The sequence below is a fragment of the Diabrotica virgifera genome, chromosome 1, assembly GCF_917563875.1.
Source record: "Diabrotica virgifera virgifera chromosome 1, PGI_DIABVI_V3a".
NCBI classification, from domain to species: Eukaryota; Metazoa; Arthropoda; class Insecta; order Coleoptera; family Chrysomelidae; genus Diabrotica; species Diabrotica virgifera.
The window spans coordinates 5,047,290-6,183,522 of record NC_065443.1 but is presented as its reverse complement, the minus strand read 5'-3'; the positions used below and the strand labels follow the sequence as shown (position 1 = coordinate 6,183,522).

The 1,136,233-nt window shown below is 32.8% G+C and overlaps 12 protein-coding genes and 1 long non-coding RNA gene across 18 annotated transcripts; 9 read left to right on the top strand and 4 right to left on the bottom strand.

The window, feature by feature from the left end:
- Window positions 1–12,276: 12,276 nt before the first annotated feature.
- Window positions 12,277–62,069, bottom strand: LOC114335236 (protein inscuteable homolog). The gene is made up of 6 exons (XM_028285440.2): window positions 61,787–62,069; window positions 34,734–35,599; window positions 24,391–24,627; window positions 21,366–21,946; window positions 18,646–19,151; window positions 12,277–13,725 (listed from the first exon to the last, which is right to left on the bottom strand). Exons 1-6 carry the CDS (start codon window positions 61,787–61,789, stop codon window positions 13,594–13,596), a joined length of 2,325 nt encoding a protein of 774 aa, XP_028141241.1. The 5' UTR covers window positions 61,790–62,069; the 3' UTR covers window positions 12,277–13,593.
- An 89,001-nt stretch (window positions 62,070–151,070) lies between these two features.
- Window positions 151,071–155,618, top strand: LOC114335271 (40S ribosomal protein S16). Its single transcript, XM_028285489.2, has 5 exons — window positions 151,071–151,171; window positions 151,259–151,303; window positions 151,454–151,585; window positions 151,981–152,095; window positions 155,401–155,618. The coding sequence occupies exons 1-5, from the start codon at window positions 151,151–151,153 to the stop codon at window positions 155,544–155,546; spliced, it is 459 nt and encodes a 152-aa protein (XP_028141290.1). The 5' UTR covers window positions 151,071–151,150; the 3' UTR covers window positions 155,547–155,618.
- Window positions 155,619–168,859: 13,241 nt separating this feature from the next.
- Window positions 168,860–292,685, bottom strand: LOC114335253 (myosin light chain kinase, smooth muscle). 3 transcript variants are annotated; one of them, XM_050654332.1, is made up of 9 exons: window positions 292,509–292,675; window positions 291,008–291,149; window positions 266,261–266,304; window positions 235,688–235,778; window positions 199,795–199,998; window positions 195,675–195,816; window positions 189,895–190,094; window positions 178,058–178,210; window positions 168,860–173,346 (listed from the first exon to the last, which is right to left on the bottom strand). In XM_050654332.1, the coding sequence occupies exons 3-9, from the start codon at window positions 266,292–266,294 to the stop codon at window positions 172,377–172,379; spliced, it is 1,794 nt and encodes a 597-aa protein (XP_050510289.1). In that variant the 5' UTR covers window positions 266,295–266,304; window positions 291,008–291,149; window positions 292,509–292,675; the 3' UTR covers window positions 168,860–172,376. The 3 variants fall into 3 exon arrangements, with proteins under 3 accessions (XP_050510289.1, XP_028141273.1, XP_028141265.1); XM_028285472.2 differs by lacking the exon at window positions 291,008–291,149 and having other exon boundaries at window positions 292,509–292,685; XM_028285464.2 differs by lacking the exons at window positions 291,008–291,149; window positions 292,509–292,675 and adding an exon at window positions 287,592–287,755.
- A 9,893-nt stretch (window positions 292,686–302,578) lies between these two features.
- LOC114335226 (aurora kinase B) lies at window positions 302,579–318,330 on the bottom strand. The gene is made up of 6 exons (XM_028285428.1): window positions 318,079–318,330; window positions 315,315–315,506; window positions 314,513–314,647; window positions 312,756–313,006; window positions 311,315–311,454; window positions 302,579–302,785 (listed from the first exon to the last, which is right to left on the bottom strand). Exons 1-6 carry the CDS (start codon window positions 318,216–318,218, stop codon window positions 302,690–302,692), a joined length of 954 nt encoding a protein of 317 aa, XP_028141229.1. The 5' UTR covers window positions 318,219–318,330; the 3' UTR covers window positions 302,579–302,689.
- Window positions 318,331–318,748: 418 nt separating this feature from the next.
- Window positions 318,749–394,967, top strand: LOC114335212 (RING finger protein 44). Of its 2 annotated transcripts, XM_028285411.2 has the most exons (9): window positions 318,749–319,067; window positions 319,128–319,311; window positions 319,373–319,497; window positions 349,714–350,001; window positions 358,736–358,947; window positions 360,049–360,318; window positions 363,554–363,837; window positions 366,468–366,765; window positions 370,470–394,967. In XM_028285411.2, the coding sequence occupies exons 2-9, from the start codon at window positions 319,136–319,138 to the stop codon at window positions 370,530–370,532; spliced, it is 1,716 nt and encodes a 571-aa protein (XP_028141212.1). In that variant the 5' UTR covers window positions 318,749–319,067; window positions 319,128–319,135; the 3' UTR covers window positions 370,533–394,967. The 2 variants fall into 2 exon arrangements, with proteins under 2 accessions (XP_028141212.1, XP_028141219.1); XM_028285418.2 differs by lacking the exons at window positions 318,749–319,067; window positions 319,128–319,311; window positions 319,373–319,497 and adding an exon at window positions 329,519–329,690.
- A 26,032-nt stretch (window positions 394,968–420,999) lies between these two features.
- LOC114335192 (FERM and PDZ domain-containing protein 4) lies at window positions 421,000–991,091 on the top strand. Of its 2 annotated transcripts, none has more exons than XM_028285388.2 (14): window positions 421,000–421,274; window positions 598,382–598,599; window positions 765,333–765,452; window positions 802,637–802,820; window positions 838,944–839,192; window positions 924,117–924,365; window positions 949,633–949,892; window positions 951,450–951,744; window positions 951,881–952,420; window positions 953,253–953,602; window positions 956,135–956,415; window positions 966,975–967,727; window positions 973,615–973,955; window positions 978,443–991,091. In XM_028285388.2, exons 2-14 carry the CDS (start codon window positions 598,421–598,423, stop codon window positions 978,803–978,805), a joined length of 4,164 nt encoding a protein of 1,387 aa, XP_028141189.2. In that variant the 5' UTR covers window positions 421,000–421,274; window positions 598,382–598,420; the 3' UTR covers window positions 978,806–991,091. The 2 variants fall into 2 exon arrangements, with proteins under 2 accessions (XP_028141189.2, XP_050510201.1); XM_050654244.1 differs by lacking the exon at window positions 421,000–421,274 and adding an exon at window positions 428,484–428,525.
- A 10,200-nt stretch (window positions 991,092–1,001,291) lies between these two features.
- Window positions 1,001,292–1,016,946, top strand: LOC114335180 (fibroblast growth factor receptor-like 1). Of its 2 annotated transcripts, none has more exons than XM_028285376.2 (5): window positions 1,001,292–1,001,537; window positions 1,006,515–1,006,600; window positions 1,012,577–1,012,855; window positions 1,016,008–1,016,195; window positions 1,016,735–1,016,946. In XM_028285376.2, the coding sequence occupies exons 2-5, from the start codon at window positions 1,006,525–1,006,527 to the stop codon at window positions 1,016,873–1,016,875; spliced, it is 684 nt and encodes a 227-aa protein (XP_028141177.1). In that variant the 5' UTR covers window positions 1,001,292–1,001,537; window positions 1,006,515–1,006,524; the 3' UTR covers window positions 1,016,876–1,016,946. The 2 variants fall into 2 exon arrangements, with proteins under 2 accessions (XP_028141177.1, XP_028141168.1); XM_028285367.2 differs by having other exon boundaries at window positions 1,001,294–1,001,537; window positions 1,006,515–1,006,615.
- Window positions 1,016,947–1,043,494: 26,548 nt separating this feature from the next.
- Window positions 1,043,495–1,044,313, top strand: LOC126887014 (uncharacterized). Its single transcript, XR_007698896.1, has 2 exons — window positions 1,043,495–1,043,687; window positions 1,043,772–1,044,313. It is a non-coding gene; the product is annotated as an uncharacterized LOC126887014 (long non-coding RNA).
- Window positions 1,044,314–1,048,258: 3,945 nt separating this feature from the next.
- Window positions 1,048,259–1,115,548, top strand: LOC114335172 (juvenile hormone esterase). The gene is made up of 6 exons (XM_028285357.2): window positions 1,048,259–1,048,782; window positions 1,081,581–1,081,718; window positions 1,083,926–1,084,459; window positions 1,095,151–1,095,480; window positions 1,100,094–1,100,241; window positions 1,115,104–1,115,548. The coding sequence occupies exons 1-6, from the start codon at window positions 1,048,651–1,048,653 to the stop codon at window positions 1,115,406–1,115,408; spliced, it is 1,587 nt and encodes a 528-aa protein (XP_028141158.2). The 5' UTR covers window positions 1,048,259–1,048,650; the 3' UTR covers window positions 1,115,409–1,115,548.
- Window positions 1,052,589–1,058,957, top strand: LOC126886992 (uncharacterized). Its single transcript, XM_050654251.1, has 2 exons — window positions 1,052,589–1,052,638; window positions 1,053,510–1,058,957. The coding sequence occupies exon 2, from the start codon at window positions 1,053,843–1,053,845 to the stop codon at window positions 1,057,560–1,057,562; it is 3,720 nt and encodes a 1,239-aa protein (XP_050510208.1). The 5' UTR covers window positions 1,052,589–1,052,638; window positions 1,053,510–1,053,842; the 3' UTR covers window positions 1,057,563–1,058,957.
- Window positions 1,063,308–1,064,087, top strand: LOC126886999 (uncharacterized). Its single transcript, XM_050654278.1, has one exon. The coding sequence runs from the start codon at window positions 1,063,308–1,063,310 to the stop codon at window positions 1,064,085–1,064,087; it is 780 nt and encodes a 259-aa protein (XP_050510235.1).
- Window positions 1,115,549–1,117,700: 2,152 nt separating the features above from the next.
- Window positions 1,117,701–1,131,769, bottom strand: LOC114335156 (NAD-dependent protein deacetylase Sirt6). The gene is made up of 6 exons (XM_028285334.2): window positions 1,131,530–1,131,769; window positions 1,130,967–1,131,094; window positions 1,124,768–1,125,010; window positions 1,122,345–1,122,521; window positions 1,118,792–1,118,915; window positions 1,117,701–1,118,176 (listed from the first exon to the last, which is right to left on the bottom strand). Exons 1-6 carry the CDS (start codon window positions 1,131,593–1,131,595, stop codon window positions 1,117,763–1,117,765), a joined length of 1,152 nt encoding a protein of 383 aa, XP_028141135.1. The 5' UTR covers window positions 1,131,596–1,131,769; the 3' UTR covers window positions 1,117,701–1,117,762.
- A 222-nt stretch (window positions 1,131,770–1,131,991) lies between these two features.
- Window positions 1,131,992–1,132,925, top strand: LOC114335163 (40S ribosomal protein S15). Its single transcript, XM_028285346.2, has 3 exons — window positions 1,131,992–1,132,168; window positions 1,132,251–1,132,336; window positions 1,132,532–1,132,925. Exons 1-3 carry the CDS (start codon window positions 1,132,157–1,132,159, stop codon window positions 1,132,878–1,132,880), a joined length of 447 nt encoding a protein of 148 aa, XP_028141147.1. The 5' UTR covers window positions 1,131,992–1,132,156; the 3' UTR covers window positions 1,132,881–1,132,925.
- The last annotated feature ends 3,308 nt before the right edge of the window (window positions 1,132,926–1,136,233 follow it).

Genomic DNA, 1,136,233 nt, shown 5'->3' with positions numbered 1-1,136,233 from the left:
GCATCCATGGTACGTACCATCATGGTACCCTACCTATCATGGATCATCATGGATGAGCAGGTAAAAAGGAAGATACCAAGTGGGGCGGCGCGGAAGCAGTAAACAGCTTGATCGGAAATCAGGAATATGTACTCTACGAGAAAACTATAGAAAAGGTACTACAAACACGAATTCTCCGAAAGAGACAAAAGATGGACAATGGATAAACCTTCTTCTGTCAAAAACTCATGGAAAAAGGATAAGGTCAGATACAAGCACCTCTATGAGGGGTGACAATAAATGATACGATCCCGAATCGAGTACCTACCTAGATGAATTATAAAACTGCAAACGAACGGATCCAGGTAGGAATAAGCCACCCTGGGTATCCAGTATTCCTATAATGATAATAATCTTAGCAGGCTGAAGAAAGCCATCCTACACAAGCTGCTGAGTCTAATTCTATCGAATAGAAGCTTTTCTAATACTTACATAGTTTATAGTACCATGCTGAGTAGGGCTATGGGGCAGTATATAGTTTTTTGGTTTTCTCTGGTTTTGCAATTATCTATTGTTCGCTTCATCATCATATCATCATCAATCAGCCCTTTGCATCCACTGCTAGATATAGACCCTCCCTATTTACGCCCACTGTCTTCTGTCCTGGGCGCTTAAAATCCTATTAGTGGTCATTCTTTTTATATCATCCGTCCATCGCGTGGGTGGTTTTCCGCCCCTACTTCTTTTATCGGCTCTTGGTCTCCACTCGAGTAACCTTTTTGTCCACCTCCAATCTGTCAGACGGGCCACATGACCCAGGCAACCAAATAACGTTTAAAAAACGTTGAAAAGACGTCATAATTATCACCAAACCACGTCAGTTTATCACGTTTTTTCGACGTCTAAAGTCACGTGAATATGTCCCACCATAACTGACGTTATTTTTATCACGTTTTAGATAAGTGTTATCAAAAACATAGTTTTTATGTCGCTTTTTTTGGTTATTTTTCATTTTATGGTTTTAAAAATACACAATAATAATTATTCGTATGGGCATTGTTGGTATTGCAATTTTTCATTTAACTGTTTTAAATTTAGCTTATAGGCTAAAAGTAAAACCAAATGGAAGACTTTATAAAAAAAATCCATAGAATTACAAATACCCTCAATGCAACATTATAGAATTTTCACTTTTTATATAGGTATACTTACTGTGTCAAACTGAAACAACATATGAACTAATAAATAATTTATTAACAAATTATCCAGCATACTATCTTAATTTAACGTAACGCTGTCCATTAAATCAAAAAGAATCGTGAACAACACATAATAATTAGTTCATTAACAGAAAATAAACACCAAAAGTCTTATTTTACCACACAAAGCACGTAAACAATAAATGAAGTTTAGAGTCATGTCACTATATACAACATTAAACATTATAAGCATTAATCCATCTTTAAGCTCCTCCCATTTTTGTGACATCAGACTTGGGCTGTCTGAAATGAAAATGTGTTTTTAAACGTATTTTAACGTCATTAAACTTACGTATTTAAAATCACCTTCAAAAAACGTTTATACGACGTAATGTTCAAACACGTGTATATATTCAACCAAAAACTGACGTTTCCTCGACGTTATTGACGTCACTTGGTTGCCTGGGGACCGGCCCAGTTCCATTTAAGTTTAGCCACCTGGACAAACGTTTCCATTCTAAACCAACTCAATATTAAAAAAAGTCTGTCCACAATATTTTTGCAACGAATTCTGCAATTATTTGGTAACGTGGTTCGCAGAGGTGACGACCTTTTGGAGAGATTAACTGTTTCTGGAAACGTTCTGGGGAGACGATCAAGAGGAAGATCAAGAAGATCAAGGTTCGAACTAGATGGTCCGATTTATTGAGATGCCTTTTTCCCGTCCTTCAAGTGCTCTTCTCATAATATGATCTCCATATATATTGAATAATTGTGGAGATAGTATACATCCCTGTTTGACATCCCGTTCTGGATGAAATTCGATGAAATAAGATGTTGTGGTACGCCTACTTCTTTTAGTATTCGCCATAAAGTGTCTCCACTTGACCCTGTCGAACGCCTTTCGATAATCTATAAAGCATATGTACAGTGGAATATTGAATTCCCTAGATTTTTCGATTATCTGTCTTATATTCAACAGGTGTTCTCGAGTACCTCTACCTTTGGTAAATCCAGTTTGCTCTTGTGGAATTTCTCTTTGAAGGGATGTTTTTAGTCTCTCATTGATTATATGTAGCATTATTTTACTGGCATGTGATATAAGAGAAATAGTTCTATAATTGTCGCATTTAATGGAAGCTGCCTTTTTTATGAATTGTCGTTATTGTAGATTTTATCCAGTCTTCAAGCCATTGTTTAGAATGCCATATTTGGTTACAGAGTAGATGAAGTAAATTTACGCCAGTTTCTTCTGTGGCTTTGAGCATTTCTGTTGTTATCATATCTGGGCTTATCGGACCAGTAAATCGTAGCCAGATATCTTTCCCCTTAAATCAAGCTGGAACTTTGTATTGAGCATGGGGCTCTTTTATGGCTACCAGGTCAATGACGCTATGGTGTAGGATTTTCTGCAACACTTGGGTTTTTACTTTGCGCGTGTGTGTGTGTGTGTGTGAAAAAATGGCTTGGATGCGGGTCCGTTAGCCACAGATTTTTATTTTATTTTTACCTCAATTTATTAGTTTTGTTATATTCCCACCTATCTGACTTAAATGACTATATTTGTTTCTTTCAACTAGTTTATGAGTAATTTAAATATTTCCATTTTATGACAACTTAGTAGATATTTTATACTAATTGGAAAATGAACTTGTGTTTGTCGTAAATTGTAATACAATTGATTTATATATCTCTCGTTAATTTTGCATTCAAAGAAAATATGGTTCAAATCTCTAATCGAAACATTATCACAAAAACAGACTGATGAATTAACTATTCCTAATTTGTGCAGATGTGCCTCATATTTTCCGTGTCGAGTTTTTAATCTGACGATAGTAGAAATATCTTGCTTTGGCAGGTTATACTTAAATATGTATTCAGGTGGCGGAGGAAGTTCTTGATATAAAGAAAAATATAAATTTTTTGATATGCTTGAAATATTTTTCCATTGTTTTTTCCATATTTTATTTATTCTATCTTTTACGTCATTTATTGCAACTGTCGATAAGATCTGAGTTAGGATCTCACCATTTTTTATTGCATCTTTGGCCAACTCATCCACTTTCTCATTACCCAGTATACCGGCATGCCCTTTTGCCCATATAAATACTACTTCCACTTTAGACAAATTATATTTTATATTACATAAAATTTTTGATTTGTATGAACTAAAATCAGTGTTTTCAATTGCATATATTGCAGATCTGGAGTCTATTATTATCACAGCTTTTTCAATATTATTCTCTTTGATCCATTCTAGAGCTTTTTCGATGGCTATAATCTCAGCTGTAAAAATACTACTAATACTAGATAATTTATAATTATTATGTTGATGGGTATTTTGCACATACATAGCACATCCTACTCCTGTTTGATTTTTAGAACCATCTGTGTAAATTTTTAGAATAATATAGAAATATAATTTTAAATTTTTTGAATAATATAGAAAATTTTTACTTTGCTTATGCCCTCAATGTTATGGTGGCAGACTCGGATACACGGTCCGAGATCTCTAGTAGTCTTGGTGAGACCGCTCCCTTCTGAAAAAATTTCTGATTCGGTTTCTTTGTGGATTCCTATTCAAAAATGTCCCCTTTAAACAAATCTGAAGGGTGCTGGGCGGAATTTTTGGGTAGAAATTGTTTAAACAATTTTTTAAACAAATACAAAAGATCACCTGTTTTGATCCGAAAATATTTTTTTAGGTTTTTTGGGTCATCCTAAACATGAAAGGTATCTTGTGATTTTTCTCAAAAATTGATAGTTTTCGAGTTATAGACGATTTAAAATCTAAAAAATGTGAAAATACGCATTTTCAAGGCTTAAAAACTCACATTTAAATTAGTATTTTTGAGGTTGCCAAGTACTAAATTGTAGTTTGAACATTCATTTTCAAGATTCTGCAGACTAATCGGGTCTAACTTCAAGTTACACCGTTGTTGTTTAATTGTTAATTATGCGTGTCCATCCGATTTTTTTGCCGGTGCGGCGCGCTGTTTTCAAAAATCTCCTTCTTTTTCTGCGAAAAATATATTTTTATATTCCTTGGGATATTCTTAATAAAATAGGTGTCTTGTAATTTTTCTTAAAAGTTAATAGTTTAATGTGTATTTTCACATTTTTCGAATTTTAAATCGCTCATAACTTTAAAACTGTTAACTTTTTCAAAAAGTAATAACAACCATATTTGACCTAGAAACTAGAATGTTCCAAAGAATCTAAAAAATATATTTTTAGGAGGAAAATAGGAGATTTTTGAAATAGAGTGCGCCGCACCGGCAAAAAAGTCGGATGGACACGCATAATTAACAATTAAAAACGGCGGTCTAAATTAATGTTATACGCGATATCTCTTCATAATTTTGAAAATGAATCTTAAAACTACAATTTAAGTACTTGGCAACCTTAAAAATACTAATTTAAATATGAGTTTTTAAGCCTTAAAATGCGTATTTTCGCATTTTTTAGATTTTAAATCGATTATAACTCGAAAACTATCAATTTTTTAGAAAAATTACATGACACCTTTCTTGTTTAAAATGCCCCAAAAAAACCTAAAAACATATTTTTTGGAGCGAAAAAGGTGATCTTTTGTATTTGTTTAAAAAAATTGTTTAAACAATCTGTGCCCAAAAAATCCGCCCAGCATCCTTTAGATTTGTTTAAAGGGGACATTTTTGAATAGAAATCCACAAAGAAACCGAATCAGAAATTTTTTCAGACGGGAGCGGTTTCACCACATGGACTATAGCCAATTCCTAGTCAGCTAAGCTCAGTATTTTTTGGTACAGAAATAATCGAAAAATCAACTCTGATATATAAATTTTTATTTTTTCAGGTATAATTACATAAGATTTAAACACACTACATAATATTTGGTAACATCAGAACGTAAGTACACAAAAAGTACGCAAAAGTAAATTCATTATACTATCTAGCAATGTAGATACAAAGTTTGCTAATCTCAATAAAGAATTTGAAAATAAAATAATCAACAAAAAATATAAAATATTTTAAATAAAAACATTTTATAAAAATAAAAAAGAACACTTAAAACTTAATATGGCAAAAGAAGGAAAATATATTATGAGCGAAAAACATATTAAAACTTTATATTTAAATGTTGTGAATGGTCATTTGTGGTAGATTACAGTACTACTTGAGTATCTTATAATAAAATGCAGATTTTTTTAAAGAACATTATAATAGAGGTCAGATATACTAAATAGCTATAAAAGTCAGGTTAGCTATGATATCTATAAATACTGTAACTTTAGAGAATGTTTCAGTCTATTGAATTGTTTGTTCTCTCAGCTTACTGATACAAGCAACGGTTAGCGAAGTTTACCTATTGGGACCGTGCAAGTTCGGAATATCTACACCTGGTTTCATAGCTCAGCAACATTTTTAGCACTTTAAATTATATTGGCCAATTATAATAGTCCTGCTTACTGGATAATTGTCAAGGCCATAGCCCAAAAAAGAATAAGAAGAAAAGTAATATTGAGGTTATGTTATTAAAAGGTAAACACTGTACTTATATAGTAAGTAAAATTAATTATTAAAATGCAGTACTACAAGCAAAATACAATAAATTAAATTCACTTTAATAATTGCATATCATATCAATATTGTCAATTTGACAATTTCAATTGACAATATGCATTATTTAAGAAAGTTTCAAGATTTCTCCGATATTTGCGCACGATCGTTTCTCGTATCCCCTAAGTACTTGCACACAGCAAATAACCAAGGACCGGATGAAGTGAGGAAAAGAGGCAGGTCCAGAGCACGATGTAAGGACCAGCAGCAGGTGGAAGATGACTTAAAAAACTGTTTAGAGTACGAAATTGGGAAACCAAGGCGAAGGATAGGAAGGAATGGAAGCTGATTCTGGAACAGACCAAGACTCATCAGGGGTTGTGGAGCCAATGATGATGATGCATTGATAGCGAAGAATATATGTGGAAGAAAAGAGTAAAGAAAATGTAAAATTATTTTATAGAACAGTGAAAAACCTACTAAGCAACAAAGAAAGAAGGTAAAACAAATAATGACCAAAAAACGGAAAATATTATCAGATAACAAGACGATAATGGAAAGACGGAGAGAACATTTCGAACAACTGCTGAACATATAGAGAGCAAGAAAATTAAAGGAAAATGAAAACAATGTAATGGCGAATCAGCGAAAAGAGAAGCTAAATAGGAAGAAGAACTAGAGGAAGCAATAAGAAATATAAAGACTGGGAAAGGTTCTTGGACCAATGACGTTAGTCCAGAAATGTTTAAATATATGGAAGAAAAAATATTTCCTAGAGAATGGTCTATGTAATCATTGTGTGAAAAAGAAGGAAAATACAAGATACTGTCAGAACTATAGAGGCATATCCTTGTTATATGTAGTAGCAAAACTATACCAAATAACAAGAGAAAAATAATTACACTTCTATAAAATAAAAAAGAACTTTTTATAATAAAACGTTTTCATTATTTATAGGACCCAATATAAAATTACAAACTATTTTGTTGTTTCAATTTCTATGTCATAAAAGAAATCGACTTTTTTAGAGGCATAATTTCTCTAGCGGATTTAAACTCATATAAATCAAAGAAAATAATTAAAATGGTATATATAATATTTATATACAATAATTATTAACTTATAAAATATGAATTTTAATTATATTAACTTTTAATCATTTATTTAAAGAATTAAAAAAAGATACGTAAACAGGCGGGTTTCGAACTCAGGACTTTTCGATCCACAGTCTACCACTCTGCCACTGAGCTACGACGTATCGATTCGTTAACGTACTTTAAAATCGTATTTAAATGTCATTGTATTAGTCAAATTTTTAAAATAGTTTGAAATTAAAAGATAAATCGATTTATCCATATAATAGCAATTAAATATTGTATTGTTAGCTAGTTCTGAGCTATTCTGAAAATTTCAGGTGCCTAAGAAACATAGAACTATGTTTAAAATGGATTATAAAATTTGTGGAGATAATGACAAAGACCAAGCCAAGTATATAAAATCGTTTTAAAATCAGAATATACATAGAACAAATTATAGTATGGTTGCTAACTCTGACTGAAAAAAAAACCAGAAATATTTCATATGAAAAATGAAATTGTTAAATGTATTTTAAAAGAAGAATTTGATAATTTGTTTAATAATATATTTTTCACTCTAAAAAATAAATAAAAAGAACGATGTGTAAAATGTAGCTTAGTTTGCATAATATTTATACAAGGTGTGTCAGTATTATATGTAAATCATTTAAGAGACAATTCCTGTTTTATGATAGCAATCATTTTCTACCTAATGTGTAAATATATATGCTTCTTTTCATGAGCATTTTTCAGTGCGTCACAAACGATAGGAAAAAAGGTAAGTCCGTGATAATATACATTTTAGTGACATGACATTTTAGTTAAATCTGACAGTTGTCACATTTTATTTGCAATTTGGCATAAAAACAAATCAATTGTGTTTATTGCATTTATAAAATGGTATTTTCTTTGATTTGTATAGTCTTATAAATTGTACAGATTATATTCGTAGATATATTATATAATTCGTAAATATTTTTTTTTCGATTATAGCGCCATCTATTGACAACTAGAATCAATGTTATAAATGTCACCGACGAAATGTAATCACCGACGTGCGTTTTTTCTGTCACATACAATTTAATGCGTTAGAAAGAAATCGAAAAACTGTGACGCACTGAAAGATGCTCATGAGAAAAAGTATACTAATAGGATATATTAATACATTTATACAGGGTGTTTCATTAATAATTGTCTATATAGTAACTGGAGAAACCTTAGCAAAAAATATGAAGATTTAACCTAAAACACTTAAATAAAATGTGGTTCCTTACTGAGTTACAGGGTGTTTTATCTAAAAATTTAAAAATTATTTTTGCTCAGAATTTTAAAACTATTCGACGTATCCTTTTAATACTTGGCAGGAAGTATAGGTACTGCACAAACTACTAAATTATGTTAAACAAACGTTTCTAGCTATTACCAGAGGCGTACGACGGGGGAAAGTAAATGATTGACCCTTTTCAAATCCTACGCCACTGGCGGAATTGCTATTTTAGTTCCATTTTTGGATTCTCCAATACCTTCTATAAAAATAATATACCCTTCATTCGTAACGATAAAGTCATTAATTTTCGAGATATTTGAAGTTAAAACTGAAACGACACGGTTATTTTGATTAATGTATTGTGTCGCTTTATTTTTAATTTCAAATATCTCGAAAACTAATCATTTTATCGTTACGAGTTAAAAGTATATTATTTACATAAAAAGTACTGGAAAATAAAAAAATTACACTAAATTAGCAATTTCGTCAGTGGCGTAGAATTTGGGAAGAGTCAACCAGCCAATATCCCCTGTCGTACGCCTCTGGTAGTAGCTAGAAACGTTTATTTATCTTAATTTAGTAGGGTGTACAGTACCTACACTTTCTGCCAAGTATGATAAGGATACGCCAAATAGTTTTAAAGTACTGGGTACAAATAATTTTTAAATTTTAATCATATGAATCATATCGCAAATTAATCAAAATAACTGTGCCGTTTCATATTTAACTTCAAATATCTCGAAAACTAATGACTTTATCGTATCCCGAAATAACCAAAGTACGTGCCTCCTAGCGGCGGGATACGGGCAACAATACATTGGCTTATAGGGCAGTCCTTACAGTAGGGATCCTGGCCTATACAGAAAAATGCAGGCGGGTGTGGGGTAATACTGCACTTTGGTTGCATTGGTGGTGTATTGGCTAAACGTGCAGGGCAGGGTATGGTGCTGATAGAAAAGGCATTCAGGCATCAAATATCCAAAAATCTTTTCAGGCCATAATAATGAAAAGACCTTCTCCAAACGCAATAAAAACTTATACTGAAATGATGGCATCTCCTGAGGTAAAATGTTCCGGAAGTAAAATGAGCCTCCGTTCGGATCTCCGGGTGAGGACTATCTCAGGGGGAACACCATTACAGGTTAGAAAAATCAGGATAGGGTCTTGGAATCTTGGTAGTCTTACAGGTAAGAGTCTGGAGTTAGTGGATGCGCTCAAACGAAGAAGAGTCCAAATTGCTTGTATTCAAGAAACTAGGTGGAAAGGACAAAGGGCGAAAGAACTAGGTGAAGGATACAAATTGTGGTATGTAGGGAGTAGTAACACTAGAAATGGAGTTGGTATAATTGCTGATAGTGAAATGAAAGATAACGTAGTAGAAGTTGTAAGAACGAGTGATAGAATGATTTCAGTGAAATTTGTAATTGATAAAGAGGTATTGAATGTTGTGTGTGTGTATGCTCCCCAAACAGGTCTGGGTGAGAATGAAAGAAGAGCTTTCTATGATCAATTAGGAGACGTACTGAGTGATATTCCAGCAGAAGAGAAGGTTATAATAGGAGGTGATTTCAATGCACATGTGGGCCAAACCAAGACAGGATATGAAACAATACATGGGGGATTAGGCTTTGGAACTAGAAATGAAGCTGGAGATGACATGCTTGAATTAGCAACAGCATTGGATATGGTGATTGTTAACACATTCTTTAAAAAGAGAGAAACTCAACTTATTACCTACAAAAGTGGACAACATCAATCCCAAATAGACTACTTCATGATAAGGAAAGAAGACATACGTGAATGCAAGGACTGCAAGGTAATAGTGAGTGAGACAGTAAGCCAACAACATAAGCTGCTTGTTCTGGACATCGAAGTAAAAAGCGAAACTAAACAAAAATATCGGAGAGGACCACAAAAAATCAAGTGGTGGCTGCTGAAAGATGAGAAAGAAGGTCTATTCAGGAGAAGAATAGTAGAAAAAATATGTTGGAACATGAAAGGAAGCCCTAATACAATTTGGAGAAAAATGGCCAGTAGTATTAGAGAGACTGCTATTGAAATACTTGGGAAAACGTCAGGAAAAAAGTTCGAGGATAAAGAGACTTGGTGGTGGTCAAACGAAGTACAAGGAAAAATAAAAGAGAAGAGAAAATTATATAAAAAGTGGCAAGAAACCAGATCCGACACAGATCTTCAAAACTATATGGTGGCGAAAAAGGAAGCGAAAGTAGCAGTAGCAAAAGCCAAAGCAGAAGCGTATTCAAACCTATACGATCAACTTGATACCAGGGAAGGCGAAACGAAGATATATAAAATAGCCAAACAGAGAGCAAAGAAAGCAAAAGATTTTAATCAGATTAGATGTATCCGAGATGAAAATAATAAAATACTAGTTCACGAAAGGGAAGTCAAAAAGAGATGGAGAAAGTACTTTGACAGCTTATTAAATGAAGAATTTGACAGACAGCCTGTAGAGTCAACGGAGACAGTAGCAGCAATGGTCACCAAAATAACCAACGAGGAAGTGGCTCAAGCGCTTCAAAAAATAAAGAAAGGAAAAGCGGTAGGACCAGATGATATTCCTGGGGAAGTATGGAGAGCATTGGGAGAGACAGGAACAAGATGGCTAGCAGGTCTATTTAATAGAATTATGGAAGTCGGACAAATGCCAGACGAATGGAGAAGCAGTATACTGGTACCTGTTTACAAAAACAAGGGAGATATACAACAATGTACAAACTACAGGGCTATAAAACTGCTTAGCCACACCATGAAAATATGGGAAAGAGTAATTGACAGACGGATACGTGAAGAGACCGAAATATCCGAGAATCAATTTGGCTTTATGCAGGGTAGATCAACAACAGATGCAATTTTCATTATAAGGCAGTTGATGGAAAAATACAGGAGTAAAGAAACAAGCGCTCATATGGTATTCATTGATCTTGAGAAAGCATATGATAGAGTTCCTCGAGAGATTCTGTGGTGGGCACTCAATACGAAAGGAGTCCCTGGTGAATATGTAAAGATTGTGAGGGATATGTATGAGGGAGTTACGACTAGTGTTAGGACAGGTGTGGGAGAGACTGATAAATTTCATGTGAAAGTAGGATTGCACCAAGGCTCGGTGCTTAGTCCGTATTTATTCTCATTAGTTTTGGACCAGATAACAGCGAAACTACAGGGTAACATTCCATGGTGCTTAATGTATGCTGATGATGTCGTGTTAGTAGGAAATAGTGAAAGAGACTTAGAACAAAAACTGGAACAGTGGAGACATGCTCTGGAGGAAAAAGGTTTAAAACTTAGTAGGACAAAAACAGAGTATTTGGAATGTTCATTTAAAGATGGAGCTACTACAAATAAAATGGTATCTTTGGATGGTGAAATGATTGTGAAAAGCAATAGTTTTAAGTACCTAGGATCGGTATTACAGAGTAATGGAGAAATAGATGGAGATGCATGCAGTAGAATTAGGGCTGGATGGATGAAGTGGAAAGAAGCGAGTGGTGTGTTGTGTGACAGAAAAATTCCAATGAAGCTGAAGGGAAAATTCTATAAAACAGCCATAAGACCGGCTATGATGTACGGAACTGAATGTTGGGCAGTGAAAAAGAAAGAGGAACAACGAATGCATGTGGCGGAAATGAGAATGCTTAGATGGATGAGTGGAGTGACAAAGAAGGATAAAATTAGAAATGAGTATATTAGAGGAAGTCTAGGTGTGGCACCAATTGATGCCAAAATGAGAGAGCATAGGTTAAGATGGTTTGGTCATGTTCAACGTCGAGACGTTAATCACCCAATACGAAGAATAGCTGAAGTGCAGATTCCTGGAAGGAGTAGGAGAGGAAGACCAAAGAAGACCTGGGGGGAGGCGATAAGGCAGGACATGTTGGTAAAGGGGATTAACATTGATATGACCCAAGACAGAATTGGGTGGAGAAATGCAATTAGGGAAGCCGACCCCGCATAGGGATAAGGCAAAGAGAATGATGATGATGAATGAGGAGTATATTATGTTCGTAGAAAGTATTGGAGAATCTAAAAATGGCACTAAAGTAGTAATTCCTCCAGTGGCGCAGAATTTGAGAAGGGTCAACCATTCACTATCCCCTGTCGTGCGCCTCTGGTAGTAGTTATAAACGTTTGTTTATCATAATTTAGTAGGGTGTATAGTAGTCGCACTTTCTACCAAGTATGAAAACGATACGTCGAATAGTTTTAAAATGCTGAGCAAAAATAGTTTTTAAATTTTTAGACAAAACACCCTGTAACTCAGTAAGGAACCACATTTTATTTAAGCGTTTTAGGTTAAATCTTCGTATTTTATGCTAAGGTTTCTCCAGTTACTATATGGACAATTATTAATGAAACACCCTGTATACTTTCCTATTATTAGGTTTTTCAGATATTAAGAGAGTAGGCACAAATATTTTACGGCTATTCCTACTTTTTCTGTCTTTACACGGCAAATTACGTGTAGTAAAATTCACACTGGTATGGATATGTAAACATTAGTACACAATGACATTGTCATCATTAACATAGAGATGACTATTTCGTTCAGTTTTTGAAAGTTCTTGGATAACCGGTACTTGTATAATCGCTTAAATTAATTTAGTTAATTAATAGTTTTATTTTTTCACTAACTATGATTCAGTTTTTACAATAATGTATATACTATACAAAAAAGTGATACAGTAATTTTAATAATATATTTTTAATGTGGAACACTTAGATAAATTTTGAACATCTTTAACAACAAAATACTTGGATTACAGAATATACCCTGGTGTGTTCTGTGCTTGGATCTTCCATAAATAATAAACAATAAATAACTTTTTGTTAATTTCACGTCTTAAATCAATTATTTCTTGAATACACTCTCTATATTATTTAATAAAAATAACTCAAAATCTTCCTGAAGCCGAGTCAAATATTTAGTAGCCTTGTTTGTCACTGTCTTGTCACCACATTCTGTTCGATTGAGTGTGTTGTATGACAAAGATAGCGAATGTTCGATTTGGAAAATATCACCATGGACATGGTGTTCATTTTTTTTTAAATCCTGGAAAGCTAATAAATATTTTTGAAAAATTTGAACGCAGAATGAAATATTACATCATTACCGAGGGTAGAAAGTCTTTTAGAATAAACAAAAACTTTCTTTTGAATGAGATATTTGAAAATTACAAATCACACTCAATTGTATCTTCATTCCACCCCATAACTTATTAAAATAAAGATTATAGAAGTTTTCAGGGGACTTCGGCCCTTCGGCTAGAACCTTTCATTCTACGTTTAAATTTTTTAAAAATTCCTATTTTTCTCAGGATTCGAAAAAAATGAATGCATTTGATAAGCATTGAAACGAAATTTTGCGCCTACGCTGTTAATTCCAAGACCGACATGATTTTTGGTGTTTTGAATTTGATGTGTCCTTATATATGCTGTAATAAATACATGTATTTGAATAAAATACAAACTAAGCTCGATTTTTCAAAATCCATTAGGCCTTCTAAAAATATCATACGTAGCTCTCGTTCTGAGATGAGTAGGCTAAAAATGAGTCAAGAAGCTTCGGTTCGACCAACTCTTGAGCGTCTTGGGCACTCAAAACGTCACTTCCGCACGTATCGACGATCTTTCTAAGCGTCGCCTAAAATAAAAAAGTCAAGTAATGTATTTGGAGTGGTGTTGGTGTAAATAAGTGCTAGTTGAAAAAGTATTTATGAGTGTTACTTAAATGGATCTGAGAGGCAGTGAACTGATTCATTATTAATGCAATCAGTATATTTCAGTAATATTATTTACCAGAGGAAACGAAACGAAGCCAATAAGCGTTTGAAAATTGAAATATCCGCTACTTTTTAACTGGAATATCTGGGGGAACGTCAATAGAAACGGCGTGTCATCTCGAGGGTATCGAAATTCTTACTACATCATGATTTTCTATTAACATTTAAGCAAAAAAGTGACTTATTTATTTCATTTCAATCTGGTGAAGAAGCTACATAATTGTAGATGAGAACGTTCAACTGACTGTCTTGAAAATACTTGCTCTTTAAAATGAGATTTCGACGGTTAAACTGCAAAACCTCGTAAGTTAGTTTTATGTAACTTTAGAGGAGAGACGAAAAACATGTTGTCTTCTTTATGTAAGATTCAATTTATTCGTTTTGTGTGTGTTGGGTTCTTTTTAGATAATGATTCTATTACCATTAAGAAAAAATTCAATAATATTGTTTTTTTTTGCCAAAGAGCGACTTACGGAGTTTTGTTACTTAAAATCTTAAACTATCATTAAACTTACGAGGTTTTGTCTCATAAAAATTCAACTTACGAGGTTTTATAACTTATCCTACTTGTAAGTAATCTTACATGAGTTTTTTCTAGATGTCGCTAGTACCATTAAATTTAAATATTTACTTACAAGCTTTCGTAGTTATAAAGATATGTAAAAGTATAAATAAACCAACAAAGTATAAAAGTAATAATGGACCAAAAATCGACTTACGAGGTTTTGCAGTTTAACCGTCGATTTGCTAAATTAAAAAATGTTTAGAAACAAAAAAGTTATTTCAAATTAAACCCGAAGTAATCATTTTTTTCAATTGTTTAGAAATATATAAAATAAACAATAAAAATATTTAAAACACTATACACAACATGAGTTTTTATGAACATTTTAACCCAGTAAATGACCGTTTTGTAGTGTAATTTTCAGGGTCAACTCAGAATTGTTCGAAAATTTGAATTTATAGGTACTAAATTTACATTCAAGATGCAGTAGAAATAAACAAACCGAAACACGTTAAATGCTACTAGGAGCACTCCCGAATCATAATTTACAATGTATATACATTATAAATCCAAAATCATGATTTCCAAAGTTTATACATTGTAAATTATGATTCGGGAGTGCCCCTATACAGAGTTGCGAAAAAGTCTGGCAACACGGTAATTTCTCGGAAACCGCCACAACGATTTTTATGAATTTTGGTGGGTGAGGGTCTTTTAATGCAGCCGATATTATAGTGGTAATTACATTGTTGTCAAATCTTCCGTTTTTCTGGAAATCTAATGAACTTTCTTATTTCAAATGGGACACCCTGTATATTTTTTGCGTTTTGGAATTCTTAAGAGATACCTATTATTTTTCATATAATATTCCATATACCTAAATGTCATATTTTCGGAGTTATTGCTACATTTATTTTAAAAAAAATTTAAACAATTTATAAAAATAATTTTTTGGCTCGGGTAGACATTATTTTGGGTTCCTTGGATCATTGTGAACAAAAAAGGTATTTTGTAATTTTCCTCTAAAGTTAATTGTTTCCGAGTTATAAACAATTTAAAACTGAAAAACATCGAAAAATGACGATTTTATAGGTTCAAAAACACAAAACACATAAAAAATATTAATTTTAAAACTACGAAGTGCCTAAATTCAACTTCAAGTCTTATTTTATCAGCTACCGATAAGCAATTTGATCTTGTTTCATTTTAAAATATTATTTTTTTAGTTGTTAATGCAGCCTAATCGCCCGTTTTTTCATATGCGCTTCATTAATAATAATAAAAAAGGTATTTTAGAATAAAACGTGCCAAATATTCTTACAGGTATCTGATAGTAGAATGTTTGATCTTGAATTTAGGTACTTTGTAATTTAAAAAATTATTTTTTACTTGTGTTTTTGAACCTTGAAAAATTGTCATTTTTCGTTTTTTTCAGTTTTAATTTGTTTATAATTCGAAAAAGATTAACTTTAGAGAAAAATTATAAAATACCTTTTTTGTTCTCAATGATCCAAAGAACCTAAAATAATGTCTACTCAGGCAGTAAAAAGTTGATTTTTTTTAAATTATTTAAAAATTTTTTTTTAGTAAATGTGGCAATAACTCCGAAATTATGGCATTTAGGTATAGGGAATATCATATGAAAAATAATCAGTATCACTTAAGGATTCCAAAATTTAAAAAATATATAGGGTATTCCATTTGAAATAAGAAAGTTCGTTAGATTTTCAGAAAAACGGAAGATTTGACAACAATTTAATTACCACTATAATATCAACCGCATTAAAAGACCCTTACCCACCAAAATCTATAAACATCGTTCTAGCGGTTTCCGAGGAAATAACGTGTTACCAGACTTTCTCGCAACCCTGTATAGTAGCATTTAACGTGTCTTGGTTTGTTTATACTTACTGCATCTTGAGAGTATAGGTTCTACTTACCCTCCACTTCAAAGTTTAACTTGTGCTGTTGGTTGCTTTTACTTGAAGGGTGACAATCACCCCTTCTCGGGGCTGAAAAACGCGCGTTTAAAATAAGTCCGGAAATATATAAATTGACTAATTCTAAGCAAGTTTCGTACTATAGAGATTTTTAAGTAAGTCAATACTTTTCGAGTTTACCATTGAAAATGTTTAATTTTCGACAAAAGAACCGGCGGTTTTTCGCAAATAACTCAAAAAGTAAATGTTTTATCGAAAAAATATTGTTAGCAAAAATGTAGCTTATAAAAAATGAAAAAAAAATGGTGTATTAAAGAAGTCTGTACATCCAGTAAAAGCAAAGTTGTAGGCTCATGAACGGTAGATTTTTATTCGTCAAATTCCAAATCGAATATTTCATCGTGAAATAACAACGTAAATAAAAATTAAGTAATTTTCGGGAAAAACCTAAAAAATTTAAAGTGTATAAAAAAATCTTTATTTTCATTTTTTCTAGCACGAAAACTAAACGAGTTACGCCCAAGATAAAGTTGGCCCCTTTTTTTGGTAAAAAAATCATGAAAATCTCCCCCAATTTAGCATCCTGAAGAAAATTAATCGTTACCGTTTTACCATTATTTACTTTATACGTGTGTATATTGTTTATACGATCTGTGAGTTTGACCGGTTTGAAGTGCTTTTTTTTTTTAAAAAATTGGTGTTATAGTAAACAAAATTTCTATTTTTTAAAATACGAGTTTTTTAACGAAATTTGACGAATAAGAACTTTTTTCCATGAGCTACAATTTTGCTTTTGCTGGGTCTATAGACTTCACGAATACACATCTCTTTTCGTTTTTTTCTATGCTACATTTTTGCTATATTATTTTTTCCGATAAAATACTTAGTTTTTTTAAACCGCCTGAAAACGTGTTTTTTTTTTGTCGAAAAATAAACATTTTCAATAACAAATAAGTATTGATTTACTTAAAAATATCTATAGAACGAAAGTTGCTTAAAATTAGTCAGTTTATCCATTTCCGGACTTATTTTAAACGCGCGTTTTTTCACCGCCGAGAAGGGGTGACTGTCACCCTCCAAGCAAACCAAAAATTGACACAATTTCAACTTTGAAGTTGAGGGTAAGTAGAACCTAAATCCAAATTTTTATGCAATTCGGAGTTGACCCTGAAAATTGCACGGTATCGCCGAATTTCCTGTTCATTTACTGGGCTATTTAACGAGAATGAAAAGTTTTTATACAATTAATGAAAAATTTGCTTTTTTGCTTAAATGATGCATAAAAACCATGACGCAGAAAAAATTTTCGATACACACGAGATGGTAGGTACGCATTTTCTATTGACTTCCTCCTGATAATCCGGCTGAAAAATAGCGGGCAGTAATTTTTCAATTTTTAAATTCTTTGTTTTCTGGAGTAATAGGCAAAATTCATGAAAGGTATTTTAATTAGTGCCTCAGTGGTTCTTTTCCAGAGATTTTTCTTCTAGCGGTACGTCATCATATATTTCTGAACCTAAAAATTGGCTCGGCGATAAGCTGTTTTCGTCCAATTGTGGATCATCAACATATCATGAAGCCTTTCTCAAAAAACGTCGTTAGATTTATGATGAGAAAACTGGAACAGGAATATACAAAGAATGAATGGAAATAAACCTAAAGAAAACTGAAATCCTAACAACAGAGAATACAGAAATAAAACAGCTGAAATTAGACGAAGGTAAACAAATCAAAGGAACAGACAAGTACAAATATTTAGGTTTCATAATATCATAGAAATTAAGAAAAGTATGGGAATAAACTCAGATATAATAAACTATATATAGTCTGTTCGCTAAACTGAGACGCAACTTTCTAGATGTTTTAGTCGGTAATTTTGCCAATTTTAGTACAATTGGCAAAAAATAATTACTAAATAGTTAATAATCACTTAATAGTTAGTAATTTTGCCAATTTTTGCAAAACTAGCAAAAAACAAAAAAATTATCGACTAAAATATCTAGCCAGTTGCGTCTGAGTTTAGCGAACCGACTATAGAACAGAAGAGATTAACCTGGTACGGACATGTCAGAAGAGCAGACCAAAACCGTTGGATAAAATAAATAGAATAACAGAGTGGAGCTCGATAGGAAGAAGGAAAAGAGGCAGACCCCGAAGACATTTCATAGATGAAGTGGACGAAGCAATGGAAACAAGAAATCTGTAGGAAGTGGAATGGCAAAAGAGAAAGAACAGAAGAGAACGGTTGAGTGAAGGAATATAGTAAAAACTGTGGAAATCCTTAGTATATATTCAAATGTGAAATATTCATAACTATTGAAGAAGCGTCAACTTACCAATGCTGCCACCAATACTGCGTCGCTATCAAACCGTTCTTCCTTTTCTCTACACATCATGACTAGTTTATCAACTCCCCCCAATTCAACCACTTGCATTGCCGCACCCCGTTCCCCGCATAGCCTCGACAAAGCGATGATACTTTTCTGTTGCAGTCTTTTTTCTACATCTTCTCCATTCAGATTCATCTTTAAAAAACACAAAAGTGCCGTCGGTGCTTTCATTTCAGTCAGCTGTTTTCTAGCGACGTCGGAAGCTGAGAGATTTGCCAGAAGGGTTGCCATCTGCTCCAGCAGGTATATCGAAGCTGCCGGTCCACGAGATTGAATGTTTTCCATAAGGAATTTAGCTGTGTTGTTGTGGATCATGTGTTTTATTGCTTTCGAGTCCATGGTGCTGAGATTTGCTAGAGCTGCTGCACATAAGAGCAAATTTTGGCAGCACTTGGTATTAGCTGCGAATTTTGTTAAAGATTTGACTAATTTTCTGGAATAGTCCTGTAAACCTAAAACAGAATATGAAAAGTAATTAAATTGTTAAAAGAATTATAAGAAAAGGTACAGAATTGTTAAAAAAGTTCAAGCCACCCCAGTTGCAATACCATGTCAGATTATTAGACTTGATTGATGTTCAAAAGGCGTTTGATAGTGTCCCATTAACCAAGGTGTGACAGGTATTAGAAGACAAGAAAATTCGACCAATTTACATTTATGCTGTGAGGGAGTTGTACGACGATATGACAAGTTCAATACAGATTGGACTTGCATTTAATGATTTTGCGGAGAACCAAGTAATACTTGCAGAAGATCAAGATGATATTCACTACATGTTGCGAAAATAGATGAAGAATATACTAAGCGGAGTTTACAATTAACTCATCAAAAACAGAGTAGGTATGTAGTACTAATAGGTGAAGGAACGTCCTTAGAACTAAGAGATACACAAATTGAAAATAAGTACATATATATAGTGGAGATGCCAAATAGAGGTCACCGTGTCCTTTTCAATTCTGATGGAAAAACTCAACGGTTTCTTATGGATTTTTGGCTGCTGATTACGAATTTCTAGGGTGGATTTCGATCCGAGTGGTCAAAAAATTGTTATAAACAATTTAATTGTTTATAAGGCTCTGACTCATAAACTAAAAAAGATAAAAAAATGTTTTAAATAATACTTATTCCTTAATAAAAAACGAAGAAAAAAGCGTTTACTAAACTTAAATCCAACAACTAGAACTCAAGATATTGTAAAATTAGTGCACAATGCAAACTGCAAATTGCAAAATAAGTATTTTTCGAAACGTTATCGATCGTAACTCGGCTTCTGTGCATGAAAATGAGCCTCATTTTAAAGCTTAATAATTAGACTTCCAAAAAAAGTTTGTCAAATTACTTTATCTTCATTTGTTTTAAAGTTATATCCGTTTGAATTTATAATTTTCTTAAAAAAAATTGTACATTAATTTGTTTATAAGGGTTTCAAGCAAATTTGAGCTACATACATTTATACTTTCAGTAACAATAACAATAGAAGATTTCAAAAGAAACATTTTGAGCTTACGAAAAATGTTCGTAAGTTTATTTTTGGCCAAGATACCGATATTTTGGCTACGAATTTCGTCACTTACTTGACTGTGAGCCGATCTTGCGCCTCATAGCGCGCCATTAAAATATCGATATCTTGGCCAAAAATTAACTTTTTAATAAGCTCAAATTGTTCCTTTTGGGGTTTTCTATTATTATTGTTAATTAAAGTATAAATGTTTATAACTCAAATTTGCTTGAAGCCCTTATAAACAAATTAATGTACAATTGTTTTAAGAAAATTATAACTTCAAACGGGTATAACTTTAAAATAAATGAATATAAAGTAATTTAACAAACTTTGTTTGGAAGCCCATTAATTGAGCTTTAAAATGAGACCTTCTAAAGCTCATCTGCATGCGTAGAAGCCGAGTTACGATCGATAAAGCTTCGAAAAATACTTATTTTGCAATTTGCATTGTGCACTAATTTTACAATATCGTGAGTTCTAATTGTTGGATTTAAGTTTAGTAAACGTTTTTTTCTTCGTTTTTTATTAAGGAACAAATTTTATTTGAAACATTTTTTTATCTCTTTTAGTTTATGAGCCAGAGCCTTATAAACAATTAAATTGTTTATAACACTTTTTTGACCACTCGGATCAAAATCCACCCTCGAAATTAGTAATCAGCAACCAAAAAACCATTAGAAACCGTTGATTTTGTCCATCAGAATTGAAAAGGACACTGTGACCCCTCTGGCGCCTAGACTAATACTGATAGCAATAAATATCTCGGTCTAAGCATTAAAAACGATGGTCGGAATATAAAAGAAATAGCTACTAGATTTGGGTAAGGCCATTTAGCAATAAGTCAGAGCTTTCTGTAGTGAATAAAAAGACGCATTAATGATCAAAGATGATCAAAGAGATTACAGTGCATATCCAGCTATGCATGACAAAGGGCAGACCAAGAAGATCGTGATGACAAGCAGTAAATGGTGCAATGGAAGGTAGGAGTCTGCAAGCAGATGACTGCAATTATCGCAAGAGATGGTGCGAGAAACGGTGACAGCTGTAATAAGCTTAAATAGGAAATACCTAAATAGAACATGATCAAATAATACAGAATTTAAAAACAAGGCATTGACAATTACTGTGATAAAAGTGATAAAAGATCTTAAACTTGGTTTCTTACCTTTAACCGAATGGTTGTCTTCCACCCAAGGAGCAGTGACTTGAGCCAGTAACGCTACAGCTTCAGACCTTTCCGTCTCTGGTCTAGAATATTCCTCCAATGTATCTGCTATAATCTGTACGCCTGAGAATTTTTCAAACTGCCTTACCGCTGAAGAACTGCAGCAAACAGTGCTCAAGGCTCGTAGCAAAAGACTCCTCATGGAAGATCCTTCGCATTTTTCGCACAGAATTAGCAAAATTGGCACGATATCTGCGTTGGTACAAATCTCGACAACTTCTTCATTCCTTAGAGCTATCGAAGTGATTCCTGTTATGGTGGCCCGAAGATCTAGTTCAGAAGTAGGACTTTCGAGTTTATTGACTAAATTTTTTATTTCTTTGGTGAGTGCCTCTTTACGGGCTTCCTGCCAGTGAGTAAAGAGTACCGAGATCAGTTTTAGAGCTACATCTCCTTTGGAAGTTTTTGCTTCGTCGCACAGTTTTAGTATGCTGAGGTTGAGTTGGTGATTGTGGCTTTTTAAAAAGTCTGAAATATTTCCGACCAAGCTTTGGATTAAGGGGTTTATGTTTTTTGGATCGCTAAAACAAAACATAAATTTATAAAAATTGTTGTTTTATTATATTTATACTTGTACTAGCACTATATTTACATCTTTATATACAGGGATCGGAAGAAGAGAGCTCATTTGAAAGGAAATACAAGAGGAAATCTAACTGGAAAAGCATAAAGAAATGTGCGAGAAGTAAAGAAGAAACAAGGAAACAAAATAAAAAATGAGAAACAAATGATACAAAGATGGAAGGATTCGAAGAAATATATGCTAAACATAAAATAACACAAGTCATTGAAGACGAACTAGAATATCCAGAGCTAGAAGTGAACATTGGAGAAACTACAAGGGAAGAAATTGTAAACACACTAAAACTTCTAAGAAATGGTAAAGTTGAATGAATCAACGGTATATACCTAATAAAAGTAAATACTGAGCTACTGAGCAATCAATAGAAATGTTACACAAACTTTTGAACAAAATATGGACTGAAGAAGAATTACCAAAGGAGTGGAAGGGGGATTGATAATAAGAGTGGTGAGTAGATGCAATAGTCGGAGTGTAATAAAATTACTAAGTGCCACATTAAAAGTGTTGACTAAAGTCCAGTGGCGGATCTAATGGGAGAAAAAATGGGCAATTTCCCCTCCCTAACAAGGTCTAAAATTAAAGAAAAAATTGATGAAATATAAAAATATATTAGCTGATATGAAACTTAAACCACAGACAGACAAATTCAACCCAATAAGCAAGCTAGTTAGGAAAATTAAAGGAACTTAATGCATATAAGTTATTATTTATGTTTTTTATGCAGTTTGGGTTTATCTTTTTTATGTCTTTTGGTTAGTGTTTCATTGGAAGTTGCCCCCTAAGGCGAATTTCCCCTCTTAAGGTAAATGTCTAGATCAGCCACTGCTAAAGTCATATTGGAAAGATGGAAGCCGGAACTAGATCAAAAATTAAGACGCAACCAGGCAGGCTTCCGTGCCAAACACTCCACTATTAAACACATTTGCACCCTTAGAATTGTCTAAAAACGAACAAATGAATGAAAAAAAAGACATATAATGTGAGTTTTATCAACTTTGAAAAGGCCTTCAACAATGTAAAAAACTTCAAATTTTTGTAAACAAATATTTAAGAAAAATCCTGAAAATATACTGGTCCAATAGAATAACCAATAGAAAACTATGGGAAATGACAAAGCAAACTAACTTAGTTATTACAGTCAAGGAAAAAAATAGAAATTGATTGGCCATACTTTAAAGAAGATCAAAGCTAAAGCAATATATAGTTCCAACCTATGGAGATATGTACACAGGGTGGGTCAATGAAAACAGTCCACTTCGATATTTGGCAGTATTTATTACATTTTAAGGAAATGAGAAAACAGGTTGATTTTTGTTCTAAAGGGGAAATATTTTACACCTTTTTTCGATATTTGCACCGTCTTTGCAAAAAAATCTTAATTCATTTAAAGTACAGCACCTCTTAAAAATAAAAAGTACTGTCATTTTTTCTGTCATATCAAAAGTGAATTAAAACAAATACTGCAAAAGCAATAAATTAGAGCCGGTTGTTCGAACGCTAATCAAGAAGTTGATTATAATCAATCAGTTTATTGTAATCAATTTTCTTGATGGGAATCAAATCGAGACAAAGAAAATTAATGTAAAAGACTAATCATTCATTGATTGTAGGTAAATTAAAATTTAGCCGCAGCTCCCAAATTATTAAAAATTGCTTATTATTATTATTGATTTGTAAGTAAAAACAAAAATTAACATCAGAAAGAGTTTAATTATAGGTTATTTTAAATTAAAACTAAAATAATAAAATCAATCAGTCCACAAAACCTCAAAATGTGACATCTGTCAGAAGTACGCTTAATCAAGTATAATTGTAATTAAATATTTGATAATGATCAGTGGATTCCATTTCTGATTAGCGTTCGAACAACCGGCCCTGTCTAATGTAACGAAAATGAAATAAATTGGAAGTTATGATACATTAAACAATTTACTTAAATTAATATCGAAATACCTAATTAATTAGATGTTCAAAATGGTGCCCATGACAGAAAAAATGACATATTAGCAAAACATAGGCGTTACGTTACGTTTTTCTTTTTAAGAGGTGTTGTACTTTACATGAAATAATATTTTTTTGCAAAGACGGTGTAAATATCGAAAAAAAATCGTGTACAATCGTTATGTTTATAGTTTTAAGTTAATTACCTTCCTAATGATGTGCCGCACATGGTATATTCCATTATTTAAAAACAAGGAATTGGAGTAGTGGAAGGGAGGGGGTCGACAAATGACAGATGTATGTATAGTAAAAATGTATGCCTCTTAGAACAAAGATCTAACTGTTTCCTCATTTCCTTAAAATACTGCCAAATATCGAGGTGGACTGTTTTCATTGGCCCACCCTGTGTATCTATCAAGTTAATAAATATATCCTATTTACCTGCTATTTAAACTATTGTACTCCATCTCTATGCATCTGGAATGTGATATAATCCCTCGCACTATAGTCGTGGTACACGCTGCGAGATGAGAGACCTTTTGATTAAGCTCCCCCACTATCGATTTGCATTGAAGGGTAGTCATACACTCCTGCTCGTAGTTGTGTCTGGCCTCCTTTAGCCACATTTCTACGGATTTGTTGTCTACGTCATAGAAGTCGCTGGGAATCGGTGGAACCCTAGAAGTGCATAATATATTTTTGTGAGAAAGTAGGGTAAAACGGCGACGATAATAAGGGTGAAGGTAAGTTGCTGAAAATGGGACAGGGATGTTTGTGAAATAGGATAATTAGTGCTACGAGAAGGGTGGTATGAGGGTTTTTTTTTAATAGTCCAATCAACAGCTATTTTCTCGTGGAATTATGAGAACCAAAGTTGATTTCCTTGAAAATTTGGATTTAGGTAGTACAGTAGACTCTTGTTAACTCGAAACTCGAGGGACTCTTAAAATATTACGAATTACTGAGTGTTTGAAATATCAAATGGTTCGAAATTTGTGAGAGAAAACAAATAAAACTTCGAATTATTAAGTGTTGATCAATTATTATTTATTAACTGCTATTCTATAACGATGACAAAAGTTTAGAAGTAGATTCGTGTACATACTTTACATGTATGTATTCATAATGTGAATTAATCAATCTTTCGAATGAACTCTATTATACTGCTATGCTTCAAAGCATATTGCTGCTGCTCAGACTGCTCAATAATTTTTAAGAGAAAAAGTGCCTGAAATGCTTTTTCATCCCTTTCGTTCTGTAGACAAAAGGTTTGTAAGGTATCGAATGAGGATATTGCTTCCTTAACTGAAACAAAGGCTCGTTAAAACAAGTTTGAAAACTGTACTTACTACAATTTTTTCAGCCTCTTTCTCTCTGCAACTTTGAATTGTCGAGTGTTGGACGCCGATGAGTTCGAATTAACGCGTCGTTTTGTCATATATGTAGCAATAATTTTTTTCGTTCGAATTACCAAGTGCATAAAAATGTATTGATTTAGTTCGAAATATAATTTATTTCGAAATATAAAGAGATTTTGTAGGGAACTCGTGATAACTTTGAATTATAGAGAGTTTCGAATTATCGCAGGTTTGAACTAACGCGAGTCGACTGTATTTATAACCTCTGTCAAAATCTACCCTACGCCGAAGCGCGCTTTTGCCCTGGGGTGAAAACAACCCCATTTAGGGGATGACAATTTTTCAATCAAAATAACTATGGAAGTCGATTAGTCGATATATTGACCAATTCTGTGTAAATTTTGTTCTATAAAATTTTTTAGCAAAGTGAATACTTTCCAAGTTATCTATTAGCGATTGAAACTATGCATTTTTCATTGAAAAAACTCACGTTTTATAACCGTTTTTTTATGAATAACTTAAAAAAAATTTAAATTTATAGAAAAGATCATTAAGAACAAAATTGTAGCTAATAAAAAATCAAAGAGACTTCCGTCGGAAATACCTATGTAAACATAATAACGACTGAGTTATTGTTCTTTAAAGGATGGTTATTTGCGAATAACCTCGAAATGGAAAACCTTCAATCTCAAATAACTCAAATGTGGTGCAATTTTCTGGGAAAACTTAAGAGACATAAATTTCATTAAAAAACCTTTCAGGTGAGCTTCGATAAAAGTTTCTTGCGTACGAACTGACTGACTTATGACAAAAATAAAGTGGCTCCCTGCTTGTCTTTTTTTGAAATGTAACAATTAAACCCTCGTCATTACAATCCTAATAGAAATTAATAGCTTTCCACTTGAAATTAACTTTATTTGAGTATAATTGATACGATCTATGTGATTTGACCGGTTTGGAATGCTTAGTTTAGAAAAAATAGTTGATTAAATCGAAAATGACATTTTTATAATTTTTTAAGTGCATTTTTCATCAATAAACCTAAAATTATTTATAATATTATGAAAAATTGTTTCAAACATTAAATAATTGTAGGAATTTTTACTGATAATTTTGATTTTTTTGTTTTTGTATCATGAATATTAAAGGAGATATGACCGTTCAAAGTTTGCATTCATGCATGAATTGTGGCTTATGCTTCTTTTCATGAGCATTTTTCAGTGCGTCACAAATGATAGAAAAAAAGGTAAGTCCGTGATAATATACATTTTAGTGACATGACATTTTAGTTAAATCTGAGAGTTGTCAAATTTTATTTGCAATTTGGCATAAAAACAAATCAATTGTGTTTATTGCATTTATAAAATGGTATTTTCTTTGATTTGTGTCTTTTAAATTGTTCAGATTATATTCGTAGATATATTTATAATTCGCAAATTAATTTATTTTCGATTATAGCGGCATCTATTGACAACTAGAATAAATGTTATAAATGTCACCGACCAAATGTAATCACCGACGTGCGTTTTTTCTGTCACATACAATTTAATTCGTTAGAAAGAAATCGAAAAACTGTGACGCACTGAAAGATCCTCATGAGAAAAATCATACCCAACCATTTTGCACTCATCCCTTTTCAAAACTAGGGGTCGCAAACATTTTTAATTAATATGACGTTAAAGAACTCAAAATCCCCTACAAAATCCATGTTTTAAAAAGTTTTGTGCTCAAAAAATGAAGGAGTCGAATATCGTCGAAAAACCAACTGATTCTTTTTTTAATTGCGTAGCTCGAATATTGGAGCATTAAAGAAACCGTCGAATATTTCGCGAAATGAACATCAGATCGAAAAACTGAAAAATACGTTTTCAATAATTTTCAAAAATCTATCGAATGACACCAAACACGACACCCCACTCCACCCCCTGGAGGTCGAGTGGGGGGTAACTTTAAAATCTTAAATAGAAACCCCCAGTTTTTTATTGGAGATTTGTATTTCTCACGTAAAAGTAAGTAACTTTTATTCGAGACATTTTTCCGAATTGTGGATAGATGACGACATAATCGGAACCAAATATATGATAAAATCTACATTTTTTCATTATTTTTTCAATAAGGGGTAGTTTTCATCCTTAAAAATCAAAATTCCGGTCAGGTATAGAGTAGGTTTTGAAGAAGACCGTCAGCAGAGCTTAAATCCAAATTTTCATTAAAATCGTATGATAAAATCTAATTTTTTTCATTTATTTGCAATAAGGCGAATAAGGGGTAGTTTTTACTCCTAAAAAATAAAAGCCTGGTTCGGCATAGGGTAGGTTTTTAAAAAGAGGGTCAGCAGAGCTTAAATCCAAATTCCAATTAAAATGGTATGATAAAATCTACTTTATTTTCATTTTTTTGCAATAAGGGGTAGCTTTCACCTCTAAAAAATAAAAAGCTCTGTGTTGATTCTCAAAATTCCACGGTTTTCCAGTTTTTTACCGCTGATGAGTGGTATAAAAAGGAAATTAGATTGTGACAAATTTTTTTTGTTAAAGTAAACAATTATTCCATAAAATGCTTAATTTAGGTCTTTAAGAATTTATTAAAAACGTTAGAATGCTAAAAAACATCAATCAGTGGATGAAAATATTCTATAATACCTGGGTTTTTCGGTCTGTTATAAATTTATAAATAGAACACAGAACACTTTATTTTGCTTAAACGTTTCGGCTATTTGCCATTTTCAATAAGCACTTTAAAATGAAATTGTATAAACACTACACTTACACGTATTATAACGTAAAACATATATTTTATATTTACGTCTGCACTTGTTGTTTCTTTGAGATGGATATTCATTCTGTGAATATACTATGAGTTTACTCAGGTACTTGATATTCAAGAGTTTAAACTATTTCCGTATGTACATTGTCTGGTTCCATAGCTTTATGGTTTTTTAAAGCTGCTATCGTATATTCCACTTCTAATTCTAATATTGATGGGCCAGTTAAAGCACCATTCCGGCAGTCCAATGGTGCATCATTCGCACTCACATTTACGGCCGCCTCAATACGGTGTTAGCGCTCATTGTTAATAATTAAAAATAACAGCTTCGTAATAAGTTAATGACACAAATTTCTTCAGCGTCATGTAGGGGAGGCTTTAAACTTTGATTTAGTCATTTTCTGACTTTCATAATAATAATTTTTAACCGAGTTATTGGGTTTTGAAAATACCTATTTTCGCGTTTTACAAATTTTAAAACGCATATTACTCGACAACAAATAATTTTAGAGAAGAATTACAAGAGACCTTTTTTGCTCATAATGACTCAAAGAATCTAAAAAATATGTACGAAAAGAAAAAATTGATTTTTTGAATTTATTTTAAAAAAATTGTTTAAACAATTTTCCGACCGTGACACCTCTCGGCACCCTGTGGATTTGTTATAAGGACATCTTTTTGAATAAGTTTGTGCAAAAACGAATCGGAATAATTTACCTAACGGGGACGACGATACAACCTGGTCTACATGGGAATAACTTTCATATAAATAACATAATATGTAATATAATAACATTAATAAACTAATTGATGGATTATTCTCAAATTTTGAGGGTTTGTGAAGTGTCCCAATACCCAACTTTAGGTTCTAGGTTAATTTTAATAAAAGTTATTAAAAAATAACAACTTTGACTTATTTTGCAGTTTTCGAAGCAACAAAATTGCCATTTTGAAGCATTTTCAGTGTTCTAAAAAATTTTGTAATTTTTTGTCATAATATGACTATTTAGCTTTTTAATGGGGTGCAAAAAATCCCGTTTTCGCACTAGAATGTTAATAATTAAAAAACGGCTCCGAAATTTGGCAGGAAACAGTTGTCAGGTACTTGGATTATTTAAAGTCCTTAACAGGGCATTTTTTCCTTATTTCGCTGGAGTATATAGGTATGTATTTTTAATTGACTTAGTTCAGAGAATTAAGGAAAAAATATCCTGTTGGTGACACAACCTCCTCCAGGCCGAAACCAAATTTTTTGAGTAATATGGATATCTATAATAATAACCTATATGTTTCCTGCAGCCGATTTTGATGATATACATAGTTATAAATAAATGAAGATCAAAAAACGGAAAATTTTCGCTTTTTTCTATATTACCAAAAAGTTAACCATTTTAAATAAATTTGAGAGTAAGCAACTCATAAATCGTATAGAAAACTTCAATATGGCCTTCGCGGAACGTCTATCCTTATTGGTTGCTTAGAAAATTGTAAAATAAATCATAAATTTTGAGTTTTAATAAATATTCATAACTTATGTAAAAATTAACTTAGAATCTTCTTACTACACGGAATGCTGAGACTTCTGGTGCTTAAATCATACCCTAAATTTCAAAGCAATTGGTTTAATAGTTTAAAAGTTATTTAATTTGTTTATCCCAAATTAATTTTTTTTGCAACACTTCAAGTCAGAAAATGATAAAGTTACAGTAATACTTTAGATAGTTTATGAAAGAAGAAGATTTACACTATCAATTTAATTTAAAAAAATGTCAAAAATTAATTCTAAATATTGCAAAATTATTTTGCAAGTACATGTGAATTAAAAAAGGGGAGGGGGGCTAACTTCGTCCCTAATTGTCCTAGGACAATTGTTTTTCTTTCTAAATGTGTATAAAAATTCAGTTTTTAAGCATGAAAAATCATTTTTTTACGGGTAACGGTTAAAACGTTATTCGAATTGTTTATAAGTAAGCAAAAAATCGACATATTTTTGCAAAATAATTTTACACTGTTTAAAATTACTTTTTGTCATTTTTTTTTATTAAGTTAATAGTAAAAATGTTCTTCTTTCATAAACTGCCCGAAGTATTACTGTATCCTCATAATTTTCTGACTTATAGTGTTGCAAAAAAAAAAATAATTTGGGATAAACAAATTAAATAACTTTTAAACTATTTGACCAACTGCTGTGAAATTTAAAATATAATTTAAGCACAAGAAGTCTCATAATTCTGTGTAATAAGAAGGTTCTAACTTAATTTTTACATAAGTTATGAACATTTATAAAATCTCAAAATTTATGACTTATTTTGCAATTTTATAAGCAACAAATAAGGATAGACATATTCAGCGAACGCCATATTGAAGTTTTTTATATGATTTATGAGTTTCTTATTCTCAAATTTATTTAGAATGCTTCACTTTTTAGTAATAGAAGAAAAAAGCGAAAATTTACCGTTTTTTGATCTTTGTTTGTTTATAACTATGTATATCATCAAAATCGGTTTCAGGAAACATTACTTATTTATTAAGGTTATTAAGGTTATTAATATAGATATCCATACTACTCAAAAAATTTGGTATCGGCCTGGAGGGGGATGTGCCACGAAAAAAATCTTATTTCTCTGGACTAACTGTTTCTTAACGTCAATTTCATCATCATTAATACTCTGATTGGCTTCACGAACTCGTTAATTAGACTTTCTTGTGTGAATTTCCGCAAAACGGAAGAAAAAACGCAAGGTAAATCCACACCGTACAAATTTTTGTCGTCTCGCGCTGCGATCGGTTATGTAAATTTATTTCTGTATGGATTTCTTCCAATTACACACGAAGCTGGTTTTTCACCGTAAAAAATCGCTACGACGGATAATTTGTGGGATTTCTGCGTACTTCTTCATTTGCATCTTCGTGATAATGTGTCATAAATAGAAAATGAGCGGTTAAAGATGAATCAGCGTGGTAATTTATTTTAAATTCGGTTTATATTTCAATAAAACTATTAATGAATGATGTTTATCAATTTGAAAACTGTATTTCAAATATTTACTTACGACAAAATATATAAGACCAATCCTAAGATATGCAGCGGACACAAGGACCGATACAAGAAACAGCAAATCAACTATATCGAAATGAAAGTATTAAGTTCAATGGCGGACATATTATTAAGGGACAGACAAAGCAACAGAAGTATACCAGAACGATGCAAAATTCAAAATATTAACAGGTGGATAAAAACAAGAAAGAAAAACTGGAACGAACGTGTAAACCGAAAGGAACCAGATAGGTTAGCGAACATCTGTAAAAACAACAAGCCGTATAGCAGAAGACCCGTTGGAAGGCCGCAGAAAAGGTGGAAAGACAATGTACTTCTTTTTCTTCAGGTGCTATCTCCGCTACGGAGGTTGGAAATCATCATAGCTGTTTTAATTTTTGAGGCAGTAGCGCTAAATAGTTGTTTTGAGCTGCATCCAAACCATTCTCTCAGGTTCTTAGCCATTAAAATTCGTCTGCTTCCGATGCTTCTTCTGCCATCTATCTTTCCTTGCAGTATGAGTCGCAGGATGCCATACTTCTCACCCCGCATCACATGTCCGAGGTACTGTAGCTTTCTTTCTTTAATTGTAAGTTTAACTTCCTTCTCTTTTAAGACAATGTACAGTCAACAACTGAAATAGAATAAAAGAAACAAACAGGAGCAATCCTAGTCGCACGAAGAAGATGAAGAAGATAACATATAAAAAGTCGACTTAGATGACAGGGTGATATTTTATAAAAAAAAACTACATTGTGAGTCCACATTTTGAGACAATATGAATCTAATAATGGGGCAAAAGTGATCATTAAATCATCTGAAACTTGGTAAGAACCTTATATTATTAAAAATAAGCTCCCACATTTTTTAACTCCGCCGTTGGCTAGTTCCAAGTCCAGGATGAGACAGAAGGAGGGTTGAGCAAGGGACTAACTATTCTCGCTTGTAAAAAAAAACAATCAGTTTTGAAAACAAAACACGTACCTCGGGTAATGATAAGAATTTTATACGACAAAAATGACGAAAAGGACAATGCATATATGAACCTGGAACATACTGAGTATACATATATCGCCGGAGTACTAAACCACGTGATAAAAGAATTTGAATCCAGAAACATGGACATAACTGTCTTACAAGAAATTAGATGGACTGGAGAAGACGTACTTACTAAACACTAATAAATCTGGAGCACAATTCGGCACAGGCTTCATAGTCAAGTAAAGACTTGTGGGGGCTGTCATAACCTTAAAACCCGTTACCGAAAGACTGTGCTATATAAAACTAAAAGCACAACCGCATAACTATTCTCTAATTGTTGCTCATGCAGCGACACATAAAAAGAAAGAGCAAGTAGAGCTTAAGAGCAAGTAAAAGACTATCTCCGAGTATTGTTGTCCAACCCTCATCTTACATCGTAACCCTCCATAAACATCTTCTTCTAAAGGTGCCTACTAGAGATGTACCACATTGAGCCATCTTATTCTATTCACAGCAGCTCGAAATAGATCAGTCGACGTTACACTAGTCCACTTCCTAAGATTGACCAGCCAGGATATACCTCTACGTTCAGGGCCTCTCTTGCCCTCAATCTTGCCTTGTAGAGTCAACTGTAGAAGTCGGTATTTATTATGACGCATAATGTGGTCGAAGTAAGCCAATTTTCTGTTCTTTACGGTATTAATTATTAGCCTCTGGAGTCTGGAGAATAGTTATGTTAGTTGAGTGATGTATATGTTACGAACAATGATGTAAATTGGCCATTGACGTTAAAGACCGGGCATTGTCGTGAATGTCCATTTTCCCTGGTTATTAGCGATAATGCCCGGCCTTTAACGACAATAACATTAGCTATTGACCAATGTTGTAAAAAAATTAACTTAAAATTGGAGTTTTCATCAATAACCGGCTAATAACGACAGTGGCCAGAAGCAGGTGTATTTGCAGAATACTGCAGTATATAATGCAGAAATTATGCATGATGTATTATTTTTTATCTAAAATAGCTTTTGAAGGCCAATAATTTTTATTTTGACAAGATAGTGAACCATATCATTTTGTAACACTTTTTTACATAAATTTACTACGAGTAATTTCAGCACGAGGAGAGAAATAAAGCAAACAATAAACATAACCCAGCTTTTAGTCAAAATTTCAACATTAACCGATTAACAACGGGCATTATGACTAATTCAACGAACCATTGTCGATATTGACCTGATATTGACCGGTTAATAACGTTATTGACCGGATTTTCGTTATTGTCTGTACCTATATATATTATGAGACCCTCAACATGCGTCGGTAGCGCCACACTTTCTCGTCACAAACCATTCTCTGAGGTTTCTTAGCCAGGACATTTTTCTTCTACCTATGCTGCGCCTTCCTTGTATCTTTCCCTGCATAATTAATTTTATGAGTTCATACACGTTTTCACCACGTGTTATATGACCCACATATTGTAGTTTTCTTATTTTGATGGATAGATATATGGACGAATGGATAGATAGATATATATAGATAGAACAAGCGATGGAGTTTAAATATCTAGGTATCACACTATCTAGCTATGGAACGCTCGAAATAGAAGTGGAAGATCAAGTGAATAGAGCAAACAGAGCCGCAAGTTACTTGAACGAAAGGATATAAAGAAATAAAAATATGTAAAATGAATGTCGTCACGATTCAAGTTCGCTGTTAATCCAGATATGAAGATATCAAAAGACTCCGCTAGAAAAATATTCCAACATACGATCTCAGAGAACCCATATGAAACGAGTCCTTTGTACTCCAACACAGAGTATGGCATTAATAAAAATAGAAAATATACGGTTTCGTTTTGATTTAAATCTGTCTCCTGCCATCCCCCAATAGCTATTTCTAGGTCTACTTGTTGCCAAGGAGGCTATGCAAAAAGACAAATTTAGAAGTTTGGATGTAAATTTATCTTCTTGCATAGCCTCCTTGACAACGCGTAGACCTAGAAATAACTATCGGGGGATAGCAGGAGACAGATTTAAATCAAAACGAAACCGTCTATTTTCTATTTTTTTTTTTTTTAATAAAAATATCCTGAAAGCAATGAAGGTCAGAATTTACAAAACAGTCATCAGACTAATAGTGACATAAGCGATAGAAACACAACCTGAAATAGAGAGGGCAAAAGGAATGCTAGAAATATCAAACATGAAAATCCTTAATAAGATCGATAGTAAGAAACTATGAGACTGAGCTGTACGCACAGATTACGACCGAGATGCAAGATGGAAAACATTAAGGACTGGGTAAGAAATAGAACAGTAGAATGGATAGCCAAGATTATATAAGCCAAATGATAACAAATAGAGTGGTGAGAGATGGTTCCCAATAAGAAGATAATCAGTGGAAAGGTCACGAAAACGATGGAATGACAACTTACTGGAGGCACTGAAAAACAGAGTCATGTCTAGACAAAGAGAAAAAGAAGAAAAGAAATCAAATTTAACTTCCTCTATCCTGTCTATCTATTATTACTTAGAATATGATTTTATTATTAGTATATGATCATATAAAACGTATCATTAGAGATTCTAAGCAAAGTTTATTAATTTAGGGTATCTCGAAAATATTTTTGATGAACTTACCTTTCTTGCTGATACTTCAAGAACAAACTGAGCGGCAGCTTCTCTTTCCTTTGTCGCATATTCCCGCTAAAATCAGTCTTTGGCGTGGACGTATGTTTCGGCGATTCCACACCATTAAACAAACACTCCAATTCACTTTCACAATCACTGGACAGCGAATTAAAACTGGTCACACCTTCATCTTCCCTAATTCGTTCCAAAACCGCCGGGGCCGATTTGCTTTTTTCATCCAGGGAGTGATCCTCGCCCGGTGAACCTGGAGGTAATGATTTTGTTGTATATTCGAAGGTATCTTGTGTAGTTTCTGTTTTGTATGAATAACTATCGTCGACTGTCACTTCTTCGCTGGTATTAAGATATGTGTGTGTCTCGGCTTGCTCCTCTGCATACTGATTAGCTGTTCTCAGTTTGGAATTCGAAATAAACAAATTTCTGCTAACCTTAGGCGAGTTTTTCGTATAGCGTTGTTTCCTTACAGGTTCACTCCGCACTAAACTCGACGTCCTTTCAGCCCTAGGACTTCTAGGAGGAAGCTTCTTTTCCGAATGGACCAATCTCTTCACCAAATTATCTTTTTCCGGTGTGGTCTTTTCTTTAACGTTGCAACTGAGATTTTGTTTCGCGTTTTCCGATGATAGTTCTTTAAATATGTCTTTGGGAATTCTTTGTGAAGGTGAGTCTTTTTTCGGAGTGGACGTGGTGTTTTTTGTGTTTTGTTGTTGAAGGTTGGGAGAGGTTTCTGTGTCTGAGAATCCCGAGTCTTGGCTGCCGGGACTGGTGGATACTTCTCTCCATTCCATCGTTTCGCTTCCCCACCAAACTTTACTAGGACTTCGTTTGAATTCGCTCATTTTTAGGGCCGAACTCTGCAACAAAATAAAAAAAATTAATAAAAACGTAAATAATATACACTCATGACCAAGAAAATCGGGACACCTTAAAAATGGGTCATTTTTGATGTCTCGAATTTCCTAAACCTGTTGTCCGATTTAAGTGATTTTTTAAATATGTTTTAGCCTTATTCTTTAACAATATTGCTGTAATAATATTGTTGCTAAACAAGTAAATTTTAATTGTATTTCGAGTATACGAATCAAACTGTGTTTTTTTCTCAAAGTTTGCCACACCCTGTGGAATATTCTAGCATTTATAAAATACTGAAATTAAAACCTCTCAGATTTTCTTAACATTCTGTTTTTTTATTCATTCGCTTATACTGGATAATAAAAAAGTTAGGTACTTTAACAACTAGCCATGTTTTTCATCAATACAGGGTGTTTTTAAATAACTATGACAACCTTTAAGGGGTAATTCTGCATGAAAAATGACAGTTTACTTCATAAACGTATGTGCGGAAATGCTTCTGTTCCTAGATACTGGAAGTTGAAATTTTTCTTACAAACTGACGATTTAGGTATTGCTCTAATTCCGGTTGAGATATGCAAATGAAATTTGGTGGGTTTGAAGTGGTTGTTATTGCACAATTTTTTGTGTACAATTAAGAATTTTATATTCACCATTGGCGCACATACGGGTAATATGACACGTAAGGGTAATCGTCTGATTTTTTTTAAAGAAAAAATAGTAGGTACGCCACTGAGACATTTCAAATTAAAAATCATTTTTGAATTAATCATTCAATTTAAAACGAAAAATCTTTCTTGCCTTTTTTCATATGAGGTGACGTTTTTATACAAAATAAATAAAACGCCTACAAAGTATTCGAGGTATTCCATATGCATAGAAACTTGCATATTTCAAATAAACATTAAGATGTTTTATTTTTTTGTATGAAAACGGGGCCTCGTATGGAAAAAAGAAAAGAAAGATTTTTTGTTATAAATTGAACGAGAAATTCAAAAATTATTTTTAATTTGAAATATCTCAGTGGAGTACTAATTTTTTCTATAAAAAAATAGAACATTACCCGTACGGATCATATTACCCTTATGCGCACCAATGGTGAATATAAAATTTTTAGTTGTATGTCAAAAATTGCGCAATAACTATCTCTTACAACCCATCAAATTTCATTTGCATATCTCAACCGGTTTTATAGCAATACATAAATCGTCAGTTTGTAAGAAAAATTTCAACACCCCCTATCTCGGAAAGAAGCATTTGCGAACATACGTTTATAAATCAAACTTTCATTATTTTTTCATGCAGAATTATCCCTTTACGTTTGTGATACTTATTTAAAAACACCCTGTATTGATGAAAAAACATGGCTAGTTGTTAAAGTGCCTAACTTTTTTATTATCCAGGATAAGCGATTGAATCAAAAAACAGAATGTTAAGAAAACCTGGGGCTGTAGTTGGGTTTTAATTTGAGTATTTTATAAATGTTAGAATATTCCACAAGGTGTGGCGAACTTTGAGAAAAAAACAGTTTGATTGGTACACCCGTTATACAATGACAATTTACCTGTCTAGCAACAATATTCTTACAGCGATATTGTTAAAGAATAAGGCTACGGTTTAGGAAATTTGAGACATCAAAAATGACCCATTTTTAAGGAGTCTCGATTTTTTTTGCCAGGAGTATATAATAAAAAAAAGAAAATACAAATATTACTGATAAATAAAATATGCCATTTTTACTGCTTTCTTGCAAGCATGCACATAATTTTGACAACTTTGCAGGTCATATTTTTTATGTAGAATATATCACGCTAAAATTCAACTAAATGCCGGATAGTTTCATATATTTTGCTCTCAGTACCAAAAGAACACAATAAAAGTAAAAGCAGAAGAAGAAATAACCGATCCAATTGAAACTGGCAATGTAATGAGACAGGGGGATTCCCTGAGTCCTCTATTGTTCAACCTGGTCATAGATGAAATAATAAAAAAAGGTACCAAATGGGAGAAAAACAACTTAAAATAATCTGCTATGCAGACGACGCAATGCTAGCCTCTCAAAGTGAAGGTGACTTACAACGTATGCTGAACCAATTTAATATAACCCCTAGAAAATTTAACATGTTAATTTCCCCAAAAAAGATCAAATACATGGTTATTACATCAAATATAGTAAAATGTAAATTAGAGCTGGAGAGTCAGATAATAGAACAAGTGATGGAGTTTAAATATCTAGGCATCGCACTATGTAGCTACGGAAAGCTCGAAACACAAGTGGAAGATCAAGTGAATAAAGCAAACAGAGCCGCAGGTTGCCTGAATGAAACAATGTGGAGAAACAAAAATATCGGAAAAGAAACGAAAGGCAGAATTTGCAAAACCGTCATCAGACCAATAATGACATACGCGGTAGAAACATGACCTCACACAGAGAGGACAAAAATATTGCTCGAAACAGGGGAGATGAAAACCCTTCGAAAAATAGATGGTAAGACACTATGAGACAGAGCTAGAAGTACAGATATACGGAGGAGATACAAGGTGGAGAACATTAATAACTGGTTAAGAAACAGAAGAATAGAATGGAATGAACACATAAGCTGAATGGTAACAAATAGAGTAGTAAGCACTGCGAGAGACGGTTCCCCAATAGGAAGACGATCAGTGGGAAGACCACGAAAACGATGGAACGACAACTCACTGGAGGCACATCGAAAAAACAAAGTCATGTCTATACAAAAATAAGAAGAAGAGATAATTCTATAATGTAATTAATATAATTTAAATCCAAACCAAATAAATAGAAAACGTTAGGATATAGAAAGTCTAATGCTCACAATCTTATTGAAGGTTTTTATTTAAACAGTTTTCGGGTGACCGGTTTCGGCGTTTACAGTTTATACGCTATCATCAGGCCCTTTAGAAACTGAACAAGCTAAAAATGAATAAGTTGTTACAAAATACAGTTGTCCTAGGGACAATATAGTCTTTCTATATCATTATAGACTTTCTATATCCTAACATTTACACAATGTCAATTTACTCATATCAGCAATAGCAATTTGTTCATCATTTAAATAGAAAACTACTAAAGAGTAAAATATTGATCAAACAAACAAAAATTAATATTTATAAAACAATAATAAGACCAATAACAATGTTTGCAGTAGAGACAAAAAAGAAGAGAAATTAAGGATAAATGAACGAAAAATAATAAGAACAATACTGGGTCTAGTGAGAATCGAAAAACAAGAGTATAGAAGCAGAAAGAATAAAGAAATTTTAGAAGAATCAAATGGAGAAGATATAGTAAAGAAAATAAAAGTACAAAGAATCAAATGGATGGGTCATATATGGAGACAAGGACCAGAATCAGTACCAAAAGCTATGATATTATGACAACCAGGAGGGAAAATGTGGTTGACTGAAGTAGGAAGGACTTAAGCAGGGCAGGAATTAAAAAATGAAAAAAGAAGACAATACACCGAAAGAAATGGAGACATATTGGTGAACAAATACAATGATGATGGGGACTGATCCACCCCCTAAAATGGATCTAGAAAACGAAAGCGGCGAAAGCCCACAATGGGTGTTAAGCCCTATATTATACTATAATAAGTAAATTTAATGAAAAATTTTGTCTTATAAAAGATATATTTATTTAAAAAGCTCCTAAAAGGGCTACAAATATTGAAACAAAACGTTTTCGCTCTGTAACAAGAGCCTCATCAGTGTTACAAGAACATGGTGAGCCACCCAAAAATTCTAAGGTTAAAACCTTTTAAAAATAGACTAAATAGACTAAACTCAGTTGTCGTTCACATCTTTCTACATAATGACCTAATTAATTATTACCTAGCAACCCACGTACCACGTGTGGGAGTCATATGTTGCCCCCTTAGGCCATATCCATAGGAATTATATCCATCTTTTGGATTTAATTTTGTATATACTTTTATAGAACTATGGAATTCAATGAAAGACATCGGTATCGATGGAAAACTCATACAAGCAACTAGAATGTTGTATGAGACCACTAACACCAGAATCAAAAACGGCAAAAATTTCACTGAGGCATTTAATACTTCAAAAGGCCTCCGACAAGGATGTTGTCTATCTCCCACTCTCTTTAAAATATACCTTGACCAATCCTTACAGAGGTGGACAAAAGCAGTAAAACCGATGGGACTGGAAGTGGGAGATGACTCCCTATTTACATTATACTTTGCGGACGACCAAGTTGTAATAGCCCAAGATCAAGATGACTTAAGCTATATGATACGGAAGCTAAATGAGCATTACCAACAGGCAGGATTAGTAATAAATATGGATAAGTCAGAATACTTCATAGTGGGAAACGAAGACATTGAAAACCTACCATTGGAACAAGGACATATTGTTGGTGTGAAACAATGCAAATATTTGGGAGCTATATTTAACAAACGAGAAAATAGTGAAGATGAAATACAACACAGGATCAATAAAGGTAGAAGCATCACTAGATCAATTCAATTTTATGGGACAAAGATATCAGGAAGGAAACAAAGAAAAGAATATATGAAAGTATAATGAAGAGCGCTACAATCTACGGTGCAGAAGTTTGGGACATAAGTGCAAGAAATAAAAAGAAGCTACTTAGTACAGAAATGGACTTCTTGAGGAGAAGTTGTCAGGTTTCCAGATTAGAACATGTAAGAAATGAAACAATTAGAGAACGTATGAAGGTGGAAAAAAACTATAATGGACGATATTGAAAAGAGACAGCTGACATGGTTCGGGCACGTTAAAAGAATGAATGAGACTCGCTGGCTGAGAAAAATATTAGAGTGGGTCCCACCGGAGAGAAGAAGAAGGGGACGACCACGGAGAAGCTGGAGGGACAATATTCAGGACGCAATGGATTCGAGGCAATTAGATGAAGATACGTGTTACAATAGAAAAAATTGGAAGCTGGGTATGGAGAGGCGGCGACAGCTGTAGAAATCCATTATATATATATATATATATATATATATATATACTTTTATAAGACATTTAGTCTATTTTTAAAAGGTTTTAACCTTAGTATTTTTGGGTGGCTAACCATGTTCTTGTAACACTGATGATGCTCTTGTTACAGAGCGAAAACGTTTTGTTTTTATATTTGTAGCCCTTTTAGGGGCTTTTTAAATTAATATACCTTTTACCAAGACGAATTTTTCATTATATTTACTTGTAATTAATGGTATACAGCCAGCTGCAGGAAATTCTTCCTTGTGGATATACTATAATAACTTAAATTTAACCACTTTTTAGTTTTGGGGCTATTTAGCAAGTACCTACTTCTTCTTCAGGTGCCGTCCTCGTTTCGAAGTTTGGCTATCATCAAGGCTATGCGTATTTTTGATACCGTAGATCTAAATAATTGGCAGCTGCTGCACTTGTACCAATCTCTTAAATTCTTCAACCATGAATGTTTTCTTCTGCCAATGGATCTTTTACCTATTATTTTTCCCTGAATAATTAATTGTAGTAGCTGGTACTTTTGTCCCCTCATTATATGTCCCAAGTATTGCAGTTTGCGCTTTTTAATAGTAAGCGCAAGTTCTTTTTCTTTCTGCATCCTTCGTAACACTTCCATGTTTGTCACTCTCTCTGTCCACAATATTCTCAGTATCCTGCGGTACATCCACATCTCGAATGCTTCTATTTTCCTTGTATCGATCGTTTTCAGTGTCCAAGCTTCCATTCCATAGAAAAGAACTGACAGCACGTAACATCTCATTAGGCGAATTTTAAGATTTAAACTTAGCTCTCTTCCGCATAAAACTGTTTTCATTTTGGTAAAAGTAGCTCTAGCTTTTTCTATTCTGATCTTGATTTCTTCAGAGTTGTCGTTGTTTTCATTAATAACAGTTCCCAGGTACCTACAAAGTTTACTAAAGATGGACTGATAAGTCCGCAAACGTTAGTTCTGAACATTATGTAATCCATTTGGATTTTTAAATTTTAATTTTTATTTAAAATATACCAATTACAACAGAAATTTTTACTTCGATGTTTCGAAGTTTTTAAAAAAATTGTTTGCTTGGGCCACTTGGTAAAAATATTCGACATTAATTTAACGAATGATGTAAAATCTCGACATATTGCCTGTCATGTTTTTCTTAGCTCTCGATTTTTAACAAAACGAGATTAAAATTAACGGCCAAACTACAATTCGTGAAATAGTTTTGACACCAAACATCTTTTTATAACAAATATGCTTAACTCTGACCTACATTCTTTACAAAAAGATATAATATATTTCTTTTCAAGTTATCTGCGGCCTAGATCATGAACAAAAAGTTTATATTTAATAAAATAGTTTTGTATTCTACACGACACAATACAGATAATTGGATAATATGGTGTCATTTAGCATTTAATATAAGGAAGTTCCAAAAGAATAAAGTCAAAAGTGGACCAGCCAAAATGATTTGAAATAAATAGTATTGTACCTTAGTCCTCACTTGATGATTTAATAAATACGAGGTACATTCAAATAGTGTCATTATGAGGTTAAAAATCACAGTAGAATTAAAAAGCATACATATTTTTTTAAGCTCTTTCCTGCACCCATTACTAACGGTATAGCATTTATAACGGTATAGATACCTTCTTGAAGTGAAAAGTCGAATGGATTTTCTTTTGGATTTTAAGCTTTCTGATGCCTGGTTGAACCAAAAGATCTTAAGCTCCAACTTAAAGCAGCTCAGTTTATAGATAAGGCCGCCTTAAGTCTTACTTACGTTGCACCTTAATTTTCGATTCTAATCTAAGTACTGCGTTGGTTATTTTATCAGGCTACTATATTTTTAGGATTTTTCTCGGCGATTTATTTATAAAGTTTATAATTTTTTGGTAGTTGTTTCTTCCTGCCTGCAGAATTCTGCACAATACGATTTTCAGCACATCAATAACGTAATCACTTATCTGTTCTCGATTGCTTTTTTAATTGCTATATATTTCTTTTTTTGTATTATCTTTCTAGCGCTTTTCCTTTTTTGGTTGCTTCCTTTTCTATTTCATTCTTGATTTTCTTTCTTTCTTCTATTAGTTGTAATGTGTCTCGGGTTATCCATTTTCTGTTTTTTTTTTCTTTCATCCCAATCGTTTCATTTGCAGTTTTGACCGTTTTATCATTTTCCTCATTTTGGGGCGTTGCTGTTCGGTTTATTTTCAGTCATTTTGTGAATTCGATTCTTGTTTTTTCTTGTTTAAGAGTTTCGACATTGTATCTTATTCTGTATACCTTTCGGTTTTTGTCTTTAGCTAATTTCATCTTTATTTTGGTCATGACTTTGGCCTGACTTTGACCTGATCTTAGTATGTGGTCTGATCCTACATCTACTCCTCGTAGGTTCCTAACATCCTTGACCTCTATTCACCATTTAAGTATTTCCGTTTCTCCATTAAATACCCTGTATATATAAAACATTGAACAATCCTGGTATATAAACAGCTCTAAAAAATTCAACGCAGCACTTATTATGACTAAAAAAAGTATGCCGTTCAAATAATAAACAAATAATTGGCTTTAAATTAACTTTTTGTACTCCTACAAAAAATACTACGAAGCTTCTGAATAACGGCTTTTAACAATGCAACATTCCTTCAAGAAAAAAATGTATACAAACTGAATATTAATTGTTTCTAGTAATGTCCAATTCATGATAAGACATAAATATTATGACACAGAGTAAAAGAAGTTATGGAATTTGATGAGTCAATTTGTTGGCAATGTATGTGTCGTGATATTGTTACTGTATGTACTTTTGCCCTACTACCGTTTGGTTGGAATAGTTGCGAAACAATCAGCAATTGCAACAATTTAAGACAGAACAATTGGCGAAGTATGCTTTTACTGACTCGGTAACGTGGTTATTTTGCTATAGAGTGGTCTAACGATGTTGTGTTGGAATTTTTATTACTTTATGAACCAATTTACTAAAATATATATCGCCAACACTGGTGGTCTACCCACGATACTCGAGGGGACAGGCTCTATCCATGAATTTAACAAATAATAAATATTTATTAATTTTCCCCACTAATGTGGGGCGCAGACTTTGCTTTTCTTTTCACTATTATCTATTGTATATTTTTTGTTTTCGACGTGAAATGACAAAGAGTGCCACGCCACGGTCCATGGGATCCCGTCTTAACGTGAATAAAATCAAAATGAAAACCATGTGAATACGTTGCCAGCATCAACAAGTACAAAGAAGCGCAAAAAAATATTGAGAATTTCTGGGAGTGAAAAAAATTAGTTTTAACTCATAACAGATGTGCTTTTATAAATACAACAGGTATACATGGAAAAATAGAAATTTTATTGTAGAAAACTCAATAAAATTACCCTAAATATATAAAGATGAATACAATAAAGAGGGGGTTGGTGGGAATTTTCATATTCAACATGACCTCAAAAATCAATAAAGCAAAAAATGTTGTATAGAGGTTTTTCGAAATTTTTGAGACATATTTGTGATTGAAAATTACACTTTTTCTTATTATTTTGTTTTTAATCGAATTCTCACGAATAACTTAAAAAATTAAATATTGTACAGTTAAAAGCTGTTAACATGGTAAAATAACCGTTGATGTGAACATAACACAAAGGAAAGTATTGTATTCATTATTATCACTAGTTATTATTAAAATCAGGTTGAAAACTACGAAAACTTGAAAACTATCAATAATACATTATTTAGGAATTTATCGAAGCCGTTGAGAAGCAAATACAGCTGCCAGCCTATGTATTCATTCATTATTTTGATACTAACATTGTAAGGGACCCAAGGAGATATTAAATAAAATACATATGTATTGCATACATAAATATTGATTATTTATAAGTTTAGAAAAACGAAGAAATTTTGTAGAAAGTGAAATACATTCACAATTTAACTTTTGAAATAACTTTAAATCTCTTGAAAAGTACAAACTGTTAGAAACGGAGAATTAATTAAAGCTTGTACTATTCTCCTGTTGCGACGATATTTTTGTACATCCCCAGATAAGAATTCGGTAGCGTTTAGGTGATTTTTTAGTTTTAAATGACTTTAGAGGCCAAAATTGAGGATATTTTTTTTCTGAAACGTCTGGATACCATATCCAGCCGTTCAAATCAGTTAAATAATCTCCAACGATACTGACCATCCACGCATTCACTAAAATTTGTGTTTTACATTTTCGTTAACGAATATATCATGGATTTTTTTTATACTAAACGATATTCCTTCTATTTTCACCAGGGCCTATTTTACCACTAGGCCCATGAGGCACCTGCCTCGGGCTCGCATTTTAATGGGGCCCGGAAAGATCATTAAAAATTTTTTTATTGCAATAACAAAATAAATTTTCAAAATTCTTTCATTCCATTTATTGAAAATTGCGTTGGACCAATTAAGCGGAGCTTCAAACCAAAAAGGGTTGACGTCAGTAGAAGCAAATGATTTTTCAGGGAAAATAAATACGTTAGATTTAGAATCTATTCTTATGACGACGATTTGGAATAAAATTTGGGGCCGAGTAATTGCAACCATAATAAGTTACAGTAGTGTGTGAACTTTACAATAGCTTAATCAAATTATGTATACAGAAAAGAAGACAAAAATTTTCAGAAATTAAAGAAAATAAAGCTTAAAAATTATAGTCGATACCTAAGCCTTTTATATAAAAATGAGCTTTTCTTAGGACGGAAAATAATTTTTCCGCCCGAGAAAAAGTTCTCGAAACGATTTTTTTTAAAGGACTTGAAAATTTAAAAATAAATATTTGTTTACCTATTTGTGATACTTTAATTATGCAACTATCTGCAAGAAAAAATGCTTATAATTCTGAAAACGATATTTTAAGCATCTTGTTCACATACAATAGTGAAACAGTAAACTTAAAAACTATTACCGAATATTAGGTATGAGAATTATATCATGTTGATGATTTAGTGGAAGAAGTGGGCACATTTTGAAGAACTTTGCAGCACATCTAATATCTTACAAAATCCGCAAAGTATGATGACCTATTTTATTGAAAATAACATCATATCGACGTTTACAAATGAAGAAACGTTGCTTACAATTTATTTAAATATAGATACCCATTAGCAATAGCAACGCTTCAGATGAAAGATCTTTCTCGGTACTGAAAAGAGTAAATAGTGCAGTGACTGAAGGTTTTCACCTCCGATTTCGTTGAACCTTTATCGATTTTCATGAAAATTGGTGAGTAAGTAGAGGATACCTCAAGGAACAAAGGTGACATGATCCCAACTTGCGCTTTTACCCTGGGGGTGGATGCCACCCCTTCTCGTGGGTGAAAATTATTTAATTAAAAATAATACCATAAGTCGAAAGAGGGACAAATTATAAGCAAAATTTGTTATATAAAGTTATTAAAATAAATCAACACATTTTGAGTTAATAAAGACCAAAGATTTTATTTTTTCGTAAAAAAAAATGCATGTTTTAAATCGGTTTTTCACGTATAAATCAAAAACTATAAGCTTTTAGAAAAAAGTTATTATTACTGAAATTGAAGATAATAAAACATTGAATACATTCCTTACATAAAGAACTAAGCTAATGTTAGTTCAAAGTGAGTTATTGGCAATTGAATGTGTATTTTTTTCGACGAGTACTCAAATCTAAATATTCAAGCTTAAATAACGGGAAAACGATGCAATGTATAAAATATTTTTGCTAAACATTTGCCAAAGTACTTCGGAGTACCTATCAAATGAGCTTCAGAACAAGGTAATAGCGTCAAAATTAAGCAAGTTATAATGAAAATAAAAGAACCGTTTCGAGTTTTTTAGGAAAAAGTGAAAAATAAAACATACGCCATTTCCACAAAAATTAAAATTTATAGTAATCCTTACAAGAACTTCTTTATATTGGCAAGAGTAATGTGTTCGATAATTTTGACCGGTTTAGAATGCATATTTTTGAAAAAAAGATATAATTTAAAAAAATCTTAGTTTTTAAAATTATTGTAATTCTCTTATGTTTTTGATAATAACTCCAAAAATACTCAATATACGTAAAACATTATATATAACTAAATTTTAAATGATGAAAGGGTTGCCAATGCGAGTCCATTATACAATTGGATATGGTAATTGAGTCAATACTCGCAATCTATAGTTTGTATTTTTTATTAGTTGTTATGTAATCATGGGGCAACCGGTTTCGAGTCTTACAATATATGACTCATCATCAGGCCCAGTACAAAAAGTCTTCTCTATACAAACTACAAGCTAAAAAACACAAAAAAAACACAAAAAAACACACAATTTTTGTGTTTTTTAGCTTGTAGTTTGTATAGAGAAGACTTTTTGTACTGGGCCTGATGATGAGTCATATATTGTAAGACTCGAAACCGGTTGCCCCACGATTACATAACAACTAATAAAAAATACAAACTATAGATTGCGAGTATTGACTCAATTACCATATCCAATTGTAACTAAATTTTAGTTTTTTCTGTGCCAAATATTCTACCTGTTTTACTATTTCTATAGGGTAAAAAATAACCGAGATAGAAACGTTTAAATCTTAAATTTTGCTGTGAGAACCATGCAACAGGGGTCATCTAACCTTTTATTTTTTAAAAAATAAGGGGTTTAAAGATTAGGTTCAACGTGCTTAAAAAGCACTTGGAATTAACTTTCAAACAGTTTTTAGTTGAACCTGATATCGTAAACACGAACGGAGTTATTAAAAAAAAAACAATAATATTTTTTGGAAAAAATTTTAAAAGATAAATTTTGAAAAAATTTTGGAGCATAAATTTTAACGCTATCAACATGTTCGGGGGCTTATTTAATAGATATTTTTAAGTACTTTGACAAATGTTTAATAAGTTTATGTTATAAAATGCATCAATTTCCCGTTATTTCAGCTTTAATACTTAGAGTTTTTTACTCGCCGAAAAAAATATACATTCAATTACCTATAACTCACTTTTAGTTAACATTAAAAGGTTTTTATAGTAAGGGGTTTATTTCATTTTTTATTTGCTTCAATTTTGATAATAATAACTTTTTTGTAAAAACTTACACTTTTTGAGTTATTGATGAAAAATTGGTTAAAAACATGCATTTTTTTCAAGAAAAATTAAAATCTTTGATCTTTAATAACTCAAAAAGTTTTGATTTATTTTAAAAACTTTGTATAACAAATTTTGCTTGAAATTTGTCCCTATATCGAATTATGGGGTTAGTTTTGATAAAATAATTTTCACCCGCGAGAAGGGGTGGCATCCACCCCCAGGGTAAAAGCGCAAGTTGGCACCATGTCACCTTTGTTCCTTGAGATATCCTCTAACCACTCACCAATTTTCATGCAAATCGAAGGAGGTTCAACGAAATCGGAGGTAATAGCTCATTTCCACCTTCAGTGACTCCATTAAAAGTCGTATTTAAGAAACTCTCCAAATCAACAAAGTCTGTGGTTTTTGGCTATTTTAAATATAGAAAATGATATATTACAAAAAATTGATACAAATAGTGGGAAAACCTTGGGTGCTAAATTTGCAGTTACTAAAGCGTCATGGGGACCTGTTGGGTTGTGAAGATTAGGTTCTAAACCCAAAAAAGTTAAGTTAAGTTTTCCATTTTAGTGGGATTTTTCATTTTTTAATTTAATTTTCCATTTCCAAAAATCGTTCTTTCCGATGATAGCGCCATCTATCCATAATTCGAAAAAATGTCTCGATTAAAAGTTACTTATTTTTTTGTAAGGAATCCAAATCTGAAAAATATAAAATGGAGGTTCCTATTTCATATTTTAAAGTAACTCGTGTCGTGTTTGGTGTCATTTGATAGATTTTTAAAAAATATTGAACACGCATTTTTCAGTTTTTCGATCTTATGTTCATTTGGTCCATTTCGTTTCATTTGGTTTATAGGTATTTATGGGCCCGAAAATTGTGTAGTGCCTCGGGCCTGATTTGAAGTGAAGTAGGCTCTGATTTTCACCACATTTTTGTATACATACAGTTTAAAAATTCCATACATAACGAGAAAGGACCCCCCAGAAACCTTATGGGAAATGGCTCTCTGTCAAATGCTCTGAAACTTTGGGTTCTGGTAGTCCTTGATGTGTAGAACAAAAGACTCAATGGGCGCGTTGCTCAAAAAAATCATGGTTTTAAGATATATAAGCCTCTGAAGTTATAGGTACAGTGAGGACGTTTGAGTTGGAATAAATTCATTTTCTCGAGAACGGGTTACTCTGGAGATAAATTACGAATCAGGTCGATTTTTATTTTTAAATTATAATTTTTTGGCATACACATATATCATACTAGTTACGTCATCTATCTGGGCGTGATGACGCAATCGATGATTTTTTAAATAAAAATAGGAGTCGTGTGTTAGCTCATTTGAAAGGTCATTTAACCCTCTATTCATTAATATAAACTCTAACATATTTATTTATACAGGCAAAAAAATGTTTTAATTAAATTAATTGAGACAAAAAGAAGAAGGTATATAATTTATTTAATTTAAAATACATTTGACTGTTGTCCGAAAACAGGAAAAAATGTTTATTTGATAAATAAATATTGTTTTTCGCTTAAATTCAATATTAAAGCTGCCACCCACCTGCCTCTTAGCAGTTTTAACATTTAATTTAAGCGAAAACCAATGTTTATTTTTCAAATTAACATTTTTTTCTGTTTTCTGACAGCAGTAAAATGTATTTCGAATTAAATAAATTATATACATTCTTCTTTTTGTCTCAACTAATTTCATTCAAAACATTTTTTGGGCACCCTGTATAAATAATTTTGTTAATATTTATATCAGTGAATAGAGAATTGAATAACCTTTCAAATGAGCTGTCACACGATCCCTATCCTTATTTAAAAAAATCATCGATTGCGTCATCACGCCCAGATGGATGACGTCACTAGTATGATATAATATATGCCAAAAAATTTATTTCAACTCAAACGTCCTCACTGTACCTATAACTTCAGAGGTTTATATCTTGACACCATAATTTTTTGGAGCTACGCGCCCATTGAGACTTTTGTTCTACACATCAAGGACTATCAGAACCCAAAGTTTCAGAGCATTTGACAGAGGGCCATTTCCCATAAGGTTTCTGCGGGGTCCTTTCTTATTTTTAAATGCCATTCTATTATTCCATTGGACCTCTCTAAAGTCTCTTGTGCTCATTGCCTTAGTTATTCGTTTCCTTCAGGATTTTTGAGGTTTCTGATGTAAAATGGAACCCATTCAATATTTTTGGGGATTCTTGTATGTTCCATCCTCTGAATGTATGTACCATAGCAAACACAGGAAGATATTTGAAATTCAATTAAACCATATAATGCGAATGATCTCAGATAGAATTAGACCAACACCAAGTTAACTCTTGGCTTCCCATTCTGAGTCAGATCCCACCGCCGAAACTACGAAGAAGTCATTCTCTTCTCACAGAATATAGAAAAATCCAGGCTAACCAGCCACTACTCTGACTACTCATGAACCATGACGAAATGAATAGACGGCGTTTCAGATAACTCCGATTGTTAAAGGCCACCTCCTTACATTAGGAAGATTTCATCCTCACCAACGTATGGAGAAGACTGTGAGATAGCAATTTACCACAGGAAGTACACCAAATGTGCTGTATCGATCAGAAACCGCCAGGGTTTGAACTGCCCCGCAATATCTGGACAACGCTAAACAGAATAAGAAGAAGCAGCGATAGATGTGCTGACAGCTATTAACATAGATGGGGAAAGCCATTACTCCTAAAAGTGTGACTCTGGTGCGCAACGACAGATTGTCCGTTTGATTGTCCGACAGGTTGTTGAAGAATGAATTGAAGTTTTTGATAAGTTTCTGAATGCGACTGAAAATGTTTTATATTATATTGATACATAATGTTCGTTTGTAATACTTCATTTAACGATTTCTATTAGTTTTAATTGTGTTCTTGTTGTTTGTATGCCATCTGCTAAATAAACAAATTATGCACAACTATTTTTAGACTACAACAGATTATAATTTGTGTGACACATTTTCTTAATCATACCGTAATATCTCCATAACGCAAGTTTGACTCACCTCAAACTCAGTTATTTATTGTTCGTTTCAATTCAAGTCCGGGAATTCAAAACAAAACAATGAGGAACAAACAAAACAATCCTTAACAGTAATTAAGTAGTATAAAACACTTTAAAAGGTATACCTAAATACGAGATTATGTATCACTTTTGACCGTTTAATTGATGGTAATCCTTTTTTGATCATTGAAAAATGTGGAAAATAAAAAGATCTGTTAAATCTTTATTGTATAATAAGGTTCTGAAACTGTTGAAACTGTTGAAACTGTTCTTGTGGCATGTTAAATATTGTGCTTATGCTATTGGAATTAAGCAACAATCGACTTCAAAAAATATTTAAGAATTTTGTTAGAATGAGTGTATAACGGCCAAAGTTGTCGAAGAGGTTATGTATTTTCAAAACTGAAGGTTGACATACTTGGCCGTAGTGTTGTACATAGGCGTAACCAGGGGGGGTTTTGGGGTTGTAACCCCCTTAGCTTTTCGGGGCTGTATACTATATTTATATGGTTATCCAAATTATACAAAATATAATGTGGAACATCTCACGTCTGGCCCCCCCTGAAAATTTTTATATGGGCGCCCAATATTCCATATCCCCCCCTTAGGATCATCCTGGTTACACCAATGGTGTTGTAGGCTGCTTGGCTGCAAGATGTGAGACATCAAATTCTGATTATTCTGTATTTCCATTATTTGTATATGCCTTATGCATGTGTGTTTGTTATATTATTGTTGTTGACTTCTTCATTTAATATTGGCAACCAAAACCTGCTACATTCCGCTAATCTGTGGTTGAGTAAGATATGGTTGGTTTCTTCGTTGAGCAAGATGACTGCTTCTTTGACTTTTCTCTTTTTCATGGCTGTTTCTTTCATAATTAATTATTGATACATCTTTCCATTGTACTCTGTGTTCACTGTCCCAGGCATGTTTGCATGTCTATGTCTGTTATATGTCGAAGTCCTTGTTTTTGATCTATTTCATGCTCGTTCATGCTGGCAGTAAGTGGTCTTGCTGTTTCTCCCACATATAAATTTTCACAGGGTATTTTGTAAATATCTACAGTTCTTTGATCCCTCTTGTGTGTTGTTAGGTTTCGTTTTGGATAGAATAGATCTGCTTGTGTTGGTTGATTTAAATTTTGATGTGATGTATAATTTTTAAATTTTCTAATTCGTCCTTTACAGATAGATAGCATTATTATCATTTTTCAATCCCTTCTTGTGAGTATTGCAGGATTGCTTTTGGTGTTTTACTCTTTTCTTTCTTTCACCTTGTGGAATTTCTTGTTTATAAAATAAATGACAAGGTTAATTTTCTTCCTTAAATGCACCTAAATTAAAGCAGGTATTTTGGACTCGGTCATATTATATTGATTTGATAATTGTTTTTTTGATATTTATGTTGCCATTTCAGTGAAAATTTAGATATATGTTAGTGTTGGTTGGCTTTGCATATTTATATTTTATTTATTATATTCCTTCTCTAATGCATATTATTAATGGATACTTTTTATTGATAATTTCCCATAAACATGTATGTTATTTAATAAAGATTATATATCTTTAAACCTTAATCGATACAGTTATCCTTTAGAATGCATTTAAACCAGTATTTAAACTTTCTTAGGTAGGTACTTTATTTTACAATTGGCTCAAAGGGCGACATAATATGTCAGAAAATACAGATATCGACCTACTTAGGTCTGAATCTGGAATTAGATATCTACTATTTACTATTTATTTGTAAAATTAATGCAAGTGAAACAATTCGTAAAACTCTTTAACTTTAAAAAATTCGATATAGATATTATAGTTTTGGTAATAAAAGTGTGTAATGTAAGGTTACGCTGAATATTTACACAATTTATCTAAACTCAAAATTTCAGGTAATATCTTAATTTTAATTCTTTTTTTAGTAAGATAACAATGATTCATCCATTCAAGTTAGAACTCCACTTTTATTTATTTATAAGAGAAGACAAACAAAAGGGATAAGATTTGTACTATAAAAACAGCGTCAACTAAGATTAATCTTATCGTAGTGGGTCATGTTATGAAACAGATAAATAAAAACATTCATTACATGTTGCAAAGATAATAATAAATAAGTTTTACAGCAGAGTGAAGTCTCAATAAAAAGTTATTAAGATACTATAAATAATTATATTTATGTAATATTTACCGGACATAGTAGGGATAGTTTTTCTTACTTTTTAACTAGGAGAAATATGTATTTCCGGTTGCCTTCCATTATTATTGTTGTGAGGACACAGACAAAAGCAAGTTTATAATTGTAGTTTTAAAAAGTTTTTAAATAGTTTTTAAAAGCGACAGGTATGTAATAATTGTAAATGTTTCAGTATCCTAATAAAAATTACATAGGTACCTACCTATTTGGAAAATTTAAAATGAACCTATCAAAATAGCATGTAATGCTTTGATTTGCATAATTTGATTACCATCAAAATTTCTGTCAATATTCACCTAATATGTATATTGTTTTTTTACTCTATGTTTTGTTGTACCTATTTTAATATTTCAATATTCTACAAAAATCAAAATAATTTGGTTAAATTCACAACTGTCAAACAGTAAAACGTTCAGTTAGCCTACCTTCCCACATGACAAGTACGTATAAGTGGTAAAGTCGGGTGACGGGTGTGTGTGTAAGTGGAATTCAAGTCTAAGCACGCAGGTTCGAATCCCAATGCAAGATTTTATTTTTTTATTTTTTTTTTATACATTTTATGATTGTGAATATATTTGGTATATAATTTTTTTTCAGAAAATGCGTATTTAGTTAAAATTTTTGCCAACAATTATTGTTAAGAAATCATTTCTTTGGTGCATTGTTCAATATGTTTGTGTGTGTTTTATTCTTTTATTTTTTAAATTTTTGGTATTGTTTTAATAAAAATGTTTGGAAAGTAGTAAGTATTAAAATTAGTTTAATATTTAAATAAAATATAAATAAACTGTTTAAAGCACATATATTAATTTCGTTGGAATCATATAATAGAAGTATAACTTCTTACGTGCGTACAAAGTACACACACATTCTTTTTTTTTTAGTGTGTGAATGTTCAGAAAGAGGTTATAGCATTAGGGGATCTGTTTTGAATTGGACATTTTTCATGGGAGTCTATTTTTTTCTTGAATCGCTTCAAGATGTAGGTACCTTGTATCAATAATTACGATATGTGCCAGTCGCAAACTTCGTGCCTAATGTTTTAAGGTACCTGCAGGTAATAACGCCAGGTTGGTAATACCGCCAACTCGTGATTTCTCAGAAAGTATGTTTGCTAAATAATAAATGGCAACATGGATATGTTGCTCGTAGTATTCTAAATCACGTGATCATGTTTGCGATGACCTTAGATTCGCTAGCGGTGTTTATGACAGTCGAGTATCAGTGTTCGGTGTAGAAGGAGTACCGTTTATAATTTTACATCTTTTGTGTTTATTAGATTGGAGCGGCGTTATTGATGAGTAATATTATTTGCTTTCAGTGATTTGTACTTTTTTTCCTAAGGAATAAAATGATGCATTCAGATTTTTTAGATAGTTTTGCTTATCTTCGAAAACCAAATTACAAACAATGTATGTACATGTCGGTAATATCGCCAAGTACAATGGATGGTAATAACGCCTTGGCGTTACCATCCCTTTTTGGAGTTTTTTGCCTTGGCAACTTTCTCCAGATATGTCTAAGGTTGGAAAAATTAAGTCATCGACAAGCAACAGTGATTCTGATGATATAGAGTAAGTGAGATGGAAACATCAGATGAAGAAAAACATGACAATTCATTTTCATTTTGAAGTATAATGTTCAATTGTTAGACCGTATTGCATTCGAAATAATAGGTTGGCGATATTGCCAACAAGGGTTGGAAATATCGCCAAAGATGACTTTTTTTTTAATTGTCCAGTAAATGTGTAAAAATACCCAAATTATTTTTTTAGTGGATTCTACGTAATTTCGACGATAGTTGATTGAACAGCTGAAGTTGTGACTTTTTTTTAATATAACCCACTATCCAACAAAAAAATTCTAAACCTTAGCTTGGCGATATTACCTTCAGATACCCTATTTAACATTATTTAACGAATTCTGGATAAAATCGAAAATGTTTGCTGCTTGCGCCCATATTTTCGCGGGAGATATTGCCTGTAGAAGGTAAACGTTTTGTTTTTCAATTTTAGTCTCTTCCTCTTTAATATTGTGTTATGATCTGCTTTTTATTAATTTTATATTAATTATTATTTATTTGATTAATTATTTAATTGTCGCAAATCATACATAAAAATGAATAAAAAATCTCAGGGTGCCTTTTTATACTATTAAAAAAAATCTAAATTATCTCACGTTATACTTATCTTCTCTCGTGGGTTCAGTATCTCTTAGTGGATCCTAATCGGGATAAAATAGGGAAAAGAAATAAAGCAAACTATTAAAATAAACATACAGAATTGTCTTTTATTTATCAAAATCAATACTCTAAAATCTCTCAAAACTAGAACTGTGGACCCAGATGTCCGAATGAAATTTTTACCACTTAAATTTATTATAGTTAAAAAAAAACAATTTATCGGTTTTGTTCCCGATGACTTTGGTAAAACAAACTAAACAGAACAAAATTTATGTATTCGCAAGATTACCTATATTTACTATTTACTTTTTGAAATATTGGAACTTTAATTCATATGCTTTTTACTCAAAAATTTAATTTCTGAACATAAAAATCTCTTTCACATAAATTGACTGACCTTTTGCTTCACTCACTCTGATGTCTTCTCGTGACTCAAAACAGCTCTCCCTCGTTGACTATGTTAAAGGCTACTCATCAAAGCCCTCTCCGTTCTCCAGCTTCAAAACTATCAGCTTACCAGCACCAATTCTCCAACAAGCCGGGCCTCTTTTGACACGTACTCGATTCAAACAAAACTCCAAAAATTCTCTGCTCTCCTTCTCACAATAATACAGAATCAAAGAGGTATTTCGTCTCAATTTGATCTGTCTCTCGTTCCACTTTTCAACACTATTCTCCACTATCAAACAACCACTGGTACTTGCTAACTATCTATTCACGAAAACGTTGAACTGCTCCTCAGCGATACCAAAAACATCATGACTTCTTTTTCAAACTCTCTCAATCATCCAATCCACTTTTCCCCTTCCACATTGCCAAGAATCAGAAACATCGACTTTTCCATTCGACAAACAAACAGTCATTTTCAAAATTATTCCGACCATCCTAATTACTTTCGGAGAACCCTACAATATTTACTCGGATTGAAACAAAGATATTAAAATTCCAAACTTTCTTTTAAACCGCCTTTTCTAGAAAGTGATAATTACATCTACCTGTGGATTCTATAGTTCTCGTAATAAACAATCTATTTCCATTTTAAATCTAAATACATCGTCCTTTTCACTTTAATTATTCACAAAAGTCTTTAATGGTTCATCGGAAAGCTCATTAAAAGATAAATCCACTTACATCCAAACTAAATTCTAATAAATATTTACAGCTCAATATACAGGGTGTATCAAATTTATGTGCCCGCGTTATTTAAAAAAAATTTAATTTAATTTTCATTTTGCTTTTGATTGATAAATTGAAAACACAATAATTGATACATGTTACAACTGTTACATGTTACATTGATACAACTTAAAAAGATGTATTAAAAAAACTATATACTTCTTAAGTATTTTCAGATACTGTTATAACCTTAGAATGTTGAAAACGAGTGATACGAATTTTTTGAATCTAGGGTGGTCAGTGATACATATTCTACTCTCTCTAGCTAAACACCTACATTAAGGGTTTAAATAGTGACAAATTATGACAATATTTTTTTGGTTATATATACCTAGAAGCACGCCACTGTTTCGTTTAATAAACCACTTTGTAGTTACGTCTATGCAATAATAATAAAATAATACGTCATTACCACAAATTTCCAATAATGTTTCCAATCATAAAAACTATATAACTTCTCAAAGTAATAGCATAGTTCAAAGTAATGATATCTATTATAAAGCAAAGAGATGTACCGCAAATCCGCAAATATATCTAGAAATAAACGATTATCCTCATCTAATGATTTGAGTTATCTATTGATACAACTTTGTAGATTTAGGTATCTTTATTTATATTATCTATGAGAAAAAGTATTAATCCTTTTTATGAAATTTCTAATATCAATTTATGTTTTTCATGTTTCGAATGTTTCAAATGTTTCGGAAACTTTTTTTTAAACATTTCGAAAAATTTTAAGTTAATAAACAAATGAAATAAAATTTTCAATTAACAATTATTATTAACATTTTATTTTCTAAACTATGGACTTTCACCTTTTCACCTTTTTTCGTTTGTGCAACTTGGTTAAAAGCTTGATTTAAAAAAAATAGAAAAATCAATGGAAGGCAATGGTAGGGACAGCAATTTCGCAATTTCAGCCATTTCAAAAGTGAAATTAGGCGTTCAAAATAGCGACTGGTCATTAATTTAGAAATTCCCCATTTCAGTCGCTCTTAAATAAATATTTTAACGTTAATAAAAACATCTTGATTCTCTAATGAAATGATAATAATTATTATATCTTCTGAAATCACCTGTAGAAAATATTTTCTTTCCAGAATACTTACATACTAAACAAATACGACATAATAATATAAAGAAAAAAATCGCATAACCACTCTGTAGACGTATATAATATTTAAGTACCATACCTTCTTACAGAATCTCAGTACTTATAAGTTGTTTGTTTTGATAACAATCAACGATCAACGGAGTGAGTTACCTGAATGGAATGTTTAGGAGATAGGTTAGATACCTAGCAATAAATTAATAATAGTAAGTACTACCTCGGTTCCACCATCAACTGGCACACGACACACGATTAGATAGAAAACTTTTTAAGTCGAAGTGAGTAATAGCGGGGGCTTGCCTTGATCCACACGTAAAAGACGGAATTAATTAAAAAATGTCTATGAATGTTGTTATATGGTTTCTTGGATTTATGATTCCGTTTGATCACGAATGCCGACGTTTTTTTTAAGTTAGGAATTGCTGTTTTTTGAGATATTTTAATAATTTTCATACCGGTAGTGGGTAAATCTCATCTCTTCTCATATCTTACCTTTTTTTATTGTTCTTAGAGATAATCCAACGCAAATATAATTTTGTACGAATTTATTATTACCGTACTTTTTTTTCTATTTTAAAAGTTCATTATCTCCTTTTTATTTTTATATATTTCTATAATTGTTTTTCAAAGCTTATAATTTTTTTTATCTAAATGCTTTCTTTCAATCCCTCTGCGTGTTGCTAGGATGATAGCAATCTTTTCCTTGTACGAATTTTCCTTTCCTAGTGTACTACTATTTTAGAAAGTGGAATAATACCTAGAGAAATAGAGAAACTTTTTGAAGACCAAAGAGATAACACCTTTGAGCTAGAAGAAGAGGCAAATGATGGACCAAGAATATTACAATAACATAGCTAAATGATGGCAAAGCAGCAGGTCCCAACAATATACAGGGTGAGTGGGGAGGAACGCGCCAAACTTTAAGGCTGTATAATGTGTATAATATACGTAAAAATAATCAAAAATAACTCATATGTTGTTATTCAATTTTCATTTGTTTCCGAGATACGGTGTTAAAATGTTTCTTACAAATTGACGATTTATCTATTGCTCTAAAACCGGTTGAGGTGTGCAAATGAAATTTGGTGGGTTTTAAGACACAGTTTTCACTTTATGAGATGTCAGATTACCAGAGAGGATAGAAAAAGAACAGAAAATAAAAAAGAATGAAAGTAGAATGCTCAATTAAAAAAAAAAAAAGTTGGAAAACAGAGCCCTGTAGTGGTACGAGCATGTACAAAGAATGTCAGAGCACAGAAGACTGAAAATAATATTGGACTGGAACTCACCGGGAAGAAGATGGAGATGGAGACCTGCTACAAGATAATATGGAAAACGTGCACAGAAAATGCTATGATCTATAATAGATAAAGGCCTCGGAGAATGTGACTAGGAAAATACGATTGCTATATAGTGGACGAAGACGAAGTCGGCGAACGTATAATTAATGAGAAAAAGCCAAAGAAGAATAAGACATTAAGACAATAAAATGAAAGCGGTATATACGTGTTGAGAGTTATATTTAATAATTTAATGACAAATAAAAATATTGTATTTAAAAATATCTATTTAGGATGATATCAACAATAAAAATAATTGGTTAAACCAAGCAGTGAAAACAGTACCCAAACAAAAAACCACTGGAAGAGCTATACACTGAATAGCAAAAATCGGAAGTCCAAACTGACGATTCATACAGTACATTTTATATTAATCAGAGAAGAGACACATCCAAATCCAAACATACAATTTATAGTTCAGAGAAATAAGGAAAAAAATATCCTGTTGGTGACACAACCCCCTCCAGGCCAAAACCAAATTTTTTTGAGTAGTATGGACATCTATAATAATAACCTATATGTTTCCTGCAGCTGATTTTGATGATATACATAGTTATAAACAAATGATGATCAAAAAACGGTAAATTTTCGCTTTTTTCGTCTATCACCAAAAAGTTAAGCATTTTGATTACTCTTGTGAGTAAGAAACTCATAAATCGTATAAAAATTTTCAATATGCCGTTCGCGGAATATGTCTGTCCTTATTGGTGGCTTAGAAAATTTCAAAATAAATCATAAATTTTGAGTTTTTTTAAACATTCATAACGTATGTAAAAATTAACTTAGAATCTTTTTATTACACGGAATGCTGAGACTTCTGGTGCTTAAATCATGCCCTAAATTTCAAAGCAATTGGTCAAATAGTTTAAAAGTTATTTAATTTGTTTATCCCAAATTAATTTTTTTTGCAACACTATAAGTCAGAAAATGATGAAGTTACAGTAATACTTTGGATAGTTTATGAAAGAAGAAGATTTACACTATTAATTTAATTAAAAAAAATTACAAAAAATAATTCTAAATATTGCAAAATTATTTTTCAAGAACATGTTAATTAAAAAAAGGGGGCAAACTTCGTTCCTAATTGTCCTAGGACAATTGTTTTCTTTCTAAATGTGTATAAAAATTCAGTCTTTCTAAATATGAAAAAATTATTTTTCTACGGGTAACGGGTAAAAAGTTATTCTAATTGTTTATAAGTAAGCAAAAAATCGACGTTTTTGCAAACTAATTTTACACTGCTTAAAATTACTTTTTGTCATTTTTTTTTAATTAAGTTAATAGTAAAAATGTTCTTCTTTCATGAACTGTCCGAAGTATTACTGTATCCTCATAGTTTTCTGACTATAGTGTTGCAAAAAAAATTAATTTGGGATAAACAAATTAAATAACTTTTAAACTATTTGACCAATTGCTTTGAAATTTAAAATATAATTTAAGCACAAGCAGTCTCAGCATTCCGTGTAATAAGAAGGCTCTAACTTAATTTTTACATAAGTTACGAACATTTATAAAATCTCAAAATTTATGACTTATTTTGCAATTTTCTAAGCAATAAATAAGGATAGACATATTCAGCGAACGCCATATTGAAGTTATTTTATATGATTTATGAGCTTCTTACTCTCAAATTTGTTTAAAATGACTATTTTCTTAGTAATAGACGAAAAAAGCGAAAAGTTACCGTTTTTTGATCTTCATTTGTTTATAACTATGTATATCATCAAAATCGGCTGTAGGAAACATATAGGTTACAGTAGACTCCCGTAAGTTCGGCCTCGGTTAGTTCGGTCTCCGCTTAGTCCGGCCGGCTTTCTGAGCATTAGTCACGCACTTGGCAAGCGCCACCTAGACGCGAGCTCTGCCCATCAAAGCACTTCTACTGCTTGACAACGCGCCTACTCACCACGAAGGTCTTCAGTGTCTTCAAAAAGAAATTAAACTGCTGTTCCTGCCACCCAATGTAACCAATCTTCAACAGCCAATGGACCAAGGGGTCATTGAGTGCTTCAAGAGAAAGTATCGCCGAAAACTGCTTTCTGACGTTCTTTCCAAACTGGGCTGATGACAACTTAGACCTCTTAAAAGTGCTGAAGTCAGTTAATATGAAGGATGTTGTGTACATGTCGGCCAAGGCATACAACGAAATACCACCGTGGACGTTTGTAAAGTCTTGGAAAAAACTTTGGCCAAATATAGAAGATAACATTGACCAAGCAAACGCATCAGCAGATGAGCCAAACAACATTCTTGTTAACGAACCTGATGGCAATGCAGCTCTATTCCACGACCTACAGCAACTACCGAACTGTGGTCCCATTGTTGAAGAAGATGTTTTGGAGTGGATTAACTGTGAAACGGAGCTACACAACGAGGTTTTAAACGACGACGAAATCACAGAGTGTGTCATTCGCCAAGAAAATGAGAAGAATAACGACAAAGATGCTTCTGAGAATGAAGAGGAAGATGAAGAAAATAAAATGAGCCACGCTGAAGGCAAAGCAGATCTGCAACTGGCAGCTACCTACGTTGAAAAGCAAAAAGAAGCAACTGCCATCAATGTAATGATTACTAAAAAGTGGCGTGACTTTGCACATCAAAAATCATTAAAAAAGAAAATTCAGAAAAAAATCCACCAATGTGCAACAATATTTTTAAATTTTATTAGGCCTAAAGTTCTGTAAGTATTGTTTTATACTATTTTTGTAACGGTCTATCTTTTCATATGTGTTAAATATGTCAGAGTATTCCTCTGTGTTGTAGTCTACAGAATGTGAAAGTGTTTTTTGCTTGCTAGATTCGTACAAACAATAAATGAGCATTTTTTAGGTAAGCATCGGTTAGTTCGGCCACTTTTAAGTTCGGCCTAGGGTCCGGTCCCGAGGTGGCCGAACTTACGGGAGTCTACTGTATTAATATAGATGTCCTGATGTCCATACTACTCAAAAAATTTGGTTTCGGCCTGGAGGAGGATGTGTCACGAGAAAAATCTTATTTCTCTGGACTATTAAAAAACTCTTTGATGCAATCAATCCATTCTGTAGAAAACAAAATGATCCATCTAATAGCCATTACTCACCATAATCCCTCGAATGCAGCAAACCGAAATTAACTATAATCATCAACGAAACCACCTCACAACACGCGTTACTTATTCTTTCGAAATCCAAATTGGCCGATTATCCATTCATCCACCATCCACTGGCCGGCTGGTTAATTTATTTAATAATCCACGATTCTGTGGGTACCGAAAGCGGTACCTCTTCTAATGCACCCTAGCACCGGTAATGTCTCTTCACGATCGAGACGGCGACCACGACGAGCGCGCGATGAGCGATACGGATTCACGTGTGTGACTATACTCGCTGCATGCTGAGAATGAATTGAATTTATTTATAAAGCTCTTTTCTTGATACGATACCGGTGCAATCTTTATCAAGAGGGGTTTCTAGCGGTTATAGGAAGGAATCAAAGAAAACGTTGGTTGTAGAGGGATGTTTCCCTTTTGTGCTAAATGCTGAAAATAATAGTTTGTACGGATAGCAAATCCGTAATGTTCTAAGATTTATACAGTATATCAAAAAAGTATGGAATAAATTCAAAATTTCTGAAAGACTTTTTTAAAAAAATTTGATGAATAATTTTCTTTATAAAAGGTATATTTATTAAAAAAAATCCCTAAAAAGAACTACAAATACAACAGAACGTTTTCGTTCTCTAAAAAGAGATTCATGTTTGTTTTTAAAAACATTCATCAGTGTTCTTACAGGCTTGACATGCTAAGCCACCAAGAATACATCTCTTCTTCTTCATGTACCATCTCCTTTCAGAACGTTGGTTACCATCATAGCTATCTTAATTTTATTCACTGCCACCCTAAATAGCATGCTTGTATCAACACCATACCAATCTCGCAAGTTCTTCAACCATGAGGTTCTTCTTCGTCATGGACTGCGTTTGCCTGTTATTTTTCCTTGCATGATATTTTGTAGCAACCTATATTTGGGACCTCTCATTACATGTCCGAAATACTGTAGCTTTCTCTGCTTGATGCTTTTTATGATCTCAGTAGTCTTGCTGAAACGTTCTAGTATTGTGGAGTTTCGAATCTTCTCCACTCAGGAAACTTTTAAAATTCTTGTACAGCATCACATTTCGAAAGCCTCAAGGCGATTTAGATCCATTTTATTCACAGTCCAGAAACTCGACCCCATAAAGTAAGACCGAGAACACGTAGCAGCGAAGTAGGCGGATCCTCAATGCCAATTTTAGGTTTCTGTTACATAACACCTTGGACATCCTTCTAAACGCGGCTCTAGCCTGCTCTATCCTAGATCTAATTTCGCCGTGGCTTTCTGCGTTACAATTTAAGTGCTGTCCAAGGTAAACGATTTTATCAACTTGCTCAAGTTTGGTATTATTTACATATACAGGGTGTTTCATTAATAATTGTCCATATAGTAACTGGAGAAACCTTAGCACAAAATACGAAGATTTAACCTAAAACACTTAAATAAAATGTTGTTCCTTACTGAGTTACAGGGTGTTTTATCTAAAAATTTAAAAATATTTTTGCTCAGCATTTTAAAATTATTCGACGTATCCTTTTCATACTTGGCAGAAAGTGCGACTACTAGACACCCTACTAAATTATGATAAACAAACGTTTTTAGCTACTACCAGGGACGTACGACAGGGAATGATGAATGGTTGATCTTTCTCAAATTCTACGCCACTGGAGGAATTACTATTTTAGTGCCATTTTTAGATTCTATAATACTTTCTACGTAAATAATATACTCTTCATTGGTAACGATAAAGTCATTAGTTTTCGAGATATTTAAAGTTAAATATGAAACGGCACAGTTATTTTGATTAATTTATAATAATATGATTCATATGATTAAAATTTAAAAATTATTTGTACCCAGTACTTTAAAGCTATTTGGCGTATCCTTATCATACTTGGCAGACAATGTAGGTACTGTACACCCTACTAAATTAAGATAAATAAACGTTTCTAGCTACTGTCAGAGGCGTACGACAGGGGATAGTGACTGGTTGACCCTTCCCAAATTCTACGCCACTGACGAAATTGCTATGTTAGTGTAATTTTTTGATTTTGCAATACTTTTTATGTAAATAATATACTCTTTATTCGTAACGATAAAATGATTAGTTTTCGAGATATTTGAAATTAAAAATGAAGCGACACAATACACTGATCAAAATAACCGTGTCGTTTCATTTTTAACTTCAAATATTTTGAAAACTAATGACTTTATCGTTACGAATGAAGAGTATATTATTTTCATAGAAAGTATTGGAGAATCCAAAAATTGAACTAAAATAGCAATTTCGCCAGTGGCGTAGAATTTGGAAAGGATCAACCATTCACTTTCCCCCGTCCTACGCCTCTGGTAATAGCCATAAACGTTTGTTTAACATAATTAAGTAGTTTGTATAGTACCTATACTTCCTGCCAAGTATGAAAAGGATAAGTCGAATAGTTTTAAAATGCTGAGCAAAAATAGTTGTTTAATTTTTAGATAAAACACCCTGTAACTCGGTAAGGAACCACATTTGATTTAAGTGTTTTAGGTTAAATCTTCGTATTTTGTGCTAAGGTTTCTCCAGTTACTATATGGACAATTATTAATGAAACACCCTGTATAGACGGTTTTATATGCTGTTGTTTACTTATTACGAGTATTTTGGTTTTCCTTATGTTCAGATCCAGACCTGCCTCCCTACAACTCTCAACGACATTATCAAGTAGTGTTTGCAGATTTTCTTGACTAGAAGCTAGGAGTACTGTATCGTCCGCACATCGCAAATTATTGATGACTGCACGGTTCACAAGTATTCCTTCTTGTTTTTCAGAAAGTGCTTTTTTGAAAATTCTTTCGGAGTAAACGTTGAAAAGCAGGGGTGATAAGAGCCATCCCTGCCGTACTCCTCTTTTAATATTAAGAGCCTGTGATTCCACACCATCTACTAAAACTGATATTGTTTGATTCCAATATAAATTTGCAATTATTCGACCATCTCTGCCGTCCAAGCCAATGTCTTTTAGAGCTTCGATCAACATAGAGCGCTTAACACGATCAAATGCCTTTTGGAAGTCAATAAAACAACAGTATATGTCTACAGATATATCTCGACATCTTTGAGCAAGTACGTTCATTCCAAACAGTGCCTCTCTCGTTCCAAATCCGTTACGGAAACCAGACTGTGTGCATCCAGGTATTCCTCGCATTTTTTGTAGATACGGATATGAGCATATATTACCTTAAGAAAAATTTTCAATAAATGGTTTAACAAACTGATGGTTCTATAATGAGCACAGGTTTTTGCTGTTGTCTTCTTAGGTAGAGCTATAAACAGTGAATTAGACCAACCATTAGGTAGTTATCCGCTGGTATGGTATAAATGGTATTTAAAATCGAAGTTGTAGCCTCTAAAATCTAAAACATTGCTATCATTTATATTACATTATATTATTAAAAATACATCGGTTAAAACCTTTTAAAATATCGACTAAATCTCTCACATTGGAATATTAATTATGAAATCCAAAGGATGGATAAAATCCCTAAGCATCTGCCCTAAGGCATTATATTACTTCCACGAAGCACGTGGGTTGTTAAGTAAAAATTATGTCTTCACATTGAGAACGGTGAGAGTTGACTCTCACAGTTAAGTCATATAATGCCTTAGGGCAGATCTTAAGGATTTTACCCATCCTTTGAATTTAATATTTAATATTCCAATGTGAGACATTTAGTCGATGTTTAAAAGGTTTTAACCGATGTATTTTTGGTGACTTAGCATGTCAAGCCTGTAAGACCACTGATGATGCTCTTTTTAGAGAGCGAAAACGTTCTGTTGTATTGTAAAAAACCCTTTTCGGGTTTTTTTTTAAATAAATATACCTACTTTATATAAAGAAAATTTTGTCATCATTTTTTTTTGTAATGAATGTTATACAGCCAGTTACAACAAATTCTTCCTTGTGGATTTTTTTTTAAAACTTAAATCAAGCTAATTTTATTTTTTTTTAATTTCCATCAATGACATTACGAAAAAAGGAAAACATCAAGAAATAACAGCAGTAAGAGATACAACAAACCAAATCCAGATAAATACAGAACAGATAACTAAAATATGGAAAGAATACTTCTTCTTCTTCATGTTGCGGACGTTGGCTATCATCATAGCAATTTTAATTTTGTTTGCGGCGTTTCTGAATGACTTGATCGATGTTAGTCCAAACCATTGGCGTAAGTTTTGAAGCGATGAGTGTCTTCTTCTTCCGGGTCCGCGTTTTCTCTCTATTTTACCCTGTATTATCAGTTGCAGTATACGACATTTATCATATCTCATAATATGACCGAGGTATTCAAGTTTCCGTTTCTTAATTGTGAAAGAGATTTCCTTTTGTTTTCCCATTCGGCGCAATACCTCTACGTTGGTGGTATGGGTCGTCCAGGATATTTTGACAATACGTTGGGACACCCACATTTCGAATGTCGCTAGCTTCTTTATTAATGTTCCCGTTATTGTCCAGGCCTCTGCGCCATACAAGACTGAATGGGTGAATATATTTCTCATGTTGTTAAATGCTGCTCTGGTCTTTTAGTCTCTAGATTGTATTACGGTTGTTTGATCCCATTACGAGTTGCCGACTGTTCCAAGGTATACCTTGGAAAAAATACTAGGACAATAAATTTAGAAATAAAATATATCAAGAAAAGAAGAAACAGAAATAGAGCAAATACGTAGAGAAGAAGTAATACAGGAAGTATCAAACATTACAACAGGCAAAGCTGTAGGGGATGATGACATAGACCCGAAAATGGTAAAATACATGGGAGACGAAGGGGTAAACTCTGTCATAGGCGTAACCAGAGGGAGTTTTGGGGGTTCCCCTCCCATTTGGATGTACCTTGAACTCTATACGCTTAACACCATTACTATTCCATACCCCCCTTAGGATCATCCTGGTGACAACGTTGAACTCTGTGGGATGTATACATGCAGAATACAGGAGAAAGATCTGAAGAATTCAATTGGGGAAGAGGTGTCAAACAAGGAGAGTGTTCATAATAATCATGAACGAATTGATAAGAAAAATTGGAGAAGGAACCAACCAATACGGATAATAATAGGTTAAGTATCAAAGATTATGTCAGTAAAAATATAAGCCTTATTTTATGAGAATGGCATAGTCCTTATAGCAGATTCCGTAACCAAAATGCAAAACTTATAAAATATATGGACAGAAGACAGAGAAGATAGTGAAACTAAAAATGAAAATTAACATCGAGAAAAGTAAAATAATGGCCATTGGCGAAAAGGAAAAAAATGAAATAAATATAAAATACAAAAACACTCAACTGGAAATATACTCCTTCTCAGAAGCATCTTTCAGTGCGTCATAGATTTTCGATTTCTTTCTAACGCATTAAGTTGGAAGTGGCAGAAAAAAGGTACGTCGTTGATTATAAGTCACTTACCCGTGTAAGTTCGTGATTATAAGGTAAGTCATTTATAACATTTATTCTAGTTGTTGATAGATGGCGCTGTAATCGAATAAAAAATGATTTATGTATTATTTATACGTACGCTGGGCTTATTAGCAAAATTCATGGAAAAGTTATTTACCAGCAATTTTATTGCTGGAATCGAATTATAAGATCCTATATATTAATAATATAGGTATGCAAAGTCCTCAGATAGTGTGCTACTTTTTTTATAAACAAAATGGCGCCGACAAATCGTATTTTTTCAATTATTGCTCTATAACTCCGAAGATTTTAACTTTACAACAAAAACACCCAAATAAAAATTCACCGCAATTAAATTCTGCATAGAGATATGTTTTTCCCGATTTGCTCCGACGAAAATTTTCCTCGGAAAATGCAGGCTTTCCCAACAAAATCTTTAATTTTCAAATAAAGTTTTAGGTAAGTAATTATTAATCAATAATTAAATAACTTAGTGACATCAAAGCTTTCTTGGTATAGATTGTAATTCCAGAAGCCGGTGAAAATTAAATGAATATTTTAGCAACAATTCAATTGTTAATTAACAATTTACGATCGCAGTAATAACCAAAATAATCATGATACATTGATCAAACTTATAAAGATTATAAAGATGAGATGCTTATTTAATATTTTATCGACAAAATATACATTTTTCGTTTTTTTGCATAATCTTTAAATTTGAAAAAAATAGTAATTATCGAATATTATGATCCTATATATTAATAATATAGGTATGCAAAGTCCGCAGATAGTGTGCTACTTTTTTATTAACAAAATGGCGCCCCAAAATCGTGTTTTTTTTTAATTATTGGTCTATAACTCCGAAGATTTTAACTTTACAGCAAAAACACTCAAATAAAAATTCACCCCAATTTAATTCTACATAGAGGCAGGTTTTTCCATATTTGCTCCGACGAAAATTTTCCTCGGAAAATGTGGGTTTACCCAACAAAATCTCGAATTTTCAAATAAATTTTTTGGGCAAGTAATTATTTATCAATAATTAAATAACTTGGTGAAATAAAAGCTTTCTTGGTATAGATTATAACTGCAGAAGCCGGTGAAAATTAAACAAATATTTTAGCAACAATTCAATTGTTAATTAAATTATATAAAAAAGTATTATCTGTGCAAATAATCCATGTAACTAAATAGTTATGTCCACCTACCTCTACCGAAAGTATACTTTTCCGGACCTGATTGTAGGGAGCAAAGTTGTACTTTTCCTCCCTAAGGAGGAAAAGTAAAAGTGACGTCATGGTATTTCACTCATGAAATATAACTTATTGACGCCCTGTACTATATATATTTTCTATTACGTAAATATCTATACATTTTAACGTTTATTTAAAAACACTCTGTATTTTGCAGAATGGTAAAAAACAGTAAATTTTTATTCTGATTTAACAATGTTTACATTAATAATTTGACTTATATTTTGACAGTTGACAGTTATATTGTACCTACTTGTTAGTTTTAGTTCTAATAAATTTTGTTGGTTAGTTACACAAATAAATTAAGTAAAAATGAAAAAATGACTTGTTATTTGAGGAAGGTGGAAAAACCATATGTATAACATGGGAGTAAAGTGCCTTTTCCTCCCTTGTTATACAAATAGCTATTTTCTTAACTAATGCGGAAAGTCATACTTTTCCGCACGCGATTGCAAGTCGAGTTTGCAAGCAGTCGGCAAGTAGTCGAGTGCGGAAAAGAGACTTTCCGCAAGAGATAGGAACAATATTTTTTCTACGAGCGTTTAAAAAATGACCAAATCTTAATCAATGAATTGAATTAATATGAAAATACACAAATTATTTATTTGACAAGGTTGTCAAAACCAAACTTTCAATATAATTGGTTAGCATAGCATGACGACGATCTTGGTTTCCATGACGCCGATTCAAAACCACTGTTATTGTCTGCTGATTTGACTTTCGAATATTATGTTAAAATAATTTAATTTCATCAAATTGTCGCGTTAATTTCAGTAAAACATGAACACAATAGGATACATTTGAAATAAATTAATAAATAATATCTAAATATTAGTTTATTGCATGTATTATAACTATTTTAAGGCCATATTAAAATGTCTAAATTCAGTGCGGATAAGTAATGCGGAAAAGTAAAACTTTCCAAACTAAAACGCGTACGGAAAAGTAGACTTTTTTGCACGCTCCTAGAAAATAAATATTTATGAGTATATTAACATGCAATTATTATTGCAAAATGCAATATTTCTGTCTTCATGGTTTGCTCCGTATTTTTTGCTAACTATTTCTTATGGTTTTTAGAAAGTATTTTTGCATGAAAATATCTTCTCGCTGTATTTTTATTTTACAGTTTTTGTATAATAGGTACTAATAGAATATTAATGTTTTTAAACATCCATTTTTCCATTTACTTGCGCTCAGTTATTTCAGCCTTCATAACTTGTCACGTCCTATGTTTTATGTCTTCAGACATATAATTTACCGCCCATTAATGACTTATTGTATAATTTTTCCATAATTCTTCACATCCCATCATCGGCCTGACCATTCATCCTCGACCTTGAACTCTTACAAAGGTAACACTGATAGGTATCGAACCGACCAAAATAAAGTACATACAATTAAATATTGGAGATATGGGGATAAACAGGGTCCCTTGCGCTACCCGACCGACCGTTACTTTCTATGGGAACCATATGGGTCCGCAGACAGCTGCTATATCCTGACACATTTGCATTCTGAATAGTAGGGTGAGAATTCACATTCGTATCGGTGGTAACATATTTACCAATGGGGTAGAAAACTCAGAAGGTTATAGGGAAGGTCGAAGAATTTTTTCTCATTATTTAAGATTTGCGAAAACGATTTCAATATGAACAGTGTGGATTTGTGTGACTGTTAATATTATACATTTGTTGAAACTTCGGAATTGGAATTAATGCTTTTTATAAATATATTCACACGATATTGTTGTAAAGCTATTTTTATGGTATTGTACTTGTATACTACATTTTACAGCAAAAAAATAGAAATAAAAATCACAGAACACAAGAATAAGAAATATATATATATATATATATATATATATATATATATATATATATATATATATATATATATATATATATATATATATATATAAACAAATGAAATAGAGAATGCGGAAAAATCCCCTTACGAACAATTCACACATCCACTATTTCGGGCTGGGAAAAATTTTTTGAATAGAATCGAAGATCCAAACACCAGCTCTTAGAAATGTGTTTCGCCCTCTTCAACCTCTATGGGCTCATCGGTGAAGATGAGAGGTTGAATATCTTCAGACACATTCCAATCAAAAAACAACATTCGAGACCTAGACATAGCAGGAACGTAAATCTACGCCCAACCTGACAATGCCATTCTCAAGTTTTAATTCCCTAATTACTTTAGAGTAAGTAAGATAATGTTTATGAAAAAACAAAAGATGTAGATCTTTGAAACACACTCAGTGATCAAAAGATCCACAGGTACTGGTTTGGACGACCACTCGTACGAAAATGTGTCTGAAGATATTCAACCTCTCATCTTCACCGATGAGCCCATAGAGGTTAAAGAGGGCGAAACACATTTCTAAGAGCTGGTGTTTGGATCTTCGATTCTATTCAAAAAATTTTTCCCAGCCCGAAGTAGTGGATGTGTGAATTGTTCGTAAGGGGATTTTTCCGCATTCTCTATTTCATTTGTTTGTTTTCGTACGAGTGGTCATCCAAACCAGTACCTGTGGATCTTTTGATCACTGAGTGTGTTTCAAAGATCTACATCTTTTGTTATATATATATATATATATATATATATATATATATATATATATATATATATATATATATATATATATAAACAAAATTTTGGTATTTTTCGGGTTCTGTCGGTCAGGAATTAAAACAATTCTATTTTTTTGTCACTTAATATTTCGTCAACTGATTGTTGACTTCATCAGAAGTGCACTACAAATTTACAAGAAACAAAGGTATAAGCAACATAAGAAAAATTACATAAAACACTACTTACAATGTGGAATTGTTGACAAATGAACAAAACAAACATTGGTCACACACTCTTACAATTAGACTAACATTTTTGAAATGAAACAAATTAAATATAGATAAAATGATAAAAAATGTACACTAATGACTAGTTTATGTGTATAGATAAAATAAGTATAATTGGTAAATGTTGTATCAATAATCTAATTAAATAGATTGCAGAATATTGCAGTATATATTGCTGAGTTGGTTGGTGTCAGCCTTATAATTAATTACATTTTTTTGTTTTTGTGATGTAACACATTTCGAGAAATAGCCTGTTTTTATAGTGTTGTACTGTTTGTAGTATTTCAACATTGGTATAGTCAAACTGATGACCTGTGTTGATGCAGTGATCGACTACAGCGCATGTATTTTTATATTTCTGGCAGTCACGAACAAAATTACGGCTCTCTTTAAACCACATTCTAATATCAGAATTGGTAAGTACAGCTGTATAAATAACAAAAGTTTATTCTCTCGTGTAAAAGATCATACACCAACTATGTACACAACCAATACGATCTATAAACTACCGTGTTTAGGCTGCGACGGTTGCTATATTGGACAAACAAGCCAATGGCTGAAACAACGTATTACTCAACACAAAAGTGACTGCCAGAAATATAAAAATACATGCGCTGTAGTCGATCACTGCATCAACACAGGTCATCAGTTTGACTATACCAATGTTGAAATACTACAAACAGTACAACACTATAAAAACAGGCTATTTCTCGAAATGTGTTACATCACAAAAACAAAAAATGTAATTAATTATAAGGCTGACACCAACCAACTCAGCAATATATACTGCAATATTCTGCAATCTATTTAATTAGATTATTGATACAACATTTACCAATTATACTTATTTTATCTATACACATAAACTAGTCATTAGTGTACATTTTTTATCATTTTATCTATATTTAATTTGTTTCATTTCAAAAATGTTAGTCTAATTGTAAGAGTGTGTGACCAATGTTTGTTTTGTTCATTTGTCAACAATTCCACATTGTAAGTAGTGTTTTATGTAATTTTTCTTATGTTGCTTATACCTTTGTTTCTTGTAAATTTGTAGTACACTTCTGATGAAGTCAACAATCAGTTGACGAAATATTAAGTGACAAAAAAATAGAATTGTTTTAATTCCTGACCGACAGAACCCGAAAAATACCAAAAAATTTTGTTTAAATAATATACGGTCGATAATAAATCAAATACTTTATATATATATATATATATATATATATATATATATATATATATATACCGGGTGGTGAATTGGAAAGCGGGCCATAGGAAACTCAATGTAAAATTCTAAGCTGTTAAATTCCTGCTTCCCTAATTATTTTACATCAAAAGTCATCAGAAACTATTTGTAGAGAATTGAATTCTCTATTGAAAACAACTGTTAATATTGTTCTATGAACAATATTTATTCAAAATTTTGTAAAAATATAATACAATTTTCAGAGTAATACGCCAAAGCTAGGCCACACACAATACAATAATGTGTATAAGATTGCATTTGTTGACAATGAATTTATTATATTAACAATTAGAACTGTCAATTTTTTTAATTATTTTATCATTTTTTGTTTAAAACACAATAAAGTTGATAAGACACCCTTAGTTAAGGAGAAAATATTAATAATAAAGATATTTTCTTCAGTCAATAATGTGCTCACTGTCAGTTAAATAGTAACGTGTGGCCTAACATACCCACACATACCTACTGCGGTAAATACATTATATTTTTCAAAATTTTGGAATGTGTTTAAATCGTAGAACAATTGTAACTTCTGTTTTTAATACAGATTTCAATCCTCTACAAATAACTTCTCATGACTTTTGATGTAACATAATTAGGGAAGCAGGAATTCAACAGTTTAGAATTTTACATTGAGTTTCCTATGGCCCGTTTTCCGATTCACCACCCGGTATATATATTAAATAAAATGATGTTGGATAATCGAGTACAAATATAAAAATAAATAAGTAAAATCATTGGCTAATACTTTACGAGTATTAGCCAATGATTTTACTTATTTATTTATATATATATATATATATATATATATATATATATATATATATATATATATATATGTATATATATATTGATGTGATCTTGATTATTGATATCAGATAATATTCTTATTTGTCATTTAATTTAATCAATGCATTAATAATAATTTAATTAATTAACCAGATCACATATCAATTTGTTTTCAATCTCAGGGCGAATTATAAAATTAATTACTTACTTACGTGGCTTCTAAGTATTTCTCAATGGTTCCTAATCGGGATAGGAAAGAAAAAAGTAAAATAATACACACATATGGGTTACAATTATAATCAAAATATTGTTTATTTTATTTAAATGGCAATCACTGCTTAATATTTGCTATATCTTATTATTCTTAAACATAACATTTACACATGGGAATCTTATTTCCTATTGGTTTCCAATTGAAAGTTTTTATTAACATTTAACTATTATGATTTATTAGCAACAATTCTATTTAAGTTTGATGAAGCTTTTCTGATATTATTGATTATGTTCTTCAATTTTAAATGTGGTATTTAATACGAAAAACCCATACATTCATGTCCAAACAAATGAGACTGACCTTTTTCTGGTGAACTGAGAATGTCTTCACACAAGACCCGTTTCCTGCTATCCTTTGCTGCGATCAACACCTCGTCCTGGCTTCCAGTAATGTTCTCCTTTGAAAACTAGCTCGTATAGCTCCCGTTCCTGCTTCTGTCGTGATGCCGTGTTTCTACCTTTTTCGAAACTTCAATCAGCTACCGGGACACTCTTGGCTCAAGGAGGTTCTTTACTCTCGACCTGGCCTACCTCTCGTTCCACGATAGATACTCCACACTCACGGAACTACACCGGCTTTCTCACTCTCCGTACACTACCGTCTACTACTGGACTTCACTTCTCGACAGCTCAAAACATTCTGATCTATCTTTTCCATTCATTCCCCTACTTTCTAAATATCCCTTCCAGATTCACAAATCAACCTTCCACCACCAACTCTCATTCGCAGTATTCCTCAAAACCAATTTTTAATCTTTCTAAATATGCTTAATGGATTTCCAAAAAAAATAGTTAATTCCCATTCTAAAATTACTTTCTACTATTTACAAAATTTAATGACCTATTATCTACTTCAAATGAGTCTTATTTAGCATAGGCTAATGATCGAACCTTCCGCGAACAACGATAATGAACTATTATCTATTTGAGTCTTATTTAGCATAGGCTAATGATCGAACCTTCCGCGAACAACGATAATGACCTATTATCGATTTCACTTGAGTTTTATTTAGCATAGGCTAATGATCGAACCTTCCGCGAACAACGATAATGGTACGCGCCATTCACTTTGTTTATTCTAAGCGCATTGTCCCGAGTTTCGTTTAATCACTTCTTAAAATTAAATATAACAATTTGTTGTATACAGGTTGTTCTAAATTTATATGCCCGTGGTTGAGAAAATTGAAAATATTTTATATTAAATTGAATTCTGTTTATAATTATCAAAATTTAATTTTCATATCAAATAGAAATATAACAATATATATATACACCGGTATTTAGGCGTCAACGCCCTTCCGGTAGGGATAAATGTGGGAGGGTCACCGAGCCGCAAGCCCTTATCCCTTCCCGTACTGCTCCCTCATAGGCCGATCAGACGCCCGCGTATTCCAGTCTAAGCGTCAGATTCATATTAAAATTTTATACTGAGGTGTTAGCCTTTTTTGTTTTCCGTTGACCTGGCTGGGGCTTGAACTCACATTCATCACGGCGAAGTGAAGTGCGATCAGCCGCTAGTCCCACTGAGCTGTCCGATCGAAAAGAATAAGAAATACAAGGTAATAATTCTTCTTCTTCCTCTTTATAAGCAATTCTGCTTGTTCATTGGCGGATTGATACCTCTATGGAAGGTTGTCGCTCCATCTTTTGCGCGGTCGGCCGATACTTCTTCTGCCGATTGGTGATTTATCTCGTGCTATTTTGACCACACGTGTCTCTCCCATTCTGGTTATGCGGTTATTCCATCCTTTTTTAAACGCTTTTATTTAGTTCAATAGTTTGCGTCAAATCTTTAGACGTTAATTTAACTGCCTTTTCTCCAATGCAAATTAATGAAAATTTGCAGACATATGCATTCGAGGGAACAATTCACGAATAGTCAATAAAAAAATTGTTTTTATGTTTGTTAATTGTTTAAATAAAAAACGCTGGACGGAAGGGCCGCCCGAGAACTTTATCGTACCGATCTATTATCGTTATCGTACTAGATACTGGCATTCTATAAAAATAACAAAGTTACTCGTTATTTTGATATTTTAGAAACACCTTGTATACTTGAAAATATTTTATGGTTCTACGCATCATTAATTCCTGCATTTGAGAAAATGTTCGGGGACACACTATAGATTATTGCATAAATCAATAGAATATTAGTCATACTTTCATTTCAAATTAGTTCATTTTTCTGAGAAATTAATAGTTTACAATATTTGCATTTTACTGCATGGATTTTAATGAAATTTTGGGAGTAGCCCAAAGCCCAATCTCCTATATTCAAAGTCTATCCTATATTATACTATATACTATGGCGCTTTTATCATGGGGGCGGTTCCCACCACTTCTCGGGGATAGAACATTTTTATTTTCGAATTGCATGGAGCAAAAGAAAGAATTTTAAGAAAATTTAAAAATGCGCCCTATAATTTGATCTTATTTTTTTCACCCGTCCAACTTTTTGAAAGTAGAAATAACACTATATTAAGAGGTATTGCAAAAGAAAAACAATGAATTTAAATTCTGGTGAATGAGGGGTTAAATGTATGTACTTATCATTTTTCCTTAAAGTACATTAGTCATATCTTTTTTGCACCATATTTCGCTTAGTTTGAATGTAACCGACATTTAACGGTGCTCGTTTTAAAGGCCTTTTCAAACACTACAAAAGCATGAGCACTTTGAGCATGCACCAAAAAACAAACTCTTTTTACCTACCATATCTCTTTTTGTATTATAAATAGAAAATTTACGAAGGAACGAGTCTCTTTTTTATTTATAATCTAAAAAAAATTTTATATAGTGTTTTTAGTTTGATGCATAGTTTTTAAGGTATTCACAAAAAACCGTCCGAAAACGTGTCATTTTTGAATGAAAATGGCCAATTTTCAACTACGCATAACTCAAAAAGTATTGAGTTCTCAAAAAAAAGTATAGATCAGTTTTTGCTTAAAAATAGGTTCTCTAGCCACTTCCATGCTTATTTTGACCAACAAATTTTCCACCCACTTGAAGGGGTGGGAATTGCCCCAAGATAAAAGCGCCATAGTATATAGGGTAGATTTTGTTTCTTGAGCTATTCCCTACTTACTGTGAAAATATCAAGTACATCGATGTAGTAGGATGGAATTCGGAGCCAAATACCCTCATCGACTGCCCTATAATAATGCTCTGCTATAATCGCGTGAGAGAGGACACACACAAGATTCTAGCAAAATTTCAATTTTCTGTAACTTTTCGAGTTTTTGAGTAACAGCAACGACTTTTATGTCATTGGAAAGATAATTTTACATTATTTCAAAATATGTAAAAATATACAGGGCATATCTAAAATATTAAGATTTTTTTTTCATTTCCGGTTCAACCGGAAGCTATATTGTAGATAAAATTTATTGTGCTAATAGATAATAACGCACTATATGTGTCTACCAAATTTCAAATTTTAGTTTCTATTACAGAGGAAGTTACGGGCACTCGAATATTTTTTTATAAAAAATTCATAACTTCCCTCCTATGAGGAGTTAAGAAATCTGACTCATGTTATTTAATTTAATGATAGGACATTAAAAACATATCAAAAAATAAATAAATTCCTTGGAGCCATTTTTGAGAAAATCTAGTTCAAACTTATGTCAATTTTTGACCCCTTAAATATAGGCAACCCATAAATTTTCTGAAAAACGATAATATTCTTGTTATAGCCCCATCTTTAAGCTATAAAAATGTTTTTTCAAATTAAATTTATCTTAAACAAGTTTTTAGATTGGTAGGGAAATGTATCGGGTGGGCGGTCGGCCATGCTGGCCGCCATTTTGGATTTGGAAATGTGAAATTCCGTATTTCTATTTATCTGTTGATGAGCTAACTTTAACTTAAATTTCATTCGTTTCGGTCAAAATTTGCAAAAATGGGCCCCAAATAACCCCCCTATTTTGGCCCCCCTTTGAGAGGTTTTTTTCAAAAGCTTAGTTTCTCGACAAAATTCTCTTAAACTTACTCATACCGAATTTCATCGAAATCGGTCTAGTAGTTTTTGCTGGGGGGTGGCGATATACGTACGTACATACGTACGTACGTACATACTTCCGACATGTTTTTTTTATTTGCTTTTTAGACTCAGGTGGACTCAAATCGTCGAAAAAAAGTGAAATCTGAAAAAAAATTTTTTGCACGATCCTATAACTTTATCTATTATACTCATACTGCGTATGTAGTACGATAAAGTAAAAACCGTCCGAAAAGGTGTAATTTTTCAATGAAAATGGCCAATTTTCAACTACGCATAACTCAAAAAGTATCGAGTTCTCAAAAAAAAAGTATAGACCAGTTTTTGCTTAGAAATAGGTTTTCTAGCCACTTTCGTTATTTTGACCAACAAATTTTTCACCCCCTTGAAGGGGTGGGAACCGCCCCAAGATAAAAAGCGCCATAGTATATAGGGTAGATTTTGTTTCTTGAGCAATTCCCTACCTTCTGTGAAAATATCAAGTACATCGATGTAGTAGGATGGAATTCGGAGCCAAGTACCCTCATTCACTGCCCTATAATAATGCTCTGCTATCATCGCGTGAGAGAGAACACACACAAGATTATAGCAAAATTTCTATTTACTATAACTTTTCGAGTTTTTGAGCTACAGCAACGAGTTTTATGTCATTGGAAAGGTAATTTTGGATTCTTTCAAAATATGTAAAAATATACAGGGCGTATCTAAAAAAAATAAGATTTTTTTTTCATTTCCGTTTCAACCGGAAGCCATATTTTGGGTAAAATTTATTGTTATAATAGATAATAAAGTATCATGTATATCTGCAAAATTTCAGATTTTAGTTTCTATTACAAAGGAAGTTACGGGCAGCCAAATATTTTTTTATAAAAAATTCATAACTCCCCTCTTATGGGGAATTAAGAAATCTGGCTGATGTCATTCCATTTACCTAGAGGATATCAAAACTACATCAAAAAATAAACAAATTCCTTGGAGCCATTTTTGAGAAAATCTAGTTCAAAATTATGTCAAATTTTGACCCCTTAAATATAGGCAACCCATAACTTTTTCTGAAAAATAATAATCTTCCTCTTAGAGCCCCATCTTTAGGCTATATAACGACTTTTTCAAATTAAACTTATCTTAAACAAGTTTTTAGATAGGTAGAGAAATGTGTCGGGTGGGCAGTCGGCCATTTTGGCCGCCATTTTGAATTTGGAAATGTCAAATTTCGTATTTAGATTAACCTATCAATGAGCTAACTTTGAGTTAAATTTCATTCGTTTCGGTCAAAATTTGCAAAAATGGACCCTAAATAACCCCCCTATTTCGGCCCCCCTTTGAGAGATTTTTTTTAAAAGCTTAGTTTCTCGACAAAATTCTCTTAAACTTACTCATACCGAATTTCATTGAAATCGGTCCGGTAGTTTTTGCTGGGCGGTGGCGACATACGTACGTACATACGTACGTACATACTTCCGACATGTTTTTTTTATTTGCTTTTTAGACTCAGGGGGACTCAAAACGTAAAAAAAAAAGTGAAATCTGAAAAAAAATTTTTTGCACGATCCTATAACTTTATCTATTATACTCATACTGCGTATGTAGTACGATAAAGTAAAAAAACGATTTTAATGGAAAATGCTAAAATTCTTTCGTTTTTTACAATGTAAAAACTTGGAACTTTTACGGATTATAGCTAATGATATGAACTATACATAATTTCACTTTTTACGTTAATTGTTTACGCTATACTTCATAAATAAACAATAAAGTTTCAAATTTTTTGCCGATTCCGACCACTTTTCATGTTAGCACATCATATGTTTTATACATATTTTAATAAACATGACGATATATTTTAATGTTTGAAAAGTGTAAGACTAAAAAGTAAAAAATAAAAAAATATAAAAAAAATTTTTTAAGAAACGCTTTTCTTTAGTTACGAGTGACTAAAATTAAAAATTTAACCAAAAAGCAAAAAATAAAAAAAATTGAAAAAATCCAACACATTCGTTAAAGAAAAGCGTGGGGCGAAAACCGTTTATTCGATGAAGAAGGGCCACGCTTTTCTTTGACGAATGTGTTTTTTTCAAATTTTTTTATTTTTTGCTTTTTGGTTAATTTTTTTATACTATTTTTAATTTTAGTCACTCGTAACTAAAGAAAAGCGTTTCTTAAAATTTTTTTTTATATTTTTTTATTTCTATTTAGTGTCCATACGTTTATACAATGTACATTACATTGTCTTCTGATATCTTCACTCCTCTTTCGATCTCTCAGCGTATTTCCTCTAATAATTCTTCTCAGTACTCTCATCTCCAGCCGTTTCCAGCAGTCTTTGTGTTGTGGCTGTATCGGGTCATGTAAGGAAATAATTAAAATACATAAACTAAGGGAAGAAACAACGAAAAGCAGATATAAGAAGAATTAAGAGAAGGAAATGGAAAAGGAGAAATGACAGAGATAGTAGATAAAGGATGAGGAAAATTAGAAATTTACTCGGTAAAAACGCAACCGCAACATCAATGTACTGAACCGACTCAGAAATAAGAATGGCCCTAAATCAACTAAATACTAATAAATATCGGGGAGAATAAAATTACTCTCAAATTTTTACAGTATGGGACCGTTCAAGTATTACGTAACGCAGGTTGGGGGGGGGTCAAAAATCTTTAAAAATTGCATTACGCAATAGTTAAACTCACATAAGAGTGCGTTACCTAGGGGGGGAGGGGTTAAAAATCTTCAAAAATCGCGTTACGTAATACTTGAACGCTCCCTATGATACATCTCAATGAAACTTGTTACATCCTATTCGTAACAGACCTAGGGAACTTTGTGAACTAAAGTGATGATGACGAAATGAAAATTGCATTATTAAACAAGGAAAATACATTTTTCAAAATTCATGCGGAAGTGATGAACAATGATAATGCAATAATGCAATTTGTAATTCAATGAGTTTAATTTTACTACTGGGGGTTTTTGGGTTCGCTGAACACGAATATCATAACGACGGTAGTCTCTAATGCATCTGGTGCCCAGGATGGACCTCGTCTCCTGGAGTTTTATAGAAATTCGATAGAAAATCAATGCAAGCTCGTTACAAGGGAGGTTTTTGACTATCGAGAAATGTCAGGAAAATCATCCTCTTGTAGCAATAAAGACAAGGTAATGGCGATGATCTTTGAAATAATTATTAGTTTGTTTGATTCATTGTACTAAATGTCAATCAGTTTGGTTGTGTTTTTAAACAATTACCATCGACATATTCTTTTTCTCCTACTATTTTATAATTTGGGGTCAGTCACTCCTACGCCCCTGTGGCGGTTAAAATATCCATATCAGGGCATCAGGGTGGTGGTGGTGATTAGTGAACGATGCGAAAGCTCGTGGCAGGCACGTGCACACCTGGTCCAAACGGTCGTCGGTGGTTTCAAAACAGAAGCACTCCAAATATTATCGTTGTTTACATTTTTGCCTGCGATTTTTGATTGCGATTGAATGGTTTCCTCAAATCCGATTTACTTTCCCACATATTTTACACAAATAATTAAAAGTCGATAAATAATTAATCGTTTCTCTTTTATCAATAATTCAGTTCATTAAAAAGCAATATTTCACCAATATACTCATCACATTGACATAATTGGTATAGAGAGGTTCAAAATTATGGAATAAATTTTCCGGAATAAGCGACTTAGCGGAGAAAAATACTAAGACAGGTCGATTTTTATTTTTAAATTATGATTTTTTTATATAACTTACTAATGACGTCATCATCTAGGCGTGATGACGTAATCGGTGATTTTTTAAATGAGAATAGAGGTCGTGTGCTGGCTCATTTGAAAGGTTATACAATTCTCTATTCAGTAATACAAACCTAACCATAATTATTGATACAAGGTGTCCAAAAAAAAATTAATTAAATTACTAAACACTTTAAAAGAATGCATGTAATTTATTTAATTCAAAATTCATTTTAAAATTATCATTTAAAATGTATTTTGAATTAAATAAATTAAATACATTCTTTTTTTGTCAATTATTTTAATTTAAAAATTTTTTTTGGACACCCTGTATAAATAATTATGTTAATGTTTATATTACTAAATAGATAATCAAAACTTCTAGAATAAAGATAAAAAGATGAAGTTTATTGGTACACTTTCCTGGTGACACCTCCAAGGCTTCTACAATTTGCAAGCCAAATGGATACTGCAGTGAAGACAAAGGCAAGGAATTCTACACTATGCAATTCACATCCCCGTCCACAGCTTGGTAAAGTTCCAACGGAAAATGCACCTAGTTACTCTACGGAGTAATACGACTATAAAATAAAAATGTATACCAATTTTATTCAGTTGCAATGCGAAGGCAAAACAATCTTACATTTCAATTAGAATACGGAGTGCAATCCAGCTCTCTGAATCGCGATTTTCGATTCTTATTGGAATCTCATCGGAGAGAGCGCAGGCTTGTTCTCCATATCCTAACTGACCAGCACCGAGAGCTTTTCCCACACATTGCAACTGAATCAAATAGGGTAGGTGACTAGCGTCATCTGGCAATTGAAAGATGAAGTTTTTCAATCCTAAAAGCAACATTAATAATATTGAAAATATTAAATGTTGCATATCCTATTTGTTTCAGTTGCAATGTGTGGGAAAAGCTCTCGGTGCTGGTCAGTTAGGATATGGAGAACAAGCCTGCGCTCTCTCCGATGAGATTCCAATAAGAATCGAAAATCGCGATTCAGAGAGCTGGATTGCACTCCGTATTCTAATTGAAAATTAAGATTGTTTTGCCAACTGAATAAAAATGATATACATTTTTATTTTTACTTCTAGAATATGTCCGAGTGTGAAATCGGGTATTGTTTTAAAAGTTCGATAGAGTATAAAGAATTTTTGGCGAAGGATAATAGGATGAAGCACTTTCGACGCGAGGCTATAGAGTTATAGAGTTTTGATCAAGTAGTATGCCAATGGGAAGTTGTATGCGCTGACATTAAGACTAGGAGAATATCGTTTTTGTGAAATTTGGGCAGGCATTATATTCGAGGTGTTCTGTAAGTCTTTTGACAAGGAATTAAAGTGAAAGTTTCTTGTGGTTTACTCTAGAAAGGTTGTTAAAAAAATAATTACCAAAAATCTCAAAGGAAGTAATATCCTCAAAATCGAAGAAAGCCGCAAAAGAGAGCTGAGAGAAGAGCTATTCCCACAGAGAGGGATAAATAAATTCACACCTTTGCGTTTAGACAGCCGGCAGCAGACTTCTCTATAGAGGAGCTGATGAAGGTGAGGAAAGCAGTACAGTCCGGGAAAGCACCTGAACCCAACAGAGTTCTACTAGAAATTGTAAAGATAGCCATAGAGAAAATGAGAAAAGAGCACCATGGGTGAAAAAAATCATGAATGACTTTCTGAGATAACAAAAATTCCCATAATTCCTTTTATTTGTTCTCAAACCCGGGAAAGAACTTAGAGAAACGACCGCATTTAGATCGATCTGTCTATTACTCACAATAGTCAAGATCTTCGAAATACCTATAAAGACAAGACTAGAAAAGAAATTCATAGAGAAAGGTGGCTTGTTTAAACGCAGATATGGGTTTAAGAAAGGAAAATGTGCAATAGACACCGTCAGTCGGAAAACGGAATTAACTGGACATAAAAATGCCTTCAACTGCGGGTGATGGTAAGAAATAACTGCAATACTGGAGAAATTGGAAGTATCCTACTACAAAACATGGTGAAGGAATACTTCTCAATTAGACAGATTAACATAGCGAGGGGAGATGTTACGCAGACATCGAGAGGGGTACCACACCACTCGGTTCTAGGAACGTTGCTCCGGAACATCTTCTACAATGATATGCTAGAGGCAGATTTAGGAGAAGCGACATAGGCTATAGCTTATGTGGATGACCTGGTCGTTCTAGTAGAGCGCAATGAAAACACTTATAATGAACACTGCCAATGTTGAACTAGATAGGATGAAAACGTGGCTAAAAGAATGGGAGTTGACACTTGTTACGCAAAAAACGGAAGCTTGCGTACTAAAAGAACCTAGACACAGAGATCACATCTCCTTCGCCCTCGAGAGAGAAAGAATAATGCATGGACAAGAACCATGGGAAGACCTCAAAAGGGATGGGTAGATGACACACGACCAGTGGCAGGCAAACGGTGGATTAGACTAGCGCAAGATAGAGAAAGATGGAAGCAATTGGGAGAGACCTAAATTCAGGAGTGGGGGAAAATGGTTGACAAAAAAAAGAAGATAAATATAGAAATACATCACCAGCAAGAAACAAAATCGCCACGAGGGCCTATCCATCCCTAACTTCTGCATTTATTCGTCTTCTTAATTCAATGATGTCTCATGTTAACGCCTCGGCAGGAATTTCTGTTCGATATAATATTAGTTTTTCCGCCCCAGAGATGTTTTTCTTTTGACAATTGATGCAAAAATCATTTTCATCATGTTTACATAGTGAATGTCCAATTATGTCGGTGATTCACCAGATGAAGAGCAAACGTTTTTTTGTTTAATTTTGACGCATTTAAAAAATCCATTAGGGTTTCTTTATTGAACAAATTTCTTCACTTTCTAAATACTCCAAATACTTCTAAGTTAACATGACAACAGCTTCGACCCTCCATCGTCAAATTGAGTCAAAACATCGAAAACAGTAGAAGAAGTAACTTTCTACAATAGTAGAAGATGTAAAGTGCATTTAATGATTTAAATATAATTAATGTAAGACACGCGTATGCAATCGTCGGGTCAGTAGGCTGAACAAGGGGTACCGTACCGTAAGTCGCTCGCGTATGGTACATCCTTCCGGTGTGGCCAGAAGACCGTGGATAAAATTAGGGTACGGCGATGTTTAGACAAAGACGTACCAAAGTTGTTTCAACATATTTATAAACAGTTATAAATATTTGTTTTAATTATCCAATAAGCCTGACACTCACACAAATTTTATACAATAGGTATCAGATCTAAACGTACTTAAAAAATCTTCTTCTTCTTCAGGTTCCTTCCCCTATCGGAGGTTGGAAATCATCATCGCTATTTTAATTTTATTGGCCGCACTTCTGAATAATTCTAATGAGCTGCAACCGAACCACTCTCTCAAATTTCTTATCCAGGATATTTTGCGTCGTCCTGGGTTTCTCTTTCCTTGTATCTTCCCTTACATAATTAACCTAAGTAATACGTACAGTAGGAAGAATGAAAGAATACCCATGAACGAACATATAAAACACGCTGTATTTTCCTGTCACCGTGTCACACAAAAAATTGGCCAGCGCAAGTAGATGTAATAATTATTATTACATGTAATTGCGCTGGGCAATTTTGTTTGTGACACGGTGACAGGAAAATACAGCGTGTTTTATATATTCGTTCATGGGTATTCTTTCATTTTTCCGACTGTACTTCTCGCCCCTCATTATATGACCCAGATATTGAATCTTTTTAATTTAACAGTTTTTATGACTTCACATTCTTTCTTCATTCTTTGTAACACCTCTATATTAGTTGCTTTTTCAGTCCACGATATTCTGTGGATTCTCCTGTAGCACCACATCTCAAAGGAGTTTAATTTTTTGATTTCAGACTGTTTTATTGTTCACGCTTCCATGCCGTATAGTAAAGGAGAAAAAACGTAACAACGTAGCATTCTTGTGCGGATCTCTAGATTAAGGGATTAAGGTTACGGTTGCAAAGTAAGTTCTTCAATTTTATGAATGTGTTTCTTGTCATTTCTAACGTATTCTTGTCACGTTCCTAAATATTTATATGTTGTTACTCTTTCGCTTTCGATCGTTGTATTATTGATGATCAGGTTATCTACATTTTGTGGTTTTTTTGAGAATATCATTGATTTCGTTTTCTTGAGATTCATTTGCAGTCCGTACCTTTCACATTCATTGTATACATGTTGTATTATGTACTGTAGATCTTCCATGTCACTTGCAAATATGACCGTATCGTCCGCATATCTAATATTATTAATGCTATTTCCGTTGACCAAAATACCTTCCACAATATCCAATAAAGCTTCTTGAAATATCACTTCACTGTAGACGTTGAATAAGAGTGGTGAAAGTATGCACCCTTGTCAAACTCCTCTAAGTATACTTACTTCATCTGTCAGTTCTCATTCGACTCATTCTGATTTTGATATACAGATTTGATATAATTTGTAGATCTCTACCTTCTATGTTTTTGGTCTTAAGAATACTTAAAAGCTTTTCATGTTGAACTCTGTCAAAAGCTTTTTTAAAATCTATGAAGCAAGCATATATGTCCTGATTCATATCCAGACATCGTTGTGTCAGAACATTGACTCCGAATAATGCTTATCTAGTTCCTAGACCCTTTTTAAAACCCATCTGTGAATCACTAAATAGAAATCGCTGTAAAAAAAAATCAATAGAATCTAAAATATTAGTTGGAACCAACCATATCACGGGTTGGAACATACCGTTTGCATATTATTATATTTTTTAAAGTTCCTATTGCCTTTAACCCACCCATTTGTAAATTTATGTGCCGTAGGGCAAAACGCGTGGCTGCTATTAAAAGTGATGTTACCGGATTTCTTCACTTGGATGACCAATTTTGTCAACTGCCCTTTTTTAGGAAATAGCACACCGTTAAATATAGTAATTAAATTGAATTATAATTAGGGGGGTGCAATTAGAACGAAAACATGCATTGTTTCGGAAAAATTCAAACAAGCTTATATCTTTCTAAAACTTTTTTTGTGAGTTTATATACATCTTAAAGTAAAAAGTTCTACTCGCAGATTTGGCCGCGAATTGTTTATTAATTGTTTAAACAATAACAATTGTTTTGTATAAATAATTTTAAAAATATCGTTGAATTCATCATTTACTTTGATCAAATATGTTTCTATTTTGTTTTTGGTTATGCTGAATCCGAATATGGCATTACAGTTTGAAAATTCTTATACAGAAGCTCTTATATAGTATGTTGGAACCACATGGAAAACTTTTTATTATCAATTTTACGTAAAAAGATATTTTTCTTAAAATACTCTGGATTGTCAAAAATCTAAAACTCAACCATCAGATATTAAATTTTATCAATTTTATACGAGTTATGTCAAAAATATGAATTTCTTTAAAGAGTAAATTATCTTTATATTCCAGAATCTCAAAAAATGCTATTATGAAAAGTTGTTTGAAATTAAAAACTATATTTTAATATCCAATTACATCATTCTAATCGAAAAAAAAATTCAATTTTTTCATCATCATTTTTTCATTCAATTACGAATACTCATCATCATTTTATTTCAATTATTGTAACTATTCTATTATCAATTTTACGAAAAAAAGTTATTCTTCATAAAATGCTCTTCTTCTTCTTCTTCTTCTTCTTCTTCTTGAAACTGGTCTAAAATCTAAGATACAACCATCAGATATCAAACTTTCTCAGTTTTATACGAGATATGTAAAAAATATGAATTTTTCTTAAGGCCATCGGTACATAATTCGCAAATATTTTACGGCTATCCCTACCTTTTCTGTCTTTACACGGCAATTTACGTGTAGTAAAATTCACACTGGTAAGGATATGTAAACATTGCTAGAATGTCATTCTACTTGACAATGTTATCATTAACTTAAAGAGATGGCTTTTGAATGTTCTTGGATAACTGTTATTTGTATAATTGCAAATGATTAATTTAGTTAATAAATGTGATTATTTCATTCATAAGAGATTCTGACCAATAGAAAGCTACAGAAATCTGAATTAAATCGATAATTTTTGATAATCCCTTCGTTGCTACGAAAAAATACATTCAGTGACATTAATGACAATTAATGTTTTAAAAATTATAAAAGTGATGACTTTCAATCGTCAAATATTAATAAAAACTGTGTGTTTAATGGTACTTACATAAATAAATTACAATAAAATTTTGGTTTTGAACAGTTTTATTCACGAAATAATCGCAACAAATTGCACTGGACCTCTAAAATTAATATAGAATTTTTGCCCTCGTGACACTTTGGTATAATTTCACTCGCCTTCGGCTCGTGAAATTAAAACTGTCAAAGTGTCACTCGGGAAAAATTCTTTAATTTTAGAGCTCTTGTGCAATTACTACTGATAATTTTTTCACTAACTATGTATTCAGTGATTGTAATAATAATTTATATGTACAAAAAAACTAATACTCAATTGAGAAAAGAGGAAAAGTGTAAGTGATTTTTTAATAATATATTGTTACTATGGAACGCTTACAATAATTTTAAACATCTTTAACAACAAAATACCTGGATTTGGATCACAGAATATATTATCCTGATGTATTCTCTGCTTGGATCTTCCACAAATAATACACAATAAATAACTTTTTATTAAGTTCATGTCTTAAATCAATTATTTATCAAATACATTATATATTAATATATTATTTAATCAACAATAAAATATTCCCGATGCCATGTCAATAATATTTAAAATTGTCACTGCATGATTGTCACTGTCTGACTGACATTATATTCCACTGAGTGCGTTGTAAGACAAAGATAGATTTGAAAAATATTACCACAGGCATTGTGTTCATTTTTTTCGATTCCTGAAAAAACCAATAAATATTTTTGAAAAATTTAAACGCAGAATGAAAGACTAAATTATTACCGAGGGCCGAAAGTCCCTTAGAATAAATAAAAAGTTTATTTTGAATGAGATATTTGAAATTAAAAATCACATTAAATTTTCTCTTAGTTTTTCATCCCTGTAACTTATTAAAATAAACATTATAGAAGTTGTCAGGGACTTTCGGCCCTCGCTAATAACGTAATATTTCATTATGCGTTTAAATTGTTCAAAAATAAGATAAAAAAGATCAAGGCAGGTTTTGTTTATATTTGATTCAGAGTTGTTGTTCAAAAGTTGTTGTTCAGAGATGTTCAAAAATACTTATTAATTTTCTCAAGTTTTTCAAAATTCCATGAATTTTCAAAATTCAATTTTTTCAAAAATGAATCCCCATTTGAACAGCATTGCAGCCGAAAATACGTACCCATCCTCTTAAGAGTTAAGTGCCTTTATTATTCACACTATTTTAATTAGAAGGATGCAATTGAACACTGAAACATATTTTTTAATTCCAAACAACTTTTCTTAATAACAATTTTCGATATTGTGAATTATAAAGGTACTTTACTCTTGAGTGAAATTCATATTTTTTGACATACCACGTATAAAATTAATAAAATTTTATATTTGGTGGTTGCATCTTAGATTATATGATGCAGAGTATTTTATAAAGAATAACTATTTTTCGTAAGACTGATAATACAAAAGTTAGCAATAGGTTCCAAGTTACGCAGACATACTGTATAAGAGCTAAAAAAATTTTTTTTGTTGAACATTTATTATTGTTGAGGCTTATTATTAAATGTATTTTAGGTAAGTTTTACAGAAAAAAGTTTTGATCACTTTGTATAAACATTTTTTTAGATGGTAATTTTTGGTTTTTGTATTACATTTTTGTTATCTTTCTTAATTTTCTCAAAAAGAAATAGTGTATTTCATTTCTAAAGTAAAATAATTTAGTGCATTTTAAAGACTATATCCCAAGCTTTAAAAAGCACCTATAAAGCTGTAATAGACCTGTTCAAACTGGAGTAATACCGTCTTAAAATGGTGTTAATTCTGTAAAACTTCATTTGAATTAAATTTTTGAGGTTTTTTTTGGATAAAACATTTAGTAAGATGTTTGAAAGGTAAATTGTGCAAAATTGAGAGTTTTATAAGAAAAAATTGTATTAGTTACACATTTTTAAATCATTTTTAAACATAATTCATGTAAGTCTCAATTTCAGCCCACACCGTATTTATACCCATATATTTTATTTCTTTTTATTTTAACCATAAGATAGCTTCATTATTCTTCTTTTATATCCAATTTCTAAAATTTCATTTGATCGATCAGTTAAAGAATTACATTAAAATAACTCAACCGTGCACTTCGCCGTACGATAGTTTACAGTGCGCCCATGTTTGTGAGAAGGGTGACTTTAGCGTTATAAATAAAAAATTATAGAAGCTACAGATTTAATTTGAGAAAAATCTTTATAAAAGGTTTTTTTTTGTAAAATTTTCTGAATTTTTCAATGGTAGTCAGTTTTTTCTAAAATTTATATTATCGGTGTTATTTAAAAAAACATCTAATTTCGCAGTTCATTTGGTTAATAAAAAATGAAGCACCCACTTCTCGAGTAGAACTTTTTGATATGTTGTTTATTAAACATTTCTTAATGAAATTACAAAAAGTTCTATCTTGTTTGATTTTTTGCGAAGTGAAAATATATGCACTCCCCTAAATATTTCGACTTTAAATATGATTTTGACTTGAATTTAAAAAAAATTCGACATGCAAGTACTAGCTGTATGTACTTAAATCGTAGAACTTCTGCAAATACAAGTAGGTACTAGCCATACACAAATCGAAGAACTACTTAATTCTTCTTCTTCTGTGGCTATACAACATTAAGTGAATTTTGGATTCGTTTACTATATTCTTTTTCTCTTGTGACAGTAGGAAACAATATGTTTCCTGCTTTCTTCAACCATAACCATGAAGTTTAAAGCAAAGATTAAGACACCATTTTAATTTAAAATAATTTATTATTTCAACATCGACTTCTTGTCGCTTTCAATGTAGCCTAGATGGCTCAAACTCTGTAGCTAGTTTCAACTGCTTTGGATCTGGAGTCTAACCTGATGATGGACTGATTAGTCCGAAAACATTTGTGATGTACTTTGTGATGTACCTACTTTGATTCCAACTTGGATTTTTTTGGGAACAATTTTTTAATAAATTATAATATAATCCATTTACCGAGGAAGATTTTACTTCTTAAGTATTTTTAAATACATGTATATAATACAATCACAGTACCAACTCTTCTATATGCAAGTGAGACATGGGTCACAAATAAAAGACATGAAAGTGCCATAAATGCAGCAGAAATTAAGCAGCTGAGAAAAATAGCTGGAAAGAGGAAGATGGACAGGGAAAGGAACGAAAACATCAGAAACGTGCTAAGTCAAAAACCAATAGAGAAAAAAATTGAAAAAAGAAAACTGAATTGGTTTGGACATAATATAACTAGGATGAACGAGAACAGACTAGTAAAGAAGGTGACAGATGCCAAAATACAGGGGAAAAGAAGAAGGGGCAGACCTAGAAAGGGGTGAATGGAACAAATCGAGGAAATCGGGACAAAGAGAGGAAAAACAGTGCAACAGATGAAGCAAATGGCAGGAGACCGGAAGGCGTGGAAGAAATGGGTAAAAGATGGATAGGTGATACCAAAGTCCGACGCTCTTATAGGGCATAATAAGGACAACGAGAAGAAGAAGAAGAAGTATTTTTTTCTGTATACTCTTGCCAGTCTTGTGCAGTTATCTCTCGTTGTTGTTCTACCACCTTATGTAGATAATTTGTTACTACAGATGTCCATATCAACCGAAGGTAGCATTGTGGAGTTTCTGGTTCTTATTCTGCTTCTTCTTCTTTCTAGCATGATCGATCATGCTAGTAGGCTACTGCCTGTTCATTGCCATCAAGTCTTCCCCAGACGATGAGGTCCAGCATTCTTGCCATCGTTTTGATGGTCTACCCTGGGGTCTTTTACCTACTGGGTTATTCATTTTTGCGCTTTTAACAAGTCCGCTGTCCTCCATTCTCTTTATATGTTTATTCCAATATATTCGTCTCTGTCTGACCCACCTTCCTATGTCCTGTATTCCACAGTTTTGTGTGATGTCTTCACTTCTTATTCTGTCACGTAGAGTTTTGCCTTGCATACTTCTTAGTGTTCTCATTTCAACTGTTCTGATCATTTGTAACGTTCTACTTATGTCTGGTCTTGTTTCTGCTGCATATATTATAATAGATCTTATTGTTGTTTTATAAATTTTGACTTTGCTTTCGGTATTTAGATATTTGTTTTTCCATGCGATTTCTTTCAGGTATCGCGAGATTCTAGCTGCTTTAATTGTTTGTTCTCTAACCATTTTTGAGAGATTTCTATAGCTTGTTATTTCCGCTCCAAGATATTTGAAGTGATTCACCTGTTCCATAGTTTTGGAGTCAATTTTCAATTTACATCTTATCGGTTCTTTGGAAATTACCAGGCGCTTAGTCTTCTCGGTGTTGATGAGCATATTTAGTTCTTTAGCTTTAGCATTAAATGCATGCAGTGCAATAACATTTGGAGATGTCTTCAGAATCGGCGATAAAGACAGCATCGTCAGCGAACCAAACGACTCTAAACGAGTTTCTAGTTATGACTTCGTATTATCTCATCTTTACAAGTCCCACAGATAGTCTGTAGGATCTTCCGTTCTTAGAGTAACAATTTTGTTGTTTCACGCTGGCTTAGAGTCCATACCTCATTTCTACAAGTTATTGGTTGGTGGATTATGATTGTAATACGAGTATATAGCCTTATCTTCGCTTCTTTTAATAGGCAATCGTCACGGGGAAATAATACGTCCTGTTCGCTGAAATGATTCTAGCTTAGCTTCTACATCCTTTTCATAACCGAATTCTTCAATGACCTCGAAATAGGGATGTTCACAAAAAATTAAAAAGTCATTTCAAACATGTAAAACGATTAAGAAACACCCTAGGAATAATTGTCCAAAATTTCAACAAAATTGAAAAAGCCTTTCTATAAAAAATCTTTATTAGAAATCTAGCATTATTTTAAATTTCAAGAACGCTTCTCTATTGGCCTGACGTCACTAGTTGCATACCCCAAGCGCGCGCCATTCTCATAGTGTTACTGTTTACCTGTTTGACGTTTCAGGTCATTTTATTTTGTTCTCTTCTTGTTTTATCAGGGTTAAAGTGGAGTTTTATAGTGAATTGGTTTAGTTTAAAGTGGATAGACTGTTTGTAAGGACATATTTTGGGTTTTACAAAAATAAACAAATAAAATGGAAGAAGGTTTTCAGAAAGCCGATTCGTATAAACTACCGACTGTAGTGTAGATGTAACAATGGTGTAAATCTACCACAGCTTTACTGAGTGTATATTCCATATAATTGTCCATGTCTTCTTTAAGCTAAAAAAATAAATGGTTAATACTCCACAAAAAAAAATAGAGAAAGTTGTATGCATGCATTGTACGCATGCATATTGTATACATACATTGGCTGGTTATTACTTTACCTTGGTTAGGTGTATTAAAAATATTTTTATTCTTCTTCATGTGCCTTGTCCGTTGTGGACGTTGGCTATCATCATGGCAATTTTAATTTCATTTGAGGCGTTTCTAAATAACTCGATCGATTTTTGTCCAAATCATTGGCGTAAGTTTTTAAGTCATGAGTGTCTTTTCTTCCGGGTCCGCGTTTGCTCTCTATTTTACCTTGCGTTATCAGTTAGAGTATACGATATTTATCATGCCTCATGATATGAGCGAAATATTTAAGATTTCGTTTCTTAATTGTAAAATCTTTTTGTTTTCCCATTCGACGCAATACCTGTACGTTGGTGTGGGTCGCCCAGGATATTTTGAGGATACGTGGGTACACCCACATCTCGAATGCCTCTAGCTTTTTCATTAATGTTTCCATTATTGTCCTGGCCTCTGCGCCATATAGCAAGACCGGAAATAATAACATTTTAGCAGCCGCATTTTTAGTGGGGGAGATATTATGTCGCAATGGGTGAAAATATTTCTCATGCATGTTGTTAAATGTTGCTATGTCCTTTTCAACTCTAGATCTTATTTCGGTTGTTTCGTATTTCGAGTTGACAACTGTTCCAAGGTAAAAAATATTTTTGAACTTGGGTATTATACATTTTCATTTCAACCAATCTTTTTACTAAATTATTAATGATTTTAATATAATATAAAGTCATACCTACATCCACATGTAGTTATTTCAAGGTTTACTTTTACTGTATGTATTATTAGAATCCCGTTTTTAGGAATATCCCAGTTTAAGGAATACACATTTGTGGTCCCGAAACTTTTTCATTTACTCTTTAAGGGGGTAGGTGCAAAATCTTGGTTCAATGCTATTTAAATTCATTAATTTTTTTCGAATCCTGAGAAAACTAATAAGTATTTTTGAAAAATGTAAATGCAGAAAGAACAATTACATTATTACCAAAGGCCGAAAGTCTCTGGAAAACTTCTATAATGTTTATTTTATTAAGGTAGTTCTTTAAGTTAGTTATTTGAAGTTCTAGCTGCAACAAACCATTTCTTTTTCTGTTTTAAATTGGCTGGAACGGTAATAAAAATCTTGTCAGAACTGTTTTTTGATGTATTTACACACCCAGGAACAAAACACCACTTATTTGGCTTTATTTTTAATAATGAAATACGTAAAAAACTGCGCACATTCAAATACACTGAGTAAATAAGTATACAAAACTAGTCGTCGATCAAAGACGTTACGACTGCTGACGTCACAGACCGTAGCCTCGCTGCAGGGTACCGTTTTTCTAGCCTCCAAGAAAATCAACATTATGAACTCATTTATTTTAAAAAATATACATTTTTAAACAGTTTTATGATTGTTACGTTTTTATATACCTTGTAATCTATTGAATTTAACTATATTTAAAAATTAGTGAACATCCCTATTGTAGTCATTCATGGCTAAATTTTATCTAATTTGTAGTCTCGAGTTCTTTGTAGCTACCGCATACTTGGTCTTATTTTCGTTGACCTTAGACAAGTTTCCTTGGACCTTAGAGCCATTTTCAAACAGCTTAAAAACTACCTTTCTGTTTCTGAACTGAACAAAAAATATACAATCCAAAATAGTTTTCACTTCATAGTTAAAGTTTGAACCATTTTGTATATACCTAGCTTCTGTTATTATTATGTAAATAATAAGTGCCCACAAATTTGTTTTTGCAGTAACCACGCTGTTAAATTTTGCATATAAATTAATCAAGTACTTTTAAACAAGTTAAAAGCGCAGGGTTAATCACCTTCTTTTTTAAAAAAAGTTAAAATATACATCTTAAATACACCAAACAAAGCCACCCGAGATTTTTATATGAATGAACGTCGTTCTGTAGTGTTGATTTTACAACATTAAAAAAAATGTAAACAAGATAACGTGTTTAGCGTTGTGGTAGGTATCCTTGAGCAATAAAAGCGCGGTGCTGTGGACCAGTAGCAGAAGCAGAGAATAGTAGGTGGGTAAGTCATCGGTTCCGAAGAACAAACGTTGAATCAGAATGAGACGACGGTGATGACGGAGTCGATGACTTCAGTAAAAATCTCTTCGTAGAATTGTAATTGTAATTGTTTTAAAGAAAAATAAAGTTACATCCGGAAAAGATACATTTAAAAATCGAAAAATTACTGGCCGCTTTTTTTCAACTGGAATATCTGGTGGTGGAAGTCATTAAAAGAGGTAACGAAATTTTTACCGCGGCATGGTTTGTTATTAACATATAAACAAAAAAATAAATTTCTATATATCTATATTTCTATATCTATATCTATATTTCTATTTATATATCTATTTTTTCTATATATTATAACGATATAACTAAAAAAGAATGTGTGTGTGCTTTGTACGCACGTAAGAAGATATTCTTCTATTATATAGGTAATTTCAACGAAGTAAATATACTTAACAGGTTTTTTGTATTTTATTTAAAAATTAAAGTAACTTGCTTATCTACCACTTTCAAAAAAATTTTATTAAAACAACCAAAAATAAAAAAAAATATGAATCGCCCAGGATTCGAACCCGCGTCATTCCAATCTCGGAGCTAACGCCCTACCAACTACACCAGCGAGGTACTTCTAATTGACATGTAAGTTTCGGATATAATTACACAACACGGCGACAGATAGTTTAAAAATGTTATGCCTACATAATATTTTATTATTTTACTACAGAGAAACACAAATCCAAAAACACAAGAATTATAATAAATAATACATTTACTAAAAACACTGATATATTCTTTTAATGACTTATTTGCACGGATACAGATACATAAATACCTATCTTGAAAGATTAGTAAGGAACTACATACTGTCTGTGTGCGCAGGCGCGGAGATTTATGTACAATTTTACCCTCAATCGAATCGCGCCTAAAGAAGAATATCTTCAAAAACTAAAATCGATTCTCTTACCACAAATTCCCCAAGAAAAATGCGGATTCGTCCCAGGTAAGAAATCAAGAGAAGGCATCCTTAATATTTGTCAAATTATCGAAAAATTTCGAGAGTTTACCGTAGAAACATATTTGTGCTTTGTTGAATAATAGACCAAGACCTTCGATAACGAAAATGGGATAAGATGTGGCACATAGTTAGAGAACTGGGTATGCCAGAACATTTAATCTATTCATTACAAGAACTTTATGTGAATAACACCGCTAATATAACAGTTAATAATGTGGTTTCGAAAAGCTTCAAAATAAAATCTGGAGCTCGACAGAGATGTATAATATCCCCCATTCTATTCAATATATATGTATAGTGAACACATTATATGCCTCAAGTTTTTGAGTAACGGCAAGGTGGAGTAAATATAGGAGGAAGAAAAATCAAAAACCTACGTTATCCTGATGACACTATTATATTAGCGTCTTTACCAGAAGAACTGGAAGGAATTATGAATATACTAAGCACGGTGAGTACCGAATATGGTTTGAAAATAAATATACAGAAAACCAGAGTAATGATCATCACTAGACTCAGAAACAGCCAAACAGAGATAAAAAACTTGGCAGGTTACGAAGTGGTCAGATATTTTAATTACTTAGGCTCCGTTATTACTAACAGTGGAGGATACGAAGACAAGATACGGAGATGCATCACAATGGCCAGATCGGCAACAGCTAAACTAACAAAAATATGGAAGAACACTGACATTAAACAAAATTACGCCTTGTTCGAGCATTAATATTTCGTAACGCCACCTACGCTTCAGAGACTTGGACCATCAAAAAAGCAGATTCGAAGCGTATAATGGTATTGGAAATGTGGGTTTACCGTAGAATGTTACGCATACCATAAACCGCACATCGCAAAACTAATTCAATACTAGCATAACCAGTGCTGTTTTTGTAACAATATAGGTTCCGGTACGCAATGTTCCAGGAGTCTAGGGGTATTCAGAAGGGGGGTCAGGCCCCGGGAAAACTTTGTAAATTTAGACCCAAAAAGGGTGTTTTAAAGCTATTTGGGAGCAAGGAAAAAATTTAAGAATTTGTGTATAATTTGACCTGAATACTATAAAAAATCTAAGATTATCTCTACTTGGCTACATCATTGATAAAATAACAGTACAAAGATTATTTTTCTCAGAAAACTTTAAATTTTTTACTCCTATTAAACTTGTGGTTTCTTAACAGGTATGTCTGGAAAAAACTGTATTTGCTAATTAACTGGCCTACTGTAGAAATTTAGTCTTATACACATTTCAAGGGCATATTATAAAAAACGCACAAAATCTTAGTTTACATGTTTTATTGCATAATTTTCCAAATAACAGTTCAAAAGTAACAAATTAGTTAGTATTCAGTAACAAATTAATCAGTGTAAGTTTTTAGATCATAGCTACATTTTACAAGAAAGAAAGCAATAAATTTGATAACTTACAGTTTATAGAACTGTCCAAAGTTTGGAGAAGTTTTTGTCGTAAGTCTCTTCTCTGCCTCTTTCCTTGCTGTTTGTGTACAATGCTGAGTGCCGTCCCCGAAGCAGCCACGAATTCACGTACTTCGAGGGTTCAAATCGAGTAAGAGGTGGGCCGTTTAACTTCACAAACATTAATGAAGAAACAGTTTTTGTAAGTAAGGAAGCTCTGCGATCAGTAATTATCAGGTTCATTTGGGAAAATCCCCTTTCACACTCACTGGAAGATATTGGTATTGTCTTTAAAGCTCTTGTCAAACGTAGCAAATTTTCTGGGTAGCTATTGTTCTCACAATTTCCCCCCAAATTTCTACAATAATTGTCAAAAACATATTCTCTAAAGTCTAAAGGATTTAATTGCCTCTCGTTTGTTCACTTGTAGACGAACTGCGAGCACTTCTATGTCTCTTTCCCCAAAAGTATTGTCTTTAACGTTTTTGGGCCAAACGCTTTTGTCAACTATGCGGGCACAATTGGCCAACACTGCATCGTCTCCACTGAGCATCCTCTTTTCGATTGATTGAGCAAGGTGGTCATAAAACACAACAGCATTGATGGGGTCTTCTTTAGATTTCACATACAGTTCGATTCCCATAAAACTTCTGTTGTTGACAGCTGTCTTAGCTTGCGCATAAAACATTCCAGGACTGCCTTTTCGAGAAACAATCGTGTTCATCAAAATCTGAAGTTTCTTGTTAGCTCGAAATAGGTCAAGGTCTCGATGTTGTAACTCCTCACTAACATCAGATAGTTCTTGCAGTGCATCGCACATCAGTCCCTAATCCAAAATGAAACACGTTAATGTCAGCTTTCTGTGTAGGCCTTCGTATTTTGATCTTTCCAAGGATCACGCGTCTGGTCTACTTTGGCTGCTGCAAAATGGTTGGCTAAGACCTCATAATTCTTCCAAACGGCCGAAACTGTGCGAAAACTTGATGTGACCCACCGCGTGTTCAACACTCTACCGATTTTTAACAGTTGTACACCAAGCTCATCGGCACATACGTGCAGCTCCCGACTATTCTTGGGCGAGGCGTGATACAGTACGTATAGTTTGTCTATAAATCTCTTGATCCGGTTTACACTTGCCATTTTCTTTACCACGTCACTCACACACAACTCAAGTCTATGACTACAGCAATGCCAAATAACAATAGATGGAAACTTCTCTTTCAACAGTACACCAATCCCAGACTTCCCTTCAAGCATCACTGCTGCTCCATCACATGCCAAAGCAACAAGTCTACTTTTTAAAACGTTTTCATCTATTTTGTGCCCGTCAGGGCATTTCATAACAGCATTAAAAAGTCCACGAGACGTCACATTTTCCAGTTCCACAAGGTCTAAAAACAAGTTCACAGGTGACTCCATATTTAACTTTTTTAGGCACACTCTAAGGTACAAAATAAATGTTGTTTTTTTACTTAATGTTGTTGACTCATCAATAATAAGCGCAAATTTATCAGTCCCTTCTACAATTTCCCGTACAACTTGTTTCTTTATTTCTGAACTTATGTGAGTAATTATATTAGCACAAGCGTTCCGTGAATGTAAAATTCTGCCCATATCTAACCCGTTTAGCTCTTGATGATCTATTTCTGCAACTACTAACATCACATTCAGTCCACTGCTTGACCATTTTCATACCATTTTTTTTTTCTACACCCAGAGATCCAACTTTTCTGCAAACGTCACAGCCTAACCACTAACTTTTTGTTTTGTACAATAAGCCAATCGTTTTTCCTACAATGTTCACTCTTTTGTTCAAAAGTCTGGCCAATGTTTATCACCTTCTTTGGACTAGACACTAGTGAAGGCGTTTGGTCCAATATCACTAGCGATGTTAAGCATTTTTAAAATTGTTCATCTAGTTTTCGTTTTTTGGGCTGGTTAAAATAATTAGTAATCTTATGCATTTTTTAAGCAACACAACACTTTCATACTAAATGAGCGGAAGAGGGTAGCAGATTAGGGCGCACAAATAGGACAGTGGCAAGTACCTGTCACTTTGACCGCGGTCACTAAACTGAGTGAAATGTGGAAAACAAAACAACACACGACCTTGGATAGTGCAATATTGCCGGCCGCGGGGCGGAGACTGCGGGGAGGGTAGAAGAAAGTACAGTGGTGGGATCACGATGAGTAGAATTATATTTTTCTGACGTCACGTTGCCTAGCAACCGTCGATTCTCGCATTGTAAAATTCGTTTTTTGACGTCAGCAAAATAGAATTCTACCGATCGTGATCCCACCTGTCTAGCGTTAAATACAAAGTTGTAAGTTCTACATCGCGTCAATCGCATAAAGTTATAAAATATTTGTTGTTTTTTTTTGTTTTCTTGTCCCAAAAGGTGCCGGTACGGCGTACCGGCGCGTACCGTCACAAAAACAGCATTGAGCATAACCATCTTCTTCTTGATGTTCATATCCGTGACGAATGTTGGCGATCATCATGGCAATCTTCACTTTATCTGCAGCAACACGGAAAAGCTGCACAGATGTTGTGTTGAACCAGGTTCTGCGGTTCTTTAACCAGGATGTTCTTCTTCTTCCTGGACCTCGCTTTCAAAATATTTTTCCTTGCTTGTAGGAGGGCATATCTGGATTCATTCGCATAATGTGTCCAAAGTATTCCAACTTTCGAGATTTGATGGTGGTTAGTACTTCTCGGTTCTTCCCCATTCTTCTAAGGACCTCCTCATTTGTGACCCGATAAGTCCATGGAATTTTAAGAATTCTGCGATATAGCCACATCTCAAATGCTTTAACTTTCGGCACATATCCTCGTTCAAGGTCCATGATTCAACACCATAAAAAAGGACAGAGAAGACGTAATATCTCAACATTCCTACTTTTATACCAAGAGAAAGGTAGCAGAACCTATGTAACATAAAAACTAGACTAGCCACAATGATCAACCAAAATATACTAATAGTTTAGAGAAATAAGGAAAAAAATCCCCTTTTGGTGACACAACCCCCTCCAGGCCGAAACCAAAGTTTTTGAGTAGTATGGACATCTATAATAATAACCTATATGTTTCCTGCAGCCGATTGTGATGATATACATAGTTATAAACAAATGAAGATCAAAAAACGGTAAATTTTCGCTTTTTTCGTCTATTACCAAAAAGTTAAGCATTTTAAACAAATTTGAGAGTAAGACACTTATAAATCGTATAAAAAACTTCAATATGGCGTTCGCTGAATATGTCTATCCTTATTGGTTGCTTAGAAAATTGCAAAATAAATCGTACATTTTGAGTTTTTATAAATATTCGTAACTTATGTAAAAATTAACTTAGGACCTTCTTATTAGACGAAATGCTGAGACTTCTGGTGTTTAAATCATACCCTAAATTTCAAAGAAATCGGTCAAATAGTTTAAAAGTTATTTAATTTGTTTATCCCAAATCAATTTTTTTTGCAACACTATAAGTCAAAAAATGATGAAGTTACAGTAATAATTTGGATAGTTTATGAAAGAAGAAGATTTATACTATTAATTTAAGTAAAACAAAATGACAAAAAATAATTCTAAATATTGCAAAATTATTTTGCAAGAACATGTGAATTAAAAAGAGGGGGGCTAACTTCGCCCCTAATTGTCCTAGGACAATTGTTTTTCTTTCTAAATGTGTATAAAAATTCAGTCTTTCTAAATATGAAAAAATAATTGTTCTACAGGTAACGGTTAAAAAGTTATTCTAATTGTTTATAAGTAACCAAAAAATCGACATGTTTTTGCAAAATAATTTTACACTGTTTAGAATTACTTTTGTCATTGTTTTTAATTAAGTTAATAGTATAAATGTTCTTCTTTCATAAACTGTCCGAAGTATTACTGTAACCTCATAATTTTCTGACTTATAGTATTGCAAAAAAATGAATTTGGGATAAACAAATTAAATATCTTTTAAACTATTTGACTAATTATTTTGAAATTTAAAATATAATTTAAGCACAAGAAGTCTCAGCATTCCGTGTAACAAGAAGGTTCTAACTTAATTTTTACATAAGTTATGAACATTTATAAAATCTCAAAATTTATGACTTATTTTGCAATTTTCTAAGCAACAAATAAGGACAGACATATTCAGCGAACGCCATATTGAAGTTTTTTATATGATTTATGAGTTTTTTATTCTCAAATTTGTTTAGAATGCTTCACTTTTTAGTAATAGACGAAAAAAGCGAAAATTTACCGTTTTTTGATCTTCATTTGTTTATAACTATGTATATCATCAAAATCGGTTGCAGGAAACATATAGGTTATTAATATAGATATCCATACTACTCAAAAAATTTGGTTTCGGCCTGGAGGGGGATGTGTCACGAGAAAAATCTTATTTCTCTGGACTATAAGATATTTTGGACATATAACTACAAGATGAGAAGGAATGGAACAAATGATAGTTGAAGGCAATGTAAAGGGTAAAATATTCAGAGGAAGATCTCCAGTGTGATGGATAGGACCTCCTAATACCGAATCACAACAAGATAACTCGATATGGATGCCCTAGCGACATCTGCTTAAAACAATTCGAAGTCTTATTTCCGAAGAAATGAGACGAAGTTTCTGGTTACGCCTTTGTGGTTTCTATTACTTGCAAAATAAGCGAATGCTGAATAAAAGAAGACACGGGGAGATCTAAAATTTGCACCTCACTACCGTCTTATTCAGCGCGACAAAATCCCAACGAAAAGTTGGTCCCGATACTCAGTTATGAGTAAAACTGATACAAAAGAATTCGCTGTAAAATGAAATAATCAGGAGATGGCCTATATTCGGATATTTCTGGGTTTTATTTCTCCAGAAATAAAACTTCGAATTGTTTTAAGCAGATCATTTAGCATCAGCAGATTAAGTAGTCGCTACGGCATTCATACTGAGTTATTTTGTTATATCGGTATCAGGAGGATTGATTTGTTTCAGTTCGTTCAGATATAGTCATATATACACCCTCTGAAGATCCTTAGAGTGAAACGAGTAAGGGCGTTTATGACGCTCTTTGAACGAACTGAAATATAGGACTTCTCTTGATTTCGTTTTACAGCGAATTCTGTAATAACTATACAACTTTAAATTTTAACAATTTTCCAATAAATAAAAAATAATTTTTTGGAAAATTGTTAGAAATAAGCAGGTTTCCGTGGTAAACTTTGGGTAATCGTTTTACTGTAATGCAGCATAATTATTCTTTCGATTATATTATTTATATTATGTATGTATAGTCACATCCACAAAGAAGTAGATCCTGTTAGAAGCGATCACCATCGTACATCATCAAGATCTTTCCTCACAAATCCCGTCTTTTGTACGTGAACAAGATGCTCAAACGCAACTACACACCTTCTTCAATTCGATGCGAAACCTGTCGAATAACTAACTGTGGTTGATTGATAATAATTTACAGCATTCAGATTTGATTTAATCGTCACAATTAAATGGTAATGACATGGGAATTCGCTGCAAACCGGGAAGTCTTCTTTGGATGGGAAACGAAAGCGAAAAGGTATTGGCAAATTGCGGAAATGTACCTACTAATGGATTTTTTATAGGATTTTAATAAATAGAAGTGATTATCAATGTTGCGTGACGAACCTAAGTGTTTGGTTTAATACCTATCTGCAATGGTTCTCACTTATATTGGCATAACATTGTATGATGTAAAAAATGAAATGAAAGGAAAACGTTTATATTCGGTAAATTACCACTTTCTTCGCATACGTTTAGTTAGATATATACGAAGAGCTCTTTAGTTTTGCTTAAATCGTTTTAATTAAAGATTACTGTTAAAAAGTCTTCAATTTTTTATTAAATTATTTTTGTAGTACAGGGTGGTCCATTACGAATGTGACTCAGAAGATTCTTCTTCTTCTTCTTCAGCCTGTTTGCATCCTCTCCTGGGGAGCGTTCAAGTATTACGTAACGCAGTTTGGGGGGAGGGGAGGTCTTGTAAAACGTTACGGCGAGTTACATGGGGGGAGGAGGGTTCGAACAGCGCGTTACGTAACATTCTTTTTTACCTTAAATGAAAAAAAAACTACGGAATTTCTTTTATGTTTTATATAGACCTCTGAATTGTATTATGTTGCACCCTCACGCTCCGCTCATGTTCCGACAACAGGACAATAGTACCTATTCAAGTGAAAAAATCTTAAAATTTTGTATACCACAGATGAAGCACAGTAACATGTGTTTGCAATAATTAGATGGACCTCTCTCCACAACAAAAGATTAAAAGATACAGTTGTTATTTTAAGAGGTTGCAGAGGGAACTACATGTTCATAAATCATGTATGTTTTCTGAAATCGTTTTCTGCAGTAGGTATTCATTAATGTTTTAAATACGCAAATTTTCAAAATATTTAAAAATGTCTTTAAATAAAAAGCATTAAATACAAAACCCACTATATTGATACTTAGTTTAGAAAATTGATAGATATTTAAAAAAATAATAATACCCTTATTTAAAGTGTGATTCCTGAATTATTAATTTCAAAGTTTTATGTGATAAATATCTTGACGAAAATTATACATAATTTCAAAATTTCACCTTGCTTTATTCATAATATACCCTACATAATACACATTTTTGAGATGAGGTTGTTAAGCAGCTTCTAAAAACAAAAATATACAGGGTGTTTAATTAAAATTAAAGATAATGTACTATGCTAGACTTGAGTGAATCATCCTGTGTATTCAAATTTATGTTTAAGAGGATCGGTACGTTTTTTCGGCTGCAATGCTATTCAAATGGGGATTCATTTTTTTCGAATCCTGAGAAAACTAATAAGTATTTTTAAAAAATTTAAACGCAGAATGAAAGATTACGTTATTAGCGAGGGCCGAAAGTCCCTGAGAACTTCTATATTTTTTATTTTAATAAGTTACAGGGGTGAAAAACTAAGAGAAAATTTAGTGTTATTTTTAATTTCAAATATCTCATTCAAAATAAACTTTTTATTTATTCTAAGGGACTTTCGGCCCTCGGTAATAATTTAGACTTTCATTCTGCGTTTAGATTTTTCAAAAATATTTATTGGTTTTTTCAGGATTCGAAAAAAATGAACACATGTCCGTGGTAATATTTTCCCAATCTATCTTTGTCATACAACGCACTTAGTCGAATAGAATATTGTCAGTCAAAGACTGACAATCAGTGACATTTTTAAATAATTATTTGACATAAATCGGGAATATTTTTAGTTGTTCATTAAATAATATTGATATATAGTATATTTGATAAATAATTGATTTAAGAGGTGAACTTTATAAAAAGTTATTTATTGTGTATTATTTATGGAAGATAGAAGCAGAGAATACATTAAGATATATTCTGTGATCCAAGTATTTTGTTTTTAAAGATGTTCAAAATTGAAAGCGTTCCATAGTAACAATATATTATTAAAAAATCACTAACACTTTTGCTCTTTTCTCGATTGAGTATAAGTTTTTGTTGTAGGTACATATTATTACAATCACTGAATACATAGCTAGTGAAAAAATTATCACATTTATTAACTGAATTAATATTTTCCAATTATACAAAAAATAACAGTTATCCAAGAACATTCAAAAGCCATCTCTTTAAGCTAGTTATGACATTGTCAAGTAGAATGACATTCTAGTAATATGTACATATCCATACCAGTGTGAATTTTACTACACGTAATTTGCCATGTAAAGACAGAAAACGTAGGGATAGCCGTAAAATATTTGCGAATTATGTACCCATAGCCTTAAATAGTTCATAGTTGAATTTCAAAGTTGACGTATCCTAGCGTTTTTATAATTTTATAAAATAATGACACATGACAACAATTTTATTCCATAAGTGGTTTCCATACATTATAATTTTAAATGATCACCCCCCCCCCCCCCCCCGTATTATTCATAAAGGCCATGAAATCAGATTGTTAAGGAGCTTTTAAAAATATACAGGGTGTTAAAAAATAAAGCTTATGGACTACGGTAGGCTTGCATGAATCACCCTGTACATTTAAATTTATGTTTAAAAAGCACACATTTTTATATATGAAAATCTACGGGTCTCAGCGTTTTTTTAAATTGATTAAAACAAGGACAGAAATAATTTTATTCCATAAGTGCCTTCTTAAATATACAGGGTGTTTCAGAAAAAGGTAACACGATCTCTAAGATAGGTGAAAAACTGAAAAATAATTGGGGTTTGCTTAGTATAAAATTTTTGTAGCGGCATGCGTTTTCACGATACAGGGCATTGAAGAACAAAAAGTTTTACACATTTTTTTCACTATTTTTCCGAAACTACTGAAAACATCGTATATTATTTGTTATACAAAAATTTTTACTAAGCAAAATAAAATATTGAAATAATAAATATGTTATTTTATTTTAAGTTTTTATTCAAAAAGATAAAATAGAAGAATGCATGAGAAGAACAATAAAGGATGAAGCCAAAAATGTATGTAAGGATGGCGCCAAGCAGGGAAAATGTAAATGTAAAATTAGTAATAAAAGATTATTATTCTAAGTTTTGGATATATTTCATGTCATGGGACATGAAATTACGATTGGCAGGGATAACCAGACACATGAACTAAAAAGAAGAATCGTTCTTGAGTGGGCAGCATTTGGAAAACTGAGAGAAACTTTTAAAAGTGAGTTGCCCACATGCCTAAAGAGAAAAGTATTTGATCAGTGCGTCCTCCCAGTCTTGACGTACGGATCAGAAACACTTACCTTATCAAACTAAGAGTAACGTAGAGAAGAATGAAGCGGTCAATGTTAGGAATAATGCGAGACAAAATCAGAAACGAAGAAATCAGGAGAAGAACAAAGGTGACTGACGTCATCAAAAGGATAGCCAGGTTGAAGTGGAGATGGGCAGGACACATAGCCAGAATGACAGATGGGCGATGGACAAAAAGTTTATTGGAATGGAGGCCAAGAGAAGACAAGAGAAGCGTCGGTTGACCGCCTACAAGATGGACAGACGACGTAAGAAAGCTAAATAAAAACTGGATGAGAGCGGCGCAGAATAGACGTGGTTGGAAACGAGGGGGGAGGCCTATGTTCAGCAGTGGACTTTTGAGGCTGGATGATGATTGTAAGTTTTTATTATTACCTCAAATGCGATTAAAATAATAACAAAGTTCTTTTACCGGGCTTCCGGTACTTTTCGCAACCTAGTTTTCCATTTAGGTTCAAATGGTCACTTGGGTGTTACATAACGTTTAGGTAGGGGGAGGGGGTACATAAAAACGTTACGGTGCGTTACATGGGGACGGGGGGTCAAAAATCTTCAAAAATTGCGTTACGTAATACTTGAACGCTCCCCTGGACAAAGACCTCTCCATGAGCTCTCCACTCTTCTCTGTTTTGTGCTATTTAATGCCAGTTTCTCCCCCTTTTTGCTTTGATGTCGTTTAGCCATCGTTTTGTGGTCTACCTCTACTACGACTGTCTTCGCGAGGTCTCCAATGTACAATGTTTCTCGTCCACCTGTCGTTGTTTTGCCGTGCCACGTGTCCTAGCCAGTTCCATTTCATTTGCGCAATTCTTCCGATTACATCTTCCACCTTCGTTCTTCTGTCCACATATACGAAATGAAGAAGTACGAAGACGGACAAAAAATTATCTACTTCAAAATATGTAACACATTTTGACAAAATGTTGTTCTATGGGATGATTTTGTAATGATGCACGATTTTTACTTTGTATCCACACACATGTGATATCTTCTGTATTACCTATACTTTTCCAAGATTTATTTTTTTTTCTGACCACTTCTCTGACCACTTCCTGGTCAGAACAAAAATAAGAACAAGGCTAAACACGAGCCATCCAAAGCAACGCCAACAAGGAAACAGATGGGACATTTCAAGGCTCGATCTACCTGATAATGAACGCCAATATCAGTCACTGATCCAAAATAAAGTGCAGGCACTGGAAGAAGAAGAAACATCAACACCAGAATTGACCATAGACCAGAAATGGCAAAATATAACGAACGCCATAGAAAGCGCCGCAGCGGAAACCATAGGGAAAGAAAGGAATAACAAGAAGAAAAACCAGTGGTGTGACCAGGAGTGCGAACAAAGCTTGCAGCAGAAAGCAATCAAGAGGCTGCAGTTACTAACACGACCTACAGAATAGAACAGGGAAGACTACAACAGAGTAAGGACTCAAGCGAGAAGACTTCTGAGAAGAAAAAATAAACAGTACCTAGAACTGCGAATACAGCAACTCGAGGAGAAACATAGAACCGGTCAGTCTAGACAGTTTTATAGGGACCTAAAAACAATGAAGGGCAACACGACCAAAGACGATGCAGGACAATTGCTCACAGACGACTAGGAGATAAGCCGTCAATGGAAAAATTATTTTGAGCAACTCTTAAATACAGAAAAACCTACAACGACAGTGCAACAAAGACAGTACCAGTAAGCTGAACCTAAAATACCAGGGCTCACACTAGCAGAAGTAAAAATCCGCAATTTCTTCCCTAAAAAATCATAAAGCTCCAGGCCCAGACGGCATACAGGCGGAACTACTAAAAAAAATGGGGAGCTCCACTTTAAAATATATCATCTTATAAGAGAAGTCTGAGAAAGAGAAGAAATGCCGAAACACTGGCATCAAAGCCATATAATACCTATGCGCAAGAAGGGAGACAAACAAATATGTCAGAACTATACAGAAATAGCGTTAGTCAATACAACATACAAAATTATATCCCTAATACTGTTTAGAAGACTAACTGCATAAGCAGAGAAAATAATATGCGACTACCAAAGCGAATTCAGACCGGGAAGGTCTACCATAGACCAGATCTTCGTCCTTCGCCAGGTGTTGGAGAAAACTGGGAAATCAACCGCGATGTACACCATATTTTCGTGAACTTTAAACAAGCTTACGATGCTTCTGTTAGCAGAGAAGCTTTGTGGGAGGCCATGGTAAAAATGGGAGTACCTGGAAAGCTGGATCAAAAAAACTATTGGCCTTTGCGGATGACGTGGACACAATTTCACAATCCACCAGAGATGCAAAAGAAGTTATCACCCTATTCGAGAACGGAGCCAAGGAAGTTGGTCTTAAGGTCAACGAGGACAAGACCAAGTACATGGTGGTTACGAAGAACCCAAGACCAAGGGTTAGACAATACGTAACAATTAATGAATACAACTTTGAAGCCGTCAAAGAATTCAAGTACCTGGGAGCGATCATAACATCTGAAAATAAATATGAAAAGGACGTGGCAGCCAGGATCATTGCAGGAAACAGGGCATATTACTCATTAATGATCGTACTTAAATCAAAAATACTCTCAAAACCAGCAAAAATATGAGCATATATGACAATAATCCGTCCCACGGTAACGTATGGAAGCGAGACATGGACTCTGAACCAGCGGGAAGCGACAAAATTACTGGTACTTGAAAGAAAGATACTGCGGACTATCTATGGGCCTTGCAGAGAAGAGACAACAGGAGAATGGAGAATAAGACACAATGATGAACTCCAGATAGTATATGGAGGTGAAAACATAGTAAGCTACATTAAAGCAAACCGAATAAGATGGGCGGGCCACGTGCTAAGGTCAAGTGACGAAAGACTTCTGAACGCCACATTCTGGGAAAGGCCCGATGGCAAAAGGTCAGTTGGTCGCCCAAGAAAGAGATGGAAGGACGCATTAGCTAGTGATCTACGCAAAATGGGAGTACAGCAATGAGAACTAGATGCTCAGGACCGACAACAATGGAGGGAAATAGTAAACGTGGCCAAGACTCACATAGTGTTGTAGAGCCAAATTATGATGATAATAAACAAGTTTTACCTCTGTAGTTTCCTGGCTGTTTTTTATCTCCTTAAACTTTATCAATAGTCCGTTCTTTAACGGTAAAATATTGCAAAACCTCTAAATTTTAAAGAACCGCTTGGATTGACATGAAATTTGGCATACACATAGCTAACAAGTCAAAGAAAAAAAGTGATATTGTGCCGATATCTTCTTTTGCCCTGGGGGTGGTTTTCACCCCCTCTTGGGGGTGAAAAAATATTCGTCCAAAGAAAGTCAGGAAATGGATAAACTGGCTAATTTTAAGTAACTTTTGTTCTATAGAGTTTTTTCACTAAGTCAATACTTTTTGAGTTATTTGGCAGTGAATATGTTCATTTTTTCAACAAGATAACCACGCTTTTAGACGGTTTTTCGCAAATAACTCAAATAGTAAGTATTTTTTCGAAAAAAACACTCTTAGCAAAAATATAGCCTGTAAAAAATTTTAAAAAAATGGTGTACATATCACGTCTCTACACCTAGAAGAAGCAGAGTTATAGCTAATGAAAAATAGGTTCATATTCGTCAAATTCCAAATGGAATATTTTAACGTGAAATAACCAAAAATGAAGCACATTTCGGGGAAAACTCATTACAACTTATTTAAAGTGTTTAAAAAGAGCTTCATTTTGTTTTATAAAAAAAATTCTAGCATCAAAATTAAACAAGTTACGCTCAAAATAAAGTTAGTCCCTTTTGGTTTTGGTAAAAAAATCTAGAAAATCACTCACTAATTAGTATCTTAAATGAACTTAATCGTTACGACTTCACAAGTTTCTTGACTCGAGTATATATTGTTTATATGATCTGCAAGTTTCATTCGTTCAAAGTCATTATTATTGAAAAGGCAGTAGTTAAAAGAGGTTGAACGAGTCACTGATCACGAATGTATGCAAATTTAGAAACACCAAATCTCAATTAATTTTTGTCTAGATTTTTGGTATTTCTAAAAATTTTTAAGTTATTTTGAAAAAAAGCATATTTTTCAAAATTTAAGTTTTTAAAAATTTTACTTTGAAACCAAATTTTTTCAAAAATAAGCACTTTAAATCGATGAAACTTACAGATCATATAAACACAACATAAGTAAAATAATTTGTGGAGCGGTAACGATTAATTTCATTTAAGCTGCTAATTAGGGGGTAGTCTTCCCGATTTTTTTTGCAAAAACAAAAGGGACCAACTTTATTTTGAGCGTAGCTTGCTTAAATTTAATGCTAGAAACTTTTTGTAAGAACAGAAATAAAGCTTTTTTTAAACACTTTAAAAAAGTTATAATGAGTTTTTCCCAAAAAATGCTTAATTTCTTGGATATTTCACGTCGAAATATTCTATTTGAAATTTGGTGAATATGAATCTATTTTTCATTGGCTATAACTCTAGTTCTACAAGATCCAGAGACCTAACGTGTACACTATTTCTTTTACTTTTTTATAGGCTACACTTTTGCTAAGAACGTTTTTTCGACAAAATACTTACTTTTTGAGTTATTTGCGAAAAACTGTCTAAAAATGTGGTTATTTTGTTGAAAAATGAACATATTCACTCGCAAATAACTCGAAAAGTGTTGACTTGGCGAAAAAGCTCTATAGAACAAAAGTTACTTAAAATTAGTCAGTTTACCCATTTGCGGGCTTATTTTGGACATATATTTTTTCACCCCCAAGAGGGGGTGAAAGTCACCCCCAGGGCAAGAGCACACATCAGCACAATAGCACTTTTTTTCTTTGACATGTACGCTGTACATATGCCAAATTTCATGTCAATCAAAGCGGTTCTTTAAAATTTAGAGCAAAAACCGTGAAAGAATGGACTACAATTATTATTATTCTGTGATATCTTAAAATAGTGAGTAGATGATACTATCTTTCAGATTTGTGTATTAAATTACTGAAATGTCAAAGTCTCATCTCAGGTCACTGATCGACGTATAACAATAATTACCATCCATTCTACTTAAATGTATAATTTAAAATCATGTAGTATTTGTAGTCGTATAACATTGAACACACATTATGCACTGCAACACATTTCAAGATGTTTTATTGATAATTCGTTAACGACCGTAACGAATAGGCCTGCATCACGCGTACCAAAAAAGGTTCATTAATAGCAAGCTAAAAATGTGTTAATGGCTTAACGGTGTCTAGTCGGACAAACTTAGATGTACGGGAACACTGGAACAGGGGAAGTTTTAATTGTGGAACAGGTTACAGGTTTCGGACGTCAGACTACGAAAACGTCCCATGTATTTTGTCGGACAGAACTTGCAATTGATTTGTTACCATTTCATTAAACTCTCTTGCAAAAATCAGATTGCTATTTACCACCAACATAATTCCTGTCATTTGACATGTTCTACGTGTCGGACTTATTAAAATGCTTAACATATTTGTCGGTCAAACATTTTTTCATATATTATATAAAGTTTGCTATTGAATAAACTTAAAAACAATCTGCTAGTTTTCACAATCATAAACTTGTCAGAATGACAAATTTCACAATTAAAATCACGTTCCACAATTAAAACTTCCCCTATTCCAGTGTTCTCATACATCATAGTTTGTCCGACTAGATACCGTTAAGCTATTAACAAATTTTCAGCTTGCTGTTAATAAAGTTTTTGAAGTTCTACTTCTTTACGATCGAGAGAGAAATTTTATAATGCCGGGCACATGCGCACACAGACAGTATGTATTTCGTTGCTAATCTTTCAAGATATGTATGTATTGTCCAAGTAAAAAATATTGTGGAATAGCTTTAAGCCGGTGAAATATGATATTTTTCAAATATAGATATTAGGTCAAACGTTTAAGAAGCGGCCCTTTTGAAAGCATCTGTGTTTTTACGGTCAAACCTCCCGCATATCTATTCACAAGTTTCGTGCAAAATCTTAGTTATAGTTCGGTAGCTAGCAGTGTGTTAGTACTGGAGTGTACGTGTGTTAAGTGATACGAGTGTTTTGTTGCTGTAATTATTTTGAATATTGGTTTAGTATTTCGTTTGGAGAGTGTCAAGTGTTGATTATTGTAATTTAATTAATGTGAATAGTGATGTGGCGCCCGTGGGATAATGTAAATATCGCGTACGATAACGCTGATATTGTAGACATTGCCAGTGCTAGTGTGAATGTAATTACAAAAAAAAAAAAGAGATCGTAAATAAGATTCGAATGCATTTAAATGCAGAAACACAGCAAGTATGTTTGAATGTATAAAAAAATCTACGTACGAAATTCGGCTTCGATAAAACACTATTGGCACAAGCCACCTCTGATTTAACAGAAATTCCACTTTCTAGTCTATATAAAATAGTTAAAAATGAACCCTATCATCGCAAGAAACGATGTGACTACAAATTTTCAAGACCTTTAAATCCTTCACTCGTAAAACTATTCAAAACCACAATATACGACTGCTACAAACGCAATGAAATACCTACAATAGAAATAATAAGAAAGAAATTGGAAACAACCGGTCGAAATATGAACTGCTGTGAGAAAACTCTTCAAAATTGGATAAAAAAATGGGCTTTAAGTTAAAAAAAAAATAAATAAACGTCAAGCAATTATGGAAAGCCAAAGAATAGTCAACAGACGTAATATGCACCTAGAAGAAATTACTAAATATAGGCAAGAAAATAGGAGAATTTATTATTTAGATGAAACTTGGTATGATACCCACGATACAGTAAAGAAAGGATGGACAGATGGTTCAAGCATGTGCATACCAGAAATGCCTGCAAATAAAGGCTCGCGGCTAATTATTGTACATTGCGGAGGAAGTGAGGGATGGGTTCCGAATGCTTTAAAATTATGTGGGAAGAAAATGGAAGATTGTAACGTTGACTACCACAAGAATATGGAAGCTGACATTTTTGAAGATTGGTTTGAAAACTCGCTGATCCCAAACTTGGAGAAAAACAGCGTAATAGTGCTTGACAACGGTTCCTATCATTCCCGACAGCTCACTAAAATACCAAATACATCTTCAAAGCTGACCTGCAAAATTTTTTAATGGAAAATTATTTGTGTTTCGAAGGTTTTTACACAAAAAAACAACTTATTGAAGTTCTACACGAAGCAATTTAGAAAATTATACGCTCTAGAACAGAGGTTCTCAATCTGTGGTACATGTACCACTGGTGGTACATATCATTATTGGCGGTGGTACACAAAACACAGAAAAAATTAAAATAGTAGTACTTAGTAAGTATTGATAATACAATTTAAAAATATAGGTGGTACCAAAAATAATAAAATTAACTGTAGGTGGTACATCACTCAAAAAGGTTGAAAACTGCTGCTCTAGAGAGTATTTCCGAAAAGCATGGACACACTATATTGAGACTTCGCCCCTACTTTTGTGTTTTCAATCCTATTGAGTTAATTTGGGAACAATTAAAACCAAGTATAAGGCGTTCAAATACATTTCCTAAATTTGACAAAAAGGTAATTGAGATAATTAAAAAAGAAGTAGCCAATATTACCAAAGTAGACTGGCAGAAAAGAATCGCCAAAGTGATCAAAATGGAAGAATATTATAAGAAGATTGGGCACTTCCACATTAATGGTGGAAATAAATTTATTATTGAATTGGGCGATAATAGTGACGAAGAAAATACGGAAGAAGGAGAAAATGAGTTAAGTGTATCAGTATTTTAATTGCTGTGTTGTGCAATTCATTTTCCAAGCATAAGTGTACTAATGAAAAGACTCGGTTAAAAAAATATTTTTAGATTTTGTATTTTTAATAAATAAAAAAAGAGCGGGGACATGCTTGCATTTTGTGCTGAATTTTAAATGTTTTGAACTGTATACCTAAAGTAATTTTAGATCTAACTGTGTTTTTATAAAGTTCTTTTAATATCAGTAATTCTAACAATAACAAGATTAATTATAAAAGCTATTCTACATCAGTTATTAATGCAAGCATGCGGTAAGAGGGAGGTCCCTGTGAGGTTAAATGTTATTAAAAAATTGATAAAATTAATTTTAACACAATATTATGTCCTGTTTTAACGGTATTTACCTAAGTATAATAAAATATTTTTAACTACATATTTAATTACCAGAAAACACCAGCTGCCGGCCTAATATTAAAGAAGAACAACCCAGAGCTACAATAATCTTACCCATTACACTATATAGATTGCTTGAACTATATCAGCGCTGTCAGCGCAAATAAGTCATATTATATCATATAAAAGGATATGTTAGTGTTCTTAGTAAATGTATTATTTATTATAATTTTTGTGTCTTCGGATTTGTCTTCCTCGGGAATAAGATATTTTATAATAATAGTAAGTAGTAAGTATACTTAAAGTATTTTTGTATACTTCACTTGGTCTATTAAATTTATCAGTATGTATGAGAAATCTTGTAACCTGTCAAAGCAAAAGGAATATAGCTCAGTGGTAGAGCGTGTGACCGGTGATCAAGAGGTCCCGGGTTCAAATCCCGGACGATTCATATTCTTTTTTTTTATATTTTTGGTATCGTTTTAATAAAAAAGAATGTGTGTTTACTTTGTACGCACGTAAGAAGTTATACTTCTATTATATGATTATATGATTATAAACGAAATTAATATAGTTTTTGTTTATATTTTATTTAAATATTAAACTAATTTATACTTACTACTTCTCAAACATTTTTATTAAAACAGTGCCAAAAATTAAAATAATAAAAGAATAAAACACACACAAACACATTAAAAATGCCACAAATGATTTCTGAACATTAATTGTCGGAAAATTTTTTAACTAAATACGTATTTTCTGAAAATAAAATGATATAATAAATATACTTACAATCATAAAATGTATAAAAAAAATAAAAAAAATAAAAGTTTTCATTGGGGTTCAAACCCGCTTATCAGCGCAGTTAGTATTGAAATTCATTCACCTTAAACGCTTCGCCACGGAGGCAATGTGTCATTATGTGCGAAGATCGACTAACTGAACGGATTAAACTTTTGACATTTTTGAATTATGTAAATCAAATTATTTTGATTTTGAATTGAAATTATTTAGAATTGAAAAAATACAACAAAACATAGAGTAAGAAAACAATATATTAGGTGAATATTGATAGAAATTTTGATGGTTAATCAAATTATGTAAATAAAAGTATTACATACTATGTATTTTGGTAGGTTCAAATAGGTAGGTACCTATGATACATTTACAATTATTACGTACCTGTTGCTTTAAATACTTTTTAAAAGTCACTACAATTATAAACTTTTTTGTTTCTGTCCTCACAACAATAAAACTAATATATTACACATTTGTTTACCTTCATATTGAACAATTATTTATTATTGACAGATCATTTCAACACCCAATCAGAGCCCGTATAACGACTAATACCATACTGTCGGTGTGCGCATTCGCGCAGATTAATATAAATTCACCCTTAATCTCAATCGCGCCTAAAGTAGTATAACTTCAAAAAAATTTAAAAGTGGTAGGTAAAGAAAGTTAGTTTAATATTTAAATAAAATACAAATAACCTGTTAAGTATATTAATTTCGTTGAAACCATAATAATAAAAGTATAACTCCTTACGTGCGTACAAAGTACACACACATTCTTTTTTTTTGATACGCGGGATCCAGCCCTAGAATCAGTTAGTTGAAGTTATGTAAATCCAAGACCCAATCATATAAAATCAAGCATGCAATTGTGAGTTTAAAGGTTAATTCTTGTGCATTATACACTTATATAAGTTTAATTAACAAAATTAATTCTCATTCACATCATTATCATTATCTTCCGACAATTTGCCACACCTGCTGGTGCTGACATTGAAAGCGAGATAATTCAAGTGCTTCAGATTAAACTATGCAATTACTCATCTAAAAAGATACAAAATTTACACCATGTGGGATAGTATATACGTTTTGACAATCGTCCTATTAATAGATCAATGAAAAAAAAATTCAACCAAAAAGTTTATTTAGTAAAATCCTTTATAAAACGTATACATTTATTAAAAGTCCCGTAAAGGGCTACATCACAATCATAGAACGTTTTCGATCTGAAAAAATCATTATCAGTGCTGCAACATGCTAAGCCACCAAAATATGTGGGTAAAAACCCTTTAAATGTTTTAAAATTATGATAGATTTACATTATTATGTATAATTTAGTAAAAACGGGTGTAGGATTTAGTAAAAACGTCCAAATAGCTATGATGATTGCCGACCTCTGTCGCGGATATAGCATTTGAAGAAGAAGAATTCTTTGTTATATGACTTTCAGCACACCATACACCGTTGTGATCTGAAGCAAATGTGTACACTGTGGCTGAAATCTTGACAGTTGTAACACTGCATAGCTCTTTGTGGTCTACCGTAGGAGTACCACTTCTCGCTAATATTTTGGAATCCATTGATTTTCTTCACCTCCTTAAGGACTTGTCCTTATTCACTTGTATGTACAAGGTAAGAATGCGTATTGTTTTGGACTCATTTCTGAGACTTTTGTTTCTATGTATTATTATGCTCTATATTTTCTCTCTGTCATGAGATTTATCAGCATCTTATTAATTCTAGAATCCTGAAATCTATTCGAACACGAGGAGATTGTACTTCTCGACTCGATCACGATTTCGTCTCAACAGGAATCTGCTTACACGGCCACCAAATTCACCACTTTACACAAAATTACTATTTTTCAAACTGGACTGCTGCCTTCCGATCTTAATTACACAGTAAATATTTTTTCTTCATCAATCTGAGACTCAACCACTCTGTTTTCCCTCCATCAATCTCTTCGCCAATCACAAGCATTCTCTCTACACATTATATCCCTACTTACAAATACAAATTTTCACTCTTGTTAATTTCGAGGAGATATTAAAATTAATTTTTTCTTAATTTTAACTATTTAGAATGGGAAATAAGCCACAATATTATTAAAAAATGATTTTTTTATTAACGTTTCGACGCCCAAATCGGGTGCCGTTGTCAAAATACAAAATACTATTAATATAAACAAAAATGTTGTTGCTTAGTAAAAAAATTCTTCTAATAATTTATTTAATTTGACTCATTTATATCGGCAATTCAGATACATATGATACATTTTAAAGTAGAAGACTTTAAAATGATATTGCCAATATTTATGAGTTGCGTTCCTGGGACGACTTTACTGAAAGATAGTTCATTCGATTACATGAAATCAACCCCAACTCAAGAATATCCGTCACAAAAAAATCATAGCATGTGATCTGTCTTTAAAAAGACAACCACATGCAACGGTGATATTAAAATTCTCGCGTTAGAGATCTCATAGTAAATCACGAGGGAAAACCAGGAAAAACCTCGTGATACTATCCCGACATCGTAAGTATTTGGTCTTACATTTAATTTACTCTCAAAATTAATACCAAATTCTGACTTTACTATAATTTTGTTTAAATTATAAATAATATCAATAATACATGGGTATATAAGTAATACTAAAATATAAAATATGTACTAACTCGACTATTGACTTACTAATTGTGGTATTTTCTTTCTATTGACTTCCTCTTTCAGTATGGGTATCCACATCCTACTGCATTCCACCGAGGAATTTGCGACACAATTGGTTTCGTTTAGCATAATTAGAGCCGCTTCTTTGATTTTTCTCTTTTTACTATCTGTTTCTTTCAGGACTATACTTGAATCTCTCCACTGAACTCTATGTTCATTATCCCATGCGTGTTGACATATTTGAGATCTATCAAATTCTCTATTTTTAATATAAGATTGATGTTCACTTATTCTAACGTTTAATGGTCTTGATGTTTCACCTATATAAAACTGTTCGCATTCACAAGGTATTTTATAAATACAATTCTTTGTCCTTTCTTGTTCATTGTTAGGTTTAGTTTTAGATAGAAGCGGCTCTAATTATGCTAAACGAAACCAATTGTGTCGCAAATTCCTCGGTGGAATGCAGTAGGATGTGGATACCCATACTGAAAGAGGAAGTCAATAGAAAGAAAATACCACAATTAGTAAGTCAATAGTCGAGTTAGTACATATTTTATATTTTAGTATTACTTATATACCCATGTATTATTGATTTATTTATAATTTAAACAAAATTATAGTAAAGTCAGAATTTGGTATTAATTTTGAGAGTAAATTAAATGTAAGACCAAATACTTACGATGTCGGGATAGTATCACGAGGTTTTTCCTGGTTTTCCCTCGTGATTTACTATGAGATCTCTAACGCGAGAATTTTAATATCACCGTTGCATGTGGTTGTCTTTTTAAAGACAGATCACATGCTATGATTTTTTTGTGACGGATATTCTTGAGTTGGGGTTGATTTCATGTAATCGAATGAACTATCTTTCAGTAAAGTCGTCCCAGGAACGCAACTCATAAATATTGGCAATATCATTTTAAAGTCTTCTACTTTAAAATGTATCATATGTATCTGAATTGCCGATATAAATGAGTCAAATTAAATAAATTATTAGAAGAATTTTTTTACTAAGCAACAACATTTTTGTTTATATTAATAGTATTTTGTATTTTGACAACGGCACCCGATTTGGGCGTCGAAACGTTAATAAAAAAAAAATCATTTTTTAATAATATTGTGGCTTATTTCCCATTCTAAATAGTTAAAATTGTAAAAATGCCACAAGAAAATAGCTTCAGAACAACATTAATTTTTTCTTAGTCTAGAAAAACTCTATATTCTAAAACTAAACAAATTGTTTATCGTCGTTTTCTTTCTAGGAAACCATTTAGAAACATTATATTGTCTACTCCAACCGCGAGTACATTCACTTTCTAATCCGACCGTATTTTAGTTCAATTGTCTAATTTGTATAAGTCCGTTCGTAGAATCTTTATCACTAAACATTTCCTCTTTCCGTGAAACACTGCTTACGGCTAAATCATATTATTTACAAATTTTGGCTATATACAGGGCGATGAAAATTTACGCTCTCGTGGTCTTTGACATAAAATTAATTCTGGAAATTTTCCCCATAAACATTATTTAACAGTATATTTAGGCAAGCTGCACACCAAAGAAACATGAAACGAAAAACAAGAAACATAAAACGAAAAACATGTTTCATGAAAAGAAAACATTGCTAAACAAATCTCAAATTCCGCCTATCAATGAAACGAGTGTGATTCATGCTCATGACACATTTTTATTTTCGGAGAGTCTCATAAATGGCCGGACGTATATTTGTTTGGCAGTGGTTTATTTCCATGAAACGTAATTTACGTTTCATGTTTCTTTGATGTTTCTATGTTTTAGGTTACTGTTATATTTAATTATAAGTGATGGTTAAAATTGTCCTAGATACAGCACCAGACATCAGAGGACTCACCACGTGGGTGGGTTGCTTACGTCCGGAGGATATGTCCTCACATTACGAACGGTAGTTTTTTCAACCCTTAAAATTTGTTTAAATTTAAAGGAAAAATCTGCATATATTTTAGGCTGTAATAAACTGAATCATAATTTTTGTTGTATTATATTTCCAATATCCTTTGAATAAAAAATCAGACATCGGACAAATTTCTTGACTTCATTTAAGCAGTATGGATTTACACATTTAATAATAAAAGTTCATATCGGCCTGCTTTTATCGTTAACTGGATTATTCCTGTTGATTAATGTTTAATTTTTAACCCAAAGAATTGGTTTTTAAGGGTTTTTAGGGATTTTTCTTATTTTACAGACTTCACAATATATCTAATCAAAGTTTTTCTCTGTACAGAGTTTTACGCTGTCAAAAGCTTTCTTCAAGTCAATCAGATAAAGAAATACTGGTCTATTATACTCTAGTGATTTCTAAGTATTTTTTTATGACGAATATTGCATCTGTACACGATCTACTCAGTCTACTGGTAGGGGAGTGCATATAGATTTTCACTTCGGAAAAAATCAAACAAGATAGAACTTTTTGTAATTTCATTAAGAAATGTTTATTAAACAACATATCAAAAAGTTCTACTCGAGAAGTGGGTGCTTAATTTTTTATTAAACAAATGACCTGCGAAATTAGATGTTTTTTTAGATAACTCCGAAAATATAAATTTTAGAAAAAAACTGACTTGACCATTGAAAAATTCAGAAAATTTTACAAAAAGAATCTTGTATAAAGATTTAATTTTCTAAAATTACATTTGTATCTTCTATAATTTTTTATTCATAACGCTAAAATCACCCTTCTCACAAACATTGGCGCACTGTAAACTAGAGTACGGCGAAGTGCATGGTTGAGTTATTTTAATGTAATTCTTTAACTAATGGATCAAATGAAATTTTACAAATTGAACGTCAAAGAAGAATAATTAAGCTATCTAATGGTTATAATAGAAAGAAATAAAATGTATGGGCATAAGTACGGTGTGAGCGGAAAATGAGCCTTACATGAATTTTGTTTAAAAATGATTTAAAAATGTGTAACTAATACAATTTTTCTTATAAAACTCTCAATTTTGCACAACTTACCTTTTAAGCGTCTTAATAAATGATGTTTCATTAAAAAAAATCTCAAAAATTTAATTCAAATGATATGACGTCTCAAAAAATGTAATTTTTGAAATCTTCGTAGTTTTATAGAATTACCGCCAATTTAAGATGGTATTACTCAAGTTTGAACAGATCTATTACAATTTTGTAAGCAATTTTTTAAAGCTTAGGATGTAATCTTTAAAATGCACTAACTTATTTTGCTTTAGAAATGAAATAAACTATTTCTTTTTGAGAAAATTAAGAAAGAAAACAAAAATGTAATACAAAAACCGAAAATTACCTGCTAAAAAAATGTTTAAACAAAGTGATCAAAACTTTTTTCTGTAAAACTTACCTTAAATACATTTAATAATAAGCTTCAACAATAATAAATGTTCAGAAAAAAAATGTTTTTTAGCTATTATACAGTATGTCTGCGTAACTTGGAACCTATTGATAACTTTTTTATTATCAGTTTTACGAAAAAAAGTTATTCCTTATAAAATACTCTGCATCGTATATAATCTAAAAGGCAATCATCAAATATCAAATTTAATTAATTTTATACGAGGTATGTCAAAAAATATGAATTTCACTCAAGAGTAAAGTACCTTTAAATTATACAATATCGAAAATTGTTATTAGGAAAAGTTGTTTGGAATTAAAAAATTTGTTTTAGTGTTCAATTACATCCTTCTAATTAAAATATTTTGAATAATAAAGGCACTTAACTGTTACGAAAAATTCATATTTTTTACATACCTCGTATAAAATTAAAAATGTTTGATATCTGATTGTTGTATCTTAGATTTTAGACCAGGAAGAGCATTTTATAAAGAATAACTTTTTTTCGTAAAAGTGATAATAAAATAGTTATAATAATTGTAATAAAATGATGATAAATATCCGTAATTTGAGAAAAAAATGATTTTTTTTTCGATTAGAATGATGTAATTGTATATTTAAACATAGTTTTTAATTTCAAACTTTTCATTATATCATTTTTTGATATTCTGGAATAACGATGACAACTAACTCTCTAACAAACTTCATATTTTTGACATAACTCGTATAAAATTGATAAAATTTGATCTCTGATGGTTGAATTTTAGATTTTTGACTATCCAGAGCATTTTATGAAGAATAACATTTTTTCGTAAAATTGATAATAAAAAAGTTTTCCATGTGGTTCCTAGATACGCAGACATACTGTATTATAAGAGCTTCTGTATAAGAATTTTCAAATTGCAATGCCATATTCGGATTCAGCATAATCAAAAACAAAATAGAAACATATTTGATCAAAGTAAAATGATGAATTCAACGATATTTTTAAAATTATTAATACAAAACAATTGTTATTGTTTAAACAATTAATAAACAATTTGCGGCCAAATCTGCGAGTAGAACTTTTTACTTTAACATGTATATAAACTAACAAAAAATGTTTTAAAAAAATATAAGCTTGTTTGAATTTTTCCGAAACAATGCATGTTTTCGTTCTAATTGCACTCCCCTGTGGTACGAAAACCATGTTGTTCATCTGCTAAACTCTGATTCTCTAATCTCTGGTTCATTAGTTCTTATATAATTTTCACTAGTAATATCACTAGAGGTCAAATTATTTCCGGAAATTTTTTTGAGATCATGAATATTTTGAAAATTTCCCGAGTCGCAGACGAGGGAAATTTTTTAAAAATATTCATGATCAAAAAAAAATTTCCGGATATTAATTTGACTTCGCGTGGTATTCGGTAAGAAAATTCCACACCAAATTTGCATTTGAAAATCCAAAGCTGCATGAACAGATTAATAGCGCGCCATAGCTTTGTCAGCAATTATTTAGGCTTTCAAATTCGTAATTTCTACTCATTGTAGTTGCATGGGAATACCATTTCAAGATAGAAAATAGTATATTCTTCAATTTTGCATAAGTTTTGAGTAACTACAAGTGATAGAAAATGAATCAAAACTAAATTATGTAAACAAATAAAAACCAGTCTGTCAAAAATGTTCTGTTATTGTAAACGTCAAAAAATTTCCACTATAATTCGCTGTTGGGTACCCCACGAGCAAAAAATTTCCGATAAAATACCTCCGTTGCCATGGTGATCTGTCAAAATAACGCATTTTGATTGGTTCAAAATTACAGGTGTGGAATTTTCACTAGTAATACCACTAGAGGTCAAATTATTTCCGGAAATTTTTTTGAGATCATGAATATTTTGAAAATTTCCCGAGTCGCAGACGAGGTAAATTTTCTAAAAATATTCATGATCAAAAAAAATTTCCGGATATTAATTTGACTTCGCGTGGTATTCGGTAAGAAAATTCCACACCAAATTTGCATTTGAAAGTCCAAAGCTGCATGAACAGATTAATAGCGCGCCATAGCTTTGTCAGCAATTATTTAGGCTTTCAAATTCGTAATTTCTACTCATTGTAGTTGCATGGGAATACCATTTCAAGATAGAAAATAGTATATTCTTCAATTTTACATAAGTTTTGAGTAACTACAAGTGATAGAAAATGAATCAAAACTAAATTATGTAAACAAATAAAAACCAGTCTGTCAAAAATGTTCTGTTACCTATTGTAAACGTCAAAAAATTTCCACTATAATTCGCTGTTGGGTACCCCACGAGCAAAAAATTTCCGATAAAATACCTCCGTTGCCATGGTGATCTGTCAAAATAACGTATTTTGATTGGTTCAAAAGTACAGGTTTGGAATTTTCATTTTAAGATTTATTTATTTATTAATCTCAAGGCCTAGGGCTGTCATTGTAAATTTTAGGGTAGATTTTAACAAGTTACTTATCTCTCTCGTTTTCTGGCTGTTTTTATCTCCGTTTTTAAATAGTCTAATTAGTTCGCTCGTTCTCCACTCTTCCAGTACAGTATTTTATGCTGTTTCTTAACACTTCTTCTTAACACTCGGTATACAAAACTCCAACTAAACTAATATTTTTCTGTAAATTCTTGATTAGGCGTTTCGCTAGATGTGTATCGTATTGTGTAACCGTTTCTTGTAAATCTTTTACGATGTTTAGCTGTTCTTTTAGAATGCATAATCGATTTTTATACATCAATGAGCCAAATTGAAACAGTTATTTCTCTATTTTGCAGAATTCTATGGCCGCCATTAAAAGTAGTGCTAAGGCTATTTTTTTTTTCAGTTCTACCAATAAACAAGTCAATTAACAGGCGAGTGTGGTGAAGACTGAAAAAGCTTGTTAAAATTTATTTTCAGTATTGTGTGTTAAAAATAACGGAGTGTTGAATCTGCTGGAAGTGTAGGTAACGGCTGATTTGACTGGTGCTAGATAGGAGTTTGCTGTTTGTAAAGAGATTTAATAAGGAATTGGGTAATAATTTATGGTCTAATTGGTTTTTTCACTTTGGATAATGTAGCATTGAGGGAAATGGGACTTTTTAAATAAAATGTTTAAAGCTGTGTGGAACAGTTACTTCAAATACAAATTAACTGTTCCTTTACGAGAGTACGAGAGATACTAATAAGAAGGTAGTTCTTGAACTTTAAAAGATCAAATAAAAAACATTTTTGAGCCAAGATTTCACTTTTCGTGCAATAATTTTTAAACTACTGGAAATAAATGATGAAATTTCTGGTAAATTTTTAATTTTGTTTATTTTTAAAATGATATTTTACCCCAATACAGTAATTGGTTTCCAAATTGAGAAAATACCGGGGTATCACAACTATCTAGTAATGTCGAGAGCGAGTCCAAGTAATGAAGCTTAAAATAGAACAAAACCTCGCAATTTTTACAGAATGGATCGATTTGCTTGAAAATTTGAGAATAAGTGGTGGATAGTCTAAGGATCAAAATCTATATCATGCCGAAATAGGCGCTTTTACCATGGGGGTGGTTGCCACCCCATTTCGGGGGTGGAAATTTTTTATTATATTTTAATCACAAAAGTTGGTAAAACGTTCATTTTAAGCAAAAAACGTTCTGGACATTTTTTTGATAAAATTGATAGTTTTCGATTTATTCGCTATCGAAAGTGTTAGTTATAGATCGAAAAAATCAATGTTTTTAATAAGTTTTCTGCTAATAACTCCAAAAGTTTTCGTTTTATCAAAACAACTTTACCTAACAAAAATGTACCTTTTGAAAAAATAAACAAAACCGTTTTTGTAAATTTTCTTTAAGACCAATACTTTATTGTTGGCTCTTCTTCGTCAAATGCTAAATATTGTAGTTTCAAAGTCAAAAGACGGGAAAACTATGCATTTTTCGAGGACAACTTGTTTTAACTAATTTAAAGTACTTAAAAATATCTATCTCCAGAAATTAAAAAAGTCTCTAGCTCAAAAATTAAGTGATTTATAATGAAAAGAATATCAGTCCCTGTTTTTTTCAGCGAAAAAGTGTTCGGAAGCAACCCCCTAATCACCACTCTAATTAAAATTATTCATTGACCTTACTTGGTCTTTTTTATTTGTGTATTGTTAATAGGTTATAGAAGTTTGATTGGCTTAGAATGATTAGTTTAAAAAAAATTGAGTTAAAAGCGAATAACAAATTTTTGTAGTTTGAAAAAAAATGGAGTTTTATTCAGAATAGCAAGATTAGCATCAGAGATACGAAAAAATTTTTAAATATGAAATTGTAGCTTATTTAGTTCCCAAGAACATGGTTTGCAAAAATTTTTTCTACGGCAAAAATTGAGTGAGCTATTGACAATTAAAACTTGTAATAACATGCAAAAACCACCTTTACCAATCCTTTCAAAATCACCTGTTTTTGCGACTGATGATTTTAAAAAGATTTAATATTAATGGGGTTATGGATCTAGTAAAAACATTACAAAACTGTTTTTTAAGTTACGGTTAAAAAATCAATATATTTTTTTGAAAAACAAAAAGGGGGAACCAATTGGAAGCATAATAATGTAAGTTAGCGGTGATTTTACTCATTGGCCTTACTCATTCTTATTTATTTATGTATTTTTAATAGCTTCTAGAAGCTTGACTCTGGCTTAGAATGATTAGTTTTTAAAAAAACTGGAGTTAAAAGCGAATAACGAATTTTTGTAGTTTGGTAAAAATGCCATTTTCTTCAGAATAGAAAGATTAGCATCAGAGACACGAAAAAGCTTTCGATATAATAGTCCATTCTTTCACGGTTTTTGCTCTAAATTTTAAAGAACCGCTTGGATTGACATGAAATTTGGCATACGTATAGCTTACATGTCAAAGAAAAAAAGTGATATTGTGCCGATGTGTGCTTCTGCCCTGGGGGTGACTTTCACCCCCTCTTGGGGGTGAAAAATATATGTCCAAAATAAGTCCGGAAATGGGTAAACTGACTAATTTTAAGTAACTTTTGTTCTATAGAGCTTTTTCGCCAAGTTAACACTTCGAGTTATTTGTGAGTGAATATGTTCATTTTTCAACAAAATAACCACATTTTTAGACGGTTTTCGCAAATAACTCAAAAAGTAAGTATTTTGTCGAAAAAAACGTTCTTAGCAAAAATATAGCTTATAAAAAAGTAAAAAAATGGTGTACGCTTTAGGTCTCTGGATCTCGAAGAACCAGAGTTATAGCCGATAAAATATAGATTCATATTCACCAAATTTCAATTAGAATATTTCGACGTGAAATATACAAAAAATTAAGCACTTTTTGGGGATAACCCTTAATAACTTTTTTAAAGTGTTTAAAAAAAGCTTTATTTCTGTTTTTACAAAAAGGTTCTAGTATTAAATTTGAGCAAGTTACGCTCAAAATAAAGTTGGTCCCTTTTGTTTTTGCAAAAAAAAATCGGGAAGACCACCCCCTAATTAGCAACTTAAATGAAATTAATCGTTACCGCTCCACAAATTATTTTACTTATGTTGTGTTTATATGATCTCTAAGTTTCAGCGATTCAAAGTGCTTATTTTTGAAAAAATTTGGTTTCAAAATAAAATTTTTAAAAATTTAAATTTTGAAAAATATGCTTTTTTTCAAAATAACTTAAAAATTGTTAGAGATACCAAAAATCTCGAAAAACAAAAAAAAGTCAGATCTGCTTTTCTGAATATCATGTATTTTTTTGTTTTTCTGTTAGACAAAAATTGATTAAGATTTGGTGTTTCTAAATTTGCATACATTCGTGATCAGTGACTCGTTCAACCATTTTAACTACAGCCCTTTCAATAATAAGGACTTTGAACCGAACAAACTTACAAATCATATAAACAATATATACACGAGTCAAGAAACTTGTGAAGTCTTAACGATTAAGTTCATTTAAGATACTAATTAGGGGGTGATTTTCTCGATTTTTTACCAAAACCAAAAGGGACTAACTTTATTTTGAGCGTAACTTGTTTAATTTTGATGCTAAAAATTTTTTTTATAAAACAAAAATGAAGCTTTTTTTAAACACTTTAAATAAGTTGTAATGAGTTTTCCCCGAAATGTGCTTCATTTTTGGTTATTTCACGTTAAATTATTCCATTTGGAATTTGACGAATATGAACCTATTTTTCATTAGCTATAACTCTGCTTCTGCTAGGTGTAGAGACGTGATATATACACCATTTTTTAAAATTTTTTACAGGCTATATTTTTGCTAAGAATGTTTTTTCAACAAAATACTTACTATTTGAGTTATTTGCGAAAAACCGTCTAAAAGCGTGGTTATTTTGTTGAAAAAATGAACATATTCACTGCCAAATAACTCGAAAAGTATTGACTTAGTGAAAAAATTCAATAGAACAAAAGTTACTTAAAATTAGCCAGTTTATCCATTTCCTGACTTTCTTTGGACGAATATTTTTTCACCCCCAAGAGGGGGTGAAAACCACCCCCAGGGCAAAAGCACATATCGGCACAATATCACTTTTTTTCTTTGACTTGTTAGCTATGTGTATGCCAAATTTCATGTCAATCCAAGCGGTTCTTTAAAATTTAGAGATTTTGCAATATTTTACCGTTAAATAACGGACTATAAAATTGTAGGTTATCTATTGCCCAAGAAATTGGTTTAAAAAAATTTTTTCTACGGCAAAAATTGAGTGAATCGTAAATTAGTATAACGAAAAACATTGATTTTTTCGATATAAAACTAACACTTTCGATAGCGAATAAATCGAAAACTATTAACTTTATCAAAAAATGTATAGAACGTTTTTTGCTTAGAATGAATTTTTTTTTTAACTTTTGCGGTCAAAATATATTAAAAATTCCCCCCCCCCCCCCTCCTAGACCCGTATATTGGAGTATTGGAGATGATTCATATTGGTTCGATGATAGGCTATTAACTGCTAATGACCTTTGGGGACGGTGATTTTACGCCATATTAAATCACAAAGTGACCGATCACAATGGAAGTGCACTGGTATCTTTTATGAGTATTTTTAAAAACTCTTTTTAGTAGGTATTATAATCGAATCAATTTTTGACACATAGTAGAAAAAAGGTATTATAGAAGATGACTATTACTTCTATTGTAGCTTTATTTTGAATTAAGGCTCGTTTTACTTGTTCTTTCAGCGATAGTACGTTGTATAATTGGAAGGAAGCAGCGAAAGAAGAATGCTAAAATTATTGTTTAAATAAAATTTAATATAAACAACGCAGTATATTAATAAAAAAGACGATCGAAAATGTTCTACATATGACACGACAGAAAAATAACAAAGACGAGAAGAAATTGTGCTATGCATTTAACAGTGAAAGAGACAAATGCGAAATGGTATACCTAATAATGAATGTAGAACAGCAAAACACTACAACTAAGTACAAAGAACGGTCAGTAATATCATGGAAATTTATGATGAGAAGAGAGTAAAAGTGACTAGAACATACATAAAAAAGAAAAAGGTTAATTTGAAAAAACAAGTACACGAAATTCTAGAGTATAAAAACAGACACAAAAGCAGACAATTCTACAAAAGGATAAAAAAAAGAATGTGTGTGTGTACTTTGTACGCACGTAAGAAGTTATACTTCTACTACATATTATGTGATTTTTAAGACAATACCAAAAATTTAAAAAAATAAAAGAATAAAACGCACACAATCACATTGAAAAATGCCACAAAGAAAAAATGATTTCTGAACGATAATAATTGTTGTCAAAAATTTTAAATACGCATTTTCTGAAAAAAAAATTATATAACAAATATACTTACAATCATAACATGCATAAAAAAATAAAACTTGCGTCGGGAATTGAACCCTTGAATTTCGTGCCGCTTTGACTCGTAATCGAAGCGTAGACTAACTCGTCCAATCCCACATTATTTATCATGTGGAAAAATACTGTAACTGAACGTTTTACTGTTTGACAATTGTTTTGAAAATTAAATTATGTAGTTTGAATTTTGTGGAAGAAAATATAAAAATATAACAAAACAGTAAGAAAACAATATATTAGATGAAGATTGGTAGAACTTTTGTTGGTAATCAAATTAAGTATGTAAATCAAAGCATTACATACCTACTAGATAAATAAATCTACGCCAAAAAATCATAATTTAAAAATAAAAATCGAACCTAATTTGGGATTTCTCTCTAAAATCCGCATTCTTGAGAAAATAAATGTATGTATTTCAACCTAATCCAAATGTATAATTACAATATGATTATAATAAAAGCTACTTACCAAATTAGAATGAGTTCTCTTTGTCCAAAATAGTCCAAAAGTCCAAAAATATAGGTATATGAAAACTATTTAAAAAGGCAGTATAACTATTAACTAACTTTTGTTTGTTGTTTCTTTTCACACAAATTTTAAAACGCAACAACCATAAATAATCTAACTACAGCTGTTCCACAGTCGCCATATTGAATAATTTTTGACATGTCATTTGAACATCCAATCAGAACAAAGTTATAATGCGCATGCGCCCGGTCGCTAGGTTTTCCCATATAAAAATTTACCCTCTATCGCCGGTAAAGAAGTATAACTTCAATAATTCACACAGTCATTTAGTCCAAGACTGCCGTTATACTAAGACAAAGACGGAGAACTACTAACAGAGAGACTACTAAATAAATCTAAATAGATGGAAAGCAGGGCCCCCGTAAGGGTTACTGGCGCCTGTGTGCAAAAAAAGATTTTGGCGCCCCTTAAGGCATTTTGGATCATGTTTTTTATGTATTTTTTTTGACGGTATGTAGCTGAAATAAAGCAAAAAACTGAACTTTAGGAGTCATATTCATAGTCCATTCATTCACGGTCAAATATTGCAAAACCTCCGAATTTTAAAGAACCGCCTGGATTGACATGAAATTTAGCATATCATAGCTAACATGTCAAAGAAAAAAGTGGTATTGTGCCGATGTCTGATTTGCCCTGGATGTGAGTTTCACCCCTTCTCGGGGATGAAAAAACATACGTTCAAAAAAAATCCGGAATTGGATAAAATATCTAATGTTAAGCAATATCGAGTTTTTTCACTTAAGTCACTTAAGTCAATACTTTTCGAGTTATTTGCGAGTAAATATGTCCATTTTTCAATAAAAAAACAGGTTTTTATACGGTTTTTCACAGATAACTTAAAAGTATGTATTTTATCGAAAAAATATTCGTAGCAAAAATATACCTTATAAAAAAGTGAAAAAAATTGTGTATATATGAACTTTGTAGATCCAGTAGAAGCAGAGTTGTAGCTAATGAAAAGTAGGTTCTTATTCGTGAAATTCCAAATCGAATATTTCAACGGGAAATAACCGATAAATTAAGCACTTTTGGGGAAAACGCATTGCAACTTTTAAAGTGTTTAAAATGATCTTTATTTTTGTTTTTACTTTAGTTTCTAACACCAAAAGAAGTAAGTTACGCCCAAAATAATGTTACACCCAATAATTAGCATCCCAAATGAAATTATACGTTATCTCTTCACCACAAGCTACTTTACTTATGAATTGTTTATATTGATCTGAAGTTTCATCGGTTCAAAGTGCTTATTTTTGAAAAGGCTGTAGTTAAAGGGCTTGAACGAGTCACTTATCACGAGTGTACATACCTATGCAAATTTTGAACAGCCATATCTTAACATATTTTTGTCTTAGAGAAAAACAAAAATCCAAATTATTCAGAAAAGCAAAACCTACAGTTTTTTACTGCTTGAGATTTTGGGTATCATTAATAATTTTTCAGTTATTTTGAAAACAAGCAATTTTTTTCAAGATTTAAAAAATTTTATTTAAAACCAAATCTTTTCAAAAATGAGCACTTTGAACCGATGAAACTTACAGATTATATAAACAATAGGTACATATAAAGTAAATGGTACAGCGGTAGCGATTAATTTCATTTTTGATGCTAATTAGGGGGTGATTTTTACGAATTTTTTTACCAAATAAATAAGGGAGCAACTTTAGTTTGACCGTAACTTACTTACTTTTGATGCTAAAAACTTTAAAAAAAATAAAGATTTTTAAACACTTTAAAAAAGTTGTTATAAGTTCTACCTAAAAAGTGCTTAATTTTTTTTATTATTTCACGTTGAAATATTCGATTTGGAATTTGACGAATAAGAACCTACTTTTCATTAGCTGCAAATCTGCTTCTACTGGGTTTACAGACTTCATAAATACACACCATTTTTTTCACTTTTTTGTAAGCTATATTTTTGCAAGATCATTTTTTCGATAAAATAAATACTTTTTGAGTTATTTGCGAAAAACGGGGTTTTTTGTTGAAAAATGAAAATATTCACACGCAAATAACTCAAAAAGTATTGACTTAGTGAAAAAAATATATTAAACCAAAGTTGCTTAGAATTAGTCAATTTATCTAATTCCGGACTTATTCTAAACGTATGTTTTTTCACCCTCGAGAAGGGGTAAAACTCACCCCCAAGGCAAAGCTCTGGGCACAATATCACTTTTTTCTTTGGCATATATTAGCTATGTGTATGCCAAATTTCACGTCAATACAGGCGTCAATACAATTGTTAGTATGTACCTGTATCAAACAGTATGTTAGAAAATCATTATTTGCCTGATCTATATAGTTAGATATTAAATTTTTCATGGTATAAATCCTAATTTATCCTCTATTTTTTACCCTTTTTATTCTAGTATATTAATTACATGCAACATTTTTTATAAGGTATATGTGGAAATGTTTCGCAAATAGCAAAATCCTTATAAGAACTAAATAATCGGATTTGTATCGGCTACCTTGACTCAAATTGTTCAATAAGAAATCACTTGATTCGCTTTGTGAGCCACTACAAAGGAACTTCATTTCTAATCACAATACTATGTAAATTTTTTCCCATACGTGAGTAATTATTTCCTTATTGGACGCTTCCATTTTTATTTTTCCTTATTGTATGTCAATTGTTCCCCTAGTTAGTCACCATTCAGCTGTAGACGGTTAACAAATTGGATTAGACATCACCAATGGCGGAGAATGTTTATAACTATGGGGAAATTTAAAAAATATTTATTAGCCCAGTGTGGCTAGTGGCCCAGTGAGGTGTGACATGAAAATATATCGAGAAGAAATCATTAATCTTAAAACTGAAAATGCTGAGATGAAAAAGGAGATAGAGAAACTACATGAGAAAATAGAAAATGCAGAAAAAAGAGAAAGAAAAAACAATATCACTGTTAAAGGATTAGAAATAATTGGAGATGACCATAACCAGATGAAAGAACAAATATCCAATAATATAGTATCGCACTCAGGCAGAAATTAAAAAGGTTACGAAACTCTCAAATAACGTTTGCAAAGTAGAAATGAATACCACCGAAGACAAAATAAAAATACTGCAACATAAGAAAAAATATAAGCAAGTAAAATAACTCAACATATTCATTGATGATGATTTAACTTACAACGAGAGGAAAATACAAAAAATTATAAGAGAAAAATGAAAAGAAGAACGAGCCAAAGGTAATAAAGTCATTATTAGATATAATAAACTCATGATAAATGATGAACTGTGGACCTGCAATAGATCCCAAGAAAAACTTGAGCTCAATAAAAATCTAATAAGCAATAAGGCCACAAAAAACTAACTAACTGCCGGACCGAAAATAAAGGAACTGAACTGGCTATGAACAAGGACAAGAAAATGGTAAATGCATGCAGTAATACAAAAATAACCAAAACATCAAAGCAAAGAAGAAATGAAGGTAAATATTGGAAAATTGGAACATGGAATATTAAAAGTATAACTGGGAAAGAAATAGAACTAATAGAAGAATTTGAAAAAACGGAATTAGACATACTAGCAATAACTGAGACTAAGAAAAAAGGTAAAGATGAAATAAAATTAGAGAATGAACACACAATGATATATAGTGGAGTCCGAGAAGATCAAAGAGCAGCTGCAGGAGTAGGATGTATAATACATAAAAGTATGGAGAAACAAATAGGTGATTGGAAAGCATGGTCCGAAAGAATATTGAGTATCGAAATTAATAATACAGAGAATAATCGCATAAAAACTGAAATAGTAGTTTATGGCCCAAACGAAGACGACACAGCATACAACAAAGATGAATTTTGGCATGAGTTGACACTGATAACAGAAAGCGCTAAAGGAGAGATATACATAATAGGCGACTTCAATAGTAGAGTTGGAACAAGAGACGAGTTATACACAAGATACATAGGACAGTATGGAGAGCAGACTAGAAATAATAATGGGAGAAGAATGCTTGAATTTTGCACTATCCACAACTTGATCATAACTAATACATTATTTAAGCACAAAGATATCCATATGTACACAAGAGAAGTAAAGAGCCGTAACGAAAAATCCATAATTGACTATGTACTAGTTGAAAGCAACGACAGAAAAAAAGTTAAGAATACTAAAGTACATAGATGCCCAGAAATAGGTAGTGATCACTACATGGTTGTTGCAAAGATAAGAGAGAAAACAATAGACATAAAAGATAATCGACCAGATAATCAAAAAATGGTAACGGTGGAGACAATTAATACATATAAACTCAGAAATATAGAAACAGCAAGAGAATATGAGAAGAAAGTAAACGAAAAACTCAATAATACAATAGAAACGAACGAAGAGAATATAAGCCAAGCGTGGAATTGGTTTAAACACCTATTACTAGACTCAGCTAAAGAAGTATGCGGAATAAGTAAAACAAGTCCCACGAAAAAACAGACAGCTTGGTGGACAGAACAAATAAAAACACAAGTAAAAGCTAAGAAAAAAGCATGGAAACAATATCTGCAAAACAAGACAAACGAATACTACAACATTTATAAAAATGAAAGAAGAAAAGTAAAGCTACTAGTAACTGCAGCTAAAAAGGAAACATGGACAAAATTTGGTGATAAAATGGAACAAGACAGTAAAACTAATCAAAAGCTCTTCTATAGAACTCTAAAAACATTAAGAAGAGAGAACAAACAAAAAGTACACAATATTAAGAGTAAAAATGGAAACTTATTAGCAGAACCAACTCAAATAATGAATAGATGGCAAGAATACTTTGAAGAACTATTGAACCATGACAACCATACAGAAACCAATACTGAACCAGAAGAAACACCTGAAGAAAATGTAGAAGAACCAATAACATTAGAAGAACTACAAGAAGCCATAAAACAGCTAAAATATGGAAAAGCTCCGGGAATTGACAAAGTAACGGTGGAAATAATAAAAAACATGGGACAACAAGGTACTGAAATACTACTAGAAATAATGAATAAAGTATGGAAAGATGAAATATTACCAGAGGACTGGAAAACCGCATTGATAGTTCCCATACATAAGAAAGGTGACAAAAGAGAATGTAATAACTACAGAGGATTGACATTGCTATGTGTATCCATGAAAATATTAGAGAAAATCATAGATAAACGAATAAGAATAATCGCGGAAGATACACTAGACGAGTCACAAAGTGGTTTCAGAAGCGGAAGGAGCATACAAGATCATATATTCACGCTAAAACAAATAATAAGCTTTTTTTCGATACTTTAAAAAAATTTTATACTTTAATATTTAATATTAATAAGGTTTTCCCGAAAAACGCTTCTTTCTTCGGTGATTTCGCGTTGAATTATTCGATTTGGAATTAGACGAATAGGAACGTATTTTTCATGAGCTACAACTTTGCTTCTACTTAATTTGTAGACTTTACTGGTACACCATTTTGTTCGTTTTTTTATAAGCTACACTTTTGCTAAAAATATTTTTTTCGATAAAATATATACTTTTTGAGTTATTTGGGAAAAGCGGTCTGAAAACGTAGTTTTTTTGTCGAAAAATCAACATTTTAAATCGCGAAAACTCGAAAAGTATTGACTTAAGTAAAAAACTTTATAAAACAAAAGGTGCTTAAAATAAGTCAATTTATCCATTTCCGGCCTTATTTTAAACACGCGTTTTTCACCCCCCGAGAAGGGGTAAATGTCACCCCCCAAGTAAAAGCAACCAACGGCACAAATTCAACTTTGAAGTGGAGGGTAAGTAGAACCTAAATCCAAATTTTCATGCAATTCGGAGTTGCCCCTGGAAATTACACTCCAAAACGGTCATTTATTGGGCTATATTACTAATTACCTGGCTCAGATGACAGGATCCCTAAGCAGATTTTGACGTGGTCACCACAGGGGAGAAGGAAAAGTGGAAGGCCGAGTAGAAGCTGGAGGGAGGGAATTGAAAAAGAACTAGAGGAATGAGAAATCCCTCCAAGTCTATGGTCAAACAGAAAAGAATGGCGCTTAGGAGTCGGAAGGCGTAGAAGAACACTGCAAACCGATAGTAGTAGTAGTGTCTAATACATCTCCAGGAGAAACTCAGATCAACACAATGGCCAATAGTGCTATAATGGTGCGATTTCTTTTATTATTACAGTAAAACCCATTTATCAGCAACCGCGAAGAAAAGATACGACAGACGTTCGTTTATACGGTGCAAGTGACCTTGAGTGTTTCAGTTATACTAGCTACAAAGTGCTTCAAAACCAGCATTTCATTCCTTATTCGTTATGTGAAAAGGATTTTGGAATTCTAAAAAACTCCGACCGAATATACCTATTTTCCATCAAATACCTACTAGGAATTGCAAATCGTCTCTTGCAAAAAAAAGTCCGTCAACTTTTAAAGAAATTAACCATAAAGATATTAATAAACATGGTTCTTTTCAGTGAGGAAACCTTCACAATTTCAAAAGTGTGGGCAGTTTTGTTTATGATAGTACCTGCATACTTGAATGAGATACAGTATAACTTGTGACTGATTTACTCAATGGCGTTACAACCCTTCGTGGATTTTAGCCGACTTGACAACATGCCTCCACTGTTCTCTGTCTTGAGCAACATCTATCCAATTCTCCACGTCCATAGCTTTCAGGTCTCCTGCTCCTGCTATATTATCTCGCCACCGGAGTCGAGGGCGTCCACGTCGTCTTCTTCCAGTGGGATTTCTTTCCATACCACGAAAAAATGTATAATACTTTAATCCTTTTTGAGAGCGTAGGCGCAAAATTTCGATGGAATTACATATTTTGAAGTGTATTCATTTTTTTCGGATCCTGAGAAAACTAATGGGTGGGTAAGTATTTTTGAAAAATTTAAACGCAGAATGAAATATTACAATATTACCGAGGGTTGAAAGGCCCGAGAACTTCTATAATGTTTATTTTAATAAGTTACAAGAGGAAATTGAGTGTGATTTTAAATAGATTATTCAAAAGAAACTTTTTATTTATTCTAAAGGACTTTCAGCCCTCGGTAATAATGTAGTCTTTTATTCTGCGTTTAAATTTTTTTAAAATACTTATTAGTTTTCTCAGGATTCGAAAAAAATGAATGCATAAAGAATTCGATCGAAATATTGCGCCTACGCTCTCATAAAGGATTAAAGTATTGTACATTTTTGTAGTCAGTATTTCAAAAGCTTTTAAATGAGGTGCCACAATATGTACTTTTCTATTTAAAAAAAATCAAAATTATGCCTGTCACCTGAAGAGGGATCGCGAAAAGTTCGAAACATTGATGCTATAATATACTATGGTTATTTTAAAAATCGACCTTTTGCTTATGTTCTAAAAATAAATAAGTTAATAGAGAGGGGTAACACTTATTCCGGCGCACCGTATATTTAGTTTTATTTTCATTGATTAGGGAGCCCCATCTTGTCTGCTTCCTTTTTCGAACCTGACAAAAGTCTCCTTAATCCTTAAATCCCCAATCTAGTGTTTCCTATTAGATCGATATCGTCTGTAAATACCAACAGTAAGTTTGGTCTTCCCGATAAAATACTGTAGTTGGTGGTGGATTCTTGCACTTCTAATTATGTGTTTCAGAGCTGAAGCTGAAGTTGAAGAGTTGTGGTGATAGTGCATCTCCTGTTTTAGTCCATTGTTTATTTAAATGTCTCCGAGTATTGTTGTCCAACGCTCACCTTACATCGTAACCCTTCCATATAAATCCATATCAAGTTGACTAGTTTTTTGGAAAGCCAAGTTTTTGCATTGCTATCCACATCCACAGGCTACTGCTTAGCTTACTCTATCAAATGCTTGTTTAAAATCTAGTATGAACGTCTGATGAAGCTCTCAATCAAACTCCCAGCATTTTCCCATTATCTGTTTTATTGTAAATATCTGGTCAATACTAGAGCGGCCCAGTCTAAATCCGCATTGATGATCCCCAACGCTTTCTTCTGTGTATGTTTTGGTTCTTTCTAGCAGTATGTTTGCAAGGGCTTTGTATGTGATATTTAGGAGTTTTATTCCCCGACAATTAATACATTACTTTTTGTTTTTGTTTCCTTTTTGTTGATTGGTACAATAATTTCTTCTTTCCATTCATCTGGCATTGTTTAATCTCGCCAAACGTCTTGTATTAGCTTGTATTTAGATCTGTACTACGCTTCTCCGCTCCGCTTTATACAGGGTGTAACGAAAACACAGGTAATAAATTAAATCACATATTCTGAGACCAAAAATAGTTCGAATGAACCTAATTTACCTCAGTACAAATATGCACATAAAAAAAGTTACAGCCCTTTGAAGTTACAAAATAAAAATCGATTTTTTCGAATAAATCGAAAACTATTAGAGATTTTTTATTGAAAATGGACATGTGGAATTTTTATGGCAGGAACATCTTAAAAAAGAAATATAGTGAAATTTGTGCACCCCATAAAAATTTTATGGGGGTTTTGTTCCCTTAAACCCCCCCAAACTTTTGTGTACGTTCCAATTAAATTATTATTGTGGTACCATTAGTTAAATTCATGATATCTAAAACTTTTTTGCCTCTTAATATTTTTTCGATAAGGCAGTTTTTATCGAGTTGCGGCTTCTTTTTAAATATGTTTACATAAAATTTTTATGGGGGTTTTGTTCTTTTAAACCCCCCAAATGCTTGTGTATGTTCCAATTAAACTTTTACTGCGGTACCATTAGTTAAACACAGTGTTTTTAAAACTTTTTTGCCTCTGTGTATTTTTTCGAGAAGGCACTTTCTATCGAGATATTACTTCTTTTTTAATATGGTTCAAAATATACCTAAAAATGTAAATCATAAATAAATTTTCATATTATTACCAAGTCTCCATAATCGTACTTAGCCATATACAAATATGTGGTGGATTTGACAAATATTCAAAATATCTCGATAAAAACTGACTTTTCGAAAAAGTAATAAAAGGCAAAAAAGTTTTTAAAATATTGTGTTTAACTAATGGTACTACAATAATAATTAAATTGGAACGTACACAAAAGTTTGGGGGGGTTTAAAGGAACAAACTCCCCATAAAATTTTTATGAGGTGTCCAATTTTCACTATAATTTTTTCTTAAGATACTACTACTATAAGAATGCCACATGTCTATTTTCAATAAAAGATCTCTAATAGTTTTCGATATATTCAAAAAAATCGATTTTCATTTTGTAACTTAAAAGGGCTGTAACTTTTTTTATGTGCACATTTGTACTAAGCTAAGTTAGGTTCAATCGAACTATTTTTGGTTCCAGAATATGTGATTAAATTTATGACCTGTATTTTTGTTACACCCTGTAGATTTGTCTGATTTTATAGGTGGTTTCCAATACTTATTACATTTTTGATATGTTAAAGCAAAATAAATTCCTGATTTGAACAAGAAAATCGCTAATATTAAAAAGTCATGTAAAAGAGTGAAGTAAAGTATTTGGGGCAATATTAGACTTGAGACTTACTTGCAATCAGCAAATATAACGAATAATCAAGAGAGCAGCGGTATCAACATTAATGGTAGCTAGATGTACTCTTGGAAAAATGTGGGGTTAAAAGCCACGTTATATCCGATTTATATGGTGGTAAAACCAACAATTACACATTATACACCAATGGTTTATTCGCCAGAGGTGCAACAAGAAAGTGCAATCCTGCTCAAACAAAATACAAAGACTTGCTTGCCACAGAATCACAGAATCACAATAACGGTAGCTACGTTAACAGTTTATATTCAGAGCAGGGCTGCTTTATCCATTAGGCAATATAGGCAGTTGCCTAGGGCGGCCAATTATGAGAGGGCGACAAAAATACTGTACAAAAAATATTTGTACATATTATAAAATTGAAATCGAATAACATTTAAGTACATACATCGTACATCCATCAATGGAATATAAGTGGGCATTCATTTCTAGAAAACAAATTGCATTTTCTTAACACTATTCATTCAAAAAGGACAGAAGTTGTAAATTTAGGGATTATTGGGCAGTCGGCAGCACCGCAAAGGCGGTGGGCGCACTGTTCTATAATTTTTTTAAACTCAATCCTTTTGGGTTATTTGTGGTTGAAAATTTGCCATTTTAATTAAAAAATGTCGCCTTTTCGGACGGTTTTTTGCGAATACCTTAAAAAGTATGCATCTAACCATCTATCCATAAATGGTCGATTTTGAGGGTATGATGCTATCAATATCTTTTGTAAGTACCGCCTGAAAAGACCTTTAAAACGACCGCAATGTTAAATTTCGATTACATTCAAACTAAGCGAGATATGGTGCAACAAAAAAGGATTACTAATTTATTTTGAGATAAAATGCGGAGTATGTATGTATATTTTAACCCCTCATCCACCAGATTTAAATGCATCGTTTTGCTTCTACAATACCTTTTACTATAGTGTTATTTCTATGTTCAACAAGTTGGACGGATTTAAAATGTATGGTTTTTGAAAAAAATAAGATCAAATTAAGGTGATAATTTTTGATAATATCCCGTCGTCAAGTATATTACGTCAGATGCACTTCGTTGCTACGAAAAAATACATTCAGTGGCATTAATGGCAATTAATGTTTTAAAAGTTATAAAAGTGATGACTTTCAACCGTAAAATATTTTATATCAACTGTGTATTTAACAGTATTAATTTGTACTTACATAAATAAATTACAATAAAATTTTGGTTATGAACAGTTTTATTCATGAAATAATCGCAACAAATTGCACTCGATCTCTAAAATTAATATAGAATTTTAGAGCTCTTGTGCAATTACTACTGAGCATTTTTAAATTTTTTTTAAATCTTCCTTTTTCTCCATGTAATTCGAAAATGATAATGAGATACAGTAATGAAAGAAAAATAAAATTGTTATCTAAAAGAAAACCTACATTTTTGTCAGGTATTTTTTTACGTATCTTTTATCACTTTCGAATCACATGGAGAAAAAGGAAGATTTTTAAGGAAATTTAAAAATGTGCTCTATAATTTGATCTTGTTTTTCTCAAAAACCATCCATTTTAAACCTGCCCAACTTTTTGAATATAGATATAATACTATAGTAGAAGGTATTGTAGAGGGATAACGATGCATTTAAATTCTGGTGGATGAGGGGTTAAATATACTTTTTTTCTAAATTTATATATACGTTTTCTTATTTTATACTGATTTTTCCTTAAAATACATTAGTCGTAAGTTTTTTGCACCCTATCTCGCTTAGTTTGAATCTAACTGACATTTAACAGTTCTCGTTTTAAACGTATTTTCAAGCGCTACACAAGGTATTCGTAGCATTATACCTATACCCAGTGCTGTTTTTGTAACAATAGAGGTTCCGGTACGGTATGTTCCGGGGGGTCTGGGGAGCGTTCATAAGTGGGGTCTGTCCCCGGGAAATCTTTTTAAATTTAGCCTCAATAAGGGCGTTTCAAAGCTATTTGGGAGCAAGGAAAAAATTCAGGAATTCGTCTATAATTTGGTTGTTTTTTTTTAATTTTTTGTCCCAAAAGGTGCCGGTACGGCGTACCGGCGCGTACCGTCACAAAAACAGCACTGCCTATACCCCTAAAATGGACCATTTCTCCGTTATTTTAAGTTGAATACACCGATTTGAGCATGCACCAAAAAAAATCTTTTTTCACCTACCATGTCTTTTTTTATTAAAACTAGAAGATTTATGAAAAACTGAATCTCTCTGATTTTTCATAAACTAAAAAAATGTTTTATATAGTTTTTTCGTTAGATGCATAATTTTTATGGTATTCCCAAAAAACAGTCTCCGAAAAGTGTCATTTTTCAATGAAAATGGCAAATTTTTAACCACGAATAACTCAAAAAGTATCGAGTTTTCAAAAAAATTTACAAAACAGTTTTTGCTTAGAATTACGTTCTCTGGTCTCTTCCGGTGTTAGTTTGATAAAAAAAATTTCCACCCCCGAGAACGGGTGGGAACCACCCCTAAGTTAAAAGCGGCATAGGATATAGGATAGACTTTGTTTCTTGAGCTATTCCCTACTTACAGTGAAAATATCAAGTAAATTGATGCAGCAGGATGGAATTCAGAGCCAAACACCCTCACTGACTGCACTAATAGATACCTACATCATTCATACATGAATGCATTCCCTTAAAGGGTCATTTGGATACCACAATAAAATCACCAATCACCAATAATTGACATATCTAAATATTTAAAGAAGAGGGGATTGAAAGATATTTTCCCTAATTTTGATATTGCTTTGCGCATTTATTTGTGCTTCCCAGTTGCCAACCAACGTGTCCGCTAAAAGGTCATTTTCGAAAATGTCAAGAATTGAAAATAGTCGTGAAAATAATTTCCGATCAAGTATGATGCAAGAACTTCTTAACAATTTGTCGATTTTGTCCATAGAAAGTGACGTAACAAAGGCGATAAATTATGATGACATTATACGCTGTGAGCTCGTACGTAGAGGGGATATTTACAAATTCGCGAACGCCAGTAGTGACAAGTTTGTAAACTTTTACCGGAAATTTGACATAAATGTCAAAGTGATTAATTTAAAATTAAAATTAAAAACATTAACTATAGACAATATTAGTTGGTCAAAGCCGTGGTATATATTTTTACCTTAAATATACTTACGTTTTAAATACTGAATTTAAGTTTTTTTAATGTTCCGTAATATCTAATTATAAATAATCTATTATACTCTTAGCGCCATCTACACGATTATTGTCAAAGTATCCGAAGTAAGAAATTGATATTTTATCAATAGAACGTCAAAATGATTAGAAAAATCTTAAAAAAATCGATTACAATTTAATTACTTTTTTGCGTTGTAAATGTTAAGCGATAACAATTAAACAATAAATTTAAAAATTACCGGTAAAAGTTGAATTAGTAACCGCTAGGAGCGACACCAGCGAAGCTCAGAGCGTATAGATGATTTTTCCAAAGAAAAATCAAGAAAGAAATCTGATACATAGAGTTATATATTAGCATAGAGAGAGTGTCTTTCAGAGCGAAGTGACGACACCATCTTTTTTATTTGGATTAGTTCTGTTTCACTCTTACGCATAGTAAAGCTGCTACAGTTGTCCTCCTCTTCCGTGCCTATATTCACACTGAATGTCATCATAGATTTGCGATACAATGTGTTAGAAAGAGATGCAGCAAACCAGTCCATGGGATCTTGTCGTCAGGAAGCGCGGAAGGTAGGCTCCCTCTATGTTAATATATACCTCTATGATCTGATATGATCGAACTGGAATGACAATTTTTATGTATTCTTATTTAAATAAAAAAATCTGCTTGCATTTTTTTTTTTCGCAAAAATGGTACATGCTTGAAGGGCGGCTACTAGAGAATTGCCTAGGGCGTTAATTGACCTAAACGCGGCCCTGATTCAGAGGTGTCCATGTACCCCCAATGAAGAAGTATAGAGACCGACAAAGATGTGTGGGAATGGTGGTTTTCCTAGACGAATACACGGAATGTGACTGTATATTGTAGAGTCTCTTTCATCTCCTTTATTCGTCGTCTCCTTGCCTTATAAATTGTAAAAGGCAGAGATTAAGGATGTTACCAGAAAATGGTTACACGAGAATTTCCAGATTTATTGTTTAGATCTGAGACTTCTCATTTCTCTATCTTTTTATAATTAAAAAAAAAATAAACAAAAAGTGCATTCCCTGATTATATTCATTATTTGACTTGGAATTTTTCTCACGATGTAGTAATGCTGATTTCACGTTTTCTTCACCAAGTGCAAGTGTTTTGTCGTATCGTGTTTATTAAAACAATTGCTGATGCGAATAATTTTAATTGTCTACTTGCAGTCCTATTAAAATGTTTTTAAATATTTTTATAATACATAGCTTCGTAATTATTGTATAGATAAACAATAATAATCGTTGGAAGGATGTATTCAAGGTATCTTTTATTTAAATTTAGTGGTTGGGAATAAAAAATCATAATTACCAAGTTTTTTATTGATTTATTAGTTGGCCAATACCATATCATGCATAGGTACCTGTTCAATTTGTCATCAAATATGTTTTTCGCATTTTGAATGATAATGTATTAGTTTTGCTAAATATTTTTCATGCACACTATCTTATTAAGGGGATAGGCGCAAACATTCGGCTCCAATGCTATTTAAATTCATTCATTTTTTTCGAATCCTGAGAAAACTAATATGCAGTTTTGAAAAATTTTAACGCAGAATGAAAGATTACATCATTAACAAGGGTAAAAAGTCCCTGAAACCTTCTATAATGTTTATTTTAATAAGTTACAGGTTACAGCGTTACAGGGTCAAAAAGAAGAAAAAATTGAGTGTGATTTTCATTTCAAATATCTCATTCAAAAGAAACTTTTTGTTTATTCTAAGGGACTTTCGGCCCTCGGTAATAATGTTGTCTTTCATTGTCCGTTTAAATTTTTGAAAAAATTCTCGTCGAACTCTCCTTCGAACATAATGTGCTGACAAGACAGTGACAATTTAAAATATTTGACATGGCATCGGGAATATTTTGAGTTGTTGATTAAATAATATTGATAGTGCATTTGATAAATAATTGATTTAAGCCGTGAACTTAATAAAAAGTTAATTGTTTGTTATTTATGGACGATTCAAGCAGAGAATACACGAGGATATATTCTGTCATCCAAGTATTTTGTTGTTAAATATGTTCAAAATTTATATAAGGGTTCCATAGTAACAATACCTATATTATTAAAAAATCACTTTATCACTGTTCCTCTTTCCTCGATTAGGTATTAGTTTTTATTGTACCTATACTATAAATTATTGTAATCACTGAATACATAGTTAGTGAAAAAATAATCTTTTAATTTAAGCGATTACACAAGTAACGGTTATCCAAGAACATTCAAAAACTGAACAAAAATCTCTGTTATAGTCTGTTCGCTAAACTCAGACGCAACTTTCTAGATATTTTAGTCGGTAATTTTGCCAATTTTAGTAAAATTGGCAAAAAATAACTACTAAATAGTTAATAATTACTAAATAGTTAGTAATTTTGCAAGTTTTTGCAAAATTGGCAAAAAACAAAAAAATTATCGACTAAAATATCTAGCCAGTTGCGTCTGAGTTTAGCGAACCGACTGTAATGCTAATGACAATGTCATTGTCAACTACTAATGTTTACATCTGCAGTTTCCATACCAGTGATAATTTTACTACACGTAATTTGCCGCGTAAAGATAGAAAAAGTAGGGATAGCTCCATAAATACTAATAAAATAAATGATAAAAGTTTAAAAAACATTAAACTTATATTTTTGTAAGTTAAGAAGGGAATGGGTAATGTAGTGTCGGTAAAAATGACATTAAAACAATTTTAATTATTCGTGTACAAAATCACCTGTAGGTAGTTTATATCTGCAAGAAAATCAAGACCGATGACCTCGATAATTTTTATGCAACTTTGTGCAACTATTAAATTGCAAGTATGTAAATCAATACGCGTAAAAATAAAGCATAAAACATTCACAAAAGAACCTTTACTTAATATCCAGTTTCTGAGAGATCTTGAGAGATTTTGTATGTATTTTTATTTCTGTGTCAATCATATTTAAAAGATATTCGAGATATCCTGATAATCAGTGGCGGCTCGTGGCCTTGGAGACAGGGTCGGCAAGGTTTTTTTGTCTCCTCATATAGGTATACCATCAAACTAAAAGGCTTAAATCATCATAGGAGATTTTGTTGTTTTTTGTTTTTTTATTTGATGTACCTACTTGACATTCTCTCTTGTTTCATGGTGTTTCGACAATACGTGTTGATTCTTTTTAGACAAGATAAATCCCGTTCATTTGAGGCAGAAATTGGTGGTAGTGGTGATAAGAAAATTGATGAACAGTTTGTTATAATGAATTGCAGTACTTACTACATAGAATTATACATACATATTTTGTAACTTATCCCACTTTCTGAAAATATTTCGTATTCTATTTTTTGAATAAATAATGTCAGTTGACTGATTTTGAACAATAATGAATATCTTGGGCAAACTCTGTCTTAAAAATATTTAACAGAATATTAAAAGAGTAATTATTTAATAAAGTTCTCAAACAGATTGCTTCACGGATCGAGGTATCGCCAATTTCAAAATCGTCGCCTTCGATAATAAAATCAAAAACTTCCAAAAGCTGTTCACGAAAATCTGCTACAGATACTAAAACTACCAGAGATAATCTGCTTAGATAAAACTAATCGAGATTTAAAATTTCATCGCGTCTGACAAACTGTTCGCTTTTTTTCGAAACAAATTTGTTCTAAAGCAGTAATCCGTTTAGGTGAGCTAAACTGGCAAGAAACGACGATATTCTTTATTTTTTTACACGTATCATTAATCGTATCAAGATTAAAAAAATTCAAACCAAGAGACTTAATTAATAGGTTTAAGTAATTAGTAATGTACATATCTTTTGTAAGTAATAACATATTGTAAATATTAGAGGTAATGCCACAAAGTTAGCAATAGCTACATTATAAAACAGGGTGCTTAATGGAGCATCCTGTACATGCCATAATCATTTATCAACAAAGACGCTTATTATCATTACTGATAGATTGCAGAATAAAGGAGTTAAAAAAAACACGTATCATGCAAAACTAAATTCATTATATGCGCATAATAGTGACTAAATAAAGCTTGTGATGCAATATGTAGTTTTAACTTTTGACTGGAGACCATTCAATTCACCACACATCACAGCAACGCCGTCATAAGATTGCCCCAGTTTGCCCTACCAATTTATTTTTGATATCAAAAAATTTTAATCTGTTCTTTAAAACACCAAAAATATATTCTGCCTTATTGCTTTTACTCACGTCTCTAAAACCTAAAAACCTCTCATAAATATTACCACGTAACGCGTATCGAACAACAGTAATTGATAATTGTGAATGACATGATAATCAGAAGTTTCATCTACTTCCAGCGAAAAGCAAATGGTTTTCTAAATCTCAGATTCAATAACGTTATTCAAAATGTAACTATTTGATTAGGTATATGTATTAGTTCATTCTGTATTACGAATACACTTCGAATCAGAAAGTAAATATTTCTAAAACAATTTCATTATTTTCTCTATAATTACTTTGATTTTTAACAAATGCTTCGATCCATCATGTCCACTAAATGATAATTCCTGACAACTTAAAAAATTACAATATCAATTAAACGACGTAAAACGGCGTGATTATTTTTGACAATTTCTGCCGATGCGATCTGGCGATGCCAAATGAAACACCGACCGGCAGATTTAAATATGCCGTACCTGCCTACGGAGAGAATATAATATGTTCGCTTGCTTATCGACTTGTTATTTCGTTGAGTTTTACGCGTAAATCGTCAAGCTATGGAGTGCTACGGATGAGTTAGGTACGGCTAGCCGAAAAGTCAGATGAATGGCTCGGATCATTCATTTTTTGAGAAGTCTGTTATGCGCAGGGATCACTTAACGCTCGGATTGATCAAATCCTTTTAAAAACCATGAATAAAATTTAGTCTGTATTATCTGACAGATTTTGTTTACTTCACAGATACAAATATTTAAAAAATTTATCTATATAAATGTGTGGGTCGGCACTGCCGACCCTGACCGGCCGCCACTGCTGATAATAATGATAAAAAATTGGGTCTTTGTTATAAAATTTTTAGTAGGCGCAAAAAAATTGTTTTAGTTAAAAAACGAAAATGTATGCTTAGTTGTACTTGTAGGCCTAGGATGACGGCGAATAGCTATTTTCAATTCATAATTCATCCCATAAATGCTCAATCAATAGGATTGAGATCTGGGCTGCATGCGGGCAATTCTAATCTTATCAACCCAATCTCTATTTAAGATATACAGGGTGTCAAGAAAAGATTGGTCATAAATTATACCACACATTCTGGACTCAAAAATAGTTCGATTGAACCTAACTTACTTTAGTACAAATGTGCTCGTAAAAAAAGTTACAGCCCTTTGAAGTTACAAAATGAAAATCGATTTTTTTCAATACTTATATCGAAAACTATTAAAGATTTTTTATTGAAAATGGACATGTATCATTCCTATAGCAGGATCATCTTAAAACAAAATTATAGTGAGATTTGTCCACCCCATAAAAATTTTATGGGGGTTTTGATCCCTTAACCCCCCCCCCAATTTTGTGTACGTTCCAATTAATTCATTATTGTGGTACCATATTAGATAAACACAACGTTTCTCTAAAATTTTTTTGCCTCTTAGAATTTATTCGGTAAACGAGTTTTTATCGAGATGCGGCTTCTTTTTAATATATTTTTACATAAAAATTTTATGGGAGTTTTGTTCCTTTAAACCCCCCAAATGTTTGTGTACGTTCCAATTAAACTTATTATTGTGGTACCATTAGTTAAACACAGTGTTTCTAAAACTTTTTTGCCTCTTAGTCTTTTTTCGATAAGTCACCTTTTATCGAGATGTGCCTTCTTTTTCAAAATATACCTAAAAATCTAAATTATAAATACATTTTCAGATTATTAACAGGTCTCTATAATCGTATGCTTACATATACAAATGTGTGGTGGATTCGACAAATATTCAAAATATCTCGATAAACAGTGGCTTGTCGAAAAAGTCCTAAGCGGCAAAAATGTTTTAAAAACAGTGTGTTTAACTAATGGTGCCACACTAATAATTAAATTGGAACGTACACAAAAGTTTGGGGGGGTTTAAGGGAACAAAACCCCCACAAAATTTTTATGGCGTAGGTACATAAATTTCACTTTAATTTTTATTTAAGATGCTGCTGCCATAATAATGCCACTTGTACATTTTCAATGAAAAATCTCTTAGAATTTTCGATATATGAAAAAAAATTGATTTTCATTTTGTAACTTCAAAGGGCTGTAACTTTTTTTGTGTGCACTATTGTATATAGGTAAGTGAGTTTCAATCAACCTATTTTTAATCCCAGAATCTGTGGTATAATTTATGACCAATCTTTTCGGGACACCCTGTATATTTATATTTATGACAACGTGGAATGAAGTAAACACTTCTGTTGTATGTAGGCATATGAATTTATTAAAATTCTTAAAATTTATCCACAAGGGAGTGGAAGTACAAAACTTTTTCGGTCAAACTAACCATCATCAGTGTAAACGTCCAGTGTAAAAGTAATTGTAACTGGCCACTTCAATAGGTGTAAAAACTCTAAATTACATTATTGTTACATTATAAATTAAAAAATAGTCGACATTAAGTCGATGTCTTAAGATTTTAAAGATCACATGATCACATGTGAATATGTATTTCATCCTTGCTCGAAAATAATTGCACAAGGTACCTACTTGTGTTCTGGTGAGAGGTTAACGACCAACTTTTAAAGTTTTATATTTATGAGTCAATCAATGTTTTTTTACAAAAAATTGTGTAGCGCTTACAAGAAAAGATGAGATATTCGGATAATTCCAAAAACAAAATCTTAGTAGATGCCTCCCGGGATAATACGAAAGGACTATGAAACAAAATCAAATATTCAATTTACCACAGAATTTTTTAAAGTTAGGAGAAAATACAACAAACAACGCTTCCATTCAGCCCCGTATAAGGCCATCTGATAATATACAGGGTGTCCCGAAAAGATTGGTCATAAATTATACTTACCACACATTCTGGGGTCAAAAATAGTACGATTGAACCTAACTTACCTTAGTATAAATGTGCTCATAAAAAAAGTTACAGCCCTTTGAAGTTACAAAATGAATATCGATTTTTTTTCAATGTATCGAAAACTATTAAAAATTTTTTATTGAAAATGGACATGTATCATTCTTATGGCAGGAACCTCTTAAAACAAAATTATAGTAAAATTTGTCCACCCCATAAAATTTTATGGGGGCTTTGTTCCCTTAAACCCACCCAAACTTTTGTGTTCCTTCCAATTAATTCATTATTTTGAGTACCATTAGTTAAACACAACGTTTTTAAAACTTTTTTGCCTCCTAGTATTTTTTTAGATAAGCCAATTTTTATCGAGATGCGGCATCTTTTTTAATATATTTACATAAAAATTTTATGGGGGTTTTGTTCCTTTAAACCCCCCAAATATTTGTGTACGTTCCAAATAAACTATTATTGTGGTACCATTATTTAAACACAGTGTTTCTAAAAATTTTTTGCCCCTAGTATTTTTTTGATAAGTCACCTTTTATTGGGATGTGGCTTCTTTTTCAAAATATACCTAAAAATATAAGTTATAAATAATTTTCAGATTATTAACAGGTGTCTACACTACAATCAGACCATTTACAAATGTGGTGGATTCGACAAATATTCAAAATATCTCGATAAACGCTGGCTTATCAAAAAAGTACTAAGAGGCAAAAAAGTTTTAAAAACACTGTGTTTAACTAATAGTGCCACAATAATAATTTAATTGGAACGTATACAAAAGTTTGGGGGGTTTAAGGGAACAAAACCCCCATAAAATTTTTATGTGGTGCACAAATTTCACCTTTAATTTTTTTTAAGATGTTGCTGCCATAAAAATTCCACATGTACATTGTCAATAAAAAATTTCTAAGAGTTTTCGATATATGAAAAAAAATCGATTTTCATTTTGTAACTTCAAAGTGCTGTAACTTTTTTTGTGTGCACTATTGTATATAGGTAAGTGAGGTTCAATCAACCTATTTTTGACCCCAGAATCTATGGTTTAATTTATGACCAATCTTTTCAGGACACCCTGTATAATAACAATTTTTTGTTGCCGGAATAATAACAAACGATATCAATACCATGTACCTACAAACTGATGCAAGAATCTTGAAAATCGAACTACAAATAAAATAAATAAAGTTATAAATTGTCAAAGTTAATCAAAAATTTTTAGTGGCGGAATTTTGTGCTGGTGAGTGTATTTTGTAAAGTAAATTTAACATTTTTATTAGATTAAAATAATCCGTCTCTATCTAATTTTGTTTGATCCAAAATCAATAAAACACTATAAATACATAAAAGAGGAGTATACCGATTAATTATGTAATTATTAAATTAAATTTATTGAACAACTTACCTGAAAATATAGAGTAGAGACTAGAGATGCACAAAAACTAATAGTTTCAATACAAACAATAATACTAGGGTTTCACAAATAACACAAAAATGTCTTGGTAATTCATGCAATAGTCATCATCATTAATTAAGTAATTAACTTAAGTTATATTTCTTGTAAAAAGTAAATTTGTAAACATAATCATTTAGAGATCATTCGAATTTGAATGAACAGGGCTGACGGACAGAATCACAACCACAACAAAATAAAAACTTGCGTATGCGCTGTTCGCTACTTGTTCAATAATTTTCAATGTGGGGTTCTTTTCAGTAAGCCAGACGTATAGAAATGATATAGCAAAGAATTTAAATTTTCAATTGTCTCATCCCAAATTCTATTGTTATATGGGGGCATGTTTTAACCCTTTTTAAATGTATGAAGCAATATTCATTTCATAATACAACGTTTGGTCCACTAAATTTAGGCCACCAATCATACAGATCCTAGTAAATATAATTGCTGAACTTGATGGAGCACTAATGTACAAATCTACAAATATATTATTATCCCCTAATATTCATATTCTAAACGAAAATACTAGACTAAAAACTACAAAATTAATTTTATGTTCTACAAAAAGGCAATGTGCAAATTCTTAAAATATTGTTATTAAATGAGAAGTAATTTTGACCGGAAATTCAAATCCATGTCAACACTAACAGCGCTAGATGTCAAAAGTCAAAACGAACTTCCTTTCTTAGTCTTTTCACAATGCAGGCACCAACGACAAAGGTAAATTTTTTTAAAAATATAATATAATATTGCAATTTTCCTTAGAATTTCTTGGATATTTACTAATTTTATCTTTATTTGTTGCAGCCAAAAAGAGATCCAATCCACTCTGTCCAAGTTTTTGGCAGAAAGGTACGTAAGCTCATTTTAACCTATATCACAGATTTGTAACACGTGTGTTTTGTAGTTTTTATTGTACTCACGGTAATTAATACGTTAATTATGCTTTTGTTAAGTGTGCTTTACAATTCTAAACGTAGTTATATCGTTTATTTATTTTAGAAATCAGCTACAGCCGTAGCTTATTGCAAAAGAGGTAGAGGAGTCTTGAGGGTAAATGGCAGACCTCTCAGCCAAGTGGAGCCTAAAATGCTCCAAGACAAACTTCAAGAACCCATTCTTCTTCTTGGAAAGGTAATGTAACCCACTCATATTTTGTTAAATTTAAATTTTCAACTGATACTTCTTGTTTTCATTAGTAGAGTTGAGTTAGGTGTCATATAATTTGGGCATGTACTAACTGTCCCTGCAGTGCTACCAATAAAAACATTGGTCAAGTATGTACTAGATTATAGTAGAATACGTAGAAACAGCTACTCTAGCAAGTAGACTAGTTCAGCTAAAAAACATGCTAATGTACTCTTCCACTAACTCTACTAATGAAAACAAGACTATAGGTGTAATTATGTGATGATACTTTTATCCCGAATATGATCAGGATGAAATAAAACATAAACTGATTTAACTAAAAGCTGACATTTTAAAAGTAAGTACATTCGAATTGCATTAACAGTTTTTTCTTGTTTTAGGACAAATTCTCTGCTGTTGACATCAGAGTTAGAGTAAATGGTGGTGGACATGTTTCCCAAATTTATGCTATTAGACAAGCTATCTCAAAGGCTTTGGTAGCTTATTACCAAAAATGTAAGTATACAAAAATCATTGCTTAATTTGTGTGACTTAACCCTTTCACTGTGGTAATAACATAGGAATGTAGACCTGTGCAGAATATATAGTTTATATTTGAAGTCACATCTACATAGGCCGCTAGAATTTTATGAAACACTGAGGACACCATATCATGCTTTCTGCAGTGAAAGGGTTAATAATTACCATTTCAATAGCTTAGTGTGAAAACCTCATATCTCATTTCACTGAAAATTTTACAGTAGAACTTTAAACTTAATTTCTGCATACTATAACTTAAAACAAAAAAACTATCTTTACATATTTTTGATTCTGAGTACGTTTAGATCATTACACATCCATTTTTCATATACAGTGTGTCCACGGATGGGGTGCCAAAGAGGAAAAACTTTTTTATTTTCTTTAGTGAAAAATGTTGTTCTTTTTAAAAAGTTTTGCTTGTTCTAAAACCCCATAAAACGAAATAAAATTCAAGTTTTTCAAAACCTGCTTAATTTTGTAGCCAATTTTGTGTAAATCTCTAAATTTTTGCACTAATAAATAATTTGCGAATTGTCATTATTTTTCGATAAGATAATGTTAACCATCCAACAAAGAATTTATATTGTAAAGTGTTATGGAATTGGAGCTGTTTCGTACCAACATGCGATTGAAATGTTCAATGAAAAATATCGAGATGTACTCGTTATGGGGAATGGATTAAAGAAACTGATAAAGAAATTCAATGAGACAGGAGCTGTTGGAAACAGAAAAATATCGAAAACAACATAGAATGGGGATAATGATATAGCTACTGACCTAGCTATGTAGTGAGTAAGGGAAAATCCAAAGTTAAGTTTACGAAAAAAAGTTACAAAGAGTAACAAAAGTCACAGAAAATATTCGAGCAAAACAACATTCATTCCCTTAAACCAAAATTTATTCACTCCTTACAATATTGTGATTATGACATGGGGCTTGACTTTTGTGCAATCATTAGTGAAAAACTTATAAATGACCTCTTCTTTCACTACAATATTCTATTTTCCACGTTATATTGAAGTCTTTGTTGAACGCTTAACATTGTCGAAAAAAATGACAATTCACAAATTATTTACCAGAGTTGACAGTTACTAAGCTACATTGTAGCTTAGCAACACTAGATTATTGTTACGATTTCGAACTTAGTGCCAAAATTTGTAGGGATTTAAATAAAATTGGCTACAAAATTAAGCAGGTTTTGAAAAACTTGAAATTTTATTTCATTTTATGGGGTTTTAGAACAAGCAAAACTTTTTATCAAGAATGACATTTTTTGCTAAAATTGAAAATAAAAGTTTTTTATCTTGGGCACCCCATCCGTGGACATACTGTATATTTTGGGTTAGAGTATGTAGAAATTCAGTTTAAAGTCACTCATGTAAAATTTTCTGTAAAATGAGATACAAGGTTTTCACACTAAGCCATCGATTTGTATTTGATATTAACTCATGCAAAGCAAATGTTCTTGGTATCTAGTTGATAGAAAAGTTTACATATTCCTCTGGAATGTACCGAGTCATGTCTATAAGATCCTTTTTTGCTGCTTTAATCAGCAATGTCTCGTCATCGTACAAAGATGATAAACTCTTGAGCTCATTCAAAAGCACATGTTCTGTTGATCATCCTTTCAGTTTTTTTGGCCAAGATGTGAGTGTTCCATGGGCGAAGGACATTGTGGGATGTCCTACCTCTTGTGCAGCAAGCATCATCCTTATTTATCTCTAACCATAGTTTGTGATACTGCATTTTACAATTTTGCATTTACGATTATCTCAATCTATTGTTGTGGGACATATCGCACCCTCAGTGCAAAACTGTTGTAAGTCAAAATAAGTAAGTTTCGAGATAACGGCGATTTTCATAACATGGAAGGAATCATTTAGTATCCTGCACAATGTGTTTTGACAAATATGAAGACATATTTTAGTAAAATAATATTCTGCTGTACAATGGGTGGAATGCATAAAACGTAGTACCTGCTAATGCTTCATGTATGTACTACATTTTTGAAGATTTTACTACACTTACACAGCATTAAATGCTTTGTAAGAGTAGTAAAACACTTGCAAAGCATTTGTAAGTGTAGTAAAATTTTCAAAAATGTAGTACATACTTGAAGCATTAGCAGGTATGTACTACGTTTTATGCATTCCACCCATTGTCTAGTACACAAATCTTCATTCACTGACAGCAATTTATATCTACAACCATCACGCTGAGAGCAAGAAACTATGATCATTATATATCGTGGAAATCCTTTAACATTTTGAGGTCTTCTTCATAGGCCACCAGTTGTCATTTATGGCTGTAGCTGTAAATTCTACCCTGCAAACCAAATATGTAAAATAGTATGTATATTTTTTTGAAGAACAAACAATAATACCTACAGATGCAAAAAATATTCACAAGAAATGAGATGTCTTTTACTACTGTGTTCTTCTTACCTTTTGTGGTGAAAGTTTTCCTGAAATAGGCTGCTTTCTTTTATAATTATATGGTTGTCCAGCATCTTTTGCTTTTTTAAAAAATTTATCTTTCCAATTGCACACATTAACTTTTCTGTTTCTGTCATTTTTTCTACCTTTTTCGTGTCTTGCTACTCTTCATCTGATGCCCTGAAGAGCACTAAGGATTGTGAGAAAGAAAAAGAGGAAGTCGCTTGGTGCAGCTCCCAGAGCGACCCATGGCCGGTGAGAGAAATCCTGTCTGTGTAGAGACTGTATAGTTTAGATGGGCGTACAACTGTCAACAATGTTTCTCATTGGCCATGGTTCGTTTCTGGGAGCTGTACATTGTTCTTGTTGTGTTCAGCTGGATTCTTTCGACTGTCTCAGTCTGTACTGCCAACCCAAAAATTTTCAAATAAGAAGTATAGGATGTTGTAGAGAATGTCGTTTCTAACTTTGTTCTATAAAAGCCTTAAAAAAATTGTCACTTCAATGTCGTTTGGCTGAGCTATTCAATTCTCTAGTGTCTGAATTATTCTTGAATATTTTTAGATTGTAATTTTAAAAGTGATTGTTTGACCTTTTGTATATACCCTACATCTATGTCTAGTCCAAAAGATCTGGGTTTTAGAGTTATAAAAAGTGAAAAGGACATTTCTCAGGTTTTTCTTAAATTTTTACTTCCATCCAGAACTACATGGGCATTAGTTATTTGTAGTGCCCAACCAACGCTTTCTCAAGGGGGATAAAATACATTTTTTTGAGATCTTTTTTTATTGTATACATCAGATATTAAAAACTGATTTATCATACTGTATTCTCCTTATTTTGTAGATGTTGATGAAGCATCAAAGAAGGAATTGAAGGATATCCTTATCCAATATGACCGTACCTTGTTGGTAGCTGATCCCAGACGCTGCGAACCCAAGAAATTCGGTGGTCCAGGTGCTCGTGCCCGCTACCAAAAATCTTACCGTTAAGTTCTTTTTTAGATTTAATGTTGTGTTTCTTGTATGTATTAAGATATCAACAATAAACACAATTTTTTCCTACAGATGCTTTTGTTTTCAATATTTTACTTAGTCATTAGGTCATTTAATAATATGTTCTAACCCATAATTTTTTTTTGGGAAACAATAGGATTCATAGAATTCTACATTGTTTATATCGGAATATGTGTATAAATCATGACGAACATATAAATTAAAATCTCCTTTATTGCAATACATGATTGTTAAATAAAAATAGCATTTAAATTAAATGATTAATCAAAGATAGCTAAATAGTACATTTATAACTAGAACTGTTTGTTAAAAAAATATCTCACATTATAATGTACAAATATTGTACAAACATTTTTCTACAAAAGAAAGTCAAATTAATTTAAATTAGGTTTAATTTTTTTCTGATGTTCCAAGGTAAAACATTTTATTGTCCAATACCCTGATCCATTTTGACAACTTTTCAAATGTTAATATGCTGGTATCATTCTGCTTGTACCTTGTGCTGTGCCCATTGATCTGCCTCTTCATGAATTAAAGGTTTTCATAAGCCTGATGGCAGGCCTGCCTAAATCCTAAAACAACAAGGACCCTCACTGCCTGTCTCTGCAGACCAAATGCCAAATACTCTGTGTCAGCTGCACGACCCCAGACATGGATAGAGTATGAAAGATGTGAGTGGAATATGAACTGGTAAAGGTTTCTCAAAATGAGACTTATTTAGTTTTTCGCACAAATTATTAATATGTGGGCCAGACTGTAATTTTGGGTCCAACAGAACTGAAAACTCATGATTTTATGACCTCAATACTCTCAGAACTGTTATATTTTTTTAATTGTTGCAGGAAGATTTCATGGCTAATCAAGTCAAAAGCCCTGCTCGAGTCACACAAAACACTGAGTAAATTGAAGCTTATGAAATGATTTTGTAATATTTGTGAATGTCAATTTGGACATTTAGAAAACAGACCTCAAAAAAAAAAATTCACTATTTTGTAGTGCCATGCACTTTTTCATAATTTTCGAAATAATTGCCAGCAGTGAGACTGGCAGGTTTGAGTCCCCTTTTTTAAGATTGGGCAAATTGTTGCTTTTTTAAGGACAGCTAGAAATACATGTTCTTTGATGCAGATGTTAGCTTAGTAATAGACCTGGATCCCGCGTAAGAAAAAAAAGTTGATTAATAGCAAGCTGAAAATTTGTTAATAGCTTAACGGTGTCTAGTCGGACAAACTTTGATATATGGGAACACTGGAACAGGGGAAGTTTTAACTGTGGAGCATGATAAACGTGTCGTCCTGACAAGTTTATGATTGTGAAAAATAGCAAGTTGTTTTTAAATTTATTCGATAGCCAACGTTATGTAATATATGAGAAAATGTTTGTCCGACAAAAATGTTGGGCATTTTAACGAGTCCGACACGTAGAACATGTCACATCACAGGAATTATGTTGGTGATGAATAGCAGTCTGATTTTTGCATGAGAGTTTAATGAAAGGTTAAAAAAGCAATTGGAAGTTCTGTCCAACAAAATTAATGGGAAGTTTTCGTAGTCGGACATTCTAAACAGGTAAGATATAGAGAAAAATGCTGGTGATAATTAGCTTTCCGACAAAGACGAAATTTAATTAAGTAAATTATTCCTTACCAAGAATGACTATTGTCGGAAAAAAATAAGGGGTAGATTTTGTAGTCGGACAATTTAAAAAAATAATTTTTGAAACTTCAATAAGGGGTGATTATTCTATGTCAAAAGTACCTGCAATCAATTACAATCGATATCTTTCGATTTATCTCAACATCATTTAGATACCTCACTGTAATATATTTATAGTAGATCAGGCAAATTATATTATGGATTGAGTGGTCTAGCTATCTTTGTCTGCCACATGCGCGGGATTGCTTGGTTAAAAGAGATAGATAGACCACCTATCGACTTTTTGCACTGTATTCCCTGTCTACCCTTATGTCTATGAATACATTTCCATTTAAGAAAAACTGTCACTTTTGACAATAATTCATAATAAATTGCAATCGTAACTTCAAATTTAAACTAATCGATTTATTTTGGCAGCAAATTATTTCTAGCCATGTGACATATTAATTACATTATTATTTCATTTGTAGAAAGTTGAGAAAAATTACGTCATACAATTTTGGTAATAATTTATTTAGGTACCCTTTTTCAATCAAGCAAAGCATTATAGCACGAAGAATGATATTCAATAGAATTTTCACAATTATCTGGCAACTGAATATCATTGAATTGATGACCAAGTATTTTACTAACTTTGTAAAATGTTCGAAAATTACTCAAAAATGTTCCGTTGAATGGTTTCACTTTTGATTTGGCGACTTAAAATTTAAACTGTTTACACTCAAAAATAGACACAAAGACACTCCATAGTTAATATAAAATTTAATTTCCAACACACGTCGCAAACAGAAACTCAGAGACCATGTACTTTCAAATACTACTGTGTATAGCACAAAGTGTCACACTGACAAATGCAGCCTTCTAATACATACTTCTATTAATAAGCATAATGTGTCATATTTACGTCTATTCTTATAAGCACCAAAGTTTAAGACTCTTCACATTTTTCAATGTCGTTTACAAGGTTAATATTTGAGTATGGAAAAAAATGTATACAACGTTTTTTGTATAAAATTTTCCGTACTTTCTGATGCGCCTAATTAGAAAACCCTAAGAGATTGCTTTCACATGTTTTTGACATTTTTTATTGTCATTTTGAGAATATCTAGAACAAACTCCACCCAAAAAATCATTGTTTTGCAATATATACATGCACTGATACTTACCTCACTGTTTTTGGAGTGTGCATGCAAATATGTGAATATAAATAATAATATACAACTAAAATAGCTTTATCAATATGTGACTAAGTCATTCTGAAAAAATGTTTTTTATTTATTTCCTTCGATTTGCCCAAACTTTTTGTCCGACATATAACTTTTTGCGTTACAAAATATAATTTGTATATAAACAAATCAGAATTAGCTTGCTATTTATCACCAACATTTTTGTCTATATCTTACATGTTTAGAATGTCCGACTAGGAAAATTTCCCATTAATTTTGTCGGACAGAACTTCCAATTGCTTTTTTAACCTTTCATTAAACTCTCATGCAAAAATCAGACTGCTACTCATCACCAACATAGTTCCTGTGATGTGACATGTTCTACGTGTCGGACTCGTTAAAATGCCCAACCTTTTTGTCGGACAAACATTTTTTCATATATTATATAACGTTGGCTATTGAATAAACTTAAAAACAACTTGCTATTTTTCACCATCATAAACTTGTCAGGACGACACGTTTACCATGTTCCACCGTTAAAACTTCCCCTGTTCCAGTGTTCCCGTGCATCAATGTTTGTCCGACTAGACACCGTTAAGCTATTAACAAATTTTCAGCTTGCTATTAATCAACTTTTTTCTCTTACGTGGGATCCAGGTCTATAAGTGGAATTTGGGATTATTATATTTTTTGTTTTGATCAACTTTCTTTTGTAGATCATAAACACATAAATATTACACCTTTACAAAACTACTCAAGATTATGAATCAAATCCGTGTCAATCTTCGCACCCATTCTTCTTAAAGCTATGATCGTATTTACTGCTTTAATCCACCGTTTCTTGATGACGTATCGCTTCAGCTTAGACTTGTCTATTTGAAATTCGGAATGAACTGTCTCCTTGCCCAACCATGCGTGGTTCATTGCTTCCTCGGCTGTTGGCCGATCTCTGAAAAACACAATTATTTGAAATATAGTTCGTCAGAGATTTGACCTCTAAAAATCGTACGAACAAGCCGAATTTTGCTAAGAATGTCAGTTTTGCGACCCAAAAAAAAGATGTAAAAAATTTTGCCACTCCTACCCTCAGATTTTCCCCTAACTAATCCCTTAAAATAATGCTAACTTTTCAGTATTTTTATTATGCTTGTCTACATCATATTTTTAAAATAAGAAAACAGCATATTTATTATCTTGTATTGACGACATTACTTCATAATGGTAAAAATACACAAAATATTTAAGTATAGCAGATATTTATGCAGCGTGCGTTATAAGCATAAATGCAAAAGCTGAAGCAACCAAACATTTACATACCTTCATGTACCAGGGCACATTCTATTAGTCTTCTGCCGTTGAGGTTACTATTTGAGAATACATATTTAAAAACTGCTTCTCATAATAGAGATCTTTGATACTTCCTTCTATTATCTCGATTGAGGCATCAATTTTAATTAAGGCAATTTTTCTGTAGTTTCTCCTAAATCTGAAGGTATAATGGGGTTGATATCGCCTCAAAAAGTTATCACTTGTTCTGATATTTCTTTCCGAACAATATTTTATGAATCCCACTGTTGAAAAGTCTGTAATTCCTTCTAGAATACTGAAAAATAGCATAGGTACGCAATAGACAGTTTGGATTTCTGTCTGATTTCAACTAGGGAGGTTCTGTTCTGATTAACATATTACCAAAACATTGTTTGGATGTAAATAAATGTCTATGCCTGCTTTATAGATTATGAAAAGGCATTTGACAGAGTTAGGCACGACCAGTTCAACACAATTTTAAAATCAAAGTAAGATATAGGAATAATAGAAAGCTTACATGATAACCGGACAACGCACATAAAAATAGATAACACAATTATAATAATTGGGTCTACCCCAAAATCCCGACAGGTTTGATAAGTTTCTTTTTAACATATAATTACATTTATTTTTTGTTTATGGCCTTTTTTATTTTTTGTTACTAAACAAAAGTTTACCATTTAATATGAACTAATTTTCTAAATAAAATTTCTAACGTGGGTATATGAATTAATTTTTTTTTTGCCAATATATAGTCCAATAATATATGTATAATCAAATCCTGAATTTAAGTTTACTTTCATATAATAGATATTATCATGTCACTTACAACCTTCCATTTCAGTAAGTATAGCTTTTATATTATAAAATGAAGTGTTTAATGATTTTCAACGAAAAAATTTCGTTTATAAATTCGCAAAAGTGTGTGCTATTGCGTTGCCGCTCCTGCAATACTCAGATCAGATTTATCGATGGATTCTTATGTAGTTTTACCTTCTGGATCCAAATCTGAAAACGGCATTTCAATATTTCTAACCGTCTTCGAGATAATCGACTTCAAAGTCTAAAATGTGACGTCACAATCGTTTTATTTTCTGCCGACACACTACACGTCCAGCTGAAATCGGTGCTATTAAGTAGGCTAGTTTTTTAATCTCAATTTGTTAAGCAAAGCATAGGATATTTACATTTGAGTTTGACACTTTGTGGATGTCAAACTAAATTTTAAATTAAGTATTAATAAAACGTAAATGACATTTGATAGTGAATTTAATTATTATATAAAATAAATAAGATGTTCAAAAATACAATTTAAGTATATTTTAAAAGCAATAATTATTTATTAACAGCTTTAAAAAGGTTTATACAGTTATACGGCCTCCCCTTTATGATAAATGGACTGTTCCATTTGCTATGAAATTAAAATATAGTCGGCTCGCTAAACTCAACACAACTGGCTAGTAATTTTAGTAGGTAATTTTTTTGTTTTTGCGAATTTTGCCAAAATTGACAAAATTATTAATTATTTAGTAATTATTAACTAATTAGTAATTATTTTTTTGCCAAACTGGCAAAATTATTGACTAAAATCACTAACCAGTTGTGTCTGAGTTTAGCGAACCGATAGTATATGAAATAATATTGTTTGGTATAAAAAATTATGGTCTGATATGTGCAATTACATCCTTCTAATGGAAAAAAATATTTGAAGATTTTTCTCAAATTATGGATACCAACATTTTCATTTATAACTCTTTTATTTTTAATTTAACGAAGAAAAGTTATTCTTCATAAACAGCTCTTCATATGATGCAACCATCATATATAAAATTTTATTAATTTTATACGAGGTATATAAAAAATATGAATTTCGATCAAGAGTAAACTACCTTTATACTTCATAACATTTAAATTAGAATGATATAATGGCACATTATAACATAAATATTAATTCTAAACTACTTTTCATAATAGCAATTTTCCATATTATGATTTAAAATACGTAAATAAACAAAGTTTTCTTTATGATAATGCTCACATTTTCAGCTTGTTTCTTTTAAAATACATAATAATTTACATGTCGGGATTTTGGCTTGTCGGGATTCTGGCATGTCGGTGTTTTGGCTGTCGGGATTTTGGGCGGCACCGATAATAATTATATCAAAATTAAAAGAGAGTTACGGCAAGGTTGCATTCTTTCTCCACTGCTATTTGACTTGTACTCGGAAGTTATTATGCAAGAGGAATTGGACAACGAAACAGCTGACGTTGCAGTAAATGGAATCCCTATTAATAACTTGAGGTATGTAGATCACACGGTGTTAATGGCAGAGAATAGTCCAAAAAGCTTATACGACAGGTTTACATTATGTCTTAAATATGAACTTCAAGTTTCTAGTTTTTACCAAAAAACCAAATAGCAATGCCCAACTTGTTGATTGCTCGTCTAACCAGCTTTTTAGAGCAGCTGAAAACAGAATACAAATAGTCATGATGATCGGCAACCTTCGAAAGAAGATGGCGCCTTAAGAAGAAGAAGATGCCTGATACCTGTTTGTTCTCTCAAGTTGTAATGAAACCCTGCCAAGTACGGTAGTGCACTATACACTCTACTATGACCAGCATGTGTGTAGTTATGTTCAATTAATAAAAAATCATGTTAATTACATAAGTGATCCATTTAAATATCTGGGGTCGGTAATCACAGATAACAACCACATAGAAAAGGAGGTCTCGGCAAGGTTAGCTGCGGGGAATATAGCATTATACTCTTTATCATCATTATTAAGATCTAAGCTGCTAAAAAGAAAAACTTAATTCAAGACTATCTATCTATCTAATCAGCCCTAAACATTCATCCTTGGATAGAGGCCTCCTCTTCCTTCTTCCATGCCTCTCTATCTTGGGCAATTTGCATCCAATTTGACCCAGTGTGTTTCTTCAGGTCATCCGACCATCGCATATGTGGCCTTCCCCTTTTTCGTTTGTGGTTCCACGGTCTCCAATGTATAATCATCTTAGTCCATCTTTCATCCTTCTGCCGCAGGGTGTGTCCGGCGAACTTCCATTTAAGCTTTGCTACTTGGGTAGAGACATCTTTCACTTTTGTTTTGTTACGGATCCATTCGTTTCTTTTCCTGTCTGATAGTTTAATGTTCAGCATTTGTCTTTCCATGGATCTTTCTGTCTTTGCTATTTTTTCCATATTTTCTTTTGTAAACGTCCATGTCTGAGAGTCATATATTAGAACAGGGAGTATACATTGATTGAATACTCTTGTTTTTAGATATTGCGGGTATTTTCTGTTCTTTAGAATATAAGACAGTTTTCCGAATGATGCCCAGGCCATCTTATTCTTCTCTTTATTTCTTCGGTTTGATTTTCTTTATTTAATGTGATTTGTCCTAGATATATGTACTCTTTTACTTGTTCTATTCTTGTTTGTGCCACTGTAATTATTAGTTCCTCTTGTTGATTGGTCATGGTTTTTGTTTTACTGTAATTCATCTTCAGTCCTATCTTTGTCGATTATCTATCTAGTTCTTCCATCATTCTTTGCAATTCTTCACTTCTTTCTGTTATTAATACAATATCATCAGCATATCGTAAGTGATTCAGATATTGCCCGTTTATGTTTATACCCAAGCCATCCCAGTGTAGTTGTTTGATCACATCTTCTAGCGCTTGGTTGAATAGCTTGGGCGAGATGGTATCTCCTTGTCTTACTCCTCGGTTTATTTTAATAGGTTCCATTTGTTTCATTAACTTAATAGTTGTTGTTGCCTTATCATATATATTTGTAATTAAGTCGGTATATCTGTAGTCTATTCTGCTGTTTTGTAGGGAATTCTTTACTGCCCAGTGTTCCACACTATCAAATGCTTTTTCGAAGTCAAGACTACGTGTCAATAATTGACATTGAATAATTATTATTCGCCCAGTTGTTACACATTGAAGTGAAACATGGACTCTACATCAGCGGAAAATAAATAAGCTGCTGGTATTTGAAAGGAAGGTTCTAAGAATGATATTTGGCCCTCAAAGAGATAAATTTCCATAAAAGTGGAGAAAGCGCCGTAATGCTGAATTGGTGACTCTGTATGGTACTCAAAACATCGTCAGATATATAAAAGCTAACCAATTAAGATGGGCAGGTCATGTGGTAAGATCAAAGGAAGACAGTATTTTTTGAGAGACTAGACGGTAGAAGATTAGTAGGCTGTCCCAGAAAAAGATGGAATGATGATGTTGAAGCCGACAATGGGAAATGGAAGCGCAATATCCTAGAAGATGCGGGGTATACTCTGCTTGGATCTTCCGTAAATATAATAAACAATAAATAACTTTTTATTAAGTTCACGTCTTAAATCAATTATTTATCAAAAATACACTATCAATATTATTTAATCAACAACTGAAAATATTTCCGATGCCATGTCAAATATTTAAAATCGTCACTGTCTGACTGACAATATTCTATTCGACTGAGTGCGTTGTATGACAAAGATAGATTTGGAAAATATTACCACGGACATTTTGTTCATTTTTTTTTCCAATCCTGAATAAATATTTTTGAAAAATTTAAACTTGGAATGAAAGACTAAATTAATGCCGAGGGCCAAAAGTCCCTTAGAATAAATAAAAAGTTTATTTTGAATGATATATTTAAAATTAAAAATCCCACTAAGTTTTCTCTTAGTTTTTTACCCCTGTAACTTATTAAAATAAACATAGAAGTTATCAGAGACTTTTAGTTTTCTCAGGATTCGAAAAAAATGGAGGATTTGAATAGCATTGGAGCAGAAACTACGTACCCATCCCCTTAAAGGAAAACGGAGAATCTATCAATAGAATTACCATATGAAGATCACTTATACCATAAAACCTCTTTAAAACTAATTTTATAATTATTCCATTAGTCGTTTCAAAATAATTCAAGTGTTCCACACACTTGCTACATTATATTCAATAAAATTACTATTTCCTTACTTGATTTTTATATAATCTGCATAACTAATGTATGTATTGTTATAATAAAATAAAACGTTGCCAAGGAACTCATTTTAAAAGGAAATTTTGTCTCAGTTCCAATAATGTACATTGTTACAGCTAGTGTACATAGAATTTAAATAAATCTAAAGTGGGCGGAAAAATTGTAATTAATTAAGTGATCCTCTAACTAAAGTATCTATTTGTCTATTTAAGTGGTAGTAATTTATAAATGTCCGTGTAATTTTCCGACTGTAACGAAATTAATCTGATTTAAAATCGTTACACCGACATAATTTTGTATTGTTTCCAAAAATAGATGTTTAAAAAACAAATATTACCAGCCAGTAGAGCACTGGCAATTCGTACTGTCCAAAATGCAAAAATGTAAGAGCTGAACAAAATATAATTTCTAATAAACGGTCGATAGAAAGAACATTTTACTAAAATTGAAGAAAAAGATCTTCTGTGTAAAAGGTATATTTATTTAAACCCCAATAAAGGGCTACATTAAAAACAGAACGTTTTCGCTCTAAAGAGAGCATCATCAGTGTTCTAAGCAGGCTCTACATGCTAAGCCACCAAAAATACATGGGTTCCCACATGCTCGCGGTATAGTCATATGATGCTTTGAGGTATATCTTGTTTAAATTTCACCCATCGCCAGGGTTTAATATATAACACGCCAATGTAAGACTTGGTCGGCATTTTAAGGGTTTTTTTAACCCATGTATTTTTGGTGGCTTAGCATGTAGAGCTTGCTTAGAACACTGATGATGCTCTCTTTAGGGCGAAAACGTTCTGTATTTTAATGTAGCCCTTTATTGGGGTTTTCAAATAAGTATACCTTTTACACAGTAGATTTTTTTCTTCAATTTTTGTAATTAATGGTACACAGCCAGGTACGGGAAATTTTTCCTTATGGATTTTAACAATTTACTATTAAATAGAGATTTTATTTGAAATATTTTTGCCGTAACTTAAACTTAGGAATCAAGGATTTCTTCTTCTTATTTAAGTGCCATCTCCGCGACGAAGGTTGGCAATAATAATGGCTATTTTAACCTTCTAGGCAGCCGCTCTGAACAGTTGCCTTGAGCTGCAACCAAACCATTATCTCAGGTTCTTCAACCTGGAAACGGGTCTCCTTCCTACGCCTCTACCTAATCAAGGATTAGATAGATTCCATGAGGAGGCTATTTGCCTATTCCACTGCAACATTTCAGATACCTATATTGTGGACCCTTCTTAAAAGAGTCTAATAACTTCGGGACTGAACCTTCCATGCAGTTCTTTGCCGGTGGTTTTTCTTTGTCTGATGCAAAGAACGGCACATTTGTCAGGCTGCCACGCTGACCTGACACAAAATGTGCTCTACTGTTTCTTCCTCTAGGTGACAGAATCTGAACAGGTTATTATCTGCCAATCCCATCAGCTTTAACTGTCTGCCCAACTTAGAGTTGTCTGTTATCAGATCTACTATGGCTTTGACTGTTTTTCTGTATTTTCTTAATAAGCCTGGCGAATGTTCTATAATGAACTGTTTCGCCTGTCTTTGTCCTGGTGAATTCCTCCACGCCATTCCAGAGATTTGTGAGCTATCAACTTTCTCTTATCCGTTCATAGCCATCTTAGTTTATTGGCCTTTATATATCTCCCTAGATTTTCCTTTCCCGAAGAAAGACTCTAACTCTTTGTTGTTACTACGCCTCCATTCGTTTGTCACGTATCTCTGCTGCAAGATTTTGCAGCAACATAGCAAAGTAAAAACAACTGGAGAATTAAATGCGAATCTATAATTATTGTAATATTTAATTTATTAAGGCACGTATCCATTATGTTGGTACTCCGTGTAACTGCTCCAATGAATACGGCATGCGCTCCTCTACATATAAACTATAAACCGCCACCGATTGGATCGCCGAGGGTGAGCGCCGGTCCGAAACCACCAACGTATCCACAATGTGGATCAGTTACACGGAACACGGACCACCAACGTAATGGATACGTGCCTTTAGGTGTTCATTTATAAGGTGTTCTCGAGTACACCTATACCTTTGATAAATCCAGTTTGCTCTGGGGTATTTCTCTGGGCATATACTAGTTCGCTCCGGCGGTCAGATTTCAATCACCTAAAGAAAAGGGTCAGAGGTAAATTCGCTCCGGCCATTAGAAATCAAAATTTCTAATAAAATTTCTGAATCAATCACTAACATTTTTCAAAATAGGTACCAAAATGAAGTGAATATTATACTAATTAATCTAATTCATCTGCGTCTCGTATAAAAATATGTAACAAATAATATTTTATATAATTTCTATGTAAACCATAAAAATCACAGTAGGTATATTTCCTATCCGATATTGTCGATATTAATTCTCCTAGAACCTTGTAGATAAATAATTAATCCGCTTAACCATGGGAGCGAACTGTTATATAATTAAAAGGGTTTTTTGACCACGGGAGCGAACTAGTGTGCTCTGATTTTTCTTGTAGGTAAGTTTTTGGTCTCTCATTGATTATGTGTATCATTATTTTACTGGCATGTGAGATAATGGAAATGGTTCTATAGTTGTCGCATTTGTGAAAGCTGCCTTTTTTATGTATTGTAGATTTTTTTTATGTAATATATTGTCGTTATTGTAGATTTTGTCCAGTCGTCAGGCCATTACTTGGAATGCCATATTTTGTTACAGAGCACTTGAAGCAATATTAATCTTCTGTGACTTTGAGCATTTCTAATTTCATTTCTGGACCTGGTGCATTGTTATATTTGAGTTTACTAATCGCCAGTCTTATTTCAATCTCGAGGACATTAGTTTCTTCTTCCATTTCTTCAGGTGTTTGGTAAACAAGTTTCTGGCGTTGATCATCTTTATATAGATCCCGGCAGTATAATCTCCATATGGATCTACTATATCTTATCTGTTGGTTCTCAGGGTTCTGTTTGGCCTTCAATGGCCTACGTTTTGGCTTTGAAGTCTCTTGTTATATGGAATATTTTTTTAAATGGTTTTTTTAATTGGCTCTCAAGTTCATGTATATTGTGATAGTATTGTCACAGATTATTAGAACATATTACACTAGCTTTTTCCCTTTCACTATGTACAGCTCTTTCTTCTATTCTCAATTACTTTATGGGTTTCATCTGTCATCCAGTATTTGTTTCATAGGACTATTTAAATTTAGGCTATTGATTTGGTGTTATTACATAATGTTTAATAGCCTCCCATATCTCTTGTGATGTACTCTTACGAATAGAGGGCATACTTTTTGCGCTTCTTGGAGAAAATCGTCCTTCTTTCTTAGTTCTACATGGTTCTATCCTCTTTGTCTCTCTCTCTCTGTTTGTTGGGCGCATCAAGTTTAAGCTTTACTTTAGCTACGACGGGAGTATGATCTGATCTGATTTAGCTCCGAAGTGTATTCATGATAAAATATCGAGTAGGAATTCATGATAGAATAATTATTTGTGACAGCAAACTCGATTAAGCGGTCTCCTCTTTCGTTTCACTGACCTATGTCCAGGGGCGTCATTTGATAGGGGGCAGGGGGGGCATTTGCCCCCCCTGACCCTGAAAATTACTGAAATTTACAAAAAATAGATCAATTTTGTATTATGTTTGCATATAAATGTATTGTATATATAATGCTTGCCCCCCACCCCCTATCAAAATTTCAAATGACGCTCCTGCCTATGTCGAACACTTCCAGTACATTTTAGGTCGTCATTTTGTGTAGTTTTGTTGACTTTTGTGTTAAACTCAATGCATGTTAAGGTTAGCTCTTTATTTTCAATTGTGATTTTATTTTCAAATATACGGTATATATTATATTTCAACCTGTACGGGTCCACTGCTGGACATAGGTCTCCCTTAACTCTTTCCATATGTCTCTGTCTTGTGCGACTTGTGTACAGTTACTCAACACGTCAGTCAATCCAGCTTTAACTGGACGTATCCTGCCCAATTCCAATTTTGCGACGCTATTCTTTCGATAGCGTCTGTTATTTTTGTTCTACGACGTATTTCTTCGTTTGGGATTCGATCTCTCAGAAAGACACTCAACATTTGGCACTCCATATTTTTTCTTATTTATAGTCTTGTATACTACGCATTAATGGTTTTCTTATAAAAGTTTTTGATTAAAGAAAACATGAACAAAACCCAATAAAACATCAAATATTGTTCCTTTATTTAAATATTACATCAACAACGATTCACAAACATCAAGATAAATTTTGCGAAGCTACTCTGGTCCCTTATGTACATTGTAAAAAATATTACAACAATAAAAAATGCTGATAATGATAACATAGGCTACTAAACTATACTTAATAAGGAATATTTCAAAACCCAAAAGGATTCTCTCATTCTCTGAACTTCGTCGGTTTCTTAAATTCTACGAGTAAAGTCTGTTGCAATACGGTCATATAAGTAATAAAAAATGAACAAAAATTTTATTGAAAAATCCTTTATAAAAGGCACACATTTACTAAAAACCCTCAAAGGACTACATCTAAATCACAGAACGTTCTCGATCTAAACAGATCATTATCAGTGCTGATACAGGCTAATCATATATGCTGAGCCACCAAAAATACATGGGTAAAAACCCTTTAAATGTTATGAAAATATGTCAAAGTTACATTATTATTAATAAATTCAAGCGATAGATGAAATTCTTACAGATATAGCCTTTGACATCATATGACTTCCCACATGGAATTGGGCCCTTCTCACGTGGATTGCTTGTCTGAAATATACAGGGTGAGTTTTTAGTGAGGGATCGGTCGATAACTCCATTATAGTATAAAATATCGAGAAAAGTTATTTAAAAAAAATGTAGGAAATGATATTCTCCACGCTTGGAAAATATGTCCATTTCTACAGGGTGATCAGTAACTGCATGGGACACCCTATATCTTTTTTCATATTTATATTCCCCTCATAATTCTTGTTCATATAATATAGAGTTTTGCATTACTATACAGAGTATTTAACAAGTTATGACCATTTTTATTTCGAAATCACTATGAGATTAACACCCTGTATATAAAGAAGTAATTCGTAGACAATAATTTGTTTTATGTAATAAGATAAACAATATACTGTAGTTTTTAAATTAAGTCCAATTCACATCATTGACGAATATTTGTATACAGGGTGAACTACAAAACCAAATTACGATTTTCTCTATTTTTTTAAATCGATCACCCTATATTTTATTTTTCAACATTATTGTATTTAATATACTCTTTCATTTTTATATAGCATTCCCTATATCTAAACTGATTACTTTCCGAGATATTTTTAGTTTACTTCAACTTTCGGGAATACATTCAATTTTTCTAGTAGAAATAAGTTGGTATTGAGTGATAATTAAACAAAATTATTTTTATTAGATAAATAACTAACACAAAATACTTATAAACCATAGCAATATGTAGTGAATATACCAATAAATATGATATTAAGAAATTATCATATTTCCCTAATATACAAGAATCGTAAAATTCCTACAAAAAAAAACTTTGTATTGTATATAATAATATAACAAGATTATTTTTATTCGATAAATAACACATGAAACATAAATCAAAACAATATACAACTGATGTAACAGTTTTTAGATTGGTATATCAACAGCATTCTAAGCCAAGAATTTTTTAGTAGAAGCATTCATTTTTACAAGCACTTTTAAACTACAAAACAAAATTATGATTTTCTCAATTTTTTTTTAATAGATCACCCAATATTTTATTTTTTTTTTTTGAAATATTGTATTTATGATACTCTTTCATTTTTATATAGCATCTCCTATACCTAAACTTATTAGTTTCTAAGATATGTTTAGTTTTCTTCATTTGCCGGGAATACATTCAATTCTTATAAATATAAATAACTTAACAAATAAGTATTATGTAATAATATAACAAATATTTTCATTCAATAAATAACTAACAAAAAAATAATAAACCATAACAAAATTTAATGAATGTACCAATTAATGTGATGTTAAGGATATAAGTCTAAAGTAAATGTTGAAAATGACCACTTTCCGATATTCAAATGACCGAGCCACATTTCTAACATTTTTGTAAGTCAATATTATTAAAAGCTTCTTTTATTTTATTTTTCATATCATCAAGCGTTGTTGCATGCTTCTGGTATACAAGGTTTTTTATATAGCCCCTCTTGAAAAAAATCAATTTTGGAAGAACTGGAGCATCGTCGTATAAAAACCTCAACCGTCAAAAAATGTGGACCAATCACATAATCTCTAACAATATCACCTTAAACATTTATAGATCACCTAGTTTGAGTGTTAACAAAATAGGGATTTCTTGATGCATATTAATGAAATTTAATATGAAAATTATATTATTAATAACTGCGGGTCACAATCTGCAATTAGGAATGTGTTACTAAAAACTTCTTAGTTTAGAATGCTGTTGATATAATAATCTAAAAACTATTAAATTAGTTGTATATTGTTTTGATTTATGTTTTGTGTGAGTTGTTTATTAAATAAAAATAATCTTGTAATTTTATTATACACAAGATACCTATATTTTTTTGTAAGAATTGTATGATTCTTGTATATCTATTAGAGAAATATGATAATTCCTTAATATCACATTTATTGATACATTCATTGCATATTGCTGTGGTTTATATTTTGTGTTAGTTATTTATTGAATAAAAATAATTTTGTTTAATTATCATTCAATACCAACTTATTTCTACTAGAAAAATTGAATGTATTCCCGAAAGTTGAAGAAAACTAAAAATATCTCCGAAAGTAATAAGTTTAGATATAGGGAATGCTATATAAAAATGAAAGAGTATAATAAATACAATATTTTCGAAAAATAAAATATACGGTGATCCATTTAAAAAAATAGAGAAAATCGTAATTTGGTTTTGTAGTTCATCCTGTATACAAACATTCGTCAATGATTTCAATTGGACTTAATTTAAAAACTACAGTATATTGTTTATCTTACTACATAAAACAAATTATTGTCTATGAATTACTTCTTTATATACAGGGTGTTAATCTCATAGTGATTTCGAAATAAAAATGGTCATAACTTGTTAAATACTCTGTATAGTAATGCAAAACCCTATATTATATGAACAAGAATTATGAGGGGAATATAAATATGAAAAAAGATATAGGGTGTCCCATTTAAAAAATTATATGTTTGATATACCACGCTGTTATTGATCACCCTGTAGAAATGGACATATTTTCCAAGCGTAGAGAATATCATTGCCTACATTTTTTCTAAATAACTTTTTTCGATATTCTATACCGTAATGGAAATATCGACCGATCCCGCACTAAAAACTCACCCTGTATGTTTAACATATATTTTTTAAACATTTAAGAGGTTTTTACGCATGTATTTTTGGTGATTCAACATGTGATTAGCCTGTATCAGCCTGATGATGATCTATTTAGATCGAAAACGTTATGTGATTTAGATGTAGCCCTTTGAGGGTTTTTAATAAATACATATAATTTATTTGACTTTACTTTGGATACGTTGCGATCATATTATCAGAATGTTAGTACATTCTACTTTACTGTTTTGTATTGCTATATACGATTATAAAATATGACCAAAACGTTTTTTTTGTGGTTCTTTATTACTATGATCCTTAATATATGATAGAATTTAAGTTTTATGAATAACCCTAAATGGCCCCAACTTATTGGCAGATCTGGACTGGAAGAAGGTGTTGAGAGAGCTGATAGTTCTTTGTCCTAACGATTCATTCTCAGTATTGTAGTCAGTAGATACAGAACCATGCCTTATATTTTGTCTCACTGGACCTTTGGGTCCGTCCCACTGTTCTAGCAGCTGAAGCAACAAGTCTTTGGTGCCATTAGGACTGCTCAAGTTGTTGGTTTTTGTGGTGAAGTGGGAATTTACTGGTTTATGTATAGTTTTTACACTAAGAGGTACGTCTCTGGACATATTGTTTACTTTAAATTTTGATTTTCTCCATGGAATTCCTATTGTTTCTTTGTTTTCATCATCGAGAGCTATGACGTCATCTTTGTGCTTTCTTCCTGTGATTGTTATCGGTACACTCCTAGTAATAGTTTCCTCTTTGGCTACAGAGACTTCGTTTTTAAATACTGCCTCTTTATTAGTGAGACTCGTATTGAAATTAGACAGTTGGAAAAGTTTATCTGATAATTTTCTAATTTCTTCAGCCAAATTCATTCTCTCTGTAATATCATTTGTTTTCACCACACAAGTGCTGTCAGAAGCTCTTCTGAAGTGCTCAACTGGTGGTGCTAATAGTTGCTGCTCTAAACTTTCTTGTCCATCGTTCACAAAAGCGTTGTCTGACCCTGGTGATGAGGCTAAAGACCCACACGGAGAAGGTGACTCACCGATTAGAGATTGACTGGAACCAGAAAGGTTTTCTTCGCCATTAGGCAGCATCGATGGTGATATCACATGGGAACTAATCTCAAAAACATACGGTGAGTTAGGATGCTCGTTCCACCTTTCAACGAACTGTTTCAAATTGTCCTTGGTGACGTCCATGCTGGGTGTTTTCGGGAGAGTAGGCGGCGACTTCTTCCGTTTGAGCCAGTCGTGATTGAGGCAGTCTGTTGCCGATAGGCGCTGGCTGAAAAAAATTTAGACAAAGACCCTGTTAGTAAGATTAATTTATGCCTTAGGCTAGAGCGTCATGCAAACAGAACCCAAATTAGTAGAAAGGACAGTACAACAGTCGAGTTAGTGTTATTTTGTGAATTGTGTCAACTAATTTGGGTCTTTGTCTGAACGGCTCGTTGATAATACTTGTAAAAGCTTGTAGTAGTGTAATGCAATTTGTATTCTTAATGACATTAATATTATCGAAAAGTTTATTTCCGGTTATTGAATCTAGCTTGTATACTTTGTAGTGTTTTATCTTTCTTGAATATGAAACTTTTAGTTAGACCTGTACTCAGCTGTATAATTCCTTGGGTTTTATATTGTTTACTTGCGAGTATGTATGTATAATACGCATGCCCGGTAACCACTTTTTTTTCTAGTATACAGGCAGTTAATGTAGCTAGTAGAGACAACCAGACCAATGAACTAATACGTAGAATAGGGTTGACTTCGGCGGCTTATCGAAAGCTTAGAGACGTTTTTAAATTAATTCTTCCCATCTGTCTAAACAGAAAGATCCTTGATCAGTGTGTGCTGCCAGTTCTAACCTAGGTGCGGAAACGCTAACGCTCACTAAGACGTCCGCAAACAAAATTCGAACTACATAGAGGGTAATGGAACGGTCCATGTTGGGATTAATCCTAAGAGACCGCATAACCAACACAGAATTGCACCGTAGATCGGGAGTAACCGACACAATCAAAAGAATATCGACCTTAAAATGAAACTGGGTAGGGCACGTCGCGAGAACGATGGAAGGCAGATGGGCAAAACGTATCCTCGATTAGAGACCCAGACAGGACGCCTTTCGGAGTAGAGGGTGACCACCAACAAGATGGACAGGTAACCTGCTGTGAATTTGCCAAAATTTGATGCAAGCGGCTCAGGAGGGGGATTTGTGGGGTGAACTACGGGAGGCCTACGTCCAGCAGTGGACAAGTATAGGCTGAATGATGATGATGATGATACAGACAGTTTTATTGCCTAGACTACGCACTATTTTCAAATCTCTCCCTATAATTAATAATGTCTGTATGAAATTATGTCGAAGTGCAAGAAATCATTACAGCTGTAATCTTTTTTTTAAGTACTCCTTCAGAATTTTCATATTACTCTTCGAATATTGGTCTGGCTAAAGCTATAAAGAATCAAACACTCCCGATTTGAGTTCATTTCATAGTTTACTATCGTGATGTTTTCTGACGTGAATTTATAGTTGTGATCCATTTAATTAATCAAAAACAATAGAAAAGTATTACATGGCGTATTACAAAAGAACAAATAATGTATCAATATATCTAAAACATTTTCAGCCGCATTCAGGAACTCAAAGCTCCAGGGAACCGCCTTCAGGGGTATTCTTCAACAATGTGACAATAATTTATCATTGCGCACCATAGTCACATTTTTTATGCCCGGTATACACGATAACGATTGATCGTAGCAATGTGATTGCAAGTTCGTTTGTGCAGTTTTATAGATGGTGTGTACAAAAATTGGTGCAGATTTTAGGTTGGTGTAACCGATTGGCAGGCAAGAAACTGACGATCGATGTAAATTTTGTAGACGTATAGACACTCAATGGATGTTCGATACTGTACAAAGTACTCGCAGTCATATCGCTACGATAAATCGTTGTGGTGTATACCGGGCATTACTAGTGAGGGCTGTTGCCCATGATTACCCATTGATGTATTCTGTTAGCACAACTACCGCTGCTTGTTCTTATTTTCTTCAGTGTTGTCCATGTAACGTGGAGCAGTTCAAAGCCTGGTGGTTTCTGATCAATATAGGCCATTTGGTGTACTTCCTGTAGTGAATCGCTCTCCTATAGTCTTCTCCAGGCATTGGCAAGCCTGAAATGTTCCTGAAGAAGGTGGCCTTTAAAAATGGAGGATATCTGGAGAGTAGTCTATACATTTCGATACCAAGCTTGTCTTGGTAGTTGGGAAGTCGATGGTTAGCCTGCATTTTTCTATATTCTCTGAGAAAATAATGACTTCTTCGTAGTTTCATCGATGAGATATGACTCAGAATGAGAAGCTATGAGTTCGGTTTTGGGCTAATTGTCAATTCACATTGTCTGGTTTAATTGGGTATCAACAATCTATGTGTGTTTACTATTGAGCCATACCGGGAAACATGCTCAGCGGTCAGCTGCCGAGTATGTTTATCCGGAAGCGGATGACCTGAGTAAGGAGGTTGAGGAAACTTATGTGGTACCACATAGCTTTTGGATTGTGTTATTTCGCATTTATAGTTTAGCTGCTGATTTTTGTAGGGTTCTTTAAACCACAGAGTTATGTCAAGAGTTACTCCAAGATATTTTGGTGTTGAGTGATGAGTGAGTAGTCTATTTGTATGCGACGTTGTCGATGCCTAAGCGCCAGTTCACTCAATTGTTCCAGTCCTCATCGGATAATCCTCTTTCACTCATAGATCTCCTTATACCACCAATCCAAATTTTTTTCAGTCTTCCTCTTTTTCTTTTTTCTCTTGGTATCTATCTCATTGTCTTTTTAGGGAGTCTTTCCTCGCTCATCCTTTGAACGTGTCCGTACCAGATTAATTGTTTCTCCTCTATGTAGTCAGTAATTGTTTTTGTTACACCCATTCTCTCTCTTATTATTTCATTTCGAATCCTCTCCAAGTTTGATGTCCTGTTTGATCGTCTTAGTGCGTCCATCTCCGTAGCCTCTAGTTTTAGCTTCTTTAAATTCTCATATTCTCCGGTAAAGCTTTTTTTATTTTGTCTTTCCATATTTTCCGTGTTTCGATAGACAGTTTTTGTATCTTTTTTTATTTATAAGTGATTTTTTAAACCTACCTAAAAGTAATTTGAACAAGACTTTGCATTTTTAGAAAACTAAACCTCCCAGTTATGTTTATCTACTGGTTTCCGTGTTTATATCAACACCACAAGCGATATACCACGTGTTAAATGAAATGAAGTGTGAAAAACTACTATTTTTTACGAATTAATTGCATTACACAACCTTAGATTGGAAGTCACAAATTCCATTACCTTTAAAATGCAGCATCCATGCCAAGTTATATTTATATTCACGGTCAAAGAGCAAACAATCATTTTCTAATCGGCTCTAGAGCTGGTACATATTCACAAGGAAAAAAGTTTTTCCTGTAGCTGGCTATATACCATATATCAGGAAAAATTAATTAAAATCCTTTATAAAAGGATTTTAATTGATTAAAATTCCCTTAAAGGGCTACATAAAAAATGCACAACGTTTTCGATCTGAATACAGATCATCATCAGTGCTGAACAGGTTGTTCACATACAAAACCTCCAAAAGCGGCTAAAGGGCTATGAGTAAAGACTCTTTAAAATGCTACAGTCGTGGATACATTGACAAAAATTGTTTTAAATAAAATGGATGTTATAAATAATACATGATTAAGCACCGGGCACCATTTGACCCTCACATGAGTTGGGACACGTCCTCGAGGTTCAGCTACCTCATATCTTGAGCGGTCGATGGCAACTGATGGTACCTAAGGGAAACTCCTGAACGATGTCAGAACTAAACTGTCAATGCAACCGGAAGTAACAATTTGTACCTTTTATTTCTATAGCCAACAATATAAAACCTGATGAAGTTAAAACAACAGTGATAAACACAATGAACTGTCAATACTGATGGAATGGGCATGAAGCGAATTTAATGCGGCCAGGATGAGATAGCGTGGTCAGGGAAGGATGGAAGATAATCGCCATCTTTCGTAAACAAAAAAATTGATAGTGGTAGTCAGGCTTGCCAGATTGGGGTATTTTCCCACAATTTTGGAGTAACTTGAAAGCGTCGAGGGGAGCAGCTTTTCTAAGCAGAAATGGTTGGGGGATTTTTTGCGGCGACAATTATGGACGATTTTAAGAAGTCATAGTAAATTCAATTTGCGAATATACATAGAACTGTATATTATACTCTCATATTTTTCAGTTTCTAAGTGGGGGATTTATAAAATCACATCTGGCAAATTTTCCCTGGCATTCTCTGTCTCTCTCTAGGACCTCTCTCTTGTATGTTGGCCGCAATCTCGCTTCACTGTTTGAATGGGACGGGGCCATTCCATCAGTATTGACAGTTCGTTGAATAAACATCCCTATGTTTTGGTTAAAGTTTCACTTTAATTTTTTAAGTTTGGCAACATTACAAATACCAAATTTCAAATCTTCATTTTGCAAGATTTTTGGTCCACTATATTAAAGGAAATGGTGTAAAGATATAAATACTTTTTTGTCGTCAGCTCCATCATCAGAATACAGGTTTTCTTATATAATAAAACTTTTTTCTCTGTGAATCCACTCAATTTTTATTCTAGCCCGATTTTCAAAGTCAAGGGTAGTAAGGACTGCCAAAACTGATCGATCAGTCAAGTTCAGTGATGTGACATTTTAGCAGGTAATTAAAATGAAGGTGTATTTTTAAAGTAGTGTTTATTTTGTTCTTAATGAGAATCCGGGAAGCGACTAACGTTGACTAAAACAATGTTACATTAGTTGTTTGTCTTTATATAATCTGTTACACCGCACCGGTAGATTTTTCAAGTTGTACTAAACTTTACAAAAATAAATTAAAAACTATAATGATTGTTTGCTATTTGAACCGTTTTATCTACATTAAATTAATTACAATCGTACTGGGTGTAACTTTACTTACTTCATGTCTTTGATGAGGAGTTTTCTTATAAAGTCTTTTGCGTTTTCCGATATTTCATCAAATGCCTCATCCTCGAAGTCATATTTGGCTATGGTGACGTTCGCCATGGTTTCCACGTCTGTGTGACCCATAAATGGAGAGAGACCAGATAACCTGTAATACATTAATAAAAATATAATAATTAAATTACTAGAAATTAGCTAAAACTTAAATTGTAAATAAACTCCTGGCAAAATTAATGCACCACGTTTAATTTTTAAACGCTTGTTTTTTAGTTCAATCGTTTGGGTCAAATATTTAGATGTTAATTTGACTGCCTTTTCTTCAATGCAAATGAATGAAAATTTGCAGACATATGCATTCGCGGGAACAAGACACGAATAGCCAATAACAATTTTTTAATGTTTATTAATTGTTTAAATACAAAAAAAAAACGATTTTAATCGAAAATGCTTAAATTTTCTTGTTTTTTACAATGTAGAAACATAAAACTTTTAGAGATTGTAGCTAATTATATGAACTATACATAATTTCACTTTTTATGTTAATTTTTTAAGCCCGACACAATTAACTTGGACCCGAAAGTGTTTGCAAAAGGACAGGCTTACGTTGCATTGAGCCGAGTACAATCATTAGACGGCTTGCGCATCGAAGAGACCGTGGGTCTACACCGTGCAATAGTAAAGCATTACAAGAGATGTAAAGACTGCGAAAACTGTACGTAGTAGGTGTAAATAATGATCTTCATTTAAGAAATGTATGAAGAAATTACGGATAGTTCCAAATAAAAAACGTGGGAGAACCAGTCCGGAACAACATTCCAAACTTAAACAAACCAAAATAGATAACTACTGGCTCAACACACCAACAGCAAATAAATTTAATGTATTAATTAATGAAGAGACACAAGAAGCAGATACTGAAGAGGAAAAAAAACAGGAAGAGAAGCCCCCACCAATATTTATTGCCGGTGTTAAAAACATCCAACCATTAAACGAACTACTAAACACTATAGCCAAAGATAAACATTTAATCAGAGTGTTGAATGAAGAACAAGTCAAGGTACAGGCCCAAACAATTGAAATATACGACAGTATAATAAAAGCACTTGATGAGAAAAAAACCGAATATCATACATATCGTAAGAAGCAAGATAAACCCTTTAGAGTAGTGATTCGCCATCTTCATCCTACAGTGAATATACAAGAAATCAAAAAAGAAATAGAGAGCCAAGGACATATAGTTCTACAAATAACGAATATACTACAAAGAATTACAAAAAAACCCCTACCACTATTTTTTGTGGACTTAAAAATGCAAGATAATAATAAAGAAATTTATAAGATGGAATATTTACTCAACGGAAAAATTGATGTCGAAGCCCCAAGGCTAAAAAGAGAATTAGTACAATGTACCAGATGTCAAAGATATGGTCACACAAAAAATTTCTGCTATCATCAATACAGGTGTGTAAAATGTGCTCTAAATCACAAAACAGCTGATTGCCCTAACAAAATTAGATCTGATCTAGTAAAGTGTGTACTTTGCGGTAATAACCACCCAGCGAATTACAGAGGATGCAGTGTACATAAACAACTGCAAGAAGCAAGATTTCCAACCTTAAGAAAGAAAGAGTCACCGAATCAACTACAAAACCAACAGCTACCAGTGGCTACAACAAATATAAGTACAACACAAAGACCTACATATGCTCAAATGGTAAATACCAACCAACAAGATATTACAATGGTCACTCAGGCAAATGACATGCAGGAGTTAAAGAATATGATGAAAGGGCTTATGGAACAAATGAGCACCATGCTAAACTTATTAACAACACTTGTCTCAAAAATGAACTAATGGCTAATACACTAAAATTTGCCATATGGAATGCTAATGGCTTGACACAACACAAACATGAGTTGTATGCATTTATAGCTAATCACCAATTAGACATAATACTGATTTCAGAAACACACTTCACGAAAAAAAGTTTCATAAAATTTCACAACTATAAAATATATCACACAACACATCCAGATGGAACTGCACATGGTGGGACAGCAATCATTATAAGAAACAACATCAAACATTACCAGACAACTCACTATCAAAAAGCACATATTCAGGCCACAAATGTAGTTGTAGAAGACTGGACAGGACCTATAACTTTTTCAGCTATATATTGTCCACCAAAACATTCAATTAAACAACCAGAATTTAAAACCTTTTTTGATACACTTGGACTTAGGTTTATTTGTGGCGGAGACTACAATTCAAAACATCTAATGTGGGGATCTAGACTTATTAATACCAAAGGCCGTGAACTACAAAAAGAAATACTAATAGATAATCTGAACATAGTAACCACAAGGGGGCCAACATACTGGCCTACAGACCCTGCGAAAATTCCAGATCTCCTCGATTTTGTTATAGTGAGAGGAATAAATGAAAAATACTTTAAACCAAAGTCTTGTTACGATTTATCCTCTGACCATTCACCTGTTATCATAACTGTAAGCAAAAACATAACAAAAATAGAAAGGAGCTGTATATTACACAACAACAAAACAAATTGGAGTTATTTTAGATATCAAGTAAATAATCAAATCAATTTAGACATCCCACTAAAGACCGATAAACAAATCGAACAAGCAGTAGAACATTTTAACACAGTTTTACAGGAAGCAGCATGGAACTCAACACCATTACCTACAAATCGACATATGAACAAACACTGTTCCAATACAATACATGAAAAAATAATTGAGAAAAGAAGACTCAGAAAACAATGGCAATTATCAAGATCACCTCAAAGTAAAACAAACCTCAATAAAGCACAAAAAGACCTAAAAAAATTGATAATAGCAGAAAAAAATGCAAGCTTTCAGGAATACCTACAAAAACTAGATGCAACTCAAGCTACTGACTACTCGTTATGGAAGGCTACAAGGACTCTACGAAGGCAGAACTATACAGTCCCACCACTAAGAACACAAACAGGACAATGGGCGAGAAGTCCTCTAGAAAAGGCCGAAACATTTGCGACACACCTTAAAAAAGTCTTTACATCAAATGAGGGAAGTTACTCACTACAAACTGAAGAAGAAATTATTTCGATACTCACAAAACCTTATCAACTAGAACTTCCTGAAAAAAGATTCACAAAAAATGAGGTAAAAAATATTATACAACACAACATCGATCCAAAAAAGGCTCCAGGATACGACCTGATTACAGGAAAAACTCTTCAGCAACTCCCAGAGAAAGGCTTCCAATTTCTGACACAGTTATTTAACTCTATAATGAGACTAGGTCATTTCCCATCACAGTGGAAACTAGCACAAATAACAATGATACCAAAGCCAGGAAAAGAACCAGAAAATGTACAGTCCTACCGTCCTATTAGTCTTCTTCCCGTGGTATCCAAAGTTTTTGAAAAGCTGACACTTACTAAGCTAATGCCTATACTAGAAAACAAAAAACTAATACCACCACACCAATTTGGGTTTATAAAACAACATTCAACAATACAACAGGTACATAGAATTGTAGAGAGAATCAACGAGGACTTTGAAAATAATAGGTACTGCTCGGCGGTATTTCTGGACGTAAGTCAGGCATTTGATAAAGTCTGGCATAAAGGCCTATTATGTAAACTAAAACAGAATTTACCTACAAATTACTATATACTCTTAAAGTCATATATCACCAACAGAAACTTCCAGGTAAAGTATGAGAATGAATACACAAACATACAACAAATTCTCGCTGGGGTGCCCCAAGGAAGTGTACTAGGACCTATATTATACCTTATATTCACTGCTGACTTACCGACAGATACACATATCACTACAGCCACATTTGCGGATGATACGGCAATACTATCATCGAACAAAAATCCCAAAATAGCCTCAGAAATCTTACAAAATAATCTAAATAAAATTCAACAATGGATGACAAAATGGAGAGTCAAAATTAATGAAAACAAATCGCTACACCTAACATCTACCACGCGTAGGGAAACATGTCCGGCTGTATACTTAAACGATAAAGGAATCCCACAAGAAGGACAGAAGATTAAACTGGAGGAAGCATATATTTACTAAGCGAAAACAACTGGGTCATAAGTTAAGAACCATATATTGGCTGTTGGGCAAAAAATCAAAACTATCAACTGAAAATAAAATATTAATCTACAAATCCATCCTAAAACCAGTGTGGACTTATGGGATAGAATTATGGGGAACCGCCGCACATTCCAACATTGAAATCATACAAAGATTTCAGTCCAAAATATTGAGATCAATACTAGGAGTTCCATGGTTCATAACCAATGAAGCCATCCATCGGGACGCCGGACTACCATACGTCAAAGATGACATAAAAGAGTGCGCGAAAAAACATACAGAAAAACTTAAAGTGCATCCAAACGTGTTAGCAAAAAATTTAGTGAATAAACCGCGTACTGTTCGTAGGTTAAAACGAAAAGTTCCGTTAGAGTTAAGTGAACAATAGGTACTAAATTAATGTGTATAAGTTTATGTCAGAAATAGTCAGTGTTGTAGGCTAAGTTTTAAAAAAGGGGTGCATCACTGGATGCCTCCCTACATGTCATTCCTAATTATTGTCAGTCCTATTACTTATTGTCTGTTATCTACCTAAACATTTAGGTTTAGATTGTATAGATAGATTGTAATAAATGTGGGGTTAAAATAAAAAAAAAAAAAAAATTAAGAAATGTATGAAGAAATTACGGAAATTGTACAATGTATGTATCAAATGTTAAATGTGTCTATCATATACATCCTTTTTTTTAAACACAACGATATATTATATTTTCATGCTTGAAAAGTCTAAGACTAAAAATTAAAAAATATGAAAACAAATTTTTTATGAAACGCTTTTATTTAGTTACGAGTGACTCCAATTAAAAATATTAAAAAAAATCAACCAAAAAGCAAAAAATAAAAAAATTCAAACTCAAAGGTTGATGGTTTTATATTTTAAACTTTACTTCTCTATGTATGTCTTTGGATCCAAACACCTGCGACAGAGAGAAGTATGCTTTGTTAGCAAGCATTATTTGTTTCCGTATTTCTAATAAAATAATTTCTTTCACGTAAGGGCTTTTCAGTAGATGAAAAATAAAAGACAAAAAATATACATGGTGGTCCATTTGAAAGAAGAAAGTTCATTAGATTTTCTGAAAACTGAAGATTTGAAAAATAAATCTATAAACATAGTGCAAGCCGATTCCGAGATACTTAATTGAGGCGCTCCATACTTAAAACTCACTTTGTATATGAAACTGAAAAAATTATAAGAAAAAACACCTGATATATTTCGTCAGTGGGTGTCACCACAATGACAATGACGTCGCATGCCTTTAAATATATTTTCATCTGTTTTAAAAATGCTCAACGCCAAGCCGAAGATGTGTTTATTTTTTTACGGAATGTTTTTGTTTGACTGGCCAAAATATTCAATTGAGAAAAAATATTAGTCGAGTTATTATTGGAAAAGTATAACAATTCCACGAAATACGAAGCTGTTGTTAGTTCAGCTAAAATTCAGCCAGTAGATCAGAATAATAATAATATGTAGGTACAGTGACAGTTTCCTCTAGCTAGTCTTAAATAAACTATTGGGCAAAAATCAAAGCATCATTTACAGTGTCTTTGTACCGGGTGTCCCAATAAGAATGGCTCTCGGCCATATCTCAGGAACCGTTTAGAGTAGAGTTTTGAAATAAAAAATTTTATAACAAAAGTTGCCTCAGGAAAAGCCTGGAAATTATTTTCATAATTGTGGGTCCACCGCTAGAGGGCGTAATTGAATATCAAAAATAAAAAAATCTAAATTTTACAAAATTTTCCTAATGAAGGGGCACTGGAAATCCGATTATTGTATTCTTCATCAAATTCTGCGCATATTTGATTTAACAAGTTTAACTCTACCTTTGCAAATAAGAGGTGGGGGTGAGTGGGAACCTTGTTATGAAAAAATGGCTGTAAGTCCGGTTCTGCTAAATCAAATTTTGAAAACTGGGTCTTGTTGAAGACAGATCTTTTTCTTCAATGTAAGCGTGATAATTTTGAACCATCCTAATAAGTAATAAGCCATCTGGGAGGCGTTATTTAATTTTTTTCAGAAATCTAGTTTTCTTTGGAAAATATTAAATACAAACATGCATTTTTAATACCATATTACAAAATTTGACAAAATTAGCAACCGAATAGCGAAAACCTCATGTTAATACCTTTTTTCTATCTCGAGATATCTTACAAAACGTGTAAATTTAAAAACATAACTGTTACTGTCACCGGTAAACGAAATTCATTAAAAGTAGTGTGCTATGGAAACGACAAAGAAACATTTTCCAGCTGTCAACGTATATTAGGTCTTTTCAACGCTTCTCATTTGTTTCGAGCCTCGTTCATATCTCGTATATTAATATTATACACGGATTATACGGCATATGACAGAGGCTCGAAACAAATGAGAAGCGTTGAAAAGCCCTATTACAAAGAAATAAAAACAACTATTTAGTGATGACATAAACGTTCAAATTTTTGCCCATCATTTTCGTTGTAAACATTTACTCTTTCAAGAGTAGATTGAACAGCAGTCTCAATTTCTGCTCTCGATATGCTTTGAATGGCGTTTAGTATTCTCTGGATAATGTATTCTAGAGTAGTGTATGATGGGCAACAATTTGAATATTTAGGTCGTCACTAAGTAGTTCTTTTTGTTCTGTGTTATATTTAATTTTAATAGTATTGTTTCTCTTTATATTGTTGTTTTAATTAATTATATTTTTATACGTTGATATCCGGAAAATGTTATTTTGTTTTTTTCCACAGCACACTACTTTTCATTAACTTAGTTTACCGGTGATAGTAACAGTTGTGTATAAAATTTACACGTTTCTCGAGATATCTTGAGATAGAAAAAAGATAGGTATCGACATGCGGTTTTCGCTATTCTATTGCTAATTTAATCTAATTTTATAAAGTATGATTAAAAATGCATACTTGTATTTAATATTTTCCAAAGAAAACTAGATTTCTGAAAAAAATTAAATAACGCCTCCCAGCTGGCTTATTACTTATTAGGATGGTTCAAAATTATCACGCTTACATTGAAGAAAAAGATCTGTCTTCAACAAGACCCAGTTTTCAAAATTTGATTTAGCAGAACCGGACTTACAGCCATTTTTTCATAACAAGGTTCCCACTCACCCCCACCTCTTATTTGTAAAGGTAGAGTTAAACCTGTTAAATCAAATATGCGCAGAATTTGATGAAGAATACAATAATCGGATTTCCAGTGCCCCTTCATTAGGAAAATTTTGTAAAATTTAGATTTTTTTATTTTTGATATTCAATTACGCCCTCTAGCGGTGGACCCACAATTATGAAAATAATTTCCAGGCTTTTCCTGAGGCAACTTTTGTTATAAAATTTTTTATTTCAAAGCTCTACTATAAACGGTTCCTGAGATATAGCCGAGAGCAATTCTTATTGGGACACCCGGTACATTGATAATATACAGGGTGTCCAGAAACTCTACCGACAAACGAAGACAGGAGATTCCTCAGATAATTTTAAGACATTTTAACCCAATTCATCTAGTCCGAAAGTGCTTCCTAAGGGAGCTAGAGCTCTCTGAAGATGGCGTCTTGTAATTAGTTTTTCTTAAATACCTCATCCAGAACGCTTCCATTTAGAAAAACGAAAATTGGTACACATATTTATCTTCCAGAGATAAATCGATTCCATTTATTGCGAATTTCTAATACAGGTCATAGGCGTCCGTTTTGGGTAGGGCAACGGTTATTTTATCGCATAACTTTTTTGTCTTTAACTTTTAAGCACTTTTGATACTGGATTATGAAATTGTGATTTATTCTAGTATTAATAGGTACTCCTGATTTAGGTCGGTAAGACACACCGTTTTCTAGAAAAATTAATTTGAAAATTTTTCGATTTTTGAATTTGAAAAATAATTGAAACAATTACAAAAAACGGTGTATTTTACCAACTTAAAACAATAGTAACTTTTACTACTAGAATACCTCATAATGTAATAATCAGAGTCAAAAATGCTTAAAAATTAAAGACAAAAAGTTATGCGATAAAATAACCGTTGACCTACCCAAAACGGACGAATATGACCGGTACTATAAAATCACAATTAATGAAATCGATTCATCTCTGGAATATAAATAAACGTACCAGTTTTCGTTTTTCTAAATGTTTTTTTAAATATTTTTTTTTGGAAATTCAAAAAACGAAAACTTTTCAAGTCGATTTTTTCTAGAAAACGGTGTGTGCTACCGACTTAAACCAAGAGTACCTTTTAGTACTAGAATATCTCACAATTTAATAATCCAGTGTCAAAAATGCTTAAAAGTTAAAGACATAAAAGTTATGCAATAAAATAACCGTTGCCCTACCCAAAACGGACGCCTATGACCGGTACTAGAAATTCGCAATAGATGGAATCGATTTATCTCTGGAAGATAAATATGTGTACCAATTTTCATTTTTCTAAATAGAAGCGTTCTGGAGATATTTAAGAAAAACTAATTACAAGACGCCATCTTAAAAGAGCTCTAGCTCCACGAGCGACAAGTTTACGCCAGTAGTAGCCGTAAAACGAACTTAAGGTTCTGCGGAACGGAATAGGAATAGCCGAACTGAACCGACTACAGGACTTGTGCGTAGTCGGTTCAGTTCGGCTATTCCTATTCTGTTTCGCGGAACCTTAAGTTGGTTTTACGGCTACTGCTGGCGTAAACTTGTCGCTCGTGGAGCCGTTCGCTTAGGAAGCATTTTCGGACTAGATGAATTAAGTTAAAATGTCTTAAAATTACCTGAGCAGTCTCCTGTTTTCGTTTGTCGGTTGAGTTTCTGGACACCCTGTATACAATTCACTAATTTTTTTTCTGTTACGTTTATAATAAAAAATAAAGGACAAAAATCAATTTTATAAATAAAATTGGTTTTTTAAGGGGTCTCAAAATATAGTACATATCAAGAATATGTACACCCAAAATCCAGTGATTCATATCTACAACTCCATCGCATAGATATTACAGGAAAAAATGCAGATTAAGCGGTTAAAGAGACATTTAGTTCTGATATTCCAATAGAAAGTATTCAACTTGGGGCAGATTTACCTCAAGAGAACAAGCTCAAAACTTCATGATATTCAATCCCGAATTCCTACCTTAAAAATAACAGAACTTTGTAGAAGGGACAAAGTTGTCATAAGAAGACTAAGAATTGGATACTGGCGTCTTACGCATGGTTAAATAGTAAAGCATTAAAAGTTAAAGCATTGCATTAAGATGCCACAAGAAAATAGCTTCAGAACAATATTAAGAATAATTGAAAAAAATATGAGGAGAACACACGGCTCAGTAAAGACAGAACAAGGAAAATATAGAAGACTGTTTAACCATGAAATAATAAACATAACCGAAGGGGAAGGTGTAGTAAATTTTATTAAAATACAAAAACTGAGATGTTTGGACACATACAAATAAGAGGAGAAGACGCACTAATAATCCAAGTAATGAAGCTTAAAATAGGACAAAACCTCGCAACTTTTACAGAATGGATCGATTTGCTTGAAAATTTGAGAATAAGTAGTGGATAGTCCAAGGATCAAAATCTATATGATACCGAAAGGCGCTTTTACCTAGGGGGTGGTTGCAAAACATTCATTCTAAGCAAAAAATGTTCTATACATTTTTTTGATAAAATGAATAGTTTTCGATTTATTCGCTATCGAAAGTGTTAGTTTTATATCGAAAAAATCAATGTTTTTAATAAGTTTTCTGCTAATAACTCCAAAAGTTTTCGTTTTATCAAAACAACTTTAATTAGCAAAAATGTAATTTTCTTTAAGACCAATAGTAATCCAGCTATACTTTATTATATGTTAGCTATTCTTCGTCAAATGCTAAATATTGTAGTGGGAAAACTATGCATTTTTCGAGGATCACTTGTTTAAACTAATTTAAAGTATTTAAAAATATCTATTTCCAGAAATAAAAAAAGTCTCTACTAAAAAATTAAGTGACTTATAATGAAAAGAATGTCAGTCCCTATTTTTTTTTCAGCGAAAAAGTGATCGGAAGCAATCTCCTAATCACCACCCTAATTAAAATTAGTCAGTGACCTTATTTGGTCTTCTTTACTTATGTATTATTAATAGGTTCTAGAATTCGACCGGTTTAGAATGATTAGTTTTTTTTTAAAAAATGGAGTCAAAAGCGAATAACGAATTTTTGTAGTTTGGAAAAAAATGGCTTTTTCTTCAGAATAGAAAGATTAGCATCATAGATACGAAAAAATGTTTAAATATAAAATTGTAGCCTATTTAATTCCCAAGAACCCGGTTTGCAAAGATTTTTTCTAGGGTAAAAATTGAGTAAGCTATTAACAATTAAAACTTGTAATAGCATGCAAGAACTACCTTTACCAACACTTTCAAAGTAACCTCTTTTTGCGACTGAGGACTTTAAAAAGATTTAATATTAACAGGCTTATAGATCTTATAAAAATCTACAAAATTATTTTTTAACAAGCTTTCTAAGATAAAAATAAAAAAGTTACTGTTAAAAAATCAATACTTATTTTTTTTAAAGGGAAATCGAATTGGAAGCATAACAATGAAAGTTAGCGGTGCTTTTAGTTATTGGCCTTATTCATTTTTCTTTATTTATGTATTATTAATAGATTCTAAAAGTTTAACTGGCTTAGAATGATTAGTTTTTAAAAAAACTGGAGTTAGAAGCGAATAACGAATTTTTGTAGTTTGGTAAAAAATGCCACTTTCTTCAGAATAGAAAGATTAGCATTAGAGATACGAAAAAATGTTTCAATATGAAATTGTAGGTTATTTAATTCTCAAGAAGTTGGTTTGAAAAATTTTTTTCTACCGCAAAAATTGAGGGAGTCGTAAATTAGTGTTATCGAAAAACATTGATTTTTTCGATATAAAACTAACATTTACGATAGCGAATAAATCGAAAACTATTAATTTTATCAAAAAAATGTATAGAACATTTTTTGCTTAGAATAAACGTTTTTATTAACTTTTGTGGTCAAAATATAATAAAAAATTTCCACCCCCGAAATGGGGTGGCAACCACCCCCATGGTAAAAGCGCCTTTTGGCATGATATATATTTTGATCCTTGGACTATCCTCTACTTATTCTCAAATTTTCAATCAAATCGATCCATTCTGTAAAAATTGCGAGGTGAAAAGCTTCGGTTCCTGGACTATAACTAGGAAAATATCAAACTGAAAACCAGTAATAAATATATCAGACGAAGACCAAAAATAAGAGGGAGAGACCAACTACTAGTGACTATATCGAAGAGGGAAATTGTAAACTGGAGAGAAAATATTCAGGACCGGAGCGAGTGGAAAAAGAGAGTAGACCAAGCAAAAAAACATAATAATCGTTGAGAAATAGTCTAACTAAAGAATATATGTTGACTAATCAACCGCGTTAACTGGATTAAAAGAGCTTCCGGAGTATTGAACGACCTATGTATGTATATACTACCTAGAGTCATCGGTCTATATAGACTTCTGGTCAAAATCGTTTATTTAAAACACCAAAAGTAACGCAAGAAAAAAATTAAGCAAAGGAAAAAATGAATTTTTAATTGAGTTTTTTGATAAAGCATTAAATTCTGGACTCCCGGGCACCATTGTAATGTATAAAGCCAGTATCGGAAATATCTAAGATGTTCTTAACTTAACACAAAAACAAAACTTTATAACTTATTTAATATAAAATCGTACTTACAGCACATAGCAGATAACTCCCACCGACCACATGTCCGTTCCGTATCCGATTTCGTCGAAGTTGACGACTTCGGGAGCTACGAACTCTGGAGTGCCGAATAAAACTTGGAGTTTCTTGTTGGGGTCGAACTTCCTGGCTAACCCAAAGTCGATTATCTTAATCCTGTTTCCGGTTTTCGTCAGACAAAGTATGTTTTCCGGCTGAAACAGATTAAATGAGTGGTTGAGTGGCGATTAAAAGATTAAAGACGATGTGTAGTAGCAAGTGTTGCAGATTTTATAAAGTGCTAAGGATAAACCATGAAAATTTTTAATGTATACAAAGACTATATTAAAGTTTTCGACATCTACTTAGACTACCAAAGAGAACGCAAGTTTTTTTCGTCAAAACACAATGTTATTTTTCAGTAGACTCTTCGGTTCGCTTAAAACATACATATCTCTCTCTTTCTCTCTCTCTCAATGAAAGAGAGAGAGAGAGAATTGAGTGCTCTTGAATTTCTTAGCCAAAAGTGAAAGCTGGCTGATTGGCTGGATCAGCGCATCCTCTTCTGTTTTATTCCTTCGAAAATTTTTCTGTCTTTCCATTTCTCTATATTTCTCACTCTCTATTTGACTTCTCTCTACATCAGGCCAATTTTTCGATATCTCCACCTATTATCCGGTCTCTCCCTTCTTCTTTTTTCCATCTAGTATGTATTCGAGTGCCTGTCTTGTTATATTATTTTGGGTTTTCCTTAGCGTGTGTCCGATCTATTTCCATTTTCTTCTTTTAATGTTAACAATACGTTATGATGAGGAATGCTGCCGAGGAAGTACGAATACTTGTTTAATTCAGCTTTTTCAGAATATTCCACATTTGCTCTCTGTTTATACTCTCTATTCAATACGATCTTGGACATTATTTTGAATGTGGCACTAGGCAGTTTTATTGCTCGCCAATTATTTCATCTCCTTAGATAGATCGTCCTTTTTGGTATTTTAATGATTACACCCTCTTTCCATTCCTTTGGTAGCTCCTTGTCGGCCCATATCTTGTTAAAAAGTTTGTGTAACATTTCTACTGATTAACTTGCTCGGCCTTTACTCTAAATCTATCGGTAGGTTGTCATTTTCAGCAGCTTTGGCGTTTTATACTTGTTTCAGTTTGTTTTGTATTCCTTCTGTCGTAATTTCATATGTGTTAACTTTATCTACTGTATTTTATTTTTTTCATTTATATTATCTTTGATTTGGGTACTACTTTTTCGTTTAACACATATATTCCAAAAGATAGCTATTACAAATTAGCAATTGGTTCTTTGTATTTAAGTTCACGAGACCAAGTACTTGAAATAGCTATATTTGCAATAGTGATAATCTCGAAATTAGAGAAAAATCTATTACCTAAGATGCAGATTTTTTAGGTTTGGTAAAGACCATTAACATTAGTAAAAACTCAAAAACAACAATACAAGAGAAGCATATATGTAAGTACAGAAGAAATAAACACTTTTTTCTCTGATATGGCAACTGTGGATGATGTTGGAACAACAAGTCTTGGAAAACCAGAAAAGAATATTTTGATGACATGAACTACACTTTTCTTCTTCAAAATGAAACAACTCCCAAGAATAAGTGGATGACAGAAGAAATATTAGAGATGAAAGAACAACTTGGTTTGAGTTTTAAAACTCCACGTAAATGTATAACCATTATAAATCGACTATACGCTTTGGACATGCGTATCCAAATCATTTATTTAAAATAAATGTGATTGAAGACGATAATAATTGCAAGAATTTCGGAAAACTGGGAAATCTAAATTCACTCTACAAAAATTTAGTCAAATTTAATATGTACGCACCATTCAATATCCAGTCTCTGCTGGCTACAGGCTCATAGCAAATATTCAATATCATTACCTATAGGTTTCTTGTCAGACACATGCACGATTCTTAGGCCAGGGTAATAAGACAAAAATATACCCTGTTCGTGACACTTCAGCAGCCAGGGTACTGAAGCGTTTTTTCGACAGGTATTACCTATAGGAACAAATTATAACTATTTCCTGCGTAGGATCTGGCGGCCATTTTTATTTATAAACAATTAACTGCCAAAAAATGGTATTTTCTCCTTTTTTTCAAATTAACGGAAAACAGTGAAACTTATGATTTTTTTAGTACAAATATCTTCGAGATTGTGGAAAAAGCTTAAAAATGACGTATTACAAAGTTTGATATTCTCATTTGTTGTTAATATAATTGCGAAAAACAGGTCAGAACTGCAAAAAAAAAATATTTTCTCAATAACTGTTGTAAAAATTAGTGTACAGCTTTGAAATTTTTGTCAAATGAGGGATCTTTGGTGCTTAATATGTGATAAAAATTTCAAAGCGATTCATTCAATTGTTTAAATTTTATACAAATTGTTTATCCCAGAGAGCATTTTTTTTGCAATAACATAAGTCAGAAAAAATGACCTTAGAACCATTCCACAGGTGTCAAATGAAAGAGCACGAGTTATATTTTCAACATGGTTTAAAAAAGTGAATAAAAAATGCATTTTTACAATAATAAAATAAAAAGTTTATAAGGAAAGATTTACGATACTTTTGCATAATTATTTCTTACTAATACATGCATTTTTTATTCACTTTTTTTAAACCAAGTTGAAAATATAGCTCATGCTCTTTCATTTGACACCTGTGGAATGGTTCTAAGGTCATTTTTTTCTGACTTATGTTATTGCAAAAAAAAATGCTCACTGTGATAAACAATTTGAATAAAATTTAAACAATTAAATGAATCGCTTTGAAATTTTTATCACATATTAAGCACCAAAGAACCCTCATTTGACAAAAATTTCAAAGCTGTACACTAATGTTTACAACAGTTATTGAGAAAATATTTTTTTTTGCAAATCCGACCTTTTTTCGCAATTATATTAACAACAAATGATTATATCAAACTTTGTAATAAGTCATTTTAAAGCTTTTTTCATAATCTCGAAGATATTTGTACTAAAAAAAATCATAAGTTTCACTGTTTTCCGTTGATTTGAAAAAAAAAGGGGAAAATGCTATTTTTTGACACTTAATTGTTTATAAATAAAAATGGCCGCCTGATCCTACGCAAGAAATAGTTACAATTTGCTCTTATAGGTATTACCTGTCGAAAAAACGCTTCAGTTCCCTGGCTGTTCAAGTGTCATGGAAAAAACCTTATTACCCTGGACTATCTATACGATTTGTACAAATTGATTTTGAACGTATGAAATTTTATATTTGCATTCTTCGTTTATCCTAAATGTTATAATACCTTATCTGTGGTCCAGAATTATTTCATTGTTTGTCTACTAAAAATGTCTTGATGGACCCCTAGACGAGAAGCAAATGACCTCGTATGTTTCTTATAGTAGGTATGCTCTTCTATTAATTATCCGTTAATTTTGTATTGGTTATACACTGATCCAGATATTGTGAAATTCGTTAAAGTGCAGAGATTTAGATAAGCTGGACACATTGCTAGGATTTTAGACTACGAATATACTAAGAGTTTAACATTTTCAAAACCAGAGGGTACAAGAAGTAGAGGACGACCACGAAGAAGATGGATTGATGATGTGGAAGAAGACCTAAAGATTCTAGGGGTCAGAAGATGGAGGGAAGTTGCCAGGAAGCGACAGGAGTGGCGATTTCTTTGCGAACAGGCCAAGATCGACAATGGATTGTCAAATCACTGCTGACGATGATGATAATTTTGTATTAGGGATAGGATTGTGCATGTATCTGATTGGAGAATCTATTTCAACTGGCCGACTGAATAATGTCTATGGCAGTCGAACCCGCTTATTGGAATAGCCTTCCTGCCAAACAAAAGGAAGTATTCCTAAAACCGGGATATTCTCATAACCGATCATTGGTGGCTAGTAGAAACGTTTCGGGACCTCAAATTTTTATTCCTTAAACCGAGATGTTCCTATAACCGGTATTGTAATAAGCGGGTTCGACTGTATATATTCTTCTTTTAGTTTTCTCGTATCTTAAATATTACTACAAACCTTTTAGGAATAAACAGACTGAATGCCTGCATTACTTTTTTTATTTATTTTTATTTGAACTAATGGACTAAACTTGCCGAGAAAATATGTTCCAAATGTACCTTCCCAACTTTTCTAACCGAAACTTTTTAATATAAACATTCCCTTAGCAGTAGCGTGCTAGAACTTTTCAAGCGGCCCGGTGATTTTATAGAAAAGCGGCCTCCCATCCTCATTTTACCAGGATGGTTTTACCATCCTCATACATCAGGCTGTTTTATTCGTTATTTAAAAAAAAACAAAAAAAAAAACAAAAATATAAATTATTTTTAAATCAAATATAAAACTTCGAATTCAGTGATTTTTTAAATTTGCTATATTTTTTCATTTAAGAATAATAATCTTACAAAATTGTATGCAGTAACGCAGAAACCATAATTTCCTGAATAAATATAATATGAATTTGATGTAATTAAGATAAAAGTAAAATAGAATTTTAAGAATTGTTCAATTATGTATTAAGCTCAATTTTAGTAAATTAATTATACAAGAGAGTACAAATGCAAGAAGAGTGCAAATACTTTAATTTAAAAATATTTAAAATGTTAATACAACGCAATAATCTAAATATTCTTTTGCGATTATTTTATAAAATAATTACTTAACTCTTGATCAATAATTTCCGCATTAAAGTAGATTGTTGAGCAAATACGTCGATTATTCCATCATTTTTAAACTCATACAAAGCTTCTTTTTCTATAGCCATTAGCATAAAAGTGATCTTTCGTTAAAGTACTTCTTAACCGATTTTTTATGCATTTCAATGTTGAAAAGCTTTTTTTGCAAGATACTGGTGTCACTGAAAGAGTTAATAAATGATTTATATTATACTATTTAAATTTGGATAAGCACACAGCACACTGATATAAGTTGTACTTATGCAAAACAGCGTAACAGCAAGATATACAATCTTTACACTTTTTAGTGCCACACAGAGGTGAAGTTTTCACGATATCAATATTGTCATTTGTTACTTCATGTTCATTATCACTTATGATTAATAATATCATATTATCATCCTTCATATTTTCTGTAGACTGAACATATTCATCATTAACTCGATCTTCTATAATGTCAGTATGTATTTTGCAAAATCCTCTTTTTAATACAATCCATTTATCAGAAAAATCCACGAGTTCTTCTCTAACAGCAGTCGCAGAAACAGTAGGATAAAAATTTCTAAATTTTTCAGTATACCATTTTTTATTGTATCAAAATTTCTAGGATGTAGAGTGCTTAATATCATCATAAAACGATTTGATGTGTCTTGATCAAATCGTTTTTCGATACTTCCAATAATTCGGTCAAAAATGTGCAAGACGTTTTTCCATTTTTATTCTGCAGAGTACATACATGTTTGAAGGAAATTGGAAAACCATAAATATACTTGTATGTATGAAAATAAATAATATTATCTGTAGCAATCTACTTATGTATATAGACTATAGAGTCTTATTCATTTACTCAAGCTGTATTTCACAATTAAAAAAAATAATTTTTTTAAATGTTTTGTTATTATTAGCAAAATTAACATCCGATTAGAAATTAAAAAAATATTTTAATTACATCTAAAATTTTCTGTGAAAACCTATTTGACTGGCCTCAAGAGGCCGCGGCCTCTCGGTGATTGCACCGATTCATTTATATGGCCAGCACGCCACTGTCCCTTAGCCAAGTTGAAGCGTTGTTGAAGGCACTTACCTTCATGTCTAAATGTAATATCCTCTGTTTGTGTATGAAATCGACGCCTTCGCATATTTGCCTCATGAAAACCGTGCAGCTTTTCTCAGTCAATATGAAGTCGTCGTCGATGACCCTCTCGAACAACTCGCCGCCTTCGATTCTGAAAAAATTACAAAAATTCGGTGGTAGTGACTAATCGCCATTGTAACCCGGTCTATATAGACATTTCAAATAACAAAAATTGCCGGAGAGCCAAATTTTGGTGGAGAGCTAGGGTATACCATAACAAATAAAGTTTAAAAAGTCCCCATCGATCCCATGTGTGCGTCAAAAGTTATTCGGGGTCAAAGGTCAAAATTTGAGATTTTTTTTGATTTTTTTCGAAAACGGTAAGTTTTATCAAAAAAAAAACCTTAAACCAAAGTTGTAGATCTTAAAATTCTCTACAAAAATAGTCCTTACTATTTTTTTTGTTACGTAACTTGCCTCTACGGTCGTGAAATCTTAAACCATAGACAGATAAACAATAAATGCGCTAATGAAAAGTAAGGGAACTTAAGGTGAAACAGTAGCGATCAACAGGTAGCGAAAACGCGTTCCAAGATTGCGGCTGTAATTTTGAATATTTTTTCGAGATATTTGGCACACGTATTTGTAATATAATAAAGAATGGCGGTACAGAGCCCAATTTGAAAGATATATTAATATGTGGAAATTACTCTGTAATTAAATACAATATTAAAAAACGAGCCTGTACCGCCATTAAGAAGAACAAAAAAATACACTTTCTTCAAATAAACTTTTTTATCCGATGCCTAGATTTTGTGTCATTTTGGAACTACTAATGAAATAACAAATTTTAGTAGTTCCAAAATGACACAAAATCCAGGCATGGGATAAAAAAGTTTATTTGAAGAAAGTGTATTTTTTTGTTCTTCTTAATGGCGGTACAGGCTCGTTTTTTTAATATTGTATTTAATTACAGAGTAATTTCCACATATTAATATATCTTTCAAATTGGGCTCTGTACCGCCATTCTTTATTATATTACGAATACGTGTGCCAAATATCTCGAAAAAATATTCAAAATTACAGCCGCAATCTTGGAACGCGTTATTGCTACCTGTTGATCGCTACTGTTTCCTCTTAATGCATATACGTTAATAGTTATGTCTTTTATGTAGATTGGGTTTATTTTTTGTAGTTTGGGTTTATTTTTTGTATTGTCGTGTGGTTGGCATTTCATTGAAAGTTCTCCCAAAGACAAATGTCTAGATCCTGCACGTTTAGCGATAATCCCAAACAAACCAAATTCGTGAAATATTTTCTGTCCAGTCTCATCTTAAGAATTTCCGTGTTATTCCGTGTCAAAAGTTTTTTCATAATCGATTAAACAAGAATAAACATAAAAATACGACGATTCTGAACTGCGGATCACTCTGTAAAATTTATTTCTTGGCTGAGTAGACACTCTCGGGTTCACAGGCGTTATTTTTACTCATCTGAAAATACGATAAACATGCATGGGTTTCATAAAACTCAGAGAAAAAGAGCTCTCTCCTCGCTACTCGCTAGTGATGAGCGTATGCAGGTTAAATTTTGAAGTAAACTGCACTGGCCTAAATATTTGTTGTGATAATATACCGAGACTCAGGAATTTTTCGGAATCTACGACGATGTTGACAACAGACTTTAGACGTGAACCAAACACTTTTGAACAGATAATTTATTAAATTCACGAGGAAAAATTTTTCTGGCTCTATACCACATAAAAAAAGAATGTGTGTGTACTTTGTACGCACGTAAGAAGTTATACTTCTATTATATGATTTCAACCAAATTAATATACATATGTACTTTAAACAGTTTATTTATATTTTATTTAAATATTAAACTAATTTTAATACTTACTACTTTCCAAACATTTTTATTAAAACAATACCAAAAATTATAAAAATAAAAGAATAAAACACACACAAGCACATTGAAAAATGCACCAAAGAAATGATTTCTGAACAATAATTGTTGGCAAAAATTTTAACTAAATACGCATTTTTTGAAAAAAATTATATAACAAATATATTCACAATCATAAGATATACATATAAAAAAATAAAAACTTGCATTGGGATTCGAACCCGCGTGCTTAGACTTGAAATCCACTTACACATACCCGTCACCCGACTTGACCATTTACACGTACTTGTCATATGGGAAGGTAGGCTAACTGAACGTTTTAATGTTTGACAAATTTGAATTTAATCAAATTAGTTTGATTTTTGTGTGTGTGTGTGTGTGTTCACAAAGGGAATTAAAATATTAAAATACAACAAAACATAGAGTAATAAAACAATTATTTATATTAGATGAAGAGTGGTAGAAATTTTGTTGGTAATCAATTTATGTAAATCAAAGCATTACCTACTAGATAGGTACATACATTTTCCAAATAGGTAAGTACCTATGTAATTTTTTATTACAATACCGAAGCATTTACAATTAATTACGTATCTGTTGCTTTTAAAAACTATTTAAAAAGTTACTACAATTATAAACTTGCTTTTGTCTGTGTCCTGACAACAATAAAAACTAATATACAATATTTGTTCATCCATAACCTCCATATTGAACAATTATTGTCATGTCATTTGAACACCCAATCAGAGCAAAGGTATAATGTGTCTGCGCCGAGAACAAGGTTTTTGATGAATTCGCGCATATTAAATTTCACTCCCATCGCGCCTAAAGAAGTATAACTTCAAAAAGATTATTAAAAACCCTTTATAAAAGGTATACAGTGAGCACGTAAAGGTTGGAATAAATTCATTTTCTCGAGAATGTATGATTTTAAAAAAGAATCCCGAAACAGGTCAATTTTTATTTTTAATTTACGAATTTTTGGCCTATATATCATACTAGTGACGTCACCCATCTGGGCGTGATGACGTCATCGATGATTTTTTAAATGAGAATAGGGTTCGTGTAATAGCTCATTTGAAAGGTAATTCAATTCTCTATTCAGTAATATAAACATTAACATAATTATTTATACAGGGTGTCCAAAAAAAATTTTTTGGATTAAATTTATTGACATAAAAAGAAGAATGTATGTAATTTATTTATTTCAAAATACATTTTACTGCTCTCAGAAAACAGAAAAAAATGTATATTTGAAAAAAATAATTGGTTTTCGCTTAAATTAAATGTTCAAATTGTCACGAGGCTGGTGGGTAGCTGCTTTAATATTGAATTTAAGCAAAAAACAATATTTATTTGCCAAAACACATTGTTTCCTGTTTTCTGATAGCAGTAAAATGTATTTTGAATTAAATAAATTACACACATTCTTCTTTTTATGTCAATAAATTTAATTTAAATTTTTTTTTGGACACCCTGTATAAATAATGATGTTAATGTTTATATTACTGAATAAAGAATTGAATTACCTTTCAAATGAGCTATCATACGATCCCTATTCTCATTTAAAAAAAGCATCGATGACGTCATCACGCCCAGATGGGTGACGTCGCTAGTATGATATATATGCCAAAATGTCGTAATTTAAAAATAAAAATTGACCTGTTTCGGGATTTTTTTCCAAAATCGTCTGTTTTTGAGAAAATGAATTTATTCCAACCTTTACGTGCTCACTGTATATTTATATAGGTAAAAATCCTTCAAGGGCTACATTAAAATCAGAACGTTTTCGATTTGAAAAGATCATCATCAGTGCTGATACAGATTTCTCGTCACAGCAGTCGCCGATCCTCGCCACTGTGGCGTCATTACAAAATCATTGGGGCTACAAAATCGCCTGTTTAAGCCACATTGTGGATCCACAGAGCAGCGCTGCAGAGTAATTCGTCTTTTTTTGCGCATAATAGGTTTGTTCCAACTTGATACAAAACCGTTCTTGAACGGTTCGTGTACCGCGCAGTAACGAAAAATGTTTTACTGCGCATAATTATTCGTTATTGCGCATGCGCGTAACGATTCAAGAACGGTTTTGTATCGAGTTGGAACAAACCTATTGTTACACATTGGTGCCCAACGTGGGCTCACAATTGGTGCCAAAAAAATAAGAGAATGGTACAAAAAAGATAAGAGAATTGTACAAAAATAACTCAAAACTACTTACAATTCTAAAATAACTGTCATGATCTTTCCATTTTCAAAAGCATCATATATCTGAATTAACCGGGGATGTTGAAGAGACCGCATTATATCTATTTCTCTCTCCACATTTCGTCTGTCTTCTTTTTTAGGACAACCGATGAATTTTGCTGCTAGACACAATCCGGTCGATTTTTCTTTGCATCTGTATACTGTACCAAATTTTCCTCTGGAAAAATAAAAAACAACAATTATGCATGACATTACAATTTCATATGTGAGTCAAAATGTCATTAAAATAAAAATTTATTAAAAAATCCTGATATATTCGTATATTTATTTTAAAAAACCACCCTTTCGGGCTACATCACAGAACGTTTTTGTTATGACAATTCCATCTTCAGTGATGCTACAAGGTATACACGGTTAAAACCACTTAATATTGTTATAATATAATTTTATGGGAAAAATTTAGAAAATTAATTTATGTCAAAGACCACGAGATCATAGATTTTCATCGCCCTGTATATGGCCAAAAATTGTAAATAGTATTAGTTAGTCATAAGCAGTGTTTCGTGGAAAGTGAAAATCGTTCAGTATCAATGATTCGTTGAACGGACTTAGACAATTAATACGGTCGGGTTAGAAAGTACATGTATTCGCTTTGAAGTGAACAATAGGACGTTTATAAATGCTTCTTAGAAGGAAAGACGGTAAACACAATTGTTGAGTTTTATAATATCGGGTTTTTATAGCATGTAGAAACACAAAAGTAATTTTGGTATCCTGGAATTTGACAAAACGGAAAAGTTGTATACAAAAATAATTTGTTCTTAAGAAATGAAAGTAAGGATCTAATGTGTAGAGAGGATGTGTTGTGATTGGCGAGAGAGACGGAAGGAGGGAGAATAGAGTGTTTGAGTCTGAGTTTGAGGAGGAAAAAAGTATCACTGTGTAATGAAGATCTGAGGAGAGCAGTCCAGTTTTTGAAAAGTGAGAAGTCTGTGTAAAGTAGTGAAGTTGGCGGCCGTGTAAGCAGAATTGTGTTGAAACGAAATCGTTGATCGAGTTGAGAAGTTAAATCTCCTTGTGTCCGAAGAGATTCCTGTTTCTGTCTGGAACGAGTAGCCGGTGGGTATCAATTTTCATAAGATATCGAGCAGAGAGAAAACTGAGGAGAGATTTCGAGCGAGTGCTGTTGTTTGTTTGTGAAGCAGTTTGGACGAGAAGGATCGTTCGCAGCATCCGAGGAGCACGTGTGGGAGAATCGAGGACTACACAATCCATGAGAAGAAGTAAAGAAGAGAAAAAAGGTTAGTCAGATTATTTGTGAAACGGAGAGGGTTGTTTTATATCACATACCATATTTGTTTACTTTTTATTGAACAGTTCTACAGCATAATTTAGTCATTCATAAATTCAAAGAAGAAATAAGTAATTTATTCAAAAGGTGAAAAGTAAATTTTGTTTTTTTTTATATAATGGTAAGAACAGTATAACGAATTATTAAAATGAAAATTTTGTTAAAAAAGGAGATAGCAGAATTAAAGATTAATTTATTAGATAAGAAATAGTTGCAACAAAATTGAGTTTTAGCATACATTTAAATCTTATATTTATGGTATATTGGATAAATAAATAATATTACAGAACTTCTATGACATTGAGTATATTTATTTTCCCTGTTTTGTCCTGGATGAAGTAAGCAACTAGAGATACTAGAAGCCACAAACCAAGGTAATACATTTAGTCTGGGCTGATTATCGGAGAATAGGGCATTTTTGGGAAAAGTTATTTACCAGCAATTTTATTGCTGGAATCGAATTTTATGATTGTATATATTAATAATATAGATATGCAAAGTCCGCAGATAGTGTGCTACTTTTTTTTATAAACAAAATGGCGCCAGAAAATCGTGTTTTTTCAATTTTTGCTCTATAACTCCAAAGATTTTAACTTTACACCAAAAACACCCAAATAAAAATTCACCGCAATTAAATTCTGCATAAAGACGTGTTTTTCCGATTTTTCCAACAAAATCTTTAATTTTCAACTAAACTTTTAGATAAGTAGTTGTTAATCAATAATTAAATAACTTGGTAACGAAAAAGCCCTTTCCGTGTATATTATTATTCCAGAAGCCGATGGAAATTGAATGAACAGTTTAGCAACAATTGAAATGTTAATTAAAAATTTACGGTCGCTATAATAACGACAATAATTATGACGTATAAGAACAACTATGATTTTTTCATAAAAAGACACTATACCTATCTAATGTACTTTATAGAATTGACATTGGACTATTTAAGCGGCCTCAGGAATATTTTAAAATTATAAACAATTTTTTGGCTTATAAACAAATAGAATATCTCGGGAAATATTGAACTAAATTAAATTGTGAAAACGGTATTCGAAAGAAAGCGGCAGGACGCTTCTTCTAAAAGAAAAAACGTTTAATTATGACGAGTGGTTCCTGAGATACAACCGTCAAAGTTGACCGAAATTTACGGCAAAGATATAAATAATAGGATCATAATTTTCAAACCATCACCTTTTTATTTTTGTCCTCTTTCTCCACACCAATTTTCATATCTTTAAAATCCTCATAACATATATTATTATAATAAAAACTATCGATAATACGTGTGAAAATTGCCAAAAATAGCAAAATTCCAATCAAAAATTAGATTGGAGAAAATGTAACCCTCAAAGTTCAAAATCGGTATACGTTAAAAAAAATGCATTTTCTCGGCTTCCCATGAAGCAATTTCCCTCATTCTTTTTTTGTTCCCAGGTAACTCGAGTAGAGCCATCGAACTAACGCATTATTAAATGTCAAACTTGCTTTTGTTTTGTTATAATAAATTAATTTATTTATTATAACACAATATTTTAATTTGTTTAAATAAAAATTATTTAAATAATTATACAGCTTTCAAATGAGAATATTTATGTTTTTAACTTTAAAAGGTACACTTGTAGTAAGTTTATCTAAAAAAAAGCCTACTGGAAAAACTATGTAATTTTCTGTTCTTATAAATAAATTAATCTATTATAACAAAACAAAAGCAAGTTTGACATTTAATAATGCGTTAGTTCGATGGCTCTACTCGAGTTATTAGGGAACAAAAAAAGAATGAAGGAAATTGCTCCATGGGAAGCCGAGAAAATGCATTTTGTTAACGTATACCGATTTTGAACTTTGAGGGTTACATTTTCTCCAACCTAATTTTTGATTGAAATTTTGCTATTTTTGGCAATTTTCACACGTATTATCGATAGTTTTTATTATACCTAATAATATATGTTATGAGGATTTTAAAGATATGAAAATTGGTGTGGAGAAAGAGGACAAAAATAAAAATGTGATGGTTTGAAAATTATGATCCTATTGCTTATATCTTTGCCGTAAATTCCGGGCAACTTTGACCGATTGTATCTCAGGAACCACTCGTCATAATTAAACGTTTTTTCTTTTAAAAGAAGCGTCCTGCCGCTTTCTTTCGAATACCGTTTTCACAATTTAATTTAGTTTAATATTTCCCGAGATATTCTATTTGTTTATAAACCAAAAAATTGTTTATAATTTTAAAATATTCCTGAGGCCGCTTAAATAGTCCACTTTCAATTCTGTAAAGTACATTAGATAGGTATAGCGTCTTTTTATGAAAAAATCATAGTTATTCTTATGCATCATAATTATTGTCGTTATTATAGCGACCGTAAATTTTTAATTAACATTTTAATTGTTGCTAAACTGTTCATTAAATTTCCATAGACTTCTGGAATTATAATATATACGGAAAGGGCTTTGACGTTACCAAGTTATTTAATTATTGATTAACAACTACTTATCTAAAAGTTTAGTTGGAAATTAAAGATTTTGTTGGAAAAACCCGCTTTTTCCGGGGAAAGTTTTCGTCGAAGTAAATCGAAAAAAACACGTCTATATGCAGAATTTAATTGCGGTGAATTTTTATTTGGGTGTTTTTGGTCTAAAGTTAAAATCTTCGGAGTTATAGAGCAAAAATTGAAAAAAAAACACGGTTTTCGGGCGCCATTTTGTTTATAAAAAAAGTAGCACACTATCTGCGGACTTTGCATATCTATATTATTAATACATACAATAATAAGATTCGATTCCAGCAATAAAATTGCTGGTAAATAACTTTTCCTTGTATTTTGCTAATTAGCCCAGAGTAATTAAAAAAATTGGCTTTGAGAATAAATTTTATTGGAAAGTTTATTCAATTTTGGTTTTGTTTCCGTAAGTAGTAATTAAAATAATTAATTGATTAATCAAAATAAGAATATGCTGATCAATCTCATAACAGAGAGAAAATACAGAGCATAACAATATATACGGACGAAAGCCCTTTACATGGTACACAATTGTAATTATGTTAAATCATTGCAGATAATATTACATAATATACAGGGCGAGACATGTTGCAAGGGTTGAGATGGGTGGGACATGTTGCAATAATGAAAGACGACAGATGGACAAAAAAATTGCTTGAGTGGAGACCACGGGCAGACAAGCGGAGCCGAGAAAGATTCCCAACGTGGTGGGATCTTCCTCAAAAGAATCGCGACCAATTGGATAGCAAAGGCGCAGAACAGAATAAGATGGAAATATCTGAAGAAGGCCTATGTTCGACAATGGACAAATCAGGGCTGATTTATGATGATGAATAAAATCCGGACTATAAGCATTTTGCTTTTTTTGCATATTATTAGGATTTTTAGTAAAAATGCTTATTTTAAAGATATGTTGCTTATCTTTGTTTATTTTGATTCTTATGATAAACTATAGTTAAATTTCATGCATTACTTCCTGTCTTAGCAAAATTCTATAAGTATACAGAGCTATAAAACTCTAATAATTCAATAAACCATAAGAATTTTAATCCCTTAGGCTTAGGAGATAAACGGGAAAACCCATCGTTATACCTGTCCATGTAATAAACTACTATTTGTCTGCAGAAAGCAAATTTATTATATTGTTGTAATAGCTATTTGTATAACAAGGGAGGAAAGTGCTACTTTTCCTCCCGAGAATGAAGTTTACTGCCCGACGCGTAGCGGAGGGCAGTAATCATTCAAGGGAGGAAAAGGCACTTTACTCCCATGTTATACATATGGTTTTTCCACCTTCCTCAAATTAATAACAAGTCATTTTTCATTTTTACTTTATTTATGTAACTAACCAACAAAATTTATTAAAACTAAAACTAACAAGTAGGTACAATATAACTGTCAAATATAGTCTGTTCGCTAAACTCAGACGCAACTTTCTAGATATTTTAGACGGTAATTTTGCCAATTTTAGTAAAATTGGCAAAAAATAATTACTAAATAGTTAATAATTACTAAATAGTTAGTAATTTTGCAAATTTTTGCAAAATTGGCAAAAAACAAAAAAATTATCGACTAAAATATCTAGCCAGTTGCGTCTGAGTTTAACGAACCGACTATATAAGTCAAATTATTAATGTAAACATTGTTAAATCAAAATAACAATTTACTGTTTTTTACCATTCTGCAAAATACAGGGTGTTTTATAAATAAACGTTAAAATGTATAGATACTTACGTAATAGAAAATATATATTGTACAGGGCGTCAATAAGTTATATTTCATGAATGAAATACCATGACGTCACTTTTACTTTTCCTCCCTAGGGAGGAAAAGTACAACTTTCCTCCCTACAATCAGGTCCGGAAAAGTATACTTTCGGTAGAGGTAGGTGGAAAAATACTTTTCGGTAGTATCGGTACATTTGTCTAAATTTAAATACCTACTCAACAATTACATCTGCAGATGTTGAAATAACTTTTTCTACGTATAAATAATATGTCTACAGATAGAAGATACAGTTTTTTACAAGAAAATTTTGAAAAACATATTGTTAATTGTTTTTATGCTAATGGCCATGAATAAAAAATATATTAATCTGTTAATCATTTTTCGATTTTTTTATTAGGGATATTATAGTTTAACACTTTTGTAATTTTTGATTTATTGTTAATAATAGGATAATTAAAAATAAATGTAATTTAATGTTAATGTCCTTTATTCATATTTATATCATATCCATGTTTACTTACAGGTTTTTTCTTGAACCTTGCTTATTTCATAAAAACTTTGCTTATTTTTGCCTAATTTTTTACTTATATAAGTGCTTATTTTGACCTTTCTGTCATGCTTATAATCCGGGCTTTAATGGTGAATATACAGCGTGTAGTATTAATTTGAAATAAGAAAATTGGTATTAGCTTCTGTTAAATGATACACCCTGTATTATGAAAAGTTTTTATAGATGCAAAATGCGCAACTAAAAAATGCTAATAGATGTGTCCGAGCGTTTTTTTTGTATACACCCTCATTTATTTATTATCCAATTTCCACTCTGTATGACTCTTTCTGCAAGATAAGATTATACTCTGGGCTAATTAGCCAAGTACAGGGAAAAGTTATTTACCAGCAATTTTATTGCTGGAATCGAATCTTATGATTGTATGTATTAATAATATAGGTATGCAAAGTCCGCAGATAGTGTGCTAGTTTTTTATAAACAAAATGGCGCCCGAAAATCTTGTTTTTTCAATTTTTGCTCTATAACTCCAAAGATTTTAACTTTACACCAAAAACACTCAAATAAAAATTCACCGTAATTAAATTCTGCATAGAGACGTGTTTTTCCCAATTTACTTCGACGAAACTTTTACCCGGAAAATGCGGGTTTTTGCAACAAAATCTTTAATTTTCAACTAAAATTTTGTAAAAAGTACTGGTTTATCAATAATTAATTAACTGGGTAATATGGAAATCAGGAAAAATACATGTCTATGAAGAATTTAATTGCGATGAATTTTTATTAGAGTGTTTTTGGTGTAAAGTTAAAATCTTTGGAGTTATAGAGCAAAAATTGAAAAAAAAAACGATTTTCGGGCGCCATTTTGTTTATAAAAAAGTAGCACACTATCTGCGGACTTTGCATACCTATATTATTAATATATACAATCATAAGATTCGATTCCAGCAATAAAATTGCTGTTGTTCTGAAGCTATTTTCTTGTGGCATTTTTACAATTTTAACTATTTATAATGGGAAATAAGCCACTATATTATTAAAAAATGATTTTTATTAACGTTTCGATGCCCAAATCGGGTGCCGTTGTCAAAATACAAAATACTACTAACATAAACAAAAATGTTGTTGCTTAGTAAAAAAATTCTTCTAATAATTTATTTAATTTGACTCATTTATATCGGCAATTCAGATACATATGATACATTTTAAAGTAGAAGACTTTAAAATGATATTACCAATATTTATGAGTTGCGTTCCTGGGACGACTTTACTGAAAGATAGTTCATTCGATTACATGAAATCAACTCCAACTCAAGAATATCTGTCACAAAAAAATCATAACATGTGATCTGTCTTTAAAAAGACAACCACATGCAACGGTGACATTAAAATTCTCGCGTTAGAGATCTCATAGTAAATCACGAGGGAAAACCAGGAAAAACATCGTGATACTATCCCGACATCGTAAGTATTTGGTCTTACATTTAATTTACTCTCAAAATTAATACCAAATTCTGACTTTACTATAATTTTGTTTACATTATAAATAATATCAATAATACATGGATATATAAGTACAGTGGAACCTCGATAAGTCGGATTAATCGGGACCGCGGCCGATCCGGGTTATCGAAAATCCGGGTTAGCCGGAGAATATGGTAAAAATTAGTAAAATAAATATTTTTAATAGGAAAATACACATTATAATTGCAAAAACATGAAATACATATGCACAGTACATCTAAATTACGTACAGTGGTATACACTATTGTTTATTTCTTGGTAAAAACTCAGTCAAAGTAAAAAATGTTTGTTTTGTCTGATGAAAATCGGTCCGGGTTAGCCGGATTTCCGGGTTATCGCAGGGCCGACTTATCGGGGTTCCACTGTAATACTAAATTATAAAATATGTACTAACTCGACTATTGACTTACTAATTGTGGTATTTTATTTCTATTGACTTCCTCTTTCAGTATGGGTATCCACATCCTACTGCATTCCACCGAGGAATTTGCGACACAATTGGTTTCGTTTAGCATAATTAGAGCCGCTTCCTTGATTTTTCTCTTTTTACTATCTGTTTCTTTCAGGACTATACTTGAATCTCTCCACTGAACTCTATGTTCATTATCCCATGCGCGTTGACATATTTGAGATCTATCAAATTCTCTATTTTTAATATAAGATTGATGTTCACTTATTCTAACGTTTAATGGTCTTGATGTTTCACCTATATAAAACTGTTCGCATTCACAAGGTATTTTATAAATACAATTCTTTGTCCTTTCTTGTTCATTGTTAGGTTTAGTTTTAGATAGAATAGATCTCAATGTGTTGGTTGTTTTGAATGTTGTTGAAATGTTGAATTTATTTCCTATTGTTTTAAGTTTCTCAGATAGTCCTTTTATGTATGGTATTGATATTTTCCTCGTATTATTTCTTGTGAATGTTGTAGGATCCCGCTCTATGTTGTTTTGTTCCATTCGATCCAATCTTGACAATTCCTTATTTATAAACGATAAAGGATAAATCATTTTTTAATAAAACAGATGTTAAGAATTGTTTTTCTTCTAAAAATGAATTTTCGTTAGAACAAGTAATTTTGGCTCTATCATATAAGGATTTTATGATTCCCTTTTTAACGTTGATGTTGTGATTTGATTTGTAATTGAGATATCTGTTGGTATGTGTTGGTTTTCTATACACTTGAGTCTCATATCCAGTATCCTTCTTTGAAACTAAAACATCGAGGAAAGGCAGGGTGTTATTATATTCCTTTTCCATTGTAAATTTTATTGTCTCTTCTTGATCGTTTATAATATTCAGGAATGTATCCAACAATTCTGATCTATGAGGCCATATTGAAAACACATCATCTACATATCTCCACCATACAGTGGGTTTTAAATTTTGTTTAGAAATGATATTAGTTTCGAAATCCTCCATAAATATATTAGCCAATAATGGAGATAAAGAGGAGCCCATTGCTAGACCAAAATTTTGTTTATAAAATTTATTATTTAGTTGAAAATAGGTATTATTAGTACATAATGACAATAACTCCATTACAGCTGATACATTTAGTGTTGTCCTAGTTGTCAATGTATCATCATTCTCTAATTTCGTTTTGATTATGTTTAAAGTTTTATCTAATGGTACATTTGTAAATAAACTGTTTATGTCAAAACTTACTAAAATATTATTTCCCATTATAAATAGTTAAAAATAATAAAATTGCTGGTAAATAACTTTTCCCAAAAATGGCCTATTCTCCGATAATCTGCCCAGACTATTACACCACAAACACCAAACGTACACTTATGAAATACATATTCATCAGCGTCCTCTTACAATAGAATTCTGGAAATTCTATTCCAAATGGCAAACAAACTATGAAACAGTTTACACAAAACGTACCTTTTCATGTAACTATTTTCCATTATTCGATTTAATTGAATATTGTGAAGCTTTTGTTGACTTTGTACGTGTATACGCAGCTATGATATCTCATTTTCAATGGATGGTTTCGTCTACGATGATCAAAGGATGAAGTGTGATGGAAAATGTTTGGATAAAAACAGAGCGATATGTCAACTGAACTTTAATTCTACAAGGAGATTCATTTATAACAAATAATATGGTGGGTTAAAACAACAAAAAATTTTGTCTTCATTTATCCCTCCTCTTCAAGAAATTGCCACTGTTTTTTTGTATCTTCTTTAGGTGCAATGTCCGCATTCAGACGTTGTAAAATACACGTTGTTTCCCGTTTCTCACAATAAGGCACCTCGGTACATAGGCGCCCATAGCCATGGACAGGGGGGGCGTGCCCCCTAGCTTTTCGGGTGCTTTAAACTGTATATTGTTATCCATAGTGTACAAAATGTAATGTGCAAAATCTTCACGCCTGCCCCCCCTGAAAATTTTTAAATGGGCGCCCATGCCTCGGTATTCAGCTTTTAGAATAAAGTTAGCCGAAATATATTACATTAAATATATCTGTATCTTTCTACGTGTTTTACAAATTCCAGATTATATTTTTTAAAACGCATATGTACATGTTAAAAACAGTGATTCCTACATAAGCATTTGGTATTTTTTCTTCATTGTAAATTTTGTTATGTTATGGGTCGGAGTAGCTCAAGGGGTAGGATGTGTGACTTCCATGAAGGTAGGCCGGGGTTCGAATTCCAGCGCCTTCGAGGACAGTTAGACATTTTTAAAAATGTTGTTGCTTAGTAAAAAAATTCTTCTAATAATTTATTTAATTTGACTCATTTATATCGGCAATTCAGATACATATGATACATTTTAAAGTAGAAGACTTTAAAATGATATTGCCAATATTTATGAGTTGCGTTCCTGGGACGACTTTACTGAAAGATAGTTCATTCGATTACATGAAATCAACTCCAACTCAAGAATATCCGTCACAAAAAAATCATAACATGTGATCTGTCTTTAAAAAGACAACCACATGCAACGGTGACATTAAAATTCTCGCGTTAGAGATCTCATAGTAAATCACGAGGGAAAACCAGGAAAAATATCGTGATACTATCCCGACATCGTAAGTATTTGGCCTTACATTTAATTTACTCTCAAAATTAATACCAAATTCTGACTTTACTATAATTTTGTTTAAATTATAAATAATATCAATAATACATGGATATATAAGTACAGTGGAACCTCGATAAGTCGGATTAATCGGGACCGCGGCCGATCCGGGTTATCGAAAATCCGGGTTAGCCGGAGAATATGGTAAAAATTAGTAAAATAAATATTTTTAATAGGAAAATACACATTATAATTGCAAAAACATGAAATACATATGCACAGTACATCTAAATTACGTACAGTGGTATACACTATTGTTTATTTCTTGGTAAAAACTCAGTCAAAGTAAAAAATGTTTGTTTTGTCTGATGAAAATCGGTCCGGGTTAGCCGGATTTCCGGGTTATCGCAGGGCCGACTTATCGGGGTTCCACTGTAATACTAAATTATAAAATATGTACTAACTCGACTATTGACTTACTAATTGTGGTATTTTATTTCTATTGACTTCCTCTTTCAGTATGGGTATCCACATCCTACTGCATTCCACCGAGGAATTTGCGACACAATTGGTTTCGTTTAGCATAATTAGAGCCGCTTCTTTGATTTTTCTCTTTTTACTATCTGTTTCTTTCAGGACTATACTTGAATCTCTCCACTGAACTCTATGTTCATTATCCCATGCGTGTTGACATATTTGAGATCTATCAAATTCTCTATTTTTAATATAAGATTGATGTTCACTTATTCTAACGTTTAATGGTCTTGATGTTTCACCTATATAAAACTGTTCGCATTCACAAGGTATTTTATAAATACAATTCTTTGTCCTTTCTTGTTCATTGTTAGGTTTAGTTTTAGATAGAATAGATCTCAATGTGTTGGTTGTTTTGAATGTTGTTGAAATGTTGAATTTATTTCCTATTGTTTTAAGTTTCTCAGATAGTCCTTTTATGTATGGTATTGATATTTTCCTCGTATTATTTCTTGTGAATGTTGTAGGATCCCGCTCTATGTTGTTCTGTTCCATTAGATCCAATCTTGACAATTCCTTATTTATAAACGATAAAGGATAAATCATTTTTTAATAAAACAGATGTTAAGAATTGTTTTTCTTCTAAAAATGAATTTTCGTTAGAACAGGTAATTTTGGCTCTATCATATAAGGATTTTATGATTCCCTTTTTAACGTTGATGTTGTGATTTGATTTGTAATTGAGATATCTGTTGGTATGTGTTGGTTTTCTATACACTTGAGTCTCATATCCAGTATCCTTCTTTGAGACTAAAACATCGAGGAAAGGCAGGGTGTTATTATATTCCTTTTCCATTGTAAATTTTATTGTCTCTTCTTGATCGTTTATAATATTCAGGAATGTATCCAACAATTCTGGTCTATGAGGCCATATTGAAAACACATCATCTACATATCTCCACCATACAGTGGGTTTTAAATTTTGTTTAGAAATGATATTAGTTTCGAAATCCTCCATAAATATATTAGCCAATAATGGAGATAAAGAGGAGCCCATTGCTAGACCAAAATTTTGTTTATAAAATTTATTATTTCCCATATAAATAATTAATCATAAAAATGCCACAAGGAAATAGCTTCAGAACAACATTTATTATTTAGTTGAAAATAGGTATTATTAGTACATAATGACAATAACTCCATTATAGCTGATACATTTAGTGTTGTCCTAGTTGTCAATGTATCATCATTCTCTAATTTCGTTTTGATTATGTTTAAAGTTTTATCTAATGGTACATTTGTAAATAAACTGTTTATGTCAAAACTTACTAAAATATTATTTCCCATTATAAATAGTTAAAAATAATAAAATTGCTGGTAAATAACTTTTCCCAAAAATGGCCTATTCTCCGATAATCTGCCCAGACTATTACACCACAAACACCAAACGTACACTTATGAAATACATATTCATCAGCGTCCTCTTACAATAGAATTCTGGAAATTCTATTCCAAATGGCAAACAAACTATGAAACAGTTTACACAAAACGTACCTTTTCATGTAACTATTTTCCATTATTCGATTTAATTGAATATTGTGAAGCTTTTGTTGACTTTGTACGTGTATACGCAGCTATGATATCTCATTTTCAATGGATGGTTTCGTCTACGATGATCAAAGGATGAAGTGTGATGGAAAATGTTTGGATAAAAACAGAGCGATATGTCAACTGAACTTTAATTCTACAAGGAGATTCATTTATAACAAATAATATGGTGGGTTAAAACAACAAAAAATTTTGTCTTCATTTATCCCTCCTCTTCAAGAAATTGCCACTGTTTTTTTGTATCTTCTTTAGGTGCAATGTCCGCATTCAGACGTTGTAAAATACACGTTGTTTCCCGTTTCTCACAATAAGGCACCTCGGTACATAGGCGCCCATAGTCATGGACAGGGGGGGCGTGCCCCCTAGCTTTTCGGGTGCTTTAAACTGTATATTGTTATCCATAGTGTACAAAATGTAATGTGCAAAATCTTCACGCCTGCCCCCCCTGAAAATTTTTAAATGGGCGCCCATGCCTCGGTATTCAGCTTTTAGAATAAAGTTAGCCGAAATATATTACATTAAATATATCTGTATCTTTCTACGTGTTTTACAAATTCCAGATTATATTTTTTAAAACGCATATGTACATGTTAAAAACAGTGATTCCTACATAAGCATTTGGTATTTTTTCTTCATTGTAAATTTTGTTATGTTATGGGTCGGAGTAGCTCAAGGGGTAGGATGTGTGACTTCCATGAAGGTAGGCCGGGGTTCGAATTCCAGCGCCTTCGAGGACAGTTAGACATTTTTAAAAATGTCTATAGGCTCCAGGTCGACACAGACTGAATAAAAATGAGTACCATGGGCAAAACCAGGGGCAATAATAGGCGGTTGAAGCGTAGCACTGGCCCTGTTACCTTCCTTGTATATCGTAGGCCCGTATACCGTAGGTATATATAGCAGACTACCCTGCTATAATTCCAAAGCCGAGTTAGCAGTATAAAACGGGAGACTATTATTGCAAATTTAAATTTTGTTATAGAAAGTGGTTGTAGGTAATGTTTTCCTCATCCAAAAGTTTAAGTCTAGAAGAAAGCCCCAATGGGGAAAATGTCTTTAGGAAATCCACGAATGAGATGGAGAACAGTCAGGTTTAAGAAGAATGGGGTTATCCAGTGACTCAACTATCACGAACGACCGTTCGAAATGAAAGCAAGTTGTGCAGTCAGCCAAGACACAGCCTGGGTTTAGTCCAGAAAGCCACTGCGCATCCGCTAGGAAAAATATTCCGATTCGGATTTTTTGCACAATCTTACTCAAAAAGGACCCCTTTTAACAAATTTGCGTGTTGCCAGGACCAAAAGTGGGTAAAAAATTTTTTAAACGTTTTTTTTTTGTTTTCGTCCTTAAATTATTTTTTTTGCATGGAACAAAGTTTTTTTAGGTTTTTTTGGATCATTCCAAATAGAAAAAGTCTTTAGTGACATTTCTCTAAAGTTGATAGTTTTTGACATATAAGCGATTAAAAATTGAAAAATTGCGATATCGGCCATTTTTAACCATCAAAAACTATGTGAAAAACTGAAAACTTGAATGTTGCCAAGGTAGGTAGATATTCTTTAAGCATCAATTCATGAAATCCCGAAAAGTTTTTTGCAATACAATATTCAAAACTCCTTTGTTTTTAAATTGCTAATCAAGCGTGCGCGACACTATTTTCCACTGACAGTATGGTGCAAATGAAAGGAATAAATTCGTTATTTCGTCAACCGAAGGGGAAAATCCCAAAACAGGTCGATTTTTATTTTTAAGTTATGATATTGTGGCATATATGGTATACTAGTGACGTCATCCATCTGGGCGTGATGACGCAATTGATGATATTTTAAATGAGAATAGGGGTCGTGTGCTAGCTCATTTGAAAGGTTCTTCAATTATCTATTCAGTAATATAAACATTGATATAATTGTTTATACAAGGTGTCCGTCTAATTCTTTTTTTGTCAAATAATTTAATTTAATAAAAATTTTTTGGACAACCTGTATAAATAATTATGTAAATATTTATATTACTGAATAGAGAATTGAAGAACCTTTCAAATAAGCTACCACACGACTCCTATTCTCATTTAAAAGAATCATCGATTACGTCATCACGCCCAGACGGATGATGTCATTAGTATCCCATATATGCCACAATATCGTAACTTAAAAATAAAAATCGACCTGTTTCGGGTTTTTTCCTTAAAGTCGCCGGTTTACGAAATAACGAATTTATTCCTTTTATTTGCACCATACTGTATACACATGCAACGGTGGAAAATAGTGCCGCGCACGCGTGATTAGAAATTAAAAAACAAAGGAGGTTTGAATACTGTATTGCAAAAAACTCTTCGGGATTTCATCAATCGATGTTTAAAGAATATCTACCTACCTTCAAATTTTAAGTTTTTCACATAGTTTTTGAAGGTTAAAAATGTCGATTTCGCAATTTTTCAATTTTTAATCGCTTATATGTCAAAAACTATCAACTTTAGAGAAAAGTCACTAAAAACATTTTCTGTTTGGAATGATCCAAAAAACCTAAAAAACTTTGTTCCATGCAAAAAAAATAAATTTATGAAAAAGACAAAAAAAAATGTTTAAAAAATTTTTGACCCACTTTTGGTCCTGGCAACATGCAAATTTGTTAAAAGGGGTTTTTTTTGAGTAAGATTGTGCAAAAAATCCGAATCGGAATATTTTTCCTAGCGGATGCGCAGTGGCTTTCTGGACTAGTTGTAGTAGTAGTGCTACGAAAAGACAAGACAAAAACAAGTTAAGATAGCTCAGCAAGGATTTGCTGGTCCAGGTGCTTTATTATTTTTGGTTTGCTCTATTGCTTTGCTGATTTCAGTATGAGACTCTGTCTAACTGGTTGTTACAGGTAGTATGTGTATCTATGTGTAGCATTTTTTCACGAAGCATCGTCAAAAGAGCTACTGATGTGTCTCACTGCTCTACTGTATTTTTTACACTGTTATCCATGATTATAAATTTTTCCGTCTTCTTTTTTAAGTACGTGCGCATTTTTCAGTTTTCTAAAAATAGGGGGACTTTGAAAATAATCCTGGTGGTGCCCATGAACATTCAAAAATATCAAAACATTTGCAATGCAGTATGTACAATAACAATAATTGCAATAAAAGACATTAAAAATGTGATATTGAGGCATAAACTAGAGGCATAAACATTTCATAGAAACCCTTTGTTTTAAAAAGCTTAATTTTACCCAATGGCGCTACTAATTAGGTTTTCGACAGTGCATACTTCACTAGATACTAATTAGTTCATTTAGAATTTGTATCTCTTTTATGTTGTTTAGTTCTATAGCAATTTTATGAAAGGTAAATTAGATTTCATGTTCCATTATTTAGAAATTTTGTCATCAGCTTCCATTTGGTTGGATAACGTTTAATTGAATCGTCGTTATGGCAATTTCAAATTTGTAAGCAATGATTTTCATTTAAAATGGAGTGCTGTATAATAATAGAATGTTTTGTAATCAGTTTATAAATAATATTATACTATAAATCACCCGAGAATGGCAGTTCTCGTCAGTGGCGCACAATACCCCTACATGCGACACTATATGTATATACACGAAATTTTCGATTTTCTAAATCTGACTGAATTGAAAATAGGACCAAATCCCATCTTAAAGTTTAGGAAAAGACTCGTCCATTCATATGTCAACTCTCCATTTTGGTCCAAGGGTGTGGATTTTACGGCTCTTCCCATTTAAGGTCTGTTTTTCGTTCTCGTCCCCAAAACTACCAAAAATTTCAATAGTATAAGTACAGCCTTTGCGGCTTCTGATAGTACTGATCATTACCTTTCCAACGCATGTATAATTTCGAAAATCGGTTATACCGTTCAAAAGTTACCGAGCTCAGAAGTATGACTCAATTTTTATTTAAAAAGGGGAAAGTGTTTGTGGATATGTATGTGTATATGTATGTATGTGGAAAAGTTACACCGATCTGAATTTTTTTCTGAGTTTCAAGAGGGGGTTCGGGCCGATTTAGAACCGGTGTAGTTTCTGAGTTTTGACCACCCATAAGCCAGCTATAGGGCTTGGTAGATACAAAAAGGCAAATGTTTTGGGCGTATATTTTGCAGGAAAACCGCAAATACACCAAATCAATAGCGTTGAGTTATGCTTTCAATTGGTGCCTAAGCGGTTAGGATAAGACATACACACGGCTCATTATAGCCGAAAAACTGAAAAACCAAACTGAAAATTTTGCTTTTTTGACAATAATTACTCAAAATTTCAACCTACGAATTACGCCAATAACTGAGCGTTTGTAGGAGGACTCTAGACGCATCTAATCGTATATACCTCATATCTGGAATATTTTTAATTTTTAAGTTATAGGCTTCATAAGTATGATCAAATCTATTTCTTATGGGGAAAACGGTTTTTTAAGTTCAGTAATTCCTGTAATACCTTCAGTTATCATACTCGACCTTGGATGCATCAGATACTACTTGTCAATACGTTTCAAACTCATGTTTAATTATCAAAATCGGTTAAGCCGTTCAGAAGTAATCGAGCTTCAAAAGTATAATCCATTTACCCATTATCACTGAAATGGTTTATGTAGTTGTAGTGGTTACGACGCTAAGATTGATCGTGCAATCCGAGTTTATTTACTGGCCATAATTATTACGATGGCTAGGATATGAACTTGGATTGTCTTATCACAAGTCTGGTGTCGTAACTACTAGATCATTTGGGAGAGAATGCGACAAAGGCGACCATTTTTAACGCTTAACGTATAATCGAGAAACATTACATTCAGCTTCATACATTTAATTTATAAAAAATTGATGGATTCGACCGTTACTTGATGGAAGTTCATTTTATCTAACAATAAAACACTGAAAACGTTTGTTTTCTATACTTCCACCAAATTTATTACAACTATGTGACTACAGCTGTTTCGGCAGAGTGCCTTTCTCAAGTGATTTAGATTACCATGGGGTTGCCTTTTTAAAGTCTTTAACTGAAGAGGTTGAGGAATGGGGAGCTGTTTGTCTCGAGTTGGTCATTCAGAATTATATCTGTATTTTGCAATTTATTAATTTCCATAGATTCTAATAAAGATAACTTAAGGCCTTTATTTTGAATATGCGGAATCTGAAACTGTTCATTAAAAGAATGATTATGATCTAGAAGGTGAAATGAGTATGTAGAAGTACAATAGAAAAACAGACACTTCTACATACGCAGTTCACCTTCTAGATCATAATCATTCTTTTAATGAACAGTTTCAAATTCTGCATATTCAAAATAAAGTTGTCTTTATTAGAATCTATGGAAATTAATAAATTGAAAAATACAGATATAATTCTGAATGACCAACTCGAGACAAACCGCTCCCCACTTCTCAACCTCTTCAGTTAAAGACTTTAAAACGGCAAACCCATAGTAATCTAAATCACTTGAGAAAGGCACTCTGACGAAACAGTTGTAGTCACATAGTTGTAATAAATTTTGTGGAAGTATAGAAAACAAACGTTTTCAGTGTTTTATTGTTAGAATTTATAAAAAACTTTGAAAAACTCCTGATACAAGAATAAAAAACCGCTAAACGCCGTAAAAATGAGTGGTGCACAGAGCCGGCCCGTGGGTAATATTTCACCCGTGCGAAATTATATTGTGGCGCCCCCCCCCCCAAGGGGCAACTGGTTTTCAAAAGTTCAACTTTATAAGAAAGTTGACAAGTTATATAATTAGATTTTATTTAAAAGTCCTGAATACAGTTTGGAAAATGGTTATACAAATTTAATGACTATTAGTCCAGAAAGCTACTGCGCATTCACTAGGAAAAATATTCCGATTCGGATTTTTTGCACAATCTTACTCAAAAAGGAGCCCTTTTAACAAGTTTGCACGTTGCCAGGACCAAAAGTGGGTCAAAAATTTTTTAAACGTTTTTTTTTTGTTTTTTTCCTAAAATTATTTTTTTGCATGGAACAAAGTTTTTTTAGGTTTTTTGGATCATTCCAAATATAAAAGGTCTTTAGTAACATTTCTCTAAAGTTGATAGTTTTTGACATATAAGCGATTAAAAATTGAAAAATTGCGAAATCGGCCATTTTTAACCCTCAAAAACTCTATGAAAAACTGAAAATTTGAATGTTGCCAAGGTAGGTAGATATTCTTTAAACATCGATTGATGAAATCCCGAAAAGTTTTTTGCAATACAATATTCAAAACTCCTTTGTTTTTTAATTGCTAATCAAGGCAATATTTTCCACCGGCGACAGTATGGTGCAAATGAAAGGAATAAATTCGTTATTTCGTAAACCGGCGACTTTAAGGAAAAATCCCGAAACAGGTCGATTTTTATTTTTAAGTTATTATATTGTGGCATATATAGTATACTAGTGACGTTATCCATCTGGGCGTGATGACGTAATCTATGATGTTTTTAAATGAGAATAGGGGTCGTGTGCTAGCTCATTTGAAAGGTTCTTCAATTCTTTATTCAGTAATATAAACATTTATATAATTATTTATACAGGGTGTCCTTCTACTTCTTTTTTTGTCAAATAATTTAATAAATCTTTTTTGGACACCCTGTATAAATAATTATGTAAATGTTTACATTACTGAATAGGAAATTGAAGAACCTTTCAAATGAGCTACCACACGACCCCTATTCTCATTTAAACAAATCATCGATTACGTCATCACGCCCAGGCGGATGGAGAAACTCCTTTCTCCACTCGCGACAGACACTGGGAGAGTAAGAAGGATTCGCAGTGCTACACACAGGTTAGGAAAGTTCTCCATAAATCCTTTGTCTGCTAAGTAGCTCAACATGTAAACGGGTCCTTTGATTTTGCCTTTGTCTTCTTTTTCTACATTCTGAATCATGCTGTTGACAAGCTTCAATTCAGAATATACTTGAAGACCATCAATGTCACTGTGTTGGGCATCACTGAGAGCAATGTGTAGGTCCTTGCAGCATTTTAATGTTTTGTTATTACTTGTTCTTTGAATGTAGAAACCCAAACAGTTTATAAAAGAATTGGGTTGTCTTGGGGTAGTTACTCGGAGAAGAGGGTTGTCTTGGTAAAACACTATTTGTCCATACTTTATTTATTGAACACTACTAATTATTATCAGTAACAAGTTGGTGGACGAAAGTCTATATTCTAACTACCTTGATGGTTGAATAACGAATGCTGAATAATGAATGATCTCTTTCTTTACTTGTTACGTATCTATAATCAATCCCAATTGTTTATTATGATTGTTGACACGATTCGGCCTAATGAAATAATTATATCAAAATAGCTGACTAAGGTGTTCTTGAAACAAGTGCATTATATTGGGAAATCTGTGTCACTTAGTTATTTACAACAACAGGCAATGTTTGTTTTAAGATATTTAAAAATTTTATGAATATAAGTTGCTTTTATTTTGGAATGATAATATAAATCCTGTACAAGTTGGTGATAGTTTTGAAGCTGCTCAAATCTGTCTCCTAGAGAAGAGGAAGAGATACACTGATCCAAGACCGCGTAGAAGAATTTAGTTTTGAACACGATCTCAGCATCAAGAACTGTTTCATCACTTGATTCATAAAAAACCATTTTCTTCTTTTTTCTCGGTCGCAGTTCACTTTCTTCAGGGAATGCTGGGTCAACTTCAATCATTTCGGCCACTTCCCTGCAATCGACTAATATTCTGTTAAATCCTGCATAAATCCTTGTTTCTTAAAAAAATTGCTACGTTGAAGAAATCAAAGCAAGTGAGTTTGCTATGTCCATGTCAACCTCTTGAAGTTTCTTGCTTATGAGGTTTATCTTAAACAAAATCATATGCCACGTTACTAAGCAGCAGATGAATCGGAAATATTTCAACTTTTTGGCTGACTTGTAGGTGTATTTCTTGCATATGCGTCTAGCCTTTTTTGGTCTTGACTACATTCAAAAAGCGCGTCATAGACTTCCCCAAGCTGATATTTCAGTGGCACAACCGCATTAATTCGAGTCTCCCACCTAGTCTCACTCAAAGGTTTCAGGATCAAGTTTGTTACGTGTTGTTTCAGAACATCCCAACGATGTGGTGATCCTGAGAATAAATTGTAGACCTCCTGGATGATTCTGAACATGGAAATTATTTGTCTACAATAAAATTAAAACTTACTAAGGCTTTCTGAAATATTACTAATTAATCATAAATGAATGAATAATTGGATTAAAAAATTGACATAAGTTAAATAATTTATCGCATTTTAATTTTTTTTGGGGAGGGGGCACATTCGCCCCAAACCCTTGGCGCCCTGTGCGGGCGCACGGCTCGCACGGCCCTCGGGCCGGCTCTGGTGGTGCATACAATATTCCAGCTACAAAAGAGCTGATATGAGTATTATTTGGCGCAATGTATTTTCATTTTGATGGAAAATAAAATTCTAGTTTTATTTTGAAAGATTTTTTCCATAATATTTGCTAAATTTGAAGTAAAACGCGCCACAAAAGAGGCTCAAAATGCAAACTGTATCAAAGTTACTCCCTTGTGGCGCGTTTTACTTCAAATTAAGCAAATATTATGGAAAAAATTTTTTGAAAATAAAATTAGAATTTTATTTTCCATCAAAATGAAAATACATTTTTGCTCCCCGTATTACTCATATCAGCCCTTTTGTAACTGGAATATTCTATGCGCCTCTCATTTTTACGGCGATTAGCGGTTTTTTATCGGTATTTTTAGCGGTAAAATAGACAAAGAATATAAATCGATGTTCACGGCATGATGATGTATACCAATATAGATATTTATTACAAAGAATCCAGTATAGCAAATTATTAGTCCATTCTTTCACGGTTTTTGCTCTAAATTTTAAAGAACCGCTTGGATTGACATGGAATTTGGCATACGTATAGGTCAAAGAAAAAAAGTGATATTGTGCCGATGTGTGCTTTTGCCCTGGGGGTGACTTTCACCCCCTCTTGGGGGTGAAAAAATATATGTCCAAAATAAGTCCGGAAATGGGTAAACTGACTAATTTTAAGTAACTTTTGTCCTATAGAGCTTTTTCGCAAAGTCAACACTTTTCAAGTTATTTGCGAGCGAATGTGTTCATTTTTCAACAAAATAACCACATTTTTAGACGGTTTTTTGCAAATAACTCAAAAAGTAAGTATTTTGTCGAAAAAACGTTCTTAGCAAAAATATAGCCTATAAAAAAGTAAAAACAATGGTGTACGCGATAGGTCTCTGGATCTCGTAGAACCAGAGTTATAGCTAATGAAAAATAGATTCATATTCACCAAATTTCAAATAGAATATTTCGACGTGAAATATCCAAAAAATTAAGCACTTTTTGGGGAAAATCCATTATAATTTTTTTAAAGTGTTTAAAAAAGCTTTATTTCTGTTTTTACAAAACGTTTCTAGCATTAAATTTAAGCAATTTACGCTCAAAATAAAGTTGGTCCCTTTTGTTTTTGCAAAAAAAAATCGGGAAGACCACCCCCTAATTAGCAACTTAAATGAAATTAATCGTTACCGCTCCACAAATTATTTTACTTATGTTGTGTTTATATGATCTGTAAGTTTCATCGATTCAAATTGCTTATTTTTGAAAAAATTTGGTTTCAAAGTAAAATTTTTAAAAATTTAAATTTTGAAAAATATGCTTTTTTTTCAAAATAACTTAAAAATTGTTAGAGATACCAAAAATCTCGAAAAACAAAAAAGTCAGATTTGCTTTTCTGAATATCATGTATTTTTTTGTTTTTCTGTTAGACAAAAATTAATTAAGATTTGGTGTTTCTAAATTTGCATACATTCGTGATCAGTGACTCGTTCAACCCCTTTTAACTACCGCCCTTTCAATAATAAGGACTTTGAACCGATGAAACTTACAGATCATATAAACAATATATACAAGAGTCAAGAAACTTGTGAAGTCGTAACGATTAAGTTCATTTAAGATACTAATTAGGGGGTGATTTTCTCGATTTTTTTACCAAAACCGAAAGGGACTAACTTTATTTTGAGCGTAACTTGTTTAATTTTGATGCTAAATTTTTTTTTTATAAAACAAAAATGAAGCTTTTTTTAAACACTTTAAATAAGTTGTAATAAGTTTTCCCCGAAATGTGTTTCATTTTTGGTTATTTCACGTTAAAGTATTCCATTTGGAATTCGACGAATATGAAACTATTTTTCATTAGCTATAACTCTGCTTCTACTAGGTGTAGAGACGTGATATATACACCATTTTTTTAAATTTTTTATAGGCTATATTTTTGCTAAGAATGTTTTTTCGACAAAATTCCTACTATTTGAGTTATTTGCGAAAAACCGTCTAAAAGCGTGGTTATTTTGTTGAAAAATGAACATATTCACTGCCAAATAACTCGAAAAGTATCGACTTAGTGAAAAAACTCTATAGAACAAAAGTTACTTAAAATTAGCCAGTTTATCCATTTCCTGACTTTCTTTGGACGAATATTTTTTCACCCCCAAAAGGGGGTGAAAACCACCCCCAGGGCAAAAACACATATCGGCACAATATCACTTTTTTTCTTTGGCTTGTTAACTATGTGTATGCCAAATTTCATGTCAATCCAAGCGGTTCTTTAAAATTTAGAGCTTTTGCAATATTTTACCGTTAAAAAACGGACTATATGCAAAAATACAAAGATTGCGCTGGGCAGGACACCTTATAAGAATGGATAATACAGGACACCTAGTAAAACGCTTAGCGGAACTATGGTGGGATGTCGGCCAGTAGAAAGACCAAGGAAGAGGTGGATAGACGAAGTGAGAACCGATGCCAAAGAGATATTGAGGGTTGATGATTGGTGGAGAGCACCAGGGACAGAGATACTTGGAGTCGGATGCTGGTGGGAGGCAGGCCCCACTTGGGTGTAGCGCCATAGGAGAAAAAGTCCACGTCATGACAGAATAATTGCTGAGGCCCTTAATGCAAAAATTGATACGAGCAATTTTTACAGACAACTATACTCTGGGCTAATTAGCAAAATTCATGGAAAAGTTATTTACCAGCAATTTTATTGCTGGAATCGAATCTTATGATTCTATATATTAATAATATAGGTATGCAAAGTCCGCAGATAGTGTGCTACTTTTTTTATAAACAAAATGGCGTCGACAAATCGTATTTTTTTCAATTATTGCTCTATAACTCCGAAGATTTTAACTTTACAACAAAAACACCCAAATAAAAATTCACCGTAATTAAATTCTGCATAGAGACGTGCTTTTCCCGATTCACTTCGACGAAAACTTTCCCCGGAAAAAGCGGGTTTTTCCAACAAAATCTTTAATTTTCAAATAAAGTTTTAGGTAAGTAATTATTAATCAATAATTAAATAACTTAGTGACATCAAAAATTTCTTGGTATAGATTGTAATTCCAGAAGCCGGTGAAAATTAAACGAATATTTTAGCAACAATTCAATTGTTAATTAACAATTTACGATCGCAATAGTAACCAAAATAATCATGATACATTGATCAAACTTATAAAGATTATAAAGATGAGATGCTTGTTTAATATTTAATCGACAAAATATAAATTTTTCTCTTTTTTGCATAATCATTAAATTTGAAAAAAAAATAGTTATAATACGTTGGTCTAATTAGTAAAGTACAAAGAAAGGTTATTTACCAGCAATGTTATTGTTTTAATCGAATTATAAGATCTTATATATTATTAATATAGGTATGCAAAGTCCACAGATAGTGTGCTACTTTTTTTATAAACAAAATGGCGCCGACAAATCGTATTTTTTTCAATTATTGCTCTATAACTCCGAAGATTTTAACTTTACACCAAAAATACTCAAACAAAAATTCACCCCAATTTAATTCTCCATAGAGGCATGTTTTTCCCGATTTGCTCCGACGAAAATTTTCCTCGGAAAATGTGGGTTTTTCCAACAAAATCTCGAATTTTCAAATACATTTTTTGGGCCAGTAATTATTTATCAATAATTATATAGCTTGGTGAAATAAAAGCTTTCTTGGTATAGATTATAAATTCAAAAGCCGGTTAAAATGAAACGAATATTTTAGCAACAATTCAATTGTTAATTAACAATTTACAGTCGCAATAACAACCAAAATAATCATGAGACATTGATCAAACTTAGAAAGATTATAAAGGCGTGATGCCTATTTAATATTTTGTCGACAAAATATAAATTTTTCATTTTTTTGCATAATCTTTAAATGTTTAAAAAAATTGTTATAAACAAATTAACATTTCTTAGAAATTGTTTATTATATTCTAATTTTAAAAAATACTTAAAATGCACATTCCATAGGTCTTGAAAATTAATGCTTTAAAAAAATTTTCCAACCATTTGCAAAAAAGTTAGGAAACAGCAAAATAAATATACGATATCTCCATTGTTTATAATTTGTTTTAATTGTTTCAAAACTTAAAAGTGAGTCTATGGTACATTCTAATTACTCACAAAAAAATGTCAAAAATTAGTGCAATGGTTATATTTTAATCAAAGATTAAAAATACTTTTTTTGTCATTTTTAGCGCGAAAGTGGGCTTGATACAGAGCCGGAGATAAAATGTTCACTCGAAGCGACTGACACGCTTAAACTCTCGCGAGTTTTGTATGTGGGCGGGTAGCTACGATACTGTATTATTCTACTTTCGCGCGTGTAAATTACAAAAAAAATATATTTATAATCTTTAATTAAAATATAACCATTAAGCTGATAATCGATATTGTTTTATAAATAATTAGCTTGTACTTTATACTCACTTCTACGCTTTGAAAGAATTAAAAAAAATTATTAACACCGTAGTAATAGTATGTTTATTTTGCTGTTTCATAACTTTTTTGAAAATGGTTGCAAAAAAGTTTTAAAGCATTCATTTTCAAGATATTTGAAATGCGCATTTTAGCTATTTTTTAAAATTATAATATAATAAAAACTTTCTGAGAAACGTTAATTTGTTTATAACTATTTTTTTTTAATATTTAAAGATTATGCAAAAAAATAAAATATTTATATTTTGTCGACAAAATGTTAAATAGGCATCTCATCTTTATAAGATTTCAAAGTTTGATCAGTGCATCATAATTATTTTGGTTATTATTGCGACCGTAAATTATTAATTAACAATTGAATTGTTGCTAAAATATTCGTTTAATTTTCACCAGCTTCTGGAACTATAATCTAAACCAAGAAGGCTTTTAAGTCACCAAATTATTTAATTATTGGTAAATAATTACTTATCTAAAACTTTATTTGAAAATTAAAGATTTTGTTAGGAAAACCTGCATTTTCCGAGGAAAATTTTCGTTGGAGCAGATCGGAAAAAACACGTCTCTATGCAGAATTTAATCACGGTGAATTTTTATTTGAGTGTTTTTGTTGTAAACTTAAAATCTCCGGAGTTCTAGAGCAATAATTGAAAAAAACACGATTTTCGGGCGCCATTTTGTTTATAAAAAAAGTAGCACACTATCTGCGGACTTTGCATACCTATATTATTAATATATACAATCATAAGTTTCGATTCCAACAATAAAATTGCTGGTAAATAACTTTTCCCAAAAATGGCCTATTCTCCGATAATCAGCCCAGACTACTATAGGAGCACAAATAGATTGCTACAAAATATCACGCAAGGGAAAATAGCAAACGTCCAGGACGAAGAAAAACTTCATGGTTGCAGAACTTGCGAAATTGATATGGTATTGATACAAGCATGCTATTTAGGGTGGCAGTGGATAACATTAAGATAGTTAGACGGTTACCAACGTTCTGAAAGGATATGGTACATGAAGAAGAAGAACTATACGACGTAAGAGCTTATATGAAGAGTCAAACGATAACGGATTGGGACTAATAAACTTTGCAAGCACCACAAACATGATAATAGGAAGAACACGATAAAAGGACATGTAAACCGTTGACACTGAAAAAGACACCGTTAACCAGATAGATCACATCCTGATAGATGCAAGGCAATCTTACGACCTTAGTATGGACACAGCATAATAAACGAAACCAGCAAGGACACTCCCTGATGCCGCCTTTGAAGTTGAAAAGTACAGGGTCGCCATTTTTCGCGTAGTACATCTCAGTGGTGATGTGATGTGTTGGTTCATCAGTGTTGCCGATGTCACCAACTTTATTACCCGTAAGAGATTCTTTTTGAATAATTTCTGGAATTTATGCAAAAGATTAACAATACAATCGCCATTCATCGTCAATATTTTGTGTTATGTCCCAATTATTGACATAATTCCCACAGGCATACGTATAAAATTATGTTAAAAAATATGAATGTCATAAAAGTTGAGTAAATTTGATAATTATGTATAAATCGGCAACATTGTCTGGTACTACGCACAAAATGGCCGACGATCTGCGCAGTAATAGTGCGCGAACTTTTCCCGCCTACTAGTGTGTCACTGCTGTTGCGTTTTCTATGCTGTGGTATGGACGTCAGAAGCAAGCGAAGTCCAAATATATATTATATAATTTCCACTTTCTTATAAATAGCAAAAATCAGAGGAATAATTTCAAACCTAAAGAAGGATAAACATGAAACACGACTGAATTAATGTGAATAATCTTCGCATTGAAACTGTAGCGAGAGAATATAGGGGTCAAGAGTTATAAGGGATGTACATGTCTCACAAGTTGGATTTAAAGGATAAAAAGAGTTTAGAATTCTGGTTTTCCAGACTGATTTTATTTCTTTTGGACCATTCTTACATCGTAGCTTTGAAAATTTTCTTAAATTTTCTGTATATTTATTTATTTATTTATTATTTATTTACGGGCAAGCCCAATTCAAAAAAGATTATTACAAAGACAAAAAACAAAAACAATAACAGTGTCAATACAAAGATCAAATATTACAATATGTATTAGATAACAAAGCTATTAAATTAAAGGAAAAAAAGAACATTACAATATAAACAAGCTGAAAATGCGAGCATTATCATAACGAAAACTTTGTTTATTTACGTATTTAAATTCATAATATGGAAAATTTCTATTATGAAAAGTTGTTTAGTATTAAATGCTATGTTTTAATATGCAATTATATCCTAATTTAAATATTGTGAACTATAAAGGTACTCTACTCTCGAACGAAATTCATATTTTTTGACATACCTCGAATAAAATTGATAAAATTTGATATATGATGATTGCAAATTTTAGACCATGCAGATCTTTTTATGAAGAATAACTTTTCTTCGTAAAATTAATAATAAAAGAGTTATGAATGAAAATGATATTGGTATCCGTAATTTGAGAAAAAATTTCAAATATTTTTTTTATCTTTAGAAGGATGTACAAGTAATAATTGCATATTAGAACATAGTTTTTAACTCCAAACAACTTTTTATAATAACACTTTTCAATATTGTGAAAAATAAAGATACTTTAATCTTGATCGAACTTCATATTTTTTGACATACCTCGTATAAAATAGATTTTATATCTAATAATAGTATATTATTCAACGAGCATGTAATGATGGCTATTACTCACGATGATGAAGTTTGCGACACGAGCCGTAGGCGAGTGTCGTAATTCATCAAAGTGAGTAATAGCCATTACATGCGAGTAGAATACTATACTTTTTCTACGACGTTTTTTTATTTTAATTAGTAAAAAAGATGATTATCAACTACTCGAGATTTAAATTATAATAATTTACAAAAATGCCTAAATGCTGTTTACCCCTAGTACGTGGCTGAATAATTGGTTGCCTACATATACCAAATTTTTATGTATAGGGCTTTTCATCGATTGTCATTTGTTTCGAGCTTCTGTCATGTGTCACATAATATTAATATATCTACGTCATACGTCTTTGGTTTGTATCCTTGGTACATACCAATAACGTACGACGTAGATAAATTAATATTATGTGACACATGACAGAAGCTCGAAACAAATGACTGTGAATGAAAAGCCCTATTGTAAAAATACAACAAGAAATAGTCAATCCAAGTTCTATTCGTTTCCGAAAAATTATAAGCATAAATTTGTACCTACTGTCAATCAATTTAATAAATAGGAAATTGTTATTATCGGTTATTAAAAAGTTATAATTTATAATGTATATATTTACCTTTAGCTATATGTAATATAACAATATAACTATATATAATATGTTATAACATATTTAACACAATATGACTTAAAAATAAACACAATCTTAGTTAAAATTCCAATTAACACAAACAAAATGCCCTAATGTCACTGTCACTAAAATAAATGATAAACGTCAAAATTTATAGTAAAACACGACTGTTTTGTATTATCTCGACAACGAATATTTTACTGTGCAAAATATGAAGAACGAAAGTAAATTGCAAATTACATTTTTTTTTATTGGAATAATTATTAGAGCCATTTACTTTCGTACTTCTTATGCTGCACACTAAAATATTCATTGTCGCGATAATCCAAAACAGTCGTACATTCGTGGAATGACCCATACTGAAATTGTTACAGTTAAAATTCCTTTAAAAAATTTACGGAGTTAATTATTGATATAAATTACAATAATTGTATTAAATAAACAAGTTTAAATAATTTTATTTGCAGTTTATATACGATTAATATTAAAAGTGACATGCGCCACTTGAATCTGACTTCAGCCCGTGAGTAATGACCCGTGACTAATGAACTATTACTCACGGGTAAAGTAATGGGTGTTACTATCTATTAAAAAATAGCGAATAATAAGCATATTATTAAACGGTCGTAGAAAAAAATTAATGTGTGTGTACTTTGTACGCACGTAAGAAGTTATATTTCTATTATATGATTTCAGCGAAATAAAATACTTTTAACAGTTTATTTTTATTTTATTAAACACTAAACTGATTTTAATAGTTACTTACCACTTTCCAAATATACAGAAATTAAAAAAGAGACAGCAATTGTCCGCATTTGAAACCGGGACCTCTCGATCCGCAGTCGAATGCTGTACCAACGAGGCATTGTTTTGACGGTTTCTCGGACATTATGACAAACCACGGTAACAAATAGACGAAGTGAATGAAGTATTAAATAAAAATGTTTTAATAATACTTATTACCTTACTCCCGAGGAAGGCAAATCCAAAGACACAAAAATTATAATAAATATATTTACTAAAAACACTAATATATTTTTTCCACGCCTTTTTTGGACTGATACATGTAACTTAAGAGATTTAGCAACGAAAAACATACTGTCTCTGTGCGCATGCGCGCAGAATAATAAAAATTCACTTCCTATCGCGCCTAACGAACTATAACTTCAAAAAATAAATAAATACAAAAAAAGAGAATGTGTGTGTACTTTGTACGCACGTAAGAAGTTATACTTCTATTATAATATAATTTCAACGAAATAAATATACCTACTTAACAATTACAATACAAAAAATTAAAAATAATTACCAAAAATTAACCAAAACTTAACAATGCCAAATATTAAAAAAAAGAAAAAGAAAAAAGTATGAATCGTCCGGGAATTGAACCCGCAACCTCGCGAATTCTCAATCTCTGGTCCAATGCTCTACCAACAAGGCCATCAAGGCGCATGCTATTGACGTTTCTGATATACATATTTACACATCACGGTGACAAGTGAAATATAAAAATAGGTGTTTTATTATTTTACGCCCAAGGAAGACAAATCCAAAGACACAAAATTATAATAAAAAACCTTTTAAACCACATTTTTCAAATTGCGCAAGTTGTATTTTAATATTAATGTTAATAAATGAAATATAAATATTTTGACGTTTCACAATTTGACAATTCACTTTTAACTGCAGTGTCTTAAAATTTTTAAAGCACTAGTGCCTTAAAGTAGCATTTTTAACGCTCCTATGGAGTGCTAAAAATTACATTTTTAACACGTTTGTAGAAAAATATATTTAAAAACACTAATATATTCTTTCCACACCTTTTCTGGACTGATGCATACATAAATTAAAACATTTAGTAACTAACTCCATACTGCCTGTGTGCGCATGCGCGCAGATTAACAAAATTTCACCCTCAATGAAATCGCGCCGACAAAAGTATAACTTCAATAAACATTTTTCCTTGAAAATAGTGAACTGTAATTTAACATTACATTAACATAAATAAATACAATTTGTTTATCTGACATTTCAATTTTATGTTGACGTTTAGTTGCGTCAAACGAAAACAAAGTAGAGTTGACGTTTCTATGTCGGAAGAAAATGACAATTTAAAGGAGGCTTGTGACGTCACAATGACGACTTTGAGGTCGGATATTTTGAAGATGGTTAGAGATAGCGAAATGCCGTTTTCAGATTTGGATTCAGAAGACAAAACTACATAGGAATCCATCGATAGGTGGCCTATAGATATTTCAGGAGCGGCAACGCAATAACAATACACACACTTTTGCGAATTTATAAACGAAAAGTTTTCGTTAAAAACAAAAAAAGTTTAAGCTTAAAAATTGGTGATAGAAATTATATTAGTATCGTATATTGCCATTTTCGTATTTTCTTTTCTGTTCGGCACAATATAATTACATTTCTTAGAGTTATGTAAGTATAACGAAACAGAAGTAAATACTAATATAATATAGGCGTGAGTATGTAATTTTAACAAGCGAGGATTCTAAAATATACTCGTAATCTGGAATTTGTAAAACGCGCAGAAAGATACAGAGAGATATTTACTGTAATATCTTTCAGCTAACTTTATTGTAAAAGCTGAATACTGAAAGTGCCTTATTGTGAGAACCGGGGAACAATGCGTATTTTCCATGCAAATAAGGCTGAAGAGTTTATAACATAACGTGTAGGCTGGAAGAGAATCTATTACTGGCAGCCCTTATACGAATAAAAACGAAAAATACTTTAAAAAGGCAGGATTTTACTGAAACTTTCGAATCGAAAAAACCAGACTTGGAAAAAGACCATTCAGCTCTAGAGCAATTTTATTTAAAACCGATAAAACGTTTTTATATGGTTGGCCAAGGGCGTCCTTCGATTATAAAAAATATAAATATATTTATTTATAAAAAAAGACTAAGTTTTCAATTTAATGAATTGACTGAAAAACCAGACTGAAAACAATGGGAACCTTCTCAGGTTACACCTCCGAGGCTTCTACAATTTGCAAGCCATAACGGATGCTGAGCCTAAAGAAGATGAGGGAATTTTACAATTTATAATTCACGTCCCATCTGCTCAGCGCGGTAAAGTTCCAACGAGAATGTCTCGTTGGAACACGAGAATGTTCCATCTTCCTTAGTCTCAGCATCCGTTATGGCTTGCAAATTGTAGAAGCCTCGGAGGTGTAACCAGAGAAGGTTCCCATTGTTTTCAGTCTGGTGGGATGTAGAGTAACATTATGTTGTTTTATATGCCCATTAGAGTAAAAACTTAGTCTTTTGCTAGCAGTTGCCGCTAGGGCATCTATGCCATTTCGTTCGTTGCAATCCGTGACTGCACTCCGGAGTTTGTTTTGGTTGGATCAGAGAGAGCAGCATATGTGCCTCCTGATGAGAGACTAATAAGTTTCGAAACCGGTAGAGGTGCTTGCTGCACTCTCTGATTGGACTAGAATATGGTTCGGCTGTATTTTCGTTTTGCAACGAAATTGAAAATGGTTATTCATTTTTGATATTTATTTATATTATAAATATATAGATCTTGGGCCCAGCATTTAAAAATATATTACCTCCCTAATGATACTTTTTTACTCAGTTATTCATATTGAGTTGGACAACTTTTCTGTTACGAAAAATTTTCGTGAGGGGGGCGCTTCGTAAATATAGAGATGTCTAAACTTTGGTGCATCCGAAAATTGGTGTACACTTGAAATTTGTCGGACAGTATTACCAGTTAATTGTAAATATTTTGAGCTGTGAGGGTATAAATTTCATTACTCTTTATGATGCGTGTGAACGTACCCCATATGGGGGTGCACTGTGCACTATGGAGTCATAAATGAAGATTATTTTTGCAGGATTTTTTGATAAAAATACATACAGTATACTGGTAATATTGTCCGACAAATTTTAAGGGTACTTCAGCTGTCGTACACACCAAACTTTAGAAACCTATATATTTACAAAACGCCCCCCCCCCCAAATTTTACCGAAATCCGAGTCGACATAAATAATAACTGAATGAAAAAATCTCATGAGCGACATAGATAATAATTTTTTTAAGCGTGGGTCCAATGTGTAATACATATGCATTTGTGTGATTTTATAGTGATTCACAGATATTCAGATTTTTTAGGTCTGTCAAATTATCTAAATATTTTTTATGTGACGAGTGGAGCCGTTTTTATACGTTAATCATGTGGAAAGGATAATTTCAGAAGCATGTCGGGATGTCGGGAAATTGCTCTAAACGTGATAAGGAATATATTACGTGCATTTCCCAAGGGAGCGATTAAATGTATTGAAAATGGATGGATATATCGATGCATTTGTAAAATAGGAGAAAACTAAATTTATTTTTAATTTATTTGTAAGTGCTTTCTTATTTTCTAAAATTGTTAGAAAACTCTATTAAGAAATCGAAAATTTTAAACACTCATACGATTCACGTATTTATTATTGAAATTTCTCATGGTAGATAGTTGTAATTGCTAAATATATTTGAATAAAACTCCTCTCTACACATACATTACGCCTGTTAATTCTAAGCAATTTTTTAATCATACTCTTTTCTCATTTCCTAGGAATCAAATGTAGGATAGAGAAAGCAACATCTGCACTTCAAGAAATGGCTAATCTATTTTCAAATGTCATGATTTATCAATGTCCATAAAAATCAACCTCCTACGATGTTATATCTTTCCTACACTGTTGTACAGAGTTGAGCCGTGGACTCTCATAGATGCTACCTGCAAGACAATTGAGGCGCTATCGACATGTGGCTTTATTGTCGAGTTCTAAAGATATCGTATACCGACAACGTTACTAATGAGGACGTCTTTTTAAGAATGCAAAAAGAAAAATAGCTGCGAACCAAAATAGAAACAGCAAAAATCAGTTAAAAACCAGCGAAAGATATGGATTGCTGCTACTAATTTTACAAGAAAAAGTAGAAGAAAATCGCAAACCAGGTGAAGGATTTCCTGGGTGAAAAGTAGATATTATGTACTTGGTTCAACACAATAACTAAAAATCTTCTCAGGCGACAGTGTACAAAGTACAGATTGCCATGGTGATCGCCAACATCCGAAAGGGATGCACTACAAGGAGAATTGGATAACTGCATTGCACAATTTGGAAGTTTTAAATACAATAAAATCCAGAAAATTGGAATACAACTTGTTCCAACTCATTATACAGGGAAAGATTAAAGGAAAAAGAAGCATAGGGAGACGCAGATATCGTGGTTTCACAACCTGAGAGAGTGGTACGGATGTATATCAAATTATTGAACTTTTCAGAGCAGCCGTCTATAAAGTCCAAATAGCTATGACGATTGCCGACATTCGACGCAGAGATGGCACTTGAAGAAGAAGATTGCACAATTTTTAAGAAATATATGAACCCAAGTAATCTACAATTTGATTCCTTAAATATACATATTACACAAACAGGGCCGGCGATAACGGGCCTGCAAGGGATGCATTGCAGGCGGGCGCCCCTGTTTGGGGGGGTATTATGTAAAATACTAAAATAAAAAAATTCTTTTTTCTTAAATGTGGTTGAATTTCGTCATAATACCCTAATCTGTGTTTGTTAGTTTTGCATATCAAATAATATACAAAAATATGCAACGCCGCATAGAATTCTTACCATGTAGTAATATAATTTATTGGTCAAAGATATCATATTTCAACCAAACAACTTTGCTATGAGAATGCTTTGTTCATGTTCTTCAAATTTCTTGCAAGTTGTTAGTGTTGTATCATCAGTATGAGAGGAAATGAATAATTTCTAGTAAAGTAAACAAGATTGTGATACTCTTTTCTTGCCGCCCGCGCCTGTCTAATTTAATGTAGGTACCTATTAATAGGTATCAAGTTAAGTATTAATCCCATAAAAACATAATATTTAAAATAAAGATTTTACTTTAAATTTAGTTTAGAGCTCTTTAGATTTAGTATTACATATTTCATGTGATTATAATACAGAATAGTTTGTAAGTTGTACTCTGCAGTTAAAGAATCTATTAGCATTCAATTAATATAAAATTATATTTGTTAAGTACTCAGTAGGTAGGTACATACTAATATTAATCTACGCTTAAGTTATTATTTTTATTTAGTTAAATAAAAATGGATTCAAAAAAAATTATCTAGGAATCTAGGGCACAAATCGAAAAAGAAAAAGCCGAAAAAGAAAAAATGACACAAAAAAACAATATCAGTTCTCTTACGCCCGGTTTCATAATCAACTTTTTTTATGGCATAGACTTGGAAAGTGAACATTAACTAAAGTTCACTTTACAGTTGACATTTACCCATATGAATTGCAATGATAAAGGTACCAACTAAAAATTTAAAGTCCACTTTAACTGATTATGAAACCGACCGTTAGCCAATTTCTTAAAAAAGTTAAAGTGAAGTTGTTGTGTCAGATGATGGGTCCAATAAAACTGTAACCGAAATGTATTTACCGGGTACATTTGCGAATAGCGGGACACCGACTTAAGTCGCTGCCCGGAACACACATTTTTAGGACACAAGTCCAAAATCAAGTCATTAATAGGGAGAAAAGCTCTTCTAGCTACCCCTAAAATCAGGGGGTTTAACACATAAAGTAATACAGAGGATGTTCCATTACCCAGGGCATCAAAGGTAACGTTCAGTACAAAGCCTCCTTATTCGTTATGTACTGCGATGGGGAGGGGTGGTGGTACAGCTTGGGGGTCAGATAGATACGGGGTCAGGTTACACAGTGTAACCGGTTTGATATTCGGACATGTGGGTCTCACTGTTCCATTTGAACACACATAATGTTCCCGAGGCTGGGGTTGTACGAGTATCTGTGTGTGGGGGGGGGGGCGCCTGTGCTAGTTTTGCAGGCGGGCGCCTTATACCCTAGCGCCGGCACTGTACACAAAGACAATGAAAGACATCAAAAACAGTTTGTTTTATGACAAAACTACAATCAAAATAACATTTGAATTATTAATTATAACGAAGGTCTCAGAATGTTTGATTTAGATTTTAAATTAAAGAATGTAAACTCACCTTCCAATTTCTTCCTCTAACGTGTAAAAATCCTTTGGATCTTTCCCTCTTTGAATTTGAACTTCTCTATGTGGGAAACTTAATTGAACCTCTGGAAAGAAAAAAAATCATGATGTGTGTATAGTGTGTAATGAGTATAACATTGTTATAGTCCGTTCGCTAAACGCCGACACAACTGGCTAGTGAGTCTAGTACGTAGTTTTGCCAATTTTGGTAAAATTGGCAAAAAATAATTACTAAATGGTTAACAAGTACTAAATAATTAGTAATTTTGCCAATTTTTGCAAAATTGGCAAAAAACAAAAAAAGTTACCGACTAAAATCTCTAGCCAGTTATGTCTGAGTTTAGCGAACCGACTATAATACGATTATTGTAGATTAATCATTTTGACAATCTCCGCTTTGGTGCAATGCGATCGAGTAATATCCCTTGGTGTACCAAAGTATATTGCAATTGATTTTCTATCCAACTTCTAGTTATTGTTACACAATCAGTCATCATACTCCGGAAATAAGATTTCTCTCGGGACTGTGACCAATACAGCTATCTGAATTTTTTTTAGTTATTATAGGCGTATACAGTGAGAACGTTTGAGTTGGAATAAATTTATTACCTCGAGAAGGGGTGAATTTAGAGAGAAATCTTGAAATAGGTCGATTTTATTTTTAAATTCTGAGTTTTTGGCATATACATCATACTAGTGACCTCATCCATCTGAGCGTGGTGACGTAATCGATGATTTTTTTAAATGAGAGCAGGGGTCGTGTAATAGCTCATTTTAAAAGTTATATTTAATTCTCTAATCAGTAATATAAACGTTAACATCAATATTTATACAGGGTTTCCAAAAAAAGTTTTTTAATCAAATTAATTGAGACAAAAAGAAGAATGTATGTAATTCATTTAGTTCAAAATACATTTGAGTGCTGTCAAAAAACAGAAAGAAATGTTTATTTGACAAATGAACATTGTTTTCCGCTTAAATTCAATGTTAAAACTGCCACTCACCTGTCTCTTAGCAGATTGAACATTGAATTTAAGCAAAAAGCAATGTTTATTAATGAAATAAACATTATTACTACCTGTTCTTCTGACAGCACTAAAATGTATTTTGAATTAAATAAATTTCTGACATTTTTCATTTTGTCTAAATCAATTTAGTATCAAAAAAATTTTTTGTATACCCTGTATAAATAATTATGTTAATGTTTATATTACTGAATAGAGAATTAAATAACCTTTCTAATGAGCTATCACACAACCCCTATTCTCATTTAAAAAATCATCGATTACGTCATCCCGCCCAGATGGATGACGTCACTAGTATTATATATATGCCAAAAAGGCCTAATTTAAAAATAAAAATCGACCTGTCTCAGGATTTCCCTCCGAATTCGCCCATTTTCGAGATAATGAATTTATTCCAACTCAAAAGTCCTCACTGTATAAAGAAAACCTTTACGTTTACTGCAAATATTTCGGCGTCTTTTTTAATTCTTAACAAGCTTCATATTTGAGCTACATATAAATAATATAAAATTACAAAACTCTAAAACATAAAAAAAAGCTCTAAAATGGTGGTTGCTTCATTTATTGCTTTGAAAATAGCAATATACATAAGTAAAAATCGTTAACTGTTTATAAGTACAGTAAAACCTTGATATATCGTACCTCTATTTAACGGATTTCGGATATAACGGACAAAAAATCCGGTCAAATGTAAAAAAAATTAAAAACATCTTATTAATATTACACATACGTGCTTAACCTGTCTCATACCAAAATACATTGAATACCAATGGGGTCCCTGTGGACCCCAAACGCCGCACCTACCTACAACCTTTAGTTGTATGTTTTTGCCAAAAAATATAATATCCTTTATTAAACGTATGGATCACAGAATAATTTTGGAAGCCAAACGAATATCTCGCAGAAAGTTTTTGGATGAATAGATGAAGTAATGGTTGTATTGCATGATGAAGATAATGCAGAATATACAAGAGAGTAGCGTACCTTGCAGAAGAAAAAATTGTTTGATCGCCAAGATGCAGACACAGGTTTAGAAGGGTTGAAAATTCCTGATTTCTGTAGAACAACACATAATACAATTGAAAAAGTAGGTAGCTGAATGAAAGTAAATTATTATCGCCCTCAGCTCTATTTTGGCATTGTTACAAAATCACACGAGACGATAACGTGAATTTACAGTAAAAACCAGATTATTACCGTTTTTCCAAATCGTCTAGGATCTAGCAATTTAAGTTTTCCAATGTTTAGACGTGAATGCAATTTATTCGTTCACACGCCGATTTTGTGTTAAGGTCAAGTTTTGAAACAAATGACCTTGAGATAAATAAAATACTCTAAAATGTGAGATTATATTTTGCATGATCATTAAATTTTATTATCAATAAAGCATAAAGCTCGCAGTAAACTACTTGGGAGAGAGATCTACTTACAAAGGATGATATAACAGCTGTCAAATGAAATTGGTAATAACTACAGTATATCAAATAAACTTAAACGCATATGAATCCTAAAATTGTAGATTGTCTTTCTAAAACAATTTTAATTTAATCTCTCTAATGTTCGATTACAAATTCTTTTTGATAAAATCCGCATCACCGCGCTAAAAACTCTCATAAGGACTGCATTGCCTATGTAAAGTCATTGACTGTAAAGTCAATGTGGAACGGACTATAGTAATATCAGGGTGACAATTAGTTCTAATAACCAAAACACGACATCTACAAACAGATGTTCGTATTTTTGACGCTGTCGTTTTAATAGACCCATTAAATGTCATTATTTTACAGCTATTTATTTAAACACGAAAAACTATAAAAATTATAAAAATAAACAAATAATTAGATTATTTTGGCAATATTGAGTTCTTTACGATTTTGTTCTCAACATTAACTCCAACAGAAAATAGCTTTACACAGGAACCATTCATCAGAGTTTTTATTGTTGTATTTACATTATCAGGAGTATGTTCTTCTGTTGAGAATTCATTTGAAAATAGAAGTTCTATTATTATTTATTTTGGCAGGCAAAATATATTGGAGATTTTTATATTGGTGCCATTGAATTCTTCCACGTGTTTTCGAAATGATAACAATATATTTTGTATAAAACCCTCACTATATATTTTTTTGAAAACTATTGTAATACATTTGACCTTTATCTACTTGGAGAAAGCATACGATAGTGTGTCCAGGAAAGCGCTAAGGGAAGCAATAAGAACAATGCATATTAGAGAAAAATGGATGAATTTCACATAAAGACTGTATTAGGAAACAGAGGCTCAAAGAAAGTTAGGCAATGAAATAACAAAAACAATCACCGCAACAAAATGCCTTAATAGTCTAAAAGAGCTAGTGAACCCTCCGACTAACGGTCTTCCTGTAAGGCTAGAAATTTGTATAGTGATATTTCATAGCACACCAAGGCTAAAAACCATGACCTGGCAGGCATTAGCCCTGCACGTGTATCTACCAGGTGAATCGAAAAGTGCATAGTTTAGGGGAAAAATAAACTTTCTCCTATAAAGTTTAAATTTAAGTATGAGTTTAAGTCATTTAGAAGAAATGTGTACAATGACAGGCGATTCTGAATAGCATAAGACCTTGCCAGGCGAAGGGAAAGATTAGGGGTTTTTCCTAAAATTATTTTTTTGCATCGAACAAAGTTTTTTTTAGGTTTTTTGAATCATTCCAAACAGAAAAGGTCTTTAGTGATTTTTCTCTTAGGTTAATAGTTTTTGTTATACAGGGTGTTTTATTGGGAAAGTAACATACGTTAACTGTAGAAAGAGGACACTTAGGCGGCCTCAAAAATACCATACTTAATGGGTCTTACTCCATTAATAACGAAGATACTGGGTGTTTTATCTATTTTGCCATTTTCTTAATTGGTTCATAACTCTTTAACCACACTGTATATTTATTTTATATTTGGCACGCAAATATCATTTAAGGTGTACAATAAATTAATGTATTTACAATTGTAAAAAATCCAGGTCCAGGTCATCAGGTCCGGATTAAAAAATATTGGAAAAATTTTCCGACCCAAAAACAACACCCTGTACATTAAATTTTTTTAAATGGATTTTTCAGTTGAAAAGAGTATGGAAAACTAAATTTAGTGGTATACTTTGAATTTTCGACAAAATGATTTTTCTGGTCAAATTTTGAATTTGAATTCTGAAATTATGTGAATTGCGAGAGCTCTAAGTAGAAAAAAATTGAAATACAGCTTACAACTTGCCAACCGCACTGTATATTGATTTTATATTTAACACGCGAATATTCATTTAGGTGTCCAATCAATTAATGTTTTTACAATTATAAAAAATCCAGGTCCGGATTAAAAAATATTGTATAAATGTTCCGACCCAAAAAATACCCTGTATATTAATTTTCTCTTAATGAATTTTGCATTTGAAAAACTAAATTTAGTGGTATACTTCGAATTTTCGGCAAAATGATTTTTCTGGTAAAATTTTGAATTTGAATTCTGAAATTATGTGCATTGCGAAGCTCAAAGTAAAATAAATTAAAATATGACTTAATTTTAATTAATACCATTATTTAATCTAAATTGGTAAAATACATATTAACATTTGCACACATAACAATAATTTTTGATGGTGGTAATTTTGAATAAGTACTTTAGTTTTAAGTAGTTATTATGCTGCAAATTTTAGCTGTTTTGTTATAATTTTTAGATAATTCGTTGATTAAAGTGATGTATTCTTTATTGACCCTGTATTATTTATTCATTATTTAAAGATGAATATTCGTCATAAACTATTTGTCACACATAATTAAAAAACACTGAAATGTTAACATTTTACCAATTTAGATTAAATAATGGTATAAATTATAATTAAGTCGCATTTTAATTTTTTCTGCTTAGAGCTCTCGCAATTGACATAATTTCAGAATTCAAATTCAAAATTTTACCAGAAAAATCATTTTGCTGAAAATTCAAAGTATACCACTAAATTTAGTTTTTCATTCTCTTTTCAACTGAAAAATCTATTTTAAACAATTTTAATGTACAGGGTGTTGTTTTTGGGTCGGAATATTTTTCCAATATTTTTTAATCCGGACCTGGATTTTTTACAATTGTAAATAAATTAATTTATTGTACACCTTAAATGATATTTACAAATGACCAGAGAGGATATAATAAGAACAGAGGAAATACGAAACAGAATTAAATTAGAATACTTAATTACAAAAAAGTTAGAAAACAGTGCAGTGGTAGAGGCTTATGGGGCTTATGAGGAATGTCAGAGCATAGATGACCGAAAAGAATATTCGACTGGGACCCGCCAGAAAGAAGATGGAGTGGAAGACCTACTACAAGATGGAAAACGTACATAGGAAATGATATAATAGAAAGAAACCTCAGAAAAGGTGATTACACTGATTGGGAGAATAGAGTGACGTGGAGGACAAAAACGGCGAACTCATTATGGGATAAAGTCGAAGGAAAAGTCGAAGAAAATTGCAAAACTATTGATTTAAAAGCATAAGAAGAAGGTGTGGCTCCCTCCGTTTAGAGTTCATGTTAGTGCATTTTTTGAGTCAGTCTAGCCCTAGGACATAAGATAAATCGCGAATATGTACGCAGATCAGAGGCGTGCGGTCCATGGAAGCGGGGGAAGCACTGCTTCCCTAACTTCCATATAAGAAAATACATATATTATTAATTAGTATTTAATTATCAACAATGTTTCCCTAATCTAAGTAATCTATTATGTAACTAATAGGCATTGAAACATTATTAAAATTTGATCGCATACGAACGGTCTCAAATAAGCACACAATTCAACGATTCAGTCCGGTCCTGACGGAAGCGCATCTCAAAATCGCTGCTTGTCATGCATTTGTCCCGTTCAAAAATTGGTCAGGGTTTAATAACCTCACTCGCTAGTCATGTTCCTTTCACGCGAATTTTGATACGCCTGGAAGCGCTCGTCCGACCGCTTCCGATTCGAAAACGAGATGCGGAGTCTGTTACTGCTGCTATAAGGGGTAAGTATTTAGGTACAAATGGCTCGATTTCAATTTTTTGCTTAAGGTACTATTACACTTTAGAAGGCCAAAAATAATTATTGTTTTCAAGAATTTTTTTCTCAGAAACTTTATTAAAAATGAACATAAAACTTTTTACATATTAATATCTAACTCTTAAAGAGTACAAAAAATATATATTTTTTCATTTATGCACGTACGCTAATATTGTAGAGGGCGCAAAAGTCGAGGCCTCGAAAAATGATGGCGGACAGTTAATCTCAGGATTAGGATATCTGAAACAAAAAAATCGTACTGCATTTGAAAGAGAAAGGTGTCTTACGTGACAATTTACCACAATTTGACCAAAAAATAAATATTTTTTAACCATGAAAAACTGAAGAAAAACGAGCGATTTTTTCACAAAATTTTTTCAAATTTCCTTAAAATCTTTTTATTGCGGAATTTTTCACTAAAGGTGGTAAATTGTCACGTAAGAAACCTTCCTTTTTCAAATGTCGTACGATTTTTTTGCTTCAGAGATCCCAATCCTGAGATTAACTGTCCGCCATCGGAACTACTTTTTTTCGAGGCCTCGATTTTGGCGCCCTCTTCAATATTAGTGTACGTGCATAAATGAAAAAAGATATATTTTTTATATTCTCTAAGAGTTAGATATTAACATGTAAAAAGTTTTATGTTCATTTTTAAGAAAGGTTCTGAGAAAAAAAATCTTGAAATATTGCTTATTTTTGGTCTTCTAAAGTGTACTAGTACCTTAATATTTTTACTAATATTTTATTTGACATTTTGAGATTTTTCCTTTTACTGATATTTTATAGTACCTACGACATTTTACAGACGAAGTCAAGTGACATTGCATTTTGTATAAGACAATTTGATGACTTATGATGATTAAAAAAATGAGCTGTTTAAAAATATGTGGGATAAAGCTGAAAATAATATGGGCTTCGAACCTAAAAGAAAAATAATGATGATTGATATTGTCGGCGAAAGAGAGACCTATCGACGATTATACATCGAAATTTTTGATAATATTCTACAACAGCGGTTCTCAACCTTTTTGAGTCATGTACCACCTACAGTTCTTTTTATTATTTTTGGTACCACCTATATTTTTGTATTGTATTATGAAGACTTACTAAGTACTGCTGTTTTAATGTTTTTTGTGTTTTGTGTACCACCGCAAATAATGATATGTACCACCAGTGGTACATGTACCACAGATTGGGAACCGCTGTTCTACAACAAATGAATTATCACTTTGAAAATTTTAAAGAAATAAAATATGTAGAATTATGTAATTTTAATATGTCTAATTATAATTCATTAAAATCTCCCACAGAGGTATGTACCTATTTAATTCAGTACGATTAAATTATGATTTTTTTTGATAATCTAGCTTTGCATTCTCAGTTAAATGTCATTTATAAAACACCTGAAATTAGTGATAAAGAAATACTTAGGAATCGGTTGAATTTTTTGAATACTACTGGTTTAAATCAGTCTCTATGTGAAGTGGGCAAGTTGTGTGAATTAAGTAGTAGGTACTAACTATCCCAGCTACAAGTGCATCAGTTGAACGAAGTTTTTCAGTATTAAAATGCATCAAAAGTTTTACAATAAATTTTACAAGTGACGACAGACTTTCCAAGTTAGCCCTATTATCCATTGAAAAAGAGTGCATTTATTAAACAATTATCAGAAAATCCAAAATTTTACGACGATGTTATCGACAAAAAATTTGCATTAGTTGATAAGAGAATAGGACTCAAGTATAAGTAAATAAGTGTCATATTGTTGAAAGTTGTGTGTTATGGAAGGTGATTCGAAATCGGAATATAAAAACAATTTTGAATAGAACTTTTCTTTTTAAGTTTAAAGAAACCAAGCCTGGAGCAGGGACTCGACCCTGAGCAAGCAGTACAGATCGATGATAAGTCACTAGATATACGATATACTAAGTCACTAGAGTCACTAACCTGCATTGATCGGGGTAGGATTTCGTTTGTGAGTCCTTGTATCCAGGACTCCCACATAATAAGCACTTTGCTGATAGAGAGCCCATATAGCGCATCAGAGTGCTATCGGAGGGGAAGTGGATAGTATGAAGCATTGGGGCGGGATGGAGTAACGCCCGCTTATAAGAGTAAATCCTCCTTGCCTCAATGAATTTGTATCACCCGAATCTCATTCTCAAGGCGTGTGCATGTCTCTCAGACTGGGTTAAACACTATACCTAATTTTTTGTAGTTCTTGTTTTTAGTCGATATAAGTTAACAGGTAATACATTAGGTATACACCTATTAAGTAGGTATATGTTTTGATCTCGACCCTCGTAAGAAAATATTTGTTAAACCCTTATTGAATCGCTTCCTCTTCCGAAAATGTCACCGCACGCCACTGACGCAGATCTGTCCAAACATATAAAGTGGTGTAAAATCAGCGCATAAGGCCGGTTACTCACTATCAGGTACACCTGAACAGTTAAACCTGTGAGGTGTACCCGACAGTGAGTGGCCGACCGAACATTGTTCAATGCGACGGCAAAATACCGATAACTGATGGAGCGGCTCAATGTTACTATGTTATGGTGTTCCAGTGTTACACAATGTAGCCCAGACTTGCGCGACTGTGTTATGCGGTGACTCTGCAAATATTGCATGTCTATTTGCGCCTTCCGGGAGTTTAAAACATATTCAGCCTATTACATAATTAAAATAAAACATATTTTCATCGCTGAATTAATATTTTTGCACGAACAACATTCGTGACCGTCAAATTTATTATAGCTTTCTATACAAGAGGGAAATATGTGTACGACAAAATGATAAAATACTTTTCAGCAAGTTGAAAATTGTATTTTATTCATCTAAAATGTGGAATTGTCCTGTTGGCGACACGCACACACTGACACTAATAATTTATTTAATTGTACTTTCTGTGATGTGTACGGTGAACGTTTCAGTTTCAGTTGTTTAATTGAACCAGTTCCAGTTGGCAAAAGTTTGGTACAATACAGGAATAAACATTAACGTTTTGTTTTTAAAACACTTTTACATACTTTTGGGTTAGTTATGGCTGTTAATAATTTCGGGACATCGGGACTGTTTGTAATTGGAGTTAATCGGTATGAATAATGTTTTGGCACTTCTTAGGACAAGTGCCAAATATATAGCTTATATAGAGTAAGAAACTCTATACAGGGTGTCCAGAAACTCTACCGACAAATGAAGACAGGAGATTCTTCAGATAATTTTAAGACAATTTAGCTCAATTCACCTAGTCCGAAAACGCTTCCTAAGGGAGCAAGAGCTCTTTGAAAATGGCGTCTTATAATTAGTTTTTCTTAAATACCTCCAGAACGCTTTAATTTGGAAAAACAAAAATTGGTACGTAGATTTATCTTCCAGAGGTAAATCGATTCCATTCATTGCAAATTTCTAGTATTGATCATAGGCGTCGTTTTGGGTAGAGCAACAGTTATTTTATAACATAACTTTGTCTTTAACTTTTAAGCATTTTTGGCACTGGATTATTAAATTGTGAGGTATTCTAGTACTAAAAGGTACTCTTGATTTAAGTCGGTAGGACACACCGTTTTCTAGGAAAATCAATTTAAAAATTTTTCGTTTTTTGAATTTAAAAAAATTTTTTTTCAAAATAAACGGTGTATTTTACCAACTTAAAGCAAGAGTAACTTTTAGTACTAAAATACCTCATAACTTATTAATCTAGAGTCAAAAATGCTTAAAAATTAAAGATAAAAATGTTATGCGATAAAATAACTGTTGACCTACCCAAAACGGACGCATATGACCCGTACTAGAAATTCGCAATAAATGAAATCGATTCATCTCTGAAATATAAATAAACGAAGCAGTTTTCGGATTTCTAAATAGTTTTTTTTTGGAATTTTTTTTGGAAATTCAAGAAAAGAAACATTTTTAAATTGATTTTTCTAGAAAACGGTGTATGATATCGACTTAAAACAAGAGTAACTTTTAGTTGTAGAATACCTCACAATTTAATAATCCAGAGTCAAAAATGCTTAAAAATTAAAGATAAAAAAGTTATGCGCTAAAATATCTGTTGCCCTACCCAAAACGAACGCCTATGACCGGTACTAGAAATTGGGTTAAAATATATTAAAATTATCTGAGGAATCTCCTGTCTTCGTTTGTCGGTACAGTATTGGAGTTTCTGGAGACTCTGTATAAGTACAAAATAAATATCAATATTTTCATCTTTTGAGACAGGACCCAACTTCTATTGTATTAATTTTTAACATCACAACCAATTTCAAAACAACCAACATTCTCAGATCTATCCTGTCCAAAACCAAACTCAACAACACACAAGAAAGATCTAAAAACTTCATCAACTAAATACCATATGAATGCAACAATTTCGACGTGGGAGAAACTACATGACTTCGTGATGAAACTACATCAAGAACAGAGACTTTGAGAAATCGCAGATATACAAATATGCCTGGGACAAGGAGCACAGAGTTTAATGGAAAGATTCTTCAATATTCATGAAAGAGACAGACATGAAAAAGGGAAAAGGCAAAGAAGCAATCCTGATCCTACCTAACGAAGAAAAATGTGTAAAAAAGAATGTGTGTGTACTTTGTACGCACGTAAGAAGTTATACTTCTACTACATATTATGTGATTTTTAAGACAATACCAAAAAATTTAAAAAAATAAAAGAATAAAACGCACACAAACACATTGAAAAATGCCACAAAGAAAAAATGATTTCTGAACGATAATAATTGTTGGCAAAAATTTTAAATACGCATTTTCTAAAAAAAAAATTATATAACAAATATACTTACAATCATAAAATGCATAAAAAAATAAAAACTTGCATCGGGAATCGAACCCGTGAATTTCGGGACGCTTTGATTCGTAATCGAAGCCTAGACTCACTCGTCCAATTCCACATTATTTGTCATGTGGAAAAATAGGGTAACTGAACGTTTTACTGTTTGACAGTTGTTTTGAATATAATTAAATTATGTAGTTTAAATTTTGTGGAAGAAAATATTAAAATATAACAAAACAGTAAGAAAACAATATATTAGATGAAGATTGGTAGAACTTTTGTTGGTAATCAAATTAAGTATGTAAATCAAAGCATTACATACCTACTAGATAAATAAATCTACGCCAAAAAATCATAATTTAAAAATAAAAATCGGACCTAATTTGGGATTTCTCTCTAAAATCCTCATTCTTGAGAAAATAAATGTACAGTAGAGCGTCGATTATCCGAACGTCGATCAACCGAACGACCGCTTATTCGAACTATCGACTCCCGCGTCCCGCACTCGAATACCGAGCAAGCGTTAGTAATTGACGCTTAAAATATCTTCAATTTTCTTCAATATTGTATCCAAAAATAATTATGTTGTTGCAAAGACTGCACTTTTTTGTTTAGTTGCTAGTTGTCATTATCAAGATATAAATAAATATGTAGGTATATAAATATGGCTTTTATTCACTTGTGGATAAAAATGTATGACTATACATATGTATCAATATATTGTAGTTCGGATAATCGACGCTCTACTGTATTTCAACCTAATCCAAATGTATAATTACAATATGATTAGATATAATAAAAACTACTTACCAAATTAGAATGAGTTTTCCTTGTCCAAAATAGTCCAAAAGTCCAAAAATATAGGTATATGAAAACTATTTAAAAAGGCAGTATAACTATTAACTAACTTTTGTTTGTTGTTTCTTTTCACACAAATTTTAAAACGCAACAATCATAAATAATCTAACTACAGCTGTGCCACAGCCGCCATATTGAATAATTTTTGACATGTCATTTGAACATCCAATCAGAACAAAGTTATAATGCGCATGCGCCGGGATCATAGGTTTTAACATATAAAAATTCACCCTCATATCGCCGGTAAAGAAGTATAACTTCAAAAACCCATCAGCAGAATGCAGCAGGGTTTGTTTGCCAATACTAAAAGAAGAAGTCCACAACAAACAACCAAAATCGCATACATATATTTATAATACAACACACAACACAACAACGAACAAAATCACATCTACGTCACAGATTACACACTAAAATTAACCCAAAATAATATACAAAAACAGTTAGAATTTGACACCCCTAGGCAATAACATGGTCAAACAATTTTTTTAGGGGTTTTAAGGGTTTTCCGTCCATCTCGAGTCCTACAGCTGCTTCCACAATACAGTAGAACTAGATTGGTTTTGTGCGAGAATATGCTGACTGTACTGTGATGGAATGGAAGAACATGCCGCTGTTCTTAGATGAGAGCAGAATATCCCTATGAGTTCCAGATGAACGTCAGCGTGTCTACTGGCGTCAAAATGAAAGGCTTGCTCCGTGCACTATAACCAAAAAAGTGGCTTACCAAGGAGGGTCAATAATGATTTTGATTTTGTTGTATTCGATAGAGGTAGTGTCAACTCTCAAATGTACGTGGAAGAAGTTCTGTAAGACCATGTTATGCCTTTCGCACCGTTGATTGGTGAAAACTTTAGATTAATGCATGACAATGTACGTTGCCATACCGTAAAATTCATCCGGGAGAACCTTAATGAGGTCAGGATTCAAGATTTACCATGGCCGGCGCGCAGTAACATCTCACGCCGATCTTAACCCAATTAAACACATTTAGGACAACCTCAAAAACGGGTAAGAGCAATAATAGCAGCCCCTACATCCGTCAGAGAGCTCAAGATGACTGCGGTAGAGGAGTGGTACAATTTTCCCAAGTAGGACCAGGATATCATGAATGGATTGCCGAACCGGCTCCAAGAAGTCCTAAAAGCTAGAGGCGCTCCATTATTAATACTCACCTTTTTTTTAATTAGAATATGATTTTCAAAATTATGTTTGTGGTCTTTTTAAAATGTGGTCCAAGGTTCACAATTTTTGCAAATTGAAGGAAATACAAGGTGGGCGGTTAATTGTGCCGGTGAGTGTACACCGTTTTCACAGAATCACGTTTTCTGTTTCCCAAATATTCCAGCAACTCATAATCAAATCTAACTTCCTTAGCCAATTATTGATCGCTAACTGCTTAGTAATTATAACTTTTCAACAGTTAACTTCACAGTTTGTTACGGAAAGTTTGTAAACCCACACATTCGATGTCAAATACGAAATCGGACATTTCAAGTACAATATTCCAACTTCCAACAATCTATATAGCCTGAAGTTTGCAACTATAAGTGAAATAATTTCACCTAAAGGTGAAATAATTCTTCGCATTATGCGCACTATGCATAGACGTTTGTTATATTACGTTTAATATACACAAGTAGTCGAGGAAATGAAACTGAAAAAATGGCAAAACCTCGCAATTTTTTCGTCCAGCATCGATTTGTACAAAAATTTGGAATTAGGCTCATTTTACCCTATAGTTCATTTTCTATATTGAGCCGTTGTACGCTTTTGGTTTTTTAAGGGTGAAAACCACCCCTAATTGTAAAAAATTATAAAATAACATTTTAATATTTAATATTGTCAACATTTCATTCTTATTAGTTACATAATGATTGTTTTATGCTTCAAGATATAATATTATTACAACTATTATATAATATTTCAACCCTTACAATTACCCTTGTTGGAGCTATATATATAAAAAATTGACTTATCCTAAAAGAATAATTTCGGTTTGCATCGATTTACATAAAAATTTGAGATTAGGATCATCTCACCCTGTACTTCATATTCTATATCATGTTCAAGGGCGTTGATTATTTTTAGGGTTGAAAACTACCCCTTATTGTCAAAAATTATATACAAACATTATTAACTTTAATATGGGTAAAATTTGGTTTTGATTGGTTAAATAATGATTGTTTTATGCTAAAGGATATAATATCATATTTCAACCCTTAAAACCACCCTTAATAGCATTGCAATTTTTATAAGTAGATAATTTAATAGATATATACAGAAAAAAATGTAGAATTAAAGAATTACAAAAACATTTATTTACACAAAAATACTAATTTACAAATATGTACAAATACAAATAGTTTTTTAGTCATCTTCCAGTATACGAACTAGTTCTGTGGTATTATATACTAGGGGAGTGCAATTAGAACGAAAAGATACAATGTTTCGGAAAAAATCAAACAAGGTTATATTTTTCTAAAACTTTTTTTGTTAGTTTATAAATAGGTTAAAGTAAAAAGTTCTACTCACAAATTTCGCCGCTAATTGTTTATTAATTGTTTAAACAATAACAATTGTTTTGTATAAATAATGTTAAGAATATGGGTGAATTCAACATTTTATTTTGATAAAAAATGTTTTTATTTTAGTTTTGATTATGCTGAACCCGAATCTGACATTACAATTTGCAAATTCAAAATGGCGGATTCAAAATGGCGGATTTTTTCCTAAAAATCCTTAAAAAGTAGTTGAAAAATCCGAATTTTTTTTTATAAAACGTGTTTGTTTGCCTATATGTGGATATTTTTGAGAGGTTGCTGAACCTGAATCCAATTTTGATAATTTAAATTATAAAATGGCAGATCCAAAATGGCGGTTAACTTAAAAAATAGTTGTAAAATCATAATTACTTTACAAAATGTATTTATTTCTACATATATTTATTTTTGAGTGCTTTGATAAATCTAACTTAAATGTTAACATTATAAACTATAAAATGGCGGATCCAAAATGCGGATTTTCTAAAAAGAACATAAAAAAGAACATTTTTGTAAAACATTTATTGTTTTTATTTTTAACAGGTTGTTGAATCTGAATTAAAGATTAAAAATTTAAATTTCAAAATGGCGGATCCAAAATGGCGGATATTTAAATAAAAAACAAGTATGGAATTTCATTCTTAAAAAAAAGATAAACAAATAATTTTCACAATAATATTAAAAATTAAAATGTATTAGAAAGAATATTTAAAAAAAAACAAATTTTCGATTAGAAGGATATAATTACATATTGAAACATAGTTTTTAATTCCAAACAACTTTCCTTTATAAAAATTTTCGATATTGTGAAATATAAAGGTACTTTACTCTTGAGTGAAATTCATATTTTTGACATACCTCGTACAAAATTAACAAAATTTGATATTTGATGGTTGCATCTTATGTTATATACGATGCGGAGTATTTTATAAAAAATAACTTTTTTTCGTAAAACTGATATTAAAAAAGTTATCAATAGGTTCCAAGTTACGCAGACATACTGTATAAGAGCTAAAAAAAATTTTTTTTGTTGAACATTTATTATTGTTGAAGCTTATTATTAAATGTATTTTAGGTAAGTTTTACAGAAAAAAGTTTTGATCACTCTGTATATACATTTTTTCAGCTGGTAATTTTCGGTTTTTGTATTACATTTTTGTTATCTTTCTTAGTTTTCTCAAAAATAAATTGTTTATTTCAATTTTAAACTGAAATAATTCAGTGTTTTTTAAAGATTACATCCCAAGCTTTAAAAAAATAGCAAAAAAATTGTACTAGATTTATTCAAACTTGAGTAATACCGTCTTAAACTGGTGGGAATTCTGTAAAACTACGAAGTTTTCAAAAATTACATTTTTTGAGACATCGTATTATTTGAATTAAATTTTTGAGATTTTTTTTGAATAAAACATCGTTTAGTAAGATGATTGAGAGTTAAGTTGTGCAAATTTGAGAGTTTTATAAGTAAAATTGTATTAGTTACACATTTTTAAATCATTTTTAAACAAAATTCATGTAAGGCTCACTTTCCGCCCACACCGTACTTATGTCCATACATTTTATTTCTTTTTATTACAACCATAAGATAGCTTATTTCATCTTCTTTCATGTCCAATTTGTAAAATTTCTTTTGATCCATTAGTTAAAGAATTACATTAAAAAAACTCAACTGTGCACTTCTTCCAACGCTAGTTTACAGTGCGCCAATGTGTGTGAGAAGGGTGACTTTAGCGTTATAAATAAAAAATTACAGAAGCTAGCGATTTAATTTTAGAAAAATCTTTATAAAAGGTTTTTTTTTGTAAAATTTTATGAATTTTTCAATGGTCAAGTCAGTTTTTTTCTAAAAATTATATTTTCGGAGTTATTTAAAAAAACATCTAACTTCGCTGTTCATTTGTTTAATAAAAAATGAAGCACCCACTTCTCGAGTAGAACTTTTTGATATGTTGTTTATTAAACATTATTATTATTCTTAATGAAATTACAAAAAGTTTTATCTTGTTTGATTTTTTCCGAAGTGAAAATCTAAATGCACTCCCCTATACATTGAAAATGCTCTATAAGCGGACTATTCGAATTTTTCGAAAAAAAAGAGTTCGTTTTATAAACACAGCTCCTTTATTTTTGGCGATAAAAACTTTTTTCAAAAATGAATTTGTAGGATTTTTGAAGAGCTATAAGACTGTGTAAATAAAATTCCGGAGGATCCCTTAGTTTTTAATTGATGTAGGTTTAAACGGCTCGATAAGGGGGTGTTTGCTTAAATAGAGGTTTAAACAGCTATATCTCGCTAACTATTCACTATAATGAAAATCTATGCACAAGTAAATTTTAGTTATGCAAAAAAGCTACAATTTAGTTATCTATCATTTTTTTCGTATCTCTAGTATTTTCGGAGATATTTTGAAGAAAATGGTAAAAAATACAAAATTGCAAAAACCTTTTTTTCTTTAAACTCCAATTTTTCTAAAATTAGTCCTTTTAAATTGGTCAAACTTCTTGGGTGTATTAACAATACAAGTATAAAAGGAATTACAGAAAAATGAAGACCAATTTTTAATTAGGAGGGTAGTTAGGGGGTTGTTTTCACTGATTTTTTCATAAAGAAAAGCAGGTTCCGACCTTTTTTTGATAATGTCACTCAATCTTTATGCTAGAAACTTTTTATTATTATTTTTTGAAAGACCCAATAGTATCCCTAAAAAAAGATTATGAAAGTTTTTCTCGAAAAATGCAAAGTTTTTTCGTTATTTGGCTTTGAATATTTCAAATTATACATTTGACGAAAAAAGCTAACCTTTAACATGCCGTATCTCAATTTATATTGGTCAGAAAAATATTATAGAAAAAGAATTTGCTTTGTATTACTAAAAGACACAATTTCGATAGCTATAGTCTTTTTGATTAAATGCATACTTTTCGAATTATGGTCAAAAAACTCTCTAAATAAAAAAATATGAAAAAAAAAATTTTTAGGAAACGCTTTTCTTTAGTTCCGAGTGACTAAAATTAAAAATATTAAAAAATCAACTAAAAAGTAAAAAATAAAAAAAAATTGAAAAAATCTAACATATTCTCAAAGAAAAGCGTGGCGCGTCTTCATCGAATAAACGGTTTTCGCCGCACGCTTTTCTTTGACGAATGTGTTGGATTTTTTCAATTTTTTTTTATTTTTTACTTTTTAGTTGATTTTTTAATATTTTTAATTTTAGTCACTCGGAACTAAAGAAAAGCGTTTCCTAAAAATTTTTTTTTCATATTTTTTTATTTTTTACTTTTTAGTCTTACACTTTTCAAACATTAAAATATATCGTCATGTTTATTAAAATACGTATAAAACATATGATGAACAAACATGAAAAGTAGTCGGAATCGGCAAAAAATTTGGAACTCTATTGTTTATTTATGAAACATAACGTAAACAATTAACGTAAAAAGTGAAATTATGTATAGTTCATACAATTAGCTACAATCTGTATTGTTTATTTATGAAACAACGTAAACAATTAACGTAAAAAGTGAAATTATGTATAGTTCATATAATTAGCTACAATCTGTAAAAGTTTCAAGTTTCTTCATTGTAAAAACAAGAAAATTTAAGCATTTTCTGGTAAATTCGTTTTTATATTTAAACAATTAACAAACATAAAAAAATTATTGACTGTTCGTGTATTGTTCCCGCGAATGCATATGTCTGCAAATTTTTAGTCATTTGCATTGAACAAAAGGCAGTAAAATTAACGTCCAAAAATTTGACCCAAACGATTGAACTAAAGAAAAGCGTTTAATTAATACGCCAAAACGAATTCTAATGTTAATTGTAGCACAAAACGTCTCCACCGGTGGTTTTTCTAAGACTACGATAAAAACACGAATTTTTTGGATTCGAGTTTTGGGTGAGGTTCTGTTTCGTATTGCATTGAAATTTGACACGAATAAGTGTCGATTTTTATATAAACAAATATATTTTCGTTCAATATTTCGTTATAAGCGTTCAAAATTTGAAACTTTATTCTTTATTTATGAAGCACAACGTAAACAATTAACGTAAAAAGTGAAATTATGTATAGTTCATATCATTAGCTACAATCCGTAAAAGTTTTAAGTTTCTACATTGTAAAAAACAAGAGAATTTAAGCATTTTCCATTAAAATCGTTTATTTTTATTTAAACAATTAATAAACATAAAAAAAATAATTTTTATTGACTAATCGTGTATTGTTCCCGCGAATGCATATGTCTGCAAATTTTCATTCATTTGCATTGAAGAAAAGGCAGTCAAATTAACGTCTAAAGATTTGACGCAAACTATTGAACTAAAGAAAAGCGTTTAAAAAAAAAAGAAGAATGTGTGTAACTTATTAAATTTAAATTAAAATACATTTTACTACTGTCAGAAACCAGACAAAAATGTTTATATCACAAATAATCATTCATTTTCGCTTAAATTGAAGGTTAAAACTTCCAAGAGGCAGGTTTCTGGCGGGAGCTGGCTTGAATATTTTTTAATTTAATCGAAAAGCAATGTTTATTTCTGAAATACACATTTTTTTCTGTTTGCGGGCAACTGTAAAATGTATTCTGGGTTAAATAAATTACATACATTCTCCTTTTTTGTCAAATAATTTAATTAAAAAATTATTTTTGGACACCTGTACAAATAATTATATAAATTTTTATATTACTGAATAAAGAATTGAATGACCTTTCAAATGAGCTATCGCATGTCCCCTATTCTCATTTAAAAAAATCATCCATTACGTCATCGCGCCCAGATGGATGACGTCACTAGTATGAAATATATGCCAAAATATCGTAATTTAAAATAAAAATCGACCTCTTTCGGGATTTTTCCTTAATAACCTTGCCTTTTTACGAAATAACGAATTTATTCTTTTCATTTGCATCGTACTGTATAAACAAATATATGAGTGTTCAAAATTTAAAACTTTATTGTTTATTTATGACGCATAACGTAAACAATTAACGTAAAAAGTGAAATTATGTATAGGTTATATCATTACCTACAATCCGTAAAAGTTTCAAGTTTCTACATTGTAAAAAACAAGAGAATTTAAGCCTTTTTCCATTAAAATCGTTTTTTTATTTAAACAATTAATAAACATAAACAAAAATTTTTTGTTGTCTATTCGTGTATTGTTCCCGCGAATGCATATGTCTGCAAATTTTCATTCATTTGCATGGAAGAAAAGGTAGTCAAATTAACATCCAAAGATTTGACGCAATCTATTGAACTAAATAAAAACGTTTAAAAAGTGGATTTTTTCGTCGAAAAACTGTTACATTCAACCGCGAATAACTCGAAAAATATTAGCTTTACGAAAAAATGTAAACTACATTTTTTTCTTAGAATTACGTTTTACATCGATTTACATGGTTAAAATTTATTAAAAAAATTCCCACCCCCGAAATGGGGTGGCAACCACCCCCAAGATTTTAGCGTACAGCGACATGATATATAAAATGATCCTTGGACTATTCCCTACTTTCTGTGAAAATTTCAAGTAAATCCATGCTCGACGAAAAAATTGCGAGCCAAAATGCTTCATTTCCTCGACTAAAGGTGTTATAATAATACTTCCACTAATAGAAGTTATGGCCTAATGCTAATGCAAAGAAAACCGAATTGTGCTGTTTCCATCTAAGTTAATAATGCTTAAACCAACAAAAAACTCTCCGTTCACTTTGAGACTATTGGCTCATAACTCCACACAAAAATATCTTGGATTAACTTTAAGGTTTAAAGAACACCTATAAAAAACGGCAGCAATTTTAAAAAACGCGAATTAATATGATCCAAAAGCTACGTGATACCACATGTGGTTCCTCAACCTCTGTCTTCTTGAATAGGCTCTCCCCGGTATGGCTCAATAGCAAAAACACGAAGAATGTGATACCTCATTAAAGCAGAATGATTTAACGCGAATTATCTCAAATACAATAATTAGATCAACACCGAACTATTTATTGGCTTTCCATTCTAAGTCAGCGCCGAAACTACGAAGAAGTCGTTCTATTCTCAGAGAATATAGAAAAATGCAAGCTAACCATTAACTACCCATCCACCATGACAAGTTTGATATTGAAGGGACCGATCGTATTCCAGATATTCTCTATTATTAAAGGCCACCTCCTTACGCCAAGAAAACTTCAGCCTCACCAATGCCTCGAGAAGACAATGGGAAGGAGACTCACCACAGGAAGTACAGTAAATTGCCTATATCGATCAGAAACTGTCAGTCTTTGAAATATCCTGCAATACCTGGACAACGCTGAGCAGACTAAGAATAAGCAGCAGTAGATGTGGTGACAGCTTACATATGGAGAAAAGCCATTACTCCTGAAATTACAATAAAGATGCACTAGAAATAAACAAACCAAGACATGTTGAATGTTACGAGCAGCACTCCCGAATCATGATGATTTACATGTATTGTATTACACCGTTCTTAGGCGTCAACGCCCTTCGGTAGGGATCTATGGGGAAGTATCACCGAGCCGCAAGCCCTTATCCCTTGCCGTACTGCTCCCTCATAGGTCGATCAGATGCCCGCATATTCCAGTCTAAGCGCCAGATTCATATTTAGAATTTTATACTGGCGCGTTAGCCTTTTTGTTTTTCCGATGGCCTGGGCTGGGCTTGAACTCACATACCTCAAGGCGAAGTGAAGTGTGGGTCAGCCGCTAGTCGCACTGAGATATCCGATCGACATGATGATTTACATACTTTATAAATTATGATTTGAGAATTTACAATAATTATTTATACACAATGTACCGGGTGTCCCAATAAGAATGGCTCTCGGCCATATATCAGGAACCGTTTATAGTAGAGCTTTGAAATAAAAAAATTTATAACAAAAGTTACCTCAGGAAAAGCCTGGAAATTATTTTCATAATTGTGGGTCCACCGTTAGAGGGCGTAATTGAATATCAAAAATAAAAAAATCTAAATTTTACAAAATTTTCCTAATGAAGGGGCACTGGAAATTCGATTATTGTATTCTTCATCAAATTCTGCGCATATTTGATTTAACAAGTTTAACTCTACCTTTGCAAATAAGAGGTGCGGGTGAGTGGGAACCTTGTTATGAAAAAATGGCTGTAAGTCCGGTTCTGCTAAATCAAATTTTGAAAACTGGGTCTTGTTGAAGACAGATCTTTTTCTTCAATGTAAGCGTGATAATTTTGAACCATCCTAATAAGTAATAAGCGAGCTGGGAGGCGGTATTTAATTTTTTTCAGAAATCTAGTTTTCTTTGAAAAATATTAAATACAAGTATGCATTTTTAATCATACTTTATAAAATTAGATTAAATTAGCAATAGAATAGCGAAAACCGCATGTCGATATCTTTTTTCTATCTCAAGATATCTCGAGAAACGTGTAAATTTTATACATAACCGTTACTGTCACCGGTAAACTAAGTTAATGAAAAGTAGTGTGTTGTGGAAAAAAACAAAATAACATTTTCCAGATGTCAACGTATAAAAATATAATTAATTAAAACAACAATATAAAGAGAAACAATACTATTAAAATTAAATATAACACAGAACAAAAAGAACTACTTAGTGACGACCTAAATATTCAAATTGTTGCCCATCATACACTACTCTAGAATACATTATCCAGAGAATACTAAGCGCCATTCAAAGCATATCGAGAGCAGAAATTGAGACTGCTGTTCAATCTACTCTTGAAAGAGTAAATGTTTGCAACGAAAATTATGGGCAAAAATTTGAACGTTTATGTCATCACTAAATAGTTGTTTTTATTTCTTTGTAATAGGGCTTTTCAACGCTTCTCATTTGTTTCGAGCCTCTGTCATATGCCGTATAATCCGTATATAATATTAATATACGAGATATGAACGAGGCTCGAAACAAATGAGAAGCGTTGAAAAGACCTAATATACGTTGACAGCTGGAAAATGTTTCTTTGTTGTTTCCATAGCACACTACTTTTAATGAATTTCGTTTAAAAATGAATGTTTGTATTTAATATTTTCCAAGGAACACTAGATTTCTGAAAAAAATTAAATAACGCCTTCTAGCTGGCATATTACTCAGTAAGTTGGTTCGAAATCATAACTTTTACATTGCCGAAAAAGATCTGTCTTCAACAAGACCAAGTTTGCAAAATTTGATTAAGCAGAACCGGACTCACAGCCAGTTTTTCATAACAAGGTTCCCACTCACCCCCACCTCTTATTTCCAAAGGTAGACCTAAACTTGTCAAATCAAATATGCGTAGAATTTTATGAACAATACTACGATCGAATTTCCAGTGCCCTTCATTAGGAAACTTTTGTAAAATTTAGATTTTTTAATTTTTGATATTCAATTACGCCCTCTAGCGGTGGTCCCACAATTATGAAAATAATTTCCAGGCTTTTCCTGAGGCAACTTTTGTTATAAATTTTTTTATTTCAAAGCTCTACTATAAACGGTTCCTGAGATATGGCCGAGAGCCATTCTTATTGGGACACCCGGTACATATACGCTGTGAGCTCGTACGTAGAGGGGATATTTACAAATTCGCGAGCGCCAGTAGTGGCAAGTCTGTAAACGTTTACCGGAAATTTGACGTAAATGTCAAAGTGATTAATTTAAAATTAAAATTAAAAATATTAATTATAAAAAATATTACTTGGTCAAAGCTGTGGTATATATTTTTACCTTAAATATACTTACGTTTTAAATACTGAATTTAAGTTTTTTTAATGTTCCGCAATATGTAATTATAAATTAATCTATTAATCTTAGCGCCATCTACACGATAATTGTGAAAGTATCCGAAGTAAGAAATTCATATTTTATCAATAGGACGTCAAAGTGATTAGCAAAATCTTTAAAAAATCGATTACAATTTAATTACTTTTTTGCGTTGTAAATATTAAGCGATAACAATTAAATAATAAATTTAAAAATTACCGGTGAAAGTTGAATTAGTAGTCCGCTAGGAGCGACACCAGCGAAGCTTGGAGCGTATACGCTGTCTTTGATACGCTGTGAGCTCGTACGTAAAGGGGATATTTACAAATTCGCGAGCACCAGTAGTGACAAGTGTGTAAACGTTTACCGGAAATTTGACATAAATGTCAAAGTGATTAATTTAAAATTAAAATTAAAAACATTAATTATAAAAAATATTAGTTGGTCAAAGCTGTGGTATATATTTTTACCTTAAATATACTTACGTTTTAAATACTGAATTTAAGTTTTTCTAATGTTCCGTAATATGTAATTATAAATTAATCTATTAATCTTAGCGCCATCTACACGATAATTGTGAAAGTATCCGAAGTAAGAAATTCATATTTTATCAATAGAACGTCAAAGTGATTAGCAAAATCTTTAAAAAATCGATTACAATTTAATTACTTTTTTGCGTTGTAAATATTAAGCGATAACAATTAAATAATAAATTTAAAAATTACCGGTGAAAGTTGAATTAGTAGTCCGCTAGGAGCGACACCAGCGAAGCTTAGAGCGTATACGCTGTCTTTGATACGCTGTGAGCTCGTACGTAAAGGGGATATTTACAAATTAGGGAATCCAACGATCTGTCAAACTATTCCAATATGTCTGGCGGTTGGCATGAATACATTGAAGGCATATGATAGTATAGTGTTATTTGAGTATTTTAAAGTAATTTTCGTATTTTATGTCCGTGTAAATATTGCTAAATACTTCTGTGACATAGTAAAAAATATTGCTTACGTCAATAAACTTTAATAAGTAGTTAAAAAGTTTTAATTAAGTAATTTGGAAGATTGAATAAAGCTAGGTTAACAAATTTTATGTTTTATAAGTTTAATAAAAAATAATATTGAGCATCGCTAAAATTAGATTTTAGGTAAAATCATCGGGGTAATATATATTTTATTATTTTAGGTACCTAGTAATACCACATTGTATCTTAAATTTGAAATTTTAATTTAAATAAAGTATCCAATAAAATTGCTTGTGTGCAGTGTTGCTAGAGAAATTTTTGTAAATGCACCGGAATGACTGGAATAGTGACGCAAAGTACTAAACCAACACATTTTGTACAAAAACTTAAAAAAACGTCGTTTAATATTATTTGAAGCAAATTTCTTATGTCACAAAATTTTAGATTTTTACTTTAGGAGACTTTAGTATCGAAAGTTTGGTTGTTAATTGTATCAAATTGGTACAATTGTAACAACTCTGGCAACGCTGAATTGCCTGCCAGTCGTCCTGTCATTAAAAATCACGTGGTTTGGATTGCCTAATTCGCGAGCGCCAGTAGTGACAAGTATGTAAACGTTTACCGGAAATTCGACATAAATGTCAAAGTGATTAATTTAAAATTAAAATTAAAAACATTAATTATAAAAAATATTAGTTGGTCAAAGCTGTGGTATATATTTTTACCTTAAATATGCTTAAGTTTTAAATACTGAATTTAAGTTTTTTTAATGTTCCGTAATATGTAATTATAAACTAATCTATTAATCTTAGCGCCATCTACACTTCTACACGATAATTGTGAAAGTATCCCAAGAAATTCATATTTTACCAATAGGGCTTTTCATTCACAGTCATCTGTTTCGAGTTCTGTCATGAGTCACATAATATTAATATATCTAAGTCGTACGTTATTGGTATATACGCTCGAAACAAATGGCAATCGATGAAAAGCCCTATAGAACGTCAAAATGATTAACAAAATCTTAAAAAAATCGATTACAATTTAATTACTTTTTTGGGTTGTAAATATTAAGCGATAACAATTAAATAATAAATTTAAAAATTACCGGTGAAAGTTGAATTAGTAGTCCGCTAGGAGCGACACCAGCGAAGCTCAGAGCGTATACACTAAAAAATAGGGGAAGTCAGGAAAGATTCTAAGATGGCACGATAAAATTGGAGCGAATAAAAAAATTGAGGAAAGTCAGAAAAAATTGGAAAAAGATACGAAAAAATAGGAGGAAATCACAAAAAACTGAGTGGAGTGACTGAAGATGACAATTGATTGGATCCCCCGTCGTATGGCGAAATCACTAGTCTGCTAATAACAGATTAAATAAACTAGTTTTATTAAAAAAAAACAACTAAGTTTTCAATCTAATAGCACATAAAACAACATCCAAAAATGCTACTCTATATCCTACCAGATTGAAAACAAGGGAAACTTTCTCTGGTAATACCTCCGAGGCTTCTACAATTTGCAAGCCATAACGGATGCTAAGACTAAGGAAGATGAGGGAATTTTACAATTTATAATTCACGTCCCATCTTCTCAGCGCGGTAAAGTTCCAACGAGAATGGTTCCCTTTGTACTCCAATCAGAGTAAACATGTAAATCAAAAATGAATAACCATTTTCAATTTCGTTGCAACACGAAACTACAGCCGCATCATTATTCCAGTTCAATCAGAGAGTGCAGCAAGCACCTCTACCAGGAGGCAGGAGGCACATATGCTGCTCTCTCTGACCCAACTCTCGTTCTCGTTGGAACTTTACCGCGCTGAGCAGATGGGACGTGAATTATAAATTGTAAAATTCCCTCATCTTCCTTAGTCTCCGCATCCGTTATGGTTTGTAAATTATAGAAACCTCGGAGTTGTTACCAGAGAAGGTTTCCATTGTTTTCAATTTGGTAGGATGTAGAGTAGAATTTTTGGATGTTTTTTTATGTGCTATTAAATTGAAAACTTAGTTTTTTGATAGCAGTTGCCGCTAGGGCATCCCTGCCATTTCGTTCGTTGCAATCCGTGACTGCACGCCGGGGTTTGTTTTGGTTGGATCAGAGAGAGAGCAGTATATGTGCCTCCTGATAAAAGACTAATAAGTTTTGAAACCGGTAGAGGTGCTTGCTGCACTCTCTGATTGGACTGGAATAATGATGCGGCTGTAGTTTCGTGTTGCAACGAAATTGAAAATTGTTATTCATTTTTAGTTTTATTAACATGATCTCTTAAGTCACAATCCAATGTTTTATTTAACCATAGAAGTATCACTTGTTGATCAATAGATCATAAATGTAGGCAAAACATCCTGTCTATTACGTGGCTCTAATTAAACTGGCCATTAATCCAGAGCCAAATAAAAATATGAATCATTTCTGGAATCTCAACGAACGAGTCCACAGGTAGTTTTCGTGTAAGTATTAAAAAATACGCAATTCTCATTTCAGCCTGATTTTTGGCTAGTGAACGCATTCCGCAGGAATCTTAAGTTGTCTGCCAAATATTCCAAACCAAATAACCCATTTAGAATTGATGAGATAAGTCGACTCAAGGTTTTCGGTAATCGTATAACGTAAAGTTTAGTTCATAAACTCAAATTGCAATTAAAAACCTGCCTTAAATAAAGTACTGCTGTTTCATTGGGAATAAAAACTCTAGTTCGTTTTCATTCAATAGTCCACAGAAATAAGATTTTTCTCGTGACACATCCCCCTCCAGGCCGAAACCAAATTTTTTGAGTAGTATGGACATCTCTATATTAATAACCTATATGTTTCCTGCAGCCGATTTTTATGATATACGTAGTTATAAACAAATGAAGATCAAAAAACCTTAAATTTTCGCTTTTTTCGTCTATAACCAAAAGGTTAACCTTTTTAAACAAATTTGAGAGTAAGAAACTCATAAATCGTCTAAAAAATTTCAATATGGCGTTCGCTGAATATATATCTATCCTTATTGGTTGCTTAGAAAATTGCAAAATAAATCATAAATTTTGAGTTTTTATAAATATTCATAACTTATGTAAAAATTAACTAAGAACCTTCTTATTAAACGAATTGCTGAGACTTCTGGTGCTTAAATTATATTTTAAATTTCAAAGCAATTGGTCAAATAGTTTAAAGGTCATTTAATTTGTTTATCCCAAATTCATTTTTTTTGCAACACTATGGGCCGGTTGTTCGAACGCTAATCAACAATGATCATTATCAAATAATTAATAACTGTCAATGTCAATTGTTAAAACATAATTAATTACAATTCTGAGACTATAATCAATTAATATAACAATAATTATTAACATAATTAATAATAAATCTCATAATTGTAATTAATTATGTTTTCAGCAACCCAAACAAAGTTGACATTGACAGTTTTGGTGACAGTAATTAAATATTTAATAATGATCATTGTTGATTAGCGTTCGAACAACCGGCTCTTAAAGTCAGAAAGTTATGAGGTTACAGTAAGACTTCTGACAGTTTATGGAAGAAGAACATTACTATTGACTTAATTAAAAAAATGACAAAATAGTTATTTATGATATACCTAAGTGTTAAAAGTACACGTTTAAGGCACGCACGTGAAAGTTTGCAGAATGAGCGATAGCGAGTTCTGTGCCTTAAAAATGTACTTTTTAACACGCATATCATACAATATTTTTTCTACAAACATAATTACAGGACAATATCTACAAAAACTTTTACTTGAACTTATTACATCAAAATTGCCTATACGGTCAATACGAACTGCAGTGCCTTAAATAGTTATTTTTCTACAACCACTATTCAAAGTGCACTTTTCTGCACGGTTTTATGTTAGCAAACTTGATATTTTCTCACAGTATAAGATATTTGACATTAGTGTGCAGAAAAGTGACGTTTCTGTGCCGCAAAGTGACGTTTCTGTGCCGCAAAGTTCTTTTCTGCACAGTTGACTACCTCATTCTGAGTAACGTTATATTCTGTTTACATCCGTGGACTACCGCATTCTGAGTAACGTTATATTCTGTTTACATCCGTGGTTAAACTTTAGACAAATATATAACCTATAAGACAATTATTATATTTAACTATAGCATAGAAACTAAATTATGGATGTTACAACTGTTTTATTTTACAATTTTCATCTTATTAAACATTTTATAATTATCAAATAACCAATAAGGATTTAGCAACCTCTGCAAGAGACGTCGAATGAAGTAGGTTTTGTGTAAATCCGTGACTGCATAAATATAATGTCAATAATGTGTAATAATTGTTTAAATTTAAACAAATTAAGGCAGTGCATTAATTTTTTAACTGATTTCTGTGCAATTTATTTAGGTATAAGGAATTTAAATTGATTAGTAGTTATTAATTAAATACAGTTTAAAATTTATCACATAGGTACCTATTATAATTAATCGTCGTTTGGAAATTGTGATTTTTATTTTTAGGAAAAACTGTGCTTGTAGAAAAAGTATAGTGTGAAAGATAATTTCTCACTCGTTTGAATTGCGGCACTCGCTTGCGCTCGTACCGCAACTTTTCAAACTCGTGAGAAATTAGTATCTTTCTGCACTTGTTGCACAATATACTATTTTCTAACAAGTGCAGAAAGTCATTATTTTCCGCACGCGACTGCAGTTTGCCGAACGACGCGAAGCGGGAGTTCGGCAAGCAGTCGAGTGCGGAAAAGGGACTTTCTGCAAGAGTTAGGAACAATATTTTTTCTAAGAGTCTTTAAAAAATTACCAAATCCCAATCAATTAATTTAATTAATATGAAAATACATACACAAATTAATTCTTTGACAAGGTTGTCAAAACCAAACTTTCAATATAATTAGTTAGCATGACGACAATCTTGGTTTCCATGACGATGATTCAAAACGACTGTTATTGTCTACCGATTTGACTTTCGAATATTATGTCAAAATAATTTTATTCCATCGAATTGTCGCTTTAATTTCATTAAAACAGGAATAAGATATATTTGAAATAAATTAGTAAATAATATCTAAATATTAGTTTATTGCATGTATTATAATTACTTTAAGGCCATATTAACATATCTAAATTAACACGCGTGCGGAAAAATAAAAACCGCGTGCGGAAAAGTAACACGCGTGCGGAAAAGTGAAACTTTCTAAACTAAAATGCGTGCGCGAAAGTAGACATTTTTGCACGCTTGTAGAAAATTTTTTTTAAAGCACTAGTGCCTTAAAGTAGCATTTTTAACGCTCGTATGGAGTGCTAAAAATTGCATTTTTAACACGGTTGTGGAAAAAGTAATTTTAAACAGTGTAAACACGTCGATTTTTTGCTTACTTATAAACAATTAAAATAACTTTTTAACCGTAACCCTTAGAAAAATTATATTTTCATATTTGGAAAGACTGAATTTTTTTACACATTTAGAAAGAAAAACAATTGTCCTAGAACAATTAGGGACGAAGTCAGGCCCCCCTTTTTTTAATTCAGATGTTTTGGCAAAATAATTTTGCAGTATTTAGAATTATTTTTTGTCATTTTTTTTTAAATTAAATTAATAGTATAAATCTTCTTCTTTCATAAACTATCCAAAGTATTAGTGTAATTTCATTATTTTCTGACTTATAGCGTTGCAAAAAAATATTTTGGGATAAACAAATTAAATACTGAACTATAGGACGTCCTTTTTTAACGTCCTATTGTCATGTTGGGATAGTATTATCTCAACAAGTGGTCCTTCGAGCCCGATCCTCTTCTTCTTTCTCGGAGCCTCTCTGTTGCGCAGCAAGTGGTCTATTTGCCAGTCCGGATTTCTTCTCTCTCTCCTTTTTTAAGACGTCCTTTGCACGAAAAACTTGTACATATGTGAGATTGTAAAATACAATCTCTAGTTTTGATTGTGGACTGTAATTAGTGTAGGATTGTTAGGTTCAGGTTCAAGTGAGAGTATAAAGTATAAGGTTTTATACAGACAATATTAATATGTATATAAAGTCTTACCAAACTGTGAACGTTGTAGATCATTACAGACGTGGTCACACACGAATTGATCGTTCCCGTACCACGATTTGCGAAATCAGGTATGGCGTCACTCCCGAATTACTGTTCGTCACGTAACGTAACACGTATTGCTATTTCGTTTCAGCCCAAAAGAAAGGCTGGACCGTCCAGAGTGAAGAGAAGAGCGGTACCGACTTTTCCGTGGAACGGCTGATAAGAGAGAGAGCTCACCCTTTGGCGGGTGTAAGAGTAGAGAAAGATTTCACCCTCAATGCGAGTGGTACTTGTTGACGGTCGAACGGTTGATGATAGAGAGAGCCAGATTACTTCTGTTCCGAATCCATAATTGTCTGTCTGTAGGGGTAAGGGTAAAATTAGGAGGGGATGAAATGGTACTATTGAACAGGGCTGGCTTGAGATTTATTTAAATTAAGGGTTGTAATAAGAGATTTAATATTTTTTGCATGTGAAAATTGAACATCCTTTATGAACGTCCTATTGTCATGTTGTGATAGTATTATCTTAACAGTATTAAATACTAATACAAGAAAGATATTAAAAAGTACTTACCCCCTACGGGATCATTTTCGTCGACTTTTATCATTGTGATAATTCTAAAACAAAAACAAACAATATTATTTTAAAATTCAACATTTCTATTGATGGAAATTATTAAGAAGTTTTAGAATACAACGAAATGGAGACCCTCATGAAAAGAATGATCAAAATTATTATGTAGAGTAATTAAAAAAGAAGTGAAAAAATTATTATTAACTCTTAAATGGCACCAGAACATCGGAAATGGACGTGGCAGAGCTCGAGTGAAAAATGGAAAACTAGTAGTCCAGTCGGGTTAGACGAATAACAGGCCTAACCTTGCATTAGGAGCTGCCCCAAATTTTATTTTTGTAATCTTTAGGGAGGGTCAATAGTAGTGTAAATTTAAAATCTCGACTGAATTTCGCCATTGCGTTAGCCGCCATCTTGATTTTAAACGAGAACAGTTTTTGCTCAATATCTCCGCCATTTTCAACTTTTCGACAAAAAGTATAGCAACCAAAATTATTAAAAATGTAATTTTCTATCATTTCTATTTTCACAATTTTTTCGTGCCATCGATATTTTCCGAGTTATAGCGGAAAATAGTGACAGTTATATATAAATAGCGCATAATTATTGAATTATCTCGTTTATTGTTAGTTTTACGACAAAAATGTTCCTACATAAAAATAGAGAGAATTGAATTCTACACAATTTTAGTTTCTTTCATTTTTTTTTGCTACAGTTAATATTTAAGGTAGTATGTATGCGATAATGGCGCGAGCGTAAGGCCTGATTGATTTTGTAGCAATTGTTTCTGTTCAATATCTACGCCAATTTCAACTTAAATTGTTCCAAATATGATTTCCTACAATTTCTTTTTAACAATTTTTTTCATGCGGTTGATATTTTCCGAGTTAAGTGGGAAAATAGTAAAAAGTGGTGGGGGGAGCATAATTACTGAATTGAATCTTTTTTCCGAGCTGCCCCAAATTTTATAATTCTATCCTTTAGGGGAGATCAATAGTATTGTAAATTTAAAATCTCGACTGAATTCCGCGGTTGCATTAGCCGCCATATTGATTTTAAAGGAGAACCGTTGTTGCTTAATATCTCCGCCATTTTCAACTTTTCGACAAAAACGGTAAGAACTAAAATTGTTGAAAACGTAATTTCCTACAATTTCTTTTCCATAATTTTTTTATGCGATCAATATTCTCCGAGTTAAGGAGGAAAATAGTGGAAGCGGAGAGGAAACATAATTATTGAATTGTCTCATTTATTATTAACTTTACGACATAATTGTACATAAACAAAAATAAAGAGAATTATATTTTATACAATTTTTGAAGCTTCCAATGAAACACCAACCAAACTAAGTATATAAAAGACATAAGTAATAACTTATATGCATTAAGTTCACTTAATTTTATTAACTAGCGGGTTTTATTGGTTGAATTTGTCTGTCGATAATTAAGTTTCATGTCAGCTAACATATTTTAATATTTCAACAATTTTTTTTTTATTTTGGACCCCGTTGGGGGGAATTTGTCCATTCCCCCCTCTTAGACCCGCCATTGGTTCTCTCGAAACATTGTAGTAAATCGTAATTGCAACAATTTCAGTTCTTACACTTTTTGTCGAAAATTTAAAAATGGGGAAGATATTGAACAAAAACAATTGCTTTAAAATCAATCGGGTCTTACGCTCGCACCGCATACGTACTACCTTAAATATTGATTTTATCAAAAAAATGAAAAAGATCAAAATTGTCCAAAATTTAATTCTCTTCATTTTTGTATAGGTTAAAATTTGTTGTAAAAGTAATAATAAACGAGATAATTCAATAAATCAATAATTATGCTTTAACTGTCACTGTTTTTTCCCATAACTCGGAAAATATGGACCGCACGAAAAAAATTATAATGAACAAAATTATAGAAAATCGCATTTTCAACAATTTCAGTTTGTATATTTTTTGTCGAAAAGTTGAAAATGGCGGAGATATTGAGCAAAAACGGTTTTCGTTTAAAATCAAGATGGCGGCTAACGCAACGGTTAAATTCAGTCGAGATTTTAAATGTATACTACTATTGACCCCCCCTAAAGATTAGAAAAATAAAATTTGGGACAGCTCCTAATGCAAGGTCATATGGTATCCCGACTGGGCTATAGGCATGAGATCAATTTTATGATTACTCACAAGAGGCAAATCTTTATGAGATGTTACATTCTCAAGAAGTTTTTAACAGATAGTGACCACAAAAAGTAAGCCTCGATACCGCATGATCAAAAAGAAGTCTATACCTATCTGGAGAGATCCTAATAATAAAATGCATTTGAAGAATACGTTAACATAGACCAGGCGGGATCTATTTTGAATTGGACAATTTTCATAAGTCTATTTTTTACTGAAATCACACATTCTTTAACCCAGGTCACAGCAACCAACCTCAGAGTGTCCCAAAGGAGATTGGAAGGGTCGTTACTTGGGCTGATTCTCAAAGATAGGGTGAGAAATGATGAAATGAAGGGAGGTGGATCCCAAAATTACAGTGTGGAAACCAAGAGCACACACAAGAAGCAGAGATAGACCATCTACAGGATGGATACACGAAACAAAAAAGGAAGTTGAAGGCTGACGGAACTGGAATAAGTTAGAGGGGGCCTATCTACTTCTTCTTCAGGTGCCATCTCCGCTACGGAGGTTGGCAATCATCATAGCTATTTTAATTTTTGAGGCAGTAGCTCTAAATAGTTGTTTTGAGCTGCATCCAAATCATTCTCTCAGGTTCTTCAGCCATGAAATTCGTCTTCTTCCGATGCATCTTCTGCCATCTATCTTTCCTTGCATTATGAGTCGCAGGGTGCCATACTTCTCGCCCCGCATCACATGTCCGAGATACTGTAGTTTTCTTTCTTTAATTGTAAGTTCAACTTCCTTCTCTTTACCTATTCTTCTCAGTACTTCGTTGTTCGTAACTCTATCTACCCAGTAAACCCTCATAATTCTTCTATATGTCCACATTTCAAAGGCGTTAAGTCGTCTCATTGTCTCTACATTTAACGTCCATGATTCCACTCCATAGTATAGTACACTGTATACGTAACATTTTGTTAGGCGTACTTTAAGAGCTAATGTTAAATCTTTGCTACATAGGACCTTTTTCATTTTCATAAAATTAGAACGTGCTTTTTCGATTCTGACTTTGATTTCTGCAGTGTAGTCATTATTTTCTGTTATAAGGGTTCCTAGGTAAGTGTACTTTTTTACTCTTTCGATCTGTTGGCCCTCTACTATTAAGGTTTCGTTAGTAGTATGGTTGTTTTTACTAATTTTGATAAACTTCGTCTTTTTGATATTAAGAGAGAGCCCGTACTCCCTACTACACCTTACTATTTTACTCATGAGTCTTTGCAGGTCTTGTAAACTATCGGCTATTATTACTGTATCATCTGCATATCTGATGTTGTTAATTAAAACTCCATTTACTCTTATGCCGACTGTTTCCTCTTCCAGAGCTGCTCGCATTACCTCTTCAGAATAAGCGTTAAATAATAGAGGTGATAGTATGCAGCCTTGCCTGACTCCTCTCTTTATTTCCATTTCTTCAGATGTTTCTTTTTCAATTCTTACTATTGCTCGCTGATTGTAATAAAGGTGTGTTATTAGTCTTAAATCTCTTTCATCTAGATTTTTAGTTTTCAGAATTTCCATGAGTCGATCATGTTTTACTTTATCAAACGCTTTATTGTAGTGCCTATGTTAAACTTAAACTAAAGGACGCATAAGGCTGGATGATGATGAAGATGATGATGATGATGATGATGATGATGATGAATACAAAAATTAACTAAGAACTTCAAACAATATAAAAACCATGAAAGAAAAAACTAATTTGGACAATTTGGACAAATGTTTAAGAGAAATCATTTCATTGACTTGTAACGAAGTAAAATTTAATTAACTTGTAAAATTTCAATAAAATCATTAAGTGTTTGGTACCTTAGTATGTTGTTGATTTTAATTAACATTCAATTGAACAGTAGATTTCCTAGAAACAATGTCGTGTGGCATTCTTTAGGGCATACTGTGCAGAAGCCATGTAAACAAATATTTAACATTTCAAGTTTAAGGTTAGCAACTTGTGCCAAAAGAAACTTTTATTGGGTGGAGGTGTTTTATCATATCGTTCCAGAATTAGACATTATAAAACTGCGTTTGTTTCATCGATCTAATATTTTATGATTGCTGCGACAGATATTGTATCATTTTTAACACTGTATCTCGGGCTGTAAACATATTTTATAAATACACCTTTCATTTTATTTATTTATGGACAATCAATGTTCATATTTATGACCAGTTAGCATTGATATTAACAGCGTAGGCGCAATATTTTGGGCCAATGCTTTTTAAATGCATTAATTTTTTTCGAATCCTGAGATATAAGTATTTTTCAAAAATTTAAACGTAGAATGAAAGATTACATTATTGCCGAGGGCCGAAAACTTCTATAATATTTATTTTATTAGGTTACATTTATATGTATGGGCACAGAATAACTAACCATATTAGTTATTCTGTGGTATGGGTTTGGATACAGAATTGTCTATTTTTAACTGTGCCGTTTGATACCAGTAAAAGTTTTCAATGCATCTTATGTCTTATTGGTCTATATCAAGTTTTTTGAGGATCTGCATTAACTTGTGATAAACACGATCAAACGCTTTTTCGTAATCTAAATAGCATAGGAACACGTCCTTCCTCTGATCGTAACAATGATGGACCAGCGCCTGTGTTGCTACTACAGTCGAACTCGCTTATTAGAAAACCTCTTATAGGAATATCCCGCTTTAAGGAATTTAATTTTTAGGTCAGCCACCAGTACCACTAGCCACCAGTGATCGGTTATTGGAATATCCCGGTTATAGGAATACTTTTCCTCGACACGAAGGCTATTCCAATAAGCGGGTTCGACTGTATTGCTTCTCTTGTTCCTAAACCTTGCCTAAACCCGAACTGAGAATCTGAAATCCTGAAAAAATACTGCATAGGTATATTGTTTTATTTAAAAAAATAATACTGGACCCAAAGCTCTTGCAGCAATCTCAAGGGGTAGATAATTTTTTCAAATCTTCAATTCCACAATCGTTTTCACCTTTATAATTGCTACGACAAAAGTTTACTACCTTACGATTTGGTTTATGTTTCCATGTAATATTATTGTTTAGACCCTCGTATAAAAAATAAATAAAAGCGGTAATCAAAGTCAGCCTGGGAGTTTTTATAACTAAAAATAAAACTGCTATTGCTATCGGAGAGAGTGAAGTCACGGTATCTCTTTAACTTTTTCTCTCTTGTTGTATTGGCTTGGGATGGTATTTTTAAACGAAATGGTATAACAACCTTTATTTATACGGCGCTGCAGAATTTTAGACGCCTATTAAATGATCTCAGTTGATGAATGTTATATCAAGGAATATTTTTTTAAGCTTTTATTGCCGAAAATTGCGACTTCTCTCCTATTAAATATGAATAATTATGGGCCTTATGCGGAAAATAATAATAATATATAGGATCTGAAACACTACCAGAAATAACCAACGAGGAAGTTGTAAACACCTTGTAACTCAATAAGGAGCCATATTTTATTTAAGCGATTTTGGTTATTATATTATCTTAATATTTTGAAGTCTAGAATCTACAACTCAGAGATTGGACATTCTTAATGAAACCCCTTCTATAAGAAAAACTATATCTTTTACTATAAGGAAAAAAAGAAGAAGAAAAACGACAAAAAAAATTTGTTAATTAGTGAAAAATTCCCAGGAACCCAATTATCGAAACGGCATTTCAAAATGTTTAATCCCCGCGACGTTATTAAAAAATAATTTGGTATATTATGTATAATGATAATTTGGTATATTATGTACAGCCGGTTCCTAAAAAAACTGATACGACTCTTAGTAAGATTTGATCATGTTGAGCAGTGTATTTGATTGATCTGACATTATATTGATTATGACAGACAAATAATAAAATAAACAAACAACAAACAACTGATTCATGAAAAAACTAATAAGCATTTTAGAAAAATTTAAACGCAGGATGAAAGATAACATTATTACCGAGGGCGGAAAGCCCCTTAGAATAAACAAGCAGTTTCTATTGAATGAAATATTTGAAATTAAATATCACACTTTTTTTTATTTTCAGCCCTGTAACTTATTAAAATAAATATTATAGGAGTTTTCAGGGACTTTCAGCCCTCGGTAATAATGTAGTCTTTCATTCTGAGTTTAAATTTTTTAAAAATATTTATTAGTTTTTCCAGGATTCGAAAAAAATGAATACAATTAAAATACATTGAGAATTTTGACATGTGTCACAATTTTGCATTAACTCAATGTAAAATTCTAAACTGTTGAATTCCAGCTTCCCTAATTATTTGACATCAAAAGACATTAGAAACTATTTGAAGATGATTGAAATATGTATTGAAAACAACTTTTAAAATTTGTCTACGTAATTAAACATATTCCAAAATTTTGTAAAAATTTAATACATTTCAGTTTTCAGCCCAAACTTAGGCCACACACAATGCAATAATGTTCACATTTTTGAACTGTCAATATTTTTATTTTATCATCTATTGTTTAAAAACAATACAGTTGATAAGATACCCTCAGTTGCGGAGAAAGTATTAATAATAAAGATTAATAATAAAGTCTAATAACCGTGGAACAGAATAAGCTATCTGACAAATTTTAAGATTTGGCAGTGACATTGACAGTATGTAAATATTAAGTATTTATCCTTCAAAATACACTGCTCAATTTTCTACAAAATACGCGTCAAGAGTCGTATCAGTTTTTTTGGAACCAGGTGTACATATGAAAAAAGAAGAAGAAGAAGATGTATAATGGAAAATGTGGTGAGCAACTTGGACAGTCCATAGCGGCCAGCTTTTGAACTGAGTAGAGAGCTGTAGAAGAGTTTGCTATGGAACTCTAAGGACCTCATTGCCTTCTTTATGTATGAACAGAAAACAAAAAAGTTGTGACTGGCTAATTGACACCCAAGTCTATGCCATAAAAAAAAGTTATTAAAAAAACAAATTAGAACAATTTTCAAATGCCATTTTAGAGGGGACTTAAATTGAAATTAGAATTTATCAATACATTTATCGAAAACATACATAAAAATAAAAGTAATGAGGTTTTACGCAAAGTTATATTCTTTTGGCAACAACCGCGTTTTTGCAATTGAAAATATAGTAATATTTAATAAAAAAATTAAATATCTCATAAATTATTAAATATTTTTAACCAATGTTTTTTTGCCTAATACTGGTAATATAGCGCAACTTTTTCTATTAAAGAAAATATTTATTTAAAACACAAATAATCTTTTTTTTGCAAATTTAATTTTTAAATTTTATATATATTTATTTAAATAAATAGGGGGTCAAATTTAATTTAGTAAGTCTTAGGTAAAACATTTTTCCTTCAGCTTTGTAGAAAAAAATCCTAAGGACCTTCATTAAAATGTAAATTAGGTACCTCAGCAGTTAAAAAAGTAAATATTGTGCAAAAATGACCCCTTTTTAATTATTTAAACAATGATCCCCTCATATGATTTGGATACTTTTTTGAAAATACATTCCAACGCACGGAATTACATTTTTATTTTTTTTTATTTTATTAGGCTAATTTAAAATACATAATCTTATTGAATCTATTACATTAAAACGCAAATAACTTGAAAACTACTTACTCTATCGCATTGAGACAAAGGATGATATTTACGTAAAAAATAACGAAGAATCAAAAAAACATGCTGAAATGATTATTACGACAGTGGCGTAGATTGTAAGGGGGAAAAGAAGCAAAAAGTAAGTATATATCTCTACAGCACGCCTCTGGTAACAGCAAAAAACTATCTTTTAAGACTAGTTAAAGTACCCTAGCATGTGTAAACTGTGTGCCAAGTTTGAACAAAGAATATTTAAAGGTGCCTTAACCATGGACTAAAATCATTTTAGAACATTTGTAATAAAACACTCTGTATCTCGGTAAGGAGGAATATTTTATTTAAGTGTTTTGGGTTAAATCTTCGTATTTTATGATAAGGTTACTCCAGCTACTATATGGACAATTGTTAATGAAACACCCTGTATATATTAACTTTCTTCCATCTCCAAGATCTCCCGACTTATTACCTTTCCAACGAGTTTCTTGAACACAAAAAATATTGTACAAAAGATTTCAACATACTTCCACTTTCTGCCATTTCACCATTTATATACTAACTTGAGGTCAAGGTAAATTATACCATATACCTATATTTTTGAAATTTCCTTTTACTGACCCGAATATTGATCAAACCCAATTACTACAACCGTGTTTTTTGACAAATTTGGAACCCACAGAAAAAAATGTGCATATATTCTGGAAATTAAATTGAAAATGTTTATTTTTGAAATTGAAATATGTATTTCAGCGTATATCCAAGAATATTACTTGATGCGCCATTGCAAACATTCTTAAGATCGGAAGGATTAACAAGTAATTTAATATTCTTAAGAAAATTTGAGAACAAAACATTCCCCTTAAAATTACCAGAGTCTGAAGGGTCTTTATTTAATCAATAGAATAAATATGTGTATAGGAGGAACAAATATTAGATGTTTTTTCGGAGACGTAGTTTGTATGGTTTTGCTGAATTTCGTTCATTTAGTTATTTTTTCAATTAAACCACTTCTTAAAAAGGGAAAAGGCTACAAAAAAAATATATGACCTGATAAAAAGAATATGTGAAATAGAAAAAATGCCAGAAGGGACAGAAGGGTGGACCATGGCAAGGATATGACCTACCAAGTAATGAAGCTTAAAATAGGACAAAAACCTCGCAATTTTTACAGAATGGATAGATTTTAGTCCGTTCTTTAACGGTAAAATATTGCAAAACCTCTAAATTTTAAAGAACCGCTTGGATTGACATGAAATTTGGCATACACATAGCTAACAAGTCAAAGAAAAAAGTGATATTGTGCCGATATGTGCTTTTACCCTGGGGGTGCTTTTCACCCCCTCTTGGGGGTGAAAAAATATTCGTCCAAAGAAAGTCAGAAAATGGATAAACTGGCTAATTTTAAGTAACTTTTGCTCTATAGAGTTTTTTCACTAAGTCAATACTTTTCGAGTTATTTGGCGGTGAATATGTTCATTTTTTCAACAAAATAACCACGCTTTTAAACGGTTTTTTGCAAATAACTCAAATAGTAAGTATTTTGTCGAAAATTGGCGAAAAAGCTCTATAGAACAAAAGTTACTTAAAATTAGTCATTTTACCCATTTCCGGACTTATTTTGGACATATATTTTTTCACCCCCAAGAGGGGGTGAAAGTCACCCCCAGGGCAAAAGCACACATCGGCACAATATCACTTTTTTCTTTGACATGTAAGCTATACGCATGCCAAATTTCATGTCAATCCAAGCGGTTCTTTAAAATTTAGAGCAAAAACCGTGAAAGAATGGACTATTTGCTTGAAAATTTGAGAATAAGTATAGTGGATAGTCCAAGGATCAAAATCTATATTATGTCGAAAGGCGCTTTTACCATGGGGGTGGTTGCCACCTCATCTCGGGGGTGGAAATTTTTTATTATATTTTGACTGCAAAAGTTGGTAAAAACATTCATTCTAAGCAAAAAACGTTCTATACATTTGTTTGATAAAATTAATAGTTTTCGATTTATTCGCTATCGAAGGTGTTAGTTTTATATCGAAAAAATCAATGTTTTTAATCAGGTTTCTGCTTATTTAATCAATAGAATAAATATGTGTATAGGAGGAACAAATATTAGATGTTTTTTCGGAGACGTAGTTTGTATGGTTTTGCTGAATTTCGTTCATTTAGTTATTTTTTCAATTAAACCACTTCTTAAAAAGGGAAAAGGCTACAAAAAAATATATGACCTGATAAAAAGAATATGTGAAATAGAAAAAATGCCAGAAGGGACAGAAGGGTGGACCATGGCAAGGATATGACCTACCAAGTAATGAAGCTTAAAATAGGACAAAAACCTCGCAATTTTTACAGAATGGATAGATTTTAGTCCGTTCTTTAACGGTAAAATATTGCAAAACCTCTAAATTTTAAAGAACCGCTTGGATTGACATGAAATTTGGCATACACATAGCTAACAAGTCAAAGAAAAAAGTGATATTGTGCCGATATGTGCTTTTACCCTGGGGGTGCTTTTCACCCCCTCTTGGGGGTGAAAAAATATTCGTCCAAAGAAAGTCAGAAAATGGATAAACTGGCTAATTTTAAGTAACTTTTGCTCTATAGAGTTTTTTCACTAAGTCAATACTTTTCGAGTTATTTGGCGGTGAATATGTTCATTTTTTGAACAAAATAACCACGCTTTTAAACGGTTTTTTGCAAATAACTCAAATAGTATTTTGTCGAAAATTGGCGAAAAAGCTCTATAGAACAAAAGTTACTTAAAATTAGTCATTTTACCCATTTCCGGACTTATTTTGGACATATATTTTTTCACCCCCAACAGGGGGTGAAAGTCACCCCCAGGGCAAAAGCACACATCGGCACAATATCACTTTTTTCTTTGACATGTAAGCTATACGCATGCCAAATTTCATGTCAATCCAAGCGGTTCTTTAAAATTTAGAGCAAAAACCGTGAAAGAATGGACTATTTGCTTGAAAATTTGAGAATAAGTATAGTGGATAGTCCAAGGATCAAAATCTATATTATGTCGAAAGGCGCTTTTACCATGGGGGTGGTTGCCACCTCATCTCGGGGGTGGAAATTTTTTATTATATTTTGACTGCAAAAGTTGGTAAAAACATTCATTCTAAGCAAAAAACGTTCTATACATTTGTTTGATAAAATTAATAGTTTTCGATTTATTCGCTATCGAAGGTGTTAGTTTTATATCGAAAAAATCAATGTTTTTAATCAGGTTTCTGCTTATTTAATCAATAGAATAAATATGTGTATAGGAGGAACAAATATTAGATGTTTTTTCGGAGACGTAGTTTGTATGGTTTTGCTGAATTTCGTTCATTTAGTTATTTTTTCAATTAAACCACTTCTTAAAAAGGGAAAAGGCTACAAAAAAAATATATGACCTGATAAAAAGAATATGTGAAATAGAAAAAATGCCAGAAGGGACAGAAGGGTGGACCATGGCAAGGATATGACCTACCAAGTAATGAAGCTTAAAATAGGACAAAAACCTCGCAATTTTTACAGAATGGATAGATTTTAGTCCGTTCTTTAACGGTAAAATATTGCAAAACCTCTAAATTTTAAAGAACCGCTTGGATTGACATGAAATTTGGCATACACATAGCTAACAAGTCAAAGAAAAAAGTGATATTGTGCCGATATGTGCTTTTACCCTGGGGGTGCTTTTCACCCCCTCTTGGGGGTGAAAAAATATTCGTCCAAAGAAAGTCAGAAAATGGATAAACTGGCTAATTTTAAGTAACTTTTGCTCTATAGAGTTTTTTCACTAAGTCAATACTTTTCGAGTTATTTGGCGGTGAATATGTTTATTTTTTGAACAAAATAACCACGCTTTTAAACGGTTTTTTGCAAATAACTCAAATAGTATTTTGTCGAAAATTGGCGAAAAAGCTCTATAGAACAAAAGTTACTTAAAATTAGTCATTTTACCCATTTCCGGACTTATTTTGGACATATATTTTTTCACCCCCAACAGGGGGTGAAAGTCACCCCCAGGGCAAAAGCACACATCGGCACAATATCACTTTTTTCTTTGACATGTAAGCTATACGCATGCCAAATTTCATGTCAATCCAAGCGGTTCTTTAAAATTTAGAGCAAAAACCGTGAAAGAATGGACTATTTGCTTGAAAATTTGAGAATAAGTATAGTGGATAGTCCAAGGATCAAAATCTATATTATGTCGAAAGGCGCTTTTACCATGGGGGTGGTTGCCACCTCATCTCGGGGGTGGAAATTTTTTATTATATTTTGACTGCAAAAGTTGGTAAAAACATTCATTCTAAGCAAAAAACGTTCTATACATTTGTTTGATAAAATTAATAGTTTTCGATTTATTCGCTATCGAAGGTGTTAGTTTTATATCGAAAAAATCAATGTTTTTAATCAGGTTTCTGCTTATTTAATCAATAGAATAAATATGTGTATAGGAGGAACAAATATTAGATGTTTTTTCGGAGACGTAGTTTGTATGGTTTTGCTGAATTTCGTTCATTTAGTTATTTTTTCAATTAAACCACTTCTTAAAAAGGGAAAAGGCTACAAAAAAATATATGACCTGATAAAAAGAATATGTGAAATAGAAAAAATGCCAGAAGGGACAGAAGGGTGGACCATGGCAAGGATATGACCTACCAAGTAATGAAGCTTAAAATAGGACAAAAACCTCGCAATTTTTACAGAATGGATAGATTTTAGTCCGTTCTTTAACGGTAAAATATTGCAAAACCTCTAAATTTTAAAGAACCGCTTGGATTGACATGAAATTTGGCATACACATAGCTAACAAGTCAAAGAAAAAAGTGATATTGTGCCGATATGTGCTTTTACCCTGGGGGTGCTTTTCACCCCCTCTTGGGGGTGAAAAAATATTCGTCCAAAGAAAGTCAGAAAATGGATAAACTGGCTAATTTTAAGTAACTTTTGCTCTATAGAGTTTTTTCACTAAGTCAATACTTTTCGAGTTATTTGGCGGTGAATATGTTTATTTTTTGAACAAAATAACCACGCTTTTAAACGGTTTTTTGCAAATAACTCAAATAGTATTTTGTCGAAAATTGGCGAAAAAGCTCTATAGAACAAAAGTTACTTAAAATTAGTCATTTTACCCATTTCCGGACTTATTTTGGACATATATTTTTTCACCCCCAACAGGGGGTGAAAGTCACCCCCAGGGCAAAAGCACACATCGGCACAATATCACTTTTTTCTTTGACATGTAAGCTATACGCATGCCAAATTTCATGTCAATCCAAGCGGTTCTTTAAAATTTAGAGCAAAAACCGTGAAAGAATGGACTATTTGCTTGAAAATTTGAGAATAAGTATAGTGGATAGTCCAAGGATCAAAATCTATATTATGTCGAAAGGCGCTTTTACCATGGGGGTGGTTGCCACCTCATCTCGGGGGTGGAAATTTTTTATTATATTTTGACTGCAAAAGTTGGTAAAAACATTCATTCTAAGCAAAAAACGTTCTATACATTTGTTTGATAAAATTAATAGTTTTCGATTTATTCGCTATCGAAGGTGTTAGTTTTATATCGAAAAAATCAATGTTTTTAATCAGGTTTCTGCTAATAACTCAAACAGTTTTCGTTTTATCAAAACAACTTTGCTTAACAAATATGTACCTTTTGAAAAAATAAACAAAACCTTTTTTTTATTTTATTTAAGACCTATAGTAATCAAGCTATACTTTATTATATGTTAGCTCTTTTTTGTCAATTGCTAAATATTGTAGTCTCAAAGTCAAAAGACGGGAAAACTATGCATTGTTCGAGGATAACTTGTTCAAACTAACTTAAAGTATTTAAAAATGTCTATCGCCAGAAATAAAAAAAAGTCTCTAGATCAAAAATTAAGTGACTTATAATGAAAATAATGTCAGTACCTATTTTTTTTCAGCAAAAAAGCGATCGGAAATAACCTCCTAATTATCTCCCTAATTAAAATTAGTCATTGACCTTATTTGGTCTTCTTTATTTATGTATTATTAATAGGTTATAGAAGTGTGACCGGCTTAGAATGAATAGTTTTAAAAAAAAATGGAGTTAAAAGCGAATAACGATTTTTTTGTAGATTGGTAAAAAATGTCCTTTTCTTCAGAATAGAAAGATTAGCATCAGAGATACGAAAAAAGGTTTAAATATAAAATTGTAAAATTGAAAATCTTCGATTCCTGGACTATATTGAGAGAATTTGCTTAACTTTCTCAGCACAGCAGAACAGTTAAATCAAATATTTCATCCCTAATCCAAAATAGTAGCAAATTCGTGAAATAGACTATAGTTTATTTTTGCCATATACTTATAGAACACTCCTGGTATGATAATAGAGAAAATAATGATGTAGGCAGGAACATAGCACAGGTAAATTTAAAACAAAACCCTTTGCCGATTTTCCACAAATTGGAGATGGATTTCAAAGAGCAGACGTCGCGTGGGTCGTGGCCATCTTTGATGTCGACAAGGAAGAATAGTCGCTGAACGTTTCGTCTGAGTAAACACTAATGAATACACTGATTACGTCTGCGTGCAAATAATTGTTGAGTTGTAGATAATTGACTGATCTAGGAGTAAATGAGAAATATCTAAGATTTACCTTCGAACTATGCATCTAAAGATCTAAGGTATACGTCGGAATGTCTTGGAAATTGATAAACAAATATATTTATAAAAAAAGACTAAGTTTTCACTCTAATGGCATATAGAATAACATAATGTTACAAGGGCAAATCCAGGGAGGGGCCATTGGAAATCCGAGAAAAAATAGAAGTTTTTAGGTTCAAACACATAATATATTATGTACAAAACAGGGGATAAATATGTCTTCTGGACTAAAATTCAACAAAACAAGTAACAGAAGCTTCAATAATGGCATAGTATGATGTTTTTTAAATCAAAATGTTGATCATTTTACAAAGTACCAATTGGTAGGAGTACACACAAGTACACAGAAGTACATCTTCTGTACACACAAAGAATAAAAAAGAAGTAAAGCGTTACTTGGGTCATCAGCACTTAGAACAAAGGAGTTGGTTAGTACTTTTGCACATTCAAAAGGGATTGTTTTGCAAGTATTGCATTTTATTTTTCTAATAAAAAATATGGTCACAATAAAGGGATGACAATGACAGCCCAAAGCCTCGTCACGAAACCTTTAAACATTTTTCGCCAAACTCATGGGCAAAGACGGAGCCATACAAACCCATGAAAAAACATCATACCACAAGGAGTGCTTTCAGGTGGGCCTGGATTTTCTATAAAGTGATCATACTCGCAAAAGTCAGTCATTAAACAGATAGACTCTCAGAGGTCTAAACAGATACAAGAAAATAGAGAAAAACTACGACCAATCGTAGAGTCTATTTAGTTTTCTTATAATTAATTTTTCTAATTTTCTTATAATTTTTAAAAATTACCCCAGACCCCCTGTTACCCCTCCCCAAAAAAAGTTCATGGCCCCTCCCGAAAATCGGTCCTGGATCCGCCCTTGTAATGTTACTCTACATCCCAACAGACTGAAAACAATGGGAAACTTTCGCTGGTTACACCTCCGAGGCTTCTACAATTTGTAAGCCATACGGATGCTGAGACTAAGGAAGATGAGGGAATTTTAAAATTTATAATTCACGTCCCATCTTCTCAGCGCGGTAAAGTTCCAACGAGAATGGTTCCCTTCGTACTTCAATGAGAGTAAACATGTAAATCAAAAATGAATAACCATTTTCAATTTCATTGCAAAACGAAAATACAGCCGCACCATATTCTAGTCCAATCAGAGAGTGCAGCAAGCACCTATACCTCTTGGTTGAATAAGAGAGAGCAGCATATGTGCCTCCTGATGAGAGACTAATACGTTTCGAAACCGGTAGAGGTGCTTGCTGCACTCTCAGATTGGACTAGAATATGGTGCGGTTGTATTTTCGTTTTGCAACGAAATTGAAAATGATTATTCATTTTTGATTTACATGTTTACAATCATTGGGGTACGAAGGGAACCATTCTAGTTGGAACTTTACCGCGCTGAGCAGATGGGACGTGAATTGTAAATTGTAAAATTCCCTCATCTTCCTTAATCTCAGCATCCGTATGGCTTGCAAATTGTAGAAGCCTCGGAGGTGTAACCAGAGAAAGTTTACCATTGTTTTCAGTCTGGTAGGATGTAGAGTAACATTATGATATTCTATACTTTTCGAGTGAATATGTTCATGTTTAACAAAATAAAACATGTTTTTGAACGGTTTTTCGGAGATAACTCAAAAAGTAAGTATTTTAGCGAAAAAAAATATTCTTAGCAAAAATATAGCTCATAAAAATTGGAAAAAATGGTGTATACATGAGGTCTGTAGACCCAGTAGAGGCAGAATTGCAGCTAATGAAAAGTAGGTTCTTCTTCGCCAAATTCCAAATCGAATATTTCAATTTGAAATAACCCAAATACGAAGCACTTTTCGGGGAAAATTCATTTTACTTTTTTTAAAGTGTTTAAAAGAAGGTTTATTTTTGTTTTTTAAAAAAACTTGTAACATTAAAAGTAAGTGAGTTAGGCTTAAAATATTGTTGGTCCCTTTTATTTTTTGGTAAAAAAATCACGAAAATCACCCCCTAATTAGCATCACAAATAAAATTTATCATTACTACTTCACAAGTTACTTTGCCTATGTATTATTTATATAATCTGTAAGTTTTAACGGTTCAAAGTGCTTATTTTTGAAAAAGATGTTGTTAAAATGGCCTAAGCGAGTAACTAATCACGAGTTTAGGCAAATTTGGAACAGCCCTAGCATAACCAATTTTTGTCTAACAAGAAAACAAAAAATCAAAAATATTCAGAAAAGCAAAAGGTACATTTTATTACTTTTTGAGATTTTTGGTATTACTAATAATTTTTAAGTTAATTCCATAAACAATTCAGATTTTTTTAAAAGTAAAAGAAAATGTTTTATTTTAAACCTCATTTTTTTTTTTTCAAAACTGAGCACTTTAAACCAATGAAACTTATAGATAATATAAATAATACATAAATAAAGTAACTTGTGAAGCGGTAACGATTAATTTTATTTGAGAAGCTAATTAGGGGGTGATTTTCGCCTTTTTTTACCAAGAAATAAAAGGGACTAACAATATTTTGAGCGTAAATCACTTACTTTTAATATTAGAAGTTTTTTTAAAAATAAAAATAAACCTTTTTTTAAACACTTTAAAAAAGTTGTAATGAATTTTCCCAGAAAAGTGCTCCGTTTTTTGGTTATTTCACATTGAAATATCCGATTTGGAATTTGACGAAGAAGAACCTACTTTCATTAGCTGCAACTCTGCTTCTACTGTGTCTGCAGACCTCACGCATACACCATTTTTTTCAATTTTTTATAAGCTATACTTTTACTATATATTGATACAATATTTTTTTCGCTAAAATACTTACTTTTTGAGTTATCTCCGAAAAACCGTCCAAAAACATGTTTTTTTTTTGTTAAAAATGAACATATTCACTAGTAAATAACTCGAAAAGTATTGACTTCGTAAAAAACTCTATAGAACAAAAGTTGCTTAGAATTGGTCATTATATCCAATTCCGGACTTATTTTGAACGTATTTTTTTCACCCCCGAGAAAAATTTTTTCACCCCGTATTTTCCAATTTTTGTAAAATGGAGGGGATGTAGAATTGTAAACTTTTTCTTATACAATAATAGACAATTTCAACTACCTATTCCCAAATTTTCATCCTTCCTTTATTTTTTTGGAGGTTTTCGTAAAATTTTGTGTTCGTTGATCGGGCTAGTATTAGAGTACAAAATGACAACTATTCAGATGGGTAATCTGCGATGCATTATTGGAATATTTTCCTACCGTCGCCGTTTGGTACTGTGTACCTCGGTTAACAGATTACTTGATTCATGGTCGAAATTATTTTTCACTCATTTCATCGTTACCCGTTCGAGGTCAGTCTAACCATACTCCGGTGTAAATATTTTAATATTTGCACCATCGGCATCGTCTCGTTTTGATCCAAATCAAAATTCCACTTCTTGCGAAGCCTCATTGAAAAGGAATAGATTCCGAAACATCGGTGTCAGAGAATGACAAGAGACTCGAATTGAATCAACACGAAACGATTATTTTCATTACTGTGATATTTATTCGTTCTCCCAGTATTTTCGAAATTTCAATTTTCTTGGCACAAATTATAACAAAAAGAAAGTTTATATCTTCCAGAAGCTTATTTCTTTTCATATATTTCACGTATTTTTGGGATTATGTTTGAAAGTGAACATTCTAAAATTCTGGAAAGAATATTGTTTTGGCACATATTTCGTGCACCAAAACACATTGATGTTAAAGTTGCGAGCAAAGTTTAAAAAACTGAAGGTATTAATCACTTCAACGTAACAAGGACAGGTGGTTTTATTTTTAAGTTCTATAAATATTATTTTTCGATTTCTATGCGAACAAATATTAAATAACTTTAAGCTATTTTTTAAGGATGAGCATAGGAAGCAAGATTAAAACTCAAAACTAGTGAATTCTCTTCTTCTTTAAGTGCCATCCCCGCGACGAAGGTTGGCAATCATCATGGCTATTTTGACCTTTAAGGCAGCTGCTCTGAAGAATTGCCTTGATCTGCATCCAAACCATTCTCTCAGGTTCTTTAACCAGGAAACGCGTCTCCCTCCTACACTTCTCCTACCCTCTATTTTTCCCTGAATTGTGAACCTTAAAATGTTCTGTACTAAAAATGTCCTGGCTGAGAAATTTCAGGGGATGGTTTGGATGCAGCTCAACTGAACTCTTTCGGGCTGTAGTGTCAAAAGTTACAATAGCAATGATGGTTGCCAACCTTCGTCGCGGAGATGGCACGTAAAAAGAAGAAGATGTTTTAGTTGTTGTATGTTGTTGTTGTTGTTTTTTGTCTCTACTCATATGTCCGAGATACTGCAATCTGCAATATCCTTTCTTTTATTGTGTTTTCCATTTTCCTCTCTTAGCCCGATCAAAGAACAATCTGACCCAAAAAAAAATAAAGGAAGGATGAAAGTTTGGCAATAGGTAGTTGAAATTGTCTATTATTATATAAGAAAAAGTTTACAATTCTACATCCCCTCTCGAAGATAAAAAATATACATTCAAAATAAGTCCGGAATTGGATAAAATGACTAATTCTAAGCAACTTCTGTTCTGTAGAGTTTTTTCCTTAAGTCAATACTTTTCGAGTTATTTGCAAGTGAATATGTTCATTTTTAACAGAAAAAAAACATGTTTTTGAACGGTTTTTCGGAGATAACTCAAAAAGTAAGTTTTTCAGTGAAAAACATATTCTTAACAAAAATATAGCTTATAAAAAATTGAAAAAAATGGTGTACGCGTGAGGTCTGCAGACCCAGTAGAAGCAGAGTTGTAGCTAATGAAAAGTAGGTTCTTTTTCATCAAATTTCAAATCGAATATTTCACTGTGAAATAACCCAAAAACGAAGCACTTTTCGGGGAAAATTCATTTCAACTTTTTTAAAGTGTATAAAAAAAGGTTTATTTGTAAAAGTACGTGAGTTGCGCTCAAAATATTGTTGGTCTTTTGTTTTTTAGTAAAAAAATCGCGAAAATCACTTCCTAATTAGCATCACAAACAAATTTTATCATTACCACTTCACAGTTACTTTACTTATGTATTATTTATATGATCTGTAAGTTTCATCGGTTCAAAGTGCTTATTTTTGAAAAAACTGTCGTTAAAATGGCTTGAACGCGTAACTAATCACGAGTTTAGGCAAATTTGGAACAGCCCTAGCATAACCAATTTTTGCCTAACAAGAAAACAAAACAGCAAAAATTTTCAGAAAAGCAAAAAAAGTACATTTTATTACTCCTTAGGATTTTTGGTATTACTAATAATTTTTAAGTTAATTCCATGAACAATTCCATTTTTTTTTTCAAATTAAAAAAAATGTTTTCTTTAAACCCAATTTTTTTAAAGTGAGCACTTTGAACCAATGAAACTTGATAATATAAACAATAGATAAGTAAATTTTATTTGGGAAGCTAGTTGGGCTGATTTTCGCGATTTTTGTACCAAAAATTAAAAGAGACCAAAATATTTTGAGCGTAACTCACTTTTTGTTAGAAGTTTTTTTTTAAACAAAGATAAACCTTTTTTAAACACTTTAAAAAAGTTGTAATGAATTTTCCCCGAAAAATGCTCTGTTTTTTGATTATTTCACATTGAAATATTCGATTTTGAATTTGACGAAGAAGAACCTACTTTTTATTAGCTACAACTCTGCTTCTACTGCGTCTGCAGACCTCACGCACGCAACACCATTTTTTTCAATTTTTTATAAGCTATATTTTTACTAAGATAATTGTTTCGCTAGAATACTTATTTTTTGAGTTATCTGCGAAAAACCGTCCAAAAACATGCGAACCGAAAAATTTTGCTCGCATGGCATTATACAGGGGTGAATGGAAGCGTTGTGTTTTCTTCTAACTTTAAAAAATTCTGTGGAAAAATGGAATAGTTGATTTTGTTTCTTAGTCTTGTCATATTATCACGGAGGCATCACAAAAATTTTGTTTTTTGAATTATCCGAATATCTGTTTTTTTGTAAGAGCTGTAGGTACCATTTTTTGTAAATAAAAACACTGATTGACTCATAAAATAGAGGTTGGATTGATAAGATTAGAATGGCCCGCATGCAGCCTAGATCTTAATCCTATTGAGCATTTATGGGATGAATTAAAAAAAGCTATTCGCCGTCATCCTAGACCTCCAGAAAATTTGGTACAGTTACGGCCATCGTAGAGTAATATCGGGCTATTCGCTAGGCAAGGATAACCCCCATCTTTATTCGATGTTTGCGAACAGTCTTTGCTGCAAGAGGTGGACATACCCGCTATTGAATTGCTTTGTTGTTAATTTTGTTTTGTTTTTTTTTTAATTTAGCGCGTTTGATATTTTTAATTAAATAAACCTTCAAAGCAGTGTTTTTATTTACAGCTCTTACAATAAAAGAGATATTCTGATAATTCAAAAAACCTTAGTGATACCTCCAGGATAATATAAAAGGAATATGAAACAAAATCACCCCTCCAATTTTTCCACAGAATTTAACAGAAAAAACAACGCTTTCATTCACCCCCGTATAATGCCATCTAAGCAAAAAAATTTTGATACCGGAATAATAAAACAAACGATATCAATACATGTACCTACAAACTGATGCAAGAATCTTGAAAATCGGAGTACAAATAAAAAAGTTATAAATTGTCAAACTTAATCAAACATTTTGGGTGGCGGAATTTTGTGCCGCAATCCACATTTTTTTAAATCTTTTATAGTATACTTAATATAAAATAATCACATTTAAAAAATGTTATCAATTTTTAACACTCGAGCAATATTATTTGGGCGTAGCATTAAAAATTCCAGTTTAAAAAAGTTATTGGAATGCAAGCATTCGAACGGTAAAGATGTTTCAAAAATAAATATTTATAATAAGCTCCGAAGCTATTTAAAGTATTTTGTTTTGACTAACATTCAAAAAACAGCCTACAATTCTAATCCAACCATTCTTTCTTACCTTTTTCTGCTTTTATACTTGGCCCTAAAAAACTTTTCTTTGATTCGATTCGACTCGGAAAATTCGGCGCGACGCTTTTCACGACAAGAAAATTTCGCAACCACCTTTTCCCGTCATCATACCTTGCACCACTTTCGGAAACTGAAGTCCCGACGAACAGCCGCTTTCGAACAGGCGTCAGTGTACAAAGTGACGTCACGCGACGACGACGCTCTCAGAATCGCGCCAAAATTAGAACCATCGCCGAACCGAGCACTAGCCGTCATCCGAAAGGGATGTTTTGAATCAAATTTTGACAGAAGAATTGTGGCTTATTGATACATTGTCTTGCTAGAATTTAAACAGTTTTATTGGATTTTTTGGTACCTCTTTGAACCTACTGTTAATTATCTTCGCAATGATTTTCATTGTATATCTCAGGAAATGAAGCATTTAAAAATTACTGGCTGCTATTTTTCAACTGGAATAACTGGAAGAAGTCAATAGAAAAGGCGTAGGTGCGAGTAATATGACCCTTATGTGCCCCAATGGTGAACATAAAATTCTTAATTTAAAAAGTTTGTCGCACTTATTTAGAAACACCCTGTACTGATGACGAGCATGGCCAGTTGTTAAAGTACCTAACTTTTTTATTATCAAACATAAGCGAATGAATCAAAAAATAGAATGTTAAAAAAAAACATGAAGCTTTAGTTGGGTTTTAATTTCAGTATTTTATAAATGTCAGAATATTCCACAGGGTGACGAGAACTTTGAGAAAAAATCATAGTTTGATTGGTACCCCCGGTATATAATGACAATTTTCCTGTCTAGCAACAACATTATTACAGCGATATTGTTAAAGAATAAGGCTATAACATGTTAAAACAATCACTTAAATCGGGCAACAGGTTTAGTAAATTCGAGACATTAAAAATGACCAATTTTTAAGGTAGTTCATTAATTTCTTACCCTGGGGTAAATATATTACCCCGGGGTAGCTTCACACCATTCAGATTTATGACTATTGTTATTGTTTAACTTTTTGTTTTAGATTTATTTTATTTTTATAAATACATTGAGGTATTTGTCGTTTCTTGTTTTTCTTTTTATGAAATTTTTACAAATATTTATACTTACATACTCACTCTATAAGTTTGTTGTTTATTTTTAAATAAATATTACGAATTGTTTGTTTGAAAGAGATAACAAATTTTGTTTTATTTAAATTCATGTTTAGTCCATAATTGTAAATAATTTCATATACGTTAACACTTTGTTGTGTTTTATTTTTTTTTCCGGATATAGAACATTGGCTGAAAGTATCGAAGTAAATCTTACTTTAATCGAAGTAAGATATTTAATTACTAGAGAATAATCACTAGAGAATGCTCCAATAACGGAGTTGGCATAAATAAAACAAAGACAAATTTACTTATGGCTAGTAAACAAGACGGCGACCCTATGCAACTAATAATTGTCAAAAATAAAACGGGATAATACCCGAAGGTTGGCTGTATACCATCTAGTTAAATAAAATTAAATTGGAAAAGACTGTAAGTAAGTAAATAAAATTAACATGAAGTAAAACTCTTTAGTGTAGTTGGTATATTTAATAATTGTCAGTAATGAACCGATAACAAAACCATTTTAAATACCTAGGATGTTGGATAAACGAGACACTAAATCCCGAAGAAGAAATTAAAACTCGCATAGAAATTGCAAGAGGAGCTTTATGAAACTTAGATCTATTCTGAGCAATTCTCAGCTGAATTACAACTAAGAATCAAGTTCCTAAAATGTGATGTGTATTTTGTACTACTATATGGATCATGTATAAAACCTGGATCATGAATGTTAATAATGATGAACAAATTAGAAGCCTTCGAAATGTGGTAATTTCGTAGAATGCTCAGAATATTATGGCACACACACATACACACACACATGCTCGTATCAACCCCAGCCCCGGGGACATGTGTGTTCCAATGGAAAAGTGGGACCCACATGTCCGAAGATCAAACCCGTCACACCCCGTAATGGAGTGGTACCTATCTGACCCCCCAAGCTATACCACCACCCCTCCCCATTGAAGGACATACCGAATGGGGAGGCGTTGAACTTAACGTTACTTTGGATGCCCTGGATAATGGGACATCCTCTGTATTACTTCATGTGGTTAAGCCACCTGATTTTTGGGGTAGCTAGAAGAGCTTTTTTCCCTATTAACGACTTAGTTAATTTGTTACTTTACTTTGGACTTGTGTCCAAACAATATTATGAGTACAACGCATTTCAAGCAGAGTCTTAAACAGGGTAAGTCAAGACGAAGGTCACTTGATGAAGATGATAAAAAGAGAAAAGTTTAATATCTGGGGCATATGATGAAAGGTAACAGATACCGGATACCTGCTGCAGTTAACAAACAACGGAAATGAAGAATTGGTCGGAAGAAATATTCATGGCTCCGAAACCTTCGTCAATGGACTGGCTTATCATCAGATCAATTATTACATGCCGCACAAGATGGAGAACGATATCAGCAAATTGTCATGGAAACTATCCACGCCTAAAATTTGGGCACGGTATTCAAAGAAGAAGATAGAACATTATATCTATCCACGTATTTAATCCGAAAAAGACATCTGTCTTTGCACATAGGTACCTATATGCCTCTTATATTGGTCCAGCGCGTTGTTTTATGTCATCTAACCATCTAAGTTCTGGTCTTCTTTTTTGTCGTTTGTATGTCCTGAATTATGAATCTAGGGATGTTATGTCTTTCACCATTGATTTCGGAGTGTGTCCAGTAAATTATCAGTTGTCTTGCTACTTTTAAATGAAACATATTTTTTCTTCCAGTACCATCTTCTTTACCTTGAATTATAACCTAAAGAAACAACTGAAGATATAAACAAAATATACCAACCAGCTTTCTACTTTTAACCGTGCAGATTAAAAAACCGTTTTATTCATGAAATAATCTTACCGAATTACACTAGAGCTCTTAAAAATGACCGATTTGTATTGCCTTCGTGACCATTTGACATAATTTGATGCAAATGGGTAGTTTTAGAGGTCTTGTGTAATTACAAGTGATAATCTAACAATAAAATACTGAAAACGTTTGTTTTCTATACTTCCACAAAATTTATTACAAGTTGTGTTTGAATCCTTTCTCTAAAAGTTCTATCTCGCTATTATTGAATTTAGTATCCATTAAGTTTATAAATCTATTGAAAAAACTATGATTTGAAAATTTTTTTTTATAGTGAGTATTGAGTTTTTTACTATTGCAAATTAGATTATGGATTTTTTTACACTGTGTATTAAATTTTTTGTCTATTATATTATCTACTTCAGTTCTTACGTTAGAATCTAGGATGTCAAATTCTATATTATCTAATCTATAATGCAATTCTGAATGAGATACATACCTTAAGATAAACAGCTATAATATCTCGTTTTCTATACTGGGTGCTCCTATCTCGTTTCAGCCATCTGGTGTTCCTCCTACAGAAACTTTTGTTTTAATTAAAAATCTTTTAGACCATAATAGTACAAATCCGATCATTGCATCTGAAATTTTACACCTTCTTGAAATTTGCATATATCAAGACTATTTTGAATCCAATAATCAAATATACAAAACAACAGTGCAGGACTTATTATGGATAATCCTCTAAGCCCATTGCTATCAGATATATTTATGAACCAGCTTGAAACAACAAATTATAAACATCCCGTATTTAAACAGTTCTTATATTGGTGAAGATACGTGGATGATATACTAGTATGCTTTACAGGAACTAACACTGACTAACAGGCAACTTGACCAATTTCTATCATACATTAATTCACTTCATAGTAATATTGAGTTTACAATAGAAACAGAACAGAGTAAGTCCATAAACTTTCTAGATGTAACAATTACCAGACTACACAACAAACATGAGTTCTCCGTATATCATAAACCTACCCATACTGATACAACTATACACAATTCATCATCCCATCCTACACAACACAAATTAGCAGCCTACCATAGCATTATACATAGACTGACAGAAATTCCCATGTCAAAAAATAACTTCGAGATAGAACTGAACATTATTAAACAAATAGCAGTAAACAATGGCTATAACGACCAAACAATTAACAAAATTTTAAACCAAAAACTCCATAAGAAAGCCCTGAAATTAGTCCATCCACCACCATTGAAAGAACCCAGTTCCTTCTGCTCTATCACATATACTGGCAGGATAACAACAAAAATAGCCAGATACATAAAAAAGAAAGGAATAACACCAGTTTTCAGAACTAACAACAACTTAAAATATATTAAGAACAATAAGAGCCGAAAGAGAAAACAACTACAGTACTACAGAGTGGTGTTTACAAACTAACTTGTGGTGACTGTCCGAAAACTTACATCGGTCAAACTGGCAGAACCTTTGACAAACGGATAGCAGAACACAAAAGGGCTTTCAACAATAGAAAAACAGACACTTCTACATACGCACTTCACCTTCTAGATTCTAGATCATAATCATTCTTTTAATGAACAGTTTCAAATTCTGCATATTCAAAATAAAGGCCTCAAGCTATCTTTATTAGAATCTATGGAAATTAATAAATTTAAAAATAAAGATATAATTCTGAACGACCAACTCGAGATAAACAGCTCCCCACTCCTCAACCTCTTCAGTTAAAGACTTTAAAAAGGCAAACACATAAGTAAACTAAATTACTTGAGAAAGGCACTCTGCCGAAACAGCTTTAGTCACATCATAGTTGTAATGAATTTTGTGGAAGTATAGAAAACAAACGTTTTCAGTGTTTTATTGTTAGATAAAATGAACTTCCATCAAGTAACGGTCGAATCCATCAATTATACAAGTGATAATATTATAAGATAAGATATTTATTTATACATACCGTAAGCAGGAGAATCTTTACCGTAGGAAGAATTTACCGTATTTTGGATAAAACATTCTGTAGTACACTAAGGAGTACCCATCTACTTTCATTAAAAAAAATTCACTCTGTACTGCACATAGAAATACATAAATAATAATTCTTTAAGTGGCTTGTTATTTGAAGATATGAGATAATAATACATATTGAACGATTTTGCGCTTGCAAATAGAGATAGGGAGTGTAGATCGTTAATCCTCCTAAAAGTTTATCTAAGGAAAAATCCATATCATACATTTATCATCAATTGTCTGTTCTCAGAATTCAAAATTGTTTTTCATATTTGCTTATATGATTCACTATTGTTTTAATTTGTGTAGTCGAGAGTGAGATCTTTTAAATTTATTAAACCAGTTATAGATACATAATTTCACATTAGCATAAAGTAATAATTAGGCTTAGGCAAATAATGTACAAATAGAAACGTATGAAATATGCGCAAAATATGCAGTATTTTACGCAAAAATATGCATATTTTTCTAGAAAATATGCATTTAATAATAAAAAAATATATTTTAAGGGGATGGGTACGTAGTTTCGGCTCTAATGCTATTTAAATGGGATTCATTTTTTTCAAATCCTGAGAAAACTAATAAGTATTTTTGAAAAATTTAAACGCAGAATGAAAGATTACGTTCTTACCGAGGGTAAAAAGTCCCTGGAAACTTCTGTAATGTTTATTTCATTAAGTTTCAGGGGTGAAAAACTAGGAAAAAATGTAGTGTGATTTTTAATTTCAAATATCCCGTTCAAAAGAACCTTTTTATTTATTAAAAAAAAAACTAAGTTTTCAATCTAATAGCACATAAAACAACATCTAAAAATGTTATTCTACATAACGGATGCTGAGACTAAGGAAGATGAGGGAATGTTACAATTTATAATTCACGTCCCATCTGCTCAGCGCGGTAAAGTTCCAACGAGAATGGTTCCCTTCGTACTCCAATCGGAGTAAACATGTAAATCAAAAATGAATATCCATTTTCAATTTCGTTGCAACACGAAACTACAGCCGCATCATTATTCCAGTTCAATCAGAGAGTGCAGCAAGCACCTCTACCGGTTTCGAACCTTATTAGTCTCTCATCAGGAGGCACATATGCTGCTCTCTCTTACCCAACTAGGACAAACCCCGGCGTGCAGTCACGGATTGCAACGAACGAAATGGCAGGGATGCCCTAGCGGCAACTGCTATCAAAAAACTAAGTTTTCAATCTAATAGCACATAAAACAACATCTAAAAATGCTATTCTACATCCTACCAGACTGAAAACAATGAGAACCTTTTTGGTAACACCTCCGAGGCTTCTAAGGGACTTTCGGCCCTCCATAATAATTTAGTCTTTCATTCGGCGTCTAAATTTTTTAAAAATATTTATTACTTTTTCAGGATTTGAAAAAAATGAACACCATGTCCGTGGTGATATTTTCCAAATCGAACATTCGCTATCTTTGTCAAACAACGCACTGAGTCAAATAGAATGTCGCAACTTGAAAACAAAAGTGACATTATCCCAAAATCTAGATATTTCAGTATGACCGTTTAAACTTTTTCGAACAGTTCTGTAATGGATGTTGAACTAAAATAACCGAATTAAATACTATAACAGTTATTTAACAGTTTGATTAAAGTACAATTAGTTTCTCCCGAAGAAGGCAAGTTAATAATGTAACTATTAATTTAGAAAAAAATCTTTAAAAAAATTCCTTATAGTGCCACTTTTGTTTTACATAAAAGTTCTGATTATTAGAATAAAAAGTCAAGTTAATATTCACCTTAATGATAAAAAAAGAGAAAAATAAAACGAAATTGTGTCATATTAAAAAGAAAAATCGTTTATTTGGTAAAAGTAAACAAACTATTAATAATACTTAATGAAACTTAACATTTTAAATTTACGTGAAAACCGGCACTAAAGAAAAAATGTCACTTTTTTACTTACAACGACGTGCTTCTCCCTCAACAATCCGCCGGAAACCGACACGAAACCGATAGAGTGCCACTTTTTAAATTACCACATTGACAAAACACCTAAAAGTCAAAAGTGACACTAGCGACTTCTAGGAGAAACAATGCGAGCTATTAGAACAGGAGTCTCTGCAATAGGAGCGTTTTGTCAAAAGTAATGCAGATATCGCTATAACTAAAAATTGATGTTTTCAGTATAGTGCCACTTTTGTTTTCAAGGTGCGATGTGATGACAAGACAGTGACAATTTTAAATATTGTTGATTAAATAATATTGATAGTGTATTTGATAAATAATTGATTTAAGACGTGAACTTACTTACTTACTTGGGTAAGTGGAGAAATCAGAGGTCTCCATGCCTTTCGGCCAGTAGCTTGTCTTTCTGTTTCTCTCCACCCAATATTTCTTTTTACTCAAGCCTTTCCAATATTTGCGTTCCACGTTCTTGCTGGCCTGCCTCTTCGTCGTTTGTTGTCAGATGCCGCTTTCCATACCCTCTTTACAGTTCTACCTTCACTCATTCTCGCCATATGTCCGAACCACGATAACTGTTTCGTTTCAAGTCTGTCTAAGGTCCTTCCAACACCGCACCTTTCACGTATGTCTTCATTTCTTATACCATCACGTCTGGTCACCCTGGATACCGCACGTAAATATCGCATTTCGCATGCTTGAATTTTACTACGGATGTTGTCGTTCACTGTCCACGTTTCACTACCGTAGAGTAGCACCGGCTCGTATACAGTTTGAAATACTTTCATTATTGTTTTCAGGCTTACTTCTTTATTTCTAATAAAACTTTTATTTAGTGCATAGTATAATTTTGTTGCACTCATTACCCTGCTTTTTATTTCTGGTTCTATATTTCCTTGCCCATTGATTGTTGATCCTAGATACTTCTTGAAGTCCTCTACTTGTGTAATGGTCTCATTATTCAGCTTTGCATTTATATTTTCTTAAGTGAACTTAATAAAAAGTTAATTGTTTGTTATTTATGGACGATCCAAGCAGAGAATTGACCAGGATATATTATGTGATCATGGGCGCCCATATAAAAATTTTCAGGGGGGGGGGAAGACGTGAGGATTTTGCACATTACATTTTGTACACTATGGATAACAATATATAGTTTAAAGCACCCAAAAAGCTAGGGGGGCCCACGGCCCACAGTGGTCCTTTCTGACGATCTATGGTTGCAAAAGTATTACACCACAATTAGTCGGAGAGATAGAAGCGGATTTTGTGCGAGATAAGTAATATGGAAAAACTATACGGCAATATGTTGAATTAGTTGTGTACATGACTTCCCCAACGGCTGGAAACCAGAGTGGGGGACAAGGGTAGTTATAAGGGGTCAAAGTCGCGGTTTTTATTTTTTTTTGTGATGCTCATGATAGAGATAGTGCACCAAAATTTGGGAATAAGTAGGTCATGACGTAACTATGTAAGTAAAATCTCCAGGGGTGGAACGCTACGTGGCCGACAAAGGGATGGGGGTAGGGGTGAATATAAAAAATATAAAGGGTTTTTTTGCGACGTTCGTGACTGAGATAGTGCACCAAAATTTGGTAATAAGTAGACCATGACATATCTAAGTAAAATCCCCAGAGCCGGAAACTGGAGTGGGGGACGAGGGTAGTTATAAGGGGTCAAAGTCGCGGTTTTTATTATTTTTTTTGTGACGCTCATGATCGAGAAAGTGCACCAAAATATGGTAATAAGTAGGTCATGACGTAAGTAAGTACAATCTCCAGGGGCGGAACGTTGCGTGCCGACAAAGGGGTGGGGGCAGGGTTAAATATAAAAATTATAAGGGATTTTTGTGACGTTCGTGATTGAGATAGTAAACCAAAATTTGGGAGTAAGTAGATCATGACGTAACTAAGCAAAATCTCCAGGGGCTGAAACCAGAGTTGGGGATGAGGGTAGTTTTAAGGGGTCAAAGTCACAGTTTGTATTATTTTTTTTTTGTGACGCATCACAACATTTGCCCGCCACGCAGCGTTCCGCCCCTGGAGATTTTACTTAGTAATGTCATGATCTACTTATTCCCAAATTTTGGTGCACTCATCATGAGCATCACAAAAAAAATAATAAAACCGCGACGTTCACCCCTTATAACTACCCTCGTCCCCCACTCTGGTTTCCGGCCGTTGGGGAAAGTCATGTACACAACTAATTCAATATACCCCCGTATAGTTTTTCCATATTACTTATCACGCACAAAATCCGCTCCCAGCTCTTAGACTAAATATAAGGGACTGAAAATTCGTATACAGGTAAAACATTGTTGTATATGTAAAATACAAGAACCTACAAAAATTAAAAAAATATATACGAGTAGAAAGAGCACGTTCGAGCACACAAGAGTAACTTTTTCTGAGAGATAAATAAATAAAGTAACAATAAAAAACTAGTTTAGCAACAATCCCGAACAATCCCAAAAGTTCTACTCTATTAAATTCTTTACAAATTCTTATTTTAGTGCTAATCTATCATCATCTTTACAATCAAATATTTTTTTTATCAACAAAGGTACAACTATTGTTTTATAATATTGTAAATATACCTGTTCGCTCGACTTCCATTTCAAAAAAATATTAAAATAACAGTTTTAGGTACACTTAAATTCACTTTGAAAGGGCGCGAGCGCTGGTAAATTGCCTGAAACTACTGAGCGTAAGTTCGGTAAAGAAGTACAACTTTCGGTTTCAATTGTTCACTTCGAGGTGGGAGTTGAGTTCTAAGAATGATTTATTTTGTTTACCTGATTATCTAGGTATTCAATGAGTGTCATTACAACCGATTATTTGAAGACGAATTTTATACCTTTTGCAACCATAGATTATGAAAAAGGACCACCGTGCGGCCCCACCCTGCCCTTGGGTATGGGTGCCTATGTCTGTGATCCAAGTATTTTGTTAAAGATGTTCAAAATTGTAAGCGTTCCATAGTAACAATATATTATAAAAAAATAACTTTCACACTTTTCCCCTTTTCTCGATCGAGTATTAGTTTTAGTTATACAGTATATAATTTATTACAATCACTGAATACATAATTAGTGAAAAAAATATCTAAGTATTTATTAACTGAATTCATAATTTGCAGTTATACAAGTAACAATTATCCAAGAACATTCAAAAACCATTTCTTTAAAGTTAATGATGACATTGTCAAGTAGTAATGTTTACATATCCATACCAGTGACAATTTTACTACTCGTAATTTGCCGTGTAAAGACAGAAAAAGTAGGGATAGCCGTAAAATATTTACGAATTGTGTATCGATGGCCTTAAAGTAGTATCCGTTTTATTTACAAAAGTATTTAGAATATCTTCATTATTTCTCTTCTTACGGCGCACAGTGGGGCAAGAGACAACATAAGTTGGCATTAAATCATTGTCGATATATTGTTTAATTTTTTTTAATATTACATATAAGTTGTGTGTAAATATACAAAAACGATGTTTTTTCAAATGTTTTCTTCTTCTTCTTGATGTGCTTATTCGTGACGAATGTTGGCGATCATCATGGTAAACTTTATTTTATCTGCAGCAGCGCGGAAAAGCTGCACAGATGTTATGTTAAAGCAGGTTCTGACGTTCTTTAACCAGGATGTTCTTCTTCTTTCTGGATCTCGCTTTCCAAATATTTTTCCTTGAAGGATGGCTTGTTCAAAAAATGTAATTTTCAAAGCTGCATGTCCGTAGTTACTACCGATATTGATTAAAATGATATTTGAAATTTAATAATTTTAATTTAAAATAAATCTACGGTCTAATTTACTTGTTTTTATGTAGATTTATTAAGATTATTTATATCTCAAAACAATTGTGTTAACATTATTTTTGAAAAATTACCTAACCAAATTGTTCTTTCAAACCATTTACCGCATATTTATAAACATAAAATTTTGGGGGTAAAATATTGAAAAACTTAAACTACAATCATCATCAGAATCATCAGATTTGACATCAACATCTTGCACATTCGGAGATTTCAACATAATATTATGCATTTATATGCAGTGCTTCCACTGGCAGGTGTTCTAATTCTTTCTTTTTATGTTTCTTTTGCTTGTGATCAGTGGATCACTACTGATCAACAAAAAGTGGAATACATTTTAATTTGTTTTGGATCTACTACACTTTCTTGAATTATTATGCTTGAATTATGCAAATAACGAAAAATTAGAATAGAGTGTTTATGCATTTATATGCAGTGCTTCCACTGGCAGGTGTTCTAATTCTTTCTTTTTATGTTTCTTTTGCTTGTGATCAGTGGATCACTACTGATCAACAAAAAGTGGAATACATTTTAATTTGTTTTGGATCTACTACACTTTCTTGAATTATTATGCTTGAATTATGCAAATAACGAAAAATTAGAATAGAGTGTTATTCAATTTAATTAGGTTAACATAACCTCATAAAAAATAAAATTAAGAAAAAAGGAGCAAATATGAGCAAAAAGTTAAAATTACTTTTTAAAGAATAATACTCAAGCTTTCAAAATAAAACAAAATTAAAGTCGGATCAGTCTTGGAACACTAACAAACCACTTGCTCTTTTTGAAAAATGCATATTTTTTTGATATTTTGTACGGGTAATTTTAACAACATATTATAAGAAACTATAGTTACTTAATTATTATATCACATCTGTAATAATATTGTCACTTTCCTGAAGATCAAATATCCGTAGCCAATTTTACTAGTAAATTAACTTTTGACTTGAAATAAGTGGATCAAACGTAAGTCGAATCACGCTATCGCGGCATATTCATTGTTAACACGGGACTATGTGACATTTGCGACGCGTCGCAATGGGTGGAGGGGGATTGAATGAAAAAAAAAAAATGATGCCAAATCATACGCAGGATTGTGTACTACATGCCCCGCTAACTCTAATAAAAAACATGTAATCGTATTTATTTTCCTTCCGTTTAGTCAGAGGCGCTGATGTCGGCATTGTGATTGGTGGAACATGACTTTTGACAAATCCTGCGCTATCTGTGAATCTGTAATCTGTGTTCGTGTTCGTTCGTTCGTTGTCGTTCACTTATTTTATATGGTCGGTTATGTGATGTTGATGTGTTTGGTGTTTGTGTTTAGTTTGTGTCACCATAAAAAGCTGATATTCAGTCGTGTTTTTTGATATTTTTGTTATTTCATAATCGAGTACCTTTTTAAAGGTAAGTTTTTCTGATTGTAGGTACTGTTTATCCAACAGTTTTAAAATACACATTTTATTTCGCGTTTTGTTGTTGGGTCTAATGGCCGATCAGCTGTTGTGTGCAGCCGATAAATTCAACAAATAAACATATATTTAATCGAAATTAAATACTCATATTTCTATGTAAAATGTCACATTATTGTATAAATAAATAATTAAGAAACAAAAGTTGTTTGTGTTTTACCTTTATTGTCCACTTGAATAAAATAATATTAAATATTGGAAGTACCGTATGGAGGCTATGGTGTACCTAGCGTGGAGGCTAGATAACGCTACCCTTCCTATCCAATCAACAGCAAGAACGTTTAAAATTTCACACCTATCATGTCGAAGCTACAGACCACTTATGTGGAGGCCAGATTTGTAGTATCCTTCCAATTTTCCAGGTGCTGAAATACGTGACATATTTTTTGAAGGATAAGATCGCATTCTACCAAATCACACAACACTTTTTTCTATGGTGTACTATTTAATTAAAATGAATGCGACAGAAAATACTGCATTTAGTATTTTCATTTTATGCCAACTTTTTAGCTCTCCTGCCCCACTGTGCGGCGCCTATATCCATTCCGGATGTTGGCGATCATCATGACTATCCTAACTTTTCTTGCTGCTATTCGGAATAGTCCGGTTGTAGATGAAATGAACCACATTCTCAGGTTTTAAAGCTAAGATATTCTTCTCCCAGGTCATTCTCTCTCTGAGGTCCAAATACTTACCTTGCGCTGAAGAATGAGTTGCAACAACCCATATCTCTGTTCATTCTTCATAACATGACCAAGACATTCTAATTGCGTTCTTTGATTCTATAGCGATATTTATTATTTTTTAATTGCTAATTTTAAATATTAACTTGCTTTTCTAAACGAAAATAATATGGGTCATTTAAAATTCACATGTGTTTCGCTCCTAAAATTCAAAACCAGATTGTATAAAATTAATGTTTTTTTCTGGGAAACACATTCCCCATTAAATAGTTACCTTATCAGACCTTAATAAATCACTTTTGAAATGCATTCGAAGACGCTTCTAAAGGGACAGCGTCTTTATGTCAATAAATTAGTCTTTAACTTAAAACCACAGACATGTGTTTTCAGTTCAGTCGATTCACAACTTCCCGTCGAGAGTCACACCCCGGTGGGCGTAGGGATAGGTCAACAACACACCCTTACGAGATATAAACGAAGAACGCTTGTTTACCAAAAATAAATAAACATATTACTGTTCGTTGTTTTACACTTATTTTAATTAAAGTTAATTGATTCCGTCAAGACACCAACGAAACAATTCCTTGCCCTCTCTACGTAGGACCTCAAGATTAGTCACACGATTCACACACGAAATTCTCAAAATGCGTCTGTAATACATCTCGAAGGCCTCGAGTTTTCTTAAACAAGCTTCAGAAAGTGTCCAGGCCTCTATTACGTCGGAAATAAATAGCATCTGGTGATGATTTTGGTAACAGAGATGTTGATACCAAAAATGTGTTTTTTCTTTTTTAGTTACATATTACCCTAAGTCAGTGTATTATAATGAACAAACACTGCCTCAGAAATGTTTTCAAAGAGTCTAGGGTAGTGAGTATCATATAGAAACAACTCAAAATGTTTCTGAATGAATTTTAATCTGCAACTACAATTCTAACGTTCATAAAGAAACTAAGTGAAACTTAAGTGTTGCTGTATACATCTATATACAATATTATTGATTTGTTTTATATAGTCTCGATAAAACAAGACTTAACACGTTAAGCCCCGGCATGAATTCTTTTTGTGAGATCTGTGGACCGGCAATTAATTTTAATACGGCTGTGAGAGACACGGTAAGGTCACACGGTCCGGCAAGATCACAGCACCGTGAGACAGATGTTGTCTCACGCGGGGCTTAACGTGTTAATGAACATTTGCTTATAACTAACTCCAAATAAGAAATTTTGGAATTGTTTCCCTATGAAACTGGGTCTCGATATAGGGGAGACCGGGGCAAAACGTGGCTCGGGGCAGAACGGGAAATGAATCCGTGTGCATAACTTATAGTCGTCATAATATCGGCAATACCGCCATTCGAACGAACGTGGGTTGACTCACTTTAGTGACATAAAATACAGACATAAAATCCGTTTTCTTTTGTTTTGTTAAAAATTTTGGTGATATTTATAGAAGTGCTATAAGGTGACTAAGCAAGTTTTATCACGTTTTTCATTCAAATATGATAGATATGTTACTGAATTTGAACATTGCGTGCTGTGAACCGTTTTATATATTTTACGTTAGAAATTACCAATTTTATTTGAAATGATGATTTAAACTTTGTAAGAAGAATCTGGCTAAAACTGAAACTAATAAAAAAAATCAAAGAAAACTAAAGAAGAAAACGAGATGGACACTGACTTATCAGAAGATGATAAAGATTGTGGTTGCATCTACTGTGGATACTTATATTTGCAGTCAACTGAAGGATGGGTAGTGTGTACTGTCTGCCATGGATGGGCTCATAATACCTGGGCAAGTTTTAGGGATGAAGAAAATACAACCTGACTAAAATACATTCCCATCTTGCCCCATAGCATTTCCCGTTTTGCCCCGTAACCGGGGCAAAATAGGAATTTCGCACTGATAAGTTAAGTTCTTTATAACCAAATAACTAAGTAATTTTAATTATAAATAACGTAAGTTATATGAATTTTAATAGCAAGTGAACCTGTCTGACTTTGTTATTTTTGAATATATAGTTTAGTTTTCTTTCAATGATTTTTTCTTTCTTAAGTATCCCTTTCTGCCCCGGTCTCCTCTACGTTCGTTTTGTAGGGGATATTAAAAAACGAATAAAAAATTATTTGTATAATTGGTAGCATAAATATATGTAGTACAACTTATTAAAAACTAATCAGTAATAAAATACGTAAACTAAAAACTAAAACCAATATTATTACAAACTTATGTTGAAGAATTCTTTTCTTTTTGTTCTAAAATCCACGGATGTCCCATGACATCTGGAAGAGAAAGACGATGTTCACTTCTGTGTACCAAAAGCTAAAAAAGAAAACTTCGTCAATGCCATAAGACCAACCCAGTATAGGGATATATTAACAGTTTATCTCCTCTTATTCGACTATAGCTAAATGATTTTAGTAGTCACCCGTAGGATCTTCTAAAATCTTCTATTGGAGTAGTGCCGAATTACCAAAAGAATGGAAGTTATCTATCATGTCAACAATCCACAAAAAGGGCAGCAAAAGGACAGGGATCAGTGTGAAAATTACAGAGGAATTGCGGTAAAGAGCACAATAAGTAGTATGTATGGAAAACTTATTAAGAACAAAATAGAAAATGACTATAGAGATTAAGAAGTAGAGGAGCAGGCTGGTTCTATAGCTGGACGGTCCACAGTAGACCACTTGTACTCTATTACGCAAGTTATTGACAAGAAAACAGCTGGCAATAAAGAAGTTCACCTGGTGTAGGTACATAGACTTACAAAAAGCATATGGCAGTGTGCTCCTCAGCAAACTATGGTCAATCCTACAGCAAACCAACATTAAACATGGTTTTATCAAAGCAATCCAAAGTCTGCATAATGGAACGACAATTAAAACTGGATCAAGGATGTCTGAGGGATTTAAGGTCACGAAAGGATTGAAGCAGGGTTGCTGTATTTCGACTACCCTTTTCAAAATATATCTGGAACAAGCACTCAAGCTGTGGAGAAAAGAAAATGTAATGGGATGAGAATCCCTCTCAATGACGAGACAAAACTATACACGTTATGTTTCGCTGATGACCAAATTATTGATTGCTGAGGATCATGACGACTTGAATTACATGATGCGAAAGCTAATAGAAGAATATAACAAATGGGGTCTTAAAGTCAACATTAAGAAAACTGAAGCCACACCACTTGAAGGGACAAAGCAGTCCATTACATTAGACGATGGGGTAGAAATTCACTGTGATTAATACAATACAAGTACCTGAGCATTAAGATAATAGTGCAGTCACTGAAGGTTTTCACCTCCGATTTCGTTGAACCTCCATCGATTTTCATGAAAATTGGTGAGTAATTAGAGGATACCTCAAGGAACAAAGGTGACATGATGCCAACTTACGCTTTTACCCTGGAGGTGGACGCCACCCCTTCTCGGGGGTGAAAATTATTTTATTAAAAATATTACCATAAGTCGATAGAGGGACAAATTATAAGCAAAATTTGTTATATAAAGTTATTAAAATAAATCGACACTTTTTGAGTTATTAAAGACCAAAGATTTTATTTTTTCGTAAAAAAATGCATGTTTTAAATCGGTTTTTCACGTATAAATCAAAAACTATAAGTTTTTACAAAAAAGTTATTATTACTGAAATTGAAGATAATAAAAAATTGAATACATTCCTCACATAAAGAACTAAACTAATGTTAGTTCAAAGTGAGTTATTGGCAATTGAATGTGTATTTTTTTTTCGACGAGTACTCAAATCTAAGTATCCAAGCTTAAATAACGGGAAAACGATGCAATGTATAAAATATTCCTGCTAAACATTTGCCAAAATACTCCGGAATACCTATCAAATGAGCTTCAGAACAAGGTAATAGCGTCAAAATTAAGCAAGTTATAATAAAAATAAAAGAACCGTTTCGAATTTTTTAGGAAAAAGTGAAAAATAAAACATACGCCATTTCCACAAAAATGAAAATTTATAGTAATCCTTACAAAAACTTCTTTATAGTAGCATAAGTAATGTTTTCGATCATTTTGACTGGTTTTGAATGCATATTTTTGAAAAAAAGATATAATTTAAAACAATCATAATTTTTTAAATTATTGTAATTCTAATATTCTTTTGATACTAACTCCAAAAATACTCAATATACGTAAAAAATTATATATAACCCAATTTTAGTATTTTCTGTGCCAAATATTCTACCTGTTTTACTATTTCTATAGGGTAAAAAATAACCGAGATAGAAACGTTTAAATCTTAAATTTTGCTGTGGGAACCATGCAACCGGGATCATTTAACCTTTTATTTTTAAAAAAGTAAAGGGTTTAAAAGATTAGGTTCAACGTGCTTAAATAACACTTGGAGTTAACTTTCAAACAGTTTTTAGATGAACCTGATATCGTAAACACGAACGGAGTTATTAAAAAAAACAATAACATTTTTTAGAAAAATTTTTAAAAGATAAATTTTGAAAAAAAGCATAAATTTTAACGATATCAACATGTTCGGGGACTCATTTAATAGATATTTTTTAAGTACTTTGACCAATGTTTAATAAGTTTATGTTATAAAATGCATCAGTTTCCCGTTATTTCAGCTTGAATACCTACTTAAGGGGTTTATTTTGTTTTTTATTAGCTTCAATTTTGATAGTAATAACTTTTTTGTAAAAACTTACACTTTTTGAGTTATTGATGAAAAATTGGTTAAAAACATGCATTTTTCTCAAGAGAAATTAAAATCTTTGATCTTTATTAACTCAAAAAAGTTTTGATTTATTTTAGTAACCTTAGATAACAAATTTTGCTTGAAATTTGTCCCTCTATCGAATAATGGGGTTATTTTTAATAAAATAATTTTCACCCCCGAGAAGGGGTGGCATCCACCCCCAGGGTAAAAGCGCAAGTTGGCACCATACCCTCTAACCACTCACCAATTTTCATGCAAATCGATGGAAGTTCAACGAAATCGGAGATAATAGCTCATATCTACCTTAAGTGACTCCACTATAACTCAAGATGGAATACTCGATGCTGCTTTAAAAAACAGAAACATATAGGGAAGAAAAGCCATATCCATAAGCTTACACCATCCATATCACAAGGAAGAAGGAAAAGAAGAAGGCCGAGAAGTAGCTGGAGGCTTGGAGGGAGGGAATTGAAAAAAAAAAACTAAAGGAAAGAGAAATCCCTCCAGGTCTATGGTTAACAGTAGCGGCCCGTGAGGTAGTGCCATAGAGCCATGGCACTACCTTGCTAACTATCCATAAACATATTTTTTATCTTCAAAACTTTTTAATTCCTATTAATTTTTTTGTGTGTATTTCTTTTGATCTTCATAAATTATATAAAATATGGCAACTATGGGCGCAATACAATCCCTGCCGACAGCGGAGAGTATTCGACACGAGAATCTCCTTCGCGCCGAAGTCAGTACTGGCACGAGTAAAGAGAGAAAGATTTTACGAGCATTATATGTAAGTGACAGAGAAAGAGCTATATTGGACTATTAGTATACCTTAACATTTGAATCTCTGTGCCAGGCACGAGGGTATGAAGCCAGGTCTATTTATTTTGAGTTTCTTTACGTGCTGGTTTGTCGCTTTTATTATGTATATTTTCTGTTAAAAAGTTTTTGTATTTATAATTAAACTTTTGGTGCATCATGATCGTGGGTATTTTGATAATATTTTGATTAGTTCTTAAGTTTAATTTATTAATTGACAATAAAGATTAGTATTTTAAAATTTTTTTTGGTGGTTTTTCGCTAGAAAAAAAACTACAAATGTTATAAGGTGTTGTGGAGCTTTCGAGTTAGCTTTAAGAGGTCACGACGAAAAAGAAAATTCAGAAAATAGAGGCATATTTAAGGAGCTGGTCAATTTTAGCGCCGAATTAGACAACGACTTAAAGGTTCATATTATTCAAAGTACCAGATCTTTCAAAGGTCTACCTTCTCCGGACATTTAGTTGCTTCTAATTTATTTATGTCGGAGAAGTTTTCTGCTTATAAGCATCAGTTCTCCGAATCATTTCTTAATGAACCATGGAGACAATTTTAATTTTTAAGCAAAACTCGGTTTAAAACTGAATTAGAAGTAGGTACTGTATTAGCGAGACGAATTAAGTACTACCTCTGGGGCTGTTTCGCTATCGGTTTTATTGTAGAGGGAAGGTTCAAAAAGCACATTTGAAGAAACTATTAAACTTTTAAGTATTTTAGTTACCATTCCTATATCAACATCTGAAGCAGAACGCTGTTTTTCGATGTTTACATCGAAACCTAGTGCTTTAGGTATGCTATCTGCAGAAAAGCATTTTGTAAATTGTATTGATAATTTTAATTATAAAGTCATTGAAAACTTTGCAACCAAAAAATAGAAGAATGAACTTCATATATCGTAAACTTTAAAAGTGACATTACAAAAATTTGTGCATGTGTGTGAATAATGAAATAGTATTATTTTTATAAATTGGTAAATAGAGACTAAATCGTAATAACAATTTTCAAGCACTATCAGCAGTAAATGCTGGTGGTAGGTTAAGAGGTTTTTATTATTAATTAATTTACGGAACTGTTTTGATCAATGTTGGACAATTGCTTGGCACCTCAGATCAATAAACTTAAGATATGTACATAAGATAAAAGTATCCGCGCATATTTTTTTTAGTTTTTGTTGTCAGTATACCTTTTTTTGGCAATATCGTGAATCCGTCACTAAAAATTTTGGCGACTGCCCGAGTTGTGGCACTACCTTCTTAAAGTGGTACGAGCCGCCACTGATGGTTAAACAGAGAAGAATGGCGGTTATGACAATGAAGATAGTTCAAATGTTGACCAAGAATATTCAGAAGATAAAAAAAGATGTATAGGGTAAAAATAAACTTAGATGATGTCAAAGTGAGGGCCAACCTTCGTCTTGTACAAGAAAATACAACAATAACGAAAATGTTTGTACTAAACGAGGAAACATGAACATGAGGAAAGTCAGTGATTGCTGCAGACCATAATCTTTATTTTTTTTTCAATATTTTTTTTAAACATAGTTTATTTAACAGTTTTTTTTATACAATTTTTGACAAGATTTTCAAATTTTTTTTATCTATTATAGTTACTTGCAATTTACTGTGTTTTTTGATAAACTAAAAACTTTTTAACAATAAATATTATGTTTTTTACCACGTTTAGAATGTTGAATAAGGTAATTTTTTGTGCTGCTATAGTATGTGGTCTCCCTGTCTCTATCTATTATAGTGTGCAAAATAATAGACCAGTAAGGATCTGTTTTTAGGTGGGTGTGAGAGGTGGCATTCAGATTTTTGCGGATAAAGTTAGGTGATAACTTCGTTAATAATAATTGATTTATGCTCCTTCTCAAATATGCCCGGAACATTAATAAAAAAAAATAACATTAAAAAATTTCAAAAAATTTCGTTTTTTTTTCTACTTTTTTTGCTTATAACTTTAAAACGATTCATTTTGGAACAAAATCGTATAAGAATAAAACAAGGATAATTAAATTTTCTATCAGATGCGATTAGTTAAAAATGTTTTAATTTATCACCCTTGCTGCAAAATAGCAATAAATATAAAATAAGGGGGCAAAACAAGCCTGTCCTTATTCAATGATTTTCCATCACTTAGGTTACACTTGGAACCTTCCTAATTCGCTTAGAAAATTTTTGTAATGTGCTAAAACCGTACACCAAATTTTATTAAAATTGACTTACTAGATTTTGAATAAAAATTTTGCAATCTAAACATTTTTTAAAAAATTAAAATTTTTTAAAATCTTGCACAACAAAAACTAGAAATACAAAGATTTGTCAATTTTTTTACATATAAAGAAGCACTCCACCTATCTAATGCACTTTACAGAATTGAAATTGGATTGTTTAAGCAGCCTCAGCAATGTTTTAAAGTTATAAACAATTTTTTGGCTTATAAACAAATTAGTCCTGTGGCCAGGAGGGGGTGCTACGGGGCTCCTTTATTTAGATGGACTTACCCAAGATTTTTATGTATTTTTTGACCCGCAGAACACGATTTTTTTGGGGTAACAGTTGATCCGGATGTCAATAAGATTGTTATAAACAAAGAACTTGAGGAATTACATAACATCGATTTTTCGCAAAATAAAACATTTTTTTGTATTTTTTGGGCAATTCTAAGCAAAAAATGTTCTTACAAGTTGTTTCGTAGGATGCATAGTTTTCGAGATAAACGCAGTGGAACTTTCAAAAATTCGAAAAATTGCAATTTTTGAACGCGATTAACTTTTGATTAAAAAATAAAATAGCCATTCTGCTGACAGCATTTGAAAGTTTAAGTCAAATTATACCGGTTTTAATTATTTGCATTGCTAAAAATAATTTTTTTTATTATTAAACAAAGCTATTTGTTTATAAGCCAAAAAATTGTTTATAAGTTTAAAACATTGCTGAGGCCCCTTAAATAATCCGATTTTAATTCTGTAAAGTGTATTAGATATGTAGAGCACCTCTTTATATGTAAAAAAATTAAAAAACTTCAAAATGGTCTACTTTTTGTTCAGAAATATTTTAAAAAATTTGAACTTTTTTAAAAAAATTTAGATTACAAATTTATTATGCAAAATCTATTAGGTCGATTTTCCTTAGCGAATTACTAAGGTTATAAGTGCCACCAAAGTGGTTAAAAACATTGAATAACAACAGGCATATTTTGCCCCCTTATTTTGTATTTATTGCTATATTGAAGAGAAGGTACGACTTTGTTCCAAAACGAATCGTTTTAAAGTTATAAGCAAAGAAAGCAGAAAAAAATCGACGTTTTTCGAAATTTTTAAATATTTTAATTTTTTTATTAATGTTCCGGGCATATTTGAGAAGGAGCATAAGTCAATTATTATTACTGAAGGTGTCACCTAACTTTATCTGCAAAAATCCGAATGCCACCTTTCACATCCAAAAATAGACGTTTTTTCACAGATCCTTACTGGTCTATAAGGCAATTTTGTGGCAATAAAATGTGTTTTTAATCTTTTTTTTTTCATATTTCACATGAGTGCTATGAGCATCCAGCCAAAAATATATTATTCAGTGCACACTGTTACTCATATGTGATGGCTGTAACCTGATCTTTTTATTAGATAAAGTTTACATGTATTGTAAAATATATTTTTTTTATACAATAAAATATGAAAGGAATATATATTGTTATATTTCTATTTGATATGAAAATTAAAATTTGATAATTATAGACAAAATTCAATTTAATATAAAATATTTTCAATTTTCTCAACCACGGGCATATAAATTTAGAACAACCTGTATACAACAAATTGTTATATTTAATTTTAAGAAGTGATTAAATAAGACTCAAGTGAAATCGTTAATAGGTCATTATCGTTTGTTCGCGGAAGGATCGATCATTAGCCGATGCTAAATAAGACTAAGTGGAAATAGAGAATAGGTCATTAAAATTTGTATATAGTAGAAAGTAATTTTAGAATGGGAATTAACTATTTTCTTTGAAATCCATTAAGCATATTTAGAAAGTTTAAAAATTGGTTTTGAGGAATACTGCGAATGAGAGTTGGTGGTGGAATTTTGATTTGTGAATCTGGAAGGGATATTTAGAAAGTAGGGGAATGAATGACAAATAGAGAGCAGAATGTTTTGAGCTGTCGAGAAGTGAAGTCGAGTAGTAGACGGTAGTGTACGGAGAGTGAGAAAGCCGGTGTAGTTCCGTGAGTGTGGAGTATCTATCGTGGAACGAGAGGTAGGCCAGGTTGAGAGTAAAAGAACCTCTTTGAGCCAAGAGTTCCCGGTAGCTGATTGCAGTTTCGAAAAAGGTAGAACACAGCATCACGACAGAAGCAGGAAACGAGAGCTATACGAGCTAGTTTCAGAGGAGAACATTACTGGAAGCCAGGACGAGGTTTTGATTGCAGCCAAGGATAGCAGGAAACGGGTCTTGTGTGAAGACATTCTCAGTGCACCAGAAAAAGGTCAGTCTCATTTGTTTGGACATGAATGTATGGGTTTTTCGTAGTAAATACCACATTTAAAATTGAAGAAACATAATCAATAATATCAGAAAAGCTTCATCAAACTTAAATAGAATTGTTGCTAATAAATCATAATAGTTAAATGTTAATAAAAACTTTCAATTGGAAATCAAAAGGAAATAAGATTCCCATGTTGTAAATGTTATGTTTAAGAATAATAAGATATAGCAAATATTAAGCAGTGATTGCCATTTAAATAAAATAAACAATATTTTGATTACAATTGTAACCCATATGTGTTATTATTTTACTTTTTTCTTTCCTATCCCGATTAGGAACCATTAAGAAATACTTAGAAGCCACGTATGTAAGTAATTAATTTTATAAAAAGCCCTGAGATTGAAAACATATTGATATGTGATCTGGTAAATTAATTAGATTATTATTAATGCATTGATTAAATTAAATGACATATGAAAATATTATCTCATATCAATAATCAAGATCACAACAATATGTACATAAAAAGACTATCAGATCTCTGAATGAAATTTTAGATCTTTTTGGTTTTAACGGAACCGCCTTATTTTATTCCATCACAAGTAAAATATACACGAATCACAACTACTTCCTACCAGCGCTAACAAAAATCTGGTTAAATTAGTATGAACATACCTATGCCACCTATGAGTGACACACGCAAAGGTGACATGAGCACTGAATGGGTTAAATAACAAAAATAGATAGGGATTCAATACAATCATCTGTGAGACTAAACATTTCCATTCATGTTCAGAAATGTGATCGTTCCAGTTAAGGGTTAAAGAGGAATAAGTAGAAAATATAAATACCTTTGATATCAGATCTTTGGCTCCTACAGACATATATTCTGGGTAGTGCACATAACCCTTTTTAATTTTTTTATACGTTTCTTCTTGTTCCTTACTTTCAAAAGGCGGATTTCCAACCAAAAATTCGTAACACAGAATACCTAAAAAATGATACTTACTCTATAATTTTTTATTATATGTATGTACTTGGAAAAACACTTTCGTCACACAATACACTACTCACCTCCTTCCACTTCATCCGTTCAATCCTAATTCTACTACAGTCGAACCCACTTATTGGAATAGCTTTCATGTCAAGCAAAAATATTCCTATAATTGGGATATTATAATAACCGATTATTGGTGGTTAGTGAAAAGTTTTCGAAACTTCAGATTTCTATTCCTTAAACCGCAATATTCATATAACTGGTATTCTAATAAGGGTGTTCGACTGTACATGCATCATCAGCATACATTAAGTACAAAGGACTGTTACCCTGTGGCTTCCCTGTTATCTGATCCAAAACTAATGAGAGTAGATAAGGACTAAGCACTGAACCTTGGTGCAATCGAGAATTAGAATTCCCGGTCATATGTCATATGGAATTTAGCAGTCACTTCCACACCCAGTCTCTCACAATCTTTACAAATTCACAGGGAAACATTTCTTATTGAATGTCCACAATAGAATCTCTCGAGGAACTCTATCATATGTTTTCTAAAGATCCATGAATACTTATAATATTATTGTTGGTTTCTTTATTCCTGTATTTGTCCATCAACTGCCTTGTTAGATATTTCGGTTGCTTCACATATCCGTCTATCAGTTATCTTCTCCCATCTTTCCATTGTGGTACTAAGTAGTTTTATGGCCTTGTAATTTGGTTTGTTCTTCTTCTGCATGTACTGTGCTCAATTATCGAGCGTTGGCTCCAGGTCAACAATCCATTCTCTCGGGTTTCTAAGCCATGACATTCTTCTTCAATCTGGCCCTCTGGAAACAGGTACTAATATACCTACTGGCTTCTCCATGTATCCAACTTCCATCATTTTCATCATCAGTGGTGCTACAGCCATAGTTAAGGCTTGATCTTCCCTAGTCTATTTCGTCAGTCGTTTCTGTCTAACAGCAACTATTGCCAATTTGCTGCGCTGATACTCATGTCCTCGTCTACACCATCCCTCCTCAAGTATACCTCTACTTCTATTTCCTACTGGTAGCACTAATAATTTTCGTCTGGACAGGTAATTTTCATTTTCTCTTGATACGCATTCCATCTAAGCTTACCTATTTTTATGAAAGACATTATACATCTTCCATTTTCTATTTCGTTATACTTCTTGTATAGTTTGAAGGTATATCGCCTTCTTCAAATACCATTGTCACACATCTGCACTCTTCATTCATTCTTCATTTCATCTGCCATTTTAGAAAAATTAAGAAAATAAGACAAAAACTTACCTAAACACCAGTGGTCTACATAATGTTTGTATGATTGTCCCCCAACCATCTCTGGCGGCAGGTAGTCCAAAGTACCACACATTGTGTCCCTGTTTAAAGAAGGTGCGTGAACAGACCATCCAAAATCAGCTAGCTTAACATCTCCCGTAATTGTTAATAAGAGATTCTCTGGTTTGATATCTCTGTGAATGACGTTATTTTGGTGACAGTAGTGAATGGCATCTGCTACTTGATATATATACTTGGCAGAACTGAAAAAATCATAATAATTATCACTGACGTTTTATATTGTAGTACATCTGTGCACAACTTTAATATAATAATAATAATATTTATTTCGAAAATTGTACATACATATATACATAGACACATACATATACGCAGAGCGAAATATTCGTCAACATAAAAAAACTAAATTACAATTACAGAAATCCTGTTTTACTCTATGTTTTGATTTTTTTTTGTGTCACTTTTGGGTGATTATTTTTTACAGTACTGCAAAATTCCCCCCACTTAGAAAATTCTTGTGACGGTTAAAATCAAAACGACTTATTCCTACACCACTAGGCCAAAAAGATGGATCATATAAAATATCTTTTTTCTTGAGAGATGCTGTTACGACAAACGCTTTTAATCGATTTTCATCCGATGGTAATTCCTTCACTTGTACTATTTCGTTTTCAAACTCCACGTTATTTTTAATATACTTTTTAACCACCTCTTCAGTGGCGGCCCTTTTTACTCTATTTATGTAGAGCCATACTTTACGCTCCCCTCCTGAGAACTCCAATTCTTTATCATTGAAACTATTCCCCGTACCTTTGTTTTTTCTTTGTCGTTTTCTTCTAACCACTTTTTGAAATTCTTCTCTAGTGTCTTCATTTTCTTTTTGTTCGCTATTTACCTTTTTTTGAGGTTCCTTCTTACCTTGTTCATGTTCCATTGGTAAAACGTTTGGTTTTCTTATATTTGATTGTACACTTCTTGGAGGCACTTGTCTGATAAAAGTTGGTACACTGCTGATAGGTGTAGTAGCCACTTCCGCGAAAGTTTGTTTACATTTGAGATTAGCATTTTCATGTTCCAAACTCCTAATCCTATCTAACAATAATTCGTTATTTAGGGCTAAAATTTTATTTTTATCCTTTACTTCATCGACCAGTTTTTATCCTTTACTTCATCAACTGCTGTTTTTTCACCACTTGACAACATGTTATTTTAGTTTCATCCAAAAACTTGATTTCTGGACACCTTTTTGCGCAACTTTGGTGATAAATCGATAAACAATTTATACACACACATACTGAGCACTTTTTTGTATTACAACATTTCATATTGCCACTATTATTATTATTTTTATCACCGTCTTCCGACACACAATCATCGTCGGCCGCCATGTTGTCTTCAACATGTCAACACCTCCGTTCCATACAAAATAAGTCAAAATTTAGAATTTTGAGAAAATCATGGCATCGAAGATTTCATAAATGTGTTTAAAATCAGATTTAAATGATCGAAACGTTCTTTCTTTACCATACCATTGTGATATTAAACATTATTATTGACCCCAGGTATCCTTAATATTGCAAATTAACTCCAAATGCGAAATTTTCGAGTTTTTTTTCCTATGGAACTGAGGTATTGATATATATTTACACTACGCCATAATAGTTTGATATAAACCATATAAATATAATGATTTAGATTATCACTCAGTCATAACATTTACCACATTATAATTGAATTATCTCACTTACAAATATTCATTAAATCTGCCTCCTTCACTAGCTTTTAAATGTTTGTAGAGTTCTCCTTTACCAGCATACTCTAATACGAGATATATTCTATGAGAATCATGGAACCATGCCAGCATTTGTAGAATATTTGGGTGCCTGAAAATATTTTTGTTTTAAAATACAGTAATTGTACAGTGCAGTAATTGAATCGGTCATTTGAGAAACCCAATATGTCCACAGAAGCAAAGTTGTGGAAAAATAGAAAAAACATCATGGACTTATCTAGTTTCTCTTGATTCAAAAAAATTCCTCAAGTCTCATGTGAAGAGTACAGGGGAAAAACAAGGAATGTTGTAGCAAAAACTGAGTACTATCGACTAGGCTATCAATTCGGGATAATAAATATAAAAATCAGTCTATATAAATTTTCTAAGAATTTGTATCCAGGCGAAAGACCAGGATTGTCCGCACCCCACTGAACAAAAATAAGAAATGTTAATAAGTTAATTACTAGAATTAATAAGTCAGTTAAGAATTAATAAGTTAATACAGATTCGTATTGTATTAAGATTATAGAATAAGAATTGCTAGAATTCTGCTAAGAATCTCATAAGTAGCTTTTAGATATCATAAGAATTAAACCTTTATTGGTGTTTATCTCAATATGCATAAAATGTAACATTCCTTGTTTTTTACCTGTACTCTTCATGTGACTCTATATCTTAAGTTAGTAAATATGCAAAAAAAAACAAAAATAAATTTCTTTGGACATATCCAGTTTCTCTCAACCGATTCAATAATCAAATGACACTACAAAACTTACTTAAGATGACTCTGTATCTCAATTTCTCTTAATGTTTGTCGCTCAACTCGTCCTTTAACAATTTCTTTTTTGAACAGCGTTTTTAAGGCCACAACGAATCCAGTTTTTTTCTCACGGGCAATATACACTCTACCAAACTTTCCTCTACCGAGTCTTCCTCCAAGTTCGAAATCATTTATTGACCATTTGTAACTGTAAATGTTTAAATATATTGAACATTTGTTTCAAGTACCTACTTTAACTATAATTGAAAAGACTGATGTGTTTTGTACACTTAAAAGGTTATATAGGTCTTGTGGGTCAAAAAAGTGACTTTAAAAAAAATATATCTCAAAAACTAAAAATTATTCTTATTTATAATTGGAACATGTAAAAGTATACCTAATACTTAAGGTATTCTCAAAAAAATTTTCAGCCAAAAATATTCATTTTTGTAGAGTTGACTGCAATTTTTCGACAACTTTCCTTTTTTTGCGGTGGGCAGCATAACTAAGTCCAGTATCATCTGAAATCAAAAAGTTTCTTGTAGTTTATACCTCTGGATAGTGAATGAACGAAGGAATAAAAAAAATGAAATTTGAAGATTTTACATAAGTTTAGACACATTTTCGACCCCAAGAGAGAGAGAGACATACTTTATTGATACAATGTACCAAAAGGCTATCGACCGTAGTCTTTCAGCCAATTTACACAATTAATATACATTATTACAATATTTGTTTTTTGTTAATATTAATACAATACAATAATTAAAAAAAAAATATTTGTATGTGGCGGTAATCACAATATCACTGACAATTAGTTACAATACAGATGATGATTTGAATAGAGTTGTTTATTGTCTTGATGTGTAGCAGATTTCTTCAAAAAGAGTTCTTCCTGGATATCTACGGGCACTGTCCTCTGGTATCTTCACAATGTGGGGCTCAATCAAATTTTTGTTACTGTCATTAATAAAGAGATATTTAAACAGCTTATTGAGTCTCTCATTAATAGGTTCAATTCCAGTTTCCTCGTACAGCATTCTGTTGGATGGATTGTGAAGTGGATTATCAGGATGACGCATTCTAGTAATTTGTCGAAGGCTAGTTGTTTCAGCCACTTTTATATTATTTTTGGCAGGGCCTTTAGAATTATAGAAAATTGCAGAACCATACTCCAGCATGGGCCTGCAAATCATTTTATAAATATTGGCTGCTGTTTCAATCGTAATTCCCTCATTCTTATATGTTAAACTTCTGAAGTGTTTTGCTCTAGTTATAATTTTCCTTTTTATAACTGCTGTGTGGTGGTTGAACGTCAATTTGTTATCTATTTCTATTCCCAAATACTTAACAGTTTGGGAGGGTTTAATAATATTGTCGCATATGTTTATAGTTGGTGAGTGATCTTGGATTCTATGGTTAAATATTATTACTTTTGTTTTAGAAGGATTTATTGTTAATCTCCATTTATTCATCCAAGATATTGTGTCATCCACCTGCCTCTGCAATAAGTCCATTGTCTTTATTAAATTTTTTCCATATGATATCACTGCAGTGTCATCGACCCCAATTTTTCTCATTTTTCAAAAATGACTATTTTTAAAGTAGTTTTTTTTTATAAAAAAAAAACAACTTCACCTAATACAAATTCCTTCGTTCATTCACTAGCTAGAGGTATAAATTACAAGAAACTTTTTGATTTTTTGATTTCAGATGAGACTGAACTTAGTTATGCTGCCCACAGTAAAAAAGTGCTGTTGTCGAAAAATTGCAGTCAACTCTACAAAAATGAATATTTTTGGCTGGAAATCTTTTTGAGAGTACCTTAAGTACCATACTTTTACTGTTTACATGTTCCAATTATAAAAAAAAATTTTTAGTTTTCGAGATATAATTATTTTAAAGTAAGTTTTTTTATCTGCAAGACCTATGCAACCCCTTAAGACACTGAAAGAATGGGAAAAGAAAAGTATTTTTGAAGTGAGTAATTTTTTTTCACAAATGAGAGCGCCTTCGACATAGAAAGCCATCATCAGAGCCAGAGATATAACCAGGATGATCTAAGGGGGGGGGGGTTACATTTACTACTTGAAGGTCTCTGGGGGATATGGAATAATAATAGTGTCATGTGTATAGAGCTCAAAGTACATCCAAAAAGGAGGGGGGTTATAACCCCCAAACCACCCCCTGGTTACGCCTATGATAAGAGCTATGGTCAAAGGTTTATGTACCACTAAAAAGAGAGACACTCCTCCCGAATTCACAAGACGACTGAAGAAACTATAGCCAACAGATTTAATAAATTAAATATACATATTGTGATCAAATGTAAAAATTATAATAGGAGGGTTGCCACAGGGCAGCTTCTCCCTCATGTATTTAACATTCAAACTATTTGCTTATAGCTTCGATGAAGCAGATTGTAAATTAAAATATGTAATAAAAAAAAGAGGAGGATTCCATTTTTGAACTGTCAAAAAATCCTTGTTTTTATGATAAAAAACTTGGCCTTGGTTGACGATTTTAATTTAATTTTAAGAAGTGAAGGCAGAATAAAATTAAATTAAAGTCTTCAACTAACGACCAAAGTTTTTTGTTGTAAAAAAACAGGTTTATTTGGTAGTTAAAAAATGGAATCCTCTCTCTTTTTAGTGGTACTTTAAACTCTGATGATGGCTTCCTAAGCCGAAAATGCTCAGCTAGGGAATTAAAAAACTTTATACACTTCAAAAATACTTTTCTCTTCCCATTCTTTCACTTTAATAATAATTATAACTTACTTTGTATTTCCAAAAGCATCATGGGATATCATCGACTTAACTAAGTTTCGCATATCTTGATCTATTTGCTTGGGTATTTTTAATTTTGATACATATTGTTCTACTTGCTTGTTAATTCTATTTTCTTTATTAGAAGACATTTTTAAAGTTAAAAAGCTTTTTATCTTTTACTTGTGCAGAAAAATCTGTTTCCGTTAGAACCTTCAAATTTAAAATCTGACACTGTGACACTTGACGTTGACACTTCTAGGGTGGGGAGAAATTTATTTTCCAACTCAGAAAAAAAAGTTTTCAAATAAATTTAATTACGATTTAATAACGTTTGTACATATTAGCCGGTTTACTATATAGACATAATTGAACAGAAAAGATTTTATTAGAAGATACAAAACTTTCTAATTTACATTTTATACAAATGGCTACAATAAATCAATGACGTCATATTTGTATAAATAATATTATATTCTCACTGCATTATGTATTAGATATACATCTGTTCTAATATTACATATAAATAAGAATTTTCAGAATCCAAAATTCTAAAGCCGATGAGATAAACCGAAAATAAAAAGTTAAAAGTTATTTTGGGTGAGTCCCGAGTTTTAAAATTGGCGGGCCTGGCGTCACCAGTAAAAATCGACAAAAGACAACAGTTAGTTTGGCAACACTGCTGAGATAAGCACAAGATAAATAAAAGGAAAAAATAGTGGTTCTCTACGTCTCTAATTTTTGGATAATATAGTTAAAAATTAACATTTATTTAAGTGTTTATCTCATCCTAAATAGTTATAGCAATAATAGAAATAAGAATTGTGCGTTTTTTCTTGTAGAAATTGTGAAATGCCTTTGGATCAATAGCATGATATACAATAGTGAAATGACTGTTTCCCCTCTTGCTCAATAATTAGTGATTGTTTGAATGGTGATAGAGTTCGTCGAATACTTTTATTATTCGTCATTATTATAAGGAGTATTATCGTGGAAATAGCGTGAGTACAAATATTTGGGTAGTGGCTTGTAGTTATTATTAGACTATGTTTGCTTTTTAGGTAGGATAATGAATTCCAATAACCACAACCCACATCGCAGAAACTCTTCTAATTTCAACAGACACAACAACAATCATCCAAATCGCTCTAACCATCCAATCAACCATCCTCATAACCACCAGAAATGGCCAGGCAGATATCCCAAGGAATATAATAGAGAGTATGAAACCAATTTTAATAGACGGTAAGTCCTTGAAGTCTCAACTGCTTTTTAAAATCTAATTTCCTCGAAATATCTATTTTAGTGAATGTCTTGTTGCTCCTAACGGCAGTCCTAAAGAGCCAAATCACTTGCATAGTTACCCAAAGAACCCCCAGCTGAGTCCAGGGGCCAGGAACAACCTTCCACATTACAACAATGAAGCCTCAGGTAAGTGACATTGGCTGGAGGTCACCAAAAGTATCTTTACAACAATTTTGTTAAATACTAAACAATTAATTTTAATTTTTGTAATTCTTTGTTTTGAAAACAATGTAGTGACCTTGAAAATGTGATTCAACTCTACAACCTTCAGCTGGATGGATTTCAACCAAGTACCTTGGAACCTAGTACTTTAACAATAAAAAATCATCTTTGTTAGGGTTTGGTGCCATCATCATGACTTACAATTACTTGTTAAGTTGTAGAAGGGGAAGTAATTTCTTGCTGCAATTAATTCTTGTATTTATTTATTTGAGGCGAAACAGTATATTAAACGAATTAAAAGAGCTCATACAAGTAGATATAAACAAAAAATAATACCCAATTTGACAATTAAAACAAATATATATTTTCAAAAATCCTGATACATGGCCTCAATACATTATAATACAATACAAATATGAATATCAAATATGTTGAATAACTATACAAAAACAACTCAATATTAAAATCAAACTTAATCTTAAACTTAACTGACATTCTGCAATACACTATGTACAAGTTTAACCTATATCTTTTTATTTCTTGCCACCGTCCCTGCTTCTGTCCATGGTGTTCCCCTTTTTTCGAATAGGTTTCCAAGGGTTCTATCCCATGATTTTCTTGGTCTACCTTCCTTCTTTGTGTTTTTGCCTGCCAAATTTCTTTCACGGGTTTTGTATTTTCCATTCTCTGAAGATGATCCCACCAAGTGAGTTGCCTTCTTTCTATTAAAGTTGACTCTATTTCCAAGTTTTCTCTTATTTGTATTTGAGTGTTTCGTAGTCCATCCCTTTTGGTAACTCCTTGAACTTGTCTCAGATATTTCAGTTCTACTACCTGTATTTTACCATTTTGTCATTGTTAGAACCCACGACTCGCAACCAATGGTTAATACAGGCCTAGGTATATATTGACTTAACACCCTTAGCGCCAGTGTATCATTTTAGATACACACTGTCCTCAACTCTGTGTACCGAAAAAGATACACATGGCTCGTTGTGTTCGATCTGTTGTGTCTCCTAAAAGGACACTTTCTTAAGTTTTTATATGTAGAGAATCATGTTATGGTCTGAGCAGTTTTCCTGGTATAAGTTAGTTTGGCCTGTAAATAAATAAAAAAATTGCTTCAGTCACCCTAAAATAGCATACATAAAAAACTCTATTCATCCAAAAAAACGTTTTGGCCCAGAATGAAAATTTTGTGAACTTGCTTGGCGCTGAAGGTGTTAAACATAATAATTTTTGTTTTTCTTGGATTTCATTTTTATTTATGAATTTATTGTTCATTGCATAGTATAGGTGCATTATTTTTTGGGTTTTATTATTAATTTCTGTTTTCTGTCTTCTGTTGTCTTCTAATTCTACTCCTAAGTATTGAAAAATTCATGCTTTTTCTATATTTACTTCTTCTATTTTTATGTTTAATATCTTTTCTTCTTTGAACAAAACCATAACAAGGTCCGATTTTTGTTTTTCCCCCCAGCTGCATCTCATAGAAGAACAATATGTTTGGTATTAGGTTATTTTATTGTGAATACAGTCACTATTTGCTGAAACAACACTATTTGCTCCCTTTTTACATTGAGATTCTATGAAGGAATATACAATATACCTCGAGTCTCTTTTTATGGAGATTGTCATCAACACTCATTGTCATGGATAATGCCAGTTCTTTCTTATTTGATTTCACACTCACGATAATAATTATGTGTGTCAGTCTTAGGTTTTTTGTAATTTGTAATTTTTGTTTGTTTTGAAAACAATGTAGTGACCTTGAAAATGTGATTCAACTCTACAATCTTCAGCTGGATGGATTTCAACCAAGTACCTTGGAACCTAGTACTTTAAGAATAAAAAATCATCTTTGTTACAGGACAGAATTCTTCTATAACCTCTATATTCGTTGCAAGTACCTTGGAACCTATAGTACTTTAGGAATAAAAAATCATCTTTGTTAGGGTTTGGTGCCCTCATCATGATTTATTATTGATTAAGTTGTAGAAGTGGAAATAATTTCTTCCTGTAATTAATTTAGTATCAATGTTTATGGAATCGCTTAATTCCAATTAAATAACGCAAGTAATGGAAAATAACACTAGTTTACAACCAATTTGCGACTGGAATGCAATATGCTGTTTTTTGTTAATTTTTGCTCTCTGAATATGATTATGATGATAAAAAGTTCCTAACACGTAAGATGTTTGAGTTATGATTTTTTCAAAAAAAAAAAAGAATTACGATTTTTGAGTTATGAATATTTTACTAATTTTATTTTTAAACAGTCATTTGTAATATATCGCGGAGTGATGTTATCAAATTAACATTTTTGCTAAAAATTGTGCATAATTTGACAACACTGGGAAATTGAATGTCTACGAATAACACATTAACATTTAAATAAAGAATAAACCAAAGGTAATCCTTAATCAGTAAACCTATCTATTTAAACTTATATAGTTCTAAACCGTTTTAACGACTGTTACTTCTGCATGACAAAATGTCTGTGTTTTCAAGAAAAAGCAAGCATAAAATTGATTATACCGATATAATCTCAGCAATAAAGCCGGTTTTCCATGGAGAAGATTTACCAGTTCCAGGACCCACGGCAAATTGGGAGGAAGATTTGGAAATGTATGGCGATAAAAGTAAACCCGATGATGTATCAGAAAAGAATGATTCTTATTTTCACGAAAGCGACGAAAAGCACCTTATTGCATCCAAGAAGCCGAATTACATGATTTAGTTCGAGACCTTCACTTGTCCAAAGGCATGCTTAACTCTAGGTTCTAGATTACAATAATTAATTTTTGTTTAAATGGAATTTACTAGCCAGTAAAACTTATAATATTTAGGAACCGTAACCAGGAGCTATCTTAGTTTTTTACTATGCAGGATAAAATGTGTGTTCGTGTTAATCCACATAGTGTTATGGGATATGCACAAAATTGTGTACAAAAGACTTACTATATTTTTTGTTTCTAGTTCTGAACTTATGTGTATATAGTATAAAAGAATTTTTATAATAAACAGCAATATTTGATGCATTCTATAACTCAGAATCTAACATTTCACCTGACAAGACAATGTACGCGTGGACCCCTGCGCAGAAATGCACGGCACCTTAAGAAGAATATAACTCAAAATCTATACGTGGTGGAAAATTTTAGTGTTTGAATTCGCATTCAGGGCGCTTTAAACTCTACGGTACAGCCAATTTAACATCTGTCGCAAATTTTTTTTATTTATTTGTTGACTAGTGTAATTATCATACGACTTGTTACTTCTTAAAAAAAGTTCATTCAATGCAAATATGTTATGGCAATTAGTTGGACCAAATGTAATAACAATTTTTTTCAATAATACCAACATTCATTTACAATTACTTAATGACATTTTTGAGCAATTTCTTAATTTTGAATGATTATTACTCTCGGTATTTACTGAGGATCCTTCTCCAAGTGCTGTCTCTTAATCAGAGGTTGGATATTATCATCACTATCCGTAGTATCTGTACTCTATCTATCATTGCTCTAAAGCAGTGTTTCCCACAAGCAAAACACCAGGTCGCCTCCCCTTGCTGTTTCAGATCTTCAAGTGAACATGATCATATTTTACACTGCGAAGTGCGTTGGCTATCAGAAGAGAATGTTTTAAAAAGACTTATTGAATTAAAGGAAGAAATTTCAATATTCTTGAACAACATCCACCAACGGCTATGGATGCAATGTTTCAATTTAAAGACAGTTTTCCTGACATCAATTTGTTAATCAAGGTAGCCTATCTTTGTGATATTTTTGACTTCTTGAACAATTTAAATATAATATTACAAGATAGCAATTAACTGTATGTACAAGAGAAGGTGGAAGCTGCAACAAAAAAACTTATATTTGTGGACATGTCGTGCAGAAGCAGGAAATTACAAAGCTGACAGAACTACAAAAAGTGTGTAACGTGAATTCATTGTCGAATGAGATTTCAGCGGCTTTCAAGGAACACCTGCTAGGACTGGAGGTAAATCTGAAGGAATGTTTTTACTCCATCCACAGCAACCAATCATTGATAAGGAATTCATTTAGAATGGATAGGACTTCGGGATTTAGATATTGAGTCAGTAATTGAACTATCATGTGATAGGGCACTCAAAGACATATTTGACAAAACACAATCGATATATTTTTGGCTGTCTTGCCGCCAGGAGTACCCAGTTTTAGCAGAAAAAGCGATAAAGTTTCTAATTCCTTTTGTTACGACCTATAAGTGTGAGGCAGGGTTTTCAACACTAATTTTCCTCAAAAATAAATATAGGAAGAACCATTTGGAAGTCCAACCGTACCTGAGGATAAAATTAACATTTCCTCCAAACGTAAAGTTTTTAGTTCTCTCTCTCTCTCTCTCTCTCTCTCTCTCTCTCTCTCTCTCTCTCTCTCTCTCTCTCTCTCTCTCTCTCTCTCTCTCTCTCTCTTGGACCATCACTCCTAGTGGAGTATTGGGCGCATCTGCGTTTCTTGGCTGATAGTGTAAGACGGCAGCATGTCTTCTTGTGTTTATTCTCTGGTTAATCTGCGTACCAGTTCCTTCCATTCTCCTCTGTTTCTTGCTTTGTTTGCCCAACTTAAGCCGATTCTGTTGTGCTCTCTGGTTACTGTTTTCTTCCAAGTATTATCTGGTCGTCCCCTCTTCCTTGTCCCCTCAGGTTGATATTCGAGTGCTTGTCTTGTGATGTTACTAGGATCTTTTCTTAACGTATGGCAGATCCATTTCCATTTCTTCTGTCTGATTGTTGTTATTATAATGGTTTGTTTCGTTCGTTTCCATAATTCTTCATTCGTTATTTTATTAGGCCAGTAAATTTTTAGGATCTTTCTTAAGGACCTATTTACAAAAGTCCGTAGTCTCTTTGTTGTGCTTTCGTCGTGCTTCCAAGTTTCTGCTCCGTAGAGTAATATGCTTTTTACACAAGTATTGAATAGGTTGATTTTTGTTGACTCTGTTATTTCACTTGTTTGCCAGATTTTTTTTAACGCATTGAAGGCGAATTGTGCCTTCGTTATTCTTGCTTGTATGTCTTTCATGCATCCTCCTTTTCTTTCCACGATTGATCCCAAATAAGTGACTTTATTTACTTTTTCAATTTCTTTGTATTTTATTTTTATTTTATTAATTTGCAGGTTATCATTTTTTAAGATTTTTGTCTTCTCTGTATTTATCCGGAGACCAATCATGTCAGAGTACTGTGTTAGCTTATCGACTTTTGTTTGCATGTGAGTTCTGTGTTCTGTTAACAGGCAGACGTCGTCAGCAAATTCAAGATCTTCAAGCTGATTAAAGAGGTTCCATCTAATCATTCCTTACTTTCCTCATAATCCAGGCTACCAAGATAAGGAACAAAGTAGGAGATAAGATACAACCTTGTTTAACACCATTTTCAATAGCATTTCTTCTGTAATCGCTCCCTCGTGTTCTAGTCTAGCTTTATACCCATCATAAAACAGTTTGATCAGGTTAATAATAATTTTTGTTGGTAGACCAGGGTTTAAAGTTTTTAGTTAACCAGAAACAACTGCATACTTTTCATTAATAAAGTATTTGATTTTTATTTTGTTTTATTACATTTTTGTTTCAACTAATGATTGTTTATTAAAATATATAAAACTATGTATAATAAATATTTAAATAGGTTTTTTTTGTACAAACGCACTAGGGTATGCAAAAAACAGTGGGCCATGAAAGATAGGCACAAAAATAACCGGGCCACGGAGAAATAAGTTTGGGAAACGCTGCTCTAAAGAGTTCTATTGAACTGCATTCTAAATGACTTAGCTTATTTATGTGTGCTTGTTTCAGTGCCCAGCTTTTAAGTAGGTACATATTAGTAGTTTTGAAGATGTAACATCTCAGAGCTTTTACTCTCAGTTCTAATCTAAGGATTTTATTGCAGATAATTGTATTCATTTTACAAATGCATTTCTTGCTATTTCTATCTTGGCTCTTATTTCTGTTGCTTGATCATTATTTTCTGAAATTTAGGTTCCAAGGTATTTATCAAGCCTTTCTATTGATACATTTCCCAAATATCTGTTCTTTGTGTATTAGTTTTTTCAGTTATCATATATTGTCTTTTTTATATTCATTTTTAGTCCTTATTTTTCACAGAAACTGATTGTCTAGTTGTAGTTGGAGTTATTCGGCAGAGGCTTCCATAATCACTGTGGCGCAACCGTTAACTGCATGTTATCTTATGTTGTTAATAGTTAGTTGTTGTTCAGATAGTAATGCTTCTTCAAAAATTAATTCTCTATAGACATTAAATAAATAATAATGGAGACATAATACATCCCTGCCCAACTCCTATTCTGATTTACTGAGGTAGAACTCTACAAATCAAGAATGTTGATAATTTTCTATGTCTATGTTATATCAAAGACCTTCTTTTAATACTGTTGAACTCAGGTTTTCTCAGGCAGTAACTGTAATAATCAATATTTATATTAAAAATACTTATTGTTATTATTGCCCCTGTGACTAATATTTTGTGGCAATCTGATTCTTATGATGTCATCTCTTAACAATTTAAACAAGAATTTGAGCAGCACATATCTAGGTTTTGTATTGATTTTTTAATTACACTGATAACAAAATACAAGATAATTGGACAGAAATAGTCAAACAAATTACATGACACTACTACATTCTTATACAGGAGGATAATTCTATGATTCATAGATTTAATCTTTGGTATAATAGACTTTTCCACACTGTGGTGTGAAATATCTTCTGTGTGCTGTTTTTATCTCTGATACACATACATTGTATTTTCCTGCTTAGTTTCGCTATTTCTTGAGTGTTTCTTCTTGTTTTTGTTGTATGAATATCTCTTTTTTTACTAATTTTAAGGTTTCCCCTGATATACAAGTCTTCTAATATTTGTGGGTTTTCCTTGTGTATTGGTTTCATCTAGAATTCTTCCACATTATTTACCCTTGGCTGTTTTGTCTGCTATATTTTTCTAGTTGTGTGTAATTTGAGCCTGCAGTTTATTTTTAGCTTCTTCTTTAAGTACTGTGCCCAAATTTTAGGCATGGGTAGCTTCCATTCCAATTTGCTGATATCGTTCTCAATTTTGCTCGACATAATAATTCATCTTCTGATAGCCAGTCCTGACAAAGGTTTCGGAGCCATGAATATTTCTTCCTACCAATTCCTCTTTTTCCGTTGAGTATTAATGGCAGTATCCTGTATCTGCTACCTCTCATTATATGTCCCAGATATTCAAGTTTTCTCTTTTTTATCATCTTTAAGTCATCTTCGCCTTTGTTTAAGACCACTCTATTTGAAATATGTTGAACCCATGATATTCTGAGCATTGTACGATATGACCACATCTTGAAGGCTTCTAATTTGTTTATCATGTTAACCTTCATGATCCAGGTTTCACACCCATATAGTAGTAAAGGATACACATAACATTTTAGGAACTTAATTCTTAGTTGTAAGTTCAGCTGAGAATTGCTCACAATAACTTATTACAGTCGGAAAAATGAAAGAATGCCCATGAACGATCACATTAATCACTTATTTTGTATTTGCTGTCTTTTTCTATAAATAACAAATGTTTGTTATTTATAGAAACAGCAAATACAAAATAAGTGCAAATTGAAGAGTCTCAGATGCAGAATTCACCATTATAATAAAATTAAAATGGTAAATAGTTATTTAAATCTGAGACTTTTCGTGTTGAAAGTTCTTTCAGGTACATCCTAAATCTGCGACTTTTACAATTTATAAGACCGCAGACGACGAATATAGAAAACAAAAGGGATTCCTTGCAATCACATTCCGTTTTCATTCGTCTAGGAAAAGGACAGAAGAGTAACTTCCTAGTACTCAAATCTGAGTAAAGATAGAAAAGTAAAAGATGGTTTTGCTTGTTTTTGATTCAGAGGGATGCACAATCGCTGGACAGCTGTTTCCACCATTTCAGGCTTTATCAACAGCGCTAGCGTGCACTCTTCTGAATCGAAAAACAGCTCAACCATCATCAAAATAAGTGATTAACCCATTTAGCGCCAAAGGTGCAAAAACGCACCATTTTTTTGTATAATTTTTTTTTGACAATTCGTTAATTTTTTTTAAATCTTTTTATTTTTTAAGCAACCACAAGATATAAGTGTAACTAAATTTAATTTTGTTTAATTTTCAAACTCGTGCTTTCATCACAAAAATATTTTCTAAATGTCCGACATTTTCAATCCTTCGACACAACTTTATTTTTACTGTAGTAATTTTATTGGCATAACACTTTTGTGGTCAAATAAATTAAAACATTATTTTTTTAACCTATTTGTACACCAATTGTTATAAAAATACAAAAAAAATAATTTCTGAGTCATCAAATCTCGTGTTTGAAAATAATGGTTCGATAACGAACCATTGGCGGAAGTCGACATATAATCCTGTCTGATCAGGAATAAGTTCAAGGTGATGCACAGGCAGTAATTTGTTGGGATATTTCTTTATTATGTGTAAAAACACGTATCCACTATGCTTGCGCTCCGAGCCCCTGCAACTGCTCCACATAGTAGACACGTTTGGCGCTCCCGGACTGTGCAATTGTGCGCACTCTGCCTCGGCGCTCCAATCTGTGGCAGTTTATATGTAAGGGACCGCATACCGTATCGATTGGAGCAGTTGCAGGGAGCGCGGAGCGCAAGAAGTTCGTGAACATAGTGGATGGTTGGCGCTCTCGGACCATGCAACAGTGGGCGCTCCGCCTCAACGGTCCAATAGATGGCGGTTTATATGTAGAGGAGCGCATGCATGTAGATGGGAGCAGTTGCAGGGAGAGCGGAGCGCAAGAAGTTTGTGAACATAGTGGATGGTTGGCGCTCCCAGACCGTGCAACAGTGCGCGCTCCGCCTCGGCGTTCCATTTGGTGTCGGTTTATATGTAGAGGAGCGCATACCGTATCGATTGGAGTAGTTGCAGGGAGCGCGGAGTGCAAGAGGTTTGTGAACATATTGGATGGTTGGCGCTCCCGGACCGTGCAACAGTGCGCCAACGACCGTGCGGCAGTCCCTCGGTGGTCCAATATTACGAACGTAGTGGATACGTACCTTTAGAAAGACGGGTATTCTGGTATTCAGTTTTGTTAAAATCTAGGGTGGGGGAGGGGGCTACATAAGGGAGGTTGCGTAGTGTTGTAGACAATATGTCGATTTGTCGAATTTATGCAACTGGCACAGTGCAAGATACAGGAATGGAAAGTGTAAACTGAAAATATCTAAAATAATTTCTAAAAAAGATAGAGGGCCGTTCGACTTCGTTTTTGATAAAAAAGCTGAAGAAGGTGTAGGCAATGTTCTAACAATACTATTTTTGTTTATCAAAACTTCCAGGTCCATTTACACTCTAAATGTTTGGAGACTTTTCACAAAAATATAAAATTGTGTATTTCAATTTTTATATCTCATTTCCGCCAAAGGTTCGAAAACGAACCATTTTGTTGTTGTGACACCTGCCATTATCAAAGTGTAAAATAATTTTTTTACGAATGTTTAAGTTTATTTTACTCTAGTTAATCAAATATATTACATATTATTGCAGTATTTCTTTGCTTGGCGGTTAATGGGTTAATGGGATCGTTCATGGGTATTCTTTCATTTTTCCGACTGTATGTAATTTTTAGCTGCTTTTACATCTGTTACTGAGGTTTTTTTCTCATTTAATTTACTAATGCTATTTTTCTTGTAATTTAATTTTATGTGGTTATTAGCAATTTTTCAAAATGAATAGTTTTCTTTGAATTGAAATCTGCTTCATTCAAAAGTCAACATTTAAAATATTCCATTTTGTTATCATGTCCTTTAAAAATGGTATCTATTGATATATTATATTGTGTATGGTTCATGGTTCAACAATTTGTCTCCAGATTGTTCCAAATGGGTAATATCATTTTGATAATAGCATTTAAAAAAAAACAGTTAATATTAACAGTAATAATAACAGTACGGAGTATGACGAATTCTTTCATATATGTTTTTTTTTAATTATTGAGTGAATGTATAATTAGATATTTTTGGATAGTCACAATTATTCTAATTGACACATGAGGGAATCTACCTCAAACAATGATCAACATCATTAGAAGAGAAGATAAGAAGGTGAGTAGTTGCAATCATAAGGGCTCATGTCGAACACATATCTTTCTAAAAAAATCATTGTAATTAATCTTGGTTGATTTTTCAATGTTCAATAAATCTTTAAAACGTTTCGAAATATCCCATTGCTATTTTGTGCAATTATATTATTTTTGTCTTTTGTATTTTTTTTTTCTATTAAGCGGATTTAAAACGGGACAAAATATCAAAATACAATGGAATTAGTTAGATGCTACTTAACTTTATTTAAATATCTATTTTTAAATTTGCTGTGTGACAAAACAATTTATAAAGTATTCTTCTTATTGCGCTGTCCTTTTCGAATGTTAACAAACCAAATGGAAATTGTAGCTTTGGAAAATGCTGCATGAAAAATTTCTGCAGATGAGCGGTCAAATATTCTCCTCAGAACAATCTCTTCAGGTCTTTCAGCCATGAGTTCTGATGTCTTCCAACTTATCTTTTGCCCTGTTTTTTACCTTCCTATATGATTTGAAATAGTTCATATTGTTCACCTCTCAACATATGACCCAAGTATTGTATTTTACGTTCTTTGAGTATTTTTAGTAATTCTTTTTATTTACTCATGTGCTGAAGTAGATACCTCATTGTTAGTATGGAATCACCTGATATTTCTTACTATTTCGTGCGAATTTAAAAAAACGAACGCACGAAGTAAAACAATATTTATTTTAAAGCAATTTAATAACAAATACATAACAATTAAATAAAACAATAAAGTATTTAACAAACAAATTGAAATCAAGTATATTCAAATGGGAAATAAGCCACAATTTTACCTAAAAATGATTTTATTAACGTTTCGACGCCCAAGTCGGGTGTCGTTGTCAAAATACAAAATGTCAAAATACAACGACACCCGACTTGGGCGTCGAAACGTTAATAAAATCATTTTTAGGTAAAATTGTGGCTTATTTCCCATTTGAATATACTTGATTATAAAAATGCCACAAGAAAATAGCTTCAGAACAACATTAAACAAATTGAAATTAGTTGTTTTAAAGTCAATAGTATCAAAAATTTCAATGTAAAACGAATAATGTTTAAATTGTTTTTATTTATTTTTTTTTTGTTTTTTTTTTGATAGTCATTGTTATCACCTCTAGTCCTTACGCAAGCTTCAGTTTGCGTGGGCATGCTCCTAATCAAATTATCAACATTTTGTTGTGGTAGGTTGCTCCATCCTTCAAAAGCAGCTTGTACTAGCCGTGAGGTGTTTTGTGGATTATCCTGGCGAGCTCTAATTTTTCTTTTAAGCATATCCCACAAATTCTCTATACGGATAAGCTCGGGTGAGCAAGCAGGCCACTCCAAACAAGGGATACCTTCTGCTTCAGTGATGTCTCTAGTCACTCTAATGGTATGTGGAGGTCCATTAACATGCAAGAAAATTAAAATTTTCTCCTGTTGCACCTCTCCAGAGCCTAACTAGGCTCTACATACCTAACTAGGCTCAACGTAGGCCTAACAGGTTATCAACATACCTGCGAGCAGTTAAAGTTGATTGGATGAAGCTGTAGCTTCCAAAAGCTGCCTTTGGAGCTGCAGGTGAGAAATGGTTGGGTGTCTTCCAGCTGATTGGACAATTAAACGATCTTGGAGAGCCGTTATTACTTTTGGCGACTTTCCCTTGCTTTATTTTTGAGCTTTCCTAGTTCCTGTTACCTGGCATAGGTTTTGGACGGAGCGCCCTGTATTACGCCTAGCTCTACAGCTATGTCCCTCTGAGAACATTACTATCTCCACAAGACCAATAATCTTTCCTCGTTGTAAGTTCTAGGGTCAGTCAGGGTAATTGGAAACACTATTTGAAATATCATGACATCTAAGCATTTGAAATTTATTTAAAAATATACTGTCTCATATTATAATAAAATAAAAGGTTTTGGCTATTATACAATAAGTGTACAGTCTTCTTCTTCAAGTGCCGTCTCCTAATCGGATGTTGGATATCATCATCACTATCTTTACTCTATCCACCGCTGCTCTAAAGAGTTCTATAGAACTGCATCTAAACCAGTCCCTTAAATTCTTTAACCATGACACTCTCCTTCTTCCTATACTCCTTCCGCCTCTTATCTTTCCCTGTATTATCAGTCTTAGCATTTCATATCGCGGTCCCCTCATTACGTGTCCCAGATATTGTAACTTTCTTATTTTTATTGTGTTTATTATTTCGCATTCTTTACCCATTTCTCGCAGTACTTCCGTGTTCGTTTTCCTCTGTGTCCATGCTATTCTAAGCATTCTTCTGTAACACCACATTTCAAATGACTGTAGCTTATTTATGTGTTCTTGCTTTAATGTCCAGCTTTCAAGTCCATATTGTAGTATCGAAAACACGTAGCATCTCAAAGCTCTTGCTCTCAGTTCTAAGCTAAGGTCTTTGTTGCAGAGAACTGTTTTCATTTTTACAAACGCATTTCTTGCTATTTCTATCCTGGTCCTTATTTCTGTTGTTTGATCATTTTTTTCTGAAATCCAGGTTCCTAGGTATTTGTATTTATCAACCCTTTCCATCGGTATATTTCCCAAATGTATGCTTGTTTGTATGTTTGTTTTCTTAGTTATTATCATGTATTTGGTCTTTTTTATATTCATTTTTAGTCCATATTCTTTACAGAAATTGTTTGTTTTGTTCAGTAGTAGTTGGAGTTGTTCAGCAGAGCTTGCTATAATCACAGTGTCATCTGCATATCTTATGTTGTTAATAGATCTTCCGTTAATTATTATTCCTTCACTTTGAGATAGCAATGCTTCTTCAAAAATGGCTTCACTATATGCATTAAAGAGTAATGGAGACTTTTTTAACTATTTAGAATGGGAAATAAGCCACAATATTATTAAAAAATGATTTTTATTAACGTTTCGACGCCCAAATCGGGTGCCGTTGTCAAAATACAAAATACTATTGTATTTTGATTATATATATATATATATATATATATATATATATATATATATATATATATATATATATATATATATATATATATATACTATCAATAGTATTTTGTATTTTGACAACGGCACCCGATTTGGGCGTCGAAACGTTAATAAAAATCATTTTTTAATAATATTGTGGCTTATTTCCCATTCTAAATAGTTAAAATTGTAAAAATGCCACAAGAAAATAGCTTCAGAACAACAGTAATGGAGACATAATACATCCCTGCCGAACTCCTCTCCTGATTTCAATTTCTGGACTGGGTTCGTTATCTATTACAATTTGTGCTCTTTGATTCCAGTAAAGGTTTGTTATTATTCGTAAGTCCCTTTTGTCTATGTTTTTTGTCTTTAGAATTTGGACTAATTTTTCATGTCTTACTTTGTCAAAAGCCTTCTCAAAATCAACGTAACAAACATGCACATCCACATTCATGTCCATGCATCTTTGAGCTAATACATTAAAAGCAAATAACGCCTCTCTGGTTCCTAGTCCGTTTCTGAACCCAAACTGACTATCATCTATTCCTTCTTCTAATTTTTTGTTTATACGACCATGTATTATTTTCAATAATAATTTGAGAATGTGACTTATTAATGATATTGTTCTGTATTCACTGCAATCTTTAGCGTTTGTATTTTTAGGGATAGCACAAAAGGTTGAGAGTAACCATTGTTTTGGTATGTTTCCTGTTTTGTACACTGTGTTAAACAAGTCTACGATAATGTCTAAGGTTTCATCATTTATACATTTTAAGCTTTCTACTGGGATTTGGTCTGGACCTACGGCTTTACCATTTTTGCTGTTTTTTAATGCCGATTTAATTTCTTCTTTTAATATCTTCAAAACCGTATCATCTTCTACTTCGACTTCCATCTGCTCTGTTCTATTGTCTTTGAACAATTCATTTATGTATTCTGTCCATCTCTTTAATTTTTCGTTAGTACTCAACACAAGTTTCCCATCTGTATCTTTTAGTATTCCCGGTTTTCTTTTTCTGTTGATCTGCGTTAATTCCTTAATTTTTTTATGTGTGTTAAAATTATCATGTCTTTTCTGGTGTTCTTCTATTTCTGCGCATTGTTTTTTTAACCACTGTTCTTTAGCCTGTTTAATTTTGGATTTTATTTGTTTATCCACATTTTTGTACATCTGATTATCTTTGTTTTTATGCTGACGTCTTTCTTCCATTAAATCTAAGATTTCCTCCGTCATCCATTGTTTCTTTTTGTATCTGGTTGGTGTAAGAATTTCTTTTTGACATTTATCTATTTCTGTCTTTATTAATAACCATTTTGTCTCTGTTTCAGTATTTTGCTGGATTTGTTCTTTAACATTCATTAAACGGTTATTAATTTCATCTGTCAGGCGTTGTTTTATGAGTGGGTTTCTTAGTTTACTTGTATCGATTTTTACATCTGTTGTTCTGCGTTTTATTATTTTCATTTTGAGCCTAATTTTGGTCACTACTGGGTTGTGATCTGATCCTATGTCGGCACCTGGATAGGTTTTTGAAGATATAATTGCGTTCTTGTATCTTTGTCTAATCAATACATAATCTATTTGGTTTCTTACAATTCTCCCTTCTTGATCTGCTGGTGACTTCCAGGTATATAGTCTTCTCTTTGGCATTTTAAACAATGTATTAGTTATGACAAAATTATTGTTTTGGCAAAATTCGATAAGCCTGTCACCTCTTTCGTTTCTGTTGCCCAGACCATATCCTCCTGTACATTCTTCTACTTTTTCGTCTCCAACCTTTGCGTTAAAATCTCCCATTATAATTGTAACATCCTGTGTTTTAATGGATTTTAAAATATTGTCTAGGTCTTCGTAGAAAGTTTCAATATCGCTCTCTGGTTTGTCCGCAGTCGGAGCATAAACTTGTATTATGTTTAATTTGGGTTTGTTCTGATTTAATTGTAAGAGGATAATTCTGTTGGAGTATGGAATGAAATTTACTACAGCTTTATCCATGTGTTTGTTTAGTATTATCCCGACACCATATCTGTGTGAACCGTCTTGACTTCCTGAATAGTATATTGTTTTATTGTTGATTTTCATCTTTCCTGAGTCGGGCCATTGGACATCGCTGATTCCTAAAATGTCTACATTCAGCCTTTCCATTTCATTAACGGCATTATGTACTTTTCCAGCTTGATGTAGACTTCTAACATTCCACGTCGCTACTTTGCAAGGTTTTCGCATGTTGACGACCGGGGAGGCCTTGCAGTCTTGTGAGTTTCCTCCTCTGCCGGATCTTGTTTTCCGAGTTTCATGATCAGTAGAGTGTTTGGTTATGTTGTTAGTCATGATGATTAACTAGGGATGCTCTATGAGCCTTTAATGCATTGGTTTCCCGTGTACAGTCTACACAAGTGTACAGTAGAAAGTCTTAAAAACTAGAAAGAAAAAGTCACAAAAAAATAAGATATTCAAAGTTTCCATTTACCCCAGAAATTTTAAGAAAAAAACTAAAAACGGAGTAAAAGTAAACAACAATCTCAGGCTGTTAAACATGAAACAATATGGTTTTCAATTTTGGCTGATCATGCCGTAGATAAACTAGTTCCATCTTATCAGTTCATATGTTTCTACCCTTTATGCGGTTGTAAACAACGCGATGTGGAATACTTTAGTAAGCAGCATCTTCCCTATATGTTATTTTTTTTGTTTTAACGTCTGCCACCGCATTTTCTAAACCATTCGAAAGAGTATTTCATTGGTTCTTTCTTCCGTATGTACTTGCTCAGCATTTGGAAATGCTCTGAGCATTTAACGCACATAGTTTCCATTTACCCCTAATAGGTGTTCATTTACCCCATGCTCAATATTTAAGGGGATAATTGTGAACACTTACTGTACTTACTTCTTGTAGTAAATAACATTCAAATTAACATTTTAGGCCATATAAATATTCTTGTACTTATTAGCTATAAATTATACAGGGTGTCCCAAAAGTAGTGGAACAGTCGAATATTTCGCGAACTAAACATCGGATCGAAAAACTGAAAAATACGTGTTCAATCATTTTCAAAAATCTATCCAATGACACCAAACACCAACCCCCACTACACCCCCTGGAGGTGGGGTGGAGGGTAACTTCAAAATATCAAATGGAAACCCCTAGTTTTTCTTGCAGATTTGGATTCGTTACGTAAAAGTAAGCAACTTTTATTAAAGACATTTTTTCGAACTGTGGATAGATAGCGCTATAATTGAGAAAAACGATTTATCCTGATACCATAGGTAAATTATAGAAACGGTCTAATATCTCGAGAAATACACTTCCAAATGAGAAACCAAAAAAACGGTTTTTAATACTTTTTGAAAACCTATTGAATAACACTAAACATGACCCTCCAACCCGCCCCCTGGAGGTGGGGTAGGGGGTAACTTTAAAATCTTAAATAGCAACCCCCACTTTTTATTACAGATTCGGATTAGTCATGAAAAATTAAGCATCATTTATTCGAAACATTTTTTAGAATTGTTGATAGATGGCGCTTTAATTGGAAAAATACGATTTATTAGCGCCATTTATCAGCAATTTTAAAAAATGTTTCGAATAAATGTTGCTTAATTTTTCATGACGAATTCGAATCTGCAATAAAAAGTGGGGGTTGCTATTTAAGATTTTAAATTTACCCCCCACCCCGTCCCAGGGGGTGGGTTGGAGGGTCATTTTTGGTGTTTATCGATAGGTTGTCGAAAAATATTAAAAACCTGTTTTTTGGTTTCTTATTTGGAAGTGTATTTCTCGAGATATTAGACCGTTTCTATAATTTACCTATGGTATCAGGATAAATCGTTTTTCCCAATTTTAGCGCCATCTATCCACAGTTCGAAAAAATGTCTTGAATAAAAGTTGCTTACTTTTACGTAACGAATCCAAATCTGCAAGAAAAACTAGGGGTTTCCATTTGAGATTTTAAAGTTACCCTCCACCCCACCTCCAGGGGTGTAGTGGGGGTTGGTGTTTGGTGTCATTGGATAGATTTTTGAAAATGATTGAACACGTATTTTTCAGTTTTTCGATCCGATGTTTAGTTCGCGAAATATTCGACCGTTCCACTACTTTTGGGGCACCCTATATAATCGCTATACTTAACTAATACAGAGAGATGAAATTTGTAAAATATTGGCACTGTTTCTAAATCGGTTTATGTGTTTAAAAACAATCAAATTTAAGTTGCACAGAATGGACATTCCCTTGGCTTGTAAACAACTGAATAACATTCCACAGAATAAGCAAAGATGGAATTATAATTCTATGGATGTGATACTGTTGCCATATTTCGTTTCCAATTACCCTGACTGACCCCACTATAACTCCACATCAGGCATATTTTCGTTTTTGGACACAAAAGTAAAATGTTTATTTATTTTCGTTCAATTTGCAACTCAAGCAAATAACCTATACCGTACCGAGCTGTACTATCCAATTGTCTTATATATTTGTTTATTTTCAATAAAAACCTTTATTCTTCGCAACAATAACAAGTTTTTTCAAAAGAAATAGATATTAAAAAATAAAAATGTATACCAGTTTTATTCAGTTGCAATGCGAAGGCAAAACAATCTTACTTTTCAATTAGAATACGGAGCGCAGTCCAGTCCTCTGAATCGCGATTTTCGGCTCTTATTGGAGCCTCATCGGAAAGAACGTAGGCACTGTTCTCCATACCCCAATTAACTAGCGTCGAGAGGTTTTCCCACCCATTGCAACCGAAGTGAAGGTATTAGGTGACTAACGTCATCTGGCAATTGAAAGATGAAGTTAGTTTTCAATCCTAATAGCAAAATTAATAATATTGAAAATATTAAAAATATTACTAAAAGATTTTTAAATTGAAAACTTATTGGTACATTTCCCTGGTGACACCTCCAAGGCTTCTACAATTTGCAAGCCAAATGGATGCTACAGTGAAGACAAAGGGAAGGAATTCTACACTATGCAATTCACATCCCCCGTCTGCAGCTCGGTAAAGTTCCAACGGAAAATGCACCTGGTTACTCTACGGAGTAATACGACTATAAAATAAAAATGTATACCATTTTTATTCAGTTGCAATGCGAAGGCAAAACAATCTTACTTTTCAATTAGAATACGGAGCGCAGTCCAGTCCTCTGAATCGCGATTTTCGGCTCTTATTGGAGTCTCATCGGAAAGAACGTAGGCACTGTTCTCCATACCCCAATTGACTAGCGTCGAGAGGTTTTCCCACCCATTGCAACCGAAGTGAAGGTATTAGGTGACTAGCGTCATCTGGCAATTCAAAGATGAAGTTAGTTTTCAATCCTAATAGCAAAATTTTTAATATTGAAAATATTAAAAATATTACTAATCTAATTAATTACTAATCTAAATAATTACTAATCTAACTATCCTTCCCTTTGTCTTCACTGCAGCATCTATTTGGCTTGCAAATTGTAGAAGCCTTAGAGGTGTCACCAGGGAAATGTACCAATAAGTTTTCAATTTAAAAATCTTTTAGTAATATTTTTAATATTTTCAATATTATTAATTTTGCTATTAGGATTGAAAACTAACTTCATCTTTCAATTGCCAGATGACGCTAGTCACCTAATACCGTCACTTCGGTTGCAATGGGTGGGAAAACCTCTCGACGCTAGTCAATTGGGGAATGGAGAACAGTGCCTACGTTCTTTCCGATGAGGCTCCAATAAGAGCCGAAAATCGCGATTCAGAGGACTGGACTGCGCTCCGTATTCTAATTGAAAAGTAAGATTGTTTTGCCTTCGCATTGCAACTGAATAAAAATGGTATACATTTTTATTTTATAGTCGTATTACTCCGTAGAGTAACCAGGTGCATTTTCCGTTGGAACTTTACCAAGCTGCAGACGGGTGATGTGAATTGCATAGTGTAGAATTCCTTCCCTCTCGTCTTCACTGCAGCATCCATTTGACTTGCAAATTGTAGAAGTCTTGGAGGTGTCACCAGGAAAGTGTACCAATAAGTTTTCAATTTAAAAATCTTTTAGTAATGTTTTTAATATTTTCAATATTATTAATTTTGCTATTAGGATTGAAAACTAACTTCATCAAATAAATATTACTTTGAAATACATGGTGATTCCATAAAAGTTTGGGTGTGTGTATTTTTAAATTTGCTACCGGACAAAACAATTTATAAAATATTCTTCTTATTGCGCTGTCTCTTTCGAATGTTAACGAACCAAATGGCAATTGTAGCTTTGAAAAATGCTGGATGAAAAATTTCTGCAGATGAGCGGTCAAACATTCTCCTCAGAACAATCCCCTCAGGTCTTTCAGCCATGAGTTCTGATGTCTTCCTACTTATCTTTTGCCCTGTATTTTACCTTCCTGTAAGATTTGAAAGAATTCATATTGTTCACCTCTCAACATATGACTCAAGTGTTGTATTTTTCTTTCTTTGAGTACTTTTAGTAATTATTTTTGTTTATTCATGTGCTGAAGTACCTCATTGTTAGTAATTTTTTTACCTATGGAATTCTCACCATCTGTCTGATATAACATCTCAAAGGCATTTATTCTTTTCTTTATACCTACGGTATATTTTATTTGGTTCCTCTTAAGAGGATCGGTACGTATTTTCGGCTGCAATGCTATTCAAATGGGGATTCATTTTTTTCGAATCCTGAGAAAACTAATAAGTATTTTTGAAAAATTTAAACGCAGAATGAAAGATTACGTTATTAGCGAGGGCCGAAAGTCCCTGAGAACTTCTATAATGTTTATTTTAATAAGTTACAGGGGTGACAAACTAAGAGAAAATTTAGTGTGATTTTTAATTTCAAATATATCATTCAAAATAAACTTTTTATTTATTCTAAGGGACTTTCGGCCCTCGGTAATAATTTAGTCTTTCATTCTGCGTTTAAATTTTTCAAAAATATTTATTGGTTTTTTCAGGATTCGAAAAAAATGAACACAATGCCGTGGTAATATTTTCCAAATCTGTCTTTGTCTTACAACGCATTCAGCCGAATATAATATTGTCAGCCTATATTGTCAGTCAGACACTGACAATCAGTGACAATTTCAAATATTTGACATTGCATCGGGAATATGTTGAGTTATTGATTAAATATTATTGATATATAGTGTATTTGATAAATTATTGATTTAAGACGTGAACTTAATAAAATAAATAAATAAAATAAAAAATAAAAATAATTTTATTTCAAGAAAAAATCAGTTTACATGCAAAAACTTAGATGCTAAGTACACGATGAACATTTGTTTGTGTGTGTACTTATTCTATTTATTATAATCAATAAAATTAATCTAATGGAGGTAACTGATTATTAAGAAAACAACAGAAAATTCACTTAACCTAATAAAGATTTACAAAAGACTATTAGACCAATCAAGTTAGCAAAAAATAAGCCGTTTTTCAACATCATTGAAAAGACGAGGTTTGACAGTTGAAATGTGTAGTATGAGATATTACAAAAGGGCTACCATCTTGGGATTCATCAATTTTTTAGTGGAACAATTTTTAAATAAACAATCAAAACGTTAAACTTAGTTTTGTGCTCATAACTTAAAAACTTGTTTATTTAGAGATTTGACGTTCACAGGTAACTTTTTTAGAATAAAAAGATACATTGAACGAGATACACTAAATGAAAATCGGTTAATAAACAAAAAAGTTATTGCAAAACAGACGACAAAATCATTGTTTTTTAATATTGTTAATAACAATTTTATTGTTTATTAGAATATGTTTAAATATACCTAAACTTGAGGGCATTAAGCTGTTTGAATGGTGTGCAAAAAATGGTCCAGATCTGTTTAACAGTTTTCGCAAAATTGAATTTGTTTATAAATTTTTTTGAAAAACGAGCTAATTTCTGAGGCTGGTCCAGTTAATATAGCTGAATGTATCTCAATAATACGGAGCTCATTTCCTTCGTTAAGATGTATACTAACAGCCTATGAAAAAAAAAGTAAAAAAAATTACATATACGTACACAAAATTATTTGTTAATAAATAGCAGTTTTTAAGCTTATAAACAATTACAATAATTTCGTAGAAATTAGATCAAATTAAATGGCAATAAAAAATACGGAAAGCTGGTTAAAATACACAACTTGTAAAAAAAAATTTTAGGTCGTACGACCCTTGGGGTCTGAGATAGCCCCTTTTTTTTGAAAAAATCACTGTTACGTTAATTAACAACACTAAGATCTGAAATTAACCAATATTTTATAAGAAAAGTCAAAGTTTTTAACAAAGTTTTTAGCAAGAAAAAATGTTAAAAATTGTTTAAACAGTAGTGTTATAAACAAAAAGTATTTTGCGTTCCGACTAAAGTAAAAATAGCGGGCGTAGTCGACTGACTGAATAGTGCACGCGGTTGACGACCGGCAGCAACTCCTAAAATTACGTTATACCGACCACAAAAATCAACTTTAAAGTGAATAACAAATTTTCGTCATTCCTTATGTTTTCGAGGTTTCCGAATTCGAATATGGAGTTTATTTTTTTCTAGAATTAGTGGAACATGTTCAAAAATAAAATTTTATGCCAAAATGCGATAAATCAATTTTGATGATTTTTCAATTTTAACTCACTGTATGTAAATATATTTTCCTTTTGAAAATTTTACTGTGCTATCTTTGAAGCATTTAGATAACAATGAGATTTGTCCAAAATGATTAAACACATTAAAAGAGAAGTTGTTAATTTTTAAACATTTTGTCGTCAGATTTCGTTAGTTTCATGCTTACTTAAAAAAGTTGAGTGACAAACTTTTCAGTTTATAATTTTAACTAACACAGAAATAAAATATAATTCATGAAGAAGTTTTCCAAAAAAATTTAATTTAAAATATGCAATAGGAAAAATGTTATGTGACTTTATAGACGAGCGGCACACTGGCACACCCCAAAAAAGCTTATTTCTCGAGATACTGATACTAATTTTGGTAATACTTTATATTTTTGATGGTGCTGAAAACGAAAATTAGGGTTGTTTTGAAAAAATGCCCCTTTTGTTTGAAAAAATCACTGTTACGTTAATTAACAACACTAAGAGCTGAAATTAACCAATATTTTATAAGAAAAGTCAAAGTTTTTAACAAAGTTTTTAGCAAGAAAAAATGTTAAAAATTGTTAAAACGGTAGTGTTATAAACAAAAAGTATTTTGCGTTGCGACTAAAGTAAAAAAAAATAATGGGCGTAGCCGAATGAGAATAAATTCGCGGACTACCATTCGCTAGCGCTAGACCGGTGCAGCCCATTTTTAACATTGAGAGTATACCGGATTTGAAGCTTAATATTATATTTATATATTTTGGTAGAAACTTGCATTTTATGAATATTATTATCTTGCACATTTATTTAGTAAAATTATATTTTAAATAAATAAATTTTAAAAATGACAATAAAAAGCCACTTAAAAAAGGTTTATACATCCCATTAGCTGCTTTGTTTTGGATAATTTTGCAATGAAAATAAGATAAACATTATTATTTTAATGTGGTACCATAGATAAAAAAAATAGTAAACTTGGTACAGTAGAACCCGATTGGTAGGTATAGGCCATTTTTTATTCTCTATTTTGAATCCGTGTGTAGTCCAGGCTGTATCGTCGATCCCGTTAGGTAAATTATTCCGATTCTTATTTTTTGCACAAACTTACTCAAAAAAAAGTTCCTTATAACAAATCCAAATGGTACCAAGAGCTACCGCGGCCGGAAAACAGTTTAAACAATTTTTTCATTAGTTTTCTGTTAACTTATAAAAGTTGGGTGACAAACTGTTTAGTTTATAATTTTAATCAACGCAGCATTAAAACATAGGTCCTGAAGAAGTTTTCTTCAAAATTTCAAGTCAAAATATGCAACAGAAAAAAGTTACGCGACCTTATAGACGAGTGGTACCCCCCAAAAAAAAACGCTCATTTCTCGAGATATCAACCACACTGTGGTGAATGGCTAATTTTGGTCTTACTTTATGTTTTTGATGGTGCTGAAAACGAAAATGAGTTTTATTTTGAATTTTAGATGGGGAAACATTGTCAAAATCGAAATTTTACCCTAAAAATAAAAAAATGAAATCACGTTTTTCTTAAAATTAAAAGATACACCACCTTTTTAACATACAATTAATTGAACAGCTAAATTTCAAATTTTGTCACTCAACTTTTGCGATTAAACTTTGCAGTTCAAGAATCTGCACCTTTTACTTAAAACAATTTATAACTTTCTTTATAGCAAGACAGAAATATTGAAGTAGGTCCCATTGTCTTCAGAATGGTGAGAAATATATACTATAAAAATTTCAGAAAAAAATAGTACAATGGAACTGAGTTGTAGCAAGTTAAACGCATAAAACGTGATTTTTATTTTTTGGGTAAAGTTGCGATTTTGATAATGTTCCCCCACGTAAAATTCAAAACAACCCTAATTTTCGTTTTCAGCATCATCAAAAATATAAAGTACCTATTACCAAAATTAGTATCAGTATCTCGAGAAATAAGCTTTTTTTGGGGTGTGCCAGTGTGCCGCTCGTCTATAAAGGCACATAACATTTTTCTTATTGCATATTTTAAATTAAATTTTTTTGGAAAACTTCTTCATGAATTATATTTTATTTCTGTGTTAGTTAAAATTATAAACTAAAAAGTTTGTCACTCAACTTTTTTAAGTAAGCATGAAACTAACGAAATCTGACGACAAAATGTTTAAAAATTAACAACTTCTCTTTTAATGTGTTTAATCATTTTGGACAAATCTCATTGTTATCTAAATGCTTCAAACATAACACAGTAAAATTTTCAAAAGGAAATATTTACAGCGACCAAAAATACAGTGAGTTAAAATTGAAAAATCATCAAAATTGATTTATCGCATTTTGGCATAAAATTTGATTTTTGAACATGTTCCACTAATTCTAGAAAAAAATAAACTCCATATTCGGATTCGGAGACCTCGAAAACATAAGGAATGACGAAAATTTGTTATTCACTTTAAAGTTGATTTTTGTGGTCGGTATAACGTAATTTTAGGAGTTGCTGCCGGTCGGCAACCGCGCCCACTATTCAGTCAGTCGACTACGCCCGCTATTTTTTACTTTAGTCGGAACGCAAAATACTTTTTGTTTATAACACTACTGTTTAAACAATTTTTAACATTTTTTCTTGCTTAAAACTTTGTTAAAAACTTTGACTTTTCTTATAAAATATTTGTTAATTTCAGATCTTAGTGTTGTTAATTAACGTAACAGTGATTTTTTCAAAAAAAGGGGCTATCTCAGACCCCAAGGGTCGTACGACCTAAAATTTTTTTTTACAAGTTGTGTATTTTAACCAGCTTTCCGTATTTTTTATTGCCATTTAATTTGATCTAATTTCTATGAAATTATTGTAATTGTTTATAAGCTTAAAAACTGCTATTTATTAACAAATAATTTTGTGTACGTATATGTAATTTTTTTTTACTTTTTTTTTCATAAGCTGTTAGTATACATCTTAACGAAGGAAATGAGCCCCGGATTATTGAGATACATTCAGCCATATTAATTGGACCAGCCTCAGAAATTAGCTCGTTTTTCAAAAAATTTTATAAACAAATTCAATTTTGCGAAAACTATTTAACAGATCTGGACCATTTTTTGCACACCATTCAAACACCATAATGCCCTAAATTTTAGTTATATTAAAACATATTCTAATAAACAATAAAATTGTTATTAACAATATTCAAAAACAGTGATTTTGTCTTCCGTTTTGCAATAACTTTTTTGTTTATTAACCGATTTTCATTTAGCGTATTTTCTGAAAAAATTATCTGTGGACGTCAAATTTCTAAATAAACAAGTTTTTAAGTTATTAGCAAAAAACTAAGTTTGACGTTTTGATTGTTTATTTAAAAAATGTTCCACTAAAAAATTGATGAATCCCAAGATGGTAGTCTTTTTGTAATATCTCATACTACACATTTCAACTGTCAAACCTCGTCTTTTCCGTGATGTCTAGAAAAAACCTAACTTGATTGGCCTATATGTCTATGTTCTATAAAGTTTTACATTATTACTAGAATATGTTATTTATTTTTATATTTTTTATCCAGCTAGAAAGTGATTTCTTTATCTTAATAAATTTTTTATTTTTAAATTCTTGAGGTAAAGAGTTAAATATTTTTGGAGCTGTGAAGAGTAAGCTTTTTTGAACAGCCGTGTAATATATTGGTGTAGTAGTCGTTAACATATTATTAGTAGTAAATCTAGTTAGAAATTGATGGTTTGAGTAACTTATTATTTTGGTAACTTATTATTACAATAGAGTCTGACAATGGTTTTAATATAAAGTTGAAAAATCTGCATTACATTTGCTTCTATAAACAAATCTTCTGAAGAAAAACATTTCTTTTTAAATAAAATGATTTTTAAAATTGTTTTTTGTGTTATTATTAAGGGGGATAGAACGTTAGAATAACCTGCACCCCAGGTACATATTCCATATGTTAGGATAGATTCGACTAGGGCTTTATATATTTATGATAGTATCCTTTGTTAAACATTTTCTTAAAATGTAAAATTTGGACATAATTTTTCTTAATTTACCACAAATATATTCAATGTGAGGTTCCCACTTCATGTGTTTGTCAAAAAATACTCCTAAGTATTTAATTTTATCAACAACTTTAATAGTTTGACAATCACATTTTTTGTGATCCTTACATGTGTATTTATGTACTTGGCTTCATTCATTGTGAAGCACATAAAGTGGGACTTCTCGATATTCATTGAAAGCAGACTGACATCAAACCAACTTTTAATTTTTGCCATGATTTCCTCTGCTATGGTAAGAGTTTTTTCCCAAGTGCTCTCACAAACAACAATGGCTGTGTCATCTGCATAGCATATAATATTAGCCTCTTTGAGAACTGAAAATAAAAAGTCCATGTATAACACAAAAAGCACTGGACCCAAAACCGTCCCCTGTGGCACACCGTACGTTACTGGAGCTGATTCACTTAAAGTTTCATTTATTTTGACCTTCTGGGAGCGATTTTCCAAATAAGATTTGAACAAATTATAAGGAAGACCTCTTATTCCCTTTTTCTTAAGTCGCTCCAGCAATATACGGTGTGACACAGTGTCGAAGGCCTTGGCCAGATCAATAAAAATGACCATACATTTCAAGGCCACTAATTAGATTAAATTGATCTACATTATGACATCTATAATAACCAGTAATACCCACTGAATACCCATTTTTACTTAAAACTATTCTAAGAAATTTACAATTTTCAATTTCAATCACTTCCAATGATTTTAAGAGTTCACATTTGACATAAAAAATAAAGCCAGACATAAATAAAAAGTTATTTATTGTGTATTATTTGTGGAAGATCCAAGCAGAGAATACATCAGGATAATATATTCTGTAATCCAAGTATTTTGTTGTTAAAAATGTTCAAAATTGTAAGCGTTCCATAACAATATATTATTAAAAAATCACTTTAACACTTTTCCTCTTTTCTCGATTGAGTATTAGTCTTTGTTGTGCAAATAAATTATTACAATCACTGAATACATAGTTAGTGAAAAAATTATCACATTTATTAACTGAATTAATAATTTGCAATTATAAAAATAACAGTTATCCAAGAACATTCAAAACCCATCTCTTTAAATTAATGGTGACATTTTCAAGTAGAATGACATTCTAGTAATGTTTACATATCCATACCAGTGTGAATTTTACTACACGTAATTTGCCGTGTAAAGACAGAAAAAGTAGGGATACACGTAAAATATTTGCGAATTATGTACCCATAGCCTTAACCTTGAATAACTTTATCAGCGTGTTATATGCTTTAATATGTACGCCTATCTTGATTGATGAAAACTCCCGACATTATGTTATGTGGGACTCAAAGAGAATAGCATCTGGCAATGCTAACAAACAATTGGGTTATGTATTTTTACTTAAAGAGACACCAAAGTGTTTTTCTTCGAAGATTTTGAGATGCAATTCTCAAGTGTTTCTCTTCTGAATATTTGTAAGACGCAAATTAAAACCTTGTACAGGTAGGCCAGGAGCCGAAGCTTTCACCTCGCAATTTTTACAGAATGGATCGATTTGCTTGAAAATTTGAGAATAAGTAGTGGATAGTCCAAGGATCAAAATCTCTATGATTCTGAAAGGCGCTTTTACCATGGGGGTGGTTGTCACCCCATCCCGTGGGTGGAAATGTTTTATTATATTTTGACCGCAAAAGTTAATAAAAACAATCATTCTAAGCAAAAAATGTTCTATACATTTTTTTGATAAACAATTTATTCGCTATCGAAAGTGTTAGTTTTGTATAGAAAAAATCAATGTTTTTCGATTTACTCATTTACGATTCACTTAATTTTTGCAGTAGAAAAAATTTTTTCAAACCAGGTTGTTGAGAATTAAATAACCTACAATTTTATATTGAAACATTTTTTCGTATCTGTGATGTTAATCTTTGTATTCTGAAGAAAATGGCATTTTTTACCAAACTACAAAAATTCGTTATTCGCTTTTTACTCCAGTTGTTTAAAAACTAATCATTCTAAGTCTAGAATCTATTAATAATACATAAATAAATAAGAATGAATAAGGCCAATCACTAAAAGCACCGCTAGCTTACATTATTATGCTTCCAATTGGATTTCTCCTTTTTTTTTTTCAAAAAAATATATTTATTTTTTAACCGTCACCTTTTTATTTTTTATCTTAGAAAGTTTGGTAAAAAATAATTTCGTAGGTTTTTACACGATCTATAAGCCTATTAATATTAAATCTATTTAAAATCCTCAATCGCAAAAAGAGGTGACTTTGATAGGGTTGGTAAAGGTGGTTTTTGCATGTTATTACAAGTTTTAATTGTCTGTCAATAGCTCATTAAATTTTTTACGTAGAAAAATTTTTTACAAACCAGGTTCTTGGGAATTAAATAAGCTACAATTTCATATTTAAACATTTTTTCGTATTTCTGATGCTAATCTTGCTATTCTGAAAAAAAAGGCCTTTTTTCCAAACTACAAAAATTCGTTATTTGCTTTTAACTCCATTTTTTTTTAAAACTAATCATTCTAAGCAGGTCAAACTTCTAGAACCTATTAATAATACATAAATAAAAAATACCAAATAAGGTCAATGACTAATTTTAATTAGGGTGGTGATTAGGTGGTTGCCTGCGATCACTTTTTCGCTGAAAAAAATAGGGACTGACATTCTTTTTATTATAAGTCACTTAATTTTTGAGCTAGAGACTATTATTTTATTTCTGAAGATAGATATTTTTAAATACTTTAAATTAGTTTAAACAAGTTGTCCTCGAAAAATGCTTAGTTTTCATGTCTTTGGACTATGAAACTATAATATTTAGCATTTGACGAAGAAGAGGCAACATATAATAAAGTATAGCTTGATTACTATTGCTCTTAAAGAAAATAAAAAAAAAGTTTTTGTTTATTTTTTCAAAAGGTACATAACTTATTAAAAATATTGATATTTTTAGATATAAAACTAACTTTTTCGATAGCGAATAAATCGAAAACTGTCAATTTTATCAAAAAAATGTATAATACGTTTTTTGCTTAGAATGAACGTTTTTACCAACGTTTGCGATTAAAATATAATAAAAAATTTCCACCCCCTAGATGGGGTGGCAACCACCCCCATGGTAAATGCGTCTTTCGGCATGATATAGATTTTGATCTTGGACTAGGGCTTCCAATCCCGCAGCCTGAGTTCAATCTCGGTATTTGCGGGACTGCCAATTTTCAATCCCGCGGGATCTCGGTATTTGCGAGATCCCGCATATTGAAAATAGTCATATTTATATAAGGCAAATAAAACAATGAATTAATCAACTAACTCCACATTTATTTAAGTATTACTATTAGTATGAGATCAATTAAATTGCACCGTTTATTATTCACAAAAAACAGTAACAAAAAAGCTACTGCAAAAACAAAAAACCTATCTTCTTCAAAAAATACACCAAGTTTTAAAAAGCAACAAAAAACATATTTTCAACTGTAAATTGACACAGTTTACTTTACTTATTTAGTTGCTATATTACTTAGCTATTCTATTATTTGTGAATGTTATTTGAAAAATGTTTGTGAATGAAACGCAACATATCTAAACTGTCGTCTGCCAATTTACTGCGTATTTTAGAGGCAATATAGCCAGCAGCAGAAAATGCCCTTTCGGCTTCCACACTTGTCGGCGGTATTCCCTTTAAGGCTTTATATGTAAATGTAAGATATTTTCCCATTGACCCCCCAGATTCATAGAGTCATTTCTTTTTTATAATGGACTCAATATGTCGATATGGCGACGGGTACAGTACATTACATGCTGACGATAAAGCTAACTCTAACTCCTGTTGCAATGTAAGATCAACCTCGAAACCCCATGACGGAACCTCTACATTGACGTTTTTTACTTGATCAGCCTCTTCGTCATACGACGCGTGATAAATCGGTAGTGCAATCACATTTCTACGTTGTTGTAAAATACATCGCGCGTCGGCGCAAAGAAAAAGTTAATTCTGAAGCTAACGTTGAATGATTATTTTCCTGTTTCTTGATCATAAATTTGAGCATAACTTCAGCAATAGTAATCGCAATAACGGCAAAGGAGTTCGACAGCAAGTTTTACCGGCTTCAAGATATTTTTTAGATTTACTAAAGCATCAAAATTCACAAAAATCACCAGGCGCAAGCTCTGACGAGAGGTCGAATGTACGCTTTTTTTAGTCCCGCAAATCCCGCGGATCCCGCGCCTTTAATCCCGCACCATGCGGGATTGGAAAATGACGCGGGATCCCGCAATTCCGAGATCTCGGTATTCCGGGATTGGAAGCCCTATCTTGGACTATCCACTACTCACTACTTATTCTCAAATTTTCAAACAAATCGATCTATTCTGTAAAAATTGCGAGGTTTTGTCCTATTTTAAGCTTCATTACTTGGACTAAGAGTGGAATAAAAAATGCTACAATACCTTATAAATTTTCAAATGTAATACCTATTTTGCTCTTTTACAGGACATCAACACCAAACCCTGCGTGTCGTCTCAATGCCTATCGGTCACGGCGGCAATACCGCAGCCCAGAATTTCCACCCCAATCCTGTCGTTCCTGTAGTAAACACCGGAGATCGTCGTCACATTCCCAGCTTGGTCGATAGACGTCACATCTCTCCACCTCTGCATATCAACATCTGCGAAAACGGCAACGGAATGATGAATATGAACACACCTCCAGCTGAAGGTCTGCAGATGCACCCAAGAGCCATGATGGACTTCTCTCACGGAAGAAGGAGACACGGGATAGGTATATGTGATTTTGATTTTTACTTGTTTCTTAAAGATGGCGTTTTAATACTTGTCTTCTTCAGGTATACGAGAAAATAAGCCAAAACATGTTTATATGTAGCCCCCACAGGGGCAATGAAACACGTAGGTATTGAACTCAATTATAAAAAAAGTCAGACCTGTTCAAATGACTATTTGGTAGAGGGTTGAGATTGTTGTGCATGAATTTGGTAGAGTGTCTAGAAGTTTTAGTGACCTAAATTTACATAAGAGAATATAATTGAAATAACTGATGTATTTATTTAAACGGGAGAACCTCTTTTAATACTTCAATTTCAAACACAAATATAAAGAATCTTAAACTATGTTGAACAATAATCAAAACAATAAACAGCAACAACATATAAATACATATTAACACCTCTCAACACATGACCATGTAAATACATATAAAAATATATCGTCGGTATACTGCGAAAACCAGGTAAATGACAAATTTTAAAATATTGAGTTAGGTATACCAAAATTCTCAGCTTTTTACGTTCTACATACAGGTAAAACTCAATAAATGATACAATTTACCATTCAGCAGATAATTTATATAATAAACAAATAAGTTACACCTAACCAACTTTTCATTTTCAAATAAAACAATATATCGCTACTTACTTCCATAAAATCAAAGTTCTGTTGCATGTAAAACCAACTAAGCGCACATATATAATATTTGCCGGAAAACAATATATTTCTACTGCTGTATATCTACCATATTCAGTAAAAAGCTGATAAGCGTCTTTAATACAGTGTGATTTATTTTGATTTACAGGTAAAACTAGGTAAGTGATCGCACCTTGATCTTAAATTTAGGTTTAATCAGCTAGGTCTCTTCACTTTTTCAAACTAATGATAGAATGTTATTTCTGATATATGCATCTTTCATTAGCATATCGAATATCAAACACAACTGGTCCGCCTAATTCAAAATAAAGCAATAAACTTTAAAAACGTTTTTTCTCGATTTCGGTATTTCTACATTTACCTGGTTTTCGCAGTATACCGACGATATAATAGTGTGTCCCAAAAGTAGCGGAACGGTCGAATATTTTTCGAAATAAACAACGTATCGAAAAAGTGAAAAATACTTGTTTAATAATTTTCAAAAATCTATCGAATGACACTAAACACGACTTCCCACTTCATCCCCTAGAGGAGGGGTGGGGGTAAATTTGAAATCTTAAATAGAAACCCCCAGTTTTCATTTCAGATTTGGATTCCTTACGTAAAAGTAAGCAACTTTTATTCGAGACTTTTTTTTTAAGTGTGGATGGATGGCGCTATAAAAAACCATTTATCCTGATACCATAGGTAAATTATAGAAACTGACTAATATCTCGAGAAATACACTTCCAAATGAAAAACTAAAAAAATACACGTTTAAAATATTTTTTAAAAACCTATCAAATTACACCAAACACGACCCCCCACTCTATACCCTGAAGGTGGGGTGGGGGTAACCCTAAAATCGTAAATAGCAACCCCCATTTTTTATTGCAGATTTGGATTCATCATGGAAAATTAAGCAACATTTATTCGAAACATTTTTTAGAATTGTTGATAGATGGCGCTAATAAATAGTCTTTTTCCAATTATAGCGCCATCTATAAACAATTCTAAAAAATGTTTCGAATAAATGTTTATTTAGTGCTGATTTTTTCATGAGGAATCCAAATCTGCAATAAAAAATGGAGGTTGCTATTTAAGATTTTAGAGTTACCCCCCACCCCACCTCAATGGGGTGGGGTGGAGGGTCCTGTTTAGTGTTACTCGATAGGTCTTTAAAAAATATTAAACACGTGTTTTTTGGTTTTTCATTTGAAAGTGTATTTCTCGAGATATTAGACCGTTTCTATAATTTACCTATGACATCACAATAAATCATTTTTTCCGATTATAGCGCCATCTATCCACAATTCGAATAAAAGTTGCTTACTTTTACATAAGGAATCCAAATCTGCAATAAAAACTAGGGGTTTCTATTTAAGATTTTAAAGTTACCCCCCACCCCACCTCCAGGGGGTGGAGTGGGGGATCGTGTTTGGTGTCATTGGTCAAATTTTTAAACATTATTGAATACATGTTTTTCAGTTTTTCGATCCGATGTTTAGTTCGCGAAATATTCGACCGTTCCGCTACTTTTGGGACACCTTGTATATAAAACTATATCATAAATAGTTGAAAGACTGATAAATTTGTACACAATTTTTTTTTTTTTTTTTTTTTTTTTTATTATCACCCTTTATTGACAATCAGATATAAAACAAACATCTATAAGTCAATTTGTTGGTCTTACATTAAATTAAATTATTGTAAATGTGGTGACGTGGAGAGGTAAACATCCAGCGATGTTTCCTCAGTTACCTCTTAGGTCGGAGGGCCAGCTTCTTCTTAGTCTTCTATTGTGGACAGGTTGCAGTAGTGGATGAAGTAGTGGATTAGGATGGTCTTCTAGTTTGTTGTGGTGTTTTCTGTTGTTTTCTCGGATGACTTCGGTTACATATGGAATTTTTAGATCTGTGTGTAGAGTTTGGTTTGATACATACCATGGTGCATTAACTATTGCTCGAAGTATCTTGGATTGCGCTCTCTGGATAATCACAGTATTGGATTTGCTAGCACAGCCCCACAGTTCAATGCCATAAGTCCAGATTGGCTTTATCACTGCTTTATATATTAGCAATTTGTTTTCTATTGAAAGATGGGAATTTCTTCCAATGAGCCAGTAAAGTTCTTTGGTTTTTAGGTCAAGTTGCATTCTTTTCTTTGTTATATGGTGTTTCCAGTTGAGTTTATTGTCAAAGTGTAGCCCTAGATATTTGACTTGATTACTTTGTGGTATTTTTTATTTGATTGATGGTTACTGGTGGGCAGGTTCCAGTCCGGAGAGTGAATGTTATATGGGATGATTTTGTTTCGTTTACCTTAAACTTCCACTTCTTCAGCCATATTTCAAGTGAGTTTAGATGCTCTTGGAGATTTTGTGTTGCTGCAATAGGATCGTCATGCTTGGCAAAAATAGCAGTGTCGTCTGCAAATGTCCCGATGGTTGTTTTATCATTTGTAGGCAAGTCATATGTATATAGTATGTACAATAATGGTCCTAGTATGCTCCCTTGAGGTACGCCAGAGTGAATAGGCTTGTATTCCGAGACTTCTTCATTAACTTTGTACACAATTGAATGAATGAAAGAAGTGAAAAAATAGTATATCAAAGTGTGTAAATAATTTATTTCCTTAGCTGAGCGCTTTCGACATAAACGTCATCATCCGAGCTAATGCTACAATAAAAAAGGAATGTTGTAAGAAAAAGAAGTACACAACTCTGTTTTTACTTACGTCAATTAGTAAAAAGTACCACTATGTTGAGGCTTATGTGTGAGCATCTTGAAAATGTCAATCTGCATTACAATGTGCAGTCATAAATGCTTTTGTTTTGCTTGTCCACCGTGCAACCCCAAACAGGAAAAAACAGAAGAAAAATGGTCATATAAACGTTACACAAACATATAAAAAACTTTTATCATGGTGTGGGTGTATCACCCAACCACCAGGCCAAACTGTCTCAATAGCTTGAATATGGGTGTTAGAGTGAGGAGACCAAACACATGAACACTAATCTAGGTGGAGTCTCACAAGTGAACAATACAATATTTTTATGGAAGGGGTATTTAGAAAGTCTTTAGCACAATCTTTAATAAACCCTAAAAGTTAAAGTGATTTTGAAACAAAAGATGTGATATGGCGGATGTAGAATAACTTGGAATCGAGCACAACACCTGGGTCTTTTATCTGAGATACAGAGTCTAAAGGACAACCCTTAATAGTATAGATATGATTTGTAGGAGTTCTATTCCGACCAAAAACCATTAAATGACATTTTTTAACATTAAGTTCCATTCCGTTGCTATCACACGAATAGCTCAACCAGTCCACATCAGATTGTAATTTTGATAGTCACCATCATTCTCAACTTTCAAATATAATTTTAAATCGTCAGTAAACATTAGGAAAAAAGCACAGAGAACACAGGAGGTAATATCATTAACATAGATATTGAATAGAATATAGAAGGGATCCCAGGTGTGACCCTTGTGATACTCCTGAAAATGCCTTAATTTTAAACTATTGAAAACCCTGAACAAATACTATTTGTTTTCTTTCAATTAGGTAGGATAACAACCATTCTAAAAGTTCACCCTGGATACCCAGACTTCTCAACTTATTGATCAAAATCTTGTGATTTACCCGGTCAAACGCCTTTGTAAAGTCTGTGTATACAGCATGAACCTGGAAGCCATCTTAAAGTCAATAAATTAAGTTCAGTGGAGCGGCTAGAGAGAAATCTAAATAGCTTGTCGATAAAACAGCATTTTAAACTTGCTGATAAATAGTCACAGACAAGGCTCTCAAAAACTTTGGGAATACAACTCGAATGCTAATCGGCCTATAATTGCTTGTATTGGGGTAGTAAAGCTAGTTTTCCAGTAGACTGGGAACATCCCTGTCTTTAATAACAGGTTCAAGATGTGAAAAAGAGATCTAGAAAGTAAAAAAGCTAAAGTAAAGAAAAGAAGGTGAAATACCATCTGGACCTGGTCCCTTGTTGATATCCAAAATGGAAAGTGTTTCATATATAGATGAAATAGAAACGCTAAATTTTGATAGGCTGATGTCTCCTGTTGAAAAAGTTTCATCCTGCAAATCAAAATTTTTATCACTGTTTATCACAAGTTTTGGAAAAGTATTCAGCAAATAAATTGACAATCTCCATGCCAGAAGAGCCAGAAATATTATTGTAGTGCATAACAGAAGGAATATTATTTCTGTTTTTTTAGAAGTTTTTAAATTTTTTTTAGAAATTTCCAGAAGTTTTTCATATTATCTTTCAGAGAGGATGCACTTAGTGCAACATAATCAAGATAGCACTGTTCTTTAAGTTGTTTACAGTTAGCTTGTAATAAAGAAAACTCCTTATACAGTTGAGTCCGCGAGTCTTTACCCGTGCGTCATTAATACCTGGCGAGATAAAACACATACTTTTTATCTAGCATCATTCTCTTCCACGCATGAAACTCATGACAAACCAGCTGCCGTTAGTTATTAAGTAAAAACACATGTTATTTTTATTAACCATCTAGACTCAGTACATTGAAAAGAGATAGGTACAAAAAAAGACGATTCGGTATGTTTTCATATTTTAAGCACAATTTGTTTGACGTTTCTGCTTTGTTTACTTTTGTGGCTGTCAGTCAGTTGAATTTTTTGCGGTTTTTGTCGAATTTTTGCGTTTTGAAGTTTCTTTATATTACACAAACAGTTGTTTTCACAACTAATTTTATATTGGGCTTTGAAATTTTAATGTAAATAATTATATTTTGGCAATTAATATTTTTTTTTGTTCTGATTCTGGCCTTGGTTTATAACCTTTAGCCATAGCAATTAATATTTAAAACATACAAAGCTAACGTCATTCACACAGTAAAGAAATGATTGTGTTTAGATTTCCGTCAAAGTGAATAAAATAACAAAAATAAAATATGTTATTGAATTTTTTTATAAATTGTTTATTTATTTATTAATCAATAATAATAAAAGAATTTATTAAGCTACTTCAAATGTAGCTGTAATTCTGCACAAAAATTTTGAAGCAAAACATACATTTGACATTCTATATATTTGATAACGTCAAATTTTATAATGAAACCCGTAATCAGAACAGTAGCCACTTTCTGTCAGTTGTTGTTGCGTGAAATAGATTTCCGACTTATTTCGTATGCTTTAAATGATGACGCACTGGTAAAGACTCGCGGACTCAACTGTAGTCAGCAAGTAATTGATATTTTAGATATTTTTTATGCATTTTCTTTTTTTATTATTGTTTTCTTAAGCTTTGGAGAAAACCAGAGAAGAAACTTTTTTGCTGAATACTTTTTCAGGGGAACAAAAATATCAATTGCAAAGTAAATAACATCATAATGAGGAATATAGTGAATAGCCGATATATAAATTTGTAACATTGTCAAATGTAGTGACTAGACACTTTGCCGGTAGTAAATATCGAGGGGTTCGAGCGAAAACCCGATAAATACCAAAATTGTGAAATCCGGTACAGTGGAACCTCGATAAGTCGGATTAATCGGGACAGCGGCCGATCCGGGTTATCGAAAATCCGGGTTAGCCGGAGAATATGGTAAAAATGATTAAAATACGGTATACCTACTTGGAGATAAACTCCATTATAAATGCCAAAACATGAAATCCATATGCACAGTACATCTAAATTACATACAGTTGTATAGATTATATACATATATAAGTATAAAGAGTTAATATATTCATCTGTACTTACCTACCACTAGCAAAAATTTGTACATATAAGGGTGTCGCGAATCTGTAAGGAGTACGTTAGTGCGTCGCTGAGTAAAAAAGGTTGAGAACCGCTGGTATAGAGTATTGTTTATTTCTTGGTAAAAAACTCAGTTGAAATGAAAAAATTTTTGTTTTGTCTGATGAAAATCGGTCCGGGTTAGCCGGACTTCCGAGTTATCGGGGGTCGACTTATCGGGGTTCCACTGTATTTTAATTTCTGCTGTAGTAAAACACTTTGTTGTAAACATATTTATAATATGAGAATCTGGTAGAATCATTTATCTTCTTTTTCCTTTGTAAAGTTACTAATTTTATTAGAAATATTTCTTATTAAAACTATTATTAAACTAAGTTAAAAACTGATAATTAATTTTATCGTAGATGAAGATTACAAAATTATTCATTTTGACAAAATATATTCATGCGAAAAGCAAATAAAGAATTTTAGACTATGATAGTTTATTAAATTTCAGCACACTTTTTTCCTGCGAAAACCCAATAAAAGATGGTGTAAATTGATAATTGAATATTAAGAAAACAAAAAATGGGTTAGAATGGGGCCCATATTTATAATCAAAAACAAACTCGGAGCTTCCAAGGTACCACAGCAAATCAATTCTAGTAAATTTAAATTTAAGCGTACTGAAAAGTTGTCTGAAGACTAGTATTGAAACTCTGTAGAAATTACTGGAGTCTACTAATAGTAGTAGGTCTGGATCCCGCGTATGAAAAAAAAGTTGATTAATAGCAAGCTAAAAATTTGTTAATAGCTTAAGGGTGTCTAGTCGAATAAACTTTGATATATGGGAACACTGAAACAGGGGTAGTTTTAATTGTGGAACAGGTTAAAAATTTGGAACGGTCACAGCACGAAAACGGCACATTTATTTTGTCCGACAGAACAGACTTAAACTCTTCGAACAGAGATTAAACTCTCATGCAAAAATCAGACTGCTATTTATCACCAAATGGGCGTTTTAATGAGTGGAACATGTAGAATATGTCAAATGACAGGAATTATGACAGGTAATAAATAGCAGTCTGATTTTTTCATGAGAGTTTAATCTCTGTCCGGAGAGTTTAAGTCTGTTCTGTCGGACAAAATAAATGTGCCGTTTTCGTGCTGTGACCGTTCCAAATTTTTAACCTGTTCCACAATTAAAACTACCCCTGTTTCAGTGTTCCCATATATCAAAGTTTATTCGACTAGACACCCTTAAGCTATTAACAAATTTTTAGCTTGCTATTAATCAACTTTTTTTTCATACGCGGGATCCAGACCTATAGTCTAGTCTAGAAAAAGTTTTATTTTGTACAATATAACTGTTAAACTAATTAGGACTAAACTTGCCCCTAAAACTTCCCAAAGAAAGAAACGAACATTTAGTAAGAAATATTTCTTTCCACTAGCTTACCATGAATGAATTCCAGTGTGTCAAAAATTTTTTACAAAAACGCTGTGTATATTCTCAGATGATATAATGAATGCTGTAGCTAACAGTGATTCTACTGGATGATATTCTAAAGAAGACAATAGCGGAAAGCGGTAACCAGTTAATAAAAATATCAGAAGATATTTGAATTTAAAAAAAAAACTCCTACTCTACGCCCTAAAAGGCAAAAACAAATTTCATCCCAAAAAGCAACCATAGACTTACCAACTCCGGGCAATTTATCAAAGTTGTATAAAAGTACCCTTCCAAGAAGTGAAACAAAGAAAAGGGATTTGATAAAGATGTGCCAAGAAAATATTTTTCCAGAAGAGATGCATGCTTAAATTACAAATTTAAAAGCCGGTAATTATATCGTAGGTCGAATTCCAGACGTAATGATGAGAGAAGAATCGAACGAGGACACATTTTACCTTTTAATTTTCCAAAAAGAATGCAGATTAATTTTTTTTTTGTTGGAATAATATACAGTTATCTTTTATTTTATAATTAAAAAAATTAAAAATAAAAACCAATAAAATTAAATGTTATACTGATTCAACGAGGTACAACCCGATAAATATCACGTTTTATTTTTTTTTGTAAATACCTTTTTATAAATTAAACTTAAAATAAATTATTCTAACTAAATATTAAATTCTCTGCCATTCGGCTATAACAAATATTTGATAAAACTTCCTATGACGATTTTAAATCTTCTTCAAACTTCCTAAAATATTTAATCGCGATTATCTCTAAACAATGGTTTTGTTAGTTATCGGGTTTCGCTCGAATCCCTCGATATTATTTTTTCCCAAGATCCGGAATCATCTCTTAACCTAGAGGAATATTTCCTGTACCCTGTTATTAACGGCAAACCCAAATTGTGTTTTTCAGATATGCGGATGAGCCCGGTCCACTTCCAGCAGCATTCTCCGCCGTATTATCGGCAGTCCAGTGACGAGTACATCAAAAGTGAAAGTCCTTCTTGCAAACGCAGACGTTTGTCCCGCTCTGGCCATCATATCGACTTGAATGTTCAGCCCCCTTCACCACCACGCAGGTCTCCCAGGCAGCATCCTCCATCCACTTCGCATCCTCCAATGCAGGTAAGGAAAATACTGGGAACGCATCCAAAGATCTTATAAAGCATGAAGTATATTTACAGTTCAAGTTTATTCCCAGTTAGTGTTAACTATTCCTAGTTCGAGTCAACTCAAACTAAAACGAGCAGTAAGAGTTGATTTGAAAAATTGAATTCAATTTTTACTAGTTGAAGTAGACTCTTGCTAATCCTTGTCAGTGTACTTAGTTTTTATTTTTATTTTTTAATTTTAGGTGTTTCAAATTTTTCATAAGTTACATTTGCGTTGATTGTTTTTAAAATGCTACTAACCTATGCGGATCTGAGAAGCTAAGAGATGAGCATTTGAGGGCAAATCTGAAGGGTAAACCTAAAAAAAGAAAGTAATGAACACAAATTTTTAAAAAGATACGATGTGATTGAGGTGAGCAGTGTTTCTAAATTAATTCACCTTGTAACTGAAAAGGGATTGATTAGGTATTATATACATGGCAGTGATCTATTCTCAGCTCTGTTGAATGAAGCACACTTATCGACAGGACATGGAGGAGGAGATAGAATGAATAATCAACTAAAGACAAGATATAAAAAAGTCACAGTAAAAGATAATAAGGTCACAATAAAACCTAGGCAAACCCAAAGTAAAGGTAGTGTAGAGAGGGCCAACCAGGATATACAAAACATGATGATTACCTGGATGCAGGACCATAAAACATCACTGGAGTGATGGCTTGAAATATTTTCAACTTCTGACAAACAGTGCATTACACAGAGGAATAAAAAGATCTCGCTACAATCATCAGGAAGTGCATGACCAGCAAATGTTTCTTTAGGCGCATGTCTACTCATCCTAGTTCGAATGTACTTTAACTGGTAAATGTTGTTTGGCAAATAATCAACTCTTACTAAATGGCATTGGGAAGAGTATACTTTTCCTAGTTGGAGTCTACTTTTACTAGGAAATGTTGAATAAAAATCTTCATTTTATATTTAAAATTAACTTTTACTAAAACTAGCCGTTTGAGTGGACTCGAACTAGGAATAGTCAACCCCAACTGGATAATCAACTTGAACTGTAACATATATACTGTATTGAAAAATATGTAATAAATTTGTTTTTTGATAGGTCCCAGTGACAATTCCAATGAACCACGAAGCAGTTTGGAGCTACACCACAACCCCACACGTGTCTCTATGCACAGTTCCACCGAGCGCACCGCCCCACATGCACAACTGTCATTTACATAACGTATACGCCGCTGTACCGCCGCTAGTACCACAACAGTTCCCACCCGGCTGTCTCCCCCATCAGACTTTCGCCACCTTCGGACCTCCAGCACCCAGCGCAGTTCCTGTGCCACCCCAGCATTACTCTCATCAACGTATTCCTCCACAGGTAAGTCTACAGATTCATAGTAAAGTGTATCCGACAGCTGCAAAAATACCAAAACATATCCCGGGCAGATATAAACTCTGATCACAATCTATTATTAGCTGAACTCAGAGTGAAGTGGAAGACACTCAAAATAAAAAGAAGCACAACAATATACGATAGAAGAAAAATCAACGAGTCAAATGTAAGAACACAAGTTAAAACATGCTCAGCACCGCGCACCGCTCTAGTGGAAATGAAATCCAACTTAAAAGTTGAAGACAAAATAGTAGACGTTACGAGATATATAAAAAAACAGTTACCTACTTACTAACAGCAAACGTCGACAAAAAGAAACCCTGGACATATAGAAGAATGGGCAGACTGCAATTGCGCGCAGCGGTCAGGGTTCTCAACAGGGTGTCTAAGCCAATGGTGCAATTGCGCACACGTCTTTAAAAAGTTATGCTGTGATTGCGCGCAAAGTCGTAAATTATAGTAAACGGAAGTTTTATTTACTTCTTATTCGTTTTGAACGGAAATTTTGCTAATTTTAAAAGATAATAACAAGTGAATACTACATTGAAATAGTTGTGATAAAAAAAAAGAATGTGTGTGTACTTTGTACGCACGTAAGAAGTTATACTTCTATTATATGATTTAAACGAAATTAATATACTTTTTATTTATATTTTGTTTAAATATTAAACTAATTTATACTTACTACTTCTCAAACATTTTTATTAGAACAGTGCCAAAAATTAAAATAATAAAAAATAACACACACAAACACATTAAACAAGTCACAAATGATGTCTGAACATTAATTGTCGAAATTTTTTTTAACTAAATACGTATTTTCTGAAAATAAAATTATATAATAAATAAACTTACAATCATAAAATGTATTAAAAAAAAACAAAAAAGAAAGTTTCTATTGGGACTCGAACCAGCGCTGATAAGCGCGGTTGGTATTGGAATTCATTCGCCTTCAACGCATAGCCACGGACATTATGTGTCATTATTTACGAAGATCGACTAACTAAACGGATTAAACTTGTGATATTTTGATATTTTGAAAATTGATCAAATTGTTTTAATTTTGAATTGAAATGATTTAGAATTGAAAAAATACAACAAAACATAGAGTAAGAAAACAATATATTAGGTGAATATTGATAGAAATTTTGATGGTAATCAAATTATATAAATAAAAGTATTACATACTATGTATTTTGGCAGATCAAATAGGTAGGTTTATACCCATGATACATTAACAATTATTACGTACCTGTTGCTTTTAAAAACTATTTAAAAGTCACTACAATATTATAAACTTTTTTGTTTCTGTCCTCACAACAATAAAACTACCTAATATATTATACATTTGTTTACCTTTACCTTTACCTCCAAACCACAGCTGTCCTACAGCTGCCATATTGGATAATTTTTGACATGTCATTTGAACATCCAATCAGAACAAAGTTATAATGCGCATGCGCCGGGCTGATAGGTTTTAACATATAAAAATTCACCCTCTATCGCCGGTAAAGAAGTATAACTTCAAAAACTATATTTATTGTATTAAATAATGTACATATGTAGACATTTAATTTGAACATGCCTTATAACATATAGTTTTAACAAATTCTATTCTGGATATTTCTTTATTTTTAAATTTCTCTATCAAATTTGTTACATATTTTAATGTTCTTTCATAATTAATATTTTTAATTTTTTTTTGTAAATGTAAGCTATTTAATTGCACATAATTAATTAAAAAATTAATATATTATATATATTATATATTATACAGTACAATTTTCAAATGAGGAAGACCTAACCCTTCGGTCCAAACCTAACTTTCGGGTATTAGAGCTGCTTATATATACCGCTGCGCTCAATCACAATATACCGTTTTGTTTACCTGCCTTAATCCTTCCGTTGCGCGCAATCACAGCAACCCTCTTAAAGGTAAATTTCAGTACCCCAGGAGGTATTTGACCGCTGCGCGCAATCACAACCCACCCAGAAGAATTCTTAAGATATCATGAATGAACAAAATATCAAATGCCAAAATACTCCAAAAACTTATAGAGAAGGAAATAATGTGCACGATGAAAAGAAGAAAATTAGGATATTTCGGCCACATCATAAGAAATGATCCAAATATAACCTGTTAGAATGCATTTTGCAGGGAAAGGTGAATGGTAAAAGAGGCGTCGGAAGAAGAAGATCTTGGCTCAGGAAGTTGAGGACTTGGTTTGCGACATCCACTACAGGGCTTTTCAAGACAGCAGCTAATAAGATTATCATTGACAGAATGATTACCAACATTCAAAACGGATAGGCACCAGAAGAAGAAGAAGAATCTGTCAAATCTTCAATAATACACCAACGATACCAAAAGTAATAGCAAAAGAATGGAGAAGGAAAACCTGAACATCATCGCAGTATACGGCCCAAAAAATAACAAGGGAAACATTTTATGACGAATTACAAGTATTAGATCAAGTTATAGGGAAGGTTATAAATGGGGAAAAACTGAAAAATGGAGAACTGATGATAAACCTCGGCCTGAATAACGAACTTAGAATAAAACAGGACAAGTTTTGACCACAAAGACCACCACAAATATATTCAATAAAACCCATAGACAAAAATCTATGGTCAAAGATCTATGGACAAATAAATCTAGATAGAGTTTAAATATCTAGACATCACACTATCTAGCTACAGAAAGCTCGAAACAGAAGTGGAAGATCGAGTGAATAGAGCAAACAGAGCCACAGGTTGCCTGAATGAAACAATATGGATAAATAAAAATATCGGGAGAGAAAACAAAGGCAGAATTTAGAAAACAATCATCAGAACAATAATGACATGCGTAGCAGAATGACGACCTATCACAAAGGACAAAAGAATGCTAGAAAAGAATCCTAAGATAAAACGATGGTAACATACTATGGGACAGAGCTAGAAGTGTAGATATACTACAGAGATGCAAGGTAGACAACATTAATAACTGGGTAAAAACCAGAAAGAGTATAATGGAACGACCACGTCCGAATGACAACAATTAAAGTAGTAAGAACGGCGAGAGGCAGTTTCCCAATAGAAAGACAATCAATGCGTAGACCATTGAAAACTGGAGGCCATTGAAAATCAGACGAGTCACAAAAAGAAGAAGAAACAACTAATTCTACCTCCTTAAAATGAGCTTAAACTTGTTCCTATAAATATTTATCTTTTTTTACAGAGACCTGACACATTTGAACTAGATCTGCTCAATGAACATCACCATCATGCTCACACTCATTCCGCCATTCATGGGGCATCTTCCCTTCATGTACCGCCCATTCAGATGTCTTCGCCGGCCTCTCTGTTCCTCTCGACAGAGACTCGAGGTGCCTCTCCGTTGGATCTACTACACGCTGGTCGCTCACGTCAGCACAGAAATGCCCGTTTGCTACCTCCAAGGACCCGTTGGCACCACAGTCCTCCGCTCATTGCCGCTCCCGCTGGCTTTTTACTACATTTCTTGTAAGTATGAACAATATTATTTAACTATAAAAATGACAAATATTCAGGAATGTGACTTCTTTATGCACGATTGTGCCCTTATTCGCAATACCAAGACAATGACAAAGTTTTTGAATGATTACAATATCAACGTATTGGAATGGCCAGCTAACTCGCCGGACCTTAATCCCATCGAGAACGCTTGGAATATTATAAATAATAAAATTCAGTAGAGTCGACCGAGCAACATAAATCAGCTGAAAGAGGAGTTGAAGAGGTTATGGTTGACCATGGAAGGGGAATATTTCTTGAAACTTGCTCAATCCATTCCCAAAACAAAGCAGCTTGTCATCGGCTACAAGGGTGATATGACAAAGTATTAATTCGTAAAATTAAAATAATAATCATCCTGATTTATGCGTTTTCTTCACTTAGAAAAAGATTTTTTTGTGGGCACTCTGTGCCTTGTCGGTAAAATATACAAATGAAAACTTCTTCTTTCTTGTATGTAGGCTTTAAAGCCTGTTCCTTTTTCAATATTAGCCTCCTAAATTGTTTAAATTATCACACCATCTTTTTCTTGGTCTGTCAATACTTCTTCGTCCATTTGGTGACTTATCTCATGTTATTCGTACTATTCTACCTTCTGCCATTCTACTAATAGTCCAGAAAGCCACACCCATCCGCTAGGAAAAATATTCTGATTCGGATTTTTTGCACAATCTTACTCAAAAAGGACTCCTTTTAACAAATTTGCATGTTGCCAGGACCAAAAGTGGGTCAAAAATTTTTTAAACGTTTTTTTTTGTTTTTTTCCTAAAATTCTTTTTTTTGCATGGAAAAAAGTTTTTCTAGGTTTTTTGGATCATTCCAAACAGAAAAGGTATTTAGTGACATTTCTCTAAAGTTGATAGTTTTTGACATATTATAAGCGATTAAAAATTGAAAAATTGCGAAATTGGCCATTTTTAACCCTCAAAAGCTATGTGAAAAACTGAAAATTTGAATGTTGCCAAGGTAGGTAGATATTCTTTAAACATCGGTTAATGAAATCCCGAAGAGTTTTTTGCAATACAATATTCAAAACTCCTTTTTTTTTTAATTGCTAATCAAGCGTACGAGACACTATTTTCCACCGACAGTATGGTGCAAATGAAAGGAATAAATTCGTTATTTCGTAAACGGGCGACTTTAAGGAAAAATCCCGAAACAGGTCGATTTTTATTTTTAAATTATGATATTGTGGCATATATGGTATACTAGTGATGTCATCCATTTGGGCGTGATGACGTAATCAATGATTTTTTTAAATGAGAATAGGGGTTCCTTCAATTCTCTATTCAGTAATATAAACATTTATATAATTATTTATACAGGGTGTCCTTCTACTTCTTTTTTTGTCAAATAATTTAATTTACCGCCGTGTATGTCAATATAGGTCTAATTGCTGCTTTATACATTCTTGCTTTTGTGTCTTGTGTTAGGTGTTTGTTCTTCCAGATGGTGTCTTTAACGACGTTCTACACCTTCGTTGCGGGGTATGCCTCTCAGAGGAAAGGGGGGAAACTTATATGCAAGCGAAAGTTGCTAACAATGCATTTATAACAGGATACTCAAATCATATGTTTCAGTATTGAATACTTTATAAAAATAAATTATAATAAATTACGGATTTTACGGAATAAATTACGGAATTAATTATAATAAATAAATTAAAAATAAATGGTACGGTAAACAATCCTCATTTTTTAATATGTTATTCCTTACAAAAAAACCTTTAATTTAAGCACAAATAATTAAAAATCGTAAATTTGGGTCAAAACTTATTAACTTTATAAGAATTCCCATAAGAGCCCATGTTAAAACTTAACTTTGGCCCTTAATAGTAATTAAACGGAACGGTAAAACAATTTTTAAAAAATCAAGTCTTAGTTTTTTGAAGTAAACTATAACATACTAAAATTTCATGCAAATCCTTAATTCTTTGCCGAAGGTGTAGAACGTCGTTAAGAGATCCCGCCACTTTACTTGCTTTCGAGCTTTGTTGTCGCACTTCTTCTTCAACATCTCCGTAACTAGTTGTATATATTCCCAGATATATACACCTTTCTTCCTGCTTTATTATTTTTCCATCAATTTTAATTTTACATCGTAGTGGGTATTTAGATGTTGTCATACATTTGGTTTTTCTGCTCATATCATCATATTGTATTTCTTGGCTGTTGTATTGAAGATGTGTGTTAATCTGTGGAGATCGTCTTCTGTCTCGGCGATTAATGTGGCGTCGTCTGTATAATATAATATTTGGATTTTTTTGTTCCCCATTCTGTAACCATGACCTTTACGTACTGCTTGTATTATTTCGTCCATTATTATAAGAGCAGTGTCACCTTGTCTGACTCTGCTTTGTACTGGTATAAACTCCGTTGGTTTTCCATTTATCTTTGCTTGTATTCTATTATGGAAGTAGATGTTTTCGATGGTTTGTATAATATTAATTGGTATATTTCTTCTATACAGTAGGTGTAAGACGTCTTCGACTTTAATGCGGTCGAATGCATTAGTCAGGTCTATAAAATATAGATATGCTGGTTTATTGTACTCGATGGCCTTTTTACAAATGAAAACTAAAGCACTATTTTCCTTTTCAGTACAATGTTCTCAAACTCGCCAATGTCTCCATTCAGCCAAAGCAGCTCAGACACCACTGAAACTGAAAACTACGAAGCTCTTCTCAACCTCGCCGAGCAGCTGGGCGAAGTCATCCCTAGAGGTCTCAGCAAGCTTGAGATTGAGCAACTCATCAGCTACAAATACGACGCCGAGACTCACGAAGGCGACCAGACGTCCTGCGTCGTCTGCATGTGCGACTTCGAGGCTCGCCAAGTGCTCAGGGTGTTGCCATGCTCACACGAATTCCACGCCAAATGTATTGATAAGTGGTTGAGGGTAAGTGAAAACAATTATTTTAAGTCTATTTGTAGTATAAGTATAAGTCTACGAGGTTGTCTTTTTAGTTTTGCATACACGCTATGAGCTCGTAGGTAGAGGGGATAATTAAAAATTCGCGAGCGCCAGTAGTGACAAAGTAAATTTTTACTGGAAATTTGACGTTCTTCATTAAGAGTTGCATATAATTTTTACTAAATGTCTCACGAAAGTTTTTTTAGCCCGAAAGTTGAGTTGGCCCGAAATTTTACGTTTACGCTCTTAATTCATTATTTAAGTGCAATAAATGCTTAAGTTAATATTTAAGAAGTATTATACTATAATTATATTAAATTATTATACTTTTTTGCAGAATAAATTTTTTATAATATTAGCTGTCAACATAAACTTCAAAACGATGAGCAAAATCTTAAAAATAATCATAATGAATAATAAATTCTGTACTTACTGATATTAATTATCGATTATAGTCCATTCGCTAAACACATACACAACTGGCTAGTGATTTTAGTAGGTAATTTTTTTGTTTTTGGCCAATTTTACCAAAATTACTAACTATTTAGTAATTATTAACCATTTAGTAATTATTTTTTTTTGTCAATTTTACCAAAATTGGCAAAATTACTTACTAAAATCATTAGCCAGTTGTGTCTGAGTTTAGCGAACCGACTATACAATCCAATTACTTCTTTACGTTATAAATATTACGCGATAAGAATTAAATAATAAGTTTGAAACAATTATTATTTGCTTTTCTCCTTTCCTCTTTAAATTTCCGGCCGAAACAGGAACACTAGCCATCCGTTAGATGGCGATACCAGCCATACCAGCGAAACTCACAGAGGATAGGCAACACTTTTTTCTTTCCAGCGAAATTTCCGTCGAAATTTATACTAGTAATCCGCTAAGTAGATGGCGATACCAGCGAAGCTCATAGCGCATAGCCATAAAGACAAAAAATATATAGACTTAAAGTACTTTATTGCTTTTCAAAATATGTCGCACCGAGATCGATACACTTTCGCATACGTCAATACCAATTGGTAAAACACCTGCAAATTCTAGGTTCCAGTTCCAATTCCTGCCAAACACCTGGTTATTCCAGTCTTGAGTTGACACCTGCAAAATTGCTGTTTTAAAGGCATCGACTTCTTCTGGCGACTGGAATCGCTGCCCGTGTCCGCTTTGGGAACGTGAAGAAATCGTTGGAATGTAGGTCGGGGCTATACGGTGGGTGATTTAACAAATTTATGTTTAGAAATAAGCTCCAAAAACTCTATTGTCTTTTGGGCAGTGTCAGCCCTTGCATTGTCCGGATGTAGAATGATTCGCCGTTGTGTGTTGCATTGTCGGAGTTTCGCGATAACTTCTGGTAAACAAACGGTTGTATACCAATCAGCCGTTCTTCAATTTTCCAAAGTAATTGTTGCCACATGACCAGATTTTGACACAAAAGTTGTGACCATTTTCATTGACACACTTTGAGAAAAGATTACTTTTGTTGGTTTTTCCTCATCATGAAACACCCACGCAACGGATTGGCGTTTATTTTCTGATTCATAGGAGTAAATCCAAGATTCATCGTCACTAACAATATTATAAACGCTCTTTGAGTTTCCTTTGTAGAACCGATCCAATGTTTTTCGACACTAATTGACGCGGACCGCTTTTTGCTTTTCTGTGAGCAAATGAGGGATCCAATGGGAAACCAACTTTGTAACACTCAGTTCTTCATGTAGGATCTTTTGGATCGAGGTCTTTGAAATGCCCAACGATGCCTCTATATCTCGGTATGTTACACGGCGGTCATCCTTAATTAGCTGAGGCATCAATGTTTTGCTGTTTTGGGGGGGCCTGGCCTGGATTCTTTGCTGAGACTGGAGAGACCACGTTTAAATTGGCAATACCAGCGGGAAATAATTGTTTGATGTGATATTTCATTCCCAAACACAGAAACTATTTCAGCGAGACATTTTGAGATAATCCTCTCCAAAAATTGTAAAAAATAATAGGGAACTTGCATAAATTTTTAAATATTAAAATGATATTAAAAAACATAAGGTGACATGATCTTAAAACGCTTGCATGCGAAAAAAACAAATATTTTTAGCCCGTACGCTAATTACGACGCTTTGAAAATGCTATAAAATTCAAATATCTTAGGAGGCTCTTGAACGTCCTTCTATTGGTCCTACGTCACGGGCCACGGTCAACCGGGCTAGCATTCGGAAACAACGCGATTAGGGTAGGTATCACGGGTATATTACATTTTAATCGTCTTTAATGGAAAATTCCTAGGTATTATTTATGTTCATCTTATTATATTGTAATAAGTAGTTCCCCAATCAGCTTAGTTTTAAACTGAAATTGATAAAGTTGAGTGCTACTTTGTAAAGAGTTTAAAACGCATAATATGACGGACGAGGGTAAGTCTAACTTACCTACCGTTGATGTCTTCATGGTGGCAACTTTTATAAAAAGTAGTGAAAGCTATGGTATTGGAGATATTGGAGAAATGCGAGGTGTCAAGGCAAATAAGTAAGAGTTATTAATAAGCATGTTTAAACCGTTTATAACAATAGTTTGGTACCATTATATTATAGTATACGGTTTACCCCGTGGGTTTGATCTACCTACCTCTAATCGAAGGGTTTCGTATATCCTGGAAAAGATTACGGTGTAATTTGCATTATAATAAAGATTATATTTTATTGTAATATTTATTAGTACCTACTGGAGCCTTTCATTATTGTGTTCAAAGCCTTCTGAGAAAAGATTATGGTGATTAGCAGACGTACCGATAGAACGTGTACATAGCCAACAAAATCCTTCTTTACAAAGTTAGTATTACGCATAAATAAGAAGAATCATTATTGTAATTTTACAAGTTAATATCTTTATCATCTCAGCTTATACTTACACCGCATCCCTCGGTAGACCGCAAACTATAGTAGAAACCCGACTGTAGACCGCATACTATAGTAGCACCAATACTTTTTAGTTACTCTTACTTTTATTACTAAAAGTTTTGTTTATTTTTAAGCTACTTGTTTCTTCTTTGTTCTTCAACACAAGAAACGACAAAAGTAATTTCATAAAAAAGAACTTTTTGATACATGTCAACAGAAATAAAATGTTAATTTTCTGCCTGTCACAGAAAAAATCATTTTTGCCACAGAGTAAAACAAGATATTTCAACTATATTATTTATCTATGGGCAAACTGCATTAAATGCAATAGCCCACCGAACGGGCAAACGATACGAGTGGCCTATGACGTCAGACCCCAGCTCTCGCTTTTGAAGTTGTTTGAAACGGAAATTTTAGGCGCGGAACTTTGATCAGATGTTGTACGTACACTATTCATTGTTAAGACGTAATATTTTGAATATAACATTTTAAAACATAAATTAACAATTTTATGCAAAAAAATTTTTTAGTGCAAGTTCTCTATTGCTCGAAAATGTTCTCGGTTAATATTCATTTGTTTGACTGACTCGCTAATTTAAAAAATTCACTGTATATACACGACTGGTTGTATCGCAATGAAACTCTGGGTTTATGCCAACAAAAGAATGATGTTACATTGATGTCGGAAAGTTTTATCGGTGGCGCTCTCTAAGCGGCTATATGCAAAACTAAAAAGACAAACCTCGTATGACAATTTTGTGTTTTATTGACGTTTTCTTTTTCTTTTGTTTTTAGTCAAACAGAACCTGCCCCATCTGCAGAGGAGATGCTTCAGAATACTTCACGAATAGCGAATAGAATGTTTTGCCTTTTTCACACAAATTACCACTTCTATATATTTTCAAGACAAAATAAATATCACCAATTGCAACGCTTTAAGAGTAATTTTCGTGTCAGGTGCCATTAGTTGCCAGTAATCCTAGATTAAATGTCTTTTATTTTCTATTAATAATATTAATCTTACTTAGTGTTATTAATTTTTAAGGATGCAGCAATATTTAGGTGTCTCTCGTAATTATGATTTTTTTCTTTCGTTTATTAGTTAAAATTAGTTTAAAATAATGTTTAGTGTATTCCGTCCTATGTTGGTCGAAATGATTTCTTGCATGTCACTTCGTACTTTCAAACTTTTATGTTAAAACTTTTTTTTAATAAACCCCATTAAGATGCTTAAGAGCATTACAATCTAATCAAACAATATGATCAATGAACAACTTTTTTCTAGCCTAAGTTATTACTAAAAACTTAATACTAAGGACAGAGTTGCTATAGTTGGTTCGCTAAACTCAGACACTACTGGCTAGTGATTTTAGTAGGTAATTTATTTGTTTTTTGTCAATTTTGCTAAAATTGGCAAAGTTACTAACTGTTTAGTAATTATTAACTATTTAGTAATTATTTTTTTGAAAATTTTACCAAATTGGCAAAATTACTTACTAAAATCACTAGCCAGTTGTGTCTCGAGTTTAGTGAACCGACTATAGTATCCCTTAGATTCTGTTAATTTATTGCACAAATATTAAACTGTATTATCACTTATACTATACTCTGCTTTTTCACTTAACTAACTCCAAGGGTTTCTTCCTCTTGAGTCTTCTAGCCAGATCTGTGTTGTCGAGGATCTGGGCGGCCTCAACATTGACGTGTTGAAGAAGTCATTGTTCGTGACTCTTGGCAAATTTTTCCAGTGGTAAGTTAACACGTTCGGTGCTCATGACGCACGAGTAGCGTCACGAAGGTTTTATCAATGGTACCGATGACGCATGAGTGGCGTCAGTAGCACTGTGTTACTAAATGAACGATTTAAGTACGTGATACCAGTCAAGTGGCACTTGTTCAAGATGGGCACCGAGCGTGTTAAAAGAGGCGGAAAACTTTCAGTTTTCCAATAGTCTTGTTAACAGTATGTATCCATTTCTAGGTATCTATGGAGGTCACTGTTCCTAAGTACCAAGTGCGTTGACAATACTCCTTCGCACTTTTCTTTAAATCACTGGATTATGTCTAATTTACACTTACTAGCACAGTCTCACAGCTGGATGCCATATGTCCATATAGGTTTTAGAATCTGTTTATAAAAAAGCATTTTGTTGTAGATTATCAGTGTTGGTTGTCTTTCCAATAGCAAATATGTATATTTTTTATACTTGATGTTAAGATATTCTCTTCTCTTCTTAACATGGCCCCTTCAGTGTAGCCTAGCATCTATTCCGTTGGTGGGTGTGTTGACGGAAACAATGGACAGCCTAAGTCTGACGTCACAAATGTCACAAAATTGGGAGGAGCTGATATTGACTCCAAACAATTTTGTTTGTAATGTTAAATGGTCATAAGGAATTTTTCATTTATGTGCTTTGTGTAGCAAAATAAGACTTCATTTAGGTATTTCGTTAAAGAAACGTGTTAATTAAGAGATTTTTATTCGTTTTTGCTCAGGTGGTTTTTATTCCTTAGTGGTTGAAAATAAACATAACCTCAAAACTGTTTACGTTCTAATCATTGCATTAAATTAACTAACCTGGGCAAAAACGAATAAAAATCTCTTAATTGACACGTTTCTTTAACTAAATACCTAAATGAAAAGTCTTATTTTGTCACACAAACCACGTAAACAATAAATTAAAAATTCCTTATGAGTGTTTAACATTATAAACAAAATTGTTTGGAGTCAAATATAAGCTCCTCCCAATTTTGTGACGTCAAGACTTAGGATGTCCATTATATACAATAATATTAATTAAAACGCAAAAAATTGTCAATAATATACTTATTTATTTTGGGTAAACAAGCGTGCTTCGTTTATTATCTCGTAAGGGTTTGTTAGCGAGGGTGTGTCTGAATCGTTCGCCTGCTGTGTAGATGCTGCCAGACCACTACACTCTATTATGTCATGATGCTTGCGGTTCTACACTATGGCTAGAAAGGCAATAAATTACTACATATGCGTTTTAAAAAGATGAGAACTTTTCTGTATTTTAAGAAGGACATAAAGAGCGTGGCAATCTGGCTTCGAAATCTATTAGTGTTTCCTTGAAAAAAACATTAATTTTATACAATCTGCTGAGGGATACATTTCGTTTCTTAAACTTAACGGTCCTTGTTAGCATCTAGATTTGTTAAGTCTATTAACAAAGGCTGAAGTTTTCTTGCTGCTTCTTCATAGTATTCATTTACTGCCAAGACGGCAGTATCATCAGCAAAGGTAGCTATTGTATTATGTTCTAATTCAGGGATATCTTCTTCTACGGCACTATAGCCCAAATTGACCATTGGCCTCCTTTATTTTTTGCCTCCTACCTTGTCTGTTTGTGGCTGCTCTTCTCCATACACGGACTCCTAAAAGGGCTTGTGCGTCGCTGTTTACTGTGTCTTCCCAGCGCTTTCTTGGCTTTCCAACCGGTCTCTTTCCCTGCATTCTAACATTCAGTGCTCTTTTTGGTAGCCTATCCTCTCCCATTCTTATGACATGTTCGGCCCATTGCAATCTTTGTATTCTAATGAAGTCTGACGGGGGTGTTTCCTTATAAAGGGTTTCCTTATAAAGGTTATAAACGGTATAATTCAGGGATATCGCTAGTCTAAAATAGGTATAGGACTAGTCCTATCACACTACCTTGTGGTACACCTGAATTGATTTCTTTCAGTACCGAGTAGGCATCTTGCTTAACCCTAAAACCTCCATTTGAAATATATTATTCCATTAATTGTCTATCAAGGGGCGCAGGCTCATAAATAGTCTTAAAATTTATACCCTCACAGCTGATTTTTGCAGATTAGTTTGAGAAAAATATTTACAATTAACCGGTGATATTGTCCGACAAATTTTTATGGATACTCCAGTTGACAGAAGCATCAAACCTCTATATTTATGAAACACCCCCTCCTGAAAATTTTCCGTATTAGAAAAGTTCACCGAATCGACATGTATAACTGAATAAAAAAAGTGTCATAAGGGAGGTAATATTTTTTTTTAGGGTGGGCCCAAGACCTATTATGTTGAACATACGAATTTGCGCATGCTTTGAATCATTTTGACATTTCCAAAAATAATACAAAAACCACATTTTTGATTTTCATGCAATTGATGTAATCTGTGGAGAGTTTTTAATATTTTTTTTCAACTATTTTGTAAACAATACATATTAGATGTAAATTTACAGATTTAGATGTAAATAGTTGTTTATTTCTATAAATTTTAGTGGTTTGCAAAAAATGACCAATGTTAGATGCAGGTTATTTTTTTCTGCCTGTTTATAAACTGTAACCCTTTTAATGCCACTTTTTTTTCTTCACACCAAAAACCGTGCCCAATACTCTTCAATCAATTAATTTTTCAAAATAAATTCACATGTGATAACGCTAATCCCCCCTTCAATCTCTCTCAACCTCAAACAACTATAGCAAATATAGTCATATTAAGTCTTCTTTACCCATACACCAAGTCACCAAGTGTACTTCAAAATACGTTTACAGTCCAATCACTCTTCCAAAATCAGACAGTGATTTTTTTGTGTCGCTGTAGTAACAAGTGGTTAAGTCCATGGACTTGACGTTTTTTTGACACTTAGCGACTTCTTGCACTGAAATGAGGATTGATTAAAATATCAACTTGTGTTGTTTTCGCCAACTTATAGTACATATGATTTAATATAGATGTTGCCCTTAACTCTTCTTCTTCTTATTGTTCCGTCTTCTAACGAAGGTTGGAATCACTCAAACTCTTCCCTATTTTTTGCAACGTGAAATATCTGTTCATCACTGAAGTTAGTCCAATCTCTGATATTCCTCAGCCAAGATTTCTTATTTCTTCCCAAGATTTTTCTTCCCTCTACTCTTCCTTGCATGACGACTTGTAGCAGAGAGTATTTATCGTTTCGAAGTTAGCCCAAATAAGATGTTTTTAATTATAATTGTGTTTCTAAGCTTTTTGCCATGTCCAGTTCGTCTTAACACTTCTTCGTTTTTGAAACTTTTGCAGTCCAAGGAATTTTTAGAATACATCTATATAACCACAATTCGAAGGCTTCCAATTTTCCTTTTTTACGGATTGGGCTTTCAAAGTCCAAGTTTCTACTCCATGTAGGAGTTGCAACCAATCATACCATTTGACGAACCTCAATCTGATAGCCATACAACCAATCATACCATTTGGCGAACCTCAATCTGATAGCCATACTCAATTTTTTATAACCACTTAACTCTGTTAATAGAAAAATATGGACTTAGCTACTTTTTGCACGGATTTCTTCATTTTTGTACTATTGTACTGATATAAGGTTTGTTCCAACTCCATACAAAACCGATCTTGAATCGTTACGCGCATGCGCAATAACGAATAATTATGCGCAGTAACACATTTTTCGTTATTGCGCTTACTCGTAACCGTTCAAGAACGGTTTTGTATCGAGTTGGAACAAACCTCATATATTGCAAATTGTTCCAATTTTAAAATCGATAATCCTACAAGCATATATTTTTCACAAGGCAGCTTTCTGTACCAAAAATTCAACGGTTTTACAATTGTTTATAAAGTATTGATACAGATGATCTCAAAACTAAAGATTCTCACAGATTACATCAATACAGCCAACATTAGGGCGTTCGGACTACTTACTTTTAGTCGTATTATTTTTATTAGGTAAAAAATTACGAGACACCTGGTGTGAACTTAGTTGTACTCGTGAAACAAAAAAAAGAGAAGTAAAAACCCAATAATAATGTAACAAAAAAGCTCAGTGCACATTTTTTAAACCTTTTTCTTTCGATGTTACTTCGAGAATTGAATCGAGGTGGCATAACATTTAGTATTTGATAGAAGCTGTAAAAGGGGAATTTTTCGATCACCATTTAAACTTAGACGTGGATGTAGGGTATGACTATTTTTTTGTGTGCTTGGTTTTTGGAAGTTTTCGTGGAATGTCTCGGATGACGTACTTTTTGGACATATATAATTTTTAACTTTCGCATTTGTATAGTTCTGAAAAAAAAGTGATTGCAATTAATTATGCAAAAAATAATATGTCAAATGTAAGTAATTAAAGTAAAGAAATAACCGAGGCAAAAGAAAATGACTGGAAGCAAAATGCGTCAAAATAGAAGAACTGCAACAAAACACGATTTTTTAATTTACATGAAAAAGGTAAAAGAGTTTACATCGACTAACAAGAGAACAACTTTGTAAGAATCTAACAACTGCTAGAATCGACCTAAAACAAACTGAACGAATAGAAAAGCTATATCAACATTATTTTTAATAGCATACAAGTAGAACCAAGAAGATTAGACAACAACAACGAAGGACCAACAATTCTGAAAGGTGAAATTATAAATGCCATTAATCAACTTGAAACCAATAAGAGCCCAGGTCCAGATGGAATATACCCAGGACCATTAAAGTTAATTATTGAAGAAAACATCGAAAGTTTTAACCTTTTATTCAATCACATTTAAAATACAGGGGGAAATGCCCCAAGATGCCTGGCTAGAATCAATATTCATCCCACTACCGAAAAAACAACGGAACATCAAAAACATTGAGGCATTCGAGATGTGATGCTACAGAAGAATGTGGAAAATGCCATGGACAGAGAGAGTAACAAATCAAGATGTTTTGCTGAAGATGGGGAAGGAACGCGAAGTCATAAAAACCATACAAACGAAAAAACTGGAATATCTAGGCCACATAATGAGAGGGGAAAAGTACTCCTTGCTAAGGCTCATAATCCAAGGAAAAATCTCGGGTAAGAGAAATGTGGGACGTAGGAGGATTTCCTGGTTGCGAAATTTAAGAGAGTGGTTGTAACGGGTAGGTCTTTCAGGACGACAGACTCATTAGACACATGTTAAAAATAAAGTAAATATATTAAGATAATTATATACAGTTTAAAACAAATAAAATACGATTCCATCTTCTGCAAAGGAAAAACAATATCAAACTTTATTACAGTCATAATAGCAACATTAAAATGATACGATAAACAATACAATATAATACAATAACAACCTCGCTACGTTAAATCAACATAGCCCTATATTCCGATCCGCATTTCACTTTAATGCGGCGCGTAGTCACTCGTTCCTCGCTACTACCGCCTCCTGCGATAACGGTCATGGCAAAACTCCACTTCACCACTGTGGCGTTCGCCTAGGCATAGTTCCACCTCACAAACGGTGCATCTTTGCCCATCCAGCTAGTGCTAGTTCAACACGCTAGAAACGACTGATTTTCTCATTCTCCTGGCTCGCCTTAAATATGCTCTCGATGCCACTACTCCTTCTGTTTCCCCCAGCGGTGCTATGCGCCAACACGGCTGCTCCTATGGTTGTTTTTGGTCGACCGGCACATCGCTGGCATCACATCATTACATGGTACATCGCTGGCATCACATCATTACATGGTACGGGTGCATTTCAATACAATTCAGAGCTGCAGCCAACAAAGATTGCTGTGATGACAACCAACCTCCGATAAGAGACGGTACTGCAAGAAGAAGAGCAAACAGCATAATACGACCAGCAGTCGTGTATGGAAGCTAAACATGGACGCTAACAAAAAGAGAAGTAAATAAATTGCTGGTGTGGGAACGTAAATTCCTTCGAATGATATATCGCTCTTGCAGAGACACCGTGACAAATGAATGGAGGCGCAGATACAATAACGAGTTAGAAAGTTTAGAGAGTTTCCTTTCCTATTCGGAAAGGAAAATATAGTCCGATATATAAAGGTCAATTGACTCAGATCGGCAGGGCATGTGATACGTAGTAACGACAATCGCCTTATAAACAATGTATTTTGGTAAAGGCCAGATGGAAGAAGGTCTGTAGGACGACCTAGAAAAGGTGGAAAGATGCACTCAGAGAAGTTCTGGAGAGAATGGGAGTGAGACAATGGAAAATAGTGGCACAAGACGGATAAAAATGGAAGGTAATAGTAAACGCGGCAAAGACTCACGAAGAGTTATAACGCAATTGATGATGATGTCCCACAATGGACGATAGAAGGCTAAGAAGAAGAAGAAATTCCGACTTGTAACCATTTATTCGCGACTCAGTTTAAATTTAGCTGTACATGAGATAGAAAGGTGTTGATTGAAACATGATAGACTGAAGGAGAAAATATGATTATCAGATGATTATCAGAATTATGTCTCAAACCAGTGAACAAGAAAAAAAAGTGTGTCGACAAAGGAGATAGATGAATGTTATAAAATGTGATATTGAGGATCTACAAAGGATTAGAAAAAATCGGTGTTTCAAACAGCTCGTATTTATCGTACATATATAAAAGTAAATAAATGGAATCACTTTCGTCAACATTATTTAATATTTCTACTAAATTATTGTAGTACCAAGTACTCAAAAAGTACCTCATCGAACAACGTAGCTAGTTCTTTCTACGGCATTACCTAGCGGTCCAATGTTTAGCCGCACTATCTAACAATGCTGCGGTTTACTATTCCGTCTTTTTGGATTAGACATAATACTAATGATAAGCGAGAAGAAATTTCGTAAAAGAACCAAACGTCAAGTTTTTTTTTTTCAAAGGATATTAGAAAAGGGATGGTGCAAAAAATCCTTTTGGTTGTCAAAGTGTTAAAATGTTAGTAAAGATAATGGACCGTGTTAGTGTGACGCCAAAAAAGTTTCCAAACAAAGCAAAAGTTTGACGTCTGTGAATTGTGTTTATACACGTGATTTGTGCAATCATTTTTAATTTTATTTTTTAACAATCATCTGCACATTTTTTCTAAAGACACAATCCTTGTTAGTCATATCAATCATATTGCTTTTAATTTTATAAATGTATTTACACAAAATCAAGGATTTACACACTACATAGTACTTACTGCGTTTCTTCAGGTTCTTAACTTGTCCTATATGGAAATATGGTGGGAAGTATACTATGAGCATTGATTACAATCACGGGTACCCAACACATTACCATTTTGTAAAAATTAAACATCTTACAAGCAATATATTCCAATTATAAAAACCAAAACAAACACCACATGTGAATTTTTGCTTTGTTTGGAAACTTTTCCAGAGTAGCCAACATTGATTTGACATCACGACTATCACGGTCCATTCGGATTTTATTACAGAACAGGGCCTACTACTATGTGTTTACACATATTTCGGCTTTAACTTAGCCTCATCGGAGCACCTGTGTAGACGCTACCAACTTCAAAAATAAAACAACAACTAAAGATTTTGACATTTGTATTACGTTTTAAACCGTATTGTGATTGACGTTTGATATTTGTATTATTATGGACGTTTGACATCTATATTATCATTGACGTTTGGTGTCTATTCGAAATCACTCTCCGTATATTTTGCTGTTTGCTTCTCTGCGCTGTACTAGAATTTGTTCTGTAACTTTCATAAATGTCGCATGTCTGGTTTGGAGTGTCTGTTGTTTGAGGTCTTTCTAATTCTTACAGAAAAGGAAGATTTAGAATAATTAATGAAATCTTAGAAAAATGACGGGTTTCGTAAATATACAGTATGTGTGTAAAGTATGGAAACAAAAATATCAGTAACACACCGTATTATATACATAGTAACAAAATGTTGGTTATGTATATTAAAAGGGCCAGCGATTTAAAATTTTCTATTTTCAACGTTGCCAAATATACAATTTCTGAGATATACGGATAATGGAACCACCCGTATATTTTACAATCTTTAGTTTTTTATTTCCCGTGCAACATATAATCTGTTAATGGCCAATATTGACAATTAATATGCAGAAATTAGGAAAACATTTTTATTTTGTAATTAATATTTCTGAAAAAACAGAAAGCCATTCTGAATGAAAATTCATCTAAAGACTTTTCTAATCGTTTCAAATAAATGAGTGCTATCTCTTCGATATTTCTTTCAGTTCTTGGATAGTCTGTAGCGTATTTACATACACTTTGCTTTTTAAATAACCTCATAAAAAATAATCTAGAATCTAGAGGCGTCAAATCCGGTGATTTTGCTGGCCATTCGATAGCTCCTCTTCGTCCAATCCAACGATTTGGAAATTTATTATCGAGAAACTCACGAACACCTTGAAGACGATGAGGGGGTGCTCCGTCTTGTTGAATTCAGGAGATGAGGGATTTATATGATCAGGAAAGAGTCTGGCTAATTCTGGAATTAACTCCCATTCTAAAAATGCTCAGTATTCTTCACCTGCTACGGTTTTGTCCCAAAAATAAAATCAAATAATAGTATTACATATTAATAATTCTTGTCCAAGTACTGATCTTTTGTCGATACTGCGCATGTGCCTTGACCATCCAATGCGGATTTTATCTTGCCAGTACCTGCAGTTTTATTTATTGACCTTGCCATTTATATGGAAAGTAGCCTCATCAGAAAAAAGGATTTGGTCAAAAAATTTGGACTATTGTTATATCTATTTAACACAGTCTGTGTCACAGAACTCCATTCTGCGATCTGGATCGTCTTCATTCAGTTCCTGTACCAATTGTGCTTTACAGGGATGCCATTTTTCTTTTTTTTTTTTTTTTGTTAATATATCTTACATCTCAGACAATGTACGTTTGTCAACGTCGAAAATTTTAAATCGCTGGTTTATCTTATACACATAACCAACATTTTGTTACTGGATCATACATCACATATATCTTTGTTTCCATACTTTATGCGCACACTGTAGGTTATGTTTGATTTTAACTGAGTATTTTTGGAAATTCAATTAATGAAACGTTATTAAGAAACTTTTATTGTGAAGCTAAGGTCACACATAACCTTAAAAGACTGGATCTAGCACTCGGGCTATATTTAAAACAAAGATAAAAATTATATAAATTCTCGATGTGTTTATTTAGAATTGTAAAAATCCGCTTCTCCGGACTTCCACAGGGTCTTGTACTAGATCCGTTTTGATCGTACTTTTCTCCTGAACTTTTCTAAGAGACACGGTGTATTGTTTTTAATTTTCAATTCTAATGTTATGTTTAAGACACTTTTGTACTGTTTTTTGTAATAATGTTTGTAGCGAATTTTGTTTTAACTCTAATTTTAGGGGCAATATTTGTTGATTTCGCTGAGTTGTTGTCAAACGTTGCTTGTTTTTTTAAGTTGTAGAGAGAGGTTTTGAGAGGGGAATGTTGTCTGGGTTTGTGATTGTGGATAAACCGTAAATCACGTGAAATAACACTTTTTTTTAATCCACCAGTTGAAATTCAAAGTAATATTTGATGGATTCGACCGTTACTTGATGGACGTTCATTTTATTTAACAATAAAACACTGAAAACTTTTTTTTCAATACTTCCACGAAATTTTTTGTAAATTAAATTCAGTACAGCTGTTTCGGCAGGTTGCTTTTCTCAACTGATGTGTTTTATTATGCATGTACATACACTTTAAAGCCACTAAATGAATAGGCTGATGAGTGGGGAGCTGTTTGTCTCATAATTTCCATAGATTCCAATAAAGATAGTTTAGGGCCTTTATGTTGAATATGAAGAATTTTATACTGTTCATTAAAATAATGATTATGATCTAAAATAGGTGAAGTCCGTATGTAGAAGTGTCTGTTTTTCTATTATTGAAAGCCCTTTTGTGTTCTGCTATCCGTTTGTCTCAAAGGTTCTGCCAGTTTGACCGATGTAAGCTTTTGGACAGTCACCACATTGTAACGGGTAGCTCTTTCAGAACGACAGACTCAGTAAAACACAGGTTAAAAATAAAGTTTATATATTTAAGATAATTATATACACACAGTTAAAATAAATAAAGTAAAATATAATTTTATCTTCTGCAAAGGAAAAACAATATTATTATACTCATTACTGTCATCCGAACATAAGACCAAAGAAGACGTGGAGACGATTAGGCAGAACGTGTTGGTAAAGGGGATTAATATTGATATGACCCAAGATAGAATTGTATGGAGAAATACAATTAGGGAAGCCGACCTCGCATAGGGATAAGGCAAAGAGAATGATGATATGTGATAGAGCAGAAGCTTCTGGGTTTTTTCTATGGTAGTGAGATATTAAAATGATACGATAAATAATACAATAACAATCTCGCTAGGTTAAATCAACATAGCCATATATTCCGATCCGGAGATACCGCATTTCACTTCAATGCGGCACGGCTGAACGGCGACACGCAGTCACTCGTTCCTCGCTACTACCGCCCACTGCGATAACGGCCATGGCAACACTCCACGTCTCTACTGTGGCGTCCACCTAGGCATAGTTCCACCTCACATACGGTGCATCTCTGCCAATCGAGTTATTGCTAGTTCAACACGCTAGCAACAACTGATTTTCTCATTCTCCTGGCTCGTCTTAAATATGCTCTCGATGCCCTCTCCTTCGGTTTCCACCAGCGGTGCTATGAAGAAGCAATGCGCCAACGGACACTCCTCCGGTCGTCTCTGGTAGATCAGCTCATCATCGCTTGCCGTGGCATCATCGTTACATGTCAGTTTGTATATAGCACTTTGTAATTGCTTTTCTTTTTGCTTTTATTGTTCTTCAGGTATTTGCCTAAGTTATTGTTATTTCTGAAAGCTGGTGTTATTCCTTTCTTATTTATGTGTGTGGCTATTTTTGTTAATATCTTGCCTGTATATGTGATAAAGCAGAACATACTGGGTTTTTTTGTGGTAGTGAGAATTGATGGGTACAACGAACAAACAATTAACATAATTTTGAACCAAAAACTGCAAAAGAAAACCCTGAAATTAGTCTTCTCACTACCATAGAAAAAACCCAGAAGCTTCTGCTCTATCACATGTCATCATTCTCTTTGCCTTATCCCTATGCGGGGTCGGCTTCCCTAATTGCATTTCTCCATACAATTCTATCTTGGGTCATATCAATATTAATCCCCTTTACCAACACGTTCTGCCTAATCGTCTCCACGTCTTCTTTGGTCTTCCTCTCCTACTCCTTCCAGGAATCTGCACTTCAGCAATTCTTCGTATTGGGTGATTAGCGTCTCGACGTTGAACATGACCAAACCATTTCAACCTATGCTCTCTCATTTTGACATCAACTGGTGTCACACCTAGACTTCTTCTCTCATTTTGACACTTTTTTGTCACTCCACTCATCCATCTAAGCATTCTCATTTCCGCCACATGCATTCGTTGTTCCTCTTTCTTTTTCACTGCCCAACATTTAGTTCCGTACATCATAGCCGGTCTTATGGCTATTTTATAGAATTATCCCTTCAACTTCATTGGAATTTTCCTGTCACACAGCACACCACTCGCTTCCTTCCACTTCATCCATCCAGCCCTAATTCTACTGCATGCATCTCCATCTATTTCTCCATTACTCTGTAATACCGATCCCAGGTACTTAAAACTATTGCTTTTTACAATCAATTCACCATCCAAAGATACCATTTTATTTGTAGTAACTCCATCTTTAAATGAACATTGCAAATACTCTGTCTTTGTCCTACTAAGTTTTAAACCTTTTTCCTCCAGAGCTTTTCTCCACTGTTCCAGTTTTTGTTCTAAGTCTCTTTCACTATTTCCTACTAACACGACATCATCGGCATACATTAAGCACCATGGAATGTTACCCTGTAGTTTCGCTGTTATCTGGTCCAAAACTAATGAGAATAAATACGGACTAAGTACCGAGCCTTGGTGCAATCCTACTTTCACATGAAATTTATCAGTCTCTCCCACACCTGTCTTAACACTAGTCGTTACTACCTCATACATATCCCTCACAACCTTTACATATTCACCAGGGACTGCTTTCTTATTGAGTGCCCACCACAGAATCTCTCGAGGAACTCGTATCATATGCTTTCTCAAGATCAATGAATACCATATGAGCGTTTGTTTCTTTACTCCTGTATTTTTCCATCAACTGCCTTATAATGAAAATTGCATCTGTTGTTGATCTGCCCTGCATAAAGCCAAACTGATTCTCGGATATTTCGGTCTCTTCACGTATCCGTCTATCAATTACTCTTTCCCATATTTTCATGGTGTGGCTAAGCAGTTTTATAGCCCTGTAGTTTGTACATTGTTATATATCTCGCTTGTTTTTGTAGACAGGTACTAGTGTACTCTTTCTCCATTCGTCTGGCATTTGTCCGACTTCCATAATTCTATTAAATAGACCTGCTAGCCACCTTGTTCCTGTCTCTCCCAATGCTCTCCATACTTCCCCAGGAATATCATCTGGTCCTACCGCTTTTCCTTTCTTTATTTTTTGAGCACATATATCTATCACATATACAGGCAAGATATCAACAAAACTAGTCAAACACATAAAAGAGAAAGGAATCAGCTTTTAGAACTAACAACTTAGGCAAATACATTAAGAACAACAAGAGTCAAGAAAAAAAGCAATTACAGAGTGGTGTATACAAACTGACATGTGGTAACTGTCCAAAATCTTACATCGGTCAAACTGGCAGAACCTTTGACAAACGGATAGCAGAACACAAAAGGGCTTTCAACAATAGAAAAACAGACACTTCTACATACGCACTTCACCTTCTAGATCATAATCATTCTTTCAATGAAGAGTTTCAAATTCTTAATATTCAAAATAAAGACCTTGAGCTATCTTTGTTAGAATCTACGGAAACTACTAAATTAAAAAATACAGATATAATTCTGAATGACCAACTTGAAACAAACAGCTTCCCACTCCTTCACCTATTTAGTAAGAGACTTTAAAGTGTAGACCCATAATAAAAAAGCATCACTTGAGAAAGGCATTGTGCCGAAACTGCTGTAGTGACATTAATTTATAATAAATTTTATGGAGAGATCGAGAACAAAAGTTTTCAGTGTTTTATTGTTAGATAAAGTAATATTTGTTTGTTTTCTGGAGCCAAATAAAAACAAAAATTGTGTTCAAGACTAAAAACTTCTTTTTGAAGGAGGTAAACTCCCTATATTATTTTTTATTGTTTATCCACATCACATTCTGTTTGGACGGGCAGTTTCTCTTTAGATACATCTTTTAGCTTCATGTGAGGAAATAATTGTCTATTTTTCTAGCTTGTAATACATTGTCATCCTTTAACTTTAAATCCCAATTTGATCTTAGCAGAGTTGTCTGTAATATGTGTATTTTTGAAAACGTCTATCTCATTTTGGCCTACACACTCGAGATTTCCGGTATTTTAACATTGACAAAAGCCACCACAACTGGGAGACCATTTGAATGGTCCAAGTATTTTGAAAGCTGTGGTTGTACACGCTATCAAACTATTCAAATGTAACAAAGTCTCAGGACCAGATAATATGTATGCAGACACAATGAAGTTACTTAATGAAGAAAATCTAGACATTATTGTAAAGCTTTTTAACAATATCTACGATACGGCCAGATTCCAAAAGATTGGCTTTGCTCTACATCTATCACCACCGGCTAATAAGCCTAAAGACTTCTTGAGAATACTACACACAAGGTTATTTAAGAAATGTGAAGAGGTTAATGGCTGGAGTCAGTTAATGGACTTGGCACGATACAGGCGATCTTTGGTATGCAAACATTAATACAGGATTGTCTAGATTAAAGAAAGGATGTTTTCTCTGTTTTATCGATTATAGGAAAGCATTCGATAACGTAAAACACGCACTAATGATTATCTATCTACAAGAGTGGGATTGGATGCCAAGGATATGTATGACAAGGATATAGCCAGTCTGTACTGAAACCAGACAGCAACAGTATGTCTTCAAAATTTCAACTAAAGATTATTCCCGATTTCACCAACGATACCTAAATATTTAAGAATTACCTAAGTGGGTTTAGGTACTTCCTAAGTCTAAAACGGATTTCACCCTACGATAAGAATTGCCTAAACCGCTTAAGCATTACCTTACGTTAGGATACGGTTTTCGATCTCCCTAAACTTTAGGTATTACTTACCGTTGACAGTCAGGTTATATTTTTACAATTTTGACTAATGTACTTGTGACGTTTGTCAATAATTTGCTTCTTACCTTAATTTTTCTGTTATTCTGTAATAATAGGTACAGTCGGAAAATTGAAAGAATACCCATGAACGAACATATAAAACACGCTGTATTTTCCTGTTACCGTGTCACAAAGAAAATTGCCCAGCGCAAGTACATGTAATAATAATTATTACATGTACTTGCGCTGTCCAATTTTTTGTATGACACGGTGACAGGAAAGTACAGCGTGTTTTATATGTTCGTTCATGGGTATTCTTTCATTTTTCCTACTGTATATTAGTTGTAATTTTGTATTATCTTTTATATTAATAATATAATATGTGTTGGAAAATATAGAAAATCATTTGGAGTTTTTACAGGTCTATTGACAAAATTATGTAGTTTACCTACTACCTAACAAACTAGTGTTGTGTTTTAAAAACCCATTCATGATATCACTAAAAGTGTGTCATTAAAAATTAATAATAAAAAGCATATTCAACATATTATTTATTTTAAAATTATTTCATTTATGACAATTCAACTAACTTTAATTTTTCTTCATAAATATGTGAAATTTACAACTCTTTTCTTTTCCTCCATTTCACTGTACATAGACAAATAACATAAAAGACTATTATTATATTATACAAACTTAATTCACAAATAACTACATAACTACTAAATAAAATAACTATAACAGTACAAAACTGAATAAAACCAAATTGGCAAACAAACAATAATGACAAATAATCGAAAAAGTAAGGAAATGTCATCTTAGTCTTCTTTTTATTTATCAAAAATAGTTCAAACGTACCCGAATTATTAATACTTAGGAAATAATTTCCTAGATAAGCAGTTCTTTTAGTTATGAAACGCTGTTGTTTTTAAGTATTGACTTATGAAGTTCCTATCGATAAGAATTACTTAATAAGGCAACTGTTTAGGTATCGTTGGTGAAATCGGGCATTAGTGTCTCAGTAAAAAGTATAGGATCTCATATGATAGGTCTAGGACGTAAAAAGATGTCATGTCTGCATATTATTCTCCAATGGACAGGAATCTACAGTTAATAAATGCTTTGCAATGCTGCTAAAATTAGAATAATATAATTCTGACTATCTAACATCTTACCTGACAAGACAATGCACGGTGGACACATACGCAAAAATGCAATCACCTTAAGAAGAGGAAGAATATTTACTCGTACTTCCTTTCATTTCTTTCATTTTCATTCCATGTCCATAACGGACAACTCATACAGATTAAACCTCAGAAGAAATACAACTTGGACTGATCTGGTTGACAAAGAACAAAAGCAAGCTTAGCGTCGTTGTTCAACTGTCCTTACCTTTGTGCCGTTACTGTTTTATAATTTTTCAAAAAATAAACAATTTCAAGACTCAATGAAAATTGTCCCTTTTGAAATGGTTTTCCATATGCATAAATATACGTATGAGAGAGTGGTAAACAACAAACTTATACACGTGTTAAAGTAGTTCTAATAATAATTACTGTTTTTTGGAAAATTAGACAGTGGCTTAGTGTTTTCTTTCAATTAAACTACTCTCCCTGATACTCGAGTTTATAACTGTAGTACTACCATCTCTCTAAGAGTTTCATTAATGTTCAGCTCATGGAGGTACTATTAGTAGTGTTCGCGCAGTACAAATCGAGCATACCCAGAGTAAGTTCGGGATTAGTTTCCAATGCGCAGGCGTCAACGTAAACTTATCCTGGACATGCTCAGGATTTTTCGCTCCGCGAACAATTTTCGGATTCGCAATGTAATGACGGGTTGCATACATTAAGGTTAGAGAAGGAAGCTTTTTGTTGTCTCTTTCTTATTTCGAAATAAATATCAAAAAAAATGCAAATGCAACAAATTTGTATGTCAACAAAGAGAAAAAGAAAAGAGAATAAAGGCAACAGGCAAAGTATTAACTTTCTATTCAATAATTCAATGCCTTTCTTAGAAGGTAGAAATTTGATTAGAGTCTTTCTTTATTATTTCCACAATATAATGTGGTTATTTCCACTCTGAAATCCAGCTTACATTTTTGTAGAGAGTAAAAGATTGTTGATATGTAGATATAAAAATTACCTTTAACTTCATGAGGGTTGAACATTATCTGAAGGAAGGAATAATTTAGTAGAACAATCATTTCCAATTTTGATATCTATGTATTGAATTTAATGGGTTGTGGCATTGTGTTGTGGTTTATTACACCACAAAAATAATGAAATATAACAAGACACAAGAAATAGTTTCAGAATAAGTTTGATGTATTGTTTATGTTTCATTATATTCAATAAGAGACTATTTTAACTCATAAATTAAACTGAAAAATAAACCACAAGAATATGTAGGTACTTATAAGCTCATTTAGATAGAAGAAATTAAGTAAAAACAGAGTACAATTTATTGTAATACATACTACCGTAATAGATAATTATCGAATATCGAATGAAAATAATACTTGAAAAGGTACCTACTTATTTATAAACATACGAAATGGAAAACATTGACAAAAACAACTAAAAAAGCTTTAATATAAAAAATATTAAAATTTGTTTGAAGAATATTTAAATGACACAACACTTTACATAATTTCAAAACTTTAAAAACCAGAATCTACATCTACAAGTTGTTGAACAAAACAATATTTTAGGTTAAGAATTGGAAGGAGTAAGAACAGAATGTCAAGAAATTCTTCCCAAATATTTTGTGCGCCTGTGCGAACTTAAAATCCGAAACAAAATCCTCGAACGTCGAGAGCGTACCCCGGGCATGTTCAGGTTCTTTTTTCTGTACTGCGCGAACACCGAATTAAAAATCCGGAGGGTGTTCAGAAGGAAAGATTTGGACTCCGCGAACGCCCAATTTTGTAATGCGCAGGCGTTCTCCCTCTGGGTATACCCAGGACGTACTGCGCGATCAAAGCTATTGTTAGTAGAGGTATCAAATTTCACAAACAGAGGATCATTCCATAAAATAGATAGATCCCTTGTTTATGAAATTTTACACCTCCAACAATAGCGTTCCGCTGAGCTAAACATTAATGAGTCTCTCAGAGAGATGATAGTACTATGCAACAAACTTAATCATTTCGATTTTTGATAAACGTTGTGGCCAAGATGAGACTTTTTACCTCTTTGAGACATACAGGCTGATCTAGAATTAAAAACGAGTACTACTTTTTACAAAACGTTATTTAACAGTGTTCGATATCAGACATTTCGCTGGTACCTATGATTAATGTGATTCCTAATACATTTCCAGTAACCATAATAACTCTTTGATAAGTGTTGGCGATAAAATTCTTTTTTATATGCGTGTCCGGGAAGATTATAACTCCCAAAATATTTATAACGGAAGATTATAGATGCCGACGAAAACAATTATTTCTGAGAACTTTTAGTAATTATAATTTTCGTGGACCCAAAAACAAAATGATGTTTTTTGCTGATACTCCTCAAAAAATAAATTTTTTCGCTAACACTTTATTAGGGATTATAATTTTCACAATCATATAATCAAAAATAATATTCTTCGCCGGCGTTCATTGAAAGTTCTATTCTTAACGGCATTTTTCGGAGTTATACTTTTCGTATTCGGCGGCGATTTATGGTTGTAGGAGATATTAAAAAAAAAACAAAGACTGATGTTTTAGAGGAGATACTGGTGTATTTATAGATACAAAAATGAACATAAGTTAGCAACTTATTAAGATATGGAATTCTACCAATATTAAGATATGGAAACCTAAAATGGTTTACGTAGTATCTCTATTCAAAATGAGTTTCGGTGTTTTTAAAATTTGGTAATACGACAGTACTGGATCTTTATAACAGGCATTTATTGGTGTATGGGTCTGTATTTTTTTGAAAAAGTTCATTCTACCTCCAAGAAACTTAGAAAATTGTATTTTTTATTGGCTTTAATTTTTTTTAGTATAAAAATGTTTTTATTTTATTTTGAGCCCCTGGTACCTCAACTTATAAAAATATTTTAGTAATAAGAGTATGTGACTGTTGAAGTTGTGAGTTGAGAAATTGTATTGAGAAGACTGAGTGCTGTGATAAATGGAAGTATTGATTGAAACATGAGGTTCTAAAAATAGTATTTAAGGTATTGTTGGTTCTGTCAACATATTTTTTCTTTAAATGTATCGTTTAGGGTGGTATTGAAATCATTTATTTTACGGAAGTATGTCAAATCAATTTTTTTATTAACCGACATTAGTGCAAAAGCTTTCAAACATGTATAAAAGCTCTAGGTCGTAAAATATAGTTAATACTATCAGAAAGTATCTGGTGGTCTGACAAGTCACATTCCTCGCCGATTAGGGTGCATCGATTAAAAAAAAAACAAGAGTTTAGAAAACTTTTTTTTAGTGAAAGCCATTTTTCAAGCAAAAAAACTTTTTTTAGGCACACATGTCGACTTTTAGGGCGATGCGCGCATTAGTATATTTTTGACAGCTGCATAAAGTTGATTTGTTTGGAAAAATGACATATTTGGAGAAAAAATATTTCCGATCTTTCATTAAACATAATTGTTTGAGAAATAAAACGGCGAGTGAAACAAAAATAAAGCTGGATAAATATTATGGGACTAATACTCCTTCGGACCATACAAGTTTTGGCTCCGTGGAAGGTATTCCTACGGTATTTTGGGATTGCAAAGGCATCTTAATTTACTATCTTGAAAAAAAGGATAAAACAATCAATGGCCAATATTATTTTGCACTATTGGACAGACTGAAGCAGGTACTCAGTAAGAGTTGGCCCCATATGTATAAGAAAATAGTGTTGTTTCTCCAAGACAATGCACCGACTCATAAGAGCGTTATAACTGCAAAAATTCATAAGTTGTGCTTCGAATTGCTTTCTCATCCGACTTTTTCTCCTGATTTGGCTCCCTTTGATTATTATGTGCTTCGAAATCTGAAGAGGTGGCTCGTTCGTAAATAAAACATTCAGCTCGAACGAAGAAATAATTGACGAAACAAACACCTATTTTGTAGAGTTTCCAGATTCGTATTATTTGGACATCATAAAGAAGTTGGAAAAACGCTGGAATTAGTTGTATTGAGTAAAAGGAGACTATATTGAATAAAATAAAGGAATTATCTGAAAAAACATATTTTTCATTTCAAAGAAGGTTACTTATCGGACCATCTAGTACAGAGGTTCTCAATCTGTGGTACATGTATCACTGGTGGTACATATCATTATTGGCGGTGGTACACAAAACACAGAAAATATTAAAATAGTAGTACTTAGTAAGTATTGATAATACAATTTAAAAATATAGGTGGTACCAAAAATAATAAAAATAACTGTAGGTGGTACATCATTCAAAAAGGTTGAGAACCGCTGATCTAGTAGAAGATCTGGAAGTATATGAAGAAGTTAAGAAAAATTAAAGGAAAAACAAAAATTGGACCAAATAAGTAGCAGGTACATTAAAAAACACTTTAACAGATTGGACCAAGGAAAAATAATATAGCAGTTAATGGTATCCAGAAGGTATTAAAAAAAGAAGAATGTAACAGCTAAGTATAAGAAAAAAAAGATGATTTGGCGAATCAAAGTCAAAATTTGACATTAGCTGTTGTTTTGATTCGATTTATCTTTGTAAAAGGTTAATATTTTCGTCAAAACAAATAATATATAATTTAGACTATTGTTGAGTGTATTGTGTGAATTTGTTGAGTCATATAAAGATGAGTGCTTGGTGATACGATTTTCTCACTTTTTTCTAATGGCCTCTAGGGAAAGTATTGTACCAGAATATATTCCATAGTTTTCTAATGTAACAAAAAAATCTGGCTAATTGGCTCGGCCAAGGCAATCAGACTCACAAAAAAAAAGGGAAAAAAGTAATCGTGTTTAGATTCAATCGATTTGTATAGTTATTGGCTTTCTAGATATTGGTTGATTCATTAGAAAATTTTAGTTAGGTGGTCCCAATGTATTTTTTTTTTTCAATGATAATTGTGCATAATTTTAATTATTTATTTGTCAAACTTTGAAAACAAGTGACTCCAGCCTATAAATACCTGTTCAGTTGATAGAACATTAATAAATGACAGTGTCACCCAATTAAGATAAAGGTAGGATTGTAAGGTGCGCCAAATGGCAGGTACAAAGTAAGAAATAAATATTGTTAATAACCAGAACAACCAGCCGCCGCACTATATCTTAAACAGCAGAACTATCCAAGTCTACAAATCTGATCAATCTACTATATTTTTTACTTAAACTATACAATTTACGTGTTATATATGCATATAGCGTATTACGAACGAAATTTGACAAGTAACGGTATTTTAAAAGTCCCTAAATAACGGTTACATTACATCACAACGTTTTCGGATTAAAAAATCCATCATCAGTGTTAAAAAGCCAATAGTGTGCATGCCTGAGCCACCAAAATGTATTGGGTAAAACCCTTTAAATGTTGAAAAGTCTTACATATTATATACTACATATTTTTAATAATATTTAGTGATGTTGCAAATATTCCTGGATATTGCCCAGGGCAACACAGTACTGTTCCCACGTGGTTGGAATGTAAAAAGGATTGAAACCGCACATATTGGAGTTGAAAGGCAACTCAATAGTTGCCAATGAAGTTGCCTTTCAACTCCATTATGTGAGGTTTCAATCCTCCTTACATTCCAACCACGTGGGAAGAGTCCTGTGTTGCCCTGGGTAATATCCAGGAATATCTGCAACATCACAAAATATTATTAAAAATATCTAGTATATAATAATACTTTTCAACATTTAAAGGGTTTTTACCCAAAACATTTTGGTGGTTCAGTCATGCACAATTTTGGCTTTTTTAACACTGATGATGAATTTTTTAATCCGAACACGCTCTTTGATGTAATGTAACCCTTATTTAGGGACTTTTAAATATACCTTTTACAAAGGATCTAGTATTTTTGCTTTATTTTTAATTCTAGACATCCTGTATAAATTTTCTAGAATTTTGCCATAAGTGTAATAATCCTATTAATTAACACAAGCACATCAAATGCGATTAGCGTTCAGAATATGGTAATACGTACGCCTATTTGAACAAGCCTTTTTGAGCAATAGTATATGTGTAACAAAGGTGTTGATTCAATAATATGAGATGTGCTGGATAAAAAAAACAAACAATAATTCTGCACTAGGGCAAGTCATGTGCAATAACCATTTAGGTAAATTTTTAGTTTTTTTTTAATTTTCTCTTGTCTATTTAATTATTAAGTACTGTTACCCTGCATACGTACTGTTTCTCTTAGGTGGGGATAAGATTTCTTCGGAGGTGCCTCCCCCTAACTCACCTGTTACATGTTTGCGATTGCTACTATTGGACAATTTCAGTTTTACCATTACCGGTGTTATTACTGATGCTACTGTGTATGGTCCTGAATATTTTGATGTCTCGAACAGGACATAGTCCTATTAAAAGAAGAAGATGCTTGATTCCGGGGCCCGGGCTGCGTCTCCTGCCCACTGCAGATGGCTTAGCTTGATTATAGTGGCAATATCTTTTCCACCAAACTTACGCTTGTAATATTCTGCAGTTCAAAGTTATATCTACGTCTCTCTATTCCTTGCTCACAGATCCCTCCGACTATCTTGCGTAATACTTTTCTTTCAAAAATCGATAGGGAGATTCATCTATTTTGTTTAAGGTCCATGCCTCTGATCCATATGTGAGGACGGGAACTATCAGTGTTCTATACAGACTTATACGAGTTTTGGGAGACAGATGGTTGTTATCTAAGTACTTTGATAGACCATGATAACACCTGTTTGCACATGCAACATGTGTTATTATTGGGCTTAACCGATGTTCCTAGATATATGAACTCTTTGGCCGCTTCTAAGTTTCGGTCACTGATAATTAAATCTGCATCAACATTTCCAGCTCTTGTGTTTGTGTTAGTCGCCATGCATTGGGTTATATTTTGATTTATATGTAATTCCATTCATTCCACTGCTGCTATTAGCTCGGTTGGGCCTTCCATGCTTCTCGCCATGGTTCCTGTTATAATGTCCATGTGGTCTGCATAATATGCTAGATTTGGGTCTGATGTATTAAATATATGTAGTTCCTCTACCATCTAAATTAGCGTCTCGTATGGCTTTTTCTAAGGCTATGTTGGTTAATCCCTCCTTATAAATCTTCTATTGCTGAAAATTTGTAAGTTTTCAGGACTCTATTCAAAGCTTCGTGGACCTCCGCAGTGTTTATTGCTTGGTTTACCGCCCCTTTATGGTATAGGCACTATAATTGTGAATCTGGTGTAGATCTCATTATCAGACTCTTACGTTTTGTCGAAAATTTGTTGTAGTGTGATCTGGTTAATAGACAGAATAATTCCTACCTATAGAGAATTTTCTGTCTCTAGATAGATGCCACTAATGCGTCCGTACCCATTTAATATTTTATTAATATGTATAGTTCGACATCTTGGATTCAGTTCGCTTCGGGATACACCACAGGCGGCTCTGATGACGCTGAAAAGCAGAAACCTTGGTCAGCCGATGGTGGTGGCCCCGAATAATTTAATCTAAGCTGTCTTTTCTTATCTGGTTAATAGTTGAACGTCCACATCCGAAACCTGTCTGATATTCTCCTAGAAACGCTTTGGTATAAGGCTTCAACTTCTCATGAAAGATGTTTACAATATCTTGTATGCTATATTTAGGAGAGTTATTCCGCGGTACTTATGCACTCTATTTGGTTCCCCTTGTTGTGTAACAAACAGGCATATTAAGCCTAAGCTTCATTCCTGATGCATATGCTCCTCGGACCAAATTTTGCGAACTATTTTTCAAACAGTTGGTTTCTAAAATCACTCTGAAAATCCATTGTACAACTCGATTCAAAGTATACGTAATATATCGGCTTCATCTCATCTCTGGTGACTACTTGGAAGTGATTTTGCTAAAGATCATCAACTTTTTGTGTTTGTATGTATGTATGTGTGTGCGCGTGTGTGTGTAAAAAGAGTGTTTCAACAAACACACTTTTTTCTGCTTATTCTTCATTACCACAAATAATATTATTGAATCAATCTCAAGTAATTGTAATATATCTCATTTCTTTGTGTTAATGTCGTCAGTGGAAACTTTTGAATTTTGCTTGACGCCATGTGGTAGTATGTATGTATGCTTATATATGTTTTCGTATATGGGCATATGTATAGTCTTTCATTAATAATAATTTATTTAAAATTTTGACTTAACTTTTAATGTACATATCTGTATTGTTGAATGGTCAATAAAAAAATATAAACACAAGTGTTTTTTAATCCTGTTTCGAGGCATAATCTTCCTTTTGAAAAGCTGAATAGCAGAAAAGCTGCAGGTAAAGATGGAATACCAAACGAATTACTGAAATATTGTGAAGCAGCAATCATGATACTACGACAACCAGAGATAAAGCCACTTCGAGAACAACTTTTAACCGGTGTGCGTATGACGTCAGCGCCCGACAAACTTGTACGGAGACTTATGGGAAAGCATAGAGTTTTAGGCGGTTTTATATATTCTCGTGTTATTAAATAACTGAAATTGCCGTTCGTCTGTTCTGTTACACTGTTTAATTTATACTTTGATGAATTATTATATTCATACCAGTAAAATAATACAATATATTATGTAGGTACTGTACTAAAAAACGTAATAGTTTTTTCACTGCAAAAATTTAAGAGGTTTCTTGACATGCAGAAAATTTTAAATAAACCGCGTCAAATAAAAGATGGTTTATTAACAAATAATAAAAAACTAAAGTTTCAAAAAAATATTCAAAATTACAAAAACAAAATTAAGTAGATAGATTTAGATGGATTTAAAGAGGTGGCCGTTTAGCCTATTCCACTGCTACCTTTTTAGATCTATTGTGGTCCTCTAATTCTAGATTACATTCTTTAGTGTGGCTCTGTTTAAAAGGTCCAATAAGCCCCAATTCTCACCGTATATTTTTCTACATTTGCCCAAGGACATAGTAGCTTTCTGTGTGGTTTTCAGGATGTGAGTATTCCATTTCAGCCTATGATCAGTATAAACCCCAAGGTAGTCCTTTGGGTGCAGTTGGCGATTTGTTTTCTGAGCATTGACTAACAGTCTCTCATTTACACCGGTCGTCAACTATATTTGGGACTACTTACATTCTCCCAGACACCAGCTGGGCAAACCTGCCCCTGATGACGATTGATATATCGTCAGTGTATCCTAGACAAAAAAGGCTTCTGTGGAGAGATTTTTGAGATCATCTACCAAGGTTGCTCAAAGTAGAGGTGACAGAACTCCTCCTTGTGGACAGCCTCCACCTACTCTTGCTTTTATGGTTGCTTTAACTAGAGTTGATATTACTATCCTATTCTCCAGGTATAACCTCATCTATCTGCATATTACCGCAGGGATTGTTTATCGACTATCCATGTAGTCTAGATCCGCTAAGTTTAGTTTTAACAGGGCCACCACGAGAAGGGTGCAATCCAAGATTACACACCCCCAATCAATGTTGGGAGTACCCAGCGGTCTTGGGATTGTTTAAGGAGGTGCAAAGTCCTAAGACTCACCAAGCAAAACTCATCCCCTGAGATTAGTTCTTTTGCCGCTCAGCTTTACGCCGGTTAGAAAAAGAGCACATCCCTCGGCCCAAAAAAAAAACAAAAAAAAATATGTATTACATTTGATTCATTTTACTTAACGATTTTTGCATTTTTTTTTTGTATTTTAGACTTTTCTTTCAACTTTTGGTTCAAAACTCGCGTTCGAAAATACATCCGACATCTAAAAAAGAGTTTTCACATCACCAGATATTTTAACATGAACTGATCTTTCCAATAAAGATTTTTGTTAATTTTTAATGCCAACTTTACTAGTGTCCCCATTGAATTGGCAAAAAATATTTTCTAGTTCACGACAGTTCCTAAGTAATATTTCTGAAGGCTTCACCAAACCTCCTTCTGAGAGATGATTTACCCACGAGGAAGAAGTGTTACTATTTGTAGAACTGCCCAAACTCTCTTCATGTCGTAGCTTGAAAGCTATGAAACCAGCTAAATTTTCTAGTCCATCATGATACAACTCTTCCATTTCAAAATCTGTTTGATGGTTTTCATTTTCGGAAGTTACTGGAAGATTTAATTGACTAAAGAGTGGTTCTTGTATCATCACTGAATCTACTACGTCACTGTTGTAACAATTAAGATTCAAAGAGCTTCCTGCTTTCATGTTTTGAAGCGAGATGTTTGTTGTTTCTGGTAGGTTACTTACATTAGCTAAGAGTAAAATAACTTGATGTTGAAATCTTTTTTTAAATCTAGAAAGAGTAATGACTATTTATAATTATATTAAGGAATTTTATCCCGAAAATATAGCTTTATGCTTTACGAAAACTTTCACAAACTGCATAAAAATAACAAACCCAAGTTAAAAATTGAACATTTGGCCTGGCGTTTGTCGGTCAGTGACGTAGGCGTAGAAGAGAGAGAGAGAGAGACAGGCTTATTCATGCGCGTGGCTTTATCTCTGGTTGTCGTAGTATCATGGCAGCAATGACAGAATAATAATTAACAACATTAACAAAATCATAAAACAGAATAAAATACCGGAACAACTGGCAATGCTACCATTGAGACCAGAGGTATAAACTTGTTGAATACTACTCGAAAACTTACAACCACAATTTTGCAAGAACTAATGAATCGGAGGATAAGTTTGGCACATCAACAACATGGTTTTTATATTGGAAGATCGTGTACAGATGCAATATTCGTCATAAAGCAAACTCCTGAGAAATCACTATAGTGTAGTAGACCAGTATGCCTGTGCCTGATTGACCTGAAGAAAGCATTGGCCACCAAGAAGAAAGCCAGCACCATCGGCTGACCATGGTTTCTGCTTTTCAGCGTCTTCAGAGCAGCCTCCTGTAGTCTATCCCGAAGCGAACTGAGTCCAAGCTGTCGAAGTATGCATATAAATAAAATATTAAATGCGCACGGACGTGCTAGCGACATCTATCTGTACACAGAGAAAATTCTCTATAAGTTCGGAGTGCAGATCTTGGTAACTACAGTTGAGTCCGGGAATCTTTACCCGTGCGTCATCATTTAAAGCGTACGAAATAAGTCGGAAATTGAAATTTACTAAACGCAACAGCAAGTGACAGAGTGACTTGCTGTTGCGTTTAGTAAATTTCAATTTCCGACTTATCATCGACTTATTTCGTATGCTTTAAATGATGACGCACGGGTAAAGATTCCCGAACTCAACTGTATCTGTTTGCCTGAGCTTTTTACAAATTTATAAAAACACAGGCCGATAATTCATTATGTAATTCAGATTAGATGAACAACTTACAGAACCTATCGACATATAGGCAGCGGAATAAAACATAGCGACTCACTGAGCCCTATGCTTTTCAATTTAATCATTGATGAAATCATCAAAAGTGTCAACAAAGAAAGTGGATACAGAATGGGAAACAAATAAGTAAAAATACTCTGTTACGCAGACGCACAGTGGTTCCAAATGCTGAAAACGTGGTCATAAGGCGAAAAAAAAGTCTCTATCTAGGGATTTTCATAGTTACAGTTATTTTCTCATATTATCGTAGAGTCGTAATACGCAGGTATAAGGATCGAACTGGATGTATTCTGGTTCGTAACTTTGGAACAAGTGAGCCCTGTCCAAGGTTATTTTGGCAGGCAGAGAAAGTGAAAAAGAACTCGTATATTTAAAACGCTATAAAACGTTTTGTAGTTTATCAATTTTATTGCTGTAAAGCAGATTCTTCTTTTTTAAGTATGCAGTAATGTAAGGTGTAATTTAACTTAAGATTTAGTAATCATAAACGCCTTAAATTTGTTAATACATAAATAGTGAAAATATACTTGAAATAATCAAAATTCTGTAAAGATACATCCAAAAAGTAAAAAATTCTGCATAATTCTGCGACTAATATTTATTAATCTTAAAATGTATAGTATTAAGATACAGAATCACTTTGGTTTAGCTGCCTATAAGTGCCTATCCGTTTATAGCTGTTGTTTGAATGAAAAAGTGGGAAATGACGCATATTACCTGATTCTGGCCATTGTTGAGTGTGTATGTGCGGTTGTACATAAGTAATAGGTTCTGAATATTGTATTTCCTAAAGAAAATTATTTGTAATCAGCAAATTCAAAAGTCCCTTATAATATAAAATTTTACACAAATATGCGTTTAAAATAAAATGTTCGAATTCCTTTCTGTCATATTGGATCCGCCATTTTGTTTTAACAAAAAGTAATGTTAGATTTGTAATCAGCGACCTTCAACTACAAAATTTGACAAAAAATTTGCGTTTTGATTGATATTTTCAATTTCTTTCCGCCATGTTGGATCCGCCATTTTTTTTCAGAAAGAGTAATGTCAGATTCGTAATTAGCGATGCCAAAAACCCTTAAGAACGAAATTAATTCCAAAGTGTATTAACAATATACGTTTTTAAATGTTCATGACCAACGTTTTCGGCATTTGGAACCACTGTGAGACGTCGCAATATTGATAACACAGAATAAACATAAACATAGTTTGCTAAGTCTAGTCCACAGGCCTAACATAAGAGCAAAATAATTTAATATGATAATCTCAACTCAAAAAACTAATACAATAAATAGTAACAATCAGCAAAGAACCATCAGTCAAATATAAATTGATGGCATCAGTATTGAACAAGTAATAATGAAAATTAAAAAAAAAACCTGGAATTACACTGTCCAGCTTTGGAGACCAGGACAAAGAAGTTACGAGATCAAATACAAAAAGGAAATAGACTGGCAGATGCCTTAATATACAGTGATGAGCTCGCTAATAACCGGAAAAATAGCACAAAAGATGGAAAACGTATTAAGTTGTCAGATAAAAAGAAATGAAACTAGTCGAGCTGGGAAATTTAGCGATATTAACCTATAAACTTACATTCTATCTGTTGTTTCCCACCTTTAGACGTATCAGAGGAGTATGTCAACTAAAACTGTCACTGTGACAGTGGTAGTTGCCAAACTCGTGCGATACGTCTCAAGGTGGGAAACAATAGATAGAATGTAAGTTTATAGGTTAATATCGCTAAATTTCCCAGCTCGACTAGTTTCATTTCTTTTTATCTCACAACTTAATACGTCTTCCATCTTTTGTGCTATTTTGCCGGTTATTAGCGAGCTCATAGACCAAGAGGCAGCGCTGAAAAATCTCTTTGAATTTACTAAAGCTAGATTTTTCACAGTTAATTACTGTCATTGTGTAGAGAAACATACTGCGGTCGGTCAAGCGAAACGTAGAACAGGGGTTACTGAGAGGGTATCAAAGTTGCTTTCCTACGAAGGTAATTATTTCCATTTACTAAGGCTGAAAATCAGTACACACACTCTAAATTAAATATAAATAAAAGTTATTACAGTCGGTCAGCTGTATGACGGGACAGAGCCGGTCGGTCGACCCCAATATAGTCGATTGAGGAAATGAAGCATTTTGGCTCGCAATTTTTTCGTCCGGCATGGATTTACTTGAAATTTTCACAGAAGGTAGGGAATAGTCCAAGGATCATTTTCTATATCATGCCGCTATCATACACTAAAACCTTGGGTGTGGTTGCCACCCCATCTCAGGGGTGGGAATTTTTTATTATATTTTAACCGTGTAATTCGATGGAAAAAGTGATTCTAAGAAAAAAATGTTTTTTACATTTTCTTCAGTTTTTCGACGAAAACATCAATTTTTTTAGAGAGTTTTTTGAGAATACCTCAAAAAATATGCATTTAATCAAAAAAACTGTAGATATCGAAATTGTATCTTTTAGTAACACAAACCAAATTATTTTCTTATAGGTAATATCTTTAAGACCAATACAAACCGAGATACGGCATGTTAAAGGTTAGCTTTTTTCGTCAAATGCATAATTTGAAATGTTCAAAGCCAAATAATAAGAAAAATTTGCATTTTTCGAGGAAAACTTAAATATGTAATCTTTTTTTAAGTATACAGGGTGTTTCATTAATAATTGTCCATATAGTAACTGGAGAAACCTTAGCACAAAATACGAAGATTTAACCTAAAACACTTAAATAAAATGTGGTTCCTTACTGAGTTACAGGATGTTTTATCTAAAAATTTAAAAACTATTTTTGCTCAGCATTTTAAAAATATTCGACGTATCCTTTTCATACTTGGCAGGTAGTATAGATACTATACAAACTACTAAATTATGTTAAACAAACGTTTCTGGCTATTACCAGAGGCGTACGACGGGGGAAAGTGAATGGTTGATCCTTTCCAAATTCTACGCCACTGGCAAAATTGCTATTTTAGTTCAATTTTTGAATTCTTCAAAACTTTCTATGAAAATAATATACTCTTCATTCGTAACGACAAAGTCATTATTTTTCGAGATCTTTGAAGTTAAAAATGAAACGACACGGTTAATGTATTGTGTCGCTTCATTTTTAATTTCAAATATCTCGAGAACTAATCATTTTATCGTTACGAATGAAGAGTATATTATTTACATAAAAAGTATTGCAAAATCAAAAATTACACTAAAATAGCAATTTTGTCAGTGGCGTAGAATTTGGGAAGGGTCAACCAGCCACTATCTCCTGTCGTACGCCTCTGGTAGTTGCTAGAAACGTTTATTTACCTTAATTTAGTAGGGTGTACAGCACCTACACTTTCTGCCAAGTATGATAAGGATACGCCAAATAGTTTTAAAGTACTGGGTACAAATAATTTTTAAATTTTAATCATATGAATCATATTTATCATAAATTAATCAAAATAAATGTGCCGTTTCATATTTAACTTCAAATATCTCGAAAACTAATGACTTTATCGTTACCAATGAAGAGTATATTATTTACGTAGAAAATGTTAGAAAATCTAAAAATGGCACTAAAATAGTAATTCCTCCAGTGGCGTAAAATTTAAGAAGGGTCAATTATCCACCATCCCCTGTCGTACGCCTCTGGTAGTAGCTAGAAACGTTTGTTTATCATAATTTAGTAGGGTGTCTAGTAGTAGCACTTTCTGCCAAGTATAAAAAGGATAAGTCGAATAGTTTTAAAATGCTGAGCAAAAATAGTTTTTAAATTTTTAGATAAAACACCCTGTAACTCAGTAAGGAACCACATTTTATTTAAGTGTTTTAGGTTAAATCTTCGTATTTTGTGCTAAGGTTTCTCCAGTTACTATATGGACAATTATTAATGAAACACCCTGTTTAATTAGACCTTTCAAAAAAAATAATCAAAAGTTTCTAACATCAAAATTAAGCGACTTATAATGAAAAAAAATGTCGGTACCTGCTTTTCTCTACGAAAAAATCAGTGAAAACAACCCCCTAACTACCTTCCTAATTCAAAATTCTTCTTCACCCTTCTGTAGTTCCTTTTATATTTATATTATAAATACACTCAAGGAGTTTGGCCTATTTAAAATGCCTAAATTGGAGTTTAAAGAAAAATTGGTTTTTTTCCATTTGGTACTTTTTACCTTTTACTTCAAAATATCTCCGAAAATACTGAAGATCCCAAAAAAATTATAAACTACTAAATTGTAGCTTTTTTAATGACTAAAATTACCATGTGCATAGATTTTCATCACAGTTAATAGTTAGCCAGATATAGCTGTTTAAAACATCTATTTATCAGCAAACATCCCTTATTCGAGCCCTTTAAACCCGCCCCAATTAAAAACTAAGGGATCTTATGGAATTTAATTTACACAGTGGTATAGCTCTTTAAAAATCCTACAAAATCATTTTTGAAGAAACTTTTTATCGCCAAAAATACGAGTATATAGAAAATTTTTCGTGGTATTCTCAAAATATCCTCTAAAAAAATTGATCTTTTCGTCGAAAAACCGTTATTTTCAAGCGCGAAGAACTCGAAAAATATTAGTTTTACGAAGAAAATGTAAAAACATTTTTTTCTTAGAATTACTTTTTCCATCGAATTACAGGGTTAAAATGTAATAAAAAATTCCCACCCCCCAAGATGGGGTGGCAACCACCCCCGAGGTTTTAGCGTAGGATAGCGGCATGATATAGAAAATTATCCTTAGACTATTCCCTACCTTCTGTGAAAATTTCAAGTAAATCCATGCTGGATGAAAAAATTGCGAGCAAAAATGCTTCATTTCCTTAATCGATTATAGGGGCCGACCGACCGGCTCTGTCCCGTCATACAGCTGACCGACTATAATAACTTTTATTTATATTTAATTTGGAATGTGTGTACTGATTTTCAGCCTTAGTAAATGGAAATAATTACCTTCGCAGGAAAGCAACTTTGATACCTACCCTCTCAGTAACCCCTGTTCTACGTTTCGCTTGACCGACCGCAGTATGTTTCTCTACACACTCACAGTAATCAACTGTGAAAAATCTAGCTTTAGTAAATTCAAAGAGATTTTTCGGCGCTGCCTCTCCGTCTATCATCACTGTATTAACTTTAATCATAAGCCAAAATTAGAATCCAAATAGCCAGGAGTAGTAGGTACTTTCATCATCACAATGAAAGCATTATTCTGCAGTACAAACCTAAGTCTGACTACTCGATGGCGAGCTATTAAATGCTACCTACTGTCTACACTGTTGTATGGAGTTGACGAATAGACGTTAAAGTCAAGAACCATATGTCACTTTCTGAATTCTTTTCAGATGTCGAAGGAAGACGAGCTATGAAACAGATCCTTACGCAGTATATTACAGTGTCTAGGTCTACTCTGGGCACTAGGTACCTCGAGAACCATCGCCCTTATCATATTCGTGTTCAGCGACCTTTCATTTAGAATGAAATTAATATGAAACTCCAGGAGACGAGGTCCACCCTGGGCAACAGGTAGCTCGAGGATCGTCATCTTTATTATATTATTTGTATTCAGCGACCTCGAAAACCCCAGACTAACACAGTTGAACTCCTTTCCGTGGATATTTTTCGAGTTGCAACTTTTTCATTTTTTATGTAGTTTGGAAATTTGCAATTTTCATTTTACCACCACGAATTTTGTTCACAAACTTTCCTGACACTTTCCCGAATAGAATAATTGTGATAATCTCCTGTAACAAAGTTGAAAACAGGATTCGTTATTTAGACAGGGCTGTATCGTCGCCCCCGCTAGCGGAATTATTCCGATTCGATTTTTTTGCACAAACTTTCTCAAAAAGAGGTCTTTATAACATATCCACAGGATGCCGTGGTCGAAAAATTATTTAAATAATTTTTTTAAACAAATTCACAAAAATAATTTTTTCATTTCGAACAATTTTTAGATAATTTGGGTCATTCAGAGCAAAAAAGGTCAAAGTCATTTTTTTCTAAAATTTATTGTTGTCGAGTTATATGCGATTAACAATTTAAAAAATGCGAAAATAGCCATTTTCAAGGCTTAATAACTCGATTAAAAATTATTATTCTGAAATTCAAATGTGACTAAATCAAGTTTCAAACCCCTTCAAGGTCCTGAAGAGATTTTTGTCATTATTTAATTACAAAGCTGCTATTTTTAATTGTTAACAATTAGCGCTATAGTCCAACTGTATCGTCGCCCCCTTTAGCGAAACTATTTCGATTAGATTTTTTTGCACAAACTTACTCAAAAAGAGGTCTTTATAACATATCCACAGGGTGCGTGGTCGAAATATTGTTTAAACAAATTCACAAAAATAATTTTTGCACTTCGAACAAATTTTTTTAGATAATTTGGAACATTCTGAGCAAAAAAGGTCTCTTGTGATTTTTCTATAAAATTGATTGTTGTCGAGTTATACGCGATTTAAAATTTGAAAAATGCGAGAATGGCCATATAACACAACAATCAATTTTAGAGAAAAATCACAAGAGACCTTTTTTGCTCAGAATAACCCAAGTTATCTAAAAAAAATCGTTCGCAATAAAAAAATTATTATTGTGAATTTGTTTAAACAATTTTTCGACCACGGCACCGCCCGGCACCCTGTGGATGTGTTATAAGGACCTCTTTTTGAGTAAGTTTGTGCAAAAAAATCGCATCGAAATAGTTTCGCTAACAGGGGCGACGATACAGTTGGACTATACCGCTAATTGTTAATACATAATTAAAAATAGCAACTTTGTAATCAAATATTGACAAAAATCTCTTCAGGACTTTGAAGAAGGGGTTTGAAACTTGATTTGGTCACTTTTTGAATTTCATAATAATAATTGGCAATCAGGTATTAGCCTTGAAAATAGTCCTTTTCGCATTTTTTAAATTTTTAATCGCATATAACTCGACAACAATCAATTCTAGAGAAAAATGACAAGAGACCTTTTTTGCTCAAAATGACCCAAATTATGTAAAAAAATATTGTTCGAAATAAAAAAAAATATTTTTGCTAATTTGTTTAAAAAAAATAGTTTCAACAATTTTTCGACCACGGCACCGCCCGCGCCCGGCAACCTGTGGATATGTTATAAGGACCTCTTTTTGAGTAAGTTTGTGCAAAAAAATAGAATCGGAATAATTTCGCTAGCGGGGGCAACGATACAGCCCGGTCTAATTATGACATTTATTTTGAAACCAAGTATACAAAAGAAAAGATAATTAGCGTTAAACTTGTTAATATCGTTAACAAAATATTTATAATTACATCGATGGAAGGTATTAGGAATCCTATTTATTTCTTAACGCGAAATTGGGAGAGGCTAATCTGGCTCAACTCGCCATTGGTAAAAAAATCGCTCACAGCGCGTATTTTATGATGGAGGCGAGATTCGTCAGTTTGGCTCAACACACCAAATTGACGGGGTTCGGAAGGTTTCGGAATATGGTCGGGGTACGCTCAACTCACCTATTATACATTATACCTGGTTGGTTATTCTCCGTTCAGCGCACAGATAATGCCCTAGTGAATTTCTGTCCTGTCTTTTATACAGTCAGAGACGGTATAAAAACACGTTTTGTCTAATTCATAGGCGTATTCTAGACCAGCGGTTCTCAACCACCGTGGCGCGACACACTGGTGTGTCGGAAGAACCTATCAGGTGTGTCGCGAGATTTACGAATACGATATTTTTATTTATATTTTTTTACTTGTCTGTAAATATACCAATCTGCCTATATCTGTCTGCCTGTCTATAATATACCAATCATGCATTCAACCATTTTTTTAACTATTAGGTATATACCACCAATCAATAAAGTGCCAATCCGTAATTGTTTCCTCTCTAACTGTTTTTAAAATTTAACCGACATAACTTGCGTTATGAATGAATAATTACGCAAAGCGGGAGATCTTGTTTACTGTACTTACCTACCACTAGCAAAAATTTGTACATATAAAGGTGTCGCGAATCTGTAAGGAGTACGTTAGTGCGTCGCTGAGTAAAAAAGGTTGAGAACCGCTGTTCTAGACGATAAAATTATATTATCGTCACAGCCAAAAAGTCATGCAAAAAGTTGCATAGCCGTTCATCTTACTTTAGAAAATTGTTAGGTTTAGTATTTTTTAGTGCTTCATTGTCTAATTATGATTATAGACCAGGGTGCATCTGTAAAAATATTAGTACGTTTGGACGTTGAGAGGTAACTCAAATTTTTTTGCAGAAATTGCTTGAAAATATCTCAAATAATAATATTTGAGTTATCCTCCCTCTTAAAAAGGTCCGGAACATTGTTTAAATAATCAAAATGTCAAAAAATGAAGTAAAAATTCGATTTTTTTCTTCGTTTTTTGATTATAACTTTAAAAGTATTCATTTCCGAGAAAAGTTGTACTAACATAAAAGTTGCGTAATTAAATTTCCTACAATATAGAATTGGTTAAAAATTTAGAAAATAGTCACCCTTGTTGCAAAATAGCAATAATTGCGAAAAAAACCATACAAAAACAAGTATTCGCATTTTACGTTTTTCAACCATTTATGCTAAACTTAGGACCTTCATATTAGGGATGGGAAAAACCTACCGGTTTAAACCTAAAACCGGTTTTTTTACTTCGCAATAACCGGTTTTACCGGTTGTTTTTTTGTCACGGGTATAACCGGTTTCTTCTTTTTAAAGTAAAAACCGGTTATTAGGTTTTTACTGTGATTAGGATTAGGTTACGTATTATTTTGGATCCCAATCATAATTATTATTCTCAAGTAATTATTCCAAACAAAACCAAAATTCAAATTTTATTTTATTTTATAAAATACAGAAGCAAACTGAAAGTGCAATCTCACATCAGCCAGAAACAATTATTAAGTTTTATTATAATATTTCCTTGAAAAGGTATTTGTAATCATAATATTTACGTAAGAAGTGATCTGGTTGAATTAGACGTTAACATCATCTATTTTTCACACTTAACTCTTGACATTGAAAGTGAGTGAATGACTTTTTCTGATTACCAAAAATGATGCCCTGACTATGAATATCGAATTACTGATTACGAATACGAATCTCCAAGAATTTCGCTACGTTTTCAAAACGATACACTCATACAGGAAATATTAAATGAGTTAAAATGTACCTTTTCTACAAATATACAAACGTGTTAACAGTAATACATGTTCTTTCGATAGTATGTACTAATTTTGATCATATTGATATCGAGTCGAATGGAGTATCGCAAACTAAAGTATATTGTAAATGTAACTTTGTAACCTATTGGATTAAAAAAAAAACAAAAACCGGTTTTTCCAAAAACCGGTTTTTTTTTGGCCGGTTATAACCGCTAGGTTAAACCGTAAGCAAAAAACCGGTATAACCGAAAACCGGTGTTTTGGTAAAAACCGCCATCCCTACTTCATATTTCACCCAGAAAAACTTTATGATACAGCAAAACAATACTGTAAATTTAATTAAGATCGGTTCAATAGATTTTGCAATCCAGCTTTCGCAAAAAAAATTCATTTTTTCAAAATGTTACAGGACTAAAAATAAAGCAGATAGCAAGTTGAAATTTTTTGTGTATAGAAGTTTAATGTACCTTTTATTTGCAATTTGTAAAATTAAAATCGATTAACTACCACGGCGTCAGGGATTTTTTTAAATAAACATTAATTATTGGTGCTACGCGCAGGACAGCGGATAGTTTGCTCTGATTGGGCATTCCAATGACCTTTGATAATGATTGATACATTTTAATTTTTATTACATTTCGATATAAATAAATAAATTTGTTTATTGCAAAATAAAAACACATACTCTATCCTTTGAAATAACACTTTTTTTAGCAAAAACTTTCTTTGTTCATATATTTTAACTTAGAGAATAAAAGTTTATTATTTTTAAACAGATGCAATTGTTTAAACAATATTTCACAAACAATAATAAAATTAGTTTGATTTTTGTGGAATTAAAATATTAAAATACAACAAAATATAGAGTAAGAAAATATTTGTTAAAGATTGGAAGAAATTTTAGTGGAAATCAACTTGTGTGAATCGAACACCGCTGTCCTGCGCGTAGCACCAAAAATTAATGTTTATTTAAAAAATTTCCTGACGCCGTGGTAATTAATCGATTTTAATTTTGCAAATTGCAAATGAAAGGTAGGTACAGTTCACTTCTATAAGCAAAAAAAATTCAACTTGCTATGTGCCTTATTTTCAGTCCTGCAACATTTAAAAAAAAATGAATTTTTTTTTGCGAAAGCTGGATTGCAAAATTTATTTTGCAAAATCTATTAAACCGATCTTATTGAAATTTACAGTGTTGTTTTACTATATCATAAAGTTTTTCTGGGTAAAATATGAAGGTCCTAAGTATAGCATAAATGGTTGAAAAACGTAAAATGCGAATACTTGTTTTTGTATGTTTTTTTTTTCGAAATTATTGCTATTTTGCAACAACTATTTTTTAAATTTTTAACCCATTCTATATTATAGGAAATTTAATTACGCAACTTTTATGTCAGTACAACTTTTTTCAAAAATGAATAGTTTTAAAGTTATAATCAAAAAACCAATAAAAATCGAATTTTTCCTTCATATTTTGACATTTTGATTATTTAAACAATGTTCCGGACCTTTTTGAGAGGGAGGATAACTCAAATATTATTATTTGAGTTATTTTTAAGAAATTTCTGCAAAAAAATTTGAGTCACCTCTCAACGTCCATCTCAAAACAGATGCGCCCTGGACTATGATATTATTTCGTTCTAACTCATTTTCCCTTCATTTTTGATAAATTATTTTCTCTCAAATACAAATTGATTTAATTCTCAGACAAACCAGACCATCAAGTTGTTACAGTAATTAATTAAAACTGATAAATTAGATTAAATGTAATTGCGGCTATCCTAAAACTATTCCCGAACTAACTATTCTACGACGTCTGTCCTTCAGTAAACTATTTCCCGTTCAATAGAAACCGAAACACTCGTTTTAAATTCCCTCAGTGGCAGTGATAGAAGACGTGTATTGTTAAAATTGCTTTTTATTTGAAAATACACTGGAAGTGATTGGAAATACGTCGATAGAATGTATTTAAAGGTTAGTTCCTATTTATCTTTTCGCTATTCCAGACACAAATCACTTGGATTTGGAAACACTTGAATTTTTTGTGTCCAAGTATTGTTCTAGGCGTCTTCTTGAGCGACTTAGCAACTTGGAGGACAAGAATTTTCTGTCAGGCTTCATAAAATTTCCTAAAACCTAAAAGCTTCTGTTGTACACATCAGCCTTTAGATCAGGGCATTTAGCACAAAATAAAACGATTTTTAGATACAGCACCTAGAAACTTGAAGCTTTTTGCATTATGTTCAGGATGATGTTATGAGTAACATTAATAGCTGGTAGGAATATCTTCAATTTAAAATTTGCTGATAATACTACACTTATAGCAGCAAATGAGCAAGACATGTTTGATCTCCTGCGAAGAGTTGAGTACGAAAGCAATAAAGCTGGTCTGAAAATCAATAAAGCTAAGACAAAAATAATGGTGATCGACAGATTCGACACTATTTAACTGACTAACATGTTACAGGAATACCACATAGTAAACACCTTTGTCTGTCTCGGGTGTAGTATAACTAAAGCGTCGTTTAAACACAACGATAAGTCACAGCAACTAGTTGTGATGACAAGTTGAAACGCTGTTTAGACGCTGCGATTCAATGCGATACCACCTTCAACCCAACTCCAACTTTGATAAGTTGTGCGATGCACTGTTTACACACAATGATAAGTTGCAACAACTCGATTGACCTTGATAAGTTGTTTGATTTATCGCTGTGTTTAAACGACCCTTAACGATGATAACTGTGAAGCAGAAGTTCGGAGACGTATTGGTATGGCAAAAAATGCGATGAGTCGCCTAACTAAAGTTTGGTAAGACAGATCTATCTCTCAAAATATCAAGATGAGACTGGTGAATACCCTTGTATTTTCAATATTTCTGTACGGAGCAGAGACTTGGACTCTTGGCGCATGCGAGCGCCAAAAAATTGATGCCTTTGAGATGTGGTGCTGGAGAAGAATGCTGCGCATACCTTGGATAGCTCATAGGAAACGTTCCGGGGAGAAGATCAAGAGGACGATCACCAACTAGATGGTCCGACCAAATAAAGAATTCAGCTGGAAACTCATTCTGCGAAGCTCTTGGAGCAGCTGAAGATAGAGACCAATGGAGAAACATTGTTAGGAATATTGGAAGAAATCACGATCCTCAGTAACGGGGAAACGACAAGAGAGAGAGAGAGAGAGAGAGAGAGAGAGAGAGAGAGAGAGAGAGAGAGAGAGAGAGAGAGAGAGATGTTTTATAATAAGCAAAAAGTCTACTATAGAAAAATTGGTAGAAATACATAGTTGCATTTTAAAGTGCGTACATAAAATGCCTCCAAAAGTGCATAAACAAGTCAAAAGAGGTATATTAAGAGCCAGATTTTGTTAGTCGGCGGTTTTGGAGTCGCTGAAGTCGAATACGCTATCAAAACCGATCACCGGAGCAGCTGGTGCCCAGGTTCACTGCTAAGCACGTCATCTGGAGTTTCGTGGATTTTCGACACTTGTTTTTGGAATTGCTGAACAAGAATACACAATCAGAACTGACCTCCCGGTGCACCTGGTGCACAAACTCCAGAATATGACATGCCTTAGTAGTAACCTTGGGCACCAGGTGGTCTGGGGTCAGTTCTAATGGCGTATTCTAATTCAGCGAACCCAAAAACCGCCTAGTACCTATTTGCATGCCTTCAGTGCTCAAAACCTTCGATACTCTAGTCTAGAACTTAGTGTATATAATGTCTTTTTATGTCTTTTATATACTTAGTTTGGTTGATGTTTCATTGGAAGTTTCAACAATTGTATAAAATATAATTCTCTTTATTTTTGTTTATGTACAATTATGTCGTAAAGTTAATAATAAATGAGACAAATCAATAATTATGCTTCCTCTCCGCTTCCATTATTTCCCCCTTAACTCGGAGAATATTGATCGTATAAAAAATTGTGCCAAAGAAATTGTAGGAAATTGCATTTCCAACAACTTTCTTTCCCATTATTTATGTCGAAAAGTTGAAAATGGCGGAGATATTAAGCAACAACAGTTCTCATTTAAAATCAATATGGCGGCTAATGCAACTGCGGAATTTAGTCGAGATTTTAAATTTACACTACTATTGATCTCTCCTAAAGGATATAATAATTATAAAATTTGGGGCAGCTCGGATACAAAATTCAATTCAATAATTATGCTCCCCCCCCCCCCCCCACCACTTTTTAATATTTTCCCATGTAACTCGGAAAATATCAACCGCATGAAAAAAATTGTTAAAAAGAAATTGTAGGAAATTATATTTTGAACAATTTTAGTTGAAAATGGCGTAGATATTGAACAAAAACGATGGCTATAAAATCAATCCGGTCTTATGCTCGCGCCATTACCGCATACGTACTACCTTAAATATTAATTTTAGCAAAAAAATGAAAGATATCAAAATTGTGTAGAATTTAATTCTCTTCATTTTTGTACAGGTACATATTTGTTGTAAAAGTAATAATAAACGAGATAATTCAATAATTCAATAATTATGCTCCAACTGTCACTATTTTCCCCTCATAACTCGGAAAATATCGACCGCACGAGAAAAAAATTATAATAAATGAAATTATAGAAAATTGTATTTTCAACAATTTCAGTTTTACACTTTTTGTCAAAAAATTGAAAATGGCGGAGATATTGAGCAAAAACAGTTCTCGTTTAAAATCAAGATGGCGGCTAACGCAACGGTGGAATTCAGTCGAGATTTTAAATTTATACTAATATTGACCCTCCCTAAAGATTAGAAAAATAAAATTTGGGGCAGCTCCTAATGCAAGGTTAGGCCTGTTATTCGTCTAACCCGACTGGACTATAAGTGAGAACAGGGAGTAAGTACGCATTGATTACATACCTTGGTCTTAAGATGTTGTGGATATCTTTTGTTTTTAAGGATGTAGCTTAGTTTGCCAAATACCGCCTATGCCAGCGCCAGGAAAATCTATTTGCATCAATTTAATGTCGAATGTAGGGGTTGTGTTATAGGGGTAGCACCTTTTATCGGAACGACAACATCAAGCGTCATAGACGGGAGATGGTTCTTGATAACTGGTCCTCATAAGACAACTAACTCTCACTTATGGCTCCACGTGCCTCCAGAAAATTACGTGCTTTAGCAATGACACTGGGCACCAGCTGTCGTATTCGTAGCGTATTCGTGTTCAGCGACTCCAAAAACCCCCAGTAACAAAATGTAGTCTTTAATATGCTTATTTTAACAGGTTTTCCACCAATTTTTCTACGCTGTGGGCCGAAATAAAGGAGTACATTTTTTAGTTGAAAATAACTTTTTTGTTTTTTTGGCGATTTAATTTCTTTTTTCAGCGCTGATAGCCTAACATGTCTTCAACATAACTGCAAATTTGGAAGCAAAAACAACTTACAGGGTTGGACTTTTAAAAAAAATTATGTAACGGTGCATTTGAGCTCGTTGCAAATGAAAACTGTCTTAGCTAAAATTGAACTGATATGCTCTTTTGGTAGGTTAACTATCCAGAACACTTCAGTAAAAAAGAAAATTTTTCAAAATTAGCGGATTCGCAAAAGATCATTTTTTATTTAAATAATGTTCAGAACACACCTTCGCCATAAAATTTAAAAAAATCGAGAATTTGTAAAATATTATTTTTTACTTAGATTAGGAAATCTTATTCGAGTACTTTTCTAATATGTTCACCAGAACAAAACCCTCTTAACACTAAATTACATCTTTTCCATCGTTTTTGCCTCATATTAACAGTAAATTTTGTTAAATGTCTTAAGAATTTCTCAATCGCTCAAATATGTCAATTTTACTTAGTAAACCATGACTGCTTAGATTGCCATGAAATTTGTTGGACATTTATAGTTAAATAAGTAAATTGACCAGTTCATAATGCCACTTTTAAGCAAAGAGGACAGAATATTAATTAAATATTACCGTGAACAATATAATTATGGTGCAAGAAAAATTGTAAATGCATTTCCTGAGAAAAAATTGGCATATTGGAACGATAGAAAAGTTCTTAAAACATCTAAGGGAAACCCACTGGTCTAAAAAAGTGGAAGATTAAAGAAGCGAAGCTTAAGAACTGAAGAAAATGTTGCTAGAGTAAGGGTTGTTTTAGGACATTTGCAACCTGCCAATCTGTTGGAACAAGGAAAATCGCAAAAGAAGCTAGGATTTCCCGCACATCTGTTTGAAGAATCATTAAAGAATATTGCCATCTTAAAGTATTCAAAAAAGTTTACTGTCAAACTTACTGCCAATGTAAGAGAAAACGACGGGAAAGATGTAATTTGCTACTAAGAAGATTCCGCTCCCGTGAAGACATTAGAAAAATATGGTTTTCAAATGAAAAAATGTTTTATTTACGGCCTCCTAAAAATATCCAAAATAATAGGGTGTATTCTGACGTACAATTTAAGAGAGAAATTCCTCTAGAGCATATTTTAATTGAAAAAAGTCATTTCTCAAAAGATGTAATGGTCTCTGTTGCAGTATCCATGTTGGGAAAATCTCACCTGATTTTTGTTGATGCCGGGGTAAAACTTAATTATTAAGAAACATTAAGAACAAATCTTGTAGTGTAGCACCTATTACCTGAAATTGAAGAAGTATGTAATGATTACACTATCCAGCAAGATGCTCCTTCGCACACTTCCCACAATACAAGGATATTCTTGACCTTGAGTGAAAATTGCCCGGACTATATTGAGCCAGAGATGTGGCCCAGACAGAATTAAATCCGGTTGACTATTCAATTTGGGGAATTTTCGAACAAAATTTGTATGACGGACAACAATTTGAAGCCATCGAACATCTCAAAGAAAGAATGCAGTTTGTTTGGAACAATTTTGAACAGGATGTAATAAATGGGGCTATCAATTTATGGCGCAGACGACTTCAAGAAGTGTTAAACAATAATGGTGGCCACATTCATAATATTTTAGTCTAAGTTTTAAAATTGTTAAACTGTTTTCATAAATGAATTATTTGTTAAAATGTTATATTTTCCTAATTTAATAAAAAAATTATATTCTGCGAATACGGTAATTTTGAAAAATTTCCTTTTTACTAAAGTGTTCTGGATAGTTAACCTACCAAAAGAGCATATCAGTTCAATTTTAGCTAAGTCAGTTTTCATTTGCAACGAGCTCAAATGCACCGTTACATAAATTTTTTTATAAGTCCGACCCTGTATGTTATTTTTGCTTTCAAATTTGCAGTCATGTTGAGGACATGTTAAGTTATTAGCCCTGCAAAAAGAAATTAAATCGCCCAAAAAACAAAAAAATTATTTTCAACTAAAAAATGTACTCCTTTATTTCGGCCCACAGTGTATTGAGTGTATAGTATAAGGGAGTGCATTTAGATTTTCACTTCGGAAAAAATCAAACAAGATAAAACTTTCTGTAATTTCATTAAGAAATGTTTAATAAACAACATATCAAAAAGTTCTACTCGAGAAGTGGGTGCTTCATTTTTTATTAAACAAATTACCTACGCAGTTAGATGTGTTTTTAAATAACTCCGAAAATATAATTTTTAGAAAAAAGCTGACTTGACCATTGAAAAATTCAGAAAATTTAAAAAAAAAACCTTATATAAAGATTTTTTTCAAATTAAATCTCTAGCTTCTGTAATTTTTTATTTATAAGGCTAAAGTCACCCTTCTCACACACATTGGCGCACTGTAAACTAGCGTTGGAAGAAGTGCACGGTTGAGTTAAATTTGCACAACTTACCTCTCAATAATCTTACTAAACGATATTTTGTTCAAAAAAAAGCTCAAAAATTTAATTCAAATAATACGATGTCTCAAAAAATGTAATTTTTGAAAACTTCGTAGTTTTACAGAATTCCCACCATTTTAAGACGTATTACTCAAGTTTGAATACATCTAATACAATTTTTTTGATATTTTCTTAAAGTTTAGGATGTAATCTTAACAAAACATTAAATTATTATAGTTTAAAAATGAAATAAACAATTTCTTTTTGAGAAAACTAAGAAAGATAACAAAAATGTAATACAAAAACCGAAAATTACCAGCTGAAAAATGTATATACAGAGTGATCAAAACTTTTTGCTGTAAAACTTACCTAAAATACATTTAATAATAAGCTTCAACAATAATAAATATTCAACAAAAAAAAATTTTTTTAGCTCTTATACAGTATGTCTGCGTAACTTGGAACCTATTGATAACTTTTTTAATATCAGTTTTACTAAAAAAAGTTATTCTTTATAAAATACTCTGCATCGTATATAACATAAGATGCAACCATCAAATATCAAATTTTGTTAATTTTTTTACGAGGTATGTAAAAAAATATGAATTTCACTCAAAAGTACCTTTATATTTCACAATATCGAAAATTTTTATAAAGAAAAGTTGTTTGGAATTAAAAACTATGTTCCAATATGTAATTATATCCTTCTAATCGAAAATTTGTTTTTTTTTTAATATTGTTTCAAATTAATTATACACATCATTAAATTTTCACATATTATTTATGATAACTGTTTTATTATTAATTTTATGAAGAAAGTTATTCGTCATAAATAGCTGTGCATGGTCTAACACTTAATATGCAAATATAAAATATTATATTTTATCAATATTATACGAGGTATGTAAAAAAATTATATTTCGCGCAATAAATATGTACCTTTATAGTTCACAATATTTCGATTAGAAGAGTGTAATTGCATATTGACACATCGTTTTTAATTCTGAACAACTTTCCATAATAACAATTTTCAGTATTATGAAAAATATAGGTATTTTACTCATAACTTAAATTTGTTTGATTGGATTCTACTTCCTTTTCATTTAAATATCCGCCAATTTGGATCCGCCATTTTGAAATTTAAAATTTTTAATCTTTAATTCAGATTTAACAACCTGTTAAAAATAAAGACAATAAATGTTTTAGAAAAATGTTCTTTCTTATGTTATTTTTAGAAAATCCGCATTTTGGATCCGCCATTTTATAGTTTATAATGTTAACATTTAAGTTAGGTTTATCAAAGCTCTCAAAAATAATTATATGTAGAAATACATATATTTTGTAAAGAAATTATTATTTTACAACTATTTTTTAAGTTAGCCGCCATTTTGGATCTGCCATTTTATAATTTAAATTATCAAAATTTGATTCAGGTTTAGCAACCTCTCAAAAATATCCACATATATGTAAACAAAAACGTTTTATAAAAAAAATTCGGAATTAACAACTACTTTTTAAGGATTTTTAGGAAAAAATCCGCCATTTTGAATCCGCCATTTTGAATCCGCCATTTTGAATTTGCAAATTGTAATGTCAGATTCGGGTTCAGAATAAACAAAACTAAAATAAAAACATTTTTATCAAAATAAAATGTTGAATTCACCCATATTCGTAACATTATTTATACAAAACAATTGTTATTGTTTAAACAATTAATAAACAATTAGCGGCGAAATGTGTGAGTAGAACTTTTTACTTTAACATATTTATAAACTAACTAAAAAAGTTTTACAAAAATATAACCTTGTTTGATTTTTTCCGAAACATTGTATCTTTTCGTTCTAATTGCACTCCCCTAGTAGACTTTTTTTCCTGAACACAATGCAAAAAGTTGCAAGTCGATAGGTGGTGCATTTAAAATCGATTTTATTTTTTTCTAAATGCCCTGGTCTACTAGGGCTAGGGTATTAGCCATATATTTACAGTCTTTGCGTATAGAGCCATCTAGAGCCACTGTAATATATCCCTTTGTTGCATTTCCTTTATGCGTTGTTTTTTCTCTCGGTTATATTTTGGCATTCATTATCACGGCAGATGAATAAGTAGGTAATAGCTGCACATATTTACTATACACACAAAAATTATACCAATATGATACTTTCACTTTCGGATTCAGAGCAACACTCGCAACAACTAAGTATCCGTGTTGTTAGCAATTAACATCCAGATTCAGATCAGTGGAGAGAAATAAAAAAATAGTCCATAACAAACCAAAGATCAAAGAATGTTGTCCCTATCACATACACTTAAATCTGCGTTAATCAAACGACATACGCGCAGTACATAATTCGTTCCCAGTCATAAAAAAGCTTGTCCGCCACAGGCCAACGTGTTGTCACCGAGATGCTAGAGATGGCCGCGAACGGTATCTGGAACGAAACGTTTTTTCGACATGGGAGCTCGGTGGTTAAAGTCCTCTGGGGATCAATTAAATAGGCACCCTCGGTGTAACTAAGTTTCGGATTGTTTAAGTGGTAGTTGGGGATTTGCTACATTATTAAGAAGTTTTCTCTGATAATGTCGACGTTATGACGTAATAAGGGTTAAATTTTCGTACTCAATTTTATTGGAATAAGAAAATGACACATTTTCAGCAAAAAATAGATTTTTTATGTTGTTTATTTAATGCTACAATCTAGTCAAAGACCAATCAGTATCTTTTTTATAGATCCTAACTATATTAATCAAAAAATTACCCAGTGGCGTATTCCTAGCTTGTTCTAACTTTTAAAGCACTTTATTTTTCTTGTGCACCAATCACAATAATAGCTTTTTCACTTAACTTGCACTACGCACTACACTAACTCGTATGGCTTTGTCCTCTTGAGCCTTCTTTTTTGGCTAGAGTTGTCAAGAAGCTGAATGACCTCGACCTTTTGATGCTGTGAAAGCATTTCTTCGTGCCTGAATTCGATTTTTTTGTATTTTTTCATCAACATACCCCACCCCTAGGTCTCTGTGAATATCTTGGTTACAGATGTACCAAGGTGCGTTAACAAGGCACCTCAATATTTTATTTTGAACAGTCGGGATTATTTTAATATTAGTTTTTTTTGGTGCAACCCCATAGTTGATGGCATACTTCCACTTAGGTTTATATTAGGTTTTAGAATCTGGTTGTAGAGTAAAAGCTTGTTATGAATTGACAAGGTGTCAATTCCATTTTTTTTGTCAAGCTCAAGACAAGAGTGTCTTTTTAAAAGCCAATACATATTTTTGAATCTGATACCCAATTCTTCCCGTTTTTTCTTTACGTGTACTTTCCAGATTAGCTTTGAATCTAGGGTTAAACCTATATAGTCCAGAAAGCCACTGCGCATCCACTAAGAAAAATATTCCGATTCGGATTTTTTGCACAATCTTACTAAAAAAGGACCCCTTTTAACAAATTTGCATGTTGCCAGGACCAAAAATGGGTCAAACATTTTTTAAACGTTTTTTTTTGTTTTTTCCTAAAATTATTTTTTTTGCACTTAACGAAGTTTTTTTTAGGTTTTTTGGATCATTCCAAACAGAAAAGGTCTTTAGTGACATTTCTCTAAAGTTGACAGTTTTTGACATATAAGCGATTTAAAATTGAAAAATTGCGAAATCGACCATTTTTAACCCTCAAAAACTATGTGAAAAACTGAAAATTTGAATGTTGCCAAGATATTCTTTAAACATCGATTGATGAAATACCGAAAAATTTTTTGCAAGACAATGTTCAAAACTCCTTTGTTTTTTAAGTGCTAATCAAGCGTGAGCGACACTATTAATTTTATACCGACAGTATGATGAAAATGAAAGGAATAAATTCGTTATTTCGTAAACCGGCGATTTTAAGGATAAATCCCGAAACAGGTCGATTTTTATTTTTAAGTTATGATATTGTGGCATATATTATGGTATACTAGTGACGTCATCCATCTGGGCGTGATGACATAATCGATGATTTTTTTAAATGAGAATAAGGGTCGTGTGCTAGCTCATTTGAAAGGTTCTTCAATTCACTATTCAGTAATATAAACATTTACATAGTTATTTATACAGGGTGTCCTTCTACTTCTTTTTTTGTCAAATAATTTAATTTAATAAAAATATTTTGGACACCCTGTATAAATAATTATATAAATGTTTATATTACTGAATAGAGAATTTAAGAACCTTTTAAATGATCTAGCACACGACCCCTATTCTCATTTAAAAAAATCATCGATTACGTCATCACGCCCAAATGGATGACGTCACTAGTATACCATATATGCCACAATATCGTAACATAAAAATAAACATCGACCTGTTTCGGGATTTTCGCTTAAAGTCGCCAGTTTACGAAATATCGAATTTATTCCTTTCATTTGCACCATACTGTATACACATGCAACGCAACGGTGGAAAATAGTGTCGCGCACGCTTGATTAGCAATTAAGAAACAAAGGAATTTTGAATATTTTATTGCAAAAAACTCTTCGGGATTTCATCAGTCGATATTTAAAGAATATCTACCTGCCTTGGCAACATTCAAATTTTCAGTTTTTCACATAGTTTTTGAAGGTTAAAAATGGCCAATTTCGCAATTTTTCAATTTTTAATCGCTTATATGTCAAAAACTATTAACTTTAGAGAAAAGTCACTAAAGACCTTTTCTGTTTAGAATGATCCAAAAAACCTAAAAAAAAAATTTAAGAAAAAAACAAAAACAAAAGTTTAAATAATTTTTGACCCATTTTTGGTCCTGGCAACATGCAAATTTGTTAAAAGGGGTCCTTTTTGAGTAAGATTGTGCAAAAAATCCGAATCGGAATATTTTCCTAGCGGATGCGCAGTGGCTTTCTGGACTAATATATTTGGCTGTATTAGCATAATATAGAATTTCATCTCCATTTATATTTACATGTATAATTGTCATGTATGTATTCCTTGCATTTGTTAGTAAATTCTATATGAAAAATAAATAAATTATACATTGCTCGTCAGAGAAAACGGGCTAACCAGAAAATGGGTCATTTTTGATGTCTCGAATTTCCTAAAGCTGTTGTCCGATTTAAATGATTTTTAAATATGTTATAGTATTGTTGCTAGACAGGTAAAATGTCATTCTATACCGGGTGTACAAATCAAACTGTATTTTTCCTCAAAGTTTGGAACACCCTGTGGAATATTCTAGCATTTATAAAATACTGAAATTAAAGCCCAACTATAGCCTCAGATTTTCTTAACATTCTGTTTTTTGATTCATTCGCTTTTGTTGGATAATAAAAAAGTTAGGTACTTTAACAACTAGCCATGTTCTTCATCAATACAGGGTGTTTCTAAATTAGTGCGACAAACTTTAAGGGCTAATTCTGCATGAAAAAATAATGGCCGTTTGCTTTATAAACATATGTCCGTAAATGCTTCGTTTCCAAAATACTGGATGTTAAATTTTTTCTTAAAAATTGACGATTTATTTATTGCTCTAAAACCGGTTAAGATATGCAAATGAAATTTGTTATGTTTTATTGCGCATTTTTTGACATGCAATTAAGAATTTTATATTCGCCATTGGCGTGCATACGATGACCTTATTTTTATGTAAGGAATTCAAATTTTCAATAAAAAATGGGGGCTCCTATTTAAGATTTTAAAGTATCCCCACCCTCTCCACGGGGGTCGTGTTTTGTAACATTCGATAGATTTTTGAAAAATATTGAACACGTATTTTTTAACTTTTCGATCTGACGTTCATTTCGCGAAATATTCGTGATTTTGTGTCCAATTCAAGACAGATCCCGCCTAAACTAAATTTGAAATATCAATAGTAGAGTACAAAATAAAATGTTTTTTAATTGAAAGTAATAATACTTGGTTATGCCGCGTAGTTATCGAATAACTTGGAAATTTCAATAAAAATATAAACATTTACGACAATTATTAGTATTATGTTTGCATTATTCTGAAAATTGCACCTTTTCCAAGTACAATCCAGCAGGAATGAAATATAACAGTTCCTTTCGCCTTTCCGACCTTTACGCAACCAATTTCTCACTTATGCCACTCGCAGGAACAACTACTGCTGGGAACCTCGATTCGTTCTTCTCGTTTCTCGCTCGTCAGTCTCTCTTCAACGTCGTGGGCGTGAGTTTCTCTTCGTCGTTTATGTTTACACAAATAATCAAAATATAAATAAATCAACGTGCTCGCCAAAATCTCTTTCGGACTTCCTTTTGGCGGGTTTTCTCGTGTGACAATACTCTAAAAAACAAGTGACATTATGAAATTAGTGCTGGGAGTGAAGTTTTCGTGCCGAACGAAAGTTACCAAGAGATTTCTATGATGGTGAGCTATTTTCTCTAGTTTCTAGGATTATTAATAGATGTTATGACAGGGATTACCTGCAGGACAGATAAAAGTAGAATGGAAGATACCTAGGGGGACTCTGGATGTGTATTTCTATTTCTAAATGTTTCTTGTGGCCTTTTTAGACAGCACTTCCGTTCTTGCTTAAGTTGAATAACAATTAGCGAAGACATAACCTGCTTTTAACATTAGACGATTGTCTACAATAGTTTGTATATTTACTATGGTCAAAGGCGTCAAAGCAATGTGCGTTTATTTGCAAAAACTGGTTTCTTACTCAAATAAGACCAGCATATTTATATGAATTACAAGTTTGTTTTGTAATACTTTATTTGTAATGAACTAAATCTACTTAAATCTCGTTTTCTTTGATGTTATACAGAGTGATTCACGCAAAAATAATTATTAAGTAGGTACTAACATAAGAAGTATATTGCGAAAATAAAATTTTGTGTTGTGGAAATTTGCCTACCCCTAAAACTTGTCTTATTATGGATACCGCTTTTATTCCTTCATTTGCAGATATTTTTAATTGACGATCTGGAAGAAGAATATTAACAATACAGAATTGTTATTCATTTTCGATCATAGTTGAGATAGTTTTAACTCAATCGCCATTTTGCTTGGTCCGTCGATAGATTTTTCTCTATTTCTCTATCTCTCATTTTCCGATTTATGCCTTCTCTCCAACAATGGCGAGGTCTTACTCTTTTCCTTCTACCATGAGGTTGCCATGTTCGGATTGGTTTTGGAAGTCGATGGTATGGAAATGGCCATACCGAATTAGTTGTTGGGTATCAATATCTTTACTATCCTATGATTTACTTTCATGGAATAGACAGGAATATACAGTTACAAACAAAAATATAGTGTCGCACTTAATAATTGTGACGAAGGAAATTAAATAGACAAAGCTGTAAAAAACGTCGTCCTATTCTCAGATAGGACACTAATGTTGGGTATACAAACAACAATAAATGTGAATATATTACAAGCATATTATGCACCTACACAAGACTGACGAAGAAGAAATTTTAGAAGAAAAATAATCCAGAAAGAAAAAGTTTTCCTGTAGTATCTGTATTGCTGTATACCATATACCTAATACAAAAAAAAACGAATAAAATTCTTTATAAAAGGTATAAATATATGTATTTAAAATCCCCGAAAAGGCCTTCATCACAGAACTAGTTTTCGATTGGTTGACCAATCATCATCAGTGCTTACGTGATCTAATATGCTAACCACGGGCTCCCATAAAAAAAATTTCAGGGGGACCAGACCTGAAGATGTTGCACACTATATTTGTATACCTTGGATAACCATATATACAGTTTACAGTACCCGAAAAGCTAGGGGGGCCACTGCTCCCTCCTGCCCATGGGTATGGGCGCCCATGATGCTAACTGATACATGGAATATTTTAAACATCCGTGCTTAAGTTCGCATATTTCTTCGATGTTTCCTTGACGGATTACTTTTAAAGGATTTTTACCCACATATTTTTGTAATGTTGTATTTTGGTGCTTAGCATGTTAGATCACGTAAGCACTGATGATGTTTGGTCAACCAATCGAAAACTAGTTCTGTGGTGTAGCCCTTTTCAGGGATTTTAAATATATATTTTTATAAAAGATTTTTTTCTTTTTTTTTTTCTAGAAGAAAAAGTTCTAATATGACTTAGAAAAAATATTAGGTAACAGCTATGAAGAAGCATGAGCTCAATATTGTCATGGATGATTTTAATGCGAAGTTTTACGAAGGACTACAGGAAGATATATAAAAATATAGTCTAGAGATACGAAATGAAAAAGGAGATATGTTGGCATCTTTTTATGTAGAGAACCAACTATAGTACATAATAGCAAATACAATTATCAAACTTACAACATGTCGTCTTTACACTTGGAAATCACCTGGAGATACACCTGGATGAGTGGTTCTTAACCTAGTAGACTTCATATGAGTATGTATTGATGTGATCTTGATTATTGATATGAGATAATATTCTTATATGTCATTTAATTTAATCAATGCATTAATAATAATCTAATTAATTTACCAGATCACATATTAATATGTTTTCAATCTCAGGGCTTTTTATAAAATTAATTACTTACTTACGTGGCTTCTAAGTATTTCTCAATGGTTCCTAATCGGGATAGGAAAGAAAAGAGTAAAATAATACACACATATGGGTTACAATTGTAATCAAAATATTGTTTATTTTATTTAAATGGCAATCACTGCTTAATATTTGCTATATCTTATTATTCTTAAACATAACATTTACACATGGGAATCTTATTTCCTTTTGGTTTCCAATTGAAAGTTTTTATTAACATTTAACTATTATGATTTATTAGCAACAATTCTATTTAAGTTTGATGAAGCTTTTCTGATATTATTGATAATGTTTCTTCAATTTTAAATGTGGTATTTAATACGAAAAACCCATACATTCATGTCCAAACAAATGAGACTGACCTTTTTCTGGTGAACTGAGAATGTCTTCACACAAGACCCGTTTCCTGCTATCCTTGGCTGCGATCAAAACCTCGTCCTGGCTTCCAGTAATGTTCTCCTTTGAAACTAGCTCGTATAGCTCTCGTTTCCTGCTTCTGTCGTGATGCTGTGTTCTACCTTTTTCGAAACTGCAATCAGCTACCGGGAACTCTTGGCTCAAGGAGGTTCTTTTACTCTCAACCTGGCCTACCTCTCGTTCCACGATAGATACTCCACACTCACGGAACTACACCGGCTTTCTCACTCTCCGTACACTACCGTCTACTACTCGACTTCCCTTCTCGACAGCTCAAAACATTCTCATCTCTATTTGTCATTCATTCCCCTACTTTCTAAATATCCCTTCCAGATTCACAAATCAAACTTCCACCACCAACTCTCATTCGCAGTATTCCTCAAAACCTATTTTTTAATCTTTCTAAATATGCTTAATGGATTTCAAAAGAAAAATAGTTAATTCCCATTCTAAAATTACTTTCTACTATTTACAAAATTTAATGATCTATTATCTACTTCAACTGAGTCTTATTTAGCATAAGCTAATGATCGAACCTTCCGCGAACAACGATAATGACCTATTATCGATTTCACTTGGGTTTTATTTAGCATAGGCTAATGATCGAACCTTCCGCGAACAACGATAATGGTACACCATTCACTTTGTTTGTTCTAAGCACATTGTCCCGAGTTTCGTTTAATCACTTCTTAAAATTAAATATAACAATTTGTTGTATACAGGTTGTTCTAAATTTATATGCCCGTGGTTGAGAAAATTGAAAATATTTTATATTAAATTGAATCCTGTTTATAATTATCAAAATTTAATTTTCATATCAAATAGAAATATAACAGTATATATAAAAAAAAAGATACTGCTATTGAGTATCGCTTTCGGACTTCCTTTTGACAGGTTTTCTCATGTGACAGTACTCTAAAAAACAAGTGACATTATGAAATTAGTGCTGGGAGTGATGTTTTCGTGCCGAACGAATGTCACGAAGAGATTTCTATGATGGTGAGCTATTTTGTCTAGTTTCTAGGATTATTAATAGATCTTATGACAGGGATTACCTGCAGAACAGATAAAAGTAGAATGGAAGAGACCTAGGGGACTCTGGATGTGTATTTCTATTTCTAAATGGTTCTTGTGGCCTTTTTAGACAGCACTTCCGTTCTTGCTTAAGTTGAATAACAATTAGCGAAGATATAACCTGATTTTAACATTAGACGATTGTCTACAATAGTTTGTATATTTACTATGGTCAAAGGCGTCAAAGCAATGTGCGTTTATTTGCAAAAGCTGGTTTCTTACTCAAATAAGACTAGCATATTTATATGAATTACAAGTTTGTTTTGTAATACTTTATTTGTAATGAACTAAATCTCGTTTTCTTTGATGTTATACATGATTCACGCAAAAATAATTATTAAGTAGGTACTTACATAAGAAGTATATTGCGAAAATAAAATTTTGTGTTGTGAAATTTGCCTACCCCTAAATCTTGTCTTATTATGGATACCGCGTTTATTCCTTCACTTGCAGATATTTTTAATTGACGATCTGGAAGAAAAATATTAACAATACAGAATTGTTATTCATCTTCGATCATAGTTGAGATAGTTTTAACTCAATCGCCGTTTTGCTTGGTCCGTCGATAGATTTTTCTCTATTTCTCTATCTCTCATTTTCCGATTTATGCCTTCTCTCCAACAAAGGCGAGGTCTTTATCTTTTCCTTTTACCATGAGGTGGCCATATTTGAGGATTTGTTTTGGAAGTCGATGGTATGGACATGTCCATACACCGAATTAGTTGTTGGGTATCAATATCAGTATCAATATCTTTACTATTGTATGATTTACTTTCATGGAATAGACAGGAATTGACAGTTCCAAACTAAAATATAGTGTAGCATTCAATAATTGTGACGAAGGAAATTAAATAGACAAAGCTGTAAAAAACATCGTCTTATTCTCAGATAGGACACTAATGTTGGGTATACAAACAACAATAAATGTAAATATATTAGAAGCATATTATGCACCTACACAAGACTGACGAAGAAGAAATTCTAGAAGAAAAATAATCCAGAAAGAAAAAGTTTTCCTGTAGTATCTGTATTGCTGTATACCATATACCTAATACAAAAAAAACGAATAAAATTCTTTATAAAAGGTATAAATATATGTATTTAAAATCCCCGAAAAGGCCTTCATCACAGAACTAGTTTTCGATTGGTTGACCAATCATCATCAGTGCTTACGTGATCTAACATGCTAACCACGGGCTCCCATAAAAAAAATTTCAGGGGGACCAGACCTGAAGATGTTGCACACTATATTTGTATACCTTGGATAACCATATATACATTTTACAGTACCCGAAAAGCTAGGGGGGCCACTGCTCCCCCCTGCCCATGGGTATGGGCGCCCATGATGCTAACTGATACATGGAATATTTTAAACATCCGTAAGTTCGCATATTTCTTCGATGTTTCCTTGACGGATTACTTTTAAAGGATTTTTACCCACATATTTTTGTAATGTTGTATTTTGGTGCTTAGCATGTTAGATCACGTAAGCACTGATGATGTTTGGTCAACCAATCGAAAACTAGTTCTGTGATGTAGCCCTTTTCAGGGATTTTAAATATATATTTTTATAAAAGATTTTATTCGTTTTTTTTCTAGAAGAAAAAGTTCTAATATGACTTAGAAAAAATATTAGGTAACAGCTATGAAGAAGCATGAGCTCAATATTGTCATGGATGATTTTAATGCGAAGTTTGACGAAGGACTACAGGAAGATATATAAAAATATAGTCTAGAAATACGAAATGAAAAAGGAGATATGTTGGCATCTTTTTATGTAGAGAACCAACTATAGTACATAATAGCAAATACAATTATCAAACTTACAACATGTCGTCTTTACACTTGGAAATCACGTGGAGATACACCTGGATGAGTGGTTCTTAACCTAGTAGACTTCATATGAGTATGTATATAAAAAAAAAGATACTGCTATTGAGTATCGCTTTCGGACTTCCTTTTGACAGGTTTTCTCATGTGACAGTACTCTAAAAAACAAGTGACATTATGAAATTAGTGCTGGGAGTGATGTTTTCGTGCCGAACGAAAGTCACGAAGAGATTTCTATGATGGTGAGCTATTTTGTCTAGTTTCTAGGATTATTAATAGATGTTATGACAGGGATTACCTGCAGAACAGATAAAAGTAGAATGGAAGAGACCTATGGGACTCTGGATGTGTATTTCTATTTCTAAATGGTTCTTGTGGCCTTTTTAGACAGCACTTCCGTTCTTGCTTAAGTTGAATAACAATTAGCGAAGATATAACCTGATTTTAACATTAGACGATTGTCTACAATAGTTTGTATATTTACTATGGTCAAAGGCGTCAAAGCAATGTGCGTTTATTTGCAAAAGCTGGTTTCTTACTCAAATAAGACTAGCATATTTATATGAATTACAAGTTTGTTTTGTAATACTTTATTTGTAATGAACTAAATCTCGTTTTCTTTGATGTTATACATGATTCACGCAAAAATAATTATTAAGTAGGTACTTACATAAGAAGTATATTGCGAAAATAAAATTTTGTGTTGTGAAATTTGCCTACCCCTAAATCTTGTCTTATTATGGATACCGCGTTTATTCCTTCACTTGCAGATATTTTTAATTGACGATCTGGAAGAAAAATATTAACAATACAGAATTGTTATTCATTTTCGATCATAGTTGAGACAGTTTTAACTCAATCGCCGTTTTGCTTGGTCCGTCGATAGATTTTTCTCTATTTCTCTATCTCTCATTTTCCGATTTATGCCTTCTCTCCAACAAAGGCGAGGTCTTTATCTTTTCCTTTTACCATGAGGTGGCCATGTTTGAGGATTTGTTTTGGAAGTCGATGGTATGGACATGTCCATACACCGAATTAGTTGTTGGGTATCAATATCAGTATCAATATCTTTACTATTGTATGATTTACTTTCATGGAATAGACAGGAATTGACAGTTCCAAACTAAAATATAGTGTAGCATTCAATAATTGTGACGAAGGAAATTAAATAGACAAAGCTGTAAAAAACATCGTCTTATTCTCAGATAGGACACTAATGTTGGGTATACAAACAACAATAAATGTAAATATATTAGAAGCATATTATGCACCTACACAAGACTGACTAAGAAGAAATTCTAGAAGAAAAATTTCTATTATGATTTAGAAAAAATATTAACACCTATGAAGAAACATGTGCTCAATATTGTCATGGATGATTTTAATGCCAAGTTTTTGACGAAGGACAACAGGAAGATGTCATAGGAAAATATGGTCTAGAAATACGAAATGAAAGAGGAGATATGTTGACATCTTTTTATGCAAAGAACCAACTGGCAATAGCAAAAATACAATTATCAAACTTACAAAACGCCGTATTTACACCTGGAAATCACCAGGAGATACACCTGGATGAGTGGTTCGTAAATAATAGACTTCATACGAGTATATATATATATATAAATAAAAGATACAGCAATTGAGTAGCTCTTTCGGACTTCCTTTTGGCGGGTTTTCTCGTGTGACACTACTCTAAAAAACAAGTGATCAAGTGACATTATGAAATTAGTGCTGGGAGTGATGTTTTCGTGCCGAACGAAAGTTACCAAGAGATTTCTATGATGGTGAGCTATTTTCTCCAGTTTCTAGGATTATTAATAGATGTTATGACAGGGATTACCTGCAGGACAGATAAAAGTAAAATGGAAGAGACCTAGGGGGACTCTTGATGTGTATTTCTATTTCTAAATGGTTTTTGTGGCCTTTTTAGACAGCACTTCCGTTCTTGCTTAAGTTGAATAACAATTAGCGAAGATATAACCTGCGTTTAACATTAGACGATTGTCTACAATAGTTTGTATATTTACTATGGTCATGGCAATGTGCGTTTATTTGCAAAAACTTTTTTCTTACTCAAATAAGACTCTCATATTTATATGAATTACAAGTTTGTTTTGTAATACTTTGTTTGTAATGAACTAAATCTCGTTTTCTTTGATGTTATACAGAGTGATTCACGCAATAATAATAATTAAGTACTTACATAGGAGTATATTGCGAAAATAAAATTTTGTATTGTGAACATTTGCCTATCCGTAAAACTTGTCTTATTATGGATACCGTTTTTATTCCTTCATTTGCAAATATTTTTATTTGACGATCTGGAAGAAAAATATTAACAATACAGAATTGTTATTCATTTTGATAATAGCTGAGATATTTTTAACTCAATCGCCATTTTGCTTGGTCCGTCTATAACTTTTCCTCTATTTGTTTTGAAAGTCGATCTTCGGGCATTTTTTGGATATTTCCATAACACCTTAGTTGTTGGGTACCAAAATTGTTACTATTGTATGCATTACTTTCATTATTTTCGTTATTCTATTGCCATTAATATTAACTCTCCACTCTCGATATCCCTGTCGAACGTCTCCAGACATCCAATTTTGTTGCCTCAAATTTTCTCTTTCTTGTATCGGTTCTTTATCTGTTATACTTCACTGATATTATGAAATTAGCAAAATAGTCAAAAGCATAGGCAAATGAACATCTTTTAAGACAGACTTACTTTCGGAAAATTGGACATTCATTTCGGACGTCAGAATAAAAGTGATTATACCGGCACAAAATCCCGCCACCCAAAATTTTTGATTAAATTTGACAATTTATAACTTTATTATTTGCACTCCGATTTTCAAGATTCGTGCACCAGTTTGTAGGTACATGTATTGTCTCTCTCTCTCGTTCCATCCCTCCTTGTGGAGTATTGGGCGCTTATGCGTTTCTTGGCCAAAAGTGTAAGATTGCTGTCTGGCCGGGACAGCGCATCTTCTTTTGTTTTTATTCTCTGGATAAATTGTGAACTAATTCCCTCCACTCTCTTCTATCTTTTGCTCTCTTTTTGACTTCGCCCCATCTTAGTCCAATTTTTTCGTGTTCTCTCGTTGTTGTTCTTTTCCAGTTGTTGTCTGGTCTGCCCCTCTTTCTTTTCCCCTCTGGTTGGTATTCAAGTGCTTGTCTTGCTATGCTGCTTTGGTCTTTCCTTAAAGTGTGGCCGATCCATTTCCATTTTTTTTCCTTGACTGTAGTAGATACGTTAGTTTGCTTTGTCCTTTCCCATAGTTCTGTATTAGTTATTTTATTTGGCCAGTATATTTTCAGGATTTTTCTTAGGGATTTGTTTACAAATGTTTGTAGTTTTTTAGTTGTATTTTCGTCCTGTTTCCATGTTTCTGCTCCATAGAGCAGTATACTTTTAATGCAACTGTTAAAGATTTTAATTTTTGTTGTTTCCGATATTTCGTTTGTTTGCCAAATTTTATTTAAAGCGTTGAATGCGCGTTGCGCCTTTGTTATTCTCGTCTGTATATCCTTTTTACACCCCCCGCTCCTTTCCATGACAGATCCCAGATATGTGAACTTGTCTACCTCTTCTACTTCTTTACCGTTTATCATTATTTTATTATTTGGATGGTTATTATTTTTTAGAAGTTTAGTTTTTTCTGTGTTTATTCGAAGTCCGATCGTGTCGGAGTACTGTGCCAATTTGTCAATTTTTGCTTGCATATGATTTCGGTGTTCAGTTATAAAATTCGAGATCTTCTAGCTGTTTGAAAAGGTTCCACCTGATGCCTGTTCGATCGTCGATTACTTTCCTCATTACCCAATCTATCATAATAAGAAATAGGGTAGGGGATAGTACACAACCCTGTTTGACTCCATTTTCTATGGATATTTCTTCTGTTACTTCACCTGAATGTTCTAGTTTGGCTTTGTATCCTTCGTAGAAGAGTTTAATAAAGTTTATGATTTTTTGTGGTATCCCATATAATCTAAGGATTTTCCACATCTGTGCCCTATTTACACGGTCAAAGGCCTTTTCGAAGTCGATACATGTATTGTAAGTCGGGTACATGTATTGTAATCGCTTCTTATTATTCTGGTAACAAAAAAAATTGCTTGCATGACATTATACAGGGGTGAATGGAAGCGTTGCATTTTCTCCTAAATTTAAAAAATTCTGTGGAAAAATGGAATAGCTGATTTTGTTTCATAGTCCCGTCGTATTATCCCGGAGGCATCACTAAAATTTTGTTTTTTGGATTATCCGAATATCTCTTTTCTTGAGAAACACTGATTGACTCATAAAATAGAGGTTGGATTGATAAGATTAGAATGGCCCGCATACAGCCCAGATCTTAATCCTATTGAGCATTTATGGGATGAATTAAAAAAAGCTATTTGCCGTCATCCTAGGCCTTCAGAAAATTTGGTACAGTTATGGCCCTGGTAAAGAAATATCGGGCTATTCCCCAGACAAGGATAACACATCTTTACTCGATGCTAAACAAATTGCGAGCAGTCGTTGCTGCAAGAGGTGAACATACCTGCTATTGAATTGTTTTGTTGTTAATTTTGTGTTGTGTTGTTAATTTTAGTGCGTTTGATATTTTTAATTAAATAAACCTTCAAAGCAGTGTTTTTATTTAAAGCTGTTAAAAAAAGATTTCGGATAATTCAAAAAACAAAACCTTAGTGATACCTCCAGGATAATACAAAAGGAGTATGAAACAAAATCAGCCCTCTAATTTTTCCACAGAATTTTTTAAAGTTAGGAGAAAAAACAATGCTTCCATTTACCTCCTGTTAAGTTGGTAGATTGCCATGATACGTTGCAGGGTTGGTATGTCGAGTTGAAACACTGACTCTAACTTTATTTATGATTTACAACATCCATCAACATAAGGTTACTAAGATGTTGTTTCGCGAGGTAGTCCTTCAGGATACCCTTCTCGCAGGACGGCTCACTAGCATAGTAAGGATCTTAATCTTACTATGGATAATAACAATACTATAATGCTCAATCTAATCCCTCTGTGGGCTATTTATCTCTTCTTCCAACTCGGACTTTGAAAGTAAACTATACGTGAGTCTCTGCGAGGTTACACAAACAAACTCCGTCAATCAACCTTCGTTTTGTTTGTGTATGTAGTAACAATATCTTTTGTAACAACCTAAATTACTTAAAATTATATACATTTTTTCGATACATAATATTATATTATACAGTAAGGGTGTTTTCCCTTACTGTACAGTACACTCCGTATAATGCCATCTAATCAAAAAATTTTTGTTGCCGAAATAATAACAAACGACATCAATACATACCTACACACTGCTGCAAGAATCTTGAAAATCGGAGTACAAAAATAATAAAGATACAGATTGCCACATTTTGTGCCGGTGAGTGTATAAAAATAAAAATAAATTTCGTCGAGGTTATAAATGAAAAGCAGAAATTATAAGTAGGTACGTAAAACTCAATTAAGACATTATTATATTTTTCGTGATCCCTTCCCTTACAAATAAAATTATTAAGGGGGTAGGCGCAAAATTTCGAGCCAATGGTTTTTAAACGCAATCTTTTTTTTCGAATCCTGAGAAAACTAATACATTAGAGCGTCGATTATCCGAACGTCGATCAACCGAACGACCGGTTATCCGAACTCCCGACCCCCGCGCCCCGTACTAGAGTACTGAGCAACGCTTAAAATAACTTCAATTTTCTTCAATTGTGTATCCAAAAATATGTTGTTGCAAAGACTGCACTTTTTTGTTTAATTGCTATTTGTCATTATCAAGGTATAAACAAATATACAGTTATATAAATATGGTTTTTATTCACTTGTGGATAAATATGTATGACAATCTCAATATAGTTCGATTATCCGAACAAATCGGTTTTCCGAACACCCATGTCCCCAATTAGTTCGGATAATCGACGCTCTACTGTAAGTGTTTTTGAAAAATTTAAACGCAGATGAAAGATTACATTATTACCAATGGCCGAAAGTCCCTGAAAACTTCTATAATGCTTATTTTAACAAGATACAAGGTTGAAAAAGAAGAGAAAATTGAGTGTGATCTTTGATTTTAAATATCTTATTCAAAAGAACCTTTTTGTTTATTATAAGGGACTTTCGGCCCTCGATAATAATCTAATCTTTCATTCTGCATTTAAATTTTTAAAAAAATATTTCTTAGTTTTTTCATGATTTGAAAAAAAATGAGTGAATTTAAAAACCATTGACTCGAAATTTTGCGCATTTCCCCTTAGTAGATTCAGTGGATAAAGTTAGGTAAAACAGAGATCTCGAACACTAATTAAGCCGCCGTAATTTTAGACGAAACAAATTAATAATATCACACGAAATTTTTTCTTAAACATATTAAATTGTCCTTCGTTTTTTATCTGCGCCCGGAACACTAGCTAACCGTAAATACGGACCTTTTTGTTAAAGGGGTGTTAGACCTCGAACAACCCCCAGGATAAACTAAAGACAAGCAATTAATTTTAGTTAACGTTTTCCTGGTGCAGGGCGTGAAATATCATTATTTATCGAGTAAACTAGACGGCGAGTATTGAAAAACGTTTTGGACGTTTTTCTCATATTATACTTACTTACTTAGTTATTTTTTAAGAGGTGGTTTATTTTGGCACCAAGTTAGTTGTGATGAAATGAATTACAGTCCAGTCAATGAGTGTAAAATACAGCGTACTTATAGGCCTGGATCCCGCGTACCAAAAAAAGTTTATTAATAGCAAGCTGGAAATTCGTTAATAGCTTAACGGTATCTAGTCGGACAAACTTTGATGTACTGTAACACTGGAACAGGGGAAGTGTTAATTGTGGATAAGGTTAAAAATTTGGAACGGTCATACCATGAAAACGTCACATGTATTTTGTCCGACAGAACTTCCAATTGATTTGTTACCCTTTCATTAAACTATCATGCAAAAATCAGACTGGTATTTATCACCAATAGGTACATATAATTGCTGTCGTTTGACATGTTCTACGTGTCGGACTTATTAAAATGACCAACAAATCTGTAGGACAAACGTTTTTTCATATATTATGTTATAAAGTTTGCTATTGAATAAATTTTAAAACAACCTACTAGTTTTCACAATCATAAACTTGTCAGGATGATACATGCCACAATCAAAAGCACGTTCCACAATTAAAACTTCCCCTGTTCCAATGTTCCCCTATATTAAAGTTTGTCCGACTAGACACCGTTATTAACTACTAGATACTACTAATACTAGACACTAAACTAAATTATTAATAAATTTTCAGCTGGCTACCAATAAACTTTTTGAAGTTATACTTCTTTACCGGCGATAGAGGGTGAATTTTTATATGGTAAAACCTAGCGACCGGGCGCATGCGCATTATAACTTTGTTCTGATTGGATGTTCAAATGCCATGTCAAAAATTATTCAATATGGCGGCTGTGGCACAGCTGTAGTTAGATTATTTATGGTTGTTGCGTTTTAAAATTTGTGTGAAAAGAAACAACAAACAAAAATTAGTTAATAGTTATACTGCCTTTTTAAATAGTTTTCATATACCTATATTTTTGGAATTTTGGACTATTTTGCACAAGGAAAACTTATTCTAATTTGGTAAGTAGTTTTTATTATAATCATATTGTAATTATACATTTGGATTAGGTTGAAATACATACATTTATTTTCTCAAGTATGCGGATTTTAGAGAGAAATCCCAAATTAGGTTCGATTTTTATTTTTAAATTATGATTTTTTTGGCGTAGATTTATTTATCTAGTAGGTATGTAATGCTTTGATTTACATACTTAATTTGATTACCAACAAAAGTTCTACCAATCTTCATCTAATATATTGTTTTCTTACTGTTTTGTTATATTTTTATATTTTCTTCCACAAAATTTAAACTACATAATTTAATTTTCAAAACTACTACTACTACATTGTTTGATTTGCTTGTTTAGATAAAATGCTAAGAAGAAATGCGTTCAATGAGTGTCCCCGTTTAGGATTTTGTCCTCTTCAGGGTTTGTCGTGAATGTTTTGTGTGGCAGTAAAAGCAAACAGTTCGAAAATCACACTGGGGCAAGTGTCGTGTCCTGGTGTTTTTCCTTTGTTATGCCGGACGGTGGTGTCCAGAGGCTAGAAGACAACAGAGAAGAAAGTTTTGATGGATTGTTGTTGGTTCCATAGACATTTACGAGTACTGTCCGTGCTTTGCTCTAGACCAATCTCCCTAGAAACCTTTGTACAACGACAGGCGAGCCTGCGTCCCTCGTCGGCGGTCAGGAGGTGGCTTTTGAGCGCAGCGTGGACAGTGAGCGTTCGAGTGGAGAAAATAGTTGCGGCTATTTTCTTGGGACGAACAGGTATAATTGTGCAATGAAGTTGGGAAACCGCAAAAAACCAACTTCTCCCTGTTCGGGGTAGGGAAGAGGATATGTTATAGGTGGGTACGGAAGGCTAGCGGAGTAGCCTCAAGGATGTTTTCGTACTCTGCCGGGAGTTCGTCTATGCATGTTTGCATTAGAGCGGACGGTAAATGAATCTTTTTGTGTTTGGGCGTTCGGCAGAGTACGTGGCCGGAAGATGAACAGGAACATTTGAGAGATTCTTGTGTGTCGGAGAGAGGGCCGTTGATTACTTTGATTGTGAAGTTCCTGTTCAGAGAGTTTATTCTCTCGGTGATTTTGGGGATGTTTGAGATGTTATGGATTTCGTTTGAGGGGTATCCCCAGTGCTCATAGTTGCATCTACTCAAGATTCTTCGTTCTGCCCTCAACAACCTCTCCTGCTTTGATCTAGCACAGAGAGAGTAGATGCATGATTTGTACTCCATGACGGGTCGAATAAAGGTCTTGTAAGTGTGAATGAGAGTCTTCTTGTGTGTCTTGCCAATTTTTCCCGAGAGAGCGTTGAGAAGTCTGGCCCTGTTCCTTACCCTATCTAAAGTTGCCTTTAGATCTGCGTCCCAGTTGAGAGTCCTGGTGAACAGTACTCCCAAATAGTTCGCAGTCGGGCTAACAACAAGCCTTTCCTCCAACAGTCTCAGTGGATATTGGTCGTCTTCATTATTTATGATTCTATATGACACAGAAGGGGCGCGAAACACAATTGTTGTTGTTTTGTTCGCGTTCAGCGTGACTCTCCACTTACAACACCATTCGCCGACCCCGTCCAACAGAGCCTGGGCTCTTCTGAACAGGAGTCTTGGGTTGTATCGAGAGGTTGTTGTGAGCAGAGTCGTGTCGTCTGCATAGAGAAACAGCCGAGTACCTGGGATATTTTGGTTAGTGATGTCGCTGTTGTAGATGATGTACAACAGCGGTGCTAGGACTGAACCCTGGGGAACTCCAGCTTGTGGAGTGAAGGGGGTGGACTTTTGATCGCCTATTTTCACTCTGACAGTTCGGTTATGGAGGTATGAATGTACAATTTTGATAAATTGTAATGGTAGCCCGATGTCCAGAAGTTTCCAAACAATCCCGTCATGCCAGACCTGATCGAAAGCCTTCTGCACATCCAGGAATGTGGCTATGGCGAATGAACCATCGTTGATGGTTTGAGTAACTTTAGTAGTGAAATCTATTAATGCATGTTTGGTAGATTTACCTGACTGGAATCCGTATTGGAATTTTGGTATGATATTGTGGTTTTCGAGAAAGTCATTGAGCCTCTCTTTTAGGATTAGCTCAAGAACCTTACCCAGAGTATTGATTAAAGAGATTGGTCTATAGGATTCCACGTCGGTTGGGGGTTTGCCTTTTTTCAAAAGCATGATTGTGTTGGCCACTTTCCAAGGAGTAGGAAAGTGGCAGTTTTTGAGACATGCATTGAATATTTTAGTTAGAAGAGGGATGATACTCTCTGGACGTTTTTTGAGGCACCTTCGGTTGATGCCATCAGGTCCGGGAGCGCTGTTTTTGCCGAGTTGGCAAAAGCTCTCCGTTTCCCTGTTTGTGAGGGGGTCCATGATAGGATCATAGACTGGAATGTGGTGGTTGAGAGTAACATTTACTATGTATTCTGTGTTAAATTTAAATATGCGATCAAAGTTCGGGTTGTCTGGAGTTTGAAAATTATTTTGAAGCGAATTTCTGAATGCTTCGGCTTTCCCTTCTGGGGAATTTACTATGTGATTGTTGACCAACAGATGGGATGGTTGAGATTGTTTTTGTTTTGTTAGGACTTTGAATTTTTGCCAGAATTTACCTCCGTCTCTGTAGTCCAGTTTTGAGGTAGTATCTTCCCACCGGCGAGCCGTTAGGACAGATATCTCCCTCTTTATCCTGGCACTGATCCGGTTGTACTCTGTTTTGATTAGTGGATTTCTGTTGGCCTTGTATTGACGTAGAAGACGTCGTTTTTGTTGGATTTTGGCAATGATGTATTGTGGAAGTGCCGGTGATGTATAGGTTATTTGTTTAAGTGGGATTGCGTGCGTGATCGCCTCAGTGATGAGGTTCTCAATTTCGGTTGCACTGGTGTCGATACTATCGTTAGTGTCGAGTTCGCCTAACATAGGGAGATTTTGAGTGATGAAGTTTTGGAGTTCAGTCCAGTTAGCGTGACGATAGTCTCTTATAGATCTTGGAGGGTTTGGTTGTTTTGGAATTAGTATGTCGGTGTCGACAAGAAGTGGTACGTGGTCTGACGTTATTGAATCGCCTATGTGGCATCTATCCCCGAACCGATCCAGAATGTTACTAGTAACTAGGATGTGGTCGACAATAGAGGCCCCATTGGCGTTCAAAAACGTGTATTCAGTGTTGGTGATTCTTGAAATGGGAAGGTCTAGTAGATAATCCGTGAGGCGGATGCCTTCTGGGTTTGAGCGGTGATCACCAAACTGTGTGTGCCTACAGTTTAGGTCACCCATCAGCACGGCCTTGCTAAGCGCTGAAAAATACTCAAGCAAGTGCCTGCTGAGTGGCTGACCAGGGAGTTTGTAGTAAGCGACTATCGTGAGGGTTTCGTTATTGGGGATATGCACGTCAATTGCCAGGAAGTCCACATCAGGTGGACGAAAATTTTGTGGGAATGTGTGTGTGGTGTGCGGTATTCCGTGTTTCACGAGAATACCATTCCCACGTGAAACCTGACAGCGGTTTCGATGGATGATCGAATATCCTGCGAAGTGTGGATCGCTTTTCGACAGAGTATCTGTGAGTGCGAGGATCTGAATGTTGTGCTTCGACAGGATATTCTTGATAAGGGGTCTCTTTTTGGAGAGACCCTGACAGTTGACTGTGCCTAGGGTGAAATCCATAAAGGGAGGGTTTTAGTGGTTGGAGCGGAATGTCACCGTGACATTGCTCCCGTACCCGTGGACCACTGTCGAGTGGTCGTAGACTTGGCTAATTAGATTAGCCGTGATTGCAGCGATATGTTCGCGAAGTTCGGGCAACAAGTTAAGCAACAGAGCAGTCTGAATCGGCAGGATGTTCTTCGTTTCCGTTGGGAGTTCGAAAGGAGGGAATGATCTTTCGATCGTTAGTAGCTGTATTTCGTGTTGGGCGGAGGGGATAGTGTGTCTTTGTGGACACTTGTTGGAGTATGCGGGGTGGTCGCCGCCGCAATTCGGGCATTTGGGTTCCTGCTGTTTGGTGCAGGCGCTGGATTTGTGGTTGCCGCCGCAGTGGGGGCAGACGACTGCTTTTTGAGGGCATTCGTCGATAGAGTGTCCGTTAATGCAGCATTTGCTGCAGTATTTTGGGGTGGGGATTGTAGGATCGGAGCCATGTGGAAGTTCGGCATTGTAGATTTCACCGTCGAGTGTTATGCCTCGGCTCAATGCTGATGTGAATTTTTCCAAGGATTTGGTCACCACCTTGATCACCTTAGAGTCCTTGCCTGTTTTGTAGGCCTTTCAAAACAACTGTCAAACAGTAAAACGTTCAGTTACCGTATTTTTCCACATGATAAATAATGTGGGATTGGACGAGTGAGTCTACGCTTCGATTACGAATCATCGGCCACGAAATTCACGGGTTCAATTCCCGATGCAAGTTTTATTTTTTTATTTTTTTATGCATGTTATGATTGTAAGTATATTTGTTATATAATTTTTTTTTCAGAAAATGCGTATTTAAAGTTTTTGCCAACAATTATTATCGTTCAGAAATCATTTTTTCTTTGTGGCATTTTTTCAATGTGTTTGTGTGCGTTTTATTCTTTTATTTTTTTAAATTTTTGGTATTGTCTTAAAAATCACATAATATGTAGTAGAAGTATAACTTCTTACGTGCGTACAAAGTACACACACATTCTTGTTTTTGGTACGTGGGATCCAAGCCTGTACCGATTTACACCAAAATTTAGATATTTATCTAAATATTATGTTATATATTGCGTTATTAGAGCATTTGAATTACGAAATCGCAAAAACGGCTCCATGTTTTTTATTTACATAAAACGGACCCATTTGAAGAAAAAGAAAGTGCTATTTCATCAAGAAAACACACCGTGTTACAAATCAATGAAAACTAGGGCAAAATTTCATGAATTGGGCTTCGAATTTCTTCCGCAGCCATCGTATTCACCAGATATGGCTCCCAGCGACTACTACCTGTTCGCTGACCTTAACCTTAAAAAAATGCTTACTAGAAATAAATTTAGCTCCAATGAAGAGGTAATCGCCGACACTATAAAAACCTATATTGAATACATCATACATACATAATCTTTATTTCTTTTACCGGCTGACGCCAGTGTCGAAAATCAAATTTTACATTTCTGAAACAAAATCCTAGAGCATAATTAAAATCTAAAAATAAATTATAACTCTTTTATCCTAGGGCTGCAGCATAAGTTCTTCTCTATTATCTTCTGTTGTTTGTCAGAGTTTTTGCTTGCCTAAAGTCTATATTTCTTTGCATTAAAGCCTTCTCTATAATGTAGTTCCATGTTAGCTGATGTCTGCCTCTTTTTCTTTTGCCTTGCGCCTTACACTCCCAGACTATTTTGGGAAGTCTCTCATTTGACATTCGATTCAGGTGGCCAAACCATAGCAGCTGATTTTCTTCAACTCTATCCAGAACTGCTTTTGTTTGCAAGCGCTTTCTGATGTCCTCGTTTCTGATACGATCAATCCTGGAGACTCTAAGTACTCTCCTTAGGTATTTCATCTCCATAGCCTGTATTCTAGAAGCATTTCGTTGGTTTATTATCCATGATTCGCTGCTATAGGTTAGTGTCGGCACGTAGATGGAATTAAAGAACTTCAACTTCGTCTGTCTGGTGATTTCCTTTTTATTGAGCAGAGGCTTCCCTAAAGCATGAAAAAGTCTTTCGGTGTTTCTTATTCTGCTATCTACTTCTGTTTCAATATTTCCATTTTCGTTAATGAACCCTCCTAAGTATTTGAACCGTGATACTTATTCAATTGTTGCATCGTCTATTCTGATTTGGAAATCTTGTGGATGCGGTATACTCATCACTTGTGTTTTACTGGCATTTATTATTAGTCCTCTGTCTCGGAATGCTTTATTCCATATAGCCAAATTTTCTTGCAGTTGTTTTGCTGTAGGTGCCAGAATAACGAGGTCATCCGCGTACTCCATTGCGTATATTGATACCTGCTGCATCAGTCTGTATCCTATGTGATAGGCAGATAAGCTTTTGTTATTTGTTTGCATGCTTTCATGATTTCATCCATGACAGCTATAAACAACAATGGGCTTAGTATGCCTCCTTGACGTACTCCAACTCTTGTCCTGAAAGCTTCCGAGATCTTATTTCCTTGTCTTACGTGTACCTTTGCATTTTCGGTATAGAAACTTTTAATTGCATTAGTTAGATTATTCGAGACATTTTTCCTAATTAAGGAATTCCAAATGATTTGCCTTGGTACTCGATCAAAAGCACTTTCGAGGTCGATCAATCCCATAAATACCTGTCCATTTCTTTCAACGGTTTTTTCAACTATCTGCCTTAATGTGAAGATTAAATCTTGGGTGCTTTCCGAACTACAACTATATTGAATAATAAAATTAAATTTTATTAAATTTTTTTTTCTATATTAGCCCAACGATGATCATTAAAAAATTAATAATAAATCGACAGTACTTATAATCTTATTACCCTTCTAAACCTTCCAAATTTCATTATAATTATCGAACCCTTATTATGCGGGGGTGATTATTTCTGCTGTTAATTATAATGTCGACGATGGTTACCTGTTGAAATTATTAATGATCTTCTGAGTATTAAAGGCTCAAAATACTTGTCAACGCCAACGCAGCCCATCCAATTATAGTAGCACATGATGCTATCAACAGTAAATTTATATGTTTTAAATAAAATTATAAAAGAAGATAGTAACATCTGATAAAAAATAAAAACAAGACTGACGACTGAAACAAGTGTATAACAAGAAATATAATCGATACGACTAAATGTTTAATTTTGGTATACAGGGTTGGTCCAAACTGAATGAGTATTTTCTGAGTTTTCTACCCTGTATTTTAGCATTGTAATGAAATGCTATTTTATGCCACTTTATTTTATTTCCTAAGCATTCCACACACCTAACTGGTTTAATTTGTGAGTTATTGGTGATTCTTGCCCAACATTAATTGTAACAACAATTAAGTGAAATTTTATTAGGTTGGCCGCGAAAATATTTAATCAAAAATAATGTTTTTATGATTTTGGATTTAAGGGGTGAATTGCTAAAAGGGTTGAGAATCAATTAAAATAGTAAATTATGCATAGAGAAATGCATAATTTATTTCAATGAATAAATCCGCATTTTTATCATTTAAAAAAGGGTGGATTTCACCCTTAAAATGCTAAAAGCGCAAATTAGCACCATATTACTTCGGTGGTGAAGTCGGAGGTGAAAACCTTCGGTGACTGCACTTTCAGAATTATAAAAAAAGATTAAAGAAGGGGTGGATTTCACCCCTAAATTGCAAAAAGCGCAACTTGACACCATATCACTTTTGTTTCTTGAGGGATCCTCTAATTACTCACCAATTTTCATGATAATCAATGGAGGTTAAACGAAATTGAAGGTGAAAAACTCCGGTGACTGCACTTTCAGAAATATAAAAAATTATTTTAAAACAGAGGTGGATTTCACAACTAAAATTCAAAAAGCGCAAGTTAGCATCATATTACTTTTATTTCTTAAGGTGTCCTCTAAGTACTCACAAATTTTCATGATGGAGGTTTAACGAAACTAGAGGTGAATACTCTGAAAACCTTCGGTGACTGCACTTTCAGAAATATAAAAAATAATTTTAAAACAGGGGTGGATTTCACTTCTAAAATGCACAAAGCGCAAATTGGCACTATGTCACCTTTGTTCCTTGAGGCATTTTCTAACCACTCACCAATTTTTTATAAGAATTAGTAGAGGTTTAACGAAATCGGAGGTAATAGCTCAAATCTACCTTCAGTGACTACATTATAGATAATTATTGCGGAATGGAAATTTTGCTGAATCATATAAAAGACATCAAAAGGAAGTGAGTTTTTGCACCATATTATAATATGGATTTTCTCTACCTTGTTTTCCAACCAATTAGCTGTAAATAATATTTAAGTTTCGTGTAATTCGTGTTTGATATTCTCAACATAAGCCCTGTGTTTATTCATGAAGTGTAATACAGGCTAAAGCTTTACTACAAATTTGTGTAGTCATATTTGAATATCTAGATGTATTTGACTTTCCTCTAATATTGTGATTATTGCTTGATCTCTACAATATTAATCTTAACATCTTCAAACGTTTGTATAGTTAATACGAAATTGGAAATTAACAGTCACATAATCTTTGAAAATTATCGTACGTCTTGTACTAAATATGCTAACAAAATTTGGGTAAAATGAAATATTAGTAAGAAAATGAAATTATACGCATTGAAGTATTATTTTTATATGGCATTGGTGCATTACAATTATTATTGGTGTACCTAATGAAAATTACTTCTTTAATTAACTAATCATTTTATAATGAACTATCCAACACCTTAAAATGCCTCCCCAAAAAGGATTTAACTTTGATTATGGGTGATCTAAATGCCAAGATTGGTAGGGGACAATCGGGAGAATTCATAGGGCAATTTAGACTTGGAGGAAGACATGAGCGAGGAGACCGACTGGGTGAATTTGTGGCAGAAGAAGAGTTTGTGATTACTAACACTTACTTCAAACTCCCGTACAGAAGATTATATACATGGAAATCACCTCAAGACACTCCAGACCGCATAGTGAGAAATCAAATAGATTACATCATGATTAATAAAAGATTCCGTAACAGCATAACATCAGTCAAGACATACCCAGGAGCTGATATCAAGTCAGACCATAACCCACTGATTGGCAAAATTAAGCTCAGGCTAATACTCCGGTCAACTTACGCATCCGAGGCTACAAAAATTACCATCAAGCTGAAAATTGGCCATCATAAATGAAATCTAAAAAGTCCTCATAAATCCGATACGACCCGTGCTAAAAATTTTCCGCGGGGTCAAAGGTCAACAAATATGGTTTTTAGCGATTTTCAGCGAAACGGTAAGTTTTATCGTAAAATTAGTGCTAACAAAAAATGTAGATTAGACAATTATCTATAAAAAATGCTTTATTACTTTTTTCCTGAGAGCCACCGTTTTTGAGATATAACGTTTCAAAAAGTAGTAATCGTCATAATACGCGCACACGTTTCCACACCACCTTTGAGATAGTGTACTTAGCGCGTTTTTTAACGTGGTTTCCCCCGTAGGCCTTTTCCACGGATCTGTTATGATTCTGTTTAATTTAAAGCTATTTAATAATTGATATTGGCAAGGGTTAAAAATGATAAAAGTTATATAAAGCGGTATAAATTTAAAAAAAGGGAAATTTATCAAACTGGTTCATAATTTTCTAATACTTCTGCTTCCCTTGTTCTTCTTCTCATTGTTCTTCTTCCTCTTCTTCATCTTCTAGTTCTTCTTCTTCTTCTTCTTCTTGTTCTTCTGCTTCTTCTTCTTGTTCATCCTGGGTGCAAGTAAATTGTCCCAATAATGACACATCGCATGGCTCCTCGATAGAATCAAATGAATCCTCAATTGTTGGTGATTCAACATTGGAGCACGACCGGTTTTGACAATTAGTGCATGCTACCGAACAACACTTATTTTTTTATTCATGTTTTTTTCGTAATAAGCTTGATTCAAAATATCATGATGATTGTCTACTAGGCATATGAATGTTGACTTTCCCGATTATCAGTGATAATAATTTTATTACCATACTTCATTCTTAATCGTAACTTTAGTGTCCTGTAATCTACAGTTGTAGTTTGGCAAATATTGTTCAATTCATTCAAAGTGAACTGACAGTCATCGCTATTTTCAATGTACGTGAATATTTCCTCCATTGCCAGATTCGTACATCGCTATTTTCAATGTACGTGAATATTTCCTCCATTGCCAGATTCGTACTTTCATCTTGAGGACGACCGATTTTCACTCCAGTGTTCGGTTTCAAGAAGTAAACAAAGCAATCACTATGATACTTAGCTTCAGCAGCAACTAAATCGTATTCGAATTCAACTCGAGCAAGGACAGCTTTGGCCATAGGATCAGAACGAGTCCGAGCTGTTTCCAGAATCGAATCTTTAAATGTACATACAAGGGTACATACTTACTTGTTTAATTATACGGCGAGAATCCAATGACCTTTTTTTTTCATGCTCTTCATTACATTCTTCTTCTTCATGTGCGATCTCCTCTAAGAAGGTTGGCAACCATCACGGCAATTCGCACTTTCGATACCGCTGCTTCATTACATTCCTGGCCGCAAAATAAGCATTGTTTTTTAAAACAAAAAGCTGGTTCACTTACACGTGCTCTAGTAAGAGGAGGACTTTTGGTCGATGTACTGGCTTCTTGTTTTTCATATTGTCTTTTAATAGCTGCAGCAATAGAACACTTCCGATTATAACTTTTACGACACTCATAATGTATGGTCACAGATTTCTGCTCTTTAAGAAATTCTAAAAATTCATCAGCTCTTTCAGTACTTGCATTGATTAATGTTTTTATACCACGTTCAACGGTAACAATTTCACCTTCAGTTAAAATTTTAGCGCAAATAAAACAATATTCTGACATTTTTGTTATAACAATGAAAATAACACGAAATAGGTTAAAAATATAGGTTTAACACGTATTTTCACTCCGGAGTAGTACTCAAGACTAATTAATACCTCGAGGGTGTCATCTACCTGAAGGATTTCGCCACCCGGGAAGATTACGGTGTAATTTGCATAAGTATTTATTAGTACTTAGCAATAAACATTTTGCCTATAAAGTTGTCTTTCATTATTATGTTCAAACCCTTCTGAGAAAAGAATAGGAGGGTGATTAGATTAGCCGATGAACGTGTTTATTCCGACAAAACCCATCTTTACAAATTGAACTAAGGCACATAAATAAAAATAATTATTATAAGTTAATACTTTGTCATATCAATTTACTCTTTTTGTTGGGATTAAGCCGTAAAATTCAAATAATTCTTATTATTTTCGCGTTACATTCACTTTGTAAAGATTTTTTTGTTGTCACTGTAATATAATACAGCTTATACATTGCATCCTTAGATAGACCGCAAGCTGTATAGTAGAAACATTATCATATTTATAATCTTATATTATTATGTGTAATATAAGTTAAGTTGACCGATAGAATGTTATGTTTACTTGTATTACAGCTTCAGCGATGTATATACGTGGTGTACTAATACATATATTATGACGATTAGAAGTCTTTTAACTCTTTGAATCGTTGTATCTCAAAAACAGTGGCTCGTAGGAAAAAACTATTAAGATTTTTTTATAGATAATTATCTAACCTACATTTTTTGTTAGAGCTAATTTTACGATAAAACTTACCGTTTCGCTGAAAATCGCTAAAAACCATATTTGGTGACCTTTGACCCCGCGTAAGTTTTTTAGCACGGGTCGGATTTATGAGGACTTTTTAGATTTCATTTATGATGGTATTTTGAACAGTCCTGCCAATTTTCAGCTTAATGGTAATTATTGTAGCCTCACTCTTATTTTTGAGTCTAACTAGACCGGTCTATAAAGAAGGTTAGACGTAGTGTCAATCCAAAATTCGACATCAGGCTATTAAAAGACCAAAACACAGAACAAAGTGTAAAACGGTATATACAGAACAACTTGAATACCGATATTCAATCGGATGTAATGGACCAGTATAGATAGAAAAGTTGCATACAGTTTCACAAGACATACGTGAGAAATTCCTCAAACCACCAAAAATAAAAAAGAAATCGTGGATGAAAAACGAGATTTTAGATATGATGGAAGAGAGGCGAAAGTCCAAAGATCAGGGCATGTCGTTATACAAAAGAATAGATAAAGAGATCAAAAAAGCAATTAGAATAGCTAAGGATACACGACTAAGAGAACAGTGTGCGGAAATCCAGCAATTGCAACATAAACACGATTCATTCAATATGCACAAAAAAGTTAAAGAAGCTGCAGGCTTATACAAACCTACAAGAGTTGGGTGTTTGGCAGATAACCAAGGCAAACCACTATTAAGTGTGGAAGAAAAACTAGACACGTGGAAGAAATATGTGGAAGTAACTTTAAAAGATGAAAGGCAGAATACCATTGAAGACACTGAATGCCAAATAGGACCCCCGAGTACCATTGAAGAAGTCACGTCAGCTATTAAAACAACTAAAGATGGTAAAGCTGTAGGGTCTGACCAGTTTTATATAGAATTCCTAAAACTTACGGATGAACAAAGAATAAAATGGATAACAACTGTATTCAACAAAATATACGTAATGGTAGGGGAGCAAAGTATGCTAAATGTGCAGTCACTCGAGCGCTTTGGGAACCTATTGGGTTGTGAAGAGTAGGTCCTAAAACCAAAAAAGTTAAGTAAAGTTTTCCATTTTAGTGGGCGCTTGCCATTTTTTAATTTAATTTTCCATTTCCAACAATGGTTTTTTCCTATTATAACGCCATCTATCCATAATTCGAAAAAATGTTTCGAAAAAAAGTTACTTTTTTTGACGTAAGGAATCCAAATCTGCAATAAAAAATGAGGGCTCCTATTTCAGATTTTAAAGTAACCCCCCACCCCACATCCATGGGGGGTCGTGTTTGGTACCATTCGATAGATTTTATATTGAATAAGTGTATTTTACAGTTTTTCGATCTGATGTTCATTTCGCGAAATATCGCGGGATTCGTATTTAAAATATTAAATTTACCCCTACCCCTCTCCGTGGGAAGTCGTGTTTGGTATCATTCGATAGATATTTAAAAAATATTGGGCACATATTTTTTAGTTTTTCGATCTGTCATTCATTTCGCGAAATATTCGCTTTTTTCTTGTGAAACTTTGGGACTCGCCCATTTACTTACGCCAGGCTCAAATGGTCAGATTTTTGAAATATACACTCTTTTGCATGTACTTAACTTACCCTATCTTAATCTGACAATTTCGAGTTTTTTTAAGGATAGATTTTTTTTTTCGGGCCCCCCTTGACGAACTCCCCTGTGTTAAGAGCCAATATATGGTAGAGGTACATCTACAGGGTACCAGGTTTCTCCCATTTGCTAATCTGACGCGCTCGAGTAACTGCAAAAATCCCCTTGGGCTCCTCTACCATAACTGGAAAAATACCCCAAAGCTGGTTAAAGTCGACCTTCTTAACTTTACCCAAAAAAGTAAATGCCAAAACATGTGAAGACTACAGAACAATTAGCCTAATAAGCCACTTACTCAAAACGTTTCTGAAAGTGATACACGGCAGAATATATAAAAAATGCGAAGAACAGGAATCATGGAAGAAGTTTGGATTCCGCGATGCCTTAAGATGCAGGGATGTTGACTGTGACGTGTATATTTGTTTTATCGACTACAAAAAGGCGTTTGAAAAAGTAAAACATGATAAACTCGTAAACATCTTGAAAGAAGCGGGAGTAGATGATAGAGACTTGAGAATCATATATAATTTGTATTACAACCAAACTGCCAATATTAAAGTGGATGACCAATTGACAGAGGCAGTCTCCATAGATAGAGGAGTGAGGCAAGGATGCATCCTGTCCCGGTGCTGTTTAATATATACTCTGAATGTATCTTCGAGCAAGCGCTGGGAGAACTACAGGAAGGCGTATTAGTCAATGAAATGCGTTTGAACAACTTTAGATATGCCGACGACGCTGTAGTTTTTGCAGACAGTCTACATGGTTTGCAAGGAATAATGTCGCGCATATCAGATATAAGTAAAGAATACGGACTTGAGCTCAATACGAAAAAAAAACAAAGTATGTAAGTGGTAGTCAGTAAGCGCGAAATATTAAATACACAGCTTTTGGTTAACTAACAACTAAGGGAGCGTTCAAGTATTACGTAACGCGATTTTTGAAGGTTTTTAATCCCCCCCCCCCCACGTAACGCACTCTTATGGGAGTTTAACTATTGCGTAACGCAATTTTTGAAGATTTTTGTACTGCCGTACTGGCTATATAAAAGATGAAGAAGAAGAAGAGTTAGAATAAAATAAATATATTTAGGACATTTTTATATAATAGTAGTCTCCCATATAATAAGGTACTCATTTTATTCAGGCTGAGTTGACCTGGGGCCTATAGACATTTTTAAAAATGTCTAGCTGTTCTTGCTTGCGCTAGGTCTCGAACCGAGGTCTACCAGCAACGCGAGTCAAGACATCCTACCGCTGAGCTACGCCGGATATTTATATATAGTTCAAAATTAAAACTAACAAAATAGAGAAGGCTAGAAGTGAATTCAATAATATGAAACAAATATTATCTAGTAGAGACCTCAGCCTAAATCTTAGAAAACGAGTACTAAAGTGTTATGTATTTTCTGTTTTGTATGGTAGGGAGACATGGACTCTTAATAAACAATGTCTTAATATATTGAACGCATTTGAAATGTTGACATATCGAAGAATGCTGAGAATCTCCTGGACCGACAAAATAACCGATGAAGAAGTACTAAGAAAAATAGAGAACAGCAGGGAGATAGTGGATTCCATCAAAATAAGAAAACTACAATATTTGGGTCATATAATAAGTGGTGATAGATATGAATTCCAAAAATTAAGTATGAATATACTCTTAGAGGGTATGATTGTGGACTGTAATTAGGATTGCTAGTTTACTGGTACAAGTGGTAGTATAAAGGTTTTATACAGACAATATTGATATGCAGATAAGAGTCTTACCAAGTTGTGAAGCCTTGTTGAACACTAGAGCAGGTCACACACACGAGTTGACTGTTCTCGTTCCACGTGCCTCGCGTTTTTACTGCTGAAAAATCGTGTATGGCGTCACTCCCGAATTAACTGTTCGTGCCCGACCTTTGATTGTTCGTTTGAGACCAAAAGAAAGGCTGTACCCTCAAGAGATGAGCGGTACCGACTTGATCCGTCGAAAGATCGTAAAAGACAAGAGGTTGCACCCTCGTGGCGAGTGGTACTTGTTGACCGTTTGACCGGCGTAGGAGAAGAGAGAAATTCTCAATCGCAAATTGTCCAAATATTGTCTATCTGTAAGGGTGAGGAGAGAGGGTAAGAAATAGGAGGGATGAAATGGTACTATTGAACAGAGCTGGCTTGAGATCTATTTAAAGTTAAGGGTTTTAATAAGAGACTAAACATAGTAAAAAATACAATAATATTTTTGACATGTGAAAATTGAACACAGGGAAAGATTCGAGGAAGGCGCAGCATAGGTAGAAGAAAAATGTCCTGGCTGAAAAATCTCAGAGAATGGTTTGGATGCAGCTCAACTGAACTCTTTCGGGCTGTAGTGTCAAAAGTTAGAATAGCAATGATGGTTGACAACCTTCGTAGCGGAGATGGCACGTAAAGTAGAAGAAGAACAGAAAAACTACTTCTTTTGGGACACAGCGTATATTGTCTACTTTTATCAGCACAATTCTGCTACACATTATTTGTTAACTCCTTGTATCTTTCATAAAAATTCAATCGGAGTAAAATTTCCTGGTGTCCTTATTCGTTATCTCATCCAATTCTGTCCCAGTTCTTTTAAATAATAATTTTGATTTATTCTTATTAGTTTTGTGCATAGCTAGTCAAGAAATATAACTCAGTGTGATTTATTGCTGTGCTGGAGTGCCATACTTCTGAGGATTTTAATGATGTGCCTGGATAAAATTCTTCAGGTTCTAAATAACTAGTTACTGTGCTGGTATTAAATTATTATGTGTAACAAATTGGAGAGGCACTGGCTTGGTTTAAATATGAGATTCATATTAATTTAGATAACAAGTTTGCCGGAAGTTACCTGAGTGTTAAAAAATAGCCATAGCAGAATATTATGAGAATAGGTACGAGATATATTATATCAGGGGTGGCCAAACTCCTTGATAGTCCAAGACATTTGTCAAAATTTGAAATTTTTCGCGAGCCGCAATTAAACAATTACCTAAAAAGTGAAAAAAAAGGTTATTGTAAATTTATCTCTCACTGTTTGGATTTCGTGATTTTTAAAGTGAAATAAAATGGTTCACATCGTTGTTTGAAATATGCAAATAATACTACAAGCAGCCTTTACTCATTCAGGATACTTCAATTATTCTACATCATCCTTACATCTGTTTCTGGGACGGCCTACTGATCTTCTATCGTCTCTCAAAAAACACTGTCTTTAACACTCTGTCTTCCTCTTATCTACCACATGAATTGACTTATTATCTTAGCTTTTATATGTCTGACGATGTTTTCAGTACCATACACAGTCACCAATTCAACTTTGCGGCACCTTCTCCACTCTCCTGTCAATTCATCTCTTTAGGGGACAAATATCATTCATTCATCAAATATCATTTGAGAACTTTGCTTTCAAATACCAGCAGCTTATTTATTTACCGCTGATGTAGAGTCAATGTTTCACTTTCATATGTAACAATTGGGGGAATAATTGGATGTACAGTTTTAATTTATATTGTTTTTAGCAGCTAGATTCTTAATAATGATAATAGGGAGTATTTATAATGCTCTATCCCACGCAGCCATCCTTGCTGAGACCTCTCTTTATATGTCGTTGTCATCTGTGATTACCGCCCCCTAGATATTTAAACTCTTTTACTACTTCGAAGTTGTGGTCATTAATAGTTGTTATATTCTGCCTAACTCTTCGTCTTGGATTCTTGGTTACTAGCATGTATTTCGTCTTCTCCTCATTTATTCGAAGGCGCAGATTACCTGTTTCTTCCTCGAGTTGCCAAAACACCTCTCTCACGTCTCTTGTAAAATAAGCGACTGCACCTATATCATCAGCAAAGGCAACCAATAGTTTTGACCCTCGATTCTTAAATCCTCCTGTCAGCTTTTACTTATTACATATTCTAAAGCTAAATTAAACAGCCACAGTGATAAGAGTCTCCTTGTACAAGTACTGATGTTACACTTAGTTTTTTATATTTGCTGTCAGTAATTTAAGACATTTTGCAACACAAAAATTAAAAGTTATTCAGGTACATTTATTGAGAGCCACAAGTAATCCTTCAAAGAGCCACATTTGGCTCGCGAGCCACAGTTTGGCCACCCCTGTATTATATCTTAGTACTTAGGTATGTTTTATTATATTCGTGTTTTATATCTATCGACCACTCATGAGCGGTAAAAAACCGTAAAACCGTGGAATTTTGAGAATCAACACCGATATAAATGAAAATTTGGGCTTAAGCTCTGTTGACACTCTTCTTCAAAATCTACCTTATGCTGAACTGCGCTTTTGCCCTGGGGGTGAAAACAACCCCGTCTAGGGGATGAAAATTTTTTAATCCAAATAATTATGGAAATCGATAGAGTGACCAATTCTGAGTAAATTTTGTTCTATAATTTTTTTTGCAAAATCGACACTTTCCAAGTTATTTGCCATTGAAACTATGCATTTTTCATTGAAAAAATTCACTTTTTATAACCGTTTTTCATGAATACTAGTTTAAAAACAATATTCAATAAACTTAACATCTGTATAATGAGTTGCTTCACAATATACGATAGTTTTGGCGAGCAAATGTATTTCAAAATATCTTGAAATCTACAACCTACGTTTCCTGTGTCGTTTGCCGTGTAGGTTACCTTATTTCTTCAGTGCACAGTGCACAGATATTGTTAAATCGCTGAGAGCTGGTAATTGTTATTCCGTCTACCGAAGTAACAGGAAGAGACTTTCAATCCAATAATAAATTACAGCTATGTATGTCAACCACCTCAACTTGATATATATTTTCCTTTAGATTACGAGTATTATTTGAAAAAAAAATCCAGAATCGGAGTCAATACAAAAGTAACGCATAAATTCATTATTTCGTAAACCGGAGAATTTAAGAAAAAAATCCCGAAACAGGTCGATTTTTATTTTTAAATTACGATTTTTTGGCATACATATCATACTAGTGACGTCATCCATCTGGGCGTGATTACGTAATAGTAATCGATGATTTTTTTAATGAGAATAGGGGTCATGTAATAGCTCATTTGAAAGGGTATGTAATTCTCTATTCAATAATATAAACATTAATATAATTATTCATACAGGGTGTCCAAAAAATGTTATTTTAAATTAAATTAATTGGTACAAAAAGATGAATGTATGTAATTTGTTAAATTCTAAATATATTTTATTCGTGCTAGAATACATAAAAATGTTTTATTAAAAAAATAAACATTGATTTTCGCTTAAGCGTAATGTTAAACTTCCAAGAGGCAGGTGGGTGGCAGCTCTAACATTAAATTTAAGCGAAAAGCAATATTTATTATTTGTCAAATAAACATGTACATGTATTCTTGTTTTCTGACAAAAGTAAAACGAATTTTGAATTAAATAAGTTACATACATTCTTGTCTCAATTAATTTAATTAAAAAATTCGTTTTGGACACTCTGTTTAAATAATTATGTTATTGTCTGTATTAGTAAATAGATAATTACATACCCTTGCAAATGAGCTATCATGATATATATGCCAAAAAATTGTAATTTAAAAATAAAAATCGACCTGTTTCAGAATTATTCCTTAAAGTCGCCGGTTTACGAAATAATGAATTTATGCGTTACTTTATTGACGCACTGTATACTACTGTATAATTAATACGCTGAAAATATTTTGTTTTCAATACTTTCACAAAATTTATTACAAATTAATGTTACTATAGCTGTTTCGGCAGAGTGTCTTTCTCAAATGATATATTTTATTGCGTGTCTGCACTATAAAGTTTTTAACTGAATTGGTTGGGGAGTGGGAAGCTGTTTGTCTCAAGTTGGTCATTCAGAAGTATGTCTGTATTTTTAATTTGTTGATTTCCATAATTCTACTAAAGATAGATTAAGGCCATTATTTTGAATATGCAGAATTTGAAACTGTTAATTTTGTGTTCTCCTATGCGATTGTGAAAGGTTCTGCCAGTTTGACCGATGTAAGTTTTTGGACAGTCACCACATATCGGTTTGTATACATCATTCTACAATTGCTTTTTTATTGTGGCTCTTATTGTTCTTAATGTATTTGCTTAAGTTGTTGTTTGTTCTGAAAGCTAGTGTTATTCCTTTCCTTTTAGCCAAATAATTTAGACAATAAGTGCCAAAAGAAAGAGAAATTACAGAGTGGTGTATCAAACTGACATGTGGTGACTATCCAAAAATGTACATCGGTCAAACTGGCAGAACCTTTGACAATCGCATAGAAGAACACAAAATTACTTTCAGTAAGCGCCGGACTCCACTTGCCATTTTCTAGTCGCTCGATTGTTTTGTCGCGAAGATTGAATATATTGTTTCAAATACAAGTAAATCCACGATTATTTAGTCGCAAATGGATTGACTTGTATTTGAAACAATGTGTTCAATCTTCGCGACTACAAATCGCAAGTGGAGTCCGGCGCTAATAGAAAAACAGATTCTACTTACGCATTTTCCCTTCTAGATCATAATCATTCTTTTAATAAATAGTTTCTAATTCTTCATATTCAAAATAAAGGCCTTAAGGTATCTTTATTAGAATATGTGGAAATTAATAAATTAAAAAATACAGTTACAATTCAAATGACCAACTCGAGACAAACAGCTCCCCACTCCTCAACCTATTCAATTAGAGACTTTAAAGTGCAGATACATAGTAAAATATGCACTTGAGAAAGGCACTTTGCCGAAACATCTGTAGTAACATTAGTTTGTAATGAATTTTGTGGAACTGTAGAAAACAAAAGTTTCAGTGTTTTCTTCTCTACGTGCCGTCTCCGCTTTGAAGGTTTGCAAATCTACAGAGCGATTTTTACTTTTGAGACCGCGGCTCTAAATAATTCGTTGTTACTACATACATCCAAACCATTCCCTAAGGTTCTTCAGCCATGAGTTACGTCTCTTTCCTATAGAACTTTTTCCCTGGATTTTTCCTTGCATAATGACGTGAAGTATTAGATATTTATCTCCTCTCATCACATGTCCCATATATCTCATTCTTCAGTGTTTTATTGTGAGATAAAATGAATTTTCATCAAGTAGATAACGGTCGAATCCATCAATTAACTTATAAGCATTTTTTAAACGTGTATGATCTGAATGAATCAAGCAATAAGTTCCAATCATACTCCCAATGCTTTCTGGACTAATCAAAAGCCCTCATTACTTTTTACCATCATTTCCACTGCGAAAAGTTCCATTTTCTGGTTTTAATTAAAATGTCTAGGCGAGAGATTATTAATAGAAGTTGCGACAGCAGAAGTTACCTGTGTGGCGTGGCTGTAGCCGAGTGTGGGTTCAAAGTAGAAATAAAGAGAACGAGTGAAAATAAACCGCTTGGAAATGATATTCGCAGGTTGAGACTGAGACGATGCCATTTCCGCTCTTACCACTCTTACCGATGCCGATGCTGAATAACAACAACCAACAATAAGGACTTAGTCCAGGTTCTGAGGCCGCTTCCGTATGAAAATGTCACGTATGTTTCGAATTCGGATTCCTCTTCAAACATGTCCCCTTTTACTCTGAGCTTATAAGCAAAATACAAGGAAAAGTTATTTACCAGCAATTTTATTGCTGGAATCGAATCTTATGATTGTATATATTAATAATATAGGTATGCAGAGTCCGCAGATAGTGTGCTACTTTTTTTTATAAACAAAATGGCGCCAGAAAATCGTGTTTTTTTCAATTATTGCTTTATAACTCCAAAGATTTTAACTTTACACCAACAACATCCAAATAAAAATTCACCATAATTAAATTCTGCATAGAGACGTGTTTTCCCGACTTATTTTGACGGAAATTTTCCCCGGAAAATGCGGGTTTTCTCAACAAAATCTTTAATTTTCACCTAAAATTTTAGATAAGTAATTCTTTATCAATAATTAAATAACTTGGTAATATAAAAGCCCTTTTCATATAGATTATAATTCCAGAAGCCGATGAAAATTGAATGAACAGTTTAGCAACAATTGAATTGTTAATTAAAAATTTACGGTCGCTATAATAACCACAACAATTATGATACATAAGAATAACTATGATTTTTGTATAAAAAGACACTGTACCTGTCTAACGTACTTTACAGAATTAAACTAGGGCTTTTTAAGCGGCCTCAGGAATATTTTTAAATTATAAACAATTTTTTTTGGCTTAAACACAAATAAAATATCTCCGGAAATATTAAATTAAATTAAATCATGAAAACGGTATTCGAAAAAAGCTGCAGGGCGCTTCTTTTAAAAGAAAAAACGTTTAATTGTTATGAGTGGTTCCTGAGATACAACCGGTCAAAGTTGACCGGCATTTACGGCAAAGATATAAACAATAGGATCATAATTTTCAAACCATCACCTTTTTATTTTTGTCCTCTTTCTTCACACCAATTTTCATATGTTTAAAATATTCATAACACATATTATTATAATAAAAACTATCGATATTACGAGTGAAAATTGTCAAAAATAGCAAAATTTCAATCAAAAATTAGTTTGGAGAAAATGTAGTCTCAAAGCTCAAAATCGGTATACGTTAAAAAAATGCATTTTCTATGCTTCCCATGGAGCAATCTTCTTCATTCGTTGTTCCCAAGTAACCCGAGTAGAGCTATCTAACTAACGCATTATTAAATGTCAAACTTGCCTTTGTTTTGTTATAATAGATTAATTTATTTATAAGAAAAGAAAACTACATAGTTTTTCCAGTTTTAGACATTTTTTAGATAAACTTACTACAAGTGTACCTTTTAACGTTAAAACACAAATATTCTCATTTGAAAGCTGTATAATTATTTAAACAATATTTATTTAAACAAATTAAACATTTTTGTTATAATGAATAAATTAATTTATTATAACAAAACAAAAGCAACTGACATTTAATAATGCGTTAGTTAGATGGCTCTACTCAAGTTACTTAGGAACAAAAAAATATTGAAGAAAATTACTCCATGGGAAGCCGAGAAAATGCATTTTTTAACGTATACGCTGTGAGCTCGTACGTAGGGGGGATATTTATAAATTCGCGAGCGCCAGTAGTGGCAAGTCTGTAAACGTTTACCGGAAATTTGACATAAATGTCAAAGTGATTAATTTAAAATTAAAATTAAAAACATTAATTATAAAAAATATTAGTTGGTCCGAAGTAAGAAATTAATATTTCATCAATAGAACGTCAAAATGATTAGCAAAATCTTAAAAAAATCTGTTACAATTTAATTACTTTTTAGCGTTGTAAATATTAAGCGATAACAATTAAATAATAAATTTAAAATTACCGGTGAAAGTTGAATTAGTAATCCGCCAGGAGCGACACCAGCGAAGCTCAGAGCGTATACCGATTTTAAACTTTGAGATTACATTTTCTCCAACCTAATTTTTGATTGAAATTTTGCTATTTTTGGCAACTTTCACTCGTAATATCGATAGTTTTTATTATAATAATATATCTTATGAGTATTTTAAAGATATGAAAATTGGTGTGGAGAAAGAGGTCCGAAATAAAAAGGTGATAGTTCGAAAATATGATCCTATTGTTTATATATTTGCCGTTAATGCCGGTCAACTTTGACCGGTTGTATCTCAGGAACCGTTTTCATTATTTAATTTAATTTAATATTTCCCGAGATATTTTATTTGTTTATCAGCCAAAAAATTGTTTATAATTTTACAATATTCCTGAGGAGTCCTAAATAATCCAATTGCAATTCTGTAAAGTACATTAGGTAGGTGCAGTGTCTTTTTATACAAAAATCATAGTTATTCTATGTATCATAATTATTGTGGTTATTAATTGTTTAATTAAATTAAATTAAATCTATATGAAAAGGGCTTTTATATTACCAAGTTATTTAATTATTGATAAACAATTACTTATCTAAAATTTTAGGTGAAAATTAAAGATTTTGTTGAAAAAACCCGCATTTTTCGGGGAAAATTTTCGTCGAAGTAAATCGGGAAAAACACATCTCTAGTCAGAATTTAATTACGGTGAATTTTTATTCGAGTGTTTTTGGTGTCAAGTTAAAATCTTTGGAGTTATAGAGCAAAAATTTAAAAAACGCGATTTTCGGGCGCTATTTTGTTTATAAAAAAAAGCACACTATCTGCGGACTTTGCATACCTATATTATTAATACAGTGGAACCCCTATAAGTCGGCCTCCGATAACTCGGATGTTCGGCTAACCCGAACCGATTCAGTCAAAACAAACATTTTTTCACTTTTTTACCTAAGTTTTTACTAAGAAATAAACAATATTAGATGTACTGTGCATATGTATTTCATGTTTTTGGAATTATAAAGGAGTTTATCTGTAAGTTTACCGTATTTTATTAATTTTTATTACCTCTACTTCTCGAGGTTCCACTGTATATACAATCATAAGATTTGATTCCAGCAATAAAATTGCTGGTAAATAACTTTTCCCAAAAATGGTCAATTCTCCGATAATCTGTCCAGACTATTTAAAGAAATATGAAGGCTACCAGGCGAAATTTTTGGGCAGAAATTGTTAAAACAATTATTTTTTTAAACATATTCCAAAATTTACCTTTTTGTGATTCGGAAAACATTTCTTTAGATTCTTTCTTCTTCTGTTCTTCTACGGACTATGGCCCAAATTGAGCCTCGGCGTCCTTTATTTTTTGCCTCCTCCCTTGTCTGTTTGTGGCTGCTCTTCTCCATACACGGACTCCTAAAAGGGCTTGTGCTTCGCTGTTTACTGTGTCTTCCCAGCGCTTTCTTGGCGTTCCAATCGGTCTCTTTCCCTGCATTCTAGCGTTCAGTGCTCTTTTTGGTAGCCTATCCTTTTGGTTTAGATTCTTTGGCTCATTATAGAAAGGTCTCTTGTCATTTTTGTCTAAAGTTGATCATTTTCGAGTTATAACTGATTTAAAATCTAAAAAATACGAAAATGTGCATTTTTGAAGCTTGAAAACTCATATTATTTTTGAGATTACCAAGTGCCTAAATTGGAGTTTAAACATTCAATTTAAAATTAAAATAATTAGCAATTAACAATTAAAAAACAACAGTCCAAATTGAAATAAACCCGATTACTCTTTATAATCTTGAAATTTAATGTTTAAACTTTAATTTAGGCACTTATTAACTTCAAAAATAATAATTTATACAGGGTTTAACAAAAAGGCAGGTCATAAATTGAATCACATATTCTGGGACCAAAAATAGTTCATTAAATCTAATTTACCTTAGTACCAATGTGCACATAAAAATGTACAGCCCTTTGAAGATACAAAATGAAAATTTAATTTTTTCCAATATGTCGAAAAATATTAGAGATTTTTTATTAAAAATGGACATGTGGACATTCTTGTGGCAGAAACATTTTAAAAAATTATAGTGAAATTTGTACACCCCATAAAAATTTGATGGGGGTTTTGTTCCCTTAAACCCCCTCCAATTTTTGTATACGTTCTAATTAAATTATTATTGTGGTATCATTAGTAAAAAAACAATGTTTTTAAAACTTTTTTGCCTCTTAGTACATTTTTGAGATATTTTGAACATTTGTAAAATCTACCACATATTTGTAAATTAAAAAAAAAACCAAGTTTCTTGTAAAAGGTATATATTAAAATACCCTAAATAAGGGTCACAATATAAAACGTTTTTGGGTTTAAGGAATCCATCATCAGTGTATACTTACAAAATTTGCATGCCTGAGCCACCAAAATGTATAGGGTAAAAACCCTTTAAATGTAAATAATAAAGTTATTTTACATATTTATATAAAATTCATCGGATGTTATAGATAAACCTGGATGTTACCCAGGGCAACACAGGACTCTCCCCACGTGGTTGGAACTTTTTTGGAGAAAACCTCACATGAAATCCAATATGTGAGGTTTTCTCCAAAAAAAGTTCAAACCACGTGGGGAGAGTCCTGTGTTGCCCTGGGTAACATCCAGGTTTATATATAACATCCGATGAATTTTATATAAATATGTAAAATAACTTTATTATTTACATTTAAAGGGTTTTTACCCTATACATTTTGGTGGCTCAGGCATGCAAATTTTGTAAGTATGGCCTCTTGTTCTTGAAAACCTCTATCAATTTTAACTTTTATCTCATTTAATTAGGTTATACTTAATTTTAGGGCTTTTAAACACTGATGATGGATTCCTTAATCCGAAAACGTTTTGTATTGTGACCCTTATTTAGGGTATTTTATTATATACCTTTTACAAGAAACTTGGTATTTTTGTGATTTATGGTATACAGCCAGCTACAGGAAGTTTATTTTCCTCGTGGATTTTATATTTGTAAATGGTTAACTAAGAAAATAGCGACCTTGTAATAATATTATGAAAATAATATTCTATAATTGTTCTTAGCAATTTACAAATATGTGGTGGACTTGCAAATGTTCAAAATATCTCAAAAAAAAACTGGCCGTATCGAAAATGTACTAAGAGATAATTTTAAAAACAGTGTGTATTTTGGTACTAAACTAACCACCCCATAAATTTATTATGGGGTGCATAAATTTCAGTGTTATTTTTTTTTAAGGTTTTACTGCAATAACAATACCACAATACGTCAATTTTAAATAAAAAATCTGTAATAGTTTTCGATATATTGGAAAATATCGATTTTCATTTTGTATCTTTAAAGGGTTGTACCTTTTTTCTATGCACATTTGTATATAATAAGTAAGTTAGGCTCCATGGAACTATTTTTGGTCTTAGAATATGTGATTTAATTTATGACCTGCCTTTTTATTACACACCCTGTATTTGTTTTCAAGCCTCGAGAATGCGTATTTTCGCATTTTTCAGACTTTCAATCGCTTATAACTCGAAAGCTATCAACAGACAGTATTAGTTTAAAATTACCTAGAAACCCCCCCAAAAAAAAAAAATGTTTTTCAAAGTAGAAAAAGGTGAATTTTGTAATTTATTAAAAAAAAGTTTAAGCAATTTCTCCCCAGCACCCTTTAGATTTGTTTAAAGGGGACATTTTTGAGTAAGAATTCGCAAAGAAACCGAGTCAGAAACGATGATGAAAGGGTTGTTGCTGTGAGCACATACTCATGTATGTTAGGGAAATAAGTCCTCTACTCACAATCCGTTAATTGGTTTTATTAAATTAAAAAACATTGGGAGATCGGTTTCGATGTTTACAAATTATACAGCATCTTCAGGCCCACAAGAAACTAAGGATATCACTTTTATCTATATGCATAAAAAAGTGACTTGAAGGCAGGGGCTATGTACCAATAAGTAACATTTACCATCAATACTCTATGAAGCAATGTAAAAACTTATGCAGTGGAACCCCGATAAGTCGGCCCCGATAACCGGGAAGTCTGGCTAACCCGGACCGATTTTCATCAGACAAACATTTCAACAATAAAAATGTACTATCCGTTGCAACATAATTCGGATGGAATTCCCCAGATTATTTAATGCTTGATATCGGCCCAGTCTCTTAATCTGGGGAATTCCATCCGAATTATCTTGCAAGGGATAGTATGTAATATGTATAATATTTGAGAGATAATGGGTATTTGTGTAATTTGAACTATACGATAGTAAAAATGACTCATGGCACACGGCGGCGGCGGCAGAGCGACGGTCATTGTCTCTGATTTATCGGAAACAACAGGCACCTGTTATTCCTTTATTTCAAACTGTCTTAGCATTGTTTAGAAAAGACTAAAAGACTATTTAAAAAATTCTTTTTTAAACAATGGTCTTAGTTTTCACTGTTCATAACGTCGTTCCGATTGTGACTGTATTGTGTATAGTACAGTCTTGTATTGTTTGCTTCCGTTTGATTAGGCTTGTGTTTGCGTGTTTTTAATCATTTAGATGTGTAGGTATATTATATACAGGGTGAGGCAAATAAAGGGTCTATTAGAAATATCTCGAGAACTAAAGGCAACAGAATCATGAAAATTGGAATAAAGGGGTTTTGAAGGATGATCTATTAAGTGAAAATATTTTCATCTCTTTGCAACTTCCAGTTATACCGAAAGTTGCTTATAACTTCGTTTTTTTTTAAAGCACACCCTCTATATTTTTACATTTTTTGATTTTCTTCGATGTCTTCTTTCTTAAAATATGAGGTTTTGTAATATTATACAGGGTATTTTAAAAGATAATTACGTTTTTTTATTAATTTCGTAGCAAAATTAACACCCTGTAGAATTGTAGTAGTTTGACATTTAAAACTCTACTTACGTTCAAATGATTTTTAATATTCTCTACTATTGTTAAGAATCATTAGTATAGCTAAATTTTTAATTTTAGTGTACAGGGTTGGTCAAAACTCGGAATGAGTATTTTCTGAGTTTTCTTAAATGGAACACCCTGTATTTTAGTATTGTAATAAAATGATATTTTATGGTACTTTTTTATTTCGTAAGCATTCCCTATACCTAACTGCTTTAATTTTTGCTTAATTGTTAATCGCACCAACAATCTTAACTACGTAGGTATTTTGATAACTAAACCATTATTGGTAATTTTAAGGACCAGTCTGGATTAATATGTATTTATTTCTGAAAAATTATTTGGGATTGAGTATTTTCACGGCCAACCTAATAAAATTTTACGTATTTTTTGTTGCAATTAATGTTTAGCTTGAGTCACCAATAACTCACAAATTAAAGCAGTTAGGTATAGGGAATGCTTAAGAAATAAAAAAGTACTATAAATATCCTTTCACTACAATACAAAAATACAGGGTGTTCTATTTAAGAAAACTCAGAAAATACTCATTCCGAGTTTCGACCAACCCTGTATACTAAAATTAAAAATTTAGCTATACTAATGATTCTTAACAATAGAAGAGTATATTAAAAATCATTTGAACGTAAGTAGAGTTTAGATGTCAAACTACTACAATTCTACAGGGTGTGAATATTGCTACGAAATTAATAAAAAAACGTAATTATCTTTTAATATACCCTGTATAATATTACAAAACCTCATATTTTAAGAAAGAAGACATCGAATAGAATCCAAAAATGTAAAAATATACAGGGTGTCCCATTAAAAAAACAACGAAGTTAGAAGCAACTTCCGGTATACCGGAAGTTGCAAAGAGATGAAAATATTTTTATTTAATAGATCATCCTTCGAAACCCCTTTATTCCAATTTTCATGATTCTGTTGCCTTTACTTCTCGAGATATTTCTAATAGGCCAGTTATCTGCCTCACCCTATATTTCATGTTATTTCAATTATAACGGAGTTATCTGTAAGTATACCGTGTTTTATTAATTTTTACCATATTCTCCGGCTAACCCGGATTTTCGATAACCCGGATCGGCCGCGGTCCCGATTAATCCGAGTTATCGAGGTTCTACTGTACTGATATCCTTAGTTTCTTGTGAGCCTGATATGTATAAAATTTGTAAACAGCAAAGCCGGTCGCCCAATCTTTTTCAATTTAATAAAACCTATTAACGGATTGTGAGTGGAGGACTTATTTCCCAGGATCTTATACACGAATCAGAGACATTTTTCCTACGGGAGCGGCCTCATAAACTGGACTACAACAAGGACTGAATTTAACAGTGGCTGAATATTGCATTAGGTGATACAAAGCTCGGGGAAATGGGTAAATGGTAAGAAAGCCGTTTTCGAGCGTTTTTCTTTGTAATTGTGATGAAATGAAAGAACTGTAAATTATAATTAAGTATGAATTGAGTCAACAAAATCCCCAAACTGTATTAGCGGGTCTGTAATACTAAGCCACATGAACAGCATAAGGGTTGAATTGTTTGTATGAAATTTTACAGTTATAATAAAAGAACAAAACGAAAAGCTTTCGGTTTAGCAGATATAAAGTCCTCTACAAATAAAATTACTAAAACGTATTCATCAAAAACAGATGAAAATTAACTTTAATGTGGTTATAAAGGAAATAAAAGACTGTATAAGGCAGTTGATGGAAAAATACAGGAGTAAAGAAACAAACGCTCATATGGTATTCATTGATCTTGAGAAAGCATATGATAGAGTTCCTCTAGAGATTCTGTGGTGGGCACTCGATAAGAAAGGAGTCCCTGGTGAATATGTAAATATTGTGAGAGATATGTATGAGGGAGTAACGACTAGTGGAGAGGAGTGGGAGAGACTGATAAATTTCATGTGAAAGTAGGATTGCACCAAGGCTCGGTACTTAGTCCGTATTTATTCTCATTAGTTTTGGACCAGATAACAGCGAAACTACAGGGTAACATTCCATGGTGCTTAATGTATGCTGATGATGTCGTGTTAGTAGGAAATAGTGAAAGAGACTTAGAACAAAAACTGGAACAGTGGAGACAAGCTCTGGAGGAAAAAGGTTTAAAACTTAGTAGGACAAAGACAGAGTATTAGCAATGTTTATTTAAAGATGGAGTTACTACAAATAAAATGGTATGGTGAACTGATTGTAAAAAGCAATAGTTTTAAGTACCTGGGATCGATATTACAGAGTAATGGAGAAATAGATGGAGATGCATGCAGTAGAATTAGGGCTGGATATATGCAGTGGAAGGAAGCGAGTGGTGTGCTGTGTGACAGGAAAATTCCAATGAAGTTGAAGGGAAAATTCTATAAAACAGCCATAAGACCGGCTATGATGTATGGAACTGAATGTTGGGCAGTGATAAAGAAAGGGGGACAACGAATGCATGTGGCGGAATGAGAATGCTTAGATGGATGAGTGGAGTGACAAAAAAGGATAAAATTAAAAATGAGTATATTAGGGGAAGTCTAGGTGTGGCACCAATTGATGCCAAAATGAGAGAGCATAGGTTGAGATGGTTTGGTCATGTTCAACGTCGAGACGCTAATCACCCAATACGAAGAATTGCTGAACTGCAGATTCCTGGAAGGAGTAAGAGAGGAAGACCAAAGAAGACGTGGGGGGAGGAGAGGATTAGGCAGGACATGTTGGTAAAGGGGATTAATATTGATATGACCCAAGATAGAGTTGTATGGAGAAATGCAATTAGGGAAGCCGACCCCGCATAGGGATAAGGCAAAGAGAGTGATGATGATAAAGGAAATAAAAGACTAACTTTAATAAAGTATATGGATGTAAATAAATAATATCGGAATGAAACGAAATTCAAAGAGGCGGAGATCTAAAGGCACGTATCCATTACGTTGGTGCTCCATGCTCCGTGTAACTGCTCCAATGGATACGGCATGCGCTCCTCTACATATAAACCGGTTGAATCACCGACGGTAAGCGCCGAGCGGGAACACTAACGTATCCACAATGTGGATCAGTTACACGGAGCACGGACCACCAACGTAATGGATACGTGCCTTAAAGATATCTTACGTTTGAAATCAAATTCTGGCCACAGCCTAAATCCGAGTTTTCTATACTTTCCAAAGCAAACGGACGATAAATGAATAGATGTGGGAATTTAAAACTTGCATTCCACAACATGTCATCTATCTAGGCAAAATTCCAACGAATTTGATTTCTGTTTTGTGACACTCAATTTTGTACTCAATTTTGTGAGTAAACGACGGTAAACAAAGACAATTTAAGAGTTAGTTTCAATTCAGAGACACTCACCATTACTTATGCACATTTTATCCTTTTGGATTAATCAGAGCGACTCGTAATGATATCTCACTTAAGCCGTTTTTTTACGTTAATAACAAAATGTTACAAAACACATAAACAGGTTCAAACAAGAAACAACATTATCGTTAATAAGGCATAAAATACAATTCAAACAAATTAAACAAGTTCTGATCTAAACAAAAAAAAAAAAGAAAAAATCTAAGTGTTGGGTTATTTTTGAACCCCAGTGTATATTTTTGTCTACTGTTCTTTTTCGTAGATTTGGTTATTAATACTGAATCCTACTGACTGCGCCAATTTATTTTCTTTTTTACACATTGTAAGGTGTAAGAATAAAATAAATTGGTGTAAAAAAGAAAATAAATTGGCGCAGTCAGTAGGATTCACTATTAATAACCAAATCTACGAAAAAGAACAGTATATGTCATATAGTAGAATTTGCTTTACGTATAGTATTTCGCACAATACGTATGTCCACACTCTATTTCGTCTCAAACCTTATTTCATCCATCCATTAAATAAAGTGTAGAACAAAAAAGAAAGAAGAAATTAAATTCACTGCATTTCCGCTCCGTATATTTGACGAGACGTCGAAGTAAAACCGTCTTTCATCTTGTAAACAAAGCCAAACAATCCAATCAATTTTTATGGGTACATACGGTGATATGAGACTGGCTTGAATATAGGAGATTTTCAGCTCTTATCAGATGAGTTTTTTCTCCCTAATGAAGTCTAAAAAAATCATTTTACTTTTAGGAGTTTCAACAGGTCTGGACTTGAAAATATTAGACCTTAGGTTGAACAGTATTCAATTGAATTCTGCTCAGATTCTTGACATGCATATGGTTTGAATGTATGTATATAATAATTTCTTGAACTTAATTTTTTGGTAACTGAATGCCTATATTTAAAGCATGCTATGATAACAATATCAATGGTTTATCTTTTATATTTTTTGTGAAAATAAAGTTTTATCTTCAAATTTTTTGTGAAGAGACCGATTTATGAAGACCGGCTGGTACAGAAATTCTTAGTTATGATTCCCCAGCTAATTGTATTCAGTGTAAGAAAACGCCTCGAGTTCGAAGACACCAAAATTACCACCATTAGCGATTTTGACAGGGGTAGAATTGTTGCTTGTAGAGATATGGGTTTGTCGTAATTCTTTGGCAATGACGGTTCTGCGTGTGTGTCGTGTGTGGACAAACAAAGGTAGAAGGACACGAAGAAGACCAACTGGTCAATTGAGGCGTACCACAGAACGTCAAAATAGGCGCTTTAGGTAGACTACTGGCTCTGCGAGATCGTTTTGCTATGTTTTGCTCGTGAGATGAATCGCGATTTTGTTTAGGAATGCATGATGGTCGTAGGATGATAAGACGCCGCCGTGGAGAGCGACGGGATATCGGGTTTGCTGTTGAGAGGCATGAACACAGGACAGGTTGAAGCAATGATTTGGGGGGCTATTATTTATGGTAGCCAATCACCACTTGCGTTTATTCAAGGCAGAATGACAGCTGTGCGTTGATGACATCTTACATCGGCAATGTTTTGCCGTGGCCACCTCATTCACCGGATTTAAATCCTATCGAACATGTGTGGGATACGATGGGAAGGAGATCTGTAGGGTCCGTGTACAGGATTTATATTATCATTCAACAATAAGAGTAACCTATATCCATTAATATTTAAAGTCTCAAACAAATATTAGTTACATGTGTTGTTTTGATTTCGTAAAAGTAGACCACTCGTTTTGGAAAACAACGGAGTCAGCAATTTGGTATTGTTAGTATTTCATGGCCACAGGCAGGTATGAATCATAACAAACAATTGGGATTGATTATAGATACCTAGCAAATAAAGAAAAGAGATCATTCATTATTCAGCATTCATTATTCAACCATCAATGTAGTTAGAATATAGACTTTCGTCCACCACCTAGTTACTGTTCTAATTAGCAAGTGATTAAATAAATAAAGTATGAACAAATAGTGTTTTACCAAGTCAACCCTCACCTCCATTTAGTCAGCTACCCCATTACAACCGAATTCTTTTATTTAACCGTTCTATTTCTTTTCCAATATATTTTCATTACGATAATTTTTCTTTGCCATCTTTTGTTACCGCATAATTTAAAAAGGAACTAAAATTTGCACTCGCGCGTTTCTCCTTGAATATTTCTCATTATTAACTTTTTACTGTAGGTTTATTATCCTGGTGTTCTCCACCAAACCTTTTGTTCCCACATATTTAAACGCATAAAGGGCAACTTTTAGTAACTAAAAAGTACAAAACACACGTTATAGCATTTCCATCCCACCTTCGTCAGCACTCGTTAAAAAACGCAATAAATATAACCTTTATCCGAAACAACCCAAGGCAAATAAAACACTGGAATACGTTCGTAATCTGCCAGCCCATCTGTTAGCATACTTCCAAACTTCGCTGATGCCGTTTTTTATCTATCTGTCCGTTTATGGAACAATTAAAGGGCAGTATTTTGGGCAGTCTCTCCTGACTCTTTTGAAAAAATTGAATGATTTCGAAGGAGTGAAGAATTAAAGGATTAAAACACAAGTTTAAAGTAGGGGGTTTCCCGGGGGTTGGCTATTTACCATATTATGAAGTTAAAAAACTTTACAATGAAGTGAAAATTTTGTTTCTGTTGTAATTAGTATATTATATTAAAAACTGGTTTACTGGATTACAATAGTTGATTTTGTTCAGAACGAAGGTTTTGGATCTTACCAGACCATCTTTAGTGAACTTTGAAGTAGGTACTTGCTATATAACCTCATCACCAAGGGGTGGGTGCGTTTAAATTGAATATTAATACTTAAAAGTATTAAAATAAACGACATAATGTCGATGGTTTCGGATTTAACTATCCGGGAAGAATAATATGTCTCTACTCAAAACAACACTCACATGAGTCTTTTGAGACTTTTGTTAGTGCTGGCTCTATCCTTATTAGATTGCACGGGAAAATTAAAAAATCATTAGTGATAGAATACGAACCTCTAGAAATTAAATGGAACAAGAGACATGTTTCCAAGACAGACGCTCTTGTATAAACCTCATCTTTACATTAAAATATCTCAATGAAAAAAAAAAGGTGGTAGATATAGACAAAACCATCTATTTTTGTGGATTTAACAAAGGCATGCGGCACTGTATATACGATCGGACAAGTTTTAGAAAACACCACTATTAATGTAACATTGATTCCCTCTATACAACAATTATTTTATTGTTGCGGATTGATTCGTAGGTGTTCCCTTTTAGGTGTTCCCACAAAAAATCCAGGAGAGACAAATCTGGTGGCCAAGGAGGCAATGTTTATAAAATACAGGGTGTCACATTAAAAAAACATAAGTTTGGTCTGTACAGCCCCGGCTAAAACAACCCCGGCTAAAACAGCCTTGGTTAAAACAGTCAAGGAGAAAACACATCCAATAAAAAGTTTTACCTTTTACGGAGTACAATTTATTTTAAATTACTATTTTAATTGGGAAATAAGGCACAATTTAAATTTAAAAAATTATTTTATTAACGTTTCGACTGCCACTTTGGACGTCGTTGTCAAAATAGAAAATATTAATAAATTAAACAAAAATGTTGTTGCTTAGTAAAAAAATTCTTCTAATAATTTAATTTAATCTGACTCATTTATATCGGCAATTCAAACGTACAGTATGGTGCAAATGAAAGGAATAAATTCGTTAATTCGTAAACCCGCGACGTTAAGGAAAAATCCTGAAACAGGTCGATTTTTATTTTTAAATTACGATATTTTGTTATATATGTATATGTATTACTAGTGACGTCATCAATCTGGGCGTGATGACGTAATCGATGATTTTTAAATAAGAATAGGGGTCGTGTGCTAGCTCATTTGAAAGGCTATTTAATTCTATTCAGTAATATAAACATTTACATAGTTATTTATACAAGGTGTCCAAAAACTTTTTTTTAATTTAAATTATTTGACAAAAAAAAAAGAAGAATGTATGTAATTTATTTAATTCAAAATACACTTTACTGCTGTGAGAAATCAGACAAAAATGTTCACAAAAATCACAAATAAACATTGATTTGTGCTTAAATTAAATGCTCAAACTTCCAAGAGACAGATGGCTGTGAAGCAGAACACATAATCGAAACAGAAGATAGAACTCGAGTTCTCTGAAAAGACTATTTTTATTTAATGTGGTTAAAATAAACATCTGAAAAGAGGATAATTACCATTTCCGAAAAAATGTATTTTTAAGGGATTATTTCATGATGAATTCTGAAGGGAGCTTTTTTGTCGGGACTATTTTGTCGGGGCTATTTTGTGGGTGAGCTATTATTCCGCGGCTATTTTGTCTGCAGGCTATTTTGTGGGAGCTATTTTGTGTGCGGGATGTTATGTCGGGGCTATTTTGTCGGAGATTTTTCGACGGGGCTATTTTGACGGGGTACCGTCACTATATATGTTATCGAACACCCTGTAACATTCTAACTAAATTTGTAATGTGAAGGTGGCTACAATTTTTGTTATTAACTTTTATTGCTACCTATTACTATAGCGAATCTACGGGGCTTTATCACAGGGTGTATATGTTTAAATCAAAAATAATTTCAAATTATCATTTACATGAAAACGTTCTTTATACAACTGTTTTTTTCTCGAAAATGGATTGTAAAATGCCACTTAAAATTGGCGTAAAAAAACATCGAAAACACGGTCGACAACCCTCACCCGCAAACAGCACATTGTTTCCAGCGTATCGGTTTACAAGCACCCCTCGACTGAAGAACCCCATCCGCCATCCGCCAATGGATTTTGCAAGTTTTTTACATTGTAATTGGATTTGCGTGTACGCTGAGAGTTCAATCATAGGTCAATTTATTCTGCTTGTTACACTCTGAATTCTGTAGGGTATAAAATGTTACCAATTTATTTAACACCAAAAATACACTAGAGCTCTACGCTGGCTGAATTAGTAATGATGATGTGAAAACCACTCGCACCAGAGGAAGGTGTATAATCGTCGATACAATTTTATTAAAACATGGTATCGCACCTCCGCTCAAATAATGTCACTCAACTCAAAAAAAAGTAAAAACGGTTTTATTGCACCAACAGTTTAATAAAACTCCAAACTCTTACCTCAAAAAGTGTTACGTTTATAATAGTTCAAGTATTTTTCGTTAGATGACACTAGAGTTATTATATGATTAACCAAAATTAACGGTGTACCGAACATAAACAGTGTCACATATCGACTTGTGCAAGGCATTTGTTCATTTAAAATCTAAGATGTGCATAAAGCGTAGTTTGTCGAGCTAAGACAATATATGTGATTACTTTTGACTTACATTTATCACTCATTTATCTTTATTTTTGCAATATTTTTTGTTTAATGTTGTTTCCTAATAACGCCAAACATTCCATGTATGTTCCTAGAATGTACACACAGGACATTGAAAACATTCCTGGAATGTCCTCAAAAGCACAACAACGTCCCCTAAATGTCCCAGGAATGTCCTGTATCAGCATTTTAAACATTCATTGAATGTTTTATTGGAACATTCCATGAATGTCGACGAATGTTTTTTGGACATTCACAGTATATTTTTTAGACATTCCCTGGATATAATCACTGATGTGACATAATACCTTCGATTTGTTTTTTCATGTAACACATTTCACTCCAAGTTTTGTAACAGAGTACATGTTTTGTAGTAAATTCAACTATCTATTTACTACAAAACATGTCAAAATTTACATGCGAAAACAGGAGATGACCCTAAAAATGGTTTTTCGTCTCCTACAAAATTCATGAAAAAGCAGATAGGAGGTATTATCACATCACCGACGATTTACCAGAAGTATATGTGGCCATACCAAATAATACATCCTTGATAAATATAAACATTTTTATTGCACAAAATCTTGTCATATATTTTTTCCATAATCATCACTACGTTGATGATTCATTGTATTGAATTGTACATTACAATTACAATCTGGTCATAACTGACCAATGAGCAATTTTAATTTAACCTAAATGTTCCTGTACTGTACTGTTCCTTAAAATGAAGAGCTTACCCCATAGCGTCTCTTATCTAATCTAACAAGATCCTGCACTATTCTAACATACACAGGCACATAAGCACTATGCTCTGCTTTTCACTATCACCTATCACTCAAGCTAGTTCAAAAGGCTTTGTCCTCTTCAATCTGCTAGTGTGCCCAGTAGTATCGAGGAGCTAGATTTTCTCAATATTCTCATACTTATGAAGTTGTTGCTCGTGACTTCCTGCCGTCTTCTTGATGATTATATCCAGGTTCCATTTCTAGGTCCTTATAGAGATCACTGTTTGTCACATACCAAGAAGCATCTACAATACTTCTCAGTATTTTGTTCTGGAATCTTTGTATAATTTTTATATTACTTGGTCTAGTAAGTAGACCCCATAGTGGGCATCCAAAACTCCATAAAGGTCTTAATATTTGTTTATAAAGTAATAACTTATTATGCATCGACAATGCGGAGTTTCTTCCAACTAGCCAATAAACTTTTTACATAATATATCTTTCTTTTGTCTTTCATAGCCACAAGGCTATACCTACGTTTCCTTCCTGGTTTTTTGTAGACCACTTTCAGCTGATTCTAAAAAAAAATTAAAATGAATGGTAATTTTTCTATTTTTTACAATTAAAAATCAAAAGAAATAGGTACTATTTACAGGTAATAATATGCATAAATACCTAATTCGTTTCATAAAGAATAAAGAAAATTGAAAAAGGATTTTATAATACTTACATAATTATTTAAACAAAAGAGATCCAGGCAGAGCAAAACTAACATACAGAACAGCAAAAAAAGCCACTAATTCTAATTTTCATTTTCTATCCAATCACAAATTTTTAGGTTATCATGAAAATGAAATGTGATGGTGACATTGATGGTGATGAACACGCCTCACGCGACCTTACTTACATAGAACACGCGCGGCAAATTTAAAAATGAACGCAAAATGAATAGTAAAATGGCCTCACTTAAAATATAGGATATTGGTAGTATGTTCATAGAATATCTTGTGGTAACATTCCACCAATAATTTAATCAGATGTTCACCGAATGTTCCTTGAATGTCCAGGACATTCAAACATTAACAGAACTTTGATAGTACATTCCAGGAATGTTTTATGTTGTTATGTTAGGGTTATTTGTATTCAAAGTTACATCATTAAAAAGTATAAGTCTGTTAACCAGATAATAATAATGATATTGAGATGATACAGGGTGAGTCATGAGGAACTGTACATACTCCTACCTCGTATAGAGGCTCCTATGGGGAATAACAAATGACCATTAAAAAGTGTCTGCTTCCATTGTTTAATAATATACAGGGCGAGTTCCGCATTTTGACAGAAATTTGTATTCGTCATAATTTTTAAACGGTCAGATCGATGTATCTCTTATTTTGGTCAATCGTTACACTATTACCACCTAATCAACTGATTTATTCAAACTTGAAAAAAATCAGGTCCGGCTTCAAAAAAAAATGTTCGTTTGGGTCTTAGAAAAAATTTCACCCTGTATACGCTTTTTGAAAACTATGATAAGAATTTTACAAATTAGACAAATAAGCAATTAAAATGACATATCAATTTTTTTCCCCACACGATTACTTAATTTTTTATAAAAAAATCAAATTTGACTATGAATTAAAAGTTGAGTAAAGTGAACCATAGATTTAAAAAAGATAACTTTTATTAAAAAATTAATTTTTTTTGAACAAATATTTAATTTATGTTACCACCCAATCAACTGATTTATACAAACTAGAAAAAATCAGGCCCGGATTTAAAAATTAGTTCGTTTGGGTCTTAGAAAAAATTTCACACTGTATATGCTTTTTGAAAACTCTAATATGAATTTTACAAATTTGACAAATAGGCAATTAAAATGGCATATTTATTGTTTTTCCCAGACGATTACTTAATTTTTTATTAAAAAATCAAATTTGACTGAGTAATTAAAAGTTTGGTAAAGTAAACCATATTTACTAGACACCAGATTTAAAAATATTAACTTTTATTACAAAAATTAATTTTTTTTTGAACAAATATTTAATTTATGTTACCAACCAATCAACTGATTTATTCAAACTAGAGAAAAATCAGGCCAGGATTTAAAAAATTTGTTCGTTTTTTTCTTAGAAAAAATTTCACCCTGTATAAGCTTTTTGAAAACTCTAGTATGAATTTTACAAATTAGACAAATAGGCAATTAAAATGGCGTTTTAATTTTTTCCCCACACGATTTCTTAATTTTTTATTAAAAAATCAAATTTGTCAAAATCGGAATTTTACCATAAAAATAAAAAAAATTAAACAACGTTTTTTTTTTAAATTAAAAGCTTCACCATTTTTTTTCTATACCACGTCTAGATCTAAAACCCATAATACTTCTCTTTGGACTCTATAGTTTAACATAGACGTGATCAAATAGATAAATTTTAAATTTTTTCACTTAATTTTTGCGATTTATCTTTGCAATTCACTTATCTGCACCTTTTATTTTTAAAAATTCATAACTTTTATGAGAAGAAGACTTAAAGTCTACAACAATTTTCATAGTCTTCACAATGGTAAGACATATGTGCTGTAAAAATTTCAGAAAAAAAATATTAAAATTGAACAGAGTTGTAGCAAGTTAAATAGTGATTTAATTTTTTTTTTCATTTTTAGGTTAAAATTCCGATTTTGACAAAATTGATTTTTTAATAAAAGTGTGGGGAAAAATAAATATGCCATTTTAATTGCCTATTAGTCTAATTTGTAAAATTCATATTAGAGTTTTCAAAAAGCGTATACAGGGTGCAATTTTTTCTAAGACCAAAACGAACTAATTTTTTAAATCCGGGCCTGATTTTTTCTACTTTGAATAAATCAGTTGATTGGATGTTAACATAAATTAAGTATTTGTTAAAAAAAAATTAATTTTTGTAATAAAAGTTAATTTTTTTAAAACTGGTTTCTAGTAAATATGGTTCACTTTAACAAACTTTTAATTATTCATAGTCAAATTTGATTTTTTTATAAAAAATTAAGTAATCCTGTGGAGAAAAAAATAAATATGCAATTTTAATTGTCTGTTTGTCTAATTTGTAAAATTCATATTAGAGTTTTCAAAAAGCATATACAGGGTGAAATTTTTTCTAAGACCCAAACGAACTAATTTTTTTGAAGCCGGACCTGATTTTTTTCAAGTTTGAATAAACCAGTTGATTAGGTGGTAATAGTGTAACGATTGACCAAAATAAGAGACACATCGATCTGACCGTTCAAAAATTATGACGAATACAAATGTCTGTCAAAATACGAAACTCGCCCTGTATATTATTAAACAATGGGAGCAGACACTTTTTAATGGTCATTTGTTATTCCCCATAGGAGCCTCTATACGAGGTAGGAGTATGTACAGTTCCTCATGACTCATCCTGTATATAATAATGATGCAAGAGCCACTTTAGATAAATAATTTTTCGTAAATTTTCCGTTATTTTATCTGTATAGTGTCACAATTCACAAAAAAATATGTTTGAAATATTTTTAGCAGAATTAATAGATACACTATTTTATAGAGCTTCGAAAACCTTTGTAACTGACTAAAATAGTTACTAATTTTAACAGTTGTTGAATTAAACCCGACAAAGTTCTATCAAAAATTTTAAACGTCGTTTTCTCGATACTTTGCTTTTTTGACTTATGACACTGTTTGAGCGGAGGTGCGATATTATTTGTCAAAATATGGCAGCAACTAAAGTTCGAATTATTTATCCTCTGCGCTTTTTCAGATGGAAAAACAAAGCAGAACAGGGTGATGAAATACTGTACAAGGTAATCTATAATTATGCATTCAAGACCTGTCGTTCACCGTGAAAATAATCTTTAGCGAACTAGTTCCTTTTATACCCGCAAACGTGAATAAAAATATAAACTAAAATAAAGATGATTCAGATTTGATTACAGAACAGTGACTGCACTGTGTGCTTATACGTATTTCGTATTCTTCTACAACTTTTCGCTTCTACAATTTGCAAGTCATATGGATGCTGAGACTAAGGAAGATGAGGGAATTTTACAATTTATAATTCACGTCACATCTGCTTAGCGCGGTAAAGTTCCAACGAGAATGGTTCCCTTCGTACTCCAATCAGAGTTACTTTGGGCTAATTAGCAAAATTCATGGAAAAGTTATTTACCAGCAATTTTATTGCTGGAATCGAATTATAAGATCCTATATATTAATAATATAGGTATGCAAAGTCCACAGATAGTGTGCTACTTTTTTTATAAACAAAATGGCGCCGACCAATCGTATTTTTTTCAATTATTGCTCTATAACTCCGAAGATTTTAACTTTACACCAAAAATATTCAAATAAAAATTCACCCCAATTTAATTCTACATAGAGGGATGTTTTTCCCGATTTGCTCCGACGAAAATTTTCCTCGGAAAATGTGGGTTTTCCCAACAAAATCTCGAATTTTCAAATAAATTTTTTGGGCCAGTAATTATTTATCAATAATTATATAGCATGGTGAAATAATAGCTTTCTTGGTATAGATTATAAATTCAGAAGCCGGTTAAAATGAAATGAATATTTTAGCAACAATTCAATTGTTAATTAACAATTTACAGTCGCAATAACAACCAAAATAATCATGAGACATTGATCAAACTTAGAAAGATTATAAAGGTGTGATGCCTATTTAATATTTTGTCGACAAAATATAAATTTTTCATTTTTTTGCATAATCTTTAAATGTTTAAAAAAAATTGTTATAAACAAATTAACATTTCTTAGAAATTGTTTATTATATTCTAATTTTAAAACATACTTCAAATGCGTATTTCATAGGTCTTGAAAATGAATGCTTTAAAAAATTTTTCCAACCATTTGCAAAAAAGTTCGGAAACAGCAAAATAAATATACCATATCTCCATTGTTTATAATTTGTTTTAATTGTTTCAAAGCTTAAAAGTGAGTCTATGGAACAATCTAATTACTCACAAAGAATGTCAAAAATAAGTGCAATGGTTACATTTTAATCAAAGATTAAAAATACTTTTTTTTGTAATTTTTAGCGCGAAAGTAGGCTTGATACAGAGCCGGAGATAAAATGTTCACTCGAAGCGACTGACACGCTTAAACTCGCGCGAGTTGTGTATGTGGGCGGGTAGCTAGGGTACTGTATTATTCTACTTTCGCGCGTATAAATTACAAAAAAATATATTTATAATCTCTAATTAAAATATAACCATTAAGCTGATGATCGATATAGTTTTATAAATAATTAGCTTGTACTTTAAACTCACTTCTACGCTTTGAAAGAATTAAAAAAAAATTATTAACACCGTAGTAATCGTATGTTTACTTTGCTGTTTCATAACTTTTTTGCAAATGGTTGCAAAAAAGTTTTAAAGCATTCATTTTCAAGATATTTGAAATGCGCATTTTAGCTATTTTTTAAAATTATAATATAATAAAAACTTTCTGAGAAATGTTAATTTGTTTATAACTATTTTTTTTAAACATTTAAAGATTATGCAAAAAAAGTAAAAAATTTATATTTTGTCGACAAAATGTTAAATAGGCATCTCATCTTTATAAGATTTCAAAGTTGATCAATGTATCATAATTATTTTGGTTATTATTGCGACCGTAAATTATTAATTAACAATTGAATTGTTGCTAAAATATTCGTTTAATTTTCACCAGCTTCTGGAACTATAATCTAAACGAAGAAGGCTTTTAAGTCACCAAATTATTTAATTATTGGTAAATAATTACTTATCTAAAACTTTATTTGAAAATTAAAGATTTTGTTGGGAAAACCCGCATTTTCCGATGAAAATTTTCGTCGGAGCAGATCGAGAAAAGCACGTCTCTATGCAGAATTTAATCACGGTAAATTTTTATTTGAGTGTTTTTGTTGTAAAGTTAAAATCTTCGGAGTTCTAGAGCAATAATTAAAAAAAAGACGATTTTCGGGCGCCATTTTGTTTATAAAAAAAGTAGCACACTATCTGAGGACTTTGCATACCTATATTATTAATATATAGGATCTTATAATTCGATTCCAACAATAAAATTGCTGGTAAATAACTTTTCCCAAAAATGGCCTATTCTCCGATAATCAGCCCAGACTAAGTAAACATGTAAATCATAAATGAATAACCATTTTCAATTTCGTTGCAAAACGAAAATACAGCTGCATCATATTCTAGTCCAATCAGAGAGTGCAGCAAGCACCTCTACTGGTTTCGAAACTTATTAGTCTCTCATCAGGAGGCACATATGCTGCTCTCTCTGATCCAACCAAAACCAACCCCGGCGTGCAGTCACGGACTGTAACGAACGAAATTGCATAGATGCCCTAGCGGTAACTGCTAGTAAAAGACTAAGTTTTCATTCTAATGGTATATAAAACAACGTAATGTTACTCTACATTCCACCAGACTGAAAACAAGTGTTCATTCAGTGACACAACCAATTGTAAAACCAAAATGTTAATGCGCACTGATTTTTTGCGACAAATGAATTAGAAGAGCCTAAAGAGGGCGAAAATCACTCCGCTAGGAGTGTAAATGTCATAATGATATTCTATAGATTTTCATTTCTGATTTGGCTCCTTAGTTATTATTTACTTTCTTCTTCTTCTTATATTGGGCCTCTTGTCCTGTTCTTAACCCATTTTGAACTTGTATTCGTGATGTTGACTATCTCGCCATTTTTTAAAGGGCCTTCCTATTGGTCTCTTGCCTGTTGGCTTTGAATCTCTGGCTATACGGGCTATTTTCTCGCTGTCCATTCTCGCTACATGCTGATTCCACTCTCGTCTTCTCTGTCTTCCCCACCGTACTGCATCTTGTATGTTACAGAGATCTCTTAGTCTGTCGTTCGATATTCTTTCTCTCAGTGTTTTCCCGGTTATTGACCTCAACGTTCTCATTTCTGATGATCTCAGTATCCTCTTGCTTTCTTCTGTGTCACATCTTGCTTCTATCGCGTACGTCATAATCGTTCTTACACATGATTTTTATATGTATATGTATGCGCACTTTCCGTTCCAGCCTTATATCTTTATTTCTGTAGATGACATCACTCAGACATCCTGACACGTAATTGGCTTTATTTGTTTGCTTTTGGACGCTCTCTTTAACATCTCCATAACTACACATTTCGACTCCCAGATATTCGAATCTCGAAACTTGTGAATATGGAGATTTACATTCTAATTACATATTTTAAAACCTTGTAGAAAAGCTGCCCCGGCAAAGAGTATTGACCACAAATCACAAACTCCTGAAACCATGTAAGTACAAAGCTATTAATTGCTTCAACCAGAAATCATTTACTACAAGCCGGTAATTAAGTTGCAAGAAAGTCAGGTAAACTTGGCTAATCTAATAAAGCTAAACTTTCGTGAATGAAGTTCGCTTAACACAACTCCTAACAACTCCTAACTTGGCTTTTCACAAAAAAGCAGCTCCGACAAGCTACAGTAAATGGGGATTAGATATTCAAAGTTGTTTGTGATTTTTTTTCTAAGTATTTTTTATTTGTTATATAAAATAGGGTACATACCTTTTTTCTTATAACGATATACGAAGAGAAGTAAAAATATTGGGTGCAGAATTTTAACCTTCCAGTAGTCGTGTAGATTTTCAGGACATGCATAAAAGAGGAGACCAGCATGAGTGTACAACAACAGAGGTATTATACTATTAAACGTTGCCTATAAAGTATTATCGTCAATAATACAAAAAACGCTGGACGGAAGGGCCGCCCGAGAACTTTATCGTACCGATCTATTATCGTTATGGTACTAGATACTGGCATTCTATAAAAATAACAAAGTTACTCGTTATTTTGATATTTTAGAAACACCTACTGTATTTAAAAGTATTTTATGGTTCTACGCATCATTAATTCCTGCATTTGAGAAAATGTTCGATGCCATATTTCGGGGACACACTATAGATGTGTAGATTATTGCATAAATCAATAGAATATTATAGTCATATTTTCATTTCAAATTAGTTCATTTTTCTGAGAAATTAATAGTTTACAATATTTGCATTTCATTCTATTTCGATTACGCCAGTCAATGCGCGAGATTAAGAACAAGATATTATCTCCAAATTCTATCCTACTGCATGGATTTTAATGAAATTTTGGGAGTAGCCCAATCTCCTAATTCAAAGTCTATCCTATATACTATGGCGCTTTTATCATGGGGGAAGTTCCCACCACTTCTCAGGGGTGAAATATTTTTATTTTCGAATTACATGGAGAAAAAGCAAGATTTTTAAGAAAATTTAAAAATTCATTCTATAATTTGATCACATTTTTTACAAAAACCATTCACTTTAAACCCGTTCAACTTTTTGAAAGTAGAAATAACACTATATATATTAAAAGGTATTGTAGAAGAAAAACAATGCATTTAAATTATGGTGGATGGGGAGTTAAATGTATATACTTTTCATTTTTCCTTAAAGTACATTAGTCATATATTTTTTTGCACCATATCTCGCTTAGTTTGTAAGTAACCGACATTTAACGGTGCTCGTTTTAAAGGCCTTTTCAAACACTACAAAAGGTGTTGGTAGCATTATACACCTAAAACCTAATGTTCCTCTGTTATTTCAAGTTGAATACACCAATTTGAGCATGCACCAAAAAACAAACTATTTTCACCTACCATATCTCTTTTTGTATTATAAATAGAACATTTACGAAGGAACGAATCTCTTTATTATTTATAATCTAAAAAAATGTTTTATATAGTGTTTTTAGTTCGATGCATAGTTTTTAAGGTATTCACAAAAAATCCGTCCGAAAAGGTGTCATTTTTCAATGAAAATGGCCAATTTTCAACTACGCATAACTCAAAAAGTATTGAGTTCTCAAAACAAAGTATAGACTAGTTTTTGCTTAGCAATAGGTTCTTTAGCCACTTCCGTGCTTATTTTGACCAACAAATTTTCCACTCCCTTGAAGAAGTGGTAACCGCCCCAAGATAAAAGCGCCATAGTATATAGGGTAGATTTTGTTTCTTGAGCTATTCCCTACTTACTGTGAAAATATCAAGTACATCAATGTAGTAGGATGAAATTCGGAGCCAAATACCGTCATTGACTGCCCTACAATAATGCTCTGCTATGAACGCGTGAGAGGACACACATAAGATTATAGCAAAATTTCTATTTACCGTAACTTTTCGAGTTTTTGAGCTACAGCAATGAATTTCATGTCATTGGAAAGGTAATTTTGCATTCTTTCAAAATATGTTAAAATATACAGGGCATATCTAAAAAAATTAAGATTTTTTATTCATTTCCGGTTCAACCGGAAGCCATATTTTTGGTAAAATTTATTGTGATAATAGATAATAAAGTACCATATATGTCTGCAAAATTTCAAATTTTAGTTTCTATTAAGAAGGAAGTTACGGGCACTCGAATATTTTTTTATAAAAAATTCGTAACTCCCCTCCTATGGGGAGTTAAGATATATGACTAATGTCATTCAATTTACTGATAGGATATCAAAAATATATCAAAAAACAAAAAAAATTCCTTGGAGCCATTTTTGAGAAAATCTAGTTCAAATTTATGTCAAAGTTTGACCCCTTAAATATAGGCAACCCGTAACTTTTTCTGAAAAACGATAACATCCCTCTAGCCCCATTTTTAGGCTATATAACGACTTTTTCAAATTAAACTTATCTTAAACAAGTTTTTAGATAGATAGGGAAATGTGTCGGGTGGGCGGTCGGCCATGTTGGCCGCCATTTTGAATTTGGAAATGTCAAATTCCGTATTTTTATTTAGCTATCGATGAGCTTACTTTAAGTTGAATTTCATTCATTTCGGTCAAAATTTGCAAAAATGGGCCCTAAATAACCCCCCTATTTTGGCCCCCCTTTGAGAGGTTTTTTTTAAAAGCTTAGTTTCTCGACAAAATTCTCTTAAACTTACTCATACCGAATTTTATCAAAATCGGTCAAGTAGTTTTTGCTGGGCGGTGGCGACATACGTACGTACGTACATACTTCCGACATGTTTTTTTTATTTGCTTTTTAGACTCAGGGGGAATCAAAACGTCGAAAAAAAGTGAAATCTGAAAATTTTTTTTTGCACGATCCTATAGCTTTATCTATTATACTATACTACGTATATAGTACGATAAAGTAAAAGGTTAACGGATTAAACAAAAAATATCATAGGACAATACCAATGCGGTTTCATAAAAGGCAGATCAGCAACAGATGCAATACATACCATTAAACAAATCATGGAAAAAGCACACGAACATCAACATCAAATAGAAATATTATTTATAGACTTTGACAAGCCTTTGACTCTTTGAACGCCCTAAAATATCAAGGAGTAGGTAAAAAACTAGAAAACCTAATAAAAATGTCAATGAACAATCAAAAGTCAGTATTCTAACACAAAAAGGGGAAAAAGAAGAATTCGAAATAAATAAAGGGGTGAGACAAGGTGACTCACTGTCAGCAACACTATTTAACCTGGTTTTGATTTTGCGTTAAGAAAGATCCACAAGGGAAACCCAAGAGCATCAGATTACCAACTAATCGCATATTATGCAGATGATATAGTGATAGTAACAAAAACAAGAAAAATAATGAAAAAATTATTAATGGAGGTTAAAGTAGAGGGGAAGAAGCTGGGACTAAAAATTAATGAAAAGAAAACAAAAAATAATGAGACTTTAAAAATCAGAACAGAGAGATAAGTATAGGAAATAAAAAAATCGAAGAAGTACAAAAACTTAAATACCTGGAGATTATGATAAACTATAAAGGGGAAAGAAAAACGGAGATCGAAGAAAAAATAACTGCGACAAGCTGGGTATACTAAACAAACAGAAAACTACTAAAGGGTAAAAAACATTGACCAAACAAATAAAAATCTTCTTCTTTAAATGCCATCTCCGCGGCGGAGGTCGGCAATCATCATAGCTATTCGTATTTTAGAAACGGCTGCTCTAAAAATTTCATTTGATGTACATCCGTACCAATCTCTCAGGTTGCGCAGCCACGATATTCTGCGTCTCCCTATGCTTCTCTTTCCTTGAATATTTCCCTGCATAATCAATTGGAGCAAGCTATATCTCTCGCCACGTATAATATGTCCGAGATATTCCAATTTTCTTGTTTTGATGGTACTTAGGATTTCCATTTCTTTATTCATCTTTCTCAGAACCTCTTTGTTTGTGACGTGTTCTGTCCACGATATTTTCAGAATTCTTCTGTACACCCACAGCTCGAATGTTTCTAGTTTTTTCATTGATGCAGCATTCAAGGTCCAAGCTTCCATTCCATAAAACAAAGTCGAGAAAATGTAGCACCTAGCCAACCTAAAACTTAGCTCCAACTTCAAATCTCTTGTGCAGAGCACTTTTCTCATTTTGTTAAAATTTGCTCTAGCCTTTTCTATTCTGATTTTGATTTCCTGTAAGTAATCTTCTGTGGAGTTGATCATTGTTCCAAGGTATGCATATTGGTCGACTCGTTCGATATTGGATACGTTTATGAAGACATTTTCATTATTTCTTTGAGTTTTCGATATTCTCATAAACTCTGTCTTTTTGACATTCATTGTTAGCCCGTATTCTTGTCCAAACTCTGCTATTCTGGTCACCAGCCTCTGAAGATCCCCAATATTTTCAGCTAAGATGACAGTGTCATTCGCATATCTAATGTTGTTATTGGGAACTCCATTTACCTTTATTCCAGCTGTTTCACCCTCAAGAGCTTTTTTCAAGATCTCTTCCAAGTAGGCATTAAAAGAATTGGCGACAACACGCATCCCTGTCTCACTCCACGTCTGATTTCAATTTCCTCTGACAGCTGGTCGTTAACACGTACTTTTGCTCGTTATTTATAGTATAAATTCGATATAATCCTGAGGTCATTGTAGTCCAACTTCTTTGATTCCAGGACATGCATTAATTGTTCATGTCGTACTTTGTCGAAGGCTTTATTATAGTCACTAAAACACGCATATATATCTTGATTGACGTAAATAAAAATGGATATTTATAAAACAATAATAAGACCTATAACAATGTATGCGACAGAAACGATGACTATGACAAAAAAGAAGAAGAGAAATTAGGGATAAATGAACGAAAGATAATAAGAACAATACTGAGTCCTATAATCTAAGATCAAGAGTATAGAAGGAGAACGAATAAAGGAATTTTAGAAGAATTAAATGGAGAAGATATGGTAAAGAAAATAAAAGTACAAGGAATCAAATGGCTGGGTCATATGGACAAGGACCAGCATAGTATCAAAAGCTATGCTATTATGACAGCCAGAAGGAAAAAGGAGACGTGATTGACCCAGATCGAAATGGTTAACTGAAGTAGAGGAGGACCTTAGCAGGGCAGGAATTACAAAATGGAAAGAGAAGACAATAGACCGGAAGAAATGGTGACATATTAGTGAACTACTATCATTGTTTGATTTGCGTGTATAGATAAAATGCTATGTGGAAATGCGATCAATGATTGTCCCCGTTTAGGATTTTGTCCTCTTCAGGGTTTGTAGTGAATGTGTAGTGTTGGCAGCAAAAGCAAACAGTCCAAAAAGCGCACTGGGGCAAGCGCCGTGTCCTGGTGTTTTTGGACCTGGGTTATGCCGGACGGTGGTGTCCAGAAGGCTAAGAAGTCAACAGAGAAGAAAGTTTGATGGATTGTTGTTGGTTCCATAGACATTTACGTGTACTGTCCGTGCTTTGCTCTCGACCAGTCTCCCTAGAAACCATTGTACAACGACAGGCGAACCTGCGTCCCTCGTCGGCGGTCAGGAGGTGGCTTTGAGCGCAGCGTGGACAGTGTGCGTTCGAGTGAACGAATACAATGACTATGGGGACTGATCCACCCCGTAAAATGAATCTAAAAAGCGAAATCCCACATGGGGTGTTAAGCCATATACTACACATAGTCGCGCCTGTCCAAGAGACCGGTTGTTATTAAACATTATTTTTGGAAAAACTATGATATTTTTTCATTGGTATACATCAACTTGGTTTTTTGGGATTAATAATACAAACACATTGTACCGGGTGTCCCAATAAGAATGGCACTCGGCCATATCTCAGGAACCGTTTATAGTACAGCTTTGAGAAAAAAATATTTATAACAATAGCTGCCTCGGGAAAATCCTAGAAATTATTTTCCTAATCGTAGGTCCACCGCAAGAGGGCGTAATTGAATATAAAAAAAAATCAAAATTTTACAAAATTTACTTAATGAAAGGGCACGGGAAATCCAATCATTGTATTCTTCATAAAATTCTGCGGATATTTGATTTCACAAGTTTAAGTCTACCTCTGCAAATAAGAGGTAGGGGGTGAGTGGGAACATTCATATGAAAAAATGGGTATAAGTACGGTTCTGCTAAATCGACTTTTGCATACTTGGTCTTGTTGAAAACAGCTCTTTTTCGTTAATGTAAGTGTCTTATTTTCGAAATATACCAGCTAGTAGGCGTTATTTAATTATTTTCGGAAATCTAGTTTTTTTTTTGGAAAATATTAAATACAAGTATGCATTTTTAATCCGGTATTACAAAATTAGACCAAATTAGCAACATAGTACCGAAAACCGCATGTCGATACCTTTTTTCTATCTCCAGATATCTTAAAAAACGTGTAAATTTTAAACAATGTTAATGTCGCCGGTAAACGCAGTTAAGGAAAAGTATTGTTCTATGAAAAAAAAAAGAAACATTTTCCAGATGTAAACTTATATAATTAATTAAAACAGCAATAAGACAAATGGTAGGGGAGCCCAGCGGGGATTTTTGCAGATACTCGAGCGCGTCAGATTATCATATGGGGAGAAACCTGGTACCCTGCAGATGTACCTCTACCATATATTAGCTCTTAACACAGGGGCGTTCGTTAAGGAAGGCCCGAAAAACAAAAATCTATCCTTAAAAATACTCGAAATTGTCAGATTAAGATAAGGTAAGTTAAGTACATGTAAAAGAGTGTATATTACAAAAATCTGACGAATTGGGGAGTAAGGAAATGGGAGGGTCAAAAAGTTTCACAAAAAAAGCGAATATTTCGCGATGAACGTGAACGCGATGAACGTCATGTCGAAAAAGTAAAAAATACGTGTTCAATATTGTTCAAAAATCTATCGAACGATACCAAACATGACCCCCACGGAGAGGGGTGGGGGGTAAATTTAAAATTTTAAATACAAATTCCGCGATATTTCGCAAAATGAACATCAGATCGAAAAACTGCAAAATACACTTATTCAATATTTTTGAAAAATCTATCGAATTGTACCAAACACGAGTTCTCGCGGAAGTTGGGTGGGGGGTTACTTTAAAATCTTAAATAGGAGTCTCACATTTTTATTGCAGATTTGGATTTTTTACGTAAAAATAAGCAACTTTTGTTCGAAACATTTTTTTTTTGAATTATGGATAGATTGCGCTATAATCGAAAAAAATGATTGTTGGAAATGGAAAATTAAATTAAAAAATGGAAAGTCCCCACTAAAATGGAAAATTTTACTTAACTTTTTTTGGTTTTAGGACCTAATAATCACACCCCAATAGATCCCCAAAGCGCTCGACTGACTGCAAATTTAGCATACTTTCCTCCCCTACTAAAACAACACTATAAAATATAACAAAGAAATAAAAGCAACTACTTAGTGACGACCTAACTGTTCAAATTGTTGCCCATCATTTTCGATGCAAGCATTTATTCTTTCAAGAGTAGATTGAACAGCAGTCTCAATTTCTGCATTCGCAATGCTTTGAATGGAGTTTCGTATTCTCTAGATTCTAGATCATGTTTTCTCGAGTAGTGGGCCTAGCGTCTCCATAAATAAAAGTCTAAAACAGTTAAATCTGTTGCTATTCAATCTACTCTTGAAAGAGTAAATGCTTGCATCGAAAATGATTGGCAACAATTTGAACATTTAGGCAGTCACTAAGACTAAGTAAGTAGGTGCTTTTATTTCTTTGTTTTATTTTATAGTTTGTCTTATTGTTATTTTAATTAATTAGATATATACGTTTACATCTGGAAAATGTGTATTTGCTTTTTCCATAGCACACTACTTTTCCTTAACCTCGTTTACCAGTGATAGTAACAGTTATGTTTAAAATTTACACATTTCTTAAGATATCTCGAGATAGAAAAAAGGTAACGACATGTGGTTTTCGGTATTATGTTGCTAATTTGGTCTTATTTTGTAATACAGGATTAAAAATGCATACTTGTATTTAATATTTTCCAAAAAAAAACTAGATTTCTGAAAATAATTAAATAACGCCTCCTAGTTTGCATATTACTTATTAGGCTATTTCCAAAATAAGACACTTACATTGACGAAAAAGAGCTGTTTTCAACAAGACCAAGTGTGCAAAATTCGATTTAGCAGAACCGTACTTATAGTCATTTTTTCATAAGAAGGTTCCTACTTACCCCCACTTCTTATTTGCAAAGGTAGACGTAAACTTGTCAAATCAAATATGCGAAGAATTTTATGAAGAATACGATGATTGGATTTCTTTCATTAGGTAAATTTTGTAAAATTTTGATTTTTCAATTTTTGATATTCAATTACGCCCTCTAGCGGTGGACCTACAATCATGAAAATAATTTCCAGGCTTTTCCCGAGGCAACTTTTGTTATAAATATTTTTTTCTCAAAGCTGTACCATAAACGGTTCCTGAGATATGGCCGAGAGCCACTCTTATTGGGACACCCGGTACACTACCAAACAAATATTCATACTCTAAACCGCATACTCATTAACTTTGATTTATTCCTTTGATCCATCTGAACTATGGACATATTGTAATTACAATTTCTCTATGAATTTCTAAACATTACTGGTCACACAGCGGCCTTTCCAAGCGAACTAATCAACTGCTAGACATGGCTCACACTAGGATGAATTCTGATCTCAACTGACCATCGCACCGCACCGCACCGGGCAGTGAGATAGTGCAGTCACTGAAGGTTTTCACCTCCGATTTCGTTGAACCATTATCAATTTGCATCAAAATTGGTGAGTAGATGAAGAATACATCAAGGAACAAAGGTGGCATGGTGCTAACTTGAGCTTTGACCCTGGGGGTGGCTGCCACCCATTCTCGGGAGTGAAAATTATTTTATTAAAAATAACCACACAAATCGAAAGAGGGACAAATTTTAAGTAAAATTTGTTATATCAAGTTATTAAAATACTTTTTGAGTTATTAAAGATCAAAGATTTGAATTTTTCGTGAAAAAAATGTTTAGTGTAAAGCTGTTTTTCATAAATAATTCACAAATTATAAATTTTTACAAAAAAAGTATTGTGTATTACCAAAATTGAAAATAAAAAATCGAATCTATTCCTTACTTGAAAAACTGTTTATGTATTTAAAAGTGAGTTATAGGTGATTGAATGTATGTTTTTTCGGCTAGTACTGAAAACTAAGTTCAAGCTTAAATAACGCAAAATCATGCCTTTTATAAAATATCACCAAGCACTTACCAAACATTTCTCAAAGTACTCCAGATGAAGTTGATAGCATCAAAGCTAAGCAAGTTATGATGAAAATTAGAGAAACCTTTGGATTTTTTAGGAAAACTGAAAAATAAAACACGCTATTTCCTCAAAACTTAAAATATATAGTATGTAGTTCCTATAAGTTTTTTTTTATTATAGCATAAGTAATAATCTCAAAAATTTGGACCGGTTTAGAAAGCATATTTTTGAACAAAAAATATGATTAAAAAAAATCATATTTTTTTAAAATTTCATAAATTTAATTTTTTTTATAATAACTCCAAAAGTAATCGATATACGTAAGAGATAATACAAAACCAAATTTTAGTTTTTTCTTTAGCAAATATTTTACTTTTTTGGTACTTTTGTAAGATAAAAACAACCGAGACCGAAACGTTTAAAAATGGAAACGTTTAGACATAAATTTTACTGCGAGAACCATCTAACCGGGACCCGTTAATCTTTTTGGGGCATACATTTTAATGCTACCATCTTCTTTGGTTAAGTAACTTATAAGTGTGTATTAAGTATATGTCATAAAATGCATCGTTTTGCCGTTATTTAAGCTTGAATACTTATGAGTACTCATCGAAAGAAATATACATTCAATTACCTATAACTCACTTTGAATTAATAGTAAATGGTTTTTACTCAGTTATTAATGTTGTCCACCTTGCATCTCCTTCGTATATCTGCACGTCTAGCTTTATCCCACATCGTCTTACCATCGATTTTTCGCAATGTTTTCATCTCTGCTGTTTCTAGCATTCTTTTTGTCCTTTCTGTATCAGGTCGTGTTTCTGCCGCGTATGTCATTATTGGTCTGGTGACTGTTTTGTAAATTCTGCCTTTCACTTCTTTTCCGATGTTTTTATTTCTCCATATTGTTTCATTCAGGCAACCTGTGGCTCTGTTTGCTTTATTCACCTGATCTTCCACTTCTGTTTCGAGCTTTCCGTAGCTGCATAGTGTGATGCCTAGACATTTTAAACTCCTTGACTTGTTCTATTATTCGACCCTCCAGCTCTAATTTACACCTTATTAGATCTGCTGTTATAACCATGCATTTAGTCTTTTTTGGGGAAATTAACATGTTAAATTTTCTAGCGGTTATATTAAATTCGTGCAGCATACGTTGTAAATCATCTTCACTTTGAGAGATTAGTATGGACTCCTTCCATGGAATTCGCGATGCACGTGGGACGGTACCGTCAAAAATCACGAAAGGTTCGGAATTCGGAATTGTTTCATCGTTAAACCCCGGAAGCGTGTTCTGTCCTAAAGGTACTCAACGGAGCATGTCCATTTGTGTATAATGCGCAAAGCGAATTTTGTGCTTGTGGATGAGTAAAAATTGATATTGAGCATTTATGTAAATTAGAAGACACACAAGGTTATTTTGCATCATTTTTAAAGAGGGCAGAGAACAGCCACTAAATATAATTATTAAATTATCTAAAACTTATTCTACCCGAAATAAATAAATATTAGAATGACAGTCAATATAAAATAAAGAAATAAGGATTCCCGAACATAACTTTTTCGGAAATAGTTATGGTTTTTGAGTTATTTATGAAAAGCTGCTTTACACTACATTTTTTTTAACGAAAAATTAAATTATTTGATCTGTAATAAGGTCGCAAGTTAGCTCATAACCTCTTTAGTGACTGCACTAACATATACATAACTTTAGTAGAATGAATTCTGATCTCAGCTGACCACCGCACCGTGCACCGGGCGGGGACATAATTTTGGTCAGGCGTAAAACTCGCACGGACCGGCCCTTCCGGAACAATTTCTAATCCGGTCACGATCAAATCTCCAAGGCTTGAGAAATTAGCAAGTAATTATCCTGAGGGTTGGTCTACCGCCGGAATAAAGTAGAAATTCCTTCAAGCAGTAAACAGTGCTTTCGATGGGAAAAGGGTTTTGGAAAAGGTTCTTATTAGCCTTTATACTGTGACAATGCAAACCGATTGGAATCGAAAGGACTACTTTGTGAATATTTTTATACACTATCGATAAAAAAAACTTTTTTTTGGCCAACCGATTGCACAATTCGCTATACCATCAGTAAGTTTGAAACCCAGTTTTCATTATAGACCAGGCTAATAAGCTAGAAATAGACCATGTTCGAGACACTCAAAGATCCAGGTAGCTGACTACTTTTTTAGTTATTGTATACCTATAGGAAGAAAACCTACCCGTTTCGTGCCTAGAATTCGCGTCCGTTTTTTAATTATTAACAATTTAGTGCAAAAATCGCGATTTTTTGATGTTTTTGCACCCCCTTCAAAAGCTAAATAGTTGACATAAAATTACAAAGTTTAATTTTTTAGAACATTAAAAAACCTTCAAAATGCCGATTTTTGAAAGTTAAAAAGTTAATTTGTTGCTACGCAAACTGCAAATTAAGTGAAAATCGTTATTTGCTAATAACTTTTACAAAAACTAGCTTAGAACTTTAGTGTTTCACCCAAAGTTGGATATTGGGGTACTTAACAAACCCTTAAAATTTGAGACCGATCCATTAATTAGTTTAAGAGTTATTCTAATTGTTTTTCCCAGAGACCTTTATTTTGCAATAACATAAGACAGAAAATAATGAAGATAGGGCAATTCTGAGTATGCCAAATGAAAGTAGAAAACTGATACTATCAAAATGTACTAAAAAACGATAAAAAGATTATCTAATATAGTCAAAAATCCTAATGCCAAATTTGTGAAATTTTTTAGTTTAAAAACATTTAGAATAACTTTAAAAATATTGTCCGTAGAAAAAATCATTTTACATATTAGAAAAGTTGGACATCTTGGATATTAAAGCACCCTAATATATCTGTGTACATTTTGGCGTTCGATCCGACCATCACTTGTGACCTCGTTGCCGTATCCTCTATTTTTTCATATTATTATCACGTTACAAATTTTGTGATATTATACACGAGCGTGACACCCTCAAAAAAGCGCTTAGTTTTCGAGATACTGACCACAGAGGGATGAATGGCTAATTTTATTCATACTTAGTGTGACCAACTCCAATTTAGTCGAATTCGGGACATGACTGAAAAAACTACCTAGAATCCGGGACTTTTAAATGAAAATCGGGCCATTTTTTTTTTAATTTAAAATTATAATATCATTTTATTATTTAACATTTTTATGTTGACAAAATTTTTTTTGATGGAATGGGTTGTAATGATAATTACATTTTTGTTAGTTTTTGACGTTTCGACTTCCAATCCGGAAATCGTTCTCAAAAAACGAAAAATTAAAAAATCAACTAATGTGGATTTCCATGTAAATTGAACCTTGGGTTAAAATATAATTATCATTATTTGATATTCATGATTTTAAATCGTCTTTTCAGAAGACGATAATTAAAATACAGAAACCGGAAAAACTCACGAGTTTGAGTTTTCGTATAACTATAATACGGCGATATAAAATGTATGCGTTTTGGATGTGGTATTAGTATAACAGTCTAGAAATTGTCGACTTTTTTTCGTCCCTCCAATTCAATTTAATGTTAATTCTTAGAAGAATAATGTATTAAAAATTTCAAAATGAAATTTTACCGACATTTCAGATGGCCCGGAAGCCTTGTCCGGGACGCCGGGACACGACTTCGTAATTCGGGCCATGTCCCGGATTTTTCGGGCTAGTTGGTCACACTATTCATACTTTATATTTTCGAGGGTGCTGAAAACGAAAATGAAGTTTATTTTGAATTTTATGTGGGGGAACATTGTCAAAATCGCAATTTTAACCTAAAAATAAAAAAAAGAAATCACGTTTTTTTGCGTTTACCTCGCTACAACTTCGTTCGATTGTAATATTTCTTTCTGAAGTTTTTACACTATATAGCTGTAACATTTCTGAAGACAAAGGTATCTGCCTCAAGTTTTTATTCTTATCATGATAAAAATTATGAATTTTTCAAAGAAAAAGGTGCGGATTTGTGCATTGCAAAGTTTAATCGCAAAAGTTGTGTGACGAAGTTTTAATATTTCTTTCTGAAATTTTTACACTATATAGCTGTAACATTTCTGAAGACAAAGGTATATGCCTCAAGTTTTTATTCTTATCATGATAAAGGTTATGAATTTTTCAAAGAAAAAGGTGCGGATTTGTGCATTGCAAAGTTTAATCGCAAAAGTTGTGTGACGAAGTTTAAAATCTAGCTTCTCAATCACGTTTATTTTATAGTAAAGAGTACAAAGAAGTTTTCTGGTAAGTCTTAGATCAAAATGTTTTATAGAAAAAAAAAATAGTGCAACTTTTAATGTCAACATTAGAAATCCCCAATATACCGCTTATTTTTTGAGGGACAGACAATCTAGGTCTATAAGCTTTCATTTGACACCTTATTTGTCATTTTACCTAGTATAATGACGGAGAAGTAAACGTTATTATTCTACTATTCTTGTAGGTTCATTTAACATTGATTGAAATTATGAAAGAAATATATAGAAAACAGCATGGCAACACTGTGAAGCAAAAACATAAAAATTCAGCCACATTCAGCTGTGCGTTAAATAGGGTGCTTTAATAACCAAGATGTCCGAAAAGTTGGTATTTTACACGAATTTTTAAAAATGTAGTTCAATTGGTGACTAGTCATGGTAAGTGAAGGGGGAGCTGGGAGCCGACAAATGCACGAGTTCAAAAACTATAAAAAGCACTTAAGAGGATCGGTACGTATTTTCGGCTGCAATGCTATTCAAATGGGGATTCATTTTTTTCAAATCCTGAGAAAACTAATAAGTATTTTTGAAAAATTTAAACGCAGAATGAAAGATTACGTTACTATATTGTTACGTTACGTTCTATATTGTTTATTTTAATAAGTTACAGGGGTGAAAAAACTAAGAGAAAATTTAGTGTGATTTTTAATTTCAAATATCTCATTCAAAATAAACTTTTTATTTATTCTAAGGGACTTTCGGCCCTCGGTAATAATTTAGTCTTTCATTCTGCGTTTAAATTTTTCAAAAATATTTATTGGTTTTTTCAGGATTTGAAAAAAATGAACACAATGCCGTGGCAATATTTTCCAAATCTGTCTTTGTCTTACAACGCACTCAACCGAATATAATATTGTCAGCATATATTGTCAGTCAGACACTGACAATCAGTGACAATTTTAAATATTTGACATTGCATCGGGAATATTTTGAGAAATTGATTAAATATTATTGATATATAGTGTATTTGATAAATAATTGATTTAAGACGTGAACTTAATAAAAAGTTATTTATTGTGTATTATTTGTGGAAGATCCAAGCAGAGAATACATCAGATATATCCTGTGATCCAAGTATTTTGTTGTTAGAGATGTTCAAAATTGTAAGCGTTCCAAAATAACAACATAATATTAAAAAATCACTTTAACACTTTTCCTCTTTTCTCGATTGATTATTAGTTTTTGTTGTACAAATAAATTATTACAATCACTGAAAACATAGTTAGTGAAAAAATTATCACATTTATTAACTGAATTAATAATTTGCATTTATAAAAATAACAGTTATCCAAGAACATTCAAAAGCCATCTCTTTAAATTAATTATGACATTTTCAAGTAGAATGACATTCTAGTAATGTTTACATATCCACACCAGAGTGAATTTAACTACACGTAATTTGCCGTGTAAAGACAGAAAAAGTAGGGATACACGTAAAATATTTGCGAATTATGTACCCATAGCCTTAAAACTATTTACTATCATTTTATATATCTCGGGATCTACTGAATATATTTTGATCGTTCTTTTTTTAATTTGTATGTAATTTTTCTGTACATTACAAATATGCAATTTGACTAGATATTTATTAATAAATAAACAGTCTCTTTAAACAATTTTTGAAAAAATAATTTTTTCCCAAAAATCCATGATTTTAATCATACTATCCCTATTAATCATAGAAAAGTTAAGGTATACTTTAATAAATAAATTATCTTCAATAGATAATTATCTAATAAAAATCATTTATTTATTAAAGTGTACTTTAACTTTTTCTGTGATCATTAATGATACTATGATTAAAAAATAGATTTTTGTAAAAAAAATATTTTTTCAAGAATTGTTTAAACAAATTAGACTGTTTATTAATTAATAAATTTATAAACAAATTGCATATTTGTAATGTACGTAAAAATTACATACCAATTAAAAAGGAAAGATCAAAATCCATTGAGTTGATCCGGAGATACAGCAAATTATATTCGTTTGAAATTGCTTTTTCGGTATTTTAACTCGCTGGATTTGTAGATTCCCCCTAGTAATCGTTTGCACTACATTTTTGAAAAATCGTAGAGGGTGCTGTGAAGGTATAATGTTTGTGCAAATTTTTTAACAAAAAATAAAAATCCCATTTTTTAAAATGGCATTAATGAGATTCCTTAATTATTATATACAAATTAGCTGTGAATTAAAAAAAATATGGCTAACTTTGTCCCAAATGAGCCCAGGCTAAATTTTTTTATTTGAAAATTCGTGTTAAAATACTATCTTTTTGAATATATAAAAAGATTGTTTCTACGGACAACATTTATAAAGTTATTCTAAATGTTTATAAACTACAAAATTTTAAAAATTTGGCATTAGGATTATTGGCTATGTTAATTATTTTTTTATCTTTTTTTAATACATTTTGATAATATCACTCTTCTACTTTTATTTGGCATACTCAGAATTGCACTATCTTCATTATTTTCTGTCTTATCTTATTGCAAAATAAAGGTCTCTGGGATAAACAAATAGAATAACTCTTAAACTAATTAATGCATCGGTCTCAAATTTTGAGGGTTTGTTAAGTACCCCAATGTCCAACTTTGGGTGAAATACTAAAGTTCTAAGGTAGTTTTAGTAAAAGTTATTAACAAATAACGATTTTCACTTATTTTACAGTTTGCGTAGCAACAAATTAATTTTTTAACTTATCGGCATTTTGAAGGTTTTTCAATGCTCTAAAAAACTGAATTTTGTAATTTTATGTCAACTATTTAGTTTTTGAATGGAGTGCAAAATATCGAAAAAATTGCGATTTTTGCACTAAATTGTTAATAATTAAAAAACGGACGCGAACTCTAAGCAGAAACAGGTAGGTTTTCTTCCTATAGGTCTACAATAACTAAAAAAGTAGTCAGCTACCTGGATCTTTGAGTGTCCCGACAAAAACCTTATTAGCCTGGACTATTATTGGATAACACGTGACCTAATAATAGACCACTTTCAGCACGTACTGAAGAAAATATAGCGGCGGTAGCGGATAGTGTAGTCAAAAATAATGAAGAATCGATTCGTCGCCGTTCACAAAAGCTTCTTAGCTTGTAATGCAACAATTTGGCGTATTTTACGTAAGGATCTTGGTTTAAAAGCATACAAAGTTCAATTAATGCAAGATCTGAAGCCTAACGACCTTCCGAGTCGTCACCGTTTCAGTCAATGTGCTCTCGATAAGCTTGAAGAAGATCCACTGTTTTCGAAAAAAAAAATTGTTTTTTGATGAGGCTCATCTAGAGTTACTATTTCTTCATAAGACTAACATCGGGTGATCTTCTGACCGTTTTTTCAATAAAGTTTCCTTCTCGCTTTGCAAAATTAATTTTTTTATTGGTGTCCATTTTGTTTTATTTCATTTATAGTAGGAAAAATGAAAGATTACTTAAGAGCGATTATATTAAACACATCTTTTCTATGTTTCAGAAAATAATGAACTAGTACCTTTACTATAAGAACAGCTTATATAAGTATTACATGTACTTGCGTTGGACAATTTTTTTTGGCACAGTGACAGAAAAATACAGCGTGTTTTATATGTTCGTTCATGGGTAATCTTTTATTTGTCCTATTGTATTTTACTTATAAAAAGCATAGTGTATTTTACAAAAATTATTCCTATAAATTGTCTAATAGTCGAGGAAATGAAGCTGGAAAAATGGCAAAACCTCGCAATTTTTTCGTCCAGCATCGATTTGTACAAAAATTTGGGATTAGGCTCATTTCACCCTCTAGTTCATTTTCTATATTGAGTCGTTGTACGCTTTTGGTTTTTTAAGGGTGAAAACCACCCCTAATTTTAAAAAATTATAAAATAACATTTTAAACTTTAATATTGCCAACATTTGCTTCTTATTAGTTGCATAATGATTGTTTTGTGCTTTAAGATATAATATCACAATATTTCAACCCTTAAAACCACCCTTGTTGGAGCTTTATATGAAAAGTTTACTTATCCTAAAAGAATAATTTCGGCTTGCATCAATTTACATAAAAATTTGGGGTCAGAATTATCTTACCCTGTGCTTCATATTCTAAATCATGCTTAAGGGGCTGATTATTTTTAGAGTTGTAAACTACCTTTATTGTCAAAAATTATATAAAAAATTGTAAACTTTAATATAGGTAAAATTTGGTTTTGACTGGTTAAATAATGATTGTTTTATGCTTTAGCATATAATATCATAATATTTCAACCCTTAAAAACCACCCTTAATAACATTGCAATTTTTATAAGTAGACAATTTAATAGATCTATACAGAAAAAAAAGTCGAATTAAAGAATTACAAAAACATTTATTTACACAAAAATACGAATTTACAAATATATAAAAATACACATACAAATAGTTTTTTAGTCATCCAGTATACGAACCGGCTCTGTGGTATTATATAGGTACATATTCAATATCCATGTCAACGATTTATATAACCTTAATACTGAGGGAAAGATAATCAGTTTTGCCGATGACACTGCAATTTTATATAGCGCAGACAGTTGGGAACATTTAAGGGATAAAATTAATGTAGATATGCACAAACTAATAAAATGGTTTAATTATAAAGGTTTAACAATTAATTATGAAAAAACCTTTTTTGTTCCGTTTTGCAGTTACAAAGTATCACTACCTTCTTATAGTGCTATAACAATTAAAAACACGAAAGGAAATATAATTATAAAATCAAGTAACAATATAAAATATCTTGGAGTAAAAATCGATTCTCATTTAAGGTGGGATGCCCACATAGATCAAATAACAAAGTGTTTGAGAGCCTTGGTTCCAAAGTTCAAATTTCTCAAATCTAAAATAGATGTAAAATATTTAAAAATATTATATTATGCACTTTATATTATAACATTTAAGGGATAAAATTAATGTAGATATGCACAAACTAATAAAATGGTTTAATTATAAAGGTTTAACAATTAATTATGAAAAAACCTTTTTTGTTCCGTTTTGCAGTTACAAAGTATCACTTACCTTCTTATAGTGCTATAACAATTAAAAACACGAAAGGAAATATAATTATAAAATCAAGTAACAATATAAAATATCTTGGAGTAAAAATCGATTCTCATTTAAGGTGGGATGCCCACATAGATCAAATAACAAAGTGTTTGAGAGCCTTGGTTCCAAAGTTCAAATTTCTCAAATCTAAAATAGATGTAAAATATTTAAAAATATTATATTATGCACTATGTAGTTGAATCTAGAATTAGATATGGAATACTTAAGTGGGGCGGTGTACAAAAAACTTATTTAAAGAAAGTCGACATCTTACAAAAAAAAATATTGAAAATAATAATTAACAAAAAAATGACATACCCGTCTCATTTATTATTCTGTGATACTAACGTAATGGATACGAGGCAACTTTATATGTATTCCCTGGTATTATACACATACAACCATAAACATATCCTGCATACATTACCTCATCACTATGAGACTCGCACTAAAACCAACCAACACGTACAATTGGGAAATATTAAAAAATCAATAGGACAGAGATCTGCCATGTATCTTGCTCCAAAAGTATTTAATCACTTGCCGAACATATACAAGATATATTTTAATACTCTTAATTCATTAAGTATGGTAAAATCTATATTCAAAAAGTATGTATTGAACCTTGATCGTAATAGTGTACATAAGTTATTTGAATGACTTAACAAGTGAATGAAATTTAAAAAAAAATAAAAAAAATGATAAAAAAAAGAATCAAATAGATGAAATAGAGAATGTGGAAAAATCCCCTTACGAACAATTCACACATCCACCATTTCGGGCTGGGAAAAATTTTTCGAATAGAATCAAAGATCCAAACACCAGTTCTTAGAAATGTGTTTCGCCCTCTTCAACCTCTCTGGGCTCGTCGGTAAAGACAAGTACGAGTGGTCGGGTTGATCTGAACCCCCCCAAAAATAAACTACACATTCAAAAAATTTGAAAAAAATTGAGAAGGAATATGTGATCACTAGAAGTATTTTGACAAATTTTGAGCAAACTTCATGTTTTCGTTTTCGAAAAAACTCAAAAAAACTCATTTTTTTCAAGTATAAAGCGGGAAAACTAAACATACAATTTTGTTAATTTTCTTACAGCATAAAGATATAATCCTAGGAAATACTTATGAATTTTTTTAAAATTTTTGAATGTACAGTTTTGCCACAGTAGGAAAAAATAATATGTTTCGGCTTATAATAAAGCTACCGGTAAGAAATTGGATAAAATTTCAATAACAACATATATAAAACTGTAACAATGGAAAATATTTCCAATAAAATGTTGAATATTTTTTCCTAAACATATGAAAAATCTCGTTAAACAAGAATTATATCTTGAATTGCCGCTAAGAATTTGTGCCGCCATGACATTGCGCCATCTACACCATCGGTAATATTTATGTTCGATAGATAGCAGTGCCTTCTGCTTCAATCGCGTCACACAGAACTTTATCCTAACAGCGTTGCCATATCAATTACTTTGTACAACAAAATGTTTTAATGTTAGTAGGTAATATAAGCCTACTACTATAAGGTCTATTTATAACGCATCAACGTGACCTTCTGAAATTAATTTAACTACTTTTGTTGAAATATTTTCAGTCCCCTTGGCCGTATTAGATTTTGATATATTTAGGGCCGGTACTTTCTGTTTCGATTAAACCCTAGTTGGCAATTGGCATTTTAATGTTTTTAAGTACCATAAAGTTGTCTTTTTTTATTTGCATTGTTTCATGTATCTCTGAAGCTTTGTATTTGACTATATTTTGAATTGGAATTGGAGCATAGTCTTCATTTGTCAAATAGTGTTTCTAATAATACCATCCATGGTATTTCTCTTTTGTCGCACTTTTATGTTTATTAAAGATTTTAATTGAAATTATTACTTTATCTTTAAAATTTTCATTGTCCATTACTTTTTGCATTTGTGGTGAGCTAAATTTAAGGGAAAACAATTGGACGATATGTAAATAGATATGGAGTAAGAGCAGTAAATAACCACTTCTAAAATTAATTGAGGAGAGGTTAAATATATTTTCACCTTCATATTAAAAATAAAAAAGGATCAATATACAAGGAATAATAGGTAACAATCAATTTTAAAAATCTTACATCTATATTGATTTCTTCTCTGTACGAAAACAACAGAAATAAATAAGACAAAAGAAAAATGTGTTGTCACTTAATAATATGTATGTTAAATAAACGTATTGATTAGTCTGATGGAAGTAGAACTTAAAACTGTTATATGGAGCTAATCTGGATCGGTATAAATTAAATGAGAAAGAAAAAAAATCTAATAAACAGTTTCTTTAAGAGCAGGAATAGAAAGATTATGGAATATTAATAAATGAAAACGGTGCGGCAGAATAATCATCGATAAAGGAGTAAAAAGAGGAAACGCGATAACGATATCTGGAACAATTGTTTTATCTGATAAGAAACGAAGAACAGCCAGAAATTGCTATCAAAATAAAAAATATAGTAAAGCAGTGTGGATTGTTTCTGTGTTTGAAAAAGGTTATGGGTTTTTACGAGCTTGTCCGGACGGGTCAGTAAGTGACAATAATATTGTGGAAGTTAAGTGACTGTATTCATCCCGAGAATATACATCTCTAGAGGCAGCCGAATCCATAAAAACATGTAGCTTGTTAAGTGAATGTCCCTAAAGAAAACAATAACTTCTTCTTTAGCCTGGTTGCATCCACTCCTATACAAAGGCCTCCCATGAGTTCTCCACTCTTCTCTGTTTTGTGCTATTTGGTACCAGTTTCTCCCCACTTTTGCTTTGAAGTCATCTAGCCATCGTCTTTGTGGTCTTCCTCTGCTACGAGTATGCTCGCGTGATCTCCAATGTAAAATGTTTCTCGTCCACCTTTCGTTGTTTTGCCGTGGCACGTGTCCTGTCCTATCCAGATCCATTTCATTTGCGCAAGTCTTCCAATAACATATTCCACCTTCGTCCTGTTTCGTACGTCCCATTTCGAATATGTTCTCTCAGAGATACTCCTAAGATAGCTCGTTCGATGGCCCTCTGTGTTGTTCTTAATATATTGGCTGATAACCCTGTAAGTGTCACGGTCTCCACTCCATAAGTCATAACTGGTAGAATACAACTGTTGAGTACCCTTTTTTCTAGATTTATTGGTATCTTTTTGTTTTTCAACACATCACTGAGTCTTGCAACTGCTGCCCAAGTAATTCAGATTCTTATAGCTATCTCGTCCGTTTGATTCTGTTTGCCTAGTTTGATCATGTGACTCTTCGACACTTTCGATCTCACTTCCAACTAAGTCGATTCTGATATTTTGATTTGTCATCACTTTTGTTTTATTTAAATTCATTTTTAAACCGCCTTCCTCAGATTCATGTTTAAGCATCTTTAGTATGTAGATTGGTTCTTCTGTATTGTTACTTATGAGCACTATGTCATCGGCAAATCTTAGATGACTTCCTTGCGTTATTCATTCCGTTTAATACGGTCCAGAGTTCTATGGAATCGAATGCCCCATTGTACAGCAAAAACAACAATACAAATGAAATATTAACGGTAGGCGGCCAGCAGTCTGAGAGAGTAAAAAATATATTTACTGGGAACGATAATCACAGAAAATAACGATTATACTCCAGAAATAAGAGAGAGAATTGAAAAAGCACGTGCCAACTTCGTGAAAATGAAAAAGATTTTATGCAGCAAAGATCTGATATTGGCCCTCAGAATAAGGCTAATTATATGTTATGTATATGGTATGTTAAACAGTAAATGGTTAAGTTCAATTAGTTACCACTATAAACAGCCCGGATTAACCGATAATAGTATAAAAGGCCCGGTTTCAGGTAAAATTTATTTTAGGCTTTATTATGGGAGTACCGTCTAGTCAGTGTTAATTGCAAAAGACCAACTCTGTCTACCTCGGTGGCTTATCGCTCCGGGTGGGTCTTAACAATGGGCCAGGTCAGATAAATTTAATAATATTTACGACCGCACTAATTGAACTCAAACCATTTACTGTTGAACAAACCATACACAGTGTGCTTTACTAAGGAGCTGAATCATGGACATTAAATCGAAATGCAATAAATCGACGAGCAAGACAGAGAAGAACTAGTTTTGGTGTTAGTGAAATAGTTTTGAGTATTTTTTTCTGTTAACAATAATTTTTAATATCTTTATTATAACCTTTTTGGACCTTATTCTGCGGTATCTCATGAAACTGATTACGCAAAAAGATCTCATGGGAATATTTTTCCCAAGAAACACGATGTTTTCGCCTTGCTTAAACATATTTTGCCGAATTTAAAATCAAAATCCTATTCTTTTCTTCTATTCTTTTTCTATCATACATTGACTTTATTCTCTCAGATATTTTTAGTTCTTAACACGTTGATGAACAGAACGTCTATAGACGACATTTTTAAAATAACGAGTTATGACAAAAAATCGGTAGATTTTTGTAGATTTTTTGTCACATTACATCTACAGTCGTCTACAGATGCATACGAAATATAATACGACATCCATGGTCGTCGTCCACATGTTTACAAAAAACATATTGTTTCCATAAAACAAATTTAGCAATTTCGCTATTACACTGGTGGACAAAAAATTTAGGTCACTAGATGAATTATTTGATGCCTTGGATTTCCTAAACCTGTTGTCCAATTTGAATGATTTTTTTAGTATGTTATAGCTTTATTATTTAAGAATCTTAATGTGTTAGTATTGTTGCTAGACAGGTAAATGTCATTTTATACCGGGTGTAACAATCATACTGTGTTTTTCCTTAAAGTTCGGAACACTCTGTGGAATATTATAGTATAGATAAAATATTAAGATTAGAACTCAATTGTAGCCTTAGGCTTTCTTAACATTTTCTTTTTTAATTCATTTGCTTATGTTGGATAATAAAAAAGTTAGGTACTTTAACAACTAGCCATGTTCTTCATCAATACATGGTGTTTCTAAATAAGGGAGACAAACTTTAAGGGGTAATTCTACATGAAAAATAATGACAATTTGCTTTATAAACATATGTCCACAAATGCTTAATTTCCGTGATACGGGATGTTGAATTTTTTTCTTACCATCTGACGGTTTATTTCTTGCTCTAAAACCGATTGAGATATGCAACTGAAATTTGGTAGGTTTTAAGAGGTAGTTATTGCGCATTATTTGACATACCATTAAGAATTTTATATTCACCATTGGCGTGCATACGGGTATAAATATTTTAGATACATCCCGTATGCACGCCAATGGCGAATATAAAATTATTAATTGTATGCCAAACAATGCGCAATAACTACCTCTTAAAACCTACCAAATTTCAGTTGCATATCTCAATCGGTTTTAGAGCAACAAATAAACCGTCAGTTGGTAAGAAAAAATTCAACATCCCGTATCACGGAAATTAAGCATTTGTGGACAATGTTTATAAAGCAAACGGTCATTATTTTTTCATGTAGAATTACCCCTTAAAGTTTGTCGCCCTTATTTAGAAACACCCTGTATTGATGAAGAACATGGCTAGTTGTTAAAGTACCTAACTTTTTTTATTATCCAACATAAGCAAATTAATAAAAAAGAAACTGTTAAGAAAGCCTAAGGCTACAATTGAGTTCTAATTTCAATATTTGAGGCGTCCAGAGCAACAGTGGCCTAACCCACATCCCACAATTTTACCAAAATGCTTTTAATACATTAAAGTTATGCATTACTTCAGTGTTTTCAGATGCAGAGTGGCTGAAGCAACCATTGCTTGAACTAGTCTGCATCTGAGAACACTTAAATAAAGAATAACTTTAATGTAATAATCAGAGTCGGATTTAAGGCAGTGGGGGCCCCTGGGCAGAATTGGTGTGGGGGCCCCTGGGCAGAATTGGTGTGGGACCCTACCTCCTACCATTAAAAAATTGTTGTTATAACTATGGTATACAGCCAAGTATAGAGTTTTCCCTTTTAAAAATTAAAAAAAAAATGTTGATCTACATTTATAAATATATTTTTAAATAATAAAAAATAAAAGAGGTGTAACTTGTTACCATAAAATATTAAAAATAAATATTGTAAAATGTATGGTTAAAGGCTGGGTATTATTTAGATTTTTGAATTGAAAATTCCTTAATTATGTCTGACATATCTATTTAGTTCCTTTAAGACATCGTGTTTGATGCTCATTATAGAGAGATGAAACGCTCTTGGCCCATCATAGACCGAAGGCGATTTTTAATTAACTTTAGTTTTGAGAATTATCACTCTCCACTGTAGTTAGAGACAGCAAGGCTGGACTTGCTCTCGAGAATTCATACATACACCATTTTTTTCACTTATTCATAAGGTCAAACTCGTAACCAAATTATGACTCAACAAAAAAGACTGAATTTCACTTGATTGTGTTCTGACTATTTTGCAATCCATGCAAAAAGTACTCTGTAGCAGGGACATTACAATTTATTTAAAGATAAGACTTCTGAGATGCTACGTGTTCTCCGTATTATTCTATGGGTTGGAGGCTTGGACATTAAAGAAGGGTGTTTCGGACAGATTAGAAGCCTTCGAGTTATGGGCCTACAGAAGAATATTAAGAATAAGTTGGGTGGATAGAGTCACGAACATCGAGGTGTTGGGAAGAATGGGAAAAGATAAAGAGGTTTTAAATACAGTTAAAGTCAGAAAACTACAATATCTGGGACATGTTATGAGGGTTATAACTTGTTACAATTAATAATGCTAGGAAGAATACAGGGTAGAAGGAGTCGCGGAAGAAGACGCATCTCCTGGTTAAACAATTTGAGAGCTTGGTTTAATTGCACTTCTGCTGATCTCTTTAGAGCAGCGGTATCGAAAGTGCGAATTGCCGTGATGGTTGCCAACCTTCTTAGAGGAGATGGTACATGAAGAAGAAGAAGCAAAAAGGGTATTTAAAAAATATGCGTGATGTAGAATATGATTTAGAAGACAAATAAATTATATTGTAGGCGTAGGAGGCAAGTTTGGCTCAAATTTAAGTTCAAACTTTGTAAATGTGGAGTAAGCAATGTTTTGATCAATGTTATTATACTCAGTGGCGTAGTGCCAACTCAAGATAACGATAAATAAGAAATTATTTTTGATATACATAATTATGTTTGCATAAAACAAAAATTATCTTATGTGAATAATGTGCTGACTTTTTTATGTTTGGGATTTTGTGGGGGCCCCCGGAATGTGGGGGCTGCCCAGCCTGCCCTCCCTTAAATCCGGCCCTGGTAATAATATCGTTTTGGTAAAATTTTGGGATGTGGGTTAGGCCACTGTTGCTCTGAGCGCCTCATTTTATCTATGCTATAATATTCCACAAGTGTTCCGAACTTTAAGGAAAAACACAGTATGATTGTTACACCCGGTATAAAATGACATTTACCTGTCTAGCAACAATATTAACACATTAAGATTCTTAAATAAAAAAGCTATAACATACTAAAAAAATCATTCAAATCGGACAACAGGTTTAGGAAATCCGAGGCATCAAATAATTCATCTAGTGACCTAAATTTTTTGCGCGCCAGTGTATATTCTACTTTGCAAAATTCATATAGTGTCACAACACTTGCTTATACATTTGACGCACTGTCCGTCAACGTGTTAAAAAGTTTATGTATAAACAAAATTTGTGCGAATACATTTTTACAAGATTGCAAGCGGTCATAAAATTTTATTACCATTTTTTAGTGTGAGATAAGAGATGACTAACAACTGGAATATTTAGTTACCGAGAAACATAATATGCAATTAGTCTATAATGTGAGGCCGCTCTCGTCTGAAAAAAATTCTGATTTGGTTTCTTTGCGGATTCCTTTTCAAAAATGTCCCCTTTAAATAAATCAAAAGGGTGCCGGCGAAATTTTTGGGCAGAAATTGTCTAAACAATGTTTCTAAACAAATTCACAAGATTGGTAATTGGTATTTAGTGTAACTCAATCTGAATCTTTCGGAATCTATTTCGATTATGACTGGTCGATGTTGGCTGCGGGGGGAAACTATGGAGTACGGTTCGGAAGCTTGGGAGTAGTTGCAACTGTGAGTTACTCGAAGCCCAGCATAGATCGAGGTTGCGCCTTTGCGCCATCTCCTATAAAAGAAAGTAGTTTTATCTTTTAGACTATGAATAAGGTGAATATTGATTTCTTCGGCCAACTCCAGGAGTTTCCCCCATTTACATATGGTGACTGCTTAAGTCTTGTAAACTGTAGGTTGGTTGTTGGTTTTCCACAGTTTTGTCGTGCGATATGATTGGCGTATGTAATTGGTACATTGTAAATAATTAAATAAATAAATAAATTGTTTAAAAAACTATGGTAATAATAATATACAAAATTTAAAGAGAAGTAGTCCCGGTTGTGTGGTAGCTCCCGCATGAAAAATGCTTCCCATTCAGTTTCTCTGGAATTCCTGCTCAAAAATGTCTCCTTTAAACATTATGAGAAGGGTGCCGGACAGCATTTTTGGGCAGAAATTGTTTAAATAACTTTTTTCTACAACCGTGTTAAAAATGCAATTTTTAGCACTCCATACGAGCGTTAAAAATGCTACTTTAAGGCACTAGTGCTTTAAAATTTTTAAGGCACTGCAGTTAAAAGTGAATTGTCAAATTGTGTTACGTCAAAATATTTATATTTCATTTTTTATTTATTAACATTAATATTAATAGTACAACTTGCTCAATTTGAAAAAGGTAGTTTAAAAGGTTTTGTAAAATTTAATTTAAACTGTATTATTGCATTTTTAACACGTTTGTAGAAAAAACTATTAAAATTTGTTAGAATATACTTACAACAATAAAAGTAGATGTTATTCTATAGTTGTTATGTTATGATTTACGTATTGACAGTATAGACGGTTTTGATGTAATGTCAAGAAAAATATAAAAATGGAATGTCAGTCAAGTTCAAGTAAAAGTTTTTGTAGGTATTGTCATTGTCCTGTAAATGAGAATGAATAAATTACAGTTGAGTCCGCGAGTCTTTACCCGTGCGTCATTAATACCTGGCGAGATAAAACACATACTTTTTAGCTAGCATCATTCTCTTCCACGCATGAAACTCGTGATATGACGTGCTGACGTTTGTTATTAACTAAAACCACATGTTATTTTTGTGAACCATCTAGAGTCAGTGCATTGAAAAGAGATAGGTACAAAAAAAGACGATTCGGTATGTTTTCATAGGTTTGTTCCAACTCGATACAAAACCGTTCTTGAATCGTTACGCGCATGCGTAATAACGAATAATTATGCGCAGTAACACATTTTTCGTTACTGCGCGGTTCATGAACCGTTCAAGAACGGTTTTGTATCGAGTTGGAACAAACCTCTTATTTTAAGCACAATTTGTTTGACGTTTCTGCTTTGTTTAATTTTGTGGCTGTCAGTCAGTTGAATTTTTTGCGGTTTTTGTCGAATTTTTGCGTTTTGAAGTTTCATTATATTACACAAACAGTTGTTTTCACAACTAATTTTATATTGGGCTTTGAAATTTTAAGGTAAATAATTAATATTTTGGCAATTAATATTTAAAACATACAAAGCTAACGTCATTCACACGGTAAAGAAATGACTGTGTTTAGATTTCCGTCAAAGTGAATAAAATAACAAAAATAAAATATGTTATTGAATTTTTTTATTAATTGTTTATTTATTTATTAATCAATAATAATAAAATAATTTATTAAGCTACTTCAAATGTAGCTGTAATTCTGCACAAAAATTTTTAAGCAAAACTTACATTTGACATTCTATATATTTGATAAGATCAAATTTTATAATAAAACCCGTAATCGGAACAGTAGCCACTTTCTGTCAGTTGTTGTTGCGTGAAATAGATTTCCGACTTATTCCGTATGCTTTAAATGATGACGCACGGGTAAAGACTCGCGGACTCAACTGTATAATTGTTGATATATAAGACGTTTGTAGAAAAAATATTGTATGATATACGTGTTAAAAAGTACATTTTTAAGGCACTCATGTGAATTGCAGAATTCGCTTCGCTGATTCTGCAAACTTTCACATGCCTGCCTTAAACGTGTACTTTTAAACTTTTAACACTTATATCACAAATAACTATTAAATTTTATTTTTAACACGCATAATTAACAAGTAAAAAACAACGATATATTTTTGAAATAAGCCCCGGTTACCCAGCAAAATCTTAAAATTAAATGCTTCGATTTTAGGCACTTATCAACTACAAAAATAATAATAATTATCAGTTTTCAAGCCTCTAACTCGAATATGCGTATGTTCGCATTTTTCAAATTTTAAATCGCTTATAACTCAAAAACTGTAAACTTGTCAGAAAAATGAAAACAAACTTTTTTATTTAGTATTACCCGAAAAACCTGAAAAAATATTTTCCCGTGCAAAATAGAAGATTGTTGAAATAGAACCTGCCGCATCGGCATTAAAATTGGATGGACGCATAATAAATAACATCAACGAATTGAACGAATATAATATAGCTCATAGAAGAAGCTTTTATATGAAACAGATGGTCACGTTTATAAGGAGGCTTGTTGACGAGGGATGTTACGGCCGCAGAGCAGGCGGTGGTGAGATGACGGTGACTACGGACGTTGTCAGATGTATGCACCTCCATAGCACCTACTCAGTTGGAACGCAAAATCCTATGCTAAAACGTTACAGGGCCGTAAACTTCTACTCACTATATTATATTCTTTGATACATTTTAAAAAGAACGGTCTAAATTTAAGACAGAACGGACTACTCTTCATAATTTTGAAAAAAAAAAATGTTTAAACTTTAATTCAAGCACTTGGCTATTTCAGATATATTAATATACATAAATATAAGTTTTTAAACTTCGAAAATGCGTATTATCGCATTTTTCAGATTTTAAATCGCCCTTAACTCGAAATCTATCAACTTTTGAGAAAAATGACAACATACCTTTCTTGTTAGAATCGCCCAAAAAACCTAAAAAAATATTTTCCGGAGCAAAATGGGTGATCTTTTGAATTTCTTAAAAAAAATTTTTAAACAATTTCTGGCCAAAAATTTCGCCCTGCTCATATTTCCTTAAAGAGAACATTTCTGAATAGGAATCCGCAGAGAAACCGAACCATAATTTTTTTTAGACGGGAGCGGCATCACATCATGGACTAAATGTTTCCTGCTAACATTACATTGTTATTAGGCCTTCATAAAATTACTGTCTAAACAATTTGGCAACAGGGCCAATTGAGCCAATGGGTGTAAGGACAGAATAGTGTTCAGGTTTCTACATTATTACAGAGTCATCATGTAGAAATCTACAATTAATTTGAAAATGTTACCACAGTAACATGCTACAGTACAGCCATCTCTAGGATCAGAAACAAATTAATTAAGGGTTCATATCAACCTTAAACCAATAACCTTGGATCTTTGGTTCACTGAGTGTGTTTCAAAGATCTACATCTTATGTTTTAAAAAAAAAGAATGTTTGCAATACAGTGGTTTGTTAAATTTGCCCAGTTCCTTTATTTATAATATGAAAAAATAAAAGAAAATAAATAAATACATGTAAGATAATAGAATGTTTGTACCTTGGCATTTAGTATACACATACTATATTCAATAACTAAACATTGTCACACACTATCCCCGTGTTCGACCAATAGGTTTTAACGGGTAGTGAGTAAATGTTTCTTTATTTTCCAGGATTAACATGTAAAGTTAAAATGTAGAATGTAATAATGTAAAACGTAGAATATAAAGTTAAAATGTATGTATTTAATTCTTGTACTGTGAAATTAATAAACATTATTATTATCCAGATTTAGCCATACGGCTCACACTCCCTCTAAGGGGAAAATTGACTCATCCCAGATACCTACGGTATCAAAAGGATTGAGCTCTGGTGGGACTCTTTCCGTGTTATCGAGCCCTAGGTGACTTGGTATGCAGGTGTATCTCCCAAAAATTTTCGTACACATCTGGCCGTTGCGAGTAGTACAGCTTTCTGCATGGTCTTGTAAAGATGTTCATTTAGACCCAGACTTTTTATGCTTTCGAGGAGGTTCTTCGGAATGACTCCAGTAGTAGACATAACAATAGGTATCGTCTGGATACTTTGCATTCTCCATTGCCTTCGTATTTGAATTTCTAGATCTCTGTACTTGGCGATCTTTTCAGTGAATTTACTACGTAGATTATTGTTGTTAGGTATCGCCACATCAATCAGTGTTGTTTGTCTTGTTAATTTATTAACTAGTACGAGATCTGGTCTATTATGTGCCACTGTTTGGTCTGTGAGCACAGTGCGGTCCCAGTATAGCTTGTAGTTGCCATCCTCAAGCATACTCTCAGGGACGTATTGATAATACGGGAGATGGTCCGTTTGGAGAAGTCCCAGCTTGATAGCTATCTCTTGATGAAGGATTTTTCCCACTGCGTCATGCCGTTCCTTGTATTCAGTTGCAGCAAATGCCTGGCAGCCCCCTGTAAGATGTTGGATGGTTTCTTGGGCTTGACATCCATATCGGCATCTGTCGTTTTGAACCTGAGGGTCTTTGATGATATATTTCAGGTAGTTTCTGGTTGGTATAACCTGATCCTGAATGGCCAGTAATGAACCCTCCGTTTCAGGGAACATCTTTCCTGATGTCAACCAGTAGTTCGACGCTATATTGTCGACATAATCTTGGCTGACCTCATTGGGATGTCGCCCGTGCAAAGGTTTACCCATCCAGGCGCGCACTTTTTCGTCCTTAGTAAGGTGGTTTATGCGCAGTTCTGCTTCCCTCAGTTTGATCGGTGTTGTGTCATCTACTGCGCAGATAGCGCGATGTAGAGTAGATGTCTCAGCCTGCATCTGAAAATAAGTTCTTAAATTAGCAATTTGTTTATCTAATTGCTCACCTATATCCATAAGTCCTCTTCCTCCTAAATACCGGGGTAATGTCGTTCGTTCCACTGCACTTTTAGGGTGGTGTTTTTGTGCCTTTGTGAGGTGTGTTCGTACTTTTCTCTGAAGATTTTCAATATCCGTTTTTGTCCACTTAACAATACCAAATGAATAGCTAAGCGCGGAACAAGCGTAGGTGTTTAGTGCCTTAAACAAATTTTTACTGTTAAGCTGTGAACGAAGCAGCTGTTTTACCCTTCTTATAAACTCAGTAGTTATCTCAGTTTTCATTTGCTTATGGTCAATTTTCCGCGCCTGCTTTACTCCAAGATATTTGTACATATCATTGTCGTCCATGGCCTCGATGTTCTGGCCATTTTGCATATCGAATCCACCGGGCTGTACCTTTCCTCTGACTATATTCAAAACACGGCACTTGTCTAGACCGAACTGCATACTAATATCATTAGAAAACGTTTCTACAGTTTTTAGCATCTCTTCTAGGTGTTCTCGAGTGGAAGCCATTAATTTCAAATCATCCATATACAACAGATGATTGAGCTTCGCTACCACAGTATTATTGCTTTTAATGCTAAAACCTGAGTCAGTGGAGTTTAATAGCTGGGAAAGGGGGTTCAAAGCTAAACAGAACCACAATGGACTCAACGAGTCTCCTTGAAATAGGCCCCGGTTGATTGCGATATTTTCGGTTTCGATATTGTTTGCACCAGGTATTTGGAGGTGAATTTTAGTCTTCCAATCTCTCATTATATGCCTTAAAAAGGTCACTATGTTATCATCTACTTTGTATATTTTCAATATATCTATTAGCCATTCATGCGGTACTGAATCAAAGGCCTTTTTATAGTCAATAAAAGCAGTAAAAAGGTTCCTTTTTTTTGTGAATGCCTGGTTAGAAACGACCGAGTCGATGATAAGCTGTTCTTTGCAACCCATAGAACCCTTAGCGCATCCTTTCTGTTGAGGCTCTATGATATTGTTTAGAGCACAGTGTTGGTAGATACGCCGGGTTACACAGGATGTGACCAATTTATACAAAGTTGGAAGACAAGTAATTGGGCGGTACTTGGATGGATCTTGGGTGTTGTTTTGATCCTTGGGTATTAAATAAGTAGTTCCCTGAGTTAGAAATGATGGTAATTCCTGCGGATTAGAAATAACATGATTAATTAATGTTGATAAGCACTCATGAATACTCCAAAACTTTTTAAGCCAGAAGTTGTGAACTCCGTCTGGTCCAGGAGATTTCCAGTTATGAAGCTCTTTGATGACATTTGAGACTTCTTCAGTCGTGAATGGTTCGTAGTTAGCAGTGACGTAGTGGTGACAGTTGTGCGTCGTATCTTCTATCCAGCCAGCATTGTTGTTAAAAGCAGCTGGTGTGGAAAGTTGATTTCCCCAAAACTCATGAATTTCTTCTTGGCTTGGGTAAGACTTGTCGACACTTTCTACGGTGGAATTGAGTTTTCGGTAGAACGCCTTCTCAGAATTCTCAAAAAGTGCATTGTCACATTTTCGGTTGTTACTAACTTTATACCTTCTTAATCGTCCTGAATAGACGGAGAGTTTTTGTTTTAATGTATCCAGACACTGTTGGGCTGTGTTATTTTCTGGATCGTATCTCGAGTGTCTTGCAGTGCTCCGCATTATTTCTTCAGCTCTTTTAATGACTTTTCTACTTGTAACACCTCTTATATATTCTGTGACTTGACCAATATCCCTACGCAGTAATTCAATTTTTCCGAGAAGTCTTTTTTCCCAGGGTGCAATTCTGTTACCAGTCCTTCCGTTATTAGTACCCCGTCGTGTTCTGATCTTAACGCCCATTACATTGGCAATTGCTGTAGCCGCACAGTAGATTATTATTATAAAAAAATTAGCCATACGGCTCACACTCCCTCTAAGGGGGAAAATTGACTCATCCCAGATACCTACGGTATCAAAAGGATTGAGCTCTGGTGGGACTCTTTCCGTGTTATCGAGCCCTAGGTGACTTGGAATGCAGGTGTATCTCCCAGAAATTTTCGTACGCATCTGGCCGTCGCGAGTAGTACAGCTTTCTGCATGGTCTTATAAAGATGTTCATTCAGACCCAGCTTTTTTATGCTTTCGAGGAGGGTCTTCGGAATGACTCCAGTAGTAGAAATAATAATCGGTATCGTCTGGGTACTTTGCATTCTCCATTGCCTTCGTATTTGAATTTCTAGATCTCTGTATTTGGCGATCTTTTCAGTAAATTTACTACGTAGATTATTGTTGTTAGGTATCGCCACATCAATTAGTGTTGTTTGTCTTGTTAATTTATTAACTAGTACGAGATCTGGTCTATTATGTGCCACTGTTTGGTCTGTGAGCACAGTGCGGTCCCAGTATAGCTTGTAGTTGCCATCCTCAAGCATACTCTCAGGGACGTATTGATAATACGGGAGATGGTCTGTTTGGAGAAGTCCCAGCTTGATAGCTATCTCTTGATGAAGGATTTTTGCTACTGCATCATGCCGTTCCTTGTATTCAGTTGCAGCAAATGCCTGGCAGCCCCCTGTAAGATGTTGGATGGTTTCTTGGGCTTGACATCCATATCGGCATCTGTCGTTTTGAACCTGAGGGTCTTTGATGATATATTTCAGGTAATTTCTGGTTGGTATAACCTGATCCTGAATGGCCAGTAATGAACCCTCCGTTTCAGGGAACATCTTTCCTGATGTCAACCAGTAGTTCGACGCTATATTGTCGACATAGTCTTGGCTGACCTCATTGGGATGTCGCCCGTGCAGAGGTTTACCCATCCAGGCGCGCACTTTTTCGTCCTTAGTAAGGTGGTTTATGCGCATTTCTGGTTCCCTCAGATTGATCGGTGTTGTGTCATCTACTGCGCAGATAGCGCGATGTAGAGTAGATGTCTCAGCCTGCATCTGAAAATAAGTTCTTAAATTAGCAATTTGTTTATCTAATTGCTCACCTATATCCATAAGTCCTCTTCCTCCTAGATTCCGTGGTAATGTTGTTCTTTCTACTGCACTTTTAGGATGGTGTTTTTGTGCCTTTGTGAGGTGTGTTCGCACTTTTCGCTGAAGAGCTTCTATATCTGTTTTTGTCCACTTAACAATACCAAATGAGTAGCTAAGCGCGGAACATGCGTAGGTGTTTAGTGCCTTAAACAAATTTCTACTGTTAAGGTGTGAGCGAAGCAGCTGTTTTACCCTTCGTATAAACTCAGTAGTTATCTCTGTTTTCATTTGTTTATGGTCAATTTTCCGCGCTTGCTTTACTCCAAGATATTTGTACATATCGTTTTCACCCATGGCCTCGATGTTCTGCCCATTTTGCATATCGAATCCTCCGGGCTGTACTTTTCCTCTGACTATATTTAAAATACGGCACTTGTCTAGTCCGAAGTGCATACTAATATCATTAGAAAAAGTTTCTACAGTTTTTAGCATCTCGTCGAGTTGGTTTCGAGTGGAAGCCATTAATTTCAAATCATCCATGTACAATAAATGATTAAGCTTCGCCACCACATTGTTGTTATTTTTGATGCTAAAACCTGCATCTGTGGAGTTCAATAGCTGAGATAGTGGGTTCATAGCTAGACAGAACCACAGAGGACTCAACGAATCTCCTTGAAACAGGCCCCGGCTGATTGCGATATTTTCAGTTTCGATGTTACTTTCACCAGGTATTTGAAGGTGAATTCTAGTTTTCCACTCTGTCATTATATGTTGTAAAAAGGTCACTATATTATCATCGACTTTATATATTCTCAATATATCTATAAGCCATTCATGCGGCACTGAATCAAAGGCCTTCTTGTAATCAATAAAAGCAGTAAATAGGTTCCTCTTTTTGGAATATGCTTGATTAGAAATGACTGAGTCGATGATAAGTTGTTCTTTGCAGCCCATGGAACCCTTAGCGCATCCTTTCTGTTGAGGCTCTATGATATTGTTCAGCGCACAGTGTTGGTAGATACGCCGGGCTACACAGGATGTGACCAATTTATACAAAGTTGGAAGACAAGTAATTGGGCGGTATTTTGCTGGATCTTGGGTGTTATTTTGATCCTTCGGTATTAAATAAGTGGTTCCCTGAGTTAGGAATGATGGTATATCCTGCGGATTAGAAATAACATAATTAATTAGTGTTGATAAGCATTCATGAGCGCTCCAAAACTTCTTGAGCCAAAAGTTTTGAACTCCGTCTGGTCCAGGAGATTTCCAGTTATGAAGCTCTTTGATGATATTTGAGACTTCTTCGGTGGTGAAGGGTTCGTAGAGAGTAGTAGTGTAGTGTTGGCAGTTCTGTGCCGTATCTTCTATCCATCCAGCATTGTTGTTAAGAGCAGCTGGTGTGGAAAGTTGATTTCCCCAAAACTCATGAATTTCTTCTTGGCTTGGATAAGACTTATCGAGATTTTCTACGGTGGAATTGAGTTTTCGATAGAACGCCTTCTCAGCAGTCTCAAAAAGGGCATTGTCGGATTTTCGGTTGTTACTCACTTTGTACCTTCTTAGTCGTCCTGAATAAACTGAGAGTCTTTGTTTTAACGTATCCAGGCACTGTTGGGCTGTGTTGTTTTCTGGATCGTATCTTGAGTGTCTTGCAGTATTCCGTATTATTTCTTCAGCTCTCCTGATGACTCTTGTACTTCTTACACCTCGTATATATTCTGTGACTCGACCAATATCCCTACGTAGCAATTCAATCTTTCCGAGCAGTCTTTTTTCCCAGGGTGCAATTCTGCTACCAGTCCTTCCGTTATTAGAACCCCGTAGTGTTCTGATCTTAATGCCCATTACATTAGCAATTGCTGTTGCTGCACAGTAGATTAGCATGTGTAGATACTCTAATGTGTGGGCTTCTACGACATAATTGGGTAGGACTTCAGTGTTCACAATTTGTAACAGCACACCTAGTCTCTTACAAGAGTTTATTCGTGGTAGCGGTGGTCTGCTAAGTGGGTTTGTTCCATTAAACTCTTGTACAGCACGTGCCATTTCGCTTACTAGTTTATCATGTAGCTCGTTGTTTTCCTGCTCTGTATTGTCAGGTTGAGTTTCTTGTATGGCAAGCTCAGGAATCTGCTCATGCACTTCATTGGGGACTTGATCTTCAATTACAACATCGTTATGAATCTCCCGTTCGACTTCGCTTCTGATGATATTGCGTCTAGTCTCTGGGATAAGGTTGTTTCTTATAATTACCCGGTATTGGTCTGATACTCGTTGCTCCGATACTTGAATATCTGGGTACGTCCTGCAAAATTCGGCATACAGCTGTTGTCGGTAGCCGATTGTTTCTTGACCGAGGTTTGTCACCTTGTAGTAGAAGCGCAAAATGTTCTCATTGATGGACACAGTCCATTTCATGCGCTGCCTCGGTCGTCCCGCTTGAGTGAGCGCCGGCTGATGATCCAGCGCAGCACCTTCGGCGGGTGGAGCTCTTGTTGTTGTTTGGCTCGCTTGTGGTTGTGGTTGTGGTTGGGCTGTAGCTGATTGTATGACAGGGGCCCGCCTCCTCAACACCCTGCCACCGACGTCCCGCATGCTGTCACGTCCAGCGCCGGCTCCAGACGTGCCCTGGCGATCCCCAGGCAGCGATCCTAAACATAAATTATGATTCTCCATTCTCATGGGTGTGCATTTTATACCTACTGCCAGGTGTCAGTTTTTGTTCCACGGCAAGTATCCCTGCTACTCTCTGGGTATTGGCGCTACGAATACCCAGAAAGCATCCCCCATTCGCAGGGGGCCGCGCCTGATAGAAGAACTGACAAAAAACTCCCACAGGGAACTCCTTATTATTATTATTATTATTATTATTATTGAAAATTATGTATAAGGGGACTATTCGAATTTTTCGAAAAAAAAAATAGTTTTATAAACATAGCTCCTTCATTTTTGGCGATAAAAAGTTGTTTCAGTAATAGTTTTGTAGTATTTTCGAAGGGTAATAAGACTGTGTAAATTAAATTCCATAAGATCCCTTAATTTTTAATTGAGGTGGGTTTAAAGGGCTCGAATAAGGGGATGTTTGCTCGTAAATAGAGGTTTTAAACAGCTATATCTCGCTAACTATTCACTGTAATGAAAATCTATGCATTAGAAAATTTTAGCCATTAAAAAAGGTACAATTTAGTAATCTATCATTTTTTTCGTATCTCCAGTATTTTCGGAGATATTTTGAAGAAAATTATAAAAAATGCAAAATTGCAAAAAATCAATTTTTCTTTAAACTCCAATTTTTCTAAAATTAGGTCTTTTAAATAGGTCAAACTTCTTGAGTGTATTGATAATATAAATATAAAAGGAATTACAGAAAGGCGAAGACCAATTTATAGTTACAATGGTAGTTAAGGGGTTGTTTTCACTGTTTTTTTTTTCGTAGAGAAAAACAGGTACCGATTTTTTTTGATCCTAAGTTGCTCAATTTTTATGCTAAAAACTTTTTAATATTTTTTTTAAATCTTATTGTATGCTTGAAAAAACATCATGTAAGTTTTCCTGGAAAATTGCAAAGTTTTCACGTTATTTGGCTTTGATTATTTCAAATTATGCATTTGACGAAAAAAGCTAATATTTAACATGTCGTATCTCGGTTTGTATTGGTCCTAAAATTATAGAAGAACAGTTTCGTTTGTGGTTCTAAAAGATACAATTTTGATATGTACAGTTTTTTTGATTAAATGCATATTTTTCGAGTTATTCTCAAAAAACTCCTCTAAAAAAGTCGATTTTTCAGTCGAAAAACTGTTACTTTCAACCACGAATAACTCGAAAAATATTAGTTTTACGAAGAAAATGTAAAAAACATTTTTTTCTTAAAATTACTTTCTACATCTATTAACATGGTTAAAATGTAATAAAAAAATTCCCACCTCCGAGATGGGGGGCAACTACCCCCAAGGTTTTAGCGTACAGCAGCATGATATAGAAAATGATTCTTTGACTATTTCCTAGCTTCTGTGAAAATTTCAAGTAAATCCATGCTGGACGAAAAAATTGCGAGCCAAAATGCTTCATTTCCTCGACTATAATATTCTTAGAATCCTATATGATAATCCTCTTTTCCTTAACCGCTAATCTAGTGTTCCCGACAAATACTGTCGAATTCGGCACCGTGTATTTTAATACCATATAACACGTCCCTTAATACGTAATCGGCCTAGAAATCCTAGAACTCACCCACACTTAGAGCTAACAACCTGAATATAGCACAAAATTATTCAACGGAGTGAAGCTATCTCGACGAAATCCAGCCGAGTGTTCAGCCACCTCCTACCTCCTACCCCTAATCGGGATGATAAATGAACAACTAAGCTATGACAAATATCACAACTACCGACGGACAGCTTTCAACATAGAACAAATATACTCCAGAGAAATATGCAAAAAAGGAGCCTGTTCAGATCTTTAAATAATTCAGGTATCTGACAAGTTTTTGAAGTTATACTTCTTTACGATCGAGAGTGAAATTTTATAATGCCGGGCGCATGCGCACACAGACATTATGTAGTATGTTACTAATCTTTCAAGATATGTATGTATCAGCGCTGTCAGCGCAAATAAGTCATTAAAAGGATATTTATTTATTTATTTTATTTAATCAGTTAAGCCCATTCGTACCTTTCGGTGTTGGGCTGTTTACAACTAGTTCAATATCTACATTTCAATACATTTTAATAATTATACAAAACTTTTAGTTTAACAATACAATTTTAATAAATATAAATTACTTATTTGACCCATTTTTCTGTCCATATGTTTTAATCTTGTGGTGCTTCTTTAATACTTCTTTTCCATGCTGTTCTATTTTGAGCCAATTGTTTTACCATACTCCATTGCAGTCCTCTCTTCTCTGCTTCTTGTCTAACTTGTTCTTCCCATCTCATTCTTGGGCGACCTACTTTATTTTTCCCTTGTACTCTGACTTCATATACTTTTTTCGTTATTCTTGTGTCGTTTAGTCTGTGGATGTGGCCCAACCATCCTAACTGTCGTTCCCCTATAATTGTCTCTATGGGTTTTATCTTTAGAGCTCGAGTTATTGTGTCGTTTCTTATTTTGTCTCTTCGTGTGACCCCTTCTATTTTTCTCAAGAATCTCATCTCTGTAGCTTTGATTTTTCTTTTGTTTTTCTTTGTTAGCGTCCACGACTCACTCCCATAGACGATTGATGGTCGAACCACTTTTTGGTACACTTGTGTTTTGACTTCTTTGGGTACCTCTTTCTTTCCAAAGAACGTATTTCTTAATGTGTTATAAATTGTCCCTGCTTTTCCTATTTTATTGTTTATTTCTTTGTCTATTTTACCATCTTCTTCAATAATTGTACCTAAGTAGTTGTAGCTGTTAAAAGGATATATTAGTGTTTTTAGTAAATGTATTATTTATTATAATTTTTGTGTCTTTGGATTTGTCTTCCTCAGGAATAAGATATTTTATAATAATAGCAAGTATATTTAAAGTATTTTTGTATACTTCACTTGGTCTATTAAATTTGTCAGTATGTATGAGAAATCTTGTAACCCATCAAAGCGAAGGGAATAAAGTGGGAGAGCGTGTGACGGGAGATCGAGAGGTCCCGGGTTCAAATCCAGGACGATTCATATTCTTTTTTTTTTTTTTTAATTTTTGGTATCGTTTTAATAAAAATTTTTTAAAAGAGGTAGGTAAGAAAGTTTGTTTAATATTTAAATAAAATACAAATAACCTGTTAAGTATATTTATTTCTTTGAAATTATATAATAGAAGTATAACTTCTTACGTGTATACAAAGTACACACACATTCTTTTTTTAGTTATTGTAAACCTATAGGTAAGAATCTCAATAAATAGAAACGTTAGAGTTGTGGTGTTACCGTCGCATGCTCAGAATCCCGTGGACAGGATTTCTGTCTGGTTTTATTTATTTAACTTTCTGTTTTATTCTTCCAGCTCCCATTCTTTCACGCCCAAATTATTTCAGAAAGAAATCTGTTTTAATTTTATTCCTTTTTCTGGCTTTCGAATCCCACCTTCTTTTGTCTCTTGTTTCTCGAGCTTTGTTAACCGGTGCTCTAATATAATCTTCTTCCTTTCCCCCCTTTCTTATTCTATACTTTCTCTACTTTATTTCAAATTGCATATTAACTTCGACTATCTTTCCTTTCCAAAGACTAGGTTAGTGTAGCAAGATAGTGTAGCACATATCCTCAAGACTTGTCAAATCCACAGCTCAGATGTTACCTGGGGCAGATTAGCTAAATATTTTAAACATCCGTATTTAATGTAGCTTTTTAAATCAATGTTTCCTTGACGGATTTCTTTTACTGGGCTTTGACCCACATATTTTTGTTAAATACTATCTTGGTGGTTAGCATGTACATTGCACGTGAGTATAACTGATAATTTTTTAACCGTAGTCAAAATTTCAATATCGTTGTATTATTTTATCAGGTTATATTCATTTTAGGTAAGCACTGATGATGACTGGTAAACCAGTCGAAAACTATTTATGTGATTTTGATGTGGCCCTTTTGAGGGTTTTTGAATATACCTTTTATACAGGATTTTACTGTTTTTTGTATGACATGGTATACAGCCAACCACAGGAAAACTTTTTCCTGGTTTAATGTAGTATTATGTTTATATGCGATTAACCAACGATTGTCGGTGTAATGAAAATTCTTCTTCTTCTTTAGGTGCCGTGTCTGTATTCAGACGTTGGCCGTCATCATGTTTACAATTTCCTGAAATCTCTCTCTATCGGCTGCTGCGCGAAATAATTCTTCTACTGTGCAGCCACACCATTATCTAATATTACGCAGCCATGAAAGTTTCTTTCGACCAATCCATCTCTTTCCCTCCACTTTTCCTTGTATTATAAGGCGAAGCAGATGGTATTTAGGTCCTCTAATTATATGGCCGAAGTATTCTGTTTTTCTCCTCTTTATGATGCTTATGAGCAGACGTTCCGAATTCATCATTTGAAGAACATCTTCATTGGAAGTGTGCGAAACCCACGATATCTTTAGGATTCGTCGATAGCACCACAATTCGAATGCTTCTATTTTGTTTAGCATTGTGGTTTTTAACGTCCATGTCTCACAACCATACAATAGGATAGACCACACATAACATTTCAGCACCTTCTTTCGAATATTCATCGACAGGTTTCTATTACATAAAACTGGTTTCCAGGTCATAAAAGCTTTCCGTGATATTTCGATCCTAGTTATTATCTCTTCATCAGAGTCACAATTTACATTTAACCAGCTGCCAAGGTACTTGAAATGATTTACCCGTTCTAACTCCTCTTCATCAAGAGAAAGCTGACCTTGATCTATATTAATCTTTCCAACTGCCACCCACTTTGTTTTTGAAATGTTGGTTTTAAGGCCTCTCCGAGAGCTTGCTTCACTGACTAGATTTAGTAGTATCTGAAGATCTTGTAAATTTTCAGCAAGAATGGCTGTATCGTCAGCGTATCTAATATTGTTGATTACTTCTCCGCCTAGCCTTACTCCCTCTTGTCTGTCATCCAAAGCCTCCCTAAAGATTTCTTCAGAGTACAGATTAAAAAGGGTGGGTGATAAAACACAACCTTGTCGTACTCCACGTTTTATCGGCAGTTTTTCAGTACGACTGTCTCCAATTTGGATAGAGGCTACTTGATTGTAATATAAGTATTTCAGCAGTCGTATATCGTAGTGGTCAAGTCCTGCTGCCTGCAGGCAATCGAAAAGTGTATCATGTTTACTCGGTCGAATGCCTTCTCGAAGTCGATGAAACAAACATAAACGTTCTTTCGGAATTCACAACTTTTTTGTAATAGAACGCGCATACAAAATAGTGCTTCTCTAGTTCCTAGACCATTTCTAAATCCAAATTGCTTATTACCCATTCTAGTTTCGCACAGAAGGAATACTCGGTTTTGTATAATACGTAAAAGTATCTTAAGTGTGTGACTCATCAAACTGATTAGTCTAAAATCGCTGCATTTGGTGGGCCTGCTTTTCTTTGGTAATGTTATAAACAGTGACTCCAACCAATCATCTGGTATTTTTCCTTCGTTGTAAATTTTGTTAAAGAAAGTAGTCAAGTAGGTAATGTTTTCCTCATCCAAAAGTTTAAGTAGCTCAACAGGGATTTGATCTGGTCCAGGTGCTTTATTGTTTTTGGCTTGTTGTATTGCTTTTATGACTTCTGACTTCAGTATACTGGGACCTCTGTCTAATTGTTTGTCACAGGTAGTATTTGGAGCATTTTCTCGAGAAGCATCGTCAAAAAGGTCACTGATGTGTCTCTCCCATTCTTTGCACTGTTGTTCGTGATCACAAATTTTTCCGTCTGCGGTTTTAAGTACGTGAGCATTTTTCTGTTTTCTAATTCCGGAGGTATATTTAAGTTTCTTGTGGAGGTTGAAACTGTCATGCTTTTTTTGGAGGTCTTCTATTTCTTTACATGAATTCTCGAGCCAGGATTCTTTGGCCTGTTTAATTTTTCTTTTTATGAGTTTGTTAATTTCACGGTATTTGATAATATTTCTATTTTTGTATTTTCGTCGAACTTCCATCAAGTCTAGAATTTCTTGGTTCATCCATTCATTTTTTGCCAACATTGTAGGTGTTTTTAAAGATTCCCTTACGTCCTCTAAAATCGAGTTTTGAATATCGTACCAACATTCGTTAATAGTTCTGTTTTAGTTTGGTATATTTGATATTCTGTGCATTTTACTATTTATCTGCTGGGCTATGTGTTTGCGCGTTTGGGTGTTTTTAAGGGGGTCGAGATATATCCTACTAGGCTTAGTTGGCTTTGTAAGTTTCTTTAATTTAATTTGTATTTTGGAGCAGAGTAAATTATGATTTGAGTTTATGTCGGCGCCGGGGTAAGTTCTTACATCTTTAATATTGTTCCGAAATCGATGGTTTATTAGGATGTAGTTTATTTGATTCCGTACTATTTTACCTTGATGTCCATCTTGAGGGGATTTCCACGTGTAGAGACGCCTTTCTGGAAGTTGAAACCAGGTATTTGTAATGACGAAGTCATTTTCTTGGCAGAATTCTATTAGACGCTCACCTCTTTGATTTCTCTCTCCCAAGCCGAACTTTCCGGTGATGTTTTGTGTCATCTTTTGTCCAACTTTAGCGTTAAAGTCTCCCATAATTATTGTTGTTTCGTGTTTCTTTGTTGTTTTTAGCACTTCTTCTATTTGATGGTAGCATTCTTCCATTTTCTGCTCATCTGCATCTGTAGTGGGAGCATAAACTTGGATGATATTTATATTTACAGGTTTAGCATGAAATGAAAATTACATTTCTTAATTAAGTACTCGAATCGACAGGAGAAAGCACGAACAAACTTCAATAAAATGTGAAAGGTACTTTGTGCAAGAGAACTGAAATTAAACTTAAGAGTTAGGCTGGCAAGGTGTTAAATTTTTTTGACTCTGCTTTACGGGATAGAAGGATGGACACTTAACGCGTCGACTGCTAAAAAGTTGGAAGCCTATGAACTGTGGGCGAATAGAAGAATCCTGAAGATATCATGGACCGAGCATGTAACAAACAACGAAGTCATGAGAAGAGTCAACAAAAGAATGGAAATATTTTAAACCATCAAGACACGAAAGCTGCAATACCTGGGGCATGTTATGCGTAATGAGAGATACAACATATCAATTAATTATACAAGCGCAAATCCAGCCCAGAGAAGTGTAGGCTAGGAAAGAGAAGAATCATGGTTGCGTAACTGGAGGGAATGGTACGGATGCACGGAAGTCGAACTATTCAGAGCATCCGCATCTAAGATCAGGATAGCCACGATGATTGCCAACTTCCGTTACGGAGATGGCACGTAAAGAGAAGAAGAATTAACTATTGGACGTTTCGATTTCTACTCCGTCATCAACATAATAGAAAGTAGGTTTGAAAATTCTGGGAGATCCTGGGAATATTGTATGTTTAACTATTTAGCTTTTAGTCTAGGCTGATTATCGGAGAATAGGCCATTTTTGGGAAAAGTTATTTACCAGCAATTTTATTGCTGGAATCGAATTATAAGATCCTATATATTAATAATATAGGTATGCAAAGTCCTCAGATAGTGTGCTACTTTTTTTATAAACAAAATGGCGCACGAAAATCGTGTTTTTTTTCAATTATTGTTCTATAACTCCGAAGATTTTAACTTTACAACAAAAGCACACAAAAAAAATTCACCGTGATTAAATTCTGCATAGAGACGTGTTTTTCCCGATCTGCTCCGACGAAAATTTTCTTTGGAAAATCCGGGTTTTCCCAACAAAATTTTTAATTTTCTAATAAAGTTTTAGATAAATAATTATCTACCAATAATTAGATAATTTGGTGACTTAAAAGCCTTCTTGGTTTAGATTATATTTCCAGAAGCTGGTGAAAATTGAACGAATGTTTTAGCAACAATTCAATTGTTAATTAATAATTTACGGTCGCAATAATAACCAAAATAATTATGATACACTGATCAAACTTTGAAATCTTATAAAGATGAGATGCCTATTTAACATTTTCTCGACAAAATATAAATTTTTAATTTTTTTCCATAATTTTTAAATGTTTAAAAAAATAGTTATAAACAAATTAACGTTTCTCAGAAAGTTTTTATTATATTATAATTTAAAAAAATAGCTAAAATGCGCATTTCAAATATCTTGAAAATAAATGCTTTAAAACTTTTTTGCAACCATTTGCAAAAAAGTTATGAAACAGCAAAATAAACATACGATTACTACGGTGTTTATAATTTTTTTTAATTCTTTCAAAGCGTAGAAGTGAGTTTAAAGTACAAGCTAATTATTTACAAAAAAATATCGATTATCAGTTTAATGGTTATATTTTAATTAAGATTATAAATATTTTTTTTGTAATTTACACGCGCGAAAGTAGACTAATACAGTACTGTAACTAAAATTTTCACTCGGAGCGACTTTTAATAAATAATGTATGCTGCGTGTCAGTCGCTTCGAGTGAACATTTTAGCTCCGACTCTGTATCAGGCCTACTTTTGCGCTAATAATTACAAAAAAAGTATTTTTAATATTTGATTAAAATATAACCATTGCACTAATTTTTGACATTCTTTGTGAGTAATTAGATTGTACCATAGACTCACTTTTAAGCTTTGAAACAATTAAAACAAATTATAAACAACGGAAAAATCGTATATTTATTTTGCTGTTTCATAACTTTTTTGCAAATGGTTGGAAATTTTTTTTAAAGCATTCATTTTCAAGACCTATGAAATACGCATTTTAAGAATTTTTTAAAATTAGAAAATAATAAACAATTTCTGAGAAATGTTAATTTGTTTATAACAAGTTTTTTTAAACATTTAAAGATTATGCAAAAAAATGAAAAATTTGTATTTTTTCGACAAAATATTAAATAGGCATCACACCTTTATAATCTTTCTAAGTTTGATCAATGTCTCATGATTATTTTGGATATTATTGCGACTGTAAATTGTTAATTAACAATTGAATTGTTGCTAAAATATTCGTTTCATTTTCACCGGCTTCTGAATTTGTAATCTATACCAAGAAAGCTTTTATTTCACTAAGCTATATAATTTTTAATAAATAATTACTGGCCCAAAAAAATTATTTGAAAATTCGAGATTTTGTTGGGAAAACCCACATTTTTCGAGGAAAATTTTCGTCGGAGCAAATCGGGAAAAACATGCCTCTATGTAGAATTAAATTGCGGTGAATTTTTATTTGAGTGTTTTTTTTGTAAAGTTAAAATCTTCGGAGTTGTAGAGCAATAATTGAAAAAAATACGATTTGTCGGCGCCATTTTGTTTATAAAAAAAGTAGCACACTATCTGCGGACTTTTCATACCTATATTATTAATATGGAGGATTTTATAATTCGATTCCAGCAATAAAATTGCTGGTAAATAACTTTTCCATGAATTTTGCTAATTAGCCCAGAGTATTTTTAATGGGTTGCGAAAAATCGAAACAATTGCGTTTTTTAGACTAAGTTGTTAATAATTAAAACACGGCTCCAAACTCTTAATAACAGGAAATAGGTAGGATTTCTTTCTATAGTTCTACAATAACTAAAAAAGATGTCAGATACCTGGATTATTCAAAATCCTGAGAAAGATCTTACTTTCCTGGACTAAAATATACGGTGAGAGGATCGCGTCCATATGGACATGCTCAAGAAACGTTATAAAAATATTCAACGGCTCACGGCCGAACGGAAATCTATAAAATGCCGGACGGGCTTGAAGAGGAAAACAGCTGGACCGCAGGTTCTTTCCGTGTGTCGTGTCACATTAATGTTCTATTATTGGTGTTTGTAAACAACGTTTTAACGCCACTTATAATACGCTCGTGCGAGTTGCCATCGTAGTAGATAAAAAGTTCTCCATCAAAAATATATTTATAACTGATGAATTCCAAAATTTATGTATAAAACGTTCAGTCAAAATTTTGTGTAGACATTTTTGAAGTTATACTTCTTTAGACGCGATTGAGAGTAAAATTTCATAATCCTGCGCGCATGCGTACACAGACAGTATGACGTTTAGTTGCTAAATCTTTCTAGTTATGTATAAATATCAGTGCAAGAAAAGGTGTGAAAAGAATGTTTCTGTTTTGTGTATTATCTATTATGATAAATAAATAAATATCTATCTATGAATATATTAGTGTTTTTAGTAAATATATTTATTTATTATAATTTTTGTGTCTTTAGATTTGTCTTCCTCAGGAGTAATATGAGTATAATTAAAACATTTTATTGTATATTTATTATAATCGTATCCGTCTTATCCAGTAAGAAATTCGATTACATTTAGAAATACACAAGCTAGAACTAACCTTTCGCTGAATTCTCCTCTATTCGTCATGTGCAGCTATTATAATGCCTTAAGTATTTACTGCGATATATTTCACTGCAGTTTAAAGCAACTTATTTCTATGGCCAAGATCTACCTAGGTGATTATAATTTATCTCTTTACGTTCAATAGTATGTTGTTCGTTACTAATCTTTCAAATTATGTATCAGCGCAAATAAGCCATTAAAATAATATATTAGTGTTTTTTAGTAAATGTATTATTTATTATAAGTTTTGTGTCTTTGGATTTGTCTTCCTTGGGCGTAAAATAATAAAATATCTTTTTTTATATTTCACTTGTCACCGTGATGTGTAATTATGTATATGCGAAACGTCAATAACAGACGCCTTGATAGCCTGGTTGGTAGGGCATTGGACCAGAGATCGAGAGATCGCGGGTTCAAATCCCGGACGATTCATATTTTTTTTTTAATTTTTAGCATTGTTAAGTTTTGGTTAATTTTTGGTAATTATTGTTAATTTTTGGTATTGTAACTGTTAAGTATATTTATTTCTTTGAAATTATATAATAGAAGTATAACTTCTTACGTGCGTACAAAGTACACACACATTCTTCTTTTTACATTTATCTAATATAATAAAAAGCTAGGACGACACGTCGAACGGAAACGCAGTTTGTCCCAGACGATAACTCCTAGCGCCACCTAGGAAAGAAATCTAAACTAGCAACTGGCATTGTCCATGGATTTAACCATTTAACCACTCCAGGAATAAATATTATTAAAATTTGTTAATTATTATAAAAATTATTTAAGATCACAATATGTTAACGTTTTAAGGCGGTCGTTTTTGAATATGAGTAACGTCAAATTTTTTAGGATTGAAATTATTAAGTTCTGCATTAAGGGGAATGGTACCCCGTCAAAATAGCCCCGTCAAAAAAGCTCCGACAAAATAGCCCCGACATAATATCCCTCACACAAAATAGCTCCGACAAAATAGCCTGCAGACAAAATAGCCGCGGAATAATAGCCCGCCGACAAAATAGCGCCTACCAAATAGCCCCGACAAAAAGCTCCCTTCAGAATTCGTCATGAAATAATTCCTTAAAAATACATTTTTTCGGAAATGGTAATTATCCTCTATTCACATCTTAACTAAATCTTGAACCACATTAAATAAAAATGGTCTTTTCAGAGAACTCGAGTCCTGTCTTCTCTGCCTCTTGGAAGTTTGAACATTTAATTTAAGCGAAAATCAATGTTTATTTGTGATATAAACATTTTTTTCTGTTTTCGGGCAACAGTAAAATGCATTTTAGATTAAATAAATTACATACATTCTTCTTTTTTTGTCAAATAATTTAAACTAAAAAATGTTTTTTGACACCTTGTATAAATAATTATGTAATTGTTTATATTACTAAATAGAGAATTAAATAACCATTCAAATGAGCTAGCACACGACCCCTATTTTTATTAAAAAAAATCATCGATTACGTCATCACGCCCAGATGGATGACGTCACTAGTATGAAATATATAACAGAATATCGTAATTTAAAAATAAAAATCGATCTATTTCAGGATTTTTCATTAACGTCGCGGGTTTACGAAATAACGAATTTATTCCTTTCATTTGCACCATACTGAATGGCCGATATGAATGAGTCAGATGAAATTAAATTATTATAAGAATTTTTTTACTGAGCAACAACATTTTTGTTTAATTTATTAATATATTATATTTTGACAACGACGTCCAACGTGGAAGTCGAAACGTTAATAAAATAATTTTTTTTAAGTAAATTGTGGCTTATTTCCCAATTTGAATAGTAATTTAAAATAAATGGTACTTTAGACGGGGCTGTTTTGACCGGGGCTATTTTGTGTGCGATCTATTTTGTCGGGGCTATTTTGTTTGCGGGCTATTTTGTCGAGGCTATTTTGTGTCCGGGCTATTTTGACGGGGCTTTTTTGACGGGGCTGTTTTGACCGGGCTATTTTGACGGATCACGAAGGAGAATACCAGTTTTAGTTTATCTGATTAAGACTAAAATTACTATATGTTTATTGTAGGTACCTACATATTGTCAAAGCACAAATATGGGAGATATTAATTGAAAAACTTATAAAAAACAGATAGACAACATAATGTATTATTTGTAGCAATTGTAACATATTAGGATTTCCTAGTTCTGTGGTACGTAAAGCCAGAGGTTGGTATTTAAAGTGACTTTTGGTACTTAATTCAATAAATTCATAGCCAACGTCTTCGGTTTAACAACATTATGTTTTGTAACAAAGAACAGTGGCGCCACTATACAGTGATCAGCGCGCTAATAACCGGCAAAATATCGCAAAAAATGGAAAACATATTATATAAGTTGTGAGATACAAAGAAATGAAACTAGTTGAGGTGGGAAGTTTAGCGCTAATAAACCTATAAATTGACATTATATTTATTGTTTCCCACATTTAGTCCACGTTTAGACCTATCGGACGAGTTTGGCAACTGTCACCGTGACAGTGACAGTTTTAGTTGACATACTCCTCTGATACGTCTAAAGATGGGAAACAATAAATATAATGTAAATTTATAAACAAACTGGAACATGAAGTAAAAACCACTTCTATGTAAAAGGTATATTTACTAAAAATTTTTAGAATCCCAATGGATTCAATAAAATGAGTTCATCAGAACGTTTTCAAACCTATCGGTCCATCATCAGTGAATCTAAAATCAAATAAGTAATCCCACTATTAAAATTAAAAAGATGGTTGAAATTGTGAAAGTTAAAAAATGTGGTTATGATTACTTACTTGAATACTTGCAAAATAGCCCCAGAACCAAACAATGGTTGTGATTATAAATAAATCTACATTATGTTGAAATAAATTTAAAATGGCTAAACGCCGATGTTCAAGGATTAAACCTCTGGGAACATGGTGAAACTCTACCCGAGGACCCAATCAACCATCTTCGGTCAACGATGACTACTAAGTGTCAAAGCTATGTAAGGAAATGCTTGATGTGACATTGACAGTTAAGGAAAAAGGTAGTCAATTTTCTAGGAAATTTAAAAACAAAGTCATGATCCAAGACGAAGATATGGTAAAGCTTTTAATATCTGAAATTGTCTGTTAATTAAATCTATTGTTTTTTAAAATTAAAAGATAATGTGTTTTATAAAATAAAAATTATTTTAACTGTAGGTAACTACAAATTGACTGTATCAAATAAAATTAACCTGATCAAAAAATTAAAATATGATAAAGTGAGCTGATTAGTAGTAATAACAGAAATAAAATTAAATAAGTGGTGTTATAGAAGAAGTTTTAAATTTTGAAAAGGGATATTATTATATCAAGAAATTTATATGTCCACAGTATGTGCATTGATGGTTGTATAGGTAGAAGGGAAATTATTGTTTGGATGTAGGTGAAAATTAAAAAATTTATATAGATTGGAGTTAAGATAAAGTCAATCTGATAGTAGAAAATATGATTCAGGAATGCAATTATTATGGAACAATTTGTATGAAATTGAGAAAATTCTTGTGACAAACTGGTGAATATGTAAAATTGATAATAAATAATTGTAGGATAACAGGTTGCCCAGTTGATACAAACTAAAATTTAATTAGTATATAAAACAATAGGTGTAATGAATAAAATAGAATTAATAAAACAAAATTAAGAGAATGAATATTGTTATAATTTGATTAAAGAATGACTGAGTTTAACTGTGATAAATGAAATAAAGTGATGAAATGTTAGATGTGGAGATAAAAAATATATTTGGAAAAGGTCAAAGACAAAAAGCAAAGGAGTGTGATGTAGGGTCAAACTCCTTTGCTTTTTGTCTTTGACCTTTTCCAAATATATTTTTTATCTCCACATCTAACATTTCATCACTTTATTTCATTTATCACAGTTAAACTCAGTCATTCTTTAATCAAATTATAACAATATTCATTCTCTTAATTTTGTTTTATTAATTCTATTTTATTCATTACACCTATTGTTTTATATACTAATTAAATTTTAGTTTGTATCAACTGGGCAACCTGTTATCCTACAATTATTTATTATCAATTTTACATATTCACCAGTTTGTCACAAGAATTTTCTCAATTTCATACAAATTGTTCCATAATAATTGCATTCCTGAATCATATTTTCTACTATCAGATTGACTTTATCTTAACTCCAATCTATATAAATTTTTTAATTTTCACCTACATCCAAACAATAATTTCCCTTCTACCTATACAACCATCAATGCACATACTGTGGACATATAAATTTCTTGATATAATAATATCCCTTTTCAAAATTTAAAACTTCTTCTATAACACCACTTATTTAATTTTATTTCTGTTATTACTACTAATCAGCTCACTTTATCATATTTTAATTTTTTGATCAGGTTAATTTTATTTGATACAGTCAATTTGTAGTTACCTACAGTTAAAATAATTTTTATTTTGTAAAACACATTATCTTTTAATTTTAAAAAACAATAGATTTAATTAACAGACAATTTCAGATATTAAAAGCTTTACCATATCTTCGTCTTGGATCATGACTTTGTTTTTAAATTTCGTAGAAAATTGACTACCTTCTTCCTTAACTGTCAATGTCACATCAAGCATTTCCTTACATAGCTTTGACACTTAGTAGTCATCGTTGACCGAAGATGGTTGATTGGGTCCTCGGGTAGAGTTTCACCATGTTCCCAGAGGTTTAATCCTTGAACATCGGCGTTTAGCCATTTTAAATTTATTTCAACATAATGTAGATTTATTTATAATCACAACCATTGTTTGGTTCTGGGGCTATTTTGCAAGTATTCAAGTAAGTAATCATAACCACATTTTTTAACTTTCACAATTTCAACCATCTTTTTAATTTTAATAGTGGGATTACTTATTTGATTTTAGATTCACTGATGATGGACCGATAGGTTTGAAAACGTTCTGATGAACTCATTTTATTGAATCCATTGGGATTCTAAAAATTTTTAGTAAATATACCTTTTACATAGAAGTGGTTTTTACTTCATGTTCCAGTTTGTTTAACTATAAGGTATACAGCCAATCCAGGGAACTACCCCTTTTTAGTAAATTTATAAGTTTTTATCGCTAAATTTCCCAACTCTATTAGTTTCATTTCTTTTTATCTCACAATTTAATATGTTTTCTATCTTTTGCATTATTTTGCCGGTTATTAGCGCGCTCATCACTGTGAACAAATTACAGCCTGATCTATCTAGCAATATTTCGACATACTGACGTCTGCTAATAAATACGAATGTCTTACATCTTATTCTGGACAATGCTTTCTTCTTCTTCTTGAGGTGCATTCTCCTTTAGTAAGTAGTCCGAAATATAGTTCGTAAATATTACCTCAGAGTAGATGTGAAACAGTATCGGTGATGGCACACAGCCCTGTCTGAGACCTCGTTGTATTTAAATTGGCCTTGACGTGTTACCATTGGTCTTTATGATTGCTGTCTGATTCCAATAAATAGTTTCTATAATTTTAGAATCTCTTTTGTCGACTCCGATGTCGTTCAATCTTTCTATCAAGGCCCTGCGCTGCACCCGGTCGAACGCTTTTTGAAAAGGTCTTCCTGCTGGTCTTTGCACCTTTGTGCCAGAGTTTGAAGACAGAATATTGCTTCTCGTGTCCCCATACCTTTTCTGAAGCCTAGTTGTTCTTGACCGGTAACCTCGTCACATCTTCTATATATTCTGTTCTGTATGATCCGCAAGAAAAGTTTTAGATTGTTACTTAATAGATTTATAAGGCGGAAGTCCGGGTATAATTTGGCGTTCTTTTTTTAGGCAGTGGTATGAAAACGAATTAAAGCCATCCTTTAGGGATCGCTCCTGTACTGTAATATACTGTTTTATACACATGAAAACATTGCAACAGCACCAATATTTCACGGCCAGGTTAATAACATTTTTATTCTAGTTCAGAGAAATAAGGGAAAAAATATCCTGTTGGTGACACAACCCCCTCCAGGCCGAAACCAAATTTTTTGAGTAGTATGGACATCTATATTAATAACCTATATGTTTCCTGCAGCCGATTTTGATGATATACATAGTTATAAACAAATGAAGATAAAAAAACGGTAATTTTTTTATTTTTTCGTCTATAACCAAAAAGTTAAGTATTTTAAACAAATTTGAGAGGGAGAAACTCATAAATCGTATAAAAAAACTTCAATATCGCGTTCGCTGAATATGTCAATCCTTATTGGTTGCTTAGAAAATTGCAAAATAAATCATAAATTTTGAGTTTTTATAAATATTCATAACTTTTATAAAAATTAACTTAGAACGTTCTTATTACACGGAATGCTGAGACTTCTAGGGCTTAAATCATACCCTAAATTTCAAAGCAATTGGTCAAATAGTTTAAAAGGTATTTAATTTGTTTATCCCAAATTAGTTTTTTTGCAACGCTATAAGTCAGAAAATGATGAAGTTACACGAATACTTTGGATAGTTTATGAAATGACAAAAAATAATTCAAATACTGCAAAATTATTTTACAAAAACATGTGAATTAAAAAAAGGGGGGGCTAACTTCGTCCCTAATTGTCCTAGGACAATTGTTTTTCTTTCTAAATGTGTATAAAAATTCAGTCTTTCTAAATATAAAAAAATAATTTTTCTACGGGTAACGGTTAAAAAGTTATTCTAATTGTTTATAAGTAAGCAAAAAATCGACGTGTTTTTGCAAAATAATTTTACAGTGTTTAAAATTAATTTTTGGCATTTTTTTTAATTAAGTCAATAGTATAAATGTTCGTCTTCCATAAACTGTCAGAAGTCTTACTGTAACCTCATGATTTTCTGACTTATAAATAGTGTTGCAAAAAAAATGAATTTGGGATAAACAAATTAAATAACTTTTAAACTATTTGACCAATTGCTTTGAAATTTAGGGTATGATTTAAGCACCAGAAGTCTCAACAATTCGTGTAATAAGAAGGTTCTAAGTTAATTTTTACATAAGTTATGAATATTTATAATAACTCAAAATTTATGATTTATTTTGCAATTTTCTAAGCTACCAATAAAGATAGACATATTCAGCGAACGCCATATTGAAATTTTTTAGACGATTTATGAGTTTCTTGCTCTCAAATTTGTTTAAAATGCTTAACTTTTTGGTTATAGACGAAAAAAGCGAAAATTTACCGTTTTTTGATCTTCATTTGTTTATAATTATGTATATCATCAAAATCGACTGCAGGAAACATAAAGGTTATTAATATAGATGTCCATACTACTCAAAAAATTTGGTTTCGGCCTGGAGGGGGATGTGTCACGAAAAAACTCTTATTTCTCTGGACTATTCAGGATTAGGCGTAAAATATATTTTGTATTACAGTGAAACCCCGATAAGTCGGCCCCCGATAACCCGGAACTCCGGCTAACCCGGACCGATATTTATCAGACAAACATTTCAACAATAAAAATGTATTGCTGTTACAAAATCTCGTGAACCTAATTCATTCATTTGGTGACGTCAATATACGAACGAAACGATTGAATCCGACATTACTGAAAATATCAGGGTGCAGATGGGACCCTGTCGCGGAATTCGCAGCCAATAAAATAGTCGTATGTTTTTGGCTTCATTTTATTTCGGTTATACATACGCATTTTCAAGGTTCACAAGGTTTTGTACCAACTCTATGTAATATAATATTTGAGAGATAATGGAACCGGATTGAACTACATATACCATAGTAAAAATGACTCATGGCACACCACATTCATTGTCGTGTTATCGACAGGCACCTGTATTATCCTTTATTTATTTGAAACTGTCTTACCATTGTTTAGAAAAGACTATTAAAATTCTTTTTTTACCAATGGTCTAAGACATCACTGTTATTAAATAACATAACATCAGAGACGGTATTGTGTGTAGTAAAGTCGTATGTTCGCTTCCGTTTTGTAATCGTTCGTAAATTTGTTCAGATTTTGTGTTTGCGTGTCTTTTGTCTATAAGGGCAACAAAACGTAAAAATGTTGTAGTGACAATGGAAAAGAAACTAGAAGCATTAAGTAGAATAATTGATAAAGGTGAATCTTGCAGCATTATATTATGGTGTCGGTACATCTACAGTATCCGATTGGAAGAAAAATAGAACTAAAATCGAAGAATTTTTTTTTTTTTCAAAATGATAACAAAAGACATTTTGGACAATTGGTGCAAAGCTAATAAAGCTAAGAATGAGACTTTTGACGACTCTTTGTATGTGTTGTTTTTTTGTGGAATGCGAACGTGGTTTACCAGTGTCTGTGTGAAAATTATAACGGAGTTTATCTGTAAGCATACCATATTTTATTAATTTTTACCATTTTCTCCAGCTAACCCGGATTTTCGATAACCCGGATCGGCCGCGGTCCCAATTAATCCGAGTTAACGGGGTTCCACTGTAATTGTATTATGGGTGGTTAATAGTATACCAGAGTTTAATAAAGATTTCATTCGGTAATTCCTTTAAATTTTCCGGTGTGTATATAAAAGTTGACATTCTATGAGCTTGATCTCGTTAAAAACATAAACGCTCTACGGTAAGTGGCAACCAACGACAACCAAGTTGGTCGGTTGAAAATCTCCCTTAAGCGAAAATATAATCGTAGTCGTAGAACTTTCCAATAACGAGCTAAATAAATAACTAGCTATTTTCCCGACGAGAGTTTGGCAATTTCAATCGATATTAGATTTTCAAATCTCGTTACAAGTACGATTGAATTTTTAGTTACAATGGAGTTGTTTGGGAAAAGTCGCTCGGTTTTTGTTACACGTTTATTAAAACACTGATATCTTTTTTATACAGGAATATAGACTGTGTCTCTTCGAATAATTGCTAAATGTTATATATGTTACGGTCAATGTGATAAGTCCGGTCTGTATTAATAATAACCTTAGCAGTTGGTCGATGTGATTAATAATGCCTTTATAATTAGATTAACCGGTTAATATTAATACTATCCTAACAGCTCTGATAAATGTAATAAAAACGCATTTTGGGCTTCGCTACTGTTTATTTATGAAACTTGGTAATAAAGTTAAACACTTAATCAAAAAACCTAACTAGACATAAGTCAAAACAGACTCGAATTTGGTAATAAAAGTTAAACGCCTAAACATAATTTATCAATCAAAAATCCTAACTATACTTGTATTTGGTAACAAACAAGTAATAATAGACTTGTATTTGGTAACAAAGTTAAAACACTTAAACAACATTTATCCAGTGGCGGCCCGTGAGGTAGTGCCATAGAGCCATGGCACTACCTTGCTAACTATGCAGAAACATATTTTTTATCTTAAAAACATTTTAATGCCTGTTTATTTTTTTTGTGAATATTTCTCTTTATTTTTATAAATTATATCAAATCTGGCAACTGTGTAGCGCAATGCAAATCTACCGACTCTGGCCACCCACAGCTGACCGGATAAAGGATGAAAATCATAAAAATCCCAGTGCCGAACGGCATAGTGGCTCGTGAGAAAAGAGAAAGATTGTATGAGCATCCTGTGTAAGTGACAGAGAGAGAGCGGTATTGCACTTTTAACATACGTTTAAATTGGAGTCTCCGTGCCAGGCTCGAAATCTCGAAAAGGAAGTTAGTGGATCTTAAGACACAATGTTTTAGATCTACATATTTCTAGTTTCTTTACGCGTTCGCTTGACGCTATTGTGTTTATTGTCTACTACTGTATTGTATATTTGTGTTTATACTCTACTATATTTTTTAATTTGTAATTATTAGTTAGTGCGTTGTGATCGTGGGTGTCGTAGGTATAAAAATAATATTTTGATTATTTTCTACGTTTAATTTATTTATTGACAATGAATCAAATTAGTATATTAAAAAACTCTTTTGGTGGTTTTTCGTTAGAAAAAAAAAATACAAATTAAAGAACTCGGTCGGCCTTTACCCGATTTAAAAATTGAAAAACAAAGTGGAAATGGACAAAAACTTCGCTGTCGTAAGTTTAATAAAATTATTTATGATAAAAATAGCTGGTTGTGTGGTTGCGAACAAACTAATAAACTCTTCTGTTTTGTATGCGTTTTGTTTGGAGGTGACGAGACTTGGTCAAACAAAGGCACCGATGATCTTGTACATATATGGGAGAAATTGAAATCCCATGAAAAATCTAAAGTGCACATGAATAACGTTTTTAGCTTTTCAATGCTTGGTAAGTTAAATATAAAAACCCAATTAAATTCAGCTTATCGTGATACTCTATTTATATTTTATATCCTTTTTGACCATATCGTAAAACCGCCACAAAAAATTTAGGCAGCTGCCCGGATTCTGGCACTACCTTCCTAAAGTTATACGAGCCGCCACTGCATTTATCAATAAAAAAACCTAACTAGACATGTAATAAGTAAAAACAGTTAAAACACTTAAGGGGAAAGGCTCAAAATGTCGCCTGTCAAAATTTTCAATGTGTTTTAAATGTATTCATTTTTTTGGAATCGAGAAAACTAAAAGGTATTTTTAAAAAATTTAAACGCAGAATGAAAGATTACGTTATTACCGAGGGCCTCAAGTCCATCAGAATAAATAAAAAGTTTCTTTTGAATGAAATATTTGCAATTCAATTAAAAATAACTGTACCTTATTAAAATAAACATTATAGAAGTTTTCAGGGACTTTCGGCCCTCGGTAATCATAAAGTCTTTCATTCTGCCTTTAAATTTTTCAAAAATATTTATTAGTCTTCTTAGGATTCGAAAAAAATTAATACATTTAAAGCACATTGAACATTTTGTCAGGTGACATTTTGCGCCTATACCTTTAAACAAAATTATCAATCAAAAATCCTAACTTGACATGTAATAAGTTTTAACAAACTCATATTTTGGCAATACATTTAGACAGTTAAACAGAACTTATCAATCAAAAAACCTAACTATACTAAATTTGCAATCAAGATGCAGTAGAAATTTACAAACCAAGACACGTTAAATACTACTAGGAGTCTAGGAGCACTCCTGAACCATAATTATTTACAATGTATAAACTTTGGATATCATGATTTGGGATTTACAGTGTATATGGGTACATTGTAAATTATGATTCAGGAGTACTCCTAGTAGCATTTAACGTGTCGTGGTTTGTTTATTTCTACTGCATCTTGATTGTAAATTTAGTATAGACATGTAATAAGTAAACTCTCCACCCCGCAAGCTTCTAAGAACTTATTGGTATTCAACATTTATGACGTTTACCGTTTGAATACGGGATTTATTAATAATAACCGGTCAATGTGATTATTTCTGGTATATTTATTACTTTTACCTAGCTATTCGGGTTGTATTAATAGTAACCGGTAATTATTAATAATTCCCATTTAATCATATTTACCGTAACATATACACTTGGAAACAATTAGGAAAAGGCAATTTCTGTTTTTATTTGATTCAGAGTTGGACCACCATCTTCAGATAGCTATTTCTGCATCTCATGCGTCCTCGATGGAGCTATGCAGTCACAACTCTAAATCAAATATCAACAGCCTGCCTATTTAAGGCAAACCACCGCGAAGCAATGATTCCACCTTTGAGACGCAAAAGAGCGACATCTCTCGTAAAACGAGTGTGCAGGATTATCAGCATCCAAAATAAGAGCAAGACATATTCATTTAATTTTTAAATGTCTTACAAAACAAACATCACGTTTGTTGTTAATTAATTAGGTGACACCGATTACCCAACACAAGTGCACTAGTTTTCAATAACGCTTTGTCAGCTACTCAATATTATTCTTAATTCACGGCCAGGTCGTGTCAGCAAAAAAAACATCAACACTTCCCGAGTTTATGTATAGTTACAGCAAAGCATCGCGGATCATTCTATTTCATTCTTTTATCAATTTGTATTCGTGATTCAGATACATCATTAGATAGTTATACCTCAAGCCCACCAACTCGTTACAGATATATTTAGAAGTGATCAATAAACATAGTATGAACAAATAGTGTTTTACCAAATCTACCCTCTCCTCAGGGTAACTACCCCGTAACTTATGGGGTTCTATTATACGAGGAAAACGAAAAGCCCTAGATACAAAGTTTACTACAATTACAACAATTAAAATAACTGAAATAAAAATAATAAACAATATTTTAAATCCAAGACTTTTCGTTAAGAAACTGCTTTTGGCTGCAACCCGTATCTCTGGCTTTTACAATATATAAGCACAGAGACGACGAATATAGAAGAAAGCAAATAAAGGACACGGCCACGTATTTACCTTCTTTTCGTCTAGGAAAAGGGCCGAAAGACAGTTTCAGGTATTCAAATCTGAGTAAAGATGAAAAAGGAAAAGGCAGGTTCTGGTTTTATTTCATTCAGAGTTGGACTACCATCTCCAGATAGCTATTCCCGCATCTCATGCGTCCTCGGTGGAGCTATGCAGTCACAAATCTAAACCAAATATCAACAGCCTACTCCCGTCTCAAAAGTGGAATCATTGCTTCGCGGTGATTTCCCTTAAATCGGCAGGCTGTTGATATTTGGTTTAGAGTTGTGACTGCATAGCTCCACCGAGGACGCATAAGATGCAGGAATAGCTATCTGGAGATGGTGGTCCAACTCTGAATCAAATAAAAACAGAACCTGCCTTTTCCTTTTTCATCTTGTCTCAGATTTGAGTACCTGAAACTGTCTTTCGGCCCTTTTCCTAGACGAAAAGAAAGTAAATGCGTGGCGTTCCATATTCGTCGTCTCTGTGCTTATATATTGTAAAAGCCAGAGATACGGGTTGAAGTCAGAAAGCAGTTTCTTAAAAAGTCTTGGATTTAAAATATTGTTTATTATTTTTATTTCAGTTATTTTAATTGTTTTAATTATAGTAAATTTTGTATCTAGGGCTTTTCATCTTCATTGGAAATCATCATCCTCCTCCTCCGTCCACTGCTGGACATAGGCCTCCCTAATTTTTGTCCATTGTGTTTTATTTTGAGCACTTTGCATCCAATTTCTTGAGATCCTCAGTCCAACGAGTAGGTGGTCTTCCTCTACTTCTCCTTTCTAATCTCGGTCTCCACTCAAGTAATCTCTTCGTCCACCTCCCATCACTGATTCGAGCGACGTTTCCAAGAAACAGTTCCATTTCAGGGTAGCAACTCGGGAAATTACATCGGTAACTCCTGTTCTTCGTCTTAGGCTAAGGCTCCACGGGCGACAAATTTACGCTAGCAGTAGCCGTAAAACGAACTTAAGGTTCCGCGGAACGGAATAGGAATAGACGAACTGAACCGACTACGCACAAGTCCTGTGGTCGGTTTAGTTCGGCTATTCCTATTCCGTTTCGCGGAACCTTAAGTTCGTTTTACGGCTACTGCTAGCGTAAATTTGTCATCCGTGGAGCCTTAGCCTTAAGTCTTCATTTCTAACTAGACCTTCACGATACGATACAATATCGATACTTTTTAAGTATTGAGTATTGTATTGGTTATGCCAATGAAGTGTTGTATCGAGTATCGATATCGGCAATATTTTCTTATAAAAATATCGTATTGATATTGATTTCGATACGATATCGATACAATACTCGATAAAATATCGACATAAAAAGGATTATACATCTGAGCTGTGTAGGCCCTCTATGCCCACTTTTGCATTCTTGGCAAATAGACATTATTCTAAAAATATTACGAATATTGCTTACAACTTATATGTATATTCTTAAACCAAAGATTGAATATGGGTGAACGCTCCTTTGAAAGTCGACAAATACTTACTAATTCTGTATTGTTTAAAAACTACTTTTGAAAATATAGGGAAATCCTCGGAGATTCGGAATACATCGCAATTCAATATTTGCTAAAAATTATTTTTGATTCATCATCACTTTCTTCCACAATATTGCCACAAATGCCACATTATAAACAGTGTAATCATAACAGACATTTACTCACTCTCAAGAATTTCAAGTTCATGCACTCAAGTGTAAAATATTATAACAGCTGATGCTTGGGTTGCAGATCACTTATACTTTTATGTAATAAATAATTATGATCTAAATACCTATTCCACAAAATATAATCAAACAACTGTGGCGTTTTATTTTTTTTTTTCTCTCGATATCGATATTTTCAATAATATCGAGGCAAGCGTATCGACAATACAAGAGTATTGTATTGATTTCAGATAATGAGTATCGTATCGACATTAATATTGCTAAGGTATGTATTGTATGGGTATCGTATTTGTTTTCGATACGATATTAATACAATATCGAAATTTTTATCGAATATCGTGAAACTCTATTTCTAACTCGGTCACGAAGCGATATACTCAGCATTGACCTTTCCATTTTCCTCTGGGCTATTTGCAGCGTTTTAGAAGTTGTAGCTGTCAATGGCAAAGTTTCGGCACCATAAGTCATCACAGGTTTATTCTTCTTCGTAGTTCGCATGTTTGGTTGTCTCTTGTGATCTTTATTTCGTGTCCAAGGTATATATATTTTTCCACTAGCTCTACTTCGTTGTCTCCAATATTGATATTTCCGCTAGGTACTACGTTTATCATGAATTTTGTTTTGGAGATGTTTATTTTAAGACATACACTGGCACACACTAACTCAAGTTAATATAGCATTGTACATATCTCCTTAAGGTTGTCAGAGAATAAAACTATATCGTCTGCGAATTTCAAATTTGTTAATCTTCTACCGTCAATATTCAGGCCTCGCTCTTCCCAGTTAGTTTCTTACAAGCATACTCTAGTACTGCGGTAAACAGTTTAGGCGATAAGGTATCGCCCTGTCGGACTCCTCTGCCGATTGGGATATGGTGCGTGTTTTTATATAGTTTCACCGACGTAGTTGCGTTCTTGTATGCATTGTAAATTAATCTTGTGTATCGGTAGTCAATGCGGCATACTTGTAGTGCTTCCATAATTTTGTCAAATTCTACCGTGTCAAAGGCTTTATGGAAATCTACAAAAGCCAAAACGATTGGTCGATTGTATTCGATAGTCTTTTCTATTACCGTTTTAATGCTCTGTAGGTGATAATTTTTTCCAAATCCGGTACCAGTGCGTTATATACTATTGAAATTTTATGTCTGATTATCACTTAAGTATCGTCGTGCTATCATGCTATATTCAACAAAACCAGCTTCGAACACACTTTCATTAGATATCGTAAATCAGTTTGGTTGATTTTGTCTGCAGATATATGTTTGAGGAATACCTGTTGTGGGACTGGATGTATAACATTTCTTAAGCATTAAATCACATTCATGGTAAATCGTTCGTATATAGGCATACTAAACTGACCAATGTTATGATAGGAAGGTAGTCGTGATGTTGAAAAAGTAACTATTCGTTACAAATTACTCGTTACTTACAAATACCGAAAGTAACGATTACTATACAGAGAGGTACTTTGATTACTTTGATTACTCTGATTACTTCGTTACTTCGTACCAATCGTATCAGAGCGAGTACCTATTTTGATTTTGAGTATTGTATCTACTCGGTTGATATCGGAGTCGGACCGGTATTCCACGAGTGTTCGGTATCAGTACAGTTAACTAAAATTTTATCTATGAAAGGTGAAGGCTATGAAGAGTTTTATAGGATTACAGGGCGCTGAGAAGTAGCTGAAACAGAGGGAGGTATATCATTTAACAAAGCATGCACCCAGAAACAGATGTCTATACGATTTGTCGAGGTAGATAATACACAGAATTTCACATATGTTAGTTCTTTTGAAAATAAATATGCAACACATTAGATTTTAATAATAAATACACACTATTCTTATCAGGCATAGAAAAAAATAGCTTAGATTGACCGGAAAATATGTAGAAATGATAATATTTCTAGACTATGATCATCAACTTTAATTTTACATGTAGGTATGGCATTGTTTTTATTAGACCAGGGTATTTAACACTAAAAACACAGGAATACATCTATTTTTAAATATACAGTGGAACCTCGATTATCCGTCAGGGCACCGGACCAAGGGTATGACGGATAATCGAAAAGACGGTTAACAGAACATTAACAAAACTTGATTGATCAAACGACTAAGTGACACAATCAATGTTCGAATTTGAATCAAATTTAATTATGGTGACACACAGATATTGACTGTAATAATTATTGTCACAATAAAACACTGAAAAACGTTTGTTTTTCTATACTTCCACAAAATTTATTACAACTATGTTATTACTACAGCTGTTTCGGCAAAGTGCCTTTCTCAAGTGATATATTTAACAATGTGTTTGCCTTTTTAAGTCTTTAACTGAAGAGGTTGAGGAGTGGGGAGCTGTTTGTCTCGAGTTGGTCATTCAGAATTATATCTGTATTTTTCAATTTATTAATTTCCATTGATTCTAAAAGTGATAGCTTAAGGCCTTTATTTTGATTATGTAGAATTTGAAACTCTTCATTGAAAGAATGATTATGATCTAGAAGGTGAAGTGCGTATGTAGAAGTGTCTGTTTTTCTATTGTTGAAAGCCCTTTTGTGTTCTGCTATCCGTTTGTCAAAAGTTCTGCCAGTTTGACCGATGTAAGTTTTCGGACAGTCACCACAAGTTAGTTTGTACACACCACTCTGTAGTTGCTTTCTCTTTCGGCTTTTATTGTTTTTAATATGTTTGCTTAAGTTGTTGTTAGTTCTGAAAGCTGGTGTTATTCCTTTCTTTTTTATGTATCTGGCTATTTTTGTTGTTATTTTGCCAGTATATGTGAGAGAGCAGAAGGTACTGGGTTCTTTCTGTGGTGGTGGATACACTAATTTCAAGGCTTTCTTATGGAGTTTTTGGTTTAAAATGTTGTTAACTGTTTGTTCGTTATAGCCATTGTTTACTGCTATTTGTCTAATGATATTTAGTTCTGTCTCAAAGTTATTTTTTGTCATAGGAATTTCTGTCAGTCTATGTATCATGCTATGGTAGGCTGCTAATTTGTGTTGTGTAGGATGGGATGATGAGTTGTGTATAGTTGTGTCAGTATGGGTAGGTTTATGATATACGGAGAACTCATGTTTGTTGTGTAGTCTGGTAATCGTCTACATAGTCTACATATTCAAAATAAAGGCCTTAAGCTATCACTTTTAGAATTAATGGAAATTAATAAATTGAAAAATACAGATATAATTCTGAATGACCAACTCGAGACAAACAGCTCGCCACTCCTCAACCTCTTCAGTTAAAGACTTAAAAAGGCAAACACATTGTTAAATATATCACTTGAGAAAGGCACTTTGCCGAAACAGCTGTAGTAATAACATAGTTGTAATAAATTTTGTGGAAGTATAGAAAAACAAACGTTTTTCAGTGTTTTATTGTGAGATAAAATGAACTTCCATCAAGTAACGGTCGAATCCATCAATTATTAATAATTATTGTGCTGTGCATTTTTATTTTTGGCTTGCGATTCTAAAAATAGTACTCTAAAAGCACGGTATCATTTATCACCTATTTAAATTGAAATTTAATCCAGAGCCCTGAATAAGAACAAAAATTATTTACATAAAAAATGCGGTGGTGGTATAACTGCACGCGTGTACATTTCAACGAATTTCGTTTGGCTCATCGCAATGCTCAAACAAAATTAATTGATGACTAAATTTTTACGTATGTTGTCAATATAACTTTGCAGGTATGGACCCTAACGGTTAACAGAGGTGACGGTTAATAGAGAGACGGATAATCGAGGTTCCACTGTAGTAGGTACATAGAGACCTGCAACGTTATGCATTGTATTTAGGATTAGGATGACGTCTGGAAAAAAGTCTACAATAAAAAAATAGGTTGAAATACATTATTGCATTTTAAAGTGTATAAAACGCATCGAAAAATGCATAAACATGTTAAAATCAGTATATTAAGGGCCAGCTTTTCTTATTTCGGGGTATTTGGGGTCACTGAACACGAATTTGCAATCAGAACCGACCTCCGAAGCACCTGGGTGCCCAGGGTTACTGCTAAGGTACGTCATCTAGAGTTTCGAGGGTTTGTTTTTGGCATTTAATTGATGCAAACAGATTACTAATATTGTGGAGCAGCAATGACAGAACAATTACATATCATTTAATTTCTATCCATTAAATAGATCGGTGAACGTCGTTATATCGGATCTTATATTTATACGAAATACTGAGAAATGCCATTCTCGATATGATTACCGGTACTCAAATACAAAAGTAACAAAAGTAATCAAAGTAATCAAAGTAACGAATACTTTAAATGATTACTTTATTCAAAAGTAACGATTTGTAACGAATGCTCGAAAGTAACTATAATCAACATCACTAGTAGGTAAATACATGCAGAGCCGTGCGGTACATATTTAAAATATGATGCAAGTCTTCAAAATACCGCCCCTTAAATTAATATTATTGAAGCTTAACTTTTTTTATTATTAAGCGAAACTACACAAAATGAACGAAAACTCTTATTTTAAAAACAAAACATACTTACTTTAAGGGCGCAAAATTTCTGGCTAACACTTTTTTTTCGAATCTTGAGAAAGTAATAGGTATTTTTAAAAAAACGAATCGTAGAATGATTACATTATTACTGAGGGCCGAAAGTCCCTGAAAACTTCTATAATGTTTATTTCAATAATATTTTTCAAGGGCTGCAAAAGAAAAGAAAATTGAGTGTGATTTTTAATTTCAAATATCTCATTCAAAAGAAACTTTTTGTTTATTCTAAGGGACTTTCACTTTTGTTTATTTTAATGTAATCTTTCATTCTGCGTTTAAATTTTTCAAAAATATTTATCAGTTTTTTCAGGATTCGAAAAGAATGAATGCATTTAAAAAGCATTGGAACGAAATTTGGCGCCTACGCCCTTAAATGAAATATGTATTAACATTACATTAAATAACATTTACAAAAATTGCAATATATTACCCTTCCGACTTTAATTATTTTGGCAAACTCTTAATCAGATTGGTGTAGTCTAAAGTAGCAGCTATTTAGGACTCTATGAAATGAGTTCTAAATTTTTTAGTTGTGTCTTATCTTATAGTCTTCGTAAATAGTTTTTAATAATTTTTGATTTTAAAAAACTTCTTTCCCCACTAGCTACCGAAACAGGTGTTAATAAAATTCTTAGTAATACAACTACATTTGTGTATAAAGAAATTAGGTTATTTTGGCAAAAAAAAAGTTCAAAGCTTTCTCCCTCTAAAGCTTTCATGGAGTATGGTATCATAATTTGGCATAAATCAATTCTTCTAGAAAACCATTTGCCTCTATATCAGATTCTTTTTCTTTTTATATTGAAAATATTGAATGAAGATTCATACAATGTTTTTATAGTGTTTTATAATATATTTCCCTCAATTTAAAAATATATAAAAATTTTAAATTTTTATTATGAGTTTCTACAAACGAAAATCGATCAATCAAAGCATTAACGGCAATGTCTAAAATATAGATGAAAACATTTATTATAAATTTAGCTTCCTTAAGAGCTCGTCCAGGGATTTTTCGTAATCAAATAAACGTTTTTTTTTCTCCTGGCTCGAATTTTATTTTCGGCTGGAAATTCGGAACTTATATCAAGGCAATATTAATTAGCAGTAATTTTCATTTGCTCATAGCCAGATTGTCTGTAACTTTTCATTTTTTCTATAGTTTCTGACAACATTTTTACACAATCTGACAATTTTTTTTTGATTTTACTGATTATGCCGCCCCCCTTGTGATGCCGCCTGATGCGATTGCCTCTCCGCATCATAGCACGGCACGGCCCTGAATACATGGCAACTCTTTGTAATTAAGCGATTAATTTCTAATATTGAAAAATACTGTAAATTGTCACGCCAATGGTTTATAAACACAGCAAATCCACTCATAGAGGCGTTAAAAAATAGAGTATAAGAAATCGGAGAAGGGCTATGACTATACATACTAAGTCATTTGAAGGTTCGCGTGGTCTCATGTAACGGAAACCATGAAATTTATACACCATTCTCATTCTCTCCCTCGTCCCTTGAGTGGTTTCTTGGCATCTTTGCCCAGCATTGATTTATTAACAGTAACCGAAACTAAGTCGTCTGTAATTCCTGTGTGGAATTTTTTATCAAATAACGGAAAGGGACGTTTTTTCCATGAAAAATGATGCTGGAACGAGGATTTATTATTTCGTAAGTTGCCTCGTACTTTATCATTACTGGAAACGACGGCATCCAGTTTGGATGGAAAAAAGGTGTCCCTGTATTAGAGACAAAGAAAGCCACGGTTATTATTTCTTATCCTAAACGGGTCTTATTTGGTAAATGGGTTTTTGAATGTGCGAATCGGGATCATAAATTACAAAGGCCGCATTGCTGGATATGATATGATATGGGATGCTATAAAAGAATAAAGTCAACATTAAAACATCAAATTATTGTAAAGTTGGCGCTAAAAAAGAAAAATCGACCACTAAAATTGCTTTTTTTACGAGAAAATCTTCTCCTTCGGGTGTCTGTCCGTTCTGAACGTTGGCGATCATTCTGGCTATGATGACTTTGTTGGTTGCTATACGGAATAGTTGTGTTGAGGTCTTTCTATACCATGCTTTCAGGTCAGCAAGCCAAGATATTCTTCTTAGTCCTGGGGACTTTATCCTTTAATTTTACCTTGTAAAATGCATTGGAGTAGCTCGTATCTGCCTTGATTTCTCATTATATATCCCCAGTACTGCAGCTTACGGCCCTTCACGATGTTGACTAAATCTGCGGTTTTGTTCATCCTCCGTAGTACTTCTTCATTGGTGACTTTGTCTGTCCATGGTATCTTCAAGATCCTTCTATACAACCATATCTCAAAATCCTGAAGTTTCGATAGAGTTTCTGCCTTCAATGTCCACGTTTCTACTTTGTATAGAAGCACTGAGTACACTAACATTTAAGGAGCATTATTTTTGTTTTTAGAGTAAGGTCATAGCTCTTGAACACAGAGCTCATAGTCAAGAATGCACTTTTTGCCTTTCCGATGCGACATCTAATCTCTTAAGTATTGTCCCGCGACTCACTGATTATAGTTCGCAAGTAGTTGTATTGTGAGACACGTTCAATTCTCATTAGGTTCACATACAGATTTGCTCTAGTTATGTTTTGCTTACTGATGATCATTAGCTTGGTTTTGCTGGTGTTTATATCTAGTCCATATGTTCTACTTGTTTCCGTTATTTCATTCATTAAGTTTTGCAGCCCTTCTATGGTATTGGAAAACACTATTGTATCATCTGCACCCCGCAAGTTACTGAGCTTGATTCCATTTATTAAGATGCTTAAAGAGATGATCAATATCTTTTAAAGCCTCTTCAAAAATGTGCTCTGATAATATACAATAGAAAGCTATCTAGCCGCTGTGGCCACTATATGCAAAATTTTATGCAAAAATTTATATGCAAAATCAGGTGGGGTGTACCACACCCCACCTGTCGGATATCGGGTTAAGCAAGCATACCCTACCTTTTCGCACGCCTAAGCTACGATAAGGAGTAATACTATTAATTTACTTTTCTCTTTACACTCTCTCCAGAAAATCGGTCAATAAAAAAATACAACAATTGTCAAATTGTAGCATTACTTTGTCTATTTTTCGAAGGTCGGCAGACCTTCGCCCTTAAAGAAATTTTACCAAGCAGAAAACTTTTATTCGAGTTTTTAATGAAAACAATAGAACAAAAGCTTTAATAATATTCTGTTCCTTGAAACAATTTCTCTCAATTTTTTATTTATGATCCTCGGAACCCTTTTTATATTACATCAATTATGTAGGGAATATTTCATCAGTTTCCTCCATTATGCAATAGTCCGGTAACATTAGACATCGTAGACAAAAATCTGTAAAACAATTTTAGATGATCATATATTTTTTTCCCTATAATCATCAGCAGTATTAGGTGGTATACCATGCACACACGTATAAGCATAATGCTTAGCTTTTCACTATCACTCAAACTAGTTCTGAAGGCTTTGTCCTCTTCAATGTTCTAGGTTGCCCAAAGGAGCTGCATTGCCTCAATATTCTCGTGTCTATGAAGTCATTGCTCGTGACTTCCTGCCATCTTCTTTTGACTTCTGGTCAAAACGCCAACGTCGTAGTATAAAATTCAATAGAATCTATGACTTTGTCTGGAATAAACTGGTGTCTGATCGGCCTATGGAGGAGCGGTACTGCAAGGGATAAGGGCTTGCGGCTTGCTTATACTCCTCCATAGATCCCTACCGAAGGGCATTAACGCCTAATAATGGTGTATATATTGTTGTATAATTTTTATGGGAAAAATTTAGAAAATTAATTTATGTCAGAGACCACGAGATTATAGATTTTCATCGCCCTGTATATGACCAAAAATTGTAAATAGTATAATTTAGTTAGTAAACAGTGTTTTCGCGGAAAGTGAAAATCGTTAGGTGGTTTGTTAATGGTTCTCTGAACGGACGTATACAATTATGCGGGAGGATTAGAAAGTACATTTATTTCGCTTTGGAATGGACAATAGGACGTTTATAAATGATTCTTAGAAGGATAGACAGTAAACAAAATTATTGAGTTTTAGAATATAAGGTTTTTTTGTTTAGCATGTAGAAAAACAAGAGTAACTATGGTGTCTCCTGGAATTTTGACAAAACGGAAAAGTTATATACAAAAATAATTGTTCTGAAGAAATGAAAGTATGGATGTAATGGGTAGAGAGGATGTTTTGTGATTGGCGAGAAAGACGGATGGTGGGGATGAGAGTGCTGAGTCTGAGTTTGAGGAGAAAAAAAGGTTTCACTGTGTAAAGAAGATCTGAAGAGACCAGTCCAGTTTTTGAAAAGTAGTAAGTTTGTGTAAAGTGGTGAAGTTGGTGGCCGTGATAAGCAGAATCGTGTTAAAACAAATCGTTGATCGAGTTGAGAAGTTCAATTTCCTCGTGTCCGAAGAGATTCCAGTTTTCTGTCTGGAACGAGTAGCCGGGTTATAGCAGTTTGCACAAGATATCGAGCAGAGAGAAAATTGAGGAGAGATTACGAGCGAGTGCTGTTGTTTATTTGTGAAACAGTTTGTACGAGAAGGACCGTCATAGCATCCAAGGAGCACGTGTGGGAGAATTCAGGACTACACAATCCATAAGAGGAAGGAAAGAAGAGAAAAAAAGGTTAGTCAGATTATTTGTAAAAAGGAGAGATTGTTGTATATATACTACATACCATATTTTTTTGTTATTGAACAGTTCTACAGCATAACATAGTCTTTAATTAATTCAAAGAGCAAATAAGTAATCTTTTCAAAAGGAGAAAATTAAATTTTGTTTTTTTTTTGTATAATACTAAGTACAATCTACCGAATCGTTTAAATAAAATTTTTGTAAAAAAAGGAGATAGCAGAATTAAAGATAAATTTATTAGATAAGAAATAGTAACAACAAAATCGATTTTAGCATTCATTTAAATCTTATATTTATGGTATTTTGGATAAATAAATAATATTTCTAGTTTTTATATGATATTGAGTGTATTTATTTTCCCCGTTTTGTCCTGGAAGAAGTAAACAACCCGAGATGCTAGAAGCCACAAACCAAAGGTAATACATTAAAATAAATTAGCCCTGAGAATAAATCTTATCTGCACTCAAAAAAATTTAGTTCGTAATATTGATTAACAGTGATTATTGAATAGTATTTCGTTGTAACAATAATTTAATTTGTTGGTTCAACGAACTTTTAGACATTGACGAATGTATTTGGTTATTGTCACAATGATTGAATAATAATTGTGAAAATAACTAGAGTACATTAATCAATAACACTCAATTTATTTAGCCAATAACTTAGGTTCGTATATTTAATAAATAATGTTAATTGTGGCAGCAACTCACTTTCTTGATTTCGTACATGACAAGCAATTACCTTGGTTTATTGTGACAACGTACAGATTTCATTAAAACAATGTACAAATGTTGTTAATATAGAGTAATATATGATTATTGTATAGATGTAAGCTGATTGTTGTGACAACGAATGCATTAATTAATCTACTATTGCGTTTAATTCCCACAATCAATGCGTTCATTGTGACAATAATCGTAGTTGTTGAGACAATAAATGTTTTGCTTGACCATTTGAAATATAACGGCTTTTCCTTATCGTGATACCCCTAGCTTTTCTGTGTTACCATTGTTTAAGAAAGAATTCTTTGTTAAACAATGCTGTTACCTCTACCGAAGTGCCGAATAATAATTTATTTCGTTTCCAAGTGTAGTCCGTAGTAGAAGGAAGTTTTCGTGTGTCTCTTATCGTGAGAAAACTAATTAGTATTTTTGAAAATTTAAACGCAGAATAAAATATTACAGTATTATCGAGGGTCTGAAGTCCCTGAGAACTTCTATAATGATTATTTTAATAAGTCACAGTGAAAAAGAGAAAATTTAGTATGATTTTTAATTTCAAATATACCATTCAAAAGAAACTTTTTTTTATTCTAAGGGACTTTTTGCCCTCGGTAATAATGTAATCTTTTATTCTGCGTTTAAATTTTTCAAAAATACTTATTAGTTTTCTCAGGGTTAAAAAAAATGAATGCGTTTAAAAAGAATTCGATCGAAATTTTGCACCAGCGCTCTCAAAAAGGATTAAAGTGTTATACATTTTTGGAATCACTGTTTCAAACGCTTTTAAATGAGCTGTCACATAACGTACTTTCCCGTTTAAAAAAATCAAAGTTACGCCTGTCACCTGAAGAGGGATCGTGTAAAGTTCGAAACATTGATGTTATAATATACTTTGATTATTTTAAAAATCGACCTGTCCGAGCGTTTTGCTTTTGTGCTAAAAATAAATTAGTTAATAAGGGGGTGGTGGGAGTGTAACACTTATTCCAGTGTACTCTGTATAAGTGAAATCATATGAGAAATCACACAGTGTAAAGTCCGTTATGTTAAGGACAAAAAGGGGGATTTAAAAAATTATTATTAATCAATTAATATCATACAGTGGGCTAATGCATTCAGTAATTATTAATATAAAATACGTTCATAGTAGGAATGAACGAAACTGATTGTAAGAATGAATAGAATTGCTTGTAAGAAAAACCGTATTTATTGTGGGAATGAACGGAATTAATTGTAACAATAAACGGAAATAATTGTAGGAATAAACGAAATACGTTAGGAGAAATAACACTGTTATTGACACAACGAATAGTCTTCGTCGGTCAATTAACGACGTTGTTGTTTCAATAAATAGTGTTAGTTGGTTCAGTGAACAGAGTTCGTAATATCAATAAATAGTGTTCGTTGACTCAGTGAACAAAGTTCGTAATACCAATAAAGTGATATTATGGTATACATAATGAATGTTCATCCCTTCAATAAACGTAATACATTGGCTCAACTAACAAAAATAATGAATTGATGAACACCGCTTTGTTGTTCCAATAAAACCAAGAATTGGACAAATTTTAAGTATCGCTTTTGTTGTTTGAATTAACATTTTTATTGATATTACGTACCTTTTTCGTTGAGTGTGGAGAGTTTTATTTAACTTTGGTTTTGTTTCCATAAGTAGTGATTAATATAATTGGTTAATTAATTGAAATTAGAATATGCTGATCAATCTCAGAACAGAGAGAAAAAGTACAGCATAACAATATATGATAGGATAATAAAAAATAGATAATAAATAAATAAACTATATTGAAGCGCATATCCGCAAAACTGGTCAGGTTAGTAAGAATGACTCTGAATAACACACGAAATCATGTAGTCTGGAGAGGATTCCCATCGGATGAATTTGAAGTAAACAGAGGTCGTAGACAAGGAGATCCGTTATCCACGGTGCTTTTTAATTTGGTATTGGAAACAACAATCAGAAATAGTAGAGTTAAAACGACCGGATCCATCTTTAATAATGGACATCAATGTCTGGCTTTTGCTGATGATCTTACTATTCTAACGAAAACAAGAAAAGAATTAAGAAATCATTGTAAAAAGATTAGAAAAGGAGGCAAAATATTTTGAGTTAGAAATAAGCCAGGAAAAATCAAAGTACGTGAACTGCTACGCGAAATACAGAGCCAAAAGAAGAGGAATAGTTTACTTTTATATCAAATGAATCAAGGGAGTATAAAGGGAATATCAAAGGGAAAAGTAAGATTTCGCAAAAGAGAGAATTGATAGTTGGGAAGAAAGTGCAACAAACAGGGATGAATGGAGGAGAATAGTAAGTCAAGCACGTTAGTAGGCACGCAGCATGATTGGGCAAAAGCCACCCCACTTGATACGAGTTTTGTGATACATAAGTATTATAGTATGTATGTTGTATTTTAGCGCTATAGTATAAAGGAATGAACCTCGGTATAAACGCCTTATTTTCTCATTTTATTATGGTCATAATTTAAGTTGTATATTTTAGAATTTATGAATTTACTTTATATAAAAATAATCTGTCTCTGTTGACAGTGGCGTAACAAAATCCGTCGAGCCCCCCCCCCCCGCTAATTGGAAATGGGCCCCCCTTAAAAAATTACTAAATACGACATGTGTAACAAAAATTTATATAGTTGGTTCGCTAAATTCAGACACAACTGGCCAGTGATTTTAGTAAGTAATTTTGCCAATTTGGTAAAATTGGCAAAAAATAATTAACCAATAGTTAATAATTACTAAATAGTTAGTAATTTTGCCAATTTTTGGCAAACTTGGACAAAAACAAAAAAATTACCTACTAAAATCTCTAGCCAGTTGTGTCTGAGTTTAGCGAACCGACTATATATGTGTAATAGCCCACTAAATGGACGAGAAATACGGCGATACCGTGTAATTTTCAGTGTCACCACCGAAGTGGTCAAGTCAATACTTTTTAAGTTAAATGAAGTAAAGACTTCAAATGAAGTAACTTTTTAAGTTATTTACGAGTGAAAATGTTTATTGTTTAACAAAAAAACACGTTTTCAGATGGTTGCAAATAACTCAAAAAGTAAGTAGGTACCTAGCTACCTATTTGGTCGAAAAAAAAAATGTTCTTAAGAAAAATGTAGCTTATAAAAAATGATAAAAATTAAGTCTATTAAGTCAGTAAAAGCAAAATTGTAGCTCATAAAAATTTGTTCTTATTAGCCAAATTTCAAATCGAATACTTCAACGTGAAATAACCGTGAAAATGGTAAAGCGCTCACGATTAATTTTATTTAGGGTGCTAAATAGGGAGATATTTTCACGTTTTTTTTAGCAATAAAAAGGGGCCAACTTTATTTTGAACTCGCTGGCTTAGTTTTGATGCTAGAAGCTTGCTAGGAAACGCTATACAAACAGATTCTATAAAAAATAAAAATAAAGCTTGTTTTTAAACATTTCAAAAAAGTTTTAATGAGTTTTCCCCTAAAAGTTCTTCATTTTTTTGGTTATTTCACGTTGAAATATTCGATTCGGAGTTGGACGAATAAGAACCATTTTTCATGCATTACAACGTTGCTTTTACTGTGTCGATTTCTTTTATAAGCTACATTTTTGCTAAATATATTTTTTCGATTATTTCATTTACAGAGATTCTGACCAATGGAAATCCACAAGAATAAAAATTACAGCGGAAATTTTTTTCGTCGTCAAATATTACGTGAGATGTCCTTCGTTGTTACGCAAAAATGAACATTCAGTGACATTAATGACAATAATTAATGTTTTACAACTTGTCAAATAGAACACCATGAACAAGTTTAGCAAATATTCAGGCGAAGATATCAAGAACATATTAGTTAAAATTATTTAAAAAACAGTTTTATTCATGAAATAATCTTACCGAATTACACTCAAGCATTAAAAAATTACCGATTTGTTTGGTCTCGTGACACTTTGACATTATTTTACTCCCCCTCGGGTCGTGAATTGTCGCAAATTGTCAAGCAAATACGTCGTGACGCTGATAAAACTCCAAAACGGTCATTTATTGGGCTATTATTCTTGCACTGTGTTTATGACAACTTCAGTTTTCATCTTTAGTGGAATAGAATAAAATAGAACGAAAATTAAGAAATGATTACATTATTACATAGTATGATATGAGCAACTTTCTTCGTGCACTACTAACTGTTAGCGAATATATGTACAATTTTCTTAATACATGTCTATCTGATGGGCAACTTCAATTTCAATACAGCATTGCTTAAAAAACGTTGCGTATGTATGCTTAAAATAGTATAACAATAACACATTTTTACATATTATTATATAAGATGACAAGATGGGGCTACTGACATATTGGGGCCCCCCGCAAGCTTCATGCTGCGGGGGCCTCTGTTACGCCCCTGTCTGTTGACAGGCAAGCTAAAGATTTTATTAAGGAACGTATCTGTGGTCTGAAGGCTTCTTCCGGTGCTGTCCTGGGTTATTTACACCCCAAGATCTTCTTCAGGGGGCGTCCGATGGTAGGTCCAAATGAGACAATATGGTCACCTGATGAACTGCAGCAATGTCGATTACTCTTATGGTTGTCTTGGGGTCTATTATTCTTCTACGATCCTCATTTGCATGGTTGCCTGGGGGACTGTTATTCTTTTATGATTCTCATTGGATAGTTGCATGGGGAACTGTTAATGTTCTACGATACTCATTTTTAAGGGTTAGTGCTACGCCCTTCTTCTGGGTGGCAACTAGGGTTGTTTAGGTTTCACCTACTTGGCGGAGTTCATACATAAAATCTGAGTGGGGCATTTATATGAGCAAAACAAATTACCTGAAGGTCAATATTAGCAGATAACGAAGTAGATATTTCTATCGAGAAGATTAGATTTAGTTGTCTATCTAATTCTATGCTCTTCAGTTTGCAGTTTAGTTAAATATGTCTATATTTATTTACGCCTTTTTCTAATTCTATCGGGCTATGGCAGATTTGAGGGGTCGATAAATATAAGGAACAAGACATTGTGCAGCACTTTGATTAAGCGAGCATCGTGAATGAAAAGTGAAAATAATATTAAATCGATAACATCTTACGGTAATGGCGTAACGCGGGTTGTGATTGGTCAGATGAGATATTAGATGTATTACAGTTTCTTTTATGAGATGGGAGTCACTGATTGTTATCATGGCCCGTAAATATATTGTGGGAATTAGTGGACCCCTTCAAATTGCTTCTTGCTGGAAAGATGTATCTGATAGATTATTTTTTGTTGATGTTGCTGCAGAATATAAAGATTTTTGTATTTGTTTTGTTGGGAGAACTAATAAAAGGAGTCGAAGTATCAAAGTGTCAAAGATGGAATTTTAAGCCTGATAATAATTGTAATATGGATCTTCAAATCTAAATATGAAATTTAAACTACTTATAAGTAATTGAGGGGTCTAGATTCAAAACCGGACATTTCCACTTTATGTCATTCCGAGTAAACTAAAAAAACAATTTACAACTTTACCGTTCCCTATCTAAAATTGAAGGAAAAGTCCACTTTTGCCTCTGAACCAATTCTTTCACACTGAATTCCTATTAGGAACTGTCCAATTTTGCTCTTTATCAAATTGTTAATATATGGATCTTTAATCATAGATTACAGAGGTGTATTCAACTAATTTTGACCAAAAAGGGGAAATGTCCGGTTTTGCTCCTAGACCCCTCAATTTGTGTGAGTCCTCTTTTCATTATCTTTAAACCTTTCTTGTCTTCTCCTGTTTGAGTAATATTACATTAGTATTATACAGGGTGTCCCAAAAGTAGCGGGACGGTCGAATATTTCACGAAATGAACATCCGATCGAAAAACTGAAAAATACGTGTTCAATATTTTTAAAAAATCTATCGAATGACACCAAATCCGGCGTTTTAGTCCACCCCCTGGAGGTGGGTTGGGGGGTAACTTTAATATCTTAAATAGGAATTCTCATTTTTTATTGCAGATTTGGATTACTTACGTAAAAATAGCAACTTTTATTCGTGACATTTTTTCGAATTGTGGATAGATGGCGCTATAATCTGAAAGAACAATTTATCCTGATACATTAAGTAAATTATAGAAACGGTCTAATATCTCGAGAAATACACTTCCAAATGAAAAACCAAAAAATACGTTTTTAATATTTCAAAAACCTATCGAATAACACTATACACGACCCCTCCACTCTATCCCAAGGAGGTGGGGTGGGGGTAACTTTAAAATCTTAAATAGGAACCCCCGTTTTTATTGCAGATTTGGATTCCTCATGAAAAAATAATGAATATTTAATCGAGACATTTTTTAGAATTGTTTATAGATGGCGTTGTAATTGGAAAAATACGATGTATTAGCACCATCTATCAACAAATCTAAAAAATCTTTCGAATAAATGTTACTTTAAAAAAACTTATTTTTTTTATGAGGTATTCAAATCTGTAATAAAAAATGGGTTCGTAGAGGTTTGGGATTATTACTCTGTGCAGCTTCGGCTACATTACGTATGATTCTTTCTTCTTTGGTGGATTCCAAATTATGTGTTTACTGTTTATCATATTTGCTCTTTCTGAAAATCTTAACGAAGAGACTAACAACACCTAAACTGATTTCTATCAGCCGAAAATCATTTCATACTATAAAGATAACATAAATAGATAAAGATAAGCCTAAATAACAGTTCATACTATAAAGATAACATGGTCCCTGCGTTTGTCGATTACGAGAAGGCTTTTTACACCATTTCTTTACGCGAAGACAAAGACAAGTTCAGATTAGGCCGAGGAGTAAAGGAAGGGGATAATATTTTATCAAAATTGTTTACCATAGCTCTAGATCAATATTTAAGAACACTCAGTGTCAAGATATGGACATAAATCTTCTTCTTTAAGTGCCATCTCCGCGACGGAGGTCGGCAATCATCATAGCTATTCGGACTTTGGAGACGGCTGCTCTGAAAAGTTCATTATTTGATGTACATCCGTACCATTCTCTCAGGTTGCGCAGCCACGATATTCTGCGTCTCCCTATCCTTCTTTTTCCTTGGATCTTTCCCTGCATAATGAATTGGAGCAGGTTGTATCTCTCTCCACGTGTAATATATCCGAAATATTCCAATTTTCTGATTTTGATTGTATTCAAGATTTCTATTTCTTTATTCATCTTTCTCAGAACCTCTTTGTTCGTGATGTGTTCACATGAACATCAATAAAGAGGGAGAAAGATAATCATCTGAGGTTTGCAGATAACGTCGTATTAATCGCAGACAACTTGCAAGATATAGTTTACATGATACATTTGCTTAAAATACTGTCTGGGAGAGCAGGCTTAGAAATAAACTTTGAGAAAAGTAAACTTATGACAAATCTAGTAATGAGCGGAAATACCTATAACTATTGACAATAATACCATAGACAACAGCAGATACCATCAAACACATGAAATACAAAGGGGAATAGGCCTGGCATGGATAGTATTTGACAAACTAAGCCATATTCTAAAAAGTGCAAATAAAAGGTGTCAAAGGTGCAAACCAATGTGTTTTACCCGTAAAAATGTGTGTAAAGTATTCTCTAGCTAGAGTATTAGAGTTCGGGGAGTCTTTTTTTAACCCTAATATGTGTTGTGCGCACGAAACACTTCAAATGGATTTATGCGAGCACTGGCAATTTACCAGTTCTTCGTCTATGAACGGAATGATGTCCACTTTGCAACCGTGACCCGTCAAAATAGCCCGGTCAAAACAGCCCCGTCAAAAAAACCCCGTCAAAATAGCCCGGTTACAAAATAGCCTCGACAAAATAGCCCGTAAACAAAATAGCCCCGACAAAATAGATCGCACACAAAATAGCCCCGGTCAAGACAGCCCCGGCTAAAACACCCCCAATAAAAAGTTTTACCTTTTAACGGAGTACCATTTATTTTAAATCACTATTCTAATTCGGAAATAAGACACAATTTAACTTAAAAAAATTATTCTATTAACTCATACAGAAGTAAAAACTTCGAGACGTATTCTGGTATAAAATCGTTTATTTAAAAACTATCTAAAATGTCATGGATTGCAAAACGTTTTCGTTCTAATACAGAACATCTTCAGTACATTCTGCCGAGTAGATTGAAACTAGCACACTGTATAAATATAGTGGTAACCCCATAATATATGGTTTACATAATATAATTTAGTAAAATTTTATGACTACAAGTCGATGTTGATAGATATAATGGAACACATGCTAAAAGGGCACCATGCTTCCCTGCTCGAAGATGCTAGGTACTTGCCAATTCAATGGGCACAGACCAACTGAGTTGGTCTGTGCCCAAGTACCTAGCATCTTCGAGCAGGGAAGCATGGTGCCCTTTTAGCATGTGTTCCATTATATCTATCAACATCGACTTGTAATCATAAAGTTTTACTAAATTATATTATGTAAACCATATATTATGGGGTTACCACTATATACAGTGTGCTAGTTTCAAACTACTCCGCAGAATGCACTGAAGATGTTCTGTATTAGAACGAAAACGTTTTGCAATCCATGACATTTAGATAGTTTTTAAATAAACGATTTTGTACCAGAATACATCTCGAAGTTTTTACTTCTGTATGAGTTTTTTAAACTATGGTATACAGCCAATTATTGGGATTTTCCCATTGATTTTTTATTCTATTAACGTTTCGACTTAAACTTCGGACGTCGTTGTCAAAATAGAAAATATTAATAAATTAAACAAAAATGTCGTTGCTTAGTAAAAAAATTCTTCTAATAATTTAATTTAATCTGACTCATTCATATCTGCAATTCAGACATAGAGTATGGTGCAAATGAAAGGAATAAATTCGTTATTTCGTAAACCCGCGACATTGAGGAAAAATCCTGAAACACGTAGATTTTTATTTTAAAATTACGATATTTTGGTATATATGTCATACTATTGACGTCATCCATCTGGGCGTGATGACGTAATCGATGATTTTTTTAAATGAGAATCGGGGTCGTGTGCTAACTCATTTGAAAGGTTATTTAATTCTCTATTCAGCAATATAAACATTTACATAATTATTTATACAAGGTGTCCAAATATTTTTTTTAACTATTTAAAACTTTTAACTTTAAACTATTTGACAAAAAAAAGAAGAATGTATGTAATTTATTTAATTCAAAATACATTTTACTGCTGTCAGAAATCAGACAAAAATGTTTATATCACAAATAAATATTCATTTTCGCTAGGAGCTGGCTTGAACATTGAATTTAATCGAAAAGCAGAACACATTCAATCGAAACAGGAGGCAGGGTTCGAGTTCTCGGAAAAGACCATTATTATTGAATGTGGTTAAGATAAAAATCTGAATAGAGGATAATTACCATTTCCGAAAAAATGTATTCTCAAGGCAGCTTTTTTGTCGGGGCTATTTTGTGGACGGGCTATTATTCCGCGGCTATTTTGTCTGCAGGCTATTTTGTCGGAGCTATTTTGTGTGCGGGATATTATGTCGGGTCTATTTTGTCGGAGCTTTTTCGACGGGGCTATTTTGACGGGGTACCCTTTGCAACACTTAATATTTTTGATTGTATCAGAAAAACATATTAATTTAAGCTAATGAAAGCTTTTGGTTTACTTAGGTCCCCACTTTCCATACAACAGTAACACAAAAGGGTCATTTATTTGCCATTACACTTGAATTAAACATATTCAAAACGTGTTTTAATTTCCATTCCCGCTTTACATTAAATTCCACAAAATTAAAATATAGCTCAGCGAAAAAAGAGAGCACTCGACAGCAAACGGCAAAATAGCAATTTTAGCACATCCATAGTGTGTGCAAAGGGCAAATTGTTTTAAAAATGTGGCGTTTGCAGCGTTTATTGCACCGACTACACCAGTGTGAAATCGTTTGATGAGTCGCCACAAATCAGGCGGCCATGACCATGGCCATCTGCAAAAAGTGGAAAGATTTCAACCGGGCCATCATGTCATTGGAAACGTTATTAAATTCCCAGAGTGTGTTAATGTAGTTAGTGGGATAGTGAATTATCGGCGGAAATAGGACGTCATGATGTTCATGGGTGTGGATGAGAGGGAGTGCGGGATCAATAGGACAAGTCACTAAATATCATGTCATTTGTAATCTGGATTCAATACGGTTTAATAATTAGGTATGATGGAAATGTCATAGGCTATAACCGAGAATATATCAATAGAGTAACAACATTTTTTTTATTTAGCGTATGGCTACATCATAGTTGAGTTTTGTGTAAGCAAATATGACAATATATTACAAATAGTAAATAACAATAATTAATTTTTACAAACGTAACATTTCGTTGACAAAAAATACTTATATTCAATTGACTCTGTGGTCTCTACTAAGAAATCGGACGGATTGCCATTGTAGGATCTGAATGGGCATTCCTCCACTAGATGTTCAACCGTTTGTCTTGTAGCACAGCAATCGCAATTTGGAGAGGGTATTTTTCCCCATCTGAAGCACCTACCCACTGAAGTGAGTCGGAGCACCTACCATAGTTTGTTCTTATTCTATTCAGTGTGGCCCAGATTCGCCTTGGTTGGTTGAAACCCTCTGGTTTGCTTGTAATACATGGCATATTCCGGGTGGCAGGCGGTACATTCTTCTCCCAATCTTCTCGCCAACGGTCGGTTATCTTGAAGTTCCTTTTAATTAAAATTATTGAAGAGTCTAGAAGGTTGTTTCTTGAATGAAGCCTACTTATGTTTCTGCCGATGATGCCAACGTGGGAGCGGAGCACAGGATGAGCGTTAATTTTTCTTTACTCTGATAATTTACTAATTTTGGGCGCTTAGTACGCCTGAGGAGTCTATCTTCAAAGTGGATTTTTAATTACGAGTTGGTAAGTCTGTCGTTTAAAGGAAAGCGCAATTCTTCCATCTTAGCGGCATTGCGCTGCAACCTCCAGTGGTGGAAATATCTTCCCAGAGTAACCAGGTCCTTTGTTAATATTTGCTCAGTAGTCTACAATTCTTTATGGCTCGTAGCAAGTGCTCAGTCGTCTGTATATCCGAACTTCTGTAATATGGTTTCGGGCATATCTGCTATATAACAGCTAGACTAGCTAGAGAGTAGGTGAGTAGGTTTCAAGGATCAATTTCATTTTTCCATACAAGTATGAAAAATGATCAGAGAACAAAGAAAAGAGATAAACGAATTAATAAAAACGAAACACATTCAGAAGGAAATATGGGCAGACTACTTTCCGATCTCTATTTGCTAAAGGCGACGATAATGAACCACCAACACCTGAAGTTACGACAAACGAACAAATAAACATATAGGAGGGAGAGGTAAAGGAAACATTAAGAAAATTAAAAAATAGAAAATCTTCACGAAAGGACCGAATATCCCAACCAACTCCTAAAGTACTGAGGACAAGATCTGACTAAACAACTATTAAAACTAATACAAAAAATAATAGAACAAAACAGAATACCACAAGAATGGAGATCAAGCATCCCAATACCTTTCTTCAAAAAAGGAGACAAATCGGGCAGGGATAATTACAGAGGAATTAACTTATTAAACACCAATATCATCACCAGACCGTCCGACGCTCTTATAGGGCATAAGGACAACGAGAAGAAGAAGAAGATCACCAGACCAATAATGACATACGCGGCAGAAACACGACCCGTCACAGAGATAACAAAAAGATTGCTAGAAACAGCGGAGATGAAAACCCGTCGAAAAAATCGATGGTGAGACTCTATGGGACAGAGCTAGAACTACAAATATACGACGGAGATGCCAGGTGGACAACATTAATGACTGGGTAAGAAACAGAAGAATAGAATGGAATGACCAAATAAGCCGAATGACAACAAATAAAGTAGTAAGAACAGCGAGAGATGGTTCCCCAATAGGAATACGATCAGTGGGAAGACCACTAAAAAAGATGGAACGACAACTTACTAGAGGCACATTGAAAAACAGACAGAGTCAGGTTTATACAAAAAGAAGAAGACGTTTCATTTTGTACAGTCTTATTACCCATGATTTCTGTTGCATAGCATCTCTCTTTCTCTCTCTCTCTCTCTCTCTCTCTCTCTTCTCTCTCTCTCTCTCTCTCTCTCTTTCTCTCTCTCTCTCTCTCTTTCTCTCTCTCTCTCTCTCTCTCTCTCTCTCTCTCTCTCTCTCTCTCTCTCTCTCTCTCTCTCTCTTGTCGTATTCCCATTACTGAGGATCGTGACTTCTTCCAATATTCCTAACAATTTGTTTCCATTGGTATCTACCTTCAGCCGCTCTAAGAGCTTCGCAGAATGAGTTTCCAGCTGAATTCTTAATTTGGTCGGACCATCTAGTTGGTTATCGTCCTCTTCATCTTCTCCCCGGAAGGTTTTCTTGCATAGCATAGCATTAATGATATCAGTGGCATTTTTTCACGGAATTGCTCGCATCAATTCATAATATATAAAATCAATGGGAAAATCCCAATAGTGGGCTGTATTAAAAACAATAAAAGCCGAAAGAGAAAGCAACTACAGAGTGGTGTGTACAAACTAACTTGTGGTGACTGTCCGAAAACTTACATCGGTCAAACTGGCAGAACTTTTGACAAACGGATAGCAGAACACAAAAGGGCTTTCAACAATAGAAAAACAGACACTTCTACATACGCACTTCACCTTCTAGATCATAATCATTCTTTCAATGAAGAGTTTCAAATTCTACATATTCAAAATAAAGGCCTTAAGCTCTCACTTTTAGAATCAATGGAAATTAATAAATTGAAAAATACAGATATAATTCTGAATGACCAACTCGAGACAAACAGCTCCCCACTCCTCAACCTCTTCAGTTAAAGACTTAAAAAGACAAACACATTGTAAAATATATCACTTGAGAAAGGCACTTTGCCGAAACAGCTGTAGTAATAACATAGTTGTAATAAATTTTGTGGAAGTATAGAAAACAAACGTTTCCCATAATATATGGTTTAAATAGCTTATTTTAATAGAATATGGTGACTACAAGTCGATGTTGTTAGATATAATAGAATACAAGCTCAAAGGGTCCTGGGCTCTCAAAGGACCATGTTTTTTGGATGACTTTTTAGATAGTTTTTTAATAAACGATTTTATACCAGAATACAAGTTGAAGTTTTTACTTCTGTATGTGTTTTTTCATAATATATATTATGGTATGATAATGATGAATGGTATGATAATATTATTGTACCAACACTTAAGAAAAGAAAAAAGAATAATATATGGACTATAAAGCAAATTAGAGGTAGGAACTAGTAAAAATAGCATCAATTAATAACATCCGGCAATCAAATAAACAGCAATTTTTATAATACAGAGACAGGAGAGAGGAAGAAGTATTTGTGTTAGAATTTACTGCATACGTGCTTCAAATTTATGATCTATATAACAAAACGAACAGAACTTTGGAACCACCTGTTCTATACGATATGTTTAACTGCCAAAAAGTACATATTATTCGGATATAAATTTCCAGTCGTAAAACCAACGCTCAAAAAGAGAACTTTTTCCTTTTATTACCGTCACAAGTTTACCAAACAGTCCGTCCTGGGTGAAACAACCGTAAAAATTGAGTCGTTTTAAGTTTTGAGCGCTGTACGTGCCTCAAATTACTCATGCCCGCCCGCCGCCCCTGAAGCTGGCGAAGCTGATTATTTCATGAACAGGCCAGTCATTGAATGTGCCATTCGGCGATACTGTGTATTTATCTGTGTCACCATCGAATTCAATGAGTTCAAGAGAAATAATTGGAATACAACAAACCGGCATATTTATGTTTCGTGGACCGTAAGAAGGCATTTGACAGGGTCGGATTAAAGGACGCTATCCATTTCTTATACTCAAGAGAGGTTCCTCTAGGAATGATTAAAACGATCGAAAACATCTACCAGAACAACACAATCACAGTAAAAGTAGACGATGAACTGCTGACTCAACTGAAGCTGAAAATGGGATAAGACAGGGTGATTCCCTGAGTCCGTTATTGTTCAACCTAATCATGGTTGAAATAATAAAAAAGTGAGAACTAAAAAAGGATACCAAATGGGAGAAAAACAACTTAAAATAATCTGCTATGCAGACGATTCAATACTAATTTCTCAAAGTGAAGATGATTTAAAACATATGCTGCACCAATTTAATATAAGCGCCATAAAATTTAACATATTAATTTTCCCAAAAAAAAAGACAAAATGCATGGTTATAACAGCAAATACAATAAGATGTAAATTGGAGCTGGAGGGTCAGATAATAGAACAAGTGATGGAGTTTAAATATCTAGGCATCACACTATCTAGATTTGGAAAGCTCGAAATAGAAGTGGAAAATCAAGTGAATAGAGCAAACAGAGCCGCAGGTTGCCGGAATGACACAATATGGAGAAATAAAAATATCTGAAAAGAACTGAAAGGCTTACAAAATAGTCATCAGACCAATAATGGCATATGCAGCAGAAACACAACCCGACACAGAGAGGACAAAAATATTACTCGAAACAGCGGAGATGAAAACCCTTCGAAAAATCGATGGTAAGACTCTATGGGACAGAGCTAGAAGTACAGATATAATACGGAAATGCAAGGTGAAGAACTTTAATAACTGAAATAATAACTGACTTTAATAACTAATAACTAAAAATAGAAGAGTAGAATGGAATGACCACATAAGTCGAATAACAACAAATAGGAACGACAACTTACTGGAGGTACATTGAAGAAACAGACAGAGACATGTCTATACAAAAAGAAGAAGAAGACCACCGAATTGCGTGAAAATTTGGATTTGGGTTCACTTCTTGCCTTCCACTTAATTATTGGACTTGAGCCCAGAGTTACTTTTACTTGGGGGTGAAAGCAACCTCTTTTCGGAAGTTAAAAACATACATTCAAGATAACTCCGGAAATAGATAAATTGATTAAATTCTATAATTCTAAGCAACGATTTCTCGAGATTTTCCTTTTTTGCAAAAAAAAGGGACCAACTTTATTTTGAGCTTAACTTGTTTATTTTGATGCTAGAAACTTTTATAAAAAATAAAAATAAAGCTTTTTTATTTTTAAACACTTTAATGAAGTTTTGATAAGTTTCCTCGAAAAGTGCTTTATTTTTTTGGTTATTTCACGTTGAAATATTCGATTTGGAATTTGACGAATAACCCTAATAACACCAAACATTCCATGTATGTTCCTAGAATGTACACACAGGACATTGAAAACATTCCTGGAATGTCCTCAAAAGCACAAGAATGTCCTCTTAATGTCCCAGGAAAGTCCTGTGTCAGCATTTTAAATATTCCTTGAATGTCTTGTTGGAACATTCCATGAATGTCTACGAATGTTCTTTGGACATTCACAGTATATTTTTTAGACATTCCCTGGATAAAGTCGCTGATGTGACATAATACCTCCGATTTGTTTTTCATGAGTTTTGTAAGAGAGACTAAAAACTTTTTTTACAGTCACCTCCTGTTTTCATATGATATTTTTTGACATGTTTTGTAGTAAATTCAACTATCTATTTATGTACTACAAACCATGTCAAAATTTACTTGTAAAAACGACAATAAATATCGTCTCCATCCCACCAGATTGACAACAGGTGGAATACTTTCTTTGGTTACACCTCCTGAGATTTTCAAAATTTATAAATCATACAGGATGCCGAGGAAATTAAGATGAGAGAATTTTAAATAATTCACAACTCATCTGCTCAGCGTGGTAAAAGCTCCAACAAGAAAGATTCCTTAATACTTAAACAAAAGAGTAAATGAATTAAAAATGTATAAACATTCTCAATTTCTTTGCAACACGAAAATGCATCAGGTGCATAATACTATGGTCAAATCTGAGAGTGCAGAAAGAGTCTATACCGGTTTCGGGGGTTGTTTCCCCCTCATCAGTAGTCCCATATCCTCCTCTCTCAGATTCTTCCACGTACTACACTTTGGACCTTTCCGAATTGCAAAGAAAGAATTGTCACGGATGAACCCGTAGTATTCCACCTGATGTCAATCTGGTGGGATGGAGACGATATTTATTGTCGTTTTCTGTGCTACTTCTTGGGAAATGTCCAAAATGTGGTACGTGGAAGAATCTGAGAGAGGAGGATATATGGGACTACTGATGAGGGGGAAACAACCCCCGAAACCGGTATAGACTCTTCCTGCACTCTCAGATTTGACCATAGTATTATGCAGCTGCTGCATTTTCGTGTTGCAAAGAAATTGAGAATGTTTAACATTTTTAATTCATTTACTCTTTTGTTTGAGTATTTGGAATCTTTCTTGTTGGAGCTTTTACCACGCTGAGCAGATGAGTTTTGAATTATTTAAAATTCTCTCATCTTAATTGCCTCGGCATCCTGTATGATTTATAAATTTTGTAAATCTCAGGAGGTGTAACCAAAGAAAGTATTCCACTTGTTGTCAATCTGGTGGGATGGAGACGATATTTATTGTCGTTTTCTGTACTACTTCGATTGATAACTTACTTTGTTTTTCGGCAGATGGCCCTAGTTCATCCGTGACAATTCTTTCTTTGCAATTCGGAAAGGCCCAAAGTGTGGTACGTGGAAGAATCTGAGAGAGGAGGATATGGGACTACTGATGAGGGGGAAACAACCCCAGAAACTGGTATACACTCTTCATGAACTCTCAGATTTGACCATAGTATTATGCAGCTGCTGCATTTTCGTGTTGCAAAGAAATTGAGAATGTTTATAATTTTTATAAACATTTTTATTGCACAAAATCTTGTCATATATTTTTTCCCATAAGCATCACTACGATGATGATTCATTGTATTGAATTGTACATTACAATTACAATCTGGTCATAACTGACCAATGAGCAATTTTAATTTAACCTAAATTACTACTGTTCCTTAAAATGAAGTGCTTACCCCATAGGGTCTCTTATCTAATCTAATAAGATCCTGCACTATTCTAACATACACAGGCACACAAGCGCTATGCTCTGTTTTTCAGTATCATCTCAAACTAGTTCAAAAGGCTTTGTCCTCTTCAACCTTCTAGTTTGCCCAGTAGTATCGAGGAACTGGATTTCCTCAATATTCTCGTTCTTATGAAGTTGTTGCTCCTGACTTACTGCCTTCTTCTTGATGATTATATCCAGGTTCCATTTCTAGGCCCTTATGGAGATCACTCTTTTGTCACATATCAAGGAGCATCTATAATATTTCTTAGTATTTTGTTCTGGAATCTTTGTATAATTTTTATATTATTTGGTCTAGTACACCCCCATAGTGGGCATCCATAAGTCCATATAGGTCTTAATATTTGTTTATAAAGTAATAACTTATTATGCATCCACAATGTGGAGTTTCTTCCAACACTAGTTAATACACTTTTTATATCTTTCTTTTGCCTTTTATAGCCACAAGGCTATATGTTTCCTTCCTGGTTTTTTTGTAGATCACTTTCAGCTGCTTCTAAAAAAAATTAAAACTAATGGTAATTTTTCTATTCTTTACAATTAAAAATCAAAAGGAATAGATACTATTTACAGGTAATAATATGCATAAATAATTCGTTTCATAAAGAATAAAGAAAATTGAACACGGATTTTATAATACTTACATAATTGTTTAAAAAAAAGAGATCCAGCCAGAGTCCAGAGCAAAACTAACAGACAGAACAGCAAAAATAAGCCACTAATTTCCATTTTCCATCCAAACAGAAATTTTTAGGGTACCATGAAATGTGATGACCACGCGACCCTACATAGATACACGCGCGGTAAATTTGAAAATGAACGCAAATTGAATAGTAAATGGCCTCTCTTAAAATATAGGACATTGGTAGTATGTTCGTAGAATGTCTTGTGGTAACATTCCACCAATAATTTAATCAGATGTTCACCGAATGTTCCTTAAATGTCTAGGACATTCAAACATTAATAGAACTTTCATAGTACTTTGACAGTACATTCCTGGAATGTTTTGTGTTGTTAGGAAATAACCTATTTTTCAAGAGCTACAGCTTTGCTTCACCAAATCCATGAGAATAAATGCAAGAAACAACACGCTACATATTTACTAGCAGAAAACAGCCAACATGCAGAAAACATGTGGAAAACTTTACGTATCTTGGAAGTGTCATAACAGAAAGCGGAGGTACAGAAGACGATATTTGTATGAGGATGCGAAAAGCTCAAGAAGCATTCAGCATGCTCAACCCTGTTTGGAAGTCTGGCGAGTATACTACAAGGACAAAGATCCGAATATTCCTGTCAAACATCATGTCTGTTCTATTCTTCTACTCTACGGATGTGAAGCCTGGAAAGTGAAAAAAACCCTTACAGACAAACTACACGTCTTTGTTAACGAATATCTACAAAGAGTTGTTCGTATTTTCTGGCCTAACACCATCAGAAACGAAGATCTGCTACACCTGACCGAACAAAAGAGGGTAAAAAATGAAATAAAGTGGGGTTGGATCATTCACACAGTCCGAAAAAATAGTTCCAGTATTGCAAAGACTTCCCTAGAGTGGAATCCCTAAGAAAAAAGAAAAATAGGTTGCCCAGCACAAACTTTGAAAATATCCATCATGGACGAGGTAAGAGGTCTATAGGCTCTATTTTTCTAAGAATATTTTTTTCGATAAAATACGTACTTTTTGAGTTATATACGAAAAACCTTCGGAAAACTTGGTATTTTTGTTGACAAATAAACATTTTCATTCGCAAATAACTCTAACAGGGTTGACTATGGGTAAAATAACCGTAAAAATTGAGTCGTTTTAAGTTTTGAGCGCCGTACGTGCCTCAAATTACTCATGCCCGCCCGCCGCCCCTGAGGCTGGCGAATCTGATTATTTCATGAAGGGATTCCGAGTTAAGCTCATCAAAATTGAAATTTAAGCGCTTGGTAGAACATTGCGCATTATATTCGGTCGCAAGTGGCAATTGTGTCGATGGCGCATTCATACATCTTTAAAATTCATTTAATTAAGCTACATCCGAATTGGAACAAACAAAAAATTGATGGGAGGGCTGTGAGAAGGCTGTAATTGAAAATCAGTGACGTTATTTACGCACGATTCGTGTCTAAATTATGTAAATAAATGTTATGTTTGGCCAACAGACAGAGAAAATAAATTATCTAGACTACGTCACTTGGAAAGTCTAAAAAAGACTCATACTAAGATACATATTACATAATTATCCACACCATTTTGAAATTCTCTAATTAGAAAAATACTTTTAGATCTTTTTAGGGATACTTTTAGATCTGTTCAACAAGGTATATGCAATAGGAGTATTACCCCAAAATTAGTTACTGTTCACGTTTGTAATATGTACTACCAAAGTCAACACATGCGACTTAATGCTCCCAGTACAGAACAATTTCCTTAATAAGCCACACACATAAGATATTCCTCAAAATAATACATGGAAGACTATACAAAAAAATAGAAGAAGATATAGATGACACCCAGTTTGGATTCAGAGGAGGACTAGGAATGAGAGAGGTTATGTTTGCTTTTAGCGTTCTCGCGCAGAGACGACTAGATATGAACCAGGATCTCTATGTCTGCTTTATAGATTATCAAAAGGCTTTTGATAGAGTCCGACATCAGAAACTCATAGAACTGTTAAAAGAAAAGAATGTGGACAGTCGAGATATACGGGTTATTGTGAACCTGTACTGGAATCAAAAAGCAAAGGTTAGAATCGAAAATGTTTAAACATAAACTTCTTCTTCCGCCTTAAGTAATCCAACTTTGAACATAGGCCTCGCCCACTTCAATCCAGTGTTTTATATGTTATGCCACTTACTTCCAGTCCATCTCATTTGTGACCTTTCTCTGCTTTTTCTCCCTAACCATGGTCTCTATTATTGTATTTCGTGATTCCATTTTTTATCCTTCAGTCGGGCATTCTGTCCTGCGAAGCTCCATTTTAATTTGGCAGCATGTTCTCCTGCCTCTTTTACTTTGGTTTTGCTTCTAATCCATTTGTTTGTGTTATTGGTCTGTAAGTCTCACCCCGAGAATTGCTTTTTCCATCGCTTTTTGTGCCTTTACTATTTTATTCATATTGGCCTTGATGAGTGTCCACGTCTGTGAACCATATTACGTGAGTATAGGGAGGATCCACTGATGGTAAACTCTGGTTTTCAAATATTGTTCTATTTTAGTGGTTTTCAAGATCCAACTCAGTTTCCCAAATCCTGCCCACGCTAACCTTATTCTTCTATACACGTTTATTATTAAACATCAACTATAGAAATTAAAAGAGGGTTGCGTGTTGTCCCCACTGTTCTTCAATCTCTACAGAGAAACTATTTTTAAACCAGCAATATCACAGGAAGAACAGGGTATAATAAACGGAAAAATTTTGAACAACATAAGATTCGCAGACGATACCGCTATTTTTGCAGACAATCTAGAAGCACTGAAACGATTAGTAAATAGATTACATCAAGTCAGAATAAAATATGGACTACAAATGAACGTTAAGAAACCCAAGTTCATGATTATTTCTAAGCAACATACAGTACGAAGGCAAGATATCGAGGGAAAACAAGTAGAAAGAGTAAATAACTACAAATATGACCAAGGAAACAATATATATTCAAGAAGACAATGACCAAGGTAGAGAAATCAGGACACGCATTGAAATTGCAGAAAAATGTTGCATTTATGAAAATAAAAAAAGAATGTGTGTGTACTTTGTACGCACGTAAGAATTTATACTTCTATTATATGATTTCAACGAAATCAATATACTTTAAACAGTTTATTTATATTTTATTTAAATATTAAACTAATTTTAATACTTACTACTTTCCAAAAATTTTTATTAAAACAATACCAAAAATTAAAAAAATAAAAGAATAAAACACACGCAAACACATTGAAAAATGAAACAAAGAAATGATTTCTGAACAATAATTGTTGAGAAATTTTTTAACTAAATACGTATTTTCTGAAAAAAAAAATATAATAAATATACCTACAATCATAAAATGTATAAAAAAAATAAAAAAATAAAAAATAAAAATTTGCATTGGGAATTGAACCTGCGTCTATCAGGTTGTTAGATTATTTTCAACTCACCCCACGCAGAATTTAACTACAAAGACATGTAAATGAAGTGGGCAGATATAGCAACTAAACGTTTTAAATTTTTTTTGACAATTGCTTATTCTCTTATTTTAATCAAATAAGTTTGATTCTTGTGGAATTAAAATACGACAAAATATCAAATTATGTAAATCAAAGCATTATCTACTAGCTAGGTTGGTACATTTTCCAAATAGGTATGTAATTTGTAATTTTTTATTACAATACTGTAACATTTACAATAAGGGAAGTACCTGTTGATTTTAAAAACTATTTAAAAAGTCACTACAATTATAAACTTGCTTTTTGTCTCTGTCCTCACAACAATAAAAACTCAACATTTATATCAATAATCTCCATATTATTGAACAATTATTGACAGATGGTTTTAACACCCAATACCCAATCAGATCCCGTATAACGTTTGAGCGACTAATACATTTAATACCATACTGTCGGTGTGCGTATGCGCCCGGGAAAATAAAAATTTCCCCCTGGTGCGTAAAGACTTCATTTCGTAATAACTTCAAAAAATGTTTGTTAATAGAGACTTTTCTCTGGAGCTGAGAATAAGACCCTTAAGATGCTACATGTTCTCGAGTTAGTTGTATGGAATGGAAAGCTGAACATTAAAAGTCGATCATATAAAGAAGTTGGAAGCATTTGAGATGTGGTGCTATATAAGGATCTTAAAAATACCATGGATCCAACGAGTTACAAATGCAGAAGTGTTAAGAAGGCTGCAAAAGAATTGCGAGGTGATAAAGAACATCAAAACAAGAAAGCTAGAATATTTAGGCCACATTACCAGAGGTGCGAAATATGAGATATTAATGCTCATAATTCAAGGTAAAATAAATGTAAAAGATCCATAGGAAGACGAAGAATTTCCTGGCTGAGAAACGTAAAAGAGTGGTATAGTTGCAACTCAGTAGATCTTTTCAGAGCAGCCGCCAATAAGGTGTGGATAGCTGTGATGATAGCCAACCTCCGATAAGAGAAGGAACTGCAAGAAGAAGAATTAGGAAAAGAAGTTTTAAAACTTTTTTTTATTAGCAATAATACTGTAGCAAACAAATTCTCTGCAAACAGTAAGAAATAAATTTAAAGCAGGAATGTTAAGTAAATAGACCTCAGATAAGGCGAGTTATAAAAGAGCCACTGTTCATAGGATCAGCTCACTGAAATTTAATCCAATATGTGGTCTCCTTTTATTAAAGTTATCTAAAACTTGATCTAATAAATAATAGTGAAAGACAACCAATCTAAGTTGTAACTTAAATTGGTTGTCACAGGTTCTATGTCACGGGCTGTATTACCCCAGGCTGTGGGTGAAAAATAGGTCGATTTCAGGATATAATTCAGGAATTTTTGAAACCTATCAGGTGTTGTAAAGGACGATGCCAGGAATAACTTCTACTAAAATGTAACCAAAAATATTGTGCGCTTTTTTTATATTGCGATTTTCATTTGTTAAATTTGCAATTTTTAAAGATTTTTAATTTTGCAGCTTAGGATATTGATTTTAGAGAAAAACTTTTTAATAGAAAGTTGTAGTAAATTAAAAAACCTACAATTTGAGCTATGGTAAGTTTAATTTTGTTTATTGGTTATTGCAAAACAGCCTGCGAAAGTCCAAAATGGCCGTTTTTTACAATTGCATTATTTATTGTACCAATTATTTCTTTATATTTTTTAAAGCTTTAAAATGAAGATCTTTCAATTCCAAACATAAAAAAAGTTGTAAAGCCAGAGTAACGAATTTGTTGCTTAGATATTATAAATTGTTTATCCCAAGAGGTCAAATGTCGAAGGCTATAACTTTTTGGAAAAAAATCTTAGAGAGTTAGTAAAACATCCAATCTCCTTCTAAAGAGTTATATTTTCATATTCTGATGTAAATAAATGCGTAAATCATTTTTACACCTCTAATTTTTGGGTTTGAAAATAAGGGGACAAATTTCGTTATAAACATTTAGAGCTGAAGCGGCCCTGTACATCCTATGAGTTTTTAACTTACAGATTATTGTTGCTGAAGACGAAACGAAGATTTTTAAAAAAATAAAAAATTTCTACGACGAACTGAGGCCGAGATAATTTTTGGGTTTGAAAATAAGGGGGCAAATTTCGTTAAAAACATTTAGAGCTGAAGCGGCCCTGTACATCCTACGAGTTTCTAACTTACAGATTAAAGTTGCTGAAGACGAAACGAAGATTTATAAAAAAATAAAAAATTTCTACAACCAACTGAAGCCGAAATAATTGTTTTTTTTTTCTTAAATCGTAGTGCATTTATTTATAACAATTAAGAAATTATTTTACAGTCATTGACTAAAGAAAAACTTGCCTCTTGATTTCTTTTTTGTATGTACATTTTCCATAGCCTTTTCTTTTCTCTGACTTCTTTTTTAATATCGTTGTTCCACCAGCTTGTCTGCTTTTTATGATTATTTCTACTGGTATACCCGCAAACTTGCCCTGCTGTTTCTAATAGTATTGCCTTAAATCTGATCCACTTTTCTTCCACATTTCTACTTTGTCTTCTCTTTTCAATCCTTGCAAACTGTTTTTCTGTTTTTTCTATATACTCATTTCTTGTTTGCAAGTTTCTCAGCTTATAGGTTCTTATTCGTCCGCTATAGTTTTTGTTTTGTATCTGTTTTCGGTCCTCGACTTTGTTGTTATTCTTGAATACTCCTTCTAGTAGATAATGGTCACTACCTATATCATAGCTTCTTTTCACTCTGACATCTTTAACTTTACTCCTTTTTTCTCGAGGAACAATTATGAAGTCTATTATTGATTTTTCATTTCGCTGGGGCATTGCTCTTGTTATCTTGTGTATTTCCTTGTGTTCAAAGAAAGTGTTGGCTATAACTAAATCATTATCTATACAAAACTCTAGCAATCTTTTCCCGTTTTTATTAATTGTGTGTTCTCCGTGCCTACCTATAGCTCCTTGCCATTTCATGTTTTCGTTTCCCACTCTAGCATTGAAGTCTCCCAATATTATGAGTGTTCCCTCATAATCTTCTACTGTCTGCTGTAGTTGTTCCCAAAATTGATTTTTGTCGTTTGCTTTGTCACTTTCTCCAGGTGCGTATATTACAATCAAAGTTATAATATCGCTTTTACTACAATTCATTGATACTTTCAATAGTCTCTCATTGATGAACTCCCAATTTCTTATACTTTTTACTTTATCTTTGGGTATCAAACAGGCTACTCCTGCTCTGGCCCATTCAGTTTCCTTTACACCACTGTATATTAATAGATTTCCATCTCCTATTATTTGTGTCCCAGCTCCCTTTTTTTTTGTCTCAGTGATGGCTATTGCAGCATAGTTTGTGTTGCTAAGGGTTTCTACTAATTCTAACTCTTTTCCACTTATTCCTCTAACATTCCATGTCGCTGTTCTCCATACCTCTCCTTTCTTATCTATAACTTTCAGTTCCATTTCTTTTTCCGTTTTCATTGCCGAATTTGTCATCGTTTTGTCCGCCTCTGCTTTTATAATTTTTTTGGATTAGCTCTGTTGCTCTCTTTTTCAATTGTGCCAGTTTCCATATTCCATTTCCATATTTCATCATTTATAATGATCTTCTGGTATTTAACTTTTACAACATTACCTTTTTGCCTCTGTTCATTTGCATATTCTCTTAGTTGTTTTTGAATCTTTCTTTCTTGGATCGTATAGTCATCATCAATAAAAAGTTTTCTTCCTTTAATATGTCTTAACTTGTTCTTATTTTTCATAAATTATCTTCTGTTATCTGTCTCCCATCAGTGGCGGCTCGTGGTAATTTAAAATAGGTGTTCAATTTAGGAATGTAATTATATAAATGGTGAATAAAAGCCGCGGGCAATTGCGGCACAGGCGAAAAATTAAAGTCTTTTATTGATTTCCTATACCCAGAATCTAATAATTGGCGAATATCAATATTGCCAATATCTGAGAGTTGCAATTCATTTTTTAAATGAATTTGGGAAGATTCGTGTTTTTTAATTTTTGTTGATAAATGAGATAAATCCCGAACGCCCGTTTTTGTCCACTCTGAAGAAATAGTTTCAATTTCGAAAATACTAAACATGGAAAACAAAACAAAGAATATAGTTTATCACACCCGCACGACTACGAAGTTTTTTTATAGTGTTCAACTTTAAAGCAACGTTTAAACTTTTTTTTTATAGCACATTCTTATACCAAGTTTATCTCCGGCCGAGGTGAACCATTCTTTTTTATTAGAAGTCGATTTTCAAAACTATTTGCATTTTCTTTTATAAAATCCACTGAATAAGGCTTCATCATAAAACTATTAATATTGTATTTGAGATTTAACCGTATTTAACTAGAACCCACAACAGAAAATTTCAAACTGTGAACCGAAACACTCTACTGGTCTCTGGGTGCACTGCACAAATCCTCACTGTTTTAGATAGGCGAAATGCTTTTTCACCGATTTTAAGATTTCTCTTTCTAACTACAGGGGTAGGTTAGTATTGGCTGGTTCAATTTGAATTCTGCACCAGAGCATAAGTATCTGCACTTGCCCCGTGCATCCAGCGGCGTAGAGCAAATAAATATGATTAATAAATAAACTTATATATTAATGATTCTATGAGATTAAAAAAATATTTTAATGATACATATTTTAATATTTATGACATTTAAAAAACTGTATTTTAATGAACTTTTATTGGGTGTTCACTGCACAAGTGAACCAATGGAGAAACCGCCCGTGTCTCCCATATGTGGAAACTATTTTTCGGGTATTTCTTTAATTTTCAAGTCACACTTTTCATATTTTCAAGCTACTTTGGGATATTAATCGATAGCTTCATGGTGTCACTTTATAATAACAACACAACTTTGCACTCTGCATAAATTTCTCATCAAAAAGTCTCACAATAGTTTCTAAACTTCGCCAGTTAAAGTTCTTTTCAGAATCAACAGCAACTACGGCAACTAGCGTGAGGTAAAAGAACAACAAACGGAAATAATAAGTTTTCTACAACCGAACAATTAAATCTTAGAAAGTAAATTGGAAAAGTTGGGGAGGAAATAGCAGAACGGAGGTAAACTAATAGCTAAACCTCTGCACGTGGTAACATAAAACGGAGGTTTACGGCTTGCAATTGTAATTTAAAGGGCACAGAGGGAAATCTGTTTTATTTGCTAAGCTTTTCCAGCTTATTTTAAATAACAATGTATAAGTAAAGTGCTTTTCACATAAGTGTAAAGTAATAAATTATATCTAACAATGAAACATTGAAATCCTTTGTTCTCAACATTTCGTCAAAATTTATTATAATTTATTGTCACCACAGCTGCTTCGGCAGAGTGCCTTTCTCAAGTGAAGTGTCTATCTATATTATACCCCTACACTTTATAGTATTTATATCATAAATAGAGCAGAATTACCAAAGGACTGGAAGAAAGATATTATATTACCAATACACAAAAAGCGAGACAAGAGAAACTGTAATAATTACTGAGGTATCACCATATCAAGTATCCCTGGGAAGGTATTCGCAAGAATAATAGAGACAAGAATAAAAACCCAAATAGAAACAACTATGGAAGACACACAGTGTGGATTCACGAATGACAGAAGCACGCAAGACCTAATATTCACATTAAGACAAGTAAGTGAGAAGGTAATCAAGAAGAATAGAGAGATACATATGTGCTTCATTGACCTGGAAAAGGCGTTTGACAGAATCCGAAGAAAGGACGTATGGAAGACACTAAAAGAAAGGGGAGTCGACAGACACATAATAGAAGTAATAAAGGATATGTACAAAAATAATACAAATACAGTAAGAACCAATAACGAGGAATCCAGAGAATTTACTACAAGTCAAGGCGTCAAACAGGGATGCGTGCTGAGTCCACTGCTATTCTCAGTGGTACTGGATGAAGCGATAAAGAAAGTCAAGAGAAGAATGAGAAAACTAACATTAGGATACTGTCTCAACTATCGGAGCTACTATTTGCAGACGACATGGCATTGATAGCAGAAAACAGAGAAGACTTACAGAACAATCTTGAAATCCTAGAAGAAGAACTATGAAACATAAATATGAAAATTAATACAGAGAAGAAAAAAACAATGATAATTTCAAATACGAGGAAGACACACGCAATAGAATTAGACGGGAAACAACTAGAGCAAGTGGAATATTTGAAATACCTAGGAGTAATAATTGAATCAAATGGTAAACAAGACATGGAAATAAACGAGAGAATGGGACGAATAGGAAGCTTATTTAACACTATGAAAACAACATTTTTGGGGAAAAAAGAGATACCGGAGAAAGTAAAAACGGCAGTCGTTTAATCAGTAGTTAGACCAACAATCATGTATAGCAGCGAGACATGGACATTAACGGGGAGACAAAAATCCAGAATCAATGCTATGGGAATGAGGTTCCTGACGAAAATATCAAACAGAAAGAAGACAGACAAAATACGAAACAAAACAATTAGACAAAACCTAAAACTAGAACCAATCAATGAAAAAATAGTGGAGGGACAACTTAGATGGTTCGGGCACGTGTGTAGAATGTCGAACGAGAGGCTTACAAAACGAGTGTTCGAAACTAGAGTGCAGGGAAAACAAAAGAGGAAGACCAAGAGTTATGTGGGTAGATGAAATCAGGAAAGAAGTCGAGAAGAAGGGATTGACATTGGAAAGTGAAAGAAACCTAACGCAAGATCGGAAAGCATGAATACTACAATGCCAAACTCAACTCCGCCAGCCTTACACCTAAAGGTAGAAAGGCTTAGGACTAAGTAAGTTTTTCTGAAGTTGGTCATTCAGAATTAAATATATATTATTTATTAATTTTCAGAGACTCTAGTAACTATAGCTTAAGGTCTTTATTTTGTATATAAAATGTTTTAAATGAAGTAAAAGACAGACGTACTCTCAATAATTTATTGTAACTTCCGACGACCGGTTTCGCTCTCTAAACTATGCAGAGCATCTTCAGGTCAACGGTTACAAGTCACTAAATGCTACAAATAAAAAACCAGAGTTAGAACAATGTCTGGCTGTAAAAGATGCTAAAGCTCCATAAGATCAAGCCAATGTTGAACAACATACATAAAAGTAGTGAAAATAGCAGACAAATACATATGCATGTAAAAACGGGGGCGGTAACAAACGTCCCCAAGCTTACAAACACATGCAGATGTATATCGTCTATAATCATGCAATTATAACGTGTCGTACTTACATTTGGATACAAGGAGTTACTACCTCAGTATTCATTAACATGATGTTTTTGCTTAAGTTATGCTAACGGGATATGGTGGAATAGACGGGGAATGTTACAAAGGTAAACAAGTTTATGGGATTTGGGAATTCTTGAGGGTGAAGAGATAGTTGTTGAGAGACAACCAACCCATTCAACATTTTAAAATTTTTTAAATTTGCCATCGAAAGAATGACTATGATATAAATCTAGAAAGTTCTTACGTAGAATCTGTTTTTCTACTATTTGAAACCCTTTTGTATTCTGCTATGCGTTTGGTAAAGATTCAGTTTGACCGATGTAAGTCTTTGGGCACTCACCACATTTAAGTTTATATAATTATCTCTTGATGGTCATAATATATTTGCTCGAGTTTTTGTTTTTTGAAAGATGTATTATTCCTTATATCCAGTATTTTGCATTATGCATGATTTTTCTTAACATCGCTTGGATCAGTCGATAAACGAAAGGAAATATACAATAAAGCTGTAGAGGAGATCAACGGAATGTTGACCTTCGCTGCAGTCAAATCCTGAATGCACATGGCTTCATACTTATGTATATGAAGGCAAAATTTAAGATAGACTGCTACTTATACTTGGGTTAAACTTGTGGACTAACTCGGGACTTCCAATGGGATCACCTGAGATAGGATTGGATTAACCGTGTAATTAACACTGAATCATATTTGGACTGATTGGAATATACGCATATTTAAGAGTTACAAGGAGAATTCCTTAAAAAGAGGAAGAAAAAAAAATAATAAAAAGAAATGATTTGATAACTATTTTGCTTCTGCCTTGACACTGTGACTCAATAGTACTTCGGTTAAAATACTCATTACATAAGAAAACAATTTCCGTTTTCGTGTTGAATTTATTCCCGTGTGCGCTCATCACTTGTTATAATAAAAATGTCTTGTAGTCGTAGCAAATAGACCAGAACATTACTGTTACACATAAACACGAAAATAAGTAAGTGAGTGTAATTTTGGTAGTGTCTGGTGGTGTAGCACGACGATACATTGACGTCTATAAAGTATGAAAAAATGCATTAGTTTTACTGTTAGTTATCAGCAGTGGTTGTCAGTTAGGTTTTTAACCAAATTTTGCAAATACTCGTACAATCTATTACTAATAAACGTACTTGACCGGTTGGTGAACAAAATTTAAAACGAAAAATGGCAAAGCATAATCATAAGCATCGCTTACAGAATCTAATATCAAGAAATTGTTTTTAAACATTTAGCTTGATCTTGATATAGAGATAGAGGGATAAAAGCGGTATGGTTTTCAAGCAATGCGATAACAATAGAAATAATATTTCAGTGATTTTTGTTAACTCTGATTACAAAAACAAAGGATTAAGGTTTTATACATTATTTTTAAATTCATTTCAATCTATATAGGGCACAGCGTATCATTATTTTTTAATACTTGTCTTGTAATAGTAGGTTAACAATTTAATCCAAATGTTGTGTAGGTTCTCAATGTGTGTTCATCTTATATAATTATCGTCTATTTATCTATTTATTTTTATCTTAATTATTTTTCAACATTAAGCTTTTCTTGCTACTGAGTGTCCCTTGTAGCTTTAAAATCTTTTTTACTGCTTTTTGCTAACTCTTAAAAGCACAATGGCATCATTAGAAATTACTTCCTTTAAACCCACAGGAGGTAAAGTTGAAATGCCCAATTAGACACATCCTCCTCCTCCTAGTGTGCCTTCTCTATTGAGGTTGGCGATCAATATGGAAAATTTCTCTCTGTTCTGGGTTTGATGAATTAAGTCATTCTCTGTTGTGTGGGCCCAATGTCTGATGTTTCGGGGCCAGGATTTTTTCTTTCTTCCTATACGCCTTTTACGTTCGATTTTGCCTTCGAATATTACCTGGAGCTGCTCAAATTATGGCGCATATGTCCTAGATATCACGTCCTAGATATGAGAACGTGTGTTCATTATTTCCAGTACTTCTTCATTCGTAGTTCTGCTGGTCAGGCTTATTCTTAGCATTCGGCGGTACATCTACATTTCGAATGAATTCAGTTTGTTGACGTCTTACTGATTTAATGTCCAGGTCTGACAGTTATATAGTAATAGAGACCGCACATAACACTTTAGTGTTCTCAATCTTATTGTGACTGATAGCTTGGGGTTACAGAGCATTTTACGCATGTTCTTGAAACCAGACCTTGCTATTTCAATGCGTCTTCTAATTTATTTTGAGTGATCTAGCTGACTATTTAGCTCTCTGCCCGGGTACATGTAGCTTTGGGAATACTGAAGGGTGATACCATTATACACATATATTTCCGAATGTACTATTAGACACATACATAATATACTTCCGCAAATAAATTTTCGTACTCTACTTTTTGAGTTACAGTTAGATGAAGATGAGGATATAAAGAACGATGAGGTTAGAACCTTCGATAAATCTGGATCCTTTGACCCCACCAAGAGTTAGATTAACCAATAACTCGAATAGTCGATATCTTCTAGCCAGATTAAGGGAACCGGATATCTTAAAAGCCATTAAACTTCATCTTGCTTATCTACACGACCAACCAGCTTCAGTGTTTTACGATGGATTTACCAATACAAGTGTTGAACTCTTTTTGGCTTCCGAGGGACTTCCCACTAAGACTGAAGATCTACGACGAATTCTGCTGGAATTTAACAATGCCTATGGGATTGGTCCAGATGAGGTGGAAGCTGATCTTGATGCTTACAGATCCTTTCTCACTTCTGAAAGAATTATACACCTTCAAAAATCAAGGAAATGTCACCGAAATTACTTTTCCGCTACCTCTCCAAAACGAAATTTTTAAACATCACGACGTGTTCTGAGGGACTAGAATCCTCAAATTGTTTTAGTGATAACAACTTTAGCATGGTTCTGATTAATATTCGTTCTATAAGATACAAAACTGATGAATTATTTTTGTTCCTAGAGGAATTAGGATTTCCCTCGGTAGTTGCGGTTACAGAGCACTGGCTTGAAGTCAACGAGCCTTTTTTTGTAGAAAAATACACCACAATTGCTAGGTATGATCGTCCAAGCTCAGCTTACGGAGGCACCCTAATTCTATCTACTACCAATGATTTTTCTTCCCTGACTAGATGACCTGCCCCATAAAAGTAGAAAAATTTTATGCGGGGACTTTAACATTGATTATGCTGCTGCTAGTGCTACACAAATATCCTTGGTCAACACATTTGAATCGTATGGTCTAACAATGCACGTTGATTCTCCTACAAGGATTACAAAAACTTCATCTACCATAATTGATTATACTGTCTCAGATTTTTCACCCCTTGATGTCCACTCTATATTAATGCGGGACTACCTGATCATGAAGCAGTTTATACGAAGTTTAATATCTTGAGCAAACCCTTCTCGAAAACCCGACGTTTAGGCAGGATTTTTTCCACCCGGAACTTTCGTAATTTCCAGTATTTATGCTTAACCTCTGAGTGGCGCTTTCCTGCTATGGACGTGGATAATAATTTCAGTGCTTTTTTGGATAAGCTTGTCTGTATCTTCAATAAAGCATTTCCTTTAATTGCAATTAAGCCAAAACATCGCAAACCCTGGACTACTAAAGATATCCGAATATCTTCCAAGAATATGCGTTCTCTCCTCTATATCAGGAAATTTACTACCAACGTCTCTATCACTGAATATATCACACAAGTACAGGACAACCTATCTTAAACTTATAAAATCAGCTAAAAAGACTACTACCATAACCGTTTGGGAAGCTCAAAAAGTGTTGCAAAAGAAACTTGGTCCATAATAAACGATCTTCGAAATAAAACCCACACTGCTAAAACAATTTCCCTTCCAGACCCTGAAAATCTAAATGAATACTTTGTTAATGTGAGTAAAAATATTACATCAACTATTTTGCCACAACAAGATCCCATTGCTTATCTCCCTAATTCAAGAAAGGTCTCGAATTCATTCTTTATAAAACCAGTCGATAAATCTGAACTGATCCAAACAATCAATAGTATCAAAAGCAAATCCTCCTGTAGTACTGATGGTCTATCGATAAAAATTTTTTTTAATCTCCCAGAAAATGTGTTAGAAGTCCTCATCTCACTAATTAATGAGTCCTGAATTTTTTTTAGATAATTTGGATCATTGTGAGTAAAAAAGGTCTTTGGTCATTTTTCTCTAAACTTGACTGTTGTCGAGTTATATGCGATTAACAATTTTAAAAATGCGAAAATGGCTATTTTCGCATTTTTCAAATTTTAAATCGCGTATAACTCGACAACAATCAATTTGAGACGAAAACTACAACAGACCTTTTTTGCTTAGAATGACCCAAATTATCTAAAAAAAATTTTTGGAAATGAAAAAATTATTTTTGTGAATTTGTTTAAAAAAATTGTTTAAACAATTTTTCGACCACCGGCCGGCACTCTGTGGATATGTTATAAGGACCTATTTTTGAGTAAGTTTGTGCAAAAAAATCTAATCGAAATAGTTCCGCTAACGGGGGCGACGATACAGTTGGACTATACCGCTAATTGTTAATAACTAAAAATAACAGCTTTGTAATAAAATAATGACAAAAATCTCTTTAGGACGCTGAAGAAGATATTTAAATCTTGATTTTGTCACTTTTTTAATTTCATAATAATCATGTTTAATCGAGTTATGAAGCCTTGAAAATGACGATTTTCACATTTTTCAAATATATAATCGCATATAACTCGACAACAGTCAATAATACTCGAAATAAAAAAATTATTTTTTTGAATTTGTTTAAAAAAAATTGTTTAAAAAATTTTTCGACCACGGCACCGCCCGGCACCCTATGGATATGTTATAAGGACCTCTTTTTCAGTAAGTTTGTGCAAAAAAATCTAATCGAAATAGTTCCGTTAACGGGGGCGACGATACAGTTGGACTTTAGCGCTAATTGTTCATAACTAAAAATAACAGCTTTGTAATAAATTAATGACAAAAATCTCTTCAGGACGCTGAAGAAGGTATTTGAGTCTTGATTTTTTCACTTTTTGAATTTCATAATAATCATTTTTGATCGAGTTATGGAGCCTTGAAAATGGCCATTTTCGCATTTTTCAAATTTTTAATCGCGTATAACAGTCAATTTTAGAGAAAAATGAAAAGAGAACTTTTTTGCTCAGAATGACCCAAATTATCTAAAAAAAAAATTTTTGGAAATAAAAAAATTATTTTTGTGAATTTGTTTAAAAAAAATGTTTAAAAAATTTTTCGACCACGGCACCGCCCGGCACCCTGTGGATATGTTATAAGGACCTCTTTTTGAGTAAGTTTGTGCAAAAAAATCGAATCGGAATAATTGCGCTAGCGGGGGCGACGATACTGCCCGGTCTATAAAGGATAACTTTAATGTAATGAAAGCCTTTTGGTAAAATTGTGGGTTGTGGGTTAGGCCACTGTTGCTCTGATAACACAGCCCAACAAAAAAAAATTTTGTCTTGCTGCCGAAAAAAAATCAACTGATTATAGTTAATTCATCTCTGCTGATTCCAAAAATGCAAACCTTTTCTTTGTATCAGCTCTAGTTTTCGAGATATAACATACTCATCAAATACTTAAATATTATTACATTTCTGTATATTCGACCACTATAATTGCAATATGTTTAAAACAAACTTAACAAATTCTAAGACAAATGGGCAAATGGACAAAAGGGCATATCAAGGCTATTTTGGAGTTCATTTAGGAGATAAAGATAAATCCTGGGCTTCACATGTAGTGTGAAAAACTTGTCTTGAAAACTTGCGACAGTGGACGAAAGGAGGGAACCAAAAAATCATTTTGACAATTCATCAAAGACCATCCTAACCTGGATTCAGCAATAAGACCAATTCCACATCAGCTTGAGCAGATACCCATTCCAATATTTAGCAGTCTACCTACGTTACCAGAGTATAATGTCGAAATGTTATCTGACGAACTACAGACTAATAGATTTGGGAAGACGACAGTGATTTTGAAGGGGATTCAACAAATCCTGAGCGCTTTATTCAAGAAGAGCTAAGCGATCTTATCAGAGCTTTGAACCTTTCAAAGGATTCTTCCGAGTTGCTTGCCTCCAGACTAAAACAAAGGAATGTTCTTCACCCAGACACCAAAATTACATACTACCGTAATACAGAAAAAGATCTTTTGCCTTTTTTTTCTCAGCAAGATGATATGGTTTTTTATAACAATATTACAGGACTGTTAGAAGAATTGGGTGTATCGGAGTATACACCAGATCACTGGCGTCTATTTATCGATAGTTCCAAACGAAGTTTAAAGTGTATCCTACATAATGGCAACAAATATGGAAGTATACCAATTGGGTATGAAATGGGCAAGAAATGCTCAACAGCTTTAACGAACACGGTTGTCATATGAGAATTAAAATACCTCTACAGCCATTTAGACCGTTTCCCATAAAATCTTGGTGACCTTAGTGAGGAACAAAGGGGACGCTTCAGCCAAGATATTAAAACGATGGAAGAGAGGTATCAGGGGAGATAAGGCAATCACATGATGGCAGATTACTGCTGGAGTCTTCAAAGGAACTTTGCTTTTAAAGCCTTTGCAAGAAAATCTTATAAAAGGAAGTTTTTAGGTGACGCCGAATAACACATTTTTGCTGCGACGCTGGTAAGGTTAGATGGAAAGTTAAGTTTTTTTGGGCAGATATGTGTCATGATGTTTGTAATTATATTGTTGTACAATAAATATCCTACTTTTTATTCGTGTTTTGTTTATTTCATGGGTAGCATTACTACATATATGTAGGTAGTGCTGCGTTAAATTGCCCTATACGCTCTGAGCTTCGCTGGTGTCGCTCCTAGCGGTTACTAATTCAACTTTTACCGGTAATTTTTAAATTTATTATTTAATTGTTATCGCTTAATATTTACAACGCAAAAAAGTAATTAAATTGTAATCGATTTTTTAAAGATTTTTCTAATAATTTTGACGTTCTATTGATAAAATATCAATTTCTTACTTCGGATACTTTGACAATAATCGTGTACATGGCCCTAAGATTATAATAGATTATGTATAATTAGATATTACGGAACATTAAAAATACTTAAATTCAGTATTTAAAACGTAAGTATATTTAAGGTAAAAATATATACCACAGCTTTGACCAACTAATATTGTTTATAATTAATGTTTTTAATTTTAATTTTAATTTAATCACTTTGACATTTATGTCAAATTTCCAGTAAACGTTTACAAACTTGTCACTACTGGCGTTCGCGAATTTGTAAATATCCCCTCTACGTACGAGCTCACAGCGTATATGTTAGAAATGTGATATGTCGCCGTATTTTCTGAAAGCGATCTGATGGAGCAAATCTGGTGGCATTTTTGGATTCAGCAGACCCAAATTACCTAGAAACAGTAAAAAAATTTCCGGCAGTAAACTGTGTGTTTACCAGTGTAATCTCAGCTGCAAAATGAATTTCACCTATTGACATTCATTTAATCGAAGTTTATGGGTAAAATTGCATATTTGTTTAACATGTTTGCAAATGGTGTAGACAATTCAGTGAAGATCGGAGCGAAAGGCCCTCAGATTCATCGTGAATTTCCGTTCGGCCTTCACTATGAAATATATTTTGCATTTAAAAAACGTATGATAGCATGACTTTCACATTGGCGTTAACAACGATCTGGATCACCATCTTCGAAGGGTACTAGGCCGACACTGAGTAATGCAGCATGGCGAAACTGGTGGGTAAAAGAGACGGAGAGTTGATGTGGCATAGGGAACCTTTTTTACGACTGATCTTCGTATCCTCTTTATAATATAACTGTTTTATTAGTTTTATCAGATCACCAATAACAGTAGGTATGTATGATACAGTTTTTTTCGTTTATGTTCAATTTTTTCCAAAAACGAAAGGAACAACATCTATCTAGCACAGGGGTGGGCAAACTTATTTAAGAAAGAGCCACAAAATGTTTTTGGTCTATTAACGAGGGCCGCAATATTTGTTACCTTAACATTTTCGAATTTTTAACTTTTTACTAATTTTGTTTAAGGGGGGAGTATGGTTGAAATCAACATTTTTGTTTCAAACTATGGTAAAATTACTTCATTCTTAAATTAAATAAACATATTTAGTACAATTCAAAGAATTTAAAAAAAAATTCAAGACTAAATATTGAAAAATAAGCCAGCGGTAACAAATTTTTACAGTCACCTCCAAAAAAGATGAATTTTGCAGTAGACATCAGAACGTCATTGTATCATATTATATGAAACAAAAAATTCAAAAATATTTTATTAGCATGAGCATCATAGAGGTAACGTTGTCGAGTTTTTTTAGGTTTACCGATTTTTGAGTTTTTTATATCTCCCAGAAGTCAAAATAACGAAATTCTTTGTAAAAAAAGGCTGAAAATCAACATATTTATTATTGTTAAATAAAAAATAAACCTAAGACAAAAAGTATCTCGACCGAGTTACCTCACGAAGTGTCTAAAGAAAATCTATGAAAAACTTCAGGTGGATCTGTCAAGTAGCTTTTAAGTTACAATGACCGGCTTTGAAAAAATCAGTTTTGAAAAAAACGCGTTTAAAGTTTTGACAACTTTTATTTTCAATTTCTTTTTTGTCTGTCAAATCCTACAGTGATGCACATCGGAATATGTTTTTGAATCGCAGAGTAATTTACAAAAGAGAATGGAACAGCTGTTGAACGTTTCTCACTACGCTCAAGCTGCTGCAAAGCGAGTCGAAGATATGATATTAAGCATGCTGTATTTCCGGTACTTTTACTTCGGCCAAACTAAAATTTTCGGAGAGTAATATAATTTTCAGTAGTAAAAGTCCATATCTCTCCCCCCTAAATAGCATTCACACTTATTTAAGCCTGCTATTTTCCTCAAATATATGTTTATATATTTATTTATTTTAATTTTATCTATAAACCTATTGATTTTTTCACTAATATTGTTCTGAAGCTATTTTCTTTTGGGATCTTTTGTAATTTACTATTTTATTTGTCAATATGCCACAATTTAAGTTTGAAATTAAATTTATTTGACTTTTCGATTTCCACTTGGGAAATCGTTATCAAAATGCAAAACATTAATAAATTAAGCATTTACTTAATAATTAGTTTAATTTATTAATGCTTTGTATTTGATGAACGATTTCCGAAGTGAAAGTCAAAACGTCAAATAAATTTAGTTTAAAATTAAAATTGTGGCTTATTCCCAAATAAAATAGTAAATTCTGTTTTCACATTGCTATTAGTTACGTAGTTATATATTTGAAGATATATTCCGTGCAACGTAATTTAAATAAAAATAAAGGAAGTCATTTTGAAAAAATCTTAGATTACCTTCATTATTTATTTTGTTTTCTTTAAAAGAATTAAATAATATAAAAATATTTATGAAACACATTGTTTATTATATACAAACTTACAATAATATTTATTAAAATATGAAAAACGAACCTTAATGTCTTTTCTAAAGTTTTAGTTTACTTTTATGTCCTCGTTCAGGATTCTTTCTATTTCGGGTGGAAATTTTGTGGTATTTTACCAATTATTTCTGTCCTCAACTGATTTTTTTTATTTAGCTAATGCCTCGACAACTAATGGCCATTGGCATGGTAGGTACGGTGCATTTTTGCAGTTAGGTACCTAGTGCCATGTGTAGTGTGTGTGTTGAGTAAGTGTCTTGTTACTTTGCAAAGTCGACGTCATTGTCTTTGCAAAGAGACGCTAATTGTATCCGAACGTCTGCGGTCCCTCCGGTGAGTACCGATCCCACAAGGACAGAAACTATTTCCATTTGTTAATTTATAATAAACGAAAAATTTCTGACCCTGGTGAGATTTGAACTCACGACCATTCGGACCTTTCGATCCAAAGGTAGGCGCTCTTACCACTAAGCCACAGAGGGGGTTCAATGGATTTTTATTTATGTTCATTATTCAAAATGTTTGTTCGCAAAAAAATGTAGTGTTGAACTATAAATTTAGCTATGTACTTTCGGATATTTTCGCAAAATTTGTAAAATCAAAAATATTGCAAAAATATGCAAATTAATCTCTATAACTTCTAGTTGAATCTGGTACGCAATCAATTTGAACTGAAAAATGATTTTTTAGAAGTGATAAGGAAAATGATATATCTTCAAAATCTTTGAAACGATTTTCAAATTCCGTCAGCAAATTACACATTTTTTCTTCATAAATTTTAAACTTATTTTCTCGTAGGTACATTATTTAATAATTTTAATGGGGGAAATGATTGAACTAATTCTTTCTTTTTTATATGATCAATGAATAATTTGAGTTTTATTATAAAAGTTTCATTTTGCGTTCAAAACTTGTAAATTTAGCAACCTAGCAGTTTTTCATTACTAAAAATAAAGCAATTTCCTTCCCTAATTCCAGATGACTTAACCATCGAAGATGATTGTGGTATAAGACATCAGTATGTTCTGTTTCTAACTCTTCTCCAAATGCTATGAATTCACGATGATTTAATCCTCTTGAACGAATAAAATTAACAATATTAGTTTTAATATGAAATTTTGGCACAATACCTGTTCCGGTAATTGTCACGAACGTAATCTTTAAGTTTTCTCAACATTACAATATTTGCTCCTCTTAAATTTGGTGATTCATTTGATATTACACTTACTAGGTGGTTACAGGTTAATTTAAAAATTTTTAGACAGTTCCTAACTACTTCAAAAATATCGTTTCCATTTGTTGAAATTTCATTAATTTCATTGAGGAAGCCTACAAAATTATATCACCCGCTGTGAAAGGGTTAATTAATAGCTGTATTATATATATTTATTTATTAATATTAGCACTAATTAAAAAAATCTTTAAATGAAAATAAGTCACCTTTTTCTGCGGGCGCAAAAAAATGTATAAAGGGCCGCATGCGGCCCGCGGGCCGCACTTTGCCCACCCCTGATCTAGCAGGTAGCCCTGAAAACTGTTTTATATTTGAACTTTCAAAAAAAGAAATATTCAATTAATTTTTTATAAACATAAAATTATGAAAGTAAATATTTACCATCGAGTTGTGCCAATAGTCACTTCCAGGAAATGACTTTTAAAAACCCGCCGGAGTTCCTAAAGCTATGTATCTTTCATCGGCAGAGTAATTATGGGCCTTCCGTACAGTCTATATGCTAAGCCGCCTGAAAGATATTATATTTTCACAGGAGTAAAGATTGATATTTATTCAGTTTTCCAGCACGATGTGTTTCAGAAATAATCTCTCCGAACGCATAACAGTTGGGGAATTTTATCGGGAGCTGAAGCTGAAATTTTTAGAATCGATTTTGTTCTCCTGGATTGTGTGTTTGCTTTTAGCTGATGACACAAAAGATTGTACTATGAATAAACTGCTGGAAAATTGTAAAGGATATTTGGGTTCAAAATATTAAACACAAGGAACTTATTTAATTCTACTGAATATTGGTATTATATAATTTAAAATAAAATAAAAATGTATACCATTTTTATTCAGTTGCAATGCGAAGGCAAAACAATCTTACTTTTCAATTAGAATACGGAGTGCAGTCCAGTCCCTTGAATCGCGATTTTCGGCTCTTATTGGAGCCTCATCGGAAAGAACGTAGGCACTGTTCTCCATATTTTAACTGATTCGCATCGAGAGCCCTTCCCACCCATTGCAACCGAAGTGATGATAGTAGGTGGCTAGCGCCATCTGGCATTGAAAGACGAAGTAGTTTTCAATCCTAATAGTAAATTATTAATATTGAAAATATTAAAAATATTACTAAAAGATTTTTAAATTGAAAACTTATTGGTACACTTTCCTGGTGACACCTCCAAGACTTCTACAATTTGAAAGTCAAATGGATGCTGCAGTGATGACGAGAGGGAAGGAATTCTACACTATGCAATTCACATCCCCCGTCTGCAGCTGGTAAAGTTCCAACGGAAAAATGCACCTAGTTACTCTACGGAGTAATACGACTATAAAATAAAAATGTATACCATTTTTATTCAGTTGCAATGCGAAGGCAAAACAATCTTACTTTTCAGTTAGAATACGGAGTGGAGTCCAGTCCCTTGAATCGCGATTTTCGGCTCTTATTGGAGCCTCATCGGAAAGAACGTAGGCATTGTTCTCCATATTTTAACTGATTCGCATCGAGAGCCCTTCCAGCTGCTGAACCTAACCTAACCTAACGAAAAAATACATTCAGTGACATTAATGACAATTAATGTTTTAAAAATTAGAAAAGTGATGACTTTCAACCGTCAAATATTTGTAACAACTGTGTGTTTAATTGTACTAATTTGTACTTACATAAATAAATTACAATAAAATTTTGGTTTTGAACAGTTTTATTCATGAAGTAATCGCAGCAAATTGCACTCGATCTCTAAAATTATTATCGAATTGTTGCCCTCCTGCCACTTTGACATAATTTCTGACATAAAACTGTCAAAGTTTCACTCGGGAAAAATTCGATAATTTTAGAGCTCTTGTGCAATTACTACTGAAAATTCTCTTGGAAACACTTTCTGGTAACATCCTTAATCTCTGCCTTTTACCATTTATAAGGCAAGGAGGCGACGAATAAAGGAGAAGAAAGGAACTCTACAATATGCAGTCACATTCCGTCTATTCCTCTAGAAAAAATACAACGAAAGTTGATTCCGTGTCCTCAAAATATGAGTAAAATGAATATGTTAAAAAACAGCTTCTGTTTTATTTCGGTTTATAGGTGTTCATGTAGCCCCACTGAAGACGTCTGGAGAGACAGAAACGTACTTATGGGGAGGGTGGATTGTCTCTAAACCGAAATGAAACAAGCTGTTCTTTAATAAGACGAAAAAGGTTTGTTTAGTCTTACTAATATTTTCCTTTTGCAATCCGACTTGAGTTGTGTAGAGTTTATCTTCTTTAGTCTGTACGGGTGTCTTTTGGTGACAGATTCATGTACTTATTATTGGTTGAATTTTTTCTATTACTTTTTAAAAGGAGAAATTGCATTTAAATATTACAAAAGTAACAGACATATTTATATATCCCTATATCTCAGACATTAATCTTCTATTCATTAAAAGAAAGTTAAAATATTACAATATGTTGCAAAACCTAAACGTCTAAGTAGGAAGAGTATTTTTGGATTGAAGCCAACAAACAATAGGCTTTGCTCCGGCGTTCAAATGTTGACTACTTATATCAATCATTAGAAGAGAAAAACAAAGTAAAAGAAGAAAAGAGATTAAAAACATCAAAACAAGCTTGGAACGTTTAAGTGTGTAGGTATATATAGGATAGATAGCTTTGTAGTTTAACTTTTTGTTGTAAGTTTTAGAAATATTAACTTTACCAAATGTTAACTCACAGATTAAATTATATTTTCTTAGTACGTAGTTATTTTTAGAAGCATTATTTTTTCCTGTAATATCGAAGCGGCTAGCCCTTTTTTAGTTACATTTCATTCATTATAGTCGGTAAACATCTTTAACTACAAGGATACAAACTCATTTTCTTTAGCAAATATTTGTTCAGTCATATTTAAGAGTAAACAAGTATCACTCAGCTTTTACATGGAAAATTGTAAGAAGAACTCTATTGAATTTCGGCGATTTTTCATTTTAAGAACGAAAAGTGAATTCATTTTGTATATGTAGTGTAGATTGTTAACGGTGTTAGCGGAAACATTTCTTATGTTAGAGATATATTATTCAATACTTTTTATACATTTATCTTGTCCAATTTACTGAACTTACACTCACAGGAGCAGAGAGCATAGTATAAATTCAAAACGATTTCCCAAGACCCTTCCATTGCAAAAATGGACTAAGACAGGGTAATGGACTATCGTGTCTCTTTGGCATTAGAAGAAATAATTCGAGAGTCCCAGATTAATACGAATGGTACTATCTTTAACAAATCAGTACAAATTGTCGGATACACAGATGACATAGACATCATAGGTTGGTCCACAGAATCTCTGACTAATGCATTTCGGTCGTTAAGAGCATCTGCACAGAGATTGGAACTAAATATGAATGTTCAAAAGACCAAATATACAGGGTGTCCAGAAACTCTACCGACAAACGAAGACAAGAGATTCCTCAGATAATTTTAAGACAATTTAACCCAATTCACCTAGTCCGAAAATGCTTCCTAAGGGAGCTAGAGCTCTTTGAAGATGGCGCCATGTAATTAGTTTTTCGTAAATACCTCCAGAATGCTTCTATCTAGAAAAACGAAAATTTTCATACATATTTACTTTCCAGAAATGAATCGATTTCATCCATTGCGAATTTCTAGTACCGGCCATAGGCGTCCGTTTTGGGTTGGGCAACGGTTATTTTATCGCATAACTTTTTTGTCTTTAACTTTTAAGCATTTTTGATACTGGATTATTAAATTGTGAGGTATTCTAGTACTAAAAAGTACTCTTACTTTAAGTCGGTAGGACACACCGTTTTCTAGAAAAATCGATTTGAAAGTTTTTAGATTTAGGAATTTAAAAAAAAAATTGAAAAAATTGAGAAAAATTAAAAAAAAACGATGTATTTTACCCACTTAAAGCAAAAGTATCTTTTAGTACTCGAATATCTCATAATTGAATAATCTAGTGTCAAAAATACTTAAAAATTAAAGACAATAAAATTATGCTATAAAATAACTGTTGAACTACCCAAAACGGACGCCTATGACCGGTACTAGAAATTCGCCATTAATGAAATCGATTAATCTCTGGAATATAAATAAATGTACCAGTTTTCATCTTTCTAAATAGTTTTTTTAATCTTTTTTTTTAATTCGAAGAACGAAAAATTTTCAAATCGATTTTTCTAGAAAACGGTGTATCCTATCGACTTAAAGTAAGAGTACCTTTTAGAACTAGAATATCTCACAATTTAATAATTCAAAGTCAAAAATGCTTAAAAATTAAAGACAAAAAAGTTAGGCGATAAAATTACCGTTGCCCTACCCAAAACGGACGCCTATGACCGGTACTAGAAATTCGCAATGGATGGAATCGATTCAGTTCTAGAAAGTAAATTACCATACCAAATTTCGTTTTTCTAAATAGAAGCGTTCTGGAGGTATTTAAGAAAAACTAATTACATGACGCCATCTTCAAAGAGCTCTAGCTCCCTTAGGAAGCATTTTCGGACTAGGTGAATTGGGTTAAATGGTCTTAAAATTATTTGAGGAATCTCCTGTCTTCGTTTGTCGGTAGAGTTTCTGGACACCCTGTATATGTTGCACTAGGTCAAGCAACCCGACACCTACAAGAATAATAATTGACGACCTAGAACTGGAAGGTGTCGACACCTTCATATACTTAGGCTCGCTGCTAACTAAAGATAACAATGTCAGTGAAGAAATTAAAAGAAGCATAGTGCTCGCCAATAAGTGTTACTATGGCTTAAGGAGACAGATGGCCTCAAAACTACCTAGGAAAATTAAATTGACTGTCTACAAAACACTAATAAGACCAGTGCTAACATATGGTTCAGAAACTTGGTCAGTTACACAGAATGACCAACAACTGCTCAAACGTTTTGAGCGAAAAATCCCAAGACGAATATATGGAGGCATAAAAGGACAAGGTTTGTGGCGCAAGCGTTACACCTTTTAGTTGTATAGAAGTTTTGGAGAACCTGACATTGGAAAATTCATTAAGGTAGCACGCCTTAGATGGATAGATCATGTAATCAGGCGAGAGCAAGATGCCATAGTCAGAAAAGTTATTGACCGAAGAGGGCCGGTAGGACACCGAGCAAGAGGAAGACCAATATTTAGGTACCAAAACAACCTAGAAAATTGAAAATAGATTGAAAATAAAATAATAGACCTGCATCCCGCGTAAGAAAAAAAAGTTGATTAATAGCTAGCTGAAAATTTGTTAATAGCTCAACGGTGTCTAGTCGGACAAACATTGATACACGGGAACACTGAAACAGGGGAAGTTTTAACGGTGGAGCATGATAAACGTGTCGTCCTGACAAGTTTATGATGGTGAAAAATAGCAAGTTGTTTTTAAGTTTATTCAATAGCCAACGTTATATAATATATGAAAAAATGTTTGTTCGACAAAAAGGTTGGGCATTTTAACGAGTCCGACACGTAGAACATGTCACATCACAGGAATTATGTTGGTGATGAATAGCAGTCTGATTTTTGCATGAGAGTTTAATAAAAGGTTAAAAGAGCAATTGGAAGTTCTGTCGGACAAAATGAATGGGAAATTTTCCTAGTCGGACATTCTAAACATGTAAGATATAGACAAAAATGTTGGTGATAAATAGCAAGCTAAGTTTGATTTGTTTATGTACAAATTATATTTTGTAACGCAAAAAGTTATATGTCGGACAAAAAGTTTGGGCAAATCGAAGGAAATAAATAAAAAACATTTTTTCAGAATGACTTCAGTCACATATTGATAAAGCTATTTTAGTTGTATATTATTATTTATATTCACATATTTGCATGTGCATACATGCACACTCCAAAAACAGTGAGGTAAGTATCAATGCATGTATATATTGCAAAACAATTATTTTTTTGGATGGAGTTTGATCTAGATATTCTCAAACTGACAATAAAAAATATCAAAGAACATGTGAAAGCAATCTCTTAGGGTTTTCTAATTAGGCGCATCAGAAAGTACGGAAAATTTCCTACAAAAAACGTTGTATACATTTTTTTCCATACTCAAATATTAACCCTGTAAACGACATTGAAAAATGTGAAGAGTCTAAAACTTCGGTGCTTATAAGAATAGACGTAAATATGACACATTATGCTTAGAAGTATGTATTAGAAGGCTGCATTTGTCAGTGTGACACTTTGTGCTATACAAAGTAGTATTTGAAAGTACATGGTCTCTGAGTTTCTGTTTGCCACGTGTGTTGGAAATTAAAATTTATATTAACTATGGAGTGTTTTTGTGTCTATTTTTGAGTGTCAACAGTTTAAATTTTAAGTCGCCAAATCGAAAGTGAAACCATTCAACGGAACATTTTTGAGTAATTTTCGAACATTTTACAAAGTTAGTAAAATACTTGGTCATCAATTCAATGAGGTTCAGTTGCCAGATAATTGTGAAAGTTCTATTGAATATCATTCTTCGTGCTATAATGCTTTGCTTGATTGAAAAAGGGTACCTAAATAAATTATTAATAAAATTGTATAACGTAATTTTTCTCAACTTTCTACAAATGAAATAATAATGTAATTAATATGTCACATGGCAAGAAATAATTTGCTGCCAAAATAAGTCGATTAGTTTAAATTTGAAGTTACTATTGCAATTTATTATGAATTATTGTCAAAAGTGACAGTTATTCTTAAATGGAAATGTATTCATAGACATAAGGGTAGACAGGGAATACAGTGCAAAAAGTCGATAGGTGGTCTATCTATCTCTTTTAACCAAGCGATCCCGCGCATGTGGCAGACAAAGATAGCTAGACCACTCAATACATAATATAATTTACCTGATCTACTATAAATGTATTACAGTGAGGTATCTAAATGATGTTGAGATAAATCGAAAGATATCGATTGTAATTGATTGCAGGTACTTTTGACATAGAATAATCACCCCTTATTGAAATTTCAAAAATTATTTTTTTAAATTGTCCGACTACAAAATCTACCCCTTATTTTTTCCGACAACAGTCATTCTTGGTAAGGAATAATTTACTTAATTAAATTTCGTCTTTGTCGGAAAGCTATTTACCACCAGCATTTTTGTCTATATCTTACCTGTTTAGAATATCCGACTACGAAAACTTACCATTAATTTTGTCGGACAGAACTGCTTTTTTAACCTTTCATTAAACTCTCATGCAAAAATCAGACTGCTATTCATCACCAACATAATTCCTGTGATGTGACATGTTCTACGTGTCGGACTCGTTAAAATGCCCAACATTTTTGTCGGACAAACATTTTCGCATATATTACATAACGTTGGCTATCGAATAAACTTAAAAACAACTTGCTATTTTTCACAATCATAAACTTGTCAGGACGACACGTTTATCATGCTCCACAGTTAAAACTTCCCCTGTTCCAGTGTTCCCGTGCATCAAAGTTTGTCCGACTAGACATCGTTAAGCTATTAACAAATTTTCAGCTTGCTATTAATCAACTTTTCTTTCTTACGCGGGATCCAGGTCTATAACAAAAATGTGACATTTAGAATGTTACAATTTTTTTCTGGAGTTAAAAGATTTTACGTTTGGTGTTTAATTGTACTACTCTTGTTATGTAACTAAGTTATTAAAAGCAATACAGTAAATAAAAAAATAAATAAAATAGATTTAAAAATTTTTAAAAAAGTTTTGGGATAATCACTTTTGTAATATTTTTGTCTTTGCCAGCTAAAGTCCTTAGCACATAAAACACTTCGTTTGTCGTTAAAATAGAACGTTCTCGCAAAGAAAATTTTAATTAAAGAGATCAACTGTAACGTAAAGCCTGCTGGAACTTGCAAAGCAACTCCTCATCTTAAGAATTTCCGTATTACATAACCTTAAAAAGTGACACAGCACAGCCACCTAGTAACCGCCCCTTGATACTTGATGAGTAATTTCGTAATTCCTGCCACAAATGCTGTCGACTATACTCTCAAGATTAATGGCAGCAGTATATTAGTATTCATTATTTAGTACACCGTAAGGAACAAACGAGCCTGGAGTGCACTTACGTACGCCATCTTGCGGTATATCGTGTATAGTTATAGGGTGCTTATTAATATGCTTAGCCTGCTCCTGTAATAAAGTTTATTTACCCAATTATGGTCCTACAGGGTTAACAAATTGAAAGCAAGAAATATTTTTAGATATAAATTTTTATTTCAATGTGTAGCGATAAGATTTCCACAGAGAATTGAAATACTATTGTAAAATAATACCTCAATTAATTGGGAAGCCTAACGTTTATGCTTCTTGGCTTTAATATCTTTCTTCTTTAATAATTTTGTAAAAATATCTTCTTCTTCTGCCTCTTTATAAGCAATTCTGCTGGTTCATTGGCGGATTGATATATACCTCTATGGAAGGTTGTCACTTCATCTTTTGCTCGATCTACCGATACTTATTTTACCGATTGGTGATTTATCTCTTGCTATTTTACCACACATGTCTCCCCCATTCTGGTTATGTAGTTATTCCATTCTTTTTTTCTATTTAGTGTCCATTCGTTTATACACTTTACGTTACATTGTCTTCTAATATCTTCGCTCCTCTTTCGATCTCTCAGTGTATTTCCTGTAATTCTTCTCAGTACTCTCATCTCTTCCGTTTCCAACAGTAATTGTGTTGTGGCTGTATCGACTCTTGTTTCTGATGCATATGCCATTATTGGTCTTACACTGGCTTTAAAAATTCTTGACTTTTTTATTTCAATGTTAATATGTCGGTTTCGCCATATAGTGTTATTAAAGCAGCCTGCCAGTCTATTTGCTTTTTGTACTTGATTTCTCACTTCTTTGTCCAGGTTTCCGTAACTTAATAGTGCAATTCCAAGGTATTTTACTTACATTATTTGTTCAATACTGATACCATCAATTTCTATTTTATATTTGATTGGTTCTTTACTGATTACTATTGTTTTGGTTTTATGAGAGGAAATTGTCATAATTAATTTTTTTGCTCTCATGTTAAATCTGTGGACTATATTCATCTTGGGCTATCAATATTGCGTCGTCTGAGTAGCAAAGTATTTTTACTTCTCTGTTTCCCACCGTCTTTATTTGTTGACGTTTTGATGATTTCATCCATGATTAAATTGAAGAGCATAGGACTCAATGAGTCTCATTGTCTTATTCCGCTGCCTATATCTATAGGTTCTGTAAGTTGCCCATCTATTCTGATTTCCATTTTGCTGTTTTGGCAGATGTTTTCAATAGTTTTTATGATATCTAGGGGGACTTCTCTATTGTACAGATGATGGATTACATCTTTGAGTCTTACTCTGTGAAATGCTTTCGTTAAGTCAATCAGACATAGAAATGCTGGTCTATGATACTCTAGTGATTTCTCAGTAATTTGCTTTATAACGAATATTGCACCTGGACACGATCTTCTTGTACGAAAACCCTGTTTTTCATCTGCTAAACTCTAAACGAAATCAAAAATATGAACAATAAAAATTCAGATTGGGACAAATAAAACAAAGAATTAACGAGTCACATTTATTTATCGTGTAAAAATATAATTAGTTAATTATTTGTTTTATTTGTCCCAATCAGAATTTTCATTGTTGTCCATATTTTTGATTAAGACAAGACGAATCTACACTTGAGAGACTTGATAAACGGTAGGCTTCCATAGTTAATTGAGGTAATATTACAATAGTATTTCAATTGTCTGTGGCAGTCTTATCGCTACACATTGGCGCCCCACATTGGGCGCCAGTTTTCAGTCCCTATTTTTTCCGGTAGAAGCTAGTACTATGTCCAGTTGTACTATATTTTTTTTATTTGTATTTCGAGTATGCATTCTAGTATATCTTTTATGAATACTTTTATCACTTATTTAAGTTTTTCCGTTTCAGATGACCGAACGATTCAGTTATATCTAAATCCATCAGGCGATGTTACAATCTGATCCACTGGAACAGCACGTCCCCATCGTCCCAAAAAGTGACGTCGTCTCGGAAGAGTCAAAGCACCACGATGCCTTCGACAGCACCTTCAAACACGTACTGGATTACGCGCCAGCTCCAGGATGGACTCTGCACGTCAATGCTGAGGGCAGGTTGTATTACTGCAAGTAAGTAACTAAATTGTTTTCATTTATATTCTTACAATCTATTGTATGTTTTAGCAATGTCTAAAGTTCATACGAATATATATATATATATATATATATATATATATATATATATATATATATATATATATATATATGTATATATATATATATATATATACATCTTTATATCATACCTGAACCATCTGGAAAACCGTACAATCCTGAACCTCCTATATCTAGAGTATTTAGAGTTGCCCACGGTACGCTTATATTCATTAATTCTAGCGGGGAGTTCAAAAATGTATATATACAAAAGAAATGTTTAATATTTTTAAAGATATATAAATAGGGATTTTACATATTATTGACATAATCCTGATCCCCTTGTTATTTCAGTCAATTCTGAACCCAAACATATGTGTATATATACAAACCTGAGCCTAATAGATGTTGCCAGTTTTTAGTGAAATGGGATTCTTAGGGAATTTTTCGTATGGCTTCAGTAAGTAGTCAAAATAAAAATTAACAAAAGAAATGCAAGAATTATCTTTTACATATGCATAAGTTTACACCTTTTTGGATAGTTACAATTTATCTAGTAAATTATTTGTATTGTTCATTAAGTGAACAAATAGACAAACCCCTCTGTTTATTTATTTTCCGGAGAAGAATAAATTGAATAAAACTTAGTCTCTTATAATGGTGGTCCCTGGGATTGGGATCTCAGATTAAAAGAACACTCGCCTGTGGAGTAATGACAGCAGTAATTTATTTAGTTAGTTTATTTTTCAAAATAATAAACATACAGGCTTTAAAAAATTGCAAATTATAAATATCTCAAAAAAACAAACTATTAAACTGATTGTAATAAAATATTATATATAAGAAATTAAAGCAACCTCTTTTATCAAACACAATGATAAACTCGTTGGCGTAAGTTTTGATTGTATCTCAACAACAACAAATGTTTAAAAATGCAAAAAAATTAAATACATAGTGGATTGCACAGTAACGTTACATAGTATTTAAAAATAATACCTATTTAAAACTCATTAGTTAAAAAAGGGTTTTAAACAGTAACAAACTTGTCGGCGAAGGTATCACATTACTGCAAAAGATCCGTCCCACATAATGAATATCATAAAGAAGGCGAACCCATCATAATATTGCAAAACGATATTATGTCCCACCGAATTAACAGCGATGGCAGCATCATATTACTATAAACTATACGTTCCAGGTTCCAGTTCTTATAATGAAATGAATGTCAAAAATATGACGTACCTATGTTGACAGCAATTTATGCAGATTAACAAAAAAGGAATAAATCAGGAAAGTATTCGGTACAATAATTTATTATCAAAAGTAGGTACATTTGTACATTACTTGATTTTATTATTGATTATAGCTTAAGTAATGGCAATTTCAATTGCCTGCAAGCGTAAGAATAATGTGATACAGATCAAAAATAAAACAATAATGTCTTTCAAAATAGTGAAAAAAAAAATAAACATCAACTAAAAAATATTTGAAAAATAGTGTTTAATATTTAATGTTTTCCTTTATACATATATTATAAACGATAGCTTTGATATTTGTGCATTTTCTTTCTTTAAATACCTCGACACTCTAATAAGTTGATGCACTTCTACCTCAACGGGAGGCTTTCTGTTTTTAATATGGTCGGAAAAATATTCTGCGATAATGCTTTTTTGTTGCTTTGTCCATGGTTGTCTCCTATCAATAAAGATTTTCTTTTTTAAGTGGCCCTTTTTTTTGGTGGTTCTTTATTATTATTTAAGTTAGCTGAAGTAGATGGAATCTGGTAATCGGCGTTTAGATTATCATCCAATATATATTTTCCATTTCTTCACCTTGTGCGTCAGAGAGAGGAGGTAAGTTAATGTCAATTTCGTCTAAAGTTTTACCTTTGTATTTTTCAGCTCCTTCCATCATTAAAAGTAAAAGTTTAGAAATTTTAGCAGTTTGATATATACTTTTTCAGACAAACGATAATAATTGCAATGCGTTTGTAATGTGTGTCCCATGAATTTGCTTAATTGCTCCTTATGATTATTGTAAAATTGGAGAAGTTGAGTAATGGTGGCCAAATGCTTTCGAAGTTTTGTTGCTGTTATACTCGCAGGTCTCTCCAACTGACATTTCTTGGCATATTTATGAATAATTTTAGTTCCATCAACAAATCCTCTTCCAGTGGTGTGAAATACAAAGTCACTTTCAATTACAAAGTTATTTCTACAGTGTAAAATATAATCGAAATGCATTTTCATTGATAGTGATAACAACATGGTTACTTCTCTTCCACGCTTACCTCTTATAACTAAACGACTGTAAGTTTTTAATAAACATTTTTCAGCTTGAGTTAAACATTTTTCGAATTCGGAGCATTTTCACCCCCTAAATTAATACATTTAAACGTTTGGATCTTTAGCTGAGCCATCTCTGCTGGTCTTAGTCTGTTAAGAAGAATGACTTGCGCATACAGTGTGTCTTTTAATGAATTATAAGTCTTAAAATCATACTCATCTGATTTCAATTTGTCAAATAATTCTTCTGCAGTTGTTTGCAAAAAAATGTTAAGTTTCTTGAGGTCGTTAGTAAGCGGCAGAAGTTCTTCCTTGTTCCATTTATTCTGATTGAAACTGGTACATGCTTGTGCAGAAATTTCATTGCACCATTGGGATTCTATAAGATTTTGTAATATTTTAAGGTCTTTTCTCTCATCGCTTGTGTCCTCAATCTGAACAAGATTAATATCTGCTAAGTCGCAAGATTTTTTTATAAGTGTCCCAAAATTTATGGCCAACGTTGGTGACTCATAATTTTCTGTTTCTGGATTATATTTTGCCAGTTTATTAACTCCAGAAATTATTAGTTGAAAATACTTTAGGCGAAGAATACCTATAAGTTTCTTAATCTCTGGATTTTGTAGTCTTGCCAACTTTGCAATGCAAAGTGTAAGAGTTTTTCAAGTCTTCGCATATTCTTTCTTACCAAATCCATATTGCCTTTACTTTGACGGCCTTTTATGTACAAATATGTATACTGACAAATTAAGGGATTTTTTTTGGCAATAATATTTATGTCATCTGCGTGCATCCTGAAATTTTTTTTGATTTTAATAAATCGTCATGTTTAAGAAAATGGTGTAGAAACAAAGTAGTTTGTCCGTCGCTTTGGGACGTTTGTCTTCTATTATTATCCTTATCATAATTATTAGACGGACAAATTTTGGTATGCCTAAGTAAACATTTTTTATTATAGTATCCCAAACAATACTTGCACGGTAGATATTTATCTGCACTTGACGACTTATCCGTAAGGTTTTTCCTTTAACAGGTCTTAACGCGGCGTCTGCCCGATTTCTGATAAAATTTCCCTTCCTTAGTTTGATAAAGCCAATCGTCTCTCTTTCAAATTAACTTTATGACATAATATTTTAACTACCTCAATTTCTTCTGAGTGCCATTTAGAAATATGTCTAGCAAAATGAAATTGTACATCCTTTTCGCAATAGAAGCAAAAATCCCTTGGATCTTTGTAATTTTTCCTCAACGTTTTTTCAACAAGTGGCTAAAAAAATGTACAATGAATCGAACACGTTAAAAGAAATAGGAAAGATTTAAGTAAAGTAACATTAAAAAAATAATCATAATTGATTTTAACTTATTAGACACAAAATCTTGTGACCAAGTTATTTCGTCATTTACGACTTGTCAGATAGGCTTTTTATACATGCAGCTGAGTTTGGTTTATTTTGTTGGACACAAAAAACCGTCTTACGAGCCGTAAACGATAAAACAAACTTACCAGGGTATGTCATGTCTAATGGATTAAAATCAATTCTGCTTCTTTCCTTACGTTATAGGCTTTCTCACAGATTGTTAAATGACAATTATTGGAGTTTAGGAAAACGTAAAGTACCAAATTGTTTTGGACGCCATATTATACTGCTTATATCGTAATTTAAAGCCATGGAATGGAGCCTCAATGTTAGGCATTTCTCGTAGGAATCGAATTACGAACAGGGAGATAAAACGGAGAAGAGGAGTGACGGATGCCATACTAAAGTGGAACTGGGCTGGACACATAGCTAGAATGTCGGATAACAGATGGAGACAGCAAATAATACACTGGAGACCAATACAAGAAGCATATCGAAGTAGAGGTCGTCCGCCAACCAGATGGTCTGAAGAAATAAAACGGATCGACAAAAATTGGATGCAAACAGCACAAAACAGAAATGCATGGAAAATACTGAGGGAGACCTATATCCAGCAGTGGATAGATCCGGGTTGAATGATGATGATGATCGTAATTTAATTGAGGTATTACCTTCTCTTCTAAAACAAGAGATGATATCCTTTTAGCTACAGAACTGCTGCTTGTCTGTTGCCCCTTTTCACTTTCCTTCTCCACTTGATGTTCACTTTTTTGTTTACTATCAAAATTTAAGAGTTTCTGTATTATTAGAGATTCGTCCTTCTCGCGCTTCTCTCTTTCAACCGGTTTTTCAAATGATATTGAAGAAACGTTATTCCCGTGATCCGTTCTATCAACCACTTCTTCAAGTATTAACGAATCGTTCTCACGCTGCTTGCTGTCAACCAATTCTTCACATATATGTGGATGGCTCTTTCTTAGTAGAATATTTAAATTTGAGAACTGCAAGAATAGTCTGGGCAGATTATCGAAGAATAAGCAATTTTTGGGAAAAGTTATTTATTAGCAATTTTATTGCTGGAATCGAATCTTATGATCCTATATATTAATAATATAGGTACGCAAAGTCCACAGACAGTGTGCTACTTTTCTATAAACAAAATGGCGCCCGAAAATCGTGTTTTTTCAATCTTTGCACTACAACTCCAAAGATTTTAACTTTACACCAAAAACACCCAAATAAAAATTCACCGTAATGAAATTCTGCATAGAGACAGATTTTTCTCGATTTACTTCGACGAAATTTTTTTTCGGAAAATGCGGGTTTTTTTCAACAAAATTTTTAATTTCAACTAAAATTTTAGGTTAGTAATAATTTATCAATAAATAGATCTATCTACCAAAAGAGCTTTTACAGTTTAGCAACAATTAAATTGTTAATTAAAAATTTAGGGTCGCCATAATAACCACAATAATTATGATGCATAAGAATAACTATGATTTTTGTATAAAATGGCACTATACCTATCTAATGTACTTTACAGAATTGAAATTGGACTATTTGAACGGCCTTAGGAATATTTTAAAATTATAAACCATTTTTTGCCTTATAAACAAATATAATATCTCGGAAAATATTAAATTAAATTAAATTATGAAAACGGTCTTGGAAATAAAGCGGCAGGGCGCTTCTTTTAAAAGAAAAACTGTTTAATTGCGATGATTGGTTCCTGAGATACAACCGGTCAAAGTTGAGTACGGCGAAGATATACATAATAGGATAGTAATTTTCGAACCTTTCTATTTCGGTTCTCTTTCTCCGCACAAATTTTCATATCGTCAAAAGACTCATAACATATATTATAATAATAAAAACTGTCGGTATTACGAGTGAAAAATACCAAAAATACCAAAATTTCAATAAAACATCAGGTTGGAGAAAATGGAATGTCAACGTTCAAAATCGGTATACGTTAAAAAAAATTGTATTTTCTCGGCTTCCCATGGAGCAATTTTCTTTAATTTTTTTGTTCCCAATTTTGTTCCTTTGACATTAATAAATGTCAAAGTTCTTTTTGTTTTGTTAAATAAGATTTAAATTTTCTGTTATGTTTTGTCTAGAAATTTCAGGGCCGGCGATAACGGGCCTGCAACGGATGCACTGCAGGCGGGCGCCCCTGTTTGGGGGGGGGGGCCAGAATGAGCTTTTTTCTGCTTGTGTTTATTGTGTTATGCAAAATACTTAAATAGAAAAATTCATTTTTTAGATGTGGTTTAAATTCGTCATATTACCCTAATCTGTGTTTGTTTATTTTTGCATATCACACATGTAAAACATACAAAAATATGCAATGCCGCATATAATTTTTACTATTAGGTAGTATTGGTCAAAGATATCATATTTCAACCAAACAACTTTGCTCTAATGAGAATGCTTTGTTTATTTTCTTCAAATTCCTTGCAGGTTGTTAGTTTTGTATCAGCAGTTATGAGAGGAAATGAATGATTTCTAGTAAAATAAACAAGATTGCAATACTGTTTTTTGCTGCCTGTCTAATTTAATAAGTATTATGTACCTATTAATAGATACCAAGTTTAGTAATAATCCCATATAAAAACAATGTTTAAAATAAACATTTTACCAAAAATCTAGTTTAGAGCTCTTTAGATTTGGTATTATTTCATGTGATTATAATACAGAATAGTTTGTCAGTTGTACTCTGCAGTTAAAGAATCTAGTGTTGTAGGTATTCAATTAATATAAAATTATATTAATTTGTTAAGTACTCAGTGCTATTATTAAACTACGGGTTCACATTACTGCAGAAGCATAATCTTGAGGTTTTAAAGTTATTATTTTTATTTAGTTAAAAATAACAGTGAATTCAAAAAATATCTGGGGTACAAATCGAAAAAGAAAAGCCGAAAAAGAAGAAATGACAAAAAAATCTTAGTTCTCTTAGCCAATTTCTTAAAAAAGTTAAAGTGAAGTTGTTTTTTCAGATGATGGGCCCAATAAAACTGTAACCGAACTTTATTTTCCGTGGATATTTGCGGATAGCGGGACACCAACTTTAGTCGGTGCCTCGTTGCCCGGAACACACATTTTTAGAAGATAAGTCCAAAATCAAGCCATTAATGGGGAGAAAAGCTCTTCTAGCTACCCCTAAAATCAGGTGGTATAACCACATAAAGTAATACACAGGATGTCCCATTACCCAGGACATCCAAGGTAACGTTCAGTACAAAGCCTCCTCGTTCGTTATGTACTGCGATGGGGAGGGGTGGTGGTATAGCTTGGGGGTCAGATAGATGCCACTCCAGGTTATGGACGGTCAGATAGGTACCACTCCAGGTTACGCATTCTGACCGGTTTGATCTTCAGACATATGGGTCTCACTTCACTGTTCCATTAGAACACACATAATGTCCCTGAGGCTGTGGTTGTACGAGTATCTGTGTGTATGTGTGTGTGGAGCGCCAGTGTTAGTTTTGCAGGCGGGCACCTTATACCGTAGCGCCGACACTGAGAAATTTAATATACATTTAATCCTTAAACCCTTTTTCTCAAAGTGAGAATTTATTTTAATCCCTTCTGCATAACTTAACTTTACCTAACTTACAAATACGTATCAACCATCAATTTACAACGTCCTTTATTATTCATATTCACTTTTGCATCGAGCGCACACAGCGACGTTCCTGAACCAAAACAAACGAATCTTGCAAAGTTGCAAAACTAAAGTATATAATATATAGCTATTAACAAATCTGTCTGGCTAAAAATAGAATTCGCCGATTCTTTACACAAAATAACGACAAAGCAATGTTGCCACATGGTATGGATCAGGATGGTATTAATTGTGATATATACATAAAGATCATGTATATTCGAGAAATTGTTTCCAGCGCCAAAGTGGCAAATATCTGAACTAAAAGATACAATGCTGAACCATACTACAAACAGGTTTCTCTCGGATTCCAAATGACATATTGAATTGAAAGTTAATCAGTTTTGTCCGCTGATGACACCACTAGTTTAAAAAAATTATTTATATTGTAAGTTTAAAAATATATGTCAGTTATAAAAGGAAAACAATCCTGAACCAATATACAGGTTCAGGATGGTTAACGTGGTTCAGGTTTGTGTTTAAGTTTTACTATCGAAGGCTCAGGATTGTACTATAAATGAATGTATATATATATATATATATATATATATATATATATATATATATATATATATATATAAGTTAACGACCCACATTCCGCAACATCAGCTAGAACACGGTAATGACCGTGAGAAGAGTAAGTCCCTGAACCAGAGAAACGCTGACGAAGACATCATACGTTCATAGTTATCAAAATATTACATTTTCATTTCTTAGTTTAGAATTATAATTGTTTAGTTCAGATTTTGCTTTCAAACTGTAAAGACTACTTTCTTGTGTTAAATAAATATTTTTTAAAAAGGGACTTTCGGAAAGATTTTATATTTCTGGCGCAGTCAGTAGGATAGTCAAACGGGCGTTAGCGAATATAACTCTCGGTTCGTTTTTACGATTTTTTGACTATTCGAACAGTTTTCGTGAAGTGAATTCCAGTTGGGCGAATTGAGTAACCTGACGAGAAGATTCGTACCGGAGAGACTTTCAAGCGAATATTGTGAGTGTCTCGACCCAGTTCCGAAGCAATTCCATGGACAAGATCGCTACATTACTGTAAGTGTTTAATGTCATATAGAGAGCCTAATTTAACACTAGATTCTGATTATTCAGACAGTAGTAACTCAGATACAGATTCTGACTCAAATTTAACTAATTTAGCTAATTTACCTTTTAATAAAAATAATATAAGTTTTTCGAAAATATTAGAATTAAATAATAAATTTAAAATGGCTGTTCCACAAGTTCCTCAACTAAAGAAAGAATACTTAGATATGATTCCAGATTTTGAAGGAAATCATACGTTACTTCCTAGATTTTTAGAAATTTCCGAAAAACTTGTAACCAAATTTTATAATGCTACAGATGTGAATGATTTTCAAAATGAATATTTGATGTCAAGCATAATTGCAAAAATAAAAGGCGAAGCCGCAGTTAATATTTCTTCTTGTAATCTTAGAACTTGGCAAGATTTAAAAAATGCTTTAATTAATTCTTATTCAGACAAAAGAGATATTTATACTTTAAACATAGAAATTTCAGATTTGAAACAAGGCAATAATGAATCCCCATTTGATTTTTATAACCGAATACAAAAATTATTAAATCTTCAAATATCTGTCTTGACCTCAAAAACTGAACATGCTGCTGAAATTAATATTCTTGGTAGCTTCTTCCGAAATTTAGCATTAAGAGTATTGTTACGTGGGTTAAAAGAACCTCTTGGTACCTTAATGCGTACAAAGAATCCTCCAGATTTAAATTCTGCGTTAGGCATCCTCACAAATGATTTTCAGATATACCTCGACCAAAGTAATTCTTCTCAAAGCAAAAATCACAAATCTTATCAAAATAACAATTATTCGTCTAGACCAAAATCCAATTTCCGACAAAACCAACAAAATAATTATCAACCCCAAATTCAATATCAACCCCAAACTCAATATCAACCAAGGAATCAATTTCCAATACAGAGAAATACTATGGATCCTCCGAATCCCCAACCGAATCCTCAAAATATGAGACAAAATAATCAAAATAATTATTTCCAAAATAATCCTAGTACAAGTAGGAATTTTAATCGAAACTCCAATGTATTCCAGCCAAATCCAAACAGAAAATTCTCAAACCCTACTCCAATGACTATCACAACCAATAATACTTTCAGACCATCACAAAACTTCCAAAATAGGACTCGTTTCCGTAACCCCAATAATTTCGCAAGCCAAAATATTATTCCGGAAGAACTGCATAACATAGATAATACAGACTGTCCTGAAAGTTCATCCCAAGAACCTTTTTTAGAAGAGATAGCCTCGGAAGAAAACCAGAGCATGTAGAATTATTAAACTTAACTAACAAAGAATGTGAATTGCCGTACATAATTTTCCCTGAGCATAATTTAAAGGTCCTTATAGATACTGGGAGCACTAAATCTTTTATTACACCAAAAATAGGTGAAAAATATTTTAAAAATTCAATATTTAAAAAACCATTTCAAATTTCCACTGCTCTTGGAACTACTAAGGAAAATTTCTGTACCGTAATTCCTTCTTCCTCTATATTTAGGCATAAAAAGCCAATAAAATTAACTTATCATATTTTTAAGTTTCATGATCATTTTGATTGCTTATTAGGATTAGATAATTTAAAACTATTACAAGCAAATATCGATTTAGTAAATAATTTATTAAGAACACCTTGTTCTTCAATTAAAATTAACTATTATAGTCCGAGCGCTGGGAGCACGAATTGTATAGTAGTGTCTCCACGTTCCGAACAAGTAATTAAATTAAATATAAAAAATATAGAAAATGGTGACGTTATCGTACCTTATACAAAAATAGGGAAATTAGAAATTCCCCAATGTCTTACTAAAGTTGTTAATAAAGAAGCTTTATGCACTATTACTAACTCATCAGAGTCACATTTTAAAGTTGATTTAACTTCACCAATAGAAGTTGAAAAGTTCGATGAATACGAACAAATAAATCATCCTAATCTTAATTCTATTTATGCCGAAAAATTCAAATTTGATATTTCTAAAATCCGCACGGAACATATGAATACCGAAGAGCGGAATTCAATTTTAAAGCTGATAAGAGAATTTTCGGACATTTTTCATATTGAGGGCAACCAATTGTCTTTCACCAATAAAATTAAGCATAGTATAAAAACTTCTAATGAGATTCCAGTATATTCTAAATCATATAGATATCCGGAAATATATCGTAAAGAAGTCCAAAATCAAATTCAGGGCATGTTAGATCAAAATATTATCCGACATAGCAATTCTGCCTGGTCCTCGCCTATCTGGGTTGTCCCCAAAAAACTTGATGCCTCCAATAAACGTAAATTTCGTGTTGTAGTCGATTATCGACGTTTAAATGCTATTACTTTAGGAGATAGATACCCCCTTCCAAATATCACTGACCTCTTAGACAAATTAGGGCGTTGTCAGTACTTTACCACGCTAGACTTGGCTTCTGGGTTCCATCAAATAGAAATGGCAGAAGAAGATATCCCAAAAACCGCTTTTAACACCGAAAATGGTCACTATGAGTTTCTTAGAATGCCATTTGGACTTAGAAATGCCCCAGCTACATTCCAGAGAGTAATGGATAACATACTAAGAGGCATACAAAACGAAAAATGCCTTGTCTACCTAGATGATATTATTATATTTAGCACTAGCCTGCAAGAACATATTACAAATTTAAGAGAAGTATTTCAGAGACTACGTGAATCTAACTTTAAAATACAGTTGGACAAATCCGAATTTTTAAAGAAAGAAGTGGCTTACTTAGGTCATATTGTCACTCCAGAAGGAGTAAAGCCCAATCCGGATAAAATAAAGGCTATTAAAAATTTCCCAATACCTGCTACTACCAAACAGTTAAAAGGCTTCCTCGGATTATTAGGATATTATCGAAAATTTATTAAAGATTTTTCAAAAATTACAAAACCCTTAACCTTGCGACTAAAAAAAGATAATGAAATAAATATTAAAGACGAAGACTATGTACAGTGTTTTAATATCTGTAAAGATCTTCTTACAAATGAACCAATTCTGCAATATCCTGATTTTACTAAACCATTTAATCTGACAACAGATGCAAGTAACTATGCAATAGGTGCAGTTTTAAGTCAAGGAAAAATTGGTTCTGATCTCCCAATTGCCTACGCGAGTAGAACACTGAATGATTCAGAAATAAACTACTCTACCATTGAAAAAGAACTCCTAGCTATAGTCTGGGCAGTTAAGTATTTCCGACCCTATATTTTTGGACGTCGCGTGACTCTCGTGACAGATCACAAGCCTCTTCAATGGCTATTTTCATTAAAAGATCCCAGCTCAAAATTAGTTCGCTGGAGATTAAAACTCGAAGAATATGATTATGAGATTGTATATAAAAAAGGTGCTCTAAACACAAATAGCGATTGTCTATCAAGAATACGATTAAACGCAAACGAAACTCATGACATAGAACCTGAAACAAATCAAGACTTCTTAGATTATGTAGAAAATTTTGATGAAACTTTATTAGGTACCCCACATAACGTCGACTCAGAGTCTTTGATTGTTGAACCTGACGAAACAATAAATGGCCAAAATGAAGAAGATATCAATGAAAATGACGGTGCTACAATCCACACAAATGAAGAAAATCCCATCACAGGTATACCCATATCAGAAAGATCAGTAAACACTGGAATGAATCAAATTATCATTTCTCAAGTTAATTACGAACCAGCAGAACCATCTATTATAAAACTTTACGATAAAAAACAAAGAACTCTCGTACAATTTTCAAAAAATGACACTGAACGTGACATAGTTAAATTTGTAAAAGACTATATAATACCTAAAGTTAAATATCATCTGTACTTCGAAGATCCTATATACGAAACTTTTAGTAACGTTGTACAAAAATATTTCAAAAATTCGCAAATAAACCTTATTAAATGCACCAAGAAGTTAATCGATATCCCACCAAATGAAATTGAAGAAATAATAAAAAATTATCACGAAGGAAAACAGAACCACAGAGGAGTAGATGAAACAGAAAATAGAATAAAAGCCTTATATTATTGGCCGAATCAAAGAGCATCTATCCAAACTTATATAAACGATTGTGAAATTTGCCAATTAACAAAATACGATAGGAGACCTATCAAACCCTTATTTAATATAACACCTACTGCAACTAGACCCTTCCAAATTGTTCACCTAGATTCAGTCACATTAGAAAAAACAAAATTTTTAACTATAATAGATTCTTTTTCTAAATATGGTCAATTATATAAAATAAATTCAGCTCAAGGTATCGAAGTAGCAAATGCATTAATTCGATATTTTACTCATCACTGCATACCAGAGCAAATAATATCTGATAATGGGACCGAATTAAAAAATTCAGTTGTCAAAGAACTTTTAGAGCTACATAAAGTAAAAGTACATTTTATAAGCTCTCAACATCCAGAATCTAATGGAATTGCTGAGAGATTCCATTCAACCATAATCGAACATATTAGACTACTAAATAATCAAAAAGAGTACAAAAATGACCATATTGAACAAAAAATAAATTACGCTTTACTAGCTTATAATAACAGCATCCATTCAGTAACAAAAATGAAACCACATGAGTTGATTACGGGACATATAGATAGTAATTCTCCTTTTGATATCAATATCGAGCAACAAATTTTAAATAATTATATTTCAAACCATAAAGAAAAAATGAAAATACTTTATTCTAATATCAATAAATCCTTGCAAAACGTAAAAGAAAAAGTAATCTCTAAAGCTAACGAAAATCGAGAAGAATTGCCCGAAACAATCCCTACTAAAGTATTTGTTCGTAATAAGCAATATCAAAGTAAAACAAAAAATAAATACCAAGCTGAAGAAATAAGTAAAATTAATAAAGAAAGAAAAACCGCGAAAATAAAAACTAGACATAAAAATACTGCCGAAAATATTCATTTTTCTAATGTTAAACGACCTAAAAGAAAACCTTACAAATTTTCAGGTACCTCGCAATCGGATGCGCAGCAATCCAAATAAAAGATGTTACCCATAATCTAGGCATATTACCAATCAAATTGGGACCTGCCAAACTTCAAAAATCTAGCCACACTTTTGTCCATTACTATAACTTAAATCCACTTTTAGAAGAGTATGATAACTTAAATATGCAATATGATCACCTAAAAAATAATCTTTCTAATTGTAAATTTTTCAATAATGAAACAAAAAATTATGTTAATTTAGTAGAGTACGTCAAAGATAATATTGAGGAAAAATTTGAAAACCTAAACATACATACCAAGTTACAAAAAAATAAAAGAGGTATTATCAACGGTTTCGGTTCAATTATTAAAGCTATAACAGGAAATTTAGATGCTGAAGACGGCGAAAAAATTAACTCAATACTAGAACACTTAAAGACAAACGAAGCAAACTTGCAAAGCCAAATCAATAATCAATATTCGCTAAGCCATGAAATTATCAGTAACTTTAATGAAACAATTCAAAATATTCAAGAAAATGAAATTAATTTAAAATCCAAAATTTTAGCAATAAAAGATATAGTAGATTTCCAAACAAATCTTGAAAATGTCAATTATTTGAAAGACATGTTTAATGAAATTATAATAACATACAACTTAATACTCGATACAATGGAAAATGTCCAGAATTCGATTACATTTTGCAAATTGAAAACATTACATCCTAGCATAATAAAATCAAACGAATTATTTAACGAACTCCAAAAAATTTCGTCACATTACAAAGCACAGCTACCATTTGAAGTAAAATATGAAAACATTTTAGATTTCGAAGCTATTTTACAAATAACTTGCAAAATAGAAAAGAATCAAATACAATATTTTCTTTCAATCCCTATTGACTATGAATCCAATTTTGATCTTTATCATTTATTGCCAATTCCCACAAAAAGTAAGTCAGAATTTGTCATCATGTTACCAAACTCAAGATATTTATTAAAAAATGAAAAAATTATATTTCCTCTAAATGACATCTGCACACATAGTAAGATCTTCCAATGTCCTGGTTATCTGCAAATTAATCACGAGCACTCATGTGAAGACCAAATTTTATTTTTTGGCAACTCTACAGACTGCCAATACCTAAAAGCGAAAATTCCAGGAAACCATATCGAAATTATTCCAGAAATCAACCAATATTTAGCTGTCTTTCCTAAAGAAGAAAAACTAATCATTAAATGTGCAGAAGAAACGCAAATAAAAATTCTGAACGGCATTTATCTGATAGAGAATGCACCTTGTAAAATTATTTTCCAAAATCAAGAATTAACCTTTCAAGACGTCACATCAGGGCAACCAATGATGATAAACTCACCACAATTAAATTTCGATATAATTAAAATAGCACCAATGGAAATAAAACTAAATTCGCTAAAACTTAAAGATATTCCAAACCACGAAATAAAACCAATATTTCAAAATACGGCTCTGTACCACATTCCAAGTATTTGGACAATTCTGTTGTACATTGGAATAATTACAACACTTATTATTTTACTCAAAAGGAAAATAGCAAAAACAAAGAGAAACGATTCCATAGAGGAAAAAGAAGAAAGTCCTAACCCCGGCATAGAACTCCCTCGCATGGCTTCACTCTTGGGGAAGAGGAGTTAACGACCCACATTCCGCAACATCAGCTAGAACACGGTAATGACCGTGAGAAGAGTAAGTCCCTGAACCAGAGAAACGCTGACGAAGACATCATACGTTCATAGTTATCAAAATATTACATTTTCATTTCTTAGTTTAGAATTATAATTGTTTAGTTCAGATTTTGCTTTCAAACTGTAAAGACTACTTTCTTGTGTTAAATAAATATTTTTTAAAAAGGGACTTTCGGAAAGATTTTATATTTCTTATATATATATATATATATATATTATATTGTTTTGATTCTACTTATTGATATCTACTTTGATTGGGCTAGCTCAAATTAATAAATTTATCTCAAGGTTTTACATCATCCAATCGCAGAAATGCAAAACCAATACTCAGAAAAAACTCATTGAAAAATAAAAATCAAAAAAAATTAAAATATAACCGCATATTAAAGAAAAATTAATTATACCAAAAAAATTAAAACACAAATTTTTAATAATAGAATAAACTAAAAAAAAAATCAGACAATCTATGAAATGCTTGTGCAAAATAATGAAAACAAATCTGAAAAATAACGCAAATTATTTTGAAATCGAAATTACCCAGTATGAATACAAATTGAATTATAACTACCTAGTAAACAAAAGTCCATTTAAAAATCACGAAAAAGTTTATGTCCTATTTCACTGGAGTCTTTACGTATAGGTCGATGCAACCAAATGAAACCAAAAGCGTGGCAAACAGAGACTATTTACGGAGAGAATAATGTATATGTTTGGATACCTTCGTACAGCTGTGTTCACTTGACATTGAATTTACTTTTGACTTTTAAAATAACATTTTACTTTGTACTTTTTATATACGGGTGCCTATAAGGCTTTTTTATTAACGAAGACCGACATTCTTGTTACTTATTCTTCAACAGTACCTTCTATTTCAGCTCTCTAAAACACACCCTGACTCTCGTTCTTTTCTTGTCAAAAAAAATTAAAATTTCTGACATCCTTCAAACTATATCCTCCCTTCAGTTCCATTCGTCCAAACAAATATCCTTACTACGTCATATATCAACGCCTCCAAACGCTTTTGCCGCTAATTGTTCGTAGAAACACTGTCTATTGAATGTAACCGCACTGTTAACATGATAAACGCATTTGTCCAAAATTCATAGAATTATTTTAACATTATGAAAAAGAAAAACTAATACCTTACAATACAATACTGGGTAATTGAAATCGGTATCTAATTTACAGGGTGAATGAAAACATTAAATATTAAAAAAAATTATTTTAACGTAATACAAATTATCATACAATTAGATAATTAGATTTTCTTCTTTTTCCTCTCTGCTTTTCTTTATCTATGACAATATATATATATATATATATATATATATGTAACAATATATATATATATATATATGTCTTCATATCAAGGCGAGATCCGTTTGTATCATAAGCTATACAAGGTGAGATCCGTTTTGCAAGGCGAGATCCGATTTTGGATCTCACCTTGTCTTCACGTGTATATAGTGACATCTCGATGTAACAATGGTTAGGGTACAAGGAAATCGATTTTTGTCTGGACCTCATTTTGCACCCCTTTTGGTGAATTTTATATTGCAGTGGTTCCACTAAATCCGCTGTAGAGGGCAGCGCGCGCGATCCGTTGTGTATATGGTAAATATATATTTTGCAGACAATCCGAGATCCGGTAAATTTGGAAACATCGCAAATGAATTTCACGGTCAGCTCTCTCACTCGGCTTAGTTATGTCTAGCTTGAATAAGAATGTTTACATTATTTAAGGGCTCTGTCCAGAAAGGCGATTGTCAAATATCTCGAGAACTAGACGGCATATCGAAAAAACTTTGGAATGCTTTTTGAATGGTTTTTCAAAATCTATATACTTATGCAATAGCAGGGTTCTTATTCTGCCTGCGAAAGCGGTGGGTGTAGCAACTTTGAATTTTCAACTGAAACACTTTATTTTTAATTAAATAGTTGAAATTTAGAATTAAAAATACACAACTTTTGTTTGAATCGATAATAGCTTCTTTAATCCAGTCGAAAGAGCTTCAAAATCGTCGTTTTGATGACATTTTTAGGGTTTAGGGGTACCTCAGGTAGTTAGCTTAAAACGTAAGAAATAAATTTGAATAGTTAATGTTTATTGATAAAACAAAGCTCCAATTCTCTTTTACTTCAACTCATTTTAAGGCTATTTCAATAAACTAATCGGTTCTTTTTTCAGTTTTTTGGTAAAACATTGTAACTTATAGACGAAAATTCTTAAAATCGGCTATTTTTCATTTAAATTGTCAATAAATAGTTAAATTGAGAAAAGATTGGTCAGATTTACATAAATTTTGTTATTCCGTCCATAGAGAAACTAAAACAATTGTTACGTAGTTACACTGAGTGTCATAAAAACCGTGTATTTTTACTCATTTCTTTGAGCTATTTCACGTAATATCGAGATATAAGTTGTATTTTTTACATAAGTTATATTAACGTTAAACTGACTTAATTTATAGTTTTATAAGCAACAATTAAGTATAGCGAAATTTATAAAACCTTGTTTAAATTGTTTTACATGCTCTATAATGCGGTTATCTTAAATTTTGTTTTGAATGTTTTTCTTCTTACTGGTAGACAAAAAATGGCAAAATGTGCATTTTTGACATCAAATTGTTGATAACCAACATAGTTACTACTCAAAATATTAAAAAAACTAACCGTCGGTATAACAGGTTGCCTGGAAACCAGATGCAGAACAGTACCATAAATGTTTTAGACTTTTTAGCACTTTCTTTAAGTGAAATTTAAAATCATTTACCACCCATGTACACTCATTACGGAATCTGTTACAAGAATTTCAGCGATTTCAGCCATTTTTTCAAAATTTATTTGGATTTTCTCTAGTAATCCTTCCAAAAGACAATACATAAATGGTGAATACCTTTTACACCAACTTCAAGGAGGGTAATTTTTCAGTATTCATTTGGCTTTCGACAAATAAACATCACATCGTATCGTTAGCAAATGAATTAAGCCATAATTACAGTAATTAAGGTGATAATTAAAAACCGATTGTTATTAAAGTTAGAAAGTTTTTATTTGCAAAATTAAAATTCGACTGTGATAAGATACAAAAGTTTTATCTGCACAAATAAATAGTTACACTGTTAAATATTTCATGGAATATATGGCCTGGAATAGTCCAGGCAATCTCGGGCCATAGTGTGAGATGGGTGTACTGAAAAATGGAAAAAGACAATATGGTTTCCCTACCGACAACATCAAGTGAAACATTACTTTTTCAACAAAATCAAGTGCTCTTTACTGAGAATCAAGCCAGAAGTCAAAATGAGCAGATGTTCTACAACGCCTGGTTACAGGAAAAACAAGAAAGAGAAAATCTACATATCGTCATACAACAAATGAAAATCCAAATAGATACCCTACAAAAGAAGATAGGCGAAGAAAAACAACAGCACAATGAAGATATAGAATATCGCACAGACGACGAAGAACTGAGTAAAGAAACGGAATGGATTCGAGTCCAAAATTCAAAAAAAAGGAAGATAAGCAACTCCCCAAAGGAAGTACAGCCCCACTCCCACCAACAGAGAAGTAAACCAGATGAGACACAAACGGCACGTAAACCACCACCAGTCATTATAAACAAATTGGAAAAATACGACACCCTAGTCAGCCACTTATCAGGTAAGCAAATATCTTATCAAACTAGCATGCTTGCAGGTGGAAATATAAAAATTAATGTCAAAGACGAAAATAGCTACAGAAACCTAACCAAGACTCTAAATGACACAAATCTCGAATGGTATTCGTTTGAAGATAAACAAAATAGACCTCTAAAAGTGGTTGCAAGAAAACTGCATCAAACTTGCCAAGTTAAGAACATAACGGAGGACCTAAAAAATAAGGGATATAAAATAGAAAACGTAACCCAATTACTAAGAGGAAAGGACAAATCGCCACTGCCACTTTTTGCACTTACTTTTAGTAAAGAGGAAAATACAAAAAAAGTGTATGAAATTACGGAAATTTTAAACATGAAAGTGACGATAGAAGCTTTCAGAAAACCGAATTTGATTCCACAATGTAAACGGTGTCAAGAGTACGGACATACACAAAATTATTGCAGAAGAGAACCGAGATGCGTAAAATGCATCGGAAAACATTTAACAAAAGATTGTAAGAAGCCACAAGATAAAGAACCCAAATGCATACACTGTGGTGGTGCCCACCCAGCTAGTTATAGAGGTTGCACCACTGCTATATCTCTTCAAAAATTACGGAACAAACAGAGACCTACAACCAAACTACAAAACAAGGCAGCAGACATGGAGAATCCTACGCAAATCCATCCAAGAGAGGTTAACCAAAACCAAACATATGCCCAAATAGCCTCTAACCAGCCAAAACAACCAGTAGAGAATGATCTCAATTCGATATCAAACATGCTACACATACTAATAGAACGCATGAACAATCAAGAAGAATTCAATAAAAAAATCTTAGAAAGATTAAATAGCATAGAAACTAGTAGACGATAAAATGGCGGAAGAGTTAAGAATTTTACATTGGAACGCAAACGGCCTCTTGCAACATCAGCAGGAGATGCTGTTTACCTTAAATAACCAAAAAATCGATATATGTTTAATATCAGAGACACACTTCACTAAACAAACATATATTAAACTGAGAGGATATCAAATATATCAAGCTCTTCACCCTAGAAACACAGCTAGTGGAGGAGCAGCAATAATCGTTAAGAGTAATCTAACTCACCTCGAAAGAGAAAATATAGAGACTGAAGCCATCCAGGCAGCTAGTATAAGTGTCAAAACAAAAAAATATGAAGTAACAATAGCAGCTGCATATTTTCCACCCAAACACAATCTAAAAAAAGAAAATTATGTCCATTTGCTTAACACGCTTGGAGAAAAATTTATTATTGGTGCAGACTTTAATGCTAAAAACACTGTATGGGGTTCAAGGTTAACCAATACAAAGGGTAGAGAACTACATGCAGCAATAGAAAAGATAAACGGTAAATGGCACTCAACTGGAAAACCAACATATTGGCCCACTGATCAAAATAAAATACCAGACTTAATTGACTTTTTCATTTCAAGAAAAGTTGCAACAAATTTTATGAAAATAGAAGAAGTTGATGGTCCCAGTTCTGATCACTCTCTAATACTACTCACAATCAGTGAGCATATAATACTAAGAGAAAATAATCCAACATTAACCAATAAGAGAACGGACTGGTCTAGCTTTAGACAGGAGTTAAGTGACAGAATTGAGCTTAATGTACCAATCAAAACTAATGAACAACTTGATGAAGAAACAGAGACACTAACCATAAATATACAACAAGCAGCTTGGAATAATACCAAACAAATTATAAGAAAAACCAAAGGACAAAATTATCCCAAAGAAATTCGAGAACTGGTGCAAAGAAAAAGAAAAGCCAGGAAGACATGGCAAAAAAGCAGAACTGCAGAAAATAAAAATATATTAAACAACCTCACCCAACAGTTAAGAAGGGAAATAGATTTAATTAAAAATGAATCAGTAAACCAATACCTAAATGATCTGACAGATGACCAAACCACTGACTACTCGTTGTGGAAATGTACAAAAAGAATAAATATACCAACGCAACAGATTCCGCCGATTAGAAAAGAAAATGGAACATGGGCAAGAGATGGAAAACAAAAAGCAAATCTTTTCGCTTTATACTTGGAAAATGTATTCCAAAATAACGAAATGGGAAATAATCATCAAGCCGAAAACGAAGATGATCAAAGCACTGAAATTGATTTGAACAATACTGATCAAGACATAATAAAGCCTACTACTCCTAAAGAGGTTACCAACGTAATCAAAAACAATATCAATCCCAAAAAGGTTCCAGGATTTGACTTAATAACAGGAGAAATACTACAACAATTACCTAGAAAGGCCATCGTAAAAGTCACAAACCTTATAAATGCAGTATTCAGGTTGCAATATGTACCAATAACGTGGAAAACATCTGAATTAATCATGATTCCCAAACCAGGGAAACCAACCAACAAGGTAGAATCATACAGACCAATATCTCTGCTACCAATTTTATCCAAACTATTTGAGAGGATATTGCTAGCACGAATGCAACCTATACTCGACCACAGGGAAATTGTTCCTTCCCACCAATTTGGATTTCGCAATAAACATTCAACAATAGACCAAATTCATCGAATAACAGATATTATAGAGAGATCTCTGGAGGAGAATAAAATATGCTCAGCTATTTTTCTAGACATAGCAAAAGCATTTGACAAAGTGTGGCACAAAGGCTTGTTACTAAAATTAAAAAGATATCTTCCCATCCAATTTGTACATCTAATACAATCATATTTGGAAGATAGAACTTTTAGAGTTAAACAGGAAGGCGAATATTCAGAATTACGGCCAATTAAAGCAGGAATCCCACAGGGCAGTGTTCTGGGACCCATACTATATTTATTATATACTTGTGACATACCTGTTACAGAAAATATTAAACTGGCAACATTTGCAGACGACACTGCAATACTAGCAGTCGGTGAAACATTCGAAGAAACAACTAGACACCTGCAAAATGCAGTAAACAAAATAAACACCTGGAATAATAAATGGCGCATAAAAATCAATGAAGGGAAATCTGCCCATATCGATTTCACCTACAAAAGAATAAATAGTCACCCAGTTAGAATAAACAATAAAATCGTTCCGTACAAGAAAACAGTTAAATATCTAGGGCTACATTTGGATAGCAAATTAAAGTGGCAGGAACATATCAGAAAGAAAACCGAAGAACTAAAACTGAAGTACAAGAAGTTATATTGGTTATTAGGTAGAAGCTCACAACTTACAATCAAAAACAAAGTATTAGTTTACAAACAAATGCTCCAACCAGTATGGTCCTATGGTCTACAGTTATGGGGCTGTACTAGTGAGAGTAACTATGCTTGCCTTCAAAGAGTCCAAAACCGAATACTAAGAAACATAGTCAACGCTCCATGGTATATCCGCAACAAAGACCTACATCGGGAACTTCGTATAGCAACAATCAAAGAAGAAATAAAGAAGATTGCCAAGGGTCACGAAAAACGACTCCACAACCATACAAATAGGGAAGTGTTAGAACTTTTAGATAATCAAAACCTAGTCCGCAGGCTCAAACGCACCAAACCTTTTGAACTTGTGTGATAGTGATAAATCTATAAAAATGTCAGTGTCAGTTTAAATTCGGACAGTGAACCTAGCCACAACAGTGATGTGTGCAACAATAATTATTAATTTCTAAGGTGAACCGTTGGGAATACCTAGGACAGTACAGTAGTAGATTAAGTTAAATGTAAAATGCTGGTTAGTCTTAAGATTAGGTGCATTGTTAATTTAATAAATAATAAAAAAAAAAAAATTCTTTGAGCTATTTCACGTAATATCGAGATATAAGTTGTATTTTTTACATAAGTTATATTAACGTTAAACTGACTTAATTTATAGTTTTATAAGCAACAATTAAGTATAGCGAAATTTATAAAACCTTGTTTAAATTGTTTTACATGCTCTATAATGCGGTTATCTTAAATTTTGTTTTGAATGTTTTTCTTCTTACTGGTAGACAAAAAATGGCAAAATGTGCATTTTTGACATCAAATTGTTGATAACCAACATAGTTACTACTCAAAATATTAAAAAAACTAACCGTCGGTATAACAGGTTGCCTGGAAACCAGATGCAGAACAGTACCATAAATGTTTTAGACTTTTTAGCACTTTCTTTAAGTGAAATTTAAAATCATTTACCACCCATGTACACTCATTACGGAATCTGTTACAAGAATTTCAGCGATTTCAGCCATTTTTTCAAAATTTATTTGGATTTTCTCTAGTAATCCTTCCAAAAGACAATACATAAATGGTGAATACCTTTTACACCAACTTCAAGGAGTGTAATTTATACAGGTACATACCTGGAATTATTATATGGACCGTTCACTCTTGTTAGAGTATAGTTGGCTCAAATATGAGCTCTTTTAATCCATTTCACGCGGTAAATTAGTCCGCTTTTCCTTTAGGTCTTAGTTCATAGGTTGTGATGTTTTTTTCTCGCTCAAATATGAGCTCTTTTAATCCATTTCACGCGGTAAATTAGTCCGCTTTTCCTTTAGGTCTTAGTTCATAGGTTGTGATGTTTTTTTGCCCTCTCTACTATCTTCTTCCACTCTCTCCGGTCCTGAATCTTTTCTCTCCAGTTTGCAATTTCCATCTTTGATATATCGTCTAGCAGTTGATCTTCCCATCTAATTTTTGGTCTTCCTCTTGGTCTATTTTTTACTGGTTTCTAGTTCATTATCTTCCTGATCAGTTCTTTTACCCCTCTTCTTTGTGTGTGCCCAAACCATCTGAGGCTTTGTGCTTTAATGGATTTTACTATATCTTCTCCTTTATTTATATTTATTATTTCATGGTTCATCAGCTTTCAATATTCCCCTGTTTCTGTCTTTACTGGGCCATGTATCCTTATAATTTTTCTCTCAATTATTTTTAACTTTTCTTCGTCTTTTTTCGTAAGGCACATTACTTCTGCTCCATAGGCTATCACTGATCTGATTGCTGCTGTGTATATTTTTGATTTTGTTTTTTTTGCTCAGGTTTTGTCCTTGAGTAGTTGGTGATATTTCCAATATACTCTATTACCTGCTTTAATTCTGTCGTTTATCTCTATACTCCTTCCGTTTTTGCCGTCCACCATCACCCCCAGGTATAAGAAGCAATCTAATCTCTGGAATGTATTTTCACCTATCTTTATTTCTGCTATTCTGTTTACATTGTCTCGTGTGCTTATAAGATATTTTGTTTTATTCTGATTGATTATTAGTCTTCTCGTCTTTGCTTCTCTTACCAGGGTTAAAAGTGCCTCTTCTAGTCTTTTTTATCTCGTGCTACCAGTCCCAGTTCATCTGCATATCCTATGATCTGTGTTGAGCTTTGAATAATTGTCTTTTTCAGCCCTGTGTCCCTAATTACTCCTTCTAGAGCGATATTAAATAGTGTCGTTTGTCGTTGACAGACTGTCTCCTTGTCTTACTTCAAGTTCTATTTTGATGTCATTTGTATCGCCCTCATTTGTTTTAACTTTTGCTGTATTGCATCTATTGTTGATCTTCCTTTGATCTATTGTTCTAAAACCCTGTTGATATGGTCCTATAATTTTTTCTGTGTATTGATTTAGTCGGTTTCTTATAATTGTGGTCAATATCTTATACGTTGTATTTAGTAGCATAATTGGTCTGTAGTTGCAGCACTTAGTTGGATCTCCTTTCTTAAATATTGGTGCGATGTGTCCGTTTTTCCATTCTATGGGCATGCTTTCGTCCTCCAAATTGTAACCATTAACTTGTGCATTCGCTTCGTGAGCTCCTCTCCGCCGTTGATGATCAGTTCGTTGTTGATTTCATCTGGCCCTGGCGTTTTGTTTACTTTTAGTTGTTTTAATACCTCCATGAATTCCTAATAAGTAGGTGCGACTTCCTCTTCATCTCTGTTATCTCTTATATCCTCATCCTCTGAATATGCCTTATTGTCGTTTTTGTATAGGTCCGTGAAATGTTTTTCTCAATCTTTTTTGTTTATTTTTGTGACAGATTTTTTGGTACTGTGTTGTTGTTTTATCTATTCGAACAATTTCTTGTTGTCTTTATTATTCGTTTCTAATTCTTGCATTTGTTCAGAGATCCATGTGTTCTTCTTTCTTCTATAGAGTTTCAATGCTTCTTGTTTTTCTTTTCTATATTGGTCCAGTTGTTCCTGTTCGGCACTTTGTAGCCATTTGTTTCTTGCGAGGTGCTTCAGTTGACTTTTTTGGTGATATTCCTCATCAAACCATTCTTTCGATTCTCGTTTTTTTGGAATCCTATTATTTGTTCTGCTGTCTCTATTATGCTGTTCTTTATGTTTTTCCATTCTCCTTCTATTTCTTTGTGCTCGTACTGACCCAATTTCTGTTCCAGTTGTTCTGTATATTGTTGCTTTGTTTCTTGCGTTTTCAGATTGGCTATATTCCATTTCCTCCTTTTTCCTTTCTTATGATTATTTGCTTTGATTATGTTCATCTTAAGTTTTGCTATCAACAATATGTGGTCAGTGCCTCCATTTGCCCCTCTATATGAACTTACGTCTTGTACTATTTGTGTCCACTTTTTCGAAATTAGAGTATGATTTATTTGGTTTCCATCCATTCTTCCTGGTATCATCCATGTTATTTTGTTTTCTTTTTTATGTTTATGCCCAGTACTAACTATATATGTATTTGTTGCTGCTGCTAGGTTGCAGATTTCTCCTCCATTATCATTCGTAGTTTCATGAATGGTTTCTTTGCCAGCTACATTACGATTATAGTCCTCCTTTCCGATCTTTGCATTGAAATCACCCAATATTATTAATATGTCATTCCTCGGAATATTTTCACAGGTTTCTTCCAGGATGTCTTAGAATTCTGTTTTATCTTCTTGGTTTGCTTCTTCGGTGGGTGCATAGCAATTGACTATCGAGATGTGGGCTTGTTTATTTTCTTATGTAAGATATCCTTTCATTAACTGCTTTGAATTGTATCAGTTTTTCCCTCATTTTTTTGTTCACCATAAATGCCGTACCATTCGTTCCCTGTTGGTTTTCTCCCGAATAATACATGCTAAAGTTTTTCTTCTCAATTTTTCCTTCTTTCTTCCATCGTATTTCCTGTACGGCTAGGATTTCTAGTTGGTATTTTTTCATTTCAAGAGCTATTTCTTGCATCTTACCTGATGCCAGCATGGTTCTAATATTCCAAGAGCCCATTCTAATGGGTTTTGTTCTTTTCTTCTGATTGAGATTCTTTCTTTATTTTGTGTGCGTTATTTTGTTTTCGTTAACCGTTTGCATTTCCGAGTCTTTTTTTGCCATGTCAATATCATATTTCAGCCGCTGTTCTTCGTTTATTAGTTTTTTGAATTTTCTATCAGCTGTTCTCTCTCTTCGTCCCATATCTAGATTTTGCCATTCACTATTAATTTCTTGTAGCCGATTTTCGTTTGCTTATCTTTGCTTCTTTCGTCCTTTGCTATTTTAGTTATTTCCTTTTGTATTTCTTTTTCTTTTGATGTCCAATCGTTGTTTATGGTAGGGGAGCAAAGTATGCTAAATGTGCAGTCACTCGAGCGCTTTGGGGACCTATTGGGTTGTGATTATTAGGTCCTAAAACCAAAAAAAGTTAAGTAAAATTTTCCATTTTAGCGGGCGCTTGCCATTTTTTAATTTAATTTTCCATTTCCATTAATCGTTTTTTTTAATATAGCGCCATGTATCCATAATTCGAAAAAATAGTTCGAATAAAAGTTGCTTATTTTTATGCAGAGAATTCAAATCTGCAATAAAAAATGGGGGCTCCCATTTAAGATTTTAAAGTAACCCCCCACCCCACCTCCGTGGGGGTCGCGTTTGGTACCATTCGATATATTTTTCAAAAATATTAAATAAGTGTATTTTGCAGTTTTTCGATCTGATGTTTATTTTGCTAAATATCGCGGGATTTGTATTTAAAATTTACCCCCCACCCCTCTCTGCGAGGGGTCGTGTTTGGTATCTATCGATAGATTTTTGAAAAATATTGAACGTGTAGTTTTTAGTTTTTCGATCTGACGTTTATTTCGCGAAATATTCGCCTTTTTCTTGTGAAACTTTGTGACTCACCAATTCCCTTACGCCCTGCTCAAATCGTCAGATTTTTTAAATATATACTGTTTTGCATGTACTTAACTTACCTTATCTTAATCTGACAATTTCGAGTATTTTTAAGGATTGATTTTTTTTTTCGGGCCCCCCTAAACGAACTCCCCTGTGTTAAGAGCCAATATATGGCAGAGGTACATCTGCAGGGTACCACGTTTCTCCCCATATGATAATCTGACGCGCTCGAGTAACTGCAAAAATCCCCGCTTGGGCTCCCCTACCATTATATAGATACGATCTTTATGCTGTTTTAGTTTACGTTTCTTGTTTAGGATTTCCATTTTATCCGTGAGGGCTTTTATTTCTATTGCGCATACTGTTTCTCCTATTTTTTTTGCACTTCTTAGTTTTATTTGTATTTGCAACTCTTGGGCTCTGAAATTTTCCATTTCTTCTTTTAATTTCTTATAATCATTTGTTTCTACTTTCAACCCAGTTACGATCAAGCTTTTCTTTTTGCTAAATTTCTCCAGTTGCTCCATTCATTCATGTAGCTGTTTTACTTCTTTTTTTAGTTTTTGTTTCTCTGCTTTTACACCCATTAACTCTTTATTGGTTTGTTGTTATTCTTTCCTTATTTGTTTTATTTCCTGAAGCATTTCATCGTTTTTATTCATTAGCTCTTTCATTATTGTAATCATAATATTTTCCATGTCTTCCTTGTTTTCGTTGCCTGCTTTGCTTGGTGACCGTTTTTTAATTTTACTTCTATTAAAACAATCATCCAAGTTTTCTCTTTTGCGTTTCGTTTCATCATCGGTTTCACTTCCTGTGACATTTTTTCCATTTTCTAGGAGTGCAGCGCTAAATACCTGGAATACCGATATTAGATTATCAACAATACTTAAAAAATGAAAGTTACCAATTCACCGGTAGTTAATGCGTTATTTAAAAATTATCTGCGCACCAGAGTTGCCAGTTGGTCTGTAATTAGGATGGGGATTAAAATAGATACGAATTCACCGGGACCCGGAAATATGCACACCCTGATATTCTAGTTACGTAAGCTCGTCCGATTGGCGCATGACGTTAACAACAGAGTAAAGCATAGTCCCGTCTATGCGTTCGTAATACGAACGCGAATGAAATTTGAGAATAATACAAATGAATGAATTATGACTAAAAGAAACTAAGTGATTTTTATAGTTTAGAGGAAAATTATTAAACTATTTACTTTTATTTAAATTGATTTTCAGTTATTTGTAAAGTTCCCAGTTTCTTGATTATATTGGTATCCGGAAAATAAAAATATTCATATAATCGATATCTACTAAAATTATTATATTTCGTTAGTTGGCAAAAATTGATTAGTGGCCTACATATTAGTAAATATAATTTTTACCAAGGGGAAGAAAAGCCCCAAAATAAAACCATAAATTTAATGGATTGATAAAAAAACAAAATTTTTTACTTTTTAAATAATGTATTTCATCAGATTTAAGTAAGAGGCTTGGAAAAGACAAAAATAAGTTTTACAGTTTTCATGCCATGCACTTTATTTAAATTTTGTGCATGTGAAATAGACGTACATACAGCAACTATGTAGCAGTTTTCATAATTTTTCTTTTACGCAATGTCAGGTTGTTAAGAGACTTGTTTAATTCTTTAATTCGGAAGTACATCCGAGACCTAAAAAATAACTTGTTCGCTTTGTTAGAACAGTCTACAGTTACACTTTTGGACATAAGGTTTTCTAAATAATTTTTAGTTACCAAAATGGAATCACCATTCATGTGGAAGGAAAAATTGTCTCCAGTTACTTAATATATGACAAGAGAGTGTCTGATGGTTTACATAAACCACACTTACTCAAATGATCAACCCACGTGTACGTTGAAACATCTTCGGATTGAATACTGGAGTCCTTCAATTTATGGCAGATATAACCAGCCAAATTCTCCAAACCATCATACTCGAGGTCACTAATGTTTTTTCATTCTAACTCTCATTGAAAACTTGAAAATCCACAACTGTTTCGTTGTTAGAATCCAGCCTTTGGATCAATTGTCCAGAAATTGGTAAATCTGGGATGTCGTCTGTTTAAACGTTCGAAAATTCGTTCCGTTGTCTCTCCTACCCGTATATAACTTTTATAAAATAAAATAAAGCTTTTTGTTAACACTTTAAAAAAATTTTAATGGGTTTTCCCCGAAAAGAGCTTCATTTTTTGGTACTATGTATCACGTTAAAATATTTGATTTGGAATTTGAAGGATAAGATCGTCTTTTTATGAGCTACAAATTTACTTTTACTGGTTCTATAGACTAAGAATATACCATTTTTTCGTTTTTTTTATATGCTACATTTTTTCCAAGAATATTTTTTCGATATAATACTTACTTTTTGAGTATTTGTGTTTTTTTTTGTTGAAAAGTAAATATTTTTAGTCGCGAGTGACTCTAGTACCTACTACTAAATTAACCTAGTACCTAAGTTAAAAAAACTCTATAGAACAAAAGTTGCTTAAACTTAGTCAGATCTGTTTCCGGACTTATTTTAAACGTATATTTTTTCACCCTCCAAGTAAAAGCAATCAACGGCACAAATTCAACTTTGAAGTGGGGGATGGGTAGAATCTAAATCCAAATTTTCATGCAATTAGGAGTTGACCCTGAAAATTATGTGTGTTTCTTTTTATCTTTTAAATCATTTTACTTAAAATCATTTTTTAACTATCAAATAATAATTACATATTGAGTTATTTTATTTTTTAAACTTTAATAATATTTATAAAAAATTTTACTTTCTTGTAATGTATCTTTAAAACAAGCAATCATTTAAATAATTATTTTGTAACAATTTGTATTATTTAAGAATATAATAATTGCATTTTGGTTTCGTAGTAAGTGTTTTTTTAAGAATATTAATGTATAGTTTTAAAATATTGTATTGCAAATAATTATCATTATTAAATGGTTATTATTTGTCAAGTATTCTTTTTCTTTTTTCACACCCTTATGTATGTAATAAAACTAAGGGACTTTCTGAAAGGTCAATCGTAGACTTAAAAGACACAAAAGAAGCGATACTTAAAAGTTACGCCCATTATATATCTTTATATCGTGGGAAATATACAATACAACACGAGCTCCAACCGCTCGACTAATAATACTCTTTAGAGCTGGCATCAGTGTGTGATCTCGCGTTGAACGGTAAATATCTAAAATTTCGTATATAAGTCCTCCCCTTTACTTTTCAGCGACGGATCTCGTTTCGCTGTAAATTTATCAGAAAAATTTAAGTACAAAAATCTTTTCCCCTCTAAGTGTGCCATGATTAATATGTTAATTATAAAGATACTTATGAACAATATACTCCAATAATTAATTTTCTATTGGTGGATCTCGGGTTGTCCTCGATTTAGTCGGATCTCGCCTTGTCGGATATATATATATATATATATATATATATATATATATATATATATATATATATATATATATATAGTAACTAAATTAATGATATCCTACAATTTCTCAAAACTATACTAGAACTTTATTTTAGAGTTTTATTCCGGTACGTGTGGTTGACGGAATTAATAAAAAAATAAGTGTAACAACGAACAGTAATATATTTATTTATTTGGGTAACAAAAAGTGTTTTGCTTATACATCGCGTAAGAGGGTTTGTTATTGTTTTCGGCCCAGCGAGCGGCCGATGTCTCTGGGGTGTTGTGACCGACTGACTGAGTGGCTGAAAAGAAACCACAGACGCTAATATGTTTGTGTTTTACCATCTGACCAGATGGGCAATAAATTATTTAGATCTGGCGTTTAAAGGTTGAAACATTTCTGCAGTTTTACGTTTTCGAATGCATGTCCAATTGTGAGTTATTGCATAAGGTCTGATAAGGTAATTAATTTATGGGGAATTCAGTTTGTTAAACTGAACACACCAAAAACATATGGTTAAGGATACATTCCGTTTTGTAAAACTGTGTCCCTCTTAGCATCTGGTTTGTATTTTACATATGAATTTATATGACCCATATTATTTCGTTTTAAGAAAAGTTTTTAAAAATTAAGAAAATAAAATTAGCAAAAATAGTAATTAAAGCGTACCGCTATAGTTTTAATAAGAGACTTTTACTTTATGAATTTAAAAATAATTGATTTTTTTTCACGTAAAAACATTTCTTAGTATCGTAGAAATACTCTTCTAACATTTTATTAATAAATTCGAAATAGAAACGGAGTTATAGCTAAACCAAAGCTACAACTCATTTGTATACGCAGCAACAACGCGCGCACCACCTGACTTGTGCAGCTGCAACTCGATAATTCGATTCTAAAATCAAGCACGTGTTTTATAAGCGAGAATTTAATTGAAATTTATCGAAAATTTGTGTTTTGAAATTGGGAAATATAAACATCAGTGCTTGTAAAAATAAATGTGTAAAAGCGATGCTTGTAAAATCCAATGTAATTAAAAGATCTATTTATGTAAAAATCTACGTATATAAAAATCTATGTATATCAAAATTTTATATATGTATCCCAAAAATTAAAAAAAATCTTTGTAATACCGAGTGGCGCTGCCTTAAATCTAAATAAAAAAAGAGGGAGAAGTACTTTCAAAAGAATACAAGCACCTGGCCTTTATAAGTTCTTGATAAATGCTTGTACTATTTCGGTGACTTTAAAACAGTACTTCTGGTTGCAACTCTAAAACTGGAAGTCAATTTTCTCACCTCTAATAGATACCATCTTTGGGTTATAAGGTCTCATTCGACATCATTTGTCATTCTATCTATTTTAATAAAGGACGAGTTATATTCACGAAAAGCCGGACGGTCGGACAGACAAGCATGGAACTGGAAGTATATATTTTTTCTCGTCTTGCCAAGGCGCGTCGAATAATATATCGCTTGTACTATTTCGGCGACTTTAAACAGTATTTCCGGTTGCAACTATAAAACCGGAAGTCCGAGGTCAAATGTCTCACCCTTAATACTATTCTGGGGTTATAAGCTTTCGTTCGACACCTCATTTGCCATTCTATCTAGTCTAATGATGGAGGACTTGTGTTTACAGACGGACAGGCAGACATGGATAATTCAACGTTTTCGCATTTTTTTTAAATGGGTGAAAACAATAATTTATTCTTATTTGATACATTTAAGAACATCTCAAGCAAGATGAATCGCAATCACAATTTGCTAATTCATCTAACTCTCCGAAATGTCTCCAATTCTCAAGTAATCCTACTTCTTTATCGCTTTTCCTTCAATAAATAGTACATTCCTGCTAATTCCCTTATTCGAAACAAGGGACTGACACTCCTTTTTTTCCTTTCGTGTTTCATTCGGACTCGAAACTGTTTCTCTAAATCCAATAGAGGTAAAATATATAACTGTTATCTCCGTCGTTCTGATACCAAGAGCAGTGAATACCCATCCTCTGTCTTTGATGAAGATTGATGTAGACAACTATTTCTCTGATTCAATCCAGTATACGGGTTTTTAGGTAGTGTAATTGTTTTCTGGCGGAGAAAAAACGACAAAAATAAGGGTATGAAATATATATATATATATATATATATATATATATATATATATATATATATATATATATATATATATATAGTCCAGGGCGCATCTGTTTTGAGATTGACGTCGAGAGGTGACTCAAGTTTTTTTGCAGAAATTGCTTGAAAATAACTCAAATAATAATATTTGAGTTATCCTCCCACTCAAAATGGTCCGGAACATTGTTTAAATAATCAAAATGTCAAAATATGAAGGAAAAATTCGATTTTTTTATTGGTTTTTTTGATTATAACTTTAAAATTATTCATTTCTGAGAAAAGTTGTACTGACATAAAAGTTGCGTAATTAAATTTTCTACAATACACAATTGGTTAAAAATTTAAAAATTAGTCACCCTTGTTGCAAAATAGCAATAATTGCGAAAAAAACCACACAAAAACAAGTATTCGCATTTTACGTCTTTCAACCATTTATGCTACACCTAGGACCTTCATATTTTACACAGAAAAACTTTATGATATAGTAAAATAACACTGTAAATTTCATTAACATCGGTTTAATAGATTTTGCAAAATAAATTTTGCAATCCAGGTTTCGCAAAAAAAATTTATTTTTTTTAAATGTTGCAGGACTGAAAATAAAGCAGATAGCAAGTTGAATTTTTTTTTACTTATAGAAGTGTACTGAACCTTTCATTTGCAATTTGCAAAATTAAAATCGATTAATTACCACGGGGTCAGGAAATTTTTTAAACAAATTTTTGGTGCTACGCGCAGGACAGCGGTGTTCGATTCACACAAGTTGATTTCCACCAAAATTTCTTTCAATCTTTATATAATATATTATTTTCTTACTCTATATTTTGTTGTATTTTAATATTTTAATTCCACAAAAATCCAACTAATTTTATTATTGTTTATCAAATATTGTTTAAACAATTACATATTTTTAAAAATAATAACTTTTATTCTCTAAGTTAAAATATATGAACAAAGAAAGTTTTTGCTAAAAAAAGTGTTATTTCAAAAGATAAAGTATGTGTTTTTATTTTGCAATAAACAAATTTATTTATTTATAACGAAATGTAATAAAAATTAAAATGTATCAATCATTATCAAAGGTCATTGGAATGCCCAATCAGAGCAAACTATCCGCTGTCCTGCGCGTAGTACCAATAATTATTGTTTATTAAAAAAAATCCTGATGCCGTGGTAGTTAATCGATTTTAATTTTGCAAATTGCAAATGAAAGTTACAGTACACTTCTATATGCAAAAAAAATTAACTTGCTATCTGTTTTATTTTCAGTCCTGTAACATTTTGAAAAAATGAATTTTTTTGCGAAAGCTGGATTGCAAAATTCATTTTCCAAGATCTGTTGCACCGATCTTAATAAAATTTACAGTATTGTTTTACTGTATCATAAAGTTTTTCTAGGTGAAATATGAAGGTCCTAAGTGTAGCATAAATGGTTGAAAAACGTAAAATGCGAATACTTGTTTTTGTATGGTTTTTTCGCAATTATTGCTATTTTGCAACAAGGGTGACTATTTTTTAAATTTGTAACCAATTCTATATTGTAGGAAATTTAATAACTCAACTTTTATGTCAGTACAACTTTTCTCGAAAATGAATACTTTTAAAGTTATAATCAAAAAACGAAGAAAAAAATCGAATTTTTCCTTCATTTTTTGACAATTTAATTATTTAAACAATGTTCCGGACCTTTTTGAGAGGGAGGATAACTCAAATATTATTATTTGAGTTATTTTCAAGCAATTTCTGCAAAAAAATTTAAGTCACCTCTCAACGTCCAAATGTACTAATATTTTTACAGAGCCCTGGTCTAATACTCGTATACGGAGATTAGTAATTGAAAAAGGGGAGATATAATAATGTGGCTATTCAAATTAATCAAATATGCCTTATACATAAAACGTTTTTTTGTCCTGTTTTTACCCAATATTTCAATCGATTTCTGGAATAGAAGATCTTGTATTTTTTCCATAGCTAGTTGATATTCTTCTTTTTCGTCGAGCATTTCACGTCCACATCTGAACATAAGCCTTTTCAAGTCTTCCTTTCCATTGTTTTTTAGTGTACGCTACTTGTAACCAATTTTTCCCAGCAGTCCGTTTCAGATCATCTGTCCATCTCATAGGAGGCCTGCCTCTGGGTCTTTTATGTTGGTGTGGTCTCCAGGTCTCCAGTTGTTCTGTGTCATTTGTTTAGACCGCTCCTAGCTACATGTCCAGCGTATTCTCATTTCAATTTTAATGATTTTTGTGCCACATCGGTGACTTTGGTTTTCTTTTTTATCCATGTGTTTGTTTTCCTGTCCTTAAGTGATATGGCTAGGCATTGCCCTTTCCATCGCGTGTTGAGTGACTCTGAGTATATTAATATTCTTTTTTGTGATTGTCCATGTTTGTGCTCCATATATCGGAATAATGCATGCATCAAAATCTTTAGATCTAAGATCTAGTTGAATTTGTTGATTTCTGAGTATATAGTTCAGTTTGACGAATGCTGCCTATGCTAACTTTCTTCTTCGTTTTATTTCTTTTGTTTGAATTTCCCTATTTAGTATTATTTATTGTCTTAAGTATATGTAAAGAGAAATCCCGACATACAATATCTGCTGCCGATATTCTCTTTAATTTAAGTTTGAAGCAAGTAGCTGAGACACTAGCCAAGTAGCAAGATAAAGTGAAGTGACAGTGGCAAAATGTCATGAATAAACTTTGTTAAAATTATTTAATGTCATAAATGATTAAGAATTTTTTAACGTAGAATAATTAGCTTAAATTGTTGTTTCTTTGTATTTTCAGGTAGTATAATTTTAAGTTTGTAAATATTGTAAAATTAATAAACTTTGTATTTTCAGAGCAACATCAATTTAGTTTAAAAAAAGTCAAAAGTCCCAAGTCCCAGTCTATAGTGGTGTAAAAAGTAACATATTACATATATAATAATCTTCAACTTTTTCTATAACTTTGTCGTTTATTATTGTCACGGTTTCTTCGGAGTGCATGACTTTTGTTTTGTTTAAATTCATTTTCAGTCCTATTTTAGAAGATTCGGTATGTAGTTCTAAAAGCATGGTTTGCAGTTCTTATAGGTCAGTAGCTATCAGGATTATGTCATCCGCAAATAGTAGATTACTGAGGCAGTGTCCATTGATGTTTATTCCCTTATATTTCCAATTTAGGCCTTTAAAAACGTCCTCCAAAACTAAGGTGAAGAGTTTGGGTGATAGAGTGTCTCCCTGTTTGACCCCCCTGTTTAATGGTACAGGCTTCGTGTATTCATTTCCATTTATGTAATAAGTAGCTGTAGCTTAGTTCATAGTTTCTTTTATTAAGTTAATATATCTGCTGTCTTCTATGGCGTCGAAAGCTTTTTCTTAGTCTACAAATCCTATGAAACCTGGAAACTTATATTCGTTACATTTGGCCATTAATATTTTTGTGGTTAACAGGTGACCGGAAATTGAATAGCCTTTTCTGAAACCTGCCTGTTAATATGGTTGGTATTCATCTAGTTTCCTTGTTAGTCGGGTAGTTACGACCTTGGACAATAATTTAAACAGGTGTAACAGTAGGCTGATGGGCCCGTAGTTTTACAATTTGCGATTATCACCTTTCTTGTGTAATAAGATTACTTTAGAGTTGTTCCAGCTCTTAGGGACTTTGCCCTGGTGTAAACAACTGTCTATAAGCTTAGTTACACTTGAAATTAGTTTCTTACCCCCTTCTAATATCATATCTGTGGTAATCCTATCTTCTCCTACAGCTTTATTTCTCTTCATGTTTTCCAATGCAGCAGTTACCTCTGAAATTGTTGCTTTTGCTGGTCTCATTTCATCGTCTTGTTGATGTGTTCTGTAAAGTTCAGTGTAAAATTTTTCAATTTGTTTCAGTACCTATGTTTTCTTTAGTTGTGATTTCATTTTCTTCTTTTCCCATTAATGATATTATCTGACGTCGTCCTAGTGTCGGTCTGAGGCCTTTCGATACCTAAACTTCAAAATATCTCAACTGTTTTGTTCATTTTTCATATTTTGGTCTTTTTTTATGTATTAGAACTCCTGCCACCTTATTTTAATGCATTCTGCATTAAGTTAAGACCCTAATAAAATAAAAAAGATATAGATTTTCTCCTTCAATTTACTGCTATAAGTGGTTTTTGTCCATAAAATACAATAATTGAAGATTTTCAGTTGAGAGGGTTTGGAGTTTAGGTATCGATTTCATACTCTTATTTTTTCAATAGTTGTTGTAGTTAATATTATATTTTTTTAAATAATTGGTCTTACTAACCTAAAATATTAATACTTTTTACTACCACTGTATGAACGACTGCTAACAATTAGAACAGAAAACAAAACACAGGCAGAAATTACCATTTTATGGTCAGTGAATTGAATGGGTGCTCTCTACCAATTTTTGATGTATCTGTTCGGTTTGCGAAAATAACAAAAAAACAACAGTTGCATAGCAAAAACAGAATTGTAATTTAAAAAAGTGCATGCCAATTTTTACAGGGTGGCTGCTTTCTTTGGTTTCTCCGTAATGTTGTTTATGAATTTTAATTTTTAACTTTCGATTTCTAGAGACATAAAAGTAGCTATCGATCGATCGTTCATATCGTTACCATTAATTTAAAACTAAGCAAAAAATGCGTATATTCAGGTGCAAAAAATTCGATCCCTGCCAATTTTATAGAGAAGAAGACACATTTTTGGAGATGCCATTTATAGATTGGGCTTGGATTTAAGGAGAAATATTAAATCAAAATAAGAGTCACAGTTTATGCCAAGAATTATGTATTTACAAAAACATGGCATTAGAAAATTGAAAAAATGGAAAGTAACTTTGTTGATAAAAGTAACAAAAGTAATATTTATGTCATTTGTTACTAGTAGCTAATATTTGCTCCTCGAGCCCTTATAACAACTTGCATACGTCTTGGCATTGTGGTAATTATTAAGATCACGCAAGTTGTTTGATAGGGTTAGCCGAACTTCAATTTATCTTCCCAGCGTGCCCCATATAATATGTTCAAATGTATTGAGGTCGGGGCTGGAAGCTGGCCAAGTTATACGGAAAATCCGGACGTCTTCTAATTATTCATTGACGATTATAGCATGGTGGGGACACGAGTTATCGTCCATAAAGGTAAAATTAGGTCCTATGAATGGCGCAAAAGGTACACATGCGCATATAAATTGATTGTTATATATATATATATATATATATATATATATATATATATATATATATATATATATATATATATATATATATAAATTGATTGTTATATATATATATATATATATATATATATATATATATATATATATATATATATATATATATATATATATATATATATATATATATATATATATTTATGCACAGATATCAAAGTGAGGTCCTGACATTACGCGCACTTAGTGAGGACCGGTAGAAAACGTAGACATAATCGTTTCAACTCTTCATAGTGACCTTGACAAGTAAATAGCAATTAAAAAATGACGAGTATACACAAAAAAGATTACGTATATGTGCCCCGTATTGTTCAAGTATATTGCCACCCAAGTGAGGCCATTATACGCAGCTATTAAAGTGAGACTGTATATACTTTTTCGTTATGCGCACAAAGTGAGGACAACTTTACGTGTATATTTCCTTACAGCTCATCAAGTGAGGACCATACAGTGTTGTCGATAAATATGAGATTAATCGTTTCTACTGCCTTTTTCTGTATAACACAGTAATAATTATTATTGTTTCGTTGTTTCAGTCACTTGTAGTTCTGAGCTGGTGTGCTAGCTCATTTGAAAGGATATTCAATTCTCTATCCAGTATTATTAACATTGACATAATTATCTATACAGAGTGTATTTTAGTATAGGTACTGTTGCCCCTGTCGATTTTCATTTTGAAACGACAATTTTCCAACCTTAATTTTAGTATACAAGATGATTTACTTAATTTAATTAAACTTAATGTACCTTTTTTACTGACTTAATTTTACAGTTATTCCACTAGATGGCAAATACAGTGAATATGATCATATGTTTTATTTCGAATAATCATTTTAAAATAGTTTTAGTTTTCTATTTTCTCTGAAAATTGTTGCAAGCTTCTTGTTCTTATACTTAAAATCATGTCACTACAAATTTATACGAGACTACATATTAAGAGTATAGAAAGTATTATAATATATAACATACATGCTTTTTTCCATTTATTGAAGATATTTCACCTTATCCTGAAACAATGCAATGTGACCAAGTGTCCTCAACTAAAAAAATATATCCCACTATTTCAATACTAAGTGTATAGTTTGTACTATAAACCGTATTGAAATAGATTGCAACATGTGTGTGTGGTTGGGATATTGACTGCGAAACCTAAGGCTTCATTCGCCTAATCATATTTACCTTTGATTCTTATAACAATAAATAAAATTGATTAACATTTTATATCAATATTATTAGTGTTTTTAAACAATATCAGTATGATATATCAGTATGATAAAGTCAAGATAAACAATACTATAACAGAAAGCTTTGAGCTCAAACAATGACTGCGGCAGGGTGATCCATTATCGTCTATCTATAATGTTTAGCATATTACTAGAAAAGGTTATACAGGAAGCAAACATTAATAGAACAGGTCTGATCTACCACAAAAAACATCAGTGCTTGGCATTCGCAGACTATTTGGTAATCTTGGCTAGGAGCAAAATAGAACTTATAGAAACAGTCATGAGACTCGAGGAGAGGGCAGCATCCAAAGGATTGTATATGTTACAGTTCAAGTTGATTCTCAGTCAGAGTTGACTCCAACTAGTTGGAGTCAACTCCAACTGAAACGAGCAGTAAAAGTTGATTTTAAAAATTTAAATCAACTTTTACTAGTTGGAGTTGACTCTTCCTGGATCGATTCAGTAAATGTTGATTATACGAGAATCTCAAGTGCATTTTTGATGAGTGTGCGTTTCTTTGTTTTGACCGTTTCAACTACTTATTAGTATAGTCTGTAACGTCGCCCCGTTAGGTAAATTATTCTGATTCGATTTTTTGCACAAACTTACTCAAAGAAATACATCCGTATAAAAATCCTTATAACAAATACACAGGGTGTCACGCGGTACCGCGGTCGAAAAATTGTTTAACCAATTTTTGTTAACCAAATTCACAAAAATAATTTTTATCTACTCTATCTCATATTATGTAAAAATGTAAAGGTTTTATTGTGTGAAAATTGTAAATATAGATAGCAGTACATGAAGAGTTCAAAGTGTGTCTGAAGTAACAATGTATTTTAAATGGGTTTTACTTTTTCGCACTGTTTTTTAGCACACTTTCATATAATTAAACATCCTTAACTTTCGTCTTCGGAAGGAAATCAAACACGCCCTTACAACGGCAACTGAAATGCTCACAAAACTGGGACCACGGAAGCAAAGATGGATGACAGAGGAAATATTGGATTTAATGGATGAAAGAAGCAAATGCAAACAGCACAAAGCAATGTACAAAGCATTAAATAGAACCATTAAACAAAAAATAAAGATTGCAAAAGAAAAATGGATAACAGAACAATGTGAAGAAATCGAAAACTTATATAAAAAACATGATGACTTCCATCTGTATAAGAAACTCAAGGAATTCACAGGAACGACATACTCACAAGGACCAAATAATCTAATCAACGCAGAAGGCAAACTGATTTCAAGCCCTGAATGACAAATAAACATGTGGGAAGACTATATAAAGGAACTCTTCTATAACATCAGAGAACCTCCTACATTAAATACCGAAAACGATGAAGTTCTTCCAATACTAAAGTCCGAACTGGAATATGCTCTACGTCAACTAAAAAACAACAAATCTGTAGGAAAAGATGAAATTACCAGCTGAGCTATTGAAGTTAATCAACGAGGAAAACTTAGACCTTCTTCTTGGACTATTTAATAATGTTTACAATACAGGGACTATCCCTAAAATATGGCTTGAATCAGTCTTCATACCACTGCCTAAAAAGAAGAACGCCAAATTATGCCAGGACTTCCGCCTTATAAGTCTATTAAATAACATTCTGAAGCGTTTCTTGCGTATCATACAGAACAGAATATATTATAAAAAATGTGATGAGGTCACCGGTCAAGAACAATTTGGCTTCAGGAAAGGTATGGGGACACGAGAAGCAATATTCTGTCTTCAAACTCTGGCACAAAGATACAAAGATCAGCAAGCAGACCTTTTTATCTGTTTCATAGATTTTGAGAAAGCGTTCGATAGGGTGAAGCACAAGACCTTGATAGAAAGATTGAATGACATCGGAGTCGACAAAAGAGATTCTAAAATTATAGAGGCTATTTATTGGAATCAGACAGCAATCATAAAGACCAATGGTAATACGTCAAGGCCAATTGAAATACAACGAGGTGTTAGACAGAGTTGTGTGCTTTTACCCATACTTTTAACGTCTACTCTGAGGTAATATTTGCGAACTCTTTATCGCACCCTTCAGAAGGAATCAGGATAAACGGTCAGAGAGTAAATAACATCCGCTATGCAGATGACACAGTATTAATGACTGATTCGGACCATAGTCTGCAGATACTGTTGGATAGGGTTACTGAGAGTTGTGAAAAAATGGGGATGAAGATCTATACTGCGAAAACCAAAGTTATAAGAATATCAAGGAACAAAAATTTACCTCTTCCAATAAATATGTGAAACACCAACAGCTTAAATACGTAAGCCAATACAAATATCTTGGTTGCTGGTTCAAAAATCAACTTGATTAAAAACAAGAAGTCAAGAGCGAGAATAGAGGTAGCCCGACAGGGGTTTATCAAAATGAAAAACTTATTTTGTAACAGTAGCATTAATATCAGCCTTAGATGCCATTTTGTGCATTGCTATGTATGGTCAATACTTTTGTATGGCTTTATAGAAGGCTTTAGTAACTCTGGCTTTATAGAAGAGACTTGAAAATACCTTGGACAACCCACACCATCAACGAATATGTTCTGAGGAGAATAGGTACAGATAGGGAGCTGCTAAAAATCATTAAAGTCAGAAAAGTTAGCTACCTGGGACACATAATGAGAAACGAAAAGTACCGCCTCACGCAACTGATCATCCAGGGTAAGAGTGAAGGAAAATGGGGTCCCGGTAGGCGCCAGAGTTCATGGTTTAGAAATATCAGAAACTGGACCGGCCTTGATTCAACATCTTTGTTTAGAGCCGCATTGGACAGAGACAGATTTGCCAGTGTAGTCGCTAACCTTCACTAAAGGAGAAAGCACCACAAGAAGAAGATCTTTCGACTTGTCATGGTGATGACATGTGAGCTATAAATTACAAAAAAAGTTTTGACAGTTTTGTGGTTTGACAGAAGTTTGAATTTTTAAATGTCAAAATGGTGCAATGGTGCATCTCACTCGCATTCACATTGATAGCTGCGTGGAGCGCTCCTAGCGCTCATTGTTAATAATTAAAAATAACCGCTTAGTAATAAAATAATAACAAAAATTTCTTCAGTATCTTGTAGGGGTGTCGTTAAAATTTTATTTGGTGACTTTCGGACTTTCATAATAATAATTTTTAACTGTGCTATTAAGCCTTGAAAATGGTAATTTTCGTATTTTGCAAATTTTAAATCGCGTATAACTCGAGAACAACAAAATTTTACAGAAAAATCACAAAAGACCTCTTTTGCTCCGAATGACCCAAATGATGTAAAGAAAATTGTCCTAATTTTTTTTGTGAGTTTGTTTAAAAAAATTGTTTAAACAATTTTTCGACCACAGTACCATCTGACACCCTGTGGATTCGTTATTTGGTCGAAGAGGACCTCTTTTTTATTAAGTTTGTGCAAAAAAAATCGAACTGGAATAATTTACCTAACGGGGCCGACGATACAGCCTAGACTAATTTGAACATATTCAGTAACATTTAATTTCTAGAATCGGCTGTTTGTGTGAATCAGAATCAACTTTTACTAAATGGCATTGGGAAGAGTATACTTTTCCTAGTTGGAGTCTACTTTTACTAGTAAATGTTGAATATAAATCTTCATTTTATATTTATAATCAACTTTTACTGAAACCAGCCGTTAGAGTCGACTCCAACTAGTTGGAGTCAACTCCAACTGGATAATCAACTTAACTGTAACATATATAAATGAAGCAAAAACAAAGTATATGGAATGAACAAATAAGCAATTCGTTCGGGGGCAATACATAACAATGACAACAGCGAAGGGAACACAGTATAAATTCGAAGAAGTTTAGAGATTTGAGTACTTAGGAACTGTCTTCACAAGAGATCCTAACTGTGAAGAAGAAATACAAAAGAGAATTATGTCGGGCAACCGCGCTATATTTGCTTTTAATGGGTTGTTAAGAAGTAAACATATATCACGAAGAGCAAAACTAAGAACTTACAAGACCGTAATAAGGCCGATAGTAACGTATGCTTCTGAAACATGGGTCACAACAAAAAAACATCAAGAGTTGTTATTAGTTTGGGAGAGGAAAATACTGCGCAAAATCTTCGGTGGGCAAAACTTAAATGGACAATGGGTAAGAAGAACAAATAAGGAACTAACTGAGCTCTATCAAGATCCTAACATACTAGCAGTAATTAAGGCGCAAAGACTTAGATGGTTGGACCATGTGCAGAGGATGATTTCATCTAGAATTCCCAGAATGGTACTATCTAGTGCATTGGCAGGGAAAAGACGAAGAGGAGGACCGAGGTCACGATGGAGTAATGGAGTTAGAGAAGATATGAGAAGAATTAACTTAAGGAACTGGGAAACAAAAGCGACTGACAAAAGGGAGTGGAAAAGAATAGTACATCAAGCCATGGGCCTACTAGGCTCGTACTGCTTACATATTATAATATCAGTTTTCTAATATTATCCAGTTCCATATCCAGTTCCGAATCCAGTGGTTATATTTCTTCCGTATTGTTCAGTTTCGCTTCCAGTGATTGTATTTTTTTTCTTGTTTTTTTTTTGAAATATTTATATTTTATTACTATATTTTTTTATTGTGCTCATAATAGATTGAAACATTGTCTACAGACATGAATGCAGTAACAATAAATAAAAAAATCGGAGATCCACACCCCGGATTTGAAATCGAAACCTCTGCTTTACGAATCCGAGATCCGAGGTCTACCCACTAGGTCACTAGGCTATCGCTCTTAAGACAATATTTTTTCCTGAAACGGGGAACTTCTAAAGCCGGGTCTAGACTATGTAACAAAACATGCTAATAACAAAGTTGTACAACAAATTTGTTGTACAACTTTGTTATGTAACTTGGTATAATATAGCATGAGTATCCAGACTATATAACAAAAAACAAAACAACAACATGCGCATAAATTTTGCAGCATTTTAGATGGATAGCTGGTAGGTTAGGTAGTATATAGAATTGCGTCATATAAGTATGGAGGATCTCTTCATAGCAACAGCAGCTTGTGTAATATTGTGGAGGCGACACCGGCGTGTTAAATTAATATTTTGGATGTGTCCTTCATTAGCAGCTCGAGCAAAATATAGGTAGTGGTACAGCTCTTTTAGCTGATCTGGAAAGAGATAACATAGACCCATCGACAGGAGACATTAAATGTGATGGCAGTTTTAAAAACTTCTTAAGAATAGAAAGTTCTGATTTTGAATTTCTTATAAATGACATCGGCCATAAAGTAGGCAGGAAAGACATTTCGAGATGCAATTCCAATAAGAGAAAGATTAACAGTTATATTATTAGCAAAGTATATTTTTTAAACTTTTTACTCATTGTTTCAGAGAGGAAGTATAACATTTGTGTAAAATTTAATTCCTCAGTATTATCGTCTTCACCTGTTCATGATTGAGTGTCACTGTCTGTTTGAATTGGTGTAGCTGGAGAAGTAGCGGATGTAGGTGTAGTGGACGGAATAGAAAGGCTCAGATATATTGTATGATTGAGTGCCTGTTTGAGTAGCTGATGAAGCAGTCTGCATCTGTGTAGCGAATGAAGTGAATGTTACAGGTTTTATGTCTGAACACTCTGCTCTGTAGAGAATAGTATTTATGTCAAATTTAGAGTTGATTTGCACCGATGTGCTGTTAAGGTTCCGCGTACTGCTTTTCTTTTGTTGGCTTGAGTTATAGGCGTACGTGCATTAGTTTTAACTACAGTTTCTGTATATATTTTCACTTCTATTTCAGTCTATTCATCGTGTTTTTTATTTGTTTTTTAAATCAATAAATGTAGCTCATCCCATAGCAATCCCATAATACTCGTTACTTACGAAATAGCTCAATTAAATGAGTAGTCAGTTCCTCAGTTCTTTCGACAATTTCATCGCGTAAATAACCCTACGTGAACAGAGCAAAGAAAAATCTAGCACAATCACTCCAGAATGAACAAGGCGATATGACTCCAACGGTTGCTGCTCGCGTAGGTACTATGCCAGAGAAATGTTTCAATAACATGTTTTTAGGTGTAGATCAGTCGCGGTGCGGTTTTATAACTTTCTTTGATGTTTACCGACATCTGTTGGATAACATAAAACATGCTATATAACCAGAAAAATGTTATACAACACTGTGTTTTAAAACTTGTTTATTTAAAATTTTGTAACAAGTTACAAAACTTTGTTATTTAACATGTTTTGTTACATAGTCTGGACCCGGCTTAACGGTAACTGCTTATAGGTAATACACTACAATTTCTGAATATTTTTTCTGAAATCTATCGAATGGTACCAAACACGACCCCCACGGAGGTGGGGGGGGGGGTTACTTTAAAATCTTAAATAGGAACTCCTTTTTTTATTTCAGATTTGGATTCTTTGCGTAAAAATAAGCAACTTTTATTCGAAACGTTTTTTCTAATTACGGATAGGTGGCGCTATAATCGGAGAAAACGGGTGTTGGAAATGGAAAATTAAATTAAAATATGGAAAGTCCCCACTAAAATGGAAAATTTTACTTAACTTTTTTGGTTTTAGAACCTAATAATCACAACCCAATAGGTCCCCAAAGCGCTCGAGTGACTGCACATTTAGCATACTTTGCTCCCCTATTATATGTATTATAAATAATATGCGAAGTAATTATTAACCCAAACAACCATAATTCAACTTTTATTTACTAATAAAGAACTGGACGAAAGTGTCACATCAGCTTTTATGAAACACATGAATATTTACATAAAAGGTATGTGATCTGCTTGAAATCGATATTCCCAAAATCATCTAAAAATTGTTTATACTTGAGTACTTTGAGACTCTTGTATGAAATGTGAATACCGAAATACGATTAGGAATCTCCATTATGTAATTTTTAAATAATACATTACATAATTCTTAGGAAATGAAAGGTATCATACAAACGTGTTAAAAAATACTACCTACTGAAATTTTTTGATGGCAATAAATGATGAATTGGTTTATCGAATTTATTTTTACGGTGATACAGTAGCGATCAACAGGTAGCCAAAACGCGTTCCAAGATTGAGGCTGTAATTTTGAATATTTTTTCGAGATATTTGGCACACGTATTTATAATATAATAAAGAATGGCGGTACAGAGCCCAAAATATATTAATATGTGGAAATTACTCTGTAAATAAATACAATATTAAAAAAACGAGTCTGTACCGCCATTAAGAAGAACAAAAAAATACACTTTCTTCAAATAAACTTTTTTATCAGATGCCTAGATTTTGTGTCATTTTGGAACTACTAATGAAATAAAAAATTTTAGTAGTTCCAAAATGACACAAAATCTAGGCATCGGATAAAAAAGTTTATTTGAAGAAAGTGTATTTTTTTGTTCTTCTTAGTGGCGGTACAGGCTCGTTTTTTAATATCTATTGTATTTAATTACAGAGTAATTTCCACATATTAATATATTTTTCAAATTGGGCTCTGTACCGCCATTCTTTATTATATTATAAATACGTGTGCCACATATCTCGAAAAAATATTCAAAATTACAGCCGCAATCTTGGAACGCGTTTTCGCTACCTGTTGATCGCTACTGTTTCCTCTTAAGTAAAATATGTCATTTGGATATTTTTTTAAACTCGATAGATCCTAGGGACATGTCGGTAGATCGGTAGGATCATCACTTTTGGGAGTTTGGGGAATATCCCAATTGACAACGCAATATACACCGACGCCGTCTACAACGAGCGACGAATCAGAGATGCCAGATTGGGGTACTTTCGCTCATTTTTAGGGTAATTTGAAAGCACATGGGAAAATTTTTATAGGTTGAATTGGTTGGGGAATTTTTCGGGAGGAAAATTGAGCAAACTGAATTGCAATATAAATGTATGTAACATATAACATTATATTAACATTATAACCTATCGAGTATATAAGAAGGAAGAGAGACAGACCCCGAAAATCTTTTAGAGATCCTGCAGGATGCAGGAAAATGGACGAAGCAATATTAGAAAAGAAACCTGCAGGACTGGAAAAACAGAAAGAACTGAAAATAACGGTCAAGTGAAATAATACAGGAAAAACTATGGAAATTAAGGGTGGTCAAGAAAAAACAGGATGTTTCTAAATAAATGCGACAAACTTTAAAGGGTAATTCTATATGAAAAAATAATGACAGTTTGCTCTATAAGCGTATGTCAGCAAATACTTCGTTTCCGAGATATGGGGTGTTGACATTTTTCTTACAAACTGACGATTTCTTTATTGTTCTAAAACCGGTTCAGATATGCAAATGAAATTTGATGTGTTTTAAGAGGTAATTATTGCGCATTTTTTGACATAAAATTAATAATTTTATATCTACTGTTGAAATGGTGTGAATTTTTTTAAAGAAAAACATAGTACGCCACTGAGATATTTCAAATAACAAATCATTTTGGAATTACTCGTTCAATTTATGATATATACAAAAATCTATTATTCCTTTTTTTCATACGTCGTTCGTGCCGTTTTTATGCAAAAAGTGAAACATCTTAACGCGTACAAAGTATTCGAAATAAATTTATATATATTCATATTATGAAAAAGAACTTGTCAATTCTAATTCATATAGATATACCTGGTTTGTTTTTTTTTATTTCAAATTACACACCCACGGACACACGACAATGTTGATAAAGCAAAGTTTACAGAACAGGAAGACAAAACTATTTAACCATTGAGGCTATAATGACAAGCAGCAGTATAATAATATCACTGACTATTCATAAATTTGTTGATACTTCGTAAATCAGATCTTCGTGTATTTTAAGTATGTATGTATAACATTGTAATACCATAAAAGTGATAGGTATTACCTGACAAATGACCTTTAAAAGCCATAACAATTTTTAGGTTGCATCATTTTTATTAGAGAATTTTTGTGAGCTAGAAATAGTTTTCTTATTGTTACAATTATTTAATATTAATTGTCTTAGGAGTAATCTTAGCCCAAAGATAATCTATAAAGTCCAAAAAAATAATGAATGTAAAAAATATTATATTTTTTTTTGTTTAGCTAATGCCTCGACAACTAATGGCCATTGGCATGGTCGGTACGGTAATTTTGAACAGTTGGGTACCTAGTGTCATGTGTAAGTAGTGTGTGTTGAGTAAGCGCCTTGTTACTTTGCAATGTCGCCGTCATTGTCTTTGCAAAGAGACGCTAATTGTATCCGAACGTCTGCGGTCCCTCCGGTGAGAACCGATCCCACGAGGACAGAAACTATATTCATTTATTAATTTATAATAAATGAAAAATTTCCGACCCTGGTGAGATTCGAACCCACAACCTTTCGGATTTTTTCGATCCACAGGCAGGCGCTCTTACCACTGAGCCACGGAGGGGGGTAAATATTATATTTATATATCAGCGTCTCTCAAAATTTGGCGCCCCCAAATTCTGGCGCCCCGGGCGGTCGCCCGGCTCGCCCGCCCCTTTATCCGGCGCTGCTTTAAGGCACTAGTGCTTTAAAAATTTTATGGCACTGCAATTCGTATTGATCGTATAGGCAATTTTGATATAATGTCAAAAAAATATAAAAATGGAATGTCAGTCAAGTTCAAGTAAAAGTTTTTGTAGATATTCTCCTGTAATTACGTTTGTAGAAAAAATATTGCATGATATGCCTGTTAAAAAGTGCATTTTTAAGGCACTCATGTGAATTGCAGAACTCGCTGTCGCTCATTCTGCAAACTTTCACATGCGTGCCTTAAACGTGTACTTTTAACACTTATATCATAAATAACTATTGAAATACTGATTACAAAAATGTATAGTATTTTAAGCCTTTCTGAGAGCATATGCGCAAAAATTTCGCTCGAATTATTTTTAAATGCGTTCATTTTTTTCGAATACTGAGAAAACTTTAAGTATTTTTAAAAAATTTAAACGCAGAAAGAAATATTACTGTATTATCCATGGTCGAAAGTCCTTGAGAACTTCTATAAATATTTATTTTAATAAGTCACAGGGGTGAAAAAAAATAGTCTGATTTTTAATTTTAAATATATCATTCAAAAGAAACTTTTTGTTCATTATAAGGGACTTTCTGCCCTCGGGAATAATGTAGTCTTCTATTTTGCGTTTAAATTTTTTTAAAATACCTATTAGTTATCTCAGGATTCGAAAAAAATAAATGCGTTTAAAAAGAACTCGACCGAAATTTTGCGCCTAGGCTCTCAAAAAGGATTAAAGTATTAAACATTTTTGTACTGTTTGAATTTATGCGACGATTGACGATCCACTGTTTTAAAAATTGGTTGAACAGATGTTGCCAGTTGTATGGTCCTCACTATGTGTATCGTAAGTTATTCAACAGGGCATAGAATATACATGGTTAGAAAATATACGCCAAAGTCAGCGCCTCTATGCGGAAAATCTCTGAACTAAAAATTGATGTGGACCATACAAAGTGAGGTCCCACTTTTTTTTGTAAAAAAACAGTGTTTGCTATCAGTACATGTCTACGAAAAAGTCTTACATTGATTGACTAAGTGAGGTCCGTATACTGGACCTCACTTTGTACAGGACCTCACTTCAACCGCAGTTTCTTTTGATATGTGGCTCACTTCATACGCTGGGAGTAAATATATATATATATATATATATATATATATATATATATAAAAATGGGGTTGAGGTTTATTGGGTATACAGCTGAATAAAACCAAGTGGTACTCTGTTCAACAAATCGTTATATTTCGCTGATTTTCATCAGCATCATCAGACGAAAGCTACAATATTTAAAAAATGGTACAATGTTATAATATGATCTTTTTTTAACAATTTTTATCTTACCTAATTGAGGTTAACGGTATTAAGATATTAAGATGACATCGAGATACTGCAATTTTGATATAAAATGGATGAAATTTTGTTAATAGTGATGTATTAGGATTAATTTAAATTATTTTTATATTGACAAGAAGGAAAATTTTTTTGATTTGAAGTTGATTGAATGTCAATAAGGTGAAGTACTAGATATACTAAATATTGAATGTTATTGAGTGTTTTATGTGAGAAATAAGTTAGGTATAAATCGTTAATGTCACAAAAGCTTATTTGAATAAAATCTATTATATCGGTTTTCTTTTAGTTGGAAAATTTAATATTATTTTTTGTATGTTAATTATTTATTTAAAATATGTATTTATTGATGTTGTTTTTCTAATTGTAATAAATAAGCATAAATTTCACTTAGATGTTCGACGTCTGATTTTTTATTTATTAAGTTATCTGTTTGACTGATAAATGCCATCTCGAGGAATAGTCTCTTGTTAAGATTATTTTCCATTGCAAGGATTTTTGTTTCGCTGTAGTTCATTACATGTTGTTCATCATGTACGTGTTTTGCAAGGGAACATCTATCAGGATATAATCTACAGTCACTCTTGTGTGAAGTGATACGGCTTTTCAGGTGTCTATTCGTTTGGCCTATCTATTTTAAAGAAAATATATATATATATATATATATATATATATATATATATATATATATATATATATATATATATATATATATACCTTCCTTCTGTCGTGGAACCTTCATCCACAAGAACTAAATCAATGCGGGCATCGGAACTTATACCAGTTCAAACCATAACTGAACCTCCTTGATAAGTTATAGGTTTTGAGCCTACCATTTATTTAAAAACATATCATTACCTCCCTCATGAGACTTTTTTTTATTCAGTTAATCATGTCGAACTGGAGTATCAATCGGACTCCAGTTGGTACCAGTTGTCCGATTGGTACTCCAATCGGACAACTTTTCTATTTCGGAAAATTTTCGGGAGGAAGGCGTTTCATAAATATATAGGTTTCTATACTTCTATCTATGGCGAGTCCGACAACTGGAGTACCTTTAAAAATTTGTCGGACAATATTAGCAGTAAATTGTAAATAATTTTTATTAACCATCCCAACAAATAGTTTTTTGTTAATTATTTATTTTTAAAGACATTTTTTGTCAATAAATATTCCAAAATATTTGTTTTCTCTGCTCTAAATTTATAATCTCTGTATTCCTTTAGTTCGTCAGAAGAATTTTCTGTCAGCATCCAATTAGTGCCTGATATTAGTATCGTTCATACAAATACCCTACTTTCTAACATAAAATAATATATTTATTCTTATCTTACGACAGATCTCACTGCTTGAAAGTAAGAGTTAAATAAAAGAATATGAAATTTATTGATGTATAATATTTATTCCATATAGGCTTTTGTATTTATAGTATGGTATAGTTAGATCCAAACCCAGACATCCAAAGTGAAAGTTATCCTCCAACACCAAATTGTTCTATATGGTCCACATATTGTTCAGAAAAAAGTCACACCATTTTGAGCGTCGGGTTTGGGGGGGAGAGGGGGGAGAAATCTGCAAATTCGTAGTTTTTTAAATTTTTCGTCAATATTTCTAAAACTAAGCGGTTTAGCATGAACAACGGTTTGAAATAAAAAAGGCCCTATGCATAACCCTTCTAAAATGAACGGTTCCAAAGTTACGGAGATAGTATAGTATAATTGGTCCAAAAAAAGGCCTAACCCAGACATCCAAAGTAAAAGTTTTCCTTCGACACCAAATTGTTCTATTTGGTCCACATATTGTTCAGTAAAAGGTTACACCATTTTGAGCGTCCGATTTGGGCGGGAGATGGGGGAGAAGTCGGTAAATTAGTAGTTTTTTACGTTTTTCGTCAATATTTCTAAAACTATGCTTTAACGTAAGGAATGTTCTATAGAAAAATGTTCTACATAAAATTTAAAACAAAAAAGGGTGTATACATAATTGTTATAAAATCAACGGTTCCAGAGTTACGGAGGGTGAAAAGTGGAGGTTTTCGATACTTTTTATATTCACCGATTTCTCCCCCCTCTCCCCCCAAACCCGACGTCAAAATGGTGTGACTTTTTTCTGAACATTATGTGGACCATATAGAACAATTTGGTGTTGGAGGATAACTTTCACTTTGGATGTCTGGGTTTTTGGTATAGTTATATCATAAATATTGCCCAAAAAATATAAAAAGTATCGAAAACCTCGACTTTTCACCCTCCGTAACTCTGGAACCGTTGATTTTATAACAATTATGTATAGAACATTTTTTGTTTTAAATTTCATGTAGAACATTTTTGTGGATAACATTGTTTACGATAAAGCATAGTTTTAGAAATATTGACGAAAAACTTAAAAAAGCTACTAATTTATCGGCTTTTCTCCCATCTCCCTCCCAAACCGGACGCTCAAAATGGTGTAACTTTTTACTGAACAATATGTGGACCATATAGAACATTTTGCTGTTGGAGGAAAACTTTTACTTTGGATGTTTGGGTTAGGCCTTTTTTTGGACCAGTTATACTATACTACCTCCGTAACTTTGGAACCATTCATTTTAGAAAGATTATGCATAGGGCCTTTTTATTTCAAATTTATTGTAAAACAATTTTGTATAAAGGGTTGTTCATGCTAAACCGCATAGTTTTAGAAATATTGGCGAAAAACTTAAAAAACTACGATTTTACCGATTTCTCCCCCCTCTCCCCCCCAAACCCGACGCTCAAAATGGTGTGACTTTTTTCTGGACATTGTGTGGACCATATAGAACAATTTGGTGTTGAAAGATAACTTTCACTTTGGATGTCTGGGTTATGCCATCTTTTGGATCAACTATATTATATTATTAATGATATCAGAGTATGTTGTCAGATTTTCAAGAAATCCTCGAATCTGCTATGAATATGAATATTGTAGTATTGGTGAATATTGACTCTTCTTCTTCTGGTTTCTATCCGTTTCGGATGTTGAAAATCATATTGGCAATCATAACCTTGCTCGCTGCGGCCCGAAACAGTTCCGTTGATTTTTTTATTGAGGGTAAATATATTGACTTAGCTAGCAGCATACTTGTATTCCACGACTACTTCGCATGAATGTGAAGTACTGCTATAAAATAAATAAGATTATGTGTGAATGAAAAAAGGAATATCTTGGATGACTAGTACCTACCTATCTACTGTATAGAGCATTGGAAGATGCTTGCCTAGACTTTCTGGAGCTAGAAAGTCTAGACAAGCTTTAGATAGATTAGAAGCTTTCGAAAGAAAGACTAAATAGAAAGACTAAAAGCTAAATACAAGACAATAGATCAGAAGCTTTCGAAATGTGGCTTTATCGCCGTATTCTAAAGATAGCATGGACGGTGAAAGTCACAAATTTAGATGTCCTTAAAAGAAGCAACCAAGAACGCCAACTTTTCGAAACCATCAAGAAAAGGAAAACGGTGTATCTGGGTCACATCATGCGAAATGAAAAATGCCAGTTTCTTCAACTTAAAATCGAGAATAAAATTGTAGGCAAGAGTGGAATGGGACGCAAGAAAATGTCCTGGCTCCGAAACATAAAGCAATGGACAGGGATTAGCAACATACAATCTCTGATACACATTGCAAGAAACAGAGAGTTAATGGAAAATGTGATCGCTAACATCCATTAGTGGATTCGCATCTAAAAAAGAAGAGGAAGGTTAAGACAGTTAGTCACCGACACTGTTAGACACTGAAAGAACAGGAAAGGAAGGTCTGAAAGGCATGGTGAAAGAAATGGTTGAAAATCTGTGTGAAGGGGATTAATATTATTATTTTCGAAGATAGAAAAATGAGGAGAAACGTTATATATAGGCCGATCCTTTATAGTGATGGAGCCAGAAAAAATAAAGGGTTATTTAATAAATAAAAACGTGTTGATGACTTATTAATTGTTGTTTTTGTTTCTGCAACAGCAGTTCACTTTCATAATGATGCATTTTCTATGCTAGATTTAAAATCCGAACAATATGGTGTTGAACTGTAAGTGTTAATAAATAATGGAAACACCTCGTGGGAAATAGTGGCAGCTCGACAACGTTGAGGCCCACTTTTCACTTGGTTCACTTGGTGTACCGTTCCAGCAGCGTCACAGCGTGCCGTTAACCTCATATCGGCCACTGAGCGATACAATTTACATTTCATTTCAGTTTCAATTCTCTCACGTACGTAACACAACTATTTCGATTGATTCAAAAAACTTTCTTCGTTTCCTTTCATCGATGGTAGAGGTGTATCTTCGGATCCGAATCGTTTGAATCAGCTTTAGAAAAAAGGCTCTATATTAGTTAAACTTCAATAATTTTGTATGTTTTTATACAGTGATGGGCGCGCTAATAACCGTCAAAATAACGCAAAAGATAGAAAACATATTAATCTGTGAGATAAACAGAAATGAAACTAGTATAGGTGGAAATTGTCGGTATAAACGTATAAAATAACATTACATGACATAGTTTCTCAGATTTAGATGTCTGTAACAGGAGCATTTTATAAAATTCTTTTGTCACAGTTACAGTTGTCATACTCCACCGATACGTCTAAAGGTGGTAAACTATGTAATGTTAATTTATACGTTTATAACGATAATTCCCACCTCTACTAATTTCATATCTTTTTGTTTCACAATGTATTATGTTTTCCATCTTTTACTTTATTTTGCCGGTTATTGGCGCGCTCATCACTGTATATTGGTTATCATCATTGCAAAAACAGATCCAGGAACTAACATCAATTCCGATCATAATGCTGTTGGTGTAAAAGTACGCTCAAGATGGAAACTAATAAAGAAACAAAACCTCAAGACAAACTAGACATCCAACAACGATCTGAAGCTGAAAATTCGATCATTATCATAACGAAAACTTTGTTTATTAACGTATTTTAATTCATAATAATATGGAAAATTTCTATTATGAAAAGTTGTTTAGTATTAAATGCGATGTTTTAATATGCAATTATATCCTAATTTAAACATTGTGAACTCTACATATAATTTAAACATTGTGAAGGTACTCTACTCTCGAACGAAATTCATATTTTTTGACATACCTCGAATAAAATTGATAAAATTTGATATATGATGATTGCTTCTTAGATTTGAGACCATGCCGATCTTTTTAGTAAGAATAACTTTTCTTCGTAAAATTAATAATAAAAGAGTTATGAATGAAAATGATATTGGTATCCCTAATTTGAGAAAAATTTTCAAATATTTTTTTTATCTTTAGAACGATGTACAAGTAATTGCATATTAGAACATAGTTTTTAACTCAACACAACTTTTTATAATAACACTTTTCAATATTGTGAAAAGTAAAGATACTTTAATATTGATCGAACTTCATATTTTTTGACATACCTCGTATAATATAGATTTGATATCTATTAAAAGTAAATAAATACAAAATAAACAGTTTTCCTTAAAAATAGTTAACTGTAATTTAAAAATCATTACATTAACATAAATAAATAAAATTTGTTTAACTGACATTTCAATTTTATATTGACGTTTAGTTGCGTCAAACGATAACAAGTAGAGTTGACGTTTCTATGTCGGAAGAAAATGACAATTTAAAGGAGTTTTGTGTCACAATGACGACTTTGAGGTCGGATATCTCGAAGATGGTTAGAGATAGCAAAATGTCGTTTTCAGATTTGGATTCAGAAGAAAAAACTACATAGGAATCCATCGCTAGGTGACCTCTAGATATTTCAGGAGCGGCAACGCAATAACAATACACACACTTTTGCGAATTTATAAACGAAAAGTTTTCGTTGAAAATAATATGTTTCGTAGATTTCGAAAAAGCATTTGATAGAGTAAGACAAGACCTACTATTAAAACGTTTGCAAGAAGTTTGCTTAGATGGGAGAACATCAAACTAGTAAAACACTTGTAATACACTTGTAAACACATTGTATATTGTACAGCTGGTTCCAAAAAAACTGATACGACTCTTAAAGCGTATTTTGTAGAAAATTGAGCAGTGTACTTTCTTCTTCTTCTTTTTGTTTTTGGTCTCGCTGCAAGGCAATTACCAGCACGATTTATAGGCGATCTTGATGTAGTCTGGCTCTAAGCCACATCAAAATCGCTGACTATGTTTTTGTAAAAAGCTTTTGATGAGGTGTGATCAGGTGTGATACAATGAATACGAATATTTTGAAGGATAAATACTTATTATTTACATACTGTCACTGTCATTGCCAAATCTTAAAATTTGTCAGATAACTTCAACCTCAAAAAATGGCTGTTTGTTTGTTTGTTTATTTTATTATTTGTCTGTCATAATAAATATAATATAATGTCAGACCAATCATACACTGCTCAAAATGATTAAATCTTACTAAGAGTCGTATCAGTTTTTTTAGGAACCAGCTGTAACCAAAACGCCAGTATTAAGATCGAAGGTTCCACGTTCAGACGTAAAAATTAAAAGGGAACATGTATTTTCGTTCAGAGAGGTATAACCTTCTTTTTTTTTCTTCAGCCTGCTTGCATTCACTTCATGGCATCCCCGTGAGTTCTCTATTCTTTTTTGAATTGTGCTATTTGGTGCCAGTTTCTTCCCATTTTTCCTTTGATGTCATCTAGCCATCGTTTTTGTGATCTCCTCTGCTACGACTGTGGTGCTCGCGTGGTCTCCAACGTACATTGCTTCTCGTCCACCTTTCAATGTTTTGTGGTGCCACGTGTCCTACCCAGTTCCATTTCATTTGCGCAATTCTTCCAATTACATCTTCCACCTTCGTCCTGCTTCGCACGTCCTGATCCTCATTATAACCTTCTACATCTCATAATACAGGGCAAGATCACCGGAAAAAGAGGCCCTAGCCGAAGAAGAGGCCCATGTCGAAGAAAAGGCACAGGCCGAAGAAAAACATACTGGCTCGAAAATCTTCGATATTGGTATCAAGAGACATCTGATAATATGTTTAGAACTGTCTTATACAAAGTTATTATTGTCAATCTGCAATTACTGATTCATTAATACCGGATTCGCCGTGACCCACCTCTATCCCACCATCCATTTACATTACACAAGAAGTGTCTGAGCGATCGACACACGGTTGGACGGATTGCATTAAAAACTTTTCAGAGAACATTCGCAATGAGACGTTTGTGTCTCTGCGGTTTTGTTGCAAAAAACACTAAAACGTCAAAAGGGATCGGATGTCTTCCCGAGGGATTTTTGTTTGGGACAATCGATAGTTTGAAAAATAAAGGCCTTAAAAGGATGCTGAAACTTTTGTGTAACTTTCATCTATTTTGTTTGTATGTTTTTGATAGATAAAACTGGTATACAGTGATAAGGAGTTATAATTTTTCGCTATATCTGTTACCTACTTTTATACTGAAATATCGCAACTCTTCATGCTACTATAACTTCTGATCTACTCACAATAAAATCCTGGTCCGATTCTAAGTTACTCTCTTTTAACGTAGATAAAACAGTAGCATTACCCTATAAAGGAACTCTTCAACCCTTACCTCTTCATAACAGCCAGATCAGTATCGTTGATTCTGTAAAGTTCCTTGGTATTTTTTTAGATAGCAACCTTAAATGGCCCCTTCATATCGATGTGTTAAGCAAGAAACTATCCTCAGCTTGCTTTGCAATTAGATCTGTTTCGAAGGAAATGGATTTGGCCTCTTCCAAAATAACATACTTTTCATTGTTCGAGTCCCATCTTCGATATGGTCTGCCTTTTTGGGGTTCTGGTACAGCTGCCCAATCCGATGTTATTTTTAAATTACAAAAAAGAGCAATAAGATATCTGTTTGGCCTCAGAAGAACAACACATTGCAGAAGCTACTTCAAAGATCACAGGATTCTAACATTACCTTCTTTATATATTTTAGAAACTGTTTGCTTAATTCGTAAACATCTACATACATGTCTTTCCAGCGAGACCTAGACACGATTATTCCACCAGAAATTCTACTTTTGACACCTATTTACCGATCCAGTCCAGTGAGTTAGTAAAGAAATCTATTATATTCTGCAAGAAAACTATACAACCATCTCCCTCTACAACTTAAATCTGCAACATCTTTCCCCAAGTTCCGTAAAATGACGAAAGCCTATTTATCTGAAAGACCATATTATTCAATAGCAGAGTTTCTTAACCAATAACTAAGAAATTACAGTATTCTTATGTATAAGTAGAATCTTATTCTACAGTGTGTCAATTTTAAAATTTACAATGGCTATATCTCACGAACAAAAGCTGATATCGAAAAATGCTTGAAACCGTTTCTAGGATAGTAAGGGGGAACTAAAATGACATGAAAGAGAACTCACCCCCATCAACCACCTAGGCCCCACCCATCACAACCAAAAAAGTTTAAATTGCAAACCCCTACTTGTTATACATCATTGAAAAGGTTATAAAAAATGCTATTCAATGGTATAAATAATAATTATACAGGGTGAAGCAATAATTGTGAAACTTTATCTTAAATCAAAAATTTAAGGTTTTGTTGAATTAAAAATTTATTAAAAATGTCAATTAAGTAAATACTTAATGTGAATTCCGTTGTTTGGTAAACAATAATACAGCCTATTTTCAAATTCTGCACGAAATTTAGCAAGTGTTCTAGTAATAGGGCTACATGCTTGAGTAATTCTTTCTAGCAATCCCCCACGTGAAGCAAGTTGAGTTTTATAAACAACTGATTTAGGGTAACCTCATTGAAAAAAGTAATGTACTATCCTACTATAAAAAGTACTATCCAATGGTATAAATAATAATGATACAGGGTGTTAATATCAGCTGGCTTACTATGACTTTTGTATTTGTAATGCTATCTCCCGGACTATTATTTTAAATGGTAAGTGTCCGCTCGTACTTTTTTTTAATTGAAACTTAATTTGCCATTTTTGCCTTAAATCAGTTGTTTATAAAACTTAACTTGCTTCACTTGGGAAAATGCGAGAAATAATTACTCAAGCATGTCGCCCTATTACTAGAAAAACATTTGTCAAATTTCGTGCAGAATTTGAAAATAGACTGTATTATTGTTTACAAAACAACAGAACCCACTTTAAACATTTACTTAATTGACATTTTTATCAAATTTGTAGTTCAACAAAACCTCATTAAATTTTTCATTTAAGCCAAAGTTTCACAATTATTGCTTCACCCTGTATAATTATTATTTATACCATTGGAGAGCATTTTTATAGCCTTTTCAATGATGTATCACAAGTAGGGGTTTGCAATTTAAACTTTTTTGGTTGTGGTGGGTGGGGCCTAGGGGGTTGATGGGGGTGAGTTATCTTTCATGTCATTTTAGTTCCCCCTTATTATCCTAGAAAAGGTTTCAAGTATTTTTCGTTTTCAGCTTTTGTTCGTGAGATATAGCCATTATAAGATTTAAAATTGACACACTGTATATTTGAGTGTCATATGCAGCAGAATAACTTATTAAATTACTTATTAAATTTCTTAAGGTAGATTACGCAATTTGCAATTTTTTTTAATTTTGCAATAGATTGTTACTGCTTTTTATTTCACTTTATTATGTTTTATTTATATTGACGAATTGTATAATTTTAGTAAATTGTATTCGTTATTGTTTTTATTTATGATTCTTGTAAGCTTTGTCTATAAAATTGTTAAACTTTTCATGACAATAAAGCATATTTCTATTCTATTCTATTCTATACGTTCCGTATCTGAATTTTTCCTAATCATCTTCTACCGGCTTGATTTACCTTATCTTCGGCCTCTCTTTCGCAATTTTCGAGTTTTTCGTCTATATATTTCTTTAATAATTCATCCAAAACCTTGCTTCATTTTGTTTATTACATTTGCTCCTAAAATAACATATCTATGGGGGTCCTACAGCCTCTGCCGTATCACGCATTTCGATTTCCACCTTTTTCTGTCGGGTCATTCTTCCTCATTTATGGCTCTATCTCTCATTATTCCTCTAATTCCTTCTCTCCATTCCAATGCTGGTCTTGCTCTCCTTCTTCTATTCCATGGAACATAGTTTAAGGCCTGTTTTGGCCATTGTTCATCATTCATCCCCATTACATGGCCGTACCATAAAAGTTGTTTGGATTTCATTGTATCTATGGTATTGCAAATCTTTCCTGTTCTTCTTCTTATTAATGCTCTTCTTAGATAGTTCATTTCTACTACTTCCAGTTTTTTGTTCTCGTTCACTGTCATTTGCCAATATTCAGATCCGTACGTCAAAATTGGTACTACAACTTGTACCGACTACAACCTACTCTACAACCGACTTGTAGATTTACTCCAGGGAAGAAAACGTACCTGTTTTCTGCCTAGAGTTCGCGTCCGTTTTTTAATTATGATCAATTTAGTGCAAAAATAGCGATTTTTTCGATTTTTTGCACCCCATTCAAAAGCTAAATAGTTTATATAAAATTAGAATGAAAACATTGTAAACATTGAAAAACCTTTAAAACGCCGATTGTTGAAAGTTAAAAAGTTAATTTGTTGCTAGGCAAATTGCAAAATAAGTGAAAATTGTTATTTGTTAATAACTTTTACTAAAACTACCTTAGAACTTTAGTGTTTCACCCAAAGTTGGGTATTGGGGTACTTAACAAACCCTCAAAATTTGAGACCGATCCATTAATTAGTGTAAGAGTTATTCTAATTGTTTATCCCAGAGACCTTTGTTTTGCAATAACATAAGACAGAAAATAATGAAGATAGGGCAATTCTGCGTATGTCAAATGAAAGTACAAAACTTATGCTATCAAAATGTATTAAAAAAAGAAAAAACTTATCTAATATAGTCAAAAATTCTAATGCCAAATTTTAGAAATTTTGTAGTTTATAAACATTTAGAATAACTTTAAAAATATTGTCCTTAGAAAAAATCCTTTTACATATTAGAAAAGCTGGTATTTTACATTTTACACGAATTTTTGAAAATTTAGTTCAATTGGTGACTAGCCGTGGTAAGTAAAGGGGGAGCTGGGAGAAGACAAATGCACGAGTTCAAAAACTAAAAAAGGCAACTTAAAACTAATATCATTTTCTATATCTCGGGATCTACTGAATATTTTTTGATCGTTCTTTTTTTAATTGTTATGTAATTTTTCTGTACATTACAAATATGCAATTTGTCTAGACATTTGTTAATTAATAAATAGTCTAATTTTTTTAAACAATTTTTGAAAAAATAATTTTTTTCAAAAATCCTTGATTTTAATCATACTATCATTATTAATCATGAAAAAGTTAAGGTATACTTTAATAAATAAATTATCTTCAGTAAATAATTATGTAATAAAAATAATTTATTTATTAAAGTGTACTTTAACTTTTTCTATGATCATTAAAAATACTATGATTAAAAAAATAGATTTTTGTAAAAAAAAAACTATTTTTTCAAGAATTGTTTAAACCAATTATACTGTTTATTAATTAATTTATAAAATTTATAAACAAATTGCATATTTTTAATGTACGTAGAAATTACATACAAATTAAAAAATAAAGATCAAAATCCATTGAGTTGATCCAGAGATACAGAAAATTGTATTAGTTTGAAATTGCTTTTTCGGTATTTTAACTCGGTGGATTTGTAGGTTTCCCCTAGTAATCGTTTGAACTATATTTTTGAAAAGTCGTAGAGGGTGCTGTGAAGGTACAATGTTTGTGCAATTTTTTTAAGAAAAAATACAAATCCCATTCTTTAAAATGGCATTAATGAGATTCCTTAGTTATTATAAACAAATTAGCTGTGAATTAAAAAAAATACATGGCTAACTTTGTCCCAAATGAACCCAGGCTAAATTTTTTTATTTGAATATTCGTATTAAAATATGTACTAGCTTTTCGAATATATAAAAAGATTGTTTCTACGGACAACATTTTTAAAGTTATTCTAAATGTTTATAAACTACAAAATTTCAAAAATTTGGCATTAGGATTTTTGACTATATGAATTTTTTTTTCTTTCTTTAATACATTTTAATACTATCACTCTTCTACTTTTATTTGGCATACTCAGAATTGCCTTATCTTCATTATTTTCTTTCTTATGTTATTGCAAAATAAAGGTCTCTGGGATAAACAAATATAGTAACTGTTAATCTATTAATGGATCTTTCTCAAATTTTGAGGATTTGTTAAGTACCCCAATACCCAACTGTGAGTAAAACACTAAAATTCTAAGGCAGTTTTAGTAAAAGTTATTAACAAATAACGATTTTTACTTTTTTGCAGTTTTCGTAGCAACAAATTAACTTTTTAACTTTCAAAAATCGCCATTTTGAAGGTTTTCCAAGTTTCTAAAAAACTAAATTTTGTAATTTTATGTCAACTATTTAACTTTTGAATGGGATGTAAAAAATCGAAAAAATCGCGATTTTTGTACTAAATTGTTAATAATTAAAGAACGGACGCGAACTCTAATCAGGAAACAGGTAGGTTTTCTTCCTATAGGTCTACAATAACTGAAAAAGTAGTCAGCTACCTGGATCTTTGAGTGTCGCGAGAAAATCCTTATTTCCCTGGACTAATTGTCATTTTGGTTTGTAAACTAATTTAGGAGACCAAAGTAACCTGTTATACGTTTTGCTAGATGTCCCGTTTCAATGTTCCTTTCTTCGCTATGAGTGTCCCTAGGTATTACAATTCTTCGCATTCTTTTGTATCTCTAATCGAGAGTTGTGTGTCTCTTTCTTCGTCCTTTATTCTAATATATTCTGTTTTGTGTCTCTTTCCTGCGAAGGAAAGCTTGTTATGTAGGTACATACTTGTTTCCAAGTTCTATTCCCATTCCTATGCATTTTCTCCTCCAGTTGTTTAATGCTCCCTTCTCCTGAATGAATGGGTTCAAAAATGATTCTTATTATTCCCTTTAAAAAATGTTTAGTTGTTAGTTGTTCTCCCTCTCTTGTGTGGAGAGAGAAAGACGTGAGGATCGAATGGGAGAGTTATATCCAATATTGGATGTCTCAAAGCTACATAATGGAGATAGATATAGTTTTTCCATCATGTGTGATATCATCCTTATGGCTTTTTTAATGCATATCTACTTTTACAGCATTGTTTAATCTTGTTCTAATTTCTATTACGTGTTTGCTAGTAGTTCGTCATAGTCATCGACGCCATAGGTGTGCCTAATGTATTCTTTTTTGTTTCTACGTGCGTTAAAAATAAAAAATGTATTACCTTAGTTGGTCGTCTAGCCACATACCTATTTGCAAATTTGAAAACTGTGTAATGACTGCAGATATCTATAACTGATCAGTTGATTTCATTAGTAATAAAATTTCTCTCAACAGCTATAGTTTATTTAAATAAAGAACTTTCTAGTATTATTAATGTTTAGCCATAGCGCTCACACTCCTTCTATTAATATATCATTAAAATTATTATTATCAATATTATAATATCTACTTGTAGGCTATTGATTATGTTTAAAATAAGAGAGCTAAAAGGAACTACAACGTTAACGGGATTTTATTGTCTTATATGGTCAAGGTACCTCTAAATTTGAAAAAAATGCGGAGTGCTACCATTTAAATGGGTGCGTTTTTGAGAAAGGGGTGAATTAGTCCCTAGGCATAGGGTAAATTAGGGTGAGTTGTATGAACTTTTGGCACAAACACGTCTACAGGAAAATTGTTTCAGGTTAAATTTACTATAGAAATATCACATTTTAAAGTCAAAAATATTTTTTTTTACAAAAATATATTCAAAAGAAAAGCAAGAAAAAAACACGAAAGAAAGCAATTTTGTTTTTGGCCCCATAACATTTTTCTACGGGGGTATAGATATAGGCATTGCTTCAGCGAAAAATAATTTTCATCCTTCCTCTGTAAAACGATGTTTGGTAGAAGATTCTAGGATTTACAGTTTCTGAAATAGGATTTTTAAAAGTTCGCCGCTCACAGCATTTTTGGGGCATTTTCCCCATTATTTCGCAAACATTGTTCTGTAATTTTGTTCTACACATTTTTAGGTATATACAATACAATGGTACATTTAGTAGAAAGAGAAGTCAATTACCTTTAAAATGGTCTATTGTATAGGGTTATATGAATATTTTTAAGCAAGTTATGCTTTTTCAAGGTTTCATACTTTTAATGATTTTTGATATTTTTTAGGATATATACATTGTGGAATAAAAAAGCTTATTTTCTTTACTTTAAAATGATGTATATCAAAAAATTCGAGGACCATTTTTAAACAAGATATCAGTAGGATATCCAGGGGTATCCGTAATCTGAGAAAAATTTTAAAATTTTTATTTTTTTTCAATTAGAAGAATATAATTGCAAATTATAACATAATTTTTAATTCCAAATAACTTTTCTTAATAACACTTTTCGATATTGTGAAGTATAAAGGTACTTAACTCTTGAGCGAACTTCATATTTTTTAACATACCTCGTACACTATTAATAAAATTTTATATCTGATGATTGCATCTTGGGTTTTAGACTATGTAGAACATTTTATAAACAATAATATTTTTTCATAAAGTTAATAATAAAAAAGTTTTCCATATGATTCCAACTTAGTGGAACCTATTGCATGTGTATATGTCACACTTTGAAAAAGCATATCTTGTTTAAAGATAGTCCTAGAATTTTTTACAATACATCATTTTAAAGTAAAGAAAATAAGCTTTCTTTTTTATTGCACAATGTATATAGCTAAATATACAATAAAAAAAGTTGAGAATAATGAGAAATTTAAAAATAATCGTGAAATATATCAAAAACCATTAAATGTATAAAACTTTCGAAAACCATATCTTGCTTAAATATTATACATCCTTCTACAATAGACCATTTTAAAGGTAATTGACTTTTCTTCCTATTAAATGTAACATTGCAAATACCTAAATCTACGTAGAGAAAAGTTACAGAACAATGTTTGCGAAATAATGGGGAAAATGACCCAAAAATTCTGTGAGCGGCAAACTTTGAAAAATCATATTTCGGAAACTATAAATCCTAGAGACTTCTACCAAACGTCATTTGAAAGAGAAAGGATGGTAGTTATTTTTCGCTGTAACAATACCTATACCTATATCCTTCTGGAAAAAAGTTATGGGGTAAAAAAGAAAATTACTTTTTTTCGTGTTTTATTCTTGCTTTTCTTTTGAATATATTTTTGAAAAAAAATTTACTTTTGACTTTAAAATGTGATATTTCGATAGTAAATTTAACATAGAACAATTTTCCTGTAGACGTGTTTGTACCAAAAGTGCATAGAACTCACCCTAATTCGGCCTGTGCCTAGGGACTAATTCACCCCTTTCTTAAAAACGCACCACTTTAAATGATAGCACTCCGCGGTTTTTTCATATTTAGGGGTCCATTGACTATATGAAACAATAAAACCCCGTTAACGTTGTAGTTCCTTTCTAAAATACATAATCAATAGCCTATTGTTAATATTGTAATTACTGATGGCCAAAAAATGTAACACATAGAATGACAAATAATTTTCTTAAATATTTATTTATGGAAGTATACATTATATGGAAGTATACAAAGAAAACTGGTTTAAGGGCAAATGAAGAGAAAACCAAATACACGTGCATCAACAGACAAAAGGGACGAGATAGAATAGGACAAAATATTAAGATAGACCCATATAACTTTGAAAGAGTGGAGAGTTTTAAATACCTCGGAGCAACAGTCACTGCATATAACGATATCACGGAAGAGATTAAAGGGAGAATTCGGGCAGCAAACAGATGTATGTATAGTTTGTATAGCCTCCACAATACTATTAGATCTACGAGCCTAACACGAGCATCAAAGATTAGAATATATAAAACTGTGATTAGACCGGGGCTCATATATGGGTGTGAGACGTGGAGTCTGACCAAAGCAATTGAAAGAAAACTTAGATGTTTTAAGGGAAAAATCCTCAGAAGAATCTTAGGACCTTTTCACGACCCTAGGGCCGATGCTGCACTGCAGGAAGTTTGGTAGGATGGTGGATGGTAGATACCTGCCTGGCGACCATCTAGCTACTTATACCACGAATAACAAAACGACGGTAGTCGCAGTGGCTTCCCACTACCATCTAACCATCCGGTGGTTCGCCAGGCGTCTATCCACCCATATCAGTCGTGTTTGATATTCCATCCGGGTAGCCTGGCTATGGAGGAAAGCGTAATAAGTGCTGTGTATAAAAGAAGGGCAATTTGGGACCCAGCAGACCCACTATGTGACGAACCACGGCTTAAAATACCTGTTTTATTTATTCTTTGCAGTTGCATTAAAAAAATCCAATATTCAAGTCAGGTGAATTTAAAAAACAATTGGTACCTTTATGTCGATTTTTCTCCACTTTCTGAAAAGTGAAGTTAGTGAGTTTTACCTCTAATAGGACGATATGCTAAAAAACAAACCAAATGTAACGTAACAAAAATGAAACAAACGATTCCTCAGCAGTCATTTGGATACTGACTTCTGACTTCATTTCACCATTTCATTGCGTCCAGGATGCAGCGCCCTTCCACCATCCACCTTTAAAATCCACCCTCCAAGCGACCATCTAGCATCCTGCAGTGCGGCATCAGCTTAGGGCCTAAGGCCCACTTCAACCCTTCGTGAAATTTTCTGTAAACTAAAGCCGGGCCTATTCATGCCTACAATGCGTCCTTTTGCGAAGTCGCGTAAATGACGAAATTGCCGACGACCGCGAACTCAAAATTTTTTGGGCAAACCAAAAAATATCGAAAATGAAGCTAAAGTTAAATAAACAGAAATAAACTTTCTTATCTTTTTTGTTTTTGTACACTATACTAAATTTACAATCAAGATGCAGTAGAAATAAACAATCTAAGACACGTTAAATCCTACTAGGAGCACTCCTGAATCATAATTTACAATGTATATGTTACAGTTCAAGTTGATTCTCAGTTAGAGTTGACTCCAACTAGTTGGAGTCAACTCCAACTGAAACGAGCAGTAAAAGTTGATTTTAAAAATTTAAATCAACTTTTACTAGTTGGAGTTGGCTCTTCCTGGATCGATTCAGTAAATGTTGATTATACGAGAATCTCAAGTGCATTTTTGATGAGTGTGCGTTTCTTTGTTTTGACCGTTTCAACTTCTTATTAGTATAGTCTGTAACGTCGCCCCCGTTAGGTAAATTATTCTGATTCGATTTTTTGCACAAACTTACTCAAAGAAATACATCCGTATAACAATCCTTATAACAAATACACAGGACGTCACGCGGTACCGCGGTAGAAAAATTGTTTAACCAATTTCAATAAAGTCAGTAAAGTGACTCTTTATCGAACGAGTCTGATATTACGAGCAGAGGAACAGACGCGTTCGATAAAGAGTATTGAGGTGGTGCGTACAAAATTGTATCGTCAATCATAAAAAACATTAACACTTACAACTTTGAGGAATTTTTTTAATTTTAGACGAAATAAAAAATTCGTATGACAGTAATGACAGATGACTTTTGCATGAGGGCTGGTTTTGATGTTTAATCGATAGTTATCAATATTGTATACCTACCTAATTACTAAATCTGTAAAGTTTTTATTTATTTTGTATGAATATAATTGCGAAACACTACAGAATTTTACTTTTTGACATAAATTTTATTAATAGATAATAAGATAAATTTTGTACAATATTTTTAATAATTAAAGTAAATAAATTTTAATTTCACTCAAATAAATAATCGATTGCTGCCATTGACCACTTACATTCAATCTCAGTTAATTTGATTAATTATCGCGGCAGATAAAGTAACATTCTTCTTTCAATACAACAAAGTGTTACTTTACTGCCGAAAATGAGGGCAAATGAGTACAATAATGAATGATTTTAGTGAAGTTTGGCGATAAACAATGATTTTAAACAAATTCGCAAAAATACATAATTTTTTCACTTCGTACAAATTTTTTTCACTTCGTACAGGGTTAAAGATGTAATTGGCGCCGGAACTGTCCGAAAGGCAAAAATGCCATACGATATTATATATTATGAAAGTCAGAAACTAAAAAAAAAATCAAAGATTAAAACTACCTCTATAAGATCCTGAAGAAATTTTTGTCATTATTTCACTAATAAGATATTATTTTTAATTATCAACAATGAGCACTAACCGTGTATTGAGGCGGCCGTCAATGTGAGTGCGAGTGAGATTCACCATTGGACAGCTGGAATGGTGCATCTCTTTAGCACTCACCATTGACGGCCGCCTAATACGCACTTAGCGCTCATTGTTAATAATTAAAGATAAAGCTTAGTAATAAAATAGTGACAAAAATTTCTGCTGGATCTTGTAGAGGGGGCTATAAACTTTAATTTGGTCACTTTCTGACTTTCATAATAATGGATTTTAACCTAGTTATTAAGCCTTGAAAATGGCTATTTTCGCATTTTTCAAATATTAAATCGCGTATAACTCGACAACAATCAATTTTAGAGAAAAATCACAAAATACCTTTTTTTGCTCAGAATAACCCAAATGATCTAAAAAAAATTGTTCGAATTGAAAAAACTATTTTTGTGAATTTGTCTAAAAAAATTGTTTACATAATTTATCGATCAAGGTACTGCCTGGCACCCAGTAGATTTGTTATAAGGACCTCTTTTTGAGTAAGTTTGTGCAAAAAATTCGAATCGGAGTAATTTACCTAACGGGGGCGACGATACAACCTAAACTAATTTGAACATATTCAGTAACATTTAATTTCTAGAATCGGCTTTTTGTGTGAATCAGAATCAACTTGTACTAAATGGCATTGGGAAGAGTATACTTTTCCTAGTTGGAGTCTACTTTTACTAGTAAATGTTGAGTATAAATCTTCATTTTATATTTATAATCAACTTTTACTGAAACCAGCCGTTAGAGTTGACTCCAACTAGTTGGAGTCAACTCCAACTGGATAATCAACTTGAACTGTAACATATATACATCGTAAATCGCAAATCATGATTTCCAAAGTTTATACATTGTAAATTATGATTCGGGAGTGCTCCTAGAAGCATTTAACGTGTCTTGGTTTGTTTATTTCTACTGCATCTTGATTGTAAATTTAGTATATATAGATAGAATGTTATAAACTGCTATCTATATCTCTTCCACTTTTACTAGATGCATTTTAGGTTAGGCTAACATGAGATAGAAGAAGAGAACTTTGTCTTTTATCATTTATTGGGTTTTTCATTGTGAATACTCTATATTTTTTATAGCATTTTAGCATTTCCTGGTGTATCTTTTCACTTTTTTTAAATATTCCTTTTGACAACTTGCTTTTTTTCTTGTTGTTATTTCCTACATTTCTTTGTTTTTTTAAGTGTTAAACTTCACGTACTTTTTATAATACCTTTCCTCTCTTTTCTTGTTCTTTGTGCTTCATTTTTTCAAGGAGCAGATTCTCCTTTTTTGTATTGTTGTGATGTAAGATTTATTTTAGATTACCGTCGGGCAGATAGAAGCAAATTGAAATTTTATGAATAAAAATTTCAATTACCCGCTCACGGGAAGCATATCTCCGCTCCAGCGATCTTTTTAATTATGATGTATTTCGGCTTATCCTTTTTCCATTTTTATTCACGGGGAGATGCAACAAAGCAACTAGCATACGTGGCTTGCATTGCAGAAGTCCTTTTACTTATTTGCTCTTGCAAGTGCCTATATTTATTCAAAATTGGAGAGGCACTGACGACACAAAGCCTTTTCGCAGAAACAAGCTTGCTTAGAAATGCTTTTCAAGAATATCGTTTCTATACGGGAGTCTAATAATATCACGATATTGATTCGTTTCCTGAAATGAACTGGAACAATTTGTTCAGATTGGTTGAATCTTTTGAGGTGAGTTTTCAGAAGACGGTAATTGTTTAAAACACATTATACGTGATACACATAATACATGATTATACGTCTAATTGGTCATGTCATATCCGTTTTTGAAATACAGGGTATACGAAAAAATTAGGTCATAATTTAAACCAAATTTTCTGAGGAAAAAAATCATCATCATCATGCAACCTCTTCCGTCCACTGTTGGGCATAGGTCCTTGGGAAATGTGGACCTTACGAAAAATGCTCCGCATACCATGGGCAGATGGGCAGTGTGAGAAACGAGAAAGTCTTAAGAAGAGCAAATACTGAGATAGAATTGCTCAACTTGATCAAGGCACGAAAAATTGGATACTTGGGCAATATCCTCATGGAGGAAAAATACGCAATCCATCGTACTATAGACCATAAGAAGAAGAATATTTAAAAATACTTTGATCTTAAAGAAATAAAAAAATCAAACGTTTGACCAAAGATTTAATGAATGAAAACTTATCTTCTAGAGATGTGAATAATTTACTTCCCTCAATTTTTATAAAAGCTCTCGTTCAACCGCCAAAATGTCAGCAATGTTCCCTATTACATCCCTCAATAGGAAATTACGTCCCTCAATTTCACCATTTTCCTTTCCCACGTAAAATCCATCTGTGAAATTTATTGGCGAAACACGTCGTTTTGGATTCGAAAACAGAATTATTTCCAAACCTTTTATTTTATTGACGCTCATCATTACACACACATATAAGGCCTGTAAAAATTGATATTTTACAACAAAAAGAGTATGACGCAAAGTGGGATAAAAGTAATCTCTTTTTATCGCAGAACGATTATTTGAATACTTCTTCTTCTTGTAGTGCCTGTCCGTTTTGGATGTTGGCAACCATCATGGCAATCTATACTTTGCACACTGCTGCTATGAAAAGATTTGTGGTTGTTGGGTTGAACCACGTACGTATATTTTTCAGCCAGGAAATCCTTCGTCTCCTGATCCTCGTTTGCCCTTTTACTTTTCCCTGTAAAATCAGTTGCAGCAGTACATATATCTCGCTGTTCCGCATGATGTGAACAAAGTATTAAATTTTGACTATTTTTTGTGGTTAAATGCTCCTCTTCTTGATATGTAACGTGGTCGGTATAAGGTATCTTCAGGATTTGGCGATAAAGCCACATTTCGAAAGCCTCATTTCTCTTGCAGTTGGAGTCTGTGAGAGTCAACAACCCAACTCAGTAGAATAGTATTGGAAATAATATATAACCTCTTACAAACCTGATTTTTTTATGGGCATTTATAAATAATGACATTTTTGAATAGCTTAGCCATCTTTTGAAATGAAAATGTTGATTTCTCTATCTTACATTTGATTTCTAGGGAATGGTCCCAATTTTCATTGATATTGTGGTATATTATGAACCCTCTGTATAAATCATAATTTAAATATGATGTTATTAACCTTTAGGGTATTGAACATACATAAAAACAATAGCTTATAGTTTGTATCACATGTTTATTACGAGTGAACTTGAACTATATTTGTTATGGTTCAGATAGGTATAAAAACACGCTGAGCAATCAGTATGGATATAGATATACAAATAATTATTAGAAGTTAGTATGTAGTAAGGCGAGGCGCTATGAATCATTAATGTTATTGTTTAGATATTGGATACCAGTGAATAAAATATAATGTATAGTAAGACGTGTTTAGTCTTTTTAATTAATTAGAACCAGAAGGCAGTAACAACACACTATTTAATACAAAGGTAGGTGTGTGGTTTTACTCTCTCTGTGCATAGACCAGGGCGGATCTGTGAAAAAACGTCTATTTTTGAATGTGCTAGGTGGCATTCGGATTTTTGCAGATAAAGTTAGGTGACAAAGTTAGGTGAAAAAAATAATAATTGACTTATGCTCCTTCTCAAATATGCCCGGAACATAAATAAAAAAATTAAAATATTTAAGAATTTCGAAAAACATTGATTTTTTTCTACTTTCTTTGCTTATAACTTTAAAACGATTCATTGTGGAACAAAGTCGTAGGGAAATAAAATAAAGATAATTAAATTTTCTATGATAAACGATTGGTTAAAAATGTTTAAATTATTACCCTTTCTGCAAAATAGCAATAAATACAGTTGAGTCCGCGAGTCTTTACCCGTGCGTCATCATTTAAAGCAGGGGTTCTCAATCTGTGGTGCATGTACCACTGGTGGTACATTTCATTAGGTGCGGTGGTACACAAAACGCGAAACTACAGCCAAAATCCAGCATATTTGTAGTTAATTAAATTACCTACCTCCATAGATACTTCAGTTAGGTGGTACCAAAAATAATTATAAGCATTTTGGTGGTACATGGCTCAAAAACATTGAAAACCACTGATTTATAGCATACGAAATCGTATGAAAGTCGGAAATCTATTTCACGCAACAACAACTGACAGAAAATGGCTACTGTTCCGATTAGGGGTTTTATTATAAAATTTGACGTTATCAAATATATAGAATGTCAAATGTAAGTTTTGCTTCAAAATTTTTGTGCAGAATTACAGCTACATTTGAAGTAGCTTAATAAATTCTTTTATTATTATTGATTAATAAATAAATAAACAATTTATAAAAAAATTCAATAACATTTTTGTTATTTTATTCACTTTTAACTATTTAGAATGGGAAATAAGCCACAATATTATTAAAAAATGATTTTTATTAACGTTTCGACGCCCAAATCGGGTGCCGTTGTCAAAATACAAAATACTATTAATATAAACAAAAATGTTGTTGCTTAGTAAAAAAATTCTTCTAATAATTTATTTAATTTGACTCATTTATATCGGCAATTCAGATACATATGATACATTTTAAAGTAGAAGACTTTAAAATGATATTGCCAATATTTATGAGTTGCGTTCCTGGGACGACTTTACTGAAAGATAGTTCATTCGATTACATGAAATCAACCCCAACTCAAGAATATCCGTCACAAAAAATCATAGCATGTGATCTGTCTTTAAAAAGACAACCACATGCAACGGTGACATTAAAATTCTCGCGTTAGAGATCTCATAGTAAATCACGAGGGAAAACCAGGAAAAACCTCGTGATACTATCCCGACATCGTAAGTATTTGGTCTTACATTTAATTTACTCTCAAAATTAATACCAAATTCTGACTTTACTATAATTTTGTTTAAATTATAAATAATATCAATAATGCATGGGTATATAAGTAATACTAAAATATAAAATATGTACTAACTCGACTATTGACTTACTAATTGTGGTATTTTCTTTCTATTGACTTCCTCTTTCAGTATGGGTATCCACATCCTACTGCATTCCACCGAGGAATTTGCGACACAATTGGTTTCGTTTAGCATAATTAGAGCCGCTTCTTTGATTTTTCTCTTTTTACTATCTGTTTCTTTCAGGACTATACTTGAATCTCTCCACTGAACTCTATGTTCATTATCCCATGCGTGTTGACATATTTGAGATCTATCAAATTCTCTATTTTTAATATAAGATTGATGTTCACTTATTCTAACGTTTAATGGTCTTGATGTTTCACCTATATAAAACTGTTCGCATTCACAAGGTATTTTATAAATACAATTCTTTGTCCTTTCTTGTTCATTGTTAGGTTTAGTTTTAGATAGAATAGATCTCAATGTGTTGGTTGTTTTGAATGTTGTTGAAATGTTGAATTTATTTCCTATTGTTTTAAGTTTCTCGGATAGTCCTTTTATGTATGGTATTGCTATTTTCCTCGTATTATTTCTTGTGAATGTTGTAGGATCCCGTTCTATGTTGTTCTGTTCCATTCGATCCAATCTTGACAATTCCTTATTTATAAACGATAAAGGATAATCATTTTTTAATAAAACAGATGTTAAGAATTGTTTTTCTTCTAAAAAGAAATTTTCGTTTGAACAAGTAATTTTGGCTCTATCATATAAGGATTTTATGATTCCCTTTTTAACGTTGATGTTGTGATTTGATTTGTAATTGAGATATCTGTTGGTATGTGTTGGTTTTCTATACACTTGATTCTCATATCCAGTATCCTTCTTTAAGACTAAAACATCGAGGAAAGGCAGGGTGTTATTATATTCCTTTTCCATTGTAAATTTTATTGTCTCTTCTTGATCGTTTATAATATTCAGGAATGTATCCAACAATTCTGATCTATGAGGCCATATTGAAAACACATCATCTACATATCTCCACCATACAGTGGGTTTTAAATTTTGTTTAGAAATGATATTAGTTTCGAAATCCTCCATAAATATATTAGCCAATAATGGAGATAAAGAGGAGCCCATTGCTAGACCAATATGACCAATATGACCATAATGTCAATAACTCCATTATAGCTGATACATTTAGTTTTGTCCTAGTTGTCAATGTATCATCATTCTCTAATTTCGTTTTGATTATGTTTAAAGTTTTATCTAATGGCACATTTGTAAATAAACTGTTTATGTCAAAACTTACTAAAATATTATTTGGATTAAACTCAATAGTTGATAATTTGTTTACAAAATGTTTTGTATTTTTTATAAATGTGTCATCATTATTAGCAAATGGTTTTATAATGTTTAATAAAAATTTTGATAGTTCACTACAAGGAGAACTGATGGTACTACAAATGGGTCTAAGTGGTATGTTCGCTTTATGAATTTTCGGTACTCCATAAAAATGTGGTGACTTACTGTAATGAGGTGTAATTAATTTTCTTTGATAGTATGTTAGATCATTTTTAAATTTGAATAAAGTTCTATAGATTTTGTTTTCCAGTGTTTTCGTTGGATCCTTCGTTAATTTGGTATAAGGTCCATTTGTAATTAGATCTGTAATTTTGTCCTCGTATTGTATTTTATCCATTATTACAGTTGCATTTCCTTTATCCGCTGGTAGGATCGTTATGGAGTCATCATTTTTTAAAGTTTTTAAAGCTTTAATTTCCTCTTTACTGATGTTCTGTTCAATTTGATTTGTCTTTTCCAATTCAAGTTTACATAGTACCCTATACTGTTCTTTTTCATGAGTTGGTAAACACGGTGATATTTTTTCCACTGAACTAATTATGTCTAATTTTGGAATAGATGGATGAGTAACAGCATAGTTTAAACCCTTTGACAATACCAAATTCTCCGTTGCATTTAACTGTCTATTTGATAGATTGACAACTGTCGCTAATATGTCATTATTTCTATTTAGGTTATCAAAAGTATGTATACTATTTTGTTCTAAAAGAATATTAAATTTATTTAAATGTATATTTCTTTGTTTCTGATATGAATTTTGATAAATTATGTGTAAACTAAAAATAATTCGATCAAAATCAGAATTTGATATCATTCCGAAAAGCAAATCTTTAATACTTACGATGTCTTGTTCAATAAAAAATAAATTTGACCTGTGAAATTGTAACCTTTCCCGGATCATTGGCAAACTGGCTCTATGTAGAATATTTTGGAGTCTTCTGCTTGAATATGCTGGCCGTAACCTCAAGCCCTTCGGTATTAAGTTGTTATCTCTACATCGTTTTAAGAATTTGATAGAATTTTGACAGTGTGCCAGTTTCTCGTAGAAGGTTTCCAATTTCTTATTTCCCATTCTAAATAGTTAAAATTGTAAAAATGCCACAAGAAAATAGCTTCAGAACAACATTTATTCACTTTGACGGAAATCTAAACACAATCATTTCTTTACTGTGTGAATGACGTTAGCTTTGTATCTTTTAAATATTAATTGCCAAAATATAATTATTTACCTTAAAATTTCAGAGCCCAATATAAAATTAGTTGTGAAAACAACTGTTGGTGTAATATAAAGAAACTTCAAAACGCAAAAATTCGACAAAAACCGCAAAAAATTCAACTGACTGACAGCCACAAATGTAAACAAAGCAGAAACGTCAAACAAATTGTGCTTAAAATATTATGAAAACATACCGAATCGTCTTTTTTTGTACCTATCTCTTTTCAATGCACTTAGTCTAGATGGTTCATAAAAATAACATGTGTTTTTAATTAATAACAAACGGCAGATGGTTTGTCATGAGTTTCATGCGTGGCGTGGAAGAGAATGATGCTAGATAAAAAGTATGTGTTTTATCTCGCCAGGTATTAATGACGCACGGGTAAAGACTCGCGGACTCAACTGTACCAAGTAAGGGGGCAAAATAAGCCTGTTTTTATTCAATGTTTTTCAACCACTTTGGTTGCACTTAGAAATTTCGTAATTCGCTTAGAAAATTCTAGCAACATACTTAAATCGTTCACCAAATTTCATTAATGTCAACCTGATAGATTTTACAGAATAATTTTGCAATCTAATTTTTTTTTTTAAGTTAAAAAATTTTAAAAACTTTCTGAAGAAAAAGTAGACCATTTAGAAGTTTGCTAATTTTTTTACATATAAAGAGGTTCTCTACATCTCTAATACACTTTACGGAATTAAAATCGGATTATTTAACCGGCCTCAGTACTGTTTTAAAGTTATAAACAATTTTTTGACTTATAAACAAATACATTGAGGACGTTTAAGTTGGCATAAATTCATTTTCTCGAGAATAGGCGTCTCTGGAGATAAATCCCGAAACAGGTCGATTTTTATTTTTAAATTCTAATTTTTTGGTATATATACAGGGTGAGTCACCACCAACGGGACGGAAGATTACAGCGAAATAGTAAAAGATTTGAAAAAAATTTAAATTGAATAGTTTGTAAGTTAATAAAAGCTACATTTTAAAATTATTTTGAAATATACAGGGTGTCCCAATAAATGGCGGCGTATCAAAGTTATATTTTTTCTTATGGAACACCCTGTATTTTATTTCATTTTTTAATTATTCGCAAAAAATAAGGTATAGTTTCATAAGGCTTCCCTATACCTATGTACAGAGTGTTCTGATTTATGTTGACTTTTCTTAAAATGTAAAGTTTTAAAAGAAGGCTTATTCTCAAGTTATTTAAGAAATTATAGAAATATTACTTTTACATTTAAATAGTTGGATATTGGTTGAATGTATTCCATGATTAATTATTACACATTTTTCTACAGGGTGTTCAAAATTTACAGTTTCATTATTGAAGTATTCAATGTGTCATATAATGCTTATTTTAAATGGAACACCATGTATATTAATAAACAATTACACTAAACAAATTTACCTCTTTCGAATGGTATATGGATGTCCTATAACTAGGTGTCATAGTTTTTGCGTAATTTACAATTATTTAAATTCTTAATCTGTAAAGCACCCCCTCCGTGGCTCAGTGGTAAGAGCGCCTGCCTTTGGATCGAAAAAATCCGAAAGGTTGTGGGTTCGAATCTCACCAGAGTAAGAAATTTTTCATTTATTATAAATTAATAAATGAATATAGTTTCTATCCTTGTGGGATCGGTACTCACCGGAGGGACCGCAGACGTTCGGATACAATTAGCGTCTCTTTGCAAAGACAATGACGTCGACTTTGCAAAGTAACAAGACACTTACTCAACACACAAACTACACATGACACTAGGTACCTAACTGTTCAAAATTACCGTACCTACCATGCCAATGGCCATTAGTTGTCGAGGCATTAGCTAAATAAAAAAAAAATCTGTAAAGCGATTTTAAAACAAAAGATGTAGTTAATTAATGCCATTGTATGACATTGTCAGTTTATGACAGTACGGTCTGGTAATTATCAAAACTATAAACATCCGTGTATGATATTCAATTTTTTTTTACTTAAAAATGGCTTTGGCAGAGCCAATTACATTCAAATTTAATTGTTCCTAAAATGAATAATCACGCTATCTATGAAAGAGTAGACATGCTACTTTGCATTGGGAATATTTTTAAAATTGTCTCTTAGCTTCTAAAGTTTACGCTTAAAAGTATCCTGATAGAAGAAACACGAAAAAGGACGTTTTTGAGAGATTTCTCGATAAAAAATAGCTTCAGAACAACATTTCTCGATAGATTCCGTGCTACTGGTAATGTTGCATAGGTACGAAAAGTTAAATAAAATAAACCATTTATTTTTGATGACGTCAACGAACTTGATGTCCTGCTTTCTGTTACGGAAAAATCAAATACTAGTACGTGAAAAATTTTGAGTCAATTGGAAATCAGTCAAACGAGTGTCCTGATTTTTTTAAGAATTTATTGTGTACAGACGAATCTACCTACTTTTCATAATAATCGCCTAGTTAGTAGACATAGCTTTCATTTTATTATAATACAATAAACAAACATTTTACTGTTGATCGCCAACATCGATGAAGTGTTAATATTTGGGGCAGTATTCTGAGTGAGTACGTTATCGACCCATATTTTTTGACGAAAATCTGAATGGAGCAACTTTTTTAAATTTCTTAAAACAAGTTTTTTGGATCCTTCTTAAAACCTTCCACTTAGCGTGCGAACAAATATGTGGCTCCAATTGGACGGAGCTCCTGCTTATTTTTGACGTGATGTTAAGAACAACCTCAACATAAAATTTAGAAATAAATGGATAGATAGATTCGGCCCATATATTTGGCCACCTAGGTCACCAGGATTGAACAAGATGAATTTTTTTAAATGGGGTTATATTAAAAATATTGTAAATGCTACACTTCCTACCATACTACTTTAGATGATATTTTTATGAAATTAAGAATTTCGAACGCTTTTGCGTCTAACCAGCTCTGTTAAATAATGTAAACAAATCATTTAAAATTTATTGTTGTATAAACATTTTGAACATGTATTACATAACTTATAATTTTTTACTTATAGTAAGTTGTGGTTCATTTTGTATTATTTATGTATTTGTTTTATTAAGATTCTTTATGTTATTCATTTTGTATTTAGTCATTTCCAATAACGAAAAAATTTATTTTACAAATCAGCAAATAAAAATATATCTACATATTTATTTACAACTACACTCTATAACAACTATGCCAAGATGATGGGTTTAAAAATCGAGAGTGGCTATAAATACTTTTAAAATCGATGTACCGTTTAAGAAAATTGTAAATTACGCAAAAACTATGACTCCTAGTTATAGAACCTCTATATACCATTCGAAAGAGGAACCTGTGTTTAGTATAATCATTGATTAATATACATGGTGTTCTAATAAAATAACCATCATATTATGCTACATTGAATAATCCAATAATGAAACTGTAAATTTTGAACACCCTGTAAATAAATGTGTAATAATCAATCATGGAATGCATTAATTATAAGATAATTACCAGACCGTATTGTCATGAAATGACAATGTCATACAATGACATTAATTAACTTCATCTTTTGTTTTAAAATCGATTTACTGATTAAGAATTTAAATAATTATAAATTACGCAAAAACTATGAGACCTAGGTATAGGACATCCATATACCATTGGAAAGAGGTAAATTTGTTTAGTATAACTGTTTATTAATATACATGATATTCCATTTAAAATAAGCATCATATGACACATTGAATACTTCAATAATGAAACTGTAAATTTTGAACACCCTGTAGACAAATGTGTAATAATTAATCATGGAATACATTCAACCAATATCCAACTATTTAGATGTAAAAGTAATATTTTTATAATTTCTTAAATAACTTTACATTTAGCCTTCCTTTAGAAGGATAAGCCTTCTTTTAAAACTTTACATTTTAAGAAAAGTCAACATAACTCAGAACACTCTGTACGTAGGTATAGGGAAGCCTTATGAAACTATACCTTATTTTTTGCGGAAAATTAAAAAATGCAATAAAATACAGGGTGTTCCATAAGAAAAAATATAACTTTGATACGCCGCTATTTATTGGGACACCCTGTATATTTAAAAATAATTTTAAAATGTACCTTTGATCAACTTACAAACTATTAATTTAAAAAAATTTTCAAATCTTTTACCATTTCCCTGTAATCTTCCGTCCCGTTAGTGGTGACTCACCCTGTATATCATACTAGTGACGTCATACATCTGAGCGTGATGACGTAATCGATGATTTTTTTAAACGAGAATAGGTGCCGTGTGATAGCTCAATCAAAAGACTATTCAATTTTGTATTCACTAATATAAACATTAACATAATTAGTTATACAGGGTTTGAATTAATTTTTTTTTGAATTAAATTAATTCCAATATTTACATTGCATCATCACACCCAGATGGATGACGTCAATAGCATGATATTTATGCCAAAAAATTATAATTTAAAGATAAAAATCAATCTGTTTCGGGATTTATCTCCAGAGTCGCCCATTCTCAAGAAAATGAATTTATTCCAACTCAAACGTACTCACTGTATTTGTTTATAAGCCAAAACATTGTTTATAACTTTAAAGCAGTGCTGAGGCCGCTTAAATAATCCGATTTTAATTCTGTAAAGTGTATTAGATAGGCAGAGAACCTCTTTATATGTAAAAAAATTAGCAAACTTCTAAATGGTCTACTTTTTGTTCAGAAAGTTTTCAAAAAATTTGAACTTTTTAAAAAAAAATTAGATTGCAAAATTATTACGCAAAATCTATTAGGTCGATTTTAATGAAATTTGTTGGATGGTTTAAGTATGTTATAAGAATCTTCTAAGCGAATCATAAAGGTTCTATGTGCAACCAAAGTTGTTGAAAAACATTGAATAAGAACAGTCTTTTTTGCCCCCTTATTTTCTATTTATTAATAATAATAGTAATAACTTAAGACATTTTAAACCAGTGGTATATTATACAAAATTCAATTATCTTTATTTTCTTTCCCTACGACTTTGTTCCAAAATGAATCGTTTTAAAGTTATAAGCAATGAAAGTAGAAAAAAATCGATATTTTTCAAAATTTGTAAATATTTAAATTTTTTTATTAATGTTTCGGGCATATTTGAGAAGGAGCATAAGTCAATTATAATTATTGAAATTGTCATCTAACTTTATCTGCAAAAATCCGAATGCTACCTCTCACATCCACCTCAAAACAGATCCGGCCTGGTCTAGTATGAAATAATAGACTTCAGTTGTCACCGTTTGCAGCTCATAACGATGGTTAGCAATGAGTACCTTAGGATTAGACTTATTCTTTGATAAAACAGACGACTGATAAAGTAAATACTACTTCAAAAACCATGAACTAAATAAATATACTTATCTTATTTAGTACGCATTTCCTGGCTTCAAAATTTACGAAAGTGGTATCACACGACTACCACTGAACTGTTCCGCGCTGCGGTAAACAAAGTCAAGATAGCCATGATGATCGCCAACATCCGGAACGGATAGGCACTTTAAGAAGAAGAAGAAGGTCTTATTTAGTCATTCTTGAATTTTGAATAGGAAACCTAAATTGTTTTCTTAATCTAACAATAAAACACTGAAAACGTTTGTTTTCTATACTTCCACAAAATTTATTATAACTAAGTGACTACAGCTGTTTCGGCAGAGTGCCTTTCTCAAGTGATATAGTTTACAATGTGTTTGCCTTTTTAAGTCTTCAACTGAAGAGGTTGAGGAGTGGGGAGCTGTTTGTCTCGAGTTGGTCATTCACAATTATATCTGTATTTTTCAGTTTATTAATTTCCATAGATTCTAAAAAAGATAGCTTAAGGCCTTTATTTTGAATATGCAGAATTTGAAACTGTTCATTGAAAGAATGATTATGATCTAGAAGGTGAAGTGCGTATGTAGAAGTGTCTGTTTTTCTATTGTTGAATGCCCTTTTGTGTTCTGCTATCCGTTTGTCAAAAGTTCTGCCAGTTTGACCGATGTACGTTTTCGGACAGTCACCACAAGTTAGTTTGTACACACCACTCTGTAGTTGCTTTCTCTCTCGGCTTTTATTGTTCTTAATGTATTTGCTTAAGTTGTTGTTAGTTCTGAAATCTGGTGTTATTCCTTTCTTTTTTATGTATCTGGCTATTTTTGTTGTTATCTTGCCAGTATATGTGAGAGAGCAGAAGGTACTGGGTTCTTTCTGTGGTGGTGGATACACTAATTTCAGGGCTTTCTTATGGAGTTTTTGGTTTAAAATTTTGTTAACTGTTTGTTCGTTATAGCCGTTGTTTACTGCTATTTGTTTAATGATGTTTAGTTCTATCTCGAAGTATTCATCATTAAACAAATAGCAGTAAACAACGGCTACAACGAACAAACAGTTAACAAAATTTTAAACCAAAAACTCCATAAGAAACCCTGAAATTAGTGTATCCACCACCACAGAAAGAACCCAGTACCTTCTGCTCTCTCACATATACTGGCAAGATAACAACAAAAATAGCCAGATACATAAAAAAGAAAGGAATAACACCAGCTTTCAGAACTAACAACAACTTAAGCAAATATATTAAGAACAATAAAAGCCGAGAGAGAAACAAACTACAGAGTAGTGTGTACAAACTAACTTGTGGTGACTGTCCGAAAACGTACATCGGTCAAACTGGCAGAACTTTTGACAAACGGATAGCAGAACACAAAAGGGCATTCAACAATAGAAAAACAGACACTTCTACATACGCACTTCACCTTCTAGATCATAATCATTCTTTCAATGAAGAGTTCCAAATTCTGCATATTCAAAATAAAGGCCTTAAGCTATCTTTTTTAGAATCTATGGAAATTAATAAAGTGAAAAATACAGATATAATTCTGAATGACCAACTCGAGACAAACAGCTCCCCACTCCTCAACTTCTTCAGTTGAAGACTTAAAAAGGCAAACACATTGTAAACTATATCACTTGAGAAAGGCACTCTGCCGAAACAGCTGTAGTCACTTAGTTATAATAAATTTTGTGGAAGTATAGAAAACAAACGTTTTCAGTGTTTTATTGTTAGATGAAATGAACTTCCATCAAGTAACGGTCGAATCCATCAATTGTTTTCTTAATCTTCGTACATTATTGTATTCAACAATCAACAATTCTTATTTTTGCAGTGCTGGCGTGATCTGTATGTTTTAACGAAAAAATTCAACGACAATTCAAAAGACATTCAACCCGTCTACAGACCTAAGTCCTAATATTAAACACGCGGTATTGGTATTGGTTCCTTTTTTGTAATTGTTTTGGCATAAAACAATAGTTTTGCTTGGTTATAAATTCAATTTGATAAAATTATTTCATGATAAAAATCATAACGATGGCTTAGTGTGAAAACCTCGTATCTAATTTTTTTTTCGAAAATGACATTTTGGTGGTTTTAGTTTGAAAACCTTGTATCTCACGATTTAGAACTGTTAGAAAAAATCCAAATACACCAGACTATTTTCTACAGCGGAAAAAAGAAACCACGTATGTATATCAATTGCTCTCTTGATTTAGTGTGAATACCACGTATATTTATAACCAAGAATTTGGTACTTAATTTGGAGTGTTTGTTTAAGAAATTCGACTTGGAGAAATGTTTTTCTGTGAACAACAAAAGGTAGTCCGGCATATAGAAACATTTTACAAACCTTAAATCAAAAGATTTTTACTGTATCAACCTAGTATTTGGGGGTGTGCAATAAGCTATGAAAAAATGAAAACCTCGTAAATAATCATAAACACAACCTCATTTTCGATGAAAAACACGTATATCAAGATATACGAGGTTATCATAGTTACTTGGGCAAAGGCTCTATATACTGCAAGGATATTTACGTGTTTTTCATAGTTAATATTTGTATTTTCAATTTAACAGCAACATTTAACACTTTCAGCTCTGGGCCAAGATTGTCTCAATGTGCTCAAATTAAAATACGTAACAGTAGTTTTTGTTTTTAGATTATATTATGCAGAAAATCAGTTATTTGTCTCTCCTGTAAAATTGTAATTTAATAAGATACGAGGTTTTCACACTAAGCCATCGATAAGTAAAGATAACATAAGCGAGATCTTTCAAAATTTTTCCTCTAATTTTTTTCCACCGAAAAAATAGTGCCCTCTAGGCTGCTTCAATTGTGTCTTAATTAGATCATAGGGAAGTCGACCTTTAGGTCATTTAGAACTGTGTGAATAGGATTAATGTTTAAGAGTATGTCGCTCTAATTCATAATTATTATTTCTTTACTTAGGCGATTTAATAACATCATCCCCTATTTGAATTTAATGTTAAATAAATATGGACATTGAACTGCTTTTATTTATCTAACTATTAACGTAATCAAATATTTTCGCAAAGTTGTTGAAGTAAATAAATCATTGTTTGTAGTAAAGAAAAGAGAGACGTTCTCACAAACAATTTATTTTACAACTGACGACCGGTTTCGCTGTCTGTCTACAATATTCACAGCATCTTCAGGTCACGGTAAAAGTAAAATTAAATGCTACAAATAACAAAAAACCAGAGTTAGTTAAGTGGTCTGGTTTAAATCAAAGGGTAATGATCAAGCCAATATTAAAGTATATATATTTATGCATACATATAAATACTCACATGTACGTAAATATGGTGTATAACCCTCACACTCACATACATGCACGCATTCAAATGTAGTGGCAACAAAAGTATGTCAATTATAAGTATAAAATATACAATTACTTTCCGGTATAAGGGAAGAATATAGTAGTATTCAATATCATACTTTTTCTCTATACTTTGCTAAAGTGAGAGTAGGTAGAGGGACAGATTAGACAGTAACAAATTAACAAAAAAAAAAAAAAAATTTAGCAAATTTTACCTAATTACTTTTGTTCAATTTAATTTCAATATCTCCAACAAATCAAATTAAAACATTTTCACAATCACACCACAACTAATACATAACTGACCAATTCTGGTTTAGGAAAATTGCACAACCAATCTTACATCTACAAGTTCTTGAACATCTAGAACAACATCTAATAATCCCAACTAAATTAATAGTATAAGAGCTGTGAGACATTTTTGAGTAGGTATTTTAGGCAACCTGAAAATTTTTCAGGTGACTTTTCTATGATAGCCTAATACAAAAATGCCGGTCTGGCTGGAGGGTAGCGGTTATTTTCCCCAAAAATCCCCCCAAAGTTAAAAAAAGGGCAAAAATTGATATTACAAAAAATACCATTGACGTGACTTTAAAGTAAATTTAAATATTCAAATATAAAGAAAATAAACAGACCAGGCGATTTGAGGGCGATTTTAACTCTGCAAGATACTTGCATGGGCGTCCCAGGATTATTTTCAGGGGATGCATCTGAACTTCACAAGATTTCATCTGAATCTGTACATACTATTAACGAGTATAAAATATACAACTATACATGCATAGCTATGTACACTCCTTCCGGGCAGGGAGGTGCAATTGTTATTTTGACAGGGTATTTTTTAATATTAAAAATAAATATTCTAAAAAAGACAGGTTTTTTTTGGTGAAATTTTCCAACTGCCATGTGATCAAACAAATTACGGGTGCATATAAATGAAAAGCGCTATAGGTAAGCACCAGTGTGAGAAAGAGCGTATACCGATAGCTGTTTGCGTCCTCTGTTCTAACTGAGCGAGTCCGTTCGCTCGAGAAAAATCACGTGACCTAGCGATAACCATGTTGTTGTAACTTTTTCTTAATTAAAGGAAAATAATACGTACTATACAATACAGTGATGAGCAAGCTAATAACCGGCAAAATAGCTCAAAACATAACACATTGCGAAACAAAAAGAGTTTCATCTCTTTTTGTTTCGAGATGTATTATGTTTTCCATCTTTTGAGCTGTTTTGCCGGTTATTAGCGCGCTCATCACTGTAGATTTTGCAAATATGATAGAAAAAAAACAAATGTATTATTATAAATATATAGGTAGAAAAGTATTAAACTATAGACTAAATTAATTCTGTGTCTTGTACTTCTTCTTCAAACTCCTCATCTGAGCTTAAATATTCATTCTCTTTTTCTTTGTTAGACTCCCCTCAAGACTCAGATTCGTCTTCTACCTAATCTGTAAATAGTTATAATATGTATTTAGAGTTAATTAAAAGATTATTAGTGATTAATTAATTGAGTTGCTACGTATTCTTTCTTTTAAAACCAATACTTAATACTTTTCCTTATATAACCAATCACATCAGGTTTTTTATTTCTTAGTATATGACCAAAGTAGCTCATTTTTTTCCTTCATAGTGTTGAGTATTTCTTGTCTAATTTTCATCTTTCTTAATGTTTCCGCGTTTGTTACGTGTTGTGTACATTATTTTTTTACATTATTCGATAACACCACATCTCAACAATGGCAAGTCTTTCTTCAGATGCGCCCGTGGTTGTGCAGGCTTCGACTCCGTACAAAATGACAGAGAATACGTAGCAAATCAATTAATTAATCAGTAATTAATTTTTAATAAATTCTAAATGCATATTACAACTATCTACAGTTCATGTAGAAGAATAATCTGAGTCTCGAGGGGAGTCTGACGAAGAAGAAAAGAATGAATATTTAAGCTCAGATGAGGAGTTTGAAGAAGAAGTACAAGATTCGGACACAGAATTTATTTAGTTTATAGTTTTATAATTTTCTACCTATATATTTATAATAATAAATTTGTCATTTCCTATCATATTTGCAAAATCTATTGTATAGTACGTATTATTTTCCTTTAATTAAGGAAAAGTTACTTAAAAAACTATAATATATAACAATTACTCTAACGTTTCGAGGCACAACAACATGGGTATCACCAGGTCACGTGATTTTTCTCGAGCGAACGGACTCACTTCGCTAGAACAGAGGACGCAAACAGCTATCGGTATACGCTCTTTCTCACACTGCTGCTTACCTATAGCGCTTTTCATTTATATGAACCCGTAATTTGTTTGATCACATGGCAGTTGGAAAATTTCACCAAAAAGCTGCCTTTTTTAGAATATTTATTTTTAATATTAAAAAATACCCTGTCAAAATAACAATTGTACCTCCCTGTCCAGAAGGAATATACATAGCTATGCATGTATAGTTGTATATTTTATACATGTTAATAGTATGTACAGATTCAGATAAAATCTTCTGAAGTTAATATGCATCCCCTGAAAATAATCCTGGGACGCCCATGCAAGTATCTTGCAGAGCTAAAATCGCCCTCAAATCGCCTGGCTTGTTTATTTTCCTAATATTTGAATATTTAAATTTACTTTAAAGTCACGTCAATGATATTTTTTGTAATAACAATTTTTACCCTTTTTTTAACTTTGGGGGGGATTTTTGGGGAAAATAACCGCTACCCTCCAGCCAGACCGGCATTTTTGTATTAGGCTATTATGGAAGAGTCACCTGAAAAATTTTCAGCTTGCCTAAAATACCTACTCAAAAATGTCTCACAGCTCTTGGACCATAAAATATACACTATTAATTAAAAATATAAAAATAACATCACTTTATATATAACTAACAATTTTTTTGGTTTCACGGTTTAATGTCGTGTTTCCTTACTAATCCCCTCAAGATCCTGCCAATTGTTTTGTTTTTTTGTTAATTTGTTACATTCTAATCTGTCCCTCTACCAACTCTCCCTTTAGCATAGTATAGAGAAAAAGTATGATATTGAATACTACTATATTCTTCCCTTATACCGGAAAGTAAGTGTATAATTTATACTTATAATTGACATACTTTTGTTACCACTACATTTGAATGCGTGCATTTATGTGAGTGTGAGGGTTATACACCATATTTACGTACATGTGAGTATTTATATGTATGCATAAATATATACAGGGTGTCCAGAAACTCTACCGACAAACGAAGACAGAAGATTCTTCAGATAATTTTAAGACAATTTAACCCAATTCGCTTAGTCCGAAAATGCTTTATAAGGGAGCTAGAGCTCTTTGAAGATGGCGTCTTGTAATAAGTTTTTCTTAAATACCTCCAGAACGACTCTATTTAGAAAAACAAAAATTGGTACGCGTATTTATCTTCTAGAGATAACTCTATTACATTGATTGCGAATTTCTAGTACCGATCATAGGCGTCTGTTTTGGGTAGGGCAACGGTTATTTTATCGCCCAACTTTTTTGTCTTTACTTTTTAAGCATTTTTGACTCTGAATTATTAAATTTTAAGGTATTCTAGTACTAAAAGGTACTTTGCTCTAAGTCGGTAGGGTACACCGTTTTCTAGAAAAATCGATTCGAAAATTTTTCGTTTTTTGAATTTAAAAAAAATTTTCAAAAAAAAAACTATTTAGAAAGACGAAAACTGGTACATTTATTTATATTCCAGAGATAAATCGATTTCATTAATTGCGAATTTCTAGTACCGGTCATAGGCGTCCGTTTTGGGTAGGTCAACAGTTATTTTATTGCATACCTTTTTTGTCTTTAATTTTTAAGCATTTTTGGCACTAGAATATTCAATTATAAGGTATTCGAGTACTAAAAGTTACTCTTGCTTCAAGTTGGTAAAATACATCGTTTCTTTTTGAAAATTTTTTTCAATTTTTTTTTCAAATTTCCAGAACGAAAAACTTTCAAATCGATTTTTCTAGAAAACGGTGCGTCCTACCGACTTAAAACAAGAGTACCTTTTAGTACTAGAATACCTCACGATTTAATAATCCAGTATCAAAAATGTTGATATGCCTATGACCGGTACCAGAAATTCGCAATGGATGAAATCGATTCATTTCTGGAAAGTAAATATGCATACCAATTTTCGTTTTTCTAAATAGAAGCGTTCTGGAGGTATTTAAGAAAAACTAATTACATGACGCCATCTTCAAAGAGCTCTAGCTACCTTAGGAAGCATTTTCGGACTAGGTGAATTGGGTTAAATTGTCTTTAAATTTTCTGAGGAATCTCCTGTCTTCGTTTGTCGGTAGAGTTTCTGGACACCCTGTATACTTTAATATTGGCTTGATCATTACCCTTTGATTTCAACCAGACCACTTACTTAACTAACTCTGGTTTTTGTTATTTGTAGCATTTAATTTTACTTTTACCGTGACCTGAAGATGCTGTGAATATTGTAGACAGCGAAACCGGTCGTCAGTTGTAAAATAATTTTTTGTGAGAACGTCTCTCTTTTCTTTACTACAATAGTATGGACTCACACATGCAACCCATTCATTATTTAAATCATTGTTTGTTTGTCATGTTCCTTTATAGCCCACTGTAACAATAACTTAAGCAAATACATTAAAAACAATAAGAGCCAAAAGAAAAAGCAATTACAGAGTTGTGTTACAAAATTGACATGTGGTGACTGTTCAAAAAGTTACATCGGTCAAACTGGCAGCATATTTGATAAACGGATAGCAAAACACAAAAGGGCTTACAACAATACAAAAACAGATTCTACGTACACACTTCACCCTCTAGATCATAATCATTCTTTTAATGACAGTTTTAAATTCTTCATATTCAAAATAAAGGCATTTTGCTATCTTTATTAGAATCTATGGAAATTAATAAATTAAAAAATACAGATATAATTCTGAATGACCCATTTCTCAACCTATTCAGTTAGAGACTTTAGAATGCAGACACATAGTAAAATAAATCACTTGAGAAAGGACCCGTGTTGAGCTGCCCCCCCCCCACTTGCAAAAATTAAAAAACAAATAGCCCTGATTTATGAGCTATTTATGAGCTTTCATATTCCGCAAACCAAAAATTTTGAGCTCGTTCCACTGAGCAGGAATTTAATACTTTAGTGGGGGGCTGAGTCAGCCCCCCCCACTACTTAAAATTAAAAATAGGAATATTGAATCAGTTTTTGCGGCAGAATTACGAGCTATTTATGAGCTCTTGAAATTATATAGTTTCGATTTTTGAGCTCATCCCCTTCACCCCCAAACAACCCTTTAATTGATTTAACTTAAAGAGAAAAATACCGAGAAAACTTAAAATATATCGTATTGCGGATATAATTCCTATAGCTGATATACTCTAAGAATAAACTATTAAATCACGTTCATTTCGATTATTGAGCTACAACCCCTTCGCAAGAAAACCACCCTATCTTCCCGGCTTAAGAGAAAGTTGTACTTAAAGTGCATTAAATTAATTATTTGGGACTACGTATCATTTAATAATTTATAAGCTTCCAAATTACCCGCATTTAGATCAGTAAATTGCAATTTATTTTGTATAGTGCAGTCACTGAAGGTAAAAATCAACGATTACCTTCAATTTCGGTGAACCTTCTTCGATTTTCACGAAAATTGGTCAGTGGTTAGAGGATACGTCAAGAAACAAAGGTGACATGGTACCACCATGCGCCTTTACCCTGAGGGTGGATACCGCCCCTTCTCGGGGATGAAAATTATTTTATGAAAAATAAATGCACAAATCAATAAAAGAACAAATTAAAAGCAAAATGTATTATATAAAGTTATTAATATAAGTCAATACTTTTTAAGTTATTAAAGATCAAAGATTTTAATTATTCGTGAAAAAGAAATGCATGTTTTGAAGCGGTTCTTCGTAAATCACTGAAAAACTGTAAGTTTTTACAAAAAAGTTAATAGTAGTTTAATTCGTATAGCTTATATTCTAAGAATAAACTCTTAAATCACGCGCCTTTCGATTATAGAGCTACAACCCCTTCGCAAGAAAACCATCCCATATTCCGGGCTTAGGAGAGAGTTGTACTTAAAATAATTTAAATTAATTATTTGGCGACTACATATCGTTTAATAATTTATGAGCTCGCAAAAGATAGGCATTTCAATTATTGAATTGCCATTTTCTTTCTATGGTGCAGTCACTGAAGGTAAAAATCAATTATGACCTTCGATTTCGGTAAATCTCCATTCATTTTCACGAATTGACAATAACAACTTGCGGTTTTAGCCTGGGGTATATGTCATCCCTTCTCGGGGGTGAAAATTACTTTATTAAAAATAACCCCACAAATCGAGAGAGGGACAAATTGTAAGCAAAATTTGTTATATAATGTTATTAATAAATCAATAATTTTTGAGTTATTAAATATCAAATATTTTAATTTCTGTGAAAGAAAATGCATGCTTTAAAGCGATTTTTCATAAATAACTCAAAAACTGTAAGTTTTTACAAAAAAGTTTTCATCACTAAAATTGAAGCTAATAAAAAATATAATACATTGCTTACTTGAAAAACCCTTTAATGTTAATTTAAAGTAAGTTATTGGTAATTAAATGTATATTTTTTTCTGCGACTGTTTAAATCTAAGGATTCAAGCTTAGACAACGGGAAAGAGATGGATTTTATAACACAGGTACTAAATACTTGTCAAAGTACTTAGAAATACTTATCAAAAATGAGCTCCAGAAAAAGTTGATAGCATCAAAATCCGCTCACCAATTTTCGTGAAAATGAATGGAGATTTACCGAAATTGAAGGCCATAGTTGATTTTTACCTTCAGCGACTGCACTATAGAAAGAAACTGGCAATTCAATAATTGAGATGCGTATATTTTGCGAGCTCATAAATTATTAAACGATATCTAGTCGCCAAATAATTAATTTAAATTATTTTAAGTACAACTCTCTCTTAAGCCGGGTAAATGGGATGGTTTTCTTGCGAAGGGGTTGTAGCTCAATAATCGAAAGGCGCGTGATTTGAGAGTTTATTCTTAGAATATAAGCTATACGAATTAAACTACTATTAACTTTTTTGTAAAAACTTACAGTTTTTCAGTGATTTACGAAAAACCGCTTCAAAACATGCATTTTTTTCACGAATAATTAAAATTTTTGATCTTTAATAACTTAAAAAGTATTGACTTATTTTAATAACTTTATATAATAAATTTTGCTTATAATTTGTTCTTTTATTTTGTGCAGTTATTTTTTATAAAATAATTTTCACCCCCGAGAAGGGGCGGTATCCACCCTCAGGGTAAAGGCGCAAGGTGGTACCATGTCACCTTTGTTTCTTGAGGTATCCTCTAACCACTGACCAATTTTCGTGAACATCGATGAAGGTTCACCGAAATTGAAGGTAATCGTTGATTTTTACCTTCAGTGACTGCACTATACAAAATAAATTGCAATTTACTGATCTAAATGCGCGTAATTTGGAAGCTTATAAATTATTAAATGATATGTAGTCGCCAAATAATTAATTTAATGCATTTAAGTACAACTTTCTTATAAGCCGGGAAGATAGGGTGGTTTTCTTGCGAAGGGGTTGTAGCTCAATAATCGAAATGCACGTGATTTAATAGTTTATTGTTAGAGTATATAAGCTATAGGAATTATATCCGCAATACGATATATTTTAAGTTTTCTCAGCATTTTTCTCTCAAGTGAAATCAATTAAAGGGTTGTTTGGGGGTGAAGGGGATGAGCTCAAAAATCGAAACTATATAATTTCAAGAGCTCATAAATAGCTCGTAATTCTGCCGCAAAAACCGATTCAATATTCCTATTTTTAAGTAGTGGGGGGGCTGACTCAGCATTAATTATTATTAGCATTATTTTAAGTATTAAATTCCTGCTCAGTGGAACGAGCTCAAAATTTTTAGTTTGCGGAATATGAAAGCTCATAAATCAGGGCTATTTGTTTTTTAATTTTTGCAAGTGGGGGGGGGGGGGCAGCTCAACACGGGTTGAGAAAGGCACTGTACCGAAACAGCTGTAGTGAAATTAAGGTATAATAAATATTGTGAAAGTATGAAAAACAAAAGTTTTCAGTGTTTTATCGCTAAATCATTTTTACTTTATTATGTTCCTTTATAACCCACTGAAAACGAAAACACAATATCTCATCCTTATCTATCGAACTTCACAAACAAAATCCTCAACATTTTCAGTCTTTACAATCCACATTTACTCAGTTATCCGCGGAAAAAGCTTCAAACGATTTTTCTACATTTTTCTCTTTTATCTTTTGGCACAGTGTTTTATATTCTAAGCCTACCAATTTACAAACTCTCCATCCCTTATCTGTAGAATAATCGTTATGCATAGAATCGCTGTGTTTCTGAGGGAAAACTTTACAAGAATTATGTTACGTTTTCGGCTTAATAATACAGGAACTTTGGACAATTTTGAAAGAAAGATTTAGATTTGTCGAAAAGCTTCCGACAAATTCGAACACATTTCTCACAAAAACTTTGTCTTACGTATTTACGTATTATAATTTAGAAACTTGAGAAAGGTGAAAAGGGAGGTCTTTGTTCGACAATATCGAACAATATTATTTTTAATAGTAAAATCCACAATGAAAAGTTTTTCTGTTCATAGATAGATAGATAATTTTATTAACCCTTTGGTACATACACGTATGCATAGGGCTAATAGGGCATGTCAAAAATTACAATAAATTAGAAACAGTACAAATTACAGTAAATTACAAACAAAAGTAATATATAGTACAAGACAAATAAACAATAAGTTGCCAACAATTATTGTATAAATCATGTTAACTACAAAAATTAAAATTCGCCCCAGATATTGGACATCTAAATTATTAGAGCTAAGCATTCAGTAAATTCACGTAGGTACTGAATAAAAGGCATGGCGCATTAAGAATTGCTTTAAGTTTTTTTTTGAAAAGTTATTAGTGAATTAAAATTTTTAAAACTAGATGGTAATGTATTAAAAAGTAGGGAGCCTGCATATTCAGGAGATTCTCTAAAATTAGTATGAATATGACGGGGAAGATAAATTATCCCGGCATTTTTTGTGTTATATGCGTGTAAGTCATATGCTGTTTTAAGATCATTTAACTTAGTGAACGTGTGTGATTACAACTTATAGATATATATTGAAGCAAACGTAAGAATGTTATTATTTTTAAAACATTGTCGACAACTGTCTTTAAAGCGTAAACCAAATAATATTGTTCGAATTATTCGTTTTTGTAGGACAAAAATACTTTCAAACTTTCCGATGCCTGTCCCCAAACAATAATGTTTTGACTGATTATGGAATACACTTGAGAATAGTATAGTGTAACCAACGCATTTACAGTAACTTCGTCCTATAACGACAATATCGCGAAATATGCTCGATTCAATTTTAAACAGTTATTGTTTACGTGTTCCCGAAAATTTAAAGTATTGTCCACAATCGTGCCAAGAAACTTAGTACTATCAACTGATTTAACAATCACGTTGTCTGTAATTTCGAACGCAGAAGTACTTATTTTTCTTTCACCATAAGAAAACTGAGTACACACTGGGTTATCTATATTTTATTACTACATTATTTCGGTAGCACCAGTTTTTAAATGACGAGCAGGGCCGTAACTACCATTGGGGCAACCGGGGCCCCCGGCCAAGGGGGCCCACAGAGGCCTACTTTTGGTTGGCCGTGCATAGATTTTATCGAGAAAAATAAAAATATATAATTTAAAAGCCGATATCAACGAAATATTTTCAAATGACCCAATTTAAAAAGACAGCAACATAAAGTCTTAATTTTTCACTGGGAAAATTAGTCTTTTCGACTAAAATGCAATTGGAACAGAACAGGAACCCTGAGGCCTGAGCTAAGCGGGGACCTCTGAGACCTTAACATAAAAATTTAAATTATTAGTTAGGAAATTAGTTATTTTAGCGTAACAAAACCTAAAATTCCATTGGAAGAGGGGATCCGGGCTAAGCTGGGCCCCCGAGACCTTTCGTAAATATATAAATTGTTGCTGAGGAAATTAGATATTTCGGCGAAATAAAAATTAAAATGCAACCGGAACAGGGGCCCCAGGTCCCAGCCCAGCTACTTTGCCTTAACCAATTTTCCCAGACAACATCTTGGTATGTGAAAGGAACCACATGGTACCACATTTTCAAAAGAAAGGTAAGGCTACGGCTCCACGGGCGAGAAATTGACGCTAGCAGTAGCAGTAAAATGAACTTAAGGTTCCGCGGAACGGAATGGGAATAGCCGAACTGTACCGACTACAGGACTTGTGCGTAGTCGGTTCAGTTCGGCTATTCCCATTCCGTTCCGCGGAACCTTAAGTTCATTTTACTGCTACTGCTAGCGTCAATTTCTCGCCCGTGGAGCCGTAGCCTAAGGGTAAGATAGAATGAGCACATTAGGTTCAGTCCCACCACTACACTGACCAGTTTCACTGACTGTGTTTGGCTCACATTGCAGTTGCTTAAGGCACCTTAAGAGGAAACAGTAGTGATCAACAGGTATCGAAAACGCGTTCCAAGATTGCGGCTGTAATTTTGAATATTTTTTCGAGATATTTGGCACACGTATTCGTAATATAATAAAAATGGCGGTACAGAGCCCAATTTGAAAAGTATATTAATATGTGGAAATTACTCTGTAATTAAATACAATTTTAAAAAAACGAGCCTGTACCGCCATTAATAAGAAAAAAAATACACTTTCTTCAAATAAACTTTTTTATCCGATGCCTAGATTTTGCGTCATTTTGGAACTACTAATGAAATAAAAAATTTTAGTAGTTCCAAAATGACACAAAATCTAGGCATCGGATAAAAAAGTTTATTTGAAGAAAGTGTATTTTTTTGTTCTTCTTAATGGCGGTACAGGCTCGTTTTTAATATTGCATTTAATTACAGAGTAATTTCCACATATTAATATATTTTTCAAATTGGGCTCTGTACCGCCATTCTTTATTATATTACGAATATGTGTGCCAAATATCTCGAAAAAATATTCAAAATTACAGCCGCAATCTTGGAACGCGTTTTTGCTACCTGTTGATCGCTACTGTATCACCTTAAGGTGCATTTACGTTTGCTTGGTAGTTCGCTTGTTTATTCGTTCACTACAAAGTAAGACCATTTACATTGTAGCGTACGAACGCATTCGTTGATAATCCGTCCACAATGTCAGATACAGATGAAGATGTATTCATTAGCGCTGCTAATTTTACAATTATTGCAAGACATGCTGAAAAAAAAAGAAAGAAGAGTGTGGTGTTCACATAGGAGGGAAAATGCGTTTTCAAGGGGTTAAATATCAAACATTTTTCCGGACCCCCTTGCGCTTTGGGGTAGGGGGCCCGAGATTACATTTGTTCCGGGGCCCCCAACATCGTAGTTACGGCCCTGGAAACAGTTGGAATAAAGCTATATGGAGTTCTCATTAACAACATTAGATATGCGGATGACGCTGTCTTCTTAGCCGAAAATATTGGGAATCTTCAGAGGCTGGTGACCAGAATAGCGGAATTTGGGCACGAATACGTTCTGACAATGAACATCAAGAAGACAAAAGTTATGAGAATATCGAAAACACAAGGAACTAACCAGAATTTCTTCATAAACGGATCCAATGTCGAACGAGTCGACCAATATGCATACCTTGGAACAATGATCAACTCCACAGGTGATTACTTCCAGGAAATCAAAATCGGAAAAGAAAAGGCTAGAACAAATTTTAACAAAATGACAAAAGTGCTCTGCACAAGAGATTTGAAATTGGAGCTAAGAGTTAGGTTTGCTAGGTGCTACGTTTTCTCGACTTTGTTTTATGGAATGGAAGCTTGAACCTTGAATGCGGCATCAAGGAAAAAAACTAGAATCATTCGAGCTGTGGGTGTACAGAAGAATTCTGAAAATATTGTGGACAGAACACGTCACAAAGAGGTTCTGAGAAAGATGAATAAAGAAATGGAAATATTAAATACCATCAAAACAAGAAAATTAGAATACCTCGGACATATTACACCTGGAGATAGATACAACTTGCTCCAATTGATTATGCAGGAAAAAATTCAAGAAAAAAGAAGCATAGGGAGACGCAGAATATCGTGGTTGCACCACCTGAGATAATGTTACGGATGTACATCAAATGAATTTTTCAGAGCAGCCATCTCTAAAGTCCGAATAGCTATGATGATTGCCTATCTTCGTTGCGGAGATGGCATTTAAAGAAGAAGAATTTAATCGAGAAGAGAGAAAAAGCCTTAGCCAGAAGTACAGTAAGGAGAAAAAAGAGACAACATTTACAACAAGAAATTGAAAAAATAGAACGTGAGCACAAGCACAATAGTAATCAAAATAAAAAAAAATCTACAAAGAAGTAAGGCAATATAAGAGAGGTGCATATATTAAGAACACCGATCTTTGTGAGAGATAAAATGAGCAACTGATTACTGCTGACAATAAAAGAATCGAAAGATAGGCTGAATACTTTAAAAATCTTTTAATGTTCAACGCGACCCAATCTCTCGACTGATTGAGTTTAATATCAATTCTTATAATCATATTTAGGTACCTTAGTTTTAAAAAGCCATGAAGTCAAATGTGCCTAACATAGAATAAACGGTACACCTTAAATATGTTAAATTTGTTCATATGCGCCTATTGACCAGGGCGCATAGGTATAAATATTAGTACATTTGGACGTTCAGCGGTGACTCATATTTTTTTGCAGACATTGCTTGAACATAACTGATATAATAATAATTGAGTTATCCTCCCACTCAAAAAGGTCCGGAACATTGTTTAACTAATCAAAATGTCAAAAAATGAAGGAAAAATTCAATTTTTTTCTTCGTTTTTTGGTTATAACTTTCAAAGTATTCACTTCCGAGAAAAGTTGCACTGACCTAAAAGTTGCGTAATTAAATTTTCTACAACATACAATTAGCTAATAAATTTAAAAATGGTCACCCTTGTTGCAAAATGGCAATAATTGCGAAAAATCCATAAGAAACAAGTATTCGCATTTTACGTTTTTCAATTATTTATGCTACATATAGGACCTTCATATTTTACCCAGAAAAACTTATGAAATAATAAAACAATATTGGCAAATTTCATTAAGATTGGTTTAATAGATTTTGCAATCCAGCGTTCGCAAAAAAATTCATTTTTTCAAAATGTTGCAGGACTGAAAATAAAGCAGGCAGCAAGTTGAATTTTTTCTACGTATATAAGAATACTGTACCTTTTATTGTCAATTTGCAAAATTAAAATAGGTTAACTACCACGGCGTCAGTAATTTTTTTTAAATAAACATTCATTTTTGGCGCTACGTGTTAAACAGCGGATATGTTTGCTCTGACTGAGCAAACATTGACTTCCAATGACCTTTGATAATGATTGATAAATTTTAATTTTTAGTAAATCTCGATATAAATAAATAAATTTGTTTATTGCAAAATAAAAACATATACTCTGTCCTTTGAAGTAACACTTTTTTTAGCAAAAACTTTCTTTGTTCATATATTTTAACTTAGAGAATAAAAGTTTATTATTTTTAAACATATGCAATTATAAACAATTTTTCACAAACAATAATCAAATTAGTTTGATTTTTGTGGAATTAAAATATTAAAATACAACAAAATATCGAGTAAGAAAATAACATATTGGATAAAGATTGGAAGAAATATTGTTGGAAATCAACTTGTGTGAGTCGAACACCGCTGTCCTGCGCGTAGCACCAAAAATGAATGTTTATTTAAAAAAATTCCTGACGCCGTGGTAGTTAATCGATTTTAATTTTGCAAATTGCAAGTAAAACGTACAGTATTCTTCTAAACGTAAAAAAATCAAATTGCTATCTGCTTTATTTTCAGTCCTGCAACATTTTGAAAAAATGATTTTTTTTTGCGAAAGCTGAATGGCAAAATTTATTATGCAAAATCTATTGAACCCATCTTAATGAAATTTACAACATTGTTTAAATATATCATAGAGTTAGTCTGGTTAAAATATGAAGGTCCTAAGTGTAGCATAAACGGTTGAAAAACGTAAAATTCGAATACTTGTTTTTTTATGGTTTTTCCGTAATCATTGCTATTTGGCAACAAGGGTGACAATTTTTAAAATTTTTAACCAATGCTATATTGTAGGAAATTTAATTACGCAACTTTTATGTCAGTACAACTTTTCTCAGAAATGAACACTTTCAAAGTTATATTCAAAAAACGAAGAAAAAAATCGAATTTTTCCTTAATTTTTTGACATTTTAATTATTTAAACAATGTTCCGGACCTTTTTGAGAGGGAGGATAACTCAAATATTATTATTTGAGATATTTTCAAGCAATTTCTGCAAAAAAATTTGAGCCACCTCTCAACGTCCATCTCAAAACAGATCCGCCCTGGACTATATTATTTCTCTTGATAACAGCCTAAATGCTCTCAGTAGGTACCTAAGTCTTGTTGAAAGTTGCTGAAAGCGTTGATTGATAAATATGAATAGCATGTATACCTGGCATGCCTATTATTGATCAATCAACGCTGAAAGTACTTAGACTGGTACCTACCAAGAGAAAGAATGCGTACAGTATAAGTCAAAACATTTATGTTTTAAAACTAAGGAAGTCTTTCGGAACATTTATGTAGAGCGTTTGGTTTAAACAGGGTGCCAGTCATGCACTGAGCTCTACATGTTCATGCACCCCGTTCGATTTTTATCGGTAAAAACGAAATTTCAAAGCAAAAAACCCAAAAAAATCGCGAAGGCTACAGCAACTGAATATTTTGAGAGTAACCATCAAATGATGCATACTGTAATTAAACAGTTGAAATACCTTTATGTCGGCTACTATTCGGTGTACCAGTAAGTACCAATTGGTGCATACCAATATAGTGTTTAAATAGAATATAGTGTTTAAATGGAATATTTTTCAAGTAAACGGTAAGTAAATAAAAACTATGTTAGTGATATAAAACCCGTGACTCATTCCCTACTCACCGGCCACATCGTACCATTTGTACTGCAAAAGAAACAAAATAACATTAATTTTACTGTACGGGTATTTAATGTCTTAATACAAAAAAATTAAAGTGAAGAAACGTCCAAGCAAATTAAATGCAAAAAAGCAACTACGCTTTTAGTAATACATCCACAAAGTATGTAGGCATGTATTTTTAGACATCCACAAATTATTAACTAATTAACTGTTGCCTACACTTTTTCGTAAAACTTACATAAATGCTTAAGAAAATTTCAGCTTCAATTATTTTTAAATGCATTCACTTTTTTGTAATGCTGAGAAAACTAATAGGTATTTTTGAAAACTTTAAACGCTGAATGAAAGATTACGTTATTACCTAGGGCGAGGGCCGAAAGTCCTTGAAAACTTTTATAATGTTTATTTTAATAAGTTACAGGGGTGAAAAACTAAGAGAAAATTTAGTGTGATTTTTAATTTCAAATATATCATTCAAAAGAAACTTTTTGTTTATTCTAAGGGACTTTCGGCCCTCGGTAATAATGTATTACTCGGTAATAATCTTTCATTCTGAGTTTAAATTTTTCAAAAATATTTATTAGTTTTCTAGGGATTCGAAAAAAAAATGAATGCATTTAAATAGCATTAGACCAAGATTTTGTCCCTACCCCCATAACATATAACTGGGTAATATGGAAAAGTAGGTAAATGTATAAAATGTAGATATAGATGAAGGTAACACAACTTGATTGCTAATAATATTTACCAATGCGCCTGTGTGCCTGAAGGATTACTGTTGAAAATAAAACACAGCAACAACTGTCCATGGAATCAGGAACAAAGTGGTGGCACTTGTTTAGCTTTACGATTATTATCTTCGTCTTCGACAAATACCGCATATACGCAATATGCATATTATTACATGTTTAAGCAATAACATAAATAATTTATAATTATTTTACAATAAAAAATTGTACTAAATGACTGCAAAACATGTTACAATGTTACATTGTTAGATATTTTTTAATTTAGAAATTTTTTTATATGAGTAAACTATAATTATATTTTTATATTAAAGAACTGTTCCTAAATATATAATTCAAAACGTGTATATAAAAACCAAAAAAAATTGCCGACACAACCGTTATACCGACACTTCCGAAATAACTAATCACCGACAATGGTTAAAAGTACACTGAATCAAAGTCAGGTGATAAATACCTACTTACTTGTGATTCAGTTTCACAAAAAATATTTTACTCATCATAACTTATATAAGAAGTAATGAATAATTTGTTTTGATGGATTTGGATTATAGTCCATTCACTCACGGTAAAATATTGCAATACCTCACAATTTTAAAGAACCGTTGAGATTGTCATGAAATTTGGTATAGGTACACCAAATTTGGTATACACTAACATGTCAAAGAAAAAAGTGATATTGTGCCGATGTGTGCTTTTGTTCTAGGAGTGAGTTTGAGGAGTGAGAAAAAATGTACATTCAAAATAAGTACGGAAATGGATAAACCGAGTAACTCTAAACAACTTTTGTTCAATAGCGTTTTTTTTTAATTATATACTTTTTGACTTATTTGCGAGTGAATATGTTCATTTTTCAACAAAGAAAACACGTTTTTAGACGGTTTTTCGCAAATAACGCAAAAAGTATATATGTATAGTGAAAAAAATTATGTTGGTATGAGGTCTCTAGACCAGGGCCATAACTACCATTGTCTAAGGGGGGCCCCGCAGGTGCCCCTTTTTTGACCGTGCATAGAGGTTAACGAGGAAAATAAAAATATGTATTTTAAAAGCCGATCTCAACGAAATATCTTCAAATGACACAATTTTTAAAAGACCTTACAGGGGCACCCTAGAACTGAACATAAAGTTTTAATTTTTCACTGGAGAAATTAGTATTTTCGACTAAAATGCAATTAGAATAGAACCCTTAGAAGGGGCCCCTGAGGCCTGAGCTGAGCTGGGGCTCCCGAGCTTAACATAAAAATTTAAATTAATACTTAGGAAATTAGTTATTTTGGCATAATAAAACCTAAAATGCCATTGGAAGAGGGAGCCAGGTTAAACTGGGGCCCCCGAGACCTTTCGTAAAGATATAAATTGTTACTGAGGAAATTAGTTATTTTGGTGAAATAAAAACTAAAATGCAACCGAAATAGCGGCCCCCGGTCCCAGCTACTTTGTCTTAACCAATTTACCCCGGACCACATCTTGGTACCACATGGTACCACATATTGAAAAGAAAGGTAAGGGTAAGATGAAATGAGTACATTGGAATCAGGCCTACCAGTAGGTACCACAGCATAATAAATCTAACAGCAGTGACGGTATTCGCCTTCGAGAGTGTCACTGCTGAAGGTACCGGATATCGTTTTTTAATATCCTCGTCAAATAGGATTCTGCTCTCATTAGAGCTGTATACAATTACTTCCCGTCGGTCTCCTCTTTTTTGACATTTTCCTATCTCCGTCAATTTTTCTTCCACTTTTTCCATATCGAATTTTACCGCATTCTTGAATTTTTCTTCCACCTTTTCAATTCTCTGTATCTCTTCAGCAATCTGATTTACCTCTTCCTGCATTTTCTCAATAATAAACCTTTATATCTTCATATTTTTCCATTCGGTTTTGAAGTTTCAAGAAATTTTCTTTTTATTGTTTCATTGTATTATTTCATTTTGTTTTACTATCTGTTCATTTTCTTGTTTTTCTTTTAAATTTTTTAAAGCGAATAAAAAATAAGGTGATTTCAAAACTTTTTGTGTTGATCAACTAAAATAGCAATATGTAGGTTCTATTCAAGAAACTTCAGTCATAGAATCCATTAAAATGCGTTTTCAATGGGTTAAATATCCAACATTTTTCCGGACCCCGCCCCCGCTGGGGGGTAAACCCCAAACCCCCAGCAGGGGGCCCCCAGATCACCTTTGCCCCGGGGCCCCTAACATCGTAGTTACGGCCCTGATGACGAGATTACATTCCTGACCTTAGAATGTGCTAACTCGAAGGATTCCGGTGAGACAAGTACGGTGGTATCATCTGCATACCTACATGAATATATGTTTTTCTGAGATATATTCAGACATATCATTTATATAAAGCAAAAAGAGTAGTGGATCTAGTATTCCACCCTGGGGTATTCCTAAATTACTATAGTAAATTTCCTATGAAATATTATTAATAGACACAAAAAGTGGTATATTCGTTGTATACAAATATATCCATGAGTTAACTGGTTCGCGAATGCCTATAGCTATAAGTTTTTCTTCTAGACATACTGGATCAAGACAGTCGAAGGCCCTCGAGAGATCAAAGAGTATTCCAAAAGTGTACAAATTTTGATCGATTTTTTCATGAATAACTTGAATTAAATCTACTGTAGCTGTTTCACATGAGCGGGCATGAGCGAGCATGTAGCTGGCTGTATACCAATAATCACAAAAAATTTATTGAAAAATCGTTGATAAAAGGTATATATTTATTAAAAAACCTCAAGAGGCTATGTAAATCTAAAGGGACATGTAAATCAAAGAACGTTTTCAATTTACATAGATCATCATCAGTGCTTATACATGCTATGTAGATCGAAAACGATTTTCAAATAAATTTAATAGTATTTTTAAATGTTTTCTACAGTTTGTTTTCATTCTTCTGAACCTTGTTTCCAATTTCATGTAGTATATAACTTTATAGAATAGAATACAATAGAATATCTTTATTCATCCAATTCGATCACAATGCCATATAGGACAAGTCATGTAGGTACATAAAACATAATCAACATACAAGTCATATAGGACAGTTACATAAAATACAATCAACAAAATACAATTTAATAAAAAAAATAATTATGCAATATAGAGCGTTTCTTAACCCCGTCGTTCCTCATTCCCTGTAGTCTTTTATTAAGTCAAAGAAATCAATTAAGTTGTAAACGCATAATTGGATCAAACATGATTTTAATTTATTTTTGAACCTTTGAATATTATTTTCATTTCTCATATCAAGTGACAAACAGTTGTAAAACTTAGATCCTGCAAAATCGGGGCTAGTTTCAAAAAGAGTTGTGGAATGTTTACACACGCTTATCAACCTCCCGTGCCTTGTCGGGTAACTATGATAATCAGAGTTGAGGGTAAAATTTTGAAATTTAGACTTAACATGAATAATACACTTATAGATATATAAAGCATGGAAAGTCAGCAGTCTGTGTTCAATAAAATATTTACGACATGACTGTCTATTATCAATATTCAATATCAGTCTAAGAATTCTCTTTTGAATTATAAAAACTCTAGAAGAGTTCCTAGAGTTTCCCCACAAAACAACCATATATATGGCCATATGGTTTATAGGCCATATATGAGTAAACCAATGCATAGTACACACTTATCAATTGATTGGTATTAAACAGAGTTTTCAACTGGAGGATTGCATAGTAACCCTTATTCATATTTTTGCAGACTTTAGTAACATTCTCATCCCATGTCATATTACTTTCTAGAATGCCACCAAGAAATAATGTTTTATCACTAAAAGGTATTTCCTCAGAATTAACTGTGATCGTATAATCATGGGATGGCTTACTGCGCGAGTAAATATAAACTTAATTTAAACTTAAGGAAACTTAAATAATTAATGTACTATTTTAAATTAAGAATTAAGGCAAATATAATTAATATTTTTTTCACAAATATTTAATTAAAATAAATAAATGAATATAAATAAATAAATAATTTGAATTTATTTATTATTAAAAAAAATAATTTTGATAGAAAATAAAATATTGCTCATAAAACATATAAATTTGATATGTAAATCAAATAATATCGTTCATTTCACACGTTTTCTGCCCAATTTCCCTGGATTAAAAATTCACGCAGCTTTCAGCTTAAAATTCCAACAACGTAGAAAGGATCCGGGTTTTAAAAGTCAAATTCCCTTTAGGCCACAATTTTAAATGCACCGATGATTTCAAAGAAAACGATTCGGTTGAGATTGTAATTTTGAGTTTTTTATACTTCTTTTTTGCTTGTACTAGCAGGTATGTTCCAATTCAACAACAGCTGTATTTACCAACAGGAAGCTACACGGAATACATTTCAATAATAATTGGAACAGATAAATCGATAAAAAAATGGTGCAGTAGGTCGTACTGTAGACTAGCGCGAAATTTCATACTATTAATTATTAAAATTCTATTAATAACTATTAGTAATAATTTAATAACTATTAGTTATTAAAATTTAAATAATATCTTTAAAATTAAATAAAGTAATTTTATTATTTATTCTTATAAGGAAGAGAAAGACAAACATAAACTAACAAAGGTAATTGAAGACTTCTACAAAACCTTGTACAGCTTGCAAAACCAGCCTAATGAATCAACAAAGGAGAATGCCAAAAAGAAAAATAAAAAACGTGGGATCAGACGTACTACCAAATATAAAGGGATTCGAAATAGAAAGAGCTATAAAGGAGCTAAAAAATAATAATAAAGATCCAGGACACGACGGAATAATTGCCGAGCTCTTGAAAACAACCAAGCCATTAACAATGCCTATACTAACAGCTATTTAATAGATGTCTCCATAATAGTAAAATCCCTTAAGACCGGAACGAGGGCCTAGTAGTATACCCTATTCCACGAACATACGCCTGTTTTGGATTATTTCGACAACGAATATTTTACTGTGCAAAATAAGAAGAACGAAAGTAAATTGCAAATTACATTGTTGTTTATTGGTATAATTGTTAGCGCCATTTACTTTCGTACTTGTTATGTTGCACAGTAAAATATTCGTTGTTGAAGTAATCCAAAACAGGCGTATGTTCGTGGAATGGCCCATACTCTTACAGAAAAGGTGGGAGATGACTTTAAAATCTTAAATAGGAACCCCTATTTTTCATGCAACTTTTGTTGGCAAATCTAAGTAATAAAAGAAAATTATTTAATCATATGCTATGAAAATATCAAAAAAGATATAATCACAAAAGTGCTTTAATCTCTTTTTGTACTCAAATTTATAAATTCCACTAATAGTGTTTTCTACAAATTCATAATTTTTTCTCTGATACATTTTCATTATAACGACAGTTTTAATGATTCATCTAAAATAAACATTAATTAAACCTTTCATATCCAACGCATTATAAATCAAAATCAAATGTAAATAAACTTTTAATCAAATAAATGGGTACGCATCTGGGCTATATGATAATTAAACTTAATATTTTAAAATAATTACGGCCCTATAGAATTTGTTTATTTTAAATTTTAATCACTAGGTTTTTGTTGAAATAATAATTTAATTAATATTTCTCTTTCGTTTCCAAATAGATATTTTTGGGAAGAAAAAAGTTTCCGCTATAGTCTTCCTAGCAGGTTAAGGGCCATGAGAGGCCAACATGGACTCACGATAAAACTGATATACCGGCCGCGTGATGCCGATGTGGACTCACGCGCTAGTTCGTCAGAAAATCCTGTGTCGCTCAACAGCGGCTTCTCGAACTCATTTAAAATACACGGGGACATTGAGTGCCCATCTAGATGGTCTAGAAACTATACTTTGGAATACTTTTCAAAAAAAGTGTTCGGCCAATGAAAACATTAAAATTTCTAATATGGGGGCACTTAACCTGCTAGAGTACACAAAAGTTATTATCGTTATAGAACTAATACTTGTCTATGAAGTCTTTAATGTTAAATTAATAACACCACAACACCTGTGGTTACTATGAGGTGAAATACCGCGAATCTCTCTTGATTGTCGGCACCCGCAGACAACAGACTATAGCTCTCTATGATTGTGACTCCTGGACAGAAAGGACGCTTTTTCATGGATTGCACTGATCTGCTGTATGTAATGGATTTTAATATTTCTTCTAGTCTATAGTCACTAGATCATCTCAAAATTTCTCCAAACTGATTCTATTTTCCACTGAATAGAATCAGTGCGCTTCTGAGAATGTTTGTAGATAATGTATAAAAAAAACTTTTGTAATGTAGGTGATTTATGTTTATGTATTTTATATTATTTTAATATTTGTTTTATTCTATATGGCTGCATCGCCAATGTTTGTCTTATTTACTCTATTTTTATGTTTAATGTATCACTTGACAATTGTAATATTTTTGTAATAATTGTGTGGTACCCCTAAATAAATAAATGTAAAAAACAAAAGCGAACTAATAAAGTTTGAGGACACATCGTATACAATCAAATACAAACTCATAAAGCATATACAAATAATGTAGAAACTCACATAATAATCAGAGTTTGACGTTCTCTACGAGAAATAATTCACCCTCATATATTTTCAGTCAAAGCATGGCTATTACCTACAATACCATGGTCAAGTAAGTCAACTTTGAATTATGAAAGGACATAACCTCTTCCAGGTTCGTTTCGTTCGTTCAAGTCCGTCAGGGTTGCGTGCTGTCCCCAAGTCCCCACTTCTCTTCAATGTCTACAGTGAAGTGGTATTTCAAGAATCGCTCGCAGATTCAATAGAAAGTATATCTGTCAATGGAGAATTTTTGAATAACGTACGTTTTGCAGACGATACAGTAATAATAACGGATAACAACAATGATTTACAGAACGTAATGCAACGCCTTAATGAACGCTGTCATGAGTACGGATTGAAGACGAATTTAAAGAAAACTAAATGCATGATCATGACTAAATCAGTACACGCAAACATCCAATTGACTATTGAAGATACTGTAATTGATAGTGTGAATAACTACAAATGCTTAGGAACATGGATAACATCAAATGTAGACCAAACCAAAGAAATTAAGACACGTATTGAAATAGCATGTGCATTAAACTTAAAAAGTTTCTTTGTTGTCGGGATATGTGGACATTAAAACAAATCCATCTGAATAAGTGAGCCGCCTTTGAATTTTGGTGTTACAGAAGAATCCTACGAATGTCATGGATTCAAAGAATGTCAAACGTGGAGGTAACTAGAAGGATAGGAAACAAAGCGGAATTAATATTAACTATCAAAAGACGAAAACTTGAGTACTTGGGACATGTAATGAGAGGGCAAAAATACTCATTATTGTAACTTATTATGCTAGGAAAAATCCGAGGAAAGCGAAATGTGGGAAAACGAAGAACATGCTCGCTTAAGAACTTACGGGAATGGTTCGAATGCAATAGTACAGAGCTATTTAGAGCGGCGGTCGACAGGGTAAGCATTTTCATGATTATTTCCAACCTTCAATAGAAGATGGAACTTAAAGAAGAAGAAGAACCTCTTCAACAACTTTGGCGGTTATGCACTCGTTTTAAGATAATTCGTAAATAATCTTTTTTGAGAAAAATACAATACAATTAATATTTTAACCGATTTCTCTGTAATTTGTTTAGGTATAATGAATTTAAATTGTTTAGTATTAATTAAATACACTTTAAAGTTTATAATTTATTATTATAATAAATCTTCATTTGGAAAATGTGATTTTTATTTTTAGCAAAAACTGTGGTTGTAGAAAAAGCATAGTGTGTAACACGTGCAGAAAGGTAATTTCTCACTCGTTTGAATTGCGGCACTAGTTCGCGCTCATACCGCAACTTTTTAAACTCGTGAGAAATCAGTACCTTTCTGCACTTGTTGCACAATATACTACTATTATTACAATCAATTAGTCCGTTCTTTAACGGTAAAATATCGCAAAACCTCTAAATTTTAAAGTACCGCTTAGATTGACATGAAATTTGGCACACACATAGCTAACATGTCCAAGAAAAAAAGTGATATTGTGCCGATATGTGCTTTTGTGCTGGGGGTAGTTTTCACCCCCTCTTGTTGGTGAAAAAATATTCGTCCAAAGTAAGTCAGGAAATGGCTAATTTTAAGTAACTTTTTTTCTATAGAGTTTTTTCACTAAGTCAATACTTTTCGAGTTATTTGGCAGTGAATATGTTCATTTTTTCAACAAAACATACACGCTTTTAGACGGTTTTTCGCAAATAACTCAACTAGTAAGTACTTTGTCGAAAAATCATTCTTAGCAAAAATATAGCCTGTTAAAAATTTAAAAAAATGGTGTAGTATATCACGTCTCGATACCTAGTGGAAGCAGAGTTATATCTAATGAAAAATAGGTTCATATTCGTCAAATTCCAAATGGAATATTTTAACATGAAATAACTAAAAATGAAGCACATTTTGGAGAAAACTCATTTTAACTTATTTAAAGTGTTCAATAAAAGCTTCACTTTTGTTTTATAAAAAAAATACTAGCATCAAAAGTAAACAAGTTGTGTTCAAAACAAACTTATTCCCTTTTTGTTTGGTAAAAAAATCGAGAAAATCACCCCCTAATTAGTATCTTAAATGAACTTAATCATTACGACTTCACAAGTTTCTTGACTCGTGTATGTATTGTTTATATGATCTGTAAGTTTCATCGGTTCAAAGTCCTTATTAATGAAAAGGCTGTAGTTAAAAGGGGTTGAACGAGTCACTGATCACGAATGTATGCAAATTTAGAAACACCAAATCTTAATCAATTTTTGTCTACCAGAATAACAAAAAAATATATTATATTCAGAAAAGCAATGCTGACTTTTTTTGTTTTTCGAGATTTTTGTTATCTCTAACAATTTTTAAGTTATTTTGAAAAAAGCATATTTTTCAAAATTAAAATTTTTTTAAATTTTACTTTGAAACCAAATTTTTTCAAAAATAAGCACTTTGAATCAATGAAACTTACAGATCATATAAACACAACATAAGTAAAATAATTTATGGAGCGGTAACGATTAATTTCATTTAAGTTGCTAATTAGGGTGTGGTCTTCCCGATTTTTTTGCCAAAACAAAAGGGACCAACTTTATTTTGAGCGTAACTTGCTTAAATTTAATGCTAGAAACTTTTTGTAAAAACAGAAATAAATCTTTTTTTAAACACTTTAAAATAGTTATAAGAGGTTTTCCCCAGAAAGTGCTTAATTTTTTGGATATTTCACGTCGAAATATTCTATTTGAAATTTGGTGAATATGAATCTATTTTTCATGGGCTCTAACTCTGGTTCTACGAGATCCAGAGACTTAACGCGTACACCATTTTTTTTTACTTTTTTATAGGCTATAGTTTTGCTAAGAAGGTTTTTTTCTACAAAATACTTACTTTTTGAGGTATTTGCGAAAAACCGTCTAAAAATGTGGTTATTTTTTTTGAAAAATGGACATATTCACTCGCAAATAACTCGAAAAGTGTTGACTTGGCGAAAAAGCTCTATAGAACAAAAGTTACTTAATATTAGTCAGTTTACCCATTTCCGGACTTATTTTGGACATATATTTTTTCACCCCCAAGAGGGGGTGAAAGTCACCCCCAGGGCAAAAGCACACATCGGCACAATATCACTTTTTTCTTTGACATGTAAGCTATACGTATGCCAAATTTCATGTCAATCCAAGCGGTTCTTTAAAATTTAGAGCAAAAACCGTGAAAGATTGTACTAAATTGTGGCTTAATCACAAATAAACACAACATTCAAAATAATGTTAGTTCATGAATAGCATGACCTAACTTATTAAAATTTTTGGGGAATTTGGTATTGCTACGTTTAAATACGGACTCATTTCGTATAAACTGAAATAATACTTTCGTAGTTTCCCGACGACCAGAAGGAAAATTGAAATTTATTAAATTTATGAAACAAAATCCCTCTAATACAAAGCAACCCGGGAAAGGTTAACACCGCCAAGGGAGAAATATTTCTAAACCTCCAACTTTATTATTTCCAATTAAATACTGTAAACCTCTGTAGGATTAAATTAGCTGCGCCATCGCCACCCCGTTATCCCAAGAATCGGGGCGAATGAGCTTCTCCACTAACCCAATCTGGCCTACTCTCCTCTCCTGTTTATTCATGGACACTTGATGCTCGACAGGTCCCCCATATATTTTCATTCCCGTCGTATGAGGAGAACAACCTACTGTACGTGTGTAGGTTTAGATTTATTGATTTATCGACTCTGATGAATCTTTAGCGACCCAATTCAGAGGCTCTGGATGTGTCTGTGATGGGAGGCGTGTTTGCTTTTTTATTCTACGGTCTTTTACGTTTCCTTTCCTATTGGAAATGAGTCTGTTTTTGCTGTTTAAATGTGACTGATTCCAGAAAAGGGAACAATATTGATAGACAGTTATATCTAACATATGAAACGGTATGTACAATGAAGGTCTACACATATGCGAAATTATTAAAATAATTTCAGAGCTATAAGGACTGTGTTATAGATGTGGTTCAAATGAATTAGGGGAGGTAATTATGTTATACAGCTACTAGCTGGCTTTAAAACTGGGTGGTCCACAGTAAACCACTTGTACTCTATTACGCAAGTTATTGAGAAAAAACAGCCGTCAATCAAGAAGTTCCACCTGGTGTACGTAGACAAAAATTCATATTACAGTGTGCCCCTCAGCAAACTATGGTCAACCCTACAGCAAACCAACATTAAACATGCTCTTATCAAAGCAGTCCAAAGTCTGTATAACGGAACGATTGCAAAAATTAAAACTGGATCAAGGATATCTGAGGAATTTAAGGTCACGAAAGGATTGAAGCAGGCTTGCTGTATTTCGCCTACCCTTTTCAAAATTTATCTGGAACAAGCACTCAAGTTGTGGAGAAAAGAAAATGTAATGGCATAGGAATCCCTCTCAATTTTGATTTCTCAGGATGAAGACTTAAGTTACATGATGCGGAAGCTAGTAGAAGAATACAACAAATGGGGTCTCGAAGTCAACATTAAAAAACTGAAACCATGTATATTGAAGGGACAAGACAAAGCAGTCCATTATATTAGACTATGAGGTAGAAATTAAACACTGTGATGAATAGCAGTACCTGTACATGAAGATAACTCAAAATGGAACACTCGATGCTGCTATAAAAGACAGCTGTACTGTTACAGCCGGATAAAGGGTTAGAATGCGAAAACATGGAGTTGATTCCAGTTTACTCCACTTAGCCTCTTCTACTCAAATCCGACTCACCTTCACGCTGGTGTCCCCTGTTTACCGAGCAACCCAACTGGAGATCCGGTATCCAACCCAGGTGGAAAGTTGGTTCGGGAACTGACGAGAGCGGGTGAAATGGCCCTCCGAGAAGGGGGTTTGGCGTTGGGTTAACTACCCAACCCTGTAAAAAATCTTTTGTTATGAGAGCTACAAAGAAAGAAACCGGATTGTCTAACCTACGACGAACTCGCAAACGAAATAAGGATAATGATTTAAAAATTTGCACGTGGAACGTAAGAAGCCTTTATCAGCCTGGAGCCACGGCTCTGCTCATACAAGAAATGAATAAAGCCAAAGCAGATATCATTGCTTTACAGGAAATGAGGTGGACTAGCTCAGGTATCCTGGAAAAAAATAACTGCAATATTTATTACAGTGGACATCCTACCCGACACGAATTTGGTACCGGATTTATTGTAAGCAGCAAGGTCAAACATAGTGTAATTGATTTCAAAGCTGTTGATCATAGATTATGTCGAATAAGACTTAAAGAAAAGTTCGCTAATATTAGCATTATTAGCATCTATGCTCCTACTGAAGAAAAAGAGGATGATGAAAAAGACATTTTCTATGAGGCACTTTTCTAGACCGGGAGTACGATGAGTGCCCAAAAAATGACATCAAAATAATAGCAGGAGACTTTAATGCCAAAGTCGGAAGAGAAAATATATTTTCGCCCACCATCGGAAAAGAGAGCCTACAGGTAGACTCTAATGATAACGGTCTCAGAATCATAAACTTTGCGATGTCAAAGAATATGGTAATAGCTGGAACACGATTTCCCCATAGAGATATACATAAGGGAACTTGGAAATCTGATAATGAAACGATTAACCAAATAGATCATATAATCATTGATGCAAGACACTGCTCTAACTTATTAGATGTTAGGTCTTTTAGAGGAGCAAACATAGATAGTGATCACTATTTGGTTAAAGCACGATTTAAAGAAAGAATATCCAATTTAAAAAGGAGATCGGGAAAAGGAAAGAAAAAATCGACATTAATAAACTAAAAGATCCCGACATAGCAAATGTATACAGACAGCAAATAGAAGATCAAATAAGGACAGAAAACTTAGAAGAAGAAGACATTAACCAACTATGGGCAAATATAAGAGATATTATTATTGTGTTAGAAATCGGTTGAAATATTGGGCAAAACCAGGTCAGAAAAACGAAATCATTGGTTTGATCATAAATGTGAATTGGCCACAAATAGAAAGAATGTAGCATATCAAAAAACCATCGACGCAGGTTGTACACGGAGAAAAAAAGAAGAATATAGACGTCTAAGAAGAGAGGAAAAACGTATCCATCGACGTAAGAAGAGGGAATACGAACAGAACACTCTTAATGAGATACAAAGTTTATTTGATAAAAATGAAACAAGAAAATACTACAAATCCTTAAATAATAGCCGTCGAGAATTTAAACTACGATTAAAAATTTGTACGAGACACTAACGGTGAAATACTACACGACAAAAACTCAGTTCCTAACAGATGGGCACAACATTTCAGCGAATATAAACGATATTGAATGAGGTTACAACATAGAAAATCAACAAAATCTACATCATCAACTTCACAGTGAAGACCCAACAAGAGAAGAAGTGTCAAATGCCATCCTAAAACTCAGAGACAATAAAGCCCCAGAAATCGATGAAATCTGTTCGGAAATGTTTAAAAAAGGTGGTGATCAACTTTTTGCAGCAATCCATAAACTGATAGTTCTTATTAGTCCAGAAAGCCACTGCGCATCCGCTAGGAAAAATATTCTAATTCGGATTTTTTGCACAATCTTACTCAAAAAGGACCCATTTTAACAAATTTGCATGTTGCCAGGACCAAAAGTTGGTCAAAAATTTTTTAAACGTTTTTTTTTGTTTTTTTCCTAAAATTATTTTTTTTTGCATGGAACAATTTTTTTTAGGTTTTTTGGATCCTTTCAAACAGAAAAGGTCTTTAGTGACTTTTCTCTAAAGTTGATAGTTTTTGACATATAAGCGATTAAAAATTGAAAAATTCCGAAATCGGCCATTTTTAACCCTCAAAAACTATGTGAAAAACTGAAAATTTGAATGTTGCCAAGGTGGGTAGATATTCTTTAAACATCGATTGATGAAATCCCGAAGAGTTTTTTGCAATACAATATCAAAAATCCCTTTGTTTTTTAATTGCCAATCAAGCGTGCGCGACACTATTTTCCACCGACAGTATGGTGCAAATGAAAGGAATAAATTCGTTATTTCGTAAACCGGCGACTTTAAGGAAAAATCCCGAAACAAGTCGATTTTTATTTTTAAGTTATGATATTGTGACATATATGGTATACTAGTGACGTCATCCATCTGGGCGTGATGACGTAATCGATGATTTTTTTAAATAAGACTATGGGTCGTGTGCTAGCTCATTTGAAAGGTTCGTCAATTCTCTATTCAGTAATATAAACATTTACATAACTATTTATACAGGGTGTCCAATAATTTAATTTTTTTGTCAATTTGCCACATGATTTAATTTAATAAAAATTTTTTGGACACCCTGTATAAATAATTATGTATATGTTTATATTACTGAATAGAGAATTGAAGAACCTTTCAAATGAGCCAGCACACGACCCGTATTCTCATTTAAAAAAATCATCGATTACGTCATCACGCCCAGATGGATGACGTCACTAGTATACTATATATGCCACAATATCATAACTTAAAAATGAAAACCGACTTGTTTTGGGATTTTTCCTTAAGGTCATCGGTTTACGAAATAACGAATTTATTCCTTTCATTTGTACCATACTGCATACACATGTAACGGTGGAAAATAGTGTCGCGCACGCTTGATTGGCAATTAAAAAACAAAGGGGTTTTTGATATTGTATTGCAAAAAACTCTTCGGGATTTCATCAATCGATGTTTAAAGAATATCTACCTACCTTGGCAACATTCATATTTTCAGTTTTTCACATAGTTTTTGAGGGTTAAAAATGGCCGATTTCGCAATTTTTCAATTTTTAATCGCTTAAATGTCAAAAACTATCAACTTTAGAGAAAAGTCACTAAAGACCTTTTCTGTTTGGAATGATACAAAAAACCTAAAAAAAATTTGTTCTATGCAAAAAAAATAATTTTAGGAAAAAAAACAAAAAAAAACGTTTAAAAAATTTTTTGACCACCTTTTGGTCCTGGCAACATGCAAATTTGTTAAAAGGGGTCATTTTTCAGTAAGATTGTGCAAAAAATCCGAATTAGAATATTTTTCCTAGCGGATGCGCAGTGGCTTTCTGGACTATATATGGCAGAATGAATTGGTACCAGAAGAGTGGCTAAAGGGAGTAATATGTCCGTGGCGTAAAAAAGGTGATCAACTGAATTGTAAGAACTATAGAGGCATTACTTTGTTAGTATCTGCATATAAAATCTTCGGCAATGTATTGTTTGAAAGACAAACATTTTACGAAGGACATTATAGGTCAATACCAATGCGGATTTACTGCTGGAAAATTATCTATTCATCATATTCACTATACGTCAAATTCAAGCACATAAGCAGATTCTAGAAAAATCACTAGAATATAACATAGATACCCACCATCTCTTCGTCGACTTCAAAGCAGCCTATGACAGTGTTAAAAGAAGTGCATTATATAATGCAATGATAGACTTTGCGATCCCACCTAAGTTAGTTAAGTTGACCTAACTAACAATGCAAAACGTAAGCTCGTGCGTTAGAATTCAAGGAGAAAACTCTACGTTCTTTGACGTTAATAATGGTCTAAGACAGGGAGACGCGCTGGCGTGTTTCCTCTTTAATATTGCCTTGGAAAAGGCAGTCAGACAATTAAATATTATAATGAATGGAACTATTAGATAATAGATCGACGCAAATTCTCGCATTCGCTGACGATATAGTTATAGTGGGCAGAAGTATGAGAGACATGGTGCAGTGTTTTACAAGGCTTGCAGACGCGGCAAGTGAATTAAGACTTGTGGTAAACGAGGAAAAAACCAAATATATTTGGTTTCTAAAACCTCCCGAAATATAACAGAGAATTCAAATTAACAATCACACCTTTGAGCAAGTCAAGGAATTCACATATCTTGGATCGCTAGTAAACTCAATAAACACGACAAGGGATGAAATAAAAAGACGCATAGTAATAGCAAACTGAACTGTTCACGGTCTCATTAACATTTAAAAAATAAAAATATAAAACGTGCAGTAAAGCTCAATATATGGTACATTCCATGTCAAATCACTCAGGCAAAAAATTGTAAATCTCCGATTTGTCTGAAAATTGGTATATAGCTTCTGCGTGACGTAAAAATAGGATATTTAAGGTCAAAACATCTTCTTTTTTTTCTCAAAATGTTATTTTATGCGATTTTACAGTGATTTGGTGTTTATTTAAACAAATTTGCATTTTCTATCGCAAAGTATCAACGAAAAACAAAATATTTTAATAGTAGGGACTCAAAAATGTCATATGGCATTATAAGAATATAATTCAAAACAAGGTTTTGATCAATTTTGTATAGTGTAGAAAACGTTAAAATACGTTTTTTACATTTTTCTTCATTCCCAAAATACATCATCATTGATTTGGCTGAAAATTTGCTCACAGATAGCCAAAACATAGGACTTTAAGTGGTTAGAAGGATTTTAATTATATTACAATACCAAAAAAGTTACATGCAGTAATATCAGACTCAAAAGTATATTAGTCCAGTCGGAATAGCATTTGACCTTGCATGCCGAGCTGCCCAAAATTTTATTTTTCTAATCTTAAGGGAGTCAATTAATAGTAGCCTAAATTTAAAATCACGAATGAATTCCTCCGTTACGTTAGCCGCCATCTTGATTTTAAAGGAGAACCTGTTTTGCTCAATATCTTCGCCATTTTTAACTTTTCGACAAAAATGGTAGAAACTGGAATTGATCAAAATAAACCGTATTTACAATTATTACAATTTTTTCGTAACAATTTTTGTCGTGAGGTCGATATTTTCGTGTTAATTTTACTTACAGTATCGTATCTTACAGTTTCGTATTTTAGACTATGATATTGCATGTAACTTTTTTGGTATTGTAATATAATTTAAATCCTTCTCACCCCTTAAAGTGCTATGTTTTGGCTATCTGTGGGCAAATTTTTAGCCAAATCGATTTATTATGATGTATTTTGGGAATGGAGAAAAATGTAAAAAACGGTATTTTAACGTTTTCTACACTATAAAATTTGGTCAAAAACTTGTTTTGAATCAAAGTAACGTGTTATAATGCCATATAATAATATTTTTGAGTCCCTTCTATTAAAATATTATGTTTTCCATTGATATTTTACGATAGAAAATGCAAATTTGTTTAAATAAACACCAAATCACTGTAAAATCGCATAAAATAACATTTTGAGAAAAAAAGAAGAAGAAGATTTTTTGACCTTAAATATCTTATTTTTACGTCCCGCAGAAGCTATATACCAATTTTCAAACAAATCAGAGGTCCAAAATTTTTTTTGCTCAAAAATTGAGTGATTTGAAATGGAATCACCCATATACAAGACCTTAATAAGACCGGTTTTGATATACGGAGCTGAAACGTGGAATCTATCTCAAAGTGATGAAAGACTTCTTGGTATTTTTGAGAGAAAAATTCTTAGAAAGATTTTTGGGGCAGTAAATGAAAATGGGCTATGGCGTCTAAGATACAACTTTGAACTGTATCAGTTATACACTGATCCAGATATTGTGAAATTCGTTAAAGTGCAGAGACTTAGATGGGCTGGACACATTGCTAGGATGTTAGATCACGAATACACTAAGAGATTAACATTTTCAAAGTCAGAGGGCACAAGAAGTAGAGTAAGAGCACGAAGAAGATGGATTGATGATGTCGTGTAAGAAGATCTAAAGATTCTAGGGGTCAGAAGATGGAGGGAAGTTGCCAGGAATCGACAGGAGCGGCAACTTCTTTGTGAGCAGGCCAAGATCCACAACGGATTGTCGAGCCAATTATGATGATGATCAGAGATAAACGCGGTACTTTTCACCACGCGGTGACTAGTGGATATTCCTAATAGTGCAGAACCATCCATTTGTCGCTTGGAAATTTGCATTACCAAAATTTTCGGCTACTTCAGCTTTTTCTTTTAAAGCTGAACCGATAATAGGAACAATTCGGGTCATCTTCTTAGTAAATCACTGCGTTTTCGTTTTTGGGATATCTTTGAATTAGCTCCCAAATCATTATGAAGCTGTCGTGTTTGTTTAAAAGTTTGCTCGTCTGATCTTGTGAAATCCCAAACTGTTCAGCAACTTCGATTTGACTGCACTTGGATTGTTTTGTGTATTTAATTCCATTAACTTTTTCTTTTATCGTAAGATCTCTTTTCCAATTTAACAATGCCATGATTAACTTGCAAACACCTAGGTCACTGCATTAATTCTAAATTAATGTTTCTAAATAAACTGCTCGTCAAAAGTTAGGGATATAGAAAATTCTGCTGATTTTCGTAGTTGATTTTTTCGCGATTTTTCCGCTATTTTTTATATTTTAGCCTTTTCTTTAGTATTTACACAGTTGTGCAAAGGTTTACTCAAACTTATTTTTTGTACTTATACCGGGTGGAAGAAAAAAATATGTTTTTCTTGTGTTAAGTTTGAGACACTCTGTAGGGAGAACGAGGTACAATTGTGAGTATACATCAGAATAATCTCGTAGTCTTATGTATTGTGAACAAGATGTTGTTTGAATGTCCCTGATATCTTTAGAAACAAAAAAAATAGACGGTTTTGTAATTTAACATGTGTTTTAACCGAAACAAAAGTTTGAGACACCTTGTAGGGAGAAAAAGGCACAAAGGTGAGTATACCCCGATATTATGTTTCCCACATTATGTAATCTCACATTTTTTGAATATTTTATTTTTTTTAATTTCTCTGATATCTTTGATAACAAAGAAACTAGACGGTATTACTCTTTAATATGTTTTTCTATGTTTCACATGTGTGATGTGACGCATGTCATCAGTTAAAACACATATTAAAGAGTAATATCGTCTAGTTTCTTTACTATTAAAGATATCAGAAAAATTAAAAAATAAAATATTCACAAAATATGAGACTACAGCAAAATATCGAGGTATACTCACCTTTGTGCCTTTTTCTCCCTACAAGGTGTCTCAAACTTTTGTTTTGGTTAAAACACATGTTAAATTACAAAACCGTCTATTTTTTTTATTTCTAAAGATATCAGGGACATTTAAAAAACAAAATATTCACAAAACATAAGACTACAATACGATTTCGATGTATACTCACATTTGTACCTCTCATCTCAAACTTAACATAAGAAAAACATTGCTTTTCTTCCACCCGGTATAAGTACAAAAAAAAGTTTGAGTAAGCCTTTGCATAACTGTGTAAATACTAAAGAAAAGTCTAAAATAATAAAAAAAAATAGCGGAATCCGTTAATCTGTTCACGAAAAAATCTACTAAAAAATTCAGCAGAATTTTCTATATCCCGAACTTTTGACGAGAAGTTTATTTATTAACACGCAACGAAATGGGTGGGCAATAGAAATTTTTAGAGAAATTAAACTCATAACAAGAAGGGTACTCATAATAAAGTATTTATTACCTGACAGACCCTAATACACCAAACATCATTTAAATTATGTGTTATTATGTGTATTATGTATTTACCCCAGGCTGTGGGTGAAAAAACGTGATATAATTCAGGAATTTTTGAAACCTATCAGGTGTTGTAAAGGACGATGCCAGGAATAACTTCTACTAAAATGTAACCAAAAATATTGTGCGCTTTTTTTTTCTATTGCGATTTTCATTTGTTAATTTGCAATTTTTAATGATTTTTAGTTTTGCAGCTTAGGATATTGATTTTAGAGAAAAACCTTTTAATAGAAAGTTGTAGTAAATTAAAAAACCTACAATTTGAGCTATAGTAAGTTTAATTTCGTTAATTGGTTATTGCACAACAGCCTGGGAAATGTCCAAAATGGCCGTTTTTTACAACTGCAATATTTATTGCACGAATAATTTTTTTTATTTTTTAAAGCTTTAAAATGAATATATTTCAATTGAAAACATAAAAAAAATTGTAAAGCCAGATTAACGAATTTGTTGCTTAGATATTATAAATTGTTTATCCCAAGAGGTCAAATGTCGAAGGCTATAACTTTTTGAAAAAAAATCGTACAGAGTTGATGTAACATCCAATCTCCTTCTAAAGTATTAAATTTTTATATTCTGATGTAAATAAATGCGTAAAACATTTTTAAACCTCTAATTTTTGGGTTTGAAAATAAGAGGGCAAATTTCGTAAAAAACATTTAGAGCTGAAGCGGCCCTATACATCTTATGAGTTTTTAACTTACAGATTATTGTTGCTGAAGATGAAACAAAGATTAATAAAAAAATAAAAAATTTCTACGACCAACTGAAGCCGAGATAATTTTTGGGTTTGAAAATAAAGGGGCATTTTTCGTTATAAACGTTTAGAGCTGAAGCGGCCCTGTACATCCTATGAGTTTCTAACTTACAGATTATTGTTGCTGAAGACGAAAAGAAGATTTATAAAAAAATAAAAATTTTCTACAACTAACTAAAGCCGAGATAATTGTTTTTTTTAAATCGTAGTGCCTTTATTTATAACAATTAAGAAATTATTTTACAGTCATTGACTAAAGAAAGACTTATTTTATCTTAAAATAAAAATTATTATAAAATATAATTACATTTAATTATTAAAAATTATTTTTTAAATCGGTGCTTTTGCAAGCGGCCGAATTTTGCAAATCGCCCGGCTCGCTTCAAATCCGCGCCCTCGGAAAATTTTTACGTAGCTTGTTAAATTTAAATAAATAAAATTTAAATAAATTTAATAATTTTACTATTATAATATACAGTCTATTTACCACTGTATTTGTTTTTCTTGATAAACTTTTATATGTGAAATACAAAAAGAATATTGTTCTGAAGCTATTTCCTTGTGGCATTTTTATGATTAATTATTTATATGGGAAATTATTTATTTGGGCGTCGAAACGTTAATAAAATTATTTTTTTCATTTTAATTGTGGCTTATTTCCCATATAAATAATTAATCACAAAAAGAATAGTCACTACAAGAAGAAAAAGTTTTATATTGTATATTATAGTAAGAAGTAACATTATTATTATTATATTTATATAACAATGAAAAAATTAAAAATATAGTTATATATTTCATATATAATATGTATCATTTTTGTAATATTATTTCTTCAGAAATGAAATTTCACATATAAAAGTTTATCAAGAAAATCAAATACAGTGGTAAATAGACTGTATATTATAATAGTAATATTATTAAATTGTTTTCTGTCAAAATTTAATACAAGTTACGTAAAAATTTTCCGACCGAACGGATTTTATGCGAGCCGGACGATTTGCAAAATTCGGCCGCTCGCAAAAGCACCGATTTTAAAAATAATTTTTAATAATTAAATGTAATTATATTTTATAATAATTTTTATTTTAAGATAATATAAGTCTTTCTTTAGTCAATGACTGTAAAATAGTTGCTTAATTTTTATAAATAAAGGCACTACGACTTAAGAAAAAAAAACAATTATCTCGGCTTCAGCTGGTTGTAGAAATTTTTTATTTTTTTATAAATCTTCATTTTGTCTTCAGCAACAATAATCTGTAAGTTAGAAGCTCATAGGATGTACAGGGCCGCTTCAGCTCTAAATGTTTATAACGAAATTTGCCCCCTTATTTTCAAACCCGAAAATTAGAGGTTTAAAAATGTTTTACGCATTTATTTACATCAGAATATAAAAACATAACTCTTTAGAAGGAGATTAGATGTTTCACCAACTCTCTACGATTTTTTTTCAAAAAGTTATAGCCTTCGACATTTGACCTCTTGGGATAAACAATTTATAATATTTAAGCAACAAATTCGTTAATCTGGCTTTACATTTTTTTTATGTTTGAAATTGAGAGATCTTCATTTTAAAGCTTTAAAAAATAAAAAAAAATTATTCGTACAATAAATATTGCAATTGTAAAAAACGGCCATTTTGGACTTTTCGCAGGCTGTTTTGCAATAACCAATTAACGAAATTAAACTTACCATACCTCAGATTGTAGGTTTTTTAATTTACTACAAGTTTGTATAAAATATTTTTTCTCTAAAATCAATATCCTAAGCTGCAAAATTAAAAATCATTAAAAATTGCAAATTTAACAAATGAAAATCGCAATAGAAAAAAAAGCGCACAATATTTTTGGTTACATTTTAGTATAAGTTATTCCTGGCATCATCCTTTACAACACCTGATAGGTTTCAAAAATTCCTGAATTATATCCTGAAATCGACCTATTTTTCACCTACAGCCTGGTGTAATTATTTTATGAAAGCTTGTGCCACATTCGGAATTACTTTCAGTTACTATCGATTGAATCTATATCCCTCATGTTTTTAAACCATTAATGATTTCTTCATGTTTTTGTATTTTTTAAGATGAAAAGTAGATGTAGATGAATATCCTAGTATATTACTAAACTTAATGACGTTTACCCAAACAACATGTAAAACACTAGAACTTCCATCACCGTCATTCCTAACTCGAAATGTTTTCCTTGCTGTTAGCGATTTCGTTGTACTTTTGTATTCTCTGTTATCCCGCGCTGCATCCGATCTTCAATTATTAAGAGAATTACATGTGCAATACGACAGAGCAGAGTCTCTTGGGGATTTTCGCTATTCGCTAATAGAGAATGTGTTGTTTACTCCACAACACAACACAACAAATAGAATGGGTGAATTAGGGTGAACCAGCGAATTCCCCGATGTAATGAATAGTGCACGAAAGGATTTCTGATTATCATTTTATTAACAATAAATTAGTGTGCATGTGTTTACCGACAACAATGATGGGGTGGTAAATTAGGATCAGATAAAAATAATATTCACCAGAGGATTGTTACATTAGATTAAGGTGCAGTATGGTTAGAAAATTTTGAAAATTTTTTAACCGAAAGTACATGGCTTCAAGAACACCCTTTAATAATTTCAGATTGATTGGAGCAAAATTACCAGAAATACAGTAAATTGAATATCCCTACCTTCGACTAGCTTTACAGCGTTTCACACCATCACGCGTGAGCGTAGTGAAAAACGTTCAACAGCTCTTCCCCGTCTGTTTTGTAAGTCACTCCTTGATTCAAAAACATAGTACAATGTGCATCACTTTACTATTTGACACATGTAAAAAGAAATTGAAAATAAAAGTTGTCAAAACTTTTAACTCGTTTTTTTCAAATACGGTGTACATTGTAACTCAAAAATTTGACTTGACCAATCCACTTGAAATTTTGCATCGATTTTCTTTAGTCATTTCATGAGGAAATGCTGTCGAGATATCTTTTGTTTAACAATAATGCTGGGGCCACACTAACGTTAACGTTTAACGTAATTTATCGTATTAATTTAGACACCAAACATTATGCGCATTAGAGGGACTGGCCACACTTATTTTAGTGCGTTAACGAGACAAGTGACGTACTAAAGTCCCTTGATGCATTCGAGCTATCGCCTAATCCTTAACGTGATTAATAATGACAATAAATATGACAAAAATTGTATTTGTTATTGTTTTTATTATTTATTATTCTTGTAAGCTTTATCTATAAAATTGTTAAATTTTTCATGACAATAAAGCATATTTCTATTCTATTCTAACAAATGAGGCGCTCAGAGCAACAATATGGCCTAACCCATAACCTACAATTTTACCAAAACGCTTTTATTACATTAAAGTTATCCCTTATTTAAGTATTTTCAGATACAGAGTGGCTCATTCATTGGTTACTTGAGCCACTCTGCATCTGAAAATACTTACAAAAGAGATAACTTTAATGTAATAAAAGCGTTTTGGTAAAATTGTGGATCGTGGCTACACTTCTCTTTAATATCAAATAATGCGATTCTTAACTGCATTAGACGCTAGTGTGGCCCAACCATAATAAATATGTTGATTTTCACCTTTTTTTACAAAAAAAAAATCATATTTTGACTTCTGGACTCATTCTGACTCATTAAGCAAGGAAAGGTGAAAGGCCGAAGAACACGAGGAAGATCCCCAACAAGATGGATCGATCAAATTATAGACCAGGGCGCATCTGTAAAAATATTAGTACATTTGGACGTTGAGAGGTGACTCAAATTTTTTTGCAGGAATTGCTTGAAAATAAATCAAATAATAATATTTGAGTTATCCTCCCTCTCAAAAATGTCCGGAACATTGTTTAAATAATCAAAATGTCAAAAAATTAGATTTTTTTCTTGGTTTTTTGATTATAACTTTAAAAGTATTCATTTCCGAGAAAAGTTGTACTAATATAAAAGTTGCGTAATTAAATTTCCTACAATATAGAATTGGATAAAAATTTAAGAAATAGTCACCCTTGTTGCAAAATAGCAATAATTGTGAAAAAAACATACAAAAACAAGTATTCGCATTTTACGTTTTTCAACCATTTATGCTACACTTAGGACCTTCATATTTCACCCTGAAAAATTTCATGATACAGTAAAACAATACTGTAAATTTGATTAAGATCGGTTCAATAGATTTTGCAAAATAAATTTTGCAATCCAGCTTTCGTAAAAAAAATTCATTTTTTCAAAATGTTACAGGACTGAAAATAAAGCAAATAGCAAGTTGAAAAATTTTTTTGCTTATAGAAGTGTACTGTACCTTTCATTTGCAATTTTGTAAAATTAAAATCGTTTAACATCACGGCCGCAGGAATTTTTTTAAATAAACATTAATTATTGGTGCTACGCGCAGGACAGCGGATAGGTTGCTCTGATTGGGCATTCCAATGACCTTTGATAATGATTGATCCATTTTAATTTTTATGACATTTCGATATAAATAAATAAATTTGTATATTGCAAAATAAAAACACATACTCTATCCTTTGAAATAACACTTTTATTAGCAAAAACTTTCTTTGTTCATATATTTTAACTTAAATAATAAAAGTTTATTATTTTTAAACATATGCAATTGTTCAAACAATATTTCACAAACAATAATAAAATTAGTTTGATTTTTGTGGAATTAAAAAATTAAAATACAACAAAATATAGAGTAAGAAAATAATATATTAGATAAAGATTGGAAGAAATTTTGGTGGAAATCAACCTGTGTGAATCGAACACCGCTGTCCTGCGCGTAGCACCAAAAATTATTGTTTATTTCAAAAATTTTCTGACGCCGTGGTAATTAATCGATTTTAATTTTGAAAATTGCAAATGAAAGGTACAGTACACTTCTATAAGCAAAAAAAAATTCAACTTGCTATATGCTTTATTTTCAGTCCTGTAACATAAAAAATGAATTTTTTTTGCGAAAGCTGTATTGCAAAATTTATTTTGCAAAATCTATTGAACCGATCTTAATGAAATTTACAGTATTGTTTTACTGTATCATTAAGTTTTTCTGGGTAAAATATGAAGGTCCTAAGTGTAGCATAAATGGTTGAAAAACGTAAAATGCGAATACTTGTTTTTGTATGGTTTTTTCGCAATTATTGCTGTTTTGCAAATAGGGTAACTATTTTTTAAATTATTAACCAATTCTATATTGTAGTAAATTGAATTACGCAACTTTTATGTCAGTACAACTTTTCTCGGAAATGAATACTTTTAAAGTTATAATCAAAAAACGAAGAAAAAAATCGAATTTTTCCTTCAATTCTTGACATTTTGATTATTTAAACAATGTTCCGGACCTTTTTGAGAGGGAGGATAACTCAAATATTATTATTTGATTTATTTTCAAGCAATTTCTGCAAAAAAATTTGAGTCACCTCTCAACGTCCATCTCAAAACAGATCCGCCCTGGACTATTACAGGAATATGCAAAAGACCTATGCATTATTTAAAAGAAATGACCAGAGACAGAGATCTTTGGAGACGAACAATAAACGGCATCACGTCGACCACTACACTCCTTCCGGAGGTCAGGATTGAAGAGAGAGATCGAAGACAAAAAATGAAGAAAATGTAGACTGTTTTTACGTTGATATCATTTTCATTTTTCTATTAACTAAGCTGGAGGTAAATGAGCCTTTTGTTATGCAAAAGGTCACCGAAATCCAGATTCCACTTGGCATTAATTAATAACCCCACTTACTTAACATCGATAATATAAAACGTCTTTCCCAGCTTCAGCTTCAGTTAATTACGAAAGTTTACAATTTTTTGTCGCTCACAACGAGCATACACTCGAAGCCGAGCCGAGCAGTAAATCCACGAAATCTGAACAATTAACTTTATAAATACTTTAACCCCGACTTGTCAGTCCTCATCATTCTCTTGGCTCAACAGCCATTACCATTACCCGGTGGCGTCCAAATTGGCAGTGACGTCGCTGATATCGTTACCGTCAAAAAGCCGTCACCGCCCAGGCCGCAGTAACCGTCTCTCTCGCCGTGGCCCGCCTCCACTAAGGACGCCAGGCTAGCTGGAAATTAAATGAACAACGATTCTAGTTAGAGTGGAACGTTGACAAGGATCTGGATCTGATTTGGGAACGGGTGCAGATATTAAAACGGTAATGGGTGGTACTTAGAAATCCTTTCATCTCAGTAATTGCACCTTTTTTGTGACAAAAATCAACAAGCTCTGCAATTACTAGATGAATAGAGAATTTGGCATTGAATATTTCAAATTATGCATTTGTCGAAAAAGCTAACCTTTAACATGCCATATCTCAGTTTGTATTGGTTGCAGAAAAATTATAAAAAAGGATTTTGTTTGTGTTTTTAAAAGATAAAATTTTTAAAGCTAAAGTTTTTTGATTAAATGTATATTTTTTGAGTTATTCTCACCCTCTAAAAAAGTCGATCTCCTCGTCGAAAAACTGTTACCTTCAACCGCGAATAACTCGAAAAATATTAGTTTTACGAAGAAACCGTAAAGAACATTTTTTTCTTAGAATTGCATTTTTTATCGATTTCCATGGTCAACATGTAATGAAAAATTTCTGCCCCCGAGATGGGGTGGCAACCACCTCTAAGCTTTTAGCGTACAGCAGCATGATATAGAAACTGATCCTTGGGCTATTCCCTACCTTCTGTGAAAATTTCAAGTAACTCCATGCTGGACGAAAAAATTCCAAAATGCTTCATTTCCAAGCCTAATTTCCAATAACATTATTTAATTTCTAGAATCGGTTGTTTGTGTGAATCAACTTTTACTAAATGGCATTGGGAAGAGTATACTTTAACTAGTTGGAGTCTACTTTTACTAGTAAATGTTGAATAAAAATTTTCATTTTTACTTATAATCAACTTTTACTGAAACCAGCCGTTTAAGTTGACTCAAACTAGGAATAATCAACTCCAACTGGATAATCAACTTGAACTATATACTCATACATTTAACTCTTTTCACTTTTCACACTATCAAAAGCTTGTTTAAAGTCTATATATGTTACAGTTCAAGTTGATTCTCAGTTAGAGTTGACTTTTCCTAGTTCAAGTCAACTCCAACTGAAACGAGCAGTAAAAGTTGATTTGAAAAATTTAAATCAACTTTTACTAGTTGAAGTTGACTCTTCCTAACCCTTGTTAGTAAAAGTAGATTATACAATTTATACGAATATATGATCTTACGTGAATTTTTAATGAGTATGCGTCTCTTTGTTTTGACTGTTTCAACTACTTATTAGTCCAGGCTGTAACGTCGCCACCGTTAGGTAAATTAATCTGATTCGATTTTTTTGCACAAACTTACTCAAATAAATACATCCTTATAACAAATACACAGTGTCAGGCGGTACCGCAGTCAAAAAATTGTTTAACCAATTTTTGTTAACCAAATTCACAAAAATAATTCTTATCTACTCTACCTCATATTATGTATAAGTTTTTATTGTGTGAAAATTGTAAATATAGATAGCAGTACATGAAGGGTTTAAAGTGTGCCTGAAGTAATAATGTATTTTAAATGGGATTTACTTTTTCGCACTGTTTTTAGCACACTTTCATATAATCAAATATCCTTAACTTTCGCCTTGTCATGGTGATGACATGTGAGCAATAAATTACAAAAAAAGTTTTGACAGTTTTGTGGTTTGACAGAAGTTTGAATTTTTAAATGTCAAAGTTCTAAAAAATTGTAAAATAGGAATGTATTCCAGTGACGAAGAGTTCCAGTTTTTTTATTTGTTTTTTGGTAGATAAAATATTGTATGAAACTGTGCGTGAAGTACTTTTTGCGCAATTAGGCGATGTATAACACTCGGCCCGCTCGTGCTCTAAACATCGCGTGCGTGCGCAAAAAGCATACTTCACGAACTGTTTTATAAATAACTAAGTATTTCACTCCGGACAAATTTTTGAAGTTATACTTCTTTACGCGCGATAGAGGGTGAATTTTAATAGGATTAAAACCTTTGATCCCGGCGCAGTCGCATTACAACTTTGTTCTGATTGGATGTTCAAATGACATGACAAAAATTATCCAATATGTCAAAACAAAAAAGTTTATAATTGTAGTGATTTTTAAATAGTTTTTAAAGCAACAGGTACGTAATAATTGTAAATGTATCATAGGTACCTACCAAAATACATAGTATGTAATATCATTTGAACTATCATTTGAACCTACCAAAATACATAGTATGTAATACTTTTATTTACATAATTTGATTACCATCAAAATTTCTATCAATATTCACCTAATATATTGTTTTCTTACTCTATGTTTTGTTGTATTTTTTCAATTCTAAATCATTTCAATTCAAAATCAAAATAATTGGATTTACATAATGCAAAAATGTCAAAAGTTTAATCCGTTTAGTTAGTCGATCTTCGCACATAATGACACACTGTCTCCGTGGCGAAGCGTAAAATGCGAGTGAACCCCAATACAACGCCAATACCAGCCGCGCTGGTAAGTTGGTGCAAATCCCAATAGAAACTTTTATTTTTTTTATTTTTTTTTATACATTTTATGATTGTAACTATATTTATTATATAATTTTATTTTCAGAAAATACGTATTTAGTTAAAAAAATTTCCGACAATTAATGTTCAGAAATCATTTGTGGCATTTTTAATGTGTTTGTGTGTGTTTTATTCTTTTATTATTTTAATTTTTGGCACTGTTTTAATAAAAATGTTTGAGAAGTAGTAAGTATAAATTAGTTTTATATTTAAATAAAATATAAATAAAAAGTATATTAATTTCGTTTATAATTATATAATCATATAATAGAAGTATAACTTCTTACGTGCGTACAAAGTACACACACATTCTTTTTTTAGATTATTTTGGTCATTCGGAGCAAGAAAGGTCTCTTGTGATTTTTCTCTAAAATTGATAGTTTTCGAGTTATACGCGATTTAAAATTTGAAAAATGCGAAATAACCATGTTTAAGGCTTAATAACTCGATTAAAAACTATTATTATGAAAGTCAAAAAGTCACCTAATCAAAGTTTAAAGCTACAAGTTCTTGAAGAAATTTTTGTCATTATTTTATTACTAAGCTGTTATTTTTAATTATCAACAATGAGCGCTAAAAGCGTATTGAAGCGGCCGTCAATGTGAGTGCGAGTAAGATCCTCCATTCCGACCGTCCAGTGGTGCATCCCAGTCGCACTCACATTGACAGCCGCCTCAATACGCTCCTAGCGCTCATTGTTAATAATTAAAAATAACATCTTAGTAATACAATAATGACAAATATTTCTTCAGTACCTTGTAGGGGGGTCGTTAAAATTTTATTTGGTGACTTTCTGACTTTCATAATAATAATTTTTAACTGAGTTATTAAGCCTTGACAATGGTCATTTTCGCATTTTTCAAATTTTTAATCGCGTATAACTCGAGAACAATAAATTTTACAGAAAAATCACAAAAGACCTCTTTTGCTATGAATGACCCAAATGATGTGAAAAAAATGTCCGAAGTGAATTTTCTTTTGTGAATTTGTTTAAAAAAAAACTGTTTACACAATTTTTCGATTACGATACCACCTGACACCCTGTGGATTCGTTATAAGGACTTCTTTTTGAGTAAGTTTGTGCAAAAGAATCGAACTGGAATAATTTACCTAACGGGGGCGACGATACAACCTGGACTATAAATATCACGATTTGAACATATTATACAGTAACATTTAATTTCTAGAATTGGTTGTTTGTGTGAATCAACTTTTACTAAATGGCATTGGGAAGAGTATACTTTAACTAGTTGGAATCTACTTTTACTAGTAAATGTTGAATAAAAATCTTCATTTTATATTTATAATCAACTTTTACTAAAACCAGCCGTTTGAGTCGACTCGAACTAGGAAAAGTCAACTCCAACTGGATAATCAACTTGAATTGTAACATATAATTATATACTCATACTCCCCACTCCTCAACCTCTTCAGTTAAAGACTTAAAAAGGCAAACACATTGTAAAATATATCACTTGAGAAAGGCACTTTGCCGAAACAGCTGTAGTAATAACATAGTTGTAATAAATTTTGTGGAAGTATAGAAAAACAAACGTTTTTCAGTGTTTTATTGTGAGATATACTCATACATTTAATTCTTTTCACTTTCACACTTAGTCCTGTCGCCAGGGGGGGTACAACGGCCTCCTTAATTCAGATGGACTTACCCAAGTTTTTTTTATATATTTTGACCCGTAGAATACGAATTTTTTGGGTAACAGTTGATCCGGATGTCGATAAGATTATTATAGACAAAGAACTTGAGGAATTATATAACAGCGATTTCTCGCAAAGCAAAACATATTTTTGTATTTTTTGGGTCATTTTAAGCAAAAAATCTTCCTACAAGTTTTTTCGTAGAATGCATACTTTTCGAGATAACCGCGGTTGAACTTTCAAAAAATCGAAAAATGGCAATTTTTGAACCCGAATAACTTTTGATTACAAAATAAAATAGCAATTCTGCTTACCGCATTTGAAAGTTTAAGTCAAATTATATCTGTTTTGATTATTTGCATTGCTAAAAATTAATTTTTTTACTGCTGAACAAAGCTATAATCACATAGTGTTTCCCGTGCCTAATACATGCGTTTTAACGCATGCTACCTAGAAATTGCCTCGCTTGCACTTTTAGCTACTCTACCTACTAGTTAGATTTTAAATGAGAAATCATTGAAAACATCACTCACGCACTAGGTGTTTATAGCTTTGTTTACCAATAAAATAATAAATTTTTAGCAATGCAAATAATCAAAACCGATATAATTTGACTTAAACTTTCAAATGCGGTAAGCAGAATTGCTACTTTACTTTTTAATCAAAAGTTATTCGGGTTCAAAAATTGCAATTTTTCGATTTTTTGAAAGTTCAACCGCGGTTATCTCGAAAACTATGCATCCTACGAAAAAACTTGTCAGAGCATTTTTTGCCTACAATGACCCAAAAAATACAAAAAGATGTTTTGTTTTGCGAGAAATCACTGTTATGTAATTCCTCAAGTTCTTTGTCTATAACAATCTTATCGACATCCGGATCAACTGTTACCCAAAAAATTCGTATTCTACGGGTAAAAATAAATAAAAAAAACTTGGGTAACTCCATCTGAATTAAGGAGGCCGTTGTACCCCCCCTGGCGACAGGACTAACTATCAGAAGCTTGTTTAAAGTTTTTTTGTATCGTTCTTAGTATGAATATGTTGTGTATAGCGGCTCTATTTGGGAATCCATTTTGGTAATCACCAATGGGTATGTCATATGCTAATACCCGTTAAAAGAAGTTCTGTTGTTTTTCTTGCACTTAAATCAGGAGAAAAGTAAGTTATTTTTTGTCTAATAAAACTTTTTATCCTTGCTTTATAATAAAAGACTCTGCTCGTAGATCCAGTTGGCTTGCCACCTCTAACTTCCATCAGCCCGTCATCGAGGTCGAGGAGACTCATTAGAGCTGGACGAGTTGTACGAAGTGCACGTTCAAACAGGTGCCACCCGCCGCAGCTGTCCTTTGTTGCATGGCTCGGCGTGTTTTTCCCTAGTCACTGCGATTATTTTGCGGAAAAAATACACTGAAGAGAGCTATCGACACTGTCGCGTAATTCTGCCGATGGCATTTTTCATGGTAATTTACATAAAGGGTCATTAGTTTCGGAGTTGAGGAAGTTGTCCGTAATGATGCTTTGATATTGATTGTGTTTTATTCATCAATTTAGATTAAAAGTGTCAGAAAAAGCTGTGAAAGTGTCAAAGGAAGTGTCCGAAAAAGAGCTAATAACTAAAGTTAGCTTATATAATTAGAGAATATTTTTAATGTTTAGAAACATATATTTAAAATTTTAAATAGGAACCCCGCGATATTTCGCCAAATAAACATCAGATCGAAAAACTACAAAATACACGTATTCAATATTTTTAAAAAATCTATCGAATGATACCAAACACGACCCCCCCCCCCCACGGAGGTGGGGAGGGAGGATACTTTAAAATATTAAATAGGAGCCCCCATTTTTTCATGTAGATTTGGATTCCTTACGTAAAAATAAATAACTTTTATTCGAAACATTTTTCGAATTATGGATATATTATGGCGTTATAATCGGAAAAAGCCATTGTTGGAAATGGAAAATTAAATTAAAAAAAGAATGTGTGTGTACTTTGTACGCACGTAAGAAGATATTCTTCTATTATATAATAGGTAATTTAAACGAAGTAAATATACTTAAAAGGTTATTTGTACTTATTTTATTTAAAAATCAAACTAACTTTCTTATCTACCACTTTCAAAAAAGAAGAATATCTTCAAAAATTATATAATAATATACTTACAATCATAAAATCTATAAAAAAAATAAAAAAATAATAACTTGCTTGGGGCTTGAACCCACTTCACGTCTACCGCGCCGTACGAAAGTTGACGCCATTTCAAACTGCACCAAACTCTCGAATACGTCATGTGGGAATATACACAAACTAAACGCTTACACCATAAATTTATATGAATTTAATAAAATTATTAGTTTGATTTTTGTCGAAATAAAATACAACAAAATATAGAGTAAGAAAACGATATATGAGATGAAGATTTGTAGAAAGTTTGTTCGTAATCAGATTATGTAAATTAAAGCATTGCCTACTAATAGGTAACTACATTATTTTGTTTACATTTTTCAAATAGATAGGTATTGAAACTATTAGGTATTTCCAACTGAAACATTTAGAATTACGTACCTGCGGCTTTTCAAAACTATTTAAAAAGTCACTATAATTATAAATTTGATTTTATTTTTGTCCACACATCAATAAAAACTAATATTATACAATATTTTTGTTTAGCGATAACCTCCATATTGAACAATTATTGACAGATCATTTCAAAATTTCAACACCCAATCAGAGCCCGTATAACAACTAATACCATACTGTCGGTGTGCGCATGCGCGCGGATCAATCAAATTTTACCCTCAATCGATTCGCCGCTAAAGAAGAATATCTTCAAAAATGGAAAGTCCCCACTTAAATGGAAAACTTTACTTAACTTTTTTTGGTTTTAGGACCGAATCTTCACAACCCAATAGGTCCCCATAACGCTCGAGTAACTGCACATTTAGCATACTTTCCTTCCCTACTATAATAACCAGTATCGTGGACTGTATTTTCTAAATAAAAAGAAAATAATAATATACCACAAATGTGATGAAAATAAATTGAACACCTAGTTTTTATTATTCTAGTTTAAACTAACGAATTCTATATACACAATAAGATTTTCCGTACAAAAAATTCGACGACATTTTTAGCCCAGTAAATGAACGGGAAATTCGGCGATACCGTGTAATTTTCAGGGGCAACTCCGAATTGCATGAAAATTTGGATTTAGGTTCTACTTACCCTCCACTTCAAAGTTGAAATTGTGCCGTTGGTTGCTTTTACTTGGGGGGTGACAGTCACCCCTTCTCGGGGGTGAAAAACATACGTTCAAGATAAGATCGGAAATGGATAAATTGACTGATTTTAAGCAACTTTTGCTCCATAGAGTTTTTTAATTAAGTCAATACTTTTCGAGTTATTTGCCATTGAAAATGTTGATTTTTCGACAAAAAAACTACGTTAGACGGTTTTTCGCCAATAACTCAAAAAGTAAATATTTTATCGAAAAAATATCCTTAGCAAAAGTGTAGCTTATAAAAAACCCAAAAAAATGGTGTATCAGTAAAGTCTATCAATCAAATAAAAACAAAGTTGTAGCTGATGAAAAATACGTTCTTATTCGTCTAATTCCAAATCGAATATTTCAAGGTGAAATCACAGAAAAATTAAGCACTTTTCGGTAAAAACCCATTTAAACTTTTTTAAAGTGTTTATAAAAAGCTTTGTTTCAATTGTTAACAAAAGTTTTAGCATTAAAAATAAGCGAGTTACGCTCAAAATAAAGTTGGCCCTCTTTTTTTTTGTAAAAAATCATGAAAATCTCGCCGTTTAGCTCCCCAAATGAAATGAATCGCTACCACTTTACAAACAATTTACTTACCTACCTATTTTTTATATGATCTGTCAGTTTCACCGGTTTAAAGTGTTTATTTTTGAAAGGGTTATAATTGAGAAAGCTTGAATGGGTCACTAATCACGAGTGTATGCAAATTTTGTACAGCCATATCTTAACCAATTTTTGTCTTACGGAGAAACAAAATCAAACTAGCATATTTATAATAGCAAAACCTACATTTTTTACTGTTTAAGATTTTTCTTATCACTAATACTTTTTAAGTTATTTTGAAAAAATGAAATTTTTCAAAAATTTTTAGAAATTTTTTTTTACTATAAAACCAAATGTTTTCAAAAATAACCACTTCAAACCAATCAAACGTACAGATCATATAAACAATACACATACAGTTAAAATAGATGGTAAAGCCAAACGATTAGTTTCATTTAGGGTGCTAAATAGAGGGAGGTTTTCATGATTTTTTTTACCAAAAAAAGGGGCCAACTTTTTTTTCAGTGTAACTCGTTTATTTTTGATGCTGTAAACTTTTGTAAAAAACAAATAATAAGCTTTTTTTCGATATTTTAAAAATGTTAATAAGGTTTTCCCGAAAAACGCTTCTTTCTTCGGTGATTTCGCGTTGAATTATTCGATTTGGAATTAGACGAATAAGAACGTATTTTTCATGAGCTACAACTTTGCTTCTACTCAATTTGTAGACTTTACTGGTACACCATTTTTTTCGTTTTTTATAGACTACACTTTTGCTAAAAATATTTTTTTCGATAAAATATTTACTTTTTGAGTTATTTGGGAAAAACAGTCTGAAAACGAAGTTTTTTTGTCGAAAAATCAACATTTTAAATCGCGAATAACTCGAAAAGTATTGACTTACGTAAAAAACTTTATAGAACAAAAGGTGCTTAAAATAAGTCAATTTATCCATTTCAGGCCTTATTTTAAACACGCGTTTTTCACCCCCCGAGAAGGGGTAAATGTCACCCCCCAAGTAAAAGCAACCAACGGCACAAATTCAACTTTGAAGTGGAGGGTAAGTAGAACCTAAATCCAAATTTTCATGCAATTCGGAGTTGCCCCTGGAAATTACACTCCAAAACGGTCATTTATTGGGCTATTTCATTATTTGAAATATAAAGTATTGTCTTATTCTTAATTAACTTTATTTCCTGATTTGAATCGTGTAATATCGACTAACTTTAATCTAAATTACAAACCTTTTGACATTTTTTGTAATATCAGCTTTAGAAATCGTATCTAGAATATCAATGCTTTTCTCATTCCATCGAAGTGACCTGGAAGATAACTTTTATTCTTTAGGGCACCAACTTTTTTAATTTCCCAGATCTTGATTGCAGTAATCTGTATAAGTCTTGTTGGAAATTGCTCAAAATAAATGACGACCATTTTTTATCTCGACTACTTAAGAAAAAATAATGAAAATGGTTTTTTCTTATATACATGCGCCTAAAAATGTTTCAAATAGAAAATCGTCCTAGGGTTGAAAAAGATTAAATTTTTGTTGTTCTGAAGCTATTTTCTTGTGGCATTTTGCAATTAACTAGTTTTGATAGAAAATAAGCCACAATTTTACTAAAAAAATTATTTTTTATTTATTTTAATAAAATCATTTCCCATCAAAACTAGTTTATTAAATTTTTGATGTTTTGTTTTTTTTATTTTGTTTTAATTTTGTTTAAATGATGTATTCTTAATTTTTGGTGACTTTATAATAATAATAATAATACGTTTATTTCAACCAATATTTTTACAATAATTTACAATCTCACTTTACCTGCAGAAAATAAACGCAAAAAATGTCTTAAAGCATAAACATGCTTGCTGACTTTAATTATCTAATGTTTACTTTTTTCGGCTTAACCAATAATTTATTTTATATTTAGAGTTTTTAGTTTAATTTTAAAAGCGTTTTTAAAAAAAATTATTTCATATTTTTTTATTTTTTACTTTTTAGTCTCACACTTTTGAAACATTAAAATGTATCGTCATGTTTAAAAAAAAGGATGCATATGATAGATTGCATTTATTTCAACATTTGATACATACATTGTACATTTTCTGTAATTTCTTCATACATTTCTTAAATCAAAATCATTATTTACAGAATTTACACCTATTACAATTTTTGCAGTCTTTCCATCTCTTCTAATGCTTTACTATTGTACGGTGTAGACCCTGTTAATTTCCACTCTATCCATTAACACTAGAATGTCTGGCTTAGCATAACTACCTAGAAAGCCGGAAGGGATCATTTTAGCCCCACGTTCTTTAATCAATTAAAACTCAGTTTAAAGAAATTAAATCAACTCTAGACGGTAGAATCTAATTTTATTTTTTACTTTTATTGTTTAACACATTCGCTGCCCATCAAAAACATTCGGAACACCATACAATTTGCAGTTTTTGATATTTGCCACACATTGCCTTGTTACAACCGTGGCAATGATTTGAAGTATGATTTCCTTTACAAAATATTTTCAACTGATATTTTTTCGTTTTTGGATAGTAACAGTGATAAGTTGTTGGTAGACCTGGTGTTGCTAGACGTAGTTCCAGATTTCGGGAGACAAGATATGGGGCCCATAATTCTTCACAAAGCCGAAGAATAAACTTACGGAAACTGAGTCTACTTCCAGCTATTTCTTTATAAATAATCCATGCATTTATTGCTTCCAAGTCAAGAGTATGATAAAACACGTACATAGGCCATCGTCTTGAAGTTGCTTTTGTAGTATAAAGACGCGTCATTTGGTCCTCTACACCAACAATTGCATCTTTGTGTTCACTTGTGTTCGTTAACAATTGTATCTTTATTACGTAGATGATCAGTACCAGTATAAGGGTAACCATTTACAATAAACATACATAACTATAATTTTGCCCATTCGACAGGAATTTGAAAGAAAGGATCGTCGAATTTACCAGAAAGCGATAATAACTTACACGGGGCCAATTTGGCCCCTTTAGACTTCCATGGTAGATTTGTTAAAAAAACCATTAAATAAATTTAGTAAACAATATTTTTTTGTTTTAAATAAGGCTTTGTATCAAAATATTAAAAGTCATAAAATATGAAAATATTATTGCCTCAAATAAAAAAACTACAATAACTTTAAATCGCAACAGGGGCCAAATTGGCCCCTCCGGCTTTCTAGTGTTAAGGGTTCGTAACAAACTTTGAATTAATACTCCAAAACGAATTCTAATTTTAATTGTAGCACGAAACGTCTCTACCGGTGGTTTTTCTAAGACTACGTTAAAAACACGATTTTTTTTAATTCGAGTTTTGGTTGAAGTTTTGTTTCGTATCGTATTGAAATTTGACACGAATAAGCGCCGATGTTTATATAAACAAAGATATGAGCGTTCAAAATCGTCTCCGCTTAGGATGTTTATAAACATGATGTACAAACATGAAAAGTAGTCGGAATCGGCAAAAAAAATTGAAACTTTATAGTTTATTCATGAAACATAACGTAAACAATTAACGTAAAAAGTGAAATTATGTATAGTTCATATAATTAGCTACAATATGTAAAAGTTTCAAGTTTCTACATTGTAAAAAACAAGAGAATTTAACCCTTAAGTACTAACATCTTAAATCAATGACGTAAAGACTAACTAACCGCCTGACAGACGGGTTTAACATTTTAGTGGTAATTTTTGTTTTTGTTAAATATTTTAATGCAAAAAATATCTCGATGACTTAATGAAAGTATTGATTATCTAAAAAACATAGTAATTAATCTAGTTTTTCTGTATTTATTAAAATAAAAAACATTACAACAAGAATGGAAGGATTGTTTGTGTACCTTTTTACTCCTCAAAAAAAAGTGTGATAAAAATTAAACAAATTAAAGGATCTTAATAAAAAATTATAATCGAGTTAAACAAAAAGTAAGAAAAATGAAAATAAAAAGGTTTTTAAAGAATGTTAAAACAAAAAAACTGACAGGTACTATAGTTAGTACAGTGTAGCAATGGTAGTCAGTGGCAATATTTTCATCACAAATTGATTCTACTTCGCTTATGTCGTCTGCTACCTCATCAAACCATTTTAAAAGAGTTTCCTCAGGATCTTTATTCCCTTATTTGATGTTTTTTGGTGAACTGGGGCACATTATGTGTAATGACGAACTGGGCACAAACACTAACACCCCGTCTATTAGACGGAGATCACACTTTGAGCCTAAACATCTTTCGAATAACAACCTGTCGCAAATTGCTGAATTCAATACTACTAAAGAACAACCCATCAACTTGAAAAGTCATATGTGGGTGACTTTCAAAATTTTCTAGGAAGGGAAATATCCCACTTTCGACAAGCGATGCCGTCTGAGAGATGGGGTGTTAGTACTTAAGGTTTAAGCGTTTTTCATTAAAATTGTTTTTTTTTTATTTAAAAAATTATTAAACATTTTTTTTAAGCTCCATTTAATTTACAATCTGTTATCACTCGTAACAATAAGTAAATTTTATGACAATAATTAGAAGAAGAAATGACTTGTAGAAATTCTCTCCAGTGAGAGGCTTCCATTAACATATAATTAACAAACAAAGTTAATAATGTAGTGGTAAATGTTAATTAATTTTATTTAAATCTGTTTAATAAGTCTGTAGGCTTAAAACGCTTTAGTCGACGCACTTCATCGTTGTCATTAAACAGTTCGCGCACTAAGTGATTAGAGTGAGCACTAGTTTTGTTTTTGTATTTTTCACTGTACTTTGTGACTTCAGTTTTTATGGATTGAACTTGTAGGTCTTTTTCTATTATGTTGTTCGAAACATACCACGGAGCATTGACTATAATTCGAAGAACTTTGTTCTGGAATCTTTGTAGGATTTCTAGGTTTGAATTGCTAGCAGAACCCCATAATTGAATTCCATACGTCCATATTGGCTTCAGTACGGCTTTATATATTAAGAGCTTATTTGTGAGATTTAATTGTGATTTTCTGCCAATAAGCCAGTAAAGTTGTCTTAGTTTGAGACCCAATTGTTTTCGTTTTGTAAATATATGTGTTCTCCATGTTAATCTTCTGTCAAGATGTAAACCTAAGTATTTGACTTCATTTCTCTGAGTAATCATTTGATTATTTAATAACACTGCTGGACATATACCTCTTCTTAGTGTAAAGGTAACATGGGTTGATTTGGTCTCATTAAATCGAATTTTCCATTTTTTTAACCATGCTTGGATATTATTAAGGCTGGCTTGTAAGTTTCTTGAGGCAGTTACTGGATCATGATGTGAGGCGAGTACTGCAGTGTCATCTGCGAAGGTTGCTGTTATTGTAGTTCTTGAAGTTGGTAGATCTGCAGTAAAAAGCTGGTACAGCATTGGTCCTAACACGCTACCTTGCGGTACTCCTGATTTTATTTGGTGTAATTCTGAATATTCTGAATGGTATTTAACTGAAAAAAATCTGTCAGATAAGTAAGAATTTAGAAGTTCATAATACGGATGAGGCAATAGGTTTTTTAGTTTATAGAGTAGACCTTTGTGCCAGACTTTATCGAACGCTTGGCTTATGTCAAGAAACGCTGCTGAGCAATATCGCTTATTTTCAAAGTCGTTGCTGATATGTTTTACTAGTCTATGGACTTGCTCTATGGTTCCATGTTCTTGTCTAAACCCAAACTGATGTTCTGGTATGAGATTTTTGCAATCTAGTATTGGCTTGATGCTTTTCATTATTAATTTTTCCAGCACTTTTGAAAGCACAGGCAGTAAACTTATTGGCCTATATGATGTTAATTCCTCTAGTTTTTTTCCTGGTTTTGGGATCATAATTATAACTGCCATTTTCAGTTGTTGCGGAAAATAATTTAATCTTATTATTGCATTAAAAATTTGTAATATTGCCGTTATTCCTTTCTTTGTTAATTTTTGTATTATCCTACCCGTTATCAGATCATAACCAGGAGCTTTTTTAGGATTAATTTCTTTCATTATTACATCCTTAACTTCAATGTACTTAAATTTCGGTATGGGCAGCTCCATTTGGTAAGGTTCATTTAGTACTCTATTTATTTCCTCCAATTCTTCAGGTGTTGATTCCAAGCTGTTTGGTTGAAAGACTTGTGAGAGATAGCCACCAAAGGCATCTGCCTTCTCTATGTTATTTCTTGCCCATTTGCCATTGCTTTTTCTTACTGGTGGTATTGGTGTCTGAGGACTTTTTAGTTTCCTTGTGGCTTTCCATAGTGAGTAGTCGGTGGCTTCTGTTGGTGTAAGCTCTTCTAAGTATCTTTGTATAGAATCATTTTTTACTTCAAGTAATATTTTTTTTAGTTCCCTTGCCGCTTTATTAAATTTATTTTTATTGCTCACTGTTCTGTTTTGTTGCCAATTTCTTCTTAGCCTTCTTTTCTCTGAAATTTTTTCTTTTATAGTTGGAGGGCAGGATTCTTTTCTTGTAAACTGTAGTTTGGAGTTGCTGCCCATGAAGCTTTCTGTATGTTTTTTATGAGGTTAGTTATCACCCATTCAATATCTGCAGGTGTTTTTAATGGTATTTTTAAATTTATTGCTTCATCTAATACTTTTTGAAAAGTATCCCAATTGGTCTTTTTATTGCACAGAGCGGGTGGATTTGGATTCTGAGTTATATCGGAGTAAATGTTCATAAGGACTGGAGTGTGATCCGAAGACATGTCTAAGCTGGATCTTGCTGTGACTAGTTTACTGTCAATTCCTTTTGTGATATAGAAATCAAGAAGGTCTGGTATTTTATAAGGGTCCGAAGGCCAATATGTGGGTTCTCCTGTTGACAGGTAGTTTAGATTATTGCAATTATACCCCAATTATACCCCAAATAATGCAATTATTGCATTATTGCAATAGTTACCCCATACTGTGTTTTTAGCGTTGTAATCTCCACCCGCTATAAATTTGTTTCCAAGCGTTTTGAAGAAATTAAACATAAAAAATTGTTATTGACTATTCGTGTATTGTTCCCGCGAATGCATATGTCTGCAAATTTTCTAAACGTAGCATGTTTCTAAACAAAAATTTTTAAAACAAAACGTAGCATGTTTCCAGGTGGCACTAAAATTGTCATTGCCTACTAATATATTCATTTTTTCCAGCTTTCTCATCGAACTATAATATTTTTGAAAAAATAATAAATTTTACATTTATTGCAAAAATCGTCTTATCATAAAAAGTATAGGGTTCCCATAGGCCCCATTCACTAAAAAAACCTTTTAAAATACCCTTCTTAAAGCGCACAATAGGCATGTAATACATAAAAAGCAGCTAGAAACGATCTTCTCCACAGGTCGATATTGTACTCATCCTTCTGATAAAATGTCTGGTATCTGGAAGTTGATGTACCTCTTCTCTAAAAAAAAAAACGCTCCCTATAACGAATGACGTCGTTGAACCGTAGTTTATTTTAAGGTAAACAAAATATGAATTCGATTTGTTTTGCTCCGCAAGTTTCCTTTGAGCCGGAGGATAAAATATGAAAATTCCTGAAAAATAGAGTCTGTGGATAGATAGCAGGAGGGCATTGTTCACATGAAACATGAAACATATTCCTCGATGTATAATTTGGTTAAAAATTCTTCGAAATTTTTGTATCGTTATAAAATTTTCTTATCTAATTTTCAACGAAAACATTTCGTTTATAAATTCGCAAAAGTGTGTGTGTTATTGCGTTGCCGCTCCTGCAATACACAGATCAGATTTATCGATGGATTCTTATGTAGTTTTTTCTTCTGAATCCAAATCTGAAAACGGCATTTCGATATTTCTAACCGTTTTCGATATAATCGACCTCAAAGTCAAAAATGTGACGTCACACTCGTTTTATTTTCTGCCGACACACTACACGTCCAGCTGAAATCGTTGCTATTAAGTAGGCTAGTTTTTTTAATTTCGATTTGTTAAGCAAAGCATAGGTTATTTTTACATAATTTGAGTTTGACACTTCGTGAATGTCAAACTAAATTTTAAATTAAGTATTAATAAAACATCAATGACATTTGATAGTGAATTTAATTATTATATAAAATAAATAAGATGTTCAAAAATACAATTTGAGTATATTTTAAAAGCAATAATTTATTAACAGCTTTAAAAAGGTTTATACGAGTATACGGCCTCCCCTTTATGATAAATGGACTATTCCATTTGCTATGTAATTAAAATATAGTCGGTTCGCTAAACTCGACACATCTGGCTAGTGATTTTAGTAGGTAATTTTTTTGTTTTTTGCAAAATTGACAAAATAACTAATTACTTAGTAATTATTAACTAATTTCTAATCATTTTTTTGCCAAATTGCCAAATTGCCAAAATTATTGACTAAAATCACTAGCCAGTTGTGTCTGAGTTTAGCGAACCGGCAGTATATGAAATAATATTGTTTGGTATAAAAAATTATGGTCTGATATGTGTAATTACATCCTTCTAACGGAAAAAAAATTTGAAGAATTTTCTCAAATTATGGATACCAACAACATTTTCATTTATAACTCTTTTATTTTTAATTTGACGAAGAAAAGTTTTTCTTCATAAAAATCTCTCCATGTTCTAAGATTTATGATTCATATATAAAATTTTATTAATTTTATACGAGTTATATAAAAAATATGAATTTCGATCAAGAGTAAACTACCTTTATAGTTCATAACATTTAAATTAGAATGATATAATTGCACATTAAAACAATTATTAATTCTAAAGTACTTTTCATAATAGCAATTTTCCATATTATGAATTAAAATACTTAAATAAACAAAGTTTTCGTTATGATAATGCTCGCATTTTCAGCTTGTTCTTTTTATATTTTGGTCTAATCCAATGTGGTCAAATAGTTCATTACACCTATTGCGGTTGTTTTTCCGTTTTGGTAGAGGCTTTTAAAAATGTCTTTCACACTCTGAAATCTGCTAAATTTAAGCATTTACGTTAATCCATACTTTGGGATGGACCTATCGGTACAGGACCCAAAAATATACGAAACATTACAAGCAATTAACAAATTAAAGAACGCGTCCAGGCTCCCATAATACACCGGCCGAATTCTTTAAATAAGGGAGTCCTCCACATAAGCAAGACAATTGCACAAACTTCTTCTTCTTCAGGTGCCGTGTCTGTATTCAGACGTTGGCCGTCGTCATGTTTACAAGTTCCTGAAACCCCTCTCTATCGGTTGCTGCGCGAAATAATTCTTTGACTGTGGAACCACACCATTGTCTAATATTATGCAACCATGAAAGTTTCTTTCGACCAATCCACTGTTCCTTGTATTATAAGGCGAATTCGATGGTATTTAGGTCCTCTAATTATATGGCTGGTGTATTCTGTTTTTCTCCTCTTTATGATGTTTATGAGCAGACGTTCTAAATTCATCATTTGGAGAACATCTTCGTTGGAAGTGTGCGAAACATTCGTCGATAGCACCACAATTCGAATGCTTCTAATTTATTAAGCATTGTGGTTTTTAACGTCCATGTCTCACAACCATACAATAATATAGATACACAATACATATTACACAAACTAATATCACCTATATGGAACTAAGGGAAAATAGCAACAAAATGGCATGAAAGTGTAGTAATCCTTATCCATTAAGGGGAGACCAAACCAAGTGCTCCAAATTATAGAGGCATCTCCCTATTTAATACGGCGTACAAAATCCTATTGAACATCCTATTAAGTAGGCTAACACCTTTTGTAGAAAATTGCATACAGTATTACCAAGCCACATTTAGAACAAATAGATCGACGATGGATCATATTTTTGAAGTTATACTTCTTTAGACAGGAGGGTAAATTTTTATTTTACTGAGCGCATGCGCACACCGACAGTATGGTATAAACGTTATACGGGATCTGATTGGTTGTTAAAATCATCTGTCAATAATTGTTCAATATGGAGATTTTGGATAAACAAATTAATGTTGTGTATATTAGTTTTTATTGTTGTGATGGCAAAGAAAAAAGCAAATTTATAATATTGTAGTGACTTTTTAAATAGTTTTTAAAAGCGACTAGTACGTAATAATTGTAAATGTTTCAGTATCCTGATAAAAAATTTCATAGGTATTTACCTATTTGGAAAATTTAAAAAGAACCTACCAAAATAGTATGTAATGCTTTGATTTACATAATTTGATTACCATCAAAATTTCTATCAATATTCACCTAATATATTGTTTTCTTACTCTATGTTTTGTTGTATTTTAATATTTCTTTCAATTCTAAATAATTTCAATTTAAAATCAAAATAATTTGGTTAAATTCAAAACCGTCAATAGTTTAATCCGTTTAGTTATTTGATCTTCGCACATGATGACACATATGGTCTCCGTGGGTAAAAGTTTAAGGTGAATGAATTTCAATACTAACTGCGCTGATCAGCGGGTTCGAACCCCAATGGAAACTTTTATTTTTTTTATTTTTTATACATTTTGTAATTGTAAGTTTATTTATTATATAATTTTTTTTTTCAGAAAATACGTATTTAGTTAAAAAAATTTTCGACAATTAATGTTCAGAAATCATTTGTGGCATTTTTAATGTGTTTGTGTGTGTTTTATTCTTTTATTATTTTAATTTTTGGCACTGTTTTAATAAAAACTTTTGAGAAGTAATTTGTAAGTATTAAAATTAGTTTAATATTTAAATAAAATATAAATAAACTGTTTAAAGTATATTAATTTCGTTGAAATCATATAATAGAAGTATAAATTCTTACGTGCGTACAAAGTACACACACATTCTTTTTATTTACTCTAAAGCTGCTTGCAAAAGGATGGGAATTCAATAGAACTATCCATAATCCCTTCATAGATTTCCAACAAGCATACAGCCTTAAAAGGGATCAGATGTGAAATGCAATACCAGAACTTTCAGTTTAAAAAAAACTTATCTAGCACGTTAAAATATGTGTAAATGACTGTGGATATATAGTAAGGATACGTAACAAACTCAGAATCGTTTGAAATAAACAGTAGCCTGAAAGAGCGAGACGCACTGTCACCTCTCCTTTTTAATACAATCCTGGAGAAAGTAATCAGAACAGCACAAATTTAAGAAAATTAGTGACAGTAAATTGGCCAAAATTAAGCACCGACAGGGAGAAGGCCCTTAGGAGGTCCATTAATGTGATGGAGAGATAACATGTGGTCCGATTTAAGAACTGACTACTGAATAAGGGCTACCCACTGACTCAAGTACGACTCGTATCATGGACGACTGTTCGAGCGTTCGTGTATTCAATCAACAGCTTAAGATGGAAGTCAAGCAATCAGACAAGACCCACTCTGAGAAGAGGAAGAAGAAGTTAATTCCTATTATAAAAGTAACATATGCTGTTGTCCTTAACATCTGGAATAAGATTCCCTTCTCTTGTTCTGACATTTTCATTTGGCTTTTTCATCAAAATCAAAAACATATTGAAAATTGAAAAGAACAGAACTACACCAAAAGATGTATAATAGAGATGATTTATATAAAGATAAATCAAAATGGTATCAATAACAAGACCGATAGCAAGTATCTCTCCAAATATTACAACTTAATAAATTTACTTTTTTACATCACCATTGACAGATATTTAAAATACGACCTTGAACTGCCTGGATTTTAAAGTATCTGTCATGTGGCTTTAGATATCACTTTCCTAATTCTAACACAGAATAACAAGTGCGGAAGTAAATATAAAATATAAAGTGTATTATGTAATGTTTACATACTTCTCTAAGTGCTTATTGAAAATGGCAAATAGCGGAAAGAAACGTTTAAGCAATCATAAAGTGTTTTTTAATCCTTAATGTTTAAGCAATCCAAGATATCTAAAGAAAAATCATCCATCAATTTTATAAAGACGTCATATCTGTCTTTTACTTAGGAATAGTTTCAAACTTCTTGTAAATACCTAAATCATTTCAAAGTGCCTTTGCAGCATAACTTTATGTTTTGGTGTCTTCTATCCCTATTTTCCACGATGAGTTATTATAAATTCACATCATATTATTTTCCAACGCAGTTATTAGGAAAGTTCTCAGATGAAAACATCCGAGATAGTTTGGATGTAGAGTAATTTCCTGTATTAGTATTACCCATTTGGATTAGTTGGTTCTGGTTCGGATGTAGACGAAAACTTCTTAACTTCGCAATTTGCAACTATTTTATAATTGATGGAGTACGAAAACGTGTATGTCAAAGTTTTTAATGATATATTAAAAGTTATTATAGTAAAGTATATTGTCTATCAAATTTCAAAATTGTGTTAAATATACAAACTTTAACAGTTATCGTTCAACTTAGTATCTAATAGTTCGTTAAGGGGGAGGAGAGGCATGGTTTTTAAAATTTTGAAATTATTGATATTTTATTACTATAGCTGAACATACGTAACTTCAAAAATACTCTCTTAAGGTTTCAGATTGATTGGAGCAAAATTACCAAATATCCCTACCTTCGACTCGCGTTGCAGCAGCTTTGCGCCAGCGCGCTTGAGCGTAGTTAGAAAAATTCAACAGCTGTTCTCCTTTTCTTTTGTAAATTACTCCGCGATTCAAAAACATATTCCTGTGTGCATCACTTTACGATTTGACCGAGAAAAAAGAAATTGAAAATCAAATGTGTTAAAACTTTAAACGCGTTTTTCCCAGAATTGCTTTTTTCAAAGGCGGCGGACATTGTAACTCAAAAACTCATAACCTAATAAAATCTTTTTGAATTTTTTGTTTAACATGATCCAATACCGAGTTCTGATATCCACCGCAAAGTCCATTTTTTTAGGTGTTTGTAAAAATTTGCCACCGTTGACTTATTTTTCAATATTTTGGGTTGAATTTTTTTTAATATTCTTTGAATAGGGAATTTGCACATTTTTTTATTGCATAATAATGTTCACTTTTGTTCAAAAATGAGATTTCTAAAATTTCACGCCTTAAAAACTCATAGTAACTTAGAAGTACAAATTTAAAATCTTCTGTGTATTTAATCCATGTCAAACAACCCAAAAAGCGCACGATCACATCATTATATCAACTATTTTGCCACAAAAAGATCCCATTTCCTATCTCCCTAATTCAAGAAAGGTCTCGAATTCATTCTTTATAAAACCAGTCGATAAATCTGAACTGATCCAAACAATCAATAGTATCAAAAGCAAATCTTCCTGTAGTACTGATGGTCTATCGATAAAAATTTTTTCTAATCTTCCAGAAAATGTGTTGGAAGTCCTCATCTCACTGATTAATGATTCTTTTGAGAAAAGCAAATTTCCAGAGTGCCTATAGGCTGCCATCATTATTTCTCTTCATAAGAGTGGTGAAATATCTAACACCTGCAATTATAGACCTATTGCACTACTACCGGTACTCTCCAAAATTATTGAGAGATTCATAAAAGCCCGACTTATGTCCTTTCTCGTTGAAAACAACATTTTATCACAAAATCAGTTCGGCTTTTTAAATAATAAATGCACCACTGATGCCATGTTTTCTGTACTACATGAGGTTTATCAAGCACTGAACAATAATCTTCACACTGCCACCGTTTTTTGTGACTACGCCAAAGCTTTTGATTGTGTAAATCACAATATTTTGATAAAAAAAACTAAATTTCTAGTCTCAAAAACATTGTATGTAGGGTACTTCAAGGATCAGTATTGGGTCCTCTACTTTTCCTTATCTTTATTAATGACATCACTAGTTTAAAAATCGATGGAAAACTCTTTCTTTTTGCTGATGATACCAGTATCACTTGGAGCAACTCAAATATTGCAACTGTTCATGCTACTATAACTTCTGATCTACTTACAATAAAAACCTGGTGTGACTCTAATTTACTCTCGTTTAACGTAGATAAAACAGTAGCATCATCTTATAAAGGAGCTTCCCAACCCTTACCTCTTAATAACAGCCAGATCAGTACTGTTGATTCTGTAAAATTTCTTGGTATTTTTTTAGACAGCAACCTTAAATGGTCCCTCCATATTAATTTGTTAAGGAAGAAACTATCTTCAACTTGCTATGCTATAAGATCTGTTTCGAATGAACTCAATTTAGCATCTTCCAAAATAACATATTTTTCTTTGTTCGAGTCACATCTTCGTTATGGTCTTCTTTTTTGGATTTCTGGTACAGCTGCCCAATTCGATGTTATTTTCAAATTACAAAAAAGAGCAATAAGATATCTGTTTGGTCTCAGAAGAACAACATATTGTAGAAGTTACTTCAAAGATCACAGAATTTTAACCCTTCCATCTTTATATATTTTAGAAACTGTTTGCTTAATTCGTAAACATCTACATGTCTTTCCACCAAGACCATGACTACTTCACAAGAAATTCTACCTTTGACGTCTATTTACCGACCCCGTCATCCGAGTTAGTAAAGAAATCTATATTATATTCCGTAAAAAAACTTTACAACCATCTCCCTCTACAACTTAAATCTGCAACATCTTTCCCCAAATTCCGTAAACTGACAAAAGCCTACCTATCCGAAAGACCATATTATGCAGTAGAAAATTTTCTTAATCAATAACTAAGAAATTACAGTACCTTTTGCACAAGTAGTATTTATACTTAATTGTTATTTTTCATCTGTATTTGGGTGTCATATGCAGCAGCTTAACTTTTAAACTTAATTATTAGGTAGACTATGCAATTTGCAATTTATTTAAATTTTTAAATTTTGCAATTGATTAACTTCATTATTATTTTTTTTTTAATTTATACTGACGATCTATGTAATTTTAGTAAATTGAATTGTTATTGTTTGGTTTTCTTGACTTTTTGTAAGCTTTGTCTAAAACAAAAATTATATAAATCGTCAATATAAATAAAACATAATAAAGTGAAGTAAAAATCAGTAACAATCTATTGCAAAATTAAAAAAAATTTGCAAATTGCCTAATCTACCGTAAGAAATTTAATAAGTTAATAAGTTAAGCTGCTGCATATGACACTCAAATATATATTAAGATTCTAGTACTTATACATAAGAATACTGTAATTTCTTAGTTATTGGTTAAGAAACTCTGCTATTGAATAATATGGTCTTTCAGATAAATAGGCTTTTGTCATGTTACGGAACTTGGGGAAAGATGTTGCAGATTTAAGTTGTAGAGGGAGATGGTTTCATAGTTTTTTTGCTGAATATAATATATATTTCTTTACTAACTCACTGGACGGGATCGGTAAATAGATGTCAAAGGTAGAATTTTTGGTGCAATAGTCATGTCTAGGTCTTGCTGGAAAGACATGTAGATGTTTACAAATTAAGCAAACAGTTTCTAAAATATATAAAGAAGATAGTGTTAGAATCCTGTGACCTTTGAAGTAGCTTCTGCAATGTGTTGTTCTTCTGAGGCCAAACAGATATCTTATTGCTCTTCTTTGTAATTTAAAAATAATATCGGATTAGGCAGCTGTACCAGAAGCCCAAAAAGGAAGACCATATCGAATATGGGACTCGAACAAAGAAAAATATGTTATTTTGGAAGAGGCTAAATTCATTTCCTTCGAAACAGATCTTACTGCAAAGCAAGCTGAGGATAGTTTCTTGCTTAACACATCGATATGAAGGGACCATTTAAGGTTGCTATCTAAAAAAATACCAAGAAACTTTACAGAATTAACGATACTGATCTGGCTGTTATGAAGAGGTAAATGTTGAAGAGTTCCTCCTTTATAGGATTATGCCACTGTTTTATCTACGTTAAAAGAGAGTAAATTAGAATTGGACCAGGATTTTATTGTGAGTAAATCAGAAGTTATAGTAGCATGAAAAGTTGCAATATTTGAGTTGCTCCAAGTGATACTGATATCGTCAGCAAAAAGAAAAACTTTTCCATCGATTTCTAAACTAGTGATGTCATTAATAAAGATGAGGAAAAGTAGAGGACCCAATACTGAACCTTGTGGTACCCCACATACAACATTTTTGAGACTAGAGTCTGTATCATTTGCTCTAACCAGTTGTTTCCTATTATTCAAGTAAGATTGAAACCAGTTCAAAGAAATACCTCGAATTTTTGAGACTAGAGTCTGTATCATTTGCTCTAACCAGTTGTTTCCTATTATTCAAGTAAGATTGAAACCAGTTCAAAGAAATACCTCGAATTCCATAGAAATCTAGTTTTTTTATCAAAATGTCGTGATTTACACAATCAAAAGCTTTGGCATAATCACAAAAAACAGTGGCAGTGTGCAGATTATTGTTTAATGCTTGATAAACCTCATGTAGTACAGAAAACATGGCATCGGTGGTACATTTATTGTTTAAAAAGCCAAACTGATTTTGTGATAAAATCTTGTTATCAACGAGAAAGGACAAAGTTGGGCTTTTATGAGTCTTTCAATAATTTTGGAGAGTACCGGTAGTAATGCAATAGGTCTATAATTGCAGGCATTAGATTTTTCACTACCCTTATGAAGAGGAATAACGATGGCCGTCTTTAGGCACTCTGGAAATTTACCTTTCTCAAAAGAATCATTAATTAGAGAGATGAGGACTCCCAACACATTGTCTGGGAGATTTGAGAAAATTTTTATGGATAGTCCATCGGTACTACAGGAAGATTTGCTTTTGATACTATTGATTGTTTGGATCAGTTCAGATTTATCAACCGGTCTTATAAAAACCTTTTTTAAATTAGGGAGATAGGAAATGGGATCTTGTGACACAATAGTAGATGTAATATTTTTACTCACATTAACAAAGTATTCATTTAGATTTTCTAGGTCTGGAAGAGAAAATGTTTGAGCTGTATGAGTTTTATTTCGAAGATAGTTTATTATGGACCAAGTTTCTTTTGCAACAATTTTAGAGCTTCTGAGACGATTTTGATAGTACAATGGTACGGATGTACATGAAATGAACTTTTCAGAGCAGCCCTCTCTAAAATCCGAATAGCTATGGTGATTGCTGCGACCTCCGTCGTGGAGATGACACTTAAAGAAGAAGAAGTAGGTACCGCCTAGTTCGTTATACTTTATCCACTTCTATAGGTACCGCCTCTTTCTAGATTCCTTTTACAAAGTTAATAGTAAGAACGACTATTTTTGTTTTCGTTATTAGCTCTGGGTAAATTAAAGGAACATTAAGGGAACACCAGGACATGCGCCTTCATTCAATACTCCATTTTTTGTATTTCATCTTCTATCATTATCTATCTTCTTAACCTTATATCGTCCATTTTTGGACACAGACTTCTCCTAACTCCTTCTACCGATTTCTGCCCTGAGCAATATAGTTCCAATTTGTTCCGAACATTTTTTTATGTTATCTACCCATATCATCTGTGATCTTCCTCTTAATCGTCTACCTTTATATGGTTTCCAATGTTGTACTGTGGCGTTGCAACGTTGGTCTTTGTATCTTGCAGTCAGGCCTGAGAAGCTTCATTTGAGTTTGGCAATTTTTGTTGGGATATCCTCGACTTTTGTTTTTGATCTTACATATTAGTCGAAGCAATAAAACACTGAACCTCCGAAAAAAGAACGACAAGACGGATCTTAATAATTATTTTTGCATTTGATTCGTAAATGCACCAGGAAACTGTGTGACCCCGAGCCATGATATAATATTGAAAAACTGTATACAAAAAATTCATTCATAAAGTGCATCTCAAACAGACAATAAAAAAAATTCAGAACTCGTCAATTATCGGCGAAAATAAGTTCAGTTTTGTTACTCTGGGGTTTTTGGGGTCGCTGAAAACGAATATGACGTCGTAAGTGATCTCCGGAGTACCTGGTGTCCAGGGTAACTACTGTTTTCCTCGTCATTAAAATTTATTAAAAATTAGTCAGAAAACATTACTCGGGGGTTTTTGGGGTCGCTAACGACGAATATGACATCGGAAGTGATCTTATGAATACCTGGTGTCCAGGTACCTACTGTTTACCTCGTCTTCGGGAGTTTTCGGCAAATTCATTAAAAAATAAGTCAAAAATCATTACTCATGGAGTTTTTGGGGTCGCTGACGACGAATATCACATCGAAAGTTATCTCCGGAGTACCTGGTGCTCAGGGTACCTACTGATTATCTCTTGAATAATGTTTTTTGACTAACTTTTTAATGAATTTGCCGAAAACTCCGGAAGACAAGGTAAACAGTAGACACCCTGGGCATCAGGTACTCTGGAGATCACTTACGATGTAATATTCGTCGTCAGAGACCCAAAAAATCCCCCAAGTAATGAATTTTGACTAATTTTTTAATGAATTTGCCGAAAACTCCAGAAAACGAGGTAAACAGCAGGTACCCTGGACACCAAATATTCCGGAGATACTTCCGATGTCATATTCGTCGTCAGGGACCCCAAAAACCCCCCAAGTAATGATTTTTGACTAATTAATTTTTTGCCGAAAACTCCACAAGACGAGGTAAACAGTAGGTACCCTGGGCACCAGGTACTCCGTAGATCACTTCCGATGTCGTATACGTCGTTAGTGACCCTAAAAACCCCCCGAGTAATGATTTTTGACTAAGTTTTTAATAAATTTTAATGACAAGGTAAACAGTAGGTACCCTGGGCACAGGTACTCCGGAGATCACTTACAACGTCATATTCGCTTTCAGCGACCCCAAAAACCCCAAAGTAACAAAATTGAACTCGTTTCCGCAGATTATAATTGACGAGTTCTGAATTTTTTTTTATTGTCTGTTTGAGATGCACTTTAAGAATGCTTTTTTTGTATGCAGTTTTTCAATATTATACCATGGCTCGAGGTCACAAAGTTTCCTAGCGCATTCACGAATCGAATGCAAAAAGAATTATTAAGATGCGTCTTTCCTTTTTTTTTCGGAGGTAAGGCCGATTTTAGCGCTTTATTGCTTCGTCTATATTCGTTCCTCTATTTATCTGACAGTCGTATACCTTGCCCTTTCCTTTGATCCTCCTGTTTTGGCTAGTTTATTCATAGTTGCCTTGACTGGGAACCAGGTTTGACATCCATATGACATGATAGGAACGATACACCGGTTTAACACTTTGCTCCTGAAGGAGTATTTGCGGCTCCTATTGGAGTATTTTGTGGTTTTGCGGTTCTTAAGTATCCAACTCAGTTTTCCAAATCTTACCCATACCAGTCTGGCTCTTTTATTGATTCACTTTGGTTCTCTGTATCAAGTTTCAGAATTTGGGATAGGGAACTTGATGCATATAAGTTACTGTCTTTGGGTTTGTCTTTTTATGTCTTTTTGTTATGTTTCATTGGAAGTCCCTCCCCTGGCAAGACAACTATTGTCTAGATCCGCCATTGCTCTAACTCTAAACAATAAATGAACATCGGAGAATCCGGCCTTTATTCAAATATTGAATAACCTTTGAACGAATGTTTTGTTTCATTTATCATTTAACCGACCACATCCACTTGGAGAATTCTTTTTGAAAATCAGCAATAATTCAGCCTCAACCCTCATGCAACGTTAAAGAATCCGCCGATAAAATTCCCGAAGTCTTCATGGTCCATTTCCCCTTGAGGGTTAATCCAGCCCTGGTTGCGGTGTTGTTTCATTCGTTATCGATTGCATAATAATCCCCCGTGAACAGGGCTGCTTGATAAATAAACGATGGTGTGGCATTGTGATTGTGGCATGTTGATTTTGATACGATACATAAACGGGGGCTATTTGTGGCCGGGGTTTATATTTAACTCTTTGTAGGTAAACGTGGACAGAGATAATCGACGAAATCAATTATATTGCTGGTGCTGGATGGGGTGGAACGGGCATATTTGCTGAAGTATTTATCGCGACTAGTAATTATTGTTGTCTATTTTGTAATTATTTTGTTCGATTAATGCGATTTACAATCGGTTAATTTGAAATGTACTAACTTTTATATTGATATATATTGTTATTGTTATAAGTTAAATAAAATTAATCGTTACCGCTTCACAACTTGCTTTACTTATGTTGTGTTTACATGATCTGCGAGTTTCATCAATTCAACGTGCGTATTTTTGAAAAAATTTGATTTTAAAGTAAAATTTTTTATTTTGAAAAAATGCATTTTTTTCAAAATAACTTAAAAATTATTAGAGGTGCCAAAAATCTTAAATAGTAAAAAAAATCGGCTTTGCTTTTCTGAATATCTTGTATTTTTTTATTTTTCTGTAAGACAAAGATAGGTTGAGATTTGGTGTTTCTAAATTTGCACCCTCGTGATAAGTGACTCGTTCAAGCTCAAGCCATTTCCACTACAGCCCTTTCAAAAATAAGGAATTTGAACCGATGAAACATACAGATACAGATCATATAAATAATACATACACCAGTAAAGCAACTTGTGAAGTGGTAACGATTAAGTTCATTTGAAATGCTAATTAGGGGGTGATTTTCCCGATTTCTTTTACCAAAAAAAGGGACCAACTTTATTTTGAACGTAACTTATTTACTTTTGATGCTAGAAATTTTTTTATATATCAAAAATAAGGCTTCTTTAAAACATATAAAAGAGTTGTGATGAGTTTTCCCCAAAAAGTGCTTAATTTTTTGGTAATTTCACGTTAAAATATTCGATTTGGAATTTGACGAATATGAACCTATTTTTCATTAGCTATAACTCTGCTTCTACTAGGTCTAGAGATCTAAGACATACATTATTTTTTCACTTTTTTACAGGCTATATTTTTGCAAGTTTCGACAAAATACTTACTTTTTGAGTTATTTGCGAAAAACCGTCTAAGAACGTGGTTATTTTGTTGAAAAATGAACATATACACTCGCAAATAACTCGAAAAGTATTGACTTGGTGAAAAAACTCTATGGAACAAAAGTTGCTTAAAATTAGTCAGTTTGTCCATTTCCAGATTTATTTTGGACGTATATTTTTCACCCCCGAGAAGGGGTGACACTCACCCCCAGGGCAAAAGCACACACTGGCACAATATGCTTCTTTTCATGAGCATTTTTCAGTGCGTCACAAATGATGGAAAAAAGGTAAGTCCGTGATAATATACATTTTAGTGACATGACATTTTAGTTAAATCTGACAGTTGTCAAATTTTATTTGCAATTTGGCATAAAAAGAAGTCAATTGTGTTTATTGCATTTATAAAATGGTATTTTCTTTGATTTGTATAGTCTTTTAAATTGTTCAGATTATATTCGTAGATATATTATATAATTTGCAAATTATTTTATTTTCGATTATAGCACCATCTATTGACAACTAGAGAAAATGTTATAAATGTCACCGACGAAATGTAATCACCGACGTGCGTTTTTTCTGTCACATACAATTTAATGCGTTAGAAATCGAAAAACTGTGACGCACTGAAAGATCCTCATGAGAAAAAGCATATCACTTTTTTCTTTGACTTGTTAGCTAGCCAAATTTCATGACAATCCAAGCGGTTCTTTAAAATTTAGAGATTTTGCAATATTTTATCGTTAAAGAACGTACTAATTTAGATGTGTAACAATAGTCTGTTATCAGGAACTACAACATTTTTAACTTAACTGGCTCACTTTACTATTTCTGTCTTATTGACCGAAAATACGAATAGAGCGAAAAGGGAATTTCTGCACAGAGCTTTGAAGGCTGGGTTGCTGAGTTTAAATAAGCATTTGGAAGATATGACCATTTTTTCGAATAGTTTCCGTTAACTTGGTCGGACTAACATACTTTTCTTACAGATGGCGTTAACGATCGTTTAGCTTTTTACTGAGATTTTCGGATAAAAGCCGAGAAAATCTATGTTGTCAGGTGTATAAAGGAAAGTCGGGTTGGAATTCAGATACTTTTCAAAGTTTTACTCCATTAATTTCCTTCAAGTGATTATTTTTGATGAATAGCGCATTCAGTTTATTTAAAGGTGAATACTTTACTTTATTCAAATCGCAGGGCAATTTCTAGGTTATAATTTATAAAACATAAATAAATAAAGAATAGCCAGGTGAGGATTAGCATATAGCGAACTTTAAGTTTGAATTATGTAGAATCGTAGAATCTAATAAACTGAAAACTTATGAGGAATTAAACACAAAAACTAATGCGTTAAAATATACACTACTCCAAAAAATTAACGCACCGCCATAAAAATGGGTCATTTTTGATGTCTCGAATTTCTTAAACCTGTTGTCCGATTTAAGTGATTTTGTAATATGTTATAGGCTTTTTATTCTTTAACAATATCGCTGTAATAATATTGTTGTTAGACAAGTAAATTGTCACTGAATACAGGGTGTACCAATCAAACTGTGTTTTTTTCTCAAAGTTCACCACACCCTGTGGAATATTCTAGCATTCTGAAATTAAAGCCCTACTATAGCATCAGGTTTTCTCTACATTCCGTTTTTTATGCATTCGCTTATGTTGGACAATAAAAAGTTAGGTACTTTAACAACTAGCCATGTTCTTCATCAACACAAAGTGTTTCTAAATAAGTGCGGCAAACTTTAAGGGGTAATTCTGCATGAAAAAATAATGACAGTTTGCTTTATAAACATATGTCCGCAAATGCTTTATTTCCGAGATACGGGATGTTGAATTTTTTCTTACAAACTGACGATTTATTTATTGCTCTAAAACCGGTTGAGATATGAAATTGAAATTTGGTAGGTTTAAAGAGGTAGTTATTTCGCATTGTTTAACATGCAACTCAGAATGTCAAACAGTGCGCAATAATTACCTCTTAAACCGGTAGTTTGACCAAAAGTTTGACCAAAGTCGGTCAATTTCAATTGCAGATCTCAACCGGTTTTAGAGCAATAAATAAATTGTCAGTTTGTAAGAAAAATTTTAACACCCCGTATCTCGGAAAAGAAGCATTTGCGGACATACGTTTATACAGCAAACTGTCATTTCTTTTTCATGTAGAATTACCCCTTCAATTTTGTTGCAGTTATTTAGAAACGCCCTGTATTGATAAAGCACATGGCTAATTGTTAAAGTACCTAACGTTTTTATTATCCAACAAAAGCGATTGGAGATCGGAGCTGACATAAATTCAGATCATAATCCATTAGTAGGCGTAATGAAGATAAAACTGCAAAAGATCCAAAAACAAACAAATATACTACGATTTTATGTCTCAAATTTAAAAGAAGAACCTGTACGTTAGAGGCTAAAAGAAGAAATAAATGATAACTTAAAGAAAATCAAACAAGACGTGATAAAAACAACAGATGTTAATGACAAATGGAACATGATACAAGAAACGTTAGTAGAGACAGGAAAGAACATATTACCCACAAAAATAATAAAAAAACAGAGATGGGTGACTTCAGAAATCCTAGAGCTAATGGAGGAAAGAAGGAAACATAGAGGCAGAAGTAAGGCAAAATACAAGGAAATTCAGAGATTAATAGGAAAGAAAATAAAAGAGGCCAAATCCACCTGGCTAGCAAATCAATGTAGTGAAATAAAAGAATATTCTAAAAAGTATGATAGCTTTAACATGCACAAGAAAATAAAGGAAATCGCAAATACACAGCGAAAAAAGAAAGATGGCCTTCTTAAAGACATAAATGGAAAAATTATTATAGAAGTCAAAGAGAAATTAAAAAAGTGGAAGACATATATAACAGATCTGTTTGAGGATAATAGACAAGAACCGGAAGAAATCGACAGCGAAACGGGACCAGAGATCATAATGGAGGAAATCGAACAAGCAATACGAAACGCAAAAAACGGAAAAACTATCCAGACGAAATACCTGCGGAATTACTGAAATGTCTAGACGATGAAACTCTACCAGTACTACTGGATCTGTTTAATGAAGTATATAAAACCGGAAAAATCGCTCAGGAATGGTTGGTGTCCACCTTTGTAACAATACCAAAAACAATATATGCCAAAGATTGTTCGGACTATAGGACAATAAGCCGTGATTCATGGAAGATTATACAGAAAGCTAGAATATGATATGGATGATACCCAATTTGGGTTCCGCAAAGGACTTGGAACAAGAGAGGCATTGTTTGCGTTTAATGTCCTCTCTCAAAGATGCTTAGATATGAACATGGATATTTATTCCTGTTTCATCGACTTCGAAAAAGCGTTCGACAGGGTCCGACATGAAAAACTAATAAAATTAATGAAAAACAGATATAGACAGACGAGATTTACGAATTATCATCAATCTGTATTGGAATCAAAAGGCCAATATAAAGATAGAAGAACAAGAATTCGAGAATATTGATATAAAGAGAGGAGTAAGACAGGGTTGTGTTCTGTCGCCGCTACTGTTTAACCTATACAAACAGTGAAGCTGTACTTCAGGAAGGGATAGCGGAACTAGGTGATAGACTCTCTATAAACGGAAGAATAGTAAATAACATAAGATTCGCTGATGACACCGTTATAATGGCAGACACCCTGAAATCGCTACAAGAATTGCTTAATAGAATTAACTATTATTGCATTCGATACGGACTAAAAATAAACAAGAAAAAAACTAAATTTATGATTGTCTCAAAAACTGAACATGGAAATGAAAGGTTAATGATAAAGCAAACCCAAATAGAAAAAGTTAAGACATACAAATACCTGGGAACCTGGGTTGATGACAAAAATGACCAAAGCAAAGAAATTAAAGTCCGAATTGAAACTGCAAGGCAAGCATTTATAAAAATGAAGACACTGCTTACAAACAAAGATCTTCAGTTGTCTCTCAGATTGAGAGCTCTAAGATGCTATATATTTTCTATATTGCTATACGGAATGGAAGCTTGGACATTGAAAAGACAACACATAAGAAGAATAGAAGCGTTCGAAATGTGGTGTTACAGAAGAATATTGAAAATTCAGTGAGTTCAAAGATTAACAATGTTGAAGTGCTACGACGTTTAAATAAGGAGTTAGAAGTGATGAAAAGTATAAAATCTAGAAAACTGGAATATTTGGGTCACATTACCAGAGGAGAAAAATATGAGTTGCTGAGAATTATTATGCAAGGAAGGATTCAAGGAAGAAGAAGCATCGGAAGAAGACGCATCTCCTGTCTGAGGAACCTTAGAGAATGGTTTAACTCTAGTTCATTACAACTATTCAGAGCAGCAGCCAACAAAGTGACCATAGCCATTATGATATCCAACCTCCGATAGGAGAGGGAACTTTAAGAAGAAGAATAAGCGATTAAATCAAAATGCACCACAATAATGCCATGGACTACTTAAAACGCCAAATTGAGAATAATTAAAAATCAAATCTTGACCTCCAAAATATTTATCGGTTTAAATAAAACGCCAGATCCCAATTTTTAAGTGAAAAAAAGTATGTTTAATGTTTATACAATAGACATAGACTAAAGTAATTAATCGTTTCAATCCTGTTTTGCTCATTCTAGTATCATCATTCATCAGTTGCTTGAAAATAACAACTGGATGTTTTGTGGGTGGTATTGATGATATAACTATTATAATGCGTAATGAAATAAATCGATGCCAAGACGTGTGTGTTAGCTTTGTTCCGTTTAAAAAACTTTTCGAACTTGGTGTTCAACACTGGCGAATGGATGATTATAACCAGGTCGATATATTCGATCGGATAATCGACAGGTCCTAAAGGAAAATTGTCTTTGAGAATTTTTCAAGACCCATGTAGCCACAGTGGTATTTCATTTCTGGCTTTCTATATTTTAAGAAATTGTGTAAATTTTCTAGACTTAATTGGGGTCGACTTCACTTTCTTGTGTGTTCCTGTTTTGTAGCTCTTTTACTTTAGTGCTTACACTGCGCGTAATTAATATGTGTATTATTTTCGCCCATTTGAGAACATTAAAATGTGAAAACTTTTAATTATACAAATCCACATGTACCTGGCTGTATACCATTAATTACAAGTAAAATTTAATAAAAAATTTTTGTCCTGGTAAATGATATATTAGTTTAAAAAGCCCCTATATGGCTACAAACATAGAAACAAAATGTTTTCGCTCTGTAACAAGAGCATCATCAGTGTTACAAGAACATAGTGAGCCACCCAAAAATACTGGTTTAAAAGGTTAAAACCTTTTAAAAATAGACTAAAAGTGTTATATAAATGTAATCATCGTAAAATCCAAAGGATGGATGTAATTCCTATGGATGTGGCTTTAGGGTAACATATGACTCCCACACGTGGTAAGTGGGTTAATAGGTCTCTAATAATTAATTAGATCATTATGTTATAATTATAGGTCATTTATTATTAGGCGATTATGTTGCGTGTCACCTCTTATAACATAATGACCTAATTAATTATTACCTATTAACCCACTTACCACGTGTGTGAGTCATATGTTGCCCTAAAACCACATCCATAGGAATTATATCCATCCTTTGGATTTAATTATGTATATACTTTTATAAGACATTTAGTCTATTTTTAAAAGGTTTTAACCTTAGTATTTTTGGGTGGCTCACCATGTTCTTGTAACACTGATGATGCTTACAGAGCGAGAACGTTTTGTTTATATGTTTGTAGCCCTATAGGGGTTTTTTAAACGAATATATCTTTTACCAGGACAAACATTTTTTATTAAGTTTTATTTTTAATTATCCATGTCTGCCCGTCGGACCGTAGACACAAAACCTCCGTCACTAGAATAGATAGAATGACAAATTAGATATTGAATGAGAGCTTATTGCCCAAAGATGGTATTAAAAGCGATATATTAAAGCGATATATTATTCGACGCGCCTTAGCATGACTTACGAAATGCCACATTATAGGTGCAAAAGATGTTGGAATAGACGCTGTCGAAAAACTCGCGTCGCTAAAGTGTAATTGGGCAGGACATGTCGCCAGATTATCAGACAACCGATGGATAAAACGGTTGTCGAGTGGAGGCCACGAGAAGATGCACTACAGAGCAGAGGACGCCCACTAACCAGATGGACCGACGATCTGAAGCATGTTATCGGTAACTGGATGCAAGCCGCACAAAACAGAAACGGGTTGATGATGATGGTGATATATCAATTATTGCGTATTAAAGTCGAGCTCAATCAATCAATCAATATTCTTTATTTCATCTGACTTTTACAAGTATTGAAATGCGTCAACTACAATCTATGAGTAAAAACTATAAGTACATAAAAACAGTTAACATAAAAACATATAAAATATACACAAAAACATACAAATTGTTAAAAAGTTGCCTGCAAGAACTCCTCTGACGAATAGAAAGTGTTTACCAGAAGTAATCAAAAAACCAATAAAAAAATCGAATTTTTCCTTCATATTTTGACATTTTGATTATTTAAACAATGTTCCGGACCTTTTTGAGAGGGAGGATAACTCAAATATTATTATTTGAGTTATTTTCAATCAATTTCTGCAAAAAAAAAATGAGTCACCTCTCAACGTCCATCTCAAAACAGATGCGCCCTGGACTATTAACTGTTCTCTTAAATACATAAATATTTGACTCTTTAACATAATTAGGTAATTTATTATACAAACGAACGCATGTTGGGTAAGGACCCTTGCCCACAACGGTCAAGTGGCGAACATTCATCGAACACGAAATCATTTCTGTAACGAAAGTTACATTAACTCATTAAGGAAACATCATTTCTGCAAATAACATCTATGTGACTTTACATAAACAACACAACTGAAAATATACAGCGACATTACAGTTAAAATATTTAATTGTTTAAAAACTGGTCTACAGGAATCCAAGCGCCTTCTAAAAGTCATGTTACGAATAATTTTTTTTAAGAACAAGCACCTCATTAATTCGCGAGCAATTTCCCCAACAAACCAAGCAATATTGCAAAATTGACTGTACATGAGCAAAATAGTAAAGTTTTAAGATATCTAGGGAGACAAAATTCCTAAGTTGCCGTAGAACATAACAGTGCACAGACAATCTTCCCACTACATAATCAACGTGAGAGCTCCAAGACAAATTAGAATCCAGGTAAACACCTAACAACTTAGTGGAGTGGCTATTTACCACTAACCCATTGTCAAGTTTTACTAATGGACTCATCTGCATAGTAGAAGGTGAAAAGGTTTCCATATTGGTCTTTGATCCATTTAAGATTCGGGCATTATTTAAACAGTAAAGAGTCATACTTTTTACAAGACAGTTTGCTTTTTGTACTACATGAAAAAATTATTGGAATTTAGTGCAACTGTGGTATTGTCAGTTGAGTGACATAACAGCCTGATTGCTGTTCCACGTTTTCCACTCGAACGCTTATTGCATCAGAAAAATTATCTAATGGATTCCGAACCAAACATGTTGAGCTATCAGTTGATTTAAATCATTGACGAAAATCAAAAATAAAAGAGGGCCAATGATACTTCCCTGTGGAACTCCGGAGAGGACACTTTCTTCTGAAGAAAATATTATATTCCCATTCACATTGACCTTAATTTTTTGAAACCTTTTCGATAAAAAGGTGTGGATCCACTTTAACGCACTTCCTCTAACACCACTATGATAAAGTTCGAATACTTAGTTCAGGTTTCGATGTCATTTCTGGTTAAAAAGTTATGATATTTTGGAAAAAATGAATGAAAATTAGCGAAACTGTATATCAAGAGTTCAAACATTGACTTCCGGTTATACTGTCGGTCAAGTTGAATGAAAATCTCGGGACATCTTGGACGAAGTCCAATTATTGCTTATTCACTTTATTCCTTTGTTGAATATTTTCTATATACATATTTGCCATCTACGCCTTTCGTATTTTATCCATACATTTTATTTTAGAAAAAGTCAAAAAGCAATATCGGTATCCAGTTTCTCTCTATTCGTGTCCTCTACTCTCTACTATTTCCAATCAATAAAACTATCTCCGCTCGAAAGAGTGTTCTGACAAAATCGAAACATATATATGAATATTTTATCAAACGGACTGGCCAATTTCTCCGATGAAATTCTCGAATGCTTTATTGAAGTTGTGAATCCAATTTCTCGTTCCATATATTGTACATTGTGGTCAGCTTGTACTACAATATAGAAAAATATTTCGTCCTCAGAATATTTTAAAAATCTTCGACTTTTGATATCTATTTATATTTCAAATATTAGCTCAGGACGAAGCAACATATGAAATTTTTGCAAATATTGTGTATACTTAAAGAAGTTTATGTACCTATTTAAATATTGACATTTGAAAAAAATTATTTTAATTTCTTACAGAGATTATTTCATTTGTTTTACTTTTGAAGTGCTAACTTCACATTACTCGGTATGGTATTTTGACGGGAGTAAAATCGTATTTGGCGTGATTCACAAACCGTGACGCAAGTGGAACCTTACGCTTACGTAGGGATGGTCACAAGCTCGAGCTTAGCTCGGCTTGGCTCGTCTGACGAGCCTAGCTTCGAGCTCAAGCTGGTTTTATTTTTTGCGAGCCGAGCTCCAAAAGCCTCTCGCGTCACGATTTTTGAATGACACCCAATACGATTTTACAGTCACCAAAATTCCATACTGAAGGATAAGAAGTATTCACTTTAATATTCACTTAAAAACAACTATTGCACATTAGTTCAGAGAAATAAGGAAAAAAAATATCTTGTTGGTGACACAACCCCCTCCAGGCCGAAACCAAATTTTTTGAGTAGTATGGACATCTATAATAATAACCTATATATTTCCTGCAGCCGATTTTGATGATATACATAGTTATAAACAAATGAAGATCAAAAAACGGTAAATTTTCGCTTTTTTCGTCCATTACCAAAAAGTTAAGCATTTTAAACAAATTTGAGAGTAAGAAACTCATAAATCGTATAAAAAACTTCAATATGGCGTTCGCTGAATATGTCTATATTTATTGGTTGTTTAGAAAATTGCAAAATAAATCATAAATTTTGAGTTTTTATAAATATTCATAACTTATGTAAAAATTAACTGAATGCTGAGACTTCTGGTGCTTAAATCATACCCTAAATTTCAAAGCAATTGGTCAAATAGTTTAAAAGTTATTTAATTTGTTTTCCCAAATTTTTTTTGCAACACTATAAGTCAGAAAATGATGAAGTAACATTAATACTTTGGATAGTTTATGAAAGAAGAAGATTTACACTATTAATTTAATTAAAAAAAATGACAAAAAAGTTCTAAATATTGCAAAATTATTTTGCAAAAACATGCGAATTAAAAAAGGGAGGGGGTTAACTTCGTCCCTAATTGTCCTAGGACAATTGTTTTTCTTTCTAAATGTGTATAAGAATTCAGTCTTTCTAAATATAAAAAAATAATTTTTCTACGGGTAATGGTTCTTCTTCTTCTTCTTCTTAACTCAGGCGAGACTCGTTAGTCTCTGGCACTTGGTCATAAGACCTTTGTACCAAACCCTGTTCTTCTCCTTAAACTTTAATAAGTCCTGTGGCCTCAACGAAGGCCAACAGTTTTCTTATTGGTAGTTTTAAGATCTCTTCTGGTTCAAACCTCATTTGACCAGTGAAGTTCTGCCTTACATCATCTAGCACACTGCAATAGCATAGTATGTGTATGGCAGTTTCTTCTTCCATTTCGCACTTTCTGCACCATGGTTCATTCACCTTACCTAGTTTGTATAGGTGATTTCTTAAACGACAATGTCCAGTCACCATTTCAGTGACCGTTTTGATCTCTCGTTTATTGAGGTTCATCAAACTGTTCGAGAGTTTTTTATCAATATTCTTGATTATTTTTTTAGTCTGGATTTGCCCTTGAGTGGTTCTCCATTTATTTTGATGATTCTTTATCAGCCATTTCTGAACCTCGTTTTTCATAGCATCTTTAGTGATGCCACAGAAAGGTTCTGGGCCTTCAAAAGTTTTTTTCGAGCCTTGTTTCGCTAACATATCTGCTCGTTCGTTCCCATGCACCCCTTCATGACCCGGCACCCATATTAAAGACACTTTGTTGTCTTTTGCCAGGTTATTGAGGAGAGCTTTGCAGTTTCTCACCAGTTTTGATTTGGTGAGAGGGTTCTTTACAGCCAGAATAGCCGATTGGCTATCTGTGTAAATGTTGATTCTCTTAGCTTTAGGGTCCTCATCAATTATTTCATCAATGCAGGCCACCAAAGCAAAAACTTCAGCCTGGAACACCGTTGTATGTTGACCTAGGCTGTAAGATTTATTATAGTTACATGTTTGCCCAAAGACTCCTGATCCAGTACCATGGGCAGTTTTAGATCCATCAGTGAACCATATTAAGTCTCCATTAATGTTTGGGACTTTTTGTTCTCTAGATGGTATAATTGTGTTAATCTTCTCAGTGAAGATTAGTTCTGGTGTCATCATATCTAAGTTCATCATAAAGATGTATTCCTCAAGTATAGTCCCAGTAATGTTTGTGTGGCTATTCAATACATAATTTGGCCTCCAAGTATTGTTTGCTTTGAGCCTCAGGATGGTCATAAAGGCTACCGCCGAAATATACAATTCCAGCGGAGGGAGACCTGTGATAGCCTCTAATGAAGCCGTTCCTGTACTATTCAAGGTAATGGTTAAAAAGTCATTCTAATTGTTTATAAGTAAGCAAAAAAATGACATGTCTTTGCAAAATAATTTTACACTTACATTACTTTTTCTCATTTTTTTTAATTAAGTTAATAGTATAAATGTTCTTCTTTCATAAACTGTCCTAAGTATTACTGTAACCTCATAATTTTCTGACTTATAGTGTTGCAAAAAAAATGAATTTGAGATAAACAAATTAAATAACTTTTAAACTATTTGACCAATTGCTTTGAAATTTAGGGTATGATTTAAACACCAGAAGTCTCAGCATTCCGTGTAATAAGTAGTTTCTAAGTTAATTTTTACATAAGTTACGAATATTAATAAAAACTCAAATTTTATGATTTATTTTGGAATTTTACATATTCAGCGAATCCCATATTGAAGTTTTTTATACGATTTATGAGTTTCTTACTCTCAAATTTATTTAAAATGCTTAATATTTTTTGGTAATAGACGAAAAAAAGCGAAAATTTACCGTTTTTTTATCTTTATTTGTTTATAACTATGTATGTATATCATCAAAATCGGCTGCAGGAGACACCTATAATACAGTCCCTGGCCATATTATTATGACCACCTATGAATTTTTACAAAAATCAACTATTTCACTAGGTACGTTTTGTTTAAAATATGATTTTTAAATTAAATTTTGTGATGTATTGTTAATGTTATACATTAACTATATTATATTTAATATTAAACACCAATAAAACATTTGAAAATATTACATATTTATATACTTTTTAATATTTTATTGAACTTTTGACCTTAATCAGATGGAAAATATTTGGGAGCTTTTAAAACGAGTATTTTCCGGTGAAAAGGTCACTAACTAAATTCTTTTGATTAAATAACTAATAGATCATTGAAACCACAATGACAAATTAAAGCAAAAAAAAATTTAGCTGCATTCAGAGTATGTCAAGACGGATACAAGCGCTAATCAAAGTTAAAGGGGGCTCAACAAAATATTGAAAAAATAAAAATATGTGATATTTTTAAATGTTTTATTGGTGTTTATTATCAAATATAAGACATTTAATAATAAACAGCAAGAAACCATTTGAAAATATCACGTATTTGCATTTTTTTAATATTTTGCTGGGCCCCCTCTAACTTTGATTACCGCTGGTACCCGTCTTGGCATATTTTGAATGCAGTTAAAATTTTTTTGCTTTAATTTGTCATTGTGGTTTCAATGAAATATTAGTTCTTTATTCAAAACAATTTCGCTAGTGAACTTTTTATCGGAAATTTCTCGTTTTAAAAGCTACCAAATATTTTCCATCTGATTAAGGTCAGAAGTTCAACAAAATATTAAAAAAATATAAATATGTAATATTTTCAAATATTTTATTGTTGTTTATTATTAAATATATTATAGTTAATGCATAAAATTAACATTGCATAACAAAACTAAATTTAAAAATAATATTTTAAACAAAACTTATATAGTGGAATAGTTGATTTTTGTAAAAATTTATAGGTGGTCATTTGGTCATAATAATATGGCCAGGGACTGTAGGTTATTATTATAGATGTCCATACTACTCAAAAAATTTGGTTTCGGCCTAGAGGGATATGTGTCACGAGAAAAATCTTATTTCTCTGGACTACATAGCCTCCACCAACTTTAAAACATCTTTCCATATTTTAATTTTTTTATCTATAATAGTTTCTCAGAACTAGATTTTAAATAGCTTCTTTTGTTACAGTCACGTCACACGAACAGCAGGATGGTTGCCACCCGCAGAGGCATGGAAATGTGGGGAGGATGCTCTCCCCTACGGATGGGAAAGAGCTTTGGACGACTCAGGAAGGACCTATTACATAAAGTAAGTCACGGAGTTATAGTTTTAAGGGGCAATTAGTAACAGTAATATAAAACTCGAACGTCAACGGAAATGATGAAAATCTAACAATAAAGAATTTAACAAATTGAAACTAGTTGTTTTAAGTCAATATCATAAAAATTTCAATATAAAACGAATAATGTTTAAATTATTTTTATTCATTTATGTTTTTTTTTAGTAGTCAGTGTTACCACCCCAAGCTCTTGTACAAGCTTCAATTTGCGTGGGCACGCCTCTAATCAAATTGCCAACATTTTGTTGTAGTAGGTTGTTCCTTTCTTCAAGAGCAGCCTGTAATTACTAACCGTGCAGTGTTTTGTAGATTACCCGGCGAACTCTAATTTTTCTTTTAAGCATATTTCACAAATGCTGTATAGCAGGGGTGGGCAAAAGCCGGCCCGCGGGCCGGATCCGGCCCTTTTGCTTACTTTATCCGGCCCGTTGAGAAATCCCGCAAGCAATTGTTTTTAAGAGCATAGGCGCAATGTTTTTTAAATGCATTCATTTTTTTCGAATTCTGAGAAAACTAATAAATATTTTTGAAAAATTTAAACGCTGAATGAAATATTACATTATTGCAGAGGGTTTAAAGTCCCTGAAAACTTCTATGTTTATTTTAATAAGTCACAGGGGTGAAAAAAAAAGAGAAAATTTAATGTGTTTTTTAATTTCAAATATCTCATTCAAAAGAAACTGTTTATTCTAAGGGATTTTCTGCCCTCGGTAATAATGTAATCTTTCATTCTGCGTTTAAATTTTTCAAAAATTATTTTTAGTTTTCTCAGGATTCCAAAAAGAGGAATGCATTTAAAAAGCATTGGTCCGAAATTTTGCGCCTACGCTCTTTATTTCTTTTATGCGTTTTGTTGAAATCAACAGTATTAGTGTTCGTAGTGTTCAATAAAATGAATCTCTATCTTCTGCTTTTCTTAAAAGCATCTATGTTTAACCTGGTCCAGGCGCGAATATTTTTCGGTCAGGGTATTTGTCGTCTACCAGGACCCTTTTCTTTCTATTTTACCCTTCATAATCAGCTGCTGCAACAACTTACAACAACGTACTTATCATTTTTTCTAAGTATGTGCCCTTTCTCCTTGCTGTCTTTCTCATTGCTGTCTTTCTCCTTTTAATGATTTCTCACCATTTCGTTAGTAATATCATCGGTCCATGGTATTTTCAAAATTCTCCTAAAAAGCCACATCTCAAAAGCTTCCAGCTTTCTCATTAAGTCAGCATTAACAATCCAATAAACAAGAATAGAGTGGACACACCATTTTTATTATTATCCCCGGTTTTTTATAGGGTTCTTTGGCTTTCGGTTTCCAGTTTCCAGCTTCGTTCGTCCGTCGTTGTGTTCGCCAGGGTGAAGGTTCCTTTTTGACATTACCTTCTGAATGCCACAGAGCTAGGATTGTTTCGCCCCCCCTCTCTTCTTTCCCTTGGCGTCAATTTTAAAATTTGTTTTGGCAGCCTGTCGTCGTCCATTCTTTCTACATGATCATACCAGATCAGTTGTCTCCTTTGAATTTCATCGATGATGGTTGACTTGACATACCGTTTTACCATTCGATATCAGATTTGCAGATTGAATCTTTGGTTACTCAGAAATTTCCTTATCTTCATAAAAGCTCGTCTTAAATTTCTGAATTTCATTTATCTAGATCCTTGTTATGGCTTAATATAATGGACCACATTAAAAATTTCGCAATTTTACTGGGAACAAATGGTTCGCATGTGTACCCACACCCAACTAAGACAATTTATTATTAGTATTATCTATTATTAACAATCAAATATCTTTGTCCAAATTTTTTAAAATGATACTTATAGTATTGTTGTCAAACAAATTTCTTGGACAGAGAAAAACATCCACCAAAAACATTAACGTGTGCGCGTACATACTGGGTTTGGTATAGGTATCCGGCCCGGGAGACATTTTGAAAATTTCATTTTGGCCCGCGCTTAAAAGTATTTGCCCACCCCTGCTGTATAGCGTTATGATCGGGTAAGCAAGCAGACCACTCCAGAACAGTGATATTTTCTGCTTCAAGGAAGTCTATAGTCACTGTAAGGGTACGTGAAGCTGCATTATCAAGCATGGAAATTAAATTATCTCCGATAGCGTCTCTCCAGAGCGTAATTACAGGTTCTAGAACCAAATCAATATACCTGAGAGCTGTTTAAGTTGGTTAGATGAAAATTAAAGAAGTTTGTTTTAATGATTACAATATATTAAATAGTGTGTTGTTACTGCCTTCTGGTTCTAATTAATTAAAAAGACTAAACACGTCTTACTATACATTATATTTTATTCACTGGTATCCAATATCTAACCAATAACATTAATGATTCATAGCGCCTCGCCTTACTACATACTAACTTCTAATAATTATTTTTATATCTATATCCATACTGATTGCTCAGCGTGTTTTTATACCTATCTGAACCATAACAAATATAGTTCAAGTTCACTCGTAATAAACATGTGATACAAACTATAAGTTATTGTTTTTATGTATGTTCAATACCCTAAAGGTTAATAACATCATATTTAAATTATGATTTATACAGAGGGTTCATAATATACCACATCTCCGCCGTTTTTAAAAAAGAAAGTCCTAAGAAGAAAAGAAGAATATCTGACGGTATATTCCTCTTTCTCTTTTACAAAATGTTTATGGTTACCTAATACTATTTTCAAAAATTAAATTTCCTAACTATGCTAACTAACTGTAACATGGTACGTTTCAGAGTTTTTTTTTAATCCTAAAAATTGTTTATTATTATCACTAATTCACTTTCTGTTCCGTCTTGCTTTTTAGTCTTTTCTCCATTCACAAAACAGTGTCCACATAAAAACAGTGACTAAACCTATCGGGATTTTTAATATAGTCTTTTAGTGCCTATATGCATCTCCTATAAGCAGGGGAATAATCTAATCTACCTAACTAAAAATCTCGTATCTAACTAAAAGTCCTAAGCTAAGCTAATATTACTCGAATAAGTAAAAAAAAATGTATCCTTTACTCTATTAATAATTCCAATTTCAGTCTTCTTTTGATTTATTTATATATGTCTTACTAACTTTAAAATAATGTACCTATAATAAAAATGTAATCTCTCTAAAAATTTCTAATATTTCTCTAAACTTCTAATAACTCTTTTGTAGCTATAATAAAGATTTAATCTCTCTAAGAACTTCACTTTTTGTGTCCCTTTGCTTACTATCTACTAACACTATTGTAAGATATTGTCTATCCTTAATTCAAACACTTCCATTTTCCGCGAAAATTTAACCTGAATTCATTATCTACATTTAAAAATAAGTTATTTATAATTAACATTACTTTAGAGAAAAAAATTTACAGCTTTAATTCTTAGACATAATTCAATGATTAGCTACTTATTTGATATTATTCTTAATTCTGCTTTATTTTGATATTTCTGACAAATTTTATGTTCCTTCTTCCATTTTTCCCACATATTTTAATAAAATTATTTTTTTCTCTCTCTCTCTTCTTGTCTGGTACTATAACTATATTTCTTCATTTTTCTCCACATAATAACACTTCTACAGTGTACATAATTCATCTTCATATACATATCTCATATAACAATCATATATCATTTATCTCATATATCATTTCATATAACATCATAATCAGCTCCGATACCTTCGTTTTACCTTAATAAAAGAGGTTTCACTCGGATGTCTTAGTTCTCCGCCAATATTAACCCGAATTTTCGCCCTGATCTGTACGCACCATTTAGGTGGTATAGTTAACTCAAAACACGAAATAGGTATTTTATGCGGTTCAAATTCTTCTAAAAATATCACAACCTCAATCCCTTGCTTTGAGGTCGTTGTTTATTCACGAATAATCATGAATAAAATAGGTACCCTTCAAAACACAGAGTGGGTCTAATAAGCTTTCAAGCTTCTATAAATCACTTAGTACCTTCCTAATTTGACAAGAGCAGTGGGTTTCTTATTGTCTCTAGTTGCCTCATAATATTTAGCTTATAATATTGTTAGTTCTTCTTCCTATCTATATAGTTCTTCTTCAAATTCCCTATCTCGACTCATCAGGTCGGTTCGTTAAAAGTATATTTCTTGCTTACAGCAATGTTTATCTTAAACTCTTATATCAACGTATGTCATCACTAATCATTATTCATTAAAAAAATATCATTTATCACTCAAAAAATATTAATTCAGGTTCATATCATACAAAATTTAACACAAAATCGATTAAAATGTATCTATAGAATCAATAAATATCAATAATAAAAACAACTGGCTAATAAAAATTTAATAATAGTATACATATTCGTCAATAAAAAAAATAGCATATGCAAAAGTTAGATAAAAATATTCAAAATCAGTTCAGATCTCAAAATTCGATAGAAATTTTTGAAAAAAATTCGAGATTCCATAAAATATTCAAAAATAACCGGACTAAAAATCGAAATCGGATAGAGATTTTTCAAATAAATTCAATAAAAATTCAATAATAACATATATAATAAACTTTGATAAAAATATTCAATTCAAAAAATCACTTCATGTTTCAAAATTCATAGATAAAAAAAAATCGATATTTCATAAATTATTCAAAAGTCAGCAAAGATAAATATTCAATTTTCAATAATAATATAAAACGAGGGAAGCATTTTTAATAAAGATAGACATTCTTACTTACATTTTATCACTTTGTCTTTGCACTGTCGCTCACTGGGTTGACCGTCTCACAATACGGGCAGTATTGGATCCTCGGTTCCTGGTCCATTTTCGCCGTCTCCATTTCCAAGCTGGTGCCGCCATTTCTTCTCCTTTCAGAAGACCTCCTCTAGTCTGCAGGATCAGCCATATATTAAATAGTGTGTTGTTACTGCCTTCTGGTTCTAATTAATTAAAAAGACTAAACACGTCTTACTATACATTATATTTTATTCACTGGTATCCAATATCTAACCAATAACATTAATGATTCATAGCGCCTCGCCTTACTACATACTAACTTCTAATAATTATTTTTATATCTATATCCATACTGATTGCTCAGCGTGTTTTTATACCTATCTGAACCATAATAAATATAGTTCAAGTTCACTCGTAATAAACATGTGATACAAACTATAAGTTATTGTTTTTATGTATGTTCAATACCCTAAAGGTTAATAACATCATATTTAAATTATGATTTATACAGAGGGTTCATAATATACCACAACAATACCTCCCCAGAACATGACAATTCCTTCTTTATATCTGTGAACATATCTGAAAGTTTCCGTCCTTGTTTGTCTTCCTCATCCACATTTATACAAATCCTGGCTTAAAATAGCACATTTTGCCAATTCCCAATATTCCAGTTTTGGTGGTGAAGACACCAATTTAGGCGATCAATCTTGTGCTGCCTTTATAATGAAACCCAGTGACCGTCTCCTGTTATATACTCCTTGGACACAAACTATTGTTATCGTTTTAGCGTTTATTTAGAGAAATGGTTGTCTCTTTTAGCTTCTTGGACAATGAAACGATCGTGGCGAGCCGCTGTTACTTTTTGGCGAAATTTCCTTGCTTTATTTTTAAGCTTTCCTAATTCCTGATACGTAGCATAGGTTTTGGACAGAACACCCTGTGTTACACCTACCACTGCAGCTATGTTCCTCTGAGATATTCCTTGCTCATACAAGACCAATAACCCCGTAATATTTCCCCGTTGCAAATCCGATAACCCCACAAAAATATTTTCGTACAATTTACAACTAATCTATAGCAAATAATCTATAACCTACCGAGCTGTGCTATCTTATTGTCTTATCGGTTTGTTTATTTTCAGTAAAAATTTCTATTCTTCGCAACAATAACAAGTTTTTTCAAAAGAAATTAATATTGGTTTGAAATACATGGGGATTCCGTATCAGTTTGGTTGTATATAAATCATGAGAAAAATCCATATTTTTATACTAGTAAGAGTGATGTGGGAGAAATACTTTCTGACATCTTATTATCTCACAAACCCTCATAATTAGGCTACCGCAGATTAAGAAATACGTAAAGTAATTAACGAATTTATTAACAATAAGAATGGGCTGTTGTTACGTTGCCGAGTAACGACTGTTTCCTCAATTCCTTGTGTAATTGTCATATAAAACGTGCTAAATTGCTTTGAAGCGAAAAACAACATTATAGCACAGTGAATAGAGAATATTCTATTGTGTTTTCAATTTATCAATCAAAGGCAAAATAAAAATTAAATTTTATTTTTTTTTAAATAACGCGGGCACATAAATTTGATACACCCTGTATATTGATCTGTAAATATTTATTAGAATTTAATTTGGATGTAAGTAGATGTCTCTTTTAATGAGCTTTCCGATGAACTATTAAAAACTTTTGTGAATAATTAAAGTGAAAAGGACGATGTATTTAGTTTTAAAATGTTAAAGGATTGTTTATTACGGGAACTATAGAATCTACAGGTAGAGGTAATTATCATTTTCTAGAAAAATGGTTTAAAAAAAAGTTTGGATTTTTAATATCTTTGTTTCAACCCGAGTAAATGTAGGGTTCCCCGAAAGTAATTAGGATGGTCGGAATAATTTTGAAAATGACTGTTTGTTTGTCGAATGGAAAAGAGAAATGTTTCTGACTCTTGGCAATTTGGAAGGGGAAAAGTGGTTTGAATGATTGAGTGAGTTTGAAAAAGAAGGCAGTATGTTATTGGCATCGCTGAGGAGCAGTTCGACGTTTTCGTGGATAGATAGTTAGCAAGTACCGGTGGTTGTTTGATAGTGGAGAATAGTGCTGAAAAGTGGAACGAGAAACAGATCAAATTGAGACGAAATACCTCTTTGGTTCTGTATTATTGTGAGAAGGAGAGCAGAGAATTTTTGGAGTTTGTGTGAATCGAGTACTGGTCAAAAGAGGCTTTGGCTCGTTGGAGAATTGGTGCTGGTATGCTGACAGTTTTGAAGCTGGAGAACGGAGAGGGCTTTGATGAGTAGCCTTTAATATAGTCAACGAGGGAGAGCTGTTTTTTGGGTCACGAGAAGACATCAGAGTGAGTGAAGCAAAAGGTCAGTCAACTTATGTGAAAGATATTTATGTTCGGAAACTAAAATTTTGAGTAAAAAGCGTAGGAATTAAAATTCCAATATTTCACAAAGTAAATAGGAAGTATAGCTAATCTTGCGAATACATAATTTGGTTTTGTTTATTTTGTTGTACCAAAGTCATCAGGAACAAACCGATAAATTGTTTTTTTTTAACTAGAATAAATTTAAGTGGTAAAAATTTCATTCGGACATCTGTGTCCACAGGTTTTAGATTTGATAGATTTTTAGAGTATTGATTTTGATAAATAAAAGACAATTCTGTATGTTTATTTTATATTTTTGCTTTATTTCTTTTTCCTATTTTATCCCGATTAGGATCAACTAAGAGATACTGAAACCACGAGAGAAGATAAGTACAACGTAAGATAATTTAGACATTTTTTTAATATTATAAAACGGCACCCTGAGATTTTTTATTCATTTTTTATGTATGATTTGCGACAATTAAATAATTAATCAAATAAATAATAATTAATATAAAATTAATAAGAAGCAGATCATAACAATACATTTATGTATTATATTTTTTATAGAAATATTTTATACCAGATCACTGGTATATAAATATCACCAGTACACTAATAACATTTACAAAAAAACGTAAGCGTTTAGCACAGCTATTGGGTCAGATGTTATGCTGTTGTGTAGGATTTTGCTTTCTGTGTCACCGTAGAGTTCTTTGATAAAATATATTATGTTTTTGTATTCGTTTTCCTGAAGTGTTTTCTACATGGCCATATGTGTGAGCATGTCGAAAGCTCTCTTGAAGTCCACAAATCATAAGAAGAGAGGAGAGTTGAATTCCTACGACTGTTCTATGATTGCTTTGATCGGTTTGGTCTGCAACCGGCTTGTTCCTTCCTTAACATTGGTTCAACACTGTTTATCAATCGGTTGTTTATAATTATTGCTGTTAATTATTTATTTATAAAAAAAATGAATAACCATTTTCAATTTCGTTGCAAAACGAAAATACAGCCGAACCATATTCCAGTCCAATCAGAGAGTGCTGCAAGCACCTCTACCGGTTTCGAAACTTATTAGTCTCTCATCAGGAGGCACATATGCTGCTCTCCCTGATCCAACCAAAACAAACCCCAGCGTGCAGTCCCGAATTGCAACGAACGAAATGGCATAGATGCCCTAGCGGCAACTGCTAGCAAAAGACTAAGTTTTCACTCTAATGGCATATAACATATCCCACCAGAATGAAAACAATGGGAACCTTCTCTGGTTACACCTCCGAGGCTTCTACAATTTGCAAGCCATACGGATGCTGAGACTAAGGAAGATGAGGGAATTCTACAATTTACAATTCACGTCACATCTGCTCAGCGCGGTAAAGTTCCAACGAGACTGGTTCCCTTCATACTCCACACAGAGTAAATGTAAATAAAAAAAATGAATAACCATTTTCAATTTCGTTGCAAAACGAAAATACAGCCGAACCATATTCCAGTCCAATCAGAGAGTGCTGCAAGCACCTCTACCGGTTTCGAAACTTATTAGTCTCTCATCAGGAGGCACATATGCTGCTCTCCCTGATCCAACCAAAACAAACCCCAGCGTGCAGTCCCGAATTGCAACGAACGAAATGGCATAGATGCCCTAGCGGCAACTGCTAGCAAAAGACTAAGTTTTCACTCTAATGGCATATAACATATCCCACCAGAATGAAAACAATGGGAACCTTCTCTGGTTACACCTCCGAGGCTTCTACAATTTGCAAGCCATACGGATGCTGAGACTAAGGAAGATGAGGGAATTCTACAATTTACAATTCACGTCACATCTGCTCAGCGCGGTAAAGTTCCAACGAGACTGGTTCCCTTCATACTCCACACAGAGTAAATGTAAATAAAAAATGAATAACCATTTTCAATTTCGTTGCAAAACGAAAATACAGCCGAACCATATTCCAGTCCAATCAGAGAGTGCTGCAAGCACCTCTACCGGTTTCGAAACTTATTAGTCTCTCATCAGGAGGCACATATGCTGCTCTCCCTGATCCAACCAAAACAAACCCCAGCGTGCAGTCCCGAATTGCACGCTGGGGTTTGTTTTGGTTGGATCAGGGAGAGCAGCATATGTGCCTCCTGATGAGAGACTAATAAGTTTCGAAACCGGTAGAGGTGCTTGCAGCACTCTCTGATTGGACTGGAATATGGTTCGGCTGTATTTTCGTTTTGCAACGAAATTGAAAATGGTTATTCATTTTTTATTTACATTTACTCTGTGTGGAGTATGAAGGGAACCAGTCTCGTTGGAACTTTACCGCGCTGAGCAGATGTGACGTGAATTGTAAATTGTAGAATTCCCTCATCTTCCTTAGTCTCAGCATCCGTATGGCTTGCAAATTGTAGAAGCCTCGGAGGTGTAACCAGAGAAGGTTCCCATTGTTTTCATTCTGGTGGGATATGTTATATGCCATTAGAGTGAAAACTTAGTCTTTTGCTAGCAGTTGCCGCTAGGGCATCTATGCCATTTCGTTCGTTGCAATTCGGGACTGCACGCTGGGGTTTGTTTTGGTTGGATCAGGGAGAGCAGCATATGTGCCTCCTGATGAGAGACTAATAAGTTTCGAAACCGGTAGAGGTGCTTGCAGCACTCTCTGATTGGACTGGAATATGGTTCGGCTGTATTTTCGTTTTGCAACGAAATTGAAAATGGTTATTCATTTTTTATTTACATTTACTCTGTGTGGAGTATGAAGGGAACCAGTCTCGTTGGAACTTTACCGCGCTGAGCAGATGTGACGTGAATTGTAAATTGTAGAATTCCCTCATCTTCCTTAGTCTCAGCATCCGTATGGCTTGCAAATTGTAGAAGCCTCGGAGGTGTAACCAGAGAAGGTTCCCATTGTTTTCATTCTGGTGGGATATGTTATATGCCATTAGAGTGAAAACTTAGTCTTTTGCTAGCAGTTGCCGCTAGGGCATCTATGCCATTTCGTTCGTTGCAATTCGGGACTGCACGCTGGGGTTTGTTTTGGTTGGATCAGGGAGAGCAGCATATGTGCCTCCTGATGAGAGACTAATAAGTTTCGAAACCGGTAGAGGTGCTTGCAGCACTCTCTGATTGGACTGGAATATGGTTCGGCTGTATTTTCGTTTTGCAACGAAATTGAAAATGGTTATTCATTTTTTATTTACATTTACTCTGTGTGGAGTATGAAGGGAACCAGTCTCGTTGGAACTTTACCGCGCTGAGCAGATGTGACGTGAATTGTAAATTGTAGAATTCCCTCATCTTCCTTAGTCTCAGCATCCGTATGGCTTGCAAATTGTAGAAGCCTCGGAGGTGTAACCAGAGAAGGTTCCCATTGTTTTCATTCTGGTGGGATATGTTATATGCCATTAGAGTGAAAACTTAGTCTTTTGCTAGCAGTTGCCGCTAGGGCATCTATGCCATTTCGTTCGTTGCAATTCGGGACTGCACGCTGGGGTTTGTTTTGGTTGGATCAGGGAGAGCAGCATATGTGCCTCCTGATGAGAGACTAATAAGTTTCGAAACCGGTAGAGGTGCTTGCAGCACTCTCTGATTGGACTGGAATATGGTTCGGCTGTATTTTCGTTTTGCAACGAAATTGAAAATGGTTATTCATTTTTTTTATTTACATTTACTCTGTGTGGAGTATGAAGGGAACCAGTCTCGTTGGAACTTTACCGCGCTGAGCAGATGTGACGTGAATTGTAAATTGTAGAATTCCCTCATCTTCCTTAGTCTCAGCATCCGTATGGCTTGCAAATTGTAGAAGCCTCGGAGGTGTAACCAGAGAAGGTTCCCATTGTTTTCATTCTGGTGGGATATGTTATATGCCATTAGAGTGAAAACTTAGTCTTTTATTTATTTATAGTTTTGAGAAGTATGATTCCTCTACAGCTTTGGTATTTTTATTATAAGTTACGTTTTCCATTCTTTGGGGAACTTTTTCTCTCTCCAAGCCCTTTAAGAGGAAACAGTAGCGATCAACAGGTAGCGAAAACGCGTTCCAAGATTGTGGCTGTAATTTTGAATATTTTTTCGAGATATTTGGCACACGTATTCGTAATATAATAAAGAATGGCGGTACAGAGCCCAATTTGAAAAATATATTAATATGTGGAAATTACTCTATAATTAAATACAATATTAAAAAAAACGAGCCTGGACCGCCATTAAGAAGAACAAAAAAATACACTTTCTTCAAATAAACTTTTTTATTCGATGCCTAGATTTTGTGTCATTTTGGAACTACTAAAATTTTTTATTTCATTGGTAGTTCCAAAATGACACAAAATCTAGGCATCGGATAAAAAAGTTTATTTAAAGAAAGTGTATTTTTTTGTTCTTCTTAATGACGGTACAGGCTCTTTTTTTTAATATTGTATTTAATTACAGAGTAATTTCCACATATTAATATATTTGTCAAATTGGGCTCTGTACCGCCATTCTTTATTATATTACGAACACGTGTGCCAAATATCATTCTTTATTATATTACGAACACGTGTGCCAAATATCTCGAAAAAATATTCAAAATTACAGCCGCAATCTTGGAACGCGTTTTGGCTACCTGTTGATCGCTACTGTATCACCTTAAAGTACTGGTTTGATTAGCTCTATTAGTGTGCTTGGGCAAGCTTTTAACAACTGATGGCATATTGTCAAGGCCGGCTGCTTTGTGTGCTTTCAGTTTTTCTTGCGTTGTTGGTTCGTTAATTCTTAGTTTGTCAATATTGAAGTTTATATTTTGTGCGACATCTGTTAGTGTTGGGAGTCCAGTGGCGTGCGGTGACTTTTTCGGAAGGGGAAGCGATTCAATAAGGATATAAAAATATTTTATTAAGGGTCGAGGGTCGAGCCCTTCCCACCTGATAACACTCTGATGCGCTATAGGGGCTCTCTATCAGCAAAGTGCTTATGTGAGACGTCCTGGGTACAAGCACTTACACACTAAACCCTACCCCGATCAATGCGTGAGGCACTCTATTCCCGCTGTTTCTAGTGACTAGTGACCTATCACTGATCTATATTGCTAGCTCGGGGCTTGAGTCCTCGCGCCGGGCTTTGTTTCCTAAAGAAGAGTTCTATTTAAAAAAAAATTATATTCCGAGGCATTTTCCACAACACACAACTTTCAACAATATGACACTTATTTATACTTGAGGTCTATTCTCCTATCAACTTCTAATAATTGTTGAATGCAGTCTTTTTCAACGGATAATAATGCTAAATTTCGCTTGTTGAATTTCTTTTAAACTCTTAATTTGAAACTTTTAATGCATTTTAATAATGAAAAACTTCGTTCTACTGATGCAGTTGTGGCTGAGATAGTTAGTACCTACTAATTCACACAACTTGACCACTTCACACAGTGACTTGTTTAAACCAGTAGTTATAAAGAAATACCCAGATTTCTCAAATCAAAAGATTTTCATTATTTAATCGTAGTGAAATAAATTCCTCTGTGGGAAATTTTGATGAATTATAATTAGAAATATTAAGATTATATATAATTCTACAAATTTTAAATCGTTAGAATTTTGAAAGTTAGAATTCATTTGTTATAGAATATTATCAAAAGGTCTCTCTGTTGCCGACATTATCAATCTTCATTATTTTTCTTTCATGTTCAAACCCCATATTTTCAGTTTTATCCCAAATATTTTTAAACTGCTCTCGTTTTTTAATTATCGTATTAATAAAGTCATCAATTTGTCTTATACAAAATGCAATGTCATTTGACTTCATCTGTAAAATGTCAAATAAAAGATCAGTAAAAGGAAAAATATCTGCAAAAAATTTAAATCGAAATAAAAATGCCAAGTTTCTTGTAAAAGGTATATATTAAAATACCCTAAATAAGGGTCAAAATACAAAACGTTTTCGGATTAAGGAATCCATCATCAGTGTTTAAAAGCCAAAATTTGCATGCCTGAGCCACCAAAATGTATAGGGTAAAAACCCTTTAAATGTAAATAATAAAGATGTTTTACATATTTATATAAAATTCATCGGATGTAATAGATAAACCTGGATGTTACCCAGGGCAACACAGGACTCTCCCCACGTGGTTAGAACTTTTTTTTTAACAAAAAAAAAAAAAAAAAAGTTCCAACCACGTGGGGAGAGCCCTGTGTTGCCCTGGGTAACATCCAGGTTTATCTATTACATCCGATGAATTTTATATAAATATGTAAAACATCTTTATTATTTACATTTAAAGGGTTTTTACCCTATACATTTTGGTGGCTCAGGCATGCAAATTTTGGCTTTTAAACACTGATGATGGATTCCTTAATCCGAAAACGTTTTGTATTTTGACCCTTATTTAGGGTATTTTAATATATACCTTTTACAAGAAACTTGGCATTTTTGTGATTTATGGTATACAGCCAGCTGCAGGAAGTTTATTTTCCTCGTGGATTTTTTAAATCGAAATATTCTTTAAACGAATTTACATGTACGTACCTAACCACCCCTGCGTCGGAAGGCGCTAGGTTGCGCTAGGACGATCGCTTCCGCAGGGTACCAAAAATTCGCGCGACTAGTGGGTTGCGGTCATTGAACCCTGACCAATTTTTAAACCGGACAACTGGATGACAAGCGGCGATTTTGAGATGCGCTTCTGTCAGGAGTGGACCGAATATGTAGTTGAATTGTGTGCATATTGATTTCGTTCGTACGCGATTAATTTTTAATATTTTTCAATGCGTATGCCTAGGTAATATGTAGATTACTTGGATTAGGGAAAAATGTTTGTTATTAAATAGGTATTAATTAATAATAGATATATTTTTTTATATCGAAGTAGGTATGGGGAAGCGGTGCTTCCCCCGCTTCCATGGACCGCACGCCTCTGGTTGGGACTGACCTTACAAATTTAATGAAATATACGTGCCATCTTTTGACTTGTTCCTGTGGCGTTGTTATATTTTTATCTGTGTTGGTTTTCAAGCAAGCAAAATTCTCAAATTAAGAAGTGCTAATATAGTCCAGGGTAATAAGGTTTTTTCCATGACACTCAAGCAGCCAGGGTACTGAAACATTTTTTCGACAGGTAATACCTATAAGAGGAAATTGTAACTATTTCCTGCGTAGGATCTGGCCGCCATTTTTATTTATAAACAATTATGTGTCAAAAATGGCATTTTTCACCTTTTTTTTCAAATCAATGGAAAACAGGTAAACTTATCGTTTTTTTAATACAAATATCTTCGAGATTATGGAAAAAGCTTTAAAATGACGTATTACAAAGTTTGATATACTCATTTATTGTTAATATAATTGCGAAAAAAGGACGGAATTGAAAAAAAATTATTTTTGAAATAACTGTCAAATAAGGGTTCTTTGGTGCTTAATATGTATTAAAATTTCAAAGCAATTCATTCAATTGTTTAAATTTTATTCAAATTGTTTATCCCAGAGAGCATTTTTTTTTGCAATAACATAAGTCAGAAGAAAATGACGTTAGAACCATTCCATAGGTGTCAAATGAAAGAGCATGAGCTATATTTTCAACTAAGTTTAAAAAAAGTGACAAAAAATGCATTTATTAGTAATAAATAATTATGCAAAAGTATCGTAAATCTTTCCTTATAAACTTTTTATTTTGTTATATAAGAAATTATACATATTTATTACAATTTTTTATCAATTATGATATAGATAACATTACTTGGTAGTTGTGCGCTTAAAACAGGGTAAAAAAGTTAATTTTTTTGGAAGAAGTTATTCAAAAAGTTTATAAAGAAAAATTGACGATACCTTTGCATACTTATTTATTACTAATAAATGCATTTTATTCACTTTTTTAAACCATGTTGAAAATGTAGCTCATGCTCTTTTATTTGACACCTGTGGAATGGTTCTAAGGTCATTTTTTCCTGACTTATGTTATTGCAAAAAAATGCTCTCTGGGATAAACAATTTGACTAAAATTTAAACAATTGAATGAATCGTTTTGAAATTTTTATCACATATTAAGCACTAAGGAATCCTCATTTGACAAACATTTCAAAGCTGTACACTAATTTTTACAACAGCTTTTGAGAAAATATTTTTTTTGCAATTCCGACCTTTTTTACTCAATTATATTAACAACAAATGAGTATATCAAACTTTGTAATACGTCATTTTAAAGCTTTTTCCAGAATCTCGAAGATATTTGTACTAAAAAAATCATAAGTTTCACTGTTTTCCGTTGATTTGAACAAAAGGGGAAGATGCCATTTTTTGACAGTTAATTATTTATAAATAAAAATGGCCGCCAGATCCTACACAGGAAATAGTTATAATTTGTTCCTATATGTATTACCTGTCGAAAAAACGCTTCAGTGCCCAGGCTGCTGAAGTGTCACGAACAGGGTATATTTTTGTCTTATTACCCTGGCCTAATAAGACGAATTGAACATGGCAGAAAGCTTATGAACACAATTAAAATAAGAAAAACATCATATCTGGGTCAAATACTTCGTAAAGATAAATACTCTATGCTACACGTTATGCACAAGAAGAAGAAGAAGAATGTTGGTTTTGGCAATTAGTTAATGGGTGGCATATCTCTTTTGTCTCATGTTTTTATGTTCATCGGCGACCCGCGCTTCTTTGATAAGAATTTCTAACCACTTTCTGTGCCAATTTCTAGCCACCTTCACTGTCTTTCTTTTCGCCTTCATAACATCTTTATTCGCTTATCTATAACTAGGTCTAGGTTGTTTCTTCTTTGCTTTTGGTCTGGTTTGGCCAACAGTTCTAGTGCGAATTCTATTTTCGTCTCTTTGTTTTGTAGTTTCTCAATGTTACCCTTTTTTCGTAAAGGTATGTTCAGTTATTTTATATATCTAGCTATCTGGTATCGAATTAACTCTATGGGAGTTTCGAGAATCTAGTAATTTAAGGCGGATAGGTGATTGGCCTCTCGCGCCATATTCTGATGCCGGGGCGGCCAGCTCTAGACTTCAGACTAGCCTCAGGAGTTGCTGCATTGGGAATATGACATTTCCTTCATGTTTATGGTACCAAGGTAATTTCTTATACGCGGTCGTCAGAACCTAGTTGGTTATCTAGCCTCCTTTTAGTTCTTAATGCAACAATATTATGGAATATACATCGAATGTGTGTCACAAGTTCCCACTTTCCATTCAACACCTGTTCAACATCTAAAATTGAAGCGTTTTACATTTTTTTTAGCTATGTACTGTTAAAGTTATTCCATTTGGCTGTTCCGCACTGTATATGCTTTCATGCTTGAAACCATGTTGCAAAAATGTACATATATATTCTAAGAAAAAATCGCCTGGGCTATTTTTCTAGTCAGTCTGGGGACATTAACTGGATAAGTACCTTTCCTAATTACATCGGTATGCCTAAGTTATTGTTGTCTTTTATTAATTGAGATTAATTTTTATCTCCGAGGTAATGGAGTCCTGGTAATTTGGCTAGTACGGAATGGCCTCGTAAAAGGGGGATTTTAAATACATTTAAGACGAAACAGCGTTTTAACTACATGTTATCAATCCTACTGTATACAAACAGTAGAAAAAAACTGTAACCGTTCAGATATAAAGGGAGATGGAGATGAAATATGATGGAGATGAAATATTTTATACAAATTTTATGTAAACATCTTTATAGAAAAATATTGTTCGGCAAACTAGTTCTGTTTATTAGATTATATTGTAAATAATTGATGGATTCGACCGTTACTTGATGGAAGTTCATTTTATCTAACAATAAAACACTGAAAACGTTTGTTTTCTATACTTCCACAAAAATTATTATAACTAAGTGACTACAGCTGTTTCGGCAGAGTGCCTTTCTCAAGTGATATAGTTTACAATGTGTTTGCTTTTTTAAGTCTTCAACTGAAGAGGTTGAGGAGTGGGAAGCTGTTTGTCTCGAGTTGGTCATTCAGAATTATATCTGTATTTTTCAGTTTATTAATTTCCATAGATTCTAAAAAAGATAGCTTAAGGCTTTTATTTTGAATATGCAGAATTTGAAACTCTTCATTGAAAGAATGATTATGATCTAGAAGGTGAAGTGGGTATGTAGAAGTGTCTGTTGTTCTATTGTTGAATGCCCTTTTGTGTTCTGCTATCCGTTTGTCAAAAGTTCTGCCAGTTTGACCGATGTACATTTTCGGACAGTCACCACAAGTGACATCGGTACATCGGTCAAACTGGCAGAATTTTTGACAAACGGATAGCAGAACACAAAAGGGCATTCAACAATAGAACAACAGACACTTCTACATACCCACTTCACCTTCTAGATCATAATCATTCTTTCAATGAAGAGTTTCAAATTCTGCATATTCAAAATAAAAGCCTTAAACTATCTTTTTTAGAATCTATGGAAATTAATAAACTGAAAAATACAGATATAATTCTGAATGACCAACTCGAGACAAACAGCTTCCCACTCCTCAACCTCTTCAGTTGAAGACTTAAAAAAGCAAACACATTGTAAACTATATCACTTGAGAAAGGCACTCTGCCGAAACAGCTGTAGTCACTTAGTTATAATAATTTTTGTGGAAGTATAGAAAACAAACGTTTTCAGTGTTTTATTGTTAGATTATATTGTCTTTTTCTTCTTCTTGTTTCTTGTGTGTAGGCTTTAAAGCATGTTTGTTCTTTAATGTGAGCCTCCTAAATTGTTTAAATTATCACACCATCTTTTTCTGGGTCTACCAGTATTTCTCCGTCCATTTAGTGATTTATCTCGTGCTATTCGTACTATCCTATCCTCTACCATTCTACTAGTGTGTTCGTTCCACTCCTGTTTCCGTTTTGTCACCCATTCATTTATGTCTTCTACATTGTATGCTTTACTTATATTTTCGCTTCTCTCCCTATCCAACAGACTTTTCCCTGATATTCCTCGAAGTATTTTCATCTCTGTTGTTTGTAGTAGTCGTCTCGTTTTAGATGTGTCAGGCCTTGTCTTCGCCGTGTATGTCAATATAGATCTAATTGCTGCTTTATAGATTCTTGCTTTTGTGTCTTGTCTTAGGTGTAGGAAAATTTTCGAGCAAGGATGAAATACATTCACATGTGATCTGTAAAATCTTAAGACATCGACTTCATGTCGACCACTTTTTAATATAGAATGTAACAATAATGTAATTTAGAGGTTTTTATACCTATTGAAGTGACTAGTTACAATTACTTGTACACTGGACGTTTACACTGATGACGGTCAGTTTGACCGAAAACGTTTTGTACTTCCACTCCCTTGTGGATAAATTTTAAGGATTTTTAATAAATTCATATGCCTACATACAACAGAAGTGTTTACTTCATTCCACGTTGTAAAAATATTTATAACTTTAAATCATAGTCTATTAAAAACATCTTGGAACACCTTATATACATTTTGGTAGGGGAGCTCAGGCGGTGATTTTTGCAGTTACTCGAGCGCGTTAGATTATCACATCGGAAGTAACCTTGTACTCTGTAAATGTACCTCTACCATATATTGGCTCTTAATAAAGGGGAGTTCGTTAAGGGGGGCCCGAAAAAAAACAATCTATCATTAGAAAAACTCGAAATTGTCAGATTAAGATAAGGTCAGTTAAGTACATGCAAAAGAGTGTATATTTTAAAAATCTGACGATTTGAGCGGAGCATAAGGAAGTAAGCGAGTCACAAAGTTTTACAAAAATAAAGCGAATATTTCGCGAAATGAATGTCAGATCGAATAACTAAAAAATACGTATTCAATATTTTCCAAAAATCTATCGAATGATATCAAACACGATCCCCCAAGGAGAGGGGGATAAATTTAAAATTTTAAATACGAACCCCGCGATATTTCGAGAAATAAACATCAGATCGAAAAGTACAGGATACACGTATTCAATATTTTTGAAAAATCTGTCGAATGGCACCAAACACGACCCCCCACGGAGGTGGGTGGGAGGTTACTTTAAAATCTTAAATAGGCGCCCCCAATTTTTATTGCAGATTTGGATTCTTTACGTAAAAATAAGCAACTTATTCGATACATTTTTTCGAATTATGGATAGGTGGCGCTATAATCGGAAAAAGCGATTGTTGGAAATGAAAAATTAAATTAAAGAAGAAAAAGTCCCTCGCATTATGGAAATTTTAACTTTTTTGGTTTTAGGACCTACTTTTCACAACCCAATAGGTGCCCATAACGCTCGAGTAACTGCAAATTTAGCATAATTTCCTCCCCTACTATTTTTTTTATAAATTAATAAAAAATCATTTATTTTTTTACACCCAAATTTCTAAAATCTGTTTGATCTATCGCACAATCTTTATAATTTTGCATATTTAACACTTGTAAGCCATTCTTATATCCCCAGAACTACTCGGCGTCTCCACAGGATTTAAATCTTATTCGTTCGTGGTGAAATTGTAATCCCCATACCCAAACTATTAAAAAGTACTTAGCAACTTTGCAGATTTTATTTAATGTAACTTCGAGTTTCACAAAGTTGGGAGATAATGGAATCTTTACATCATTATCTTTGTAAATGTCATTAGCAACTTTGATATTCTCGCCTATAGAGATGTGAATCATAAGGAATAAAATGAATCCATGAAGTAATTTGTTGAGACGCAATTAAAGCTTTCATCATCATCCTTGTCAAGTATTGTGTGTATACAAAGTCCATCTTTGTATTTGCATTAGTGAAAACTATAAATGGCAAGAAGAACAATGGGAAAACATCGAAAATACTATACCTTCACAAGCTTCACAAAATGTTATATGTTATAAAAGAATACAAGTGTGACGCTCCTAGATCGCCGAAGATTCAGGCCTATTTATTGTAATTCGAATGTTGTAAACATCCTTTTTAGATGCTCTTGAGAATTCTTTAACCTGTTTTGTAAATATTGTTTAACCTTTTTCGAGATTAATCGATATGTTCTTTTACCCGTATGTTGTTTACCCGTTATAAAATCTTTCTTGTTCGAAACATTTCTAGAACATTGTTATATAGTAAATAGTATATAAGGAAACAATTGTGATGATTTAGGGGAGTCTAATAAAGCCGTGTTTTCGAACGTATGTTTTGCCGGTATTTTTGAATAGATAATTGTGTTGTTCTGAAGCTATTTCCTTGTGGCATTTTTATGATTAACAATTTAGTGGGAAATAAGCCACAATTAAATTGAAAAAATAATTTTATTAACGTTTCAAAGCCCAGATCGGGTTTCGTTGTCAAAATACAAAATACTACTAAAATAAACCAACATGTTGTTGCTAAGTAAAAAAATTCTTCTAAATAATTTATTTAATCTGACTCATTTATATTGGCAATTCAGACGTATATTATACATTTTAAAGTAGAAGACTTTAAAATGATATCGCCAATATTTATGAGTTGCGTTCCTGGGACGACTTTACTAAAAGATAGTTCATTCGATTACATGAAATCAATCCCAACTCAAGAATATCCGTCACAAAAAAATCATAGCATGTGATTTGTCTTTAAAAAGACAAACAAATGCAACGATGACAGTAGAATTCTCGCGTTAGAGATTCCATAGTAAATCACGAGGGAAAACCAGGAAAAAACCTCGTGATACTATCCCGATATCGTAAGTATTTGGTCTTACATTTAATTTACTTTCAAAATACTAATACCAAATTCTGACTTTAATATGTTTAAATTATAAATAATATTAATAATACATAGATATACAATAAGTAATACTAAAATATAAAATTTGTATTAACTCGATATGTTATTGACTTACTAATCGTGGTATTTTCTTTCTATTGACTTCCTCTTTCAGTATGGGTAACCACATCCTACTGCATTCTACCGAGGAATTTGCGACACAATTGGTTTCATTTAGCATAATTAGAGCCGCTTTTTTGATTTTTCCCTTTTACTATCTGATTCTTTCAGGACTATACTTGAATCTCTCCACTGAACTCTATGTTCATTATCCCATGCGTGTTGACATATTTGAGATCTATCAAATTCTCTATTTTTAATATAAGACTGATGTTCACTTATTCTAACGTTTAATGGTCTTGATGTTTCACCTAAATAAAATTGTTCGCATTCACAAGGTATTTTATAAATGCAATTCTTTGTTATTTCTTGTTCATTGTTAGGTTTAGTTTTAGATAGAATAGATCTCAATGTGTTTGTTGTTTTGAATGTTGTTGAAATGTTGAATTTATTTATTTATTTATCAAAGAAGGATACTGGATATGAGACTCAAGTGTATAGAAAACCAACACACACCAACAGATATCTTAAGTACAAATCCAATCACAACATCAACGTTAAAAAGGGAATCATTAAATCCTTATATGATAGAGCCAAAATTACTTGTTCTAACGAAAATTCATTTTTAGAAGAAAAACAGTTGTTAACATCTGTGTTATTAAAAAATGATTATCCTTTATCGTTTATAAATAAGGAATTGTCAAGATTGGATCGAATGGAACAGAACAACTTAGAACGGGATCCTACAACATTCACAAGGAATAATAGGAGGAAAATATCAATACCATATATAAAAGGACTATCCGAGAAACTTAAAACAATAGGAAATAAATTCAACATTTCAACAACATTCAAAACAACAAACACATTGAGATCTATTCTATCTAAAACTAAACCTAACAATGAACAAGAAAGAACAAAGAATTGCATTTATAAAATACCTTGTGAATGCAAACAATTTTATTTAGGTGAAACACCAAGACCATTAAACGTTAGAATAAGTGAACATCAGTCTTATATTAAAAATAGAGAATTTGATAGATCTCAAATATGTCAACACGCATGGGATAATGAACATAGAGTTCAGTGGAGAGATTCAAGTATAGTCCTGAAAGAATCAGATAGTAAAAAGAGAAAAATCAAAGAAGCGGCTCTAATTATGCTAAATGAAACCAATTGTGTCGCAAATTCCTCGGTAGAATGCAGTAGGATGTGGTTACCCATACTGAAAGAGGAAGTCAATAGAAAGAAAATACCACGATTAGTAAGTCAATAACATATCGAGTTAATACAAATTTTATATTTTAGTATTACTTATTGTATATCTATGTATTATTAATATTATTTATAATTTAAACATATTAAAGTCAGAATTTGGTATTAGTATTTTGAAAGTAAATTAAATGTAAGACGAAATACTTACGATGTCAGGATAGTATCACGAGGTTTTTTCCTTGTTTTCCCTCGTGATTTACTATGGAATCTCTAACGCGAGAATTTTACTGGCATCGTTGCATTTGTTTGTCTTTTTAAAGACAAATCACATGCTATAATTTTTTTGTGACGGATATTCTTGAGTTGGGATTGATTTCATGTAATCGAATGAACTATCTTTTAATAAAGTCGTCCCAGGAACGCAACTCATAAATATTGGCGATATCATTTTAAAGTCTTCTACTTTAAAATGTATAATATACGTCTGAATTGCCAATATAAATGAGTCAGATTAAATAAATTATAAGAAGAATTTTTTTACTTAGCAACAACATTTTTTTTTATTTTAGTAGTATTTTGTATTTTGACAACGAAACCCGATTTGGGCTTCGAAACGTTAATAAAACTATTTTTTCAATTTAATTGTGGCTTATTTCCCACTAAATAGTTAATCAGATAATTGTGTAATATAAATTAGATACTAGACCAGGGCGCATCTGTAAAAATATTAGTACATTTGGACGTTGAGAGGTGACTCAAATTTTTTTGCAGAAATTGCTTGAAAATGAATCAAATAATAATATTTGAGTTATCCTCCCTCTCAAAAAGGTCCGGAACATTGTTTAAATAATCAAAATGTCAAAAAATTAAGGAAAAATTCGATTTTTTTCTTGGTTTTTTTATTATAACTTTAAAAGTATTCATTTTCGAGAAAAGTTGTACTGACATAAAAGTTGCGTAATTAAATTTCCTACAATATAAAATTGGTTAAAAATTTAAAAAATAGTCACCCTTGTTGCAAAATAGCAATAATTGTGAAAAAAAAAACATACAAAAACAAGTATTCGCATTATACGCTTTTCAACGATTTATGCTACACTTAGGACCTTCATATTTCACCCTGAAAAACTATATGATACAGTAAAACAATACTGTATATTTCATTAAGATCGGTTCAATAGATTTTTCAAAATAAATTTTGCAATCCAGCTTTCGTAAAAAAAATCATTTTTTCAAAATGTTACAGGACTGAAAATAAAGCAGATAGCAAGTTGAAAAATTTTTTGCGTATAGAAGTGTACTGTACCTTTCATTTGCAATTTTGTAAAATTAATATCGATTAACACCACGGCGCGGCGTCAGGAATTTTTTTAAATAAACATTAATTATTGGTGCTACGCGCAGGACAGCGGATAGTTTGTTTTGATTGGGCATTTCAATGACCTTTGATAATGATTGATACATTTTAATTTTTATTAAATTTCGATATAAATAAATAAATTGCTTATTGCAAAATAAAAACACATACTCTGTCCTTTGAAATAACACTTTTATTAGCAAAAACGTTCTTTGTTAATATATTTTAACTTAAATAATAAAAGTTTATTATTTTTAAACATATGTAATTGTTTAAACAATATTTCACAAACAATAATAAAATTAGTTTGATTTTTGTGGAATTAAAATATTAAAATACAACAAAATATAGAGTAAGAAAATAATATATTAGATAAAGATTGGAAGAAATTTTGGTGGAAATCAACTTATGTGAATCGAACACCGCTGTCCTGCGCGTTAGCACCAAAAATTATTGTTTATTTCAAAAATTTTCTGAAAAATTCAACTTGATATCTGCTTTAGTTTCCGTCCTGTAACATTTTGAAAAAATGAATTTTTTTTGCAAAACCTGGATTGCAAAATTTATATTGCAAAATTTATTGAACCGATCTTAATGAAATTTACAGTATTGTTTTACTGTATCATAAAGTTTTTCTGGGTGAAATATGAAGGTCCTAAGTGTAGCATAAATGGTTGAAAAACGTAAAATGCGAATACTTGTTTTTGTATGGTTTTTTCGCAATTATTGTTATTTTGCAACTAGGGTGACTATTTTTTAAATTTTTAACCAATTCTATATTGTAGGAAATTTAATTATGCAACTTTTATGTCAGTACAACTTTTCTCGGAAATTAATACTTTTAAAGTTATAATCAAAAAACGAAGAAAAAAATCGAATTTTTCCTTCAATTTTTTACATTTTGATTATTTAAACAATGTTCCGGACTATTTTGAGTGGGAGGATAACTCAAATATTATTATTTGAGATATTTTCAAGCAATTTCTGCAAAAAAATTTGAGTCACCTCTCAACGTCCATCTCAAAACAAATGCGCCCTGGACTATACTTATTGTCGTAATAAATTAAGTGTTAAGCGGTTATTATTTTTGTAAAGTTAGTGCTATAAATAAAATAATATGAATTAAGTTTTTTATTTAAATTAATATAAGTGTGCTGATTTAAAAATAAATAAAGTAAATTTAAAATAAATATTAGTTCCTAAAAATAGGGGACTTAAAAAAACTCCTAGGACTTAAAAAAACTGCTCAAAAATATCTATCATCGTCTAATCAAGAGACAACGGAAGACACTCTACTTGGTTTTAAAAGCGGTTTAGGAACACGAAAGGCACTTTTTTGCATGCAGTTATTGGTGAAAAAATGGTATGACCAGAAGGGTAATCTTTTATTTGCTTTATCGATGTGTTAATAGGGCTTTAGGGGAAATTGGTCTTAATGGAAAAGATATGAAGATGATCCAACAGCTGTACTGGAATCAAAAAGCAGAATTTGGCAGGAGTGAGACACAGCTGGAGATCTTTTAACTCGCACAGCAGAATGACAAAGGTATCAAAATAAATATATGTAATTCCCATAAATACGATACTACTGTTATAGCACACAACATAGAAGAATTACAAGACATAGTAATAAATATTAATACAGTGGAAGAGGAATAAGATCTCAACTTTAACATCACAAAAACGAAATTAATGATCAGCAGACAATCCCATAGGTATGCAAGCACAGTTGAAAATAAACAACACATTTATAGTAGACCAGGGCGCATCTGTAAAAATATTAGTACATTTGGACGTTGAGAGTTGACTCAAATTTTTTTGCAGGAATTGCTTGAAAATAAATCAAATAATAATATTTGAGTTATCCTCCCTCTCAAAAAGCTCCGGAACATTGTTTAAATAATCAAAATGTCAAAAAATTAAGGAAAAATTTGATTTTTTTCTTGGTTTTTTGATTATAACTTTAAAAGTATTCATTTTCGAGAAAAGTTGTACTGACATAAAAGTTGCGTAATTAAATTTCCTATAATATAGAATTGGTTAGAAATTAAAAAAAAACTTCACCCTTGTTGCAAAATAGCAATAATTACGAAAAAACCATACAAAAACAAGTATTCGCATTTTACGTTTTTCAACCATTTATGCTAGACTTAAGACCTTCATATTTCACCCAGAAAAACTCTATAATACAATAAAACAATACTGTAAATTTCATTAAGATCGGTTCAACAGATTTTGCAAAATAACTTTTGCAATACAGCTTTCGCAAAAAAAATTCATTTTTTCAAAATGTTACAGAACTGAAAATAAAGCAGATAGCAAGTTGAAATTTTTTTACGCATAGAAGTGTACTGTACCTTTTATTTACAATTTTGCAAAATTAAAATCGATTAACACCACGGCGTCAGGAATTTTTTTAAATAAACATTAATTATTGGTGCTACGCGCAGGACAGCGGATAGTTTGCTCTGATTGGGCATTCTAATCAGCTTTGATAATGATTGATACATTTTAATTTTTATTACATTTCGATATAAATAAATAAATTTGTTTATTGCAAAATAAAAACACATACTCTATTCTTTGAAATAACACTTTCATTACAAAAAATTTTCTTTGTTCATATATTTTAAATTAGAGAATAAAAGTTTATTATTTTTAAACATATGCAATTGTTTAAACAATATTTCACAAACAATAATAAAATTAGTTTGATTTTTGTGGAATTAAAATATTAAAATACAACAAAATATAGAATAAGAAAATAATATATTAGATAAAGTTTGGAAAAAATTTTGGTGGAAATCAACTTGTGTGAATCGAACACCGCTGTCCTGCGCGTAATGTTTATTTAAAAAAATTTCTGAAGCCGTAGTAATTAATCGCTTTTAATTTTGCAAATTGCAAATAAAAGATACAGTACACTTCTATAAGCAAAAAAAATTCAACTTGTTATCTGCTTTATTTTCAGTCCTGTAACATTTTGAAAAAATGAATTTTTTTTGCGAAGGCTGGATTGCAAAATTTATTTTGCAAAATCTATTGAACCGATCTTAATGAAATTTATAGTGTTGTTTTACTGTATCATAAAGTTTTTTTGGGTGAAATATGAAGGTCCTAAGTGTAGCATAAATGGTTGAAAAACGTAAAATGCCAATACTTGTTTTTGTATGGTTTTTTCGCAATTATTGCTATTTTGCAACTGGGGTGACTATTTTTGAAATTTTTAACCAATTCTATATTGTATGAAATTTTATTACGCAACTTTTATGTCATTACAACTTTTCTCGGAAATGAATTCTTTTAAAGTTATAATAAAAAAACGAAGGAAAAAACCGAATTTTTCCTTCATTTTTTGACATTTTGATTATTTAAACAATGTTCCGGACCTTTTTAAGAGGGAGGATAACTCAAATATTATTATTTGACATATTTTCAAGCAATTTCTGCAAAAAAAATTGAGTCACCTCTCAACGTCCATCTCAAAACAGATGCGCCCTGGACTATAGACAAAGTTGAGTAATTTAAATATCTTTGTAGTAACGAGGGCGTTCTCAAACCATGTTTCAAGAAACTTGATCCGTGAATTGAATTGCGTGCAGTAGGTACATAGGTTAAAACGTAAAGTGCCCAGTGATTTGGGATGAAAACAAAAAGGTATAGTATTAACCGTGTTTTCCCACAAATGAAAACAGTGGAATAGACTAATAATAAATTCGACATATCAGTGAGCTTATATTCATCGCATGTCAATAATATAGAATTGTAAATATTACTTAAAGCTCATATGCTATAATTTATGACGTATTGTAATATGTAGAATGTGTATGGTAATAAAGAAAATTATTGTACCTATATGAATTATGAATAGTTGTCTGCCTAACTATTTGGTTTTTGAATGAGTTTATAAATTCATGATTTGCTAACAGTCCAACATGTAGAAGCTTTTAAGTACCACATTTTATAATTGTTGTTTATTTAAAATTAATGTTCTCGACTACTATAGGCGGATAGCTTTTAACTAAAAAGGTCAAAAAACTGAGGCCGCAAAGGCCTCAGAAAACTTAAAAAGTGCGATAGAAAATGTGCTGCTAGAGCGACATAAGAATTATCATGTTTTCATGAATGCTTCACAATGATCCACTATCAGCATAGCTGCAGTTCTGTCTTATCTTTAGAATAGAAAACTACTGAAGAGTGGCGGATCTACGGGGGGAGAATAGGGAAATTCCCCGTAACAGGCTCCGGAACAAAAGAGAAAATTGTTGAAACATAAAACATATATTAGCTGATATGAAACTTAAACTACAGACAAACAAATTCATTAACCCGACAGTTAGGAAAATTAAGGAAACTTATTAAGTTATTATCTATGTCTTTTATGTAGTTTGGGGTTAACTTTTTTATGACTTTTGGTTGGTGTTTTTCTGAGGAATATTCGGAGGTTTTCTTATGACTAAAATACGATGCATCTATTTTTGACCATGAATTCATATGTAACACGCAAATAGGCATGAATAAAATAGGCTCTTCTTTCAATAATAAATATTTTCGTTTACTTGACCGTTGATTAGTGCACTTACCGTAAACCGAGCACCTGAATCCAATAACTTTAGAAGTCTGTAGCGTCAGAAGAATAGTTTTTCAGACCTAGATCCCATGGACATTTTTAATCTGCGCACTGGGAACTTTCCGAATTTTCGGAATGCATGGTAATATGACCCGTATGCATGCCAATGAAGAATATAAAACTCCTAATTGTATGTCAAAAAATGCGCAATAACTACCTCTTAAAACCTACCAAATTTCATTTGCATATCTCAACCGGTTCTCGAACAACCCGTTTGTAAGAAAAATTTCATGATACGTTTAAAAAGCAAACTGTCATTATTTTTTCATGCAGAATTACTCCTTTAGATTTGTCGTACCTATTTATAAACACCCTTACTTTTTTATTATCCAACATAAGCAAATGAAATAGAAAATTCAAGACATCAAAAATTATCCATTTTTAAGGTGGTGCGTTAATTTCTTTGAGAATTTAAATTGAATATTTAAAACTTATTCAATAAAGAAATGATAATAGTCAAAATAGGGGTGTGCAATTAGAACGAAAACATGCATTGTTTCAGAAAAATTCAAACAAGCTTATATTTTTCTAAAACTTTTTTTGTTATTTTATATACATGTTAAAGAAAAAAGTTCTACTCGCAGATTTGGCCGCTAATTGTTTATTAATTGTTTAAACAATAACAATTATTGTTTTGTATAAATAATTATAAAAATATCGTTAAATTCATCATTTTACTTTGATCAAATATGTTTCTATTTTGTTTTTGATTATGATGAATCCGAATATGGTATTGCAATTTGAAAATTCCTATACATTAGCTCTTATACAGTATGTCTGCGTAGCTAGGAACCACATGGAGAACTTTTTTATTATCAATTTTACGAAAAAAAGTTATTCTTCATAAAATGCTCTGGATAGTCAAAAATCTAAAACTCAACCATCAGATATCAAATTTTATCAATTTTATATGAGTTATGTCAAAAATATGAATTTCTTTAAAGAATAAAGTATGTACTTTTATGTATATTTCAGAATATCAAAAAATGCTCTTATGAAAAGTTATTTGAAATTAAAAACTATGTTTAAATATACAATTACATAATTCTAATCGAAAAAAAAAATTCAACTTTTTCTCAAATTACGGATAATCATCATCATTTTATTACAATTATGATAACTATTTTATTATCACTTTTACAGAAAAAAGTTATTCTTCATAAAATGCTCTTCCTGGTCTAAAATCTAAGATACAACCATCAGATATTAAACTTTTTTAATTTTATACAAGGTATGTACAAAATATGAATTTTTTTAAGAGTTAAGTTCCTTTATTATTCAAAATATTTGAATTAGAAGGATGTAATTGAACACTAAAACAAATTTTTTAATTCCAAACAACTTTTCTTAATAACAATTTTCGATATTGTGAAATGTAACGGTACTTTACTCTTGACTGAAATTCATATGTTTTGGCATACCTCGTATAAAATTAATTAAATTTCATATTTGATAACTGCATCTTAGATTATATACGATGCAGAGGATTTTATAAAGAATAACTTTTTATCGTAAAACTGATAATAAAAAAGTTATCAATAGGTTCCAAGTTACGCAGACATACGAGCTAAAAAATTTTTTTTTGCTGAACATTTATTATTGTTGTAATTTATTATTAAAGGTATTTTAGGTAAGTTTTACAGAAAAAAGTTTTGATCACTTTGTATAAACATTTTTTTAGCTGGTAATTTTCGGTTTTTGTATTACATTTTTGTTATCTTTCTTAATTTTCTCAAAAAGAAATAGTCTATTTCATTTGTAAAGTAAAATAATTCAGTGCATTTTAAAGATTACATCCTAAGCTTTAAAAAAGTACTTATAAAACTGTAATAGGTTTGTTCAAACTTGGGTAATACCGTCTTAAAGTGGTGGTAATTCTATAAAACTACGAAGATTTCAAAAATTACATGTTTTGAGACGTCAGATCATTTGAATTAAATTTTTAACATTTTTTTTTTTTAATGAAGCATCATTTAGTAAGATGCTTGAAAGGTAAGTTGTGCAAAATTTAGGGTTTTATAAGAAAGATTGTATTAGTTACACATTTTTTAACCATTTTTAAACAAAATTCATGTAAGGCTCAATTTCCGCCCCCACCGTAATTATTACATTTTATTTCTTTTTATTATAACCATAAGATAGCTTAATTATTCTTCTTTCATGTTCAATTTGAAAAATTTCATTTGATCCATTAGTTAAAGAATTACATTAAAATAACTCAACCGTGCACTTCGCCGTATGCAAGTTTACAGTGCGCCAATGTTTGTGAGAAGGGTGACTTTAGCGTTATAAATAAAAAATTATAGAAGATACAGATTTAATTTTAGAAAATTCTTTATATAAGGTTTTTTTGTAAAGTTTTTTGAATTTGCCAATAATCAAGTCAGTTTTTTTCTAAAATTTATATTTTCGGAGTTATTTAAAAGACATCAAATTTCGTAGTTCATTTGTTTAATAAAAAATGAAGCACCCACATGTTTAGTAGAACTTTTTGATATGTTGTTTATTATAGTCCTGTCGCCAGGGGGGGTACAACGGCCTCGTTAATTCAGATGGACTTACTCAAGTTTTTTTTATGTATTTTGACCCGTAGAACACGAATTTTTTGGGTAACAGTTTATCCGGATGTCGATAAGATTGTTATAGACCAAGAACTGGAGGAATCAAATAACAGCGATTTTTGGCAAAACAAAACAATATTTTGTATTTTTTGGGCCATTTTAAGTAAAAAATATTTCTACAAGTTTTTTCGTAGGATGCACAGTTTTCGAGATAAACGCGGTTGAACTTTAAAAAAATCGAAAAATTGCAATTTTTGAACCCGAATAACTTTTGATTAAAAAATAAAATAGCAAGTCTGCTTACCGCATTTGAAAGTTTAAGTCAAATTATATCGGTTTTGATTATTTGCATTGGTAAAAATTTATTTTTTTATTGTTTAACAAAGCTATAAACACGTAGGGTTTCCCGTGCTTTTACATGCGTTTTAACGCATGTAACGTAGAAATAGTCTTGATTGCACTAGTACCTATTCTACCTACTCGTTCGATTTTAAATGAGAAATCATAGAAACATCACTCACGCACTAGTTGTTTGTAGCTTTGTTTAGCAATAACACAATAAATTTTTAGCAATGCAAATAATCAAAACCGACATAATTTGACTTGAACTTTCAAAGGCGCTAAGCAGAATTGCTATTTTATTTTTTAATCAAAAGTTATTCGGGTTTAAAAATTGCAGTTTTTCGATTTTTTGAAAGTTCAACCGCGTTTATCTCGAAAACTGTGCATCCTACTAAAAAACTTGTAGAAATATTTTTTGCTTAAAATGACCCAAAAAATACAAAATATTGTTTTGTTTTGCCAAAAATCGCTGTTATTTGATTCCTCAAGTTCTTGGTCTATAACAATCTTATCGACATCCGGATCAACTGTTACCCAAAAAATTCGTGTTCTACGGGTCAAAATACATAAAAAAAATTTGGGTAAGTCCATCTGAATTAACGAGGCCGTTGTACCCCCCCTGGCGACAGGACTATTAAACATTTCTTAATGAAATTACAAAAAGTTCTATCTTGTTTGATTTTTTCCGAAGTGAAAATCTATATGTACTCCCCTAAAATGTAGCATCGACTTCAATACATTTAGCATAATATGCATATAATGGATAATTTTTAAAAATGGATAATGTAGCAACTGACCAACTTATACAGCGTGTCTACTTGAGTTGGAAACATATGGGAAACTTTTTTATTATTAATTTTACGAAAAAAAGTTATTCTTTATAAAATTTCTGCATGCCCCAAAACCTAAGACTAAATCATCAGGTATCAAATTTTCTCTATATTATACGAGGTATGTCAAAAAATATGAACTTCGTTCAAGAGTAAAGCACCTTTATTTCTCTCAATATCGAAAATGCTTATTCTGAAAAGTTGTTTGGAAATAAAAACTAAGCTCAAATATGCAATTACATGCTTCTAATTGGAAAAAAATGTTTTCCAAATTTTTCTCAAATTTATTGATACTAACTTCGTTTTGATTCATTACACATACGATAACTCTTTTATTATTACTTTTACGAAAAAAAGGTATTCTTCATAAAAAGCTCTGTAGGTCATAAGGCCGAAGATGCAACCAACAGATATCACATTTTATTAATTTTATACGAGTTATGTCAAAAAATATGAATTTCACTCAAGAGTAAAGCACCTTTATTTTTCACAATATTGAAAACAGTTATTAAAAAAGTTGTTTAGAACTAAAAACTATGTGTCAATATGCAATTACATCCTTCTAATTGAAATACTGTGAAATATAAAGGTGCTATAATATTGAGCGAATTTCATATTTTTTGACACACCTCGTATAAAATTAATAAAAGTTGATATATCATGGTTGTGTCTTAGATTTTAGACCATGCAAAGCTTTTTACGAAGAATAACTTTTTTTCGTAAAATGAATAATAAACGAGTTATCACATTTGTAATAATTAAAAACAATGTTGGGTATCCCTAAATTTGAGAAAAAATTTTTTTCCAATAAGAAGCATGTAATTGCATATTTGATCTTAGTTTTTAATTCCAAACAACTTTTTATCATAAGAATTTTCGATATTGAGAGAAATAAAGGTACTTTACCCTTGACCGAAATTCATATTTTTTGACATACCTCGTATAATATTCAGAAAATTTGATATCTGATGATTGAATCTTAGGTTTTGGGGCATGCAGAACTTTTTATAAAGAATAACTTTTTTTCGTAAAATTAATAATAAAAAAGTTTCCCATATGTTTCCAACTCAAGTAGACACGCTGTATATAGAGACCGTATGCTTTGCACTTCTTGTAGTCTAAGAAAGAAACTTAAAAATAAACTAAATGTAATTAGCGATAATGCGCCAGTTAGCGCAATTCCAAAACAAGTTCGTTCCGGCCCGAACATGTTTTCCAACTAGAATCAGATAACTCTAAACTTCATCAAAGTGGTAAATCTGACGTCCGTTAGTTTTCCAAAGTCTACTTGTGCACAGTGGCGGCCCGTGAGGTAGTGCCATAGAGCCATGGCACTACCTTGCTAACTATGCAGAAACATATTTTTTATCTTAAAAACATTTTAATGCCTGTTTATTTTTTTTGTGAATATTTCTCTTTATTTTTATAAATTATATCAAATCTGGCAACTGTGTAGCGCAATGCAAATCTACCGACTCTGGCCACCCACAGCTGACCGGATAAAGGATGAAAATCATAAAAATCCCAGTGCCGAACGGCATAGTGGCTCGTGAGAAAAGAGAAATATTGTATGAGCATCCTGTGTAAGTGACAGAGAGAGAGAGCGGTATTGCACTTTTAACATACGTTTAAATTGGAGTCTCCGTGCCAGGCTCGAAATCTCGAAAAGGAAGTTAGTGGATCTTAAGATACAATGTTTTAGATTTAGATCTACATATTTCTAGTTTCTTTACGCGTTCGCTTGACGCTATTGTGTTTATTGTCTACTACTGTATTGTATATTTGTGTTTATACTCTACTATATTTTTTAATTTGTAATTATTAGTTAGTGCGTTGTGATCGTGTGTGTCGTAGGTATAAAAATAATATTTTGATTATTTTCTACGTTTAATTTATTTATTGACAATGAATCAAATTAGTATATTAAAAAACTCTTTTGGTGGGTTTTCGTTAGAAAAAAAAACTACAAATTAAAGAACTCGGTCGGCCTTTACCCGATTTAAAAATTGAAAAACAAAGTGGAAATGGACAAAAACTTCGCTGTCGTAAGTTTAATAAAATTATTTATGATAAAAATAGCTGGTTGTGTGGTTGCGAACAAACTAATAAACTCTTCTGTTTTGTATGCGTTTTGTTTGGAGGTGACGAGACTTGGTCAAACAAAGGCACCGATGATCTTGTACATATATGGGAGAAATTGAAATCCCATGAAAAATCTAAAGTGCACATGAATAACGTTTTTAGCTTTTAAATGCTTGGTAAGTTAAATATAAAAACCCAATTAAATTCAGCTTATCGTGATACTCTATTTATATTTTATATCCTTTTTGACCATATCGTAAAACCGCCACAAAAAATTTAGGCAGCTGCCCGGATTCTGGCACTACCTTCCTAAAGTTATACGAGCCGCCACTGCTTGTGCAGTATACTCCCAAATTTATCTTATTAGACAAACTTTAATTGCTACAGACGTGGTATGAGTTTGGAAACTTGTGAAGCGCCGATAAATATTTTAATAAAAAGTGCCAGAAAGTTTCTTGGACTTTTCAGACCGACGCTCCGCGCCCCGGCGGTTTTAGCTTCGGACCGGATTTTCGTAATTTATTATTAAGCGGAGGTCATAACGATCTACCAGGTATAGAAGAGATTAATGGCCTAAACGAGAAAAAGTAGTTTATTCGATCTAAAAAGTTCAGATAAATAATAATGTATGGGACGTAACTTATGTGACTGAAATTTATATCATATTTTGCTGTCATATGTTAGCACGATGAGGTAAATAAATCGTAGATTGTTCTCGCAATAAATGTCAAAGAACTTTATTTATAATAATTGTTGCTGTCTCGCAGCTTTACACAAATAATATTATTGAAATATCGACATACTTTTTGCTGTTTTTTGAAGTTATACTTCTTTACGATCGAGAGTAAAATTTTATAATACTGGGCGCATGCGCACACAGACAATATGTTGTTAGTTGCTAAATCATCCAAGTTATGTATATATCAGCACAAATAAGTCATTAAAACAATATATTAGTGTTTTTAGTAAATATATTTATTATAATTTGTGTCTTTGGATTTGTCTTCCTTGGGAGTAAGATAATAAGTATTAAACATTTTTATATAATTATACTTCACTTGATTTATTTGTCACCGTCGTTTCTAATTACGGCCAAGCAGCCGTCAAAACAAAACCCACATGGGTTGTTGGTACAGCATTCGACTACGTAACGCGGAGTCCCGGGTTCGAATCCGGACACGGAAGGACGATTGTTACTCCTTTTTTTAATACAAATAAACTGTTTTAAGTACCTGCCTATATTTGTTTCGTTGAAATCATATAAGAGAAGTATAACTTCTTACGTGTGTACAAAGTACACACACGCATTCTTTTTCTTTTCCCTCGTATAGTTAGCCAATATTCCGCTTACCAAAACCTAATTACTATCGAACAATAGACTGTTGTTACAACACAGTGTTGTGTGAACAATTTACAGTACCGTTAATTATTCTATAGATATTAATGATCAAAAATATTAATTTTATATATGCTATGTTCGAGATGAGCTCAGCCATAATCTCGTGGGTCTCCCCCCCCCCCTGTCGAGGCGGAGCTGAGGAGATAGAGATCTCGTTGAATCACTTATCCGGAGCACTAACCTCGGCAGATAGAGGATAGCTTGTTCTAGCAAACAGTCAAACTAGTCAGAAACTGTCAGCAAACAGTTGGTCAGTGAGAGAACATAATACGGTCACCAGTGCTATCCCCTCTACTCGCGCTGGTCCGCTATTCGCTGATGTTTTCAAACCAATTGAAACTGATGCTAGAACAAACCTAATGTAAACTGACTCGGGCTATCTTCAATAGGACCAAGAGGACTGATAAGCCTCTTCAATGGGACTCCTTTAAGGAGGCTCAGAGGAAATACAAGTCTCTGATCAAGAGGTCAAAGAGGAGCTCTTGGAGAACCTATTGCGACAGCGTGGAACACATTCCCGCTGCAGCTAGGCTCCATCATACCCTCTCCAAAGATCTAACTCCGGGGGTAGGTCAGGTCCGTATGCCTAGTGGAAACCTATCTTCAACTGACGAGGAGGCCCTCAGGACTCTTTTGGATGATCACTTTCGGGAGGGTTGCACTTGGTTCCAGCCAAGCAGTCTTTCATCCTTCCTTCTAAAGGCTCTATAGAGGCTAGTGGACCGGTTCATACGTTATGGAGCAACCCTTTGCATACTCGTCAATACTCCTTCCAAGTTGGGAAGTCTTGTGAGACGGCCCTGCATCACATTGTCTGCAGGGTGGAGCAGGTGCTAGATCGGAAGCAATACAGCTTGGGTATCTTTATGGATATTGAGGGTGCCTTTAGCTGCGCTGCTTTTGATTCCATGTGTGATGCTGCTGAAAATCATGGGGTTGGTCGAAACTTGGTCAGGTGGATCCGAGTCCTCCTTTTTCAGATACAGATAGCTGCGTACTAGAACGGTTGTTGCGTTCGGGTGTCGGCATCTCGTGGTTGCCCTTAGAGAGGAGTTATATCCCCCCTGCTGTGGTGTCTGGTGATCGACGGCCTTTTTCGGCCACTGTCCGAACAAGGTATATATTATGTACAGTTATGGAAGTTTGAGACAATCTAGGCTCCACATAGTGGGTCCATCCAAAAGTTTCACAGCAGAACTGCTTCTTCTAAAGCGTAGAAGATACTCCCTGGGTGTTCAGTATGTTCACCGGCCACTGTAGACTCCCACGGCACCTTCATCTGTTTGGACTGGCGGACAACTTACGGTGCCGTATATCTAATAAGGAGACCTCCTCACATGTCCTCTGGGATGTCCGGCATTGGTCTCTTAGAGGTGGAAGATCCTGGGATCGGCATCTAGGCAGCCGAGCCAGGTGAGGGAGTTGCCTCTTAAGAGACTTGTGGCTTTCTGTGAGACCATGAGGTTTCTGGGGGATTAGACGTTCGGGGTGGCATCGTCAGATTTGCAGACCCTGCTGATTCTGACAGATATGGGAACCAGGTGCATCCTGAGCCTCATAAACGCCGAAGAATAGTTTCTTATGGACTTGGTCCGCAAGATAGGGGTGACACAATGGAGGTCTAAGTGTCTGAAGGACTCACAAGTGGGCCCTGCCCCGATGAACCATACCATGCTATTTTCTATGTTATTTTAAATGTTTTAAATAGGGTTTACTAAAGTCTCTTTACTTATAATTTATATGTAGTAATATACAGGATGTTTGGTAACGAATGGGCCATAGCTTAACCTTAGATTCCGAAAGAACTTCTTTAGAATTATTTTCCGTTCCCAAAATCATTTTATTACATTGTAATTTACTCTAGAATCTAGAACATGTATTTTTCTATATTGTTCATAGTTTGTTTCTTTGTTCCAGCCATGTCAACAAAACGACTACATATGAATCTCCATGTGTCAGAAACCCGGATCCTCCGCCCAAACCAGAACCCAGAGCGGTTACTTTGGAGCGGTCACCATCACTGGGTTTTGGGTTTGTAGCAGGTTCAGAAAAACCGGTCATCGTTAGGTTCGTCACCGAAGGAGGACCAAGTGTTGATAAGGTTAGTGTAACTGTAGATTTTTATATATAAAAAAAAACAACTGTAGTGAAACAGCTACATAAATCTCTACAGTTTTTATGTCCATCTCTACTCTTCTTAAAACTTTTAGATGGCATAATTCGATTTTTCTCTTCTTTGCAATATTATACATATAAAATCGCTAAGTAATAAAATTATTTAAAGCTAGACTAGGAGTTACTTGAAAAAGATCAAAACAGATTGATGTAGATGCTATAAAATCAAATTTACTGCGGAAAAAGGTCATGAGATAAGGAGAAAGAATTTTTCGGCATGATTTTTTGTATATGTTACAGTTCAAGTTGATTATCCAGTTGGAGTTGACTCCAACTAGTTGGAGTCGACTCTAACGGCTGGTTTCAGTAAAAGTTGATTATAAATATAAAATGAAGATTTATATTCAACATTTACTAGTAAAAGTAGACTCCAACTAGGAAAAGTATACTCTTCCCAATGCCATTTAGTAAAAGTTGATTCTGATTCACACAAACAGCCGATTCTAGAAATTAAATGTTACTGAATATGTTCACATTAGTCTAGGCTGTATCGTCGGCCCCGTTAGGTAAATCACTCCGATTCGAATTTTTTGCACAAACTTACTCAAAAAGAGGTCCTTATAACAAATCTACTGGGTGCCAGGTAGTACCTTGATCGATAAATTGTTTAAACAATTTTTTTAGACAAATTCACAAAAATAATTTTTTCACTTCGAACAATTTTTTTTAGATCATTTGGGTTAGTCTGAGCAAAAAAAGGTATTTTGTGATTTTTCTCTAAAATTTATTGTTGTCGAGTTATACGCGATTTAAAATTTGAAAAATGCGAAAATAGCCATTTTCAAGGCTTAATAACTCGGTTAAAATACATTATTATGAAAGACAGAAAGTGACCAAATCAAAGTTTATAGCCCCCTCTACAAGATCCAGCAGAAATTTTTGTCACTACAGTAGTCTCTCTTTATAACGATTCCCTATATAACGATAATTCCTCTATAACGATCAAAATACTAAGCATTGTTTGGTTTGTCATAAGGACACTGTATTAATTCTTTCTCTATACCGATATCGTTATCTCTTTATAACGATAACTTTTCAATATTCGATGACCTCACTTTTCAAGAAACAACTGATAACCATTTGCGTTTGGCAATAACTAAGATAACTAAACCGTGAGAATTTTACCAATTAAAGATAACACTTAATTGAAACAGGGAATAACTGAAAAAGTTCTTGCGTAGGTGTAACTTGATAAAAAGTGATTAGTGAGTGATTCATTTTGTAGCTCCAATTTAGCAAAAATTTGGTGGTTCAAATTTCAATCCGATATGCAGAAAGTTGTGTAGGTACACGCTTTTATCGTTCGGGCGGTGTGTTTTAACTGTTTTCACACAGATGTTGTCCTCTATTGACTATTGACGACTTCTAAGTTTCAATTTCGGTTGTATCTCAGTCTGTGAACAGTCAAGATATTTTCGAAAAAGCGTAGAGTACTCTCGGTTAAAGAAAAGTTATCGATAACTCGGCAATAGAGAAAATTAACACAAGTTATTTAGTACAGTATGATTACTATTACAATAACGATTTTTCTCTCTCTCTCTCTATCTCTCTCTCTCTCTCTCTCTCTCTCTCTGTATAACGATCTCTCCTTATAACGATGAAAATTCCCGGTCACTTGCATATCGTTATAGAGAGAGAGGACTGTATTTTATTACTAAGCTTTATCTTTAATTATTAACAATGAGCGCTAAGTGCGTATTAGGCGGCCGTCAATGGTGAGTGCTAAATAGATGCACCATTCCGGCCGTCCAATGGTGAATCTCACTCGCACTCACATTGACGGCCGCCTCAATACACGCTTAGCGCTCATTGTTGATAAATAAAAATAATATCTTATTAATGAAATATGTAATGACAAAAATTTCTTCAGGATCTTATAGAGGTAGCTTTAATTTTTGATTTTTTTTAGTTTCTGACTTTCATAATATAAAATATCGTATGGCATTTTTGCCTTTCGGACAGTTCCGGCGCCAATTACATCTTTAACCCTGTTTCAAGTAACTAGTGTCGATGTACACTAGCCCAGGGGGACCGACGGCTTAACGTGCTCTCCGAGGCACGGTGAGACGGCTCGTGTCATTATTGGAAATGAAAATGGTTTGTCTTTGGCAGCACCGCAAATAATGATATGTACCACCAGTGGTACATGTACCACAGATTGCTTTACATAATATGAGATAGTGTAGATAAAAATTATTTTTGTGAATTTGGTTAACAAAAATTGGTTAAACAATTTTTCGACCGCGGTACCGCGTGACACCCTGAGTATTTGTTATAAAGATTGTTATACGGATGTATTTCTTTGAGTAAGTTTGTGCAAAATATCGAATCAGAATAATTTACCTAACGGGGACGACGTGAAACGGTCAAAACAAAGAAACGCACACTCATCAAAAATGCACTTGAGATTCTCGTATAATCAACATTTACTGAATCGATCCAGGAAGAGTCAACTCCAACTAGTAAAAGTTGATTTAAATTTTTAAAATCAACTTTTACTGCTCGTTTCAGCTGGAGTTGACTCCAACTAGTTGGAGTCAACTCTAACTGAGAATCAACTTGAACTGTAACATATACAAATAGTTTTTCTTACATTTTATCAAGTTGTAATACTATATATACATCGAAATTAATGATATGTTTAATGTCTTAACCTTAACTGAACATCTCAACTAATTTTAGTAAACAAAAAATTAGCAACGAAATAAATAAAATACAGGATTTAAATGTTCTTCTTCTTCTCGTAACACTACAACCCGGGATGGGTCTTGGCTGACTGCATAACTCCCTTCCATCTCGAACAGTCGTCCATTATAGTTGGGTCAGTGGGTAGCCACATTGTTCTTAAATCTGACCATATCGTCCCTGCCATTTCCAACTATCGAATGTGAAAAGTGGTACTTTTCAGGAGAGCAAAATAACTCTTTTTTAGAGACTCCTAAATCAGCGCATTGACAAATGGGAAAATTTTTATATTTTTGTATGTAATGTTTAATCCTTGTTAGATTGATAACAAAGGGCCTAGCCGCGTAAGATGATGAAAAGTGCCCCCAACTCGATTTGAATTCCATATAGGTCACCGTTTAGCATATATAGTGAAACTAACTTTCTGAAATTTTTAGCCCCCTAGGTGGTCATGTGACCCACCTAGAGCCTAATTAGGGTTTTTACGTTTTTATTTTTTATCTCAGCCGTATCGAGAACTAGCGAAAAATTTTAAATAAAAAAGTTGTAAGCTTTAAAAAGTTCTGCCCGAAACAAATTTTTTTTTAAATTTTTGGCGGGAAATTTAAATTTTAGAACGATTTTGAAATTTTAAATGAGTATAAAAAATAACTAAGACATTCGTTTTCACAAAAAAATATGTAACGTGTATTTTTGCATAATGTTTCACCCTGAATTTTTTCAAATTTTTAAAATTGGTGAAACGCACCTTTAAAAATAAAAAATCGCATTTTTTCGGTTTTTTTTTTCGTTTTTTGATACAAATTTAATACATATTTTTCAAAAAAGGTAACACCGTTACTGGAGTAGGTAAAAAACTGAAAAATAATTGGGGTATGCCTAATAAAAAATTTTTGTAACGCCATCCATTTTCAAGATACAGGGCGTTGAAGAAAACAAAATTTTACACATTTTTTACGATTTTGCGGAAACTACTGGCAACATTGTAATAAAACTTGGCGGATTTTAAGAGGTAGTTATTGTGCATGTTTTGACATACAATTAGGGATTTGATATTCATCATTGGCGCGCTTAGGGGTAATGGTCTGAACTTTTCAAAGAAAAAAAGATAGTACGCCACTGACATACTTCAAATTAACAGTTATTTTTGAATTCCTCGTTAAATTTGCGATAAAAAAAACTATCTTCTCATTTTTTCATACGAGGCGCCGTTTTGCTGCAAAAAATAAAATAACTTAACGCTTCCAAAGTATTCGAATTAGTTTTTATAATGGATGTACGAGTTTATGTAAGTACATAGATGTAGAAACTACTAATACATATAGCCCGATCAAGGAACACAAAACTTTACAAAAACCTCAAAAAAATTAAAGGAAGGATGAAAATTTGGGAATAGGTAGTTGAAATTGTCTATTATTATATAAGAAAAAGTTTACAATTCTAAACCGTCTCCATTTTACAAAAATAGGGAAATATGGGTTGGTTTTTCATTAAAAGCTCTGTATTTTAAAAATAATAAAATAATAAAAAAAAATTAACAGTGAAAAATAAAATAGTCATCAGAGTGATTTAACCTTAAAGATTGATCTTAAAATTGTTTTTAGATCTCGATTATTTTATGAGATATAGCCTATTATTTAAAGGTTGAAAACCAAAAATTTTTAAAACGGTCTTATTCGGTTAGTTCTGTATCAATTAATCTGAAAATTGGTGAACACACTCTTTACAGATCTATTAAGGGCTTGAAGTTAAAATTTTCCAAAAATTTTTCAAAAAAAATTTACGGCCAATGGAAAAATTTTGGAATTTTTTTTTAATTTTTGAAAAAAGAAATGAAAACTTTGGTTTTCCTTGTAAGTATGTACTTACCTGAACGAATTACATGCGCGTGCATGTATCCTATATTATTTTCTTTTTGAATTAAGTTAATAATTTGAAAAACTATAATTTTAAAGTACTTGTATTTTTAAGTTAATTATTTCAATATAAGCAAATAAAATGAAAATATATCAAAATTTCTCAAAAAAATATTTCTTATTTATAAGGTTTTCTAAAGTTCAGTCAAAAATTAAATTAACTTAATTAAAAATAAATGTACTCTATTAAGAGGCTACATCAGCGCGTCATCAATTTTTTTTTCGATAGTTCTCCGAACTTTCAACAGTGCGGCAACAGTGTGTCGGCAGTACTACAGTCTTCGTGACACTATACATTATACGACTATACTATCAGAAACAAAGGCATATTATTGTGATAACAATAATTATTATACTCATAGGCGCGCTAAATATTGCCATGTCAGTCAAATTCGATTTCTTGTTACAGATAATCGTTTTTTAGTAATTCCATTGTGACACAAAATCTAGACATGGGATAAAAAAGTTTATTTGAAGAAAGTGTATTTTTTTGTTCTTCTTAAAGGCGACACAGACTCGTTTTTTATATTTAATTTAATTTTAGAGTAATTTCTACATACTAACATGTTTCTTAAATTGGGCTCTGTACCACAATTCTTTACTATATTGCGAATATGTGTTCCAGATATCTCGACAAAATATTCAAAATTAAAGTTGCATCTTGGAACGCGTTTTTCGTGCGGTGATGTTGCCTCCTAAGTTATAAAGGATCAAATGAGCATGAGGTAGTAAAATGATAATAGGTGCAATGAAAAATCGTTTATTGTATATCGAAATGGATCGTCACTGTTTACATTTAATTAATCAATCTAAATTATTCAAAGTTTATTTTCATCTTCGTCTGATGTAAAATTTGTGTCTGAATCAACTTATATCAATTTATAATAGAATCAACTGTAAAATCATAATTTTGGGTCTCTTGTCAGCTACAGAAAACTTTTCTCCTCTTTTTAATATATATTTTTGTCTACATCCTTTATGCACTTTAATTTCATCACAGAAAAAAACTTTTTGTGTCTATCATCTTTTCTTCCTAAAATTACACTTTTTAATGTTTCAATTCCATGTTTGACAATTACTACTTCTTCGTTATCACATTCTAAATGTTTTTCACAAATAAAACAAGAATTATTATTATTTGTTTCTTGGTCGCACTCATTGTAAATATTTACACAATTATTTTCTATCAAACAGATCACTTTTATTGATAATAAGTCAACGAACTGTTCGTTGTAATAAGTTATAAATTCAAAAACTTTGACAGCCGAAGACAAAACATTGCAGCGTGAACATAGCTCTAATTTTTAGGTTATGTTTATCTACTGTGTTTAGGAAGCGCGCCGTTTTCTCTTTTAAGCAACTTTTTTACCTGTTTTTACGTGCCCCATATATTTTTACCTTTGCAATAGGCGTGTTGTGTATATATGTTATATGTTACTCAAGCCTGTTTTAATATGTTCCCATATTTTCATTTAAAAAAAGGCTTTCAGAAAAGAATGGCATCGATTTTATTAAAACATGACATTTTTTTGTAGTTGTTTATAACAAGTGAGCCTTATTTAAAAAGTATCCTATGCATAAGAAAAAAAGATACCGCTTTCGAAAGAGTACATTTCCAAGTACGTATAAGCATATTTTTAAAGCTTTTGTGAATTTTCAACAAAGATATTATTGATTGAAATCTTGAAAATTGACTTAAAATAAAAATCAAAAAAATATCATTTTTTTATGCCTGGTTGCACCAACAGATCTTAAGCTCCAGCTTAGCTAAGCTCTACTTATAGATAGGGCCTCATTGAGTATCACTTACGTTGCATCATAATTTTAGATTCTTACCTTATTATCAATTATATCTATTATTATATTATGGTATTCTTATTGTTATATATTATAATTATATTATATTAATTCTTATGATATTCTCGACTTAAGCTTAAGATCTGTTGGTGCAACCGGGCATTTAATGCCATACAAATTTTTATCCTTTAAAGTAATGTTGTACAATTTTAAATCTAAATGTTAATTAGCCATCTTAAAACGTAAATCTAAAAGGAATTTTAATATAAATGATTATATAAATTTTTGTGACAAAAAATATATGTTGCTCTCAAAACTTGTATTAATATATTTTAAAACATATTTTTCTAAATTAAATAATTTGTAGTTCACAATGAAAATATATTCACGTTAAAATTGATATTTTTCTAAAGGTATTATGTTTTTTTCGTACATTTTAATGTTTGATAAATGCCCCAAATTATCGATTTAAAAATTAGTTAATTTAAAAATGTGACATTTTTGTTGCGCGCGCAATTCAAATAAGCGCCCCTGTTAAGTACTTTAAAAACGGCTATAGATTAGAAACGAATCAAGATGCAAACAAAGTTTTTAGTCAAAATGTTAGGATAAAAGTATCCTGATGATTTTGAAATAAAAATTTTTTTTATTATTGCCTTATTTTCCGAAATACAGCACTTTTAATGAAAAACCATCCCTTATTTCCCTATTTTTGTAAAATGGAGGCGGTGTAGAATTGTAAACTTTTTCTTATATAATAATAGATAATTTCAACTACCTGTTCCCAAATTTTCATCCTTCCTTTATTTTTTTTGAGGTCAGATTGTTCTTTGATCGGGCTAATAGTAGTATTTTATTTCATAGAAGTTCGAATACTTTGTTGTGTAAATAAACAATGGTAAGGGTTAAGATGTTTTTTGATAAAAATGGCGCGTCGTATGAAAAAATATAAAGATAGATTTTTTGTCACAAATTGAACGAGGAATTCAAAAACGATTGTTAATTTGAAATATGTCAGTGGCGTACTATCTTTTTTCTTTAAAAAGTTCAGACCATTACCCCTATGCGCTCCAATGATAAATATAAAATTCTTAATTGCATGTCAAAAAATGCATAATAACTACCTCTTAAAACTCGCCAAATTTTATTACAATGTTGCCAGTAGTTTCGGAAAAATCGTAAAAAATGTGTAAAATTTTGTTTTCTTCAACGAACTGTATCTTGAAAATTAATAGCATTAGAAAAAATTTTTATTAAGCAAACCATAATTATTTTTCAGTTTTTTACCTATTCTAGTGACGGTACCTTTTTTGAAAAACATGTATAAAATTGTATCAAAAAACGAAAAAAAAAACCGAAAAAATGCGGTTTTTTATTTTTAAAGGTGCGTTTCACCAATTTTAAAAATTTGAAAAAATTCAGGGTGAAATATTATGCAAAAATACACGTTACATATTTTTTTCATGAAAACGAATGTCTCAGTTATTTTTTTATACTCATTTAAAATTTTAAAATCGTTCTAAAATTTAAATTTCCCGCCAAAAATTAAAAAAAAAATTTTCGGACAGAACTTTTTAAAGCTTACAACTTTTTTATTTAAAGTTTTTCGCTAGTTTTCGATGCGGCCGAGATAAAAAATAAAAACATAAAAAAGAATGTGTGTGTACTTTGTACGCACGAAAAAAGTTATACTTCTATTATATGATTATATGATTATAAACGAAATTAATATACTTTTTATTTAAATTTTTTTTAAATATTAAATTAATTTATACTTACTACTTCTCAAATATTTTTATTAAAACAGTGCCAAAAATTAAAATAATAAAAAAATAAAACACACACAAACACATTAAAAATGCCACAAATGATTTCTGAACATTAATTGTCGGAAAATTTTTTAACTAAATACGTATTTTCTGAAAATAAAATTATATAATAAATATACTTACAATCATAAAATGTATAAAAAAAAATAAAAAAATAAAAGTTTCTACTGGGATTCGAACCAACTTACCACGCGGCTGGTATTTGCGTTGTATTGGGATTCACTCGCATTAAAACTTCGCCACAGAGACAGCTTATCATTATGTACGAAGGTCGTCTAACTAAACAGATTAACCTTTTGATATTTTTAACTTATGTAAATCAAATTATTTTGATTTTGAATTGAAATGATTTAGAATTGAAAAAATACAACAAAACATAGAGTAAGAAAACAATATATTAGGTGAATATTGATAGAAATTTTGATGGTAATCAAATTATGTAAATAAAAGTATTACATACTACTTATGTATTTTGGTAGGTTCAAGGTAGGTATCGGAGCCCGTATAACGACTAATAAATTTCGCAATCACTTGCGTCGTGCAAAGTGGCTATGTTCAAATATCATAACAAAATTTGATCAACTATTTATAAAACACTTACCAGTGAAATATTCTTTAGCTTTGAATAAGCGAGATCTGCGGCACTCATACTAGTCACAGTTTGATGAGCTTTCACATTGGCATGCAACAATCATCTCTTCTATGTAAATAAGTCCAAAAATATAATATGAAAACTATTTAAAAAGGCAGTATAACCATTAACTAACTTTTTGTTTGTTGTTTCTCTTCCTACAAATTTTAAAACGCAACAAGTATACATTATAACCAAACCACAGTCCCACAGCTGTGCCACAGCTGCCATATTGGATAATTTTTGTCATGTCATTTGAACATCCAATCAGAACAAAGTTATAATGCGCATGCGCCCGGTCGCTAGGTTTTACCATATAAAATTTCACCGTCATTACGCCCGTAAAGAAGTATAACTTCAAAAACCCTAATTAGGCTCTAGGTGGGTCACATGACCACCTAGATGGCTAAAAATTTCAGAAAGTTAGTTTCACTATATATGCTTAACGGTGACCTATATAGAATTCGAATCGAGTTGGGGGCACTTTTCATCATCTTACCCGGCTAGGCCCTTTGAACAGCTTATCATTTTTTTCTTTCCAAAAAATCAAATTCGTTACTTTGCTTTTTGTATTAATCAAAGATTTGTTTCGGTCCGATGATTCAAAGTAGCGAATGTATAATAGCGAATAACTGTATAATCAAATAATGAAAATTGGTTAAAATGAAATCATAAACTGCCTCACAAGAATTTCTTGGAAGCGATACTGAAACAAAATTTGCACAAATTGTAAACACGGGCATTTTATTCTTCTCAGCAGTTTAGCATTTTCAACAGGTTACAGATTATATTTGAATAACTGTTGAATAAATTACAATACAACTAACGAATGTGACACATTCGACATTTAGCGTTGTACAAATTATACCTTTAGTTATAACAAAAGTATCGAATATAAGCATTTTAGTCAGTTTGCAGTCAACCAAATGAAAAAAATGTTGATATTCGATGGTTTAAACAGCATATTTCCTGCGCTCCTAAACAAGCTACAATAACGAGAATTTGTCACAAGATTTATTTATTTATTTATTTACGGGTTTCCCCAATTTAAAAAAAATATACATATATAAACAATAAGTAGAAGTAAAAGTAGTATTAGTAAAGTCCAGTAAAACAATAAAAAACTAAAAATAAAATTAAATGAATTAAATGAAAGTGTGACAGCATAAAACTATAGTAAGTACATTACAATAAAACTAAATATAACATACACACAATCCACGTTATGCAGTGACAATACATAATAATATAATATAAACTGACATTAATCAACTAACTACAGACAATAAAAAAATGAACACATTACATAATACAAAAGCATTATCCATGGCAAAAATTAACAGATCCACTGAAAATATAATATTAAATATTAAACATAAGTGCTGACCGGAAAAATTGATTTTAGTCGGTTTTTAAATACTCGACTGGAAGAAGAGAATAAATCGATGTCCAAATCATTCAGGCGACTCAAAGTTCTATCTATTGGTGGGTTAAGACCATAGTTTGTTGAATGATGAGGTGCATGGAACAAGTTATTATTTCTCAGATTATGGTTTGGAATATTAAAGTTTATTAATTTTAATAAATCAGGACAATTGATTTCACTATTTAATAGTTTATAAATAAAAACTAGATCATTTATAATTCTACGGTCTTTTAAGGAGTGCAAATTGAGATCACTACGGATGATGGTATAGTTGTGGTTTAGTTCAATAACATTATATCCCAATCTGTATGCTGCAAATCTTAAAAACTTATTTTAAACTCTCTCGAGACAAACAACATGAACATTATAAAATGGTGACCAGACAATAGAGGAGAATTCTAATATAGATATAACCAATGATGAGTAAACAGCCTTTATTGTATTAAGGGAAAGATCAGCAGAACTGCGAAGTATATAACCCAGTACTTTTAAAGCCTTTGCTGTCACATAGTTAATGTGATCCACAAACGTTAAGTTTTCATCGAATATTACTCCCAAATCCTTTACTGTTTTAACATAGGAGAGCGCTTTACTGTCGATGACATATGATGATTGATATTTTTTTGCAACTTTGTGGAAGCTAATGAAATGACATTTATTAATGTTTAAAAAGAGTCTGTTTTTGTTACACCACTCAACCAAATTATTGAGATCGTTTTGAAGGAGACTACAATCTTCAAGACTACAAGATGTATCACGTATAATGCGAGGGCAAGGTATTGAATCTGAAAAACCCGATTTTTCACATTCGATAGTTGGAAATGGTAGGGACGATATATTGACTCTCTTTCGCATTCGTGGGCATCCTAAGGGCCTTCTTCCTGTGGGGGCTTTCTCCTAGATTAACTTGACAAGGCGGTTATTGGGGAGTTTATGGACATGGCCAGCCCATCTTAGACGCTGAGATTTAATTTCTTGGACTATGTCACTCGCCCTATACATCTGCTTGACTATATGATGCTATACATCTCAGCATTTGTTCTCCTTCGCCTTCGGTATTGGTTGCTATTAGGTTTGTGATAAGGTCCAAAGATTCTTCTTCTGAGGATTTTCTCTCCTCCTTAAACGTCAACACAGATGAAATTGCGAAATGTCCAATTCATCTTATGAAATATATCTTACAATGTTCAAATATTCACTAGGAATAGGGCTTACAATACCGAGCCAAAATCTCAATACCGGTATTTGGTATTTAAAATTTCAAATACCGGGATCCCGGTATTAAAACCGGTATTATGAATAAAAAATATACACGTTATATTTATACTATCCTCAGTTGTTATATCGACTTGTCATTAAATAATAGGGCTTTTCATTCACAGTCATTTGTTTCGAGCTTCTGTCATATGTCATATAATCAGTTTACCTATATTAATATTATAAACAGATTATACAACATATGACAGAAGCTCGAAACAAATGGCAATCGATAAAAAGCCCTATATATGAAACCTATTAAATTTTCTTTTCAAATGAGAAGATGTTGTTTATAATATTACATAGAGAATAGGAATAGATAGATACAAAAAAGGTGCAAATAGAAAAACTGTGTACTTATATAATATTTGATTCTGGGATAAATTTTGCATATAGTACTTTTACTTATGAAATTTGCTATTTGTAAATTAATTTAACTTTAAAATATATTGATATTAACTTACTGTGACATACATACAGTAGGAAAAATGAAAGAATACCCATGAACGAACATATAAAACACGCTGTATTTTCCTGTCACCGTGTCACACCAAAAATTGGCAAGCGCAAGTACATGTAATAATTATTATTACATGTACTTGCGCTGGGCAATTTTCTTTGTGACACGGTGACAGGAAAATACAGCGTGTTTTATATGTTCGTTCATGGGTATTCTTTAATTTTTCCGACTGTATATTCAATATAGATTACTCTGTGTTTAGACTGCTATATATTTTCAATTATGTATTATAAATAATTCAGAAAATAAGTGAGCCTAATTTATAGACCACATTACACAAAAAAATGAAAAATAGATCTAAAAATGTAAAAACAATTCTGATTTTCTTACGGCTTATTTATAAAATAAAGTAGTCTAATTTTAAAAATTTAAGAATTTTTATATAACTCGTTTTATGTATTTGTATAGACGAGATTTAATAATTTGGTTGTAGAAACTAATATAACCCTTCGCCTGAATTAACGACATTCACGATTTTAGAAAGCGCTATACTTGACTTGTATATGTAATAAACGTGTTTAATAAATATTTTTTACAATGATATTGGTTGTTAATCTTCAAAAATAATTTCTTGTAATAGCAAAAAATATTTTAGAAGAAAGTTTATTGTGCATCAATTCACTTTTTATAAATTAAGCTAATACCGAAATACCGGTATTTTTATTATAAATACCGGTATCGAATACCGGACAAAAATCGTCCGGGATTCCGGTATTCGGGATCCCGGAATCCCGGTATTGTAAGCCCTAACTAGGAACTGTAAACCAGCTCACATTTTCCCGTAACGTTATAAAATTTTAATTCAATAAGTATAAAAACAAGAAGAGGCACTACAATAATTTCAAAATACTACTTCCTTCTTACATCTCATTAATAAATTACAAAGAGAACCGCTAGATTTATGTTAATATTACACGACTAGTTGAAAAACCATCACAATCAAATCGTAGTAAGGAAACAATCGTCTAGAAATGACGCAACGTTTACAAATTCGGATATTTAATAACGAAATTTGGAAACAATGGAGTCTTAATATTTGTCATAAATTCAAATAAAACGCCCACGTTCCAAGTTATAGCGCAGGATTGGACTCGCTTGATTTTAATTCTTGGTTGAGAAATTTGGATCAAACCAAGGAAAAAGTAGAACATTTTTATACGATTAGATTCGTTTTAATATAACGATCAATTCTTATCACTGCGCCAACTCTTAATTATGATTAATTACGGCGCAAATTGCAATTAAAGTTTATCGAAATCACATTTTTGGAGTCCATAAAATGTTAGTTTACAATCATTATTGCTCTGAGTGCTATTCATAACAGCTTAAATCCCGCTGGGCCTAAGCGGATTAGTGAAATTAATCCGCTGATTTATGGAGTACCGAAAATCTGGGTATTTTAAAATATTTTTTCTCTCTCTAACTTATGTACCTACCCATTTGATTTCAGATTTATTTATATCAATTTCTGCTCTTATCTTTGAAAATAGAGAGTTGGCGCAATGATAAGATTTGATCGTTAATTTAAAACGAATCTATTGGTATAAATTTTATTGAATTTGAGTGACATTATATTTTCCATAAGATGTGTGCGATGTCCAGAAATGAAAGGGGCTAAATACTCTTAAATTTCCTATTGGAAAACAATTTATATTTAATGAATAACTTCCTCTATAAGAAGATCTATAGAAGGTGGAGTTTAAGGAGCCTTGATGGTAAAAAACGAGATCGACTTTATCATCACTGACATCAAACACAGTTAAAGATGTTACAGTCTTAAAATCAATTTTCGGTCTTAAGAAAATGTAAACAACCTCAACGCAGAAAAAGTAGATGCGATAAATGAAGAAATCTCTAAAGCTATCAGACGGAATATTGGAAAATATAAGAAGGAGAAGATTATAAAAACTGTAGAAGAAAACAAAAGTATGAAAGTTATTGAGCACAAAAATAGAAAATGGCAAATAAGAAATCTTTCAACTTACAGACAAAAATGAAAATATAGTCTCAGATAGCATAATGGAAAGTTTCTATGAGACATCAGGTAAATTAATCAATTAAACTAAGAGGTCCACTTTTGACATCACGAATCCAAACACTTTTTAATATATGTCTGCAGAACGCAAACATTCCAAATAAATAAAAATATTCGGCTAAAATCCTCCTATAAAAAAAAGAGAAAATTAGATCTTGAAAACTATAGGCCCATTAACTTATTAAGCCACCTATATAAGCTCTTTACTCGAATACTGGCGAATATATTGGGACTCGTTATCTACCAGTCAGAAGAACAAGCATGGTTTTGGTCAATCCACGAAACAAATAACCATCTGCAGTGCCAATGGCACTCTAGTCGCCAAGTCGAAAACTCTAGACGAAAAGTCCATGGAATATAATAGATCTACTTCTTAGTTTTGTTGATTTCCACAAAGCATTTGACACAGTGAAAATAGTCGTTATCTAAAACATAAGAAAGAAAACCAGAGAAGTAGTGAAATAAAAAGAAGGAATGGAAAATGCGAAGAAATTGAGACTCTACAGTCAAAGTATGATAGTCGCAATGTACGTAGGAAAGTACAATAACTTATAGATGAGCTAAGACGGTGGTAGGAAGGAAATATAACTGATTCTGAAGGACCAAGAGTTTTTTTAAAATAGCATGAAGTTTATTCTGTAATAACAGCTAAAGGATAGCAAAGCAGCAGGTACCATTATTATACAAGCAGAACTACTCAAACTAATGGACAATGAATCAATAGCAATAATCACAAAGATACTCAACAACATATACAACTCTGGAGAAATACCAACAGAACGGCTGAGGTCTGAAGTTTATTGCTCGTCCTAAAAACCAGGAGCTGCATATTGTAAAGAATTAAGAAAAGAAAAGAAGCAGGAATTAACAATCAAGATCTGAAAATAATTTGAAACCTTTAAGGGAATCAGACCACAAATCTCATAGTTGAACATACGGAATATGTAAAAATCATGCATAGAATGAGGCAAGGCTATATTTTGCCTCGACTAATCTTCAATCTCTGCTCTGAAAGAATATTTATCGACGCTCTTTGCACAAAATTGATATGTAGATGATACCATGATAATATGGACTCAATATAAACGTGCAGAAGACAAAGCTTATGAACATTAGCAAGAAAAAGATAACAGAAGGTCAACCAAACCCATGTAGAAAGAGCGACGCACTGCAACTACCTCGGCACCATAATAAATGAAGAATGGACCAACAACCAAGAGATAAGAGTGCGCATCGAAAAATCTAGATCCACTTTCAATCCGATGTGGGCCTTCTTCAAGAGCCACAACCTCTCTCTTGGTATAAAAGTAAGAATGCTGCGATGCTACGTCTTCTCTGTCCTTTGTTATGGTGTTGAAGCGTGGAACTTAAACGAAGAAATGTGCAAAAAATTGAAAGGATTTGAGATGTGGCTATATCGGAGATTACTTAAAATCCCGTGGCCTGATTGAGTCACAAATGAGGAAGTAATGATCCAAATGAATCCAGATATAGCCTCCTACAAGCCATACTGAAAAGAAAAATAATATATAGAATGCGATGTTCAGGAAGTAGAAGAACATCCTGGTTGAGGAATTTTATAACATCGTTAAACACAACATATGTGCTGCTGTTACGCCTCCTGGAGATAAATAAAGATTGCCATGATAATCGCCAACATTCGTCATGGATCGGCACATCAAGAAGAAGATACTCATCAAATAAAAGTACATAAACTAATTTTTTTCCGTATAAACATTTTCAATTTCTTTGCAACACGAAAATGCAGCAGCTGCATAATACTCTGGTTAAATCGGAGAGTGCAGGAAGAGTCTATACCGGTTTCGGAGGTCTTTTCCCCTCATCAGTAGTCCCATATCCTCTTTTCTTCGATTTCTCCAGGTATCACACTTTAGGCCTTTTCGAATTGCAAAGAAAGAAAGGTCACTAGAGCCATCTACGGAAAACAAAGTAAGTTATCAATCGAAGTAGCACAGAATATATATATATATATATATATATATATAATCGGTTTAAAACGTCCTCCGACGTCTTCCGATGCCCAATCTCCATGCATCTCTATCTTCCCAAAGGTCTTCGTCTAAAGCTCTCTCTCGGATCTATCTGTCTATTCCTTCTCTCCAGCTCTTTCTGGGTCGGCCTCTTTTTCTCTTACCATGTGGTGACCAATCTAGAATCTGTTTTGGCAGACGGTGTTCTGGCATTCTCTGCACATGTCCATACCACTTTATTTGTTGTACTCTTATATCTTCGACAATCGTATGTGTGACTCCCATAATCTCTCGTATACGTTCGTTATTAATTCTTTCGAGTTTTGATTTTCCTGCGGCACGTCTCCAGTAGTCCATCTCCGTGGCTTGTAGTGTTCTTTCAGTAGTTGTCTTTAACTGCCACACGTCACTTCCATACATTACTATGCTCTTTATAATAGTGTTGTATATTCGATGTTTACTTTTTTTGGATATATGTTGATCCAAAATAATACTATTTAGTTGAGATATGGCCCTTCTACCTTGAGTGTTTCGTTTTTTTATAGCCTGATCTGATTTGCCGTCGTCCGTGATTTCTACTCCTAAATAAGAATATTTATTGTTGTACTTAATGTGTTGTCCGTCGTTTAAAACTAGATTCTGTTCGTTGCCACCGATGTTCATGTACATTGTTTTCTCTATGTTAACTTCTAATCCCCATTTTTTTACTCTTCGATTAATTTCCGAGTCATGTATTCCAGATCGTCATAATCGTTGGCAATCACAATTTGATCATCAGCAAAACATAAAGTGTACAGGTTGTTATTATTTAATTGTATACCCATGCCGCTGCACTTCCGCTTCCAAAGTTTTAATGCTTGTTCCAGATATATTTTGAAAAGTGTCGGCGATAGGCAGCATCCCTGCTTCAGTCCTTTGTCTACTACAAAACCTTTGGAAACATTCGTTCCTATTTTAACTTTGGCGTTGGCGTTGGCGTTATCATACAGTTTTTCCACTGCTGTTATGAGATTTGAGTTGATATTCGTTTGTCTTAGAGTGTTCCATAACTTGTTTTGGGGGGGGGGGGGGGGCACAGAGGGCACAGTAGCACAGAAAACGACAATAAATATCGTTCCCATACCAGCAGATTGATAACAGGTGGAATACTTTCTTTGGTTACAACCTCCCGAGATTTTCAAAAATTATAAATCATACAGGATGCCGAGGAAATTAAGATAAGAGAATTTTAAATAATTCACAACTCATCTGCTCAGCGTGGTAAAAGTTCCAACAAGATGTGGAAAGAGAGAAGAGGATATAAGACTACTGATGAGGGGGAAAAGACCTCCGAAACCGGTATAGACTCTTCCTGCACTCTCCGATTTAACCAGAGTATTATGCAGCTGCTGCATTTTCGTGTTGCAAAGAAATTGAAAATGTTTATACATTTTTAATTCATTTACTCTTTTGTAGGAGTGTTCAGGAATCTTTCTTGTTGGAACTTTTACCACGCTGAGCAGATGAGTTGTGAATTATTTAAAATTCTCTCATCTTAATTTCCTCGGAATCCTGTATGATTTATAAATTTTGAAAATCTCAGGAGGTGTAACCAAAGAAAGTATTCCACCTGTTGTCAATCTGGTGGTATGGGAACGATATTTATTGTCGTTTTCTGTGCTACTTCGATTGATAACTTACTTTAATTTTTTTCCCTTTACTCTTGGGCTAGATTCTATTCTGTATATTAAATCCATAATAAAAGTTCCGAGATATCCGAAGTAGGTACAACAAATGAAATAATTTCACATCGTACAATTATGTCATAATTTCAATGAATGAAAGTAATTAAATAAAGTGAAAATGATAATCTTTTATTCTATTATGTAGGCAACCGTTTGTTTCTATACGATAAACGCGCAATTTCACATTGAATTCCTTTTCTGAATAGCTACCTCTGTATCCAATAATGCTCTCTTGCATAGACGCAGCCTGAGAGATAAGGAGAGAGCTTTAATCACACAGAAGTTACAATAAAGCCCGAAGCGAAAAGCAGAACTGAGCTGAGAGCAACGGTTAGTGCACTTAATTGATACGAAGATAAAGTTTGGAAAGGTCCTCGGGAAATGAACATTATCTGGCTGTTATGTGTAAATTTAATAACGGTATTAGTGATCTTTAAACAATACAAACCAATATTACTTAGGTACGCTTGTTAAATAACAGCCCTATTTAACAATTCTGGACCTCGGAGGTAAACTACACTATGTCGAATGGTGTTGTTTTGTTTTTATTCCTTTAACTCACTCAGCTCTCCAAGAGCTTCCTGGAGGTATACTACACTTGGTACTAATTACTAGTGACCACAAAAACGAAATTACCAAAAAAATAGAACACCATGTTCAAATTATTTGACAGGTAAAAAGCGCCATGTAAACTTGGGTGTTTTTACCTCACAGTTACTAACTGCGTGCTGATGGCAAAAAACACTATGTTGACTTAGTGCACTGAGCACCTAGCGGCAAACGGGTTATAGGTAACTGTTCTTCTTAACAGAAATAAATCTCTTTGTTTTTATCTATTCTTTTTTTATTACATAGTTGTTGTTTTTATAAAAATCGTGGTTCTTAATACATTGTAATAAACAATCAACAAATATTGTGTACTTTCTCTTAAAAATGGGTGTTTCTATTTCGAATGGTAGTATACAGTATACACATAGTTTCAAAAGTTATGCATCACTTAAAATTATGCTAAATTTAAAAAAATTATAAAAGAAACATACATAACAAGTATTAAGTATGTTATTATTTTGTTGATCCACAATATGTCAGCAACAAATTGATAACATTGTTGTTATTTCTGTTTTCTTTCAAGCGTCAATAACTACATATTGGTTTATTAATAATAATGTTGTATTTTTGTGATAAAATATAGAAAATTAAATGGACAACCAAACAACATACCTTGTGTCTGGTACATACAAAAAACCTATTTAGTATTACATTAGTATTACCTCATAATAACCATTTTTTAACCTTTTATAGTGCGCCTAATAATTTGGCCAGAGACTGTATACTACGGAAAAAACAGAATCGGCTCAGATTTTTATCAGATGTTAAACGTATGATGTTAGCGTTTAGTGAAGCGTTTTAAAGAATTCTTCAACTCACTTTTATTTTTTCTTATGATACAGCTTGATAATTTTACAAGACTATATTTTTCGGCCAACTTTTATGGATTTAAACCAGACTTTTCAATTTCTTAGCTATTATATTTTTATTATGTTTCTTAGCGACAAAGGTTTCCTATTTTACGACATATTATTATAGAGCTTTAAGAACTTTGTGTTCGCCGACACCGACCCTAATTATTATGCAGGTTATTAGTAATAAAATAGTATTGGGTATTATGCAATATTGGGTATTATCAACAAGTACCTGTACAAAAATATTTTGTTTGATCAGTATGATTATCTCTAATTTGGATAGAGCATAGTTGATTGTAATGTAAGGATTGTAGCAGTCTCGAATAGTAGTGGTTAAGTCCTGGTTGTAACATTAAAATTAACATCCTCAGCATTAATCCTGCAACATTAAAATTAACAACCAAAGTGATAAAAACAAACTGAATGAAATTATTAAGTTAGCAGAAGAAACACAAAGTTTTAGGTCTGGAAGATCATGCACTGACGATATATTTATCATGAGGCAAGTTCAAGAGAAATCGCTAGAATACAACAAACCGGCATATTTATGTTTCGTGGACCTTAAGAAAGCATTTGATATGGTCAAATTAAAGGACGTTATCCATTTGTTATACACAAGAGAGGTGCCTCTAGAAATAATTAAAACAATCGAAAACATCTACCAGAACAACACAATAAAAGAAAAAGGAGAAGATAAACTAACTGACCCAATTGAAGCCGGCAATGGGATGACAGGGGGATTCCTTGAGTCCTTTATTGTTCAACCTGATCATGGATGAAATAATAAAAAAAAGTAATAACTAAAAAAGGATACCAAATGGGAGAAAAACAACTTAAAATAATCCGCTATGCAGACGATGCAATACTACAAAAGGAGAAGAAGTCCTGCTAGCCGCAGACAATCGAAAGGTGTATTGTATTAGACTCAGTCAAATGCCTTCTCAAAGTCGATGAAACCACATAATCGTTCTTTCGGAACTTACTACTTTCTGTAAGAGAACGCGCATACAAAATAGTGCCTCTCAAGTTCCTAGGTCCTAGACCATTTCTAAATCCAAATTACTTATTACCCATTCTACTTTCGCACAGAGGATATACTCGGTTTTATATAATTCGTAAAAGTATTTTAAGCATGTAATTCATCACACAGATTAGTCTAAAGTCGCTGCATTTGGTGAGGCTGCTTTTATTTAGTAATGTTGAAAACAGTGACTCCAACCAATAACCTGGTATTTAAAGAAAGTGGTTAAGTAGGACAAGTAGGTAATGGCTTCCTTGTCCAAAAGTTTAAGTAGTTCAGCAGGGATTTGATATGGTCCAGGTTCTTTACTACTTTTGGCTTCCTGTATTGATTTTCCTGACTTCTATTGCAGCATAATGTGATCTGACAATCCTGACATACTGTATTAACCTGACACCCTTACTTAATTTTATTGACCTTAATAGTATTCTGTTTGTTTAAAAATAATTGTGATACCAGAGAATAAACAAAATATAAGAACACTTCAACTAGCTAGACGATAATTTATAATTTTTCTTACACTAAAAGATTGTAACCATAAAATTTTGCAAGCAATTTTTAATAAATCAGGTAGCTCGCCACGTGCAGGCACAATTTTTAAGACAAAACACTCATAAAATCTCACTTATTCCTGATATAACCTTGCAAATGGGCAATTTTTCTTCTACCCAATATAAAGTGTAATTCTTGGAATGAGATCACGTACCAAACATCCTTTTAATAAACATGGGTATATGATTCCATTGTATGTGCGTGTTGGACTATTTATTGAGCCAGTGGAACTTGGAGAAATGGATAAAAGATCGTTTTATATAGATAAAGTGGCAATTTAGTTTTTGTCTTAAAATGAAAAACGATATTTTTGATTGCTAGGTGTATTAGGCTTACTGAAGCTTGAAAATGGATAAAATGGAATTAAGTTTTATATTTAAGCTCAAGAAAGAAATCTTTTTCTGTAGTTTGGTCCATACGCTTATTAGATGGTACCTATAGTAGGGTTGAAGTATGATGGATGAAATAATAATCACTAACGATTGACGGACGATATGAGCAGGAAATAATGACCAAAGACGATTTAGTGCAAGACATAGAAGATATGTCTGCGAAGACGATAAATACTAATATCATCCGGAACAATACCAGGATAAAGACAAAATTATGATTATGAATACAGTTTTAAGTTTGTTTTACATCCGAGAAATCAAGGGTAGCTGAAATATGGTATGTGTAAATAAATAGAATTTTATCAAAAATATAGTTTTATTGTCGATTTTTATAAATTTATTTATTTATAAAGCTCGATAGGCCTTAATGCAGTGATTTCCAAAGTGTGTGCCGCAGTTCCCTGGTGCGTAACAGAGCCGTCATAAGGGCACTGCCAAGTATTGCAAAATTTATTTTGCAAAATCTATTAAACCGATATTTTTCTTATTAAAATATTAAGGTCCTAAGTCTAGCATAAATGGTTAAAAAACGTAAAATGCGAATACTTGTTTTTTTATGGATTTTTCGCAATTATTGCTATTTTTCAACAAGGGTGACAATTTTTAAAATTTTTAACTAATCCTATGTTGTAGGAAATTAAATTAGACAACTTTTAGGTCAGTGCCACTTTTCTCGGAAGTGAATACTTTTAAAGATATAATCAAAAAAACAAGAAAAAAATCGAATTTTTCCTTCATTTTTTGACATTTTGATTATTTAAACAATGTTCCGGAACTTTTTGAGTAGGAGGATAACTCAACTATTATTATATGAGTTAAATCCAAGCAATTTCTGCAAAAAAATATGAGTTACCTCTCAACATCCAAATGTACTTAAATTTTTACAGATGCGACCTGGTCTAATGGGGTATACAGCTAACTACCGAGAACTATCCCGTTTTAATTAACAACAAAATTTGTTTCTTTCTCTCTCAATGTTTCACAATTAAATCGTTCTTTTCGGATGAACCTTGTTAAAAATATAAAAGCTCAGTGACGGTTGGCTCCCGGCCGGCTCCCTTTAAACCTTGAGTTGACGTTAACCGGAGCGTTACGCTCCGCTTTTTCTCAAGCATGTTTTGTTATAAAGGGCCAACTGGACAGGGACAAATAGTCGGCATACCTTCCCAGACGAGAAAAGCTCAGAAAATATGGGGCTTTATCGTTTATAAGGTTAGGTAAATTGCGTTAAAGGAATGCGATGGAGATTTTGATCGATAAATGGGATGTTGGCAGCAGCAGAAGATCCTGCCTCTGTGCATTGTGGGAATTTCCTTTAAAATTTTAATCTTCTTTAAAGTATAATGAAGTGTTTGGTAATTGTTTTGCCAGATCCTCTAAACTTATACGTTATATATTAATAGGTACGACAGGTTTCTACTAAGCTTTATGAGAGCTAAATTAAAACAAACATGTTTCATTAAAAATTTATTGTTTTTAAAAATCATCATCATCATCAAGGCTTGTTATTACGGGTGGAATGTTTACCGCTCTTACTTAGAGTTCTCTGATTCGCTTATTGCGGTGAATTACATTCCGCTTGTATGTTGTCAAAGTTTGTTGTATGACTTGGCTTTCGTTACAATTTTCTTCCACTCATTACGATATGTGCATAGTTCCCTCCAGTTTCTCACTTCCATAAGTTTGATATCTCTCAAGACCTGGCCCTCCCATCTCTTTCTGGGTCTTCTCCTTGGTATTTCAATTTCTGGTTTCCATCTGGTGATATTCTTAATCAGTAGGTCGTTTTTCCTTCTCTCTATGTGTCTCAGCCATCTCAACATATGTGCCTTAATAAATCTAACTATATCTTCTCCCTTCGTTATGTCTGTTATTTCATGCTTCATTCTTCTTCTCATTTCTCCGTTGTCCATTCTTATCGGGCCCATAATCCGTCTGAGGATTTTCCTTTCGGATATGCTCAATTTTTCTTCATCTTTTTCCGTAAGGCACATTGTCTCGGCTGCGTACGTAACTACTGGTCTGATTGCAACTCTGTGTATTTTCAGTTTTGTATTTCTGGATAAGTTCTTGTCCTCCATAAGCTTATGATATCTCCAGTATGTTTTGTTGCCTGCTAGTATTCGTTCCGTTACTTCTTCACTTCTCTTGTTTTGGCCATTCACTATTACTCCCAAATATTTAAATTGTTTGACTCTTTCAAAAGTGTAGTTTTCTATTTTGATTCCTCTCGTCCTGTTATCTTCTCTTCCAGAGCAGAGTAGATATTTTGTTTTTCCTTCGTTAATTTCTAGACCCCTTTTCGTGCTTCTTTTGCCAGGATTGTTACTGCTTCTTTTAATCTTTCGTTGTCTCTTCCCATAAGAACTAAATCATCTGCATATGCAACTATTTGTGTTGAGGAGTGGGCTATAGTTCCTTTAATTTTGTTGGCCTTGACTGTTCCTTCTACTGCTATGTTGAATAATGTGGTTGACAGGGAATCGCCTTGTCGCACTCCTGTTTCTATTGCAATTGATTTTGTGCTATCTTCTTCTGTTGTTACTTTAGCTCGAGATCCATCCATGGTCATTTTTGTTAATCTGATTAATTTTGCTGGTATATCTTGATTTTTCATTTCAATAAATAATTTATTTCTTCCAATACAGTCAAAGGCTTGTCTGAAGTCTACGAAGAGGATGTGGAGTTCTATGTTGTGTTCGTGGCATTTTTTCATTGTTTGTGTAACTATGTGGATTGCATCTGTAGTGGATCTGCCTTCTCTGAATCCTTGCTGGTAGTCCCCAATTTTTTTCTCTGTGAATTGAGTGAGTTTTTGTTTGATGAGGGCTGTTAGAATTTTATATGTTGTACTCAGTTTTTAAAAATACTCTCCTTTAAAATCAACATAAATCCCATGAATATTTTAATATGGTATGTGGCTGTAGTAAAGTGAAGTTGTTTATGAGATTTAAGAGATAGGTACTCTATACCAAGGTTTATCTTATTAGTTGCAAAAGAAAATTCTATAAAAATGAGGCTCTAGTATTCACAAAAGGGGAAAAGTTTGGTAAAACCTTACTTCTTCTCTTTTTAGTGCCGACTTCATTAATGAAGGTTGGCTATACCTATTGCAAATTCGTCTCTAACTTCTGCTTTTCTGAAAAGCGTTTGTGTGTTTAACACGGTCCAGTCGCGAATGTTTTTCGGTCAGGATATTTGTCGTCTACCAGGATCCCTTTTTCCTTCGATTTTACCCTTCATATCATAATCAGCTGTAATAACTCATGCTTGTCATTTATAGGTATGTGCCCCGAATATGTAGTTTTTCTCCTTTTAATGGTGGTCAAAATTTCTGTCTCTCCTCATTCTGTGCAACACCATTTCGTTCATAATATGTTCGGTCTACAGTATTTTCAAAATTCTCCTGAAAATCCACATCTCAAAAACTTCTAGCTTTCTCATTAAGTAAACATTAACAATCCAAACTTTGACACAAAAAAATCTTACAAATTAATTAAATATTAGTATTAGGAATCACTTTAACATGGGCCACATATGAAGCTCTATTTACGTTTGCAAGCAAGAAATGTTTAGTTATGGAACTATGTCTAAAGAAACGAATGACTCTTTGTAGATGGTAAATTTAATTCTGCTATACATCTGTGGCAGTCGCCCTTCTTTAGTACCAAATTCGTATAATTCATTTTAAACACTCATAAAAAATCCAAACATTTTTGATGTTTTAAGCTTTTTCTTCGCTTGCTTTTTAAGACCTTCCTTTGCACGTGTCTGCTTAATTGCAACAGAATCTCGCCTGTCTGAAATTTGATTAGAAAATAGTTCTTCTAGAATCGCATTAGATTCATTCACTAATGGTTGCTCAGGTTTTTCTGATTCTTGTTCTATTAGAAGCTCATTTGGTTCATCCACTTCTGCTTCTTCTAGTTCTTCAGAATCAGGACTGAATTTCTTCTCTTCTATTTTCAAATATTCTTCCGTCGAAATATTTTCTAAAGATCTTCTGGCAGTGATGAAGTTTTGAAACCAATTTTGGCAGGACTGTGTCTTGATTTACCGTGCACTATCTTTAAATTTCTCCACATGGAGCACAGTTCTTCTATAAATATGTTGGAGAATTCTCGTCCATTCGTCCATTGTGATTTAAAGAATACTAGGAGCTCCAAAGGCAATATGTCAATAAGAACTATTGCTACTTCTTCTGCACGTTTAGCTTTCAACGGGCGTAATTGTACAAATTTTGTTAAGTGATCGTGGTAGACAAAAATGAATTTGAATTCACGATCTTCTTGGGCTTTCATATCTATCAAATCTAATTAACATCTACTATTCATTTCTTTTTGACGGTATAGGTTTCACTACTAAACCTTTTCTGGGAACTTTACATTTTTTTCTGGCAAGTTTCACACAGATCCAAATAGATCGCTATGATTTCTACAGCCATGTACTGTGGCATTCCGGTTGCGTGTCGATCGTTATAAGTATGTAATTTGAGTTTGTTACTTTTATAGTTGGTTCGCTAAACTCGGATACAACTGGCTAGTGATTTTAGTAAATAATTTGGCCAATTTGTTAAAAATGGCAAAAAAATAATTACTTAATAGTTAATAATTACTAAATAGTTAGTAATTTTGCCGATTTTGGCAAAATTTGCCAAAAACAAAAAATTACCTACTAAAATCACTAGCCAGTTGTGTCTGAGTTTAGCGAACCGACTATACCAAGATCCTCTAAGAAATGTATACAATTATCAGTAAAAGTAGGAAATAAAGGGTTTTTAAAAAATATTTCCTATATTTACCGTCGACTCTGGTAATTGTATACAATTGCCGGTAATTGTGTAGAATTACCAGATTATCTACTTTTACCGTAACATATATACTAAATGGGCGATAATATTAAAAAAGAAAGTATCAGTTAAAAAAGTAAAACAAAAGGATGAATAATATCTAATTGTTGTCGGACTTGAGCCTACAAATAAAAATAACCAGACGAGTGCTCTGTCCCTGGCTTTTCCTTTAACAACCATTACCAAAAGTTTGTATATGAATTGTGCAAACATAAACATTAATTACCAGCTCCTCTATCGACCGTTGTACAAACCGTGTTTATTTACGTTCCAACACTGCCAGAATCAAGGCCTACTTTTTTGTTGAAGTGCGCTAAGAATCGACCAAATAACGCAATAGACATAAAAAGAGATGAAACTAGTCGAAATGGGAAATTATCGATAGACATCTATAAAACATTACATACCGAAAACCAATATCGATAGTTACCTTTAGGTAGTCGTATCGGAGGAGTATGGCAACAAGGGCAACTAACAGTGTGCATTTTATAAAATTCTCTTGTCGCAGTGTGAGTTGCCATAGATGCCTCCTCCGATACGTCTAAAGATGAGAAAAGTGATGATTGTATATTGTCCATTCTCGAAAAAATGAATTTATTCCATAATTTTCCTCTCACTATACTATTATAGGTAGTTGAACGATATTTTAACGTTGCTATGATTTATGTGTTTCGAACTTTTATATTGGTCGACTAGTACAAATGTACAGTGATGTTGAAAAAGTAACTATTCGTTACAAAGTACTCGTTACTTACGAATACCGGAAGTAACGATTACTATTCAGAGAGGCAAATCGTTACTTTGATTACTCTGATTACTTCGTTACTTCCTAATAATCGTATCAGAGCGAGTAACGACTATTGTATCTACTTTGATTACTCTGATTACTTCGTTACTTCGTACCAATTGTATCAGAGCGAGTACCTATTTTGATTTTGAGTATTGTATCTACTCGGTTGATATCGGAGTCGGACCGGTATTCCACGAGTGTTCGGTATCAGTTGATTATTATTACGGTTGAAAATTTAGTAGTAACGTTTGTTGAGTTTTGGTTGTTTATAACCGATTATTTTGTCCTTGTAGGATGTATAATTTGTATGTTTGGATGTATATGCTTTTTGTGTGAGTCAGTGAGAGAAGATTTTTGTTGTAGAGTTTTTTGTTTTGAACGCCTTGTTAGAAAATCAACAACGTTCATTCTTTTCAATAAACATTTTTGAGAAAGCACTTGAAGCCTGGTCGGCGATTTGGATTCCCAGTTTTTTTAATTGAAATGGTACTTTTTCAATCCTTTGGTGGGATGTACTGGGAATTCTCTTATTGAGGTATCCGTTGGTGTGCTGGAAATTTGGGGCACGTAAAGATTTGTCTTGGAAAATCCTCTAGAGATTAATTCGATGTTTATTAATGGCCAGGCTGAGAGTCGTGTAATAGACCCTTTTGTATGTTAAAGGTAAGCTGAAGTCATTTTTGTTCAGTTTATTGGTTCTCAGTTTTAAGAAGTTAGTTCAGTTATTTTTATTTTCTTTTTCTTTTGCTAAGGTGTTCCGGTATTCAGTAATTGTATGTATTTATCGATCCTGAGGCTTTAAAGAAGTAATAGAAGTACATTTATTTACCAGATTTACATTTATTCAGTATATTGGAAATAATACATTTGGCAGATTTATTTAGAAGTTCGATATTTGACGTTTAACCTTTTGACATTTTGACAAAATTTAAGGAAGATTGCAGTGTGTTTATCCAGGCAAATGATTTTTTTTATTGAAGAAAATAAGGACGGTAATAGATTTTATTTTATTTTATGGGAGAAAACAAGAAAGAACAAGGTACAATTTAGATTGGGTTAAGGGGTCTAAAAAGGGGACTAAAATACAATGATTTTTATATTTATGTGAAGGAAACAGCTGGTTCTGGTTTATTTTTTTTTAATTAATTACTTACTTTTGTTCTTGTAAACTATTGAAATCAAAATTAATATTTGTATGTAAAAAGAGACTTAAAATTTTGTTGACATTATATTCTCTATAGTTATCTAGTGTTTTATTTGAACTGTCATGTCTCATGCTCATCTAAATCAAACCAACTAATAATATAAAAATAATTCCGACTGAGAAATAGCTGTGGTATACAGTTAACCAAAATTTTATCTATGAAGGGCGAAGGCTAGGAAGAGTTTTACAGGATTACAGGGCGCTGAGAAGTAGCTGAAACAGAGGGAGGTATATCCCAGAAACAGATATCTATACGATTTGTCGAGGTAGATAATTCACAGAATTTCACAGATGTTAGTTCCTTTGAAAATAAAAATGCAACACATTAGAGTTTAATAATAAATACACACTATTCTTATTAGGCCTAGATAAATTGATCATCAACTTTAATTTTACATGTAGGTATGGCATTGTTTTTATTAGACCAGTGCATTTAACACTAAAAACACAGGAATTAATCTATTTTTAAATATAGTAGGTACATAGAGACTTTTTGCATTGTATTTAGGATTAGGATGACGTCTGGAAAAAGTCTTCTCCTTCTTTTATATAGGCAGTACTGCCTGTTTTTCTTCAACGATGCCTTTAATTCTGCCCCTAAGTTGTCATTACATCTTTTCTTTGGGCGTCCTATACTTCTCCTGCTTAACGGTGACGTCCCTGGATATTCTTATTATCCTTGATTCAGACATCCTGCTTATGTGCTCATTACACTCTTCTTTTCTGTTCTTTACAGAAGTACTTATATTGTCTACCCCACATATGCGTCTGATTTCCTCACTTCTTACCCTATCCTGTAGTCCTTTTCCAGCAATTTTTAAGATCTCTTTTTTGAAAAAAGTCTTCAATAGAAAAATAGGTGGAAATGAATTATGTATTACATTTTATAGAGTATAAAATGCATCAAAAATGCATAAACATGTTAAAATCAGTATATTAAGGGCCAGATTTTCTTATTTCGGGGTATTTGGGCTCACTGAACACGAATATGCAATCAGAACCGACCTCCGAAGCACCTGGGTGCCCAGGGTTACTGCTAAGGTACATCATCTAGAGTTTCGAGGGTTTGTTTTTGACACTTAATTGATGCAAACAGATTACTCGAGATTACTGATATTGTGGAGCAGCAATGACAGAACAATTACATATCATTTAATTTCTATCCAGTAAATAGATAAATAGATCGGCGAAGGTTGTTATATTGGATATTATACTTATACGAAATACTAAGAAATGCGATTTTCGATATGATTACCGGTACTCAGTACAAAAGTAATCAAAGTAACGAATACTTTAAATGATTTATACAAAAGTAACGATTTGTAACGAATACTCGAAAGTAACTATAATCAACATCACTAAAATGTAGTTCCGATTCCGATACACTGCATTAACTGCGTATGTCCCGTTTTGATTTGTCTTATATATATATATATATATATATATATATATATATATATATATATATATATATATATATATATATATATATATATATATATATATATATATATATATATTGTCAGCAAATACTTTTGGTTCATTATATATATGTTATTTTACTGAAACATAATACATTCTATATAATATCTCGTACATCAGAATTGTTAAAATGATTCAATTCGATGTGAATAGTCATTTTTAATAAAATTACCACGTCTTTCATGTCCCATCATGTCACAATCACTGTCACTTGCCACTTCGACGACTTAATTTGCATAACTCCATTTCCTCGAATCTTCTTAACATTCTCCACGATATCTTTCCGGTATCTCCCATGCGATCGCATCGTTCCTTCTCTATCAATGGAAATAGAAAGATGTCGAAGACGTAGACGTCGTCTCAAAGGGGTTATCTATTAGTGCACTATGGAAATATTCACTGGGAGGTTTATCTTTGGCTAGAGAATGGAGCGTCTAGGAAAGTTCTTTGTGCACTGGATATTTGTAGATATCTATTTTACTACACGTCGATTTCACAAAAATGTTTGTTTTATTTGTATATACGGGGTGTCTACAAAATTAAACTCATAACTAAGAGTTTCTATAAATTGAACAGTTTTTAAGATACTGTATCTGTATTAGGCGAAGCAATAAAGCACTAAAATCGGCGTTACCTCCGAAAAAAAAAGGACAAGACGGATCTTAATAATTTTTTTTGCATTCGATTCGTAAATGCGCCAGGGAACTTGGTTACCCAGAGCTATGATATAATATTGAAAAACTACATACAAAAAAAGAATGTGTGTGTACTTTGTACGCACGTAAGAAGATATTCTTCTATTATATAATATGTAATTTAAACGAAGTAAATATACTTAAAAGGTTATTTGTACTTATTTTATTTAAAAATCAAACTAACTTTCTTATCTACCACTTTCAAAAAAGAAGAATATCTTCAAAAATTATATAATAATATACTTACAATCATAAAATCTATAAAAAAAATAAAAAAATAATAACTTGCTTGGGGCTTGAACCCACTTCACGTCTACCGCGCCGTACGAAAGTTGACGCCATTTCAAACTGCACCAAACTCTCGTATACGTCATGTGGGAATATACACAAACTAAACGTTTACACCATAAATTTATATGAATTTAATAAAATTATTAGTTTGATTTTTGTCGAAATAAAATACAACAAAATATAGAGTAAGAAAACGACATATGAGATGAAGATTTGTAGAAAGTTTGTTCGTAATCAGATTATGTAAATTAAAGCATTGCCTACTAATAGGTAACTACATTATTTTGTTTACATTTTCCAAATAGATAGGTATTGAAACTATTAGGTATTTCCAACTGAAACATTTAGAATTACGTACCTGCGGCTTTTCAAAACTATTTAAAAAGTCACTATAATTATAAATTTGATTTTATTTCTGTCCTCACAACAATAAAAACTAATATTCTACAATATTTTTGTTTACCGATAACCTCCATATTGAACAATTATTGACAGATCATTTCAAAATTTCAACACCCAATCAGAGCCCGTATAACGACTAATACCTTACTGTCGGTGTGCGTATGCGCGCGGATCAATCAAATTTTACCCTCAATCGATTCGCCGCTAAAGAAGAATATCTTCAAAAATGCATTCTTAAAGTGCATCTCAAACAGACAATAAAAAACATTCAGAACTCGTCAATTATCGGCGGAAATGAGTTCAATTTTGTTACTCGGGAGTTTTTGGGGTCGCTGAAAACGAATATGACATCGGAAGTGATCTCCTGAGCACCTAGTGCCCAGGGTACCTACTGCTTACCTCGTCTTGTGGAGTTTTCAGAAAAAAATTTATTAAAACATTAGTCAAAAATTATAACTTGGGGGTTTTTGTGTCGCTGACGACGAATATGACATCGGCAGTGATCTACGGAGTACCTGGTACCCAGGGTACCCACCGTTTACCTTGTTTTATGGAGTTTTCGGCAAATTCATTAAAAAATTAGTCAAGATTCATTACTCGGGGGTTATTGGGGTCTCTGACGACGAATATGACATCGGAAATGATCTCCGGAGTACGTGGTGCCCAGGGTACCTACTGTTTACCTCGTATTCGGAGTTTAGTCAAAAATTATAACTTGGGGGTTTTTTGTGTCGCTGACGACGAATATGACATCGGCAGTGATCTACGGAGTACCTGGTACCCAGGGTACCCACCGTTTACCTTGTTTTATGGAGTTTTCGGCAAATTCATTAAAAAATTAGTCAAGATTCATTACTCGGGGGGTTATTGGGGTCTCTGACGACGAATATGACATCGGAAATGATCTCCGGAGTACCTGGTGCCCAGGGTACCTACTGTTTACCTCGTATTTGGAGTTTTCTGCAAATTCATTAAAAAAATAGTCAAAAATCATTAGTCACGAGATAAACAGTAGGTAGGTATCCTGGGCACCAGGTACTCCGGAGATCACTTTCGATGTCATATTCGTCGTCATAGACCCCAAAAACCACCGAGTAATGAATTTTGACTAATTTTTTAATCAATTTGCCAAAAACTCCAGAAAACGAGATAAACAGTAGGTGCCCTGGGTACCAGGTACTCCGTAGATCACTTCCGATGTCATATTCGTCATCAGCAACCCAAAAACCACCGAGTAACGATTTTTTTCTAATTTTTTAATGAATTTGCCGAAAACTCCAGAAGAAGTAGGTACCCTGGGCTCCAGTGATTCCGGAGATCACATCCGATGCCATATTCGTCGTTAGCGAACCCAAAAACCCTCCGAGTAATTATTTTTGACTAATTTTTTAATAAATTTTTTGCCGAAAACTCCACAAGACGAGGTAAACAGTAGGTATACTGGGCACCAGGTACTCTTGAAATCACTTTCGATGTCATATTCGTCGTTAGCAGCCCCGAGTAATGGTTTTTGACTAATTTTTTAATGAATTTGTCGAAAACTCCACAAGACGAGGTACACTGTAGGTACCCTGGGCACCAGGTACTCCGGAGATCACTTTCGATGTCATATTCGTTTTCATCGACCCCGAAAACCCCCGATTAATAAAATTGAACTTATTTCCGCCGATAATTATTGACGAGTCCTGAATTTTTTTTATTGTCTGTTTAAGATGAACTTTAAGAATGCATTTATTTTTTGTATGCAGTTTTTCAATATTACATCATGGCTCTGGGTCCCAAAGTTTCCTGGCGCATTCACGAATCGAATGCAAAAAGAATTATTAAGATCCGTCTTGTCGTATTTTCTTTTCGAAGGTTCAGTGCTTTATTGCTTCGACTATATTATACAGTTCTATTAACTGAACTAGTTTCGTTCCTCAGTCTAGCTAACTCTAATACTCTAATCTCTAATAACAGACATACATAATCTTCTTATTTTTAATCTTCTACCTTTAGGTTTCGTGGGAGGTGTTTCTAGCTTTTGATGAATTTTCTCTTATTTTGTAGTAACTCTCTTTTGCCGCTGTTCCACTCTTTTATTGGTCTGCCTCTTCGGTTTTCCCCTATTGGTTTAGCTTCCCACACTCATTTCACTTGCCTATTACTGTCCATTCGTGTTATATGACCGAACCATGCTAACTTTTTTCTCTTTACTGTTTCAAGAAATGGTTTAATTTTAAATCTGTATTTTATTTCTTCGTTTTTGAGTATGTCTGTCGTTCTTACCCCTATCGTTCTTCTGGGATATTTCATTTCTGCTGTTTATATTTGTAGGATTCGTTAAAGACAATCGTAATAAAAGTCCGTGTGATGTTTAACAGTTTTAATTAATAAAATAGATAACTAAATTATAGATACTATTAAATTGACGAAATGTAAAAGTGTTTGTGTAATTGCGACCAAAATTTACGTGTTCTTGTTCTTACAAAAAGAAATGTATTTAGAGATAATTGCGTCTAATCAATATTATAACCGGCTTGTTATATTTTTCTTAAAGCGTCTTTTTACGTCTTATCCCCAATAACACGTTGTGAAGTTGGGGGTTGCTGGACGAAGACACTACCCCGAACAAACGAACTTAAACTTTTTCAGAAACTTTATTCTTATATAATTAAATGTACAATTACATTACGCTGACCTTGAGATAGGTCGCGGATAACCCATTTCTCGGTAACTAGATCCCCTGACTAGCGCGACAGAGTGCAACGAACACAAAAGATGTCTCAGGCTCAGGTAATCGACCTTCCTATTTATATCTGTTATAGTTAAAAACAGTGCCAATATGTATGACCATATATGGTTATACTATACGTATTTCAATAATGACGTGTGCTTTCTTTGCAGTCTTTCAAATGAGTTCAATACTTTGAACTTTGCTACTATCGTAATAAATTATACAAATTGCAACTATAATATTATGACCTTATTTTTATAACAAATAAATTAGGAAAATTCCGTGAGGGTTGTCGTGTGCCATCACAACGTCTGTCTTGGTTCTGATTGAAAATAAACACAATGTTCTCACTAAACTACCCGCCGATTAGATACGCCCACACATCTGTCCCTAAGAGCGTCGACAGCCGCTCGTTTCGTCTTTGTACTAATAATTAAAGAAAAAAATATATACAGGAGTCTTCAAAATTAACATAAAATATTTACAATTCTACATATTCTACTCTGGTGTCTTCTGTTAAAGATCCAGTTTTCTGCTCCGTGTGTCAAAGTTGGCCTGTATATTGTTTTATATATTTCTCCTATCTTTTATATTGTTTTATATATTTCTTGATGCTTCCTCTGTTATCTATTACTGTTCCCAGGTATTCGTATGTTTGTTTTTTTATTTTTTGTTGATCTATCACCACTTCGATTAGGCCATTCGATTAGGTGTCTTTTTTCGTTGTTATTTCATTGTATATGTCTTCTATTTATTTGGATTTAGGTTGTATTTGTTTTGCTTCTGAGTTCCATTTTTCTAAATTGTGCTTCAGTTTTCCTGCCGTTTCTGTGAATAATACCATGTCATCTGCAAGTACGCATATCTCTGCATTTATTATTTGCATTCTATTCTATCCTATATAGTATCTTTAAAGGTTTTCGTACATTCTTTCACTATCTCATTTATTACATTTATAAAAAGTATCGGGTTTAAACTACCTCCTTGTCGAACTCCTTGCGTTGTTTAAAATTGTTTCGATTGCATATTTTGTGTTCTTATTTGTATTTTATATACTTTTAGTTGCTTCTATTCGGTATTGGCTTATTTGTTTCTTTTTTCAGGCTCTCCCATATAGTTTTTCATTCGGTGAAATCAAATGCTGTTCCCATGTCTATAAAACTTATGTATGTAGGATTGTAAATAGTTTACCTTATATTTTAAATTTCCCTGTATATCATTTTTCCTTGATTATTAGTAGAAATACGAAACAAACGGCCGTCCCTTAGGGCGTATCTAATCGTGTGTTTATTTTCGATCGTTAAAGATCAACAAGTGGCGAAGTAGCTAGCTTGACTAATTTTTGTAGATTTGGGTTATTGAAAGTTGTCGGTATATGCTTTGAACCAATTTTAATTGGGTTGTTTCACAGGAAAAAAGAGATTGGCCTAGGAGGGTTGGTTTTAGCGTAGGGAACTAGAACGAATACATTCAGTCGATATAACATCACAGCGACGAACAGACGCGTTCTTAGGAATAATACTTAGAAAAGACGAATTAAGACGGGTATTATATTGATTAGACGCAAATTATCTATAAATACATTTCCCTTTTGTAAGAATAAGAACACGTAAGATTTTTGGTCGCAATTAAACAAGTACTTTTACATTTCGTTAATTTAGTAGTAACAATAATTTAGTCATCTATTTTATTAATTAAAACTGTTAAACATCAAACGGACTTTTATTACGATCGTCTTTAAAAGAAAACCTACATGTATACTTCTTTATTTTTCTTTAAGGTTTTGTCTATTACCTGTTGCATAGTGAATATATTATGGTCTTGTGTGGTATGTCCTTTTCTGAATCCGCTTTGTAAGTCCTCTAGTTTATGTTCTATTTCTAACCTGATTTTTCTTTTTATTATTATTTCATATAGTTTTGCTGCTATAACACATAGTAGTGCTTGTACACTGGTACAATAATTGCATTTGACGATTTTCTAGACAATATTTTTTTCTTCCATATTAGATGTAGGATGTATAATTTAGGATGGATAATCGCTACCAGGAGCTCTCATATACTTTATCTTTCCTATTCCTTCCTCTACTTCTTCTTCGTGTATAGTTTCTGTTTCCTCCATGTTTTCCTCTGATCTGCCAATTACGTTGTTTTCATTTTCTTTTGTTTTCCGTTCAACATTAGTTGTAAATATTCTCTCCATTTTTTCATTATATCCTTGTCCTCGGTTAATATTGTTGCATTTTTGGTCACTATTTATATTAAACACTATTATCTCTCTTAACCTATTTTTAAAACCACAAAATACAGACTTTTCTCTATCCTATAATATACTGATTATGCAGCTTCTGTAACAATATTATATGTATATATCTTTTTCAGCTTCTTCCTGGCGATCAAATCCTCTCAGTAAATGGCGAAGATGTGGAGAATGCTCCAAGGGAACATGTTATTTCTTTAGTTCGCGCCTGCAGCAAGACAGTGAACCTGGTAGTTTGCCAACCGGCTGAACAACAGGGGGCAAGGAAATCAACCCTTCTGTCGGCAAGCAAGAGAGCAAGGCTGAGGAATAAACCTTCCAGGGTGAGATTCGCAGAAAGCGTGTGTGTCAATGGAGCGCCATTGTTCCCGGTAAGTTTTTTTTGCTTGAATAATTAACACACTTACAACTAATGTTGTTGAGTTCTTCCAAATGGTATTCCTTAATTAAAAAAAATATAGTATTACTGTTGAACGTACAAACTAGAAGGCAATAATAAAGTCCGTTAAAAAGACTTTACTACAATTCCCTATAAATTGCGGGTTCTGAGCGGTAACGAGACATTCGCTAGTCTTAAGTTGGGACGACCATATCACGCGTTCTATACGTATAACTCTCACTTCCTTATCATGCGCTAATATTCTTCAGTCAAAGTGTGACATACTTAAACTCACGGTCTACTATTACTTTAATATCGAATTGCATCTTGCTTGGACGAAGATTTATTAATCAGTCTTTATAATCAACCACTTAAAATTTTGGTTCTCGTCTTATGTTGAATACAAGAGACATCCACAACACACACATACACACAACTGATTTATATAATATTAGTAAATTCATCATCTTCTTCTAGTGCCGACTCTACTAATATAGTTGGTTGGCTATGACCATTGTAAACTCGTCTCTACGGCACTACAGCCCAAATTGAGCCTTGGCCTCCTTTATTTTTTGCCTCCACCCTTGCCTGTCTGTGGCTGCTCTTCTCCATACACGGACTCCTAAAAGGGCTTGTGCGTCGCTGTTTACTGTGTCTTCCCACCGCTTTCGTGGCTTCCCAACCGGTCTCTTTCCTTGCATTATAGCATTCAGTGCTCGTTTTGGTAGCCTATCCTCTCCCATTCTTATCACATGTCCGGCCCATTGCAATCTTTGTAATCTAATGAAGTCTGACAGGGGCGTTTCCTTATAAAGTTGATAAAGCTCGTTGTTGTATCGACTTCTGAAGATTCCGTTTTCCCTCACAGGTCCTAGTATTCTCCTAAGTACTTTCCTTTCGAATGTGTCGAGTTTGTTTTTGGATGTTTCTTTCAGCACCCAGACTTCACTGCCATAGCATGTTATTGGTCGAATTAAGGTTTTATAGATTCTCATCTTTGTATTTCGGTGGACACTTTTTGACCGAAATATATGGGAGAGGGCAAAATAAGCTCTGTTTGCCTGCGTTATTCTCTTCCTTATTTCTCCATCTTCTGATCCGTCGGCATATATTTCTACTCCCAGGTATGTAAACTTTTCAACCGTTTCAATGTCATCTTCATGTATAATGTTTTCTGGGACTATATTTCTTCTCGTCTGAGTCATTATTTTTGTTTTTTCTGTGTTAATTTCCAGACCTAGCATTTTTGTTTGTGTTTTTAACTCTGCATATGTTTCCTGTGCTCCTGTTGATGTTCTACTCATAATATTAATATCATCAGCATAAGCGGCCAGTTGAACCGTTCGGTTGGTCAGTAGATTTCCTCGTCCAGTTTGCATTTGCCTAACCGCATACTCCAGTGCCAGGTTAAACAATGTTGGGGCCAGCCCATCTCCCTGTTTTAGTCCCTGCGAAATGTTAAAAAAGTCTGTCCGGTGGTTTTGTATTCGTACACATGCCTGAGTTTCATCCATTGTGGCTTTAATGAGTCTTATTAACTTGTGTGGTATTGCCAATTCAGCCAATATATAGTATAATTTGTTCCTTTTGACTGAGTCGTATGCCTGTTTGAAGTCTACAAACACGTTGTGAACATCAATATCGTGTTCCCATGCTTTGCTCAAGATCTGTTTTACTGTGAATATTTGATCCAGTGTCGATCTTCCCCGTCGGAAGCCCGTCTGATACTCTCCAATAATATTGTCTGCTAGTGGTTGGAGCCGCTGGTTTATAATATACGTGAGGACTTTATATGCTGTACATAGTAGAGAGATTCCACGGTAGTTTTTGCACTGGAGTTTGTCTCCTTTTTTATAGATCGGGCATACTATACTTTTCTTCCAGTCGTCGGGTATTTTCTCTTCTTGCCATACGTCTCTGATGAGCGCGTGGATGTGACTTGCTAGGTGGTCGCCACCTACCTTATATAGTTCTGCTGGTATTTCATCAACTCCCGAAGCTTTATTGTTTTTCTGGGCCTTAATGGCTTCGAAAACTTCCTCTATGGTTGGAGCTTCTACTCCATTCTCTTCTACGTAGATCATGTCCATTTCATCTTCCATGTCTACTTGAGTTCCAAGTAGTGTCTGAAAATAATGCTTCCAGGTTTCTGTGACTTTCTGTTGGTCACTGATTATTTGCCCACTTTCATCTTTACATAGACTTGTTTGAGGTTTATACCCACTTTTTATCTTTTTTAGGTATTCGTAAGCCCCTCTAATTTCGTTGTTTTTGAAATGTTCTTCCATTTTTTCTATTTGTCCATTTTCATGGGCTCTCTTTTTATTTCTACATGTCTTGTCTGCTTTCCGTCTTGCGACTTCAAATAATGTTCGTCTTTCCCGTGTTCTTCTTGTTATGTACATTTTGTGTGCTGCATTTCTTTCCTCGATTGCTTGTCTGCACTCGTCATCAAACCATGCTGCTCTTCTCTCCTTTTTCTTGTTTCCCAGGGTGGACGCTGCTGCTGTCAGTACTGCTGTTTTGATATTAGTCCATTTGCCCTCTATGGAGTGCAGTTCTAGCGTCCTTAACTCATTTGCGACTTCTTGTTCGAACTTCTCTTTACATTCCTGAATCTTCAGAGTTAAAAACTCGTCTCTACCTTCTGCTATTCTTAAAAGCGTCAGGTATTTCAGTCGGTCCAGTTGCGAATGTTTTTCCCACCCCTTTTTCCAGGGCCCCTTTTTCCTTCGATTTTACACTTCATAATCAGCTGCAACAACTCATACTGATCATTTTAATGGTGGTCAAAAGTTCTCTGTCTCTTTTGATTCTGTGCAATACCGTGTCGTTCGTAACATGACCGGTCAATGGTATTTTCAAAATTCTCCCAATAAGCCACATCTCAAGAACTTCCAGCTTTCTCATTAAGCCAACATTAACAAACCAAGCTTCGGCACCATAAAGAATAATAGAGTGGATATAACATTTTACTATCCGATATCAGATTTGCAGATTGAGTTTTTGGTTACTCAGAAATTTCCTCATCTTCGAAAGGGCTGCTCTTGATTTCTATATTTTTAATCGAATTTCTGATTTGGGATTTAAATCTTCAGTAATCCAGACTAAGTATTCCATTTTGTCCACAACTATCTAGTTGACTCTCACCGTTCTCAATGTGAAGACACATAATTTTTACTTACAACCCCCGTGCTTCGTGGAAGTAATAAAATACCTTAGATCCTTAGGAATTTTATCCATTCTTTAGATTTCATATTTAATATTCCAATTTGAGATAGGAACACTGATGATGCCCTTTTTAGAGAGCGAAAACGTTCTGTTATTATTTGTATCCCTTTTAGGGTTTTTTAAATAAATATACCTTTTGTAAAAAAAATTTTTCATCAAATTTTTTTGTTTTTAATTCATTCATCCATCTAGTTATTTTTCAAAATATTTTTTTTCTTGAACTCCGTAGTTATTTACCAAGCCTCGTATTTCTTACGGTAAATAAGGATATAGCTTTACCTCAATTACATTTTCATAGCTTCTAACCCAATTTACCATTTTCCTTCCAAAAAAATAAACTACTGCAACGACCTACATCCAATCTAATCCCACCAAAAGCGTTTACACAACTATAAAGGTAGAAAAAAGTTTCTTGCGGATCAGATAATCTTCTCCCTGAAAATTTCCTGGATTCCGTACTCGCATTCGGGCCATTCTGCGTTATCCCGGATACCTACTTCGTACGTTTAGAGACACTTACGCCGGGAATCTTCAGAATAATAGACAATTATACTTCTCCGTCGCTCGTTTTATTTCCTGGGAGCGGGACTTGCCCGTCCGCGCGTAACTTGGGAGTCCCCGCTTCTATTTTTGTGCAAATACGTTGTTGCTGCGATACAAAGTGACTAGGAAACGGTTGTGAAGAAATGACAAATATACGGAAACATGAAGGATATTTATTCGTAGACTACAAAATGGCGTTTTAAACGCACTCCATACTTAATTAAAATGATAAAATAATGAATTTTGTTTGTTTCACACCAACAACAGATAGGCACTAAGTATCATCCTTACAGAATTATTAGTTCATAATAACAAACAAGATAGTTGCGTCTAAAAAATATTTTCAAAACAAATATAATCTACTATATGTCATTCGAGAAGCAGACATTATTTGTTTCCTTCTACGGTAAACATATCGTTAGGTATGTAGACTAGTATTTGTTGACTAGGGGACTGGCAGACGAGTAACTACGTAACATTGCCTCCTCCTTAAGAGATGATTCCTCCTGTAACCTGATCGGGAGGATCAGGATGCGGATTGCAATAGAGTAGTAACTGGACTTCAATGTCTTTAAATATTTCTTTCACCATATTTCGGACAGCCCTCCAATCTAATTGGCGACACTCTAGCTTTGGCATGGCTAACTTTTACCCGTTGAACTCCAACACATGTTCTCTCAACTGAATTAACGCATCCCATACATCTTGGTGGGTAGATAGGTCATGGACAGTGTCTTTTGTTACCAGATAGAAAAAGTAACGTGACGCACCTCGGAGTTTCATAGCTTTCCGGGAACTAGCAGTTGGCATTGAAGTTCTGCAACTCGACCAAACCTCCTTCGAAAGGCGGATGCCAACCCTCGTGCGTCTTTAATACTGGCCGGGATGTTATGGAAGCCTTCTTAAAGACAAATGGAAAAATTATTATAGAAGTCAAAGAGAAATTAAAAAAGTGGAAGGCATACATAATAGATCTGTTTTAGGATAATAGAGAAGAACCGGAAGAAATCGACAGCGAAACGGGACCAGAGATCATAATGGAGGAAATCGAACAAGCAATACGAAACGCAAAAAACGGAAAAACTGTAGGTCCAGACGAAATACCTGCGGAATCACTGAAATGTCAAGACGATGAAACTCTACCGGTACTACTGGATCTGTTTAATGAAGTATATAAAACCGGAAAAATGCCTCAGGAATGGTTGGTGTCCACCTTTGTAACAATACCAAAAACAATATATGCCAAAGATTGTTCGGACTATAGGACAATATCACTAATAAGCCATACCTTCAAAATATTTCAAAAGGTGATTGATGGAAGATTATACAGAAAGCTAGAATATGATATGGATGATACCCAATTTGGGTTCGGCAAAGGACTTGGAACAAGAGAGGCATTGTTTGCGTTTAATGTACTCTCTCAAAGATGCTTCGATATGAACCTGGATATTTATTCCTATTTCATCAACTTCGAAAAAGCGTTCGACAGGGTCCGACATGAAAAACTAATAGAATTATTGAAAAAAAAGATATAGACAGACGAGATTTACGAATTATCATCAATCTGTATTGGAATCAAAAGGCCAATATAAAGATAGAACAAGAAGAATCCGAGAATATTGATATAAAGAGAGGAGTAAGACAGGGTTGTGTTCTGTCGCCGCTACTGTTTAACCTGTACAGTGAAGCCATATTTCAGGAAGCGATAGCGGAGCTAAGTGATGGAATCTCTATAAACGGAAGAATAGTAAATAACATAAGATTCGCTGATGACACCGTTATAATGGTAGACACCCTGGAATAGCTACAAGAATTGCTAAATAGAATTAACGATTATTGCATTCGATACGGACTAAAAATAAACAAGGAAAAACTAAATGTATGATTGTCTCAAAAACAGAACATGGAAATGAAAGGTTAATGATAAAGCAAACCCAAATAGAAAAAGTTAAGACATACAAATATCTGGGAACCTGGGTTGATGACAAAAGTAACCAAAGCAAAGAAATTAAAGTCCGAATTGAAACTGCAAGGCAATCATTTATAAAAATGAAGACACTGCTTGCAAAGAAAGACCTTCGGTTGCCTCTCAGATTGAGGGCTCTAAGATGTTACATATTTTCTATATTGCTATACGGAATGGAAGCTTGGACATTGAAAAGACAGCACATAAGAAGAATAGAAGCGTTCGAAATGTGGTGTGACAGAAGAATATTGAAAATTCAGTGGGTTCAAAGGATTACCAATGTTGAAGTGCTACGACGTTTAAATAAGGAGTTAGAAATTATGAAAAGTATAAAAACTAGAAAACTGGAATATTTGGGTCACATTACCAGAGGAGAAAAATATGAGTTGCTGAGAATTATTATGCAAGGAAGGATCCAAGGAAGAAGAAGCATAGGAAGAAGACGCATCTCCTGGCTGAGGAACCTTAAAGAATGGTTTAACTGTAGTTCATTACAAGTATTCAGAGCAGCAGCCAACAAAGTGACCATAGCCATTATGATATCCAACCTCCGATAGGAGAGGGAACTTTAAGAAGAAGAAGGGATGTTATGAGCCAGTGAGTAGTCATTGGAAAGTGCGGGTAGATCTTGCTTTTCTTCGGTGATAACACCATGCCTTGCTTTAGCGGTACCTCCATAGGCCCCCATGATTTCATCAAACGTGAGGTCAGGTACTTCTCGGACTTGGTTTACTTCCACTTCTTCATCTACGTCGTGGTCTCGTTCGAATGACACCAGTCGGTTATGGTGGACTATCATCGGCTGCCCCTAGGAATCTTGCTTATTCGATAGATAACGTCGTTAATCTTCACACAATGAGGTACGGATCTTCCCAGAATTGCTGCAACTTGGGAGAACAACCCTTTCGGACATCCCTTTTCGGCTTGGGTATTATACCGCTACTTCATTCGGTCGCTAGCGATCAGAAGACGGGAACGGACAAACTCGTGAAAAAAAATAAAATAATTTAGTAGTATGTAATGAGCATGTAATGATGACTATTACTCACGATGATGAAGTTTGCGACACGAGCCGTTGGCGAGTGTCGGAATTCATCAGAATGAGTAATAGCCATTACATGCAAGTAGAATACTATACTTTTTCTACGACCTTTTTTATTTGGATTAGTAGAAAAATATAATTATCAACTACTAACATTATTTAAAACGAAATATTTTATTTTTCATAAAGAAAATATATTTTATATAACTATGGCAAAACTGTTAGAATTACACTCATTGAGCTTATAAAACAATCAAACAGTTGTCATTATGTCATGGAATGGCGGTGGCTTTTAAAAATAAGATATATTTTAAGGCAATTACATGAAAAAGAACGTGTGCTCTCAATTAAAATTGAGATGAAAATTGTACAATGAACAGTAAGTAAAACAGAATTCATTGATATGAATTTCATATCCATAAGTCCTTTTACGAAATTAACACCGATTGTTTATTGTTTACCTTTTAATAACGTCAATCTTAAAATGTCAAATGTTGAAATTTAAACGTAAAAAATATACTAACCCATTGTTAAAGTTAAAAATCCTTTAAACATTTTTCAAATTTAATTGTTTATATAAATTACAATGATTATTTTATTAAATAAACAAGTTTAAGTAATTTTATTTGCTAATAGGTATATTAAAAGTGCCATGCACCACTTGAATCTAACTTCAATCCGTGAGTACTGACCCGCGAGTAACTTCAGCCCGTGAGTAATGAATTATTACTCACGGGTAAAGTAATGGGTGTTATTATCTATTCAAAAATAGCGAATAATGAGTATATTATTAAACGGTCGTAGAAAAATAATTTAAAACACGTTTCGTAAGAATCTAGTGGCGTCATGTAATTAGTTTGGCTATTGCTGTCCAATTATCTCCATCCTGTACGTGTTGGTTTGCTTCGGAGAATGAGAAACCAGGCATGTTCTTTAAATGGTTAAGTGGTTTTACCTAAGTAATAGAAATTTTGCAATTGTGCCAGCCCTAGCTCGCATTACATTTATAATTTTAAGCAGTTAGTATCAACTTTCAAACCAGAGTAGCTTTTGTTTAGAGTTTCAACTCTCGCATAATAGTGCGGCAGATTCGTGCAATATATTATAAGACTTGCACATTTAATGATACAAGCGTATAATTTGGTCCACATATACGGCACAAATAAAGGTTCAAATTTAGATATGAGGCCATCTCAGATTTTGCCTTTTACAAAAATGGCGGTCGTTCAAAATGGGCGACTATACATATATGACTAATAGCACGATATCTTTTGAATGAAAAATCCGATTTCAACCAAATTTGGTACGTAGGTTCGTTTTGTGATTTACAAGATCGATGCCATAAACTGGAAGAATCGTTTTACCAGAAATTTTGTTTTTCCTGGTTTTTTATGTAAAACTGTTTTATATTATGTAAATAATTTATTTTCAATTTTTTCACCCTGTATATATTAATTTTTCAAAATGGTAATACACTATTGAAAAGAGCGTAAGAATATGTTTTAGAAAATATTTTGAACTTTGTAGTTATGTTAATTATAATTACCATTTAATAAATGCATAACGTATCTTCACATGTACCTATATGTGGCAGATTCGTGCAAATATTATAAGAATTATTGTACATTTAATGGTAGAGTCATGTAATCTGGACAACATATACTACACATACAAAAGTTCAAATTTAGATATGAGGCCATCTCAGATTTTGCCTTTTACAAAAATGGCGATCATTCAAAATGGCGGCTATACATATGTGACTAATAGCACGATAACTTTTGAACGAAAAGTCCGATTTTAGCCAAATTTGTTATCAAGTTTCTTTTTTTGATGAATAAGATCGAGGTCTTGAACCGGAAGAATCGGTTTACCAGAAGTTGTGTTTTTACTGTTTTTTATGTAAAAATATGTTGTGGTTTTTTTCAATTCTTTCACCCTGTATATATTAATTTTTCAAAAAGGTAATACCGCCATTAAAAATAGTGTAAACATATTTTTTAGGAAAGATTTTGAACTTTTTAGTTATGTTAATTACCATTTAATAAATGCATAACGTATCTTCACATGTACCTATGTGCGGTAGATTCATTTTGAATGCGTGCCATTTTTGTAAAAGACGAAATCTGAGATGGCCTCATATCTAAATTTGAATCTTTGTATGTGTAGTGTGTGTGGTCCAAATTATATGCTTTTACCATTAAATGTACAATAATTCTTATATTATTTGCACGAATGCGCCGCACATAGGTTCATAGGTACATGTTAAGATACGTTATGCATTTATTAATTGGTAATTAATATAACTAAAGAGTTCAAAATATTTCCTAGAAAATATTTTTACGCTCTTTTCAACGTCGGTATTAACTTTTTGAAAAATTAATATATACAGGGTGAAAGAATTGGTAAAAAAACAACATGTTTTTACATAAAAATCAGGAAAAACACAACTTCTGGTAAATCGATTCTTCCGGTTCAAGACCTTGGTCTAACACAGCAAAATAAGAAGCTATATAACAAATTTGGTTGAAATCGGACTTTTCGTTCAAAAGTTATCGAGCTATAAGTCACATATGTATAGTCGCCATTTTGCATGCCCGCCATTTTTGTAAAAGGTAAAATCTGAGATGGCCTTATATCTAAATTTGAACCTTGATGTGTGTAATATATGTGGTCCAAATTATATGCTTCTACCATTAAATGCACAATAATGCTTATAATGTTTGCACGAATTTGCCACACATAGGTACTTGTGATGATACGTTATGCATTTATTAAATGATAATTAACATAACTAAACAGTTCAAAATATTTTCTACAAAATATTTTTACGCTCTTTTCAATTGCGGTATTACCTTTTTGAAAATAGGGAAAAATTGAAAAAAAAAACATATTTTTAAATAAACAACCAGTAAAAACACAACTTCTGGTAAACCGATTCTTCCGGTTCACCATATCCCTCTTGTAAATCAAAAAGAAAACCTATATACCAAATTTGGTTGAAATCGGACTTTTCGTTCAAAAGTTATGGTACTATTAAACACATAAGTATAGCCGCCATTTTTAACGCCCGCCATTTTTGTAAAAGACAAAATCTGAGATGGCCTCATATCTAAATTTGCACCTTTATATGTGTAGTATATGTGGTGCAAATTATATGCTGATATCATTAAATGTGCAATTGTTTCACATATCGGCCGCACTATATTAGTGAAAAAAGTATTGTTTTAGAATTCTAGAATTTTAGTAGTTAGGATCAAGTTAGAATTCGTCCAGTCAAAACGTCGCATGTTTGTCACAAATGAAAAATATTTTCTCGGTAAATATTGAAGTTTCTTTTTACATACAAAATATTTTTTATCCATTGTTGTGCGACTATGACATTATGCCATTGTGCTACACTGCAAAAATCAAAGTCAGAATCGAAAAAGCACGTTCTAATTTTATGAAAATGAAAAAGGTAATATGTAGCAAAAATTTAACATTAGCTCTTAAAGTACGCCTAACAAAATGTTACGTATACAGGGTACTATACTGTGGAGTAAAATCATGGACGTTATATGTAGAGACAATAAGACGACTTAACGCCTTTGAAATGTGGACCTATAGAAGAATTATCAGGGTTTTCTGGGTAGATAGAGTCACGAACAACGAAGTACTAAGAAGAATTAGTAAAGAGAAGGAAGTTGAACTTACAATTAAAGAAAGAAAACTACAGTATCTCGGACATGTGATGAGGGGCGAAAAGTATGGCATCCTGCGACTCATAATGCAAGGAAAGATAGATGGCAGAAGAAGCATGGGAAGAAGACGAATTTCATGGCTGAAGAACCTGCGAGAATGGTTTGGATGCAGCTCAAAACAACTATTTAGAGCCACTGCTTCAAAAATTAAAATAGCTATGATGATTGCCAAATTGCGTAGCGTGGATGGCACCTGAAAAAGAAGAATGACATTATCCTTATTATACTTTATTTATTTCATTTTTTATTACTATTTTCAATTAAATTAATAAAAACGCATTATATTTGTGCACTATCAGTTTTTTAATAAAAAAAAAACAAAATGATTCTACGTAAAAGTTCAAAGGGTTACTAATAAAACATCTATTTGTTTTTAGCCAACACGTGTAGTAGATTTGAAGATCTGAAAAGGGGCAATCATTCTGTAATTATGCTCTTTCATGTCTTTGATGTGTATAGTAGGGTTGCGTTTTTCATGGTCTATTGTTTGTGGGATAAAAAAGAGAATAATGTGTATAATGTTTGGATTGGCCGTTTTATCTTTCCACATGTTTATTTTTACGGTTTGACTGTGTCTATTATAAAATAAAAAGTACGAGCCTTTCATACATTTGATATTTTTTATGATATATGTGACAATACTACATAAAGAGCGTAGGCAAAAAATTTCGGGACAAAACTTTTTAAATGCATCATTTTTTTTTCGAATCCTGAGATAATAAGCATTTTTGTAAAATTTAAACGAAGAATAAAAGATTACATTATTACCGAGTGCCGAAAGTCCCTGAAAACTTCTATAATGATTATTTTAATTAGTTACAGTGGTGGAAAAGAAGAGGAAATTGAGTGTGATTTTTAATTTCAAATATCTCATTAAAAAAACATTATGTTAATTCTAAGGGACGTTTGGCCGTCGGTAATAATATAATCTTTCATGCTGCGTTTAAATTTTTCAAAAATATTTATTAGTTTTTTCTTTGGATTCGAAAAAAATAAATGCGTTTAAAAAGCATTGACACGAAATTTTGCGCATACGCACTTAAATAACAGTGATGACAACGATTGTCGTACTCCTTCTCCCACTTCAAATTTTCTGTTAGTTTTTTTTTGCCTTCTTTCACTTTATTTTCTGTTTTTGTAAATTTAATATTCACCATTGACGCGCATACGGGTAATATGACCCTTATATGCGCCAATGGTGAACATAAAATTCTTAGTTGTATGTCAAAAAATGCACAATAACTACCTCTTAAAACCCACCAAATTTAATTTCCATATCTCAACCGGTTTTAGAACAACCAGTTTGTAAGAAAAATTTCATCATACATTTAAAAAGCAAACTGTCATTATTTTTTCTTGCAAATACCCTGTTTTCTTAAAAATACCCTGTATTGATAAAAAACAAGGCTAGTTGTTAAAGTACCTAACTTTTTTTATTTTTCAACATAAGCGAATGGATTAAAACACGGATTGTTAAGAAAAAACATGAGGCTACAGTTTGGTTTTAATTTCAGTATTTTATAAATGCTAGAATATTCCATAGGGTCATGCGAACTTTCAGAATAAATCACAGTTTGATTGGTACACCCGGCACACAATGACAATTTACCTGTCTAGCAACAATATTATTGTAGCGGTATTGTTAAAGAATAAGGCTATAACATACTAAAAAATCAAATCGGACAACATGTTTAGGAAATTCGAGACATCAAATATTTTAAGGTGGTGCGTTAATTTCTTGAAGAAGTGTATTTTGGCATTGGCATTTCCAAGAACTATTATTATTATGAGAGCATATTTGGGGATGATTTCATATACAAACATACTTAAGTTATAAAACTCTTCCTTACCTCTATTTCTTTTTCTTCCAAAGCCGCGTGATATTGACCTGAATTCGACAATTATTGACGTTCTAAATTTTTTATGTATTAAAAAGCCTGTACTTAACATTCTTATATTTCCTCCGCTATAAAAGAATAAATAATCTTCTATTTTCTGACTATATTGCCCTAATTGCTTCCATTCTTGTAATGCAACGATCTGAAAGTTATATTTTCTAAAAAATACAAGATCCTTTGTAAAACGTATATTTAAAAGACCTCAATAAGGGTTACATCACAAAACAAAACGTTTTCGGATTAACAAGTAATTCATCATCAGTGTTAAGCCCTAAAATGATAAGTATAACCTAATTAATAAAAGACAATGTTGTAAAAGTTAACCAAGGTTAAGAATTGACAGAGGCCATACTTACAATAGCACGCATGCGTGAGCCACCAAAAATTTATGAGTAAAAACCCTTTAAATGTTGCAAGATCTTAAACGATACTACATATTATGATTAAAATAGATGGATGTTACAAATATTCCTGAATATTGCAACATCCATCTATTTTAATCATAATATTTATGTAATATAATTTTTAAGATCTTGCAACTTTTAAAGGGTTTTACCCATAACTTTTTGGTGGCTCACGCATGCATGCTATTGTAAGTATGGCCTCTGTCAATTCTTAACCTTAGTCAACTTTTACAACATTGTCTTTTATTAATTAGGTTATACTTATCATTTTAGGGCTTAACACTGATGATGGATTACTTGTTAATCCGAAAACGTTCTGTTTTGTGATGTAACCCTTATTGGGGTCTTTTAAATATACATTTTACAAAGGATCCTGTATTTTTTGTGATTTATGGTACAGCCAGCTACAGGAATTTTATTATCCTCGTGGATTTTTATATTTTCTAAGTTCAAATACCAATTGTTTCAATTTTCCTTCTTTATAGCTTCGTCGTATATTCTATGTTGCCATTTGTATTACTTCATTTAATTTTATTGAGTTTTTGAGCTGTTATAATTTACTTTTTCGAGCTTCAGTAAATCTAGTAAAACCAATAACTTCATAACTTTAATTTTCTTATAAACTAGTCTAAAGAAGTCCAGTTTTATATTGTTTTTTAGGCCTGTCTACGACCCCAATTATGTGTACGTCCTGCAAGAGAGCTTTACTTTTTCTCTTTTTTTGAGCTTTTGAGGCGGATAAATGTGTGTGACGTTTTCAGGAGCTCCTATTATTAAACGGGTATGTCGTGCAACGTACAGACTCTAAAGTGACTTTTTTGTTAACTTTGCTTTTGGGAGTTTCGCCGTATCGATTCTCCCCTAGAGTTATTGAAGTTCTACGGTATGAAACTTATCTACGATACGATAAAAATGTACTAGGTTTTTGATAGAAAATGTAATGTGAATTTTTACAATATTGTTTTATTTTTATTTGAAATAAAAAAAATAGTAAGAATATACTAAATTCCATAGAGAAACAATCAAATTTATTTCAATGAAATATATTACAAAAAAAAACGAAAAGTTGAAACGCGAATAATGGCGGGAAACAGATCTTTCTTTGCGATGCAATATCTACCTTCAGTAATCTGTATTTAGTGCCGTTTCTCATTATGTGTCCGAGATATTCTAACTTTCTCCTCTTAATGGTATACATCACCTCTCTTTCTTTCCCCATTCTTCGCAATACGGTCTCGTTGGTTATCTTGTCCGTCCATGATATCGTTAGGATGTGCCTGTATAGTTGCATCTCGAAGGCTTCAAGTTTTTTCTCCATCGCTTCAGTGAGTGTCCAGGATTCAACTCCGTAGTATAATATTGAGAAGATATAACGTATCGTAGGAGCCTTACTTTCTCCAGATTAAGGTTGTGGCTTTTAAAGAGTTTGACAATGTTATTGAATGCACTCCTAGCCTTCTCTATTCCTCATTTTATTTCTTGTGAGTGATTCCATTGTTCGTTTCCTATTGTTTCAAGATAGGTATACTGTTTTACTCGGTCCACTGGTGTATTCTTGATAAGTTTATTAAGTTTATTCTTATAAGACGATTGTGAAAGTTCCCAACCTCCTATGTCAATTTTTGGGTATTTTGTTTTGTTACCCTAAATTAAAGAGAAATATGTATTTCTACTATTTACAGCTCCTATGTCATTACAGCCGAACCCGCTTATTAGAATACCTCTTATAGGAATATCCCGCTTTAAGGAATAGACATTTGAGGCTCCGAAACGTTTCTACTAGCCACAAATGATCGGTTATTGGAATATCTCGGTTATAGGAATATTTTTGCTCAGCACGAAGGCTATTCCAATAAGCGGGTTCGACTGTATTTCATTAATTGGCTTATAGATGGACATATACGAAATAACAACACTCAAAAAAATTTAGTTCGTAATATTGATTAACAGTGATTACTGAATAGTATTTCGTTGTCACAACAATTTAATTTGTTGTTTCAACGAACTTTTAGACATTGACGAATGTATTTGGTTATTGTTACAATGATTGAATAATAATTGTGAGAATAACTAGAGTACATTAATCAATAAAACTCAATTTATTCAGCCAATAACTTAGTTTCGTATATTTAATAAATACTGTTAATTCTGGCAGCAACTCACGTTCCTGATTTCGTAGATGACAAGCAATTACCTTGGTTTATCGTGACAACGTACAGATTTCATTAAAACAATGTACAAATGTTGTTAATATAGAGTAATATATGATTATTGAATATATGTAAATTGATTGTTGTGACAACGAATGCATTAATCAATCTATTACTGCATTTAATACCCACAATCAATGCGTTCATTGTGACAATAATCGTAGTTGTTGAGACAATAAATGTTTTGCTTGACCATTTGAAAGTTAACGGCTTTTCCTTATCGTGATACCCCTAGCTTCTCTGTGTTACCGAAGTGCCGAATAATAATTGCATTTCGTTTTCAAGTGTAGTCCGTAGTAGAAGGAAGTTTTTGTGTGTCTATTATTGTGAAATTTCGATCGAAACTTTTTGTTTATTCTAAGGGACTTTCTGCCCTCGGTAATAATGTAATATTTTATTCTGCTTTTAAATTTTTCAAAAATACTTTTCTCAGAATTCCAAAAAAAATGAATGCGTTTAAAAATAATTCGATCGAAATTTTGCACCTGCGCTCTCAAAAAGGATTAAAGTGTTATACATTTTTGGTATCACTATTTCAAACGCTTTTGAATAAGCTGTCACATGACGTACTTTCCCATTAAAAAAAATCAAAGTTACGCCGCGCCTGTCACCTGAAGAGGGATCGTGTAAAGTTCGAAACATTGATTTTATAATATACTTTGATTATTTTAAAAATCGACCTGTCCGAGCGTTTTGCTTATGTTTGTTCTGTATTTGTTCTTATTGTAGCTGATTGTTTCCAGTATAAATTTAAATCAGATTAAGATGAGGTAAGTTAAGTATGTACATGCAAAACAGTGTATATTTAAATATCCTGACGATTTGAGCGGGGCGTAAGGAAATGGGTGAGACCCAAAGTTTCACAAGAAAAAAGCGAATATTTCGCGAAATGAATGACAGATCGAAAAACTAAAAAATACGTACTCAATATTTTTCCAAAATCTACCCAATAATACCAAACAAGACTTCCCACGGAGAGTGATGGGGGTAAATTTAATATTTTAAATACGAATCCGCGATATTTCGCGAAATAAACATCAGATCGAAAAACTGAAAAATATACTTATTCAATATTTTTGAAAAACCTATCGAATGGATACCACGACCCCCCACGGAGGTGGGCGGGGGGTTACTTTAAAATTTTAAATGGGATCCCCCATTTTTATTGCAGATTTGGAATCCTTACGTAAAAATAAGTAACTTTTATTCGAGACATTTTTTCGAATTATGGATAGATGGCGCTATAATCTAAAAAAACGATTGTGGGAATTGGAAAATTAAATTAAAAATGGAAAGTCCCCCCACTAAAATAGAAAACTTTACTTAACTTTTTTTGGTTTAAGGACCTACTCTTTACAACCCAATAGGTCCCCATAACGCTCGAGTGACTGCACATTTAGCATACTTTGCTAACCTACTACAGTAGTAATCCTTAGTAGTCAAAACAACTCTTACTTTTTAATCAGTGATGTTAATACAGTGCGCTGGAATAAGTGTTACCCCCAGGGGCGTAACAGAGGCCCCCGCAGCCTGAATCTTGCGGGGGGCCCCGATATATCAGGGGCCCCATCTTGTCGTCTAATATTATGTAAAAATGTGTTATTGATATATTATTTTACGCATGCGTACGCAACGTTTTTAAGTAGTCCCTGGAAATCTTCAAAAACTTCCCTCGATTCGATTTAGCAAACAATGTAGAAAAACTTCCAACCAAAATCGCTTCCTCTAAAAACGCTATCGGTGACTAGGTGGTCATATAGATATCAAACTGAGCTTGGTGTAAAGCAGAACTACATGGCAATTTTAAAAACACTGCCTAAAATAATATTAACTAGGTACCACAGATCGTGAGTAGAGATTGACAGCTAATAATTTAAAACGTAAAATGGAACAGTTTGAATTTGCTTTCCCATCTATTTTACAAAATAAAATAGTACTTTTACATAACTGTAAAGAATTTTTATTATATAATCATTTTTATAAGAATCCAAAGGTTTTGCTACTAATTGTGGCTTTCTCTGTACTTTTAAAATCAAAAAGTTTGGTAGAGTTAAGAAGCATTTTGATGAATTATTACATGATCAACGCATGTCAAACCCTGAAGAAATATAATATTATATATAGAGTAGGCGTGTTTTTCGTAAATCTCGATGTAGTCATTGAACAAATCAAGCGCGGATCCAGGGAGGGGGCCATGGGGGCCATGGCCCCCTCCGAGAAGAAAAAAAATATAAATTTAAATATTTGCAGTTCAAATTTTTTTAGTTTAAAACCCATATCTATGTACAAAACAGAACAGGGGATAAATATATCTTCTGAACTAGAAATGAACAAAAGCAGTAACGAAAGCTTCAATAATGGCATAGGATGTTGTGTAAATCAAAATATTGATAATTGTACAAAGTACCAATGATTAGAACGACCTAGGCAGCCATCAAAATCGTAAAATTTCTATACTCTGTACACACAAAGAATAAAAAAAGAAATGAAGCGTTACTTGGGTCACCAGGTTTTTGGGGCCACCAGATTTTTTTCAGGTCACCAAAGGATTTTTCTAATGAAAAATATGGTCACAATAAAGATGATGACAGCCAAAAGCCTTGCCACGAAATCTTTAACATCTTTCGCCAAACTAATGGGCAACGACAGAGCCATACAATCCCATGAAAAAATATCAGAATACAAGGAGTGCGTTCAGGTTGAGCTAGATTTTCTACAAAGTTATCGCAACCCTCAAAAGTCAGTCATTAACCAGATAAACTCTCAGAAGTCTAAACAGACACAAGAAAATAGAGAAAGACTAAAGACTACGACCGATAGTAGAGTCTACAATGTTCTTAGGTCGACAAAATATTGATCTAAGAGGCCATCGTGTAGATTAGGGTGGAGCGAAAAAATCAACTTTTAAAATTTAAAATGCCTGTATGCGGAAAAGTGGTCTGCATATTTGTTGTAATACCCTGCAAAATTTCAAATCGATCGGACTTCGTTTAGCGGTGCCCCCACTACTTCGAAATTTGAGGCTATTGGCCTCCCACTAAAGTAATGCGCCGATGCGCCCGCCTTCGTTAATACTTACTTGGTTAATTTTGGTAGTAGTTCGATTCGAGAGCAAACTGCGTTTCTTGTATTAGTATCAATTTAGATGCAATACAGTGAACCGTTGTTTTATTCTGTGTTGTTAAACTGTGTCCGTGAGATCCGTAAAAAAAGAAAACATGCCTAAAACACGAACAGACGTCGCTTGTTGTGTTTTTGGAGCACCAAGGAAGTTTAAAGACAATATGTTACCGACCTGTGCTGATGTTATCAGAAACTTTTTGTGTATTCGCCAGTTTATGAAAGAAGCTGCAGCAAATAATGCTGAACCAACTGTTAGTGACATTAATGAAATTCTTCTTGTTGAATTAAAATTGCTGTGGGTTAAAGCATCCATTCCGATAATATCCGATCAACAAATTAAATCTAAATTAAAGGAATTACATCAAAAATACAGAAATATTAAAAAACCTATGAAAAGTAGAAACTCAGCCAATATGCAAAGAAAGGTTAAAGATTTTAGAGATTTATTGGAAAAGAAATTGTTTGATATTGCATCATGCAAATGTTCTGACTATTTATTATGCAAATGCAAAAATAAAATACCGGCTCGAGAGCATGACTTCATTAAAGATCAGAGGCATGATAGAAAAATGGTAATTGGTTCGGTGGATAAAGTAATTACCAAAAAACTAGAACGCTCTATTTACCGGAAAATTGTGGAAACACAATCTCCAATAGCTACATCTTCTTCATCAAGATCCGAAACACATCTTCCAGTAGAACAAATTATAAGTGAGTCTTCAGATGAAAGTGCCACAAGTGTCTACGAGAAAAATACAAAAACCGGAACAAAAGACGATTTACCGAATACAAAAAAAACAAAACAAATGCGAATTAGTTTGCCAAACTTAGCTCAAGCATGCGATCGTACAGGAGTATCTGATAGAGTAGCATCCATAATAACAAACTCGGTGTTGCAAGATCTAAGTTTCATCTCGGTAGAAAGTCATGACAAAATCATAGATCGGAGTAAAATTAGGCGGGAGAGAAAAAAAAGGCGCAACCAGATTAAAATTGATGATACAAAAATTTTTAAATTTCTTCATGGAATCTATTTTGATGGTAGAAAAGATAGAACTCTACAAAATGAAATGAAGGATAATAAATACTACAAAACTACCATATCTGAAGAACATATTGTCTTAGTCTCTGAGCCCAAGTCAAAATATATAGGACATATTAGTGTATCGTCGGGTAGTGCAGAAGAAATCAGCAAGACAATGTTGGACTTTCTAAATAAAAATGTAGACCTTGATAATTTGGTAGCTGTTGGATGCGACGGAACTGCTGTCAATACAGGTATTCACAATGGTGTTATCCGTAAAGTAGAACTTGCAATTGGTCGATCAATGCAATGGTTTATTTGCATATTACATACCAATGAACTACCTCTGCGCCATCTAATAAAGCACTTGGATGGAGAAACTACCGGACCACGTGAGTTTTCAGGACAAATTGGAAAAGGACTACAAAACTGCGAGCATCTTCCTGTAGTTAAATTTGAGCAAATTCGATCAGTTTTACCCAAATATGATGCAAAGGAAATCGAGAAGCTTAGCACGGATCAGAAATATTTATTTGAAATTAGTAATTCAGTATCTAACGGTAAAATCTCGAGTGACTTAGCAAGAAGACAACCGGGAAAAATTTCACATGCTAGATGGCTAACAACTGCAAGCAGAATTCTTCGTCTTTACGTAGCAACAGATCCTCCTTCGGAAAACCTAAAATCTTTGGTATGCTATATACAAAACGTATATGCCCCACTGTGGTTCGAGATTAAAGCAAGACCATTTTGTTTTGATGGACCAGTACATTTATTTAATTTAGTAAAAAGGACGAGGTATTTGTCACCTGAACTGCAAAAAATAGTGGACAGGATAATACAAATTAATGGTTATTTTGCACATCCTGAAAATGTGTTGATAGCAATGCTTTGTGATGAACGGCAGCATATCAGAGAGTTAGGTTTGCGGCGAATCTTAAAATCCAGAAACTCCCATGAAATAAGAAAATTTAAAGTCCCAGAAATTAACTTTAACGCAAATGACTACATTGAAATGATTGACTGGCAACAATTAGTGATAAGCGAACCTCCAATGACAAAAAAAATTTCAACAGAAGATCTAAAACAGATGATTAAAGATGTTTCTGAAGAAATGGAGATACTACGTTTTCCCTGTCACTCCCAAGCTATAGAACGCTGCGTTAAGTTGGTAACAGAGGCATCCTTAAAAGTATGTGGGCCTGAAGCAAGAGATGGCTTCATAAGGTCCCAAATAGTTTCCCGACAAGCATTACCTAAATTTAACACAAAAGTTGAGTTTTTAGCTAATCTCAAGCATTAAATCATAAACGTTTTAAAGGTGGGTGGGTGGGTGGAACTCGAATTGCAGCCACCTCCTCGTGGTGAGTTCTGGGTTGTTTTCACGGAAAACAAGCGAAGAGCTGCAAAAAAAATCACTTTATTTTAATTTTTAGGTGGCTCGGGGCACCGGAAAAAATTATCGCATCAAATTCATTTTTTGCAAGCTACTTACACTACACGTGAGACCACTTTTCCACATACAGGCGAAAAAATTTGAGAAAAAAAAATTTTTGTTTTATTTTCACGTTATCTTAATTTTTAGGTGGCTTGGGGCACCGGAAAAAATTATCCCATCAAATTCATTTTTTGCAAGCTACTTACACTACACGTGAGACCACTTTTCCGCATACAGGCGAAAAAATTTGAGAAAAAAAAAAATTTTGTTTTATTTTCACTCCACCCTAGTGTAGATGGCCTTCTGCTTCTGGACTAAGATGCTGGATCTAGCAATGAGGGGAATTGTGAAGATTTAAAACCGCATCAGGAGATAAGACTCTTAAACAGCACCTATTCACAGCATCTTCCCGAGCAACTGGAGCAACATACATTAGTAGCACCAGTCAAAATCAATTGATAACATGTGGTGAAAAAATAATTGAACAAATAATGAATCAGGTTCAAAGTGCTTATTACTCTGTCATATTTGACGAAACGACCGACGTATCTCACGTGAAACAGCTTTATCTAAATTTGAGATACATACACAATAACAACATTCGTGAGGAGTAAGTCCATGGACGCTTATGAGAACGTAAACATAGGTAATTGGTGAAAATCAAGAAAGAGGGGAAGAACAAGGCCTGATAGGAGAAGCATTGGGAAAAATAGTATTAAACTTGTCGAAAGAACTGCACTTGGATCTGAAGAAATGTGTAGGAATTGGTACTAACTTTAATAATACTTTAGTAACGATAAGTTTTGAATGAATTTATGGCAATCAAAAGTGTGTGAAAGTGCCTTAAAACTTCCCATTGTAACCGTAATTTTTCAAAAATTACCTCCAGACCCCCCGGTACCCCTCACAAAAAAAGTTCATGGCCCCTCCCGAAAATAGGTCCTGGATCCGCCCTTGGAACAAATTCAAGCTGGATTTATGATGAAGTATGTACAAAGTGAACAACGATTTTAAAGTCTTAGACCCTAGAAGTGGATATCTTTTCAAATCGAATCCAGAAGTTTTTGCAGAAGCCAGTAAATTAGTTGCTGCGTACCCGTCAGTCGTCAGTTTAAGTAATGAGTTTTTGGAGCAACTGCAATTTATCAGAAAATCATTAAGGACGTAATTGGAATCGGCGAGCTCTATTTATGATGCAGCCAAAATTATTATTATAGATTTTCATTGCACTAGTACTAGTGCTTGCATACCAGAAGTGTGTCATGCGTACATCTTGTTTTCAACTTTACTCGTCACGATCGCTAGTTCAGAGAGATCTTTTTCTAAACTTAAGTTAATAAAAGCATATCTTCGTAGTACAATGTTAGAAGCACGGTTATCTTCTCTAGCGCTCTATAAGTACATATTTGAAAACGAAGTTGCCCCCTTCAGATATATATTAATAAAATTGTGGATATTTGCTGATAGTAGTGCACGAAGAAAATTGTTCATCTCATAGAATAATACTATGTAATAATGTAATCATTTAAAGAGTGTAGGCGCAAAATTTCGGACTGATGCCTTTTAAATGCATGCATTTTTTCGAATCCTGAGAAAACTAATAAATAATTTTGAAAAGTTTAAACGCAGAATGAAAGATTACATTATTACCGAAGGTTGAAAGTTCCTTAGAATAAACAAAAACTTTCTTTTGAATGAGATATTTGAAATTAAAAATCTTACTAAATATTCTCTTTTTTTTTCACACCTGTAACTTTTCAGGGACTTTCGGCCCTCGGTAATAATGTAATCTTTCATTATGCCTTTAATTTTTTCAAAAATACTTACTAGTTTTCTCAGGATTAAAAAAAATGAATGCATTTATAAAGAATTGGCACGAAATTTTGCACCGACGCTCTTAATTTTTGTTCTATTTTATTCTATATCAATAAAGATCAAAATTGTAAGTTGTTGTAAACAGTGCATGAATACACTAACATAAAACGTTTTTATTACACAAGCCGCATTTACTAATTTTTTAAATGGGGCCCCATTTCCAATTCTGCGGGGGGGCCCAACGGAGTTTGTTACGCCACTGGTTACCCCCCTTATTAACTCATTTATTTTTAGCACATAATCAAAACGCCCGGACAGGTCGATTTTTAAAATAATCATTGTATATTATAGCATCAATTTTTCGAACTTTACGCCATCCCTCTTCAGGTGACAGGCATAACTTTGATTTTTTTAAGTGGGAAAGTATATCACGTGACACCTCATTTAAAAGCTTTTGAAATACAGATTACAAAAATGTATAATACTTTAATCTTTTTGGAGAGCGTAGGTGCAAAATTTCGGTCAAATTATTTTTAAACGCATTTATTTTTTTCGAATCCTGAGAAAACTAATAGGTATTTTTGAAAAATTTAAACGCAGAATGAAATACTGCAGTATTATCGATGGTCAAAAGTTCCTGAGAACTTCTATACTGTTTATTTTAATAAGTCACAGAGGGGTGAAGAAAAGATAAAATTTAGTCTGATTTTTAATTTCAAATATATCATTCAAAAGAAACTTTTTATTTATTCTAAGGGATTTTCTTCCCTCGGTAATAATACAGTGTTTCATTCTGCGTTTAAATTTTTCAAAAATACTTATTAGTTTCTCAGGATTCGAAAAAAAAAATGCGTTTAAAAATAATTCGACCGAAATTTTGCTCCTACGCTCTCAAAAAGGATTAAAGGTTTATACATTTTTGTAATCTGTATTTCAAAAGCTTTTAAATGAGGTGTCACATGATGTACTTTAAAAAAAACTCAAAGTTATTTATGCCTGTCGCCTGAAGAGGGATCGCGTAAAGTTCGAAACATTGATATTATAATATACTATGATTATTTTAAAAATCGACCCGTCCGAGCGTTTTGATTATGTGCTAAAAATAAATGAGTTAATAAGGGGGGGTAACACTTATTCCAGCGCACTGTATAAACATTTTATAAAAAGTAATATACCAGATTACACTTGTTTTTTGCCGATAAGTCGGTTTCTAATTACTTCATGTTGACGTCTACTTTTACCTTAAAAAACGAGTATTTCTTTTAAAGTAACCTTTCACTGAGTAAATGATACTGACACTGCCAGAGGCTCATTACGATCAAAGAGGGCCACCTGCTACGTATTTTTATAAAGGAGAATAAAAATAAATATTTTTTATATTTTTAAGCTGGTATTTATTCTTCTTTCTTGTAATAAATACAGACGAGTTAATTAAAAATAAATATAGGAATAGAACAGTTATTTTCATCTTGTTTAAAAAAACCGTGTAATATAGGGAAACCACACTTGATTGTAATTTTTTTTTGTTTATTAGGCAATCTGTTATAACATATAAAAATAGGCACATTTTATCTGAGAAATAATGACATGAAGAGATTGTGACCAGCGCCACACATCTCTATAGAGATAATATTAAATTACTGTATTACATACAGTGAGCACGTAAAGGTTGGAATAAATTCATTTTCTCAAGAACGGACGATTTTGGAAAAAAATCCCCAAACAGGTCAATTTTTATTTTTAAATTATGACTTTTTGGCATATATATCATACTAGTGACGTCACCCATCTGTTCGTGATGACGTCATCGATGATTTTTTTAAATGAGAATAGGGGTCGTGTGATAGCTCATTTGAAAGGTAATTCAATTCTTTATTCAGTAATATAAACGTTAACATAATTATTTATACAGGGTACCCAAAAAATTTTTTTTCAATTAAATTTATTGACATAAAAAGAAGAATGTGTGTAATTTATTTAATTCAAAATACATTTTACTGCTATCCGAAAACAGGAAAAAAATGTTTATTTGGCAAATAAGTATTGTTTTCTGCTTAAATTCAATATTAAAGCAGCCACCCACCAGCCTCGTGACAATTTGAACATTTAATTTAAGCGAAAAGCAATGATTACTTTTCAAATAAATATTTTTTTATGTTTTCTGAGAGCAGTAAAATGTATTTTGAATTAAATAAATTACATACATTCTTCTTTTTATGTCAATAAATTTAATCCAAAAAAATTTGTTTTGGACACTCTGTATAAATAATTATGTTAATGTTTATATTACTGAATAGAGAATTGAATTATCTTTCAAATGAGCTATCACACGACCCATATTCTCATTTAAAAAAATCATCGATGACGTCATCACGCCCAGAAGGGTGACGCCACTAGTATGATATATATGCCAAAAAGTCGTAATTTAAAAATAAAAATTGACCTGTTCCGGGATTTTTTTCCAAAATCGTCCATTCTCGAGAAAATGAATTTATTCCAACCTTTACGTGCTCACTGTATATTAACTTAGCTACTGTAACAATATTAATGTCTGTGCGGTAAATCTAATGGCGTCTGTCTCTTTAATCGTTTTGTTTTTTGACTGTTGTCTAACAAATTAATTGCAAGCACATTCGCGTGGCTTTCAAGACGTACGATGTATTTTGCACTTAACTCCACTATCACTTCACTGACGGTTTTCGTTTCCAGATCATTGTAAATATTAATGTTAGTAACAAACCACGGAGCATCGATTATTGAACGTAACACGTTGGACTGGAATCTCTCAATTATGGAAAGTTTAAGTAAAAATAAGTAACTTTTATTCGAGACAATTTTTCCAGTTATGGATAGATGACGCTATAATCGGACAAACGATTGTTGGAAATGGCCAATTAAATTAAAAAAAATGGAAAATCCCCTCTAAAATGGAAACCTTAACTTCTTTGGTCTTAGAACCCAATCTTCATAAATCAATAGGTCCCCATAACGCTTTAGTAACTGCAAATTTAGTATCCTTGCCTCCCCTACTATAAATGTTTGACGTTTCTATTACCACTCTGAAAATCCAAAAAAAAAATCAAAAACCAACATTTTCAAATACGTATATGGGAATCTTCACAGTCTTCTTTATAATGTTTTACATTTGGCCACTTTGGTTTTTGATCCATATGTTATGACTGGTATGATGTTGCTGTTTGCCATTCTTAACTTCGTGTTTAGATTGCTATTTCTTCCACTAAGATATCTTAGCGTGTTTCTTAATATCTTGCTATTTGTGATAGCGCTGTGGACATGTGACTATGCGTTACTAGTCCAATGATAACCTATGGGTCTGTGACGTTGTGGACAAAGATGCAGCAAATGGGAGCAATAGGGATCCTAAGTAATATACGAATACTTGCATGCCTGTATTGATTGTATATTACGGGGCCATAATAACAACTCCTACAGATACGTTGGAAGGAAGTCATGTTGAATCTATCACTACTTCATATATTTAGGGTGTTTAGTAAAGAATGGACCATAGCTTAACCTTAGATTCCTGAGCTTAAAATAGGTCGATTTAAGCTAACTTACCTTAGTACAAAAGTTGATAATAACCTAAATACAGGGTGTCAAAGTTAAACTTTTATTTTCTTTATTTTTGAATATTTCCTGACAGGCATTTGACAACAACACGAACTTTGGAAAGTGGTGCTGGTACTGTATACCCTACTAAATTATGTTAAACAAACGTTTCTGGCTACTACCAGAGGCGTACGACGGGGAAAAATGAATGGTTGACCCTTCCTAAATTCTACGCCACTGGCGGAATTGCTATTTTAGTGCAATTTTTTTATTCTCCAATACTTTTTATGTAAAAAACATACTCTTCATTCGTAACGATAAATCCATTAGTTTTCGAGATATTTGAAGCTAAAAACGAAGAAGCGTAATACATTAATCAACATAAGTCTGCCTTTTCATTTTTAACTTCAAATATCTCGAAAATTCATGACTTTATCGTTATGAATGAAGAGTATATTATTTGCATAGAAAGTATTGGAGAATCTAAAAATTATGCTAAAATAGCAGTTTCATGAGTGCCGTAGATTGTGGGAAGGGTCAACCATTCACTTCCCCCTGTCGTACGCCGCTGGTATTAACCACAAACGATTATTTAACATAATATAGTAGGATGTACAGTATCTACACGTTATGCTAAGTACCATACGGATATGTCAAATAGTTTTATAGTATCGGGCACGCATAGTTTTTAAAGTTTTAAATGAAGAATAAATTATTTAAAAAAAAAAAGAATAGGTACTTTAAAATAATTTGACATATCCGTGTGATACTTGACAGAAAGTGTAGGAACTGTACACCCTGCTAAATTATGTTGAATAATCGTTTCTGGCTACTACCAGAGACGTACGATAGGGGATATTGAATGGTTGACCCTTCCCAAATTCTACGCCACTGATAAAACTGCTATTTTAGCATAACTTTTAGATTCACCAATACTTTCTATGCCAATAATATACTCTTCATTCGTAACGATAATGTCATGAGTTTGCGAGATATTTGAAGTTAAAAATGAAAAGGCACACTTATTTTGATTAATGTATTATGTATGGTCCTTCGTTTTTAGCTTCAAATATCTCGAAAACTAATGGCTTTATCGTTACGAATGAGGAGTATGTTTTTTACATAGGAAGTATTGGATAATCAAAAAATTGCACTAAAATATCAAATCCGGCAGTGGCGTAGAATTTGTGAAGGGTCAACCATCCACGTTCCCCCGTCGTACGCCTCTGGTAATAGCCAGAAACGTTTGTTTAACATAATTTAGTAGATTGTACAATACCAGCACCACTTACCAAATTCCGTGTTATTGTCCCATGCCTGTCAGAAAATATTCAAAAATAAATAAAGTAAAAGTTTAACTTTGACACCCTGTGTCTCGGTTATTATCAACTTTTGTAATAAGGTAAGTTGGCTTATAGTCCAGGAACCAAAGCTTTTCACCCCGCAATTTTTACAGAATGGATCGATTTGCTTGAAAATTTGAGAATAAGTAGTGGATAGTCCAAGGATCAAAATTGATATGATGCCGAAAGGCGCTTTTATTATGGGGGTGGTTGCCACCCCATCTCGGGGGTGGAAATTTTTTATTATATTTTGACAGCAAAAGTTGATAAAAACATTCATTCTAAGCAAAAAATTTTGTATACATTTTTTTGATAAAACTAATAGTTTTCGATTTATTCGCTATCGAAAGTGTTAGTCTTGTATGGAAAAAATCAATGTTCTTCTATAGTATACTCATTTACTATTCACTCAATGTTTGTCGTAGAAAAAAAATTTTTACACCAAGTTCTTAAGAATTAAATAACCTACAATTTAATTTTAAACATTTCTTCTTACCTTTGATGCTAATCTTTCTATTCTGAAGAAAATGGCATTTTTTACCAAATTGCAAACATTCGTTATTCGCTTTAAACTTCAGTTTTTTTAAAACTAATCATTCTAAGCCAGCCAAACTTCTAGTCTATTAACAATACACAAATAAAGAAGAATGAATAAGGCCAACGCCTAAAAACACCGCTAACTTGCATTATTATGCTTACAATTGAATTTCTCCTTTTTTTTTCCCAAAAAAATATGTTGATTTTTAACCGTAACTTTTTTATTTTGTATCTTAAAAAGTTTGGTATAAAAGAATTTTGTAGGTTTTTACAAGATCTACAAGCCTATTAATATTAGATATTATTAAAATGCTTAGTCACAAAAAAGGTGACTTTGAAAGGGTTGGTAAAGGTGGCTTTTGCATGCTATTACAAATTTTAATTGTCAATAGCTCACTTAATTTTTGTCATAGAAAAATTTTTTCATACCAAATTCTTGGGAACTAAATTAGCTACAATTTAATATTTGCACATTTTTTCACATCTCTAATCTTGCTAATCTTTCTATTCAGAAGGAAAGGCCATTTTTTCCAAACTACAAAAATTCGTTAATCGCTGTTAACTTCATTTTTTTTTAAACGAATCATTCTAAGTCGGTAAAACTTCTCGAACTTATTAATAATACATAAATAAATAAGACCAAATAAGGTCAATGACTAGTTTTAATTAGGGTGGTGGTTACGGGGTTGCTTCCGACCACTTTTGCGCTGAAAAAAATAGGGACTGACATTCTTTTCATTATAAGTCACTTAATTTTTGAGCTAGAGACTTCTTTTTTATTTCTGTAGATAGATATTTTTAAATTCTTTAAATTAGTTTTTACAAGTTATTCTCGAAAAATGCATATTTTTCCCGTCTTTTGACTTTGAAACTACAATATTTAACATTTGACAAAGGAGACTTACATATAATAAAGTATACCTTGATTACTGTTGGTCTTGAGGAAAATTAAAAAAGACGATTTTGTTTATTTTTTCAAATGGTACATTTTTGTTAAGTAAGGTTGTTTTGATAAAACGAAAACTTTTGGAGTTATTAGCAGAAAACTTATTAAAAACATTGATTTTTCGATATAATACTAACACTTTCGATAGCAAATAAATCGAAAACTATTAATTTTATCAAAAAATGTATAGAACATGTTTTGCTTAGAATGAACGTTTTTATCAACTTTTACGGTCAAAATATAATTAAAAATTTCCACCCCCAACAGGGGGTGGCAACCACCCCCATGGTAAAAGCGCCTTTCCGCATCATATAGATTTTGATCCTTGGACTATCCACTACTTATTTTCAAATTTTCAAGCAAATCGATCCATTCTGTAAAAATTGCGAGGTTTTGTCCTATTTCAAGCTTCATTACTTGGACTATTAAATCGACCTATTTTAAGCTCAGGAATCTAAGGTTAAGCTGTGGCCCTATTTTTACCAAACACCCTGTACAGAGCGCAGCTAAATCTGTGATGCACAGATTGATACATGGCCAAAGCAACACATAAGCCAGGCGCATAGTGCTCTAGTTAAACGCAGATATTGTAATGGAGTAACTCCTCGATGCAACATCGATCAGACAATAGCTTTGACAATAAATTCAAAATACTGGAAGGAAAGTGTATCCATAAAAGTGGAAGCTACCTGGTACACTGATAGCTCAAGATATAGAAAGGCGGAAAATAACGTAGCGATCAATTGCCATCTTCACAGATAGCTAAGCAGCGCTTATGGCACTCAATTCGGTAGAGTTCAAGTCTAAGCTAGTATTGGATCGTGTGGGTGTCGTAAATAAATTAAGAGATCATAACAAGGTTACGGTTGCCTGGGTACCGGGGCTATAAAGGCAATGAAAAAGCAAATGAAATGGAAAAACAAGGTTAAGTAATGCTATTCGTTGGACCAAAACTCTTCGACCGCGTTGCTAAGGCAGTAACAAGAACGGATACAGGGAAATGGATAGCTCATAAATCTCTGGAATGATGGAGGAACTAGCCCGGACAAAGAAAGCGAAACATTGCATTATAGAACATTCGCCAAAATTTACAAATTTAAAAAACTTCAATAAGTAAATATTGGAAAATAGTCATAGTAGGGCTGCTCTAACAAGACACGGTAAGCTGTACGCAGATTCTTTCACTTAACAGAAGAAACAGCAGAGCAGCTTTTATGTCAGTGGGACGGAAATGTGCGGTTCCTGACATTAAGCGAGGATAAGCCACCGGCAAAGCTACACTGCGCGTCATAGAAAACGGGCACCATAAAAAATGGGTAATTTTTGAGGTCGCGTATCTCCTAAACCTGTTGTTCGATTTAAGTGATTTTTTGAATATGTTATAGCCTTATTCTTTGTCAATATCCCTGTAATAATATTTTTGCTAAACAGGTAAATTTTCATTGTATACCGGGTGTACGAATCAAACTGTGTTTTTTTCTCAAAGTTCGTAACACCCTGTGGAATAACCTAGCATTTATAAAATACTGAAATTAAAACCCAACTATAGCCTCAGGTTTTCTTAACATTCTGTTTTTTGATTCATTCGCTTACGTTCGATAATACAAAAGTTAGGTACTTTAACAACTAGCCATGTTCTTTTTCAGTACAGGGTGTTTCTAAACAAGTGCGAGAAACTTTAAGGGGTAGTTCTGCATTAGAAAATAATGACAGTTTGCTTTATAATCGTATGTCCGCAAATGCTTCGTTTCCGAGATACGGGATGTTGAATATTTTTTTTTACAAACTGACGATTTACTTTATTGCCCTAAAGCCGATTGAGATATGCAAGTGAAATTTGGTAGGTTTTAACAGATAGTTATTGCGAATTTTTTGACATACAATTAAAAATTTTATATTCTCCATTGGCGTGCATACAGATAATATGATCGGTCATATTAACAGTATGCACGCCAATAGTGAATATGAAATTCTTAGTAGCAAGTCAAAAAATTCGCAATAACTATCTCTTAAAACCTACCAAATTTCATTTGTATATCTCAACCGGTTTTAGGGCAATAAAATAAATCGTCAGTTTTTAAAAAAATTCAACATCCCGTATCTCATAAAGCATTTGCGGACATAAGTTTATAAAGCAAACGGTCATTATTCTATCATGCAGAATTGCCTCTTAAAGTTTGTCGCACTTATTTACAAACAACCTATATTGATGAAGAACATGACTAGTTGTTAAAGTACATAACTTTTGTATTATCCAACATAAGCGAATGAATCAAAAAAGAGAATGTTAAGAAAAGCATTGGTTATAGTTGGGTTTTAATTTCGGTATTTTATAAATGCTAGGTTATTCCACAGGGTGTTGCGAACTTTGAGAAAAAAACACAGTTTGATTCGTACACCCGGTATACAATGAAAATTTACCTGTTTAGCAAAAATATTATTACAGGGATATTGACAAAGAATAAGGCTATAACATACTTAAAAAATCACTTAAATCGGACAACAGGTTTAGAGATACGTGACTTCAAAAATTACCCATTTTTAGGATGCCCGTTTTCTATGACGCGCAGTTTACATGGAAGGTTCAGTCTCGAAGTTATAAGACCTTTTAAAAAGGGTCAGGTTAGAGAATGTAGTGTATGACTAGAGGACCGAAAAAGATCTGAACAGGCTGTAATGAAATAAGTTGAAAAACCACTAATTGAATCTATCAAATAGTATTTACTCCTTGATGTTTCACCCACATAACACTCTGTTTCTCTTTGTCTCTATTTTTCTAATAAAAATACACTCAAAAAAATTTAGTTCGTAATATTGATTAACAGTGATTATTGAATAGTATTTCGTTGTAACAACAATTTAATTTGTTGTTTCAACGAACTTTTGGACATTGACGAATGTATTTGGTTATTGTCACATTGATTGAATAATAATTGTGAAAATAACTAGAGTACATTAATCAATAACACTCAATTTATTCAGCCAATAACTTAGTTTCGTATATTTAATAAATAATGTTAATTGTGACAGCAACTCACTTTCTTGATTTCGTACATGACAAGCAATTACCTTGGTTTATGGTGACAACGTACAGATTTCATTAAAACAATGTACAAATGTTGTTAATATAGAGTAATATATGATTATTGTAAAGATGTAAACTGATTGTTTAGACAACAAATGCATTAACCAATCTACTACTGCGTTTAATACCCACAATCAATGCGTGCATTGTGACAATAATCGTAGTTGTTGAGACAATAAATGTTTTGCTTGACCATTTGAAATGTAACGGCTATTCCTTATCGTGATACCACTAGCTTCTCTGTGTTTAGAAAATAATTATTTGTTAAACAATGCTGTTACCTCTACCGAAGTGCCGGATATTTCGTTTCCAAGTGTAGTCCGTAGTAGAAGGAAGTTTTCGTGTGTCTCTTATCGTGAAATATTTTGAAAATTTAAACGCAGAATAAAATATTACAGTATTATCGAGGGTCTGAAGTCCCTGAGAACTTCTATAATGATTATTTTAATAAGTCACAGGGGTGAAAAAGAGAAAATTTAGTATGATTTTTAATTTCAAATATACCATTCAAAAGAAACTTTTTGTTTATTCGAAGGGACTTTCTGCCCTCGGTAATAATGTAATCTTTTATTCTGCGTTTAAATTTTTCAAAAATACTTATTAGTTTTCTCAGGATTCCAAAAAATGAATGCGTTTAAAAAGAATTCGATCGAAATTTTGTACCTGCGCTCTTAAAAACGATTAAAGTGATACATTTTTGGAATCACATGACGTACTTTTCGATTTAAAAAAATCAAAGTTACGCCTGTCACCTGAAGAGGGATCGTGTAAAGTTCGAAACATTGATGTTATAATATACTTTGATTATTTTAAAAATCGACCTGTCCGAGCGTTTTGCTTACGTGCTAAAAATAAATAAGTTAATAAGGGGGTGGGGGAGTGTACTCCATATTCAAGTGCACTGTATAAGTGAAATCATATGAGAAATCACACAGTGTAAAGTCCATTAGGTTAAGGACAAAAAAGGGGGATTTAAAAAATTATTATTAATCAATTAATATCATACATCGGGCTAATGCATTCAGTGATTATTGATATAAAATACGTTCATAGTAGGAATGAACGAAACTGATTATAAGAATGAATAGAATTGCTTGTAAGAAAAACCGTATTTATTGTGGGAATGAACGGAATTAATTGTAACAATAAACGGAAATAATTGTAGAAATAAACGAAATACGTTAGGAAAAATAACACTGTTATTGACACAACGAATAGTCTTCGTCGTTTAATTAACGACGTTGTTGTTTCAATAAATAGTGTTCGTTGGCTCAGTGAACAGAGTTTGTAATATCAATAAATAGTGTTCGTTGACTCAGTGAACAGAGTTTGTAATACCAATAAACTGATATTATGGTATACATAATGAATGTTCATCCATTCAATAAACGTAATACATTGGCTCAACTAACGAAAATAATGAATTGATGAACATCGCTTTGTTGTTCCAATAAAGATATTACGTACCTTTTTCGTTGAGTGTACTGTATATTATTGATATTAGTGATGTCTTTTTAAGGGCTTTTTTATTGACGTTTAATACAGCTTCAGCACTAATTTACAATTTAATTGTGAACGGTTTGAATTGTTGAGGCGAAGAAATTTCTACTTTTATGCTTTATCGAATACGATTAAATTCAATTTTCGCTTTGTTACATTCCTTGCATTTTAGAGCTCCCACGGGAGATAGAGATGCAGGCAAATGCATCCTCTTTGAAGTGAATTTTAACTAATTTTATTATAAACCGAGTACATGACGTGCATAATACGTAAACGTTTAGTTTTATGCCAACTCTTGCAACTCACTTTTAAGTTTGTCTGCTCGTATGAGAATCTACATGGGATTTTGCACGACAAACGATTCTGGTGTAATGTTTGAAACGTGACTTCAGTGGAGCAAATTCCATCTGCACCGAAATATATAATGCTTTGCGTGTGTTATGAATTTACATCTTTTCTGTTGCAAGCTTAGCATTTTGGTCGGTTTTGAGCATCCTCTACTAGTTACGTTACTGATATTCTATAAATGCATACATTACATGTGAATTTTTTTTATGGCATTTTCAAATGAAATAGTGAGGCTTGTTTAATTGAAACATATCTTACTTCTTCTTGTTCTAGTGCTGACTCCACTAATGAAAGTTGGCTATGATCATTGCAAATTTGTCTCTATCTTCTGCTTTTCTGAAAAGCATCTGTGTATTTAACCCGGTCCAGTTGCTAATGTTTTTAAGCCAGGATATTTGTCGTCCACCAGGACCTCTTTTTCCTTCGATTTTATCCTTCATAATCGCCTGCACGAAAACTACGATGATGGAAAGAGTACATCGAGGAACTATTTCATAATCAGAGAAAAGCTAGTACATCCGTAGATAGCCAAACCGGAGATGTGGGCCCAGAGATAACCAAATCAGAGGTTAGTCAGGCAATAGACTCTATGAAAACCAATAAATCTGCTGGTCCAGATGAATTACCTAGCGAGCTGATAAAGTTGGTCACCGAGAAAAACCTGGACATAATAGTAGAACTGTTCAACGTTATCTATACTACGGGAATCATCCCTAGAGAAATGTTGACATCAGCATTTGTGTGCACAATAATCTTAATGTCACATACCTTAAAAATTCTGCTGAATCCACGCCAGAATACACTCTAAACTGGAGCTGGATATTAGTGACACTCAATATGGGTTCCACAATGGTATGGGTACCAGAGAGGCATTATTCTCCTTCAACGTGCTGACACAGAGATGTTTGGATGTTAACCGTCCTCTTTACGTCTGTTTTATAGACTACAATAAGACGTTTGATAAAGTAAAACATGATCGACTCATGGAAATTCTGAAAACTAAAAACCTAGATGAAAGAGATTTATGACTAATAACACACCTCTATTACAATCAACGGGCAATGGCAAGAATTGAAAAAGAAACATCTGAAGAAATTGAAATAAAGAGAGGAGTATACTATCACCTCTATTATTTAACGATTATTCTGAAGAGGTGATGCGAGAAATTCTGGAAGATGAAACAGTCGGCGTACGAGTAAATGTAGTCTTAGTTAACAACATCAGATATGCAGATGATACAGTAATAATAGCCGATAGTTTACAAGACCTGCAAAGACTCATGAGTAAAATAGTAAGGTGTAGTAGGGAGTACAGACTCTCTCTCTCAATATCAAAAAGACGAAGTTTATGAAAATTAGTAAAAACAACCATAATACTAACGAAATCTTGATAGTAGAGGGCCAGCAGATTGAAAGAGTAAAAAAGTACACTTATCTAGGAACACTTATAACAGAAAATAATGACTACACTGCAAAAATTAAAGTTAGAATCGAAAAAGCACGTTCTAATTTTATGAAAATGAAAAAGGTCCTATGTAGCAAAGATTTAACATTAGCTCTTAAAGTACGCCTAACAAAATGTTACGTATACAGTGTAATATACTATATAGTGGAATCATGGACGTTAAATGTAGAGACAATGAGACGACTTAACGCCTTTTAAATGTGGACCTATAGAAGAATTATGAGGGTTTCCTGGGTAGATAGAGTTACGAATAACGAAGTACTGAGAAGAATAGGTAAAGAGAAGGAAGTTGAACTTACAATTAAAGAAAGAAAACTACGTTATCTCGGACATGTGATGCGGGGCGAGAAGTATGGCATCCTGCGACTCATAAGGCAAGGAAAGATAGATGGCAGAAGAAGCATCGAAAGAAGACGAATTTCATGGCTGAAGAACCTGAGAGAATGGTTTGGATGCAGCTCAAAATAACTATTTAAACTGCCTCAAAAATTTAAATAACTATGATGATTGCCAACCTCCCTATGGGATATGGCACCTGAAGAAGAAAAAGAATCACCTGCAACAATTCGTACTTAAGTATGTGCCTAAAATATGCTGTCTGTCGCCTTTTAATGATGCTCAAATGTTATATGTCTCTTCCTGTTCTGTGCAACACCATTTCGTTCGTAATATGATCGGTCCATGGTATTTTCATAATTCCCCTAAAAAGCCACATCTCAAAAGCTTCCAGCTTTTTCATTAAGTCAACATTAATAGTCCAGGCGTCGACACCATCAAGAAGAATAGAGTGGATAACATTTCACCATCCGATATCGAATTTGCAGATTGAGTCTTTGGTTACTCAGAAACCTCCTTATCTTCAAAAAAGATGCTCATGATTGCTCTATTCTTGATCGAATTTTTTATTCGGATTTAGATCTTCCGTAATACAGACTCCTAAGTATTTTATTTTGTCCATTTGTTCGATATCTTAATTTTTTATCTGGGACCTTGGACTCTGCCCCTGTTACTCATAACCGTCGTTTTTGTTTGCTTTACGTTTATCGTTAAACCAAACTTCTTCTTCTTTTAATAAGACTATATCCTGTTTCTTCTGTTACAGTCTCTGCTGCGATCCGGAGCTCCAGCACTCGTACCATCATTTTTTGGGTCTTCCTATGGGTCGCTTGGTGTTGGGCTTCTGTGTCTTTACCCATTTCGCCATACATTCAGGGTCCATCCGATTTACGTGGTCTCTCTATATGCGTCGTCGTCCTCTTGTCCATCTCACTACGTCTTGAACGCCTAGCTCTCTCAATGTGTCTTCGTTTTGTATTCTATCTCTGAGTGTGATACCTCTTATGCAGGTACGCGTGACTTTTTCTAAAGTGTTACCAAAACCAGATGCAAAAATCTTATTTAAAAAAATGAAGATATGGCTAAATGTATATACATATAGCTTCAATAATATCATTTTGTATATCACTTGAAACTCTCGAAAAAACAGTTGATGTTTCTAGATGTTGGCAAAATTTTTGATCTTTTTTGGCAATTAATGTTAACAATTCCCTGTAATTGCCTCGAATGTCAGAGCCGTCGCCCTCAAAATGACCACGAAACGCTAATTCTTGTTCGGCCAAAAAACATACGGTACATATCTATTATAAGTAAGCTAAGGATATACGAGTACCTATCTATTTTTTTAACAAACTCATTATATGTTTACCAATATTTGCTTTAAATGCTTGGTTAAGAGAACTTTTGATTCTTGTTTTGCCAAACTGAATCAAATTGGGTATACATCTTACATGTAGGTAACGGAGAAATTTCATGTCTCTTTTTTAAAACTCTAAAACTATTTTAATCGTGAACCTGGTCCACCCATTTTTCTGTAAAAACGAGAAGACATGGCCAACAGTACAGTCTATTTTTCTTGCAACCACATAACCAAGGATTTTCACTGTACCAACTAAATTTAAAATATCGAGCTAATTTTTTAAATTCCTTTTTTAAATTGTTTAAAATAGGTCTTTCATTTTCAATAATCTCATTTTATTTTTCAATCAGAATTACTTTTCAAGTAGTTGATCGATTACGCAGCGACACTCATCCATGGTGAACAGCACGCACACTTTTTATTATAGGTACTGTTAGCAAATTTAAATCTGGTAACAGCCCTACTGATATACACAGCGCGCTTACGCCCATCGCTCCTTCAAAATTTTCAGTACTAGCCGGTCCCGAGCCGCCCGAGCGACAGCGAGATAACCATTCATTGTCACCACAAATGAGACTGGTAACAGAATATAATAAAGTGCAACTGAGTCACATAAACTCACCAATATTTTCGTGTGTCTGGCTATTTACTGAATAAGGTACTATTAACACATAATATAATAATATATTTCTATTGGTAAAAATAAAATAAAATAATAAATGGAATTATTCATCGTCATAAAATGCATATTTATTTGCAAGATTTTTAACTGTTACCAATGGTAACAGTGGTTACATGGACGCTTCGCCAGTGCTCTTATGGATCTTAGGGTTTTCATATTTGTTGTACTCATTATTTGTTTGGTCTTTGTTGTCTCGGCCCATGTCTCATATACAGGGTGAGTCATGAGGAACTGTACATACTCCTACCTCGTATAGAGGCCCCTATGGGGAATAACAAATGACCATTAAAAAGTGTCTGCTCCCATTGTTTAATAATATACAGGGCGAGTTTCGCATTTTAACAGAAATTTGTATTCGTCATAATTTTTTAACGGTCAGATCGATGTGTCTCTTATTTTGGCCAATCGTTACACTGTTACCACCTAATCAACTGGTTTATTCAAACTAGAAAAAAATCAGGTCCGGCTTTAAAAAAATTAGTTCGTTTGGGTCTTAGAAAAAATTTCACCCTGTATAAGCTTTTTGAAAACTCTAATATGAATTTTACAAATTAGACAAATAGGCAATTAAAATAACATATTTATTTTTTTCCGCACACGATTGCTTAATTTTTTATAAAAAAAAACCAATTTGATTATGAATTAAAAGTTTGGTAAAGTGAACCATAGATTTAACAAAATTAACTTTTATTACCAAAATTAATTTTTTTTAAACAAATATTTAACTTATGTTACTACCAATCAACTGATTTATTCAAACAAGAAAAAAATCAGGCACGGATTTAAAAAATAAGTTCGTTTTGGTCTTAGAAAAAATTTCACCCTGTATACGCTTTTTGAAAACTCTAATATGATTTTTACAAATTAGACAAATAGGCAATTAAAATGGCATATTTATTTTTTCCCCACATGATTATTTAATTTTTTATAAAAAAAATCAAATTTGACTATGAATAATTAAAAGTTTGGTAAAGTGAACCATAGATTAAAAAAAATAACTTTTATTGCAAAAATGAATTTTTTTTGAACAAATATTTAATTTATGTTATCACCCAATCAACTGATTTATTCAAACTAGAAAAAAATCAGGCCCGGATTTAAAAAATTAGTTTGTTTGGGTCTTAGAAAAAATTTCACCTTGTATACGTTTTTTGAAAACTCTAACATGAATTTTACAAATAAGACAAATAGGCAATTAAAATGGCATATTTATTTTTTCCCCACACGATTACTTATTTTTTTATTAAAAAATCAAATTTGACTATGCATAAAAAGTTTGGCAAACTTTTTGCATAGATTTAAAAAAAATTAACTTTTTTTACAAAAATTAATTTACAAAAACAACGTTTTTCTTAAAATTAAAAGTTTTACCATTTTTTTTTCTATAACACGTCTAGATCTAAAACTTTCCATAACACTTCTTTTGGACTCTATAGTTTAACACAGACGTGATCAAATTGATAAATTTTAAATTTTTCCACCTAATTTTTGCGATTTACAAGTTTGCAGCTTTTACAAGAAGAAGACTGAAAGTCTACAACAATTTTCATAGTCTTCACAATGGTAAGAGGTATGTGCTGTAAAAATTTCAGAAAAAAAAATATTAAAATGGAACAGAGTTGTAGCGAGTTAAACCGTGAGTTCATTTTTTTTTATTTTTAGGTTAAAATTCCGATTTTGACAAATTTGATTTTTTAATAAAAAATTAAGTAATCATGTGGGGAAAAAAATAAATATGCCATTTTAATTGCCTATTTGTCTTATTTGTAAAATTTATATTAGAGTTTTCAAAAAGCGTATACTGGGTGAAATTTTTTCTAAGACCAAAACGAACTAATTTTTTAAATCCGGACCTGATTTTTCTCTAGTTTGAATAAATCAGTTGATTGGATGGTAACATAAATTACATATTTGTGCAAAAAAAAATTAATTTTTGTAATAAAAGTTATATTTTTTTAAATCTATGGTTCACTTTACCAAACTTTTAATTCATAGTGAAATTTAATTTTTTTATAAAAAATTAAGTAATCGTGTGCGGAAAAAAATAAATATGCCCCCATATTTGTTATTCCCCATAGGAGCCTCTATACGAGGTAGGAGTATGTACAGTTCCTCATGACTCACCCTGTATTTATTCCGCCAGATTATATCCCTCAGGAGACGTTCTCAGAACTTGACCAACATTAGTTAGACAGTTGTACAAAGAGGAATAATATCATTAAGGTTTTGTATTTTGTGAACGATTTCTGAAGTGGAAATAGAAACGTCAAATAAATTGGATTTCATGCTAAAATTGTGGCTTATTCCCAACAAAAATAGTAAATCGCATTAAGATGCAGTAAGAGAATAGCTTCAGAACCATATTAAACTATAATATATGTTTGCCAGAATCCCTGAATAAAGTTCGTCGACTACTACATTGTAGCAGAGCTTTCAATGAAGCTTTGTCTTCTGGTTTATGTGCAGACAGCAGATATGTTGCATTAAAAATCGAGCAGGCACTCGATCAATTTTAGCGTCTTACACGTTTCGAGAGACGAGCCGAGCCGGGATAAAGCGCCTTTAAATTTTAATAAAAGTAAACGCGTACAACAAGCTTCATACTTCTATTTAAGTGATTTGGAGCGACGACAAAGATGGATATTTATAAAATAATTCTTTATTTTTGTAGAGGATAGGTTAAAAATCGATATTTCATTTAAGGTATATAGAATAAAAAATTAGTGTCTTAGCAAACACCATGGAAAACCCGTTTACCTGTTCTCTCAAACGGTCTCTTTTCTGTCTCGTACCGGTTTTAAAACCGGTGAATTTTTATAAAGTGCATCAGGCAGAAAATTTATTGAAAAATCCTTTATAAAAGGTATATATTTATTTAAAAAAAAACCCTCAAAGGGCTACATCTAAATCACATAACGTTTTCGATCTACATAGGTCATCATCAGTGCTGATACAGAAAATCACATGGTGAGCCACTAAACATACATGGGTAAAACCCTTTAAATGTTAAGAAAACTTAACAAAATATGTTAAGAGTTACATTGTTATTAAAAATTCCAATTGGTGGATAAAAATTCGTGTGGATATTATGGCCTTTGGCTTCTTATTAGTTCCCACAAGGCACATGGGTTGCTTGTTTAAAGTGTAATATTACATTACCACTCTACATTACTGACGGTGAGTGGGAACTCACAATAATTATTTTCCCGTTGATTTGACAATGTTAATAAATGGCGAATGAACTGGGTATGATAAGGCAAGGGTCGCCAAATATTTTTGAAGTTATACTTCTTTACGATCGAGAGTGAAATTGTATAATGCCGGGCGCATGCGCACACAGACTACAGTATGTATTTCGTTGCTAATCTTTCAAGATATGTATGTATCAGCGCTGTCAGCGCAAATAAGTCATATTATATCATATAGACGGTATGACGGTAAGTCTAAGCCAAAATAAAAAAAAAAAAAAAAAAATATCATATAGAAGGATATATTAGTGTTCTTAGTAAATGTATTATTTATTATAATTTTTGTGTCTTTGGATTTGTCTTCCCCGGGAATAAGTTATTTTATAATAATAGTAAGTATATTTAAAGTATTTTTGTGTACTTCACTTGGTCTATTAAATTTGTCAGTATGTATGAAAAATCTTGTAACCTGTCAAAGCAAAAGGAATATAGCTCAGTGGTAGAGCGTGTGACCGGAGATCAAGAGGTCCCGGGTTCAAATCCCGGGCGATTCATATTCTTTTTTTTATATTTTTGGTATCGTTTTAATAAAAAAAGAATGTGTGTGTACTTTGTACGCACGTAAGAAGTTTTACTTCTGTTATATGATTTCTTAAAAAGAAATATACTTTAAACAATTTGTTTTATTTTTTTTAAACACCAAACTAATTTTGTGCTTACCGCTTTCAAAAAAAAAAATAAAAAAAGTATAAGATTGCTCCGAATTGGAACTCAAGACCTCTCGATCTCTGGCCGAATGCTATACCAAGTACGCTACGAGGACTGTGTCTATATCGGTTCGGACGTACCTAATGACAATTCACGGTAACAAACAGGCAAGGTGAAGTATAATAAATATACAATAAAATGTTTTAATAATACTCATCTTACTCCTGAGGAAGACAAATCCAAAGACACAAAAATTATAATAAATATTTTTTTTGTAATAAATATATTTACTAAAAACACTAATATATTCTTTTCACACCTTTTCTTGTACTGATGTATTTATACATAACTTAAAAGATAGCAACTAAACGCCATACTGTCTGTGTGCGCATGCGCGCAGTATTATGAAATTTTACTCTCAATCGCGCCTAAAGAAGTATAACTTCAAAAAGAATGTGTGTGTACTTTGTACGCACGTAAGAAGTTATACTTCTATTATATAATTTCAACGAAATAAATATACTTAACTGTTTATATTTGCATTTTATTTAAATATTAAACTATATTTTTTACCTACCACTTTCAAAGTTTTTTTATTAAAACTACCAATAATTTAAAAAAAACGTGAATCGTCCGGGATTTGAACCCGCGACCTCTAGATCTCTAGTCCAATGCTCTACATCTTATCTGTTTCCTCTCCAGAGTTCGGAGCCTTTTAATTCTGAACAATTCATTGCAACTAAGTACATACCGTCTGTGTGCGCATGCGCGCAGAATTATGAAATTTTACTCTCAATCGCGCCTAAAGAAGTATAACTTCAAAAAAATTTAAAAGTGGTAGGTAGAGAAAGTTAGTTTAATATTTAAATAAAATACAAATAACCTGTTAAGTATATTAATTTCGTTGAAATGATAATAATAGAAGTATAACTTCTTACGTGCGTACAAAGTGCACATACATTCTTTTTTTGTCAAAAGGAGTTACTCCCAAAGAAACTTTGGGAAACGCTATTAGATAAACTACATTGTATACTTATTAGAGCGAGAATGGAGGTAGCCGGACAAGACTTTATCCTAACGAAAAGCTTATTTTGTAACAGTAGCATTAATTCCGCTCTTAGATGTCGTTTTCTGTATTGCTATGTATGGTCAATACTTTTGTACGGAACGACGGCGACGGCCTGGACGCTTAATATAACGCTAATGAATAAGTTATAAGCCTTTGAACTCTGGCTTTATACATAGCAGAATCTTGAAAATACCTTGGACAACCCACACCACCAACGAAAATGATTTGAGGAGAAGAGGTACAGATAGAAAGCTGCTAAAAATGATCAAATTTAGAAAAGTTAACTACCTGGGACACATAAATGAGAAACGAAAAGTACCACCTCGCGCAACTGATCAACAGGGGAAAATTGAAGAAAAACGGAGTCCCGGCAGGTGCCAGATTTCATGGCTTAAAAATATCAGATACTGGACCGGCCTTGATTGAATATCTTTGTTTAGAGCCGCATTGGATATAGACAGATTTGCCAGTTTAGTCGCTAACCTCCACTAAGAGAGACAGCAAAAGAAGAAGAAGAAGAAGAAGAAGACATTGTATATCGTTATGATATATAAAGAGAAGACAATCGTTTAAAAAACAGACGACGAAAAACCTTTTGTTAAAAAAAGATTATATTTTATATCTCTGATGATGTCATATTTTCACAGAATAAACACAATTTTATTGGAACTAATAACGTGATCTTTATGTTTGAAATATCGATACTGAAATGACGCCTGAAATTTAATAATTTTTAATGAGTTCTTCCGTAACTGAGAAAGACGTCACGAAAAGAAAATATTGGCATACACATAGAATCAAGTTCATTAGAAAAATTGTTGATAGCAACAGTAACTAAGGTAAGAGAAAAATAAAAAATATATTTTATATTTTCGTTCACTTAGTTCCATTTATTTGTTTTTCAATATCTGCCATTTAAGTGAAATGAAAGCACTTTGATACCGAAAAATCCTCAGTTTTCTTTTTCACACCATCCGGCCGTCTAATTTGATCCCGCTGAATGTCGAGACACTTGTAAATAACCTTTTATTCAAAGAGATGGGAGCGTTTCTTAATAGAAACTCTATCTGGGATAAATTTCTGTATAAATTTCTGTAAGAAATTGATCCAAGTGTTGCTAAGCCACTGGTGGCAAATAATTTCTTTATAAAACCTACGGATTTGAACTTTGTCCAGCAAATTCCAAAGAAATCGCTGGCAGAATGTATTCAAAAGATATTTTTACCCACCGAAAACGTGTTTTTTACCTACCTTATAGAAATTTTGAATTTGTCCCCCCGCCAACCCCTTGGGCTTGGCTAGGGATTGCAATAATTATAATTTACGTAGTCAGTATTGATTCTCAAGCCAGCATCTCGACGCTCTTGGTTAGAGTTTTTCAACTCTCTCTGTATTAGTAGTCGCTTCTAGTTTAGAGTTTGCAAAACTCTCGCGTATTAGTTTATTTATATTGTGAGCCATATAGGGGAGTGCAATTAGAACGAAAAGATACAATGTTTCGGAAAAAATCAAACAAGGTTATATTTTTCTAAAACTTTTTTTGTTAGTTTATAAATATGTTAAAGTAAAAAGTTCTACTCACAAATTTCGCCGCTAATTGTTTATTAATTGTTTAAACAATAACAATTACTTTGTATAAATAATGTTAAGAATATGGGTGAATTCAACATTTTATTTTGATAAAAAATGTTTTTATTTTAGTTTTGATTATGCTGACACTACATTAGAACCCGAATCTGACATTACAATTTGCAAATTCAAAATGGCGGATTCAAAATGGCGGATTTTTTCCTAAAAATCCTTAAAAAGTAGTTGTAAAATCCGAATTTTTTTTATAAAACGTATTTGTTTGCATATATGTGGATATTTTTGAGAGGTTGCTGAACCTGAATCCAATTTTGATAATTTAAATTATAAAATGGCAGTGCTAAAATGGCGGATAACTTAAAAAATAGTTGTAAAATCATAATTACTTTACAAAATGTATTTATTTCTACATATATTTATTTTTGAGTGCTTTGATAAATCTAACTTAAATGTTAACATTATAAAATATAAAATGGCGGATCCAAAATGCGGATTTTCTAAAAAGAACATAAAAAAAAACATTTTTGTAAAACATTTATTGTTTTTATTTTTAACAGATTGTTGAATCTGAATTAAAGATTAAAGATTTAAATTTCAAAATGGCGGATCCAAAATGGCGGATATTTAAATGAAAAACAAGTAGAATCCAATCAAACAAATATGGAATTTCATTCTTAAAAAAAAAAGATAAACAAATAATTTTCACAATAATATTAAAAATTAAAATGTATTAGAAAGAATATTTAAAAAAAAACAAATTTTCGATTAGAAGGATATAATTACATATTGAAACATAGTTTTTAATTCCAAACAACTTTTCTTTATAAAAATTTTCGATATTGTGAAATATAAAGGTACTTTACTCTTGAGTGAAATTCATATTTTTGACATACCTCGTACAAAATTAACAAAATTTGATATTTGATGGTTGCATCTTATGTTATATACGATGCAGAGTATTTTATAAAAAATAACTTTTTTTCGTAAAACTGATATTAAAAAAGTTATCAATAGGTTCCAAGTTACGCAGACATACTGTATAAGAGCTAAAAAAAATTTTTTTTGTTGAACATTTATTATTGTTGAAGCTTATTATTAAATGTATTTTAGGTAAGTTTTACAGAAAAAAGTTTTGATCACTCTGTATATACATTTTTTCAGCTGGTAATTTTCGGTTTTTGTATTACATTTTTGTTATCTTTCTTAGTTTTCTCAAAAATAAATTGTTTATTTCACTTACTAATGAAGTAAAAACCTCACATGTAGGTAGGTGGTATATAATTTATTATATACCACCACAATTTATTATATATAAATTATATACCACCTACCTACATGTGAGGTTTTTACTTCATTAGTAAGTTTTTATTATGGTATACAGCCAATGAGAGGAATCTTTTCCTTTATATTTTGTTTATTTCAATTTTAAACTAAAATAATTCAGTGTTTTTTAAAGATTACATCCCAAGCTTTAAAAAAATAGCAAAAAAATTGTATTAGATTTATTCAAGCTTAAGTAATACCGTCTTAAACTGGTGGGAATTCTGTAAAACTACGAAGTTTTCAAAAATTACATTTTTTTGAGACATCGTATTATTTGAATTAAATTTTTGAGATTTTTTTTGAATAAAACATCGTTTAGTAAGATGATTGAGAGTTAAGTTGTGCAAATTTGAGAGTTTTATAAATAAAATTGTATTAGTTACACATTTTTAAATCATTTTTAAACAAAATTCATGTAAGGCTCACTTTTCGCCCACACCGTACTTATGTCCATACATTTTATTTCTTTTTATTACAACCATAAGATAGCTTATTTCATCTTCTTTCATGTCCAATTTGTAAAATTTCTTTTGATCCATTAGTTAAAGAATTACATTAAAAAAACTCAACTGTGCACTTCTTCCAACGCTAGTTTACAGTGCGCCAATGTGTGTGAGAAGGGTGACTTTAGCGTTATAAATAAAAAATTACAGAAGCTAGAGATTTAATTTTAGAAAAATCTTTATAAAAGGTTTTTTTTTGTAAAATTTTATGAATTTTTCAATGGTCAAGTCAGTTTTTTTCTAAAAATTATATTTTCGGAGTTATTTAAAAAAACATCTAACTTCGCTGTTCATTTGTTTAATAAAAAATGAAGCACCCACTTCTCGAGTAGAACTTTTTGATATGTTGTTTATTAAACATTTCTTAATGAAATTACAAAAAGTTTTATCTTGTTTGATTTTTTCCGAAGTGAAAATCTAAATGCACTCCCCTAATATAGATAGAGGAACGCTCTTGTTTCAACTGTCGCGTAGTTTATACGGTTATTGTATGTGTATCAAACGCTTATTATTAATCAAGTTCATTAATAGTGAAGAATACATCCTCGGTTCATGTCAATCGATGATATGTAAACTGTAACACTGCTTTCCTGTGCTGTGTCGCGGTCTGGTGAAAATTGGACATTAAAATTGGCATTAGCGGTTTAACGACGTTCTACACCTTCGGCAAAGAATTAAGGATTTGCATGAAATTTTAGTATGTTATAGTTTACTAAAAAACTAAGACTTGATTTTTTAAAAACTGTTTTACCGTGCCGTTTAATTAGTATTAAGGGTCAAAGTTAAGTTTTAACATGGGCTCTTATGGGAATTCTTAAAAAGTTAATAACTTTTGACCCAAATTTACGATTTTTAATTATTTGTGCTTAAATTAAAGTTTTTTTTTGTAAGGAATAACATATTAAAAAATGAGGATTGTTTACCGTACCATTTATTTTTAATTTATTTATTATAATTCATTCCGTAATTTATTCCGTAATTTCCGTAATTTATTATAATTTATTTTTATAAAGTATTCAATAGTGAAACATATGATTTGAGTATTCTGATATAAATGCATTGTTACCAACTTTCGCTTGCATATAAGTTTCCCCCCTTTCCTCTGAGAGGCATACCCCGCAACGAAGGTGTAGAACGTCGTTAAATGTTAGGAACTTTACGCTAAAGCTTTGACCAGATCCTAACTAAGGCAGATATAGAAAAAAAAATTTAATCATTAAATTACATATTTGCTGATTCTTGTGTTCTTATTTCCAACGTAATTGGGTGATCCTTCGAATTATTGTAATTAATTAAATTGCTTATTACGCTATAAATGGCAGTAAGATCCCGAACCTAATTTGTTGTTCATCTCCTGCTACTTTTGTTGTGACGACGAGGATTTTTCACTCAATTTTTGCCGTAGAAAAAATTTTTGCAAACAAGGTTATTGGGAATTAAATAAGCTACAATTTCATATTGAAACATTTTTTCGTATCTCTGATGCTAATCTTTCTATTCTGAAGATAAGGCCATTTTTTTCCAAACTACAAAAATTCGTTATTCGCTTTTAACTCCATTTCTTTAAAAATTAATCATTCTAATTAGTCTGTCAAACTTCTAGAACCTATTTTTAATACATACATAGAGAAGAACAAATAAGGCCAATGACTAATTTTGATTAGGGTGGTGATTAGGAGGTTGCTTCCCGATCACTTTTTCGCTGAAAAAAATAGGCACTGACATTGTTTTCATTATGTCACTTAATTTTTGAGCTAGTGACTTTTTTTTAATTCTGGAGATAGATATTTTTAAATACTTTAAATTAGTTTTAACAAGTTATCCTTGAAAAATGCATAGTTTTCCCGTCTTTTGACTTTGAAACTACAATATTTAGCATTTGACGTAGAATATTTAGCATTTAATAAAGTATAGCTCGATTACTATTGGTCTCAAAGAAAATTAAAAAACATGGTTTTGTTTATTTTTCCTAAAGGTACATTTCTGTTAAGTAAAGTTGTTTTGATAAATCGAAAACTTTTGGAGTTATTATCATAAAACTTATTATCAACTTATTAAAAACATTGATTTTTTGATATAAAACTAACACTTTCGATAGAGAATAAATCGAAAAATATTAAAATAAAAATGTGTACCATTTTTATTCGGTTGCAATGCGAAGGCAAACCAATCTTACTTTTTAATTAGAATACGGAGTGCAGTCCAGTTCCTTTAACCGCGATTTTCTGCTCTTATTGGAGCTTCATCAGAAGGAACGTAGGCACTGTTCTCCATACTCCAACTAAATTGCATCGAGAGGTTTTCCCACACATCGCAACCAAAGTGATGATAATAAGTGGCAAGCGCCATCTGGCAATTGAAAGACGAAGCAAGTTTTCAATCTAATATTAAATTAATAATATTGAAAAATATCCACAGAGAACGGCAGTTCTCACCAGTGGCGCACAACACCCCTACAAGCGACACTATATATACACGAAATTTTCGATTTTCTAAACCTGACTGAATTGAAAATTGGGCCACATCCCATCTTAAAGAATAGGAAAAGACTCGTCCATCCATATGTCATATCTCCATTTTGGTCCAAGGGTGTGGATTTTACGGCCCTTCCCATTTCCTTCTGATGAAGCTCCAATAAGAGCAGAAAATCGCGGTTAAAGGAACTGGACTGCACTCCGTATTCTAATTAAAAAGTAAGATTGGTTTGCCTTCGCATTGCAACCGAATAAAAATGGTACACATTTTTATTTTATTTTTCGTATTACTCCGTAGAGTAACGAGGTGCATTTTTCAGTTGGAACTTTGCCGGCTGCAGACGGGGGATGTGAATTGCAAGGTGTAGAATTCCTTCCCTTTCGTCTTCACTGCAGCATCCATATGACTTGCAAATTATAGAAGTCTTGGAGGTGTTACCATGAAAATGTACCAATAAGTTTTCAATTTAAAAATCTTTTAGTGATTTTTAATATTTTTCAATACTATTAATTTACTATTAGGATTGAAAACTTGCTTCGTCTTCCGAAAAATATTAAATTTATCAAAACAATGTATAGAACGTTTTCGTGGTCTGACCTTTCCAAATTTTTAACCTGTTCCACAATTAAAACTTCCCCTTTTCCAGTGTTCCCATATATCAAAGTTTGTCCGACTAGACACCCTTAAGCTATTAATAAATTTTCAGCTTGCTATTGATCATCTTTTTTTCATACGCAGGATCCAGACCTATTAAATTCTCTTGTTTTTGTTACCATGAAGAAACTTGAAACTTTTACAGACGGTAGCTAAATATATGAACTATACATAATTTCACTTTTTGCGTTAATTGTTTACGTTATGCTTCATAAATAAACAATAAAGTTTGAATTTTTTTGTCGACTCTGACTATTTTTTATGTTCGTACATCATATGTTTTATACATATTTTAATAAACATGACGATATATTTTAATGTTTGAAAAGTGTAAGACTAAAAAGTAAAAAATAAAAAATATAAAACAAATATTTTTAAGAAACGTTTTTCTTTAATTACGAGTGACTAAAATTAAACATATTATAAAAAAATCAACTAAAAAGCAAAAAATAAAAAAAAATTGAGAAAATCTAACACATTCGTTAAAGGAAAGCGTGGTGTGAAAACCGTTTATTCGATGAAGACGCGCCACGCTTTTCTTTGAGAATTTGTTAGATTTTTTAGATTTTTTTTTATTTTTTGCTTTTTAGTTGATTTTTTTTATGTTTAATTTTAGTCACTCGTAACTAAAGAAAAGCGTTTCTTAAAAATATTTTTTCATATTTTTTTATTTTATATTTTCGTTCAATTAAATTCATTTATTTGTTTTCCAATATCTGCCATTTACGTGTAATAAAAGCACTTTGATGTCTAAAAATTCCCCATTTTCTTTTTCACACCATCCAGCCGTCTAATTTGATCCCGCTGAATGTCGAGATACTTGTAAATAACCTTTTATTCAAAGAGATGGGAGCGTTTCTTAATAGAAACTCTGAACCCTGCTGCCAATTAATCAATGCGTCTGCATCCGAATTTCAACCACCTACCCTACACAGAGCCAAGTATCCGGAAGGGTGCTTTTCAAAGCTTTGTCGCTTGCTGGTGAGTACCTCACAAAGGGTGGGTTTACTTTAAGATAAAAAAGATAAAAAGATCGAGATATGTGTGCTAAGAGGTACGTTGAAAAGGTCCCCGCTTCGACGAGGGCGTATGAAGAGTGGTTATGAGCGACCAGATAATGTTTCTCTTGGGGGAATAATGTTAACTTTTTTCCAACTTTTTCTTACATATAGGGCAGAACTTCGAAACAGCAAACGAACGATACTTTTCTATACAGGAGGAATATAAAACTTACAAGAAAAGGGAGCCAAAATAGCCAAACAGAGAGCAAAGAAAGCAAGAGATTTTAATCAGATTAGATGTATCTGAGATGAAAATAATAAAATACTAATTCACGAAAAGGATGTCAAAAAGAGATTGAGAAAAAATTTTGACAGTTTATTAAATGAAGAATTTGACAGACAGCCTGTGGAGTTAATGGAGACAGTAACAGCAATGGTTACCAGAATAACAAACGAGGAAGTGGCTCAAGCGCTTCAAAAAATAAAGAAAGGAAATGCAGTCGGACCAGATGATATTCCTGGGGAAGCATGGAGAACATTGGGAGAGACAAGAATAAGTTGGCTAGCAGGTGTATTTAATATAATTATGGAAGTTGGACAGATGCCAGACGAATGGAGAAGCAGTATATTAGTACCTGTCTACAAAAACAAGGGAGACATACAACAATGTACAAACTACAGGGCTATAAAATTACTTAGCCACACCATGAAAATATGGGAGGGAGTAATTGATAGACGGATACGTGAAGAAACCGAAATATCCGATAATCAATTTGGCTTTATGCAGGGCAGATCAACAACAGATGCAATTTTCATTGTAAGGCAACTGATAGAAAAATGCAGAAATAAAGAGACCAACGCTCATACGGTATTCATTGATCTTGAGAAAGCATATGATAGAGTTCCTGGAGAGATTCTGTGATGGGCACTCAATAAGAAAGGAGTCCCTGGCGAATATGTAAAGATTGTGAGAGATATGTATGAGGGAGTAACGACTAGTGTTAAGACAGGTGTGGGAGAGACTAATAAATTTCAGGTGAAAGTAGGATTGCACCAAGGCTCGGTGATTAGTCCTTATTTCGCCACCGCCTACGAAAATTATAACTCCGAAAAATGCCGTTAAGAATAGAACTTTCAATGAACGCCGCGAAAAATATTATTTTCGATTATATGATTGTGAAAATTATAATCCCTAAGAAAGTGTTAGCGAAACAATTTATTTTTTGAGGAGTATCTGCAAAAAACATCATTTCTGTTTGTGGATCCACGAAAATTATAATTAGTAAAAAGTTCTCAGAAATAATTGTTTTCGTCGGCAAACACAGAAACAGAAAGGGAAATAATTGTTTTCGTCGGCATCTATTATGAACTAAATATTTTCATTATAAAAATATTTTGGGAGTTATAATCTTCGCGGACACGCATATAAAAAAATGTAATAGTAATCACCAATACTTATCAAAGAGTTATTATTTTCGCTGGAAATGTATTAGGAATCACATTAATCATAGGTACCAGCGATTTATTCTCATTAGTTTTGGACCAGATAACAGCAAGGATACAGGGTAGCATTCCATGGTGCCTAATGTATGCTGATGATGTAGGGGTAATAGGAAATAGTGAAAGAGACTTAGAGCAAAATCTGGAACAGTGGAGGCTCTGGAGGAAAAAGGTTTAAAACTTAGGGTCGATTTCTCATACCTGCGGTAATCTATGGTTCAGTTGAACCAGGATCACCGGTGATCTTCGGTTTTGTTTGGAACGCATTTCTCATTGCACGTTCATGTCAGTGCTTGTTCTACAGCTTTCGAGAAATGCCAATAGATGGCAAAAGGTAAAAAACTGTCGCCATTTTGAACTACCTTTTTATGCTGTTTTTGAATAAAGTTAAATTTAAGTATTTATAGTCAAATAGTCATTTTAATAATTATAAATAAATATTATAAAAACAAAAATAATGTTATCGTTTATCGTTAGGCTTAATATAATAAAATAGGATATATTTATATTATGACAGCGTTTCGTGTTAATACAACGCATGCGTAGTCCATGAATTCATCTGAACTGAGTTCTGAAATCTTTGAACGGCCGAATTCCACCGTTCAAGCATCATTTAAGTTTAAACTGCCATCGGTTGAACGTGCGAATTGAGAAAGACGATTTTGACTTTAAACTGACGTTCACTAAAAGTTCAGGTTAAAGTGGAGTTGAACTCGATATGAGAAATTGGCCCTTAGTAGGACAAATACAGAGTATTTGGAATGTTCATTTAAAGATGGAGTTACTACAAATAAAATGGTATCTTTGGATGGTGAAATGATTGTGAAAAGCATTAGTTTTAAGTACCTAGGATCGGTATTACAGAGTAATGGAGAAATAAAAGGAGATGCATGCAGTAAAATTAGGGCTGGATGGATGAAGTGGGAAGAAGCGAGTGGTGTTTTGTGTGACAGAAAAATTCCAATGAAGCTGAAGAAAAAATTCTATAAAACAGCCATAAGACCGGCTGTGATGTACGGAACTGAATGTTGGGCAGTGAAAAAGAAAGAGGAACAACGAATGCATGTGGCGGAAATGAGAATGCTTAGATGGATGAGTGGAGTAACAAAGAAGGATAAAATTAGAAATGAGTATATTAGGGGAAAGCCTAGGTGTGGCACCAATTGATGCCAAAATGAGAGAGCATAGGTTAAGATGGTTTGGTCATGTTCAACGTCGAGACGTTAATCACCCAATACGAAGAATAGCTGAAGTGCAGATTCCTGGAAGGAGTAGGAGAGGAAGACCAAAGAATACCTGGGGGAGACGATAAGGCAGGACATGCTGGTAAAGGGGGATTAACATTGATATGACCCAAGATAGAATTGTGTGGACAAATGCAATTAGGGAAGCCGACCCCGTATAGGGATAAGGCAAAGAGAATGACGACAAGAAAAGGGAGACAGGTGTGATACATAACGGGAGAAGGCTTCTTCGTGGAAAGGAGGTCTACGGAGAAACAATATATTTGAATGGGCCATACTTGAATTAACCCAATATCCCAATACACTTAGTAAAATTGAAGGAAGCAACCCCCTCAACAGTCGAGTAAGCTTAGAGTACAGAACGTACAAGAGTAGTATTAAGAATCGTCCAGACACAACCAGGACTTCGACAAGAAGATAGCCTATCGCGCCTTCTAGTCAACATTGCCCTAGGAGAAAGCAATTAGAGAATCTTGGAAAGCATGGAGACTACAATGCCAAACTCAACTCCACAAGCCTTACACCTAAAGGTAGAAATGCTTAGGACTAAGTAAGCAAGTAAGTAAGAATACGAAATTGGAAAACCAATGCGAAGGATAGGAAGACATGGAAGCTGATCGTAAAACAGGCCAAGATCCAATGATTAGTTGTAGAGCCAATGATAATGATGGAGATAATCCATTAATTTACTTTATTTTATCGTGTCCGGACATGTCATTCATAAAATTTCGGCCCAGTGTCGAGCTACGTCGGTTTTATCTTTGTTGGCAAGCCACAAATCTTAGAGGGTACACCGATGAGGACAGTTTCTGCATGTAAGAAGATGTTCCATATTCTGTGTTTCTCCACAGTTACAGTTCACATCATCTTGACTCTTTACAGTTTGATTTTACTGGAGCGACCCCCGTTCTTATCCTATTCATAGTTTTCCACGTTTTAAAGTCTAGAGACTGGCCGGTCCATTGACCCTGAAGAAGAGGGAAATACTCAGGCGGTTCAACCTGCACTATACCAAGGAAGCTTTTCCTAGATTTTAGTAGTTTTCGTGGTGTTCGAGCTTTGTATAGGGTATGCCGCTCGTCCGCAATCTGTTTAATTTTCTCTATGTGCTCTACAACGCCTCTGCGTGTTGATGGTTCTGCAAAACCCGCTGCTTTATATAGATTTGAGGGTGGCGGTTGGTTTCATGCACCACGTTACTATTCTGCATGTCTCATTTAGCGCAATATTAACTTGTTTGGTGCGGACAGATCTGCCCCAAACGGGGCACGCATATTCAGCAGTTGAGAAACACAATGCCTGTGAGCCTGTGTCGTTCTTAAGACGCCAGGACATGCACCCCATTTACTTCCCGTTAGCTTTCTGAGTATGCTGTTCCTAGTTGTTAATTTCCCTCTCGTTTTTATGCAATGTTGTCTGTAGGTGAGGGACCGGTCCAGGGTTACTCCAAGATATATATGTTGGTCTGTGTGTTCTAGTGTATTACCATTCCCCACAATTTGGAGTTTTCGCTTGGCTTCCTTTGCGCGAAGGTGGAAGGCGCAGACTTTTGTTTTAGAGGGATTGGGTCTCAGGGAATTCTGCAGATATCTGTCATTATTTTTAAGGCAGTTTCGAGTTTCTCCTCCACTTCTTCAAAGCTATAACCTTAAGCACATATTGCGAGATCGTCAGCATAGAGGAAATGCATGGTTTCAGTCGGCGTAGGTTGGTTGTTTGTGTAGATATTGAAGAGTATTGGTGCTAAAACACTTCCCTGTGGGAGACCGTTCTTTTGAACTCTCCACCTACTTACTTTGCCCTCCAGCATAACGAAAAAACGTCTGTTTTGCAGTAAGGAATATACGACCTTAACCAGATGGTGGTCATTGACAGTGTCGTATAATTTGCGGAGCAATGTTTTGTGCCTTACTGTGTCATAGGCTGCTGTCTAATCTACGAAAGCAGCCCTTGTCATACGTTGCTCTTCAAAGCCCTTTTCAATGTATTCTGTTAGTGCGAGGACTTGACCGATGCAAGATTTGCCGGGTCTGAATCCTCCTTGTTGTGGGATGAGGTGCTTGTCGACAATTCTTTCTATTCTGGCGAGGATGAGCCTTTCATATAGTTTGAAAAAGTGACACAACAGCGAAATAGGTATGTAGCTACTGGGATTTTCTAGATCCTTTCCTGGTTTTAACAAGGCCATTACTTTAGATTTTCTCCACGATTTTGGAATTTTGCAGACTTTTCAGCACGTGTTATAAAGTTGCAAGATCCAGTTTTTTGTTCCTTGGCCTAGATGATTTATTTGTTCACTGCATATAGCATCCACACCTGCAGCTTTCCCTTTTTCAACCTCTTCATACCGTCGTGGAGTTCTTTTAGTGTAAAAGGAGATTCTAGGTAGTTTGTCTCCTGATTCAATCTTCTTCTAGTATATGGTATATGTTCTTAGTTATTCCATTCATAAGGAGTTGAGTAGCAAAGTGTAGAAAAGAGGATATAACCCGGATATATGTTTTTCAAGTAATAACCTCAAAGACCGATGTACCAAAGTAGTATATGGCCCCATACCAAAAAGATAATCCATTAAAATAACATACCTGAAAGTCTGCATTAGTTTTCATTTTTTGTTGAACTCTCTCTTTATTAGTAATCTAAAGAAAAACAGTTTGAATGAGATTTTTTTAAAATAAAGTCAATATTTTTCGGTTGATTGAGTCAATATAAGTAAAATACAATTTATAAGCAAATAAAACACAATGTTCCATTCCCATTCTACTCTTATACAAGTATATATCGAAAATGATGTTCTCGTTCTAACAAACAACTCCAACTTCTTGAATAAACTTTCTTCGGCGACAACTTTTTGTCAAGTTTATTTTGTCCGGATTTTATCCTCAGACGACGTTGATAAATTGAAACGGGATGCCTTTCTAAAGAAATTAATAAAGTTAGATATATGTAAATTTATTTAGAAAGTATTAATTTTGAATAATGCAAAGATTACAGGAAGTCCCCTCCAGCAAAATAAAGCATGAATATTTAAAAAAATGTTTTAGAAACTTGTGAAGGTTTGAGTGGAGGAGCAGACGCAGAGGGTAGAGGTGATATAGTATTTTTACTACAAAAACGTTATTACGTAGGTCAAAATTTTTGACGTAAGAGAACTGTCAAAACATTAGAAGGTGACTTTTCATTATTGCCGTGTTTATAATAAACATAGCAATAATGAAAAGTCACATTCTAATGTTTTGACAGTTCTCTTACGTCAAAAATTTTGACCTACGTAATAACGTTTTTGTAGTAAAAATACTATAAATGATTACACTCTGATTTTCAAGTTTTTTTTGCCACTCTAAGGTGTTAGTCGTGATCTTTCTTTATATATATTTTTTTAAATGATTGTATATTTAACTGTAGTTTTACCCATTCACGTTTTATTATTCTCTTTGCGTTTATCTCTGTTCGTGGTTGACTTTTACTTATTGATTCTATCTGAGGTTCTACTTTGTCTCACTGGCCCTCATCTTATCTACAATGGCATTTTTAACCTACTCCTTATAACTTCGTGAATCAACGGATCTCCCCTTTTCTCAATCTCCGCAAAAGCAAAACGCCTCTTCCAAAATTATTCCATTTCCCCACAACATTTCTCAATCAACCAATTATAGACTTAAGGCACTTGCTTAATTAGAATCTCGACCAATAGGAAATGAAAATTATGTTTTGTTTAAACTCCCCTACGTACACCAAAAACATTCAATCCAATCATCAAGAGAATAAACAAAACGGATTTTAGTAGTTCGTACAACCTTTTTCCCATAAAAACCACTGATTCAGCTTAAACAACATCTGGACTTGTTGATCAAACTCAGAACCACTTTATCTCTGTTATCGGCTGTAAAATAAACATTTTCCAGTCTCTCTGTCATTAAAAACAATTACGGATTCCTTATCGAACAATTTATGGCCAAGATCCCTTTGTCGGTCCAAATTAATATAAACATTTTTGCCAACATTCGTTCTAAACACTGAATAACCTTCCAAAAAAACATCGCGCAACTAACGAACTACGCAATACATATTACAACCTCTGAAGTGGATTTAGAAAACAGGGTTGATCGGAAATACTAATGATTTTCGTATCGTTACAACTTATGGGGCAGAGACTTTAACGCTAAGGCAAAAATCAGCAAATAAACTCAACTCAGAGCTGCACAACGAGCCATGGAACGTGCAATGCTGGACGTGAGTCTTGGACACCACATAACAAAAGAACAAATCATTCATCAATAACACTTTGTTCATATCCTGCAAATATATTTATCGGTTATAAAAAAATATAACGGATTAAGGCCCGGAAAATGAGTAGGGGCTACTATATTCATCCTCTCTGGAAACTGGCTACAAGCGGCCCAGTGTGACAACACTGGACAGAACTGAGGGTAGCCTTTGTCCAGCAGTGGACGCGATTGGCTGATGGATGGTGATGATGATGATTTTAAGTTCTTAAACAATTTCTTCGTTTGTAATTTGTCAAAACCTATATCAAAATAGTTTGTACTGTCAAAATCTTAGTTAATTATTTTTTCGTCATATAGTGTTTTATGATTTACATCTCGGATACGCTAAATCTATTTCAATTATGTACCTTCTGGATATTTTATATATCTTTTTCCACCCGCTTTGGTGGACGTATTTCCAAATATTTGAAACTCAGAACGACTCCCGAAACAAATCCTAACGTGGACCCCTCATGGTAGACGAAAAAGAGGAAGACCCCGCCTGAGTTGGAGAGAAGGCATAAATCGAGAAATGAGAGAAAGAGAATTGGATGAAGACCTTTGGATGGACCGAAGTGAATGGCGACTAGGCATCGGAAGACGTAGGAGAACGTTTTAAAACCGATATATACCGGGTGGTGAATCGGAAAACGGGCCATAGGAAACTCAATGTAAAATTCTAAACTGTTGAATTCCTGCTTCCCTATCTATTTTACATCAAAAGTCATGAGAAGTTATTTGTAGAGGATTGAAATCTGTATTAAAAACAGAAGTTACAATTGTTCTACGATTTAAACACATTCCAAAATTTTGAAAAATATAATGTATTTACCGCAGTAGGTATGTGTGGGTATGTTAGGCCACACGTTACTATTTAACTGACAGTGAGCACATTATTGACTGAAGAAAATATCTTTATTATTAATACTTTCTCCTTAACTAAGGGTATCTTATCAACTTTATTGTGTTTTAAACAAAAAATGATAAAATAATTTAAAAAATTGACAGTTCTAATTGTTAATATAATAAATTCATTGTCAACAAATGCAATCTTATACACATTATTGTATTGTGTGTGGCCTAGCTTTGGCGTATTACTCTGAAAATTGTATTATATTTTTACAAAATTTTGAATAATTATTGTTCATAGAACAATATTAACAGTTGTTTTCAATAGAGATTTCAATTCTCTACAAATAGTTTCTGATGACTTTTGATGTAAAATAATTAGGGAAGCAGGAATTTAACAGCTTAGAATTTTACATTGAGTTTCCTATGGCCCGCTTTCCAATTCACCACCCGGTATATATATATATATATATATATATATATATATATATATATATATATATATATATATATATATATATATATGTAATGATATTTATAGGAATAAGGACAGCTGTGTTGCTCTAGAATAAAGTATTTTATTAAAACATGTTTTAATACAACATTTACAATATTTACCTAGAATAAAGAAACGACATTTAATGTCAATATTCCCAATCTATGATTATTTCTACAAATAAGTGAAAATAAAAGTTTCATAAATGCTTGACATTTCATAAATGACGACGTCTGTCAATCCAATCTCTTCTCAGCTAGTGACGGTTCGGCAGGCCAGGAGTGTGTTCCGAATTTCTAACGTTGGCTGACTGCGTTCCAATTTGAAATTCCAATTTGAGATGACATCTTTGAGCACAGCAATATTAAAATGATGAAAGTATAATATGTAGTTTCATTACATATATATTTCCAAATATTTCAGTTACAGCCTCTGTAAAATATCCAGCTATTCCAGCCTATCAATCGGTTTTGTTATTCAGTATAATATGTATATCTCTGGATATCCCTAAAAAATTTAATTTTTATTAAAGTGCCCTTCAAATAATAAAAGACTTGATCCAGAGTGGCAGTATTTTGTATATTGCCCCTTTACATGCAATACACAAAAATAATCAATTTCAGATTATTCCGATCGCAGGCTTAAAAAGTTTGTCACTGGATCGGATGCAATAATGTGACTTCCAGCGAAACACAGAGACAGAAAAAATGTGTGAATCATTTTTAGTACTTGAATGTAACGAAAAGTATAATGCTAAGTGGATTATCCCTGATGATATATTGTGCGTTACACTTTTTGAGTAGCTCATATCGTGGAATTGTAAAAGCTTTGGGACGATTTATGGACTGTAAATTAAAACGTAAATAGAGGAAGCTTTGAAAACTTTTTACATTATGTGTGTGATATTGTTTTGTGGGTTTGGGACCGAGATGAGTAATGACATGACTTTTTTTTCTCGTGTTATTTAATAAAACTTGGCCCTTTTAATGCTAATGTCAGTATATTATTAGTGTGTTAAAAGTAAGTATATTAAGTAAGTATTCTTCTTCTTTTTATGTAAATATGACTCTGTCTGTTTTTCGATGAGCCTCCAGTAAGTTGTCATTCCATCGTTTTCGTGGTCTGCCCACTGATCGTCTTCCTATTCTATTTGTTATTATTCGGCGTAAGTGATTATACCATTCTACTCTTATGTTTTTTACCCAGTTATTAAGGTTGTCCACCTTGCATCTCGGTCGTATATCTATATAAGACCAGGAAGGATCTGTTTTTAGGTAAATGTGAGAGGTGGCATCCGCATTTTTGCGGATAAAGTTAGGTGATAACTTCGTTAATAATAATTGACTTATGTTCCTTCTCAAATATGCCCGGAACATTAATAAAAAAAAAATATTTAAATATTTCAAAAAATTTTGTTTTTTTTTTCTAATTTATTTGCTTATAAATTTAAAACGATTCGTTTTGGAACAAAGTCGTATAGAAATAAAACAAAGATAATTAAATTTTCTATCAGATACGATTGGTTAAAAATGTCTTAATTCAACACCCTTGCTGCAAAATAGCAATAAATATAAAATAAGGGGCAAAACAAGCCTGTCCTTATTCAATGTTTTTCCATCACTTAGGTTACCCTTGGAACTTTCCTAATTCGCTTAGAATATTTTTGTAATATGCTAAAACCGTCCACCAAATTTCATTAAAATTGACTTACTAGATTTTGCATAATAATTTTGCAATCTAAACTTTTTTTGCACAACAAAAACTAGAACATACAAATATTTGTCAATTTTTTTTACATATAAAGAAGCACTCCACCTGTCTAATGCACTTTACAGAATTGAAATCGGATTATTTAAGCAGCCTCAACAATGTTTTAAAGTTATAAACAATTTTTTGGTTTATAAACAAATTAGTGCTGTGTGCGGGCTCCTTTATTTAGATGGACTTACCCAAGTTTTTTATGTATTTTGACACGTAGAACACGAATTTTTTGGGTAACAGTTGATCCGGATGTCGATAAGATTGTTATAAAGAAAGAACTTGAGGAATTACATAACATCGATTTTTCGCAAAATAAAACATTTTTTTTGTATTTCTTGGGTAATTCTAAGCAAAAAATGTTCTTACAAGTTTTTTCGTAGGATGCATAGTTTTCGAGTAAACGCGTAGTCCAGGGCGGATCTGTTTTGAGATGGACGTTGAGAGGTGACTCAAATTTTTTTGCAGAAATTGCTTGAAAATAAATCAAATAATAATATTTGAGTTATCCTCCCTCTCAAAAAGGTCCGGAACATTGTTTAAATAATCAAAATGTCAAAAATTGAAGGAGAAATTCGATTTTTTTCTTCGTTTTTTGATCATAACTTTAAAAGTATTCATTTCCGAGAAAAGTTGTACTGACGTAAAAGTTGCGCATTTAAATTTTCTACAATATAAAATTGGTTAATAATTTAAAAAATAGTCACACTAGTTGCAAAATAGCAATAATTGCGAAAAAACCATACAAAAACAAGTATTCGCATTTTACGTTTTTCAACCATTTGTGATACACTTAGGACCTTCAAATTTCACCCAGAAAAACTTTATGATACAGTAAAATAATACTGTAAATTTCTTTAAGATCGGTTTAATAGATTTTGCAAAATAAATTTTGCAATCCAGCTTTCGCAAAAAAAATTCATTTTTTCAAAATGTTACAGGACTGAAAATAAAGCAGATAGCAAGTTAAAAATTTTTTTGTTTATAGAAGTGTACTGTACCTTTCATTTGCAATTTTCAAAATTAAAATCGATTAATTACCACGGCTTCAGAAAATTTTTGAAATAAACAATAATTCTTCCAATCTTTATCTAATATATTATTTTCTTACTCTATATTTTGTTGTATTTTAATATTTTAATTCCACAAAATCAAACTAATTTTATTATTGTTTGTGAAATATTGTTTAAACAATTGCATATGTTTAAAAATAATAAACTTTTATTATTTAAGTTAAAATATATGAACAAAGAAAGTTTTTGCTAATAAAAGTGTTATTTCAAAGGATAGAGTATGTGTTTTTATTTTGCAATAAACAAATTTATTTATTTATATCGAAATGTAATAAAAATTAAAATGTATCAATCATTATCAAAGGTCATTGGAATGCCCAATCATGCCCAAACTATCCGCTGTCCTGCGCGTAGCACCAATAATTAATGTTTATTTAAAAAAATTCCTGACGCCGTGGTGTTAATCGACTTTAATTTTGCAAAATTGCGAATGAAAGGTACAAGCAGAATGAAAGGTTCTATAAGCAAACAAATTTTCAACTTGCTATCTGCTTTATTTTCAGTCCTGTAACATTTTGAAAAAATGAATTTTTTTTACGAAAGCTAGATTGCAAAATTTATTTTGCAAAATCTATTAAACCGATCTTAATGAAATTTACAGTATTGTTTTACTGTATCATAAAGTTTTTCGGGGTGAAATATGAAGGTGCTAAGTGTAGCATAAATGGTTGAAAAACGTAAAATACGAATACTTGTTTTTGTATGTTTTTTTCAAAATTATTGCTATTTTGCAACAAGGGTGACTATTTTTTAAATTTTTAATCAATTCTATACTGTGGGAAATTTAATTACGCAACTTTTATGTCAGTACAACTTTTCTCGAAAATGAATACTTTTAAAGTTATAATTAAAAAACCAAGAAAAAAATCGAATTTTTCCTTAATTTTTTGACATTTTGATTATTTAAACAATGTTCCGGACCTTTTTGAGAGGGAGGATAACTCAAATATTATTATTTGATTTATTTTCAAGCAATTTCTGCAAAAAAATTTGAGTCACCTCTCAACGTCCAAATGTCCTAATATTTTTACAGATGCGCCCTGGTCTAGCGGTGGAACATTCAAAAAATCGAAAAATTGCAATTTTTAAACGAGAATAACTTCTGATTAAAAAATAAAATAGCAATTCTGCTGACAGCATTTGAAAGTTTAAGTCAAATTATACCGGTTTTAATTATTTGCATTGCTAAAAATTAATTTTTTTTTATTAAACAAAGCTATTTGTTTATAAGCCAAATTTTAAAACATTGCTGAGGCCCTTTAAATAATCCGATTTTAATTCTGTAAAGTGCATTAGATAGGTAGAGCACCTCTTTATATGTAAAAAAATTAACCAACTTCTAAATGGTCTACATTTTGTTCAGAAAGATTTTAAAAAATTTGAACTTTTTTAAAAACATTTACATTGCAAATTTATTATGCAAAATCTATTAGGTCAATTTTAATGAAATTTGGTAGACCATTTAAGTAAGTTATATGAATTTTCTTAGCGAATTACTAAGGTTCTAAGTGCCACCAAAGTGGTTAAGAAACATTGAATAACAACAGGCGTATTTTGCCCCCTTATTTTGTATTTATTGCTATATTGCAGAAAAGGTAATACCTTAAGACATTTTTGACCAGTCGTATATCATACAAAATTCAATTATCTTTATTTTATTTCTCTACGACTTTGTTCCAAAACGAACTGTTTTAAAGTTATAAGCAAAGAAAGCAGAAAAAAATCGATGTTTTTCGAAATTTTTAAATATTTTAATTTTTTTATTAATGTTCCGGGCATATTTGAAAAGGAGCATAAGTCAATTATTATTACTGAAGGTGTCACCTAACTTTATCTGCAAAAATCCGAATGCCACCCACTGGCGTAGCTAGCCCCGCAGGGGCCCCGTATCAAACTTTGTCGCGGAGCCCTTTTCCACTACTGATATAGGATAGTGCTAAAAAAATGTTACGACAAAAGAAACAAACCACTTGTATTGAACAAAATATTCATTAAATATAGTTATAGAGTAAAAAATAATTACTAATTCAAATACTCCTACAAGCCAATAATATATTACCCAATTAATTTAAAAATGAACTTTTCTCGACTTTTGTTCGGCAAAATTTTTTATTAAAGCATCCATTACTGAAGATTTAAATTTCTCTAATAGATATTCGGTTTCTATAGATAGCAACTACAAGTCTGATAGTCGTTCCTGTCCTATAGAAGTCCAGAAGGAGTTTTTAATCCATTTCAATTTTGAAAAACGTGCTGTTATTACCTTCGGAAAACTGGATGCAATGTTATTATATTTTACCATTAGTAATTGTGTAAACTCCTTAACCGATTGAATTTTCTGAATTTTAGTTTGTACCTAAGCAGATTTTAAAGCAAGAAACTGTTCATAAAGATCAAATGAAATGTCTTTATCGTATTTATTAGTCAGTTTTTCTACTTGCTCTTTTATAATTCCATTTGGAAATGATATAAGTATTTCGGCTTGTAATATTCAAATGTATTACTAAAGTCACAGAGACTTTGAAACCTTTGTTTGGTTTGAGAAATCAATATATTATTCAAACAGCAATAATAATATTGACCCTGAGGGACGATTCCGGGTCTGAAATCCTTTCATCTTCTGGTAATTCAGCAAAAAATCGCTTTGTTACTTTTAGCCTCTTATTTTTAAAAATAGTTTTTTAACCACCACTTTTTTGCTAGGTGTTTAGAGTCGTTTATCAATCATCAAATGATTTTTGATTTTTCAGTTTATCAAATTTAATTATGAAATGAATTTTGGTGTCTGTAAATCATTGTTTTCATTCTGTAGAACTTTAGAAATAGGGTTGATTATTTCAAACAATGATGAAGAAAAGACGACAAGCACTATAAAATCCTAATTTTCCAAAACAGTAATTATATTTTTACATGCATCACGTTCGACCTTTTTAGTGGAAATTAAATTTATTTCAAATACAAACAAAGTTTTCATTATCAGTAATTTTTTATAGCCTATAAAGCATCGTACCTTGAAGACCATCTAGTGGAACATACTTTCTCGAGAGTAATTTTAAATTTTTCCGATTTATCGTTACTTGACATTGACCAGCGTTTTATAATATTAGCAAAAAAGGTATATTATGCTTTTCAAATTATCAAAAAAAAAATTGAAACTTCAGAAACGCGTGTTTTATCATTATTTAAAATTAAATTTAATACATGTTCCACACAATGAATGTAATCTGAATTTGGGACAAGTTTCTTTTATAAGTGCTTTTTATCCTCCATATGCACCCTACATAACATTTTTACACCATCGTGACCCTGCTGTCTCCATTTAGATAAATCAATTCCATATTCTGTCACACTATTCAAAATAAGAGTTTTAAGTCCTTCTGGACTGCAATCAGCTACTGATATGATACCCCAAAAAAGACTCACAGGTTTTTTTATTTCTTTGAGTACATACTCATTGTCCTCTACTATTTATTCACACATATTGAAAATCTACGAAGTTTGGTCAGTTTTACTATCGAAGGTTGGTCAGTTTTTCACAAGTCTTGAGTTGTATCCAAAAAAATCGCCATAAATGAAGCTTTTTAAATTTTTAAGACAATTGTTTGAATTGCGGGGCTTAAATAATAATTTATCTCACCTTTCGGCTATAAAATAAGTTTTTTAAAATAGAATCATAATTTGATATTAAACAAAAGATAAATAGATTACATAAATATAATTTATATATAAAGAATCCTACACGTTATTGCCGGTATCCTAACAATGAAATATTCAAAAGTAAAGCGATTACAAAAATTGCAATTTTGCATTATACAGTGGCTCACACAGCCAATGGTGACTGCACAATGAAAATTATCTTACAAAGAATCTCTGTTCTTATGGTATAGCCGGCGGCGGCTAATAGATATTACATAATACCTACATAAATATAATTTGTATATACATAAAGAATATATTATTACACGAAAATACTGATAACAATACACAACACCGCCGAAATAAAGCACACTACTTCAAAACAACCTAATAGTGAAATTGTAAAAAGTTTTGTTCAATTTTTTTAAATGAAATTTTTGTTTTGACATCGGGGCCCCTCCATGTTGGGGGCCCCGTATAATTGATACGGCTGATACGGCGGTAGCTACGCCTCTGATGCCACCTCTCACATCCAAAAATACACGTTTTTTTACAGATTAGTCCTGGTCTAATACTTTTAGCTCTATCCCATACTATCTAACCATCGATTTTTCGAAGTGTTTCATCTCTTCTGTTTCTAGCATTCTTTTGTCCTGTCTGTATCAGGTCGTGTTTCCGCAGCGTATGTCATTATTGACCTGATGACTGGTTTGTCAATTCTGCCTTTCATTTCTTTTCCGATATTTTTTTGCTGCATATTGTTTCATTTAGGCAACCTGCGGCTCTGTTTGCTCTATTCACTTGATCTTCCACTTCTGTTTCGAACTTTCCGTAGGTAGGTAGTGTTATGTCTAGATATTTAAACTACATGACTTGTTCTATATCTGACCCCCTATTTCTCATTTACATCTTATTAGAGTTGCTGTTATAACCATGCATTTGGTCTTTTTGGGAAATTAACATGTTAAATTTTTTAGCGGTTATATTAAATTGGCGCAATATACGTTGTAAATCATCTTCACTTTGAAAGATTAGTATTGCGTCGTCTGCATAGCAGATTATTTTAAGTTGTTTTTCTCCCATTTGGTATCCTTTCCGTGTAAAAAATCTACAAGCATGGTCACTCTTTCGTTTCTTTCTCCATGGCCATAATTTCCTAGTGCGGTTTCATTTTGGTCTTCTTTATTTCCCAGGTTAGCATTAAAATCGCCTGTCATCAGAGTATAAAACGTCCTAGTACTTTTCATGGTTGTTCTAATATCTTCAAAAAAGATTTCAATATCTTCATCAGAGTGGCTTGTCGTTGGTGCATGCACTTGTATCAATTTTATATACCGCGAATTCAACTTTAAGATTAGAGTGATTATTTCATTCATAGGAGATTCTGACCAATAGAAAGCTACAGAAATCTGAATTAAATCGATAATTTGTGATAATCTCCCGTCGTTAAGTATATTACGTCAGATGCCCTTCATTGCTACGAAAAAATACATTCAGTGACATTAATGACAATTAATGTTTTAAAAATTATAAAACTTTCAATCGTCAAATATTTATAAAAACTGTGTGATTAATGGTACTTACATAAATAAATTACAATAAAATTTTGGTTTTGAACAGTTTTATTCATGAAATAATCGCAACAAATTGCACTCGACCTCTGAAATTAATATAGATTTTTTGCTCTCGTGACACTTTGACATAATTTCACTCGCCTTAAAACTGTCAAAGTGCCACTCGGGAAAAATTCAATAATTTCAGAGCTCTTGTGCAATTACTACTGATAACTCTCGAGATTACACTCTCTATTTTTAATATATTTGGTATATATGTTGTTTGTGTACGATGAATTCAACTCCACCATTCTATCAATCATCTTCTTCTTTGAAATATAATAAGTAGCCAGATTTAAGAGTATATTGTTCTTCTTCTCTTCTTTTAATTTCACTGAGACCAATTACGTCCCACTTTATTGATTTAAGCTCTCCCTCCATTTCTAACAATTTAGACTCTAATAACATTGGTCTCATATTATATAAAACAATTTGCATAGGTTGTCGTCTATGGTAGCCTAGTTTAACCCGAAGATTCTTAGCACCCTCTACTCCTCTTTCATGTCTTGAAATGATTTTTAAACACAAAGGAAACAAATGGTAGGGGAGCAAAGTATGCTAAATTTGCAGTCACTTGAGCGTTATGGGGACCTATCGGGTTGTGATTATTAGGTTCTAAAACCAAAAAAAGTTAAGTAAAATTTTCCATTTTAGTGGGGACTTTCCATTTTTTAATTTAATTTTCCATTTCCAACAATCGTTTTTTCCGATTATAGCGCCATCTATCCATAATTCGAAAAATGTCTCGATAAAAGTTTCTTATTTTTACGTAGAGAATCTAAATCTGCAATAAAAATTTGGGGTCCCATTTAAGATTTTAAAGTAACCCCCACCCCACCTCAGTGGGGGGGCCGTGTTTGGTACCATTCGATAGATTTTTCAAAAACATTTTGAAAGTGTATTTTGCAGTTTTTTGATCTGATGTTGATTTTGCGAAATATCGTGGGGTTTGTATTTAAAATTTTAAATTTACCACCACCCCTCTCCACGGGGTGTCATGTTTAGTACCATTCGATAAATTTTTGAAAAATATTGAAGACGTGTTTTTTAGTTTTTCGATCTGACGTTCATTTCGCGAAATATTCGTTTTTTTGTAAAACTTTTTGACTCACCCATTTCCTTACGCCCCTCCCCCCCCCCCCCAGTTCAAATCGTCAGATTTTGGAAATATACACTCTTTTGCATGTACTTAACTTACCTTATCTTAATCTGACAATTTCGAGTATTTTTAAGGATAAATGCTTTTTTTCGGGCCCCCTTAACGAGCTTCCCTGTGTTAAGAGGAGCCAATATATGGTAGAGGTACTTCTGCAGGGTACCAGGTTTCTCCCCATATGCTAATTGGACGCGCTCGAGTAACTGCAAAAATCCCCGCTTGGGCTCCAGGTAGCTGACTACTTTTTTAGTTATTGTAGACCTATATGAAGAAAACCTACCTGTTCCCTGATTAGAGTTCGCGTCCGTTCTTTAATTATTAACAATTTAATGCAATAATCGCGATTTTTTCGATTTTTTGCACCCTATTCAAAAGCTAAATAGTTGAAATAAAATTACAAAATTTAATTTTTTAGAACGTTAAAAAACCTTTAAAGCGCCAATTTTTGAAAGTTAAAAAGTTAATTTGTTGCTACGCAAACTGCAAAATAAGTGAAAATCGTTATTTGTTAATAACTTTTAATAAAACTACCTTAGAACATTAGTGTTTCACCCAAAGTTGGATATTGGGGTACTTAACAAACCCTCAAAATTTGATAGCGATCCATTAATTAGTTTAAGAGTTATTCTAATTGTTTATCCCAGAGACCTTTATTTTGCAATAACATAAGACAGAAAATAATGAAGATGGCGCAATTCTGCGTATGCCAAATGAAAGTAGAAATCTGATACTATCAAAATGTACTAAAAAAAGATAAAAAATTATCTAATAGAGTCAAAAATCCTAATGCCAAATTTGTGAAATTCTGTAGTGTATAAACATTTAGAATAACTTTAAAAATATTGTCCATAGAAATAGTCCTGTCGCCAGGGGGGGTACAACGGCCTCCTTAATTCAGATGGACTTACCCAAGTTTTTTTTATATATTTTGACCCGTAGAATACGAATTTTTTGGGTAACAGTTGATCCGGATGTCGATAAGATTGTTATAGACAAAGAACTTGAGGAATTACATAACAGCGATTTCTCGCAAAACAAAACATCTTTTTGTATTTTTTGGGTCATTTTAAGCAAAAAATATTCCTACAAGTTTTTTCGTAGAATGCATAGTTTTCGAGATAACCGCGGTTGAACTTTCAAAAAATCGAAAAATTGCAATTTTTGAACCCGAATAACTTTTGATTAAAAAATGAAGTAGCAATTCTGCTTACCGCATTTGAAAGTTTAAGTCAAATTATATCGGTTTTGATTAGTTGAATTGCTAAAAATTAATTTTTTTATTGTTAAAGAAATCTATAAACACATAGTGTTTCCCGTACCTAATACATGCGTTTTAACGCATGCTACGTAGAAATTGCCTCGCTTGCACTTGTAGCTACTCTACCTACTCGTTCGATTTTAAATGAGAAATCATTGAAAACATCACTCACATACTAGGTGTTTATAACTTTGTTTAACAATAAAATAATAAATTTTTAGCAATGCAAATAATCAAAACCGATATAATTTGACTTAAACTTTCAAATGCGGTAAGCAGGATTGCTACTTTATTTTTTAATCAAAAGTTATTCGGGTTCAAAAATTACAATTTTTCGATTTTTTGAAAGTTCAACCGCGGTTATCTCGAAAACTATGCATTCTACGAAAAAACTTGTAGGAATATTTTTTGCTTAAAATGACCCAAAAAATACAAAAAGATATTTCGTTTTGCGAAAAATCGCTGTTATGTAATTCCTCAAGTTCTTTGTCTATAACAATCTTATCGACATCCGGATCAACTGTTACCCAAAAAATTCGTATTCTGCGGGTCAAAATATATAAAAAAAACTTGGGTAAGTCCATCTGAATTAAGGAGGCCGTTGTAGCCCCCCTGGCGACAGGACTAAAAAAATCATTTTACATATTAGAAAAGATGGTATTTTACACGATTTTTTAAAAATGTATTTTAATTGGTGACTAGTCGTGGTAAGTGAAGGGGGGGCTGGGAGCACACAAATGCACGAGTTTAAAAACTAAAAAAGGCTACTGAATATATTTTGATCGTTCTTTTTTTAATTTACATTATAAATATGCAATTTGTCTAGACATTTATTAATTAATAAACAGTCTAATTTGTTTAAACAATTTTTGAAAAAATAATTTTTTCCCAAAAATCCATGATTTTTATCATACTATGGTTATTAATCATAGAAAAAGTTAAGGTATACTTTAATAAATAAATTATCTTCAATAAATAATTATCTAATAAAAATCATTTATTTATTAAAGTGTACTTTAACTTTTTCTATGATTATTAATGATACTATGATTAAAAAAATAGATTTTTGTAAAAAAAATATTTTCTCAAGAATTGTTTAACCAAATTAGACTGTTTATTAATTAATAAATTTACAAACAAATTGCATATTTATAATGTACGTATAAATTACATACAAATTAAAAAAGAAAGATCAAAATCCATTGAGTTGATTCGGATATACAGAAAATTATATTCGTTTGAAATTGCTTTTTCGGTATTTTGACTCGGTGGATTTGTAGGTTCCCCCTAGTAATCGTTTGAACTACATTTTTGAAAAATCGTAGAGGGTGCTGTGAAGGTACAATGTTTGTGCACATTTTTTAGGAAAAAATACAAATCCCATTCTTTAAAATGACTTTAATGAGATTCTTTAATTATTATAAACAAATTAGCTGTGAATTAAAAAAAACATATGGCTAACTTTGTCCCAAATGAACCCAGGCTAATTTTTTTTGAAAATTTGTGTTAAAATACTATCTTTTTGAATATATAAAAATCTTGTTTCTACGGACAACATTTTTAAAGTTATACTAAATGTTTATAAACTACAAAATTTCAATAATTTGGCATTAGGATTTTTGACTATATTAATTATTTTTTATCTTTTTTTAATAAATTTTGATACTATTATTCTTGTACTTTCATTTGGCATACTCAGAATTGCCATATCTTCATTATTTTCTGTCTTATCTTTGTGCAAAACAAAGGTCTCTGGGATAAACAAATAGAGTAACTCTTAAACTAATTAATGGATCGGTCTCAAATTTTGAAGGTTTGTTAAATACGCCAATATCCAACTTTGGGAGATGATCTCCTATATTCTGTTGGTCTGTGTCCATCTAACTGGCAAGTACCACACGTTACCATCGAGAAGCGAATCGTTGCCCTTTGAGCACTCTTAAATTTTATCGCTTAACATCGACATAGAGTCGCCACTAACATCTTTAAAAATGTAAATCATATTTCTCGATGTCACTTATTCTACAAGGTTGCTAGTTTCATTGACTAAGCAGAACGCACTGAAGATGATCTGATCTAGATTGAAAACGTTTTGCCAATTATTTTGGATGACTTTTTAATAGTTTTTCAATAAACTTTTTATACCATTAACGGAAGTTTTTACTTGTTCTGTATGATTTTTAATTATGGTATACAGCCAGCTACTGGGACTTCCCCATTGATTTTGTTTTATTTAGTTATTTGCCCCTTTTTGTATTTTTTTAATTAGTCTGGGATGATTATCGGAGAATAGGCCATTTTTGGGAAAAGTTGTTTACCAGCAATTTTATTGCTGGAATCGAATTATAAGATCCTATGTATTAATAATATAGGTATGCAAAGTCCTCAGATAGTGTGCTACTTTTTTTATAAACAAAATAGCGCCCGAAAATCGTATTTTTTTCAATTATTGCTCTATAACTCCGAAGATTTTAATTTTACAACAAAAACACCCAAATAAAAATTCACCGTGATTAAATTCTACAGAGAAACGTGTTTTTCCGGATCTGCTCCGACGAAAATTTTCCTCGGAAAATGCGGGTTTTCCCAACAAAATCTTTAATTTTCAAATAAAGTTTTAGATAAGTAATTATCTACCAATAATTAAATAATTTGTTGACTTAAAAGCCTTCTTGGCTTAGATTATAATTCCAGAAGCTGATGAAAATTAAATGAATATTTTAGCAACAATTCAATTGTTAATTAATAATTTACGGTAGCAATAATTACCAAAATAATTATGATACCCTGATCAAACTTTGAAATCTTATAAAGATGAGATGCCTATTTAACATTTTGTCGACAAAATATAAATTTTTTTATTTTTTTGCATAATCTTTAAATGTTAAAAAAAATAGTTATAAACAAATTAACGTTTCTCAGAAAGTTTTTATTAAATTGTAATTTTAAAAAATAGCTAAAATGCACATTTCAAATATCTTGAAAATGAATGCTTTAAAACTTTTTTGCAACCATTTGCAAAAAAGTTATGAAACAGCAAAATAAACATACGATTACTACGGTGTTTATATATTTTTTTAATTCTTTCAAAGCGTAGAAGTGAGTTTAAAGTACAAGCTAATTATTTGCAGAAAAATATCGATTATCAGTTTAATGGTTATATTATAATTAAAGATTATAAATATATTTTTTTGTAATTTACACGCGCGGAAGTAGAATAATACAGTACTGTAGCTAAAATTTTCACTCAGAGCGACGACCGGCCGCGCGAAACGTACACTTTTATAAATAATGTATGCTGCGTGTCAGTCGCTTCGAGTGAACATTTTAGCTCCGACTCTGTATCAGGCCTACTTTTGCGCTAAAAATTACAAAAAAAAGTATTTTAATCTTTGATTAAAATATAACCATTGCACTAATTTTTGACATTCTTTGTGAGTAATTAGATTGTACCATAGACTCACTTTTAAGCTTTGAAATAATTAAAACAAATTGTAAACAACGGAGAATTCGTATATTTACTTTGCTGTTTCATAACTTTTTTGCAAATGGTTGAAAAATTTTTTTAAAGCATTCATTTTCAAGACCTATGAAATACGCATTTTAAGTATTTTATAAAATTAGAATATAATAAACAATTTCTGAGAAATGTTAAGTTTTTTATAATCATTTTTTTAAACATTTAAAGATTATGCAAAAAAATTAAAAATTAATATTTTGTCGACAAAATATTAAATATGCATCACACCTTTATAATCTTTCTAAGTGTGATCAATGTCTCTTGATTATTTTGGTTGTTATTGCGACTGTAAATTGTTAATTAACAATTGAATTCTTGCTAAAATATTCGTTTCATTTTCACCGGTTTCTGAATTTATAATATATACCAAGAAAGCTTTTATTTCACCAAGCTATATAATTATTGATAAATAATTACTGGCCCAAAAAATTTATTTGAAAATTCGATATTTCGTTGGGAAAACCCACATTTTCCGAGAAAAATTTTCGTCGGAGCAAATCGGAAATAACATGCTTCTATGTAGAATTAAATTGGGGTGAATTTTTATAGAGTGTTTTTATTGTAAAGTTAAAATCTTCGGAGTTATAGAGCAATAATTGAAAAAAATAAGATTTGTCGGCGTCATTTTGTTTATAAAAAAAAGTAGCACACTATCTGCGGAGTTTGCATACCTATATTAATAATATATAGGATCTTATAATTCGATTCCAGCAATAAAATTGCTGGTAAATAACCTTTCTTTGTACTTTACTAATAATACCAGCGTATTATAATTTTTTTTTTTTCAGAATTTAAAGATTATGCAAAAAAGGGAAATTTATATTTTGTCGATAAAATATTAAATAAGCATCTCATCTTTATAATCTTTATGTTTGATCAATGTGTCATTATTATTTTGGTTATTATTGCGATCGTAAATTGTTAATTAACAATTGAATTGTTGCTAAAATATTCGTTTACTTTTCACCGGTTTCTGGAATTACAATATATACCAAGAAAGCTTTGATGTCACTAAGTTATTTAATTATTGATTAATAATTACCTACCTAAAACTTTATTTGAAAAATAGAGTTTTTGTTAGGAAAACCCGCATTTTCCGAGGAAAATTTTTATCGGAGCAAATCGTGAAAAACACATCTCTATGCAGAATTTAATTGCGGCGAATTTTTGTTGTAAAGTTAAAATCTTGGGAGTTATAGAGCAATAATTGAAAAAAATACGATTTTTGGGCGCCATTTTGTTTATAAAAAAAGTAGCACACTATCTGCGGACTTTGCATACCTATATTATTAATATATAGGATCTTATAATTTGATTCCAGCAATAAAATTGCTGGTAAATAACTTTTCCATGAATTTTGCTAATTAGTCCAGAGTAAATCCATTTTGACGTCTCTACTCCCCAAAAATCTCCAACAAATCAAAATACAAACTTCAGACAGAGCAGAGCAAACGTCGACAACCGAATCGAATAAGAGCTTGAAATATTGTTTCTCATATTTAGCGATGGCTTTTCAGTCCATAAAGCGGCCTGACAGAAACAGGAAACCGAAAATCTTCCAAGAGCGAAAGAAAAGTTTCGACGTGTTCCGGCGATATTTATTATTTTTCTTCTTTCACCTTTGGAAATTAATTTCATATCGGCAGAAGAAATAAGCCGATAATGCCGTCTGGGTTTTTGATTGAGGCTCAAATAAGATTAATGAGAATTATTTGCTACGTAGGTACAGAATTTTATTAACTTATCGATTATTACGTAAGAAATACGAAATAATAAGTTCGTCAAGTGGGAATTATACCGGTGATAGATATTAAATGGAATAGGGAACTTGCATAAATTTTTAAATATTAAAATAATATTAAAAAACATAAGGTAACATGATCTTAAAACGCTTGCATGCGAAAAAATCAAATATTTTTAATAGTATAGTATAGTTGATCCAAAAGATGGCATAACCCAGACATCCAAAGTGAAAGTTATCCTTTAACACCAAATTGTTCTATATGGTCCACACAATGTCCAGAAAAAAGTCACACCATTTTGAGCATCGGGTTTGGGGGATAGAGGAGGGAGAAATCGGTAAATTCGTAGTTTTTTAAGTTTTTCGCCAATATTTCTAAAACTATGCGGTTTAGCATGAACAACCTTCTATACAAAATTGTTCTACATTAAATTTGAAATAAAAAGGGCCCTATGCATAATCTTTCTAAAATAAATGGTTCCAAAGTTACGGAGGTAGTATAGTATAACTGGTCCAAAAAAAGGCCTAACACGAACATCCAAAGTAAAAGGTTTCCTCCAACACCAAAATGTTCTATATGGTCGACATATTGTTTAGTAAAAAGAAATACCATTTTGAGCGTCCGGTTTGGGAGGGAGATGGGAGAGAAGCCGGTAAATTAGTAGTTTTTTTTAGTTTTTTCGTCAATATTTCTAAAACTATGCTTTAGCGTAAACAATGTTATATACAAAAATGTTCTACATAAAATTTAAAACAAAAAATGTTCTATACATAATTGTTATAAAACCAACGGTTCCAGAGTTACGGAGGGTGAAAAGTCGAGGTTTTCGTTACTTTTTATATATTTTGGGCAATATTTATGATATAACTCTACCAAAAACCCAGACATCCAAAGTGAAAGTTATCCTCTAACACCAAATTGTTCTATATGGTCCACATAATGTTCAGAAAAAAGTCACACCATTTTGAGCGTCGGGTTTGGGGGAGAGAGGGGGGAGAAATCGGTAAATATAAAAAGTATCGAAAACCTCCACTTTTCACCCTCCGTAACTCTGGAACCGTTGATTTTATAAAAATTATGTATAGAACCTTTTTTGTTTTAAATTTTATGTAGAACACTTTTCTATAAAACATTCCTTACGCTAAAGCATAGTTTTAGAAATATTGACGAAAACCCTAAAAAACTACTAATTTACCGACCTCTCCCCCATCTCCCCCCCCCCCCCCAAACCGGACGCTCAAAATGGTGTAACTTTTTACTGAACAATATGTGGACCATATAGAATAATTTGGTGTTGAAGGAAAACTTTTACTTTGGATGTCTGGGTTAGGCCTTTTTTTGGACCAATTATACTATACTACCTCCGTAACTTTGGAACCGTTCATTTTAGATGGGTTATGCATAGGACCTTTTTTATTTCAAATTTAATGTAGAATAATTTTGTGTAGAAGGTTGTTCATGCTAAACCGCTTAGTTTTAGAAATATTGACGAAAAACGAAAAAAACTACGAATTTGCAGATTTCTCCCCCCTCTCCCCCCCAAACCCGACGCTCAAAATGGTGTGACTTTTTTCTGAACATTATGTGGACCATATAGAACAATTTGGTGTTGGAGGATAACTATCACTTTGGATGTCTGGGTTTGGGTCTAACTATACCATACTATAACCCGTACACTAATTACGACGCTTTCAAAAAGCTGTAAAATTCAAATACCTTAGGACGCTCTTGAACGCCCTTCTATGGGTCTGACGTCACCGACCACGGTCAACCGGGCTAGCAGTCGGAAACAACGCGATTAGGGTAGGTATTACGGGTATTGTGTATTACATTTTAGTCGTATTTAAATGGAAATTATCAGTTATTATTTGTATTCTTGCATAGTTCTACAATCTGTTTATTTAATTTCAAAGTGGAATTTATAAATCTTTAGAAATTACTAATGTTTTTATAACGTATAAGTACTATTACTCACGAGGGTTTTTCAAAATAAAGCGATTAGGTTATAGGTCTGGATTCCGCGTATGAAAAAAGTTGATTAATAGCAAGCTGAAAATTTGTTAATAGCTTAAGGGTGTCTAGTCGGACAAACTTTGATATTTAGGAACATTGGAACAGGGGAAGTTTTAATTGTGGAACAGGTTAAAAATTTAGAACGGTCTGATTTTTGCATGAGAGTTTAATGAAAGGGTAACAAATCAATTGGAAGTTCTGTCGGAAAAATACATGTGACGTTTTCGTGGTCTGACCGTTCCAAATTTTTAAACTGTTCCACAATTAAAACTTTTCCTGTTCCAGTGTTCCCATATATCAAAGTTTGTCCGACTAGACACCCTTAAGCTATACAAATTTTCAGCTTGCTATTAATCAACTCTTTTTTCATACGCGAGATCCAGACCTATTATTCTGGGGATTGTATAGTACATTTTAATCATCTTTAATTGAAAATTCCTAGGTATTATTTATGTTCATCTTATATATTGTAAGTAGTTCCCCAATCAGCTTAGTTTCAAATTGAAATTGATAAAGTTGAGTGCTACTTTCTAAAAAGTTGAAAACGCATAATATGACGGACGAGGTGTTTTCAAAAGGTGAATCTGACAACTTACCTACCGTTGACGTCTTCATGGTGACAAATTTTATAAAAAGTAGTGAAAGCTATTCTATTGGAGAAATGCGAGGTGTTAAGGCAAATAAGTAAGTATTATTAATAAGCATGTTTAAACCGTTTATAACAATAGTTTGGTACCATTATATTATAGTATACGGTTTACCCCGTGGGTTTGATCTAGCTACCCCTAATCGAAGGATTTCGTATATCCTGGAAAAGATTACGGTGTAATTTGCATAATAATAAAGAAACTAAATTTTTATAAAGTTTATTATATTTTATTGTAATGTTTATTAGTACTTAGCAATAACCATTTCGACTACAAAGAAGCAAAAATGTTTGTTGGATGTTCTGACAGTTGTGATTTTGCATCCCGGAACTATGCAGTACTTATATTGCGCAGATTTGTTTTCCATTTTGATAAAGTATATGACACACTAAATACACTAAACTGCACTAAATACAATAACATAAATACCGAGCAAACATCACAGTTAGTTATTCGACACGCACAACTGGCAATGGCAAACTGCATTCAATGCAATAGCCCACCAAACGGGCGAACGATACGAGTGGTCTGTGACGTCAGACCCCAACTCGCGCTTTTGAAGTTGTTTGAAACGGATATTTTGGGCGCGGAACTATTATCAGTTGTTGTACGTACACTATTAAATATTACGTCTTAACAATAAATTTTATTGTTAAGACGTAATATTTTGAATATAACATTTTTAAACATAAATTAACAATTTTATGCAAAAAATTTTTTAGTGCAAGTTCCCTATTAGGCGGTGAATTTCAATAATAATCTTCTTTAAATGGCCGCCTCTCAATCGAAAATTGGATATCATCATCACTATCTTTACTCTATCTACAGCTGCTCTGAAGAGGTAAGAAGGGAGTTAGGATAAATTAGAGGGATACACGATAAATTAGGTGGGAGTCGGAAAAAATTATGGAAAGTCAGGAAAATTTAGAAAGAGTCAGAAAAATTAGAAGCAATCAGGAAAAATTAAGTTAGAGGTAGTTAGGAAAAATTAGAGAGAATCAGGAAAAATTCGAGAGAGACACGATAAAATAGAAGGGAGTCAGGAAAAATTAAAGGTTTGCACGATAAAATAGGAGGGAGTTGGAAAAATTACAGGGAGTCAGAAAAAATTAGAGAGGCACGATGAAATTGGAGGGTGTCAGAAACAATTGATGGGATTATATGCTAAGGGGTACAAGTGAGAAAATATGGTAAATTGAGTTAAGAGCACAAAATAATCCTAGATAGTACTAAAAATTTAGTGGCAAAGAGATACAGCTGAATTAAACTACTGGTGGCGACATATCGCAGCTTCTACTTACGACATATTTAAAAAGAGTTTGCAGCAAACAGTTTTAACTACACTTGTACCCCTTTGCCTGTAAGGTGTTGGAAATTATTTTTAGTAAATCGTTTAGCATCTTTGCAAATCAAGCTCTTAAAAATTATTCAAAATAAGTGAAATAATAACAAATTATACCAAGTAATTTTTCATAATTAAAAACGTTTAATTTTAAATTTTTACGTAAGGTTTCTTTTATTTTATTTTAAGAAATTCGTAAGGTAATTAGGTGGCAACGAGAATCAATTTCAAAATTTGAAGCAGAGGGGTACAAGCACGAACGTTTTTTCAAAATCTCAAATATTTTGATTGAAAATAAATACTAATTTTACAAAAGCTTTTACAATTAGATAAATACAATGTATAAAATTAATTCAAAATAATAGGCTATTGATTATAGGTCTGGATCCCGCGTATGAAAAAAAAGTTGATTAATAGCAAGCTGAAAATTTGTTAATAGCTTAAGGGTGTCTAGTCGGATAAACTTTGATATATGGGAACACTGTAACAGGGGCAGTTTTAATTGTGGAACAGGTTAAAAATTTGGAAGGGTCAGAACACGAAAATGGCACATTTATTTTGTCCGACAGAACAGACATAAACTCTCCGAACAGAGATTAAACTCTCATGCAAAAATCAGACTGCTATTTATCACCAAATTGGCGTTTTAATGAGTGGAACATGTAGAATATGTCAAATGACAGGAATTATGACAGGTGATAAATAGCAGTCTGATTTTTGCATGAGAGTTTAATATCTGTTCGGAGAGTTTAAGTCTGTTCTGTCGGACAAAATAAATGTGCCGTTTTCGTGGTCTGACCGTTCCAAATTTTTAACCTGTTCCACAATTACAACTGCCCCTGTTACAGTGTTCCCATATATCAAAGTATATCCGACTAGACACCCTTAAGCTATTAACAAATTTTCAGCTTGCTATTAATCAACTTTTTACGCGGGATCCAGACCTATTATGTATTTTAGAAAGGAACTACAACGTTAACGGAGTTTTATTGTTTCATATAGTCAATGGACATCTAAGTAATAAAAACCCGCGGAGTGCTACAATTTAAAGGGGTGCGTTTTTGAGAAAGGGGTGAATTAGTCCCTAGGTACAGGGCGAATTAGGGTGACTTCTATGCACTTTTGGTACAAACATGTCTGCAGGAACATGGTTCCAAGTTAAATTTACTATCGAGACATCACCTTTTAAAGTTAAAAATATTTTTTTTACAAAAATATATTCAAAAGAAAAGCAAGAAAAAACACGAATGATAGCAATTTTGTTTTTTGCTCCATAACTTTTTTTGGGGGGATGTGTGTATAGGCATTGCTTCACGGGAAAAATCTTCTATCCTTTTTCTTTAAAATGGCGTTTGGTAGAAGTCTCTTTGATTTATATTTTCCAAAATATGATTTTATAAAGTTCGCCACTCACAGCGATTTTGGCCTATTTTGCTTGTTACTTCTCAAACATTGTTCGGTAACTTTTTTTACGTAGCTTTAGGTATATGCACTGTTACATTTAATAGGAAGAAAAGTTAATTACCCTTAAAATGGTCTACTGTAGAAGGCTGTATATTTAAGCAATATATGATTGTTCAAAGTTTTATACTTTTAATGATTTTTGATATATTTTGGTTATGGTTATAATAAAAAGAAATAAAATGTATGGGTTTGGGCTGAAAATGAGACTTACATGAATTTTGTTTAAAAATGATTTAATAATGTGTAACTAATACAATTTTTCTTATAAAACTCTCAATTTTGCACAACTTACCTTTCAAACATCGTACTAAACGATGTTTCATTCAAAAAAAGCTCAAAAATTTAATTCAAATGATACGACCCGACGCGCGACGTCTCAAAAAATGTAATATTTGAAAACTTCATAGTTTTATAGAATTAACACCACTTTAAGACGGTATTACTCAAGCTTGAACAGGTCTATTACAGTTTTATAGGTGTTTTTTAAAGCTTGGGATGTAGTCTTTAAAATGCACTAAATTATTTTACTTTAGAAATGAAATACACTATTTCTTTTTGAGAAAATTAAGAAAGATAACAAAAATGTAATACAAAAACCAAAAATTACCAGCTAAAAAAATGTTTATACAAAGTGATCAAAACTTTTTTCTGTAAAACTTACCTAAAATACATTTAATAATAAGCTTTAAGAATAATAAATATTCAACAACAAAAACTTTTATTTAGCTCTTATACAGTACCTATGTCTGCATAACTTGGTACCTATTGATAACTTTTTTATTATCAGTCTTACAAAAAAAAGTTATTCTTTATAAAATACTCTGCATCATAATATATGAGCTAAGGTGCAACCATCAAATATAAATTTTTATTAATTTTATACGTGGTATGTCAAAAAGTATGAATTTCACTCAAGAGTAAAGTAACTTTATAATTCACAATATCGAAAATTGTTATTAAAAAAAAGTTGTTTGGAATTAAAGCATATGTTTCAGTGTTTCATTACATCCTTCTAATTAAAATATTGTGAATAATAAAGGCACTTAACTCTTAAGAAAAATTCATATTATTTACATACCTCGTATAAAACTAAAAAAGTTTGATATCTGATGGTTGTATCTTAAATTCTAGACCAGGTAGAGTCTTACATCCTTCTAATTAATATATTGTGAATAATAAAGGCACTTAACTCTTAAGAAAAATTCATATTATTTACATACCTCGTATAAAACTAAAAAAGTTTGATATCTGATGGTATTCTAGTCCAGGTAGAGCATTTTATGAAGAATAATTGTTTCCGTAAAATTGATAATAATAGCTATTTGTATAACAAGGGAGGAAAGTGTAACTTTTCCTCCCGAGAATGAAGTTTACTGCCCGACGCGTAGCGGAGGGCAGTAATCATTCAAGGGAGGAAAAGGCACTTTACTCCCATGTTATACATATGGGTTTTCCACCTTCCTCAAATAACAAGTAATTTTTTCATTTTTACTTAATTTATTTATGTAACTAACCAACAAAATTTATTAGAACTAAAACAACAAGTAGGTACAATATAACTGTCAACTGTCAAATATAAGTCAAATTATTAATGTAAACATTGTTAAATCAAAATAACAATTTACTGTTTTTTACCATTCTGCAAAATACAGGATGTTTTATAAATAAACGTTAAAATGTATAGATACTTCGTAATAGAAAATAGATATTATACAGGGCGTCAATAAGTTATATTTCATGAATGAAATACCATGACGTCATTTTTACTTTTCCTCCCTAGGGAGGAAAAATATTTTCCTCCCTAGGGAGGAAAAGTACAACTTTGCTCCCTACAATCAGGTCCGGAAAAGTATACTTTCGGTAGAGGTAGGTGGAAATAGCTATTTGTATAACAAGGGAGGAAAGTGCTACTTTTCCTCCCGAGAATGAAGTTTACTGCCCGACGCGTAGCGGAGGGCAGTAATCATTCAAGGGAGGAAAAGACACTTTACTCCCATGTTATACATATGGTTTTTCCACCTTCCTCAAATAACAAGTCATTTTTTCATTTTTACTTCATTTATTAACCAACCATTTATTTAATTAACCAACAAAATTTATTAGAACTAAAACAAACAAGTAGGTACAATATAACTGTCAACTGTCAAATATAAGTCAAAATATTAATGTAAACATTGTTAAATCAAAATAACAATTTACTGTTTTTTACCATTCTACAAAATACAGGGTGTTTTATAAATAAACGTTAAAATGTATAGATACTTACGTAATAGAAAATAGATATTGTACAGGGCGTCCATAAGTTGTATTTCATGAATGAAATACCATGACGCCACTTTTACTTTTCCTCCCTAGGGAGGAAATAATTTTTCCTCCCTAGGGAGGAAAAGTACAACTTTGCTCCCTAAAATCAGGTGCGGAAAAGTATACTTTCGGTAGAGGTAGGTGGAAAAAAAGTTTTCCATGTGGTTCCTAGCTACGCAAACATACTATATATAAGAGCTTCTGTATAATAATTTTCAAATTGTAATGCATATTCGGATTCAGCATAACCAAAAACAAAATAGAAACATATTTGATCAAAGTAAAATGATGAATTCAACGATATTTTTAAAATTATTTATACAAAACAATTGTTATAAACAAATAATAAACAAGTAGCGGCCAAATCTGCGAGTAGAACTTTTTACTTAAACATGTATATAAACTAACAACAAAAGTTTTAGAAAAAAATAAGCTTGTTTGAATTATTCCGAAACAATGTATGTTTTCGTTCTAATTGCACTCCCTCACTCTCTTTACTCTCCTCAATAGGTACAAAATATGACTTTTCCTTTAATCGGTAAGAGACATTTTGTATTGTATTTAAAATAAATACACCTTTCAAGAACTCCCTTTTTTACTGCATTTTTCCTTCAGATATACTCAATTTCACGATAAATAAACCGATGGATAGAAATATGTCTTCCATCAATCTCCAGCGATCGGATCAAAGAACATTTAAAGAGATTTCCCCGTGGTTTGTCGAATTCAACAAAAAACAAATTTGAATTTTTTACCTCATTAATTCATAAAGATAGGATGCTGTCGATTAATCATGGCTCCATTTCGCTGGTTTATGCGAAAGACAGTGGCGAATCTGAAATTCGAAAGGAACGAAAAAAGAAATCATTTGCATAAGAAAAATCTCCCATGACTCTTGAAAATAATACAATTGATGTTTACATCTCTACGATAACGTAGAGATGTAAACATCGAATAAAATCAAGAATAATGATGAAAGTAGATTTGTTTGTCGACCAAGACAATTGTTTTTCTAGTCCTGATCATAGGCGTCCGTTTTGGGTAGGGCAACGGTTATTTTATCGCGCAACTTTTTTGTCTTTAACTTTTAAACATTTTTGACACCAGATTATTAAATTATGAGGTGTTCCAATACTAATTTTGTCACTCTTGCGTTAAGTCGGTAAAATACACAGTTTTTTTAATCTTTTAAAATTTTTTACGTAATTCAAAAAACAAAAAATTTCAAATCGATTTTTCTAGAAAATTGTGTATCCTAAAGACTTGAAGCAAGAGTATCTTTTAGTAATAAAATACCTCACAATTTACACAATAATCCAGTGTCAAAAATAATTAAAAGGTAAAGACTAAAATAGATTTTCACAATTTTTTTTTACCAAAAAAAGGGGCCAGCTTTATTTGAGCGTAACTCGTATAGTTTTGGTGCTAGAAACTTTTATAAAAAATAAAACTAAAGCTTTTTTTTGAAACATTTAAAAAAAAATTTAATGAGTTCTTCCCGAAAAGTTCTTCATTTTTTAGTTATTCCAGGTTGAAATATTCGATTATAGCTACATTTTTGCTATAAATATTTTTTTGATATCTAATATTTAATTTGATAAATACTTATTTGCGAAAAACCCGTCTGAAAAAGTCGTTTTTTGGTAAAAAATAAACATTTTCATTCGCAAATGATTTGAAAAGTTTAACATAGATAAAAAAACTCTATAGAACAAAATTTGCTTATAATTAGTCAATTTATGCAGTTCCGGACTTATTTTAAACGTATGTTTTTCACCCCAAGGAGGGGTGTCACCCCCCGACGTAAAATCAACCAACGACATAAGTCCAACTTTGAAGTGGAACGTAACTAGAACCTAAATCCAAATTGTCAAGCAAATATGTCCTTCGTGACGCTGATAATTTCTGTCATTTATTGAGATGCATTGTTTATGACGACTTACATTTTTCATCTTTATTGGTATAGAATAAAATAGAACAAAAATTACTAAATGATTACATTAGTACATAGTATTATTCTATGAGATGAACAATTTTCTTCGTGCACTATATACTATCAGCGAATATATCTACAATTTTATTAATTCGGATGGACAACTTCATTCTCAATCCTGCACTGTTTAAAAAACGTATGTAGGCAAATAATATAACAACACATTTTTACATATATTAGACGACAAGATATATGACCCTTGATATATTGGGGCCCTCGTAAGCTTCATGCTGTGGGAGCCTCTGTTGCGCCTGTGGATAATTGTATCGAAGTACTAAACGTAGGTAAAGATTAAAGAGAAAACCCATTTTTAGATTTAGAAATATTGTTCTAAAATTCGGCAAATTGCAATTCTCAAATCTTTCAATAGTCACTTACAAAGCATTATAGTTTATTGTCGTCACCATAAAAGTTCGTGAGACCGGAAAGGATTAAGTTTCTGGATATGAGATGATTCACTTGCCGAATACGCCTATTTAGAAATTTACGTTTTTAAATTTAAACACACAAAGTAAAATCATATACCTATAACAGATTTTTACATAATATCAGACGACAAGATGGGTCCTCTGTTACGCTCCTGAGCAAGTGGCTCATTAAACTGAGTAAGCGGTGTTCATTGCATTTTGTGGCATTAGCTGTTTAGGGATAACCTTTAAAAAGGGTTTTAATTATTTTTTTGTGATTAATGCTAGTTATATATTTTCATTATGTATTTTGTTTAAAAGGTCTTTTCTTATTTTAAACTTTACTGTATTCAAAGTTTATTCAAAAATATTCTTGACAAGAATAATATCATAAATATGACAGGACCTTGTAACCTTTCTATGAGGTCGACCTAAATAAAACAAAATATATTCACCCTAATAACGCAACGTAACGCAACACAAAAGGCAATCTTTTCTAACCACATAAATCTGTTTGCAGCCATCAGCATTCTCGCTGGGCGATATGTGCGTCCCTCCCATGGCGAACGTCCTGAAAGTGTTCCTGGAGAACGGCCAGACGAAATCGTTCAAATACGACGCCTGGACGACCGTCCAAGACGTCGTGACCTCTTTGGAAACCAAACTGTGTCTCCAAGCCACCGAGCACTTCAGCCTCGTGGTCGAACATATCAAGTCCTTGAAAAGAAACAAATTGACCCTGCTCGATCCTCAGGACCTCTTGGCGAGGGTGAGTATATTTATTTATGTTTGATTATGAAATATGAATCTCAATATTGTTCTTGAATATATAGTGAGTGGCAAAATTATGGAATAAATTCATTTTTTCGAGAATGGCAAATTTTGGAGAGAAATCCCGAATCAGGTCGATTTTTATTTTTAAACTACACTGCGGTGCAAAAAAATCGATCCACTAAAAATTTGGTCATATTTGATGTTTAGAATTTGCTAAACCTGTTGTCCGATTTAAGTGATTTTTTACCACGGTATAGCCTTATTCATTGACAATATCGCTGTAATAATATTGTTGCTAGACAGTCAAACTGTCATTGTATACCGGGTGTACGAATCAAACTGTGTTTTTTTCTCAAAGTTCGCATCACTCTGTGGATTATTCTAGCATTTATAAAATACTGAAATTAAAACCCAACTATAGCCTCAGATCTTCTTAACATTCTGTTTTTTGATTCATTCGCTTATGTTGGATAATAAAAAAGTTAGGTTCTTTAACAACTGGCCATGTTCGTCATCAGTACAGGGTGTTTCTAAATAAGTACAACAAACTTTAAGGGGTAATTTTACATACGAAAATAATGATAATTTGCTTTATAATCATATATATGAGTAGTAGTTGAGACACGATCGAAGCAACATCGAATCTCTTTAATAACCGAATCAACGTATTAATATTTTATATTTGTTGTGATTTCTTTTTACTAGTCTAAAAAGTGATTTGCAATTAGTGTTTTGGAACAGGTATATTATAATTTTTAATTGCTTGCTAATTACAAGAATTCATAAAGTAAGGTAACACATTCCAGTCTGTTTTTTGTTTCTTGTTGTTTTTTAAAGTATTTGGAGGAACATAAGCGTATCGTTAGCTGTATTTTCGGAAATATGCCGTCAAATTTAATATGTTCTTGCTGGAGCAAATCATACAAACCAAATTTAATGTTAAAATGCTCGGTGTGTACTAAAGTATTTAGACATACTTGTGTTAACATTAGTGCAAATGAGCTTGAACTGATTAATGATGAAGAGAAGGGATGTGACTGGTCTTGCATAAATTGTAGACAAATTGGTAATCAGATTAAGGACTTAAAATCATTAATTCTCTCACTTCAGGCTGAAATACAAGCCCTAAAAAATGATAACCAGATTTTGAAATCTTCTTCGAACCCACTAGAAATGGAAGAAATAATACAAGAAATCAACGAACGAAATAAAAGAAAACGAAATGTTATTTTCTTTGGTGTGCCGGAACAGGATCAACAACTATCTGAGGATCATCATAAGATTAGCGATAAGTCTGAAGTTCAAAAAATAATCTCAAGCGTAAGTCCTAATGTGAATACTGCCAACATTAAGCTCTTCAGACTTGGGCAAGTTAACCAAGGGCGAATTCGACCAATTAAGGTCATATTAGATGATGAAAATGATGTATTTGCTTTAATACGGCAAGCTAAATTTCTAAGAAATGGGAACTACAAAAATGTGTCAATGTCATTTGATCGAACTAGAAATCAAATTAATTATTACAACAATGTAAAGGTTGAACTAAACAACATGAATGCGAGTGGAAATGGATCTTTCAAAATCAAGTATATGAATGGTATACCCAAGGTAGTGCCTTTAAACCAATAGAGCCCGACAGTGTTGTAGGATATGAACTTATATGTTATTACCAGAATGTACGTGGTCTTAACTCTAAAGTTTCAGAGTTTTATACTAGTGTAAGTGAGGGTGAATATGACATTATTGCTTTAAGTGAGACCTGGTTGAACAAGGATGTGTCCAGTCTAGAGTTGTTTCCTGATCAATACGATGTGTATAGAAAGGATCGAAAATTTGATGTTGTAGATAAAACCACTGGGGGAGGCGTCTTATTAGCGCTGAAGACGGAGATTAAATCGTCTGTTATCGATGTATCCACATACGATCTGCAGTTTCCCCTAATCGATATGTTAGCTGTAAAATGTTGTGTTGGTTATAGAAAATTTTATGTTTTAGTTCTTTATATTATTGATAAGTTAAGTTCTGAAGACTTCGAATACTTTTTTGAATGTTTAGAACAACTGGATATATTTAATGAAACCATTGTTATATTAGGTGACTTCAATGTACCCAAGTTTGTAGATCAAAGCAGATTAGATAAAAAAACATCAACTGTATTAGATTTTTTAAGTTTATTTAATTTAGTTCAATACAATGATGTGCCTAATAACTTAGGTCGTTTGTTGGATTTAGTAATGTCATCAGAGAAATGTGATATTATTCATGATAATTCTTCACTGGTTAAAGAAGATGGTCATCATCCTGCACTTATGATAAAGATTAATAATTTGGGAAAAAAGGAAATTAGGTTTTTACCAAATTCTAATTCGAAAATGTATAATTTTCGGAAAGCAAATTTCACTTCTCTGTATTCTGAACTATTACAAACTAATTGGGACTTTTTAGATAATTACGATGATGTAAATATAGCATTAAAGCAATTTTATAATATATTGTATACAATAGTTGATAGATATGTTCCGGTATACAAAAATTATAAACATAAGTATCCAAATTGGTATCACTCAGATATTATTAAAAATATTAAACTCAAAGCTAAAAACCGTCAAAAGTATAGAAAAACAGGAAACGAAATATATCACATAGAATCTAAAAGATTGCGCAAAGTTATTAAACAGCAAATTAAAACTGCATATAACAATTACATTGAAAACATTCAAGACAGTATTACCATTGAAACAAAATCATTTTGGTCTTATGTACATACTAAAAATAAGTCATCGCGAATTCCAGGTGAAATGTGCTATGAGGGAAATACTTTTGATAATCCCCAGGATATTGTCAACGCTTTTAAAACATTTTTTGAAAAAGTATATGTATCTACTGACAATAATGAACCAGAGGACATCAGCGTTCAGGGTTTTAATTTACCAACCATTAATTTTTTGAAATTTGAAGAAAATGAAATTCTGGAAGCTTTTAAAAGATTAAAAAATAAAATGACGACTGGTCCAGATAAGATTCCAGCATTTCTAGTTAAAGATTGTACACGAATATTTGTCAAACCGCTTCAAAAACTGTTTAACTTGTCTTTGGAAACTGGAAAATATCCTGAAATATGGAAAGAGTCAAAAGTATGTCCTATATTTAAAAATGGAGTTAAATCTGATATATCTAATTACAGACCTGTCTCTCTGTTGTGTAACTTCTCAAAGATTTTCGAGATTGTTCTGTATAATCGTATATATCCGTGTGTTCGCGGCTATATTGCACCTTTTCAACACGGATTCATAGATAAACGATCTACCGTCACAAACCTGGTAGTGATGACACAATTTATTTCTGAAGTATTAGATGAACAAGGATAAATTGATGTCGTATATACAGATTTCTCGAAGGCATTTGATAAGGTGGTTCATCCGTATTTATTATCCAAGTTATCAAATTTAGGATTTTCTGTTAATTTAATTAAATTCTTTGGTAGTTATTTAATAGGAAGGAGACAGTATGTATTCTATAATGGCTTTAAGTCAGATTTAATTCTGTCTAAGTCTGGTGTTCCGCAAGGCTCCAATCTAGGACCGTTATTATTTTTACTTTATATTAATGATTTGTTTCAAGAAATTAACTGTAAAAAATTGTGTTTTGCGGACGACTTGAAAATTTTCTGTAAGATCGACACTATTGGCGATTGTTTAGAACTTCAGCGTAACTTAACTGCTATTGATACATGGTGTACTAATAACAAACTACTATTAAATTCTGCAAAATGTAAAGTAGTGAGTTTTTGCAGGAAATTGACGACAATTAACTTTAACTATATAATTCAGAACTCTGTTTTGGAAAAATGTAATAGCCTCAAAGACTTAGGTGTCATTTTTGACTGCAAGTTAACTTTCAATTTGCATATTGAACAAAAAGTTTCTGAAGCTATGAGAATGTACGGTTTCATTATTAGGAATTGCAGAAACTTCACCAACATAACACCAATAAAATTATTATACTATTCTCTAGTACGTCCAAAATTAGAATATTGCAGTTTAGTTTGGTATCCTATATATAATTGTTATACAAAAGATATTGAAAAAGTACAGAGAAAACTTATAAAATATCTGATATTTAAAATTGATGGAATCTATCCTAACCGTGGATGTGATAATAATACATTATGTTGTAGAGTTGACATGGTTAGTTTAGAATTAGGGAGAGAAATTAGTTCATTAACATTTTTGTATAAATTATTACATAACAGTATTGACTGTAGTGATTTATTAGCACAAATTAATTTCAACGTTCCTCGAGTTAGATCTAGATCAAACGTTTTATTTAAGTGTCCAAGAGCAAGAACAAATATATTAGTTAAATCGCCTCTTTTTGTCATGTGTAAGAATTATAATAGTATTTGCAATCATTGTGATATTTTTTCGTGCTCACTTAATGATTTGTTAAAAATGGCTTCTCTTTACTTAGATTAGGTCTCTACTATTACTTTGTAGATGTTATACTAATGAATTATGTGATTTTTTTTCTGTATTTGTCCTATAAATGGGAAACTGTTGGGCAATAAAGCTATTATTATCCAGATTTAGCCATACGGCTCACACTCCCTCTAAGGGGAAAATTGACTCATCCCAGATACCTACGGTATCAAAAGGATTGAGCTCTGGTGGGACTCTTTCCGTGTTATCGAGCCCTAGGTGACTTGGAATGCAGGTGTATCTCCCAGAAATTTTCGTACGCATCTGGCCGTCGCGAGTAGTACAGCTTTCTGCATGGTCTTATAAAGATGTTCATTCAGACCCAGCTTTTTTATGCTTTCGAGGAGGGTCTTCGGAATGACTCCAGTAGTAGACATAATAATCGGTATCGTCTGGGTACTTTGCATTCTCCATTGCCTTCGTATTTGAATTTCTAGATCTCTGTACTTGGCGATCTTTTCAGTAAATTTACTACGTAGATTATTGTTGTTAGGTATCGCCACATCAATTAGTGTTGTTTGTCTTGTTAATTTATTAACTAGTACGAGATCTGGTCTATTATGTGCCACTGTTTGGTCTGTGAGCACAGTGCGGTCCCAGTATAGCTTGTAGTTGCCATCCTCAAGCATACTCTCAGGGACGTATTGATAATACGGGAGATGGTCTGTTTGGAGAAGTCCCAGCTTGATAGCTATCTCTTGATGAAGGATTTTTCCCACTGCGTCATGCCGTTCCTTGTATTCAGTTGCAGCAAATGCCTGGCAGCCCCCTGTAAGATGTTGGATGGTTTCTTGGGCTTGACATCCATATCGGCATCTGTCGTTTTGAACCTGAGGGTCTTTGATGATATATTTCAGGTAATTTCTGGTTGGTATAACCTGATCCTGAATGGCCAGTAATGAACCTTCCGTCTCAGGGAACATCTTTCCTGATGTCAACCAGTAGTTCGACGCTATATTGTCGACATAATCTTGGCTGACCTCATTGGGATGTCGCCCGTGCAGAGGTTTACTCATCCAGGCGCGCACTTTTTCGTCCTTAGTAAGGTAGTTTATGCGCATTTCTGGTTCCCTCAGTTTGATCGGTGTTGTGTCATCTACTGCGCAGATAGCGCGATGTAGAGTAGATGTCTCAGCCTGCATCTGAAAATAAGTTCTTAAATTAGCAATTTGTTTATCTAATTGCTCACCTATATCCATAAGTCCTCTTCCTCCTAGATTCCGTGGTAATGTTGTTCTTTCTACTGCACTTTTAGGATGGTGTTTTTGTGCCTTTGTGAGGTGTGTTCGTACTTTTCGCTGAAGAGCCTCTATATCTGTTTTTGTCCACTTAATAATACCAAATGAGTAGCTAAGCGCGGAACATGCGTAGGTGTTTAGTGCCTTAAACAAATTTCTACTGTTAAGGTGTGAGCGAAGCAGCTGTTTTACCCTTCGTATAAACTCAGTAGTTATCTCTGTTTTCATTTGTTTATGGTCAATTTTCCGCGCTTGCTTTACTCCAAGATATTTATACATATCGTTTTCACCCATGGCCTCGATGTTCTGGCCATTTTGCATATCGAATCCTCCGGGCTGTACTTTTCCTCTGACTATATTTAAAATACGACACTTATCTAGTCCGAAGTGCATATTAATATCATTAGAAAAAGTTTCTACAGTTTTTAGCATCTCGTCGAGTTGGTTTCTAGTGGAAGCCATTAATTTCAAATCATCCATGTACAATAAATGATTAAGCTTCGCCACCACATTGTTGTTATTTTTGATGCTAAAACCTGCATCTGAGGAGTTCAATAGCTGAGATAGTGGGTTCATAGCTAGACAGAACCACAGAGGACTCAACGAATCTCCTTGAAACAGGCCCCGGCTGATTACGATATTTTCAGTTTCGATGTTACTTTCACCAGGTATTTGAAGGTGAATTCTAGTTTTCCACTCTGTCATTATATGTTGTAAAAAGGTCACTATATTATCATCGACTTTATATATTCTCAAAATATCTATAAGCCATTCATGCGGCACTGAATCAAAGGCCTTCTTGTAATCAATAAAAGCAGTAAATAGATTCCTCTTTTTGGAATATGCTTGATTAGAAATGACTGAGTCGATGATAAGTTGTTCTTTGCAACCCATGGAACCCTTAGCGCATCCTTTCTGTTGAGGCTCTATGATATTGTTCAGAGCACAGTGTTGGTAGATACGCCGGGCTACACAGGATGTGACCAATTTATACAAAGTTGGAAGGCAAGTAATTGGGCGGTATTTTGCTGGATCTTGGGTGTTATTTTGATCCTTCGGTATTAAATAAGTGGTTCCCTGAGTTAGGAATGATGGTATATCCTGCGGATTAGAAATAACATGATTAATTAGTGTTGATAAGCATTCATGAGCACTCGAGAACTTCTTGAGCCAAAAGTTTTGAACTCCGTCTGGTCCAGGAGATTTCCAGTTATGAAGCTCTTTGATGATATTTGAGACTTCTTCAGTGGTGAAGGGTTCGTAGAGAGTAGTAGTGTAGTGTTGGCAGTTCTGTGCCGTATCTTCTATCCATCCAGCATTGTTGTTAAGAGCAGCTGGTGTGGAAAGTTGATTTTCCCAAAACTCATGAATTTCTTCTTGGCTTGGGTAAGACTTATCGAGATTTTCTACGGTGGAATTGAGTTTCCGATAGAACGCCTTCTCAGCAGTCTCAAAAAGGGCATTGTCGGATTTTCGGTTGTTACTCACTTTGTACCTTCTTAGTCGTCCTGAATAAACTGAGAGTCTTTGTTTTAATGTATCCAGGCACTGTTGGGCTGTGTTGTTTTCTGGATCGTATCTTGAGTGTCTTGCAGTATTCCGTATTATTTCTTCAGCTCTCCTGATGACTCTTGTACTTCTTACACCTCGTATATATTCTGTGACTTGACCAATATCCCTACGCAGCAATTCAATCTTTCCGAGCAGTCTTTTTTCCCAGGGTGCAATTCTGTTACCAGTCCTTCCGTTGTTAGTACCCCGTCGTGTTCTGATCTTAACGCCCATTACATTAGCAATTGCTGTTGCTGCACAGTAGATTAGCATGTGCAAATATTCTAATGTGTGGGCTTCTACGACATAATTGGGTAGGACTTCAGTGTTCACAATTTGTAACAGCGCCCCTAGTTTCTTACAAGAGTTTATTCGTGGTAGCGGTGGTCTGCTAAGTGGGTTTGTTCCATTAAACTCCTGTACAGCACGTGCCATTTCGCTTACTAGGTTATCATGTAGCTCGTTGTTTTCCTGCTCTGTATTGTCAGGTTGAGTTTCTTGTATGGCAAGCTCAGGAATCTGCTCATGAACTTCATTGGGGACTTGATCTTCAATTACAACATCGTTATGAATCTCCCGTTCGACTTCGCTTCTGATGATATTGCGTCTAGTCTCTGGGATAAGGTTGTTTCTTATAATTACCCGGTATTGGTCTGATACTCGTTGCTCCGATACTTGAATATCTGGGTACGTCCTGCAAAATTCGGCATACAGCTGTTGTCGGTAGCCGATTGTTTCTTGACCGAGATTTGTCACCTTGTAGTAGAAGCGCAAAATGTTTTCATTAATGGACACAGTCCATTTCATGCGCTGCCTCGGCCGTCCCGCTTGAGTGAGCGCCGGCTGATGATCCAGCGCAGCACCTTCGGCGGGTGGAGCTCTTGTTGTTGTTTGGCTCGCTTGTGGTTGTGGTTGTGGTTGGGCTGTAGCTGATTGTATGACAGGGGCCCGCCTCCTCAACACCCTGCCACCGACGTCCCGCATGCTGTCACGTCCAGCGCCGGCTCCAGACGTGCCCTGGCGATCCCCAGGCAGCGATCCTAAACATAAATTATTATTCTCCATTCTCATGGGTGTGCATTTTATACCTACTGCCAGGTGTCAGTTTTTGTTCCACGGCAAGTATCCCTGCTACTCTCTGGGTACTGGCGCTACGAATACCCAGAAAGCATCCCCCATTCGCAGGGGGCCGCGCCTGATAGAAGAACTGACAAAAACTCCCACAGGCTATTATTATTATTATTATTATTATTATTATATGTCCGCAAACGCTTCGTTTCCGAGATACGGGATGTTCATTTTTTTTTGCAAACTGACGATTTATTTATTGCTTTAAAACCAGATGAGATATGCAAATCAAATTTGGTGGGTTTTAAGACGTAGTTATTGCACATTTTTGACATACAATTAAGAATTTAATATTTACCATTGGCGCGCAAACGTGTATTACGACCGGTAATATTACCCGTACGCACGCCAATGGTGAATATAAAATGTTTAATTGTATGTTAAAAAACGTGCAATAACTGCGTCTTAAAACCCACCAAATGTCATTTGCATATCTTAATTGGTTTTAAAGCAATAAATAAATCGTCAGATTGTAAAAAAAATTGAACCCGTATCTCGGAAACGAAGCGTTTGCGGACATATGATTATAAACCAAATTGTCATTATTTTCTCATGTAAAATTACCCTTTAAATTTTGTCGCACTTATTTAGAAAACACCCTGTACTGATGACGAACATGACCAGTTGTTAAAGTACCTAACTTTTTTATTATCCAACATAAGCGAATGAATCGAAAGACAAAATGTTAAGAAAACCTGAGGCTATAGTTGGGTTTTAATTTCAGTATTTTATAAATGCTAGAATAATCCACACGGTGATATGAACTTTGACAAAAAACACAGTTTGATTCGTACACCGGGTATACAATGACAGTTTGACTGTCTAGTAACAATATTATTACAGCGATATTGTCAATGAATAAAGCTATAACGTGGTAAAAAATCGAAATTTGAAACATCAAAAATGACCAAATTTTTAGTGGATCGATTTTTTTGCACCGCAGTGTATGATTTTTTGATATAACATGTATCATACTAGTGACGTCATCCATCTAGAAGGGATGACGTAATCGAAATTTTTTTAAATGAGAATTGGGATCATCTTATAGCTCATTTGAAAGGATATTTAATTCTCTATTCAGTAATATAAACATTAACATAATTAAATGTAGTAATAAAACAAAGACTTACTCACAATCATTTAATTATACTTTGACGACCGGTTTCGATCTCTACATTATTCAGATCATCTTCAGGTCGGCGTTACAAGTAGTTAAATGCTACAATTAAAGAAACAAGAGTTAGAACATTGTCTGGTTGCACAAATGTTAATAGAAAGCTAAATTCGAAAACATTTTTTGAAATAAAGGTTTGCAACTGTTGACATTTCAGAAATGCGATACATACAAATACACACTTATGAGTAACAGATACTCATAAGCATGCATAAGCAAATGGATGCATGCAGTTTATGAATATTTGTTGAAAAAGTTAAAAAATAAAATAAAATTTTTAAAAAAATTAAAACTAATTAAATAATTAATCAAAATTAAATATGCTTCCAAAATTCAAAAAATAATAATAATAGATAGTAATATTGCTCTGATCTACTTACATGCCGTTACAAGGGATGCGTTGCCACATGGCAACGCATCCCTTGTAACGGCATGTAAGTAGATCAGAGCAATATTACTATCTATTATTATTATTTTTTGAATTTTGGAAGCATATTTAATTTTGAGCAATATTTTAATTAGTTTTAATTTTTCAAAAAAATTTTATTTTATTTTTTAACTTTTTCAACAAATATTCATAAACTGCATGCATCCATTTGCTTATGCATGCTTATGAGTATCCGTTACTCATAAGTGTGCATTTGTATGTATCGCATTTCTGAAATGTCAACAGTTGCAAACCTTTATTTCAAAAAATGTTTTCGAATTTAGCTTTCTTTCTACCACACAATGTTCTAACTCTGGTTTCTTTAATTGTAGCATTTAACTACTTGTAACGCCGACCTGAAGATGATCTGAATAATGTAGAGATCGAAACCGGTCGTCAAAGTATAATTAAATGATTGTGAGTAAGTCTTTGTTTCATTACTACATTTAATGTGGACTCACATATGCAACCCATTCAATATTAACATTATTATTTATACAGGGTAGCAAAAATAATTTTTTGAATTAAAATAATTGACATAAAAAGAAGAATGTATGAAATTTATTTATTTCGAAACACTGCTGTCAGAAAATAGAAATAAATGTTTATTTAACAAATAAATATTGCTTTTCGCTTATTAAATTCAATGTTCAAGCTGCCACCCACCTGCCTCTTGGCAGTTTGAACATCTAATTTAAGCGAGAAGCAATGATTATTTGTCAAATAAACATTTGTTTCTATTTTCTGACAGCAGCAAAATGCATTTCAAATTAAATTGCATATTATACATTATATATACTTTTTGGGTGAATTAATTTAATTAAAAAAATATTTTTTTTGCCACCCTGTATAAATAATTATGGTAATAGACTAAGTTTTCAATGAAAATGGTTATTCATTTTTGAATTATAGTAATGTTTATATTACTGAAAAGAGAATTGAATATCGTTTTAAATGAACTATCACACGACCCCTATTCTCATTAAAAAATTTATCGATTATGTACTTCGTCACGTTCAGATGGATGACGTCACTAGTATGACTAGTATTGCTAAAGTATCATAATGTAAAAATAAAAATCAACCTGTTTCGGGATTTTTCTCCAAAATCTCCCATTCTCGAAAAAAATAATTTATTCCATAATTTTGCTCCTCACTATATCTACAGAGTGTTTCATTATGAATTGTCCATATAGTAGCTGGAGAAACCTTAGCAACAAATACGATGTTTTAACTAAAAGACTTAAATAAAATATTCACCCTTATCGACATACAGAGTGTTTTATTACAAATATTCTAAAATGATTTTAGCCCATTGTTTTAACATCTTCCAATATTTTTTGATCAAACTTGACAAACAGTTTACACATGTAAGGATAATGTTACTAGTGTTAAATAGTATATTGTACAACAAGTGAGAAAAAAGACATATTTCTCACGCGCGCAAAAGTTTGTTGGCACGAGCCGAGGCACGAAGCGAGGGCCGCAAATCAAGCGAGGGAGAAATATGTCATTTTCTTATGTGTTGTACACTGTACTTTTTCTATGGATACTGTACTTTTCACTAGGATGCGGTTTTGTCAAGAGTTTAAACTTCAAAATCAATAATGTAGGTGCTTTTAGGTATATTATATACATAAATAAAATACATATACATGTAGGTATTTAATACTCTTAAATTTTATATACCTTATTTTTTAAAATTTTAATTAACAGTTACTTTTAACAGTTTTGAAAGATAATTTCTGAATAGTTTTGCTTTGACACATTTGTTTGACAACATTATTGTGTTTATATTGGGCATGTTACCATGCGAACGTCGATCATAGTATGGAAGACCGTAGGAGAATCCGTGAGAAAAAATATTTATTACTATAGTGGCCGACTTTTCTCACTGCGTGAGGAATTGTTCGTTTTGAATGTATGTAAGTAGTGAGAGAAGTTGCATATTGTATAGCATCCATAGAAAAAGATAGTTTTCCGCTGTTACCAGATGCGTGCTGTAGGGATATATACTTCATTTTCGCTCCTTTTCCCCCTTACAATCTATGCCACTCTCGTAATAATCGTTTAAGGATGTTTTTTGGTTCTTCGTTACTTTAACCCATTATCTTTAAACGCAAAAACTTAAAAACTACTTATTCTATTGCGTTGAGACAAAAGGATGATATTTACGTAAAAAGTAACGATGAATTAGTATGATAGAATTGATCCAAAAGATGGCATAACCCAGACATCCAAAGTGAAAGTTATCTTCCAACACCAAATTGTTCTATATGATCCACATAATGTTCAGAAAAAAGTCACACTATTTTGGGCATCGGGTTTGGGGGGAGAGGGGGGAGAAATCGGTAAATTCGTAGTTTTTACGTTTTTCGTCAATATTTCTAAAACTGTGCGGTTTAGCATGAACAACCCTCTATACAAAAATGTTCTACATTAAATTTGAAATTAAAAAAGGTCCCATGCAAAATCCTTCTAAAATGAACGGTTCCAAAGTTACGGAATATAATTGGTCCAAAAAAGGCCTAACCCAGACATCCAAAAGAAAAGTTTTCCTTCTACATCAAATTGTTCTATATGGTCCACATATGGTTCAGTAAAAAGTTACACCATTTTGAGCGTCCGGTTTGGGGGGGAGATGGGGGAGAAGTCGGTAAATTAGTATTTTTTTTTACGTTTTTCGTTAATATTTCTAAAACTATACTTTAGCGTAAACAATGTTCTATACAAAAATATTCTACATAAAATTTAAAACAAAAATGGCCCTATACATAATTATTATAAAATCAACGGTTCCAGAGTTACGGAGGGTGAAAAGTGAAGGTTTTCGATACTTTTTATATTTTTTAGGCAATTGATGATGATTTTGGGGGGTGAGGTTAACGTTTCTTCAAGGGCTTATCACTAACATACCATCGGCTACTGAAATAGCAAATTTGATTTATAAAACACAATCCTGTTAAAGAAAATCAGTAGGAAATTGCCCAAAAAATATAAAAAGTATCGAAAACCTCCACTTTTCACCCTCCGTAACTCTGGAAATGTTGATTTTATAACAATTATGTATAGGACCTTTTTTGTTTGAAATTTTATGTAGAACATTGTTATATAGAACATTGTTTACGCTAAAGCATAGTTTTAGAAATATTGATGAAAAACGTAAAAAAACTACTAATTTACCGACTTCTCCCCCATTTCCTTCCCAAACCGGACGCTCAAAATGGTGTAACTTTTTACTTAATAATATGTGGACCATATAGAACAATTTGCTGTTGGAGGAAAACTTTTACTTTGGATGTTTAGGTTAGGCCTTTCTGGACCAATTATACTATACTACCTCCGTAATTTTGAAACCGTTCATTTTAGAAGGATTATGCATAGGGCCTTTTTTATTTCAAATTTAATTTAGAACATTTTTGTATAGAAGGTTGTTCATGCTAAACCGCATTGTTTTAGAAATAGTGACGAAAAACTTAAAAAACTACGAATTTACCGATTTCTCCCCCCTCTCCCCCCCAAACCCGACGCTCAAAATGGTGTGACTTTTTTCTGGACATTATGTGGACCATATAGAACAATTTGGTGTTAGAGGATAACTTTCACTTTGGATGTCTGGGTTTGGGTCTAGTTATACCATACTAATATAAATGTAAAAACATACTGAAATGATTATCACGACAGTGGCGTAGATTACAAAAATGGAACGAGAACTTAATAGAGCGAGACATTGAAAACAACAGAGGCTTAAAATGTCTAAGACCCGCACTGGGTGTTCAAAAAATCATTAAAATTAAAGACGCCAATAGTAAGGAAGAGAAGGACAAATATAAAATAACAAAAATAGTCGAAGACTTCTACAAAAGGTTGTACAGCTCGCAAAGCCAGCCTAATGAATCAACAAAGGAGAACGTCAAAAGAAAAATAAAAAACGTGGGATCAGAAGTACTAAGAAATATAAAGGGATTCGAAATAGAAAGAGCTTTAAAAGAACTAAAAAATAATAAAGCTCCAGGACAGGACGGTATAATTGCCGAGCTCTTGAAAACAAGCAAGACAGTAACAATCCCTATACTAACAGAGCTATTTAATAAATGTCTCCATAATAGCAAGATCCCTAAAGACTGGAACGAAAGTCTAGTAATACTTTTACACAAAAAAAGGGGACAAATGTGACCTACAGAATTATAGACCGATATCGTTGCTCAGTCAAGTATACAAACTATTCATGAGAATTATTAACAACCGGTTGACCTACAAAATGGACAATTACCAACCAGTGGAACAGGCTGGCTTCCGCAAAGGATATAGTACACCAGACCATCTGCTGACAATGAGAACATTGATAGAGAAGGCAAATGAATACCAACTACCCGTATTTCTTGCCTTCGTAGACTATGAAAAGGCGTTTGATAGTATCGAGATGTGGGCCATAGAACAAGCTATTAATAATTGTAGAATAGATTCGAGATATAGACAATTAATACATAATATATATGAAAATGCAACTATGATAGTACAACTAGACAAAAATACAAATCCCATCCCTATTAAGAGAGGCGTGAGACAAGGAGACGTAATATCGCCAAAGCTTTTCAACCTAGCACTAGAAGACGTCTTCAAAACGACAAATTGGTCAACCTATGGCATTAACGTTAATGGCAAGAAGCTAAATCACCTCAGATTCGCTGACGACATTGTGATTATAGCGAGCTCATTCGAGGAACTGCAAATTATGATAGAGGAACTCGCAGGCAGCTCCCAATATGTCGGCCTAAAAATGAACATGAAGAAAACAAAAATAATGACAAACACAGATGACCCCAGACGCATAACTATAAATGGCAGTGAGATAGAAAAAGTCCAGGAATATATCGACCTAGGCCAAATCCTGAAACTTGACAAAGAAAACCAAAGTGCGGAAATTAATAGGAGAGCAAGACTAGCAGGGGCAGGATTTGGAAAACTTGGTTGGATACTTAAGAACCGCAAAATACCTCAATATTTGAGGACCAAAGTGTTCAACCAGTGCATCCTTCCTATCATGACATATGGGTGTCAAACCTGGACCCTAACCAAGGCAAATATGAATAAACTAGCTACAACAGAAAGAGCTATGGAAAGAGCAATGTTAGGTATACGACTGTCAGATAAAAAGAGGAGCGACTGGGTAAGATCAAAAACAAAAGTCGAGGACATAACAACAAAAGTTGCCAAACTTAAATGGAGCTTTGCAGGCCACACTCTTAGACAAAAAGACCAACGTTGGAATGCCACGATACAACATTGGAGACCTTACCAAAGTAAACGACCGAGAGGAAGACCACAGATGAGATGGGTTGATGATATTAAAAGAGTAGCCGGAACGAATTGGAAATATGTTGCTCAGGATAGAGACCGATGGAAGGAGTTGGGAGAGGCCTATGTCCAAACGTGGACGATAGAAGGCTAAGAAGAAGAAGAAGAAGGCGTAGATTGTGAAGGGGAAAAGGGGGAAAAGGAAGTATATATCCCTACAGCACGCCTCTGGTAACAGCGGAAAACTATTTTTTAACACTAGTTAAAGCATCCTAAGTAAACGGTTTGTCAAGTTTAAACAAAACTACTGTTTAAAATCATTTTAGAAAATTTGTATTTAAAATATTAATTTGTTGTTTTTTCTTTCTAAAGTTGTTTATTTACACACATTGCGTATGTTGTGAATACATTTTTTCAGTTACAATTTCATATCTATCGGAAATACGGTTATCCTTTTTTGAAGAGAGGTAGATATAGTGAAATGTTTGTTTCGACCGTCAGGAATTACGGTCTATCGTAAAATTTCGTTAAAAGGTATTGTTCATTTATTACATAATTTTTTAGTTGTAATATATCCATTCGTAATGTCGTTCAATAGTACATCTATGTACAGCTGGTTCTTAAAAAAACTGATACGACTCTTAGTAAGATTTGATCATTTTGAGCAGTGTATTTGATTGGTCTGACATTATATTATATTTGTTATGACAGACAAATAATAAAATAAACAAACAAACGACAACCAACTGATTACATATTAAAATTCATAAATTGTAATAATTATCAAGGTCTAAATTTTGATATTGTTTCTACAAAAGGCTCTCCTAATCTTTCCCAAAACGTAAGATCTTCATGAGCGGTAGATATTTTTGGTCTTCCAGAACCTTGCTTTCTTTCGAGAGTTTCTTGTTCTCTTCATCTTTTATTAATATCAAAAACTGTTCTGCTTACGTTAAAATCGTTCGCTACGGCAGATAGTGACCAACCATCTTCTAATTTCGTTACAATTCTTGCTTTTAGTTCTTTGCGAGCATGTGGAGCAATTTTGTAAGTTTTTTTTTTGAAAAATGACTTTGGCAGAGCCAATTAGCCAGACTTGTTTGTGATTGATTGCAGATTCATAGTCATAAATTTCTTATAAACATAAGTACATTCTACAATATTATTTTTATAGATACATTGGTACATTTTGTAGCTTTTTTTTATTTTGTTTTTTTTTTAATTATTTTACTGTTTTTTTAATATTATATTTTAATTTGTGCTAAACACTTTTTTTACTTCGTTTTTTCTATTCTTTTTTATTTTTGTTTCTATTTTTTTTCTTTTTTTTTTTATTTATTATTTTTTTGTTATTATTTTATTATGTGTTTTTTTATATATTATTTTTTTTTTAATTTTTTCAAACCACATTAACAAATTATGCCTATTATATTACGTTTACAACTTGTATTTACATAATTTAACATGTTTATAAATGAGATGAAGAACTTCCATATCATTTGTAAATATTAAAGTAGGTATTAAGGTTTATTGGGAAAAAACATTTTAAATCTTTTAATTCCTTATAAAGGTCGTTTATGTTATTTATGTTTAAATGACATTCTAATATGACATGTGTTAGATCTCCGATTTTGCCACAAGTACAATTGGGAGTATCTGACAAGCCGATTCTATGCATGTAATATGGCGTAAGAGCATGATTGGCTCTCAGCCGATTAATGGTCTTTATAAAATGTCTGTTATATTCTGTGTAAAACCATCTTTTTGAGAATATCCTAGGGTTACAATGAGCAAAATTTGAGCCAGTATTACATTCTCTGTAATGCAATTGCCAATTATTTTTAAGTTTTTGTCTGCTAAAAGTATCAATATCTGAAGCTGGAATTAAATTTTTGTTTATTTTTTCTCCGATCACATAGGCTGATTTAGCAAAATTGTCAACTATTTCATTGCCTTTTATTCCCGAATGACCCTTAATCCAAGCAATTGTTACATTTACTCCTAATTGTGTAATTTCAAACAGAGTTTTAAGTATATTCAATTCAATGTGGTTTATGTGTTTGACTGTTTGAATGTTACTTAATCTGTCCACCACGCTTTTACTGTCAGTAAATATAACATAATTGCTAGTTGGATTCAGTAGTACATACTGAACAGCAAACATTACTGCTATCATTTCTGCTGTGTATATTGAGCATTCAATAGGTAGGCTATATTGATGATAGTAATTTTTATTTTCGTGGAATACTGCACAGCCCGTTCCATTTGCGTCTTTTGACCAGAACAGAAGTTACCTGACAAATTTTAAGATTTGGCAGTGACAGTGACAGTGTAAATAATAAGTATTTATTTTTCAAAATACACTGCTCAATTTTCTACAAAATTCGCTTTAAGAGTCGTATCAGTTTTTTTGGAACCAGCTGTATGAATAGCTAGTTTGAATAGTGTTTATTTCAGTTCTTATTATATCTATTTAATTCTTCAATATCCGCTAGTTTTGGTTTCTGGTTCATAAATTTTGTGATACTTTCACTTAGATGTCTGTCTCTTATAGATTATTTGTTAATATATCTGCCAGTAGAAATATGCCTTCAAAAAACATGTTTCTTCACAGTTAAATAAAATTTCTTCATTCCGCCCATGTTTACTGAAACATGCAGAAATCTAGGTGAATTAAATAATTAATACAAATAAGGCAACCAGTCCCACTATTCTGGAGATACAGTATTCATGTTAAGCAACATTAATAATTGTTTTTTCTCTATAAGCAACATTTTTAATGTTATTCGCACATACTTAGTCACACAACAAGCAATAGTCTATGCTGTGAAACCGCTTTCGTATGAAAAAAAAATCTAATTCGGTTTTTTTGCGGATTTCTTTTCAAATATGTCCCCTTTAAACAAATTAGAAGGGTGCCGGGCGAAATTTTTGGGAAAAAATCATTTAAACAATTAATTTTTTTAAACAAATTCAAAAGATCATTTTTTTGGTCCGAAAACTATTTTTAGATTTTTTGAATTACTCTAAACAAAAAAGGTATCTTGTCATTTTTCTCATTAGTTGATAGTTTTTGAGTTATAAGTGATTTAATAAAATCTGAAAAATGCGAGGCTAGAAAACTCAGATGTAAATTGATATTTTTGGGATTACCAAGTACCTAATTTGAAGTTTAAACATTGAATTTCAAGATTCTGAAGAGTAATTGGGGTTTATTTCAATTTAGACCGTTGTTTTTAATTTTTAATTACGCCGCACTGCCGTGCGTCACACTATATGGTGCTTCTCTGTCGCACTATATGATTGGCGTGTTTAATTAGCACACTGGCAATAATTAATTGAATAAATATATAAATTATTTAACACAACTACATATGTTAATAATAAATTATAGTTATAATAAATGTCAAGTATTTGTTGGGAATTTTTGAGTGCATAATTTTTTGCCTCGAAAATGCTTATTTTTACATTTTTCCGATTTTAAATCGCTAAGTATATAACTCAAAAACTATCAAATTTAAAAAAAAAATTACAAGTCCTCTTTTTTATTTAAAATTCCCCAAAAAAATCGTATCCAAAGATTTTCCAGAGCAAAAAAGATGATATTTTGGTACCAATTTCTACCCAAAAATTCTGATTTGTTTAAAGGGTACATTTTTGAACAGGAATCCACAAAGAAACCGAATCAGAAATGTTTTCATACACCTGAGCGACCTCACAACATCGACTACTAAGGATTGGTAGTATATCAACCTAATTACCATATTCTTATATTTATTATGATACATGACTCACGTCAATTGTATTGTCGTCTTATTACAATGGGATGTACTTCCAATCTGAGTTGAGGTTCTGACGCAATTTACAGGGTTGTACTTCTTTTTTTAACATGAAATAAAAACGAATCAATAAGAAATCGAGGACAGCAGGTCAAATATTAAAGTTGTGATGAGAATACCGTCAAAATCATTCAAAAATAAAATAGCCTAGTAGTCTACGTAAAATAATCTTGACTGCTGGTTCAACAATCAACTTGATTATAAACAAGAACTAAGAGCGAGGATAGAGTTAGCCTAACAAGGCTTTATCCAATTGAAAAGCTTATTTTGTAACAGTATCATTAATATCAGTCATAGATGTCGTTTTCTGCATTGCTATGTATGGTCAATACTTTTGTATGGAACGGAGGCCTGGACACTCAACATTACACTTATGAACAAGTTAGAAGCCTTTGAACTCTGGCTTTATAGAAGAATCTTGAATTTTGGAGAACTCACACCACCAACGAAAATGTTCTGATGAGAATAAGTACAGATATGGAGCTAAACTGGGATACCGCCCCTCGCAACTAACCATCCAGGGTATGATTGAGGGAAAACGGGGTCCCGGTAGGCCCCAGATTTCATGGCTTAAAGAGACTGGGCCGGTCTTGATTTAACATCTTTGATACGAGCAGCATTGAACAGAAACAGATTTGCCAGCGGAGTCGCTAGCCTCCACTAAATGAGACAGCACCTCAAAGCGAAGTGGTTTACAGGACTAAAGCTTTTAATATCGATATCTATAATCTCTATATACCAACGAAAGTATTACCACAGGTATTACAGATGCAAAAAGTTGGTGTGAACACAAGTTGATTTGCTCTCTGGTGAAAAAAGCTCTTTTAGTACGGAAGTAAACATTGGTTTTTGGTGAAATTTTCACAAAGTGTGTGGTGAATTCAACATTTCAACTGTAAGTCATCTTTTTGTTAATTTGATGCACGTAAGAGAGGAGATTTGCCATAATATTATAGGGAACAATATTTTTTTAAGTTACAAATACAACAAACATTGAATATAACAAAAACGTGTATAATTAAACATTAATGAATATTTAATTACTGAAAGCCATAAATAAATTAGCAAACAGAAGTACGGCCAAATATTATGCGACGTTGCCGGCGTGTGCAAAATATCTGAGACCTTACCAAAACGTAATTAAAAATAAGAAGATAATAATAATAATAATTACTATTAGACACAGGTTACATTTTCCTATTTTTTGTGTATATTATAAGCTTTAAGTGAACAAAAAATATATTTTTCTCGCATTATATTGATAAAGATTTTCAGTCTAGAAAACAAACAACAAGACAAATAGATGAACAACGAAGAAAATAAAACAGAAGGAAAAAGACACAAACCGGAGCACGACAGCTCGATTGAAGAAGACAAAGAAGAGCAACATAAAAGCAAAAAAGCTCCAGACACGCGCATAAAAAAAGTAAGTACAATATTAACGGACATGGAGGAGATTAAGATATTGCTGAGCCAGATGAGGCAAGAAATTAAAGAAGATATTCTGGAAAGCAAAACAGAGATTAAAGATGAAATCAAGGATATGAAAAAGGAACTGGAAGATATTAAGCAGAAGCTTAAGCAAAACAAAGCAGAAACAGAAAATTTAAAAAGAGAAGTAGAAAAAAAGGAACAAAAATGGGAGAAAGAAAATGAAGAACTCAAAAAAGCGTTAACACTCATGGAGAATAGATTAGAGAAGATCGATAAAGAAAAAATACGCAATAAATTAATCATAACAGGAATTCAGGTAGATCTGGAAGATGAAGTTAGACTAAGAGAAAACATACAAAAAATGATGGAAACAGAGCTGCAACTGAAAATAGAAGTTAAAAGTGCGTTTAAGATAGGATACAAGAAATGTATAATAGAAACGAAGAGCTGGGAAGACAAACAGAAAATACTGCAAGAAAAAGGTAAACTCAAATACACAAGAGACTGTAGAGAAATATACATAGATGCAGCGCTGACGTTCAAGGAAGCAAAGATACAAAAAGAAATCAGAGACATAGCAAAACAACAGAGAAGCAAAGGAGCAAAAGTAAAAATCAGATACCAGAAATTAGAAATAAATGACAAAGTGCTAAAATGGAATGCAAGAGAAAATAAACTTATAGAAATTGAAAATGTCCCAAAAAACTAGACAAAAGAGAACGGATGGATGAAAAGGAAACAGACAATGCAAACGAAGAGGTAAATGAGTCACGGTATATTCAAAATAATAAGAAAAATACAAAAAAAAGGAAGAGAATTAAAAAAATGACAAAAAAAATTGGAACATGGAACGTCAGGACACTGCTAGAAGAAGGAAAAATGGAAGAGCTAGCGACACAGTTGAAACAATACAATATAGATATTGCAGGAATTCAAGAAACCAGGTGGGGGGGACATGGAAAAATCGAAAAAGAAAATTATACAGTATGGTATGCTGGAGAAGAAAAACAAGGATATGGAGGAACTGCTTTTATTGTGTTAGGGGAAATGAGGCATAAAGTTATGGAATTTAAACCCATAAGTCAAAGATTATCATACATAAGAGTAAACAGCAAACCGAACAAGTTGTCCATAATAAATGTCTATGCACCCACAGAAAACAGTGATGACTTAATAAAACAACAGTTCTATGAAACACTAGAAGAAAATGCCGAAAAAATCCCGGGAGAAGATATATTAATTATTATAGGCGATTTCAACGCACAAATAGGTAAAGAAAAATGCTTTAGGGAGGTTGCAGGGGAAAACTCATTACATAGCACAACAAACAATAATGGAGAAAGATTATGTAATTTAGCAGCGGCATTAAACATGGACATAAGTAGCACGAGATATAAACACAAAAACATACACAAGATAACATGGATGAGACCAGGCAGTCTGGAGGGGAATCAAATAGACCATGTACTTATTAAAAAGTCACACAAACAGTCGATAAATGACGTGAGATCTCACAGAGGGGCAAACATCGATTCGGACCATATGCTAGTGATTGCAAAATGTAAAACAAAAACAACAAAGAATGAAAGACGAAAAGCACAGGGAAGATGGGACGTAGATAAATTGAAAGATAAAGGAGTAAAAAGAAGATTTGTAAAAGAAGTAAATGTAGAGATGCAGTTCAAGGAGGAACAAGAAATGGAGGAGCAGTGGAAAAAAATCAAACAAGGAATAAACACTGCAGCAGAGAAAGTAGTTGGAAAAATGCAAAAAGAAAGAAGAAACAATTGGTTTGACGAAGAGTGCAAACTAGCAGTGGACGAAAAGAATAAAACAAGATTGAAATGGCTAAGCACAGGTAAAGAAGAGGAACGAGAAAAATACCAAGATCAAAGGAAAAAGACAAAGAAATTGTTTAAATCAAAGAAAAATAAAAAAGTAGACGAAATTATGAACGAGATCGAAACAGAAAATAAGAGACACAATTCAAAACCACTGTACCAATACTTAAAGCTAGGTAGTAGAAAACGGACAGCTAATGTAGCCATAGAAGCAGAAACATGGCAGAAGTATTTCGAAGAAATGTATCAAGAAACGGATGTAGAAGAAGAAAGAGAAACAATAATGAACCCGGAACAAGGTGAAGAAGAAGAATTGACCTATACAGAAGTAAAAGATACAATATGCAAACTGAAAAACGGGAAAACAGCGGGAGACGACGGAATATGTGCAGAACTTATAAAATACGGGGGTGAAGCACTATACACAAAGATTTATGAACTAATACAGAATATATGGAATAAGGAAACAATGCCCGAAGAATGGAAGAAAGGAATTATTGTGACAATCCCAAAACAAGGAGACCACAGGATATGTAAAAACTACCGAGCAATTAATTTACTGAATGTAACATATAAAGTACTGACTGGTATAATTAGAGACAGACTAACAATATACACAGAACAAAGCATAGGAGACTACCAGTACGGTTTCAGAAAAGGAAGATCCACGATAGATGCTATCCATACACTAAAACAAGCGATAGAGAAAACATACGAGTACGACGGAGAAGCACATATACTTTTTCTAGACTTTAAACAGGCTTTTGACAAACTAAGTAGAAGAAAAATGATCCAAGACTTACAAGAGAGCAAAATACCAAATAAAATTATAAGAATGATAGAAATGACAATGCGAGATTCCCAAGCAACAATAGACACCGGAAGAGAGAGAACAGAAATAATAAAAATTAAAAATGGAGTAAGACAAGGAGATGCGCTCTCAACTGTACTATTTATTCTATCAATAGATAAGATAATAAAAAAGTTGTCAAACGCAGGAACTATAAATAAAAATACAGTACAAATAATTGGTTATGCGGACGATATAACCATAGTAGCAACAGATAAAAAGGCATTAAAGAAAACCTTTCAAGAAATAGAAAACGAATCCAAACTAAGAGGACTGGAAATAAATGAAAATAAAACAAAATACATGAATGTAAGTAAAAAAAAGAAGACGCAACTGACAGAAATGACAATAGACGCACACAGCTTCGAAGAGGTTGAAACATTCAAATATTTGGGAGTATTAGTCAACAGAAGAAATGAAAGTGTAGATATGAAAAGAAGAATTCAAGCAGGAAACAAAGCATTCTACAGAAATAAAAAAATTTTCAAAGATAAGAAGATAAGCCGAAATACAAAAATGAAAATCTACAAAACGACCATAAGACCAATAGTGCTATATGCTTTGGATACATTCACATTAACAGCAAGAGAAGAAGAGCAGCTGAAAGTTTTTGAGAGAAAAATTATGAGAAAAATTCTGGGACCAAAGAGGGAAAACGAAGAGGATGCAAGGCAATGGATGAACCACGAAATACAAGAATGGATGGGTCAAGAGAACATAGTAAGAGCAACAAAAGCACAGAGAATTAGATGGTATGGACACATAATGAGAAGAGAAAAGAACAATCCGTTAAGAGTTATAACCGAATGGATACCACCAGGTACAAGAACCAGAGGCAGGCCTAAACTCAGATGGAGACAACAAGTGGAAGAAGACTTAAGAAGTATGGAAATTAGAAATATAGGAAGCAAAATCAGAGAGAGAGAAGAATGGAGAAAGGTAGTGGAAACAGCGAAGTCACACCAGCAATTGTAAAACCAAAGTCAGAATGGGATGATCCCCCACAAAAAGGATCTTCAAGTGAAAACAGCTTCAGCTTCCTCGGGAGCGTACAGCTTGTATATATATATATTACAGATGCTAAACTATACTCAGACAATTTTTTGGAAAGGGTGATCCACTGCAAGAACTAATTTTAAAACTGTTAAAAAATTCCAAAATTCTAGCGGCGCCATTATTTCACTATATTTTAGAATTAAATTTTATATTCTAATAAATTTATATTTCTATTCTATTATATTTTAATAAAATATAATGGTATTATTTTATTAGAATTTAATTCTATCGTTATATCTCTATACGTGCTTTGGTCGTTCTGTGAATTTCGTAATTACCCAAGTTTTGCCATGCAGGATAGGAAGATAGGTACGTGACTTCCTACGATTAAAGCTTTTGTCTGAATTAATTTCTTAAATCCACACATATCATTGAAAAATATTGTTCTGAAGGGCCCCAACTATCAAATCTGTATTAATAAAAATAGGCAAGACCAATAAATAATCAAAGTACAGAAAATACGGTATTTAGAACACATTGAGAGAATAGGAAAGGAAAGAATGCCGAAAATGGTAATATCACGAAAGCCAATACAAAAAAAGAAAATGTAGACTTGTATATTTATTTATCGTATGGCACTTAACACATTTACTTATATTTTGTATAAAATAGACCAAGATAGAGATGGAAGGACAAATCACAAAGCAAACAACAGGACACTTAATTGTGTCGAAAGATTTCTTTCGCCAATCACGGAAAAAGTCTCACACATCAACGTAGATAAACAACTACTTAGATTTAGAAGGTAAAAGATATTTACTTTTCTTCAGTTAGATGAAACGACTTTCCTTCGAATATTTCAATACGCAATCCTTCTATAGATATAGGAAGAAAAATTTTATGTATACTGGGTGTGACAAAATTTTAAACGAAAAAAATGAAAGTTTCTTTTTGAATCGTTACAATAGCAGTAAAAACATACATTCCTAACATCCCGTTTTTCTTATAGATAGCCTCCCGACCTGGAGCACACAAGCTACGATGTCTTTTCAGGGTAGCCTTCGTTCCAGCTTCAGCAGCAGCCTTGGCACAAAAAGATCTTCACGCCTTAGACTATCTCTACACCCAGTGCTGCAATGACGTCATTCAAGAACGTTTTGCTCCAGAGCTTCAATATGATACGGCCCTTAGGTTAGCTGCTCTGCATATCTATCAACATGCGCTGGCTCACAATGTACAAGCTTCTAAATTGACAGTCAAAACGGTCGAGTAAGTATATAGTTTTATTTTTCATGTTCATCAGTGCGGTGATGATAATTACTTGGATAATAGAAAACAACTGGTTAAAGCAAAAGATACAGACTCTAGTTTCAAAAACATTGTATACAGGGTACCACAAGGCTCAGTATTGGGTCCCCTAGTTTTCTTTATCGTTATTAGTGACATCACTAATTTAAAAATCGATGGCAAAATTTTTCTTTTTGCTGATGATACCAGTATCACTTAAAGCAATTCAAATATTTCAACTCTTCATGCAACTATAACTTCTGATCTACTTACAATAAAAACCTGTTCCGACTCTAATTTACTCTCTTTTGACGTAGATAAAACAGTAGCATTATCCTATAAAGGAGCTCATTTGCCCATGCTTCTTAGCCGGATCAGTACCATTGCTTCTGTAAAATTTCTTGGTATTTTGTAGACAGCAACCTTAAATTGATTTATTAAGTAAGTGACAGCTTGCTTTGCAATAAGATCTGTTTCGAAGGAAATCAATTTAGCATCTTCCAAAATAACATTTTTCTTTGTTCTAGTTTTATCTTCAATATGATCTTCCTTTTTGGAGTTCTGGTAAAGCTGTCTAATCCGATGTTATTTTTAAATTACGAAAAATAACAATAAGGTATCTGTTTAGGCTCAGAAGAACAACATATTGTAGAAGCTACTTCAAAGAACACGAGATTTTAACACTTCCTCCTTTATATATTTTAGAAACGGTTTGCTTAATTCGTAAATACCTACATGTCTTTCCAGCAGGATCCAATTACTCCACCAAAATTCAACGGTTGATGTCTATTTACCGATACCGTCCACTGTGTTAGTAAATAAATCTATATTGTATTCTGCAAAAAGGCTATACAACCATCTTCCTTTACAACTTAAATCTGCAACGTCCCCTCTCCCGAAATTTTTCCGTATTAGAAAAATTATCCGACTCGACATGAATTACTGAAGAAAAAAGCCTCATGAGGAAAGTAAATTTTTTAACTGTGGGCCCAAGACCTATTATGTTCTTTAATTGTTAATAAAAACCCCTTATCCTTAGTGGTAGTTATTCTAGAGCCTCAGTGTGTGTTATTTGCAGTTTTGCAGTGAAGTCTCCTCCAATAATAAACCTTTCCCCTAAGCTTTTTATGAATTGTTCTTTTTAAATTCAGTTTTCAAGGAGGGGGAAATAGATTGAACTGACATTTAATTCAAAAGTTTTAGTCTTTATGTGTGCTATAGTAGCTTGATATTTTTAAGTTTTATATTCCAACTCTTCATGATGATATCTTTATATTATATATATATATATATATATATATATATATATATATATATTTATATATATATATATATATATATATATATATATATATATATATATATATATATATAATGGATTATCTACGGTTGTCGCCGCCTCTCCATACCCAGCTTCCAATTTTTTCTATCGTAACACATCTTCATCTAATTGCCTCGAATCCATTTTTATATTATCTTACATAAATAATGCACTGCCTCATTAAATAACAAATTATTTATTAACTTTTATTTTTTAAGGAGAGAATTTGGCTTGGAACGTTTCATTCCAGCGTCACTTCTGGAAAATATCAAACGGAAGGAGATCCGAAAGTTGATCGGCCATTTTCTAAAACTCCACTCTAGCATGGCCGGTATGGGTAAACAACTGACAGCTCTTCAAGCCAAACTACACTACCTAGATATTGTGAGTCAATTACCTAGTTACGGCGCCAAATGTTTTTCAGCGGGACCTAGAGGTGATACCCTAGAAAGGGTGATATTGGTTAGTCCGAAGTTTGGGATAAGCCAGATTACTGGGACGAGGAAGTCGGTGGTAAGAATAACTTCAAATTACAAAAAAAAATACTTTAGCAATAGAAAATGTACGAGGTGCGACGTTCTGATAGAAATATAAACTAATTTATTTCATATAATCGCGTATTTTATAGATCAATTAATCTATCTTTCAGTTTCAGCCAATTCCTATCGCAAATATAGAAGACATGCGTCGCATAGAAGTACGAAGCGAAGACGAGGTTACTCGTACCGTTCTAGTTCACCTTCAGAATGAAAAGATAGTACCGATTTCCCTAGAAGAGCGTGATGCATGCGAACTAGCCTTAGTTCTTTCCGGCTATTTCAGGCTATCAACCAGTCAAAACCTTCCCATAGACCAGGAGGAACTACCCCAAGTCGAGGATCTCGCTCCTCCATACCTGTCCCAACATAAAGTCGTTCCTGAAAAGTGGAGCTACATGGACCAAGCGTGTCTGAAGTCTGCCTGCTTTGCTTCTATGCCTATTTATAAAAATATTAATAAGAAGACTAATGGTTTGTACAATACTGTGGGCAGGCAAGCGAAACAACCTTTGATGATCGGGTATAGTTTGGACAGCAATATGAATAGGTCGATGACAGATAGAAATAGGTTTTATAGTTTAGATGCTAAGGCGACTGAATTGGAGAACGAGGTGTATGAGAACGGTATTTTGGAAGCCCGGAATGAAGAGGTAACTAGATAGTTTATAGTATGTATGTATAGCGTTAACAGACCTATTGCTAGATGGATAATTTCCATCGTTTTCTGTCCTTAGCTGTCATCTTCCAATTTCTGCTTCTTAACTCACAGACGTCTTCTATTACTGCATCTCTCCATTTTCTCCTTGATCTTCCTCTCTTTTGTTGCCCTCAGGTGCTCTCCAACCAATATTCTTGACTTGTCCGTCCTTCTACATTCTTTGTAGATGACCGAGCCATTCTAGTCTGCGTTTTCTTACTATTTTTGATATCGGTGGGTTAGCATACAGTTGGTACACTTCTTCATTCGTTCGTCTTCTCCATTTTCCCTCAATTCGGGATTTCATCTTCCCTTACGAAATCCTTCTTGGTATTCCCCTAGACTCTTCTCCACATATTTATCTAGTCGTTTTTTGATTAATATGTCAAGCACCTTGTATATTACCTCTACCAAGGATATTCCTCTATAGTTTGCGCATTTAGTTCTATCTTCTAGATTATAGGAGATAGATAGTTTATAGCAGTAGGTCTAAAGTTACTCTATAACACTATAAAGATTTTCTTCTTGTTCTGATGCCATACGATATGCAGCGTGTAGGCATCCATGCTGGTTGGATTATGCGTAAGAATCTTTCTTCTGTTCTTCGTATTATTGTATTGATCAGGTACCATCACTTTACATTTCAAATACTGCGTTTCAAAATAATTGTTTTAAACTAAATATCTTATTCATTAGAGTAAACCATCATAGGAAATTTTGTTTCTGTTTCACTTTTGTGTTTGCCAGCATTGTGGATATTTATGTTTAATTTTATTTTGTTGCAGATATTACGAAGGGTCCAAGAAATGCAACAATTAGTAGAATATTCAGAGCAATATCTGACCGAACAAGAAAATCTAGAAAGACTGAACTCGTTAGCAGAATGGCAAGAAACGAGTGTAGATATAGAGAGCGATAACGATGAGCCCGGAAAGTTAAAGCACAGTGATTCTCTTCTTCTTCTAAACAAGGGACATAGTGGAGTAGAGAGGCGGCATTCGTTTACAAGTGCTGCCATTGAATTACTTAGGCAAGAAACTACATGTTCCGAAAGTGATAATGATTCTTTGTATACACCTAGCAGTTCTCCAAAGCACAAGTTTTTACCAAATAATGTAGACAACAAAATGAATAGGTAAGTTTGTAGAAGTTACTTCAGTTCGTTCATGATTATTATCATCACACAGCCAACCCTAATAACACAAAACATTCCAGGAATGTTCCTAGAAGGTACACACAGGACATTGAAAACATTCCTGGAATGTCCCTAAAAGCACACGAACGTCCCTGGAAAGTCCCAGGAAAGTGCTGTGTCAGCATTTTAAACATTCCTTGAATGTCTTGTTGGAACATTCCATGAATGTCTACGAATGTTCTTTGAACATTCACAGTATATTTTTTAGACTGAATGTCTTGTTGAAACATTCCATGAATGTCTTAAAACATTCCATGAATGTCTACGAATGTTCTTAGGACATTCGAAGTATATTTTTTAGACATTCTCTGAAATATATCGTCAGTGATGTGACAATACCTCCTATATGTTTTTTCATGAGCTTTGCAGGAGACGAAAAACATTTTTTAAGGTCACCTCCTGTTTTCATACGTAAGTTTTGACTTGTTTTGTAGTAAATAGATAGTTGAATTTACTACAAAACAAGTCAAAAAATATATGAAAACAGGAGGTGGCCCAAACAAGTTTTTCATCTTCCACAAAATTCATGAAAAAGCAGATAGGAGGTATTGTCACTTCACCGACGATATACCAGAACTATATTTGGCCGTACCAAATAATACATCCTTGATAAATATAAACCTTTTTGGTTGCACAAAATCTTGTCGTATATTTTTTTCCATAATCATTACTATGATGACGATTCATTGTATTGAATTGTACATTACAATTACAATCAGGTCATAACTCTGACCAATGAGCAATTTTAATTTAACCTAAATTACTACTGTTCCTTAAAATGAAGATGAAGAGCTTACCCCATAGCGTCTCTTATCTAATCTAACAGGCACACAAGCACTATATATGCCTGCTTTTCTAACCGCACTATTCTAACATACACAGGCACACAAGGATTATGCTCTGCTTTTCACTATCACCTATCACTCAAACTAGTTCAAAAGACTTTGTCCTCTTCAATCTTCTAGTTTGCCCAGTAGTATCGAGGAGCTGGATTTCCTCAATATTCTTGTAGGTACTTACGAAGTTGTTGCTTGTGACTTCCAACTTTAAAACAAATCCAGCTGTAAAATATTTATGTGCCTGAAGGCTTTTGTATGCTTTCATCTGTTGCTTAAAGTAGTAACTGTGAGACTCCACCAGATATAATCAACTATTTATAATGGATAAATATCTATAATAGTAATTTGGTGGAATGCACTTTACTGTAAAATCCAATTCTGACTGAATTGTATATGGATCTAAATCCCCAATTATTTTCAGCTTCAATAAATATCTAAAACAATAAAAGAAATAATGTTATTGCTTGCAAAATTCATCAATATTGATAAATATCAGAGAAAAATGAACAGTAAATAAAAATTGTTTCCCCTACCTTTCTCCAAACATCTGATAATATCAAATAATTTCCTTAAATAATCACTTTGCAGTGTGATAAAGTTTATAAAGTTCACAAAATACAGCAAACGAAATCCAAATGAATACAAAATAGACAAAATACGACGATAAACAATGAAATGAAATGATATTACAAACGTAACCTGTAACTTTTTGTTGTATGCCAACCATATACACGCGCGGTACATTTGAAAATGAATGCAAATTCAATAGTAAATGGCCTCTCTTAAAATATAGGACATTGGTAGTATGTATGTTCATAGAATGTTTTGTGGTAACATTCCACGAATCACTTAATCAGATGTTCCTTGAATGTCCAGGACATTCAAACATTAATAGAAATTTGATAGTACATTCCTGGAATGTTTTGTGTTGTTAGGGAAATTTGGCCACTGTCGAGCATAGATCTTCTCAGGATGTCTCCACCCTTCTATGCGCAGCTGCAATTCAGTTTGTCGCTATTCTTTTAATGTCATCCTTCCATCTGGTAGGCAGTCGTCCACGACTTCACTTGTCTGCCCTCGGCCGCCACTCTAAAATCTTCTTTGTCCATATGTGGTCTCTCTGTCTTGCGACATGTCCTGGCCACTTCCACTTCAACTTCGTAATGCGTTTTATGATGTCTTCCACTCCAGTTCTTCGCCGTATCTCATCATTTCGTATTCTGTCTCTCAAAGTTAGGCCAAGCATGGATCTTTCCATTTTTCGTTGTGCTAATTGTAATTTTCTTACTGTTGCTTTACTCAATGTCAGTATTTCAGCCCCATAAGTGACCACCGGAAGTACGCACTGGTTAAATTCTTTTCTTTTTAGCTTTATTGGAATGTTTTCCTTGATCACGTCTCTTAGTTTGGCATAAGCTGCCCATCCTAAACTATTCTTCTAGATAATTCGCACTTTTGCGAATTATCTAGAAGAATACTAGAAGACTCTACCCAAATAGGTAGAGTCTATCTCTACCTATTTGTATTTCGTGGCCCAGATAGATGTATTTGTGAACTGTTTCGATATTACAGTTTTCTAGTTTCAATGGTCCGCTAGGTACTAAATTGTAAATTATTTGCATATTATTTTTAGGGTGAGTTTTGGCTTACGCAGTCCTGATGGCCATCCAAATAAAGAACAAGACCTTCAGGCTTACCTCCAATACCTTCGAGCGGCTAAGAAAAATGACGAGAACGTCTCCAGCGACGACGTGGAATCCATTAACGATATCTACATTTTCGATCCAGATATCATTGACTTGACGATGATTCCTCCCCCCAGTACTCCAGACGAACTGGATTGTGCCTTACCGATGCCCATTAATCTTCCGCCTCGCTCGTTTGCAGATTCTATAGACAAATTAAATAAATTAGGTAAATGTAAATATGTATCTACCTCCAACCACTTTTATTAGATTTAGACTTTCAAATAACTTGCTTATATTTAGTAATCCACTTCTTAAAATAAATTAACGCACTACATTAAACATGGATCATTTTGGATGTCTCGAATTTACTAAACCTGTTGTCCTATTTAAGCGATTTTTTAATGCTTTATGTTATGATTTATTCTTTAACAACATCGCTATAATAATATTATTGCTATTAGACAGGAAAATTGTCATTATATACTGGGTGTACCTACCAATCAAACTGTGATTTTTTCTCAAAGTTCGCGTCACTCTGTGAAATATTCTAGCATTTATAAAATACTGAAATCAAAACCTAACTATAGCCTGACATTTTCTTAACATTCTGTTTTTTTTTTATCCATTCGATTATGTTCGATAATAAAAAAAGTTAGGTACTTTAACAACTAGCTTTGTTTTTCATCAATACAGGGTGTTTTTAAATAAGTAGTTAAAATGCTTTAAGAGGTAATTCTGCATGAAAAATACTGACCGTTTGCTTAATAAACGTATGCCCGCAAATGCTTCGTTTCCGAGATACGGGGTATTAAAATTTTTCTTACAAACTGACGATGTAATTATTGCTCTAAAACCGGTTGAGATATGCAAATGAAATTTGGTATGTTTTAAGAGGTAGTTATTGTGCATTTTTTGACATACAATTAAGAATTTTATGTTCACCATTGGTGCACATAAGGGTCATATGACCGGTATGCGCGACAATTATGAATATTAAATTCTTAATTGTATATAAAAAAAGAATGTGTGTGTACTTTGTATGCACGTAAGTAGTTATACTTCTATTACATATTATGTGATTTTAACGAAATTGATATAATGTACTTTAAACAGTTTATTTATATTTTATTTTAATATTAAACTAATTTTAATACTTACTACTTTCCAAAAAATTTTATTAAGACAATACCAAAAATTTTAAAAAATAAAAGAATAAAACGCACACAAACACATTGAAAAATGCCACAAAGAAAAAATGATTTCTGAACAATAATAACTGTTGGCAAAAATTTTAAATACGCATTTTCTGAAAAAAAAATTATATAATAAATATACTTACAATCATAAAATGCATAAAAAAATAAAAATATATAAACTTGCATCGGGATTCGAACCCGCGAATTTGGGGACGCTTTGATTCGTAATCGAAGCCTAGACTCACTCATCCAATTACTCATTATTTGTCATGTGGAAAAATAGGTCAACTGAACCTTTTACTGTTTGACAGTTATTCTGAATTTAAATCAAATTATGTAGTTTGATTTTTGTGGAAGAAAATATTAAAATATAACAAAACAGTAAGAAAACAATATATTAGATGAAGATTGGTAGAACTTTTGTTGGTAATCAAATTAAGCATGTAAATCAAAGCATTACATACCTACTAGATAAATAAATCTACGCCAAAAAATCATAATTTAAAAATAAAAATCGGACCTAATTTCGGATTTCTCTCTAAAATCCCTATTCTTGAGAAAATAAATGTATGTATTCCAACCTAATCCAAATGTATAATTACAATATGATTACCTATAATAAAAACTACTTACCAAATTAGAATGAGTCCTTGTCCAAAATAGTCCAAAAATATATATGAAAACTATTTAAAAAGGCAGTTATTACTATTAACTAACTTTTGTTTGTTGTTTCTTTTCACACAAATTTCAAAACGCAACAACTATAAATAATCAAACCACAGCTTTGCCACAGCCGACATATTGAATAATTTTTGACATGTCATTTGAACATCCAATCAGAACAAAGTTATAATGCGCATGCGCCGGGATGGTCAGGACCGCGTTTAGGTCAATTGCCGCCCTAGGCAATTCTCTAGCAGCCGCCCTTCAAACATGTTCCATTTTTGCGAAAAAAAAATGCAAGCAGAATTTTTTATTTAGGGAGCGTTCAAGTATTATGTAACACGATTTTTGACCCCCCCTCCTCCCCCCTACGTAACGCAATTTTTGAAGATTTTTGATCCCCCTCCCAACCTGCGTTACGTAATACTTGAACGGTCCCTTAAATAAGAAATCTATTGTTTGGAAATGTATTAAAATGAGGAACATAGAATTTATAAAAAATAATATTTTACACAAGTGAGAAGAACAAAAATCACACTGATCACAGTATGGTATGAATTCACTTTTGACCGGTGAAAATAAACACAGAATGTTTTACATAAAAATGAAAAATTATGATTATGTATAATTTGCAATTTGCACTAGTATAAGATAGGAATGTGTTGCGATAGCAGTAGCCGTTATTTTTTAACTGTTATTTCACTAAAGCTATTTCACACTGTTACATCATTTTCATAACAACTGAAATATTCAGGTAGCTGACTACTTTTTTAATTATTGTAGACCTATAGGAAGAAAACCTACCCTTGTCCTGTCTAGAGTTCACGTCCGTTTTCTTTAATTATTAACAATTTAATTTGTATGTAATTTCTACATACATTACATATATGCAATTTTATTATAAATGTATTAATTAATAAAGGGTCTACTTTGTTTAAACATTTCTTGAAAAAATTATTTTTTTCCAAATACCTACCTATTTTCTTAATCATATCATTATAGTATGGTATAACTAGATCCAAACCCAGACATCCAAAGTTAAAGTTATCCTCCAGCACCAAATTGTTCTATATGGTCTACATAATATTCAGAAAAAGTCACACCATTTTGAGCGTCGGGTTTGGGGGGAAGAGGGGGGAGAAATCGGTAAATTCGTAGTTTTTTAAGTTTTTCGTCAATATTTCTAAAACTATGCGGTTTAGCATGAGCAACCTTCTATACAAAAATGTTCTACATTAAATTTGAAACAAAAAAGGTCCTTTGCATAATCCGTCTAAAATGAACGGCTCCAAAGTTATGGAGGTAGTATAGTATAATTGGTCCAAAAAAGGCCTAACCCAGACATTAAAAGTAAAAGTTTTCCTCCAACACCAAATGGTTCTACATATATGGTCCAGATATTATTCAGTAAAAAGTTACACCATTTTGAGCGTCCCGTTTGGGGGGTAAATATAGGAGAAATCGGTAAATTAGTAGTTTTTTATGTTTTTCGTCAATATTTCTAAAAATATGCTTTAATGTTCTATACAAAAATGTTCTACATTAAATTTAAAACAAAAAAGGTCCTATACATAATTGTTATAAAATCAACGATTCCACAGTTACGGAGGGTGAAAAGTGGAGGTTTTCGATACTTTTTATATTTTTTGAGCAATTTATAATATTTTTACTGATTGAAATAAATTTTCTTTAGCAGGATTTGCTATTTCAGTGGCCGATAGTATGTTAGTGATAATCCCTTGAAGAATTAAACGTCAACCTCACCACCCAAAATCATCTTCAATTGCCCAAAAAATATAAAAAGTATCGAAAACCTCCACATTTCACCCTCCGTAACTCTGGAACCGTTGATTTTATAACAATTAAGGATAGGACCATTTTTGTTTTAAATTTTATTTAGAACGTTTTTGTATATAACTTTGTTTACGCTTAAACATAGTTTTAGAAATATTGACGAAAAACCTAAAGAAATAACTAATTTACCGACTTCTCCCCCATCTCCCCCCCCCCAAACCGGACGCTCAAAATGGTGTAACTTTTTACTGAACAATATGTGGATCCATAGGCGTAACCAGGATGATCATAAGGTGGGGGGGTTACAACTACTGGAAGGGGGGGGTTACAACTACTAAGGTCTCTGAGGGGTATGGTGTTAAGCGTATAGAGCTCAAAGTACATCCAAATGGGGGGGGTTATAACCCCCAAAACCCCCCTGGTTACGCCTATGTGTGGATCATATAGAACAATTTGGTGTTGGAGGAAAACTTTTACTTTGGATGTCTAGGTTAGGCCTTTTTTTGGACCAATTATATTATACTACCTCCGTAACTTTGGAATCATTCATTTTAGAAGGATTATGTATAGGACATTTTTTATTTCAAATTTATTGTAGAACATTTTTGTATAAAATGTTGTTCATGCTAAACCTCATAGTTTTAGAAATATTGACGAAAAACGTAAAAAACTACGAATTTACCGACTTTTCCCCTCCCCCCTCTCCCCCCAAACCCGACGCTCAAAAAGTGTACCTTTTTTCTGAACATTATATGGACGATATAGAACAATTTGGTGTTCGAGGATAACTTTCACTTTGGATGACTGGGTTATGTCATTTTTTGAATCAATTCTATCATACTATTAATGATCATAGAAAAAGTTAAAGTATATTTTAATAAATAAATTATTTTTATTAAATAATAATTGATTGAACATAATTTATTCATTAAAATATACCTTAACTTTTTCTATGATTAATAATGATAGTATCATTACAAAAAATGGATTTTTGGGAAAATATTATTTTTTCAAAAATTATTTAAAAAACTAGACTGTTTATTAATTATTAAATGTCTAGACAAATTGCATATTTGTAATTTACACAAAAGTACATACAAATTAAAAGAAGAAATATCAAAATTCATTGAGTAGATCCCAAGATATAGAAAATGGTAGTAGTTTTAAGTTGCTTTTTTAGTTTTTGAACTCGTGCATTTTTCGGCTCCCGCCAGGTAGCTGACAACTGTTTTAATTGTTGACCTATAGGATGAAAACGTACATGTTTCCTGCCTAGAGTTCGCGTTCGTTTTTTAATTATTAACAATTTAGTGCAATCAACGCAGAGGCTCCCCCTTCACTTACTATGACTAATCATCATTTGAACTACATTTTTAAAAATTCGAGTAAAATATCATCTTTCCGAATACCTATGTAAGAAGATGTTTTCTACGGACAAAATTTTTAAAGTTATTGTAAATGTTTATAAACTAGTATTTTTTACTATATTAGATAATTTTTTATCTTTTCTTAATACATTTTGATAGGATCACTTTTCTACTTTCATTTGGCATACGCAGAATTGTCCTATCTTCATTATTTTCTGTCATTTGTTATTGCAAAACAAAGGTCTCTGCGATAAACAAATAGAATACCTAACTTTTAAACTAATTAATGGATCGGTCTCAAATTTTGGGAATTTGTTATGTACCCCAATACCCAACTTTGAGTAAAGCGAAACACTACAGTTCTAAGTTAGTTTTAGGTAAACTTATTAATAAATAACGATTTTCAATTATTTTGCAGTTTACGAAGCTACAAATTAACTTTTTGACTTTCAAAAATCGTCATTTTGAAGGTTTTCAATGTTCTAAAAAAATAAATTTTGTAATTTTATGTCAACTGTTTAGCTTTTTAATTGAGTGCAAAAAATGGAAAAAATCGCGTTGATTGCACCAAATTGTTAATAATTAAAAAACACGAACTCTAGACAGGAAACATGATGTTTTTATCCTATAGGTCAAGTCCACAATAACTAAAAAGTAGTCAGCTACCTTGATATTAATTTCATTGTCCCGAACATGGTCTATTTCTTGCTTATTTCCCTGGCTGGAGTATTATATCAGTGCGACGACACGAATATTATCTCCTTGCAATAATTCAGTTTGAAAATCCCAACTCTAACTCGATTTCCTACTGGTAATCTTTAGTTTCTGCAATATGTGCAATATTGATGTGATCAGTCAATTCACCGTGTTTGCGGAGCTTCTGGCGGCCCAATAATCACTAAATTTATGACTTCCGTTTTTTTGGATGAATAGTGTTAGGTTTAAGATAACAGAATGCTATGTTTGTTTTATTTTTGATATGAATGCAATTTCTTTTATTTAGAAACGAACGCCCACTTCTATTTCATTGATGGATGAATGATGAATATACATATTTGTTATTCGATTTTAATTTTTAAATACAAATATTTTTTGTACAGTATTTTTGCCGCCCCAGGGGCGTCATTTAATAGGGTTAGGGGAGGCAGTTGCCCCCTCCCCTGAAACTGAAAATGACTGAAATTTACAAAAAATGCTTTCAGTTTTCATCATTACATCATTTAATATAATGTATTGTATATTATATAATGCTTGCCCCCCCCCCCCCCCCAATCAAAATTTCAAGCCCCTGTGCCGCCCTCTCACAATTTGCCGCCCTAGGCAGCTGCGTATATTGCCTAATGGATAAAGCAGCCCTGGGGATCGTAGGTTTTAACATATAAAAATTCACCCTCATCTCGCGCGTATAGAAGTATAACTTCAAAAATGCGCAATAACTACCACTTAAACCCTATTAAATTTCATTTGCATATCTTAACCGGTTTTGTAAGTTTGTAAGGAAAAATTTCAACACCCCCTATCTCTGAAACGGAGCATTTGCGGACATACGTTTATAATGCAAACTGTCATAATTTTTTCATGCAGAATTACCCCTTAAAGTTTGCCATACTTTAAAAACACGCTTATTGACGAAAAAACAAGGCTAGTTGTTAAAGTAGGTACTTTAGGTTATCCAACCGAAGCGAATGAATAAAAAAACAGAATGTTAAGAAAACATGAGGCTATTGTTGGGTTTTAATTTCAGTATTTTATAAATGCTAGAATATTCCACAGGGCCACGCTAACTTTAATAGCCACTTTACACGATGCAAGTAATTGCGAAATTTATTGCACAAGTTCTTGCAGCAAGAACTTCTGCAATAAGTTGCAACTAGCTTTCTGCAATAAAGTGATTACACGGTGCAAGTAATTGCATAAACTGACATGAAATGGACAGAAACTTTGACATACCATAAATTTTAGGTTATGTTGTTTTTATAAATTAAAAATGTAATTTTTTGAGTAGAGTTATCAGATATATTAAATTAAAAATGTTAGATTATAATTTGAGAAAATTATAATATGTATTATGTATAACAAAATCAATTAATACCTAATGCAAGTATACCTATAATACATTATTCATTTACAAAAGGAAACAAGTTGTTAAATACAAAAGAAATAGAAAATAGTTTCTTTAATCCCTATGTTGCATAATTAAAGTTATCCACCAGAATAATGTTATCTGTGAAGCGTGAAATTGGTAAAAAGTTCCTTTAGTTTTGTCAAAAATTGTTTAGTTTGAAATTTACAATGACAGAATGTCAAAACAAACAGTGTAGCCTTGAAAGTTACTAAAAATATAACCAAATTGCAGAAAAAATTGCATGAAAAATAGGACATGTTCTATTTAGCTGCAACTACTTGCAGCAAGAAATTGCTGCAAGAAGTTGCAGCTTTTCTGTGCAATTCGCGTATGACACGATGCAATTTCTATTGCTGCAAGAAATTGTGCAATAAATTTCGCAATTACTTGCATCGTGTAAAGTGGCTATAAGAAAAAATCACAGTTTGTTTGGTACACCCGGTATACAAGACCACCATCTAGCAACAATATTATTACAGCGATATTGTTAAAGAATAAGGCTATAACATACAGTCGACTCGCGTTAATTCAAACCTGCGATAATTCGAATCTCTCTATAATTCAAAGTTATCATGAGTTCCCTACAAAATCTCTTTATATTTCGAACTAAATCCATACATTTTTATACACTTGGTAATTCGAACGAAAAATATCATTGCTATATAACAAAACGACGTATTAATTCGAACTCATCGGCGTCCAACACTCGACAGTTCAAAGTTGCAGAGATTGTGACAAGCAGCTTACTGCAAATATCACGGTTCTGACAGCTATTCTCAACTGCTTCAAAAATCCGGTTTCTTAAAAGAAGATCAGGAAGATCTTCCACTACTTATGGATATGAAGAACCAGCAATAGAACCATTAGTTGACATCAGCGGTGTGAGTTTTTCTGACTTTGTTCAAGTGAATGAAGATGTTGCTGTCTCAGGTTCACTAACCGATGGCGAAATTTTATCTGCGACAGATACGAATGAAAAAAGTAACGATGAAGATGAGTATGATACATCAGAACCTTTGGCAGAGGTGTCAGTTAAGCAAGCAAGATCCTCATTCGATACCTTACAAACAAAACGAAAGTGATGAAAAGACATTTCAGGCACTTTTTCTCTTAAAAAAATTATTGAGCAGTCTCAGCAGCAGCAATGTGCTTTGAAGCAAACCAGTATAATACAGTTCTTTCCAAAGATTGATTAATTCAAATTAGGAATACATACATGTATGTATGTACACAAATGGACCTCTAAACTTTTGTCATCATTATAGAATATGTAGCAGTTAGTAAATAATCAACACTTAATAATTCGAAGTTTTATTTATTTTCTCTCACAAATTTCGAACCATTTGATAATTCAAACACTCAATAATTCGTAATATTTTAAGAATCCCTAGAGTTTCGAATTAACGAGAGTCGACTGTATTAAAAAAATCACTGAAATCGGGCAACAGGAAATTCGAAACATCAAAAATTGCCCATTTTTAAGGTAGTGCGTTAATTTCTTGTAAAAGTATATTTAATCAGTGGCGGATCCAGAAATGTTCCTTGAAGGAGGGGCACTGCCTCGGGGAGAAGTTCCAATGAAACACCAATCAATAGACATAAAAAAACATAAAACCAAACTACTTAAAAGACATAAAAATAATATCTTGCTTTAAATTTCCTTAATTTTTTCACTAGCGAGTTTATTGAGTTGAATTTGTCTGTCTACGGTGTAAGTTTTGGAACTTCTTGGGGGAGGGGAGATTTCCCCTATCCGCCACTGTATTTAACCCTTTCACTGCGGAAACACGAAATATTATAGCCTAGTGCCCAAATAGGGATGGGTCATCGTAGTTTTTTGAAGTCTGATGGATCCACCAGTATTTTTGACTGCTGATTACGAATTTCGATGGTGGATTTTGAGTGGTCAAAAAGTTACTTTTTTTCAAATAAAAGGTGTTCCTTAAAAACAAGCAAAGAAAATGAAAATAAGTATTTTTCGAAGCTTTTTCAATCATAACTCCGCTTCTACGCATGAAAATGAGCTTTACAAAGTTTCATTTTAAAGTAATTCATAGACTTTCAAACACAATTTGTTAAATTACTCTATATTTATTTGTATTAAAGAAATATCCGTTTGAAGTTGTAATTTTCTTTGAAAAAATTGTAAATTAATTTGTTTATAAGGGTTTTAAGCAAATTTGAGCAATAATCATTTACACTTTAATTAACAGTAATAATAGAAGAACTAAAAAGGAATATTCTGAGATTGGGAAAATTTTCGTACCTAGGTGTATTTTTGGTCAAGATATCGATATACAGGTTGTAACAAAAATACAGGTCATAAATTAAATCACATATTATGGGACCAAAAATAGTTCAAATGAACCTAAGTTACCTTAGTACAAATATGCACATAAAAAAAGTTATAGCCCTTTGAAGTTACAAAATGAAAATCAATATTTTCGAATATATCGAAAAATATTAGAGATTTTTATTGAAAATGGATATGTGGTATTCTTACGGCAGGTGCATCTTAAAGAAAATTATAGTGAAATTTGTGCACCCCATAAAAATGTTATGGGGGTTTTCTTCCCTTAAACCCCCCCCAAACTTTTGTGTACGTCTCAATTAAATTATATTATTATTGTGGTACCGTTAGTTAAATTTAATATTCTTAAAACTTTTTTGCCTTTTAGTATTTTGTCGATAAGGCAGTTTTTATCGAGTTGAGGCTTATTTTTTAATATGTTTACATAAAAATTTTATGGGGGTTTTGTTCTTTTAAACCCCCCAAATGTTAGTGTACGTTCCAATTAAAATATTGCTGCAGTACCATTCGTTAAACACAGTGTTTTAAAAACTTTTTTGCCTCTTTGTATTTTTTCGAGAAGGTACCTTTTATCGAGATATGGCTTTTTTTTAATACGGTGCAAAATATACCTAAAAATGTAAATCATACATAAATTTTCATATTATTACCGAGTCTCCATAGTCGTACTTAACCATATACAAATATGTGGTGGATTTGACAAATATTCAAAATATCTCGATAAAAACTGACTTTTCGAAAAAGTACTAAGAGCCAAAAAAGTTTTAAAAATAATGTGTTTAAGTAATGGTACTACAACAATAATTTAATTGGAACGTACACAAAAGTTTGGGGGGGGGGGGGTTAAACGAACTAAACCCCCATAAAATTTTTATAGAGTGTCCAAATTTCACTATAATTTTTTCTTAATATGCTACTGTCATAAGAATGGCATATGTCTATTTTCAATAAAAAATCTTTAATAGTTTTCGATATATTGGAAAAAATCGATTTTCATTTTGTAACTTCAAAGGGTTGTAACTTTTTTATATGCACATTTGTACTAAGGTAAGTTAGGTTCAATCAAACTATTTTTGGTCCCAGAATATGTGATTAAATTTATGACCTGTATTTTCGTTACTGCCTGTATAAATAGTGCTCTCTGAGTCGCGCAAGATCGGCTCGCAACAGAAAGGTACGCACGCGAACCGCTCTATAAAAATGATAGTTAATATATGGTTATAGATTGTGTTGATCAGCACAGCACTTTTATAACTAACCGCAGTGAAAGGGTCATACAAATTGCTGACATATAGACAAAGATTTGAAATAGCCACTTTTATGTTTTAGGTATTTTAGATGAACACCAAGACCTCGAAGATTTCCTAGCTAGCGTAACCGTTCCCCCGCCAACGCAAAAGGTAACTCCTTCCGTGGAACTGACCCCGGAAGAAATAATGGCTTACATAATCCCACCACCACCAATGCAGAGCAGCTCCGAAAACTTAACGACAATACTACCACCACCAGAAACCTCTCCCAACCAAAACCAAAACGACAGAAGTCAAACCACCACAAAATCGAAAGTAATAGAATACGCTACTTTTGATAGAAAGGGGCCTTTCTCGTGCTGTGCGAAATCTAAGACTGATAAAAATTTGAAAGTAGATGAAAATATACAACCTTTGCCGAGGCGAAGTTCCGATGAGAAACCTCCAGAGAGACCTCCCAAGTCCATGACGCCGGAAAGACAAAGGTCGTATTCCCTCACCACTAACATTCTACGGAACAATTCCGATTTCCCACCACCAAAGTTACCTCCAAGGGGCGAGAACAACCACCAAGCTCCACCTCACTTGTTCTTACCCCCGAAGAAACCACCGTTACCTCCGGTACCTTCTCTGGAAGTTCTCCGACAGAAGAAGAACGCGCAACACATAAAGACTGCACTGGAGACGCGCACTGCTAGTATTGGATCACCTTTGTTCCAGCGCAGTCGAAATGTTTCCAATGATTTGGAGGTTGTTGGACCAGGAGGGGCTGAAGGAAAGTCAAGTCTTAGGCATGCTACGGCTGTCAGTACCCCCACGTCACCTCATATGGGTAAAGACTATACGAGTATGGTGACTGCTCCTGTACTAGCACAACAGAGTGATTTTTAACAAAAATTTTTACATGAGTTGATCGAATAACGTGAATAGATATGTATGTGACATTTAGCAGTAGTATTTATTATTCTTCTCCTTCTCCTTCTTATTATATTAGATCTTAGGTCACTCCTTGACCTATCTTAAGACTGCAACCATATTTGTGACGTTGAGCACATTTTAAATGATCTTCCTGGTGTCTGGTGACCATAGGTCTTAAATCTGTTTCTATTCGGACTAGTTTCCTCATTTGATTTCTTGGTATGCTGTCTCTTAATGTTTTTGCAGCAGTTAATCTCAAGGCCATCATTTCTGAGATTAAGATTTTTTTTTGTTTTCGCTGTATCTGCTCTAGTTTTTATCAGTTCCTATGATCAGCAAGTCCTCAAAATATCTATAAATTCTAGATAGGTAAGTGCGTCTAGCTCTTCATCTCTATTATGTATTATTACTTCATCTTCTCCATATGTCTCTTTACTGGTTTGTATAGATCCATAAACTGTATTTCCCAAGCTCTTTTGTTTATTTTTATGATTGTTTTTTTTTATTATATTCTGACCTAACATACTCTAACCAAATCTGTTTTTTCTCTCTAATGAGGATTTATATTACAGATATTTTAATCTGCCGCGTCAACTATCAATTCTTGTATTTTCCAACTTAATTTATTATTTTTGTTTTCTACCACTTAAACACTCCTGTTAAATGTCAAAAAACTGTACAAAATTTTTTTACCACGTTTTACAAAAACACTTCACTTATATTTTAATAATTTAATGCTTCAGTTTATATCCAAGAAAGGACAAAATTGTTCAGGTATGCTATGACATTTATATACCTTAGGCACTATAGTCTAACGCTTTTAAGTTAGTCTTCTTCTTATAAGAAACAAAGAAGTCGAGGCTACAATATAAACACAATTTTTAGTGGTAGTGTCTTTTTACGTATATTACAAAAGATACTTATTCACGCTAGGCATAAATCCTAGGATGTCTTGAAAAATACGTAGCCTACTCTAGAAGAAAACAAAATTTGACAGTCAAAGTAGTGTTCTCTTGATTCGATTCATTTACTGCAACGCATCTAGACCTTTAAAAAATTATATCATACTCTGCAAACTAGGCCTCCACAGCTTCTATCACTTATTCGTTAGAAGGAAATTTACGACTGTTTAGACTTTTTTTGAGCAAATGAAGTGAAACTGGGTAGAACACGTGGCAAGGCAAAACATCGAAAGGTGGACGAGAAACATTATACTTTGGAGATCACGCGAGCACAGTCGTAGTAGAGGAAGATCACAAAAACGATGGCTAGACGACATCAAAGCGAACAAGGGAAGAAACTGGCACCAAATAGCACAACACAGAGAAGAATAGAGAACTCATCGGGAAATCTTTCTCCAGGAGTAGATGCAAACTGGCTGAAGAAGAAGAAGGCGTAATTAGAAATCTGGGAAACCCAAGAACTTCCTACCCACTCAAGGGACGGTGTCAACATTAAAACGAATGATATCCCCCTCCCCCGGGGCGCCCCCAATTCCATGGTCACCCAATGCAAAGCAACTCAACAAGCCCCAATTACTTAACATGCATGAAGTATGTCTACCCTGTTCTGGCAGTTTCCCAGTTCTGACGGAACCAAGAACCAATACTCCAACGAGTCCCGTCTCCAGGTGAGGGTGGTACGCTAGACGCATCGCAGGACTTCACCTTCCAAGTCAAATCTTAACCTCTTCAAGTACAGTTACTTGAATGATAACTCAATAGTCCAGTTTTTCAAATCTCCCAGTATTGGTCGACAACCGTGTTTTAAAATTATATTATAAAACTCTGGTACGATTTGTTGAGGAAAAATCTTACATTGACACTTCTCAAAATTAAGTTGTTCTCTGTTGCTATAGACACGCAGTATTTTCTTTAACCACTGAACCCCTGTAGGCTAAGTAGATATCAATACATCCTTGGATCCCACCCTCTAGATGTATTTGAGAATAGTGCATGTCATTAATGACGGTTAGAATTATAGCTTTAAAGGAAATAAGAAATAAGTAATTTCTCATGAGGATTTTTCAGTGCGTCACAGTTTTTCGATTTCTTTCTAACGCATTAAATTGTATGTGACAGAAAAAAACGCACGTCGGTGATTACATTTCGTCGGTGACATTTATAACATTTATTCTAGTTGTCAATAGATGGCGCCATAATCGAAAATAAAATAATTGACGAATATATAATAGATCTACGAATATAATCTAAACAATTTATAAGACTATACAAATCAAAGAAAATACCATTTTATAAATGCAATAAACACAATTGATTTGATTTTATGCCAAATTGCAAATAAAATGTGGCAACTGTCAGATTTAACTAAAATGTCATGTCACTAAAATATATATTATCACGGACTTATCTTTTTTTCTATCATTTGTGACGCACTGAAAAATGCTCATGAAAAGAAGCATACATACAATATTTTGAAATATATTTAACAGATAGCGAGAAAACCAAATAGCCCGGATAGCTTAGGCCAGTGGTCGGCAAACTTTTTAGACAAAGAGCCAAATATGAACATTACAACAATTTAAAAAAATTGGGAGCCAAATCTGTTTGCTCAGCAAACTTTTATTATGCTAAATAAAACTAAAGGGTCTAGTCAGTCGGTTAACATAGTGAAAAATGCTCCCAGCGATATTCCAAAAATAAAAAAACCACATGTTCTACATCAAAAAGTAATCGACCAAATAAATATTTAAACCCCTAGCCCCATCCATGACCCCTCAAAAAATTAAAATGTGCTTTTTCGTTTTTTGGCGATCTCTTCGTTTCTAATCATCGTAGAAACTTCTATTTTCTTTCGTTTCGTAGGGTTTTATATAACCTGCAACACTGTATTTTTACAAAATTTTTGGCGCAAAATCCAATTTTCTTTTAAATGTTGATATGTAGAACCGAAAAGTAGAATTTTTTAGCTGATCATAAGAATCAGGAATATTATTCCAAGCGTTGAAAATGTCTTCCTTCTCCAGGTCATTCAAATCAGACCACTTCTTGTGTTGTGAATATTTTTTCTTCTCCAATATTTCCAATTCAACACAAAGACGTTCGCATTTAGAGCGACATACCTCCTTGTTTTTTAAATCCAGAAATTGTATTTCAAAGCTATTAAGTAATGCCAATTTCAAAAGGAGAAAATTTCAACTCTGTTGTTGTAACAGAGGATTTTTGACAAATGCTAGTCTGTAAATTTGATAAAAGCTATAATTTATCAGAATAAGATGTAATGTTTTTCCTACCAATTTTTTTAAATTAAAATATTATTGCTCTTTCCGTGAACATTTGTGTCAGAGCCGCACCTAAGGAGCCAAAAAGCCACATGCGGCTCCAGAGCCGCACTTTGCCGACCACTGGATTAGGCGGTAGATGTCTGAGTTCCGCGCAGCTAGGCCGAAAACATCTAGACATTTTTAAAATATCTATAGGCCCCCAGGTCGACTCAGCCTGAATAAAATGAGTACCTTGGGTAAAACCAGGGGTAATAATAGGCGGTTGAAGCGTAGCACTGGCCCTGTTACTTTCCTTGTATAGCGTAGGCCTTAGAGATAGCAGACTACCCTGCTATAATCCTAAAAACCGCGTTAGCAGTATAAGACAGGAGATCATTATAAAACCAAATTGCTTGATTATACCATATGTTTTTGAGTTACTTGGTAGTATCGTTGATTGAGGTATTGGACATATCAATATTTCAATCAACGGTAGTATACAAAAAGTATTTACCACCTGCAATCTTCGAAACGCAAACGTCTCGAAGTCATGTAAGTATTGGTTGACTGTTTCAGGTCCTCTGCTGCAGCTTAAGGCTGGAGGTGTTACTTGACTGCGCATGTCCACTAATGATGCCTGTTATGACTCTGAGCTGATGTCTTGCTTGTTTTCCCGCCCAATATATATTTTTCCCTGTATTTGACCGGGTGATTTATATAGCTCAAACGAGTTTATTGCCCACTTGATTTTGTCCTGTTTATTACTTCCTTTGCCACATGCCAGTTTTATTGCGAATTATATTATTTGTCATTGTATACTGGTCATACAAGTCATTCAGTTGGGCTGCAGACAGGTGATTCTTGATGACTGGCTTAAAGTCTGTCTGTTCCTCTCGGAACACTCTCTGGCTCAGTATTTGGAGCGAAAACAAAAACCGCGACTGCAGTCGCCTCTTTGATCGCTCCCGTGTTGTTTATAATTATGGACGGAGAAGATTTACTCGAAGAGTTTTTTTTTCTGAGCTATCTTCTTTTGTTCTCATTTCGCTAGCTATAGTTGGGATCTAGTTGCAAAACAAATAACGTGCTCTACTTTCATTTTCCTGAAAAAAATGTTCATAGTTTTGTTGGAAACAACGCTTCCTTAGGAACAAGTGTTAACAGTTTGTGCAAGTTTAGCTAATATCTTACGTAGTAGAGAATATTTTACCCCATATGTTGGCGACACACGTGTGGGATCACATTTAACCAAGCCAAAGATGATTCAACAAAATATGACAGGTTATGTTTGCACCATCTATGAATTCGGCTTTTAGATTTACATTTTGAAATATACAGTGAGCACGTAAAGGTTGGAATAAATTCATTTTCTCGAGAATTGACCACTTTGAAAAAAAATCCTGAAACAGGTCAATTTTTATTTTTAAATTGCCATTTTTTGACATATGTATCATACTAGTGACGTCACCCATCTGGGCGTGATGACGTCATCTATAATTTTTTCAAATGAGAATAGGGGTTGTGTGATAGCTCATTTGAAAGGTAATTTAATTCTTTATTCAGTAATATAAACATTAACATAATTATTTATACAGGGTGTCCAAAAAAATTTTTTTTTAATTAAATTTATTGACATAAGAAGAAGAATGTGTGTAATTGATTTAACTCAAAATACATTTTACTGCTATCCGAAAACATAAAATGATGTTTATTTGACAAATGAATATCGTTTTTTTGCTTAAATTCAATATTAAAGCCGCCACCCACCTTTCTCTTGACAGATTGAACATTTAACTTAAGCGAAAAGCAATGGTTATTTTTCAAATACACATTTTTTTTCTGTTTTCTGAGAGCAGTAAAATGTATTTTGGACTAAATACATCACATGCATTCTTCTTTTTATCTCAATTAATTTAATTGAAAAAAAATTTTTTAGACATCCTGTATAAATAATTATGTAAATGTTTATATTACTGAATAGAGAATTAAATTACCTTTCAAATGAGCTATCACACAACCCCTATTCCTATTTAAAAAAATCATCGATGACGTCATCACGCCCACATGGGTGACTTCATTAGTATGATATATCTACCAAAAAGTTGAAATTTAAAAATAAAAATTGACCTGTTTCAGGATTTTTTTCCAAAATCGTCCATTCTCGAGAAAATGAATTTATTCCAACCTTTACGTGCTCACTGTATAGGCGGTAACTAAGTATATTTTCTATTAGTTTATAGACTGACTAAGGCTGTTGTGCTTATATAGGAGTAGGTATTTTAGCTTAGTTCCAAGTGTACGAATTTTTTTCATTTAATACCTATCTTTGGTTAAACGTTTTTTAGTTTTTGATATCTCAGAAACCAGAGCCAATTTAACAATTTGGACCTCGGATTCGGATTCCACGTACAAAAAACCTTCTGAAAAGTATATTCTGGTTTCTGAGTCCGAATATAGGTCAAATTTTATCGGCCAATGTAATTAATAAGTAATATCATGTTGAAAGACCAAATATGGGTTTAAATAACAAACCTCTTTCAATTACCACAGCTTTCTAAATATATCTTATCTTTTTAAGGACGCAGCGCTCATTTAAAATTAGTTCCTGTGCCATTAGATTCCCCCGACCACCCAAAGTACCAAAACTCTTTGGACTCCCTCTCCCGTTCACCGAACCATAGCCCAGCTCCAGATCTGTCTCTCATCAACGACCGTCTTAGGTCGAGTTTCAAGAGCACAGAACATCAAAACGGGAGCTGTCCAAAGCTCAACGGCTGCACCTCTAGTCGAGAAAATCTGCTTCAGAAGACAGATATAGCCATGGCGAATCTGTTGGTCAGGCTGGACCAAGTTGCTGCGCAATGTACTGCGGCGCAAGTACATGGAGGTGGGAGATTGATAAGCGAAGAGAAGTTTCAGGTAAAGGTTATTTTAAGAAATTTAGCAACAACAACAACAACCATGACATGACAAATGAGAACTATGTGTATTATACCCAAGTTGTATCAACTTGAACTACCCTTGGAAAAATTTACTACCAAACAAGTTCACCAGAAGATACAATCAGACTTGAACCCTAAAAAGTCTCCAGGATACGACCTGATTATTGCCAAAATCCTCAAAGAATTCTCCAAAAACGTAATTTTCTCCTTGACACAGATATTCAATACAATCCTAAGAAGTATTACTCCATTCAGTGGAAAGTGGCACAAATTATTGCAATTCCTAAACCAGGTAAACCTACAGAAGACATTAAATCATGTAGACCTATAAGCCTACTGCCGATGATATCAAAGATTTTTGAAAAACTAGTGTTGAAGAGAAGAGAAAGAAGGGAAATGCTAAAAGATAAGAATATAGAACAACAAAGCATAAATAAACTTAACAAAGAGGTCTTTAGAGCAATTAGAAAAGACATAAGGGCATATAAAAATGAGAATATCTCGCAGACAAACGAGCACAACAAGAGCATGAAGATATTGAGAAGGAAATTGATGAAGAGCAGAAAAGAAATTATCAGACTTAAGAGAAAGAATGGCCAACTAACATCCAACAGAGAGGAAATGGTAGAGATAGCAGACGATTTCTATAAAGTACTATATTATACAAATAAATTGGATTTAAACCCGACAGAACATACAAAACAAAAAGTTATGAATAAGGTTCAGAAGATATTCCCGATATACCAACGGCTGAAATTTATCATGCTTTAAAGAAAATGAAAAATAACAATGCACCAGGAGAGGAAGGAGTAATGGCAGACGCTACTCTCATCAGGGTAAACAGCTCTTCAATATATGCTTAGAAAACCAAGCCATACCAGCTGAATGGAATAATTCTATAACGCTCCTCATACATACAGTGGTGTTAAAAAGTCCTGCATCACCTTACCAAATACGCGGTATGTCGTCGATTTTTACTTGTTCAGCATACTTCTTAATGACTCTAATTACTGTAGATTAATCACAGTTTACTGCGGATGCTATTTCGCGACTAGATTTGTCGTTTTTGTGGTGAAAAATATTTTCAAAACGCTTTTCGTTCGATAATTTAGTTTGTTTGGTCTGGGATGACATTTTGACCTTTTTATCAAAAATCAAAGAGCGAATAAATGTGTTAGGGTTACTACAGTATTTATGTAGTCAAAATATGTGACAAATTTGTCATTAAGATTCAATTTAAGTACTTTAACGACTTAATAATCACCTCATAATTTCCTCGGATTATGGGAAATCCCTTCAATCAGATTATTTTAATCTTTTCTGTAGAATTTTGAGCTAGTAATTAAAAAAACATTAGTAAGTATGCCCATAATGCTAATTACAAGCACAAACTTAAAATGAGTTAGCGAAAATATACAAAAAACTTGTGTTAAACCTCAAAAACTATAAGGCGCTTAGGTGATGCAGGACTTTTTAACACCACTGTAAGAAAGGGGATCAAACAGACTTCGAAAACTATAGGCCAATCAGTCTTCTAACCTACCTGTATAAATTATTTGCTCGAATAATCACTGCCAGAATTGAGAAAAAACTAGAAACATGCCAACCAAGAGAACAGGTGGTTTCGGCCCTGGATATGGTACAAATTACCATCTAACTTGCCTAAAGGCCCTAATTGAAAAAACTATAGAGTACAACCGGCTGCTGGTATTAGTATTTGTTGATTATAAAAAAGCCTTTGACACTATCAAGATGGTAGCCATCTTATGAGCTTTGAGAGATTGTAGAATCGACTACCGATATACCAACATTATTCAAATATGCAAATGCCACAAAAGCAATAAACCTCCACACCCAAACTCAAAAAATAAAACTAAAAAGGGGAATTAGACAAGGAGACAACATGTCACGAAAACTATTAAATGCAGTAATTCAGCATAATTTCCAGATGTTAGAATGGGAACAAAGAGGTTTGAATGTCGATGGCGAAAGGCTGAACCACCTACGATTTGCAGATGATATAGTTCTAATAACCGATGACTTAAAGGAAGCCCACGAAATGCTGCAAGAACTATAACGAGTTTCCCAAGAAGTAGGGTTGCAAATAAACTTCGGTAAAACTAAAATTATGACATATTTAGTCAGCCAGCGGACCATTGAAACTAGAAAACTGGCATATCGAACAGTTGACAAATACATCTATCTGAGCCACGAAATACAAATAGGTAGAGACAACCAAACGTGCGAATTATCTAGAAGAATAGCTTCAGGATGGGCAGTGTATGGCAAACATGGCAAAGAAACGTGTTCAAGGAAAACATCCCAATAAAGCTAAAAAGAAAAGCATTTAACCGGTGTGTACTTCCGGTGCTCATTTATGGAGCTGGAACACTGACATTGACTAAAGGATTATTAAAGCGGCACATTCCTAGTGATTTTTCAAGAAGATTTCTAATCCGAGTTATTTTTATATTTTTGTGTAGATGGCAAATTTACAAAAAAACTTAGTTAAAATTAAATTTCACTAGTTAAAATGAAAATACAATTAGTGCAGTCACTGAAGGTGGATATGAACTATTACCTCCGATTTCGTTGAACCTCCATAGATTTCCATGAAAATTGGTGACTGGTAAGAGGATATCTCAAGGAACAAAGGTGACATGGTGTCAACTTGCGCTTTTACCCCGGTGGTGGATGCCACCCCTTCTCGGGGGTGAAAATTATTTTATTGAATATAACCCCATAATTAGATAGAGGGACAAATTTTAAGCAAAATTTGTTATATAAAGTTATTAAAATAAATCAAAACTGTTTGAGTTATTGAAGATCAAAAAATTTTTATTTTTCTTGAGAAAAATGCATGTTTTTATCCGATTTTTCATCAATAACTCAAAAACTATAAGTTTTTTCAAAAAAGTTATTACTACCAAAATTGAAGCTAATAAATAATTAATTATACTCTTGACAAGAAAAACATTTTAGTGTTAACTAAAAGTGAGTTATAGGTAATTGAATAATATATTTTTTTCGGTAAGTAAAAAAATCGAAGTATTCAAGCTGAAATATCGGGAAAATTATGCATTTTATAACAGAAACTTATTAAACATTTGTCAAAGTAATTAAAAATATCTATCAAATGAGTCCCCGAACATGTTGATAGCAATCAAACTTATGCACCTAAATTAAAAAAAAAAATTCAAAATTTTTCCAAAAAATGTTATTGTTTTTTTTTTAATAACTCCGTTTATTTTCAAGATATCAGGTTTATCTAAAAACCGTTTGAAAACTAATTCCAAGGGCTATTTAACCACGTTGAATTTAATCTTTTAAACCCCTTACTTTCTTAAAAATAAAAGGTTAAATGGCCCTGGTTGCATGGTTTTCACAGCAAAATTTAAGATTTAAACGTTTCTATCTTGGTTATTTTTTACCCTATGGAAATAGTAAAACAGGTAAAATATTTGGCAAAGAAAAAACTAAAATTTGGGTATATATCATTTTTTACGTATATCGAGTATTTTTGGAGTTATTATCAAAAAAATATGAAAATTACAATAATTTTAAAAATTAGATTTTTTAAAATTATATTTTTGTTCAAAAATATGCATTCTAAACCGGTCAAAATTATTGAAATCATTACTTATGCTAATATAAAGAAGTTTTTGTAAGGATTACTATAAATTTTAATTTTTGTGGGTATGGCGTATGTTTTATTTTTCACTTTTTCCTAAAAAATTCGAAATGTTTCTTTTATTTTCATCATAACTTGCTTAATTTTGACGCCATTAACTTGTTCTGAAGCTCATTTAATAGGTATTCCGAAATACGTTGACAAATGATTAGCAGATATATTTTATACATTGCATCGTTTTCCCGTTATTTAAGCTTGAATACTTAGATTTGAGTACTCGTCGAAAAAAATACACATTCAATTGCCAATAACTCACTTTGAACTAACATTAGTTTAGTTCTTTAAGTGAGAAATATATTCAGTTTTTTATTGTCATCAATTTCAGTAATAATAACTATTTTGTAAAAGCTTATAGTTTTTGAGTTATACGTGAAAAACCGATTTAAAACATGCATTTTTTACGAAAAAAATAAATTTGTGGTGTTTAATAACTCAAAAAGTGTTGATTTATATTAATAACTTGATATAACAAATTTTGCTTATAATTTGTCCCTATATCGATTTATGGTTTTATTTTTAATAAAATGATTTTCACCCCCGAGAAGGGGTGGCATCCACCCCCAGGGTAATAGCGCAAGTTGGCATCATGTCACCTTTGTTCCTTGAGGTATCCTCTAATTACTCACCAATTTTCATGAAAATCGATGGAGGTTCAACGAAATCGGAGGTGAAAACCTTCAGTGACTCCACTAAATAGGATATTGTCATAGGTAGCAAGTTAAAAAAACAATTTTAATAGACCTTTAAATCCTCTAACAAAAAATGTATTTCAGGCAGCTAAAGAAGAGCTCACCTCGCAGTCTTTGCAGCTCGTCACCTCGAGCAAAATGCTAGTGATAGCAATGTCGGATCCCAGTCTTCCGGACTTACCAGAAAACCTTGCGATATGCCTCACCATACTACGCAGACTCACAGAATTGTGCCAAGACATGACGAACCACACCACCGCACCGCTGCAAACTAGAAACCTTATTTTGAAAGTCCATGACGTCACTGCAGCTTTCCGGATTCTTTTGAATTCGAATATCGACCGAAGCTCGCAGAGAGCGATAGAGGACCATCTGGCGGCACAAGCTGAAGCTTTGGCCAACGTTTTGGCAACTCTGTTAAGAAGTCTAAGGGTGTTCTCGCCTTAAGTTCTGTAGGTTATTATTAGTTGAATGTTGCATGGATTTTAAAGTGTTTTGTTTATAATTTAGGTTACTGGTTGTTTTAAAGATCACAAGTTGTTCATTTTAAGCGTATCATCTTAAAACTTGAAATTTATGAAGAATAACGGGAAACATGAAAATTTATCGCCATTTTGTTAAACTTCGCTACGAAAAAAATTGGTATCTGAATTGAATATGTATATTTATAACCATGTATATACTATGCTTTATCTGTTTGTAACTGGCAGCGCATTACAAATACAAATCTTCCCTAATTTACAAACAGCAGGTAAAGGGGTCAAATTCACTCGAAATAATATCCTCTATGGTTAAAATGTAGTTTTAGAGCCCACCCTTCTTTTTTTCATGTGCGATCTCCTCCAAGAAGGTCGGCAACCATCATGGCAATTCGCAATTTCTAAAGAGATTGTAAAGAGATCAGCAGAAATGCAGTTAAACCAATAAGCTCTCAAATTGTTTACCAAGGAGATATATCTTCTGCCACGACTCCTTCTACTGTATTCTTCATTGTATTATTAACTGCAATAAGTTATAATGCTCGCCCCTCATGGCATCCCAGATATTGCAGTTTTCTAACTTTTATTAAGTAAAAAAACTCTAACATGAAGTAAAACGACTTCTATGTAAAAACCACTTCTATATTTAATAAAATTTTAAAAATCCCAATGGATTAAACAAAATAGGTTCATTCAGAACGTTTTCGGTCCTATCAGTCCATCATCAGTGAATTCAAATATACTTGCTAACTAGCCCCAGAACCAAACTATGGTTGTACTTATAATTCAATCTACATTATAGTGTTGTGAAAATGGAAAGGCTAAACGCTGATGTTAAAAGAATACCTCGGGGAACAGGGTGAGACTCTAAATGAGAACCCTAATAACCATCTTGGGCCAACGAGGTCTCGTTGAGACCTCGTTGACCACTTTCAAAATGTTTTTGAAAAATCTATCGAATAGTACTAAATACGACCCCCCACAGAGGTGGGGCGGGGGTTACTTTAAAATCTTAAATGGGACCCCCAAATTTTTATTGCAGATTTGGATTCTTTACGTAAAAATAAGCAACTTTTATTCGAGACATTTTTTCTAATTATGGATAGATGGCGCTATAATCGGAAAAAACTATTGTTGGAAATGGAAAATTAAATTAAAAAATGGAAAGTCCCCACTAAAATCGAAAATTTTACTTAATTTTTTTTTTGGTTTTAGGACCTAATAATCACAACCCAATAGATAGAATAGATAGGCAGAACCGAGTGACTGCAAATTTAGCATACTTTGCTCCCCTACCATTACCTCTATTTGAAGATATGCATTTGTAATGAGCTGTCAGTTGAAAACAAATAGGCTTTAGGATTTTTAAATGATTCAGGAAGAATGAACAACATGTCTAAACTCTAATAAAGTTACGGTGATGGGAACATAATGCAAGTTACTGAACATATAGTATATGTAATAATAATAATTTTTATTGTTAATGTAGTTTGTAGATACCTCATAGGCCCGGATCCCGCGTACCCAAAAAAAGTTGATTATAAAATAGCAAGTTGAAAATTTGTTAATAGCTTAACGGTGTCTAGTCGGACAAATTTTGATGTAAACTGATTTAAACAGGAGAAGTATTAATAATTGTGGAACGTGATTTTAATCGAGAAACTTAGCAAATAGCAAACTTTATATATAATATAATAATATGAAAAAAATTTTGTCCGACAAATATGTTGGGCATTTTAATACGTCCGATACGTAGAATGAGAGTTTAATGAAAGGGTAACAAATCAATTGGAAGTTCTGTCCGACAAAATACATGGGACGTTTTCGTAGTCTGACGTTAGAACCCTGTTCCACAATGAAAACGTCCCCTGTTCCAGTGTTCCCGTACATCAAAGTTTGTCCGACTAGACGCCGTTAAGATATTAACAAATTTTCAGCTTGCTATTAATCAACTTTTTTTGGTACGCGGGATCCAGACCTATCATCGAGCGATGGTGGCCAAGGGTGAAGATCTTGACGGACATGACTGACTTTTGTTTGATTAATGTTGTCCGTTAACATGTCGTTGTATATAAAATAATGTGTAGATGTATTTATGCCACAAATTCTTAAGTGTTACAGTAACTTGAGAACTCGCCTAAATGTGTTACAGAATGTCTGCAGGATTTTAAAATGTTAATTTATTTTCTCATTATTCTCATTGCTTTCTGAGCATATTTCCTCCTTGTGTCAAATTTTTTTTGTCTCTTGTTATATTCATTATTCTTCATTCTTTCTTTTCATTAATCTTTTTAGTTATTTCTTACTTGTTGTTAATAGCGTTAGATCGTCCGCGAATGCTATACATTGACGGCCATTTTTAAAGATTGTTTCCTGCAAATTAATGTATTTTGTTTTTTCTGATTATTCCTTTCCGTGTCAGATTAAACAGAGTAATTGATAGTGGGTCTCCTTGTCGTAATCCTTCCTTTGTTTAAAAAATGTAATTTATAACCCTAGGGTTACAATAACAGTTTAAAAAAACTAATTAACCAGCAAGCGCATAAACATCGTTTATCTTTTGTTTAGGTAGATATTTTCTGTTATTTATTTGTTTTTTTTTCTTATTAGTTTTAATAAGTACTGTGTAAATACAAAGTAATTTGTGATGTTTACGAACAGTTTAGTGTTATAGTTTTTAAAAAACAAACTGTGAATCGAAAACTATAGAAATAATTGAACAATTTGATTATCTAGTGACGTAAACATTATACCAAGGTAACGTCTTACTGCACTATATGATAGTGTGCAGAAGCACCATCTTGTTGAATCGTTATTTCCAAGTTACTGAATTCATCTGGATTATCTTCCATAATTTCAAGAATCGACGGCTCAATTATTGTATTTTGTAATATCTCCAGATACCCTTCACCGGTTGCTATAGCATTGAGAAAAGCGAGCCCCACTATGTGGTTTCCCAAAATACCTGCTCAAACATTTAGTTTTCTGGAAATTAAGTATGTATTTCACGAAAGACGTGATGATTTGTGTCACTCCAATACCTCACATTGTGTGTGTTAATATTTCCATTGAGGAAAAATGTACTTTCATCACTAAAGCCCATTTTACAGCTTGCAATTATACCTGCAAAACTCAAGAAGGTTGCCAAAAGGCGTGCGCAGGTTATTATCAGCTGATTATTTCATGAAACTTCTTGCAGTTGCGTGGTAATCGGTTTGGTGCCATTTTCTGTGCGAGTTTTCATGCAAGTCTAGGGGGATTTGTAGGAATTTTGATTTTTCCACAATGTCAAATGTCATAATCACTGATTAACACGGATACATGCCGATCAGCTGTTTTCTGTTTTTGAAATATCAACATTATTTCCCATTGATTATATTATTATAAATTGAAGTGCTTTTCAACATCTACTTATACTAAATATACAGTCAAGATGCAGTAGAAATAAACAAACCAAGACACGTTAAATGCTACTCGGAGCACTCCCAAATCATAATTTACAATGTATGAACTTTATAAATCATGATTTGGGATTTACAATGTATATACATTGTAAATTATGATTCAGGGGTGCTCATAGTAGCATTTAATGTGTCTTGGTTGTTTATTTCTACTGCATCTTGATTCTAAATTGAGTATAGATAAATTCTTCTGTTAGAAATATATTACACCTCTTCTTGTTCAACCAAGGTCTTATATAGTCACCATCTCCGTTCTCGTATGGGTTCTAAATTAGTACCTAACTAAAAGGCTGACTGCAGCAATAATAATACTTAAGGTTGCTGCCATTGCCGTTTTCCTTTTATATTTGGCTATTTTTAATAGTCTCTAAACAAAAACAATGAACATGGAAAAATGATAGCGATTTAGCCGTTTTCGCTAATACCTACTGTAACACTTTGTTAATTTCATGGCATATATACATTCGGAAAATATGTACTGTATTAAGTAAAATGTTGATATTAGTTTCACCTCTGGATTGTTCAACTTGTTTAGTAAACAGTTTACTGATTTTGTAAACAAGAAAAATTAGTAGAAGTAATTTTTATGTATGTATATATGTGTACTTGGAACCAAGAGTATATCATTTGTTTAATCATTTAGAAAATATAAGCCATGTTAAAAAATAATCCATTGCGACTATTAAGTACTTGTTTCCTCTCTCTGTTATCCGAAGTGGGCCGAGAATATTCAATGCAAATCGTTCAAAAGGCTCCCTGGATTGTGCCATTTACCACGACTTCTTGTTCTATGACCTTTTCTATCGTTGCATAAATCGCATTCCTTGCAACATTCTTCTACATCTCGGCGACAATTGATCCAGTAAAATCTATCTCGAACTCTGACCAGTGTTCTTTTGACTCCAAAATGTCCTCCAGAAAGGCTGCTATAAAATTCTTGCAATACACATTTAATGTGTGATTTTTGCAGTACCACTTGTTAAACTGTACATACTCCATCGGCCTTTTCCCATTTTCGATATAATATAGATACCATTGGAAAGATACAGAGATTTACATTGAGTCCATTATTTCCTGTCAAATGGGTCTTAATTCATTTTTAATTTCTCGTATGACTTTTGTGATTATCTTTGTCTTTCTTTTGACTCTTTTTTAGGTTCTCCAGGGAATTCTGATCATTCATTATCTCCTTCCTGCTTGCTGGTACCTAGAGACACACTTGTTCGGTAATTGTTCATTTAAGACATTGTCAAATTGACACCTGTTACTAATCACTAGTTCTAATGAGTAACTTTGGATTCCAAAGTACCAATCCCTTTCCTTTCTGGGAAATCGATTTCTTGGACACTTATCTCTAGGTACTAGTAATTTTGCTTACCTCTAACTGAAAATTTGCGTGAATTTGAAAAAACTATTTATGATTTCTAGTCCTCTCGTTCTCCTCATCCTCTTCTTTCTACGCTTCTCCTTAAGCTCTACCTCTTCTTGTCTACGCTTACACTAATCTTCTGCTCTTCTTGTCTAATAGACATTAACCTTCCGATGACCAACCTTTTTTTGTTACACGGATGACCAACGGGGGTAAAAAATGACCCCAGGTCAAAAATGACATGGAATGAATGTTTTTAGCATTTAAATCTTTATCTAACAATACATCCTCTTTTTCTGATACTATTTCATCTTCTATATCATCATAAAAATCAGCAGTAACAATTTCCTGTAACTCAGCCTCAGTAAGATATTTGCGGGCCATATCTAATATGTACACAAAATACTAAGAAACTATAATAATATACGACAGGAAATAATAATAATGACTAACTGTAGCAGACAGGAATGTCATGATCCGTACATAACAGGCACCACAGTCTAAAAATAGATTTTGATAACGCGCAGTGTAAAACTACTTGGAATTCCACATAATAGACGGTATTTTACTAAACATCAACTTCAGAATATATTTTTTATTCGTAAAATATAGGGAATTTTTTTTATTTCAAAATACGAGGATAACTAGAATGATATTAAAGTCAAATAAAAAAATAATGAGTTAAAAATTGAAAATACTTTTGAATTTACTAAAGAAAAACATACGCTGGGGTCCAAATTTATCCCCTTGGTCATCCGAAGGTTAATACTTACTAAATAAATGGAGAAATTTCTAAACGACTAAACAAACTGAAAACAAATATATTTACTGTTTATATGTTGCATAATTTTGATTTAGTAAATTTTATAATTTTAACATTTTATTGTACCTTTTAACTGTTTCTAGTCATATTCTCATTTATGTTAATTTACTTTTAGGTCTTTTGAGTTATTAGAAAAACTAAAACTAGACCAATAATAAAACTTAATCAAGTGGAAGTACCTCTATTTAAGCTAATGTCTATGTAATGTAATCTTTTCACTTCACACTTCATCCTTTTCCTTGCTTTATTTTAGTAAGTTATGTTTCTTATTTAGAAAATTGGACAGCTTACCTTTGTACTAGTTTTAGTTTTTTATTATATTATTATTAAGGAACCATTGACCAAATATTGCAATACGTTGAAGATATTGGTGAACAATCTAAGTATTTGTGACTAAAGTCTGAAATAAGTGGTGAAATCAATGACATTATATTATCTCTATAAGTTATTGTACAGAAATTATTTTTATTTAGAACAATATATTTTTTGTCAGACGAGATGGTAGATTTTTCAGTATGTGAGCAACTTTAGTAAAGTGTATTAGCTTATTTACTTTGTGCATTTATGTCAGACATGAAATATGCTTTGATTGACTTAAAAACAACTGGGGATGTAGGTACAATAAGGGCTTAAGTGCATAATCCATGGTTTGAGAAAGAGCCCTCTCAAGTTTTTTTTCTATTACACTTTTTTTTCCTTCCAAGAAGACAAATAAAAATATTATGTTATATGTCGCTAGCGACGAAAATCACAGACCATTCGAAATCAATTCAAGGCAAGCACTCTTACAAAACAGCTACCACAAAACCCAAATCAATAGGAGCATTCAAAAACATCTAAACCCCATTCCATCCAAAAAAGAAATATTGTCATCCGATCAACCCAAAATCTTTCTACCTTTTATCAAAGGTATCACTGACAAGATCAGTAGAACTATTAACCCTCTAAACATCAACACTATCTTCACTACTCACTCCAATTTGTCCAATCTCGTCAGGTCCGTAAAATACCAAATCCCCAATGAAGACCATGGTGTCTAAGAGATACCTTGTTTCAGTTGCCCACGAACATACATGGGACAGACAGATCGACGAATCCACATCCGTATTTACGAACATTCTACTACTACTTCAGCTCTAGCCCAACATTGTATTCAGAGAGGTCACAAAATAAATTTCGAAAAATCAAAAACCATGTGTCCTATCCATTCCTTAAAATCGAGAATTATCCGTGAAGCCATTGACAGCCCTGACAGCCTAAACACACTCAATGACCCTAAAGGGCTACCGGCAACATGGCGACCGCTGCTTCAGCGACACTGAGGAGCAGGCAGATTGAGACCTCAGATACTGATACTTTACGAGTGAGGGGAGTAGTCAGATTGAGATCCCTAACTCGAACGGAACCATATCCCTCTTGATAATGACACCAAAATGGGTGCCGAAACTTCGACTTTTAAATTTTAATATTGGTTACACCTGTATAGGAACATATTATGTAGACACCAAAAATGTATTCCCCCCAAGAAGGGCACAACGGTCTATAGCCGCTTATTGCACCTACTTCCTCAATTGATAATGAACGAAAACAATGTTTTCTTTAAGACGGTCAATATAGATGACGCAGTTATCAGCTAATATACCAATAATTTACAAAGACGAAGTTGCGTTGTACTTTCGAGATATAAAGTGTCCACAACACAAAATTACTGAAAATTATTATCAAATGGAAAATAACCATCAAAACTTTTGTAGAGTATTTACGAACCTAGATTAAGAATGTGAAGTAGAGGTAATATAATGGCAAAATTCTCCTTAAAAAGGACACCGTACACATATTACAGAAAATGTAATGTCACTCAAATACAATAATATTTACATGAATAGATTCTTCTCGAAATTACAATCATTTCATATAATTGCGCCAACTCTGAATTTTGAATAATAACGGCGTAAATTGATATAAATAAATCTAAAATTAAATGGGTATGTACAGAAGTTAGACGGAGAAGAGAGATTTTGTGAAAAGGCAGTTCATAAACCTTTCTGAAGATATTAAGCTCTATTATCTTCTTCTATTTGCAGTACCGACTCCATCGAAGGTTGGCTACCATCACAGCAATATTAACTTTGTTGGTTGCAGCTCTGAACAATTGTATTGAACTGTATCCGTACCACTCCCTTTTTCGCCATCAGGATATCCTCCTACATCCCACATTTCTCTTTCCCGAGATTTTTCCTTGGATTATGAGCCTTAGCAGGGAGTACTTTTCCCTCTCATTATGTGGCCTAGATATTCCAGTTTTCTCGTTTGTATGATTTTTATGACTTCGCATTCCTTCCCCATCTTTAGCAAAACATCTTGATTTGACACTTTCTCTGTCCATGGTATTTTCCACATTCTCCTATAGCACCACATCTCGAATGCCTCAATGTTTTTGATGTTTAACTTTTTTACTGTCCAAGCTTCCATTCCGTACCTCAGAACGGAGAAAACATAGCACCTTAACATTCCCGTTCTTAATTCCTATTCGCCTTTTAATTTCTCTTGTCTGGTCATTAGTATCAGTGAACCAAACCCCTAAATATTTGTAGGACGTAACTCTTTCAACTTGCTTATTATTTATGGTTAAATTCACATTGGTGTATAGCTTCTTTGTTACAATCATAAATTTAGTCTTTTTGATGTTCAGTTTTCGACCATACTTCTTGGTATCAGTGTTTCCAGCAAATGCTGTAAATTTGCTAGGTTATCTGTTACTATTAGCATGTCGTCAGCGTATCGTATAGTGTTAATTAATTCTCCGTTAATGTCCATACCAATTGTTTGCTCTAGGAGCGGTTCTTGACATATTGTTTCGCTGTATATGTTGAAGTGGAGAAAGCACACAACCCTGACGCTCCTCGACGGATCTCAATTTCTTCAATTAACTCATTATCAATCTTGATTTTTCCTGTTTTTCTCCAGTACAACCTGAATATGATGTTAATGTCGCGAGTGTCCATGTTTTTGCTTCTTAGGGTTTCATACATTCTTATAAATATAATAAATGACAATGCAGGCTGAGTTAAGCTGTTTTCAATAGGAATAATATATTTTAGACTAACAGTATTTATAAATAGAACAGTTTTATGAAAAAATGCGATTTCTATAAACTTTAATTACAATTTACGCCTTTATTATTCAAAATTCAAAGCCGGCGCAAGGATTTGAAATGATTGTAATTTCGTGACGAATCTATCTATGTAAATTTTGTTGTATTTGGGTGACATTATATTTTCCATAAGACGTGTGCGGTGTCCATTCTCCTTAAAAATATAAGTACTCTATGTGATATTGTACCCCTTACCTACCCAATTTACCTGTTGTAACCAAACCGTTCGATTTCCCAAAGAATGCGATGAAAGATAGAGGCGAATCAAAATAGATTTTTAGGAAATCGTATAAATGTAAAACAATAAGTAAGAGCGAATAAATATACAGATCTGTCCATTTAGAGTGGTTTTTCAAAAGAAAGTATTATTTGTAGATAGCTAGTCAGACAGTCGTAAGTACAAGTTTGCAAATGTCTAGTTACCTTTGTTGTACCATTTTTTATTTCAGTCTTTGCAGAGTACCTACTTTTTATAATCGAATATAATTCAGAGTGTACGAAAATGTAGCTATCCGACTTTTTGTGTATCATGTAAAGGGTATCCACCGTTAAGACAAAATGCCCTCAGTCCCAGAAATCAATTTTTTTTTCATTTTTTTACAGTGTACATAACCAAAAATTTTCGAAAAAAAATGTATAACTTTTTTTGAAGATTATCAAAAAATGTATTTATTGTTTTTTACAGATTTTTCCGAAGGTGCGCTACTTTCAAAAATCCGAAAAACTGTTTGTTTATGAGGTTTTTGAGGATTTTGCCCATTTTATAGACTTCAAAATAGATTAAATCAAGGTTTTTTATAAGTTATATATAATTTGAAGTAAATAAAACGGGATAATACCCGAAGGTTGGCTGTATACCATCTAGTTAAACAAAATTTAATGTGAAGTAAAACTCCCTGGTGTATTTGGTATATTTAATAAAAAATTTTAAAAATTTTAAAAGTCCAAAAGGATTACGTTCAGAACGTTTTCGGACTTATCAGTCCATCATCAGTGAACTCCCTGTCCTTGCTAAATAGCAACAATGCCAAACACTGGTTAAGATGTATGTTCCAACTTCTTCTTCTTCAAATGCAAATCCACTAATGGATGTTGGCGATCACATTTTCCATTAACTCTCTGTTTCTTGCAATGTGTATCAGAGATTGTATGTCGTTAATCCCTGTCCATTGATTTATGTTTCGGAGCCAGGACATTTTCTTGCGTCCTATTCCTCTCTTGCCTTCAATTTTACCCTGGATTATAAGTTGAAGGAACTGATATTTTTCGTTTCGCATGATGTGACCCAAATACGCCGTTTTTCTTTTCTTGATGTTTTCGAAAAGCTGACGTTCTTGGTTGATTCTTTTAAGTACATCCACATTTGTGACTTTCGCCGTCCATGGTATCTTTATGATACGGCGATAAAGCCACATTTCGAAGGCTTCTAATCTGTTTATATCCCTCGTTTTGAGTGTCCAGCCCTCTATGCCATATAGCAGCACCGACCACACGTAGCATTTAGTAAACCTTAGTCTCAGTGTAAGGTCGAACTCTGAGCAGGTCAGTACCTTCCTGAATTTTACGCAAGCTTGTCGAGCTTGCTCAATGCGACATTTTACTTCCCTGTCCGATGCCCAGTCTTCAAAAAGCCACGTTCCTAGGTATTTGAATTTGCTCACACTCTCAATGGACTTAGTATTCAGTGTTATGGTGGAGTTTTCAAATGCATCCAAGTTTCTGGAGATGATGATGAATTTGGTCTTTTTGGTATTAATCTCTAATCCCATTCGCTTACTGTATTCTCCGATTATAGTGACAAGCTGTTGAATATCTGCTATGTTGTCGCAAATTAAGACACATCAATACTCCATTCACTTTGATTCCCATCTCTGCATCTTCCAAAGACTCTTGAAATATGGCTTCCGAATAAATGTTAAATAAAAGAGGGGAAAGCACACATTCCTGCCGAACACCCCTTCTTATATGTATGGATTTGGATATAGAATTGTCTATTTTTAATTGTGCTGCCTGATACCAGTACAAGTTTTCAATGCATCTTATGTCTTTTTGGTCTATATCAAGCTTCTTGAGGATCTGCATTAACTTGTGATGTTGGACACGATCAAACGCTTTCTCGTAGTCTAAAAAGCACAGGAATACGTCCTTCCTCTGATCGTAACAATTTTGGCCAACACCTGTGTTGCTACTATTGCTTCTCTTGTTCCCAAACCTTGCCTAAACCCAAACTTAGAATCACTGATGTCCCATTCACATTTTTTGTATAATCTTTGATGTAGTATTTTTAAGAATATTTTTAAAGTGTGACTTATCAGGCTAATGAGTCTGTGATCCTCACATCTTTTTGCATTGACTTTTTTGGGTAGGGGAATAAATGTAGATAGCAACCACTGCTGAGGATAGCAACCAGTTTCATAAATAAAATTAAATATTTTATGTAGTGCTGAAATTCCCCTCTCATCTAGAGTAGTTTGAGTATTTCTGAAGGGATTTCATCAGGTCCAGGTGCCTTATTGTTTTTTGAATATAATATTGCCTTTTCTATTTCCTCTTTAGTGATTGAAGGGCCAGTCAGCTGGTCGTCTCTATAAACTTCACTAATGGGTCTTTCGTCATGAAAGAGCTCCTGGATATAGTTTTCCCATATATGAATTTTCTCTTTTTCACCAACTACATGTTCCAACTACATATTAAAATTTGCAAAATAATTTGTCCTAGATTGGATGCCAATGGATTACTACCAGCAACATGATGCTCTACTGTATCATATTAAGAGATTTTTTAAGTGATTAGGTCTTCATTGAACCACGTTTAGTCTGTCAATGATTGAGCTCTTACGGAAAGATATGAGAAAAATCAGAAATACATTTTTTCATAAAATACGCAAAATAAAAAAACAAACCCTGAAAGAAAAAACAAAACGAAAAAATGACGATTTTTGTGGAAGGGGCTGGGGGAGGAGTGGTAGGATAAAATTGTCTTATTTGTGAGCGAATTTTGACTATCTTAATGGGGATACTAACACTAAAGTGTTATATGTGGTCTTTATTACTATATGGCTGTGAGACCTGGACATTCAAACAGTATGACGTCAACAAACTAAATTCATTCGAAATGTGGATGTACCACCGAATACTAAGAATAAGCTGGACCAGCAGAACGACGAATGAAGAAGTACTGGAAATAATGAACACACGTCCTCATCTGGTCAATACAATTAAAATTAGAAAGACGTCATATCTAGGACACATAATATGCCATAAGGAATTTGAGCAGCTCCAGGTAATATTAGAAGGCAAAATTGAAGGTAAAAGAGATATAGGACGAAAAAAAAATCCTGACTCCAAAACATCAGAGATTGAACCCACACAACAGGAAATGACTTAATTCATCAAGCCCAGAGCAGAGAGGAATTTGCCATATTGATCGCCAACCTCAATAGAGAAGGCACTTAGGAGGAGGTGGAATAGGGAAACCATTTGGCATTTAAGATCTTGTTAAGATTTCTTTTTTTTTAACAAGTAATATCGTAGAATAAAAGAAAATAAAACTTCGAAATTTCGAAATATTTCGAAATTCAAGAGTCATAAGGAATACCTACAAAAACTTATTTTTTTCACACTAGTCCTTTTTCTTTTTTCCTCTTCTTTTTTATTGCATTTCTTTTCTCAGCAGTTATTTCATTGTTTAAGGAATGAAACTTTTGGTTATTAATGTAATAAGTTATGTTGGATGATACATTTTCGTTTATGTTTTAATATAAAATTTGTTAAAATATGTTTTACGGGAACTGAAAAATTAGTACCTAAGTTTTTCATTTGTTTCAAATTGTTATTTTAATTCTTTTTGTTATGGAAAGTATTAATTAAATTAATTTAATTGTGGCTGAACAATTTAACTTAAAATTAAATTTATTGACGTTTCGACTTTCACTATCGGTATTTCGATAACGACCTGCGAAGTTGAAGTCAAAACGTCAATAAACTTCATTTTTAAAATATATTGTGGCTTATTTCCCAATAAAATAGTAAATAAGTTATCCATAATATTTTATGATGCTACAGAAGTAACAGAAGTGATATTATGGACAAACAAAAAAAAATAATATTTTAAAACTATATTTTTCAGTTCTCGTCATCCTCTGCAATTGAAGTTGCTTATTAAATTTGTATATACCTGTTTTGTTTTAAACTGTTACATAAAAATATAAAGTTACTTATATAATTATATATTTCTTGTTAATAGTTCAAATTTGTTAATCTTGAGTAACATCATCATTAGATATAGAAGTTTTAAGTTTGACTTAAATTTTAACAAATAAAGCCAAATTATTTATTTTAATATCTTGCATAGTATACAGAGTGTTTTTATTTAAGTATGTATATTTATTACTACGCCTTTTTTATTCCTACTTTCTTTTTATTACTTCTTTTTATTCCTACTTCTTTTTTATTCTTACTTCTTTGTTATTGCTACTACTTGTTCTTGTTGCCCTTCTCTCAAAGATCAGCAAAAGATAACTAACTGCCTTCACCGATTCCAAAAATACATATAAATCAAAATCCAAAGATCCACCCTTTTTTTAACCAATCATCATTTAGTTCTTCAAAATCACCCAAAATTGGAGTTCTCAAGAAATGACTTTCAACTTTTCCATTTTTGTTGTCGGTAAACAAAAGTAAAAATGAACTTTCATAATTAACTTTCTACATTTTCAAGTGTTTTGAAAACCAACTCGAGACACAACCTTCTTCTTCATGTGCCTTGTCTATTGCGAATGTTGGCTATCATCATAGCAATTTTAATTTTGTTTGCGGCGTTCCTGAACTCGATCGATGTTAGTCCAAACCATTGGCGTAAGTTTTGAAGCCATGAATGTCTTCTTCTATTCTATCCTGTATTGTCAGTTGCAGTTTGCGATATTTATCATGTCTCATAATATGACCGAGGTATTCAAGTTTCCGTTTCTTTAGTCCTGTCGCCAGTGGGGGTACAACGGCCTCCTGTATTCAGATGGACTTACCCAAGTTTTTTTTATGTATTTTGACTCGTAGAACACGAATTTTTTGGGTAACAGTTGATCCGGATGTCGATAAGATTGTTATAAACAAAGAACTTGAGGCATTACATAACAGAGATTTATCGCAAAACAAAACATTTTTGTGTATTTCTTGGGCCATTCTAAGCAAAAAACGTTCCTACAAATTTTTGAAGTTATACTTCTTTAAGGGCGTAATGACGGTGAAATTTTATATGGTAAAACCTAGCGACCGGGCGCATGCGCATTATAACTTTGTTCTGATTGGATGTTCAAATGACATGACAAAAATTATCCAATATGGCAGCTGTGGCACAGCTGTGGGACTGTGGTTTGGTTATAATGTATGCTTGTTGCGTTTTAAAATTTGTAGGAAGAGAAACAAAGAACAAAAAGTTAGTTAATGGTTATACTGCCTTTTTAAATAGTTTTCATATTATATTTTTGGACTTATTTACATAGAAGAGATGATTGTTGCATGCCAATGTGAAAGCTCATCAAACTGTGACTAGTATGAGTGCCGCAGATCTCGCTTATTCAAAGCTAAAGAATCTTTCACTGGTAAGTGTTTTATAAATAGTTGATCAAATTTTGTTATGATATTTGAACATAGCCACTTTGCACGACGCAAGTGATTGCGAAATTTATTAGTCGTTATACGGGCTCCGATACCTACCTTGAACCTACCAAAATACATAAGTAGTATGTAATACTTTTATTTACATAATTTGATTACCATCAAAATTTCTATCAATATTCACCTAATATATTGTTTTCTTACTCTATGTTTTGTTGTATTTTTTCAATTCTAAATCATTTCAATTCAAAATCAAAATAATTTGATTTACATAAGTTAAAAATGTCAAAAGGTTAATCTGTTTAGTTCGACGATCTTCGCACATAATGACAAGCTGTCTCTGTGGCGAAGTTTTAATGCGAGTGAATCCCAATACAACGCAAATACCAGCCGCGTGGTAAGTTGGTTCGAATAGAAACTTTTATTTTTTTTATTTTTTTTATACATTTTATGATTGTAAGTATATTTATTATATAATTTTATTTTCAGAAAATACGTATTTAGTTAAAACATTTTCCGACAATTAATGTTCAGAAATCATTTGTGGCATTTTTAATGTGTTTGTGTGTGTTTTATTCTTTTATTATTTTAATTTTTGGCACTGTTTTAATAAAAATGTTTGAGAAGTAATAAGTATAAATTAGTTTAATATTTAAATAAAATATAAATAAAAAGTATATTAATTTCGTTTATAATCATATAATCATATAATAGAAGTATAACTTCTTACGTGCGTACAAAGTACACACACATTCCTTTTTTCGTATGATGCATAGTTTTCGAGATAAACGCGGTTGAAATTTCAAAAAATTTAAAAATTGCAATTTTTGAACCCGAATAACTTTTGATTAAAAAATAAAATAGCAATTCTGCTTACCGCATTTGAAAGTTCTGGTCAAATTATATCGGTTTTAATTATTTGCATTGCTAAAAATTTATTATTTTATTGTTAAACAAAGCTATAATCACCTAGTGCTTGAGTGATGTTTTCAATGATTTCTCATTTAAAATCGAACAAGTAGATAGAGTAGGTAAAAGTGCGAGCGAGGCTATTTCTACGTAGCATGCGTTAAAACGCATGTATTAGGCACGGGAAACACTATGTGCTTGTAGCTTTTTTTAACAATAAAAAAATAAATTTTTAGCAATGCAAATATTCAAAACCGATATAATTTGACTTAAACTTTCAGATGCGGTAAGCAGAATTGCTATTTTATTTTTTATTCAAAAGTTATTCGGGTTCAAAAATTGCAATTTTTCGATTTTTTGAAAGTTTAACTCGAAAACTATGCATCCTACGAAAAAACTTGTAGGAACATTTTTTGGTTAGAATGGTCCAAAAAATACAAAAAATTGTTTTGTTTTGCGAGAAATTGCTGTTATGTACTACCTCAACTTCTTTGTGTATAGCAATCTTATCGACATCCGGATCAACTGTTACCCAAAAAATTCGTGTTCTACGGGCAAAAATACATAAAAAAAAACTTGGCTAAGTCCATCTGAATTAAGAAGGCCGTTGTACCCCCCCTGGCGACAGGACTACTTACTTGTGAAAAAGATTTCTTTTTGTTTTCCCATTCGGTACAATACCTCACCTCAAAATCCAGGACATTTGAGGATACGTCGGTACACCCACATTTCGAATGCCTCTAGCTTGTTCATTAGTGTTTGCGTTATAGTCCAGGCCTCTGCGCCATACAGCAAGACTCAAAATACATAGCATTTTAGGAGCTGTATTTTTAGTTGGAGAGATATGTCGCAATGGGTGAATATATTTCTCATGTTGTTAAATGTTGCTCTGACCTTTTCAACTCTAGATCGTATTTCCGTTGTTTGATCCCATTTTGAGTTGACCACTGTTTCAAAGTATACATATGAGTCTACGTGTTGAATTATTTGGTTTTTATTTTCATTTGCCTGGCAGGTTTTCGAGTTTTGCTGACCAGCATCCATTATATTTTATTTATGTTGTTAAGTCCTCTTTCTCCACTCGCTCTGTTCAGCGTGAGTTTGGGGGTTAAAACCCCTCCCAGAGCATATAGAAATATATGTAAAGAATAGTAGAAAAGTGTATCTTGTCTTTCACAAACAATACAAAACCCCTCCCAGAGGAAAATTTTAGGTGCGCCACTTGTCCATAAGATGCTGAAGTTCATCAATACAGTTGGTAAGTACGACTGTATCGTCCGCATATCGGATGTTATTTGTAAATTCTCCATTGATTTTTATGCCTCCGTTTGCTTCATCCAGTGCTTTTTGAAAGATATGTTCAGAGTAAATATTGAAAAGGAGAGGGGAGAGAACACATCCCTGTCGCACACCTTTTCTGAACTCAATGCTCTCTGTGAACGAATTTCCAACTTTTACCTTGGCTGCCTGATTCCAGTAGAGGCTTGTTACAATTCGGATGTACTTATTAAGGTTACGAGACATAATAGAGACTGTTAATCACGTGTATTTATATGGTATATCTATAATAAGTCCATACCCCTGTACTGTTAACACATACAAAAAAAAACAATATGTGAATATAATTTATTCCTCTATTTTAATTTACATGTAGAAATACTTATATTTTTTTTTTGGTTTATAATTATAATTTTTTTTATAATTTTTGGTTTTTCTTCTTTTCTCTGTGCCTTTTTAATTTTGTTTTAAATTTGCGGATCATAACAATACATATTGCTAAAATAAAAACACTTTATATATTGTAGACTATGTATTAGAACGAATTTTAAATGATCCAGTAAATAATCGCTTCATTGGCATTATTTAAAAAACTGTGATACAAATAGGTTATTTAAATAATACATTAGCCAATGTGTAAAGGATTTATCAAATAAAAAACTAAACTTTATATGAAGTAGTAGTTAAAGCATTTTACGGTTTTTATTTAAATATATTTATTCCAAAAATGTACCTAATATAGTACTTTAAGATATTGGTTGGCTAATATTTACTGGTTCATTTCGATCATATCATCACAATTTTAACAGTTTCATAAATGTATGATTTCTAATATGTAATAGTCTAACATATCTTATGAATGTAATTAATAAATAAACTCGATATCAAATCAAAAAGGATGCATTTTTTTATGGTATGTTGAATCGTGGGTTGGTCCTAGCCTAGATAATTCTTCCTTGACAATATACCATTATGTGTAGCAGATAAAGTATATGAAATAATAAGAAAGAACAAGAAATAAAACATAAACTAGACAACGTACAAAGCGGATTCATAAATGGACATAACGCACAAGACTATGCAACAGGTAATAGACAAAGCCTTAAAAAAAGAAGTATACGTAAGTATACTCTTATAGAAATGGAAAACGCATTTGATTCAATCTAAAGGAAAACTTTATTAGACCAGGGCTCATCTGTAAAAATATTAGTACATTTAGGTGACTCAAATTTTATTGCAGAAATTGCTTGAAAATAACTCAAATAATAATATTTGAGTTATCCTCCCTCTCAAAAAGGTCCGGAACATTGTTTAAATAATCAAAATGTCAAAAAATGAAGGAAAAATTCGATTTTTTTCTTCGTTTTTTGAATACAACTTTAAAAGTATTCATTTTCGAGAAAAGTTGTACTGACATAAAAGATGCGCAATTAAATTTTCTACAATATACAATTGGTTAAAAATTTAAAAAATAGTCACCCTTGTTGCAAAATAGCAATAATTGCGTAAAAAAACATACAAAAACAAGTATTCGCATTTTGCGTTTTTTGACCATTTATGCTACATCTAGGACCTTCATGTTTCACCCAGAGAAACTGTATGATACAGTAAAACAATACTGTAAATTGCATTAGGATCGGTTCAATAGATTTTGCAAAATAAATTCTGCAATCCAGCTTTCGCAAAAAAATTCATTTTTTCAAAATATTACAGGACTGAAAATAAAGCAGATAGCAAGTTGAATTTTTATTTGCTTATAGAAGTGTACCGTACCTTTCATTTCAGGAATTTTTTTAAATAAACTTTAATTATTGGTGCTACGCGCATGACAGCGGATAGTTTGCTCTGATTGGGCATTCCAATGACCTTTGATAACGATTGATACATTTTAATTTTTATTACATTTCGATATAAATAAATAAATTTGTTTATGCAAAATAATAACACATACTCTATCCTTTGAAATAACACTTTTTTAGCAAAAACTTTCTTTGTTCATATATTTTAACTTAGAGAATAAAATTTTATTATTTTTAAACATATTCAATTGTTTAAACAGTATTTCACAAACAATAATAAAATTAGTTTGATTTTTGTGGAATTAAAATATTAAAATACAACAAAATATAGAGTAAGAAAATAATATATTAGAGATAAAGATTGGAAGAAATTTTGGTGGAAATCAACTTGTGTGAATCGAACACCGCTGCCCTTCGCGTAGCACCAAAAATTATTGTTTATTTAAAAAAATTTCTGACACCGCGTGGTAATTAATCTATTTTAATTTTGCAAATTGCAAAGGAAAGGTACAGTACACTTCTATAAGCAAAAAAATTCAACTTGCTATCTGCTTTATTTTCAGTCCTGCAACATTTAAAAAAAATGAATTTTTTTTGCGAAAGCTGTATTGCAAAATTTATTTTGCAAAATCTATTAAACTGATCTTAATAAAATTTACAGTGTTGTTTAACTATATCATAAAGTTTTTCTGTGTAAAATATGAAGTTCCTAAGTCTAGCATAAATGGTTGAAAAACTTAAAATGCAAATACTTGTTTTTGTATGGTTTTTTTCGCAATTATTGCTATTTTGCAACAAGGGTGAGTATTTTTTAAATTTATAGCCAATTCTATATTGTAGGAAATTTAATTATGAAACTTAACTTTTATGTCAGTACAACTTTTCTTAAAAATGAATAGTTTTAAAGTTATAATCAAAAAACCAATAAAAAAAATCGAATTTTTCCTTCATATTTTGACATTTTGATTATTTAAACAATGTTCCGGACCATTTTGAGTGGGAGGATAACTCAAATAACATTATTTGAGTTATTTTCAAGCAATTTCTGCAAAAAAATTTGAGTCACCTCTCAACGTCCATCTCAAAACAGATGCGCCCTGGACTATATGGGAAAGTCTGAAAAAGAAAGAAGTAAATTTAGACCTGTTAAAAGCAACTAAAAAGTATATAATAAATGAAAACGATAAATACAATTAGAACAGAAAATATGTAATCGCAATCAGCAACGCAAGGAGTTAAACAAGCAGATAGTTTAAGCCCAGTCTTCATCCTCTTCAAGTGTCATCTCCGCGACGGAGGTCGGCAATCATCATAGCTGTTCGAACTTTAGAGACGGCTGCTCTAAAAAGTTAATTTGATGTACATCTGTACCATTCTCTCAGGTTGCGCAGCCACGATATTCTGCGTTTTCCTATGCTTCTTTTTCCTTGAATCTTTCCCTGCATAATGAGTTGGAGCAAGTTGTATCTCTCTCCAAGTGTAATATGTCCGAGATATTCTAATTTTCTGGTTTTCATTGTATTTAAGACTTCCATTTCTTTATTAATCTTTCTCAGAACCTCTTTGTTTGTGACAGAGTTCTTCTGTAAACCCAAATGTTTCTATGTTTCTAGCTTTTTCATTGATGCCGCATTCAAAGTCCAAGCTTCCATTTCATAAAACAAAGTCGAGAAAACGTAGCACCTAGCTAACCTAACTCTTAGCTCCAACTTCAAATCTCTTGTGCAGGGAACTTGTTCAAATTTGCTCTAGCTTTTTCTATTCTGATTTTGATTTCCTTGAAGTAATCACCTGTGGAGTTAGTCATTGTTCCAAGATATGCATATTGGTCTACTCGTTCTACATTGGTTCCATTTATGAAAAGATTCTCGTTATTTCTTTGTTTTCGATATTCTCATAAATTTTGTCTTCTTGACGTTCATTGTTGACCGTATTCTTGTCCAATCTCCGCTATTCTGGTCACCATATTCAGAATAGCGGAGATTTTTATAAATGTAATAGATGCGATAAATGGTGAAAAAATGTAAGAAAATCTTTAAAAAATACTATATAGCATGGAATATAATGCAAATGATAACTGCAGAGGTATACAGTAGAAAAACTTGAGCACAATTTAGAAATATGAAACTAAGAAACAAAAAAATACAACCTAAATGTAAATAAAGAAAAGACGCAGATAATGAAAATAACAAGCAAAGAAGATACGGATGACCTAATCGAAGTGGTGATAGATCAACAAAAAATAAAGCAAATAAACATTACAAAATACCGGGAAACAGTAATAAATAACAAAGAAATCATCCAAGGTGATCTCAACAACAGACTAGAGAGTACAAGAAAACTATTTCAGGCTCTAAATTGAGGATTCCTCAACAGCAAAGAAATATCGAGGAAAACGCAGTCCATTCAGGAGTGGATATTCAGGACACTGGATGTGGACATTCAGGAGTGCTTGAAGATATTCAGCTCATCTTTCTCTTATTTTATTTTCGGTGGTGAGCATTTCTCCATTTTAATCTCTCACGAAATGCATAATTTAATCTTCTCTTGTCCACTGCTGGACATAGATCTCCCTCATAATTTTCCATCTATTTCGATCTTGTGCCTTTTGCATCCAATTCCTATTTCAACGTTATAGATCTTCTGGAAATTAACACAGAAAAAACAAAAATATTGACTCGGACGAGAAGAACTACAGTCCCACAAAACATTATACATGAAGATGACATTGAAACGGTTGGAAAGTTTACATACCTGGGAGTAGAAATATATGCCGACGGATCAGAAGATGGAGAAATACGGAAGAGAATAACGCAGGCAAACAGAGCTTATTTTGCCCTCTTCCATATTATATTTCGGTCTAAAAGTGTCCACCAAAATACAAAGATGAGAATTTATAAAACTTTAATTCGACCAATAACATGCTATGGCAGTGAAGCCTGGGCCCTGAAAGAAACATCCAAAGACAAACTCGACACATTCGAAAGGAAAGTACTGAGAAGAATACTAGGACCTGTGAGGGAAAACGAAATCTTCAGAAGTCGATACAACAACGAACTTTATCAACTTTATAAGGAAGCACCCCTGTCAGACTTCATTAGAATACAAAGATTGCAATGGGCCGGACATGTGATAAGAATGGGAGAGGATAGGCTACCAAAAAGAGCACTGAATGGTAGACTGCAGGGAAAGAGATTGGTTGGAAAGCCAAGAAAGCGCTGGGAAGACACAGTAAACAGCGACGCAAAAGCCCTTTTAGGAGTCCGTGTATGGAGAAGAGCAGCCACAGACAAGCAAGGGTGGAGGCAAAAAATAAACGAGGTCAAGGCGCAATTTGTGCTGTAGTGCCATAGAAGAAGAAGAAGAAGAAGAAGAAGAAGAAGAAGAAGAAGAAGAAGAAGAAGAAGAAGAAGAAGAAGGGTTTTAGATATATTTATTTTCAATCTTCCCTCCCCTTCTAACGAGGAAAGGTAGAGCTGATTTAAAAGTTCTTTGATCTCATCTATTCTATCAGCTATTACATAGTACAATATCATCTTCTTATACAGGAGCCTCTATTATGTTACCTTACCTCTCTGTAGAATGTTTTATTTTGATTGTCTCTATGTTCTTTTTTGTCTTAGTGTTCTTCTACTTGCTTCTCCCTCTCTCTCGTTCTCTTTCTGTTGCATTGTTATACGTTTTTCGTCTGATGGGTTCGTTAGATAATCCATTCTTCTTTAGGGATCTTTTATATTCTTCGTAGAACAATTTTTTCCTTTTTTGTTTTCTTCTTTCTTCTTCTTGATTTCTCTGCTGCTTATGTAATAGTTCTTTTTCTGGAGTGCCAATACTGATTCATTTTCATTTATTTCCAAACATTTCAGAAAAAGAAATAAGTACGAACAATGAATTCCTATTAATCAAACAGTACTTATCAACTTGTTTTTATTATTATTTCTTTTTGATTATATCATTGACCATCATGATAATCCATTAATAAACCCGTTCGACTAAAAATAGCAAATTTTTCGTTGCAATTTCAATTTTCTTGTCGAGTCTTGTAATTGAGAAAATATTTCTCAACATTTTGGATAACAAATTGTTCCCTCAGCAAGTCGAAATTTTTACAATCAAATCAATTTATGTTATATCTAAACAACAATATAATTTTAACGCATTCGTCAATTTTATCGGGAAATATTCCAAGAGAGGTCAAAATGTGCAAGTGATTTAAATAAAAAATATTCCGTGGGTATTTAAAGTTACTCTCAAGGTACGAGGAAGGAGTTCTGTGGTTGTAGCAATAAGTGGTAAGTGATAATACACTCCATATTTTATTATAAGTTTTCATTTTGCTTTTCTATCACAGTAAGTGGGAAATTTCAAAAAAAGAATGTGTGTGTACTTTGTACGCACGTAAGAAGTTATACTTCTATTATTATCATTTCAACGAAATTAATATACTTTTTATTTATATTTTGTTTAAATATTAAACTAATTTATACTTACTACTTCTCAAACATTTTCATTAGAACAGTGCCAAAAATTAAAATAATAAAAGAATAAAACACACACAAACACATTAAACAAGCCACAAATGATGTCTGAACATTAATTGTCGAAAATTTTTTTAACTAAATACGTATTTTCTGAAAATACAATTATATAATAAATATACTTACAATCATAAAATGTATTAAAAAAAAAACAAAAAAGAAAGTTTCTATTGGGACTCGAACCAGCGCTGATAAGAGCGGTTGGTATTGGAATTCACTCGCCTTCTCCGCTTAGCCACGGACACTATGTGTCATTATTTACGAAGATCGACTAACTAAACGGATTAAACTTGTGATATTTTGATATTTTGAAAATTGATCAAATTATTTTAATTTTGAATTGAAATGATTTAGAATTGAAAAAATACAACAAAACATAGAGTAAAAAAACAATATATTAGGTGAATATTGATAGAAATTTTGATGGTAACATATATAAATATATAGATGGTATATAAATAAAAGTAAAAAAATAATGATGAAAAAGTGATAGAGGAAAAAATGATACCTAATGATTATTTTTGTTATTTATGGTATACAGCCAGCTACAGAAAGTTTATTTTCCTCCTGGATTTTATAAATAAAAGTATTACATACTATGTATTTTGGCAGATCAAATAGGTAGGTTTATACCCATGATACATTAACAATTATTACGTACCTGTTGCTTTTAAAAACTATTTAAAAGTCACTACAGTATTATAAACTTTTTTGTTTCTGTCCTCACAACAATAAAACTAATATATTATACATTTGTTTACCTTTACCTTTACCTCCAAACCACAGCTGCCATATCGGATAATTTTTGATATGTCATTTGAACATCCAATCAGAACAAAGTTATAATGCGCATGCGCCGGGCTGATAGGTTTTAACATATAAACAAGAATGTGTGTGTACTTTGTACGCACGTAAGAAGTTATACTTCTACTACATATTATGTGATTTTTAAGACTATACCAAAAATTTAAAAAAATAAAAGAATAAAACGCACACAAACACATTGAAAAATACCACAAAGAAAAAATGATTTCTGGACGATAATAATTGTTGGCAAAAATTTTAAATACGCATTTGCTGAAAAAAAAAATTATATAACAAATATACTTACAATCATAATATGCATAAAAAAATAAAACTTGCATCGGGAATTGAACCCTTGAATTTCGTGCCGCTTTGACTCGTAATCGAAGCGTAGACTCACTCGTCCAATCGCACATTATTTACCATGTGGAAAAATACGGTAACTGAACGTTTTACTGTTTGACAATTGTTTTGAAAATTATGTAGTTTAAATTTTGTGGAAGAAAATATAAAAATATAACAAAACAGTAAGAAAACAATATATTAGATGAAGATTGGCAGAACTTTTGTTGGTAATCAAATTAAGTATGTAAATCAAAGCATTACATACCTACTAGATAAATAAATCTACACCAAAAAATCATTTAAAAATAAAAATCGAACCTAATTTGGGATTTCTCTCTAAAATCCGCATTCTTGAGAAAATAAATGTATGTATTTCAACCTAATCCAAATGTATAATTACAATATGATTATAATAAAAACTAGGTACTTACCAAATTAGAATGAGTTTTCCTTGTCCAAAATAGTCCAAAAGTCCAAAAATATAGGTATATGAAAACTATTTCAAAAGGCAGTATAATTATTAACTAACTTTTGTTTGTTGTTTCTTTTCACACAAATTTTAAAACGCAACAACCATAAATAATCTAACTACAGTTGTGCCACAGCCACCATATTGAATAATTTTTGACATGTCATTTGAACATCCAATCAGAAAGTTATAATGCGCATGCGCCCGGTCGCTAGGTTTTCCCATGTAAAAATTTACCCTCTATCGCCGGTAAAGAAGTATAACTTCAAAAATCACCCTCTATCACCGGTAAAGAAGTATAACTTCAATAATTTAGGTACATTGGATTTTCTATCCTCCTCCTCATAAGTGCCTTCTCTGTTGAGGTTGGCGGTCAATAATGTCCATTTTTCTCTAGTCTAGGCTTGTTGAATTGAGGCCTATAGAATCAAAACCGGCTAGATCAATTTTTTGAATTTTTTTCAGAATATTGCTCATTTTCAACTGCTTTTAGGTGCAATGAATGCACTAAAACTAGTTATTGAACCATTTTAGGAAAACATACAAAATGTACAACAAAAAGAAGTATTTTATTGTTCATAAAACTATGGACATGGCAGGGTTTGATTCTACGTTAACATTTCAGTGGTATTTTGAAGATAATTTAGGTTTTGAGCCAAACATTATGCCTTTAGATTAATAAATACTTGAGCTTTGAAACTGTGTAAAAAAGGGAAAACGAAAAATTTTGGATATAGAAGGTTTTGATTCTGATGGGCTCAATTAAGTCATTCCTTGTTGTGTGGATCCAATCTCTGCTGTTTCGGAGCCAGGGTTTTTTCTTTCTTCCTATACCCCTTTTACCTTCGAATTCACCTTCTAGTGTTACTTGGAGCTGCTCAAATTATTATCTATGGCGCATTATGTGTCCTAGATATGACGTCTTTCTAATTTTAATTGTATTGACCAGATGAGGACGTGTATGCATTATTTCCAGTACTTCTTCATTCGTAGTTCTACTGGTCCAGCTTATTCTTAGCATTTGGCGGTACATCTACATTTCGAATGAATTCAGTTTGTTGACGTCATACTGTTGTAAGGTCCAATTCTCACAGCCATATAGTCATACACATAACACTTTAGTGTTCTCAATCTTATTGTGACTAATAACTTGACTTTCACATACAGTCATTTTTAATTTTTGAATCTCAATATACTATGAGTTGCTTCAAAATCCTCAACGTTCTATTTGCATGGATCCCAACTGCTTCTCTTCTTCGTCAACCATTTTCCATCTACTCCTGAATATTTCTCCCAATTGCTTCTATCTTCCTCTGTTTTCCATCCATCCATCCAATGGCACTACTACAGCCCAAAGTGGGCCTTGGCCTCCTTCAGCAAGTTTCTCCAATCTTTTGATTTACTGCTGTTCTTTACCATGGACGCGTTTTTAGAAGGTTTTTGGCAAACTGGTCTACTTCGTCTTTCCATCTCTTTTTTGGTCTTCCAACATGTCTTTTTCCTTGCATTCTTCTTTCTTTAGCTATTTTCTGGGGATTCTATTCTCATGCATGCGGACCACGTGCCCTGCCCACCGTAATCTCTGCAGTTTAGTGTATTGTGCTAGTGTTGGTTCTCTGTATTGTTCGTATATTTCTATACATGAGAAGAATAGCTGGAGTTACGAAGTTTGATAGATTCAGAAATGAAGATATAAGAAAAGAGCTGGAACAAAAGACGATAATGAGGAAGATCGAAAACAAACAATTGAGCTGGTTTGGACACATACAACGAATTGAGTAAAAGAAACTTACAAAGAAGGTACATGAAGCCAAAATGGGAAACAAAAAAAGGGAAGGCCGAAGAAGACATGGATAGATCAGTTCCAGGATATAGGTGAAAGGAGACACATGAGTATAAGGGATATGAAGAACCTGGCCACCAATAGAAGCGCTTGGAAGAAATGGATAAAAGGCGGAACCCGACATCAGACACTGAAGGGCACTAAGGATTATGACAAAGAAGAAGAAGACTTCATCTCAGTATTATTATGTCGGTTTCGCCATAGAGTGTTATTAAGGGACCCTGCCAATTTATTACAATAAAAATATTACAATGAAAGCCGATAGGAAGGCGAAAAAATGAAGGCCCAAAATGAGATGGTTGGATGACGTGGAAGACGACCTGAAAACCATAAACATAAGACAATGGAGAAGAAAGGCACAAGAGAGATCCGACTAAAAGGATATCAACCCAATGGTGCAAGACAGTTAAATGTGGGGGAGACAGTAAGAGTACAAGCACCAAGGTAACCAGGAACTTTGGAAATTTGGCACAATTGTTAAAAAGTATGGATTGTTACATTACCAAGTACAACTTGATGATGGGTATTATCTAAAACGTCACACTGACCAACTTCGTAAAACCATGGTACCTAAAAAGAATGTAACCTTTGTAAACGAACCAGAAGTAATTATCTATCAGCCACACTATCAAGAACCCCCTTGCATCTTCTGCCATCTATCCAACTTTCAGTTCCTTCCTCCAGTTCATTTAGATGAACCAGAGTTCATAGATCCAATGATAGAACCTGATCATCCTGATAATGAACTGGTACCCATTAATGAACCTGCTGCTGAAGAACGTAACGCTATTTCACAGTTAAGAAGATCTGAACGAATTCGACTTCTCAATTCAAGATTTTGGATTTAGGTTTTTAATTCTTTTGTATTTTTAAGTTCAAAATAGCGTGGGAAACTATAATAATATCCTCCTCTATTTATAGTATCACCTTCATGATGTTATGCAATGTTATATACAGTTATGTCAGTTCATATTTTAATAGTTGTCGAAATATAATTATCGAAATGTCCTAATTATTTCATCTGAAGATACAATAGTTATGATGCCAAAAGAAAAAGAAGAATAAGAAGAAGAAGAGCTAGCAATTTATTTTCTTTTTGTACTTGATCTCTCACTTCTTTGGCCAGGATTCCATAGCTAGACATTGTAATTCCGAGGTATTTTACTTCCACTGTTTGACTCCACTACTGAAATTTTCAAGATTGTTATATTATATTATTTAATATTTTTTAGCAATTTTTTAAACTATGTTATTCTTAACATATTTTCAGATCATTAACCATGAGGGCCTACGCAAGTCTGCTTCTGTGTTTCCTACTAGTTGAATTAGTAACTTCAGAGATAACCTTCATAGAGGGTAAGTTTAGACGAGGTAAGTTCTTTATATACTTAGTTTTCCTCTATTTCTCTAGTTTTCATTTTCCGATGTATTCCTTCTCTCCAACTGATTATACCCAACCTATTTGTATGTATCGCACTATATGATAATTTCTCCATGTTCCAATACGATGTCCTACTGTATCTCACCGACAATCATAATATATTTTAAACAAAGTAAGTTATCAATCGAAGTAGCACAGAAAACGACAATAAATATCTTTCCCATACCACCAGATTAACAACAGGTGGAATACTTTCTTTGGTTACACCTCCTGAGATTTTCAAAAATTATAAATCATACAGGATGCCGAGGAAATTAAGATGAGAGAATTTTAAATAATTCACAACCCATCTGCTCAGCGTGGTAAAAGTTCCAACAAGAAAGATTCCTTAGTACTCAACAAAAGAGTAAATGAATTAAAATGTATAAACATTTTCAATTTCTTTGCAACACGAAAATGCAGCAGCTGCATAATACTCTGGTTAAATCGAAGAGTGCAGGAAGAGTCCATTCCGGTTTCGGAGGTTTTTTCCTCCTCATCAGTAGTCCCATATCCTCTTCTCTCCGATTTCCCCAGGTATCATACTTTGGGCCTTTCAGAATTGCAAAGAACGAAATGTCGCAAATGAACTAGATCCATCTACCGAAAAACAAAATAAGTTATCAATCAAGTAGCACAGAAAACGACAATAAATTTCGTTCCCATACCACCAGATTGACAACAGGTTGTTCTCTGGAGTTCCAGGTACTCTGGAGGTTGTAACCAAAGAAATTATTCCACCTGTTGTCAATCTGATGGTATGGGAACGATATTTATTGTCGTTTTCTGTGCTACTTCGATTAATAACTTTTTGTTTTTCGGTAGATGGATCTACTTCATCCGCGACATTTCGTTCTTTGCAATTCGGAAAGGCCCAAAGTATGATACCTGGGGAAATCGGAGAGAAGAGGATATGGGACTACTGATGAGGAGGAAAAAACCTCCGAAACCGGAATGTACTCTTCCTGCACTCTCCGATTTAACCAGAGTATTATGCAACTGCTGCATTTTCGTGTTGCAAAGAAATTGAGAATGTTTATACATTTTTAATTCATTGACTCTTTTGTTTGAGTATTAAGGAATCTTTCTTGTTGGAACTTTTACCACGCTGGGCAGATGAGTTGTGAATTATTTAAAATTCTCTCATCTTAATTTCCTCGGCATCCTGTTTGATTTATAAATTTTGAAAATCTTAGGAGGTGTAACCAAAGAAAGTATTCCACCTGTTGTCAATCTGGTGGTATGGGAACGATATTTATTGTCGTTTTCTGTGCTACTTCGATTAATAACTTTTTTGTTTTTCGGTAGATGGATCTACTTCATCCGCGACATTTCGTTCTTTGCAATTCGGAAAGGCCCAAAGTATGATACCTGGGGAAATCGGAGAGAAGAGGATATGGGACTACTGATGAGGAGGAAAAAACCTCCGAAACCGGAATGGACTCTTCCTGCACTCTCCGATTTAACCAGAGTATTATGCAGCTGCTGCATTTTCGTGTTGCAAAGAAATTGAAAATATTTATTTATACATTTTAATATATATAATTTATAGGAATAAAAGGCAGATTTCGAGCATATAGTTTAGTCAAATCTTGCCCAAGTATACTTTCGCTAACTTAGCATCATGAGAGGCATTTCGTCAAAACAGGATGATATCCAGCAAAGTGTAGATAGCATTTGTACGGCAAGAAATTAGGTACAGGAAAGTAACCAAATATGGAATAGTGCCCTAATATGGAATTCCATGATTTCTCCGAAAATATAAGTTGACAGCGCACTACAAGACCATCCTCTATTTCAGTCGCTCTCTTTATTATCGTACTCACACCTCTGTGTCAGATGCGCAAACGATACGTGTCTGACAGGCGCGTTTTGTTTTATCCTCTCCCGAAAATTTCAAAGGTAAATATATCCAACGAGTATTATTGGTTATTATGCATGAATACAGACTTGTTATGCTATTGCGTATATCAATAGTCCCTTTATTTTGATATTTTATAACCTTCTGTAATTAAAACATTACGACTTAAAAAAATGTTGATACTAGTTTGAACTAATGTACAAATCCAAATATGGACAGTCGTTGGTGCCTAATTATGGAATAGTGGATTAAGTGTAAGTGGGCTCATTATGACTGTGCTGGTCCCGAGTTTCATATATGGATCTGTGATATCTGCAAGTGAATTAAGCTACTTCTTTCATTTTTCACAATTTTCTTATTTAAATTTATTTGATCTCAGATGTTTATGTCTATTTTTGTTATTGATATGTTGGTTTATGCCTATATTCCATATATGGGTACCTATTCCATATTTGGTTACTTATTTGGGATTTTGTTTTTTTGTTCGATTTTTTTTTTGTTAATTAAGATATTTAATAGAAGGCTTTTAATTACTATATAAAAATGTATGACTGATGTGTCATAACATTAAATTGTTTTTATTTCTATAAAGGTATTATTTTATATCCCCAAAACAAAATGGTATTCCATAATTGGCGACCTTCCTCTAATTTAAAGACTTATAAATAACATCAAACACACACTGGACGAAGGACAAACAGATCAAAAATTAGTCAATATTTGCCGGATACTACATATTGGCAAGAAAATGTGAGAACAAACAAACCATTGTTTGTTCTGGTATAAAATGACATTTACCTGTCAAGCAACAATATTATTACACCGATATTCTTAAATAATAAGGCTATAACATACTAAAAACATCATTCAAATCGGACAATAGGTTTAGGAAATTCTAGACATCAAAAATGGGCCATTTTGTGGGGTGCCCGTTTTTCATGCCGGCGAGTGTAGATATTATATATATATATATATATATATATATATATATATATATATACATATATATATATATATATATATATATATATATATATATATATATATATATATATATATATATATATATATGAAAATTACTAAGTTCTCGGGAAGAACCGCGTTGAGAATTTATAACTCGACGTTTCGGCACCCTTTTTGGAGCCATTATCAAGAGGGGTATGGTTCCGTTCGAGTTCGGGGTCTCAATCTGCCTACTCCCCTCACTCGTGACGTACCAGTAGTGTCTTGTTCTCTAGGAGAACGGTCAAGCGGCACTGAGGTCTCAATCTGCCTACTCCTCAGTGTCGAGTGACGACCCGTCTTCGCCTGTGTAGCTCCTTTTATACTCTCAGTGCGCGCGGGAACTGTATGCGCGGGAGAGGCCTGAGTGGGATCGACTGACGTGGGGATTCGCCGAAGCAGCGGTCGCCATGTTGCCGGCAGTCTTTTGGCGTCATCGCGTGTGTTTAGGCTGTGAGGGCGTTTTTCAATTTCGATGGCTTCACGGATGATTCTCGATTTTAAGGAGCGGACAGGGGCGATGGTTTTTGCTTTCTCGAAATCTATTTGGTGACCTGTCTGAATATGATGTTGGGCAAGGGCTGAAGTAGTGTCGGAATGTTTTACAGATATGGAATGTTCGTAGATACGGTTTTGGATTCGTCGGTTTGTCTGTCCTATGTATGTCCTTGGGCAACTGGAACAAGGTATCTCGTAGACACCATGGTCTTCATTGGGGATTTGGTCTTTTACGGATCTGACAAGATTGCACAACTTGGAGTGAGTAGTGAAGACGGTTTTGATATTTAGAGGGGTAAGAATTCTACTAATCTTGTCAGTGACACCTTTGATAAAAGGTAGAAAGATTTTGGGTTGATCGGGCGGCAAGTTTTCTTTATTAGATGGAATGGGATTTAGATGTTTCTGAATGCTCCTATTGATTTGGGTTTTATGGTAGCCGTTTTGTAAGAGTGTTTGCCTTATTGAATTTATTTCAGATGGTCTGTGATTGTCGTCACTAAGCCTTATAGAGCGAGAAACAAGAGTGTTGACAACTGAACTGACAGTTCAGTTGTCAACACTCTTGTTTCTCGCTCTATAAGGCTTAGTGACGACAATCACAGACCATCTGAAATAAATTCAATAAGGCAAACACTCTTACAAAACGGCTACCATAAAACCCAAATCAATAGGAGCATTCAGAAACATCTAAATCCCATTCCATCTAATAAAGAAAACTTGCCGCCCGATCAACCCAAAATCTTTCTACCTTTTATCAAAGGTGTCACTGACAAGATTAGTAGAATTCTTACCCCTCTAAATATCAAAACCGTCTTCACTACTCACTCCAAGTTGTGCAATCTTGTCAGATCCGTAAAAGACCAAATCCCCAATGAAGACCATGGTGTCTACGAGATACCTTGTTCCAGTTGCCCAAGGACATACATAGGACAGACAAACCGACGAATCCAAAACCGTATCTACGAACATTCCATATCTGTAAAACATTCCGACACTACTTCAGCCCTTGCCCAACATCATATTCAGACAGGTCACCAAATAGATTTCGAGAAAGCAAAAACCATCGCCCCTGTCCGCTCCTTAAAATCGAGAATCATCCGTGAAGCCATCGAAATTGAAAAACGCCCTCACAGCCTAAACACACGCGATGACGCCAAAAGACTGCCGGCAACATGGCGACCGCTGCTTCGGCGAATCCCCACGTCAGTCGATCCCACTCAGGCCTCTCCCGCGCATACAGTTCCCGCGCGCACTGAGAGTATAAAAGGAGCTACACAGGCGAAGACGGGTCGTCACTCGACACTGAGGAGTAGGCAGATTGAGACCTCAGTGCCGCTTGACCGTTCTCCTAGAGAACAAGACACTACTGGTACGTCACGAGTGAGGGGAGTAGGCAGATTGAGACCCCGAACTCGAACGGAACCATACCCCTCTTGATAATGGCTCCAAAAAGGGTGCCGAAACGTCGAGTTATAAATTCTCAACGCGGTTCTTCCCGAGAACTTAGTAATTTTCATTTACCTGACCGCGGAAATCTTTCCGAACATATATATATATATATATATATATATATATATATATATATATATATATATATATATATATATATATATATATATAGCAATTATAAGAAAAGATTGTTCCTCGAGATGTACCACATAAACAGCAATAAACGTTCAATTAATTACAAATCAGACACAAATAGATTAAGCGAAATTTACTGCAATGTTTTAAAATTCGAAAAATAGCAGAATATTAAACAGATGGCTCGATATTGGAACTTTTGACCCTTAACACATGTGAGAAAAGATACCTGACTCAGTGCCGCCCTCGACGTTCTCGTGAAACGACATGCATAGCTTTAAGTTAAATTGCTTTATATAACATACCTACAACAATTCGTAAGTTATATCATTGTAATATTATGTTTGTACCTAACTGTTAGTTAATTTTGTAGTTTGTTCCTGATGAAGATGAAAAATTAATAAATACTCATCGAAATATCGAATTTCAACAGAATTAAATGTAGTTTCAATCTAAGCCACAGACCGCAATTCCCGATAATTTCAACACTGTTTTATAGTGTTATAGAATATATATATATATATATATATATATATATATATATATATATATATATATATATATATATATCATTCTTCGGCGTCAACGCCCTTCGGTAGGGATCTATGGAGAAGTATCACCAAGCCGCAAGCCCTTATCCCTTGCCGTACCGCTCCTCCATAGGCCGATCAGACTCCAGTTAATTCTAGACCAAGCCGTGGACTCTATTGAGTTTTATACTAGGGCATTGGCCTTTTATTAATTTCATGACCTAGCTGAGGCTCGAACCAGCGATCGCAAATCGCAAATCCACTAAACTTGTCGATCGACTGCGCCTCAGCTAACTAGACCGTCTAGATCGGCAGATATTGTAACTAACTTATTTTTATCGTGTTTATAACTTCGTATTATTTTTCCATTTCTCGCAATACTTCCGTGTTAGTTTTTTTCTACCATATTTAACTTTAACAATGTTTATTTAAAGGTCCTGTATTCAAACATCACAGAAGTCATAAGAAGCATATAGTAAAATCTAGTGGCTCTACGTTGAGGCTCAGTTGTGACGCTTCTGGAACTCCAACACCTAATATAACTTGGTACAAAGATGGTTTATCCCCACTCCCACGTAGACTTACACCAATAAAAACTTACAAATGGACTTTGGTATTAGAAGATATGGAGAAAGAAGACGCAGGAAAGTACACTTGCAAAGTTTGTAATGAAGTAGGTTGTAAAGACTTACAATTCGACGTAGAAGTAAATGGTAAGTGATCATTATTTTAAAATATAAATTAAGACAACATAATGTTTTCAGACTGTTTTCTTGTGGCCTTATTCTTCTTCAGGTGCTATCTCCGCTACGTAGGTTGGCAATCATCATAGCTATTTTAATTTTTGAGGCAGTAGCTCTAAATAGTTGTTTTAAGCTGCATCCAAATCATTCTTTCAAGTACTTCAAACATGAAATTCGTCTTCTTCCGATGCTTGTTCTGCCATCTATCTTTCCTTGCATTATGAGTCTCAGGATGCCATACTTCTCACCCCGCATCACATGTCCGAGACACTGTAGCTTTCTTTCTTTAATTGTAAGTTCAACTTCCTTCTCTTTACCTATTCTTCTCAGTACTTCATTGTTTGTAACTCTATCTACCCAGGAAACCCTCATAATTCTTCTGTAGGTCCACATTTCAAAGGCGTTAAGTCGTCTCATTTTCTCTACATTTAACGTCCATGATTCCACTCCATAGTATAGTACACTGTATAAGTAACATTTTGTTAGGCGTACTTTAAGAGCTAATGTTAAATCTTTGCTACATAGAACCTTTTACATTTTCATGAAATTAGAACGTGCTTTTTCGATTCGGACTTTTATTTCTGCAGTGTAGGCCTCTCAGTTTTTATTAAATATCTTTTATGAAAATAGTACATATTTAGAAAGAATCAATAAAAAAAGTTGTATTTAGGACATCTTAATGCTTTTTTTCTACTTTATTCATTTTCATTGTCTTCAGATCGTTTAATTTAATACTTTTAAATGTGTTATCAACAATTTACAACCCAACCACTGTTTGGTTTTGCGGTTCTTAGCGCAATTACTTCAAAGCTCACTGTAGATGGACTGTTAAGTCCGAAATCGTTTTTTATGAACAACTATTGTCATCCATTTGGATTTTGAAATTAATTTTTAATTAACTACTTATACAAATTATAACAGAGGTTTGTTACTTCGATGTTTTTTAATTTAAATGTTACAGCCAACTATCGCGAACTCTCCCGATTTCTTCTTCAAGCCATCTCCACGACGGAGTTCGGCAAATATCATTGCTATTCGACTTTAGAGATGGCTGCTCTGAAAAGTTCATTCGATGTACATCCGTACCATTCTCTCAGGTTGCGCAGCCACGATATTTTGCGTCTCCCTATGCTTTTTTTTCCTTGAATCTTCCCCTGCATAATCAATTCGAGTAAGTTGTATCTCTCTTCACGTGTAATATGTCTGAGATATTCTAATTTTTTTGTTTTAATGCTATTTAAGATTTCCATTTCTTTGTGCATCTTTCTCAGAACCTCTTTGTTTGTGACGTGTTCTGTCCACGATATTTTCAGAATTCTTCTGTACACCCACAAATCGAATGATTCTAGTTTTTTCATTGATGCCACAATCAAGGTCCAAGCTTCCATTCCATAAAACAGAGTCTAGAAAACGTAGCACCTAGCAAACCTAACTCTAAGCTCCAACTTCAAATCTCTTGTGCAGAGCCCTTTTCTCATTTTGTTAAAATTTGCTCTATTCTTTTTTATTCCGATTTTGATTTCCTGCAAGTAATCATTTGTGGAGTTGATCCTTGTTTCAAGATATGGATATTGGTCTACTCGTTCGAGATTGGTTTCGTTTATGAAAAAATTCTCGTCATTTCTTTGAATTTTCGATATTCTCATAAATATTGTCTTCTTGACGTTCATTGTATGACTGTATTCCTGTCCAAAATCCGCTATTTTGGTCACCAGCCTCTAAAGATTCTCAATATTTTCGCCGAAGATGACAGAGTCATGCGCATATCTAATGATGTTAATGGGTACTCCATTTACCTTTTTTCCAGCTGTTTCACCCTCAAGAGCTTTTTGTAGGATATCTTCCAAGTAGGCATTAAAAAGAATTGGCAACAACACGCATTCCTGTCACACCCCACGTCTGAGTTCAATTTTCTCTGACAGCTGTTCGTTAACACTTTAGCTCGCTGCTTATAGTATAAATTCGATATGATCCTGAGGTCATTGTAGTCTATCTTCTTTGATTTCAAGACATGCATTAATTGTCCCTATCGTACTTTGTCGAATGCTTTATTATAGTCAATAAAAAACGCATATATATCTTGATTGACGTTCAGACATCTTTGTATTAGTATATTAAGTGAAAGTACATGTTAACGATCGGCTGTCAGAGGAAATTGAAATCAGACGTGGAGTGAGACAGGGATGCGTGTTATCGCCAATTCTTTTTAATTCCTACTCTGATGAGACCTTGAAAAAAGCTCTTGAGGGTGAAACAGCTGGAATAAAGGTAAATGGAGTTCCCATTAACAACATTAGATATGCGGATGACACTGTCATCTTAGCCGAAAATATTGGGGATATTCAGAAGCTGCTGATCAGAATCGCGGAGTTTGGACAAGAATACGTTCTAATAATGAACGTCAAGAGAAGACAAAGTTTATGAGAATATCGAAAACTCAAAGAAATAACGAGAATCTCTTCATAAACGGATCCAATATCGAACGAGTAGACCAATATGCATACCTTGGAACAAAGATCAATTCCACAGGAGATTACTTACTGGAAATCAAAATCAGAATAGAGAAGGCTGGAACAAATTTAAACAAAATGAGAAAAGTGCTCTGCACAAGAGATTTGAAGTTAGAGCTAAGAGTTAGATTGGCTATTTGCTACGTTTTATCGACTCTGTTTTATGGAATGGAAGCTTGGACCTTGAATGCTGCATCAATGAAAAAACTAGAATCATTCGAGCTGTGGGTGTACAGAAGAATTCTGAAAATATCGTGGACAGTACACGTCACAAACAAAGAGGTTCTGAAAAAGATGAATAAAGAAATGGAAATCTTGAATACCATCAAAACAATAAAATTGAAATATCTCTGGCATATTACACGTGGAGAGAGATACAGCTTGCTCTAATTGATTATGCAGGGAAAGATTCAAGGAAAGAGAAGCATAGGGAGACGCAGAATATCGTGGCTGTGCAACCTGGGAGAATGGTATGGATGTATGTACATCGAATGAACTTTTCAGAGCAGCCGTCTCTAAAATCCGAATAGCTATGATGATTGCCGACCTCCGATGCGTAGATGGCATTTAAAGAAGAAGATTAAGACTTTACGTATTACTAAAATGTTTTAGAGCGTGAACAAAACAAACCACGTCTCGTTAAAGAGCTTCACAATATGACCGTTGAAATCGGAGACAGAGTTCAACTCAAATGTGAGTTTGATTCAGAAACCAAACCTTTCATAATGTGGATGAAGACGTCAGATAGCCACTGTACTTTCGGAGAAAAAGAAGAATGCGATAACGTCGATATGCTACAGGTACATAATATATTGTTTATATGTATATGTCATATATTTATATGTATATAAGTATGTACCTACAGGGCCACGCCAAATAGAATTCTATTTTGCTGACGTCACAAAATAGAATTTCAGAATGGGAGAATCGACAGTTTCTAGGCAACGTGACGTCACTAAAATAGAATTCTATTTGGCGTGCTCCCACAGCAGGTCCATTAATGTTAGTTGGTGATGTTTGAGAAATACGACCATACTGATGTTCATCGGAAGAACCCATTTCTTTATGACAAAATCAAGGTTCAGTCTTATTGGTATATGGTACAGAGAATGTACTTGAAACATCAGTTTCATATTGTTTCTGCCTGATCTTCTTCAGAAGATCAGGCGTTTGAGAGAGAGAGAGAGAGAGAGAGAGAGAGAGAGAGAGAGAGAGAGAGAGAGAGAGAGAGAGAGAGAGAGAGAGAGAGAGAGAGAGAGAGAGAGAGAGAGAGAGACAATCATGTACATATCATAAAGTCAGATACAAATGTCTTATGGTAGGTATATTTTGTTTTTAGAAATCTTACGATGGTAGAAAGAACCCCGAGGTTTACGAAATCTCAAGAGTCCGCCGACACGATGAAGGATGGTATGCTTGTATTGGATCCAACACTCTGGGTGCTACTGTTTCGAAGGCCTACTTGAAAGTTACTTCATAAGAAGAAATGGAAATGCAGTCAAACTTTTGTAGGAATCGATATGTGAACCTAAATACACAACCAAAAAATGATTTAGCTTGTTTTATTGGATAATATTTTTAGTCCTCAATAGCCACACATAATAGTAAAAAGATTCTGAAACTACTTTGTTGTGGCACGTCTAGTTTAAAAATTATGTTTATATAGGATTAAGGTACAACTATTGGTTGAAGTGAAAATTACATTTTTAACTAATGTTTAACGTTTCAATTTCCACCCCAGAAATTATTTTCAAAAAAGAGTATTTTAAAAATTCTGCGAAAATATACAGGGTGTCCCGAAAAGATTGGTCATAAATTATACCGCAGATTCTGGGATCAAAAATATGTTGACTGAACCTCACTTACCTATAGTCCGTCCGCTATAATTTTTCCCATGCGGTACGATTCATTTTCAATCAAATTAAGTCAAAACACAAATTGAAACGAACGTCGATGTGTATATACATTTTGTATACTTATACTCTACAGGGTGTACCGAAAAGATTGGTCATAAATTATACTACACATTCTGGGGTCAAAAATAGTTCGATTGAACCTAACTTACCTTAGTACAAATGTGCTCATAAAAAAGTTACAGCCCTTTGAAATTACAAAATGAAAATCGATTTTTTTTTCAATACATCGAAAACTATTAGAGATTTTTTATTGAAAATGGACATGTACCATATGGTACCATTCTTATGGCAGCAACATCTTAAAACAGAATTATAGTGAAATTTGTCCACCACATAAAAATTTTATGGGGGTTTTGTTCCCTTAAACCCCCGAAACTTTTGTGTACGTTCCAATTAATTCATTATTGTGGTACCATTAGTTAAACACAACGTTTTTAAACTTTTTTGCCTCTTAGTATTTTTTCGATAAGCCAGTTTTTATCGAGATGCGGCTTCTTTTTTAATATATTTAGGTACATAAAAATTTTATGGGGATTTTGTTCCTTTAAACCCCCCAAAAGTTTGTGTACGTTCCAATTAAACTATTCTTGTGGTACCATTAGTTAAACACAGTGTTTTAAAACTTTTTTGCCTCTTAGTCTTTTTTTGACAACAAGCCACCTTTGGCCATGTTAATTATAAATAAATTTTGAGATTATTAACAGGTCTATAATCGTACTTAAGCATATAGTATAAGAGCTGTGAGACATTTTTGAGTAGGTATTTTAGGCAACCTGAAAATTTTTCAGGTGACTTTTCCATGATATCCTCATACAAAAATGCCGGTCTGGCTGGAGGGTAGCGGTTATTTTCCCCAAAAATCCCCCTCAAAGTTAAAAAAAAGGGTAAAAATTGTTATTACAAAAAATATCATTGACGTGACTTTAAAGTAAATTTAAATATTCAAATATAAAGAAAATAAACAGGCTAGGCGATTTAAGGGCGATTTTAACTCTGCAGGATACTTGCATGGGCGCCCCAGGATAATTTTCAGGGGATGCATCTGAACTTCAGAAGATTTCATCTGAATCTATACATACTATTAACGAGTATAAAATATACAACTATACATGCATAGCTATGTACATTCCTTCCGGACAGGGAGGTGCAATTGTTATTTTAACAGGGTATTTTTTAATATTAAAAATAAATATTCTTAAAGACAGGTTTTTTTTGGTGAAATTTTCCAACTGCCATGTGATCAAACAAATTACGCGTGCATTATAAATGAAAAGCGCTATAGGTAAGCACCAGTGTGAGAAAGAGCGTATACCGCGTGCATTGTGCAGGCTTCGACTGACGAGTCTGAGGAAGAAGAAGAGAATGAATATTTAAGCTCAGATGAGGAGTTTGAAGAAGAAATACAAGATTCGGACACCGAATTTATTTAGCTTATAGTTTTATACTTTTTTACCTATATATTTATAGAGGAAAGTAACCAAATATGGAATAGTGCCCTAATATGGAATTCCTTGATTTATCTGAAAATATTAGTTGGAAGCGCACTACAAGACCATCCTCTATTTCAGTCGCTCTCTTTATTATCATATTCACACCTCTGTGTCAGATGCGCGAACGATACGTGTCTGACAGGCGCGTTTTGTTTTATCGTCTGGCAGAAAATTTCAAAGGTAAATATATTCAACGAGTATTATTGGTTATTATGCATGAATACAGACTTGTTATGCTATTGCGTATATCAATAGTACCTTTATTTTGATATTTTATGACCTTCTTTAATTAAAACATTACGACTTGAAAAAATGTTGATACTAGTTTGAACTAATGTACAAATCCAAATATGGACAGTCGTTGGTTCCTAATTATGGAATAGTGGATTAAGTGTAAGTGGACTCATTATGACTGTGCTGGTCTAGACTTTCATACATGGATCTGTGATGTCTGCAAGTGAATTAAGCTACTTCTTTCATTTTTCACAATTTTCTTATTTAAATTTATTTAATCTCAGATGTTTATGTCTATTTTTGTCATTGATATGTTGGTTTATGCCTATATTCCATATATGGGTACCTATTCCATATTTGGTTACTCATTTGTGATTTTGTTTTTTTGTTCCATTCTTTTTTGTTAATTAAGATATTTAATACAAGGCTTTTAATTACTACATAAAAATGTATGACTGATGTGTCATAACATTAAATTGTTTTCATTTCTATAAAGGTATTATTTTATATCGCCAAAATAAAATGGTATTCCATAATTAGCGACTTTCCTCTAATAATAAATTTGTCTTTTTCTATCATATTTGCAAAATCTATTGTATAGTACGTATTATTTTCTTTTAATTAAGAAAAAGTTACTTAAAAAACTGTAATATATAATAATTACTCTAACGTTTCGAGTAACAACAACATGGGTATCGCCAGGGCACGTGATTTTTCTCGAGCAAACGGACTCGCTCCGCTAGAACAGAGGACGCAAACAGCTATCCCAAGTAGCAATTTGTCGACGCGACAACGTTGCCACAACGTTGTCTACCGCGTGGCAACGTTTTGTTACAACGTTGTTATTGCCTAGAAGACGACCCTATTCTGCACTAATTTGGTGGACGATTTTTGAGTTGTCTTGACGTTGCCTAGGCAACCTCCTATGAAGCAACATCGTTCCGTAAGCGTTGCATAAGACAACTGAAGCGACTATAAAAAGAACCTGCGCGTGCAATGGTTGCTCAAGGAGTCAGACTAGTTATGTTTTTTTACCTATATTTTTAACACCTGTATGGTGAATGCGAAAACCAAAAAGGTAACTATTTTGACATCGTATTAGGTATTTAAATTTATATAAATACATAAAGGACATAACAAAATTACCTGATCTGAAATTTATAAACGCATCTCAGATTACCGTCAAATATGGATATTTCACCTTTAAAAACACACGCGCTACTTTTTTACGACATTTTTGACAAAAAATATGCAAATTTAAAAAAATCAAATTTTAATATAAAAGTCAAAATTTATGTTAAAGATGTTCTGTATAAATTTAATGTATTGATGGTGCTTTTAAAGGTATCAGAAAATGCCGGCATTTTTTATATTCTGTGTTTTCATTTTCTTTACATCCCAAAAATCTCAAGTAAAACCAAAATGGTGCATTAAACAATATTACCAATATTACTAAAAAAATACCTTATTACCAACCCTAGACCGATAAGACAACTCGCCAACCAAACCCGGCCGCGCTGACTATCCCAACCATTTTAGAACGCACCCTCTTATTGGGTGACAGAGAGGTCATGTGACCAGTGTCAAAAGTGTAGCATTCTCCTTAACAGCGTTGCCACATTTAGGAGATTTCTACTTTTTTGGTAGATTTTTGATATTTTTTAAAATATTCTAGTAGGTAATATTTTTTAGTAGATTTTTGGTATATTTCAACATTTTGTTATGACTAAAATAAAATTTGCTTTTTAATAGTATTTACCCCATTTCTAAATTAATTTTCACACATTTGGTTACAATTTCCCAATCCGAAAATAAGACCGAAAATAAGATTCAGGACGTAGATGATGAATATTAAACAGAAATGAAACTGGATTCTGGTGTAACAAACTTACAGATTTCAAGTAGCAGTGCAATCAGTACCTATTTCAGGTGTTATTGAAGAGTTCTGGCATTCGGTGAGCCTATTAGAAGCTAACGATGGAAAACTAAAATATCTAAACATATGTAACTTTGCAAAACACAGAATATTGTGTTCACGTGTTTCTAATGTTAAATGTGAAACAATTGTTTGAAGAATTTGATCCAGACATGCAGCTGTTAAAATTAGTGGATGAGAAAATATTCTAGTTGTTAAATGTACCTATTCATTTTTTTCGAATCATGAGGAAACTATAATAAGTATTTTTGAAAAATTTAAACGCAGAATGAAAGACTGCATTATTTAGAAAAACCAAAACGTTTCTTTTGAATGAGATATTTGGAATTAAAATGACACTACATTTTGTCTTTTTTTACATTTTGTCTTTTTTTCACCCCTGTAACTTATTAAAATAAACATTATAGAAGTTTTCAGGGACTTTCGGTCCTCGGAATAACTTAATCTTTCTTTCTGCGTTTAAATTTTTTAAAATACTTATTAGTTTTCTCAGGATTCGCAAAAAATGAAAACATTTAAAATACATTGAACATTTTAACGGGCGACATTTTGCGCCTATCCCCTTAAGTTAGCTGTTGTTTTTATTATCAAAAATCCCAAATATATCCCAAAAATCCTTAAGTATATTTTAGTTTTTGATTTAGTAGATTTTAGCTAAAAAATGGAAATTACCAGTTGTTGTTTTGGAATAATTAGGTTTCCAATTTTTTGGAATTCCTCTTGGCACAGTTAAGACGGATATGCAGTTTACTGTATAAGTATACTGTATTTACATGGCCTAAAAAGAATCTACTGATTTTGTGAAAGCAAAACTACTGAAAGAGTAAAAACTGACCTGGCAACCCCGTCTAGCAAAGCTGATACAAAGATTGAAAGATTAAGGTTATCAAATCTACTGATAAAACAGTGGACAATGGAATGGAAACCAGCTATTAAAAAAACAAACAAACAGGTTGTTAAATAAATCGAAAATTTCCAGAAAAATAAAACATATAATAATAAGAAAAAAATAAGGTTATAAAGTAAATTCTTTTTCTCCTTCTGAAGTTGCCGCAAAGGTGTCACACACCTAGAACAACACCTAGGGTCGTGACAGACAAGTTCAGAGTCGGCCAGAAAACCCAAATCGGCCAGGGCGTAAATTAGTTTAGCATTATAACGTTTTTAAGTCGTTGCGATTGTTGAAAAAACTGAATTGTGATATGCAGTTGTCACAATGGTAATAAATTAGTTGCCCGTATAACTAAAGGTATTACTTAAAGTTGTAACATCGTAATGTCAGTCGGGATAGGGGACGTTGGCCGAAACAACTGAAAATGCTCTCGGGCAACGTTATATACAGTGCATTTGTTTGTACTGACAACCAATGTGTCGAAAAATTGCTACTTGGGATCGGTATACGCCCTTTCTCCCAGTGCTGCTTACCTATAACGCTTTTCATTTATATGCACGCGTAATTTGTTTGATGACATGGCAGTTGGAAAATTTCACCAAAAAAACCTGTCTTTTTAGAATATTTATTTTTAATATTAAAAAATACCCTGTCAAAATAACAATTGCACCTCCCTCTCCGGAAGAAATATACATAGCTATGTATGTATAGTTGTATATTTTATACTCGTTAATAGTATGTACAGATTCAGATGAAATCTTCTGAAGTTCAGATGCATCCCCTGAAAATAATCCTGGGACGCCCATGCAAGTATCTTGCAGAGTTAAAATCGCCCTCAAATCGCTTGGCTTGTTTATTTTCTTTATATTTGAATATTTAAATTTAGTTTAAAGTCACGTCACTGATACTTTTTGTAATAACAATTTTTACCCTTTTTTTAACTTTGGGGGGATTTTTGGGGAAAATAACCGCTACCCTCCAGCCAGACCGGCATTTTGGTATTAGGCTATCCTGGAAGAGTCCCCTGAAAAATTTTCAGGTTGCCTAAAATACCTACTCAAAAATGTATCACAGCTCTTGGACCAATATACAAATATGTGGTGGATTCGACAAATATTCAAAATATCTCGATAAACACTGGCTTATCGAAAAAGTACTAAGAGACAAAAAAGTTTTAAAAACACTGTGTTTAACTAATGGTGCCACAATAATAATTAATTGGAACAACACAGAAGTTTGGGGGGGTTGAAGGGAATAAAACCCCCATAAAAATTTTATGGGGTGCACAAATTTCACTTTAATTTTTTTTAAGATGTTGCTGCCATAAGAACGCCACATGTCCATTTTCAATAAAAAATCACTAAGAGTTTTCGATATATGAAAAAAAATCGATTTTCATTTTGTAACTTTAAAGGGCTGTAACTTTTTTTGTGTTCACTATTGTATATAGGTAAGTGAGGTTCAATCAATCTATTTTTGACCCCAGAATCTGTGGTATAATTTATGACCAATCTTTTCGGGACACCCTGTATACTAGACACATCGGCGTACATTTCACTTTCTGTTTTGACTTAATTTGATTGAAAATGAATCGTACCGCATGGGAAAAGTTATAGCGGACGGACTATATATACAATAGTGCACACAAAAAAGTTACAGCTCTTTAAAGTTATAAAATGAAAATCGATTTTTTTTCATATACCGAAAACTCTTAGAGATTTTTTATTGAAAATGGACATGTGGAATTCTTATGGCAGCAACATCTTAAAAAAAGAAAGTGAAATTTGTGCACCCCATAAAAATTTTATGGGGGTTTTGTTCCTTTAAACCCCCCAAAATTTTGTGTACGTTCCAATTAAATTATTATTGTGGCACCATTAGTTAAACACAATGTTTTTAAAACTTTTTTGCCTTTTAGTGCTTTTTCGATAAGCCAGTGTTTATCGACATATTTTGAATATTTGTCGAATCCACCACATATTTGTAAGTATGTGGTTAAGTACGATTATAGAGACCTGTTAATAATCTGAAAATTTATTTATAATTTACATTTTTAGGTATATTTTGAAAAAGAAGCCACATCTCGATAAAAGGTGACTTGTCAAATAAAGACTAAGAGGCAAAAAGTTTTAAAAACACTGTGTTTAACTAATGGTACCACAATAATAATTTAATTGGAACGTACACAAACATTTGGGGGGTTTAAAGGAACAAAACCCCAATAAAATTTTTTATGTTAGTTAATATATTAAAAAAGAAGCCGCATCTCGATAAAAACTGGCTTATCAAAAATATACTAAGAGGCAAAAAAGTTTTAAACACGTTGTGTTTAACTAATGGTACCACAATAATGAATTAATTGGAACGTATACAAAAGTATGGGGGGTTTAAGGGAACAAAACGCCCATAAAATTTTTATGGCGTGGACAAACTTCACTATAATTTTGTTTTAAGATGTTCCTGCCATAAGAATCATACACGTCCATTTTCAATAAAAAATCTCTAATAGTTTTCGATATATTGAAAAAAATCGATTTTCATTTTGTAACTTCAAAGGGTTGTAACTTTTTTTATGAGCACATTTGTACTAAGATAAGTTAGGTTCAATCGAACTATTTTTGGCCCCAGAATGTGTGGTATAATTTATGACCAATCTTTTCGGGACACCCTGTATAACCAAGTTTTTATTGACTGTCTTTTCAAATTTAACAAACTTGGCTTCGATCTTGTAGGCAACAGCATGCGTATGCGTATGGTTGAAAAATTTTTTGAGGGCGGTGTTTTCACCCTTGGAATATAAAATTCTGAATGTTTCGTGTGTTATGTTTGTGTGATCTGTTATGATCGTGTAACGTAAATTGTGTAACGTAAATTTATGTTAGTGTATTTTCATATTACCAACAAACTAGGAAGTAAGTTGGATTTCTATCAGCCAAAAGAGCAAGCAGGTTTTAGAGCAGGATATGGCACGAATGATCATTTACAATTTACAAGTAATTAAGAACTTAATAGAAAAGAGTGTTGAATATAACAAGCCATTAGTCCTGATATTTCTTGACTATGAAATAGCTTTTGACACAATAAGTCATCAAAAAATGTTAAAATCCTTAACCCAATGTCGTATAGATCTTCTTCTTTAAGTGCCATCTTCGTTCCGAAGGTTGGCGATCATCAGGGCTATACGTATTTTCGAAACTGCTGACCGAAACAATTCGTTGTTGCTACAGCTATACCATTCCCGTAGATTCTTTAGCCAGGAGTTTCATCTTCTTCCTATGGACCTTTTTCCTGCTATCTTCCCCTGCATAATTATTCGAAGCAGTTATATCTTTCGCCTCTTGTAATGTGTCCCAAGTATAACAGTTTTCGTTTTTTGATCGTAAATATGACTTCCTTTTCTTTATTCCTTCTTCTCAAGACCTCGACGTTTGTGACTCTCTCCGTCCATGATATTCTCAAGATTCTGCGATACATCCACAGTTCAAATGCCTCTAATTTTTTAGTATCAATCTTTTTCAGCGTCCATGACTCCATTCCGTAGAACAGCACGGAAAGTACGTAACATCAGGCGAAGTTTCATTTCAAGGCTCAAATCTCTTCCACAGAACACTCTCTTCATTTTAGTGAATATGGATCTGGCTTTTTCTATTCTTATTTTGATTTCTGCTGAGCTATCGTTGTCTTCATTTATTAAAGTGCCTAAATATTTGTATTTGCTAACTCGATCGATAATTTCATTGTGTAAATATAAATTTTGTACATTTCGTGTTGATTTCGATATTACCATAAATTTATTTTTCTTTATGTTCAAAGATAGTCCATATTCTTCGCTGCAGTCTTCACTGCATCGTATATAGATCATTGATATACAGCGTGTCTACTTAAGTTGGAAACATATGGGAAACTTTTTTATTATTAATTTTACGAAAAAAAGTTATTCTTTATAAAAAGTTCTGCATGCTCTAAAACCTAAGATTCAATCATTAAATATCAAATTTTATCAATATTATACGAGGTATGTCAAAAAATATGGATTTCATTCAAGGGTAAAGTACATTTATTTCTCTGAATATCGAAAAGTCTTATTATGAAAAGTTGCTTGGAATTAAAAACTAAGATCAAATATGCATTTGTATGCTTCTAATTGAAAAAAAAATATTTTACAAACTTTTCTCAAATTTATGGATATTTAACTTCGTTTTTATTTATTGCACATAAGATAACTCTTTTATTATTACTTTTACGAAAAAAAGGTATTCTTTATCAAAATCTCTGTATGTCCTAAGCCCTAAGATACAATCATTAGATATCACATTTTATTAATTTTATACGAGGTATTTCAAAAAATATGAATTTCACTCAGGAGTAAAGTACCTTTATTTGTCACAATATTGAAAATTGTTATCACAAAAAGTTGTTTAGAATTAAAAACAATGTTTCAATATGGAATTACATCCTTCGATTTGAAATATTGTGAAATATAAAGGTACATACTATACTCATGAGCAAAATTCATATTTTTTGACACACCTCGTATAAAACTAAAAAATGTTGATATATCATGGTTGTATCCTAGTTTTTAGATCATGCAGAGCTTTTTATGAAGAATAACTTTTTTTCGTAAAATGAATAATAAAAGAGTTAAGTATCATATTTGTAATAAATAAAAACGATGTTGGGTATTCATAAATTTGAGAAAAATTTGTAAAATATTTTTTTTCAATTAGAAGCATGTAATTGCATATTTGATCTTAGTTTTTAATTCCAAACAACTTTCCATAATAAGAATTTTCGATAATCAGAGAAATAAAGGTACTTTACCATTGAACGAAATTCATATTTTTTGACATACCTGGTATAATATTGATAAAATTTGATATCTAATGATTGAATCTTAGGTTTTAGAGCATGCAGAACTTTTTATGAAGAATAACTTTTTTTCGTAAAATTAATAATAAAAAAGTTTTCCATATGTTTCCAACTTAAGTAGACACGCTGTATAAACATGATTAAATACATCTATCAAAATGCGACAGCACGCGTGATACCAACGCATTTAAAATAAAATGGGGAGTGCGACAGGGAGACACAATTTCACTGTTTAACCTTCGGAGTACGGAGATTATTTGACTTACTTAGATTACGAAGATGGGTCAAGCGTGACCCATTCTCATTTTATTTATAAGGATGTTTTAAATAGTCAGTATTATTAAACAGTATCTTTAATTCAACAAAAAACAAAGAAAATCCTAAATTATTGTATTTAAATTTTTTAAGATGGTTACTCATGGGCATATACTAGTTCGCTCCGGCGGCCAGATTTTAATACCTTACAGAAAACGGGCATAGGTAAATTTGCTCCGGTCATATATTTGAATACAGTGGAACCTCGATAAGTCGGATTAATCGAGACTGCGGCCGATCCGAGTTATCGAAAATCCGAGTTAACCGGAGAGTATAGTAAAAATTAATAAAACACTTACTTACAGATAAACTCCATTATAATTGCAAAAACATGAAGTACATAAAATATGCACAATACATCTAAATTACGTACAGTTGTATACAGTATTGTTTATTTCTTGGTAAAAAACTTGGTCAAAGTGAAAAAATGTTTGTTTTGTCTGATGAAAATCGGTTCGGGTTAGCCGGACCTCCGGTTATCGGAGGCCGACTTATCGGGGTTCCACTGTACGTATACCCGTAAACAGAGACGGCTGCGATTTACGTGTACCTACAAACATATTGAAAATATTCTTCGAAATCCGAAGACCGGGTCAGGACTGACCCGGCATCATAGATGTTACGTAGAGGAAAAACTGTAATTTGCATGTTCACGAATTATATACGAAAAAATATATTGAAACAAATAAGGAGAACTTACGATCAATCGGATTTGTAAAAAAATTATTTCATAAAATATTAAGAAATAACTGAATTTCGGGTCACGCTTGACCCAGTCTTCGTACTCCGAAGGTTAAGAACGCAAATCTGAGTGAAAAAGGAATTAATGTCAACGGAGAAATGCTTAGTAATTTGAGATTCGCTGACGATATTGTTCTTTTTGCTGACACCATCGATGATGCAGTATCGCAACTAGAGAAACTATACCTAGCCTCCTTACAAGTTGGATTAAAAATCAATCATACAAAACACAAATCATTACAAATCTTGTGTTAAGCTAAAAGATTTTAGTAAATGGTAGGCCTATTAAAGAAACCACCTCTTATAAGTACTTAGGGCATGAGATACGCATAGGAAGAGATAATCAAACATGTGTACTAAGCCGCCGCATTGGACTCACTTGGGTGGCATTCGGCAAGCTGAGCTATGTCCTTAGTTCTTATGTGTCTCAAAAGAAAAGTCTTTGATCAGTGTGTGTTGCCAGTACTTACATATGGTGCAGTGCAGTAACAAAAACCAAGAAAGTAAGAAATAAAATTTGTGTTATCCAAAGAGCCATGGAACGCTCAATGTTGGGCATTTCTCGTGGGGATCGAATTACGAACAGGGAGATAAGACGGAGAACAGGAGTGACGGATGCCATAGAAAGAATTATGATCCTAAAGTGGAACTGGGCTGGACACGTAGCTAGAATGTCGGATAACAGATGGACACAGCGAATAATACGCTGGAGACCAAGACAAGAAGCATATCGAAGTAGAGGTCGTCCGCCAACCAGATGGTCTGATGACATAAAACGATCGACAAAAATTTGATGCAAACAGCAGAAAACAGAAATGCATGGAAAAGACTGAGGGAGACCTATATCCAGCACTGGATATATCCGGGTTGAATGATAATGATGATGATTGTTCGTTGCATTTGTGTCGTATAAAGATTGTAGGTGATATTATTCTTATTATTGGCTCCTTTTAGTATTGGTAACTAAAGCATGCTGCATTCTGCTGGTTGATTTGCTACACTTTATATTGATTGATATATTTATATTCCAAGATATTGGTGAATTTTCAGTAGTCACTAGTCTTCAGGGATTTTTGGTTGAATGAGCGTTTCTTTCTATTTTGCGAAATTTTATTGTCTATACCCTTTGAGATTCAGCAAATCCCAATATGGCTTCTGTTTGCACTCAAAAATATGCCGCCTGAAGAGCTCCAGTCAAACTGATGGTTTTTGTTTTAGGCTTATTTGTGTTTTCGTGTCTATTGTTTTTTTTTTTCTATCCTTATTTGGTATGGAAGAAAATTATTCTCCTATATTTTCTGTCTTGGATGTTGATGGCACACTGTTTTCTTCCCCCACGATTTTTGACAGTGAAGAAAAATCTTCATTAATTTTTGTTTTGGATGTTATTAGTTTATTTGCTGTATTTGCCTTGTTCTTATTAATATTTTTATTTATTGGTTTTATCGATTGTCTCGTTTTCATTTTTAAATTCAATGATCTTTTATCTATAGTTTAGATGAGAACTTCTTCATTCGATTATATTATTATACGTTTCTCAATTTATTGCCTTTTACATTTAATTCTTCGACTTGTTTCTGGGGTTTTTTAATTTCTTCGTTCTTTTCCTTTAATTTCTTTTTCATCTCAGCAACTAAATCTTTACCTTCCTGGCTCTCGTTCGGCCTTTGACGTTCTATTGTATTCTTATTTTTATTTCTAGTTTTATTTTCCTCTTAGAATTCTGTTTCATTTTCTGTTCCTATTTAGTTTTGATTTTTTTTATTTTTATTTCTAGTTTTATTTTCCTCTTCTACTTTTGTTTCATATTCTATTCCTATTTTGTTTTGATTTTTCTTTCCCAATCTTGGGTGTTTTAATATTGCATTGTACTGTAAAATTCATTATTAAAAATTAGCTTCATTACCATCATATCATTTTATATAATTTTATAAAGAAATTAAAAATGCCACTTTTCAAACAATTTTATTTATCGCTATCTATATTATTAATATAGATAACGATATCTATTTTCTAACATTAGTCTTGATATTTTCCTTTTTTTAAACTATTTATAACTATTATTTTTAGATAAAATTTTATATTTTGCTAAATCATGCTTTATCTTACGTTTGTTAATAATTTATAAGTTTGTAGATTCATTGCCAGCTGGAAATATTCTAAGAATAGGAAGACTAAATAATGTACATACATTATTTGTACTTATACAGTATGTCCCTGTAAGTTTGTATCCATATGGAAAACTTTATGGAAATTATTAATTTTACGAAAAAAAGTTATTCTTTATAAAAAGCTCTGCATGGTCCAAAACCTGAGATTTAACCATGAAATATCAAATTTTTTGAATATTATACGAGGTATGTCAAAAACTTTGAATTTCACTCAAGAGTAAAGTAGCTTTATTTTTCGTAATATTGGAAATTGCTATTATGAAAAGTTGTTTGGAATTAAAAACTATATTCTAATATGTAATTACATCCTTCTAATTGAAAAATTTTTTTTTTGAAAAATTATGGATCTCATTATTTTTTCAGTTATTGTACAATAAATATATTATACACGGCTCACTAAAATAATTAGTTACGCCCCTGTACTACTGATTACTTAAAATTCAAGTAGTATTTATGTAACCTTTCTGGAAACTCCAGGTTATTGTTGAGACTCGCATTTGAACCCCTCGCCGGGGCAGATCGTCAAAAGCTTCCTAACGAGAATCATCTCTAATCTATCGACGCTCCCGCTATTCGTAAAAAGGCCGCATTTTACCGGCTTTTTTTTGCTATCGTTTTATACCGCTCAGATAATTCAATCTGCTCAGTATTATCGACGATGATTTATTTAGCGTATTAGTGAGTGCCTTACAAATGAACCAAATGGATTATGGAATTCAATCAGAGCTCTGATGTGACACGTCATCAAGGAATAAAACTGTAAGTACTCTACATGTATGTGAACATAACTTATTAGTCGTGATACTGTATGCATTTTGAACCATATACCTCTCGTAGCAAATATTCTTTGTGCCATTTATGCAGATAATACTTTAAATTACATATGAAAAATCGTTATCTACTCTTAACCAGCTTACCTATGGGAATATACTCTATAACCGTACAATAAGTATAGGTTACTATTGTTAAGGATACTTTACGTATTGCCTAAACATTTCTGTTCCATCGAGCCGTATCATATTAATTATTTATTAATTAAATCCTCAAGGTCCTTCGTATTTGCATATTTTGATAATCTCTATTCTGAGAATAACGGTTTTTCATTTATAGTGTCTTTCTGTTGCATTTGGAAATTTCCAAGCCACGCCGCCCCGGCACAAAAATAAAATATTCCTCTCTTTCTGCACTCAAATTCTCAGTATTTAACCCAGCACGTCTCTACAATAGCTGGTAGGTTGTTAAGCCCGGTCTACACGTGCAATTTCAGAAACTACTTGCTTTGTTCAAATAAAGGAGTCGTTTTGTTTGTATGAAAAAATATTTGCATATATTACATTATTTTATTTTCGTAAATATATTTTTCTGTTTATAGTATACAAAAAGTGTACTCATTTCTTGGCTGATAGTACGGGTGTTATAATTTTAACATTGTTTGTTCAACCTTTTGATTTAAATTAAATTTATAATTTTGAATCCGATTAAGCCTGGTTCACAGGTTACAAAAATTATTAAAAATAATTTTGTTTTCTTGCATAAATTGTAAGTTTTTGCTACATTTAGCTTCGCTTAAGCTCATTTTACACTTCTAGAAAACTATAGAAAATAAATAATTGTTTTTTCCTTCAATTTAATTAATTTAAATACTTGTTAAGGGTGTCTCACACTTGCTGAAAAATACCCATTTTGGAAAATTGCATATATTTTGAAATTTTATAGTTTTGCATTTCATATACTAATCTGCGCTCATACAGGGTGATACTATTAAGCCAATCTCACATTCTCGCAACATGGCTGACCGATCAAAATATAACCGACAGAGGCTCACCGCAAAACTTGATATAACCAAGTTGGCTGATTCGGTTCCCACAACTCTTAATTCTCTAAACAAATATAAAATTCGTGAAATAATTTCACAACTCAAACATTCTTACGGACTTTTCCGCGATGCTCAAAATGTGCTGGAGACGATCCCCGAGGAACCTACCCCCTCTACTGATTCCTCTGTGGTTTTTGATAAATATTTGGATACAATTTCTCTATTGGAAGAAAGGTTAGAGGTCATTGAAAGTTCTAATGTGACTGCTACCCCCTCCCTCCAATTTGACCCTAATTCTTCTCTAACCTCACAGTCTATGGCTAGGCAACGAACAGTAAACCTCCCTCGTATTCAGTTAAAACCATTTAGTGGCTTAGTTACTGAATACAATTCATTCATTGAGACCTTTGATACAATAATAGGATCTGATACTACATTAAGTGATCTGGAAAAACTCATTTACCTCAAAAGTTTTCTAACTTCCGAGCCTTTGACGCTTCTCGAGCATATCCCACTCACAGGTGACAATTACAAAATAGCCCGGGATAACCTGACACAAAGGTACGCCAACTCTAAATCGCTTATCAAAACTCTCATCTCTCAAATTCTTGATGCGCCTCCTATTTCTGGAAACGCAAATCACTCACAATTAAGAAATTTTCATACGGTCATGTCAAATAATTTCAAGGCCCTATTGAACTTGAATAGGCCCCCTTCAGATCTCTTGCATTTACTTCTCATACATATCGCTACTCAGAAACTCGACGCACCTACCATTAGGGCTCTTGAGTTCCAATCCGGTGGTAGCCAAGCTACCCCTGATTTTGTCCATTTTCTAGGGGAAATCGAGACACGCGTTGTTCATCTTGAGAATATTCAATCTCAATCAAAACCAAAATCGACTACTACTTCCAGACACTCTTTACACCTAGCCTCAGACACTTCTACCAGTAACCTTTCGCCTCGCTTAGGTCCTAAGAAATGTTCCTATTGCAACGACTCTCACTCGATCTACTCTTGTCCTCAGTTCAAGCAGTTGAATTCTAAAGAACGTTTTAGTTTTGTCAAACAAAATAAATTTTGTATTAATTGTCTTGGGTCTCACATGCTCGATCAGTGTAAATCCAAATTCTCTTGCATAGTTTGTAAATCTCGTCATCACACGTTGCTCCATTTCGACAAAACGGGTCATAGTAACCCTTCCGCGGCTGTTGGCCAACACAACTCAAATAATCATAATAAAACCGCTATCTCAAATAACTCCCATACACAGGGTAATTCACAACAGGGGCCCTCACATGTTAGAGCTCCTGAAACGGAAGTTAATCTTCAAAATTCGACTCCACATTCAATGGCTCTATCTGCAGCCTCGCTTGATAATCATTTGGTGTTATTAAGCACACTCCAGGTCTATCTTGTCGCTCCTAGCGGCAAGAGGGTCTTCGCAAAGGCACTTTTAGACTCGGCCTCACAGGTTTCATTTATTAGTGCTGACCTCGTAAAGGAACTGTCACTCACCACTAGAGATGGAAAATTACGGATCAATGGAATTAACTCCACCTCATCCTCGTCTCAATCTATTGTAGATACAACAATTTTCGCTGTCGCTAACGACGTTCCTTTTGACATCTCGTGCTCTGTACTCCCAAAGATAACAAATCCGCTTCCTCAAATTTCTATTTCGGCGAGCAAACTAAACATACCCTCAGAGATACCATTAGGTGATCCGATGTTCCATGTAACATCCCCAATTGGTATCCTGCTCGGTGCAGACCTGTATAACGATATCATTCAACCTGAAATAATTCGTTTGGGAAAAGGTCTTCCCGTTCTTCAACGCACTCTACTCGGGTACACGATATCAGGGTCAGTTCCAGACTTTGCTCTTAAGTCGAAAAATACTAAAAAGGCTTTGGAATTTTATTCAAACTCTCTCGTTACTTGTTGTTCTCATAACACTCCTTCCGCCGTAAATGAGCCGGTAGTGTCCAACGAGGAACTATCCGATCATTTACAAAAATTCTGGGAGCTGGAAGAAGCCGCTCCTCAGAACACCGATCTCATTAATGATCACCCCGCTGAAATTAATTTTGTAAAACATGTTAATGTTCTCCCCAATGGACGATATGAGTCCACACTCAATCTCAAACTCCCTATCGAAGATATAGACATGGGAAATTCGTTTCTCTCGGCAAAAAGACGTTTTCTCAGTCTCGAGAAACGTTTTCAACTCAACCCTGATTTATTGGAAAAATATCAGGACATTATATCGGAATATCTCAATAACGGACAAATAATTCAAGTGCCGTTAAAAATGCTAAATGACTCAGGTAAACCTAATTACTTTCTCCCTCACTTTCCCGTTTTCAAATCCAACTCTACTACTTCCACTCGTATAGTTTTCGATCCAAACAATAAATCGTCTACGGGAATCTCCCTCAGTGACGTCATAGACAAAGGTTATGTCGTCCAACATGAACTTTTTGACATTCTCGCTAAGTTTCGTCAGTTTAAATTCGCACTAGTAGGCGACATCAAGGCTATGTTCCTACAAATCGCCATTTGTCCCACTGAAACATTTCTGTTAAATTTTCTCTTTAGGGACAATATTCAGCAGCCTTTACGGTGCTATCAATTTCAAAGATTACCCTTCGGGCTCCCAAGTAGCCCATTTATCGCTCAAAGAGTTATCAAGCACATCGCTGACAACAACAAACATACCCACGAACTTGCTACTAGTGTTCTGCAAGAATCTATCTATATGGATGACCTGATCAGCGGTGCTGACAGTCTTCATGAATTAAGTTGTCTTTTCGAACAATTAACTTCTTTGCTAGAAACCCATGGTTTCCTCCTCCACAAGTGGAACTGCAGTTCTTCAGAATTTCTGTCTCAACACAATTTAAATCCCGTCTCTGAAGTCAGTCTTAACTTCACGGGATCTGATAAAGTCTTAGGCATATTCTGGGATTCAGAACGCGACCACTTTTCGTTTAAAACTCCTATCTTCAAATTGGCTAATGTTGTTACTAAACGTACTATTCTCTCCTACATTGCTACTTTGTATGACCCGCTAGGATGGTTATCCCCTGTCCTTGTGAACGCTAAGCTCTTGATACAGGAAATATGGTCCCAGAAATTGGACTGGGATCAACCCATTGACTCACCCATCATTATGAAAAATTGGCAAAACCTCTTATCGACATTCAAAACTATAGAAGAGGTCAAGGTACCTCGATGCTTACTTTTACAAAAGAAAGTTGTTGATGTTCAATTAATTATTTTCACCGACGCATCGGAAAAAATATACAGCACTTGTGTGTATCTCAAAGCGACATACTCAGACTTTTCTGTATCGTCGCGGCTTATCGCTTCTAAAAACAAAATTTCTCCGCTAAAAAATAAACTCACCATCCCCAAATTGGAACTTTGTGGAATAGTGTTGGGAGTCACTCTGGCTCATAGACTTTTTCACATCTTCAAGAAAAATTTGAGTATATCTTCATCTCATCTCTTTGCTGACTCTACAATTGCCTTGTCTTGGATACTTTCTAAAAAACACATTTGGAACATTTTTGTACAAAACAGAATTCAAAAGGTCAATTCCTTGTTGGAAACTTTTCCTTGTGATTTCCATTTCGTCAGAAGTCACGAAAACATCGCTGACCCCGCTTCCAGAGGGATAAATGTCTTTGATAATCCCCAGACCACCGAAGACTGGTTATGCGGACCTAGCTTTATTAGAGACAATCCCATCGATTTTTCTCTTCATCAAATTCCTCATTTTCAGGATGATCTTCCTGAATTAAGGAAGTTAGTTGTCTCAAACATAGCAACAAATCACGAACTCAACGACACCTTTGAAAATCTATTCGCTAAATCTTCTTCTTTTCGTAAAATTCAAAGAATTGTCGCTTATCTTTTTAGATTCATCAGTAATATTAAAAAGAAAATAAATAACTCTCCACGAGATACGGATATATTGACGCCACCCGAAATGGAGATCGCTGATCACGCGATCATCAGGTATATCCAAAGTATCTACTTTAAAAAAGAGATTCTTGAATTGAAAAATGCTAAACTCGTGACCAATAAAGCCATTCGTAAACTCAACCCCTTCCTACAACATAATGATGGGCTGATTCGTGTGGGAGGACGTCTCCGACACGCCCCCATATCGTATAATCAAAAACACCCCATTCTACTTCCTTCTAAATGTCGAGTTGTAGAACTAATCTTGACTCAAGCTCATCATAAGTTATTACATTCAGGCGCGCAAACAGTACTTTCGTATGTCAAAATGAAGTACTGGCCAATTGACGGATTAAGACAGATTAAACGCTTAATTCGTAAGTGTGTAAACTGTTTCCGATTCATGACACCCAATTCTGTTCAACAGATGGCAGATATGCATCCCGATCGTGTACTCCCCACTAGACCCTTCCAAGTCGTCTCAGTGGACTATGGGGGGTTCTTCTTAATTAAGTCCTCACATTTGAGGAAGGCACCGCTTTACAAAGCATACGTAGCCTATTTCATTTGCATGAGCACTAAATGTGTTCATATCGAACTCGTCACAGGATTAAGCGCAGAAGCCTATATTCTTACTCTGAAAAGGTTTATTGCCAGAAGATCCACGCCCAGTATTATTTGGAGCGACAATGCCACAAATTTCCATGGGGCAAAAAATGAAATGCGCGAATTCTATGATTTTTTCTTAAATCAAAATAATTCGGAACAGATTAAGGAATTCTGTACTCAAAACTCCATAACTTTCAAGATGGGTGTTCCCCGCAACCCCCATCAATTCGGCCTCCATGAGGTAGGAATAAAGAGTGTGAAGTATCACCTCTATCGAATTATAGGAAATTCCCACTTCACCTTTGAAGTGTTTAACACAGTATTATGCCAAATCGAGGCTATTCTAAATTCGAGACCCATCACTAGGATGTCGTCTGACGCCAATGACTTCGCTTTCCTATCTCCAGCTCACTTCTTAGTTCAAAGAAGTTTAACCGCGCCCCCTGAACCAAGTGTTTCAGAGATACCTGAAAATAGGTTGAATCTTTTTCAGCGTATTAGTAAAATTCAACAGCAATTTTGGAAATTGTGGAAAAAAGACTATCTTTGCCTCCTGCAGCAAAGAAATAAATGGACCGACCCTACTGACCCTGTCAAGATCGGGGATTTGGTTCTGTTGAAGGAGGATGGTACTCCTCCACTCTTATGGCCAACTGCCAGGGTAATAGATGTATTGCCTGGTAAGGATGGTCTAGTTCGTACTGTCAAGATTCACACTACTCACGGTGATTTTCTTCGTGGTATTACGAAAATCGCTGTGATTCCCCTGGAAGATTAAAATCTATCCCTAGGGGGAAAACTTATCGTTTTCCTCCATTTTATCGTTGTTACCCCTTGTGTATATAAACTCTAATTTCTTCAAACATTTCTTATCGTTGTGCACATCTTTGCCAATCCCCTCTCTTCGAGGTGATATAGGCCATCTCTCTCGCCTGTCGCCCCCGGCAATATGTACAATAAATATATTATACACGGCTCACTAAAATAATTAGTTACGCCCCTGTACTACTGATTACTTAAAATTCAAGTAGTATTTATGTAACCTTTCTGGAAACTCCAGGTTATTGTTGAGACTCGCATTTGAACCCCTCGCCGGGGCAGATCGTCAAAAGCTTCCTAACGAGAATCATCTCTAATCTATCGACGCTCCCGCTATTCGTAAAAAGGCCGCATTTTACCGGCTTTTTTTTGCTATCGTTTTATACCGCTCAGATAATTCAATCTGCTCAGTATTATCGACGATGATTTATTTAGCGTATTAGTGAGTGCCTTACAAATGAACCAAATGGATTATGGAATTCAATCAGAGCTCTGATGTGACACGTCATCAAGGAATAAAACTGTAAGTACTCTACATGTATGTGAACATAACTTATTAGTCGTGATACTGTATGCATTTTGAACCATATACCTCTCGTAGCAAATATTCTTTGTGCCATTTATGCAGATAATACTTTAAATTACATATGAAAAATCGTTATCTACTCTTAACCAGCTTACCTATGGGAATATACTCTATAACCGTACAATAAGTATAGGTTACTATTGTTAAGGATACTTTACGTATTGCCTAAACAGTTATTTCAATTCTGATAACTCTTTTATTATTAATTTTACGAAAAAAAGTATTCTTAATAAATAGTTCTGGATGCTCTAAATCTTATATCAAATTTTATCAATTTTATACGAGATATGTCAAAAAAGATCAATTTAGATCAAGAGTAAAGTACCTTTATAGTTCAGAATATTTCAATTAGAAGGATGTAATTACATACTGAAACATAGTTTTTAATTCTAAATAACTTTTCATAATAACAATTTTCGATATTGTGAAAAATAAACGTATTTTACTCTTGAGCGAAATTCATATTTTTTGACATACCTCGTATAAAATTGATAAAATTTGACATAGGACGGTTGTATTTTAGATTTTAGACCAAGCAGAATTTTTTATTAGGAATCACTTTTTTTCGTTAAATTAATAATAAAACAGTTATCTGAAATAAATAACGGAAAATATTGTAATGTTAGTTATCCATAATTTTTCAAAAAAAAAAAATTTCAATTAGAAGGATGTAATTGCATACTATAATACAGTTTTACAGTAATTCCAAACAACTTTTCATAATAGCAATTTTCAATATTGTGAAAAATAAAGCTACTTTACTCTTGAGTGAAATTTAAACTTTTTGACATACCTCGTATAATATTCAAAAAATTTGATATTTGATGGTTAAATCTTAGGTTTTGGACCATGCAGCGTTTTTTATGAAGAATAAGTTTTTTTTCGTAAAATTAATAATAAAAAAGTTTTCCATATGGATACAACTTACAGGGACATACTGTATATTACGGGTAAAGTTAGATTAACGAGTAAACTCAAGATTACCCGTAAAGTGCGAAATACCCGCGAGGTGTCGCGGCAGCAGAAATACATTCTTCTTTTTGTCACAATTAATTTAATTAAAAAAAAATGTTTGGACACCCTGTCTAAATAATTATGTCAATATTTATATTAGTGAATAGAGACTTGAATAGCTTTTCAAATAAGCTAGCACACAACCCCTATTCTCATTTAAAAAATCATTGATTAGGTACGTCATCACGCCTAGAGGGATGACGTCACTAGTATGATAAATATTCCAAAAAAACATAATTTAAAAACAAAAATCGCAGACGTTCGGATACAATTAGCGTCTCTTTGCAAAGACAATGACGTCGACTTTGCTAAGTAACAAGACATTTACTCAACAAACACACACTACACATTACACTAGGTACCAGATTGGAAAAAACCACTGTACCATGCCAATGGCCATTAGTTGTCGAGGCATTAAGCTAAATTAAAAAAAAAAAAACAAAAATCGACCTGTTTCGGGATTTTTGCGAAGTCGCCGGTTTACGAAATAATGAATTTATTCCATTTGGCTTTGTCACAGCGTATGTTGTTTGAAGGAGATGAGGTAATGAAATATTCTGCTAATAGCGGAAGTATAATATTTTGGTAGCGAACAAAAAAATGCGTGTATTCATGCGTTTACCATGTATTTAACTAATTTCAATGAAACACAATAACATAATTAATTACATAATTAGGAAAAAAGTTCACGTAAGTGAAAAGTAATATTATAATACGACCTTGTCCATTGAAGAATAGATCAAAACCAACAGATCAGTAATAAATATTTATTTTGGTGATAAAAATCAAAAATATTCAGAAAGAAACAAAAAAAATTGAAAAAATCTAACGCATTCGTTAAAAAAAAGCGTGTGGCGAAAACCGTTTATTCAATGAAGACGCGCCACGCTTTTCTTTAACGAATGTGTTAGATTTTTTCAATTTTTTTTTTTATTTTTTGCTTTTTAGTTGATTCTTTTATAATATTTTTAATTTTAGTCACTTTTAACTAAAGAAAAGCGTTTCTTAAAAACTTTTTTTCATATTTTTTTATTTTTTATTTTTTGTTTTACACTTTTGAAACATTAAAATATATCGTCATATTTATTAAAATATGTATAAAACATATTATGATGTACAAACATGAAAAGTATTATTGTTTATTTATGAAGCATAACGTAAACAATTAACGTAAAACGTAAAATTATGTATAGTTCATATAATTAGCTACAATCTGTAAAAGTTTCAAATTTCTTCATTGTAAAAAACAAGAGAATTTAAGCATTTTCCGTTAATTTTCCGTTTTTTATTTAAACAATTAATGAACATAAAATTTTTTTATTGACTATTCGTGTATTGTTTTCGCAAATTCATATGTCTGCAAATTTTTAGTCATTTGCATTGAAGAAAAGGCACTCAAATTAACGTCCAAAGATTTGACCCAAACGATTGAGCTGAAAAGCGTTTAATTAATACGCCTAAACGAATTCTAATGTTAATTGTAGCACAAAACGTCTCTACCGGTGGTTTTTCTAAGACTACCATAAAAAGACGAATTGTTTTAATTCGAGTTTTGGTTGAAGTTTTGTTTCGTATCGTACTGAAATTTGAAACGAATAAGCGCCGATTTTTATATAAACAAATATGAGCGTTCAAAATTTGAAACTTCATTGTTTACTTATGAAGCATAACGTAAACAATTAACGTAAAAAGTGAAATTATGTATAGTTCCTATCATTAGCTACAATCCGTAAAAGTTTCAAGTTTCTACATTGTAAATAACAAGAGAATTTAAGCATTTTCCATTAAAATCGTTTTTTATTTAAACAATTAGTAAACATAAAAAATTCTTTTTTATTGACTGTTCGTGTATTGTTCCCGCGAATGCATATGTTTGCAAATTTTCATTCATTTGCATTGAAGAAAAGGCAGTAAAATTAACGTCTAAAGATTTGATGCAAACTATTGAACTAAATAAAAGCGTTTAAAAAATATTTCTTTCAAGAGAAAAGTGTATGAATCAGTGGCGCACCTAGAATTTTCCTCTGGGGGGATTTGGCTTGGGCACAGAAATTTTTTGTATAGTTTTTTAAAGACAAGTTACATTTTCCTACTATTCTTTATATGTCCTGGGAGGGGTTTTAACCCACAAAACCCCCCTGGGTGCGCCACTGGTATGAACAGTGAGTATTGCCGGTGATAACATACGGAGCAGAGACCTCAACATTAACGTAAACGAGAGAGCCATGCTAGGAATCACAAGTAGAGACAGAATTCCAAATAATACCATCAAATAAAGAAAAAAAATCAAAGACATGTAGCTAAAAGTAAATGGAGATGAAGATGGACAGGTCAAATATTCAAGGAGAAACAAAAAATAATATTTCTTCCACATATCTTTGTAAGGGAGCAAATAATTGTTGTTTTATTGCTTTAATTTTAATTTTGATGTGCCCATATGCCTCAAGAGAAAAGTGTATGAATCAGTTGCGCACCTAGAATTTTCCTCTGGGGGGTTTGGCTTGGGAACAGAAATTTTTTAAGTTATACTTCTTTACGATCGAGAGTGAAATTTTATAATGCCGGGCGCATGCGCACACAGACAGTAAGTATTTCGTTGCTTATCTTTCAAGATATGTATGTATCAGCGCTGTCAGCGCAAATAAGTCATATTATATCACATAAAAGGATATATTAGTAAAAAAATTGGAATAAATCCTTTGTAAAAGGTATAAAATTTATTAAAATCCCTAAAGGGCTACATCAGAACAAAACGTTTTCGATTTTATTACAAAATCATCATCAGTGTAAGACCTAAAAGTAAGTATAACCTATTTTATTAATGTAAAATTGATATTTAAATTCGGACTAAGGTTTAAAACAAGTGGTTATACTCACAGTCTGGATGCTAGCTGAGCCACCAAAGAAATATATGGGTAATAACCCTTTAAATATAAAATGTATGCTTTACAGATGCATATTTACTTAAAATGCCTTGTGATGGGCAAAAGGCAACAGGAATAATACCCTAAGGTAAGGTATTTAAATTCCCAACATGTGGGATGCAAAAAAATTTTGAGTTTACATTTCGATGACTTTATGGCAACTGAACGAAATTTGAGTGATGTTTCTGAAAGGTGTCAAAGATCAAACCGAACAATGTGACATAATGGTTACCATGTATCACGGTTATTAGACTTTATTACGGTTGTCTTGTCCGACGGTGGTGGGGAGACTTATATTTTTGACCTTACGTCACAAGAGTTTACATTCCCATATTTTTAAATTATTTTCGATCATTGAATGTGTGTTATTGTGTATATATGTGTATTATTTGTGTTATTATGAAATAATAAGACAAATAGTACACATTTTATCTTATACCGGGTGGTGAATCGTAAAAAGGGCCATAGGAAACTCAATGTAAAATTCTGAATTGTTGAATTCCTGCTTCCCTAATTATTCTACATCAAAAGTCATGAGATAATACTTGTAGAGAATTAAAATCTGTATTCAAATCAAAAGTTAAAATTGTTCTACGATTTAAATGCATTCCAAAATTTTGAAAAATATGATACATTTGCCACAATAGGTATGCGTGTAAAAGTAAGGCCACACGTTACTATTTAACTGACAGTGCTCACACCATTGACTGAATAAAAAAATCTTTATTATTAATCCTTTCTCCGCAACTGAGGGTATCTTATCAACTGTATTGTTTTTAAACAATAGATGATAAAATAAAAATATTGACAGTTCAAAAATGTGAAGATTATTGCATTGTGTGTGGCCTAAGTTTGGGCTGAAAACTAAAATGTATTACATTTTTACAAAATTTTGGAATATGTTTAATTACGTAGACCAATTTTAACAGTTATTTCCAATACAGATTTCAATCCTCTTCAAATAGTTTCTAATGTCTTTCGATGTAAAATAATTATTAGGGAAGCTGGAATTCAACAGTTCAGAATTTTACATTGAGTTAATGCAAAACCTTGACGCATGTCAAAATTCCCAATGTGTTTTAATTGTATTCATTTTTTTCGAATCCTGAGAAAACTAATAAATATTTTTGAAAAATTTAAACTCAGAATGAAAGACTACATTATTACCGAGGGCTGAAAGTCCCTGAAAACTTCTATAATATTTATTTTAATAAGTTACAGGGCTGAAAATAAAAGAGAAGTGTGATATTTAATTTCAAATATTTCATTCAATAGAATCTGCTTGTTTATTCTAAGGGGCTTTCCGCCCTCGGTAATAATGTAATCTTGCATCCTGCGTTTAAATTTTTCTAAAATACTTGGTTTCCTCAGGATTCGAAAAAAATCATATTACGATTCAAATGACAGTAAACTCTCGTGACGTAATCTCACCCTTAATGTTCATTGGTTAGTCGATTTAGGCTACCGTAGTAATGTCTAAGAACCGTGACCATGTATTACCTCAATTTATTTATTTTCATTACTATTATGTATAGTTGGTTGCATACAATCTGGCTACTGCTCCATCCATATTATAAAAATCATTTAATACAACCTACAAAATTGGGGTAAACTTTATTACAGCCACATCTTTGTTGATGTTAGTTATTACTGTTGGAAAATTTTTTTAAAAATATCATATCACAATCAGTTGGCTGAGGTAATACATGGTAACCATTATGTCACATTGTTCGGTTTGATCTTTGACACCTTTCAGAAACATCACTCAAATTTCGTTCAGTTGCCATAAAGTCATCGAAATGTAAACTCAAAATGTTTTTGCATCCCACATGTTGGGAATTTAAATACCTTACCTTAGGGCATTATTCCTGTTGCCTTTTGCCCATCACAAGCCATTTTAAGTAAATATGCATCTGTAAAGCATACATTTTATATTTGAAGGGTTATTACCCATATATTTCTTTGGTGGCTCAGCTAGCATCCAGACTGTGAGTATAACCACTTGTTTTAAACCTTAGTCAGAATTTAAATATCAATTTTACATTAATAAAATAGGTTATACTTACTTTTAGGTCTTACACTGATGATGATTTTGTAATAAAATCGAAAACGTTTTGTTCTGATGTAGCCCTTTAGGGATTTTAATAAATTTTATACCTTTTACAAAGGATTTATTCCAATTTTTGTGATTGATGGTATACAGCCAACTACAGGAAAACTTTTCTTTCCTTGTGGATTTTGATATATTAGTGTTCTTAGTAAATGTATTATTTTTTATAATTTGTGTGTCTTTGGATTTGTCTTCCTCGGGAATAAGATATTTTATAATAATAGTAAGTATATTTAAAGTATTTTTGTATACTTCACTTGGTCTATTAAATTTATCAATATGTATGAAAAATCTTGTAACCTGTCAAAGCAAAAGGAATATGGCTCAGTGGTAGAACGTGTGATCGGAGATCGAGAGGTCCCGGGTTCAAATCCCGGACGATTCATATTCTTTTTTTTTATATTTTTGTAGTATCGTTATAGTATCTATCGTTTTAATAAAATTTTTTTAAACGTAGTATGTAAAGAAAGTTAGTTTAATATTCAAATAAAATACAAATAACCTGTTGAGTATATTAATTTCGTTGAAATCATAATAATAGAAGTATGACTTCTTACGTGCGTACAAAGTACACACACATTCTTTTTTTTTGTATAGTTTGTTAAAGACAAGTTACATTTTCCTACTTTTCTTTATATGTCCTGGGAGCGTCACTGGTATGAATAGTGCGTATTGCCGGTGATAACATACGGAGCAGAGACCTCAACATTAACGGTAACGAGAGAGCCATGCTAGGAATCACAAGTAGAGACATAATTCCAAATAATACCATCAGATAAAGAACAAAAATCAAAGACATGTAGCTAAAAGTAAATGGAGATAGGCAGATCATGTGGTAAGAACACCGAACGACAGGTGGACTGGGAAATTATTGAAATAGCGACCGAGAGCGGACAAACGAAGCAGAGGTCCACCACCAACGCGCTGGAGTGACGATGTAAAGAGAACGCCGGGAAGCATATTTACAGATGCTTGCGTGTATAGACACCAGGGTGTTGAAATCAGTTAGGGTTTGGAAAAACAGTACGTTTACAGACGCTAGCGTGTGTTGACACTAGGGTGTTGAAATCAGTTAGGGTTCGGAAAAACAGTACAGTTACAAATACTAGCAGATTTGGACACCAGAGTGTTGAATCCAGCTAGCTTTTTTAGTAATTAATATACATGCATAAATGCTAACGGCTATTGACTTTGATTTTATATACCTACTGCTGTGGAAAAATATTTAAGTGATTTAGGTATTAGTAAATAATTAAACGTTGTTGGGATATAAACAATAATATATTAACACAAAAGAACAACATAAAAAATAATGTTGCTCTGAAGCTATTTGCTTGTGGAATTTTTATAATTAACTATTTAGATGGGAAATTTTGCCACAATTAAATTGAAAAAAATAATTTTATTAACGTTTCGATGCCCAAATCGGGTGTCGTTGTCAAAATAAAAAATACTACTATATTACAAAAAATGTTGTTGCTTAGTAAAAAATTCTACTAATAATTTTTTTAATCTGACTCATTTATATATTGGCAATTCATACATATATTATACATTTTAAAGTATTTTTTACTAAACAACAACATTTTTGTTTAATTTAGTAGTATGTATTTTGTATTTTGACAACGACACCCGATATGGACGTCGAAACGTTAATAAAATTATTTTTTTCAATTTAATTGTGGCTTTTCCCATCTAAATAGTTAATTATAAAAATGCCACAAGCACATAGCTTCAGAACAACATTATTTTTTATGTTGTTTTTTTTTGTGTTAATATAAAGAGAGAGTCTGTAATTTGGAATAAATTCAATATCTCAAATAATAATTATTGTTTTTTTGAAAAATGCTCAGACTCGTCGATTAGTATTTCAAATTGTCCTTTTTAACATACAATAATAATGTACACAGGGTGTCCCAATAATTTAGAGATATGACGTCATCGTTGATTTTCTTAAATAGCAACACTGTCATTTTGATAGCAATTTTGATAGTGTGTAAAGTTATACACAACTGCAAAATATCAAATTTTTATTCCCTACCATTTAAAAGATAATAGAAAATAACAAAGTTATGTCTGTAATTTGGAATAAATTCAATAATTAAAATACTAATTGTTTTTTTGAAAAATGTTCAGACCCATCGATTAGTATTTTAAATTGTCATTTTTGACATATAATAATAATGCATACAGGGTGTGCCAATTTAGAGATATGACGTCATCATTGATTTTCTTAAATGGCAATACTGTCATTTTGATAGCTATTTTGATAGGGTGTGTAAAGATATACACAACTGCCGAATTTCAAATTTTTATTCCCTACCGTTTACAACATAATAAAAAATAACAAAGTTATGAAAAACAAGTAATCAAATAATAATTGAATTTAATAATTATTTCAATTAAGCAAATACTCATAATGTTGCCCTCAATTATTGTCAAATTGTCAATGGGCAACGTTATGGGCATTTGCTTAATTGAAATAATTAAATTCAATTATTATTTGATTACTTATTGCTTTTCATAACTTTGTTATTTTTTATTATCTTGTTAATGGTAGGGAATGAAAATTTGAAATTTTTCAGTTGTGTATAACTTTATACACCCTATCAAAATAGCTATCAAAATGACAGTGTTGCTATTTAAGAAAATCAACGATGCCGTCATATCTCTCAATTGGGACACCCTGTATACATTATTATTGTATATTAAAAAGGACAATTTGAAATACTAATCGACGGGTCTGAGCATTTTTCAAAAAAACAATTAGTATTTTAATTATTGAATTTATTCCAAATTACAGACCTAACTTTGTTATTTTCTATTATCTTGTAAATGGTGGAGAATAAAAATTTGATATTTTGCAGTTGTGTATAACTTTACACACCCTATCAAAATAGCTATCAAAATGACAGTGTTGACATTTAAGAAAATCAACGATGACGTCATATCTCTACATTGGGACACCCTGTATACATTATTATTGTATGTCAAAAAGGACAATTTGAAATACTAATCGACGGGTCTGAGCATTTTTCAAAAAAACAATTAGTATTTGAGATATTGAATTTATTCCAAATTACACACTCTGTATTATTGTTTATATCCCAACAATGTTTAATTATTCATTGATACCTAAATCACTTAAATATTTTTCCACAACAGTAGGTAATAAAATCAAAATCAATAGCCGTTAGCAACTATGTATATATAAGCACTAAAAAAGCTAGCTGGTTTCAACACTCTGGTGTCCAAATCTGTTAGTATTTGTAAATGTACTGTTTTTCCAAACCCTAACTGATTTTAACACCCTAGTGTCAACACACGCTAGCGTCTGTAAACGTACTGTTTTTCCAAACCCTAACTGGTTTCAACACCGTGGTGTCATCACGCGCTAGCATCTGTAAATGTACCGTTTCTCCAAACCCTAACTGATTTCAACACCCTGGTGTCTACACACGCAAGCATCTGTAAATATGCCGCCGGCATCTGGATGATGGTAGCTCAAGAAAGGGAGAAAGGGAGCTAGCTCATGGAGAAACTTAGAAGAGGCCTATATTCAACAATGGATGATAACGGCTGGAAGATGAAGATGATGATGAATAGAATTTTAACTCATGCTTTCTCGAGGTTCTGAAACTAGTTTCCTGTGACATGTGTCTAATTTAAGTATTGTGTTAATGGAGAAAGATAAAGGCAGTTTTTGTTTTTATTTGATTCAGAGTTGGACCACCATCTCCATATAGCTATTTCAGCATCTATGCATCCTCAGTGAAGCTATCCAGTCACAACTGCAGAAACAAATATCAACAACCCTGCCTATTTAAGGGAAAATATCGCGATGCAATGATTCCACCTTTTGAGACGCAAAACAATACCTAGATACAAAGTTTACTACTTTTATACAATTAGAATAATTGAAATAAAAATAATAAACAATATTTTAAATCCAAGACTTTTCGTTAAGAAACTGCTTTCTGGCTGCATCCTGTATCTCCGGCTTTTACAATATATAAGCACAAGAGACGACGAACATAGAAGAAAGCAAATAAAGGACACTTTGGCCACGTATTTACCTTCTTTTCGTCTAGGAAAAGGACCGAAAGACAGTTTCAGGTACTCAAATCTGAGTAAAGATGAAAAAGATAAAGGCAGTTTTTGTTTTTATTTGATTCAGAGTTAGACCACCATCTCCATATCTATTTCAGCATCTATGCATCCTCAGTGAAGCTATTGTATTAATATTGTTCTGAAGCTATTTCTTTGTGGCATCTTTCTTTGAGGCATTATTCTTGCCGGAGTGCGATATATAAAATATATTAAATATCTAATAATAATATACATTCTATTATTATCTTATCTGGGTTACTATATTTACTATTAGATCAATATCTTATAACTGAGTGAACACATTTGACTAGACTATTATCATAACAAGCTTATTATGACATCGACGCGTTGTTGTTTGTTTTTTCATTCGGCGTCGAGCGTCGTCCTTGCGATTCAATTTTAGTTTGATGCTGCGCCTCGCGCTAGATGCACAACACAAACAGAAACACAGTCTCGCGTTCAATATTTACGTCTTCCGCAAAAAATCTAAAACGATATTAATTTTGAAAAATTTTTATCTATTTTTCACAAACTTTTCGCATTATCACCAGTCAAGTGCTTTCACCTTGTATATGGGTATCTATACTTATCAAGTATCATCAAATTAGCCAATTTAATCGTAATTTGATAATATATTGATAATACACTCCATATAAATAAATACATAGAAATTGCAGTTTATGCTGACTGTCGTATAGATAATTTTACCGGCGCGCGTGGATGTTAAGAAAATGGTAGCTACCGTAAAAGTGGAAGAAGGATTGGTCGAGGGTACGACAAGGACCAGTACTAACGGCATTCCTTTTCATTCGTTCACATGTATACCATACGGAAAAGCACCAAAGGGCAATTTACGCTTCAAGGTAAGTAAAAAAATATTAGACGAGCGGTTTACGCTCATAAACAGAGCAAAAACCGACTATTTCTTTTTTCATTTCGACCACATTAAACCTTTTTTATTCGATTCTATATATTTTTCAAAATTCAAATTTATTTTTTAGACAGAGCTGTACCGTCGCCCTCGTTAGCGAAATTATTCCGATTCGATTTTTTTGCTTTTGCACAAACTTACTCAAAAAGAGGTCCTTATAACAAATCCACATGGTGCCAGGCGGTGCAGTGGTCAATAAATTGTTTAAACAATTTTTTCTACAAACGTGTTAAAAATGCAATTTTTAGCACTCCATAGGATAGGAGCCTTGAAAATGTCAGTTTAAAGCACTGGGTGCTTTAAAAATTTTAAGGCACTGCAGTTAAAAGTGAAATGTCAAATTTTGAAAATAAACGTCAAAATATTTATATTTCATTTATTAACATTAATATTAATATAGTACAATTTGCGCCATTTGAAAAAGGATTTTTTAAATTTAATTTAAACTGTATTATTGCATTTTTACCACGTTTGTAGAAAAAATATTGTATGATATACGTGTTAAAAGTACATTTTTAAGGCACTCGTGTGAATTGCAGAATTCGCTTCGCTCATTCTGCAAACCTTCATATTATGCGTGCCTTCAAATTGTAATTTTAACACATATAAATAACTATTTTTTAAACAAATTCACAAAAATATTTTTTTTATTTCGAACAAATTTTTTTTAGATAATTTGGGTGATTCTGAGCAAAATAGGTCTCTTGTCATTTTTCTCTAAAATTGCGAAAAATGCGAAAATGGCCATTTTTAAGGCTTAGTAACTCATTAAGAATTATTATTATGAAAGTCAAAAAGTGACCAAATCAAAGATTAAAGCTCCTCCTTCAAGATCCTAAAGAAACTTTTGTCATTGTTTTATTACGAAGCTGTTATTTTTAATTAACAATAATTACCGCTATAGTCCAGGCTGTATCTTCGCCTCCGTTAGCGAAATTATTTCGATTAGATTTTTTTACACAAACTTACTCAAAAAGAGGTCCTTATAACAAATCCACAGGGTGCCAGGCGGTACCTTGGTCGAAAAATTGTTTAAACATTTTTTTTAAACAAACTCACAAAAAATAATTTTTTCACTTCGAACAATTTTTTTAGATAATTTGGGTCATTTTGAGCAAAAAAGGTCTCTTGTGATTTTTCTCTAAAATTGATTGTTGTCGAGTTAGAAGCGATTTAAAATTTGAAAAATGCGAAAATAGCCATTTTCAAGGCTTAATAACTCGATTAAAAATTATTATTATATAGCGCTAATTGTTAATAATTAAAAATAACAGCTTTGTAATAAAAAAAAGAATATGTGTGTACTTTGTACGCACGTAAGAAGTTATACTTCTATTATATGATTATATGATTATATGATTATAAACGAAATTAATATACTTTTTATTTATATTTTATTTAAATATTAAATTAATTTATACTTAATACTTCTCAAACATTTTTATTAAAACAGTGCCAAAAATTAAAATAATAAAAAAATAAAACACACACAAACACATTAAAAATGCCACAAATGATTTCTGAACATTAATTGTCGGAAAAATTTTTAACTAAATACGTATTTTCTGAAAATAAAATTATATAATAAATATACTTACAATCATAAAATGTATAAAAAAAAATAAAAAAATAAAAGTTTCTATTGGGATTCGAACCAACTTACCACGCGGCTGGTATTTGCGTTGTATTGGGATTCACCCGCATTAAAACTGCATCACAGAGGCAGCTTGTCAGTATGTGCGAAGATCGTCTAACTAAACAGATTAACCTTTTGACATTTTTAACTTATGTAAATCAAATTATTTTGATTTTGAATTGAATTGATTTAGAATTGAAAAAATACAACAAAACATAGGGTAAGAAGACAATATATTAGGTGAATATTGATATAAATTTTGATGGTAATCAAATTATGTAAAAAAAAGTATTACATACTACTTATGTATTTTGGTAGGTTCAAGGTAGGTATCGGAGCCCGTATAACGACTAATACATTTCGCAATCACTTGCGTCGTGCAAGTAGATGATCTAAACGGGTGTCACTACAGATATAGGGAATTATGTGTGTTAGAGAGAGAGGTATGTGATGTCACAGCTGATATAGGAAAGTATGTGTGTTAGAGAGAGAAACATGGTATCTCTGCTGCTATTGGTCCGATTTAAACGTACGACGGCTCGTTGGAATGGGCGGGAGATAACGAATACAAAAAAACATGGCGGCATAGTGTCAAAAGGGCGCTTTCCGATGTGACGACGTCCGATGGGGCGCGTTCCGATGTGACGGCGTTCTAGCGCTGATCGATCGGTGCGCGATACCAGATGTGCGATCGGTACCTTAATTTTTCGCGGAACGCGAAGCAGATGCGCGGTCGGTACCTTTGTCGCGGATCTCGTAGATACGAAGCGCGCGGTAATTTTGGAATTTAAATAAAACAACAACATAATGCAATTTTTTAAAAGAACTTAAAAGGAACACAGCGGCGCAGCGGTGCGCGATACCAGATGTGCGATCGGTACCTTAATTTTTCGCGGAACGCGAAGCAGATGCGCGGTCGGTACCTTAAGTTTTTCGCGGATCTCGTAGATACGAAGCGCGCGGCTGGTAATTTTGGAATTTAAATAAAAAAACATAATGCAATTTTTTTATTAAAAGAACTAAAAAGGAACACAGCACGTCAACGCGTCACGTAAAAACGTCACATCAAAACGTCACGTAGGCTTGTGAAATGTCACGTGAAAACGTCACGTCAAAGCACGTCACGTAAAACGTCACGTCAAAGCACGTGAAAACGTCACGTCAAAGCACGTCACGTAAAACGTCACGTCAAAGCACGTCACGTAAAACGTCACGTCAAAGCACGTAAAAACGTCACGTCAAAACGTCACGTGGGCTCGTGAAATGTCGCGTAGGCCTTATTGTCATGGGGAGCTCAGTCGCAAGAACTTATTGTCACAGCGCGACGTGAGGTAGTAACATCATGTCTTTGAATGAGTATAGACGTAAATTAGCAGAATTTAGAGAAAAACTGACACAGTTAAGAAGTCAGGTTTTATTTTATGAGGATAAAAATAAGGTTATAAAACAAATAGAGAACCTAACACTGGGAAGCAGCATAGACTGGACACCTAAGGAATTTAGCCAGCAGCTGCGACAAGAATATTCAAGTGCTGCGGATTACTTATTTAGGGAAACTCCAACAAGGCGAATTCATCCAATTACTATTAATGATGTTATCGACGCCGGCGCCAACAACGATGAACAAAGAAAGCATGAAAAGTGAAATAGATAATGTTTTTGCAATGACTTGTATAATATTAGCTTCAGTGTTTATTTTAATTATAAAGATTATATTTAAAATTGTTAAGAGAAAATTTGAATCATCATGTAATATAAGACTTGATCAATAAATAAGGCGTTTAAATAAAAAACCCATAACTCTAAAAAATATTTAGTTGAAAATAATGAAAATAAATGTTAGCAGATAATTTACATATCGCATAGGAAATAGCGGTTGAGGGTCTAATCGCATTACTATGCAATTTTCGTTATCATACCCACATTTTGTTATTGAGTTATATTTCTTATCATGTGCATAGAAAATGTTGGAATTTTTAAAACCAATGACAATGATAAAACTGAATATAATTTTGCACACGCACACTTTCTACAACACGTCATAGGGTGGGGCACGCAACCTTATAAATTTCAAAATCCACCTCAGGACGGTCTATTCCATAGTCTATTCCTTACTGTTAGTGTACTGTTGTGGTTCAACTAGTTTTGCAAGGTAAGTGTTCTCTTAATTATTTTTTGTTAAATATTTTTTATTTTTCTTGTTTGATTTTGAATAAAACTTAATGTTTTCTGCTCTGCTATTTATAAAATCTCTTCATTCCAGCTGAGATTTATTATTTCAACATTAAATAATTATCTAATTGTCGACATTTTGAATGACATTTATTTTTTATTTTCTCGTAATTATTCGTTGTTAAAATCTTTTCGGTTTTTCAAGTTTTTGGTTAGCTATTTATATATTATTTTAGCACCTGATTGTCTACAAGACCTCATGTCAGCATGACAATTATTTTTTATTTTCTCGTAATTATTATTTGTTAAATCTGTTCGGTTTTTTCAAGTTTTTGGTCAGCTATTTATAAAATTCCTTCATTTCAGATGAGATTTATTATTTTAGCACCTGATTGTCTACAAAAAAGACATGCTAGCATAACAATTATTTTTTTATTTTCTCGTAATTATTCGTTGTTAAATCTGTTCGGTTTTTTGGTCAGCTATTTATAAAATTCCTTTATTCCAGATGAGATTTATTATTTTAGCACCTGATTGTCTACAAGACCTCATGCCAGCATGACAATTATTCTTTTTTATTTTCTCGTAATTATTCTTTGTTAAATCTGTTCTGTTTTTCTTTGATTTTTTTAATTAATGTTTTCTACTCTGCTATTTATCCCTTTATTCCAGATGAGAGTTATTATTTCGACATCTGATTGTCTACAAACAAAAAAGACTTACTGTTAGCATGCTGAATGTCAATTATTCGTCATTCTTCGTAATTATTCTTTGTTAAATCTTTTCGGGTTTTGATTTTGAATACAACTCAATGTTTTTGCTTGGTTATTTATATCACTCCTTCATTTCAGATGGATTTATCAAAAATTAATGCCTCATCTGTCGTAGCGAGGAAACCCGTGAAGAAACTCCGAGAATTACCGATCGACATTCCAGTACCCATTACGGGAGCCAAAATTGTGAAGACAAAGTTTGGGCAAGCTGTTCTGTTAGATTTGGGGGAAGAGGTGGTGTTTCTACCGCCTAGAGTCACAGATACCTACAGCCCCGTCATTGAGGAGTTTTCGAGCGGGAAGTATTCGATAGTTTATCACGGCCTGGTGGACTGCGGCCAACAGTACCAGCCCATGACATCATTTAAAATTATCTAAGCGAAAATACTGAGAGAAAGAGAGGTAAGCAATATGGATATTGTTAAACAATGTAAAAATTTACTGTTATTCATCAAAAGAATCAGAAAGATAGTTTTTGATAAATTCACAGCTAAAGACAAAGAAATTTGGGTGAAACGCTTAACGAAACAAATCAAAACTTGTAATAAAGTAATAAAAAAACGCACTTTGCCTATAGGTACAATTAGAAAACTGCAAACGCATGTAGGACATTTTAAACATTTTAAACAGATTATTTTCAATAGACATGTCGGTATGGGGCTAGACAACAAACTAAAACATAGAGTTAAATGGGAAAATGTAGTTTCCGCGTTTAAAAGTCGAATTAAAACTGGAGTTATAGTTAATTTATGGCATAAGGACTTAGCACATTTCCTAAATGATTGTTATATTATTTTTAAAAATAAAATCAGAAAAATTTTAAAAGCAGATAAAGTTGTTAAAGTTAATGTTTGTTTTTGTGGAGAATTTATTAAAAAATCGGGGGAGGAGGAAATTGTAAATTTTAAATATTTTAATACAAAAAATGCTGTACTAGACGTATCTACCGATACAGAGCGGTGGTTTTTTGAGAATGTTAAAGATAAAATAAATCTTAAATTATCCGAGTTTCAGGAAAGGGACTCCGGTTTTGCATTAAATAGAATTGTATCTTTAGAAGTAAATATTAATCGATATGAAATTGGAAATGGTTCCTCGTATATTAAACTTCCTGAGAGTATTCAAAAAAAGCGTGCTTGTATTAATGTAAAAAATTCTGATCAAGCATGTTTTTATTGGGCAATAGTTAGTGCCCTCTATCCAGCTAAAGCACATAAAGAACTCCCATCCTCATACCCATGGTACAGTACAGTACTAAAAACAGAAGACCTAGAGGCACCAATGCCGTTACATCAAATTTCAAAATTTGAAAAATTAAATAATATATCAGTCAATGTATTTGCTTTAGAATTAATAGAAAATAATGAAAAGTCATTTTTCACAGTATATCCAGCTAGATTAACTAAAACAGTCGTTGCCAAACATGTAAATCTTCTTTTAATTCAGAATCACTATTTTCCTAAATTAAACGATTATGAAGCACCTCCAGTGGATAATGATAATTCAGAAATTAAGTACCACTACTGCCACATTACGGATATGTCTAAATTAGTTGCTGGTCAATTAAATAAAAGAAAGGCCAAATTATTTCTTTGCAATAGATGCTTAAATTATTTTTCAACTGAAGGGAAATTGTCGGAACATGAAAAAATGTGTGCAGATATGAATAATTGTAAAATGTCTTTTCCTAAATATGATGCTGTTAGTTTTAAAAATTATACTTATAAACAAACAACGCCATTTGTCATATATGCAGATTTTGAGTGCATGTTAGAAAAAGTTACAGACCTCCAAACATCCTGTTGTACTAAAAAATATCAAAAACATATTCCGTATAGTGCTGGATACTATGTAAAATGTAGCTATGATGAAAAGTTGTCTTTTTTTAAGAGTTATAGAGGCATTGACTGCATGGAGTGGTTTGCTAATGAATTACCAAATTTAGCTCAAAGTATTCATTCGAAAATTAAGAAAATTATACCAATGCAGGAAAACCCGAGTACCAGTAAAGCCACAAGGTGTCACATATGCGAAAAATGTTTTTCTCCTACAGATATCATTGTTAAAGACCACGACCATTTTACGGGGGAGTTCAGAAATTTCGCCCACCAAGCCTGTAATTTAAATTTCAAAAAATTGTTTGTCGTCCCAGTTATTTTTCACAATATGAGTGGCTACGACAGTCATTTTATAATTTCAGAGTTAAGCAAAAAAGGAGATATTAGTCTACTTCCAGTCAATAAAGAAAAATACATTTCATTTACACTTAACGATGCTGTTACTAATATAAAATTTCGATTTATTGATTCATTAAGATTTTTAGGAGCCTCTTTAGATGAATTGGTCTCAACATTAAATAAAAATGACTTTAAAATTTGCAAGCGAGAATTTAGCAGGTTAAGTGACGATGAATTTAAATTAATAACTAAAAAAGGGGTATTTTGCTATGATTTTATTGATTCTTGGGAAAAATTAAACATTACCGATTTACCTCCAATAGAGGCATTTTATAATAAGCTAAACGATACGAATCTTACAGATGAGAAGTATGCTCATGCTAAAATAGTTTGGGATACCTTTAACATTGAAAATTTAGGTCAATATTCAGATTTGTACTTAAAAACCGATATTGTGCTTTTAGCAGATGTTTTTGAAACTTTCCGCAAAAAATGTTTTATAACTTATGGGTTAGATCCAGCCTGGTACTACACAATGCCCGGTTATTCTTGGGATTGTATGTTGAAATACGTGGGGTGTAACCTCGAGTTATTGCGTGACGTTGACATGATACTATTTATGGAGAAAGCAATTCGTGGAGGAATTTCAGTATGTAGCGGTAGAATGTCGGAGGCCAATAATAAGTACATGTCTAATTATGACCCCGCACAGCCCTCAAAATACTTAATGTATTTTGATGTCAATAATTTATATGGGTGGGCTATGGGAGAACCCTTACCCTACGGAGGGTTCGAATGGATGGATGCCAAAGACATTGATGTTATGTCTGTACCTGATGACTCTCCCGTAGGGTACATGTTACAAGTTGACTTGGACTATCCTCGCCAATTACATGATCTGCACTCAGATTTTCCATTCGCTGCCGAACACCGCAAAGCTTTGGGTTCAAATCATACTAAACTAATGACAACACTTTATAATAAAAAAGAATATATCGTTCATTATAGAAATTTAAAACAAATGCTGGCTAATGGGTTAGTTTTAAAAAAGATTCATAAAATTTTGAAATTTAAGCAGTCTGCGTGGCTGCGACCCTACATAGAATTAAATACTCGACTTAGAGCTGCAGCTACGAACGATTTTGGAAGAAATTTATACAAATTGGCCAATAATAGTGTATTTGGAAAGACTATGGAGAATATAAGGAAACATAGAATAGTAAAACTAGTCAGATCATGGAATGGGCGATATGGTGCTAAAAATTTAATTTCTAGTGCCAGGTTTCATAGCAGAAAGATATTTAATGAAAATTTAGTAGCTATAGAACTGATTAAATCAGATCTAGTTTTTAATAAACCCTTATACATTGGCATGACTGTTTTAGATATATCAAAATTATGTATGTACCAATTTCATTACGACTATATGCTTCCAAAATTGGGCGCAGATAAATGTAATTTAATGTATATGGATACCGATAGCTTTATTTATGAACTGTACTGTCATGATGCATATGAGGAAGTAATAAAACAAGATCTATCAAAATTTGATACATCCGATTACGCTGTAGATAATATCTATAATATTCCTCGCGTAAATAAAAAAGTTTTAGGAGTAATGAAAGATGAAAATAAAGGAGAAATTATGACAAAATTTGTGGGATTACGATCAAAAATGTATACTTTTAAAGTTCAATCTGGTCGAATCACTAAAAAAGCAAAAGGGACTAAATATAATATAGTAAAAAATGTTATAAAATTCGATGATTATGTAAACTGTTTAAATGATTTTAAGGAACAAACTGCTACTCAACACTCCATTCGGTCATATAGCCATAACGTCTATAGTATAGAACAAACAAAAATTGCGCTAAGTCCTTATGACGATAAAAGATATTTAATTCCAAATAGTTTTAGAACCCTACCATTGGGACATTACAGTATTTTAGAATAGATTTTTTTTTGTAGATGAATGTTCCATCATTGACCGACCTGTCTATCAAAAAAATCTGTGAAACAACAGTATCAGCATCATATTTCATCGAGCAGTCCCCCTTGCCGTGGACATTAACAAAAATAATATTAAAAAAATTTCCTTTATATAAATGGGAAACGATGATAAGCAGTGCTAAAAATGATCCTATTCCTTCATATAAAGGAATAGAATTTATTGCTTGCTCTAAACACATACCGTCACATTTAAGAAATGTCGTATTAGGAAAGTCAGATTGGGGGAGTATATTTGAAGATGAACACTCCAGTTATTGTGTATGGGCTAATGGATATTATCTTAAGCAGCATCGCCTAAACGTATGTAAATCATGTTTTTTTGCATTCAAAAATGCTCATGAGACCTTAAATAAATTTTTACTGGTGCGTTACGACCATACTCACGAAGTTTATGATGCTGATGATATCGTTGAATGCGTATATCAGCAACCATATTATTGGTGCAATAGTTGCTTTACTCAAGTTTTATTCGATTTAAAAGATTACGAGTCTTGCGTTAATGCATTACATGAAATGCCTAGAAATAACAGGTTTGATGATTCTGAACCAGAAGTCTGAAGTAGGCAGTAATATTGATTCTTTTTTAAGGAACAAACTGCTACTCAACACTCCATTCGGTCATATAGCCATAACGTCTATAGTATAGAACAAACAAAAATTGCGCTAAGTCCTTATGACGATAAAAGATATTTAATTCCAAATAGTTTTAGAACCCTACCATTGGGACATTACAGTATTTTAGAATAGATTTTTATTGCAGAAGAACGTTGAAATGTCTCACAGATGTGTTACACCAGACCTATGGACTCCCGCTAATCTGCAACAAATAGCAGCCAATAAAATTTATTGGGATGTAGTTGATGCTAATACAAAGACATTTACGCTTCCAAGTGGAGAGCAACATCCTCTCCCTCAAGATGTGATTGGTATTGAACGATGGTACAGCAAGCAAGGATGTACCGCGAATTTTAAGATTCCCAAGCAAATACGATTCAGTTTAAACGTAAATTGTATAAGAGAATTAAAACTACAAATTGTGAAGAACTGTGAAAAAGTGATGTCATGCGGGTGTCGAAGATGCGGGGCTCCCTATGGATTCCCCCCAATTTACAAAAAATAGCGAATACAATCCTAAGTAAATTGTCTAAGAGAATTAAAACTACAAATTGCAAATATTTAAAAATTGATTTTTGAGACGAATTATGTTCATAAGCTACTATCTCTCTTTTGTACTAAACGCATAACAATATCCACTTGCTATCTCTCTCTTTCTTGTATATATATTGTAAAATAGTGTGTAATATATATATTATGGTAAAATAAAAACTCTAAATTGGTATTTTTTTTTTATTTATTCAAATCATTAATTACCCTAATTTTATAAAAATAAATGAACTCCCTAAGAGCATTGTTTGTCATATCATCTGACATTATAGAACAAAAAGCATACAATATTTGCAAGGGGTTTAAACTATCTGCAGCATTTTTACAAAAATCTAAAACATTATAATAATATTCACAAAAGTTCAAATTTTCTAACAACTGCATACGAGGCGATAGCACACTAGTGTTAAGTTCAACAATTTGCTTCACTTCTTCTTCATCCATATAGTACTCCACACCATGCTTCTTAACAATAATGAATTTACAATCATCGTAAACTATCGGGGTAACAGTGCAGTATTCTTCGCATGGAAAAGTTGGGTGCATGAGGTCATCAGTTGATTGGAAAAAATCAATTAGTTGTTGTGTAATGATTGAAATAAAGGAATACCATTCGTATGCGCTGAGTGATATTCTGGTTGGTTTATATTGCTGAGATAAAATCACTGCAGGCGAAAATGATCTTGCAGGGCTTATACCACATTGTACTTCATAGCCCGATAACGTGTATTTTGTTGCAAGCAGGTAGAAAACTTCTGATTTGGCGGCAGCCTCATAATTTTCCAAAGCTCTATCTAATTCTTGATTATAGTCTTCGTTGCTAGGCATATCGATGCTAAATTCACAACCACCTGAGGAATACCCACTATCTTGAGAGCCACCTGAAGAATACCCACTATCTTGAGAGCTCATGTTCACTTGTACTGACATTGATACTGAAGCATGAGTTCTTTTATATTCCCCTACTCCTTGTGGTAAAAACAACCTCTTTGCAAAAAATGTATTGCTACGCGGTGGATTAAAAGATAGATCCTCCTAAACTACGTCATTAACGTTAATCCAGCTGTTATGTTTGCTGTCCATACCGAGCCATTTCACATACATCTTATTGCCTTTTCGTCTAAGTACTTTTTCAACCAAGTAAATGTCAGGGTTTAATGTTTTCTGTAATTCTTCTTCGTAAAACCCCCCGCTAATCGGTATACCTTGCATGTCTTCAAGCAAATACGTTATAGGATTTGTTATCTTAACTTTTACAATTTTAAATAATTCCGTCGTCCAATTGGGCGTGTAGGCCTTTTCAAATAAATGTTTTGTCTTTGAGACACGCACAATGTCACCAATTTTATATTTTCTTGGACCAGCAATTTTTAAATGACTATAACTCTTGTTTAAAATAGCTTTTTCGTTGGATTTGTTGACCTGAGATGGTGTGTATCCCGTTTTACTGTGCCTTGTATTGTTGTATTCCTCGGTAAGTACAGGTAGAGCTTCTAACCATTTGTATGATCCATGTAAACTGAAATACTTGTACAACTTTGCTTTTAACGTTCTAATGACTCTTTCACAAATGGCGGCTTTTTTAATCGTGTAGGTGCTGTAATGATTAATTTCGTGTTTTTTCATTAAATTTTGAAATTTTCTGTTATAAAATTCTGTTCCCTGATCGGATTGGAGGTTCTTCGGAAGTCGTCGAGTATGGGCGAGAATATCCGAAAATGCTTGAGTAATTTCCTCGCCAGTCTTGGTCTTTAGAGGGCGTGTCCAAACATATTTTGAAAAACAATCAATTACGACTAGTATTAGTTTAAAATTTTTATTTTGGTGTGCGTAAGGACGCATTTCGGCCAAATCCATTTGCCACAAGTCATCGATTCCTTTGATTATTGTTCGTCGACGAGGATAGATTTTTCGTGCTGGTTTATGCAATTCGTTCACCACCTGTTCCTTTTCTGTAGACATTTTCTTATTAACGACCAGCATCTACATCTACAACATGTGTGCGCAATAGATCAATATTACGTACTATATCCTGTAATGTTTGCTCCACTTGTTTTAACCTCTGTTCCATCTTCATATCGTGCATCGTATGGTTTGCAAGTGTTTCTGCAGCTTCTTTTATGCTTTTATCCGCATCCTTTTTTAGTGTATTCACATCATCTTTGATTATTTTTTTCAATTTTTGCTCGAGAAGTGGAACTGTGGTTTTATGAAGCTCTTCTCTTACTTGATTTAGTTCGATCGCTAAATGTGGAACTGTGGTTTTATGAATTTCTTTTTGTACTTCGTTTAGTCCGACGGCTAAATCCTGTATATCATTAGTTTTTTGTTGCAACAACTTATTTATATTGTTCTCCGTATCCTTTTTTAGTGTATTCATAGCATCTGCGATTATTTTTTGTAGCTTTTGCTCGAGCAGTGGAACTTCTTTTCTTACTTCGTTTAGTCCGATTGTTAAATCTTTTATATTAATGGATTTTTGATCTAATATCGCATCATGGGCTTTAATTATTGGAAAGTATACGCTACGCATCTCATTTATTAGATTATCAACGTATTTTTTCGTTGCAGCATCACTATATTCTGATGGGTCCTTAACATTACAAATTTTCACATTTTCGGCATTAATGTTTCCGGCAGGAGTATGTGGAAATGTAACTCGTACTGCCTTTTGGGTGATACTGTTACGAGAGTGATGACCGAATTTGTCGACACTCATAATGGAAATGATGCCATCATTCTCAGTTACTCTATTATATTGGCTTCTTTTAGTTCATTGATGATAGCCACGATTTCGTTGTCGTGAGATGTGTTGCCGGCGTCTTTCGAAGCCACCAAGAGTTTAAGACGATCAACTAACTCATTGACGTCATCCCAATAAATATACTCTAAGGGTGCAGCGTTGTATGTTAAACGAGAGTCATCCAACCCCGTTCCTTTGACCGTAGATGAAGATGCTGACCGAGCTGTTTTCGTTCTGTGGTCGAGTTCTTTTTGTGATCGAGTTGCATGCTTTTTCATTGTTGCATCAGATGGTTTGAATAGAGGTTTAATAATAGAATGATATTTTTCTCCGCTGGAACCTTTAAGGCGTCCTAAGGTATCCAGATGAATCTCTGTGTTAATCAGCAGTGTTTTATACTTTTGTAAATCCTCATCATTATACTGTTCTGGGTTTGGGTTGGCATAAAATAAAAGGTGATATAGGCCTGGCGTACCACTTAACCTACGTTCTTCAAAATCCCGTTCTCGAATTATTACTATGTCTCCATTGTCTTTGTCAAAGTTTATTCGACGTTTTCCCAATATCCAGCCACTAATACTATCGTAAAATGGACCATAGTTTTTATCGATTTTATCGTCTTTTATCAAATATTCTTTTATGTACTTGTGACTTATTGGAGGATAGTGGTCGATATATTCGTCTGTGGCGTCCATCGGAATCTCGTTAGAACCGGAGATTGGCTCTTGAATGTTTTCATCAGATGCCTCGGGTGCATCAAGAAATACATCCTCATCCTCCTCCTTTTTCACCTCTTCTTTTTTAACATGTCCAAACTTGTTAGTGATAGTATGATGTAACGTTTTTGATGATTGAGCAATATCCTTGAGAGGCTTCGAGATTGGTTTAAAAAGTTTATTTAGTGACTCATCTTGATCTGTTCTACCTAACTTCAATGCCAAATATTTTTTGCGAATTGATCTAGCCAATTCGGTAACTTTCTTCTTGCGAAGGGCAATGGCGACCGTATCATCTGGCATTTTGCTGGCGACTAAACAAACACCTTACAATTTTATATATTTATCAAATCCTTTGCGATATCGTCCATTGTTGAGAGCAAAATCTTTCATAATTACCACAGTACCATACCTATCTCTCCAACATTCTGAACACATTTTTTTAAATTCATCAAATGACATGTCTGGCGATACGTGTTCATCAAATATATGTTTCAAATTTATCTCGTCTTGCTTGAACAGCACAATCATGTTACAATTGTCTCTTATTAGCTGCTTAGGTATTTTTGAATATGTTTGGCATAAGTAAGCCGCATCGATATCTTTATGTCTGCACATGGAATAATACTCACGAATCTTGTGTTGGCCATCACATGCGACATCGTCAAATAAAAACACAGAGTTTGGTTGAGCTTTGTTGGGATCAATAATTTCTTCATTGTCTTTAAATGGAAAATACCCTACACCTTTGACTTGCGCTAATGCATCTCGCAATAGTTGGTATTTCGGTTGAAAGAGGGATTTTGAATAAACATAGACATTTTTAAACTTGACGCCATTTGGACTAAATAAAAGTGATAGCATGGCGTTAGTTTTTCCACATCCACTTGGACCACAAATAATGGCTCTGAATGAGTTTGGTAATAATTTTCCATGTTTACTGTTGGTTGCTTTCTGTACAATATCTAGATTATCAATTGGTAACGTCTGCTCTTGTTGAATGACTCTCATCGTGTGTTAAACATAGTAAAAATATGAACAATATATTACCAATGTCACCAAATGCATGACCATCAGTCCAATGTTGGTGTTCAAAGGGGAAGGTCTTTTGAACTCTCTAATTAATAAACTTCCAGTTGAGCTTCATATTCCTGGTTATCAGTATTGTGGACCTGGAACAAAACTAAAAAAACGTCTTGCACGCGGAGATCCGGGAATTAATCCTTTAGACGCAGCTTGTAAACAACACGATATCGCTTATTCGCATCATACATCTCTCGAAGAACGTCACAAGGCCGATAAAGAATTGGAAGATAGGGCTTGGGAGCGATTCAAGTCTAAGGACGCTAGCTTTGGCGAAAAAAGTGCTGCTTTACTTGTAACCGGTGGAATGAAAACGAAAAGAAAGTTGGGAATGGGATGTCCTCGTCGTCGTGGAAGAAAGGGACGTTATTCTTTCAATCGGGATGTGGTACCTAAAATTGCAAAGTCCATGAAGAGAGGAGCATCGTTAAGAGATACTGCTTTGACAGCTGTACGAATAGCAAAATCGGTAATTAAAAAACTTGGTGGACGAAAAACAGTTGATCTTCCACGAGTGTTGCCACTAAAATCTGGAGGTTTCCTACCCCTCATACCCCTATTTGCAGGTCTTTCTGCATTGGGGGCTTTAGCCGGTGGTGCAGCAGGGGTGGCGAAGACTGTGGTTGACGCAAAGAACGCCCAAAAGAAATTGGAAGAGGATATGCGCCATAATAAGGCGATGGAACACATCGGCTCAGGTCTGTACTTGCGTAAGAAACCAAGAGGCGGATTCGGTTTGTATCTGAAAAAAAACTTCCAATAAAGCTACCCAATCGTCCGCTGTACGACTTAGAGATTGCGCATTACGCGAAAACACTTAAAATCCCACATTTTCGAGGTGTTTTCATGAATGACACTCTGCCTAGACACGGTCCTCGAAAACGTGAATGCGCAATAGTTAATCTAGATGCATCATCACACAGCGGAACACATTGGGTAGCATATAGAAAGATAAACAACGACGTAGAGTATTTCGATTCATTTGGTAATTTGAAGCCGACCAAAGAACTTGTTAAATATCTAGGTACACATACAAAAATTTTCTATAATAACCATCAGTATCAAACCTACAATCAAATCATTTGTGGACATTTATGCCTAAAGTTTTTATATAATGGAGCATATTAAAGGCATGGAACTGCTTCTGGACCATATGTTTCACAAAAAACGTTTTGAAGGATTCAGTGAAGAAGAACTAAAATTAATACCGCTAGATTATATTATACGAACTGTAGAACCTATAGAATTGTTATATATATGGCATAAATTGCCTGGGGAATATCGACAAGAATTTAACCTGCAGATACTACTTCCCTGCTTCGTGCATTACAACAGACCTGATTGGAGGACTCATTGTGATGGCCCACCCGGTTCTCAAGCATCTTGTCATTTATGTAAACTTGCTTTAGAACAAATAAAAAAAATGTGAATAAATTTGTTTTTTTACTGTATATAAACCTATTAATCTCTTGACCTGAATCAGTCATCATGTCGCAGTTGTTGAGAGTAAACAGCACGAATAACATATTCTCGTTTCAACCTCCCACACCGATCGTATTAGATCCGAAAAAAGATTACGAAATAGCTCTTCGATTTTTCCATTCTTACAACAGTATACCAAACATCGAAAATTGCAAGTTTTATTACTACGATGTCAATAACCGAGTGCAACATTTTGATTTCCCCGATGGATGTTATGAAATTATCGATATTGAGGAATACATACAAAAGAAATTGGGGGCTGCCAATACATCTAAACCTGACATGATATTTAGTCTAAAACCTAACCACAATACGTTGCAGTGCGAAATCTTCAGTCAATTTAAAATTTCATTTCAACCAAATGACAGTCTTGGTACAATATTAGGGTTTTCTCCCGTAATACTAAATCCTAGACAGACACATTCTTCAGATCTACCTGTTAGGATTATTAAAGTATCTAGCATACGCTTTGAATGCAACATTAGTACCGGAGCCTTTGACGGTAACAGACCTGCTCACACGCTCTACGAATTTGTCATACAATCAAATCCTGGGTACGCAATTGACGAAACCCCTCACAATTTGTTGTATTTACCTGTTGTGCCACAGCGTGAAATTACCAATATCACTGTGTTGGCTGTCGATCAAGAAGGACGACCTGTGAACTTTAGAGGAGAAGAGAGCACATTGGTGCTGGAACTTAGATCAAAAAGCAGATGGGATTAGTAATAGAACAATCTACCCAGAGAACGCCATTAGTTGTGCAACCATCTCAGCAGCAATATCTTAAACAATCTGCCTACAGAACACCATTAGTTGTGCAACCATCTAAGCAGCAACATCTTACGTCCGCAAACAAATTGTTTTTACAAACGTTGGGTTTTAAACTGAAAAAATGACTACAATGTATGGAAAGAGAGCGCGTTCAAACAACATCACAATGCCTCCAATATTTGATATTTATCGTAAGCCAATATTTGATGAATCGATTCGAAAGGCTGAATACCGAACTTATGCACCATTCATCAAATCATTCAACTGCAATGATATTGTCGAATTTAGCATTAATCAAGTTGACTCGTTTTTTGCAATGAGCGAAACCTTGTTATGCATTAAAGGATCACTCGAAATAACTGGAAATGGTGGCGTCAAACTAGCAAATAATGTGGGTGCCTTCCTTTTCGATTCGTGTACGTACAGCGAAAGCGCAAGGGAGATGGAAACAGTGCGGGATCCTGGCATCGTAAGTGCTGTACGTGCCATGACATGTTATACGCAAGAAGATTCTAATTATATGGTTATGGCTGGATGGAATTACCCTAAGGATCCAATTCTAAACGCTGCAGATCATTCATTCAGCATACAGATGCCTCTTAAGCATGTTTTCAACATTTTTAATGATTATCCATTGATTACGTGTGGTCGTCAAACAATAAGACTAGTTCGAGCTCGAAATGATAACGATTGCATAGTTATTACAGAAAAACAAAACGCTGACAAAACTACAACTGTTACAACCGCTAAGATTAACATTACCAATATTGAGCTTAGAGTGAAGCACATATTCCCCAATGATGATATTAAATTGGAACTCATGAAATCTATTCAACAAGATCAACCTATAGTTATTCCGTTTAGAAAGTGGGAATTACATGAATTACCTGCTATTACGAGAGGTGCCAGGCGTGAAGTTTGGGCTGTTAAAACTAGCACATCAGTTGAAAGACCTCGTTATGTTATTGTTTTCTTTCAAACCAACAAACGCGACAAGATTACAGCTGATCCTACTTTATTTGACAATGTCAACATCCAAAGTATTAGATTATCGTTAAATGGAGAATACTGGCCAAACGAGAGAATGCAATTGGATTTTAGCAAAACCGATTACAATGAAGCCTATTTTAACTATACCGAATTTTATCCTAGCTACATACATTCCCAACAAAAACGACCTCTACTCGATTTCTCAGCTTTTAAGAATCGTGCATTGTTCGTTATCGATTGTTCGAAACAAGAAGAAAGCATGAAAGCATCCACCGTTGACGTAAAACTCGATATTGAAGCGAATAACGGTTTTCCCGACAATACCAAGGCCTATTGTATTATTATTCACGACTGTGTAATGGAGTACTTCCCTCTCACCGAAATTGTAAAAAGTCTAAATTAGATGCATGAGGTGTCAGTAGTACACGAGCAATCATCATGAGAATAGCATTCGTAGATATTCAGGGATTCGTTGTGGATGGGTGGTTTGTTCCTAAAGAACTTTCCATTGAAATAGGTTATAAACGAAGTCATTACATCTTTTTGCCTCCGAAACCATTCAATGCGCTAAGTAATGTGGATAAGAAGACCGCATCATACGTGGAGAAGAATCTGCTAGGCATCCGGTACTCTGATGGAGAAGTTGAACTATCTGAAATAAATAAGATACTGCAAACCGAGTTGTTATATACAGCTGACTGTATCTACGTTCGAGGGAAACAAAAAGCAGAATATTTGGATAAGAAACGCCACGTTTTTGGAATTTTTCCTCATATTATTGATGTTTGCAAGTTCGATGGTACGCCTCGTGCTGCTGGAAATCTTGGTTTTACTGCAAACCCCCCATGTCATGCCGCTGGATTATTTTCATGTGCAGAAACAAATGTGAATCGCCTGCGTGACTGGTTTGTCAATAAAATAATGCCAATGTAATTTTTCTGTGTACAAAATAAATATTTTTTAAAGTTATGGGTTTTTTATTTAAACGCCTTATTTATTAATCAAGTCTTATATTACATGATGATTCAACCATGACAATAAGGCCTACGCGACATTTCACGAGCCCACGTGACGTTTTGACGTGACGTTTTTACGTGCTTTGACGTGACGTTTTACGTGACGTGCTTTGACGTGACGTTTTACGTGACGTGCTTTGACGTGACGTTTTCACGTGCTTTGATGTGACGTTTTACGTGACGTGCTTTGACGTGACGTTTTCACGTGACATTTCACAAGCCTACGTGACGTTTTGATGTGACGTTTTTACGTGACGCGTTGACGTGCTGTGTTCCTTTTTAGTTCTTTTAATAAAAAATTGCATTATGTTTTTTTATTTTATTTAAATTCCAAAATTACCAGCCGCGCGCTTCGTATCTACGAGATCCGCGAAAAACTTAAGGTACCGACCGCGCATCTGCTTCGCGTTCCGCGAAAAATTAAGGTACCGATCGCACATCTGGTATCGCGCACCGCTGCGCCGCTGTGTTCCTTTTAAGTTCTTTTAAAAAATTGCATTATGTTGTTGTTTTATTTAAATTCCAAAATTACCGCGCGCTTCGTATCTACGAGATCCGCGACAAAGGTACCGACCGCGCATCTGCTTCGCGTTCCGCGAAAAATTAAGGTACCGATCGCACATCTGGTATCGCGCACCGATCGATCAGCGCTAGAACGCCGTCACATCGGAACGCGCCCCATCGGACGTCGTCACATCGGAAAGCGCCCTTTTGACACTATGCCGCCATGTTTTTTTGTATTCGTTATCTCCCGCCCATTCCAACGAGCCGTCGTACGTTTAAATCGGACCAATAGCAGCAGAGATACCATGTTTCTCTCTCTAACACACATACTTTCCTATATCAGCTGTGACATCACATACCTCTCTCTCTAACACACAGAATTCCCTATATCTGTAGTGACACCCGTTTAGATCATCTACTACTCGTGCAAAGCGGCTATGTTCAAATATCATAACAAAATTTGATCAACTATTTATAAAACACTTACCAGTGAAAGATTCTTTAGCTTTGAATAAGCGAGATCTGCGGCACTCATACTAGGCACAGTTTGATGAGCTTTCACATTGGCATGCAACAATCATCTCTTCTATGTAAATAAGTTCAAAAAATATAATATGAAAACTATTTAAAAAGGCAGTATAACCATTAACTAACTTTTTGTTTGTTGTTTCTCTTCCTACAAATTTTAAAACGCAACAAGCATACATTATAACCAAACACAGTCCCACAGCTGTGCCACAGCTGCCATATTGGATAATTTTTGTCATGTCATTTGAACATCCAATCAGAACAAAGTTATAATGCGCATGCGCCCGGTCGCTAGGTTTTCCCATATAAAATTTCACCGTCATTACGCCCGTAAAGAAGTATAACTTCAATAATGACAAAAATTTCTTCAGCATTTTGAAGGAGGAGTTTTAAACTTTGATTTGGTCATTAAAAATGGCTATTTTCACATTTTTCAAATTTTAAATCGCGTATAATTCGACAACAATCAATTTTAGGGATAAATCACACGAGACCTTTTTTACTCAGAATGACCCATATAATGTAAAAAAAAATTGTACGAAGTGAAAAAATTGATTTTTTGAATTTGTTTAAAAAAATTGTTTAAACAATTTTCCGACTGCGGCACCTCCCGGCACCCTGTGGATTTGTTATAAGGACCTCCTTTTGAGTAAGTTTGTGCAAAAAAACGAATCGGAATAATTTACCAAACGGGGACGACGATACAGCTTGGACTATAGCGATAATTGTTAATAATTAAAAATAACAGCTTTGTAATAAAACAATGACAAAAATTTCTTCAGAATCTTGAAGGAAGAGTTTTAATCTTTAATATTGTCACCTTTTGACTTTCATTGTAATAATTCTTAATCGAGATATTAACCCGTAAAAATGGCCATTTTCGCATTTTTTTTTAATTTTAAACCGCGTATAACTCGACAACAATCAATTTTAGAGAAAAATGGCACAGACTTTTTTGCTCAGAATGACCCAAATTATCTAAAAAAAATTGATCGAAATGAAAAAATTATTTTTGTGAATTTGTTTAAAAAAATTGTTTAAACAATTTTTCGACCACGGCACATCCTGGCACCCTGTAGATTTGTTATAAGGACCTCTTTTTGAGTAAGTTTGTGCAAAAAAATCAAATCGGAATAATTTCGCTAACGTGGGCAACAGTATAGCCCCATCTACTTAAAAATGTTTCCAAGTGGGCCGGAAATTTTTATTAACAAAGAGCTCAGGTAAATAAAAAAAAACAATTTTCCGAATAACTTTGAATAAAATGTTTTTAGGCGTATCTCTTAAAAATAAACATTTTTCTTTGTGGTGAATTTTCGAAAAATGCTTCCTTTTCGAAGTATTTGCAATTTTTTGTTGAAAAATGCATTAATTAGTGATTTTTGAATTTTTTTTTTCTAAATAATTGCTAAGTGAATTTCAATACTACAAAAACCTTTATAATCTCTAAACCTTCTAGTACAAGTAGAAAAATTTTGACAGGGACAAATGGTTTTTAATTCGCTCAAAACATGGACATGAAGAATTCGAATATTTCTTCGGGCAGTTTACCGCGGTTGTGTACAGCGATTGCGACGATACAGTCGCGCGGTGCGTAAATCTTGGTTTAAATTTAAAACTGTGTTTTTAGCAAATTACAACCACTTATCATTTTCAAAATATTCTCATGTGTATCTACTTTAAGGTTTAAAGATTAAGTATAAAGCTTTTTGTGGAATTGCAATTCATTTGATAGTTTTTTGGAAAAAAAATCCAAAAATCACTATCACATTGCGAATTACTCCGCTAATTGAGCCATTTCGGAATTTATTTCCAAAATAGCCAATTCTCGAAAAAACGGATTTGTTTCTTTTAAACGAATATATTTATTTTACCCCTCACTATATATGATTTACCATTTTAAACTACAGAAAATAAGCTTTCTTTTTTATTTTTTATTAATGCATGTTACCGGCCAAACCCGATTTCAGAATAAACGAGTACGGCATAGTCTAAACATTATAGTATACCTACAAAGCATAAATAAATAGATATTTAAACTGAATAAAATAATCTGTAATACAAACAACCATACTATAAAATATAATCAGTATTTTTTTTATAAAAGCAATAGTTAATTATAAAAATTATTATTTATTTTTTATTTTTCCATCGAGTGCTTTGCTGTCACTTAGAATTGCGAAGTATCATTGCCTTATTGCACTTTCATAATCTGTTTGTGGAACACTTTTTGTTGCAGCTGCATTTGGTTTTTTTTCAGATCAGAATTCGACATTTGCCACCAAACTTTTTGAGAGGAAGCAGATATAAATTAAGGCTCTAAAATATCGTTAAAGGTTGCAGGTACGAGAGATTCAGTTGGATCAGGACAAGATTTTGTCAAATACAGCTGTAACAAAAACTGTTCGACAAACAGATGCAAGTGCAAGAAGGCAATGATACTCCGCAATTCTAAGTGTCACCAAACTACTCCATGGGAAAATAAATCATAATTTTTATAATTGAGATATAATAAGTGTTGCTTTTATAAAAAAACCATTGAATATTTTTTATAATATGATTGTTTGTATTACCAATTGTCTATTAGTTTTAACGACGAATAATTATTGTTTTAATAAAAATGATTATTTTCCAATTACAGAGTTTTTGATTCAGTTTATCTATTTATTTTGGATTTGGATTTGTAGGCATATTATAACGTTTATACTAGGCCGTACCGGTTTATCCTGTATTAATATCAGGATTAACTAGTTTATCCTATCGCGTTTGGCCTAGGCCAAACTAGTTTATCCTATCGCGTTCAGGACAAACTAGTTTGGCCTAGGCCAAACTAGTTTATCCTAACGCGTTCAGGACAAACTAGTTTATCCAGAAATCGGGTTTGGTCGGTAACACATATACCGAATTGTACAAGAAAATAAGTTATAATGAGAAATTTAAAAAATAGTCGTAAAAGTTAGAAAAATCGTTAAGAGTAGAAAAGTTTGAAGAATCATATCTTGCTTAAAATTAGTCTTAAAAACTTCTACAATAGACCATTTTAAAGGTAATTGATTCTTCTTTCTACTAACGTACTATTTCATATATTTAGCTGCATAGAAAAAAAGTTATAGAACAATGTTTGCGAGAAAAAATAGGGAAAATGGTCAAAAAATGGTGAAAATATGGCGAACTTTGAAAGATCGTATCTCGGATACTAGAAATCTTAAAGACTTCTACGAAAAATCCTTTTGAAAACAAACAATATGAGTTTTTTCTGCAATGATTATAGCTATACTCTGTGGGAAAAAGTTATGGGGCAAAAAAACATCGTTTATTTGTGTTTTTTTTGCTTCTTTTTTAATATTATTTTTGTGAAAAACATTATTTTTGACTTTATAAGGTGATATTTCAATAAGAAATTTGATATTGAATAACTTTTATGTAGATTTAGATTTATATGTACGAAAAGTGCGTAGAATTCGAGTTAAAAATAAAAAAAAAACTGACAAATGGACTACCTATTACATTTCTCCATGTTTCTCTAGAAATTAATATGAATTCATGTTTAATTCTTTGCCTTAGCTCTGCAGCACTTGCTGGTTTAGTTTTATAAATTCTACTTTCCAAGTATCCCCAATGGAAATACTCTTTAGGATTCGAATCAGGTGAACGAGGAGGCCACTCACTACTATCTCTGATCTACCAATAACGCCGAATATTACACCAGAGTGATCCGTCTTGCTGTAACCATTTCACATTAAAATTTGAGTATGGTTTGTGCGCGTATTGAGTGTGCTTTTTTGTACAATTTGGATCATTCATTTAAGAGATCATTATAGGCGTTTCGAGACTTTTGAACTACTCTGTGTAATACTGTATATATATCCAGTCGACAAAGAAATAGTTTAAATTAGTTTGCTTTTATTTAATTTTAATGTTGATAGTAGCGACAAATAGTTTCGAAATTCTTTTGTTTTATTTCATTTTAATGTTCATATTTGTATATTGCGCCAATGCAATTATATTAATGATTGTAATTATCTTTTTAGTCAAATATTGACGAAACTATAATAAGAATGTGATTATATTAAACAATGATACTTGCATTAAAAGGTATTAGTACACTTTAAAAGACTAAAAATAATCATTTTTTTCTCAGAACTTTTATTAAAAATGAACATATAACTTTTTACATATTAATAGCTAACTCATAAAGAGTACAAAATAAATATATCTTTTTTCATTTATGCACGTACATTAATATTGTCATCATCAGTCTCTCTGAATCCACTGCTGGACAAAGGCCGCCCCTGTTTGTCTCCAAAGTTTTCTATATTGTGCTTTCTGCATCCAGTTTTTTGTTGTCTTTCGTAAGTCGTCTTGCCATCGTATTAGTGGTTTTCCTCTGCTACGTTTATCGGCTCTTGGTCTCCATTGACCCCCAAAACCACCCCCTAGTTACGCCTATGCGAATAACAGATGAGTTCGATAAAGAGTCTTTACTGACGTGGTGCATACAAGATTGTATCACCAACAATAGGGATTTTCATTCACATTTCGAGTCATTTGTTTCAAGATTTTGTCATGTGTCGTATAATCCGTGTATATTAATATTATACACAGATTATACAACGTATGACAGAAGCTCGAAACAAATGACAGTCGATGAAAAGCCCTATTTGATATTGGTTTTAACACTTACTTACAATTTACAATTTAAAAACTTTTTAAATTTTGGACGTCATAATAATTTCATGACAGTGACAACAGATAACTTTTGCAAGATGGCCGCTTTCGATTTTTAATCGATAGTTGTCATTATTGAATAATTACTAAATCGGTAGAGTTTTAATTTATTTTGTATGAATATAATTACAAAATACTACAGAATTTGCCTTTTTGACATAAATTTAATTGATAATATCATCAATTGTGTACAATATTTTTAATAATTAAAGTAAATAAATTTTAAGTTGACTCAAATACTGGTCATTCGATTACTGCCATCGACCACTTACATTCAATCTCGGGTTACTGTGATTAATCGCGGCAAGTAAAGTAAAATTCGTCTTTCAGTTCAATAAAGTTGTACTTTACTGCCGCAAATGAGTACAATAATGAATGACTTTAGTGACGTTTGGCGATAAACATTATTTTTGACTTTATAAGGTGATATTTCAATAAGAAAATTTATATTGAATAACTTTTATGTAGATTTAGATTTATAATGTGTATGAAAAGTGCGTAGAATTCGAGTTAAAAATAAAAAAACTGATAAATGGACTACCTGTTACATTTCTCCATATTTCCCTAGAAATTAATATGAATTCATCGATAATTTTTTGCGTTAGCTCTGCAGCACTTTGTTGGTTTAGTTTTATAAATTCTACTTTCCAAGTATCCCCAATGGAAATACTCTTTAGGATTCGAATCGGGTGAACGAGGAGGCCACTCACTACTATCTCTGATCTACCAATAACGCCGAATATTACACCAGAGCGATCTCTGGAGCTCCGTCTTGCTGTAACCATATCACATTAAAATTTGAGTATGGTTTGTGCGCGTATTGAGTGTGCTTTTTTGTACAATTTGGATCATTCGTTTAAGAGATCATTATAGGCGTTTCGAGACTTTTGAACTACTCTGTGTAATACTGTATATATATCCAGTCGACAAAGAAATAGTTTAAATTAGTTTGCTTTTATTTAATTTTAATGTTGATAGTAGCGACAAATAGTTTCGAAATTCTTTTATTTTATTTCATTTTAATGTTGATATTTGTATATTGCGCCAATGCAATTATATTAATGATTGTAATTATCTTTTTAGTCAAATATTGACGAAACTATAATAAGAATGTGATTATATTAAACAATGATACTTGCATTAAAAGATATTAGTACACTTTAAAAGACTAAAAATAATCATTTTTTTCAAGAATTTTTTTCTCAGAACTTTTATTAAAAATGAACATATAACTTTTTACATATTAATAGCTAACTCATAAAGAGTACAAAATAAATATATCTTTTTTCATTTATGCACGTACACTAATATTGTCATCATCAGTCTCTCTGAATCCACTGCTGGACAAAGGCCGCCCCTGTTTGTCTCCAAAGTTTTCTATATTGTGCTTTCTGCATCCAGTTTTTTGTTGTCTTTCGTAAGTCGTCTTGCCATCGTATTAGTGGTCTTCCTCTGCTACGTTTATCGGCTCTTGGTCTCCATTCAACTAGTTGGCGAGTCCATCTTCCGTCCTTCATTCTGGCAACGTGTCCAGCCCATTTCCACTTTAAGTTATAGCTTCTTTCAATGACGTCTATGACTTTGGTCTTAGCTCGTAGATCTTCGTTTCTAATCCTGTCTCGCAGAGTGACCCCTATCATTGATCGCTCCATTCTTCTCTGCGCTACTCTTAGTTTTTGTGCGTTTTTCTTTGTGAGCGATAATGTTTCTGCACCATAGGTCATCACCGGTAGCACGTATTGATATTGTAGAGGGCGCAAAAGTCGAGGCCTCGCAAAATGATGGCGGACAGTTAATCTCAGGATTGGGATATCTGAAACAAAAAAATCGTACTGTATTTGAAAAAGGAAGGTTTCTTATGTGACAATTTACCACAATTTGACCAAAAAATAAAAAATAAATATTGTTTAACTATGAAAAACTGAAGAAAAACGGGCAATTTTTTACAATTTTTTTTTAAATTTCCGTAAAATTACGTCACGTAAGAAACCTTCCTTTTTCAAATACCGTACGATTTTTTTGCATCAGCGTTCCCAATCCTGAGATTAACTGTCCGCCATAGGAACTACTTTTTTTCGAGGCCTCGTTTGGCGCCCTCTACAATATTACTGTACGTGTATAAATGAAAAAAGATATATTTTTTGTATGATCTAACAGTTAGATATTAATATGTAAAACGTTTTATGTTCATTTTTAATAAAGATTCTGAGAAAAAAATCTTGAAAAATGCTTATTTTTGGTGTTCTAAAGTGTACTAGTACCATAAGGACAGTCTATAAAACGTGTCAATCCAAGAGAACTGATGACTGCATTTGTTTATTTATTAAAAGGGGAGTCAATGGAGTTTTTGCTTACGAAAAAAATGAAACAAGATAGAACTTTTTATAATTTCATTAAGAAATGTTTGATAAACAACATATCAAAAAATTCTACGCTAAAAATAGGTACTTCATTTTTTATGTGTCAAAAGCTGCTGAGAGATCGATGAACGCAGCAGAACACTTCAGTTTTCTTTGAAAGCCGCCTTCTATGTAGGAAGTACAGAGAGATAACACCTGATCTGTGCAACCTCAATTTGGTCTAAAACCTGCTTGTTCAATTGGGATATAGTTGAGGATTGTTGGGCTTATTCTGTTAAAAATTAGTCTTTCAAGTGGTTTATACATTAAGTATAAGGCCTAAAAAATGTAACTTATCAATGGACTAATTAAAGACAAATTAATGTTTTAATTTTGATAAGCAATATGCAAAATATTTATCTTGTAAAGGAGTCTAAACCATATTTGTAAAAGTCCAAAATAAATTAATCAGCAGAGAAAGCCTAATACATTGTTAATATGTAATATTTCATTTCATTAAAAATAAATTATTGCTCCCATTTGAAATATTGCCTTATTAACTTATAGTAGGGGAGCGAAGTATGCTAAATGTGCAGTCACTCGAGCGCTTTGGGGACCTATTGGGTTGTGAAGAGTAGGTCCTAAATCAAAAAACAGTTACGTCAAGTTTTCCATTTTAGTGGGGACTTTCCATTTTTATATTTAATTTTTCATTTCCAACAATCGTATTTTCCGATTACAGCGCCATCTATCCATAATTTGAAAAAATGTTTCGAATAAAAGTTGCTTATTTTTACGTAAAGAATCCAAATCTGGAATAAAAATTTGGGGCTCCTATTTAAGATTTTAAAGTAACCTCCCACCCCACCTCCGTGGGGGGTCGTGTTTGGTACCATTCGATAGATTTTTCAAAAATATTGATTAAGTGTATTTTGCAGTTTTTCGATCTAATGTTTATTTTCCGAAATATCGCGGGATTTGGATTTCAAATTTTAAATTTACCCCCCACCCCACTCTGGGGGGTCATGTTTGGTATCATTCGATAGATTTTTGAAAAATATTGAACACGTATTTTTTAGTTTTTCGACCTAACGTTCATTTCGCGAATTATTCGCTGCTTTTTTTGTGAAACTTTTTAACTGACCCATTTCCTTACGCCCCGCTCAAATCGTCAGATTTTTTAAATACCTATACACTCTTTTGCATGTCCTTAACTTACCTTATCTTAATCTGACAATTTCGAGTATTTTTAAGGATAGATTTTTTTTCGGATCCCCTTAACGAACTCCCCTATGTTAAGAGCCTGACGCGCTCGAGTAACTGCAAAAATCCCCGCTTGGGCTCCCCTACGATTATTATGATATATTTTTAAAGATAAAGCGCAAAACGTCGTATTTATAAACATATATAATTTGTTTACTTAAAATGACTCTCAAATAACACGCACAATTATTTTACTATCTATTAGCTAGATTTTAAATTAGAAACAATTAAACCCACGTGACAAAAAACAATCAACTATTTGTTTACCAGATGTTTCTACATCGATGATTCACTCATGACTTGTGAAAATGCAGAAATAATCAAACGATACAAAATAGTCTTAAAATCTTAAATAGTTTTAAAAAACAAATTTTTCTTTTATTTTATGATTCATCTTTTACATTTTTTAACATTTGTACACCATGGCACTTTAGGTCGTTTAGTGTTAGTTTTTTAGTTATAGAAAATACTTTTGGAATTTGATTAAGTATTAGGTATAATATTCTCTTAGATTTCTTAACTTAGTAATACACATTTCTTTCATGTTTTTATAAATATGCCATTTTTTTTATTAGACGAATGGAATGATACCATTACTCTCTGTCCCTCTCATTACCATTCTTATTGATTGCTATGACCATAATAATAATATCACCTCTTCCTATAAATTACTTATATACAGGCAGTAATATTATTATGATCCCTTGTGATTGTAGTTAGCTGCTACAATCACTTCTTCTTCTTAGAGTGCCTGTCCGTTCCGAACGTTGGCAATGATTTTATTGGTTGTTATACGGAATAATTATGTTGAGGTCATTCTATACCATGATCTCAGGTTAGCAAGCCAGGATATTCTTCGTCCCTTTTTCCTTAAATTTTACTTTGCAAAATGCATTGAAGTAGCTCGTATCTGCCTTGATTTCTCATTGTATGTCATAAGTGCTGCAGCTTACGGCCCTTCACGATGTTGACCAAATCTGCGGTAGTGTTCATCCTCCGTAGTACTTCTTCATTGGCGACTTTGTCTGTCCATGGTATTTTCAGGATCCTTCTGCACATCTTCTTCAGACGTTGGTTGTCATCATGTTTACAATTTCCTGAAACCTCTATCTATAGGCTGCTGCGCGAAATAATTCTTCTACTGTGCAGCCACACCATAATATGTCTAATATTACGCAGCCATGAAAGTTTCTTTCGACCAATCCATCTCTTTCCCTCCAATTTTCCTTGTATTATAAGGCGATGCAGATGGTATTTAGGTCCTCGAATTATATGGCCGAAGTATTCTGTTTTTCTCTTCTTTATGATGCTTATGAGCAGACGTTCTGAATTCATCATTTGAAGAACATCTTCATTGAAAGTGTGCGAAATCCACGATATCTTTAGGATTCGTCGATAGCACCACAATTCGAATGCTTCTAATTTGTTTAGCATTATGGTTTTAACGTCCAATTCTCACAACCATACAATAGGATAGACCACACATAACATTTCAGGACCTTCTTCCGAATATTCATCGACAGGTTTCTGTTACATAAAACTGGTTTCCAGGTCATAAAAGCCTTCCGTAATATTTCGGTCCTAGTTATTATCTCTTCATCAGAGTCATAATTTACATTTAACCAGCTGCCAAGGTACTTGGCAGTACCGGTGCTAGGGTATACGGTGCCCACCTGTAAAACTAGCATAGGCGCCCTTCAGTTTTTTTAAAATCTAGTTCTATATTAAAAAAAGCGCCGAAATGGACAGAAAAAGCTCATTTTGGCGCCCCCCAAAACAGGGGAGCCTTCGCAATGCCTCCCTTGCAGGCCCGTTATCGCCGGCCCTGAGAATGGCTGTATCGTCTGCACAACCATATCTCAAAAGCCTGAAGTTTCGATAGAGTTTCCGCCTTCAATGTCTACGTTTCTACTCCGTATAGGAGCACTGAGTACACGTAACATTTAAGGAACCTTATTTTTGTTTCTAGGGTGATGTCATGGCTCTTGAACACAGAGCTCATAGTCAAGAATGAACTTTTTGCCTTTCCGATGCGACATCTCTTGAGTATTGTCCCACGACTCATTGATTATAGTTCCCAAGTAGTTGTATTGTGAGACACGTTCAATTCTCATTTGGTTCACATACAGATTTGCTCCATTTATGTTTTTCTTGTTGATGATCATTAGCTTGGTTTTGCTGGTGTTTATATCCAGTCCATATGTTCTACTGGTTTCCGTTATTTTGTTCATTAAGTTTTGCAGTCCTTCTATGGTATTGCAAAATACTATTGTATCATCTGCATACCGCAGATTAGTGAACTTCACTCCATTTATTGAGATGCCTTCATCAATATCTTTTAGAGCCTCTTCAAAACTGTGCTCTGAGTACAGATTAAATATCAGCGGTGAAATTATGCACCCCTGTCTCACTCCTTTAAGATTTTGACCTGATTTGTATATTCTCCATCTATTCAGAGTACTGCTGATTGATTCCAATACAGCTTAGCTATGTCAATCCCTGCCCTCTTCAGCACTTCCATCATGTGTTCATGACTGACTCTATCGAAAGCCTTCTTGTAGTCAGCCAGGCACGCAAAAACATCACAGCTGACATTTCCACATTTCTGAAACCACACCTGCACTCTAAATAAAGTCTCTCTTGTACCAACGGCCTTCACAAATCCAAACTGTTTGGGCAATGGTACGAACTCAGATTTGAGCCACTCTGCTGGTATACAATCACACCTAATATAATCATAGCTCTTTCACACAAGGCCTGTCTATTATCTTTCATTTTGAACCTAAACCCAATCTGTTTGAAAACTCTCCAGAGACTTACCCTGAAAATTTCGAATTTATTTCTGTCTCTTAATTTTTTTTAACAACGTCTCTACAGAAACATAATATTCTTTCTTTTTACGCACTTTATATAAAACGTCTCGAATTTCAAACTCAGGAATATCTTTAGTCTTACGAGTGTAGTCTAGGTTTATATTATGCGACCTCTCCTCCGGCCATTATTTACATTTTTTCTGATTTTCAAAACCGACTTGAGTTTTGTCTCACTAATATCTCAGAGTTTACTGATTGGAATCACATTGTGAGCATGTTGAGCAAAAAAGGTAAAACTGTAAACTTAATATTAATAATTAATACTGTAAAAAAGATTATAAAAGGATTTTTTTAATTTAATTTAAAAATTACGATATGTAATTCCAAACAAAATTTGGTGAAATATATTTTATTGCCAACCGTCATTAAAGTCATTCATTATTGTACTCATTTGCCCTCATTTGCGGCAGTAAGTAACACTTTATTGTACTGAAAGAAGAATTTTACTTTACCTGCCGCGATTATTAATCAAATTAACCGAGATTGAATGTAAAGTGGTCGATGGCAGTAATCGATTATTTATTTGAATGAACTTAACATTTATTTACTTTATTTATTAAAAATATTGTACAAAATTTGCGATATTATCAATAAAATTTATGTCAAAATGTGAAATTCTGTAGTATTTTGTAATTATATTGATATAAAAAATATTATCCGTAGAAAAAATATTTTTACCTATTTGAAAAGCTGATATTTTACTTTATCGATTTAGTATTTATTCAATATTACTAACTATCGATTAAAAATCGAAATCGGCCATCTTCAAAAAGTTATCTGTCGTCACTGTCATGAAATTATTATTACGTCTAAAATTTAAAAAGTTCTTCAATTGTAAATTGCAAGTAAGTGTTAAAACCAATATCAAATTATGTTGGCGATAAAATTTTGTATGCACCACGTCAGTAAAGACTCTTTATCGAACTCGTCTGTTACTCGCCTCGCTCGCTCTTCTCGTAATATCAGACTTGTTCGATAAAGAGTCACTTTACTGACTTGGTACATAAATAACTATTATAATAACAATATATTTCACTAATATAATCGGAAATTTGTGAAATATACTTTAAATATTTTAAACATATACTGTATTGAGTAGATTGTGAATTTACTGTACCAATTAAAAAAACTTAGAGCTATATTTCTCCAACTTAGGTAATACTATACATACAGACTGTTTGGTGTTTGATTAGATGTACCCCAATGAAGCAAGTGCTAAAATCGGCAACATTGCTTATGAGAATGTATAGAGCATTCCAAATCACGTGATATAATATGGCCGAAGGAGGGCAAAAATGTCATAATATAATGTTTACATCAGTTTTTGTAAAGAATATCCTGTTTGGTTTTGTTTTTTATTGTTAATTGTGCAGCGAAATTGTGATAAAACTGGTAACTAACTACTATGGGATAATTCAGTTCTGTAGGCGACAAACCACTTCATATTTAATTTGCTATCACAATTTCGCAGATTTCGCTACACAATTAACAAAAAAAAAACAAAAAACAGGATATTCTTTACAAATGAATGTCAATGTAAACATTAGATACGATATGACATTTGCCCTCTGTCGGCCATTCTGACAGTTCATTGAAATACCTAATTGCATTGCCACTGTAGAATGACAAATGACTGAATGAATCGGCGCGAATCACGTGCATTAGGTGGGCAGCAGTGTTGCCATTTATAGTGCATATATCTAATTGAAAATTAAACAGTCTGTATCACACGTATAATTGTGTATATTTTGTCTTTTAGGCACCACAACCAGTTGAGCCCTGGCAAGGAGTTCTTCACGTTAATCATGAAGAAAATTGTTGTGTTCAACTTGATATGTTAACGTATAAACTGTGTGGTTCTGAAGATTGTCTCAGCTTGCATGTATTTACCAGAAAAGTAAGTAAAGTATTTGATCGTATGTCTACAAACATTTATGTTGTACATAGGCGCCCATATCCGTGCCCCCCTTATTATTTATATTATTTTATTTCAACTCAATGCTTTATCTATTTCACATTGTTATTTTATCTTAATATAATCTACAATACCAAGTGTTTATCGTGTACCTACCCCTACAACCCCTTATAAGGTCTTCATTCCAGATAATGGTTTCCATTTTTACAAACACATTTCTTGCCATTTCCATCCTGGCCCATATGTATATTGTTTGATGATTATTATTTGAAATCCAGGTTCCCAGGTACCTACTTATATTTAGCAACCCTTTCTTTCGCCACATCTCCTAAATGCATGTTTGTATTTTGGTTTATTTGTTATTATCATCATATAACATATTTTACTCCATATTTTTGGTCGATAATGCTCCTTTAAAAATGGATTCACTATAATTATATATTGAATATTAGTGGAGAAAGAATACATCCCTGCCTAGCTCCTCTCCTGATTTCAATCTCTGAACTGGTTTCGATATCTATTACAATTTGTACTCTTTCATTCCAGTATTGTTTGTGATTATTCTTAAGTCCCTTTTGTCTATGTTTTTTGTCTTTAGAATTTTGACTAATTTTTCATGTCTTACTTCAAATGTTTTTCAAAATCAACGTAACAAACATGCACATCCACATTCATATCCATGCATTTTTGAGCTAACACATTAAAAGCAAATAACGCCTCCATGGTTCCTAATCGGTTTTTGAACCCAATTTGATTATTTCTATCATATATTCATTCTTCCCTTTGTCAGGGAGACAAAGGGAATAAAAATAGATGGAGAATACCTAAACAACTTACGTTTCGCCGATGATATAGTCATAGTAGCTGAGGATCTAGGTATGGCAAGAGAGATGGTACAGGAACTTGTTGTGGCTACAGAAAATGTAGGTTTAAATATAGACATCTCGAAAACAAAAATAATGACAAAGGTAACCAACCAGAACATCAGTATTGGTGGGAAAGAAATAGAACTCATAGATAGATATAAATACCTGGGACATGAAATTACGATTGGAAGGGATAACCAGACTCATGAACTGAAGAGAAGAATCGGCCTTGGGTGGGCAGGATTTGGAAAACTGAGAGAAACTTTTAAAAGTGAGTTGCCCACATGCCTAAAGAGAAAGGTATTTGATCAGTGCGTCCTCCCAGTCTTGAATAACTCTGCGAGACAAAATCAGAAAAGAAGAAATCAGGAGAACAACAAAGGTGACTGACGTCATCGAAAGGATAGTCAGGTTGAAGTGGAGATGGGCAGGGCACATAGCCAGAATGACAGATGGGCGATGGACAAAGAGGTTATTAGAATGGAGGCCCAGAGAAGACAAGAGAAGCGTCGGTCGACCGCCTACAAGATGGACTGACGACTTAAGAAAGCTAAATAAAAACTGGATGAGAGCGGCGCAGGATAGATGGGGTTGGAAACTAGGGGAGGAGGCCTATGTTCAGCAGTGGACTTTTGAGGTTGATGAAGAAGATTCCTTCTTCCAGTCTTCTATTTATACGACCATGAATTATAATTTTCAAGAGTAATTTGAAAATATAACTGATTAATGACATTGTTCTGTATTCACTGCAGTCTTTAGCGTTTGTATTTTTAGGGATAGCGCAAAATGTGGTGAGTAACCATTGTTTCGGTGTATGTCCTGTTTTGTATTATTTTGTTAAACAAGTCTACTATAATGTCTAAGGTTTCTTTATTTATGCATTTTAAGCTTTCTACTAGGGTTTGGTCTAGACCTACAGCCGCGCATTTTTGCTGTTTTTTAACGCCATTTTAATGTCCTCTTTCAATATCTTCAAAACAATAGCACCTTCTATTTCTTCTTCCATCTGTTCTGTTCTATTGACTTTGAACAACTCATTGATGTATTCTGCTATCCCTTTAATTTTTCGTTAGTATTTAACACTTCTATCTTTCAATATTCCCGGTCTCCTTTTTTATCGTTGTGAGTTAATTCTATAATTTTTTATGTGTTAACACTATCATGTCTTTTCCGGTAGTCTTCTCTTTCTGCGCATTGCTCTTTTAACCAGTCTTCTTCCGCTTTCTTAATTTTATATTTTATATTTGTTTATCCACTTTTTTGTACATCTTAACATCTATGTTTTTATGAAAAATAATACATAATAATTTCTTATACTTTCAGATACCTAGTGAAGAAAATAAACTTAAACCAGTAATGGTATACATCCATGGGGGAGGTTTCATGATGGGCAATCATAGTACATCCGTATATGGTCCAGAACATCTTATGATGGAGGACATCGTACTCGTCAGTGTCACCTATAGAGTAGGAATCTTAGGCTTTCTATCTTTAAGTGACCCTTCCCTCGATGTACCAGGAAACGCTGGATTAAAAGACCAAGCACTAGCTCTCAGATGGGTCCAGAGGAATATCAAATATTTCAACGGAGATCCTAATAATGTCACGCTGTTTGGAGAAAGCGCAGGTGGAGCTTCCGTGGAGTATCAGCTTCTGTCTCCTACTACCAAGGGCTTATTCCATCGGGCGATTATTCAGAGTGGATCAACTTTAAATCCATGGGCGAGAGGTTGTTTAGATCCTGCTGATCTAGCCAATTTTATCGGTAAGCCAAACATCAGCGAGAAGGAACTTCTCAAAATTTTGGAAGAAAAATGTGCGCATGATCTGTACCACATACAAAGGGATTATATAAAAGTAAGTCAAGAGAAAATTATATAAAAAGTGCATTTTTAAGATATTTTCTTCTTCTTCACGTGCCATATCAGAATTAATCGACGTTGGCGAACACCACTTCGAAGGCTTCTCAATCTTCTGAGTGGCGTGTTGTGTGACAGAAAAATTCCAGTGAAGCTAAAGGGAAAATTATACAGGGTATTTCATTAATAATTGTCCATATAGTAAATGGAGAAACCTTAGCACAAAATACGAAGATTTAACCTAAAACACTTAAATAAAATGTGGTTCCTTACTGAGTTACAGGGTGTTTTATCTAAAAATTTAAAAACTATTTTTGCTCTGCATTTTAAAACTATTCGACGTATCCTTTTCATACTTGGCAGGAAGTATAGGTACTGTACAAACTACTAAATTACGTTAAACAAACGTTTCTGACTATTACCAGAGGCGTACGACGGGGGAAAGTGAATGGTTGACCCTTTCCAAATTTTACGCCACTGACGGAATTGCTATTTTAGTTCAATTTTTTCAGTCTCCAATACTTTCTATGAAAATAATATACTCTTCATCCGTAACGATAAAGTCATTAGTTTCCGAGATCTTTGAAGTTAAAAATGAAACGACGCGGTTATTTTGATTAATGTATTGTGTCGCTTTATTTTTAATTTCAAATATCTCGAAAACTAATAATTTTATCGTTAGATTATACTTTAGAAGAGTATATTATTTACATAAAAAGTATTGGAAAATCAAAAAATTACACTAAAATAGCAGTTTCGTCAGTTGCGTAGAATTTGGGAAGGCTCAACCAGCCACTATCCCCTGTCGTACGCCCCTGGTAGTAGCTAGAAACGTTTATTTATCTTAATTTAGTAGGGTGTAAAGTGCGTACACTTTCTGCCAAGTATGATAAGGATACGCCAAATAATTCTAAAGTACTGGGTACAAATAATTTAAATTTTAATCATATTATGAATCATATCATAAATTAATCAAAATAACTGTGCCGTTTCATATTTAACTTCAAATATCTAGAAAACTAATAACTTTATCGTTACCAATGAAGAGTATATTATTTACATAGAAAGTATTGGAGAATCTAAAAATGGCACTAAAATAGTAATTCCTCCAGTGGCGTAGAATTTGAGAAGGGTCAACCATTCACTATCCCCTGTCGTACGCCTCTGGTAGTAGCTAGAAACGTTTGTTTATCATAATTTAGTAGGGTGTATAGAAGTCGCACTTTCTGCCAAGTATGAAAAGCATACGTCGAACAGTAGAACACCCTGTAACTCACTAAGGAACCACATTTTATTTAAGTGTTTTATGTTAAATCTTCTTTGTGCTAAGGTTTCTGCAGTTACTATATGGACAATTATTAATGAAACATCCTGTATAAAACAGCATTAAGACCAGCTATGATGTACGGAACTGAATGTTGGGCAGTGATAAAGAAAGAGGGACAATGAATGCATGTGGCGGAAATGAGAATGCTTAGGCAAAGCGCCCACTGAGGTGGAATGGCCGTGGCCCGTGGCGTGGTATTGACTATTAGAGATGCTCCGACCAGCTATTTTGATATAGCAGTTACCTTTTCATTATTCGACATTTTCAAGATGATATGAGAAAAGCAAAATCATATTTGTTTGTTTTGTTTGAAAAAGCATTGTTGTTGGTATTTAATGTGAACATATAAATAATAATTGTTACTAAAATAATACATCTAAGTACGAACATTTTTTGAAATGACAAAAAAATTTAACAAATTACATGGTGGTTGTAATATTTATATGGTCGTAGTATTTATTTAAATTTACTGTTGTTTTCACCCAATTTTGAAAAAATGTGAAAACTTTGAATTATCCACGTCCGTCTGTCCGTCCGTCTGTCTGTCTGTCTGTCTGTCTGTCTCTCTGTAATCACAACTCCTCCGTCAATATACCAGCTAGAATGACAAATGTGGTGTCAAATGAAAGCTTATAATCCAAGGATAGTACTAAAGGTGATAAATTTGATCTAGGCTGTTTGTCCGTCGGTCTGTCCGACCGCGAATATAACTTCTCCGTCATTATACCAGGTAGAATGACAAATGAGGTGTCAAATGAAAGCTTATGATCCAAGGATAGTACTAAAGGTGATAAATTTGATCTAGGCTGTTTGACCGTCGGTCTGTCCGACCGCGAATATAACTTATCTGTCATTATACCAGATAGAATGACAAATGAGGTGTCAAATAAAAGCATATAATCCAAGGATGGTACTAAAAGTAGGATATTTGACCTAGGCTGGCTGGTTATCGGTCCGTCCGACCGCGAATATAACTCCTCCGTCATTATACCAGGTAGAATGACAAATGAGTTGTCAAATGAAAGCTTCTAATCCAAGGATATTACTAAAGGTGATAAATTTGATCTAGGCTGTTTGTCCGTCGGTCTGTCCGACCGCGAATATAACTTCTCCGTCATTATACCAGGTAGAATGACAAATGAGGTGTCAAATGAAAGCTTATAATCCAAGGACAGTACTAAAGGTGATAAGTTTGATCTAGGCTGTTTGTCCGTCGGTCTGTCCGACCGCGAATATAACTTCTCTGTCATTATACCAGGTAGAATGACAAATGAGTAGAATGACAAATGAGGTGTCAAATGAAAGCTTATAATCCAGGGATGGTACTAAATGTGAGATATTTGACCTAGGCTGCTGTACGTCGGTCCGTCCGACCGCGAATATAACTCTACCGTCATTATACCAGGTAGAATGACAAATAATGTGTCAAATGAAAGATTATAATCCAAGGATGGTACTTAAGGTGATAAATTTGATCTAGGCTGTCTGTCCGTCGGTCTGTCCGACCGCGAATATAACTTCTCCGTCATTATACCAGATAGAATGACAAATAAGGTGTCAAATGAAAGCTTATAATCCAAGGATGGTACTAAAGGTGAGATATTTGACCTAGGCTGCTGTACGTCGGTCCGTCCGACCGAGCATATAACTCCTCCGTCATTATACCAGGTAGAATGACAAATGAGGTGTCAAATGAAAGCTTATAATCCAAGGATGGTACTAAAGGTGAAAAATCTGACCTAGAATTTCCGGTTTTAGAAATGAAACCGGAAGGGCTTTTTTAAAGTCGCCGGAGTAGTATAAGCGATATATTATTCGACGTGCTTTAGCAAGATGGGAACAAATGTATACTTTTGGTTTTTATATCATTTCCGGTTAAAAAGTTCTAACCGGAAGTGCCATATTATGGACACAAAAATAGTACATGTGATATATTTGAAATTTGACCTCGGAGTTGCGGTTGTAGAGTTACAATAGGAAGTACCGTTGGAAAGTCACTGAAATAGTATAAGATATATTATTCGACGTGCGTTAGTAAGATTAGAAAAAATATTTGGTTGTAATATTTATATATTTATTATTTATATGGTTACTATGGGTACTAAAGGTGAGAAATTTGACCTAGGATTTCCGGTTTTAGAATAAACCGGAAGTACTGTTTTAAAGTCGCCGGAGTAGTATAAGCGATGTATTATTCGACGTGCCTTAGCAAGACGAGAACAAATGTATACTTTTGGTTTTTAAATTATTTCCGGTTAAAAAGTTCTAACCGGAAGTGCCATATTATAGACACAGAAATAGTACATGTGATATATTTGAAATTTGACCTCAGAGTTGCGGCTTTAGAGCTGCAATAGGAAAATACCGTTGGAAAGTCACCGAAATGATGGCAAATGGAAATAGTATAAGATATATTATTCGACGTGCCTTAGCAAGATGAGAACAAATGTATAAATTTGGTTTTTATATCATTTCCGGTTAAAAAGTTCTAACCGGAAGTTAGGCAACATAATTAGACGGGAAAAGTACTCCCTGCTAAGGCTCATAATCCAAGGAAATATCTCGGGAAAGAGAAATGTGGGACGTAGGAGGATTTATACAAATACAATAGTTCAGAGCTGCAGCCTACAAAGTTAATATTGCTGTGATGGTAGCCAACCTCCGATAGGAGACGGTACTCCAAGAAGAAGAAGAACCGGATGCTTTTTGGGTTCATATCATTTCCCGTTAAAAAGTTCTTAACCGAAGTACCATATCAGATTCGCAGAAATGGTACATGTGACATTAATTGAAGTGTATTGAAAAGTCGAGTTTAAATCTTTGGTTCCGGTTTTGAAATTATTTCCGTTTAAACAATTATGACCGAAAGTTTAGTAAAAATGACTAAAAATTAGCGAAATATTTTATCCATCAACGCAAAGTTACACGAAGAGTTCAAATATCGACTTCCGGTTCTACTTTCGATCCCCATGGGTGAAAACCTAGGACTTAGAAAGTTCAATTATTTGTAATTAATTAATACATAATTTGTGAAATTAGAATAATAATTCTTATGATTTATGCTCACTTTGTAAAGTATGTAAAGTATGTATGTATGTAAAGTATGTATGTAAAGTATGTTCACTTTGTAAAGATTTTTTTGTCAGCATTGTAATATTATAATACAGCGCGATAGACTAAGTACTATATAGTAGCACCGATTAACTTTTATTTCTTTAGTTTGCCAACCTCAATGCTAAAAATCCAAAGAAGAGAAAACATCATTATTGGGTGCACCCTATCTGGCAAAAAAATTAAAAATTTGCAATTTTTAACGTTTATAAAAAGGATTTGAACTTGAAGGGGTGGTATTTTGGAAGTGCCGCGCCGTAGCGCCAGTCCCCTTGCCTCTAATCGAAAGCAGGTTTAATTTTCGAGTGGTACTCGAATGGTGACCACGTTGAGTTTGTGTTGCAATATACGAGGACGTATTTAAAAATTTTAAAATCATACAAGACGATCAACAATTTAACATAAATATTTATTTATATAGAAACTTTTTAATTCCTGGATTTTTCGGTAAAACTCTTTTCGGCTATTTACCATTTTTAATAAGCACTTTAATTAATAATTATTATATATTGCTAGCTTTGTTATTTGACTATTGACACATTATGGCAGAGAATCGAATCTAGCATCTCAAAAATCCAACAAGTAAAAATGTAAGTACCAGTTATAGGAATATCCCTGTTTATGGAATATAAATTAGAGGTCCCGAAACGTTTCCATTTACTTTTTAAGGGGGTAGGCGCAAAATCTTGGTCCAATGCTATTTAAATTAATTTTTTTCATTTTTTCGAATCCTGAAAAAACCAATAAATATTTTTGAAAAATTTAAACGCAGAATGAAAGACTACATTATTACCGAGTTCCGAAAGTGTTTTAGAATATACAAAAAGTTTAGTTTGAATTAAATACTTGAAATTAAAAATCACAATAAATTTTCTCTTTTTTTCACGCCTGTATATTATAATTATAAACATTATAAAGTTTTCAGGGACTTTCGGCCCTCGGTAATAATGTAATCTTTCGTTATGAGTTTAAATTTTTCAAAATACTTATTAGTTTTCTCAGAATTCGAAAAAAAATGCATTTAAAAGCATTGGACCAAGATTTTGCGCCTACCCCCTTAATAAATTTATCCGTTTGTTGAAATATCTTTTAATAAAATAATACCGCTGTTTATAATACTTTTTAACTAAACGAATAAATTTTTACCTACAATATCCTAAAAATTTAAATTATATCGGGTATTATGCTTTATTGCAAATGCCTCAAAAGCCTGTATAGCTGTTTTATATTATTAGGGTTTCTCAGGTAATAAATACTTTATAACAACTGTTATGAGTACAAACTCGCCGACAAATTTACTGGTGGTAAAATTATTTTACTTTTCTACAAATTTCTATACAGTGCCCACCTACTTATACTTCGTCTAATCTACTTACCGTTGCACGTGAACCGCGTCATAGCCCGTGACGTCACATGATACCAACACGAAATATTTTGGCGGTAGTGTGTTCTTTTTTAGAATCATTTTTCCGAGTACACGGGAATTACAGCCACTAGATATATTTTATTATATACGCGTAGAAATAATATTTGAAGAATTCTATTAATGTTAACTTAAAGAAATACACAATAATATGTTTCATTTCATTTGTATACCTAAATGGACTATAAAGCGTTTTTATGAAGCACATTTGTTCGGAACACGCTATAACTGTAATCGAACGAATGTGACATTTTAGCATAAATTGGTAACATTTATTTGACAGTTCCGGTGATGATACTTCATATTTGTTTTTATTCTTTATTATAAGTACATTTGTTTTATTATATTTACTGTTTATATTATTTACTTTAACTTAAGATTATAACTTAATTCTTGTTTTCTATTTCTAAAGTTTTTATTTATTTACATTGAATATGAATTTGTTTTGTTGTATAATCCACTTCCGCAAAAATTATGTGATATACTTGATTTAAAATGACTTTAAGAATTATTTCGCGATCCCTCTTCAGGTGACAGCCATAACTTTGATTTTTTTTAAATGGGAGAGTACATTATATGACACCTCATTTAGAAGCATTTAAAACACTGATTACAATAATGTATAATACTTTAATCCTTTTTGAGAGCGTAGGCACAAAATTTCGGTTGAATTCTTTTTAAATGCAATCATATTTTCGAATCCTGAGAAAACTAACAAGTACTTTTGAAAATTTTAAACACAGAATGAAATATTACATTATTACCGAGGGACAAAAGTCCCTTAGAATAAACAAAAAGTTTCTGTGAGTGATATATTTAAAATTAAATATCACACTCAATTTTCTCTTTTTTTTTTCGGCCCTGTAACTTTTTATTAAAATAAACATTATAGAATTCCTCAGAGACTTTTGGATCCTCGGTAATACTGTAGTCTTGTATTCTGCGTTTAAATTTTTCAAAAACACTAATTACTTTTCTCAGGATTCGAAAAAAATGAATGCATTTAAAAATAATTCAAACGAAATTTTGCGCCTACGCTCTCAAAAAGGATTAAAGTATTATATATTTTTGTAATCAGTATTTCAGAGGCTTTTAAATGAGGTGTCACATTATGTACTTTCCTATTTAAAAAAATCAAAGATGTGGCTGTCACCTGAAGAGAAAACAAACTTTGGAAAACTGTATGTTCTACACTACTGACGTACTTTTCAATACTATTTTACTTGATGTTATTAATTAGGAATGTGCAGGGCATTGCTATATATTTCATTTGGAGCAATTTCCGAAGTGGAAGTTTAATTTTACCTCCAAATTCAAATCTTTCCAATTCAATTTCTAATAATATTGTGTCTTATTCTCAGTTAAAACAAGTAATTGGACTTCGTAAGTCCTAGGTTTTCACCCAAACTAATCGAAAGTATAACCATTGATTAATAAGTACAATAAGGAATATTTATAATCAATGGTATAACTGAAAGTCGATATTTGAACGCTTCGTGTAACTTTGCGTCGATCGATATACGATTTTACTAATTTTGAGTCATTTTGACTAAACTTTGCGTCATTATTGTTTAAACAGAAATGACTTCAAAACAGGAACTAAAGATTAAAAGTCAACTTTTCAATACGCTTCGATTGTTGTGTTACATATACTATTTCTGCGACTATAGCGGCAATTCTGGTTAGAACTTTTTAAGCGGAAATGATATAAAATCCAAAACCAAAATTTTTTCTCATTTTGCTAAGGCACGTCGAATGATATATCGCTTATACTATTTCGGTGACTTTAGAACAGTTCATACGGTTGCAACTCTAAAACCGGAAGTCCGATGTCAAATGTCTCATCTTTAATACCATCCTTGGGTTATAAGCCTTCATTCGGCACTTCATTTGTCATTCTATCTGTATTAATAATGGAGGAATTGTATTCGCGGACGGAAAGACAGATGAACAGACAGTGATGGAACCGAAAGTATATAGGGTGAGGCAGATAACTGGCCTATTAGAAATATCTCGAGAACTAAAGGCAACAGAATCATGAAAATTGGAATAAAGAAGTTTTGAGGGATGATCTATTAAATGAAAATATTTTCTTTTCTTTGCAACTTCCGGTTATACCGGAAGTTGCTTATAACTTGGTTTTTTTAAATAGGACACCCTGTATATTTTTACATTTTTGGATTCTCCTCAATATCTTCTTTCTTAAAATATGAGATTTTGTAATATTATACAGGGTGTTTTAAAAGATATTTACGTTTTTTTATTAATTTCGTAGCAATATTCACACCCTGTATAATTGTAATAGGTTGACATTAAAAACTCTGCTTACGTTCAAGTGATTTTTAATATAATCTATTATTGTTAAGAAGAATTCGTATGGCTAATTTTGAAATTTTAGTATACAGGGTTGGTCGAAACCCGGAATGAATATTTTCTGAGTTTTCTTAAATAGAACACCCTGTATTTTAGTATTGTAATGAAATGATATTTCATAGTACTTTTTTATTTTATAAGTATTCCCTATACCTAACTTCTTTAATTTGTGAGTTATTGGTGATTCAAACTAAACATTAATTGCAACAAAAAATACGTAAAATTTTATTAGGTTGGCCGTGATAATATTCAATCACAAATAATTTTTCAGAAATAAATACATAATAATCCAGACTGATCCTTAAAATTACCAATAATGGTTTAGTTATCAAAATACCTGCGTAGTTAAGATTGTTGGTGCGATTAACAATTAAGCACAAATTAAAGCAGTTAGGTATAGGGAATGCTTAAGAAATAAAAAAGTACCATAAAATATCATTTCATTACAATACTAACATACAGGGTGTTCCATTTAAGAAAACTCAGAAAATACTCATTCCGAGTTTTGACCAACCCTGTATACTAAAATTAAAGATTTAGCTATACTAATGATTCTTAACAATAGCAGACTATATTAAAAATCATTTGAACGTAAGTAGAGTTTTAGTTGTCAAACTACTACAATTCTACAGGGTGTGAATATTGCTACGATATTAATAAAAAAACGTAATTATCTTTTAAAATACCCTGTATAACATTACAAATCCTCATATTTTAAGAAAGAAGATATCGAATAGAATCCAAAAATGTAAAAATATACAGGGTGTCCCATTTAAAAAACCGAAGTTATAAGCAACTTCCGGTATAACCGGAAGTTGCAAAGAGATGAAAATATTTTCATTTAATAGATCATCCTTCAAAACCCATGTATTCCAATTTTCATGATCCTGTTTTCTTTAGTTCTCGAGATATTTCTAATAGGCCCATTATCTGCCTCACCCTGTATATTTATTCTCTTCTTGCAAAATAACGTCGAATAATATATCACGTGTACTATTCCGGTGACTTTAAAACAGTACTTCTGGTCGCATTTCTAAAACAGGAAGGTAAAATTTCGCACATTTATTACCATCCTTGGATTATAAGCTTTCATTCGACACCTCAATTGTTATTCTATCTGGTATAGTGACGGATGAGATATATTCGCAGTCGGACGAAAAGACGGATAGACAGCCTAGGTCAAATTTCTCACCTTTAGTACCATCCTTGTATTATAAATTTTCATGTGACATCTCACTTGTCATTCTACCTGGTATAATGGCGGAGGAGTTATATTTGCGGTCGGACGGACCGACGGACAGACCGCCTCGGTCAAATATCTCACCTTTAGTACCATCCTTGGATTATAAGCTTTCATTTGAGACCTCATTTGTAATTCTACCTGGTATAATGACGGAGGAGTTATATTCGCGGTCGGACGGACCGACGGACAGACAGCCTACGTCAAATACCTCACCTTTAGTACCATCCTTGGATTATAAGCTTTCATTTGACACCTCATTTGTAATTCTACCTGGTATAATGACGGAGGAGTTATATTCGCGGTCGGACGGACCGACGGACAGACAGGATACGTCAAATATCTCACCTTTAGTACCATCCTTGGATTATAAGCTTTCATTTGACACCTCATTTGTCATTCTAGCTGGTATATTGACGGAGTAGTTGTGATTACAGACGGACAGACAGACAGACGGACGTGGGTAATTCAAAGTTTTTACATTTTTTCAAAATTGGGTGAAAACAAAAGTAAATTTAAATAAACAGTACGACCATATAAATGTTACAACCACCATGTATTTTGTTATATTGTTTTTGTCAGTTCAAAAAATATCCGTACTTAGATGTATTATTTTAACAATAATTATAATTATTTATATTATTTATATGTTCTCATTAAATGCCAACAAAACTGCTTTTTGAAACAAAACAAACAAATATTATTTTGCTTTTCTTATATCAACATGAATACGTTGAATAATGCTGAAAAAGCAACTGCTGTATCAAAATAGCGAGTCGGCCACCTCTACTCAATACCACGCCACGGGCCACGGCCATTCCACCTCAGTGGGCGCTTTGCCGATGGATGAGTGTAGTGACAAAAAAGGATACCTAACATTAAAAATGAATATATTAGGGCAAGTCTAGGTGCAGCACCAATTGATGCCAAAATGAGAGAGCATAAGTTGAGATGGTTTGGTCATGTTCAACGTCTCGAGAAGTTAATCACCCACTACGAAGAATTGCTGAAGTGCAGATTCCTGGAAGGAGTAGGAGAGGAAGACCAAAGAAGACCTGGGGGGAGACGATTAGGCAGTACATGTTGGTAAAGGGGATTAATATTGATATGAGCCAAGATAGATTTGTGTGGAGAAATGCAATTAGGGAAGCCGACCCCTCATAGGGATAAGGTAAAAGAATGATGAATGATATTATAACTAGACTCTTTTTTTAGGCAAAAGACATTGTAGGAGACTTCGGCATTATTTCTCCAGTAGTAGAAAAACCAAACCCCACAGCATTTTTGACCAAGGATCCAATGAAAGTGATACAATCCGGGGAATATAACGCAGTACCAGTGATAATAGGATTCTGTGATTATGAGGGTGGTATATTTAGTGCATTCGAAAAGATGAATGGAGACAGAGATATTAGCCATCAACTACATACCGAGAGGTTGCTTCCCACAGAAACTGACTTTTCAGATACAGATCTGGTTAAAAAGCTGACTAAAATCTTGGATAGTTACTATAAAAACGAGAAAAACATAAATGACCCATACTTGGTAAGTATAGTCAATAATCATAAACTAGTTAATCGTTAACCGTTTTAATGTTTCTATGGAGCCTTTTGACTACAAAAAAATTAATTGCCTGAGTACCAAACTGACTATTGATATCAGAAGATTGGTAAATTTGGCAACATTGCAAGCGTCAAATTTAAAATCTTCATCACTCTTCATATTGAAGAATAGTCGTATCTCAATTTTTGTACAATTCGGACCATCCTTTTGGTCTTTTATTCAAGAATATAATAATGTAATTATCTACACTTCTCCAAGAAATTAACGCACCACGTTAAAAATGGGTCATTTTGATGTCTCGAATTTCTTAAATCTGTTGTGATTTTTTTTCTTTAACAATATCGCTGTAATAATATTGTAGCTAGACAGGTAAACTGTCATTGTATACCGGGTGTACCAATCAAACCGTGATTTTTTCTCAAAGTTCGCGTAATCTTTGGAACATTCCAGCATTTATAAAATACTGAAATTAAAACCCAACTATAGCCTCATGTTTTCTTAACATTCTGTTTTTTTATTCATTCGCTGATGTTAGATAATAAAAAAGTTAGGTACTTTAACAACTAACTAGTCTTATTTTTTGTCAATACATGGTGTTTTTAAATAAGTATGGCAAATTTTAAGGGGTAATTCTGCATGAAAAAATAATGAAAGTTTGCTTTATAAACGTATGTCCGCAAATGTTTCGTTTCTGAGATAGGGGGTGTTGAAATTTTTCTTACAAATCGACGATTTATTTATTACTCTAAAACCGGTTAAGATATGCAAATGAAATTTGGTGGGGTTTAATAGATAGTTATTGCGCGTTTTTTGATATACAATTAGGAATTTAATATTCGCCATTGGCGCGCATACGGGTTATATGACTCTTATGTGCGCCAATCGTGACAATAAAATTCTTAATTTCATGTCAAAAATGTACAATAACTACCTCTTAAAACCTACCAAATTTCATTTGCATATTTTAACTGGTTTTATAATAAATCGTCAGTTTGTAAGAAAAATTTCAACATTTCCGTGCTGACTGGTCTGTTTTTGGAAATATTTTTGAATTAGAAATTAGTAAGCTCAATAATTTAGATAGGAATTCAACTTCGGTAGACAAAATCGAATTTTTCCTCAATGCAATCACGGTCGCAGCATCGAAATATATGCCTATTAAGAAATCTTTCACACCTTCTGTACCAAGACCTTATTGGTGGGATGAGGAATGTTCTGCGATTGTTAAAAAACGAAAAGAAGCTCTCAGCGAGTTTAAAAAACAAGGTAATTTTATCAATTATCTACAATATCAAGACATTTCTGCTAATGTCAAACGTACGTTCAAACTTAAACAAAAAAACAGTTGGAAAATGTTTTTGAATAAATTAAATAAAAACACTCCTCTGACTGAGATATGGAACACTGTAAGATCTATTTGCAATAAACACCATCAAAAAAGAAAACCACAATTAGACGAAAGCCTTATTCAAAAAGTTCTTGATACATTGGCTCCTTCATCTGCTGCAGGTCCAATTTTTAACGACAACATTAATCAATTTCACTTCCATCAAGACTCAGACACCTTCTCAAAAAATTTTAGCTTTTCGGAATTAGAATTAGCCTTAAAAAAATCAAAAAATACTGCACCTGGACTTGACGGGTTTACTTATACGATAATAAATAAATTGCCTGAAAGTGGTAAACTTCTTCTCTTAGAAATTTTTAATGATTGGTGGTTGAAACAAAAGTATTCAGATAGTCTTAAAAATATAATTGTGTGTCTTCTAGCGAAACCTAAGAAACCACCTGACTTACCTTCGTCCTACCGACCTATTTCATTGTTATCGTGTATTACAAAAACTTTCGAAAGGCTTATAAAATTTAGACTCGAACATTTTGTCGAAAACAGATCAATTTTACCAAAAAATCAGTATGGATTTCGTAGAGGTATAGGCACAATTGATGCAATCTCCCATTTAGTTACAGATGCTCAATTGTGTCTATCAAAAAATAATTACATGTTGTGTCTTTTTGTGGACCTTAAAGGGGCTTATGATGTGGTAGATTTGGAAATATTATATTCAAAAATGGTAACGTTTGGCATCAATAAAAGAGTCTCTATAAATATTTTAAATTTGTTTGCTAATAGAAAAGTATTTTTGCGAGATAGTCATAACGTTTTACATGGTCCAAGAGTACTTTACAACGGGCTTCCGCAAGGCTCTATTTTAAGTCCCCTTTTGTTTAACTTATACACTGCAGACTTGCATGATTTGATGAGCGATGGCATACAAATTATTCAATACGCGGACGATTTATGCATTTATGTCACCCATAATACCTACGATCGCTGCATGATAGACTTAAGACGTACTTTTGACAGGTTACAAAACTGGTTCGACGATATGGGTTTTAGTGTTTCACCAGAAAAGGCAGCTGTGATGTGTTGATGTGTTTCACAAGGCACAGATATCAGTTAGTCGATAATTTCTCTATAGGTAAATACACTATTCCTATCGTAAAAGAATATAAATATTTAGGTATAATTATAGATAGTAAACTTCTATGGACCAGTCACATTAAGTATGTCAAACAAAGATGTGAAAAGGGAATTAATCTTCTGCGCTTCCTCTCCAAACAGAGCTGGGGCGCGGATCAACAAATTTCCTTAATGTTCTACAAGTCTTATATTCGCTCGATTTTGAATTATGGGTGTACTCTCTATGGTTCTACCTCCAATACGAACCAACTTACCCTTGATCGAATACAATATAGAGCTCTGAAAATATGTTTGGGAGCAATGGCATCTTCACCAAATCATGCCATTCTGGCAGAGTCTCAAGAACTTCCTCTTAGTTTTCGAAGACAGTTTTTAGCAAATAAAAGTCTATTAAAATATAGATGTTACAACAGTGATTTGATCGCAAAAATTAACTTTCTTGTAATTGAGAATTTGACAAATCATTATTGGAAAAAGAAAAACTCTCCTCCTTTGGCAGATGCATTTATTGATACAAACTTATTTCAAAATGATATTGTTAAACTTAATAAAATACCATTGTATGCACACAGTTTCGATTCTATAATTGACAAACCTATCACCATATTCCCTCGGTATTCAGATTGTAATATCTTAAACCAAGCCATGATAAAATCCATTGTAAATGGTCTCGGGTCGAACTTAACTAAAATATATACAGATGGGTCAAAAACGGAGCTAAACACAGGTTCGGCATTTTTTGTTTCAAACATAAATCATATTGAAAAGTACAGACTCAAAATCAGCATTACAAGCTATTAGCGGTCACCCAATAAACCAATTCCGAAATGTCTTAATTTTGAACATTAAAAAATTAATTATGGATCTTAAACAAAATAATGTAACTGTTTCGTTTATTTGGACGAAAGGACATTGCGGAGTCGAAGGTAATGAAATTGCGGATATAGCCGCAAAAAGTAGTCACAGTTGCCACCATATGGACAAAGTATTTAATTTAAAAGATTTGAATAATGCTCTCCAACCTAATATCAGAAGGAAACGGGAAACTGATTACAAAAGAATTGCAAATAAATCTACAAACCCTTATTTCAGAATTCACCCTACACTTCCAAAAGACATTCCTCATTTCACCTTTAATTATAATAGAGCACAAATGTCAGTATTGACTCGTTTAAAATTGAATCATGCTCGCTTTCCATCTCACTTATATAAAATTGGAATACTTAACTCTCCTGTGTGTAGTTGTGACAATGTATCCATTTGTGATCTAAATCATATATTTCTAGAATGTTCTCTGAACTCTCAATCTTCTTCAATTCTGTATCAAGAACTAATTCATCACGAGTGTCCATTGCCACTAAATATTACAGCTCTCCTTTCTTCCCCAGATAAAGCGGTACTAGATTCCATCATTAATTTTATCAGAAATTCAAAAATAGCGGTATAGTTTAGAAATAGACAATATGAAATCATTTAATGTAATTAAGAATTTATATGTTTTGTGGCAAATAGATTTTGTCTGATGCCAGGATCTCTCTCACACACACACACACACACACACACACACACACACACACACACACACACACACACACACACACAACATTTCCTATCTGGAAAACGAAGCATTTGCGGACATACGTTTATACAGCAAACTGTCATTATTTTTTTATGCAGAATTACCCCTTAAAGTTTGCCATAATTATCCCTGTATTGATGAAAAACAAGGCTATTTGTTAAAGTACTTAACTTTTTTATTATTCAACGTATGCGAATGAATAAAAAAAACAGAATGTTAAGAAAATAAGAGGCGATAGTTGGGTTTTAATTTCAGTATTTTATAAATGCTAGAATATTCTACAGGGTGTAGTGAACTTTGAAACAAAAAACGCACAGTTTGATTGGTACACCCAATACAATGACAATTTACTTGTCTAGTAACACTATTATTACAGCAATATTGTTATAGAATAAGGTTATGACATGTTAAAAAATGACTTAAATCGGACAACAGGTTTAGGAAATTCGAGACATTAAAACGGACCCATTTTTAAGGTGGTGCGTTAATTTCTTGGAGAAGTGTATATTATCTGATGTTGTTTTTTATTTTCAGTTGTTAGGAGACTCATATTTTATTGCTGGAGTACTAACATCTGTAAAAAATCAAGCAAAAGTTTCTCGGTGTCCAATTTATCTTTATAAATTTACTCTAGACACCAAGCTTAATACATTTAAAGGAAATTTTGCCACTGATATGAGAGGTAAGATGATTATGGTTTTTTACTTTAGATGGCTCTTTCCTTCATCAAGTCATTCCTGATTATGTCCCTTCTGGTCTTACCCAGCATCCACTGTAACATTTACATTCAGGTGTCTCCATCTTCTTTTCCTGTATCTTCTTTAAAGGCCACACTTTACCGCTGTACACCAATGCAGGTCTCACCACGTAGTTGTATATATTTCCTTTCAGCCCTTCCCCGATTTTTTGATCACAAAGTACCCCGCTCATTTTCTTCCATTTAAACTAACTACTTACTTACTTAGTCCTAAGCCTTTCTACCTTTAGGTGTAAGGCTGGTGGAGTTGAGTTGGCATTGTAGTCTCCATGCTTTCCGATCTTGCGTTAAGTTTCTTGCACTTTCCAATGTCAATCCCTTCTTCTCGACTTCTTTCCTGATTTCATCTACCCACATAACTCTTGGTATTCCTCTTTTGTTTTTCCCCTGCACCCTCGTTTCGAACACTCGTTTTGTAAGCCTCTCGTTCGACATTCTACACACGTGCCCGAACCATCTTAGTTGTCCCTCCACTATTTTTTCATTGATTGGTTCCAGTTTTAGGTTTTGTCTAATTGTTTCGTTTCGTATTTTGTCTGTCCTCTTTCTGTTTGCTATTTTCCTCAGGAACCTCATTTCCATTGACTCTGGATTTTTGTCTCCCCGTCAATGTTCATGTCTCGCTGATATACATGAGTGTTGGTCTAACTACTGATTGAACGACTGCCGTTTTTACTTTCTCCGGTATCTCTTTTTTCCCCAAAAATGTTGTTTTCATAGCGTTAAATAAGCTTCCTGTTCGTCCCATTCTCTCGTTTATTTCCATGTCTTGTTTACCATTTGCTTCGATTACTACTCCTAGGTATTTAAAATATTCCACTTGCTCTAGTTGTTTCCCGTCTAATTCTATTGCATGTGTCTTCCTCGTATTTGAAATTATCGTTGTTTTTGTTTTCTCTGTATTAATTTTCATATTTATGTTTGATAGTACTTCTTTCAAGAAGTACTATCAAACTTTCTTTCTTTCTTTTCTACAAAGTTCTTTCAAGAAGTTTGATAGTACTACGGATTTCAAGATTGTTCTGTAAGTCTTCTCTGTTTCCTGCTATCAATACCATGTCGTCTGCAAATAGTAGCTCCGATAGTTGAGTCCGTTTCATTTGCCAGTATCATAATGTTAGTTTTCTCATTCTTCTCTTGGCTTTCTTTATCGCTTCATCCAGTATCACTGAGAATAGCAGTGGACTCAGCACGCATCCCTGTTTGACGCCTTGACTTGTAGTAAATTCTCTGGATTCCTCGTTATTGGTTCTTATTGTATTTGTATTATTTTTGTACATATCCTTTATTACTTCTATTATGTGTCTGTCTTTATGTCCCTTTCTTTTAGTGTCTTCCATACGTCCTTTCTTCGGATTCTGTCAAACGCCTTTTCCAGGTCAATGAAGCACATATTAAACTAACTAGCTAAGCTAATTAACTTGGATAAGAGAGAAAACCAAAGTTAGGGATGTTAGACAAGAAGTTGCAAAATTGAAATGGAGATTTTCCGGACACACTATAAGACAAAAAGAAGACCGATGGAACAAAATTCTGATAAATTGGAGACCGTGGGAATATAAACGAAGCAGAGGAAGACTATTGTGGCTCAGAAACATCCGAAAATGGACAGGGCTAAATTTTGAATAGCTAATAAGAGCAGCTGAAAACAGATAAGAGTTTGCAATTGTAGTAGCCAACCTCCATTGAGGAAACGGCACTTTAAGAAGAAGAAGAGGAAGGCCACACATGAGATGAGCAGATGATGTCAAGAAGCACGTGGGATCTAGGTGGATAACTGTAGCGACAGACACAGAAGAATGGAAAATGCTTGGGGAGGTCTATGTCCAAAGATGGACCGAAGAAGGCTAATTAGATAGAAACTAACTAGCCTGTATCCTGTGAACAATTTCTCGATCTGGTGTCCATGTTCCGGTATGTAGGAGCCAAGGTGTTTAAATTTTTCTACTCGTCCTTGTTTTTTATCCAAGCAATTCGGTCCAACAATGTCCCAATCGTTCCTGCTTCTCTCCCAACCACATAAACTCCATTTTCGATCTACCAACCTTAAGTCCTCCCTCTTCAATAGCCCTCTTCCAACTCACCAACTTTTCCTTCAACATTTTTGTGCTCTCCTCTACTAACACGATATCATCAGCAAAGAGCCACTGGGGGATTCCAAGGATGGAGTCGAGGAGAATGGCGCAAATATCAACAGCATCAGATAATCCGATGATACGGTGCTGATTGCGGATTCTGACTTGGGTCTATCTACAACGACTCATCGACAAAACCAATTCAACCTATGAGCAATTCGGTATGAAAATATACACTCCTGGTCAAAAAAAATGAGACACCTTAAAAATGGGTCATTTTTGATCACCTTAAAAATGGGTAATTTTTGATGTCTCGAATCTCCTAAACCTGTTGTCTGATTTTAGTGATTTTTTTAATATGTTATAGCCTTATTCTCTAAGAATATGGATGTAGTAATAGTGTTGCTGAACATGCAAATGTCATTGTATACCGGCTGTAACAATAATACTGTGTTTTTTCCTGAAAGTTCGTAACACCCTGTGGAATATTCTGGCATTTAAAAAATATTGAAATTAAAACTCAATTGTAGCCTTTCTTAACATTCTGCTTTTTGACTCATTCACTTATGTTGGATAATAAAAAAGTTAGGTACTTTGACAAATAGCCATGTTCTTCATCAATACAGGGTGTTTCTAAATAAGTGCGACAAACTTTAAGGGTTAATTCTGCATGAAAAAATAATGACAGTTTGCTTTATAAACAAATGTCCGCAAATGCTTCGTTTCCGAGATACGGGATGTTGAATTTTTTCTTACAAACTGATAATTTATTTATTGCTCTAAAACCGGTTGAGATATACAAATGAAATTTGGTAGGTTTTAAGAGGTAGTTATTTCACATTTTTTGACATACAACTAAAAATTTTATATTCGCCATTGGCGTGCATACAGGTAATATGACCGGGTAATATGACCCGTATGCACGCCAATGGTGAATATAAAATACATAATTGTACGTCAAAAAATGCGCAATGACTGCCTCTTAAAACCCACCAAATTTTATTTGCATATGTCAACCGGTTTTAGAGCAATAAATAAATCGACAGTGCGTAAAAAAAAATTGAACACCAAAAAATTGATATGTTTATAAATCAAACGGTCATTATTTTTTCATGCAGAACTACCAGTTAAAGTTTGTCGCACTTATTTAGAAACACCCTATATTGATGAAGAACATGGCTACTTGTCAAAGTACCTAACTTTTTCATTATCCAACATAAGTGAATGAGTCAAAAAGCGGAATGTTAAGAGAGGCTAGGGCTACAACTGAGTTTTAATTTCAATATTTTTTAAATGCGTGAATATTCCACAGGGTGTTACGAACTTTCAGGAAAAAACACAGTAATATTGTTACACCCGGTATACAATGACATTTACCTGTTCAGCAACACTATTACTATATCCATATTCTTAGAGAATAAGGCTATAACATATTAAAAAAATCACTAAAATCGGACAACAGGTTTAGGAGATTCGAGACATCAAAAATAACCCATTTTTAAAGGTGTCCCGGTTTTTTTGGTCAGGAGTGTACATTAAAAAACCAAAGTGATGTCAATCCGAAAAAACCAAAACGTATCTCAATCGTACACAATAAATGGACACATTTTAGAACAGGGTCTATAGATTTAAGTACCTGGTATGTAGGATCGATAGCAACCTAAATCCTGATCTAGAAATAAGATCGAGGATAGAACAGGCCAGAAAATCTTTCAAAAAATTCAAAAAACTCTTTTGTAATTCTCGAATAAAACTCGAAATTCGACTATGTTTATCAAAATGCTACGTCTGGTTGACTCTTCTCTATATTACCCCAGGCAGTGGGTGAAAAAACGTGATATAATTCAGGAATTTTTGAAACCTATCAGGTGTTGTAAAGGACGATGCCAGGAATAACGTATACTAAAATGTAACCAAAAATTTTGTGCGGTTTATTATTTATGACGATTTTCGTTTGTTAAATTTACAATTTTTAAAGATTTTTAATTTTGCAGCTTAGGATATTCATAGCGTTTATAGTAGAGCTTTGAAATAAAAATTTTTATAACAAAAGTTGCCTTAAGAAAAGCTTGGAAATTATTTTCATAATTGTGGGACCACCGCTAGAGGGCGTAATTGAATATCAAAAATTAAAAAATCTAAATTTTACAAAATTTTCCTAATGAAGGGGCACTGGAAATCCGATCGTCGTATTCTTAATAAAATTCTACGCATATTTGATTTGACAAGTTTAGGTCTACCTTTGGAAATAAGAGGTGGCGGTGAGTGGGAACCTTGTTATGAAAAACTGGCTGTGAGTCCGGTTCTGCTTAATCAAATTTTGCAAACTTGGTCTTGTTGAAGACAGATCTTTTTCATCAATGTAAAAGTTATGATTTCGAACCAACTTACTGAGTAATATGCCAGCTAGAAGGCGTTATTTATTTTTTTTCAGAAATCTAGTGTTCCTTGGAAAATATTAAATACAAACATGCATTTTTAGCTACAGTATCTCGGCCATGTGATGCGGGGCGAGAAGTATGGTATCCTACGACTCATAATGCAGGGAAAGATAGATGGCAGAAGAAGCATCGGAAGAAGACGAATTTCATGGTTGAAGAACCTGAGAGAGTGGTTTGGATGCAGCTCGAAACAACTATTTAGAGCTACTGCCTCAAAAATTAAAATAGCTATGATGATTGCCAACCTCCGTAGCGGAGATGGCACCTGAAGAAGAAGATGCATTTTTAATACCATATTACAAAATTAGACAAAATTAGCAACAGAATAGCGAAAACCGCATGTTAATACCTTTTTTCTATCTCGAGATATTTTACAAAACGTGAAAATTTAAAAACATAACTGTTACTGTCACCGGTAAACGAAATTCATTAAAAGTAGTGTGCTATGGAAACAACAAAGAAACATTTTCCAGCTGTCAACGTATATTAGGTCTTTTCAACGCTTCTCATTTGTTTCGAGCCTCGTTCATATCTCGTATATTAATATTATACACGGATTATACGGCATATGACAGAGGCTCGAAACAAATGAGAAGCGTTGAAAAGCCCTATTACAAAGAAATAAAAACAACTATTTAGTAATGACATAAACGTTCAAATTTTTGCCCATCATTTTCGTTACAAACATTTACTCTTTCAAGAGTAGATTGAACAGCAGTCTCAATTTCTGCTCTCGGTATGCTTTGAGTGGCGTTTAGTATTCTCTGGATAATGTATTCTAGAGTAGTGTATGATAAGCAACAATTTGAATATTTAGGTCGTCACTAAGTAGTTCTTTTTGTTCTGTGTTATATTTAATTCTAATAGTATTGTTTCTCTTTATATTGTTGTTTTAATTAATTATATTTTTATACGTTGACATCTGGAAAGTGTTATTTTGTTTTTTTCCACAGGACACTACTTTTCATTAACTTAGTTTACCGGTGATAGTAACAGTTATGTATAAATTTACACGTTTCTCGAGATATCTTGAGATAGAAAAAAGGTATCGACATGCGGTTTTCGCTATTCTATTGCTAATTTAATCTTATTTTATAAAGTATGATTAAAAATGCATACTTGTATTTAATATTTTCCAAAGAAAACTAGATTTCTGAAAAAAATTAAATAACGCCTCCCAGCTGGCTTATTACTTATTAGGATGGTTCAAAATTATCACGCTTACATTGAAGAAAAAGATCTGTCTTCAACAAGACCCAGTTTTCAAAATTTGATTTAGCAGAACCGGACTTACGGCCATTTTTTCATAACAAGGTTCCCACTCACCCCCACCTCTTATTTGCAAAGGTAGAGTTAAACTTGTTAAATCAAATATGCGCAGAATTTGATGAAGAATACAATAATCGGATTTCCAGTGCCCCTTCATTAGGAAAATTTTGTAAAATTTAGATTTTTTTATTTTTGATATTCAATTACGCCCTCTAGCGGTGGACCCACAATTATGAAAATAATTTCCAGGCTTTTCCTGAGGCAACTTTTGTTATAAAATTTTTTATTTCAAAGCTCTACTTTAAACGGTTCCTGAGATATGGCCGAGAGCCATTCTTATTGGGACACCCGGTACAGGGGCGGCTTCAGTTCTCAATGTTTATAGCGAAATTTGCCCCCTTATTATCAAACCCAAATAAGAGGTTGAAAAATGTTATACGCATTTATTTACATCAGAATATGAAAATGTGTCTTTAGAAAGAGAGTGGATCTTGGATTAACTCTGTACGATTTTTTTTTCAAAAAGTTATAGCCTTGGACATTTGACCTCTTGGGATAAACAAATTATAATATCTAAGCAACAAGTTCACAAATCGGGCACTACAAATTTTTTTATGTTAAGTATTGAAAGATCTTCATTTTAAAGCCTTAAAAAATACATAAAATTATTTTTACAATAAATAACGCAATTGCAAAAAACGGCCATTTTGGACCTTTCGCAGGCTGTTTTGCAAAAAACGTATTAATGAAATTAAACTTGCCATAGCTCAAATTGTAGGTTTTTTGAAGTTATACTTCTTTACCGGCGATAGAGGGTGATTTTTTTATATGTTAAAACCTATCAGCCCGGCGCATGCGCATTATAACTTTGTTCTGATTGGATGTTCAAATGACATGTCAAAAATTATCCGATATGGCAGCTGTGGTTTGGAGGTAAAGATAAAGGTAAACAAATGTATAATATATTAGTTTTATTGTTATGAGGACAGAAACAAAAAAGTTTATAATATTGTAGTGACTTTTAAATAGTTTTTAAAGGTAACAGGTACGTAATAATTGTTAATGTATCATGGGTATAAACCTACCTATTTGATCTACCAAAATACATAGTATGTAATACTTTTATTTATATAATTTGATTACCATCAAAATTTCTATCAATATTCACCTAATATATTGTTTTTTGACTCTATGTTTTGTTGTATTTTTTCAATTCTAAATCATTTCAATTCAAAATTAAAATAATTTGATCAATTTTCAAAATATCAAAATATCACAAGTTTAATCCGTTTAGTTAGTCGATCTTCGTAAATAATGACACATAGTGTCCGTGGCTAAGCGGAGAAGGCGAATGAATTCCAATACCAACCGCTCTTATCAGCGCTGGTTCGAGTCCCAATAGAAACTTTCTTTTTTGTTTTTTTTTAATACATTTTATGATTTTAAGTATATTTATTATATAATTGTATTTTCAGAAAATACGTATTTAGTTAAAAAAATTTTCGACAATTAATGTTCAGACATCATTTGTGGCTTGTTTAATGTGTTTGTGTGTGTTTTATTCTTTTATTATTTTAATTTTTGGCACTGTTCTAATAAAAATGTTTGAGAAGTAGTAAGTATAAATTAGTTTAATATTTAAACAAAATATAAATAAAAAGTATATTAATTTCGTTTAAATCATATAATAGAAGTATAACTTCTTACGTGCGTACAAAGTACACACACATTATTTTTTTAATTTACTACAATATTCTATTTAAAACTTTTTCTCTAAAATGAATATCCTAAGCTGCAAAATTAAAAATCTTTAAAAATTGTAAATTTAACAAATGAAAATCGTCATTTAAAAAAACCGCACAAAATTTTTGGTTACATTTTAGTATAAGTTATTCCTGGCATCGTACTTTACAACACGTGATAGGTTTCAAAAATTCCTGAATTATATCCTGAAATCGACCTATTTTTCACCCACAGCTTGGACTATATGTAGTTGAGACATATGGGCCCTCACCCAACAGTAACCGTAAATAAATAAATAAATTGGAGTCCTTTGAAACGTGGATCTACCGGAGAATCCTTAAAATTTCATGGACATCGCATACCTTAAACGAAGAAGTGCTGCATAGAATAAGCAAGGAAAGACAACATTTCAACACAGTGAAAGTTAGAAAAACATCATACCTAGGCAACACACTGAGAAATAATAAATATCAATATTCTCAACTTATAGTGAAAGGAAAGATCGTGGGAAAGAGAGGACTACGAAGGAAAAGACTATTGTGGCTAAGAAACATCCAACAATGGACAGGGCTAAATTTTGAACAAGTAATAAGAACAGCTGAAGACAGAGAAGAGTTTGCAATTGTAGTAGCCAACCTCCATTGAGGAATGCGTGATGGAAATAGTCTGCTTATAGATGGAAATAGTTAATCAAATAATACGATGACAAAATAAACGTTTTTATTTTAAGATAAATTCCTGGTTATATTACAAAGTTCTTGTTGACATTGACAGTTGTCACTTGTGTCACTCACAGGTGTTGCCAACACATAAAAGTCTACAATAGAGAATTGTAATACCAACAGAGGGCACTTTAAAAAGAAGAAGAACAGCCTTTATGCAAACCAACTGTCACTTTAAAACTTTCGGTTAATCATTATTCATGAGCCTTAAGTACTTCTTAGGAACCCATTTCTGTCTTATACATCTCCATAGCTCTTGTCTAGGAACTGTGTCGTACGCCATCTCAAGATCTGTAAATACCAAATGCAGCTCTCTTTTCTTCTCGCCGTATTTCTCTATCAACTGTATTAAAGCAAACAAGGCATCCGCTGTCCTTCCTGGCATAAATTCAACCTGTTCTTCTCCTATCGAACTTCTCTTTAACTCTCTCTTTTGCAGCCTTTCCCAAATTTTGATTGTGTGCGACATTTACTTTATCCCTCTATAGTTCTTACAATAACAATATATAAAAATAATAACAATAAAACTTTATTTTCCTAAAATACGAGTTTCCCTAGAAAAAAATAATGTTCAGATCAGTACATGTACTAAGATAGATGGATATAAAAACGATATAAATTTTTTTTATATGTATATCTCTATTCATGTAAAAGAATTGTTCGAATAATAATAACGTTTATTTACTTGAAAAATATACACATATAAAAATATATAATATATAATTATTGTGATGCAATACAATATCTACAGATCTGTTTTAGGTATGTAGTATGTATTCAACGAAAACAAACCATAGAACCCATTAAAACAATTAAGTTGTGCATGGGCCAATTTAGTGTAGTTGTGTTGGATATACAACATAACAATTATTATATTGTGTTGGATATAACAATAATTATTATTAACCCGGCACCTGCCACGTGGCGTTGCAAGGCATCAACTGCCACGTGGGGTGATCACAGCACCCCTTAAAAATTTTCTGTGATCTACTTGTTTATAAACAAAATAATGTGTTGAGTTACACAAGAATATAAAAAAACATGTTTTATTAACTTATTAGCTACTAATATATTATAAAAGTTAAAAAATAAAATTAAAAAGGTGTTATAAGCAAATTAGCAAGTACCAACCCATAATTAATGAAGTGATGTAAAATATCTAAGAAAATTAAACTTTATTGAGTATAGAGAATATACTAATAATTTAGATCAGTTATTACAATAAAAAAATGTAAATCTGACCTGTTTATCAAAAACATAAAAAAATTTTACTGCCAGATGATGACACCCCAATTCGAATTTAGAGCTACAATTTCAGAATGACACTAAATAACCACTTCAAACACAAACAGATCTATGCTATATAATATTATTGAAAGCTACTATGGCGCACAGGACGGTTAACAAATTTGAAATACCAAATATTTGATGAAAATGTGTTATGGGGTGCTGGTAGCACCCCACGTGGCAGGTGCCGGGTTAAGAAGTAAAATTTTACATGTAGGTACAATACAAATTAATATAAATAAAAATAACATGATATGAAGTGAAGTTCATCAATTTTTGAGCGTTTATTTTTTTATTTGTTTTTTTTTTGTGTTTAATTATAGGTTTACAGGTTTATGTTATTTATTTATTCAAAAAGATGGTTAAACATTTTTCTATTATTTATTTTTAAATACCTCTGAAATATGCACTTTATTAATTTACAGGAATTTATAGTAATTAAGTAGGTTTTGTATGTTTGAGGAAGCAAATTATATATTTTTATTTGAAGGTATTCAAAGTTTCTTTGTCCAACTACTTTCTTTGTTAAGTTTGTTCTAATAAAGGACTGTGCTCTACTTCTGGTATCGTATGTGTGTTCTAGTGGTACAAGTAACTGTTTATTTTTATATAGGTTAGTGAACATTGCAAGTACAAACAATTGTCTTATATCTAACACTTGAGCTTCAATAAACAGATCATCGGTACTGTGCCATAGTTTTTTATTGTAAATAATTTTTAATATTTTTCTTTGTATAATGTTCAATTGCTTTAGGTGCGTATTTGCAATGCCACCCCAACTAAGAATTCCATACCTTAGACGTGACTCTACTAAGGAGAAATAAATAATTTTTAGATGATGGATATCTAATATACTTTGTAGATATCTAAATTTATATAAAAGACATCTTAAAGTTTTGAAAGTTTGATTTATGTGCTTATCCCAGCGAAGATATGAATAAATCTGAATTCCTAAATACTTTGTACTACTTGCATTGTTAATCATTAGATTTCCTATAATCAACGAGTTATAATCGGGTAAGCCACTTTTATAACTGGTAAATGGTATATATAGTGTTTTTTTAATATTTACCGTGAGTAGTTTATGACTGAATATATCTATAATATTTCCTAGGTCCTTTTCCATTTTAAGCTTTAAATTGATCCAAGTGTCAGCAGAGTATAGGATCGCAGTGTCATCTGCGAAGCTTAAAATGTCGCCTTTGGTTTGGAAAGTCAGTATGTTATTTATATATATATATATATATATATATATATATATATATATATATATATATATATATATATATATATATATACTGTATATATTTACAGTATACTCCTGAAGAAGCCATCAAAAAAATGTGCGAAATATTGAGTTTTTAGAAAAAATAAAGATTTTTTATTATAGACCACATACCTGATATTTCCTACAGATTTATATATATATATATATATATATATATATATATATATATATATATTTATATATATATATACAGTATGTCCCTGTAAGTTGTATCCATATGGAAAAGTTTTTTATTATTAATTTTACGAAAAAAAGTTATTCTTTATAAAAAGCTCTGCATTGTCCAAAACCTAAGATTTAACCATCAAATATCAAATTTTTTTAATATTATACGAGGTATGTCAAAAAGTTTGAATGTCACTCAAGAGTAAAGTAGCTTTATTTTTCGTAATATTGGAAATTGCTATTATAAAAAGTTGTTTGGAATTAAAAACTATATTCTAATATGCAATTACATCCTTCTAATTGAAAAAAAATTTTTTTGAGAAATTTTGGATAACTATCGTTATTTTTTCAGTTATTTCAATTCTGATAATTCTTTTATTATTAATTTTACGAAAAAAAGTGATTCTTAATAAAATGTTCTGGATGGTCTAAAACTTAAAATACAACCATCGTATATCACATTTTATCAATTTTATACGAGGTATGTCAAAAAAGATAAATTTAGGTCAAAAGGAAAGTACCTTTATAGTTCAGAATATTTCAATTAGAAGGATGTAATTACATACTGAAACATAGTTTTAATGCTAAATAACTTTTCATAATAACAATTTTCGATATTGTGAAAAATAAACGTATTTTACTCCTGAGCGAAATTCATATTTTTTGACATACCTCGTATAAAATTGATAAAATTTGACAAAAGATGGTTGTAGTTTAGATTTTAGATCACGCAGAACTTTTTATTAAGAATCACTTTTTTTCGTAAAATTAATAATAAAAGAGTTATCTGAATTAAAATAACTGAAAATAATTTTAGCATTCCATAATTTTTCAAAAAAAAAAAAAATTCAATTAGAAGAATGTAATTGAATACTAGAATACAGTTTTTAATTCCAAACAACTTTTCATAATAGCAATTTTCAATATTGTGAAAAATAAAGCTACTTTACTCTTGAGTGAAATTCAAACTTTTTGACATACCTCGTATAATATTCAAAAAATTTGATATTTGATGGTTAAATCTTAGGTTTTGGACCATGCAGAGCTTTTTATAAAGAATAACTTTTTTTCGTAAAATTAATAATAAAAAAGTTTTCCATATGGATACAACTTACAGGGACATACTGTATATATAAAATAAATAAAATTGGTCCTAATACTGTTCCCTGTGGTATACCGAAGTTAATGTTTCTTGTACTACTTTGTGTCCCTTCTATTCTCACTACTTGTTGCCTACCCTTTAAATAACTGTCCATCAAATTATATGCTTTCCCTCTTATACCTGTGTCTATCAGAGTATCTAGTACTGTATCAAAAGCCTTCGCCAAGTCTAGGAATACACAAGCCGTTGGTATGTTGTTATCAACTAAGTTATATATTTTACTTGTTAGATATGATATGGCATTTTCCGTGGAGATCCCTTCCCTAAAACCATACTGTTTGTTTGATACTAATTTGAATTTTTCTAGGTATTTTACTAGCTGGTTCTTTAAAGATTTTTTTAAAATCTTACAAAGTGAACTAATTAAAGAAATTGGTCTATAGTTTTTTGTTAATTTAGGATCACCTTTCTTGTGTATGGGAATAACTACGGTTTGCTTTAACTGTTCGGGCCATTTTCCTGCAGCAAAAATGCTATTTACTAAATGTGTAATGGGTCGAGTTAAAATATGCCCAAGTTCTTTTAGTACTTCTGATTTGATGTTATCCATTCCTGGCGCTTTGTTGGATTTCAGTGAGTTTATAATAATTTTAATGTCAATTTCATTAACATCTGCTAAAAAGAAGGAATTCAATGTAGTACATCGTTTTGGAGGTTGAGATAAAGGTTTTGTTATTTTTTTCGCGTATATTTCTCCGACTGTGGAAAAATAATCATTAAATTCTTCAGCTATTTCATCAATGTTCGTAAGAGATTGATTATTTTCAGTAACTATTTCTTTGAAGTTTTTGGTATTATTCTGTTCGTTATTACAGTTATTAACTATTTTCCACAGGTTTTTGGAACATTGATTATTTTTAATAATTTCATGTCTAAAATAATCTTTCTTTGCAGCTTTAATAACTATATTCAAATGTTTACGGTATCTGATATAAGTTTCCTGTATCTCTTTGTTACCTGGCATATTTATATGTTGTTTGTATAGTTTTTTTATTGATGGAGTTTACTAGTCCTGCTGTAATCCATTTTTTTCTTTTAAAATTATAACGTTTTATTTTAATGGTGTCAGTATGTTTATTTATGTAAAACGTTAATATCTTTATTAAGTATTCCGTTTGATCATTAATATCTTTTAAGTTATAATACTCAGTCCAATCAAAATCTTTAATGTCCAATTTTAAGTTATTGTAATTTAATATTTCTTTCTTTCTGTTGGGTAGATTATTTTTAATATTTAGTGGCACAGTGACTACAGTTGTCTTATGATCTGTAATATTTGTATCTAGAACAGCTGCTTTGCAATCGTTTATTGGATCTTTGGATATAAATTTTACAAATACGTGATCCAGACAGTTATTTAGTCTTGTTGGTTTATTTATTAAAGAATTAAAGTTGTATTCTGAGAGAGTATTTAAGTAATCATTAGCATTATCATTATTTTCTAATATGTTTATATTAATATCTCCAACCAGAATATGACAGTCTGCATGACATGATTTTGTTTGTTCTAGATATTCCTTTAGGTTTGACACGAAATGTTCTACATTCGTTGAAGGTGGTCGGTAAAGAGCAGTGATTAGTATTTTTTTGTTGTTATTACATGTTACCAGCATTTGTATTACTTTATGTTCCCCTACTTCTATAATTTTTGTACAGTGGTCAAGATAATTTTTGAAGTATAGTACTGTTCCATAATTTTTATTAATATTTCCTTGATTGTAAATTATTTGGTACCCTTCAAGCTTATGACAACCAACGTCGCCAATACGAAATGCTTCCGTTAACACGATACAGTCAAAGTTGCAATCTAATTGTTTTATCAAAATTTCAAATTCATTAAAATTCCTGTAAATGCTCCTTATATTTTGGTGTAAAATTTTAAAATGTTGATCATCATTTTGTAAGTAAATTTTTAAATTTGATAAGTTATTAATTTCTTTTGTTTCAAAAGGTATATGATTAATGTCCCTAATGTATGTATCCATAATATACAACAAAATATTCTTTATATGAATTATTTAATAATACAATACAAATATAAAATAGTTCAAAAGAGTGGGGAAAAATATTAGAAAGAAATAATTAATTAATAAACTTCACTTTTTTTTAATAAACTTACAGTACTGAATATCCCCTCTATCTTTATATACTGATTCCATAACACTCTGTCTCCATGCATTGGGTATTCCTTCTTCCTGATATATCCTACTCATCATCATCAATGGTGCTACAGCCCTATGAAAGAGCCTCCACCTTCTCAAGTCTATTACGACAGTCAATCCTATCCATTGCCAACCGTTGCCAGTTTGCTACGCCTATTTTTCTCCCATCCTCATCTACACCATCCTTCCATCTGAGTTTTGGCCTACCCCTATTTCTATAGAAGTATACTTACCACGGGTTCTGGCGTAAGGATTCTTTTAGGAGGATTGTTCTGCTGTGATCTTGCCTTGCCCATCTTAGTCTTCCTACTCATCATTTACCACAAAACATCAACCTCTTCCTCACCAAGAACCTTCCAAACCTCAACCTCCACAGCTATTCCATCAAGTCCTACTGCCTTACCATCAATCATCAATTCAGCTAATACAATCTAAGCTTCCGACCAAAGCCTAATATAACTATATCTTTGTAGGTGCCTTCCATGGAGATGACATAGCCTACTTTTTTAAAACAAGTCAAAACCCTGACGTAGGAGACGCCGAAAGGAATGCTCAGCAGAAATGCATTGCCTTATGGACAAATTTCGCCAAATACGGAAACCCGACTCCAAAAGGATGTGATTTGGGTATTGAATGGAAACCCATTGAAGGAGAAAAACTTAACTATCTTAATATTGGAGAGGAATTAAAAATGGAAGTTAATCCAGAAGAGGAGAGAATGCAAGTGTGGGAGCAGGTGTACAAAGCTAATCCCAAGACTGCTTTTTATTGTAATTAATATGTTTCGACATGTTCTTGTATTTATTCTTAAAATATTTATTTTTATATGGACCCGTTAACAAATTAATATGCATGTATATAAAGTATTACTATTTTTAAAATTTTTATTAATAAATTAAATATATTTCTAGAAAAACGTGACGAATAATTTATTTCACAACCATAAAACGTCTCACTGGGTTATTCACTTTGAAAAATAGTAAATATATAAAGCGCCAAAATAAACTTATTTTAAAGTAAAATTGTGGCTTGTTCCCAATAAAGATAGTAAATTGTATTAAGATGCCACAAGAAAATAGCTTAAGGTTTTTCCTATGAATTACAATGTCATTACAGTTAAAGACAAGTTTACTGCCCTGTTGGATTTGATGAAATTTTTTTTATTAAAAAAATATCTAAGCAGTGCCTTAGTTATTTAGAACTATGGTCTGTTTTTAAACTAAGAGAAGTAATTTAAATTTACCGTGCCTTAAAGCTTGTTTGTAATTGGTCCAGCCTCAGGCAAGTTTACTCCATTGTTATGAAATTTTGACACTAATGACATTATTGAATTTTGACATCTCTGTCATTTTATAGATTAAGTTATACCGACAATTTTTTGTTTTCTGCGTTATTCATTTAATTTTTCGATTTTTAGTCTACTTTTATATAAAAACAGTTGTTTTTAGAACTCTTTAGCTACCTACGTATTGGTATAATATAATATGTATGGATTACCGTCGAAGGCCGATATGATCAACCAAAAAAGAAGACGTATATGGTGATTCTTCTAGTGACTTTCTTGGGTGTGAATCTGTCTTTTCAGTTTACTCCTCCTGGTTTAAAAACAAACCATAGTCACAAAAGATTAGATAACGAGCAAATTTTCTCTATCTTAAAATTAATGTTGGTTGAGTTCTCTGAGTCATGCAGTAAAAAGGTAACTGGCAGTTATGAGGTATGTCTTCATGCTTCTTTGCAAATATGTTCTTTAATCATATTTGCGACCATTTCCACACCTAGGTCTCTTTGTAGTTGGCTACTTCTTATGTACCAGGGAACATTTACAATGTCACTCAGCACTTTATTCTAAAAACTTCTGAATCTTCTCATTCTGAATCATTTCGATGTTATTCGCGCTGACACATACGCAGAGCTATAACCATATGCCCATACCGTCTTCAGTACTTGTTTATATAATATCATGAGCTTATTGTGTATTGACAGCTTCGATTTTTCTCCATGGATCCAATACAGTTTTCTATATTTGATGTTAAATTCTATTTTTTTTTTCTTTTTGATGTATTCTTTCGATTTTAACCTGATATCTAGATGCATGCCAGATGTTTTGCTGTAGTGCCATTTATTACTATCGATGATTTATTTATCTTTTTGTTGGTGAAATCTACATGTACTGATTTAGTCTCATTGAGTTTGATACGCAATTTCTTGATCCATGCATTAACCTCATTGAGTACATGTTGTAGTTTTACTTTTGCTTCGATTTCATCATCGTCAACTGTTAATATATTTGTATCATCAGTAAACGTAGCAGTTGTGCTTACATTAAATACTGGTATATCGTAGATTTATAGCATATACAATAATGGACCTAAAACACTGCCTTATGGTACTCTAGCACTCATTGTTATATAGTTACAGTAACAGTAATATATAAATCTAATAGGTTTGGTATATTATTCGTATCTATAGGCCAGTACATCGGCTTGCCAGTCGAATAAAAGTTACAGATATGCTCTCTAGCTGCAGAAGATAATTAATATTAAGATAAGTAATTAATCTGGAGCCCCAGTAGGTGTCCTTCGCATTAAAATCTCTGTCCAAGATAAATTTTTTAAGACTTTGTATTAGTAATCTTCTTTTTTCAAATTATATTTTAGTGGACAGTATATTGCTCAGGATTTGATGGAATGATGGTATTGATAAAGGTCAATTAAAAAATTTTTTGATTCCATTAAAAACTATAATATGTATTTAATATGGATATTTCGGTATGAGCTGTCGAAATGTCAAATAGAAAAATTAGTTTACAATTTAAAAATGATTCTCCAGACGACCTTTGAAAAAAATATTAAGATAGGTACTACAAAAAAAAAGTTTCGGAAAATCGTAATTATTAATTTAAACCTACAGCCAATAACGCTACTTATAACTGTAGATTCCAAAATATTCAAAAATAATCCTAATAATCAATTATATAACAGAGAAAGAATCTCCGATTGATCATTTCTGAATAATAAAAATTGAGAGTATACTAAGAAGAAATTATCAAAAATTACAAAACAATTCATCATCATCATTAGAGTTTCTTTTGGTTAAGGTCATTACATAAAATTATACCTAACAAATGCATCATGCTGAATACATATTTTCCATATCAACTAATTTAGTCAGTTCAATTTTAAGATTGGATTGATTCACCAAATTGAGCTCTGCTTTCGATGTCTTCTTTTTTCTAGATCTAGAGTTTTTCTTAATACTTTTTTCTTTCCTCAGCCTCACTGTCTTAGCTAGTTTCTTTGAGTTATTTAAAATGTTTTGTTCTATTCTCAGTTTTTTGTATTCTCTCACCAGTACATCATATTTGTCTCTAAATTCATCAATATTGGTTTTTAAAATATTCCATTCAATCACAGACGATGGCAGTTGGTTTTTGGTTGGATCGACTTCGGTAGAATAATCCGGAATTTCGAGACCTAGTTTTTTCATTATTCTTGATATGACGTCATCTACATAGCTATTGATTATTAAATCTACCTTTTTATCCTAAAATATGATAAACGCTTTAAACAATCTCGAAAATTATTTCATCAAAAAAATTATATTAAAAAAACAATGAAAAACAAATATCCAATATACAGGGTGATTGATTAGTATTATCATAAAACTCAATAGATTCGCTATAATAATATATAGCAATAAAAGTTAGTAACAAAAATTGTAATCATCTTTAAGGTTCACATTACAAAATCAAAATGTTACAGGGTGTTCGATAACATAGTTGCAGACCAAACTTATGTTTTTTTAATGGACCGCCATGTATTTTAGCTCAAAATCTCCTTCACTCCCCACCCCCCACACCAATATAAAGTTTTATTATGTTATATATAGGGTATTTACAAAATTATAACCAATTTTCCATGAAAAACAAGTTCAACTCCCTGTATAATTAAAAACAAACACAACAACAATGATCTATTGCTGCCACATTTTTGTATTGATTGTCAAAATTTTCAAGTAATTTATACTGCTAATTTTTTTATAACCAATCCAGGGCGAGTCAAAACACAAGTACATTATTTCTTCAGTAATTTTAAATAGAACATCCTATTTTTATTTTGAAAAATACTTTTGAAAAAGGATATACAGATAATTTCTTACATGTTTGGTAGGTTGGAGATTCACTATAGCTACTTTTCCGCCATATTTTTTACATCGAAGAGGTAGATTACCACTAGGAACTATCTGAAGGGTGGTACCCAAACAAATATTTAAATCAGCTAGACTAAAACAAAAAATGTTCATTACAGAAATGTACATTATAATAGAATAGAAATATGTTTTATTGTCATTGAAAAGTGTACAATTTTATATACAAAGCTTACAAAACAAAATACAATTTACTAAAAATACATAAATCGTCAATATACATAAAAAATAATTAAGTAAAGCAAAAACAATCTATTGCAAAATTCAAATAAATTACAAATAATCAACCTTAGGAACTAATAAGGTTAATAAGTTAAGCTGCTGCATATGACACCCAAATATAGATAAAAATACTACTTGTACATAAGGGTAAGGTAATTTCTTAGCTATTGATTAAGAAACTCCTCTATTGAATAATATGGTCTTTCAGATAGATAGGCGTTTGTCATTTTACGGAACTTGGGGAAAGATGTTGCAGATTTCAGTTGTAGAGGGAGATGGTTGTATAGTTTTTTTGTAGAATATAATATAGATCTCTTTACTAACTCAGTGGACGGGATCGGTAAACAGATGTCAAAGGTAAAATTTCTGATGGAATAGTCATGATTAGGTCTTGCTGGAAAGACATGTAGATGTTGACGAAGCAAACAGTTTCTAAAATATATAAAGGAGGAAGTGTTAAAATCCTGTGATCTTTGAAGAAGCTTCTGCAATGTGTTTTTCTTCTAAAAACAAACATCTGTCAAAACAAAATTTACAATTGTCAACTGTCAGTAGATAAATCAATCACCAACCATCGTTCTATGGCTGTCTTTGTTCAATGCATGGTGTTGTGTATGGACAGGCAGCTTAAATTAACAGTTTCAGTTTCTGTGAGTAGGAAAGAGAAGTAATATAAAAAATAATTTGTGAATAATGTCATACTTAGGCAAAGATACAGTGGAAAAACTATATATCACGTATTTCAGGTCTATTTCCACAATTAAAATGAGTGTTTAGACCAGTAAGGATCTGTGAAAAAACGTCTATTTTTGGATGTGAGAGGTGGCATTCGGATTTTTACAGATAAAGTTAGGTGAAACCTTCAGTAATAATAATTGACTTATGCTCCTTCTCAAATATGCCCGGAACATTAATAAAAAAATTAAAATATTTAAAAATTTCGAAAAACGTCGATTTTTTTCTGCTCTCTTTGCTTATAACTTCAAAACGATTCGTTTTGGAACAAAGTCGTAAAGAAATAAAATAAAGATAATTGAATTTTGTATGATATACGACTGGTCAAAAATGTCTTAACGTATTACCTTTTCTGCAATATAGCAATAAATACAAAATAAGGGGGCAAAATACGCCTGTTGTTATTCAATGTTTTTAACCACTTTGGTGGCACTTAGAACCTTAGTAATTTACTTAGGAAATTCTTTGTAACATATTTAAACTGTGTACCAAATTTCATTAAAATCGACCTAATAGATTTTGCATAATAAATTTGCAATCTAAATGTTTTTAAAAAAGTTCAAATTTTTTAAAATCTTTCTGAACAAAAAGTAGACCATTTAGAAGTTGGCTAATTTTTTTACAAAGAGGTGCTCTACCTATCTAATACACTTTACATAATTAAAATCGGATTATTTAAGGGGCCTCAGCAATGTTTTAAACTTATAAACAATTTTTTGGCTTATAAACAAATAGCTTTGTTTAATAATAAAAAGAATAATTTTTAGCAATGCAAATAATTAAAACCGGTATAATTTGACTTAAACTTTCAAATGCGGTAAGTAGAATTGCTATTTTATTTTTTAATCAAAAGTTATTCGCGTTCAAAAATTGCAATTTTTCGATTTTTTGAAAGTTCCACTGCGTTTATCTCGAAAACTATGCATCCTACGAAAAAACTTGTAAGAACATTTTTTGCTTAGAATTACCCAAGATATACAAAAAAATGTTTTATTTTGCGAAAAATCGATGTTATGTAATTCCTCAAGTTCTTTGTTTATAACAATCTTATCGACATCCGGATCAACTGTTACCCAAAAAAATCGTGTTCTACGGGTCAAAAAATACATAAAAATCTTGGGTAAGTCCATCTAAATAAAGGAGCCCATAGCACCCCCTCCTGGCCACAGCACTAATTTGTTTATAAGATTAAAAATTGTTTATAACTTTAAAACATTGCTGAGGCTGCTTAAGTAATCCGATTTCAATTCTGTAAAGTGCATTAGATAGGTGGAGTGCTTCTTTATATGTAAAAAAATTGACAAATCTTTGTATCTTCTAGTTTTTGTTGTGCAAGATTTTAAAAAATTTTAATTTTTGAAGTTATACTTCTTTACCGGCGATAGAGGGTGATTTTTTTATATGTTAAAACCTATCAGCCCGGCGCATGCGCATTATAACTTTGTTCTGATTGGATGTTCAAATGACATGTCAAAAATTATCCGATATGGCAGCTGTGGTTTGGAGGTAAAGGTAAACAAATGTATAATATATTAGTTTTATTGTTGTGAGGACAGAAACAAAAAAGTTTATAATATTGTAGTGACTTTTAAATAGTTTTTAAAAGCAACAGGTACGTAATAATTGTTAATGTATCATGGGTATAAACCTACCTATTTGATCTGCCAAAATACATAGTATGTAATACTTTTATTTATATAATTTGATTACCATCAAAATTTCTATCAATATTCACCTAATATATTGTTTTTTACTCTATGTTTTGTTGTATTTTTTCAATTCTAAATCATTTCAATTCAAAATTAAAATAATTTGATCAATTTTCAAAATATCAAAATATCACAAGTTTAATCGGTTTAGTTAGTCGATCTTCGTAAATAATGACACATAGTGTACGTGGCTAAGCGGAGAAAGCAAATGAATTCCAATACCAACCGCTCTTATCAGCGCTGGTTCGAGTCCCAATAGAAACTTTCTTTTTTGTTTTTTTTTTTTAATACATTTTATGATTGTAAGTATATTTATTATATAATAGTATTTTCAGAAAATACGTATTTAGTTAAAAAAATTTTCGACAATTAATGTTCAGACATCATTTGTGGCTTGTTTAATGTGTTTGTGTGTGTTTTATTCTTTTATTATTTTAATTTTTGGCACTGTTCTAATAAAAATGTTTGAGAAGTAGTAAGTATAAATTAGTTTAATATTTAAACAAAATATAAATAAAAAGTATATTAATTTCGTTGAAATCATATAATAGAAGTATAACTTCTTACGTGCGTACAAAGTACACCCACATTCTTTTTTAAAAAAAGTTTAGATTGCAAAATTATTATTCAAAATCTACCTAAATTCACATCCACCTAAAAACAGATCCTTACTGGTCTAGTTTCTTGATAGGAGATAAAGAGTCTCATGAGGTAATCTCATGAGGATTCGCACCATTAAACTAAATTTAAAGGAATTTTTGATTGCGCACATTTTTTATTGTGTTGAAGAAATTTTGCAATTTTCAAATAAATAAATTATGATTTAATAAATACTATACCTGGAATGATAATCGGACATTTCCAAGTCATATTCCGGTAAACTGTCCTCCCAATCTAGAATTGTATCGTGTAGTTTACCTCTACAAGTACGTCCTCGTAGCATAGAGGATCTTTTACAATCTTCATTTAGGCATTTCTTGCCAACAGTTGAGGTAGCTTCTGGTCTAACAAATTGGCTAAAATGAAACAAATATATTAACGCCTTGACTGCATTACTTTTATTATTTATTGACGGACCGAAGTCCATTAGTACATGATACAATTAAAATGTCACACAAATTATAAAAACAATTCAAAATAAGAACTAGTGCTAGTAGGTACAAAATTGGTAAATACATAATAAACAACAACAAAAAAATAAAATTACTTGCTCTCATTTCACAATTGAGAGCTAGTCCTATAATATAAAGTAAAAAATCTAAATATCTAAGTCTATCTAAAAAGACAATAATAGTAAATGACAAATCAGTCTTGAAATTAGAACATTAAGTTAAATATAAATGTAAATGTAATTGTGTGGAAAACGCAGTAAAGTTGTTCATAAAGAAATCAATATGCGGAGACAATGTATTTGCTAATTTAATAGTTTTACAGAGATAGGAACTTGAACCATAGTTTGTATGGTTAATGACCTCGTGGAAGGTGGTCACAGAACGGGTGGTTCTTGAAGGTACATGTAGACCAATCTTATTTAAGAGTGAGATACAGAATTTATGACCATGAATTAAGTTATATAAGAAGCAAAGATCTTTATGTTGACGAAGACTCTGTAATGAGTCAAGTCGAATAGTTTGCAGTAAAGACTCATAACTTTGACCAGTGAGATGCATCTTATAAGCATAATAACGTAAGAATTTACGCTGAACTTGTTCGATTTTATTGATGTGACCATTATATTGAGGTGACCAAACACATGATGCATAATCTAAATGTGGTCTAACCAAAGAACAATAAAGGTATTTTAAAAAACGACCAGTCGTAAAGTCATAGCTACATCTTTTAACAAAGCCAAGCATCTTTAATGACTTAGAAACCATGGTATTAATGTGTAGGTTGAAATTCAAGTTAGTGTCAAGAATAACACCCAGATCTTTAACTAAGTCAACTAATTTTGTAACCTAGTGTCTGTATATAGTAAGAATTATTCTCAAAGTTTCTTAGTCGAGTAAAAGTTATAGCATGGCATTTGTTTGCATTTAAGTTAATACCATTAAGTGAGCACCATTCCACAAGACCATTAAAATCTGATTGCAAATAGTAGCGATCTAAATCAGAGGTAATTATGTGAAATAATTTAAGGTCATCAGCAAATAGAAGAAATTGAGCTAAATTGAAACTTTTATTTATGTCATTTATAAATGAATTAAAAAGGATAGGTCCTAAGTGGGAGCCTTGAGGTACCCCCGATTTAACTATAATTTCATTAGAGAAATAATTCTTAGTACAAACTATCTGCCTTCTATCTAATAGATAATTTCGAATCCAACTAAGCAGAGGATCAGAGAAACCTAACTGTTCGATCTTATGTAACAATAACGTATGGTTGACCCTATCGAATGCCTTGGAAAAATCTGTATAAATCGCATCTACCTGTTGTTTGCTTTCCAATGCTTCATTTAAGAAGGAGGTATAATTTAACAAGTTCATTTCAGTTGATCTCCCCATAACAAAACCATACTGTTGTTCAATGATTACATTTTGTATAGTAGGCTTAATTTTGTCACATATTAAACTCTCGAACAGTTTAGGTATAGTATTAAGGATACTAATAGGTCTGTAGCTTTCAACCCCTCTTCTATCGCCATTCTTGAATATCAGTGATATAAAACTAACTTTCCAAACGGGAGGGAATTCACTCGTTAGTAATGATTTTTGAAAAATAAAGAATAAGGGACGAGCAAGATTAAAACTACAGTATTTCAGTAACTTGGGTGGGATTCCATCAGGCCCTGGACCCTTATGTATGTTTAGCTGGGATAATTTGGTATATACCTCTGAAATAGATAAGTCACAACCAGTAATGTTGAAACTAGTGTTAGCCCTTGCACTATTATTAGGAATAGGACATTCGTCCTCACTATACACTGCAGCACAGTACTGAGCAAACATCTTGGCTATGGCTATGGCATTACGAGACAATTAGACCTCATATAGTACTAACAGTTGGCTGGATCAACTGCATAGTAACACACTGTGGCAAAGGTTCAATACAGGACATATATCACTTGTAACACACTCAATGTAAGTTTATAGATATCTCTAAACGCAGCCAAGCTGTTAATAAACAATCCAGCTCTGAGGCTAGTTAGTTAGTTGAGTTAACCTACTTCTAAAGTAGGAATATAGAGAATTATTGAACGAATGTAGTTTAAGAGCACAAGAAATATCGATTTCAAATTAATTTAAAAGAAGCCCTCCTTACCTTTCACAAGTGTTACATTGACCAATAAACATGTTCCCATGTAATTCAGCCATATGTGTTCTAGAAACGCCACTCTTTAAGTGAAGTCCATCTATATTTTGGCTTATTACGTAGTGAATAATATTTTTGTCCAACAAATGCTTGATGGCCATGTGAGTTTTGGTAGGAATTGCTTCATTAAATGAAATATTAATATTTGGTTTCTTTCCTTCCTTCTCTAACGTCCAGACTCCATTAGGGCCCCTTAAAGGTTAAACATTGATTTATATTATGTTTACTGACTTCAACTTGAAAAATATAAACTGATAAATTTGTACGCAGCTTCCTAGTGACAACCAGGTACGGGCAAATAGGAGAGTTGCTAAAGTAGGGATAGTGACTTAGGGCACATCCAAGGTGCACGCTGGTTTTCAGAGTCAGCACTGAGTCTGTGTGTGCGAATAATCCTAATAACTAGGGGAGTGCATATAGATTTTCACTTCGGAAAAAATCAAACAAGATAGAACTTTTTATAATTGCATTAAGAAATGTTTAATAAACAACATATCAAAAAGTTCTACTTGAGAAGTGGGTGCTTAATTTTTTATTAAACAAATGAACTGCGAAATTAGAAGTTTTTTTAAATAACTCCGAAAATATAAATTTTAGAAAAAAACTGACTTGACCATTGAAAAATTCAGAAAAGTTTACAAAAAAAACCTTATACAAAGAATTTTCTAAAATTGAATCTGTATCTTTTATAATTTTTTATTTATAACGCTAAAGTCACGCTTCTCACAAACATTGGCACACTGTAAACTAGCATACGGCGAAGTGCACGGTTGAGTTATTTTAATGTAATTCTTTAACCAATGGATCAAATGAAATTTTACAAATTGAACATAAAAGAAGAATAATTAAGCTATCTTATGGTTATAATAAAAATAAATAAAATCTATGGGCATAAGTACGGTGTGGGCAGCAAGTGAATTTTGTTACATGAATTTTGTTTAAAGATGATTTAAAAATGTGTAACTAATACAATTTTTCCGATAAAACTCTCAATTTTGCACAACTTACCTTTCAAGCATCTTATTAAATGATGTTTCATTCAAAAAAAATCTCAAAAATTTAATTCACATGATGTGACGTCTCAAAAAATGTAATTTTTGAAATCTTCGTAGTTTTATAGAATTACCACCACTTTAAGACGGTATTACTCAAGTTTGAACAGATCTATTACAGTTTTATAAGTGCTTTTTTAAAGCTTAAGATGTAGTCTTTAAAATACACTAAATTAAGAAAGATAACAAAAATGTGATACAAAAACCGAAAATTACTAGCTAAAAAAATGTTTATACAAAGTGATCAAAACCGTTTCTGTAAAACTTACCTAAAATACATTTAATAATAAGCTTCAACAATAATAAATGTTCAGCAAAAAATTTTTTTTTAGCTCTTATACAGTATGTCTGCGTAACTTGGAACCTATTGATAACTGTTTTATTATCAGTTTTAAGAAAAAAGTTATTCTTTATAAGATACTCTGCATCGTATATAATAATATATATAATGCATATCGTAAATATCAAATTTAATTAATTTTATATGAGGTATGTCAAAAAATATGAATTTCACTCAAGAGTAAAGTACCTTTACATTTCACAATATCGAAAATTGTTATTAAGAAAAGTTGTTTGGAATTAAAAAATTTGTTTTAGTGTTAATTGCATCCTTCTAATTAATATATTGTGAATAATAGAGGCACTTAACTCTTAAGAATAATTCAGATTTTTTACATACCTTATATAAAATTAAAAATCAAGTATATTCAAATGGGAAATAAGCCACAATTTTACCTAAAAATGATTTTATTAACGTTTCGACGCCCAAGTCGGGTGTCGTTGTCAAAATACAAATGAATATTAAATAAACAAAAATGTTGTTGCTTAGTAAAAAAAAATGCCACAAGAAAATAGCTTCAGAACAAAATTAAAAATGTTTGATATCTGATGGTTGTATCTTAGATTTTAGAGCAGGGAGAGCATTTTATGATGAATAACTTTTTTTCGAAAAAGTTATAATAAAATAGTTATCATAATTGTAATAAAATGATGATGAGTATCCATAATTTGAGAAACAATTTAAAAAAAATTTTTTTCGATTAGAATGATCTAATTTTATATTTAAACATAGTTTTTAATTTCAAACAACTTTTCATAATAGCATTTTTTGATATTCTGGAATATAAAGGTACTTTATTCTTTAACGAAATTCATATTTTTGACATAACTCATAAAAAATTGATAAAATTTGATATCTGATGGTTGAGTTTTAGATTTTTGACTATCCAGAGCATTTTATGAAGAATAACTTTTTTTCGTAAAATTGATAATAAAAAAAGTTTTCCATAATAATATGTGGTTCCTAGCTACGCAGACATACTGTATAAGAACTTCTGTATAAGAATTTTCAAATTGCAATGTCATCTTCGGATTCAGCATAATCAAAAACGAAATAGAAACATATTTGACTGAAGTAAAATGATGATTTTAATGATTGCTTAAAGAATTAATAAACAATTAGCGACCAAATCTGCGAGTAGAACTTTTTTACTTTAACATGTGTATAAACTAAGAAAAAAAGTTTTAGTAAAATATAAGCTTGTTTGAATTTTTCCGAAACAATGCATATTTTTGTTCTAATTGCACTCCCCTAAACAGCAAGTTGGTGCACTCTGGACAGACCTGTTTAAATATGAAGGATTATTCAGACAAAGACTCAGCATTGACTCAGATATGAGATTTTTATTAACATCCTAAGTGCTCTAAACTTTGTTGCAAACACACTTAAACACAGTTGCTCGAAATGACATAGTGTAATTTACATCCGAAGTCCAGAATTATATCTGTATTTTTTAATTTATCAATTTCCATAGATGTTAGATTGTGTAGAGCTAGAGGATATTTGTTCAAGGTTTGAGCCCTGGCCGTCGTAGTCTAAAATTCCAAAAGAATCTATGGCTTGGTCTGAAATAAGCTTGTGTCTGATCAGCCTATGGAGGAGTGGTACAGCAAGGGATAAGGGCTTGCAGCTCGGTGACACTCCTCCATAGATCCCTACCAGAAGGGCGTTGACGCCTAAAAACGGTGTATATATATAATTTCGATAGATTCTAATAAAGATAGCTTAAGACCTTCATTTTGAATAGAGTAGAGTAGAGTAGAGTATTTATTGGTAATAATGTACAAATGTACTTTTACAGGTCAGCAATAATTAAAATTGTCTAAAATTACATTAAAAGTTGACAGTACTTCAGTAAAAAAAACCTATTACTAAAATTTAAAAACTAAACACTAATTAAATTACAGGACAAAACAAAATTTAGATCTGAAGTACTCCTCAAATGAGTAGAAAGCACCCATCAGAAGATAATTTTTAATTTGTCTCTTAAATTGGTTAAAATCAAGACTTTTAATAGATATTGGTATACAGTTATAAAATTTCAATGCTAGGTATCTGGTTCCATTTCTGGTCCTCTCAAGTCGACTGAAGTCTGGTACAAGGGCATCATGATTTCTAGTCTGATAAGTATGCTGTTGTGTTTTATACAGATCTACATTTTGATGAACATACAACAGGCACTGCATAATGTACACAGAAGGTAGTGTGAGAATCCTCAGGTTTCTGAAAGACTGCCTACAATCGTCCCGATAACCCTGACCTGTGATTATGCGAATACACTTTCTCTGCTGACCAAACACCTTATCTATATGGCAAGAGTGTCCCCAGGAAAGGATTGCGTAAGTTAGTCGTGAGTGAAAGTTGCTGTGATATGATGTAAGAAGGGTTTGAAGGGAGGTAACCTTAGATAGGTTTCTAAATAAAAGGAGTTGGCTTGAGAGCTTTTGGGAAAGTTTCAGTATGTGCCGTTCCCAAGTGAGTCCCTGATCAAGATAAACACCAAGAAATTTAGCTTCCTGTGAACAATCTGTTAAAATGGGATGTGTAATGGTGTTATGTCTTAGGGTAAAGTTCACTGTTTGTGATTTTGAGTTATTGAGAGAGAGACGATTTGCCAAAAACCATTGGAACAAATTGCTCTCTGTGGTCTCAAGATCAATATCACTGATTTGGGAAGGGTGGTAACTTTGATAGCATGTAGTATCATCAGCAAATAGGACTGTGCTTACCGGGCCCTCTTGTGAAAATCCCAAGTCATTTATATAAATGAGAAATAATATTGGACCTAGAACTGACCCTTGAGGCACTCCATACATCAAAGGTTTTTTATCAGATTTGAGCTGGTTAAAAAACACATATTGAAATCTATCTGATAGATAAGACTCAATCAATTGAATAGACATAGGATGAAAATTGTAGGCATGTAATTTTTTAAGAAGAATACTATGAGTGACACAATCAAAAGCTTTAGTAAGATCAAGGAACGAGGCAAGGGTATCAAGAAAGTTTTCAAATCCTTCCAAAATACTGCCTGTAAAATGATCGATAGCAAGTGTTGTTGTTTTGTTTTTTCTAAATCCAAATTGCTGCACTGCAAAAAGCCGATTAGATTCAAAATAGTCATTGATCTGCTTCTTTAGGATTCTCTCAAACACTTTGGAAAGAATTGGCAAAAGAGAAATTGGACGAAAGTTATTATGATCATCAGCCGAACCTTTACGTTTAAAGAGAGGTATGACTTTCGCAGTTTTAAACACTGAAGGAAAAATGCAGGATGAAATTGAGTAGTTTATTAGTTTAGTTAAAGGTAAGCTAATGTTGTGTTTAATTGCCTTGATTATTTTTGTGTTCATTCCATCCGGGTCCTTGCTCTGGCTATTTTTTAATTCTTCAATTGCTTTTACAACTTCCTCCAAATTTGTTGGCTCAAATCTGAAGGAGCAATGATTAGAGGCGAATGAAGGAGCATGTGGTATAAAACTAAGGTATGTATTGAATGATTGGTCAGTATGATTAAGTGTATTTATTACATTTTCAGCAATACCACAGAAGAAATCATTAAAACTATTTGCATTGAGTGATGAATTTTTTATTGGTAAATTCTTACATCTTGAGTTTATTAGGGACCACATAGCCTGTTGACGGTTGTTAGAGTTTAATATAAAATCATCATTAGATTTAATCTTTGCCTTATGTATAGCATGTCTGTATTTTTTCCTATATTCTGAGAGTGTTTTCTTTGTCACTAAAACGGGGTCACTTTTATTTAAAGATGTCAAAAATTGTAGTTTCTCCCTCATAAGTTTCAAATCATCATTAAACCAAGAATTTTTTTTACATTGTTTACCTTGCTCAACAAGCCTAGATTTTTCAGGAAAAGACAGATTTATTGCCTGCGTTAAAATATCGATAAACATTTTAAACCTTGAGTCCACATCAATACATTCATTATCAATAAATTCAAAATTTTGTAAGCAAAGATTGTTATTTAAAGAGGCCAGTCCCATCTCTGTAATGGGCCTGTAGCTTATTCTAGATTTAGAAGTAGTTTGGGACACTTCACATTTAAACAATATGCCTTTGTGGTCTGAAGTGTGTGAAAGATCAACAGCTTCGGATTGCAACATGGTACTATTAATATTTGTAAATATGTTATCAAGACATCTATTATAACGGGTGTTAAATTTTATCGATTTTTTGAGGTTATAGGATCTAAAGAAATTGCACAGATCCAGGGCTGCAATATCCCTTTCATTGAAGTGCACATTGAAATCCCCTGTTATAATAAGAGGTTTATTTGTATTTAACTTTTTGAAAACTTTTGACATTGTATTGAAGAATTGATTTAAATCACCATCTGGGGTACGATACACAGTGACAAGTTGAATATCAAATTTTACCAAATGTACACCTGTTATTTCACAATGTTTTTCAAGAGACAAACTTTCAAGATTTAATGAAACAGAATCAAAGGTTTCTTTAATATATATACTTACACCCCCATGAGAGCCCACAGTCCTTGCAAAGCCAGAAATCATGGAGAATTTGAGATTGTTCATTAAAGGAATGAATACAATTTGTGAAGTGCATAATATATGAAATCTGTTTTTCTATTATTCTATGCTATTTTCTACTATTGTATGCACTCATCAATATTAGACCATACATAGATTAAATAGCACATTTAACTATGTGAGACTTTAAATTAAACAAAATCAATGTGAATCAAATTATCTGTATTGTATACAATATTTACCTAAAATCTGGTATACCAGCAGATGTACTTATCCCTGCACCAGTGTGGAGAACTATATGTTTAGAATTCTTGATCCATTGGGCCAAAACCTCACACTTCTCATCAACCTTCTTTTCTGAATCAAATTGCTACAAGATTAAAGTATAAATTAATTAAAAAGTTCGAAGCTTTATTTCCGAGGAAATAAAGACTTCTACTGGGACCAAATTCTGGTAACTTCTGTATTCATGCGTTCCAATACTTGCAAAGTAGATGAACAATGAATTCAAGAAGACTAGGGGAAATCTAAAATTGCATTTCACTACCTGTCTACTCATCTAGGTAAAAATTTTAAACAATCTTAGTTCCCTGTACTCAGGTAGGAGTAAACTAATATAAAATGAGAATGAGAGAGACATCTTATATTTCAATCCTTCACAGGGGACCACCATTCTCTAACCAGGATCATGAGGGTGAAACGTACTTAAGAGGATGATGGTCCTCTCTGAATGAATTGAAATATAAGATGTCTCTTATTTTCATTTATTAAGTTAATTATTCAGTATTGAAATAAAAGATCTTACTTCTGGAACACCTAGAACTCCTTTATTTTCATAATGGGACAAACCATCTGCGTAGCTACAAGACATTTTAACGGGAACAATATTCTACCAAATAGATCCCAATCAAATAAATGTTTACATTATTGTTTATCCAGTTCAAATTAAATCAAGATTATTTTTTGCAAGGTAAGACAAACTTGATGTTTATCTTCTTCTGTGAGCGTCGATCCGTTAAAGAATCAAAACAAGTAACCACATCAAGATCTCGCACATTTTTTCTTCTTTTTTAGTGTCTTGCAAATTTTTTGTTGTAAATTTAAAAATATCCCTGATTTTTACATTGATCGTAAGTCAAAGCTATTAAACAAAGTTATTACCGTGTATAATATCTTTGTCATAAGTATTATTGTATTTTTATTATTAATTTTGCTTTTTTACTATTTTTTTTTCGACTGGTTCAAAAATCCCTAAATTGGTTGCATTTTTCGTTTGTCGGTTGGCAGCGCTGTGTTTTGACAGTTTGACAACCTTTCTGTCTGGAATTTAATGGCGTTAGTCGCTAATTTTTAAAAGTTGAAGAATCCTTCGGGAAATTGTCCATCAAAAAGTTTTTGCCGATTAATTAGTTAAACTAAACAATTTTTCAATATGGCCGATAAAGTAAGTACCATATTTTTTTTGAATTACTGCAATTTATTTAATTGTTCATACAAGTATGTATACAAAACTTTTTCTTTTTCAGGCAGAAGAACTAGTCAAGAAGAAGAGGACTTTCAAAAAATTCACTTTTCGTGGAGTGGATTTAGATCAACTTTTGGACATGCCAAAGTAAGATTTAGAAACTAATATGTTAGCAAAGTTCTGAAACTGTTTTATTGATGCATGTTTATATGGGTTTGAGCCACAATTCTTGGTGTAATGAATGTTGGGGACACCTAATTGATATTGCCCCAACAATTGTGGCTCAATCCCATATAGACAATACTATAATATGTTCATGTAACCTAATGTTATGATTTTTAGTGAGCAACTCATGGAACTCATGCATTGCCGTGCCAGAAGGCGTTTTACAAGGGGATTGAAACGTAAACCAATGGCCCTAGTGAAAAAACTACGTAAAGCAAAGAAAGAAGCCCCTCCACTAGAAAAACCAGAAATCGTTAAAACCCATTTGAGAAACATGATCATTGTTCCAGAAATGGTTGGTTCTATCGTTGGCGTTTACAATGGTAAAGCTTTCACACAAGTTGAAATCAAACCTGAAATGATTGGACACTATCTAGGTGAATTCTCTTTGACTTACAAACCTGTTAAACACGGTAGGCCAGGTATTGGTGCTACCCACAGTTCTAGATTTATTCCTCTCAAATAAATTATTTACTATGTAGATTTATGATAATAAACAATTTTTGAGAGAGTTCTTTTTTAATTACCACATACTATTCTTTTTACAAATCATATTTTTATTATTTATCTTAGTAATATTTGAATCTGTGCAAACAAAAACTTTCTGAAGTCATGAAAACCCATACAGTTATATAGATAGATATCTTTATTTCCAAATAGGTAACCTAATATACAAATTTTTAACTTAAATACACTTTTTTTACATATAAACAAAAGGAAATCAATCAATACAATGATTCACAATAAAAAAAAATACAAGAAAATTGTGTACATTCACTGTCATTTCAACATAACTATCCCAAGAAAACTGAAAAACCTTTAATTTATTCTTAAAATTAATAAAGAATTATGTATAATCAAATTAACAAGTTCACCAACCAATAAAAGTCTATAAAAATAAACAAAAAAATATTGTGCACGTTCTCTGCCAATTCAAATACTACTTTAAATTTTTAAGGAAAACCTTTAATTTATCTTTAAAACTTTTAACTGTCCTACAGTCTTAACCCTTTGAATGCGGGAACCTCATCCCGCTCGAGGCACTTTAGTTGGGCGGTTCATGCCCATTCATTCAGAAACCATCTGATGACTTTATATTTTGTCTATATGCAAATAATCGCTAACTGCAGTGAAGCAGTTAGCCCTGTTGCATATATATGCGTTTCCCGCACATCTCGTGCACTACTGAAATTACGCAAATATGCGGTTCCTGCAGTCAAAGGGTTAATTCATTAAATTCTCTGAAACCTCTAAATATTAATGAATTCATTGAGCTGCTATAATTCATTTTAGAAAAGTATATGTTATTTTTATTTCGAGTATTGTGTATGTGTGTATTAGGAAAATTAATAAATTGCTGAAAATAATCGGGAGCTAGATTGTTTTTAATTTTATAAACCAAAATCGATGCAAAATATTGAAATCTTTGATATACCGAAAACCAGTTCAATGTATTCAGCATTAAATTTATTGGTGTCAATCGGCCCATTCTTAATATTATACGCATACCACGACTTTGTAATTTTTGAAGTTGCCCCATTTTATTTAGGTTGAACAAATATAAGACTGATGGGCAATAATCAAAATGAGGTTGGATTATTGAATTATATACAGTAAGTCTAGTTTCTAAAGATAAATTTTTTGCTATTCTTGTAAAAAAGTATAATTTCTTGCTGATTTTTTTGTGTATATAAAAAAAATGATCTTCCAATGAAAGAGTGTTATCAAGTTGAAAACCTAAGTATTTAATAGTTATTGTTATTTCAATATTTTCACCATTTATGGATAAATTAATGTTATTTATATTGATTTTGTTATACTTATATCTACTGGTTACAATTAGAGCTTTTGTCTTTGATACATTTAATTTTAACTTGTTTAATGTTAAATAATTATAAACAGCCTCCAGAACTGAATTCATTTTTGCCACTGCATTTTCCAGGCATACATCACTACAAGCTATTAACGTATCGTCAGCAAAAAGATTAACAAACTCACAATCAACAAACAGATCTATATCATTCAAGTAGAGAATAAAAAGTAAAGGCCCTAGGACACTGCCCTGAGGTACACCTATATCAATGTTAAGTTCATCTGACATAAAATTATTGAATTTAACCTTCTGCTTGCGATTTGATAGATAATTATTCAGCCAGTCAAAAACTCCACCCCTAATGCCATACTGCCACAATTTTGTCAGTAAAATATTTCGGTCTATGGTCTCGAAGGCCCTCTTAAGGTCTAAGAATACAGATATTACATATTTGTTTTGATCCAATTCAGTTTTAAATTTACTAATTGTCAATTGAAGTGCCGAATCACAATAGTGTTGCTTTCTAAAACCAGATTGATTACTTATCAAAATAGCATTTGTTTTAACATGTTCAATAATTTGATCATATACAACAAGTTCAATCAATTTTTCAATTGGTGGTAGTGTATTGATGGGTCTGAATTCTTCAAATTTCACTGTATTATTGATTTTTTGAATTGGTACAATTGTACTAACTTCAAGTTGATTCGGAATTTTACCAGTATACAGAGAAGTATTGATTAAATTTAATATAATATGCCCAATTGTTTCAAAAATGTCTTTGAGAATAATTTTAGCGTTTAATATATCATGAACTGAGCATTTACTGTCTAATTTATTAACATACATACGTAATTCGTTTAAAGATACTAATTCAAATTTATTTATCAGTAGGTATAAGTTACTATTTTTATTATACCAGGTTTCCCTCAAATCTCCAACAATATTGTTGATACTTGCAACAAAGTAACTGTTGAACTGGTTAACGATTTCCTTGCTATCTTGACATGTTAAATACATACCTGTTTCAAATTGAACATATTTAGGTGAATCTTTGGATTTAATGTTCACTAAATTTTTTAATGTTCTCCACATTTCTTTGGGGTTGTGTCTAAATCTATCTATTTTATTAAAATAATAAAGATTTTTTTTAGTTTTTAACAAATTAACAACTTCATTATGATATCTTTTAAAATTGCTCCACAACTCCTGTTTAAACGGTTCAAGTGCTGTTTTAAAAGTTATATAAGCATTATCACGTAATTTTATAAGAGAGTAATTTTCGTTATCAAACGATGGTATCTTTAAGTTGAACTGGCAGATTTGAATAGGTGCTGTTTTATTGATTTCAATTTCACAATTTAAAAATCGAGTCAACATCAACAGAATTCAAATTCCAGTTATAGTACATTAAATTAGTTTGAATTTTCAAAATATTACTCTGACTTAAATTTCTTAACATTACAATGCTCTGTACTTTTAGTATTTCTTAGATTAACAGAAATAATGGAATGGTCAGTTAATTTTGCAGTTTCATGAACATTTACTATATTATTAGTATTTGACAGGACATAATCTATCAGTGTTTTAGATACATTTGTCACTCTAGTAGGTTCTGTAACTAATTGGCAAATACTGTAGCTCAACATTTGATCATTTATTTTTTTGACATAAAAAGTACTTGACAATTGATCTAAATTAAAATCACCCACCAAAATGAAAGAGTGGTTCGTTGAAACAATAAAATCAAAAATATTATCCAGTTCTTCCATAAACCTAGCATCTGACGATGAAGGCGAATGATATATGCAACCTATGTACCAAGTTGATGTTAAAGAATTAACTTATATTAGCATGTTATACAGGGTGTCTGCGTAACTTGGAACCATATGGGAAACTTTTTTAATATCAATTTTACGAAAAAAAGTCATTCTTTATAAAGTGCTTTGCATAGTCTAAAACCTAAGATGCAATCATCAGATATCAAATTTTGTCAACAGTATACG

Coding starts and splice junctions, on each gene's coding strand:
- LOC114335236 (XM_028285440.2), bottom strand. Junction 24,628..34,733: donor TTGAAGTATCAGCAAGAAAG/GTAAGTTCATCA, acceptor ATGCACTTCTAG/GGTTCCACCGATTCCCAGCG. Junction 21,947..24,390: donor TACAATAGTTTAAATAGCAG/GTAAATAGGATA, acceptor GTTTTGTTTTAG/CGATCCAAAAAACATAAACC.
- LOC114335271 (XM_028285489.2), top strand. CDS start 151,151: ATGCAGGCACCAACGACAAAG. Junction 151,304..151,453: donor TCCAAGTTTTTGGCAGAAAG/GTACGTAAGCTC, acceptor TATTTATTTTAG/AAATCAGCTACAGCCGTAGC. Junction 151,586..151,980: donor CCATTCTTCTTCTTGGAAAG/GTAATGTAACCC, acceptor TTCTTGTTTTAG/GACAAATTCTCTGCTGTTGA.
- LOC114335253 (XM_028285472.2), bottom strand. CDS start 266,294: ATGATAAAAGTCGACGAAAATGATCCCGTAGGGG. Junction 199,999..235,687: donor TTAGAGGAAGAAATTGGAAG/GTGAGTTTACAT, acceptor TTATTTTTCCAG/AGGAAAATTTGGTACAGTAT. Junction 190,095..195,674: donor TATTACATTTAGACATGAAG/GTAAGTGCCTTC, acceptor AATCTGTTTCAG/CCGGAAAACATACTTTGTCT.
- LOC114335226 (XM_028285428.1), bottom strand. CDS start 318,218: ATGTCTTCTAATAAAGAAAATAGAATTAACAAGCAAGTAGAACAATAT. Junction 314,648..315,314: donor GAGATACAGAGTCATCTTAA/GTAAGTTTTGTA, acceptor AAATATTTTCAG/GCACCCAAATATTCTACAAA. Junction 302,786..311,314: donor CCAAAGATCTGATATCAAAG/GTATTTATATTT, acceptor TTTCTTTTTTAG/CTTTTGGTACACAGAAGTGA.
- LOC114335212 (XM_028285411.2), top strand. CDS start 319,136: ATGAATTCCAATAACCACAACCCACATCGCAGAAACTCTTCTAATTTC. Junction 319,312..319,372: donor GAAACCAATTTTAATAGACG/GTAAGTCCTTGA, acceptor TATCTATTTTAG/TGAATGTCTTGTTGCTCCTA. Junction 360,319..363,553: donor ATCAACGTATTCCTCCACAG/GTAAGTCTACAG, acceptor CTTTTTTTACAG/AGACCTGACACATTTGAACT.
- LOC114335192 (XM_028285388.2), top strand. CDS start 598,421: ATGTTACAATCTGATCCACTGGAACAGCACGTCCCCATCGTCCCAAAA. Junction 765,453..802,636: donor GGAAGGACCTATTACATAAA/GTAAGTCACGGA, acceptor TCTTTGTTCCAG/CCATGTCAACAAAACGACTA. Junction 952,421..953,252: donor TGGAAGCCCGGAATGAAGAG/GTAACTAGATAG, acceptor ATTTTGTTGCAG/ATATTACGAAGGGTCCAAGA.
- LOC114335180 (XM_028285367.2), top strand. CDS start 1,006,525: ATGAGGGCCTACGCAAGTCTGCTTCTGTGTTTCCTACTAGTTGAATTA. Junction 1,012,856..1,016,007: donor ATTCGACGTAGAAGTAAATG/GTAAGTGATCAT, acceptor AAAATGTTTTAG/AGCGTGAACAAAACAAACCA. Junction 1,016,196..1,016,734: donor ATAACGTCGATATGCTACAG/GTACATAATATA, acceptor TTTTGTTTTTAG/AAATCTTACGATGGTAGAAA.
- LOC114335172 (XM_028285357.2), top strand. CDS start 1,048,651: ATGGTAGCTACCGTAAAAGTGGAAGAAGGATTGGTCGAGGGTACGACA. Junction 1,048,783..1,081,580: donor AGGGCAATTTACGCTTCAAG/GTAAGTAAAAAA, acceptor TTTGTCTTTTAG/GCACCACAACCAGTTGAGCC. Junction 1,081,719..1,083,925: donor TGCATGTATTTACCAGAAAA/GTAAGTAAAGTA, acceptor TTATACTTTCAG/ATACCTAGTGAAGAAAATAA.
- LOC126886992 (XM_050654251.1), top strand. CDS start 1,053,843: ATGGATATTGTTAAACAATGTAAAAATTTACTGTTATTCATCAAAAGA.
- LOC126886999 (XM_050654278.1), top strand. CDS start 1,063,308: ATGACCATCAGTCCAATGTTGGTGTTCAAAGGGGAAGGTCTTTTGAAC.
- LOC114335156 (XM_028285334.2), bottom strand. CDS start 1,131,595: ATGTCTTGTAGCTACGCAGATGGTTTGTCCCATTATGAAAATAAAGGA. Junction 1,125,011..1,130,966: donor GCTGGTATACCAGATTTTAG/GTAAATATTGTA, acceptor TTAACCTTTAAG/GGGCCCTAATGGAGTCTGGA. Junction 1,118,177..1,118,791: donor ATCTCCAACCTACCAAACAT/GTAAGAAATTAT, acceptor ATCATATTTTAG/GATAAAAAGGTAGATTTAAT.
- LOC114335163 (XM_028285346.2), top strand. Junction 1,132,337..1,132,531: donor CAACTTTTGGACATGCCAAA/GTAAGATTTAGA, acceptor TATGATTTTTAG/TGAGCAACTCATGGAACTCA.